This window comes from Neofelis nebulosa, chromosome 4, assembly GCF_028018385.1.
Source record: "Neofelis nebulosa isolate mNeoNeb1 chromosome 4, mNeoNeb1.pri, whole genome shotgun sequence".
NCBI classification, from domain to species: Eukaryota; Metazoa; Chordata; class Mammalia; order Carnivora; family Felidae; genus Neofelis; species Neofelis nebulosa.
The window spans coordinates 74,786,471-75,939,903 of NC_080785.1; the positions used below are offsets into that span (position 1 = coordinate 74,786,471).

Consider the following 1,153,433-nt stretch of genomic DNA (forward strand, 5'->3'; position numbering starts at 1 on the left):
GAATCACTAACTAATCCAAACTTCACAAATGAAGAAACTCCAAGGACACCACAATTTCTGGACTTTAGGTCAGATCACAAAAGAAATAGATAATAAATCCCCATTCAATATGCTGAATTCTCAATTTTGCTTTCAATGCTGTAATTCCTGCTGTGTCATTATTATTCTGTTTTTCATCTTGGCACAATATTAACATAAGAGCTGGTTATAGATTTATCAGTGTTCAGATGTGGAAAAATTAATCATTTACAAAAATAATGCCAGCATCTAGATAGAAAGCTGCAGAGCCACTATTGTAGAAAAGAAGGAGAAATTCTTTCCTGGGTGTTCTCTATCTTGTTTAATTATTTGTGTGCAGTATCTTTTAACCCAAATAGCTAATATTCCATTAACAATTCACATTACTGAGTCAGGTAATTATGAATTTGTTTGTGGCTGGGAAGGTTTTTTTTAAATAATTATAACCCACTAATCCTCATGGGAGGTTGTTGGCATAATCAAGAGATAATTTAGAAATCCAAAAATGGGTCTGAAGGGTCAAAGAGAGAAGATAAGTAAAATGTATTATCCTTTTAACAAACTCATGGCCCTGAAGATATCTGAAAATGCTAATAATATTACACAAATTATTAAATTTATAAAGAGGATTAATGGAATGCAGCTTTGGCAAAATTTAGTTGAGCTCTTTTGATATGTCTCACATTTTGTGATGACACTAATGTGTGTTTTAGCCTCCCTTCTCACACCGTACTAGGGTTTCTCAAACTCTAATGCACATACAGATCAGCAGGGTATCTTGTCAAAATGCAGACTGTGATTTAGTAGGTGTAGATGGGACCTGGGTTTCAGATGATGCAGCTAGTCCAGGGACTACATTTCAAGTAGTAAGTCTGTAGATACTTCTCCATTCTGACCCTATGGAGTCTGGCCATTTACACTGGACTTCTTACATCCACACTGCAGACAATTTTTTCTCAAAAAAGTGCTCCTAAAATTCTAGGAAATAGTGGTTACCGCTGAGGGGATATGGTAGGGTCAAGAAATAGACTCAAACATGGCTAGGACACTGTACCTCTCACTCTGCAGTTTCATTTCTATGGGTTTGACATACAGACTATTGTTTGAAAAAAGAGCTCCAATGCTTGAAAGGGAAAAATATCTGGAAATGATGACTCTAGACTTTTCCATATTCTCTTCTCTTCAAAGAAAGCTAATATTTTCTGAGAACTTATAGTGTACCAGGTCTATGCAAAGGAATTGCCCAAGGTCACATATATGAGAAACAGTGCAGAAGACAGGATGGGATCCTTGAGCTGTCTCATTTTACCTAAGCCTATGCTATTCCACGTGCACCATGCTTCCCTTTCATTCTGCTTCTATGTTGCGTCCTAGCCTCAAGGAGCCTAGAGCTCTGCTTTCTCTGGTAAGAGCTAAACATTATGAGAAACTATTCAATACTTGCTAGTGGCTTCTATAAAGAAACAGTGGGGATGAAATTCAACACACAAATATCAATGGTATTTATATATATAAATAATGAAAAATTGGAAGCTAAAATTAAAAAATATATAATTTAAAATAGCTCCAAAAATGGAAACACTTAATTATAAATCTAACAACTGTAACTATGTAACAACTATAACTAACATGCTCAGTTGTTCCATGTTCAGGTACAAAATGCTGTCAAAAGAAATCGAGGAAGACCTGCATAAATGAAAAGACATACTGTGTACATGTTTTGGAAGATTCAACAGAGCAAATATGTTGGTTTTCCCAAAGTACATTATAGCTTTAAACAATATCAATAAAAATCCCAGCAGAACTATTTTGTAGATATAGACAAGCTGATTCTAAAATTTATACGGAAGAGAAAACGAATTACAAGAACTAAAATAATTTTGAAAAAGAAGAATAAAGTTGTACCTCTTTGGTGTCAGATGTTTAGAATTTACTATAAAGCTATAGTAATTAAGGGGTGCCTGGGAGGCTCAGTCAGTTAAGCGTCCAACCTCGGCTCAGGTCATGATCTCATGGTTCATGGGTTCAAGCCCCATGTTGGGCTCTCTGCCGACAGCTTGGAGCCTGGGGCCTGCTTCGGATTCTGTGTCTCCCTCTCTGCCCCTCCCCTGCTTGTGCTCTGTCTGTCTCTCAAAAATAAATAAATGTTAAAAAAAAAAAAAAACTACAGTAATTAAGACGGTTTGAAATTGGCAAGGAGATGGATACACTTGCATCAAGGGAACAAAACAGAGTCCAGAAATAGACATATATAAATATATATGTCTATATATATAAATATAAATATATAAATACAGCTATTTGATTTCTGACAAAATCAACTGACAAAAGCAATTCAATTTTCAACAAATGGTTTGGGACAATTGGCCTTTCATATGTAAAAATATGACTTGACCCAAACCTCACACCTTATGCAAAATGGATCATAGTTTTAAATGTGAAACATTAAACTACTAAAGTTTGAGAAGAAAATGTAAGAGAAAATTTTCATGACCTGGAGGTAGATGCTAAGTTCTTACAAATGACACCAAAAATACCGTCCATGTAATAAAAATGTGATAAACTAGCCTTCACCAAAATTTAGAGAACTTTTGCTGTGTCAAAGACACTGTCAAGAGAATAAGAAGACGAGCTGCAGGGGGGGGTGGGGGGGTGGGGGGGATATTCGCAAATCACATGACAAAGGACTTGTATGACAAAGGACTTGTATGCAGCATACATAAACTACCTCAGAACTCAATAAAAAGACAACAGAAACTCAAATTAAAAATGGGTAAAGGAGTTCAACAGACACTTCACCAAAGGATATAAGGATGATAGGGATGCCTGGGTGGCTCAGTTGGTTAAGCATCCAACTTCAGCTCAGATCATGATCTCACAGTTCGTGGGTTCCAGCCCCCGCGTCGGGCTCTGTGCTGACAACTCAGAGCCTGGAGCTTGCTTCAGATTCTGTGTCTTGCTCTCCCTCTGCCCCTCCCCTGCTTGTGCTGTCTCCCCGTCTCTCAAAAATAAACATTAAAAAAAATTTAAAGGATATAAGGATGATAAATAAGCACATGAAAGATGTTAAGCATTATTATCCAGTAAAGAAATGCAAATTCAAATCATGATTCAAAACTGCTGCATACCTGTTAGAATGGCTTAAAATAAAACTACTTGGAATAGCAAGTACTGACAAAGATACAGAGCAAGTGAGATTCTCATACATTGCTGGTGGGAATGCAAAATGATATAACCACTCCAGACAGTGGTCTTGGTAGTTTCTTACAAAAGTACTATATGACTCAGCTCTTTTATTCCTGGGTACTGAGAGAAATGAAAACATATCCACACAAAGACCTTTATAAAAAAAAAAGCTCATAGCTGTTTTACTAATAACAGCCAAGGCCTGAAAATCACCCAAATGTTCTATCTTTCAGCAGATGAATGCCTAAAGAAATTGTGATAAATCTGTACAAAGGAATACTACTAAGCAATAAAAAGCAATAGACTATTGATAAATGCAACAAGTTCAATGAATCTCAAAGACAGCATACTGAGAAAAGAAACTATTTCAAAAAGGTTATATACTGTATGATTCCATTTACATGACCTTTTTTTAAAGTTTATTTCTTTATTTTGAGAGGGAGAGTGAGAGAGAGCACGTGGAAGGGGCAGAGAGAGAGGGAGAGAGAGAATCCCAAGTAGGCTCTGCACTGTCAGCACAGAACCTGACACAGGTTCAGGTCATGAGATCATGACCTGAATCAAAATCAAGAGTCGGATGCTTAACTGACTGAGCCACCCAGGGGCCCCTGTTTGACATTCTTGAAAAGACAAAACTACAGTGATGGAAAACAGATCAGTGGTTAAGGGTAGGAGAAAATGTGACTATAAAGGGATAGCATGGGGAGCTTTTGGGGGGTGATGGAACTGTTCTGGATGCTGTTTATGGTGGTGGCTACATAATCTATATATGTGTTAAAATTCATAGAAATGCACACCAAAAGGAAAGAAACTCAAATTTAAGGAATGATAATTTAAAAAATAATACTAATTTAAAAAGAAACAGTGGTATGAAATAAATTTCAAAAACTTTCTTGTTCTGGTAACAGTATTTGTAGAGGTCAAACTAGTTCTGCTCAAAGTAGTTTTTCAACTATGAAATCATAGGGGAAAATGGAAATTTTATGTTCTGTGGGAGTTTTTTGTTCTAATTATGCAATAAATGGATATAGCAAAGAAAGTCTCCCCTGAAGAACACAATAGACAGAGAGAGTAGGAGACCAAGAGATCTCAGAATACTTTCAACTTTCTTTATTTGGTTTGTGAGTCCAGATGAGTATTCTAACATTCAGATTTGCAAGTGTAAAGGGGCTGAAAGAATTGAGTACATTAGTGGCTGGCCCATTAGACCAATAGAGAACAAAATGTGTTACTCTTTGAGGACTGGAAATTTTGTGGATGAGCAAAAGGTGAAGGCGTTCTAATTTTCAATTACTTATTATAGTATTTACATCTTTTCTCATTAATCATATCTCTCAATACTATTACATCAACATAGGCAAATAGAGAATACTATCTCTTTATGGGAATACTTTAATGAAAAGTAATATATTTAAAGACAGAGATCAGATTGTTAATCCATTCCATTTCCCTGGTACCCCCAAAACTGGGGGTGTAGAGGCTTGGCAATTTGATACCACTGCACCCTATTGTGAATTGTGAGAACTGTAGGCATAACAAACTTCTATATCTGGGATCAGCAAACTATAGTTTATGGCCCACAAGCTAAAAAAATTTTTTTTTGTATTTTAAAAGGCTTGTACAAAAAAAAAATAAAAAATAAAAACAGGGATGCCAGGTTGGCTCAGTTGGTTGAGTGTCCAACTTTGACTCGGGTCATGATCTTGCAGTTCCTGGGTTCAAGCCCCATGTCGGGCTCTGCGTTGACGGCTTGGAGCCTGTAGCCTGCTTCAGAGTCTGTGTCTCCCTCCTTTTTTTGTCCCTCCCCTGCTCACACTCTCTCTCAAAAATAAACCTTAAGAAATTTTTTAAAATAAAAATAATGAGGAATATATGACACAAACAATGTATGTCTCAGAAAGCCTAAATTATTATTTGCCCCTTTAGAAAAAGAATGCTGATTCCTGCTCCATTCCTGATTTAAAACCAAACCAAATCAACTCAGCCAGAACTCAGTCAACTCTGCCTACTTAGTCAGAAGTAGGACTAGATGGGTGTTTTTTCAACCTGTTAAAGTGTATCTATAAAAAATCTACAAGTAACATCATACCAAATTGTGAAAATCTGAATGTTTTCCCTCTAACATCAGAAAAAGGGCATGGATGTCCATTATTCCTACTTCTATTCAGTATTGTACCAGAAGTTCCTGTCAGTTAAATAAGGCAAAGAAAAAAACATTAAAGGCACACAGATTGGAAAGGAAGAAATCAATCTGTCTTTATTCACAGGTGACATTAGAATCTAACTAGAAAATTCTATGGAATCTACCAAAAACCTTTAATAAGCAAGTTTAGAACAGTTACAAGACTACAATATATAAAAATTAATTGTATGTCCATGTATTAGCAAAAACAATTAGAACTTTAATTTTAAAATTTTCAGTAACATCAAAATATGAATACTTAGGGACCAACTACACAAAACATGAAACATGGAAGAAGGAGACTAAAGAAGACTTAAATACTTAGAGAGCCATAATGTGCCCATGAATCAATATTATTAAAATGTCAATTTTACCTAAATTGATTTCTAGATTCGATGCAAACCAAACTGAAATTCCATCAGGCTCTTTTGGACAGCCTGAGAAACTGCTTATGGTATATATGAAAATGCAAAGGTTCCTGATAGCCAAGGTACCTTTTTAAAAGGATAAAGTTGGCTGAATACCTGCTAAATATTTTTAAAAACAAACAAAAAAAAACTATGAAAGCAAACCAGGAAAGGTAATGACCCTCATCACACTTTGCAATTATGAGGGTAAATTGAAATAGGCTTTTCAGTTCTGGTACTGCATTTTAAGACACACGCTACAAACATAAAGATGGGTGATGTATCTTAATATCACACCATTTTAGAAACTGTTGAAGTAACTAGTAGTATCTAACATGGAAAAGAAAATTATTTATTAAGGAGACCCCATAACTATATTAAAAAAACATACAGATCCATCAAAATAGGAGATATATTTTACTACTTCTGTGCAGCTCCAGAGGAAACAGCCTGAAGATACAGGAGTCAGAGGGTAGACTTAAGCTCAGAACAATGAGAACTTTCTAAAATGGAATGGGCTGCTTCGTAAGGTGGTGAGCTCACCATGGCTGGCATATAAGCAGATGGTGAAAGACATTTGTCATGTATGATCTGTGGAAAGTAAACCAATGTTTCTCAAAGTATAGTCTGAGGTCCACTTCCACAGTAAGTTTGCTAAAAGGTTAGATTCTTAGGTCCTGTTGCAGATGGTAAATGCTATTCTCTGGGGAACAGACCTGGACTCTACACTTTAACAACCTCTGCAGGTGATTTTTATGTTCATTAAATTTGGAAATAGCTGGCTGAGATGACAGACAGGGATCCTTTTGAATTCAATAAATCTCTGATTCTCTCTTTCCTAAAGGTCTATTGTTCATTTGGTTGGGTTAATAGCACAGTCTTCCTATAATTTGTAATTAATTCTGCACCCTAAACAAATCCATGTCAAATGAAACTTTGGGAAATGTTGAATAGTGGGATGACTCAATGTATTGTCATGAGTATGATGGTTATCATGCTGGAGCATCATGACTGCATACTGACTGCTATCTCTGCTTTTATGCCAGGGTTTTAGCACTCTATGGAACCATTTGTAGCCTGACATCCAGGAAAAAACACCAAGGGAATGGCTTCACCACAGGGTACATTATGGCTGTGACACAGACTACCTTGGGCTGTTGACTCAGCTTATTTTCAAAGTCACAACTCCTGGCTAGAGTAGTCTGCAAAGAAGATCCCTAAATATAGTTCATGAACTTAGGGTTACATCCATAAAAACAGTAACGTTTTTCATTTTCAAGTTAAAAAAGAACAAACAATTACCACCTGAAATCTAAATATAGTCTCATGGCAGAAAGAAACATACCATTTAGCTACATTGCATATACAATTATACTCCCTGTAAACACTATTTAAAACATCTCTATCCTCACATCATTCCTGAGTATATACAGCAGCCACAAAAAGCACAGAAGTTCTCTCACAAAAAAATAGGGGACAATTTTGCTAACCAATTTTATACGCAGTTTAATTAGTAGATGTTTACATATTTACCATTGTTGGGTCTCTGGATTAATTGGTTATTTTTATCATTATGAAATGACCTTTCCCTCTGGTAATATTCTAGCTTGAAGTCAACTTTATCTGATATTAATATGGCTACCAACTTTTTTTATACTTAGTATGCACAGGGTATATCTTTTTCCACCCTTTAACTTTCAACCCTGTATCTCTATATTTAAAGTACCTCTCCTCTAAACAGCATATATTTGGGTCTTGGTTGTTACATTGCTTTGTTTTTCACAGTCTAACAATCTCTGCCTCGTAACTGTAGTGCTTAATCCATCTACAGTTCATCTAATTATTGATATAATTGGCTTTAAGCCTACCATCTTTATTTGTCCCCCTTCTGTTGTTTCTCTATTCCTGTGTTTTGTGGTAAACAAGTAATGTTTAGGATTTCATTCCATATTCTCCTCTACTGACTTTTTATCTATGCCTCTTTATATATTTTTCTAGGAATTACACATGCTTAATCTATCACAGTCTATGTTGAATTAATATTTTACTTATGGATATGCACTTTATGGATAATATAAACACTTCACAAAAGTATAATTCCACTTATACCCTGGCCCTTATTTTGTGCTATTCTTTTCATATATTTTATTCCTACATATAACCTTCTGCAATAAATTATTTGCTTTAATTACTAGTTGACTTATAAAGATTTTTTAAAAAGGAAAAATAGTATCTTATAATTCCCCACATATTTACTATTACTCGTATTCTTTCTTCCTATAGATGTAAATTTCCAACTTCTATCATTTCCCCTTTTTTTTTTTTTTTTTTTTTTTTTTTTTTTTAATTTATTTTTGGGACAGAGAGAGACAGAGCATGAACGGGGGAGGGGCAGAGAGAGAGGGAGACACATAATCGGAAACAGGCTCCAGGCTCCGAGCCATCAGCCCAGAGCCTGACGCGGGGCTCGAACTCACGGACCGCGAGATCGTGACCTGGCTGAAGTCGGACGCTTAACCGACTGCGCCACCCAGGCGCCCCTATCATTTCCCCTTTGAAGAATTTTTAGCACTTTTAGATTTAAAAAAATTTTAAGTTTTAGACATTTAGAACCATTAGCAGTTTTTTTAGTCAGTTTTGCTGGTGCAAATGTTCTCAACTTTGACCTGTCTAAAAATGTCTCTATTTCACTTTAATTTTTAAGATATTCCACTAGATATAAAATTTTAGATGATAAGTTTTAAATTTCTCATTCCATTGTCTTCTGGCTTCCATTGCTTTTGAAGTCGGCAGTTATTATAACCACTGTCCTCCATATTTAATGAGTCATCTTCTCTGTGTAAAGATTTTTTTTTTTAATCATTTTTTTCAGCAGCTTGTCTATGATGTTCCTAGATGTGGTTATCTTTATATTTATCCTGCTGAGGTTCTTAATATTAATCTATTGGGATTCATTCAGCATCTCTGATCCATGGGATGCTGGGTTTATTTTTTAATCAACCTTAAAAATACTGAACCATTATTTAACTATTTTTTCTCTTTCTATTCTTTCTCTCACCTCCTTCTGAAAATCAATTTAAACCTAGATGAGGTCACCTAATACAGACCCACATATCATTGAGACTTCATTTTTCTCCCAATGTTATTTCTCTCTGCATTTCATTTTGGATAATTTCTATTGATCTGCCTTCAAGTTCCCTGATATTTGTTATGTTTTCTTTATATGGTGTTGATTCCATTTAATGATTTTTTTTTAATGTCAGATAACATATCTTTCAGTTTTAGGATTTCAATTTGGTTCCTTTCCAAACTTTAAACCTCTCCTAAAATTCCTAACTCAAAATTCCAATAGCTGGGTCACTTGTCCATCTGTTTCTAATTGATTTATCTCTTGACTATGCATCACAATAAAAAAAAAACGTTTGCATGTCTAGTAATTTTTAATTATTGAAATTATATATTATACAGACTATTCTGTGATCTTCTGATCTTGTTTGTTCAAGCAAGCATTAAAATTACTAACTTTACCATCAACTTCTGGAGGCCTGGTTTTATCCTTTACTGGATCTATTTTTCATCTTTCCTTAGTTCTGGGGCGAACCCATTAGTTATGTGTTCTTTACTCTAAAGGTCTCTCTGGTATTTCAATGAGAATTCCAAAAAGTTTACCACGCTCTTTTAACTTTTCAAGACTCAAACTCCAAACTGTTTCCTCTGTGGTGCCAGATGCTACAATCTTCCCTCAGCTCTTTCAGCCACCTAGATGTCATTTTCTCATTGGGATAGCTGGAATTGCACTCATGCCTGTACTGCTCAGAAGTTGGTTAAGGATTTGAATGGATTTTATATGCAGAATTTAGGCCCCTCCTCACCATGGCTTCTTCCCTTCTGTGATCCCCACCCTCAATTTCCAGCCATTCTGTCTACCCCACACTCTATTCTCTGTCCCTTCAGACCAAAAACAAAGTAGCAAACAACAAAAACAAGCAAACAAACAAACAAACCCGAGTTTTTTTGCTTGAGTTCTAGCACACCATGTAGCATACAGCCTGGAAATCTCCTCAGGGGATAAACTCCCTTCTGTCATGGGAGTCACGGGAATCAAACTCCCTTCTGTCATGTCAGTGTTTCTGCCTACTTCTGGTCCTTGTCCAGGGCCTTAAAATGTATTTCTTTTTCTGTCCAGTATCTGTAAGAGCACTAGTCTCAATACAAGTTATTCTTCCCCTGCAGGAATTTGGACCCCAACACACAATTTTGATCTCAATTACCTCAATTCCTTCACAGTATCTTTTTCTAGGGACCATTTCCTAGCCCTGGTTTAGCGATTTCCATCTAATGATGTATGCAACTGCTCCAAACTCCTTGTAACTCTCAAACGATTAATCTCTGCTATAAACAGCCAATCCAATTAAAGGTTTATCACTTTAATCATCTTCTGTTTTTATTTTAAAGGAATTTATTATGTAACAAAACTCAGAACATATGTCTAAAACAAAGCTCCAACAAATCAGTGTAACTATCTTTAGGCACAAAATAACTCCTTCTTCGTATAATTTGCCACTGAATATTTTTCAAGAATGTTCTCTAGTTCTTATTTCCTATCTTTTAGGTCTCAGATCAGACATTCCTCCTTTAGAAACTTCCTCTGATCCTCTTCTCCTCCACAATAGCTTTGTCTAGCTTTATCATCATAGTTACCACACTGTTTTAATAAATGCAAATTTAAGGCCATGCTGGCATCCCACAAGTTTTTCTAGGTAGTGTTTTGTGGTCATTCAGTTCTAAATATTTCATAAGTTCCATTATTATTTCTTCTCTGATTCATGAATATTTATAAGATAATTTTCATATCCAAATATATGGGTTTGGGGGGCTCTTTTGTTGTTGATGTCTAATATTATTGCGTTGTAGAAAGAGAATGTGTTCGGTGTTACTGACTGGTATTTCTTAGGGATTTTTTTGTAGTCAATGTTTTCAATGTGTACTTGAAAAAAATGTGAATTCTTTATTTGAGGAATATAGGCTTCTATACAGGTCTTCTTTAAGCTGGCCTGTTACTTATGTCGTTTAAAATATCCATATCTTTACCAAATTTTTATTTTTTCATCAGTTTATCAAAGGGGCATGCCAAAGTATTGCTCTTCAAGATAAACTGGTCAAATTTATTTTGTAAGTTAAGAGCCTGTCTTATTTATTTGGAACACACAAATTCAGCACTGCCATTGCTTCCTTGTGAACAGCTCTTCAGTTATTAAATTATGACCTTCTTTATTCCAAATGATGCTTTTTGGCCTTAGTATTGCTTCTCCAGCAATATTAGTCTTTATCTGTTTCATCTTTTCTCATCCCTTTCAATCTATAAGCATCCTCATGTTTTAGGTATATCTCTTGTAAACAGCACATACATGGACTGTTAAAAATAATCTAACTTCATCTGTCTACATTTAATGAATTTACAATACATCTAAGATTTTTCTATTTTTTCTACTTATTATGTCTTTTCTTATTTATTATGTCTTTGCTTATTTCTTCCCTGCTTATTAGATCACTCTAGTGTTTTTTAATCCTTTCTATGTACTTGTTTAAATTATACATCTTTCCTTTTCCTATTCTTTGAGTGTTACTCTTAAATTTGCTCAAAGTCTAGAATAAGTCTATCTCTATCTTCCTCCTAAATAATACCATCAATGTGAAGTTTATAATTTCAGTCTCTCCCACCCTCTTTGTACATGTTATCTAGCATTTTCGTTTATTAACTGAACTCCTTGATTGACCTTTTCTTTAAAAAAAGAAAAAAAAACAGTGCTTCTTTAGATTTACAAACACATTTACAAATTTCTTTACTCATAATACTTTCTTGATTTTTTTTACTTAGGGCACAAAATTCCTATTTCTTGAAGGATATTCATTAATAGTCATTTTGGAAAGGGTTTAAAGCTGATAAACTCCCTCAATCTGTTTCTCTGAAAATGCTTTTTGTTTTTATTTCACCCTACACTGAATAATAATCAAGTTTGGTATATTATTCTAAATTAATACTTACTTCCTCTCAGGATCTTGAATATATTATTCTGTTATTCTGTGATATCTATTGTTGGTAATGAGGAGCCTACTGTCAGTTTATTTTGCAGTTCCTATATAGATAATCACACACTATTTTACAAAGTTTCATATTCTTTTATTCCACACATCCCTCAAAACAGTGCTACTTAAATTTTTTTTAGACGAGGGAGGGTTTACACAGTTTTGTATCTGATGGCAGAAGTCACTCCTACATTCCCTTCCATACAAAATCAAAAGATTCAGAGATCCCTTGAAGTCTGTCTTTGAATACTATTATGAATCTCTGCCTAAAACTGCCCTAAAACAAGAGAGTCCTCAATAAATATATGTTAAACTAATTAATTAATGGATGCAAGTCTGGATGAGTGAAGGAATGAATCCTGAGTAATCCCAGGAAATGCCATTATTTCCAACATTCTTGTGAGTTATTCCTGTTAACATTTCTGAGAAGGATTCTTTCTTTGCCCATTAATGTGAATGTTATCATTTGAATAGAAAAATGGAACAAATATCACTTCTTAGAGATACATTTCTACTTTAAAATATTTTGATTATTATTAATATAAAATAGATATGAAAAAGATATAAAAGGTTAAAAAAAAGCCAAGGTTTGCTTTTTAAAGTTTCCAAAGCATTTCTATATATATTGTTTTAATTCATTGATCATCAAATAAACCCAGTGAATTACGAATTGCTGTCTTCATTTTTTGCAGCTGAGGCAACCAAAGCTGGAAGAATATTTGAGCCACTTGCTTAAAGTTATACAACCAGATAGCTGGATTCAACTCAGATTTTCATTCTGTTCTCTGATTTCTTTTTGCCTGCTCTCTCTTTACTTTTCATCCTTCATTCTCCTTGCCACAGAATGGCCAGATACCAGTGTTAAGCATATGTGTACCCCAGCAAGGGCAGCCATAATAAGAGGGAGGGCATCCCCAAGCCTCCACAGTGGAGCTTCAGCCCTGAGAAGCCCTTGAGTGTGTGCCACATGGACTAAAGAGAAAAGGGAGAAAGGCCTGAGCTATTCTCCAGAACCATGCTGTGTGCTACAAAACACTGGATGATAAACATCCACAGAGACTTTTCCCACCCACAAGATGACCTTCAATATGACCTCTTCCTCCAACCCTAACCTTTCCTCCCAAGGCCTATTACTGGAGTCCTTTCCATTAGACCTATTGTTCTCTCTTCCTTACTCTGTACCGCCCTTTATTTTTTTAATATAATTTATTGTCAACTTGGCTAACATACAGAGTGTATAGTATGTTCTTGGTTTTGGGAGTAGGTTCCTGTGGTTTAATGCTTACATACAACACCCAGTGCTCATCCCAACAAGTGCCCTCCACTGCACTGCCCTTTAAAATTTAGCAGGCATCAGTTACAATTCTTTCAAACATTCATCCATAGTGCTTTCCTCTAGTGGCTGGTAGGAGTGCAAACTGGTACAACTGTTCAAGGAAACTGGCAGTACCTACTAAAGTTAAAGATACACCCATCCTACCACCCAGAACTTCCCCTTGTACATACTATAGATCTAAGTGAAATGTGTGTATGCATTTACCAAGATAGGTGTAAAATGTTTACTATCAGCTTTATTCATAACATCCCTGAACTAGAAACTATTAAAACACCTACCAATAGAACGATAAACAGATTGTAGTGTATTCACCCAATGGGATACCATACAGCAATGAGAATGGACAAACTACAACAATACAGATGAATTTTACAAACATGAAAGCAGCTAGGCACAAAAGGACATACACTGTATGATTTCATTCAAATTTAGTATAAAACAGGTATAATTCATCTCTGTTGATAGAAGTCAGGATAGTAGCTACCCTTGGAGGGAGTAGAAATTGGAAGGGAGACAAATAAGGCTTCTGGGGTCCCAGAGATATTCTTTCTTTGCTTTGGGTACTGGTTATATGAGATCATTCACTTATAAACTGTACCATTATGATATTTGTACTTTTCTATATGTATATTATAAATCCAATAAGTTAAAATATTAACCTTTGCCCATACTAGACAATTTAAATATACACGTCCAAGACTTAGATACACTATACAAATGTATATACTAGTTATATGCTTGTCCATTATGGATGGATTTCAAGGCCCTAATCCATTCCCCTAAAAAAAGTCAAAGTAAGTCACTAGCTGAAACCAGAGCTGTGACTTTAACTTGTTCATTTCATGACATTTTATATTAGCGGCCTCCCGCCAAACCACACCATGATCAGTAAAGGAATTATGTAAATACAATAGCCAGCCCTGATGAAACAGCAATTATATATCTTAGCAGCTGTGTACTTCTGTTCACGTTAGATAATTAGCCAGAAAATTGTTTGCATAATTATTTTATGGAGCATTTGGTGATTTAACCATTTAGCTCTAAAGACTTATCCAGAAGTCATTAAGCCATTTAAAGTGGTAGAGATCACAGTTGGTGCTATTTCAGCACACAAAACAAAACCCAAATGGCTTCAGAATTCCATGGATCTCTTCTGTGTAACCAATCATTGCAGTTGGCAGGTCCAAGATGGCTTTTGCTTTTTAAATTTTATTATTTTCTCTCTAAAGGACATATGCGTCAACTCTTTTAAAATGATACACAACCAAAATGAGTTCTTGGGCCTGCCACTACTCTTTCTGATTAGATGAAAGTGTACATGAATCACTGCCTTGGTTATTAAATCCATGTGCTTCGTTCCCTATTTGTGAATAGGAAACACTGAAAAAGAGAAATCAAGAGAGGTTGCAAAGGGAGGCAAAAGGAGAGAAGGGAAAACTGACCCTGGAGATAGGTTTTAAAAATAGTTCTTGGGGCACATGGGTGGCTCAGTCAGTTGAGCGTTGGATTCTTGATTTTGGCTCAGGTCATGATCCCAGGGTCGTGGGATCGAGCCCTGCATCAGCGTGGAGCCTGCTTATGATTCTCTCCCTCCCTCTCTCCCTTCCTCCCTCTCTCCCTCCCTCCCTCCCTCTGTCCCTGTTCTCCACTCATGCTGTCTCTAAAAAAAGTACTTCTGATCCACCAAAAGTGTAGCCAACCTTGTAACATTTTGGGAACTGTTCTGCACACTATTAATGTCACAGTAACAATATATTTGGTGATATGAAGCTTCAATAGGGAGTATTTCCTCTCCTTCCCCCCACCACCCTGGTTTTTTTGGTCAAGATGGGAGTGTTGGTTTACCTGAATAACTTGCTTCTGTATACCTGGCAAGATATTAAACTAAGTCATTGATGGAGGCATGCTGCCTTATTATAGCATTGAGCTTGGGGTCCAAATACTTGTATGCAAGTTCTAACTAGTTCCTCTCATAATGTGTAACTTCTCAAAGCCTCAGTCCTTGCTTCTGAAATGGGAATACTGGAGTCAATTAAAGTGGTGCTTAGAGTTCAAATTGGAATCAAACTGCATATGTTCATATCTCAGCCCTGCCCTTACTAGCTCTATAAACTTGAGCTTGTCATCATTTAAACTCTCTCCAGTTCTGGATAATTTTAACAGAGCCTTCTCTCACATGGTGGCTAAGTATTAGATGAGTTACTGCATGTATGTGAACCACTTAGAACTGCCAGGTACAGAAAAAGCACTTTGTAAGTGAATTCCGTTGTTATTTTTACTTCTAATTGTTGTTTGGCAGGATGAAATAATATTGTATATATGAAAAGTGCTACTGAAACTATAAATCCTAGAAAAAAATGACTCCCACAGCCATGTCATTTCCTAAGAATAACCCACTCACTATTCTCCAGGGAACAAGTCAGAAGAAATTCAAAATCAAAATTTACTAAGCACAAGTTCAGGTTAGTACTCCCTAGGGAAGGAAACCCAACTGCATGACTGTGAGCAATTAATTAAGTCTTCTCAGAGAACCCACCTCAAGTGTAGCTCATCTGGAAGATAGTGACTGAAAAGTTAAGCCCAGAAAAAAAGAATAAATGATGGGCAACTATTGCTCAAGAGACAGAGTCTGGCGTTTTTAAAACTACCCCTTGAGAGTTACTGCTAATGGGTATGGGAGTTTCTTTTTTGGGGTGATATAAATATTCTAAAATTGATTGCAGTGATGGTTGCACAACTCTGAATATGCTACTACTAAACTGTATACACTTTAATTGGGCAGATTGTATGGCATGTGGACTACATCTCAATAAACCTGTTGTATGGGGAGAATACCCAACTCCTCCTTGTATTTCAACTCATATCATGGATTTGTTAAAAGAGACAGAGAGACAGAGAGAAATATGAATGCATTTTGCTTCCCCTGGAATGGAGTGTGGCTGCCAGTGCCACGGCTGGGCTCAGCAGTTGCCGTCTGGGCCATGGAAATGACCAAGGCAGGTACTGCAGACCGTGGCAGCCTCAAATCCCCAGTAGATCCTGGGCGGACAGAAAAGAATGCCAATTTCTTTCTTTAAAAAATGTCCCCCATCTGTTTCTAAATAATAAAGCAGGATCTGAAAGGAAAAGGCCAACCCCACAGGTGAGTTCTGTCCAACAGAATGGTGGACTCTCCCAAGGGTGACTCAGAGAGAGAGGAGCAGGGTGAGCACCCATGGTGAGAAGACGTGTCATCAGGGCAGGGACTCCTCCTGGACAGGTGTCTGCAGAGCTGAAGGGACAGCTCTCAAGCTGTCTGCATTGTCATAGGGTCTTCTGAGGGACAGAGAGACTGAGCTCTCACATGGTGGCTTCTTGCCCTTCTGACAGGCTCCCAACTGGTCACCACTTCAGTTCAGAAGTGGGGCTCAAAGCTTAGGCCCCTGCCAGAAGCAAAAGTTAACAATTTCCAAAGTAAACAATATGAAGGCATCATAAAGAGATCCACAGACATGAAAAAACAAAAGCTCCGCAAAAAGCTCCCAGAACAAACCACCAGACTGCAGTCTCAGGGATGGGAGGAAGATGGTATAAGAGGTTCTCTGGGGACTGGCAGGGGGCCAGTTTGTCCCAGTGCCAGCTTGGAGGACTGTGTGGAAGAGTTCTCTCCCAGAGTAAGTGGAAGGAATTGTTAAACACGAAGTGAGTTTCAGAGACACCCAGAGAGAACAAGTCCGGTCTTGAGGAATCCAGGCCCTGTCACGGGGCTGCTTCAATGCCTTAAAGTGCACCCTTCTTACATATGGCTTTGTGGGGAGAAGAACTTTAATAGTATGCCTTTGTTATTTTTAGCCAAAGGTTACAAGAAGTAGCAAGTTCCAAACTATTTTTAAAGATGAAACTACTGGGTAGAAGTTTGAGGAGAGACACAATATTTAAATGGTCTCAGAGTATCTCCCCAAAAGGTTAGTATTATTACAAAGAGAACAATAGCATCACAGTTAGGATGGTATAATAGGACAAGTTGACATCAGATCCTTTCTGGTACCAAACACTGAGAAAAAGCTAACATATCTTCTATAATATTCCTGCCAATTATGTACAACCTGAAAATAGTTATAAGGAAACATTAGACAAATCCAAATTAAGGGCCATTCTACAAAATCAGTGGCCTATATACTCTTCAAAAATGTCAAAGTACTAACAGACCAGGAAAGAAAGAGGAAGAGTTCAAGATTAAAGAAAACTAAAGAGACCAAAGACAATGCCTGCTTCTGGATTGAATTCCTTTGTCAGAAAGGACAAACGATGGTATTTGAATAAAGTCTAAGGATTAGATAATTGTGTAGTAACAGTGTTAATTTCATGATCATAATAATTTTACTGTGTTTATGTAAGAAAATGCCCTCATTTTTAGAAAGAACACTGAAGTATGTGGGGGCAGAGAGGCTTCGTATCTGCAACTTGTTCTCAAATGATTTTAGAAAATAGTAATGATAATAATCACATATAATTAGATAATAAAACAACTGCACAAAATGTTAACACTTGAGGAATTTGTGTGAAAGGTACATTAGATCCTTTGTACTATCATTGTACCCCTTGTGAGTTTGAAATATTTCAAAATAAGCAGTTTTTAAAGTACATTGAATTTACCAGGAGAAAAAAATGAAATAAATCCTACATGGCCCTGCTGAACTGAGTTTTGTCTGTAGACTCCACACGGAGGATACAGATTTGGATAAAGTGCTTCTCATGGAGGCTCCACAGGCTGCACTGTATTCCTGGTGGAGCCCTGGAATTCCAGAGAAGTCTTTTCCAGGAGGCTGCTCTGTGGATTGCTAAACTCATCCCTTCCCCCAAAGGGAGCCAAATGGTTTTAATGGTTAGGAGAATGTGAAACACTCCCTTGACACTCAACATTTGGAAATAATATCTAATGTGATAGAGAGGCCGGGGACCTTGTCCAAGGAAATTATTTCCCATCCTCCCTCTGTGTGAGGCATCGAAGGGCTGTTGTTTTGGATTATTAAGAATAATGAGATGCAGATGAGAACTTGAATTACAAAGCTATAGACTCCTGAAATATTTTCTTACTGTATCTCAGCTACCTCCTCCTCCTCCTTGTCCAATTTTCTTTTTGTCTGTTTTATGTTTATGAGTTCATTAAATGCTATCCCCAAGACACTGTAGAAAGAACCTAAGGACTTTGTAATTCATCATTTGCCAAATGCTTTTAGGAACGTCAATATAACATTTTCCTTCCACCCGCTGCCCTCACCCCCTGCAAGTTGTATTTTTAACTGGTAAAAGGAATAAAACGGAAAGGAAGGGAATATATTTCACAAGTGATTTACACCAGTATCTCATTTAAGCCTCTCACAGTCTTAGAAGGTAGGTGAAAACATTCATCGACCAATGGAAATGGAAACCATTTAGCCTCAGAGAGGGTAAGAAGAGGCTAACACCACACAAATGATAAGGAACAGAGCAGGGATTCAATAGCCAGCTTTGTTTAACTGAGGCCTATGCTGTTTCCACTTCACTGTTCAATACCAAGAAAATCTGACTTGGTCATTTCTCTTTAAAAATAGCATTTTTTTTTCTAATTCTAGGGCAATCATATACTAAAAACATGGGAAATGTAGAGAACATAGAAAACAACAGTAAAAAAAATCTAGCATTATTACTCACAGCTAATCTACATGGTTTGGAAATCAAGGCTAATTAAAAATAGCACTACGTTTATCAACAATTTGTATTAATAATCTAAATCTGATATTGGGTATCTTTGCTCTTTTAAGTAAATCAAATTTCAGAAAAATATGCATTTTACATAACGCAGACTGAAACTTTCCTTTTTAGTTATGAGATCTCCTCCATCTGGCAGGGATATGAAAACATCAACTTTCTGAACAAAGAAGTTGGACTACATGATCTGAAAGAACCCCTTTACCTCTAAGGGGACTTAACAAGGGCTGTGTTTATGTATATATGTTTCACCTTTGCTGTTAACCTGGCTTTCTAACTGGATAGTCACAGTGTTTCTATATCTAAGGCAGTATTGGAAACGTCTACCCAATGACAAAAAGACATTTTGAATATGACACCAATCCATCAGTCCTTTCTAAATCTGTCTGAACAGCATACACAGTGGCTAAGAAAATGTGCTTCAGAGTCAGACACTCCTGCAATCCAGTTTGAGTTCTACCACTTTATAGTTGTAAAATGCTGGGCAAGTTATTAAATCTCTCTAGGTCTCCTTCTCTCTTCCATAAAATGGAGGTAATCAGAAAGAATAATTGAAGGTAATTCAATGAGAAAATGTGTATATATATAGGGCTTGGTATAGTTCCCAACACACAGGAAGTACCTAGCAAATATTTCCTATTATCAATAAATGCTGAGATTAAGATGAGTAGGTAGCATCCCAAAGTGAAATAAGTGTCATTTCTGAAGTAAGACAGGAAGAAGTCAAATTCTGGCATGGTTTTCCTACTTACAAGCTATGTGATCTTGGTCAAATAAAAGACTTTACGTGCTTCAGTTTCATCATGTGTCAAATATGATAATAGTGACTCAAATCCAGGTCAGTTTGACTCACAAGCTCATGGTTTCAACTACTACACTGCAGTGGTAAAAATGACTCCTGCAGGGTTGATGTTTGTGTAGCACTCCGTAGTGAAAGTGATACCTAGATTAATTCAGTATCAGCAGACATGGTATTGACAGAAGTAGTAGTCATTGTTGTAGTCACAATCTTATTCACCATCACCATCATTCAGTGGTATAGGATCGTATTGAGAAATGAGTGATTGAGGTTGAACAAACTGACAGGATCCAGCCGGTCACAACTACTCCAGCTCCGGTTTTCCACCCATTTATTGAAGAAAACATTGGGGGAGAGTAGGATCATAGGTTTGTTTCTGTGTAGCCACCCCCCAAGGAGAAGTGACTGAAAACCATTTGAAATCTACCTTTCAAATTCTGAAACTGATGAAATCCTTTAGGATACCCTGGTTCTGAGCCACTTAACTTCTGACCCTGTTTTCCTACATCCCCAACTCCTGGCAGGGACCACTTCCCCCTGTGTATCCTGAATACCTAGGACAGTGCTTGACCCTAGAATAAGGATGTATGTCTGTGCTTGAATACTGAAGAAACAGAGGAAAATAGATCCCCACCAATGCATCTACCCTCTTACTATTAATCAAAAACACTGAGCAGAGGTCACTCACCAGCTCTATTCTTGCAGCTCCTCACAGAGCAGAGAATGCCAAGGTTGTTCCACACCATTAGGTATAGACAAAATTGGCCAATAAATCTGAAAATGATGCAAAAACGCAGAATCTCTGAATTCCCATGGGAAAGCCAGCTCAGCCTCCCTCCTGTGCTCATAGGACTGGAACGTGATATCCGTGAGGAGGCATTTAGCTTGACCATGTTGGTGAACCCTAGCCCCCTCAAATGTTTCTCCATGCTGCCCACCAGACAACCACTGGGGATATTTTTTAGCATCAATGGTCTCATGGTAGCCCCTAGTTTTGTGCCTGTGTATCACATTATCCCTTTCTCCTCAATTCGTATCATTATCATCATCATCATCACTATCCATTGCCTTTATTAAGGACCCATCTTTGGGCATTGGGATGTCTACACAGTTGATCAGCTCCATTCCTGCTCTAACATGATACAAAAATGCTTCCCACACATCCCAGTCCCCAGGTGTCTTCACCACCTGTTTTATCTGGTTACACACACACACACACACACACACACACACACACACACACACACCACTCACTCACAACTCACTATTTTCAACCAAGAGGTAGAGAGCTAGTTAATATACAAATGTCACCAGAGATTGGGAGCCCATTGAAGCCATTTCAGTCCAGATTCTCCCGTCAATTCTTTGGGGTTGGGAGATTTAGAAGCAAACACTTGGAATATGTTAGGTTGGAAGGGGGAAGGCTGAGTGAAATAAAGGTCTGGAACAAGGAGCAGGCCTAGAATACACCACTGTGGGAGGACTTGGGGAAAGGCAAGTGTCTTCAAAGTCACACTTTATGCAGACCCAGCCTGCTGGTGCCCTCAAGATATTTGGAATAGGACCCAGATAGTCATCCCCCAAACTGGGCTCAAATGGAAAAGACACTGAAAATGAAGTCAGTGTGAGTGACAGCATTTCTTCAGGCAAAATCTTCCACACCAGATGGGAGAATGTGTGTCGCCATTAGCAGAGGCCAAAATTTCTCAGGGCCACATAGAATCAAGGCTTGGGTATGGCTATGGAGGGACAGTTCTCAGAGTCTTAACCTATAGGTCTGTCCACACTTCACAGTGTACTTAGAGACAGCCCCAAAGGAGGTGCAGTCCAAAGAGCTCCTCCTGCTGGCTGAACTTCACACACCCAACACCTTGCAGTAGCACCAGGACTGGAAAGGTAGAGAAAAGCAAAATTGGTGAGGAGAAAATATCTTTATTCTTGTAGGAAGAAAGATTTTCTGTTGAACTGCTCTTAGGGTGTCAGCAATCTCGTTATTGATTTCCCCTGGCAAAGACTTAGGTCACAAGGCTATTGTTTCCAACGCAGCCAGCCTCATGGTCCTCTCAGACCACCTTCATCTGGGTGGATGGCAGTGCCATCTTAACCCTGATTTCCTGATGGCATATTTCCTGTCCTTGCTCTTGTGTGAAATAATAGTTCTCTTTTTGGCTGGGTTTCCAAGAAGCCGGAAATGCTGCTGTCTGACTTCTTGAACTAACGAGTTCACTATTGGGACAGCATAACTTAAAACTGGTGCTTGGGATATCTTGGCTCACTCTCGAAGGGTGTTGTTTATGAGACTGCCTTAAACAGTGATCAGAGAAAGACAGCAGAAGAGTTATAAAAAGAACTACGAATAGTCATTGGGGTGGAGGGATGGAAAAAATTTTAATCTTACTGAGGAGTCCCTAAACAACATTACTAAACTTCAAAAGTGCAAAGACACTTAAATAGGTTGTTGTTTTAAAGTCAAAGGAAAACCAAACAGAAACTAATATGGGAAAGTGTTTGAATGAAGAGGTGCTGTACCTGACTTGCAGGAATGACTTTCAAGGTCCCAAAGATAGGGAGAGTGGGAATTGCTCTTTTTAAGATTTTAGAAATTTTCATCTTGCTGTTCGTGTAAAGGGAAAGCAAGTCTGTCCTTGAGAGAACTTGTAAGACAGCCTTCTCTTAAAAAAAATGCTCTGAAAACAGTTAAGTGCCACAAAACTTTGAAAGAACTGAGATCAACTTGGTGTTTGACAAAGCTAATATAAGAATGGTAATCAATCCCTTGGCAATGGAAATTTTAAATTTAAAATAAGCTTCAACAAAGCCTTTGAACCTTCAAACATTTTATCCTTAAGAAATTAATGGGTCCCTGAAGAAGTCACATTTCCTTTTCTGTTTCTGTAATATATACTTCAATTACATTAATCAACAATGCAGCAAAATAACTGACACCAACCAAGTTCCAAGTCGCATTTCCAAATGCTCCTTTTCTTCAGCAGAGACTTGGCATTTGAAGATAGCTAATTGAGGTTTATATAAGCATGAATAAATATTTGGTGAAACTGGATTTTCCCATCCGTTGTCACCTTTGCTCACCCCAGAATGGTTTCCCATCCTTATTTCCCTTTTGCTGTCATTTCTGTTGAGTGTGATAAACTATCTTACTCAAAGAGATATTATGTTAAAATCTTCCTTCTGCAGTATCTGTAAAACACTCATCAGATGTGTCTCTCTCTCTCTCTCTTTTTTTTTTTTTAACTTATTGGCAAGTTGGCTAACATACAGTGTAGTCTTGGCTTCAGGAGTAGATTCCCGTGATTCATCACTTACATACAACACCCAGTGCTCACCCCAACAAGTGTCCTCCTCAATGCCCATCACCCACCTCTCCCACCCCCTCAACCACCACCCCAGTCAACTCTCAGTTTGTTCTCTGTATTTAAGAGTTTCTTATGGTTTGCCTCCCTCTCTGTTTATAACTTACTTTTCCTTCCCTTCACCTATGGTCTTCTGTTAAGTTTCTCAAATTCCACATATTAGTGAAATCATATGATATCTGTCTCTCTCTGACTTATTTCACTTAGCATAATACTCTCCAGTTCCATCCACATTGTTGCAAATGGCAAGATTCCATTCTTTTTCATAGCCAAGTAGTATTCCATTATATATCTATACTACCAGATGTGTCTCCTTTTAAAGCAAATAGAATTTGTGAGACATTTTGTTTTTCCCCACTGAAAAATCAGCTGACAGTTTCCGAGTTCCCTGTGCTTTCCTCTGCTCTGGACAAAACAAAACACCAAGTTTCATGACAGTCATCTTTTTGGATGTGATGTTCCTTGAAAATTGCCTTTTTTTCCCCACCTACCCTCAAGTCTATCCCTAGTAGAGTTTTGGCTTCACAACTTTCCTCAAAGAAAGTGACTCCAAGGGCCCTGTTTTTCCATTTTGGTGTTCTCTTTCTTCTCTAAGAAATAGAAACCTTAAAAACAAAAGTCTCTAAGTATTAGTTCTACTAGTGTAGTATTATATACATATACACACACACAAAAGAACTTTAATTTTCCATGTGGGTATATGCCTCTCTATTTGGGAATAATCACTATCTTCCATCTTCCAGTGGAAGGTCATTTCTCCTTTTTGCTAACGACCTGTAAGAAAACAGCTCCTGACACTGTGCATACTGCAAAGACAGTCAGCCTTGCTTTGGAGTTTTTCAGCCACTGTTGGACATTTCCACATCTACCATCTCCTCTCTCAAGTCATGGATACTGAGTTCATTTTACTAAGACCCGGGCCTTATCCATCATCTTCAAAAACAATCTGATAAATTGGCTCTTCCTAAGGTGAATTACCTCTCTCAGGGACTTCTTAATTTTAATGGGAAACCTCCTGAGGGGAAAAAAAATTAGTTTCTAAGGTGGAATTAGCTTCATAGGGCAGTATAAGAGATTTTTTAATAGGTCATGGAGTAAGTTAGACCCTTAAGTCACATCAACTCAGCAGCTTAAACTCATATTCACAGGCTGGCTTATCCTTTATAAAAATAATTATGGATTATCAACTATTTCAGAAGTTCTATTATTCACAGTTCAATACACTATGAGAGAATTCCACATAACAGATCTGATGCATGGTTGACACTTCAATGGTTACTCATTTTGTTTTTAATCTTCTAGTCACTGAAGAACAAATTGGAACATGTGGAACCACAAAAACAAATCAGCTGTACATGTGGTTGGATTTTTCACTTTCCCCATGGGTGTTTTTGTCGAACAGCTAAAGAGACATGGAAATATGCAATTTAGTTGTCACTGTTGAGAGATCTCTCTATGGTCTTATCTTGCTATTCTTTGTTTCACTGGAATCAACAGACTTGAATCTCTTCCCTCTTGTTCCTAGGGAGGGAGAAGGGCTTTTCATGTGATCTTTTATTTCAAGCCTAAAATACCACTTTTGTTGTTACATACCTGTGTTTAGTTACTTTATATATAGAATATATATATATATTATATATATTCTATATATATATATATATATTCTATATATATATATATATATACACACACACATAATGGCAATACATGTAAACAGACCAAGCTGGATAAGACTATTTGCCTACAAAATTGCATGCAAAGAGAAACTGTTCTGATGCAAATCTGCACTGGAATTGGAAACTGGAATTCAACTGAAGGCCTCTATGTGCAGAGGTAGGTTCAGACCATCCCCAGAATTTGCCTATCAGAGAAGGAAATACTGCACATTCAGCTACCTAACTTGGCCACAAGCAAAGCTCAACACTTCCAGAATCTCTGGGAAAATGAGATGGTACATATTCTTAGCAGGAGCTGACAATTAAGCAGAGTGAACAATCATACGAGGCAGGGGAGAGGGTGTTCATGCTGCTTAGCCACATGCCTCAGGTGCCGGGAGTGTGAGGCCAAGGGCCAAATGCTTTCAACCACCCAAGAAGCCAGGGATCCTGAAATCTGTAACCCTATGGCATGTTATTCTGTTTGTTATCATAGAGACTGCCCTATTCCTTCCAACTATTTCCTCTGGCATGATAAGGATTTTGTGAGGTGCCAGGGGAGATATAATTCATTAGAATCAAGTAATGATTTGTAATATTTAAACTATTCCATTAAACCAGGAAGCAGGTCAGAAACTAACCTTTAAATACAGCCAAGGGAGAAAGTCAGCCCAGCAGCTTAAAATATATATCTTTTGCAGGAAGCAAGGAGCATATAATTAGCTGTAATTTCTGCAACTGCAGTCAGGAAGCTTTATTTTTTGGCTGATAGGCAGTGTTATCTCCTGATGGCCTGGGAAACCAAATCCTAGGGTTACAATCCTGACTCCCGCATGGACCCTTGTGGGTGGCTTCTGGGGTGAAATGGCAAAGGAGCAAAAGAAAGGAATGGGCAGGGTGGGGTCAGGAGCTGGAGAAATTACAGCAAAGGATCTGGGTGATAGCCACTCTGATTCTTCTGCAAGGAGTCTGAATTTTGTGAATTATATTTAAACATATTCTGATTTCCAATGCAATCATTACCCTAAGACATTTCTAAGGCTTAATATATTGGGTAAAAGCTATGCTTTTTGGCTCCTGCTGGTAGTTGTGGAAAAGTTAAATGTGCTACTGTTAGAGGATCACTTTTATTTTTGATGGTTTCCACAAGGATAGATTTTTTTTTTTCCAGTGGGCAAGTCTCAGCCTAGTAGAGGCATTAAAAATTAGTAAAGGTGGAAATGCTTTGAAACATTTGATCTCTTCTCAAGGAAGCTGAGCAGAGGGGCGGGGAGTCCCTCAGGAAGCCTTGCTGTGTGGAAGCATATACACCAACAATGAGATTTTCTTCAATACCTCCTATGGCCTTGTTTCTCCCTTCTAAGTCAGGGAAAAAATTCCAGCTCTCCTCTCTGACATTTGATGTAAATCTGAAGTCTCAGGGGAGGCCATGGAGGCTCAGATAGGGGGCAACAGAGCAAAAACAGCAACATGGCAGTAAATAAATCTGACTTTTGTCCATTCTGGCTAATCCTGGTTTGGTTTGCTGGGAAGTGAGTGCCGTTGCTTTTGTTTTTCTGTAAATTGTCAAATCCTGCCAACCTTGCCCCTGAACCAGATCAACCAATGAATCATCCAACAAATACTTGAACTAACAGTAATCTACCCTGTCCTTAACCAAAGAACCAATGACAGTAACTGTCATTAAAAAAAATTATATCATTTATATAACATATCTCCCAGTTATTTATCAGGATTCTGCAGTGTATTAAACCTCTTTCTAATTATTTATAAAAAGAATTCTGCAGTCCACTTGGGAGAGAAGAGATATAATTTTAAATGATTTAAATCTCTAAGAATAGTGTAGGCTTAGGGTAGCACCAGAAAAGCCCTAAATACCATTTCTCTCTTCTGCTTCCTGGGATGAGCTCCCTTTGATGGGGATCACGTTCCGATGTGTATTGTACTGATATTCCCCAGATAACACATCTTGAATTACAACCTCAAGCATCTTCTGGATACCGAGAAAGAAAGGATAAAGCAATAAGGTGAACAAACACTCATTAGATGAGAAATGGAAAAGCAAGGGCGCATCTTTCCAGGGACCTCCATTGCCAGCATTTATCCTACAACACCCACAGTATACAAATAATTGCCTCCGATCTCTGATGTGGTCAGATAAATCTGCTCACAACCCTTCAGAAACAGCTGAGATTGTTTCTCAGATGGCTCCCATTTCTTCCACAGCAGCTGCTCGTCTGCTCATCTAGAATGTAACAGTTCTGTGCTGTCCTCCAGAGTACAGCGGCATTGTCTCAGCTATGAATAAATCATTAACCTTATTTTATTAATAAGGCAAAGCTAACAATACTTCCAACCTAGCCCTGCTCTTCCTTTCCAGCAGTGCCTCAGAAATGAGAGGCACACTGTTCTTCCCGTGCATGTGGGGAAGGGCTGTAAGCTTCCAGGATGCAGCTTACAAGATCTGGGGGAAAAGCATGAGCCAGCTGAGGACAGATGAAGCCTAACTCTAAAGGCTCAGAGGTCTGCAACTGAAGAGAGAGAGTTGCTTTAAAGAGAGATAGTTACCCTGGGATATCCACTGCTTCCCTGGGACCATGGGAGGGGAGGGAGCTCTTCAGTGTCATGGGAGAGAGTTTGGGGAAGGAGGCAGAGCAGAGGAACAACCTACGTCAGTGTTGTTTTTATAAATAATTGAGTTTTTTACATTTTTGCTTAATAAGTAATATTTTAATATCATAACCCTGTCTTAATACAACTTCAAATTGTCTCCACACCCTGAAACAGGTGAAACTAGACTCTAGGCTTTGTTTTTAAAAAGTCTATCAATTTATAAAGGACCTTGCTATGTCATCAGTTTAGTTATACTGTTTACTATATTTCTTACTGTACCCAGGCCTCTTTTGGAGACAAATGATAGAAACCTCACTTACTAAATTTAAGCAAAAAAAAAAAAAAAAAAAAAAAGAGAGAGAGAGAGAGAAGCTGTTGACTTAGGTAATGAAAACTTAAAGAGGTGGCACAGATGTTAAGCATGGGCTAAATCCAGGAGTTCAAAGAATGTCATCAGATTGTTCTCTTTCTTTAGACTCCATTTTCAGGCAGACTCTCCCTCGTGGTGACCACCATTGGGAGACTGTTGAGGTTTTTGGACACTCAGCTGCCCTCTGGACTAGCAGAGAAAAGGACTTTAATACTTGACATTTCCATGTGAGCTCTGATAAGGAGCTCAATCTTGGAAACTTCTCAGAACCCCCAAACTGCTCTTCCTCAAGTCTCCTCACTCAGCAAATAACCCACACCCTGACCTAGGGCCCCACCACAATCCTTAGAGCCATTCTTGGTTCCTCTTTCCTTTATTGCCATTCCAAACCATCAGCAAGTCCTATCAGATCTTCAAAATGTTTATGGGCCAAACTGCCTGTCACCATTTCTGTCACTACCACCTTCTGAGTCACAAATATCTCTTATCTGGACCAGTGAGGAAGTCAAAAGGTAGTGACCTGTCTCTTTACCTACACTCTTGACCCACTAAAATCCATTGTCCATGTTTAGCTATAATGATAGTTTTCAAAACCATGTCCTTTATCTTCTTAAAATGTTCTAGATTTATTTTCTCACTGTTCTGAAGGCTACAATTCTGAAATCAAGATGTTGATAAGGTTGCTTCTTTCTGGAAACTCTATTTCGCATCTCTCTCCTGGCTTCTCAAGGATAACAGCCGTCCTTAGTGCTCCTAGGTTTGGAGTGCATCATTCCAATCTCTTCCTGACTCCATCATCACATAGATTTCTCTCTGTGTCTCTGTGTCCAATCTCCCCCCCTATTAGAACACCAGTCATTAAATTAGGGCCCACATAAGCCAGTATGACCTCATCTCAGCTTGATTACATCTATAAAGATCCTATTGCCGACTAAGGTCACATTCACAAGCACCAGGGGCTAAGATGGAGAATATCTTTGGGGAGACACAATTCAACAGTATACCCTCTAGCCTCCTTAAAATTCACATCTGTCCCATAAGCAAAATACATTTTCTTCCTCCCCAAATCCTTAAAAGTCTTAACCTATTCTAACATCTATTCTAAATCTAAAATCCCATCTAAATGTAATCTACTTAAAAAGTCCCAATCTCATCCCCTAAATCAACTCAATCAGATAGAGATGAGACTCTGGGCATGGTCCATACTGGAGCAATATTACTTTCCATCTGTGGATCTGTGAAACTTAGAAAGCAAGTTATCTGCTTCCAAATTACAATGGTGGGACACTTTAGGTATTCCCATTCCAAAGGGTGGAAATTGGGAGGAAAAAAAGGAAACAGTTTCCAAATAAGCCGGAAAGCCTGCAGGAAAAATTCCAATAGGTTTCAAGGGCCAGGCTTCCTTGGAAATGAGACTGAAGGGAGGTTAGCATGTACTGAAAGGAGAAAATGAAAAATATCTGAAAGCAAACTACTAATTTTTACATGTTGCTGAGGATGAAACCTGAGGAGGGTCCCTTGGACTGGCTTCAGCTACACCTACAGCTGCAAATACTCTGGCAGCCCCAGAGCTGCCCTCAAGGCCAGCAGAAGGTAAGGAAGGAGAAAGTCCTGCAGCAGGTAAACTGTTTATACTTGAGATTAGGGGATAAGCAAGGCTGACTTCATAGGTGTGCAACCTGTATCATTCACAAGGCCCCACACTTAGGAGGGCCCCAAAATTGGCTGAATGTTCTTCTCTAAGCATCTTGAAATTTAAGAATTTCAAATATTAAGATACTTGAATGATGATCCCCACATTCTTTTTTTGCACTGCCCCCCCCCCCAAATTGTGTAGCTGGTCCAGTGTAATCACTGCCCCCACGCTTTCTTATGACAATTTTTTTTAATACAGAAGAGGAAAAAATGAAATCTATCAGATTATTGACACAATTATTTCTGAGATTAAGGTAATTTTTCATTTTCTTCTTTTTGATTAATGAACATGCCTTACTCATATAAGAAAAAATATATATAATTTTGTAAATATTGAGGGGCACCTGGGTGGCTCAGTTGGTTGAGCGTCTGACTCTTGATTTCGGCTCAGGTCATGATCCCAGGGTTGTGGGATCCACATCAGGCTTCATGTTGAGTGTGGGGCCTTCTCAGGATTCATTCTCCCTCCCTCCCTCTCCCTCTGCCCATCTCCCCTGCTTGCACTTGTTTTCTCTCTCTAAAGAAAAAAAATGTAATTATTGATATGGAAATACCACAGAAATAAATTTTCTTCTAAAGTATCTTTTCCATCTTGAGTTCAACTAGAATGAGTCCTATAAGCCTTGTTTTCCATGCAGAGTTCATTGGGAAGAAGTCACCTGTTGGAAGGAAGTTGTGCCAGGCAAGAAAACTCCCCTTGGAGACATCAGATGCATGGAGGGTCCAAGAAAGTTATGCCTGCAAGATCCTCAAGCTGTCTCCACATAGTGTTCTCTGAAGAAAGGAAAGATAAACATACCTCCAAACACTTGCAACCTGTTTCTTTATGAAGACCTAACCACTGAATTGTCTCTGTCCCAAATTGCAAAAGTGTTGTAAAAGAAAATCATATACCTCTGCCAATGGGCCTTGCTACATGCTTTTAAGTCCAGTATCAGCTGGGCCCAGTGCTCTGCAGCATACCAGATCCCTTTATTTGGAAACCGTTACCATTTTCCACAGCACATGCCAAACTTAACTCTGCCCTTCTCCACCTTGAGTAAATAATCATTCTTCTAACTACCCCAAGAAAATGAAGAGCATTCTGCATGAATTGCACAGCCTCTCCTTCAAGTTTTTCTTTACTTTAAAATGTTTCCCTCTCCTCTGGCTCCTACATCTTAACTTCCAAATAAATAAGGTTCTGTTTCTCTTTTCATATAATAACATAATGCCATCCTTACCTAAAGTACATTTTCAGTATAAGAAACCCAAGGTCACCTTCAATTCTTTGCCACATGTCTGCAGGATTAAAGAAAAAAATCCCTATTCATCTGTGGCTATCTTTTCATCCTTTGGGGGTTACTGCTGCTTATATTTATGCAAGTTAACATGCTTTAATCTATTTATGAATTAGCTGTTTTTGTCTAAGCGCAGAGCTCACTTTCCCTATTTTTTTGTCACTGGTGTTACTCTGGCTGTCTATGGCAGCCAGTCTCTAGGATGGCCCTCAATGAACCACACCTCTCAGTACTCACAGCATTGTGTGGTAAGTCTTTTAAATCTGGGCTGACGCTGTCATTTGCTTTAAACAACAGAATATGATGACAGTAACACTGTGCCAGCTAGGTCTAAGACTTCAAGAGACCTAGTAGCTTTTGCTTTTGATCTCTTGAGATTCAGATATCAGAAGCTCATTTAAAGAAGCTCAAGCTAGCAGCACAGTGAGATGAAATGGAGATAGAAAGATGTCTCAGCCTTCCAGCTAACCCTGCCAATGTCTGAGATGAATGGAGTCATCTTGGATGACCCAGTCCAAGTCACCTTCTCTCACCACATGAGAGACTGAGAGAAGAACTGCCCAGCTGAGCCCAGTCAACTAACAGAATTGTAAGAAATAATAAAATTGTTGTTTTAAGTTCCTAAATTTTGGGATGGTTTTGCTAATCAGTAGAAAATAACTGCTCTCTTTAGCAATCTCCTCCAGGTAGCTAGCTTCTCAACACTCCCATCACCTATTACCTAGTCTATGCCAGGTAGCCATAAGCAGTCCACATACTGAATAAATGAATTCCAAGTGGATGGAATTCCAAAATATATCTTTGCTTATACAGCTTGAATTACTTTTGAGAAGCTCCTTTTCAACATTTTAAGGCCCAACCCTGGGCTTCCATTCAAACATTCGCCAATGATCTTATAATTTTGGCAGTTGTATTTTGCCTGACATTTCTGTGGGCATCATTTATATTTAAACTATTTCAGTACGGATATAGTCGTTGTCTAAAACATATAACATCGTTTACAATTAATGTGTTATGATTGCTGTGAATGCCTCATCTGATACTGAGGTAATTCACAAATGATAGGATGTAACCATTCTCCTACAGTTCAGGCTGTTCTATAAGCATATTATTTCTAGCAATGTGTTGCAGGCTTTTGAAAGTAATAATCTACAGTGCATGCCGGGGAAAATGCCAATTTGAAGGCTTGAAAGAAAAATGTAACAAACTACCATATTTGTTAGCATTTTGAGATACCAAAATCTTAGTGAAATTTCAAATACCATCCATTTCATCAGGCCTCTACATACCAATAGACTAACATTATAAATCAGAATTTGCAGGTTCTTGCCTGAATATTAGGAATATCTAGGGAGTCTGCAGTAAAGATCTCACGTCCACTCTAGCAGACATTCCTACTTCCCCACCATCTTTCCCCAGGCATCTAATGGCACTCCGCCATAATCTCCCAGAACAGATGTTTCTCCTCAGCTGAGGCACCAGAACCCTCTACATGCCAAACCATTCAGTGTTCTGTTTCATTTCACATTCTGTTAAGTAGATGCATAGCTATGCTCCTTGGGCATAAAATTTTTAAAAATTTTCCTAAAACAAATTTCTAAATTTTCCTCACTGCTTCCTTACTTACCAAAGAACTCCCATTTAAATTCATTAGGCATCAGAGAAGATTCATCTTCAAGGACACAAAGTGATCGACATCATTCTGTTCTTGGGGCTGCTCCCCACCCCCATCACCCTGAAGTTCCATTACCAGGTTACACTTTTCAAGCCTCCTCTTTCCTTCAGAATAGGTTCTCCCTCTTCTGAAACAATCTTCTGGCAGAGCTACCCTACCAGCTCAGAAATGCCCAGGGGGCCTGAATCAAAGTCATATGCCAACTTAGGTTCAGAGGAAGCCTCCCACTGCAAAAACATGGTAAATAACTGCATGAGACACTGAAGACCCAAAATGTAGGCATAGTTCACCAACATTCCCCTAGGGGGAATGCAGAAGCATGAAAGAGGGAGACTAGAGGCTAGATGTATTCCCAACTTACTCACTTGTTGGATAACTCAGGCAAGTTAGTGAACTCCTCTCAGTCTCAGTTCCTCAATGATACCAGTGATATCAGCCCATAACTTGGTCTAAGGATTAAGCAGACATAGTTTTCCTTCTTTATGTGCAGATAACACCCATTCTGGAGAGAGATGTAGACTTTGATGAACCACAGCAGGTTCCCTTCTCAGCAAAGCACATGATGTAATGATGTAGCAAGAACAGGTGGGTAGACAAGGCCTTAGAAGATAGGCATGCAAACAGCAAAGCAACAAAATGCAAGTGCAGGACAGAGCACTGTGGCTTTCTTTGGTAAGACAAGGTACATGAAAAAGAAACATTCCATGGAAGATATCAAAAATAACTTCTCCTGAACTTCCTAGGGGGCTATCATAGGAGTTTTTTTTGGGGGGGAGGGGGGCTGGGATTAAGATGGAAAAAAAATTATTCCCTTGGATGGTATGAACTGAAGGTATCCTCTCAAGACCAAAGTCCGGTTTGTCATCCTAAGACCAGATGGGCTCTATCTAATAAAAACAGCAACTACTATATGGAGCATTTATTACATGCCAGATGCTGAGCTAAGCATTTTACATGTATTAATGTATTAAGTGTAGTACATTTAATCATGACATCAACCCCCTAATATTACCATTGTCATTCCCATTTTAATGATGAGAAACCTGAAGTATCAAAGGATAAGCATCTTGCCCAAGATCCATAGCTGGTGAGGTACAGAAGTAGGATTGAAATTTAAATGATCTAGGCAATCCACACACACGAACCATGAGTGCTGTTTCCTGTTAGTGATGTTCTACCCTCACCTCTGAACTCTGATTCCATCCACAGCATCCAGATCCCATATTTCTTCCCCACAGAAACTTATACCTGACATCACCTACCTGCACTCCATCTCCTTCACCAAAACAGCACATTTACAGTCATGTGTGCAGTTTGTATTATCTTCTGACTGATGTCTGGTTCTCCTGACAGACTGTGAGCTTCTTGAGAGGAGGGATTAAATGTTATTGGTTGTCTTTGTATTTCCAGTAGCCAGCACTGGGCTCAAAAATATTTGTTGAATGAATAAAAGAATTATTTAAATGAATAATCCAGACAAGAGCACTTAAATCATGTGGCTACAAAGTTTCTCAACCCCCGCACTCATGACATTTTGACCTGGATAACTCTTTGTTGTGGGGGATTGGCCTGTGCATTATAGGATGTTTAGCCACATCCCTTGCCTCTACCCACCATATGCCAGTAGCACCCCCCCCACACACCAGTTGAGACAATCAAAAACATTTCCAGACATGTCAAAATCCTCCTCTATTGAGAACCACTGTTTGGTATTAAGTCCCCACAGACTGAATGGCCCCTATCACAGCTCTGACCAGCAGTTACTGTCCCTAGATTTCTTGAGATTATAAAATATGCTATGTGGAAACATTAAACCTAATATAGGTATAATGTTTAGGAAAGCTTCATGCACATAGCAAGCACTACTGTAATTTTTAGTTATTAGTGCTCTTTTTGTTGCTATCATCATAACAGGAAAGGCAACAGAGCAGGGTTGAAGGGAATGGTGTTGTGGACAACTAAAGATTTAGGGAGACAGTCTCCTGATTTTAGATAATCAAAACCGGGACTCCGCTGTATAAGGTCCAGTCGTCAGTGACCAACTCCAGTAGCCATGGCCAGCAGTAGGAGCTTTGTAAACACAGCCAAAACATGAGTCTTGTCCAGGCAGCAAATAAAATCATCCGGAAAAAATTAATTGCTCTCACTGAGTTTCTATTAAAAAGCCATTCTGAGTATGTGATAACTTTCCTATTCTTGTAATTAATCCTTTTCACTGTAGTCTCGGGTGTCTCCTGCCTTGATGCAATGGAGCCACTGGGCTTACTGAAGAACACATCTCATGTCAAACAGGCTGTGGCGTGAGAAAGAAAAAATAGGTCTGCATGAGAGCAGGAAAAAAGTTCAGAAGGAAGTGCAAAAGGCCCAAACTGTGAAGAGAATCATCTGTTTTGTTGCCCAATTTCTCATAATGAGTCAACAAGTAGGCACATCTTTTCTGATGACTGAGTAAAAAGCAGTAAGTCATAGAAACTGAAGTGCTAACACCTATGTGCAGTAAACACTGGGACTCATTCCAGAAACAACCACAAAGGACTTTCAGGTGACATGGAGACACGAAGATGCTACGGTACTCGCTGAGACAGACTGTGAACTGCTAGGTAAAATCCAAGACTGACAGACAGTCAGGGTTCAATGGCATCAGATACTTTAAACCAAGAAATGTTAAAAATTCAGGGAACGAGAGAACATAGGGCTCACAAAGAGATTTTGCTACTCTCATTAAAAGCATCGTGTCAGCTTGGTAATGCTTACAGACTTAGGAAGGCCACATTGGGGTTTCATAGGTCAGAGCTGTGAAGAAATCCACTCACAGTAGTGAAAGGACCACTTTTTTTTATATGCCCACTTAACTTGCCTGTGTCTCAGTTTCTGAAATCACAGCTGTGTTACATATGGTTTTACCTTTTTTGCATATGATACTTATTTTCGTTTAGAGAGGTGGGTATTATTGTCCTTAATTAATAGGTAAAATTGAGGGTCTCAGAGGCTAAGTTATTTGTCTCAAGTCCCATAAATAGACATAGGTACAACAGGCTATTTCAAGTCCTGTACTTTTAAAATCCTGCTGAAAACCAGAGACTGGCTTTCTGAGGCCTCTTTCAGCTCCAAAATTCCATGACTTTATGGGTTCTCTATTTTTGAAAGCATATCTGGTCCTTAATGTTTTCCTTCCTTCATCCTGGAAGGGGTTTAAATTATCAGAGGCAGAGAGGCTCTGTTTCTCCCTACCACTGCTTGTTCCTTTTTGGTTCCAACCAGTTTAGAAGACCTGGAGATGGGCCCAAATGCCTGTTCCAGATGAAAGTATAGATTGAAAAGCTTGCCTCAGAGAAAAGTGCCACAGAGGGTAAGTTAGCTGTGTGAAAGAACAATCTAGATTGACATCAAAAGAGGCCAGAGCTGACTAGAGACAGTCTAGACCTTGTGGCCTTTTACGGGTGAATGGGGAGCAGAACAATCTGAGTTTGCAAGCTCTATGAGATGATACCCCCTTCAGAACAGCTGGAAAGAGGCCATCCCAGTATCTTCCACATCCAACCAGTCCTTCACACACAAGGCAGATGAGCTCCCCCCAAAAATACACCATGTTGCTTCCTGGCTGAAACAACCCCATGGGGTTTTGGCAACTTTTAGCAAAATCCAAAATCCCTAGCACAGCCTCTAAGCTCCTCCAGAAACGTATTCCTTGTTCTTTCTCCAGCACTAACTTCTCCCATGTGCCTTATATTCAGATTGTATTGGAATTCTTGCTCTTCTTCCAACAAGGTATTGGCTGCTGACTGTTGGTTCCTCTCCATCATGTGAAATGCCCCTAGCCAGCAAGATCCAGACCAAAGTCATCTCCTATGTGAGCACTTTGAGTACTTGGATTCTACTTATGGAAAGATCACCTACTTTGGATTATCATTCTATTTCTTTCTCTCCACCCTTAGTCCATATCTTGTTTGTGTTATCATGTCGCTGAGCTTGAAGGAGGTGCTCAATAAGTCTATGAGTGAATGCAAAAGTGATAGAAAGAGTTGATCAAATGAAGTAAGAAGAAATCAGAGCATACTGTCTGATTGTCCCTTGTCTTCTTTGCCTCTGTCCTCAACCCTCTATTTTGGTATTGCTTCATTTCTATTAGAATGAATTAATAATATTGGTCAACTTATATTAGAATTTATTAATTACTTTACGTTCCCTATGAATGAGGGACTATCAAGTCTATCTACAAAGCCCCTTGTACACAGCAAGTAATCAGGAAATGGTTTTTTTTTTAATTTTTTTAATGTTTACTTATTTTTGAGAGGGCGGGTGCAGAGAGGGAGACACACAATTGGAAGCAGGCTTCAGGCTCTGAACTGTCAGCACAGAACCCAACATGGGGCAAGAACCCAAAAACTGTGAGATCATGGCCTGAGCCGAAGTCGGACGCTCAACCAACTGAGCCACTCAGGTGCCCCTCAAGAAACTGCTTTTTCCTTTAAAACTCTAAACGAGGATTCCAGAATCACAATAATTGTAATGTCTGGCACCCACGTCATGCCCTTCCAAGTGTCCATCAACAAAGTGCTGCATTCTGCAATCTAACAACCTCTCCTCCCTTAATTTTCTCCTCCTAACCTGAAGTGAATGTTCAGGGATGGTTTCTTAAACTGAGAAGCTCTGTGTCCAGTCTCTAGAAGTTCAACCTCTAAATGATTTCCAAAGGGATCACTTGTCACTGGGGATAAGACATAACCCCATAAGACATAAGACAATGGTCTTAATCCCTACCATGCTAGGACCTTTTCCTCCCTTACAGGCTGCACTTTCCCATGGCAGCTTTCTGGAATTAATTCCTTGACTTTTACTTTTCTGCCCTTGATACAGGGTTAGACAATGCACACTCAAAGCTAGGCTAGCTGAGGAAGAACACAAATGATGAGATTTATGCATTAAATACGAAGCAGGGTATATTCTGACAGGCTGGAAAAGAACCATGGAGAGTGATGGGTCCAATGTGCACATACAGTGCACATTGCTCAGCAGGAGCCTTCATATTCCATGCAGCCTATGCGCACAGTTAGGTACATTACTAGGCAGACATGAACGTGAAATGTTATTTTCAGAGAGCACAATTTACTTCCTTTATTTAAAGAAAAGTATATATGGAGTAATCAAATAGAACTGTGTTTGAGTTCAGGCTCCACAATTTTCTATGAGACTGTGAGAGAATCATCCAATTTTTTCAGGTCTCAGTTTCCTCATACGTGAAATGGGTACATACGTCATTGGATAACACAAGCAAAGCACTTACCATAAAGTTTAGAGTTCTCAGTAAGTTCAACCATCACTGTCATTATCATCATCATTATTATGATACTTATATTTCAAATCAGGGCAAGTAACTTCAAAAGAAAAATTTTAAGCCAGGAACACATTCCCTGCTCTCTTTTTTCAAGGTTAGTGAGAGCATAATGCTTCTCTTGAAATATATTTGGACTATTTCATAATTAGGGGGCACTATTCACTAAATTGTGGCTACCATGAAGAACAACTGGTATCCCAATTCTGCCTGCCACTGTTCTGTGGGAAGGCAGCTAATATTTACACAGAATCTTCTCTTTTGTGTCATCTCATCTGGTCTAGCTATGAATGTGTATTGCCTAATGTTATATTTGGGGGGCAACCAAGTGATGGAATTTGGACTAGAAGCTCTGGATGCTCTCCTAAGGCTAAAGCCAAGACATTATACTTCTCTTGCACCCCTTATGATGCAGAGCACAGAAGGGACACAAATAGGTAAGAACTGTATTTTATAACAAGGTATGAATGACATTCTGTTACAAAGACGCTGGGCCATATTTCTGTAACACTGCCTTCTATGATGCCAAGAATAAACAAGAAACCCCAAGCACTCTGCTACTTTCACATGTAGCTCAGGGAAAAATCACATCACTTTGGTGTCATGCTAATCTGAATATGAATCCTTCCCCACCAAGAATTAGTACAACTCAGATAATTTAGCCACTCTGGAGCTGGATGATACAGTAGGCTATGGTATTGAATTATGTGACATATGTAATTAGTACATTGCTTGGCACATAATAGGTGCTCAGCTAATTACAGGATTTTTTTTTAAACCCCTTCCTTCTGCATAAGAAAACAAGACATCACGAGAGAAAAGGAAAATTATCCTTATGGGATGCAGTTCAAAAAGGACCATTCAGATAGGGAGAGGAGCCAAAATTGTCTACAAGATTATTTTAGAACAGGACACGGGTTCTCAATTCAGAAAAAAAAAATGAACTTTTAAAGCCATATAGCCAACTTAAGGCACATTTTTTTTGTTGTATTTGCAAACATAAAAAAATTTTTGCTTTCACACATTAAAAGCCAAGATTAAACTATTTTGAGTATAGGATTTGTTCCCTGAGTTATGGAGGGGTCTATGCTTAGTCTATGGCTCCATAAATATTAATGAAGGGCCCAGATACCAGATGATAATGGCAGTGGAGCTGGGCTAGTTCTCACGCCTTATGTTTGCACCCGGAGGGGCTGGCTATGATTCCATGTTTAACGAACTGAGCTTGACGATACAAAATATCAGGCTGTGTGATGAATGTCTTCCCACTACTAAACAACGAACTCTATGAAAACTCATAACCATACACAGACACATGCACTTAAATCATTAAAAATCAACTGGTTGAATTTACACAAGTGTAAACTGTGCCAGAATTTCAGTTTTGCTAGTGGAACTATACTTTTTTTTGCCTTAATCTGATTATTTTGCTGATGTCTAAAAAGCCTACATAAGGTGGTTTCTCTGAAAAGTGGCTACTGTCCCTAATTTCCCCCACCTTATAGCAATGTGTCCCATACTTTTCTGTCACAATAACTCCTTCTCCATCTCTCCCTGCATCCACACATGACATTTATTCATAAGACTATGGATATGTTTCCTTAGCAACAGGCTAAGAAACTTTGAACCTATAGCTGCATGTGTCTTCATGACATACACCTTCACATGTGCATGGCCTAAATACACATGCCACCTGATGCGGGTCAGTTTTCAGATGGAATGGGGATGAGCTACTCAATGCCTCTGTCTTGCATACATATTACACTGTCCATAGGATTCATCTAACTGTTTTGCAGTTTAAACTCTGAAGCAAATCTAACATATATGCCTGCCTACAAACTACCCCAAATTCACCATGCCCACACAGAATGATTAGATTGAAATCACAAAATTACAACTGAAAATCACAAAGAAACTTGAAGAGATGACCATTCACAATATTACTTTTTAACAACAAATAACTAAAACCCAGGAACTATAAAAGGACAATGAATTTGACAAAATACTCATCTGTCTATAGAATGGCTTTTCCTTCTAGAAGAGTCTTACATCATAATCAGATATTTTTTTCTGTGCCATAGAAAGGGAGGAAATAAATTTATAAGCATTACTTGAGGATAGAAAAAACCCACAACGGATGCATCCATGATACTTACTATTAATAAGACTTTCTAGAAGACAACATGAGAACACATAACCAAACTTCAAACATTCACAATTTTCAAATCAAGCCCACTTACAGTAATTTATCCTAAAGATGTCATAAAATGTGCAAAGATGTACCCACCAGTACTTTATAATAATGAGAAAGAAACCATATAATTAACACTAAGAAGTCATTTGAGAGAATGACATAAAACATAGTCATAGGCATGGGAATTTGGCTATGATATGTTTCTAAATGAAAAATTTGATTTTTGAAAAAATATGCATGCTTGTTTATGCTTTTGTGTGTCTACACATATACATGCATAGAAAAATATCTAGAAAGATACTTATGAAAGTATTACATGGGCTATCACTGGGTAGTACGATTAGAAGTTATTTTCACTTCTTTATACCTTTTGCATTGTATAAACTGCTTGGAAAGAGAATAAAATTAAAACTATTTAAATTTGGGGGGAAACACATAACAATACGGACTACACAATTATTACTGCCAAACTGAATATGTTAAAGTCAACCAGCAAAATATATACCACAGAATTTGGAGGGCTTAGTGTAGCAACCAGAATCTCCTCTGTGCTCGTCCATGCCCAGTGACATGGTGAGAATTTGAGGAAATCACGAGTGTAGAAAAGACCTGGAGTTTTCCTATTTGTGTCACTCGACATACAGCCTTGTCTCATTAGTGACTTCATATTTGCCACCTCCCTCCACCTTCCCCTATACTTATGGGCAGGCTGCTGGTGATTGATGGTCTCTCTATTGCCAGAAAGATGAGCTGAGCTGTCAGGGGAATGGAGGTGAAAAGGAAGAGGAGAGTGTTCCACAAGGGAGATGACATCCAGGAAAGTATGCCCACATACCATATGCCTACTTCATCCAGAAATGCATTAACTCATTAGGACACATCCAGGTAAAACATTTAATACAGGCCAATTAGTGTTCCACTGCAACAAAACAAAACAAATAAACAAACAACAGGCACAGAAACTAAACCTAACCTTTGTTTTTTTCTCTTTTTTCTATTCCTTTCTTCTCCCCCCCTCCCCCATCTCTCTGTTTGTCTCTCTCTCTCTGCCAAATTTCAAACATCCTGTATAATCTGCCATATGGGCCAAGCCATCCCTGGAGAGAGATGCTAAGCCTTTCCTAGTGTCAGATTGTCATATTTAAATATAAAAGTTTCTTTTCCCCCCTGCATTCTGGTGCTGGAAATGGAGTAAGTCCATTTTGCACACCCCTGGCCACAGTCATGACTAGCATGCAATCTGTGCCTCCCAACCCTTCTACAAGCATCTCTAATCTGATGTGCTGCCTTATATCCAACCTGCTTTGGTCTCAGACACTCTGCCAGGCACATGATGGGTCAGTTAAAGCTGCACCCCCAGCAGAGACAGAGCATGTAGATTTTATTTAAAAGTAACGGCTACCCATTCAAGAGGTAATGTTGTCATCCTGGCCAGGCCTGGATCCAATGTGTGTTGGAGAACATGAAAGGACTCCCAGCTACAACAACGAATCATCACACACTAATATAACCCAGTCAGGTACACTGCTATTTCTTGCCATTTCTTTTTCTCATATGAAAGTTGCCATCATTTCACACACATTTTGCAATGATAAAAGTAGTCCCATTACTGCCTGTCTTGTAGGGATGGAGGAGCATTTTATAACTTGGTTTAGACAACTTTGAAGTTACTTCCACAAATCTCTCTCCACCCCAACTCTATCCTTTTTTTTTTCTTTAAAAATAAGTATTATGTCTTTTTCTGTGTCAAACAAACAAAGTCTTGACAAATAGCCAAGGGGTTATGGGCTCTGCTTCATTTTTAATTTTGAAAATGGAATTAGGAAACTCAAACCATGACTCTTTCAAAGCAATTTGGAGGGAAGCCATTACCAGATTAATTGGATGTAGTCAAAGCAACAACTCATTCAAAATAGAAGGAACCAGAGTTAGGTAGAGACCCTACAGCCCCATGTCTCTGGAATTTCCACCACTCATGGATCCAGAGAAGTCTAGACCACTTGCTTTCAGACCTGGAACACAAGAGCCAGTGTAAAGAGGTATCAGGGTTGATATGTTGTTAAGTTTGTTGTTGTTGTGTACTTTAACAGTACAGCTAATAACTGGGTTTCTTTATGAAATGTTCATTTCCCCCTGTGTGATTCTCACAAGACTCAGAGGTGAAAGGGAAACAATCAAATATGCAGTAACTACATATACTCTTGGATTTTTACAGACTTTCTCCTCTCCTTTCAGGAGTTTCTATTACTTTCACCTCTCAGGTACATTATACTGTGTTTGAGAAATAAAAGGGGGAAAGGATAAAGTGTTTGCCATCAACTAATCCAGCAATAGTAATTGGTAATAACATTCATAGATATTAACCCACAGCGCTGGGCCACACAGAAATGAGTGAGATTAGTCCCATTTCAGTTACAATAACAACAGGAACCAGGCCCGTGTGTTTATTTTTTATTTTTTAACACTTATTTATTTTTGAGACAGAGAGAGACAGAGCATGAATGGGGGAGGGTCAGAGAGAGAGGGAGACACAGAACCTGAAACAGGCTCCAGGCTCTGAGCTGTCAGCAGAGAGCCCGACGCGGGGCTTGAACTCACGGACCGCGAGATCATGACCTGAGCTGAAGTCGGCCGCTTAACCGACTGAGCCACCCAGGTGCCCCCAGGCCCGTGTGTTTAGATCTTAGTGGAAGCACAGTACAGATAGCAAAGCAAGTTTAGATTCAATGATCAGACAGGAATGGAGCCCTCTTCCCCACCCCCACCCCCACCAAAATGAAATGATTGCCAGTGGTGGCTTGCCCTTGGTTCTAAGAGTTAGGAGGCAAGTATTTTTGCAAAAAGAATCTTGGGAAGCAAAATGAAAATAAATTACTACAGTTCTAGGCATTCCTTCTGCCTGGGCAAGGGTGCTCTTCTACATAATCCTCAGAAGAATGGATGGCTCAAAAACAAAACAGAACATATTAGAGGGGGGCCCGGGTGGCTCAGTCAGTTAAGCATCCAACTTCGGCTCAGGTCATGATCTCCCAGTTCACAGGTTCAAGCTCCATGTGGGGCTCTGTGCTGACAGCTCAGTGCCTGGAGACTGCTTCAGATTCTGTGTCTCCCTCTCGCTCTGCCCCTCCCCCATTTGTGTGTGCTCTCTCTCTCTCTCAAAAATAAATAAAACATTTAAAAAATTTAAAAAAAAATAGAACATGTTAGAGGGTCATATTTGCATGGCCCTGAATGAAATAATTTAGGTCTCCCAAACTGGTGTCTAAGGTGTAATAAAGGCTTTAGAAACTACCTTGCAATATTTCTAGTCCTTTCTCTCTACAATTTAGTCAAAACACAAAAACTCAAGTTGTAATAGAATTCTCTAAAATAAACTACACTGGAAAGTGGAAATCAATACTGGGAACTTAAAAGAAAATAAATGTCTATTTAGCTTTTATACCACCCTGAAAAAAAGCAACCCTGAAGAAATCTGTTCACTTGGATTTGAGAATCTGAAATCTACATTTTCTTACCTCTGCCAAGTTAATCCCATCCCTCCCCTCCACTCCCACTCACAGTCCTTTACGATTTCCTCCTTCCTTTACACCCAAAGGCAGAAGTGAAGTGTGAAAAGCTGTTTAAGTACCCTTAACTTACCCAGAGAGGAAACTATCTGACCGTTTTTTTTATTCCATGATATTAAAGTAATTCATCTGAGTTTGTGCTAATGACAGTAAATCTCTTGTGCTGACAAGCTGTGGTCAATTATCCTTTCTACAGCCTTTTAAATCCAGAGCACTAGGAAATGCGTCAGTGTTGGAAACTTGTGGCTTGCTAATTCAAAGGAAACAGCCAACCCGCTTGGGCAGCCCTCTAGGTGTACCACCGTGTTCCTCGCCCCTAAACAGCTCCCTTAGGAGCCTGCAAATGCTGAGGCACTTCCACTGGAATTTACATGGACGGAGGAAACGGTTTAAATCAAGTGGTGTGTTATTTATCTCTATAATGAGTGGTTTAACAGTGACAATTAGGAAGGAAATTCTACAAGCCTGAACTCCAGTTACTTATTACTGCCACTGAAAGTCAATTAAAGTGTCCAAGTAATTACAGGGATTGGGATCATCTGTCATCTGGTAAATCACATTAGAGGGAAGAGGTACTTGGTTTGTTTTGAAAGCGTGTGATCTAGTCACCATCATGTTGGTTAATTTTCGGACAAGGGAATGTGTGAGGGAACTTGCCCCTCACATCTGCAGATCCGATCACCTGGAAAGCAACAGAAGTGTTCGCTGGATTTCCATCCAGGCTCAGTGGCTGTGCAAAGGAGTGTGTAGGCCTGGAGGTGGGTGTGGAGGGGCCAGCTCTTCCACACAAGTCATCCAGGACAATGTTCTTCAACTTAGAATCTTCACATGGCACCCTCTTCTTTCTCATGCTCCTGCTACATCAAGACCTTATTCTCTTGCCCCCTTCAGGCCCACCTGCTCTCTCACCATCTCTAATACCTCCTCTGTCATCTCAATCAGTTCACTGTATCACAAACATTCCCATCACGATTTAAACCACTTCTGTGCTTTCTCCACGTGCTATGTAAGATGCATTCCCCTCCTCTCTTCTGTCTGTCCAAACCCTCTTCACCCTTCAAAGCTCAGCCAGAATCTTCACTCCTCCTTCATGTAGAATACCAGACCTCTCCTTTTATGAATTGCCTATGGAATTTTTTTTAATAAAGGGCTGTTTAAAAATGTTTATTTTTGAGAGAGACAGAGAGAGCACAAGCATGGGAGGAGGAGAGAGAGAAGACACAGGCTCCAGATTCCATACTGTCAGCACAGAGCCTGATGCGGGGCTTGAACTCACAAACTGAGAGACCATGACCTGAGCCAAAGTCAGACACTGAACCGACTGAGCCAGGTGCCCCTTGCCTATGGAATTCTAAGTTTATCGTTCAGTGGTCCTCAGACTGTGAACACCCAGCAGGGGCTACAGCTTCAGTCTCCACTTTTTGCACAGCATCTGTGATACACTTCCACTCCCAAGTGGGAACTCCCTGATCCTTGGTTCCTGATGTTGCTGAGTTTGTTGAAATGGCCAGGCCTAGCTGGCATTCCTTCAATTGTTCATCCTTCATTTATTATTCAGAAGCATGCTTTGAAGGGCTGCTTAGAGCAGGACACCAGAACCATGGCTCCTAAGTTTGAATCCAGTGCTTCCTCTCCCACCACATTGCCTCAATGGAAAACTGCGTTTGCTCACACCACCCTGCACAAATCAAGGAGTCTCTCAATGCTCATCATTCCTTCCTTGGCCAACATTTGCAGGGAAATGGTCATAAAAGCACACATAAATATAGAAAAAATGAATTCTCTCTCCTGTGGGTCTACAAGGCTCTCCTCAGAGCATTCTTAGATCAACCAGGAGACAGAGAGAGGAAAATATTTTCAAATGATCTTCCAAATGAGCTCAAGGCTTCCACAGGGTTCAAGTTTGGTTCAGGGGATAGGCAAAACTTGGGCCAGCCAGCTATGTTTAGGGTCAGCCAGACTTTGGGGTCAGCTGGCTATGTTCGGGTTGAGTCAAGAACACTTGCTGCTCTTCACATCCCAAGACAGATATTGGAATTTTAACCTTCTTCTTGCAGCCTCTTTATGTTTTACAAGTTCATTTCATCTCAGAGTAAGGCTCCCCAGAGGATCTATTTTCTCATTCTTCCCTTCCATGGCATGTCTTTCAGTAGCTCCTGTTCAGCACCTGTGGTGTTTAGAATTCATAATTCCACTAGCATTTGCTCCCAAAATGTTGTTTAAAAATGAAAATACTGCATATATCTAGAGAAACTGACCAGGAGGAATCAAGAAGTCTGACCAATGGGAAAAATCCGTACAATGTTTTCTTTAAAGCTTGTCAATATTTTCTACAAGAAATACTTCCCATAACAAAGCACTGAAAATAGAATGTTCTTGGACATCAAACATAAAGGCAGGACTGACAAGCTCAATGGCATCAGATGGTATCAAAGGACTCTTACAACCTTTTAATGGCTCAAGTTCCCTGACACTCATCAGCACATAGTCCTGAAACTATCGAACCGGCCTCACAACACCCACATCGCCAATTAGAGCATCTAAGTTCAACACAGGCCAGGGTTGTGTTGTGTCTCCTCATCGGGTAGCACAGTGACTGGCACACAGTGGGCCCACCATAAATTTGCACAATAAATATTTAGTCACTATTGGGTTATATAAACAGCGTGCTAGGTGTAGGGATTTAAAAATACCAAGATACACAGTTCCCATCTTCAAGAAGTTCAAACCCTGGCATGTGATTCCCAAGCCTGAGTGAGCATCAGAATTGTTCAGGAAGCTATAAACCTAAGAAATCCAGACATTGCCTTCAGAGATTCTAATTCTCTAGGTCTGGGTAGGGGCCCAGAATTCCTTATTTTTAATAAGCTTCCAAGACACCTTTGGTGATTAGCCAAATTGGTAACTCTTAGTCTACTGAGTGGATAATAAAGCCTTATGTTTTTACATCTCTTTTCCTACATATGAAGTGTTTTTATATCCATTATCTCACTTGATTCCTACTCTCTGAGTAGAGTAACATACCCTGAAGTTTACAAATGAGGATGTGAAGCTTACAAAGTTCAAAAAGTGGCAAAGTCAGAGCCTGGATTTGAACCCAGGACTTCTATCCACAAACTCATCAGTGTTTCCTTCTCACCAACTTCCCTTTGAGAAGAATGGCCCAAGTTAGCTCTGTCAGGTAAAGAACAGCAAACCTTAGGTCAATGCACAGCTAGGATGTTGAGATCTCTTCTTAGGCTTTTTGGAAGAAACAGAAAAATATTGCCTTCTCCACCTACCCACCTACCTCAGCCTCAGCTGAAACATCCCTTGGCCTGGATTCCACTGCTAAGCTTTAAAATCTGTGAAGGCACACAGACCAATTATCTGAACAGGGCGCTGGACACAGTGAACCCTTCTAAATGGTGACTCCAATGGATTAAATATTCTTTTTAAGTGTCAGCTTTAACTTGCTCATCTCATCTTTTTAAAGAGAGGCAAGATATGCCTGCCTGTTAATGATATCACTGGTATTTTGAGTGCCTTCCTTAAAAACATCGTTGGGATATCAGGATTGCATGCCTTTAAATATATTCATTTACTCTAGCAAGATGCCATGTCTTTCTGATAAGATGAAAAAATGAATGTAATCTAATATTCTTAATAACAATGAATAGTTTAACCTGTAAAAATGATTAGCTAAGTGGTGAAAGTATGTCCCAAAGAAATGGAAATCTGATAAGTTTTTCAGAAACAAATTTAATAAAACATTATTCATAATTTTACTACAAAATGAGTTTGAGGACTGCCTGGGTAGCTCAGTTGGTTGAGCTTCTCACTCTTGATTTCAGCTGAAGTCATGATCTCATGGTTCATGGGATCAAACCCCACATCAGGCTCTGCTCTGACAGTAGGAAGTCTGCTAAGGATTCTCTCTCTCCTCCCCGCCTCTCTCTGCCCCTCCCCCACCTCAAATTAAACATTAAAATAAAAAAGCAAAATGAGTTTGAATTTGGGAACAGACCTGAAAGTGACATTGCTCTCTTGAATAATATTCTCTAGACACAGCTATCTTAAAGATTTCACTAATTTGGATCAAGAAAAATTAATTTTCTTGTTTTTAGATAATGGCAGTTAACTGAAATGACCTTAGAATGTGGCTAGCTTCTCTTTTTATTAACATGGTATTACTGTATATAGATTTTATGTCTTGATTCCTCCATGAAGAATTAATGTATTAATTTCAAATGTAAAAAATGTCTTATTTCTTTATGGTCAAAAATAAAAAGACGTGTCCTTGTACTGGGGTACTGGTCAAGCAACCTACTAAGCAAATAAAAGTAGAACTTTTTTCAAAACACTGTTATAAATTTTTGTTTGTTAGTGTGATTTTGAAAATAGTCTGATATGATGTGGAACCAGATCTGGTAGATAGAGTGGTTTAATACTTTTAATAACATTTTATAGTAATATTTTTGGTGACTTACAACTATAGTGAAGAGACAAATTTTCTTTTTGGCTCAGACATAACTCTACTAAAGAGAAATTTTTTAATGTTTGGAGAAAAGGTAGTACCAGCAGAAGACACAAAACGTGGGTACTTATGCATGACTGCCTTCAGGCAGCTGTCATCTGAACTTAAAGATTATGAGATGTTTACTTACAAATCATTGGTTCAAGAACAGGATAGGAGAGCTCATGTTTAAAATCTCTAATGTTTAATATATCTGGTCATAAGGATGAGAAGTTTTATTAAGAAAATAAAAGCACTTTTTTCCCTTTTTGCAAACAATACCAGAATGAAATTATTCTAAGTTCATATCTTAGGCAAAGAATCATAAGTGCTTTTTATTTTCCAGGTTTAAAAAAAAATCTATACCCCACAACCCAACATTTCTTTCTATGCCTAAGAAATTAATTTCTCACCACTCACCAAAGTCATTCCAGGGTTTGTCAAAAATTTTAATGCAAGGGATATATGATATAGGAACACTGGCATATACATGCTACAATTAGTTAAGAAGTATTTTCTTTATATATAAGTAACTGAGCTGTCCATTAAAAACTATAAAAAAGAAAGCCTGAAAATTTGATAGTCTTTGATTTAAAAGAAGTTGATGTTAGCTGTCTTCATTATTATACTTATCTGTTAAGGTTCATCAAAAGAAACTCTGAATATCTCCATTTTTATAACTTTATTGTGCATATAATGGACCTAAAATAAGCTGCATATATTTAAGTGTATAATTTAATAAATTTTGTCATAGGTAAACATCCATGAGACTATCACCACAATCAGTATAATGAACATAGCCATCACCCCCAAAAGCTTCCTCATGCCCATTTGTAATCCCTCCCTCCTCAGACAACCCACTAACTTGCTTTCAGAAATGACAGTTCTGTTTATAGCCCAAAGTTCCCTACTATTATTGTATTACTATCAATTATTCCCTTTATGTTTGTTATTAGCTGTTTTGTGTATTTGAGTGCTTTCATGTTGGGTGCACAAATATTTACAACTGTTTTATCTTCTTGTTGGATTGTTCCACTTATGATTATATAACGTCCTTTGTCTCTCATTACAGTCTTTGTTTTAAAGTCTAATTTGTCCATGGGGTGCCTGGGTGGCACAGTCGGTTGAGCCTCTGACTTCGGCTCAGGTCATGATCTCATAGCTCGTGAGTTTGAGGCCTGCATCGGGCTCTGTGCTGACAGCTCAGAGCCTGGAGCCTGCTTCAGATTCTGTGTCTCCCTCTGTCTGCCCCTAATCCACTCGCATTCTGTCTCTGTCTCTCTCAAAAGTAAAAAAAATATTTAAAAAAAAATGTTAAGTCTAATTTGTCCAATACTCAGCTTTCTTTTCACTTTCATTTGTCTGATAAATGCTTTTCCATTCTTGCACTTTCAATCTGCATGTGTATTTAGGTCTGAAATGAGTCTCTTGTAGGCAGCATAGAGATGGGTCTTGCTTTTTCCTTCATCCTATGTCTTTTGATGGGAGCATTTAGACAATTTACATTCAAAGAAATTGTTGATAGGTATGTACTTATTGCCATTTTGTTACTTGCTTTATGGTTATTGTTGTAGTTCTCTGTTCCTTTCTTGCTCTCTTCCTCACAGTTTGCAGGCTTGAATTAGTGTTATACCTATATTCTTTTCTCTTTACTTTATGCATATTACTGGGTTTTTTGTTTGTGCTTACCCTTAGGTTTATATATAACATCTTATGCATATAATAGTCTATATTAAATTGATGGTCATTTAAGTTTGAACCCATTCTTTACTTTTCTCCTCCCACATTTTTAGGTATATGGTGTTGTACTTTACATCCTTTCATTTTGTGAATCCCTGAAATGTTGTGTTTTTTTTTTTTACAGATACACTTAATTGTATTGCTTTTGTGCTTCCTACTTTTCTTACTCCTACTTATGGTCTTTCCTTTCCATCAAAAAAGTGCCTTTTAACATTTCTTCTTATGGGTGGGGGGGAAGAGAGAGGGAAGCAAACCATAAGAGACTCTTAATAGGGAACTGAGGGTTGATGGATAGAGGTGGGTGGGGGATGGGCTAGATGGGTGATGGGTATTAAGGAGAGCAGTTGTTACAATGAGCACTGTTATATGTAAGTGATGAATCACCGACTTCTACTCCTGAAACCAATATGGTACTGTATGTTAACTAGAATTGAAATAAAAATTTAATAAATGAAAATTTTTTAAAAAAGAATTTTTTTCTTGCAGGGTTGGTTTAGTGATCATTAATTCCTTTTACTTTTTGTTTGTCTGGGAAACTCTATCTCTCTTTCTATTCTCAATGAATTTGGTGCTTCAGGGGTATCTCCTATGTGTGTTGCACGCATCCTACTGATGTGGCTGAGCTGTATTTGCCTTTAGTGCGGTCACCTGCAAGGGCTTGCTTTACCTGTTGTGAGCAGAGTTTGCTCCTGTGTTGTCAGTGGGCCAGTCTGGGGCTGCCTTAGGCTTGCATTGAGTCAGACCAGATGTTTGCCAGAGGTGCAACAGCACCAAACTGCAGGACGCCCTCCCTGTGTTGTCCCCTGAGAAGTTTTTGATGACGGGTAGGGCCTGCAGTCAGACAGAGGTCTTCCCCCAGTAGGGCAAGAGTCTTTCTGCAGTGGTGCTGGCTCCTGATGGGGCTGCCTCCACATTGCCAGGTTTGTGGCACTGCTTTGGATGGACTCCTACCAAGGGTGTGTTGGAGGGAATGGGTCTGCAAGAGAATGCAGGTGTGGGGCATCATTGTCAGCAAAGTTTGCAGCAGTCTGCTACAGGAGGGGACCTGAAGCCACTGGAATACTCCTGCCCAGGTTGAGGGGTGGGTCCACAGAAGAGTGGGGGGTGGGGGAGGAAGGGCACACTGTTAGCAAGATAGATGTACAGTGCTTGCACAGCAGTGGCTGCCACTGCTGTCCATGGATCTAGGTTGGGGGGAAGGGAGAGAAATGGGACCCACCAGCTCCTTTGTTCCTATTCCTGGAGAATTCTTCAAAGATCCCTGCCCCTCCAGCACACCTCAGAGATTGGTAAACAAATCTCCTTCCCATATGCCCCAGGCATTTTTCAAACTGTTGCAGCTGTGTCTCAGCAGAGCTGTTTGTTGTGCTGTCTCTTTAAAGGCAGGGACTCGGTTTCCTCTTGCTCTCCAGCGCTCCCAGAGCCAAAGTTGTTGATATTTAAAGTTCCAGGTGTTAAGCTCCACTGATTGTAAGAACTCAAGAAGTTAGGGTCCTCTGGTTTTCAAAGCCAAATGTTATGGGGATTTGTCTTCCCAGTGTGGGTCCCCTGTGCCTGGGGTGGGTTCTGTTCCTCTTCCTCTCTCTGCACCGACTGCATCCTTTCCTCCCTACAGACAGTCTCACAGGTCCATACCCTCTTCAGTGTAGCCTCTTCTCTAAATTTAGCTGTGGTGAGTCAGTTCTGACAGTCTTCAGGTCCTTTTCTGGGTTATTTACACTGATGTAGATATTATCCAGGTGTATCCATGGGACCAAGTGAGCTTAGAATCCTCCTACTCCACCATCTTCCCTGGAATTCCCAGATATTCCTATTTATTCATTAAAATTCATTATGTGGATATACCAGATTTTTAAAAATCCATTCACCTGTTGATGACCATCTCAAAAATCTGAGCTATTTCTAATTTTTTTTTTATTAATAAGGTTGCTCAAACACTTATATATAAATCTATGTATAAATATATGCTTTCTTTTCTCTTGGGTCATAGATAAGTGTATGTTTAATTTTTTAAGAAACTGCCAAACTGTTTTCCAAAACAGCTGTACCATTTTACATTCCCACCAGCACTGTATAAGATTTCTGGTTACTGTACATCCTCTAGAACACTTGGTAGTCAGGTTTTTCCAATTTTAGAATTTTAGCCACTCTAATGGGTGCAAAGTGACATCTCATTATGGTTTTGATTTGCATTTTCAAATGGCTAATGATGTTGAGCATCTTTTCATGGGTTGTTTTTTTTTTTTTTGGCATCTGTATTTCTTTTTTAGTAAAGTGTCTGTTTAAATCCCACCAATTTTTATTGGTTTATCTCACTAATTATTTGTAAGATAAACACACACGTATCTGTATAGGTATGTGTGTGTGTATATATATATATATACACATATATATATATATAATATATATATATACACACACACATATATATATACATACATACATATTCTTACATATATACATATATACATCTTTGTCAGATGTATATTTTGCAAATATTTTCTTCTAAGCAATGGCTTTTTTTTCATAACAATGTTGTTTAAAAAGCAAAAGGTTTTAATTTATTGATTTTTATTTTGGGTTTTGGACTTTTAGTGTCATATTTAAGAAGTCTTTTACCAAATCCAAGGTCACTAAGATTTTCGCCTATATTTTCTTCTAGAAGTTTTATACCTTTAACTCTTATATTTTGGACTATGAGCCATTTTGAGTTAAATTTTGTATATGACATGAGTTAAAGGTCAAGGTGTATTTTATTTTTGCATAAAGCTACCCAACTGTTCCAGCACCATTTACTGAAAAGATGATCATTTCTCCATTAAATTGCCTTATCTACTTTATCCAAAATCAACTGACTACATAGCCACTCTCTACTGAAGAGAAAGTCCCTATTAAGTAGAGTCTACTGCACTGATCTATGTTTACACCAATACTATACTAAATACTATACTAATTTTTTACTATGTAAAAAATCCTACAAAATCTCCAATTTAGTGTGGGAAGGATGGATGACTTAATAAATTAGATCAGTATAATTGTTTAATAAAGAAGAAATATAGTGAACTCCTTATCTCAAACTGTATACAAAAAGCAATTCCAAATGGAATAGCATCTAAAGAAAAGCAAAATTTCTTTTTGAAAATAAAGGAGGGAAAATAAAGGAGTATTTTTATGACCATGGGATAAGGAATAATTCCATAAATAAGACACAAAGCCACAAACCATGATAAAAAAATCCCTGACAAATGCAACTACATTAAAATGACAACTTTTTGTATGACAAAAGATGCTATAAAAATAAAATATAAGCCACAGATTTATGCAGTTACATGCAACACACAGAACTGACCAAGTATTTATAACCAGAATATGTAAAGAATGCTTATAAATCAATAAAAGACAACCCAATAGAAAAATAAGCAAAGGGTATAAAGATGCATTCACAGAAGAATAAAAGTGTCAATTCACATATTAAAAAATGTCAACCTCAATTTTAATCAGACAGAAAAGCTCAGGTTAAAACAATATCATTGTATTTTTCAGTAATCAGATCAGCAAAAATTCAAAAGCTTAATCATCTAACATACTGGTTCCATCACCTCCAGGAATTTGGGTCCATATGTTAGAGAAAATCTCATCTTCACCAGGACAGTCCAAAAACAGTATTATAAAAATTTTCCTAGCTGAACACATTTGGATCTATAGTAGGTGAGAGGAACATTCCAATGTTGGTTGAGCAAAGGCTTTGGATCCTTTTTTTTTTTTTTTAAGTTTATTTTTTTTTAATTTTTTTTTTAACGTTTATTTTTGAGACAGAGAGAGACAGAGCATGAACAGGGGAGGGTCAGAGAGAGGGAGACACAGAATCTGAAACAGGCTCCAGGTTCTGAGCTGTCAGCACAGAGCCAGACGCGGGGCTTGAACTCACTGACCGCGAGATCATGACCTGAGCTGAAGTCGGCCGCTTAACCGACTGAGCCACCCAGGCGCCCCTAAGTTTATTTTTTATTTGAGAGAGAAAGAGATAGTGCAAGTTGGGGAGGGGCAGAAAGAGGGGGATAGAGAGAATCCCAAGCAGGCTCCATGCTGTCAGCACAGAGTCCAAGTGGGGGAAGAGAGGTGGCTCAAACCCACAAACCATGAGATCATGGCCTTAGCCAAAACCAAGAGTCAGACACTTAACCGACTGAGCCACCCAGGTGCCTGTCTCTGTTTTTTTTTTTTTTTTTTTTTTTGATAAATAAATTTATTCACTGCCTTCTAAAAAAGACATAGATTTCCCCCATCCCAATTTTCCTCCCTTAAATTCTCTCTGGTTCTTCATTCTCCTCAGTTCTTGTGAAATTTTCCATGGATTTCTCTAAAAGGCAAAACCAAGCAAGCAAAGAATATACCTTTTTTAATATGTTTTATTTCCCTACTCTCTATTAAGTTTTGTATTTCACCATGGGCAGATGTATTAACCAGCTTGAGTGTGTGGCTTCTTTGATACGTAAACTGAGATGCCCTGATTTTTTGGCTTAGCATTTGATGTAGATAACCCTGACAGACACATGGCAAACAAAAAAATAGATTTTTTTTTTTTGGAAACAGGCTATTTCCACTCCCTTTCTATCCTAATAGTCTTATATTCCTCCATTCTTCCTCCCAACTCCAATCTTCCCTGAGTTCCATCTCTAAGCTCATCACATATTACCCCAAGAATAATTCTTCTCCCTTCATTCTTTTCTGTACTCTCATCTCTCACCAGGTCTATTCTCCCCCCCCCCTCCCCCCCCATCCACTTGCTCCCTCAGACAAAGATTTTGACACCTCTCCCTTTCCCCTCAGTCAGAGCCATAGAGTACTGCACAAGAGACAGTGTAATAGTATGAAGGCACAGACTTCAGACTCTGGATTCAAATCTGGGCTCTATATTCATAGACTCTTGAAAGTTTAGTGCTAGAAAGACTTGCAGAGCTTATCTCATCCAACCCTCTCCTTTCAAGATGGAGAAAATGAAATCCAGAGATCTTAGATTATTCACTCAAGATCACTCACCAGGATGAATGCAGAGATGGGATAGAACCCAATCCCTTAACCCTCATCTCAGCTCTTGCCAATCACTGCTTGAGAGTGGGCTGCAAACTTGTCCAGAGTCAAAAATCACTCCATGTATTGTAAGAGACAGTTTTAAAAGAAATATATAGTAATTTCCTCATAAAATTATTCCTAACCACATCTAGTAGCCTAAAAATGTTAGCATACAATCTTCTCAGCAATAAAATTAAATTCTTATAGGTAACTATTACAATAGTTGGGAGTAGATATTTGGGAGTAAATTTGGGAGTAGATTCACAACATTATTGAGTTTTCAAAACAAAAGAGGAAAATATTTATATATTTGGCTATGTGAAAACTAAAATTTTGGTCTGGCAGAAGACATTGTACATTAGAATTTTTTTTAAATGAGACAAATTAGGAAAAAATGACAGGCTATATGACAGGCAGTGAATTGATATGATTCACTTGATATATAACAAGCTACTACAAATTACCAGGAAAAACAAGACGACCCTGGAAGAAAATAGGGAAGGGGATGTACAAGCATGTCCCAGATAAAGAAACACACATAACCATTAAGCAGAAGGAAAGAGTCTCAACCCACTAATATTTAAAGAATCACATCTTAAAACAATGAAATCTATATTTACCTCAGAGACTGACAAATGTTTGAAAAATAACATCCCACACCTTGGTTAGGGTGTGGAAAATATTTGTTGTTTCTGTGAGCCTAGTCCTTTCATATTTGTTGTTGCTGTGAGCCTAGTACTGACACAACTTTCCTGGAGACCAATTTGGCAATTTCTATGAAAATTCTATGAAATTTTTGACCCAGAAATGCCTCTGCCATGAACTTATTTTACAAAAATATCTACCCAAATGCCTAAACATACTGTTACAAAGATGTACACTACAGGCTAGGTGGTGATAGCAAAAATGGGGAAATAAACTGGGAAATGTCCACCCATCAATGAATAGTTTAAAAATAAACACAACTATACTCTGCTATTTTAAAAAGAATGAGGTTACTCTAAATATAGTACCTGGAAAAGTGCCAATGACATATTTAGTGAAAAGGCTAGGGTAAAGCAATATGCATAGAATGATCCTATTTTGTAAAAGTGGGGAAGGGGACAATAGGTGTTTAAATGTACACGGAAGAAAGTTTTACTCACAATCTTTAGTTTATATGACAGAACTGAGGGGCGCTTGGGTGGCTCAGTTGGTTGAGTGTCCGACTTCGGCTCCAGTCATAATCTTGCAGTTCATGAGTTCGAGCCCCACGTTGGGCTCTGTGCTGACAGCTCAGAGCCTGGAGCCTGCTTTGGATTCTGTGTCTCCCTCTCTGCCCCTCCCCTGCTCGTGCTCTCTCTCCCTCTCTCAAAAATAAATAAACGTTTAAAAAAATTTAAAACAATAAAAATAAAAATAAATGACAGAACTGAGCAGAATAAGCATAAACTAAAAAGGGGGGTTTGGCTCATATCACTATGAACCTCTAAGTAGAACTGGCCCAAGAGGTAGCTGGATCTGGGAGTTTAGGCAATGTCCTCAGTTTCTCCACTGATTCTGCCTCCCTCCATGTTTTGTCCTCATTCTTTTTCATCCCACATAGCCGCCTCCCTCACATAGTTAAAAAATATGTCCATTGGCAATCTAACTTCAGATCTTCCTGAGAGAATCATCTGCAAGAACAGGAGATAGAATTTCCTGCCAGCTATCACAAAAAACCTCAGGGAGGGCTCTGAAAGTTTGCTCCCAAGCCAGTGAGGGATCAAGCCCTTTCTGGAAGCAATGACTAGAGCCAGAGTCAGGACTCATTCTCAATGAGAAGTGAGGCTCCTGATTCCATCTCTGGGAGCAGTGGCGGCACAAAGTGTCAGCGGTTCCCCACAGAAGAAATTCTGGTAAACAACCTCTGTGTCTACTACACAATGGACATCATTAATAACAATAACTTTAGGAAGTTGGTTACTATTGTAATTGAAAAATGCAAAGGCTGGAACTACAGAAAATAGGATTTGAAAAATCCTCAGCAAACCAGTAGTCCTATCTCACCCCTGATCAGGTGGGCTTTTAAGATTTAAAAGAATACACACACACACACACACACTTTTTCATTAGCTTTTCCATTATTTAGGCAAAATGTACCCTACGTCTTTCTTGGCAACAAAGTAGTTAATTTCTTCTGGGAAGATACCAGAAAAGGAATTCTTATTGAAGAGGCTGATTCAACCTTTTCTGCGAGCACAGGCTTATATTTTGTGAGATAAGCAGCAGGAAGGCACAGGCCTGGGGTGAGTGCTGAGACGGCTCTGTGTGTGCTTGTCCTAGAGCCCCCCTCAGGGCAGGAGGACTGAGGGCAGGACCAGCCTCACTGCTCTCCTACAGCCCCTGGGCCTTCAGACAGCTTCTGAACCAGCTGTAAATGTCCCCAGAATAGATTTTTCTCTCCAGAAACCAGTTAGTGCCCTCTCTCTACACACTGGCAGCTGAATGCCTCTTTCCCCCACTTCAGCTCCCACCATAGGCACATTAAAAAAAAAAAAACCAAAAACCCAGGAATGCAAGACCTAATAAACTCATTAGTCTAGATTCCACAAATCCAGCATTTGAGATAAATCAGATAGGAACTATAATGAAGTTCCTGTATTTATTATCTCTGAATAAAAGATTTATTTTGCAAATTATAGTATGAATAAGACTGCAGAGGAATGGAGAAAGCCACTTTTCAAGCATCCTTCACTATTTCAGAAGTATACAACAGGTAATTAACCGATAAACCAATGACTAATTACAAATCATGGCTGTCTATTCAATCAAAAAAAATGTTTTTTAATCTTCTCCTGGATACATTGTAGCCTGGTTCCTAGTTTTATATATCATCAAAAATAATAAAACAAGATATAATTCAGAATGTTTTACGAATTCAGATTACTGGACAGTTTTTATTATAGGATGGCTAAGACTAATTTTCAGATGTGATATCTGGCATAGTTACAGTGTTAAGACTTTTGAGTCAAATAGGTCTGACTTAAGTTTGGGTTCTACCCTTTAAGAACACTGTGGGCAAGTTGCTTGCCTCTCTGAACCTTGGCTTGCTCATTTGTATGATGGGATAATAACACCTACGTTATAGAATTACGTGAGTATTCAGTGGCAAACTTGGCACATAGTAATTCATTGATAAGTATTAGCCTTTAATATTTTCAGTCACATATTTTATTTATTAAGTTTATTTATTTATTTAGAGAGAGACAGAGACAGCATGAGTAGGGGAGGGGCAGAGAGAGAGGGAAACAGAGAATCCCACTCAGCCTGCACACTGTCAGCAGGAAGTGCAATGTTGGGCTCAAACCCACGAAACCAAAACCATAAGATCCTGCCCTGGGCCAAAACCAAGAGTCAAATACTTAAATCAACTGAGCCACCCAGGCGTCCCAGTCACCTATTTTTTTTAAATGTACCTGACTCTCAGGGTGCCTGGCTGGCTCAGTCAGAGGAACATGTGACTCTTATTCTCAGGGTTAGGAGTTCAAGTCCCATGCTGGGTATAGAGACTAAATAAATAAAACTTAAAAATAACAAATAAATGAATTAATTAATGAATGTACCTGACTCTCCTAGATCCCTAAGACATTTCCTTTTTAAAATTTTGGTTTAGTGAGAACAGAATAGTGTGAGTACAGAATAGAGCTGGCCCTAAAGACACATAGGCCAAGTGCTCAACTGAACACTTCTTTGTTTAGTATAACAGGCCATGTAATATCTGAAGGCAAAAACCTATCCTCTGACTCAATCTCTCAATATCTCAGTTCATTGATTTTACAGGGTCTGTGGATTCTTTTCTTAAGAAAGCGACCTTCCCTATTATCTGTACAAACAAAGTCTTCTCCATAGAATTAGGCAGTACAGGTATCCCCAACTTTTTGAAAGTTCATTACACCAATTCACTTTTACAAAAGACCTACATTATTACCTGATTTGCTAATCGAAAGAAATCCAAAGAGAATTTTTGCTTTTATGAAAAAAAGGAGAAAAGCAAAAAATGAGCATTCAGTGTTTGTTTTGCAGAACTGTTGTAGATGCAGCGCACACTTTGAGCGGCAGTGAGTGGCCCCGTCAAGCTCCTTCCCTGGGACTATACTCAGTATCTCAGCATCAAGCCTCCATAGCTTTGAACTGTGTCTGTGAGCATCTGTGCTTTATCTGAATTTATTTTATGTACCAGTTAGCAAGATGTGTCCTCAAGTACTAGAAAAGTTATGTTTTAGATTTAGGAACCCTCAAAAACTTTCCCATATAAATTAATGGTAATTGCTTCTGTGCTTTATGCCTTTTCAGCTTAGAAAAGTTTTCATAATAATGCTCTACTTTCAGATAACAGGGAAAACCTGTATTTTAATCTCTTCAAGACCACCAGCATAGATTGTTCCCATTTCAACAATATCCTACTGTGCGGTATGGGTAAGCACATGACAACACTGAGTGATGGGTTAGGAAATCATGAGGAGATCAAACAACCCCAATAAAGTGGAATAAGTGGCAAGAAAGTAAAATGACAAGTGACAAATTGGGAAAAAATATTTGGCACATACATAACAAGCAAAGGCTATAAAGTACTAATATCAGAATGTAAAAGAGACCCTACAAATCAATCAGAAATATCAAACAATGCAACAACAGATGAATGAATTTAGGTTATCTCCTGCCAGGGCACAAAAGAAATTCAAAGGCTCAAGAAGATATGAAAAGAAGCCAAGCCTCATCAAGAATCAGGGAAATGCAAATGAAAGCACCAGTGGCTCACCACTTTTGACTACCAGATTTACAAAAGTTAAAACTACTGATAAATAGCTAATGTTAAGAATTTCAAGAAATGGGTATTCTTGTAAATAAATCGTATTTGTTTTCTATTACTGCAGTAACAAATTGCTATAAACTTACTTACTTAAAACAACATGAAGGTATTATCTTACAGTTCCCTAAGTCAGAAGACCAATACATGTCTCACTGGGCTAACATCAAGGTGTCAACTGGGCTGCATTCCTTTATGAAAGAGGCTCTAGGAGGGGGATGCAATTCCTTGCCTCTTCAGCTTCTGAAGGACACCAGCATACCTGGCCTCCTTCATCCATTTTTAAAGCCAACAATATTATATCCCTCTGATCATTCTTCTATAGCCACATGACCCTTTCTGACCATAGCTGGGAAAGATTCACTGCTTATTTAAGGAATCTGGTAATTAGATTGGGCCCGATAAAATAATCCAGAACAATCTCCCCATTTCAAGGTCCTTAACCTTTTTTGTTTTTTTAGTTTTTTTAATGTTTATTTATTTTTGAAAGAGAGAAAGAGTTAGCGGGGGAGGGGCAAAGAGAGAGAGAGAGAGAGAGAGAGAGAGAGAGAGAGAGAGAGAGAGAGAGAGAGAGAGAGAGAGAGAGAGACACGCACAGGATCTGAAGCAGGCTCCAGGCTCTTAGCTGTCAGTACAGAGCCCCTTAGGGGCTTGAACTCAGAGGCTGTGAGATCATGACCTCAGCAGAAGTCAGATACTTAAGCAACTGAGCCACCCAGGTGCCCCTCAAGGTCCTTAATCTTAATCACATCTACAAAGTTCCTTTTGCCAAGTAAAGTAACATAGTCACAGGTTCTCAGAATTAGGAAATGAACATCTTTGAAAGGAGGCATTTTCTGCCTATCATACTAATAGTGATAGTATAGTCTATTTGGATGACAGTTTGGCAATATATGCATACCCATTGACCAGCAATTTGACATTTCAATATCTATCCTACAGAAACAATACACATTTGCATAAAATGTATGTCCAAAGATGTTCATTACAGCATCATTTGTGAAAGCTAGAGATTAAAACAAATACCATTTGAAAAAGGATATTTAAGTAAATTATGATACGTCCATATTATGCTACTAGGTAGCAGTTAAAAATACAGGTAGATATGTGCCGATACTAAAAGATCTCTAAAACATATTGTCAAGTGAAAAAAAGAAAAGAGAAAAACAAGTTGAAGATATACTAAAATAAAAATCTTACTTTAAATTTAAAGAATTTGGAAAGTGTCTAGGAGGATCCCCATCAAAACTTTGAGGAGAATGGAATTGAGGATAAGGGGTGAACTTTTTCTGAGAGAGCAACAGACAAAGATGGGTACCTATATCTCTATATATCTAATGGTCAAATTTTCCTAGGATTATATTCATATATTGTATTTTAAAAAATATTTAATTGCTTAAAAAACAAAGAGTGGGCTGGACTATGTGACTTGAGCTTATTCACTTTATCCCTCTAGGCTTGTATTAACTAGTCTGTAAATTTAAGGCGTTAAACACAGGTCTTCTAATTTCCAACTTTAGATTTTATAAGTAGACCCAGCAAAAAAATAAAATCAACTCAAATTGGTTGCATTTTGGTCATTTGTGAAAAGGAAAACAGTAATTTATTGATTTTTCAAATCATGTTCTAAATCTTCTGGAATGGTCTTGACTTTAAATATTTTAAGCTTTGATCCTATAAATATATTAATGCTTGTCAAATCATATGGTTCCATTAGGATTCAGGAAATATTATCTCCACAGGCATTCTAATGCACTGCTGGTGGTAATTTAAATTAGTACATCCTTTCTGAAAAAGCAAATCACAACAGATGAAAGCTTTAAAGCAGTTTAATCTTTGACTTAGAATAAAGTTAAAGGTGTGGGATTACTAAGAAGAAAATTAGAAGCAACTCTAAATATCCAAAATAGGGAAATGGTTCAATAAATTAAGCTGTTTGTGCAGGGGATATTATTATACAGTCACTGAATATATCTCAAATAAATGTTAACAGAGAAATTCACAATAAAATTTGAGTGCAAAAATAGATGTGTATGTATTTCCTGTCCATTATAGAAGTTTTATGCATATGGTCTTAAAATAAAGATTGGAAGGGAATGTACCAAAATGTTAATGATGGTTAACTCTAGCTTGTGATTTTTAAGATACTTTGAGGAAATTTTCCAATCAGAAAGATTGGAACTGAACTAGTGTTACTTTTACAGTAATAAAATTTTGAATGGTCTCTCTACTTATAAATTACAATAAGCTCTTCAAATGAAACTTTTCACTAAGAGATTATAGAAGAATTCACTATTTCTCAACATTTGGAAAATCATTTCTTTTTCTTCCTTCCTTCTGCTTGCTTTGGGTTTTCGCTTCTTTTTCTACTTTCTTAAGGTAGAAAGTTAGTTATTGACTTGAGATCTTTCTTTTTAAATATAGGTTGTTAGAGCTATAAATTTCCTTCTAAGCACCAATATAGCTGTGCCCTACAGTTTTTAATATGATGGGTATGTTCCCACAGTACTTCCTAACTTCCCCTTTTGATTTCTTCTTTGACCCGTTGGTTACCTAGAAGTGTTTGCTTGTTTTAACTTGCACGTAATTGTGAATTTTCCATGTTTTCTTTTGGTATTTTTTTCTAATTCAATATTGCTGTGGTCAGAAAATACATTTTCTGTGATTTCAGTCCTCTTTAATGTATTGAGACTCGTTCTGTGGCTAAAATATGGTCTATCCTGGAGGCTGTTCCATGTGAATTTTAGAAGAATGTGTACGTTGCTGCTGTTGACTGAAGTGTTCTATAGATGTCTGGTAGGTCTAGTTGGTTTATAGTGTTGCTCAAGTCTTCCATTTCCATATTGATCTTCTGCCTCATCTTTCTTTTATTGAAAATGGGATACTGAGTTCTCCAACTATGATTGCTGAATTGTCTATTGCTCCTTTCAATTCAGTTTTTGCTTTATGTACTTTGCATTCTGTTGTAAGACACATGTTTACAATCGCTATGTCTTGATTTCCTTTACATGGACTCTTATCATTATAAAATGATCTTTTTTTAATCTCTAGTGACAATTTTTGTCTTAAAGTCTATTTTTTCTTATATTAGTGTATCACTCCAGCTTTCTATTGGTTATTGCTTGTATAGTATACTTTCCTATCCTTTTTGCATTCAACTTATTTGCATCTTTGAATATAAAGTGTGTCTCTGGTAGGCAGAAGGTAGTTGGATCATTTTTTAAATCTATCCTGCCAATCTCTGGCTTCTTAAGCAGGGATCACAGCAGCTCCATTTCACATAGGAGGTTTTGAAGAAGGCATCCCCATTCACTGAGTTTCCCCAGTTTTCATTTGGCAGCTCATAAGGTGATTTTATGTGCAACTGAAGAAATGTAAAACCATTTCCCACAGTGTTTTAAACAAGCTATAATGCATTTTCAGATAAAAAGGGCTATGGGGAGATTTCCTGACAAGCTTGAATAAAGGTAGAAATTTCAATTTTTTATGAGATTCTTTAAGCACTGACTTTAAGGAGGCAGCAGCAGGCTCACTCTTGCTAGCTATGAGTACACTGTAACTCCCAAGCTAAAGGGGGGTAAATGAGCATTCCAGGGTCTGCAAAAATGAAAAAAAAATACATGTGCAATTTGTGTGTCACAGAAGAAATTATTCAAGTTTTATCAGTAAATGGGAAAGGCAAATCATCTTGCATATACACATTTACACATACACACACACTTACGTAAGGTATAATACATCATCTTGTAGTACAATGATATATGGTCATGGACTGAAATGGAAAGTATGGCTGACATGTGGTAGTTTCTACATGGTTTTCCAAACCATATGTATCAGTTTGATTAAAAATAGCTTGGTGTTGGTGTTAGGCAGACCTGAACTTGAGTCATGGTGTGGCCACTTACTCTCAATGTGACTTGATAACTTCGTCTTTTAATCATTTAATCTCTCTGTGCCTCAATTTCTTCAACTGAAAAATAGATTTAAATTTGGCACCCACCTCAGAGCAACTGACAAAATGAATCAATGGGATTAGCTATTGCTAGTAATACAGATATTAATAAAAAGTGGTAGCAGCAACTATTTTGAGCACCTGCTAGTAGGGCCTACAGACAAATGGTAAATGGAATATAGTGAACCCATTTGATTCAAATGTGCTTCAATATAAGTCTGAGAAATGAGGGATAATGACATACAGAATTCTGATGCAGATCAAAGCAAATCTCATTGGAATTTTTAGATGAATTGGGGACAATAGGATTAAAGTAGAAATAGAATTGGGAGTTGGAATGTGTCTAGTTACAGTTTTCAACATACTATAAAGAAGAAAATGGCTTTTTAAATTTTTCTTTGCAAATATCCACTGTACTTGTACTTTCTTCAATACCCTAAAGAAATTCTATTAATATTAGTTGGTCTTTCAATTCAAAAAAAGATTACCTCCATTTTTTACAACAAAAGTTTCTTTAAAATTATATGTAAAAATATTTGTAAAATAAATTATGTTTTAAATGGTTCTGAATGAGCTTTGTGCTTTTTAGTCATCATGTTTTGTTAACTTCACTTCCTACTTAAAATATGTTCCCATCTCTACTCTGTCAGCTCAAATCCTATCCTCAAAAATGTTTCAGGATCACCACCAACACCACTTCTCTGAACCTTCTCTAAGATCATCCCAATCCTCAGCTTTTTCCCTCTCACGTGAATTACTATAGAATCTGCATTTAATTACACAAATTCAACAAGCAACTGTTGACCAATTACAATCAGCGAGGCAATGGAATTGGTGCTGGAGACATAAATATGAACAAGACAGTCCCTGCCCTCTTCTTAGGGAATACAGACTCCAGTCGCAGGAGATAGACATACTGAAAGAATTATTACTCCAAGGAATATTTTTATAAAATGAAGGGCACATTTGCAGAGAAATACTTCAACAGAAAAAATTAGCAATTAATTTGTCTTTTTGATAAATCTGGGTTTTCATCTGGAGCACAGAGCTTTTATTTTTTTCAGAGATAGGAAAGTGGTCATTTAAAAGTAAGTAGTTTTGGGTTTTCTGTTTCTACCGAGGGAGAAAAACACCTTTATATGAAAACTTCTCTTTTTATTTTGAGAAAGCATTTTAACATACATTTTGATTATGCAAAGGTAAAGTTAAAATGCTATTCTGGAACAGGGACAGGAGGGACTATAAGTAGCCAACTACTTTGCATAAAGATGCAAATATTTGACTTTACCATGGAAAGAGTAACATCTTGTATAAATTAGCTTTCGCCACAATAATGGTGCATAACAAACAACCTCAAAATGCAGGGACTGAAAAAAATTATTTTCACAGATCTGTGACTCAGCTGGGCTGATTCTGCTTCACATTGCAGGTCTGCAGATCTAGGTCTTTCCCACATGTCTTTCATCCTCCTTGGTCCCAGTGGGCTATTCAGGACACATTCTTCTCATGGTGATGGCAAAGGCACATCAAGGGGCAAGCCCAACCACATAAGCACTTTTCCAGCTGAATTTTGCATTGCAGCTGCTAACATACCATTAACCAAAGTAAAACACATGGCTGAGCCTGTAGTCAAGAGACAAGGAAATATACACTACCTTCAGTAGGAGAGAATACCAAACTACAAGGCAAAAGGTATGGATACAGGAAATGATGAAAAACTGGGTAAAATAATTCAATCTATCAGACATCTTCATAAAGATATTGCCTGAAGTGTGTTTCACACTGAGGGAAAGAGTTGGGGCTTAGAGCTCCTCTTGTTAGACCAGAGTCTTTGAGAGATACAGCAAAGACATGTCTGGAACAGAAGATAAACAATCATCACAAAGCAAGAGCAGGCAGGAACTAACAAGTGTTGGCTGTGGCCATTTTGCTACACCCAAGTTCCTTGGTAGAGTTCGTTAAATGCTACTATTTGATACTAGCTGAGCTTGGGGTAGTTATGACAGGCCCATGAACAAAGCAAAGTCAGGAACATTGAATAGACAACCTATTTTTGGAATGATTATAGCATTCAACTACAATAAGATGCCTGGTCAAGAAGACAAGCAACAAGAATGGACTGTGGGAAACATGAGATTTCTTCCAGGGTTTTTAGAAATATTTCAGGCAGAGAACACTAGACTTTCTGCTAATAAGAGTCGGCCTATGCACAAAGCATCGGCCTATGCACAAAGCATCTGCCTATGCAATATCACATTTGAGTAATAACTATGAAGCAGGACATAATTAGGGTCTGCCTACTTCAAGCAGCTTTATTAGTGACATTATTAATTAAAACTTGTCTTTTTAGACTAGTGTAAATTTTAGTCAATTCCTGAGCCTCTTAGCCAAAACTCATTTGTTTGGATACAAAAGTAACACTTCCCTGTAGGCTTAGGTCCCACATCACATAATCACTTGTATCTCTTATCATTTATTCAGTCTGTAAATATGAAACTCAAACTATACACAAGATAAAGTTATGTTAAGACAAAGTCTCTAATTTTAAATTATCAGTCCATATAAGGTGATAACACTATAAGACAGAAGATGCAAAGTGTGTAAGTGTTTTGAAAACAGAGGCACACTATATAATGAAAATACTGATCTATAAAAATCTAAAACAAACCTGATCATAGTAACAAATATCTTATGTTTTTAAATGGAGTGTGGCAATCAGTAAATAGCTGGCTTAATATTCAGCTATGCTTAGCATGTATCATCTAAATGTTGGAATCCATCATGAAACTCCCAATGAAGAATATACCACAGAAACCCAAAGCAATTATTATTCATTTGCATATATTTGTTCAAAAGCCAATCAGAAAGTTCTTACTATATGCCAGACACACACACACACACACACACACACACACACACACACACACACAAAAAAGAAACAGCCGTGAACAAAATGCACAAGGGCTCTGACTTCCAGTTGGTTGAGGGAGGAGACAAAAAAAATTACCAAGCAAACAAATAAAATGAAGAAATACATTTTAGAAAAACCTAATTGCTACAAAGAAATTTAAAAACGGTGCTATGATGGAGCACAGTGGGAAGAGCTACTTTCTACCAGGTTGTCAGAGAAGGCCTCTCTGAAGAGGTACACTTTGATTGAATTGTGACCTAAATGGTGCTAACTGTGCAAAGATGATCTGGCACAAAAGCATTACAAGCAGAAGGAATAGCAACTGCAAAGGGTTTTAATTTTTTTTTTTAATGTTTATTTATTTTTGAGACAGAGAGAGACAGAGCATGAACGGGGGAGGGTCAGAGAGAGGGAGACACAGACTCCGAAACAGGCTCCAGGCTCTGAGCTGTCAGCACAGAGCCTGACGCGGGGCTCGAACTCACAGACCGCGAGATCATGACCTGAGCCGAAGTCGGCCACTTAACCAACTGAGCCACCCAGGCGCCCCTGCAAAGGGTTTTAAATGGATATGACATTGGCAATTGGAAACATTAGCTCTTAACATTTATTTCCTTTTATTTCTTGCTTAGTTTAATAAAATCAGTTTGCAATCACTTATAATAATGGAGAGAGCCAATGACTGTTTTAGCCCACGACTCGTTTATATTTATTAGTATTTTTAGATTTGTAGATTTGGTAGACACTAGAAAAAGACTGACATTTTTTAAGTTTAATACATTCTTAAAGTACAAAATATATAGAGAACTCATACAACTCAACAGCAAAACAACCCAAATGATCTGATTTTAGAATGGGCAGAAGAGAGGCACCTGAGTGCCTCAGTCAGTTAAGCATTGGACTTCGGCTCAGGTCATGATCTCACAGTTTGTGAGCTGGAGCCCTACATCAAGCTCTCTGCTGTCAACGCAGAGCCTGCTTCTGATCCTCCTTCTCTCTCTCTCTGCCCCTCCTCCACTCATGCTCGCCCTCTCTCAAAAATAAATAAACATTAAAAAATTAAAAAATAAAATAAAACGGGCAGACGATCTGAGTAGACATTTTTCCAAAGAAGACATACAGATGGCCAACGAGTACATGAAAAGGTACATCACTAATCATCAGGGAAATGCAAATCAAAACCACAATGAAGTATCACCTCACACCTGTCAGAATGCCTAATATCAAAAAGACAAAAGATAACAAGTGTTGGTAAGGATGTGGAGAAAAAGGAACCCATGTGTACTGTTGGTGGGAATGTAAACTGATGCAGCCACTAGGGAAAACAGTGGGGAGGTTCCTCAAAAAATTAAAAAGACAAATACCATAAGATCCAGCAGTTCCACTTCTAGGTATTTATCCAAAGGAGAAAAAACCTCACTAATTCAAAAAGATATATGTGCCCCCATGTACGTTGCTGCATTATTTACAATAGCCGAGACAATGGAAATAACCAAAGTGTTCATGGTAAGTGAAGTCAGACAGAGAACAGCAAATACTGTATAATCTCATATGCAGAATCTTAAAAAAACAAAACAAAAAATGAAAAAAAAACTCACAAAAAACTGAACTCATAGGCGTAGAGAATCGATTGATGGTTGCTAGAAGTAGGGGGTGGGTGTGAGGGTTCAAAATGGATAAGGGGGTCAAAAGGCACAAACTTCCAGTTAGAAAATAGGTTAAGTCAGCATGTAATGTGACCACAGTTAATAACACTGTATCGTATACTTCAAAGTTGCTAAGAGAACAAATCTTAAAAGTTCCCATCACAAGCACAAGAAAAAAATTTTTGTAAGTATGCATGAGGGTGGATGCTAAGTAGACTTATTGTGGTGATCATTTTACAATATATACAAATAATGAATCGTGTTGTATACCTGAAACCAATACAATGTTCTGTCCTTTGTACTCCAATGAAAATATTTTTATTTTAAAAGAATAAAACCGTAGCATGAAACGCCAACTCTGAGAAAAATGGGGAAGCTGTCCAACTACCCCACCTGGTTTTACCCTTTTGCTTTACAGTTTTTCACTTCACACTTGAGGGAGGCAAAATCGCCTCTTCATCCATGAAAACTAGCCCAGCAGAACCTTCCGTCCTTCACTTTCTCTAAACTTGCTCCTCAGAGCACCTTCCTGAAGTGCTGAAGACTTCTCAGTGGTGGGAAGAACACAGTAGCAGAGGAAGGTAAAAAAAATTGTTTGGAAATGTTCACTTACCCCAATGGTGAGGATGGATGCCAAATCTTCCCGTCCAGTTTCCCAAAGACTGAGGGCTGCTGAAAAGAGCTTCCATCAGGTGCCGAGCCGCGTCTCCCTCACAAGGTGGAAAATGGCCCACAGCTGACTAGCTTTTTGCCCTAGCCCGATGGGTGAGAGCTAAGAGCTCTGCACTTATGAAGCCACAATGCAGACACCAGATTTCAAGTGTGAAAGGATTTCAGCCTAAAATGGGACGAGAGACTACGAATTTGAGAATTTCACCTAGGCGCCCTCGAATATACTAAAGTATCCGGTGGCTGATTCTCGTTAATGCCTGATTTACGAAGAGCTGGAACCTGTTTCCTGACCAATGAGCATCCGCGAAGCACCTCTTTCCGCATCCTCAAACCAATGAGCTTATTGCTTACATCTGTCTGACTTCCACAATCTTTGCACTCTTTGCCCATAAAGACAGCCTGCTCCAAATTTCAAGGGGCTTCTCTGTAGCTGGTTGCAGTTCACGTTTCGTGAATTGCAATTTTTCTGCTAGTCCGAATAAACTCAATTTCTGGTAACTTGCCTCAGTTTATCTCTTTATTTAGGTGGACACTCGATAACTGATTGTAAACTGTCTTTGTATCTATAGTAAACATTTGTTAAAGTAATGAATGAATAAGTGACCACATAACTCTATAGGTGAGTGAAGAAAAGTTCAAATAAAACATGGGACAATAATAAATATCCCCAATGTTTTTATTGTTCAAGATTTATTTTTGCAACCTAAGAGTATGGGCAAGCTAGTTTCTGTCTTATACCAAATTTCCTGGCTCCATCCCACTCTATTTAGGACCAACTCCATCAAGCTGAAATAGGTGGTTTAAACCACAACATGTCAAAAGAAAATCCATAGCACTTTAAAGAAAAGTTCTTCCTCCATCAGGCAAACATTTTGAGTGTTAATTGGAACAAATTTTATATTGCAATCTTTTATCATGTTGTAAAATAATACTTAACCTACTGCAGAGATTTTGTTGTTGAGAAGGCATTGTAGTTGGCAAAATGTAGGTGAAAAGAGAATAATGGTTGTGTTCCTTTTTTAAGGGAATTTAATTGATTCTTGCATATGTAAAAAGATGACAGAGTCTAAAAACTGTTATGCAGAATTTAAAATTCAGATATTTCCAAACTAAAGTTGGCAAAATGTTAGCCTAAGAGATCATGCTATTCTCCTTGACAGATTCATTTACTGTGTAAAGAAAATGCATAATTTTAATGTGTTAGATCCTAGTAAGTTTTGGAGACTTGATTTCACACCAGACCTTCTGATTGCAATTTAAATAAATAAGAAATCCGGGGCCCCTGGGTGGCTCAGTCAGGTAAGCTTCCAACTTCAGCTCAGGTCATGATCTCACGGTTTGTGAGTTCAAGCCCCGCGTCAGGCTCTGTGCTGACCGCTCAGAGCCTGGAGCCTGTTTCAGATTCTGTGTCTCCCTCTCTCTCTGACCCTCCCCCGTTAATGCTCTGTCTCTCTCTGTCTCAAAAATAAATAAATGTTAAAAAAAATTTTTTTTAATAAATAAATAAATTAGAAATCCATACCAGTTAGTTCCCCAACTCAAGAGCCAATTGTTAAAATTTCAGGAATTTTGTGAACCAGTTGTAAAAACACCCATGATTTTAAATAAAATTATATAAACTTACAATAAATAAAAAATAAGACAAAGGTAATACTCAAAACTCATTTCCTAGTAATTCACTACATTTGACTATTATTTGTGCTCTCAAGGTTCCATGCATCCATTATGTCTGTATGGAGAAAACATATATAAAAGCATGTTCAATAGAATATCACATTAAAATTAACCATTGTGAGAGGTGCTTGGGTGGCTCAATCTGTTGAGAATCTGACTCTTGATATCAGCTCAGGTCTTGATCTCAGGGTTGTGAGTTCAAGCCCCTTATTGGGCTCCATGCTGGGCACTGGATGTGGAGCCTACTTAAAATTTAAAAAAATATGCCCATGGTGGGAGTACTAACTCAAGGAAATTAGAGAGCACTTTAAGTCAGGGCTTAATTTGCTGTCTTCTTGATTGTCCAGACCCCCACCCCCGAAAAAAAGTAATGAGAAAATAGTATGGAATGGATTTAAAAGTATGTCTGATGAATACATTGGAGAGTCAGTTGTTAGTTACCAGAATACACTGTAGGGATTCAAGATTTTCAGGGTTCTTCGCTGTTCCCTCTGCTTAGAATGTTCTTCCTTCCCATGACTTAAGGCCTCTTTCTCTTTAGATCTTGGCTCAAAAGTTTCCTTCCCTATAGAGCATTGTTTGAGCATGCTATTGAAAATTGCAGTGTTTCCCCCCAATATACACATATCCTAGCATTCTCTACCTCTCTTTCCTCACCTGTCACTTCGCTCTGTGCCCCCTGGATACCTATTGCCTTTCTGAGGTCTGAGCAACCTTGTTGTGGCATTGGTAAAACACTTCTTTTACTTTATTTCCCCCAACAAGTATATTCCCACAGCAATAGTAAGAAATGAGAATGGTTACTGCTCAGTTCGTCCATCCCCCACTTCTAACCCATCCAACCCTCTCACCCTCGCCACCAAATGATAAAGTAATTTTTCTCAACACTGGAAAGCAACTGAGAAAAAAAACTAATAGGAAACTCTGATTAAAGCACATGAGGAGAAAATGATTTTAAGTGGCTGGAGCTGTGTGCTCACAAACAACTGGCTCTCTATGAGGCAGTTTTGCTTCTCTCTTCTGCAAGAACCTGCTTTCCTTAGCAAAATCTTCTCCAGGTAGGTCAAGCCTTATTTCTGAGGGCTCCTTGACTAATGCAGGTGTTTGTTTAATGGTTGTAACGCCTGTCTCCCCGGCTGGATTCGCATGCTTTCATACTTGGAAAGGGTCTCTTTAAATCTTTTCAATCTGTTTTTCCCAGCAGATTAGTAGGAGCATGAGCTCAGGCTCTGGAACATGGGGTAGGGAAGAAGTTTAAGCAAACTTCTTACAGTTCAGCTCTCCATGTAAGTTAAAAACCAACACAATATTTCAGATCTGAGGAAAAGAGAAATGACATCTTTTCTATGCTATGCAGTAAGTGCACATCACAGTTTTCTCGGTCAAAAAAACACAGGCATTTCCAACATGTAACTATAGGCATGGCCATTTACAAGAGTTGGATACACGATGCCTTTTCTGGCACATCTATTTTCCTTCCACTTGACTTTCCACTTCCTTTTCACAGCAAACCCCCCACCATGCCCATTCCAACACACACTGTCCTCCATGCTCCAATTGACAAATTAAAGTGTTTCTGCTGGGAGCTATATATTCCACTGGATGACAGGAGTTCACCATTGGAGTTCATGCAGCTGAAATATCCAGATGGTTGTCATAATTCTTCACTTTACTTTTCAGTACCTTGCTATTCTTTCTCATTTTATCTATCATCAAAACAGTTTTAAAAGCCATCTTCTCCAAAGAATGGAAAAGTGTAGCTTCAAGTAAGGCATTATAAACCAAAACTGGAAATTGTACTTGACTTTAGGAAGCAATTTCTTTAAAACAAATATTGACTAAAGAAAGGAAGTTAACATATCTCTTAAAATGTTTGCCTTTTCTCTATGAATGGGCTTATTTATTAAAGGTTTTGAATAAATATTTATGGAACACCTACTATGTGTCAGACATTTTTCTTGGCACTTAGTATATCTAAAGAAGCAAACTGAAGACCCTGACACTGTGAGAATATACATTTCAGATAGGAATGATGATAATAAACACAAACATAATAAAATAAGTGAATTGCATAGATTATTAGAAGCTTCCTACATGATACGGGAAGCTTTCCCAAATGATGGGGGGAAAGAAGAATGAGAAGACACAGTAAAGAGGATCAGGAGAACAGGAGATGTTGGGGGTGCATTATAAAATAGGGTGACCAGGCAGGCTCTATTGAGAAGGTAACAGTCATAAAATGAGTAGAAGAGCTTTTCAGGCTAAAGTAACAGCCAGCACAAAGGCCCTAAGGTGGGAATTTGCCTGGCATATTTGAGGAACATCATGGAGACCAATGTGACTGCAGTGGAGTGAATTCAGAGAGAGGAAAAGGAGAAGTCTCAGATAGGGAACTGAGGTCAGGACACACAGGGCCTAATATACTGTTGTAAGGATTTTGGCTTTCACTCTGAGTGAACTGGAGAGCCTTTAGAAGATTCTGAGCAAAGATATAATCTGATCACATTTAGATTTAAAAGGTGCACTCTGGTTTCTGTGCTGAGAGTAGATGGTGGGAGAGACAAGGATGGAAACATCAAAATAGGTTAGGAAACTGGTAATGGTGGTTCAGACCAAGGTGGTAACAGAGGTGGTATTGAGAAATGGTCAAGTTCTAGGTATATGATGAAGACAGAACAAGAACTTTTCTGATGAACTGGATATACAGTGTGAGAAAAGATAAAGGTCAAAGTTGATGCCAAAGTTGTGGCCTCAGCCCCAGGAAGATGGTGTTGCCATCAACTGAGACAGGGACAGCTGTAGGAGGTGCTAGTGAAGGGGCCATATCAGGTGTTCAGTTTTTGACATGTTCAATCTGAGACAACCAAAGGAAGATATGATAGGTCATTACATGTGACCCTGGAGATCAGGAGAGAGGTCTGGGATGAAGAGATAAACTCAGGAGTCTTAGGCATTTAAGTGGTATTTAGAGTCATGAGTTTAGATGCAATCACCACCGAAGTAAGTATTGGCAGAGAAGAGAGGAGGACCAAGGCCTGAGACACAGAAGACCTCCAACTTTAAGAGATCGGGTAGGAGAGGAAAAACCAGTGAGACTGAGAAGAAGCAAGTAGTAAGTTTGGAGGAAATCCCAGAGAGTGTGATATTCCAGAAGACAAATGAAGAAAGGTTAAGTATATGAGAAGTGAGAATTCACCATTGGATTTAGCAGTGGGTAAGTCTTTAATGAGCTTGACAAGCACATGTTTCAGTGAAGTAGTGGAAAGAGGCAAAAATTTGATTGAAGAGTATTCAAGAGAGAAAAGAAGGAAAAAAATCAGAAATGGCAAGTAGAGGCATCTCTTTCAACAGATTATGCTGTAAAGAACCCAAGGGAATGCGTGATGGCTCAAGGGAAAGATGGGAGAATACCTGCATGTTTGGGTGCTACTGGAAATGATCCAGTAGAAAATGAACATTTTAATAATATAAGAAAGAGAAGGATAACTGCTAAAGCAAGTGGGTGAGAAGGGATGGGATTGGGTAAACAGCTGGAAAGGCTGGCTTTTGCTAGGAGCATGGATGCTCATCTTTCACAGCAGGTAGGGTAGTGGCATATGGGGGGAAGATGTGAGTGTGGAGAGGTGATTGTAAGGGTCAGTGGAAGTTCTCTTCTAATTGCTTCAATTCTCTAGGGAAAACAGGATGTAATATCATCATCCAAGATGATAAAGATTTGGGGAAGAGAGATTGGAGATTTGAGGGGAGAGAAGAAGGTAGCAAATAGTCAATGAGTAGGGAAGCAAATGCTAATAGCTCAGAGCCTGGAGCCTGCTTCAGATTCTGTGCCTCCCTCTCTCTCTCTGCCCCTCCAATGCTTGTTCACTGTCTCTCCCTCTCTTTCTCAAGTATAAAATAAACATTAAAAAATTTCTTTAGGGGCGCCTGGGTGGCTTGGTCAGTTAAGCGTCTGACTTCGGCTCAGGTCATGATCTCATGGTCCGTGAGTTCAAGCCCCATGTCGAGCTCTGTGCTGACAGCTCAGAGCCTAGAGCCTGTTTCAGATTCTGTGTGTGTCTCTCTCTCTGCCCCTCCCCTGTTCATGCTCTCTCTCTGTCTCAAAAATAAATAAATGTTTAAAAAAAATTTCTTTAAAAAATGAGAGAGAGAGAGAGAGAGCATAGGAGGGGCAGAGAGAGAGGGAGAGAGAGAATCCCAAGCAGGCTCCTCACTGTCAGCACAGAGCCCAACGTGCTGCTCGATCGCACAGCTGTGAAATCAAAACCTGGGCCGAAATCAAGAGTCAGATGCTTAACCAAATGAACTACCCAAGCACCCCAGAAAAATATCTAAAGATATTACAAAATGATGAAAGAATATTAAGGGGGGAAAGCCAAGATACATGATCCTATATGCAGTACAATCTCATTACTTTAATAGATATCTTTATGCTTAAAGAAAAGACTAGAGAGAGATAAAGTCAAATGTCAAGGGGGGTTATCTCTATGTGAAATTCATTTTTTCTTTTTTTTTTTTTTTAAGTTTATTTATTTATTTTGAGAGAGACAGAGACAGTGCAAACGGGGGAGGAGCAGAGAAAGGGAGAGAGAGAGAATCCCAAGCAGGCTCCACACCACCAGCACAGAGCCCAGTGTGGGGCTCAAACCCATGAAGCTGTGAGATCATGACCTCAGCCAAAACCAAGAGTCAGATGCTCAACTGACTGAGCCACCCAGGCCCTTCATTTTTTCTTTATATTTCTTGTGATTTTCTAAATTTCTACCAAAAAAGAAAAAAAAAAGTATAGTGACAAAAAGCAACAAAATGGAGTAAACATTATAGTTCTAATGCATAAAATTTCCTAGGAGCATTTTCCAAAATTAAAAAAAAAATTAGCCTGACCCCCACATTTCCCACTGTCTTCTCAATGGTAGTTTACATAGGTTATGTGAAATATGACACAATTTAGTGACTAATGTTTGAATTTTCTTTCATCTTCAGGGGAAGTTTTTTTATATGATAGAATTTTTTTTTCAGTCAATTGGGACTCCGGGAATTTGCTTTTCTGTCCAAAAGTTCTATAAATGGATGTTCAAATTTGAAATGATCTTTCCTTCTAGATAGGACAAATGGCTTTTACAGAAGATATGGGAACACAGTAGCTTTGTTTTGAAAGCTTTGAGCATCTAGATCTGGCATGGAGAGCCAGAATGGTTGTAATTTAGGTTACTTCTGCTGCCATTCAAGACTAAGCTGGGAAACAAGGCTTTTAATGGAGGGATGGAGGGATCTTTGTCCCTTATTAAGCCACATTCTGGCTGGACATTTGTAGAGAGAATGCAGTTAATTTTAAATTTGTAACAAAGTCTGGCTTAAAGTACAGGCAAACACACACACACACACACACACACACACTCTCACACTTACCTTCCCACAAGAATGAGTAATTGTCTGTTTGTAAGCCTAGTGATTGTCTTAATATCGTTTCACTTTTACTTCCAGCTTTTTCCAAAGAATTTGTTTCCTGACCTATTAAGAGAAACTACAGGGGAAAAGAAAAAGACTTCCTTTTGACTCTCAGTTGAATAGATTTCAACCAATCCTTATCTCTAACACCCTCTGTGGTGTCATGTGGACAACAGGGTAATAGGTTAGGGAAGATATTATAAGAAAAGATTTAGGGTTGAACTAAATGACATAATCTCATACTGACTCAGCCTGAGAAACAAATCCTGTTTACCATTTTAAAGATTTATTTTTAATATGTAAGTTTAAAGAAGAAAACTTTTATTTTTACTTTAAAGCAATTTATAATACAGTTGACAAGAAAAAACTAAAAGGCAAAGATGATTGAACTTTACCATTAAAAGTTTGTGTGTCCAATCTTTTCCTGCAGAAAAGTCTCTGGGGGTAATTTTGAGAGGAAAAACAGCATTTTCTAAAATCTGAAAAAATATCAGTTTTAAACATGAAATTTCATAAATCATAAAGGTCTAGAATCACACTGCTGTTTCCCCATTTCCTTTAAATCTTTGGCATCCTTGTTCAAAAACCTAGTGCCTACAGCCTGGCCAGGGAGGGAGATGGGGATGATCACCTGTAAAAGACTGCCCACATCTCATTTTGCCATTTCCTCTATCCCTAACTAAAAACCAAGGCAAGTGAAAGTGAAAACCCCTATTTGTATATCATTTATATTAGACCTTCCATTCAAAAATCCAAGTTTCAAGTGTCTAGGCAACTTACAGCCCTTCTCTAATTAATTCCACTTTTTTTTCATTACACTTTTCTGGTAGCATAAATAGTTTAAAAGGAAGGAAGATCTGAGAATGTAGAGCCCAATCTCACAGAGTAGGAATGCACGTGACTTACCCAAGGTCATGAGGCTGAATAGGAACACTTAAATGAAACCCAAAAATTCTCTTCTGTGCAAGTATCTACAATATACATTCTCCCCTTACACACACACACACACACACACACACAGTCCTTTGCAAAGTCTTCAAGTGGCTCTACATTAAGAATTGAAAGAAGCAAAAACTAAAAACTTAGTTATAGTTACTGGCTCAACCATTTGCCCTTTATAAACTGCAGTTCTTTATTATTTATTTAAATGTAACATTTCAATTGCATGAGTTCAGACACTTTGTATTCTGAGCAATCCTAAATGTACAAATATTTTTAAATTATATGTTAAGTAAAAAATCTTGTCTTTGATGTATTAACATTGAATTTTTCTATTTCTTCCCATGCCCATTCATAATATTTCTACTGATTCTAAGTGGAGTAAGAACTTGGTTGTAAAATCCAAAAATGCCAAGAACCTCTGGCTTGTATGATCTAAGATAAATGGAAGTTTGTGCAACTAACATGATTTTGGCAAAAACCTAATTTTTTAACTAAAGAGCCATATGATTGTAAAGAAGCTGTTTATATTAGAAGTAAAAATCTACAATAATAATAACAACAAGTATTTACTAAGTGATTATTATGTGCCAGACACTGTGCCTTAGTATTTACATATATTGTCTCTTTTAATATTTCCAGCAATCCCATGGGGAAGCTACTATTCCTATGCTCATTTTATAGACAAGGGAAATGGAAAAATTATGGAATTTGCCAAGATAACAAGCTAGTAAGTAGCAGAGTTGAGATTGGAACCAGGAAGTCTTAACTACTCCTTCAACCAGATAGTATAGAACAGTTATTAGCAAATTAGAAAAGTATGCTTTTCGGCTGACTTCGGCTTGGGTCATGATCTCGCGGTCCGTGAGTTCAAGCCCCGCGTGGGGCTCTGTGGTGACAGCTCAGAGCCTGGAGCCTGTTTCAGATTCTGTGTCTCCCTCTCTCTGGCCCTCCCCCGTTCATGCTTTGTCTCTCTCTGTCTCAAAAATAAACGTTAAAAAAAATTTTTAAAAAATAAAAGTATGCTTTTGTGGGAGTTCAGTTTTCAGTTAAATGGTCTGCATACTTAATTTATGGCTGATACTGTGGTTAACGCCATATCCCCTTTTGAAATGTTACTTGTCAAGCATAGGAGAGTACAGTAGTTGTGCTCGCTCTTCTGTTCCCAAGACTCATTTTTAAAAATTCCGCTAATACGTTAAGATAGCAATAATGGAAAACATTAATTACATAATCAAACCATTAGGTTAAGAGTCTACACAAACATGACCTACCAACTTTCCAAGCTGATGGTAGAAATTAACGGGCTGATGGACTTTAACCATTGCATACAAACAACCCAACGTGCCCCTGTAAATCATTATTGAACTCATTACTCATTACAGATTGTACTTCTCATTATCATGCCACATGTAAAATCTCAACAAGATTTGCCTGACATCCAAACCAACTCTTATAACTCAAGTAGCACGTTTCTCTGGTATGTCAGCCTGCTGCAGGTGTTTCTCTATCACAATGAATAATTATATCAAACAAAGACAAGAAATATTCTAAAGCTGACAAAACCACACATCTGAAATCTGTATTTTCTACCTCTTGGGAAATTAAAATCTACAAGTATAGGGGCTTCAGTGCCCATGTCTTGCGGCCATTCCAGGTTTATAAAGAAAGATATTTTCTTTGCAAGCCCAAAGATTGCAATAATACAGGAAATTAAACTATATTTATAGACCGGACACCAGAATGCCAGCATGCTCTCTTAGCTCTCTGAATCTCCCAACAAAAACAAAAACACTAGCAATCAAACGGGTGAGCAATAAATGACAAGTGTTTTGACAGCTCTAGAATACTTTGAGGTATTTTTAGCATATTTCTGAGTCGTATTAGCTTAACCTGTAATAGAATATAAATGAGCCCATATGGCACAGATGTAATTATGTTCCATGCGAGAAATCCCTGTGGTAGGTTGGGGAGGGGAGCCGGGGGAGAAGAATACACCAGCCCCACCCCCCTCCCCATCCTCTCCCCCTCACCACATGTGCCTTCTGGAGGGCATGATTTACACATCATTTGCATTGAGAAGAATATGAAGAAACACAATGCTAACAACACAGTACTGAAAAGGGTAAAAGAAAGATTGGGGATCCCTAGGGGTGCTGCTCTCTGTGACTGACATCCAGTTAGGAGCAGAGGAAGCTTCCCCTCGGGATCACATTTGATGAAGCGATCTTTGATTATGTGGGCACAGCAATCATAAGGCGTAATTATTATTACTGCAAGAGAATGGGCAACAAATCTCCGGGGAAAGCCTCTGTCACAGACACTTTGCTGGCGCACACTGGAAGCAAATGTTCTCCCAAGGATCATTTTCATTCCAACCTGATATTTAGCTGAAGCTTCTTTGACTACCAGTCATGAAACATTAAATATAGATTAGAGCCAGAGAGATGTTGAAAGTTGAAATTCACCGGAGGTGCACGCTTGTGTCCTTGAGAAACAACCCTGAATGCTGTCCAGATGTTGCATCAGCAAGGCAGAAAGGTCCCAAGCTGCAAGGAAGCCACAACAGAAGAGAGAGGGGGATGTTTAGTATTCTACCGGCCTTCTGTTTGGTTTATTTGTACTACATTAATTTAGCAGAGAATCCTAACAGGCTTTTAGTGGTGGATGTTGCAAAGTGTTCACTATCCCGAAAGAATGGAGAAATGCTTTTGTGCCAAGGAAGGGAGTAATTCAAAGCACGTAATTGATTTTCCACCATTTCAAACTGTGATAAGACTAAGGCCTAGCAACAGAAACATATGTTAGCAGTTTTGTCCGTGTTTCTCAATGAATCCACAAAAAAGAGCCCCCCTCATAACTTGTAGATGGTTAACTTGCTTTGAACATCTCACTATACATTAACAGACACTTGTGGTGGAATTTGGAATAAATTGGTCTGCTTTAGAAGAGTTTGCAGAAGGGCAGCTGTACTGTAAAGCAAAATTTATCCCCCAGGTGTGTGTTGGGAACACCTCTTCTGTTTCCTTGTTGAATTGTGGGTGCTGTGTGCTGCTTATCTGGGAGGCTCTCCTGATCCCCACCTGCCCGCCCCCCCCCCCACTTTTGCAGAACACGAATCAGAGGGAGGCTCTCCTGGTATAAGTTAGAAGCATATAACTCGCGCTGTTCAGGGAAGACGCTTGCTCCCTAGCTGTCCCAGTGAACCAGAGATATTAAATGAGTCACCCTAGAGGAGGGAAATAGAGTTAGAAGAGATAGATAAGGAGATGGGGGTGGGGAGCAGGCAGGATTGGAAGTGAGATCCAGAAATTCCTTGCTGATGAGGGCTGCCAAGTGCTGGCTTGGATGAACAAAGGATTTTTCATTCCCACAGACCTTTAGAAACAGAAGGTACTGGTTTGTTCCTCTTGTCTTTCTAGAAGCGAAGAATTGAATTGAATTGAATGACATGCTAACCCCCTACACCTCACTTCCAGCTCTAAGATTTTAACTTTCTATCAAACTAGCTCACAGGATTTCTGGATCTGTCCCCTACCAAAAAAAAAAAAGGGGAAAACTAAAAGCTTTGTCTGAAGTTGCAAATCACTGGGGGGTCTCATCATTGCTTCAGGGCCTAAGGTGATCATTAACAGTCTGCAAGGCAAGTGCCCGAGGCACAAGGAAGCAGGGAGGCACAGAGTGACTCTTACCTTATATGCATCCTTCCTGTGAATCACATGGAGGCCACTTTTGCAGTGTTGATTCTTGTGTTTACACTGCTGGTGGAAATAATAGATTTGTGTTGAATAAACCTGAAGTCACATTAAACAAATACAATTCACCAAAAAGGGGGGAGGGGGAAGCCAGTCTCTACCAATTTTTATCAACCTTTGTTTCACTTCTATAAGAACCCTGGTAACTGGGCACAACAGTAACCTCAAGAAATATTGCCATAGTCTATCAATGGAATACCCTTCCTATAATAGTTCTAGGGTGGGGGCGGGGTTGAAGAATGGAATGGGAAATGTCTCACCAGATAGAAGCCCTTTGAGTTGGATCTTAAAGGATGAAAAGGATTTTTCTGGGTGAATGAGGTTGGGGGAGTGCGGTGCTATGGACAACATTCCTACAGTTGGAATGGCACATGCAAACAGAGGCTTGGAATTGTAAGTTGTCAGGAAACTGCAAATACTCTGGTATGGTTCAAAGGTAGTATATAAGAGAGATGTTAAAAGGAGAAACTGAAGGGGTAGATGGTGACCATCCTCAGGAGTTTCCTGCCACTGAAGGCTTTTGAGTAGAGGTGGAACAAGGATTCTGCAGGAGCGGTCAGCTCAGTTAGATGGGATTATAGCGATCCCCATGGGAGAGGATGAGCTACTGAACTAGTCCATTAACAGTGTGAATGGAGAATATAGAATGGATAGGAGAGAAGTTAAGGTGGCAGAATCCACTGTATTCAGAATGTGAGGAATGAGGGAAAAGGGGAGTCTAGGATGATTTGCAGGTACAATAAGCAAATAATTGAAATGTCATCTCCACATTGATTATTGGGTTACTCAAGTTGCAACTTTTATGTTCTTGTGTTTGATTCTCATTTGATTTGGGGAGGCTTGACTTGGAGTTCCCAGGTAGCCTCTGAGTAGTCAGCAAAGGGAAGGCACACAAAGGAAGGTGTGGGAAGGAGGCATTCATGCCAGGAGACTCAAGATTGTGGACAGTGGGGGAAGGTGAGTATAACCACTGATACAGGCATTTAGGAAGGAACTATAACAAAATGTATTAAAAGTCTTTAAAATTATTATACTTTTGACCAACAAATTACAATTGTGGGAATCTATCCTAAGGAAATGACCCGACTACTCCAATTCTGTGCAAATGTTCATTGCAGCATTATTGCAATGGGAAAAACTTCTTAATGATCAATAATTGAAGCATAGTTACATAATTGCTCCAGTAGTTGACACAGTTACATAAGAGAACAAAATGAATAAAAATTGGAAAAGAGGAGGTAAAATACTCATAATTCACATAAGAGATGGATATCTATATGGAAAACCTCAAGAGAATCAACTAAAAAGCTACTATAAGTAATTAGAATGTTTAGGGCGCCTGGGTGGCTCGGTCGGTTAAGCGTCCGACTTCGGCTCAGGTCATGATCTCGCGGTCCGTGAGTTCGAGCCCCGTGTCGGGCTCTGTGCCGACAGCTCAGAGCCTGGAGACTGTTTCGGATTCTGTGTCTCCCTCTCTCTCTGCTCCTCCCCTGTTCATGCTCTGTCTCTCTCTGTCTCAAAAATAAATAAATGTTAAAAAAAAATTAAAAAAAAAAGAATGTTCAGTAAAATGACAGATTACAAAATTTGTAAAAAACTGTTCACAATGATTACATATGATACACAGAAAATACAACACAATGAAAACAATGTCATTTGCTAAAGGGACATAAAATGATTAAATAACTAAAGAGAAATATCCGAACTGAAAAAAAAAATTAAATAGCCTATTCGGTGAAAAAATGATTCAACAGGATAAGGAAGTCAGTTCTTCTTAAACCAAACGGTAAATTTCATAAGCTTCTGAGTAAAGATACTAGCAGAGTGGTGATGGTAATTTTGGGGTGTTTTGTTTTTCTTTTCCAAGGGGCGAAATTATTTTAAAGTTCACAAGAGGGGGGAAGTCATTCAATAACGGCCTGGAGATTTTTATAAAATCGAAAGTAATGGAGACTAATCTTATGCTGCCATAATATTTCAATAAATAAAACCCTTATGCACTGGTAATTAAATATATGGTCAGATCAATGGGAGAAAATTGTAAGTTTGGAGTAGAACTGAATATACACTGGAATTTAGCCTATGATAACAGTCCAGCATTATTCTGGTGTTAAATTCCAATGAGATGGTGGCCCCTTCAGAAGCAGCCTTATAGTATTTCAAAACTCAGTGGATTTTGAGTGAGTACTTGCTTACTTACTGGGGAACATTATAATTTGGTTCTGTTCTTTACGATGAGTGTATTTGTGTCAATACAAGGGTTTTTAACCAATTATTGTATATAATTAAATCACTATTTGTATTTGTATGTAACCAGATACCTGGTGAGCAGCATACGCGTGACATTTTGCTTAATGCAGACATTCTTGGGCACCCAAAGAAACAAAGCCATTACATTATCATCTTTAGCAAAAGGTTTGATAGGTGAGGCATTTAAAACTTCTGGCTAAAATAAGGTTTGGGGATTATTAACGGATTTAATTTCTGCAAGCCAGCCCCATGACACATTACCATGGCTAGCTAAGCATTAACTGGATTTTCCATCCGTGTCCCATATTGTTGGGCTCAACCTTAACTTGTCAGCTTGGGCAAATCCCTTAACCCCTGTAAGCCTCAGTTTCTTCCCCTGTCAAATGCAGGGGTTAGGTGAATTGATCCCTCTAGGCCCTTCTTACTCAAAGCTTCTGTTATTCTGGCTACAGCAGCCAGCTACCATCCTCTGTTGCACTAAGCATAAGGTGAAACAAAAGAAATATGCTTAGTAAAAAACAGTGCAGACATTTTACAGAAAGTGGTTACCACTTAAGAACCATGATTTCCAAGTGTTTTTGAGACTGCAATTCAATGTTTAAAAAAAAAAAGAACAAGAAAAAAAAGAGCATGCATTTCAATATTTATAAATGTACTTACTTGTAAATTATACACATTTATTCCCTAGATGTGTGTGTATGTTTATGTGTATATGTATTAAGGTATATTGTAGTGACATGTTCACTTAAACACATCCAAAAATATGAAACTAAAAATCCTACCATTTTTTTCCATACCCCAGTGGATCATGTATATCCTCTGGAACTGCTACTTTAGAGAACAGAACTGGTTTATTTTTCATTTAGTATATTTAATGGAGAGCTAACTTGTAGGACCCAGAGGTTTTTCTATCTAGTGGCAAAAAGACAAAATACTGAAAATAAGTTTGCTTTTCAGCTTGACAGATGCCACCAACTAATTTGTGGTTGAGAGGCAGCCAAATGATGATTTAAAAAAATTCCTGAATCTGAAGTCAGAAAACCATGGGTTGAATCCCCGTCTCCAGGGGCTTCCACCACTATTCTTGCATATTAATTCTTTGTGCCTTGGTTTTTTCATGTATTGAATAGAGTTATTATTATATGCCCTACATAGCTCATAGCAACATATATATAGTGACTAGATATATTTATATATTATTGAGACTAGATTTTATATATATATATATATATATATCATACAAATGTAAAGTGTAAGAATTATTATTACCAAATACACAAATAGCATATATTCCAACCCACCTTCACCTTATACAAGTGTCTTCATTCTTACACACATGTAACCTCACCAAAGAGTACCATGTACTGTATCCTAAATTGATAAATCTTATATTAGGAAAAAAACCAGAGCATTAGAGTTGCAAACCTTCTGAAAATAATGCTAATTTTCTCATCTTCATAACAAGATTTATTCCCAGGTAAAAAATAGCTATTTTGGTAACAGGGACCTCCTACATGTTCTGTTCACATCCTGCTCCCTCCACCCCTCAACCTTACCATCCAGCAGCTATCCACTTCTCCCTGGCAGGATGGGTCTACCACTTCCAGGACACTGTCCCATGATCAGATGATCTCTGTGCCCCGTTATCACACATATCTGCCCTGTGGCCCATTCTCTCTGAATTCTGCCATCTCCTCCCTGGAAGAACAGTATCCCTGGGAACATGATATAAATGTCATTTACTGTTGGTAGGTATGACGTCCTGCCCCAAGGACACTTGTATTTAAGCAGAGAATAGAGAGCTGAACATATCATGTATGAAGTCAAAAAATAATGAACTGATGGTTGGATTGTAAACAAGAGCCTGGCAAGTGGTGGTGGGGGAAGCATTTGACTTCAGCTCCCAACTCATCGCCATTGCCTCTATTAATCTCCAGCTCCCTCAGAACTCACCCTGCCTCCCATAATCCCTAATCCTGGAAGTCAAGATCAAGCCTGGGCCCAGGAGACAAGGACTACAGCACGTTTGGCAACTGTTTTTCCCTACAATCAGGTGGTGGGACTCAGAATAAACTGCTGTTACATTTTCTCCAATTCAAGGGAGCCCACTACTGGGCTCCTTCATTGTTCCTTAATCTCCCTGGATGTCAACCTCCCTGCCTTCCAACTGATGGCAGCTAAGATTTATTGACCACTTGCTATGTGCCATGTTCTATTGTAAGTACTATACATGTTCGAACTCATGCAATCCTCACGACCCTGTGACACTGAAATTATATATCAGAATGGAATATCCAGCTGAATATCAATCCTGGGCACAGGTACTATTAATATCCCCATTTTAGGGGCACGAGGGTGGCTCAGTTGATTTCTGTTCAGGTCATGATCTCACCATTAGTGAGCTTGAACTTGGGCCCAGTCTCTGCACTGACAGCTCAGAGCCTTTTTGGGATTCTCTCTTTCCCTCTCTCTCTGTCCCTCCCCCACTTGCTCTCTCTTTCAGAAGTAAATAAATAAGCATTAAAACACTTCCATTTTATAAATTTTTTTTTTCAACGTTTATTTTTTATTTTTTGGGACAGAGAGAGACAGAGCATGAACGGGGGAGGGGCAGAGAGAGAGGGAGACACAGAATCGGAAACAGGCTCCAGGCTCCGAGCCATCAGCCCAGAGCCTGACGCGGGGCTCGAACTCACGGACCGCGAGATCGTGACCTGGCTGAAGTCGGACGCTTAACCGACTGCGCCACCCAGGCGCCCCAAAACACTTCCATTTTAAAAATGAAGAAATATCCTTTTATAAAACAACTATTTTTATACAGCATATAGCTTCTACTATATGCCAGGTGCTATTACAGGCCCTATGTATACTCCTGTGAACACAATACAAAAAAACAACCCTCAGAGATCTTCAATTATTAGGAAGGTTAATAAAGATAATTTTTAGGAAGACTTTTGGCAGAGATCTTAAATCAGACAAGACAGCTACCTCTGCTGCCAGGCCTTGACTTTGCAGTTGATAGCTGCTTATCAACTTTTGTAGAGTAATCAGATTTCCAGTGGACTGGAGGCCTGCTTCCTCTCATATGCAGCATCACCTCCAGCTTTATTTGCACTCTGTGGGCTCTGAGGAACCAAACTGCTGAATCTCTTCTCTCTCACAAAGGAATCCGTTCAAGGAAGTGGGCTTGGACAATGGCAGAAGACTGTGTAGTTTTATCTGAACGAGTCATATGGACAGAAGAGAGGTTGATTTCCAACACATAAACTTTTTAGAAGTTATAAAGTCACTTCAAAAGAACGAAAACAAAACAAAACAAAAGCATGCTTTGCACTGGAAACTCCTAGCTACATGTTAGAATTCACTAAAGACAAAACCTCAACTTGGTTTAAAAACAGAAGCAACTTCTCTTTGTAAATATAGAACAAAGTAAACTAGGATCTTGATCTTGAGGGTACTCTATAAAGAAATTTTCTACCATTAGCGTCTTGATAGGACTTAGGTGGCCAGTCATGATGAAAAGCATTGTGTTTCTAAACTTGACTCCCAGGCTTTTAACATAAAAATGTCCCTTTGGGGGGCGCCTGGGTGGCGCAGTCGGTTAAGCGTCCGACTTCAGCCAGGTCACGATCTCGCGGTCCGTGAGTTCGAGCCCCGCGTCAGGCTCTGGGCCGATGGCTCGGAGCCTGGAGCCTGTTTCGGATTCTGTGTCTCCCTCTCTCTCTGCCCCTCCCCCGTTCATGCTCTGTCTCTCTCTGTCCCAAAAATAAATAAAAAATGTTAAAAAAAAAAAAAAAAAAAAAAAAAATGTCCCTTTGGACCTTGAAAGCCAACTATCCCAGAGAGAAGTCACCAAAGAGAGTAAAACTAAATAACTAACATGGGGCATACCATAACTGCTGGGACAGTGTGACAATGCGGAGCAAGGTAGGGCACTTTGGGGTAGCAGGTGACTGATGAACAATTTGCAGACAACTTCCTAGGCTATAACATAGGACTGGGGGAGGTACTAAGGTCACCATAACAATGGAAATATTATGCTTCCGTCTTTGCTTGTCACTCACCTGAGACATTACTCTCCTTTTTTCATTTAGATATGTAAGTTACATGATTTTATATATTTTTTTGATTTAAAAAATATATGCTTAGGATAAATCTGCAAACATTACAAAACTAACAGAGTTGGAAATGACAGTTCTTCCTGTGTGACTATACTTTCTTTTTTTTTAATTTTTTTTAATGTTTATTAATTTTTGAGACACATAGAGACAGAGCATGAGTGGAGGGGCAGAGAGAGAGGGAGACACAGAATGTGAAACAGGCTCCAGGCTCTGAGCAGTCAGCACAGAGCCCGACGCGGGGCTCGAACTCACAGACCATGAGATCATGACCTGAGCCGAAGTCGGAAGCTCAACTGACTGAGCCACCCAGGCACCCCAATATACTTTCTAATTTGTCCAGGACAGTCTTGTTTTACATCTGTTATCTTATTATTAGTAGCACACCCTTCATTCTCAAAGTCATTCCTGTTTGGATGACGAACCGTATGTCACCCTATTCATAACCTTCACCCTAGACCTTACTATGGTTATCTCTTTTAGTTCATTTCTAAAATACACCTTCACCCACTAATTTCAAGAGCTCTGAAGAGTAACTCACATGTGCTCAAGAACATGGTCCTCAGAGTTATTAAATGATGGCCACCATTTCCCTCTTTCTGAGATGCACTTCTGAAACTTGCAGCATCCCATGGAGCTTCACCTGCAATCTTTCTAATGTCCCATCAGCACCGGGTCACTTCTTTTTAATGTCAAAACCAGTCAGTTCCCTCTGCACTGATGATGCTGTGACATGTTAGCTCTAGAGAAGCAAATGCACCCAAACTGCCAGAGCTGCCAATGAGCCAACACTTTCAGCAACAGAGTCACAATGAACTTCATTAAAGCAGGGCACATCCTTCATGGTGCGCTTTGACAATCAGTGAGGAAGCACGCTACGTGTCTTTATAGACTCTAATGAAAACAAAACTTTTGGTTTTCATCCTCAGGCTGTTTTCTTGGTAGGCTTTAGGTACAATTCCATGGGGATCCATTCAAGGGCAGTATACTTGTACATCCCACTCCTGATACTCTGGCACTAATCTTCCACCATGCTGGTGGGATTTGACTCTCAGCCTAAGGTGAGTTGTTTCCCAGGAGGTGACTTGGTCCTCATTAAGACAGAATTCTGCCTGTGCTCTAGTTATGCAGGCATGTATGAGTCACAGTGTGATCTCATTTGCCACATGCAATAATTTCTTAATCTATTTATATCCTTGGTCCCTATTCTCTTTACCTTCTGCCTCATTTTTCCCCTCCCTCTTCCACATTTTCTTTTGACAGTTTTCTGATCCCTAGGTATTTTAGTAGTGGAGTATTTGTTCATTTTCTTAATTCTTTTACTTTATTTTTTATGTTAGTGGAAGAAAGCAGGAGAAAAAAAATCTTTGTTCTGTGGAAGGATACCTCTTTCCAACTGTGAATTTCTAAAGAACAGGACCATGTCATAGCACAAGTCCAATGCCTTGTGCACATAAGGCCTTAATAACTGCTATTCTGGCTCAGAAAACAAAGCTCAGGATTTATAATAAATCCTTCATACTATTAACTTTTTGACAGAATGTAAATATAGATGTCAAGATATTAAAAACATTGGGTGGGTTCAGGAATTATAGATGTGGGTTTTCTTTCATGGCATCCAATAGCTAACCTTTCCCCAAAAGGAAAGAAAGCAGACAGGACAGGATTTTTGTCTCTTCAGCATCTGCTAACAGAAAACCTACATTTCATTAGGGCTGCTTATGCGAATGTATGTTAAGAAGCAAACCATATTTGAATAACTTCAGTTTGGGTAGTTTTCCACTTCTTACAGTTTTTTGCCCTAGTGTTCCAGAAGTTTCTCTTGTCAGTTAGCCAGTAGCTGGCTGTTGCATCCTGATGATATGTTCAAACATAAGGATTCAGTGTAAGGTCAACAAAAAGGCTCTCTCAGATCCGGAGGGAGCTTGCACAGCCTGCCCACATTCCTGCACACTACAGCTCCATGTTTCCTAAGACCCTGGCTTAGTTTGCCAAATGGGACAAGTTAAGATAATTTTAAGCAGCCTTAAATTGCACTGCAGCGTTTTGTATGAAGGAACTGAAATCCTGTGCTAATTAGGAATATTTATATCATGGGGATGTCTTGCAGAATAGAATTTTTAAAAACCAAATTATACTGAGTTCTCACCATAACACTCTCCTTAGACTTCCCACTGTGGGACCTCCTTTGGGGTGTGAGTGGCTTCTAAAAAGATCCTTTTAATGCTTCAGGAATAAAAAATCTTGAATAGTGCCTGAGATGCCCAAATTGATTCAGCATTGCAGCTGAGAGTATTGTAGAGAGCTCAAGACAACAAATAAAAATAAACCTTGGAATGGTTAAATTCCAAACTAACATTGTATTTACTAATAAATTATTAGATACCTTATTTTAATGAAATGGTCCTATCAGAAAAACAATTTGATCTGCTGACTGCCTTAACCTTCCCTGAAACAATGCCTCTTGCTACTATGAGATTATCACAGCCCCTCTTTTTAACAAAACAGATCTAGTGGTAGAACCACATGAAAGAACATAGTATTTATACATATTATGTAATTGATCTAAAGAAGATTTGACCCAAATAAAACTTTAGCCAGGCAACGTGTTAAGCCGTTGAGATACTAAATAAAGCAGTGACTATCAATTGGTAAGGAAAAGAGGTAACTCTACAAACTATTAATTTTTTTAATGTTTACTTATTTTTGAGAGACAGAGACAGGGAGACAGAGTGCAAACAGGGAAGGGGCAGAGAGAGAGTGAGACAGAATCCAAAGCAGGCTCCAGGCTCTGAGCTGGCAGCACAGAGCTAGATGCCGGGCTTGAACTCACAAACTGCAAGATCATGACCTGAGCTAAAGTCGGATGCTTAAACCGACTGAGCCACCCAGGCGCCCCTACAAACTATTACATAAAATGCGTAAACTCTAAGATACTGAATGTACAGGATGCTACATAAGTGCATAGGAGGGACACATAACGGCTAATTATGTGTCTTTGGGGGTCCAGGAGACATATCAGGCAGAGAACACATATATTAAATGATGGCAAATTTTTCCAAAGCTCTTGAAAGCTTTGGTGGGGGGTAGAGAGAGAGATAAGTGTCATATTTTTAGAACTATGAATTAGAAGAACAACACAAATTTCCCGATAAATAATTAGACCTACTGGATTTTTTTTTCCTTCGGCACTCAATACATAATTACATTAAAAAGGCAAACGCACATGTTTCACATTATCCTTCCATACACAGCTGACATCAAACTGGTTGATAAGAGTGGTACGACAGATGACAAAATTTAAACTGAAATTTATCATTTTAGTCTGGCAAGATGAAGTTATTTTCCCTGAAGGAAACGGAATTACATTTATCTGGAATACAAATAAAGGCTTACATTTAGATTAGAAAACGGAAGCTGAGGAAAACCTGGTTTGGAGAGCAGATGGGCATTTTGCACACCAATAGACTAAAATCCGAAAAACATATTTTCATTCTGGGAGTCACTTATGAAGAGGAACAGCAACAACTGACCTATATTCATGGGAGGGTAGTAAGTCAGGAGTGATTGATGTAATCTATTTGACACAACCACCCTTTCTTGAGTACCCGCTTTGTGCCAGGCCTGAGGATATGAAAATGAAGACACTTCCCTCCTGTGAAACCAATCACTGTCCACTGGGGAAGGCTGACACATAAATGAATCACAGTGATAAATTCTATACAATGCTTGCTTAAAAAGTGCTATGGGAACACAGAGAGAGGAAAATTAATTCTGTCTGGGGGCATTAAGGACCCACCAAGAAAAAAAGAACATGAGTTTGGCCTGGAAGACTGGAATTTGAATTTTCTCAGTGGTAACTGAGGGCAGGCGAACGGGGGAATAAATAAAGACTTGGCAGGCAGAAGGAAGTGAGAGGCTAATTTTAGCTCTTCTATCATCTGGAATAGTCAGCAATGAAAAGGACTGCATCAAGATTCAGTATCTTCTTGAGACCGGAGGGATCACACAGAGAATAGAGAGCGACTCTACAACAGTCAGTAAAAGATTCTAAATTGTTTGTAGTCTTAGGAGCATTATGAATTTTACAGTTTGTCACTTTATACTTTGGCTCCTAGGAAGCTCAAAGACAATTTTAACCCACTTCTGATGAGTATACAAGCCTAATGACACACGTGTTGCATATAACAAGTTACCTGTTTCTACACACTGAAAACAGTAAGTTCCACTACTAATAGTAATACTTTATATTTTTCCACATTTATGTTATACTACACATTTTGATAAGCCATATCCATCCTTTTTATTAATATTATATTAATGCATCCTTAATATTAATATTAGCCTGATATATAAATAGATAGGTAAACTATGAACTAATTCTAGTGTCGCTTTGTTTTTTCAGTTTATTTAGAGGCATGAAAACCATCATGACTTTCCTTTTTCACCATTGAATTGTTTCAAAATAATGAAAAATGAAAATGCAAACCAAAACCACATTGAGATACCATTTCACACTTATTAAAATGGCTACAATAAAAAAAAAACAATAACAAGTGTTGGCAAGGAGGTGAAGTAATTCGAAATTACAATGTTGGTGGGATGGTGAAGCCACTTTGTAAAACTGTTTAGTAGCTCCTCAAAAAATTACACATAGAATTACCATGTGACCCAGCACCACTCTAAGTTTTTCTACACAATAGAATTGAAAGCCTATGCCCCCACACAATTGATGAGGATGTGGAGAAAGGGGAACCCTCTTACACTGTTGGTGGAAATGCATACTGGGGCAGCCACTCTGGAGAACAGTATGGAGGTTCCTCAAAAAGTCAAAAATGAAACTACCCAATGACCCAGCAATCACACTCCCAGGTATTTATGCAAAGAATACAAAAATACCAATTCAAAGGGATATATGCATCCCAATGTTTACTGCGGCATTATCTATAATGGCCAAATTATGGAAATAGCCCAAATGTCCATCGACTGGTGAATGGATAAAGAAGGGGTGGTGTATACACACACACACACACACACACACACGCACAAAGGATTATTACTCAGCCATAAAAAAAGAATGAAATCTTGCCATTTGCAACACTATAGATGGAGCTAGGGAGTATTATGCTAAGTGAAATAAGTCAGTCAGAGAAAGCCAAACAACATACAATTTCATTCATATGTGAGCTTTACGAAACAAAACAAATGACCAAAGGAAAAAAATAGAGAGGCAAACCAAGAAATAAGACTCTATGGAGAACAAACTAACGGTTACCAGAGGGGAGGTGGGTAGGAGATGGGTGAAATAGGTGATGGGGATTAAGAGTGTGCTTGTTATGATGAACACTGGATGATGTATGGAAATGTTGAATCATTATATTGTACACCTGAAACCAATATTACACCACATGTTAGCTAACTGGAATTTAAATAAAAATTTTATTTTTTTTAATTTTTATTTAAAAAAAATTTTTTTAATGTTTATTTATTTTTGAGACAGAGAGAGACAGAGCATGAACGAAGGAGGGGCAGAGAGAGAGGGAGACACAGAATCCGAAGCAGGCTCCAGGCTCTGAGCCATCAGCCCAGAGCCTGACACGGGGCTCGAACTCATGGACCGCGAGATCATGACCTGAGCTGAAGTCGGACGCTTAACCGACTGAGCCACCCAGGCACCCGTAAATAAAAATTTTAAAAAAGATTAGGGAAATGGCTGTTTAATGACTTTTTTTCTTATTAACCATGAACTGTCTTTTGAATTAGTATTAAGACTATTAATAGATAATTAGATTTAATAAATATTTTGAAATTTAATATCCATCTTTACTTAGATGATGAAAATATTTTAATAATAAAATTATCAAAAATTATTTTTTGTATTCCCTAGCTAGACGCTAACATGATAGTCACCATACTTGGAGGAAGTATTTCTTCCAAGCATGTTCCCAGGACAAAGAAAAAGGCTGCTTGAAATTTTCCAAGCTCCAGTAAATTCTGTGGAATAAAATTACTTCATTCTAAAAAGATGTGACTGTCCTCTCCCCTGTACTGTAATTATTCTTTCCTATGAAGCAAGTTCTTAACATGTTTAAGACAACATGAGTTTAGATATCTCAGGCTTGGGTTTGTTTTTATAATCTTGTAAAATCAGTTGGGATATAGTTTAGCCCCATTTTACTCACGTTTCCCAGTTACCTGGATTAACTGATGTGAACAACAACAATGGTGCTTTGAAGCACTCAGGTACAACAGTGGAAATGATCACATTTCTTAGTGGATGAATGAATTTCTCTTTCATAAAGCTTTGTTTATGCAAATAAATAGAGTATTACCTTGATTAGTGAATTCCCTGGGAAGTAAGGGCCTTCTAAGAAGTCACTTGTATTAAAAACCTAAACAAACAAAATCGGAAAGGATGGGAAGGCGAGCTGCCTGAGAAGCCTCCAAGCTCAGCTTCTGCCAATGGCTGCTCCACTGAAAGCGAATAGGTCCCGCCTAGGGGAAACTGGTACCTTTTGAAGTCCTACCTCTGCCTGACCATCAAGCCTCCACCTGCTGTACTGTCTCCCTCTCTATGTTGTTACCACAAGCTGTCTCTAAGAAAGAGACAATATACATCCTTCTTCCCTACCTAGTGTTTGGTGAACTAATTCGATTCTGAAAGTCTTCTTTTTTTGTAAAGTTTATTTATTTATTTATTTTGAGAGAGAGAGAGAGAGAGAGAGCGTGCAAATAAGCAGGGGAGGGGCAGAGAGAGGGGAAGAGAGAGAGAATTCCAAACAGGATCCATACTGCCAGTGCAGAGCCCTATGCCAGACTTGAACCCATCAACTGTGAGATCATGACCTGCACCAAAATCAAGAGACAGATGCTCAACTGGCTCACCCAGTGAAGCACCCCTAGATTCTGAAAGTCTTCTAACTAAAGGGACAATTCTAAGTTAAGCTTTAACCTCTAGTTATGAAATCAAGGCCCTATCTTTTTATTTAAAAAAAAAAGTAAAATTAAAAGAATTTGAGACCTGGGCAAACCACTCTGTGGCTTTGAAGAGGGGCCTGTCAGGCATACCAGCCTGGCCCCTGGCTATTCCTGATTTAGATCTTTGGGGAAAAGACAATTCAGGCAGGACAGGTCTGCTCCCTGCTGACAGTCCAAAAAAGTTACTTCTCATAGATTGAGGTCCTGAATCCAGTGAAGTTTCCACAACTTTATAAGAGGAGGTGTGCAAGTGAAAGGAATGGGTAGGGGCTTGCCTTGAAGTTGTGTTTGCTAAACACTTCATAAAACTTGAGAAACATGGGGAGAGGCTGATGGAGCAGAGGGTCCTACTACCACCGTCACTCCTGTATATCTTGTCACCAATTTCACTCAAGATCACCCTACCCCTACTTGGGTCTGCTAGTGTGTTTCTTCTCTAAGTCATCTTTCTTCTTCGACTGAGTGCTATCAGTTCCTTACTCATTTCTTTAGCTTTACTTAGCCCAGTGTTTCAAAAAGCACAAGAACCTCTAGTATGCAAACCACCAGAATGGAGGTTCCTGAATCCCTCCCTGGCCAACAAAGTCAGTCTCTTAAAACAGAGGTCAGAAATCTTCATGTTTAATAAGCTCCTTGAATGATTCTTAAGTATACTCAATTTTAAGAATTCTTAGTATCCATTGCCACCTGTGATAAATAGTGTATATTTTGAAGATCATCCGATTTTAACACTGAATTAGGTTTCACTATAACTTGCCTTAGCTGAGATCTTTAAGCATACCCTACACCTCTTAGCTAATTCAACATGGCTCTAATGAAACAAATGTTTAAACACATGGCTATTTACACAGCCATTACTGCATTCAGGTGACCCTTTTCTGTTACTGAATTATCCCTACTTGGGGAAAAAAGGTTATAGAGCACATGAATGGTGTAAAACTTTTAAAGAAAATAAATGGTAGTGGTATTAGACAATCACTTTGTAGATGTTAACTCATTACTGATTTCTAGAAATTCTGCCATATCTTTATATAATCCCTGAAAATTTTGGTGCTTGCAAATAATGCATATTTGGAGATTCCTATGAATATTTGAAATCCTTCTTCTTATATAGCTGCCGAAAAAGGCATATTTTTTCAGACAGATTTATATGTATATGGGAGGAAAATGTGTACTTTTAGCCATAACAGTCTAGATAGAAAAAAAATCTTGCAGTTGGTTTCAAGTGTAGACTCAAAATTACATTTTAGAGAACATTTTTAAAAATGCATTTGTAATGCCAGAAAAACTTCTTCTCCAAGAGTGTCAACATTTTAAACTAGGGCAGGTGTATTCATTACCTTAATTTGTATAAAATGCAACCCAGGCAACTGAGATTTTTCTTTTTCTAAAAAACATTTAAATTAAAAATCATGAGAAAAAAATTCCCTATAAACATAATGGTAACTTCATAAAGAATTAAAATCTATAATCGCAGCTAGAAATACGGATCAGATTAATCAGAGATGAGATGAACTATGTCCACTGTCCCTCACATGTAGCCCTTCATCAAAAGGCAAAAGTGCAATCATTTGAAAGGTGTGTTTCTCGGGAAAACCATAAAGTTATATCACCTGTAATAAAAGTGGTGGGCTTATATGTGTTCACTTGGGAGAAGATGGTTGACATCAGTCATTCTCCATCTCTTTCTGACCTATTTCTGGGACAGACACAAAACATGAATCTAGAGGGATATGTATTGAAACGACACATAGGGCAACATAAAGGGTAGCAAAGGGGAGGATGTGTAGCAAGGAAGAGGAAGAAAGATGACATCTGGAATATAAAGAAATCTATAGAGTTAGAGGATTAGGACTGCAGACTGCTTAACAGAAAATGAGGTAAAGGGAGAGGGGAAATCAATGAGGAATTGGCCATTGACAGAAGCATACTTTGAGAGAATGAAATGGAGAACAGAAGAAATTCAGGAAGCCGGTTTTTAAAAAACAGAATTGTAAAGAACGAGAATGTGGCGGGAATACTTCTAAAAGAAAGATCCTCTAGCTGTTTCCAACGGCTAAACATAGATGTAGCAGATAGAATAATGGTCCTCAAAGATGTCCATGCTCTAATCCTCAAAACCTTATCCTGTGTCAACCTAATCATATGAGTCCTTAAAAGCAGAGGACCATTCCCAATTAGAGAGAATCAGATAGTAAGAGAAAAGACTTGACCCAATATCGCTGGCTTTGAAGATGGAGGAAGCATGCCATGAGCCATGGGGGTGGCCTCTAGAAGCTGGAAAAGGCAAGGAAATGGATTTTCCCTTAGAACCTTCAGAAAGAAACATAGCTACGCAACACTTTGATTTTAGCCCAATGAGACCAATGTCAGACCTCTGACCTATAGAATTGTAAGATAATAAATTTGTGTTTTTTAAATTTTTTTAATGCTTATTTATTTTTGAGAGAGAGAGAGAGAGAGAGACAGAGACAGAGCGTGAGCAGGGGAGGGGCAGAGAGAGAGGGAGACACAGAATCCGAAGCAGGCTCCAGGCTCTGAGCTGTCAGCACAGAGCCCGATGCAGGGCTTGGTCTCACAAACCATGAGATCATGACCTGAGCTGAAGCCAGCTGCTCAACCCACTGAGCCACCCAGGTACCCCAATAAATTTGTGTTTTTAAAGTTTCTGGTAATTTGTTACAGTGGCGAAAGAACATCAATACACTAGACCACAGGAGTGACCAAGGTACCAAAATGGCTAGCAGCTGTTTCTAAATGAGGAACTGATGTCATAACCAATCAACCACTTTGATACAAGCCCTAAACCCTGCTCAAATTCATGCATCAAAATACATTTAGTACGCTTCAGTGGTATCAGAGACAATTTTCATAACTGCTATTGAATAAGTTCCCTTTGGCAATATAGTCAACAAGGACAAACATAGGACTCCTGCAATTCTTCAATTAGTTATCAACCCAGTAAAGGAGCATATTTCTAAAAGTAAATTATGAGTCTCTTCCTGGTCATAATTTGCAGTGTCCTCAATGGGCTGTTGCCATGTTACCCAAGTGTACAACTTACCAATTAGATCAGAACTGTCAGCAACCATAAAGAAATTGAATTTGAAATAGTATATCACAAAGCAGGCATGAATGCATAGAAATGCACTTATGCTTTAAGAGCAATATCATTAGTTGATTAATATACAGAACATTGTTTGTGTCATTTATCCTTAAGGCTGCCCATTAGCTTAATCTTTTATCTGAATAAGTCTTGTAAAACATGCTTATCCTAAAAAGAGGATACAGAAAAAATAAGGCATTAGTTTGCATTATGCTGTTTCAATTTCCACCAGTGACAATGGTGGGTTGTAGAAGGATGAAAAGAAGGGAGGGGAAATCACAGGAGATGAGAGAGTAGAGGTGAAGGGGTGACGGAGAAGAATAGGGAAAAAAGAAGAGATATTTTGCTATAACAGAATACCACAGACTTGGTGACTTAAAAACAGTCAATAAAATATCTGCTTTTATTATTTTCTTCTAGACAGGAACATACAGTATCATAATTTCAGTGGGAAGAAATCTGTAAATAACATTAAACAAGATATTTTATTGACTGTTATGGGCTGAGTGTTTGCTTCCCTCAAAATTCATATGTTGAAACCTTACCCCCCCCCCCTCCATGTGGTAGGATTTGGAGGTGGGATGTTGAGGAGATAATGAGGTTTAAACTCTGTCACGAGTATGGGACCCTCATGATTAGTGCCCTTAGAAGAGAGATCTCTCTCCACCCCCATGGGGGCCATGGGAGCACACAGCAAGGGTGTTGGCTGTCTGTAAACCAGGAAGCAGGATCAGAAACCAAGTCTGCTGGTACCTTGATATTGAACATCCCAGGCCCCAGAACTAGGAGAAATGTCTACTGTTTAAGTCACCAAGTCTGTGGTGTTTTGTTACAGCAGCCCAAGCAGATGAATACATTGACTACTGCTATGCAATATCATCAAACTATTTGTCAATTAAAACAAAATTTGTAGGTCAAAAGTAAAGCACATGCTGTAGACACAAGGAAATACATATTTTTTTCTCAATTCTATTTTGTAATTCTAATATATTTTATAATTTAAAAATATCTATTTCACAATTTTCAGTATATCCCACTAGACCGGGTTTCTTAACTTTGGCACTTTGGATCAGATCATTCTTTGTTGTCAGGAGTTGTCGTGTGCTCTGCAAAATGTTTAGTAGCCTTTCTGGCCTCTACTCACTAAATACCCATAAGAAGTCCACATGTCAGTCACGACAATAAAAAACATGTTCAGGTATTGTCAAATGTCTCTTGGGGGTAAAACTGACCCCTGTTGAGAACCACAGTTCTAGAAATGAATGTGTAGGTACCTCCTGAAATAATTACATAATCTTCACATCTTTTTTATTCCTCTACATTGAATTTAATTAAAAGATAGCAAGAGGGGCACCTGGGTGGCTCAGTCGGTTAAGCATCTGACTTCAGCTCAGGTCATGATCTCACAGCTTGTGAGTTTGAGCCCCGCATCAGGCTCTGTGCTGACAGCTGAGAGCCTGGAGCCTGATTTGAATTCTGTGTTTCCCTCTCTCTCTGCCCCTCCCCCACTCATGCTCTGTCTCTGTCTCACAAAAGTGAATAAATGTTAAAAAAAAAAAAAGATAGCAAGAATAGTACTTTGTTTCAACAACAAAGGCAGTGAAGTTTTATGTGCACTGTAGAAAGGATGATAGGAATATGAGAAGGATAAACTCAATATAAAAAGTGTCGACCAACTCTGAGGAGTTTTCATGGGAACAGAAAGACTATGGATTGCATGTTCCACACACTGCATTCTACAAATCCCAATAACCATGTGGAATCTTAAGTTTATCTTCTTTTCCCCTCCTGTAGATACTTTTTGTTTTGGGAAAAGTATGGGTGCTAAACCTACTTACCTCTGAGAGAAAGTACGACAAATTAAATGTTGAGTTTTAGCCATTTGTGGTAATCCCTCTTGAGTTTGTAATCTCATTACAGTGGACTGTATTATTATACAGGAAAACAAAATAAATATATGCAAAAACCTAACAGTTCCTTACAATCTTATAAACTTTAACATCAACTAAAAAAAAAAACTTTATTCATTTCAGGGGAATACCTTTGAGATTTTTTTAAAGTAAAAACATTCACTTAACCTGATTTCATGAGTAGCAAGAATGGGTCTCAGTGGTCAGTGAGATTCCTGTATCTATGCCCCCATTTCTTCAGGAGGCAGAAGGCAGAATGGCCAAGATATCAATGTGGTGTGCACCATTGTATCTTCATGTTCCATTCAGCTTCAGTTACAAAGGGCTGTGTTCATTGCCTTTTCATCTGGTAACAAAAAAGCCTAAAGCTGCAGTGGAATACTTTTAATGCTGGACCAGTGACCACCACAGAAGCTTTTACTCTATCTTGGAAGCATAATTTACTCCATAAGCCAGGGTGACTCACCATCCCAGATTCCGTAGGACTTTCCTGGTTTTACCATCGAAAGTCCAACATCCCAAGAAACCCCTCAGCCCTGGGCAAACCTAAACAATGCATTATCCTACCTGAGTTTTGAGTCTTTGACAGAAGATTTATTGAAGGTAACTTGAAAAAAAAAAATCCAAGAGTTGGAATGATAAGGTCAAGAATAGTCTCTAAATCTACTTTTAAGGAAAAAAACCCCAACTCTTCTAACAATCAAGTAGCATTGGCATTTGGAATATGCATTTAACTAGCCTGTATGACTTCCAGGTATTTGCTGCTGTGTTTGTGAAGATGAGCATTTCCAAGGGCAAGAGAACAATCTGTCTCAGAGTGTTTCATTTAAGCAAGGACATGCTGCCAACTTGAAAGGAAATAAAGGCCACACTTTGTCTATGGGGGGATCCTGCAGTTATTCCCCTGCAAATTTAATTCAAACAGGTATTGAGATCTGAAACATGGAGATATCCACAAATTAGAGGATACTTGGTTTTTAAAAAGGAAAGAAAAGAAATCCGGGCCACAGAGAACTATCTCAAAGCTGCAATAGCGGTTTCTTTTCATGTTCATCACTGTATTCCTATGAACATGTTTTGAAAGTCTACAATGTGAATAAAATTATTTGAGGTCTTCATATGAAATATGCATATTATACATTTTAAAACTTAAAATTGTCTTCAAGTCAATTTTATTTAAAAAATAGCATGTGTGTAAAACGTGCAAAATTAGTGCTATTCCAATACTTGACTTTAAAAATTATTAGTTATACAAATATGCCACCCAACTAGTTTATTGGTGATTCCCTTACAAAATGCAGTATTATTTGAATTTTATCACTCAAAAATATACCTCTTTAGAATATCACCATCTTAAAAAGATTTATTTAGAGAAATCTCTATTGAAAAATATCTTATTTCTTCAAGCAATTTAAGATTGTTTGACTTAGAAGACTGATGACCCTCAGAATATTTATTATATGTTCACTGCAGGATTTGCTTATGGATTGTACTTGAGCCAATCCATTAAATGAGAAAGATTTCTATGAGAAATCCTTTAATGTGACCTGTTACTTGGGTCCCAAATCAACTTATAAACAAAATCTCCAACAGGAGAATCTTAAACAAGAACTTGATTCTGTAATGGAGTAGAGACAGTTGTCATCACAGATCATGATACTACTTAAGGAAATTGGCCTAGAGTGTGTCTTTTAATCACTAGGTTCCAAGTAAGCTGTTTTATTACTATAATTATTATGGTTTAATAAATCCATTGTCAAAAGCTATGACCAAAGTGAATAGAAATATTGAAGCACAAAAAGTTTATGAAAATTTGAGTCATGATTGAAGCTCAACTACTGTTTTTCAAATTCTAGGGACCACTGGCATCTGCCAACAGTTCAAACTACAGATATAAATCTTAGGAGTCACCAAAAAAACACCCTTTTTTTGCCACATCCCTTGTAAGACCTCATTTCAAATGTAAAGGCCATAAAATAAAAGCCTTGGATTTAAGGTAGTGTTGCAATTTCTTTTTAGTAATGTAACCGGAGAATTCTTACGTGTAGTCCACATCTTATTTTGGCTCCTAAAGATTAATCCTGCAAGACTTTGAAGTTACTATGTTCCATGAAGTATTCAATAACAACATAGCTAGTGTCCACCTCAAGACATATGTGATTACCACATTCTCATTCTTATCTCTCAAGCCCCAGTTACACAGAATGTTATAATCAGAAATGTATCAGAGATACCCAGTGCAATATCACTGGTTTCAATTAATTGCATGTGTGTTACATAAAATGTGGCTTATAGCCAATCAACAGATTAGTAAGTAATAAAGGCAAGAGTAGCCAGAGTTGAACACAAACACACACACACTAAAAATATGGCATCTTTTAAAAAAAACAATTTTTTTTTTTTTAAAGACCAAAACATGGTATCATTGAAAGTGATCTGAAGCCACCCAAGTCCTCTAAGTTTGTGGTTTAGGCAATTTTTTAAATTGGCCACCAGGTCTTCATTGTGGTCTCCTTTCCTAGTTACATGCTGGACTTTAGGAATGATGGAACTATAGCAGAAGCCTTCATTGCTCAGGGAGACAAAAGGACCAGGACTGTAAACCCAGGCTGACAAGTGACAATCCCAGACTAACTGAAAAATCTGATCCAGCTGTTTTGCATATGTTTGACACTGGCTGGCTCTGAGATTAAAAATATGACTTTCTGCTCCCACAAAGTTTAAGTGAAAAATGGCTCTTTAAAAAAAGAGCATCAGAAGGCTTTCATAATCTGTACACATTTACTATAAAAGCTAAATCAAGCACACCGTGGGGGTAAAATTGACTTCAACTGATAACTGGTTAAAAAAAAAAAAATAGGCAAACCAAACCATCTGAAAATAGGGTTTGTCATGGAAACAGCATGCTCATGGGACCATATTCCCGGTACCTATACGGTTTTCCAGGAAAGTCTTGTTTTGCCATGAGTACCTAAAGAAACAAAAGAATACACTGGCTTTCTATATGCTACACAATTTTAAATAAGTTGCTTCCTAAAAACAAAGCCTGGTGGTGACTTGAAAATCTTGTCTTTTAAGGCATTTAATTCCAGCATTTATAAAACCTTTCTGCATCAAATGTATAGTTGCATCATTTTAAGGACATCCACAATAAGAATGCTTTGTATTTATTTCATGGATTGAGACTAATAATCTTAAATTTTTTTCCCCCAGAAATCATCTGATTGAAATACCTAGAGAGGAGATATGTTTTAATTTGCCCTAAGAATTCCTTTTTTAAAATGTCTATACAACAAAACCTGCTCAGATATCTACTAGAGATTAACGAAACAAAGAAAAAAAGAACATAAAATTGCATCTTGCTATGTGAAATTGAATGCTGTATTTTCAATTAGATTTAATATTTTCATTTGCCTTAAAATAAATAATGATAATGACTTAAAAGACAATGAATTGCATTATAACCATGAAAGTAACTCTGTTGCATCAATGGTCTTCATTTTAGTTCCTTGTTATTTTATCACAAAATATTTTCATGGGAAAATTTAATATAAATATTTTTAGTCTATAAAAGAATAAGAGACTTGTTTTCCAAAGGTATTGGAGGTTTTTCATCTGATGTTTTCCATTTCTCATAACCTTATTTCCATATTGTAATATATATAAGTAAACTTTGCACCTCTATTTTATAAAAATTAGTGTGTGTATATTATGTATATATGTATATATAGATATAATATAGATTATATCTATATATACATATATATATATATACATATATATATGTATATATACACACACACCCACACACATATATATAAATTCTGACTAAGAGTAGACCAACTAGATAATTTCTCTGGAAAAGGTTCCTTGAACAATATAAAAATGGGGTCTTCCAAAGCAAACAACAAAAACAACCTTAAACACCCAACTACTGTTTAAAATGCTTATAAACACACAGTCAGTTAACCATTTATTGATTGCCTATTTATGGTTTTGGAATATCCAAGATTATGAAAAAGACAATACCTCAAAAAAATCATGACCAAGGTGATGCCTGATGATTTAAATAAACTTCCATATGATAAAAAGTCATGTAAATTTACCCCTTGAAAGAAAAAAAAAGACTTTAATATTAAAATTAGAGTTCTCTTTTTAATAATCCTCTCAGTAAAGAAATAATTTGGAAACTTCTATTTTATATTGTTACTATCATGAAAGCAGATGATGTCTAGGAACTTGGCAATGTCAGTTGCAACATTGCAAGTAGGATACATCTTTGGAAGGGCTCGTCTGAATGTTTAAGGATAGACTTTTTCATTGAATTCCTGAATTTATATACTTTGGGACTGGCTATGAGACACTATAAAATGTAAAGATAGTTCAGACAGTTCCAGTTCTGTTATTTTCAGGCACAAAAACCATATAATTTTGTACAAAACTTTGATTTTTTTATTTGTGAAATTAAAAATATGGTATTTTATATATATATAAACTTCTATTCCTCTATAAATATAGATGATTTTGTGATAGTGAACAGAATAAATGCATACCAAATCCAAAGACCATTGTCATTTTAGGGTATGACAGACATAGATAAATTTAGGTCCTAAGTACTGGCATTTAGATAAACTCTTAAAATTTAAAACAATACAATCAGGAGGCTTGCTTTTCTCCTCTTTTCCACAGAGAACTAAAGTGAATATTATTAAATGGCTTTGAAAGATTTACATTTGACGCATTTCTGTAAATCCAAAAAGGAGCACACACTGTCCCTTTGCCATGCATGCCCATGTTTTGTTTATTTCAGGATCTAACCCCACCAATTATTCCACCTCCTTTACCTCCTGGAATCCTACAAGGTTATTTTTAATGATGTGGATTGTTCCTCCCTCAGACTGTGTTGCTGAATAATCATAATAATATGTTGAAAGTATACAACTTTTACATTTTAAACTTTTTTATATATGTCTAATTATTATTTAAAAATAATAAAAAGCACTTCATTTTGAGAAAGTCCATTACACTGAAATCTCCTTCAAGTGTTCCTATTCAGCTTACGTTCTGCTATCCAGTTAAGGAAAGCAAAGATCAACTCCTTAACAAAGCTTTCCAGGTGACCTAATGTTTCCATTTTACAGAAGGGTAAAATCTAAATGCGGGCTGTCTCAGTCCTAGAGGCAGTTTGCCAGGCATCAGTATGCAATTAGAATTAACATTTGATAAACCCCGTCTTCAGTCTCTCCTGACCCACACAAAGCTCCAAGCCTCTTCCCAAATCTCAGCAACCACATCTTTCCATGATGCTGGCCAAACCCATACCAGGTTTTAGACACTAGAGAATGAAATGAGCTCATCCACCAAAAATTAGACTTGAAAAAGTTTGGCACTGGTTATCCCACTCACCCTCTAACCAACTTACGTAGGAGGGAATGCCTGGGCTTTGGAGACCAGTGTGGAAGAAGGCTGGGACCGCCGCAGCCCACATCTGTGGACCTCCTTGAAGCTAGGAGTTAAGGTTCTCTACAGTGAAAAATTCGGTTTCAATAAAGGGGCAAGGCCTTCACAATCTGCGCCACCCCCGCTCCCCACCTCACAAGGGCACATTCGGGATGGGCAAGGGTCTACCCCCGGATCTGGAAGCTCTGTGGAGTTCTGTATCTAAAGAGCCCCGACCCCAAGCAATGAAGGAAAGGAAGGAGCAGAAAGCGGAGGCGGTAAGTGACCTGGGCCGCGCAGCCCCACAGGCAGCCCCACACGCACCCCGACTGCCGCAAGGAGGGGCGCGCCAAAACAAGCAAGAGCACCGTGAGCTCCGGTTTTACCTCTGCATTACTTTGAAAAGGCAAAGGAAAAGCCTCAAATGGGTAAACCGCCCTAAATAGTTAAAACTTAAAACAAAACAACAAAAAAGGAAAAGGCAGAAAAAGGAAAACGCGTGACCGGTCATCATTTAAATACAAATATACTTACAAAAATCTTACACAGGCTATTTACAATCATAAAAGCGTACAGTCCTGGTACCAGAGAGTGAGAACCAGAGTGGTCTGTCCATCCCCCCTGTGGCATTTGGGCCCTCCAGTCCGTTTGCCCCAAGGGACCAAAGCTTTTGCAGGAGCTGTGTTGTTGAAAGGAGCCTGCGAAAAGTGAATGGCTAGTGAGAAAGCCTCGAGTAGCCAGGCTTGGCAAGAGTTCCATGGGGCCAGCTTTATGGGAGTGGCTGGGACGAAGCCGACGGCTGGGAATGGGCTGAACCCCCAGGTCTCAGACGGTGGTCTCCCCCTGTTTGCTGTTGGTGAGCCTGGTATAGAACTTCCTCCAGGAGTTGAGGGTCTTGCCGGACCAGATCCAGAAGCCTGACGTGATGCCCACGATCAGCGTCATAAGGTACTTGATCATGAAGACTGTGAAGTCTGGGCTCATGGGCGGGTGCGGCGGGGCGCCTCCACCCGCCTGGAGGTGGGGGCAGGGGATGGCGTAGCTCTTGCAGCTCTGGGCCACCCAGCTGCGCTCCCACTGGTCCCGGAAGGCCTGCTCATAGAAGTAGCAGGCGATGACAATAGTGGCTGGCACCGTGTAAAGCACGCTGAAAACGCCGATGCGCACCATGAGCTTCTCCAGCTTCTCGGTCTTGGTGCCGTCGTGCTTCATGATGGTGCGAATGCGGAAGAGGGACACGAAGCCGGCCAACAAAAAAGACGTGCCGATGAACAGGTACACGAAGAGTGGCGCCAGCACGAAGCCGCGCAGCGCGTCCACATTGTTGAGCCCTACGAAGCACACCCCGCTCAGCACATCGCCGTCCACCTGGCCCAGCGCCAGGATGGTGATGGTCTTGATGGCCGGAACGGCCCAGGCGGCCAGGTGAAAATATTGCGAGTTGGCCTCGATGGCTTCGTGACCCCACTTCATGCCCGCTGCCAGGAACCAGGTGAGCGACAGGATCACCCACCAGATGGAGCTGGCCATGCTGAAGAAGTAAAGCATCATGAAGAGGATGGTGCAGCCCTCCTTCTTGGTGCCCTGCGCCACTGTGCGTGCCCCGTCCTCGGAGAACTTGTCGTTACACACCACTCGGTCCTCCAGCAGGAAGCCGGCGATGTAGGCCACGGCCACTGCCGTGTAGCAGCCGGACAGGAAGATGATGGGCCGCTCCGGGTAGCTGAAGCGCCGCATGTCCACCAGGTACGTTAGCACCGTGAAAAGCGTGGAGGCGCAGCACAGCACCGACCAGATGCCGATCCAGGTGCGCGAGAAGCGCAGCTCCTCGGGCCCAAAGTACATAAGCCCGTACACCTTGGTCGGCTCACAGGGCGCACCGCAGTCCTTCTCCCCCAGGAAGTGGTAGTTGAGGTAGGAGGGCACCTTGAGGGCGCGCGGGCAAGAGAACTTGCCACGCTCCGACGCGCCGGAGCCCCCCGGGAAGCCGCCGCCACGGTGCCCCCCGCCGCCGTGCTGAGGGTTGCTGGTCCAGAACTCCGGGAGCAACGAGGGCGTCGGGGTGCCCTTGTCCGACGTATTTTGGCCCACGCACAGCTCGCCGGCGCCGTGCACCGGGAACTTCTCACACTTGAGCGTGTCAGGCCACTGGAAGCCGAACTTGTTCATGAGCGCCTCGCAGCCCTGGCGCGCACGCTCGCACAGGGAGCGGCAGGGCGGCAGAGCCTGCTCCAGCACCGTGCACACTGGCGCGTACATAGAGCACAAGAAGAACTTGAGTTCCGCCGAGCACTGCACCTTCACCAAGGGGTAGAACTGGTGCACCTCGAGGCCCGCATCCTCTTGGTTCGTGTGGCCCAAAAGGTTGGGCATGATGGTCTGGTTGTACGCGATGTCTGTGCACAGCGGGATGGAGATGGGCTGGCAGTAGCCGTGGTCCGGGATAGAGATGCCCCGCTCGCCGTTGTACTGTTGCCCGCCCTGCTGCTGCTGAGGCGGCGGCGGTGGGGGCTGCTGCCCCGGCCCGGGCCCCTGGCCCGGCCCCTGGCCCACTGCCTGCGCCCGGACCCCCAGCAGCAGCGGAACCTCCAGCAGCCAAAGCAGTAGCAGGAGCCGGCGCGCCAAGCGCCCGGAGTCAGCTGGGGGGCGGCGGCGGTGGCTCTCTGCATCTCCGCTCCCTTCCGCCACCGGTCCAGCTGGGAGCGCCCCGGCATAAAGTTCCCAGCTCGCGCCGCCGGCGGCGGCGGCGGCCCGGGACTTCTTAGGCGCCTCCTCTTCAGCCATACTTTCTCGGCTCCTTTCTTGGCGCCGCCCGGCTGAGGCTGGCAGTGGCGCGGCCGGCGGCGGCTCCCCCTGCGTCCGGGGAGATCTCCTCCGTGCCGGTGGCCTCCGTCGAGCCCGAGCTGCGCTCAGCCCGCTCCCCCGGCTCCCGCTCCAAGTCCCGCAGCCGCCGCCGCCGCGGAAACTTGCGATTCATGAAGCGTGGGCGGCGGGTAGAGCCCGGGTGGCTCCGGCACGCCGGGGTCGCGTCCCGCCTTCCTGGCCCTCGGCTCGCTGGCTCCCGGCTGGCGGCGCCGCGCTAGTGGCCACGGCCCCGTAGAGCGCGCAACTCTCGGCAGCCCAGCAGCCTCGGCTCCCCCCTGCGCCTCCGCCTCCTTCTCCGCCGCCGCCGCCTGACCATTTGTGTCAATCCCTCAACTCGCTCGTTCTCCACTCCCTCGCGCGCCCTCGGACCGGTTTCCAGGCGCCCCGCAGTCTGTCTTTCACCAGGAGGGAGGAGCCTTGAAACCGACGCGGAACTGGAGGCTCAGGGACCGTCGCCCAATCGCGGCACTGGCTTCCCCGCGCAAAGGGCACCCGCCGCCTGCTTCCCTGAGCGAAAGTCGGCGGCTGGCGGGAGGAGGAGGGGGCGGGAGGAGGAGGAAGTAGTAGTGGTGGCAGAGGCACCGCTCCGGCACAAAGAGTGGGTTTGCTATGAAGCGGGACAGGCTTGGTTGCTTTTGCTTTTGCGGAAGAAAGGGCGAGCACTAGTAGGAGAATGGTACCATATGCTGCTGGGGATAATGAATAGAGGAGTCGGCGGACCTCGGGACTCAGCTTTTCTTTTATCCATTTTCATGTTTAAAAATCCTGCTCTTAACTCTGGTTACAAACAGCAAACCAAGCACCGCGATCAGGACAGATGCCTTTGACTTCAGGAGCGCAGGGCTTCCTTTGAGTTTATGTCTATCGAGGTTTGGTTTCAAATATTACTCTAAAAAGTCCAAGACCTCTCAGGCTGGGCTTGGCGGGCTTTGGACGCGCCATTTCCCCCAAGGAGAAGTTCACGGGATTGCTGTCAAATGAAGAACAAGAACAAAACACAAACACAAACTTTGACGGAATTGAAAAAGTAAAGCCAGGTGCGCCATCCGCTACTGTTATCTTTCTTGTAGTCCCCTTTTCTCCTCTGTGATCGAGTCAGAAACAGAAGCAAAGGGAGAGAACCATTAAATATTTAGAGAGAAAAACTTGAGAATGCGACGACCTCTCTTCGGGAGCGTCCTCTCTGCCCAAGCCTCCAGAAGTGCCTCGGACCCGGAGGAGCACCGCCAGCGACCAACCTGAGCTGTGGGGGAGCTATTGGAGCCTTCCAGGGCCGGAACGTCCAGGGCACAGGGGCAACTCCTGGGAGTGTCAAACTGGGCCGGTTAGGAGCCAGGCTGGGCTGCAGCGTGGTCTTCCACTGGTGTGCGGACCTGGGGATGCCAGTTTAGCAAACAGCGAAGTCTGAAAGCAAAAGAGCTAACTGCACGTTCCCTTCCTAATTACAAACAACACAATTCATCTCAGCCTCCTTACATTCTTGTTGTTTCTGCGTAAGGTTTTTTAAAACGATGTTTTAACAACATGACTCAGTTTTATCAGTAAAGTGCCATTGTATTGTTAATTCTATCTAGGATTTGTTGACCTATGATTAGATTTTCAGGATACTTTTCTACAAATTTTTTTTCTATCTTTTGCTTATCCATCCATTTGTTTAATACATACTTAGGAAGCACCTCTTAGGTTATAAGCGATATTAGGTAGTAGACTACAAAGAGATGTACAAGACATGGCCCAGCCTTACAGGAAGTCATAGTACAGTAGGGCATAGAAAGGTAGATCAGTTATCTTGTCGCCCATCCCAAAGCTGAATGAGCACAGTGGAAGCAGCCAGCCAGTGGAAATGGGTGAGAAGTGTTCTGATAGAGAGGTGGGTGGAAGGTGCAAAAGACAGAGGCTCTATAGTGCTTAAAGTGCCAAACGGAGTAGGGGTGAGGAGTGAGGGTGCCTGAGATATCTCAAGGAAGGCAGGAGAAAGTTTTAGTCCACACTAAAAAGTTTGGGCTGAATAATCTACAGACAGTAGGAAGCTATTGAGGGTCACTTTCTCCCACATATACAGCAGGGTGGCTTCAGAAGGACTGTGAAAGATGGAACCTGGACCACGTTGTCATTGGGAAGCTTGAACATTAGTCTAGACATAAAGGTCACTATTTAAGATGGGTGTTACTTGTACCATATACTAACAGGGCACTGAAGATCATCACTATGCATGTTGGTGTCTCTAAAGGATGTGCAGCTGTATCTTTACCTGATAAACCAAAATGACATCTATTTGTCTTAGGTACATATGTTATTGTTCTTTAAATATTCATGCACATAGCAAATTCATAAAATATATATTTCTTTTAAAGTATTTCTGGATTCCTAGTACCTGTTTTTTTTTAAGAAAATGCAACAGGTACTAAATGTACAACAGGTTCCATTTTTGAGTGTGTGTATGTGTGTTGACAATAATTCATGTAAGATTTTGATATTGAAAAGGAGGTGCTCTCTGAGGTCCTTTGAGCCCTCACAGTCCGTAATTGTTCATTTTACCTTCCAGCATTCCAGCCCACAGTCTCCCAGGGACACTTTTTCTCTAGCCTTCTGCCCTGATGCTCATTCTTCTGCTGATAGTATCCCATGCTTAGAAACTTTACCAAGACAACTTCCTTCTACCATTCCTCTCTTATAAAGATTTATCTGTCTGGTGTTCCATTCTCTCAAGGTCATCATTGGTGAAGCATCACATGCATTAAGCATCACAGGCATTAAGCACCCACCAACACCACTGCTCCAAACCCTCTTCTCCCCCCAACAAATAGGGCATAGGGATTAAGGCAGAGTGCTCGGTTCTGTTCCTCAGAGTAGGTGACACTCTCTTGCTTCAAAAGTTGTTGTATTGAAATTCTTGAGCTTAGTTTACCCTCCACTGGACAGTGAAGTTTACTAGGGAGGAGGCTCAGACATGCTATCAGAGTTAAAAAAAAAAAAAAAAAAAGTCATTCTTGCTGGATCATGGCACTGGAAGGAACCAGACATCATCTAGGAACTAGTGAATTTTCTCCTCTTACAATGAAGAATATAATACCCAGAAAAGTTAAAGAATGAACTTCAGGTAAAATGGCCTTGTTTGGTTTGAATTTCATTAGATGCTTATTTTAACCCTTTTTATGTTCTTTTGAGTAGTTATAATGCTTTTAATTAAAAAAAAAGAGTCAGTTTTCTGTAGTTTTCTCTCAGACTGTGTAAAAAAAGGCCTTGTAAAATAAAATAAAAAAAATCATTTCCTGAGAGTTGTCTTCCAAAGTAAAAAAACCTAGATCTTCTATTTATTTTATAGCAATCCAGTATTTCATTTATTAAACATATCTGATATAGAGGAAGCTATTAAAATCAACAACAGTTCAGAGTTGTTGTAACCCATTACAACTAGTGTTATGGAAAGTCTTTTGGGGAGGTGACGCAGGCTGTGGATAACATAATGTTAGAAGAGAAATATGAGTAGCATATTTTTACCTTAATCTAAAATATAGTATTTTCTCAGGATGTGGAAATGTTTGAGATCCATAGATAAAAATGACTAAATAAGTATGAACTATTATGAACTTTGCAATAAAAATATTTCAATTAGGCAAAAACTATAAACATAACCCAGTTTCTCCTTGAAATTGGTTCTTCAAGCTTCAGACTCAGTCAAGTTTTCTTATATCAAAGATCTTGTTTTATCAGTCCTTTCCCAAATCTTCTGAAGTTTCTCCAGACTACTTATGTCAGGTTGAATGTGGATAATTCCCAGGGCTAGAGATCCAGTTCCAATTCCATACAGTTGAGTGCACATGGACACGCAAGCAGTTAGGTGAAGTCTCCCCAGGCAACCTGGCAGACCTTGAAATTTTAGGTGAGTTGTTTTGTTGTTGGCTTGTGGGTGACAGGTTTGAATTGTCTTTGTTGAATAACAGAGATTATAATACGGGCTAAGACTATATTTTTTGAGCAGCTATTGTAGGTATTTGGCATTTTTTTCCTTAATGTACCCTATGTATGCTACATTTTGTCACGTAAATTTTACCACTCTTTGAGGCAAGGTACTAATTATTATTTTCTTTTAATAGATGAAGAATCAAATGCCCAAAGTAGTTAAGCAACTTGTCCAAGGCTCTATAGCCAGTTAGTACCAGGGTAGGCCTTGTGTCAGACCAAAGTCAATGGACTTCCATTGAATAAACATGTCTATCCTAAAAATTATAGAAGAAAATGTGGTTTATGAGATGTGCAGATTGGTGATTCCTCAGTATTTAACATAGTTTTCTATACCAGGATAATAGGGGTAACACCTCTGGGACTCAGAATATAAATATTTTTCTTGACCCTCATGCTCTGTAGAATGCAGTTTAAGAAACGCTGGGTTAGGGGTGCCTGGGTGACTCAGTAGGTTAAGCGTCTGACTTCACCTCAGGTTATGATCTCACGGTTTGTGGGTTCGAGCCCCACATCAGGCTCTGAGCTGTCAGCATAGAGCCTGGAGCCTGCTTCAGATTCTGTGTCTTCCTCTTTCTCTGCCCCTCCCCCGCTTGCACTCTGTCTCTCTCTCTTTCAAAAATAAATAAACATTTAAAAATTAAAAAAAAAAAAAAGAAATGCTGGGTTAGACCTAATATACTTTGAAACTATAAGATTGGATTTTCACCTCTGTATCACTTTTGTATGTCAGGAGTTCAGTCTTCTCTTTGAATTCCTAGTGAAGGAATATTGATTGGTTAGGGAGCTGATAGTGGTAGAGAAACCCCAGACTATGCTATTGCCTTCTACCTGGGAGGCATCACCTAGGAGTCTATCATACTGCCTTTGCAGACACTGTAGGTTAGAGACACTGTCTAAGCTTTCACCCTAAATCTCTACCTTATTCCTTCTTGAATTTCCAACCCGGGAATTTCTGCATAAGCTAATTCTTATCTTCCCAAACCTCTGTATTCTTTTGCAACCATTCTAAAACTGTCTTTTCTTTTTTCCTTTTTCCCTTCATTCTTAAACAAATATGCTCTTGACATTGGTGAGATAGTTTTTGGATTCATTTATACACAGAGCCTCAATTTATAAACTCTCTTTGAAAGGTCCATCTTTAAAATAAAGATGCTTTTCCCAAAACAACTTATCAAAAGAGACAGTCAGTTTGATTATCTTGACCTTTATCTTAGTTCTAGCTGATTCATAGTAAGACCCTAAACTGACTTATCTTTTGAGGGTCAGCTATGATTTGTTAGAATGTACATTTTAACCATGGTAAGACTCAAAATTTTAATATAGAAGGGTGTAGATATAAATACAAATCATGGATTCTTTGTACACAAATCTCACAAAACACATCTAAAAAAATAGAAGTGTAAAAGGAAAGAGAAATCATCATTGAATTATCATCAGCAAAGTTGGATAATAATTACCCCATTCGTCCTGTAATTCGAGGATTAAAGTAAAAAAGTATAAAAAGTATAAAAGTATGAAAACTAAATGTATTACTTAAATACCAGTTTCTCCAAAAGACCAGATGGAAAGAGCTGTCTCATGACTCTGCTTTAATTACTCTGTTGTCATTATGCAATTGGAAATAGTGTATACTATCTGGGAAAACTTTTGCAAAACATATAGGCATTTGTGTTGGATTTAAAATGTAGTCCTCTGTGAGGCTCTGGGCAAGAAATATAGATGATCCCTTGTAAATTAAAACCTTATGTTTCATGAGCTAAAAGAGGCCCTTCTGATTGGCTAAGATGTGGGGCGCAGACTTTGGAATCATTTTGGTGCAGAAAGAAGTTTTTAAGAGAACAAGTAAATCTTGTGCCTCTGTGAGCAAGCCTCTCTGCTCTCATTTCTGGGCAGCTTGACATTTTTTTGTGTATGGGGGAAATAATGTTGTGCATCTTTTAAAAACATAGCATAATCAAATTATTTTTTATTTGTTTTGTTGTTGTTGTTGTTGTTTCTAGCCTTAACCTGAATCTTATGACTGAAAGTATCATGGAAGTCAATCCATGGTTTCTAAAGTATTAGTACAAATTCTTCTTAAAATATCATCTTTGGGACTATGATTAAGAACAAATGGAACATGCAACCAGGCATTGCATTTCAGATCTGACAACATTTCTTTGGCCATGGTAAAGAACGGCACTGGGCTATTTGTACTTCATTAGACATCTAAGACTAAAAAGATCCTAATATTTGAAAAAAGTAAAAGAGAAAGAAAAACATTTTTTCCCATGAAAGTTATCATCATATCATAGTACCTGACTTAATCTTCATGACAGTGCTGCTGCAGATAGCAAGATCCTCAGTTAAGACACAGAAATACAAGCTTAAGACATTGACTTGCTCACACAGCGTATCAGTAGGAGAACCAGAATTCAAATGCAGTTACCATCTGCATTACCATGGTAGCATGCCAAGGGAAACAAGATAAATTCCATAACTTTTGTAACCTAATTAAAGAAAATTCATTAGGGAACACAAAATTCTGCCAAGAACCTAACTCTAAGACAATTATTAGGGATGTTTTAGTATAAAGGATATCAAATGCCATAGGGCAATGTCAGATGGCCATTTCTCATATCCGCCCATGATAAAAACCAAGATATAATGGTGTATCTTAGGTGGGGAAAGGTGTTTCCGTAAGGAGACAAAAAAAAGAAAAAGAAAAAAATAGACCAAAAGTGTAGCTTTCCTGTGATCTGATTTGATGGGGTACACCTTTAGGGGATGTACTCGCCAGTCTTACATTTTTCTGCAACAGAAGAAAGTCCTGGACTTTGGAATATTCTTCAGTGCTGGGTGAAAGGGACTTCTTTTATCTCAGTGAGCTTTCTTACTTTCCTGAGCCTCAGTTTCCTCATTTATAAAACTAGGGTGATGATCTAAATGGTTATAGTATATCTTGCTGGCTTTAATATTCTGTATTTCTGATCACAACAAAGAAGTATGCATATTTACATTTAAAAGTCAGAATATTAATCAATAGGCAAGTGCATTTGATAAAACTGCCTCAGCATATTGATTTTAGGAATCTCTGCATTATTGATCTGATAGGTTGGAATGCAGTCGGGGTCTATTTAAACCAAGGGTTTTTCTTTTCAGCTTTCATTTCCCCTCAGCTCTCTCTAGAATAGAAGTAAGAGAAGTCTCTGCTACATGGGCTAGTGTGCTTCCCCTCAGGGCCTTGTAGTCTGTGGAATTTATATGGCATTCTGTTTGCTGCCAGCCCTTCAGATTAACACAGGGATCTTAGCTTAGAAAGAAGAGAGTAAACTTTGCCATAATTAAAAATTGATATATATTTAGAAAGCATGCACACAGATCAAGATTGGATCTGATGATTTTGATATAGTTTATTTTCCCTTTTACCCCATGACTATCTCTAAATCCATTATTTTCTAAATGTGCCATATACCTATTGCTATGTAATAAACCACCCCAAATTTAGTGGCATAAAATGATAGCCATTCTATTATGCTCATGATTCATGGACTCAAGAATTTGGACAGGGGCAGTGGGAATGACTCATCTATACACCACAAAATCAGGGGACTCAGCAGGGAGGATTCCAACAGCTAGGGGGTGACTCAGGCAGTTGAGGGCCGGAACAGTTGGGGCTGGAGGATTCACTTCCAAAATGACTGGCCTGTAAGCAGGGATGGCTGGCCTCTGATGTTACTGATGTTACTCTGATGTTACTTCTCCATGGAAGCCTAGGGGTAGTCAGACTTGGTACATGGCAGTTCAGTGTTCCAGCAAATGAGGCAGAAACTGCATGTTCTTTCATGACTTAGGATTAGAAGCCACATAGTGTCATTTCCAACATATTCTACTGGTCAAAGCAGTCACAAGCTTGATCAGATTCAAATGGAAGGGACATGGATACTGCTTCAAGGGGAGCAGTGTTAAAGGATTTGTAGCAATTTCTAAAACCTACCATGTGAAAGACATCTGAATCTATAAAATAATTTTATTTTATATTCCAGGCTTAAATATAGTTATAATAAGAACATCTACTGAGTATTTACGATGTGCTACTTAGTTCTCCTGTTCATTCTGTGAGGGATGTCCTATTATTATCTTCATTTCACAGAAGAGGGAAATGAGGCTTAGAGAGAATTAGGAACTAGCCATACCCTAATGAACAGGTAGGTGAAGGTAGATTTGAACCACGGCTGCTTGGTTATAGAGTATAGGAGCTTAAACACTGGGCTATATAATTTCTGCTTGGCTAACTACAGTAAAGCTTTTTAAGAACTCTTAGACAAAAAATTTAAAGCTATAGGCCCTCACCAAAACTGAAAAAAATGTTTTGGATAAAATTGCTATTAAAACAGATTTTGTGGTCTCGGACTCACAGCAATTGAACAAAACGTCTCACCTCTATATAGACACCTGTATGTTGGCAGAGTAGCTCCCGACAGGATTGGACAAGTTTGAACTGGTAGAGCTAGAATCTTCCCCAAGAAGAATGGGGTGAGTCATGAAACTTGAGGGTTACTGTATTGTGACTGCCAGGAAATCAGGCTTTCGTCTTTGACTCTCAGTTGGATATCATTGCAAAGTTCAAAGATGGTTTTGCACGGTATCGCAAATTAGGAATTAGGCTGTTATCAAGACATAATCTAATGCAAAGTTGCATTAGGGCAATTATAAAGTAGATAGTTTAAGCACAGAAGTAAAAAGCTCTCATTTTTTGAACTCAATTTTCACACATCAGACCAAGTTATCTGGCAGGTTCACATTCTAAAAAAAATAATAATTACAAAGAGACACACCTTTGTGTTGGATTAAAAACCTGTGTTCTGCAGGAATTCTTACTAGGATACCCCAGCATGAAGCTAAGATAGTGTTACCCTTGTGACACCAGCCTGGAACTGCTAAGAGCTTGAGGATCAGGAGGCAGCCCTAGAACTCTGTGTGGATTTAGAACTATTACGGATACTGAAACTTCAACTCTGCCAGACCTGTTTCCAGGGAATTGTTGTAGACAGGAAATGAGATCTCCCCTGGACCCTCATTTCCATCCACCTCCAGCTGCTCTCCCTGCTGCAAAGGGCCGTCAGAGATGCTCTGTGCTCACATACTGACCAGCAGAGACTCTCCCAGCCTCGTTCCTGCTGCGAAGCTGCCCTCTCACCAGTCTGTTTATGATGGTCCACACAGCCCTGCAGGGTCCACTGCTTCATAGAGCTACCATCCTCCTCTCCTGTACTGCCTCAATTTAGAAAGATTTTTCCACCTATAGTAAGAAAGCTCCTTCAGCTAATCTTGGCATCCAAAGGTAAACAGGGTCTTTGTACTTTACTCTTTCTGCCATCAGATAATACAGGATATTTTCCAAAGGGTGAGCTATGTGACTACCTGAGTAGCCAATAGCATTCAAAGCATTTCTCACCAACATGGAATCTAAACCCACAATGGATTCCTCAAGCCTCCTGCTCAACCACAGTGAAGTCTCTTCCCAAAGAGCCTCATCAGTTTGGTACTTTTATTTCTTTTCTTTTTTTTGATTAAAAAAAAATTTTTTTTTTGTTTTAGTTTAGAGAGAAAGACAGAGAGAGCATGTGAATGGGTAGAGGGCAGAGGGAGAGAGAGAGAATCTTAAACAGACTCCACACTCAGCATGGTGCCTGACTCAGGGCTCCATCCTACAACCTTGGGATCATGACCTAAGCCAAATTCAAGAGTCAGATGCTTAACTGACTGAGCCACCTAGGTGCCCCCATTTTCATTCAATAAATATTTATGGAGCATTTTCCACATGCCAAGCCCTCTGCTTGGTGTTCAAGATATAAGACCAAACAAGGCAGACATCTTTCCTGTCTTCCCAGAGCTTTCAATCTAGCACCGAAAATGACACAGAACAAATACACCACTCATGATACATGCATGCATGAGTCCATTCCAGTTGGTATAAATTATGTTAAGTCTTTGGTTGGGAGTTATAGACAACTCTGGATAGCTTCATAGAAGAAAGGGATACATGGAAAGGTCATAGATTGTCTAACAGGATACAAGGAGGAGATAATTAAGTGCAAGAATCAAATTAGCTCTACCTCTTTGCTAGGGGTTTATGGATTTTCCTTCCGATGTGCTTCATTAATGTGATTCAGTTATCAAAAGTCCAAGTCTTTCAGTTCAAAAGAGAATGTCTTTCATCCATCTTGAGTGTAGTGTCTGCCACTGGACTAATTGATCAGAGCTAGGGAAGCTGGTCTTCATGTACAGACATGGTTGTTGGGGGTCACCCCTGAATAATGGGTTAAGACCCCAGAAGAGGTGAGGCAGCTCTGCAAAATTATTTATACAGCAGAAGTAGGAATTTCCCCAAGAACATCTGACCTAATTTTGGGTAAATGTCACTATGGATGAGGAATATAAACCCATCAACTAAAGGATGAAGAGGAGTTAGCTAAGCCAAAAGGGAAAGTGTGGGGAGGAGACAGAGTAAACAGGAATGGTGCAAAAACTCATAAGAAGGAGCAAGACATATTTGAGGACCCATGAAAAGGCTGAATTATAGCCAACAGTATATCTGAACTCTGGTGGACTAGTGGTCTTATCCTGAGCCCCACATCTCTTTCATTAGCCCTCCCAGGAAGCCAGTGAAACTCCTGGTGGCCAATAAGGGCATTCCCTGGGCAGGGCATCCAGAGAAGGCTCATCTCTACCATTAGTAATAGACACGTAATAGTTGTTAACACCTCTGATTTATGGCTGCTTTTGCCTTACAGAAATACTCTTCTTATTCACAGAAATGTATTGGCTTTTATTTTTGAAAAAAAAATATTGATTAAGATTCACCTTACTTACTTTCTCTAGATTTTATAGATATCACCTGATCTATGTTTCTATAGAACAGACCTATATAAATTCTAGCTAAATTTTAAATAGTTTTTAAAGCAACTCTTGAGTTGTAATAGTATATAAAATTTGTGTTCATTAATCTAAGGCCAAAAATTGAGCTATTTTGTTCTTTTGGAGAAATAGTTACTATTAGGACTTACATAAGATGATCTGACCCAGATTTGTTAACACTTTAAGGAATAATTTCTAATAGCTGTTGTGATAGCTGTGGTGATTTGAGCTGAGTAAATGTGGAGGTCTGCAGTAGGTTAGAGATAGCCACAAATTCCTTGCCTTTCTTTAAATTAAGTGATGGAGACTATTTCCCCTCCCCTAGAATTTGAGTTGGGTTGGTCTTGAGATTGGCTTTGATCAGGAGTACAACAAAGAGGAAGCAATACTGTGCTAATTACAAGCATAAGCCTTCAAACACAAGCAGCTTCTGATTTTGTGTTCTTGGAAGCCAGCTGCAATGTGGTCAAGATTACTGAATGATGAGAGGGAACCCAGAAAGGTCCTAGAGCTGAGGTACTATCTTGTTCATTCCAGAGCCTGCCATACTCCCAATGGGCTACAGCCCCTGAGTGATCTTAGTTACACCCTGTGAGCAGAACTGCCCAACTGAGCCCAGTCAATCCATGGAATTGTAAGACATATTGTGTTTTTCTTGTTGTAAGCTATTCAGCTTTGGGGTGATTTGTTACACAGCATAGCCACTAAAGAGATCCCATGTGGATTTCTTTTCTATTTCTTTAGGAGGCAATGGATTTTGTGTTGTTTTTGTTTCTTTGGAGGTCTTTTTAAAGTTTATTTATTTATTTTGAGAGAAAGAGAGAAAAAGAGAGCAAGGGAGGGGCAGAGAGAGAGGGAAAGAATCCCAATCCTGCGCTGAGAGCATGGAGACTGATGCAGGGCTCATTCTCACAAACCGTGAGATTGTGACCTGAGCTGAAATCAAGAGTTGAATGCTCAGTGGACTGAGCCACTCAGGAGCCCCTGTATTGGGGTCTTTTTAAAAGCATCTTTTGTTTTACTAATATTTTTTATTGTTTTACTAAAAATCAATAATAAAAAATCATATAGTAAAAAAATATATCTTCCTCACACTCCTTTGTCTTAGTCTCCCTGTTTCACTCCCAGAGGCAAGCACTTTGGAAGTTCCTTAGGTATTTAAATATAAGCATGAACATGTGTTGTCTTTTTTTTGCATTTCTGTTTTTACATGCAGATGGTAAGTTATCATACACATGGTTTTATGCTTTCTTCTCATCACTTACCAATGTATTTTAGAGGTAGCTGCATAGTTAACACACATAAAGCTACCTCAGTCTTCTTAATGGCTACATAAAATTCTCTCACATGATGCACCATGATTTGTTTAACTAGTCCTCTATTCATGAGTGCTTCTAATCATTTATTATGAGCAAAGCTGCAAAAATACTCTGGATCTATATCATTTTGCACATATGGAAATATAAGAATATGTTCCTAGAAAGGAAATTATTGGGCCAAAGATTACACATATTTTAATTTTTATAGCTCTTACCAAATTGTTCTCCATATAAGTAGTACCAAATTATACTCTCACAAGCAAAAGGTGAGAATGCCTGTATTCCCACACATTGCCTAACACATCTAGACCAAATACCTTTATTGTTTGTTATAGTTTTTCAGTTGACTCTCTAAGATGTTCTGATAACCATGATTTTACCTCCTCCCCTTTGCTATTTTATATTTTATTTCTTTCTCTTATCTAATTGTGTTGGCAAGTACTTTTAGAATAATATTAAATAATACTTGTGTTATCAAGCATAATTGTCCTATTCTTGATCTAATGAGCATACTTCTACTGTTTTCCCACTAAGGATTAAGTTGACATTTGAGATGAGAGACATTTATTTTGTCATGTTAAGGAAACACTATCCATCCATTCCTAATATTGAGAGCTGTTTTTAGAAAAGATGTTAAGTTTTATCAAATTTCAATGTGGCTTGAAATTTCAATGGTTATGTAGAATAACCATATGAGTTTTATCTCTTTCAATCTATAAATATGTTGAATTATATTAATAAATTTCCTAATACTGAGATATCCTTCTATTCTTAGAGTGAGCCTCATACACTTGGTCATGACATGTTAGTCTTTTCATATTTTTTCTGTTTCCTGTTTGCTAAAATTTTTATTTAGGGCATTGAATTTTTTATTTATAAATAAAATTGATCTGTTGTTTCAAGGAAACTTGACAAAATATTCCATCAGACACAAGAATAGTAACAACGTGATGGATAAATCACCAAATGAGAAATTCTAGAGAATAGATAAAACACTGAGGACTAAATTTTGGAGAATATCTATGTTTCAGGGCAGGAGGAAGAATGTGAGTAAATGGAACGAACTGCAAAGAGACAAAAGTCAGACCTTAATGTCCTAGAAGCCAGCAAAGAGAGTGTGCCATGAAGAATGGGAAGGTGTAGAGGAAACGAAAAGGCTTAAATCTTTTGGTGGATAAAGGGAAATGTGCCCGTGAGGCATACAGTGGGGTGGGAGTGTCGGGGGAGATGTTTGTGACTGATGGAGTGTGGTTCTCAAGGGGAGGGACTTGGGGAGAGAAATCCAGAAAATCCAGCAGTAAGGACAACCAAAGAAGCTCAAATCAAGCAACTGAATTCTAGTCAAGTAGAGGTAAAGATCTTATGCAGAGGAGGAGAGAGCCAATGCTTGCAATAATGACCTACTTGGTGGAACATCAATTATAAATAATAGTAATAAATAGGAAGACTAAGTATAAAAGATAAGAAATCACAAATGGTAATTCACTGCAATTGTCCCAGCAACAAGAAGAGAAAAATAATCAATTTCCTACAGAAGGCATTTATTTTATTTTTTTAGTTTATTTATTTATTTTGAGAAAGAGAGAGTGCATGTGAGCTGGGGAGGGGCAGAGAGAGACGGTGGTGGGGGGTAGAGAGAGAGAGAGAGAATCTCAAGCAGGCTGTGTGCTGTCAGCATAGAGCCTGACACGGGGCTCAATGTCATGAATCATGAGATCATGATCTGAGCTGAAATCAAGAGTTGGACACTTAACTGACTGAGCCACCCAGGTGCCCCTATAGAAGACATTTAATAGAGAAAGTAAAAGTTGGCAATTTGACCTCCAGGGTCCAACGTCTAGCCCTTATATTACTCATCTGAGTGAACTGCCTTTTCATTCCTTCTTTAGTGGAACTAATTCTCCAGCACACAGTGTCTATAACCAGGGGACAAAGAACACATTCCTGAAACAAGCGAGATGGATCTTCTTTGAATCTAAAGGTTCCCTTCACTCAGGCAGTGGGCAGCATCTGGGCAAGGAAACAAGTACAGGTCCCAGGTGTGGTAGGAGTGGCCACATGGGAGCCCTTCTTTTGATGATGCTGGAAAGTCTATTTCATGTTCCCTCAAACAGGAGAAGGGAGCTGAACATGAAGTCACTGTTTTCTAGTGTCCTGTCTGTAATCCTAAGGAGGAACTGTTCTGATTTTTATTGGTTTAAATGCCTAAGTTTAGTAATGATATCACCAGAAGGTATTAAGCTTCATATGAGATGAGATCATTTATAGGGCTTATTAATATGACACTGGACATATTTTACTACTGTAGTTCATTAGCTGGGTGACTGTGGACAAGTTTATTGAATGACCCTGAGCCTCAGTTTCTCATCTGTAAAATGGCACTTATAAAAATCATTTCCCTGATTATCTCACTGGGCTGTTGTGTAAGGATCAAATAAGATAATGAATATATAGAGCACAGTGAAAACACTCTCCAAACATAAGGTGTATTGCATAAGTTGCCTATGAAAAATAGCTTTGCTTACTGTAAAAACTCATCCCAATTCTGGGACAAACTGGTGGGAAAATTTCACTGCCTTCTTTTTCCAAGAAGAAATGAAATGAAAAAAGAAAAATGAATGAAAAAAGGATTTCCTTTCTTCTATACTTTTGGAAGATGACTTCAAAGACTCTGAATGGAATGGAATGATGATTGATATGGATTGAAACTCTCTTTTCCAATCACTCTGCTAGAATATCTAATATTCTATAATATTTGGCTGGTCATCCATTTAGAATATAAACACACTTGGAGTGGGGACAGAATCATTGACTACATGGGAAGATTATGCCCAGAATAGGATTAAAAGGATAACCACTGACAGGAAAACAAAACAAAACAAAACAAAACAAAAACAAACAAAACCAAAAACAAAACCCTTTGACTGGCATGGGAGAGAGACATATTTTCAAAAAAAAAACAAAAACAAACTATTAAAAAGCTTGCAGCTACAGAATGTTCGGTTTAAAGGCATGGACTCAAGAACCAGATTGAGTGGACTTGAATCCTAGCTCTGCCACTTCCCAGCTGTGGGACATTTAGGCAAAGTTGTCTAGCTTCCTTACTTTCCTTCCTTGTACACTAAGGAACATAATGGTACTTAGAAATTTATAAAACATTTGGAACAATGCCTGGTACATAAAGATATGTGTAAGTTATCTGACAGATGGTATTTAGTATGTCAGACTCTGGCATTAGACCTCTATGTTTGTTTACTAGTTAGAGAAGGCACTTGTCATTGAGTCCACCCGGAATGCAAAGTTTAAAGAGCCTATGAGTTTACAGACCTAAATGTAAATATTTTTAGAGACATTCCCTGCATTTGGTGTGAAACCCAGACACAAACACATCACAGACACTTTTCTTTAGACAACATCAAACCGGGTTTGAGATCTGTGATCTCAGATCTGCTCTCAGACTGGGCAATGCATTTAACCTCTTCACGCCTCAGCTCCTCTCTCTGTAGTAATGCAATGAAAAAATGCTTGCTTCACAAGGGTGTCATGAAGTTGAAAATGAGATAACATTTGTAAAACTCTTAGTGCTTGCTGGGAGAGGCGCCACCTAAACGTGCAGATTGTAATTATTAACAACATCTCATAACCTAATGGAGACTGGCTTGAATGCTATTATCTTATTAAACAGCCAAATCCAATCTCAGAAATGACAATGCTGGGGGGTTGGTTAGTTAGGAACATAGCACCAGACAGCTTCTTGCATGAAAGCTGTTGAGAAGGCGCCACCAGACTCTACTGTGTTAAAACTTGCTAGTAGCATGACCCGGATTCCCCCTGGGGCAGGAATCTCTAAGAGAGCTTAAGCATTTCACAAATATGGCTCTCTCGGGGTTGCCCTCTGTGATTCCTGATCATTATCAAGTCCATAGGAATCTGGAGCGAGGAGATTTGGAGCGTGAGTATCCTACCTGAAATTCATTACCCACATGGGCTCACAAAGCTTTTTAGAGTAGCTTAAAATTTTGTGGAACCAATAATGTTAATCTTCTCCTGACTGTTCCAGGTTTACATGAGATAGACATTAGGTGACAGATGCTCAATGAGTAAATTAATAGACTGAGAGAAGCAGAAAATCTTCCTATGAAATTCTACTAATCCAGGGGGGCAGAATATTCTAAAATGAAAGACACATACAATTGGTGATAAGCAAGGTGATTTTAGATGGGAAATAGATGCATATTATATGCACACACACACACATAGATGTGTACATATATATACACACAAAGTATACATATACCTACATATGGTATATATGTGTGTGTGTGTGTATAAAGCCAAATATTAGGACATGAAACCTGTGCATTCATAGATATTATTGCTTAGGACAAAGGTAAAGTGGGTAGTTGAAAAAGATTATTGGTAGTTGGTAGTTAGGAAAAATATATTTGTCTTAAAAATTAGGCAATTAGTAGTAACAGAAAATAATGTAGTTTTTATAGCAAAAATTGCAACTACAGTTAAGGAAATACCATCTTAGAAGAAAGATAAGAGAGCCTCTGTTCCTTGGTTTCAAATTTCTGAGTATGGGATTTAGATCCCAGGGCAGAATTTAGAGAACAGTGATTTCTTACATCTGGATTGATCGCCCCTGTTTGTAAAGCCCCTTTTCATGCTGTTGCTTATTTTCAGGTCAGGCATAATTATTTTTAATAGATCAGGAAACGGACTAAGTGTCCTTGAAAAGTTGTGCAAGAGCAAGCTGGCAAGTGAATAAAAATCTGCATATGTTGTAATACTGTTTAGGGAAAAGAATCATATGCTAACTAGTTTTTACAAAGTGGAGAACTGTTTACTAAAACCAGCGGTCATTCATTTAACTCCTTGGAAACCAGCATTGCTAATGGTGGTTCTGTTTATCCAGGGCCTTTCATCTACCATTTGCTGGACACAGTGCTGGGAACTGAGAGCTCAGAGGGGATCACCTGGCCTGTTATTTCAGGAGCTTAAATCTGGCCACAGGTTACATACTGCTAGCTGACTTTTACTTGAATGTAGGGTGTTATGTTTTAAAAAAATGTATTGTTAGCATTTAAGAACCTGGGAATTTCACATAAAAATCTGGTGTCTGGCTTAGCTTAAAACCATGTGAGGATCTCCCAAAACCACATCCTGGGTTCCTGGTTAGTTGGCCTTTGGTAAGGCCCATGTACCCTCTAGACTGACACAGTCCTTAGCTGGAATCACATCTCTTTCTCTCATTCACCTTGGAGAGCCCAGGTGTGGAAAGCGCTGCAGACAAGTCATCAAGTGTTACAAATCCGCCCTCTCCAGGGAATGATAGAATAAGCAAGGTGGACATTAGCCTAAAATGTAAAAAACACAAATTGGTAGAAATCAACCATGTTTTCATAGAACCTAAGGTGAAATATTAAAATACATAATACATCATGTTGCCTGCAAAATATTCTTAAATGCTAAGGCTGTTTACAAAATTCTTCCACATAATTTACTATTTCCACCACGACTTTGAGAAAGAGACTAGGCAGGAATTATTATCTACATTTTATTGGTTAGAAAATTGAAAGTCTAAAATTGAAAGAGGTGTCCTAGAAACAGAGCCTGAGACAGGGATTTGAGTGCAGGCAATTTCTTGAGCAGGAAAACCTTACCAAGGGAAGGAGTGAAGCAGGACGAAGAAGGTGAAGGGCATGGGCTCAGGGAGAGGCTACTCTGGCCTGGGCCATGGTTGGAGGGTACCCTGGAGCATTAACCACACCACAGAATTGCTCCCTCCTGGGCTCAGGGTGTCAGCCTTTGGTACACTTATCAATCAGCCATTAGCTGTGGCCTCCCCCTACCAACTTCCAGGGTGAGGTGGCTCCTCTTATATTAGTCCACGACAGCTTTTCCCCATGTGGGGTCTTATGTAGGTCTTTAGCAGCCAACAGTCAGAGGAGTGGGGGTGGGGGAGGGGTAGGGATTCAGCAGTCTAATAAAGGGGATGTGGGAGGGGGCACCATAACAGCAGCTTTGAAAATACTGAACATGTGGCTATTCACAGTGAGATTCAACTACTAACACTCTTAGGCAGTGTAGATACACACACACACACACACACACACACACGCACACACACACGTCATACACAATGTGTCTCAGGAGGTGGCAATTTCAGAAAATATACCAGGTTCCTTCCAAAACCAGAAAGTTCTCAGTCTGCATTTTGAGAAACTGAAAAGTGGTTCTACCTTTATAAAATCCAGCTTCACAGCATATTCTGTGTAAACTATGGAAATTGAAAATTAAAGTCTAAGATTTTATAAATCAGTAGATAATATCAAGTATATCTGTAGAATATACATAATATCATGCACATTGATATACATATACATATTTACACATATATAGAATATATATGTATGGATATATAGTATATGTATGGATATAAATATAGATATATGGTGTGATTGTTAATGTTTGTTTGGAAAAAGTATCTTGCCACAGAAAATGGAAAGCATTGTGTTCAAAGCGTTTAGAAAATAAATTCTCCTTCGACAGAGCCTAGCCCGTTGGGATTTGTCATAAGAAGGAAGAAAGAATTTCCAAGAAATACCAAGTTGTCCTTCTGGCATTTTCCTACTTTGTTCTGAAACAATTTGAGCTCAGAAGCACATTTCATCAACTATAGAAGTTATAGGCTTTGCTAAATGTGAATAGAAGAGAAAAATGAGATGCGTCATTTTATTTTTAACCTTAAAATGAATTTTAGATAGAAATGTAATAGAATTCTCCTTATTAAAGGATGCTAATTATGTGTACATCCTTCACAATTGATGGGACATTGTCAATATTAGCAATTGTGGCAGACCAGGGAGAGAATAAACAGGCAAAAGTCCACGGTAAAATACAGTTTATTTTATTTCTTCCCTGATTTTTTTTCTTTCCGTAACACCTTCCAGATGCCATCCCAAAGCTATTATCATAACTGAATATTTTACATAATGGAAAGCCCAGGCACCTCAGATCTCCTTTTGCATGACAAATGCTTAATTAGAAAAATAATAGGATGGAAATGAAATTGGTATTTACTATGACTGGAACAGAGAAGTGTCCTGGAGAAGAAGAAAATTCAGTTTTAATTCACCAAAGGCAAAAAAGGAAAAAAAAAAAGCAAGCAAGCAAGAAAATCTTACATGATGAATAGTGGAAACAAATCAGAGGCCAATAACTGGGATAGAAACTCTCTCTCACACACATACATACACATACACGCACGCACACAAACACACACACACACAAAGAATGTGATATTAAAGTTAAGTTGAAGAAGTCCTTTTTAATCGCTTGTGAAAAGTCAGGCCCTCTAAATGCTGCATTTCCAGCAGATTAGATAAAGTGTACACCAAATTAGTGTATCTTCCAATTCTGCGCTGCATTAACAACCTAATTATAACTGTGAAATAATTCAGTGTGGAACCATATGCTAAAATATGGTAATTGCTCTGGCATGTTTTTGAAGAACTAGTTGTATTTTCCTGCGTCTCTTTGAGTTGCTGTTGCTTATTTGTTGCCTTTGGCCAGTGATCAGAGGCCACAGGCTCTTCCTTGCCCCAGCATATGAAAACTACATAAATTCGCCCCTTGCATTTATTTGCAGATTCTCATTTCTTTAACAGGAATACACTTTGTCACACAAAAGTAGGCATGGTTCCACACAGGTTGGACCCCTGAATCCTTTGTCCCTCTCAGTCCTGCTCTTCTAAAGCAATCTAAAATGTGCATGGGGGTGGTGATGGGTATTGAAGAGGGCATCTTTTGGGATAAGCACTGGGTGTTGTATGGAAACCAATGTGACAATAAATTTCATATATTTAAAAAAAATTTAAAAATGTGCATGGGGTGTACAGTTTGTCAGAATTCTTTTTGGGGAACATGTACAAAAAGTAGGAAGACTTGAATTATTCGCTAAAATGCTGGGCCATAGAATATTATGTGCATTTCAGTCCATTGGAGTTGATGTCATTAAGGTTATTCCACAGTTGTTTGTTCTCATTTTGTGTTTTCTTGTCTTTTTTTAAAATTAAGACTTCATATTTTTTGAGAAGTTTTAGGTTTAGCTCAGAGATTTTCCATATACCTCTTGCCCCACACATGCGTAGTTTCCTGTTATCAACATCACTCATCTGAGTGGTACATTTTTAAACAAGGATGAACCTGCACTGATACACTATAAGCACTCAAATTCCAATTTACATTATAGGTCACTCTGTGTGTTAGACAAATACATAGTGACAGAGATCCATCATTATAATATCATACAGCATATTTTCGCTGCCCTAAAAATCCTCTGCGAGCTGCCTATTCATCCTCTTCACCTGTCTGGCAATGCCTGATCTTTTTACTGTCTCCATTGTTTTGTCTTTTCCAGAATGTTGTATAGTTGGAATCATATACTATGTAGACTTCTCAGGTTGAATTATTTTACCTAGTAATATACATTTAAAGTTCCTCCATATTTTTCCAGGGCTTGATAGCTCATTTCATTTTAGTGCTAAAGAATATTCCAGTCTGGGTGTGCCACAGTTTATTTATCCATTTACCTACTGAAAGACATCTTGGTTGCTTCCAAGTTCTGGGATTTATGAGTAAAGCTGCTATAAATAACCATGCATGTTATGTTTACTTTAAAATTTTTTTACTTCTCGTAGACCAAGGATAAATTAAGACCGCCACATGAGATAGGCTATTCAGATTATTGGCTATGAATTTTGTTGCCTTCAAAATGCTACATAGCAAGTCCTCAACATGGGAATGTCTCAGTAATTTCTTTGTGTGTGTGCCCAATTTCACCTGTCACCATCCCACCAGACTTTGGCCCAATTTTTTATTGGGAAAAGTATGAAGATAGGGCCTATCTCTGCCTATCTATAAATAAATATGAAATTACACAGAATAAACCTCTTGAGTCCCACCGTTCTCTTCTAGCTAAGTTGTCTGAGGTATATACTGTTTGGCATTTGTCACTTAGTATTCTTAGTGTCAAATCCAAGACCGAGGAGATGATTCTATGTATCAATCAATGAGCATCTTCACTGTGACAACCATATGACTCATATTTCTTGCTTGGTCAGAATATCTGTCCAGCTTCATGTATTACCTTTGAACGAGGGCAGTGACAGGACTGCAATGGTTGGGCCATGGGTTTGTTAAATAGGTGAGAAGTCAGAAACTATTCCAATCCATTCATTGTGCCATTCAATATTCTTTTGCTAAGTGCCTACTGTTACACTAGGCTCTGGGAGTTGAAAACAAAATGAAATTTAGTGTAGGGTGTGGGAGAGCAAGGTAACGCCAGACAGATTTGCAGATATGACATCAAAAGGAGCCCTGGAGGCTGAGCTGTAGGTGCAATGTGGGAAGGAGGCACCTGGGGCATGAAGCTTCATGGGAAATGCAGTGGGAGATCCCTTCCTTTCTGTTCCTATCACCGATGCCCAAATTCTGGCCAATATCCCTTCTTACCAGGACTGCTGATTGACTAATATTTCCCTGTCCCCAATTCTATGCCTGCAAAGCCATCCTTCTTGCTATTGCCAGAATGGTTTTTCCAAGATGCAAATCAAGCAGCTTGCCTTCACTTTGAGGACCATGGCCACACTCATCAGCAAGGTCTCCCCATAAGCTGGCTGTGCCTGCCTCTCTCCATGCTTTACCCCACACTTATGTTCTGGCAAAAGTAAATACTTGGGTGCCTATCACACTGGACCACTTGGGATTCTTCCCTCCATTCAGCCTGTGCTTAAGATTCTGGACTTAGCTGCCACACAGCTCTGGGTCTGACTGTGGGGTCTGCTGCTTCCAAACTCTACGACTGTGAGAAATTTTGACACATGAGCCTCAGTTTGTGAAGTGGGGATGGTAATAGAATCTGCTTCACAGCAGTTGTGGGAATTAAATAATGAATGTATAACACATGTTAAATTCCTAATCTGTAATAGCTGTTCAACATATTTACCTATTCTTACTATTTTTTTAATTTAAGACTTAGGTTAGGCTTAATCTTTTCAGGAACTTTTCCTTGTTCTGCCTCCAATTTCATAGGCTTCTCTTCAGTGTTCCTCATTACCCTGGGTATCGCTCCTATTGTAGCGGACTCTAAATATTGTCCTGCATCCAAATTATTGTTTCAGACTGTGAACCTCATGGGGGCAGAGACTGTGTCTTTCTGGTCATTCCTGGACCCAGTGTCTGGCATCATGCCTAGCAGTAAGCAGTGTTCTGTTTGTGTTTGTACATTGAGTGGACACAGCCCTGAGAAGGCAGCTGAGGCAGGAAGGGGCAGGCATATGCTTTGCGTTGCAGAGGGGGCTTCTGTAGCCACAGCCAGGAATGCAGGCCAGTCAGGAGATGGAGTCACAGAGGGTCAGGCATCCTAGTATTTGCCCACAAGATAAAGATGGCAGAATCCATCAAGTGTCTGGACAACAATCTCAGAACCCAGTGGTAGGATGGGGAGCCCAAAGCTTCCTGAGGCCCATCTCTCTCTGCTCCTTTTGCGGCGGAGGCCCTATAGGTTCATCCTGACTAGAGGTGGCATGGGGGTGGGCAGGAAGCAGGGCAATTTTGTCACAACAGACACTGAAAAAGGAAATCCTGGAAAATCAGCAACACCTTCTCTGCTCAATTAACATTTTCTTTTTATAATTAGAAATATTGTGGAAAGAAAGGATGTCTTCCTTTTTGGAAAGTTCCATATTGGTGACCCACAGAGAAAGAGTCATTTCAGTTACATATCCTGCACTATGGCTTTGCTGTTCCAAATTTTGACTTGAAGAAAGAAAAAGATTCTGAAATGGTCATGAACCTTTGCAGGTGTTCTGGCTTAGCCTTAACCTCACAGAATAGGGCGGTGGGTTGAAAAGGAATGTAACCTCAGCAGAGATGAGCCTCCCTTCTGCTTATGGGCCACAAAATTTATGTCCATCTTTTATGGGCAGTCCTGGCTTGGGTGTCCTTTTCCATATGACCAACAGGAAACAAACAGAAAGTCAGACAGACAGAGAGGCAGGAAGTTCTGAGAGCTGCTTCATGGTTATTGTTACTAGGGAAACCAATTCTTTAGTATTCATGTGTTCAGCAGACGGCTGCTCTGAATCTCCGAGGCTGAGGCGATATCACAGAATGGCACAAGGGAGAAGAAGGGATGAAAACAGCCAAACAGATAAATGTGGAAGCTGTTTAAGAATATGTTGGTAATTTAGCCATCATCTGTGCTTTCTAGTGGCTTTAAAAATGAGATCATTGCCAGCATCAAATGCTTTAAAGAGTGATCAGGAGCACGTCTTCCCTCTGCATTTATATAATCATATTCACATAGTATCCATATACTTGGAAGAAAAGGGGACAAAGATCCTTGAGATCTGGTTCCATTTTGAGAAAAATCATCATTGTGTGAAAAGGGTCCCTGAAATTTGGCTCTATCTGTTATCCCCATTCCAAAATGCTTTTCCTTAAGTATCCAAAGATGGAGGTGGTAAATGTATTGTTAATGACCTCCAATTTTCTCTAGCAGAATATGGGAGCATTTGCCATGGTTGCTGAGCATCACTCCCCAACTGTAAGAAAAGTCAGTCCCATGGAAGTCCCAGTGCCAAAAGGACACCCATAATCCTGCTGACTGACCTGTGGGTGGCAAATGTCTTAAGAATATGAAGGAGTGAAGTCAGTGAACATGGAACCCTGCATTGCTTATCAGACTGAGGTAGAAGATACTAGAGAGAGAATATACTCCTTACCTTCACTGAGCCCCGATCATCAAAATGATGCTCAGTGAGTCTTGCATTTGAGATTGTGGCCAACTAGCAACTCTTCTAATGAGAATCCAGGGAAGAGGATAGCTGAGAACTCCTTCTCTCGTAGAAAAATAATATAAACTCGAAACACTTCTTAAGTGAAAAACAATGCCATGCCCCTTCACCTTTTGTCTCCATGGTCTAGGGGAAACATTTGGGGAATTCTATGGACATCTCTTGTTTGGAGATACAAGTATCCACTGAATTAGATCATCATTAATATCCCACTATAAGGTCATGTCACTGGCATCCTTTCCCATACCCAATTAGCATTAATTGAGCATATCTGCATTCAAAGCCCTCTGTTGGATGTGGTCACAGATGTGAAAATGACTATGACACAGCCTCATAATTCAAAGAACCCACAATCTAATCGATGGAAAACAGTGAAAAATGTAAATCTGAGCAGTTGACAACTTTCCTTAACATTCTTAAAAATTCATCATATGACCTGAATTTCCCTGGCCCCTGTCCAACTCTCCTCTGTTTCTGTGGCCCCAGCCCACTCCCCTCCTGACACTGGCTTCTGCAGCTTTCCAGCTCCTGTATACTCTGAAAGTTCAGATCTCAATTCTAAAGTCACTTCCTCCGGGAAGCTTTTCCTCATTCCCCAGCTCAGCCCCCTGTTGTTTCATCTCATTCTACTCTCTTTTTGCTCTACTGTGCTAACTGCAGTAGGACCACCTATTTATGTGGCTGTTTGATACTAGCTGTCCTTCCCATTAGACTCCACATTTCATGGAAGCCAAGGCTGAGGCAGCTTTTGCTCATCACTGAGTCCTCATGCCCATCATAGAGCCTAGTACAGAGTTGGCTCTTGGCAAATATCTTTCTTTCTTTCTTTCTTTCTTTCTTTCTTTCTTTCTTTCTTTCTTTCTTTCTTTTTCTCTCTTTCTTTCGAGAGAACATATGAGCAGGGGTGGAACAGAGGGAGAGAGAGAACCTCAAGCAGGCTTCATGCCATGACCTGAGCCAAAATCAAGAGTCAGATGTTCAACCGACTGAGTCACCCAGGTGCCCTGACAAATATTTCTTAAAAAAATATATGTTTATATAATGAAATCAGTTAGAAGGTAATAGAAACAAGACCTTGAAGCAGAGGGTTTTTAAACACTGTGGCTAGGGGTGGTTATTTCTTTTCCAAATGTATGCTATGTACCATGTGCCCTGCACACAGAATGCTTGTGAAATGAATGAATGAGTGAATAAATGAATGAATGAAGTAGAAAAAAAACTCTCATTTTTCTCTTTGTTTGTTTATATGATTATACTTTACATAAACAGTTATGTTCAAAAGGCTTTCTTCTTTTTTGGTGCTATAATCTTGTGAAAAATTGTTTAAAAAGAAACAATAACTAGTCAAAAATCCAGGATCTAGCTGAGCAACACTTCTTTGCCGTTTCCACCAAAAACAGATTCTGGATTATAAACCTCTGTAGCAAAACACTGGACAACTTCAATTTTGTAAGAGAGAACTCCTGGCTGCTTGGCTGACCCAAGAAGCTTCTCTCATAGGTCCTTAGAGCTGTACCTACAGTTCATTTTTTTTTTTTTTGATTAATTGAGTCATTCATTGATTTATTCAACACACATTTATTGAGTATCCACTGTATACTAGTTACTGGGCTATGGTATCCACTAAACACCAGGGGAAAAGACATTCAAAACTTCTGGCAGTTAAGTTGGGAAACTAGATCTATAAATAGATGATCCCACCCTAGCAGCAGACTTGGGAAACAATGCCTTGAGTACTCAGTACTTCCCCAGTTGTAGCACTGGTCAGACTCATTATCCTACTTCTAATGGCTGTGAGCTCCACAAAGGCAAGCCTGCTTTTAGCTTATCCATCTTTGCACCTCCAGCAACTAGCACTATCCCTGGCACCTAGTGGGCTTTCAGTAAACACTTATCTATTGACTAACTGTAGCTAACATTTCTTATATGAGCCAAACCCTGTGTTTGGCATGTTAACGTGCATCGCCTCATTTAATCCTCATACCACCATTCTGATGTAGTTGTTATTATTATCTCCATTTTACACACGAGGAAACTGAGGCATAGAGAAGGTGAGAAGCTTGACAAGGACAGGCAGCAAGCAAAGCGACAGAGCCAACTTTCTACCGAGGTCTGTCTGATGTATAATCACCATGTGTTCCTGCTTTTCTAGTGGGTTGAGCCATAGGATATTGCTGACATTTGCTCCTTTGGGCCACAGAAATAGCAAATGTATAAGTAGATAAGTAATATATAAATACTTATAACCTAATATAAGTAGATGAAATAAAGTAAATGAAAGGTTATAAATGGGGTGCTGGAGAAGCAGAGCAGAGACAGGTCAGGGATGGCTTCCTGGGGCAGCTTTGCAGAATGGCTAGGGATTAACCATCATTCTACGTGGAAGGAGGGGAGCAGCATGGGCACTTACATACTCCCTAACTCAACATGTTTGTTTTGGGCCCACCGTGGGCCAGATCCTGTGCTCATGCAGAGAGCAAGCAGAGCTTGGAGTCATGCAGCAAGGAGAATCATAATGAAATGGGGGTATTAAAATAGTCTAGTACAATGCCCTAGAATACACAGGAAAAGCCTAGATGTGAGAACAGGTCAGTGCTTCAGGTAGGAGCAACAGATACTGGGCAGAGGAACAAGAGGAGAGGAAGTGGGTCCCACCAGAAAGGGCCCTGATGCCTGGCATGGACTGGACACAGAATGCAGGAGAAACCAATGGAGAGTGTGCAGCAGAAGAGGGCTTCCAAAGATTCCCTCAACTATATCACGGAGGAGGATTTGGAAGGGAATGAATGGGCAGCAGGAAGAGCGCTTGCAGCTGTTTTGGGTGTAAATTGAGAGCTTGAGTCTCACAGGGACAGTGGAAACACTGATGCTCAAGGCCAATGAAATTTACAGTAAACCCCGAGAATTATCAGTTTCTCTAGATATCCTGTGAAACACAGATGTTCTGATTTATTTTGCTTAAATCTCTAGAAAGCCTCAACTATCTTTCTACACAAAGAATCTATATACCAGGTATCTCTTTGTGCTAGGTTCCCTCCTTGAAACCCTTTAGATGTGTTTCAGTTTGGTTCCCTGGCTGTTAGAAGTTGTTTGTTTTTTTTTAACATTTATGTTCATGGAGGAAGAGGTTTTGATCAAAGATTATGGAACTCCATCTCTTCTAAATCCAGATCTGTTTCTCAGTTCCACATGTCTCCTTGAATAGAGTCAAGAACTTCTATTCTGGCTCTTAATGTTTGCAGTATGATTTTTTTTAATGTTTACTTATTTGTGTTGAGAGAGAGAGCAAGCAAGGGAGAGGGAGAGAGAGAATCCTAAGCAGGCTCCAAGCTGTCAGTGCAGAGCCTGATGCGGGACTCGATCCTATGAACTGTGAGATGGTGACCTCAGTTGAAATCGAGAGTTGGATGCTCAGCTGACTAGGCCACCCAGGGGCCCCTGCAGTATGATTCTTGAATTTGCTGCCTCAGATTTCCTCTGTTCTATCTCTTATGACAGACATGGGCCAATTTTGCTCCCCATTGGCATTCAAACAGATGTAAACATCCCAGATACCAGGGAAAATATTATGGAGCCTGTTCAGCATTATGACATAGCTCTGTAACCCCCCCCATATGTCCACTATAGTGAAAGCTATTAATAATTTATAGAGGATATGCAGATTTAGATTTTAAAAATCAACCACAGAAAGTATTTTTATATAGAACAGGCTGACTTCTACATATATCTTTAAAAAAGTATGTTATAATGTACTTGGCAAAGGTCAATCAAACTTGACCAAGTTTGTCATAAACAGATAAAATGAGACATTAAAACATTAAGACAATTCAGCAAAAGGCCATATTCTGGTTAAGTGCATGATCATACATTCAAATATGTTCTTTGAGATTCTCTGCTCAAAAGTAGAGCTTGACCGTTGGGCTTTCCTTGTTTAAAATTAAGGCAGTCTGTTAGCCTGGCTACTCTGTCTGGTCATGAACAAACTTTTTGGATAGATGTGACTGGCTGTCAACCTCATCTGCCATTCTTGGAGGCTGAGCAGAAAGTTAGTTATAGGGTTGCTAATTGGTAACTTTTATCCCAGCATTAGCTTTCTATTGCTGCTATAATTCTCATGATTTTAGCCAACAAAATTCCCCCTAAAACAATGAAGCTTCTTTACTTCCTGAAGGTAAATTTAAAAAAGCACCCTTGTGGGAAATAGTCACCTCTAATGTCCCATTTACCGCAGATGGCTGCAGCGATTCGAATCCTCTAAAAGAGCAACAATGAAGATTGATGTTGCCATCTGTCTCTGGTAGATTTAAATGTTTATGTCCCCCATAGCTGTAGGGTTTTGGCAGCAATGTTGTTGATATCCAAGAAGGAAAGATGTAATTAAAGTTAAGAGACTAAGAGCTAGAAGTTGATTTGATTTGATATAATATTTTGTCATTGTAGCCTGCTGCTTCTCTTTCTCTATCTTTTTTCTTCTGCCCCACTTGCTGACTTTTTCCCCCATTCATCTGATCTACACCAAATCAGTGACCTGTGAGGTTTACCTTAGCTGAGTCTCTATCAAAACTTTTCAAATTCCCAGCAACGCTGGTAACAGTGGGGAAAAGGAAGTGAACAATGTGGCGTGGAGGCAGTTCCGTGAATGACAGAATCTTAGCATTCAAAACAATAACAAGGACACCATTTAAAAAACTTTGAATGAAAATTCCCTTCACAGCTCCCTCCAAAGCTTTGTGGATTTCAATCATTTCTTCTTTGGTTCCCAGTACAGTAATCTTTGGATTACTCAAAGATCTTTCACATTTTCTGCACAATTTATTTTAATATAAATTATTCACTGAATAAAAAATGTATACAAAATCTCTACGTTTTTTCCTCTGGAGTAACTCACTGTCCCTAAGGATGTGAACAATGGGATTTGTGTTTGAGAAAGTTGTTAAAAATAAGTCTTAAGCTTTAGGAATAGTTCACATGTGACTCAGTTATTTTTAAAAATAAATAAATAAAGCCTGGGGAGAGTAGGGGGCAGAGGGAGAATGGTTTCAGAAGGAAAAGAACAAGCAATCCATTTTAATGAATTGCAAGACAGTCTAAATATAGAAAAGACTCCAGTCATCTCTGAAGCTTGAACATAACTCCTTTGCACCCCCCCAACCCATATATATACTTTCATTTGTCAGCCTGTAAAGAAAAATCTCTGCACCCCTAGAATTTCTCTCTGCTTTGAAAATTGATTGTACACTATCTTACCTAGGGCTACAAAACTTGCATTCCACACAGCCAAAACCTTAGAAAAGAGATTTTGTTGCCTTAAATGAAGTGGGTTCAAAAACTAGATTTTCTGTCCTGAAAGGTGTTATTTTAGTCCCCCATGAGGCATTTAAAGCTAGACAATTGCTTATTTAATCCTTTGGCACAACAGGGTTTTAAAAAATTAGTATGAAAAAGCTACTTACTCAGGCTAAGTCAAATCCAAGCATTAGCGAGTCTTAGAGGCTAGAGATGGAGAGAGTGCTGCTTGTTGGCTACTTGAGGAGGGTTCTTTTTCCTCTGGGACAGTGGCTGCTTGGCTTTTGGAAGCAGGAAGCTAAAAAGGGATGACAACAAAACTCTGTATAACACATGGTTTCCTGTGAGGCAAGTGGGGCTCCAGGCAGTTATCACCTCCAGATTCAAAAGCAATAGGGTAGGGCCAAGGTTTCCCAAGTGCTGATGGGGGGACAGCATTCAGCTGCAGATAATTTTAAAAACAGAGACCTAACTCCCAGAATTCCAGGAAAATCACAGTCTTGGATTTTCTCCCAGTCTACCAAACTCATCCTGATCAGCAAGCAAATACACACTAAGACAGTGCCTGTATGTTGTTTAACCCCAGAGGTGTGGTGGTTTTAACACAAGTCTGGAAATGATTTGAAACATCTCTCCTAAAGAGATGGCATCTAATTCTCCTTTCTTTAAATATTGGTCTGGCCTTCTAATTAAGAGTAGGTAGCAGGAGTGATTCTATGTGGCTTTTAAGGTCATTCGTCAAAAGTGATACAGTGTCTGCCTGGCTGTCTCTCCAAGAGACTTGGAGCATGGATACCACCATGCCAGAGAAATTGCAGAGAGGGACCATAGAGACCCAGTAGGCTCAGTCCCGGCCACGCAAGTATTCCCAGTCCATGGGCCAGATATGTGAGCAAAGCAGCCTTTGAGTTGGCCCCAAATCCAGTAATATCTGAGATGTTGAGTCAGAACCATCCAAACAGACCCAGAATGCTGGATCCACAAACGACGAAAGAGAAAACAGGTGAATGCTATTTTTAGGTGACTAATTCTGAAGGTGATTTGTTTCACAATAGATTAGTGGAAATGTCTTGGTACTTAGAAGCAAGGCATTGCCGTAGTGGAAGTTAAAACATGTGGCACTGGTTTGGGACCTGGGTGGGGGCTGGAGGGTGGAGATTAGAGGAGCTTTGGAGAGGCTGTGGGTGAAGGACTGAAGGAAAGTGAGGAAAGTATTGGCAGCTGGAGGAGAGAAGACTCTGGTCCTCAGGTGTAGGCAGTTTACACCAGTGGTAACATGGAAAATAGAAAATGTACCTAATGGATTCATGACCCAGTAAGGTTTCCAGACACAGTATTGAAGGTGCCTCCTGATCCTTCTATGAGAGGAGAGAGATGAAGTACAAAAAAAAAAAAAAAAAAAGCAAAACACTAAAAAACAAAAACAGTGTTAAGTAAAAGAGCCAAGACTGTAGGAGTTCAAAAAGTAAGACTATTTCTCAGTTCCATCCTCTCCAGATGGCAGATGAGGCTAAAATTAAAATATGTAATTACCACCTAACGATGAAGGTAGCACTGTGACTTTAGAACCCTTTGTTTAGACCTCACACAGATTGAAAGCAGTACTATTCTTTCAAATAGCCAAAAGTCCCTCTAAAAGGGCATGCCTTTTAGATGTCTCCATTAACAGAAATGTTTCTAAAAATCTTAAGGGCACAGTTCCACGGTAGCCTTAGAGGGAGTCTAAGGTAGAAAAAAGCTTATCGCTTATCTCAGTGAGATTTGTAGATGTGTTTTTTTGTCTAATGAAGTGAATCTCAACAAGGTTGAGGGGAAACATTTTTTTTTTTTTTTTTTTTTTTTTTTTTTTTTTTTAGAGAGAGAGAGAGAGACAGAGACAGAATGAGAGTGGGTTAGGGTCAGAGAGAGAGGGAGACACAGAATCTGAAGTAGGCTCCAGACTCCGAGCTGTCAGCACAGAACCCGATGCTCTGTTCGAACTCCTGAGCTGGGAGACCACGACCTGAGCCCAGGTGGGCGGCTCAACCAGCTGAGCCACCCAGGCGCCTCAAGGGGAAAAAACGTTTTAAAAAGACTTGTGCTAATGAAAACATTGCCAGCTCAGGCTAAAAGGGACAAGAGGTAGTGTACAATGAAAAGAGGCTTTTGGGTTCCTAAAATTCTCTGGGAAAGAAGCAGGCTGAGAAAACTGCTCAGCTATAAAGATGGGGTACATTTTCTAGAACATCAAGAATAATTCAGAGGGAGGAACAACACTCAGCTGTAATCAAGGAACTTGGTTGGGGCACCTGGGTGGCTCAAGGTCTGACTCTTGATTTTTGGCTCAGATCATGATCTCGAGGTTCATGAGATGGAGTCTGTGTCAGGCTCTGAGCTGACAGCAAGGGGCCTTGCTTGGGATTCTTTCTCTCCCTCTCTCTCTCTGCCTCTCCTGAGTGCACACATCCATTCTTTCTCCCTCGCTGGATTTCAGAATTGCTATAGCCTGATTACCTGATTGACACAGATTTCTGAATGTCTATAGTGGTTAATCCATGCCTCTTACCAAAGTATGCTGGGTGGGGGAGCAATACCTTTTCACTTTAGTCCACAGATGTTCAGATCAAGAACAGGAGTCAGGAGGTTGTAACTGAAGATCTGCACCTACAGAGCAGCACCTGAACGTGATTTGGATGATGGGTGACCAGACCTTGAATCTGGGATGGATGCCTTCCGGATGAGAAATTTAGGGGTCTTAGGAGGGGTTGAGAGTATTTACATGTGGGATCAATATAAATAACTTTTGGCTAGAGGGCAGATTGTTATAATTTTAAAATGTGTCCACAATTTTTTGCCATTTTTTCCATTGGATGATGGAATCTAATTCTCCTCCCTGCAAATATAGGCTGGCCTTACTGACTCGCTTCAACAAATAGAATACTAGGTCACAAAAAGCAATGGGGCTTCCACCTACTTGTCTTGGTGCATATTGTTTGGAGCCCTGAGCCACCATATAAAATGTCCAGCTAACCTGAGCCCCATGCTTAGGAGACCTTGTGGAGAAACCACATTAAGTTAGTGATGCTCTGTTCTAGCTGTTTCACCTCCTAGCTCTGGCATCAGATATGTGAGTGATGAGACTTTAAAGATGATTCCAGCTAAGCCACCATCTGACTGCAGACTCATGAGAAATCACAAGTCAGAACTACTTAGCCAAACTGCTCCTGAACTCCTGCCATAGAAATTGTGAGAGATGATAAATGGCTGTCATTTGAAGACACAGAATTTTAGGGCGATTTGCTATACAGCAATAGACAACTGGAACAAGGAGGGTACCAGTCACATTTCATTCTCTCTGAATGGGAACCCCTGGAGTTCTTCAGTAAGACTCTATCATAGGAGTCTGTGCAGACTCAGTAGTAAGTGTTGGCCAGCATCTCCGGGCTTTGTCCATATTACTTGGTCCTCACTTTTTCTCTCCTACTCTCTGGTTTTCTACTTCCATTTGATACTATGCCTTAACTTCACCTGATATGAAGCTTCAAGGTTAGTCCTTAAGAATCTGGTGCCCTGGCTTGGCTAATCTCTTTTGAGTATTCTAGTTTACCCTGGGAGTTCCCCTTAATGCCACCCTGATATCAACAAGACAGCACATGGAGGCCCCTTCTCAGCACATCCCACATTCTTTCTGCATTGCGGGGAAGGTGGGGCACCACACATCCAAGTTCCATTTTCACCATGTGCAAACAGCTGCCTGTCTACTCCTCAGTATGGAACAAGGCTTTCCTCCAGGTTTTCCAGCTGAACCCTGTACCCAACCGAGCCACTAATGATAGGACCTCAGTCACCAGCCAATGACTTCCATGCAAAGGCAGAAACATTTTAGTCAAGATGCACCTGTACTCTTGGGGTCTGTTTACTGGCTCACAGAATGAGATTAACAAAAATAGCATGATTCTGATAATAAACTTATAAATAAAGTTGGTCATGAAGTGACATGGGATGAACAGTAATGGGGATCCTTAAATGACATTTATAGAGTACCATGTTTGGTTTTTAATGTTGGTAAAAACTGAAAGCATACAACCTCACCTGGATGTTAATGACCAACAGCAGAAAGAAAAATATTACTTTCTTCAGCCTACTGTGAATTCTCTGGTACGCATGGCAGACAATTGGTGCAGAGACTGAAGGGTAATTTAGCCCCCTCCCCCAGGGTGTGGCTCTCCTCTGCAATCAGGAAGACAAGCAGATCAGAACACATGTTGTAACTCTGGTGTCCATGTGAGAGGTACATGGATTCAGTATGCTCTCACTACTTTACAAAACATGGGAAAGACATGGGAATTTCAGTTTTAGCTTTGTGAAGATATAGGAAATAACTTGCCAATAGGCTCCCCTCAAATTGAGTGTCTTTCAAATGATTTGCAATTTGAATAGAATCTTCAGGTGGAGAGGGCGGAGGAGAAATCAGAGGCAAACAGACCAGATAGAGTGTTACGCACCTAAACTTTCCTCCAGAGAGGTTCACTGTCATGGCTGAACATTGGAATCACTTGAGGAGATTTTAATTTGTTTTTACAGTTTATTTATTTATTTGAGGGAGAGAGAAAGGGGGTGGGGGGAGAGCGATAAGAGAAGGGCAGGGAGAGGGAGAGAGAAAGAGAATCCCAGGCAGGCTCTGTATGCTGTGCTGAGCCCAACATGGGACTGGATCTCATGATTGTGAGATCATGACCTACGCGGAAATCAAGAGATGGATGCCTAACTAACTGAGCCATCCAGGTGCCTTTTTAATTTTTATTTTAATTTTTAAAAATATTTATTTAATTTTCAGACAGAGAGAGAGAGAGAGAGAGTGAGCACGTGAGCGTGGGAGGGGCAGAGAGAGGAGAGAGAGGATCTGAAGTGGGCTCCATGTTGACAGTGTGGAGCATGATGTGGGGCTCAAACTCATGAACTGTAGGATCATGACCTGAGCTGAAGTTGGATGCTTAACTGACTGAGCCACCCAGGTACCCCAAGTTAAAACATTTTTTTTTTTTTAAATTTTAGAGAGAGGAGAGAAAGAGCACAAGTAGGGAGAAGGGCAGAGGAAGAGAGAGAATCCAAGCAATCTCCATGCTCAGTGAGCACGGAGCCCACCACCCTAGGATCACAACCTGAGCCAAAATCAAGAGTCAGATGCTCTACCAACTGAGCCACCCAGGTGCCCCTGAGATTTAAAAAGTACACACACCTAGACTGTCACCTTGGAGACTATGATTCAGTAGGAATGTTTAGAAAGTTCCCCAGGTGTAGGAACCCCTGCCTCTGTGAGCTCCTGAAGACAACCTGAAATCTTTCCTCTTTGGCTTCTATTTCTTCCACAGAGCCAGGTTCGTGTAGAGTCACACATAGTATACACGCAGTATGTTCATGTGGTTTGCAGGATTCTAAAAACTTTCTTAGGAAGGTAAACAATATTCCATCCACTCTTGTTTTATCTGTATTATCCTTTAAAAACTGATTAATTAAAAAAATTGTTAAGCACTGGGCCTTGGTCACCATCGTCAGTCTTGAAGGCAAAGAGATTGAAAAAAGACTTGTATTGTTACTATTTTCAATGTGATGTGGGGACTTGGAAGAAGGGGGAATTGTTTTGAGAGGAGTACTGGAATGTTTTTCAAGGGACTTTTTGAACAGGGTCTTAAAAGGATTAATAGGAATTTGGCTGCTAGAAAAACAGGAAAAGGCATTCTCATCAGAGGGAACAGTGTGTGCAGAAGAACAGGGCCATGAGAAGGTCTGGAACGTCCAGGGATCACTGGGAAGGTGAGCACGGTACAGATGGAGGATGTGTGCATGGAGAGGTGGGAAGTGAGCCTGCAGAGAAAGGGGAAAACATTAAAAAAAAAAAAAAAAAAGACCTGATTTGTAGAGTTTGCCCATTTCTGTAGTGTATATACTCCCATCTGATTTCAGGTTATCAGTGATTTTAAGGACTGACTCAAAAAATTCCTACATATAAAACAGTAGGTTTTTGTGAACTGGTACCAGCTGTTTCCAGTACATGACTGACAGGAGGCCAGATCCTTTAATTCCAAGAGATAGGCTAAAACAAGTTTCTGCCCTTTTGTCACAATGGTTCTGCTTCACATTATGAGGCCCACTTCTATGGGTTTGGAGTAGAGTGGGTCAATGAAATAAATGCACAAAAGACTTGAAAACCCTGGAACTAATTCTCAGGCTCTTATCACCATCAGCATTACCCTCAAACGCAGGCAAGAGGGGCTTCTGTTCTTTTTTTTTTCCCCCCCCCTGTTCTGGTTCCCATCTTTAAAGGGTCTGGCTCTGATGTTCTGCAGGCATAGTACTCCCACCCCCCACCCGAGAATGAGGACTTCACGGTACAATGCCCAACAGGAACTTACCTCCCCCACTCCTACTCCATGCACTCCAGACATCTGGGACTCTGGAATTCTCTCCGTATATGGAGGTCTTCTCCCAAACCTCCTTCCCTGAGGATTAGCACCTGATCCCCAAGGCCTGGCCAAGGAAGAACTGTTTGCCAAGGTAGGGCAGAATACGGATGTGGGGCTGGCTAGGGGGTGTCCATACACGTGCATGTGTAGCCCCTCCCTCTGGATACACACTCCTAGAGCGCTAGGAGTGGGAAGTCTAAAGCACAGAGAAGGCTTAGGCCAGGTTGTCCTCATGCTGACACGGTTTGGTGAAGAACTTCAAGGAATTCTTAAGTGCAACCCTGACTTTCTAGGTTAGTATGAACACATATTTGTCAGGGTAAGAGAATAGAATATATTTGACAATTTGTTAGTTGGATTTATATTTTTAAAGATTTAGAGATAAGGTATGTGGGCCTCCATTTTGACTCTATCCTGGGCCCAGCAAATGCCAGGAATGGGTTCCCTGTTACCTCCCTGTTACCACGGCTATATATATATACATTTTTTCCCCCCACGGCTATATTTTAAGTCAAGGTAAGCAAGCTAGAGACCCCAGGCAAATTCTTGCCCACTGTATGTTTTTATAGACGCTGTGAGCTAAAAATGGGTTTTGCATTTACAAATAGTGTTTAAAAATCAAAAGAAAAATGTTTCATGATTTGTGAAAATCATATGCAATTCAAACTTCAGTGCCCATGAATTGTTTGGCACACAGCCAAACTCATTCATATGTGTGTATTGTGCACGGCTGCTTTCATGCTATGACAGCAGACCAAGAAGTTGTGACAGAGACTGCAGGGCCTGGAAAGCTGAATATATTTACTGTGTGGTTCTTGGAGTAAATGTTTGCCTACTCCACCCTTAGAGTAGCCACAGACAGGAGGAAAGAAGAGTGCAGTCGTCCTTACGTGGCTCTGCTCAACAGAGTCACCTGTTGGGTTTCCCAAACAGACCAATGCCAGGGCCCCACTCTCAATATTTTTAAGATAAATTGGTCTGGGGTTCAGGTGTTTTTGAGACATCCCCATGATTCTAATGAGAGCCTGGCTGTGAGCCACTGGGCTCAGAGAATGGGTGCGTGAGGATCTGAGTTCCCCAAATTTAAGGCAGAATAAGGTTGCGAGAATTGTGCCTGGTTTCCCCAAGGACCAGAGCGGACTACAGCCTTCTTTGAGGACACAAGTTCCCCAGTTACCTGATTAGGCTGAAGGTGGAGTGAGGGAGAAGGGTCATTGTTTCGCACTGTGCTATGACATATAAAGTTAAGTTTCATTTCTACTTCTCGAAATCCTTAGGCTGTAGCTCAAACACACATCGCTGGGTTAGCCCAGGACTGTGTGCCTCTGTCAGGCAGGCCCACCTTGGATTGTGGTGGCACACACCTTTGCAGAGGCCCCTGCTGGGTCACTTCTCAGGATACACTCCAGTAGGGAACCTTTACCCCATCTTTGCAGCGTGCCCTCCATAATTATTGGTGGTCTCGCAGGGAAGGAGAAAAAAGACAACTCTATCAGAATCCCATTCTCCACCAGCACACTCAGAACCATTGGCAGAGGCTGGCTCTGGGGCTGCAAGGCTGCTCCGAGCTATTATTGTGCCTGGCTCTCTCTCAGCAGGACTCGACGCAGACAATATAGTACACCGAGAGCATGGGGGATGAACAGTAAATACGAGGCCTTGGATTTTTTTTTAATCTTGTCAGTTTTCCCCTGATTTGTGTCCTTTATCCTAGCCCCCTCTGCTGTATAAGCTTCTCAAAGCTAATGCCCATAACGCCACCACCCACTGGTAGCAGCAGGCTGCTGGGCCGCTGTGGGGTTCTCATTGCGGAGATTTACAATGCCCACCATTATTCAGCAACTGTACGTGTTAACCTAGTGGCAAAGGGTTGCTCCAACACCTTCCCCTCTGGTTTCTCTTTACTCTGGGGGCCAACGGCAACTCTAGGAGTGCCGCCCTCCTGACTCGAAGCTGCTTGCCTCAGCCAGCACACATCACATCCTCCAACCTGGCAGGGCTAGAATAGCTCTGCAGAAAAAGAAGAGAACGTTGGGCAATTATGGAGCTGAGAGAAGACTGTCATCTCGACTGCCACATTTAAAAAGTTAAAAATATTTCTCAAAGCCATTCCTTTGGCCTCTTGTAGATACTAGCCCTCTTCCTCCTTCTTTCTTTTATTAAGAGCTCATAGGACTGAATCACACGGTGAAGCTCTAAAACGTGAGCCCACTGCTGAGGCTTGTGGCAATGACCTCAACAGTGGGCATGTGTGCTCCCGTCACTGTTGGAAGCAGGACGGTGGCATACATTTTACTGCCTTGAAACAACTTCCAGAAACAAGTTATTCTTTTGACGCTTCTGTAATTCTAATCAGCTTCCAGAGTGATTTACATGGCTCCCATTTAAGGGAGAAATTCACCTATTATCTCTGCCTCGGCTACCACAAAGTCTGCCTTTACACATCTCTTGTCTCAGAATCCACTGGTGGTGCCAGGACCATGTGCAAATGCACATGTCCTTGGCATCAGTGACTTGCTGCTTCAGGGGAAACAGCAGGGGCAGGGGGTGCTGAAGATGTGGTGGCCCCATGAGCTTTTCTGGAATGGAACATGCATCAGCTGAGGACACTTACTTTTTGGTTTTGTGAGAACGTTAAGCTTGTGAAGGGCTTACAAACTGAAATCACAGAAGTGGTAGGAGAGGAGCAAGAGAAGGAAAACCTGAAGCGGCTGCTGCTGGTGAGTGAGGGTCTCTTTCCGGGAGAAAGCCAGGGGCCCTGAGGCATCCTAATATAAAACTTGAACCTCGGTTTTTGTCTTGAAGGGTAAACATTTTAAAATCACCAAATACCATATCTATAAATTGATGACCGTACCTGGCACAAACACTGTTAGCAGTTTATGAAACCATTAGGGGTTTGTCTGTGGTTTTGAAGCTGACAGATCCGACAAGGAGGAGGAGGTGATGACATCAATGTGACTGGCTTCCTGAGGTGGCATTGTCGATCAAAGTGGAGGCCCTAAAGCCCTGCCCATTCAGGTGCAGGCACCCACTGGATGGTGTTCAGGGAAGTGTGCTCAGCCCAGGGAAAGATGCTTTGGTAGAATGTGGGCATGTTATGGCTTTCATTTGTATTCGGAGGAGGGTAGCCTACTCACCTCATCTTAGGATATGTACAAAATAATTGAGAAAGAGGCAATCAAAGATAAATAGGATGGTCATTAAGCAAAACCAGATACACAACACATGTGGTGGATGTCATTCAGGAGCTGTGGTATTGCGAAGATCATGGAACTCACAGACTTATTTTACATAGCCTCCACCCTTTTACCGAAGTTTGACATAGCGTGTCAAAAAAAGGGAGGGTTTAGGGTGCCTGGCTGGCTCAGTGGGTGGAGCATGCAACTCTTGACCTCAGGGTTGCAGGTGGGAGCCCCACATTGGGTGTAAAAATTACTTAAAAAATAAAAATCTTAAAAAAAAGCTGGGGGGGGGGCGGGTAGGGTTTAACACACTCCTAGAACATTCCAGGTAACTCACTCCTTCCCACATCCAAGAGCCTTACGGGTTTCTTCTCTCATTTCATTCTCAGAATGACTGTGTCTAGGAGTTTTTAAGACAATGTTTCTTTGACACAGTACTGTGGTGTTATTTGGCACCCACCAAGAACATGTAGCAAGAAAATGTACAGAGATTCTGCTATACTTTATTCCATATCATGTTACAAGAAAACAACAGTGACAGCTGACAAACCATTACATCTTTCATAATACAGACAAATTACACTTGGTAACAAATATGCAACATTATTCCATTCTCCTTACTATGTTTCATTTTGGAGTATAATAGTTTTCTGAATGATGCTAACACATTTCTTAGGTACCGACCTCCTGCTAGAAAGTACACATCTCAGTGTATCATACAAAAAAAAAAGATAAAAGAAAAATTAAAAAAGTCCACTTCCAACTAGAGAATGTCAATTTTGTATGTGCCTCTAAAATATGCTGCTGTGGGAAGGGGAATGAAAATAGGAGATGGGTTATTTTACTTGAGACATTTTTTGGTTGTTTTTGGTGTATGAGAAATTTGCAAGGCAGTAACATATATGGTTTCCTCTGCCTATAAGCCAATAAGAGAGATAAAAGTTATGTGCAATTATGCAGCATATTCCTACGGATGGGGGGGGGTAGGCAATAATCTACCCCAGTATGTACAGCCTAAACATCCTCTTATGTAACAAAGATTACAAAACCAGTATTATTCACAGATGAGTCTCTCAAATAGACACATAAGCTAGGGTATTAATTACACTGGCTGTCATGTACACACTGAGGAGAGGATACCAAGAGGCTTTGCTCTCTCTGCGAACCTGGAGGCTACCCTGGAAACTTTTCTTATCACTCTTGGGAGGTAGAAATAACTTCTCACCCTTATATCAGTGGATGGACAGCCACCCTTGTCTTATGCCCCTTGTTTTTTCTTTGAGCACTGCAAAACATTTTTGCATGTCCTATGTATCTTGCATTTTTAAGTCAACCAAACTGTTCCTTTAAGGAAATGAAGTCCCAATTTTTCTTTCAGATACTATGTGTGCATTGATGTTGCATTCATACCGTCACCATGCTAATGTGTTCCTACTATTCCAGCTGTATGAATTCAAGCTAATCCTTCATATAAAAATAATCTCACAAAACATTCCATTGCTTTCTCAATAGAATAATAAATCTGCTAATGAACATGTTCTGTAATGATTTTCATGGCTGCCCTCAGTGGGAGAAGGCAGGGGAGAGGAGGAGGGAGGATGGATTGCCAATAGGAGAGGAAAGGGGAGAGAGACAAAGCAAACTTTGGATTTCCTGTACTGATAACAAGGACAGGGAACTACAAACCTCCTAAATGAGACCTTCTGAGACATACATCTCTGTAAAAAACAGATACCTCCCAATACTGAGTATTATGCTTCAATTCCAGAGAGAAGCTGCTTATATATCTCTGAATGATGCTAACATTCCTAATTGAAGTCTTTTTTAATATTAAATATTTTCAAATGTTCCAATTAGAAAGCTTATTAAATAGCAAGATTTAATCATCAGCTGCTCTTGATTTAAAGTTAGTAAAATACAAAAGTTATGCCTCTCCCCCAAATAAATAATTCAAAACAAACCACAGACAAGGCCATTCTTGATTGCATGTAAAATTTTCTCCCCATATTTATCTTAAGGAATCCTAATTTCAGCACATGTTAAAATACAGCCAAAGACTTCCAATGGGTTGGAATGTCCGAAAGAAGAATGGGAAAGATTTCTAGGTAGCGACTAGTAAACATTCTAGTCTTGGGTAACTTTTGCTCTCTTTAAAATTAATTAGCAAACAATTCCTTGCTTTGCACCTGTAAGTTTTCAATGAATGCCACTTCTGAATAGGCTGGATTGTGACCTTGGCATGTTACGTCCCACTCCAGGGAAGGTACCCTTTTAACGCTTAGAAGTTCTGGGTCCAATTTCTTAGGAATGCTGGCTTTGACTGTCGAGAACCTTTCCCCTCACATGACTCTCAGAAGATGCCTTTGTCAAACTGGCTCATAATTCCTAGTCTCGATCCTAAAAAAGTGCGACACATTTCAAATTCTCAGTCTCTCCTTCTTTCTGACCAATAGAAAAATGTAGAACGACATACATGGAAGTATTTCCATAGGAATTGGTGTTCTGAGGGGCTAGGTTTCATGCTTTATATGAAGTTTCCTAACTGCCCACTTGGCCTCAGTATTATTTGGGGTTATGCAGTGAGGACGGTCCCACTGGGAGAAGGCCTACATCAGGCATGTCTCCCTCTGCATCAAAGCACAACGTGTGCCCAGTCCACTTTTCCCTCCTTGTCACATACATGCCTTCATCCTTCAAGACCCTCATCATCTTAACAAGGGAAGCTGGGCCTTTCTTTTTCCCTTGCCATCTTGAAAGCAAGACTCCCACATGGGTTCTGCAACCTGTGTTCAAACAGTTTTTCCAGGAGACTGTTTAAAGTTAAGGTCCCCAATGGTGTCTTCCAATCAGCTTGGAATGTTTTAAAAAATGTAATTTAAAGGTGCTTTGGTGTAAGTGAGCAAATTTTTAACTCTGGATAACTTTGTAATTTGCTTTTTTAACTGTTAACTAGCCAAGATGGCTTTCAGGGCTCATCCAGCAGAGACAATTCATTTGCACCCAGGTTTTAAGCATTCTGTTCCTCACTCTTTTCTCTTCCATTTAGAAAACACTCCTGAAGCATAACAGAGTGGATGGAAAATATAAGATGTAGACAAGACCCAGAAAACATGTAAAAGGTTACCTCCATTTCCAGAGGTTGAAAAGTAAGCAATTTATCCCTGTCTTTGTTCTGAACGCTTGATATAAGTTTCTTTACTTCCAACCTACTTGGAAAACAGTCATGCTATGTGGCTTAAAATGCTAAGCAGATTCTGATATCCTATATACACGTGCAGTTATTTCCAAGAGAAAACCACATTTGCAAATGTCCTCAAAAGGTAAGCAACAAGTGGGGCCCCACAGCCAGGGACCAAGTTGTCAAGTCGGTCTGAGAACATGGGTTTGCTGTAGCTAAAAATTTCCTTCCTAGTGGTTGCAAAATGTGCACTGCTCTCAAAGAAAACACACATTGTTTTATGCCACTATGTGGCTTTCAAGTACAGACATTACTGAAGAAGTGTGAACACCAAATGTGTTGTCTTAATGTATTTAAGACATGGCTGGTGAAAGCATAAAAACCTTTACAGAGACGCTGTGCTGCAGAGGGAAATCAAACAAAATCAAACACAAAAGACTGAAAAGAATACATGCCATGTATCAGTAAGCAAAGCTTAATCTTCACATAGTTCTTGGAAATCACAAGGTATCCAAATGCGTGCAAGGTTTTAAATAAATTGCAGAGAAAACAGGGTCTTGCCAGCTTCAATTTTCTTGTAAGTGAAATCCACCACAGGGAGGGGAAGGAAAGTGATCCGTGATTCCCTTCGTATTATTGGCCACTTCATTAATGTTTTTTTTTTCTTCCCAGAATGATGACAACTTAATCCTGGAAGGAGGAAAAGAGAAAATTGCTATATGTAAAAAAAAAAAAAACAAAAAAAAAACAAAAAACTTACATCATTCATTTTTTTCTAAATTACATGAGACATCAAAATTGGCCAGGCCAAAGTGAGCCTATCCGTTTTCTCCACAGCTACCCTGAGCACGCATTTCGGAGGCAGAGTACTCTCCTTCCCCAAAACAGCTCTTATAATATGATAAACAAATGTTCTGACTACACCTTTTCCCTTAAAATAACTTAACTCCATGAATGTAAATGGTCTAACTTCTTCTTGGATTATTTAGAGAAAAAGAAATTCAGCAAATTTCCTTCCCCAAATCATTAGTAATGATACTGGTCTTAATTAAGTGCCTGTAGTATCATACAGACCATTAAAAGGACATATCCTCATGTTCATTTTTATGAACATGAAATAGAAAAATGGATCACATACATGCTTTAAAAAAATCCAGCTGTATATAATTCCTTGGTTGCCTATTATCAGACCTACTTTCAGCAGAATGAAAATTGGCCAGTATGACCTGAATTGCCAGTCTCTTCCCAACATACTGCCTATGACTGTGTGTTTCCAATGGTGCCTGCTTAAGCTCGGTAACTACTTCCGTGTGAACAGTTCAAGAAGAAAGAAGGAATGTTCCCTCTGTTCCTCTTCACATTTCTCTTTGGTCCTTAAACATTGTCATGGAGTCCTAGGATGGGAAAGAAATGTCTTGCGAGGAAGGATGAAAAGGAACACTCCCAGGATCATGTCACACAGCCCAGGGATTCCAGCTCCACTGAATTCCAGAACCAACTCATCATCTCCATTTAGAAGCTCAAGGTCACCGAGGCCTGGTCAGGCCTGCTTGTCCCCTTCTATAGTGCCACATGGTCATCCTCCCAAGCAGAGAAGGAACCTTGATCTTTTGTTGAGACCTCACCGCACAGCTGTCCTCCTGCTGCACATGCAGGCTGTTCGTGCCAAGAACTTCACTGATGTGTGGTGCTACTCTGACCAAGAGAGCAGAAAGTTCCAGCCTCACAGTTAGGAACAGCACACTCCTGACTCTCTACTCATTTCTTCCACTTAGTATGGAAGGGTAACCTTCCATCTTTTCTTTTTCATTGAGATGAAATTCATAGAACATAAAATTAACCATTTTAAAGCATATGATATAGTGGCATTTTGGACACTCACAATGTTATGCAAACATCACCTCTATCTAGTTCCAAAACATTTTTGCTACCCTCAAAGCAGTCCTCATATTCTTGAAGCAGTCACTCCCATTCTCCTGTTGCCCCAGCCCCGGCAACCATTAACCTGCTTTCAGTCTTTATGTATTCACCTGTTCTGGATATTTCATACAAACAGAATCCTACAATACGTGACCTGTTGTGTTGGACTTCTTCCACTTAGCACAATCCATCCATGTTGGAGCATGTATCAGTACTCCATTCTTTTTTATGGCCAATAATATTCCATTTTGTTCATCCATTCATGAGCTGATGTGTATATGGACTGTTTTTGCCTTTTTGCTATTATGAATAGTGCTGCTATGAACATTCATGGACAAGTATTTAAACACCTGTTGTCTATTCTTTTGGGTAAATACCCAGGGGTGGAATTGCTGTGTCATATGGAAATTTTATGTTTAACTTTGTGAGAATTGGAAAACTATTTTCCACAGTGGCTGCATCACTTTTTATTCCTACCAGTGATACACTAAAGTTCCAATTTCTCTGCAACACCCTTGCCAATGTTTGTTATTTTCTGTTTTTGCCTTTTTTTTTTGGATTATAGACATCTTAGTGGGGTGAACTGGTACCTCATTATGGTTCTGATTTGCATTTACCTAATGATGAGTTAGGTTGAGCACCTTTTCATGTGCTTGATGAACATTTGTATGTCTTCTTTGGAGAATATATATTCCAGGTCCTTTGCCCATTTTTAAATTAGGTTGTCTTTTTGTGTTGAGTTGTAGGATTCTTTATATATTTTGGATGTTAATCCCTTGATTTGCAAATATTTACTCCCATTTTGTGGATTATCTTTTTACTGTGTTGATAGTGTTCTTTCATGCACAAAAAATTTTAATTAGGATGAAGTCCAATTTATCCATTTTTTTCTTTTGTTGCTTGTGGTTTTTGTGTCATATCTAAAAATCCAATGTCAAATCTAAGGTTATGAATACTTCTGCTTTCTTCTAATAGTTTTAATTATTACATTTAGATCTCCAATCCATTTTGAGTTAAACTTTGTTTATGGTATTAGATACAGGTAACATTCCATTCTTAAGAGTTCCCTATCCTCAGTGACTGACACAAATGTAAACAAAAGCCCTTACCTTAAGTTTCTGGGAGAGACCTGGGGGTGGAGTGAGAAGCCTGGTTGGATGGATATCACACATAGGCCCTTTGCTATCACTAAGTCAAAACTCCTCAGGTATTTTCTCAAATACTTGCTGCTTGTGGCTCACTTGGCCAGCCCTCACCCCTGCCAGGTTGCCCAGATATGCCTTTATCAAATCTTTTTTTAAACAAAAATATTCATTTTTGAGAGATAGAGCATGAGCAGGGGAGGGGCAGAGAGAGAAGGAGACACAGAATCTGAAGCAGGCTCCAGGCTCTGAGCTGTCAGCATAGAGCCCCACACAAGGTTCAAACTCACAAACTGCGAGACTATGACCTGAGCCCAAGTCCTATGTTTAACCGACTGAGCCACCCAGGCCCCCCAAACCTCTCTCTCTCTCTCTCTTTTTTTTTTTTTTTTTAAATTTTTTTTTCAACGTTTTTAATTTATTTTTGGGACAGAGAGAGACAGAGCATGAACGGGGGAGGGGCAGAGAGAGAGGGAGACACAGAATCGGAAACAGGCTCCAGGCTCCGAGCCATCAGCCCAGAGCCTGACGCGGGGCTCGAACTCACGGACCGCGAGATCGTGACCTGGCTGAAGTCGGACGCTTAACCGACTGCGCCACCCAGGCGCCCCTCTCTCTCTCTTTTTTAAATGTTTATTTATATATTTTGAGAGAGAGAGAGAGTGAGCAGGGGGAGGAAGAGAGAGAGAGAAAGGATAGAGAGACAATCCCAAGGAGGTTCGTGCTGTCAGTACTGAGTTCAATATGGGACTCAATCTTAGAAACTGTGAGATCATAACCCAAGCTGAAATCAAGAGTCGGACGGTTAACTGACTGAGCCACCCAGGCACCCTGATCAAACCTTTTCTTAAATAAGTCACCACCCTAGCAAAAATAACTAAATGAGAACAACTGCGTTTGTCCCATCCCACCTTGTTCTTCAAGGGAAATGAAGTAAATCCATCTTTTGTTCTACCTGTTGCTCCCACATAATCATGCATTCTGACTTGTGCACTGACATCTTTCCTGAGGTCCATGACATCAAAGACAGAGAGCACTTGTCCCCGCAGCATTTCAAACACACCTGTCCACAGGCGTCTTCAGGTGGTACCCAACCCTGCTACCAAACTTGACATTTTTATTAAGCAGATGGAAAAAATGCTCTTTGTCTTCCATGTTGCTTCGACAGAGATTTCATCTCTTCCAGGAAGCCTGCCCACCTTGGACAAATGGGAGAGTGGTGGGTTTGTCTTAACATGAGCTTACCTAGGCATGGAGTTCCTACAACCACACACAAATGATATATAGTTGACTCTTGAACAATGTAGGGATTGGGGCACTGGCTCCATGCACAGCTGAAAATCTGCGTAGAACTTTTGACTCCCCCAAAAGTAACTACTAACTGCCTACTGTTGATTGGAAGATATACTGGTAACATGAACAGTTGATTAACACATATTTTGTATATGCATTATGCACCGTATTCCCACAATATGGTAAGCTAGAGAAGAGGAAATGTTATCAGGAAAACCGTAAGGAAGAGAAAATACATTTACAGTAGTGTTCTACATTTATCAAAAAAATCAGCAAGGAAATAGACTTGAGTAGTTCAAACTAGTGTTGTTCAAGGGCCAACTGCTGCCAATGGCTGGCTTTCCTCTATTCTACCACTTTCATCAACTGAATGCAGACCTGGTTCCCAGGCTGACCTCCTAAACGAGTGACTTAATTTAGTCCATCCAGGGTGGGGACATTTCCTGTGAGGGAGCAAGTAAGGAGGCAGGTGGCATCATTATGTTTCTGATTAAGCTTGGTTTTGTTAACTACTGTGTCCCTACAGTAGAGCCAAGAAACCCTGCTCAGATATTCAGTAAACCGCTGCTGAATGAACAGGAAAGGAGAGGGTAGAATCTGAAAATTTGGGAGTGGAATATATTTTTAGGTGTAGAGTTCCCTCATGGCACATTGACTGAGGGCAAACGCTGTGCCTGTACTCTTACTGAAAGAGCACAGTGCTGGGTACAGAGTCAGACATCGGCAGATACACCACTGGCCAAGAAAGGTGGGTCTTGTGGGACAAACTTTTTTCTTTAACCTCATGACATTCTGTTTGAATGATCTGATTTTCAGTATATCTGATCTGACATAATAATAAACTATGTAGTCACCATGAGCCAGGGCATGTTACTATCCTGTTTGGTTGATATGCAACTTTTTTTTTTGGCCATTGCTGGTGTTTGTCTTTGCCTTTGTCCTGATTCTTCGAGTGTAATTTCTAGAAGAATAGCATGTGCCTAACCCAGGGCATAAGCAGAATTGGATATTAAAGGATAATGCATAATAGTAATTGGATAATAAATGGTGAACATGGTGATTATGGATAAGTCCATTACTTATGTTTGGGCTCAGACATTTAATGAAAAGAGCCAGTAATAAAAAAGAAGGGCAGTGCCAATGAGAGCTAGCCTCTTTTCCATCTCTGTGAGATGACTCTGTAGACCAAATTGTGCCAAGTATCCTGCCTGACACTGTTCATCAGCGGCATGGGACAGCCTTTCTCCCTCCTTGGGCAGCATCAGCATCAGTTTCAATTTTCAAGGACTATATATAAGGTGCATCAATTTACTGCTAGAAAAATTCTTCAAGATCTAAATGTAATCATACATTTGACATGTGGGGAGGTAGGTGGAAGGAGTGATGGTAAACGACATTCACAGAGAAGCAAAATATAGTAGCAACATAAATCCTTCCCTTACATTTAATTGATTATTAAAATAGACCACATATGCAACACAAATGAACAGTGACTATAACTTACAAGCTCAACTAAGTGCACATCAACATATAAGTCTATATATCATCAGATTAATGGGTGCCATTTTTACCTTGCTTTCTGCTTCTGCAATGTTATTTCTCTAGAAATGAATGTTTTAAACAAGAAATTGGATTTTATTGATAAAATCCCTATTCAGAAATATCTACATAGAGCTTCTCAGCTATAAATATTAATTAATTGGATCGCTGGTACCCATAATGCAACTTTGTTCTGACCCATGTGCCCTATGAACTAGATATTTTTTGGATTCAATTTTCTTAAAACCAACTGTCAGCATCATGTGATGGAGGAGATGAAAAATGAAAATGAGCAGTCCCGCTGTGCAGGTGGGTGACCTGTGGGAGAGAGTCTGCCTGGTAGGATTTTTACACGAACCATCAGACACAGACCAATTGATTAGATCATCTCATACCCGCCACCAACTAGGCTCAAGAGACTAATTAGAGAGAGTACTGCCTGCGCAGGCACCCCATTGACACCTAATTTGCTCAGCCAAAGCCTTTGGGGAAAATGTATTATCTCTGCAGCTGCACTTCATGCATTTCTGATTTGAGGCATAAGCAAGGAGTGCTTCATCACTCTTTTGAGCAAACTGAATGTAGAAGCCCTTAAGTGCTAAATGCAAGCAAACAGACCCGAATTAAAAACGGGCCAGGCTCTTTCTAATTCCCTCTGTGCTCCCCATTAAATCTCTGTGTGTACATACACACACACCCCTCCACACACACATGCAGTTTACACGCCGGCGGGACCATACAGCTGAAGACCCCAGCTCAGGGTGCTTCTATGTGATCAGATGGCCTTTCTTCCACTAGCCTATTTACCCACTCTAAGGTTTTGTGTTTGTTTTATTGTCTTTTTTTGTCCCCCCTGCTGCATTACCTCTCTGCGAAGTATTCTTCTTTTTTTCTACAGGAAGACTCTGGCCCATTTTTTTCTCCTCTAAGCCTCACTGGAGAGAAGCGATTATTTTGATTCCAAATTAAAACAACTGTAGGTTTTCCTTTCATCGCCTAAATTGTGAACAGGATATTCACCAGGATGTATGTGAAACTGTAGGGTAATCCGCTCATTTCTGTTTGAGAGACTCTTTGTTAAGATGCTAACAGAGAGGGAAGAATTATTAAAATTTGACAGAAGGAAAGCTGCCTCACAATGGCAAAGATGGTATAGAATTATGAAATAATTATCTTCAAGAAAAAACAATTTATGTCATTTGACCAAGTTTAGCTTTTATCTGTTTATCTGAAATAAAACCAATTCCAATCTTCTTTTCAAATGTAGAAACCAAACCACTGGTACAGGAGTCATTTAAAGATAGATAGGTAATTAATTACATGCTTTTTAAAAAAAAGGAATAAAAATTAAAAATTCAGACAATGTGGAAAAATTAGGTTAGCTTTGTGCCAAATCTAGTTACTAATTTTATGCCTTTCTATTCACATGTTAGAAAAATTATTTTACCCACATGTTCTGGTAAATTACAATTCTCTTTTGTAATTTTTACACTTATCTTTTTCTTAAGAACTCAATAAAGATATTTTAGCTAGCTACTTTTCTTTTTTAAGTTTATTTATTTATTTTGAGAGAGTGTGTGTGCAAGCAGGGGAGGATGCAGAGAGAGAATCCCAAGCATGGAGCCCCCATGCGGGGCTTGACCCCATGAAATCTGAGATCATGACCTGAGCCAAAATTAAGAGTTGGACACTTAATCTGACTGAGTCACCCGCCCCTTAGTTGTCTACTTTTATACCAGCATTCAAAACTGGCCTAAATTGTCAAATGATAGTCAAAGGATTATAGTGGCCACCTTAGTGAATATCTTTCTGAAGGCAAATGGAAAGTGGTTATAGGGAGATGTCTGAAAATAGTTAGAAAAGCAGGGCCTTAGCTAACACATATAACTGTCTATAGAATTTATTCTGATATTATGGAAAACATAGTCCAGAAAGCTCCCCCTCCTCAAGTACCACATTAAAAAGATTTCATGTGGAAAATATCCAGGAAAGTAAAAACCTACCAGGCTGTGCTGCCTTGAGTTTAATTTTGCTTAAAATACTAAGAAAAACAATGAAATTAATCTTTTGTACTTAATTCACCTTCAAGCAGCATTCACTACTTATAGAAAATTAACTCCAGAAATAAGCCTGCTAAACCCTAAGCAATAGGCAAGCATGGATCTCTCTGAAGTAAATATGTGCATATATATATATATATATATACACACATATATATACACGCACACATATACATACATATATATATATATGTATATATATGAATGAATATATATGGCACATATATTCATTTTTATATATAGAACACATATACTCAAGTTTTATACTGTAGATTCTACATAAATGTTAGACTCAAAATGGTTAAGTTTTAATCTTTATACTGATTTCAGAAAATCTGGGGACAGCTTAATTTCTTCGTTGTTTTGAGTGACTTTAATTATGTCATGATTTGGCTAGAAATATAGTTTTCTTGCAGAAAATTTGAAATCAGTGGTTTCCAGTTCTCTGACATTGCATTGAAGCTCCTTGGGAGCTTCCTGAAGGAAGTAGAAAATCAGTCAAACCTACTTCTGTAACTTATTTCTGACTTATGATAATCATGTTTCTTCCCCATCCTTCCACCCCCCAGAAGAGAACACATCTTTGAGACCAGCAAGAGAATATTAATTAAAATGAATGCAGAGATAGACAGGCTTTGTTTTAAGCTTAACAGAAGGTCCATCATTCAAAATAGCTCAAATCCTTTAAGTTGAAAGCCGTTTAGTAACATCCATATGGATGCACAAGGCACTAATTGCAGTGACTTTGCACATTTTAAGCTTCATGCCAAAGCGGAGATTTTAATTAAAAAAATTTAGGCAAAGCTATAAGTCTCACATTTCAAACAGAGCATTTCTCACACAAGGAAACTTAACATATCATTTTAATAATCATCACTATCAGTGAACATTTATTGAAATCCCCATTAAAAACCAGGCATTGTATGATGTATAATTAGTGGTAACTGAAAAGAATGCTGGTGTGACTGTTTATTAAATCAGATTTATGTAAATGTAAAAGACTAGTCATATTTTAGACCCATGTGGATGGCAATTCTAGGAGCATGTCCTGTCTCAATGAAGGTCAAGAGAAGTGCAGGGAGACAAGGAAAGTACTGATCTGGATCTTCTAAGAGCATCCAAGACACAAACCGTCTTTTACAAAATCTTTTATAAAATCGTATCTATATAATCATGTGTCCACATATACAAATACATAACTGTGAGGTTTGAAATAGCTCATTGAAATAATTTTAATGACAAAATTAAGAATAGAAGACCCTTTACCAAATGGGACATGTTCTTTCCAAGGATTTCACATTTGAAGCTTTATTTGCTCAGCATACCTTTATAACTGACTGGCTGCCAAGTGGGATAAGTTAATTAAACAGGATTCAGACTTTCACCTTCCTTATATATTACAGTCCTACTAAACTATATTTAAATAAACCAAATACAAAGCTATATAGACAAGCAGTGTGCAAATTTTTTACAACTTAAAACAAACACACACAAATATAAAACGACTTCTAAGTATTTAGCAGTCAGAGAAACACAAGGATTCATGTCTGACTTTCATTAAAAGATCTGAGAGGAGATCTGAGACTTCATTTTGGGTGGAATTTTTTCTTTCAAATGAAAACCTGCCTAGTACTATTATCCAAAGTGTTGAAGAAGAAGAAGTTTTCATGCTAAGGGTTTTGAATTCAATATAATATGATCACCTACAATGTCATTCTATCTAGTGAACCATTGTATTGCAGAAATCTGCAAAGCTATAACATAAATTTCTGTGGTCGAAGTTAGATTACAAAGGATGGATAAAGAACGGTGTCAGCAGAAACCAGAAGTCAGATGGTTTCATGTGAGAGATGTAGATTTACTGTTGAAGTTTTGAACCACCAAGTCACGGCAGCCACATGTCAGAGACATAAAAACAGTTGCACGTGAGTTGAAGAGGGGCATGGTACCCTACCTACCATCCACTTACCCACATGCTTCTGCTTGGCTTGGCTTGGCCACATGCTCTGGCTTGGAATTCACTGTTTACTGCACATGTCTTCTTGATATTAGCACATTTTGCTCTGCCATCCAAAATTCTATATCTTTAACCCTTCCATCAATCTTCTTTCACCTGTAAGCTATGCTAGTATTTTTATTAGTGTTTTTACTGCTTTTGTGAGTTCTATGTGCTTTAGACCGAATGTTTGTATGCTCCCCAAATTCCTATGTTGAAACCTAATCCCCAGTGTGATGGTATTTCCAGATGGAATCTTTGGGAGGTGATTAGATCACGAGGGTGGAACTCACATGAATGGGATTAGTGCCCTTATTAAAGAGACCCTAGAGAGCTCTCTCACCCCTTCATCATGTGAAGACACAGGAAAGAAGTGAAAGAGGGTCCAGACATGAATCTGCTGGTGCCATGGACTTCCAGCCTCCTGAATGGTGGGAAATAAATTTCTGTTGTTTATAAAGCCCCCATTCTGTGGTATTCTGTTATAGCAGCCTTAATAGACTGAGACATTATGGTTACCAAATTGAAAAAAAATTCTTACTCTGTTTTTTTTCCATAAGTCATATAATTTTTACTGAGGTATTCTGCTGAACACAGGTAGGAAAATGGACATCATATTCTAGCTGAAACATCTATTCTTGTGGAGCACATTCTGATATTGTCACAGAACGACACATCGTAGACACTATCATAGCAACATTTTTTTCCTGAGAAGGGTCCAAACAAGGACGGGGGGATGCGGATGCTGGACAGCCAGCTCACTGGGCACCGACCCCTGCCCACGTATCAGCCTCACAATGTGAACAGTGCCAATGAACAACTTCCCGATGAAGACCAAGGACAAATCGCTAAGTGCTGAGTCATGGAAACTAAGATGATCTACATGTAAAGTCATCTGATATGCATCTCCACAAAATTACAACCAAAGTATTTTGGTACTGGTTATACTGCTATAACTAGTTACTATATCTTTTTTTTTTAAGATTTTGTTTTTAAGTAATCTTCACCCCCAATGTGGGGCTTGAACTCACAGCTCCGAGATTAAGAGTTGCATGCTCTATCGACTGAGCCAGCCTGGTGCTCCATAAGTTGCTATATCTAATAGCCAAGATGAGCTCTGAGAGAGAGAATTACAGAACACATGTCATGAGAAATAAATACTAGCATTTTGTGCTCAGGTAGCATCTTCTCTCAAAGTATATTTCCATTAATTCTCTCATTAAATGAAAGTGCCTTAAAACATAGGACCACGACCATAAGAACAGATTTTATAAAATGGAGTTGTGTGTGTGTGTGTGTGTGTGTGTGTGTTTAAGTTCTACTCCTTTAGTCACTGGCTCAATGTCCTCTGGCATAGCTGCAGCAGGAGGTTATGTTCCAGGTTTAAATCCCCCTGCATTCACTAGAGGAGCCACAGCATTTCGAAGAATGAGGGGGTACCAACTGTGATGTGGCTTGCCAGGACTGAGGAAGGTTTCTAGGATGGAGGACTCTCAGTTTTAAAACTGGAGCAAATCACAATGAATTGGTCACCCTCACAGAAACAACAGGGTTGACAAGTTGCTACTTCCAACTTTATAAAAACAGAGCCAGCAAACTCGGCACTTTACTACACAAACTAAGACATGCTGACGCTCTGGTCTCAAAATGTGTGTCACAAAGTGTTACAAATGCTAAACACGGAGAGTGGCAAAAGATCTGCTGAAAAGAGGGTGGGATCTGGACCTTCCTTCTCTCAGCCTCCAAGGGATTTTTCATCTCTCCTTGAGTGTTTTAGACCTTCCTCTGTAAGTTCTTTTTTTTTTTTACTGAAGCCATGGTAGGTCCAATTCTGCTCTAATGCGGTTGTTGAATTCAAACCCATCAGCTTGTTCTCTACCATAATTCTCAGTTGTACTTTCAATAAATTCATCTTTTAAATTCACACATGCCTGAGCAGGATGGCTCGGAGGAGGAGGCTAAGACTGCCATTCTCAAATGACAAGAAGTGCAAATACTGCCCGATACTCTGCTGCACAGGACACCCCTTCCCCACCCCCATATCAATCACCACCCACCAGAAAGATGCCTTAGGTACTCATTAAATAGTTTGCTCACTTGTGTCTTTATATTTGCATATGCATTTAAAAGGAAAAGACAAAACAAATGTGCACTAACTCCTAGCTTCACTGCTCTGCTGTCCTTTGTAAGTCGAACATGATTTACTGTTTTTGATTAGCCCATGACCTCAGACAGACTTTCAAATTGCAGCATTTGGAGCTCTGAAATACTGTCATATCTTTTAAAGAGCAACCGCAATAAATTAGAAAACATCATCACTATGCTCTTTCCTCGATTCACTGTGGTTGCACATCGTGGACTAGGAGTTTCAGCTCATTAAAAATGTGAAGGCTGTAATGTCTGATGAATAAGACACTCACATCAACACAACTGGTTTCCTCCTAGTATAAAACAATTAAAGTGCCAACAGCTCAGTGGTTCAGCGGCAGAGCAAAGAACAGCACTTGAAGGGCTGGGTCAATCTCTCCCTTCCAATGGTAACAGAGCTGGAGAATGCAGGGACAGTAGCTGGCACACATAGGCTCATGGGATTAGGGGATGCTTCATGCTTTTTTAGTGGCCACTTGTGGTGGACTGAAACAAAACACCAATGGAATTAGGGGAATCGAGCTCTTACTGTGGGAGGCAATGCAACACTTTTTCACCTTGTCCTAAACCAGAATCCCACACACAGTGGTTAAGTCAGGAATGTGACATCCTCCCTTCCACACCTGTGAGCAGAGCACATCCAGAAAGATCTTATTTCCTCTTCACACAGATGCTAAAGAACAGAGTCATGCCTTGTCTGTTTGTTTTCCAGTCTGCTGGCATTAAAATTGTACCTAAGCACCTATCACGTCTCATGATGCTCTGTTAAGTCCTTTCAAAAGTTCTGACTTTGAACACTGGGGCCATTTGAAAAAAACAAAAACAAAAACAAAAACAAACACTGATCTAGTGACTTTGTTGCTTTCAGGGGGTAAAATCATTCCAGTTCCATTTTCAACGTAATAATTAAATAGATGTACATTGTAAGAAATATAAAAATGTGGGGGAAAAACACACCCACCCTCATTAGCTTCACTAAGCTGTTTTGGTTATGTGTCTCTTGCAATTCTTCCATTTGGCGGCTCTGCATGAGATGTCATGCACAATGAGCAGGGCCTGAGATGCTAAAATGGAAAAGCTCTTTTGTTTTCTAATTACTGACCTCCAGAGTTTTAGTGCTAGAGTTTATGTAATCAATTACATAGGGCCAGAGTTCTCATAATTAATTACTGAGTACCTCGGTGCAAGCAGGATGTAAAACCACTCATACCTGGATTAACATGGTAAAGTAAAATCTTGTCTTTCTCAGTACTTTCTTAAGAAAAATTATAATGTATTGATTTTAGGCATAAAGCAGAGAGAAATTACTAGGAATAATGGTGTGAAATGAAGCAAATAAATATTTAGAGAGACTAGGAAACAATTAATGGCAACGAGAACTTTCTGTTAGAAAAGTATGCATGCAATCACAGTCACTGTTTGGAGGGCTACCTTTCTAAGCACTACACATATATCACAGTAATCCGTCTTGATATAAAATCTTTTCACTTGAAATTTGAAAATATGTACATTTACTTCTAGGTACTAATGAATTGCCTCCAAATTATTTATTTATTCAATTTTTAGAAGTAGGCTCCACATCCAACATGGGGCTTGAACTCACAACCCTGAGATCGAGAGTCACATTCTCTACTGACTGAGCCAGCCAGGTTCCCCTAAGAATTGCCTCCAAATTGAATCAATAAATATCTAAGTTGTAAAATCAACTTAGATAAAATCTGTAAAATCAGATTTTGTAAAATTTTGTGAAATCAAAATTCACTCCTTTTCACTCTTACTCTGTCTGTGGTGCCTTTTACAATTGTGTGTACTCTAAATATTATGATTATATACTTATTACAATTTTATTAAAATTTTCAAACACAATTGCATGCGTTCTAAATATCATGATCACATATTTTTTCAAACCTACAGAAAAACAAAAGAATTATACAGTGAATATCCACATATCCACTATATAGATCCTGCAATAAACATTTTGACATATTTGCCTTGTAATATATCTATTCATCTGCCTATGGTTCTATCCATCCATTAATCCATCCTATTATTTATCAGTACACTTCACCTCTAAATGTACATGTAATTAATTACACCCTTATATATATTTATGTTTTTAAGGTAAATCTTACAATAAAATGCAAAAAACTTAACTGCATCATTTTATGAGTTTTTAATGAGATTACACAGGAAATGTCACATTGCTATGTAAACAGAAAATATCAGTTTTTTAAAAAAATTTTTTAGGGGCGCCTGGGTGGCGCAGTCGGTTAAGCGTCCGACTTCAGCCAGGTCACGATCTCGCGGTCCGTGAGTTCGAGCCCCGCGTCAGGCTCTGGGCTGATGGCTCGGAGCCTGGAGCCTGTTTCCGATTCTGTGTCTCCCTCTCTCTCTGCCCCTCCCCCGTTCATGCTCTGTCTCTCTCTGTCCCAAAAATAAATTAAAAACGTTGAAAAAAAAATTAAAAAAAAAATTTTTTTTAAATGTTTATTATTTTGAGAGAAAGAGAGATAGACACAGTGTGAGTGGGGGACGGGCAGGGAAAGAGGGAGACACAGAATCCAAAGCAGGCTTCAGGCTCTGAACCGTCAGCACAGAGCCTGACACGGGGCTCGAACTCATGAGCTGTGAGATCATGACCTGAGCCCAAGTTGGACGCTCAACCGACTGAGCCACCCAGGTGTCCCAGAAAACATCAGTTTTAATTCAGAATCTGAGATTATGATGTTTCTCACCAACAAAAAAAAATTCTTTAATGTACCTCCTCTTTCCTACTCTCACCAATTCCTCAGTGGGCAAAACACTGATAAATGCAACTGCCAGTAGGAGAACAGGCACAGAGTACTTGGACTGTGATGATTCTTAAAACTTTGTGAGTCACTGCCAAACTGAAGAACCGGGTGAACACCAAGAATTCTCTCTAGAAAACGACATCTTTATAATTACAGTCAGGTTTTTTTCCATACAGTCTAAGTTGGCTCACCGACTTTGTGAATTCCATTAGTAGGTCCAGGGACCCCAGTCAAGGATCTCAGGATTAGACTGTCAGAATGTTGAACCATCAAGGAGCATTTCCACCATCTAGCCACAATTTTAGAGCATACTGCAGAGGAAATAGCTTCTGTGAAAGTTAAGTACTTGAAGGTAATTCCTTTTGGACAACTGGCACAGTCTAGGGAGACTTCTATTAAGGGGGAAAAGGCTTACATGATTTCCTACACTCTCCCTCGATGATCAAAATACAACCAACCAACCAAAACAAAACAAAACAAAACAAAACAAAACAAAACAAAACAAAAATCTCATTCAGTCTATGGGTTGTGTTCCTTCAAGAAAGATGGAACCTGGACCATTCTATCTGATGAAGGCAACTGCTGCAAGAGAAGCATAAATGGGAGGTGTGGATCCCAGGATAGGGATCTAAATAGATGATCCTCAGAAACATGAGGAGCTGAATCAAAGATTCTTTCCCCCGACATAATCCTTCATTCTTCTCTTCTTTTCTTCTTCATTAAAGTCATTATCAGTGATGCACCAACATTAATGCAGGATAACAGATAAATAGAAATGAATTCCATTGTACCCATTCTTCACTTTATTTCATATGCCGTATTTATTTTATCATTGTGAAAATAAACATTATTGAGAGCTTCTCATAGCTTTGTCAATGACCCTGAACTCTTATTTTTCCTTTTAAGGTAAAAAATAGTATCAGCCAAGAATTTGCAATTGTTTCTAATATGGCCACCTACGTTTTCCCTCTCAGAGAGGCCTGCAGACAATGATCCTCTCTGAGGACTCACCTGAGCAGTTAGAGAGGATTTATTGTGCCTCTGGCCCCCCACCTGCAAAAGGCAGGCATTTTATATTTTATGGTTGAGAAAGCTGCAGCTGTTAGAGAAATATTTCATATTCTTATGTTCTGGACAAAGTTTTGTTTTTCTTACCAATCACAGTGTTTTTTCTTATCATCAGAAGACCAACCCATGGTCTCCTGTATCTGCTTTTACAGACTGATCTGCCTTCTGTGGTCTTACTTTGGTTTTGTCATTTCAGAATTGTGGCATAACAGAACTTGGTCTGGAAGCTTGGCATACTAATGACTCTTGCTCAGTTACATCTTCTTGGTTAAACTCTATCTACACTTGTACCCTATTCATCCTAGGCACATGAATTATTTGCTCCTTCTTTCCTAAGAGACAAGAAAGGTTTATGGTTTATGGTGTCTCTCTGGGACCTGGGGTGGTCTGCAGGTGTGGAAGAGCCTGAAGATCTTCAGGAACCCATTAAGGAGAGAAAAGGAAAGTGTGGAATCAGGGATGACTCTTCTCCCAGTTAGCACAAGGTCACCATGGCAAGCACACCTAAATCTCCTTCTACCTTGCTCTTTCCCATTGATCTGCTTGCTGGTTTGGGTGCCCAGGGGAATTTGCACAGAAATGCTTTAGTTCTCTGATCCACATAATTTTACCTTTATTCAACTTAATTTAAACCATTTCTTTCCTTGAGTGATAATAAAGAAGGGAGTAAGAGCTTCAAACTCAAAGTATCCATACATTTTGACCACAGTTTTCTACCTGATCAGATGCAACAAGGCCATTCCTCATTTCTCCTTCTTGAAGCTTTGCATTTCTTTTTCCTTTGATCTCCCTCTCCTCAACGCACTCATACACACATGCACACCATTTGAATGACAACTGGTGGTATTCTTGAGGGAACATTCTGAAGAGAAATTCTAAACATATAGAAGGGATCCCAAGCATCCTTAGCCAAAATAGAGGAAGTTTAAGGAAAAACTGGATTCGGCATAATGAAATCTAAACTTTTTCATTTATATGAAAAGTATAAATAATAGGGAGATTCACTTCCTTTACTTTTAAGCAACAAGAAAACAGGATGTTCTTCAGAGGTTCTGAGAGAATGGAGGGATAGAAAACCTTGCTATGATTGTTTTAGTGGCTTGTGAAGCCTCAACAAAAGCCAAAACAAGAACACAATGCCAACAGTAAGACCAGACACCAACCAGTGAGACCAGTTCCTACTACCAGGAGCTGAGCACAAAGGTGGAATCCAGGGGCTATGAAGCCATCTGCATGGGGCAGACATACTACATGTGATGATGTACAGAGGACTGTGGAGGAGTTCACTCGGGCTGCAGTTTGCAACCCTCTTCAGACCCAGAAGCATGGGGCTTGATCTCAAGACACACGTGAGACCCAGCTGGTTTCACTTTGACACCATCTCTTCCCTCACTTTCTTTTCTTATTGAAATCCTTGACCTATGTTCCTTTCCATGCTTGACACTCACACAAGGCTCTCATTTTTGCCCCCAGACTTGTTTTCCTCCCTTGGGATTTTTTTTTTTTTGAATATCTCTGGGATCTAAGGAAATAACAGGAATGACTTTTCATCCTTCCCTAGAAATACTTTATGTTATCTCTAATGTTTGCTAACATTTCTGTGGCAGTCATTAGTGCACTATGTACTAATTTCCAGTTCTCTGTCTTCTGTACCTTCAGTGGAATGCCCTTCCTATCTTCTCTGGAAGTTAGGCATGGACACTCAACATGCTCTGACCAATGAACTGTACACATCCGCGTGGCTGCTTCATCTTGGGCCAGTAATCATCTTGTCACATTTCTTTCCCCTGCCAAGGTGACTGAGGAGGGACATATGGAGATGTAGCCTCTGTTAGCTTGTGTCTCTTACAGAGCCCCCGATGACTCATATTAGATATAAAATGTGAGTAAGAAATAAACATCTGTTATGGTAAGCCATAGCAAAACCTAGCCTATCCTGAAAGATACATGCCCATGATGTATAATTTGGATCATAAGTCCTTGGATAAAAACTGCAACTTATCAATTCTTTAAAACAATCCTAGTGAAGTGGTTGGTTTTGCCATCTTTATTCCAATAGGGAAAAGGAATGGTGGAGAATACACATAATTTACTCAAGGACTCACAACTAGTAAGTGGCAAAGTTGGAACCTGCACCCAGATTTTCTTACTCCAAATCCCATACTCTTTCCAACTCCACTGTGATGGCATAATTTAGCTCTTAAATGATATAGACAGGAGAGAAGATTCACTTCTGAAAAGTAATAGAACAGAATTTGAGAAGGTAATGAGAAAGATACTATAAGTCATATAAGAAAACCCATGATTTTATGCTAAATGAATAGTGTTGGGTACATCTGTCAAGCTTTATAGTGTTTTATTTTTGCTTGTGTTTCTTCCTTCTGGCAAGAGAAAAATTTCCAGGTATCTGGTGAAAAAATTGGGATTCTCATATGAATACCATTCTCAGCTGGGGAAATGGAACTTAAGATAATTGAAGCTTTGCTAAATATCCTTATGTTTAAGAGAAAATTGTTTAGAAAAAAGGAAGAAGTAAGATATGTTTCATGCTGAACACTGTATATTCAAATGAATTATTTTGGTAATGATATCTATTCAAGGCATTAGTGATGAACTGAAATTATAAAGAGGAAATAGAGAGATAGGACATCAAAACAGAAATAATCATGAGTGTCAAATATGACTCAACTTCTTTAACTACAAACACATAAAACACATGTACGAAAAAAGAAAATAAAATAACTGCATACTTTAAGGCACTTTGGTCATTACTAAATTAAAGATGAACCCTTTAAATTTAACATGCTCTTACTGACATCCTCTTGTTTACAGAAAGGAAAGTAGGCTTGAATCTCTTATCTCTAAAGTGATCAACAATTATACAACATAATCATATTCTGTTGTTCCATAGTTATACCTTATTTTGAGGTATGAGGCAATAAGGCAATGGAATTCTTGTCTTCATCCAATGACTATTTATTTATAACCATATTCTATAATGAGCACCAAGTCAAAGTATTTGGACTTGGTAATTTTTATTTAAAACTTTAACTAGAGATTCTGAAATTCTTATTCTAAACATGATAATGGTATGTTTCCTATGTCATTTCTATGATATTGCTTTCAGTTGCTTAGTTTGGGAAGAGATAAACAGTAGTCTCTACTACTTCTCAAGTCTATCAAGAGTTGATTAACACTTCCATTTTGTTACATTGTTCATCATCAGTAATCATAGGTATGAGTTTAAATACATAAAAGAAATTCAAGTGTGACTCTTTAAAATCTTCATTTCATTATGGGGAACAAAATTTCTTAAAAAAATTACAATCTGAGACAATAAATCTCAGAATTCAGGGATCACTCGATAGATGTTGGTTCACTTACTCTTTCTGATGTGAAAATTATGACAATCTTTAACAAATGAAGGTGATATTTCAAATAAAAAGGAGAAGAATTATGGGGTTAATGGTGAAAGGAACATTACCTTGTTCATAAATATGTTTGGAAGAAGTTGCTAACTGTCTTAAGAGATTTCCACATACTCTTTGTGACATTTGCCCTTACTAAAGGTTGGGTTTAGAACTAACACTGAAGTAGCTGTTATTGATTCTCATGCATCTTAATTGCAATATGAAAAAAGAGAGGGATGTCTTAATTGGGACATATGGCAAAGAGCTTACCAGAGGAGTACTTAACAGTATTTAACTATATTTTCAAATAAAAATGGAGCAAGTTATTACAAGGACAAAGAGTATTATTATTATTTAAAAGAGAATTATGTTTAAAAGATTTAGAAAGTTTATTTATTTGCACTACCAAAGCAGATTTATTTATGTATTTATTTATTTATTATATGAAATTTATTGCCAAATTGGTTGCCCACCCCCCATCAACCCCTCAGTTTGTACTCAGTATTTAAGAGTCACTGATGGTTTGCCTCCTTCCCTCTCTGTAACTTTTTTTCCCCTTCCCCTTACCCCTGGTCTTCTGTTGAGTTTCTCAGGATCCACATATGAGTGAAAATATATGGTATCTGTCTTTCTCTGCCTGACTTATTTCACTTAGCATAACACTCTCCAGTTCCATCCATGTTGTTTCAAATGGCCAGATTTCATTCTTTCTCATTGCCAAGTAGTATTCTATTGCATATATAAACCACATCTTCTTTATCCATTCATCAGTTGATGAACATTTAGGCTGTTTCCATAATTTGGCTATTGTTGAAAGTGCTGCTGTAAACATTGGGGTACAAGTGCCCCTATGCATCAGCACTCCTGTATCCCTTGGGTAAATTCCTAGCAGTGCTATTGCTGGGTCATAGGGTAGATCTAGTTTTAATTTTGTGAGGAACCTCCACACTGTTTTCCAGATCAGCTGCACCAGTTTGCATTCCCACCAACAGTGCAAGAGGGTTCCCGTTTCTCCACATCCTCTCCAGCATCTATAGCCTCCTGATTTGTTCATTTTAGCCACTGACTGGCGTGAGGTGGTATCAGTGGGGTTTTGATTTGTATTTCCCTGATGAGGAGTGACTTTGAGCATCTTTTCATGTGCCTGTTGGCCATATGGATGTCTTCTTTAGACAAGTGTCTATTCATGTCTTCTGCCCATTTCTTCACTGGATTATTTGTTATTTTTTTGGGTGTGGAGTTCGGTGAGTTCTTTATCGATTTTGGATACTAGCCCTTTATTCAAAATGTCATTTGCAAATATCTCTTCCCATTCCATTGGTTGCCTTTTAGTTTTGTTGATTGTTCCCTTTGCAGTGCAGAAGATTTTTATCTTGATGAGGTCCCAATAGTTCATTTTTGCTTTTAATTCCCTTGCCTTTGGAGATGGGTCAAGTAAGAAATTGCTGAGACTGAGGTCAGAAATATTTTTTCCTGCTTTCTCCTCTAGGGTTTTGGTGGTTTCCTGTCTCACATTCAGGTCTTTCATCCATTTTGAGTTTATCTTTGTGAATGTTGTAAGAAAGTGGTCTAGTTTCATTCTTCTGCATGTTGCTGTCCAGCTCTCCCAGCACCATTTGTTAAAGAGACTGTCTTTTTTCCATTGGATATTTTTTCCTGCTTTGTCAAAGATTAGTTGGCCATACATTTGTGGGTCCAATTCTGGAGTCCCTATTCCATTGGTCTATGTGTCTGTTTTTGTGCCAATACCATGCTGTCTTGATGATTACAGCTTTGTAGTAGAGGCTAAAGTCTGGGATTGTGATGCCTCCCGCTTTGGTCTTCTTCTTCAAAATTACTTTGGCTATTTGGGGCCTTTTGTGGTTCCATACAAATTTGAGGATTGCTTGTTCTAGCTTTGAGAAGAATGCTGGTGCAATTTTGATTGGGATTGTATTGAATGTGTAGATTGCTTTTGGTAGTATTGACATTTTAACAATATTTATTCTTCTAATCCATGAGCATGGAATGTTTTTCCATTTCTTTGTATCAATTTCCTTCATAAGTTTTCTATGGTTTTCAGCGTACAGATCTTTTACATCTTCGGTTAGGTTTATTCCTAGCTATTTTATGCTTCTTGGTGCAATTGTGAATGGGATCAGTTTCTTTGTCTTTCTGCTGCTTACTAGTGTATTAGAATGCAACTGATTTCTGTACATTAATTTTGTATCCTGCGACTTTGCTGAATTCATGTATCATTTTTAGCTGATTTTTGGTGGATTTAAAGAGATGTGATGACATAGACATAATTATGTACTGTTTTTAATAATTTAACTGTTCTCTACCAATGTGTCATTTAATCCTGATCCCATTCTCATGCTTTAATTGAGCCAATATTTCACCTTTAACCTGCTTTTGAAAGTATTTCCTCCTGCAGCCTTATTGTACTTCTGGTTTTTTTTTCAGGAGTGTTAAATCTTCAGTAATATAAAATCTCATGTGCATATTTTTCCCTTAAAGGATATAACCAACTAACCTTCAAAGATAATATTTTAATTATCACAGATTCTATGGGGTCAGTAATAGTCCAGGACTCTTGATATCTAAATTCTGGCTCTTTCTCTGTCTCAGAATTTAAAGAAAACACACACACACAAAATCACCTTTGGATTTGTGTGATTGCTGAAAGAAAGACTATAGTCAAATATGTCCCTCTGGTGAGGAACATTAATCCATACAAATGTTTTTTTTTTTTTTTCCCAAAGAGAAGGATTCACTCAAAAGCAGTTTTTCAGACTTTACCATAAACTTGGAAGACAAAACTTTTATATACAGTGTACAATGAACGGACAATTAGCAGCTATCCAGCCTACCCGAGAGCCTTCTATTCCAGGGTAGAGGCTGCTCCTTCTTTCAAAGGAACCCTGTGAAAATGTGGAGGAACTGGAATCCTCATACATTGCTGGTGGGAATGTTAAATAATGCAGCCACTTTAATGTTCATAGCAACATTATTCATAATAGCCAAAAAGTGGAAACAACCCAAACGTCTGTCAACTGAAGAATGGAGAAATAAAATGTCGTTTAAGAATAGAATGGAGTATTACTTTGAAAACAAAAAAGAAAAGACAGAAGGAGAATACTGATGCATGCTGCAACACGGTGAACCCTGAAAACATTATGCTGAGTGAAAGAAACCAGTCACAAAAGACCACATATTGTATGATTCCATTGATGTGAAATGTCTAGAATTTCAAATCCACAGAAACAGCAAGTAGATTAGTGGCTGTCTTGGGTAATGGGGGTTGTAGGGATATGTGAATGTGGAGTGACAGCTAATGGCTACATGGTTTCTTTTTAGGGTGATGAAAATGTTCTGGAATTAAGATTGTGGTGATATTTGCACAACTCTGCGAATATACTAAAAACCACTGAACTGCATACTTTAAATGGGTGAATTTTATGCTCTGTGAAATATATTTCAATGAAGTTGTAATACAGAATTCTGTGCCCTTTCCAGGTACAAAGTCTAAAACCATAACTTTGGAAGTAATTTGCCCATTTTATAATGATGAAGATGAGGATGATGATGACAATGATATATCGGTAGTTGTACAGAAGTAATATATAAGACTTTCCATTATACTAATACTAACAGAAAGTGGTTATACTTAGCGAGTGAGATTATGGAGTATATTCTCTTGACATTATGTACTTTCATCATTTTTAAATTTGTATATTGAACATATGTTATTTCTGTAATGAGAAAAAAAGTTGAGTATCAGAGTTTTTAAGAAAAGTTTTAAACTAGGAGCTCTGGGGAAGGGGCTATTGCTGGGGAAGATGGCTAAAACTGAACTGGGATTTATAGGGTGGGTAGAATTGGATGGAGAAAGGCCAAGGGGAGGGCAACAGCTTTCTAAGTAGTTCTTTGATTTCTAACATCACTGCTTACTTTCTCTGGACTCTGAGGGTGGAGATGTGTCTGTCTTATTTACCACTGAATCCTCAAGATCTATAATGGTGTCTAGAATATAGGAAGTGCTCAATGAATGTTAACTGAATCCACGAACAAATATCTATTGCTAGAGTCCTTTTCTTAAAATACAGAGGACAATTGGGGTTACCACATGCAATATCGGTGTGCCTTTACACAAATTAGAAAAAAGATGTTCCCTTCTCCTAGTTCCTCTCTAGAACTTATGTCCTGGAAAGTCAGTCATGAATTCACCCATGACCTGCTTGAACCCTGCTTCTTGGCTAACCTCCTTTCTTGTGGCCCCACCCCCAACTGCATATAGGATAAAATGAACGTGCCTGGAACAGGCAATCAAAACTCTTCTCAGTAACAACCCAACTTTTCTGCCTCATCAAAACCCTTTCCAACACCTATTTTGTGCTTAAGCCACAGTAATCCAATGCTTCCCTGTGTTGGTTCTCATTACTGCCTTCATCCCAACAATTCAGTGTTTCTATGCCAAATACCTACCATTTAATAAAGATGAGCCCTCCACATTTTGACACTACTCTCAGTGACTGTCCAACACCTGCCCTTTTGTCCTCACATGTTCCCATTCTGACTCTCCTTCCATTTGACTCTACACTCCTTCTTCATTTGAAGTTTTATTCCTGTTCATGGGATTTAGATCAGGTTTTGAGTGTGAGGTAGGCACACCAGTTTTTGACTTTGAGCTTTCTCCTTTCTTTGGTCTGGTCTTGGTCCCCTCTGGACAAACTGTCAGCTTGCCTCAGGTGGAATCTGCAGTCACTTCCTTCTCTCTAACTTACCCAGCACATTGTACAAACCATTATGAAACTGTGACCATATCATGTTATATTTTTCCCTGTCATATTTCCAACCTTTAGACTTTTGGAACTTCTAATGGAAGGAACTATATCTTAATATTAGGCACTTAGCATTATGCCTGGCATATATATAGCAGGTGTTTAATGAATTAGTGTGGAGAACATGAATAAATGAAACATGGAGACAGAGAATGGTCTCAGGAAAGAAAGTGGGACTTTTGGGATCTAGGAAGATGGAGTCAGACTGTGAAGGATGTTGAAATCCAAACAGAAGAGGCTAGACTGGTGATAGAAAGAAATAAAGGGTTACTTTAGAACACTGAGAAGGGAAATGACATGATGCAAACAGCATTTTGGAAGACTTATTATGTGTCACCATCAGGGTGGAAGGGAACAAGGGGGAGCCTGTAGTTATGGCAAGCACTCAATAAATGTTTGTTGTTTGGTTGGTGGCGCCCAGAGACACACTTCCAGAAATACAGGTGTGAGGTGAGAGAATGAAGAAAAGCACAGAAATTCAAGAGACCATTCAAAGCAAAGACATGAGGGTCTCACAGGCTTATAGGAAATGCAGAGCAAAGAAGAGTAGAGCCACTGCGAGCAGAGCAGAGCTGGACCACAGACCAGGAAAGAAAAGCTGGGAGGGGAAATCAGCTTGGAAAGGGGAGAGCCCAGCTTTGAGTATCGGCAGTTGTGGCGGCTGGTCTGTGTGCACACGTGTGTTTATGTGACTGTGTAGTAAGGCACGTCTGTGACACAAACTTCTTGCTGTTCCAGTAAGTCCTCCCTCCCACTGTGCACCACCCCCATACTGGGTTTCGTTTTCAGCCAAGAAAAACAAAATTACTCATAAAATTAATGGAAACAATCTGCCTTTTCCTTGCCATAGAGGGATTTTTTTTCTTAATTACTTTTTTTTATGCCTTTGAATCATATATCCTGTAGCTTGATTAAATCCCTTAGAAGTCAACTAAGCATTAGAGGTTTGCAGCGTGAACCTCAGAGCTGGTGTTTACTTGTCACGTATAAACAGATACGCTGTGGAAAGCTGCACTTCAGTGAGGGTAATGCATGCACGCTTTCCCTCTCTGGTGCAAAATTTATTCCTCAGTCTTTTCAGGGAAATAAGATCTGGTTAAAATGTCAGTAAAAACTGAGTCTCTGGATAATCTCTCAATGTAAAGTTAGATTTTCTAATGTGATCTCTTATATTTCTATAGGTCCTTCCTTGAAAAAAAAAGTGCATTCCATCTACATTTTTTCCTTTTGGTTCTCTCAAATTCTCCTTAAGGAGGCATGACAGGTGGCACAATCCTCATCTGAAAGATATTTCCTGATAGAAACTGAGGACATTAAGGAACTTTCCAGCCCCAGTTTGTGGGGCTGAAGCCAGGTCTTAACTGTAAGACCAAGTTCTCTCTATTCCAACCTCCTACCTCCTAAGCCCCTGAGTGCAAAAGTGATGACATATTTTTCAGCAATTGGGAAAACTAAGGGAAATCTTGGACAGAGGCTGCAGATAATAGGGCACTAGGGTCGTAAATATAGACCCTAACTTGGCTGCCATTAGGCACTTGCCAAGGCCCAAGTGCATGCCACATGAAAGCTTCATGACAGATGGTTCATGTCTGTCTCCAGTCCCTCCTGGATTCTCAGAAAAAATGGACTTGGTTGCCAGTGAACACTTGACTAATCATGTTCTCCCATTTGTCTTCACAGTCTGTTCTTTTGTTCACAGCCCATAGCTTCATACCTAAAACCTCTGTCATCTCCAGGCCTGATGACAACAGCTTTATTATTAAAAGGATCTCCTCATTGTAGAAGTTACAAAGGAACAAAAAAGCAATGAAACTCATCCATAATTCTACTTGATCTAGAGAAAAACACTGTTAACGTTTTGCTTATATTTTTCTGTCTTATTTCCATGCATATAGAGTATATTTTAGTTATTGAAATGCAGTTGTACTATACATAGCTGCTTTGCAACTTGTTTCTATCACTTAAAGGCATAGAATAAATAATAAATAAAGGAATAAGTACTACTTTAATGACTATTTAAAAGCTATAGCATGAACTGCGTTATTATTTAAACTTTTCATCAAAACTAAGTAAACTCCTTGAAGGCAGGAGAGCTGTGGATTTATAATGCATTTTGCATTGCAAGCATCTAGCAAAGCACCTTTTATGATAACACTTATGATGTTTACTAGAGGGGGTCATCTGGTTGAATTAATCATATGGTTGTATTTTGGTATCTTAGCTGACAAGGAGAATCTGAAGACTGGATCCATTCCAAATGATCCTATTACATATTTAACTAAATGGTCATGAACTCTTGGTATTTGAGTACAATAAAAACAATTCAAGGGTATAAAGTTGTATATTTAATGACAATGTTGGATACTACTGATTTCTCAAATATATAATTCTAAATCCAAATCACACTGAACCCTTGCCCCAGTCTCTTTCATGCTAGGTCAGCAGCAAGGACAGGAATTAATAAAGTTGGGAAAGCACATAAGAAATCCAGTAAGTTTTGCATCCACTGGGCATCAGTGAGGTCCTTTGGCTTAGGCCCAGCTACAGGGATGTGCAGAATACCTATGTCCTAGATGGTCACTGATTAGCCTTTGGATAATACTTATTGTTTGGCATAACTGGGAGGAAAGTAAATTTGCCTAAACACTAAAATAACACTAAAATAAAATAACAGTAAACAACAACAACAACAACAAAATCAAAAACACTTTTAAGGGTCTAAGGGGTCAACATTCCATACATTTGTGTTGCATTTCTAGGATTGAAATCTGATCATTTTAATAGCCTTCATCCTTTTTTTTTGCTTGACCACTCCATAAATGCTTTTGTTAAACTACATATTCCTCTGCACATTTTAAAGTTGAAATAGTATATTTTTATCATAAATTTCTTTTTAAAAATGTTTATTTATTTTGAGGGGGGAGGGGACAGAGAGAGAGGGAGAGAGAGAATCCGAAGCAGGCTCTGCAATGTCAGTGCAGAGCCCACCGCAGGGCTCGATTCCACGAACTGTGAGATCATGACCTGAGCTGAAATCAAGAGTCCAATACCTAACTGACTGAGCCACCCAGGCGCCCCATCATAAATTTCAATGGTAGCAAAGGATGTAATGGTTGGCTTATTAAAAATATTGACATTTTAAGCTAAAGATTCTACATCATTCTTTAAAGTGGGTCCAGTGGAATATAACTATATTGGATCTACCATACTTCATTAAAAAGTACATGAATAAATTATTCTTTAACAGTTGGAAATTTTACATCACACATTTTTCTCATTATCTTCTACTTCCATTGCACTTTCCTAATAGAATTTTATCCTAATATAATTCATTCTTACCCTAGAATGTCTTTATCACTCTATCATACTCTATAACATAAATATGTACAGGAATTTTAATTCAGTTAAAAATTTCCCAAGAAAACTGATCAAAGTGACACAATATAAAACCATTGAAAATAATTATCAAAAATAAAACTAAACTTTTATTGCAAACGCATCTCTTAGTAAGGCAGATGAGGGTGGTGTCCCTTTCCCTAAGTCAGTTGGTGTATCCCTAGAAGAATAGTATTTATTATTAGAATGAAGCAGCAGGTGTTCTCAAGAAGATGGATGTAGGACAGAATAGGAAATTAGGAAAAAGTCTGCGTGTAGAGGGGCAGATTCATCCTACTTTGAGAAGCAGGAATGATCAATCAGGGCCAGATTATGTAGGGCTCCACATTCTCCAGCCAGTGGGACTGACTGGAGAAGGGAGTGACTGACCAGATTGGTGTTTTGGAAAGAAAACTCTCTTAGTTGTGAGGAAGATGGGTGGTGGTGAGAAATAGGAGTAGGAGTAACTAGAGACAGAGAAACAATTACGGAAGCAGAGGAGGAAGAAAGAGGGCCTCAACTAAGGCTAGAAGACAAGGAGGAGTATAGAAAAGCAAATGGACTTTAAGACAATATTTAGAAAGGACTGACAGACCTTGGTGGCTAACACCATATCTGGTTGAGAGACAGGGCACGTTACGGAGGGTGCTGAGCTTTCCAGCACTGATGGTGACAGAATTGTCATTGATAGTGACAGAATTACTGGATGGAAAAGGGAATATGGAATCTTCCACTGAAGGGAGTTCTCACTGTCTCACTCATGTTTGTTTCTACACCACCTAACAGTGAATAAATGAAAAAGTTTGTCAGTGCATTTGTCCTCACTAACTCCAAGTTCAATAATAAGATGGTACCTCTAAGCAGGATTTAAAGTTTATTTTATGATAAAATTTGTAGGCTGTATGTAAATGACTCTTAATAATAAAACAACAACCTAAAATCTAGGCCACTTGTTGAAAATAATCGTATGCATTAAGAAAAAAACTAAAAATATTTTTAAGAGACAATATAAAATGAAGTTAGTAAAAGATTAAAATTAGGCAGTTTGGCTATAATTAGACACAGCATCAAGGAAGTTAATTCCACGTGTCATTATGTATTTACATTTCAAAGGAGACTATAGTTTAAAGTGACATCAAAAAAAAAGGTTTTGGGGAGCATGGGTGGCTCAGTTAAGTATCTGATTTCAGCTCAGGTCATGATCCCGTGGTTCATGGGTTTGAGCCCTGAGTCGGGCTCTGTGCTGACATCTCAGAGCCTGAAGCCTGTTTTGGATTCTGTGTCTCCCTCTCTTTCTGCCTCTCCTTCACTCACGCTCTGTCTCTCTGTCTCAAAAATAAATAAATATTTTTAAAAAGATTGAAAAAATTATTCCATTTGCTCAAAAAAATCACCTTTTAGCTCATATAACACTAGTCATGGTAGCTAGGGAGAGAAAGTCTGCTTCAGTTGGGAAACTACCTAAAAAAAAAAGAGTTCTGGAGATGGATGGTGGTAATGGTTTGTGAATATATTTTATACCACTGACTGTACACTTAAAAGTGGGCAAGTAGGTAAATTTTACATTATGTGTATTTCACCACAATAAAAAAAAAAGATGGGAAAAAATTGGATTGAAAACTGTGGAATTCAAAAACCAGTTTTTTAAAAAAAGTTATTTGGTTATAATATACTACCTAAAATCATTTTCCTTTTTATTTGGTATATTCTTCATTATAAAAAATCAAATACAACTCCTTCCCAGCTGTCCCTCAAATAAATATCTGTATTTCTCTCTTTCAAAAAAAATACAAACACAAGCAACTAAAATGATTTTTTAATTAACAAATCAATTTTCACTAAAGTGAAATGATCTAATTGTATCTTTCCACTTAAAAACTGTCTTCCTATGTGGACAGTATTAATATTATGTTCTTTAAACTATTCTAAATGTTATTTTATATTAGAAAACCTGCAAATTTATAATGCATGTGGTCTTTTACACACACACACACACACACACACACACAGACACACAGAGTCATTTATTTGCATTGTCATCAGAACTAAAGGGCAAATTTTGGCACACTTACCCGAATCATTCATGAGACTGAACAATAAAACACTTAAGAGCAAATATTTTCTCTGTATATAAAACTAATACGTAGGTACATAGCTGTAAAGCACCACAGGTTTGTGGGGAGAAATATACGAAAATAAGCATTTATCCTTATTTTTAGGCCTATGATGAAGTTTGACTCCAGTCTTTTCCATACCTGTGAACACACAGGGAACAACTTATCATAACATCACCATCTGACCTCTAAGGAACAGCGCATGTCACCACAGAGCAAAAGTGCTGGCGAAACATTTATCTAGATGAAAGACCTCAAGCAGTTAACCTGCTCAGCAGAGGCAATGCAACCAGGCAACAGGATAATGACCTCTATCCAAATGTGGAAGGTACATCAATTTAATACCCTGACAGCTTGACAAAAGATGATGGCAGCTCAGCAGGAAAACATTAGCCATGATAATGCAGGGTACTGTATGTGAAAAGAATAAATTATAAAGCACAATGCTATTTGGGCCGAGTAGGGATTTTTTTTTTTTTTTTACCAACTTTATATTTAGGATGGTAGTCATGCCTAAAGCCTCCTTCCATTCTTTTCTACCTGAAGAATATCCTGATAAAAGGAAAAAGGCAGTGTGGATTAAATTGATAGCTTAAACACAAATCGAATTTCCTAACTAACCCAGGAGGCTCTGCACATCATTTCTGGCAGGCTTGTTACTTTTCAGAGTGGAAAAATCCGGGTAATGGCAAACCAGCTTAATCCATTTGAAAAAGACAGGTAACTAACTCAAATGAGTGTGGACAAGACCAGGCTTCCTGTGTGTGTTATTTTATTTTACTTTTAAAGGGGAGAAGGTACTTGGCACACTTCGGGGGTGCTACTGATCTTCAGCTCTAAAATTTCCCCGCTGCAAATTCAGTTTTTAAAAAAGCAGTTTAATTCTAGAGTGGTAGCATGATCATGCTTGTATGTTTATTCAAGGACCTTTACTCTGTGACAGGGGTTCAGCCTGTGAGGTTTTCTCTACACATGGCAGGCAGCTGTCAGAACCAGTGTGAGGGGTGAAAGGGCAGCCCGGCTGCTCTGTTAAATCACGGGGTTCCATCAACATCTCAGAATTCCTGCCGAGTGGGAGCTGGGAGACCACAGATTAGAGTACACTGGAGTGTGTATATTAGGTCACTCAGTGTCTATCAAAGCGATATCACGCCGGTGAGCTGTACAATAGATTTTACTGTGTTCTGTTCAAAGAAAATGTAAGGAAAGTGGACATGTGTGTAGCAGACCACAGCTGAACACTGAATTCTTCTTGTCTTTAAATGGAAGGATTTATTATCCACAAGATGAACGAAGAAGAGGGGCACAATCAATAACTGTGGAAATCGTGCAAAGCTGGTGGTTTTATTCAGCTCTTGGAAATGACTGCTTAGCAGATGTGTGATGGAGCAGTCCAGGGGCTGTGATGGAGGCCCAGCCCAGTCGAGGTCTGGGTTATGATTGTGGCCTTGGAGTATGAACTTGCTTTACGATCTTGGATGGTCACTTCACCTCAGTTTCATAAAACTTCAGTGTCCTCATTTGTAAATTGGAAATAACAACAATACCTATGCTATCTACCTCCCAAAATGGGTAAACAAAAAATAGATTCGTAAATGAGAAAGGACTTTTCAAAAGTTGAAAGGAATATGGCATGATGGTATAATGTATGTATTTTAAAAATGAAATGTAACTTGTATTAATGGATATTTGGTCTACATATAAAAATGGAAAATACCTACTCCTTCAATACTTATTGCTTAATTCCTTTTTTTAATAATTTTTTTTAACATTTATTTATTATTGAGAGATAGAGGGACACAGAACGTGAGCAGGGGAGGGGCAGAGAGAGAGGGAGACACAGAGTCTGAAGCAGGCTCCAGGCTCTGAGCTGTCAGCACAGAGCCTGACATGGGGTTTCAACTCACCAAATCGCAAGATCATAATCTGAGCTGAAGTCGGACGCTTAACCAACTGAGCCACCCAGGCACCCCTGCTTAATTCCTTTTTTTAAAAAAGCTTATTTATTTTGAGAAAGAGAGAGTGCAAGTGGGGGAGAGGCATAGAAAGAGGGAGAATCTCAAGCAGCTCCATGCTGTCAGCACAGAGCCCAACGTGGGGCTCAGACTCAAGAAACTGTGAGATCATGACCTGAGCTGAAATGAAGAGTCGAATGCTTAGCTGACTGAGCCACCCAGGCGCCCCTCTTAATTCCTTTCTAACAGAGAAAACTTATATGTTCCTCAAGAAATCATGTCTTTAACAAGATAACGGATATAAGGTGAATGGCACCATGCCTGACAGGTAAAGTGAAATTTTAAAGAGCTTAAACATTTTATTTAATATTTTATTTCTCAATTAGGACTTCTGCAAAGGCCTCCTCTACTGTAATAAGCAACCACGTGAGTTTATATTAATAACAACAGCTAACACAAACAAAATGTTTACTATGTACTAGGTACTGTTCTAACCACTTTATGAAAGTTAATTTACTTAATTCACATAAGCATGTATAAAGTGGCCCCAATTATCAGCTTGGAGGCTCGATCACCTGATCTTACAAAAAATATTAAGTTCTGCACTATGATCTCCTTTTGGGCCAAGTACATTTTCTAATCTTGTAAAGTGTGAAAAGCCAACAACCTTCTACAAAATGGCTTTGTTTCTTACCTAAGAAATAGATACTATTTTTTCAACATTTTTTTAGAGATGAGAAGAGTATACCCCAAGAAGTTAAAGTGCTTTGCAAAGCAACCCACTAGCTGACCCAGGATTCACACACTGTGCTGCCTCTCTTTGCATCAGAGGAGCCCAAAGCCCCTGTTACCTGGGGGTCAATGTCATCATGACCACTTGGTCAGTTTAGAACCCAAAACTGAGACATCAGATTGAGACCTAATTAGTTACCTAGGAAATAGCCCAAAAGGAAACACAGCATTGAGAGTGGGTTCATAGCCTTGTCTACATTATAGCAATTGGTTGGGTAGTGAGTTGCTTCAGTGTGAATTCAGCAATGGTCACCATGTCACAAATGCACCTCCCAGACAAGGGAGTTGAAAAGATCCTTATGGCCTTATGTCTACATTCACCTAGGTGAAATGTACTTCTAACATTTGCCATTCTGAATGCAGAAAAGATACCATGTAATGAGGCAAATGTGGGGATCTCTGTCTTTTCTTTTTTCAATTAGAAATTTTTTTTCACCATTATTTGGAAACAAATCCTTGAAAATCTTTAAAAGACAGTAAAGAAATTCTTAGATTGAATTCCATTTTGTCTGTTTGTTACTGGATGACAAAAGGGTGTGAAATACAAACAGGCATCTACAGAGCTGCATGGAATAGCTTTGTAGCTTTCCCTTCAATAAATTCAGAGATTGTCTTTGTATCCAGTGACCTTTTAAGGGGAATTTAAAATAAAAAAAATCAAAAGACACAGTACAATTTGTCTATACCAAAGACCCAATTATAATTCTCAGCCTCATCTTTTATGGTTACCTCTCAAAATTGAGCTTCAGTGAGCAAGAACTGAGAACTATTCCTCTTTTCTGAATTATATTCTCAAGTGAAATAAGGATCTGGGTGCTTCCTTTCCAGCCCTTGTGGATGAATGCCCTCATTGGTGATTGATTCTTTAATGAGCTTCACCAGCAGGTCCAGGAGAACAGACACTTCCCACCTCTCTAAATTTTAATAAGTAATCACTTCAGATGCAGATTGGGCTGTGTTGTTGGAACAGGTTGGAGAAACCAGTGAGTATGAACGACATAAACTGAAATTGAGATGCATTTACAAACACATTCCCATGTTCTCAGAGACCTTATAAACCAAAAGGGAAAATGCCAAATGACTTGGATGGTAAAACCAGCCCCAACCATCAGCTTCTAGGCTGGATCAGCATCTGGTTAAAAAATATAAGGCTCTGTGTTATGATCCTATTATTGGTTAAATTTATTTTTTTTTAATGTTTATTTATTTTTGAGAGAGACAGAGCACAAGCAGGGGAGGGGCGGAGACAGAAAGGGAGGTACAGAATCTGAAGGAGGCTCCAGGCTCTGAGCTGTCAGCACTGAGCCTGACGCAGGGCTTGTCTGAACCCAAGAACCGTGAGATCGTGACCTGAGCCAAAGTCGGACGCTTAACCAACTGAGCCACTCAGGCGCCCCAGGGTTAAATTCATTTTCTAATCTTGTTTTTATTTATTTATTTATTTATTTATTTATTTGTTTATTTTTATTTTTTAATATATGAAATTTACTGTCAAATTGGTTTCCATACAACACCCAGTGCTCATCCCAAAAGGTGCCCTCCTCAATACCCATCACCCACCCTGCCCTCCCTCCCATCCCCCATCAACCCTCAGTTTGTTCTCAGTTTTTAACAGTCTCTTATGCTTTGGCTCTCTCCCACTCTAACCTCTTTTTTTTTTTTTTCCTTCCCCTCCCCCATGGGTTTCTGTTACGTTTCTCAGGATCCACATAAGAGTGAAACCATATGGTATCTGTCTTTCTCTGTATGGCTTATTTCACTTAGCATCACACTCTCCAGTTCCATCCACGTTGCTACAAAAGGCCATATTTCATTTTTTCTCATTGCCACGTAGTATTCCATTGTGTATATAAACCACAATTTCTTTATCCATTCATCAGTTGATGGACATTTAGGCTCTTTCCATAATTTGGCTATTGTTGAGAGTGCTGCTATAAACATTGGGGTACAAGTGCCCCTATGCATCAGTCTAATCTTGAAAAATGTAAATGGAAAGGCATCCAACCTCCTTCTACAAAACAATTTCATCTCATAGATTTTGTCATCAGGAGGGCAGCTAAAGCCTGCTGCATTGCTTTAAAAAAATTAATTAACAGGCACTTCAAGTTCAGCCACTTTGCAAGGCCATCCTATTTATTCATAAATTTTATTAATTCTGAAGTCAGTTGCTCCTCAATGGTGTATTTATGTTCAACTAGGTCAGGTCCACTGGGATGATATTTGGTCTTTCACAGCAGACACACAGGGCCTGTATGGGCAGCAGGCTCAAGCTACCAAACACACTTCCTTTCCTAAGATATGACTACATGAATTTGTTAGACTTTTGTGAAAAAATTCTGTATGGAAACCCAGATATGTATTTCACGAGACTCTACATGAGACCTTCTACACACAAGGCTGTCACTGACATGTTGCCTCCTGATTAGGGAAACAGGCATTTGGCAAACAGTTCATTTGTGATGGTTTGTGGGGCTCAGTAGAGTTAACAGTGAAAGGTACCGACAAGGAAACAGTGAAAACCGCTCTTTGCGTTACATTAGTTTGCTCAAAAAGTATGCACTTGTTGGCCAAACCTACAAACCACACATTTTCAAGCATGTTGCAACAGAATAAAATTTAGTAAAGACTTAGGTGAGATAAAAAAGAAAAAATCATGCTTATATTCCTCAATAATGCCATGACTAACTGACTAACTTTGAGCATGATATAGAGAGTTGAGCTATATGTGATATAGAGAGTTGAGCTATAGAGAGACCTTTAAAAATCAAAACAATGCATAGGCAACGGACATTTAAAATGTTCAAATGCACGTTAAGAGTCTCGTTTCTCCTTTCAGTAAAAGGGGTGCATGGCTTACTTTGAGAACTATTCAAGCCATCCCCAGTCGATGGGTAAACATTTATAAGCCTTTGGGATCTCCACTTTCTTGGTCTTCCTGCTCTCTGATTTTACTTAGAGGAATATGTGAACGCTATTCCCTCTTGAAGCTGTTATTAGCCAGAACTCACTGATAATGATTTAGCACAGAATATTAGAGTTGAAAGGGGCTTCCAGAGACCAAAACTCTATCCTTATTTTAGAGAAAGGGAGCCAGAGGCTTCACAGAGATTAGGTGACATGCTCAAAGTCACAGCTAGTAGGTGATGAGATTAGAGTTAGTCCAAAACCCATGTCTTTGGGCTCCTAATATGATACTCATTCACCCTATCACCCTCAATGTGATGAAAGACAGATAAATGACACCAATTCCTTACAGTTTCTAAGTCAGCACATGGTTATTAGATACTGTGGACTCTGTGAGTTCTCTGAGGTTAGAAGAAATGCAATGCATCCTAAATGTCACAGGCCTGGAAGTAATCAAAAGGAAGCTGAATGTTAGTTGCTACTCTGCATAATGCTTGCAACATATCTGTGGTCGGTTGCAATATATTATTAGAGCTTGGGTTTTGTTGTGACTGTATGAACCAAGCCACACAGGGAATGCTGAAGAGTGATCACAAAAATACCTTTCTTTCCCTACTGTCCCTCAAGCAGCAGGGATCAAATAACTGTTTCTCAGCTGTCTGTCGTTTAAACAAAAATATCTCCTTCACTCTACATGTATCTGTGGCAACTTGGTGTTGCTTCCTCTTCTCTGTTCTATTTTTTAGACCCCAACCTTGGATCACCAGGGGATACTGGGACTAGAAAAGACCTGACATGATGTTTTACAAATTTATATCAGATTCCTTCAGTGCGTCACAGTTTGTGTTCAATAACGGCAGGCAGCGTAGAGCAGGCAGGCAGAGAGTGGCCTGCAACTGGATTTTGGGCTTGCAGAATCCTCGACCGCCAAGCTTGATGCTCGAAGGGCTTTTCACTCCAAGTACAGCAGTTTCCATCCGTATTTTGGGCCAGCTGCTTACGCCAACATTGCAATAATGTGTTTTATTCATCTGCAGCATAGTCAAGCCTTTCTACAGTTGTCTAGGAAATCACAGATGAGACTTGGAGGGGCCATATTGAGTCCATGCTACTCCCTAAGTGCACACAAATCCCCCAGTTCTTCTCCCCTGACTCTGGCCTGGCCACTTACTAACCCAGAATGTTTCTTTTCTTCTCTCTCTTTAAAAAATTTTTTTTTTTATTTTAGAGAGAGAGCGAGAGCATGTGCGTAAGGGGAGAGAGGCAGAGAAAGAGAGAGAAAATCTTAAGTAGGCTCCACGTTCAGCATAGAGCCTGATCCCACAACCCTGGGATGGTGACCTGAGCAGAGAAATCGAGTCGGAGGTTCAACCAACTGAGCCGCCCAGGTGCCCCTAGCTGGGCATGTTTCTTAATCTAACTTTGCCTGAGTGGCCTCATGTGTAAAATGAATATAGACAATAACAGTAGTTCTCCTTTAGGGTTGTTCTGGGGATTTAATAAGTAATTAAAGCGCATGACTTACACAGGGTCTGGCATCTAAACTTTATATAAATATTAGTTATAATTATTATTTCTACTCCACAAAGTTAAGACTTCCTTATAGTTTTGGATCTCAGTTGGCTGTGATTACTTTTACATCTGTAAAGGAATGGCTTGTTAAACTAACGAACATCATACAGCTATACCATAATTGATTCAACCATTCACCTGTTATTGGACATTTAGTGTGTTTCCAATGTTCTGCTATGTAGATAATGTTGTATACTAGCTGAACTTCTAGGAATCTATGCTTACAGCTTCCCTATGAGGTAGATGTGCTTAATACTGCCATTTCCCAAATAAGGGAACTGAGACTTAGACAATATAAATACAATATGATCACACAACTAGTTAAGTGTTACATGTAAGACTCGAGCCCATGTTTCTGGATTTCAAAACCTTAATGAACTCCTTATGCATGTTCTTATCCAAATGGTTATAATAGCAACTAGTTTGTGCACCTAAAGTTGCAAGCCTCATTTATCTAAATTTTTTCTTATATTGACCATCTCATTCCTCAATAATTCAGAATAACTGCAGTGTTATTTTCCTTTTCAGCCTAAACTCCTCAACTTTATTTATTTATTTATTTGAAGTTTATTCATTTTGAGAGAGAGAGAGAGACAGAGAGAGAGAGCATGGGGGAGGGGCAGAAAGAGAGAGAGAGACAGAGACAGAGACAGAGAGAGAGAGAGAGAGAGAGAGAGAGAGAGACTCCCAAGCAGGCTATGCACTGTAAGCACAGAACCCGATGTGGGGGTTGAATCCACAAACTGTAAGATCATGACTGAACCAAAACCAAGAGTCAGATACTCAATTGGCTGAGATACCCAGGCGTCCCTAAACTCCTCAATTTTGAACACTCAACTTATTATTAGGAATGCTTATGTTGCAAAACCACCAGCAGCTTCACAAAACCTTGTTCTGGCTTCTAAAGGACCTGAACACTTCCTTGCACCAATTTATTCCAGACTCTCTGGACCAGCAAGACATGGGGTGGACATGAAGAGCAATTTCAGGGACTCAAAAGAGACAATATAATTACATTCCAGCAAGGAGATAAGGAGAATCTTCTTTGCTACTTGCACTGGCCACAGGCTTATACAGCAGACTTAATACAACCTGACCAGCTACCTTGTTAGGGGGAAGTTCCTGCCATTGCTATGGGAGCAGTGTGAACAAATCCCGTGGGTGCTACTTTTAGGAACATGTAGATACATCTGGTTTTTTTGAAAACGGAGATATTAATTGGGGAACAATAATGTAAGTATGCTAAAGACATAATTTGTATAATTGTATGCACAACGTTTCCCAGAGAAAGGAGTCTGGAATGGCTTTGACAATGCTATACATCCCAACTGAGACTGTCCACTCGGACTACATGTCTCTTCTCCTAAGAGGACTTATAACCATAATAATGGGTAAAATTTATAGATCACTTACTATGTGCCTGACAATATTCTAAGTACTTTATATGTCTTAACTCCATTTCACTCTCATGACAACCCTATGTGGTAGATAGTTATTATTACTATTATTTTCTCCATTATATACATGAGGAACCAGAGGTGTGAAGAGGGTAAATAACTTATCCAGGTTACACAGTCAGTAAGTCTAAGGCTGGGATTTGAACCTGGCAGTCTGACCCTGGGGCCTTTGCTCTTTGTCACTACCCTAGGCCAATGGGTGCTCTTGGTCCCTGGCTCCCTTGTCCCCTGCCCTTCCAACCCAGTTCACAGTAACTTGCTCTCATTCACCCTTCCAGCCTTCTCCTCAACTGGTGCCTTCACAGGGCCACACTCTAGAGCTTGGACTCCCTGGGCTCCTGCCTCCCACCTCTCCCTTCCTCTCCAAAAGTCTTTCTACCCCTCACATGAGGCTGTCCCTCACATGGAAAAGAATGTAAAGGTATCACTGAACTAACAACAAAACCACTTCCCTTTAACATAAGGCTTGAATGATTTGCTAGGATTGCATGGAGAAGAAACATTTAGTAAAAAAAAAAATGAAAAGGTACTTATTAAATCAAATACATCATTTTAAAGAAAATGGTGCTTAAAGAGAACGCTGTACCCAGTGCAATTTCTTGTACACACACAAGGCAAGAAATAAATATGTATGGAGTAACTGAATGAATGAAGTCAACTTGGGACTCTGGGATTTGAACAGAAGTTTTTGAAAACTTAAACTTGGATGTTTTTGTTGGATTGCTTTAAGAAGATGCTCTGGTGCCCGAAAGACCATTTTGTCAGAATATATATAATCTAATGTTTCCATATGTTATAAAGTCCTCCATTGAGGGTTTTCCAGCAAGTCTGTCCAGGCTAATGCCACTTGCCTGCCAAAGAAGGCAGTGACTGTGCTCTTTTATGTGCCTCTCTTTCACGAGTTTTAAAAAAAATAACAAACATTTCAGACACCACGAGAAAAATTAATCTTTCTTAAGTATCAAGCTTGGAGAAGGCAGAATAGCTAATTTGCTTCTCAACTTCTTCAGTGGAGATTTTCTGACTTCAGTGCTACATGAAAAATGTAGTTATAGTTCATGTTGGCATGCCATTTTTGAACTGTTAATAGAAATTATTGACACAAAAATTAAAAAAAATAAGACCAATATTTTATTTCTTATGTTCTAGCTATGCGCTGAAAGCTAAGAAGACTTACCAGTATCTATAGCTTTGTTGTTTTACTATTCAGCTTAACTATTTATTTTCCAATCATAGGTTGGATTTTAAAAGCCATCTTAAGCTCATTTTGTGTGTGTGTGTGTGTGTGTGTGTGTGTGTGTGTGTGTGTGTCTGCCTCAAGGTGTTTTGAAACAGTAAAGGCCAGGATTTATTGATAAGAGAGTATAATTAAAATAATAAAGAGGTAGACTGACTCAGTTGTCAAAGTTTGATTTTGGTACCTTTGCTCCACAGCTGTTTTAGTTAGTCCCTCACAAAAAAATAGCTTGAGCTGTTATCTTGAATGAAAATACAAACTTATTTCTCATTCTGCTCTGGTGTTGTAGAAAAATGCACTGCTTTAAGCAACAAACCTTGCATTTCAAGAATCTCACCACTAAGGCTTTTCTCAGGATATACTGTAAATTATACAGCAAATGTCTTAATTTCTAAAAGAAGTAAATTCAGATTTTCAGCATCATGTTCTACTCTTTCTAAGAAACCTGCCCTCTCACCATCTGCCTGTGCTGCCCTGTGCATACACATACCCTGACTGCCCCACCACGGACTCTGTGCTGGGGCAGCTCCTGCCTGAGCCCTGTCCCCCCACCCTCTTCCAATCCACAATATCCATAAACCTACCAACACGTCTAGATTCAGATCAAACCCTACCTCCATTAGGAGTGTTCCAGCCAGGAGCAGTGTCTCCCCAACCAGAGTGTCCACACTGATCAGACTTGTCTTTCCATGGTTTATGTGGGACTCCACCTCCCTTCCCAATTAGAGACTGTAAACCCCCTGGGATCAGGGCTCTGGGGAAAGTCAATAATTTATCTTTTGTATTATGTATAAATTTGTAAACTGCCCTCAATCACAAGGCAAATGAACTGTGGCATGAATACATAATGTCTATGATAGGATTCATATGGATTTGTTATGTGTAGCTTATCAGAGTAATCATATTATTGTGTAGTGATAACTTATGCTCTGGAAAACACATTAACATCCACGTACATAGGTGGAGTTGACAAATACATTACAGTAAAGGGAATGAAGAAAGGAAATAGTAAGTATGGAATATACCGAAGGGGCCTGAAATAAAGAAAATCTTTAAAAATGTACACAGTATATGGTAAACATTTGATTACCTATAAACCTGGACAAGTAACATGAATGGAGAACTAGGAACTCAATGTGGACTATAGGTTTCAGTTATCTGTTGCACTAAAGATTTCCACACAAGTATTTATGGGCCACAAGTTGCTTATTTGAATTTATTGCCCCTCCCTGTCATAATACACCTTTATATGTATATTACCCAGGTGGTAGCTGGAAGCTTTTCTTTAGATCTGGGTAAAACAGGCAATTTCTCAGGCCACGAGAGTCCACAATTCCCAAGATTTCTGTAAATTCCAGGGACGGGGGTGATGCTTATGCTGCTATGGCCCAGGGCTCCAGGGCTCTCCCACCTGCTGGGACGTGTACACTGAAACTCAGCTCACAACAGATGCGGTTAGAGGAATCTGCTGAAGATCTTGGGAAGGCCGAGCCAAGAACACATGGTCTTATGCCACTCAGATGGCTCTTTTCTCCCTATTCTGCTTTTTTCCCCTTTTCATATTCTCCATCCTGCATAAAGTAATTCAGATATTTTAGAGAAAATCTTGGCACCATCCCATTCGTCCAACTGAGGTAGATCTTGTTTCTAAATATAACCTCTAATCAATATTTCTTCAGATGACAGTAGAGTCCTTCTTGAGAGCCATTTTGATCCTGGCTGTAAACATTGCAAACATGTCTTCCTATTACACTCATGTATTAAAAAAGTAGGATATGATCAAAAAGCTCGAAACTAGAGGGGAACCAGGGGCACATCTAACCCCACTGCTCTATCTCTGAAGCTCCCTTACCATTTGTGACTGAAGTCACAGTTGTCCTATAAACTCCAACATAGGCATATTCTAGACTCTATCATCAAGTGGAATTGGGAACGTCCCATCCTAGACTGGTAATTCTGATTTTGTGCTATTTTTTTTTTTATTGTTGTTAGATGCACAACTCAGCCTTACATGCAATTTTGTTTCCTTCCCTCTCTGCTTGAGGCCACCATGCTTTCCAACCCATGGGACAGTTTCACTTTTTCCTTGCCCCTGCACAGTGTCTGCTCCCATGCGTACAGACAGCAAAGTTGGGACACAGCTTTAGATAATATGGGCTTTGAATAGCTGGCCTACACGTGTAATGGATAATTACATTAGAAATAATCTGAAAATTAGATTTCAGATTATTTCCAAATTTCCAAGTGTTCAGGATTCTCATGATGCTGAGTTATTCACCTCTACAGAAAGCTCTCTTTTTCACCACTGAAGGAGTGAAGAGAATAGGTAGAAAGGCAGTAAGTGACTACACCTCAGAAAATAACAGCAGATAATAACATTACCATGTTGAACGGCTCAGCCAGCAAATCAATCTATGGCTGCGATGCTGTTAGATATGAGCACCTGAAGTAGCCCATTCCATACCTTCTAACCACCTTCATTGTTTCTTGGCAACACTGTCCTCACAATTTGTTTTTACTTAAAAAACACAGTATCCCGTAGTCATGACACCAAGCCAACGTTTTCTGTTTCCAGTTAAGGGAAATATAAAGATGCCAGAAAATATTTGTCCAAACAGGGCTGTTTTTCATTAGAAGGGTAGTTTTAGAGCCCTGTTACTGCAATATCAACTCTGTATTGTTCTATGACCATGAAGCACACAACTGAAATTGGCGGGGTTTTTTTTTCTATTAGCAGCATATCACATTTGTTGGGTATTAAAGAAAGTGTTCACAGATATTAAAAGTTTTTCTCCTCCTGGGAAACGCACATCATTGAAAATGCAACATAATTTCCATTCTCTTTTGGAGTCCTTAAGTTTAAGACTGAAATTTTTTGGAGGTACTTCAAGTTAGCCAGCATATTAAATATCTGTTCCTCACCCTTTACCTCATGCATAACCTGACTTTATTGAAGCTGGAGAAAGATGTTAACCCTTTGCCCATCAGTTCTTTACCTCTGACAGGGCAGAAAGATCACTCACTATATACACCTGCTCTAGAGTGGACTCTCATGGTCCTCTTCTTCTATAGCATTTTTCAATATCATGTAACTAATCTTGGAAAGGACAGATTACTTTTCAGAGAACACCACTTAGGAATTAGAGAATGTTCCACATTAAAGGAAATCAGTATGTAAGTTGTGACCAATTCCACATTTCCAATGTAACAAGTCTGGAAGTGCCATGCCCAACTGGAATGTCAGAAACTTCTAAGTTTGGCAAATGGCTATTGTGAAAGAAACAGGAAGTTTCTTGGGAGCTGTGGAATTCATCATGGCTTTGGAGAAAAATAGTAGCATCACAGATGGTAAGTGACAGACCAGATGCTTCTGTGGCCATGATGAACTCCAGAGTGATGAGCCAGGCGGTCAAATCGAGAGTGCTCATGGTGAAGTGGAGCTCCACATTGAATTACTTTCGGATGACAAGGACAGTAGCACTACTTATTGTTTGTTCATGGCATTAGAATCAGACATTAACTCCCATCTGTCCAACCATCCTGCCAGGTCAGCATATAAGAGTGTCAAGCACTTTCCTTGAACCAGGCAAGTACTAGTCCAAGTGCCTTACACGGGTCACTTCAGTCACTCCTCATCACAAGTCACGAGGTATGATTATGGTTACTATCACTGTCTAGATGGAGAAGTGGCTCTGTTCCCAAGGCCACAGTCAATAAGTGTCAGAACCTGAACAACTGGATCTGAAACCAGAACTCCTAATGGCCATGCTGCAGTGCCTTGATGCCTCTCAGGTAATATGAGGCACTTGACTTCCCTCCTCTCAATGAATTTTCCAACAGCTTTGTGAGGTCAGTATTAACTATCCTTACTTGGATAAAGAAATGATAGTTCTTTAGAAAGAGAAAACAAACAAAGAAAACAAACCTCCAAGAGACTTTGGGACTTGCCCCTGGACACACAGTGAGAAATGATGCTTTTGGGATTTGAATCCAGGTCTGTATGAATGTCAAGTACAACTAGAAGCACTATGTGTCTCACATGCCATAGTGAGCCTGTTGCTTGTCATGGATAAAAACTGACGGTAGCTGGAGTTTAGGGGGTCACATGTCAAAATCTCAGGGGAACATGAGATCTTTTCAGCTAGAAACCGCTTTTCATACTTATACACATCTTTTCTTCTTATAGAGAAAACATGAAACATGTGATCCAGCAATTTCTCCAATGAACATTATCTTCCACTGTAGGCTGGACCCAAATTCAAAATTCTCTGTCCACATGTTTCATTGTTTGAAATGTTTTCGAGCACTTAAGATACCTAAGTCACACGGGTAGAAATTAATCAATGGAGACATGTAATGCACAAAATATGGAAATAATAGCTGCTAAAATTAAAATATAGGTTGCATCATCCAAATGAAGGCCGATCCAAAAATGGCATGTCAAACCACTAACATTTCTTTAACTGCTATTTATTTGCATGTTCTCTAGTTTTGTCTACAGTGTTTTCATGGATTTGCTCATGCTCCAGTGCTGGGCGTGCCAAGAGCTCAGTGCTGTATAAATAGTTTCAAATGCACAGAATGTGATGGAAATCTCATTTGAAACCATATGGCCTTTCACAAATGCTCCAAATGGCCACTACTCAAAGGTACAAGATTTAAAAAGTAATCCTGCCACCATTAAAAATATATGAATAAATAAACGATGGCAATGACTTCCTTTTCCCTACTGGATTTGTGGACGGGTTAGGGAGTATGAATTGCTTCTGCTCTGTGGCTGATTTTCAGTTCAGATAACTCATCTTTATTCATTTCCTTTCAGTCGTGATGAGCCATATTGAGAGCAGCTGTAGGCAAGAAAAAAAAAAAGGATCTCCTCACTCCCTCCTTTAAATCCTTGTCAAGCAGCCGTTATAAAGAATCCATCTGGGCTCAGTGCTTTGCTGGGCACCCAAGAAATAATAGAAAACAGGAGAAACAAAAAGTTTAAGCTGAATCTAACAAAGAGATTTAAAAATTACCCAAGCACATGTTTTGGGGAAAAATCAACCTCAGGATGATTTAATGCAAAGTTGGGTAGACCAGGCCTAAAGGAAAAGCACACTTTAAATTAAATTCAAAACCAGACCAAACCAAAGTGTACTTGTAAGGTGATGGGAAACACCAATAGGCAGGTAACTAGTAAGGAGAAGTCTGGTGGCCAATTCTAGTGAGAGTTACTTATAAAGTTAGAAGGTGATAGGTGAGTGTCAATAAGCCAAGCTCTAAAATGTAATAAGAGTGAAATGATTATGGGGAAACAACTTGCACAAAGTGGAATGAAATAAGAAATGATTTACTTTAATAATTGAGATTTTATATCAGAAAAAGTCTTTCCAGGTTTAAGCGGCAAATGAATCGGGGATCAAAACTCGTTTTTTTTAAATTTTGGATAAATGATGAATATTTTTTTGGATCTGAGGTAGAAAGCAAATGCTTTTGACATTTTACTTAAAATGATTTCATCTGTTTTAATACATAAACCCAAAAGAAATCTTGTTTATGGATCATTCTACTATACTTCAATGACACAAAAATGGCTTCAGTTTCAAAGGGGAGAGTTGGCAAGTGATTACTGCATAAAATATCGCAGTCTTGTTTGTTTTACAGCATTTTTGTTCATGCGTTTTTAATGGTTACATGAACCAAATGCTTAGGCAGCTGTGCTGAAGATGGAATGAATGAGAAACAAAGATCTGCTAGAGGGCAAGCTGGAAGATTAACTGCTTTGCAGGTTTTCTTGAAATATAACTAACAGAGCAAGGAAGAATTCTAAGTAGTGTTTGAAAATGACCAAGAAAGCACAGTGACTGAAATTCACAAAACAAGTTTTAAGAAGCTAGAAGGAAAAGTCAACAGAAGAACTGTCAGAATACACAAAGAAAATCCAAACTCTTTTGCTTTCCATTTATTAGCTAGAATTAGCAATGGTTTTTACTTCCCATCATCTCTGAACTCTGCCATTTTGGCACTGCTGAGTCCTCTCTCCCTTGTGACCTTAACTCTTCCATGGCTCCTACAATTTGCTTCTCTATCTACCTCTGCAATCTTCTCCATCTCTGTGGCTGGATCGGTTTTCTATCTGGCTTCTTTCCATCTCCACTTACCTCCTACAGTCCAGGGTCCTAAGCCTTGCTCTCTCCTGGGAGTCTCTTTATTTCTATATCACCATGTCACTTCTGATCATTCCTAAAATCTACACGGCCTTCCTCAGTATCCACTCTGCAACCTACAGACACCAGCCTCTGTCCCTCTGCCACTGTGTCAACTTCAGTATGGTCAGAGTCAACCTCCATCACTAAGAGATCCATCCTCCAGGCTTAAAAATTGTGACTCACTTTTTTTTTTAAACTTTTTTCTCTCCCTTGGTCAGTATATACAATCAGTCCTACTGATTCATCAAAAATTTATCTCTGTATTTTTCCTTTCAGTAATGGAACTTAGGCTCTCACCAATTCACACCTAAATTATTTCCACAATAATACTAATAACAACTCAGTAGTGTCAACTTTCATGAGCCAAGCATTGCTCTGAATGCTTCATATGAATTATATCATTGTACAGGAAGAAACTAAGCACAGAGATGAATTTATCTGCCTGAGGTAACACAACAAAGCAGAGCCACGATTTGAACCAAAGCTGTCTAATCATAACATTCTTTAGCACTCTGTTGAATGGTTTCTCATAGAATCTCTCATCCAAGCCATGTTGCACACTACATCCACTTTATTTTTCTAAAATAGTGTCTAAGGGGCACCTGGATGGCTCAGTAGGTACAGCACAGGAATCTCAATCTCAGGGTCATGAGTTCAAGCCTTACATTGGTTGTGGAGCCTACTTAAAAAACAAATAAAATAAAAATAAAATTGTGTTTTAAATGCAGTTATCTGTATTAGCAACCTCAATTATCCATACCCATGGGCTCAAAATTTGAGTTAAATTTTATGGAAACTTATCTTAAGGAAATAATTACTTGTGTACAGGAAGATTTATATACATGGATCTTCACTGCAACATGATTTACAACAGTTCAAAATTGGAAACACCTTTAATGTTCAATGGCTGGTTAAACAGAATTGTGGCACATTTATATGAGGAAACACACAGTATTAAAAATGACATTGCAGAAGAGTATTTGGTGACACGGGAAAATGTTTAAGATTTACTCAGTGGAAAAAAATAGGTTATAGAAGTTATATAGAGTATGAATCCAATTTTGTGGGGGGAAAAAAGGCAAAACAAAAACAAAACAAAAAACCAAATACACCAAATGTTAACCAAAATTGTTTTGAGGTATTGGGACTGTAAGGGATTTATTTTCATGATTCTCCAACATTTTATAATGAATATATGATATATTATAATCAGAGATCCCTCCCATGGTAAATGTTATTTAAAAAACAATATTTATATCTCATGACTACAGTGTCATTCCCTTGCTCAAGGACAAAACAGTAAACACTTACTGTCTGTTATAGTAGGTTGAAAATTTCCATGCCTTTAATGAAGCCCCCTTGTCTAAGGCTTCTTAGTTCTTGAATCCCAACCTCTATGTCCTTCCCGGAGAATGACTCCAGCCATATAGGATTTCATTAGGCTCCTTTTTGCATGCCCACCAACTCTGCAATTGGTCAAAGCCCAGCCAGGGCCTCACATCACTCACTCCTGACCAATGCAGATGCACCCACCCATCCTGGATTCTTAGACTATAAGTTGGATTTATTTATAAACGTTTGGTATTTCTTTCTAGTTTTACCATGTCTGGAAAATGGCACTCAACCTGTAGGCCGCGTAGTCATTATAAAAGTCATCATTACCATACACAAGTCAGGCAAGTGGTAAAAATGTTTCCTCCATTTAGTGCTTTAGTTTTATTATTTACATGCTGGCTTTAGCTGCTATTCTCTGTCTCCTGCACCATGTTTTTCACACTCGGGCTATGGTACTTCCTACCTAAATTAAAGTGATATATTTACATGTATGTTTCCCTTGTTCAATTGTCAGTTCCTTGAATGCAGTAAAAATACATAATCGAGTTTTACTGCCCCAGCACATAACATTTAGTAGTACTTAATAAACATTTATTGAATGAATGGCAGATTAGCAGAAATAGGTAAATCTGTATCTAAAATAAATATAAGTTGTTTGAGGAAAATACTGAGAGCAACTTTCCCATGATTTATGATTGGACTATAATACCAGCACCAGAAATGATTAAAATATTCATGAATGAAATTGTTAAAGGTAAAAAATAATTCCTATCTCCAGTTAGCTTTGCCAGATACCTAAGAGATGCATAAAAGTGAACATGAAAATAAAATGTAAGACTTACACATCATTCTGATTTTTTATACCAGAAGACTGTTCCTATCTAGAGATTTAGCGATAAAATGGGTGGGAGGAGGAGGAGGAAAAAATAAATTTCACTGATTGTGAAACTTATCAAATGGCAACTCCAATTGCCACTTTTTTCCACTATATTCTAAATTACTCTAAACTTGCCATGTATCTGTGGAGACCGAAAGATCATACCACAATTCACAAGACATAACACTGTATGAATAAGTGGTCTATATATGGGGAACTATAATTTTTCTGTGGAACTTTGGAGAAGTTGCAACCACACAAGGAAAGTCTGATTGGTTAATATGGCCAATCAAGCCACTGGTTGTGTTTCAGAATACCATAATCCCAAACACACAGGCGTGGTTTTATATAATACATGGGTATAACTCCAACAGGGTCTGCATGCTCTAAGGATTCTCCCATCTCTTGTTGGCCCTAGTTTCCATTTCTTTAGACTACTTCACTTCTCTTTGAGCTCAACAGGCCATAACATTACATCATAAGTGGGTAAAACTGAGACTCATCTTTCCATCTTAGCGACCATATAAAGTAGATATTTAACTACCAGTGGATTCTGTCATCCTGGATCAAAGGAAGAATATGCAGGGAAAAAAAAGAGGGAAGCATTTTTCCTCTTCTTAATCTATGGGATAATGAACACAAGTGCCCTTTGAGATCAAATGAGGAACACCAAGAGGAAAGCCATTCCAAACTAGTTGTTATTTATATTGTAAAAACATGGCAAAAGTTATTAAAATAGAACTGCTAAGAAATCAACCAGAGAAATAAAAATCAGGGAATTAAAAAATTTATAGTTTTAAACAGAACCCCAGTATAACGTTAAATTTAGGGAAAGTTTGTTTCCCCCCCCCTCCCCCCCACTTTATAGGCTAACCACATTCTCTCAGGCTTTTACCAGGTGAAGGTAACGTTTTATGTTTTGCGTGCACGAGAGCATAATGAGATCCACAGTTATCTGGATTTGAATTACAATGAGCCGCTTTTAATAGGTCCATTCTGTATCAGGGATATGATGTGAAACGAATGGACTCTGGGAATGAGGAGACTCCCATTGGACCTATAACTGTCGGCAAATCAGACTCACTTTAGAACTGAGAATTTGAGTTCTTTGCTTGGTACTATGAGATAGCCTGAAGACCCGTGTTTGGGTGAGGAGGGTGTAAGGGCAGGGGCAAAACGCTAGAGCAGAAGCCAATGGAATAGCCTCCACAAAGGAACTCTAGTTTTAAGAACAAATTATGCCTGCTTAATGGGATATACAATCCTTGGGACATTGCAGGCATTCAATACCAAATATTAATAGTGATACTCTGTCCTTTAGTGGAGAGTTTTCCATATAAACAAAATTAAAAAAAAATACTTTATGCATTAATGAGGCAAATAATCAAGGAATATGAATCTTATGTTTATTATACTAAAATCTATTTGGATTAATGTCCTAAAAGCCATAGGTGCACCAAAACCTAAATTCTAACACTCTTTAAAGAGATACAATTGAGGGTGCCTGGGTGGCTCAATCAGTTAAGTGTCAGACTTTTGATCTCAGCTCAGGTCATGATATGATTTGTGGGATCAAGCTCCACATTGGGCTCTGCCTTGACAGCATGGAACCTGCTTTAGATTCTGTGTCTCCCTCACTCTCTGCCCCTCCCCTGCTCAGGTGCTCTCTCTCAAACTAAATAAATAAACATGAAAAAAATAAAAAAAAAATAAAGAGACACAATTGTATTATCTTTTAGTATGCAGAAACTAGAAGAGGGCTAATTTTATCAAGCAGAGGTCCTTCACTGGTTCACTTGAACTTAGCACATTAACAGTGGTTTCGACATGCTTGAAAACAGGTTTTTAAATAGGATAAATACTGTCCTTGATGTTCCTCTTCAGAAACCTTTACTGACTTAGTAAACTACTTTTCATGGATGGAGGAAAAGCCAAATTCACTAGGCCATTTCACTTACCAAAAATTAAAACATACACACACACACACACACACACACACACACACACACCCAGTACATAAACATTAAGCTTTTCTAGTATTTTAGATCAACATGAAAAAAAAAGAATCACTGTCTGAAAAAGAATGTAAATATATTACATTCCTGTAGGATAGAGTAGCAAAAATAAATAGATTGACTACATTTCACCTAAATACATAATTAATAAGTTGATCTAATATATTTTGATTTAAAGGGAAACTTAGGGGAATTGCACTTAAGGAAATGCTTTAAACACAAAGTGTCTCCTCGTAAACAAGTAGCAGGCAGGAGGTCTTACATCTATGGCATTAAACGGGTTAAGTGCACGATCCCAACTGGAGGATGTTGTAATTTTTTAGATTTATGAATTGGCCAGGCCACTTAGCATCTTGAACGCAATGGACGCTATCTAGATCTGTCCCTTACCTGCTGGGAAGAGACAATTCCCCTCACACTTGGAACCCCGAAGCCCGTTAAGCTGCCTGCTCTGTAACCTTGGCAGCTGGACCCTACACAATTCTTCATCTCCTGCCACTGGGCCTCACTAAATAAAAACTATGGTGCTTGTTAGCCAACAACTGAGCGTGAAATCACTACACTGCAATCCCCTACTCTCTGAGTCAATCAATTCTTCCTGCCATTATGGATCTGGATGCATCGGGTCAATAAAGAGAGGGGGAGAAAATGGAGCGGAATAAAAATAGGGGGACGGAAACACACCCAAACAGCATAATTCCATATAGTGAAATTAGTTAGTGCATTCATATAAAACAGTTTAGAGCTGGCTAACAAAACCAAGGCATGTGCTATTTAATGTCGTCATCAGGCTTTGAACTTGCCCAGGACACAGAATGGGGAAAACTATGGAGACAGATATGCGGCAAAGAAACAAGCTTTTGTCAGGTCTAAATTGCTAACAGATTAGAGCGTGTTTGACAAGGCACTGAGATTGTAACATATGTTCTTTTTAAGAAGTATTAACATTTCATGCATTAGCTACATGCTAACTGAGAAAGCCTGAACCACTAAGAACTATTAGATGTCATTTGCAGTAGTCAGCAGCTCTCCATGCTTGGAATTCTGTGTGAGCCTGCACCAGGGGACAGAGGATGCAGGGAAAGTGGCGAGGAGGGGAGGAAAGTCAGAAAGGACAGAATGCAAAGAAAGAGGCTGTACCACGTGCTGAAAGTGGTGCTAACTTTTTTCTTGAAGAAGCTCCCAAATGTTCAGAAGAGGGGTGCAGAAGAGGGAAGGAATATTTTGACATAAAGTTCTTTTCAGCATTTTATCCCACTTAAATAACATCTCCTACCTATTACTACTTTCTTAGTTGGAGAGCTGTTCACTCCATATCCTGAATGGCCCTTTGGCTCACATTTCCCAAAATGGTTCTTTTTCTGGAGGGCAAAACTGTTTTATGGCAGAAATCAGAGTGCTGAATAAATATTATTATTAAAAACGAGCTAGGACTACTGGTCCATCCAGAGCACTCAAAAATCATTAGGCCTTTACTACAGGGCCCAGGCTTCCTAATTGTAAAGTTTCACATATAGTGTGTTATGGTTGCTTTTACAGAAAATTTCAACAACTTTTGCTGTTAGTCTATAGGCCCCTTATGGATAGCAGCTATATCTTGTCTGCACAATGCCTGGCAAATAGTAAGGACTGGATGAACATTTGTTGACTTGTATTGATATGAAGGGAATGGAAAACATAAAATAATACCTCTAAGCAAGGAGTCCTGCCAGCAGCACTGTCTACCCATCCCTCTTCCATGGTCCTACCGTCCTCCTGGCCATGGTCTGTTGCACTCCCGGGCATAACTGACTGCAGTTCTCATTATCAGGCAAGGCTCACTGATTGCTCTTGTCTTCCCTAGAAGACTGCAGTATCCCTAAGGTTGGGCACTAAGACTTACTTGACTTTGTAGCCTAAACATCCAGAACAGGGGCATACTGATAGGGCACCAAAACTAATTATTACCTGACAAACTTCATACCGGCCAGACGAGTTACCATCCTATTTTATTAAAGGCGCTGGAAATGGAGAACTCCTATCTCAGTAAAATGTAATTATGTGCACATCATTATCTGATTTGAAAATTCTTTTAAAATGAGTTCTTATTTTGTATCATACAGCTTAATTTTATTATTCATATGTTATTCAGAATCCAGGGATTGTTACTGATCATATTTGTACATGTGTGTACATATTTGTTGTATATGTAGATAGAAAGGTATTCAAAGAGATATGGAGATAACAAACTTTAAGCCCCAGGTCCCTTTTCACTTCTTGACTGACTCCCTGATGCTGATTTTAATGTTAAACATGCTCCTTTTAAAGTTAAACAGAATTCTAAACATAGCTTAGAAGGAATAAAAGCTATGAAGTATTATCATACCAAAAGAGAAATAATTTCAGACTTGGTTGTTATTTTGGATTATTTATGCACCTATCCAGATTTTTATGGGAAAAAAAGAGTTTGATTTTTTTTTAATTTTATTTTTTAATATATGAAATTTACTGTCAAATTGGTTTCCATACAACACCCAGTGCTCATCCCAAAAGGTGCCCTCCTCAATACCCATCACCCACCCTGCCCTCCCTCCCAACCCCATCAACCCTCAGTTTGTTCTCAGTTTTTAACAGTCAAAAAGAGTTTGATTTTGATCCTGGGACTCATAATCTGACTTCATTGATAGCAAATTAGTACAATCTAGGATATGGTAGAAGATATTTATCATATATGCAAACATAATCTGTTAGGAGAAAAGCAATGTAGCTTATATATATAGAGAGGGCATGACTCTTCAGTCATTGTGAGTTATTTGAGAAGGTAAATAAGCAGGGCACATCATTTATTTAAACCTTTAAAGCCCTTTGACAAGGTTCCACATCAAAGATGGTTTATAAAAACGGAGTGAACATGGGATTGGGAAAGTGTTTCTCATGGAGAGAGGAGTTGATTTAAGATGGGAAATAATGAGAAGAACCAACCTTTTTCATCAGAGAAGTGTCATATGTAACCAACAGACAGCATTAGCTGGATTTTCTTTTTAATATTAAAAGTTATCTTGGAGAGAGAAGCACACTGAAAGAAAGAAGGAAGGAAAGAAAGAAAAGAGAAGAAAAGCAAAGAGAAAAGAAAAAAGAAAAAAGAAAAGGAATGAAGGAGGGAAGGTAGATCTGCATGACGTATCTGCCTCTTTCGTGTGATAAAACCATGGGAAGATTGTGTGTGTGTGTGTGTGTGTGTGTGTGTGTGTGTGTGAGAGAGAGAGAGAGAGAGAGAGAGAGAGAGAGAGAGAGAGAGGGAGAGAGAGAGAGGAAAGAGACAAGAGGAGAGAGAAGAGCTGCTGGAGGTGGGGTGGAGGGTGACAAGCAGATGATGCTCTTATCAACGCACCGAAGTGGCATAACTGCTCCCACCCAACATGGACAAGTTTGATGACTATGTCCTACAAGACATCTGATTAGAAAAGTCTGGTGAAACTGAGGAAATAAAATGTTCTAAGTATTATTTTTAAAAATGGAGGGAAAAAAATCTCATTGGTGTGTGTGTGTGTGTGTGTAATGAAAGAACAATGGAGGCAGACAGAGATAGAAAAATTGTTCAGCAAGGAAAAAACACAAGTTGAGAGGAGTGACTGGAAAAGTTTATAGTCACAGAGGATTTACAGGGGGCGGGCGGGGGTGGTATCCCCTATGCTCACTGTCTGAATAGTAAGGGGGGTGGTATCACTATGCTCACTGTCTGAAGAGTAAAGCCAGGTAAACCCCTTTGAAGTTTAAAAGGCTCTTTTAGGACACCCGATAGGATGTGCTTAGATTTACACAATAGGTGGCTCTTTAAGAGAAAGCATCCAGGGAAAATGTGAAATACGCTTAAGAAGTTTGAGATATTTGGGAGGCTAGATTCTTAACAGGTTAACAAAGCAAATGAGGAGCTTCTAGCTGCACCCCCAGCTTTTGAACTTCCCCTCCTCTCCCTTCCACAGAAAGAGGAAGAGTGGCTGGCCTGGAAGAGCCATGGCTTCCATTCTCTCGATTTAATGCAGAAAATTGAGCATGGATTGTGAATGTTGCATCAGGATTACTGTTATCAACCTTAGTCACTAATGACCCAATTTGGGAGCAAGAGCAGTAGAGGGGAGAAGGTTCCAGTCAAACAACAGTACTGTCTGAAGATGCAAAATATCTTTTTTGAGGTAATTAAAAAAATTTTTTTGGCGACTTTAAAGACTGGTTTCTTATGTGCAGTGCAGCATAGAACAGCTTGTAGGCTGCAGATCAATAAATTCCAGTTAACTTTCAAGTCATGTCGGCATGCAGCCCTGACTGGTTTATTAATTTAAATTTCAGCCCTCTAAAAAGGTATGTCTAAAGAAATAAGGCACTATGAGGATGGTCCTGAGATTGCTCAATCAGAACAGGCCTTTGCATATATTGGTTATCCACATCAATAGGAAATCTTAAACCACTGAAGAGAATAGATCACCCCTCCCTCTGTCTCATTTGGTTAGTGTTTTTCTTAGGAACCCCGAGAACCGTTTCTTTTTGTTTTTAACAGTACTTGATCTCTGAACAACAAATACCTTACGGCTTTCCTCATGCGCACTTCAGCAACTAGTTAAGAACAAAAAAGGTGAAAACGAAAAGAGAGTAACACTATCTTAAGGTTTAAATCTCTTCGTAGGGAGGGAGGAAGGTCTGCCAGAGTCTCCTTTCTCTCTTCCCTGCCACGATGTCCCTGGAATGGACCAAACAGTAAGGATTTGGCCTAGAAGTGAAAAGTGAGGAACAGCTTATGTTTTTGCTACAATCGTCTCTTCCTTGCTTTCTTACCTTTGATTCTTCACTTTGTTTGCTTTTGCTACACATTTTTTAAAAGCCCTCAAATATCTGTCAGTGGATGATCCCTTTTGTGGACTTGCTCCAGGCATCAGGACATTCTGGAATACCTGCTCCAAAATGACTAGTATTTTAAGAGGTACAGACTAATTTTACTGTGCCCCAAATTATTATGATAACACAGCTGCGGTTCAAACAATGCATTCTCAAACTAAATGGCTTCTGGATGATCTGTGTTCACTTTTCCCTTACACTGACATAAATAAGAACAAGCTGCTGGAATCCATGAAAACTGGTCAGAGACAAAGGCTGCACATGAATTCTGTACCTACAAGATTTTTATTGTGAAAGAAGTATTTACGAAATGCTAATACCATTTGAATTTGGCCCATGTAATAGTATCTTAAGTATATGTTTAAAAAAACAAGTGTTATGATGTGACTCTTGATCCTGGGGTCACTGAGTTTGAGCCCCACATTGGGTATAGAGCTTACACAAATTACAAATAATAAGTAAACTTAAAAAAATAACACACAACCCCCCAAACCCCACAAGTGCTTACATAGAAATCCTAGATGTTTTCAGATCAATTGGGCCTTCATGAGATTTATATAGAACATTACTATCATTTTACTAATAACTGTGATATGTATTTTAAGAGCTAACTGAAACAATATGGAACTTACGGCAAATTTTCTTGTTGAGAAATTTAGACTAAAGACAGATTTACCTTTTTTTATTTCTGACTGCATTCAGTTTTAATCAAGGTTTCTAGAGCTTCTCACTAACAGTGAAATTGTATTTAAATAGGGCCTTTAGGGTTTTCGAGTTACAGATTAATTAACTCAGTTTGGACAGGGTTTTGGGGGCAACTGTAGCTCTCGCGTCTCTAATTTTATCTCCAGAGGTAGTCAATGTTCCTCTAGACATTAGCAACTAAATAATTGCATAGGCTTAGACGGATTATGATTGAAACGTCTCAAGTAAAGCAGACTTGTTAGAAGTCAGAATAAGACCAGTGTTGAGTACAAGGATAGCATGCTATTATTTCACATTTCTAGCACCTTGCTGATCTGGGCTGTGAATGCAGCCCAGATGTGGGGATGTGGGGGATATGAATGAATGGCTCATGTATGTTTCCCCCTCTGTAAACTGGGGATGAGAACACCTAAGTCACAAGGCAGTTGTGAGGACTAAGTGAGAGTATTTGTGTAAAGTGTCCACCATTGATGCCTGGCACACAGTGAGTGTTCAGTAAGTCAAAGGCTGTCACTATTACTATTATAAACCTGAGTACCATGTTTTATTGTGCATAGCAAAGTTTTCTAGAAATAAAAGGCAAAGACAAAGGATCAGGAAAAGAGTAGCACATGCTTGTTCAGACAATACAATGAATACTCTTTGATCAGGTTTTCTTTCGTGCCTTTCTCCAGGTACCCATGCACCCATTCACGCATGTTGTTGAGGCCATTACATTTCTTGCGCCTTCATACATAACCTGGACTTTTTAGGTTCTCTGCGCCTTTATTTTTTTTATTTATTTTTTAAAAAAAAATTTTTTTTTCAACGTTTTTTATTTATTTTTGGGACAGAGAGAGACAGAGCATGAACGGGGAAGGGGCAGAGAGAGAGGGAGACACAGAATCGGAAACAGGCTCCAGGCTCCGAGCCATCAGCCCAGAGCCTGACGCGGGGCTCGAACTCACGGACCGCGAGATCGTGACCTGGCTGAAGTCGGACGCTTAACCGACTACGCCACCCAGGCGCCGCTCTCTGCGCCTTTAAATCCCCCTCTCTGGAAGCCTGTTTCTGACTATAACTATCCTACCTAGTCTTCAAGCCTTAGCTCACATAATATCTTCTCCATGAAGCATTCCCTGACTCAGTGAGGTCTGTCCCTGCTGTTTTCCTCACCCTGAATTTACATTTGTATAATTATACTTTTTGTATTTTACCTTGAGCTAGCTAGTAGTCATCTATATCTTATGTCATTTAATGCACTTAAGCCACTTGACAATAAGGAACCACTGTCATAGATTGAATGGTTTATGTTACTCAAAATTCATATATAGAAGTCCTAACCTCCAATGTGATGGCATTTGGGGTTGGGGCCTTTGGGAGATAATTAGGTGAGATGAGTTCATGAGGGTGGGGCCCCATGATGACAGTAGCGTCCTTACAGGAGAGGAAGAGAGACCAGAGCTCTCCCTCTTGCTTTCTCCACCATGTGAGGACACAGTGTGAAGGTGGACGCCTATAAGCCAGGAAGAGAGTTCTCTCACCAGGAACCAAATATGTCAGAACCTTACTCTTGGACTTTCTATGCTTCCAGAACAGTGAGAAATAAGTGCCTGGTGTTTAAACCCACCCATTCTGTGGTATTTTGTTATGGCAGCTGAGCAAACATAACCATGTCATTATATAGCTCACACATCTATATGTGATTTGTTAGCATTTAATAAATGTTTGCGAATTGTCTTCTGGTTCTCATTCATCTGGGCCATTTATTTCCATGAATATCTTTCTTCACTGGAAACTTGTATTCTTTTCAGTTTGCTCCTGGTTCCCCAGCAACTAAATGCAAATATTTCACCCTGTGTACAACACTCTGCTAAATGCTATGGAATATATCAACCTTACCTCAAAAAAGCTTTATGGTCCCCTTGGAAATGGAAGATAAGCACATATAATGGTAAAATAAATCTGACTAATTATCACACAGAAAAGATTCTAAGACAGGCCCAATAAAGGCCAAGGAGGTAACCTTTGTGAGTGAAGCATGCTACATTAAATTTTTTATGGCTTTTTAAAAAAAGTATATTTATTTATTTTTAGAGAGAGAGAAACAAAGCACACAAGTAGGGGAGGGGTAGAGAGACAGGGAGAGAGAGAGAATCCCAAGCAGGCTCTGCACTGCCAGCACAGTGCCTGATGTGGGGCTCAAACTCACGAACCATGAGACTATGACCTGAGCTGAAGTCAAAAGCTGGACGCTTAACCAACTGAGCCACCCAGATGCCCCTACATTAATTTATATAAAGAAATATGCTCTCACCAATTTTTCTTCAACAAAAAGCCCCTCTGGCTAATTTTAAATTTTGGCCATTAGTACAGAAACATGGTTATATGTTTCACTTGTCTTTTACTTCTACTGTAAGAAGAACAATAGCAAAAAGGCGAGGGTAAGAATCATGTGCTTCCTAGCCTCATTGGCAGAAGGACAGGCTGCAGCGGCAGAGGTTGTGGCAAACTTCAGAGCATGGCCTCTTCTAAAGAAGGTGCTGCTCAGCCCCAGCTATTCACTGCAGTTAGAGAATGCCTGGAGTGGCTCGATCTTCCTTTTCTTTTTAATGAGACACAGAAAAAAATGGATTTTTATGTAAAATCCATGTAGTTTTAATCACTGGATCTTAATTTTAAACATTTAAACACACTGTTTTAAGCAAATACGTGTATGGCCGATGTCTACTAAAGGCTTTCACGTTACAGCTCCCATGGTGTTTTGGAAAATCAGAGAAAGACAAACAACTTGCAGTGTGGAACTCTGCACAGAAAAGAGGTCTGGAGAAGATTGCGACTGGGACACACCTACAACTTATTTCTGCTTTTTCTGACCTCTCTCTCTGTTGTCTTTACCCAGAGTGCAGTAACAGTGATCCCGTTTTTGAACTTTTATGTTGACCTCATCAGAGCACCATCTTGCTGCAGGCACCCAAATCTCTGATTCCACTTTTAATTGCCCACTTTCAAATGATACGCCAACCTAAACTGAAGCACACTTTTACTTTCCTTGCCCAGACGTGGTCTCACTCTCCCCACCTACTGCCTGTCCCTCCAGAGTTTTTCCAGGCCACCAGGGAAGGTACCACATGGTCAATGCTCTAGTCTCACAATGTGGGAGGCAATTCTAATTTTTCTCGTCTATCTCCTCCAACTCCAACCACATGACTACATCACATTAACAATTTTTTTTTTTAATGTTTATTTATTTTTGAGAGAGCGAGACAGAAACAGAGCAAGAGCTGGAGAGGGCAGAGAGAAAGGGAGACACAGAATCCGAAGCAGGCTCCAGGCTCCTAGCTGTCAGCACACAGCCCTGATATGGGGATTGAACCCACGGACCTCTAGATCATGACCTGAGCCAAAGTCGGAACTCAACCGACTGAGCCACACAGGGGCCCCGACATTAACGATTTCTTTGGAATGATTTTGAACAACCCCTTATTGAGGGTCATGAAACTTAAATAATCGTCCTTAAAGACTGTTTCCACTTTATTGAGTTCTTTGCTTCGCTCAAGTAAATTCCTGCCATCCTCTGCATGCAACACGTTCCCTTCTACTTTCGTCTTCTGCTGATAACAAAAAAGAGTCTCTTGAATATCTCTTCCCAATTTCCACTAATCCCCTTTCTTCATCCACATTAAAACTATCATACCAAACTGAACCCTGATTTGTTCTTCCTTTTGTCACGATCATGTAGGATTTGTGCCAAGAAATATGTTGCATTGTAAGGATTTCTAGATTTTTGTTTTGTTTTAGTAAAAGAAATGGAAAGACAAAAAATAATTATCATAGAGGAGTTCAAGTAAATATGTGTTTTGTTTTATCACAGACTTCATGGAATTTGGGATTCATGAAAGCTATGGAACACTTGTTACAAATCAAGCAAGCCACTGTGCTAAATGCTTGACATTTATCATCCCATTTGATCTCAGGTCCCTGATAAAATAGGCACTATTCTTAGTCCTGATTGACAGATGGGAAAAACTGAGGCTTAGTAGGTTAAGACTTAGCTCAGGTCACAGAGCTGGTGAGTAGTGCAGTAAAGCCTCAAGGCCCAGGCTCTCCAAGGCCCAGGTCTCCAAGGCAAAGACCCTACTAAGCCCTACTCTACACGACTTCCCTGAGTCACAAGAGCTGCCTGTACCGAGTGAAGTCTACTGCTAACAGGCTGATATTTTTTTTCATTAAATTTTTTTTTTTTTTTACATTTTAATTTATTTTTGAGAGACAGAGCACAAGTGGGGGAGAGGGGCAGAGAGAGAATGAGACATAGAATCTGAAGCAGGCTTCAGGAGCTCAGAGGAGCTCAGCACAGAGCCTGATGTAGGGTTCGAACTCACAAAGTGTGAGATCATGACCTGAGCAGAAGTCGGACGCTTAACCAACTGAGCCACCCAGGCACGCTCTAACAGGCTGATATTAAGATTAATGCAATGAATGACTGATAAAATGTCCACTAACATAAGGTTAAAAGAAAGGAAGCCCATAATTGTTTCACATATTTTTGCATATAGGCAAAACAGAACTCATAATTAAACACCAGAGTGCAACCTTAGATCCCAGCTTTCAGGACACTGTGTGTCAATCATGTCAAAGGTAGAAAAAGTGCCTGCTAAACCTATTCTAACTCTCCAAAGGAAGTCAAATAAAATGCACTTTTAGGGAAGTCCATTTGTTTTCTTATTATTTATTTCTTTTTTTTTAAATTTTTTTTTTTAATGTTTTTTTATTTATTTTTGGGACAGAGAGAGACAGAGCATGAACGGGGGAGGGGCAGAGAGAGAGGGAGACACAGAATCGGAAACAGGCTCCAGGCTCCGAGCCATCAGCCCAGAGCCTGACGCGGGGCTCGAACTCACGGACCGCGAGATCGTGACCTGGCTGAAGTCGGACGCTTAACCGACTGCGCCACCCAGGCGCTCCTCTTATTATTTATTTCTATTAAAGAGACTGGGTCTCCCCTCAACACTCAGTTCTCCAAGGACCTTTTTTGGGCATGCAAGGCTGCCTGGCTCCTTCTCACTCATGTCACCAATGCTCACTTCTGCCTTTGGTCCCTCCCTAATGAATCAGACAGGAAACGTGCAGGGAGAAGGACTCGTTGCTTTCCCCTTTTTAAACTGTAAGACTGTTTAAAATCCATTCTGATTTAGTGTTGTCCTGGTTATATGCTAAGTCTCAGAGTTTTCTATGGGATTAAGTAGGGAAACTGCATTTCAACTTTAGAAAGAAAAAAAAAAATAAAAAAAAACCAACCCAAGCAACTGAAGGCTGGATGATTTCCCAAGTCCTCCTTAGAACAGAAAAGCAAAATAATGCCTGATCTGGCCCTGGCAGCTACTGTACTTAGCTCTAAAAAATCCCAAGAAGGGACCTGGAAAATCATTTATTCAAACTTTTGGCCACTGCATCCTTTGTTTAAAAGATATTTTAGGAGAAAAACATAACGAATGCAGCAGATTAAAGTGCAGCTACTTTGATGGAGAGAGTGATGGACTTGGAATCCTGCCCAGTGTCAACCCCCTTCCCCCTCTGCCTCCCAAGAAAAACCTCGAAGGGGATCAGAGGAGCAGCCACTGGCTTTCAAACTTGTTTTGGCCACAACTCACTGCAAAAACACATTTTATTAAGTGACTCGTACAGGTGCATCTGAACACACACACAGCTGAGACAAAACTTCCATGACACAATACTCTTATCACTACCTGTGTCATCTGACATGCTTCTTTCTGATCTCATCTCTTCCATTTAAGAAACATGATTTCCAGTCCACTAGATGCTGTCTCTGCACGTTAAGGGAGTTGAAAAACACTGCATTCAATGACAACCTTAGAAATAATTCTATAGATTAGAAAATTTTGCTCTTGTATGCATTTCCCGTCTCTGAGGAACCAATGAGGAAAAAGTGCAGTAAGAAGTGGCAAGCGGAGGCACTAACATTGGGATGCAGGGCTAATTCACTTGATCCAAGAAGGGCAGATTCCCTTTGTAGGGAGTTGGGAATGCTGACCTACAGTGATGGCTGGTCTTTTTTCTCATGACACATCATGGGACAAGGCCACAGAGATTTCCACCACACGGACCAGAAAAGCAGGGAAAGTCAGAGGCTAGGCAACAAGAAAAAGGAGGAGAGACAGCGAGTCTGTGTTTGAGTCTCTGCTTCCAGTTTATGGCCAAGGCTCAGTTTTTTTTTAAATTTATTTTTAATGTTTATTTTATTTTTGACACAGAGACAGAGCATGAGCAGGAGAAGGGCAGAGAGGGAGGGAGACATAGAATCCAAAGCAGGCTCCAGGCTCTGAGCTGTCAGTACAGAGCCCGACACAGGGCTTGAACCCACAAACCATGAGACCATGACCTGAGCTGAAGTTGGACGCTTAACCGACTGAGCCACCCAGGCTTCCCAGTCAAGGCTCACTTTTATTTTTGTCCTTGATTCTATAAAACATCCGATATCTTGTAATTTACCATTTTATTTTTAAAAGAAGTAGAGAGGAAAAGAAATCACAGCACAGTCGTGACAGTTTGAAAATAAGTTGTCATTAATATACATAAAATCTGTTAATGCTACAAATCATCACCAACACAAGAAAAAAACCCATCCCTTTAGAAGAACAACACAGAAGATATTTCTGGTGGATTTGAAAAAAGCGAAAGAGAATGCAAACATGTATTTGTGGAAAGAATTCCCAACATCTACTCCTTTTCCACCCTTAGGATTGTTGACTGACTAGGCCAATACAGTGGGAGCCACAGAATTCAAAGGTTTGACTGAACTTTCTTCACTAACTTGAAAGATCCATTTCAAATACTATTTATTTAAATGTGTGTCCTTTTTCATTTTTCATTTTAGCAAGAGGCTGCAGGAAATACACTTAAAAAAAACCAACCATCTAGACATGGTAAACTTACAACAAGGAAGGCTTCAGACATATGTACTTCCACACCAAATCACAAAATGGGCTTTTGTAAATTTCTTTCTACAAAAATAAATAAGAGAAAGTAATAAAAAAAGATAAAGCCCTCATACAGAATTGCAGCAATTATATCCCCACAGCTACACTATAACCCAAAACTTTGCAAACGCTTTGATTATTGAACCATGGCTGAAGTGAATAATTTGCTTTTCACTAAGAAAACAAGCACATTCATTCTCACCACAATGGAGAGAGGCAGTTTTAATTAAACCTTATCAAAAGATGAATAAAGAATAAACTCAATACCCATTCCACAGAACTCTATTTTCATCTGTTTAGTTTAAGCTTGCCATGTTCGTGCAATAATTATCCACTGTCCAAGGAATGCTGGAGTTGTGTTAATGTTGGTAAAGATTTAATTAGCTCAATTATCTGGAGAGTATTGAAGTGAGGCTCAGCACAGTACAAATTTCTTCAGGCTTTATACATACCTCTGATCAAAATACATGAAACTGAAATCTAAGTGAACAAAAGACTCTTACTTCTACAGTTCTACTATTGAAACAGTTCCATACTTCATAATTTTATTACTCCAACTGAAAAAGAAAAAAAAAGAACCCTCAGTATAAGTCTTTAGAAGTACAACTCATAAGTAAAGGCTTATCTTGCGTGTGTGTGTGTGTGTGTGTGTGCGCACAGTTAACTTCCTAATCTGTAAATATGTTCTTAGGAAGTTAATTAAATTTGTCTTGCAGATAAATATTAATACCAAAGTCCAGTCCTTTTAAAAACTTTTTATCTTTCCACTGTAGCCTACATATATTATGCTTTCCCCAGAAAATGAAGCATTTAAAAAGTATTGAAAGTGTGGTAACACAGACAACTGTTTCAATCTGTCAGACACCAGGGACAGACAGTAGGGTTCATTTCAGAAAACAGATTGGCCCCCAGCGGCCTGACCTTCCTGGTGGGAAAGAGAACACAGCGCTGTGCTTGACAAGCTCAGCAACAAAGAGGTATATTCAGGTCCCCCCCCCCCCCCCCACCGCCCCCTGCAATTCAGACACGCTTCTCACAGGGAAAAATGCAAAGCAGGAGAAAGAAATGCACCACTTTCAGCAAAGCAGAGTTTACTTAGTTCGGAGACAAGGATCTCAACAATAACAAAAAATAACGTACTTAGGAAAGTAGCAAGCAATGTTTTATCCACTTATCTATAACTTCAGAACGCTCTAATCTGGCCATTGCCAGTGTCTTAACATCCAACCTCACCTGTAATCCACACTCACTGGCATTATAACATCAGTGAAAACCTGAACAGATGATTATCCTGATAAAAGCTTTCTTAATAACTTTACCAATGAAGAGGGCATAACTTTTCTCTCAGAAGCTGGCTCATACTAATTTCAAAGTAAGCTTTCTCTTTGTTTGTACATGTTACAGGTTTTGCCTTTATTTTGAAACTTAAACGAACATTTTCTTGTGTTGTAGACCCTCAAACAGATTTTTCATTGCTTTTTTTAATTTTGAATTTGTATAGGGTCTTCTATGCTTCTTCCTTCTCCAAAGGAGTCAAAATCCAGCAGAAGTGTCAACAACAATAAAAAAAATTGATAAAGTAATGTTTTTAATAAAAAAAGTCTCAGGCTAAATTAGTTGCTGTATATTAATACACAGTTTTCCCCTAACCTCCAAGGTCAAGTTTTATTGTATATCCTGCTTAGTCAGCTAACAAGCCATGTTTAGTTTGTATGTTTTGAATTCTATATGTGGAGATATATACATATATATACACAGATACATATGTATGTATACATACACACACACGTATATACATATATATGTATACACACATACATACATATACACATATATATGTATACACACATATATACGCCTATATATATGTAAGATAAATTTAAAAGGCACTCACAACTGACCACATTATCCTTATAAACAAGTACATTGCTGTTTTTTTAAGCTTAGATTCTGTGTTTTAGTACATACTTTCCTTAACTGTAAGGATTATGAGCACTTAGGCTCAAACCAACTAGCGCAGTTGAAACAAGTCTTGATTTCTGACCCATAAATATCATGCTGATTTATCACATAAACAGGCATTGCAAATACACACTCCTCACTATGAACATGTGGACTATTAGAAAAACTTAACGCTGAAGATCAGACCATTGTATATATGGACCGTATAAGTCCATCACAGTTCATAAAAGAAGGTATAGTTTTGACAATTGGACACACACCACAATCATAAGCTCATGCTGCCGAGTAAAAGATAAGGTTTGTCAGGTGGTGAGAAAACTTTCTGCTTGGTAGTCCAAATAATTTGCCTCAACTTTAGACTTAAACACTTCAGTCTCAGAAAATTCTGTGAGGAAATGGGGCAAAAAAAATGATTCATGGCAATCAAAACTTGTCTTTTTTTTGTCTGCCATGCTTTTCTGAGCCATCTTTTTTTGGGGGTTATGTTAAGGAGTTCTTTGAGCTGGCAAAGAAAGACACAAGTATGGGTTGGTTTTACCTTGTTTTCTAGCCTGCAAACACTTTTACGGTATGACTCACTCAGTGTGGCTCGAAAGACATCCTTGGAACTTCAGAGTATTTTGTACAAGAACAAAGGGGGCTTGGGTTCAGTTTGCAACACGAGTCATTTTTACCACACAAATTCCCTTCTTTTGTGCTGGCAAAGGGGGATACTTTGAGCCCTTCGGGTTTAGAAGATCTTCAAACGGACAATAGTGTGCAAACAACCCTCAAGAACATAACTTTACTAGAACAACCTCAAGGCTGAGACCAAGGCTTTGAGAAAGGCCCCTTCAGATTTCCTTCTGCTCTCCACCCGAACAAAGCCTGCCTGACAATACTGAAATCTCCTTCTTTCTTTGGATTAAACCCCCTTTGCAGGAAAAGTATGCAAATGCCATCCGTGGCTCCCTTGTCTGAGGCTACTCTCCCCCAGCTATCTTTGCTCTGTCTGGCTTCCCCAGCAGACCATCAACAGCCTGACGCAGACCAGCCTCCCAATTCACATCCTTCACAGCTCTGACAGTCTGCTCCCTGGGCCTGCCACTGCCTCTAAAAGGGGCTCATTTAGTCGTAATTAACTATTCCCTGCATATTTCCTAAGGTATGGTAATTGTGCTAAAAGCCAACAAGTGAGGCATTCATTCTAGTTCTCATTTAAATCTTTTTTTCCCCTCAGCAGTCTCCCTCCCTCTGCCTTCTTTCCACCCCACTCGGCCACCCTCTCTCCACTCGCCACACACATACACTTTTCTCTTTTCACCCCTCCCAGGGAATATTTCAAGTCAAGTGATGAAATGAAGGTAGAAATCAGAAACTATAGGAAAACAGACAGTTCAAAAAGCAAAGCTTACTGAGTGGTGAAGCACCGCATGGGAAGTCACAAAGAAAGTGAGAAAGAAGTAAAAATGAAACAAATTGTTTAGTTGACACACATATATAAAATGTATAAATATAAAAATATATGTAGTGTATAGATACGATATAAAAATTCTACAAACACATTTTTCTTCCCCTATATATTTTCTTCTCAAAGTTTATTTTCACCCTGTATTACAGATAAAAGGTATAAAAAAAGGTAATGATTTTGTCTCCCCTGCCTTTCTTCTTTATCCTTAAGCTGTAGACAAGATAGAGATAAGGTCAACCAAGCAATTTCTGACCTCTTGCAAGCATTTCCGGTCCTGGCAAGTGGGCAGTGGACCACTGAACATTGTATTATGTTCTTGCAGGCAGACCAACATTATCATGATCAGGAGAAGTTTGGGGGATGAGGTGAGGTGGTAAATTATTTGCCTTGAAGACTCTCTATCAGCCATGAGCTGTTGACTTTTGTTAAATGGATTTAACTGGAAAACAGTCATGGCTTCCCTACAATATCTCCATCCTCTCAACACACAAAACAATGTTGTGCAATTAGTTTTGGCATAAAGAAGGAGGTAATGTTTCATTAAAAAAAGACTCAAAAAGCAGTCTTTTGAAAAATTTATTCAGATAAGCAATAAGTGCAGAATCTGGCATTCAAAATTTTTATTCTGATGTGAATACTTTAGCTCTTCTATTTGCTTTGGCTAAATTATGTTTCCATGCTGTTCCTTAATCATGTGGACACTGCTATTTCTAGTGTTAATTTACCAACATTTCTTAAGAGTAATAGAAAATACTTTAAATGTTAAATTATTAAATGCTCTGTTGTTATAAATGAGTTTATTTGGCTTGGCATTTGACTCTTCATCAGATACTACTATCTATAGAGGAAAGTCCAGTAATGAGAGAACATCAAAGAACTTGGACCCACTCAAGATGGCTCTGAGGTTGGAATTATAGTGAGAACTTACCATGGCTATAAGCTGTAAATTAACTAACTTTCTTAGTTAGGCAATAACATTTATAAATCCATTTTTCTCTGCTAAACCACGGATATGCCAGTTTAATGTATTTCTGTTGTCATATTTCCTCACACATAAGTATTACATGTATAAGCAGCATATTCTACTTTTTTTACATTATCATATGTATTTCTCCATGTTTATTACCTTTATGACTATAATTTTTAAGATATTTATAATATCCTATCTAGTTTGGTATACTTTACTCACTAATATCCTTTAAAAATATTTAAGCGGTCAATTCTAAATAATTTATGTTTACTCTGTCTTATGTTAGTTGTTTTGACATTTTTTTTCTTTGTCATCAGTGTCACCATGATCAAAAATGTTACTGAGTTACTAAATACTAGGGATTGAGGAAGGCACCTGTTGGGATGAGCACTGGGTGTTGTATGGAAACCAATTTGACAATAAGTTTCATTTAAAAAAATGTATTTCCTCATATTTATATAAAAAAGAAGTTGGTTAGACACACTTTAATATTTTCAAATACTTAACCATTTATTTGGATTTAGGCAAAAATGGGCAGGAGAAGTCATGTTTCCTCTTACTGGAACTTAAAACTCATAAATACCAGTTTGAATATATTCATGAAAACAGCTGCTGAGTGTGGACCACATTACAAGTAAGACCATGATGACACTAAATTCTTAAACATTTCTTTCAGTTTTGAAAATTGTCTTTTTTTAAATTGAAATATAGTTGATAGGCAATATTAGATTAGTTTCAGGTATACAATATAGCAATTCCATAAATATATATTATACACATATATATATATACATAAATACATGTATATATTTATAAACATATATTTATGAACATATATTTATGAAATGCTCAGCTTGATAAGTATAGTTACCATCTGTCACCATACAAAATTATTACAATACTAAAAAAAAAAAAACCAAAACTATGTTAAATTTTTATCCCTGGAAAACTAGTTATCTCACTTTTTAGTTTCTGCATTTCCCTTAAATGGAGTTAGTGTATCAATACTGAGATTCTACATATTCACAAAACTTAAATTAAGGGAGTCATTATTCATTTTACAAAAAGATACGTAAACAAAGAAGGCATATTGTTTCAACTAAAATAATTCCTGCATAACTTTCCAAGGAGTATATTCTGTACATGTTGGATATGTTGAATCATACCTATAGTAGATTCACAACATTTTAGGGCTAAACAATGAATAGGTTTTCAGTCAAAAAGAAGGTTAAGTATTGGTGTAATTTCTAATACTCTAATTTTATGTTAGATGTCAATGTGAATGGAATTTCATGCATTTTCTTTACTTATTTTCAAAACATGATTTACCATAATAAGAAGTTCAAAGAAAAGAAAAAAAAATACTACATCCTTTTCAAGTTGTTATATGATCCTTCAAGGATCTTCCCAGCTTTAAGATGTTTTGATTCTTCTGTGTCTGACCAGGAAGTCGTATATATTTCCCCGTGGGCAATCACATTAAAATCCAAACTCTTTAGCATCATTCCAGACCCTTCACAATCCAGCTTCAAATCTCATTTTCAGTCTCGTCCCTTCTCACTCCTCCTATCCATGCTCTTTAGCTTTACCAGACCATTACTTATGATGCTACACTTTGTGCCATGGCTTTGCTCTCAGTTTTCCTCTGCATGAAAACACACTTCTCCTTCATGCCCACGAAAAATATAATTCCTCCTTTGGCTCAAAATCTCTTCCTTTGTGAGACCATTCCAAGCTCTTCTGGCAGAATTAATTTTTACCTCATTTGTCCCCTCACATAGCTTCACGTAAATATCTACCATAGCCTTTATCATCCTGAAATATAATGTTCCTATATGTGTTTCTGAATTGTGAGGATCTTGAAACTAGAAACTCATTCACTACTTCCTAGCACCAACAGAATGGCTACTCAAAAAATATTTACTATAAGACAGGAGATCATGGTATGGTGTGTTAGTTGGAATATTCACTAATTCAGTCAACATTTTAAAAATATTTAATGAAACTATTTAATAAGAGATGCTTAAATACAGAGAACAAACTGAGGGTTGATGGTGGGGAGGGGAGAAGGGAAAATGGGTGATGGGCATTGAAGAGGGCACTTGCTGGGATGAGCACTGGATGTTGTATGTAAGCGATGAATCACGGGAATCTAGCCCCCAAACCAGGAGCACCCTGTAAACACTGTATGTTAGCTAATTTGACAATAAATTATGTAAAAAAAATTAATGAGCATAAATTACATGTCACACTAAGAAATGGAGATAAAATTGTGAAATGAAGATAAAATGTAAACAGATTCCTATATTGTGAGATTTAGATTCTAGTGGGGGAAGACAGACAAATCACAGGAGACTTCAGTACAGAGGGGCTGAAACTTTGGCCTTATTCCCAACATATGTAAAGTACCTATACATTTATTCATGTTCACAAAATATGTTTCACTCTCTGTCAGACATGTTGCTGAATTCTATCACTGATCATGAGTCAGAGGCTGGAACATTTCTGAATTCTTAACTCAGATACTGTCCTGTTAGTGACTCCTCTCCTCCATTTCTATCCATTTTCAATTAGAAGGTCTGAGCCTTGAGAGTAATTTTTCCCTTCTCTCCTAATTCTGACATAAGGCAGCTCTGTCCTCAGTTCAGTAACTCATCTTGAGTTCCTTCCATTTGATTGAGAACTTGTCCCAGACTTCCTGCATCTCTGACTTTACTTTCTGAGGGTCACATTGGCTTTAAAACCTTACCTATCTTAACTTAGTGATCAAGGTCAATGTGACTGGCGATAAGGCTGGTGATAAGTACATGTGGATATCATGTACTTCCTAACATGATGCGAGGAGAAGAGCCCTTCATCTGGGTGGTACTCTTCCCTGAAATCCATCACTGCGAGAAAACATCATGAGGGACATGCTACAAAATACCTGAAGAGTACAAAGTACTCTTCAAAACTATCAAGGTCATCAAAAATAAGAGAATATTGAGAAACTGTCACAGACAACATGAGAGTAAAGAGACATGATTAAATGCAATGTACTACTTGGATGGGATTCTGACCAGAAGGACAGGAATATGAAAACAGGTGAGCTACAAATACAGTTAAAACTTAGTTCATAGTATGGTACTGGCCTTAATTTCTTAAACTGATAAATGTACCATAGTTATAAAGGTTGTTAATATTAGAAGTTGGGTGAAGGGTATAGCTTTCTGCACTGGCTTTACAACTCTTCTGTAAATTTAAAATATTTCAAAATAAAGAGCTAAAAAAATACAACCATAATCTTACCACTACTCATGCTGAGTAGTTACTTTTAATTCTGAACCCCCCAAATGCACGCAGATTTCCAGAAGTTACCCAAATAGTAGTGGGCAGGGAAAGACCTGAGTCCATTCTTGTGGAAGAAGTTGAATTTACATCAAGTATGATCAGGGTATAGTACTGAAAGTCCTCCTAAGTCCTATAAACAAGCTATGTAAAATGGCTTGATACTTTAGTATCATTTTGTCAGAACCTCTCCATGCAAGGTCAAAACTAATGCACATAGGGGTGCCTGGGTGGCTAGTCAGTTAGGCATCCGACTTCAGCTCAGGTCATGATCTTGAGGTTCCCAAGTTTGAGCCCTGCATCAGGCTCTGCGCTGAGAGCTCAGAGTTTGGAGCCTGCTTCGAATTCTGTGTCTCCCTCTCTCTTTGACCCTCCCCTGCTCATGCTCTGTCTCTCTCTCTCTCAAAAATAAACAAAAATATTTAATACAACAACAACAAAAAACTAATGCATATGAAAAAGGGAAATTTACAGTCCAAAAAACTAATATATAGAAAAATTCTCTTAAGAATTTGGCCTACTGGGGCACCCAAGTGGCTCAGTCAGTTAAGCATCCAACTCCTGGTTTCTTTTTTTCTTTTTTTTTTATATGGAGTTTATTGTCAATTTGGTTTCCATACAACACCCAGTGCTCATCCCAACAGGTGCCCTCCTCAATGCCCATCACCCACCCTCCCCTCCCTCCAACCCCCCATCAACCCACAGTTTATTCTGTTTTTAAGAGTCTCTGATGGTTTGGCTCTCTCCCTCTCTAACTTTTTTTTTCCTTTCCCCTCTCACATGGTCTTCTGTTAAGTTTCTCAGGATCCACATAAGAGTGAAAACATATGGTACCTTTCTCTGTACGACTTATTTCACTTAGCATAACACTCTCCAGTTCCATCTATGTTGCTACAAATGGCCAGATTTCATTCTTTCTCATTGCCAAGTAGTATTCCACTATGTATATAAACCAGTTTCTTTATCTGTTCATCAGTTGATGGACATTTAGGCTCTTTCCATAATTTGGCTATTGTTGAAAGTGCTGCTATAAACATTGGGGTACAAGTGCCCCTATGCATCACCACTCCTGTATCTCTTACGTAAATTCCTAGCAGTGCTATTGCTGGGTCATAGGGTAGATCTAGTTTTAATTTTTTGAGGAACCTCCACACTGTTTTCCAGAGTGGCTGCACCAGTTTGCATTCCCACCAACAGTGCAAGAAGGTTCCCATTTCTCCACATCCTCTCCAGCATCTATAGTCTCCTGATTTGTTCATTTTAGCCACTCTGACTGGCGTGAGGTGGTATCAGTGGGGTTTTGATTTGTATTTTCCTGATGAGGAGCGACGTTGAGCATCTTTTCATGTGCCTGTTGGCCATCCAGATGTCTTCTTTAGAGAAGTGTCTATTCATGTCTTCTGCTCATTTCTTCACTGGATTATTTGCTTTTTTGTGGGTGTGGAGTTCGGTGAGTTCTTTATCGATTTTGGATACTAGCCCTTTTTCTGATATGTCATTTGCAAATATATCTTTCCATTCCATCGGTTGCCTTTTAGTTTTGTTGATTGTTTCTTTTGCTGTGGAGAAGCTTTTTATCTTGATGAGGTTCCAACAGTTCATTTTTGCTTTTAATTCCCTTGCCTTTGGAGATGTGTTAAGTAAGAAATTGCTGCGGCTGAGGTCACAGAGGCTTTTTCCTGCTTTCTCCTCTAGGGTTTTGATGGTTTCCTGTCTCACATTCAGGTCCTTCATCCATTTTGAATTTACCTTTGTGAATGGTGTAAGAAAGTGGTCTAGTTTCATTCTTCTGCATGTTGCTGTCCAGCTCTCCCAGCACCATTTGTTAAAGAGACTGTCTTTTTTCCATTGGATATTTTTTCCTGCTTTGTCAAAGATTAGTTGGCCATACATTTGTGGGTCCAATTCTGGAGTCTCTATTCTATTCCATTGGTCTGTGTGTCTGTTTTTGTGCCATGCTGTCTTGATGATTACAGCTTTGTAGTAGAGGCTAAAGTCTGGGATTGTGATGCCTCCCTCTTTGGTCTTCTTCAAAATTACTTTGGCTATTTGGGGTCTTTTGTGGTTCCATACAAATTTTAGGATTGTTTGTTGTAGCTTCGAGAAGAATGCTGGTGCAATTTTGATTGGGATTGCATTGAATGTGTAGATAGCTTTGGGTAGTATTGACATTTTAACAATATTTATTCTTCCAATCCATGAGCACGGAATGTTTTTCCATTTCTGTGTATCTTCTTTAATTTCCTTCATAAGTTTTCTATAGTTTTCAGCATACAGATCTTTTACATCTTTGGTTAGGTTTATTCCTAGGTATTTTATGCTTCTTGGTGCAATTGTGAATGGGATCAGTTTCTTTATTTGTCTTTCTGTTGCTTCATTATTAGTGTATAAGAATGCAAATGATTTCTGTACATTAATTTTGTATCCTGTGACTTTGCTGAATTCATGTATCAGTTCTAGCAGACTTTTGGTGGAGTTTATCAGGTTTTCCATGTATAATATCACGTCATCTGCAAAAAGTGAAAGCTTGACTTCATCTTTGCCAATTTTGATGACTTTGACTTCCTTTTGTTGTCAACTCCTGGTTTCAGCTCAGGTCATGATCTTGTGGTTCATGGGTTTGAGCCCTACACTGCACTCTGAGCTGACAATGTGGGAGTCTACTTGGGATGCTCTCTCTCTCCCTCTCTCCTATTTGTGCTCTCTCTCTCAAAATAAATACATTAAAAAAAAATTGATGGAGGAGCTAAGATGGCCGAACAGCATGGAAGTTTTTTGTGTGTCTCGCATCCATGAAATACAGCCAGACCAACACTAAACCATCCTACACACATAGAAAACTAATTGGAGGATTAACACAACAATCTGCACCACCTGAACCACAGAAATCAGCAGGTACGTGGCGCAGAGAGGTGAATGTTGGGAGAGAAAAGCCGGCAGTGGGCAGGTAGCTGCTTTTGCAGGTGGAGAGAGGACAGAGACTGCGGGGGGGAGGGGGGAGGGAGGAGAATATGGGAAAAACACCCCTCCCCAAAAGCAGCTGGAGAGAAAGTGGAAAATTGGAAACAGCCACAGAGACTAAACTAAAAATGGAGAAAGGAGAAAGGAGAGGGTTTAAATTCCATTAAGACTGCAAACAAGGGGAGCACAAAGTCTCCAACTCCGCAGCTCGATACCTGATGGTGCTCTGGTGGGAAGGGCGAATCCCCAGGAACAGAGTGGGGTCCGGGAAGTTCTTGGGCCACATGGGGAAAAGCAGTTCCACTGGTGGAAGGACATTTGGTGGAGACTGTTGAAGCCACCTGGTCCCAGCAGACCCCAGAAAACAGGGGCACTGGTGCTGGAACAAGGTCATTAAGGGTGAAGCCTGGTGCCAGATGTGTGTTGTAATTTTCCATAACCCCTGAGGTGCTGCTGCTACACTATCTCGCAATCTTTTTCTGTGGTGGGCTGGTACCTGGCTGCAGTCTCAGGGCACCAGCACAGCAGGGTCCCGCAAGTGCTCCTGGGTGCAGCTGGCATTCGGCCATTGCTCTGTGAGACCCTCCCACAGAGGGGTGGAACAGGTCAAGGCTCAGTCCTTCAGAAGTAAGGGGCCAGGGAAAACAGCCACATCTGAGACAAAACTTGGAAGAGAGGTACTGCCTGGGGCTTGGTCACGGACAGTGAAGAAGCGGAGAGTGGACGAAAGCTGAAGACAGAGGATGGGTGCATGATTGCTGATCGGGGAGGACAGAGTTGTGATACTAGAGACAGGGTAGCTGGGTGACGCCATTTTCACCGCTCCCACGCATGCACATACGCACCTACGAACTCCACAACACTCCATCCCAGTAGGCTAGCAGCGCCATCTAGTGGAGAATGGAGCCATTAGGCTGAGCCCCGCCCAACTGGGCCAACCTTGCTCTTCAAGAACACAAGTCTCACAGCCTACTTAGTTTATAGACTATAAAGCACTTCATAGTCTGATTCTACGGGAAAACAAAGTAATTTCAGTCCTATTTCAATCTGTTAGAAGGCCCATCTATTCATCTTTTTTCTTTTTCATTTCTCTTTCTTGAATACAGGAAGAGAAAAAATTCATTTTTATTTTCAATTTTTATTGAAAATATTTTCCTTTAAATTTTTACTATTTTTTTGTGTAAATTTTTTCATATTCTATTTTACTTCCATCATTTTATTTTACTCTACTTCAGTGTATTCACTTTTTCAAAATTTCAAATGATTTCCTTTTTTTCTTCTTTTCTCCTTTTCGTTTCTTTTCTTTTTCTTGAATGCAGAAAGAGAAAAACTTCATTTTTATTCAATATTTATTAAAAATTTTTAAAAATTTTTTACTATATTTTTTGCTTTTATGTAAATTTTTCAAATTCTATTTCACTTCCATCATTTTAGTCTACTACAGTGTATTCACTTTTTAAAATTTTCAAATGACTTTTTTCTTTTCTCTTTTTTGTTTTTCATTTCTTTTCTTTTTCTTGAATACAGAAAGAGAAAAAATTCATTTTTATTTTTAATTTTTATGAAAAATATTTTTCTTTAATTTTTTTCTACTATATTTTTTACTTTTGTGTAATTTTTTCAAATTCTATTTTACTCCCATCATCTCATTTTAGTCTACTTCAGTGTATTCATTTTTTCAAATTCTCAAACGATTTCCTTCCCTCCCTTTTTTTCTCTAATCTGTCAAACCACTTTCAACACCCAGACCAAAACACACCTAGGATCTAGCATCATATTAGATTTTGTGTGTGTGTGTATGTGTGATTAATTTTTTAATTTTAACATTGTTTTAATTTTAATTTTTTTAATTTTAATTTTTCTACCTCATTAATTCCTTTTCTCCCTTCAAAATGACAAAATGAAGGAATTCATCCCAAAAGAAAGAGCACGAATAAACGACAGCCAGGAATTTAACTAACACAGATACAAGCAAGATGTCTGAACCATAATTTAGAATCATGATAATTAGAATACTAGCTAGAGTCAAAAGTAGATTATAATCCCTTTCTGCAGAGATAAAACAAGTAAAAGCTAGTCAGAATGAAGTTAAAAATGCTATAACTGAGCTGCAATCACAGGTGGATGAAGCAGCGGCAAGGATAGATGAGGCAGAACAGAGAATCAGTGATATAGAGGACAAACTTATAGAGAATAATGAAGCAGAAAAAAAGAGAGAGATTAAGGTAAAAGAGCACGATTTAAGAATTAGAGAAATCGGTGACTCATTAAAAAGGAACAACATCAGAATCATAGGGGCCCCAGAAGAGGAAGAGAGAGAAATAGGGGAAGAAGGGTTATGTGAACCAATCATAGCGGAAAACTTTCCTAACCTGGGGAAAAACACAAACATCAAAATCCAGGCAGCACAGAGGACCCCCATTAGATTCAACAAAAACTGACCATCAGCAAGGCATATCATAGTCAAATTCACAAAATACTCAGGCAAGGAAAGAATCATGAGAGCAGCAAGGGGAAAAAAGTCCCTAACCTACAAGGGAAGACAGATCAGGTTTGCAGCAGACCTATCCACTGAAACTTGGCAGGCCAGAAAGGAGTGGCAGGATATATTCAATGTGCTGAATCAGAAAAATATGCAGCCAAGAATTCTTTACCCAGCAAGGCTGTCATTCAAAATAGAAAGAGAGATAAAAAGTTTCCCAGACAAACAAAAATTAAAGGAGTTTGTGACCACTAAACCAGCCCTGCAAGAAATTTTAAGGGGGACTCTCTGAGGGGAGAAAAGATGGGGAAAAAATATACATATACATAGGTATATGTATATGTATATGTATATGTATATGTAAATACCAAAAGCAACAAAGATTAGAAAAGACCAGAGAACACCACCAGACACTCCAACTCTACAAGCACCATACTGGCAATAAATTCATATCTTTCAGTACTTACTCTAAACGTCATTGGACTCGATGCTCTAATCAAAAGACACAGGGTAACAGAATGGATAAGAAAACAAGACCCATCTATATGCTGTTTACAAGAGACTCACTTTAGACCTAAAAATACCTTCAGATTGAAAATAAGGGGATGGAGAACCATCTATAATGCTAATGGTCAACAAAAGAATGCCAGAATAGCCATACTTATATCAGACAATCTAGACTTTAAAATAAAGACTGTATCAAGAGATGTGGAAGGGCATTATATCATAATCAAGGGGTCTATCTGCCTAGAAGACCTAACAATTGTAAACATTTATGTGCCAAATGTGAGAGCACCCAGATATATGAATCAATTAATCACAAACATAAAGACATTCATCGATAGCAATACCATAATAGTAGGAGAGACTTCAACACGCCACCCACAGCAATGGACAGATCATCTAATAAAAAAATCAACAAGGAAACCATGGCTTTGAATGACACACTGGACCAGATGGACTTAACAGATATATTCAGAACATTTCACCCTAAAGCAGCACAATATACATTCTTCTCCAGTGCACATGGAACATTCTCCGGAATAGACCATATATACTGGGACACAAATCAGCCCTAAGTAAGTACAAAAAGATCGAGATCATACGATGCATATTTTCAGACCACAATGCTATGAAAGTCAAAATCAACCACAAGAAAAAATTTGGAAAGGTAACAAATACTTGGAGGCTGAAGAACATCCTACTAAAGAATGAATGGGCTAACCAACAAGTTAAAGAGGAAATTAAAAAGTATATGGAAGTCAATGAAAATGATAACGCCACAACCCAAAACCTCTGGGACACAGCAAAGGTGGTCATAAGAGGAGAGTATATAGCAATCCAGGTCTTCCTAAAGAAGGAAGAAAGAGCTCAGATACACAACCTAACCTTACGCCTTAAGGAGCTGGAAAAGGAACAGAAAATAAAACCCCAAACCAGCAGAAGACAGGAAATAAAGATTAGAGCAGAAATTAATGCTACCAAAACCAAAAAAAACAGTAGAACAGATCAATGAAACCAGAGGCTGGTTCTTTGAAAGAATTAACAAAATTGATAAACCACTAGCCAGTTTGATCAAAAAGAAAAAGGAAAGGACCCAAATAAATAAAATCAAGAATGGAAGAGGAGAGATCACAATTAACACAGCAGAAATAAAAAAATAATAAGAGAATATTATGAGCAACTATATGCCAATGAAATGGGCAATCTGGAAGACATGGACAAATTCCTAGAAACATATACACTACAAAAACTGAAACAGGAAGAAACAGAAAATTTGAACAGACCCATAACCAGTAAAGAAATCAAATTAGTAATCAAAAATCTGCCAAAAAACAAGAGTCCAGGGCCAGATGGCTTTCCAGGGGAATTCTAGCAAACATTTAAGGAAGAGTTAACACCTATTCTCTTGAAGGTGTTCCAAAAATAGAAATGGAAGGAAAACTTCCAAACTCTTTCTGTGAGGCCAGCATTACCTTGATTCCAAAACCAGTCAGAGACCCCACTAAAAAGGAGAACTATAGACCAATTTCTCTGATGAACATGGATGCAAAAATCCTCAACAAGATATTAGCCAACTGGATCCAACAATATGGTTAAAAAAATTCTTCACCATGACCAAGTGGGATTTATACCTGGGATGCGGGGGCTGATTCAATATCTGCAAAACAATTAACATGATTCATCACATCAATAAAAGAAAGGACAAGAACTATATGATCCTCTCAATAGATGCAAAGAAAGCATTTGACAAAATACAGCATCCTTTCTTGATAAAAACCCTCAAGAAAGTAGGGATAGAAGGAGCATACCTTGAGATCATGAAAACCATGTATGAATGACCCAATGCTAATATCCTCAATGGTGAAAAACTGAGAGCTTGCCCCCTAAGGTCAGGAACAAGACAGGGATGTCCACTCTCGCCACTGTAATTCAACATAGTATTAGAAGTCTTAGCCTCTGCAATGAGACAACACAAAGAAATAAAAGGCATCCAAATCAGCCAGGAGGAGGTCAAACTTTCACTCTTCGCAGATGACATGATACTCTATATGGAAAACCCAAAAGATTCCACCAAATAAGTGCTAGAATTGATTCATGAATTCAGCAAAGTTGCAGGATATAAAATCAATGCACAGAAATCAGTTGCATTCCTATACACCAATAATGAAACGACAGAAAGAGAAATCAAGGAATCGATCCTATTTATAGTTGCACAAAAATCCATAAGATATCTAGGAATAAATCTAACCAAAGAGGTGAAAAATCTATACACTGAAAACTATAGAAAGCTTATGAAAGAAATTGAAGAAGACATAAAAAAATGGAATAAGATTCCATGCTCCTGGATAGGAAGAACAAATGTTGTTAAAATGTGGATACTACCCAAAGCAATCTACATATTTAATGCAATCCCTAATAAAATAACACCAGCATTCTTCACAGAGCTAGAACAAACAATCCTAAAATTTGTATGGAACCAGAAAAGACCCTGAATAGCCAAAGCAATCTTGAAAAAGAAAACCAAAGCAGGAGGCATCAACAATCCCAGACTTCAAGCTATAGTACAATACTGTAATCATCAAGACAGTATGGTACTGGCCCAAGAACAGACACTCAGATCAATCAAACAGAATAGAGAACCCGGAAATGGACCCACAAACATATGGCCAACTAATCTTTGACAAAGCAGCAAAGAATATCCAATGGAATAAAGACAGTCTCTTCAGCAAGTCGTGCTGGGAAAACTGGACAGCGACATGCAGAAGAATGAACCTGGACCACTTTCTTACACCAGACACAAAAATAAACTCAAAATGGATGAAAGACCTAAATGTAAGACAGGAAGCCATCAAAATCCTTGAGGAGAAAGCAGGCAAAAACCTCTCTGATCTTGGCCGCAGCAACTTCTTACTCAACACGTCTCTGGAGGCAAGAGAAACAAAAGCAAAAATGAACTACTGGGACCTCATCAAATATAAAAAGCTTTTGCACAGCAAAGGAAACAATCAGCAAAACCAAAAGGCAACCGACAGAATGGGAGAAGATATTTGCAAATGACATATCAGATAAAGGGTTAGTATCAAAAATCTATAAAGAACTTATCAAACTCAATACCCAAAAAACAAATAATCCAGTGAAGAAATGGGCCAAAGACATAAATAGACACTTCTGCAAAGAAGATATCCAGATGGCTAACCAACACATGAAAAAATGCTCAACATCACTCATCATCAGGGAAATAGAAATCAAAACCACAATGAGATACCACCTTACACCTGTCAGAACGGCTAACATTAACAATTCAGACAACAACAGATGTTGGCGAGGATGCGGAGAAAGAGGATCTGTTTTGCATTGTTGGTGGGAATGCAAGCTGGTGCAGCCACTCTGGAAAACAGTATGGAGTTTCTTCAAAAAATTAAAAATAGAACTACCCTAGGACCCAGCAATTTCACTACTAGGTATTTATTCAAGGGATATAGGTATGCTGTTTTGAAGGGACACATGAACCCCCATGTTTATAGCAGCACTATCAAGAACAGCCAAAGTATGGATAGAGCCCAAATGTCCATCGATCGATGAATGGATAAAGAAGATGTGGTATATATATACAATGGAGTGTTACTCGGCAATCAAAAAGAATGAAATCTTGCCATTTGCAACTATGTGGATGGAACTGGATGGTATTATGCTACGTGAAATTAGTCAGAGAAAGACAAAAATCCTATGACTTCACTCATATGAGGACTTTAAGAGACAAAACAGATGAACATAAGGGAAGGGAAACAAAAATAATATAAAAACAGGGAGGGGGACAAAACAGAAGAGACTCATAAATATGGAGAACAAACTGAGGGTTACAGGAGGTATTGTGGGAGGGGGGATTGGCTAAATGGGTAAGGGGCATTAAGGAATCTACTCCTGAAATCATCGTTGCACTATATGCTAACTAATTTGGATATAAATTTTAAAAAATAAAAAATAAAACAAGATAAAAAAATTTTAAAAACCACAAGAATTGGCTTACTAATCGCCAAGGGTATAGTAAATGGTACTCTGCTATGATTTTCAGATGGTGTCTGTGTGAACACAAGAATAAGAATTTGTACCCATTGTAAATTGAAAAACTGTGATATTTAATTAGATGGTTAGACTGGGATAATTTTATAATGAAAGAAAACTTCCCCAAATAGTAATTTATTCAAAGGGGAAAAATATTACCAACATAACTGGCATGTTAGAGTTAATGAATAGCACTGCTGATATAGAGTATTGACTTTCACATATTTTGGCCTTAAAGGACATTTTACACTCTTAAAAAGTATAGAGGACCCCCCATAATCTTTTGTTTATATGCATTATAGCCTTTGATATTTACCATATTTCATATTTGATATTAAAATTGATAATTTAAAATATTAATTTATTAATTCATTAAAAACAGATTACATGTTAACATGAAATTTTTTTTAATAAAAATAACTATACTTTCCGAACAGAAAAGTGAGGGGATGGCACTACTTTACAATAATGCAGATTTTTAAAAAATGTCTAGCTGAATATAAAACAGTTGGATTCTCATAACTGCTTCTGCATTTAATCTGTCCTATGATATGTTGTTTTGGTTGAAGCAACTGAAGAAAACATGGGCTCTCACAGATACACAGTTGGAAAAGAAAAAAAAGTATTTTAATAGCCCCTTCAGATAATCTTAGATATATACTCTTTTATACTACAACAAAACTCAACAAGTGGTAATTTCTTAAGGGTCAGTTGCATTGGGAAATCTGAAATGGTATCAATGAATTCTTTGTATTCTTTTATTTTAAAATCTGCTGGTTTATTTCATACTTCCAGTGAATATTTTTTCCATGTAATGACTTTCTAAAATCATGCATTGGTAATTTGGAAAATACTGATGCAATGAGTTATATAGATTTTTCAAACAATGACCTACTTCCCAATGCAATATAAAAACATCACATTTGTGTAATCACCACCTACCTCACTTGAGAAGTGTTTGGGAAATTGTCAAACTCACAGGAGTATATAAAGTTGTCTATAGTTTCCCCAAATTCTAATTTTCTATTGAAAGCTTTAATTTTATCACTGACAGCAAATGCTGCCAGTGGTTTTCTTTGGGTGACAGACTCACTTTTTTTTCATTTTTGAGAAGATGTCTGCCAGGAATAAAAAAAACACAGCTAGGAAACCTTGCAACTCAAACACCTGCAACAGAGCTTTTCCTTGAGATAGTCACAGTAATTAGATATACAAATATGGCTTATATAAACTTCCCAGTTAGTCACACAGAATATTAAGAAGACGTTTACTCAAAGGGAGAGGTTTACAAAAATTAATAATTTTTAGGTCTTCATAAAGAACATTATTAAGCAAATCTGCCTCTGGAAAACAATTATGTAGTGGTAACAACAACAACAACAAAATTTCACACCGTGATTCATGCTGAGGAGCCAGGAGTTTTACTTACCATTGCTTTTGCACCACTACTGAAAATGTCAACACGGTGCAAAAGGCAAAGGACACCTTAGCTTTATTATGAAAATAATTTTGACCCCCATGGAGCCCCTGGGGATTCCCCCGAGTCTACAGCCCACACGTTGAGAACTGCTGATACAGAGGACAGTTATGAGGATGCCATTTCTTTTCTTCGGAACTAAGGGACCTTATAGGAAGGGAACCCACACATCTGAAGGTGAAACTTTTAACAATGAGATCATTCAATCTAAAATAAAACATTCAACAAAGGGGATGACAAAGATAAGAACGTCAGTATCATACTATTTCAGTTAATGGAGAGAAGATTCATTGAGAAGAATGTAAAACAGTGGAGATTGTACAAAGTCTGTGAAAGCAGAGCCCACTGTGGAAGGCCAAGTTGAGGGCAGGGAATGGAGAAGAGGGTGGGAAATGAGACCAGGCACACAGAAATACCACCATGCACCCCTGGGTCTGCACGGCCTGACATCTCTGGCTTGCCCATCTTGAGAGGGAAGGGCATCTGAGTTGAAAAGCTAGTCTGAACACTGGGAAATCCACTTGTAGACGACCAGTCTCAATTCTCTTCTTAAAATAATTCTTTGACAGTGCTTTCTCTCAAAGTAGTTGATTTATTCATTTTTTCTAACACATCTGTCAGTTATTAACAAATTGAGTTACTGTGGCAGAATAAAAAAATCTTAACTTTAGGTGAACCATTTCAAATAGTATTTCATTTTTTTTTCCCCCAAAGGCCAGCTTCTGGACCACACAATGAAACTCCCAAATGAGGGGATGAGTGGATTCACAGTGATGTTTAAATTTTTACATTTGACAAAACTAATGCAGTATATCTTGACAGCTATATTCAGTAGCTTAATGCTAAGCTTTTTATGCTGAATACAGAACAGAATGAATTTTCCACCAGTGTTTTGACTAGGAGGTTTTAAGATTCCTAGTCACTTAAGACAGCAGTCTGAGGCTGCTTGATAAAAACAAGCACTGGCTATTTCATAACTGCCTCATAAAAGGTCTCAGTATTTAAGAGAAAAGAGAAACTCAGGGCAGAGACATTTTGAAAATATATATTTTAACCAAAATCTGGATGCTAAGCAAACATCCTTTAGTAAACACCCAGAAAGAGTTGCAGCTGTGGTATTTGTGACTTAAAATAACAAGATGAAGATCTCCAAGTAAAAGAAATGATATCGTAAAAGTTTCTTATCAAAAGAAAATACATTTTCTGATGGAATTTATGTAGAGGGACGCTTTACACTGAAGTCCATTTAATACACTGTAGAAATACTGGAACCTTTAAATTTGGAGTTCAGTTTGAATACATGCTAGGCATTATTCTTTTCTGTTTTGCTACTACATTCTCTTTTTACAAACTACAGATTAATTTTTCCTGTAAGGACACCTTTTTGGGTTTAGTTTTGTCTGTGACTACGACTACTGTAAGTTGTTGGCTTTATGGCAGAATATCAAATTCTAGATGAACTGACAAGTAGGCAGTAATGAAATAGGAGAGCTTCCCCTTTAAAAAAATTACAACTTTAACATTATGCCAAAATATGATACAGTCCTATTCTAAAATATATATACATATTTTCATATGGATTAGATCTACATGTCCCAAAGGGCAAATGCTCTCTTCTACAAATGAGATGGCAGGAGAATCGAGAGCCCTGGTTTGATTTGTGCAGCCTAGCAAACCACTGAAGATAAACACCAGCCCTGTTATAATTCAGTATGCAACTGAGCTAGTCTTCCACACCAGCCGAGGAAAAAAAAAAATCCTTCTTCTTTTCTCAAGTTGCCCATTTCTATCCGTTTCTGTTGAATTGCCACAATTGCCCAGATAAAACATTTGAGAGTATGTCAGCTTTAATTAATGTAACATGACCTGATCATTTCCACAGTTAAGAATAAAGAAGTTTGCATTCTTTAAATCCAAACCTCAACCTGGAGATTATGCTAAGTTGCTTCATTCATAGTCCATACTTCTCTGCTCATGTCAGGAGGACAGCATTTGTCCCCTCTAGTGATAAACAAATTATACATGAAATCAATTCCACTTCACAATCATTTTCCCTATTGGGTATTATCTTTCCTTCTCTGCTCCCTCCAGTTAAGCCCACATCCTGTAACTTGCTAATGAGCTGGGGGCTTTCTGTTCCAGGTGGCACCCCCTGCCTCGAAGTCATGACATTTCCCATTTCGAATGCTGCTGGCATTTTTCGACAGCTCCTGCTAACTAGCCTTTTTGACCTGCACTAAGAGGAACTCATCTGATCGAATCCTCTAACCTGCCAATCATTCCAGCAAATGATCTTCACAGTCACTCCCAAGGCAGGAATGGGGAAGAAAAAAAAAAAAAAAAAAAAAGGAAATGCGAACGAGGAGAATGAGGGAGTAGGCAAGCGGTTGCCTCTGCCTCTGCAGCTACCTAATGAGAATACTTTAAGTCTCTGAGGCAGCTGAAACACTGAAAAACTGGTGGGAAAATTAGGACACAACTGAATGCCTGGCTCTGTAATTACTGATTTCTTTCCATCCTGAGATCATTTTGAGAGCAACACCTCTGAGATGTGCCAGTTTCTAGAGAACACAAGAACACCCAACCTTACGTAGAGAAGATAGATTTATTTCTCCTGCCACTATCAATATGCAATTCTCATAATCCCACTCTGCCAAACAGCATCCTTTGCAGAATTAATTATGTGCTATAAGCTTGTTAAGTGTGCATTTATTTGTAAACTAGGGATGATTATCATGTTTGCCACAATGAAGAAAGGACTTCTTATTTTTCCCAGGCATATTTTAGATGTTGCCACCATTTAGGGGTGTTGATTTTTACATATTTACATGAAAACAAACAGGTATGGTGGAGGCTGGCTTTGTGCTCAGGGAGGATTTAACACTGACAACATAGGACAATCTGGACATTCTTAATTAACGAAGATAAAATAATTTTTTCCTTCCAGATTTTTCTTGCCTGTGCACCATCAGTTTATTCAGTCGGTTCCCAGCCCACAGAATAACCCAATTACATTAGGAAGAAAGAGCCAGTACATGACTCTTTGACAGTGGATCACAACTCTAGATATCTCAGTATGAAGTAGATTTGTTGACCAACGAATGATACAATATAATTATGTGTTATCATTACACCATTGTATGTAATAATGTAAAATAAATACTGTACATGATTTAATTGCATGTGATAATCACACATCTTTCCTCATTTATAGTAATTAGGCCAATAGCCCCATTTACAGTAATTATTATATGTAATTGAGGGCATTTTACTAATTGCATTGAAAATGATAATCCAGAGCAATTAAAAATCCAAGGGCACTATACATAATGCAAACTACATTAAAAGAATGGTGATAATTTAAAGGAAAAAAATTCACCTAATATGGAAGTTAATAGTACAGTAATGGATTCCATGCATGGCATACATGGCGATATCTATTAAGAGGTAAATTTCTGTCAATTTCTGCAACTTTGGTATTGTTTTTGTACTAGAACTTGCATATTATGTCCTTAGGTAGAAAAATAATCCTTTGAATAATCTATGATGTTATCCTAACAACTCTAGGACTGTTGAAAAATTATTCTACTTGGCTGTGTGAGAGTATAGTGTGAGTGTGTGTGTGTGTGTGTGTGTGTGTGTGCGTGTGCATGCCATGGTAAACATCTCTCCTAAATTCCAAAAGAGACTCAGTAAATTATTCATTTGCACAACCAATTTGATGTTCTTAAAAGCTTTATTCATGGAAGCATCTCAGAGTATTGCAAACATTTTGTTAAATATACTTGTAATAATTAAGCTAAAATGTTTAACTTTGTTAGACTTGAAATACATTCGGGTTGCAGTTTTCATTACATTTGCTCTCTCTCTGGAATTTTAATGTGTTTAAGGACCTGAATCCCTGGCTTTTGTCCCAGGGTCTATCCCTCCCTGATCCCACTCCCTGTTTCTACCCAGACAAAGCTTCCATGTGAGGAATATCTCAGGAGGAGTGATGAGCATCTGTGGGACAATGGGAATAGTTTCGAGCTTCTTTTTGCCTTCCCTTCTCGACATTGTCATTTAGACATTGTCCTCCATGCATTCAAATGTCATCCTAGACCATCAGCCCACTTCAACTCAAACAGCCTCCTTTTATGCTCAGACACTTCTTAGAGCATCCGCAGACCACAAAGACTGTCTAGTGGGACTCAGCTGCTATCCTGGTATTAATAATACAATACAGTGCACTTAGGGCATAGATGATTCCCTCTGTATCCCAAATTCATAAGAATCAACATTAAATGAAAGCGAAAAATAGAGCACCTGAACTGATTATAACTACTTGTTATATGTGACTGCTAACTTCGTAATAGTTTGGCCAAGCATTCTAACAGATATCTTGCTTACTAGCCACACCACATCTCATGCCCATTACTTATAAGAAAGCTTCATTCACATTATGCTGCTGGCTAAATAGTCCCTCAGAAATTAATTTGGGTTTTCAAAAGACAGAAGATGCAAGTTGCAGTGCCTTCCCCCACCGTCACTCCACATTTTGAAAGCTCATCTGACCTGGATAATTGAATCACAAAAATATAGCTAATTTTTGAGCATGGACTGATGAACCAATTTGTGGAACATCACACCAGTTTCTTCCTCTTTTACCCATTTTGCTTTTCAAAATTCTCAGAGAAAGAAAAAAGAAGAGCAAGGGCAAATTTTAATTTTTAATTAAAAAAATGTCACTCTGAATTCTGCTTTTTAAGAAAAGCACACTGAAATAGTTAAAGGTACTGGAGCATCATGTGAGTAAAAACAATGGTTTAGAAAAACAATGTGTATGTACACGTGTGTCTGTATGTGTGTGTCTGAGAGACAGAGACAGGAAGGGATGGAGGGAGAGAAAATGAATATGATAAAGCGAATGTAGTAAAATGCAAACATTTGGGGAAAGTAGGTGAAGGGTATCAGGAATTCTATGTACTGCTCTTGTACCTTTTCTAGAAGTCCGAAATTATGTCAATATAAAAAATACTTTCAAAAATTCACCTTGGATGAAGCATGATATATTTAACTTTATTTTCATTCTGCTTTGTGACAAACCCAGGACATAATTAAGCAGATTAGACAGTAAAGGCCTTCAAGTCCTTTGCTAATCCATTCATAGGGTTGGTAGTGGTAATGCAGTCTATAGATCAGAGGTGACCCAAGGAAAGGGAGGGGTGGAGAGGCAGAGAAGGAAGGGAGAGAAGGACAGCGTCCATAGGCCCCTATTTTGCATCAGAGTTTAGAGCAGATAAGAGACTCTCCAGGATGGAGGGAAGCTAAGGAAAGGGGGTCGGGGGTGCTTGGGGAAACCACCAAACATTTCAGCCTCTTCTCAATCTGGTGTTCATAACATGCATTATGCATTTGTGGTTTGAAGTACTGTTGATTTCCCGATAAGATGTAGTTTTTCATCTGCAGCAATGTAGGGGTAATGACAAAAACCAGGATTCTTTCAGATAAAACCTGTGAGGGACAGGAATGTTTGTTTCCTCCTCTGCCTGTTATTTCCACAACTATTGTCAACTGCATGAAATAACAGAGATAATAAAACTGTAGTTGTTTGATAGGAAAAAAAAAATCTGTAGGGTCATGCAGAAAATAAGTTCTTGCAGAAAAAGACCCAGAAAACTTCCTGTTGCTGAAGGAAAGCTATAACCAATACTTGAATTTCTTACACTGTGGTAAGTATTAATGAGTATTATCTCCTTTTGGGTCTGTAGTTGAGAAAATGCAACATCGCTTAGAAAGAACTTTCGACAAAAATATCACACAATGAGGATGTTGTTACACCATCAAAATTAGAATGTCCCTCTGTCCTTGTTTTTTTCCTTGGTAGCATACAGTCTAGGGAGGGTGCCTCCTGGCTATACTCCATGCTTTGTAGAAACTTCCGAGACTTCTAAACCCAGAGCCATCCTCTGAGCGGTTCCTTAAGAAGAGGTTGGCCCAGTTCACAGCTCAGCAGACTGGATCAGGGCTCAGTGCTGGGCCTACAGCAATCTACAGTCAGCCAACAGCTTATGGAGTGACTGATACAACAGCCTTGCTCAAAGCATACTTTTCACGATGATGCTAACGCCAATCAGAGCTGTTTGTGAGGAAGGTTTGAATCCGAGTAAAAGAGCTCAGTGATAGACTGCCCCAGAAATAGAGACAAAGGGAAACAACAGAAGCAGGGTTCATGAATAAGCAGAAACAAGTCGGCAGGAGCCGTGAGATGAAGAGAAGATGAAAATGTTAGTTGAGAAAGTGAGCTGCCATCATGTCACAGCACAGAGGACAGGAGCAGTTACCAGAGCTGAGTGGTGGTTAAGACGGCCAGCGAAGTGAAGCTCTTATTGGATTCTGATGGACGCTCAGTCTTTGTGAGGCTGTCTGTGCAGCTGCTTAGACTGGTGGCCTTGTTCTTCTACCTTCCTGAAGCAACCTCAACAAAGACCACTGCTAACTGAAGAAACCTGACCATGTCTCCTTCCCCTGGAAGATCCCAACACCCACTTTTTCGTGGTCTCTCCTGATCCCGTGGCATGGCTCTCTCCAATCATCTGTCTCTGGCCCTCTCACCCTGCCGCCTGTCTTCTCACTTGAAGGCATCCATTCCTCAGACGTTTCAAGCTTTCCTTAAATGGCTATAATCTAGAACTGAAGCATATTTTTACTGATTGAATTTAGTTTAATTTTCCTGACCCCTTTTTTGGAAGTCAGGTAGGGGAAATGCTTGTCACCAGAGCTGTCTGATACAGGGCGCTGTGATGCTGGAAGGATTCTTTATCTGCCCTGTCCAGTAAAGTGGCCACTGGTCATGTGTGGCTAATGAGTACCTGAAACATGGTTCTGCTATTTTATAATTAAAAAATTATAATTTAATTTTAATTAATTAAAAATTAAATGTAAATAACCACACATGGCTTAATGGTTACTTTGTTCGTCTTCCCTCAGAAGAATAAGGAAGGGAAAGGAAGGGAAGGGATGGATTTTTCTAGTCTGTCCTTATACAGTCCTGATCCAAATAAGTTGATTATTCTACTTCATAAATATATAGTTCTTGAATATTTACTGAAGATGTCATAATATGTGGTTAAAGGGCTACCTGTATTAACATCCTTTGGGATTCCTCAAAGTGCCCATTCATGGACTCTGGGAACCTGTATTTTAAAAAGCTCCTCAGGGTGTGAGAACACCTGCTCTACTGAATGTTCAGTTAGTGATGCCAGAGGGTCTTAAGCACAAATGCATTATATTCTGTCTGGAGTTTATTTTCTTTAAAAATCTTTATCTTATTTAATTAAAATTCTGAAGCAATTTATGCATTCTACTCTGTTTACCTGGCAGCCTACTTTTAGGAGATTACTGCTTGATGACTGAATCAACACATTTTTTTCATTGTCACATAATATTTTATGTTGATTAGGAAAGAAAATATGCTATAAGGCAAGAAGGTCACCAAAATATGTATGAGGCTAACTTCTTGCACTTGAACCAAATATAATATTTTGATGTACTAGACTGATATTTGTATATTTATTATGGATTCAATAGGGTCTGAACACCAACTGATTCACTGAAAAGAGATGTTCCTTAATGAGCACATAGCATTTCAGAAAAAAAAAAATCTGCCTGAAAGATTAGAGGCCATTCTTATCCCTGTATTCAGCAAAAGGAGTAGACAGACTGACCAGGCACTTCCTGTCTCAAATAATTTGTAATTTTTATTTAGTTTTTAAGATTTTATTTTTACAGTAATCTCTATACCCAATGTGGGGCCCGAACTTAAAACCCTGAGATCAAGAGTTGCATCCTCCACCAAATGAGCCAGCCGGGACGTCCCATTCCTGTTTCAATTTAGAATGACTGGAAAATTAAGCTCAGCATCAGGGAGTGTCTGGTACTGCTATGTGCAAATATAAGTGATGCAAATGAATGTGATACTCAATATAGCTTCTGGTCTTTTCATTGAGGGAAATTTCAATGCACAGTCTCTCAGACTTTAGGATGGTCTTTACCCTTCAATACTGATAAAAAGAGTGGGGACAACCTATAAAATCATTAGTCTAAATATCTTTAGAGGATAACAAAATGTAGGAAGCACAGTATTTTGATCATCCACTGGCACCTATCCCATTTTAAACTTAGGTGCGTGTAGTTTTCTTTTCATTTAATTTGGTTACAAGACTCTGAAACCAAAATTACTTTTTGCTGCAAAGAAAAATGCTTCTCATTAGCTTTTCCACTAAGGCCACTTTATGCAAATCCAGTATTATTACCTAAATAATTGAAATGGCCTTCGTATGCAAGTTTAGAGACAGTTTGGCATTGAGGTAGAGGAGGAAAATTAGGACTTAAAACACTCCCTTCTACTCAGTCCTTCAAACATTTGAAAGAAGTGATGCAATGCATTTTCCACACTGACTCTGTGCAACCCCCTGAAGAGAGGTGGCTGAAATGCTAGATTACAGTTTTAGCCTCACTGAGCCCTCAACTTCTTTCCCACCCCTCGTCTTCCCAATCTCTCTGGGGTTTACAAAGAACCGGGACATTTGAGGAAGATTTAACATGCCACAGCTTGCTCTAAACAGTTAATTAATTCATCAACAACAAAATCAAAATCTAGGGAATTACATGTTTTTCTGTATGAATACTCTTATTTATGGTAGACTTTTTATTCTGTCATGTCTACAATATAGACATTAATATTCAGCTATTGGTCAGAAAAACTTCCATTGCTCAGATGTATCAGGCCAATATACTGCATTATTTGCTCTCTAAGACAGCCTCATGTAGTAAAATTAAAAACCCACAAAGGTGAGAAATTAAAATGGTTTCTTTTTCTGCTGACTGACAGAAAACTCTTAGAATCCAGCTTCTCTGCAGCTTTTTTTTAAAGTTTATTTATTTTGAGAGAGAGCTTGCATGTGAGCAAGGGAGGGGCAGAGAGAGAGAATTCCAAGCAGGCTCTGCACTGTCAGTGTAGAGCCCCAAGCAGGGCTCAAACTCAGGAACCATGAGAGCGTGACTTGACCCAAAATCGAGTCAGATGCATAACCGACTGAGCCACCCAGGGGCCCCTCCCTGCAGCTTTTCAGAGAAAAGAAAACATAGATGTTTCTTCAATATAATGTTGAATGAAGCCGAGGTATTTGGATTTGGAAGAAAGCAACAAAAAGAATAAATCTGAGCTTTGAAAGTTGATGTGAAATGGAGAAAACTCATAGAGAACATATTTGTATCATTATCAAAAAAATCTAGAAGAAGCAGTTCCTATAACCTTAAATCTATTTTAAAAAGATATACTGCAAAGAAAATACATTTTTGTAAGGGCTTTCGAATACTAATGATTGCAGTTCTGAGCACCTCTTTAAAAGCCTCTTTCCAATTAGTAACTTTTGAGACCTTATGGGCAATGCTTCTGTCCAGTCAGCTTGATTTATTTTTGGCAGGAGAAGCTGACCTGGAAGACCTTCTAGCAGCTTTGACTGACTAGACTCAGGTCAGAGAGATCCTAAAAGAGCAGAGAAGAAAAGACACACAGCACTGTGACCGAAGTTCAAACTTGCTGTATGGGAAGCAGCACCAATAAAGTTCACCTTTTGTTTTGTTTTACTAACTGGCTACTGGATTTATAAAGCCAGGGGCCCTCATGATGGTAATACAGGTTAAATGCTTTGAAAAGCATGTGCTACAAACCTAATGAATTAAAACCGGTCTCAGAACCAGGAAGTAACTCAGCTTACTCTGTGTGACCAACTGAAATTCAGAATGGGAGTACAAACACCATTGAGGGAATGAAGTTGTGCTTCTAGGTAACTTTTTACCCAGTGGGGGGAAATAACCTGAAGAATGAAGAATGTATGTAGTAGCAAGTCTATTAGTAACATTTTCTGACTGGCATTTATACACCTTGTTTTATCTGGGGATCTTTCACCCCCAACCATTCATAAATCACCACCCTACTCCCAAGAGGTCAAAATTTGCCCCCACATTGAATGTGTGCAAAAGCCGAGTCCCCAACATAGCTCAAGGTATTGGCAAATCACCCAGAAGACAACGCGGACAGTATAATTTGTTCTCTTTGCCATGCTGGCAATTGACCCTGTTAACATATTTCATGTTAAGAGGCAGAAGGAAGACAGACTCTTGCAATGCTGTCTATCTAGATCCTTCCATTCACCAGAACATTTAATTATTGAACATCCACATGAGCAAGGAGCAAATATGGGATAGCAAATTAAAAAAAGCCTTCCCCACAAAAAAGTGTGTTCTCTATTTACTTCAGTTATGTTAAACAGAAAGATATATATATATATATATATATATATATATATAGGCATAAAATTAAAAAAAAAAAAAACCCAGACATTTCCATCTGGTAATAAAGACACAGCCTTTTCAGAATTTGCTGTCTTATACTTGTTTCTGTGAAGCATGTGTGTCTGTAACAGGCCAGCATGCTAGAGATCGCCTTGTTTGGATTATGCTTTTTCTCTGCAGAATAGTAAAGGTCAAAGAATCGAATAGGAAAAAAGAAAAGCTTCATCATGATAAGGTCTGTACTAGGGGCCATGTAGGAATCAAAAGTGAGCTAAGTGGCCCACACAGCAGCTAAGCTAAACTAGGGAGCACACATCCTTTCCAAGGGAAGCAGCCATGATTCAGTTATACATATAAAATTCTGGCAGGAATGTGAGTGCAGTATTGCCAGAGTTGCTGATTTAAAAAAAATGCCAAGAATCCAGACTCTGTAAAATCTCTCCATTTTAAAATGAAAGCAACTAATTTAAAAAATTGTGTGGGCCAAATAAAGCAAGTCAGTGACTTAGAATATCGCTCAAGGTTAACCTTTTTCTAACCTCCACAAAGAATGTGTGAGTAGTTAAAATGATTTGCTTATAATTGAAATGGTTTGTTTATGACTGCATAAATAAAATACAATTTTGGCCAGGATCTAGTAGGTACCTAAATATATGACTAACTGTACTCTCCTTAGTAGAACCTGTGATCAATGCCATAATGAACATAAGAGATTCATAAGACATTTAGGGGAAAAAAGTCAATCTGAAATATTTCATGTAAAAGATCTGTTCAATATCTATTCATTATTACTTTCCAGGAAAGTAGGTTATCTTACCTGTGCTCTCTTGAGAATGTTGTGCTCATCAGTGCTTGCTATTTGATAGACTTTTGCCATAACTATTGTTTTTCCCAAAGGCCCGCATGCTTTCTCCAGCTTCTGGCTGCAATCTTACGTTTGGGACGGTAAAAATAGAAGACACTGTGGACAGAATGAAAAGTTGCCATTTATATATTATGTTATAGATATGCTTACAAACTTTCATTTTGGAAAATGGAGACTGAGATGCAATTCTAGATGTCCTGCACAGGGAACATCGTGGTATGTGTTGGTCGCTGAAAAGTCAAGTGGTAACAGCCACAGACACATTTACACAGATTTATACACACATATGATATCACAATATCATGAAGTAATATTCATGCTCATATTTCTCCGATCTAGAAAAATTAACTTGGATTATAAACAACATATCTTGCCCTTTCTTTATGCCATTCTTTCGCTCATTCACTGGAGAAATATTTATTGAGCCCCACACTGTTCTAGGTATTTTGGAATCCTGTAGTGTATAAATCAGAATGAAAAGAAATCCCTGTTCTTATTGATTCCATTTCGGAGAGACAGATGATGAGCAACCAAACAAATATATCAGCTAGTAGTAAGTGTTATGAAGAAAAATAAAGCATGGAAAAGAAACCAGAAATGCTGAGTGGAAGAAGGTCAGTGAAGGCTTTCTTGATAAGGTACATTTGAGCAGACACTCAAGGAGGTGAGAGAGCAAGCCATGCACATATTTTGAGGATAAGCAAGCATAAACTATAGGAAGAGGAAACAACAGAAGACACTAAGGAGAAAGGAAAGAAGCAGGCAAAACAGAAGGGTGCTGTAAAAATACAGGTGAAAGAACATGGTGAGTGACGTGGGGCAGGGTGATAGCAGTGAAGAAGGGAGGAATGGTGTGTGTGTGTGTGTGTGTGTGCGTGTGTGCGTGCATGTTTTTATTTTTTTTCTAGAGAGAGAATAGGGAAGGGGAGAGAGAGAGAGAGAGAGAGAGAGAGAGAGAGAGAGAGAGAGAATCCCAAGCAGGCTCTGCACTGTCAGCACAGAGCCTGATGTGGGGCTTGAACTCATGAACTGTGAGATTATGACCTGAGACAAAATCGAGAGTCGGACGCTTAACTGACTGAGCCACCCAGGCATCCCCACCCCACCAACTTTTAAAAAATTTTATTTATGTATGTATGTATGTATGTATGTATGTATGTATGTATTTATTTATTTGAGAGAGAAAGAGACAGAGAGAGAGCAAGGGAGGGGCAGAGAGAAGGAATGGTGTGTTCTAGCACCAACACGGTCTGTGGAAGGATTGGGTTGGAGTGTGACAAAAGAGGAGCCATCAAGGACAACTTTCACCAGTTGGAAGAATGATGTTGCCATTTATTGACAAGGGGAAACATATGGGAGGAGCAGGTCTAGGGGAAAAGATCAGGAGTTCAATTTTGGTAGTATTCAATTTGAGATGCCTACTAGAGGGCCACATGTACATGTTGAGTAGTTGCTCGAATATGCAAGTCTGGAGCCAAGAAAGGTGGGACTGGAGATAGAAATCTGGAAACTGTCAGTGTGTAGATGATACTTAAATCATGAGACCGAATGAGATCATGTAGGCTCTAGGGAGTGTATGCAGATAGAAAGATCTGAGGATTATGCTCCAGGGCACTCTAAAAGTGAGAGGTCTGGCAGATGAGAACTCCACAAAGAAGTCTGAAAGGGACAGTTTAGGGAGGCAAAAGGAAAGCCATTGAAAGAGTCCTGTCCTGGAATCCAAGTGAAGGAAATGTTACTAGGAAGGGATAGTAGACAGTTGTGTTGAATTCTGTTGATGGACTGAGATGAGGGCTGGGAAAAGACCAGGATGGAGACTTTGAGAACATCAGTTCCAGAGTGTTGGGCACCAAAGCCTAGTTCAGAAGGATTCACAAGAGGGGCGCCTGGGTGGCTCAGTTGGTTAAAGTGCCCAACTCTTCATTTCAGCTCAGGTCATGATCTCACAGTTCATGAGAACGAGCCCCATGACAGACTCTTAGCTGACAGTGCAGAGCCTGCTTGGGATTTCTCTCTCCCTCTCTCTATCCCTCTTCTACCTACTCTCTCTCTCCCAAAATAAATAAACTTAAAAAAAAAAAAAAGGATTCACAAGAGAATGGAAGTCTAGGAACTGGAAACAGGAAATACATTTGAACTGGGTATGTTTGTTTTATTTTTTTAATTTTTACTTGTATTTATACATTTTTATTCCTATTTATTTACCTACTTTTAAGAAGACAGTGTGGAGCTACATTAATGGCATAATGTTGTTTTAGGATAATACATAGGAATGAGTAGGAAAACTTATAAACCTTAGAGCTGGAAAGGTCCTTAGGGACCACTGGGTCTCTAAATAAGAAATCAGAAATCCACGGAGACCAAGGCATTTGCCCAAAGTTGCCCAGCTAGTTACCACGTGGAGCTGAAGCTAGAACCCAGGTGGTCTGATTCCCAGTTCAGTGCTCTTCTCGCTGCATCAATTTGTTGGCCTTCTTTTACTGCAGATCTGAGTTTTGTGAATTAGCAAATGAATGTAATAAAATCAAGGACTCTCTGCTATGAAGTGTATTTTGTTCATTTACTTTGACAAGGGTAGTTCAGCTTCAATAATTTATGTAACTTGATAGTATACACAGGAGAATGCCCTGTGGTGTATTTGGGAAAAGTAATGAATTTCTTCTAAATCAGCCCTCCATTTACTTCCCTGCAATTAAATTTCTGTGAAGAAGTGGGGCAAGGCTGTTGGGGTTTCAGGACAGAGGGAGAATGACAGGGTGCCACCGAATTAGCCAGCTTTAACTACCAGATCCCCAGGTGTCACTATTCTTGCTCGATAAATTTATAATTCCCCCTTTGGGCACACTAACACATTACTTCTAAGTTCTGGTATTATGTAAACTGGTGAGATTTTTAAGCGACAGCACAAGAAAGAAAGATATTATATTGTTAAATGTTCTTCCAAAGCAAATAAGTGTCTGACATAAGCATACAACTTACTTTTTATATTAATCCATGGAACAACTGCATGTTTTGTGTAACCAAGATTCTATAACACTTGATACTCTTCTCGCAGAGTCTGATATAATAAAGTAGGCCAAGAAGGCTCTTTTAATTTATTTTTGTTCCATTTTCTCCTTTTAACCTGGCTTTGCTTCTGCTTGCATAAGTATTTTCCTTTTGTGGACATTCTTTAAAAAAAAATGCTATAAACTATCTTTAAGAATATAGGCATTGTGGACTGAATTGTGTTCCTCCCAAATTCGTATGTTGAAGTCTTCATCCCCAATGTGATGGTATTTGGAGATGGGGTCTTTTGGGTGATAATTTGGGTTAGATGAGGTCGTGAGGGTGAGGCCCACATGATGACATTTGCGGCTTTGTAAGAAGAGGGAGAGAGAGAGACAGAGATCGATCTCTCTGCTATGTGAGGATATAGCAAGATGGCTTTCTGCAAGCCTGGAAGAGGCTTTGCCAGGAACAAAATATGCCAGCACCTTAATTGTGGACATCCCAGTCTCCAGAACTATGAGAAATAAATGTTAATTGTTTAAGCGCCCCCACAGTCTAGGTATATTTTGTTATAGCAGCCTGAGCGGACCAATACAGGGAGGTTCCTGGAATTGATGAACCTAAACCAGTACTTGGTTGCTTAATACAATCCATTCATTGGTTCTGCAACACTTCTTCCCAGGTGGACCTCCTTCCAAATCCCCTTGAAAAGGAAGCACATGAGGGTAACGCCCTTGCTGCTGCCATTTGCCAGGTGGTGAACTTTTAGAAGACTCAATACCAACGTGAAATTTAATTTGAATAATTTCTAAATATAGTCTGCAGAATATTAACCTAGATAACAGAGTCCCCGAAAGCAGTCATTTCACCTTGGTTCCCGAAGTTTCCAAAGCCTAGGAATTTTGTTTTGTAAACATGTTTACAAGGACCACCACGTTGTTCTAAATGGAAATGGCTACAGTATTTAATACTGGGATTGTCCTTTCTTGCGACTGGATTTATGCTTCATAATGATTATCTACTAGACACAGAAATAGCATTTCTGTGACTCAAAATTGTTACCGGAGGCATTTAGCAGAATCTTGCTTTAAAAATATAATGATTTTTCATCTTTATTCTCCCCCCTTCAAAAGGTTTCACTGCTCCTGATGTTTAACGTTATGCAAAGACGTGTTTCTGCCAATGAATATCGCCTTATGGTTATGCTTCTGCAAATAGCCTGCTGTGAGCTGATAAAGGGATTAATGCAGCCAAAATTCTTAATCTGTGAAATTACAAATTAAATTCTCATATTAAAAATACCACCCTGAGGTATTTTTTGTGGTTTTAATTCCCCTCTGGTGTTCTGCATACATTGTGCTTGTTAATGACGAGGACAAGGCTGTCTCCGGTGGCAGCCTGCTGCCGAGTGATAATGTGCAGGCATTTACTTACTGATAGAAACTGGATTTAACCACTGGCTGATAAACTAAGTGGCAAGTGGGTAATAAGTCCATATTAACAGAAAAGTACCACTACAGAATTCAGAATTCATAGACCATCAAAATCCTGGCTTAAACTCAATCATCGAGTCAGATGGGATTGAGATGTCACCAAGGAGGAGTGATATTAAGTTACAAGTTATACTAAATAGGGAAAACAAACCATATGTTTGAATTTGATGAGCCAAAAACTAATGGGCCCATTTATATCTCTTTTTCTCAGTAGGAAGATGGATCACTAATTCATTATTTTTCCATAGAAATTTTATCTTTAATTAAAAAAAAAAAGGGAATAGCTAGCATAATGGTCAGTGGGTAGAGTTTTAGAAAGAAAGTAGGGCAGAGTATAGAATAAATATGGGTTGGGAATATATAAAATGTTAAGGAAGACTTACTAAGCATAAGGGGGAGTAGTGGATTAATATATCTATAGACAGTTTAGGGTAAAAAAAAAAGAAATTCAAATTAAATGTGGGATATCAAAAATGATTTAGGGTAGAAATACCCAGAGGAGTTGTTACTTGGGATTTAGCTGCAAAATAAAGGGTGATGTTGTCAAGGAGAATCTAATACTACAATGGGAGAAAAAGTTTAAAGTCTTGGAGATTGAATAACTTTATGTTAAGTATGGTAAGTATGTACCCAAGGATTAATAAATATATTATAAATATCTATGCATGCATGCAGTATATTAATTTTTAAGGCAGTCAGAAAAGAGTATGGGAAGGAATATGTAGAATTGGCATTTGGAAAAGAACGCATCGCCATTGAACAAAAATGTTCTTACTGCAATAGTGTTTCGCAAAATTTCACAAGAATTCTGTTTCACACTTTAGAAGAAAGATGAGATCCTCCCAGCCATAAATCTCCCAAATATTTAAAATGTAATTGAAAAAGGCTGTGTAAATATGAACACTTTTGTAAAAACAAAACAAAAACCCACCCAGGAATGTGTTTTGTTTTAAAAAGATCCAGAGAGGAGCTGTCTGTATGAATACCAAAAGCATTTGTAGTTAAAATGAATTACAAGTCTTCGGTTCCTACATGTCAATTCAGTGCATTAGCCAATTGCCAACTCTTTGTCAGCTCACTGCATAGCAGCCCTTTTTACCGTTATTGTTACAACCAAGATGGTCTCTGAGAATCAAACAAAAATGAATCATTTCTCCTCTGTGTACTGCAGCCAGTTAAAAAGTACTCCATGCATGAAGCACTAAATATGTAAATCATATTTTCCTTTTCCTTTATGACTGCTCAGATCATTCTTTTGGACACATACATAATCAAATACAAAGACATGCAGTTGCAGACTGCAGAGCAGAGATAGCAAAAAAAGGAATCCATTTTCTTCCTCTGTCTGGTAAGCTAGGAATTGAATGGCAGGATTCCACTAAATATATACACACATGACTCCCTTTCCCTCATTCTCTCTCTCTCTCTCAATCTCTCACTAGCTCTCCCCCAACCCCTGCATATAAATACATACACACACATATATGTGTACATATAATGAGTATGCAAACATACATAATCTTGCATATGCACACATAAAAACATGAATCCTTCTATAAATATGTTACACATAGATGCTACAATGATACGGCTTCTTTGATTGGATGTTTCAGATTTGTCATACTCACTATCGGTCAGTTCCCATAGCCGTGGGGGCAGGTCACTAAAATACTCGTGGCTCAAGGCAGCCTGTGCTGATAGTCTGTTCTTTGGGGAACACTGTAGGAGCTTGGAGGCCAGATCCTCTGCATAATTCACATAGCTGAGCCTGAAAACACAAGCAAAAAAGAGAGAAATCAGACCAAACAAGAAAATCCACTAAATAAGACATAAAGTTCACCTAATTGTTTTTGGAACTTATTTATTCCTGGCCAAAAAGCAAGTTAAATTATCTGCTGAAAATAAAAAGAAGCAGAATTCATGCTGGTTCTCAGAGTATCTGTTAATTTAAACTAGCTTTTACTCTCGATATCTCCGTTTCATTGATTTAAAACATTTCTAGTATAAGTAAAGGGTTGATACTTTCAGGATAGAACAAGGTGCCGAGATAGAAAATTTCAGGAGATAATTTATCAAAGAGTTACCAGAATTTGTTCACAGAATCTACCTATTGCATACACATCTGGATACATTTATAGGAAAGTTAATACAAAATAATTAGGAGAATTAAAATAAAACTATTAAGTTCTCTAGTTACTAAAGTTACTTTTCCTCTAAGAATTTACATTTTCTTACATTGAATATAAAATTATTGGCATAAGTACCCTGTCAAATATCAACAATCATAATATTAACATGAAGTTAACAAAGGGAATATGTATAACCCACATGGGGCTGAATTAATTCAAGATGATCATGAAAACAATGGTAGATAGAAACTATGTGTCTTAAGATTACCAAAAAAGCAGAGAAGTCAAATCTCCCATGTGGTACAACTTCCAAATGCATACCAGATCACACAGTCCAGCCCAGCCTTGGTTTTCGTGGAATCTCTATTTCACAACTCAGCACAATCAAGCTCAGATAATTAACATAAAAATGATAATAGAAGTATTCCTGATAATGGCTGACATTGATGGATAGTTGAACACGTGTCAAGCACCTTCATAGGCACTTTCCACACACCCTTGTATTTATTTAGTTGACCAAGGGAACTCTGTTTCCATCTAATGGCAGTGCAAGTGGATTACTCAATTAGCACGTTGAGTGGATTTAAACCCATCTACAATTACTTGACTCTAAAGTGGTTTGCATTTGTTTCAGAAAATTTCTAAAGGCAACCCGTGGATTCCTGAGTGTCTGCTGTAACAAGGTGCAATAAAGGACACCGCGGGGCGCCTGGGTGGCGCAGTCGGTTAAGCATCCGACTTCAGCCAGGTCACGATCTCGCGGTCCGTGAGTTCGAGCCCCGCGTCAGGCTCTGGGCTGATGGCTCGGAGCCTGGAGCCTGTTTCCGATTCTGTCTCCCTCTCTCTCTGCCCCTCCCCCGTTCATGCTCTGTCTCTCTCTGTCCCAAAAATAAAAAATTAAAAACGTTGAAAAAAAAAATTAAAAAAATAAATAAATAAAGGACACCGACTCTCAGAAAGAGCCAGAAAGTGTGAGGGCAAGTTGCATCTGCTGGTGAGTATTTTTTCAAAAGTCTTGAAGCTACTAAGCACATGGTCAATGAACTTTCTTCAATAACCAACAATTCTCCCCCTTCTTGTACTCAAGCTGCTCTTCAGCATTGATTTAAAATTGTTATAGGGGAGGGAAGGATTGAAAGTGAGGAAGAGGAAAGGAGGTAATGAATTCGGGGAGCAAAAGAAGCAGGGAAAGAGCAAAGAAAAATACTACTCGGAGGACCCCCCCTAAGAGGCCTCTCTAAGTCTTCATAAATGAAGGTCTTACAGATGGGTTCAGTATTTGCTGTAGTGGCTGTTTAAAAAACAACTTATCAGTGGATTGGTTTTAAATGTCTCAGCCTGGAAAAGACAAATTTGTCCACAGGAAAAGGAAGCATTCTCTAAATTCTCTACAGTTTGTTTGTTTTTTTTCTCCTTTCCTTTAAGAGGGGCCACAGCCATCCATATTATTGCTTCCTCTTCCTAACATTTTCATTATTATAAACTTTATTAACATCTTTTAAAATACCAAAGGCAAAGTTTGAGATTAGGTAAAGTTCATGGTAAAAGCTGCACTTATATTGAATGTACATTTTATATATAATCATGGTGAACATGATCATTGGTATCAATTTTACATAGCTTTGATGAAACAGAACAACAGTGCCAGACTGAGACTAGATTTGAGTTTTGGAGCTTAATTCTGTTACAAGAGTGATGAACCACCTTATGTCTACAGTCCTTCCAGCTCCAATATGCAATGAATCACAATCTGTATAACTGTCGATTACATTCAGACTTAGTGCATATAATACCTAAATATAAAGAATTAACTGATATAAGACAATTCCATTTCACCTTCCCCAAATGGACTAATGTCAAACCTTAAGGTTGATGAGATAATCAAATGCTTATTTGTGATATGCAGGCTATATACAAATATTTAAATTATCACAAAATTATTTTAATTTAGAATGCTTGCTATTTCCTCATTTGCATTTCAAGAACCACTTTTATTCCAACTCTCCACATTTTCAACATCACCGTCTGTCATTTCGTGAACCACTTTCTGAGTCCATCCAAGTTGTTTGAGATATGACACTTCCAGGATACCTTATTTGGACATCTTCTCCCAAGCCATAAGTGCACGTTATCAGAATGCCAGAACGATTTGGTTGTCTTCACTTTCTATTTAAAAATCTTCCCTTGTAATTCCATTAAATTTTGTTTTATATATTCTAGAGCTGGGTAATTTAATGTGTAATATTTAGCACTTTTATCTTTCCCTGGTAAATTTAGTCTTTAATCTCTCTGTAGTGAACTTCTTTATTTTCAGTAAAGCTTTTGGACTAACGTTCATTTTTTTTTTCTTATATTCATTTAATGACCTCAGCTTTTGTTTAGTACTTGCCTGGTGTAACTTTGTCATTTTCTTACTTTTAATGTTTCCTATCCATAATTTTAAGATACCTCTTTCACAAATAGTATATAGCTGGATTTAATATTTATCCAAGGAGAAAATTTAGTCCATTTACAGTTTGTGATTACTGACATATTTGGAATTACTACTAACATCTTAATACTGCATTCTATTTTATTCTTATGTTTTTTTCTCTTTTCCTGCCTTCTTTTAAATTGAATTTTAAAACTGAAGATCTCCATCCTCTATTTTAGAAGTTACATTCTATTTCTATCTGTTTAATGATTACTCTTAGCTTTTTCTTTCTTTCTTCTTTCTCATTTCAGTATTTATTTAGATGTTTAAACTCTTGCACTAAGTTTTTACAAGCTGATGGACACTGACATATTGTTTTTTGTAACTGTAATTATACATTCCAGACATTATAAATATATGATTAAACGTTAATACCCAGCACCAATTGTCTTACCAATTACATAAGACAAGTTGTCAAGTATACAAATATTGTTACACAGATCAACAGGAAAATAAAATATTAGACATCTACTCAATTCATTAGCAGAAACTAAATTCTCTTTTTACAAGATTGGGAGAGAAGGCAAAAGTTCACACTTTTAACAACAGAAGTTGGCAAGCAACTTCCAATAAAAATAGGAAAAAATTACAGAATTTTCAGAAACTTTATGATTAAGAATTATTTGAGCTACAAGAACAAAGCACGTTTACTTTAAAAACAAGTATTTACTAAAAGGCATATTCAATATGTCCTACACAAGACAAGCACTACTTTTTACTAAAAGCACTTAACAGCTCACTCTCACCCTTTCCACCCTCTCTTTTAACTTGCATCCCAAAGTGCAAACATTCAATTAACTTTAAGACGTTTCTGTCTGGAGACGTTAAAGATATGTGCTTCTGTTACAATGTGGACTTTATGTGAACTTTTCAGCCAGAGGTTTGTGATTTTCAAAATGGAGGTTTTCATAATAACACAAAATGAGATTTATAGAAAGATGTTAAAAAATCATTAATAAGACTTGGTTAAAAGCCAACAAAATCAGTGGTTACACAACCTGATGAATACCATTTTAAATGTGAGAGACATAAACATAAAGTAGCAGGCAAATAGCCATATGGGCCCTACCGTCAATGTGTGAAATGACTGAAGGGATAAACCACAGAAGATCTAGATTGTTTTCCGGAGTTCTTGAATTTTAATTTTGTAGATATTAATAACATTCAAGTATCGTGGCTGGGTATTTTGGCACCCAATCTCTAAAATTTTTTATATATTGATAAGATTCTGGCATGTGAATAGATGTGAAGAAGACTTATAACTCAAACTGCACGCTTTCAGGAAAGGTCAACTGATAAAAACTGATAAGCATGTTTTAAATGCTGAACAGCAAGAATCCTTTGCTAAGTTTCCAAACAGGCCGATGATAATCCAAACACAGAGGCTGCAATTCTGCCAAGCTTGAAGCCTGATAAAACTGCTTATCAATACTCCTATGAAAGCTTCATTAGATTTACCATTCACCAAGCTTATGTGTTGGCTAATAATGTATGATAAACTGGGTCCTGTCTTAAGCTCCATTTCCAAGGCAATACCATCAGTAGACCAGTTTTATTGACTGTAGCCACAGTTTTTATGACTACTGGTATCTATGAAGTACAGCTGGATTTTAGGACAAAAAGTTGCTTGCTTTTAAAAGCTCTAATTTGTCTAATAAACTTTGCTGCACCTTTATATTTCATGCCACCTTCAATTAGTGCTAAGACAACCAGATTAGAGCTCTCCCAAGACCCCCAACATGATGACAGTGACACAACAGCCAGGTTCTTCAAGAAACGTCATTTTTATGAAACCTAACAAGTTCTCAACAGCCTGTCTGGACCTGCACCACCCCCAGATAGTCAGTCCAGAAGCTGGATGCCTTCTTTCTCCACAAGAGCAGTGTGGTCAGGTTGCTTCACATATCCTTACTATGTGGTAATGCCAGACTTTTTTAAGTTTCTCTATAAATTTGTTTAGGGTCACACTGCTTAGACTGTCCAGTGTATGACTTCACAAGAGTTGGTCAGTTCATCTGAGCCACATGTAGTTAAAAAACACTCAACCGGATTATGAGAAATTAAAAAAAAAAAGAATATAGAATATAGAAGTGATGTAAAGAAACTGTAGTCTACTTCAATATACTAACTATACTTGGAACTCTCTGTGCTTTGAGTGAGAAGTTGGGAGTAATGGGAAATGAAATGAACCCCCAAGCAAGCAGCAGCAATTTTTTAATCCAGTAATGAGGCAAGAGAAAGGAAGTTCCCCCAGGTTTAGCCCATCTAGGTCAGAAAGCTTGTAAAATGCTTTCCTGATTTTAAACCCACCCTCCTGTGTCCTAGTTAACTCGTCTCATGGAGCTTCTTGGTGGAACAGTAATGAATTTCTATAGTTCACTTGTATGTATAGAGGTCGTGCTGTGTTCTTAACAGGTCTCCACTGCCCTTCAGAACTTAATAAATATGTGACCAAGAGCACCACAGAGCTGCCCAATCTGCAGTCAGGGGTGTCCTCTTTTGGGGTCAGTTGGTTTTGTTTTGTTTTTGTTTTTTACCATCAAGGATCTCAGAAGAACCTTCCACACTTTACACCTTCACCCTCAGTTCTAGTGGGCAGCTCCTTAACTTTCGAACATTTCTCTTTAACTCCTTAACGTTTAAACTGTAGCTTCACCTTCCTGCTGAATGATACAAGAACATGGGAACACCTCACTTCTTGTGATACTAGTCCCATGTTTCATGTGGGATTGTCTCATATGTTATTCCTATTTTCTGTGATTTTCAAAAACACCCATATTAAATGCCGCTATTGTTATTATTACTTAGATTTACTGATGTTTATAACTTATTTAATCACCTTTCTTTTCATGTTTCATACGTTCCTTCTCTTCCTTAGTTTTTTTGTATCTGAAATACACATGGCAGAAGTTCTTTCCACGATGAAAGAACTTAATGGCAAATTCTCTCCGTTTTGTTTTCATACAGGATAATAGTTTCGCTGCAGATATAACTGCAGGTTCAAAGCCTTTCCCCCTAACTCTGAAGATATTATTTCACTGGCTTCTGTTGTTGCCGCTGCCAGCTCTTATCTTCCTCCTTTTAGGATTGCAGTGTAAGGTGTTCTTTTGATTTCACCTGCTTGGTATTCAGTGTTTCCTGAATATGAGGCTTCATGTCTTTCAACAATCCTGGAAAAAATCTCAGTCATTACTTTTCTTTTTTTTTTCTTTATTTTTTTTTAACGTTTATTTATTTTTGAGACAGAGACAGAGCATGAATGGGGGAGGGTCAGAGAGAGGGAGACACAGAATCTGAAACAGGCTCCAGGCTCTGAGCTGTCAGCAGAGAGCCCGACGCGGGGCTTGAACTCATGAACTGCGAGATCATGACCTGAGCCAAAGTCGGATGCTTAACCGACTGAGCCACCCAGGCGCCCCATTAGTCATTACGTTTCAAATATTGCTTATCCCCATTCTCTCCCTTCTCTCATTTTGTAACCACAACGTAATGCCATCTTCCAAAATTTTCTGTGCCTTTACTTGTTCTTTCATATTTTCCTTCTGTCCCTCCCTGTGCTCTCCATTCTGAGCAATTACTTCAGAGCTATCTTCCAGTTCAACTAATTCTCTAATAAGCTGCATCTAATAGGCTGTTTTCCTTGTTCATTTTGTTTTTAGAAGTTCTTTTTAAGTCTTTGACAAATATGTGTGTCCAGTTTTGATGACTTCTTGCTCAAGTTTTAGATTTGATCTTTTCTTTCTTTATAGCATTTTAAATATAGCTATGCTCTATGTCTCATAATTTCCAATATCTGAGGTTCTGGGTGAGATGCAATTTTGTTGCTTTTGCAACTGACCCTCACTCACAATGACTTTTTCTCAGATGTTTTATTTTTTTTTTTTTATTTTTTATTTTTTTTAAATTTTTTTTTTTTTATTTTTTTTTATTTTTTGGGACAGAGAGAGACAGAGAATGAACGGGGGAGGGGCAGAGAGAGAGTGACACAGAATCGGAAACAGGCTCCAGGCTCCGAGCCATCAGCCCAGAGCCCGACGCGGGGCTCGAACTCACGGACCGCGAGATCGTGACCTGGCTGAAGTCGGACGCTTAACCGACTGCGCCACCCAGGCGCCCCTCAGATGTTTTATAATTCTGGATTGTGAGCTCATGCTTCGCTAATGTTAATCTGTGGGAATCCTGAGGGGACTGGGTTGAGAATATCTTTCTCCATAGGGATTTTCTTTTGCTTCTGCCAAGAGCCCTGAGGCTCTCTTAACACTTAGGCACTCCAAGTTCTTTCTGTTGGCTTCTGCGACCATGTGAGTTCTGTAAATTTAAATCTAAAATTCTAGAATTTTCAGGGGACTTTTTCATCCCCATCCAGAGCCAAGGCCAACACAGTTGTCCTTGCCAGTCTCTCAGCTGGAAGCAGATGTTTTTCAGCCAGCCCATTACTGAGGTTGAAGTGTTTTGAGTGTCTTGACTATGTGGGGAATTTGGATTCCTATGCTGTGCCTTTCTCAGGCCCAAAGCTTTGTTTCCTGACCCCGAAATGGTTCCGCATTCCTGTGTTAACAATATCTCCAGGGTAGGCGCAACTTTAATACTTACTTATCACTCTGGTTTCTTCATTCTTGATGCCTGGAGATTTCACTTAATGTTATGTTGGTTCAGCTATACATATGCATTTGAAAGCATGTGCTTGTTGTATCTTCTCCAGCATTTTAGGCCAATTTTTGTGCTAGTAGGAGAGACTTGTCCCTGCCATAAGCATTTATTTATAATCTTTTCAATCTAATTAGTTACTATAAAATCATCTATACTTGTAATGTTTAGGACTTTCTCTCTGGAATCACTATATCAGTGTTGTTTCCCTACTTAAAAACAAACAAACAAACAAAACAACAATTACTTCTTTTACATCACCTCTATGAAGCCTCAAAATCAGCTAACTGAAGTTGTTTCAGGCGAATGTTCTTTCACCACTCAACTTTATATGTCAGTCTCAAATGCACTGCCTAAATGAAAGAAGCCAAAGGCTACATACATACTCACTAATTCCACTTATATGACATCCTGGAAAAGGCAAAATTATAGAAATTAAAGAATGGTTGTCAGAAGCTGGGTGTGGGAAGGGTTAACAAAGGGCACAAGAGAATTTTTTCAGATGGTTCTACATCTTGATTATGAAGGATGGACATCAGGCCATCTAGAGATGTGAGATGGTAGGATCAGGGGAACTCGCCAAGGAAATTCAGCAGAGGGAACAGTGCAGAGAGATGAGTTGTTGCAGATTGTCACCAGGAACATTCAACCCTTAGGGGTGGACAGCTGACTCTTGTGAGTGGCTGACACCAGGACTTCCATGTCTCGGCAGGGGGCGGTGTGCAATGGCTCAGGGGATGTCCTGACAAATGGGGAGGTGCTCCTGCCAGTGGTGAGGCCTTCCCACTGACTACAGTGCTTGATCCCACGTCACCAAGCGGGGACCAGCCTCTGGCTGTCAGACTGTGCCTATCAGCTGGGATGGTGGATTCAGGGAGCTCCATGTTCATGAAGGGTCACATAAACATGGTAGGGTATGCGGGACAGAGGAATTTCGTGTTCATTCCATATTCATTTTTTAAAAAGTAAAAGATGTTTTTTGTTTGTGGAAACTCTCTGAAAAACCTAAGGAATTTTAAAATTATAAATCTAGATGACAATGAAAAGAAACAATCTCTACTGAATTCAGAATGTGTGTGGAGAGCACCTTATGAGTAAGTTTCAAACAAATGCTTTTAGTATAGTTGAAAATAATGGTATGTTGCTATTCTAATCATAATGAATATATTTCACTTTCCTAGTTCTTATCCATACCCACACAACACACACACACACACACACACACACACACACACACACACACTTTACTTGCATTAAAAAGAAAGATATGTAAGAAGGTGACATGAAGAGTAAATGACTGCCTCAGACCAGGGGTATGGAGCAGGATGTTTCCTTTATTCCATGTGCTGGTCAGTTTCTGCACCTCCAGAATGAGGAAGATGGAACACATGGTCTTTGAAGGCTGTCTAGCTCTAAGGTTATATGCCCTCTAATCTAGGAAGAACCTCATTGTGAGCTAGACGCAGGGAGGGTTAGCACAGCCACACTTGCCTGCTATCACGAACCTACCATAATGTCCCCCCTTGTCACCAGTGAGATGATCTAATGTGCCTCTCTTCACTCAACCTGTCAACTAACTGCCTTGAAAGCTCACCTAAGTTTCTAAGTCATCCTGAAAACAAAGAGCAAAGTGAATCCGAGTGTTTTGCCAGATTAAAGGAGACTGATAAAGTGGAGAAGACAGAAATGAAGGTGAAGGATGAATACGATGGGGCAGAAAAGAGACAGAGTGGAGCTATGGTGAGGCAGCAAGGGCTACTTCCTATAAGGCATGCTTCCCAGTGTAGCCTGGGAATAGGACATCTGCTGAATGACTGAGTGTTTATGTGAGGACACAGTATATCGACTATTACACTTATAGAAACTTTACTTTACCTGAGAAACATGCATATAAAAAGCAATCAGTTTTGAGCAAAAACATCTTAAGGTCAAGTCCCAGTCCTTAAGGTACATCTTCAAAGTGTACATCTCTTAGGGGTGCCTGGGTGGCTCAGTCAGTTGAGTGTCTGACTTTGGCTCAGGTCATGATCTTGCAGTTCATGAGTTTGAGCCCTGTGTCAGCTGTGCTGACAGCTCAGAGCCTGGAGCCTGCTTCAGATTGTGTCTCCCTCTCTCTCTTTCCTTCAATTTTCTCTCTCTCCTCTTTTTCTTTCTTTCAGTGAGAAGGAAATTGGTTCTTGTCTTTTTAAAGGTACATCAAACTAGCAGAACAAGTTTTTTTTGGTTGTTTGTTTTTTTGTTTTTTGTTTTTGTTTTTTTTTTACACTGTAATTTGAAGACACTTCCTCTAAAATTAATGATACATCTGTTTTTGGAACAACTAAGACAAGTCCCATTTTGTCACCTTCCAAATATCTCTATAAAAATCTTCACCGGGATTTATTAATATTTTAGCTAATGAAAACTAGACATAAAAAGTAGAGATGTAATAGGTTCCATCTATTTAGAGCATTCAAGGAGATACTACCTTCTATATAACAGTTGAAGAGGAAGTAAAAGGGAACAAAAATTTCTAGACTATTCCTTCCTGCATTCTATGATGGCACAGAACTACATACACTGTGGGACTGTATGTGGAGCATTCTATGTGCTTGGTTTCACAGGAAATAGAGCAACCCGAGTGAGATGCTGAAGGTCTCTATATTCACGCTTGACTCACTCACTGTCACACTCTTCACAGGGCAAAGCTGGGGCCCTGGGTCCTTTCATTTGACAGTACACATACTGTCACTGTGGCAAAGATGCCAACGTGGGCATTGGCCACTGGATTATACAGCAATTAATCTCTTGCAAATGATTTGTGAAGAAGCCCACCCACCCATAAAGGCAGGCTGTTTCCTCAACTGTACTGACCAGGACTGTCAGATGCAGTATTCTTTCTTGTCTACACATCAAAAGCAGAATGCTCATTTAATTATCTTCTTATCAAAGCTTTTGACTTAGAGGGAGGACTGTGGTCATAAAACCGCTCTGATTTTTCAAAAAGTGACTTATGTTTAGAAAATAATTCTAAATTTATTCATTTTGCAAAGAGGGGTCAGTAATTTGTCAAGCAGAGCATGAAGGAAACCCCTGACATTGGAATAAACTTTTGGGGAAGATAAAAACTAATAAGGAAAGGTTTAAGCCTGGGCAGTGAACTTCTCAACCCCAGGTGCTAGGCTGTGCAATGAAAAGAGAGGCAAGACTCTTAGTTACATTAATACTGAACACACAGAGTTATTTAATGCTGAGACTTCCTTTGTCAATGCACTGCTATAGAAAAAAAAATTAATGAGATTCCTCCCCTCAAGGTAAGCAGATAACATTTTAATATCAGTTTCCATAAATAGGTTGTGTTTTGTTGTGCATAGAAAATTGTTCAGTTCTCATTCATTTATTCTGGTGAAACTGTTTAATGACACAATCTCCCATGGAAGACACTCATTCCTATAGTGGTCAGTTCTCCTGACCGTCATAATATTATATCATGATAATGCTATAGATAAGGAACTCTACAGTTTACAAAGTGCTTTCACATGTATTATTTTATTTGATCTAGATAATCAAAGGGTCAAAATGAAGAGTATCCAGGTTTGTGACTCTTGAGTCTTAGTGTCCATTACATGTCACACCAAAGATTTAGTACTAATACCATACATGCCTACACACCTACAACAAGATGTGTGTTACCAAGTTGGTAAGAGGGTTATTGGGTTATTTTAAAGTTTTCCTTACGGACACCTGACATTTTTCTATATTTCTCTTTTTTCTTTAATTCTGAACTCTATTTCTGTAGAAATACTCTTTCTATATTCTTGTTAACACCCGCATGGCCCAATATTAAATAAAGACAACAAAGAGAGTCCAGCTTTTACATGGATAAGAGGAATAGAGCCCAAAGTTAGTCATGTTAATTCATACTTCTCAGTCTCTCCTTCATCTCTAACCCTTACTCAATACATAGTTGCTATTACAGTAAACTCTATCTGGTGGAAAAGTACACAAAATGCTGAAGAGTCCTCAGCAGGATATGAATCAATCAAGTTCTTGAAAACACTACCACTGACACTCAAGAGTATTATAAATGCCAAAAAAGTGGACCAGAAAGAAGAAAATATTAAATTCTTGTCTTGGACTTTAGAGCTTAGTTAGATAATACTTATCCCAAATTTCCTAGCTTTGATTTTATTTATTACTATTTTCTACCCTCCCTGGAAAACAAACGTCTTTGCGATGTTTAAGTTCACTCCAAAATCATAAAAAAAGTGGTCTGGCTTTTACAAATTGGTTAATTTATCACATGATTATACTAGCCTTTCCTAGGTACTCATATAAAGCTATAGATTATACTTAGCATTTCCCATGTACTAATATGAAGCTATAGATTTTCATATTTACATTTTATAAATCTACTGATACAGATATCATAAAATATTCGTGGAGATAAACTAAGTGAACCTCTTGCTATATTATTTTCAACAAAAGCCATTGTGTATTTAAGCTTATTTTTACTTAACTACTACAAAGATAGACCATGCTTTCATTTATTTTTTTTTTTTTTAATTTTTTTTTTTTCAACGTTTTTTATTTATTTTTGGGACAGAGAGAGACAGAGCATGAACGGGGGAGGGGCAGAGAGAGAGGGAGACACAGAATCGGAAACAGGCTCCAGGCTCCGAGCCATCAGCCCAGAGCCTGACGCGGGGCTCGAACTCACGGACCGCGAGATCGTGACCTGGCTGAAGTCGGATGCTTAACCGACTGCGCCACCCAGGCGCCCCGACCATGCTTTCATTTAACCTGTTTATACAAAGGAGATGGTTAACTAGTTCACTACATTATTTTTGCAGACATTCTATGTTAATTTCCTCTCCAATTCTTCTCAGTGCCTAGTAGCAGTTACTTTTTTTAGTTGTAAAGTCTTATTTATTTATTTATTTATAATTTTTTTAATGTTTATTTATTTTTGAGAGACAGAGAGAGAGCACAAGCAGGAGATGGGCAGACAGAGACAGGGAGACATAGAATCTGAAGCAGGCTCCAGGCTCCAAGCTGTTAACACAGAGCCCCACACAGGGCTCGAATCCATGGACCATGAGATCATGACCTGAGCCAAAGTTGAACACTTAACCAACTGAACCACCCAGGTGCCCTGTAAAGTTTTATTTTTTAATAGCTTATATGTAACTCATATGTACTCAAATTCTAATTCTATCTAAATAATATAATTTTAAAAAATTTTTTCTAAGATTTGTTAGAGCTCACCAAACATTGACATTTTTCTTCTATAGGAATGGTACAAACCTGTCAGGCATTACACTTGTACCTCAGTTATGTTTTAGAAAAGATTCATAGTTTTAGTGGACTAGTGATTATATGATTCTATGCTTTTGTTGAGTATTTTACTTTAATAATGTGATTTACAGCAGAAGAGGCACAAATAATTACTTTTTAATCCTCTGACTGAAGGACATGAGAGAAAAGGATACTTTATTTCAATAAAAGAAATGAGTAAAAATATATTAATAATAACTAACCCTTGTAAACAGAAGGATAAAACTTACAGAATATTTAAAATTCTAAACTCACAAGTCAGTATGGAATACCCACAAAACCCAAAGGATGTGCATTCAACAGAATTGATTTTCAACATCCAAGTTATTTTGTTTATTGTTATATCCAATCATAAACACTAGACCTTCATAACCACACAACCATAACCACATGACCTTCCCTGTGTGGAATTCCATTGTTAGCTCAAGGACATCAGGCAACTTGTAACCTTTCCAACTTCTGATTATAGATCAGGATAAAATTAATAACTCTCTTCTACTTCACAGGACTGCTGTGAAGATTGACCTTTGCTTACCATAACTTGCTTAAATAGATCATCAGATTATTTTACCTGTTTCAGAAATTTTCAAAACGTCTTTATGAAATCAAGAGTGAAGCAAATTGTTAATGAATGTTCTACCCTTGTGACATTTTTGACATTTATGCTATTTAGACAATAGAGATGATCCAATTTTCCTGAATTCTAAGTGACTGATTATAGCACTGTTTCTTCTGAAAAAGGCAATTCTCATTTTTGATGATAAAAGATTGCATAGGGAGTTTAAATTCAAATCTTCATTTATAAAAAGAATTAATGCATACAATAAAAAATTAATGCATATTAAACCTTAGCAATGGCTTATGTTTTACATTTCAGATAGATACGTTCTAAATATTTAGTCCAAATTACATGGACAGTATGAAAAACATTTTGACTACAAAAGGCTGCAAAACTGTTTAACTTATTGGTGCATCTATATTATGTTAAATTGAGTTAATGGAAACTGGTTAACTTCACAGCCTTTTATTCCTCAGAAACCCTATGGAAGTTACAAATCTCATCATCAGAGGCAGTTTTGGAAGCTGATATCTGCTTCACCAGAATGGAACGGTGCATTCTCTGACTATAAACAGTGCTAAAAATAGCTCCCGAAAGGTATCATTTTGCGTGATATTATTTCACCAAAAGAGAAGAAAAATGTATCTTTAATCCTGAACAAAACCTCTTCAAAGTTTATGTTCTCAATAAACTTTTCACTGAAAACTGCAAATATAATGTAGTAATGCAATAAATGCCCTAACAAATATATCAGATTTTTCACTTAATGCTTTTTACAGGCTTAAACCAAATGGAGTAAAAGGAAATCACCTTTTACAGTCTGACTCCTACAGGAAGAATGCCTTGCTGTTACGCTTTTTAAAGAAGGCATGGTGAATTTATATCAATTTTGGTGAATCTTGGGGCTTGATAAAAGAAAGAAAAATACCAGCACAGTTAACATTCCACAGAACTCACTTCACATGTTTATTTCCTTAGAGACTGGACATGATCCAAGATATTAAGAAAAACATAAAAAGAAAAAAAATGAAGGTAAAAGATGTACAATTTAGCATCCATGCTAATATAGATGTTCCCTTATTCCTTAAAAAAATTGTCATCTTGTAGACTAAGGGTATCATATGGTTAGGATTAGAGAAAATCATTAAAACCAGTGCTCCCATTTAAATCAATACGAAAGAAAATTTGGTTAGGTCAGAGCTTATTATGGGTTGTTGAATTTTAGTTAAGGCAAATGAACACTATATTTTCTGGGGATTCTAACTTCAGCTTCTTTCTTTTATATTGCAGATATTGCATCTGGTCTTGAAAATATATGACTTCATTATGATGTGAAAAAGAACTGTATGCTTATGTCCAAAACAAGAATTGGGTTAGACCTGTCAAATATTTGGACATCCTTTATAAAGGGCCTGATGATCCTTAGGAAGAAAAGTCAAAATATCTTTCAGTGTTTATTGCTCTTGCAAGGAGCCTCCCAACTTCCCTGTCAGAGCGTTTCTTCTAGACTCTACTCTGAATCACTTGCCCGTTGAACTATCAGATGCCCCCTGATTATCACAAACGACGTGACCAGCCAGCAAATGACACCCTTGTTCTAAATACTGTGGGCAAGTATACAAAGGAGGACAGAGCATTTGTGGATCATTTACTATGTGCTAGAGATTCTTTGCGCTGTCTATTCCGCATGCTGAGCCATGAGATGATCATCACTGTCCCTCCTTACACGTGAGGAAACTGAGGCTCAGAAAGGAGGAGCAGCACAACCAAGGTCACACAGCAAAGTCAGGGGCAGAGCATGTTATGTGCCTCAACTGCTGATGCTCTTTCCTGTGTATCATCCTTCTGAAGGCTTGATTTGTACCTTTTTTTCCCTCATTATAAAAGTAAGATACAGTCAATCTAGAGAATCAGAAAATCCTGAAACAAGTAAAGGAAAATAAAAACATCTCCTAAGTCTACAATCTGGAAGTAATGAGTTTTTATCAATTAGATGTGTTTACTCCTGTGTGTATAGGTCTGAGCAAATATAGCATTTTACTGCTTTGTAATTTTTATCACCTTATATATATTTTACATGATAAAATTTTCTTTCAAAACCTGAATTTTAAAAGCTCTCTTTAAACCCCTGAAAGTCAAACTCAAGTTCATATTGAGGTCATAATTAGCTTTTTGTTTTCCCTCTAGTGAAGAAAAAAAGATTACTGCCAACAAATTTGGACATCCATAAATATTTTTTTCCTGTTGAGGGTGTATGCTTTTTTTTTTTTAAACCATGGGGTATTTACTTTTCAATCACTATTCCCTAAATATTATAGTTAGTTTTACCAAATCTCCATATGGAAAAACACGGTTGTAGGCATTTTATATGAGGTCAAGTCCTGGTGATGCATTCAGCTTCGTGACTGTCATACTGGGATACTAGGATGAAAACCTTTTTTTTTTCACTTTACTACACAGCTCTCCTTTTAATATACTGCACTTGTTTTCACAATGTTTCCTGCACCAAGAACTTCCATTAAGAGGAGAAAATAAGACCTCAAGGATAGGGGAAAAACTATTGGTATTTCTTGCATACTCATGGGTACAGATGTAGAAGTTAGGTGGAAATTAAAATGAGTATTTATTATTACAGTTTCTGAGGTTCAAGAATCCTAGGGCAGCTTAACTGGGTAGTTCTGGCTCAGGATCTCTCACAAGGTTGCAGTCAAGTTTATGTCCAGAGCCAGTCATTTGAAGCTTGATTGGGCTTGGTGAATCCCCTCCCAGTATGGCTCACTCGCATGGCTGTTGGCAAGAGGTCTTAGGTCCTCACCATGTGGGTCTTTTCATAGGGCTGTTCACATGACATGGCAGCTGGCTTCGGCAGAGCCAGTGATTAGAGAGAAAGGGGGGCAGTCAGAGCTAAGGAAGGAGCTGAAGTCTTTTACAACCTAACTCGAACACTAATGTGCCATCACTTCTGTCCTATGCTATTGGTCACCAAGACCAAACCTGGTACAAGGTGGGAAAGACTACCCAAGGGTGGAAAGACCAAAAGACAGGGATCACTGGGGGCCCTGTGGGGGTTACTGAACCATGCTGATGATTATAAAAGGTGTCTAGGCTTTTAAAAAATTGTGTATATATATATGCTAATATATATATATATATATATATTAGCATATATATATACATATATATATGTATATACATATATATATATATGCTAAAATTTGTCATTTTAAGCATTTTCATGTATGCATTTCAGTGGCATTAATTACATTCACAATATTGTTCAACCATTACCAATGTCTATTTCAAAATCCTTTTGTTACCCCAAACAGAAACTCTACACTAATTATGTAACATATTTTTCTTATTAAAATACCATGACAGTATTATAGATAATTTTCAGAAAGTAGAAAAAAAATCACCCCAAATTGTACCACTCTAACACAACAGTTTTCATCTTGTATATTACATTTCAGTCACAGTTCACAGATTTTTTGTGTGTGTGTTTATTTATTTTGAGAGAGAGAGAGAGAGAGAGAGAGAGAGCCAGTGAGTGGGGGAAGGACAGGGAGAGAGGAGAGAGAGAGAGAGAGAGAGAGAGAGAGAGAGAGAGAGAGAGAGAATCCGAAGCAAGCTCCACGCTGTCAGCACAGAGTCCAATGCAGGGATTGATCTCATGAACCATAAGATCATGACCTGAACGGAAATCAAGAGTCGGACATTTAACTGACTGAGCCACCCAGGAACCCCTAAATCAAATTTCTTGATGGTGCCATGAATGAATATCTTTACAGCTCTTAACACATTTCCATTATATGTTCCATGTTGTTTATCAGTTTATAGTGCCCTTGGCAGTAAATAAATGGATCCACTTCTCTATAACCTCACCAGCACTGGTGTTTCAGAAGGAAGAGGTTATGCACCTGGGGGACTGGGGGGCTACTGAAGGGCTGTTGCATGGAGACATAGGAACCACCGAGGCAGCTTTTTGATTTTTTAAAATACTGCATTAAAACATTATTTATCTTGATTACTCAGTTCTTTTTTGGTGCCACCTTAAATTCTGAACCCAAGGTGAGTGCTTTCCTTGCCTCATCCTAGTCTCAGCCCTGTTACATAAAAAATAGCAAATGAGGGATATATTTACTTGCTCTTGAGGCTACAATATAATTGAAGGAGGGGAAATAAACTTTCTAAAAGAAGCTTAAATGTTCCTATCAGAAAAGTGTGGAAAACTTTTTGAGAGTTATTTTGGGATTAAATGAGATAATTCAGACAAAAGCATATGGCATGCCATAGGCACATCCATGTGCGCCATGAACACACACAGTTGTTAGTATTTAATAATAAACATTCTTGTTACTTTTCCATGACTTCCATCCATGAAAAAAATTAAACTGACCTACTAAATGCAGTAAAAGAAGTTTTCTCTAAATCAGACTATATCCCTGAAAATCCTTTGGTAGAAAACACCTCATAGGGAAATTTACAACTGGAAAAAATAAAAGCTTCAAGGTCATGAATAAACTTATACCAAAGCCAATTCAAACCAAAACACACAAAAAACAACTCATTTTTTAAAACGCTCATCAAATAAAACAATGATAGAGCATCTTAAGTAAAAATATGTTGAATATCATTTTACATACCTAAAGATAGATACATTTTCTCGATAGATATGCTTCAGGAATTATTTAATTTCAAGAAGATTTTGTAAATGTGTTTTGTTGTGTTACATATCAAGGTATACTCCCCTCTTGGTCAATCTCCCCTTTATTCTATGTTTTCCCTCTTTATAACGGTCTAATATCTTCCTCATTTTGTGGCCCAGCATGACTGGTTCCTGGCCTATTTTGTATGTCTTGATTTTCTCTCGCCTAGCAGGCACTTGGTTGCTGACCTCAAATCCACATTATCAAGACTACAGTAAAAAGCATGTCTTCTACCTGGTCATCCTCATTCCTCTTTTTCTTTTCCCAACCCTTATGTTCAAATGGTCCCCAAGTACAGTGACTCACAAACATGTGAATCAGCGCCCTCAGAACTGTAGAATATCAAACTGTTGGCTACTAGAATTCTGACTTACTGCAACATGTGTTTGGAGAGGGATTACTGTAATTTCTTACGTGGCCTGGGCTAAAGTTAGCATGGGGAAAACATTTGTTTGTGTTTGATTTGGTTTTGCGGTTCAAGCCCTAGAAAATAATTTATTCTACTCTGTGATGTGATGAATGCTACAAATATGAGAACCCATCAGAGGAGAGATCTTTAAATTTTTAGAAAAAAGTATTTCATATTTCAATCAAAAGATATCATTTATTCCTATATGACAGTGTGTAATTTAAGGAGTGATATTTAGCAACAAATGTGTAGGGTGTATTCTAACTCAAGAAGAGTTAAGAACTGGTATTTTACAGTCTTCTCCTAGTTCTTAGCCCTTGCCTTTGACCTTGCATTTTTTTCTCTCTGTACCTATATAAATCTGCATATCTTTGCATCATTATCAAATAGCCTAGGTGTTTATGGAACTTACAAATGGCTATTCCCAGCACAGAAATAGTTGCTATGTAATAGAGACTTCTGTCTAATGGTTTCTCTGCAGATAACACAAATGTCCATTAACAGAAAGCCTACCACTCTTAGACTGACAGGGAATGGCTTTGTGCATGGGAACCCAGTCCTAAAGCTGTCAGCATTGACAGAAACATCATGATCCCTCCCTATTTTGTTCTGTTGTTACTTGAGATATAGGGATGCCTAGGCTTTTCCAAGAGGATGGTTTCTTTTTTTTTTTTTTTCTTTTTTTAGTTTTTTAAAATGTTTATTTATATTTAAGAGAGAGGGAGAGAAAGACAGTGCATGAGCAGGGGAGGGGCAGAGAGAGAGACGAGACAGAATCTGAAGCAGGCTCCAGGCTCTGTGCTGTCAGTGTAGAGCCCAATGCGGAGTTCAAACTCCGGGACTGTGAGATCATGACCTGAGCTAAAGTCAGACGCTTAACTGACTGAGCCACCCAGATGCCCCCGCCAAGAGGATGGTTTCTTAAAGAAAAATGTGGCTACCAAGCAGCCCTTTTGTTTCTCATTATGTAGAAGAGGTTGTGGAGCTGGGGGCATGGGTGCTATAAAGGGTGGTTTGATGGGGAGCACAGAATAAAGTAAGGCTATCTTTACTGAAATGAGCACAACCTTTGAGTTGCACATTCCTTTATTCCTGCCTTTAATGCCACATTTGGCTCTTATGGAAAATGATTTATAATGGAAGGGTTATCATTCCATATCCATGACTTAAAGAAACCTCAAACTGACTTAACTGTTAGAGCTGGTTATTTGCTTGAGTACTAATTCCATCTTTACATATTAAATAAAAGAAAGATAACTGAATAAAGTTGAAAAGCTGCATATTTATTATCCTCTGGGGTCCAACTACTTATAATTGCCAGGTATATGTAGGTAAGGGTATTTTCAGGCAGAAGCTAGTGGTACAATACAAACTATTAAAAAAAAGTCTCCTTATGTCTTCAAACCAACAATATCAGTATAATATAGGAAACTGAAGATATGCATTTGCACATTGTGTATAAAAATACAGAAGCATTTGAAAGAATTATTACTTGGGAACTTATGAGAACATTTTCAAAAGAACATCGAGGTCACTTTATAATGGATGGAACAAGCACAGGCTTTATTTTTAGTCAGTGTAAAGAATTATTTCATACAGAGAGACAGAGTGTGGGGGGCGCACTCCAAATTAAGGAATAAGCTTGTTTGTGGCTTGACACATTTTAGCATATTCTTAAATTTTATTTCTATATTTAGGAAAATCTAGGGGCAATGGGTGGCTTAGTCAGTTGAGTGTCTGGCTTCAGTTCAGGTCGTGATCTCACAGCTCATGAGTCTGAGCCCTGCATCATGCTCTGTGCAGACAGCTCGGAGCCTGGAGCCTGCTTCGGATTCTGTGTCTCCCACTCTCTCTGCCCATCCCCCACGCACGCTCTGTCTCTCTTTCTCTCAAAAATAAACAAACATTAAAAAAATTAAAAAAAAGAAAATCTAGACATCACGATGTGATCAAACTGAGATGGTGACATGTTAGATGCCCAGAGGAATAGTGCTGCCGAAACGCCAGGCTTTAAAACTCCATTCTGGATATCCAAGAGAGATATGCTCAATATTAAACAAAATCAAAGAATTGGAAAATTGGAAATCTCTCAGATGTTCTGAGAGAAAGAAATCCTGGGGCAGAGTCTGAGGATGTGGATTTAAGCCTACAGCTCTATGAGAAAGAATAAGCAAGGGACTACAAGTCTGGGTAGTTGACTTTTAGCTACAAGATCTAATCTACCTCACAATATATTCTGGTAAAACATTTATTATGAACTGATCAGAATTCATGCACTATTCTGCACTGTTCAATTTGGCGACCACAAACCACATGTGAGTATGTAAATTAATTAAAATTAAATAAGATAAAAATTCAATTCCTCAATTACACTAACCATATTTTAAGTTAAAGAACAGCCATGTGTGGCTAGGAGCTACCATACTGGACTGTGCAGATATAAAATATTTTTATCAATGCATAAAGATCTATTGCACAGTGCTGTTCTATGCCCTTTCAAGATCTGCTGCAACTTCTAGAAATTTCTAAAATTTAAAACAATTGTGTAGTTTATACACTGGGAAGATTTGGTTCTTTGGATGAGAAGTAGAAACTCGGTTGAGAAAATTAGTGAATGCAGTTATACAGAAGAGGTCTGGCTGGGTCAGTGATTACTCTAAAAATGTGCTGGCCATTAAGAGAAAGAGCCTAAAGTCACGATGGATGGAAGATGTCCCTGTGGAAATCTTCTTCACTTTCTTGGGGGAGAATAAGAGACATCAGATTTTTTTCAGGGGTCACAACCTAAAAATAAAGATGTGAGGTAGCAGAATTCTGGAATAGAGCAAAGCCTAATTTGACACCAAATAAAATCACAACTGCTGGTGTAATTCAACTCAAATTCTAAACTTCAGTTAAGGGTGACAAGAAATGAGAGACAAATGGAAAAATCATATTTGTATTCATGTGTAAATAAAATGATGTGTTCCATTCTATTCAGAGGCAAAGGCATGGAATCTGGTGTAATCCTTAATCAAGTAGCCTGCAAAGGACCTGAGACAATAATAATATCCGCCATCTAAGCAGATACCTAAAGTGGCAGACAATCAAAGCACGGGGAAGCTCTGACTTCTCTACTAGAGATATCTTGTTTTGCTAAAGGAAAAAAAAAAAAAATCAGTGGCTTATCTCACTTTTTCTTTCCCCAGAACATGCTGCCCTCTACAGGCCACATGGATATGCACATACATAAAGATCTGCATGATTAAGGGTTCAGTTATATCCAAATTAATAGGATCAGCAGCAAAGCTATAATGAAAATGAGGGGAAGCAGTTAGTTATAGTTGTCTGAAAGCTTTAGGATCAAGTCGAGAAACAATCAACACTTATAAGCCTCTAATAAACCTTACTTCTTCAGCTGACATAACTCTGAGAAATCATAAACAGTACTGTAGTCCTATTATGGAATTTTCCTGGAGAAGCTTAAAAGTATATTGACAGTCGACTTTCTTTTGTTTTAACTAGGGAGGGGAAAGTGCAGAAGAGAGAGGAAGAAAAATGGTTACTGTGGTTTGAGAGCTTTCACTAACATCTCCAAAGTATACCAGTTTTGATCTAAAACTCAATATATTAAGACTAGGCTCTAAGTTGGAAAATAAAAGCCAATGAATTTAATGGAATATACATGACTTTATCCCTGTTATGAGTTTAATTTTTAAACCTTGGCTGCAGTGAAGTGGTCAAAATATAGCCTAAGAAATGAGACCAATCCTTTATCTTGACTTCAGATCAATTATTCCCCAACAGTCATGCCATAAACACTCTCTCTCTCTCTCTCTCTCTCACACACACACACACACACACGCACACACACACACACACAGCTGCTATGTTTATTGGTGTTGTCACTAAAGGATTTAGCTGGACAAACATCACAAAGATGATGACTGATTTAATTGAATTTATGATCAAATGTTTTCCATTGCAGGAAGAGTGGGAAATCACTTATGGGGAGATTTGAATAATTTAAGGGAAATTCTCTATTTGGCATTATGTTTGTATATCAAGTCTTGAGGGATTACATACAGCTGAGGTCTAGCAGAGAACTCACATACAGATACACAAAGATATGCTCTGTGACAAATGCAACAAGGGCCAGAATATTGTTCTTTTGTGTTGATACTTCTATTCACTTATATCTCATTTATAGTCTGATTAAGGACATCCACACACATATATACTATAAGACTTCAACTGTAAACTGCCACTAGGTTCTTTTGCGATCCCCAAAATGTCCAAATGATCTAAAAATGCTCTTTTAGATAAGACAAAGGATAATTGGTTTGGGGGTTGTATCCTTGTCTGTTTATGGCATTTTAAGGTATCTTTGTTGTTGTTGTTGTTGTTGTTGTTGTTGTTGTTGTTAAAGACATAATGAAATCTATTATTAAAATCACTCCCATGATGAATATGACCAGGTAACATGAGATTTGTGCTTTAGGGTATGGACTCGGTTCAATGTCTGAAAGAAAAAGGCCAAGTTACCTTTGGAATTCCCTACCGGTTTGCTCCTTGGTGATGACAGATGTACCAAATGAAGGCCATGCTCCCAGCCTTCATTAATTATGTTTCTAGGGATAAGTTGTCCACCCGCCCCATTAAAAACCCCAAAACAGCAAGAATAATTATTTTTGGTCTCACCACTCATCTCTGGGTCAAGTGGACACCCAGAACTAATACACCTGGTGTAGTCTTACCTATAAGTCCATGTATGAAGAGCATGACAGGAAAGCTCCAACAGATGCTTTGAACTTGATAACAGTGTCCATGGGTTTCTTTCAATATAATTAGGAAAACTGTCTAGTAGATGTGTTTAAAGACTTAGGATAAATCAAAGTTCTATGTTAATTATGTACAATGCTATTTGTTAACATATCACTCTTAGGAAGGAGCTGCTGAGAATGAGGGAATCTTGTTTCTATATAAGAAGTATTTTTTTTAATGATTTGGTGACCAAGCAGTTCAGCCTGTGTTCCTAAGAAGGTAGAAGAAATAGTCCAGAAGATGTCTGGGGACCTGTATAGCAGTGGGACTCATGTTCAAGAACTGTTGCTTATTTGGACCTGAATGAAACAATCTAACTGGCAGGGGAGGACAGGGTGTGCTGAGAAACAAGAGGGAGGTAAGCTAATGTTGGCCAATGGTGCCCCATCATGAACACTCATGCTTTATTCAATCCTCACAATAATCCTGCCAAGGGTTTTAAAGACTAAACAACTGGGGCTCAGATTGATTAGTGAGCTTCCTAAACATTATACCATTGAGTAGCATATCTAGGACTGGAACTTGAACCCTGTGATGCCAAATCACATGGATTTCAGGCATTTTATTCCCATTTGGCCAACTATGAGTTTTTGCAGCCTTCCTTCTTCTTTTCTATTATTTTTTGGTTCATATCAAAAGTATTTATTGACTGTGTATTCTTTCTTACAAGGTCAAGTCTATTAACTATATCTTCACAATTGGTGGAAGTTGTGCCCACTTTTATAGAAAGTCTCCCCATATAATGAGGTTTGCCCAATCCTAATTTTCATGATAACTGACCAAAGAAAAGTGTGGAGTGGGTGAGGTGGATACAAAAGACAATGTTGTTAAAATCATCTCTTTCTCCAGTGACTTTTAAAAAATTTTTTATTTATTCATTTTTTTTTAATGTTTATTTCTGAGAGAGGGAGATAGAGTGCAAGCAGGGGAGGGGAGACAGAGAGGGAGACACAGAATCTGAAGCAGGCTCTAGTCTCTGAGCTGTCAGCACAGAGCCTGATGTGGGGCTTGAACCCATGGACCATGAGATCATGACCTGAGCCAAAGTTGGGACACTTAACCAACTGAGCCACCCAGGTACCCTTCCAGTGACTTTTTATGTTCATCTTAATTTTGAGGCTGACGGTTCACTAAACTCATAAACATTTTCTTTTTAAAAAAAATTTTTTTTAATGTTTATTTATTTCTGAGACAGAGAGAGACAGAGCAGGAGCAGGGGAGGAGCAGAGAGAGAGGGAGACACAGAATCCGAAGCAGGCTCCAGGCTCAGAACTGTCAGCACGGAGCCCAACGTAGGGCTTGAACTCACAAACTGTGAGATCATGACCTGAGCCGAAGTCAATCGGTCAACCAACTGAGCCACCCAGGCGCCCCAACTCATAAATATTTTCTTAACCAAAAGAAAATGATAAAAATAAGTGTTGAGTTTTTTTTCATATCCAGTTTTTTTAAAATAAATAAAGAGCAGTGAAAACTGCATTTCAGTTTATGTTTCACTTTTTAAAATGCGGTAATTTTCAATATTCTGAAGTTGAATAATTAACATATGTACCCATGGGGTCCATGGGAAGCTTATTTAGAAAGTGGAGATTCTCAATAGCATCTCCTATGTGGTGAAGAGGAAACTAAGCCTTTATGATACTTTCTGAGTAGAGTTAGGGTAGATCAAGGGGGCCGGGAACAACAGCAGAGAGGTGAATTCTTGAGGGAGTTCAAAAAGGGGAGAGAGCTGTGTGTCTAACCCCTAGCAGTTCCCAACAGAAAAGAGAGAGCGGGAACAGAGAAGGAGAAAGGAATAGAGACACTTGCAACAGGCAGTGCCCCTCAGGAGGGAACAGCGTGGCTTCTTGAGGGGAGGAGGAGGGGAAGGAATGTCTGCTTGATGTTCTTTGATACTTTTACTAGTCCCTCTGCAGATTTATTACACTTATTGGGTCCCCCAGAGCTATTATTTTCTCAGTGTTTACAAATAAAAGACAGGGATGAGAAGCAAAAATATAAAGGAAGATCTCTGTATACTTGAGCACAAAATGCCAAGAACTCAAACGCATAGACTTTCCAAAGCATCAGACACCCACACTTGTACTACACTGGTGGGCACTGAAAATAAATGAATAGTTTACACGTTGAGCTACAACTGTGCTGCCCAATATGGTAGTTACCTATGGCTATTCACATTAAATTAATTAAGGTTAAATAAACTTTAAAATTCATTTCCTAAATCACTCTAGCCACATGTCAGGCGATCAATAGCCATAGGAGGTTAGTGGCTGCTGCACTGGGCAGTCCAGATAGAAAAGATTTGCATCAATGAAGAAGGTTGTATTGGACAGCACTGACCTAAAGGGGACAGAAATGCTAGGCCAAAGTTTCAGATAATTCAGAGACTATGGACTTTCTGGAGAATAATCTCTTTTTTTTTTCCTCTATGCAGGAGGTAGAAAATGATTTCTTCCTGATTTTGGGGATACCTAATGTGAACCAGGCAACATGGAGCCACCAGAGTCAGAGTGACATCTGTGCTTGTCACTAGATGGGTCAGAGATCAGACGGAACAGACTGTGTCTGACCTGGTGAAGGCTGGGATTGCCCCCTCTGCTCTACCTTACCCCATGACTCATCACTGAATAGGAAACCCCAGTATCCACTTGTGGAGAGCAGAATGGCCCCAAAGATGTCCACTCACTAATCCCTGAAGCCTGTGAATATGCTACTTTCCATGGCAAAAGGGACTCTGCAGATGTTATTAAGGTTGCAGATCTTAAAACAGAGAGATTAACCTGGATAATACGGGCAGGCCTTTAGAAGCAAAGAACTTTCTCCTACTGAAGACAGAAGAGAGGGCAGGAGGGGAAGTGAGAGAGTTATGAAGCAATGAGAAAGACTCCTGCCATTGACTGGTTTGAAGCAGGAGGGGGCAGTGTGATGAGGAAAAAGACGGCCTTTGGTTGCTGGGTGAGAGTTCCTGCTGACAACCAGGAAGGAAAACAGGGCTCAGCCCTCTGGCCACTAGGGACTGAATTTTGCCCACAGTCTACATAAGCCTGCAAACAGATTTTTCCTCCACCCCTCCAGATAGGGCCCAGGCCTACCGATAGTTGAGTTTGGCCTTGTGAGACCCAGAGCAAAGAAACAAGCTGAGCCCATCTAAACTCCAGCTCAACAGAACCGTGAGATAATACTTCTGTGGTGTTTTATACCAAAATATTTATGGTAATTTGTTATGGCAGCCACAGAACACAAACACACCGTTTTAGATTTTGGAGAAGCAGAACTTCAGTTCACACACGCTTCTAGAATCTGTTTTGGGAAACAGTTCAAGAAAGCCTAATTCTATGTGTTGCCCTCCTTTCACAGAAACAGGCAGCCCAGCTGCTCCTGAAAACCCTGTGCCACTTCAGAAGCATGGCTGGATTTTATTCCTTAATGAGCTGGATGGCAGAAAGAAGGTATTAGCTGCACCATAAGTATGTACTTGGGGATGAGGAATCCAACTTTTTAAATCCATTTAAAAGCTGAAAAACAATAGCCATTGCCAGGTCCCAAGCCTGGCACGTACTGCCAATTAGTAAGAGAGAAGATGGATATTTTCTGTCTATCAGAAGTGGAACAAAAAACTTGTGCTCAACAGATAACGAATAGCACGGGGTTTGCCCTTGGCCATCACCAGGGGTTATTAATGATAGCAAATTCTTTGCTACCACAAGAAAGACATAGACAAGATATCTGGCAATGGCACAAAATGACAGAGGATAACCTCCTGGGGGAAGTGGGAGCTGTGTGGAATAGGGTACGAATGTCACTAGCAGGGTCTGAATGGGTGGCCAGGAGGCCTGTCATCTCTAGCACTTAAGATTGTCACGAACCCGCCTTTATCCCAATGGTGCATTATCCAGCAGTGGGCACAGGGGAGGCCTGAGTTGATGTGTGTGGTCAGCCTGCCACAAACACTTTCCCCAGGAAAGAAGTCAGATTTCTATTCTAGCCCAGCTCTCTTGCTGCTGAAAACCCAGACTGGAAATGAATTGCATCATTTCCCAGAAGAGATCTCCATGACCAAGATTGTAATAAGAACAAAACAAAATAAGATATTGATCCACGTGAATATCAGGGTTATTAAATTGATATTTCTTTCCTAAAATTCACTTTGGGGCATACATTCCAAGTTGTAGTTTTCCATAGCATCGATCATTTGACCTCACTGAGCATGTTTTCTTTTTTTCAAGCTATATAGAGATAGTAGTATGTGTCCTGACTACTTCCCAAGATGGTTAAAAAAGACATGAGGATGTGAAAACATACAAGAAAGCAAATTCTATATTGCAAAAGGCTGCCCAAGTGTTAATTACCATGGCTACCCCATCACAACTGTGACTACAGGGCAAGGAGGGTATGTTAGGCCTTTGACTATGTATGTTTTATATGTTATCATATCTATGCTATTGCTACTATTAGTAACCAGATCTGGGCCTTTGGCAATTTCCCAACTTTCTCTTGCCTAGCTTTCTCTGTGTCTTCCTGGCACCTGCCCCGACCCATATCTCTGGACAGCCCTTGATACTGTCTTCTTCGGGGCTCTCTAGGCCTCCCACCAGCACCTGGACTCCTCTTTCCCTTTTCAAAAATATAGTTTTCAATTTTCTAGAAGAACTGTTCTCTGTGAGGTAGCAGGGGGTTTAACAGATCTGGTAAACATCACACCTACATGTTGCTTTCAGTAGCTGAAACAGTGAATCACTCTTGTGAAAATGAATGTTCCCAGAAATTCCTCTGAATTGCCGCTTTGGGGCCTCCAAACAACACCACGCACAGGTGTCCAAGATCAGGACAGACACCTGTGTGGATCTGATTATCCAAGTGTTCCAAACTCTATTTCCAAGGGTGTCATGAGGAATTGCACCCCCTGTAGCCTCCTGAAGCTGGGCTCACATCCACGAGCCGGGCAGGGAAGAGCTGCAGCTCCAACTCATCCTGGGGTTAAGAGAATGGAATTCCAAAAATGTCTGCTGTAGAGCTTGTCACCCCAATATATCCAGGCCTAAAAAAAGTGCATTGATAATGTACAGAATAATTTCTTTGGAAATACTGGGGGAAGAAATCTCCAGGCACTAAATAAATTAAAACTGTTACTTTGAAGTAAATAGACTTATAACAAAAATGATCAATAATGAAAAAAAAATGTGGAAGTGGAGGACAGACTTCAGAATCTGGCTCAGCTCAACTGCTCCTCCTAGTGCCAAAAGCCATTCTTATGTTCCTCTCACACTGTTAAGCTGGTACAGAAATGGAAAGTTCTAACTTGCTTTGCAATATATTCTTATTTTGGAAAATTTCAGATCAACTTAGAACAATAAGGCAGAGTAGAAAAAGAGGGCTTCTGGTTTCTTGAGAAGGCACTGATTTAAATCTTAATTGAACATAGTCAGGTGTTGCCATAAGAAAAACAGGGAATCAGCAACATAATTACAGAGAGAAGTTTACATTTTTCTTTTAAATATTATTTTAAAGACTATGTTTTATGCACATGTAACTTGGATCTAGCAAGTCATCTATAAAATATGTTCTGAAAGTTAACCATTGAATGAGAGAACGTATTCAAGGAAAGTTCAAGAATACAAAGTTAGGAAACACTTCAATCTTCTAAGTCAGGGTTTGTCACTGTTGGTGCATTCAGATATATGCAGGTCAATGTCTTCTTGTCTATCTTTGCATTTCCACTAAGGGAGCTTCATAACAATGACTCTGTACTTATTACGCATTTTATTTATTTATTTATTTTATTTATTTATTTATTGATTGATTGATTAAGACATTTATTTATTTATTTTAATTTATAAATTTATTTATTTATTTATTTTAATGTTTATTTATTTTATTTATTTTTTTATTTTTTAATATATGAAATTTACTGTCAAATTGGTTTCCATACAACACCCAGTGCTCATCCCAAAAGGTGCCCTCGTCAATACCCATCACCCACCCTGCCCTCCCTCCCATCCCCCATCAACCCTCAGTTTGTTCTCAGTTTTTAACAGTCTCTTATGCTTTGGCTCTCTCCCACTCTAACCTCTTTTTTTTTTTTTTTTTTTTTCCCTTCCCCTCCCCCATGGGTTTCTGTTACGTTTCTCAGGATCCACATAAGAGTGAAACCATATGGTATCTGTCTTTCTCTGTATGGCTTATTTCACTTAGCATAACACTCTCCAGTTCCATCCACGTTGCTACAAAAGGCCATATTTCATTTTTTCTCATTGCCACGTAGTATTCCATTGTGTATATAAACCACAATTTCTTTATCCATTCATCAGTTGATGGCCATTTAGGCTCTTTCCATAATTTGGCTATTGTTGAGAGTGCTGCTATAAACATTGGGGTACAAGTGCCCCTATGCATCAGTACTCCTGTAGCCCTTGGGTAAATTCCTAGCAGTGCTATTGCTGGGTCATAGGGTAGGTCTATTTTTAATTTTCTGAGGAACCTCCACACTGCTTTCCAGAGCGGCTGCACCAATTTGCATTCCCACCAACAGTGCAAGAGGGTTCCTGTTTCTCCACATCCTCTCCAGCATCTATAGTCTCCTGATTTCTTCATTTTGGCCACTCTGACTGGCATGAGGTGGTATCTGAGTGTGGTTTTGATTTGTATTTCCCTGATGAGGAGCGACATTGAACATCTTTTCATGTGCCTGTTGGCCATCTGGATGTCTTCTTTAGAGAAGTGTCTATTCATGTTTTCTGCCCATTTCTTCACTGGGTTATTTGCTTTTCGGGTGTGGAGTTTGATGAGCTCTTTATAGATTTTGGATACTAGCCCTTTGTCCGATGTGTCATTTGCAAATATCTTTTCCCATTCCATTGGTTGCCTTTTAGTTTTGTTGGTTGTTTCCTTTGCTGTGCAGAAGCTTTTTATCTTCATAAGGTCCCAGTAATTCACTTTTGCTTTTAATTCCCTTGCCTTTGGGGATGTGCCGAGTAAGAGATTGCTACGGCTGAGGTCAGAGAGGTCTTTTCCTGCTTTCTCCTCTAAGGTTTTGATGGTTTCCTGTCTCACATTCAGGTCCTTTATCCATTTTGAGTTTATTTTTGTGAATGGTGTGAGAAAGTGGTCTAGTTTCAACCTTCTGCATGTTGCTGTCCAGTTCTCCCAGCACCATTTGTTCAAGAGACTGTCTTTTTTCCATTGGATGTTCTTTCCTGCTTTGTCAAAGATGAGTTGGCCATACGTTTGTGGGTCTAGTTCTGGGGTTTCTATTCTATTCCATTGGTCTATGTGTCTGTTTTTGTGCCAATACCATGCTGTCTTGATGATGACAGCTTTCTAGTAGAGGCTAAAGTCTGGGATTGTGATGCCTCCTGCTTTGGTCTTCTTCTTCAAAATTACTTGGGCTATTCGGGGCCTTTTGTGGTTCCATATGAATTTTAGGATTGCTTGTTCTAGTTTCGTGAAGAATGCTGGTGCAATTTTGATTGGGATTGCATTGAATGTGTAGATAGCTTTGGGTAGTATTGACATTTTGACAATATTTATTCTTCCAATCCATGAGCAGGGAATGTCTTTCCATTTCTTTATATCTTCTTCAATTACCTTCATAAGCTTTCTGTAGTTTTCAGCATACAGATCTTTTACATCTTTGGTTAGATTTATTCCTAGGTATTTTATGCTTCTTGGTGCAATTGTGAATGGGATCAGTTTCTTTATTTGTCTTTCTGTTGCTTCATTGTTAGTGTATAAGAATGCAACTGATTTCTGTACATTGATTTTGTATCCTGCAACTTTGCTGAATTCATGTATCAGTTCTAGCAGACTTTGGGTGGAGTCTATCGGATTTTACATGTATAATATCATGTTATCTGCAAAAAGCGAAAGCTTGACTTCATCTTTGCCAATTTTGATGCCTTTGATTTCCTTTTGTTGTCTGACTGCTGATGCTAGAACTTCCAGCACTATATTAAACAACAGCGGTGAGAGTGGGCATCCCTGTCGTGTTCCTGATCTCAGGGAAAAAGCTCTCAGTTTTTCCCCATTGAGGATGATGTTAGCTGTGGGCTTTTCATAAATGGCTTTTATGATGTGTAAGTATGTTCCTTCTATCCCGACTTTCTCAAAGGTTTTTATTAAGAAAGGGTGCTGGATTTTGTCAAAGGCCTTTTCTGCATCGATTGACAGGATCATATGGTTCTTCTCTTTTTTTTTTGTTAATGTGATGTATCACGTTGATCGATTTGCGAATGTTGAACCAGCCCTGCATCCCAGGAATGAATCCCACTTGATCATGGTGAATAATTCTTTTTATATGCTGTTGAATTCGATTTGCTAGTATCTTATTGAGAATTTTTGCATCCATATTCATCAGGGATATTGGCCTGTAGTTCTCTTTTTTTACTGGGTCTCTGTCTGGTTTAGGAATCAAAGTAATACTGGCTTCATAGAATGAGTCTGGAAGTTTTCCTTCCCTTTCTATTTCTTGGAATAGCTTGAGAAGGATAGGTATTATCTCTGCTTTAAACGTCTGGTAGAACTCCCCTGGGAAGCCATCTGGTCCTGGACTCTTATTTGTTGGGAGATTTTTGATAACCGATTCAATTTCTTCGCTGGTTATGGGTCTGTTCAAGCTTTCTATTTCCTCCTGATTGAGTTTTGGAAGCGTGTGGGTGTTTAGGAATTTGTCCATTTCTTCCAGGTTGTCCAATTTGTTGGCATATAATTTTTCATAGTATTCCCTGATAATTGTTTGTATCTCTGAGGGATTGGTTGTAATAATTCCATTTTCATTCATGATTTTATCTATTTGGGTCATCTCCCTTTTCTTTTTGAGAAGCCTGGCTAGAGGTTTATCAATTTTGTTTATTTTTTCAAAAAACCAACTCTTGGTTTCGTTGATCTGCTCTACAGTTTTTTTAGATTCTATATTGTTTATTTCTGCTCTGATCTTTATGATTTCTCTTCTTCTGCTGGGTTTAGGCTGCCTTTGCTGTTCTGCTTCTATTTCCTTTAGGTGTGCTGTTAGATTTTGTATTTGGGATTTTTCTTGTTTCTTGAGATAGGCCTGGATTGCAATGTATTTTCCTCTCAGGACTGCCTTCGCTGCGTCCCAAAGCATTTGGATTGTTGTATTTTCATTTTCGTTTGTTTCCATATATTTTTTAATTTCTTCTCTAATTGCCTGGTTGACCCACTCATTCGTGAGTAGGGTGTTTTTTAACCTCCATGCTTTTGGAGGTTTTCCAGACTTTTTCCTGTGGTTGATTTCAAGCTTCATAGCATTGTGGTCTGAAAGTATGCATGGTATAATTTCAATTCTTGTAAACTTATGAAGGGCTGTTTTGTGACCCAGTATATGATCTATCTTGGAGAATGTTCCATGTGCACTCGAGAAGAAAGTATATTCTGTTGCTTTGGGATGCAGAGTTCTAAATATATCTGTCAAGTCCATCTGATCCAATGTATCATTCAGGGCCCTTGTTTCTTTATTGACTGTGTGTCTAGATGATCTATCCATTTCTGTAAGTGGGGTGTTAAAGTCCCCTGCAATGACCACATTCTTATCAATAAGGTTGCTTATGTTTATGAGTAACTGTTTTATATATCTGGGGGCTCCGGTATTCGGCGCATAGACATTTATAATTGTTAGCTCTTCCTGATGGATAGACCCTGTAATTATTATATAATGCCCTTCTTCATTTCTTGTTACAGCCTTTAATTTAAAGTCTAGTTTGTCTGATAGAAGTATGGCTACTCCAGCTTTCTTTTGGCTTCCAGTAGCATGATAAATAGTTCTCCATCCCCTCACTCTCAATCTAAAGGTGTCCTCAGATCTAAAATGAGTCTCTTGTAGACAGCAAATAGATGGGTCTTGTTTTTTTTATCCATTCTGATACCCTATGTCTTTTGGTTGGCGCATTTAATCCATTTACATTCAGTGTTATTATAGAAAGATACGGGTTTAGAGTCATTGTGATGTCTGTATGTTTTATGCTTGTAGTGATGTCTCTGGTACTTTGTCTCACAGGATCCCCCTTAGGATCTCTTGTAGGGCTGGTTTGGTGGTGACAAATTCCTTCAGTTTTTGTTTGTTTGGGAAGACCTTTATCTCTCCTTCTATTCTAAATGACAGACTTGCTGGATAAAGGATTCTCGGCTGCATATTTTTTCTGTTTAGCACACTGAAGATATCGTGCCAAGCCTTTCTGGCCTGCCAAGTTTCAAAGGAGAGATCAGTCACGAGTCTTATAGGTCTCCCTTTATATGTGAGGGCACGTTTATCCCTTGCTGCTTTCAGAATTTTCTCTTTATCCTTGTATTTTGCCAGTTTCACTATGATATGTCGTGCAGAAGATCGATTCATGTTACGTCTGAAGGGAGTTCTCTGTGCCTCTTGGATTTCAATGCCTTTTTCCTTCCCCAGTTCAGGGAAGTTCTCAGCTATAATTTCTTCAAGTACCCCTTCAGCACCTTTCCCTCTCTCTTCCTCCTCTGGGATACCAATTATGCGTATATTATTTCTTTTTAGTGTATCACTTAGTTCTCTAATTTTCCCCTCATACTCCTGGATTTTTTTATCTCTCTTTCTTTCAGCTTCCTCTTTCTCCATAACTTTATCTTCTAGTTCACCTATTCTCTCCTCTGCCTCTTCAATCCGAGCCATTGTGGTTTCCATTTTGTTTTGCATTTCGTTTAAAGCGTTTTTCAGCTCCTCGTGACTGTTCCTTAGTCCCTTGATCTCTGTAGCAAGAGATTCTCTGCTGTCCTGTATACTGTTTTCAAGCCCAGCGATTAATTTTATGACTATTATTCTAAATTCACTTTCTGTTATATTATTTAAATCCTTTTTGATCAGTTCATTAGCTGTTGTTATTTCCTGGAGATTCTTCTGAGGGGAATTCTTCCGTTTGGTCATTTTGGATAGTCCCTGGAGTGGTGAGGACCTGCAGGGCACTTCCCCCGTGCTGTGGTGTATAACTGGAGTTGGTGGGCGGGGCCGCAGTCCGACCTGATGTCTGCCCCCAGCCCACCGCTGGGGCCACAGTCAGACTGCTGTGTGCCTTCTCTTCCCCTCTCCTAGGGGCGGGATTCACTGTGGGGTGGCGTGGCCCGTCTGGGCTACCTGCACACTGCCAGGCTTGTGGTGCTGGGGATTTGGCGTATTAGCTGGGGTGGGTAGGCAAGGTGCACGGGGGCAGGAGGGGCAGGCTTAGCTCGCTTCTCCTTAGGTGATCCACTTCAGGAGGGGCCCTGTGGCAGCAGGAGGGAGTCAGATCTGCTGCCGGAGGTTTGGCTCCGCAGAAGCACAGAGTTGGGTGTTTGCGCGGAGTGAGCAAGTTCCCTGGCAGTAACTGGTTCTCTTTGGGATTTTGGCTGGGGGATGGGCGGGGGATATGGCACTGGCGAGCGCCTTTGTTCCCCGCCAAGCTGAGCTCTGCCGTCTGGGGGCTCAGCAGCTCTCCCTCCATTTGTCCTCCAGCCTTCCCGCTTTCTGAGCAGAGCTGTTAACTTATGACCTCCCAGACGCTAAGTCGCGCTTGCTGTCGGAACACAGTCCGTCCGGCCCCTCCGCTTTTGCCAACCAGACTCGGGGGCTCCGCTTGGCCGGCGAGCCGCCCCTCTGCCCCGGCTCCCTCCCGCCAGTCCATGGAGCGCACACTGCCTCGCCGCCCTTCCTACCCTCTTCCGTGGGCCTCTCGTCTGCGCTTGGCTCCGGAGAGTCCATTCTGCTAATCCTCTGGCGGTTTTCTGGGTTATTTAGGCAGGTGTAGGTGGAATCTAAGTGATTAGCAGGACGTGCGGTGAGCCCAGCGTCCTCCTACGCCGCCATCTTCCGGAACTCTCTATTACGCATTTTAAAGAATCAATGCTTTCAATTCTTAGAGGAGAAATTCAGTTGGACTTACCTATCAAGGAGGATTATAAATCGAACCAGAGCACGTAGGTGGAGAGAGCAGGATGAGGTTGCCCTACACCTATTCGAGTCTGTGGACACGTACTGCTTTATCAACCATGAGCTGTTCTTTCCAAATATGTCTTCTGTGACAGGGTGGTTTATCTTGGGTTCTCTTTTTGCTCCGTTCAAAATCCCCAAATTGTTCAGCTGTTAAAAAGTTCCAAAACAAGCAAATGTGTTCCTGGAATCCTACCCTTAACATTGCTGGAGAGCATATACTAAGGCTGCTTCTCCAGCCAAAATAATAAAAGATCTTTTAAGTGGCTGAAATTCTTGGTTGATTGCATATACATGCCAATGTCAGACAACTCTAAATAGAGAGATTTGGAAGAAAAATAGGGAGAGTTTTATAACTCCAATGAAATAAAATGTAATGTTTTGAAGGAGGTCAGAAAACAGTACATGTATTTATATAAAATTAAGATTTGTCTCCCTTTAATCCAAAATCCCCTTTTAAACAGGAAGAGCCTAGGCAACTCATGCATGTCCAATATAGGGGAATAAAAGTACTTTCTTTTCTTTATTAATATATATTTATTAATCTCAATCCTGTAATTAAGATTTCTTCTTTATATTATCCTTTTGAGTTTAGATATCTGCTGCATCTTTTGATATTTTTCTCCCATTATTGCATTGTTTCCCCAGAATACTTAAAAAAATCCTTCAAAGGATAAAATTATGCCCATGGTTACTGGTATAAACGAAGTCAGCAGGGAATTGTATTGGCGTTACCTAGGGCAGGCTTGGCCCCCAAATAAACTGGGTCACTTGTTACAGCTGTTCAAAGAGATTCAAGGATTCATTTCTCAAGAAACTATTACTCTTTTAGGCAGGTTAACAGATCCACTAGCTTTAATAGCTGAGTTAATATGTATTTTTAAATACATTGCTATTTAATTTTAAGCAGTGACTTACTTTTTTATATTAACCTACCCGTCTTCTATTAACCCATCTAAATTGAATTCAAATTAGTTCTTGCAAATTAGTTTCCTTTATTTTGAACCTATTACTGCTATATACGAGAATTTACCGATAGCTCGTTTCATAATTGTGCTTGTAGACAAGCAAATTCGTATGCAGTGATGGAGAAAGCCAGCACTTGCTTACGAGTCTTTAAATGCAGTTCTTCTGAACTTAGAGCTCATTCCGAAGTGAGGGATGTTGAAATGTCTATGATGGTTGCAAGGTCGCAAGTCCATTTGGATGAAGAATCAATAACAAATTAATGTCTCTGAATTTTCAGTTTTCTGTAAATTTCATTGGGTTTTAATGGGCTAGAGGCTATTGCTTGGCTCTAAGGATTCAGGAGGTAACACTGGGATACCAGAAAGTAGTATTTTTATAACATTTTTAGTGATATTTTATTACTTAGTGTTTTTTGAAATAACTCCTTAAGGCAACAAAAAATAAGACTTACGGGGACTTAAAAAATAGCTTGATTCTAAACAAATTATGTTTATAATTTAAAAATCTTACCTCAAGCTAACAGCTTTTAATAGTTTCCCTAACATGTTTTAAAAGTAATCTAAGGGTAGGACCCAATTTATTAAATGCTTTTGTAATTTCTTTTTAAAAAGCATATGTGATGTTAGAGATTAAAAGAAAAACATTAACTATAATTCTACCAGCTCATTAAAAAGACTTTACATGAAAATGTAAGATTTCCTTCAGTATTTTATTTTTTTATTAAAAATAATTTAAGTTTTATTAATTTGTTTTTGAGAGAAAAGGAAAAGCAAGAGAGTGAGTGCATGACCAGGGGAGAGGCAGAGACAAAGAGAATCCCAAGCAGGTTCCAATGACAGCTCAGAGCCCCACATGGAGCTCGAACCCATGAACAGTGAGACAGATCATGACCTGAGTGGAAAACAAGAGTCGGATGCTCAACCAACTGAGCCACCCAGGTGCCTCTCCTTCAGTATTTCAGACCCTGGCTTTGGTAGAAAAATTATAAATCCTATAAAAAATCCTATAGAAAATGCAATTAATAAATATCCCTTAAGTTATATCTTAAAGAGAAAACTGTTTTCTTATTTTGTGAAAAATCGTATTCTGAAGAATTCTTACTTGCCGTTAAGAATAAAAGCATCTTTTAAGAAAATACCTAGCATCTTTTAAGAAAAATTTAAAGGAGATTGTGCATGATGCACATAGTTTTTAAAATGTCTAAAATGTCAATACCAGAGCATTCTACATCCTGATTTCCATCAATGAAATTAACTACTTTTGTTATAACATGAACAACTCTCAGAGAAAAGTGAGTATCAAGTCTTAGGTGGTCAGAATGAAGTGAAGCAATGCAAAGCTTGAATACTATTTCAATTTTACTTTTCTTTTACCTCGTTTCTCCCAGAGTAGAGTAATGTAAATGGCTAGAAGTACCTTCTCTGAGAGGCATCTCACTAGCGACTATGGAAGGCAGAATGAGAAAGGCCCTTCACCTGGGCATGTATGCTAGACTGTTTGTGATGGCAGGTGGTGCTGAATACAAGTCACAAAAATGAACGACTGAAATGCGCCATGTGGAAATGAATGGGGTCATAACCACAAGAGGATGGCGGAAGAAATATCATTCAGCATTGTCTACAGACACCCCTCTCCCATCTTTTGTAGATGATTCTAAGTGGATAAGATCTGCCATTTATTTTCCTGGGCAATTTGGAGATCATTCTAGCTTTGTCCCTCTGATGGAAGGAAATGGAGGTTCTCTAAATTGAAGGCTATCCGCCACAAACGCTACGTGTAGATTCGGCAGATACTCCTGTCACTTCAAAGATGGGGTTAGAAATTCAATTGCTTTATAAAAGATTGTCTCATACAATGGTTACCTGGTTGGACAAAACTTTTTGAGCAATATGAGAGAATGTGTTTGATCATTTAATTAAGGTAGGAACTGTATACTGTATATATTATCTGGTGTATGAAAGCACTTAATTAAAATGTTAGACTGCTGATCAGTAAAGAGGGGGAGGTGGAAGGGCAAAAGAGTGAGGAACACACACAGAATGTTCCCAGAAGACGGCATGCCTCCCAGAGGAGACTCTACACATAATAAGAACTAACTCTTCAAATGGCAAATGCAAAGCCTTGTGTTAGACAAAAATAATTATTCCAGCGCTCTTCTAAGATGGATTTAATAAAAATAAACCGCCAAATCTTTCAAATAAACCACTGCAGAGTTTCACGTACTCATTCCATGAGTTCCCTTACAATAAGCTGTCCACTGTATCTACTGACAACACCGATTAAAGGCATTTTTATTATAAAAAGGTTTTTTCTTATTTTTTTATTTTTATAATTGATGGTGTCTAAAATTAAATATGTCATAACAGTAAAAACTAAGGCAATAATACTGAAGTCCCCATAGACAAAATTTTGTTATGACACTTTAAAAATTTTTAAATCAAAGCAGTTCCAGTTACTTTTTCCCCAGCATAATGCTTGAAATATGATATCCACAACTAACAAGAGTGACTCAATTACTCTGCTTTCCAACTTTCAATGGTTTACTAACAGGTTGGCTTGCAATAAAAGACCTATGATTAACTTGAGAAACTCAGATCTTCAGATTTCATCAAATTTCAAAACCAATAAATAAAACTATTTCAACAAGATCAGATGAGAGAACAGAAATCAAATAAACAGATGACATACATTTCAAGCAATATAGGTACTTAGTTTTCCAAGAAGGCCTAGGGGAACAATAGATAAACTGAAAAAATGTGAAAGATCAATTTTATCTCGTTCAGAGGTGTTCAAGAACATTATATAGATTAGAATCAGTCATTAAATTGCACTTAAATGCTATTTTGCTGATGCTAAAATATTTCTTGAATTTAGTTACAAGAAGACTGAACCCAGTGAATTTTAGGATTTATCATTTCAAAGCAATGCCACGTTGCTCTCAGAACCCAAACTCATATATAACAGCATTGGCTTAGGCTGAACATGGCGGCTGGTACATAGTTATGGCTTAACAACTGTTTAATGGTTAAATGAATGGAGAAATGGATATTTGGATGAACAAATGAAACAAATGTCAAGACAAACTTATTTGGAGACTTTAGAAATTGAGAGAGGGACTGAGAAAAAGAGAGAGAAAACAAGCATAAACGGTATATGGACTTACTTATTCCACGCTTGCCTAAGGTTTTTAGAGCTGTACAGGGTAAAGCGTTCTGAAATAAAAAAGAAAGATGATAAACAATCTTTGTTTCCGATGTATAATTTGCAAATATGTTTTTTAAAAAAGCTCAACTTTTATAAAGATAGCGTCTGATTTAGTGATGAGTACACTAGCCACACTACATCTTCATCTCTAGATCAGGCAGTTACACGAAGAATAAAACAGGAAAATCTTAACATTGTAAATATGAAGCATTGTTTTCTTATGTGTAGGGTGATTTATTTAATAATCTGTTTCTTAGTAATTATTTCTGAGAATAACTAAGTTTTAATTGAGTTGAAAAAGAAACACAAATTCCAAACCTCCAAACTGTAAGTAGTTTGAAGAACTTTGACACATCAGTGAAGTGAGAGCCACTGTTTTCACTATGAAGACATCTTTAACCAAATACAGTAGTGCTGGTTCTCCTTTCTTACACTACTTGGTATTTATACATGCTCAAAGTCAAACTACTAATGTCCTATAATGTATATTTACATTCATCATTGAATCATCTTTATTATATTTTTAAATTAAGATGTAATATGTTTTACCATGTTAAACAATAAAGTAGCACACACCTCTCCTGCTCCTTATTATTTTTTTAATAATTTTTTTAATGTTTATTTATTTTTGAGAGAGACAGAGTGTGAGCAGGGGAGGGGCAGAGAGAGGGAGAGACACAGAATCTGAAGCAGGCTCCAGGCTCCGAACTGTCAGCACAGAGTCTGACACGAGGCTTGAACCTACAAGCCGTGAGATCATGAGCTGAGCCGAAGTCAGATGCTTAACTGACTGAGCCACCCAGGCACCCCTCCTGCTCCTTGTTTTTGACTCCTGAAAATACAGCAATTGTTAATGGCTTGGGTATGTTTCTTTCCACATATTTCTTTATGTTTATAAACACAAACCCATATATACACACAAATATATGTACTATTTTAATTTTAAAATGGATTGCACAGTAAACATTCTCTGAATTTTTTAAGGTACTTAATAATATAGAGCAAACAGTCCTTTAAATCAAGAAAATAGATGTAATACTTGTTTTAAAACTGTATAATATTACACAGGATAGAAGTACCATAGTTTTTGACCATTCTCCTACTGAGGAAAATTTGGTAGCTTCCAGTTCCTTTTCCCTTAAAAACAATGCTTCAAAAAATATCCTTGCACATCTACCTCTGTATACTAATGTTTTCATTTTTATAAGACAGATTTCTTTTTTTTTTTAAATTTTTTTAATGTTTATTTTTGAGACAGAGAGAGACAGAGCATGAACAGGGGAGGGTCAGAGAGAGGGAGACACAGAATCTGAAACAGGCTCCAGGCTCTGAGCTGTCAGCACAGAGCCCGACGCGGGGCTCGAACACCCTGACCACGAGATCATGACCTGAGCCGAAGTCGGACGCCTAACCGACTGAGCCACCCAGGCGCCCCAAGACAGATTTCTCCATATAGAACAGCTTGACAACTGGTATGCACATTTTACGTTTTAATAGATGCTGACATACTACTTTTCATATTCCTACCAGCAATGAAAAAATGTGCCTCTATATTATGCATCCCTGGAATGCAAGGATGGTTTCATATATGCAAATGAATCAATGTGATATACATTAATAGAATATAAAAAATAAAAATCACATTATTATCTCAACAGATGCAGGAAAAGCACTTGACAAAATTCAACATCTATTCATGATAAAAACTCTTAACAAACTGGGTCTAGAAGGAATATAACCCAATATAGAAAAGGCCATATATGACAAGTCCACAGCTAATAATCATTCTCAATCAGGAAAAGCAGAAAGCTTTTCTTCTAAAATCAGGAATAATACAAGGATACCCACTCTCAGCATTCCTATTCAACATGCTACTAAAAGTCTGATCATGAGCAATCAGGAAAAAAAAAGGAAGGAAGGAAGGAAGGAAGGAAGGAAGGAAGGAAGGAAGGAAGGAAGGAAGGAAGAAAGAAAGAAAGAAAGAAAGAAAGAAAGAAAGAAAGAAAGAAAAAGAAATAAAAGGCATCTGAAGTGGAAAGGAAGTAGTAAGACTGTCTCTGTTTCTAGATGACCTGATTTTATACAGATAACATCTTAAAGACTCCACCAAAAAACCATTAGAATAAACAAATCCAGTAAAGTTGCAGAACACAAAATCAATACATAAAAGTCAGTTGTGTTTCTATATAATAATACCGAATTATCTGAAAAAGAAATAAATAAAACAGTTGCATTTATAACAGCATCAAAAACATGAAATGCCTAGGAATAATTTTAACCAAGGAGGTAAAAGATCTGTACACTGAAAATTACTAAAATACTGATGAAAGAGATTGAAGACATAAATAAATGTAAAGGAATCCTGTGTTTATGGATTGGAAGAAATAATATCATAAAAGGTTCATATTACTCAACATCACCTAAGGTCTAATACTATACTATTAGAATACTATTTTACTATTTTTTAATAAAAACAAAAACATAAACAAAATAGTCCTAAAATGTGTATGGAGCCACAAAAGACCCCAAATAGTCAAAGTAATCTTGAGAACAAAGAACAAAGCTAGAGTAATTACACTTTATGATTTAAAACTATCTTACAAAGTTACAGTAATCAAAACAGTACAGTAGTAGCATAAAGACAGACACATAGACTAACAGAACAAAAATGAAAGTCCAGAATTAAACTTGTGCTCTATGGTCAACTTATATTTGACAAGGGAGCCAAAATACTCAATGGAGGAAAGATAATCTCTTCAAAAAATGGTACTGGGAAAACTGGATATTCACATGCAAAAGAATGAAACAGGACCCCTATTTAAACCATGCATAAAAATTAACTCAAAAAGCATTAAAGACTTACATTTAAGACCTGAAAGTAGAGATGAAAACATAGGGAAAAAGCTCCTAGGCACTTTATGGATACGACACCCAAAGCACAAGCAACAAAAGCAAAAATAAACAAGTGAGACCACAACAAAGTAAAAACCTTCTGCACAGCAAAAGAAACCATCAACAAAACGAAAAGGTAACCTACAGAATGGGAGAAAATATTTGCAAACCACATATCTGATAAGAGGTTAACATGCAAATTATATAAAGAACTCATATAACTCAATAGCAAAAAACAAAAACAAAAACAAAAACAAACAATCTAATTAAGAGGTGGGCAAAGGACCTGAAAAGACATTTTTCCAAGGAAGATATTCAACTGGCCAACAAGTACATGAAAAAGTGGTCAACATTACTAATCTTCAGGGAAATGTGAGTCAAAACCACAATGACATATCACATCACACAAGCTAGCATGACAATTATCAAAACACCAGAATAACAAGTGCTGGCGAGAATGTGGAGAATGGGGAATGTTTATATGCTATTGGTGGGAATGTAAACTGGTGCAGCCACTTTACAGTATGAAGGATCCTCAAAAAATTAAAAAGAGAACTACCATATGATCCAGCAATTCCACCTCTGGGTATGCATCTGAAGGAAATGAAATGATTAGAAGAGATTTCTGCACTCTTATGTTTACTGCAACATTATTCACAACAGCCAAGATATGGTAACAACCTAAGTGCCCACTGATGAATGAATGGATGAAAAAAAATGTGTACCTATACATTCACACACAATGGATATTATTCAGCCATAAAAATAAAGGAAATTCTGATATTTGTGACAACATGAATGGACCTTGAGGGCATTATACTAAGTGAAATAAATCAAAGAAAGACAAATACTGTATGATCTCACTTATATGTGGAATCTAAAAAAACCCCTGAACTCATAAAAGAGAACAGACTGGCGGTTGACAGGGGCAAGGGGTGTGAGGTAGAGAAACAGATGAAAAGCAGTCAAAGGGTATAAATTTCCAGTCATAAAATGGATAAATTCTGGGGACTTAATGGAAAGCATAGTGATTTTAGTTAACAATATTGCATTGTATATTTAAAACTTGCCAAGGGAGTAGATCTTAAAAGTTCTCACCACAGTGGGGAGACTGGGTGACTCAGTTGGTTAAGTGCGACTCTTGACTTTGGCTCAGGTCATGATCTCATGATTCATGAGATCCAGCCCTGCGTTGGACTCTGCAGGATTCGGTCTTGGGACTCTCTCTCTCTCCCTCTTTCTCTGCCCCTCTCTCATGTGCATGCTCTTTCTCTCTCTCTCTCTCTCTCTCTCAAAAATAAACATTAAAAATAAAGTTCTCACCACAGACACACAAAGATCGTAATTATGTGAAGTGATGGATGTGTGAATTAAACTTACTGTGGTATCATCTTGTAATATATATATATATATATATATATAATCACACCTTAAACTTGCACAATGCTATATGTCAATTATATCTCAATGAAACTGGGGAAAAAAGTGTTCTGCAAAGTAAAACAAGGAGATATAATGTAGACTGACCAGTATGAGAGGGACACTTTAGATCAGGTGATGAGGGAAGGGGAGTTTCAAACAAAATAGTCAGTCAACAAAATAAAGTTCCCATTGGAAATCTGGTTGGAGTTTCATTGAAATATATATTTATCTGAAAAGAATGACATAAAATCTTTGTATATATTAATATGGTATGTCTTTTCATTTAGACAGGATTTGTGTGTATGTCCTCCAATAAAATTAAATGGTTTCTTTTTCATATTGATCCTGTTTCTTTTTAAAAATTGAATACCTAAAGGCTTAATTTTGCTTAATATTGGTTGGTATCTTTTTTCAGTGTTGTCTGCTTTTAATTACAAGATTTTAAAGGAGATAATGTAAATGGTTGATATTGCTTTGGGACGGTATGTTTCCTGTGTAAGAACAACCATTTGATAAGAAGAACAAAAATAAATTTAAGAACATACTCAGCTTACTATTTTTTTAATGTTTATTTATTTATTTTTTGAGAGAGAGAGAGAGAGAGAGAGAGAGAGAGAGAGAGAGAGAGAGAGGGAAAGAGAGAACAAGGACATGTCGGAGAAGGGCAAGAGAAATTCCAAGCAGGCTCTGCACTTTCAGCACAGAGCCCAGTGCAGGGCTCGAACTCACAAACTGTAAGATCATGACTTGAACCAAAACCAAGAGTCGGATGTTTAACCAACAGCCACCCAGGCGCCCCTCAGCCTCCTATTTCTAAACACAGAGTTTATCGAAATGGAATGACTGGAAGCAATGATTCATTAGTTCAACTACTATTTATTGAGCAACTGCTGTGTCCTTGGTGTACTTCTTGGGGCTGAGGATATAGAAGGGAGCCACACAGAAAACCTACATGCAAGCAGGTAGTTCATATTCCAGCCAGGACGTGCAAGGCTGGAGTGGGTCTGCGGGACAGGTGGCTGGAGCAGACAGTGTAGGAGAGGCAAGTGGAGGCTGAGACAGAGAAGGTGCCCAAGGGCAGAAGACTGGCTCACATAGAGCCATTGCGGCCTGAGGGACACTATCTAGACATTTTTTAAGGACCATTCTGGCTCTTCTTTGGGAAATATACTATCGAAAGTGAGGGTGGAAGCAGGAAGACCAAAAAAAGTTTATTACAACTGTATGGGAGAGAGTTGATGTGCTTTGGGTTATAGTAACGGAATGCCTGCAGTGAGAAGGGGTCAGTCTGCAACTCATTAAAAGGCAGAGCAATAAGATTTATTGATGAATTGGGTATAGGGTATGATAGAAAAGTAGGAGTTAAGATGACTATAGAGCATTTACTGATCTTCAATTTCCAGGTTTCAAAGATTTAGAATTTCATATTCAACTCAAATATTACCCTGAGAATACATTAATCTTTCCAGGCTGATTCAGAAAGTACTTAGTTTTCATGGAGTTTCAGAGTCATCATTCAAGCAGGGATAAATGTTAAAATATTTAATAACCTGCAAGGCATGGGCACTGACCAATCAGTGCAGAAACTAGTCATTATGCTATAATGGTGTGCATTCGCTGAAGATCAGGCCTTGTTACAAATATCTATTGTTCTAAAGCTCTAGGTGAAAGTGCTCACCAACAATTATATATTTATATGTCTCAAAAGATCATCTAATGCCTGAGTTTATTCTCCACTAGACTGTATTATAAAGTCACAACATAATTCAGCCAGTTGGTGTAGAGCAGAAATTTAAAGGCATATTCTAGGTTTGAGGATTAACTGACAAAGAAAGGAGAAATGGGGAGAACAGTTCTTTTTATAAAGTCTTTAAAAAATTATTATTATCTAAAGTCTGGTATTAAAAAAGCAAGATATATTTTAAAAATTAATTACATCAAATGTTCTTGTAAAACAAATTTGATCTCCTTAACTTTGTACTCCCCACAAAGTAATTTAAATAATTTGCTATGATTTCAGGAGGAACAAGAATTCCATTACAGATAAAATTAATACAATCTTGCATTTACAAGTAAATTATTAGTCTTGCAATTAATGACTGCACATAAATATTAGTTCTAAGAATTGCCTCTATTTAGAGTTTGACAGGATATGCTAATAGAAAATTTTTTCAGAAGTACAATATGTCAGATTTAGCAATGCATAAAAGAGCCAAAATTGAAATATGCCATATGAAAGAAGAAAAAATAAGGAAGAATGAAGCGTTCCTACGTCTACCTTCCATCACTGTTCACATAGACTCAATTCTTTTAGCAAATGTTACCTGGGCACCTGCCTGGATACCAGGAGCTGCACTGGACACAGAAATGAGTAAGTCCTGGTTTTAGATCAGTGGCACAGAAACGCAAATAAAGAATTACAAACACAGGGTGAACAGTGCTGCAATGTGGATATGGACATAGTCCCTTGGGAGCCCAGAGGCAGAGCCACTGTTTCTTTTCCAAATGAAGGCAGGATAAACTCAAATATCTGAAGCTAGCCACACGAAAACACAGAAGCTGCTCTCTTGTATCCAATGCCTCTCAGATCTTAACTGCCAAAGTACACAATTTCAAATGGAGGGCTCCCTCACATTTTTTTTTGCTGTGAACATGCATTACATTTATCATTACATGAAAAAATTAGATTTTAAAAACGATTTCCATTATGAATAAAAGTAATGTTCCATTAGAACAAACAGAACATAATTAGTCATGCAAGTTTTAAAAACAAAAAGGTGCTGAAATCAGTGCTCCAAATCACTAACAGGTATGTTTAATAAAATATTCGACTGCCTCTGAATAATTTTATCGGATGATTCAGTTATTTGCATATGAGTGTTTTACACTGTTCTGCTTTAAGTTTACTCTGTCAGTTACCACTTTAATGTCAGCTTTCTCTTTCCAATTATGCTTAAACTAGAAGTTTAGAATGTTGTGATTTAAAGCATTGGCTAACTCTGAGCATAACTGAGGAGTGCAATTAATTTAAACCTGCAGGCTGATTTTCACCTTCTCGTCTTATTGCAGGGACACTGCGGAGGATGATCACACACAGTGGGAGACCAGGGAGGAGAGCTGGGGCACAGAAGAAATCACTTGCTATGCGATATGATGGGGGTGAGAAGACAGAAAACTGGAAAGGTTTTCCCTCAAACTGCCGCAATTTGTTGAAATTCCACAGGAAAACAACTGGAGAACAATGACACGCATTCTAGTTTCCCAGCTCTAAAGAGCCAAATCTGCAATAGCTTGAGGCATTATGGAAGCATATTTTAACCCACAGGAAGAGAAAACCTAAATTGGAATTTACTCATTTGCTATAGGTATGTACTGTAGACATCGGGAAAATAATTTCAACTAATTTTTCCCCTCATTTCTTTCTCACCAGTTTTATGTTTGTTTGTTTTGTATCTTAAGGGATACTGCTGTGTTTTTAACTTCAATAACAGGAAAGCATATGAGTAAATAGTTAAATCAACCAGCCAGTTAAAAACCTCAAGTATGTTCAAAGGACTTGAGAGGTGAAATCAGGGTTTGTAAACCAACACTTTTCTTTCTTTTTGGGGGGAGGGGCAGCAATAAGAAGAGATCTTAAAAAGTCTAAAACTTTAGTTTATCTTTTGCAAACAGATTTAATATCATCCAATGTAAATAACACCATAGAATAAGTCTTTTTATAAGTTAATATAAAAATGAGTATGTCCAAAATGCCACAGGAAATGTTGGATGTACTAGATAATTAACTCCTCTAAATGCAAACATTCACAATTTAAATCTTTTAGGATTATTTTATATTTTAACAGATACATTTACTCTTTCTTACTGAGCTTGTAAGAAAGTAGTAATAATTTCATCAAAGAACTGTGGCCATCCTACTACCTGGCAGAGGTGGTGAACCTGAGGCCTTTTTTAGGATTATTTCGGTGAGGCAAAAAGGCTCTGGTTCTTTAGAAGGTGAACAATGAACACAGTTATGAATCACTCTGGTGACATTTCATTTTTAATTTTTTTTACGTTCATTTATTTTTGAGAGAGAGAGTGTGAGCAGAGAAGGGGCAGAGAGAGAGAGGGAGACACAGAATCCGAAGCAGGCTCCAGGCTCTGAGCTGTCAGCACAGATCCTGTCACGGGGCTCGAACTCACAAACCTTGAGATCATGATTTGAGCTAAAGTCGGACGCTTAACGACTGAGCCACCCAGGCGCCCCCACTCTGGTGACATTTCAATCACTCTTATTACTTGTTGATGTAACATATAATATTCTTAAGTCCTTTAGGATAGGAGGCATGAGTATTCTTTCTTTCTCTCATTTATTCTACAAATATTTATCATGTGCCTACTGTCTGCCAGGGCCTGTTCTAGCACTGTGGACATATAGTAATGCACAAAACGTGTCATCATAAGTAGCCCACAGTAAAACATGGGACTGATACTAATGGATCATCAATAAAAGAAAACTGTATTTACAAGTATTTGCAAGAATTTTCATGCACTTTACTTTCTTTTATTAGGAAAACTGAGCCAGTGCTGAACGTTTCAGTTGATAGTCCTATCAGGACATAGAAAAGTCGGGTTTAAACTATCTATCTACAGCTCTTAGAACGGAAGTAAAGCAGCACTCCTGCACAGAAGATGAAAGTTTACCCCAGACAGAGAGGGCTAAACTTGTTGCAAAATAAGGGGATTTTAAATATTTCAACTCCAAAAAAGCAGAGTGACCCAAATGGGCAGTTTAGAAATAATGTGTATGTTTGCACAACTGCAATTCAGTTTTAACACACGTGATATCCCCAAAGTACATAATGACTGAGATTTGATACAGCTCCAGTGTTATCAACCAGAGGTTGTGACATGACATATTAATGCTGAACAGAACTCCACTGTCTCTGTCACCCAGAGGGCTATCTCAAAATGCTGAGCAGTCACCCTCAGAAGTAGACAGAGGAGACTGAAGCACTCTGACCCACCCTGGATGCAGCAGATCAGCTTTTAATTCCTAACAGGGTGAGTTTTAAAATAAGTAATCTCTGAGCAACTTTCGGAAACAAACGTTCTACTATATTCATTAAATATTTTTACTTCTCATGTCTTGGCTTTTCTTTTTTTTTTTTTAACGTTTATTTATTTTTGAGACAGAGAGAGACAGAGCATGAACGGGGGAGGGGCAGAGAGAGAGAGGGAGACACAGAATCTGAAGCAGGCTCCAGGCTCCGAGCCATCAGCCCAGAGCCTGACGCGGGGCTCGAATTCATGGACCGCGAGATCGTGATCTGAGTTGAAGTCGGATGCTTAACCGACTGAGCCACCCAGGCGCTCCTGTCTTGGCTTTTCTGACACACACACAAATGTGGCTTTGTGAGTGCGTATTCCCTGACGGTCTTCAAACTATCCAACCTAAAAGTCATGGAACGCTTCCCTTTCCATACACTGTTTTTCTCTAGAGAAGTAAAGTTTAACCATTAAAGTTTAATCATATGAAAGTCTACAGTGTACTATTCATAAATAAGAAACTATCTCTACAGCTCCCAGAAAAGAAAGGAAAAGAAAGGTTTTGCATCTTACTCTCCATGGGTCCCCACTCACACCTCCATCTAAACTCTCCTAAGGGAGAAAGAGAGGGCACTCAGCACCTCCCCCAGGCAGTGTGAGCAATCAGGTAGTCTAACTGCTTCATTGTATGTATGAGTAAACTGAAGTTGGAAAGGTTGAGTGGCCTGAGGCCATGATGCAGGCTAGTGGCAGAAGAGGAACCAGGACTCTGCTCCCAGTCTACTTACTGTTCGTTACTGAAGAGCCGGGACACCCAAGCCTCCTATTTGATATTTAGCAAACATTTTTTGTATATTAAGTAGTTTGCAAATAGGAATTCACTTTAGTCTTCATGCCAACACTATGGGGGAGGGGCTATGGTCACCTCCATTTTACACATAGAGAAACTGAGGTAGCAAGACACCGGGCGCCATGTCCATGTTACACAGCTCACAAATAGTAGAGCTGGGATTTTTTTAAGTTTATTTACTGAGAGAGAGAGAGAGAGAGAGAGAGCGAGCGAGCATGAGTGGGGAGGGGCAGAGAGAGAGAGAGAGGGAGAGAGAGAATCCCAAGCAGACTCCACACCATCAGCACGAAGCCCAATGTGGGGCTCTAACCCACAAAATCATGACATCATGACCTGAGCTGAAGAGTCAGACACTTAACCGACTGGGCCACCCAGGCACCCCCGGAGCTGGGATTTGAACCCAGACGGTCTCGATGTGGAGTCCATGCTCTTAGCCACTATACCGTAACACCTTTCTGTGTCTCTGTTGGAAGAGACTTGACATTTGACCTCAACAATGCACAAAGCCAGCAGCAGCACAAAGAGATCAAAGCTTCTGTAACCAGCAATACAAAACATGCACACTTCCAAGTATATGACATTCTGGAAAAGGCAAAACTACAGAGACTGTAAAAAGATCAGTGGTTGCCAGGGTTAGGGGAGAGGAAGGGAAGAGTGGGCCATGCACAGAGGACTCTTCAGGGTGAAATTATTCTATATGATACTGTAACAGTGAATACATGCCATTATACATTTGTCCAAACCCTTTGAATGTACAATGTTCACCAAGCGTGAACTTTAACATAAACGATGGACTCTGGGTTATAATGATGTGTCAAGGTAGGTTCATCGATTATAACAGATTTACTACTCTCATGGGGGGATTGTGGATAACAGGGAAGCTGGGAAGCTGTGACTTTGTGCAGACAGGGTATATATGGAAAATCTCTCTACCTTCTGCTCAGTTTTGCTGTGAACCTAAAAGTGCTATAAAAAAGTCTTAAAAAAAACATGCACACAAACAATACTCTCCCCACTCCCATTGCATTTTCCATATGCTGTCAGTGCATTAGCTTTTTGCCTAGGAGAGCATATCTGTCTTGTGTTCATAGGAAATGCCAGACAATGTCTTCCAGGTTCTAGTACCTTGGACATAACACTTAACAACATAACAACATAACAACAACAACAACAACAACCTTTTGGTGTCTCAGTTTCTCTCTATCACAGGTGGGAGTAGTGACAGTACCTACTTTGTAAATTTACTGTGAGTGTTCAATAAGGAAATGCATCTCAAGAGCTGATAAGAGTGTCTGAAGCACAATAAACATTCAATACTTGCTAGCTATTACTACTACTATCACAACTATTATTGATATGCTTGAAAAACTGACCCTCTTGCATCATGAAGTTATCCCTACCCAAGGCAGACATACTGCATATTGAAAGCAGTATTACTCTAGGGAGAGTAAATGCTCAAGTTTTCCTAAAGTACCCCTCTTGAGGTGACAGTTAAAGAAATGAGTAAAAATCACAGACACTTCAATACTTTTCTAAATCCTTACATGTAATTCTGTGATTTTTAATGCACTAGTGGAGAGCAAGGATTAGTATTCTGAGAGAATAGCGATTGTCCTTTTTAACAATCGAGAGATTATTAGTTGGATTTACAAAGCTGGCTCTAGAGGTGAAAGCATCTGCATACATACACATGTATGTTCTTTCTTAATAACCTCCATTGCAAACATTATCATTGTCTGTCAGCTACAAAGATGTTCTGACAGCGCTGTCTCAAGGACAAGTGTAAGTGAAGGAGATTTCCTCAGGTCTTACAACTGAGCTAATTATTAGTCGTCAGTCTATCATGCCTTACTTGGATATTTGGGGGTGAAATATTACTTGCATCATAAATAAATAAATAAAGATCTTTCCTTTAACCTCTATACCAGGAGAACAGTTATTATTCCATAGTCATGGATTTGTCTTGCAGGAGCCATATGATAATGGTCTGAAGAAGTTTTTAAAATCAACATCATTTTAAACAAATCAAGGCTGATTCACTTATTTTAGTCAGGGGTAGCTGATAAGCCTAGAAGTCATAAACGCTAGTATGGGAGATTAGATCATTATTCAGTAAATATTTCTTCTCGTCCCTCTCTTCACCCCTACTTCAGGTGTGGGGTTTGCGTCTCTGCCCCATGGATATGACATTTGGCGTGAACAATGGATGTCAGTGGTATTGACACAGTGGAGGTTTGAAATGTGTCTGTGGCATTGTGCTCTCCCTGTCTTGTCACAGGAAGAGCACTATTTCATAGCTGCCATTCCAAGGAGGATGAGAGATGTGTGGAAAGACCAGAACCCAACCTGCATCTATCTTGGAGGAGAACCCTGCAAAAAACCAGGACAAAATCAGCTGAAACCCAGCTCACCACACAGGTATGAGCAATTAACAGACAACTTGTCTATGTTTGGCACTGACTTAGCAGTGTTTTTTTTTTTCTGAGTCCTATCATGGCAGCATTGACTGCTGTGTGTGGTTCTGGCCCCATGCTACCTTGTGGGGCTTTCCTCACGGAGCTTCAGCTTCATGCATCTTCCTGTCTTTGGCCCTCTTTTGATGACCTCGTGAGAGAATGTACATGAAAGCATTTGGCAAACAGTCAAAAACTGTGCAATGCAAATAGCATCACCAATCAACTAGCACCTCGATGTTCTGTCATTATTCTGTGTTTCTAAGAATTCTCAAATGCTAAAAATTTTTCACAAATTCTCAAGTTACGAGCACCATACTGTTCTCTGTGCACTTCTAAAGTCCCAGGGACAGAGGAGACAAAATCCTTCCTTCATCATACCCTTGGTTCAATCACTTAGTCATGAATCTCTCACAGTTGTGTAGAATTACTGCTCAGGATGGTTAACTGTGCAAGGCTTAGACCTGTGGGGTCCCACTCCTTACCTGGAGACACAGTTAACTACGCAAGGTACTGTGGTCAGACCCCACTTGCACATAGGAATCAATTTGTCTTGTTTTAGATCTGAACTTCCAATTATCTGTCTCCCTTCCTAAGATCTTGAGTTTTAACGTTTCTGGGAACATGTTTAAAAGTTCAGGGTCAGGGTACATGGAGGACCTTTTGCAATGCATAGATTTCTAGTTATACATTTGCTGGCATTATGGTGAACAGGATAAATATAAAACATCAAAGCAACAAAGCAATAAAACAACAAAGCAGTAACATAAAACAACAAAGCAATGACAAGCGTATGGCTGGTTTACGGTAATGTGAATGGCATTATATCATAACAACTCAAGTGTTCTATTTTTTAAAGGAGATGACAATTATTTCAGTACCTTGAAAATCATCCATATCTTCATTTGATTCTGATCTCACTTGTAGGCTAAATTTCTAGTTCTCTTCTTAGACATGATGTTAACCAAATGACACACATTGGACAGAATACAAGGATTTTAGTTCTTTGAGGGTGGGCAGTAGGATTATTAAAGAGATGGAGAAATCTTTACTTGGTGACTGGCATTCCAGACAACTTTGGTGAGATGAGGTGTGGATAATTCCCCAACTGAATTTTATGAACTTCCAAGAGTGGGAGTAATGAAACCAGTCTACTTAGGATTCCATTTCGTTTTGTTTTGTTTTGATAAGGCTGCAATCAGAAGAACTTCATTTCTCCTTGAAATTGTAATCTTATTACATTTTCTTTGGCATTTTCTAGACGCTCTGCTAATTTCTATCATTATTGATGCCCTCTAGTGAAAATACATGGGGAATTCTTCAAGTAGATACAGAGAAAATAAGTACAGATAGTCCCTGCTTTGCACTGAAATGGGTTTTTACAATTCATAAAGGTATTTCCCCCCACAGATCTGCCTCCTGGGGAGGAACTGAACCGTTATTTTGTGTTTTTTAGTGATTATCAAGATTTTGGGCTGTTTCTTATTTTTATTTTATAGCATGGGCCATTTCTTTTTTTTCAACGTTTTTAATTTATTTTTGGGACAGAGAGAGACAGAGCATGAACGGGGGAGGGGCAGAGAGAGAGGGAGACACAGAATGGGAAACAGGCTCCAGGCTCCGAGCCATCAGCCCAGAGCCTGACGCGGGGCTCGAACTCACGGACCGCGAGATCGTGACCTGGCTGAAGTCGGACGCTTAACCGACTGCGCCACCCAGGTGCCCTAGCATGGGCCATTTCTATGGCTTACTTCAAAACACATCCTTGGTCAGCTCTATCCCCCATGTCTATGGCATCACTGTTAACTGCTGTGACAATAATTTCCCCCAAGCTCATGCTTTCCGTTATAGATCCTTCTCAACCCAGAGCTGTAGACAAAAATTCCCAGTCAAGAGGACTTCATGCTTTTTAGGTGCGGCCCCTTTCCATCTGTGCAATAGGCCGTGCTGTTTTGTAGCCAGTGGGTCCTTTTGAAAACATAGAACATCAGCTTCCTTCTCTGCTCAACAACCTTCCCTGCTCAGTGATTTCTTCTTAGACTTCAAATAAAATCCTAACTCCTCACCTTGGCCTTCCAGAACCCACCCCTATGAATCACCTGTGGCTTTTCATGGTCACATTTCTCCAGCCACACCAAATTGTAAGCTTCCTGCTCTCTGATTCTCCATTAGCACATAAGCTCCACACGGAAAGAGGTTTTATCTGCTTTGCTCACAACTGTGTCTTCAGGCCCTACGGTGCTACCTGGCACGTAGTGGCGGACTTGAAAAGAGTCCAAACCACGACAGTATCTGAAGCACGTTACTGCTGATTGAATGTGGCCTCTCAATGTTGGCATGCTCTCCCCCACTTGCAGCGACCTGTGACGTCCCATCATTACTGCCACAATCAGAGAGTGCGAAAAAATAAAGGCAATCTTCCCTTCCTGTCATGTTTAACCTTTTCTAAATCTTTCTCTGTTTTATAAAGTTCACTTCATTCATAAATTTACTCATTAACTGGCTTTTTCACTATGTGACCAGAGTGGCATTTATTGGTGGGAGGAGGAACTACAAAGTTGGAGAAGATGCAGGTTGATGGTGGGTGGAGAGAGTCTAAATGTCCTAATCCTTAAGCAGACCCATGGAGTTTTTAGCAATAAAATCTGAGATAAGAGTCAGATATTTGCATAATAATTTTTAAAGTCCACTTTTATAACCATCACATAGTTATACTCTTGTGCACCCAGATGTAACCTATGGTCATTACAGTTGCTATCAATCAATATAAAAAAAAGGCATCAAAAATGATTCTTGAGATAAAGCATAAAGAGCGAGTGGGAAAAGAAATACCAGGCAGAGGACACTATATAAATGGTACAAAATATTATTTTGTAGTTACATGCCCTTAGCAGCTTAAAAGTACTTTTATATCAATTATACAGTTAGCTCAAATCTTCTTAAGGATAGGTAGAATAAAAGAAAATACAAAGTGAAAAAGAGAATGTAAAAATACATTATCTCATTTAATTTCCATAGGACTTTGTGAGTGGGATGGAGCAGACATTATTCTTCTGCAAGAGCAAGGAAGATGTCTCTGCATGTCCACAGGGGTTCCCTGATTAAAGGTGTGGTCTCTGAAGGGCAACATCCTGGCATGAAGATGTCCTCCTTTCAATCTTCCTGCACTGAATATTCCACACAACAGTTTCTGCTTTTCTCTCAACCTTCTTTTTTTTTTTTTTCAATTTCTTTTTAACATTTATTTGTTATTGAGAGACAGAGAGAAACAGAGCGTGAGCAGGGGCGGGGCAGAGAGAGAGGGAGACACAAAATCCGAAACAGGCTCCAGGCTCTGAGCTGTCAGCACAGAGCCTGACGCGGGGCTCAAAAGTCACCAACCGTGAGATCACGACCTGAGCTGAAGTCGGTCGCTTAACTGACTGAACCACTCAGGCGCCCCTTTCCATCACCTTCTTAAAGACTAGGGGAAAGCCAAGAATGTGAGTCAAGGCTAAGGGTCCAAACTTCCTTAGCTCTGCATTCATGAAACTGGGTAATTCCCGTAATATGTACTAAGGACTGAATATCTGAAGCTAAACATCCACAGGGGGCTTTTTGGGGTTGACAATTGATTGGAAGCACAGGGCTAAAGGGTTTAAAAAGATGCCCCTCTTAGCAGGTGGAGGATGGTTCTCGTATCTATAAGAAGGTATAGATCTTCCCAAGGTGACGTAAGGCAGGGCTGAGGAAAGCCTAACAGTTCTCCCTCATACCCTTGTGTTCGGGAAAACGATTTGAAGATAGGGGTGAGAATACCAGGCTGGGAACTGGCAACCCGTGTGGGGTTGAGTTTTGATTTCACCACATCCTGGAGATGTAGCCTTGGGCAAGCCACCCAATCTCTCTATGCTTCAGTTTCTTGTCTGTAAAATGGGATAAAAGTTTTAGGGCAACAACATTATAATAACTCAGAGTTATTCTAAATACCAATTGAGGTAATACATTAAAATGCTGTGTAAATAATAAAATGCCACATAAAATGTAAGGTGTTGTCACCATGGCATCCTATTTCTGAAAGAATTTATATGTTCCCTCTGGAATTAAGTCTGGATTTAGCTTTTGGGCCCCAGTCAGGCCTGTGAATAGGCAGGACTTGAGAAGTTCTTCACCCAATTATAAGTCATAGTATCTATCTATATTTTTAGATTTCTTTTATTTCTTTTCTATTATCCTCGTGCTCTGCACATAATTTTATTCATTTCTTTTTTTAAAAAGTTAAGTATAATTTACAACACAATGTTACATTAGTTTCAGGCGAATAAACATAATTCAACATCTGCATACATTATGTTGTGCTCACAAGTGTAGTGGCCTTTTGTCCCCATACAACACTTTTACAATACAATTGGCTATATTAATCCCTGTGCTGTGTTTTTTATTCCCATGACTTACTCATTCCATAGCTGGAAGCCTGTATCTCCCACTCCACTTCACCCATTTTGCTCCCCCCACACTCTTGCCTCTGGCAATCATCAGTCTGCTCTCTGTATTTATGGGTCTGTTTCTGCTTTTCATTTATTCATTTGTTTTTTATTTTTTCAAGTTTTTATTTAAATCCCAGTTTGTTAACATACAAGGTAATATTCGTTTCAGGTGTAGAAACAAATACTTGCAGGTGTATGTAGTGATTCATTACTTACATACAACACCAGTGCTCATCACAAGTGCCTTCCTTAGTGCCCATCACCCAGTTGGCCCATACTCTTCCCGCCTCCCCTCTGGCAACCAACCCCATTTAAGTGAAAGCATATGGTATTTGTCTTTCTCTGTCTGTAACTAAGTCCATATTTAAATGTTGCCTTCAAGGTCAATATGTCTGTGGGCTTAGTTTTGGGCACAGAATGTTTAAAATACTACCATTCTGCAATTTGCCTCTGATGGCAAATTTTTCTTTTATTTCACTTCATTCATTGAAAAACATTCTATCTTCATCAAATTTTCCTTAATCAAACAGCTTCTTGTATTAGATAACTTTTTCAAAGGAATAATATCACTTTAGAAATACTCTGTACTCTAGCTTGATTTGGGAACATAGATATATTTTAATCTAAATTTTATTTCTTTTAATTGCTTATGGTCTAGCAACATTTTTCTTTCTGAATTTTACAGTGCTTTCCTTTTTTAAACTCCTGAATAATAATTTGTCACTAACTGAATGCTGTTTGAATGCCCCTTTTGTTGGAAGCACTTAAGAGATGAATAAAAGTATCATACATTGGAGTCTCCATGTTATTTTGAGGCCAAACCTCTTTATACAAAGAGGTATTTGTGGTTCTATGTATTTCACTAAATCCAGAGATCAGATCCTCTCTAGTTTTCTGTTATTTTCTTTATAGACTAACTGTCAATACAACTCTCATTGGGAAAAAGTCAATGAGAAATCATGATACAGTAATTAGGGTACAGATCCAGTAGCATGATCTTCCATGGTATATGCTGGGGAAAAAAAAGAGCACTGAAATGAAACCCAGGAAGACTTAGGGTCTACGTCCACTTTGGAAGCCCCTTCACATCTCTGACCTCAGGTTCCTAACCTTACAAAGGAGGCTTTAACGTTCAATTTGCTTAAATAGTTACAGCACAACCAAAACAGTGCTTATGCTCCCAGCCCCGAGGGTCTTCCTCAACAGAAGGAAATTCCAAAGTCTTCTCAGCACTCCAGTCACCCACCCCAATTCCACCAGCCTGGAGAGCCTCCAATGTCTACCTATGTTCTACCCTGATTTAGGATTATCACAAACCTGCAAAGCATAAAACAACACATCAAATATGTATGCGATGTGTTTTTTTAAAACCGTAATGCTAACTCTGTCTTATATAACAAAGAATTTCAGGGATCATTTCACCGGAGACATATAAACCATGTTGCCTCTGTCAAAGCAAAGGAGCGGTAGGCGAGGCAGGCAGGAGAAAGTGATCCTGGGATTCACGTGGGGAAGCTTCTTACTATCTCAGAGGGAAACCAAGGCACTGAGCCTTGTGTGCAAGTGTCCCATTAACGTGTAACTATGAAACAAGCGAAGCGAAAATTGTCTTAGTTTTACAGTGGGCTTTTACTTTGTGTTAGGGAATGGGGCTTGGCCTCTGATGAATCTAATATAATCAGATACGAGAGAATTACTGAAGTGCTAAGAATAACCTCTTGCCTCTGAGGCTGGCCCTCAGCAAGCGTCTGAGCATGGTGATAAAAGGAGACACTCTGATGTAAGAGAGGGAGACGGGGAGAGGAAGGAAAAAGGGGAGGGAGAGACCCCTACTTTTAGACCATATACCACAGAACCACAGAACTTTTCTTTGAGGGAAAAGAAACAGGAAAGCAATAGGTTCAAAGCAACAGACTCACTTCCCACTTCTTTGAAGAGAAATTTAAATAGAAGGAAATGATGGAAAAACAGCACCTCCCACAGTTAGACTCCTTATTATATGTAACACAAACGTGTATGTATAAGTGTGTGCACGTGTGTGTTACATATTGACTTATTTATTTTATGCAGCAGTGGCCTGTCCTGGCTGCCTGGTTGCTATGGGAATAAGCAAATTCCCATAGGAGGTTAAGAAATGAGGTTGAGGAATTTGGTGTCAGCAGAAATGTTAAGAGCAGAAGAGGTCAGCAGCCTGTGTATACAGGCTGAATACTAAAGAAAAAGACCCAGATGTTACCCAATTGTTCTTTTAATATTTTGGCAATTGTTCTTAAAAATGTTTCTCTAGTTTTGCCATACTTTCCAAGGGAAAACCATGTTAAGTTCTCTCCTAAACCAAGAAGTTGAGAAGGTAACGTAGTTTTATTCATGGCACATTTTATCTCTCTCCTAGACTCCTGCCACAGTCTCCTTGCTGGTCTCCCTGCTTGTGCCTGGGCCCCAATTCTCAACACAAGAGACAGGGTAATCTTAGTAAACTGCAATCCAGGTCGTGTGCAGACTTGTTCAAAATCTTCCAGCACTTTCTATCTGGTTCAGAGTACATGGTGATGGAATCCTATTAGCACAGTCCTTGCTGTGTCTGACCTGATTTTATACTCTCCTCTTCCCACTTTAGGACCTCTTTGTACTTGCTGTTCTGTCTGGAAAGTTCTTCCTGCAAATATTTTCGTGGCCCTCTCTCTCTCATGTCCTGGAGTAAAATGTCATCTTTTCAGTGAGGTCTTCTTTGATTGCATTAAAATTTAAAATTGTGAAGTGCCCCCATTTCTTCCTCTATTTCCCTCCAGAGTACTCATTGCCACATAGTATACTATATATTTTATGTATTACATGTGTCTCCTATCTGTCAGGGATCTTGTGTGGTTTTTTTTCACTGCAATATCCCCACTCCCTAGCCATACACATGGTACTCAATAAACATTGTTGAATAAATAAAGAAATTGGACTTATTCTATAGAAGTTAACTATAAGGATAAGTTAATTAAAAAAACAATAACAAAAAAGGCCTTTTAGGTATTTAGAGTAGAATATGTTAAAAGCAAGAGACGCAACTTTGTAGCTTTTATTCATGACCTTGATCATAGCTATAAAATAACTCATTTGAAAACAGTTTTCTTAAAAGGTACATATATAGAAATTTGTACATATATTTCTAATAGCAACTGATCTTTTAAAAAATGTAATGACTGCACTGTTCTAAACCACCATAGCTTTTGTTCTCATGAGGCAAAATTTATTCAGTTAAGCAAGTCAAGTAAGACATGAGAGTAAGAATTCTTTTCAAAATTGCTTTCTTCAATATGTAAAGAACCCATAGAAATTGATAAGAAAACAACATACAACTCAAGTGTAAATTGGGTAAAAGATATTAACTATTCACAGGAAAGGAAATTAAAGTGATCTTCAAACATATGAAAAGATGCTCAACCTCATATAAAAAGGAGAATGAAATTAAAAGTTGTGTTGAGATTCCGTTTGTCACCTAACAGACTGGCAAACTCTAAAAATTCTGAAATGGAGAAGCAGCATTCTCATATATTGCTGGTAATATATTATATTATGTATATATCTCATATATTGCTGGCCAACTGGCACCATTTCTTTGGACAGCAATTTGACAGAGTGCTCAAAATTACAATTTTGTATATGTATTGATATTTAAGTCTACTTCTGGTAATTTATCCTTCAAGATATACCTGCAGGCATGCAACATGTGTATATATATATATATATATATGTATGTATACATATGATATTTATAATAGCAAAAGTCTGGAAACAACCCAAATGTCGATAAGGAGGGAATTGGTTCAATCCATACAGTGGAAAACAATGCACTGGCTTCCTCTATACAATAATAGGACAAGACTTACAGGATGCATTAATGAGACAAGAAAGACCCAAAATTGTGTTTAATATTGGAAAGTAATAAAATGGGGGCCTGTGGTGGGGGCAGTGGTTCTGGGGAAGTGGGAGGATGGCAGACAGGGTTGGGAAGGCTTTGCATCTTCTTTTTCATATTATTTGGTATCTTGAGTTGCTTAAATTTGTTAGCTATTAAAAAATTAAGCCAAGTATGTATGATCTAGTGAGCACACTCCTTGGTAGCTGCCCAAACGAGCTGGAAGCTTATGTCCATACAAAAACCTGCACACAGGTATTTATAGCATTTTTATTCATAACTGCCAAAACTTAAAACAATTAAGGTGTCCTTCAGTAGGTGAATGGATAAGTAAACTGAAATATATCATGATAATGGGATATTTAGCACTAAGAAGAAATCAAGCCGTGAGGAAACATGAAGACAATTTCAGTGCATATTACTAAGTGAAAGAAGCCAATCTGAAAAGGCAACACCCTGTATGATTTCAACTTTATGACATTCTGGAAAAGGCAAAACTATGGAGACAATTTTAAAAAAAGTGGTGGGGCGCCTGGGTGGCTCAGTTGGTTAAGTGTCCAATTTCAGCTCAGGTCATGATCTTGCAGTTTGTGAGTTTGAGCTCCGCATCGGGCTCTGCGCTGAGAGCTCAGAGTCTGGAGCCTGCTTCAGATTCTGTGTCTCCCCATCTCTCTGCCTCTTCCATACTCATGCTCTGCCCCTCTCTGTCTCTCAATAATAAATAAGCATTAAAAAATTTAAAAAAATAAAAATAAATTAAAAAAGTGGTTGCTAGGGGTTAGGAGGTTAGGGAGGAAGGACAGGCAAAGCACAGAGGATCTTTAGGGCAGTTAAACTACTCTATAGGATACTATTATGGTGCATACATGTCATTATACATTGGTCCAAACCCACAGAACACACAACACCAACAGTGAACCCCAATGTATACTATGAACTTTGGATGATGATAATGATGTGTCAGTTTAGATTTATCAAACTGTAACAAAAGCACCACTCTAGTGGGAGATGTTGATAATGGGTGTGTATGTGGGGCAGGCATATAGGAGCAACCTTTGTACATCCTGCTCAATTTTTCTATGAGGCTAATACTGATCTAAAAAAAAATCTATTGAAAGTATATCCTTAAGGTTCAAGCTCTTTTGCTTTCCCTCTGATTTTCTAAGGCACTCTTTGGGGGTAGTATAAGGAGTTACAGAGTGGGGGGCGGGGGCAGGTAGCCCCTAGCACTGGTATTTTTCTCCTCTAGGAATGCATTTCTTCTTCCCCTGGAGGAGGAGGTCCAGGAAGTCAGAGACCAGGACTCCCCTGATGGTCTGATTGAGTTTATTTATTGAGAGAGAGACTGAGAACACAGGGGAGGGGCAGAGAGAGAGGGAAGAGAATCCCAAGCAGGCTCTGCCCTGACAGTACACAGCCCAACCCGGGGCTCTAACTCACAAACCCTGAGCTCATGACCTGAGCCAAAATCAAGAGTCGGTCTAAGCCACCCAGACATCCCCAGGTTTACTCTTATCCACAAGCCCCAAGCTTTGTGTGGAATATCTTTCTTGTTTTCAGCACCCATGCCTTTTACCATCTAAATGTGTCCTTCTGGTTCCCTGTCACCTTTTATGTATGGTCTGTCTTGACACTTGTACATAATATTAAATAACTTAAACACACACTATCTTAATTTATCTATGTTCTACACTCGAAAAGTCATATAAACAGTGTCTGTTTTAAACATTGAGTATAATTCAGGGCAACAAATATTTATTGAACACTAAAATACGAACTATGCACAGTCCCTGATCTCATAAAGTTCCCAATCTGTTAGCCTAACTTGCACTACATCATAGTACTTTCCAGAACACATTTAATAAATGCTTTTGTACCTTGTTGATGAAGATTAATTCTAGTCACCCCAAAATAAACATATCACCCCATCTTTTCTAGTGCAGAAACTTGGCAGGCCAAAATGACTGTCTTAATTACTCCTCTCTGCATCTAACTTCATTTATTTAAAATCTTTTTGTATTCTCCTCTATTTTCCTAGGACTTGAGATTTTAGATACCAACATGGGGAAGCTAACCTTCTTTCACAGCCCACATTTGGAACATTTATAAAGAGCCGTGTTGTCAGATTCCATTAGGAACAGCTGGAGCAGTTAAAGGGTACTTCTCGCTTGGTTAAAAAAAAGAAGGAAAAAAATCCATCTTAAATTGTTAAGTTTCTATAGTCTTTCAGAACATAGAAGCTAACTTAAAATTTTCAGTAAGAGTACAAAGAGTCCTCGGGGCAGCCCAAGAAGATAGAAGAATTCTCAGCACACTGTACACTTTCAGAAGAAAAATACTGAGAATAAAAATAGTTTCCTAACTCAGTCATTCTTTGGGATTGATAATTTATTCCTGATGGTTCCCAAAAAAAGGGGGAAGAGGAGCAAGAGAATAAACTTGGCTCCCATAACAGAAATTATTCATAGTTCTTTTCCTCATAAAATAATGGACTATTAGATCTTCTACAAAATCCCTTTCAGTAATTTTATTGTGGGTCTGCACTTTATAATCTATGTTTTGTAACAGAGCAAAGAGAAAAAAAACCCAAGAGAATTATTTCACAATAATTCACACCATTGATTTTCATTAAATTTCCAATTCCAAACTTTTCATGTGTCCTATAAAAATTTTAAATTACCACGTTTCAGATTCTTTCTCTAAAGTGCAATCATTAGAACTGAAAGTTTCTTCACTGCCACCTACTGGTGAAGAAAAAAATGACAATTTATTTTAAAGGTTTGGCATTTTTCTCAGATTTTCCAGTTCAGAGGTTTAAATATTTTACACTAAAAAAGACTGCATGCTGTCAAACAGACATTCAAAACATTTTATATGTTAAAACTCAAACTAATTGACTGTATATCAGTAGTTTTTAAAGAACAAATCAAAATGTAAAGTTTTCGTTTTTACAATTTAATTCTTTTCCTAGTATTTTTATAAGGAATCACACAGACCAATCTTAGTACCCTGATTTAAATTTTGTTTTATAGACACGGATGTTAGTCTGATGACAAAATAGTTACATTAAGATTAGCCAGTCAACTCAAAGGAGGTACATACGGTGAAAATCTCTCATGAGGAATGCCATTAATTCCATCTTTACAGACAAATAAACTGTAAAAACAAAAGGGCCCCTCCACTAATAGGCAGGATACACAATGGCAAGTAACCAGGATTTTTCAAGGTATAATATATACGCTTGAGGGGGAACACGTATCTATCTACTATGCACAGAGGAAGCACTTAGTCATTTGTAATTAGTGAAACATACCTGGCTTAAAATGTGGTAAAGAATGAACTCCAGGCCACGTGTCCTCATTTGGCGTTCCGAGAACCTGGTAGAGAGCAGGAAATTGTGGAAACAGACTTATTATTTCCAAAGCACTCAAAACTCTCCAGTGTAGAAAAACAGTACACTACATATGATGAAACTCTGGGTTTTTTTCCATGATCGTGTGCCAGGGACTTTATTTCAGTACAAACAAACCCCAAACTAAAAACTAAAGAGCCACCCAAGATGAATGTCTGCATTTGAACAAATGCAGCTGAACACAGTAAGCTTAATCTGCTGCATTTCATCGGCTCCAAACTTACTGGGTAGGCTAAGGACTCAAATGATAACTTATTAGTTCCACAGAGCTGAACAGAGTATGTGTATGTGCCTCATGATTCCTGCATGAGCTTTTGTCCTTCACTCCAGTATCAGATGTCTGATCATTTAACAGTTGTAAGAATTCTGTCATTTCTTCCCCCAAATCCTCTGTCTAAGCATCACAATGTTTCAAAGAAGCAGGACAGACAGCTTGGGACACTCATTCTCTAATGGCCATATTGCTCATTTCAGTTAACATGTTTATGTGGCTTAGGATTTCCTCATCCCCAAATACGGCCCTCCCTACACATGTTCCTCTCTTCATCCACATTTTCACCTTCTTTCTCCATCTATTTTTCTATCACCACGATGTTTGATCTGGCTGAAGGGCAATCGCCGCTCACATAAAACTGGGTTTGCTCCATGTGAACATTCAGGTTGACCAGCGGTCGCTGTTACACTCCATGATCACGGTAAATCACAGATCGAGAACAGTGGAGTTGGAGGGTTAGGAGCTCACCCCTGGAGACAGATTTCTTGGGTTCAAATCCTTGCTCCCCTACTTACTAGTCATGTGATCATGGGCAAGAAATAGCCTCACAGAGGTTCATCACTGAACTGAACTTTCAATTTCCTCCTTTGTAAACTGGGGATGACAGCAGCACCTACCTCGTTTGTGGCGAGAGCACTACCCGGCATGAGTAAGCACTATGTAAGTACTAGATGTTACTCAAAGTACCCCCAGAAAACAGGGTCAGGTCAGGGAGGCACTGGCCATGGGGGAGAATACAGTGACCCCCTCCATGTTCAGGGGAGTCAGTGCCACATGCTGTATGTTAACTCAAACTATGATGGACCAACACGAACAATGTAACAGGTTAGAAAGGGCAAGAGATAAAGCCAGAAGCTAGCAAAAGAGGAGGAATGACAGAGATCATGGAAGGAAATTAAGATATTCTACTTTATCTGAGGACTAGCATGTACTCCTAGGCAATAAGGAAATACAGAGCTCTGATTATTTATGTATTTATTTAGTAGGGGACAGGGCTGTCATGTCAAAGGGTGGCACACATACAGTGAGTGTTTCACTCACCGCTTCCTACTCTAGTGAATCAGGATTAAATACATTATTACGTTCCCCCACAGAAACACTGAATCTGGGTTCTGGAATGAGATAATATTATTCTTTTTAACTGTAACTGGTTAATTTTTGCAAGCACTAAACAAGAGTAACATCAATAGGCACATCTACACAAAGAAAGCCACACTATGGATGGGCTGGGTGGGCGGTGGGGAGACAGTCAAGAGGGCTGGGGGCGGGGGGGGGGAGTGGTGGTAAGATAGGAAAGGAGACAAAGACACCATGTCTGACACGAACTACTGCAGTAACAGTGTCTGCAAAAGGCACTTCCTCTTCTTTTCAAAAAATTTATTTTTTATTACAAAATTTGTTTAAGTATTTTAATTTATTTATTCATTTTGAAAGAGAGAGAGCATGGGAGGGGCAGAGAGAGAGGGAGAGGGAGAGAACCCCAAGCAGGTCTCCTCACTGTCAGCACAGAGCCTGATACAGGGCTCAAACTCATGAACCAATGAGATCGTGACTTGGGCTGAAATCAAGAGCGAGATGCTTAACCAACTGAGTCACCAGGTGCCCCAGTACTTCCCCCTTTTTCCCCCACTAATTCCAACTATTATTTCAAGACAGGGAGACAACCAGTGCACACAGCTCATCTGAGTGATGCTCCACTTTGAGCTTCCACTAAAATCCGCAAGAAAGTTGTGAAGGACATTAGCAACTAAAGGAAGGACCTTTCAGCTCAAAACCATGATTTGATCACAACCAAGCCATCACATATGACACAGACCCTCTAATGGTTTTAAAAGCAACAGAAAGTCCAGCCAGAACTTGAACCTTTTTCTCTCACTCTTAGTAAAGATAGGGGTATGACCCTGACTATACCTGTTTCTACAAAACCTGTTTGTGTTACCAAAACTTCTTCATAGGCACTATTCCCGTCCACACCCAGAGTTCTGTTTCAAAGTGATTATCAAATATTATGGCTGTCTCATAAAAGTCATCTGCAAAGAGAAAATCAGTAAGACTTTTAAAAAATTATTATTATAGTGCTGACTGATGAGACTACACACCTCAATTTCTTCCTGCCTACAACTCCTGGGCCATTTGCACAAGAAATACAATGTGGACAGAAAGTGGACAAAGGAAAACAAGAGTTAAAAATCAGTCTTCCTTCCTGTGAAAGCCTTTTTGGGAAGGCAGTCTAGCTTAAAGGTATGGTTAGAGATGATAAGCTATGTGTGCTCGGAAGAAAGTGGGTGTATGTTGTCTCTGATGTCAGATTTTCATTTATATTAGTTGACTAAGACACTTTTTGTTAAAGTTTATTTGTTCAGTTTGAGAGAGAGAGAGAGAGAGAGAGAGAGAGAGAGAGAGAGACCGACCAGAGGAGGGGGAGAGAGAGAATCCCAAGTAGGCTCTGGGCTGTCAGTGCAGAGCCTGATGTAAGACTTGATCTCATGACCACGAGACATGACCTGAGCTGAAACCAAGAGTCAGACGCTTAACCAACTCTGCCACCCAGGTGCCCACCAAGACACTTTTAAGTTAGAAAAAGAGGTATTCTCTAAAAGTAAAAAGTAATCTTTTGCAAATACAGTGCAGAAGAAAATAGCACCATCAACATTTCAGATGTGGTCCCACATCTGTAAATAGGCAGATTGCTAAGGTCTGAGGGGCTTTCAGTTTTCAAATGACAGACATGCCATATGTTAAAAAGTCTTCTACATAGTCATTTAAGCAGCTTCCCCTGAAATCTGTGCCTGTGGCTGGTACATTGCCCTGTTCCTTCATTGGTTCATCTCTTCACAGGCTAACATTTATTGTGTTCATCACAGAAGACAGAAGGATGAGACTGGGGCTCTGCCTGGAGTCTGCCTCCAGTGAGGCAGCTGAACTGGGGCAACAATGGGCTGCCTTCAACACAAGTGCTTTCTCAGAAGTTTGGGGAGAGGGAGGTGACAGTCCAGAGTGGAGGTGTGCCTGAGTCCCCCTGGGGCCAGGGAGAAAAGCGACATGGGAACATTGAGTATTGGTTGGCCAAGTACAGAGAAGGGGCATAGGGGCAGGGGATGGGGACAGCAGAGGACTCCGGTTATAAGGAAAGGCTGTGTCAAAATACTTTCAGTTCTCCAAATTCTCATGCTGCTTGTGCCTCCATGCCTTCTCACAGTGGCTTCCTCTTCTGGAATGCCCTGCCGACCACTGGCCAGGTTAATTCCTACTTCTTTTTCTAGCTTCAGCTCATGGGCTCATGAAAGACTTTCTGGCATTTTTGGTCCACGTTGCATGCTGTGATCCTTGTGATCTCTGAGGGTTTTGTTCAGTCTCCTTATATGGCCTACTCGCGGCCTTACAATTGTTAGATTACTGGTCTATCTCCGCACTGCACAGTAGACATCTGAGTGGAGAGAGCAGTATTCATCTTTAGATCCCTAGTGTCTCCTATGTGCCTGGCACCAAATATGCACTCGGTAAATGCTGACCGAATGAGTGAATGGCATGACTGGGCTACAGAGTGAAGTTTGGTGTCACTGGACTGTTGGCTGGGTTATGGAATGGGAGGCTAGGGCCAGATACCGAATAAATGGGGCCTGCATTTTATCTCAGTCTCAGGTTTTTTCAGACTGCAGGTCACATGACCCCTGGTGGGGGGGGGGGAGGGAGGGCTGTAAATTTCATGGTGTTGCCATCAGCATTTTTATAAAGATGAAAACAACAGATAATATCAGAAGGTAACAACGTACATGTTAAAGATGCATGTTGTTTTATGAAACTTATTCATGTTATATCTGTGCACGTATATGTATATGTGTGCGTTGTGAGTCATGATGTAAAATGTACTTGTTACCACTTAAGAGCCATTTTATAGGGAATAAGAAGCTATTAGTTAAAAATCAAGAATGTAGGTGATAAAGCAGGTTTGGGGGTGAGGGAAATGAGTTTAATTCTGACCTTATTAAATGGTAGAAAGGCCTGCAGATCAAGATAGGGGATGTGTAAAGAGCTGCTGGAAATACAGATACAGATCTCAGGAGAGGGATTAAAATCGAGAAAAACATGTGGAACTCTTTAGCATATTTATGGTAATAGAAAGTAAATGCCAAAGTATAAGCTACAAAATGGTCTTACTTCCCTATATTCATGCATACACAGTTTCCAGAAGGGTGTCTCTGTGATTTCCTGGACTTTTAACATCTGTTAAGAAAAACAAGGGACAATCTCACCTTCTCAGGAGAGGTTTATACTGTCCGACCCTGATGAATTATGATTTAATGACCCCAAACTTAACTCTTCTGGGCTTACTTATACACTGACGGGTCCGGCATAGATCCCACCCATCACGTCGGCCTCTATGATGAGCAGAGGAAGATCCTGAGAAAAAAGAGGGTCTCTCTGCTGAAATACCTACTTTATAAGTAACAGAAGAAAAGCAGATTCTAAAGTTCAAAAGCTAAGAGCTCAAGAACTAGTACTTGTCAGAAGTACTTACTTACCCTTCCAAATTTTTAACAGTTCCACGAATTCCCACACTTCCCAGTTTTTGCTTTTGTATAGGTCCCAGGGCTGCTAAAAATGGGTCCATAGCTTTTTCCTGAAGAACACCCATGGTTTATGCAGAACAAGGACTGTTAACAATTTTCCTGGGCCAAGGGGTCAGAGGAGTCTCTCACAGAGACTCTGGCACAGAGGAACTCTGGCCAATCAGGATAAATCTGGCCAACCAACTCTGGCCAATCAAGATAAAAATGGTTCACACAAGTATGTGCTAATGCGGCAATGTGGAACGTGCTGGACTCCCACTTCTGGGTTTGCAGTTGTGTGAGCTGGGCATTCTGTGGCAGTGCTGGCGATTTCAAGTTGACTTAGCAATGAATCTAAGGCAATGGAGAACAACCAAATGGCTTTGGTTTGGCTTTTAAACCTCAACTCTGAAAGTCCATACATACAACATCTCTAAAATAACAAGTGCTTCACAGCTGTACTACTTTAGGTTCTGGAAGATTTTTTTCCTAATGTTTATTTATTTGAGAGAGAGAGAGAGAGAGAGAGATGGAGGGGCAGAGAGAGAGGGAAACAGAATCAGAAGCAGGTTCCAGGCTCTGAGCTGTCAACACAGAGCCCAACTTGGGGCTCGAACCCTTGAACCATGAGGTCATGACCTGAGCCTAAGTCAGATGCTTAAGTGACTGAGCTACCCAGGCGCCCCAAGTTCTGGAAGATTTTTTATGATCCCTCAGTGAGAAGTCCTAAATGAAGCTTGTGAAGAAACTCAGCAGAACTGAGCTTGGCTATTACACACTGCACTCTGGAACAGATGGCATAAAGTTCAAAGATGACCCACAGAAAAAAAGAACTTCCTAACTTTCCTCCTTCCTGTGTGCACTCTATCAGGAAAAATAGTTATCAAGTGGGTGGAGCTGGGATTCAAAATCAGATTAGTTTGACTACGCTCTTCAGAGCTGTACTATCTCACTCCCAGGAGGATCTGAAAGAGCAACGTGGCTCAGATGGTGTTAAAGGATAACATGGCCCAGACTCCAGAGGTTATGGGTATGAGGAACAAGGACTTTTTCATTCTCCTCTCTCTTCCAGTCCAACACACACATACACTCACACACATAGACACACATGCACACACACTTGCACACACACACGCGGGACCAGGTACCAACTTCTTCACCATTTTCATCAGTGACTTAAAGAACATCATAGAAAAACGTATTACATTCTCAGATGACACAATAGGAAAGATATGAAATATTCTGGGGCGCCTGGGTGGCTTGGTCGGTTAAGCGCCCAACTTCGGCTCAGGTCATGATCTCGCGGTCCGTGAGTTCGAGCCCCGCGTCGGGCTCTGTGCTGACAGCTCAGAGCCTGGAGCCTGTTTCAGATTCTGTGTCTCCCTCTCTCTCTGCTCCTCCCCTGTTCATGCTCTGTCTCTCTCTGTCTCAAAGATAAATAAACATTAAAAAAAATTTAAAAAAAAGGATATGAAATATTCTGAAGGCTGAGCCAGGATTAAAAAATATTTAATCAGGTAGGAACAACCGGACAAGCCCAACACAGGAACACCTAATAGCAATAAACATGAAGTCTGGGACCTAGGTTCTATTAGTTGTTTGAGATGGAAAGACTTAGCAGGCAACAATTTGTATAACCAAGGACTCATGGTTTTTAGCTGAGTACAAATTCTATGAGACCACTTGGTGGAAATGAAAGGAGATTGGAGTATTCTGACTTTAAGATAGCCCCCAAATCCCTGCCTGCTGGTGTTTACACTCCTCCCCTGGACTGTGGACGGAACCAATGACTTGCTTTTAACCAACAGAATATGGCAAAAGTGAGAAGATGTCACCTCTGTGATTACAACATGTAGGATGCCAGCCCTCATCTTGCTGGGAGACTCTCTCCCTTGTTGGCTTTGAGGGAGCAAGCAGTCGTGCTGGGAAAGCCGTAAGACAAACACCTGGAGGTAGCTTCAGACAATAGCCAACAAAACTCAAGGCCCTCAGTCTAATAGCTCGCAAGAAACTGAATGCTGTCAACAACCATGTGATCTTAGAAGTGAATCCTTCCCTAGCCACAGTGAATCCAATCCATAAGATTGCAGGCCCAGGTGACATCGTGACTGCAACCCTGTAAGCACCTGAAGCAGAGCACCAGCTAAGCCATGCCTGGATACCTGACCGACCAGAACTGAGATGACAAATTTGTGTTAAGTGGCTCAATTTGTGGTAATATTGTTCTATAGCAATAAACCACTAGTACAGATTAAATCACTGAATCATACTAGTCAGCACATCTGGATTGCTGTGCCAATGCCAGGTGCTGCCTGGGAAGAGGGACAAAGATAAATAACCGTCTTCTACAGGATGTACCCAGAAAGGTCAAGGGGTGGTGAACATATGTCCCATAGGTGGCTTGGAAATGTTTACCCTTGATGACAAAGAAATGGTTTGGAACATCACCTCCAACAGATCAAGTACTGCAATGTCAATGGGTGATCTATGCGGTAGATCATAGATCATGACTGATCTATGCGGTACTGAGACAGCTGGAAAACAACGGCCAGTGGGTTAAGACATTAATATACAACAAAGAAGAGCATGCTAATGATAAGAACTGTACAAATTGTAATGGCAGCCTTATGAGGTTTAATTAGAGCTGAGCGTTGGACTGCACTATATTCTGCATTCAGATATAATAAGGATCGAATTCTGCCTCCACTGACACAAGGATTATCTGTGGTAAAATTGTGATATAATATTACAACAAATAACTTACAAGATTAGATTATGCATTTACATCTACCTTTGTTTTTATGTGGCCATAATGATAACTTGCAGGATAGATAAGGAGAAGCAAGTTGATTAGGAAAAGGGTGTGAGTAGATGGAGGGTAGAGAAAATATGGATGAAAGCTTTCCTTCCCTATTTTCTATCCAAAGTAAGTACCAATATTAATTATTTTGCAGGGAACCAGAAAAAAATCAATGGCTGATATCAGAATCTTTTCTGGCAGCATGATAAGCAGATACATGCATGTATGTAGTGTGTGTATACACGTATATGATATGTGTATGTGTGTGGATATGCACACACACAGATATCGAGCCTCTCTTCCCTCATTCCCCAGGCTTTATCTACAGTGCCACTAGGCAAGGGGTTAGGGCTTTACACTGTTCATTTTTGGCAATGGACAATGGCATACAGGTTGTATGTGGGACTAGAAAAGCTGCCTTAAGATGCTGTGATTCTGGGCTGTGTTTCAGAGGCCAGAACCAGTAGTAAGATTCTGCAGAGCAGCAACCTTTACTGAGAAGGGCCAGCAGGGGGAGCCACTAAACTGAGAAAATGAAAAGCTGCCTGGAGCTTCAGAAAGCTGCTTGAATATTTAATCAGTGGCTCAACTGCTGAATTAAAAGAGATGGTGTTTCCAAAATACTGTGCAGTTTTCAACATGGCAAGGGTTCAGATGGGAAGGAACCGAAATAAATAAAGGACAGCTCTTTGATTTCTACTTAAAGTGAATTCAATTCATCTGCTAGAAGGTAAAGGTCTGGCTTGGGGCGCTTAGCTGCCCATGGAATCATCTGGGAGGCATAAAAACAAACAAACAAACAAAAAACACATTAAAAAATACAGTAAGGACTGGGACCCACCCCAATGATTCTGATTTAACTGGCTGGCACTGTAGCCTAGGTATGAGGAATTTTCTAAAGCTCCCTGGTGATTCTAATGTCAGCAAGGGCTGGAACTGACTGGTCCAATCTAACCAGGCCATCTCTCAGAGGCCCTCGGTTGTTAGATGGTTTACAGATTTTTTTTTTTTAAGTCTTCTGCCTGGATCCAAAGGGCCACACAAGATTTTCAGCAGATAAATGAACAGAATAAGCAGCTGGTTGTCAGACAAATTAGAGGAGAACTAAAAAAATAAATTTGACACTATTCCAGAAAACGCTCTTCACTGGAGCATTCTGCATGGAGAGCAGCTCATTTAAAATATATTTTCCTCTAAATTTTCATTCTTCCCCCTCCTCCTTCTCTCCTACTGTTTCTATTCCCTGTCTCCCTAAACCCTGACTCCCTCATGGATTTCACTCTCATCTCAACTGCTTTTCCCTTCTTTTCACTGAGTGATGTTACCGTTGACAAGGCTTCAGCCTGTCAGTCCCCAGCTGTGCACTGTGGGAGCCCCAGTGAAGGAAGTATACGTGCACGCCGGTCAGGACCCCGCGGGTGGAGGCTGCAGAGGCTGGAGGAGGGCAATGTTGCCAAGCAGATGCAACGCAGTGAGGCTGACTGAAGAAGCAGCGGCATGAAATGTGGAAAAATGAACCCAGGGAGAGGGACCGGAGGCAGGAGCCCAGATGCTGGAGCCTTGCTACTCAAAACATGGTCCATGAACGAACAGCATCAGCACCACCTGCAGAAAGCAGCTCAGGCTCCACTCGCGACCTGACGAATCAGAATCTGTAACTCAACAAGAACCCTGGGTGAAATGTGAGAAACGTTGCTTTAAAGAGTACGTTCTACCTGGATTTTTCAACCTAAAAGGCACAAGCAGTAGAGAGGAAATTCTGGTCACAGGTACACCTTCATCCAGAGCACCTAGGTAAGATTATCTGTTCAGGTAGGCTTTGGAAAGGGGGGTGGGTCGTGGGCAACTTCCAGTTCAGCGGTGCTGGCACCTCATCAGGAGTTACTGCAGATGACGGTGATTTCATGACTGGCTCGGCATTCTGTGCCTCGGAGCTCATCCCCCACACCTGCTCTCCTGTCCTCACTTTAACAGTCTCCTAGCCTAGGTGTTTCTTATGGCAAGAGGATTAGAATCATTTCTGGAAACAGGCTTAACACAACAATCCACTGATGCTCTTAACTTCAGCTGTAAACTTGAGGCCAGTTAAAATTCTATGATACACACACGTGTCATATATGACACATACCGCAGGCCCAAATTGATCACCTTTTTCTTTTTCTCGAATGAAAGTAGTTTTCCTATTTTCTGAGCATTAACTGTGCACAAAGCAATGTGCTGACTACAGGGAGACACAAAGATGCAAAACTGTAGCTTTTGTCTTCAAAAATGGAGTATTTGGGGGGCACCTGGGTGGCTCAGTCATTTGTGTCTGACTTCGGCTCAGGTCATGATTTCATGGTTCATGAGTTTGAGCCCCTGTGCTGACAGCTCAGAGCCTGGAGCCTGCTTTGGATTCTCTGTCTCTCTCACTCTCTGCTCCTCCCCCGCTCATGCTCTTTCAAAAATAAATAAACGTTAAGAAATTTTTAAAAATGTAGTATTTTAAATATTCATTTTTATTAAATTACAATTAAAAATGGCAACGCTACCGAACTGATTTGTAACACTATGAAACTCTGACATCCTTAAGTATGTTTTAGAAGATTACATGCAGATACTGATGACTGCATTTAAGGCCCATCTGGATAATCTAGTTTAATCTCTGTATTTCAAGATCCTTAATATAATCCCATATATAAAAACCTATTTTCCAAATAAGGTAAAATTACAGGTACAGAGATTAGGGTTTGATATTTTTAGGTGTTCCTTATTCAGCCTACTCCAGAGTAAAATTATCATTTACAAAATATTATTTATACCTGATACTCAAAATGGGTATTTTATATAAACAAGACACACAGTAAAAGAACAAGCTATGGGAACATGTCTACTTTCAGCAATAATAACCTCACGTAAGTTGCTGTACTATTTGCAATTTCACACCTATTATTTGATGAGTTATGACCAACCCAATAAAATAGGACAATATTAGCTGCTTCACAGATGAGAAAACTATACTGCAAAGAAGGTTGATCTGGATAGGTCCCCTAGAAGAGAAAAACAGCACCAGGACACAATCTGGATTTGTATCTGGTGCCCTTCGCACATCATCACTCAGATGCCAGCACATTATTAATAGGTTAATTCATCTCTGTTGACTCTAAAAGCAATTTATGTATGCAAGACCAGCAAAGACCAACAGACCAAAGCTGGGTGCTCAGCCAAGCATCCTCACTAACGAAGCGCTGCTGTGCTCCTGCTAACCCACTGGGCATACTTAGATTGGTTTCAAAGTCAAAGATATTTCCACACAGCTATTTACTAACAAAACTGATTTTGTCACTCATTCTTATTCCAACCTGACAAAAATAATAGAATTGCTTATTCCTCACACTGAGGAAAAAAGGGTGTATTTATTTATTTTTTCTTTCTTTAAACCTAGTGCACAGAATTTTGTTTTAATTAATGTAATAAGCACCTATGAGCTCACCACCTCAGACAAGGACTATAGGTTATTTACCAGCAGCCACATCTAATCCTGTAGCTCAGGCCCCACGCAATCATCCAGCCATTCCCACCTGAGGTAAGTTGCACTTTGAATCATGTTCATTATTCTCTACCTTTTGTTTTTATATCATTCTATTGTCCTTATAAGGATTATAGAGTATTTTTATTTTAATTATTTAAAATTTTATATTCTGGATATAATCCCATAGCTAATCTTTTGGAATTTCTTCCCTCACTTAACATTATATTGCTAAGATTCATCCAGACTCTTGTGTAATTATAATGTTCCTGGCATGTTATTCATCCACTCTCTTACTGATGAGCATTTATGTTATTGATCAGTCTGCCCAGGATTCAGAAAAGAAAACTGCATTAGGTAAAAATGGCAAGGTGAAAGCTTAGCAGTGATCTTTTCCCTTTAGGACTATAAAATTCCTGAATGCAAAAATTAAATATCGGCACCTAAAATGGAATTGTTCTCTAATAGTTTGAGAGCTGCTTGGGACTCACAATATATTTCCCCAAAGAAATGATTCTCCATGTGGTGGCTGATGCACAGAAGGCTGTTATATTCATAAGAAATCGAAAAAACACTACAGAGCCGAACCGGCCTGTACACCAGCATTTCCAATAAAAATGCAGCCAGCGTGGCAGCTGCAACTCTTCGTATGGAGGTGGCCAGGAAGCAGGACAGGGCCCCCGTCCCTGAGACTCCGCAAGCTCTATCTTGAGGCAGCAACTCCGGGGCAGAGGAGAAAGAACGGACTGGCCTGAGGCTTCCGAGCCCAGAGAGGTGCATGGCTGGAGATGGAGGCCAAGAACGGAAAGGGAGCTGTGTGGCTTGAGAGAAGTGACAAACACTGGAAGGGGTATGGGGTGGCCAGAAAGTGAATCATTTTCTCTGCATTTTTAGCACTGGGTTAATGGGGAGCAACAGCAAGGTAGGGTTTGCAGGCTGCCCACAGGGTGTCTCTGCCGGGGGACAGGCTTGGATTTCATTTCTCCTCTCTAACTGTTCACTTCTTTCATGGAGACGCCTTCCTGCGCTTAGAGTGGGGCACTGGAGAGAGAGCCCCTGGAAATGGTGGAGGGCTTTGAAAGGAGGTTTCCCCTCTCCCATGTTGCTGTGTCTGCGGTGGTGGGGAGCAGGAGGGCAGGACAAAGCCTCACATGCTGCACTGGGAGTGAAGGCTGTGCTTCTATTGGAAGTATGTAGGTCAGAGCCTGCCTACCAAAGGAAATCTATACATTTACCTGTTCCAAAAAAAGATGCTGTTATTTTTAGAGCTTTGAATGGGGTATGCAGGAATGTGTGAGTTACAACTAAACCTCTGCTAAGTTTACTGGCAGGAAGGCTGTTAAAAAATTTAGGTCAAGATAGTTCTATAGAATGTGCTGCATTTACAGTATTTTATTATGGTTTTTGCAACTGTATATATACTATTTAAGTATCATTAACTATAGCTTAACTATATAGCTATACAATGTAACTAGTGAACTATAATTTAACCATGATTTCAACATATATATATATATATATATTATTATTATTATTATTATGTATTATTCTTAAAAAGTTAAAGTTACTGGGAACCTGTTTTTGCCAAGGACTATGCCAGAAGCTAGGATACAACTATGGAAAAGACAATCCCTGATAAAGGGTGATGTTTATGATCAGCCTATATCCACTGGGCCCCCCAGGCCTACTGCTGGTCAGGAATGCAGTCCCACTCCTACTCTCTTGGCAATTGACATGCAATCCCATAGACTTTCACCTACAAATGGGCTACTGACTTGTAACAGATTCAGTGGGTCAAGAACCGGTATTTAGAATACTGAGGTCAAAATCTGGTATTCATAATCTACAATTAGTAAATTACTTAGAGTTGAAAATGAGGCATCGTCTCAGGAAGCATGGCTGCTACTCAAGTTCTGACAATGCTGGATCTTCCTGACAACCACTGGTACACTGAGAGAGGGGGCGGTTCTGTGGTTCTCTGGACAACACTGAGCTGTGGGTTGGTCACCCACATGGTTAACCAATGTTAAATTGGTTATAAATTTCAATTGCTGTTATGCTTAAGTTTAAATTTTAAACTGGTGTTAATTTAGCCTCATCAGCACCAGCTTAGCTTATTGTGAGCTATCTGGTTAAGTTCACATTATATTTTAATGCACTGATGCATCAATGGTATATCTGGCAATTATTTTCCAATAACTAGAAATTACAACAGTTACGCATTGTGGGTTATATATGAATCAGCCAGAAGATTCATATTAAAGCATATAGATGCCTAATTCCTCCTCACCCCTTAATCAGTTTTTTTTTTTTCAAACACTTATTGCCATGGACTAAATGTGCCATCTATCCCTTCAAAACATCTAGATTAATGCATCAAAAAAACATTGCAAAGATAGCTTATTATTTTCAGCAAAGGATCGATTTTTCTAAAAGTTAGGGGTCTGGACATTGACATGGTGTGGCCTCCTTAGAATCTCAAGAAGGCAGCATCTCATCCATCATCCCCTCTGTGCTGTGCCCCTGTCATCCTGCTAACAGGCTGCAGGGGACAAAGAACAGCCTTGCAAGACTGCTGGTCAACAAACAGGAGCAAAAAGGCCAGTCCAACCAGGGCACCATGTTCACTAAAAAGGCAGGTAACAATCCTTTCGAAAAGCTCACCTAGGTTTTTTAATATTCAGCCACATCTGCCTTACTGTTCCTTATCATTATGATAGGCTCAGAGGGCAACAAGTTGAGGAACAGAGACTGAGGGTGGTAGGCATTTTTGAAAGATAAAGAATTAGGATTTCTGGCCAATGGCACTGCCACCTGGAGTGCTGTGGACTCATTCTTTTAGCATATATAAAACTCATAAAGGAAAAAAATGCTCACTGCCACTCTTATTTTCCTACATTGCTTTAAAGATAGTGTAAAGGCAGTTAGCTCACTCTTAATTGGACAAGGTTGTCCTTGGTAGATGTCTTTCAGACTACATTGTAATTTACAGACAGAGCCATTATGTCTTTCTTTCACCTACTAGCCTTGTCAAAAGGAGGCAGCAACCATATGATCAAGGTCATCTGCAGTCCCTTAAAGAATCACCCTGGGTCCAAGAACCAGATACATCATCTTCAGCACTTTTTTCACCTCATGTACCATGCTTGCATAAGTGCAATTTAATGAGACCGAAGTCCTAACACTCACTGTCTTCTACTAAGTTATTCACTGTGTAAGCCTTAAACCACCTCCTACTTGAACTGATGAGCAAGGTTTCGCCAAGATGCCACTGAAAATTTATTTTTCTATCTTTGGACAATCCTTTGGTAGATACCCATCTCCTCTTTACTAGGTGGTTCTGTCGTTGAATTCGGAATTAAGAGATCTGAACAAAGTGGTGGGTACAACTAGAGTACGGTGCAAGGCAATTCAGATTTGTTATAGTATGTTCATAATATGTAACAGACTCTGATCCTCTTATTAACATGCACTATGAAAAGCTTAGTTACTAGATTAGAAACAAATACTTTGAAAACACACAGACCCTCCCACCCCTGACCAAGAAGACCTCACTTTTTGAAGATGATGCCAGTGGTGATGCAAATGAGCACCCAAAACACCTCAAGACATATGTCCCCAGTTCTTAACTTACTTTAAAATCATTCAAAATTGCATTTGAGGCCAGGCTACACTATGTTTGGAGTGAAGGGAGGGTAGAAAACTCTTAGCTGGCTGGGTAGAAGGAATGTGCACAAGTATGGGCTTCAGAGGGGCATACATGGAAGATGAGAACATTAAGTACTCAGGTTGCTACTAAACTAGGAAGAGGTATTTGGAGAGTGCCAGAAACTGGGAATATAATCCTAATATGATGAGTGAACTCATTTCTTCCTTATCCTTGATAACCTCTGTGTGTCACATGTTTACCCCATTTACCTCTGAAGATAGTAAATAGTCACACCACACGATACAAGACAATCCATCACATGAAATTAGCTTAACTAATTAGCTATACTGCTCAGTGATTAACAGACTGTCCACCAGATCTGGGCTTAGGTGTTGGTCTGCCATTCACATACCAACCACAGGATCTTGGTAGGCACAATGACAAGAGTGTGGCCTCTGAGATCAATCTATCTGCACTCAAATCCCAACTGAAATATTTTGAAAGCTGTAATTTAACCTCTTTTATTCTAGTTGACTTCCCCATGCCTCAGTTTCCTCTGTTAAACGGGGATAACAGTGCCTACCTCTTTGGGTTGTTGGTCAGAAAATGAGATAAGGTTAATGCATGTAAAGTACTTAGCATACCATGTGACACATGACAGTGAATGTTAGCTGCTACTGCTATCATCACTATCATCATAATCATTATCATCCTGATGTGTTGCTTTGCTTCTCTCAGATACACTTTCCTGTTACAGTTATGGGATAGTAATAACACCTGTTTCACAACACTGTGAGAGTTAAATGAGGTAATGCATAAAAGATAATTACCATGGTGCTTTGTTAGTTAACAGTAATAGTAACAGTAGTAATAATAATAAAATAATTTGTCTAGGCATTTCCCCATTGTGGGTTCTATTCAGAAACCTTTATGTCCTTGTGACTATTTAGCATCTTTGAGAAATCTAGTTTCTAAGCCAAAATATGACTTAAATTTTTTTCTGATTTATTCCATAGACTCATCCTGTCCATTTATAATCCCATCAGGAGTGTGAGAGTGCTCGTTCAGTTTTGCCAGGAGTAGGAATGATCCTTTTGAAAAATTTTCCCTGAATGATTATAAGTGTTGTGGAAGCTCTGAAAATCAGCTGTCTGGGAACACCACCACCACCACCACCACTGTGACCAACAAAAATCAAACCGGAAGTTTAGCCTCCAACAATACAGGAAGCAGATTCATGGAGCAGATGCACTTGTTATGAAAACAGTAAATCATGCATACTGATAAATGAATGAGACTTGATAAGGACATCGTATCCCACTGTGTGAGAAGGTGGTGCTGTAATGTGAAAAATACAATCTCATGAAGTACGTTGAGTCCTCAAAAGGACAAGGGGATCAATAAAAACACAGTTCGCATACTCCCAGCAAAAAACCGGGTGTTAGAGCACTTCTGAAGGATTTGGTTGTTTCATGAGATGAAAAATGTCTACTTCGAGGCCTTAAAATATTGATGCCCTAAAGAGTTCTTCCCTACTGCCACACAGCATCTGTCTTAGAACAGATCATGGTGAGAGGCTCCAGAGGCCAAGGGAATAAGTTAAGGGGATGCTGCTTCTCACTGTGCAGGAAATAATTCTTCTTAAGAGGCCATATATCAGTCCAGAAAAAGCTGACAAGCTTTTTAAAAAATACAACAGAAACAAACTAAAAGCGATTCATTCCTGTCATCTTCTTTACATCTTGAACTCAAATTAAAAAAAAAATTGCCAATAAAAATATACAAGTCTGTGTGTCTTATAGTAACTAGGTATCCATATCTGCATGTGTATAAATTCCAGTGCAATCCCCAGAGATCTCCTATAATAAGTAATGGTAACATGTTTGCCTCTGGAGAGTGAAACCTGGTGCTGGGGTACCAGGGTAAGAGATGTAGTTATATTTTTTCCATTATGTACTGTTTGAGCTTTAAAAAAATCATGCATGTTTTAATTGTTTTTTTAAAAATTCATGATAACTATGTAAATAAATAGATATATAAAATGTATTGGGACATTTGGTGACATCTGTACACATTTTTTTTTAGTCACAATTGGGGGAGGGCTCATCACTGGTACTTAGCAGATGGAGACCAAGTCTGCTGTTAAACAGCCTACAATGCAGAGGACAGCCCCCTACAACCAAGAATATCCAGCTCAAAAGGTCAACAGTGCTGCTGTTGAGAAAACTCTAAATGATGGACCCTTACATACAGAACATAAACACTCAGAGTATGAATTATATAAACAACTACTACAGTGGACTCTTGGCTCCTTATCACTCCAGACAGAGTATATCATCCAAAGAGACAGGACATGGAGTTGATCTACAGACCCAACACCTCCCACTCTCAAGCAGTTTCCTGCCTGCTTGGGGAGAAGCAGTTTTCATCAGTGGCTCTTGGCAGGGTAAGCAGCAACAGCAAGATCTGCCCTTCCTGTTGCATCAAGCACCTTGGAGAGATGACCATAAGGTCCTCTCTTCATGGGCCTGTGTTGGGTGGGAGAGGGCAATCAGGAGCTGCATTGTTCCAATTATTCTTGTTTAAACAAGTCTGGTTAAAAGCCATTCACACACTACATCTCAAATACAGAACTAGCAGCTGTATTCAAACTTTGTATTATAATCCGGTCGCACCATCCAATTGTTTATTTGAGACCACAGGCTTCAATTAATTTAGGGGACAGTATGGTGATCAAAGGAGAAAAGTTTCTTACAAATCAGTATTTGTTTAGAGGGTCTTGTGTCCTTCCAAAGATTCCTTGTCAAGGCAACACACAAAACTTCAAATAATGAAGTACTTCATGGCTTTTGCACTGATGACAACATAAAGGAAGAATGACTCTTGCCTCCTTGAACTATATCATCTATTTAGCTTAATTTCAACTTGTCCTGATATTATGCTTTCCTTTTTTTAGTCAGTGATATTTTTATCCTTGTTTAATTTTGCATTATACTGTATTATAACAAAATCATAAAATGTTTGAGCTAAAAGGGATCTTAAAAATCACCTAACAAAATCCTCACATTTTATAGATAATAAAAATAGCTACTCAGATACAGATTTCTCTGTAGTCGGTATTGTTCTAAGTGATTTCCTTCTATTAATTCCTTTAATCCTCAAAACCATCTGATGATGTAGATATCACTACAGTCACTCCCATTTTACTGATGAGGAAATGGAGACACAGAGAGATTAAGTATGCCACATGTTCTGGCAGAAAGAATTCTAAGATGACCTTCAATTAATCATGCCCTTGTATAAACCTCTCTGACTGAATGCAGGCAGAGACTGTGACTTGCTTCTAGTCCATGGGTATGTGACAATGGAGATGGGAGGAGAGTCATTCTCATGGTTATGCTATGCTATGCTATGTTATGTTATGTTATGTTATGTTATGTTATGTTATGTTATGTTATGTTATGTAAGACTATCCTGGTAGACTGGAGAGAGAGTAGACTGGAGAGAGATTCTCCCACTGGCCTTGAAGAAGCAAGCTGCCATGTTGTGAGAGGAACTATAAGGAAACCACAAGGCAAGGAACTATGGGGGTGCTCTACTACCAGAGAGCAGCCCCTGGCTCACAGCAAGAAAGTGAGGACATCTTTCCTACCATCATAAGGAACTGAGTTCTGCCAACTATCACATGGAATTGAAAGAAGATCCCAAGCTCCAGAAAGGAATACGGTCTGAGCCAACACCCAGACTCCAGCCTTGTGAGGCCATGATCAGAGCTAAGCATGCCTGGATTCCTGCCCCACACAAACTATGAGGTAACAGATATATGTAGTTTGAAGGCACTAAGTTTGTGGGAATTTGTTATGCAGCCATGGAAAAATGATAGACATGTCCAGGGTCACAAAGCAAATAAAAGCAAGATCAGAATTCAAACTCTGATGGTCAGGCTCTGCTATCCATCCCCACAAACATAACCACAAACAACAGATCATTAATAGTGACAATCTCTGGGGCAGAGAGAGGTGAATTATTTTACTTACCCTATGTAATCTCCCTTCCTTGCACTTTTTACACTCTGACATATTACACACTCATGAATGCGCGCACACACACACACACACACACACACACACATATTTACTGTATATCTCTGACCAGCACATGAGATCTGTATGGGCAAGGATTTCCAACAATTTTGTTCACTGTTATGGTCCCATCACCTAGAACAATGCCTGGTACCAAGTATATGGTAAAATTATTTTTTTTTAATTTTATTATTTTTAAAAATGTTTATTTATTTTGAGAGAGAGAGTGTGTGTGTGAAAGTGAGCAGGGGAGGAGTAGAGAAAGAGACAGAGTCCCAAGCAGGCTCTGTGCTGTCAGCACAGAGCCCAACGCAGGGCTTGAACTCATGAACCGTGAGATCATGGCCTGAGCTGAAATGAAGAGTTGGATGCTTAACTGACTGAGCCACCCAGGTGCCCCACCCAATGTGGGGCCCGAACTAACAACCCTGAGATCGAGTTGCATGCTCCACTGACTGAGCCAGCCAGGCACCCCTGGTAAAATTATTTGTTGAATGCCATGAATGAATGTAATCATGGAGAAGCTGTGGCTTGGAGACTTGCTCAAAAGTCCTCATTAGTTAGTGGCAAAGCCAGACGTGCTGATTATATTACTAATCTTAATTCTTCACCCCTTCCTAGAACTGCACCCTCTGCCATATGACTTTGCACTTCTTTTATGGTGCTTTGACTTGTTTGGCCAAGGAATGGGGTGGGACGAAAGGGGTGGTTGCAAACTTAGGAGGTAGCACATGTTTCCATTCACCTTTCTTGCTCTTCTGTCATCGCCAGAGAAAAGCATGCCCTGATTAGCCCACTGGTCCAAGGAGAGTGATAAATATGTAGAGCAAATGTGTACTCAACCTATAGATGATGAGCTGCACATATATCAGCCAGCCCCAACTAACCCATGAGTATTTGAAAGAATAAACAATTGTTGTAAGCTGCTGAATTTTGAGGTGGTTTGCTATATAGCATTAAGATGGAATAGGAAGAGTTCTTTGCAGTCCTAGTCCACCTGAGGTCTTATTAACATGGAATTTCACAGCAGTGGTGTTCGGGGGAGAAAGATATAATTAGCGCCTTAATAGTCCTTTTGTTGACTATAGGACGCTTCTTAACTATTATGCTAAAAGCAGTTTTTAGGACAGAACATACCAAAGATCATAATTCTGCTAAAATAACAAAACCAACACATAAATGCACTCCTGAAATTAAGGCATTACAAAAAATTATACGAGATTAAAGGGAGAATGGAGGTGTGAATTGGAGCCAGAAGTTCAATAGCTAAGAAAGCCCAGGTCAATATAGAGCTGACAATGGTTAATCATCTACTTTCAAGATCTGAAAAGACTAAAAAGGGTTTGAATTTTTGTAGCCTGCAGTCTCTGACTATACTTTAAAATACAGTATTATTGTCCATAATTCAGTCAAAATTGAAAATAGATCAAAGCCAGGTCTATTTGGTGTAATTTTCCCTGGGTAAGAGTATAGAAAGAGCGTCAAAGCTTAATATCAGCGACATGAAAGAGGAAGTTCCATGAAGCTATTAGTTGGATGGAGCTGTCCATTCACAGAGTTGAGCCAGCCCCCTGGGACTGATGCAGAAAATGTGGGTAGAAGTAGGCTTAGCACAGAGGCTGCTCCCTCTATGCTAATAAGAACAGCAGAGTTATTCTCACCTATTGGGGCTACCATATGCCAGGCTCCTTCTACCAGAAACTCTTTTTATATACAGTATCTACAGTGATCATAATGATCCTAACAAGTTAGGTACTCTTGTGTTCATGATATGGACAAGGCTCAGAAAGGGAAGTTTATTGCAGAAGACAAACAGCTAGTAAATGGAGGATGAGAGAGAGCTCTGACCACCAAGGCCAAGGTTCTTTCTGCAACATCATGGTGCTTCTTGGGTTTCTGAACAAAGACAGTTTCCTTTCCTTTCTGTTTCTTCTGGTTTCTTTTGTAATGAGGATTTCAAATTTATCCAGTCTGTATCTATTCATCAAAATGTCATGAACTATATAATAGATTTACTCAGAAATACCACTGTCCCCATTGCCACTGTATAGGAAACACTGTCATATTTACTTGTTTACTCTTTGTCAGCAAAACCTCTGGCTGAGACAAAGCCAATCTAATTTGGTTTCATCCAAGCCCTGGGATTAGATGAAGTTGGTTAGCAGCACTGTTCTTTAGTTATGGAAATAATCTGGAAAGCTGTCTAGCTTTTGCACACTGGTGGCCCTGTAATTCAAAATGCTCTGTTATCTCTGTGTACAGATTCACCTACTCACGGTACAAGAGTAATAATAGAATACACTAGTTTGGCTCTTCTAACAGAGCTCTTTGAAGGCAGAGCCTTTCCAGAAGCGCTGACACTCACCTATTATAACACATTGCCCATGTGCCCTGCTTATGTCAAGCAGAAACATGTATTCAAGCAGCTGAAGTGATCAATAATAGCAATACACAGACCAACTGTCCGGCATTGGAGGAAGCATCACCAAGCATATAGCCTACTGCTGAGAGGAAAGTTTACATGAAAGCTCACCAGGTAGTTAATTTCTCATTTTAAAAGGGCTCTTCTCAGGGCTCCTGGGGTGGCTCAGTCAGTTAAGCATCTGACTTTGGCTCAGGTCATGATCTCGCAGTTCATGAGTTCAAGCCCCATATCGGGCTCTGTGCCCCCAGCTCAGAGTCTGGAGCCTGCTTTGGATTCTGTGTCTCCCTCTCTCTCTGACCCTCCCCTGCTCACACATGCTCTCTCTTTCTCAAAAATAATATTAAAAAAATTAAAAGGGCACTTCTCTCTACAAACTTTAACTTTCAACTGAAAAAATTGTTATTAGAATATCATATGCAAATAGCAAAACAATAATTAAAAGTGTGTGCATGTGTATACATATGTACACACACACACACACACACACACACACATATATGCAGTATATAAGAGTATTCGATAACAAGTGAGTCTGTTAGTATAGCCCCAGTCCTGAACTCTTTAGGAAAAACACCATCTACAAATGCTCTGTGCACTACCTGGACATCATATCATGTCCATTTGTTCAGCCATTCTCTCTTCCTTCCACTAATGGACATTTAGGCCTATTTTGTACTTTCCTTTTTCCTTTTACATATCTTGAAAATCTTTCCATATTGGAGAAAACAGTGGGGTATAAAGTCTTAGGTCAGTCTCTTTTGAAAAGTAGAATATATCACACTCAGAACTATTAACTTCAGAGCAAACAGACCTGAGTCCTTAAATCACTTTTTCTCATTACAAATGGATTCCAGCAGATAAAGTGAAGAAAGGAAACATCACTGGGGACCTAAGAACAGACAAACAAGAGTCCCATCGGGATTCAGACTGCCTTCTTCTTTGATATAGGGATTGTGTTTCTGATTTCCTTTTCCTCTTTTTCTTAACAGGAACAATAGGCATATTGACGTTTGTGGGAGGCTTTAACAAAGGTCCCTTATAGGTCACTTTCTGTGCCTCTACAGTACTGGTGCATGTGAAGTTAGTACAGATAATGCTTTGTTTAGTTTTGTTTGAAAGTTTGGCAGATAGAAAAAAAAAGCCATTCGTGCACCCCCCCCCATTCCACCTATAGAATCTAGTTTCTAAAACCTTAAAACTTGCCATAAATGATGAATATAACGGGCATCTAACATACATAGTAACATAGGATGTACCGCAGCAGGGCCCGAGATAAACGATTTGTTATTCAGGTTTCAAACTCACCCTGCAATTCTGCTTCTGACCTGGATTGCAAATCTCTCTGCAAGTACTTACTGAAGATCTGACAGGACAGGGGACTCGGTTAGGTGGGCTGGGAGGAACAATAAAAATGCACATTTCAACAGAGGGTGACAGTCCAGGTGGGGTCATGTGGCACATGTTAAACAATTAGAGTATAATCTATGAGGAATAAAATTAATACATGTAAATATCCATCTAGGTGACTGTACCACCTATGATAATGGCTTGATGGACTTTCAGCAATGCTTGAGAGCATGTTTGGAATAGTCTGCCTTAAAAACGAGTGATACACAAAATTCAGTACTAGAGGCCTGAAGGGCTGCCAGGAATCATGGTAAAATGAGAGGCATGTGTAAAAAAATGACTGGTAGAAACATGCTAGAGTATTATGCTTTTGCCAGCAGAGAAAACACATCAGGTGTCAAATAACTGCCAAACTATAGTTCACAAGAACAGAAGCTCTAACCTTTAGGCATGGTTCTGCAGGTGGAGATTTGGCTAGAGGTCTGCTTTTTCCACAGGCAGCTCCCTGTGGCTCCACCCAGGATCCTCCAATGTGATACTAGCAGGGGTCTATTTATTTAATGATGGTTAGGATAGGCATTGCTCAATTTAGGTCAGTAATCTATTTCTGAAAAGCCAAAGTTCTGCATGAAAATGCTAATTGGGAGCCTATTTCTCAGTACATATGTACTTACTTAATTTATTAAAAAATTTTTTTTTCAACGTTTATATTTGAGAGAAAGAGGCAGAGTGTGAGTGGGAAAGGGGCAGAGAAGGAGACACAGAATCAGAGGCAGGCTGCAGGCTCTGAGCTGTCAGCACAGAGCCCAACGTGGGGCTTGAACCCACGAGCTGTGAGACCACGACCTGAGCTGAAGTTGGACACTTAACTGACTGAGCCACCCAGGTGCCCCAATTTATTTATTTGTTTAAACTGAAGTATGGTTGACACATGATGTCACATTAGTTTCAGGTGTATAATATAATGATTTCACAAAGCGATACATTTTGCTATGCTTACCACAAGCGTAGCATCTGTCACCATGCAATGCTAGTGCAATACCACTGACTATATATTTCCAGTTATTTAAAAATTTTTTAAGTTTATTTACTTATTTTGAGAGAGAAAGAGTGAGCACAAGTCGGGGAGGGGCACAGAGAAGGAGAGACAGAATCTCAAGCAGGTTCCACACCACCAACACAGAGCCTGATGCGGGGCTCGAACTCACCAACCATGAGATCATGACCTGAGCCAAGATCAAGAGTTGGACGTTTGACCAACTGTGCCACCCAGGTGCCCCTATTTCCAATTACTTTAAATGGGAGAAATTTTTATATGCTACATGTCAACCCAAACCCCCCACCAATTTCTTAAAATGTACTTAAAACACAGTAATCTGCTAATATATGTAACCAACTTTTATTTTAGGATACGTCATGTAAAAGCAAGCAAATGTTTTACAGGATATTCATATGTATTTTTGTATGTAAACACAGAACTGAATCTTACCTACACATTCCATGAAATAAGGTATACAAAATCTGGCTGGAAAAAAAAAATAAATAAAACTGTCCACTGGGAAGAGAAATGCTGCTGGGTGTATCTGCAATTATTGTGAGCAATACTGGGTGCAGATGGCATATAGGATAAGTGAGTAAGGAGGAATTAGTAAAGGAAGAGCTTCCTGAGGCTGCAGACCCCATAGCAGCAAGGAATGTACATAACATGGATAAGGGAGTGAAAAAAGCAGGGAGTGCCTTGAGGAAGGAGTGATGGCCTGGAGAGAAAAAAGAGATAAAGAATGAGCTTGGTAAATAGGAGGCCTTGGTGAGGAGTAACACCAGATTTGATAAAAACAACAGGCGAGTGAGTTTGAGTAAGATGAGAAGAGATCAAGGTGCTGGGACTTCACCTAATGTAGGAAGACAACAAGCAAGAGCACAAATAGACTGAGGCAAAGTCAAATGACTCAGGACACAGAACATTCTTTGTTGGGTGAAGACAGCATGCTAGAAGGGAAATACACTAAGTATATAAATAAAGATTAGTGACAGTGAATAGGACTTCAAAAACTTAGTTTCAAGGATTATGAGTTTTAATATGAATAAGAAACAAACTGAAGACTTTGAGAACTGAAAGGAGCTATCACAGTTGCCCCAGTCAACAGTGAATCGTTATACATGGTTGACTTATACATGGGCAAGTGGGCACTCAGGAACTAGCACCTGAGCCAGGCTGTCCCCTCACACATTCCAGGGCACACACCACAGTGGAATTTAACATTTACATCTCAAATCAAATGTCTGTGTTTGTAACCATAATGACAACTAACCTTCATTAGTAGTAACTTAGCTTAATTAAGACAATTAACCTAAGGTAAGTTTGTCTAAAATATTAGTTTTTTTTATGCTTAAAAATCCATACACTTGGTTAGTATAACTGCCACTAATATATCACTTTTACTCTGATGACAACATATGGTCTTCTAATAAAGAGGAGGAAAACAAAATTTTCATCATTGTATGCAATGGCATATGTAATGCTAAAGAGTTGGTTAACACTTATAAAAAATCTTGGAAGGGGGCACTTGTGTGGCTCAGTGTGGTTAAGCATCTGACTCTTGATCCCAGCTCAGGCCTTGATCTCAGGGTTGTGAGTTCAAGACCCACAATGGTCTCCACGCTGGGTGTGGAGCCTCCTTAAAATATAAAAATTAAAAAAAAAATTAAAAATCTTGGAAAAAGGACATGGGCTAAAACATCATCTAAACATGATCTTATTTTTTGACTCCAAAAAAAAAAAAAAAAAGAAATTCATAAAGTAATCTCTATTTCTGTTCCAGATTACCTTTGTGTTTCAGTTTTCCCATGTGTATGGTGAAGTGTTAAATTACGAAAGGGAAAATCCCTGAAATATAAACTAATCTGAGGAAGAAAGGAGCGCCAAATGGTGGACAGCATCACATAAACAAAACAAAGGAAGTTTGTTTTGCAGTTAAATTATGTTCTCTGCTTCCCTAAGCCCAACTGTCCTCATACCAGGGTAATGAGTATTATAACTTGGTTCACCTCATGTGTGACTTCAAAAATCAGTGTTGGATTCTAATAAAGTTTAGTGATAGAGCCAGCAGAAAGACAAGAAATGTCATTTAGTGTGATGTCTTAAGGTTCTAATATCTTGACAACTAACAAAAATGTCATCTGCTTAAACACCAGAACAGTTTATGTGTGATACTCTCAGCACATCTGTAACTATACAAGAAAATAAAATTAGGTCACCTACTTTCCAGTCCAATTTTCCAATTTTGAATAGTTATTTCACTAGTCACACAGATATTTGCAGGGCTGAACACACTCTAGCATTCTCTACTTTGCAGTGCTAACCCTCTTTAGATTGAGTCTTAATTATATGTTACCTCAAATTAACTTTGTTATATAAAGTTTGTGATTATTATAGTCAGACACGAAGATTCTCCTAACTCAGAACCACCTTTTCTTACCTCAAGGCAAATCAAGGAGAGGAAACAGGAATGAAAACACAAGGATAATGAGACTGTGCTCTAGATAAAGATCTTTCCTTAAAAACATTGGTACATTGATAGGATAACAAAATAGGTTTCAACCAGACTGGAGTTATTTATGAAGAACAGAAGCTCAGAGTAGGCCAGAGTAACATTTTCAAGAAAAAGAAAAAAGGTCTCCTGTGGAAAATAACCTAGCAGTTTCCTTTGATGATTTCTACAATGTCGTTCTTTAAACTTGACTCAGTTTCTGGGCTTATAAAATTTTGAGAGGCATAGGTAAAATAAAATACAAAGAAGTTTTAATAAATGGTGGAAGCCAGTAGATGTAAGCAAAGAATAATTCGCTGTCAGAAAGCAAGACTCAAAGTAGAAAGGGTGAAAAATCAATTCGTTCAACAATAGCTGATGTGTAGGCATCTAACTACCCAGAGAACAAATCAGGAGTTCGGCTAAGACCTCCCTGAGGGAGGCACTGGACAGAAACCCAGGAAGAGGAAATAAAAGGAGTAAAGGAAGAAGGGAATTTGGGTTTTGTCGACTATTTAAATCTGAGCCTGTGTTTGGAAACTTCTGGGGTTGTGAAGACTTGATGTCTCTCCTACTGGCTTTGATATATCAAGTTGAGAAGTAAGAATTTAACACCGTTGGGGAGTTCGAGGCACATGTTGGGCTCTGTGCTGACAGCTCAGAGCCTGGAGCCTGCTTCAGATTCTGTGTCTTCCTCTCTCTCTGCCCCTCCCCTGCTTGCACTGTGTCTCTCTTTCTCTCTAAAATAAATAAACATTAAAAAAATAATAAAAAAAAAAAGAAGTAAGAATTTAACCAATTCATGCCCATGTAATCGCTGCTATTTGGCAATGCAAGAAGAAGATAAATTCAGAAGCATGGGTGCCCTGAGTGACTGGTCAGGGCATGTAGCAAACCACGAAATCCCGGGAAAGCCCTGCTCAGAAATGCTCTGTTGTCTGACATGTATTACTTACTGCCACACCCTCTCAGCGAGTTGTATGTTTTTCTTTCACATACACACCACCCATTTACTTGTATGTATGTGTGTGACACACACATACATGCACATACGTGACTCTATATTCATTCTTGAAAAATATTTATTACATACCTAGCAGCATGCTGAATGCTGGGGGTTGGGGGGCATGAAGAAACAGTCACAACTTCCAGCCAAGATCAAGTAAGAAAGACCAAACTTACCCTCCTGGCTGTAACAACTACAACACCAATGAAAACATGAAATAATGTAATAATGATTCTCAACTATTTAAATATCAGGCAATGACAGACAGTGATTCCTGAGAGATGGGAAATACAATGAAATCTATTATTGATCCAATTTATTGCCTGGAGATAAGAGGGGGAAAAAACAACAGAGCAAACTTCAGTTAAGTACTGATCAATACAGGGGCACCTGAATGGCTCAGTCAGTTGAGTGTCTGATTTCAGCTCAGGTCATGATCTCACAGATTGGGAGTTCGAGCCCCGTTTTGGTCTCTGTGCTGACAGCTCAGAGCCTGGAGCCTGCTTCAGATTCCGTGTCTCCCTCTCTCTCTGTCCCTAACACACTTGCATTCTGTCAATCTCTCTCTCTCTCTCTCTCTCTCTCTCTCTCTCTCTCTCTCTTTCTCTCTCTGCCTCTAACATACTTGCATTCTGTCAATCTCTCTCTCTCAAAAATAAACATTAAAAAAATTTTTAAGTACTGATCAATACATAAAATTAAGGAAAATACTCAATGCTAGAGAAAGAATCACCCAAACAATTAGAGGAAACAATGCCCAGAACTCATGCAAAGTTGAAAAAAGGAAATATTTCTGATAGCCAGAAGGAAAACCTCAAAATTCACAAGGCATGTTTACAGTACTAAGAATGACCTTGCTTCAGTATTGGAGAAAAACTCACCATAGGCTAAATGTAGCTTGAGTCCTGCTATCAAAACTTAAAAGCAAGATCTGAAATGATGAAACTATTTCAAGTAATTTTACCATGTCATAGAACAAGCTGAAGAATGTTTTGGAATATAAAAACATACAAGATCTGGCAAGAAAAAATTCACAATGTATGGCATTGAGTAAAAAATTACCAGGCACACAAAGAAGGAGGAAGATATAACTATAATGAGATGAAAAAAACAATTAAAAAAAACCCAAACTGACCCAGAAATAACAAATACTGCAGAATTTGTAGAAAAGAAAATTATTACATAGGCATTCCATATGTCAAAAAGCTAGATGAAAGACTGCACATGTTAAGTAAAGACAGGGAAGAGATAAAAAACCAAACTTCTAGAGATAAAATCTACAACATGTGAGATGATAAACGCACTGGATGAGATTAATGACTGATTAGACAGTGAAGAAGAAAAGATGAGTAAACTTGAAGACATAGCAACAGAAATGCTCTGAATTAAAACACGGAGACCAAAGAGAAAAGGAAAAAGATTATCAGTGAATCATGTGACACTCAGTGAATCAAGTGGCCAACTAAACATGTAATTGTAATCTCCAAAGGAGAGGAGTGAGGGGGAGGCAGAATAAAATATGTTTAAAACAAATTTTCCTAATTTGATGAAAATTACAAACTAACATGTAAGAAATTTAATAAACTCTAAGCAGAAAAGCATGATGAAAGCACACTAAAATACCACATAATCAAATTATTTGAAACGAGAGGTGAGAAATCTTAAAAGCAACACAGATAAAGATAATAATATATATATCATTTTGTCCAAGATGATACAAGATGGTATGATCATCTTAATAGATGACAAAAAAATATTTGACAAGATCCAAAATCCACTCTTAATAACAATTTTCCACAAGCTAGGAATAAAAAAGAACTTCCTGAACCTGATAAAGAATGTCTGTTAAACACCACTCCTCATCAGGGAAATACAAATAAAAACCAAACTGAGATACCACCTCATGCCAATCAGAGTGGCTAAAATGAACAAATCAGGAGACTATAGATGCTGGAGAGGATGTGGAGAAACAGGAACCCTCTTGTGCTGTTGGTGGGAATGCAAACTGGTGCAGCCACTCTGGAAAACCTTTGTGGAGGTTCCTCAAAAAATTAAAAATAGATCTACCCTATGACCCAGCAATAGCACTGCTAGGAATTCACCCAAGGGATATAGGCATACAGGAAATGATGCATAAGGGCACTTGAACCCCAATGTTTACAGCAGCACTTTCAACAATAGCCAAATTATGGAAAGAGCCTAAATGTCCATCAACTGACAAATGGATAAAGAAGATGTGGTTTATATATCCAATGGAATACTACTTGGCAATGAGAAAGAATGAAATCTGGCCATTTGTAGCAACGTGGATGGAACTGGAGAGTGTTAAGTGAAATAAGTCAGGCAGAGAAAGACAGATACCATATGTTTTCACTCTTATGTGGATCCTGAGAAACTTAACAGAAGACCAGGGGGGAGGGGATGGGGGGAAAAAAGAAGTTACAGAGAAGGAAGTAGGCAAACCATAAGAGACTCTTAAAAACTGAAAACAAACTGAGGGTTGATGGGGGGTGGGGGAGCGGGGAGAGGGGGAGTTGGGGGTTGAGGAGGGCACCTGTTGGGATGAGCACTGAGTATTGTATGGAAACCAATTTGACAATAAATTACATATAAAAAATAAATAAAAACATTTAAAAAAGAAATAAAAGAATGTTAAAAAAAAAAACAAAAAATACAAAAACAAAAAACTTAAGCTAGTGTCATTCATAATGGGAATGCTTTCCCCCTAAGATCAAAAACAAGGATGTCCACTCTTGCCACTTTTACTCAATATTTTACTGGAGGTTCTAGCCCATGCAATTGGGTGAAAAAAAGAAATAAAAGGACTACATGCTGGGAAGGAAAAAGAAAAACTATGTATTCACAAATAACATGATTATTTACATTAAAAAAAACCTATGGAATCTACCAAAAAGCTACTGGAATAAGTTGATTTTAACAAAGTTGCAAGATACAAGATCAAGATACAAAAATCAATTGTATTTTTGTATACTAGCAATAAACAATAGAAATTTTAAACAAAAACTTTAATTTACAATAGCATAAAAATATTAAATAGCTATAAATCTGCCAAAAGATACACAAGACCTGTACATTGAAAACTACAAAACATTGCTCAGAGAAACTGAAGACTTAAATAAATGGGGAGCTATACTATGCTTATGGATTAGAAGACTCAAGATTATTAAAATACCAATTATCTCCAAAATGATCCATAAATTAAACATAATCCCAAATACCCAGCAAGCTTTTTGTGGAAACTGACCAGCAGATTTTAAAATTCACATGGGAATGCAAAGGATCTAGACTAGCCAATCAACTTTTAAAAAGAACAAAGTTGAAGCACTTACATAGCCAGACTATGACTCATTATAAAATTACAGTCATTAACACAATGCGGTATTGGCATCAAAATGGAAGAGTCCTAACCTAATACTTACACATACATGGTCAATTGATTTTCAATAAAGTTGCAAAGGCAATTCTGCAGATAGGATAGTCTTTTTGCAAATGGTACTGAACAGCTGTAAAACTATATAAGAAACTTTGATCTGTCTCTGGCACCACATTCAAAAATTAACTAACAACAGATCAGAGACCTAAATATAAAACCTAAAGCTATAACTTCTAGAAATCACAGAAGAAAATTTTTGTGACCAAGAAATAAGCCCAACATTTCTTTGGTCTTCAACAAAATTATGTACTACTGCTCTTCAAAAGAAACTATTAAGTGAACAAAAAGACAAGCCAGGAACTGGAAAAAAATTCTCATAAATCATATATCTGATAAATTCTCTATATATCTAAGCATTTTTCTATATAGAATACACACCTAGTAAAATGTCTAAAATTAAAGATGTGGACATGGAACTTTCATATGCTGACGGTGGCAGTGTAAAATGCTACAACCTGGGAAAACGGATTGGCAGGTTTTTAAAAAGTTAAACACCCACCAGATGATCCAGCCTTTCCATTCTTAGGTATTTAGCCAAGGAAAAAGGAAATGCTGGCCATATAAGGACTTATTAATAGCAGCTTTGTTTGTAATAACCAGACACAACAAAACTGGAAATAACCAAAATGTCAACAAGTGAATGGATAACCTAATTGTGGTATATCCACACAATGGGATATAGGTAATTCAGCAACAGAAAAATAACGAACTACTGATACTACAGACAAACAACACAGATAAATATAAAAATAGTTAAGTTCCCTGACAAAAACAGAACCCCTCTCTTCAAAAGAGAGTGTATGCTCTATATTCCATTTATACAAAATTTAAGAAAATGCAAATGAATCTATTGTGACAGGAAGCAGATAAGTGGTTGTCTGGGAATGAAGGGGGTGGGGATACAGGGAAGGGTAGGGAGATAACAAACAGGTGTGAAGAAACTTCTCTGGATAATGGATATGTTCACTGTCCTGATTGTGATGATGGTTTCATGGGTATATATACATGGCGACACTTAATCGTACACTTTAAATATCGCATGTCATGTGCTCGCTTCGGCAGCACATATAAATATCGCATGTCCATTATATTTCAAAAGCAACTTAAACTCTTTCAAAAGAGATATGGCCTCAAGAAATGAAAATAAGGCATAAAATGAAATTTTGCACTCTTGTTCCAGGGTAGACTTTCTAAGAATTTAGTTAATTCAATATTCTCTCTTAAATATAAAATCATCATACATTCCAAAAATGTTATTTAAAACATCAGAGGTAATTAAGTATTCTGACAGTAACAAGGAAAAGGTAACTGAGTTTGCTTTTTCAAACTTCAAACTCTCCTTCACTCACTTTGATAGGCTCCAATCCCTTCAAGATTATGGCTTTAATGTTGTTTAGATAAAAACAAACAAACAAACAAACTACTGTCCAATAGGCATTGGATGATATAATGCGAACAAGGGAGGGAGGGACGAAGGAAGGAAAGAGAAAAATTAATAACAAACACACAAGAATGAATGCTGTTAAACGTAGTCTGAATTTAAGGAAGTTTCATTTTGGCTTTTATTCTAAACTTGAATCAAAAGCTGCAGTCCTTGTTCAGGTAGCCGTTTGTTCATTTTCCTTCACCTGCCTGTCTTTCTCTCACTCTTTATTACTCTGATCATCCATCCTGCCACACTACACTCACAATTTCAGGTGGCTAGCTGGCTTCACCTTGAGTCAGCTAAGTTGCGTGAAATGTCAAACAACAAATTCCCTAGTGGAGTTACTGCCGCGAAAGCAGACACCAACCACTATCCATGTTTTCTAGCCTTCTTGCTCCCCTGGTTCACATTCCCAGACCTTCTGCAAGGCTCTGGTGTGCCCAGAATGAGCAATGCTATTTCAGCAGTAGGACATTCAAAGAGGCAAAGGTCTTTTTTGGGGAGGCCACCGCCATTCCTACCTGAACTAACACATGGTGACCACAACAGGCTGCAAATATTACATGGAATATTTCAAAGGTTGTGTTTAAAGTGAAAAAAAAAATAAGGATGTAAAATTGTATATTTTCATAAAAGGATTTCAACCATGAAAAATACTGACAGATGGATTAAAATGAGGACATGTATAAAAAAGAAAATAAAGGAGGTGTTAGGGTTCCCCCACCACTCCTGTTTTCACTGTCTTTAATGGTGTTATATTGTCTTATAAGGGAAAAAAACCCAAATAGTTTATTGAAGCTGCTAGCTTGAAGGCTTTTTGATTCTATCCAGCTGAAATGAATCTGAGGCTTCTATTCATCTGGGAAAAAAAAGGAAAAATAACAAGTTTATTTTGCTCCTGTGGTGGGTGGCTGTAGCCGCCATGGATCTGTTTGACTGTCAATTACTGGTAACAGTTATCTGATTGTTACACATTTTATAAAAGCATCTAGCAGTGTTCTGTCTGGAAATGTATACTGTTTAGAAAACAAAACAAAACAAAACAAAACTGATCATAACTGTATCTCTTGTTCCATAGGATACAGACATCTGACCCTCGTTAATTTAGCAATATGGCCCATACCTCACTACAAGCACAGTGCTGTTGTAACTCCCAAGAAGGTCTAGTCAGAATACTGTCCCCAGGGAATAATGCTACTGTGGTAAATTATCTAAGACAGGAAACAAACTTTTGTTGGGTTTACTCTGTCTGAAGGGTGGCAGAACATTCCACTACAAAGTATGACACTTTCATAGAATGACTTTTATGCTGAGCCACTTGAGAATCAGCAAATGCCAGCAGAGGCTCTCTCTGAACTCCCCTCATCTGCATAAAGACACATCCTCTAAAAGGAAGTTAATTGTCATAAATTCCCTCCTTGAAAGGAAGCTTCATCAGCCATGGAAGTCTGACTTTTACCATAGGACAGTAGAAGTAGACACCACACAGAGACCAACTTCATCACAAACTATCATACTTTCCACCTATTCTTTTAAGGGCCCATTTATCTTTCCTAAAAATAATTTGTTCTCCTCTAAGAGGCCTACATCTCTCCTCTCCTTTCCCTATTAAGGACGTATTTAGGAATGAATTCTAAGCCACCCAGGAGAGTTAGGAATTTTTCCCTGGGTATCATCCATATATACATGGGGTATGGATGTTAATAAACTTGTTTCGTTTTGTCTTGTTAGTCTTTCATTACACGGGTTTCAGCTAAGAACTCAGAAGGGTAGAGGGAAAATTATTTCTCCTTCTCTACAATTGTAGCTCAGGAAAACAAATCATGGGCTAAATGATAACACTGACAAGTTCCAACAGGAGCTTTTGGGGAGAATCAGTAATCCTTGCATCAGAGTGGGACAGGAGAGCACATGCATCCTTGTTAAGGGGGAGTATTAAATGGACCAACATTTTTGGAGATGATTTGTCAAAATTTATAAAAAGGTTCAAGATGCACCTAGCAGTCTTCAGGGAATCATTTCTGCAGAGATAATGTATGACTGCATAAAGCTCTGGGTATAAACTAGGATGTTCCTGCAGCAGACTTTCTTCCATGATGGTAGGAACCTGGGAACTACCTAAATTTTCAGGACTAAGTGGGATAAATATGTAACAGCCGGAGAATGGATCACGATGAGGTGGTTAACAGAAAATGGAGCAAGTTGAAAATAACGTTTGCAACATTTTTTTTGGTGAAACACTCATCACTCACAATACACACTATTTGTGTGAATGACTGCATAAGCACAGGAGAAAGAATATGCTTGATATTTTTAACAAAAGTACCAGAGACAGGATTGCAGTGCTTCTGGAGGAAATTTTAACTTCTAAATTTACATAATTCCAACGTATGTGGAATTTAGAGTGCTTTTTAATTTAATAAATCAAAAAAGACAAAAAGATCAAACAAATTTAAAATAAATGGAATGGGACATTGACACAGAGAACAAATGCTAAGAACAATGGGATGTGATAAATTAAGAAAACAAATTTGGTACTATAGGTGTTGGTAGTAAGGAATTTCTATCACAAAGAATATATATAACGTTTTTTCTGGAGAAAAAGAAATGAGCACATGTTAAATGACTTTTCCTTCCCTCCCTTTCCCCATCAACTAACCAGAATCCAAGTTTCTGGATAAATGCAGCTTAGGCAGCAGACACATTGGGATTTTAAAGAACAATTAAAAGAAGGGACCTTTGGGGAAAGGTAGTTTCAACATTGTTACACCTTTAAGAGCTAAAGAGAGCTCTGGGGGGAAAAAAGTTCTAAACTCCTTTTCAGATTAAAATAGGCATGGTTATGCTAATTCTGAACACTGCCAGCAGGCTAGAGCAGTCTAAGTTCCCAGAGGCCCTGTAGTATAGGGCGCTGCCTGTCTGCGGGGTCCAGCAGTGTCCGCCTATGGGGATGGCTGACACCATCCCGCTGCAGAGTTGCCTGGACCAGCCTATAGCCATCACCGCCTCTAGGGTGGGACGAGGACAAGACTGAGTGTCTTTATGAACCGCTTCAGATCTTAAACCACAGCCACCCACATCACCATCTGTTTAGTGCCATGTGGACCCTAAAAGAAAAATCCGGTTTGGTCCTAAAAATACTATTTGCCTCATAAAGAACTGGCTCCTAGGGCTGTGCCTCACAAGACTCTGTTTTACATAACATTAATTAGAGATGCTAATTCTGTGTCAGAATGGTACAGCGGCCACACCCTGGAATGTGAAATTGTAAACTGTAAAATTCTGCCAAAATGTGTCATTTTATCCAAGTGCAGCAAACTCAGCTTTAAATCGCTTATGTTCTGAGGCTCTGTGGCCATGAGTTCTAACTGTGCTGGAGTTGTACTCTTGTTCTTCCTTTGACTCATAACGTGTAAGATTTTTTTTCTCCTTTATTTAATAATAATACCATTTAATAAAATTAGCAGATGTGTTCACAGATGACTTAAAAGGAAATAAGATCCCTGAAATCGTTAATAAGTACTCAGGGCAGAAGTGAAGGACGGTTTCCTTTATCAATGTAATGCTACCCCGTTTCAAGTGCCTGCATAGGATACTGGAATATTTCTCCCTTGCCAGCTGGCACAATACTGTTTTGTCAGTAGATGGCGCTGAAGACCCTGGAGGAATAAGGATCTTAGCTTCATGCAATGGCACATGACTTCCATCAGTGTACCTGCCATGTCACCCAATGGTGCTCCCTTCTAGTTTTCCAACGTTAGCCAGAGGTTTCCTAACTGCCCACCAAACCCAAGAGGGTAGTTCCTGCTTGCAATGCCTTGCCCACTAGCCTAGGCCCACAGGCAGCCCAGAGGAAGGTTCCCAACTAGCTAGCCTTGGTCATCAGTTCCATGCACCAGCCCGTCCTGTGGTTGTGGACCAGCTCAGGACTGGGACAACCAATGAGCTTTTCTGCCAACCAGTGGGCTGCAGCCACACCTTTTCCAATTAGATCTGAACCCCAAATCTGACGAAAGAAACCCTTTCCAAGTTTGTTCCTTCCTTCGGTTCTCTACATCAGCTTTAGGATATTCTTTAGAATTCTTTTCTATACTCTCTTAAAAGCAAATTTCTTATAAATAGTTAATAATGCCTTATATTAAGCCATCCTTGTTCAAATTAGTGTGATTATTGACCCCAGATTAGATCCTGACTAACAACCAGCCATTGAAGAATGTAGCAACTTTGAGCCTCAAATAGGCTCTTACTGCAGTTCAATAATTCCATTATTCATCTCTCATTGTCAGTCTGGCACATTGCTCACCATGTTATTTCAGACCTTCTCTTGTGTCCTTTAGATTCCAATTCATCTAACTTACCAACAACTTATTACCAGAAGATGACATCAACTGATAGTCTTTAAGGAAGAGTCTTCCTTCAAGTCCATTAAAAAAAAAAAACAAACAGGGGCGCCTGGGTGGCGCAGTCGGTTAAGCGTCCGACTTCAGCCAGGTCACGATCTCGCGGTCCGTGAGTTCGAGCCCCGCGTCAGGCTCTGGGCTGACGGCTCAGAGCCTGGAGCCTGTTTCCGATTCTGTGTCTCCTTCTCTCTCTGCCCCTTCCCCGTTCATGCTCTGTCTCTCTCTGTCCCAAAAATAAATAAAAAACGTTGAAAAAAAAAATTAAAAAAAAAAAAAAAAAAAAAAAAAAAAAACCAAAGGGGCGCCTGGGTGGCTCATTTGGTTGAGCGTCCGGCTTCGGCTCAGGTCATGATCTCACAGTCTGTGAGTTTGAGCCCCCATCGGGCTCTGTGCTGACAGCTCAGAGCCTGGGGCCTGCTTCGGATTCTGTGTCCCCCTCTCTCTCTGCCCCTCCCCACTCATGCTCTGTCTCTTTCTGTCTCAGAAATAAATAAACATTAAAAAAAAATTAAAAAAAAACAAAAAAACTTGTATTGTCCTACTATTGATCTTGCTTATATTCAGCTTAAAAGAAAAAGTAGAAATTGCTCCTTGCCAATACCACCATTCCCTCAGTCTGATACATAACACACTTGTTCTTTATTCTAGATTTCATCAATCAGGACCTTTCTTACAGTTGTTGCCTTATCTTTTCTTTGTCTCAACAGATCTGGAGATCAATTTTGGGAGACTTCACAATAATATTGAGTCTTCTAGTTGATGAACATGGTATATCCCTCAATTTATGTAAATCTTTTAAAATTTCATTCCATAGTATTTTATAATTTGCAGAATACAAATGCTGAACATATTTTATTGGATATCTAACTCCAGGTATTTCATTATTTTGATGCTATTTTAAATGGTATTTTAAAACTTCAGATTATTTGTTGCTAGTATGTAAAAATGCAATTGATTTTTGCATACTGTTTTTTCTGGGTTTTTTTGTTGTTGTTGCTTCCTAGAATTTTCTACATAGTTAAGCATGTTGTTTGTGTATCTTTAGGTTTTTTTTTTTTTTTTTTTTTTGGTCTTATTGAACTTGCCTCCAGTAACATGCTAAATGGGAGTAAGGGGAGTGGACGACATACTTGCTTTGTTCTGAAAGTCAGAGTCAAAGCATTCAGAATTTCACCATTACATATAATTTTTTTTGTAGATATCTCTAGTCCGTTCTCTTGTATTCCTAGCTTAATGAGAGTTCTGCTAATAAATGGGTATTGAATTTTAGTTAATTATTTTTCTGTGTCTAGTGAGATCATCATATGGATGAAGTTATGGACACACCAGCTTGAACTGAGAAAAAAAAAAAGCCACCTATTTTTCTTTGGGATATGCTATTTTTGCCTCCTTTGAAGTAGCCAAACCAATCTGCTAACTAATAATTTTTGCTACCATTTGAAAGTCAGGGGAATGTTCTTAGATATCTAAGCACATGAATCAGTCAGGAGACTGCATGTATGAGGCTAGAACTCAGCTCTTGATACCCCATGGTATGTTAACTACGTGTTTCCTGTCTTTCTCCCTGGCCAGATTGTGACATTCTTGAAGATAGAGACAATGCTTTATTTATTTGTGCATCCTGGGCTCTAATACAATATCTGTCAGAAAGTAGATATTCAATAAATATTGGTTTAATTAGTCCACAAATCCTTAGTTTTACTGAAAGGCAATTCATACTATGAGCTATGAAAAAATTGCTATGGGATTAAAATATTTATCTGTATTACACAGTGACCAAAATAACCAAATAACTAAAGGAAACCAGAAGACAAGGATAAATATTTTAATGAAGGCAATATATTTAAAATATTGAGGCATAAAGGAACCCTTATGACATTAGTGTTAAAATATATAGATATTATGCACATAAAATAACTACGTGGAGAAAATTAAAAATTTTGGAGACACCATAAAGATCGTCTAGCCCAGTGTTTCTCAAACTATGTTCGTTGGAGTCCTACAATTTCCTGCAGGCATATCAAGGCTATTGTGGGAGTGAAGAATAGAAGCTAAGCAGGTGCAATTTGGAGTCTCAGGATTATAGCTGAGATTTCATTTAAAAAAACTATATTACCAAAAAAATGTTTTGAAAGCTATGCATACTTTAACCTCATTCCATAGGTGAAGAAACTGAATCCTACTTAAACATATCCAATTATAAATAAAAATAGGATGAGAAGTTGGGTTTTTCCAAAATCAGTCCAGAGATCATGAGATTTCATTCCAGAATTTATCTAAAAAAATCCTTGACATACTTTTATATTTATTACCTATCACTTCTTAGGGTCATAGTTTTATAAAATTATTATGGGTTGTAAAGTGATATACTAGGCTTAAACACAGTGTGATGCAAAGAGAAAGAGATTTGAAGACAACAATTGGGTTTAAGCTCTCTATCTACAGTTATGGGAAAGCTTTATGTGTGAGTTGTTTTAATGGAGGCAGTACAAAGCATTCCGGTCAACTGATTTTGTTCCTCAGACATCACTAGGAGGTGAATACACAAATTCCCACAATGTATCCTAATTTCCCCTTGGGGCATCAGTGGAATTAATTAAATACTACTCAGAAGAAAAGGACAGAGTGATAGGATAAAAAGAAAGCATCTTTTTATATTCACATTTGAAAAAAAGTATCGCCTTCCCCAAGAAAGGAAAAAATAAAAAGCAGATCTACCACTGAAGGTACCTTGATGTTATGTTTTCTTATCACTCTATTATTTCTCCAGCAGGTTATGCTGCAACACACTGTGGATAAAATCTCTTCATTTGCGTTCTTCTTTCTTTTCTGAGTGAATTTTTTATCTTATCATCTGAAACGACAGGCTGGTATTATCAAAGCTGTGTATCCTGAGAGTCAGTAGCAGGACTGAATTTCCTTTTTTCATTATTTTTGGTAGAACATGCAGACCTTAGGGGTAAGCTATCAGCACCAATATGTCTTCAAATTCTTACTGGTCTCCTTAAGGGGAAAAGAAGATAATTAATCTGTCATCCTAGACAGTGCACTACCATTCCTTTACAATATCTAAAAGCCTATTTCATTGGGATAAAATTCTGTCATAAATAGATGAACCAGAACAAAAGAAAAGGAAGCATTTCTAACCAAAAGCTGATGAAGAGCATCAAAGTAAATATTGAGTTTTCAAAAATTCTGAGACTAAAAACTAAAAGCAATAACAAATAAAGAATAACATTTTTGCCTGCTGGTTTCACTTCCCATTTCAACATTTAGTTACATATTTCTGAAAACTGATCTGCCATATGACTCTTGCTCTCATATATTCTATTCCAGTGAAGACCAAAAAATATGAATAAAATGACTTAGAAATGTATTGATTTGAAAATTTGTAATCTTCTTAGTTAATATGTCAAACTCATGGTAGTTTCCTGAAGCACACCAAAGTACTCTGAATCATTCCCTTTATAAGTTGCTCTTTTGAAGTTGCCACTAAATGTGAAGACCTCACTTAGATAGAATACTTCCTTTTTTTGAGGGTTTGGGAAAGAGCCTCAAAATGAATTCTTATCTTTGTCTTTTTCTATTTTCTAAAATGCCCTAAATATTGTCACAAGCAGCCATAAAGCATAAAAATTTATCAGAGAGCAGCCTGGGATATGTGGGAGGAACAAAGTCAGAGTACTCTTGTTTGACATTGGAGCGGCACCTTAATGAGTGACTTATACCAATGGGAATCTCAGCATTTTTTTCTATACCTGCAGGAGTAGCCAAGTCCTTCTAATACTTTCTTGGATCTTATCCCAATGCTATAAACATAAGGCTTGGCTTGTCAGGCCCAGCTGACATCAGTGGAAACAAACTGGAATAAGTGTGCACATCAGCGAGAAGCAAAGAACAGCTGTTTTGGGGGCAAGATCACATGAGAAGAGACAGTAAAATATTGAGCAGTGAAATGGAAGTAGCCTGTCGAAGACATGTCTGTAGATCTTTTTACTTTAATAGACGGTTTTGAACACTAAACTCAAATTATAGGCTAGATTCCTGGCATTTGTCAAACTCAGTTCTTGGGTCAGGCCCACCAGTGGATGGTAAGTCAAAAGTCAGGAGGAAATGAGCATTCTGTTGTGTTTCATTCAGCTCTCTAATTTTCTGAGCAAAGAATTAGTAAGCAGTTGGCTTATTTTTTTTTTTTAACTCAGCTTGCTTCTTGTATCATTTTTATGAATAAAATCATTTATTTGGAAACTAGAAGACAAAGAAATATAAATATTAGTAGAGAAAATAAAAGCATTTCATTGAATACCTCAGTCATTTTTTTTTTCACATTGGTGTTAAAGAATGCTAAAGTGGTGGCTGAGACAAAATGGTTTACCAGCAAATAATAATTCACTATTTGTAAGTCAGAAAATATTTATGTTTTTAAAAAATAAGCCACTCTCTGTCTTAAAACTCGAAGGTCAAAGATTCATTCTTTTCTTTTTTAAGCTTATTTATTTTGAGAGAAAGAGAGAGAAAAAGCATGAGCAGGGGAAGGGCAAAAAGAGAGAGAGAGAGAGAGAGAGAGAGAGAGAGAGAGAGAGAGAATCCCAAGCAGGCTTCATGCTGTCCATGCAGAGTCCAACATGGGGCTGGAACTCACAAACCACGAGGTCATGACCTGAACCAAAGAGTCATTATTTCCTATTAAAGTCACTGAGCTTTGTGTGATGGATAATATAATATAGCGCCTCTTACTTTTTAGAAGTAATGTTGATACAGGTCTTCTCAACTAAATGAATGCTCCCATTTTAGCCAATTCATACCAACTCAAATACACAGGAAGAAAAATGATCATTGGCAATGCTCCACATCCCTCTCCCCTTCTCCCGAAGTACTGATTATGGATAGGTTTTTAATGCCTCACATTGATCTTGTTACTATACCATTAGCTCCTTTGTTTCTGTGGCTGGATTTTATTAATCTTGGTATCTCCTGCCCCATCCAGCACACCTACCATTACATTGCCAAGCAATGAATATTGTTATTGCCCAAGTGTCTATTCCCTTCCACATAGTGGCTCGCTGACAGAAAGAAGATAAAACTCCTGAAAGGGGAATCTTACATTTGACTCAGAAGAGGAGAATGGATTTTTGCAGACAGTACTATGCTTTGATGCATCTAGAGTGTTTTTTTTTTCTAAGACCTTATTTTATAGAGTAGATTCAAGTTCATAGCAAAACTGAGCAGAAGATACACAGGGTTCCTCTGTTTTTAAAAGCATCAATTTTACTGCTTGCAAAAATTGAGCTTAATACAAATACTACTACATTTGTTTAATTTTTTTTTGGCTAGAGAGTTATAATTTTATTAAAGTTAACACATTTCCCGTGTCATAGCTAATTTGACATCATGGCATATTAAGAGATCAAAATTATGAGACAAGCCACTCTGTATGTTGATTATTTATGTCTAAAAACAATTTTCACTATAAGGGAGAAAATTAATAAGGAATTGGCAATCAAATTTATTTCCTTTATTTTAGCTTCCTGACTTCATCAGTATGGCACTCCTAGTTCTGAATAATAAACAGAAAACTCAACAAAAATTTTGCCAAACTTTTTCAAAACAGAAATTCACTGAAGCCCACAGTCAGGTGTATCATGGACACTCACAACTGCTGAATGAACTGAATCACATCCCAAGAGTCAATATTACGATCCAAATGTGCACATATCACTATTCCATATGATAGATAAACAATATTTTATCTTATTGGGAATAAAATGGGATCTGAGATAGGAACCTAATATTTTTTTCCAAAAAAGATTTGATTAACACCTTCCAGCTCTTTACTTTTCACTTGGCTAACAGGAAACATTTTTAATACTGGAAGTTACTTACAACAAACTGATAGTATTTTGTTCTACTGAGCTTCAATAAAAAGGACTCTGCATTCAAATGTTACATGTCATCTGCTGCTAGCGATTTACACATTATTAGAACAAGGAACTGCAAAAGGAAAACCTAAAGGAAAATATGAACGTACATCTATTTTTAAGCAAGTAAAGAAAAGGAGAAAAACTGAGTTTAAATTTTAAAGTGGTTCTTAAAGCCATCCCCGTAAAGTTTCCCCAAAAGACACATTTTGAAAAGAAGACAGTGAAGTTTAAGAAATGCAATAATTTATCCACAATAATTCTATCATCATGAGTCAATTATCTCTGCAGTGTCAGAGTGCATGTTAATGCTTCATTTGCATAAAGTTCTCCTCTGTTCCCCACCCATCCTTCCAAATACTAAACTGTACTGAGGGAAAATTAGGGGGAGAAGAGCAAAAACAATGGCCAACAAGGTCAGAACTGAAAGGAGACAGCAGAGAGGTTTGTGTAGAGACCAAAAGGTCCAATGGGAGGAAAGAGCATATGTAATTGGGAAATCAGAGAAGAATTCACTGGGGGAGAGGGGAGCATTTCTAGTATTTAGAAGGAGGGGTCGTATTTAGACATTAGACGTAAGAGAAGAGGAGCTCCTGGCAGGTGTGAAGGCACTAGAATTCTGTAGCATGGGTTGTGTACCCAAACCAATTCTTGCATCTTTACCAGGGGTTGATTAGCATGAAAGGCCAGAGTGACATTTCATCTTGTCCTGGAGAAGCATATATTCCCAGAGACTCAAGTTTAAATTTTTTTTTTTTCAACGTTTTTTATTTATTTTTGGGACAGAGAGAGACAGAGCATGAATGGGGGAGGGGCAGAGAGAGAGGGAGACACAGAATCGGAAACAGGCTCCAGGCTCCGAGCCATCAGCCCAGAGCCTGACGCGGGGCTCGAACTCACAGACCGCGAGATCGTGACCTGGCTGAAGTCGGACGCTTAACCGGCTGCGCCACCCAGGCGCCCCCAGAGACTCAAGTTTGCTGACAATTTTAATATCTAGAAGTTATTCAAAATGAACAGAAGACTGAGTTACATCAGGCACTATAATAAGAAAAAATTCCTTGAATGGTACATTTAAAATAGATAGTTCTCAATACTTCTCCAGTACAACTAAACTCACAAACAAAGAGATTTTAGGAAGAACACAAAAATGTCACAGCCTACACATTACACAGAAAACATGACTGTTATTGTCAGAAGAGATGAGTGAGACAGAGGACGAATTCAGCTCCAAGGTCAGATAACCTGTTAACTTGACTTAGTATAAAATTGTTCTCTAAGGGACTTGCTCCAATGACTTGAGTAGATTATTTTATAAGATAAATTTTAATCAAACAGCCATTGCTTTTTATCAAGATATATGATAATGAGACATGAGATCAATTTAGGATAGAATGTTTTGAGAAGGTTTTAGAAAAATTGTTTTTTCCTTGTAGGGAGTTGGGCAGGAAATGATACAAGGTCAGATTTTAAATGAACCCATGCCTCACAAAAAGATTAACAGCGTGGACAGATTTATCTTTGTGGGTAAAGTCTTGTAAGGCATAAGAAAATGTAAGTTGCAAAATGAGGGAGAGAAACAGCGTATTAATCAAGTGATCCGGCCAGACAGAAGTTACAGTGCCAGGGTATGATGATTACAACTCTTTGTTTGCTTGTGTTCACATTCTAGTAACAGTCATCTAATATTCTTTTTTAAATTTTTTTAATGTTTATTTTTGAGAGAGAGAGACAGAATGTGAGCAGGGGAGGTTCAGAGAGAGAGAGGGAGACACAGAATCAAAGCAGGCTCCAGGCTTTGAGCTGTCAGCACAGAGTCTGACATGGGGATTGAACTCACAAACTGCGAGATGATGACGTGAGTTGAAGTTGGATGCTTATACTGACTGAGCTATCCAGGTGCCCCAGACATCTAATATTCTTAATACAAAGCCATGTGAAAGACACTCCCAAATATACTTGTTATATGGGCAGGTCTCTTGAGGGTCATATTAGAAGTACCCCTATAAGAAACATAGGCTCAGTCTGACTGAATAGTGATTTCTACATTCTGGATAGGGTATCTGCACCAACGAGGTTTTTAGATTGTCCTATCAGGCCAGACAATTTAAAACATCCATAGTGTTTCAAGGCAGGACATGTACCTTAAAAAACTTTTTTTTTGATGTTTATTTTATTATATTTTTTTGAGAGAGAGAGAGACAGAGTATGAGTGGGGGAGGGGCAGAGAGAGAGGGAGACAAAGAATCTGAAGCAGGCTCCAGGCTCTGAGCTGTCAGCACACAGCCTGACTCGGGGCTCAAACTCACGGACCTTGAGATCGTGACCTGAGCCGAAGTTGGATGCTTAACCAACTGAGCCTCCAGGCACCCCTGGACATGTACCTTTTAGAGTGGATGTTCTTAATCAAGAGGACTCATCAACCAAGGCCTTCTTGTTTGTTAGAATGCATACGGTCCCATCCTTGGAGATTGATTCGGAAGGCCCCGAGTGAGGCCCAAAGAATGAATATACAGGAAATGATTCCCAAGTCACTCTAACACACACTCCTGGTTATGAATCAGAGCAAAAACAACAAAACAACAAATACAAAACAAAAAAGTATTTTTGTGAAAGAGTCATCAGATTTAGAATTTGAGCTCAGTTCTGGTACTTATGAAACATGTCTTCTTAGGGAAGTTCATATAATCTTTGAAGACAATTTCCTCAACTGTATAACTAGAGTTAATAGTATCTCCCCTTTCTTGGTCATGGGACCAAAGGAGATGTAGTAGTTATATATTGCTGTAGAACAAGTCATTCCAAAACTTAGGGGCTTTAAGTAACAAACATTTATTATCTCACAGTTTCTGTTGGTCAGGAACCCAGGCCCACCTTAGCTGGGTACCTCTGGCTCAGGGTCTCTCACAAGGCACCAAGGAAACTATTACCTATGACTGTGTTCTCACATGAAAGCTCAAATGGGGGAGGATCTACTTCCAAGCTCACTCACAGAACTACTGCAAGCTATTATGAACCCTTTGGTCTTCACTGGCTGCCGGCTGGAAACATCAGTTTTGTGACTAGTGGGTTCCTCCACAGAACAACCTATAAGATGTGGACTGGTTCCCCTCAGAGTCAATCAATGATGAGGATGTGGAGAAAGGAGAACACTCTTATACTCTTGGTGAGAATGCAAACTGGTGCAACCACTGTGGAAAACAGGATGGAAGTTCCTCAGAAAGTTAAAAATAGAACTACCCTATAACCCAACAATTGCACTACTATGTATTTACCCAAAGGATACAAAAATATTGATTCGAAGGGGCACATGCACCCCAATGTTTACAGCAGCATTATCAACAATAGCCAAATTATGGAAACAGCCCAAATGTCAATTGACTGATGAATGGATAAAGAAGATACACACACACACACACACACACACACACACACACACACATATACATGTATACATGTATATATATGTGTGTGTGTGTGTGCGTGTATATATATATCACATTCTCTCTCTCTCTCTCTCTCTCTCTCTCTCTCTCCATATATATATATATATATATATATATATATATATATATATCACATGTACACACAATAGAATATTGTTCCACCATTAAAAAGAATGAAATCTTTCATTTGCAACAACATAGATGGAACTAGAGTGTATTATGTTAAGTAAAATAGTTAGAGAAAGACAAACCATATGATTCTACTCATATATGGAATTTAAGAAACAAACAGATGAACATAGGAGAAGGGGAAAAAAAGAGAGGGAAGCAAACCCTAAGAGACTCTTAACTACACAGAACAAATTGAGGGTTAACGGAGGGAGATGGGTGGGGGATGGGCTAAATGGGTGGTGGGTATTAAGGCAGGCACTTGTGATGAGCACTGGGTATTACATGTAAGTGATGAATCACTAAGTTCTACACCTAAAACCAAATTTACCATATATGTTAACTAACTAGAATTTAAATAAGAACTTGAAAATTAAATAAAAAGACTAGTCAGTCAGTGAGACAGTAAGAGAGCAGAGAAAGTAGTAATCTTTTTGTAACTAATATCACATCAAATATCTCATCACTTTTGCCATAGTCCATAAGAAGCAAATCTCTGGGTCCAGCTGACACTCAAGGGGAAGGGATTACACAAGGGCATAAATACCAGGAGGTGGAGATCACTAGAAACCATCTTAGATGCTGCCTACCACAAGAGATAACATAGGTGAGACTGTGAAGAATAAAAGACTTACATGCTGAAGCACATTGCAAATGGAAAAAAAATGGCAGAATTTGAGTTATAAAAATCTACTTTGTGGATAACATTCTGAGGATTTGCTAAGAAGTGTCACCACCTCCTCTCTTGTCCTCAGATATGTCACACTATGGCTTCTTTTTCACCATCTTTTTTAGTCTGACACATCTGTGAACCTGTTAGTCAAGTAAGGAAGAAAAGGAGGGTGAGCAAATGAGGGCCCTCATGACCTACCAAGTAACACCCTGTGACAATTCACGCTTTCATTTATCACAGGAAGCAGTACCGTAATGGCTATAAAGAGTATGGGAGTGGAAAAACAACCAAAAAAAAAAAAAAAAAATCTAGGAGCTTGATTAAATTTTTCCCAGATTGTTTTTCCCACAAAGCTGTTTATCAGTCTGACTTGGTGATATGCCCTAATGAAAATTTATGTGACCAGTGTTGCAGTTTTAAACCATGGCTCCAGCATTCTTGACACTCTTCCCATCTAAAACTGGCATCTATGTCCCTTCCCCTTGGCTCCGGGTGGGGGAATGTGACTGCTTTGATGGATAGAGAGAGTCATTGTGTGACTTCTGAGGTTAAGTTAAGAGAAACCACGCAGTTTCATTCTGGTCCTCTTAGGACACCCATTCTTGGAACCCAACTTTTACCATGAGGAAGCTCAAACTAGCCCACATGAAGAGAATCCATGTAGGACCTCAAGACTCAATGAAGAGAGATGTTTGTCCAATCCCCAACTGCTCTGGCTCCTGACTGTTTCTGCTCCAGTCACCATCTGTCTGCATCCATCTGAGGGACCCCAAGTCCAGAACTGCCCGGACTATCCCTTACTGAATTCCTGACCCTGAAACTATGGCAAATAATTTAAAAAAAAAAGATTGTTGTTGATTTAACCCAAAGTTTTGAAGTGGTTACGTGACAAGAGATAACTGCAGTAGTCAGTGAGTAGTCCTATACTGACAATAAAGTCACAGATACCAAAAATGTTACACAGGTATCATAAAACGGGAGATATTAGGTTCAAACATTTCTAAGACATTTAAGAGTGTTAGACCACAGATGTGTACCTCCAGAAAAGTCTTTGGTAAAGACTACTATAATTTGGAAATATTTAAAGGTGGATGGATATACTTAAAAGCAATCCTGTGTAAATAGGAAATTGATACAAATCAGAGAAACTAGAAATACAGTATTTTTATTTCTATAATAATGTCTCAAATTAACAATTGATTAACAAATGTTGTCAGCAACTACCTTCTTCTCTTGTTAATGCCAGTTAGAAACCATTTGGCATTACACCAACATTGCAAATACTATCCATTCCCCTCAACATCTACCCTCCCATATATGCGTGTCACTGTTAGTCACCCCCCCTTCATTTCCCAATCGTGTAGATCATGATGCCTTTACATTCCTTTTTACTTCTCTACAATATTTACTTAAATCTTCCTTTCTTCTTTCTTATCTTTCAGCAAAACTAACTTTTCATCCACATTGTCAAGGCACCCATCTGCTCTTGCCTATTCCAATACTTTGGTCCATCAAATGTGTGTTCTTGTATCTTTGGCGTCCTTTACCTTAGAAACATCCTAGTCTTCATTATTTTAAAAATATTTATGACATAGTATAAAATTTATAAATCTTGATTAAAAAAAATTTTTTTTTAATGTTTTTATTTATTTTTGAGACAGAGAGAGACAGAGCATGAGTAGGGGAGGGGGAGAGAGAGAGGGAGACACAGAATCCGAAGCAGGCTCCAGGCTCTGAGCTGTCAGCACAGAGCCTGACGTGGGGCTCGAACTCATAGACCCTGAGATCATGACCTGAGCCGAAGTCGGACACTCAACCGACTGAGCCACCCAGGCGCCCCTAAATCTTGATTTTTAAAATGACCTTAAGTTGACATCTAATCACCTTCCCTCAGCCACTTCTCAAAGAAGTTGTCTATACTCAGTGTTCCCAATTTTCACTCACTCTTTAAGCCCACTGTAATGTGACTTCAAATAGCCAACATCGTTGGCACTATTCCCTTAGAAGTTACCAGCGAGTGGGCTCTTCTCAGTACCATCTTCCAGTGACCTCACTGTAGTATTTGATGCAGTTGATACATCTTTCTTTCTTGAAATTCCTCTACTTTTGCCTTTCCAAAAAAGAAAAAAAAAGTGCTTTCTGGCTCTCTGAATTCTCTATATATTCCTTCTCTTTTCTCTTCTTTACGCTATCATCTACTCTCCAAAACAGAACATCTCCCACTATCTTCTGTCTATACCACTATTTCTGGTGAACTAAATCGGGAAGCTCAAATCCCTAGCTCCAGCATAACTCCAACCTGAAACATACACAGGGATGTACTTCCAACTCACTTTCTTGATTCGTTCAGATGTCTGAATAGTAGCAGATACAGTCCTTCACGCAGTGAGGACTTCTCACAGAAGGAAATGCTTTACATGAAGGAGGTCGAAGTAACAAGAGCATCAGAAATGACATCAATGCACTAGAAACAAGAATACTTAATTCACCAAATTCAGGCTTGAGAACTCTGATTTTGATACTGCTATCATTAAGGAAACACAAATTGATACTCCCTCCACCTGAATGATCCCCAATATCTGCATGTCTTGTGCCTTCACTACCTTCACTGGATGCACAAGTATCACCTTGTAAGAGAGACCTTCCCAGAACACGGTATGTAAAGTAGCATCTCTCCTGCAACACTTATGAGACACATTATGCATTTATTTGCTTATTATTTATCTTCCTTCATAAGAATACAGGTTAAATGAAAACAGGGACTTTGTTTTTTGCACTGCTATCTCCCCAGAATGGGGAAGAGCACGTAGCCCATAGTAACCACACAACAAATATTTGTTGAAAATATTAATAACTTCATGAAAAAGTGAATGATTTAATGAAAATACTCTAATTTTCCATTTATAGAAAGTTTGTAACACTATAATGCAAATGCCAGAATACTCATGGTAAACATACTTTTTCACCAAGTGAGCTAATTCAAATTTCTACAAAACAACCAGCTAATATTCAAATAAAAGTTTCTTTGCAAAATTAATCGGATTAACTATTCTATAGCGATCTGTTCTCCTGTCCTTTGTTTCTCTTATGAAAAATGACCCTACTGAAGTTTGCTACCAAAATTTCTATTACCTTATTAATTAGTACAGAACTTTTCTTTTTATGAATATCCAGAGAATGTCTCCATGTATGAATCACTCAAGTGTTATTTCTCTAACATCTTCATTTTCACCAGATTTCTCTGTATCATTTTTCTTCCAATTGGTCTTTTTTTCCCAGAGAACCTTGACCTGACAGGATCTTGAGATATCATTCGTCCAGGAGTTTTCAACCTTTCTTTCAGCAGTGAGATGTATTTCACACACAAAATCTTAATGACAGCAGAGACGAGAGTGGAGGGGCTCAAACCGTGCTTCCCTTGAGCCCCCACCTTACTTTCCCCTGAGACACTGAAGAGAATCATGTCTCCTTTGAACACCATGGACAGTCTAAACTTTTCTAATTAAACCCAGATGTATTTTCTGTGTTGACTCTTCCATTTCTCTGACAGGAAACTCTTCCTGTCTTTGGTCTAAAAGCATTTAATGAGCAAATACAGTGTGCCACATATTATACAGGCAGTGTGAGGAACACACGGAGGGAACACAGACAGGAAGCACTCCTAACTTCACCCACTAGCTAAAGACCTGAACTGATCTATAGTTTCCCTGGAGGGAGTGATTCCCTCCCCCCGGCCGGGCCTTTCTTATCCTTCACTTCTTTGCTATTCACCCTTACACTGGCTTTCATGTCACTGCACTGATTCTCTCCTGGCTTAGCTCCCTACTTGTCACCCCCCATAAACCATGCATGTCTGTAAGGCTTAAGCAGTGCTCACTGCATTTCCCCCTCCACCTTCTCATTATTCAAGAGCTAGTAGCATTTGGGACCCAACACTGATCCCTTGAGTTTCATCCTTCTCCTGATTCTGTTCTGTATGATGTGTGGACATCCCCACCTGGGGTCCCCTGCTGCCATATGAAGTCCAGTAACTTGAGCTGTCTTTTTCTTCCCCTCCACAGGGACTCCTTTTCAATGTCCCCATCTACACTTTGCTTCCCAAGCTTGAAATTCTGAAGTTATTTTTGACTCTTTTTTCTTCTGTATCATTTATATCCAAGATATATCACAACAGTTTTGTAACGAAATCCTTCTTTTTTTTACTTGTTTCATTATTTTTATTTTTTAAAATATTTTTTAAAATTTACTTATTTAAATTCAAGTTAGTTGACATACAGTGTAGTATTGGTTTCAGGAGTAGAATCCGGTGATTCATCACTTACATAACACCCAGTACTCATACCAACAAGTGCCCTCCTTAATGCCCTTCACCCATTTAGCCCATTCCTCCTCCCCCCCCCCCCCAGCAACCCTCAGTTTGTTCTCTGTATTTTAGAGTCTCTTATGGCTTGCCTTCCTGTTTTTATCTTATTTTTCCTTCCCTTCCCCTATGTCCATCTGTTTCTGAAATTCCACAGATGAGTGAAATCATATGATACTTGTCCTTCTGTGACTGACTTATTGTGCTTATTAGCATTATACACTCTAGTTCCATCCACATTGTTGCAAATGGCAAGATTTCATGCTTTTTGATGGCCGAGCAGTATTTCATTGTATATGTATACCACATCTTCTTTATCCAATCATTATTCGATGGACATTTGGGCTCTTTCCGTAATTTGGCTATTGTTGATAGAGCTGCTATAACCATTGGGGTGCATGTACCCCCTTGAATCAGCATTTTTGTATCCTTTGGATAAATACCTAGTAGTGTAATTGTTGAGGTGTAGGGTAGTTCTATTTTTAGTTTTTTGAGGAACCTCCATACTGTTACTAGACATGTCTTTGGAGGCAAGGACACAAAAACAAACTGAGCTATTGGGACCTCATCAAGATAAGAAGCTTCTGCACAGCAAAGGAAATAGTCAACAAAACTAAAAGGCAACCAATGGAATGGGAGAAGATATTTGCAAATGACATATCAGATAAAGGGTTTGTATCTGAAATCTATGAAGAACTTATCAAACTCAACACCCAAAAACAAATAATCCAATGAAGAAACAGGCAAAAGACATGAATAGACACTTCTCCAAAGAAGACATCCAGATGTCAAACAGACACATGAAAACATGCTCAATATCACTTTTCATCAGAAAAATACAAATCCAAATCACAATGAGACACCATCTCACACCTGACAGAGTGGCTAAAATTAACAACACAGGAAACAACAGATGTTGATGAGGATGCAGAGAAAGAGGAACACTTTTGTGCTATTTGTGGGAATGCAACAATATCCTTCCGATGTGACTTTCTGGAAACTGTTCAAATGTAGCCCATATGACAGTACTTTCGAGGTGAGCAGGGACTGTGTCTTACCACTGCCCATAGGCACAGTGCCTGGCACAGAATAGGTGCCTAATAATCCTTGCTGAAAGAAGAACTGAATGGGATAATAATATGTGATGCTTAGTGTAGCATAAAAAGTGCAAGCAAATTACTTAGTAACAGGGCAGTGCATTAGTACATTTGGACACATTTATAAGATATTACAGTATAATTAAAAGAGTATTTTCAAATACATATTAATGGCTTGGAAACTGCACACTATTTAATGTGAAAATAAAGAGAAGTTGGATACAAAACCCATAAATTTATTATTAACCTAAGAAAAACCTAGAAAAGAAAATGCTTAATACTGCTTATCTTAATACTGCTTAATACAAAAATGCTTAATGCTGCTTATCTTTGGATAATGATTTTTATTTAATTTCATACTGTTTTTTAATTTTTCTAACTGCTTTTGTTTGTATAAACTTAACACTGTGAAAAAGATTGCAGCCATTGATAATGCCTATTGATAAGGCTTGGAAGAAACATGTACAAATTAAAAGAAGCATTTGTTCCAAGGTGGAGGTTTTATAATTTATCTCTTCCACTTTGTTTTTCTAAAATTGACTTTAAAAATTATTACTTAATATTTTCAATATCCTCAGCCCCAACCTATATTGCTTAGTTCTCTACTTCTGTAAGTGTTTATATAGCTTGAGTTTAATCATCATATCATACTGTATTAATTTCCCTAAAATGTCATTTTAACATTATTACTCTGGTTAAAAAAATATATTATCTCCTTATTACTTCATAGATAAAATAGGATAAAAGTCCTCAATCTATCAAAGTTCAGTGTTGAACATCCAATTTCACCTTCCACCATACAGGACAGACTCCTACTGTCCCCACTGCACTTTTATACAATTACCTGATGTCCCCTGTCTCCCTTATTCCACTTCAAATCTTATCCTCTATTCAATGCTTGACAAAAATTTTCTTAGCAATTTTCTCTTTAAATACCCATAGCCCTTATGCATAATCCTGTAATTCCATGCATTTTTTTGTAATTAAGAAAGGTTAGATCTGTAAGACATTATTGAAATCAGTTAGTTCAACTTCTCCCTTTACAGATGCAGAAACAACACTCCAATTAGAAAAGATGACTTATTCAGGGATGGAAAACAACAATTAGGATTAGCACCCAATATTTAACATTTCGAGTTCAGTATCTTAACTAGTAGTACAGGATCTGCCCCTGTTACTGGGTCTCCCTTCAGCTGACCAGCTGCTGAGCAATTGTTCATGACTATATTCTTAAAAATATGTCTTGCCTGCTCACCTTGATCGTCATCAATTTCCCCAGGGCAGACACCATGGTGTACAATTCCTTAACATCTCCATTGTGTCTAGTGCTGCAAAGTGAGTGCTGAAGAAGTATGCCAGAAATGACCTCAAGCAAATCCAATAATGGTGCCAATGATACAATCTGTGATCCCAACAGTCCATCTTAACAGTGTGGCTCCTACATCTCTTTGGATGGGAACAGCCATCAAAAGTTAATGGCCACCAGTTTTCTCTTACTTTCTATATGGCTGTTCTAGCCAGTCCAGAAGTCACAGGGTTATCGTTCTAGCTAAGATCCTGGAAACAGAGCCAGGATGGGGAAACAAGGACTGGAACTGAATCTAAAGACTTCATTTCTACAGTTAGTCCCCTGCCAAACACAGAGGCTTAAGGAAGATTTTGACTCAAAAGCCAGGCTGGTAAATCATTTTTAAAGTTTCAAGTGGCTCTTTTTTACACACACACACACACACACACGCACGCACTTTTAAATTCTGAATGGCATATATGTGAGGAAGAGGAACATTTTAGCAACTGTACCAATCAATTAATGTACAACAGGTTAACAAACAACTGGTGGAAGAAATTTCATTGCAAGCCAGAAGACCTAGAAAATGGGGAAAGGTGACCTCCTCAGGGTTATCAACATTCAAAGGCAGGGAGATCAAGCGCAGGTCTCCACAACAAACTCATGCCAGCTTCTGTCATGGCTGCTGTACATTGGGCCACAAGCCACACAAACCCAGAGGCGTCTGTCAAAGGTCCCAGGCAGCTGTGCAAGCATTCCCTGCCATTTGTTCAGCTGCTGTGAAGTGAGTGAGACGCATATTCCCAGGGTTCCACCAAGTGGATTTCTTTTTCAGTTCAGAACAATGTGATTAGAATACAAATTTTTTTTATTAGTTCTCATTTTGTCACTCTGAATATAGATTTACCAGGATGAATACATCTACTGCTTATTTTTGCAGCTAATGGAGGTGAATAGAATACATCATGCTGCACTAAAAAGTAGGTAATGCTGAGGAAATGAATATAAATCACTCTTTTCACCTAACAGCAGAGTTACTGCTTAGAGAAGTAGGTGCCCATTCACCTGGCAATTCAAAATGTCTTGAATACAATTTGTCTAACCTCCATCACTTCCCTTCTTTCTTGCATATGAGCATCACAATTTCAAGGAAAATGATTTAATGGTGAAATCTCAGATTGTAGCATAGCCAGCTCACCTAATATATATCAATATAGTTATTATGTTGCAGAAATAAACTCAATGGACTTGTTAAAAATGTGAACTGCTCCTTTCCACTGAAGGAGGGAAAGAGAAAAACAAGAAAAAGAAAACCTTCAGAAGAGAAATATTAGGGCTTTACTGGCTGATCTTTGTTGCCTTTCATATTTGTTATAAAGACTCAGTGTGTGGGAGTTAATTATATTAGTTATCTTGGGTAACAAGCTATTAATTTTGTTCTTCAAAGTTATCAACCACCTTTCTATACACAGTTCACAGGCGAATGAATGGACTTAATCCCTGTATTAAAATACAAAACAAACCAAATAATCCCATGTTTCATGACTTCTCAAAGTTGATTATCTCTTTGGCCATGCTTTACCAGAGGCCAGATATACAACTGCCACTTTAGAAAAGAGTCTCTGGCAATTTATATGAGAAGCCTGTGAAAGTGGATTTAATCGCCCTTTAACAGTAATTCTGATTCAGACCAGACATAAAAGATCACCAAAGAAAAGCATTTTTTCCCAGTGATTCAACCATACTGGGTGAGCAAAATTTCTTCTTCCAATGACTGCATAACTCCCAAGACAGTCTTCTTGTTTCATGGGACATAGAGCTAACTTTTGCAAATTTAAACAATTTGGTAGAGAAACTAAGTATTTAAGATGGTAACATTTACTGTCACAAGAAGTTTATAGATTCTTTTCTTTTTGGTCATATCTGATTCTTCTGAGTAAAACATAGTATTATTTAATTCTAAAGCAGCAATTGTATATAGATAATGATTTTTATCTCCTAATTACCAAAGGGACGTTTCACTTGTTAAAAACATTACATATGTAAAAAAAAAAAAACTGGAGTAAATGAAGAAATTATTAGCATCAATAATGATGTTTATCTGCATTTAAAGGGTCTCTGTGCTCTAACAAAAGCAAATCGTTTATAGTACCAATATTCCTAAGGGAAATCTGCAATGATTTATTTCTTTGACTTATTAAAAGCCCAGTCATAGCTCAAAGGTCTCTGAATACCCATAAAATTAGGAAATTATTGCCATAAAATTAAAAGAAATAGCAAAATCTGCAAACAGGAAGCAATCCAACAAGATAGTACCTATTAGAAATCACTGCATTATAAAAATAATATATAAAAATGAAAACTTTGACTAAGCTATAGCAATAAACAATGCTCTTATGAAACTCATTTTTTGGTTCTGTTGCTATAGCGTACATCTCATCTATATAACCATTTCCTTTTCTTTCAAATTCATCCTGAAATAATGTATACCTGAAGATATTTCTTTCTATATGATTCTCTTTTGAAGTTAACAAGGTTATATAAGCATTACTCAATAATTATCAGACAGTGAACAGTTAGGTTGAATGTAAAGTTTAGGAAATTAATCTCAGAATATAATTAAGTGGTATTATTGTTATAGTTGAGCTTCAAATAAATTAAAAGGCTAAATATTTGAAGATATGTTTTAACATAAAAATCTATATGATCAAGCCATAACCCATTAATATTCCCTCTCTTACTATTTTTCTCAATGATAAAAAATAAACAAATTTATTATATTTTTAAGAAAATAGTTCTGGAAAATTCTTTAAAATACTTGAATGAAAACAAAAGCTTAAGTAGAAAATAGGAAAACATTTATAAAAACTGTACCTTTATGCAAAGGACCATAAAATATTAATAAATAAATATAATTTATTCTTAGATGGGAAAGCTCCATTTTATACATTTTTGTCCTAATCTACAGTCTCAGTACAGCCTAGGTCAACTCAGTAAGAGATATTCTTAGGGACAGAGAGAATGAAGTGTTTTGCGACTTTAGATGAAAGGATCAAAGTTTAAGAATAGTCAATACATTTATGAAAATTAAATGTTATTGAATTAAGGACTTTGAATTCTAATAATTATTTTTAACTAAGAGGATCACTATGCACGGATGTATCTGGCAGCACTTTATAATAGTTAAAAACTGTCACCAAGCTACTAATATGGGACTGATTAAGCAAATAATGTCTCATCCACACAATGAAACAGTCCTTTCTCATTAAGAATGATAAATTTCTAGATTCATTTTTCAATGAAAGGTGTTAATTACATATTGTTAAGTGAAAAAAGAAAGTTACAAAAAGTATATAAAATATGATTCAATTTTTCTTAACATGTAGAAATGGAGGTTACATATAAAAACACTGCATGTAGTTTTCTCTGCTTAGTAGGACAAAAGGTGATTTTTCATCTTTTATACTTTCTGGTATTGGAAATTTTCTGTACAAAGATGCATTATTTTTATAATCATAAGACATTACTTAAACATTCTGTGTGGGAATTTATGGATAAAAAATAATTAAGTAAAACTAAAAGCAAAGTGGATACAGAGAGCCTCTGGGAGAAGAAATCAATATGGCAACACCTAGAAGGTTTCTATATTAGAGACTCTGATATTTGTCCATCTGCTATAATTTACAGGATCACCTGGAATATGGGATACAGCATGGAGGAATCACTTGTGCTTTGATTTCCAAGTTTCCATTGTCCATTGTTTCTATTCATTTTACTGCTGATGTCAAGGTGAACACAGTAGTGATGGAGTCTCAGTTCATATCACTGCACCTTCCTGGGTCCTTATACTTAATATGAAAGCTGCATTTAATGCTGCATTTGCATAACTAAATGAATAAGTACATCTCTTGGTATGGTCCATACTGAAATTTGCCCCAGTGAGTTCATACAGGAGTTTTATTAAAGAAGGGAAAAGTATGATAATGTGATTGACTGCTACAATGCACATAGCTTGCATCCTTCTAGCAGAGACCTTAATTTGCCTAGTTCTGATTCCCTGTTTTAAATAATAGGTTTATATGAATATTAGCTAATGTGGAAGCTCTAATGAATAAAAATATTCAGTATAAAATGATTCAATAAAAATAATAACTTATGGGGTATTAGTTATGTGCCAGGCATAGCTCTAAAAGCATTTTATGTGTATAAATCCATTATTCCCCAAAACAACCTATGAGGTGAGTGCTATTATTAGCCTTCATTTCTCCCAAGGAAAACTAAGGCTCAGATAACTACATCCCTTGCCCAAGATGATAAACCCAGAGCAGGTGATAAACTCAGATCATCTGGCACCAGAACACATTTTATTTTCTCTTTATGCAGATTTTTAAAAATTGAAATGCTTTGCATTTGAGAACAGTTTTAGGTTTATAGGAAAGTTGTGAAAAATGGTAGAGAATTCGTGTATACCCCTCACCAGTCTCCTCTACTGTAACAAACCTTAAATTAAATGGTGCATTTGTCACAACTAAATGTATGCTGATGTTTACTAAACTGCACACTTTACCTGGATTTCACTAGTTTTCCCTACGGTTCTTTCTCTGTTCCAGGATTCCATTCAGGATACCACCTGACATTGAGTTGTCATGTCTCCCTAGCCTCCTCTGGGCTATGACAATTTCTCAGACTTTCTTTCTTTTTGATGACCTTGACAGTGTTGAGGAATACCAGTCAGGAATTTTGTAGAATGTCCCTCAATTTGGGTTTGTGTGATGTGTTTTTCGTGATTAGACTGGGCTTACTGTTTTGAGAGGAAGACCACAGAGCTGAAGTGGCATTCTCAGCACATTACATCAAAGGTATGTGCTACCAGCATGACTAATCTTTGATGATGCTAGCCTTAAAGATCTGGCTAAGGTAATTTGCCAGTTCTCCATTTTAAAGTTACTCCCCTTTTTCCATGCTCCATTTGACAGAAAAAGTTACCAACCAAAGCCCACATTTAAGTGGGTAGGGATGGGATGGAGTTAAGCTCCATCTACACAAATTGGGGGGGCATCTATATAAATTGCTGAAGTTCTTCTGCTAGAGCCCTCAATTTTAACCAACTATTCTATGTTGCTGCTGACATCCTATTGTTTCCTACCATTCTGGCATGTTATTCATGTGCAGTAGTTTAAAAACACAACACTTACCTAATTTCCTGCTTTTTCAAAGCAAATATATATTAGAATTAAATGTGACAACTAATAAACTTGTTTAAAATTATTTTCCACTATCACTGTATAATTGTCATGAAGGGATGAATTAGAAACCATTTTTTCTCAGAAGCACTCTGTAAAGAACTTACCAGAAATATTCGTTCAAGTTGATCCTGAATGTCTTTCATTCCTGGAAAAGCAGCAACTCCTTGGATCATTTCAACAAAGATGCAGCCAACACCCCTAAAGAGAGAAGAAAGCATTGTACAAAAACTCCAACGTATTCTGGAAAATTAAATCTGGGATTAGAACATCTACTCCAGGAGAAACAATGAATAAATAACATTCTTTTTTTAAAAAATATAATTTATTGTCAAGTTGGCTACCATGCAGTGTATACAGTGTACTCTTGGTTTTAGGGGTAGATTCCGTGATTCATCGCCTACATACAACACTCAGCGCTCATCCCAACAAGTGCCCTCCTCAGCACCCATCACCCATTTTCCCGTCTCCCCTGCCCCCCATCAACCCTCAGTTTGTTCTCTGTATCTAAGAGTCTCTTATGGTTTGCCTCCCTCTCTCTCTGTTTGTAACTATTTTTTCCCCTTCCCTTCCCTCATGGTCTTCTGTTAAGTTTCTCAAGTTCCACATGCAAATGAAAACATATATCTATCTGTCTTTCTCTGACTGACTTATTTCACATTGCTGACAATGGCAGGATTTCATACTTTCTCATTTCAACAAAAGCCAAATTATGGAAAGAGCCTAAATGTCCATCAACTGATGAATGGATAAAGATGTGGTTTATATATACAGTGGAATAACATTCTTTAATGAGTACCAAGGGCTGTGCCACATCCATCTAAATCCTACATGTTTCCTTTCCCTCCATGTCTAATGCCCTGAAAGGTCTCAAATCTCTAAACAGATGCAACTACCCTGGGCTCAGACAATCATGGCATCCAGTAAAATATAATGCTTGGTGGCTCCACCTTATTTACAGGAAACCATCAAGAAACTCCTTAGCCTGGGGCGCCTGGGTGGCGCAGTCGGTTAAGCGCCCGACTTCAGCCAGGTCACGATCTCGCGGTCCCGTGAGTTCGAGCCCCGCGTCGGGCTCTGGGCTGATGGCTCGGATCCTGGAGCCTGTTTCCGATTCTGTGTCTCCCTCTCTCTCTGCCCCTCCCCCGTTCATGCTCTGTCTCTCTCTGTCCCAAAAATAAATAAAAAACGTTGAAAAAAAAATTAAAAAAAAAAAAAAAAGAAACTCCTTAGCCTAATATAGAAAGCTGCCAGTCTTTTTCGAATATCCTTTTCCAACCCCATTTCATGAATTCATAATATATTGTCCTCTCTAGCTGTCCAAGGGTTCTCAAACCTCTTTTTGCATCAAAATTAACTGGGGGGAACTTTTAAAAACTGCAAATGATCGAAACACAAACGGCAGAGATCCTGTTTCAATCAGTCTAGGTTGGATCCCAGGTGTTGACTCAGGCTGCTTGGGTGATTCAGGGCAGCTACCGTGAGTTTCCCTGAGCTGGACTGATCTGCCCATGGGCCAAGCATAAACCTATACAGCTTGACCCAAATTGCTTCACTACCCACAACTCCTTCCTTCATTTATTTGTTCTTAACATATAAATCTAATTCAGTGTAACTCTAATGAAGACACCAGGGTTTGGTCACAAAGCTTACAATTAAAGCTGTCATAAAATGCAATGTGTTCAAACTCTCATACAGGAATAATTACCAGGTAAGAAAATATATGAAACATCCACCCATGTTCATATATCCTTTAATTCTTTTCAACTCAAAATTTCCAGATTTATGCTGCAGATGTGTGATTTCTCCACCACAAATCAAAATAAGATTTTAAGCAGAATTGAAGATTCTTTGTAACTATGATTATGGAGGGACAACTTTTTTTTAAGTTTATTTATTTCAAGAGAGTGTGTGAGAAGATGGGTTGGGGAGGGTAGAGAGGGAGAGAGAGAGAGAGAGAGAGAGAGAGAGAGAGAGAGAGAATCCCAAGCAAACTCCATCCATGCTGTTAGCGCAGAACCCGGTACAGGGTTCCATCTCATGAACTGTGAGATCATGACCTGAGTCAAAATCAAGAGTTGGATGCTTAACTGACTGAGCCACCCAGGTGCTCCTGGAGGGACAACTTTTTAAGGTTGAAGGTCAAATAATTTGGGAGTTCTTAATTTGAAAAAGAATACAACATTATGAATAAAAAAAAAGTAAGTACAAAAGCAAACTCCAAATGATAAAATAAATCAAAAGAAATCACAAATTTTTAAAAGCTAACAAATATGACAAACAATGTCAAATTCAGAAAAGTAACATATTTATGAACTGACATGTGTCTCTAATAAATTTCTTTCTCCAATTCTAGCTTCATAATCTTTGATTACGTCTTTTAGGGCTATTCGATAATATCATTTTCTATAAAGGGTGACCAAACCCTTGTGTCTTTAACTTATTTCAGATCCCCTAGAAGTTATGGACAAGGGACCTACTTCTCTATAATGGCTGCAGTTATCAAGTTGTATACAAATAATGTACTAAAGTAAAGAATTAATACATTTGCAGAAATCTCTTCTCTATTATAGCACATAATTTCTATCTGAATTAAACACTGACAGTAAATAGAGTTAAAATGACTTAAAACAAATGTTTTTTTATATATCATAAAAGTAATTCCATTTAAATAGTAAAGAATTAATTATAAAATCAGTGTTCTACAGAGATTGGGTTTAACACAAGTTGTTTTCACTTAAGATTTGAGACACAACATCCATATTGAGAATCGTTTTATTAGCATGTTAAAATGCAATGATATTCTTATAAATATCGGGGCTTCAACATCTGGTTAGGTCTCAGATTTCAATTTAGTGGTTTTCCAAATGTTTATGCCAATAATTCTTTCCTAAGACTATTGACCTACATTTCTACTGTCTTCTTATTCACATTTACATAAAGTATCTTGGTTCTTAAATAGCTACCAGCACTTTCCTTTTTTTTTTTTTTTAACATTCAGAATATACTCTCTATTCACTACTATTTGGCTTTAGTCTTTCCCAGCATAAGCTGCAACTCTGAGCATGTGGACCATCAACAGGAGCCACATCTGCGCCCGCTGTGTACCCCGCTAAGCTGGCTGGTGAGGTAACCATTACACACACTTACAGAAATGCCTTTATCACTACTTGTGTTGGTCCGTAGCATCTCCATAATATGATACTTAGAACAATTAAGAGATAAATCTAGCTGCAATTTTACTTAGGTGGAATATGATGATATAGCATTTCCATAGGCTCTTATCTGCTTAGCCGGTGGAGGGACATGGACTATCACTTCTAATGGATGTTTCTGACGACATCACTTGCCAAAGATGTGTGAGAGCATACTAATAAGCCTGAGAGAATTATACTTAAAGGATTTATAAAAGGAGATAGAATGCACCAGAAAATTAAAAAGTAGAAGTGTCAAACATACCAACATATTAAAGCATAGCAAAATACTTAATTATTGGAGCTGTCTTATTGCCAAACAGCAATAGAAGCCCTTCAGTATAATATGAAGGGATTATTGCCTGATTTACCTCCCCCAACCCCCTTGCTACCCTCCATTACCCTACATGCTCTCTCCTGATGGAGTAAGTTGACTTACTTACTTACTTACTTACCATGAGGTTTACTGAGAAAGAATTCAACCACTTACGTTCTATACTTATGACATATAATCTTATTTCAGGAAATGCCTCCTTTAGCTTGTTGCTTTTTTCAACAATTTGAATAATTATGTAATTATCATCCACACAGTCTAAATTTTTCAAGAATAAGAACTGGTCACAAAGCTTACAATTAAAGCTGTCATAAAATGCAGTGTGTTCAAACTCTCATACAGGATTAGTTACCAGGTAAGATAATATATGAAACACCCACCCATGCTCATATATCCTTTAATTCTTTTCAACTCAAAATTTCCAAATTTAATTTATGCTGCAGATGTGTGATTTCTTCACCACAAATCAAAATAAGATTTCAAGCAGAATTGAAAATTCTTTGTAATTATGACTAGAAGGGACATTTTTTTTTTGAGAGAGACTGACAGCATGGGTCGGGGAGGGGCAGACGGAGAGAGGGAGGAGAGAATCCTAAGCAGTCTCCACACTGTTAGTGCAGAGCCGGATGCAGGGCTCGATCTCACGAACTGTGAGATCATGACCTGAGCTAAAATCAAGAGTTGGATGCTTACCCGACTGAGCCACCCAGGTGCTCCTGGAGGGAAAACTTTTTAAGGTTGAAGGTCAAACAATTTGGGAGTTCTTAATTTGAAAAAGAATACAATATTATGAATAAAAAATTAAGTACAAAAGTGAACTCTGAATGAGAAAATAAATCAAAAGAGATCACAAATATTTAAAAGCTAACAAATATGACAAATAATGTTAAATTCAGAAAAACATAACATATTAAATGACACACCTCCCTAATAAATTTCTTTCCAATTCTGGCTGCATAATCTTTGATTACTTCTTCTAGGATAATTCGATAACATCATTTTGTATAAAGAGAATACGGGGATAACTTAGTCTTTCCTCTACCATAATGATGACTTTCTTTTCTGACAGTATAGAAAAGTTTTCTTTTTTTTCAGCTTAACTTCTAATTGGCAGAGTCACGTAAACTTTTAGGACTGTTGTCAATTTGGGGAAAACTATCAAGTTCCCTTCAAGTATGTCTATATACTATAAACACAAAAATTCTACAACATTCTACATAAGTCCCATGATAAATATCAAAGGAGCACAGGAGGATATGCTCAGCCCAATGTGGAGAGCGAGGAAGAACTTGCACTCCTGAAGTCTTATTAGACTAGAAGAGGGGACCCTGGTGGGTTAGGGCTGATGGCACAGTAGTGGGAATGGGGCATTCCAGCAGAGAAAACAGGACCCGATACATGAGGAATCTTCAGGGAGCCAAATGCTGTTCTGATGGCTATGCTTAGAAAATGGAAGAGAGAGTTAAAAGAGAGCAGAATTCCATACACTAGGCTAAGAACTCTGTCTACTATTCTTAGGCTAGGACTCAACTTTTTTCTGCATCCTAGGATTCATGATGGATGAAGGTCACCAACTGGATATATAGGTAAAAACCCAGATTACAGGCAGATTAGGAGATAAAACAGTCTTGAGGACAGAAGCAACTACAACCATTGGTTGTAAAGCCACCTCGTTCTTTTCCACTCATGGCAGCCAATGAATGAGACTAGCGGTAGTATAAGCCCTCTCCCTACTGGGCAGTGAGGGGTCACATACAATAATGAAGAGGGGCCCACAAACTACAGACCACAAGCCAAATCGTGCTCAGTGCCTGTTTTTATAACAGCCTATAAGCTAAGAATGGCTTCTGCATTTTTAAGTGGTTGAAAAAAAATCAAAAGAAGAATATTTGGTGATATATGAACATTACACAAAATTCAAATTTCAGTGTTCAGAAATAAGGTTTTATTAGAACCCTACCACACATTGATTTGTGTGTTGTCTATGCTGCCTTCTCAATCTCACAACAGAGTTGAAAACCTGCTACACATGTCCTGAAAAGCCAGATATGTACTATCTGATCCTTCACAGACAAAGTTTACCAAACCCTGCTCTATGTTACACTTCACTTACCTAAAAGCATACTTATAAATAGAAGAAATCACCTTTATCAGTTATGCAGAAAAAAAATAAGAGAAATTATATATTATGTTAATTTGTGAAAAAGTTAATAAAAAATAAAAGTTAATAAAGAAATAATAGAAAAAGTTAATAGAAATAAAAAAAAATAATACTAGAAAGCTCTCAAATATGATCTCGTTTTTCACTATTTTCCTCATCAGTTTTCCTGTGGTAAATATGGTTTACATGCTTCCACGCATTTTGCCGAAACTCTGGTAGATTATTAAAACGTAATTGAAGCTGGATATTTTAATCTTAAAATATTTTTTTCCATCTTCCAGTATTTTTAACTGAGAAATAAACTGGGAGCAAATGTGTAGGGTGGTTTTTAATAACAGTGCTTATACAACCAGTTCCACAAAGACTTCTCAAAATAGAGGGTTTGGTGAGTTGATCTGAATAATGGGTAGGGTGGAAGGAAAATTTACTTTTATGAACTTTTTTTTAGAAGTTTTTGTTTTGTCCGGGGCGCCTGGGTGGCGCAGTCGGTTAAGCGTCCGACTTCAACCAGGTCACGATCTCGCGGTCCGTGAGTTCGAGCCCCGCGTCAGGCTCTGGGTTGATGGCTCGGAGCCTGGAGCCTGTTTCCGATTCTGTGTCTCCCTCTCTCTCTGCCCCTTCCCCGTTCATGCTCTGTCTCTCTCTGTCCCAAAAATAAATAAAAAACGTTGAAAAAAAAAATTTAAAAAAAAAAAAGAAGTTTTTGTTTTGTCCAAATTTTATTGCATGGAAGTACTATCTTTTATTTTTCTAAACATTAGGAAATTTTACCTGATAAATGAAAATAAGTATGATATAAATATAAGGTTGCTGTGTTCTGAAATGATTTCAAGCTATTTCCTTTTCATCTTTCCTCTCTCTATCCACATCTAACATCCGTGTCCCTGTGTTGATAAAAGGAGAGGAATTAGATTTTTAAAATTATATCTTGAGGTTTTTCTACCTTACAACTAAGAACGGAGATCTGTGACAGTGAAGTCCCCACATGTTCAACAATTTCACATCACATGTCTATCCATGAGATTTTTCCTGTCCAGTCATGTTTCTCTGCTGTCTGTTCCTGAAACACGCCGTCCTCCTCCTGACTTCAGGGTCTGTGTGTGAGCTGTTGTTCCCTCCTCCCAGGATGCATTTCCCCTCACTCCATGCATGGAGAAATGCTTCTTGTTAGTTAGGGATCAGCTCAAATGGCTCCTTTCACAGATGTCTTTTGCAGCCACCATATGTAAGGCAGGTTTCCCCTTACTGCCGAGGTCCCATGTTTGTTTCCTTCATAACATTCAAAGGATGTTAACTTGTCTTTGCACATGGCAAGATGATGGCACAGCATAGCCTATACATTTGAGTATGTGCATAGAGGACAGCAACCCACACAGGTCACACTATCACCTTCAGGGGAGATCTGTTCCTTCTCACACAGACTTCCTAATTGCAAGTCAGGAGGCCTCTACTCTAGATGGAAGACCAAGACTGGGGACAAAGTTGTGTTCACTGTCTTGCTCCCAGAGTAAGAGCAGAATGTCAGCACACAGTAAGGGCTCAAAACTATTTGTTGACTGAATAAATCAAAAGCAATGCAACCCTTCCTCCTCTCCCCCTACTCCTGAGTAAGAGCTGAACTTAGCAACCTGCTTCCAAAGATAGGGTATGGAAGTGGGGATGGGAGATAGATAATGAATTTGGAGAAAAACGGCCAACAGGGAAGTGGATAATGACAAGGGAGAAAAACAGCAAAGAAGACCTTGACAATGTAATCAAGATTAACATCATCAGTGGTAAGTATTGTTGATAGCGAGAACCCTTGATGTGATGTGATGTGATGTGATGTGATGTGATGTGATGTGATGTGATGAGAATATCACTTCACCTCTGTCTTTCTTGTCATTAGATGAACCCAAATTGAGGGTCATTCTACAAAATGCCTGACTGGTACTTCTCAAAACTGTCAAGGTCATGAAAAACAAAGAAAATCTGATAAACTATTATAACATTTGACAACTACATGTAATGCGGTAACCAGGATGGGATCCTAAAATACAAAAAACAGGGTGCCTGGCTGGCTCAGTTGGAAGAGCATGTGATTCTCGACCTCCGGGTTGTGAGTTCAAGCTCCATGTTGGGTACAGAGGTTACTTAAATGAATAAACTTAAAAAAAAAAAAAAACTCACTAAATACAAAAAAGAAATTAAGGAAAAACTAGTGAAGTCAAAACAAAGGTCTTTAGTTAATAGCAATGTAACATCATGGGTTAGTCAGTTGAGACAAATGTACTATATGTACATTTAGTAATAATGCATATAGTACATATAGTAATAATGTAAGACTTTAACAATAGGGGAAACCAGGTGAGGAGTATATAGGGATTCTCTTGTTTTCTATAAATCTAAAATTATTCTAAATTAAAAGTTTATTTTTTGAAAAAAGGCAAAATGAAGAAGGACTGCATCTCCTTGGGACACTTTATAGAATTAGTCACTTTAAATAGAAGAGCCTTAACATTTTGAGTTTTCACCATATGAGAAAAAAAGAACCTCTATACATTTTGATGAACTCTTCCTTGGAAGCAGCATGAGCCATCTAGAACTGCAGGCTAGACTGTGAAACGTCAGTTAAGGTTCAACCTGAAATAACTTGGGCAGCAAACTAATCAGAGATTAATTTTGATATAAAGGCATTTGAAAACTGATATACATACTCTTTGGCAAAGGAATTCAAGAAGAAAAATTTATCTGTATTACTAAGTTTGCAGCATTAGCAGCGAGTGTGAACGCAGAGAAAAAATGGGATTCCTAGAGAAGGGGCAAAATACTTTTTCTCCATCACATTAGGGAACAGTAAATCTTGCTGCCACTTCTCTGGGGAGGCTTCCTGATCTCTCAGACTGGGTTAGGTCCCCTAACTCCATGCTTCTTGTGTTAGTTCCTACAACTGTAATATATATACTTATAAATGGATTAGCCACTGTCACGGTTCTTAGAACCAGAAGTTGGTCTCCTACTTTTGAAGATACAGTTCAAATGAGTCAAAGTGGTTATGGCAATAGAGCAGTCCTCCCAGACCTGAATAAAATAGGGTTGGGCACTACAGTCACCAGTTAAGATTCACTGTAATGTACCTATTCATTAAAGTCCTGTTGGATAACTTTATATCTTTCAACTAAAATAAGCATTAATTAGATCCATCAGCTCTTATACTCAAATAATATCTGCATTTGACACATGGCATTTCAAGGGGAGTATACTCAATTTTCTCATGAAGACATTAATATTATGAGATGTTAATTAACTGAATAAATGATTATCTCACCTGAAGAAGTATAAAATAGGACCTAGAGGTTATTATTTTTCTGCTTGGCATTAATCTTATTCTGGTCAGCAATCAATAGTTTGGTCCAGTCCCAGTACACAATGCAGAAAGACTTTAATATTTTAAAATACAGTGCAATTAAAATCTCAAAAAAAAAAAAAAAAACAAAACCACCAAAAACAACTCTGCCGGATTTTAGCTAATGTTATCCATTTATTAGCAAAGGCTTGAGATTCCTTAGGATAGAGAGCTGTAAGCAGAAGGTGACAGTTTCATTCTCAAGTAGCAAAGCTTAAACACAGGGCTTGCGAAGGATCATGGCACAGTGTAGCCTGTGCATTTGAGTATGTGCACAGAGGACAGCGACCCACCAAGCTCACACTATCACCTTGAAGGGAGATCTGTTCCTTCTCACACAGACTTCCCTAATTGAAAGTTAGGAGGCCTCAAGTTCAGAGAATCATTGAGAACCATTCAGAATGATCTGCATTATCAAAGATTTGGATAGAAGGCTGTAGATAAAGACAGTGCCCAGCTGCTTCGGGCAGGCAGAAAGCAGATGAGCAGGACCATAATTCACTGCAAGTTAGGTCTTTTGTCCTTGTCTTACAACATTAGGCTGGTACCAGAAATCTCCTCAAAGCCTACGTGTCCATCAATAAAAAAGCATCTGAAGCTTTGCTTCTCACCCTTTACTGTGTATGCCAATCACGTGGATTGAAGATGCTGACTGACTAGGTCTGGGCTGAGGCCTGAGATCTTGCATTTCTAACAAGCCTCTGAGGCAATGAAGACGCTACAGGTCACAGGACAAGAAACTGAGGAACATGAATCTAAAGGAACCTAGGTTGAAAGAAATTTTATAATTCAGGTTAATTCTTGGAATGTGTATTCAGGTTCCAGCCAAAGGGACAACAAAGAAACAGCAGACTGGTGAGATAAATTAGATTGAATGCTGGATACAATCTGAATTTTACACACAGGAATGCAATACTAACTCAGACAGGTTCCACATTAATTAACCTAGTAGGTAATTTTATTTTGCCATGGTTCACTGAAATATCCCATTATGCAATTAGAGCTAGTACGATTTGATGCACCAAGGTGGCCATTTATTTATGTCACTTTTCTCTGCTGGAATGTATGTTTTTATAAAATGGACCAAAGAGTTTTGTTCCCTAGGAGGCTAGCTTCTAAAAGATGAAAATTAAAAAAAAAATTTTTTTGCTTTAACTTGTAAGAAAACTTATTACATGTAACAGATGTGATCTTTTCATGTTGGCATTTGCAGTGTTTGAAAAGTGAAAGATTAAAAAATTACATTCCACATGCCCTTGGTGACTATTGAAGGAACTGAATTGATTAAACTGTCACTCATCATTTACTATGTGGTTAGTGGTTCATTAGGCACAGATAGGCACAATATATCTTAGTCAAATACTTCTGTGGAGTACTTGGCTCTCAAGAAATGAAAACAAAACCAAGCCAAACCCTAGATTGTGTGTAAAAGCCCATCTTGGAAAACATTCAATTCAAAACAATAGACCTTTTATACAAGGGGAAACTCTTAAGATCTATTTTTCAAGCTATGAAACGACTTAAAAAGTTATACTTACAAATTAACCATATCAGAACAAAAATTAAACAAAAGCAAAGAATGAAGTACAGGTAGTTAATATAGTTCAGTAAGGTCAAGGCCCAGGGTGACCTGCTGCTGACTTGGGAGGAGAAGCCAGGCAGATGAATGGAAGCCACCTTCCCAGCATCCATACCTAAAATAAGACTTAGGAAGAAGATCAGGAAGCCCACCCATCTTAAAGTACCAATGGCATTAATGCTCCTTACATTACAATAATTTAATATCTATCTATCTATCTATCTATCTATCTATCTATCTATCTAAGTATATACATTCCATTATACATGTATTCTAGTGTGTGTGTATTTTTAATCATATCACTTTTGCTTTCTGGTCCAGTTACCTGATGTAGACATTCAGGAATCATCTGAAACCCTTGCCTTTCCCATATTACTCTCATTCAATCATCAAGCTGTCATATCCTAACTATTCCTAAATATTTCTCCATTCAGGTCTCCAACCACTTTCTCTCTCCCTCCATTCCCTCCTTTTTCTCAACTGCTTCTTAAACTCTGTCCTTCTTCCTTACCCACAAATATCTGCTGTTTCACCCCACAGTGGGATACTTTTGTCCATGGCATGGCCTAAGTGTTCCTCAGCCCAAAGTTTTGTCAACTTTGAGAGATGGGTTTGACATGTCAGCCCAAGTAATTACTTCTTGGTGACCCTTCTTTGACCTCCCCCCTCTCCTCAAGTAACCACCAAGGATAGTTTTATCACCTTTGCCTCTGAGCTGCCACTGTACTAACTGTATACCTGTGTTATAGCTTGCCACACTGCCTTTCCCCCTGACTTTGATGGAATGGATGGATCTTTTCTATCTTTGTAAGTATGAGGACCTGATCCAGTGTCTGGTACAAAATTGCTGTTCAAGGTAGGCCTGCCTGGCTCAATCGGTAAACCATCTGACTCTTTATCTCAGGGTTGTGAGTTCAAGCACCAGGTTGGGTGTGGAGCTTCCTTAAAAGAAGAAAAGTGTCCAATAAAATCCTTAAATTGAATGAATGAATGAATGAATGAATTGCATAAGCTGTCTGAGAAGTGTACCTAAACTGCAGTAGAAACGAACTTGATTTAGAACTAATATTATTATATTAAATGCAGCAACAACAACAAAAAAATCAGTTCAGCAAAATATCTAAACCAAATTTCACCGAAATATCCAAACCCTAACTTCATTTGTAAGTCACTCTGAAGGAATTCCAGCGATCTCCATGGAAACCTCTGGTTCAGTGGTGCAATTTACTTGAATGCTAAAATCTAAAGCTGGAGGAACTTTATTTTTATTAAAAAAATTTTTTTAACATTTATTTATTTTTGAGACAGAGCATGAACAGGGGAGGGTCAGAGAGAGGGAGACACAGAATCTGAAGCAGGCTCCAGGCTCTTAGCTGTCAGCACAGAGCCCGACGCAGGGCTAGAACTCACGGACCGTGAGATCATGACCTGAGCCGAAGTCGGCCACTCAACCGACTGAGTCACCCAGGCGCCCCATGCTGGAGGAACTTTAGATGATGCCTAAGACAATGTCTTGATTTTTACATGTAAGGAAACTGTACTACATCTTTAATGTCTTCATTTCAGTCCCAGAACCTGAAACTGTGACTGAATCCTGGGCCAATGATCCCTCCATGATGTCAGACTGCCTCCCCAGTTACAACAACATTTCTACTTGGTTGGGCAGGTCAGATTAGAAAAAGAAGGAATAAAGATGGCAAACTGGTTCTTATTACTGGTGACACAAATGCTAACAAGAATAAAAATAAAACCCAAAATCAAAGCTTCAAAATTAAGGTGCAAGCAGAGAAAACAATTAAACTATCCTTAAAAACTAAAGTCTATCACCATTGTCCACATACTGTAAATAAGACTGTTGTCAACATTTAAAAATGTTTGAAAATTCAAATCAGACTCCCATAGATAATGAAGATCAGAGATAAAAATCTTAACAGCTATGGTTATATAGATAAATGGGAATATTTGGACTAGGAACATTGAAAAACTAGTCACAATTAATACAAAAATGGAAACAGGAAACACCCTTACTGAGGACTACTATAAGGAAAAAAAATGTAAGACTCAAATACTGCATTGGATAGCAAAAACATTTTATTTCTTATACTATGGAACAATACAGGAAGAGAGAAGTCCCATTTGATTGGTCATTTAAAATGCTACCAGTGAAAGCACTTTTTGAAGGAATAACTGTAGACGAGGCAGGACAAGAGAAAACAAATTAATAAGCCTTGCACATCTTTAATTTATTTATATGACAGCTGATGCAGAACAAGAAAATTGTAAGATTTCTCCTTGCAATTGTATTAATCCTCCTGCAATAATGTGAAATGAAGAATCAGGAAAAAAAAATATGTTCATGGGTATTCTCTTAAAGATCAAAGCAAATGACATATTCAAATCTTTTTAGAGAAACCACCGTATCTGCATATCACGAAGAGAAATCATTGTGGAAACCTTCGTGTAAATTACTCTATTATTCTATGAGGAGAATTCTGAACTTCAATTTAGAGTGGTGAGCTGCTATAGTTAGTTCCAGTGATCACATGACACAGTTGAACTTTAATGGACCATGGGTAAGAATGTTGGAATAGGCACTACGAAGATATATTACTGGATGGATCATATCTGACAGTAAAATATTTGACAACAATCTGATATCTTAAATAAAAGGAAGACCTGAAGGCAAAAACATCCATTTTTGGGTGAAGTCTGTGGGTTTTGTGGAATATTTTCAAAGATGTGCCCTGGAATGTAGCTGTGCAGATTAGACAATTGGTAGCACCAGTGGGTGCTGCTTGAGGTCAAGGACCAGGTCTTCTTCACTCTTGAAACTCTGGACATTCTGTAAGGTTTTGTTGAATGAATAAATGAATGAACAAAGAGACCCCATCCTGTGCAAGGGAGATCTTTGTGGGAAGGATGCTGCCCTAGGACCCCAGAGGCTTTTTTTGTTTTTGTTGTTTTTTCCCTGTGCCACCACCAACCACCTAATGTGGGCAACATAACCAAGGACCCTCAGATTTGGGGGAGAGGGCACAAGGAGTTAAAATGGCCATAAAATAATAACACAACAAAATTATGAATTGATTTTACTGGGTTGCTAGATCTCTGAAACAGTTTCTAAATTAAACATGTTAGGATTAAACGACAAATAGATGAAAATTTATAGAGTTAACTTAATAAAGTTTTAAAATTTGTTAAGTTTATGTTAGGCTCTGAATATATACTGTTTTCAGAAGCAAACATGGTAAAAGCTAGTAATCAAGGAAAAAGACCACTGAATTATCAATGAGAAAGAATAGAAAAGCCTTGCCAAGCTCTACAGAAAATGCAATTATGCGAACATCCCATTCTTAGAATCTACTGTCTATGGAAATACAGAGAAATATAAAATGTCATAGCAAAGGATGAACAACTCACATGTGTATAAGAAAATAGGGAGCTACTCAGATTCTGGTTTTTGTTTTAAATGTTTTTATTATTTTAATTTTTGAGAGAGAGACAGAGCATGAGCCGGGGAGGGGCAGAGAGACAGGGAGACACAGAATCCGAAGCAGGCGCCAGGCTCTGAGCTGTCAGCACTGAGCCCAACATGGTGCTTGAACCCATGAACCACAAGATCATGCCCTGAGCAGAAGTCAGATGCTCAACCAACTAAGCCACCCAGGCGCCCCTCAGATTCTGTTTTTAGTAACATCATGCTTCAGCTATGGGCCTATCTGAAGGTACGTGCAGCAACCTCTCCAGCCGAAGACCTCACGCATCTCATGTTGGGGGGAAGGGACTATTCACCACCTCCCGGCCTCCTGTCTGTGTCTCCAGGCCCTGATGCACAGCCTGCCAGACCCCCAGTCCAGTCCTCTCCCTTCTATTCCTACTTTGGTTAGAGCCAGAAGGAATGAAGCCGGGGCACCTAGAGACTAGAGCAGGGAAGCGGATAGGAGAGGCACCTAGAAGTGTTCTGTATAGGCTGAGTTTTTAGCAGGGATGGAGGGCCCTTAAGACACCTGAGGGAAACCTGAAAAGAAGGGGAGGGAGTAGGAGGAGAGAACTTGAGATCTAGCTGCTCTCCTTTCGGCCTCTGACAGGCCTCAGAGGACAGGACTACCAGATGTATGGCCTCAGCCCTTCATGTCTTAATACTAAGTCTACCTCCCTGCCCCCCATCCCAGCATTGGGCCATGGTTGCTGGACCTGGGGCTGGTTGTTTTTCAGTATTATAAGCATGCCAACAACACCATAAAGCATTTGGAGTATGAAAAAAAAATGAAGTGCCTGTCACAGACTATGATTAAGTTTTGTTTATTTTTTAAATGGAATTTGGCAGGCTGTTTTTGGCCACTTATAGTTAAGTTTGACTTTAATTCTTTTCCAATTATTGTATTATTTCTTTCTATCCATAAATGACATCTTTTACCAATACGAATCTAAGGACACTACATTTGAAGACCAAAACTGAAGAAAAAAATTACAAACATCAAGATTTCTCAATTATACAATATAGTATCTAAAATCAAGAAAGCCACTGGTACAATTAAGTTGTATTAATTCATATGGCAATATACCAGTAAATTAAAGAACACTCCAGATAGTGTAGTATCCTGAGGAATTAATTCACAAATGTCATAACAGTATAGAAGTCTCTACTTCCATCCTTCAATGAACAGTATCAAGTAGACATTCAAATCCCTTTACTAACCACAGTCACACAATGATATTTATACAAGCTCCTAGTTTTCCTCCAATTAGATTTCCATTCAATCATGTCCTTCCTGTACACATAAGTTAACAGTCTACCCTTTCACCTTCATTGGATTAGAAACTTTATACTGAATGAAACATTTGTTGGAAGAGTTTCACTAATTGCTTTTGCTTGTTTTAATAGCAAGTTTATGTTGGATTCACACAGACCATTGATCCAAAGGACTGCTTTCTGCAGTCAATTCTTTAAATTCATGTAAAATTTTCATCTTGTTAACAACTCTCACTTCACGTTCTAGTCCCTTTCATCACTAGCTCATCAAAAGCCGTAGGGATTTCTTTTTAAGTTTGTTTTCATAAATAAAGCTGTCATGATTCACTAACAGTTAGATGGTAAAGGTGACAAATTTCCACTGCCACACTAAGATACCGGCAGTCAAGAGGCTGCTGCCTGCACTATGCTGTTTGATTGGCTGCTACCCATTAGCACCTACAACTCAAATCTGTGTCCAAGCAAAATCACAAAATTCTACAGAGCAAGGACCTTAGGAGTCAACTGTCCATAGTTAAAGCCACAAATATTAAATTATCAACAACAGCAGAACATGTGGTAAAATGTGCGCAGACCTTCTTCACCAAAGTGACCAAAGTGTCAGTTAAGGAATACATTTTAAAGAAGGACAGGGGCGCCTGGGTGGCGCAGTCGGTTAGGCGTCTGACTTCAGCCAGGTCACGATCTCGCGGTCCGTGAGTTCGAGCCCCGCGTCAGGCTCTGGGCTGATGGCTCGGAGCCTGGAGCCTGTTTCTGATTCTGTGTCTCCCTCTCTCTCTGCCCCTCCCCCATTCATGCTCTGTCTCTCTCTGTCCCAAAAATAAAAAATAAAAAATGTTGAAAAAAAAAAAATTAAAAAAAAAGAAGGATAAAATAAATAGATGAAGAAGCACAAGTGGATGAGAAAAAACTTTTTTTTTAGAAGATGTGGATGAAGATGTGGCAAATCTAAGTTGACCATAGGCAGTTACTACTTCAAGTTATAGGCAGACTATTTACTCCGGACAACTCAGGACTCGGAGATACAGGTTCTAGAAAGCGTGAAATGAGTCTACAACTGGAAGTAGAGTGGAGAACTGGAAGTTTATGCAAAGAAATTGACCCACAGGTCTTCTCTGACCATCTGGGTGTTTTTTCTCTGGAGAAATTAAATCCAGCAGGCCTCAAATTGAGAATAAAAGAGATTAGAGTGAGGCACAGAGCTGAAAAAAGTGAAACTAAGTGAAAAACATGTATACTGGTCTCTGTAACCATCAGCTCCCCTCTCCTGTCTTGCCTTGAGGATGCCAGATGCCAGGAATCAGCATCTGAGGAAGAACAAAGGCTAGGATTTCAGACATTGACATTTGGGGATCTCCCAATGAAAAGTTTAGCTTTTGACTCAACGATATGTAATAAACTGATCGGTCAGCTGGTGCTGCCTAGGTATACAGATTTGTAGTACCTCATTTATGAAAGTAAATGGACAGGCCAGGATTGCCTCCTCCCCCAATGCTGTATTTGAGGAGAGCTTCTAATAGAAACCAGAGAAAAAGGAAGTGGGTGCTTACATATATGGTAACTGAAATTTTTCAGAAAAAACAGAAGGTTTAGAAGATAAAAAGTTGTAAAGCAAGGGGCACCTGAGTGACTCAGTCTGTTGAGCATCTGACTTCAGCTCAGGTCATGATCTTGAAGTTTGTGAGTTCAAGCCCCAAATCAGGTTCACTGCTGTCAGCTTGTCAGTGAGGAGCCAGCTTTGGACCCACTGTCCCTCTCTCTGTGCCTCCCCACCGCCCACTGACTTGTGCTCTCCCAACAATAAATAAATATTTTTTAAAAGTTATTAAATAAAAAAATATTTTTAAAAATTTTGGATTAAGCTAGGAGCTTCAATACCAAACTATGATAAATTTTCCAAAAAGTGAAGACCGAGAATATGGAAGGAAATAAATTTTAAAAAATTAAGAGATTTTCTAAAAACTAATATATGTATGTCTTTATATTGAAGAAATCTACCCAGCTCCAGTTGAAAAAAACAACCAAAGCACAAAATCATGAAATTTCAGTATATCAGGAGTAGAGAGAAAAGTCTAATATTTTCTAGAGAAAAAGTATGAGGGGGCATACAAATGACTGCGAGAAAGAATAGAATCAGATTCTCAGTAACAATAGTAGAAGTGCTAAAGAAATTAAGCAATGCTTTCAAAATTCTGAGGGTGGAAAAAACTAATTATATATCCAGCCAAAGTTTAAAATTAATCATATGTGAGAGTGGAATAAAGACATTTTCAGAAAACTTAGAATTTGAAAATTGTATCTCTAATGCATTCTTTCTGAGTACTAAAGAAGGAAGACATGGAGTCCAGGAAATATGGGATCTGGAACCAGTAAAGGTCCAGAAGGAAAATGAATCTAACCCAGAACAGACCTTAATGAAGTGATTACTTACAGAGGTGTAAGGGAACCAATAAGACATAGTGAAACACTAAGAGGCTAGCAACAGCAGGAAGCCATTACCTGCTTTAGAGCTAACAGCCATTATTCTCCCTAGAATTAAGAAGGCCAAGTATTACTGGAAGCTATTAACAACTAGAATCATGGAAGAAGGGCATACCCACAGAAGTTATAGTCAGTCATTTCCAGAAATATGGACTAAAGAAAAGAATTAAGGAAGAACAGTCAGTCTACTTCTCCCTGTCCATTACCTGAACCAAGCTGGAAACCAGTAGCCAAGGCAGCTTGGAGGATAAGTTAGGGGTTAGCTGTCCAGGACATAGGGCCTGGCACAAATGGACAGAGCACAGATTTGGAGAGAAACAAATGACTATCTTGGGACCTATAATAATAGTAGAGGATCATATGGAGGTCACAACGTGACAGATATTCAGCTCTGCTAAAGCAAGGAATCAGAGAGCTGAGAGGAATGTTTTAATGAAGCTGAGGGAGGGAGGTGTCAAGAAAATTAAATGGGATTAATAGATTTGATGATGTGATTGAGCATTTTGAAAATTTTTTTCATATGTAATTGACAAATATTTTACACCTATAAATAATGAATAATAATAACAAAGACAACTAAGTTTGTAGAAATCACAGACAATTATAAAGTCCAAGCAAAACAAAAGGTTACACAAGAAGAATACATCATCATGAATACTACTTGACTTACCATGAATAATATTTACATATTAATTATGTCAAAATATGATACAGATTCTTTATTGGGAGCATAAGGTGAAGCTGGAGAGGGGTAATGGTGATGAAAGAAAATTAAATCCTCATCTACCATAACACCTACTTAGTAGTTAATATCTAAAATAATAAATCAATAAATAGCAATATAAATATAAAACTGAAATATTTTTAAAGACATATGGAGGTAGATATGAAAAGAGTTGAAAGCACTTGCCTCTGGGAAATAAGAGGGTTAAGTATGGGTAAGGCAGAAGATTACTGTTTTTGCTATTATTACTGTTGTGGTGCTTATTAGTTATACCTGAAATAGTTTTTTGATTTGGAAACTGAAGGATAGTTAAGGGATTTAGTCAACAAAAATCACATGTAAGGAGTGGCAGAGACAGAACCTAATTTAGGTTTTTAATGTGTTTTCTACTACAACTTTGCCTCTCCTTAACACAGCAAACCACTGCTAGTTACATGATTACAGAAATGATTTCTGATTTCTACATGAATAAAAACACAAATCAAAACATAAAAGGTGCTAGTGTATAGCCAATTTTCTCTAAATTTGGAGGGCTTAATTTATATATTTCCAAATTAAACACACACACACACACACACACGAAAGTAAGATGAGAACATCATAGGTCAAAATTTCTTTCTAATTCTCTAGACACAGACAGTATGTTAATCTCCCTAAAACCAAATATAGAATCCTCCATTTCTCCAATATATCCTGTAGCCGTTGAATGCTATACTTCAATAGAAATGCAATATATTTGGGTTAGCTGATTAACATACTAAGAGCTGACAAGGAAACTATTCTCAGCATTTGTGGAGTCTTATATTTCCTAAAGAATTTCACATTCAATCACCTCTTGCAATTCTCAAAAACTAATGAGGCAGTTGAATATATGCAGGGCTTTCTTAATATTGTGAAATGTAGTCATTGTGATTGGCTATTCAAAACTCATCCAAAAATCAGTTTGTAGGTAGCCATTTACTGTGCCAACTTTGATAGAAACAGAGAAATTTTAATTTGTTTTAAAAATATTTAGTAGTGAAGACTACATATAATGCCTCATTTTATATGTTAGTATTTAGCTAAATTATCACTAATAAATGACCAAACATATCCATTAAAAACGCACATACACTGTTTCTCTCACAAACACACATTGATGAACAATATGGGATGTAAAAATCATAACCATGCTAAGCTTTCGATAGAAAAAAATAGAACGGACTCCTTCTGCACTCCAAAACCATAGCTAAATTTAACACTTCGGTAACCACTCTATAATGCCATAATAATCTAAGAGAATTGTACTTTTGGAGATGATTCATTATTGAGCAATGTAATAGAAGTTTTCTGCTAGGCATCTTGAGTTTGTAGCCAGTGGTCCTTGGGTCTGAATTAAGCACTCAAATGCATTAAGGCTCTTCTGACAACTAGTATTTGGCCAATTATTGCTCTAGTGCTTTATGAGAAAGATGGCCAGATGTCCCAGTTAAATCTCTGTTTTATACCCACTTCCCTAGCAGAATAACTATTAACTTTCAAAGATATCCTGGTAAGGATGATATTCTACATGGTCTTTCTAATTTTAGGGGACTTCAGTAGTAGAAATGGGCTCAGAAACCATGGCTGTCCCTTAAGTTCAGCTTTCAACCACCCAGATTCCTGATGATACCCTGTTCTTTTGTTATGTTCTATTGCATTGTCAGAGGCTAAGCCAACGAGTCACTTGGATCATGTACTATTTCAACAGTTCTCAAGAGCTCTTAAAGAGTTGTTACTTTTGACAGTGATTAATTTGAATCCTCCTTGGTCTCATGAACTGATTAATAAGAAAGTGTGTAAATAATGTTGACAGATAGATGACTTTATGTAACTCCTGAAGTGCAATTCTCATTCTTACTACCATTCTTTTTGAAATAGAGTCATTCATTTTAGCAGAAGTGGTAAATGAGTAATGGTTAAGAGTTGGGAAAATACATGCCAGCACAGATATTGGTCTCATGAAAATGTACTCAATCCAATGAATCACGTTGTAAGTTTATTTCAAAGAAATTCCTCCTTGAATAAAACGGCATAATACAGAACACTGACATGAGGGGAGAAAGGCAGTCCACAAGCCTGCTGAGTGCGAGTGAAAGCCACCTACTTTATTTGAAGCATGTAAAGGATCCAAAATGACTCAGAGTGTAACCTAAATTATAAAAATGGAATTGAATGTATTGAGTTTTAGAATCACTTCACTAGTGAAATAAAAACCAATTTCTTATAAATCACCTTAAGAGATAATGCAATATGTTGTAAAAAGAAAAGGCTTTGCAGTGAGTTAGCCCTAAGTTTGCATGTTGTCTCTACTTACTAATTAAAAGACCTCTACTATCTTATTTAGTCCCTCTGTGTTTTTTTGCCTTCTACTGTGTCATGCTGCAGTAGATTAGTAATCAAAATGCATAAGAGAAACTTAGAAAACAGTTTGTGTCCAATAAAAATATTTATTATTTGTACTATTATTATTACTATTAAGACTCAATTATTATTACTACTATCACTCAGTTACTCAAGGCAGGACCTCATATAGAACAAATTTATTTTCAGGGTGGGGGTGATAGTAGAATTCATTTATGATTCTCTCTCATAAAACACTGGTAAACAAACCTGAGTCCCAGGAAATCTTATTTTATAACATAAATTTCCTTGGTTCAAGAGTGATTGTTAAGAACGACAGAACTCTGTATGTTGCCAATATGTATGGTGATTAGACTTATTTAATAAAAAGCAAAGCTAAATGGCCTTATAATATTCAATAAATAGGCAATTTCTTTTCAGATATATGCAAAATCAATTTGGAAGCAGACATTTTTCTATATATCAAGACTGGTATGGGAGTTTTTTTCTAACCACCCAGCTGCTACAATGTTAAATAAATTAATTTTAATCTTAAATCAGAGATGTAATGGAGAAAAGGGTGATTTAATATGCAATCTCATTACATTTGACAGGCTTATTTATAAATGATTTGCCCCACATTTTGACAAGCATAGTTAATATGTTAATTAGCTTTTAAAAAGATGATGACGGGAAGAGAATGGCAGGCTCTCCTTCTTCACACATCATGTTGGGGAGGGCTGTCACTGATTCCACAAGGTAGGGCCACTACATATTGTGGCCCCAGAAGCACTGTGATGTGGCTGAGATACTATTACTTCTTAGCTACATTAGTCACCTTCTGTTAAAAATTAATCCCTTATAAGTAATCCCAAGTGACCTTCCACTTTAGAAAACAAAGGCCGCTCTAAACATATTTATGAGCTTCTCTAAAGAAACAGAAAGCTTATGCAGAGCAATGACCTCCACGGCTAGAGCAGAACTCCCTGACAGGGGAGGAACTACGCAGATAAGCTGCTTTTCACATCTGCACTTCTCATAATGTGGTTCTCGGTAGTCTGTAAGCCTTTTGGTTTAGAAGCTTAAAGATGAATTCCTATGCCTTGACTTTCAAAGAGTGACAAAATCCAAGAATTAAGAGAAGTTATACACGAGACAATGTCCAATTTGATTCCTCTGCCTAAATCCTCTTTCATGGAGGGAGACAAAGGTATCAAAACCTGTGTCTCCTGCTGTGTTCTGGAATCGCACAGTATGTTTATACCTTGCCACGGTGCTGGAGACCCAGTGCAGTAAATCATAACACGGTGAGCTCTGATTTTCCGTCACTTGCTGCCAATGTTAATGCGTATGTGTCTTCATTAATATTTTTACTGCCTGCGGCTATTTAAACAGAAAACTGGAAAATGTAACACTGTGTAGGGATCGTTAGTTTTTAGTTACTACCCTACTGCCCCAGGATGGTAAATGAACTGTAAAAATCGCCTGAACCCACTACCACCTGCCTCCCCGCTATTGTTCATGCATTCATATTTGCACTTCTCCTTGGTGCAGCTGAGCCATGACTCAATTACAGTCCCATTTCCAGTTCTGTGAATACCCGGTATTGATGTCATTGATTATGCAAAAATCAGTGCCCTGTGAACTTCTCTCTAACTGGAAAAATATATACACTTTATTGGACTTAGAGGATAATAACAAAATGGCTTTTAGAAAACGGCTTGGAATGAAATCAGAGTGAGAATGACAGGCATAGCATAGACATAACTCAGATTTTAGGGCTTGAAAATGAAAAGCCATTAAGCATGAGAACTGCTCAAATACAACACATTTACTATTTGGTTTTGGCAATGAATAATCTTGGCATGTAGACAAAAGGGCATTTGGGGTCTTCTACTTTGTATCAGTTTTCCTCCCTTCCACTTAAATAATAGTCTTCCTCTTATGCTTCATTATGTCTCTGTGTAAAGCAAATTAATAGAAAGCACCCAAGCCTTCTTCAAGAGGATGAACACACGCACACACAGACAGATGTGAAAGAAAAAAAAGGTGGGTGCCCCAGGTTGGGGCACAGGCTGGAAATCAAATACTACATATCAGAAACAGAAATATCAGCAAGTCATAATCCATGTGGTTCTTTGTACGTTAAAGAGCACTCTTAAAGGTTTGGAAAAAATTAGCCACTAGTGTATAAAAAACAGCTTCTTCCGATTATGAGGGTAGAGTCTTAACTGAACTGCCAAGCACTAAGACAAGACTGGCCCCAAGCCACAAATATTTCCAAATTATGTTCTATTAGTAGAGTCCTTAACTGACCTCACTGAAAGACAACCTAGAATTTTCATACTTGAAAAAGAGAAAAATAGTCCGTAACTCGAGAATATTAACTAATATATAATTAATTATTATATAAAATAATTTATATATCCAACTCCCAACGGTGAGGCAAGAAGGAGGAAGGGAATGAGAAAGTTAGTAACTGATATCCTGATGTAGTAACTGACCTTTATTTCCAACCTTTTCCTCCATTACCACTAATGATCAAAATATGTATTTTGCCCAAGTCCCTGACTAGCCTTGGGGGAAAAAAGTAATTGTGTAAACAAACAAACAAAGAAAACTGTGATGAAAAAATGAATTAGCTCAGCTCCTTAATAATAGATGGTCACCTTTGTTCTCTGGGTTTTGGAATATGCATTACAATGGTATTAGATTTATTATAAGGCATCACAAAATTTATGACACTAGATTTTAGGCTGTTTGATGATCCAGATTCTTTTATAGCTCTATTGAAAGCTACAGATCTACACCCCATAAAAATAAATATATTCATGTGTACGCAAAATGTTGCATATATTTTCAGTGGTTTCACAGAACCTGAAATCCTATTCTTGGGCAGGGGGGTGGTGGTTGCTGGAACCTAAATTAAGAAAATCTACATTGTGCCCTACATCACAAGGAACTTGATTGTTTTCTCACTGTAAAATGTTTGGATCAAAAACATCAGGAAAGAAGCCAGGCCCCTCATTACAGCCTAATTTACTGAAAGCCAAGATTACTGAGAGAAGAACAATGAAGTAAGTACATGGCAGGAAGATAAATAACACATGGGGAAGTTTTATCGAGGTCATAAACATTATAAGGACATGTAGCTGAATTCTGCATATGGGGGCATAATCATTCATGGAAGATGATTCCTAGGATAAAATAGCACAAGTGTTATGTGAGTTGTTTTACTTTGAACACAATTGTGAGTCTAGAAAAGAGATTTTTCTACTAATAGAGGACATTTTCAAGTCACTAAGAAGCCTTTCCTGAGTACTAAAAATAAGATTATTCCCAGGGTGCCTGGATGGCTCAGTTGGTTAAGCATCCAACTCTTGGTTTCAGCTCAGATCATGATCTCACAGTTCATGGGATCAAGCCCTGTGCTCTCAAGCACAGAACCTGTTTGGGATTCTCTCTCTCTCTCTCTCTCTCTCTCTCTCTCTCTGCCCCTCTCCTGCTCATGCTCTCTCTCTCAAAATAAATAAATAAACTTAAAAAAAAAGAATATTCCCTTATTTGATTATTTGATTTAGATCACACTGGATTGGGAGCTCAATATACTTTATAATTAATAATAATTATCCATTAAAACTTATTAATCTTTGGGCTTCCTAAACAGGTTTTTAAGTTTTGCTAAACCATTGTGTGAAACCGAGACTCTGTTGAAATTAAACTTATTGTGATATTTTCAAAAAGTAATTGTTTTATATCATTTGGGTTATTTGTACCCAGCTTTCTAGAGTGTACTGCACCAAATTTAGTGCCTACACCAAAATTTTCGGACCACTTAATTTGAGCTTTGTTGTTGAACTTAAACATGTTTCCTACTACTTCCAACCCATACTACTGTTTAGAGATATATACCTCCTTGTTATAAAACAGAGCTACAAATTGAGACCCTTAGAGAGAAAAACCATTGTACTGACAGAAAAATACTTCTGCCCCTTGTCCCTCAAGAACCATTACCAGACACCATCTGCAAGGGAGCCTCTGATTAAGGAATATTCTCAATCATGCTTTAAAAAAAAAAATCCAGCAATACTGCCACACACAGGCAAACACTGCTGCACCATTAATCTTCATTCAAACTATTAGAATGTTTGTCTGGGCATGACCCAGACCAGGCATTACAGATAGATTAGCTAGAGTAAATCTTCCATTTCTCACCACATGTCAAGGCAGGTGGAATATTCTGTTGAGCCCAGGAGGACATCTGGAGGTCTGTACCACAAGGTAACCACTTCATTGGAGTATGTGTGGCTAGGGACAGATTTTGCTCTTGCAAGACCTGTGGAATACAGGAAACATAAAGAAGTTGATAGGCATTAATAGAACAAGGGAATTTAAATTTGAATGTTCACAGTTTTAAAAGGTCAAACATGACACTGTAATACAGAATCACAAATGCCATGTCAAGGTTACTAGAAAGGCTGGGGAAGGTATATTGTGTTCTACCTGTTTCAAATAATGCTAATAACTGATAGATCAATTGTTTTCCTACTGAAGCATCATACATCTGATAAAATCCTAGAAGAGTAAACAAATAACTCATAAATGATTAGATATTACACAGAAGCTTAGAAATCTCTTTGACTTTCCAAAGAATGTTCTAGTTCTGAGAGTTATAAGTAAGTGCTACAGAAAAAGATTCCAAGGTCAAATCATTTTGGGAAAAGACGGTTTAACAAGTTAAAAGTTAAAACAGGTCTTCATACTGTACTACTTCTCAGTGTTCTTAATTATTCTAATGTGTATTGTGAATCTGAAAGAAGAGAATATGATGCTTTTCTCAAAGGGTTTTTCCAAAGCTTCTTTTTCTTTCAGTGTTCTGTTAAATGCTCTGTGGGAAACGTTTATTTAGGAAGATCATTTGAAAACCACCTAAATAAATAATTATAAAGGAATACTTAAATATGAAACAATGGGATGACGAGGTACAGTATAATAAATAAAAATGTTTCCTAAGAATTTAAAAATGGAGAAAATGGTCATAGTAATATGTTGTGCTAGATTATGTGCAGTTTGACCTCATAACCATAAAGACTTCAGCATTAAAAAAAAAGAATGGCAGAAAATATTTGAATGTCTTCAGTGGCTTGCTCTGGAAAATGGGATCACTCAGTTTTGTTTACACTCTTCTCAATTTTTTCCCCAAGTTTCCTACAATAAATATATAATTTCTTTTAAAAATCACAAAATCTATAAATGTTCTTTTTAAAAGAAAAAAATTCAGCTTTCTATCTGGGTATGTTCATTAATGACAAGTGAAAAGTATTATTTATCACTGTGAGGCTCAAAGCACATGTACCATTTTTACAATAAATGTACCGTAACATTTATTTTAATGTTCTGACAATTTAAATTTTTAAGTAGTACTTAGGGACATAATTTTTTTCCTGTTTATTAAATACTTGATAGTCCCTTAACTGTATTATATGAAAATGTTAAAATTAAGAGGACAGCTGATGAGAAATTTCTAATTAATTCAACTATGGTTAGAGTAACTCAATTTTTTCTCTAACACAGGTTTTATAATAAAACAATAGTATAGGGGCGCCTGGGTGGCCAATCGGTTAAGCGTCCGACTTCGGCTCAGGTCATGATCTCACGGTCCGTGAGTTCGAGCCCCGCATCAGGCTCTGTGCTGACAGCTCAGAGCCTGGAGTCCGTTTCAGATTCTGTGTCTCCCTCTCTCTCTGCTCCTCTCCTGTTCATGCTCTGTCTCTCTCTGTCTCAAAAATAAATAAACGTTAAAAAAAAAAAAAAAAAAAAAAAAAACAATAGTATATTATAAATTGTTTCAAGTTTATAAGTATTCCATATCAACATGTACAAACTAACACACACATATTTATATATGTTCTCCAACTTTTCTATACATGAGTGGAACAACTATTTTTAATAACAGATTTCCATAATAACCTCTACTTCTTTTCTCTGCAAAGTTTGATCCTATCTCAATTCAGGTAAAACTGAACAATAGATAGGACAATCAGAATGGTAAAGTGTTTCCAAAATTTAATAATCCCATCAGAAGATTTAATTCCTCAAATTAGCATGTTTCTATACACAGACCAAAGAAGTACAAGTCCTGAAATAGGTTCTGACTCGTTCCATATGCTCTTGTCAAGTGAAATGGGATGCCAAAAACATTCAGGCTGGATTCCCTTGGTTTTTCTGAGGCCCCGTTGACAGAAAGCTAGGCTAGAGGGATAGGAGAATGAAAAAAATCTGAGATTTTCTTTGACAGCTCAAAAGACCAGGCTGGTTATAGAAAATTGTGTTATTTCCCATTTCAAAGAGAGAATAAAAACCTCAAAATAAGCTAGAAATAGTATAAATCTAAATAATTATGCGATTTTAGGTCCATTATGTTCACTCTGAATGTAAGTTTGTAAAACTGGTTAAATACATCTGAAAAATATAAAAAGAAAAAAATTCTTTGTTTCCATTATTGTCCTCCTTCCCATGTTTATTACAAGGACTATGCAAACACCATTCATATGGGTCATATAACTTCTCAAATCAAGAGTGAAAATGAATTTGCAGTATCTAGTTTTTTAATGTATTAAGATAGTTTCTTAAAATGGTTTGCATGTTAATGTGTCATATTGAAGAATGTTACTATATTTTTAAGAAACACTCTTCTGTATCGCTTGAGAAAAACTTTTCTATCCTCTTACTTTGATATAATCAATTAAGACATTTTCTTGTGGAAATGGTCCTGTATATTGATAAACAAAAGGCTTCAACCCTGAAAATATGTCTGTTCAGTTAAAAAGATTAGTAAAGCCCGAAGTTTTTCAGGGAGGGAGCAAATTATTAAAACAATGAATCAAAAAAAAAAGTATACCCTGAAGTAGGAATATAACTACACTGTTAATCCATATTTTTGGTAAAGATATTGCTATGTATTTACAGTCATGCATCAAAACACGCTTACTCATGCAGAATTTATTAAACCGCATCCTCCAGTTGAAGGAAAACTGTAGGACAGGATTAATTAGCACAGCATGTGTGAAAGCTTTCTTTCTCTGTTCCTTGTCAGTTGCTATGGTTACACTACAGGAAGAGAGCTACACTACCTTTTAAAAAGGATGAAGTTCATGGGTTATTATCAAAACTTCTTATATTAATGTTTAGTTTGAATTAAAGAGTCAAAAAGCAAAGTGAAATGCTAAACAGATGGGTACAGGTTATTTGCACACTGCCACTTTGACGGAGCATGTGCATAAGAAAGGGGACATCTAAAACGGCTTACATAACAATTCATCATATCCCACTTTAAGAGGTTACCATTTCTAACTAAAGAAAAACCCTAGGACAGAGCAAAAAAAAAAAAATCCTGATATTTAAGTCCTATTGCCAATTATCCAAAGTTGGGCAACCTTGATACTACCTAGCACAGAAGCATCTGAGATTTCCAGAAGAGTGAAGCTTTACAGTTAATGTCTTACCCAATGAAAGAATTCCTCTACATATCTCTATGGTTATCCAACATCTGCTGCCACCTTGAACCTGGTTCTCTCCTCTGGGACGGACACAGAATAAATCATGTGACAATGCTTCCAACATTTGTGCCAAACAGACCAGTTGTTCAGCATCAATCAATAGACACTCATCAGGCCTTATCTGCAGTGGACACTGTTGGCCACCCCTCTTTTAAATTTACTCATTTGACTTTTTGGATAGAGAAAAGTTAACAAGAGTGTCTTGGTCTCCATCTAGGATCTTTCCCTATATGCCCTTAACTGCTGGTTTTGGCTAGGGTTATAGAGTCAAACCAGTCATTTCCCAAGTGTATGGAGGTAACTGTGGCTAGTGCCATGTTTTAACATCATCTAGAGGCGATTTCTCACAAGATTTTATCTCCAGCTCACATTTGTCCACAGGTTTCAGATCTGGGGCTATGCAATTCCTTACTAGGCATAGGTATAAAGATATTGTACAGGCACTCAACATGACCCAACTACAAGTCCCTACAGTCATGTACAGGGAATATGCCATGAGTCCAAGAATAAATGCATTTCAATGCTTCACGTTCCAAAAATGATTCAAAAAAATTCTTTTAGCTGTACACAGATATACATTAGATTTCATGTTCCATGTACAAATTCCAGTGAGTCCCTTGTGCAGACAGTTTAATTGGGCAGGGATTGAGTAACCTCTAATTCTATGAATAAAATTGCTAAACCTAGCATAAGGGTACAAGGATGGCAATTCCCATGTCTCTGCTCAACTCTTTGACCAAGGAATTGAGAAATAACTGGCAACAATGACTTGTTTCTTTCTAATTATTTAGAATGGCAAAAGCTACATGGACTTGCAAAAACCAACTGAAACACGATATAAAAGCATAGCTTCCACCATTTCCCAGAGGACATGTGCTTGTCAGTAGTTTTGTTTTTTTATCAGAGCAACTCCAAACCCCTCTCTCAACATATCTCATTTCCCAAACAAAATAATCAGAAAGAGTGTCTTGCTCTTAATCACAAAATCAGTATTTCTAGGACAGCAGCTCTTTTCTTCACAATTTGATTCCACACAGACATGAAATCCTTGGGTACTATTTTACCATCTGGCAGTTAGTCTGGAAAGGGAAAGACTTCTCTATTCCATGTGCCAGTCCATAAAGTAAGGGCAGAGAAAGGCTTTTATGTATTTTTTTCCATTCCACAGTCCTGGGAACTGGTCAGAAACTTCTTTTCTCATATAAATTTTTAATGGAGTCCCCTCCCTCCTAGAGGATTTATATTAATACCTTATGATGTGCTAAAGCAGTTTGAAAGTTCTTTACTGCTGCTCTTAGAATGTACCAATAAACAACCATCATACAAAACAAAATAAAAAGTATTTTCTTCTGGTGTTTTCCAGAGTTCTGGCTTTAACCTCTTCCCTCTGTACCTGATAAGTTTTCCTGGGTTATCTGAGTTATTCTCATGGCTTCAGTTACTGTCTATATGCTAATGATCCCAAATAAATATCTCTAGCATCAATATTCCCCTAAAATTTTATATTTTTATATTAAAAAGCGCACGTAGATCTTACGTAGGTATCACAAATATTTTTCCTGTCTCCAACTCTCCCACCAATGTTATCTCCTCCAATGTTCCAGAATTTACCACCATCCATTATTCAACAAAGCCAGAAGGCTTGTTTCATTGTAGGCTCCTTCCATTTACAAAATTACAGAACTCAATGGATTTTACTTTATAATTTCCCTTTTCTTCTTCCTCCTTCTTAGGTCCCCCTCATCTTTTGCTGGATTGTTACACTAACCGAAAGTCTGTCCATGGCAAACAGTTATCAATTTCAAAATACTTTCTAAACAATAAAAAAATCTACATTTGTTGAAATTAATTAATTGAAAGTTATAATTTGTTTGGAATACTCTTCAGTGTGAAACTTAATAAAAGATTTCAATGTCCAATCTTTCCCCATAAGCACTATGAAAGTTGGACATTCTCCAATCCCCTTGCCCATTTTTGCCATCATAGGAAGCACGAAATGTGGGTATTTGAGGTTATTTTCATACATTTAATATCACCTGGTATTACTTAAAGTGGAAAAAAAGTTTTGGGATACAATTATAATATCCTTTTCTTTCCTTTGATGAAACATCTTTGTTTTCTTTTTTGTCCAGATTTCTATTTTAACAGAAGCTAGTCTTTGCAGGATTCCAAAAATCCGTTAAGAATGTTTTGATTGGCATTTGTTAGAGTTTTTCAACTGAATAGGAGTAATCTTTGAAAATAAATTCTAATAAAATAAAGTCCAAAAGCCATTTTAACTGGTTAATGCAATATTTTATTTTACTCTGATTTTATTTAATTATCTTTGATGTTTTAAAGCTAATAAATTATGCCTAATTACTACCTATCCTAAAGGGCATAGATTTTTTACCTTTCCTTTTATTTTTTTATTTTTATTTAAATTTAAGTTAGTTAACATATAATGTAGCCTTGGTTTCAGCAGTAGAACCCAGTGATTCATCTCTTACATACGACATCTAGTGCTAATCCCTAAGAGTGCCCTCTTTAATGCCCATTACCCATTTAACCCATCTCCCTACCCATCTCCCCTCCAGCAACCTCAGTTTATTCTCTGTATTTAAGAGTCTCTTATGGTTTGTTTTCCTCTCTGTTTTTATCTCATTTTTCCTTCGCTTTCCCTAAGTTCATCTGTTGTGTTTCTTAAATTCCACATATGAGTGAAATCATATGTCTTTCTCTGACTGATTTCGCTTAGCATAATACACTAGTTCCACCCACATTGTTGAAAATAGCAAGATTTCCCTCTTTTGATCACCCAGTAGTATTCCATTGCATATATATACCACATCTTCTTTATCCATTCATCAGATGATGGACATTTGAGCTCTTTCCATAATTTGGCTATTGTTGATAGTGCTACCGTAAACACTGGGGTGTATGTGCCCCTTCAAAATAGCATTTTTGTATCCTTTGGGTAAATACCTACTAGGGCATTTGCTGGGTCATAGGGTAGTTTTATTTTTAATTTTTTGAAGAACCTCCATACCGTTTTCCAGAGTGGCTATATCAGTTTTCATTCCCACCAACAGTGCAAAAGGGTTCGCCTTTCTCTGCATCCTCGACAACATCTGTTGTTGCCGAAGTTGTTAATTTTAGCCATTCTGACAGGCGTGAGGTGGTATCTCATGGTGGTTTTTATTTGTATTTCCCTGATGATGAGTGATGTTGACCATCTTTTCATACGTCTGTTAGCCATCTGGATGTCTTCTTTGAAAAAGTGTCTATTTAGGGGCACCTGGGTGGCTCAGTTGGTTAAGCGTCCAACTTCGGCTCAGGTCATGATCTCACAGTGTGAGTTCGAGCCCCCCCATGGGGCTTTGTACTGTCAGTTCAGAGCCCGGAGACTGCTTCAGATTCTGTGTCTCCCTCTCTCTCTGCCCCTCCCCTGCTCGTACTCTCTCTTTGTCTCTCAATAATAAATAAGTGTTTAAAAAAAAAAAAAAGAAAAATAAAAAGTATCTATGTCTTTAGCCCATTTCTTCATTGAATTTGGTAAGTTCTTTACAGATTTCGGGTACTAATCTTTTATCAGATATGTAATTTGCAAATACCTGTTCTCATTTAGTTTTGTTGTTTCCTTCACTGTGCAGGAGCTTTTTATCTTGATGAGGTCCCAATAGTTCATTTTTGCTTTTGTTTTTCTTGCCTCCAGAGACATATCTAGTAAGAAGTTTCTGTGACCGAGGTCACAGGTTGCTGCCTGTTTTCTCCTGTAGAATTTTGGTGGTTTCCTATCTCACATTTGGCTCTTTCATCCATTTTGAATTTGTTTTTATGTATGGTGTAAGAAAGTGGTCCAGGTTCATTCTTCTGCATGTCGCTGTCCAGTTTTCCCAGCACCATTTGCTACAGAAACTGTCTTTTTTTCCATTGGTTACTCTTTACTGTTTGTTGAAGATTAGCTGGCCATATACTTGTGGATCCATTTCTGGGTTCTCTATTCTATTCCATTGATTTATGTATCTGTTTTTGTGCCAGTACCATACTGTCTTAATGATTACAGCTTTGTAATAATAGCTTGAAGTCTGGAATTATGATGCCTCCAGTTTTGGTTTCCTTTTCAATAATACTTCAGCTATTTGGGGTCTTTTCTGGTTCCATACAAATTTTAGGATTGTTTGTTCTACCTCTGTGAAGAATGCTGGTGTTATTTTGATAGGGATTGCATGGAATGTGTAGATTGCTTTGGGTAGTATCTATATGCTGAAAACTATAGAAAGCTTATGAACGGACTTGAAGTAGACACAAATAAATGGAAAAACATTCCATGCTCATGGATTGGAAGAACAAATGTTGTTAAAATGGAGATACTATCCAAAGCTACCTTTCATTTTAAATAACAAAAATGATCATAACATTTTAATACAGACATTCTAAACAAGAAAAATTATTCAAATAATTAAATTTCATATATAGGAGAATTTTGTTTTCTATTTTATATAGAAGATAAAAACAATATACTTCTCTGGGCAATTCTGCTTTATACGAAACCAACAGATGTGATGATGGTAAGACCAATTAGTCAGAATCCTTTGGCTGACTACCATATGAGAAATATGCTATTGTTGTCTGAGCATTAGCCTGCATACTGGAAGACTTGCAAAATGAAAAAACGAAGTGCCTTATACTGGTCCTGACACTAACTACTTAGTTGTGTCTCACTGATTAAGTGACTTAAGCTTTCTTGCTATGTTATGTGTAAAATAAGGGGGCTGAGATCAGATTTCTCAAGCACCCGTGAGTCGGCCACCTGTCTTTGTAAATAAATTTTGCCAGAACACAGGTATACCCATTCATTCAATGTTAACTGTTGCTGTTTTTGTGCTCAACACCATAGCTGAGTATTTGGCAGAGATTATGACCCATAGGCTATATCTGGTACTTTAAGAAAGTTTGTTGACCCATGGGTGAGAACAAAGCAACTTTGAGTCCATTTAAGTATTAAAACTCAGTGATCCTAAGGAAATATTACTAAAAACCTTGTTCATTAAATGTGTGAAGATCATATAAGTTCAAGTTCTTTAAAAGGCTTTCAAGTAAATAATTCCACCTCAGTGATCCTCTTCCATCACATCTGCATTAACAGAGAATGCAAAGTCATTTTCCGTACAGTGGATCATCACTCTCACAGCTCAGTGCCTTACATTCCATGTTCTAGTTTCTGCTTCTCTTAGTGAGACTCATAGTTATTCCAATGCTAGATGACAACACAATATAGAAAATGAATTTCATAATCGGACTAATTTGGCAATTTACATGAATTTCTGTATCCATGCTGATTTTCTTTCCCAATAAATTAGAGGAAAAACATACTAAGTTCATCATAAGAATATCAGTTTTAAATCAAGACATAGTACTCAGAATTTTTAGGCCATGTGGTTATAAATATGTATTAATATATACCCCAAATATTATATGAGTATGCAGTGGTATGTGTTAAAGAAAGATTGTTAAATAATCACAACTATAACGAGGTCAAATTAGGTAAAAATAATTATGATTTTATGCCAGACGTATCCTTTGTGCTTAAACGGAAAGAAGGAAATATGTAAAGATGACATTATCATACATACATAGCATTTGAAATGACAACATAAGCTCTCATTAATTTTTAGCTTTTAAGGGGAATAAGATTTAGAGTGAGTGTTCCTCTGGAAGGCCTATAAGAAAATCATTCCCATTTCTTTCCTAAAACACCTAAAATTTTTTTAAAAGTCAGGGGTGGGGTAATGCAGTATTTTTACCTGATTTTACTAAGGATAATACTAAAATATGAAAAAAAATCAGTGATCAGTGAATATGCTGGTGCTTATAATAAAGAGGCAAACCTGATGAGAATTTAATGAGAAGTTACAATCTGTTAGGTTTTTAGATATACGATCTCATTTACGCACTGCAACAACTTAGAAGGAAGCATGATTATTAATATCCTAACTTAACAGAAAGGAAACCAATTTACCCCAGGTCACACACGAATAAGTGGCCATGCTAGGATGTGAATACAGGCAGTGCCACTGCATCCTCAGGAAGACTGGGGACCTGGGAACAAATGTTCTCAGATGTTCCTGGGATACATCTAGATGGAGTGGCATAGACTGAGTGACTCCCAAGTCCAGAGTGGTGGAAGGTCAGCCTGCTGGGAGAGGAACAGCAACAGGGTGAGGACAGGAAAGAGAAGTGAGGAGAAAACACAAGCTGGTTTTACTGGAAGGAGGTTCCAAAATATGAGTAAATGAGAGAAAATGACCAGTGTTGTGTAGGGAGCCTCAGACAACAATCACACCATGGGCCCTCCAGGAAAAGAGACCTTTGAAAAGAAAGTACTTTGGAGAAATGCTCAGAAACCTTCAGTTAGGTTCTGATTGCTGGAATTTTTATTCTAACTTCTGGAATGAGAGCAGCTCTCACGTGCTGCTTTGTTTGTCTGCTTTAAAGTGGAAAGTGGCAGAAAGCAGTAGCCCCAGAAATGGAGCAGTTAGCCAGAGACAGTGATAACTTAGAGAGAAATAGCTAAAAATTTTTTTAAAAGGTGGATGTGGATGTTGTTAAAGCTAGTCTGTAGGATATGTAATGAAACAAGAAAAAGCTCTTCTGAAGTATCCTTACTGATGTGGATTTTTTTAACTGAGAGGTTTTTATGTGTTTACAACAATAAGTGTCCAAATGAATCAGTTCAAATTAATGAGGCAATTATTGAGCCAAATGAAGGGAAAAAAGGTTTGGGTCATACTGAATATATATTTTTTATTTTATGGTTGCTACCCAATTTTTGTGAACTATTTTCTCCTGTGCTTTTAGTTTTTTTTCTTTTCTCTTTATATTATTTGAGCAGAGGTCGAGTTATACTTTGGGGTCTCCATACTATACTCAATACAGGATTCCAGACATAATTAGAAGAAAACGTCTACTAAAAGACATGCACACTTTGACTTTATTTTGATGATTTTAAAACATGTTTTGTGATACCTGGTGACATTCTTAGTTGCCATGTAATTGGAGTTGGGTGTCACTAATACAGTAAATAAATAAACTTCAAATCTCTGTAAGAAGGTATATGGAGCATTTGGGGAATATTTTCAAAGATACATTAATTCCATGAAATAAGTATGTTTCACAATCACTGCAGAGATGAGTCATGGAGCTTTCGTGCTGGAAAGGATCTAAGACAGGCTGTACCTTCTATAATATTATCTTTTTTTGAGAGAGAGAGAGAGAGAGAGACAGAGAGAGAGAGAGAGAGAGAGAGAGAGAGAGAGAGAAAGCAGGGGAAGGGCAGAGGTAGAGGGATAAGGGAGAGAGAAAATCTTAAGCTGGGTGCGGAGCCTGACACAGGGCTCAACCTCACCTGGTGAGATCATGACCTGAGTCAAAATCAAGAGTCAGATGCTTAACCGATTGAGCCACTCAGGTGGCCCATTGTTATCACTTTTTATGAGAAGGACAGGGAGGTTCACAGTTCTGTCCATTTGACCTCCACTGCATCAAATCCATCCTCTTCTTTCTGTCCTCACTGACACTGACTGCCACTTTAGTTCCTTACACTTGCCCTTCTGGGCCTTGAATCTATGGAAGAGCTCCTAAATGGTCATGCAGCCAGCACGTTTGCCCTTCCTATTCCTTTTCCCTAGTCTGAGGAAGAGACATTTCCTTGCAGTGTGTAAGAGCTTCCTCTGTGTGGTCAGGTGGGATCACCATGTACAAGCTATCTGATTTGGGGTAAGTGGCTTAGCCTAGCTGAGTTTCACCTGTTTCCTCTGTGAAATCCATGTAGTAACTCTGCTGGATATCCTCCATTTAACTCTCCTGATGCTTTCTCCCCCACCTCCACCTTCTACGCTTCCCAGAGGCTGATCTTAATGGGCCTGGAATTACAGAATCCTTGGCCCCCTGACCTCAAATTGGGTTTGACCAGTGGGAAGCCCACTGACCAAAGATCAGAGGACCAGAGGGAAGGAAAACAGCAAGATTGGTGTGTCTATCTGTACTCCCCCTTACCACCCCCTGCTCCCTGGTTCCTTCCCAACTTGACAGGTAAATGGCAATGGCTAAGTTCTCCCTTGAAAAGCTGCTGCTCTTACTCATTGGGTTCCAGAATCATTTTCTCTCTTAATCCCTCAGGGGAGTAGTGGTAAAGGCTCCACACCATCGCTAGCCTACAGGGGTTTTGCATCTTTTACCCTGCCCACAGTTTCATAAATAGTGCCTGCATCAGACTCTCCTCCATCACCCCAATTGAGCTGCCCTTTGTTCCCCTCTAGGATCCCTGATACAATGACCATACCTGATTCAGGGTGTTTGTGTGAATTAAATGAGAAATGCATGGAAAATGCTTCATAGTGCACTTGGTCCATAGTAACACTCAAAACATACTGGCCGTCACCATTAACTAAAACAACATCTGATCCATCACTTCTCTGCTAAAGAGCTTAATGGATTCTCTGGGCTTTATCCTGTATGTCCAAAATCCAAAGAATCTCCTTGCTGTTACTCCAGCCTTGCTTCTTCCCATTGCTTCCTTTTTTTTTTTTTTTAAATTTTTTTTTTCAACTTTTTAAATTTATTTTTGGGACAGAGAGAGACAGAGCATGAACGGGGGAGGGGCAGAGAGAGAGGGAGACACAGAATCGGAAACAGGCTCCAGGCTCCGAGCCATCAGCCCAGAGCCTGACGCGGGGCTCGAACTCACGGACCGCGAGATCGTGACCCGGCTGAAGTGGACGCTTAACCGACTGCGCCACCCAGGCGCCCCCCATTGCTTCCTTTTTATGTTCTAGCCAAATTACCTGTAATTATCTGCTTTCACATCAGTTTCTTTGAACCACATGGTCTCCTATCTTGGAATACCAAACTCAGCTAATGAACTCCTACACGTCCTTCAAAACTATACTCTGGCCAAGTCCTCCAGCAGCTTCCCTGACTTGCCCTCCCCTCCCTGGTCCAGGTAATGGTAATGAGCCTTCCTCTTCTCTGACTGACTGAAGCCCTGAGCTTGCATGGACTTCCCAAGTCATTCATTTCCATGTCACATCCCATCTGCCCCACATCAGGCTGCAGTTTTCTTGAAGGTAGGACCATGGGTCATTTACCTTTCTGTCACCAGCTCCTGGCATAGTGTCTGGCCCACAGTGAGTCTGTTGTTGGACTGACATGTATGTGGGAATAGACACCTATCCACAAACCCCTGAGACACTGTTCCTATAGCAGGTGGCATGTGTATATCATCCTGACCAACAGGGAGAAAGAACCAACCCATCTGATCCAGAGTACCTCTTATTTCACCTGTTTTATACCTTGAGACTTTTTGTCATATCTCAATAGAAAACCTGTCCCTAGATTTTAAAATGTTTAAAATTTTTTTTTCCCAACGCTTTTTATTTATCTTTGGGACAGAGAGAGACAGAGCATGAACAGGGGAGGGGCAGAGAGAAAGGGAGACACGGAATCGGAAACAGGCTCCAGGCTCTGAGCTGTCAGCACAGAGCCTGACGCGGGGCTCGAACTCACAGGCCGTGAGATCGTGACCTGGCTGAAGTCGGACGCTTAACCGACTGCGCCACCCAGGCGCCCCTAAAATGTTTAAAAACATAATGTGAGTGGGGCAGCTGGGTGGCTCAGTCAGTGACGCATCCTGCTCTTGGTTTTAGCTCAGGTCATGATCTCACATTTCAGGAGTTCAAGCCCCATGTCAGACTCTGAGCTGAGGGTGTGGAGCCTGCTTGAGATTTTCTCACTGCCTCTCTCTCTCTGCCCCTCCCCCACTCGCATGCATGCATTCTCTCTCTCTCTCTCTCTCTCTCTCTCTCTCTCTCTCACTCTCTCTCAAAAATAAACATTTAAAAAGATAAAAAATAAAACGATAATGTAACAGTGAATCACATAAAAGTTCATGATCCTGTTTTTGGTTGTTATTAAGAAGTAAACCCAAAACATACATAAGATTCTTTAATTCCTTAAGAATGCTCAAGTCTGTATTAAATACAAATACAAAGAGATATCATATCATAAAGCTATTGAAATACAACCTACTGGTTCATAATAAGTGATGGATATACTTCTCTAACAAACTGTATGATTTCTCAAACTTTAATATATTTAAAATTTAGATAAATAAAACCTCACAAATTAATCAATCTGTCCTCTAAATTTTTATAGGACATGTTGTTCTCCATTCATCTCACTTGGCAGTAAGTATATAAAACTATTTTATTCAACTTTTTATCTCTCTGTTTATGTCTCCATCTGTAAGTTCTCTATGAGTGAGATTCATTTCTTACAATTGCCCCTTTCCTTAACACCACTCTGCACCCCTTCTGCATGCTGACATAACCCCAAGGCTTCTGTAAAATGCAGTAATTAAACAAAACTCGGTCTGTCTAAAGCACATGTGGACAGGGAATCAATTTGCCTTTGCTTACTAGGATCCCAGACTACGAACTAGAGGACTCAGATGTATTAAACCAGCTTAGAGCCCAACTACAACACCAGGTTTCTCTGATTCTGGATGGCACCCTCTCTCCCTCTCAAATACTTAATTTAAGCAGAGAAAGAGGTGTGCCCAGACCTGAGAGTTTCTTTTAAAAAAAAAAAAAAAAAAAACCTTGATGAGCAGAAGTACAAAAACACTCATTTCAAAGCTTCCAGCTGTTCAGTTTTTCTAAAGGAAGAGAACTGAATTTACCTTTGAGGCTGACTGTGTCTTTATTCTAAGAAAACCAACCTAATGGCAATTTCTGTTATATAAAGGTAAAGCAAGTCCCTACCTACTATTCTGGGGTAAGCTGTGAAATTAACCTGAATCTTGATGTTTCAAACAGAGCAAAGGGTTTAATGTAAACTGGATGCATGTTTTGGAAAAGCTAATGGGTTTCTGAGGCTCTGTGGTTTCTCTGAGGAAGATGTTTGCTGCCTTGGGGAACACAGAGATAACACAACAATGACCCCCTAGTTCTTGATTAGCAGTTTTCAGGAACCCAGAGGACTGAAGAAAGGGGATGTGGTGAGATGTGGTAACATTTAAGTCTAAATGCCACCATGGGTACTGATATTGGAGTGTTGGTTATGTTTTGGTATCAATATTAAGTGCTCTGATTCTTTATTGGGGCTGCAGGCTCAGTACCAATCCTGTGGCTAGGGGGTGGAAGGTGGACCCCAAGATCTGAAATTAGATCTACCAGAGGCCTCAGATTCTCACGAGTTGGGAGCTTCCTCTTTCTGGAGGCTAGGGACCTGATTTTCCAGGTAGCATCCCTGGGTACACTCACTTTGGGGAAGGAGAAGCCAGCCTTAGGCAGATGGAAACGAGGAAGAGATAAACAGGGAGGGGATCCTTTGCCCCTACACTGAGGAGGGTCCTCTAGGTTCTGAATGGAGAACTTTAAATAGAAGCAAGTGGTACCCCTTCCCTACCCAGGCCCGGCCCTGCCCATCCCCTGATGCTCAACTTTCACAAAGCCTTGTTGGAGATGATAGCCTGATGTTGGCTGTACTATAGTAGCCTATGGGAAGGGTCTGCATAACTTAAAGGAGGCCAGAACGGTCATCGTTGTGCAAAATGCCAGGGAGGAGTCAGCCATGGCACGAGGCCATCATTAGAGGCACTTTTATGGTGGCATCAAGAGGAAGAGCAGAGTGAGGGAAAATGAAGCACCTGTTTCAGAACAATAGGATACCCGCAGCACTCGGGCAAATAACCAGGGCCCATGCCGAGGAGCTCCAATATGCTGTGGTCATCACTATAAAGGTACCAAGTCATAAAGAAATCTAGGGGAAAGGGTGCCTGGGTGACTCAGTTGGTTAAGTGTCTGAGTTTGGTTAAGGTCATGACCTTATGGTTCGTGGGTTTGAGCCCCACATCAGGCTCTGTGCTGACAGTGCAGAGCCTGCTTGGAATTCTCTCTCTCCCTCTCTCAAAAATAAATAAACATTAAGAAAGAAAGAAAGAAAAGAAAAGTAAAGTAAAGTAAAGAAAAGAAAGAAAGAAAGAAAGAAAGAAAGAAAGAAAGAAAGAAAGAAAGAAAGAAAGAAATGCTAGGCAGAGGGCATGAAAAGTTCAAATGCCCTGTGGCAGGAGCAGGCCTGGCACATCACAGGTGTGGTGAGGAGGCCCACGAAGTGGGGGGCAAAGCACTAGCATGTACTTGCTGCACCCTTATTTCCCGCATGACCTTCACTGCTACTTCCCACCTCTAATTCTAATTTCGACCCACCTCCAAACTCTTCCCTGAACCCCAAGGTCAGAAGGTATTCCTCCTTGCCATGAACTTCCACAAGATGCAGCTGTACCTCTGATTTGTCACATTGTACTTTACCTTTGAGTATCAATGTCACTAACTTATTTAAGGCAGAGGCCATGTCTGATTCTTGGAGTTCCCTAAGACCAGCACGGGACCTAGAATGTGAAAGGTGTTTACTGAATTGACTGATTGAACTAAACTTAGAAGTCACTCAGGGTGTCTCACAAGTTTCAGAGAGTGATCAATGGCACCTTTTATTCTGGGTGTTTATCTTATATTTATCCACCCAAAGACGTGTGACACTGTTTCTAGCAAAAGACTAAAAATAACCTCAAATTCCGGAAGGAAAGTAGGTAAATAAATTATGGCACAGCTTACAAAATGCAGCCAATGAAGCCAATAAATCTATATGGAGCCAACGATAATAAATTGTTAAGAGAAAAAGGCAAAATAAAGAACAGTGGGTATGCCACACACTATTTGCATTAAAAAATATGTGCTTACACATGTGCATTCTATCTTGGAAAAGAAACCCAAGAAATAGGTAAAGGTAACTGCCTATGGGGAGAGAAATAATAGGAGGGAGAAGAAAACTTAATTTTCACTCTACCCCCCTTTTGTTCTCTAAAATGTGTATTACTGGGGTGCCTGGGTGGCTCAGTCGGTTAAGCGTCCGACTTCAGCTCAGGTCATGATCTCACAGTTCATGGGTTTGAGCCCCGCGTCGGGCTCTGGGCTGACAGCTGGGAGCCTGGACCCTGCTTTGGATTCTGTGACTCCCTCTCTATCTGCTCCTCCCCCGCTCACGCTCTCTCTCTCTCCCTCAAAAATAAACATTAAAAAAATTTTTTTAATGTGTATTACTGTGTGCACGTTACTTACAAACAAACAAACTTGCTTTTAGAAGAGAGAAAGAAAAAGGTCAAATGAGTCCTCACCCAGCCATGTGTATTCATAGCAGCCCCTTCCTGCCTCCACCCTCAGATTCTAGTGTATTTCTTTATACTTTATAATGTGAGTCCTAAAATAGTGATCCGATGTAAATGACAGGCTTTCCTGGTATGGCAGGGAAACTCATGGCTGGCAGCAATGAGCTAATGACTGGGTAGAACAAGTTGAAATAAACTATTATTTAAATATTCTCACCACTCCAAACCAAGTTGTCTTCTAAAGCGCAGGCTTGTCTGCCTAATAGCCAGTTTAGCTACGAAGACCTAGGATAAACTTGCATGAGCAATTTGAATCATCAAGCAATTCTGAAGTTTAAAAAAAAAAATCTTCCTTGAAGGGAAATTTACTCACAAGTATAATACTTAAAGTAGATTTCCTTAGAATGAAAGTGTCAAAACTGCCCAAAGCATCTAGTATTAATTTTTTTTGTAATTCATACAATGGAGTTTTCATTTCTACATCTAATTTAACCACAGGAAGGCATGCTGCTTGAAATAACCAGAAATAATGGATGTAAGAATATAGTTTGGTAGATTTTAAGAAGTTCGAACTCAGAATTAGCAACCTGACAATCTATATATCTTCATTTGTCAGCAAACATCGCACATGCTACATTTGAGAGGACCAAGAATGTTCCCAGAAGCCTGCCACAGTTTTAAAAGAGCTGTCAGCAATACAACATAAACTCATCTTATCCTTCAAGAATTACAGACAGAAACCTAACATTTGAAGCACATGTCCTTGTCAGAATCTGTTATATATACTTTAAATATTCCCCTCTTGTCAGTCCAAATAGCTTGTTCTTCCAGGCATTTATCTTCATCAGTAAAGCTTTACTTGGAATCTTTAACTGTAGCTTTAAATTTAGAGACTATCTTTTTTATTTAAATTTTTTTTTCATGTTTATTTATTTTTGAGAGAGAGATAGAGCGCAAGTGGGGGAGGGGCAGAGACAGAAGGAGACAGAATCCAAAGCAGGCACCAGGCTCTAAGCTGTCAGCACAGAGCCCAACATGGGGCTCGATTCCATGAACCAGGAGATCATGACCTGAGCCAAAGTTGGACGTTTAACTGAGTCACCCAGGTGCCCCTAAATTTAGAAACTATTTTCAAACCAAATGTGAGTTCCAGAATCATAAGGTGCTCTTCAGTTTGCTTTCTTTTTTTTTTAATTTTTTCTTTAATGTTTATATATTTTTGAGAGAGACAGAAACAGACCTTGAGCAGGGGAAGGTCAGAGAGAGAGGGAGACACAGAATCCTAAGCAGGCTCCAGGCTCCGAGCTGTCAGCATAGAGCCCGATGCGGGGCTTGAACCCATGGACAGTGAGATCATGACCTGAGACGAAGTTGGAAGCCCAACCGACTGAGCCACCCAGGCACCCCGCTATCTTTCTTTTTAATTGATCTCATTGTTTCTTTCATTAAATATTTCATTAACTGTGTTATTAAATTAAACTGTGTTATTTCATTAAATATGTTCATCAACTGGGACAACTGATAAACTAATGATGGCTTGATGAGAAAATTCACCAAGTCAATAAAATTATATGGCCCTAAAAAGCAATGTATGTACTGTTAAAAACTATAGTATGTTTTTTTAAAGAAAAATGTCATTATGTAAATATACATTGAAAGCTGTGAGATATGTAAACAAGTACTATATTAGCAAAGAAGGATAATCAGTAATGTTTATTTTCCTCTAAAGCTGTCTATGACACCTATTTTAAAAGAAAGAACATATCATTTATAACTATAAAGGTTAACATATAAAAATACAAAAAATCATGCTATGTTAGTGGTAAAAACAGAATTCATGTTAACAATGATATAATTGGTACCGTATGAAAATATGTATTCATGTAATTGAGGAACTGAAGGTATTTAGAAAATTTTAAAATAGCTACTGTGATTAAGGTCACAAGACCATCAGTAAATGTTTTTAGGTTTTTTTTTTTTTTATTTGGCATTGTTATTCTCAATGTTTAGAAGAACATATAGAAAGAGTAATAGGGAAAGGATTGTGCATTTTCTTCTTGTGTAATGAAAAGATACTTGTCAAGATCTGCCATGGATTTATTGACCTCATAAGTGGGGTTTTATTTCTGGACTCTGTTCTGTTCCATTGATCGATATGTCTATTTTTGTGCCAGTACCATACTGTTTTGGTTACTATAGCTTTGTAGTAGACCTTGAAATCTGGGATTGTGACATCTCCAGCTTTCTTTTTCTTTTTCAAGATTGCTTTGGCTATTCAGGGTCTTTTGTGGTTCCATACAATATTAGGATTATATGTCCTAGTTCTGTGAAAAATGTTATTGGTATTTTGCATTAAATCTGTAGATTGTTTTGGGAATCATATCCATGAGCATGGAATACCTTCCCATTTGTTTGTGTCATCTTCAATTTCTTTCATCAATGTTATACTTTGGAGTACAGATCTTTTACCTCCTTGGTTATTTCTAAGTATTGTATTATTTTTGGTGCAATTGTAAATGGAGTTGTTTTCTTAATTTCTCATTCTGCTACTTCATTATTATATAGAAATGCAGCAGATTTCTGTATATTAATTTTGTATCCTACAACTTTATGGAAATCATTTATTAGTTCTAACAGTTTTTTTGGTGGAGTCTTTAGGGTTGTCTACATATAGTATGTCATCTGAAAATAGTTAAAGTTTTACTTCTTCTTTGTCAATCTGAATGCTTTTTCTTTTTCTTGTCTTATTGCTGTGGCTGGGAATGCGGTACTATGTTGAATAAAAGTTATGAAAGAGAAATACCTGTCTTGTTCCTGATCTTAAAGGAAAAACTCTTATCTTTTTATTGTTGAGTAGGGTGTTGGCTGTGGGTTTTCCATATATGACCTTTATTTCATTGAGGTATGTTCTTCTAATCTTATTTTGCTGGGAGTTTTTACTATGAATGGATACTGTACGTTGTGAAATGCTTTTCTGTGTCTATTGAGATAATCATATGGTTTTTAGCCTTTCTCTTGTTAATGTGACATATCATGTTGATTGATTCATGAATACTGAATCACCCTTGTATTCCAGGAATACATACTACTTGATTGTGGGTGAATGATTTTTTAAAAGTATTGTTGGATTTGGTTTGCTAATACTTGTTGAGGATTTTATGTCTATGTTCATCAGAAATATTGGCTTGTTTTCTTTTTTGGTAGCGTCTTTCTCTGGTTTTGGTAAAAGAGTCATGCTGCCTGAATTGAATGAATTTGGAAGTTTTCCTGCCTCTTCTTTTTTTGGAATAGTTTGAGAAGGATAGGTATTTTTCTAAAGAAGATATACAGATGGACAACAGACACATGAAAAAATGCTCAACATTATCCATCATTAGGAAAACGCAAATTAAATCCACAATGAGGTATCACTTCACCTATCAGAGTTGGGAAAATAAAAAACACAAGAAATAACAAATGTTGGAGAGGATGTGGAGACAAAGAAACCTTGTGCACTGTTGATAGGAATGCAAATTAGTACAGCCACAGCGCTAAACAGTTTGGAGGTTCTTCAAAAAATTAAAAATAAAGGCGCCTGCATGGCTCAGTGGGGTACCTGGGTGGCTCAGTCAGTTAAGCGCCCCACCTTCAGCTCAGGTCATGATCTCATGGTTTGTGGGTTCAAGCCCCACATTAGGCTTTGTGTGGACAGCTCAAAGAAGGAGGCTGCTTCGGATTCTGTGTCTCCCTCTCTCTCTGCCCCTTCCCCACTCATGCTGTGTCTCTCTCTCTCAAAAATAAATAAACATTAAAAAAATTTGTAATTAAAAATAGAATTAACAGATGATCTAGTAATTCCACTGCTGGGTATTTACCCAAAGAAAATGAAAACACTAATTTAAAAAGATATATACACCCCTATTTTAACTGCAGCTTATTTACAGTAGCCAATATATGGAAGCAACCCAAGTGTCCATTTATAGATGAATGGATAAAGAACTGGAATATATAAACAATGGAATATTAGTCAGCCATGAAAAATGAAATCTTGCCACTTGTAACAATATGAATGGACCTGGAAGGTATAATGCTAAGTGAAATAAGTCAGTCAGAAAAAGATAAATACCATATGACTTCACTCATATGTAGAATTTAAGAAACAAAGCAAAAAAACAAGCAAAGAAAAAAAGAGACAAACAAAAAGCTCAGACTCTTAAATACAGAGAACAAACTGGTGGTTATCAAAGGAGATGTGGGGTAGAAATACGAAATAGATAAAGGGGATTAGAACACATTATCTTGATAAGCACAGAAAAATGTACAGGATTGCAAAAAATACATATATTAGACTTTCTGAAAGCATTAAAAATTTTCACCATTCGTCTTCCTTACTATCTAGTCGCAGTTCTTGGGATGCTTACAATAAGAAAGGTAATAAATCTTCATTCCAGATAAGGCTGACAGTCATAATAGTTCTGTATTTGTTGGTTTTTTTACATTTTTTCATGGTCAAAGCAGAAGTTTACTTTGCAATTAGCAGAAGTATTTTTAAAGAAATGGCCACCAACTGTATAAACATATGGTATAAAATACAGTAGACTTACTTAGGAGAATAGTTTTTAAGGGACATTTAAAAATATTGAAATATGGAATTTAGAGCTTAAAGGCCATTAAATCTTGTCTTATTTTTTTAATTTACAGAAAATAAAACTATTTAAATCTTTAGTCCAAGGTCCAATAGCTAATTAGTGAACATCTTAGAACAAGCACATGAACTTCTCCTATCCATTCTTTTTATTAAAGAGCCGGCCTTTTTGCTGCCATCTCTGCCCAAGGAAAGGGCTTCCAGAGAAGACATGTGTTTCCTGGCTTCTCACCCCTGGACTTTGCTGCGAACCTTGGCTTCTGCCACTGTTCTAGCCTAGAGGATTGGGAAAGTGGACCAGGACTTACTCTCACAGCTTTGGCCTCCCCAGATCTGTCAACAGGCTCTGGATGACAAACTGTATGTTGCAGACACCTGGCTCAGTACCCTGTCCCCATCCCAGGGGCCTATCTGTGCAGGGACTGGGCCTGGCCCAGGTTGTGCCCAAATGGCAGCAGGTTCTAGCTGGTAGGAGGCCAGCAAAATGAGTGCTGAAACTCTTGTCCTGCAGCCCCGAGGCCTGCCAGGCACTGGCACCAAGTGCCTTCCCAGATGCATGTGTCTAAAGGTGGAACTCAGAGACTGAAACTGGAGGATAAGCAAGTGTTAGATGGAAACAAGTCTGCCTAGAATAGCCTATGGGCTAAATAAGAATAAAGCAAGTGGACCATCAGATCAGCAGCTGCTTCAAGGCCATTTTGGAAAGAGGCTGGGGATAAATAAATAATAAAAAAATATAACCAAACAGCTGCCATCTGCTACTGTTGCCACTACCTAATTGACATTTAACCAACTCTCTGGTTTGCTGCCCACATGTCCACCAATATATTTGACCCTGGCTAAACAGTAAAAGCTCTATTCTTTGTCATGTTATTGTAGAGGGATTGTAACTAATTACCATTATAGAAACCAACCTATCTTTACTTAAATGCGACCCTATTCCTGTCCTTGTCTCAGAAACCTCATGAAATCCTACTCTTCCTTTGAAAAGACTTCTTTAGGCTGACTCCTCTAACTCTCCCAAGCAAAACAGTGTGGCACCCTTTTGTGGGCTTCCAATTATGCACAGAGAAGTCATCCATTGGAAAATAGTATAATTAGTGGCATAACTTGTCTAATTTCTCAGTGAGCCACTTGAAAACAACTTACAGACTCACTTAACTTCTCAACCTTCCATTTTGTTATCTGGAAAAGAAGGCTTATGAAAAGATTCTATATGTAAGATTATGTAAGGCAGAGTGCTCACCCAGCATCTGACTCAAGTACCAGCCAATAAGGCTGACTTCTCATCACTATTTGTCATCAGGAGCATCATTACCAATATCCTTTAGACATCTCTACACCCTCCCATAAGGCTTTACATACTTGGTTAACTGCTATGTCTTAAGAAAAGTCATATCACACAGTGTAACTACCATGAGATAACTGGATAGTAGTTTTTATACCAACAGTAGCTGGCAGATTCTAATGTAGTTCCTGACACCCCGCCTCCTAATATCCATGCTTTTGTGGAATCCCTTCCGCCTCTGTGTTGAGTGTGGATGGGACCTGTTACTTGTTTCTAAAAAACAGAATATGGCAGAGGCTGTAAGTTCTGTCTTGCTGCAGACTCACTTTATTGTCTTCTTGGTTTGCATACTCTGATGAAGCAAGTGGTCATGTTGGAGAGGTCCACGTGGCAAGGAACTGAGGGTGGCCTCGGGCCAACAGCCCTGAGTCCAACAGACTGCAAGGAACTGAATTCTGCCAACAACCATGTAAACTTGGAAGAGATCCTTTCCCAGTAGAACCTTTAGATGACACCTTGATTGCAGCCAGGTGAGAGACCTGGAGGCAGAGTCATCCAGCTGAGCCACGCCCACATTCCTAACCCACAGAAACTAGGAGATCATAAACATGGGTTGTTTTAAGCAGCTTAGTTTGTGGCAATTTGTTAAACACTAATATATAATTAATTTACCAACATTTTCCCAACTTATATTCCAGAGAGTCAAAAATGTGTCCTTAATCAAAAAGATCTGAGAGATGTGACAACAGATTTTATTTTAACTGTAGGAAGGTCAAGGGCCTTTAATCACTAGGTTAATATACACTGCAAATTCACTGGGTCTGGGGAGGAGGGAAAGACATATATGAAGCTTACCCTAAACTGATTTGACCAAGGAAAATTAATTAATTTTACAAATGATCTTTCATTAATATATGGACCACAGTTTCAGAAATGCCTTTTTGGATTTATAGTAGCAGTAAAAGAAAGAACAACCAAAAGCTGGCTCTGAATGCCTCTGTTAAGAGGGCAGGATAAGTGTGTAAAGGGGACAATAGGCATCCACCTAACAGGGATGGGGGAACTGACAGGCTCCTCCTAAAAATAACAGAGATGAAAAAGTTTCACTTCCAACGCTTCCATAGTCATTAAGCCTCTAAATATACAAAGCATGATGCTTGTATGAGCAAAACAAATTACCTACTTGCGTTTCTCAACAAAACAATTTATGACTTCGGAGAAGACAAAACAATAGTTGTCATTCATTCTTCCCTCTTCCTTCCCCCATCAGACCAGTGATGCACATCACCTGTCACCAGCATCGACAGTGACTGCCCTTGGGCGGGGGGGGGGGGGGGGGGGGGGGGGCAGCTTGGAGAATGAAAGGTTAAGTGGGAAAATAAAGTCTAATAATGAATGTCTTGTTTGGGGTCACATGTCATGTGAAAAAGGGTTTTGAGCTGTTTTTTAATATCTTCCTGATTTCCAGAGATTTTATCTATGGCAATGAAAAGGCAAGTTGGCATGTATTAGAATGTTTTGCTACCTTCAATGTCTAAGCTTTCAATGAACAGATAGCGCCTTAGAGCTGGATGGTAAAAGTACTGTTTATTTTGGCATTCACTTAGTGATTCAAAGACAATTTCAAATTTGCATCCAAATTTCTCTATGTTTTGGAGGGAGATCAAAAAGCTCATTTATAGCTATTCCCATTGATAAAGTGCTGGACAGCAAAACACATTTACCTGTAATTTTCATTAAAAATTTATAAAAATGTTTTTTCATTTATTTTGATTGGGGGGGGAGGGGGAGAGAAAGAAGGAGAGAGAGGGAAAGAGAGAATGTGAGAGAGAAAGAGAGCACATGTGGAACAGGGGCAGAGACAGAGAGAGAAAGAGAATCCCAAGCAGGCTCTGCATTGTCAGCTCAGAGCCCGATGCAAGACTTGATCTCATCAGCTATGAGATCATGACCTGAGCCAAAATCCAGGGCTGGATGCTTAACTGACTGAGCCACCCAGGCACCCCTATAATTTTCATATTTAAAAGATCACTGGTCATAGTAAAAAAATCAGAACTACTTGAACATTCTTCATGTTGTTATTTAAAAGACATGAAAGAAGTCAGGATCTTCCAAGATGACTTCAGGATGAACTGTTTTCAAGCCTACAGACTGAACAGAAATGCAAAAGTTAAAATATCAGTCAATCGAATACCCACACTGAGCTAATATTAGAAGCACAAATCAATGTTCTCACATTAAAAAGGGGGTAATGAGACTTGTAGTGCCCACTTCACAGGGTAATAAGGGTAACATAAAATAAGATCTACAAAATCACTTCATGAACTTATAAAGGGCTGCTATTATTATTATTAGAAATGATAGAGTTGAATCAATGTCATTTCCTAAAAGCAATCTAATGTCAAGTGCTTCTGATACAATGTTTCAATGATTCAAGGACTACAGTGTTCCCAATGTTGAATTCAATATTCAAAAATGAAAATGCTTCCTGCCACTGGAGTCTAGAACGACTTCTACATTGTGTACCTGGCAAAAAACCCATCTTTTGCATCAACACTGTACAACAAACAGCACAGACACCCAGATCCAGAGAAGGTCACAGACTTGTCACTTAACAAAAAAAGATGGTAAAACAAGCAATTCTAAAATTTAAGCAGTGACTAAGTTTGCTGTCATAGCCAATGCTGACAAAATGCAGTGTACTGGTATTTTTACTGGAATGGATACATGCTACCAAGACCTTGATTTATGAATTTGCTAAGGAATCTACCATAACCTTAAATCATTTGTTTTGGCAACCTATGCACAACTTTTCTTGGAGACTACAAGTATGTCCCTTAATTTATGCATTTTTCTAGCTGTATGTTTTTCCTCTTGAGATTTTACAGACTTGTCAAATGAACTTTGACATCAAATCTAATTAAAAAAAAAAAACGAGAAAGGAAAAACGGCCACAAGTCTTAGAACACAAGGTATAATGGTCCTCCACTGTTTTCTTATAAACTGTTTTACAAAGCACTGAACCTCTGAAGACTCTTAAAAATCAATATGCCACTTTTCATTGAGATTTCTGCATTACCTGACCACGTAAAAGTAAGTCCTGCAGCAAGATCTACCCCTGAGAGACTTCGGACACTGACACTGCACACGAGTAGTGTTCTCATAGTATTATTCAAGGACGTAGTCATTTCTTTATTAAGTGTGTAGTAAGGGATAATTATACTTTTCATTGGGGCTGATTTTTCTTGTGGTTCACAACATTTTCTTATCTCACAGGTCTTTCCTGCTGAAACATTTGGCAGAAGCACTCAGGTATTGTTTATGAGGAGAAAATGTATCATACCAGCAGATTCTTGGTTAATTAACAAAGTGTCTGCCTCATAAAAGAACTTACATGATGTATAATCTTATTCTCAAAGTATGACACTAATGGTACAAATCTATCATAAAAATTTTTGTCACAAGAATCAGTCCCTCTTATTCAATTATCTTAGTCCCTTTACCAAGGAAGCTAAACTGAGTCACAATGTGATAGATATACTTTAAAATCTGAACTACAAACCACAGTAAGTTTTTATTTTTATTTTTTTTAATAATAATTTATTTATTTATTTATTTATTTTTATTATTTTATTATATTTTTTAATATATGAAATTTACTGTCCAATTGGTTTCCATACAACACCCAGTGCTCATCCCAAAAGGTGCCCTCCTCAATACCCATCACCCACCCTGCCCTCCCTCCCACCCCCCATCAACCCTCAGTTTGTTCTCAGTTTTTAACAGTCTCTTATGCTTTGGCTCTCTCCCACTCTAACCTCTTTTTTTTTTTTTTTTCCCTTCCCCTCCCCCATGGGTTTCTGTTACGTTTTTCAGGATCCACATAAGAGTGAAACCATATGGTATCTGTCTTTCTCTGTATGGCTTATTTCACTTAGCATCACACTCTCCAGTTCCATCCACGTTGCTACAAAAGGCCATATTTCATTTTTTCTCATTGCCACGTAGTATTCCATTGTGTATATAAACCACAATTTCTTTATCCATTCATCGATGAATGGACATTTAGGCTCTTTATAATAATTTGGCTATTGTTGAGAGTGCTGCTATAAACATTGGGGTACAAGTGCCCCTATGCATCAGTACTCCTGTATCCCTTGGATAAATTCCTAGCAGTGCTATTGCTGGGTCATAGGGTAGGTCTATTTTTAATTTTCTGAGGAACCTCCACACTGCTTTCCAGAGCGGCTGCACCAATTTGCATTCCCACCAACAGTGCAAGAGGGTTCCTGTTTCTCCACATCCTCTCCAGCATCTATAGTCTCCTGATTTCTTCATTTTGGCCACTCTGACTGGAGTGAGGTGATATCTGAGTGTGGTCTTGATTTGTATTTCCCTGATAAGGAGCGACGTTGAACATCTTTTCATGTGCCTGTTGGCCATCCGGAAGTCTTCTTTAGAGAAGTGTCTATTCATGTTTTCTGCTCATTTCTTCACTGGGTTACTTGTTTTTCGGGTGTGGAGTTTGATGAGCTCTTTATAGATTTTGGATACTAGCCCTTTGTCCGATGTGTCATTTGCAAATATCTTTTCCCATTCCGTTGGTTGCTTTTAGTTTTGTTGGTTGTTTCCTTTGCTGTGCAGAAGCTTTTTATCTTCATAAGGTCCCAGCAATTCACTTTTGCTTTTAATTCCCTTGCCTTTGGGGATGTGCCGAGTAAGAGATTGCTACGGCTGAGGTCAGAGAGGTCTTTTCCTGCTTTCTCCTCTAAGGTTTTGATGGTTTCCTGTCTCACATTCTGGTCCTTTATCCATTTTGAGTTTATTTTTGTGAATGGTGTGAGAAAGTGGTCTAGTTTCAACCTTCTGCATGTTGCTGTCCAGTTCTCCCAGCACCATTTGTTAAAGAGACTGTCTTTTTTCCATTGGATGTTCTTTCCTGCTTTGTCAAAGATGAGTTGGCCATACATTTGTGGGTCTAGTTCTGGGGTTTCTATTCTATTCCATTGGTCTATGTGTCTGTTTTTGTGCCAATACCATGCTGTCTTGATGATGACAGCTTTGTAGTAGAGGCTAAAGTCTGGGATTGTGATGCCTCCTGCTTTGGTCTTCTTCTTCAAAATTACTTGGGCTATTCGGGGCCTTTTGTGGTTCCACATGAATTTTAGGATTGCTTGTTCTAGTTTCGAGAAGAATGCTGGTGCAATTTTGATTGGGATTGCATTGAATGTGTAGATAGCTTTGGGTAGTATTGACATTTTGACAATATTTATTCTTCCAATCCATGAGCAGGGAATGTCTTTCCATTTCTTTATATCTTCTTCAATTACCTGCATAAGCTTTCTATAGTTTTCAGCATACAGATCTTTTACATCTTTGGTTAGATTTATTCCTAGGTATTTTATGCTTCTTGGTGCAATTGTGAATGGGATCAGTTTCTTTATTTGTCTTTCTGTTGCTTCATTGTTAGTGTATAAGAATGCAACTGATTTCTGTACATTGATTTTGTATCCTGCAACTTTGCTGAATTCATGTATCAGTTCTAGCAGACTTTTGGTGGAGTCTATCGGATTTTCCATGTATAATATCATGTCATCTGCAAAAAGCGAAAGCTTGACTTCATCTTTGCCAATTTTGATGCCTTTGATTTCCTTTTGTTGTCTGATTGCTGATGCTAGAACTTCCAGCACTATATTAAACAACAGCGGTGAGAGTGGGCATCCCTGTCGTGTTCCTGATCTCAGGGAAAAAGCTCTCAGTTTTTCCCCGTTGAGGATGATGTTAGCTGTGGGCTTTTCATAAATGGCTTTTATGATCTTTAAGTATGTTCCTTCTATCCCGACTTTCTCCAGCGTTTTTATTAAGAAATGGTGCTGGATTTTGTCAAAGGCCTTTTCTGCATCGATTGACAGGATCATATGGTTCTTCTCTTTTTTTTTGTTAATGTGATGTATCACGTTGATCGATTTGCGAATGTTGAACCAGCCCTGCATCCCAGGAATGAATCCCACTTGATCATGGTGAATAATTCTTTTTATATGCTGTTGAATTCGATTTGCTAGTATCTTATTGAGAATTTTTGCATCCATATTCATCAGAGATATTGGCCTGTAGTTCTCTTTTTTTACTGGGTCTCTGTCTGGTTTAGGAATCAAAGTAATCCTGGCTTCATAGAATGAGTCTGGAAGTTTTCCTTCCCTTTCTATTTCTTGGAATAGCTTGAGAAGGATAGGTATTATCTCTGCTTTAAATGTCTGGTAGAACTCCCCTGGGAAGCCATCTGGTCCTGGACTCTTATTTGTTGGGAGATTTTTGATAACCGATTCAATTTCTTCGCTGGTTATGGGTCTGTTCAAGCTTTCTATTTCCTCCTGATTGAGTTTTGGAAGAGTGTGGGTGTTTAGGAATTTTTCCATTTCTTCCAGGTTGTCCAATTTGTTGGCATATAATTTTTCATAGCATTCCCTGATAATTGTTTGTATCTCTGAGGGATTGGTTGTAATAATTCCATTTTCATTCATGATTTTATCTATTTGGGTCATCTCCCTTTTCTTTTTGAGAAGCCTGGCTAGAGGTTTGTCAATTTTGTTTATTTTTTCAAAAAACCAACTCTTGGTTTCGTTGATCTGCTCTACAGTTTTTTTAGATTCTATATTGTTTATTTCTGCTCTGATCTTTATTATTTCTCTTCTTCTGCTGGGTTTAGGCTGCCTTTGCTGTTCTGCTTCTATTTCCTTTAGGTGTGCTGTTAGATTTTGTATTTGGGATTTTTCTTGTTTCTTGAGATAGGCCTGGATTGCAATGTATTTTCCTCTCAGGACTGCCTTCGCTGCGTCCCAAAGCATTTGGATTGTTGTATTTTCATTTTCGTTTGTTTCCATATATTTTTTAATTTCTTCTCTAATTGCCTGGTTGACCCACTCATTCGTGAGTAGGGTGTTTTTTAACCTCCATGCTTTTGGAGGTTTTCCAGACTTTTTCCTGTGGTTGATTTCAAGCTTCATAGCATTGTGGTCTGAAAGTATGCATGGTATAATTTCAATTCTTGTAAACTTATGAAGGGCTGTTTTGTGACCCAGTATATGATCTATCTTGGAGAATGTTCCATGTGCACTCGAGAAGAAAGTATATTCTGTTGCTTTGGGATGCAGAGTTCTAAATATATCTGTCAAGTCCATCTGATCCAATGTATCATTCAGGGCCCTTGTTTCTTTATTGACTGTGTGTCTAGATGATCTATCCATTTCTGTAAGTGGGGTGTTAAAGTCCCCTGCAATGACCACATTCTTATCAATAAGGTTGCTCATGTTTATGAGTAATTGTTTTATATATCTGGGGGCTCCGGTATTCAGCGCACAGACATTTATAATTGTTAGCTCTTCCTGATGGATAGACCCTGTGATTATTATATAATGCCCTTCTTCATCTCTTGTTACAGCCTTTAATTTAAAGTCTAGTTTGTCTGATAGAAAGAAGTATGGCTACTCCAGCTTTCTTTTGGCTTCCAGTAGCATGATAAATAGTTCTCCATCCCCTCACTCTCAATCTAAAGGTGTCCTCAGATCTCAAATGAGTCTCTTGTAGACAGCAAATAGATGGGTCTTGTTTTTTTATCCATTCTGATACCCTATGTCTTTTGGTTGGCGCATTTAATCCATTTACATTCAGTGTTATTATAGAAAGATATGGGTTTAGAGTCATTGTGATGTCTGTATGTTTTATGCTTGTAGTGATGTCTCTGGTACTTTGTCTCACAGGATCCCCCTTAGGATCTCTTGTAGGGCTGGTTTGGTGGTGACAAATTCCTTCAGTTTTTGTTTGTTTGGGAAGACCTTTATCTCTCCTTCTATTCTAAATGACAGACTTGCTGGATAAAGGATTCTCGGCTGCATATTTTTTCTGTTTAGCACACTGAAGATATCGTGCCAAGCCTTTCTGGCCTGCCAAGTTTCAAAGGAGAGATCAGTCACGAGTCTTATAGGTCTCCCTTTATATGTGAGGGCACGTTTATCCCTTGCTGCTTTCAGAATTTTCTCTTTCTCCTTATATTTTGCCAGTTTCACTATGATATGTCGTGCAGAAGATCAATTCAAGTTACGTCTGAAGGGAGTTCTCTGTGCCTCTTGGATTTCAATGCCTTTTTCCTTCCCCAGTTCAGGGAAGTTCTCAGCTATAATTTCTTCAAGTACCCCTTCAGCACCTTTCCCTCTCTCTTCCTCCTCTGGGACACCAATTATGCGTATATTATTTCCTTTTAGTGTATCACTTAGTTCTCTAATTTTCCCCTCATACTCCTGGATTTTTTTATCTCTCTTTCTTTCAGCTTCCTCTTTCTCCATAACTTTATCTTCTAGTTCACCTATTTTCTCCTCTGCCTCTTCAATCCGAGCCGTCGTGGTTTCCATTTTGTTTTGCATTTCGTTTAAAGCGTTTTTCAGCTCCTCGTGACTGTTCCTTAGTCCCTTGATCTCTGTGGCAAGAGATTCTCTGCTGTCCTGTATACTGTTTTCAAGCCCAGCGATTAATTTTATGACTATTATTCTAAATTCACTTTCTGTTATATTATTTAAATCCTTTTTGATCAGTTCATTAGCTGTTGTTATTTCCTGGAGATTCTTCTGAGGGGAATTCTTCCGTTTGGTCATTTTGGATAGTCCCTGGAGTGGTGAGGACCTGCAGGGCACTTCTCCTGTGCTGTGGTGTATAACTGGAGTTGGTGGGCGGGGCCGCAGTCAGACCTGAAGTCTGCCCCCAGCCCACCGCTGGGGCCACAGTCAGACTGGTGTGTGCCTTCTCTTCCCCTCTCCTAGGGGCGGGATTCACTGTGGGGTGGCGTGGCCCGTCTGGGCTACTTGCACACTGCCAGGCTTGTGGTGCTGGGGTTCTGGCGTATTAGCTGGGGTGGGTAGGCAAGGTGCACGGGGGCAGGAGGGGCAGGCTTAGCTCGCTTCTCCTTAGGTGATCCACTTCAGGAGGGGCCCTGTGGCAGCGGGAGGGAGTCAGATCCGCTGCCGGAGGTTTGGCTCCGCAGAAGCACAGAGTTGGGTGTTTGCGTGGAGCAAGCAAGTTCCCTGGCAGGAACTGGTTCCCTTTGGGATTTTGGCTGGGGGATGGGCGGGGGAGATGGTGCTGGCGAGCGCCTTTGTTCCCCGCCAAGCTGAGCTCTGTCGTCCAGGGGCTCAGCAGCTCTCCCTCCCTTTGTCCTCCAGCCTTCCCGCTTTCTGAGCAGAGCTGTTAACTTATGACCTCCCAGACGCTAAGTCCCGCTTGCTGTGGGAACACACTCCGTCTGTCCGGCCCCTCCGCTTTTGCAAGCCAGACTTGGGGGCTCTGCTTGGCCGGCAGGCTGCCCCTCCACCCCAGCTCCCTCCCGCCAGTCCGTGGAGTGCGCACCGCCTCGCCGCCGCCCTTCCTACCCTCTTCCGTGCACCTCTCATCTGCGCTTGGCTCTGGAGACTCCGTTCTGCTAATCCTCTGGCAGTTTCCTGGTTCTTTAGGCAGGTGTAGGTGGAATCTAAGTGATCAGCAGGACGCGCGGTGAGCCCAGTGTCCTCCTACGCCGCCATCTTCCGGAACTCTCCACAGTAAGTTTTTAATAGTGATTTGTAGAGAATTACTTTGAACATTCTACCTTGGCCAGTAATTATACTTTAATATAGACAAATGACAATTTCCATAAAATACACAAGACAGTGATGTAAAAATCAGATCATTTAAAAAAGTTAGCCCTTGGGGCATCTCCACATAATACAGTAACTAATATTCAAAATGGTAACCGCAAGATCGTAAAGAAAGCTGAGAGCAGAGTTGCAGGAACCATGTGGCCATGACTCTCCACTGTAAACCAGCCATGAGCAGTGTGGGGTACATGAGAGGCACTCAGGAAAAATCTGTTGAATGAACTGTTGAATAATATCCCATATTATATCCTATGTTACACATTAAAAACAAATAACATTTTGAACACGTAAACCCTAAACCCTGAAAGGGTAACAACAGACATTTGTACGGATTGTCTCATAAGCCAGGCACTGTCCTTCAGTGATTTGTAAGCATTAATTTATTCAAGTCTTCTAACAATTTTGTGAGGTACCCAGTATAACTATCATCACCCTTATTTTCAAACAGGTAAACTAAGGCACAGAGAATTTAAGTAATTCATCCAAGGACACATGATTTGTAAACCGCAGAGGCAAGATTCAAACTCAGGCATGTGGCTCCAGAATCTGCACCCTAACCATTCCGGAACATTTTATTTCATCTTATCTTTTCACTTGGATATATTTACTTCCATGTAAAACATTTTCTATTTCAGATCTAAATGGTTTTACATAGTACTTCTGTTATGGCTCCACCTGGCCTGGAGTTGTGCATTATTTATTCCCAACCTGTGGAAAAGGCAAGATTTGAACAGATGATTTCTCCCACTGGGAGGCATCAGGGGCATTTTTCAACTACTGCCCAGCATGGCTGAGTCATAAGGGGAACATTGTTAAAGCCAACTCAGCCTTCTTCTGTCCACAGGACTTCTCAATGCTTTAATTTCTCCCAGGAATATAATTAAAGAGAGTGGTTCCTCCTAATTCATAAATTAACAAGGCTCCATTCCAACTTGTATTTCCAATGAGGTTTCCTGCAGGTCTACTGTGAGAATCGTTCTTTATATTGTTTTTAGCAGTTCCCCCAAGATGTGCATGCTAATTCTAATGTTAGGACTGTGTCAGATGTCACACTGTTCATCTGACACAGATTCTTAGAACAGGAGAGGCTCTTTAGAACAAGACATCTGGTTAGCTTTCTTATAAGTTTGGGGGAAAAACATGTGTATGCGTTAAGTAAGTTAACAAAAGTTTACTGGGTACCACACTAGGGCTCTAGAGACACAAGCAACAATAATAATAATTTAACACATCACTTACTAAGTAACGGGCACAATGTTAATTTATTTTCCATTGCCAGGCCAAAGTGTACACATTTTAAAAAAATGTTTACTTCTTTATTTTGATAGAGTGTGCACAAGCAGGGAAGGGGCAGAGAAACAGGGGGTCAGAGGCAGGCTCCATGCTGTCAGTACAGAGCCTGACGCAGGGCTCAATCTCATGAACTGTGAAATTATGATCTGAACCAAGATCAAGAGTCAGATACTTAACTGACTGAGACATCCAGGTACCCCAAGTGTATACATCAATTTGGACAAGACAATCTCTGAGCTTCCTTCAAAATCCAGAGAAAATCTGAAATTAAAAATTCTGGAAATGTGAATGTAGTGGATTTTCTTACACAATTATAACAGATTTATGTCAACTTTCCTCTCATAGATTTGCTGCTTTTATCAAAAAACAAAAATAACACAACTTTCCCAGTGATATGTCTCTATCAATAATTGGATAAAGACTTTGAAAACATACATTCTGCTTCCAACTCTTTGAGCGAAAAGTTGCCACATCATATATTTATTTTTTATTGTTCTTTTAACATCAATAGTAGTGATTCTTATTAAATGCTCCCAATTTATTTCAAATAGGTTGAGAGCTTACCAGCAACTTTTCAGAAACCATCACAGCCTTATAATCTTGCAATCTTTGATTTTTCTCATGCCTCTCTTTATACCTTTCTTGTCCCATTCTCGTGTGGAGAGCACTCAATTTAGCCAACTCATTGACCCCTTTCACCCACTGCTCCTGGGCTGGTTCTGAGTGCAATTTTCACAGCTAACGTTAGCTGGTTGTTGTTTCACACAATAGATTTCTTAGCTGGCAGTTCCAACTCCAAAACTGGAAAGAAAACTCAAGCACTCCAAACTGCATTTTACACCAATATCCTTCCAGATTAAAAATCAGAACGTCAAATAACTTGACAGACATTTAACTGAGAGACGTTCCATTTTTAAGGTTTGAATTTTAGCAAAAAGTCATATTATTTTAGAAATACAAACTTGATTATACACATCAAGGTTATTTTTATAGTATATGGTAAAATAGACTTTTTTCAGACATGTATCTAAAATTCCTAAGCAACACAGATCACTAGTTCTTATTTTTTTAATTCTTTAATTTTCTAGTACTTTCTCTTAATTTTTTAATTCATTTTTTAATGTTTATTTATTTTGAGAGAGAGAGTGTGTGCACAAGCAGGGAGGGGCAGAGACAGAGAGGGAGAGCAAGAATTACAAGTAGGCTCCATGCTGTCAGCGCAGAGCCTGACATGGGGCTGGAACTCACAAACTGTGAGATCATGACCTAAGCTGAAATCAAGAGTTGGATGCTTAACCAACTGAGCCACCCAGGTGCCCTATAGTACTTTCCTTTATTAAAATGAAAAAAGAAAAGTCCTAGCTTCTTATGTTTACCTATTACAACAGAAGATATTATTCAAGGTAAGAAGAAAATTTTTAATATTAATATAAATATGCACTATTCCAAAAGTAAGTAAACAAACACATATGGCATTTTAGAAACCTTAGAAAACACAAGAGGGAAAGCAACTAATACTGAAATGATAGTATTAAAGTGAGTAAAAAAAATATCAAGATGACAAATTTTTTTAAGTATGTCTAACTTTCAGAATTTACAATGTATCTCAGATCTTCCATAGTAGCCAGTTTTTCTAGCTGCCAGTAAAAATTTCTGAAAACACATGCTTTAGACTACAATGAAACACTATCATCCAAGATTCTATTATAAATCAGGTCTATTGACATTGTATCAGTGGAGCTTGGTGTTGGCTTCATTTTAAAATGTGGCTTCTTAGACGGTAAAGCACAGGAGACATGGGAAGATCCATAATTAAGGGACATTAGTGAATTGTTAAACTCTAAGCAACTTTTACACTTACCTATAGGTTAACAAACCTCATGTTCAAGTGTAATCATTGTCCTGAATAGCTTGTGAGTGTTACATGATTCTAAGGTTTGTTTCCCTGCCCCACTTGCTAACATACAATTCTTCCACTCTGGTCATCACCACCATCACTCAGTGTCCAGCCCACCCCCCCCCCCCCCATGCGGGTTTTTTTCTAAGAACACACTGGTATATTTCAACTCAGATCCTTCATCACTTATCTGATTTACTGCCAACAATTCTGCCCTCATATTGTATAGTAAAAATATATAATAGTTTTGCATATTGAAATCCCTGTGCCCAGAAGGTTTCCATCCATGGTGGAGAATGAGATGATCAGCCCAATTTGGAGCAGTCTGTTCTGCATTTTAAGATGTCTCATTACCTCACATGCATGATTTGGCTAAGAATGAACTAGCACTCTTTTGAATTTCCTCATTTCCATGGAGTTGGAAGCTGCCATTCTTAGCAATCAACCCCCATCCACACTGCTTCAATCTGCTTTATGGTGACTGAACAGAGAAGTGTCTCATAGACACTCATAGTGTCTCATAGAGTAGAATATGCATATGAGTTAGAATTCGTATATTTCCTCTTCTTCCCATTTACAGCTTGTAAAAACCCCATATAGATGAGATTTTTAGAGGATTTTTAGGGCAGTGAAATTCTTCTGTATGATACTATAATGGCAAATACATCATTATAATTTGTCAAAACCCAAAGAACGTATGACACCAAGAGTAACCCTAATGTAAACTATAGACTCTGGGTGATACTGACATATCTGCGTAGGTTCATCAAGGGTCACAAATGTACCAGTCTGGTGGGGGATGTTGATAACTATACGCCTCTGTGGGGATGGGGAGTACATGTGAATTCTGTATACTTTCTGCTCAATTTTACTGTGCATCTAAAACCACTCTAAAAGATATAGACTATTTAAAAGGAGAAAAAATTGTCTCAAATATGTAGCATGTTAGCACACCTGTGATAGGGAGAAGTTACACTGTGATAGAACAAAACAGAAAAACAATATAATTAAATGTTACCCTCATTGTCATTATTCCCCTTGAATGTCAGAAAACTTTTCAAAGGGATGAGTGGGATATTAAATAAGATTTAAATAATGGAGCTGAATGAGAATTTTATGATCAGAGAGAAGGCAATTTTTAAATCAACATTTCTTTTTCAAAAGGGTAACCACATCCTTAAAAGAGTGAGTCAGGGAAAAGAACTGTCTTGTTCACATGTCAATCAAAATTATTTCTAACATGCAATCTTGATCATCTCTTTGATAGATTTTAGATGTGCACATTCTCATTTCGAGTTTTAATGAAGTCTAGAATAATTATGGAAAAGCTGATCTTCCTTTGGTTCATACTGCAGCATCAATTGCTCTAAAAATAGTCTCCGGTTTTCAGATGTATATGAAAACAAGCATCTGAACTTTGCATTAAAACTACTCATGCATTAAACTGCTGAGAAAGCCTTTTAAAAGCAGAGTGACACCTCACTGGAAAATATGGTTAATTCTGCTAATAGGAAATATATTCTGAAACAAAGATACAGTAAAATGGAAGCCTACAGGCCATAACAAATGGGCTAAGTTATACCTAACCTTGAATTTGTAACTATGGCTTCCACGGTGAATTTTATATGCTAATGATAAAAAAATAGTTAAAGGTCTATACTTTTGGGACTAACAGGCATTTATTCAGAGGCTTTCTATTTATCAAACTGACAGACTCTACTCTGCATCTGAAAGCGGCTGATTTCCTCCTGTTTTCAACTATTCCCTACGTGAATTCTGAGACGCACATTACAAACAAACTCTGCACTGACCATGGCCTCTGCAGAGTTATATCTCTGGTGTGTTCCACAGATTAATCTAAAATGTGATTTACAATAATTTCCTTTCTTGAATCGAGATGAGGAACAGCCTGGAGGGGGAAACTACCAACACTAGGAAGGTAGTATTTTAGACCTCTGGTGGGAAAGAGACCTGTCCAATTTTACTTGATTAAAACCACAGAGCTGTTTAACATGGTTCCTGGGTTGGAAAGCCAGTAAAAAAACATAAGTGAAAGCTTACGTGCTTATATTACAGAGTTCTCACTGTTTCTTTTTTACAGGGGCAAATTCAGCCCAGCTGTCTTTCCATGTAGTTAGGCATGACCCTTTATAACAGTGGGAGACTACCCAGAAAATGTGGATGACACCATCATCGCCTTGAAGGGACTGCAGGAAACCACAATTCTACAGACTCCTCTATTTTGCTTTAATCTCATTTACATGGAAATACACCCTTAAGTTTCATACTATTATACTGCAAATGAACATCAATTTCTCGGTGAATTTATTTATGCATTTACTTGTCATACTTCAATAATTTTCTTTTAATGTGATCTCAGTGCATATTATAAAAGTGTGGCTCTCATCTATTGGAATTTCCAGAAGATAGAATAAAAACATTAGATTCAAGGGAGGATGGTGTAGCACTGATTCCAGATTCAATGGACTGATTTTTAATCACGAGGAAATATCTGGTTATTAGAAAATAAATTAATAATTTCAGAAATGAATAACATAAAAAAAAAAAACAGCACAGGAAAGGATCTTGGAAAGTACCTGTTCAATGCTCTTATTTTTCAGTTGAGGAGCCTAAGGACCAGAAGGAATAAATGACTTCTTGAAAGTCACAGGCTAGTTATAGACAGAGCCTGCTCCCCTAATTCAATAATCAGTACATTTTGCCCTCACCAACAGTGTAACTAGACGACCACTTAAGGCCTACAGAGTAGGAACTTCAAATCTTACACACCTTTTTGTGTATGTTTTACACTCACTCAGTGACTTATTTCTGCAGTCCAAGGTTACAAACATAGTAAATGCAAGTGGGTATGCAGGGCCTATGTGTAAGAGCTTCAAAGCAATCCTGAGGCTCCAATACTATCAAACTCATTTAACTTTTGACTATGCCCAGCCAAGAAAGCACCGATGAAGAGAAAATTAGTTCGTAAACTGCTGGTTTACCAAAGCAAATCTTCACACTAATACTCTATTTAGCCACGCATATTTTTAATTCATGCAACCAATAATTACTGAGGGCCTACTATGTGTTAAGTGTGGTTATAGACATAACGCAGACAAGAGTGAGAAAGACAAGCTGAGTCCATGACCTTACAGAACTTAAATCAAGTAGTGGATAAAAAAAATGAAACAGATACACAAATAAAATAATTTCAGTGCACTATAAGTGCTATTGAAGAAGTTAAACTGGATGATAGTAGTGGGAAATGCTCTATTTTTAGAAAGGTGGCCTCTTTATAAATAGGTGATATATGATCTATGACCTGTTTGATTAGAAAGAGGTAGCCACGTGGCAAGCAGGAAGAAGAGTATTCCATGCAAAGGGAAAGATGGAGTCAAAGAGGCTCTCTGATGTGTGAATGGGTTTGCGGTTTGGTTGTACCACCAGAGGCGCAGAGCACAAGGTGGTGAAGACACAGGTTGGATGAGAGATTTGAAATATTCTTTTCATATAGGTAATGGAAAGATGAACTTTTTTTTTTAGAAATTTAGAAATCTATACAATTTTATTATTTTATTTATATGGGCAGGACAAACTTCTGCATTAGGAAAGCCATAGTGATTCTAAATCATGTATAATTTACTCATTCAAAATGCATATAGAAAACAAGGCCCAGATAAACACTTAAATACAACTTTGCTAACAAGAAAAAGTAGACACAGCATTTTTTTGTGTGTAGCTGGACTTCAGAATTACAATCCACTTATATCTGAATGGGTCTACAAATACATGATTGTCTGGTTTACTTTGTCCAGCAAGTAAAATCTCTTCAATACTATTGCTGACCTCACTTGTTACTACTGAATTCGTCAAATGACAAAGTGTTCTTTAAACCATGTAATGTGCTTTCTTTTTAATATCAGTGCAATCTATTTCTATTACAGCATGGGTGTCATATTTGTTGTATAGAGAAAATATATATAATGGTTTGCTAGAATTATTGATCTATGTACACACACCGATCAATAATTTACTAGAAAAATAGGAAGCTCTTTAAGGTAAAGCATCTATATGTATAAATACAAAGAAGACCTTGGGGCTACCTGAGACTGAAGGCTATGAATCAAGCTTCTGAATCCCAGTTTTGCAATCAGTTACCTCTCTGTTCACGTCTCTCTCAAAAATATGTTACTATACCATACTAGGTTGAAGAGAATAAAACAAGAATTTCTAAGTGTCTAGTGCACAGAATAAATTCAATAAATTTCAGTGTCCCCCCCCCCGACCTATGCCAAGTATTTCTTCTAATAAAAATAGTATTTACAATATAGGACCTATATTCAGATTTCATTTGTCTCGTTTAATCAATTTTCACATAGGAAAAAAAAAAAGTTAGGACAAAGGAACTGCTTCTAAAGCTCTTTATACATCAAAGTCTGAATGAAGGCCTAGTGTTTCTAATTGTTCTGCGCCTGGAAGCATCCCATTTTGACTGCCTAGCTTCTCCACAGTTTTTACTGTGCTTCCTTCATCTCAGACATAAACACGTGCCCAAGTGCAGTAAATCACAGTTAATTGTATGTCTTAAGTTAAAAGACAAAAATAATGCACAATTAATTGGGGGGAAATTGTCAGTTGGTGGCTGAGTCTCGCTCATTACACTTTGCACACAGGATGCACGCCAAGTGTGTGTTCCTGGCAAGGAGACTGAATCCGTGACACCAAGGTGAGGTGCTGCACAGCACAACCTTTCTGCAGAGCAGTCTGGTACAAAGATTCAAGTGCTTTAGAATACTCAACACTGCAACTGCACCACACGTGGCTTCCTACAAGCCTATAAACATGTTCAGCACAGGACTGTACCCAACAGTGAAATGTAGCAAGCACTATAATGTTCAATGATAAGGGACTGAAGAAAGAGACTAGGTTTTGGCCATTAAAGGAAATATCTAAGCTGTTATAAATGAGTTTTTCACATTTAATAACATGAGAAAATGTTAACGACACATTTCATAGGTGAAAATTGTTTACAAAACAATATGTTTTGAGAAAGAAAAGTGCAGAGGATGAGGGGAAAGGTACTTGGAAAAGAGAAAATGAAAATATTAATGCTTGCTTTGAGCATCCCTAAATTTCCTAATTTTCTAAGTCACTTTCTAAATTGTTCAAAATTGCATTTCAATTTATTTCTGAATCTGATATTATAAAATGTCCATTTTAAAGATCCATAAGAATCTTTTAAGATGAACTTACCTGACAGTTATAATAAAAACGTTGTCATAAAATTCAAAAATAATACCCAGTAAGCACTTACATATAATCATTATACCCTTAATTATACAGACAAAATCAACTTTGTAAAATGTGTTTTATAAATATACAGGAAAACTATGTTCAATAGACTTAAATGTTCAATGCAATTTCATACTCCAACATATACCTTATAGTATATTAACACACCAGAAGAAAATCACTATAAATCTTTATTAATTCACTGACAATGATAAACTATAAAATATGTTTACAGCAAATCCAATAACTCTAAATTTGAGGAACTACAAATCTCTCCTCCACCCACCAACTCTCCCATTGTTTTCTACTCCGTAATAGAAAGCCTTTACATCTGGCCACTTTATATCTGGAGTATGAAACTGCATTGAACATTTATTATTTTGATGCTAAAATTTGGCAATAAACCACACACACACACACACACACACACACACACATACACGCGGAGTTTTATCATTTCTACCAACTAGATGAAGATAAATAACAGTTGTGCAATATATCACTCGTTAAATACTAACTTTTGTTCTATTTCAATTTTAGAAGGAAAGGATATATAAAACCCAACAGAGTAGATTCGTTCCAAAGGTACTGAATGGTCTACTAACCTTGAAATAAGAAATAAACATTTCTTGCTCTTTTATTTATCGAAAGGTGGGGTGGGAAAAGATAATCATTTTTCAGCAAAAGCGTATATTTCAACCTCAGGCATGTTTATGTCCTGAGGGTAATATTTCCATTCCACTCTTAACGGAACAAATTTCTAATCAGAATATGTATTCAAAAATAATTGAGGCAATGCACTGTCAACATATCATGCTGCCATCAGCATCCCCTGGTGCTGGGAATCAACTCAGCACCCTCTCTGCTGTGACAGAGCCAGGGTAACGCAGGAATGTCACCCTTGATGAGGGGAGGGGAGCCAGCATGGATGACACAAAGGTTCTGCTCCCTTTTGTGTGCTCAACACAGAGTTTGGAGAAAGCTTCTAAGCTGCAAGAGACCAAGCTTAAAACTTTAAGGAAGGGATGACTTATAATGACTTAAAACCACAGCTTTTAAATCAGAATCTGTGTCTACTTTTATAAAATTATTGAGAAATCTTGAAACAGTCATTTCTGGAAAGCTTAACACTGGCCCTAGGTTTTTAAATTATTAAAACTGGGGGCAACATATACTACTGAATATATTTTGGAATGCCCCCCGCCAAAGTCCAGAGGCTTAAATTAAGGTTTCTTCAGGTCTGACAATATATGGATAATTGTTGAAGCTGGGTGATGGGTAATGAGGGGTCCTTATACTATCCTTCTACTTTTGAATGTGTTTGACATTTTTATAAGAAAAAGTGAAAAAAAAATAGATTTCTTTTAATATAGTTTATGCTCAAAATTTTACTGCCTTCTCCTTTGGAAATATATGAGATCTGATTTATGTTTATGATTATTCAAGACTCTAAAAAGCAGTGTGAATGTTTTAAAAATCCACTAAGCATGATGTTGATCATAAAAAAAAAAAAAATCCCTTCACTCCTGATAAAATTTTACCATGATCTATAATGATAGAAGAAGCACACCTAAACAAATGGAGTGCCACCATCTGCCTGGCATTCTTACAGTGTGACAAAATAGACTGGTAATTAACTGCTTTCCTACCGAAATCTGCCAGCTTTAACTCCCCCGTGTCACTGATCAGAAGGTTCTGTGGTTTCAGGTCTCTGTGCAAAATGTAACGCTGGTGGATGTAAGACAGCCCTCGCAGCAACTGAAATAAAAACAACTGAAAAAACAGGGAGACAAAAGTTAAAATCTGAACACAGATAAATGCCAGTTTCTACACAGTCTGCCAACTACTTGTATTTAGTAAAAATGGGTACCGATCACTAAATTTCCTACCCAAATTATTTAGAGAACATGCATAAAAGTATGGGAATCTCTAATTCGTTAACAAGTAAATCTGAAAATTGCTACCAACTTATGTCAACCCAGAGTGACACCCTCCTCAGCCAGAAATCGAGAATCCAATCGGCACTCTATGAATTAAGCAAAATGTAAAGAATCAATTCTTTGTAACATCTGATTTCCTCAGGCTTATATTGATGCTTGAGACAGAGAAAAAGATCTATCCATAACATTATCAAAAGATGTAGAATTTTTTACCTAGTTTATGTAAATGTGCACATATTTAATTCTACAAAAATGACATAAACATGTTATCCAATGATTCACCCACTGACATGCTTTAAGCAATGGAAAGATAAGATAATTTCAAATAATTAAAGCGAAAGTTACATGGCCCAATTAATACTACATTGTAATTATACTGCTTTTGCACATATGGCCATAGAGATTAGGCTGTTGCCTAAAGACAGACATGCACCTTCACTAATTACAAAGCAGACCTATCCTAAGGAAACAGAAAACAGAGAAACCAAGAATTCAAGAGCAATACTTTTGTAGGAAATAATTTTAAAAACTGACTTGTGGCCTTCTCTGGTTTCACACTGGATCACATCAAATGTTTCTATTTTGATAATAACAAAATGTGATTTGTGAGGGTTTCCAAAATCCTATTTATGAAAAAGGAAATATTTTAAAATAATTCACCTAACAAATAATCCTAATAATTTCTAGTTTTTAAAAACTGCTCTTTTAAAACAAAAATAAAAATGGTATTCCAGTCTATATATTTAGCTAGTAACAAAAAGCTGTCTCAGGGAAATTTTAAATGAGTTGGTTGTCAAAGATTGATGATAGAAGGATTCCAGAATATTTAAATGGAAAGGATTGGCAACTCCTTGAGAGCCCCTGGAAGCTAGCATTTCTGGAATATTTTCCACCTAACTGGGGGCTAGAAAAGCCAGGTATATTTTTTACAGGGTGGATACCTTGAAATCACAGTGAGACAAATTCATTTCAATATCTTTGTATTGATGACATATGCTATGGAGCAGTGAAGGCCTATGATCAGTCTTTCCAGAATCTAAGCATCAGAAAGGAAAAGTCTGTTCTGTGTTAGCCTAGACTGAATTAGTGGCCCGAGAACCTCAGGAAGCAAACATCTCTCTAGACTCCTCCTCTCAACCCTTCCTGTGTAGCAGATGGAAAGACTTAACACCATCACCAGCAGCTTCCAGCTTCACTTTTCACTCCTAATAACCCCTGCATCCTGAAGCCTAATGCTTTCAATTTTGAAGAAAATCCATACTCTCAGTTTTACAAGGGAGAAAGTGAGCAAATAAAGTTACTTTGTGTTTTCAAAAGCTTTAAACAAAAAGGCAAAAGCAGGCCACATAACAAATACATTTGATTTCAAAAATAAACTGATTTTAAAAAGGAAGTTTGGCCTTCCGCAAGGTGCTAACTGACCTTAGGGGCCTACTAGACACTTACCAGAATGTGATTGTCCATTTAACTGTGGCAATGAATTTTAATTTAACAGAGAACAAGTACCAGGTGCCATTCTATGTATGTGTCATAGAATACAACCTCATTTAATCGCTGCAACAATTCTAGTGAAAGAGGTACTACTATTATCTCTGTATTAGTGATGAGGAAACTAAGCACAGTTTCTCAAAGTTGTACAGCCATAAGTGCTGGAGCCAGGACTCAAACCCAGGCAGTTTGATCCCAAAGTCCACAATCTTAACCACTTCACTACAGGAATCTTGGCCAGAAATCAACACAGGTAGGCAAAATGTTGTCATAGAAGCTGCTTCCTCCCACTGACAGAATGAGGTCTGGGTGTGTAATAGCACAGCCTTCAAGGCTGCCTACAGCTGGGTGCCCAGGAGTCATCACTCCATGCTCCTTGACTTCAAGCAATCTTGCCCAACCCCACACTCTGAGCACACTGCTCTTCAAACCTTTACCTTTATTCCTGCCTCTCTTCTGACAGGAAAGCTCCCTTTCCCCTTTGTCTGTTATTCTCCATGCACTTCTTAAGTCTCACCTCAAGAACTGCTCCTCCTTGACCACCTCCCCAGGCCTTCACTCCCTCTACAGGTGCATGTGAGGTGCTCCCCCTCTGTGCTTCGGGGGCAGCCTTTGCCTGTGTCTACAGTATACGGTATTTTCCTGCCTCCCAGACTGTGTGCTTTAACCATCCTCCTAACCTGGGGACACAGGTGACACTCCTATACCAGTAATGTGAATACAGAACTGAATTTAGAGAGATCTGGATGAAGCATATACAAAAACAATGGACAGGAAACCATGCAACGGGGTTTTCTAGATGCTAAGTGTAGAAGTGGGTAAATCAGGCAGTCCCAAAGGGCTCTTCTTTTAATACCTTTACTAATTAGTGAAAATATATAATCCTCATGCTAATATGGAAGCTATTAAAATGGAATATCATATTAAAGGAGATTAAGAAAACTGGTGTCAGGGAAGGATGCAACTACACACTCCAATTACAATTGTGTACATGATAAACTAAGCCCAGACATGACATACCGCCTCAAACATTGTTATAGCCCCAAAAGTATTTTAGCTCTTTGAGCAATGCACAAGTTAAGTTAGAACAAATCTCCATAGAATAAATTCATTCAGGATTTACTAAGGGCCAACGTTGTGCCATGTCAGGTGCTGTCAAGCAAGAGGGATGCAAAGATGAATAAGGTATTAGATGTAGTCCCTGGACTCCAGAACTTCACAACCCACTAGGTATGAGAGACACATAAACAGATGGCTACCACTTAAAGTTAAGTCTGCACTGCAACAGTAAAGCAAACTGGGTGTACCGTAGGCACAGGGGAGGGAGGGTCTAGCTAAAATTAAAAAAAAAAAAAAAAGTAGAATTAATCCTGCCATAATATGAATAGCAGGCTATGGAAGGGATAAATCACAGGAAACTTGTCACTCTGAAAAGAGAATTCATCACACATAAAATTTTAATAGGAAATCAAATTGAACAGTCACTAGATGCACAAGGTGAAACGACCAGGCAAGCAGATCACTAGATAAATTAAGAAGAAAAACCCATATAAATGAAAAGACAATATATGAAACCATAAACCTACCAACTCACCATCACAAAAGTAATGGTGGCAATAGGGACCACAGCAGACTTCACTAAAAACATTAGAAAAATATGGGTTAAAAGTCCATAACTTAATGGGCTTAAGAGAGTATGCACTGCCAGCCAGGGGAAGGCTGTGGGTAGCAGTGGCCATGCTCAGTTAAACACAAGGCTATGCTCTTTGGAAATGTCTTGAGAATTCACATGTTAGGGAATCTCTTCCGTTAGGCAAGCAGGCAAATACCTAACTTCACCACATAAATTTTTGAGAAAGCCACTTGACTTGATTGTATAAATCATTACACAATAAGCTACACTTGATCATTTTGAAAACCAGAGGACACTGTGAGAAGAAGGAGGACCACCAAAGAGTAAAAGTCATTGTGGGTATTTGCTAATAAAACTTGGTAAATGTGGATGGAATCTCAGATACCAAAAAGAAGGGGCCTAATAATAATTGAGGGCAAATTCTAGTTTAAAAGCTGTTTCAAGCACTCTTGCATATAACATTTAATCCTTTTCATCAATAATCCTGTATTTTTTCTTTTCTCTTAAATAAGAAAGCTGTAGCTCTAAATGCACAAGAAACTTACTCAAAATCATCCAAACCATCACACAGCGCCTGTGAACTTTCCATTACACCTCCTCATCTTAAATGAGGTTGATGCTTGGTAAATGCATGGATGAATACAGACATCTGCCCAATATAATGAAAGTGCTTTAATAAGTGAAACCAAGTTTGTAGAAGTCTCAATTAGCATATTATGTAATGAGCGTATGATTCTTGGATTTGTTTCTGCTATTTAAAATCCTCTCAGCAATTAATAACATACCTTTAGGTACTGAAGTTGATAAGTATTACCAACAGATGTGAAACTCTCTTCCCATCTTTCTATGTAGTAGCCATAAGGCCTTCCTAAGAATACTCTGTCACCTCAGGATATTCTCTTCAACTTTATAAAAGGAGATTCCTCCAAATTCTTCAATATGATCACTGAGGATTTATACTCTAGTTTGAATATGTTCACTTTCTGCAGTACAAACCCCAATGGGAAAATGCCTTAAATAGCAATGATCTGATGAACAGGGACATTTCTGCCAGCAGCAGATCTATCTATAGCTCAGTTGTCTTGTCATCCCCAGCAGGAAACAGCTCATATTCTCAGTGCCATGGTATATACTTCTCAGGAATACTTCGAATACTTCATCCATTCCCTTATGGAACTCTTTAGGGTTTAAGCAGGTAAAAAAAAACAAAAACAAAAAACAAACAAGATAGGCCTTTTATCAAAACTTTTTAAGTCAGGAAAAAGCACACATTATTGGACTCGATATGTTTTATTACTCAGAAGAATTCCTGGCGCTGGCAGTGAGAAACAAGATTTATACTCCCCACCCCCATCTTTCAAAGTCTAAAGATATGTGATCAGATGTTCTTTTTCTTTTTTGAAATTTATTGTCAAATTGGTTTCCATACAACACCCAGTGCTCATCCCAAAAGGTGCCCTCCTCAATACCCATCACCCACCCTCTGCTCCCTCCCACACCCCATCAACCCTCAGTTTGTTCTCAGTTTTTAAGAGTCTCTTATGCTTTGGTTCTCTCCCACTCTAACCTCTTTTTTTTTTCCTTCCCCTCCCCCATGGGTTTCTGTTAAGTTTCTCAGGATCCACATAAGAGTGAAAACATATGGTATCTGTCTTTCTCTGTATGGCTTATTTCACTTAGCATAACACTCTCCAGTTCCATCCACGTTGATACAAAGGGCCATATTTCATTCCTTCTCATTGCCATGTAGTACACCATTGTGTATATAAACCACAATTTCTTTATCCATTCATCAGTTGATGGACATTTAGGGTCTTTCCATAATTTGGCGATTGTTGAGAGTGCTGCTATAAACATTGGGGTATAAGTGCCCCTGTGCATCAGTACTCCTGTATCCCTTGGGTAAATTCCTAGCAGTGCTACTGCTGGGTCAGGGTAGGTCTATTTTTAATTTTTGAGGAAACTCCACACTGTTTTCCAGAGTGGCTGCACCACTTTGCATTCCCACCAACAGTGCAAGAGGGTTCCCATTTCTCCACATCCTCGCCAGCATCTATAGTCTCCTGATTTGTTCATTTTGGCCACTCTGACTGGCATGAGGTGATATCTGAGGGTGGTTTTGATTTGTATTTCCCTGATGAGGAGCGATGTTTAGCATCTTTTCATGTGCCTCTTGGCCATCCGGATGTCTTCTTTAGAGAAGTGTCTATTCATGTTTTCTGCCCATTTCTTCACTGGATTATTTGTTTTTCGGGTATGGAGTTTGGTGAGCTCTTTATAGATTTTGGATACTAGCCCTTTATCCAAAATGTCTTTGGAAATATCTTTTCCCATTCCATTGGTTGCCTTTTAGTTTTGTTGGTTGTTTCCTTTGCTGTGCAGAAGCTTTTTATCTTCATAAGGTCCCAGTAGTTCATTTTTGCTTTTAATTCCCTTGCCTTTGGGGATGTGTCAAGTAAGAAATTGCTACGACTGAGGTGAGAGAGGTGTTTTCCTGCTTTCTCCTCTAGGGTTTTGATGGTTTCCTGTCTCACATTCAGGTCCTTTATCCATTTTGAGCTTATTTTTGTGAATGGTGTGAGAAAGTGGTCTAGTTTCAACCTTCTGCATGTTGCTGTCCAGTTCTCCCAGCACCATGTGTTAAAGAGACTGTCTTTTTTCCATTGGATGTTCTTTCCTGCTTTGTCAAAGATGAGTTGGCCATACATTTGTGGGTCTAGTTCTGGGGTTTCTATTCTATTCCATTGGTCTATGTGTCTGTTTTTGTGCCAATACCATGCTGTCTTGATGATGACAGCTTTGTAGTAGAGGCTAAAGTCTGGGATTGTGATGCCTCCTGCTTTGGTCTTCTTCAAAATTACGTTGGCTATTGGGGCCTTTTGTGGTTCCATATGAATTTTAGGATTGCTTGTTCTAGCTTTGAGAAGAATGCTGGTGCAATTTTGATTGGGATTGCATTGAATGTGTAGATAGCTTTGGGTAGTATTGACATTTTGACAATATTTATTCTTCCAATCCATGAGCACGGAATGTCTTTCCATTTCTTTATATCTTCTTCAATTTCCTTCATAAGCTTTCTATAGTTTTCAGCATACAGATCTCTTACATCGTTGGTTAGATTTATCCCTAGGTATTTTATGCTTCTTGGTGCAATCGTGAATGGGATCAGTTTCTTTATTTGTCTTTCTGTTGCTTCATTATTAGTGTATAAGAATCCAACTGATTTCTGTACATTGATTTTGTATCCTGCAACTTTGCTAAATTCATGTATCAGTTCTACCAGACTTCTGGTGGAGTCTATCGGATTTTCCATGTATAATATCATGTCATCTGCAAAAAGTGGAAGCTTAATTTCATCTTTGCCAATTTTGATGCCTTTGATTTCCTTTTGTTGTCTGGTTGCTGATGCTAGAACTTCCAACACTATGATAAACAATAGCAGTGAGAGTGGACATCCCTGTCATGTTCCTGATCTCAGGGAAAAAGCTCTCAGTTTTTCCCCATTGAGGATGATGTTAGCTGTGGGCTTTTCATAAATGGCTTTTATGATCTTTAAGTATGTTCCTTCTATCCCGACTTTTTCGAGGGTTTTTATTAAGAAAGGATGCTGAATTTTGTCAAAGGCCTTTTCTGCATCGATTGACATGATCATATGGTTCTTATCTTTTCTCTTATTAATGTGATGTATCACGTTGATTGATTTGCAAATGTTGAACCAGCCCTGCATCCCAGGAATGAATCCCACTTGATCATGGTGAATAATTCTTTTTATATGCTGTTGAATTCGATTTGCTAGTATCTTATTGAGAATTTTTGCATCCATATTCATCAGGGATATTGGCCTGTAGTTCTCTTTTTTTACTGGGTCTCTGTCTGGTTTAGGAATCAAAGTAATACTGGATTCATAGAATGAGTCTGGAAGTTTTCCTTCCCGTTCCATTTTTTGGAATAGCTTGAGAAGGGTAGGTATTATCTCTGCTTTAAACGTCTGGTAGAACTCTCCTGGGAAGCCATCTGGTCCTGGACTCTTATGTGTTGGGAGATTTTTGATAACCGATTCAATTTCTTCACTGGTTATGGGTCTGTTCAAGCTTTCTATTTCCTCCTGATTGAGTTTTGGAAGCGTGTGGGTGTTTAGGAATTTGTCCATTTCTTCCAGGTTGTCCAATTTGTTGGCATATAATTTTTCATAGTATTCCCTGATAATTGCTTGTATCTCTGAAGGATTGGTTGTAATAATTCCATTTTCATTCATGATTTTATCTATTTGGGTCATCTCCCTTTTCTTTTTGAGAAGCCTGGCTAGAGGTTTGTCAATTTTGTTTATTTTTTCAAAAAACCAACTCTTAGTTTCATTGATCTGCTCTACAGTTTTTTTAGATTCTATATTGTTTATTTCTGCTCTGATCTTTATTATTTCTCTTCTTCTGCTGGATTTCGGCTGTCTTTGCGGCTCTGCTTCTATTTCCTTTAGGTGTGCTGTTAGATTCTGTATTTGGGATTTTTCTTGTTTCTTGAGATAGGCCTGGATTGCAATGTATTTTCCTCTCAGGACTGCCTTCACTGCATCCCAAAGTGTTTGGATTGTTGTATTTTCATTTTCATTTGTTTCCATATATTTTTTAATTTCTTCTCTAATTGCCTGGTTGACCCACTCTTTCTTTAGTAGGGCGTTCTTTAACCTCCATGCTTTTGGAGGTTTTCCAGACTTTTTCCTGTGGTTGATTTCAAGCTTCATAGCATTGTGGTCTGAAAGTATGCATGGTATGATCTCAATTCTTGTATACTTATGAAGGGCTGTTTTGTGACCCAGTATATGATCTATCTTGGAGAATGTTCCATGTGCACTCGAGAAGAAAGTATATTTGTTGCTTTGGGATGCAGACTTATAATATATCTGTCAAGTCCATCTGATCCAATGTATCATTCAGGGCCCTTGTTTCTTTATTGACCGTATGTCTAGATGATCTGCTCATTGTTGTAAGTGGGGTGTTAAAGTCCCCTACAATTACCACATTCTTACCAATAAGGTTGCTTATGTTTGTAATTGTTTTATATATTTGGGGGCTCTCATATTCGGCGCATAGACATTTATAATTGTTATGCTCTTCCTGATAGATAGACCCTGTAATTATTATATAATGCCCTTCTTCATCTCTTGTTAAAGAATTTAATTTAAAGTCTAGTTTGTCTGATATAAGTATGGCTACTCCAGCTCTCTTTTGACTTCAGTAGCATGATACATAGTTCTCCATCCCCTCACTTTCAATCTGAAGGTGTCCTCAGGTCTAAAATGAGTCTCTTGTAGACAGCAAATAGATGGGTCTTGTTTTTTATCCATTCTGATACCCTATGTCTTTTGGTTGGTGCATTTAGTCCATTTACATTCAGTGTTATTATAGAAATATATGAGTTTAGAGTCATTGTGATGTCTGTAGGTTTCATGCTTGTAGTGATATCTCTGGTACTTTGTCTCACAGGATCCCCCTTAAGATCTCTTGTAGGGCTGGTTTAGTGGTGATGAATTCCTTCAGTTTTTGTTTGTTTAGGAAGACCTTTATCTCTCCTTCTATTCTAAATGACAGATTTGCTGGATAAACGATTCTCAGCTGCCTATTTTTTCTGTTCATCACATTGAAGATTTCCTGCCATTCCTTTCTGGCCTGCCAAGTTTCAGTAGAGAGATTGGTCACGAGTCTTATAGGTCTCCCTTTATATGTGAGAGCACGTTTATCCCCAGCTGCTTTCAGAATTTTCTCTTTATCCTTGTATTTTGCCAGTTTCACTATGATATGTCTTGCAGAAGATCGATTCAAATGACATCTGAAGGGAGTTCTCTGTGCCTCTTGGATTTCAATGCCTTTTTCCTTCCCCAGATCAGGGAAGTTCTCAGCTATTATTTCTTCAAGTGCACGTTCAGCACCTTTCCCTCTCTCTTCCTCCTCTGGGATACAAATTATGCGTATATTATTTCTCTTTAGTGCATCACTTAGTTCTCTAATTTTCCCCTCATACTCTGGATTTTTTTATCTCTCTTTTTCTCAGCTTCCTCTTTTTCCACAATTTTTTCTTCCAGTTCACCTATTCTCTCCTCTGCCTCTTCAATCCGAGCTGTGGTCGTTTCCATTTTATTTTGCAGTTCATTTATAGCATTTTTTAGCTCCTCCTGACTGTCCCTTAGTCCCTTGATTTCTGTAGCAATAGATTCTCTGCTGTCCTCTATACTGTTTTCAGTCCCAGCGATTAATTTTATGACTATTATTCTAAATTCACTTTCTGTTATATTGTTTAAATCCTTTTTGATCAGTTCGTTAGCTGTTGTTATTTCCTGGAGTTTGTTTTGAGGGGAATTCTTCCGTTTCATCATTTTGGATAGTCCCTGGAGTGGTGCGGAACTGGGGGGCACTTCCCCTGTGCTGTCTTGAATAACTTGTGTTGGTGGGCGGGGCCGCAGTCAGACCTGATGTCTGCCCCCAGCCCACCGCTGGGGCCACAGTCAGACTGGTGTGTGCCTTCTCTTCCCCTCTCCTAGGGGTGGGATTCACTGTGGGGTGGCATGGCCCGTCTGGGCTACTTGCACACTTCCAGGCTTGTGGTGCTGGGGATTTGGCATATTAGCTGGGGTGGATCGGCAAGGTGCACAGGGGTGGGAGGGGCAGGCTCAGCTTGCTTATCCTTCGGTGATCCACTTAGGGAGGGGCCCTGCGGCATGGGGAGGGAGTCAGAACTGCTGTGGAGGGATGGATCCGCAGAAGCACAATGTTGGGTGTTTGCGAGGTGCAAGCAAGTTCCCTGGCAGGAACTGGTTCCGTTTGAGATTTTGGCTGGGGGATGGGCGAGGGAGATGGCGCTGGCGAATGCCTTTGTTCCTCGCCAACCTGAGCTCTGTCATCCCGGGGCTCAGCAACTCTCCCTCCCGTTGTCCTCCAGCCTTCCTGCTCTCCGAGCAGAGCTGTTAGCTTATAACCTTCCAGATGTCAAGTCCCTCTTGCTGTAGGAACACACTCCGTCCGGCCCCTCCGCTTTTGCAAGCCAGACTCGGGGGCTCTGTTTGGCCAGCAGGCCGCCCCTCCGCCCCGGCTCCCTCCCACCAGTCCGTGGAGCGTGCACCGCCTCTCCGCCCTTCCTACCCTCTTCCGTGGGCCTCTTGTCTGCGCTTGGCTCTGGAGACTCCGTTCTGCTAGTCTTCTGGCAGTTTTCTGGGTTATTTAGGCAGGTGTAGGTGGAATCTAAGTGATCAGCAGGACGCGGTGAGCCCAGCGTCCTCCTACACCACCATCTTCCCCTCCTCCAATCCCAGATGTTCTTTACCTCAATGTTTACAGTCATTAGGTTTTGCGAATGGTCTGAAACACATGCATTATTTAATATATGTGGTTCCACTTAATGTGAGACGAAGCACAGTGAACATCTTACAGATTGTCATGGGTCAACTTTCTTTGAGGAATGTCTAGAGTCTCTCGGGGCTTACAGAAAGCTTATTAGAACTAATAGCAATGGACCCTATGTCTTATGGTATACAACTAGTTCTTACAAAGACATTTAGTTCACATACTTTTTTTGCCTTCTGGGGACCAAGTTTAACATCTCTGTATCTTAAATCTCTCATCTCTGTAACTTAAATGACTGGTTGAGTCTTAGTTATCTTTAACAGTCATTCACATTGCGATATTGTATCATTTCATAATTTTACGAATAACAAAAGAGTATAATAACTGCCACTTATTAAATGATTACTATGACAGACATTGCACTAAGTGTTTTACACTCATTTAGGTAATTTAATCCTCCCAACACTTCCGCCAGATAGATGCTATTATCCCTATTTCACAGATAAAGAAACAAAGGCTCAGAGAAATTAAATGAATTGGCCAAAGGGACACCTAGCAAGTAAGAGGTAATACTAATATTTGAACCTATTGTTGTCTTGCTCTGACACTCAAAATTAAGAGTACTGCTTATGTACTGTTTGATTTTTTTTTTCAGTATGTGTACTATTTGAATAGCTATATATTGTGTGAATCTAAGGCCAGAAAATATGACAATTGCAAATAAACCAAAGTTGTACATGGGCAATAAATACTTCAAATAATATGTTTAACAACTGTATTGTTTAAAAACCCATAGGCTATGCAAACATGAAATTATGCAGACATCAAGCTTTCTGGAGATGAAAAATAATTAGAAACTTTGAGTTTATCTGATAAATGTCAAAATATTTTATAATATACATCAGAGAATGGTTTCATTACATGAGTAGGTCTTCTTCAATTTTTAAAGGCCACAGTATGATTCATCATGATTCATTTCACTTAGGTGACGTTCAAATGTGCAAATACCTGATGCAAATACCAAATCCTAATTTCGAATACAATATACAGAACTCGTGCCAAACAGTTTCTATTTTATAAAACATCATTGCAGTTTGATGTGTTAAAGTTTTTAAAAAGAATAATTAGAATGTTACATAGAGATGTAAGGGAGACAGAAATAAATATTATGGTATAATTTGTGTCACTTTAGACACACTTGATGGTGTGAAATGTATTACTGGATGGTGTAAAACACAGATATTCATGCCCAGGCATCAGGTTGTAGGTATGTACTTTTTTGCCACGTACTACAGACAGGTGCAGCTTTTGGAATATCTGAGTAGCAGGGGGAACTTGTCTTGCCACTTTTTGCCCTTTTTGAGATCTTTCATTCAATGGTCTTCTCCTTTGCTCTACTCCTTCAAGGTACTGAGATACATAACATTTTATCATTTCAAGAAAATGTAACAACTATTTAATACACATTGTCTAAAATATTTAAACATTAATATCTTATTCCTAAAGAGGATATATTTCTGGAGAGGAAGAACTCCAAAAATGAGAACTGCTGGGACTTGGGCAAGCTCTTGGGGAAAAGATTTTACACACTTTCTGTGATCTTTGAGCATACCAAGTAAATTGGCCACCCACTCTGTCTTCTCTTCTAGCCTCAGGGCAATGGTAGATATCAAGCAAGGTGTTGTTCAAGACACAGAGACACCCGCCTTAAGCAGGCAGATTGAAGCCTTGGGAACCAGACCTGGGATATTTAAAAGGAGTCAAAAGGGATTGAAAGACAGATCTTTGTTTTGCCAAGTTCCCTGAAAGAAGTTCTAATATAGTAAGTAGGTTTCCACATTATTAGGGTTTGTGTATATAATGAAGCAAGCTGGTAAGGCTGAGGGTGAGAATTTTCCCTTTAAATAAAGTTGGTCAAAACCCTAAAATTAGTACTAGAAATATTCCCCAGATAACTAGAAACAAGATAGTCAAACTTAAGCTATTGGCTTTAATAGTTATCCAACATAAGTTTCCAAGAAAAAAACTGAAACAGTTGTTTCAAGGAATTTGGATCATATAATCTTCTTAAGACCTGTTGTTATGAGGTTTCTATTTGTCAATACAGTTCAGAGTTATAAAACTGACCTCATTGATATGTACTTTTTAGAACTAAAAGAAATTGCATGAAATACAAGTTTTTCTCAACTACATTTGTGAATGTATGCTTCTTACTCTCCCCTAACTAAAGGGTCTTTCTTTTTTTTTTACACACAATGAATAGTAATAAATGAAGTTTAAAATGATTTTAATGCCTAAAGTAACATCCTAGACACTAAGTCTACATGAATTGTCTTAATATCAATTGATAAGATATGAATACAACTTTTTAAAAAAGATAGGGGGATGGCTGAGAAATAAATCTATGCTTATATGGTCAATTAATCTATGACAGAAGAGGCAAGAGTATACAATGAAAAAATGACAGTGTCTTACACTCAGATCAATGGGACAGAATAGAGAACCCAGAAATGGACCCACAAACGTATGGCCAACTCATCTTTGACAAAGCAGAAAATATCCAATGGAATAAAGACAGTCTGTTCAGCAAGTGATGCTGGGAAAACTGGACAGCAACATGCAGAAAAAAGAACCTGGACCACTTTCTTACACCATACCCAAAAATAAACTCGAAATGGTTGAAAGACCTAAACATGAGAGAGGAAGCCATCAAAATCCTCAAGGAGAAAGCAGGCAACAGCCTCTTTGATCTTGGCCGCAGCAACTTCTTACTCAACATGTCTCCAGAGGCAAGGGAAACAAAAGCAAAAATGAACTATTAGGACCTCTCAAAATAAAAAGCTTATACACAGTGAAGGAAACAATCAGCAAAACTAAAAGACAACCGACAGAATGGGAGAAGATATTTGCAAATGACATATCAGATAAAGGGTTAGTATCCAAAATTTACAAAGAACTTATCAAACTCAACACCCAAAAAACAAATAATCCAGTGAAGAAATGGACAAAGACATAAATAGACACTTCTCCAAAGAAGGCATCCAGATGGCCAACTGACACATGCAAAAATGCTCAACATCACTCATCATCAGGGAAATACAAATCAGAACCACAATGAGATACCACCTCACGCCTGTCACAATGGCTAACATGAAAATTCAGGCAAAAACAGATGTTGGTGAGGATGCGGAGAAAGAGGATCTCTTTTGCACTGCTGGTGGGAATGCAAACTGGTGCAGCCACTCTGGAAAACGGTATGGAAGTTCCTCAAAAAATTAAAAATAGAACTACCCTCTGACCCCGCAACTGCACTACTAGGTATTTATCCAAGGGATACAGGTGTGCTGTTTCGAAAGGACACATGCATCCCAGTGTTTATAACAGCACTATCAACAATAGCCAAAGTATGGAAAGAGCCCAAATGTCCATCGATGGATGAACAGATAAAGAAGATATGAAAAAAAATATAAGAAGATATGGTATATATATACAATGGAGTATTACTCAGCAATCAAAAAGAATGAAATCTTTCCATTAACAACTACATGGATGGAACTAGAGGGTATTATGCTAAGCAAAATTAGTCAGTCAGAGCAAGACAAATATCATATAACTTCACTCATATGAGAACTTTAAGAAACAAAACAGATGAACATAAGGGAAGGGAAGCAAAAATAATATAAAAACAGGGAGGGGGACAAAACATAAGAGACTCTTAAATATAGAGAACAAACAGAAGGTTGCTGGAGCGGTGGTGGGAGCTGGGATGGGCTATATGGGTAAGGGGCATTAAGGAATCAATCTACTCCTGTAATCATTGTTGCACTATATGCTAACTAACTTGGATGTAAATTAAAAAAAATAAAAAATAATAATAATTTTTTTTAAAAAGACAGTGTCTTAAATAAATGATCCAGGAAAAACTGGACAACTACATGCAAAAGAATGAAGCTGGACTACTTCCTTACACCATAAACAAAAATAAACTCAAAATGGATTAAAGACCTAAATGTGAGACCTGAAACCATGAAACTCCTAGAAGAGAACACAAACAGTAATCTTTGACATTGTTCTACAGAAACATTTTTCTAGACATGTCTCTTCAGGCAAGGGAAACAAAAGCAAAAATAAACTATTTGGACTACACCAAAATAAAAAGCTTCTGCACAGCAAAGGAAACCATCAATGAAACAAAAAGGCAACCTACTGAAATGAAAGATGATATTTGAAAATGATCTGATAAGGGTTTTATATCCAAAATATATGTAGAATTTATATAATACCAAAAAACCCAATTAACCCAATTAAGAAGTGAGCAGAGAACTTAAATAGACATTTTTCAAAAGAAGACATACAGATGGCCAACAGATACATAAGGTTCGACATCACTCATCATCAGGGAAAGGCAAATCAAAACCACAATGAGATATCAACTTATACCTGTCAGAATGGCTAGAATCAAAAAGACAAGAAATAACAAGTATTGGCAAGAACTGGAGAAAAAGAAACCTTTGTACACTGTTGGTGGGAGTGCTAACTGATGGAACCACTATGGAAAATAGTATGGATGCACTCAAAAAAAATTGAAAATACAAATATCATGTAATCCAGTAATTCTACTACTGGGTATTTATCTAAAGAAAATGAAAATACTAATTAAAAAAGATATATGGACCCATATGTTTTATTGCAGCGTTATTTACAATAGCCAAGATATGGAAGCAAACCAAGTGTCCATTGACAGATGAATGGATGAAGAGGTATACATACATACATACAATGGGATATTACTCAGGCATAAAAAATGAGATCTTGGCATCTGTGACAACATGGATGGACCTAGAGGGTATTATGCTAAGTGAAAGACAAATACCATATGATTCACTTACATGTGGAATCTAAAAACAAAACAAATGAGCAAACAAAAAAAGTAGAAATAGACCCATAAACAGGAAATTGGTGGTTGCCCGAGAAGAGGGGAATAGGGAGATGGGCAAAATGGCTGAAGGGGAGTGAGAGGTCCTGACTTTCAGATAAAAATGCAATAAAATTACAAAAAAAAAAAAAGTGTGTATGTGAGAGAGATGCAGACTGAAAAACTGGCAAAGGTGATAAACCTTGAGTCTAAGGGTCTTAGAGAAAGCTTCTATGTATAAGCTGTAGCACTGAGAAAAATAAATTTCAAATAGAATGCAGGAAACACTTTGAATTTGGATACAGTGATCAAAAGACCTCTCTACATTCTCTCAGATAGGTCTCAAATAATAGGAATGGATACATTATGACAAAACATTAATGAGATGTACTGGCTAGTCACATGAAGGCTGTACCTGTGCAAAAAAATTACAAATATCTTTGGTAGTGTGTATATAACTCTATTACTCAGCCTGATTTCCCTCCTGGGTCCTCTTGTTTGTCTTGGAAAACATGCAAACAAAGAGGTCAAGTGCAGGATCCATCTTAACCCTTAAAGGGGAGAGAGGCAAGGTGAATGGCTTAAGCTTAAAACCCAGGAAGGTGTATTCCCACTGGGTACTCCCCAAGCTGGGTGATTCCATTTACAATCATCTTCCATCTCAACAAAATATCATATGGCATACTTCTGATGGTTGTACTTCATAAATCTTTGGGGTGATTTCTTTTAAATCCAGGTTTCAAAGCACTTCTAAGAAAGAGTCTGTTGTTTAATTACCTGCCTTGATTCCTTTGTCTGACCCAAACTGTTACAAGCAGATAAGCAAGCATATGATGCCAAAGATACAAAAGACATGATCTGAACGGCGGAAAGTGGGCCCCACATCTTAACCAGAAATTCACTGCTTAGAGCCCCTGTGAACGTCGAGCACAATATGAATCAACACATGAAGCTTCACTTTCTTTTATTGTTAATCCTTCACTTTCTAGATAGGGAAGATTATTTTGTTATAGCAAAAATAGGATAAAAATGTTCAAAAGAAACCTGGACAGGTGCTGAGACTAAAGCACTCATTAATGACTTCATGAAATAATCCTATTTCTCAAAATACAGAATGAGAAAAGCCTCTATATAGTCACAGTAATGCATAGTAGGAAATCATTACCAGCTAAATGAGAGCTCTAATGTAGAATATGGAGAAAATCAGGTGCTATCCGATTTTCTATCTGAACATTAGAAAGTCTCATTTAGGAATCAATTCTCGGTGCCATCTGTATAAGACAGTCTTAATTTGGCATAACATTATTCTGTCTGTTATACACCTGCTTGTTCCCTGGACTATGAAAGGAAAATAGCAATTTTTCAAGCATAGTAAACCTAATATCTTTTTAGTTAATATAGATATTGAAATTAAAAAAATAAAACTCGCTATATGCCAGTAGCATGTCAGATATTTCAGAGAATAAGGTACAGTATTCATAACCGCTTGGATTATTTTGGATTATCCAAAACAATTTTGTTGAAAAAATGCAAATGCTTTTTTTTGAAAGGAATCTTCTTGCAAAGCCATTAAGATAACATGGATATGAAGGTGCGTTACAGAAAAATACAGGAAGATCCAATGTCATCAATAAGATTCATGCATCTACATTTCTAGATATCACCTGGAGACAGCATCAATTAATCTTTTTTATGAACCTTAATTTTTTTTAGTCTCTCATGATTATCCATTTTTAAAGAACACATGAAACATTGAATGAAGGGTAAAATTTAGGCTGTTATGGTCATTTTCTTTACATCAATGATCAACCTGTAAATCACTGAAAATTATTAATTGAAGAACTAACACAAGTTCTGCATTCAACTCAACGATAATAGCCAAAACCTAATAATATTTATAGTGAATGGCTTAAAAGGGGGAAAAAATAAACTATCCTTCCCCCCAAATTCTAACTAGTTTCTGACATACCAATTATGTTCTAGCAATTGCTTGCTATACCTTTAATCATCATAAATATTTATAACAAGGACAATGTCCTCAGGCTTTTGATTGAGATTTTAAATTGCCCTCTAAGTAATTAACTGCTAAAATTACCCATTTGTCTAAAATTGATACTATGCTAAGAAACAAACCATTAGTTAATAGTGAATATTTATTTCACAATGTCATGTTGAGAACAGATATACTTTGTGGGCAAAATAGCAAATGATTCTAGAAATTTAGTTAACATTGACAATTTTTGTTATGAATTTACTTTTTGTTGTGAGTTTACTATTATTTTTTTGTTATGAGTTTATTTCAGTATTTACCAGGAATATACATCAAGAAAGATAAACTTTAACAAATGTTTTGCTGAGAATTAGCATAAAATTACTGTAGAATTCCATGCCTTATTATGAAATCACAAATTATGTATCATTCCAGTTGTTCTTTTCTCTTTCATTTTTCAATGACCTATCATGTTTGTAATGCTTAAAATTCTATCTGATTCACATTAAAGAACAATCTCAATTCTTAGGTACATGACATCCCACAGTATTACTGTAAACAAGGATATATGAAATCTAAACAAAAATATTCACATTTTTAGAATCCAAGACAAATGCTTTACATATATTTTTATGCTGCCCAATAATCAAACTAAAAGTCAAAATTGCCAGATTTAGAAACAAAAAGGTCTGATCACTGTACTTTCCTTCTGTTCCCTACAATGAATATTCAGTATCTACAACATTCCAAACATTTAATGATCTACAAGCTATTTAGGTAAACACAGAGCTTTGGAGTTACTAAAGAATATGCTCTTTTAACATAAAAGTGGATCTCACCTGGTTTTCCCATCTCCTTAAATTTATAAAGAACCATTACAAGGTCTTATTTTAGCTCAACTGTTTTTTTTTTAAATTAACATCTCAGCCTTATGAACAGCTGTTAACTTAGTAAATATTATTCTTATGCTCTTCATTTTGTATTTATAGATTTAAGTGACAATAAATATCACAACGTGAAAAAATGCATTAATATATCAAACAGAAATACCTGTGGGACATCTGTCACTATGTCACAGTCAGACTACTTTGAGAATAATTTCACCTGCAGTGCAGATCCTAAATGTAACCCTGGAGGAGGGCATTGTGTCTAAGCAGGTGAAGAAAAGCCAGTGCATAATTAGGTGAGTGGCCTCCCATGGAAACCAACATGGTAATAAGGGCCGTCTGCTTCTGTGCATGGCAATTCAGATGCCAAAACACAGGCATTAACAAGCTGCATTCTATTTTTTAACTTCCCACACCCTCAGAGAAGATAAGAGTACTATCCTCAATATGAAAATGATGATAAAACTATGTGACTGAGTGCATATAAAGTTAAATAATAAGCTACTTACAGTAATTTAATGTATTAATCATGTAGTGTAGGGAGAAGAACATTGGACAGAGTCAAAAAACCTTTTCTAGGATACTAATCCTGGAAGGAGCTTGCCTGGTTATAGCAGAATCACTCAGAGGTATTTTTCCTTTTTAATTTTACCAACATTAACATTTAAATTATTATGACTATGTAAATATTATTTAGACCTGAGCCATTTAGTTTACTATGAATACTTTTACCCCCACCCCCACCCCCACACAATAATTTGGTTTTCCTGGTGTTACTGATGATCTAGTTCTTTTGTTTATTGGTTTGTTTTCCTTTGGTTAGTTTTCTTTGCAGTTAGTGCTAATTCAACACCAAACTCTTTTCCCATCTCATAAATCTTCTCAAACACATTAGGTATTTTACCTAACAATTTCCTCTTCTTGGAAATCTCTCCTGGAAACCCCTGACCTGCTCCAACTGGACCAGTGGATTACTCTCCCAGACTAATGCATAACTGTCATCCTGGGATTCTTTTCAGCATTGTCCTGAAAACCTCCTGCATCTCTCTCCGTGGCAGCCTTTGTTTCTTGGTTTCTTTGTCTTCTCTGCCTTGGTTTATACCCTGAATTCTAGTGGAGTACATCCTCAAGTAGCTTCCTGAGAAAGGATGGGCATTATGTTCAACTTTTTGAACATCTGAAAATAATTACTTTACCTTCACAATTGATAGTTTGTATAGAATACTAGGTTGAGAGAATAATTTTATTTATTTATTTTTTTTTAAGTAAGCTCTAAACTCAATATAGGGCTTGAAATCATGATCATGAGATCAAGAGTCACATGCTCTACTGACTGAGCCAGCCAGGCTCCCTGAGGGAATAATTTTAAATACGAACTTTCAAGCCACTGTCCCACTGCTGTCTCCCTTCCAGTGTTGCTGCTGAAAAGGCTAAGGCCACTATAATTCTATCACAGTAAAGCCGTTTCCTTTTGTAGGATTTTTCTTCAAAACCAGCGTTCTAAAATTTTGCAGTAAGGAATCTTATTGTCAGTCTATTTTCATTAAATATTATGGGGATTTAATGGACCCTCTTAATCTTGAAATTCACATCCTCCACAGCTGGAAAAAGTGTAGTTGAATGACTATTACTTTGATGATTCCTCCTGCACATTTTCTCCAATTATTCAGAGGTTGGATCCCCTGGACTGGACCTCAAATTTTTTTTTGATACTTTCTTTCTCATTTTTCAGATCTGTGCTTTATACTCTATTTTCTGGAAAACTTCTTTACTTTTATCACCCATGTTTTTTTGTTATTTTTTTATGTATTTCATCATATTTGTTTAAGGCTTATTTTTGAGAGGCCTCAGAGAGAGTGCGTGCATGCATGCAAGTGGAGGAGGGGCAGAAACAGAGGGAGACAGGATCCAAAGCTGGTTCTGCACTACCAGCACAGAGTGCAACACAGGGCTCAAACTCATAAACTGTGAGATCATGACCTGAGCCAAAATCAAGAGGCAGATGCTCAGCTGACGGAACCACTCAGGCACCACTCTGTCATCATATTGTTAATTTCTAAAGCAACCTTCTGTTCACTAAGTTCCTTTTTAAAAAAAAATAACTTATCATTCTTATTTTATAGATATACTATAGTTCTTCTACATCTTTGAGAGTATTGATAATTTTTTGATGTCTTCTTTACAATCTTTCTCTAATTTAATGCACACAACTTTGCTCCCTCCAAGTTACTTATGTCAAAGGAGGTCTTTGCTGTAGAGTTGCCTGGATTCTTTAGGTCTGTTCTCTTGGACTGATCAGATTCTTCACAAAAGACACTTCCAATTTTCAACCTTGAAGCATGGGTCTGACACCTATTTTTTGAAGCACCACAGGCCAGACCCTGTCTCTCATGCTCTTCCCCATCCCCACCTACTGGCCCAGCCCCTGTCCACAGTGATCACCCCACCGGCAGAGTGAAGAGCAGCAGAGGCAGGCTTTAAGTCTGTGAGAGGGTGACAGGCCAGGGTTGTTAGCAAGCACACATGTCCTCCACAGGTAAAGCCATGCAGGGTCACAGGGAGAGCAAGGGGACACTGTGGATCATGGGAGGCAACCTGGCTCTCAGCACTGGGTCTGAGCAAATGCCCACCTCTTCCGACTTAAAGGAATTTTTAAATATTATTCTGAATTTGGAAGAGAGGAGAGAATATATATACATTTAAAGCTTTGCAGGTGACTCTGCCATGGAGCCACGTTTGAAGACCTTTAAATGACTACTGAGGTTTCCTGTACACGTAAATATTTCGAGAAGACTGTCCAATACATTTTGGCAAATCCTCAAGGAGCCGAGTCAAATTGGTTTCCATACAACACCCAGTGCTCATCCCAAAAGGTGCCCTCCTCAATACCCATCACCCACCCTTCCCTCCCTCCCACCCCCCATCAACCCTCAGTTTGTTCTCAGTTTTTAAGAGTCTCTTATGCTTTGAAGGAGCTGAGATTTCAATAGCTATGTGTAAAGGGGTACTATACATCAATACATTTTGCTGACTTTCAGTTATTCAAAATGGTATAAGAAGAGGTAAATCACATCACTCTCTTTTAAAGGCAAGAATGTAGTAAGGCATCAATCTGTGATCACATCAAGCAACTTCTGAGTATATATAATTCCTGCTCTATATGACTAATCTCCAGACTCACTGTGTATGTTCCATCCAATTTCTGTGACATTATTTCTATTCTGACTGCACAATGAATTCACCATTAAGTTTCTCACCACAGCCTAGGAAGGCACTAACTATTAAACCATGTTTACTGCCATGGCACAACAAGGGCTGGGAATAGGTAGCAAACACTAGGTATTTGAAGAACAACGAATGACCATGGAATAAAAGAAAAGCTTGCAAAACTTGGATAAGAGTTGTTGAAACATGATTTCAAGTACATACTAGTTGCTGAAAAATGGCAACCTAGAAGTCAAGTTCCTCGAGACCACTAGGAGATAAAGGAAAAATAAAATGTAATGGAAGAAGCAGAACTTACAAATGCCACAAAAATCACCAGTGACACTGGCCTGAGTATGGTGAACATGGTCGTGCTTTGTGGAATAAGCTTTTTTCTTTGTTTCACCAACAAAAATTTCCACCAATACTTAGCTCATGTCTAATGACACACAGAGGGCTGATAAGAAAACCAAGCAAGAATAATAAAAATCCAGTGATGTCATGGTTCTTTTTGAAAAGGTTCAGTCAGCTCTTTAATCTCAATCTTGTCACTGAACTTGGAAGTCAAGAAGTCAAAGTGCTCAGAGTAGCTGTTGATTTTCACTGAGATTGGCAGGCTCAGCCCCCTAGAGCTGAGCCCCCTGGGTCCCCTAGAGCTGAAGGTCTCACTAATTGGGTTCTCTACAGATCCCCAGGGTTAAAGTAGGAAACAAGAGTAAGGATGTATTGTACTATTGGTTTTGAACCTAATCAACCCTAAGAAGAGAACATTTAATGTGTAAATAAGAGAACTTAAAATGTTTCAATTGTTTAGGAAAAAAACCAAAATTAAGTTCATGTTATGATATTAATGTTTGGAGTTAGACTTAAACATGGCCAAGATTGACGAAACGAGTCTTTCCATCTGTTAAAATTTCTTCCCCAATTTAAGACTAAATAATTGTTTATGTCAACGGAAACTGATTTTGAAGAAAAATGAACAAAGAATTTAAATTATTTATCTATCATAAATATCTAAGATAAATTATTTATCTATCAATAAAACAAAAAAACAACAAAAAAAGAGCTCTATGAAACAACAGACTATATTGATTCTATTATTGATTCTATTATTTGCCTAAAACCATATTGATTCTATTATTTGTCTAAAACACAATGCTATTTCAGAATTGCTACAAGTTCCTGCATTTTAAAATTATACAACATAGGGGTGCCTGGATGGCTCAGAGATGAGCGTCTACCTTCGGCTCAGGTCATGATCTCACAATCAGAGCTTACATTGGGCTCTGTGCTGACAGTTCAGAGCCTGGAGCTGCTTCAGATTCTCCCTCTCTCTCTGCCCCTCCCCCAGTCACACTCTGTCTCCCACTGTCTCTCAAAAATGAACAAACGTTAAAAAATTTTTTTAATTAAAAAAGTTATACAACATAACTGGCCACCATAAAAATCATCATTAATACCATAAATATTAACAATCACCTACAACTTATTAAAAATAAGAAAATCAACATTAGAAAAATAGGTAATATATAAGAACAGGCAACGTAATTACAAATAGTCAAGATCTTAACATGTGAAAAGATACTTGTCACTAGCAGCCAAGAAAACACTAACATAAAAGGTATTCCAATTTTACTTATCAGAATGGCAAAAATTAAAATGATTGGTTATGGTCAATGCTCATGAGAGTAAAGAAAAACAGTCCTCCTATAATTTACAAACTTGTGGGCAAATGTTCCAGTCAAATTCATTAAAACTGAAATCTTGTCTCTTAGTAAAGAAAATCCATTAACTAGATATATAAAAGAAATAAAAATGTAAAGGTTTCATACTATTATTTAGCCTAGAATTCATTACAATAGCAACATTCTAGAAACAAGCCAAGATCCATGAATAAGAAACAGTTGAAAACTATGGTTTTTTCATACTATGGACTCATATGCAGTTTTCAGGAAGATTAAACTACAATCATATATTGATTTTAAAGGATATCCATGATACATATTTTAAAAAGACATACAATAGCATGTTATTTTTATAGAGCAAAATAAACACACACAAAATACCATATGTGCACATATATTTTTATAAGCAAAGAGAAAAAGTACAAAAGAAACATGCCTGCTGCAAAGAGTGGTGTCAATTGATAATGCCTAGGAAGAAATGGGCAGAATTTTTCTTTACATACATCCATAGCACTCAATTGATTCTCAGGATCATGAAAGGTAGTCATTTGAATTACAGAATGTGAGCACATCATTAAACCTTCATATATAACTTTGGTATCTTCTGACACTCTCACAGATGTCAAAAAAGAATCTCCTATTTGAAGCATGAAATTTTGAAACAATTTCCAAGATGGGTGCTAGGTCAGATGTTAGAAAAACTTAGTTCTTTTGACACACAGCAATCCAATTTGTAATAAAAGAAATGAAGGAGAGCAGTAGGAAACTGTTATCTGTTTGTACATACAAATAAAAAAATATGTACTATGAACGCACCATAACGTTTTGGATCATAGTATTTTGTACTGAAACTTATTGATACTTTAGTATGAAGTTCTAAGGGAGAGCTACCTGAAACTCTCTTCTCTTAAAAACAGTGTTAAAACAGCATTCCAGTGGATCTCACTTATTATTAGCATGAAACAAAAACAGAATTAAATCTAAATAATAATATTCCAGTGCAAAGACTTAATGTTTAAACATAGTTTCCAATCACTCAAGAGAGCACTAACCATGGTTTACTTCAATATCACTTCTCTTTACACAACAATTTTTTTAAGTTATGGTAGAGAGATTAGACTTTGATGAAAAAAAAAATACACATGAAGAATGCTAACCGCTGGCTTAAAAAGATCTTTTCCTACCTTCACATTATCTGGATGCAGCCCCCCAGGGTGCTTGTCCATGTACTGACATAAATCAGTGTGCTGGAAGAAAAAGGGGAAAATGTATTAACATCCCTCTGGCTATAACATGATGAATCAATATTTTTCTACTTCAAAGTCACTATTGCCTTCTGAACAAAGCAAATATAAGACAAGTGGGTGGATTTTTTTCTTTGTATGTAGCCGAATGCTTCTCCGCCCTCTCGTTTTTAACCACAATTGAATCATTACCTTTATCTTTAGGCTCTGTTTTGTATTACACATATCTGTGTATTAGAAGGTATCCATGTCCATAATTTAAGTGCCTAATTTCCTCCTCATTGAAAATATATTTTTTAGCAAAACAAAACAAAACAAAACTTAACTGTAAATATGGGTACCATACCTGAAAAAAACTAAACCAAAACACATACACATAACACACACTAAACCAATTACATTGCCAATTATCTTGTATTTTTCAAGTGCAAATGCAGGTTATGATTATTTATTTTGTATGAGATGAGAATACTACAAATATATCATTCTAGCAAAATTAATCACTACTTATTTAAAATTCTCATAACTATATTCATTAAAACATAATTTTCAGGTTTCTAGAACTCCCGAATGTATCTGCCAAAATATATTTTTAAATGAATAGAAACACTTTCAAAATTATAAATTAAGACAAATATATCAGGTATAACTTTTTAAAAAGTTTTTATTTAAATTCCACTTAGTTAACATAGAGGGTAGTATTAGTCTCAGGTGTAGAGTTTAGTGATTCAACCTTTACATAAAACAGCCATGCTTATCACAGCATGTAACTTAAAAGGAATATCTCTAAGTAACATTTTTTGCTGTTACTCTTTTAAAAATATCCCCAGCTCAATTTGCCTACAATTGTATTTATTTTCATCTTAATGCTTCTTATGTTTACATAATGAATTATATAGAAATTTGAAAAAACATGTAGAGTTGCTATTCCAATTTCTCTTCTCTTATTAGAGGGTACTATAAGATTTATAACATTGAAACATTTTATCATTTTGGAAAAGCCACTGAACATGAGTATTTATGCCCTATTATCAAGCTTCAATTATTGAAGAATTTAGAGTTTATGTTATATTCAAGAATCTTGCTACAGTCATGGTAACAGGTCAGACTCCTTTACTGCATGCCAGGTTGGTACTGCTGAGGATACAGAACAAAATTTAGCATGCATTGATTATTCACTGTGCATTTCTTGAGCCTTTCTTGTGTTCCAGGCACTACACTAGTCACTAAAGACACAGAATTAAACAGTTGCAAAAAGAAAAAACAAAAACAAAAGCAAAAGCAAACAAACAAACAAACAAAAAACAAAACAAAACAAAAAACCCCAGACATGCCGATAATTATAATAAAGTATGTTATATATTATTTTAAGAACAGTACTGGGTAATGTTTGAGGGCATAGTAAGGGGAATTTATGGTGGTGTAGAGACTTTGGAAAAGTCTCTCAAAGAAGTTACACTTGAATAGAGAATGAAAGAAGCCAACTGAAGGGCAACAGGACAGAAGAAATGCTCTTAGATATGTTCTAAGACAATATTGCCTTTATCTTAGACCACACCAAAAGTGTTTAGCTTCCAAATCAAAGTCAAACTCCATGAGGACAGAAACTATGTTTAATTTGGAAATTATTGCCTCTTTGGCCCAACAAAATGTCAAACACAGAGAAGAGCTTAATACAGGTGGAAATAGTTTTACATATAGTATAGCTTACTTAAAAAATACTCTAAAAGATAATTATGAGTTCCATGGAGTTTTTCCTGAGTGACTATATAAAAGTTTGATATCATGCATTTACCAAACTGAGGAATGAATTCTGGTTCCCAAATTGCCATTCTGTAACTCCATATTGTTAATTCCTCTCTCCTTTCGAGTATGGCTAACACCTCCCTTAAAGAAGACTTCTGAAGAACAAATAAAATAGTACATGAGATAGGGGCACCTGGGTGGCTCAGCTGGTTGAGCGACTGACTTCAGCTCAGGTCATGATCTCACGGTTTGTGAGTTTGAGCCCCTCGTCGGACTCTGTGCTGACAGCTCAGAGACTGGAGCCTGCTTCGGATTCTGTGTCTCCCTCTCTCTCTCTGCCCCTCCCCTACTCATGCTCTGTCTCTCCCTGTCTCAGAAATAAATAAACATTAAAAAAAAAATAGTACATGAGAAAGTACTTTTCACCTATAACATGATATACAAAAATATCATTTAAAATATTGCCCATTATATAACGGGAATCCACAGAGGAAGAACTGTATCTAATTTGTTCACTGCTTCACACACAACAAATAAAATGATAAATAGAAAGTATATCAATAATTATATATCCATGACATGTTAAAAATTCCTAATAAAAAATATAAAATCTCAGGCGCCTGGGTGGCTCAGTCAGTTGGGCATCTGACTTCTGCTCAGGTCATGATTTCACAGCTCATGAGTTTGAGCCTCGCATCAGGCTCTGTGCTGACAGCTTGGAGCCTGGAGCCTGCTTTGGATTCTGTCTCCCTCTCTCTCTGCTCCTCCCTCACTCATACTCTGTCTCTCTCTCCTTCAAAAATAAGTAAACATTAAACATTTTTTTAAATGTAAAATCCCAGTTTACAAAACAAGAAAATCTAATTCATGTTATTTCCAAGATATAATCTAGAAACCATAAGCAACAAAAACTTTGAAAATAAAAAATGCTATATTTTATTTTATACTTCATACTTACATATTTATATTGTTATTTATACGGATAATATTAATAAAAAATAATAATCATATCCATGTAAATATCAGACATAATAGAATTCAAGGAAAATGTATTAAACATTATGTACTTAACAACATGGCATACCAATATATACCAAAAGTTGGTAAAAATAAAAGAAGAAACTGATAATTTCACAAAATCTTCAGGGGCTTAGCTTACTTAGTTCAAGGATCAACAAACAGAATTTACCAGAAAAAAAAAAGGAAGGTTATAAGGAATATGAATAACACAATTAAATAGCGTGTTTACTTTTGTGCCCAGTAAACTCATGCTACACGTTTTTTAAATAAGAATGGCACACTCAAAAACTTAATGTATTAGACACAGATAAAGACTTAAAAGTTAGAAAGCAGAAGTCATATTCTCTTCCCACAACTAAATAAAATTAACATCAAAATGTACTGTATTTCATCAACCCTACGACCTACAATTCTTTTTTATCTCTGACATTGGAACAATAGCATGAATCTCCTATTTTCCAGGCAGTATTTGGACTACAGTTGTCATTGCCTGTGTTAGAGCAAACTTTTTAGTTTGCTTTATTTGAGGAATTATTTGTAACTCTGATGGCATGGGTCATCAACAAGAAATGTAAGGACCATCTGAGGGTAAAATATGGAAGCATGAGATGTAACTGTTATCCTTGGATGGTCCTTACATTTCTTGTAAACCATTTATTAAAAAATTTCAGGTAAGATTTTATGAAAAGTGCCAAAATTAATATCTGTAGGGCTCTTTTAGTGGGCATGAAACACTCTGATAAGAAAACACTAAATCACAGTTTAATTGAGCATTTTTATCTTTCTTACTAGTACATCAAGGAATGTTTCTTCTAGTCAATGGGGTCTTAAGTTCCATGACAGCAGGGATAAAATAAAAATGGAGAAAATCAGTTAAAGGGAGAGAGTAAGAAAAGGAGGAACAAAGAAAATCTATTTTTCTAGAAACTAAAAAAAAATTTAAAAACCCCAAAATGTTTAAATTATTTAAAAATGAAAGATAGATACAACATAAATTTCAAAGCAATGGAAAATGGCCAGAGTATTACTGAACAGGGTCAGGGACATTTAAACCTTTGCCCAAAGCAATCTACATATCAATGCAATCCCTATCAAAATAACACCAGTATTCTTCACAGAGCTAAAAGGAACGATCCTAAAATTTATATGGAACCAAAAAAGACCCCGAACAGCCAAAGCAATCTTGGAAAAGAAAACCAAAGCTGGAGGCATCACAATCCTAGACTTCAAGCTGTATTACAAAGCTGTAATCATCCAGACAGTATGTACTGGCACAAAAACAGACACTCAGATCAATGGAACAGAATAGAGAATCCAGAAATGGACCCACAAACGAAAGGTATGGTCAACTCATCTTTGACAAAGCAGAAAAGAATATCCAATGGAATAAAGGCAATCTCTTCAGCAACCGGTGCTGGGAAAACTGGACGACGACATGCAGAAGAATGAACCTGGACCACTTTCTTACACCATATACAAAAATACTCAAAATGGATGAAAGACCTAAACCCACGACAGGAAAAATCAAAATCCTTGAGGAGAAAGAAGGCAACAATCTCTTTGACCTTGGCCGCAGCAACTTCTTATTCAACATGTCTCCGGAGGCAAGGGAAACAAAAGCAAAAATGAACTATTGGGACCTCATCAAACTAAAAAGCTTCTACACAGCAAAGGAAACAATCAGCAAAACTAAAAGGCAACTGACAGAATGGAAGAAGATATTTGCAAATGACATATCAGATAAAGGGTTAGTATCAAAAATCTATAAAGAACTTATCAAACTCAACACCCCCCAAAAAAAATAATCTAGTGAAGAAATGGACAAAATACATGAATAGACACTTCTCCAAAGAAGACATACAGATGGCCAACAGACACATGAAAAAACGCTCAACATCACTCATCATCTGGGAAATACAACATAAGTAAATCTACTAATGTGAACTTCGAAAATTAACAAAGAAGTGGAATGGTGTAGGGTACAAAATTTTCACAGTATTATATATCTGACATTTAGATTTAATGCTAATTTTGTATAAATAAGATTTATTACATGCTGATTTTGCATAATAAATAAGACAAGGTCTCTGCTCTCAATAAAGCTTATATTCTGTGGATTGTACATACTTGTGAATTATTTTAATTTTTTTCCAAAAGACATATTCAAGCTTGTTGCTTAAAATTTTTTAAATTCCACATGAGTGAAATCATACAGTATTTGTTTTTCTCTGACTTATTTTGGTTAGCATAATACTCTCTAGCTCCTTCCATGTAGTTGCAAATGGCCAACTATATCTCACAATAGATATATGTATCTTACAACTTCTTTATCCATTCATCAGTAGATGGAATTTAAGAAACAAAACATGAACATAGTGGGAAACAACAGAGAGAGGCAAATCATAAAACAGACTCTTACCTATGGAGAACGACCTGAGGGTTGCTGAAAGGGAGGTGGGTGGGAAGATGGGTAAAAGAGGTGATGGGGATCAAGGATGAGCACTGGGTGTAATAAGTACATGATGAATCACTAAAATCTATACCTGAAACTAATATTATACTGTATGTTAACCAATGGGAATTTAAATAAAAACTTGGAATAAAAATAAATAAATAAAGCTAAAAAACAAACAAACCAACCTATGAGGAAGGAAACATATCAGGAGTGGGGGGAAAATATTCCTGATCCTCAACATACACAGATATCCTTCTAAGTATATAACCAATGACATTAGCATTATGAATTGCAGGAAGGAGGCTTCTCCAAAATGAAATGTTGGGAAACTTTTTACATTTATTCATTTAAATTCAACTTAGTTAACATGCAGTGTAGTATTGGTTTCATAAAGAATTTTCCAAACCTTCTAAATTTCAAAAACTCATATTTCCTTAGATGTATGGCATCAAAATGTGTGTGTGTGTGCATATATATCACATGCATATACACATGGCTGTCTAGCTGTATAACCTTGGGCAGGTTAGATAACCTCTATATATCAGAATCTTCTTGTGTATAATGAGAATTATCCTAATACACCTACCTCAAATGGATAATATGAAAATTAATGATTAAAAATCATAATGGTTTCAGAATACTACCCAGCACATAGTAGATGATACAGATGGTGATGATGATGATGATGATGATGATGATGATGATGATGATGATTTTATGTGGTGTGTTTACAATAGTGGGGGTTTGGGGAGGATTACAATTAAAAATGGAATGATAAATACGGTCAGAAAACTGGAACTCCTAGGGGTAGCACTGCATCCTTATTATGTTCTTCCTGTCTATTTAACCAGACATTCCTATTCACACTCCACCACTGTCTATACACAGCCAGTGAGACTACATCTAGCCAATATGCAATGAACCTCAGACTGCTCTGGGTGATCAGGGGCAAGACTCTGCAGAATCTCGGATGGAAAAAGAAAGAAGAGATAGTACAAGGTACCACTTTGTACCTTAGCAAACTTCTGTTCTACCTGCATTAAAAATGGTTTATCCACGGGATACAGGTGTGCTGTTTCGAAGGGACACATGCACCCCATGTTTATAGCAGCACTATCAACAATAGCCAAAGTATGGAAAGAGCCCAAATGTCCATCAGTGGATGAATGGATAAAGAAAATGTGGTATATACATACAGTGGAGTATTACAGTCAAAAAGAAAGAAATCTTGCCATTTGCAACTACATGGATGGAACTGGAGGGTGTTATGCTAAGTGAAATTAGTCAGAGAAAGACACATATCATATGACTTCACTCATATGAGGACTTTAAGAGACAAAACAGATGAACGTAAGGGAACGGAAATAAAAATAATATAAAAACAGGGAGGGGGACAAAACAGAAGAGACTCATAAATATGGAGAACAAACTGAGGGTTGCTGGAGGGGTTATAGGAGAGGGGTGGGCTAAATGGGTAAGGGGCATTAAGGAATCTACTCCTGAAATCATTGTTTCACTATATGCTAATTTGGATGTAAATTTTAAAAAAGAAAAAAGAAAATTTAAAAAAAAGAAAAAAGAAAAAATGGTTTCTTCTCTCTCTCCCTCTCTCTCTCTCTACCCCTCCCTCCCTCCCTCTCTCTGTTTTAATACATAGTATCATGCTTGGATCTTCATTAGATGTGCCTAACTTACAAATTTCATCACATCTCTTCTTTCTCATTTCTCTCTTTAGTTCCACCCATTGGATTATAGGACTCTTATCTTTGCACTGGTCCAGAAATACAATACTAAAGTTAACAATAATGCTAGAAGGTACTTCTTTGTCATTCCATTTTTTTAAAGTCATCCTAGGTTTAAAGAGAAGGCTCCTATGGCATATGACCAACAGATCAGTATCCCCTGATGAGACACGGATAATCTCAGATTCATCTGGCTTGATCTCTGGCTATTTCTTATTCTGATACTAAAAGGAGCAGGTCACTTAGACTAGATTCCTGGTGAATGAAGATCACACAAATTCCTCTTCACCCTCCCATCTCTATCTTGGCTCTTGGCTGACACTCCTCTTTCCCTCACTATATTATGCCTCACCTCATGTTGCAACACCTCCCTCTCTTCAATCCATCACTGCTGCTGTTCTTCAGGGTAATCCCTTTAGAAGCACTTGTGTTTGATAGGTGTATACCTGAATACCTAAGAACACTTCATCAATCTGCCATGTAGTGGATGGTTTTAAATAAAGCTACCAAATATGACTAGACTTACAGACCAAGCAGGAGACAGAGTGAGAGCAGAAAAGGCTCCAAAGGCTCAGTCCTCACACTAGCATATATTTCTTTCAAAATGAGTTTCCTCCTTCCTCACTGTCAATTACCCATCAGGTACCATTTACTTGGTTATTAACATAGGCGTCTCTGGGAAAACATACCTGAAATCCTAACACCCTGAACAATAAATGCTCTCTGTAAAGGAGTTTGCCATTTTTGTAATTTGGGTTTTCCCATACTGATTTGATTACTTGGTGGCTGGATCACTTTAGAAGGCAGGAGAAAAATCTCCCTTTATAAAAAGGCAGGATATAGGAAGACCACAACAAATTGTAAAGACTTTTTATTCATAAGCACTTTGACACAGTAGAGCCTCTATTAATTTCAATCATATGTAGACCTGGGAACTGCATCACTAGCAGCCATGAGATTTAAAGGGAAAGACATGAAAGAAAACTACAAAGATAAATTATGGATATAATGACCATTTCAAAACAGGCCCAAGTGGAGAAGAGACCTTTAAAAGAGGACAGGGAAGAGAGGCCAGCCAGAAGAAAAGACGAGAAACAAGGTAGAGTATGAAACTCAGCTCTTCATATTTTCCACTCTCCAGCCCTTACTCTGTTTGAAACTGACTTTGGCTCAGGAGAAAGCAGCACTATCCCTCCACTGAGATCTACTGGGAAAAAGGTTCTCTGGAAACCACAAACTCAGACACTTCTTGCACATGAAATGTTACCTATTCCAGGGCAGAAACAAGTACAAGTCAACTGTGAAGTAGGCTTCACCATTCGGTATGTGCTTACGTTTCTTTTTAAACAACATATTAGCCATGGAGTGGGGTCTTCCAATTGCTAGATTCTCAAATGATCAAGACATCAAGTCCTTCAGAGAAATTATGTTTTTGCATTAGCACTGGCTTTCATACTGAGCTTTCCTCCTCAAAAAGGAATCCAAATAAAGCCCCTTCCCAAACACATGCATTTGTTTTCATTTTCCTATAATGTTAAGTATAGTGTCCACTATATTTGGCAGCTAATTTTGATGTTCTTCAGAAGCACTGCCAAAATATGACGTTGAAAATAGCACAACCCTATTTTTAGCACCTAGGCTAAAAATAAGGAAGTTTTTCCACGGGGATAACCAACAGAAATCTTCATTTTTAAGTTATGTTAAGTTTAGCCTCCACAGCCTTTGCTTCTGTTTCCTTTACTTTTCCATTTCACAGTGAGAGGAGAGTCCGTATATTTAAGCCTGGTATAATTTTTACAACATTAAAAAAAAAAAACCTACTTCACAAGAGTAAGAATATGAAAAGATTCCATAAGATAATGAGACAACTTCTGAATTTCTTTATTCTTCAGGGATAGGCTTACTTTATGTTTAAATGCCAAGGTTCAGCTATAGTTGCATTTTGAAATTAATGAAAATTTGATTTTACAAAACAAAAAAAAGTGAGAAGATGATAAAGAAAAAAGATGGGATTTGTTAACAACTAGTTGATAAACATGTGCAAGTTGGAAGCATAAAAATATAGATAGAGCTCTCCTCTCCCTGACTGTTGATTATTTACGAAGCTCTCTCGTCCTCGTCAGTCTGATTCTAGACACTCCAATTCCTTCCATGTAAGTGACTCATTATAAAGAACCTTTAAATAATACTGACTGGTAAGAGGTCACATTAAAAAAAACCGCAAATTTCAAAGAACAAGAGCAATTATTTCCACTCTTTGGTGATAGTGCATGTGGTCCCCAAATTAATGGCTACAACAGCAACTGCCAGTGTGACCAAGACAATGACTATGGCAGATGTTTACTTGTGATGCTTACTCTATTACTGGCTAATGTCACCTTCATTACCATTGTCCCGTATCTTAAACACACCACAGGCATTCTAACTAAAACCACACTTGAAGGGTAGCTGTGAACTTTGGTAGAACTCACTGTCATTTTAGTTTTTAATCTATTTCACCTGCAGCTCATTAACGTCACGTAATTCACTGGGGAATAGTTGCTGCTGGAGGCAACTGAAGAAAACAGAGAAGTTGAACCCTCCTTTCTTCTACAGCAATCAATGCCATTCTCCTCTAGCTATAATCTCTGTTTTAATCAGCCTACATTGCTGTAAGAATTAATACATCAAATTACTGAGCAGGTAGTTTCAAACTGCTCTGATATGAAGTCCACAGGTTTAAATTGACTTTGAAATTGCATTTTCTTCCCATTAAGCTTTATAGTACTCATCTATTTCATTCCCAAATCATAATTAATGAAATTTTAATGCTGCTAGTTCCAACATGTGAGTATCATTCATTAGTGGGAAAAAAATAAAAACATTAACCAACTTTACCTTTAAAACAAAATCACAGTCATTTAAGATGCTTTATAGAGGAAGTCAGTATATACCCAAGGGCCCATTTTTAAAACAGTGGTTAAAATATAAAACTGTCAGTATTCTCTCAAATGCTATTTAGCCTTTATGCTAATACACTGAAATCCCTTATCTTTAACTACAAAAAAACAAGGCATTCATGAACAAGTACAAAAGTGCTATCTCTTCCTTCTGAAGTAGAAATTCTAATTACTACTAGTTTATTGTGCCTCGAGTTGCATCATGGGACACGGTATGACAAAAGAGGCAATATGGTCTTTCAATCTATTCCATCATCACCTAAAGATAAGTTCTCAAGTAGAATACTCTCAAATATTCAATTGTTCCTGCACAGAATTATTTTACATATTACAAAGCCTGTTTCTGGGTTATTTTTACTTGGTTTTGAGCCACTTAGGAAATGTTTTAAATTCTATCCAGTAAACCACACGTATTCCCTGGGGAGGGCAGAGATGGCTCACACACACAGTAGTTCAAACTACATAAAAATCCTCCCATAGCTATCACGGTGCTGTGGTTCGTTCCTAATTAAGTTCCCTATTTAAAAAATCATATAATGCCTTCTCCTTCTCCTTTCCGGTCATAATAAACCTATATTGGACTTTGCTATCCCATAATTCTGCCTAACTGGTTTCAGTTGCCATTTCTGATTCCAAATTGCATGGGCAGCCCGAGGCTGGTGACTGGAATAGGAAGCATTTCCAACCACATTCCCATCATGTAAAACCAGCAACCTGAAAGATCTTTTCCATTAAAACAAAAAACTTACTATTTGACTTCTGGCAATGACACTATGGATGGACAGATTATATAGCTCTATCCAGGCAGTAAGACTGTTGTGAGCCATTCTTCTCTGATAAAAAGAATGCAGACATTCATGCTCTAAGAAACAATTCAAGTGTCTGAAGTAGTTTCAATATTGTAATGGCCTATTCATACACGGAATAAATATCTATATCCATATCTCTAAATCTATAATTTATTTAGTTTATAAAACTTCTAGAATGTATACATTATTTTCCTCTTAAAATTAAATAAATTCAAAGTATAAATTTGGAAAGTTTCAAGAAACTTGGGGCAGAGGGGGTGAGATCTTCCAGAAGTAGAGCATTGTGGTTCTACAGAAGGATATGTTATTCCTGCATCAGAAGAATGTGTAAAATGTTTTCTCTTCCAACAGTAAAGGAAAGAGCTACCAGTATGGTTTATGTGTCCTCTGGGAAACCATTCACAAGACTAAACCATATAATAAATTTTAATGGAGTCAAATAGACACTTTAAAAAGATGTTCATATTATTTTGAAGCCAGTTTGATTTTCAAAAGGAAAAATAAAAAGCCAATGGGTATAAAGAATGGAATGCTCTCATCATCCAACATCCTCCAAACTTTGGGGAAAGAAAAAGAGGTTAACAAAGTGGGCCACATAAAATGTTTTGGAGTCAAAGCATGAGATCAAAGAGAAAAGAAGTGAAATAGTTTTCAGGAGTATCAGCTCTGAAAACACCTTCTGGAGCTGCCCTGCTAGAAATAGGGAGATGCTGAAATTATAGGATAAAAGCAACATGAGGGAGAAAAGTTAGAAACAGAGAACTAAAATGGAAAAGAGGACAGAAAAAGGGCAATAAAGAGGGAATGGAGGTAAAAGCATCAAAGGTGCAGGTCTGAGACTTTGCTAGCTACAAAGCAGGAAAAGGGATTTTTGTCTTAGGTTTTTGTTTTTTAATAATGTTGGTTCTAAGAGGTAAGAGTACTGATCATACCAGATGTATGGTTCAAAAAACTTTAGAAATTATACTGTAATAAGCTTCAGGTACATGTTTTTCTAATTTTAAAAACTAATTCTGGAGCACATAATTCAATGAAAATATTAAACAATTATAATTTGCTAAATTGTCACCTGTCTTTTTGGCATAACAAATGAAAATAAAATACACATTTTCCAAATCTTAGAATGAGTAAAGTATTATAAAATGTATAATAACGAATAAAAGCTATTCACTATTTAGGAGCTCAGTGATGACTTTGAGGGAAATAAGAATGACAGTCAAATAAATGTGAATAATACTCTTCTTTTTCTTACCTAAAATGAAACATTTATAACCTTGTTCATATCACTTGATCCAGTAGTAAAAATATTAGGAGGTTTTCTCCCCTATGGAAACGCAGAGGGATATATTAGAAGTAATGCTATTAAGATTTTATAATGCAAAATACTTTGGAGTTCTTAAATGTGGTTCTTAAATATCTACTTATTTATGAAGCAAGGGTTGTGGGCTACAGAGTCTCAAATAGGGATACATAAAAAACCCTTGAATTAGACAAATGGTTTTACAAATAAATGTATATTACAAAGCTAGAGCTCATTTAAATCTTCTTGGTTGGTGGAAATACACAGAGTATAAAAGGACAAAGCTTTCAGAGAAAGTCCTGGTAAACAATGAAGTATCTGAAATGTCTATTGGTTATATATGATAGGAAAGGTAATTTATATTGCTATTCTTGTAGCACACCTGAAGCATGCGCACATTTGCGTGCTTATATAATTATTAAGCACAACTGTAATTATTTCAATATAGTACATAAAGGAGCAAAGTAATTTAGATTTCTCAAGCTCAGTGAGTACAAGAATCACACCAACATTATTTTTTAAATGCAAGTTTTTACCTGAAGAGTATGATGCTCTGAAATGCAAGAAACTGAGGAGTAGTAAAATATATTGTTAAAAATCCTGAAAATTGTAAAAGCTTGGTTTCAAGTGGCTCTTTTATTTTTTTTTAAATTATTTTTAATGTATTTATTTAAATTCAAGTTGGTTAACACACAGTGTAGCATTGGTTTCAGGAATAGAACCCAATGATTCATCATTTACATGTAACACCCAGTGCTCATTCTTAAAAGTGCCCTCCTTGGGGGCCTGGGTGGCTCCGTCGGTTAAGCGCCCACTTTCGGCTCAGGTCATGATCTCGCAGTCTGTGAGTTCGAACCCCGTGTCTGGCTCTATGCTGACAGCCCAGAGCCTGGAGCCTGCTTCGGATTCTATGTCTCCCTTTGCCTGCTCACACTCCATCTTTCCCTCTCAAAAATAAATAAACACTGAATTTTTTTTTTAAGTGCCCTCCTTAATGACCACCACCCATTTAGCCCATTCACCCACTCACCTTCCCTCCAAAACCCTCAGTTTGTTCTCTGTACTTAAGAGTCTCTAACAGTTTGCCTCCCTCTATTTAACTTATTTTTTCCTTGCCTTCTTCTATGTTCATCTGCTTTGTTTTCTTAAATCCCACATATGAATGAAATCATGATATTTATCTTTGACTGACTTTCATTATTTTTGATATTGCTCTTTTAATAGCAAAGAATAAGACCTCAGATCACCGAAGGAATGGGGGGAAATCCCAAATTCATGAATCCTCGTATTCTGAGCACTGCCGAAAGTTAAAATGGAACACAAATTCTAAAGTATTTCTTTTTTTCAGGATCTATAGCCAAAAGTCAAACTGCTGATTTATCTGTCATAAAAAACTCTGTCAAAGATCTGATCATCATTTTATTTTTTTCGTCTTTTTTGTTACTGGCTTTGCTCAATTCATGGACAAAGAAAATGTGCTTAATTCTTTGCTATGCATAGCATGAAATTAAAGATACCCTAAAAAAGAACTTTTACTTTTTTTCTTAGTCATTATACACTTGCAGACTTGCCAGGATAATAACTTCCCCAGGAGCCTGACATATTTGGCAGATATAGTTGATGTTTTGAATATGAATCCTGAAACTTCAAGAAGCAAAGACCAACATTACTGCTCCTCATGATATGTTTTAAGCTTTTATGCCAAAATCTAGTTATGTATTCAGTGAATCAGAGCTAAAAATATCTTTTCAATCTCTTGACTTAGTGCAATTTGCCATAAAAGGGTTACTGGAAAGAAATTTCAAGAGAAAGAATAAACTCTCACCAAGTCTGTCTAGGTGGTGGTTTCCTGATGTTGTGGTTGAAAACACCATTTGAAAGACAGTCTTAGCAAAATGTCAGGGAAGATAATGGTGCTCAAATTTAAAACAATTATGAAAAAATCGGAAAATCATACTGGAAAAATTTTGGACAAAATATCTAAATGTTTACTTCCAAATAAATTAGCAGGAATTATCATACTCAACACAGGAAGGTGGTTATAATGATTTCTATCAAGAAAAACAGAGCAGAGGGGCGCCTGGGTGGCTCAGTCAGTTGAGTGTCCAACTTTGGCTCAGGTCATGATCTCCTCCTGGGTTGTGGGTTCAAGCCCTGCATCCGGCTCTGTGCTGACAGCTCTGAACCTGAAGCCTTCTTCAGATTCTGTGTCTCCCTCTCTTTCTCTCTCTCTCTCTCTCTGCCTATCCCCAACTTGCACTCTGTCCCTCTCTCAAAAATAAATGAACATTAAAAAAAGAAGAAGAAAAACAGAGCAGGAACAATACATGACATGGAAGGTGACCACATCTGTCCTTGATCCTTGACACTATTTATGATATAAAAGCTCATGGTAGGGGCGCCTGGGTGGCGCAGTCGGTTAAGCGTCCAACTTCAGCCAGGTCACGATCTCGCGGTCCGTGAGTTCGAGCCCCGTGTCAGGCTCTGGGCTGATGGCTCAGAGCCTGGAGCCTGCTTCCGATTCTGTGTCTCCCTCTCTCTCTGCCCCTCCCCCGTTCATGCTCTGTCTCTCTCTGCCCCAAAAATAAATAAACGTTGAAAAAAAAAATTTAAAAAAAAAAAATAAAAATAAAAATAAATTAAAAAAAAAAAAAAAAAAAGTTAAAAGGCCAGAGCCAAGTATTCAATAATTTGAATTTGTTGTATTAAGAATTATAAATTTATCCAAGATTTAAAATTATATCAAAGAAAAGCATGGGATTTTTATATTAAGACAAAGGGCACATGAATTTTAAAACGTGGATAAACACTGATACATAGCTACATTTATTGATTTGGGAAAATGGTAGAACTTCCGCAAGTTTTTTTAAAAGGTTAACAATAGCATATGCAGTATTTTGGTATAGTATACTTACAAATAAACATACACATACACACACACACACACACACACACACACACACACAACATGATTCGGAGTATGAGTCATAAAAAAAAGTCTTGATAGTACTGGCTTTCTCTGGGGTGGCTGGATACTAAGTAACTTGGGGTGTATCAGTCAGGATAGGACAGATTACATACGCTGCGATAATCACTTTTTCTCACAATTTACTGGCCAAAGAAATCCATATTACCAGACATAAGTTCAAAATGCAAAGGAAGTATGTCCTACAGGTATTGGGATCCAACTATTAAAGAAGAATAATATAGTATTCAACATGAGGCAAAAAATACTCAAACTTTTCCTCTGATAATATGGTAAGACTATTAAATACTTTAATTCCAGTGTAGTTAACACACAATGTTATGTTAGTTTCAGGTGTACAATATAGTGATCCAACACTTTCATACAACACCTGGTGCTTATCATTGCACTGAGTTTTAAAAGAACCTGTGTCAAGGATTTACTAACTTCAAAGGCATCATACAGTTTTATGAACTTAATTATTTCTCATCTAAAGTTACTTTTTCTAGAAATTTCTGCTATAATGTGTATTTTTTCCCCCTCTGAACATCTTTTGATTTTCTGATATAATGTCTGGTACACTTGGATACTTACGTCAGAACCCCATATTCAAACTGTAACTTCCCTAAAAGAGAACAAATCCCTGTTAAATTGAAGGGTTAATTTTTTTCTAAGTAATCTTTATGACTCTGTGTCATAGGCTGGGTTCTCCAGATAGAGTTTGGGGGTAATATGCTTATTATATAAAAGAAATATGTTTATTAGGTGGAAGGAAGGATCAGGAAGTAGGATTAGACAAAGGAAGTCAAAGTGTGATGCAGGCCAATAAAGCCTTGGCCAAGGTAGCATCAGAGCCATACTGCATTGAGCAGAAATGACCAGGTCTTTATACTCCCAACTCACACAGTCACCAGATGCAGGATGCTTGGAGGAAGACGTGGCCTCATTTGAGATGGGTCTCTGCAGATCCAGGAGCGGCTGACAGGGGACTGTCATTAGGCATTAGGCACTGTCAGCAGGCATTCCAGTGGCCATATTTCCTATCACTAGGAAGCAAGTCTTCCTTTAAAGGAGGATATAGACCCCATGTCTCTGAGTCTGTCATAGTCTGTAAGTGTGTTTTAATGAAAAACTTTAAAAAAACCTCTACATTTCTCTGTCTCTCTCTGTCTCTCTGTCTCTGTCTCTCTCTCTCTCTCACACACACACACACACACACACACACGTGTCTGATGCATCTACTCTACAGAAATAACCATATCAATTTGGCAAAGATTTATAGAAATCCCACTGTAATTTTACTACGAGAACCAGCCCCTGCCTTCAGGGAGACTAGCTGCCCATTCATCTTACACGGATGTCATGATGACAAACAAGAATGATCATGTTGCCCTTTTTTACCCTTTACAAGATACAATCCAGTTCATGGTATTTTTACTTGGACTAAATCTTATTACAAATGAAACGAAACAAAACAAAAAAAACCCCCCAAAACCTTAGTCCTTTCTTTTCTTCTAATAAATATTGTTACTAATCATCTCTCCCCATGCCTCTTCTCCCTAGCATTGTTGACTTTCTATCCTATTGTTAGACTTAGATATCTTTCCTTAGTATACTTCCTAAAGTTCCAGCTAAGAACTACTCAAAATTTTATCTTTCCATTGATGCTTTTAACTCCATTATCCAAGTCAAAAGGGTAGAGTAATACAAGAAAGAAAAGAGAGAACCAACTTGATCTTCCAAATGTCCCTCATGATGGCTGAAATGAAAACTAATGACTGAGATCCAAAGAGCCTTAAAACAAAGATTGCATAATCAAGAGAAAAGGGAAAACTCAGAAGATGGAAAATTCTTACTTAGCAAATAGCTTCCATGACAAATTAGTTTCTCAGTTTCTGAATAAGTATCTGTTGGGGATTTATAACTGGACTTGTATCTGCCAGTGAGAAAAAAGTCACTCCCTTGAAGTTGGATCACTTCAACTTAGACCATTAAAAAAGTTCATTTTCTCAAAAGAAGGGTTTCTAATTATAAACAGCAATCAAAAACATAATGAGTGTGGCTAAACAAGTAAGCTATATGTTAATAACTAAATTTAAAAATCAGAACCTTTCACAATTGTTTATTTTCTTATACATACATTGTGAAAACGTGCTTATTGGCTTTAAAATATTATCAAATTGGGGCACCTGGGTGGCTTAGTCGGTTAAGTGTCCAGCTTTGGCTCAAGTCATGATCTCACGGTTTGTGAGTTCAAGCCCTGCATCAGGCTCTGTGCTGTCAGTTCAGAGCCTGCAGCTTGCTTCAGATTCTGTGTCTCCCTCTCTCTTTGCCCCTCCCCCGACTCTCGCTCTGTCTCTCAAAAAATGAATAAATGTTAAAAAAATAAATAAAATATTATCAAACGTATGAATGTATACTTATACAGTATATCAACATCCACGATCATCATAACAAATTATAACAAAAAGCGAACAAACAAAATAATGACTAACTGACCAATTAACAAGCAAAAATACTTTCGGTCAAGACAGGACATCCTAATAAAGGAACACTTACACTTTACACACTGCTCATGTGCCTAAAATTTTACTGATAGGACAATAATCTAATAACAGTTAATTAAAATATCTTCACTTCCACCACTAGCCTTGTCACATTTGATGAACTCTGACAATTGATAAATAGCAAAGATTTATATGCTTTGCAAACATCAATGTGAAAAAAATTTAATTACACAGTGATTTACACAACGACAAGCCTGAACACATTTGTTCATATTTAAACTTAGTAAGAACTTATGAGATTCCCAGGTAAAGATGGAAAACTGAACATACACACCTCCTTTATACCCTCTTGAATCCCACACCAAATTTCAAAAGCTCCAAAACAGATGGTAGCATATTTAGCATAGAAAACACAAACAAACAAACAAACAGATTATTTATTAAACTGGCAGAGGCAAAACCCTAGAAGCAGCCCTATCTGTACAACAGAATAACCGAAAGGCTCAGGGGTTAGTGGCACCAGGATGTGGGAATGAATGGAAGGTCTATACATGGAGGTCTGCAATGTGAAAGACCGGTTGGCTGAAAGTCTTTCCAGTAGTTTTTTAATCTTTAGATCCCCTTCCCACTTGGCTTATGTATAAAACTGCCTCTCTCAATCCTAGAGAGGGTAAAACAAAGTGTCTAAACTGGAAAACACAATGGGTTAAGGACAGGGATACACCGTCCTGAAACAGGAAAATCACGTAAGGTCCTATACCCCACTCTGCTTCCAGAACATTGGCAGCTAGGCCTCTCTCCTCCAGGCAGGAGTTCAGAAGAATCTTCAGTGGGAATCTTTCAGCACTGCAGGAAAGATTCATACTAATATCAAGGATTTCACAACAACAGGGCTTAGTCAGTTCCTACAGTGAAATGAATGGGGAACCAGCCACCCACACACATGAAGCTCCATCTTTAAGACTGTTACTGTACCACCTTTATTTTTTTAAATTTTTTATTTAATTTATTTTATTTTAGAGAGAGCAAGAGCAGGGAGAGAGAGAGTATTTTAAGCAAGTTCCATGCTCAGCATGGAGCCCAACACAGGGCTCAGTCCCACGACCATGGAATCATGACCTGAGCCAAAATCAAGAGTCAGATGCACAACCTACTGAACCACCCAGGCACCCCACTGTACCACCTTTAATTATGACCAGACAGCCAAGGGTCACCAGCTATCAAACCAAAGCTTCTCATATTGAAGACAGAGACCAGAACAAAGTGAAAGAAAAATAGTAATAGCTTGGTTGAAACAGAGAAAATGCTGTTAGGAAAGCTTCAAAAAGGCTATTATTGGGGCGCCTGAGTGGCTCAGTCGGTTACGTGTCCGACTTCGGCTCAGGTCATGATCTCGCGGTCCGTGAGTTCGAGCCCTGTGTCGGGCTCTGTGCTGACAGCTCAGAGCCTAGAGCCTGTTTCAGATTCTGTGTCTCCCTCTCTCTCTGACCCTCCCCCGTTCGTGCTGTGTCTCTCTCTGTCTCAAAAATAAATAAACGTTAAAAAAATTTTTTAAAAAGGCTATTATTAATATTTTCAGGAGGTAAGAAAAGATACTGCCACCTTGAAACAAGATAAGGATATTACAAAATGGAATATTCTGATAACAGAAAGCTATCTTAGAAATAATATTAAAATTTAAAACCCTCAACAGCACAGATGAAATACTAAGGTGAGAAAATGTTCCTTAAAGCTTGGCTGAAAGAAAAATAATTAGAAAATAGGAAAGAAAAGACAAGAAAATTAGAAGAGCAACACAGGAGTTTCAACAGTTAAATAATGAGAGACCCAAAGAAGAAAGAGAAAATGAAGGGGAAATCATAACAAAATAATTTCCGATAATTTCTTGAAACAGAAAGACATATGTGCACTAAAAAATGCTCACTGTCATTATTTGGGAGGGAAATTCAAAGAAAATGACAATAAGAAACCACCAAATATCCACTTGTAATAAGAAAGACAATACCAAGTATTGTTGAGGTTGTGGGAAAACTGGAACCCCCAAACCCTGCTGGTCAGATTGTAAGATGGGGTATCCACTTTGAAAAATAGCTGGACAGTTTTTTAAAAACATACAGAGTCATCAGATGATTAATGTGGTACATTCATATCATGGAATATTACATAAAAAAGAACGAAATACTGATACCTGCTAAAACAGATGAGTATCAAAACATTATGCTAAGTGAAAGAAGCCTATCACAGAAAGTCACATATGAAGGATTCCATTTATATGAAATGTCCAGGAAAACCCAAAGAGACATGAAGTAGATTAGTGTTTTCCAGGGGTTGGAAAGGTAGAGATTTCAAAGGGACTGCTAATGGGTAGGGGGCTTCTGGGTAGGTTGATAAAATTTTCTAAAATTAGATCGTAATGATGGTCCCAAAATCTGTGAATATACTGAAAACAAACGAATTATACACACTGTAAAAGAGTGAATTCTGTTATGTGAATTATTTCTCAATAAAACTGTAAAAAACAAAAGAAGAAGAAGAAGAAGAAGAAGAAGAAGAAGAAGAAGAAGAAGAAGAAGAAGAAGAAGAAGAAGAAGAAATAGGAGAAAGAGAGGAATGTAAAGATATGAGTTTCCAGATTGAAAAGGTGCAAATGAAAAGTTGTATGCTGGTCTATTTTTTTGCTTCATTATGAAACTTTAGAACACTGCAAATAAAGAAAACCGTTTTAACAGAAATAGTGAAAACTAGGCAATAATAAAGCAACTGTATTGAATTCTAATGAAATTATTTCCAACTAAGAATTCTGTATCTAGTCAAAATGTCAATCAAACATGAGTGCAGAATAAAGACATTTTCAGAAATGCAACATCTGAAAAAAACAAAACAAAACAAACAAAACAAAAAACACAAATCTTCCACACACTCTTGTCCAGGAAGCTATTAGAAACTGTGTTCTCACAAAATAAAACAACATGAGATGGAGGGCGAAACATCTCCACCCCAGAAGAGAGTGGTAGGGCATCCCAAAAAACCAGAGAAGAGAGATGCACCAGGCAAGATTTGAAAAGGTCTTAAATTGATGGTAGAAATGAAAAATGGGAAATTATTATTAATTTCAGGGAAGCCTACATGCCTCAGCTACAAACAAGATTTATACTGGGGCGCCTGGGTGGCTCAATCGGTTGGGCGTCTGACTCTTGATTTTGGCTCAGGTCATGATCCCAGGGTCATGGGATTGAGCCCTGCATCAGGCTCCATGCTGAGCATGAAGCCTGCTTGGGGATTCTCTCTCTCTCTCTCCCTCTGCCCCCTCCCCTCTTCATGCTCTCTCACTCTTTCTCTAAAATAATAAAAAAAAAATTATATTGGCATAATAATGTAAATGCCAAACTTCTGATCTTATCAAAATTATAATGGCCCTACACCGGAAGCAAAAGATGATGGGAGAATGGCAGGACAGATGGGTTCACTTGTTGAAAATGGAATAATGAAAAAAAAACCCACCAAGTTCAGGTTTTCCACTGTAGGAGTCAATGGATGACGCCAAAAGGTGAATAACAAGAGGTGGTAATAAAAGAAAGTCTTACTAGATTTTCAGAGGAAAATCCACAAGGATCACCTAAAAGACTGGAGAGTAAAAACTGCTGTTTTTTATCGTAAACCATGAAACTAATTGACTCTTTATATGCATATGATGTATAACTCACATAAAAACAGCAGTCACATCAACAAAAATAATGATTCAAACCTGGAGTGGATTTCACCCCCTTTAACAAAGCACAAAACACATATTAGATTAAAACATTATATGATGTTAATTAAATATTCTTGAAATGCAAGACATAATGGCAGCAACAACACCAACAAAATAAAATGAGGAGAAAATACTAAGCGGTCATTATACTGCAATGTATTTATCAAATTACTGATCCTGAACATTAGTGAGAAGCTGCAGACACTTCATATTGTATGATATAAAATAATGTATATTTTCTCACTGAGAGATAAATTTGCTAATAATTTTTTCTTCAACTACTTCATGCTCTAATCAAACATAATGTGAAGGTAACTGGAATTATTGATCTTGGGTACCTTCATCAGATGGCAACTTTAGTACCTTAGCTGGAATGTTACTCCACTCTCTCTGAGTCGACCATTATTGTCAGTCTTATTACATCTAATGCATCAGTCTCCTGCCTCCGCCTGCCCCCCGAAACATGTTCAGTTTTTTCAAGATTATTGTTTTCTTAACTTAAGAAAAATTGAAATAACTCCTGTGAGGAAAAAAAATCCAAAACAGTAATATGCAAAATACGTTCTTTCCTTTTCAAAGGAATTCTCTTTTTATTTCTGTTCCTACTTTCCCTATGCTCTCCTTCCAACAGTAAAGTCTCTTTTTCAGTGTACTCTCTTCACATATCACATATTATTTCAGCTTCCCCAATATATGCTATAGCTTAAATGATGAAATTCAAAATTAAAATAAGAAAAATAATTAAAAAAATTAAAAAGCCCATAGACACGAAGTGAGTTCTCATAAAAGCAGTCACATCTATAGAAAGGTACTCATAACTGTATGTTCTTGTGGATAACCAGGCTTTTACTATAGCAACATTTAGAGAACATATACACTTCCATCTTAAATCGTGCAAATTAAAATACTAAACTATGATTAGGACTTCCTAATATGGACGGTAACGATATGAAATAAAACTAGAACACAGAGAAGATAGATATGATATCAACTGAAAAAATAAACTGAAATCCCAGCACCCAACATGATAGTGAAAAAACATAGTGGAAAATGACTCAAAAAGATCGGGATTCTTTGTGACATGAGAAAAAGCCATTAGGGTAAAGGATAGAAAAGAAGTTAATTGACTTTGACCTACCAATTAGAAAAAATGAGAAGTTTATAACAGAGCACTGATTGAAAGCAAGCTTGTTTCATTTTCCTTTCTTTAGTTCATCCTTATGCTTCAGAATTCTTCTATCTTACACCGCCTGCACGTTCAGTCATCCACAATGTTTACATCTGTTCATGTTTGCTGCTCAGATCTGAATGACAACTCACCCCTCTTCGGAATATAAGATCACAGTATGACACTGCATAACCAGTTCTCCATACATGAAACTAAAACATTCTTGAAATTCTTCCATAAAGAAAAGTCCATGAGTCAAATTTGGTTTTCTTACTGTTTTCCCTAAAACACAAATGTGTTCCAGTCCCACAATACAGGAAGATCTGTGACAGCAACTTATTACCCAAATGGCACACAGACACTATCTAGCCTAAGATCACAGTCCTTGACAAGACTTCAGCCTCATTAAAAGCAACGGATATATATTTGTATCTCTAGAGCTCAAGGATAATCCCTGGAAGACAGTTCTTACATGTTGGAGGAGAAAAATGAATGAAGGAATGAAGGAACGAATGAATGAATGAATAAGTGAATGATCATAACAAGTTGTGTTTCTCCTTCCAAAAATTATGCCAAATGAAATGAGTTCACATAACAGTTGCAAAAACTTGGGTCAATCCTTTGCTATATAAAGTTTAAGCCACCTGGATTCACACTTCACACAGGAGATGGTATTATGTAGTCACTGGAAAGGGCATACATGGAGTATCTGACATCTTAGCATGAAATTCCTCATCTGCAAAATGGAGAAACCTTCTACTTACTTCATGGTTTTGGTTGGGACAACATGAAATAACATACCTAAATTACGTTATTTCAATTGCCCTACATAGCGTACAGGTTAGGAACCCTTCCTACAGTATTTCTGATATGGATCCACCTACCCTCTATTTGAATACTTTTAGTGGTAAGACATTCATTACACTTTGAGACACTGAAGTTAACTTACGAGTAACACAAAACATTAGCAAATCTTTCCCAGGATTAAGCCAAGACTAGCCTCCCCAGAATTCTCATACTTGGCTTTCCTATCCTGTCTGGAATACACACATTACCTTTCTTCTACTCTCTAGTATGCCTAATCCTCCAGAATAAGTCTTCCTGGCACCATAACTGGTGATATACATGGTTCACAGACCTCCTGCCATCCTAGGTGCATGCTCCTGTTTGCTTCCCTTCGCTAAGGCAAAGAAATTACTAGTCTTTTTCATATGAACTATTTTGAAGTTAACTTTCCTCCATCCTGTTTTTCCATATTAGCTTGGGCTTATTTTTTTTTAACCAAAAACATTGTTTTACTTATCCTACAGCAATTCAGACTGTAGTTTCTACTCATCATTTTGTCAGATTCTTTTGTCAGATTCTGTTTTGACCCCTGATTCCATCACCCCAAGTGTTAATTATGGCTCCCAGCTATGAAGCCCACAAATAGGTCAAGCACATCATCACCATGTCTTCATCTGAGTCATTAATAAAAATTTCAAACAGAACAAGGTCAAAGACAGTGCCCTCCAGCATACCCTCATAAACTTTTCTCCACCCCGATGTCAATTCATTAATCAATAGGCTTTGGGTGAAGTTGTTTATCCAGTAATAAACTGAAAGAATAATAATCTTCTAACATCTGGATTTCAATTTTATTCTAAGGATGTCATGAGTCCTTGCCACAAGCTTTACTGAAATCAGGAAATAACACTGCTACTTACTAAAAGGGAATGAAGATTATTAGACTTTAATGTACAAAAATCTAGTTTTGAATTTCATTAATGCTCTATAGGGTGCTTACACCTCTATAGATTCAAGAGCTTAGTTCCCCACCACCTGTTAAAAACCACCTTCATTCTTGATTGTTCAAAGATTATACACAATAGTTCTATGAATACACCACCTGTGATTCTTTTCACATTCTAGATGCAATTTATCCAGGACTACATCACAAGCTTATTCTAGTGGATGTTCATGAGGTGTTTTTTGGGGAGAGGGGATTGGAAAGAGCACGGGAGTGAAGTGTCTTCTGTACACGAATGTATTACCTATGTTTGAAGATCCCCTGCTTTATGGCTTTTGGTGGAAGGCAAGGCCAGCTGCTGTTGCAAAAGCCACTCTCTGAGGGGCGTGTGCAGTCAAAACATGGACATGAGACCTAGTGTCACTTAACCAAACACAACCAACTCTAACTCAGCAGTAAGAGCTAACAACCCATAGAATCAGGGAGAATATCCATGCTGTTTTGCCATCGTCAGCAGAGGTAATAACATCCAGTTACCCACGACAGTCAGGACAGTGAAATAAGAGACCATGTCTGGAGTCAACATTCCTAGTGGCAACAGTCCCCTAGCATGGTTTTGGCTCTGGTCTGGCTATCCAGCTTCTCACTGCTCCTGCTGATTTTTAAATTCTTCCCAGCAGGTCTGTCAGCCACATGATAGCCTCTCAATAACTTTTCTGTTTAATTCAGCCAAAGAGAATTTCTGTTGCTTGCAAGAGAGAACTCTGACTGGTACATTTGTTCAGAGCAGCCAGACCCTTTAATTCCTCTGACACAACTAGGTGGCTTCTGACTATCCCATTGTCTGAGGCCCACTCTCATTGCTATGGAGTCAGATTTGCTCTAAGTCTTCTGCTTGGAAGAATATTTGCTTTGAGAGAAAAAAAAAGACTCTAGATGGAAACTGAAGATGCAATGTAGATAAAAGTAAAGAAAAATAAAAAAAATTTTCTTAATAAAGAAATATTTTGAAACATGAATTAGTAGTTCTGCTTTCTCTCAGTTGTCTGCCTTAACTGGTGAAACTATTATAATCTTTTGTTCTTCCCGCTTCAAATGTCACTCACTCATTCATATCAAAAACATTTGCTAAGTACCTATCACCAGACACGCTGCTAGGCACTGGAGAGGCAGCCCCTGCTCTGCTCTTGCGTTCAGTCTCAGATGAAACAGCTTTATCTGAGTTCATGAATAGTTTCCTTTCTTACTGGTGTTTTCTTTTCAGTATCCTTTCATTGATAGTTCTTCATCATTATGACCCTTAATGGTAGAATGTCCCAGTATTCAGTCCATAAGATTCTCTTCCACTTTCTCTGCTCATTCATGCATATGGTGTTTTAATTACTGAGTATATACAACAAACTAACCCTAAACTTAATGGTTTAAAACAACAACCATCTTATCATTTCTCACAATTCTTGGGTTGCAAATTCAGAAAAGGCATAGCAGGGACAATCACCATGTGATACTTGTGAGCCTGGAATACGGCCCCCTCCCACTCCCCAAATGGCTTATTCAATCACAGATCTGGCAGCCAGCAGCTAGGCTGGCTGGGCAAATGGCTTGGTTAGAGTCTTGTACCTAGAGCCTAACTTCACACTGTGTTTCAGGTACTCAGTTTTCTTCCACACCATCCAGAGCCTCTGGCTCTCCATCTAGCCTCTTCAGCAGGACAACTGGAATTCTAACACAGCTGGTCAGTTTGCTCCAGAGCACAAAAGAGAAGCTGTCAGGACTACAACTGGCACAGTGTCACTTCCACCATATTGCTTTATTGGCTAGAGCAAGCCACAAGCCCAGTCTAGATTAAGGGGTAAGGATTGCACAAGGGTGTGAGTATACAAAGACATGGTTCACTTAGGGTCACTAGGGAAACAGTCACCATACTCAGTGATCCCATACAATCACCTTGTCAAATAATATCTACAGCCCAGGCAACTTCCAAATTTCTACCCTGGATCTCTTTCCAAAGTTCCAGACTCATGCACCCAACTGCCTTGTGACATGTTCACTTGCATATGCAATACACATGTCAACCTGTTTGAATGTGAACTGTGTTCTTCCCCACACTGCTTCTTCTGCAGTCTGTCCCATCTTTCCTCACAGCAGCTCCACAATTAGAGTTGCTCAAGTCCAGATCCGTGGGGTCATTCCTGACTGCTCTTCATCTCTCAAATACCACATCAAATTCTATCGGCTCATCCTTGAAAACAGATCCTGAATCCAACCACTTGCCTCAAATATATGTGTGTTCCTCCTGTATCTCCTTCAGATTTTGTCCCTAAATACTTCTCACCTTCTCAGCAAGGCCTCCCCTAAATACTCCCATTTAAAGTTGTACGTGCATGCACATGTGCACATGTATTTTATCTCATAGGAAGCAGAAACATATTCAACTTCTCCAAGATAGTTTAATCTGGAAACCAGAACAGTGAGGGAGAGCTACAGTTTTTGAGAACAGATGTGGTTTAAAATCATGCAAATTAAAGCATTCCTCATAGATTTAGAAATCAAAATGTATGAGGTAGAGAAACCAAATAATGAGGTAAATTGTGTGGCAGGGGGGAAAGACAGAATGTAACTCTCAGCTGCCGTTCCCATATTTGAACATCACCCACATCTCAGACCATCATATAAAAATGTGAAGATGGTTCTTTATCCTAACACCAGCTATTTACAAGATGAGATGGGATAACAAGGGTCTTGGCACAGAAGCCTTAGCTTTTACCCTTATAACTTACCTGAGTGATTTTACTTGAAAGTCTCTAAGCATTATTTTTCCTCATCAATAAAAAACTGGGTAACAAAAAGCCAAAACTGAGTAATAACAATATGTGATTTAAGTATCTTAAAGGGCTAAAGATGGAATCTCATAGAATAACATGTATAAGAGAGTATTTTGTAGAATAAAAGTACTATAAGAATAACTTATGTGAATTTTGATGATACATCAATCACTTTACATAATTTTTGGAGACAGCTTTTTTCATATGTAATATAGATTGTTTTTACATAATGTTACACATTAGTTTTGAGTATTTTACTAGTTTTACAGCACAGCAAAAAAAAAAATAAAGTGATTGTTCCAATGAATATAATGTTTGTTGCTTTTCTTCTTATATATAATAAATATGCAATGAAGAGTTCTGCTACACATACTTTGATCTCATGTTATAAAAACCACAACAGAACAGTTATGCACTTTAATAGTAATATATATTTACATGATCACATGTATTATTAGTATTCATATTTCCACTGATGGAATCTGTTTTAAAATGTTCAGCATGGGGGTGCCTGGGTGGCTCAGTCGGTTGAGCATCCGACTTCAGCTCAGGTCATGATCTCGCGGTTTGTGAGTTTGAGCCCCATGTGGGGCTCTGTGCTGATAGCTCAGAGCCTGGAGCCTACTTCGGATTCTGTGTCTCCTTCTCTCTCTCTGCCCCTCCCCAACTTGTGCTATGTCTCTCAAAAATAAATAAATGTAAAAAAATTTTGTTAATAAAAAAAATAAAATTTTCAGCATAGTGTTAAATAGGCTAATGTGGCACTTGTCTTTGGGAAAGGAGGGAAGGAAAGAAGGAAGGAAGGAAGGAAAGAAGGAAGGAAGGAAGGAAGGAAGGAAGGAAGGAAGGAAGGAAGGAAGGAAGGAAGGAAAAGAAAGAAAGAAAGAAAGAAAGAAAGAAAGAAAGAAAGAAAGAAAGAAAGAAAGAAAGAAAGAGAAAGAAAGAGAAAGAAAGAGAAAGAAAGAAAAAGAAAGAAAGAAGCAGGGAGGGAGGAAGGGAGGAAGAAGGGAGGGAAGGAGGGTGGGAGGGAAGGAGGGACAGACCGTAGTTGCTTAACTTTCCATTTAAGTAGAAAAAAATTGTTTTCACTTTCACTATTTTCTATAGGAATTCTCTTCCAACCTTCTAATGCATGTAGGAAGAAAGAGAGCTATAACAATGTCTTACACCACTGTATAATAAGATCTATTTTTCAAGCTAATTGAGTCATTCCTTGGTGAAAATGCTCTTTCACATTTGACAATAATGACATGAAGGTAGTACTCAAAACAGCACACATTACCAGGGTCCATGTGCTACTTGACTGAGGCATGGGCAAATTGAGCAGCATGTTTCCCAGGATGTTGCCAACCTTGCAGCTCACAGATTATATCTACACATTTTGAAAGTGTATAAGAATCTAAATTTTGGACATTTTAGGAGCTTTCCACAGTACATAAGAGACAGCCTACACTAGCAATATCTAATTATCCACTTAACAGTTTTCATAATGACCTCCAATGTCATATCTTCCAGTATTCTTTCACATCACTAACAGCTCATCATTTATTCCATTATTCTGGCCCCCTCGCCAGGCTTTTGTGTAACCTAGAATGTCATTCATGGGAATAACACAAAGTAGCTAGGCTTTGAGTTCTCTTTTAAAGCAAAGAACAGAAATACACATACACAGTTTGTACACTATCATAAATAAGAATCTTCCACTTCGTGGAACTCAAATTACATAGGAATCTTAAAAAAAAAAAACCTTGAACACTTAACTAAAATCCAAAGAAAAAATCCAATAGTACCTAGTTAATCTTAAATAATTTTTCCTTTCTTTCATATCTAGGGTTTCAATGGTCATAGTATATGGATTTTTCTTACACAGTTTAACTTCCTCATTTCTCTTCCTCAAAAAAAAAAGGTACTATTAATTACATGGAAGTATAAAATCAACACTTTTTAGAAAAACAACTTTGAAGTTAACAATTTTTAAATACGGTAATATTACTAAGTTTAGGAAAGTATACATTAAAATGTTTGGTATTGATTTTAGGGCTTGCTAAATAACAAGGTTTTGTGTGTGTGTGTGTGTGTGTGTGTGTGTGTGCGCGCGCGTGCGCGCGCAAGTGTTTTAAGGGTAATAATATAATTTATAAGTTTGCTTTTTAAACTATTTTTTAATGTTTATTTATTTATTTTTTGAGAGAGAGAGAGAGAGAGAGAGAGAGAGAGAGAGAGAGCTGGGGAGGAGCAGAGAGAGAGGGAGAAAAAGAAATGCCAAGCAGGCTTTGCACTGTGAACATAGAACCCAATGTGGGACTTGAATCCACAACTGTGAGATCATGACCTGAGTCAAAACCAAGAGTCAGACGCTTAACCAACTGAGCCACCCAGGCACCCCTGTAAGTTTGTTTTATGGAAACTTAAAACATTTCATAATTAAAATAAAATCTTAAATAACTAGGCTTTTGACCAGTCCATAAAAGTAATTTAAACAACAAAGCAGTTTATCTGTATATTTAGGATTTAACTGCCCTCAGGATCTTAAGAGCAGGATAAGGGAGGGTGGTGGAAAGAAAAAGAAAATTTCTTCTTTTCCTCCTCTGACCAAAAGCTCAATCTAAGTAAAGTTGTAAAAATAAATAGGAGATACAACATTACAATTGGGAATCAGAATAATATGGGTCTGAGTCTGTTTTACATGCATGCTACAAGATCCTGGAAAAGTACCTAATCTCCCTAATCCTTAGTTTTCTCCTTTGTAAAGTGCTGATATTCATACTTCCATGAGGCTGTTGAGAATATAAAAATGATAATGAATGTAAAACCCCCAGCACAATGCTTGGCCTAGAACTCAATAAATTTTAGTTGCTGATTTTTAGTATTGTGGTCATAATTGTCTGAAATATTCTTTCACCTCCCATTCTGATCTATCACTCATCATCCCAGGCCCTCAGTGCCCTCCTGTTTCCTAGCCTACATCCCTCACCTAGATCTGTTCTAATTCCCAAGGCATTTCGTGCTTTGAAATTACTATTGCCTTTCTACTGCTATGAAACACACCAGAAAAGAGCAGAATTTATTTCTGCTAGATACTGTGAGGAAAGCAATCTGATTAATCCATTAAAATATGTACTAGCTTTAATCTTCTTGAGATATCAGTATGTGTATAAACAACAACCAACAACAACAACAAAAACAGTATAAAAAATAAAACCCGTAGGAAATATTCAAGGGAGTTATTTTTATACTGGATACTTGCCACATAGACCAAAGCTGCCAAGGAATCGACATCTCCTCCACTCTAACTGGGAAGACTCCTGTAAGATATTTCTACAGCCTGGAGCTCTTCCCCACCCCTACCCCAATTCTGATTTCAGAGATCCACTGAAACATTTTACTTAAAATAAACAAAGCCCAAACAAACTTCAGCTGTAGCAACGAAAAGTACTTCACCCAAGAAAGCCAAAGGATAGGAGATGAAAGCAGAAAAAGACAAAGAAAGGAAAGGAAGAAGGCAAAGGACAATGGGGAAGTGAGGAAATGGTGGAGTGGGGAACCAAGCAGAGGCAAGGCAGGGCAGTCCTAAACCATAAATGACACATACTTGCCCTATTCTCTGAAAGTGAACAGGTTAAGCTTATCTCCCCCAGAGAAGTCAGGAAGAAAAATGTTGCTTGAAAAGTACCATATATGTCCACACTATACTATGTGGTTGATTGACCAGGGATGCTCCAAAAGAATTGGGACCAGGGAAAATTTCCCTCACACAAAGAAGAGTGATTGTTTAAAAGTCAGTCTTAATCAGTTAGCAAATACTGCAGGACATGTTTAAAAGTCAGCCTTAATCAATTAGCAAATATTTCAGGACAGTGAATTTCTTTCATGTGGCAACGTCCACAGAATAGAAAATCATCAAATGACATGTGATCTGAAACACACATTTTTAGCCTCACAAATATATTTAGTTTTCTTTTAAGATTTGGAGGACATACTTTCATATTATTTCTGTTAGTTTCTCTATTAATGTAAATGATTTTAGAGGCCAAACTACTTTTATTCCTTTTAGCTTAATTATCTAATTTTGGAGGAGGGAATAAGTACATTTTTGAAATCTATTTTCCATAAAATATAAAAGTTAGTCAAGTATAGTAATAAAAATCTAGATTTAATTGCAATATTGCAACTAGACCTACTGGAAAATAGGAAACAAAAATTCCAATTCTAAACCAACTGAATATGTTATTGACTCCAAAATCACTGATTAAACAAAAGAAATTATATTTGCATTGATGTGTGAATCTGCATCCATTCTTGGTAGCATGTAATATATTCAACTGCTCAGCTTTAGCCGTCCTTGTAGTTGCATTACCATATTATTCAAATGTATCTATCATTTATATGTAAATAGAGAAGAGAAATGGCTTCTTCATAAGACAACAATTTTCAAATGATAAACAGAAACAGGCAGACATTAGCAAGATAAAAATGCTGCAAATATGCATTCTATTATATATTTTAAAAAAAGGAAACTATTTCAAATTTTTAAAAAAGTAGTGTGATAATTACAAAATGGGATACTAATACATTCACAATACCAACAGCTACTCTTCTCAATAAAAGTCTCCACCGATGTCATTTGTATCTTATAAATTACATGTTCTCAGATCCATCTGTGAAAATTGGGATGTTAATTATCATGGTTACATTTCATGATTCCACAGTTAAATGCTGAAGTGGTGCTACATAAATACCATATGTTTTTCTAAGAGAAATGGAGAAAGATTAATTATGAGTTCAAGTCCAAGTCTTCCAGCAGTAATACTCTCAGCACAATAAGATCATTACATTGTGTGCTATGCAAATTGGAAGTTTTAATTAATAGCTGAAATACCAACTGAGGGGGAAAACTATGAAGTCTAAATTGTAAGTATCAGGCTTTCCTCCATGAAAACAACAACAATTAAAAAAACCACAACCTTAATAAGGATGCTTCTGAGAAACCAGGTTACAAGTCCAAAGGAAAAATAAATTGTCTGTGAACTTCCTTTGATGGAATGATCACCACTGTGCTGTTTAATCCTATTTGATAAACCAAAAAATTACAGCACATCAAAGTAACAACAGGTTATAAAGAGATAATATATCCATTATATATTTATGCTTATAAATATATATCTATATCTATAAATAATATATCTTAACATTTTTCTGGATTTTTCAAAACTATGCAAACTTACTGGATGAAATACTCACTTCAGTATATAGCAACCTAAATAAGAAACTCTATGATAATATTACAAGAATTTTATTTATATTTGTAAAATCTGAATTCTTATTTTACTCACCACATATTCAAACACAAGTGTCAGCGTCTCCTTGGTGTGGATGATGTCATGAAGCAGAACTATGTTAGCATGTTTTAGTCCTTTTAACAGAGAGGCTGTAAAACAAAATAGAAAAAGAGACAATGCGTAACAATCAACTGATATATTTCATCATCATTTTTCCATATCAATATCTATTTTTCCATTTTCCAAGCCGAAAACTATTCAGAATCAAGGACAGAGGAACAGGGTTTTCATTTAGATGAAGATCCCCCAATTATTTCACTTGTTATTTGTTAATAACCTCTAGGTAGAGTCCACTATAAGCAGAGGACATACTTGGTATGATTTCAATTGTTTGAAAATTGTTAAGGTTTGTTTTATTATAAGGATATGCTTGATCTTGATATACATGCCAGATGTATAGAGAATATATATTCTGCTGAACTTGGGTGGAAAGTTCTATAAATGCCAATTAGATTCTGTTGGTTGATCGTGTCCTTCAATTCTTCTATACACTTGCTATTTTCTGCATAATGGTTCTATTAGTGACTAAGAGAATTGTAATTGGGGATTTGTCAATTTCTCATTTGAATTCTGCCAGTTTTTGCTTTGTGTATTTTGAAGCTCTGGTGTTTACTAGATATACATTTGGAATTGCTATGTTTTCTTTGTGAACTGGCTCCTATATCCACATATAATGTCTCTCTTTGTCTTTGGTAATTTTCTTACCTCTGGGCCTGTTTTGTCAGATATTAATATAACCACTTCAGCTTACTTTTGATGGTGTATCTGTTTACATCTTTTAACCTACCAAAATCATTATATTTGAATATGTAAGTGTTTTATAGACAACATATCATTGGGCCATGTGTTTTTTAAATCCATTCTGTCATGGGGTGCCTGAGTGGCTTAGTCGGTTAAGTATCTGACTTCAGCTGAGGTCATGATTTTGCAGTCTGTGAGTTCAAGCCCCATGTCGGGCTCTGTGCTGACAGCTCAGAGCCTGGAGCCTGCTTAAGATTCTGTGTCACCCACCCTCTCTCTCTGCTCCTCCCCCACTCATGCTGTTTCTGTCTCTCAAAAATAAATAAATGTTAAAAAAAAATTTAAATCCATTTTGCCAATCTCTTTTAAGTGATATTTAGGCCATTTATATCTAATGTAAATATTAGTATACTGGGTCACCTGACATTTGAATCTATTTTCCCTTGGACATCATGTAATTTACACTTCATTTCCAATTTGACTTTTCTTTTATATTTCCTGGGAGTTCAAATAACTTACTTCATTTCATTTTGGTTTTTGTACATTTTTCTTCTGAGCTTTTATATTACCAAGTCAAGGTGGGATTTTTAGGTTTCATACACCCAAGAGCCTGAATGAGAAAATTTAATTTAGATTACCATATTGTGTACAGTTTTCTTTAATTTATGGCTTTTTTTTATTAGAGAGAGAGAGAGAGAGAGAGAGCGCGCGCGAGCACATGAGTGGGGGAGAGGGGCAGAGGGAGGGAGGGAGAGGGAAAAGGAGAGGGAGAGGGAGAGGGAGAGGGAGAGGGAGAGGGAGAGGGAGAGGGAGAGGGAGAGGGAGAGGGAGAGGGAGAGGGAGAGGGAGAGGGAGAGGGAGAGAGAATCTTAAGCAGGCTCAGCATGGAGCTCAATGCAGAGCCCATAATCCCAAAACCCTAAGATCATGACTTGAGCCAAAATCAAGAGTTGGACACTTAACCAACTGACTTGCCCAAGAGCCCCTATGGTTGTTTTTTGAAAAGCATTTTTATGAGCTGAAATGCATTGTTTTATATTTTCTGAGTTTTTACAGCAGTTTTATACAGATGTATTTGATCTATTTCTATTCATCCAAAGTGCTGTGCTCTTAGTTTGAGAGTCCTCTCTTCTCTCTGCTATGTAGTTATTACGGATGGTACAGGTGGGAGAAAGGGAAGAGTTTGGGGAGTTTTGTTTCTTTTTCATTTCTATAGGATCCTTAATTTCTCCCTTGTCTTTCCTTCTTTACTTTCACTGCCATGTCTTCAAGGGGTACTACCCTTTTGCTATATATCTGAATCTCTCCCATAGGCAATACTTTCCAATGCCTGCCAGTTCCAATCCCATTCAGTTTTTATCTTTTCTATAGTCACTGCTGTGAACTACATGGAGACCCAGTTTTCTCTTTCCAGACTGATTCTGTCTGTGCTTTCATCTCAGCTCTCCACATCCCTCTATTCTTTTTCACAGTCTCTTAAACCTGTCTAAAGTTTCCCTTGTCCCATTCTGCAACCACAGACTTGTGGCATCTCCTAATGTTTTTAAAGATGTGGGTCATGTGCACTTTTATTTGGTCTCTCTGTTGGATTTATAACTTTTGGAGAAGTGGGAGTGGAAGGATTCAAGACTAGGCAGCCATCATTCACTGTCCTCTAAACTTCATGTCCAAGATCAAAGCCTGATACATAGTAGCAACTCAATAAATTTACTGATTGTCATTCATTTAGGTTCCCCAGTGTGGACACACACACACACACACACACACACACACACACACACTTTGAATATTCCTTGAAGAGTCTGCTACCATCTGGCAGCTCCTCCTCCTTCGATTTATCTTCCTTTTACTACACGACCAGCACTAGCCCCAGATCTCAGTCTATTAACAGATAACACTCATTTTCTTTCTTTCTTTCTTTCTTTTTTTTTTTTTTTTTTGGTAACACTCATTTTCAACACAAGGCCCTTTGATATCGACCGTTCCAAAAATTCAGAGAAGACTGGCTAACACTGTTGTCAATTTCAAGACCTGGGCAAGGAATAGCTGATTCTACCTCTTAAATTCCATTCCTTCCTCCACACAAGGCTCTTCTTTTTTTTTCTTAATTAAAAAAGGGAATGAGACAACTCCACTCCCCCCATAATCAGACTCACTGCAACACTGCTTACCACAAATAAATGAATACCTTTAGATTTCCCTTTTTATAAATAATACCACAAAGGACATAACCGGGTTATATATATATAGAAAAATGGAACTTCAGAGTAAAAAGACATGAAATATTTACAAGACATTACTTATTAATTAAATAATAAGTAGATTTAGTCTCACACCTTTCAAACCCTGTTAAGAATAAAAGAACCATGGAAGACAGGAAAAAAAATATGCACGTAATAATGCACCATGGAAGTAACCAATCTTATCAAATAACCAAAACCCCTATTAAGTAGGTATATGAGAATTTTATATACTATAAGCACAAGTATTAATTTAAGGATAAACTCTTTTTCATCCCTCAGTAAGACCAGATATAAACAGAATTATTTCCCCCTAGATCAGTGACCATTCCAGCACAATACTCAAAGAACAGGAGTTTCCCTCTATCATTATTTATTTTAATTAATCTTCAATTTTTGTTTTTGGTATACAAACTGAAGAGAAAAACAAAAAAAATATTTTGCATGTGTTCTGTCAAGAACTTGTAATCATTCATTTATTCATCAAGAATTTATTAAGAACCTAGTTCCTGACACTGGTGGCCCCTGGATAAATTCTTGATACCCAATAATACTGCAAAACCACATCTTTTAAAAAAGATTTCTAACACCAAGCATAAATCCTAATTTAAACCTTGGACTTTGGGTGATAATGACGTGTTAGTGTAGGTTCATCAGTTGTAATGAATGTACCGTTCTGGTGAGAGATGTTGATATCAGGGGAGGCATAGGGGCAGCAGTGGGGAAGAGGTAAGTGGTGGTGGGCAGGGGTTGTATGAGAACTCTCTGCACTTGCCATTCAATTTTGCTGTGAACCTAAACCTGTATTAAAAAAATAAAGTCTAGGGGCACCTGGGTGGTTCAGTCGGTTAAGCATCTGACTTCAGCTCAGGCCATGGACTCTGGTCATGGTCTCATAGTCTGTTGAGTTCAAGCTCTGCATTAGGCTCTGTGCTTAAAGCTTAGAACCTAGAGCCTGCTTCAGATTTCTGTGTATTCCTCTCTCTCCACCCCTCCCCTGCTCACACTCTGTCTCTGTCACTCTCTCTCAAAAACTAAAATTAAAATTAAAACATTTTTTAAAATAAATAAAGTCTATTGGGGTGCCTGGGTGGCTCAGTTGGTTAAGTGTCTGACTCTTGGTTTAGGCTCAGGTCATGATCTTACGGCTCATGAGTTGTATCCCCACATCTGGTTCTGCACTGACAGTGCAGAGCCTGCTTAGGATTCTCTCTCTCCCAATCTCCCTGCCCCTCCCTTGCTCAGGCTCTATTCTCTCTCTCTCTCTCTCTCTCTCTCTCTCTCTCTCTCTCTCTCTCTCTCTCAAAATAAATAAATAAACATTAAAAAAATAATAAAATCTATTAAAAAATAAAAATAAAGAGATGTACCCATGTTCCAACATACTTAAAAAAAGCAAGTCTGGAGTATTTACTATTTTTATTCAGAAGAAAAATGATATTTTAGAGATGTAATCACCATACAAAACGGGCTGCAGTAGGCATCTCCCTGAATGGCAGAGAAGGCATACAGACCAAGTTCTAGCATGACCTCAATGAATGCGAGCAGTTATGAGAGCTATTGTTATCGCTATGAATTTCTATAGATTTCTCCATGCAAAACTGTTTCAGGACCATATAGTATACCCTTAATCCCAAGATAAACTTGAATAACCATATATTTGGTCCAAAGAAGGCCATTCAGAAAAAGAATTAACTTGTGTGGCTGGTCCAACACTGGAAGACAACAAGAGGTGTGTTCCCTCTGAAACTGGGTTAGTAGCAGCAGCATGTAGGCCAAGACCAGAGAAGTCCAAGCCACCATGGAAAGACCTTCTTCCTCTCACATGTGTCCACCATGGGCAGGTTAGCTTTACACGCTAAAAACCTTGGGGTGCCTGGGTGGCTTAGTCGGTTAAGTGTACGACTCTTGATATTGGCTCAGGTCATGATCCCAGGATCGTGGGATCATGCCCCAAGACCGGCTCTGCACTGAGCATGGAGCCTGCTTGGGATTCTCTCTCTCCCTCTCTCTCTTCCTCTCCCCAGCTCGTGCGTGTGCTTGCATACACTCTCTCTCCCTCATAATAAACACTGAAAATAAACCTTACAGAAATAACATCTACAAATTTATTCTACCCGAGTTTTGTAAATTAGCACACCTGAGAAAATAATTACAACAATAAAATCACAGTACACGAACAGTGAAGGAACAACCATTATATAGACTTACGATAGTTTTGTATTATTAATTTCAGTAATTTATAATCTTTCTTTTAATTATTCAACTAGCTCATCAGCCTTTAACAATTAAAACTTTATTAAATAGCTAGCTTTCAGATATTAATCTGGGGGCCAATTTCACATTTGCTCATTTTAAAAAGGATACTTGCCCCTGCACTAGTCCTCTGAGGCTGATTGATCCTCAGAGATTAATATTTCAAACCACAAGAGGGTATTTGAAAATGATGGTCAGATATGGTACTTCATACCTATCCAGTGCAGAATGCATACATGTGAAATGAATCAAGGACTTAAAGAAAACATGTTGCCTGAAAGGAACATGGCTTTGTGAGGCAAGTTTTGTAAATACATCATACAATAGGATCTGCACAACCTTGTCCAATTTCATTTTTCAACTTATCCTCTTAGCCTGTCAAATTCAGTAATGATCCATCCTTATCAGCAACAACTCCAGAAAGGTACAGAAATTTCCACTAAATTAAGAATCCCATGCCTTGAGGATTCTTTGCCTTAGGATTTTTTTTTAACCACCCCTCCATGCACCTCCACCATATTACTTACTGCCTTTCTCTCACCACTTACACCTAAATTGTTGCTCATTTCTCAAAGTAATGTCTCCACACTCGTCATTTCCCATGGCGTTTCCCCCACAATTTCAGTAAAACTGAATTCCTGCCATCATTCATCTTGGGGGAAAAAATGTTGTGTTTTTTTTTTTTTCCTCCTGACAGTGACTAATAAAAGAGTCATGTCATGTTTCATATATTTTGACCACTTCTACATGAAGACTCAAAGTCTCTACATTTCTTTTTAATAAGTCTCAATTATTACACATTTTAGATTTCTCTTTTTTTAATGTGTATTTATTATTTTTGAGAGAGAGAGACAGAGAGACAGAGAGAGAAACAGAGTGTGAATGGGGGAAAGGCAGAGAGAGAGGGAGACACAGAATCCAAAGCAGGCTGCAGGCTCCAGCAGCCTGATGCGGGGCCCAAACACACAAACTTCTACCTGAGTGGAAGTCAGATGCTTAACCGACTGAAACGCCCAGGTGCCCTACAGATTTTAGATTTCTAAATACATTTATATACACTTTTAAAGTACGCTATCACTTAAATAAGTACCAATATCTGTATTTGAAAGCAAACCCTCTTGGGGCGCCTGGGTGGCGCAGTCGGTTGGGCGTCCGACTTCAGCCAGGTCACGATCTCGCGGTCCGTGAGTTCGAGCCCTGCGTCGGGCCCTGGGCTGATGGCTCGGAGCCTGGAGCCTGTTTCCGATTCTGTGTCTCCCTCTCTCTGCCCCTCCCCCGTTCATGCTCTGTCTGTCTCTCTCTGTCCCAAAAATAAATAAAAAACGTTGAAAAAAAAATAAAGTCTTTAAAAAAAAAAAAAAAAAAGAAAGCAAACCCTCTTTCTTTTCGGATTTACATAGCTAATTTGCATTTTAAAAAGGATAGAGCCACTAATTTCATAGCTGATGGCAGACAAACAGCATTGAAGGGCAGAAACCAGTCTATGATATCTATCAACATCAGGGAAGGTGACAGACCTGACTAGCTCTGAGGCTGCCAATGCAGCAGCCACTGCTCCCAGCGAGTTGCCAGAAACTGTAATTCCTGCTGTTATCAAGGCAAGTAAGTCTCCTGGGCTGCCAAGTCAGACCAGTGATTAGCACCTACAAGTTCTAAAACCAATATGTCTCCCTTTTCAAGACAAACACTGTCAAAATAATACCCCATGTAATCCTAATAATATCACGGGTATACCACATGTTATTTTCCCATCGTTTGCTGACAAACAAATCCTGCAACGTTAGCATTAGTAATTCCAGCATGCTTGGTTTCTCCACAAATTTTAAACATATGGCAACACTTTAAATTCATTTCATCAGTGAGGTTTGAAACAGTTCAATTGTACCTGATGTACAAGACTTGTAATTTAGGGCTGAGGGCAAAATTCTAACAACAGTTTAAAGAGTGTGATGTTGAAACAATACAAAAACAGAAAAACACTGCTGCTTATAAAAATAATTGTGCCTCTGACAAAATCCCAGTAGGAAGAAGGACACAAGGAGCCTCCCTGAGTCTGGTAGCAGGATTCGGATACCCGCTTATCAGCCATATTGAAACCTTCACCTCCCACTTTGAGAATAAACCTCTTCAATTTCCACTCTGACTTGGAAGAGATAAATATCACCTATATTCTGATTTATCATGATTAAATAAATTCTGATTTAACAGAAGAGTTCAGAGTATGTTCATTTCATCGAGCTCCCACTATAGTGGCTATTTTAAAAAGCAATGTTAATGGAGAAAAGGACAAAACCTTTCTTTAATATATAAGTTTTGTAGATCATTATTTGATACCCTACCAGGAAAGGAACGACCACAAACAAACACAACCTATCCTTTCTCACTCCCCCTTTAGCCTCTGGAAAGAAATAGTATATTCACATTTCCCTCTCTCTTTTTTTAAAATGTGTTCTTTTCCAGGGGGGTAGATGGAGAACCTGACGTTTCTAAAAGACAAAAATTACTACTAATTAAACCCAAGGAGCCAACCATATCTCAAGCTACAACTAAAATAGACATGAACTTTTTTCTTTAAGCTCACAGCTAGATAGCTCTGTGGGCTGCTGAAATTCACTTTATACTAGAAATAATAAGACTACTTACTTTCAATGAGATGTTACTTGCCAGTGCATTCTAAATATTTTCATAGCTGAAATATTCTGAGTGGGAAAATCTCTAGGGTGAAGAGTGGAAAAAAACCACAAAGAAACAAAAAATAAAACAATACATGCAGAGAAAAGACAAGATTGCTTGTGTAACTGTGTCTCAGAAGACCAGATGATCTAGACAGAGAAAGGAACAGACATGCAGCTCCCAGGTTAACTTGTACACAGTTCTGCAAGGTATGCTGGCTAGGTGAGCTACATAGCAGGAGAAATACTATGGTTTTACTAGTTTCAGACCTTTCCTCTAATGATGTTCTAATATGAAAAATACACACACACACACACACACACACACACACACACACACGCGCACACACACACACTCATAAACTAATAAATGAAAAAGTAAAAGAATTAAGTTAAAAAATGGAACTGTATCTTTGATTCCATTTTTTGCTTTTTATACTTTTATACACACACATATACAGAGAGTCAACTCTCTTATGGGGAAAAGAGGTCATGGAAAACCCAAAACACAAAGTCAAAATGTGATACCACACAAACTTAATTTAGCTAAAATTACATTCCAGATTTGGAGACCTGTTTCTTGACCACCAGTATCATCCAAACATGCAAAGGTAATACAACACATTAGGAATACTTTATAAATATCACATAAATTGTTTCCTATCCATCAAAAAGTCTACTGTTTTTACTTGCTCCAGAACTAAGTTTTTCTATTTGGGGACAGACCGAAATTCAAGCACACTGCATATTCCTCCTGCTTTGCTCCATTCCTAATTTCCCCATCACAAACCTGAAGCACGATACTAGAAATGACAGACTCCACCATTCCCCCTTGCCATCAATATGTCTTTACCCACCACTTGACTACTGGCAAAGAGCAGTCAGTGGGGGGCTATTTTCACACTGCAGCCTCACATCCACATCGAATGTTTACTAAATCACTTCAAAGAACAGATTCCTCTAAAAGTATAGCTGAACCACGTAAAACTGCCAATATTTGACATTTTTGACCTACTAACACAGCAATTTCACATGGTTCAACCTAAGAGTTTACCTGGCTCAAAACAATTTTAACTTTTCCACAAATGCATTGTTACTTTTACCACTGCAAACTTTCAAACCAATTAATCTGCCACCAAATGGCTAAGAACCCACTCTACATAGGAAAAAAGAAAAAAGTCTCTGCTTATCAAACTATGGTTACAGCTGAAAGCAGGAATACAGAAACAATTTCATTTTCTACATGTACCTTTCTATATCATTTGAATTGTTGATGAGACAGATACACTCTTTTTATAGTAAAAAAGAGATCTTGAAAAGTTCTTTATTACAAGTGGATTGGCTACAGAGCATTGCCATAGCACTAAAAATGGCATACAGATGCTTAACTACACAATTAATATGCAACTACAATACAACTACATTAATGAATCATTAGTGCAATGTGATTCTGCACTATGAATCCCTCCTCATTACTAATCCCTCCTCATTAGGGTATTGGTGTAAATCCTTGCATTATTAGGGTCCGTTTTCCTATCTTGGAACACTGCAGGCCCCATATCAGCCTCCAATTTGTTCGCATATCACATGATAATCCAAACTGTTAAAACTGTTTCTTGTCTAAAGACTATATCCCTGAATGAAGATTAACGTACTCACCTAAAAAGATTCCTGGTTTTCTTGTCTCCAATTACTCCCAGATGAACCTGTAAATGACCCACCAGCTGCCTTTCCATGCTCTAGCTCATCTTGTTCCTATATGCCACTAGAAAGATCCACACATGTATGTGAAAGCAGACGTGTGGTTTTCTCAGATGTAAACATCTTGGTAGTAACTTCCACAGAAACAAATCTTGCTAAGTGACAGGTTTGGGAATAGTGGCGGTCATGCTCCACGTACTACCATCTTAAGGCAGAAAAGAGACAACGCAGGAACTGAGGGTTTCTGGAAGACTTAACAGAAGAGCTGGTTTCCATCTGGCTATAACAACTAAGTTTACAAGCTATTAGGTGGTTTGCCCCTTTATACTTTATTACATGTGGGCTACATGTATAGTCAGTAAGAATACCACAAAGTATGCAATAAAAAAAGATATGTGGTTGGGCCACTTTATGTCTCCTGGTTAAGAAGAACAAATATTGATATCATAATAGCTATCACTATGTGACTAGACTTAACCTCTCCTTACATGAAAATATGTGAATAGCTCTCATATAGTTCACAGAAATAAACAGAAGTCTAAAGTAAGAAAATATTTTCTTTGCCATGGCTTCAAGTACATAGGGGCCAGTACATAGGGGCCAGCACATACGACACTCGAGTTTGCAAGATACCACTCAAAGGGTGGAACACAGATTCCTTCACAAAGTGGGGTAATGTTGCAGCTTATCTCCAGACACAATGGACTCAACCACCCTTCGTTAGGAATTAGGCTGTTTGTATGACCAGAGCCACGGCTACAGGCCCATCATGGGATGTTTCTAAAAGTGTGGTCCTTCAATGATTCAATGACTCACATCAACTGCTACTGAGGCAAATTCATTAGGCTCTATCCCACAGCTACCAAATCCAAATCAATGGAGGATGGGACCTAAGAATCATCCAAGAGATATTTATTTAATATCTACTGTGTGCCAATCAATAGACACAGGAGAAACACAGACAAAACTCCTATCCCTGTGAAGCCTTCATTCTATATTTTGACCCAGCTTTCTATTCAATGCTTATGCATCAAGCTTAAACATCACTGTGCTATGGTTCTGATATGGAGGAATGGGTAGCATGTTTATGGTGTGTGTGTGTGTGTGTGTGTGTGTGTGTGTGCATGCACATGCCTATGCATGTGTTTATGCACTTAGTTTCACTGCAATCAACTCACTGTTCCACAGGCAAATCAAAAGAAACAGCAAGACAGTTTGTATACCTAGTTAGTATCTATTTTTCTCTCTCACTCTCTTTCTCTCTCTTTCACACACACACACACACACACACACACACACACACACGCTGAAATAGATGCCACTGAAAGATAAAGGTCTTGGGCTAGAAGTAGAGAGAATTCTTTATTCTGAAAATTTGATGGTATTTTGATATGTATTTTTTCCTGTTCAGTTAAAAAAAAATAAAAACGTCAACTCATAAAGCTTTTTAATATAAATCAAATGTTGATAAAGTCATCATTACATGGACCTTTCAATCCCACAACAATTTTTGAAATCTGTGAAAGAATAAGGTTTTGTGCAAAATTCTTGCAATAAGCATCGCATCAGAACCAGTGCTTTGAGAAGCAAATATTATAAACTGATGATGAGCACAGAAGGAAGAAGAAAGGAAAGACTGTAAAAAAATGAATATGAATTTTGGTTATTCTTACCCTTGAATATCCCCTGAATTGAAATTTCAAACATACCACTACTTGATTTGACTTAGTAACATAGTCAAAGCTATAAAAGTTTCGAATTACAGCTTAATTCAGTAGCAAGTGCACAGTCCCATAGCATCGGTTAACCTTCTGGCAGGCAACGACCTCCAACCTTCCCATGACAAAACTCAGTGAACTGTTACTGGGCCTGGACAAGGCCTTGAAATCCTTCATCCTGCCTCTAATCAGCAGTGGCCCTGATGGGGACCCAAGTTCGCCTGGGCTCTGCTGAGTGAGCTCCGTCACTGATGGGAAGGTCCCTGATACTCTGCTCCCCTCCCACCAGTGCTTCCTCCCTCTCAGTGTGCAGTGATGCTTGAGCACTGATGACACAGCACCTGGTCCACTCCAGCACCACTCACATGGTCAGGGGCTGTACACGACATTTAATGCAAGAAAGGTAATCAAGGGTTCAGTCAAGGAATGCCTTCCGATCGTACAGACGCATGACCAGCAAATCCCAGTCTCTGAGTGCTCTCATTCCTCTCCTGGCAACTGCAGCATTTGAAGGAGATTTTTCTATATGTGGAAGTATACAAACGCAAGACAGGAAAACCAATATACCTATAACGGTTGGAGTGGTATCTCATGTGTTCAGTATTCAAAAGTATATGATGGGGAAAATAAAATTGTTTATACAAAGTTCCACAGGCAACATGTTATTGGATGAATTTGAGGAGAGTGTCCTCCCGACCTTTTCTGAAAGTAAGGACTTCCTAAATCTCTGCACTACAGAAGCCACTTCAATACAAAAACAGTAAGAACAGCTTTTTAAAATCTTAATAGAGTCTCAGATTGTCTTCTTTAAAGTCACTATCTACTTGTTCAAACCTGGCAACATCTTAGAAGTGGTTGCTTTCATGAACCGTATTACACACTTGCTTGACATAAAACATTTCTCTACGAGGAGAGCTATATGAATGAAGTGAAAGACAAGTAAGTTGTATATTATACACTTTATGTTTCTAAATTTGCAAGGTTACTTCAGATTGTCATGGCAGTTTAAAAAAAATTGCCATTTTTTCTTTGATGGAGCGCCTGGGTGGCTAAGTCGGTTACATATCTGACTTCGGCTCAGGTCATGATGTCACAGTTTGCAGGTTCGAGCCCCACGGGGCTCTGTACTGACAACTCAGAGCCTGGAGCCTGCTTTGGATTATGTCTCCCTCTCTCTCTGCCCCTCCCCCACTCATGTTCTGTCTCTCTCTCTCTCTCTCTCTCTGTCTCAAAAATAAATAAACATTTTTTAAATGCCATTTGAGAAAATTAAAACGGGGAAGAAAACTATACTCCACTATGGTCTTAAGTTTTGCACCTCTATCTCCACCAGAGGAATGTGATCATGCAATCATCTCGGCAGGAAACTGCTGGACTCCTGACACTTGAGCCTCAGATACTGTGACCGTGCAGGGGTTTTTCTTAGTGTCTCTCTAAGGTACACTTGTACCTGGTACTGACAACAGTTTCTGCTCATATGACCTGCCTTTCTCTAGAAGAAGGCAGCACCTGAGAACTCTGGCAAGCACATCGTCATTGGCTTCACCATCATTTTCTCAAATGTATTCTAACCCCTACTAATCCCCATTTCCCTAATAAAAATTCATCTTGCTTCCTGCACATTATACACATGTACATACATACATGTAAAACCTTAGTGCATTAAATATATGTATGATTTGACTTATGCACAGGGGGACTGACCCATCATGCCCACCAGAAGCAGTTTGCACAGAACAGTGAAGCTAAGCGTCACCTCCAGGTGTATAATCCAACCCTTTGTGTGAAAATTGAGGAAACCAAATATACAGAAGTATGGCCACAGGGTTCCTGACTCCCACTACAGTACAACGCTCTTTCTGAATCAAAATAAGCATCATTTACTTCTCTCACTGTCTTGGGTTTCTTGTCTTCTTTCCTAGTGCTTTGCTGTGGTCATGGTTTCTCTTTATCTTCATATCTAACCAGGTGTTGAGGGCAACCCCCTCCAAAAAAAACCAAAAAACCCTGAAGCTGTGAAGACTGGAGGCCACCAGAGATACCTGTGCAGGTGTTCAGCTGAGGCATCACCACCTGGACTAAAGAGGTTTAAAAAGATAGTATTAAGAAGAGAGCTAAAGGGGAAACTGCTATTCAAATTGTCCGTCAGATCAAGGCTCTTCTCTTCTTAAAACCTTTCAATGGCCACTTAGCAGGACTCATGGGCATAATAGGGCCCTCAATGGAGCTCTCCTCTGCTCCCCCAACCCTTCACCACACTCTGAACTGCAGCCGCACAGCGTGCCTGAAGAGCTGGGGTCTCCACGTGCTCTCACGTCTCTGGGATGTTCCTCTGTCTTCCATCCTCTCTCCCATAGCCTTAGAGCCACACGGTCCTACCAACTCTTCAGATCTCACCCTGGCTATCACTTCCTTTGGAAGTCTCTGCTGACCCCCAAGGCTCAAATTAGGGGTATTTTCGATGAGCCCCTCCACACTGTGAGGCATCCTGTCCCAGTGTTAGAATTACCTGATTCCCTATTTCTACCTGCCTGTATCCCCCATCACTCCTTATTTGCTCTTACTCCAGCTGTGCTCATAGCGTGCAATTCAGTGCTGAGTTTAGAGAAGATGCCTGTTAAGTGCAGAATGAATAATGCATGCATAAATAAGAAAAATAAAATCCTTAAATGATCTTCCTTAAATTGCCCAAGCGGCACACTTCCTAGTATTGCACTCTGCTGTGGGTTGGTTATCTTATGATAATGTGTTTAGTTCAGCCTGGATGTGTTGATCGAAATAAATGTGTTCTCATCGTGTAATAACTGACAAACACACTGAGGCTATACATTTCACTGAATTTTAAAAAGAAGCAAAGAAGCATCCTATAGGATGCCATTAGCAGCTTCCCTTTTGTAATAGGTGAAATGCTGTGTACTAATCCTATAACTAATGCTATAACTAAAAATTCATTATTTTATTTCCATTCACATTTCAGATTATGGAGAGATGGTAAAAGATTTGCTTGAAATTGTATTTCAAAAAGCTCATGTTAGAAACTACTATTATATCCTAACATTTTACCAGGAATGAGATAAGCTCAATAAACAATAAGGCAACATCAATGACAAAAGAAAAGGTTGTCATACATGGGTTTACAGTAGAGTGAAATCCAACCCACAGACTTGGTTTATTGGCTTGTGCATTGTTTTAGAAATTTATTAAGTATTTTAAAACTGAAGGATTTCACATAAAATGCCCCACACTTTGGCTTTTCTAGAAAAGCCCAATGTAGATAAAAGCTGTGTGTCCAGAGCTACACAGTTGGCCCCTTATATAAGACATCACTGCTACGCTTCCCTACCCTCCTTGTCCCCAAGAGTGGCAGAGACTCCTATAGTCTGATACCTGATGGACCTTTAAGTTTGAGGTCTCTGAATCAATATCTGACTGTCACATGTAAGAGTCCATTACCTTGATTGCATAAGCTAAAGTAACAATTATGAAGAAATTGGAAGCTGCCAATTCAAAGTGGGTTTTATGAGTCCCACAAACCATAGAGTAAGAAAGGGGACTAGAAGGAGAACAAGGAAAATGTTATTACAGCAAGATCACAATTCCTACCAAAGAAGAATAGACAGAAATGAAATTATATCCATTTTTAAATTGCTCATCTCAAAGCCCCACTGAGACCCACTAGGTAGAATAGGAACCCCTTGGGACTTTTAGCACAGGACTTTTTTTATATGTCATCTTGAATACAGATTCATTGACTGATAGATCCAAACAGGTCTTGGAGGACCTTCAGTGCAACTGACACAGTTTTAGATGAGAATATTATAGCCCAGAGACATTGTCAAAAGTCATACAATTTGGTACATCACTTCTCCTTTTCTAGCCTTCTTTTTTCCCAATTCATTCTCAGAGATTGAGGGAAAATGACAGGTAGGCATTAAAAATCTGATATTTACATCCTTGGAAATGAGAAATAAAGAAACAAAACGGACGTATTCAAGGTAGCAACAGTAGCCAACGGCCGAACTGGGCCAAGAGCCAGATCTCTAATTTACAAACCATTATACCTGTAAAACTGAGGAGTTTAAAGTCTGAGAGAACTATACACGATGTTTGTGATGGCCTGGCAGACCCCATCCCCCAACACACGAACAAAGGACTGAACTGGGAGGAAGGCAATCATCAGGGAGGAAACCTAAAGCATGAAACTCAGAGCAAATTAATCCAAATAATATTTAACACTGACAAGGATGTAAGGAAATAAATACACTCAGACACTATTTGAAGTCAGATGTTACTGAGGGGGGAGAGAAGACTGGTCAACACCATTAAAAATTAAAATACTTCTCATAGGCCTTAAATCAGCATTTCTCCTGGGAATTTATAGACATAGATGCAGAAATAAGCAAAGACACATTAATAAGAATGTTTTGTTTTGTTCTTAGTAAACAGTAAAATTTGAAATATTCTAAACTGCTCACTGTGTCCTGGCTAAATAAAATTCATATAACAAATAAAAACTGTTTAGCTATTAAAAGGAATGCAATACTTCTATAAGTACTAACAACAAAACATGTCTAAGATATACTGAGGGGGGGACATCAACTTGAAAGCAGTATGTATTTAAAAGGGAAGTAAGAGGGAGGAGTAATACTCCAGAAGCTATGAACAGAGAGCTCTGTGCTGAATGACACTGGGCTCAGGAGATAAAGTACGGGTGGAGTGTTAGTTTACTTTTTCTCTTACATTCACTCTTAAGTTTAATGTTTTTTACTTAGGTCATCTATTATTTAATATTATAAGTATAGCTAATAAAAAATTAATGAAAAAAATTCAAAATTCTTCCATTCTTTATAGGTATCTATTTAACCAAATAATTATTCATTCATTCAACTAACATTTATCAAACACCTATGATCTGTTTGTGATTGTCTAACCTTGGAAGATGTGGAAAAGTACTGCAAGTGCTGGAGGACTTTTAAGATCTTACTCTTCCAGCAATACAAGCCAAAATCATACTGTGCTTGCATTGCATTAGCTATGGAGCAGACAAGCATCCAAGAACAACTTCATATTGCTTGGTATGAACTGCCTAGAGAAATGTTTGATGAGTACGATTACCAGCCCTGCTTTCCCAAGATAAAGCAACGGAACAAAAATTAGTAAGTTTCCTTGCCACACCCTACATCCCCCCCTCCAAATCTTCTGATGGAAGTCTTGGGAGGAGAGAAGGTAAGGAGAAATAAAGTTCTGCTTACCCTCCATCCATTCATATATAACAGCTATGGGGAAATGGACCAGCCAGAAAGTGAAAGGGCTCTCTGACAAGGATAAGGGGAAATGAAAGATCAGGAATCTCTATGGAGGCTGAGCCCCAATGTGAGACTGTGGGGTTCCATTTTGGTTAGATGATGCTCATATGAATCACCTCATAAAACCAAGACAAGCGATTGAGCCACAACCAGGTGACGATTGATCACACCCACAGCTGGCCATTCTTATCCTCTGCCCTGATTACAACTAACCTATGCTGGCATGGTGAACTGGGCAACTGACTGTTGGTATGTTTTTCCTCTTTTCCTGCTACTTCAACAAATAAATAGATTTCCTTGTCCCATTTTAATACCTGAAGTACCGCTCAGTTTGATGGAAATGTGCAAATGAGCTACTTTTGGCAAGCTGAGATGACCTCCTGTAAATGTTCCTGGAGCTAATGCAGAGAATGGCCATCAAAAGCACAGACTGTGGCAACTCAGAGAAGAATCTTACCTAGATCCTCACGTGAGGCAAAACTTTTACACTCAAGTGGGTAAGAACGGACACACAAGTAACTCTGCTATCACAGATCTCTGTACATGCTATAGGGAGTAGCAACTGAATGACTGAAATACTGAGGCAAAGAAGAGGAAAAAGAAATAATTCCCAATTGGACCAAATCTTGTAATTGCTCTAGAAAAAAGTACAGATATGCTACATGGAGATAGAGTATTCTAAGTTCAAGAAACTTGATTGTGGGAAAAGAACAAGAATCATAAATGAAGAAATATTATGTAGTTTATTTTGGCTGAAAACAAAATGTCTGAAGAGAAGTAATGGGGACAACGGTTGAGACGAAGGTTGTGTCCCCACTGCTCAGGTTCATATGGAATTCAGTCATTATTATATACAACTAAGAACAAAGGGTTGATCAGGACCCGAATAAACTTCTAGAAGGTTCATCCAACAGGAATTGAATAGATTGCTGCCCAAAAGGAAGGAGTCCTTTCATATATGACTAACTATCTGAATGTACTATTCTAGTGACAACTTGACAGAACAGCTGTTGATAGACAGAAACAAGATTACCAACTGCCATCCTAGCTCAGTGACATAATAGTGTCGCCATGGGAGAAAAACAAATGTCATTTTATTTTTTCAGAAAAACTCATGTAAGTATTATAATAACTGAAATGAAAAAAGTACGTGTCTAATAAAAGGTTAGCATTGAGTAGTGCCTGTTACCTGTCATATAAGTAATATAATTTACTATAACAAGTCTTATGAGGAGGTTTGTTGAGAATGTATTATTCAAATGAATGACACCAGAAAAGGAAGCTAGCAGAAACAATCTCCCCTTGCCTACATGTTGTATATTTGAAATTGGACATTTTGTTTCCTGCTAGTTTTAAATTACCACTTCATTTTGAAGGAAAAATGAATTACAAAAAGGATTCAAATAAGGAACTTATTCAATTTTCTGATGGAAATTTCTCCTAGAAAATGATGTTTCCATTTAATTATTTTAAAAGATGAAGAGTAAACCAAAATCTTTAAAATAGGTGGCATAAAAACAAAAATGTCCAAAAATGTTTAAACACATTTATGTTATTTCTATCATTTCAATACCTTCAAAAATATAGAAGATATCACTTAAAACCTCAGAGGGGGGTGCCTGGGTGGCGCAGTCGGTTAAGCGTCCGACTTCAGCCAGGTCACGATCTCGCGGTCCGTGAGTTCGAGCCCCGCGTCAGGCTCTGGGCTGATGGCTCGGAGCCTGGAGCCTGTTTCCGATTCTGTGTCTCCCTCTCTCTCTGCCCCTCCCCCGTTCATGCTCTGTCTCTCTCTGTCCCAAAAATAAAATAAAAAAAAGTTAAAAAAAAAATTAAAAAACCTCGGAGGAATATGTAATGCCACACTTGCTTATAAGATGTTAAGAATATTCATCAATAAATGTTTACTGAGTGACTCTTATGTGAGAGGCACTGGGCCAGAGATAACAGTGAACAAAAGACAAAAATAAGCAAAGATCCTGCTCTCAACGTGCTTATATTTTTGTGAGGAGAGATAACCAAAACAAAAAAGAAAGAAAAAAAGCAGGGGGAGAGGGGAGAAGGTGTAACATATGTAGTTGTTACAGTGTGAAAAGTAATAAAAAGAAAAATAAGGGACTCCATGCTGGCGGTTTCTCTTTCCTTGCTGGACACGAACAAGAGAGCATTTAGCCAGAGGCTGCCATGTTGGGACTGACCAAAGGCTTACCATTTTAGAATGAAGCTAACACTAAGGAGGGAGCTACTCAGAGATGGGGGAGCAGGGATTACCACACAACATCGGGAGCGCAACATTTCCTCTGGACTTCTAATTGTGTGAGATAATGTATCTTTCATTTTCATTTAAACTATTTGAGTGAAGGTGGTCTGTGATATGCAGTAGAAAAATCCTGGCAGTGACACTTTCTTATCTGTCATTTGTTGGCTTCAGAGAGGGTTGTGATCACATAAACCGCAGATCTGGAGTTTAGAAATGAAACCTGACCATTCTTACCATCTTTTCTGGGAAAAACTGTGCCAACAGACTATGAATGAAAGCCAGAAAACAGAGAATTTTCTACCTAGAAGTTCTGAGAAGATAATTTAGCTTCATCCTTCATTTTCAAGGAAAGACCAAAACCCAGCACAGACATTTGGAAGCTCCGTTTCCTAACGCTAACCCCTAATCCCACTGCCCTTTCACCACCTAATCTAGATAAAAACAATGCTGGTTGACAGGGAGTTTTCAGATCTTCTCAACCAAACCCCTCATTTTGTAGATTAAAGCTTGAGATCCTGGGAAGTTAACCCCCTTCACCAAGGTCAGGGTTTAGTGAAAGTAGATTTTGAACTCACCTCTCCTCACTCCTGATCCTGACTATACTTCCACAGGATGACTCTCTTGAGGCCCTACTATTGATTGTCTATCCAATTTGTGATTAAGATGCTGTTTAAATTTTTCAAAATCTTTCTGGCTGAACTTACTGCTCTCTTGCTCTGTTATATACCTGTTGCTAAGGGCAGTCCAGGGAGCAATGGGAATATTTTGAAAAATCCATTAGATTTTAAACTACAAAGCCATAGTCATAACTTGTTAGCTCTGTGAAAACAGGATGGAAATGCTTACCTTTTCCTTAGTAAGTTTTCAAGAATGTCACATCAATAGAAGATTGGTGATGGCATATAGTTCAGTAGAAATTATGCTACCCTCTACACATCATAGACAAAAACTTCATTACCAGAGGTAATGAAAACGTACATGTCTAATAAGAGGTTAGCACTGAGTGGTGCCTGTTACTTGTCATATAAATAATCTCATTTACTATAACAAATCTTATGAGGAGGTTTGTTGGGAGTGAGTGCAAATGAATGATCAGGAAAGAGAGCTAGCAGAAACAATCACTGCTTGCCCACACACTGCACATTTGAAACTGGACATTTTATTTCCTGCTAGTTTTAAATTACCACTTCATTATGAGGGGAAAAAATGGATTACAAAAGATATTCAAATAAGGAACTTTCTCTATCCAGACTGGTTTCAGGCTATTGGATCCCCTTATACTATGCCCTTACAAGGATTTTCCTCCCTCTAACCAGGAGGTAGACTTTGGCTTCCAGAACAGAAAGTTCCCAAGAGACTGCTCCTGGCACTCTTATGCACAGGGGAACTCCCTTCATGTCCAGGGAACTGTTTCAGGCAACCTCTCCAAGAAGGTCTAAGGCCAAAGGATCCCCTGCCACCATCCTAGCACTGAGCCAGAGCCACAGGTAGCTTTTATACCCAGAATGCTTTTCATTCAAGAATATGACTAGGTATGTGGTTTTTCCTAACAAACATCATGCTTAAAATTCAGAGCTACACAAATATCTCTCAAATATAGAAGGTCAGCCTACTAAGATGGAAATAGTTAATTCCCAGTGGTTTAAGAAGATGAGCATCAATTAACTTTCATGCAAAAAATAATCAACTCAGTCATTTTTTTCTGATAAAGCTGCAAAATTAATCTAAAAATATCAAGATGAATAACTACTTTTAAAACTGAAACTTGCATCTGTGTGATAAATACATATAACTTACTTGTATTAATGGTTTAATACATTAAACCACAAATCTGTGCTTTTTAAAGGGAAAAAAAAGGACTGAAACTAATGATTAACATGCCAAAATATTAGAGCTGAAAGAGAAATAGCATTATTTGATGTAAATTTTTGGCTTATATCAAAATCATATAACCTCTAAACAAAAATCAGTAGATGTCGTTCTTAGTGAAGAATATGGGAATTTAAGGAGATATTACAATTTCTCTCGTCTACTTAAAATAAGCAAACTCAACAATTAACAGAACACTTTTTATAATACAAAAATAATACCTTGGTCCCAATAAAACCAAGTGGGAAAATCATAATCACTTTGCAAACCTTTCCATTAAAAGCAACATTAGCAATAAGGCTGTTTGGTATTCATACGACAAAGCTGCACTACGGCTCTCCACAAATGGCATGACACCTCTTACCTAGTAGGATCGCACCCCCAATCCAACTCAGACACTAGCAGAAGGATTAACAAGGTTTACAAAGTAGGATTTCAGGTCCTAATCGTTATCTTCCGGTTAAAAGAGTGCTCGGTGCTAGCCACTTGTTAATTATGATATCAAGTTTTACAACCAACACTGCCAACTGTGGGTGTGTGTGTGTGTGCATGCGCAGATGCACTGAAGTGTGTGCGTTTAACTGCCAGATTGTATCCAACACACTCTAGTTCTTCCAAGAGAAAGATGTCTCCTGTTTCAGAAGCCAGTTCTACCAGCTGCTTTCTCCAATCTGTGCTGCTTGCTCCTAACCCACTTCCGTGCTGCTTTTGTCTTCCTAAAGCTGTATCACCAAATTGCTTTTCTGACCCAGACTCTCACTGCCTCCTTTTGCACAGCTCACTATTAAGTAAAGATTTCTCAGGGCGTCTGGGTGGCTCAGTTGGTTAAGTGTCCAACTTCAGCTCAGGTCATGATCTCACGGTTCGTGGGTTCAAGCCCCGCACTGGGCTCTGTGCTGACAGCTTAGAGCCTGGAGTCTACTTCGGATTCTTTATCCCTCTCTCTCTGCTTCTCCCCTGCTCACACTCTGTCTCTCTCTCTCTCTCAAAAATAAATAAACATAAAAAAAATTAAAAAACAAAAGAAGTACCCTGTAGGGCCACCTTGATTTTGGCCCAGGTCGTGTTCTCACAGTTCGTGAGTTCAAGCCCTGCTGTCAGCACAGAGCCTGCTTGATATTCTCTCTCTCCCCCTCTCTGTCCCTCCTCCACTAGCACACACTCTCTCTTTCAAAATAAACTTTAAAAAATAAAATAAATAAAATAAAATAGTATAAGAAGTACCCTATATCAACCATATCTTCTAATCCTGCCACCTCCCTTAGTTTCTCTGAGGAAAGCCAACAGCTGGGTATGTACAATGCAAACACCATCATTCAGCCAGCAACTTTATATGCAGGTGCTGCTGTAGGTGAAGTTTCCTACAGAGGCAACTAAGAAATATGTTGAGTCACTCTCAAAACTCTAACAATATTCTGTATTGCTTTTATTTTTAAATCATAGGCCTTATTTTTTAGAGTAGTTTTAGGTTTATGGAAAAATTGAGCAGCAAGTTCAAAGGGTTCCCATACACTCCTTCTTCTTCCCCAACTCCCCAGTTTCTCCTATTAACACCGTGCATTAGTGTGCTACATTTGTTGCAACTGCTAGATTACTATTAATCATTGTTGTTAATTAAGGTCCATAGATCACATTCACGCTTCATGTTATGGGTTCTGACAAATGTGTCTACTATTACATTATTAAACAGATTAGTAGTATCACTACCCTAAAAATTCCGACTTTTATTTTGTAGTTTTTTTTAAGTTTAGTTATTTATTTTTGAGAGAGAGAAAGGGCGAGAGAGCATGGGGAAGGGGCAGAGAGAGACAGAGAGAGAGAATCCCAAGCAGGCTCCAAGTGTGGAGCCTGACACAGGGCTTGATCTTACGAACCATAAGATCATGACCTCGAGCCAAGATCAAGAGTCTGATGCTTAACCAACTGAGCCACATCAGTGCCCTTTTTATTTTTTAAATAGGAATAATGTGTTTCACAGTAACTATGAAATTAAAAAAATAGTCATTGCCAAAAAAAAATCTTTTGAAACAATTTCAAAAGTTAAAAAGCAAAAAGATCTATCATAACCTCAGCTGGTAGATAACCACAATTTGTTGCCTTTCCTCCTTTTTTTTTTTTCTATACATATGCCACCATATCATCATATATGTATGTATCAACACATATGTTTGTGTGTGTGTGTGTGTGTGTGTGTGTGTGTGTGTGTGTCTTGTATCTTTTTATTCACTTGCATTTTCATTTAAAGACATAGGGTCAATGAAAAAATAAAGGAAAAATCCCTCAGAATTTCTACAAATACAGTATTGATTAAACTTCTCAATGCAGTCCACCTGTAGCTCCTCAGTATATGAGAACCCACTGGTTGAGTAATTTGACTCAGTACAAATTCATACAACTCTTCAGAGCTTCTGCATTGCTCTACATTGAATTCAGACTACGAATGTGCCCATATGTTTCCAATCTCCACCCAGTAGCCCTGCCCCAGGAAAGCGAGGGGTGGGAGAGACCAAGTTAGGAGACCTATTTCCTGCCTCCCCAAGTCTCAAAATATCAAAAGGCATTTATGATTAATTTTAAGAGAATATCCCATTCTGGTTGTTCTGTTGGATACTTTTGGCAGGTCACTATCAGGCTTCAAAGAAAATTAAAAGCTTTCTAATATTTTTATGTTTAATTACCATGTACTATCGAAACTTTATGGTTCAAATGATAGGTAAGACTTGAGCTCCAGTCATCCTGTGTCTTGAAAATCATTCTGCCAGTCTCCCTAATGGGAATAACTACCCCCACTATCTTTTTTAGTCATTTAAAATACAAAGAGGCTTTGAAAGAAAGATAGGGAGTTGCTAGGCCAGAAAAGACAGAGGAGAAAAGAACATTTTGGCTTGAAAGGCTGACAGCTTCCGGTGACAGTGACAACGTAATGAGACAGCCAGTCCCTCTTAGAAGGAAACAGATATAGCCCATCCTCAGAATCAAGTTATTTCCAGCCTTTCATCCATCCATCCTTAAGTTTAAATGATAGCTTAACTCTCACCCTTCATTCCTTTTATTTCCAAATGTCTATAAATTTTGGTTGCACTGAACTGAATGTCCCAGCAAGCAAACCTGTGTGTCAGTACAGAAAGGAAGGATGAAGAATCATTATCATGCTAAGAAACAATTTCAAAAAGAATAAATTCACTATTCAAAAGCATTCATAACACATTCCACTTTGGTTCTCAACAAAAACTATGAATAAAACTCTATTATCTGCAATTATATTTCACTAAAAACAATGATTTATCCCAGATGAGTAAAGGTAAGCACAGAGTTCAGTGATGCTGTTGGGAAGAAGTCTGAAAAATAACCAGAAAATACAAGTATTTGTTTCTTACATGTAGTATGTGGTTTCTATAAGACGTTTGTACGATTCCTGAGGCACAAATCCTCCATTCATTTCTGAATCTTGATAAACACATCACAGTAAGTAGATACCATTGAAGTCCTATATTGCAGGGAAAATAACAGACAGGATAGGAGGCAATAAGCAAATGGGCTCCCCTGCTTACAACCTTTGCTACTAGAAAGCTATCTTTCTATGAATTCCTGCCACACTGCAACAGCAAGACTATTCATTATGACTAATGAACTTCTTTGTGGAGAGGCAAGGGACATAAGGATAGCCAGAAAAGCACAGAATTAGAACTGTGGAGATCAAGCTATAGTCTCCATTTGACACCATAAACTATGCAACCCTGAGTAAATGAATTAACCTCTGAGACTGGATTCACTTCCTCAACTCTTAAATGAATGAATGAGACCAAATGTCAACATTTTTTTTCACCAAAACTTTCTATAAATTTTCTTATTTGATCACCAGCCTATCTGCCACAGTCAAGAAAATTAGGATCAATGGATGTTATAGAATTTGTGTTATGGAAACAACAGGTATACTATGCAAGCTTTTTCAAATAACACGTTTTCCCTACCTATCACACTTCTGATAATGCAACCTACTACAGGCTTGAAAAACACTCTAATGTTTATTTATTTTGAGAAAGAGAGACAGACAGAGTGTGAGCAGGGGAGGGGCAGAAGGAGGGAGACACAGAATCTGAAGCAGGCTCCAGGCTCTGAGCTGTCAGCAAAGAGCCCAACACTGGGCTTGAACTCACGAACCATGAGATCACGACCTGAGCCGAAATCAGACACTTAACTGACTGAGCCACCCAGGCACCCCCTTGAAAATCACTCTAGAAAAAGATGTTCAATATGCCTTCTGACACTAATGTTTTGAGAATCTGTAAATATAAGGTTCTTTCTACAAAACCCAGGCACACCTCAGGCCAGAGACATGTGGTGTCTACACATCCCTGTGAATCTGTCTGTCCAACTGCCCTGACTAGGGCAAGCAGAAGCCAGTAGAAAAATTCAAAGAAAGACAGGCTCTTTGGACTTCTAAATTCATCTTTGATATTCTGGCCATGTTCTTTTGGGTCCAACATGCCCTTCTGTGCAGAAATAACATCCAGCCTCTGAGTATAATCCAGAGGGCAACAAAAAAGATAGAAGCTTTTATGGGGCAGTGGCAGTTGGTCCACCTCCATTCCCCTCTTTGTAATCTGTGATGCCTCTGGTATCATGTTCTAAGATACGAAGGTTATCATTCTGCATTTTAGAATTTTATTTCATTTGTAAGTATTACTTAAAAAATATATTTGCAGAAGCATACCACATCTTAAAACAAACTCTCCATGGCATAGAAATTTCTCTCACATAAACTTTGCACTTGATCACAGCGCCCAAGAATAATCACTGCTCTATATTCCACAGAAGGGAAGAAAAATGGCTCAGTTGTTTCATTAAACTCAAGAACAGAGTCTTAATCTGGGTACCACAAGAAAATACCAGGCGTTCCAGAAAACCCTGATGCCAATTCTTTTATCACTTTGTATTTTCCTGATGAGAGATGGTTGATTGCTTACCTCATATTTCAATAGTCTGCAATCTTAAAGAGGTTACTATTGTACTTGCTGTTCATAGCTGGAGAAACACTACATACGTAAACACACACACACACACACACACACACACACACACACACACACAAGTACTGTACTAGTACTGTATTACTGTATGTGGCCTAGTAGGAGGTGAGAAAGAGGCAAGAGGAGATAAGGAAAGTAAATAATAATAGTGGAAGTACTTGTGAAATAATAGGATTATCTCCCATTTATACAGCACTTGACTGTTAACAAACTTTGACTTTCATTATTATTGTCTTGTACAGAGTCTTTCTTTCATACAGTAGGTGCACCTATGTTCATTGTCTCCATCATCTACTGCTCTTGTCAAAGGCAAACTCAATCACCTTTCCTTTCACTTCCAGCAATGATCTGTTTTCTCTCACAATTTACACTTGCTATCTTTTTGTTTGTTTATTTATTTATTTTGAGAGACAGAGAGACAGCACAAGCAGGGGAGGGACAGACAGAGAGGCAGAGAGAGAGAATCCCAAGCAGGTTCTGCACTGTCAGCACAGAGCCTGATGCGGGGCTCAAACTCATGAACTGCTAGATTATGACCTGAGCTGTAATCAAGAGTGGGACGCTTAACCAATTGAGCCACCCAGGCGCTCCACACTTGCTCTCTTCCTACCAGATCATGGCCATTACACATACCCTAGCATCATCTTAAAACATTCTTCCTTGGCCTCAGGTTCTCCATCCCCCACCTGCCACTCTTAACAACCACCAACAAGAGGTTACTCTTCAGAGAGATGCCAATCCTTGCTGATTCCTTTGACCACCTTTTGCTTGGTCCACAACCTATTCTAATTTGGCTTCCATCTTTTTCATTATTTCTAGTCAATTTCTGACTCTTTAAAAACGCTTGACAAATGTGACTACTCTCTCCTTCAGTATCTTTATTCTTTTTTTTATCTCTCATTAACCTAACACTCTCCTCAGTCACCTTTGCCACCTCTTCCTCCTTCTCCTCCTACATCTCTTCTTCCTCCTATGACTGATGTCTAAACACTGGGCTCCATCCTGGGCCATCCTTTCTGGTTACATTCAATCCTCGAATGATCTCATCTATTTCTGTGGTTTTAAAGGCCAGCTATTCTGGTTTTTCCCTTTGCCTTATGTGTCTCCTTGAGCACCAGTAGCCTTATACATCCAACTGCCAACTAGACATCTCAACTTACATGACTGACAAATCCTGGATTTCCCCCAGATCTGCCCTCAAACCTGTTATTCCCACAGTGAAATGCTATACAAACAAAACGTAGGAGCTGGCCTTGATTCCTATTTTACTCTTATCTGCTGAATCAATCCAGCAGTAAGGCACATTAGTGGTACCACAAAAATATATTCACACTCCATACTTTCTTTCCTATCTCCATACTATCACCTTACCAACATCTCTCTTTCAGGCCTACTAAAAATAAAAATGCAAAGTAGTCCTTTAAAACTTAAATCAGGTTATATCATTCCCTTAAAAATAAGCAAACAAACCCTTTAATTTCTTCACTTAACCAACGGCTTCCCATTACACTCATAATAAAATCACAACTTTTCATACACAAGGTCCTACTTTACCTAACTGCTCCCCTGCCTTGGTCTCTACACTTTAGCCTCCAGCCTCACTTGTTTTTTACTAGTCTTCAAAAAAGTCAATTTCCACATAAGACATTTTCCCATTGTTTCAACAAATCTATGTGATAATTACAACTTTGTTCTCAAAGAACACCTATTTGTATTGTTAATATTTTTTTAAGTAATTTCCAGGAAGATATAATAATTGTGTATGCTAAGGGATAGAAAATAGAGACACAGTTCCCACTAATTGATTCCATCTTATTTTTGGATCATTTACTTACACAGGTCCTTACAATAAAGTTTCAGAAAGCCATTCATCTTTTTTGACCATAAGACTATAAGAGGGCAACCATCAAAAGCTTATAATGATTTAATCACCATCAAGTTCACTGCCTGAACAATTTTGTGAGGAGGCAATTGGGTAAGTTGGTCTAAATGTTTCTTTTTTTTTAATGTTTGTTTATTTTGAGAGACAGAGCAAGAGAACAAGCAGGGAGGGACAGAGAGAGAATCCCACATAGGCTCCACATTGTCATTTCAGAGTCCGACTTGGGGCTTGATCTCACAAGTTGTGAGATCAGGACCTGAGCGGAAATCAAGAGTCAGACATTCAATTAACTGAGCTACACAGGTGCCCCTCATCTAATGGTTTTAAATTGTTAAGATCATGACAACTATCATGCAGTCTCCAAAGTTTACATTTTTAAGGGAATTTGAAAGAAGATGTAACTCAAATTTATAAAAGGTATAAGGTTTTTGTTTATCTCCACAACAAAAACAAATTTAACCAAAATGGCTGGATCTATTTTTATATCCTTCTAGGAAAATCTTACCAGCTTGGCGGGGGGGGGGGGGGGGGGGGGTTGGAGAGATATTAATACATAAAATGCTATTTAATATTATGTAGGTTTTGAAGCCATTCTAATGATACACTAAAATACATCTTGCCATCATCCTGTCATACTGACATTTTCCTATCCAAACTCTCTAACCCAAGCAGAAATCAAGCAAAACCAACCCCCATGCTATCATAACTAGACTCCTCTCTACTCACATCAACCAAATAAACAAAAAATCAACTCCATCATATTGTCTAATTGTGCCACTCATGTTCACATCCATATTCTAGCTAGACACAAGCATCTTAAAGACAGAGACTATGTCTTATAATTCCTGTTGGACTCTCATAACAGTGGCTGCAAATATCAAAATTAAAACATGAGATCCCTGTACCTAAGCATCAACGATTCTGATTCAGCATACGTGGCATGTGCCCTAGAATCTGTGTGGAATCATGCTCCCAATGCTACTCAAGGGATCTGATGTCCACAATATTTGAGAATCATGGCCCAGAGCCCTTACATGGTATTCATATCAGTCATTGCTGAACTAATGGTTTCAAAAATTTTAGAAATGTAGTTTCCAATATCAATCAACAAAGAGTGTTTGTAGAACATGCATGAGATCTGAAACAAGCCCGTAAAACAGTAAGTGGCAGATCAAAAGCTATACCCAGGCCTGGTAATGCTGAATTCCACAATCTCACTACTCTGCTACTCCTCCTGAGAAAAGACAAGGGCAGAGTCAAGAGCTAAGCACTGACACGGTGGATGACAAGGTGAGGGCTGGAGGTGTGGGTAGCAGATGGCTGCAAGCGTGAAAAGAACTGCACAGGCACCACTGACAGCTCTACAAACATCCTCTAAGTCCTAACCCATATGACCTTTCTCATCTCCACTGATCCACCCTAGGGACGGTAACCCATAACCCTGAGTGCCTTTCTCTTAAAGAACTTCTTCAAAGCCTTTAACATAAGCTCCTCTTCATGACCTATGTTCTCAAACTAAAGTGTTTTTATCAAACCTGATCTCAGGCCTAGAGCTGCTTAAGATAAGGTAGGGGAAATATTTTGTATACTCTATGGCACTGTTCAAACATAAGTGCTTATTTCAACTGTAATGATACTTTAATATTTAGCAATATATTCTTTTTTTTTCATCCTGGATATTTTAAAAATTCAAACTGATTTAAGGGATTTTCAGGTATGTTTTTTTAAACACTTTTATCTTTTAAATACTGAGTATTTTACCATAAATCACTCTGCAATATCAAGTGGCTTAAAAAAAACACTTTAAATGGCAATGTCTAATGTAAATTCCATGCTAAAGATGACAGGTTACTTTAGCAACCCTAAGTCTGCAAATAATTTCAAGCATTCCATTTTATTCTCAGCTTTGTGCTTATATTACTAATTTTACTTCTGGGTTTACATAACATATGTGGGATATGAGGGAAACTAAATCAATCAGTTAAGGGCCCAATGACAGTGTGGTAATCAGACCCTCTTATATATAACTTACAGCAGACTCCCCTTGGCCACTTCATCACTGAAGAGGGGTACAAACAGCTGGGAGGTAAGTAGGAGGGTTACAGTGAGTAAGACAAGGTCAAGGGAATCAAAATGAATCTGAAAGAATTAAAATGCCTCAGAGACTTAAACCTCCATCAGGCCATCATTCATTCAATAAGTATTTATTGAGTACTTGCTAAGGGTCAAACACAGGATAAAGCTGTAAACTAGGCAAGCAATGCCCTGTTTTTACTGGACTTTCATCCCAATGAGGAAGAAATTCATTCATTCATTCATTCATTCATTCAGCAAGTATGTTGTATTGTAAGTGTTACTGAACACTTACTGACTGGTGCTAGGAATTATTTGATAGGTGCTGGGGATATAGTGAAGAACTTGTAATGATAAAGAAATATACAGGACAATGCCAGCTATTGGTAAAGACTATGAATAAAAATTAATCAGCAAAAGACCACAGATTGACAGGGACTAGGGTACAGTGTGTGTGTTGGGAGTAGGAGGGAGAGAAAGAGAAGGAGTTTACATTTGAAAAGGTGATCAGAGGTACTCTCTGAGTATGTCTCTGAGGAAGTAATGTTAGATGTGAAGGGCATGCTAATATTTGGAGCTGCAGCAAGAGGCAGAATAAGTCCGAAGATCCTAAGGTGGAAACTTCATGTGTGCTATGTGGTCAAGGAACAACAAGGAGGCCAGTCTAGTCAAGGACACAGAGCAGATATGAGGTTGGAAAGAAGCCAGCATCTAACATACAGGAAAAGAATCTTTATTTCAGTCTATCACCATTAAAACCACTGGATGGTTGATAGTGGTGTAATAACTATGTAATTGATGTTTTAATACAATGCCAACTGCTGTACAGAAGATAAACTGTGGATGGAGGTGGGGTTTACTGTGGAAGAAAAGAAAAATCAAGAGGCTATTTATTTAACAGTAAATCCCAAGCTGGAGAGATAATGGCAGCCAAGAATGTGGTGAGAAATTGTTAGATTCCGGATCTAATCTACAGGTGGAGCCAACAGAATTTATTGATGGACTAGATGTCAAGGGCTGAGAGAAAGAGACAAGTCAATCCTAATAACCTAATCTAAAAACTGTACTTCGTAACGAATCTTTTGTAAAAGGCAGAGTTGTATTTGAAACTCACTCTGCCACTTACAGGACAATACATTGATATCCGATATAAATGTCACATGAAACCTCAACTATCTGACTTCTAAAGAGACACTAGTTCTTCACCTTTTCTTAATAAGTTTGATTCATGATCACTGTTCTCTCAGTGCGTCATTCAACAAGCAGATGAGTATCTCTATGAGAGATAGCTGGAAACTCAGTCAACATAGCTGTCACAAGCAAGGTGTCATTGTTGTGGCTAGAGACAGATGGCGGTGTGAGAGACAGAGGAATTGAAGTAGAATTAGATTAAAAGAGCTTTAAGAGTTCTGACTTAACAAGACAGGAAAAATGAAAAGAACACAAAATTCCATGACAAGGTGAAGAGATTAGCTGAAGGAAGTTAAGGGTCTCCTAATTTTAAGATTACAGATTCAAATGAGATAAAAGAATTACTTAAGAGTAGAGCTCTGGAATCCTTCAGTTGTGATATGAACTGTATAAAATGGTGCAGCAGGTCCATGAGTGGCTGGGGGAGAGTGCCCCTGTGTGTCCAACTCGCAGCGCTCCACCAGGTCTCAGATCTCTGGCCGGTAAGTCACTTAATTTGCTTTATATAACAAGCCTGCTCTTCCTGTGATGATAATTCTAAATTACTCAAGGTGATAAGAACTCTGGGAATGTTTCATTTTAAATAGAGACACAAAGATCAAATCAAATCCACAGTATTAAAACCTATGATGTTAACTTTAGGAATCAATGTGTAATCAATTGGACAAAGTTTGATATTTAGTTGATAGAGTTTTTATCATGTTTAAGATAGTTTGATATATTAACAAACTATGCTTGTAATTTAAATTTAATCTATTTCAAATTTATGAATTTAAATTGAAAGGTGTAAGAGTTTTTACTACAGTCTGACCAGCATCAGAATTCTTAAGATGAATTGTATTTATAAATGTGGTTTTATTAGGTTTACAGGAGTAATTTAAGTACTTGGAGAAGTTCTGGTTGTTAGATCAAGGCATATGAATGTCTAAAAAGAACTAATTATAGTAGATTTATAAATGCAGTTTAAAAGTGTTTATGGGAATTTAATTAACCAGACCTGTAATTGGGCTTGATTAAAGCTGTCTATTGTTACTCCTCTGAATTGTTTTCAACTATAACCGAACAGAAAAACATCCTTCTGGCTACTCCCCATAGACTTTTTACCCACTGGCAAGAGACAGGCTGACATTTGCAAACTTTTGCTGGACACTGTAGGAAAGAAATATTTGCCAACACAAAATGTGACTCTTTGGCCTGTAGATTATTTTAGGTGATTATTTTTAAAAAACAAAAGGCTCAGGGACAACCTTTGACCCTCTCCCAACTATGTAAAAGAATTTAGAGGGAAGATCTGCTCCAGGAAGGGAGGTATCACCATAGGTAACTCCAGTACAATATGAACTGGTGTGGTAGATAGGGAGGAATTTACTGAAGTCCGTGTGTTAAAATTCTTCTCTGTGTCCTATTGCTTCTGTATGGCCCAGCAAACATTTGTTTACCAAACATTTACTCTTTTTCATCTTCCTGTGAATTGTTTTCCTTCCCTTAGAAATCCTAGACCCCTACCACCTTCTCCTCAACTGTGGATGGCATAAAAGCCTCAACTGCTTGACTGCCAGTGGGCCTCATATTCTTATGGCGGTCCCATACATACATAATTAAATTTTATTTTCTCTTGCTAATCTGTCTCAATTTAAAATTTTTTTAATGTTTATTTATTTTTGAGAGAGAGTGTGTGAGCAGAAGAGGGGTAGGGGGAGCCCGACACAGAATCTGAAGCATGCTCCAGGCTCTGAGCTGTCAGCACAGAGCCTGAAGTGGAGCTCAAACCCATGAATCATGAGATCATGACCTGAGCCAAAGTCGGACACTTAACCAACTGACATGCCCAGGCGCCCCATGTCTCAAGTCAATTTAATTCTTACACCAGCCAAAAGAGCCTTGAAGGGTAGAATAAAATTTTTCTCCCCAATAATCCATACTTTAAACTATAAATAGTCAATCTTCCCCACTCCCAACCTCCTACCTCTTACTTCCATAGGAAGTGATGAGTTTATCTTGACCCTCATCTATACACTCAGGCTCTACTTGCTGTCTAGGTAAAAAGAACTGAAGTACTCAAAGGAACTGAAAACTTATGTCATCACAAAATCCTGCACAAGAACGTTTAGAGTAGCTTTACTCATAGTTGCCAGAAGTTGGATGCAAATAAAATGTCCTTCAGTAGATGAATGGATAACTAAACTGTGTCACATTCATACAATGGAATATTACTCAGTGCTAAAATGAAATGAGCTATCAAGACCTGAAAAGACCTAGAGGGACCTTAAATGCATATTAGCAAGTGAAACAAGTCACTCTGAAAAGGCTGAATACTCTCTGGTTCCAACTATTCAATATTCTTGAGAAGGCAAATTATACAGACAGCAAAACATCAGTCAGTGCCAGCAGTTGGGACAGGGAGTGAAGGGATTGGGAAGATGAACAAATGAAGAACAGGGGATTTTTTAGGGTAAAACTGTTGTCTGTGAGACTGTAATGATGGGTACATGTCCTTATATATTTGGCAAAACCCATAAAACTATGCAACACGGAGCAAACCTAATGTAAGCCAAGGACTTAATAACATTGTATCAAGGGGTGTCTGGGTGGCTCAGCTGGTTAAGTGTCTGACTCTTGATTTTGGCTCAGGTCATGATCTCACAGTTCATGAGTTCGAGCCCCATGTCGGGCTCTATGCTAATGGTGCAGAGCCTGCTTGGGATTCTCTGTCTTCCTCTCTCTCTGCCCCTTCCCCTGCTCCTGCGTTCTCTCTCTCTATCTCTGTCTCTCGCTCGCTCGCTCTCTCTCTCTCTCAAAAATAAATAAACATTAAAAATAATAATGTATCAATATTCACTTATCAGTTGGAACAAATCTGGTTTCCAGGGAGGAGGGGTATATAGGAAAACTGTTCTTTCTATTCACGTTTTCTGTGACCTAAAAAAACAAAGTGTGTTAATTTTTTTTAAACCACACATACACAACCAAGTATTCCAGTTTAGAAAAAAAGAAATCTTAAAAAGAATGCTAGTTTCAAAATTAGAAATTAACCCTTTGGTTTTAAACGTCCCCAACCTTGCCTTCCTATTGGAACTAGCATCTCCATAGAGATGGCCAACAGTGCCAGGAATACTGAACCTATGAAAAAGGAAATGAAGAAATCAATGCTTCATTCAAGAATTCGGTCAAAGGAGTGGACTAACAGCCTACAAAGTTTTTTGGTTGTTAAATTATAGCATTTAAGAGCTTCCCTCTAAATTTCTGGAGGTTGAACTCAGAAATTTACATACAATCCACTCCAATAACTGGAATCAACTGGCATCCTTGCCTAACTTTTCTGGAAGGCATTCTTCTAAGATAGCTATGATTGCAAAGGCAATGTCTTGACATTTCTATCTATATGACTAATCAAGTCTTTAATTGAAAAGACAAAACTGCTAGGAGTTTTGACTAACCGAAGCATAACTACTCCATTCTGTATGAGTTTTATGTTAATCTACCCTCAACGGGTCCTTTCCAAAATGTGACTATTAAAATTTTTAAACAATGATAAATAAATTTATGATACAGAAATTCTGTCAAACAGAATTAGTCCTATTAATAAAACAGCTTATTAAAAATATTCAGTTATTTATAAAGTCCCTAATATTAACAGTTCATACTATCTGAGAAAGAAATATATTTGCTATGATTTCCGTATCAGGCTATCTCTAAAAACAAACAAACAAACAAAAAACAAAACAAAGAAACAACAGTCATTCAAAACAATTTGATCTAAAAATAATCACTTCCAAGATCAGTTTGTATACCCTTGTCTCTGCTACTAATACCACAGCAAAAAAGTCCAGGGCAACAACTACTGTGAGCATGAAATAAATGTTATCTAGCTCTGAAGAAGTCCCTCTAAGAGTACTTGAATTTAATTTTTAGAAATAATTACACTATGGTTTTAGTGGTTTTCATAAGGCATTTTACTTAAAGAGATGATTTGAGAAGAACTAAATAGTGCCATTATCTCTCATCTTCACAAAAATTTTCCAGGAGGGCCCCAGAGGCCTTTTATGAACCTCAATTGCTAAATTGGAGGCATCCTCCATTAAATTAGCAAGCTCCGGCCCAAGTCGGATGCATGCTTACATAGAAACACAATCACAGACCCACAGCTGGCTGCATTTCAGTCTGCGAATTAGAGCACAAAGCATGGGAGTACAGTCTCTATCTCCTGGCTACACTGTGAAACTCAAGTCACTTTAGCTGAGTACATAAACTTCAGTTATGTACATAATCCCATTCTTTATGAATAGGCTTCAAGTAATTCAGATGTTAATTTGGCCATGAGTCCTGAACTGAAGCCAAAATTCCAACAGCATAGGCTGTACAACTAAAGGTAACCTTTCATGATTTCCTGAGGAGAATTTAATTGCTTGTTTGAGCCAAGAAGGGCATAAACTGTAAATCTACCAAAACAACTTAATCAGCAAATATTTGAAATATGGCCAGCAAGAGCATTTCCATCCTTGTGGCCATCTGATGCAATGCGATCACTGGCTATTTTTAATACTATTTTAAATTATTATTGTTGCTATATATATTATTATATCATCATCACCATTATCATTATTATCATCATCATCAAGTCTATTACTTATGCTATTAACAAAAATAACTTACTTTGTAGCACTTTACAATTTCATAAACCCTGGAGATGATTACAATAGCCCCTAGAGCAAAATGACAAAGTACATTATTTCTTGATCCTCTTTAAAGATACTCTAAGAAACAAATGCCCAGCTTTGTTGAGTAACTTGTCCACAGACACACAGCAGCTAACAAGAGGCAAGGGCTTAAAACCAGTTCATCCCACTCCATAACCACATTCTTTCCACTACCAAGCTACCTTTCATTAGTTATTGTCCTGTTGGGATTTAAGAGAAAAAAGGTAAAGGTAGAATTACTGATTCCCCAACTGAATCACAGGTAGCAAATGTTTCCAAAACAATTCTGGTACTATCACATATGCATACTGTGTTCACTCTTAGGATAATCGAGATGGCTACGAGGGTTTTGGACACAGGCCCCACTCCTTCACTAATTGTGTGGTTGTGGGTAGACTGTGACCCTTCCTGGAAGCTTTGGCTTTTCTCACTTATCAAATGGAGATAACGCCAGTTATACCTCACAGGGTAGTTGTATAGACTAGATGAAATAATACATACAAAGCTGGAAGTCAAGTGCCCAGCTCAGAACCTATGCAGAACCAATGTTGTCATCATTATGATTGATTTTCCAGAACTCTGCTCTAGGCATACCTTCCTCTGTGAATATCAGCCTTCCCTGACAAAGCCCATCTCACAAGGATCTTCATTTACTTTGGACTCTCCATTTATTTATGAAAGCTTTGTAATACTTGCTAATATATAGCCACAAAGTTGTTTAGTTCTTTCACAAAATTTTGCGTCACTATTCGAAGAGGAAGGATTTCTTCCTTCTATTTACTTTTATCTCCCAACAGACAAGAAGTGCTTAGTATGTGATAACTTTAATGAAATACTGTGCATTCAAGAAAACAATATGGAAATGCATGTCCTCTCTGTTCCAGTCCCACATCATCACAGCCTTTAATCGAACACTTACTGGATCTGAATTTTACAATCATTATGTCTGTCCTCACAAGAATCTTGCATATGAAGAGACCATTGTTACCACCCTTTCAGAGAAAGCTTAAACAATTTGCCAAGTTCCCATACTTACTAAGTGCCAGACTCTAGACTGGAGATTAGATTTGGCTGATCCAAACCTACTCTTTCACTCTACGGCTTGCTACCTGCACTTCTCCTGGTTTTCCTTTCCAATTTTATTACATTAACTTACACCACTGAAGGAAAAGTGAAAAAGTCCAACAGAGTCTCTTTCCTCTGTTGCTGGAAGTCTTTGTACCACAAAAAAAGGGCATCCATGTTGAATGATATAGCCAAAAAACCCCCCAAATAATAGTAGTTTCCTCTACTTTAACCTTCCCTGCCCAGATATTTTGAAGAGTTCAGTGGGAGATGTCTTTTCAAAAGATTAATTATTATTCTATCTACAACACCGAAGGAAAGTTATGATCAACTGTCCTCTCGTCGTGAATGTAAAACAAAAGTAAAGACATTTCCTTTGGGGTAGGAGGAATTAATAAGACATAAGGAAAAATAATCTGATAACTAGGCTCTATTAAAAAGAAAATTCAAGACTTAAAAGGTTCTTTATTATTAATATACAATGATGTCCAGCAGCAGATGGATGGGTTCAATGACCTCACACTCTTCCCTAGAGCCACCATGATGTGGGTGAACAAAGAGGGCCATGTTTATGACTCCCCCCTTTCTGTTACCTCTAAATCAGTACTTCTGGGAAGAGCACCATATGCCCCTATCCACAGAAGAGCTTATAAAGTGATCCGCTTGGCCAGGAAGAGAGTTAATTTTTTAAAACTTTCTATCAGAAAATATTAACATACATATAAATAAGTACCAATGATAAGTACAAGGCTCACATCCATGTAATCAGCACCAGATGAAGAAATGAAGAATTCCTAGCATTCTAGAAACTTCCTTGTGTGCTCTTCTGAAGACAATTCCTCCAGGAGTTAGCACTATCCTGATTAAAAATAACACCGTAGATTAGTTTTGCTGGGTTTTGTAACAATTATCACATGCTCTTTTGTGTCTGACTATTTTTAGCCAGCATTATTCCGTTGTATGTAAATGTTGTTCATTCACTGATACAGGTAAGTTTTGAAGGGGAGAGTTGGCCAAAAGGATGCTCAATGGTGTTGCCCTGGGGAGGCTGTTCTGTGGGTAAAGGAAGAAGTGTAGCTGAGGGAGGAAGGTATAAAGGGGAGCATCATACTTAGATCTCAGTTATCATGACAGGAAGAAAATTCCTAAAAGGAAATTGGAATCACAGGGAAGGAACACCAGGATTCACTGGTCCCAGCACAGTATGCGGGAGTGAACTGGGACAAGAGGGTGAGGAAACTGCTATTAACTCATAAGTTTACTTCAAGTCATCCATGCAGGAGCCACACAAACCCCGTACAAACATGTAATGCTGAAACCCAGAAAAGGTCATCCCTTGAGCTCCCATACAATCTTTCCAGAAAACTCCCTCTATCCCTCCATCTTATCTCATCACTCTCAATATTAGTTGTTTTCTTGTTTTCTGTTTTTTGTTTATGTTTGTTTTTTTGGTTTTGGAGTATTTTCTCTGTGCTGCTTACAAAAACAACTGGGAAATAAAATAGCCACCCAATAAGCCTCTCATATGAGACTAGCATTCTACTAGATTCTGTCAAGAATACCAAAGAAACCAAATAGAAGTCTCACCTTCCAAAATAATTAATTTTAAAGAAGTCTCACCTTCCAAAATAATTAATGTTAAAGACACGAATAGCACCCACACACAAAGCTACTGAAGAAATATAAGAAGTGTACAATGAGATGCAGAGTAGTACAGAATAGTACTAACTGTATGCAGGACTCATAAACTGAGTTTAAAAACAGAACAGAAGACCTGGAGGAGAGGGACGTAGCGGGTGTAGGACCCCAGAAGCACAGGCCTGAAGGAAGATGTGGAATAGACAGACAGTGGGTAGGCAGGGATGCCAAGGTGGCTACAGAGCAGACTTCACTGGCAGGGCCACAGTGAGGGAACCCTTCCTGAACTGGAGGGTAGGGAGGCCAGATAGTGAGAAACTGCGTTTAGTAACAGCTAGGGGGAGGCCACATAATGGGTCATGGAGGGGCCCTTGAAGTCAGGCAAAGACATTTACCTCAAGGAAGCAGCCAGTAAGGGAAGCACTTCAGGTTCCTAGAGGAAAATGAAATGCTCAGTGTGACCACAGTGCACCTGGGGGGGCTCACAGCCCTGTCAGTACCAGCTCACCCATTCCTCAGCTGCCGCTCCACAGCTGTGTCCTTTGTTGAGAAGAGTCTTTAACAGCAGGAACTGCCTACCCCCCCCAGTTCATGCCTCTTTTCAGGGTGTGACTTGCTCAGAGACCGGCATTTGAGAAGGCAGAAAGGAAGACACTAACACGGTGGTTGCAGACCAAAGGATAGCCACAAAGGAGATGAAATCGGAGGCCTTAGAAGTGGAGCATATCAGGGGCTCCCCGGAAGAGTTAAGGGGGTTTAAGGGTCTGGCCCTTTTTCTCAATTTGCCACAACTCTGGAGACCCATCTCAACTCTGGAGCACTCTGGAGGCTCAGCTGAGGCTTCTGGTACAATTTCCCTGTAGTCAACTTCTCTCTCTACCCAATTGTGCCTTCCTCACATCCTTGCAGGTTTATCTCCTGAAGCACGCCCCCATTAACCTGCATGCAGCTCTGCCTCTGAGCCTGTTTCCAGGGACCCGTGGTTAAAGAGGACTAATCCGGCAGCACAAGGTAAGAAATACTGAAAAAAGGGAAAATGAATCAGAGAGCCCCAGAAAGGAAATTATTTCGGGACCTTTACACTTTATATCTAGATAAAAAGAGCAAAGAAGATGAAAAGGAAAGGGATGTAAATGGTGGCCATTTTGGTGAACACTGTACAGATTACTTAGGAAGAGAGAGAGGAGTCTAACATAACATGACCCTGGTGGAGACAGCCTGATTTCTTTCAGTCAATGAAATCAATGCTAACCCTGAATGCAATGGGATCATTGACCCGTGGCATTCAAAACAGAGTTTGATTTGGTCATGTTGAGTTGGAGACGGTAGCAGTACATTCAATAAGAGTTATAGAAGGTTGTCTGAATTTGGGGGATGAAATAGTCGAGGCTAGAGATGTGGGTTTGGGAAATCAGCATGAAGAGGTGGCAGCTGATACCATGAGGGTAGATGGCTTTCATGAGGATGTGAGGAGAGTCAAGTCCATATGTGTGCAGGATGCCCACATGAAGCAGCAACAGGAGAAGACCTCCCAAGAGAAGAGAAGGGACTTCAAGATGTCAGATTTAGCAAATAAACACACAACACGAGGTGCCTACTTAAATACTGCATGGGTCGTACAGTTCTTCAGTGGTAGCAGCAAACAGTGTCAAATTAAAAAATGGTGTTAAAGATGACCCAAAATTTGAAAAGGTAGTAAGTTTTTGTTCAGTGAAGGTCACTGATAGATAACCTTTAAGGGAAAACATTCTAGTTTTTAATTTGAAAAATTCTATAAAAGATTAATTGATTTCTATGTTTGAAATACCATGCATGTTTTCTAAATGTAATGTGACTTCTGATTAAATTACTCTTTTAACAAAATTATCTCAAAGGGGGTAATTTCATTGCCTCTTAAGAGAGAGGGCAAATGTTCAACATGAGAAGTCCCCCTCTTCCTACTGAGGGAATTTAACATTCCTCAAAAAGCTGGAAGCTCTCAAAAGACTGGTTTGCTACATTATTATATGCATTATAAATGACCATATAAAACCTTAAAGAAATGTCTTTCCTCTTTTTTCTAAAGGCTACAAATTGCTTAGAGTGATTACATGAACTCAGGGGGCCCACAGCAATTAGAAAGAAGACAGTTTCCTACATGTTTATTTCTATGAAATTAAAAGAAATCACACTCATCAGGGAAATGAAAAACATGAATTGCACTTATTAAACATGAGTTATCTAAAATAAGCTTTTAATTTTCAGAGATATCAGTGTATATATTTATGTGCATGTGTACAGAAAGAACTGTATCCTGAAAATATGAACATTAAAAAAAGCTTGCTAGATACCCTGTGAGTCACATATGCATAACAAATCACTTCAGTTATTCTTGTAAACAAAGAAAAATAAACATTCTTCAAAACAACAGTCTTTGGGTTTGAAAATCTCAGCTCTTGACTGTCATCTCAAATTTGCTTTTGCATTATACTTCATCTCTAAAATATAAGAGACCATATACTGCCCTCCAATGACACATAAAAGCTTCCACTAACAACTCCATGCACCAACCAAAGCAATAAATCACCAGACTTAAGGATTTGCCAAGATGCTTTATGAAGCCCAAAAGCAATACCCAGGTTTATCAAATCATTGAAATAATATGCCCACATATTTCTCTGGTCATATATTTGCTCCAAGTACAGCAATATGTACAATAACATGGCAGCAAATGAAAGGTTTGGGTAACACATTATATATGTACCCACAAAAGATTGCCCCATTTGTCCTTGGTGGGTTTTAAGATTCTGTTTTATTTAAAATATTTTAGATTGACGAAGCTTTTACTTAACAAAGTAAAGCAGGACTTCCTCTCAAATATTGCATATTTAATACCAGCAATTTTTCCATCTTGTGCATAAAATTTAAATTTGAGGGAAAATATCCCTAACAAACCAAGTTTACTATATTTTCGTGACTTTATTTTTAATGGTTTAGGTAAATCTGAAATTATAATAGCATAGGGTTGTTGGCTCAGTATTGTCAATAATCTACTACTGAGGTAAAAAGCTGGAAACACAGGAAGTATCTAGAAGTACCATTTTTCAACCTGGAGCTAAGATACTGGAAGTCTCCTATTCTGAAAACTTCCAAGTATGCATTTGTTAGAAAACAAAATTGTGTGATAAGCAGCTATACTTTCATATTTTTCTATTTTCAGTTTGATTTAGCTCCCATGATAGAGCAACACTTTAAAAATAATTTATTTTGCAGTGATTACCCCACCATGTGCAGTATCCATAAGTTCTGCTATATTAATCATTAATCACTTTGTGAAATAGTAGGATGACTATAGTAGTAGATCAATCTATGTTCCCAAAATTTAATTGGTAATGGGTGAATCTCTGTCAGGCAAGTTTCAGTTGTCTTCTTAGTGTTGTTCATGATTCTGCTTAAGAGGACTAAAGAAGGAAATCTGGAGTAGGAGCTGGGGTTCTAGTCTGTGGCTCTGGGCCAGTGAAATAGCAAATCACTTAAAGGTAAAGTCTTAGCCACTATAATCCTGCTCTGAGAAGTAGCACATCCCAGTAGGAAGAGCTGTCCTGTAGAGTCTGGGTTTCAATCCATCTGGTAATCAGTCCTTCAGGTTTACAATCTGCTGGCTGGAATGGATAGGTGGTATGAGTTATTGGTTCCCTTTACTACCATTAACCATCTACAACATTTTAGATGTATTAACATAAGAGGAGCAGAAGGAAAGACCTACTCTATATCTAGATCAACCTTCGAAGTCCCCAAGAGAGTGGAAATGTTTAACTGCTTCCCACAAGACTTACAATCTTTATAAAAATCTTATAGAATAATTAAAGGAATTTAGAAAGCAAAGTCACAGACAACTATTTATTAAATGACTATTATGCATTCATATCTTTTAAAAAACACTATGTAGGTCATCTTAAACAAACCCAATCAATCTGCTGCTTATCATGGAAACTGCTTCAAATCTCTGACCGGAAAAAAAAAAAAGGCCCTGCAGATAAATTAATCCTGGTCTTTATCAAGAAAATTTTATAATCATAAGTACTTCTGTGAAACCAAACTGTCGTCATTAAAACTGACCCCTGCTGCTGGTTCCTGCCCACACTAGCCCTAAACTTTAGGACAGAAGGAAGGAGAATTCACTCACAGAAGACAGAACCATTGCCAAGTTCTTGCTTATTATTTCCCTTAATTCTTTTTCTTGGGCCCTGTTCAAATTGTTAGGGCTTTTAAAAAGTGCTATTATCAGTTCAATTCTTATGAGTATATTCAAGGACTTGACTGAGATGGCACGTGTCCAAAAAATATAAATGTCCTACACTAAAACTTCCTGTAACTTTCTACTTCTAAACTTTTCCCACAATAAACTACAGTATGTTTTCTCCACACATGGTATTAATTTGCTTTTTTAAAAATTAAACCAGGAATTATTTGATGGTCTTTTCAAGAGTTCCACCACATTCCAAAATGTCAGAAGAAAATGAGAAATACAGAGAAATCTAAATGACGTAGCTTTTTGGCACATTTCACCAAGATCAGATATAATCTGCGGTGAGAAACACATTTTAAAAATGTGATTCACTGCCAGATCTCTGACCACCTTCTCTATGGTAATGACTCACAGGACTCTCACTCCAGACCTGAACTCTCCTGATCTTGGTAGTTCAAACAACCTACTCTACTCTCTGGGACTCAGTTTGTTCTTTTGTGCAACAAAGGAACCAGATGACAATAATCACTAAAGTTCTTCTCAGCTCTACAGTCCTATGTTGAGTGATTTTTACTGAGATAAAGAGCTATCACCTCAAGTTCGGCATATGTAAATAACATCTATTCAATCTCTCTAACCCTAAAATTGTTGCCACTTCCAGCTTCCTGTTTCTGTAAATGGTTCTGTCTTCCTCAACTCCCCTTAAGACACTCAAATTGTTCTTGGCTCCTTACTAATCCCCTCGACTAGACACATGCTTCCTTTTCAGTGTCTTGTTCTATATTCTCTTTCCCATGCTTCATGACATACACTTATGGATCCCTGGGTCTCTAGGGTTTTTTCCTCATCAATTATCCCAGACACCCTGGCCATATTAATGATCCGGCATCAACAATCAAACTCATGCTATAGTAACACGTGACAGTGACAAAAAACATTTCAAAAAACCTCAGAAGTCCTAGAAACTAACACTTTGCATGGAACGTACACCCAGATTATCTTTTAGTAGAATAACAGTGAACAAAACAACAGCCAGAGTTTTCAACAGAAAACGTTTAGGGGCAACACACCCACTGTCAAGAGATTTAAATTCCTTGGGGCACCTGGGTGGCTCAGTCTCTTGAGCATCTAACTCTTGATTTCGGCTCAGGTCATGATCCCAGGGTCATGGGTCCCAGGGGCCCTAAGCTCCACACTCAGCATGGAGCCTGCTTAATGCTTAAGATTCTCTCTCTCCCTCTCCCCCTCTTCCTCTTGCTCTCACTCTCTCGCCCTCCCTCCCTCCCTCCCTCCCTCTGCCCCTTTCCCTTGCTTGAGTGCTCCCTCTCTCTCTCCAAAAAAAAAAAAAAAAAAGATTTAAATTCCTCTCTGCCAGTGAGACTAGTGATAGGGTTGGGTGGGTTGGAGAAGAGGTATTTCCTACCTTAGGCAGCTACCCTGGCAGGCATGTCTTTCTCTGTTCATTTCTTTGTATATGAATCCTACCTATCTGCTATGGTCGGTTCTCTCTTTTCAAAATTCGTATGTTGTAATCCTAACATCCAAAGGCGACTGTATCAGGAGGTGGGGCTTTTGGGAGGTAAATTTCACGTCCTTAAAAAAAAGATCCCCACAGAGGTTTCTTCCACCCTATGAGAGTATAAGGAGAAGTCAGAGACCTGGAAAAAGCCCTCCCCCGACCATACCGACACCCCCATCTCAGATTTACAGCCTCCAGAACCCTGAGCCATGTCTGCTGTTTATAAGCTACCAGGTCTCTGGTATTTTGTTACAGCAGCCTGAACAAATTACCCACTATCATTTAAGTTCAGTCCAAATCCCATCTCTTCCACCACCACACCAGAGATCTCTTTATCTTCTAATTCAAAAACTACCATGGCACTTTTCATTACTGCTTAAATTCCATTACAATGCTAACTGGACTCTGGGTTTTAGTTCCATTTCACTGACAATAGGGGAAGATCTAGGCTATGACTAAGTCGATGCTTGCTTCACATCACAACCCTCAGTATATAAAGGCCCAGGGGGTTATGGATAGTTTACAATTAAACACAACTGACCATATCATAAAGTATAACGTAAATGTTAGAACTAAGTGAAAAGAGGTAAGTATATAGGCGAAAAAACAACAACAAAAGAAGCAAGCCAGGGGCTCCTGGGCGGCTCACTAGTTTTAAGCACTTGACTTGGCTCAGGTCATGATCTCATGGTTAGTGAGTTCAAGCCCCACGACAGGCTCTGTGCTGACAGCTCAGAGCCTGGAGCCTGCTTTGAATTCTGTCTCCTTCTCTCTCTGCCCCTCCCCTACTTGTGTTCTCTCATGCTTTTAAAAATAAATAAATATTTTTTAAGTGAAAAACAACAGCAGCAGCAATAACAACAACAACAACAACAACAACAACAACAACAACAACAACAACAACAAAGCAAGCCAAACCAGCGCAGAAAGAAAAAGATTTTTTTCTGTGAAAGCCAGAAAGGTTTCTGGGAAGAGAGAGCACTTTAACAAGTTCTTCAAAGATGGTGAAAGCAGAGTTGCGGAGAGGCTGGGAGGACTCAGGCTTGAGAAAGGGCAAGGAACCTTCCTTCCTTCCTTCAAGACAGAGCTTCCCAGCCTGCTCCTGCACTCTGGGGTCCTAGGAGTTCAACCTGTCAGTTGTCATTTTCAGTCAGCTTCTTGGCTGCATAAATTACACAGTGATACTTTGCGCGTACTGGGTTATTTGATCTCACTAAACAAACAGTATGTTGTGATTAAAGTTGTTTGTCAAAAACTGACAGCAGTGACATAAGACTTCAAAAGGCTTTTCAGTGCAACCTTGCAGGGTGCCTCTTTTCCTCCTTTCCAGTGGTGAGGGCAGGTCAATTCGACACGGCTGCTATTCCTTGTCCTCTGCCTTCCTGGAATGATGAGGCTGTAGCAGCACTGATGTCAACGCTGCAAACTAGAAGACAACTTCTGACAAGTCACTGGAATGACTTTTTTTTTAAGTTCTGATGTAAAATGTGACCCGACAACATTGCTCAGGTGCAACCGTGTCCATCATTAGGTTAACGGCTCTTTGACTTAACCAAGAGTTTTCCTCTCACTCTTCCGCCAGCACGTAATTACAGTCCTATAATTCAGCTGACCACATGTTTATTTTTCTCCACTAATAAATTTTAAGGTCTTTAAAAATAGGAGGGGTCAGTTTTTACAGTCAACAAAATAAGTTTTATTTCTGACAATAAAAATAACATAAGTTTAGAGGAACTGGAAGAAAGAGACAATGATTTTATAGATTTTACAATGTAATAATTAATTATTCATGAATAATTAAACACTTCATGATCACTAGTGTTAACACATTGCCTTCTATTTTTAGCTAAGCCTATAAATATACATTTTAATAAAATTAGGAGAAAATTTATTTGAGGTATAATTGATAAACCATAAAATATACCCACTGTAAGTATAAAATTTAATGATTTTTAGGGAATTTACAGAGTTCTACTGCCAATACAACTCAGATTTGTCAAATCATGAAAACAATCTAGCACAGGAACAATTTCATTTCACCTGAGAGTGGGTGACAGTTTACAGTCAATGCCCACTCCCAGCTCTAGCCGCAGGCAACCATGGGTCTGTTTCCTATCCTCATAGATTTGGCTCTTCTGGGAACTGTATGTATACACAACCAGACTTATATAACCAAACACAATGTTTCTGAGGTTCAAACATGCTGAACCATGTTATCAGTAGTCAGCTTCTTTTTACTGCTGTATGGATATTTGACATTTTGTTTATCAATTTGAAAGTTGACAGACATTTGGATTGTTTCCTTATTTTTGACTATTCAGCCTGGTAATGTTAGGAACATTCATGTACATGTCTTTGTGCACCAGTATGATTTCCTTTTCCTGGGGAGATGATATGATACCCAGAAGTGGAAATGCTGGGTTGAACGGTAATCTCATATTCAATTTTTAAAAACTGATAAATGTTTTTCAAAGTGGCTGCACCATTTGATATTCCCACCAGCAAAGTGTGAGGGTTCCAGTTTATCCACATCCTTTGTCAACAATTGGTATTATTGGTCTTCTTGACTAATATGGTCACATCTTACTATGTTTTTTTCTTTTTTCTTATTACTTTTTTTTTAATATGAAATTTACTGTCAAATTGGTTTCCATACAACACCCAGTGCTCATCCTAACATGTGCCTCTCAATGCCCATCGCCCACTTTCCCCGCCCTCTCACCCCCCATCAACCCACAGTTTGTTCTCAGTTTTTAACAGTCTCTTATGGTTTGGCTCCCTCCCTCTCTAACTTTTTTTTTCCTTCCCCTCCCCCACGGTCTTCTGTTAAGTTTCTCAGGATCCACGTAAGAGTGAAAACATATGGTATGTCTTTCTCTGTATGACTTATTTCACTTAGTATAACACTCTCCAGTTCCATCCACATTGCTACAAAAGGCCATATTTCATTCCTTCTCATTGCCACGCAGTATTTCATTGTGTATATAAACCACAATTTCTTTATCCATTCATCAGTTGATGGACATTTAGGCTCTGTCCATAGTTTGGCTACTGTTGAAAGTACTGCTATAAACATTGGGGTACAAGTGCCCCTATGCATCATTTCCTGTATCCCTGTATCCCTTGCTTAAATTCCTAGCAGTGCTATTGCTGGGTCATAGGGTAGATCTATTTTTAATTTTTTGAGGAACCTCCACACTGTTTTCCAGAGTGGCTGCACCAGTTTGCATTCCCACCAATAGTGCAAGAGGGTTTCCGTTTCTCCACATCCTCGCCAGCATCTATAGTCTTCCCAACCGTCTTCCGTCGGTTGCCTTTCAGTTTTGTTGATTGTTTCTTTTGCTGTGCAGAAGCTTTTTATCTTCATGAGGTCCCAATAGTTCATTTTTGCTTTTAATTCCCTTGCCTTTGGAGATGTGTCAAGTAAGAAATTCCTGCGGCTGAGGTCAGAGAGGTTTTTTCCTGCTATCTTCTCTAGGGTTTTGATGGTTTCCTGTCTCACATTCAGGTCCTTTATCCACTTTGAGTTTGTTTTTGTGAATGGTGTGAGAAAGTGGTCTGGTTTCAACCTTCTGCATTTTGCTGTCCAGCTCTCCCAGCACCATTTGTTAAAGAGACTGTCTTTTTTCCATTGGATATTCTTTCCTGCTTTGTCAAAGATGAGTTGGCCATACGTTTGTGGGTCTAGTTCTGGGGTTTCTATTCTATTCCATTGGTCTATGTGTCTGTTTTTGTGCCAACACCATGCTGTCTTGATGATTACAGCTTTGTAGTAGAGGCTAAAGTCTGGGATTGTGATGCCTCCCGCTTTGGTCTTCTTCTTCAATATTACTTTGACTATTAGGGGTCTTTTATGGTTCCACATGAATTTTAGGATTGCTTGTTCTAGCTTCGAGAAGAATGCTGGTGCAATTTTGATTGGGATTGCATTGAATGTGTAGATTGCTTTGGGTAGCATTGACACTTCTTCCCTGGGGAATTCTACCAGACATTTAAAGCAGAGATAATACCTATCCTTCTCAAGCTGTTCCAAAAAACAGAAAGGGAAGGAAAACTTCCAGATTCATTCTATGAAGCCAACATTACTTTGATTCCCAAACCAGATGGAGACCCAGCAAAAAAAGAGAACTACAGGCCAATATCCCTGATGAATATGGATACAAAAATTCTCAACAACATACCATCAAATCAAATTCAACATCATATAAAAATAATTATTCACCATGATCAAGTGGGATTCATTTCTGGGCTGCAGGGCTGGTTCAACACTCACAAATCAATCAATGTGATACATCACATTAATAAAAGAAAAGATAAGAACCATATGATCTTGTCAATCGATGCAGAAAAAGCATTTGACAAAATTCAGCATCCTTTCTTAATAAAAACCCTCGAGAAAGTCGGGATAGAAGGAATATAATTAAGCATCATAAAAGCCATTTATGAAAAGCCCACAGCTAATATCATCCTCCATGGGGAAAAACTGAGAGCTTCCCTCCTGAGATCAGTAACACAACAGGGATGTCCACTCTCACTGCTGTTGTTTAACATAGTGTTGGAAGTTCTAGCATCAGCAATCAGACAACAAAAGAAATCAAAGGCATCAAAACTGGCAAAGATGAAGTCAAGCTTTCACTTTTTGCAGATGACATGATATTATATGTGGAAAACCTGACAGACTCCACCAAAAGTCTGCTAGAACTGATACATGAATTCAGCAAAGTCGCAGGATACAAAATGAATGTACAGAAATCAGTTGCATTCTTATACACTAATAATGAAGCAACAGAAAGACAAATAAAGAAACTGATCCCATTTGCAACTGCACCAAGAATCATAAAATACCGAGGAATAAACCTAACCAAAGATGTAAAAGATCTGTATGCTGAAAACTATAGAAAGCTTATGAAGGAAATTGAAGAAGATACAAAGAAATGGAAAAACATTCCGTACTCATGGATTAGTTTTTTCATTTAGTACATGACTAGCAACTTTGAGCATCGCTTCCTGGGCTTTTTAGCCACTGATATGTATTCTTTGGTGAAATATATATTCAAATTATTTTTCCATTTAAAAATCGGGAGAGGTCTTCTAACTGTTGAGTTTTGGAACTCTTTATATAATTGTTATATTTTGGATATAAATCTTTTATCAGATATAATATTTGAGAATATTTTCTCCTAATTTGTGGCTAATCTGAAAATATCTTTAACTTTCATTTTTGAAGGGTATTTTTTGTTAGATGTGGAATTTTGGATTTACAGGTTGTTTTGTTTCGTTTTGTTTTTAAGCAGTTTCAATGTTATTGCATTGCCTCCTGCCTTCACCAGTTTAGATAACAGGTTAGATCTTAAACGTACATTTTTTTTTCCTCCTGAATGTAATGAGTTGCTTTCTCCTATTGCTTTCAAGTTTTTCTCTTTGTCTTCAACAATTAGACTATGATGGTTCTAAGTGTGGGTCTCTTTTTGTTTCTCATAATTGGAGTTCATGTATCGTGTTGAATTGATAGATTAACTCTATTTTTCAACAATTTTAGCAAGTTTTTGGCTATTATTCCTTCAAATATGTTTTTTCTCCCTCTCTCTCTCCTCTCTTTCTGAAACTGTCAAGTTCCTTTCCAATATACATGACATATATATTTTTTAATGAATATTAAAGTCTCCTTGTTTACTATTGTCCTTGACTGTTCCTCTACATTAAAGGATATACCTTAATCTTGATATTTAAGATAAATTACATTAAATTCTGTTAGTACTCAAGGCACTGGTCATGAATTAATTAATGTTCAGAGTTTGTCACCCTTTGACTATTTCTATTAATAGATCATACATAGTTTATTTAGGCAGCAACAATGAAACTTCTGAGAAGTAACAGAGTTGCCAGTGTATTGAATTTTTACAAAGCAACTTGTAGTAGTATTGATAATACTGTCAAGAAAAGCAGTTTACACATACCTTATGGACTTCCATGACTTTTTTACATTAGAAATTCTGAAGGGAAGAAAGTACCATCCTTGAAACAAACATTTCAGTTAAAAGACCCCAGTTAAAATCGTAACTTGTTTACTAGTAATTTGTGTGACACAGAACAATTTATTATCTCCAGGCCTCAATTACCTCCTCTGTAATATGGAGATATTAATATCTGTATATAACACAGGATTGTTGTGAGAATTAAATGAGACAGTATTTTTAGAAGGTGAGCATAGTAGGTACTGAAAAAGTCTATGGAGAATTTTAGCCAATTATAAATGCCTTCAGATTAGAACTAGTTACATAATCCTAAAAAATATTTTAAATATAAATATATCATAGCTCAATTTATATTTCCAATAAAATATTTATATTTCCAAATATAATTTGTAATCTCTATTTCCATATAAAATAGAACAAAATGCAATATAAAATTTTTAGAGACGTAAAGCAGACAAAAAATAAGTTACTTCATTAAAAAACTTTATCCTTTAAAATTAAAGACATGCAAAAGAAAACATACACACGATTTTCATAGTTTTTAAAGTCATATGATCTAACAGCTTGCAAATTTTTTGTTGATATCATTTGGCAGACACCCATCAAATTACCCACACTTACAAAGAATAACAATTTTGGCAATTTACATAAGCTTACTTAAAATCAAAGTCTAGACTCATGGATTTTTATCTTCCATTAAAAAAAAAAAAAAAACTTGTCTGTCAATTGTCAATTGCTCTGAAGCAATTCATGTTAATTTTTTTCAGTGACAGACATAAAGGATTATTATTAGAGGGTTTAAAAGAAATATTTTAAACACAATAAATGTGCAGCACAGTAGAGCATATGTGTATGAAGAATACTGATGATACAATTAAGGATCCTTTATCCAGGTAATGATTCATGCTGGTACTATTACTTTAATCGTGAAGCTATAAGTTGATATAGTTTCAAAGATGAAGAAACTTCCGATTAAATACATTAAGTGACTCACTTATGATCATGTAGCTAGTGGCATAGTCTTCACCAAGACTCGACATTTAACGACTTGCTATATGGAGATTTCCCAACTCCACCTGTCTGCTTAGCAGCCTGAAATGAATCCATATACAATTTTGATCATAGATGTTTCTGTCTCAAAAGTGGTGCAGTACAGCAGAAAAAAAATAAATAAATAAAGGATTTGGAGTTTATTCACCCACCTATTCATTCACTCACTCACTGAACATGTACTGAGTGACTATCAGGTGTCAGGCACTGGCCCGGGAACTGGGTAGAAGATCCAAGCTGGACTCCAAATTTGCCACTTATTTGTATGACTTTGGACAAAAATCTCTTTAGATCTCAGCTTCTTAATTACTAAAACAAAGATAACATCAATCTTCTTTGCAAAGTTGAAAGAGTGATGAGATCATGTACTTGGAAGTGTTGGGTAAGGCTCCCAATTTAGCTACAACCGATGTGTTATCTAAACTGCACCCTCATATAAACAATTGCCACATGAAGACCAGATCTCAAACTTAACATGTCAGGATTGAATTTATTATCTTTCCCTTTATGTAACCTCCCCTGCTCTGTACTGTCTTTCTTATTATTAGTTCCACTATCTAATAACTATTCATGAGTGCCCAAATCCTGGAATATTCTGAATATCCTCATCTCCATCAAGCTCCATGTCCAGTCAAATGCCAAGCCCTACCAGGTATCCCTCTTGAGTCCTTGCCAAACACACCCATCTCCTGCCAAGGCCTTTCTACAGAGCCTCATCATTTTTTTCCCTAAGCACTTCAATATCTTTTAGTCCCTCTAAACTAGTTGCATTACCTGACCTAGAAATAGGGAGATTCAGTAAAGATCTGCATGTGGAAAGGCCAGACTCCCCACAACCTCTATCTCTTACCAATCCCCAAATTGTGGGCAGAAAACTTAAATCCTCTGGACAAGACATTAAATAATCCTTTCCTATAGAAACCTAAGCCTCTTTCCAAGAAAAGATTCCCACATAGTGACAACTGAGGGGCTGTGAGAAAAAAGAAAAACTGGCTAGCCCACCTCAGTCACCCTACAGTGAAGCTCACCAGCCAACATTCCCTACCCAGGAACCCAGAGCTTCCAGTCAGCATATTAGTATCTCATTGTTAAATATGAGCTGATGATCAAGATCTCCAAGCAGCTGACAGATACTTCCAACAATAAACAGAACAAAACAGGGGCACCTGGGTGGCTCAGTCAGTTAAGCATTAGACTCTTGATTTCAGCTCAGGTCATGATCTCAGGGTTGAGTTCAAGCCCCACATTGGGCTCTGAGCTGGCAGTGCAGAGCCAGCTTGGGATTCTCTCTTTCTCTCCTTCTCCCCGCAACATGTGCTCTCTCCCATGCTCTCTCTCTCTCTCTCTCTCTCTCTCTCTCTCTCTCAAATAAATAGGGGCACCTGGGTGGCTCAGTTGTTAAGCACAGACTCTTGATTTCAACTCAGGTCATGATCACTCAGGCCGTGAGTTCAAGCCCAGTGTCGGGCTCTCTGCTGACAGTGTGGAGCCTGCTTGGGATTCTGTCTCATTCTCTCTCTGCCCCTCACCCCACCTCTCTCTCTCTCTCTCTCAAAAATAAATAAATAAATAAACATTTAAAAAGTAAAATGAATATTAAAAAAACAGAACAAAACAGATAAACAGACAAAATAAAACAGAGACAGTAACAGAAAAAAAATTCAAAGGTACTATACACTTACTTTCAAGGAGATATGAGACAAAAATTGTTTTGCTTTGTTTTGTTTTGTTTGTTTGTTTTTTTGTTTTAAATAAGCATCACACCCAGTGGGGAGCCCAACACTGGGCTTGCACTCAGGACCTTGAGATCAAGACCTGATCTGAGATGAAGAGTTGGAGCCCAAACACAATAACTCTTGATCTTTTGCAAGTTTTGTTTGAGTTTACCATCCAAATCATACCCTGAACTTTTAATCTTTGTTAATGTATTTTTTATTTCCAAGAAATATCCATGCTTCCTTGATTATTTCTATTTTGTGGCCTCATGTTTATATTTAATGAATGGAACAGCCCAACAATCTTATGAGGTTAGAAGTATTTTTACAGGTGGGGAAATTGAGGCACAGAAAGTTTAACAGGCTTGTTCAAAATCACACTTAGGGATGGAGGTCAAGTTTGAATCCAGGCAGTTGGGCTTCAGAGCCCAGGCTCTTAACCACAAGGTGAAATGGATTCTTGCTGGTCATTTATCCAATTGGTTAAAAACAACCTTAACAGTCAAACATGTAGCCTGAACACTACCAGCATGCAATTGAGAAATCCCTGGACAAGGTGATCTCTAAAATCTAACTTAACTTCCAAATTAGCTCATACAGGATTAATATATCTCAAACATTTTGACACAATTAGTGCCTTTAATAAATGCCCATAAAACACCAGAATTCAGAAATTTCTAAGCTGAACACAGAATTGCTGAATCCTAAGAATGATTAAGACCCTTGAAAGAGACCTCATTTAATTTGTCACCCACTGCGTAAGGTCAGATGTTACAATAGCATAAGGAAAAGACTCAGTAAGAATTGTGGTTATAATCTGCTTATTAATCCAGTAATCATTACAAGATGATGAACAATTCAAAACACTGACATTGATAAAATATAAACAGGGGAACAAATGGCTGCCCTGTCTCCCCCTCCCCAGCGCTGCTGTCTAAGATTATGTTCCAGGAACCCCTCTTCTCATCAGTGCCCACCTTCTTGGGTTCAGTTTCTAGGAGGCCAAGTGAGAGATTCCAAGTCAAGGAAGAAGGAAGAAATGGATGTCTCCCAAAAATACATGTCTAGGAGAACCTCAAAATGTGACACTATTTGCAAATAGGACATAATTAGCTAAGTTAAGATGAAGCGATACTCCACTGGGGCAGGCGTCAAATCCAACAACTGGTGTCCTTATAAAAAGAGGAGGAGACACACAAGGAAGAAGACCATATGAAGACAGAGACAGAAATTGTAATGATGCAGCAGCAAGGCAAGGAATATCAAGAATTGCTGGAAGCCACTGGAAGCTAGGAAGAGACACTAGCCTCCAGAACTTTGGGAGAATAAATTTCTGTTCTTTTAGGCCACTAAGTCTGTGGCAATTTATTAAGGCAGCCCTAGGAAAGTAATACAACACCTCAAACATGAAATGCAAAACGCAAAACTCATATTGATTAATTACCAACTAAATCATAACTAAAGATATTAAACCTGACGTTCAGTCTTTGCAAGCAATCATATCAGACACTTGCAAGAAAAAAAAATCGTGTGGTTAAAAAAACCCAACAAAAATAAATAAAGAGGCTGTGGTATATGACAGATGTGATGAAGAAAATCAAATAGTAGTCAAACACCAAAATTTTTAATGGCTCAGTTAAAAGCAGCCTTATTTTCTTTTTCATAACTAACAAATTTCTAAAAATAATATCAATAGCTTAGATACCAAATTGACTGTACTATAAGACTTACCAAACTTACCATACTATTAAATAAATGTATACCATATATTTAACATACCATATACATCATACATATACATTATACTATTAAAAATATTTTGGCTATATACTTAAATTACAATTATATAATTGATTGGCAATTAAAGGATCAATTATTCGTTTTCCTAGCAATTTGTTTCCAAATGAAAGAGGTTATCTTTCTTTCTTAATGGCCTCTTTGATTTTTTATCTACCTTTGCCTTCTTGAGTATCTTAATTTTTATTAGAAAACTACAATGTTTCCCTAATAGAATGGATTTTTTTTCCTCCAAGGCAAGAAATCAACTGAGGAATAAACCAAAGAAAAGATTCAGTTTCTGAAAAATGGTAAAGAGAGGAATAGAGAGAAAAGCCGAGTGAAACATATGAGAATATTCAGATGTGTAGTTTAAAAAATATACACATGCAAATGATGAGTTCCATACTATATAGTTTACCATCACAGGGTTCTTTTCCTTCTGCATGCTTACATACTACTTTCCCTTAACTTACACTCATGGAGCCATTTCTCCTCTCCTGTTGTTGACCTTCCCCTGTTCTACATGGAGGCTGCTCCTCTATTGTTAATGAATAATGTGCTTTTGCTTTTATAAAAAAGCTTTTTCACTACATCCCCCCAAAAGACTTTTGTTTACCTTAATTTAATGGCAATAAGGCAACCCTCTGCATGAAACAAAAATGAAGCATGAATTCAAATTTTCTACTTAAAATCTCTGTTTTAGAGTGTATGTTTGAGAGTGGACTCAAGTGCGACTGTCCAGGTTGAACTTTTAGTTTTACCACATACTAGCTGTGACCTTGGGCAAGTGACTTAATGTCTCCATGGCTCTCACTTTAAAATGGAAACAATGAGGGGTGCCTGGCTGGTTCAGTCGGAAGAGCATGCAACTCTTGATCTCGGGATTGTGAGTTCGAGCCCCATATTGGATCTAGAGATTACTTTAAAAAATTAACTTAAAAATTAGAAATAATGAAAATGCACACCTTAGAGGGTTTCTGAAAATGCACACCTTAGAGGGTTTCGTGGGGATTAAATGGGACAAGGCCCTAGCTGTATATGTATAGTACATAAGCACATACTAAATATTGTCCATTGATACTGTTAGTATCTTAATTTTTGTTCTTTTAGAATATCTAGATTTCTCTTTAACATAGTTCTTGGCTAAGGAAACTATTAGATATTCAAAAATTCACAAAAGATGATAATTGGTTCCCTTACTTCCATTCTTTCTCTGGGCGAATCTAAGACAAAAAAAAAAAAAAAACAAAAAACTGTTGAACATCTAGAATATAATATCACAGAGTAAGAATACAGACATTCTGAAGTTGTTTTTAAAGATGGGATATCCTAGGGGCGCCTGGGTGGCGCAGTCGGTTAAGCGTCCGACTTCAGCCAGGTCACGATCTCGCGGTCCGTGAGTTCGAGCCCCGCGTCAGGCTCTGGGCTGACGGCTCGGAGCCTGGAGCCTGTTTCCGAGTCTGTGTCTCCCTCTCTCTCTGCCCCTCCCCTGTTCATGCTCTGTCTCTCTCTGTCCCAAAAATAAATAAATAAATAAAAAATAAAAATAAAAATAAAAAAAATAAAGATGGGATATCCTAAAAGACTTATCTACTTGCTTTCAAACCATCCCAGTATCTCAGATATCCCAGTATCTCCTGACTCTATCAATACCATCAAAAACCACAATGATATCATATAAAAATAAGAAAGAGAAAAACCAGCAAAATTGCACTGCTGCTTAATTTTTCTTAGCTGCCATTGAAAATAGAATGAGTCTCAAAGCACCTGAACCCAAATTAAGCCAGTAAGCCCTCTAGCTCTGAGATAAAATTCAAAGTCCACCTTTGGACATAAATCCAGGTAAGATTAGAGTTGCTGACAAGTATTTCCACTTTAGGTGAAAATTATGTGTTAAAATCTAAATTCCCAGGTAAGCTTAAACGTGGCAAGCAGCCACTTGAAAACTACTTTTCTGGGCATACTGCTTTCCTACTTTGAAATCTCCCTGCTGTTGACATTTTGTGAGTGAGGAAATGGACCAAAACAGCAGAAAAGAGGCAAACTTAAATTAAAGTGCTTCATCTCAATCGAACAAGCCATGCCACACACTCATCAATGTAAACATGAACATGTCCCAGACATCACTCACCGTCATCCTAAATCTTTCAAGGTCTGCCACCAGATACACAGAGGAGTTATTGTGCATGAATTATTAATAGCAAAGGGGAGCAATGGTGGGGCGCCTGGGTGGCTCACGCTGTTAAGTGTCCGACTCTTGATCTCAGGGTGGTGAGTTCAAGCCCCGCACTGGACTCTGCATGGGGTGTGAAGCCTACTCAAGAAAAAAAAAAAAAAGGAGCAATGGTACTACTTTTTGCTTCCACACACACATAGCAGAAATAATAAGAAAAATAAGACTATGAAAGGTGGGAATGAGAAGGTAAAAGGGGAGCAAATCACCAAAACTGACTGAGCATTTACTTTTTCTTACTATAGGATCATCTCCATTAAACATCATCAAGAAATCAGATTGCATTAGGAAACTGCAAAATATTTTACTCAATGGAAAACATAATGTCGTTTTGTCATCTGTTCCTCCAGGCCTCGACAATTCTTGTGGCATTCCCTGATTTCCATGGTATTCAAAACTCTGAGTTTGGGAAATCAAAACCATAACATAGAGGGAAATGGTTCCTACTAAATGGCACAAATCAACTCCCATATTCCACAACCAGGGTTACTGAGGCCTAAAGCCATTACGTGGTGTTACGGATGGAATTGTGTCCCCAAAATTCATATGTTGAAGTCCTAACCCAGAACCTCAGAATGTGGCTGTACTTGAATAGAGGGGGTTTTCAGATGTTATAAGTTAAAGTGAGATAATCAGAGTGGGCCCTAATCCAGTATGACTGGTGTCCTTATGAGAAAAAGAAACTGAACACAGGTACAGAGGGAAGATGATGTGAACACACAGAGAGAAGACGGCCATCTATAAGCCAAGGAGAAAGGCTTGAAACACATCCTTCCCTCATGGCTTTCTGAGAGGAGCCTGATACCTTGACCTCAGACTTCTAGCCCTCAGAACTATGATATAATAAATTTTTGTTGTTTAAGCAACTCAGCCTGTGGCACTTTGTTACAGGAGTCCTAGAAAGCTAATACAGGTGACTTGTCCCATATTGTCTGGTAGGTGATGAAAAACAGAGCCAGAATGAAACTCAGACTTCCAGATCTTACTCTCAATGGGGCTTTCCACCTCACTACACTCCCTTCCAACTTAACTCACTGTTTTCACTCAAAGTCCTCTCCCACAGAAATCTCATACTTATTCAGTGTGCTAAGGACCATGTTAAATATATACTGTTTATGCTGAACTCTCATGAGCTATGCTCCCACATCACCAAGAAGACATTTTCATATAGACATCTCATGAACTCAGAATGTCTAAAACCCAAATCCATTACCCAACAGAGTTAATAGGACACCATTTCGGAATCTGAGAAAGTCTAGGGACAAGATCCAATTCCTTGGACAAAGTCATCTAACCTCTCTAAGCCTCACTTCCATATTTATATTACAGATTCTATGAAGAGTATAAACCCTACCCAAAAACGCTTCAATGGGCTAATGTGAAGATTACATTAGATAACAGCCCTTTCAAACTGTAAAGTGTTAAAAGCAACACTAACTATTTCTCTCTCTGGAACCTCTTTTTCTTTTTTTTTTACTCATTCAAACTCAAAACATTTATGTTTCCCTCTCAAATAATCTATAACCTATAATTCACCTTGCTCTGGCATTTCTTTCTCTACAAATCATTTTTTTTTGTCACCACTTTCTAATGAATCCAGATCCTCATAGTTTCAAATCTGCACAACTTTGAATGGCTGATTTATCAGCGTCCAGGCTCCTCCTCATCTAATCTATACCATATCCTAATATCAGATTTATCTTCCTAATACACTCAGCTCAAAAGGCTTCAGAGGCTCTCTAATCCACAAAACAAGGTCCTAGCTACAGAGCCTCTTGCATTCTATAATAAAACAGCTTCCCAGGGCCAGTCCCCAAGCTTATCTGGGGATACCTAGGGTGGCACCAACAGCAAGTGCAGATTGGTAAATTCTAGTGTGTGCCCTATTTGTTAGGGAGCATGACGGCTGTGAGTTTCATTTTGCTCCTGCTACTTTCTTGGCCCAGCATCTCTTTGCCCCTTTACTACTCCCTAACACTCAAGGTCTACCATAGTTAAATAGTATTTCACCTTGCCTCCCTCCAGAGGTCGATTGGAACCATTGCTCATCTCAGGTAGACCTAGCACTCTCTTTATACAACAAATATTTTATAAAGATGCCTTTACAACTAGGAAATTAGATTCATAGATACCAGGACCTGCACACACACATGATTTTAATATTTATACATAGAATTTCTAATATACATATTGATATATCCTATTTGTAACTAGAATGCAAAAAGAGAAATAAAAACTAATTTATAATAATGTATTTAAATATATAAATAGGCATGACTATATTATAAAACATAATGAAGGACGGTGCTCACATCTATATATAGAATCAGCGGGAACACAAACAATACAAATGCAGGCTGATCAAGAGTGTGGTATTAGTGACTTAAATAACATAAGCAGTACTGTCATTAGTTACATAATTTTTCAAAATGGTGAATAAATTTGAATATAGTTTTAAACAAACCAAACTAGCATTTTCCTTTGATTTATACTGTAGTTATATTCCTGCAATTTTGGTACATATTAAATGTATGCAGAACATAGTTTGTGTTTACACATGAAATAGTTGGGTTATAGCCTTAGACATATATAAACAAGTTTTCACCTGCATGAATGCTCGGTAGGACATTTAAAAGGGTAAATGAGACTTGGACAACAGTTCACTGTATTAAAGCAGAGGCTGATAAACTCTGTAGAGAGCCAGACAGTATATGCTCTAGGTTTTGTGAACTATACACTGTTACAAACCACTTGACTCTAAGAAAGTAGATGGAGACAGTACATAAATGGGAATGCTGTGTTCAAATAAAACTTTATTTACAAAAACTGGCAGTGGGCCTCAGACTGCACTATGCCTATCTCTGTATTAGCGTGCCTATATATTGTAGAATGCCCAGCTCCTAATGCCAGGTGCACTATCCAATTACTGTGATGACGAAAACAGCCCCTATGGAACAACAACCACTCCAACCCCCCAAATAAGAACTCTTGGCCTAACTATTTCTATTCACTGCATTTGGCAAAGGTATTGAGCATTCTGGTGTCAGTTCCCTTTCTATACCTGTCTGGATTGCAACTTCTAAATCTACTCTTCACTGTTTATCTCTCTTATGCCTAGTTCAAGACCTGACACCTTACCTCACTTGACTAATGGAGGAATTTCTTTAGGACTTATAATGTTTCAAAAATGATTTGGCATTGATATCCCACATCATATTATTTCTCTACTTATATATTATCTATATGCTCTGCCTCCCAACTGGAAGGCAAATGCCTTGAGGGCAGAGACTATGTTTAACACTCAGTCATATTTGTAGACTCTAGTTTAATGATTTTCCTCAAGTCACACAATAAACGCAAAGATTACCATGCTAGATGTTGAGGATACAGCAGTGAGCAATCAGACAGGGTCCCTGATTTTACGAATATTATATAATAGCAGAAAGGAGTGAAAATAATTAATTTCATATTCCATAAGAACTATAAAGAAAATAAATACATGCTGACATGGTGAGTAAAGAAGGGGAAGATGAAGGTCAACTGCCATTTTAGACAGGATGGCCAAAGGAAATTTCTCTGAAAAGAGGACATTACATAAGACACATGACATATGAGAAGAGCCAGGGAAGAGCATTCCAACCACAGGGAACAGCATGTTCCCTGACATAGGAAATCTTGTGGCAAGCTTGAGGGAAAAAATGGGTCATACAGTGTTTAAAACTGAGATTTTTAAATAAGGAGTGACAACATTAATAGGATTTCAGTTTTTGAAAAGATTATACTGGTTACAGGGTAGAGAAGAGATAGTAGGAAGGTAAGAGGATAAGTGTAGAGCACAATTAAGAAGCTACTGCAGAGGTCCAAACTAGAACTGATGATACCCAGGACTGGGGGTAGCAGTAAAAAAGAGAAAGTAGGGGTGCCTAGGTGGCTCAGGTGGTTAAACGTCTGACTCTTGATCTTGGCTCAGGTCATGATCTCATGGTTCATGAGTTCAAGTACTGGATCAGGCTCCTTGCTGACAGCATGGAACCTGCTTGGGATTCTGTCTTTCCCTTTCTTTGTCCCTCCCCTAGTCTTTCTCTCTCAAAATAAATAAACAAACTTAAAAAAAAAAGAAAAAGTAGACAGATTTGAGGTATCTTTTAAAGAAGTAACTTAGAGGACTCATTCTTGGACTAGATCTGTGGAGGAGGCTCACTGGGTGGTACCATTAATAATATGGAGAGAAAAATGGCTTGAGTTATGGTGGAGGTCCAGAAGTTCCATTTGGATGTGTTAACTTTGGGATGACTGTTATCCAATGATTGATTTCTAAAGGTTGAACCAGCTTTGCATTCCTGGAATAGACTTACGTGGTAGTGATATATTATCCTTCTCATATATTACTGGGTTCAAGCATAAATGTCAGGTAGGCAGATGGAAACAGAGACAGAGACAGGGTCATAGCTAAAAAGAGGCATGTATAAGACATTAGCTTATAGTTGCTATTTAAACTCATGAAGCAAATAAAACCATATGGAGAAAGAGTGTTGATTAGAGAAAAGGCCACTTTCCTGTTCTAAAACACCCTAATATTTGGAGAAGAGCTAGCACAAGCGAAAGAGAGAAAGCTCCCTATTTGGAAAATCTGGTTTCACAGAAGAGAATGTATTAATCATGTAGAATCTGCTAAAATGTTGGGTAAAATCAGAGAAATGTCTGTTTGATTTTGCAACAGAAGGTCATTAATGAGCTTTACAAGAACATTTTCAGTTAAGTAGGAATGATGGAAACCAAATGCAAGTGGTATGAAAAGCAGAATGAGAGGTAAGAGAGTGAAAAAAGAGAAAGGAGGCCTCTCAAAAATAAACATAAATCATAAGGAGAGTTGTGAGAAACAAATCAGACCAGTGACAGACTACATTTAATTCATCACTACCTTAATAATACTATTGTGGTAAATTTATTTTATTTAAAATAAAAATTATTTACAATAAATTTAAAAATTTATTTATTGCAGTAAGTCACTCATAGTTATCTTGTGGACCAGGTACAGTTCCTTCAATGCAAAAAATAAAATGAAGTCTTCTGTTGAGATAATTTGTACTTTTCAAAATGTAATGGAGGTGTAGTATAATGCTAAGTGAAATAAGTCAGAGAAAGACAAATACCATATGATTTCACTTATATTTGGAATTTAAGAAAAAAAATGAACAAAGAGAAACAAAACAACCCAAAAAACAGACTCTTAACTATACAGAACAAACTGATGGCTACCAGAGAGGAGATCAGTGGGGGGATGGGTGAAATAGGTGAAGGAAGAGGATTAAGAATATGCTTATCATGAGGAGCACTGAGTAATGCATAGAATTGTTGAATCACTATATAGTACATCTGAAACTAATATAAAACAATGTTAAGTATGCTGGAATTAAATTTTTTTAAAAGCATAGTGGGGGTAAAGCTGTTAATACCAAAAGTTCTGAAACTGAACTGAAAAGTTCCCACTAATAAAAATATATTTTATTCTCTTGAGAGTAGAGAAACTATGTACAAATGGAGCAAAATATAAAGCAATTTTATTTCATAAAAATTAAAAATATATATGCAACAAATTATATAATAAATGGAATTTTTAGAAAAATGACAGAATGAATGAAAATATTACAAGATATATGATGCTAATATGTAAAGAGTATCTATAAATCAATAAGAAAAACCAATAGAAAATATAATAAAGGACAGGAACAAAGAAATCAAGAGAGAAAAAATACAAATGACTAATAAGATAGCATGACCCATCATTTGTAAGCACTTTTCATAAAAGTCATGAGTATAAAGTAATGCTAGATTAATCAATGTGTAGTTTAGAAACCCTGCAAACAAAACCAGGCATATAAAATTCCTCAGTTATAGTCTCACCATCAATACACAGCAGGAGGTTTTTTCCCCTCATCTGAGTATATGAGAGGATTGTCTTATTTTATTGAACATGACTTGATACGATTGCAGGAGGTACTGATTTTTAAATTTCAGTTTATACATTCCAATGTATATCTAACCATATAATTTACAAACTCAGCATATCCAGAAGCAAGTAATATTTAAACAGCCATAAGCATCAAGCAAACACAAAAGCAAAGATAAAGAGAAAATGCCTACCTTCCCTGATAGCTGTAAAAGGTGTACCTTCTTCTTCTTGCAGCCTGATCACCTTCAGGGCTACCAACTTCCCATTTACTCTGGCAGAAACAAAAGAAAAGATGAGAAGCGAATCCGTGAAAACATGTTCCCGTTATGGCTCTAATTTCCTTACAATTTATATTTTATGCATTTTTGCACTGAAAATGTCAATGACTCAATTATTCCACCACAACAAGGTTAATTTCAGTAAGGCTGGGAATTTTATATCATCATCATAAATATTCACATTTTAAATATTCACATTTAAAATATTCACTTGCCTCGTCCAAGATTTAACCGGTTTTCTGTAATTCACTTTATGTTTCCTCCAGAATGAAACTAGTGCTTATCAAAATCATCACACTTGATCAATTATTCTCAGATTAATTAGAAATCAAGGAGTCAAAATAACTCTCTCCCGTAGTTTTTCCAATTGCTCCTTTGTTTCCTAGGCTGAAATGTCTTCATCTTCAGTCTTAAACTGAGGTCATTCAATCCCAAGGTCTGAAACTCCACACTCAGCCTTCTCTCATTTCCCTCTTCCCTTTTCCCTGTTCTTTCTCTCTCTCCATATCACCCATTCCTCCCTTTCTCATTTTTTACTAGAGCCTCCTAAAATTATATTTGGTCTGATTGTGTCTTGTGATACATACAGTATATCATCAAAATAAAAGTTATGAATATTTTACTATTATAAGACTACACAAGACTTATTCAAAGCAGATGGTTCTTCCAGACGCATTCTAAATATGTAGCGACTCTAATTAAAAGTAAGAGTGCGCTAGGCAGATAACTTTTTTATCTAGTAAATTCTGTTAACAAAACCATGACTATCTATACTGGTCTTCTAGTTGAATGCTCTACTTTCTACTTTATTAGACCTAGCAGCATACGTGGTTAATAAGAATAGGGAAAACAAACACACATTTAAAGTGTAAAAGATCCAAGAAGGCATTTGATGAAAGGTAAATCTCCCTGCTACATGCTCCTTCAGTCATCCAGCTCCCAGCATCTGAGGTCACCAGTTACCGTTGTTCATTTATACACACAGACACACAGACACACACACACACACACACACACACACACACACACACACACGGCAGAATGCCATACAGAATATAGTGTACGTTGTTTTTAATAAATTTGGGGACTTCCTTATAAATTCATAGAGAAAATCTTCTCCCGCTTTTGAAAGACCACAGAGTACTCCTTTGTATAAATATAGTACACTTTATTTATCCCAGTCTTCCACAGATGGTCATTTAGCATATTCCCAATTTTTGCTACTAAAACAATGATGGCAATAAATATTCTTGGACATGTAATTTCACCCATGTAAAAATATATCTGTAAGATAAATTCCTAAAAGTGGAACTGCAAGATCAAAATGTAGGTGCATATCTAAATTCTAATTCTGATGAATATTGGGAAATTATCCTATGTGGAGGCTCTATCAACTGACACTTCCAATGGCAAATGATAGGCACGCCTGTTACCCCTTCACTTGTACTATGCTACCAACCACTGACTCTGTCAATCTGATAGATAAAAATGGTTTCTCATTGCAATTTAAACTGCAACAAAAAGTCTTCAGAGCCTATGAAACCAGCAAACAAGAACTCATGTGGTCCAGAAAATCCAGTGCCTAAGTCTAAAATAAGGAATGTGAATGTCTCCTTTTTAAGAACTGTATCCAATTGGTCTTTTTTTGCTAAAAAAAAAAAAAAAAACAAAAAAAACAAAAACTGCTACAGACACAACTTGAAAAGTCCAAGGAATCATCACAGCCCAGCCACCTTAGCGGCATTCCTTGTCGCACTGATTATTGGAATACATTATTGGCTACAGTCATGGGATAAGGAGATCTGATTATAAAGTTCCACAGTGTGCCATCTTCTCAAGGTTAAGAGTTGTGTTTATTTTCTCTCGTCTTTCATCTAGGATGACAGGCCAACTGCTTTTCTGCTCTGCATCTCTTCTCTCTTTGTACATTACCTTCATTTCTCCAATCCCGACTGGGCTCCAGGTACCCAGGTGCAGGCCAAAAATTGCTACGCACATGGAGTTCAACTGGAGACTGGACCTTGAGCTCTCACTTTGTCCTTTATGACTAAGGGCGGGGGGTGGGGGGTGCTTTGGTGGGGCTGGAGGCTGGGATGCAGTCAGTGCTGACATCTGCACAGATTTTTCTCAGCCCAGTTGAGCTCATCACTGGCTCCCCAGGGGAGGCAGTAACTGATTCCGGGAACTGCTTGGAACTTTCCCCTCATTTACAGATATTTTCCCCTCACCCATAAAAAAACACACACAACCTTCTTCCCACAAAGCTTTTCTATTTCCCCTGAGATCGTTAACTTATATGCACCATGAACTGAATTCTAGAATACAGGGAATTCATGTTTTTAAAGGTTATATACTTAAAACACTCTCAGATCATGAAACGATAATTCATTTCCCTATAATACACTGAAAGGAGATAAACCTTCAACTGAACCAATACTTATTCTTTAAACGCAACTAGAAACAGGACACCTTTAAATAATTTCATAGACTAATGTGCATTATTTTTGTGGTGAAAAAGATTTTGAACCTATTACTATAATAACTGCATAAAAATACAAGATCCAGGTTGATGGAATTCGGATTCTAAAGCATAATTCTCTATGAATTGAAAATCCATGCATTAATTTCTTATGATAATCATAACAGTTAAAAACACTGAGTTTTATGTATTACATCACATAACACTAAAAATTTCCTGAAATTTTATAGTAGACTATTAACTCCAGGCATGAAGTAACATTTTTCTGTTTCATTAACTGTTATGTGTCCAGTGTCTAAAACTGCTTGGTACAGAGTACACTCTCAAAAACTTTTATTGAATGAATGAATATTACTAATGTCAATATACTGATAATTCCTTTCTCACACCTGAAGGGTAACTCAAGAATAAAGTATAATAATTATTGTTTTCAAAAGTTTCAGAAATCCCAAAATTCAATAAAGTTTTCAGTATCTTCTTTCATGTCTGGTTTAAGTACTTATTTTCTTTTTTTCAAATTAAATGTGTAGTCTCTTTGATTTTGATGCATGTGGATATGATAAGTTTTCATTTCCCCAAAGTTTTAGTTTATAGAGTGCTTTGGTAGTTAATCCCTTTGCACCCAACAGCCGTGTTTCAAAACCCTACTACCCTTAAATAATCTGAGCCTGGACTACTCACCAAGTATCTCCCTTTTCTTCAGCTGCTTTAGTGGTCTCCCATTAGGAATCACATTGATTATCAAATTGCTCTTTAACCTTAGCGTCACTGTGACTTCTCTGTTCTTAATTAGTTTTTCTCTACCTGTCTGGACATTCACCAACTACTGAATCCCTCAGTTCTAAAGCCTAGTAAAAACATTAAGTCACTGGCTCCACCTTTGGGGGAAAAAAATAACATTACTAACTTTCTAATGTTTAACTTTGATGCATTTTTTTAACCTTTAGCATATAGACTAAAGACTAAAATACTTGAAATTCCAAGTTACTAACTCTAACAAAATGTCATTTTTTAAAGATATCAAAAGAAGATACTTGTTATTCTATGAAAATAACATCGAATAATAACGTAGAAAAGAACACGTTTGTATCTAGTAACTACCTTGTGTAGTTTAAACTATTTTATTAAAGATTCAAAATATATTCTTCAAACATTGATTTCAGTTCTGTAGAATAATTACAACTCTAAATGAATCAAAAAATTAAGGCTGTTTACAGGAAAACACTGAAGATTCCTCTTTAATAAGTCTCATTAATTAAATCAAAAGCTAATGAATAGAAGGCAATCAAGGCTTGATTGGCAGTGGAGGCGTTAATTCAGGTGAATAACATGGTAAAAAAAATACCTTAAATTGTGTTACTAATACTACATTCTATTGGAGATACTACCAGGTTTCATCTAGTTATCCTGAGCTATTTAAGGAGCTACTTTACTTTCAGAGATTCCTTACAATTCTCTAATATTTCCAACAACTGCTTGGCCTCGTTGTGAGGCTGACTTCAGGCCCAAGGATGAGTGACTCACTGCTTTAGTCTGCCTGTCACATGGGAAGAACTGTCGAGTGCAGGATGAGGAAAAGCCAGGGAAATTCCCAAGCACAGAGCCATCCACACACAGAGACAGAGAATACTGGGTGTCCTGACAGAGCCATGTTGAAGTGGATCCAGCTTTCAAACTGTATCTAACCACAAATCCAAATCTCTATGGACTTCAGAAACTGTCCACAGTTCTGTATGCCCTAAGGTTGTAAATAACAAAATTCTCTTGTGAGAATAAAACAAGACCTAAGAATTTTGAAGAAGGAGCACAGCCTATTCATTTCTTCGTGCATTTGTTCATTTGTTCATTTAACATTGGTGAAACCTATACAGGAAAATGTCCCACTTAGGGTAAAATTTCCAGGTTGAAATGATGATGCACAAAAAGAACTACCTTACAAGCGAAAATTCTCGAAGGAAAGTCCTAAGGTTTTCTATTCCATTAGTTACCTCATATTCATAGGATAATTTAGTATAGTAAAACAAAATTACAAGTATTATCTAGGTCATCTTTTTTTTTTTCAATATATGAAGTTTATTGTCAAATTGGTTTCCATACAACACCCAGTGCTCATCCCAAAAGGTGCCCTCCTCAATACCCATCACCCACCCCCCCCCTCCCTCCCACCCCCTATCAACCCTCAGTTTGTTCTCAGTTTTTAACAGTCTCTTATGCTTTGGCTCTCTTCCACTCTAACCTCTTTTTTTTTTTTTTCCCTTCCCCTCCCCCATGGGTTTCTGTTATGTTTCTCAGGATCCACATAAGAGTGAAACCATATGGTATCTGTCTTTCTCGGTATGGCTTATTTCACTTAGCATCACACTCTCCAGTTCCATCCATGTTGCTACAAAGGGCCATATTTCATTCTTTCTCATTGCCACGTAGTACTCCATTGTGTATATAAACCACAATTTTTTTATCCATTCATCTGCTGATGGACATTTAGGCTCTTTCCATAGTTTGGCTATTGTTGAGAGTGCTGCTACAAACATTGGGGTACAAGTGCCCCTATGCATCAGTACATTGGGTAAATTCCTAGTCAATTGGAATTGGGTAAATTCCTAGCCAACAGGAATTGGGTAAATTCCTAGCAGTGCTATTTCTGGGTCATAGGGTAGGTCTATTTTTAATTTTTTGAGGAACCTCCACACTGTTTTCCAGAGTGGCTGTACCAGTTTGCATTCCCACCAACAGTGCAAGAGGGTTCCCGTTTCTCCACATCCTCTCCAGCATCTATAGTCTCCTGATTTGTTCATTTTGGCCACTCTGACTGGCGTGAGGTGATATCTGAGTGTGGTTTTGATTTGTATTTCCCTGATGAGAAGCGACGCAGGGCTGGTTCAACATTCGCAAATCAATCAATGTGATACATCACGTTAATAAAAGAAAAGATAAGAACCATATGATCCTGTCAATCGATGCAGAAAAGGCCTTTGACAAAATTCAGCATCCTTTCTTAATAAAAACCCTCGAGAAAGTCGGGATAGAAGGAACATACTTAAAGATCATAAAAGCCATTTATGAAAAGCCCACAGCTAACATCATCCTCAATGGGGAAAAACTGAGAGCTTTTTCCCTGAGATCAGGATCATAACAGGGATGTCCACTCTCACCGCTGTTGTTTAACATAGGTCATCTTTGAAAAGAGTGTCCATGTGCTAGCACCTTAAGAAATTATGTCTAGATGATACAAAGGAAATTAAGGCAATATACCTAAAAGAAATTTAATGTACTCTGGAAAATTTAATATATTCTGCCTCTCTTCTATTATGACTTTGTCTCAAGAGAAACTGCGAGGAAATAATACCAAGTACAGACAGATACAATGTTTGCTTCCTTACTGTATTCATCTAGAAGCAACAGAAGCCAATGTGGATACTACTCAGGAAGTGACAGTGGCAAGCTAGAGTGTATCAAGGACAATATATTGGGCTGAATTTATAAATTTTCAGCAAAGTCATTAAAAACATTTTAAAGATACTATTAATAGGGCTTCTTTTATTAATTCCCTCTTAAGACACTGATTAAAGTGCTGACTATATTGTACTACATTTATACTTCAAAAATTTACAATTTAACTAAATACTTCTCTTGCTATCTCCACCTAAATTCAATTTTTATTCAGGGGCAAATGAGAAATCATCTCAATAGTATTAAATCTTTACAATTCTGCAATATCCTAAAAGTGCTATTTACTATGTTTTGTTATGGAAAAATAAATTAGAATTTCAAGGTAAGTTGCCAGAAATTACACTTCATCCTAATCTTCATAAAAATAATAGACAGAGAAGAGGAAGACTAATGCTATTTCTATTAAATTAATTTCTTTTTCTTGGGGCGCCTGGGTGGCTCAGTCAGTTGAGCTACTGACTTTGGCTCAGGTCATGATCTCATGGTTTGTGAGTTTGAGCCCGACGTCGGCTCTGTGCTGACAGCTCAGAGCCTGGAGCCTGCTTCTGATTCTGTGTCTCCCATTCTCTCTCTGCCCCTGCCCCACTCATGCTCTGTCTCTCTCTGTCTCAGAAATAAACATTAAAATTTTTAAATAAATAAATAAATAAAATTAATTTCTTTTTCTAATAAAATTCAAAGATGAAAAAGAGTATAGTATAATGGCTATTTATTAGAATGAGACCAATGATGCCAAACGTCTGAGGACTTAATGCAATAAGAAAAGGGTCTGTTCAAGCAATAATTATAACCTTTTATAAAAGAATGATTGCTACTAAAGCATAATTCATCATTAGCAATGTTTCATCAAATATACGAACTCATGATACTTTGAATCAAATTTCGAGTGACATATATTGTTCACGGGAGAAAACAGAATAATTACATTTCAACAATTTTAAGCCAGCCAACTCTGCACCTTTCCAAAAATAAAATCTGTCAACAAAGGATTTGAGAGTCATTACCTTGCAAGCAGAAGTGACCTGAATGATCATTCAGGCTCCCAAGCAAAAAGATCTTCCCTGATCTGACTGTCTCTCCTTGTCCTCACTCCCTAGAACAAAGCAGCTCCTCAAAAGACTTGATGGAACACACCTCCCCTAAAACACCCCAAATTTTTTAGTTCTTACGTTCAGCCAAAATTTGCTTCCTGTAACTTTCTCTCTCTGATTCAAGTTCTGAATCCTCAAAAACTAAACTAAATGTTCTTCCATAAAATTAATTAATTGATGTAATTAATTAAAACTTAAATAAGTTTTAATATCCTGCCCCTAACTCAACAATCATTCTGTGCTTAGGATAAAGGATGATGAACAACACAGACATGATCCCTGCACTTAGGTCTTACCAAGGAGACAGACATTAAGTGTCAAAGAGAAGGAGGAGGGTCTCACCCATCGAAGATGGAACAATTTAATCAACTATTATCTGTGACTGAATGTTATGAAATATGTTTAAATAAGTAAGTTAATAACGAGACAAAAAAAATAACCATAGGAGTCTTATTTGGAGGGCACTACACAACCATATCATAGTTTCAAAACTGTTGAAGAAAAGATATCAAGCATTTGCCTTCCCTTTTCATATACGGTGTCCTTCAATCTAACCAGGTAGTTGATATGTGGAAGTTTCTGTTTATAGATGCACTGCATATAACAAATGAAGAATGATACAATTTAACACAATTCTTTTTTTTTAAGTTTATTTATTTATTTTGAGAGAGCAGGGGGGAGAAGCAGAGAGGGAGAGAGAGAAACCCAAGCAGGCTTCACATTGTCAGTGCAGAGCCTGATGCAGGGCTTGAACCCATGAACTGTGAGATCATGACCTGAACCAAAATCAAGAATCAGACACTTCTAACCGACTGAGCCACCCAGGATCCCCTTAAATAACACCATTCTTAACCATACTTACTTAATGGACTATTAATTGTTGCTAAAAACATAAAAAGAGGCTACCAGATATCATACACCTCCTGATGGAAACACTCATTCCCGCCACGGAACAGATCCCCCCTGAATGTGACCGAATCTCAATCTAACCTACTTATTTTAAGGAGATAATGTAACAAGTTAAATGATACCATTGGGACACAACAGAAAAATTTAGAATATAGGATAAAGGGAAAAGAATACAGCAAAAATGAACCTGTCTCTTCAACAAATAAATCCGAAGGGTAAAAACAATAAGAGAGGAACCAAAAGACTAAAAGAGATGGAACGACTGTACAAAAGCTCAGAGGCAGAGAACAGGGAGTGTTAAACAAAAACATAAGAAGGAAAGAGTGACAGGAGCTGGTTAAGGAGGCACTTGGAAAGAGGAATAGAAGCGCAAGATTATGGAGGTCCTTAAGAGCCACAGAAAAGATTGATTTAAAAAACAGAAACAAAAAAGAGAGGTGCCTCAGTGGTTCAGTTGGTTAAGCGTCTTACTCAATTTCTGCTCAGGTAATGATCTTGTGGTTTGTGAGATCAAGCCCCACATCAGGCTCTGTGCTGACAGTACAGAGCCTGCTTGGGATTCTCTCTCTCTCTCTCTCTCTCTCTCTCTCTGCCCCTCACTTGTTCTCACTCTAAATAAATAAATAAATAAATAAATAAATAAATAAACAAACATAAAAGAAAAGAAAAGAAAAGAAAACAAACAAAACACTCCAAAACACTGGGGGAATCTAAAGAAAGGAAATGTTATAATTAAATTATAAGTGAATGAACAAACACAAACAAAGTATCTGTAGCTCACTCACTATGGTGTAGAGAATGGCCTGAAGGAACACAACAATGGGAGCAAGGGAGGGAGGTCAGGAGCTGTTGCAGTGGTCTCAGGGAAAGATGGTGGCCGCAAAAAACCAGTGTATTGATAAGAGGAATTAGAAAAGGAAAATGATACTCTGAAGAGAGAAATAACAACCTGTGAGGATAAATGGCATTGGGCATAGGGAATGGTGCAAAGGATGATTCCAAATGTTCTGACTTCAGTGTCTGGGGTGGACACAGGTACCATTTAGAATTGACGGAAACGAAAGAAGAGGAGATTGTAAACAGAGTACCAAGGAGTCTGGGAGCGCCCCCAGTGGAGACACATAGTAAGTACTGGTATTTGTGGATCTGGATCTCAGCACACAAGTCGAGACTAGACATAAATATTTGTGAATCATTTGGAGGACTTCAAGGGAAGTAATAACCTCAAGAGACAGCCAGTTTTCTGTTGAAGCAGAAGTTAAGGAAACTTCAGAAAGAGGTAAAGGATATGTTTGTTGATCAGAGGATGATGCTCTAGATCTAGAAGACAGAGGAGGATCCCGAAGGACAAGGGAAAGGGACAGTGTAAAAGATATACTGAGAAATAAAGGGGGTAAGGTCAGAGAGATAGCAGATGATCAGGGAGTTTATACCTTGGGTAGTGCCCATGGTGAGCAGTGATGCAAGCAGAGGAGACTCCATCCTGACAGTCCCTAGGAAGCAGGTGGAATGGGGGCTGCTGCTTTGGCTGCCCCTCGGCACAGCTGCCCCTCAGCCTTAGGCAAAGCATGGAGAGGGCCTGGGCCAGCCTCTGCAGCTGTGTGGAAATTAAGGCGCAAGTTCTCAATGCTGGCTACATTCTAGAATCAACTGGGCAGCTTTAAAACATATCCATGCCTGGCCCCACCCCTGATTTATTTGGGGGTGGGGTGGGGTCCTGGCATCTGTATTTTTAAAAACACCCTTGGGTGTTGAGAAACACTATGTTAAACCTTCAAGTTCCTACATCAACTTCTCATTGCCTCTCTTCCTTTGTCTGTTCTCAAACACACTGAAGTCTCTTTTTTCACTATAAGCATTAAAAAATACTCAGCTAGTTGAAATAGTTGAATAGCCCTCACAGTCTTGGTTGCAAGCTTGTGAGAAGTCTCCGCTGATTAGCCCCTTTTGAAATGTGATTGCCAGGACGTACACACTACGAGATGTGGTCTGGTAAGTGTTGAGTGGACTGGGGTAGGACCCTGCCCCGTTCCATAAACTGAACGTACTTGTGCTACTTTGGCCTAAGCATGTTTTAAACTATGGGAGCCACAAAAATCTGTAAACTCTTATTCTTGCCAACAACTAAAACCTCTGAGTTTTCATGCACCCTACAATCACACCATTTCTAACTTGCCCTATGCCTCATAATTCACTTTTTAAACATGATTTCATGAGCTTGATTTATCCCTAATAAAATTCCAACTTGTCAGCAGCAACCAACTGCTCATGCCTCTCATGTATGTTCTAAATTCCAATCCTGATTTTGATGGGCCCTAGCTGTCCAGCCTTCTCTGTGTCCTAATCTGAGGTAGGAATGAAAACACTGAACAGGATGAGGCCCAAGGCAGTGCCCTTGGACACCACACTCTTGACCCTCACCCCACCACCTTTCTGGGGACCCAGCTTCATTAATTGTCTTCTCTTTCTTCCTCTTTCTTTCTCTCTCTCCTCCCTCTTCTTTTCACTTCCAGTCTCTCCAATGCATCTAGTCCTTCCTTTCCGTCTGTCCCAGACCACTGCACTGACCAACTACTTCTAACACTGGACTGTGCTAAAAAAAAATGTGCATCTGGCACACAATTAGGGCTCAGTAGTGAACAAATGAGTCAACCTCTTATCATGGAAAAGAGGTACTAGAAACCCTACTACTGTTAGGTATCCTTAACCAGACTGTTTTAAATCCACCACCAGCAATAGCACAGCCCTCAAGTGCCTATCACACTTTTATCTGTCAGAACATAAACAGCCACATTTACCCACATTTGAAAAACAAACAAATATACAATAATCTATAGTGTTTCGCTCCACCAGCTTAACAATCTGATCGGAAAAAGGAATTAGTTATTTAGAGATAATACGATTTTTATGAACTCTAAAATCACTATTCTGTTTTCTGACTACTCAGAAACCATCCATGTGATATTCTGTCCTAAAATATCACATTGGAGAAGGGGGAATGAGAAGGGGATGTGGGGAGAAGGTCACACCATTTCCCCTGGATCTGGTTCACAGAATCCATTGTCTCCTGCGAATATGTGGACATCTCCAGGATGGTAATGCCTCTCCAGTTTTTCATAGCTCCTCAAGGATGACAGACAGTGATGAGACAGTCTCAACGCCCTATTTCTTCCAAATTCAGTGCAACAATCATATCAAGTCTTAAATCAAAACTCCTCTGAGAACCATAGTACTATCAAACTTCCCAAGACACTTGATAATTTAATTCACTCCTGTATCTGTTCTACATCTTGGTGCTGAGAGCTAACTCACTTGGTAGCAGTGACGTTCGCAAAACAGCTGGTGAGTAACTGTGCTGTTCTCTACCACTTTTCACCCCACTGGTGTCGTCTGTGTGTCAGTTTCAGATCTTACCCCCTTCCTGGGTTTCTGATGCTTCCTCTCCTTCCTTCACTGAGCTACACCCTGTATTGTGTTGATCTGGCATGTGTTGGTTCCGTTTTGAGAGACTCTCATCATCCCTTTTGATGCATTCACCTTTCGGAGTCCTAGGGCAATGGACTGTACCCTTCTCCATATTCTTCTAGAATACCTCCAAACGCAAAGAAACATTTTGGAGAGAGCAAGAAGGTCACATGCATGCAGCCTTTGAGGAGACTGCCTACCAGAGAAGAAATAAGACAGTATCAAGCAAATGAAATGCAAGGTGAGCAAAGGTTAACTTAAGTTGCTTAAAAAAATGAAACAAATAAAATAAAATAAAAGTAATGTAAAGGAATTAAAGACAAGGAGTGGAAGAACTGTCGACATATCAAAAAAAGGGGGGGGGGGGCAAAGCTTGGAAAAGATGACCAGGACACCCACAGATGTAAAGGTAGTTGATTACACATACTGCTGACATTACTAGAGAGGGGCATGTTTATTTGGTGAGATGGCAGACTTTCATAAAAACAGAAGTAAAAAATGTAGTTCATTACAAGTTTTCAGAAATTGATTTTTCACATATAGTGAGATTTGAAACTTACTGTGTTAATTAGTCCTACAAATTTTTCTCCATAACACCCACCAATTTATCTCCCTAAACATGCAACACCCATGTGTGCTCATACACACTGAAACCTAAGGATGAAGGGATGGTGTGAAGGTAAAGAAAAAAAGAAGAAGTTGGCTTTTTCCCTGTTTTTCCCTAGTCCTGCTTTCAAGCACACTTATCTGGGGAAACATATTAGTGCCGTCTTTGAAAAGGCTACGTTTTACATTTCTAGAAAACTCAAATTTTCTCCTTCTGAGGTCAAGCTGCCACTTCAAATAGATTTTTATCTTCAGAAGCTTTTTCCGATGGAAAAGGCTTCAAAAATCAGAAAAGAAATGGATATATTTTTTGATGATAATATCATCTTTCCCTACCTTGTATTACATTATTTTATAGCTTATGCTTATATACTATATATCATACTATATCTAAATATAAAACATTGATTCCACTCATTCATAACTTTCTTTTTAAAAAGTCTAACTACAGCACCACCATCAGAGTGAGCCATTAACATGAGCTGGGATTAAAGAAGAAGATGAAGTCTGATGCTCAACCTTAGACCACTTCAAGCTTCCCGGTTCAAAGATACGTTTAAACCATAATGTTCCCATTTCTCTAATGGAGTCAGAAGTGCTCACCATTCTCCAGTTGAGGCACACATGTTCAGCAGCATAAGAGAGAAGTCAAGCTTCCACTCTCAGGAAAAAAAGCATCTCCAAAAAAGTTAAATGAGATCCACCAAAAAGCACATCACTGATTTACCACAAGTCTTTATGGAATCCCCAAATACTCATTGCCAAGTAGTGTCAACCACAGAGATCTTGCGTTTTCCATTCAAACATAGCCATACAAAATTAAGTGACATTTGGAACAGCAGGATAAAACAATTAAAACAGCCCTGGAGAGCCATTAAGGCAGGGGTATTCAGAGTTCAGTCTATTTCTACCCATTCTAATAAAGACACACACACACACACACACACACACACACACACACACACACACACATCCAGTTTATGTTACAACCAGCATAGCAAGCTAGTATTTTCTTTTTTTGGTTTGGCTGCAAAGGCCCATGGAGAACCAACAAAGATAATTATTAAGATAACTTGGTTAAAGGATTAAGACTTATATCAAGTCAAGGATTATAAGTGATTTTTATTTTCTCCATTAAAATGTATTACTGTCATAATTATAGAAAATATGTCACTATTAAATACCTTTAAAATGAAATTTTAAAACAATATCAAGCAAAGTCAAATGTGTCTAGTTTGAATGAAGTCTTTTATGACAAAAAGGACTGGAGAAAGTGGAGAACAATGCTTAGGCATCATGAATTACTGCATCTAAATGACTATTCTAAAAATAAAAGTGGCATTAAAATGGACTGCTTTACAGGCAAGCAGGGTGCCAAAGTAAAAAAATGATTCAATTAAACATAGAGTTGAAAACAATCTACCTACACATGTTGAGAATCAGAGTTTATGTTAATTCATATATTACGAAAGAGCTGATTAAAGAAAGACATTTATAAAAATTATGTATAATTGATATAATAAGATCTATACTAGTCTTACTTCCAAAACCTAGCAATAGAGCCAGAGTACAAATTAGCCTGATTTGGAATCAAATGGTTTTATACACAGCCAGTAAGCTTAAAATCAAAATAGTTGTCTTTAAGCCAAAAACAGCACTTGTATTGAACATCACTATTGTTAAAGCACCTATAGTGTGACAGGCCCTAGGCCAAGGACTTTATTTTCACTGTCTCATTTAATCCCTATAACAAATTTGCATGATAGATACTACTGTTATTTCCACTTTATAAAGAAACTGAGGCACAGTTCCAAATCACACAACCAGAAAAGGCAGCATCAGAATTTTCAGAAGGCTGGACTTCAGAACCCATACTTATACATTCCCTATGGGGGGAGCAATAATTATAGCGTGAACCATAGAAAAAAGATACGTACACCCTCATATTCCTCCTTCATTCTACAAAGATGCTCTGGTTACATCAGTATACTTTGTTTCAGATACTTCTGATCTAATTATTTATTGTCAAAGCAATGTCACCATTCTTTGTGTCTTCTAATAATATTTTACAAACCTCAAAATAGATCAATATATGTTAAAATGGCATTAATTAGTCTTATCTTAATTGTAAAAGTAACACGTTTAGGGCAGAATGGTTGGCAAATACAGAAAACACTTTATATCAGTGATAATCCCATTACTCAGAGGTAAATTTGTCAACATGTGCATGTATCTTCTAGACTTTTTTTTCTGTGTGTAGATTTTTTTTTAATGGCATCCCACTTGCATATTTGGTCATTTTCTTTTTTGTTGTGGTTTAATAATATATCCTTTTACTGGATGAGATGAAACAAAAGTCCAGGAAGCCTCAGGTTCAAACAAGCTCACACTTCCCTTTTAAGGAAAATGGCCCCAGTACTTCTTTCTTTCATAAATTTCCACCACTTTCATTGTGATTTATTGGTGAAAGCAACCCTACTGGTCAAGCAATAGAGACCTGACCGAGGAAGCAAGTATAGGCCTGATGGCCACATGGGGGCAGAACCTTTAGGGCACAGTTCCTCGAGTTGTCCTGGCTGGAATTTAGTGTAATGGGAGTCCTCCACATCCAGTGACTGAAAGCAAGCAATCAAATCATCTCCAGGATAGATACACTAGAAGATTTTACTCTATGAACCCAGACCCATGACCTTAGGTTTGGAAGAATTAAGATCCATGGTAATCAAATGTGTAGTTGAAGAAGGAACTTCCTCTGCCTTGACTACAAATCTCTACTCCTAAGTGCCATCTGTCCAAATCTCTTCTCAACACTTAAAGAGTGTGATCACGGCATCCTTAAACACTTTCCCCAATCATTACATAGTTAATGTTTATTAGTTGAGCATGTATTAATAGCACTGTAACAGGTGCTGAAGAGTAAGATATATATGTATAAGAGTACATGATATACATATGAATATAAGTTACATACTTATGAGGAAGTAAAGGACATAGAAATCAAGGCAGTAACTGAGCCATGAAAAAAAGAAAAGAAAAAATTATTCTGACATTGGTTTAAGTGGTAAGGTTTATTCAAGACTATTGTAATAGCAAAGACAGAGATAGGGCTGAAATCTGAATACAAGAACAAGAGGGGATTTATAACAAATGAGCAGGTAGAGAGCCATTTATGGGTGGATGGAAAATTACTAAGGTAACATCAAGGACAGGTGGAATTCTTCCTAAACGGATCTAACAGGATTTTTGCTAAGGGAAGGCCAGAGCAACCAGATAGAAAGGGTGGGGAGATTTTATCTAAAGGGACTTGGCAGGATTCTTGCTAAGACTAGGCGGAGAAGGCCTGGAGAGGCTTTGTGCAAGGGGTTGAGGAAGACTGTGGCAAAGCCATGGTCTAGTCAAGAAGAGGGCTTAGAGGAGCATAGCTTAAGTTTAATCAAGGACAGTGTCTTTTCAGAAGCCAGGAAAGTCTCACAGTATGAGTGGGACTTGAGTTGGACCTTCAACATAGGATAGGCTGTGGACAGGTGAAAAGGGGAGGTAAGCTACTTACACAGAGGGATCTATAAACAAAGATGCAGAAGGAGGTGGAGAGACACACTTAAAGTACAGAGAGCAAAAACTAGGAAATCAGTAGAACATAAAGAGCAGACCCAAGGTGGATGCATGTCCACTACAGGACTGATCCAGTAATTAGATATTTAATCTTGCAGGACATCAACATTTTTATTGCCTGCTACACTTTTTTTTAGAGTAGAGCTTTCAATGAAGTAAAAGCTAGCATATCAACAACGTTCATCCAAAAAGTTAAATATACATTCCTAACCAATAAAGTCAATTTAACTAAGCTTATAAGTCTACTAAATGTACTTCATGACATATAGATTAAAACAGACTACAAAATTAATGTTTATAAATATATATTAAAATTAAAACATACTAAAAATTAATAAAATTCTAGGATTTAAACTGTAGCTATGTATACATACTATAAAATATTTGGTGGCAAATCTTTATCGTAAAGACAAAGAAAGCCAAATACACAATCCACCTATGCTGCCTGCAGGGCTTGTAAGCAATAACATGTCTGTTTATCACCATCAAACAAGACATTAGCATCCTTTTCCTAAAGAGGATTCTTTTTGCCAAGCTTAGTGCTACAAAATAAGGAAAACTGACAAGGTCTTAACCAAAAGACTATTCAATAATGTTAAGTCTCAGCCACCAAATCTAGCTTCCAGTAAGAAATCTAATTTCTGTTCAGTGTGACAACATAATTTAGCCACTTTGAAAAGAAACCATGTTGAACGGCTTTTCCTCCTACTAAATGGCTTTTGTGGAGTCTGGCTTCAACAAGCACTGCATGCATGAATGAATGATGTCAACTACTTCAAACAAGGGCTAAACCAGTAAACAGCTACAGATAGGACAGATTTCATAAGCTTTCCCTGATAGAATTATCTGTATAACTAAGGAATCACAAGTTAGCTTTCCTAAATGTCTCTCCTTTGTGTGTGTTAATCTTTTCAGACATAAACAGAAAGTTTCCCGATATGATTTTCAAGTTCAAAATGAGTGTTGGAGGATGAAGTCTCTGACTTCAGGAGCAACATATACTGGAAAGTAATTAGACACTGACTCAGTTTTCGCCTAAAATGAGGAATGGATACAAACATCATGACTCTCCCCAACTGTAGCAGATGAGAAATCTCATCCAGTTGAGGAATTCTCTTCCACAATAGCACCTTATATACAAATCCTAGTCCAGAAAAGAAATAAGACCTTAGCTAGTATAATATTTTATCTTATAATAAGTAAAAAAAGGTAATATATCTGTAAATTGGGTACATTGAATATATATCTAAATCTTTCTATGTCAAATACCTGCAAATAAAATAGTCACTTAGTATTTATTTATCATTCTCTTTTTTTCTAAGACTTATTTTATACAATTTCCTTGTTAAAAAGTGGAATGTAGTTATATATACACACATGTATACACATGTATATGTACATCTGTAGTGATATATAGTATCTATATGTGTAGTAATATAAAACTTATTACAAAAAATAAACACTATGAACCTAATGTCCTGTGTCCATGATAGATAAACATCTTTGGTTATAACACATAGGATTACTGTTCCTTATTTCTTGGTTTTTAAATACACAAATATTTAAAGAAAACACATACTTTATTTTCTTCTTTTTACTATGATCTTAAAATCCAGACCACTAATTATTCAACTGGACTCAGATTATGAATTTTGCAAAGTGAGCAAGAATGATTAATTATGTGTCAGAGAAGCATCCAATCATTATACTACAAAAACTCACTCATTTTGAATGACTATGGGGAAAGTATGACTGAATTACAAAGAATATTTGGAAAAACAGGGAAATTTACTCATTTCAGATAGATGGAATGACTCCAACTTTGAAGTGGAATAGGAAAGTGACAGATAAAAAGTTGAGACACCCAAGTTTTTAGGGCAACAATGTTGTTACTCAGGAGTATAAACTTAGGCCCATCATTCAACCTGTCAACACTGCTCTCTCCAACTTTCAAAGACAATCTCTGTTACCTGCATTTTCTTTTACATATATACTTACATGACTATGTGCATATTCATATGTTATATGAGTATATGTAACACAAGGGAAAGTTTTTGAAAAGTAGAAAGGGAAATATAATTAGGAAGACTGATTACCAAGTGGCTACTAACATTGTCCCTATGTAGAGATCTGGCCAAGTCAGCTTCAAAAATTCCCTTTGTGATGCAGCATCATTCACATAGCTATATTTATTAGATAAAATAACCTTAAATACAGTTATTTTCTCCAGCGCTTATTAATTAAACAAGCCCTTTTACTAACAGATGGGTCAATGGTAAATTAGCTCAGGTCACACAAGCTATTAAAAAAATGATTTATAATTTAATCAAGTCATCTGAAAGTTTATGTGAATAAATTACATACAGACAATATAAATGCACCTGCTTAGACACCAGTACATAAGGAAGTGACTAAAAAGAACAAAGAAAAATTAACAAGAAAATCTGGCAAGACTTTCAAAGGCCACAACAGGTAGAATAACTTTCCCCTCTTAATTCAATTTTAAATGCTTAACTGCATTCACAGCTAGTGCTGGGAATATACTTTGGGTGGGGGCTCAAGGGTGCTGAATTTCTGATTTGCTCAAAAATCTATTTGAAATAATTGTTTATTCAAGGTACATCTATCACTATAATATTAGTTCCTCCTTTATGAGAAAGACAAGGGTTGTAAATGTGCTGGCAGGTCAGGAGTTATATTTGCCACATGAGTAGAATAAAAAAGGAGTAAGAGAAATAGGTATCATCAAATCTTGGGCTGATGTCCATAATGAGAAGGCAGCAATGGAATGGAAAACCCCGTCCAAAATAACTGTATCCAAAGAAAGGAAAAGGGAAGCAGTGAGTGTTCTATTCCACGCAGCCCCTTCTATGTGGAAAGCCACAAATCACCTGCGTGAAATGAGTGGAAACAGCTATGCTGTCACTGTGGAGTTGCCTGGAACAGTGGGGAATGTGGATGGCAAATGACTAAAGAGAAACGGCAACAGAGGCACAGAGGGAAGATACAAGAATCATAGGAGTAATTGACTCTGTACCCTATGGTTGATCATTAACAAAAGGGTAGAGTAAGCACAGATTTTAATTTTTTCTCAAAATAAATAAGTAAAAAAATAAAAGGAGATAAAAATTAAGAACTCAGCTCTAGAGGTGGGCTGACTGGGTCTGAGTCCTGGCTCTGCCACTTAGCTATGGGATTGTGGGCAAGTTACTCAATCTTTATCAGTTTCTGTATCTGTGAAAAGGGGGAAATAATCTCCTTTCAAAACTTTTCTAGAACTGTTATAAGAAACAAAGAAAAAGATCATAGCCAGCATTCATTTCACATCTACTACATTCGAAACCATGTTCTAAACACTCCAAATGCATTCATTCATATATATTCTTCACAGCTGTATGAAATCAATTCTAATATTTGCCCTATTTTCATAGGTGACAAGATGAAGCTTAGCCAAGTGTTCCATAATATTAGCTTAACTTCATGACCCTAAATTACAAAAAGAAAGGTAGTACTGAGAGAGAGAGAGAGAGAGAGAGAGAGAGAGAGAGAGAGAGAGAGAGAGAGACAAAAATACAGTCATTGAAAAATCACAACTAGTATCAATGAAGAGAAAGGGGCCAAACAGAGAAACCCATGTGCTACACAGAGAGCTCAATGATGTAATTAGATTTTTTAAAAACACAAAAACTAAAAAGATACTTAACAATAATAATACTTTTATAGGTCTAAGTCCTCCATGAGATGAAACTGGCAATAAAAACAACTATTTCAGGAGTGCCTTGGTGGCTCAGTTGGTTAAGCATCTGACTTTGGCTCAGGTCATGATCTCACGGGTCATGAGTTTGAGCCTTGCGTTGGGCTCTGTGCCGACAGCTCAGAGCCTAGAGCCTGCTTTGGATTCTACGTCTCCCACCCCTGCTCGCTGTGTCTCTCTGTCTCTCTCTCAAAAATGAATAAATGTTAAAATATATATATAAAGCAACTATTTCAGATTGACATATTGTTAAAACATTAAAGAGGGAGACCCGTTATCAAAGACGTGTAATAAAGTTCAAACAACAGAGAAAATAGAGTTCTTCAAATTTCCTCATCAAGAATATACTTCAGAATATATATTCCTCATCAAGAATACACCTGGGTGGCTCAGTTGGTTAAGCATCTGACTTTTTTTTTCAAGCTTATTTATTTAATTTAAGAGAGACAGAGACAGCATGAGCTGGGGAAAGGGGCAGAGAGAGAGGGAGAGAGAGAATCCCAAGCAGGCTCCACACAGCCAGCACAGAGCCTGATGTGGGGCCTAAACTCACCAACCATGAGATCTTGACCTGAGCTTAAATAGAGAGTTGGCCGCTTAACTGACTGAGCCACCCAGGTGCCCTAAGATGCTGATTCTTGATTTCAGCTCAGGTCATGATCCCAGGGTCAGGGGATGGAGCCCCCATGTTGAGCTCCAAGCTGGACATGGAGCCTGCTTAAGATTCTCTCTCCCTCTGCCCCTCCCCACCCCCACCGTGTATGCATGTGTACTCTCTCACAGAAAGAAAGAAAGAAAAGAAAAGAAAAGAAAAGAAAAGAAAGAAAGAAAGAAAGAAAGAAAGAAAGAAAGAAAGAAAGAAAGAAAGAAAGAAAGAAAGAAAGAAAGAAAAAATATATTTCATGTTTTTCCTTGGTCATTTTCTCTCTCTCTTTCACTGATGCCTGGGTCCTAATCTATATACATACCAGATTCTTTCCCATCTGTTTTAAAACTAAAATGACATCCTGTCCAGCATCTATAGTCTCCTGATTTGTTCATTTTGGCCACTCTGACTGGCGTGAGGTGATATCTGAGTGTCGTTTTGATTTGTATTTCCCTGATAAGGAGTGACGTTGAACATCTTTTCATGTGCCTGTTGGCCATCCGGATGTCTTCTTTAGAGAAGTGTCTATTCATGTTTTCTGCCCATTTCTTCACTGGGTTATTTGTTTTTCGGGGGTGGAGTTTGGTGAGCTCTTTATAGATTTTGGATACTAGCCCTTTGTCCGATATGTCATTTGCAAATATCTTTTCCCATTCCGTTGGCTGCCTTTTAGTTTTGTTGGTTGTTTCCTTTGCTGTGCAGCCGCTCTGGAAAGCAGTGTGGAGGTTCCTCAGAAAATTAAAAATAGACCTACCCTATGACCCAGCAATAGCACTGCTAGGAATTTATCCAAGGGATACAGGAGTACTGATGCATAGGGGCACTTGTACCCCAATGTTTATAGCAGCACTCTCAACAATAGCCAAATTATGGCAAGAGCCTAAATGTCCATCAACTGATGAATGGATAAAGAAATTGTGGTTTATATACACAATGGAGTACTACGTGGCAATGAGAAAGAATGAAATATGGCCCTTTGTAGCAACGTGGATGGAACTGGAGAGTGTGATGCTAAGTGAAATAAGCCATACCGAGAAAGACAGATACCATATGGTTTCACTCTTATGTGGATCCTGAGAAACTTAACAGAAACCCATGGGGGAGGGGAAGGGAAAAAAAAAAAAAAAAGAGGTTAGAGTGGAAGAGAGGCAAAGCATAAGAGACTGTTAAAAACTGAGAACAAACTGAGGGTTGATGGGGGGTGGGAGGGAGGGGGGCGTGGGTGATGGGTATTGAGGAGGGCACCTTTTGGGATGAGCATTGGGTGTTGTATGGAAACCAATTTGACAATAAATTTCATATATTAAAAAAAAAGAAATAAAAAAAATAAATAAAAGACTGAAATTACTCAGAAAAAAAAAAAAAAACTAAAATGACGAAAAATACTTCTGTCCTTTCTTCTTTTCCTTCCCTTTGCTCCCCTGGTCCCTGCATTTCAGCCTCCATTCTTCCCCTCTCTTTAATCCAAAGCAATTAGGTCTCTATTCCCACTGGTCCCCTACACATACCAAACAAAAACTTTCGTAACTGCAAGTTTAGTGGATTCTTTTCAGAACTGCTCTTTTCAGGACCTGGCTGAGTTTTTCACATTATCACCCATATTCCTCTGCAACTCTCTGCCTTCCTCAGCATCTGGCTGGTCTTCTGGCTACCCCTCCAGTCAATCCTTCTCATATTCTTTGGTTCCTCTTTTATCCAACTCTAACTATTGGTATTCTATTATTTCACCTCTTCTATTTCATTCAGAGATGAGATACATTCTATTTTAATAATCCTCCACGCTTTACTTTGGGCACAGTCCCAGGTGCCCTCAACTCTCCAGATCTTAGCACTAAAACCTTCCTGGGGACATAAGGCAAACAAAGACAACAAAAACAAAAACAAATACTCCCACTTAACTGTCACTCTGTTTAACCCAGCCCATTGCTTTCTCATTAGGAATTCAGCTTCCTCTGGAATCCCCAATAGGCCTTGTTCATAACATTTATTTGGTTTTTCAGTATCTCCATTTCCCTCTTACTTCTCCTAAGGGGTTTGATCATACAAAAAGCCTTTGGTTGCTTTTCTGCTTCCTCAGGGGCTTTTTTGTCTGTCTGTACCTGTGCTCGTTGCTAAGCTGCTTCAGAATTCACTCTCTTGTCTCACACATCAGGCCAGTAAGGAATGACTTCTATCTTATTCTCTGTTGAGTTACAACAGGGCTTTCAACTATTCATCGGAAGCTCCTTGTGTTTTACAATTTCCCCTCAACTCAGATAATGCTGGTGGATCTGTAGGATCATTGATTTAAATCCCTGAAAAGACAGACCGTTACAAATACAGCAATCCCAAGGAGACCATTTTGAACCAGAGACAGAATTATTTTTCAAATTTGCAAAAATTTGTTTATACAGGGAAATGTATGTTTGTTTACTCGAATCCCAGAAGAAAGAGAGCACATATTTGCTTGGTAATCAACCATTAAGCATGAAAAAAGTTTCATGTCTAAAATCTTTAAATTTCCTTTCTGTCTTGAGATTTTTTTTTAAGCTCAGATATGTTTCTGCATAGAAGTCACTGAACGAGTAATATTGTTTTTCCATTTTCAGATTCTACTGACAAAGGTAGATATCACTCTCCATCCAGTTCATTATAATGAGGCAACAAACGAGAGCCTGAAGTTGAAATTCCCAGGAAACCCAAACATACTTAAGGAAAGAATAAGATCAAGCCTCATTCCTTTCTCCAAAGCCTTCTTCTCTGATCTTGGCCTACCAGATGTCATATTCCTCAAAAATCACCCTAAAATCAACAGTATCTACTATCCAAATTTTGCACTTGATTACCTTACGTAGTTTATCATTCTAGATTTTTCAAGTACTTGCCATCTCTCCATTATTATAATAGTATAGTATACTCCTTTTGTATGCATCGATGCTAAATAAATTATAAGCATCTGACTGAAACTCACTGATGCTTTGAGCTCTAACAGCACTTGATTTCACCCAAGTCTTAGCTTCCTCATTAATTCCTATTTCAAATTTCCAGCATTTCCACTATCTTGAATTACTCTGAGCTATCATCTATATTATGAGCAGTAAGGGATCTGAGTAGGTCATTTGAATTTTAGAATGATGTTTCTATTTCACAAAAATCATGACATCTAGACTCCTTTCCTTGCTGTTCAAGAGAATGTGCTGTACCTAAAGGTTATTAATCAGCCATGAAACTTCTTAAATTAATTGACAAATCCTTCATTAGAGATTCAATGACAATTACAAACAAATTTTAAAAAGCTCCCTAAGGTTCATGGAAATTAACATTTCTAATTACTCAGTTGAATTTCATAATAAAATACCTTAAACAAATTATGTTTTTTGGCAAAATGCTTTATCAAGTCTCTAGAGGAATAAAGCATTATATAAGTAAGGTGATCGTATATTTTATCATCCAAATGGAGACACTAAATGGTAAAAACATTGAATTTGTAAAAAGAAATGCTATTAATAACAACACAAAGACAACAAGCAAAAACCAGGACTGTCCTAGGCAAACCAGGACATAAGGTCCCCTCTATACATGGCACCTAAACACCAAACTGAGTCTTTGTTCTCAAGAATATGTCTAAAATTTAGTGAGTTTAATACAAAAAGGTGTCAGAGAATATGTGGTCAGAAAAGATAACTGGAAGAACTCTGTGCAAAGGTGAGAGCAAAGATGTAACTCTAGACTAAAATGACACCCAAATTGTATTGTGCGGTATTAAAACATAGCCCCACAGGGGCGCCTGGGTGGCGCAGTCGGTTAAGCGTCCGACTTCAGCCAGGTCACGATCTCGCGGTCCGTGAGTTTGAGCCCCGCGTCAGGCTCTGGGCTGATGGCTCGGAGCCTGGAGCCTGTTTCCGATTCTGTGTCTCCCTCTCTCTCTCTGCCCCTCCCCTGTTCATGCTCTGTCTCTCTCTGTCCCAAAAATAAATAAAAAACGTTGAAAAAAAAAAAAATTAAAACATAGCCCCACATTCTCTGATATTCCTCGTTGAGAGGTACAGTCTATGTTTCCCACTCTTGAATCTGGTCTCTCAGAACACTGGATCAATAAAGTAGGTGAAAGTGACACTGCCCCAGCTCTGGGCACTGGCCTTAACATGTCGGCAGCTTCCACTTGCTGTATCTCGGTAGTGCTGTTTAGATCACCTATTCCTCACTGATCTCTTTGCCCGTTTGATCCATCAGTTACTGACACAAGGGAGTTAAATGGATTTGTCCACTTCTCCTTTCAGTTCTATCAGCTTTTGCCTCCCATAGTTTGACACACATTAAGAATCATTATGTCTTCTTGTGAAATTAATACCTCTATCATTATATGATACCTCTTTTTATCCTCATGGGCTTCTGAATCATCAGGAAGTGTCTACTCAGTCTGAAATTAATATAACTACTCCAGCTTTCTTTCAAATAGTGTTAGTATGGCATTTTTTTTCTATATCAATTTACCTTTAATCCAAGTCTTTATATTTAAGGTAGGTTTCTTATAAACAACATAGAGTTGGGTCTTGTTTTTTAATCCACACTGACAATCTCTGCCTTTTAATGGTTGTATTTAGACCAACTATACCCTAAGTGATTTGGACATAGGTATATTAATATCTACCTTGTTTGTAACTGTTTTTATTGTATTTGTCCTTTTTTTGTTTATTCCTTTTCTGCCTCCTGATTTTAACTGAGCATTTTATATGATTCTATTTTATATCTTCTTAGCATATCAATTTTATTTTTTGAAATCTTCACAGTGGTTGTCCTTCACAGTTGCACATTTCTAAGTCTAGTTTCAAATAATACTGTATCAGTCATGTGTAACTTTGTACCTTCTAACAGAGTGCTCTCCTTGCCATCACTCACCCCGTGTGATACTGCTGTCACAGATTTCACTTACCCAGATGCTATAATCACCCAATACATTGTTGCTATTATTGCTTTAAATACACATTGCATTTCTACTTCGACTAGATGAGAATAAAAGATTGTACGTTACGTTTCTTTACTCCTTCTCAGACACTCTTTATAAAGATCCAAGTTTCTAACCTGTATCATTTTCATTTTGCTTAAAGTATTTTTAAAATTTCTTAAAAAAACAAGTCTACTGCCAATGAATTCTCTTCAGTTTTTATTTGAGAAGACTTCTATTTCTCCTTCACCTTTGAAAGGCATTTATTGGATATAGAATTCTAAATTGGTGATTTTAAAACCTATTTTCTTAAGTATTTCACACCATTCCCTTCTTGATTTCATGGTTTCAGATGAGAAGTCTGATGTAATTCTTATCCTTGCTCCTCTGTAGGTAAAGTATTTTTTCTTCTAGCTTCATTCAAGATTTTCTCTTTGCCTCTGTTTCCCTGCAGACTGAAAAGGATATGCCTAGGTGTAGGGGGATTTTATTTTTGTTTTTCAGTTTTGTTTACACATAAGTATATACTTGGTGTGCTCTGAGTTTCATGGGTCTGTGGTGTGGTGTCTGTCATAAATTCTGGAAAAGTCTTCTGCTATTTTTACCTTAAATACTTCTGCTCGATTCTTCTGCTGGTATTCCAATTATGCATGTCTTACACTTTTTGATATTATCCCACAGTTCTCAGATGTTCTATTTTCTTTTATATAAATTTATTTATTTATTTTTAGAGAGAGACAGTGAGTGGGGGAAGGGAAGAGAGAGAGGGAGAGGAAGAATCCCAAGCAGGCTCCATGCTGTCAGCACAGAGCCCTCTGCAGGACTCCATCCCATGAACCATAAGATCACAATCCGAACCAAAATCAAGAGTCAGATGCTTTAACCAACTGAGCCACCCAGGCGCCTCTCAGATGTTCTGTTTTTCTTTTTCTTCTTCTTCTTTCTCGCATTTCAGCTGAGGAGGTTTTTGCTGACCTGTATTCACGTTCTTTGACCCTTTCTTCAGCTGTATCTACTGAGTACATCAAAAGCATCTTTCATTTCCTTTATAGCAGTTTTTTTTTAATTCTCTTTTGATTCTTTCTTAGATTCTTTCTCATTTCTCTGTTTACATTACCCATCTTTTCTTGCATTTTGTCTACTTTTTCCACTTGAACTCTAAATATATTAATCACAGTTATTTTAAATTCCCTCTCTGATAATTCCAACATCTGTGCCATATCTGAGGCTGGTTGTGATGACTGTGTTGCCTTTCCAGGCTGTATTTTTTTCTAACCTTTTGGAATGCCCTATAACTTTGTGCTAAAAGCCAAACATGAGGATTTATGTTAATCCGGCTAAGAGTTATGCTGTGTTTACTGTTCACTGTAACAACAGGTACCAGAGACTTCAAATTATTCTAGCGTTGCTGTTTTTTTACTCCTCCTGACTTGAGGTTTCCATTAGTACTCCTCTTCACGGAGAGTCTGTGTCTTGCAACTCTCAGCTATCACCTGCTGTTATTATGCTGGAACCCTGTTGGCATTGTGGTAACGTATGAGGGAGTGTGAACGTTCTCAAATCTTCTGAGTGAGTCTGATTTCTTTTAGTGAGCCTGCATTGTGGGATGTGACCTTCACAAGCGTTTCTCCAGTGGCATAGCTCTTCTTTTTTCCCTTTCAACCCCCTACTTCCTTCCCTGACTGCAGTGTTCCCAATCTACTTCCTTGAGGCCCTGAACATTACTGACTCTGGTTTTCCCCACTCATGTGAGGCAGAAAGGCTGGAAAGAGTCTGAGTGGGAGAGACTCCCTTCCACCACCTGGGATAAGGCTTCTAGCAAAGATTTTTCCCCACAGAACAGGTTTCTGTGATGGATAACACTCTGGGTGTATCTGATGGTGATTATTCTTCCTCTTCCCGTACCAGAGCAACAAGGGGATTTTCCATGATTTCCACTGTGAGAATCCTATGGGGGTTCCTGGAGGCAAAGCCCAAGAAAGTGTGGGGACATCCCTAAGACTATGGCCCCCAAGAGTTTTCACCCTCATGCTAGACCACACCCATTCCCCATCAACGCAAAAAATTACCAAGTATCCTTCCCAGTTTATGGCTCCACCAGCTTGTGCTCCCACTGAGGATATCTGGGCTATGTCTATCTGGATATGTCTGTCTCTCCAGAGTTTAGTACAGCAGTTTGCCCTGTGGCCTCCATTCTCTGATGAACTGAACCAAAGTTGCTGACGTTCAGCTCACCTAGTCCTTTCTCCTTGTAAGAATGGGAGCATCAGCTTCCAAGCTCTTTATATGTTGGAACTGAAGCTAAAAGTCTCACTTCCTATGTTCTGGGATGCTCACTCAGAGAACCCAGAGAACTCTAAGAGAGCCCAAGCCACATGAAGAGTCAGCACCAACTTGCCAGCCATGTAAGCCATGCTGGCAACGGATCCCTAGCATCTCATTCAACTGCACAAAATGATAGCAAATGAAGAAGAAACAAACTTTTCCCACCCTTCTCCAATTGCAGATTCATAAGCAAAATAAATGATAGCTGCTGTCTTAAGTCTCTAAGTTTTGGGGTGATTCCTTTTGCAATAATATATAAGCAGAACATTCCTAACATGATCTTCAAGGCCTTGCAGATTTCTCAAAATTCAATTCACACCAATCTCCCCTGAACATACCCCATGTCACATGGGGCTCTTGGCATCTGTACAACACACCAAGCTTTCCTTGGGGTCTGTCCCTACACTTTACCTGGTTGGTCACATCTTATTCAGATCTAAGAGTAAATGTCCCCTCCTCAGCAAGGCTGCCACTGTCCATCCATATAAAGCAGGCTTATTGCTCACCCCTCCTTCTCATGCAAATTACCCACCACTCTCTATCTTAATTCTCATAGCTCTCTTTTCTTTTATGCAATTTAAATTACAGATGTGTCTGCTGACTTAATTAGTTTTTTTCTCCCCTACTAAGCAGCATAGGCAGCATAAAAAGAAGAACTTAGTTTTGCTTACCATTACATATCAATTCCCTGGCCCAGTACACAGAACACACCAGGGTCTTGGTAAATGCCTCTAAAGGAGGAAGCTCTTTTACTAGGCATGCAAGGAAGGAAGGAAGGAAGGAAGGAAGGAAGGAAGGAAGGAAAGAAGGAAGGAAGGAAGGAAGGAAGGAAGGAAGGAAGGAAGGAAGGAAGAGAGAGGGAGGGAGGGAGGAAGAGAGAAAGAGGGAGGGAAGAGAAGGGAAAAAAGGAAGGAAGGAAGGAAGGAAGGAAGGAAGGAAGGAAGGAAGGAAAAAGGAAGAAAAACATGAACTGCCTCTATGCACTCCTTGTTCAAACCATGGCTTCTCGACCTTGGCCCTATTGACACTTTGAGCCAAACAATTATTTCTTGTGAGAGGCTGTCCTATTCATTTGTAGGACATTTCACAGCATCCCCTGCCTCTTGATGCCAGTAACACCACCACCACTCCCTCAGTTGTGAAAAACAAAACTGTTTCCAGATGTTTCAAATGTCTCCTGGGGAGCAAAATCAAGAACCAGTTGAGAACCACTGATTTAGAATGGAAAGATGCTACTTTCCCAGCATCCCGGTTGAAACTAAAAGAATCACGATAATAATGAAGCAACTCAGGGATGTGGATATGCTTTAAACTGAAACCAATCTTATCCATATATCCTTCTCTTGGCCCTCCTCAGAAACCACTTAAACTGAACCATAGGGGCGATATCCAAGATGCCTGGACATTACAATAATTGGAAATTCCACACTTTTTTAAAAAATTCCTCCACTAACCAAAAAAATGCTTCAATTTTCACCAGCTGGGCATGTCTGATATATGACCACAATTCTGAAGACATCAAATATCACAGATTCTTTTGAGGGTCTCCAAATCAAATGATCAAAGAACTCTGATAATAAAAATGGCTAACAGAGACCAATACATTTAAACATTGTCTAACAGGAAAGTTATTCCTATACCATTTAGTCTAGTAATTGAAATCATACTTCTCGCCTAAACAGTATCCCCATTGTCACTTTTGTCAAAAAGATTAGGCATTGTTTGTTTATCTGCTGCAAACTAAATGAAACCAGCTGTGCCAATGAACCAGCCTCCAATGCCTTGTCTTCTTCCTCTAAAGGAAGTCAGAGCTGAATCTGCAATAAGAAGAGACTTTAGGGTTTTTAGAATTAGTAGATGTGGTGGGTGGGCTATTATCCTCCTTGGCTTAGGTAAGGATAAGAATTCTACTTTTTCAACTTTCACCTAGACACAAAGAACCCTGGATCTGAAAGGTAAAAGGAATAAACTCATTTACTTCCTTAGCTTTTTTCTTTTTAATCCAGTTCCTCTAGTCGTACATACGTTGTAACGCTGTATTTTGTGCCTTAAATTATAAGCTAACACTGACAACATTATCATACTATGATGCCATTTTCATACCCTGTGATTAATAATGTGGACACAGGCTCGATCTTTAATGCAAATGGTGATAATAAGCTTTGGCCTGTGGACTCAAAGTCTAAAAGAAAATCAGAGCAGGCCTAATGAGAAACAGAGACTGGGCCTCGGGAGCATCCTGCAGCAGAGCTCATAAAATGTAATCAGATTTGCCTCTTTTGTACAGAGTTCCCATTTGTGGGTAGGCAGCCTCTCAGGATGCTAGAAATCAGCATGACAATCCAGGTGTCAACACTTAAGATGGAAACTTCAGTGAACCCGGAGTTCAGTGTTTTCCATCTGGGGATTTCTGATTTTTAGAATTCTTCAAACTCCTCCTGATAGTGTTTCAATGGAGTTGACCTTCAGGGCAAGCAGTAAGAGCCACCTCTTTAATCTCACATATTCTGAAAAGGTGGTTAACTGCCACAGCCTTTCTTCTTGCTGCTGCTTGTTTTAATTAACAGCATTTCTTCCCCCTATTTCTCCTGGGGCTTTCAAGAGCTCTTTGAAATGTGTTTAGTATAGTTCAGTCTTGGTTTGGCATAGTCTCTCAATTTATGAGGTCGTTTCATTCAAGTTCAATTATTCAGCACAAATTGGCAGAATGAAATGCTAAAAGAAGATTGGCACTTTCAATCACATAAATCTCATGTTACATAAAGTGAGCAAATTCCTCCATTGTTCTTATTGACCTCTGAGATAACAATTTACGGCTGGCACAAACCAGTGTGGGCAGGCTTCTCTGCTTAGCAGGCTGCCGCAGGAGTAAGGCTTTGGCAACATCACCTCAACAGAAAGTGAAGATAAGCAGAAAAAAATGACCAGAAATCAGGACCATCTGTAGGCTGACTTGGTCTAAATAAGTCCAATGCTCTAATTCCAGAGATGGAACAAAGACCTGGCTTTTCCTTTTCTAAGTGACATGAAGTATGGGAAAATCAAAAGCCTCACATCCTCCCTAGATAAGTAGGAAAGAAAGGAGAGGACTCTGTTCTAGACAAAAGGAAAGGTTCATAACTTCTCAGCACTCGTGGCAGGTGCAGAAACCTGAAACGGGGGGCGGGGGGAGGTGGAGAGCTCAGGTGTCTAAGAGAGACTTGGGTGTACTCTGCCTACAGATTCCAGTTCATTGAGGAGCGTGTGGTCCCCACCACATCTCAAGACTGAGGTGCTGTGGTCACAGCTCTTATCTACATCAGCCAGGTATTTATGGGGACTCACACAGAAATGATCCACCAACCCTGACCAATTACATTGCTTAAAGCCAATTCCACTTTGGGGCACCTGGGTGGCTCAGACTCTTGATTTTGGCTCAGGTCATGATCTCAGGATCAAGCCCCGCATATGATTCTGTGCAGACAGTCTGCTTGGGATTTCCTCTCTCTCTCTCTCTCTCAAAATAAATAAGCTTAAAAAAAAAACCCAGTTCAACACTTAAACATAATATTTTTTGCTTAATCAAAATTTGCACAATAATCCAAATGAATCAGTTTGCTTTTACTTTAACAAATTCAGTGGAAAGTCTGACAACAAAGGGTGAAAGTCTCACTATATTTGCTTGGAGACCACAGCCCAAGACAACTGTCCCAAGGATTCCTATGAATACACGCAGTGATGAGGGAGGCTTGATTTAAAAGCAATGAGGCTTAGCATTATCCTCTGCAGTTCCATCCATGCCATTGCAAATGGCAAGATTTCATTCTTTTTTATGCAAAGCAAGTCAAAGAAAGACAAATACCATATGATTTCACTCATATGTGGAATTTAAGAAACCAAACAAATGAGCAAAGGAAAAAAAGTAAGCGAGATTGAGAGAGAGAAAAATCAAGAAACAGACTCTTAATTATAGAGAACAAACTGATGGTTACCAGAGGGGAGGTGGCTGGGGGGATGGGCTAAACAGGTGATGGGGATGAAAGGAGAGTACTTGTCTTGATGAGGACTGGGTGATGTATGGGAGTGGTGAATTACTATATTGTATACCTGAAAAGAACATAACCCTGTATGCTACCTGGAATTAAAATAATTTTTTTTAATTAAAAAAAAAAAATAAAAGCACATGAGACTGTGAGTTTGATCAGTCACCCCTGGAGAGAACATATTTTAAATGCTTTAGTCAACATCATCCTCTCTTTCTTCCTTTTGAAAACCCCATGCCATTTTACCTGGGCCTTTTGTTACTGTATTCTAGCTCATATCAAATATACTACATTCTAACTTCTATAGAGTTAGGTATGTGGACCATCTGCCTTCAAGACTGTGAAGTCTCCTAAGGTTAGAATCCACATGTGATTCATCTCTTCTTCACCTACAGTATAAAAAGGGCATAAAAACAACATAATAAACACTTGTCATTTGTTGAATAAGCTCAAAAAAATGTTAACAAGTCTCTTAATATATACAAGTCCCTGGGATAGGGAGCCTGAATGGTTCAGTCGGTTGAGTGTCCGACTCTTGGTTAAGGCTCAGGTCATGATCTCACAACTCATGAGTTTGAGCCTCAAGTCACACTCCACATTGATGGCTTGGAGCCTGCTTGGGATTCTCCGTCTCCGTCTTTCTCTGCCCCTCTCCTGCTCATGCTCACGTGCACACGCTCTCTCTCTCTCTCTCTCTCTCTCTCTCTCTCAAAATTAAATAAATAGACATTTTAAAAAATCCCTTCAAAGGTCCCTGAAAGCTAAAAAGATGATTTTGAGGTTCTAAAGACAATTTTAAATGCAAAATATTATACAATGCATAATTTCTTTAATCTTATATTAAATGTTACAGGGATTTAAAAGAGAGAACATAATCAGGAAACCAAACCAGGATAGAAGTCAGTAGTCAGAGTGATGATAAAATGTCTCCCTTCCTCAAATATGAACACACACACACACACACACACACACACACACAGAGAGAGAGAGAGAGAGAGAGAGAGAGAGAGAGAGAGAAAGCATCTTCAAATGGAAGAACACTGGTTTAAAAAAAACAATCTCTACTCAAATATGAAAATGTGGGAAGTCCAAAGCTTTTATTAAAAAAATTAAAAAGCTTAGTTGTGAGTGTTGTATGTTGACATGATTGCAGTACCAGTCATATTCTTTAGAACCAAGCTCATTATCAACAGGGCTACACAGTATAGAAATCTTAGTCAATTTCTCCCCAATCTATATGTCTCTACAAGAATAAGAAGCTGAAAACAATTCAAGGTAATAAAAAGCCTCTCTATTCCTTCTAAATTTTCAAAACTATAGCTAACAGCAACTCCATCTAAGTCAACAAGTACACAAACCTTTTGGGGGTGGAGAGGACAATATCTTTTGATTGTATTATTTAAAGAAGAACTATGAAATAAAAGATGACATAATATATACCATAAGTAGTAAAAAAAAAAAAATACACATACTGTCATAAATTTAGTGCCAAATTAGTGAGGTTTGAAATGCACAAGTGTTATGGATTGATTATGTCCTCCAAAAAAGGTATATTGGAGTTTTAGTCTCTAATACCTCAGAATGTGATGTAAGTTCTTTGGAAATAGGGTCTTTACAGAGGTAATCGAGTTACAATGAAGTCATTAGGGTGGGCCCTAATCCAATATGATCTCTGTCCTTACAAAAAGGGAAAATTTGGATACAGACACACACACACACACACACACACACACACACACAGAACATCATGGGAACATGAAGGCAGAGATTGAGGTGATGCACCCACAAGCTAGAAGTGCCAAAGATTGCCAGCACACTGCAGAGACTAGGAGAGAAACAGGGAACAGATTCTCCCCTACAGAACCAACCCTCAGAAGGCACTAACTCTGCCGACACTTTGGTCTTAGACTTTTAGCTTCCAGAACTGTTAAAATACAAGTTTTTGTTGTTTAAGCCACCCTATATGTGGTACTTTGTTTGGGCAGCCCCAGCAAATTAATACAATGAGGTTCATGGCAAAATCCAAACTTGACACGTGTAAATCAAGGCATATATGTAAAATGCTCACAGACTAAAAAATAGTGAGATCCCTACAAATGCCAGGCAGTTTTACCGCAAGACAATGACAGCTGCTCTCAGAGAAGATGCAAAAGATAACGTTTAATGATAGAGGCAGGGGTGCAGACATTGCTGGGAGAATGGTGAGGAGTCACAACACTTGGCTGGCTATTTAAATTACAGCAGTTCAGGGGACACATCAAACAAACTCAGCTCTCAAGCCTTACTAGAGGCACCTAACTATTGTACTCTGGCCTAACCCCACCACCTTCAAGCAAGCAAGCACAGACAGCCTGTCATCTCTTAGAGCAGGTGAGTGGTCAATGGCTTTCATCTCCAGCTGGAGGAAATTAAATGCTGCATGTGACCAGCAGCCTTGAAACTGCTTGAGAAATGCTGACGAGATATATTTAGGCCTGCTGGAGTGAAGAGTATTAACTGTCCAGAACTGTCCTTCTCAAAGATTGCAGATACTTAAAAGGCAGTCTTTTCTTTTATTCAAGCATAATAAATGAAGGATTTTTCAACTATCTCCAAGATTTTGACATCAATCTTACAGTTAAACATTTAATAGAGTTATTAACTTACACTTGGATATCAGCTGAGTATATCTTTTTTGGGAAGGCACTTCAAACTAATTGGTGTGTTTCCTTATAATGAAATAATATGTTTGCTTCTATTTGATTCATGATTACCACAAGCCAGAGCATATGTGAGAACCATCTGGAATATTCAACAAGGACCAAGGCTTTCCAAGGCAGGCCTTATACTGTTGAAGCAGTGTTGTGTAATGGTTAGGAAAAGAATGGCTTCAAACCAGAGAGATGTGAGACAAAAAAAAAAAAAAAACTTTGCCACTAACCAACTGTACACACTTGGACAAGTAGCTAAAACCCGTCACGCACCAGGATTCCTAGTCAAATGGAGATGATAATAATAGGAACTATCTTATAGGACATTGTGAGGAATAAGTAAGAGAATGGATATGATATATAATGATATACATTACACAGAATAATTGCTTAATCCAGTGTAGTTATCCTTATATTATAAACATTAAATGTAAGTAGTTTTTATAAATTAGAGAAATCAGTATTTTTCCTTAAGAAAGAATATAAAGTTTGACATACAACTTCTATTGAAATTTGCTCAACAATACTCAATAATGCTCAAGCACCCTAGTTAAGTCATTGACAGCCCTCTAGACTTGGTTTGGTTTTTTATTCCCCATCATGTTGATTTTTCATTCAAATTTTTTAAAAAGACTTTTTTTGCAAATATCTAAAATCCCAAAGTTAATACTACTATTTTTGACTTCTATTATTCCTGCATCCTTACTTACATATCTTCCTTTGTCAGAAGTATTTCTTCATCCTCTTAAAAACCATAAGCAAAGGTATAAGACTACATTCCAGAAAAGCCAAAGATTAACAAAATTGCCAAAATTTCTAATTATATGTTTAGAATGATCCTTCATTCTATGTAATTAATTAGGTTAAAGTTTCCTATCTTCCATAATAACTTAAAAGGGACAAAAACAGGGATGGTTCAGAAAATTATTTTTCAACATTATTTGGTAATAAGGTTATTAAGGTAAAACAAGGCTTGAATCTCCTACAGTTGTTTGGAAAATAGCATTATATTTCTACATGCCACTGAATACAGTAACTCTGTGCTCTTAATCAATAAGAGAGAGGGAGGAGGCCTATCAGAAACATAGAGGGTAAGCTCTTTAAGAATACAAATTTGTGCCTGACCGCAGGATAGCATGGGAGTGGGGGTGGAAGACAAGAACAGGAGGGAAGGGTTGTTTCTCCAAAGTGAAAACTATATGTAGCATGATGCCAAAGTACACAGGTAGGAAAAAAGAAAAAGTTTGTGTTTCTTTTAAATTTAGTGACTTCTGAAAGATGAAGTAAAAGTTCAATCTAAAAAGACGCAAGGATGGCTAATACTATTAGCTTTGTCAAATCAGTACTCTTCTTCATAAGCAAACATTAAATCACCAAGAGAAATTAATCGTATCATTCACCTGGAAATGAATTCTCATTCTAGGGTTTCGGCTCCAATGTCAGGGGGGGAGGGTAGGACAGAAAAGATAAATTGGACAAGTCTGCAAACTGTTTGCTAGCAGAGAAAACCAATTCTGCTGACTTTTACACTTCCTAAGACAACAACAACAAAAGCTGAGAGGGGAAAATCTATTGTCACTTTAAATGAGAATTAATTAAATAAATTATTTAATATTATTAACTATTAATAATTAGTATTGAGAGAGCAGGTACATTTTAAATGTGAAATATTCAAAAACGAATGAACTTACTTGCTTTTTCCTTTGTAAACTGTAGCATAAGATCCTTCCCCTAGTTTTTCCAGTTTTTCGTATGAGTCAGCTTTTCCAAATTTGGGGCTGGTTGGCTAAAAATGGAGCAGAGGGTAAACAAAACAGATTGTATCAAACTAATTAACAATAAATAGGCCAATTTTGCTAAAAATGTACAGATTCTGACTCTGTAAATAACTTTTTTCTAAGAATACTTATTCTAAAAAACAACATAACATCTATTCAGGATACAAAACTCAGAAGATGCAGGTGAACAGAACATAGGGTAGAAAGTTTAAATAAGCTATCCACCAAGACAGAACCACTGTTAATATTTTGACATCTCTCCACGTTGCTGCAAATGGCAGGATTTCACAGGAGGGCACTTGTTGGGATGAGCACTGGGTGTTGTATGTAAGTGATGAATCACGGGAATCTGCCCCCAAAACCAAGAGCACACTGTATACACTGTATATTAGCCAACTTGACAACAAATTATATCAATATATATATATATATCGATATACAGATATATATATATATTTTTTTTGATATATATATATTTTTTTGATACCTCTTCTTCCAGCACTATGTGCTAAAGACTGCTTTATTACATAAAAGTAGGATTACACTATACATACTGAGTGTAATCTGCTGTTTTTTCCACTCGATATATTATGAGTATTTTCCATGTCATTATATAATCTTCTAAATTAGGGCTGGCTAATCCAACCTACCACCTGTTTATCTTACAAACTTAGAAAAGTTTCTACTTTTTAATGGGGGGGTGGTGGTCAAAAGAAGAATAAATTTCATAGCATGAGAAGACTACATATGAAAATCAAATTTTAATGTCCACAAAGTTTATTAGAGTGCATTCATGCATGTTCATATACACATAGTCTTATGACTTGCAAGCTATTACAGAGTCGCAGCTGCAACAGAGATGATATAGCCAACAAAACTGAAACTATTTACTATCTGACCCCTGTTGCAAATCATGACTGTATAATATTCAGCCATTTAAAGGCTCCTCCAATATCTCTTAGCAATAATGCAAACAGATAATCAAAGACATATCACTCAGATATTACTCATTAACACAAAAGGAACTGTCTTATGTATTATAAACCAGTCTTTAAGGTTTAGCTGCAACAAAATAATTCTTCCTCAAGGCATGGTACATCCCATCAAGACCATAAAAGTGCTGAGTGAGTAATCTCACTCTTACTGTCCCCAGCTCCTGCCTCAACTTTCACCAGACAGCAAGAAATGGGGAGTGTTGTCCTCCACGGGGCAAGTTATCAATTATTTTAATATCACTATAAAAAGGTAATATCAAAACATATCAGAAAATGATAATTATAAAAGGAATTAAAAGCACCTTAAGGGGATTATCGAATCTCAGAAATTTGCACAGAGGAGACAGCTGAGAGTGTGGGTATTTGGGCTAGAAAGGCAGAGAGAGTACTGAAGAAGCCATTACCCAGAGAAAGGATGGCAATCTCCCCCATCCCCAAGCTATAATCCCTGTCTCTCTCATACAATCACTAGAGATGATTTACAGGAAACAAAACAAACTGATAGCAATTCTCAAACACAAAAATGAGCATATAATCCAAAATCACAAATCATTTCAGGAAAACCAACACCTTGGAAAAAAAAGGTATAAAATTCAATGGGCAGATAAAGTAAAACCCTGATAATATAGTTGACATTGCAAAGAATAACTCTGAGTAAAAATAACCAGTATCATCAAAGAGATTTCAGAAGCTATCACATCCTTTAAGAAGAAACAATTAGAGATTTATTTAATGAATGAATTCAAATATTCAATGGGCAGTGAATAAAAGAACCAACATACATGAAAAGTGATATGGTCTGTGTTTGAACAGAATTCTCCCAGAAATGTTTAGGGGGAGGTTACATCTAAATAGAAAATTTATCCAACCAGGATATTTTAACACACAATAATGACTACAAAAATACAATTAAGCAACATTTTCAAAATAAACAGTGAAAATGATTTTGGATCACTAACAATATACTCAAAATAGTCTTCTCAGTGGGATGGAAAAGCTGCAATTTTACCACTTACAGAAAAAAAATCTAGATATAAAATTCTGTATTATCTCAATATAAGACGTAGTTGGAATGATGGGGGAAGTGCAGAAAGGCAAGGAACACTAGGGAAAAAAAGAAGCATCAGCAGGTTGAGATTTCTTGAATTGAACAGACTGCAGATACTGAGTAATGCCAAATGCATATGTTTTGGTATGTTTCTTAACTCTTAAAAGATAATCACAAAAATAACATGAATAAGACCTACAAGTCCCAAACAAATTAGGGACAAATGAATGGAAGAACACAATGTAATGAGGAGGAGGAGGAGAGTAAAAAGTGGAAAGTTAGAGGAGGGGGATGCTCAAGAACAAAACACGTTAAGTAAAAATTCATAAAATAAGGTTAAGTCTAAACATATCAATCACATCAACCAATAACCTTGATTACAATAAACATAAATGAACAAATTTCTTCTCTTAATAGAAACTTTTCAGACCAAAAAAACAAAGAAAGTCTAGCAATATGCTCTCCAGAAAAGACAGAATTAAAATAAGTAAACCTGAACATAAAGGAGTAAAGGGAAAATACAGCAAAAAAAAAAAAAAAAAAAGTAATTTTACAAAATAGTGCATTAAAGCAATAATGAAGACAAACAAGATAGAATTCATAAAACAACAAATAGATTAAAGTTGTATACCCCATAAAAATGTATATTAGAATCCACAAAGAAATTTAATAATCATGAAGGAGTATGAGTCAATTAACATAGTTTTGGAACGTATCAAACAGCTGCTAATAGCAATAAAATGAGAAATTGTCAAATTCACAGTGATAATTGGCAACAAACATACATTACTCAGACATCAACAAAGCAAGCAAACAAATGAAGGATTTATAAGCTTGAACATTAGAATTACCACTTTAATCTAATACACATATTAATATATATTCCTTTCAAGCACACATTTTAATTCATAAAAAAATGACCATAGATTAAGCCACAAAGAAAATATCAATATTTAAAACTGCAGGAACATTTTAAGTTACTTTTTCTAAACACAATGCAATAAAATTAGCAATTAAGAACAAAGGGAAACATATATTTTAGGCATGTGAGTTAAAAAGAAAATCAAAATTGAAAATTCATAAATAAATATGTGGCACTTAGGACATGACATTTTAAAGCCCAGGGAATACAGCCAAATCAATACATACAAGAAAATGTACATATATATGAACACACAAGAAGAAAGGTTGAAAGTAATATGAATTAGACATAATAGGAGAGGATTAATAAAGACAACGGACCACGTATTCTTTTCTTCAAGAAACTTGTAAGGTATAAACATGTGTTGAGCTGAATCAAGTAAAACTTAATGGAAAATTACATTCAAAATCGCCTGACTAGTCCTGTGTGGGTTATGTTCTCATGCATTTTTCATCACCGGGAAACAGCTTGCGAATGTCACACTTTATCATCACCCTTCTGAGCCCAAGTTTTAAATAGAAATTTTAAAACCTATATTAAACTTCAGTATAAAATGATCTTCAATGGGGAAAATATTGTGTTCACAGTTCCACTCTAAATTATTTAAAATTAGAATGAAAAGTCTGTGTTTGCTTTTGTGCTCCTTTAAGAATAAATCTAATCTAAGTTAAAGAAAAAAGCAGCAGCAGAAAATTACCTCTTTACTATTAGGAGATAAACTGCTAATGCGTACTTATAGCAAGTACAAGACATAGTCACACAAAACTGGTACAAGAATGTGAAGTCAGTATTTTCTCTTCCTGAAAAGGCACAAATAATTTTCTAAAAATGATATATTTCATTCTCCATAAACTGTCTTATATATTAGAGCTGGTGTAATTGTTTTCGGATACAGATCACACTAAATGTACTACTTAAAGAAAGTGAATTGAGGAAATTAGAAAAACAAAGAGAATACACTTTCAAAAAAAACAAAAACAAAAACAAAAAAAACACCCTCATTTGTCCATAAGAAAAATCAAGTAAAAGAAGATGCTAATGGCACAAAGTGGTCTATTTATTTAATTAAATGGATTTGGATGCATTAACTGCCATGGTGAAAGTATACCCTATTAATACTGTGATGGCAGAAAATTAATATTTGCCACATTGGATGGTAAGACAATCAATGTTATTTTCCCTGTGAAACTGATGGATAGATTGTGGAAATACACTATAATCTAAGATCAATCATGCTAGCTTCATAGCTCCATTCACATGTAATGTCTCTCTAAACATTTCTATCTTCAAAAGAACGGGTCTATGGAATAGGCCATGTCTATGAGATAGTCTGAGCTTTAGTCTTGTAAAGTCAATCCCCTATTTTAAGTAAACAGAACCGTTCTGATCTCTAATTAGTATGCATAGAAATAAGGAATCCAACTGCTAAGTCATCAAAGAGGCCAATAATAAAATACTTCCCATCAAATGAGTGAAATTAAGAATAATTCTGAAGGAACGGTCTTATTTTATTTGATAATTAAAGTTCAAGCCTTTGGTTTGTCTATTTTTTTCTTGCAACTTTTTAAAATCATATTTAAGTAAAGATGCTAGATCAAACCAATATGTAGTTAGTACTAAATATTATCTTTGGCTCTTTGCTGTCAGGTGCATGAGTGGATTAGAAACAATTTTATGGGGCAACTATTCTCTGTTTATCACATCCTTAGAGTGCAGGCCTGAGATAGCACTTTAGAGAATTGGAAATACAGAGGGCTAATCAGCAATTACCAACCAATACTAACTTCACAGAGATGTGGAATTTAGTGAAATAATATAAATACATTTTTTTAACAGAATAAAGGTACAGAGACCATCAATTGTCTGGACCAGTGGAGGGGAACATTGGCACAGATAATGAAAAAATGAAGATAATATTCCAGCTGAATGGTGTCTGCCACCCTGCCATGAAGGACATGCTCATGGCCCTTGCTAGCTCTAGTTCATGGTTTGTGTAATTTACAGTGACAGCTAGTTAATATCAAGTGTTTGCTATGTGCCTGGCTTTGAGCTAATCACTTCAAATACATTATCTAACTTTAATTCCTATAACACCACCCTGAGGTTGGTTCTGTTAGTATCCTCACTTGAACATGAGCAATTTAAAGACTGGAGAAGTAAAATAATTCATCTAACATCCTGCAGCTAATGGCAGAGCTAGAATTCAAACCAAGTTAATTAGAATCAAGAACCTATTTTCTTTACCACTACTGCACTGGAAGAATCTTCCCATGGAGACCTAACTCTCATGGAAGAGGCATTAAATTCTTCTTGAATTTATCATCTACTGAAACCCCATTCCTAGAAGCAGGGATGTGTTTTTTAACTATATTTTTATAAACCGCATGAGAATACTTCAATGTTCATTCTAATGACACCATGACACGGCTATAACGATGTCTGGAATTTCATACTGAATTCACTGAAAATGATTTTAACCTTCATAAATAACCCCTTGCTTAGCATTACTGATGATGCCCTAAATTGCAGGCAAACCACAATAACAATCACTGCACTACTACTGTATTATACTATAATTTTGAGAGTGGATGTGAGGGTAAGGTGGGAAGGATTCAATCAGAACCACGTAGCCTCGTTAAATGAGAATTTCAAGTGAAATATGCCTTTGCTCATTTTTTTTCTACCTTTGATTTCAGAAAGAGGCTCTATCATCCTGTATTTCTAGCCCTATTACACAGTCACACTAAAGTAATCCACACTTGATGGATAACTTGGTTACAAAATAGATCTAGATGCCACACAGAGAGATAGATCCAAGCACCACAGGTGGTTACAACATGACAAGGGGGCTTGGTTCTATCTGGAAATGTTCAAGTCCCCACAAGAAGAAGGCAATGCCAAGACCCACCCCCGCTCCCCCCAAGGATAAACACCTGAGAACTAAAGTAGGACTCTCATGTTTCTCATGTTTGCACCTTCTTCCCCTCTCTTCAGATTGGGCCTATCATGGGATATAGATTTTTCTGGAGATGGGAGGAGACAAATTTGGAGGACTTGGTGGAATATAAAGAGGACCTTAATCTAAATATGAATTTCTGAAAATATGTTCTCTTTAAGCTTAGCTTTTGATAACACAGCTTAATGAAATCCCTTCTAAATTGGGCTAGCAAGAAAGGCAATGTCCCATAGCACTTCCAATAGCTCTAGCCATTGAGGAGCACAGCTGGGTTGGAGGAGGTGGGAGGAAAAGGGGAAGGAAAGCTTGTCTTGTCAGTGACAGTATTAAATGCTACCCAGGGACTAGACCCAGGAAGAGTGGGCACTCAAGATTAATGTCTGAAATAAATAAAATCTGTCAAATTACCTCTTGAAAGATACCAATTCAATTAAAATCACATTCTTTAGATCCTGCCTGAATTTTAAAGTGCCACTATCTAGACAAATTCAGGAAGTACAGGTGAATGTGATGGTCTCCGTGGTCAAGGTCCTCTTGGCTTCTTGATTTCAGTCATGATTCCTAACATAGACAATGACCAGTAATGTCAGTGCAGAGATATATACCCAGTTGGGAAGACGTGGCATTACACAATATATCTACCACAGTATTTCCAAGAGACAGGAATGGTATCCTGTTTTCCTCACTAAAATACAGGCTCAGCACCATGCCACTTCTGTTCACTTTCTCCCTCGTTCTCAACTGTGCCCTTGAGGCCTATTCAAGATAACTAATACTTCAAAAAATAACAATAAAATAAAGATATGGCATTAAACCTGCTGGCTCTTGGGTAAAGGGAGTGTTCTGATGCCTATCAGCCTTTACAAATCTTTATAATAATATCTGCCCTAAAACCCATGCCAGTGGGTGTCAAACAATCAAACCCATACACTATCAGATGGCATATAAAGTGGCAAAACACAAAAATTGTTATTGCCTCCATTTTCTGCCCAATGAAGAAGAATCCAAAGGAAAATAGTCTTTCCATTTAAAAGAGAGAGAGAGAGAGAGAGAGAGAGAGAGAGAGAGAGAGAGAGACAGTATCATAAAATACCCTCTTCCATCGCAATAGGGGAGAGAACAAAAAGGTAGTAGGTAAAAAGGACTCCGAATAAAACAGAATATTACAGCATCATTCTAAAGAGAAAAAGAAACCATTTCCAGCTTGAGGAGAAAAGAACAAAGACATTTTCTCCAAGGCATATTGAATGGAGGCAAAAACCCCTATAAAGAAAAGAAGCAAAGCAGTTTCCACACAAAGTAAGTGGCCTGATATATAAGAAAGACTTCCCAGGGTAGAACAGGAAAGGGTAAGCCCAGTAAGAAACTCAGGAAAGAGAATCTAAACGAAGTTAACAATAGGAGAGAATCGGTATAAATTTCTAGTTAAACATAGTAGTTTTAACACAGGTATTAATCTCTCCCCCTCACCAATCTGTACTAAATTGACAGTCAAGTTATAACTCACAAGGGCAAACAGAATAGTAAGAAGAAGATTGCAGACAAGATAGATACAAACAAAAATTAGGAGACTGGAGGCAAATGGATGGTAGGTCACTGACTAGGACGATGACCAAAGGCGTAAACCAATTAAGAACAAACTCAGTTCATACTCCAGAATTCCAGAAACACTCAAGAATTAGAAGCTGAACTTTAACGAGGGGCCAAAAACAAAGTGCTTAGTTGGAATGAGTTTAAGAAACAGGTCCTTTCCCAGGAACTTGACTTTCTGGATCAGGTGTCTGCCCTTCCCTGATCCCCGCAGAGGCTTATTCTCTGAAAAGGGTGAACCAGACAGGCTCAGAACTGGGACAGACACCAAGCACAGTGGAAATCAGGATGAAGAGCCATATTGAATGAAAACAAAGCACAAGACAGCCTGTGCAGAACTGGGAGACACTGGGAGACACTTGAACATCTCAGAAAAATAGCAGTTAGGCTTTTGTATCCTAAAAAATAGATCTGTAAGTTTACTCAGCCAAGGAGAAAGATGGATTGATCCTGACATGTGATAGCCTTCCTATGAAATGACTAGGTCTTTACTGCTATTGCCTATGCTGAGCCCTGCCTGTTGACAAGCACTAATGGCACAAAGAACTTCCTATCAACTTGTTTGTACATTACTCACAATATGAACTCAGCCAACAGTTCTATCCAAAGGCATGATCTAGACTCACCAAAATTAAAAATCTTAACAGGCAAGGCAGAGACCAAAACAAACAAACAGAAACAAAGAACTCAAAGGAAACTGGAGATAATTCAGGAAGTATAGTAAAATAATTCCTCAAAATTTCTCTAAGCTATGTTTAGTATCTTCAAAAACATATGAGGCAACATATTATTCATTGAAAAAGAACAGATTCATTAAAAAAATTTTTTTAATGTTTGTATATTTTTCAGAGAGAAAGAGACAGAGTATGAGAGGGGGAGGGGCAGAGACAGGGGGTGACACAGAATCCAAAGCAGGCTCCAGGCTCTGAGCTGTCAGCACAGAGCCCAATGCAGGGCTCGAACCCATGACCTGTGAGATGACCAGAGCCAAAGTTGGATGTTTAACTAAGCCACCCAGATGCCGCTGAACAGGTTGATTTTAAAAAGAACATATGAATAAGAAAGAGCTTCTGGAAGTAAATGTCAGCAACAATTAAAAATTTAACTGAAGTGTTAAAATTTTTTTAAATATCCATAAAGCAGAGGAAATCAAAAAGAAAATGAATATACAATAAAACAATATTTTCTGAAATTCAAAGAAATTAATTTCAAAATTGAAAAGATCCCCTAAGTCCCAAGAAAAAGGTACACATCAGGGATGAAAGGAAAGTCTTAGAAGTTTCCATAAAGAAAAAAAGCAGATCACAAAGAATGAATTAGGAATCAGAATAGTCTATGGCTTTAAATAACAATATAGGGACAAAGCAATGTCTTCAAAAGGCTATGAAAAAATTTATTTTCTAAGCTAGAATCCTAAACACAGATTATTAATCAAGTTGCCAAGTATGAATAAAAGCATAGGTGTATGGCAATGACATAAACCAAGAACAAGACATATAACCCAGAGCTTAGGTATTTAACACAAAAATGGTGGAAAAGAAACTTCTCAAGAAGATGGTGAAGGGAAGCCTCAGGACAGCAGGCTTGGAGATCAACTAGTCCAGACTGGATTAGAAGGAATGACAACATCAAGGACAATCTCAGGGGGAAGAAAAACTGACAGGTTCCTTGATTCTGATTTGTTTCAGAAGTTTTATAATGTTACCAGATAGTCTGGAACCTCAATTTGTGATTGTAATTATAATAATTCATAGGAGGCAATTATGACTAAGAAAATCTAAAAGTTATGCAAAGAAGGATAGAGTTGTTGAATCACTTTGTTGTACACCTAAAACTAATGTAACATTGTGTGAACAACTATATGTCAAGAAAAAATAAATTTTAAAAAGTTATTCATGGAACAGCCTGGCTGGGTGGCTCAGTTGGATGAGCGTCCCGTTCTTAATTTCAGCTCAGGTCATGATCACATGTATGGTAAGACTGAACCCTGAGTCAGGCTCTGCACTAACAGCACGAAGCCTGCTTGGGACTCTGCCTCTCCCCCTCTTGCTTTCTCTCTCTCTCACTCAGAATAAATAAACTTAAAAAAAAAGTTATTCAAGGGTCACCTAGGGTGCTCAGTAGGTTGAGCATCCTACTTTGGCTCAGGTCATGATCTCAGGGTTCATGAATTCAAGCCTCACTCACATCAGACTCACTGCTGTCAGCGCAGAGCCCACTTTGGATTCTCTATCCCCCATTTCTGCCCATCCCCCACTTGCACTCTCTCAAAAATAAACATTAAAAAAAAAGTTATTCAAGGAAGGAAATTTAATCATAGTATATCATGTTGTCTTGCTATGAACAGCATTTATAGCATCATAAGATGGCAAATACTACTTATTAAAAGCCAAAAAGTAGAGGAAATATATTTGGGGATAAGACATAGCAGAGAAAATCCTCTCCCAAATCTAGAGGCTTGTTCAGATTCAGGTTTAATTTTGTTGGTGTTTTGTGTTAACTTCCACTAGGACATCATAATGTTTGGCTGTCTCTCTTTTGGTGATGTTAGTAGGTATTGACAATCATTACCTATATATATTAACTTGTCAGGGATTACCAAATTGTGATTCCTAAAGACACGATCCTTTCTTTATTTATTAGTGGGATTATTTCTAAAAGAGAAATTCACCCTCCCCCATCAAAACTAGGTAAATTTGAGGTAAATTTTATATAGGAATCACAGAAAATAAATGCTTAGTCATTTGCTTTTTTACCAGTTTTCAACAATGATTCTTGTTTTTATAAAGATTTCTCTTGGGTTTCGTATGTTAATTTATAACATCATATCTCTAATTTTTCCAATTGCTTAGAGTATTTCCATTGATTCCTTTGGACTTTCCAGATATGTCATCAAAAATCTGCAAAAAAAGATAATTTCACCTCCTAGGTTGCTTTCATTATCTGTAAACATGTTACTCTGCTCTTTTTTCTTTTTTTTTTTTTTTCATAGTTTTGTATGGGATTTAACCAATAATTTTTCTATTGGCTAGTTTTAGCAAAATGAACTGTTCAGTAGTTTAAGATAGGGGTGTGGCCAAGATACCTTTTCTAGCTTCCTAGAATAAAGTTCTTTCATCTTTTTTATGAAGTTAAAAAAACTAAGAAAATCTAGCACACACTCTTCCCCCATCTGTTTTGCCCCAACACGTCATTCTGGATCATCCATTTCCTCTGTCCCTGTTGAACGTGACCTGCACAGAAGTCTACTTCAACACTTCTATTCAGTACAGGGATCTGTCCTGGAAAGGTGCTTCAATTTGGCTTTCTAGAGAAGTCACAAAAAAGCCAGCAGACCACTCTAATATCAGTAGACCACCATGGTCTCCTTGCATTCATCTACTCACAGAAGCAATCCAAGTCCCTCCCAGTTGCTGCTATCACTGTCCTAAGAATGACCCAACAAGCTGCAGTGTGTACCTGATCATAACAGTAATGGGGGCTTTCTCTGACACAGCTTTCCCTGAGCTTCCAATCTCACACTTTCTGATGCCACGCAGTTCTGAAAACTATTAATGTGTTCCCCTCACTCCTATTTTGAGGTTCATGAGTTACATTTTCACCTGTATTTGTTGTCATTATCCACTGGTTTTGGTTTTACTCTACTCGTTGTTCCAATCACAAGAGGAGTTCAAAATCTATTCCACTGCAATACTCCCAGACTCCTCTATTTGATCTTTTAAGCTATGTTCAAGCATTACTTTAATAAAGATAAAATTTAGCTTTAGAGAGAAAGAGATACCAGAAGCATTAAGCAAGACTCAACTTTCCTTAATAAGAATTGAAATTAATTCCTTATTAAATATTAAAAATATTGAAACTCCATTGTTATCATTCATAGTGCAACAGACACAATGACTTCTAAAACCACATGACCCCTAGTAGCAACAAGCATACCCAGCACCCACATCTTGGTTTCTAAATACCACTTTCCAGTAAAAGGAACTGAGATTCTTTGGAGAATGGCTAGTTTTAGGTCTGGGGCTGGGAAAATACAATATAAGTCAAAAGTGTCTTGTAGGATCAGAAAGTAAGGAAGTATTCAAAAAACAGAGGGATGAAGACATCTCAAAAGGACACAGGACCCAACCTAAATGAGTTCCCAATGACTAAAGTAGGAAGAATCTGAGCAACAAAAGAAGTAACTTACCAGTAGATTATAACTAGTATTACAGATAAAATACAGGACAACTAGTTAAATTTAAATTTCAGGTAAACAGGAAATAATTTTTTAGTATAAATATGCCACATTGCAATATCTAAAAATGCCAGTTTCTATACACCATTTAAAGGCTGACATATAATAATACTTTTTAATGCTTATTTATATATTTTGAAAGAGAACACACATGAGTGGGGGAGAAACAGAGAGAGAGGGGGAGAGAGAGAATCTCAAGCAGGCTCCGTGTTGAGAGTGCGGAGCCTGACACAGGACTCAATCTCACAAATCATGAGATCACAACCAGAGCTGAAATCAAGAGGCGGATGTTTAACTGACTGAGCCACCCAGGTGCCCTGACATGTAATAGCATGAAGATAACTATAGAGTAAAACACATATAATTCTCTTTCCATAACATAGGCTTAATCATTTTCAACAAGTTCTTTCATTCCTTCTAAATGCCACTAAAAGTTCTCCCAGGAGTTAGGGATATATCTATGACCTAGATAGATGTTACCTTGCACTCACAGGCCAGTTTGAGGGAAAAAAACAAACAAACAGATAATCAATGATCCTAACAAATGCTGCATTGATAGTATTTATTTCAGCTTCATTAACACAAAATGTGACAAGATTTGTGCAGTGTCACACAAGTGTCAATACTTTCCTAGCAGTTGACATTTCTGGCTCTGTTTTACCCTCATCAAATTTAATATTTAATATTTGTGAAATGGTATCGTTCTTAGCAAGATGATAGAATCAAAATTCTCTTAGCATTCTCCTCTTAGCTTTTAAACTGTTAGAACATCACTCAAAGGTTCTTAACTGTAAGTTAAATTCGAAAATTAATTTTAAAAATTTTTTGATATTTATTTAGAGAGGGAGGGAGGGAGGGAGGGAGGGAGCACAAGTGGAGGAGGGGCAGAGAGAGAGGAAAAGAGAGAATCCCAAGTGGGCTCTGCACTGCCAGCACAGAGCCTGACATGGGTCTCGAACTCACAAACTGAGATCATAACCTGAGACGAAACCAAGAATAGGACGCTTAGTCAACTAAGCCACCCATGCACACCTGAAAACTACTTAATTTTAAAAGATCATAAGGTTTTTTAGAAGGTTAAACACAGGCCAGTTTTGGGAATATAAGTTTCAGTAAATATTTTACAGTCAAAAAGCAGCATTCACCTCAAAACATTATACCTCCTTAAGTCTAAAGGCAGGACTTGCCTTAATACAGTGTGAGTTTAGAAAATTTCAATATGATGAATAGGATTTCTCTTTAAGAAGATCAATTTTGGGGTGTTGGGGGGCTCAGTTGGTTAAATGCCCGACTCCTGATTTAGGCTCAGGCTGTGATCTCACAGTTTGCAAGACAGAGCCCCACATCGGGCTCTGTGCTGACAGAGTGAAGCCTGCTTGGGATTCTCTCTCCCTCTCTCTCTCCCCTTCCCTCTGCTAGTGCCCTCTCTCTTTGTGTCTCTCAAAATAAACATTTTTTTTAAAAGATCAATTTCAACATCTACCTCTTAAATTTTAAAATATTTGCACTGAAAACAAACTCGTATAAGACAAGTGAACAAAATTTAACACGAATTCTGAAGTGACATTCTTTGCCATTTGTGAATTTGCCAAACTTAAATCTATCTTTACTGCCCACAAAAACAGGGAAGTTCAATATCCTTTGCAAGGGTTTGAAATAGCAAAGGATCTTTAATTACAAATTCCTCTACCTGGAAACAACTAGGAAAAAAAAAAGAATTTTCCAAAAATAAGTTGAATCATCTGTCATTTGCCTGCTGGGTCCTTATGAATAAAGAGTCTGTATATAGATTGCGTGCTCTCTCTCTCCCCCAAAACATTAAACCACCCTGTGAGAGAATGCATAATCATGCACTGATAAAGCCTCTTGCCCTCTTCCAGCACAGCAAGGTACAACTCTAAGACGGATACTGCAGTTTCCCTGCTGATAAAGAAGACTGTCCTTACCGAGCTGGGGCTGGAGTGCCGCCTAACTTTTGGTGACTCTTTGCCAGTGGAGGAGGACTTGAAGTTAATGCAAGCATTGTTCTCGGAATGCACCCTCTTTACTTGATTAGCTGGTTTCTCAAATGGGTCAAAGGTGCTCTGTGTCCTCTGAACCCTGACTTTTTTATCCTCAGGAATTGTGTCCAGGGGTTTGATCACTGAGTCCATTCCCTGGCAGTTCCGTGTAGACATCTTTGTGACACATATCTAGGAAAGAAGAAAAACAAATTCAGAACTCTCCACTGAAATTTTAATATCACTAAACACGCAATTTATTATTCTAGAAAGCATGCCAATTTCCATTTCAGGAAATACCCAGAAAGGCCACATTCTAAAAACTATACCAGCTTAAATCCCAATATGAAAAATTCTTCATAATCATTATGCTTATATTCATTTAGGGCAGACACTAAAAATGCTATCCATAAAATGAGAAGCTTAAGGTTCAGACTACTAGTGACCTAAGAAGGTTCTTGAACCCCATCACATGTTTTACCATCTGCCTGCAAGTGGGATTACTCTGAATCATTAGGAAGTTGGACAACTTGCCTTAATAATAATTGTTTTTTAAAAAAATCAGTTGAGAGAAATTAGATGGGCATTTTAACTGATGGGTCATCATAGAAGCAGCTAACACAGCTAGAGAAAAAGGTCATCATGTTTTTCAAAAGTACATCTGTCCCCATCCTAAATTCATCTCCAAACTGGAATCTAAAACTTGAGCATATAAAAGAACTAATGGTTAGAGATGTTGAAAAATTGAAAACAGTGTTTTTTTTCTAATATCAAAACTAATGGATGCAAAGAAATAATACTATAAAAGAGAAACACGGAATAACTTTCATTTCAAAATCCACAAGACCCCTACTTGCTTCCCAACTTCCCTCACTCTCTTCCTACCCTGCCTGCCCTACTCTCTCAATTTATTTTAGTTTCTCTAACTTTTGCCCCATTGTTTTCCACTTTATGTTCTAAACCTTTTATTCTTCCTATACTCTGAAGACTTTGTTGTTCTTATTAAATAACTTTATGGCTTCTGGCTTGTTTGTGAAGCTAGGTAAACTCTCTTGTTCTCTCTAGAGAAAAGGCAACTCTGAAACTGCTTTTAAAGGTTTTTTTTTTTCTTGCTGTGAAAAGTCTCCATGTCTTTTCCCTGCTCATGGATTGGAAGAATAAATATTGTCAAAATGTCAATACTACCCAAAGCTATCTACACATTCAATGCAATCCCAATCAAAATTGCACCAGCATTCTTCTCGAAACTAGAACAAGCAATCCTAAAATTCATATGGAACCACAAAAGGCCCCGAATAGCCAAAGTAATTTTGAAGAAGAAGACCAAAGCAGGAGGCATCACAATCCCAGACTTTAGCCTCTACTACAAAGCTGTCATCATCAAGACAGCATGGTATTGGCATAAAAACAGACACATAGACCAATGGAATCGAATAGAAACCCCAGAACTAGACCCACAAACGTATGGCCAACTCATTTTTGACAAAGCAGGAAAGAACATCCAATGGAAAAAAGACAGTCTCTTTAACAAATGGTGCTGGGAGAACTGGACAGCAACATGCAGAAGGTTGAAACTAGACCACTTTCTCACACCATTCACAAAAATAAACTCAAAATGGATAAAGGACCTGAATGTGAGACAGGAAACCATCAAAACCTTAGAGGAGAAAGCAGGAAAAGACCTCTCTGACCTCAGCCGTAGCAATCTCTTACTCGGCACATCCCCAAAGGCAAGGGAATTAAAAGCAAAAGTGAATTACTGGGACCTTATGAAGATAAAAAGCTTCTGCACAGCAAAGGAAACAACCAACAAAACTAAAAGGCAACCAACGGAATGGGAAAAGATATTTGCAAATGACACATCGGACAAAGGGCTAGTATCCAAAATCTATAAAGAGCTCATCAAACTCCACACCCGAAAAACAAATAACCCAGTGAAGAAATGGGCAGAAAACATGAATAGACACTTCTCTAAAGAAGACATCCGGATGGCCAACAGGCACATGAAAAGATGTTCAACGTCGCTCCTCATCAGGGAAATACAAATCAAAACCACACTCAGATACCACCTCACGCCAGTCAGAGTGGCCAAAATGAAGAAATCAGGAGACTATAGATGCTGGAGAGGATGTGGAGAGACGGGAACCCTCTTGCACTGTTGGTGGGAATGCAAATTGGTGCAGCCGCTCTGGAAAGCAGTGTGGAGGTTCCTCAAAAAATTAAAAATAGACCTACCCTATGACCCAGCAATAGCACTGCTAGGAATTTATCCAAGGGATACAGGAGTACTGATGCATAGGGGCACTTGTACCCCAATGTTTATAGCAGCACTCTCAACAATCGCCAAATTATGGAAAGAGCCTAAATGTCCATCAACTGATGAATGGATAAAGAAATTGTGGTTTATATACACAATGGAATACTACGTGGCAATGAGAAAGAATGAAATATGGCCTTTTGTAGCAACGTGGATGGAACTGGAGAGTGTGATGCTAAGTGAAATAAGCCATACAGAGAAAGACAGATACCATATGGTTTCACTCTTATGTGGATCCTGAGAAACGTAACAGAAACCCATGGGGGAGGGGAAGGGAAAAAAAAAAAAAAAGATGTTAGAGTGGGAGAGAGCCAAAGCATAAGAGACTGTTAAAAACTGAGAACAAACTGAGGGTTGATGGGGGGTGGGAGGGAGGGCAGGGTGGGTGATGGGTATTGAGTAGGGCACCTTTTGGGATGAGCACTGGGTGTTGTATGGAAACCAATTTGACAGTAAATTTCATATATTAAAAAATAAAAAAAAATAAAAAATAAAAAATAAAAATAAAAAAAAATAAATAAATAAATAAATAAACTTAAAAAAAATTTTTTAATAAAGTAGCTAAAATTATTAAAAAAAAAAAAAAAAAAAAAAAAAAAAAAAAAAAAAAAAGAAAAGTCTCCATGTCTTTATTTTAAAAATCAAGAAAACAGAAGACATTTAAGAAAACCCTGGACAATTAAAAAGAAAAATTCAAAGTATTTGAGTGTTATATATAGGATGATTCCATATGAGGAGCACATGTGTCTAGTGTGTGAATAGATACAGATAGATACAGATAGAGATATATATGAAGACACACAAGTACAGATCTAGATACAAATATATGTATATGTATGTATGAGCACAGTAAAGGGTACAGAAGAAAACACCAAAACTGTTAACATAAGATACCTCTAGACATATGGAACTAAATTGGTAAAGGGTAAGATTACTAATTATTTATAGACCCTGTACTGTTTGAATTGCATAATAAACATATCTGGCAATGTTTATTTTTGAAAACTGCTAAAGTAGGAAGGTATGTTTAACTAAATTATGCCCTTTCTTAAAATTTTTTAAACAAACAAAAAAAAAGTTTAATTAAATCTTAAGCATCAGCTCTATCCTACAAGTATATCTTAACTGCAAAGCACAGGTTGAATTTTAATTAAGTCAAATGAGAAGGATATCATCATAAAACTGTTGAAGATGTCTTAGAAAGACTTAAGACAGATTTAGTGATAATTCTGACAAAATGTGTGCAGGATCTATATACAGAACTTACAAAACATGGCTGAGAGGAGTAAAGAAAAAAGGAAAAGAAACCAATTCATGGGTCTTTCAACTGACTGTGACACTTTCAGGAAGAAGCTAATCTCTGTTTCAGCCATAAAATATTACCAGTTTCTTACTTAACTTAAAAGGAGATTTACATATGCATATATAAAGCAAATGAGGTAAGGAATGTATATAAAATGATAATATAAAAAGATGTACATGTGGACTGAATTGATACACGGATAACAGGAAAATGGTGACTATATTTGAACTCCAACTCTATCCTTGAAGATAGCACCAGGAAGCAGAGTGCCACAGAAACATCTCCTACTTTTGCAAAATGAGACTACAGAGCTCACCCTGCATTCCATTTAACCCAATATTCTACTTTTTATTCAAGGTCCTTGAATTATCTTAGTAAAATATATTTTATCACATAGAATATTAGCTTTTCTCTATATAGGAAAATATGTGAAAACCTTTTTCTAGATATAGGGGGGAACTTTATGCTGTAAAAATTGGTAACACATGGAGACCAACACAGCCACAGCAACAAATATTAGCAAAGGCTAAACGACAAATGTCACTTCATCATGTCAGCAGAAGAAAGAAGAGTTCTAAGGGCACCATCAAAGTTGAAAGAATAAACTTAATTCTTAACAAGTTCATGAAACTGCATAAACTCATATAAACCTGTCATTTGCTGCTTTTTGTGCTACCAGTTCTTACAAAGCTTAGACTCACAAGATTACTTGTGAAGTTTAGGAGACAGAGGGACTCCGACTGGAAATCTCGATAAATTCTCTGAGTCTATACAATTTAAATAAGAGAAATTGTTAGAGAATCTACTGCAAGTAAGGTCTTATCTCCTTCCTCATATTTTATATCAAGGGTCCTACATTTATTTATATGTTCAGTCAGGTAGCCTCTCATTTTATAGATATAACTATAACATACTTGATAATTGTAAACATCAGTGTGACCTATGCCCCTAGGAAAACCAGCCTCTCTAAAGTATTCTACCATTAAAAGAAAAGAGTGGCAGCCTTTTCCTAATTTTTAAGATGAAAAAGTATTCCTTTTTTAAGTTTATTTATTTATCTTGAAAGAAAGAGAGAGAGAGATAGAGAGAGAGAGAGAGGCAAGTGGGAAAGGGGCAGAGAAAGAGGGAGAGAGAATCCCAAGCAGTCTCCATGCTGTCAGAGCCTGACATGGGACTTGATCTCAATAACCCAGAGATCACTTTCTGAGTCACAATCACTGAGCCACCCACGTGCCCCAAGGAAAAAGTTATTTCAACAAAATTTTCTGAACTGAAATATTTCCCACATTCTTAAGCACTTCACATTTATCATTTTTGTCATCTACTAACAAACAACAAAATACAAGTAGAAACTATCATTAACATAAAATAAACTACTTGGAAATAGTATACTTATGTGGAAACATGCCTATGGTTGTGATTTTATTTACTACATTCATAATATAATTTCTTGCTAGTTAGTTTGTAGTTCATATGATAATTTTAAATATTTCAGTATCCCATCGTGGTTTGCAGAGTACCATATTTTCCAGGTATCCCATCAGCAGAACACATTTGAGGCTCACTATCTTCTTATCCAGTTCCATGCGGGCAAGAATGTTGTCTACATTACTGCACCCTTTTCCTACAGTGCCTCACCTGGTGCCTGGCCCACAAGAAAGCTCAATAAGGTTCTGTCTAATTATCACCAGATCTAAGAAAGTTGAGTCAAAGAAATAGTCTGGCTCTGTTGCTAAAAGTACCGAATCTCTGAAACATTTATTATTTAAAAGCTATTGTCAGAAAGACAGCAGTCCTGACAGGAAAAATAATAAACATACATGTATATGCATAAAATGTATTAACAAAAGATTTTTTTAACTACAAGCTCATTGTGACAGAATTTTAAAATGACACTTAATGTCCCTCACCTTTGGAAGGCAGCTATGCTCATGACTATACCCTAAACGCAATGTCTCTCACCTTTGAATAATCCCCTCCCTTTTGAGTGTGACTATGATGAGATCACTCCCATGATTATATTGTGTGATATGGCAAACGAGAGATTATCCTGAGTGGGCCTGACCTAGTGAGGCAAGCTCTTTAAAAGCAGAGAGTTTTCGGGGCGCCTGGGTGGCTCAGTCGGTTGAGCGTCCGGCTTCGGCTCAGGTCATGATCTCACAGTCTGTGAGTTCGAGCCCTGCGTCGGGCTCTGGGCTGACAGCTCAGAGCCTGGAGCCTGCTTCTGATTCTGTGTCTCCCTCTCTCTCTGTCCCTCCCCTGCTCATGCTCTGCCTCTCTCTGTCTCAAAAATAAATAAAAACATTAAAAAAAATTTTTTTAAAGCAGAGAGTTTTCTCCAGCTAGTTGCCGAAGAAAAAGAGAGATGTGATGTGGGCATCCTGGAAGAAAGCAAACATTTCATGCCTTGAACTGAAACGGAGACCACACGGCACAGCACTGTGAGCAGCCTCTAAGAGCTGAGAGTGCTCGCTGGCTAACAACTAGCAGGAAAATGGGGACTGTGCTCCTGTTATAACCACAAGAAAATTATTTCTGCCAACAACAGGGATTGAGAGGATCGTGAGCCCCAGGTAAGAACTACAACCATGCCCAACATCTTGATTTTGAGTGAGCCCAAGGGCAGAAAAACCAGCCGTGTTGCTCCTGGACTACAGAAACTGAGCTAAGAAGGTAGTAAGTTTGTGGTGATATGTTACACAGCAATAGAAAACTAATATGCTTACTTTACTGAAATTGTTTAAAGTACTTTGATATTTGAGTAGAATGTTCTTAGGAACATGTCGCAGATACCATTTCCTGAATTTGATATACTGTATCAGATTCAGGAGAAAATAAGTGATGATTCTTATGACTACTATCAGTAAATGACCATATATCACGAGTTTTCTGCAGGATGTAACTCCATCAGCATTATAACATCCACAAACAAGTTCTCTACATAATTAAGTTTATACACAATTAATCTTGGTCTCCATTTTGCCTGGGGTTTATGTGAATAACATCATTATCAGCACCTGCTTTGTACATGTATCTTCATCCAGGAAAGTAATCTATACTTGAATTTTCCACATAGGGCAGAGTGACCGCTCTGGAAAAGTTTCAAGTTTCCAACATTTGGGACAAACAACTTAAACGTGATCTAGCTACCTCTGTTAACCACAAGCAGAAAAGAAAGTAGGATCCAGATCCTTCATAAAGATATAGGGAACCAGCCTTGTTGACCTCATGAGCTTGTCAGGCGACTCACCCTGCAGACCCCCAAAAGAGGAAAGGGTTAGGTCTAGAGAAAGATGCAGGCAAGATGAACTAAGAATAGTACTCATTTCCCCTAGAAAGCTGCAATTTCTGGCAGCTCATTGAATAAAATTATTGAAGAACCCAGGTTATGTGAAGAGAAGAGTACTAGCAATGAAAGAACATTCTAGAAGTCAGATTATACACAGGTGCTACTGCGCAAGTCTTCATCTGATTCCTTCTACAGCCTCTCAGCAATCTAAATAAACATTCCCCCTACCAAATAGAATCACTTTGTTCCCTCAACAAAATGCTTATGGTCAGTGCAGTAGAAAGTCTTGATGATACACATAATCTGACACTATAACAAAAATCAAGGACAGAAGCATGATAGGTCAAATTGGGAAAAATCAATGGGAACTGTTCTATAACCTCAAAAAGGCAGAGTTTTCCAACGACCAAACAGTAGCTCTTTGAAGCCTTACTAACTTTCATGTGTACCCCTAGTGTCCAGATTTTGGTCTATGTTCCAATTCTTCACTATGAAAAAAGAGGAATCCTTGAAAAGTAACCTGACTCTAGTTCACAGGGTAGGAAACACAAAACAGATGTGAAATATCCAGCTGTTACCAGAAAACTAGGATCCTTTTAGAAATGTCATGGGCAATGCTAGAAGGGACAAAGGAGTCTGCCTATAGGGATTCCTAATAGCCAAATGGTGGTTATGTATTTGCCCAGCACCAGAAAAATAAAATTATGGTTAAGTGGAACAAGCTGAGTTATTGGAAGACCATGAGTTCAATATGATTTCAAAAGAGGGAAGTTAATATAAAGGGCAAAGGGCAGTTATAAAATAAAAGAAGCATGAATATAATAGGATATGGTTGGTTTTAATACATGGAACTGCATTAAGGAGTAAGGCAACTGGTGCTAGAAAAAGTAGGAACTGTACCCCAAAAACAGGAATGATTGGCCAGAGTCTGTGGAGCCCTAGGCAGCACAAGTGTAGAAAGAGCAGCAACACAGCATGCTCTAATAACAGACCAAAGAGTATGTGATGTTGCCTAAGCAATGTTTTACAAAGAATATGTCTAGTGGAGAGACACCAGACTACAAAGAAAGCTTATGTGAAACTGAAGTGGGAGGCATTTTTTGGAAATGAGTTAAATTGTAATAACTAAGTGAAATTTAACCCTTCAAAAGAAGACTCAACTGACTGCTAACCAGTGACTCAGATCTGAATCACTTTGGAAAAAGCAACCAAGACCCCAATGTTGTTACTTAGATCCTATAACCTCTGCTATCTAAGAAGGCTCTGTTTTATTTGTGGATCTGTAAAGATTACACCACCCCAAGAAGAGTCAAAAAATAGTACTGAAACCCCTTGGAAATAATTTAAATAAGTGGATCTATAACCCTATAGAAGGTATAGAGAAGGTATAAAAAGACACACAGAAATAATAAAATTAATTAAACCCACAATGTTGGTGTTTTAAATAGGATGAGTAGAAGTAGAGTAATATAATTTGCAATAATCATATTTGTGCTTGTTTTCTTTATTTAAGGTATCTGAATTATGTTAAAATAATCAGTCACAGTAAATTAGTGTTTGAAATTAAGGGAATTTAATTAAGTCAGTAATCCATGCTTAACTGTACTGAGACAAATTGGTTTTCAAAATTGCATTTATCAGCTATACATTTTTTAAGAACATAGGCACTTGTCTAAGTACGAAGGCCATAGGATGTTCCAGGCACAGAAGACCCTTGGACATTCTGTAACCATCAGCTTTCACTGTCCTTACATATACTTTGTTAGTGCCCTCCACATAGGGCACACCAAATCATAGAATTCCTCCCACACCAAGCCATGTTCCTACTATATTATTGTTCAAGATTCCTTTTTCGCATGTGGCTGTCAAGTGTTCCCAGCCCCACTTATTAAACAGACTTTTTCCCATTGTATATTCCTGCCTTCATTGTCATAGATTAACTGACCATATAAATGGGCATTTATTTCTGGGCTATTACATTTTATTGATCTATATGTCTGGTTTTGTGCCAGTCCTGTACTGTTTTAATTACTATAGCTTTGTAGTATAGCTTGAAATCTAGGAGTGTGAAACCTCCAGCTTTGTTCTCCTTTCTCAAAATGGTTTTGGTTATTTCGGGTCATATATGGTTCCATACAAATTTTAGTATTATTTATTCTAGTACTATGAAAAATGCCATTGACATTTTGATAGAGATTTTGCTGAACCTGTAGATTGCTTTGAGTAGTATAGACATTTTAACATTAATACTTCCAATCCATGAGCACTGTATATCTTTCCATTTATTTGCATCATCTTCAATTTCTTTCATCAATGTCTTACTGTTTTTAGAGTATTAGGTCTTTCACTTCCTTGGTTAAGTTTATTCCTAGTTATTTTATTGGGTTTTTTTGACACAAATGTAAATGGGACTGTTTTCTTAAATTCTCTTTCTGATAGTTATTAGTGTATACAAACACAACACATTTCTGTATACTGATTTTGTATCCTGAAAATTTACTAAATTCATTTATCAGTTCTAATAGATTTTTGGTGGAAGGTTTAGGATTTTCTATATATAGTATGATGTCATCTCTAAATAGTTACGGTTTTACTTCTTATTTTCCAATTTGGATGCCTTTTATTTCTTTTTCTTGCCTAATTGTTATGGCCAGGACTTCCAATACTGTTAAATAAAAGTGGCAAGAGTGGGCATCCTTGTTTTGTTTCTTCTTTTTTTTTTTTAATTCATGCTAGTTAAAATACAGTGTAGTCTTGGCTTCAGGAATAGAACCCAGTGATTTATCTCTTACCTATGACACCCAGTGCTCATCCCAAAAAGTGCCCTCCATAATGACCATCACTGATTTAACCCATCCCCCCACCCACCATCCCTCCAGCAACCTTTAGCTTGTTCTCTGTAGTTGAGAGTCTCTTATGGTTTGCCTCCCTCTCTTTATTTATTTTTTCTTCCCTTCCCCTACATTATTTATTTTGTTTCTCAAATTCCACATATGAGTGAAATTATATATTTGTCTTTCTCTAACTTATTTCACTTAGCATAATACCCTCTAGTTCCATCCACGTTGTTGTAAATGGCAAGATTTAACTCTTTTTCATCGCCATGTAGTATTCCTGTGTGTGTGTGTGTGTGTGTGTGTGTGTGTGTGTGTGTGTACACATACATACATACATACATACATACCACATCTTTATCCATTCATCAGGCAATGGACATTGGGCTCTTTCCATAATTTGGCTATTGTTGGTAGTGTTGCTATAAACACAGGGGTGCATGTGCCCCTCAAGTCAGCATTTTTTGTATCTTTGTCTCGTTTCTCATCTTAAAGGAAAAGCTTTCAGCTTTTCACCTTGAGTATGACGTTAGCTGTGGGTCTGTCATACATTGCTTTTATTACGTTGAGGTAATTCCCTCTGTACCCACTTGTTTAAGAATTTTTATCTTAAATGGGTGTTGAATTTTGTCAAAGGCTTTTCCTGCAGCTGAGATGCATCATATGATTTTTATGCTTTGTTCTGTTAATGTGACAGATCTGTTTCCACAGGCAAGAACAAAAGTGGCAACAAATGAAATTACATCAAACTAAAAAGCTATTATACCATCAACAAATAAAAAGATAACCTACTAAATGGGAGAAGATATTTATAAATGATATATCCAATAAGGGATTAACATCCAAAATACATCTTTATAGAACTCATATAACCCAATATAAAAACCAAAGACAATTTGAATAAAATATGGGTTAATAAACCCATTAATAAACTGAATAAACATTTTTCCAAAGAAGACATAGAAACAGCCTACAGGTACATGAAAAGGGAAATGCAAATCAAAACCACAATGAGATAGCACTTCTCCCCTGTCAGAATGGCTATTATCCAAAAGACAAGAAATAACAAGTGTTGGTGAGAATGTGTAGAAAAGGGAACTCTTGTCCACTGCTGGTGGGAATGTTAATTTGTTGAAGCCATTGTGGAATACAGTTTAGAGATTACTCAGAAAATTAAAACTATAAATACCATATGATCCAGCAAGTCCACTTCCAGGTATTTATCCAAAGAAAACAAAAACACTAGTCTAAAAAGACATATGCACACCATGTATATCAAAGCATTATTTACAATAGCCAAGAAACATAAACAACCTAAATCTCTTCAGTAGATGAGTGGATAAAGAGGGTGTTTTATATATAGTGTAAGTATATAAATATCATGGAATATTATTCAGCCATACAAAAGAAGGAAATCTGGCTATCTGCAACAATATGAGTCAATCTAGAGGGTATTATGCTAAGTGGAATAAGTCAGACAGGGAAAGACAAACATCGTCTGTTTTCACTTATATGTGGGATCTAAAAAACAAAACAAAGGAACAAATGAAATAGAAACAGATTCACAGATACAAAAGACAAACACATGGTTGCCAGAAAGGAAGCGGGTAGGGGGATGGACAAACTAGGTAAAGGGAATTAAGAGGTACAATCTTTTAATTATAAAATAAGACATGGGGATGTACAGCATAGGGAATATAGTCAATAATATTGTAGCAACTTTGTATGGTGACAGATGGTGACTAAAATTATTGTGGTGACCATTTCATTGTATATATACATATCAAATCACTATGTTATTCACCTAAAACTAATACAAAATTATATGTCAATTCTTCTTCATTTAAAGAAGGCTCTTCTCAAAAATTACCTTTGCTCAGACGCTCCTGTTGATTAGATCCCACTCACCATTTAGTTTGCTCCAATATTTTACATACCCTGGATTATAATTATTCTTTTTGTGATACTTTAACCTCAACAACTTGACCATCTTCTCCAATTGGCAAAGACTGTGTTTTCTATTTATTTTATAGCCCTAGAGCACCTTTACCTTCAAATCTCCAATTGAAGGATCTAGCAAAGGTTTTTGGCTAATTCAGGGAAAGTAACAGTTTTACATAAATTAAGAGTGGTTTTCTCAATTCACAGGGCCACAAGAAGACACCTTTGGTATCCATTCCCAAGGCCCATCACAGGAAATAGTTGTGCTATCAGTACTGCCTGGAAATAACAGACATTCCAATATTAACAGGAATAAGGCTTTGTCTTCTCTATGACTGCATTTTTGTTCCTTGGTCTTGTTGATGAGAAAACTAAAGTGACAAAATTTACATAAGCAGGGATGTTTCAAGGTAGTAGTAGATAGAGAAAAAAGAAGAAATCATCACAAATACCCAAATAAACTTCTGTCCTTTTATTTTTTCCAGTAAATTCAATAGAACCTGGAATTCAAACAAGGTTAGAGATGTATCCACAAATTTGGGTGTTCATCGGAATCAATTATTTTAGTTCACATGTCATTAACAGGGGTTTGAACATTAGCTGTCAGACTCAAAACTCAGTAAAAATGGTCAGAAATTCAAATAGTGTTGGAGGCTCCAAAAGTCACAGTTTGACCTATGATTTTAGCTTGGAGCTATGTAAAATCCAGACAACTGTCTACCAAACTCACAGCAGTGAATCTGAAAGAGCACAACTTAATTCAGTTAAGGTTGGCATTCATTTCAAGTGAATTCATTCAGGCTGAAAATTGTCCCTTTGAATCAACCATTTTCTGGTGATCGGTATTTTACTCAGTTCATGGTGTGATCTTGTCCACTTCTTCACCACACACTCTTCATGAAGACAGACATTAGGGTAAGAACTGGTTTAAAGGACTCCAAGCTAACCCACAGCAAATACTGTATTATGCATCAGGCAATAAAATAGGTCATGGTCTTTTGACACTCATGATAGAAACATCCATGACAGGTCCAATACAAAACTGGCAAATATAAATAGGCAAAAATCTTGATAATAAAACAACCTCTTATATTTGTTTACCCCCTCATCCACTACCCTGTGAGAGTCTGATGGGCTTCTCCTATTCCCTGTCTCCTCTCAAAATCTCCCAAGAATAATTAAAAAAAAAAAAGCTATCATCAGTCATCTACAAGTTTTTGAACACTTAAACCAAAATATAACCTCTCCCAGAATTACTTAAACTTTAAGCATTATAGAATAAAAAGCTTCATTCCCTTTTAAAAGGAATTTCAGCTATGGAGGCATAGGTGGGCAAGGTATTCTGGTGGGTGGGGAGCTAGTGAGGTGAGTAGGAAGAATTTCTAATGCTACTGGCATCATAACCCTTGACAGCTGCCTTCATCTCTAACCTAACTTGCAATATCTACAAGTATGTTCACTCTCTTTGACTGTGGCCATCTTTTTCTCACATGTGTGCATGTCCATGTGTGTATGTGTGTGTGGGGGTGTGTGTGTGTGTCGGTGTGGGTGTAAAGGTGGCAGTGTGGTTACATGAAGATATGGGATGGGTTACCTATATGTACATAAAGGGATATATGCATGAGTGTATTTTTACATACAGCTATGTTTTATTGGAACCAAGCTCTTGCCTAAAATCACCTTCAGAACATTAGCAAACATATAGGCAAGCCTGCTGCCCACATAAGTCACATAGCGACTTAGATTAAGTCGCTTAAACTCTCTGAATCTCAGTCTTCTCGTCTGTAAAATGATACAGCTGGCGTAAATAGCTCTTAATACCTTCTAAAACTTGACTGTTCTATTATAAACTCTAGGCAGCAGTTTATAGCTGAAAATGATTTTAAATAGATCAACTAGGCCAGACACATAAATTCACTTCTTTGTGCTTCCTTTTATGTTCCATTTCCCTTAAGATTTTAGGTTTAGCAAGCAGGCAGCCAGGTTCACACCACGAACACTTCTCCTGATCTCTCCAGTCTCTGTGGGTCTCCCTTCACTCCAAAATCCTGGCATTGTTTCTCAGTGATGGCATCCTGGGCCTTTGGCTGACAAATTATTTGCAAGCAGCATGATGCAGCAGGTCACATGGTAGGATGTTTGGCAACCCTCGCTCTGTCTACTAAATGCCAGTCGCGTCCTTATGTCACTGACACAACCAAAAATGCCCATACAAAAGAACATCATCATCTTTAGATTGTACTTCATAATCTGTCACTTAAATATATGCTGTTTTACATGCTTTCATATAAACCACTGTGTAACTTATTTTCATGTGTTCGGTTTATTCTGCTGGGATGGGAGGAGGTCTTTGTTTTGCTCTATTATGTGTTCATTATATTTCTGTGACCAGACTGTAAACACCTTGAACACAGAAATCATTATCTTCCTTTCCTTTAAATATTGGGCTCCCCAAAGCCCAAAAGATGGCATGAAATGGGTATTCTGTTAATATTTACTCAAAGATGGAATGTTTTCCTTACTATGAGCTGTCCCCTTTAACTAAACATAGGCCAGTTAAAAAATTAGTCCTACCTACATAACAATGAGGCACCTTCTGAGCCTAGATCTCTTCCAGTCAATGAAAAGGCTTTCACCAGTTGTTCCTACTCACCAGAATTCAATGTCTATTACTGTGATTTAATTTAAAAATGCTTATTTTTCTACTGACTGATTTCTTTGGGGTCTGACCTAATTTCATTTAAATCCTGAATCCACTGGCTAACGGACACAGTTGAATGGACGATTCTTGAGGACACTACATTCCTTTATGTCACTTCAGTGACTATAGTTTTGTTATGACCCTTACTGGGCTTCAAGGCTTACCACCAAGAGGCTTGATAATTGTTTTGCTAGTTTTATCATGAAATATTCACATGGTCTTCTCAGCAACTTAACCTTTAATATATATTACTAAAATAATTTGTTAGTTGCTTTCCCTTCTGTTATAATTATATTCCTGACTTAGATACACATGATACAGTCTGCTTACAGGTTTGCAAAGATAGATGCTTTTATTTACTAACTTGCAGGTTCTTGATTTCATCCAAACCATAATGATGGATTTAACATAAAGTTTAATGAACTGTGTGAACACACACAGTAAGGACAAAAATGCCCTCTTGATTGTTGGCTGTGGCCTATATAGATAGGTTTTTTGGAATGTAGCTACCTTTGGGAATCAGGATTTTATCTGGAATATTGTCTAATATTCTGCAGTGGACCAGCAGCACTGGCAATGCCTGGGATCTCAGCCCACCCCCCTTAAGTCCTACTGAGTCAGAACCTGTGTTGTAACAAAATCCCCAGGGGATTGGTTTGTATGTAAAAAGTTTGAGGTGCAGTGCTCTAAACCATATAATGATAGATTCTGCTGGTATGGCCAAATAAGAGATTGAGATTGTGAGAGAGGTCAGGAGTTTTAGAAGCTAAATTTGTTTCAAACTCTCGGTACCACAAGTGATAATCATTTCAATATTCCTTGTGTAATATTTTTACTCAAACTTCCCGCAAAAGATCGTGGCAATTTCAGCTAATCCTTTAATATAAATTTGAACTCTAAAATAAAATTGTCCAATAAGGTATACCCAACTTATTTATAAAATTTTTTAAAGTAATGGGATCAGGGGCACGTGGATGGCTCAGTCATTTTAGCGTCTGACTTCGGTTCAGGTCATGATCTTACGGTTTGTGAGTTCGAGCCCTGCATCAGGCTCTGTGCTGACAGCTCAGAGTCTGGAGCCTGCTTCAGATTCTGTGTCTCATTCTCTCTCTGCCCCTCCTCCACTTGTGTTCTGCCTCTCTCTGTCTCTCAAAAATAAATAAATGTAAAAAAAATCTTTTTATAGCAATGGGATCAGAGTAAGCAATAAGCATAGAATAAAGAATATACATGGGTCACAACAGCATACTTAACGTTACCTCCTGTGTAGAAATTTGTGAATTTACGTATTTCTAATACAGAAGCACTGTTTTGCCACTGGCTACCATATCTATGAAAAAACATTGCCACAAAATTATTCTAAGGAGATTTGAACCCAGAATATTACTTTGCTCTTTATTTACCAGAGTTTATTTGGTAGCTTTAAAAAACAGAAACAAAATTTTTAAAGGAACCTAACATGTGCAAAGAGTACCACATAGCCTAAAGGTCCTCCCCTGGGAGGAAAAAAAAAGACCAGCCCTTTGCCTATATGAAATACTAAACACGTCCTACCTCAGATTGGACAAGGGACATGAACTCCTATTCACAAGCAGAAGGGCACAGCAATTCTGCATTAGTTTGGGTGTCACTGTTTCCACTAAAAACATACTAAATATTCCAAAAGGGTCAAGAGGAGAAAAAAAAAAAAGGTATGTGAATTTTCTTTTTTTTTTTTTTTAATGTCTATTTATTTATTTTGAGAGGGAGCATGAACGGGGAAGGGAGAGAGAATCCCAAGCAGGCTCCACGATGTCAGCACAGAGACTGATACAGGATTTGATCTCATGAATGATGAGATCATGACCTGAGCTGAAATCAAGAGTCGGAAGCTTAACCAACTGAGCCACCCAGGCACGCTGGATATGTGAATTTTCTGACTGTCATTTGACATTCATAATTATAAGCTGGTTAAAATTCCATCATGTAAAAAAACATAGCATTCATATCATATGGCCAAATGAATACATTGGGAGGTGAAATATTAGAATTGATATCAATATTACCTAATATCTACCCTCTCCCATTTATAGCCAGAGGGCTCAGAAAGGGGGCACATGATATGAGAATCCCCATAACGCAGTAAGGGAGTGGCTTTGTTGAGATTCCGCAAAGCAAAAGCCTATTCCAACCTACAAAATTCCCACAGCTGCAGTGAGGAATTAGAATACCCATTCTCGACAAAACAGAAGAATCAAGCTACACAAAGTGGCTCACAACGCATGGCTAATTAGGGTCTTCATCAAGACACTATTCCCTTACAGCTCTTATTCTAGAAAAGAAAAAGTCTGGTCTGCAAATAGGGACCTTTTTCCCCCCTCTCTCATAGAATGTACAGGTTTAAATATAGCTTTTCTTCTTATTCTGGTTTGTCCTGGGTCCTAACCTCAGAAAGGGAAACCAGAATGTGTTTTCAAAGGACCCCACATCATGCAGAGTTATGAGATTACCTGGCAAGAAGGAGTAATATTACCTACAGCAATTTAAAAATATCTACCATGGCAGAAGTACTAATAATCAGAAAACAGATCAGGCTGAACTCAGATTCACAGTTGTCTGAAATGATTAACATGGTCCAGGATGCTTTCCACCTATATACATACGCTCACTGTTTGAGGGTTTTTTGGATTTGTTTGTTTGTTTCATATCATGAGGACCAGAGAAACTGTCATTTGTCTCATTGTGCACATGATAGTCTCAGGTATTTTCTGAATTCTGTTTTGTTTCTCTTCTGAGTTTCATTGCACCATCCATAGCTTCTTTGTACTAAGCCAGGCTGGTTCTTCCTTTATATGTATACCTTTCAAATATCTGTAGCTCGCTATTCTGTCCCTCATGTAAGATAAAGCATCCAGAAGGCATAATAACATTAAAAATGGAAACTGAAAAAACACACTACTGGAGGTGCTGACTGATCCATTAGGGCCTGAATTTCTTTCCCCTGGTAACCATATGAACAGCGTTTAAAAATAAAGATTATAAATATTTTTAAATTCCTTCCCTGGAGGAAAAATAAAATTGTGTACTATCGTTTTACTCTAAAACAGATGGCTATATAAATAAGTACAACTTCAATCTCCTCACCTACGATACCCATCTTTTTAATAAAATTTAGATTATTAATGCTTTAATAATAATTTAGTGACTCATGTCAAGAGTGATGTTATAAAGTTTAAAAGTTTAATGTTTTTATTCTAATAAAATAAATTGCGATGCAAACCTGACCAAAGAATTCAGAAAAATATAGGGCATCACTCAATATAGGATTGACTTTTGAAGCGCCTCAGATTTTCAGACAATCATATATGGGTCACTAACCACACAGAGCTTATGAAGAGAAACACAGGGAACAATGAACCTTTGGGGAGAAAATGGAAGTATCTTTCAATGCAGCTTTAACAAGTGGTCCATCTATTGTAAAGAGCTAAAATTTCAGCAATAATAAATCTGACAGCAATCCATTAATAATAAAGTCCTAACTGATTTCATGACAACCGGTTCTGTAAATCTTTCCTATGACTGACAAAAGTCAATAGTGACTCCGAACAGAGAGAGTGAAGGTGAATAGAACAGACTAGTTGGATACACATATCCTGCTGCTTGGCTGCCACCTAAAAATAAGCACTAATGCTTCCAGAAACATTGCCACTGTCCTCTTTGTATTCTAGCTAGACCTCATTTAGCTTAGGAGTAAGCCACAGGGGCAAACTTATCTCAGTTAGGCGGAAGAGGAAGTTTATGGAACATATACCTTTCTAAAAAACCTACCAGATGATCAATGGATAAATCTTCTTTTTATCCACTCAAACATAAGAACACTAAGAATTGCCAAATATGCTCAATAATCAAACGAACTGGAAAAGGATCTTGGGCAAGATAAATGCAAGTTGATTGAAAAGAGAGATGGCAATTAAGGATTTCTAGATGACAATGATAATGATGAGGGTTATTATTGAGCTCTTATTATATGACAGCTACTATGAAAGATGCTTTATAAGTAGTTCCTAAATCTCTACAACCAACCCATGAGGTATGATTACTATTCCAATTTTACAGATGAGTAAATTGAGGCACACAAGAATTAAGTAGCATGTCCAATACCATGAAGAGAGTAAGCACTGGAAATGAGATTTATTCCAAGACTCTGACTACAAAGCCAAACCTCTTGACCACTGGGTTGTCTTCCTTACATGTTCCCTGGGATTTGCATTTTGAGAGAAATAAGCAAAGAACAGACCTTGTCTGTAACACTTTTCTCTTTCTCCCTTTTCCTGGTGCAAAAGAATGTACTTTTAAAGCTGAGTAGAATAGGTGCTCTGTGGTTTAAGGCTTTCTGACCCATTCTCCCCTCATCTCTCACTATTTCTACCACCACCACCCAAACTTAACATGCATTTAACTACACTGATTCTGAATCAGCCTCACATCAAAAGTCAAGGCTGAACAGCAAGGTAGTTAGGGGGCGAAAGCATTAAGATCATTAAAAAGGACAGGCTGATGGGAAAGATGGAATAACTTAGGCATTAGACATTGCCATATTGAATCTTCCTCTCCCATATACGTTTGTGTTTCCTGAGTAGTATGTTAAAGGCATGGACATAAACCGCTGATCTAATTTATGAATCATTAAATCAGTTGATGGCAGATAAATGGATAGCTCTGGGAGCCTTAACTTGTTTTCTAAAAAGGATTCTTTATCAAACAAACAAACAAAAACAACCCATCTGGATTTAAGATAAGCAGTATCAGGGAGAAATCTGAGAAAGAGAATGCTACATTGATAAAACCAGGTTTACCCTATCCAATGGACAACTGCTGAATATGGCAAAAAGTTTACACTCTCTCCTATCCCTCTCTGCCCAACTCAGAAGACACATGTTTTTAGATGGAGTGTCCACTGAAAGAAGGCTTGCAGTACGTATCAGGAAACTGAGTAAAGTCTCACTTTCCCATTGGTTGAATGAATGGTGATGAGCCAATTAGACAACACACTTGCTGAAGAACCTTCCAATTCTAAGAGTCTTCCAATTCTATAAGAGGACCTCAACATGATCAGATAGAATAAGGGAAATGAAGCAGAGTGGGTGAAATCTGAATGTCAATGATGGCAAAAGCCACAGTCCAGCCTTCCATTGAATATATCAGCTGTCTGTTGTTCTCTATCACCAAAGAACTGACATGAAAATCTAAGTAACCCAATTACCATGCTCAATTACCAGGCCAAGTAAAGAATCCAAATGTAATACCCTCAGTACTACATAGATCATACCTTCAGTGCATTTCTATTCTTCATTCCTTGCTCCTCCCCATAGGCTTTTAGTTTTAGTATACCTAAAGTACCTACTATGGTGCCCAAATGGAAACTTGCTGTAGTGAAATCATATCAGGGGTAGGGAATTCTGGTGTTTCCCATGTAAAAAAGCATATATTAAAAAGTAATGAAATTCTGGCACAGGCTACAACACAGACAAACCCTGAAAGTATGCTAAGTGAAATCAACCAAACATAAAAGGATAAGTACTATACGATTCAACTTGATGAGGTATGTAGAATAGGCAAATTCATAGACACAGAAAATAGGCTAGAGAATACCAGGGATGGAGGGAGAGAAAATAGGGAGTTACTATTTAATGGGTACAGAGTTTTTCTGTATGGGATGATAGAAAAAGTTCTGGAAATGGATAGCAGTGATGGTAGGAAAACATTGTGAAAGTACTTATTGCCAATGAATTGTACACTTGAAAATGGTTAAAAAGATAAGTTTTGTGTTATGCGCATTTTATACCATAATCAAAAATGAAAAAAAAACCTGCTCTAAAATTTCTCCTTGAAATATTTTTAAAAAGAGTACATGGTAAGTTCCATGAGGACAGGCACTAGATATTTTTTATTCACGTGACAGAGTAGCTATACTGTCACACAGTAGACTCTCCATAAATGTTTGTTTAATAAATGATTAAAAGAAAATAGAAGGAGTCTCCTAAGGAGAAAATATAATATTTAAAAAGCATCAAATTTACTTATTCATGAGAAAGAATAAAAAGCATATTCCAGAGAAAAATACTAATGCCACTCTATCTAATCTCCCTCAGGGAAGGGAGAGTATCACTTCATTGGTACTTCCTCACAGCAGGTCTTACAATGTTTTAAACATAGTAGATGGCTAATAAATGTTTGCAGAATGAAGAATTAAAAAGTACATGATTGTAAAATCAATGTTATTTAACAGCCCTCCCTTCCCCTTTTTAAAAATTACTTACTTTTTACAAATACAATTTCTTCTGTAATAGGGTGAAAAAACAAACCTCATGGCTTATACAAAGTAAAGGTAAAAATATAAACAGCTAGAACATATCACTCTCAGAAAAACAACAATAACAACAAACACAGAGCACATCATCTGAACAGAAGGAAAGTTTTTTTAGGAAAAGAACAACTGAAGTATGGAAAAGAACAGCTTATAGTCCACATTGACTTTTTAGAAAGTAATAAATAGTTAAAATACAAGAAAACTTAAATTATCTTTGGAAGAAATCCAAACATTCACTTCCAGAAAGCAACGCCCCACCTTTACAATCAATAGTTGAGTAAATGTAGAAGGATATTTAAGGCTCCTAGTTGCCCGCCCCCTACCAAAAAAAAAAAAAATTTCTCTCACTTGTCTATCAAGTAATCAGGTGTTCTTTCTTAAAAATACTAATGTCACAAAATTATATACAACTGGCTTATGGCCAGCATGCCACAGCAAGTTACGGATGATTTTCTCAACTGATATTCACTATTTACATCATTTACATTTTACATGATTTGCTGAGTTAAAGTATACATAAGTGGAATATTTTTAAAGCAAAAAAAATCAAATGCTGACCCCCTTAGCATTCAGCATCTATATAGGATATGGATCCTAATAAATTCACCAGAACCCTGTAAGGTAGTAGTCTCACATTGAACAATATTATAAAAACATGTTCTTCAACTTCAACTGTCCCCCACCCCCAATACTGTGTGCCAATTAACAAAGGAAATAGAAATTCAACCCCTGTAGATATCAAGGTTTACATTTCTGTCTCTCAACTGTTATCTTCATCATAAGCAGGTAAGCATCATTTTGGAGTCGCCTGCCTGCTGTCCTAGTCCTTCATGCATGCAGGGGTTCTGCATTAGCATCCAAAATGCCAGCGGTCTACTATTAAAGCCAGCACTTCAAGCAGAACTGTATGAAGGATTATCGCTTCCGTACATGAAAGCATAACCACTACAGGTGTAATGATGCAAAATACCAGCACACTGACCTCTGCCAGGCAGCACAGACTTAAAGCAGGTACATTTCTGTGCTCCAGAAGGGAAGGGGGTGAAATGAGCAAGGAGGAAACCCCCTATCCCTAATATATTAGAGATGCTTATTCCACTCAGATCCTATCCAACAAATTCATGGACATCAGTTTACCCAAATGAAAGAAGTGGTCTCCCGTCTTTCACTGGCTTGAATCAGAGGGCATTCAGCCAAGCAAAGCCAGGCAAAACAATCTGTAAGATCTCTTTAAGCTGTAATAAATAAGACGAGTTTCAGAAGAAATAACACTCAGCTATGGCAAAGAAGCACAGACGCTAAACCTTTCCCTCATCTTATCACTGCTACCGGTGTTTACAAACTACAAGCAGTAGCCTTGGGAGCCTCAAGAGACTCTCCATGAGTAACCTCCTGTCAGATCCCTAATTTAAATACCCCCTTGATCAATCTGTGATGTTTCTGGCGGTTAAATAGAAGGGGGTGAGTAAAATGACATGCATAAAATGAATCCTTTTCAAGTTGTAAATGAGTGAGTCAGGATTCAGACTCGCCGAGATGCTCCAAATTAAAACCCCTGCTCTAATTTTAAGCATGCTCCGTCTTACCGTTCTGCTGTTGTCTCTCTCAGGCTGGATTCACCTGGAACTCTTTAACATGTCTCTAGCAATGTGTTTGCACCAGGCCAGGCTCACACAGCAACTGAATTCACATCTTTCTGCACTAGCAAGCTGAAATGGTACGGCCGTACTACAACCAAGAAAGGGGGAAGCAAAAGCAAAAAAAGAAAAAAGAAAAGCAAAAAACCACACACACACACACACACACACACACACACACAAAACAGAAATCACCTAAGAGAAGCTAATCTCAGTGGAATAAGACCAAAAATAGTTAAGAAGTATACAAAGGACATGCTAACATTTCAGTATCAATAGCTTTAACAGTTCATTTTTCCCAAAAAACCTAGTTGTGTTTTTTTTTTCTCCAAACACGATGGACTTGCCTGTGGAGTTCCCAGGAAGGCAGAGTAACCAGGCTCTGCAGCAGCATTGCAGCCAAAGTAACCGTGCATATGCTGTCCAGGCAATTCACAACACACTGTCTCTTCAGAAAGATATTGATTTGCAATGCAGGGATGCTTCAAACAAATACAGAATGGGAGCCAAACAGCTAATGGTGATTGCATAGGAGGAAAAACATTTAATCAAGGGGATGTACCTCATCATACTCAATTCAATTTTTTAAAAGCATTGGAGGAAGCCAGTAAGTATCCTGAGTGACGATCCTATTAAACAATAATCTGAGGTCCTATAGAAGGCCAATGAAGGCTACCATCATTCGTACTGAAAAAGCCACTAAAATAGTTTAATGTGTCTATGTGTATATATTTTTCATATGCAAATGGAGCATAATGAAAAATCTAAAATAACCATGCACCAAATAAATGAGGTTAAAAATGCACAGGTGTAGCACTTACAAACCCAAAGTGATAAAATACATAGTTATGTGCCTACAGAATTCTTGGTTAGAAGGGTTAGAGCTTATACCACTCTCAAAAGTAAAATGCCAACACAAACCAGATCTCACAATCCTTAGGTTAATTGTGTCAAGTCATACCACACAGTGCTGGGTGCTGGGTGGCAAGGAAGAATGCTAGAATGCTACTCTTATAGCGACCCCTACAGGATTGAGGTTGATCTACAATCCGTCTTTGTTGAAAGAACTTCTAGCCTCAGAAAATAGAATTACAAAAGGGTATAAATTAGGTAAGACACAAAGATACAACTGAGATATACTTTAGGCAAGAAATTTTAAAAGTCAAGTGTGAAATCTGACCTCACAGATATTTACTTAATTAAGAGATTAAAGTACAGAGGAGGAAACTGCTGTGTCAATGGTGAGTAGACCATATTCTCACAGCCCACAAGACTGGGTGCACTTACAGTCAGAGATCTCGGGGAAAAGCGTTTTCCTCTCACACCCTAATTGATTTAAAGAAATCATTTCCCACATCCCCCATTTACAAACCATCTTCATCTTTATCCTTTTGAATAACACTGTGAACATACTGAACTTGACTTTTTTTCTGCAACACAAAAGCTCATTCAAAAATCTCACAAAAAGTTCTTCAAACACAACTATTATGAACCTCCTTTTTCAACAAAGCCAAGAGAGAAAGCTACCTCCTTGCTATCTGAAAACCACTGAGTTACATGAGCATCATTTCTGCAGAAGGGACTTCATTCCAATAAATATTTCAAGAATCTGAGGTTTTGTTTGTGATTGCTCTACCCTCCAGCCCACAAAGACTCTCCTTCTTCAGAACCAACAGCACTTCTTCTTTAAATCATTTAAGAGCTAATCATATGCTTTCTCAAAACTCTTGTTCACATTTCCCCCCATTTTAAGGTCCTTGAGGAACAAACTCTATCAACTGCTCCTTTTTTTTATTGCCCAACGGCATATAACACAATGCTAGCCATCTAGAAAATACTAAATAAATATTTAAAATAATTAATAAATTTACCAACTCCATATTTTAGGGCTTAGATAATCTATCCCCTTCCCCCATTACTCCCTGAAAAATATCCATATTAGAAGTGTTATCTTCAGTCACTTGGTCTAAGCAGTGCCTATAGCTTTTTTCCTATAGAGTTGGCAGCTAAGGGCATTTATAATGTTCATGTTCATGAAGCTATCCTGTATAAGAACGAACAAACTTAACACAATAAAGTTTCTCCTTTATTTTTTCACGTATTCACTCAATAAACATATGCTGATACACACAGCAATGTGATCAGCCATGTTTTCTCTGCATTCAAGGAACCCAGTGAGTGGTTAAAAATAAAACAAGTGATTATAATATACTGAAATGTGTGTTTTGAGAGGACTCAGCTGGGTACAAATAAGGGTGGCTCAGAGAAGACTTCACTGAGGAGGCAGCATGAAGCTCAGTCTTCTAGGCACTGTCCAGGCACTAAGGAACAGCAGGACAGGACAAAAGGATCAGGGCCTGAAACTGGAAGCTGTCCAAGGAAACCACCAAGCAGTAAGTAGAGTGATGGCAGCTGTGAAGACTGAGGGAAAGATGGAGCAATACCACAGCATGACAGACCTGTATGCCATGCTGAGAAGTTGGGGATCTTATCTTACAAGAAGTTGCCATTTAATCCAACAGGAAGGTGCTAAAGGACTATAAACAGAATAGCAGCTAGATGGGATTTTTCATTTTACAACAGGGTAATAGTATTGAACGGTCTAGAGGGGTACAGGGGAGGCTACTCGGAAGACTAAGACAATAGTTCAGTCAAGGTCCTGAACCAAAGCAATAAAAATGGAGGTGGAAAGACAAAGGAGGTGAGAGACATTCACTATGCATTACTTGTTGCATGACTGGACAGGAGGTCTAATGGAAGAGGAATATCCAGCATGGCCCTGAATTCTTAGTACAATTAGGTGAAAGGTGGAATCATAAACTAAAGAAATGGATACAGAAAGAACAAAAGCTTGAGGAGGAGGGAAAATTATCACGATTTCAATTTTTACATGTTGAGTTTTAGGTACCTTTGGAACATCCAAGTGGACATGTTTAGTGGGCAACTACATAAGGGTATGGAGCCAAGAAAAAAATGGTCAAAAGCTCAGTTATGTGTCTTTGGTTAGGGTCTCCTGGAAATAGAACTGAGCCAGGATTATTGTTCACCTAATTTACTGAGGACAAGCTCAGAGAAAAGGAGTGAGGAGTCGGACAGGCAGGATGGGAGGAAGCAAGGAAGTGTGGTGTCAGAGGAAACAACCACAGCCAACGTTAGTCCCACCTGAAGCTAGACGGCTGGCCTTGTGTGACTCTGGACTGGTCATCACTGACTGAGGCCTGGACAGGAAGGGCTTCTGTTTCACCTGGGTACCCACTGACCAAGCAGATCTGGGCAGGGTACCCTCAGCGTTTACCACTCTATGTTTCAGCCACAATGGATAATTTTTTTTCTTTTCCTTGAAGGTGATTCCTCAGGAATCTGTGCTGCTCTCACTACCTAGAATGTTCTTCCTCAGATAATCCTGGCTGACTCCCTCTCATTACTCAGTTGGTTTTCAGTAATCTCCTCAGAGGCCTTCCCTGGCTTCCCCCTTCTGTCATTGCTCCTCCCTCACCATCACCTTGCACTGTTTTTGTTCCACTGTCTCATTTATTTATTTGTCTTCTGCCCCCACTAGCATATAAATGGCTCCAGAGCATGGACTTGTACTCATTTTCTCTCTGCACCTCCCTAGCCCTTAGGAGAGCACTCAGTACCTGTTGAATAAATATTAAGAAGAGCTGCTGCTGATGACAGTCGTTCAGACAAATTCTGTGGGCTCTCGTAGAGTGGAAACGGATGGGGGGCCTTGAGGAATGTATGGGAAGAATTTGTGGGGAAAATACAGTTTCACATATGTATATTGCTCTACAAGTTTGGTCATACAGCAGAAGTGAAAATAGAGGCTAGAAGGCAAAGCTGCAGGAAATTAATCATTGTGTTCATGTCATACAGGATTCACAATCCACTACTATTAAGAATATCTTTATTATAGGGGCGCCTGGGTGGCGCAGTCGGTTAAGCGTCCGACTTCAGCCAGGTCACGATCTCGCGGTCCGTGAGTTCGAGCCCCGCGTCAGGCTCTGGGCTGATGGCTCGGAGCCTGGAGTCTGTTTCCGATTCTGTGTCTCCCTCTCTCTCTGCCCCTCCCCCGTTCATGCTCTGTCTCTCTCTGTCCCAAAAATAAATAAAAAACGTTGAGAAAAAAAAAATTAAAAAAAAAAAGAATATATTATAGGACATTGAAATGTATGTGAAACCACACTGTGGAAGAACAGTAATAGAGGTTAAAATAAAAGGCCTATCTACAAAAGTCTTTTGTGAAAACATCATGTCAGTGGATATACAGGAAAAATATAAACAAAAACTGATGCGGGGGGGGGGGGGGTGCGCGGAAAGCTAGAATCTGACCTCTATTTGTTTAGGTCATTTCTGCAGGAAAACAAAAATTGATCCCTCGAACTATCTGCCTTTATATGTGATTTTTTAAAATTAAAAAATGTTTTGCACTTCCCTTACTTTTCAAATGAAATATAACAAACCCAGTCCAATCTTCAACTGATGATTGGGTCAATTATGAACATTAGTGACAGCCATCAGGGTTTAACAGAGAGTCTACAGGGACCTTGGCTCTTGCTCTCAAGACCTGACATCTGTGCATTCCTCTGCTTCATTTTTATGGTTCACTCCCTCTTTGCCATCAGGCTCTCCTTCTTAAGGTTCTGAATGTGCCACCTCTTGCTAACACTACCACACTCTTCTCAGTTTTGCCACAGTTCCTCAACTATCCCTACACTTGGACAACTAGTTAAACAGGCTTACCAGAACACTGTGAATAGAGGTTTTAATCAATAGGCAGCTAAAAAGCAGGACTAGGAATTTTCTCCTGAGTTGAAAAGTACTAGTCTAGTCACCCACCAACCGCAGGCTGTACACAATAGGCTCTGTGGTACATCTCACCTGGGTAGAAGCTCTTGTTTTGTATCAACCTACCTGGAGCCATCTCAGATAGGAGAGGCTATCAGATGCCTGACCTTCACATAAGTACAGTCTTAAAGACAGATTGTCTCCCAACCCAAAAAAAGAATGTGGACAAAAGATGTAACTGAAAAAGCCTTATTTTTAACCAAAAAAGGAAAAAGAAACATTAAATAAGGAAACTTTTTAAATATTAGGAAAGGGGAAAGAGAAAAGTCTACTTTATACATATAAATCTAATAAAATAAGTTTATCTTATGAATTAATTTCAATAAAATTTTAAGTCTAAAGGAAGAGAAAATAATTTATTATGAAAAGTGATTGAGAAAAGACAGAGATTTCCCAAAAAAGAGGTTGAATTTCAAATTATTATAGTTCCATGTACCCTAGCAATTTCTTTCTATTGTAAATTTTTACAGTGGAAGTTCATGTTATGATTGATTTTTAAATGTTCATGAGGTTTTTAGTAAACCCAAACCTTATTTTTGTAATAAGCTCTGAATATGTCATGACTTAATTCTTCTCTACTAATGCCAGGCATTGCTTAGACTTCCATATATTCAGAGAAATGTTATTTATTTAAAATACTTTTTAGGGGTACCTGGGTGGCTCAGTCGGTTAAGTGACTGACCGGCTCAGGTCACGATCTCACAGTTCATGAGTTCAACCCCCACATCGGACTCTGTGCTGACAGCTCAGAGCTTAGAACCTGCTTTGGATTCTGTGTCTCCCTCTCTCTTTCTGCCCCTCCCCTGCTCTGGCTCTGTCTCAAAAATAAATAAACATTAAAAATATAAAATAAAAGACTTTCTAAATATCTAAAATATCCATACATCATTCATGGCATTTCATGGAAACTTTAGGAATTTCTTCCTAATATTTACACAACTTTAAGTGATTCTGGAGGAGGGAAAAAATGAACTAATTTTACTTGTAAATACAGGTAATTCTACCACAACGCAATAAATCTGTTCCTGAAAAATGTTGCATCCTGTTAAATTGCACCCTAAAAATATGAGAGCTTATGGGGAAAATAAAATTGAGGGCAGACCATTCGAAATCCACACATCCAGAGCAAAAATAAAAATGAAATAACCCTAACACATACACACACACACACACACACACACACTCACAGGCCATATCCTCATCTGTGCCTTCTCTAGAGTGCTGACACTGGTTTTTGTAGACAACAGACATTCCATATTTGTTTCTTGGCTAGAGATAAATCCTATGCTGGTCACTATGAACTGCAGAAAATATGTCTAGGTGAAAAAAAGTTCAGTTATGAACATCATCTACATTGGAAATTAAAAGCCCAAAGAGACCTATAGCAGGGAAACTTTAGATTATGTGTGTTAAAAAGCAGCACGGAAGGCTGACTATCATGAGTCTAATAACAGAAACAGGTAGATACAGATTACAGTAATAAAAAGGCAAGCCTTATTTTTGCCTCTATTTTAAAAATCTGATGTCTGGGGCACCAGGGTGGCTCAGTTGGTTGAGTGTTCGACTTCAGCTCAGGTCATGATCTCATAGTTCTGGGATTTGAGCCCTGCGTCGGGCTCTGTGCCGATACCTCAGAGCCTGGAGCCTGCTTCAGATTCTGTCTCCCTCTCTCTCTGCCCATCCCCTGCTCACACACACACACACACACACACACACACACACACACTCACTCTCTCTCTCTCTCTCTCTCTCTCTCTCTCTCTCAAAATAAATAAACATTAAAAAAAATTTTTTAATCTGATGTCTGATCACAGTTCTACCTGTAACCAAGGGTTCAGTCTACTCCTTCTTAGGGAACAATTTTTCTCCTTCCTGTATGTTGTATTTTCTGGTTGTATATCCTCAATTACCCTGGATAACAACTTGCCTACAACTCAGTCTTTGCTTCTCAGTTAAAGTTTTAATCCTTGGCACATAAGATTTGCATCTGCATTAAAACAATATGGTTTCTATATATATACCTACACATATAAAAAATATGATTTCTATATACATGCCTAAATATACTTATGTATTTATTATTTATTCAAGTAACATATAAAATGCCTAGGTATTCACATGGCCTAGTGTAGTTTTTCCTACTCTCGCCCTTGCAAAATCAATCAGAGTTTTGATGTGCTACCACGCCCCAAGTATGTGAAAAGGAGAATACCCAGGTGTAAAAGTGATCTTACTATGACCATATTAACGGAAGAACAGTATCAGAGAGTTCTAGATGTGTAGCACTAATATGATCTTACAAATGTGAATTAAATTATAAGATTTCAGTGGCAGACACAAAATCCTCAGGTAGAAGCAAGAAGAAAGGCAAAAAGCATTGAGAAAAGATGTGAGGATTTTCTCTCTTCCTGATGTCAGGATGCCAGTATGAAGAGGCTACAAATCCAGGACCATCAAAAAGCTGCTTAAGGAGCGAAGCCTCTCTTTAAAAAAAAAAAGGTACTTAAGTTTTTTATGTTAACTATGAAAAGGGAAGAAAAAGTTTTCTAGTTCAGGGTTATGTCAGCTTTATTGCTTTTAGGAACTTTAGACCAGCTTTCTAAAATTCTACTTACAGAAAATCAGGAAAATCCCAAAGGAAGAAAACTTTTTAACTGAGCCTGCCAAAAAGACACACAGAAATAATTTTAAATCATCTTTGACATTTTTTAATCTAGAAATTCCTTGCCACTGATCTAGTATATACTGTAAATATCAAAATAAGAAGGATTTATTAAATAATTTTCTTCCTTTGTCTCACTCTATACCCCTAAAAAATAAAATAGGAAGCAGGGCCATAGAAAAGAATGGATAACAATGCTGTACATTCAACAATAAGCATGATAAGGAAAAGATAACCAACTGAAGAAACTCAAGACTGAAATTAAAATATGTGCTCCTATGTAATTTAATTAAGTTTCCTTTGGCCAATGTCTTGTTATTTGCCTTTTCAAGCTAATGCTGGTATAATTTAGATCATTCTGTGGTTTTCTTTTCCAGCTTTAAAATTTATTTATTTTTAACATTTTTTAAACATCTAATTTATTGTCAAGTTAGGTAACCTAAATTATATACACTGTACATATACTATATAGTATAGTATATACTTTTATATATATACTATATATATACTATATAGTATATACTTTTACATATATACTATTTTATATATACAGTATATATAGTATATATACAGTGCATATACTATATACTGTATAGTACAGTGGCTTCGGAAGTAGATACCCATGATTCATCACTTAACATACAATATCCAGTGCTCCTCCCAACAAGTGCCCTCCTTAATGCCCATCACCCATTTTCCCACCCCCCAACTCCCCACTCCATCAACCCTCAGTTTGCTCTCTGTACTTAAGAGTCTCTTATGGTTTGCCTCCCTCTCCATTTGAAACCACATGCACATCACCTTCAAAGAACTGAAAGCAAACCAAAGTAATCATTTGTCTAAGGAAGCACAGTCATATGATCATATAACCAGTCCAAACTCACTAGTGTAACAGAGGATGAGGTTCAAGGAAAAAATGTACAAGAGACAGGGATATTAACAGTTGTGAAATGCTTTCACTCCTACATTCTTTTCGGATCCAGTAAAACACCATCAACAGCAGCATTCAAATACTGTTTGAATCCTTTCAGCTACTCCTTGTGGAATGCATTACTTGAATGATTATTTTAAAAAGCTGGTTCCTGGAGTGCCCCCCCCAACCCGACACCATCCGCTACAGTCCAGGGCGGGCTGTGCCCTATCCAGGACCAGACCAGGGACCCAATCTAAGCCAGTTGTTCCCTGGGACTCTTCCAACCAGAGTGATTGGACGCTACCACTCTACTCCTGATGGTGGCAAAGCAGAGAAAGCAACATCTTAGAAGCTACTAGTCAGTGTCAGTGTCTCCAGCCCTAGAGAAGATGGACTGAAATCCTGAAACTACCAAGTAGTAAAAGTAGAGAATAAGGGCAAGAGACAACACTGATAACATGGAAGCCCTGGTCCCCACCACTGAAGTCCCTGCCACCACCTGACTCTTTCTTTTCCTTTTATTTGTCTATTATTTATTTTTTATTTTTATTTTTTTAATGAAATTTATTGTCAAATTGGTTTCCATACAACACCCAGTGCTCATCCCAACAGGTGCCCTCCTCAATACCCATCACCCACTCTCCCCTCCCTCCCTTCATGCCCAGTGCAGAGCCCAATGCAAAGCTCGAACTCATGACCCTGAGATTAAGACCTGAGCTGAGATAAAGAGTCGGATACTTAACTGACTTAGCCACTCAGGCGCCCCTACCTTTCTAAAATGTGACTGTTCAGCCCTTGCTTCTGTCCTGCCACACTATCCTCCCCATAAATCCTATTTTTCCCTCCAACCACTTCCACTTGATTTTCAGTTGCTCGTAAGGAAGAGTACTTGTGCACGTGGAAATACACATACAAAAGGATGGGGAGTTACTGTGAAGCACTAACGCTGGAGCAAGAGCTAAGAAACTTAATAGACATGCTGCTTTAAACTCCAGGAAAAGGAGATTTAAGGTTGATGACTCATATGATGGTAGGAAAGGACAGGTTTAATAGCAGCCAACTGTTTTTACAAAGCTACTTCACAGACCTATTGCACAAACTAATAATTCTATAAACTTGTACTAAATTATCACATATATTCAATTTTTAAATTTGTTCTTATAACTTACAGGAGAAGTTGTATAACTGCCATAAGATATTGAGTATTACCCACTAATCAGGTATCTGCACCTGTAGAAAGCCTAAATACTTAGATCAATTGGTTTAACTAGGCATACAAGTTGCCGTGACAACATGTATTTAATTTTAGGCACAATACATAAATGATACTAAACTGATTTGGCCTTGCACATACCATTTATAAACTGCTGGTAAATATCATTACCAATATGTAGCAAAGAAATGTCACTGGAATTACAGAAAGGAAATCAGTTCGTTACACCAACCCTAGGCTTTAAAGGCTTTCTGGCCATGAAGGAAAGAGAGTTATTAAAAATTAAACAAATAACAACAAGGGAACTTTAGAAAAAGTCACAAAAGTACACTAGGGACTTGTGGAGTATGTAAAGAAAGTGTCAAGAAGACATAGAGTAGACTATGCTTTCTGCATTTCATTACCAAATGATTTTTTTCACGTTCTATTCATTTACCAACCATTTATTGAGCTTTGTATTAAGCACTATAGATGGTATAAAGATGAATGAGACACAATTGCTATTCTCACAGACACTTATACACATTAAGTATAATACAAGAAATAATTGCTATCGAAGACATAAAAGAAAATACTACAGGAACTCAGAATGAGGGAAGCCTCACAGATAAAGCAAAACTGTCAGATTTTCACTTTAGGTAATCAAGTTCTGAATACCAAAGTCACAAAGAATTCAATAGGTAAGATGTCCAGGGGAAAAACGTATACCTAAAAACTAGCTATGATCACTCTTAGCACAGAATTGTTATCTCTGTCTGGATGTAATTTGATAATTTAACAAAGAACCTCTGTAATATCAAAGAAGTACAGCCTAGAAGAGCTGAATAATTTCCATGATTTGAACCCTCATGAACAATGGTTCTTTTCTCCCCTTTGGCGGAAGATTATTTGGATGGACTCCAGGGACTCCAAGTACACTGCCTGCCCATCTGGTTCAAAGATGTGTTTTTTCCTAGTCACCCACAAGGCAGACAACCAAACTCTTTTTCTATATTCCTTACAGAAAATTGAGTTTTGAGAATTGTTACAGCAGCTAGTCTTAGGCAACTTGGAGACCATCCTTAGCTCTCATTCTTCTTCCCAGTTTTGATTCTTATTTAGGGAAGTTGATGGTTTACTGATCACAACACAAAGGGCAGACTGATTAAATTGATTTTATCCATCCTCCAAGGCAGCACCTGATTCCCTATACAGTCACTGTTTCTTCTAACCATTCAAAGAAGCTTCAATTCATATAAAAGTTCACATAAAACAAAACTCATACTTCCTGAAGGACCCCAACACAACCAGTTCCTTCTATGGGCACACAGTAACTACAGCCTTAGGAAGACCACCTGACTTCAAGGAACCCCAACTGGGTACAGAACTTGAGCAAGATACCTAAGTTATGGGAAGAAGAAGAAGAAGAAGAAGAAGAAGAAGAAGAAGAAGAAGAAGAAGAAGAAGAAGAAGAAGAAGAAGAAGAAATAATAATAATAATAATAATAATAATAATAATAATAATTCAATACCTTAGAGGGTTGTTGTGAGGCTAAATGGTATATAAACTGCTTAGAACAGCATTCAGTAAAACAAAGGCTTTTATAACCCAGTGATAAGCATAATGCATACTGAGGAGAGTTCAGACACTAAGCCTTTAGGCACCTCAGACACTCCTGGGGCTCATACTTCTGCATGAGGTCTGGTACTGGTCTGGGTTCTCTTGGTTCAGATCAGCCTGGGCAATTCCTACTGTAGCAGCTGTGGGCTGTCATGTTCTTTTTTCAGTCACTCTTTATGTCCATCAATTCCTATTGATTCTTCTCCAGTATCTATATTTCTATTTCTATTGCAATTGCTATTGCACTGTGCTTTTGTACCATCCATTAAATTCAACTACTTTTTTAACAGCAATATGTACTACCCTACAGCCTTTCTTGGTATTTCCTTTGGCTAAAGGTAGAAGGAGCTATATATAGTTCTCTATGAGTTTTAATGAGAAAGCTTAGCTCACTCTCATTCCTCCTCCTTACTCCCCATTCCCCACTCCCCTCCCCCTCCAGACTTTCTTCCTTCTCTATCATGTTTCTCCATTATAACTACAAAGCTGCAGCTTAAGAGTCAACTTAAAACTGACAACCCATGGTTAAATAATGAAACTTCAAAGACAAGGCTTAACGAACAGATTAGAATGATAGCAAGAGATTTTTACCACCATCAGGACACACAAGAGAAATTTAGTGAATATCAAATGCTAGAAGAGGTAAACTTTACATTTTCCAACAGGAAAATCAGCCACATAATGTATTCATACCTGGCTGCCACCAGAAACTCTGGACAAGAGAAAATTAGAAAACAAAAACTCATCAAGAATCAATTTTGCAAGGAGCAACCAAGCAACTTTTCAAATAAACAGCTCTAAATTGGCAGGCACACATTTCCAAAAGAATTGGGGGTGTTTTTAGATAATTGATGCCAATCAGGAAGCAAGACTCTGTATTCTGAGACTGCACTAAACAAAATGTTCTATCTGATCAAAGAAGGAATAAAATTCTGAGGCATCAGCTTTCAAAACATACACAAATAATTTGCTCTCTTATTAAAATTAAAATCTATGATGATATCTAGAAGCAGAGTCTACCCACATGTGCTAAACCTCAGTCAGAAGAACTCACCACCTTCCTTCTCTTTCTCTCATTTATCAAAGTATTTTACTTCTATGTGCAAGTAGCATAAAGTAATAGAACAAAGAAGATTCATCTTAATAGTAGGTAAGATAATTTATAGGCAAACTTCATTACTGTGTTATCATTGCAATTAGCATGAAATTAAATAAAAAATATAAACAGTAACAAAAAGTAATTAGTGTTACATACAAGCACAAGTGAAAATACCACCACCACAGGACTCTGAAGATGAGTCCTTCTCCAAGATATTCCCCCCACACACTGAAAATATAAGGTAAGCAAATTACTGCAAGGACAATTAATTTTAACTAAAACTAACCTTACCTATCAACAAGCATCAAGTAGCCATGTATTAGCTAATTTTCTTCAAGTGTTATATAAGAACTTTTTTTTTTTAACACTCTGCATGTCTATCCAACACTTCTTTTTACTGGGAACATGTTTGATTCTTTCAACTCCATTTAGATATTCTAAAAGAATTGGAATCCTGTAACTGCCATCAATTTTGCTTCAGACATACAGGTCCTCTTTAAAATTTTTACTCTGAAATTACTTGTAGGTTTATAGAAAGGTCTCACACAGGGAAGTTCAGCTTTATATCAGTTCAAAGACACCATCTAACACCTGAAAAGTTAAAAGAAAAAAGTCATTGTAACGTACCAAAATCTGATACCTTAAAAAAAGATTTTAATACCATAGAGAATGTAATAAGCCCTATCTTTTTCAATGAAAATTTTCTCATGTTTATAGGGACTATAGATATTAGAGCTAAGAACTGCTTCAGCTAAAGTATGTCTTCTTGTTTCACAAAAAGAGGGGAGAGGAATGAAACTACCATTATTCACAAAGTTACCATCTACCTTAAATCTGTCTTGACCTTGCAGCACCCCCTAGCTATAAGCTTCATTACTCTGTTCCCCATTAGCCAGAAATCTTCAAAAATAGTTAACCCCAATTAGCTCAGCTACATCCCTTGCTTTCATTATTCTGCTAAAAAAACAAAAACAAAAACAAAACCTGAGTATAACTGACATATAACATTGTAGTAGTTCTAGGTTTGCAACATCATGATTTGACATATGTTTATATTGGAAAACGAAAGCCACCCATCAGACATGGCAATGATTTTCTGAGGCACCAAAAGCAAAAACTGACTTTCATTCTTAAATTTAATCAGGCTTCTGTCCTCTCCACTCCAACAATGGTCAGCAGACCTCACCTGAACCTCTTAAGTAGCAACTGACATAACTGATCACCTCCTCCTTCCTGAAACTCTCTTCACTTGGGCTCCATGTCTAACTTTCTTCCTGCTTCATTGGCTCTGCTTCTACATCTCCTTTGCTGGAGGTTCCTTTTCTTCCCAGCTTCTAAAGATGAAGGTGTCCCAAGACTGGGATTTGGATCTCTTTTCATCTCTGTCTCTACTCCCTCCTTAGGGGATCTTAAATGTCATGGTTTAAATGTCATCGATACACTAAAAGTTCCCCAAATTATCTCTCTAGGCATACCTCTCCCTTGTCCCAGACTCATATATTCAGTTGTTTATATGACAATTCCTTTTGGATATCTAATATGAATCTCACATTTACCAGGTCCAAAACCAAATTTCTGATCTCATACCCTGCCAACCCCAATAGCCTACATCTCAGTAAACGGCCCTACCATTAATACAACTTGATTTCTCTAGTCACAAATCTGCAACACTTTGCTCTCTTTGATATCCTACACCCAATCCAACAGCTAGTTCTCTTGGTGCTATTTTCAGAACGTATTCTAAATGTGACAATTTCTCAGCACCACCACTACTTCCATCCCAGTCTAAGCCACCAAGTATCTCTGGATGATCACAGCAGCCTCGTAACTTGTCTTTATGCTGCTATTCTGGTATTCTTCCTCCTGCCCTAGTCTAGACAGACAACCAGGGTTTTAGAAAGTATTACTGTCCCTCTCAAAACCTAAGTGTTTCTAACTTAGAATAAAATGCTACCCCTGAACCGTGACTGGCAAGGTGCTGCTTTTCTGACCTTCTCACCAGTCCCCTTGTTCTCTGTACTCCAGCCACCCAAAGCTTGTTCTTGTTTCTTAAGAGCATGAAGCCCCTCTATATCTCAAAGTCATTGCACTCTCTTGTTCCAGATATTCTCCCAGTTCGCTCGCTTCCTTCTTTCAGATCCACACTCAAACGTCACCCTCAAAAATGCTTTCCCTGACCACTTCATTAACACTTCTCCTCATGTGTCTTTTTCCCCTTCCCTTGCTTTGCTTCACATTCCTTAAACCTCTTCCTGACCACTTTACTTCTGCTTATTATCTTCCTGTCATCCCCACTAAAGTAAATAAATGTTTCGTGGTGGCAGGGAGTTCTCTGCCTTGCTTACTCTTAAATCTCTAGGGCCAAACACAGTACCTGGCAAATAGGTGCTCAATAAATATTTGTTGGATGAATACATGAATAATCATTTCTATACTCTTACTCACTGCTTATGAGGATAGAGAATATATATTTCAATTGTTTATTATTTAATATATATGGTATAATGCCAAAAGGAGCCACTAAATATTTCCCAAGTTATATGTTTAGAGCCTCATAATGTTGGCTGGGGGATGTTTAGACAGAAAGAGCAGCATGGGCACAACAAATGAGGTAGGAAATATTTTAACATATTTATAGAACTATGGGTAGTTCCCTACAGGAAATCTGAGGAAAGAAGGGGAGAAGGAAGTAGGATGGGTGAAGGATGAGGCTTGGGATAAGACTGAAAGCAGACAACGGACAATTGTGAAGGGTCTTGTGTGCCAGCCTGAGTTTTAGGTGTTATCCTGTAAGCAACAAGGAGTCATGAACAAGGAAACAGCAGTTTTATTTGGGACAAATTATTCTGGCCACATGAGATTATATATCCCACATAACCATGTCTCCTCATAGTTGAAATAGCAACTTATCTGCTCAAGGTCTGCATAGAAATAAGACATACCACACAAGTCTTAAATGATTATTTAACCCCTTATCATTCAAACCCAAAAGGTACTCATAGTTTGCTCACAAACCTTTAACTAATTATCTCAATGAGACATTTCTCGGCACGTTCCTACCTTTAATTTTCCCAATGAAACATTTCTCAGCATGTTCCTATTTGAATATTTTCCACTTTTAATCAGTTAGCTCTTCAATTCAAGAACATTTACATGATAGTCTTTAATTAATGCACACAGATTCTCACATATACACAGTAAATCCATTAACATACTTAAAATACTAAAAGTTAATACTACATTGGGTGGTGAAATATTCAACAAGAAAGTTCAATGATTTTTTTCTAATTAGTAAAAACTGGCATCTGATCAGCTACCAGAATAGTCTAGAATCTGACCAATACAAACTTCAAATCAGTTGGTCCAGATATAAAAAGTCCTATATTTTTAAGGTTAAAAACATAAGTGTGATTTTCATATTTAATATTTGCTTGTATAGGAAAATTAATACAGAATAAGTATTATCAGTCCACTGAGTTTCTTTTTTAATAAGATGTAATTAATGTTAAATGGGTTTGTTTTCATTGGTTTTTTAAATCATTGTTTGCCTTCTATTCCTCCTGGCTTTCTATGTATCCTTAGTGTTTGTAATGTAATCGCTAGTTTCCCTCTTTTCCTAGATCTTACTCTCAACATCTCGTTTAACAGTTACTCCATCTTTGCTTCAAAAAACATATACCCAACTGCCATTACAGGTCTGGCACGGTGCCAAGCACTAAGATGCAAAAGTGAAGAGATAAGAGCTCCACCCTGAAGCAGATTCTGATGACAGCGATCTATTCTTCCTTCCTTGCCACCCTTTGGCCATCCTTTTGGTGTGAACTATGGCTTTAATTTATATGACTCACCTGTGTCTGCCCTTACTTCCTGAGGCAAATGACTTAATTCCAATGACACATTTGTTCTGCCTCAATGATCTTTCTTACATTAGCATCCTTACATTACACGTCCATTTTAAAAGGAAGTACAATCACTCAGGTAAATGAACAATGTGTGATATCAGAGCCAGCTTAAACAACTTCTCTCCACTCACTAAGCAGGTTTATGATTAATGTCAAGTCAGAGAGGAACTAGAAAGGGGGATCATAAAGAAGGATGAATAAAGGCAGGGGACCTAAAGTCAACAACCAAGTAGATGTTTTCTCACTGGGCTTCATTTCTTGTGTGCCTGGGACGTCCACTGAATTGACTCTTGGGATAAAGAAGCAACACAGCACAATTACACTGTAGCACAAACTAGTTCAATTTCTGCTCTTCTGGTCCACATCCCTGATGAGCCCTTCCTGGAAGTTCCCTACCAACGCAACTTGAGTGTACAGTGTTACAGAGACAGCCAAAAAGAACAGTATCTGCACAAGATTTCATTACAAAGATTCAACATAGGGGAGAATGGGGAAACCTCTGAAGACGTCTGCCCCCAGGTAGGAACACGTACAAAGTGGGTTCTAGTCTTGGCCTGTTTCCTCCAAGTGTGTGGGCATCACAGACTAGGGTCCACTTAGGATCTATTACAGGACTCATCACCAGCGTATATATAACTTACACAACTTCTGCTCAATAAATATTTAAGTATGAAGGAGTGCCAATGTTTTAAATTTTAAAAACGACCTTTAGACATCAACCTTAATATTTACATTCAACAGAAGTCGTCACATTTTAAATACCTGTGGGAAGAATACACAGAACAACCATTTCAAAATGGAAAAAAAGCAAATATGCACAAAATCTGAAATACTTCCTATAACAGTATGAAAAAGAAATCTGGCTTTTCACACATAGGCTAAATGAACTATTCTTTCGTTCATATGTTTCACATTTTTATGCACCTTTTCCTACTACACCCTACAAGCTACAGAACCCTGCTGGCAAAATGCTTCTCTCTGGGGAAAATCTTTTTTTTTTTAACTTGATAGAAGAAATGCCGTGAATTTAAAGCAGGTTTTCTTTCTCATCATAGCAGTGCAGTGGCCTCTATGCAAAATATAATGAAAAATGCAAGTCAATGCTATAAGGTAGAAAATGAAACTGGGTTTGTATCTACAAAGATATCAGATCTATAACTTTAGAGATCACACAAGTGAAACAAAGAAAATATAAAATAATCTCATGCATTTAGAAACCTCTCCCAACAATCATAATTTTCAAGGACGAAGATACTACTGGGAAGCCAATTCTGATAACCTGCCTTCTTCCCAAATTTCCAAATTGTCAAAGCAGATATATAGAAATGCTGGTATAACAAAAATACGATAAAAATAACTAGTATATAGACTCTACTTGATATCGCATCCCCAAAGATTTGTAAGCCACAGTAAATTCAGAAATTACTTCCACAAAAAGGGCATCAGACTGAGACTCAAAAAGAGCAAGTCCAGTCTAATTTGCTAAATTTGTGAAGAGTATTCTATAGTTAGTGACTTGACTACAGAGCTGTATGATCATGGGTAGGGGGGTTCTCAAGATCATCACCTCTCCTTCATAAAACTGGCCAACGTAGCAGTGTGGAATGGACAGTGGTTGACTTCATGATCGAAGATGTAGCAAGGAAGCATAACCCTTTGTCCCTGTCTCCAAGGTTGTGAATGGTAGCCTTTAAGAACTAAAAGTAACCACCTGGGACTTAAGCCCAAAGAGAAAAATCTTTTCCTGTAACTATGAGAAGGATCATCTTTATCCTGAAGGCTATGAGTAACACTGAAAGGGATTTAGCAGTGAGGAGTATGGTCACATTTGAGTTTTAAAAAGATCAATAGCAAGAATTTTGAGGATGGATTTTAGAGGTATCGGATGAGTCACTGAAGCCAAATAGGGCACTACCGTGCAAGTATAGGTTAGAGAGGAAAACTAAAACTGAGGTGACAGGAATAGAAAAGAAATTTGGACACACTTAGGATATGAAATCAATAAGATGAGTATGTGAAGGAGAGGAAGATGCTGCTGCTGATGATGATCATGACAGCAACTAATACTATTATCACTAAAAGGTACTCAGTGCTTCAGTGTGCCTGTCATTATACTAAATGCTTGCTCATATTATCTCATTTAATCCCACTCACTCTCCTAGGAGGTGTGTACTATTATTCTCATTTTCCACAGGAGAAAAATGAAGCCTAAAGAGGTTGGACAGCATGTCCAAGGTCACATAAGTAGTTCAACCAGGATTCAAGCCTGAGTCTGCTGATGCCAAAGCCTGTTGCCAAATTGTTTCTTACACACCAAATCTCCCAGAATTCTGAATTCATGGGTAATTGGAAAGCAATATTTACCTACAAGTACCTAGTTTTTATTATCAGACACTTTAATGCCATATTATTCCTCATATTCTGGTTTCTGTGATGGTGCAATCTTTCAGTCATGTTAGTCTCCTTAACACAACACATGGTGGGTGCCATGTTGTCATCAGACACAAAAAGGGATATTCTGTGCTTTTATCTGAGCTCTGTGGACTTGTAGCTGCTCTGGGATTAAATAGTATAGAGTCATCAATCCAGCACTCTCATCTTCTAAGGCAGGAACGAGATAATCTGCACTCCATTGCCTCAAAGGCTTCTCATCTTTTCCCAAGTGGATTCCAGATCTGAGTAATTCTGGTATTTATCCACTGACCTCCAAATGTGGGAAGGCTCACCATCACACTGTCTATCAAAGTCTAATATCCATTGTGCATATGTGAGAACCTCACAAAGAGAAAAAATATGGCTATTCCAAGTTGAAGGCATGAAAATTTATTTTACCACTTCTGAAAATGGGCCTTCCAACCCAGCCTCTCATAGTCCTACAATGTGTGTAGTTATAGAGAGAAAAGGGTATAACCCTGTGCTGGAGGAATCCGTTAGGTTTTGGTCAATAATGCACACCTTTGAGACATTTAAGGTATTGTATCTCCTGCCTTCTCTGTGGTTCTCTGGCTATAGGGGGATTATAAAATCTCCTAGGTTACTACCAAATCAGATTGATTTTATCTGCCTTTAAGACATTCAAAGGCCCTCAATAATGCCAGAGGGAGTCCTATTTCCATGAGTACTAGCTGAAAACCTTTAATGTCTATCCTGGTTTAGGTAAAGACTGAAGGGGAGCTGTCAGAGCTTCATGCTGAAGCACAGCAATCACTCTGGTAGGAGTTACTATTTTAAGACATAGTGGTGAAAATGATGGGCTCAGGATCTAGACTGCCTGTGTTCACAGCATGACTCCACTATTCACCAGCTGTGTGACTTCCAACAAATTCCTTCACTTCTCTGAGGTTTCCTCACCAGAATATGGGGACAATAACAGCACCAACCTCAGATGATTGTTGTGAGAATTAAATTAGTTGATCTTTGTGAAGGATTTAAGGCAGTGCCTTGCACACAGCAAATACTACACATGCATTTACTGCATACAGTAAAAATTTAAAAAATAAAAACAATTCTGTACTTTTGCCAATTCAGAAACAGTGAGATAAAAAAAACAATTAAACTGTGTTCAAAAGTTAATTAACCTTCAAATACAATGGTTTATACCTATATATCAATATAAGAAATATACTACAGCAAAGAAATTGCTTTTATATAAATGCATTATTCCTTGTTTAGGAGAGATATACAAAAATGTGCTAAATCTATATCTTATATAGAAAACAAATATAAGGAGGAGTTGGTCTATTTTTTATTAGGCTCCAAATAAGAAGATAACCTCAAATACCCGACTTAGCCAAACAAAAATATAAAATGGTCCTTCTGTATTTTCACCTGCCTACATAGATTTAAGTCACATGACCACCAAAGATTAAACTTATCTTTAAAAATTCATAGGGTAATAATTGTGAACTTTCATGGAACTTTCATGGAATAGTTCCCTCATACAGAAAAACACATACTGATCAAACCTATAAGCTATAAAATTGATCTTTAGTAATAGAATCTATAAAAAAAAAATTATGGTGGTCAGCAAGAATTGCATAGCCATTTTTCAAGATGCCCACATCTCTAAAGTATTCATTAGGCAGTGAAAGAGAGGTAGTAAAGGAGACAAAATATGCCTGAGGGTATACTCTATTATTTTTTGCCGTTTTTTTCCTTTCTTTTTTTTTGTTTTCTTTTTTTGTTTGTTCTTTGTTTTTTGTTTGTTTGTTTGTTTTAGGGGGAAGATAATCCAGGTAGAAAGAATGGTGATTATATACTTCCGACATCTAAAAATGCAAAGGTTGTCTTTAAACACACTAAATTCTAATCACTATTCCACTATTTAAGGTTTCATTAACTTTCAATTCTGTGTCCTGCTATATACTGCAGTTTTGTATGCACACACAGCACCATCTTTCAAAACATTTTATGCCCAGACTATTCCAGATGTGATTTTTAAGGTGAAAGGTGAATAGTGAAATACCTATGATATAGCAAGATAAAAAAAAAAAATTCAAACAGCTGAAGGAGACATCTGATTAAACATGGCAGATTAACCACTCAGACCTTTTTGTTTCCTTTCCTCTAAAAATACATGCCCATAAAGGAATAAAAAGGATATAAACCTACCAGGACAAAGAGAAAGTTAGGAACATTTCAACAGTGCTGGAGGAGCAATTACTGGTTTGACAGAGCAGAGAAAGCTGCTGGTCAAGTGCCTGTCAAGGGGTTACCAATGAGATGTGAGCCAATTCATGCACAAAACTCAGGCCAAGTAAACCAAGGACAGAGAGTGAGGAACAGAACCATAAACAAGGAAGCTGGCTGAATTCACTCTACGGTGCAACTGAAACTCCTAGGCCTCTGCAAGGCAGCCAGGTTATTCTCTGGAGAAACTGATCTTTGGGGGCATAAGGATCAGAGTTACCACCAAGGGAAAGTAGATTGAGAATCAAGACAACCCAGAAGGACTAAGTAAGAATTTGCCAAGTGAAAAATAGTAGGACTCATAAATCTACTCCCTGATCTGCTCCCACAAAGAGGGTTCAATTTTCCCAACCAAGAGGTTAAGAGTCTCCTCTGAAAAATTAACTTCTCTACAAAGAAAAACTTCACATTTAAAAATACCCTTGATGAAACAACTGCTTGCTACTTCAACACCAGACAAACAAAACAACCTATCAATAAGCTACACACAGAGAGAGGTGCTAATCAACATGTCAGGACTCACTCTTAAAAAACACTTGCAGAAAATGATAACCACATATTTAAGAACAGCCTCCAATATAAAGAGCAACATACCAAAATAATCAGGGGGAAAAAGGGAGGGGGTGTCCAGATGTAACACAAACATTGCATAGAACAGAATACTTTAAAAAGAACCATTCTGTTTTTTAAGCCATATTTAATATCACCTAGAGAATAATAATTTCAATACAATAGAATCTATAATTAATATCTTCAGAGAAAGATTATCACATACATAAAATAAGAACAGAATCTATGTAAAGTACATCATCAGTAATCAAGAAAGAGATCTCTGACATTAAAAAATTAAAGTATGGAGTTGGTTGGACCCACAATTATATGGTCAACTCATCTTTGACAAAGCAAGAAAGAATATCCAATGGAAAAAAGACAGTCTCTTCAACAAATGGTTTGGGGAAAGTGGATGGCAACATAAAGAATGAAACTGGACCACTTTCTTATACCATACACAAAAATAAATTCAAAAATGATGAGAAACCTAAATGTGAGAGAGGAAACCATCAAAATCCTAGAGAACACAGTCAACAACCTCTTTGACCTTGGCTGCAGCAACTTCTCACTAGCCACATTGTCAAAGGCAAGGGAAACAAAAGCAAACAGGAACTACTGGGAATTCATCAAGATAAAAAGCTTCTGCAAAGCAAAGGAAACAATCGGCAAAACTAAAAGGCAGACTATGCAATGGGAGAAGATATTTACAAATGGCATATCTGATGAAGGGTTAGTATCCAAAATCTATAAAGAACTTATCAAACTCAGCACCCAAAAAACAAACAACCCAGTTAAGAAATGGGCAGAAGACATGAATAGACACTTTCCCAAAGACATCCAGATGGCTAACAGACACATGAAAAGGTGTTCAACATCACTCACCATCAACAAAATACATATCAAGACCACAATATCATCTCATACCTGTCAGAATGGCTAAAATTAACAACACAAGAAACAACAGGTGTTGGTAAGGATGCAGAGAAAGGGGAACCCTCTTGCACTGCTGGGTGGGAATGCAAACTGGTACAGCCACTCTAAAAAACAGTATGAAAGTTCCTCAGAAATCTAAAAATAGATCTACTCTATGATCCAGCAAGTGCACTATTAAGTATTTACCCAAAGGATTCAAAAATACACATTCAAAGGGATACATGCACCCCAATGTTTATAGCAGCATTGTCAATAATAGTCAAACTATGGAAAGAGTCCAAATGTCCATCAACTGATGAAGGGATAAAGAAGAAGTGGTGTGTGTGTGTGTGTGTGTGTGTGTGTGTGTGTGTGTGTGATAGAATATTACTCAGCCATCAAAAAGAATTATTCCATTTGGAATTATTCCATTTGCAATAATGTGTATGGAGCTAGAATGTATTATGCTAAGCGAAATAAGTCAATCAGAGAAAGATAAACACCATATGATTTCACACATATGTGGAATTTAAGAAACAAAACAGATGAACACGTGGGACGGGGTGGGGAGATTGGGAGAAGAGAGGGAAACAAACCACAAGAGACTCTTAACTACAGAGAACAAACTAAAAGTTGACAGAGGGAGGTAGGTGGGAGATGGGATAGATGCATGATGGGTATTAAGAAGGGCATTTGAGGGGCGCCTGGGTGGCTCGGTCGGTTAAGCATCCGGCTTCGGCTCAGGTCATGATCTCACGGTCTTGTGAGTTCGAGCCCCGTGTTGGGCTCTGTGCCGACCGCTCAGAGCCTGGAGCCTGTTTCAGATTCTGTGTCTCCCTGTCTCTCTGCCCCTCCCCTGTTCATGCTCTGTCTCTCTCTGTCTCAAAAATAAATAAACATTAAAATTTAAAAAAAAAAAAAAAAAAAAAAAAAAGAAGGGCATTTGTTGTGACAAGCACTGAGTATTGTATATAAGTGATGAGTCACTGAATTCTATTCCTGAAACCAATATTGCACTGTATGTTAACTAACTAAAATTTAAATAAAGCATGGAGTTGGAAAACTAAGTCAGTTGGAAAACTAAGTCAAGGAAACCTCCTAGAGAACAGAAACAAAAGACCAAAGGATGGGAAATGCAAGTGAACAAATAAGAATATTAAAATACCACTCCCATAATCCAGAAGATTCCAAATCTAACTAACAGGAGTTTCAGAAAGTATAGGGAAAAGATAAAGAGAAGTGATGACAAAGTAACAAAACCAGAAAATTTCCCAGAACAAAAAGACAAAACGTCTCCAGGATTCATCCCAGAACCAAAGGCTACAAAAGTCTTCAGATTCAAAAAATCCATCAAGTGCACAGCCCAGTGAATGAAAGAGAGAGAGAAAAGGAGTCTTATTATAAGGCAAACTATTATGAAATTGCATCACATCAGAAATAATAATATATAAAATATCCACAAAAAAAAATTTAAGATACATATACACATAATATAAATTAGCAATTACCATGGCAAAGAGTTTTTGAAAGTGAGAATGGAATCTAGAAAACAATATAGAGCATTTATTTTTAAAATCTAGGGGAAAAAAGTATTTTAAACATAGAATTCTATACCCAGCCAAGCTATCATTCAATTGTGAGAACAGAAATAAAGGCAGCTTCAGCCATGAAAAGAACAAAAATTTAGCAACCCATATTCTTTTCCTTAGGAAACTACTGATTGAATGTTCTATCAAACAGGAAGCAGAAGGCATGGAATCTTCATTCTGGCAACCCAACATGATGGAGCACTGAGGGAAGTCCCATGATAATGGAGATTCTACAAGCCTAGAATAAGCCATGTAGCCTGGAGCTAGAAAAGTGGAAGCTATGAGACAGATATCTCCAAAAGCATTTAGTCATTTAAAAGATTGCCAGTATATCTGCGTGCTCGCTTCGGCAGCACATATATTAAAAGATTGCCAGTACATCTGGGAGGGGAAAAAAAAGGATAGGGAATTTAGAAAAGTAAGCAAATGGGGAACAAGTATTAAATTAATCATTAACTCAATTTAAAACAAAAAGTTCTACACAAGTGGCAAAACACAATACTTATAGTAAACACGGATGTCTTCATAATGAATAATACACACTACTTATTTTAATAAGAATGGTGATAAAACCTAGAAATACTAGAGAAACAGTAAAAAAAACAGTTGAATGGTATTGTCTACATACATTAGGGCTGGTAGAAGGAGACAAGAAACTGAGGGTATTCATGGGAAATAAGAAACTCCCATGCTTTTTTCTTTTTTCTTTTTCACAATCATCCATTTAGCATGATTGGACATTTTATTTTATTTTTACTTTTATTTACCTATTTATTGAGTATATCTTTTTTTAAATTTAAATCCAAGTTAGTTAACATATAGTGTAATAATTGTTTCAAGCGTAGAATTCAGTGATTCATTACTTACATAACACCCCATGCTCATCCCAACAAGTGCCCTCCTTAATGCCCATCACCCATCTAACCCATCCCTACACCTAACACCCCTCCAGCAACCCTCAGTCTGTGATTTGACATTTTAATGCTCTATATTTTTGTGTTAGATTTTTTAAAGATGATCTTTAAAAATAAGTGTATGAGAGGGATGCTGTTCAATAGGCATAGAATTTGCTTTGCAGGATGAGAGTTCTAGAGATCTGTTGCACAACAATGTGAATATAGCTAACACAACTGGACTATACTCTTCAAAACAGTTAAGATGGTAAATTTTACGCTATGTGGGTTTTTTTACAATCAAAAAAAATAAGGTGAAAAAAATTAAGTCAAAGGAAAAGCATTTCACATTTGGTAAACAAGTTCAAATTTAACTCTAAGCCTCTTGGTTGCCATGATAAATGACATGATTGAGCATTCATAAAGATTTTAAAAATAAAGTCAATAAGCCATTATCCTCAAGAGAAGTGCAACAAATCCTGATCTGAGAAACAAGAAAAATTTGTGACAAGGACTTCTCTAAAATGATACTATATAATTAAAGAATATCCCTTTTTAGCAAGTACAGCAGTATCTAATTAACTTTCAAAGCATCTATTGGGAGTGAATAGATTTTTGATATACAATATTTCAGACAAATAAAAAGGCCCCCACTTCCTGAGGTTTGGGAGGCGAGAACAGTCATGGTGCCAGGCAGTCCAGGCAGGAGGCAGAGGACAGTACGGGCCCAGTGCCTTCTCCCCAGCACAGTCTCCAGCAGGCAGAGCCCTCATGTACTCTCATTAGTCCACATCATTAGTCTACTGATGAGTGAAAGACTAAACTTGGCACATGAAAAGTTGTTGGCTCTTAAGGAGTATCAATGTACAATGTGCCAAAGCTGAGGTTGAATGAAAGTCAATGTCTAAAAATTGAAAATCCCTTCAAGACTAATTTTCCTGAGTGGCTTATAAGCTAGTTTTGAATTAATATAAAAACAGAATTACAAACAAACAAACAAACAAAAATTGAGCAACTGTGGCATCATTTTGGGATAAACACATAGCTATCCAATGTAGATAATACTTGAAATATAAGTCCCTAACAAATAGATATGTATGGAATGTCTGGGTATATTTATCTAAAACCAAACCAAGAAAACAAACAAAAACACACCCTCTTGGCTTATAGAGAAAAAAGTGTTAGCTGGAACAATGGCATAAGGAAGCAAGCCAGAAATATGAGTTTCTAAATATTTGCCATCATGCGAATCTTGAAAATACTTCTAGGGGTGCCTGGATGGCTCAGTTGGTTGAGCGTCAGACTCTTGGGTTTTGGCTCAGGTCATGATCTCACAATTCGTGAGATCAAGCCCTTCATGGGGCTCTATGCTGACAGCATGGAATCTGCTTGGGATTCTCTCTCTCTCTCTCTCTCTCTCTCTCTCTCCCTCTCTCTTTCTGCTCCTCCACTTCTCCCATGCACACACACTCTCTCTTGCTCTCAAAATAAATAAGTTTTTAAAAAATAATAATAATAATTCCAGTGGTGCCTGCGTGGCTCAGTCAGTTAAGGGTCCGACTCTTGGTTTCGGCTCAGGTCATGATCTCACGGTTTCATGAATTCAAGCCCAGGGTCGGGCTCAGCACTGGCAACATGGGGCCTACATACGATTCTTTCTCTCTCTCTCTCTCTCTCTCTCTCTCTCACTCTCTGCACCTCCCCCACACACGCTGTCTCTCTCTCAGAATGAACAAACTTAAAATGAATGAATGAATGAATGAATGAATGAATGAATAAATAAATAAATAAATGTAATCATTCCAAATATAAAATGCATGTATTTCACAAACTGGAGCAGTCCATGACTCATTTTTCTTTATTTTTTATATCTTTAAGTAACACACACGTTCTCATGGGATTATACAAAGAAATGTGCACCTTTTCCCTCAAACTCAACACATTTGAATCCTGGAACACAACAATCCTGGCACAGACTCCTTCAACAGTCTCCTCAAAGGTAACTTGATTGTGACTCTATCATTCAAGTTATTCAGACCCAAAACCTTAACAATTCTAATTTGATATCCAATATGTTAGCAAATCATGTTGACTCTACCATCAAAGTAAATTAGGACTCCAACCACTCCCCAGTCTCTCCAGAGCACCCACTCTAGTTGGATGGTGATCAGATCCACCAACATCTTATAGATTACTGTAGGAACCTCTTAACTGGTCTCCTGCTGCTCCCTACTGTCTTTTGTCAGAATAGCTAATGAAATGGTTCTTTTAAAATGGAAAGCAAATCACTTCACTCTGCTCAAAAACTTCCAATGACTTCCCATTTCATTAAGAATATAAGTGGCCCACAAGGCCCTGTATGATGTTGTTTGCTTCTGACTTTATTTCTACTACTCCTCTTTGTTCACTCTGTTTCGCCCACAAGGACTTCCTTGCTGCTGCTTCTAACTGAAATATTCTTCCCCCATCCAACCACATGGCTCACTCCTTCATGGCCTCCAAGTCTACTCAAAAGTTTCATTTCTTGTCAAGTCTTCTCTGACTATCCTATTTAAACTTGCAAATCTTCCTATGTATTCTCTTGCTTTATTTTTCCCCACAGTACTTACCAATGTCAGACAAATAAAGTTCACCCATGTGTTTATTACCTGCCTCCTGTCCTAATTAAGTTCGATGGCAGGGATTTTTTTCTGTTTTTGTTCACTGCTGTATCCTCATGGTTCAGAATTGAGATAAACACATACTAGATATTCAGTATGTATTTGTAAATGAAGTGATTTCTATCTGCAAATTACGAAACTGCATGTGACCAAATAGTACAATTTTAGAGCTTTCCAAGAAACGTTTTCAATTATAATTATTACCATAAATAAAAATGAAATAGAAAATCACAACACAGAGTACAGTGAAAACTTAAATCTGAGTATTGAGACAATTGTAGTCACACTTATAATTAAACTTACAGGCTTTTTCTGTTTTATTTTTATTTATTTACTTTCTAACTAATCTATGTCGAAATAAGTCCTTACAGGAGTAATTATTGTAATGCATCTTTTTGATGCTCTTAAGGTATATAGATGCAAAAATAATCTCTTACAACTGAGTGGAAAATTCTATATAGTTACCATATATCAATTTTTAATTCCATGTTAATTTCTTTTTAAAGTAATGTATGTGATTGCTCCAAAAATGACACACAGCTAAAGGATTCTTTATTCTGTAGCTAGAGAACGCCATCTGGCTCAATATGAGAGAAACCACACTATTATATTGAATACTGTTACAAATAGGAGTATTTAGTGTTTCTAACGGAATTTCCTTCATAGATGAAATAAAGGTGTGGTATTTAATTAAATTCATTTAAGAAACACTTCCTAAATAGAAAACTGCATAGACCTAGTGAAATAAGTTAATAATAATGTTAATAATAACAATACTAGGTAGCTCTGTTTTACATGAATTGCTGTATTTAATCTGTACACAAATCCCTTAAGGTTGGTAGATACTGCTGTTATTCCCATTTTGCAGGTGAGGAAAACTAGAGCACTGAGAAAGTAAGCCACTTAATAGGAATCCTAGTAAAGCTGGAATTCAAACTGGAACACACCGTATCAAAACCACATGCTTAAGTGTTACACTATCTGCCTCTTCCAAGACAACAAATGCCAAGAAAACCCACCTTGCATGCCTGTCACAACATTAAAAATAGGCTGATATCTGCCTAGAGAATTTACAGTCTAAAGATGTGGGCCCTCAATTTTGACAGTACACCACTTTATTAAAAATGAAGATGCTCAGGGGCACCTGGGTGGCTCAATCAGTTGAGCGACCAACTTCAGCTCAGGTCATGATCTCACAGCTCATGTGTTCGAGCCCTGCGTCAGGCTCTTTGCTGACAGCTCGGAGCCTGGAGCCTGGAGCCTGGAGCCTGGAGCCTGCTTTGAATTCTGTGTCTCCCTCTCTCTCTTCCCCCATCCCATTTGCATACTGTCTCTGTCTCCCTCAAAAATAAATAAACATTAAAAAAATTTTTAAATAAAGATGCTCAGAATAATCAGGTTCATCTAATGCAGTTTCATATGTATCCATAATAAAGTGCATCAACTTTAGAAATTTTATGTATCTTAATTTTTTTTAAGATTTTATTTTTAAGTAATTTCTACACTCAAGGTGGGGATTGAACTTACATATGATCAAGAGTTGTATGCTCTACCAAGTGAGCCAGCCAGGTACCCCTAACTTTATATATTTTAAATAAAACCTAAAAATGTAAGTTCAAGCATCACTTAACTACATGAGTCTAAGAGACTCAATCAATCATGCATGTTGAAATTCTATAAAAATTGTTTCAAAGAAGATCCAAAGTTTCTCTTCTTATGGATCATCAAAGGATGATTTCCATGTGATTTAAAACCTATTAGCAACTTTCAAATTCTTCCATCCACTCAGCAAACAATGATTAAGTGCCTAGAACCTATGTAGGAAGGGATCCAAAAATAGATAAGGTAGATTTCATGTCTTCAAACTAACTGAGAAAATTTCATGGATTTTCAAATATTATTTTGAGGTAAAATCCCTCAGTTAGGGAACCCCAGTATATAAGCACTGAATATCCACAAGCAGTCTGTCCCCAAGAACCACAGATCTGCTGCTCTTCCCCAAAGAAGAGTCTTCTAGTCAGCAACTAAACTACCCTGTGTTAGCATCTTCCCCTGGTGACCGGTACAGGAAAATCTAAATTGTTAAAATGCCTTCAGTCTTTCTCCTCATGGGAGACCAAGGATTCACAGACTATAGGTCACTTAATCGTGTGTTTTTGTTTTCATTCCTGCATACCCTCCCGACTTTAATCCTTTCCTCCATTTTCTGTCCCTTCTTGCTGAACAACTTAAAGAAATTCTCTACCCACACCCAGCCTCCCTAAACATCCCTTCAGTCCACATATAAAATAACAAATAATTCTGATAATAGATAAACATAAAGGTAGTGTTTAATCTGTACCAGTGCCAAATTTTTTTAAACCATAAATTTGAGGTAAGTCATTAAAATCGGCACCACCATCTTCTATGGCTCCTGAAAACAACCACAGATCCCTTTAAGAACACCACATGTCTCTTTCTACCTTTTCAACCACATTTCCCCATATTTGCTTCTCCTGGAGTGCCAGGATTCAAGATAATCATAGAAATGACTCCAACAATCATATGAGCACTGTATCATAACTGTCTGTTCAACCTGTCTGAAAATCAGGGCGCTGACAGTGCAGAGCAGAGTTCAAGCTCCGAAAGGTAAACACGATGGGAGGGCAAGAGACTGACTTCTCTGCCTTGTTAATTTAGGTTTGCAGAGCGCCTTGGAGGCTCAGTGGGTTAAGCATCCGACTTTGACTCAGGTCATGATCTCACAGCTCACCCATGAGTTCAAGCCCCACATCAGGCTCTGCGCTGACAGCTCAGAGCCTGGAGCTTGCTTTGGATGATATGTCTCCCTTTCTCTCTGCCCCTCCCCCCTGCTCATGCTCTGTCTCTCTCTCAAAAATAAATAAACATTTAAAAAAAGCAATTAATTTAATGTTGCAACCCTGAACACATTGTCTGGTAGATTTTAGGAGCACAGTCATTTTGGTGGGTGGGATGGAGGAAAGAAAAGAAGGAAGGAGAAAGGAAAAGGAAGAAAAGAACTCTGCAAATTCATTAAGATTTATGAGTTGGTGCTGTAATCTAATCACATTGTAAATATTGTTTCTACACATGAGTGCCATTTGAAACTGTCTCTGAAGTCAGGCAGATTTTAGTGTCTGCTATCAAAAAAATTCTGTCTTAGGACAGCCACCCTCTAGGTCATTATGTATTATCATTTTTATTACGATAATAATTTTCAATATATCATGTTTACCTGCAATATACTGTGTTCTCCCGTGTACTTTTGCAATAACCAGCTGGCAGTTAGTATTTTGTTAATAGCTGTTACTTTCATTGCACGTGAATTATTGACTTAATGCTTTAGCACGTGTGATTGTTATGCCATTTCCATGTGCTATATAAACAATGAAAAAACAATTATTTATAAAGCAGAAATTAAAGAGATTTTTAATTAAATAATTTAATAGTAGACACATGGTAATGGTTAATTATGACTTAAGTAAAAAAAATAAATAAGTCTTCATGTTAGGTTTTTAAACATGATCACAAGGTGACATATTATTTCTATTTCTATTCCCATTTCTTCTTTATTTTCTCAGGTGCCATTGCTGACTTCCATTATAAATCTGTATACACTGATCTATGACTGATCCCAGGTGTCAAAAACAGATACTGGATGTCTACAGGAAACCTATGAAGCAATAATTTTATTCAGTTCATTTTAGACGCAGGAAAGGGTCATAGGAACGTGTTGTACATGTGTATTCTGACTGCTCTGTGATTACCACAATCCAACCTGGATTTTCTGAACTCCCCTCTTCATAGTTTCCTTATGGTCTGAGCTTTTTAACTTTATACTTTGTCATTCTAATATTGTTGGTATTGATTTAGGTGACACTGGGAAAAAAGGAATCATAATTCTAAGTCACATTTCTCGGTTGTCAAATCTGGTGACTTAAATCAAGTATTTACTGGCAGTCTTTTCTGTCCTTTACTGCTTTCAGATGTAGCAACTGTTCCTACTTGTTTTAGATCATCAGCAAAAGACGCCACAATTTCACAGTTTTATCAGAGTATCTCAGAAATTAAGATCCATGTTAAGTTTCCTCACTCCAGACAAACAATGTCTTTCTCCTTCAAATTCCTTTGTAAAAAGTGAATTTGTTCTTAAAGGTAAAATGCTATGTTTTAAATACCTGCCTAAATCCTTCCTTGGGGCATGGGCAGGACTGTGGCCCAAAGCACTCAGAGGTAAAGCCCTTTCTAGTTATCAAGACATTCCAAAAACCTTGCACACTGCTTCCCTATTTCCCCATCTCACTACACATTTAGTCATTAATATGCATCTAGATCAGTTCTTGCCCTCATGCCCCATAATTATTCCTATTTTCAGTACCACCACTCCCACCTTTTCCCTGTGCCTTCCTTTTTCACCTTCCTCCCAAACCCTGTTCACCCATCAGAACCCAAATTAAATCCCACCTCCTAAAGTAAAGCCCTTTTCCTCACAGTCTTATTTTCATCAATGTCCCTCAACCCAAAAGTCCGGTAGCCCAGAGCTTCTTCTTACCCAGGCTGACTTTCAAACCAGCTTTAAACAGACCCTTAACATTGGTTGATTAATGTAAGAGACCCATATTGAAGATGATATTTTAGGTTTCAAGGGGGGAAAAAACGAACATATTTCACTAACCATCCCTTAAATCTTTCTTCTTCTCATGTTTACATGGGGTTTGCAGCCCACCCAGATCATGGCTTAAGAAATACTGAAATGTCGTTTTCAATAAATTAGCCCACCTGCCCTGATGTGAATGGTTCGATCTAGCTGCAAGTTAACATTTCTAAATTGCGTAAGTCACAGCTGTTGCTTTAAAAAAGAAAAAAAAAAAATTCATTCACCATTAGATCATGCTGTCACTCATTAGAGGCTGCCATGATAAATGGGTTTTAAAGTCTTTCTCCTCCCTGGTCTTTAGTTCATGAACAATTTGCTATTTGGGTAGAATTTTCATTTTCTTTTGTTCATACAATATAATGAAGCCACATTACTCACTTAAAATTCACTTTAAGCACAACATATTATTTAATATATGGAAGATTTTAATTAAAGGCAAAATAATCTACTGACTTCAACAAATCTCTATCTCAGGGTTGGTAGCCACTAGTAGCAATTTGGACTTATCATTTTCACCACAGCATCTTAATTTTAGAAAATAATGACAGGGGCACCTGGGTGACTCAGTTGGTTAAGCATCTGACTTCGGCTCCAGTCATGATCTCAGTTTGTGAGTTCAAGCTCTGCATTGGGTTATCTACTGTCAGCACCGAGCCCACCTTGGATCCTCTGTCCCCTCCTGTCTCTCTGCCCCTTCCCCCTCTCAAAAATAAACATTAAAAAAAAGAAGAATGACAGAAATACTGCTAATATCATCTTGTGCACTCCACATAACAGTTTTTGGGTATTCCATTTAGTTGACAATATTTACTAGTACTTATACAGGGAGATGGGACACACTGAAGAACAAGAGAGACTCCTCTTTTAATAGGATAACACTGACTTCAGGTCCTAATGAGGATACTCCGCACAACACACCTTTCTTACAGACCATGTCTTCCAAGAGAGTCTCAAAAAAATAAAGAACACCATACTATATATAATTCATTTTTCACAAGTTCATTCCCTAAATTCATTTACATTAGGATATGGTTGACATTTTGATCAATAAGTCAAAAGCTGCTGAAAATGGTAATGATCCAAGACACTTTTTCCCTGAATTAAACTGCTTTTCCAAAAGGCACTTTGAAATTTTACCCAATTGGAAAGAGAAGGCAAAATATTTATTTAGAGGTGAATGATTGAATATTTGGAAATTATAGAGAATAAACTGAAAAAATCTACTGGTAACAAAAAATACAGTACAAAAACATGTCAAAAACTAAAAGTCATATTTATAATGGCAATTAACATTTGTTGAGAACTATGCACTAATTCCTTTACAATACCACCTTATTTAAATTCTAAACAATCCCCATGAGACAGCTACAACTATTATCTCCTTAGAGATGAGAAAGTTGGGGCAAGCAATGTGCCCAAAGACACACACTATGCTACATGGTTTGTTAAAGTTAGTATGTAGACTACAACAGCTTTCTTCAACTGTTAAAACAAACAGAAAATATAGTTGAATAAGACATATAATCAAAATATCAAGAAAAGAAACAAAATATCAGGAAATAAATAATATAAAGAAATCCATAGTACCTGTACAAGGAAAACTAGAAAATGCAAATAAGAAACAGAGACAAAAACAAATAACTGAAGACACACTTTGAAGAAAGACTTAAATATACTACAAATATCAATTCTTCCTTAATTAATTTTAAATACAATGTCATGCTAGTGGAAAAAAATCTCAACAGGAAATGATCCTAATTTTAAAAAGAAAGTCTAATATTTATTGGAAGACTAAATGTATGGTAAGTGTATTATCATGCTTTGGTAATTAAAAGAAAGTGGTACTGACACAGGAAAAGAAAGACAAATCAATGTAGTATTATCCTCTAGATACAGGCCCAAGTACTTATTGAGAATTCATTTGCGATAATGGTGGCACTTCAAAGCAGTGGGGAAAAGATGGATCATTCAATAAATGTCATTGAGACAACTGAAAAGCAATTTAAAAGAAAGGGAAAGATGTGTTCCCTACTCAGACCTTATACTAAAATAAACTTTAGATAATTAAAAAGTATAAATGCAAAAAAAATGAAACTATAGAAAGACAATATGTGAATATTTTTCTCATATTAGTATGGGGAAAACTTTTATAGACACAGTCCCAGTCAAAGATTTGCTACCCTGAAAATAAAGAGAAATCATTGTGTATATTCGAAAGAAAAATAACAAGGTGGAAAAAAAAAAAACTATTTGCTATTTAGATATGGAAAGCAAAGATTACTGTGCCTAGAAATGCAATTAACTCTTAAAATAATAAGAAAAAAAATTACTCCCCCAATGGAAAAAGTGGCAAAGGATAGGAACACACATACACACACAAAAAAGCAAATGACAAGCAAATGAAAATACTTCAACTTTATTAGAAATCAAAGTAATACAAATAAAATCAAAATATTTTCATCCCATCAATATAAGTAAAAGCTAAGAAGATCCAGAAATTGCAATGGTATGGGGCTCTCATACAAATAGCTTGGTACAATCCTTCTGGAGAATAGTTTGGCATTTTCCATTAAAACATAATTTCACATTGACTTAGAAATCCTCCCAAAATATATTCTGAGGGATGAAACATGTTTTAAAGATATACATACATGGACGTAAATCACAGCCTTGACTTTAATACAAGAAAAACAAAAGGAATCTGTCTATAACCAGGGACTTAGCTAAATAAATAATGATGCATCACAACTGGGATCTTAAAATCATGTATTTAATGGTTTTAAAAGATATTCATAACAGGGGCTCCTGGATGGCTCAGTCAGTTGAAGCATCCTTAAGCCTCTGACTCTTGTTTTCAGCTCAGGTCATGATCTCATAGTTTGTGAGTTGAGCCCCACATTGAGCTCTGCATTGAAAATGTCAATGCTTGGGATTCTCTCTCTCTCTTGCTCTCTCTGCCCCTCCCTCTCTCTCTCTCTCTCTCTCTAAAAATAAATAAATAAACTTAAAAAAAAAAGATGTTCATAACATTTTTTGACAAAACAACAGATCTCTATCATATAAAATTTACCCCAAAACAAGTAGGTGGAAGAATTATGGAAGAAAAAAGAAAAAAACAGAAACAGAAATTAATTGAGTTTGAGTGGGAAATAAAAATAGAAACCTCAGGACTGAGCATTTGGAGGGAAGAAGAAGATTAAATGGAGGACTTTCTAAGACTATAAATTGCCAGAATTAATGCTAAAGATGTAGCAAAGCTGATAGATACCATGTAAGAAATTTAAGTCATCAAAGATCTATCTTCCCAAAAGGTACAAGACTCAGTGGCTTTGGGGCAAGTGCTACTGAATCTTCATGAAACAGATAATTCCTTAATCATTGGCATAGCCCTCTTACCCAAACGTAATGCAAATTTTAGAATCCTAAATCAGTTTCATTTATGAATATGAATATAAAATTCCTAAAAACACTGGCAAATGAAATTTAAGATGAAATAGGATGTATTCCAAGACTGTAAGGCTGTCCAACATTAGGAAATATATGAAACTAACATATCAACACTAATGGGTCCAATGAATATCAAAGAAGATCTATAACAATTTAAAAAAATGGTAACTTTTAAGATAGTCCTGCTACTTTAAAAACCAGCCAACTATTAATAAAAAGAAAAGTATTTAACATGATGAAAAGACTCAAAAGAACAGCAAACACTGCTTAAAACAAAGTTTTTGTATAGGAATGCTAGTTCCTTGGGACTTTATTAAAAAGTTAAGGGTGGGGCACCTGGGTAGCTCAGTCTGTTAAGCGTCCGACTTCACCTCAGGTCATGATCTCACAGTTTGTGAGTTTGAGCCCCATATCAGGCTCTGTGCTCACAGCTTAAAGCCTGGAGCCTGCTTCAGATTCTATGTCTCCCTCCCTCTCTGCCCCTCTCATCCTCATGCTCTCTCTCTCTCTCTCTCAAAAATAAATATTTTTTAAAAATAAAAACAATAAAAACAATAAATAAAAAGTTAAGGGTGGAAATAGGGGGAAAGTTTCTCAGACACTTTAATATGCTCATGTGCACAGCATATTATAATTGGAAAAGGTCAGTATTAGACAACCTCATTTCTGTTATCAGGCACAAATGGCCTCATTGGGAGTGTATGACTGGAATCTGAAATTAAACATGTGTATGTACACTAGACAGGTTTTAAAGAACCATAAACATGACACAGTGGTGATAAAATATGTCTCCCAGTTCTTCCATTCACTTCCCTTCAAAAGATGGATTCTCATTCCCTTTCTCTTCAGTGTGGGCAAAACAAGGAAGATGGATGGTTGCCCATATAGGGTTTAGGAGTAGGAATAGGGTGGAAAGGACATTAGAAGGAGTGATACTTTTCTGAGTATATCTTTTTCTGTAGTTTTAACTTTTGGAAGCATATAAATGTTACTAATATTCAAAAAATAGAATTAAATAAACAAGGGCAAGGAGAGAGGACTAAAACTGAAAGCAAACTGAAACATATCATCACCCCAAATTGTATTTTAAATAAATGATATAACCACATTGCAACATCAAAAAGATGGAGAAAGAGGACAAGGGGGAGGTGAATGGGGAGAACGACTCACACAATTTATGAACACTGTTCTTGGTTGGAAAGAGGGAAGGGGCAGAGAACTGTAAACAACCATAAGTTCATTTTATTAGGTTTGATATAGTGACAGGGAAAAACAATTCTGAAACTTCAGATATATTACAGATTTTAGCAAATGAGTACATATACAAAAGTCCTTGGGAGCTAGGGTTCTTACCATGGAAGAAGAGAGATACAAATATGAAGTGAAGAAACACAAAGAAAGACTCTATGAGTATGGGTTAGAACTTGGGTTTGGTGTGAACTCAAGATTTCTATATGCATATATGGATTGTGAATTACATATGCATGTAGATATAACACATGCATGTAAATCTTTTCTACCTCTGTCTGCTCAAAAGGCTGAAAAGCAGATTCCCCAGAAGAAATGAACACATCACCCACAATCTGGGTTTCTAACACCATTTGCCACTCAAAAAGAATTGAGGGCTCCTTGGGGAAATGTTGGAGCAGAAAGGCATAAAATGAGCCCTTAACACCTAGTTGCATCAGAAAGTCAGAAAGAGCTAAAATGAAATGGCTAGCATATCACAAAGGCACAGGAGCCAGCTTGAAGAGGTTCCCACTACCGACTCAGACAATTTGAGCACCAAAATAACTTCTGAAATAGTAATGAATTATAAACCATAGAGGGATAGAGGGAGAAATGGTAAACTATGAGTTCACACCAATAATAAGTAGATAAAGAAACGAAAGAGAAAAGAGGGAGGGCTCTTGCTTACACAAGAAGGCCCAGTGCTGATGGGTCAGCACAAAGGGAAAATCATCATTCTGCAATCACCACAGTAAAGAATGATCAATGGATACTAAGTCTAGGGAGAGATATTTTGATGAAGAACAAGATCTTTGCATGAAAAGAACATGTCTCCTCACATATTGCCTATTAGTAGGAAGGGAAAAAATAATATTTAGAAATCAGCTAACACCTTGAGTGGATGATCAAAATTAACATCAAAACTGAGAAGCAGATGGACATCATGTGCCTCCAGATGTGAAACCCTGAGGACACATCATTAGTTATGAAATATTCCAGCAGGGAACGCATAGCATAACCTGAATCTCAGCAAGGAGAAACATCACACAAACATAACATGAGGGATGTTCCATTTTTTAAAAAAGAAATAAAAAGCTATATTTAAAAATATCAATGTCATAAAATATGAATTTTTCCAAATTTAAAAGGACTAAAAAGACATGACAACTAATTGCAAACTGTGACTCTAGGCTTGGTACTGCACTGGAGGAGGGGGGAAAATGCCATAAAAAGAGGTAATTAGATCAAGTGTTGAAACTGGAAAATAGACCATAGATTAGATCTAAAGTATTGTGTCAATGTTAAACATACTGAAGTTGATAACTGCATTTGTGGTAATGTAAGAAAACATTCTTATTCTTTGGAAATATATACTATCTTATATGCAACTTAGTCTCAAATAGTTCAGAAAAAAACTGTGTGTGTGGGGGGGGTATGTGCGTGCGTGCATGTGTACAAGAGAGGGAGAGAGAGAAAGAGAGAGAGAATCTATATTTATCTATCTGTACACACACATTAGATAGCTAACTAGACAGGCAGACAGGACAAATAACAAAGCAAATGGTAAAGGATATTTTAAAGTTCTTGTACTAATTCTTAACTTTTATGTTAAGTTCAAATTATTTCCAAATAAAAAGGTTAAAAATGTATTTAGCTTGCTTCTACATATAAAAGAAATGCCTTCTTTTAGATACTTACACATTCTTCCTGAAAGCTTTTTTTGGTTATTACTGTTTTGTAGATATTTTCTTGTTAGGTAATGAATATGTAAACACTAATAGTCAGGGACTCTATCTGAATTAAAAATAATAAAGCAATGAAGCTCAAATATAACTAAGTACATAAAAAAATACAAGTAAGTTAATGTAAAATGTAAATTAATAAGTTACCCCCTGATACCACTACTAAATGAACCAGGCAAAAAAATGTTATTTAAGGTAATGATTCACACACACACACACACACACACACACACACACACACACCATAATGTATTCCTTAAATATTTTACTTAATTCTTATAAATGACCATTCACACAGGTACCTTTTGAAATAAAATGAAGAATTTTTCTTTGAAGATGGTCCAGGAATTCAGTCTCTTCTCTTCCCCACATTAACTTAACCATTGAACAACATTTACAAATTCCACTACTGAATTTCATAAGGGAAAGACTTAAAGACACTTGAGCTAAAGTCTTCTAAATTTGTACACTCTTTAGAGCTATCTCTCCTATACCCAAGTCAATGGGGAAAAAAATAAATGTTTAGAACATGCCCTGTATCATATCTTTCAACACATTTAACTTACTTTTTTCATAGCAACACCCACATTCTTTCTTTATGCACTTATATTTTACCAGTTTATTGTTACATAATTATATTATATTAGAAACACAAGTACAATTATCAAAAATATGCAGGTAACCAATGAGCAGTGATGTGTGGGCATCCTAGAAAGTAAAGTAACAGAGCACTGCCAGTCAGTATGTCTCAGAAGGAGTGAAGGGGTTGGGGGGGGGGGGGGAGGGACTCTGCTAATCTCTGAGTCTATTAAGTGGAGATCAGTTATGAGAATATCTGGTAGATATGCAAATGGAGTCACCTCTACCAAGCATGTAATGAAAATATTTGCCTCAAACAAGAGAACTTAGCACTTCATGAATAGTTCTTAGTTTGCCAGGAGTGCACAGGGATTAAAGTGACATTTGATTGAGTTTATAGGCAAGGAGGCTCAGTTTAAGAGCCTCCCTGTTTTGTTACAGACCAGCAATATAAGAGAACAGAAATGTCTGATGCTAGATAATATACAATCATTTGAAATTTGTGCTCCAAGTAGTCAAATTTTAAAGTACTTCATAAATATATATATATATTTATATTATATATAATATATATATTATATATATAATATTAATATAAATATATATTTATATATATTTATATAAATATATATTTATATTTATATTATATATAAATTTTATATATATATATATATATATATATAAACTAAAAGGGAATAACAAGAGCATAGGACAAGAGGGGAATTAAAACTGTGACTCTGGTCCTCTCCCATAAAATAAATCCAAGCATCCATACTTTCAAACATGTACACTGTGCCCAAATGTAGGTATTAGTCTCTGCATGGAAACTATAAAAAGGATTTTAATTTTCCAACAAAGTTTTGGGGAAAATGTGTTAACTGTGTAGACAGTTATATTCTCAAGGATAACAGCCAGGCAAAGCTGAAATATGGTTTGCCCCACAAAGTTTTAAACCATGAAAAATGAGTTATTCGGTCTTCTAATTTGTGGTCACAATTGCATCTCCTATTAGAAATACGTTCCTATAAGACAATGAGAATTCAGGGTACCCAGAACTAATTTCTATCACCCACCTCTTGTCTACCTTCAAGGACTCAAGGGGATAAAAATGTCCAAGCACTCCAGCAGCTGGTCTGAATCAGGACATGTTATGCACATGTGATATGTGACAATGACACAGGCAACTTAATGTGCTGCCCTGTTATGTATGAACTGCCTATAGAGGGAATTTGATTAATTTGCCCAATAGATTTCCAACACACAGCAGACTCTTTGAAAGCAAGACAAATAGAAACTCATTCTGTCTGACTCCAGGGTCTCATCTGGCTTCTTCTACACCCTGATTTTAAATTTATTATTCATGCTATATTTTATTCTTCCAATCAATGAAAGAATGGTGTTCTTCTATCCACATTGTTTATGGATAAAGAAATTCAATTATATTAAATAATATTTGACAACCTAAGATAACAAAATAAACTGTATTTTTTAATCAGACCTTATAAAATATGTCTAATGATGCAAGAAAATTCAAGTTCACCTCAAAAGAGGCTGTCATAAAATTCAAAGCAGATATAAACTGATGTCCTTCATGAATGTCATTAGTTGAACTAATATTTCACAATATAAGGAAATTCAGATGCTACACATGACTAGACATTTTCTTATTCAGTTCTCAAATTATCATATGTATATGTATGTATATGTTTTATGTATGCATAGACATTAAATATGTAAATCTCTGTATACATGCATACACAAATATACATATATGTGCGTAAAGTATGTATAAGCTAATAGGTATACAAATATATATAAACAAAAATTATATATATACACAAAAGGAAGATGCTAATGCTACTCTCATTACTCAACTTACCCAGAATCATTTTTAATCACATCTAAAGCACTAGGAGAAAGATAATGAAGATAACGGCCTCTGAGAGCCACAGCACATTTCTGACGTGCAGACATCCATCCTCCACAGTCTGAGGCAGCCTCTTCAATAGCCTATGGTGGCTATGAATCTATATATCAAAGATTACCTAAAAATTCATTCTTAAAAATGAGAGATTCAATGATTTATACAGCAAATCATGTAACATAGCTGCACTATGCCAACAAACGTAGATTGACTTGTAAAAAGGAAAACTACCTCCTCTGATTCAATAAATCTACTGGGGTCATTAAGAGCATTTCTTGCACATCCACAATGTGCAGACTATTTTAAGAGGTTGAAAAAATTATACAGATTAGATCTTTCTTCATTCTCTGCAATATGACCTATAACTCTCTTAAACACCAGTGTTTCTGGAAGGACCTGGTGTTTCTAGAGGTCCTTGGAAGGAATAAACAATTAGACAAAACGTACATTTATTCAGTTTGAGATAATTCCCATTTTGGGCTATTAAAGAGACAATATATTACCTAACTTAATAAGGCATTAGTATTATTATAAAACACAAATGGAAATATTTTGCACATATTATCAGAAAAATTAATCTTAAGTAACAAGCTTTAAAATGTTGTTTGAATATGGAACTGAAAGTATTTTTTTAATTCAAGTTAATTCAGTTAATACATTTTAAGCTGACCACACAATATTATCTCTGAGCTAGCTTTCTTAAGCATTGTTCCCAACTCTCTTTGCAGCTCTTCCTAATACAATTCCTTGGGAAACAATTTAGGTGAATGATCAGTCTCTTGTTCTTTGTATTTCAAATACAGAAATCTGTGAGCTCTTTCTTAAATGACTGATGATGTTGTGTTTTGCATCCCCAGAATCTGACACATGATAAGTAGTGCCCAGTGTATGTCTGATGAATAAATGAATGGATAATGAATGAATGAATGAATGAACCGATGTACAACGAACCAATGATTATTTCTGCATTTATATGAAGATGACCCTGCTCTCTGCTCTTATGTAATCCTTCTTCATTAAATCCCACACCTCTAAAAGGAAGAATAGTGATGTTATATACTACAGGCTCCTCAAAATATATCTGAATAGCAAGTTACCCTCAAACTGAAGAGGTTAAAAAAATGACATTAAAAAAAGAAATTCATCTGACCCATCAGTTCATTCCAATAAACAGTGGTGACATAAAATGGCTAAGCATAAATGCAACCCTCAAAACATCCATAGTCTAGTGGGGAAGATATAAACATAAATAATAATGCAAGCAGTAATTATTCCCCTGGTTCTTGCTATTACTCTTCCCTCTCTAAAGCTCCAGGCCAGGTTTATTTGCTCATGTACCAATTAATGAGACTGCGAAGGGTCTCAGCAACCAATAGCTTGCTTTTACCCCAAGCACTGGCCAAGAGTACCAGGCAAACCACTTCCACTTTCTCCCCTCTGCTAGTCCCTCTGCCCAGCCTTATAGAATCCACCAAGCGCCTGTTTTCCAAAACTGTGGCTCCATTTCAGATTCTGAACCTAAGTGACCTCCCTTAAAGCCACCACATCACATGCTTCTAACAGTGCTGTTCTCCAACAAAAACCATCCCTTTGCTCCACTTCACTCTTACATCAGCTAATAACCAGAGACCAGAAGCTCTGCTCCTAATCATTCAAACTCAACAATGTTTACACTCATCACTGAGTCACAGCCTTTCTGACCCAACTGTTGACTCTGCCAAAGAGGCACCTCCGCGGTCCAGCTGCTTGCCAGGCACACAGCTGGCACCACTGGGCATCTTCCTAATCCATTCCCCTGACAGCCTAAAGAAACAACATGCCCTGGAGTGGGGCCACGAATGCATCAACCAAAGAGACGTGACATTCATTACACTTGCCCCCATCTCCCTTTTCATAAACAAAGTGATAAAAATCACAAATGTCACTAAAATGGAAAAATCAAGTCATCTTAGGCACCAACATCGACTTCAGAGGAAACAGGCTTGATTATACATGCATCAGGGCACAGATGGTGGACTTCCCTCCTCCTATTCACAAGAAGAAAAGAACAGCTTCCAAGAAAATATATTATGTATTCTTCTCCATCACCTCGAAAAGGCAGAGTGATTTGGTGTTTTTCTCTTTCATGAGTACACAGAAGAGACCTCAGTAAAATGATTACCCGGTTAGACTTCCGGGACAGAACTGAAGCCGTGATTTTATGAAGATCATTGTATTTTCTTTAAATAACAAACTGCCGACAACACCCTAAGTGCGAAAATGACTACAGGTTTTCAGTGGCATGATTTTAAGACACCTTTGTCTGGGAAAAAGAAAAGTATAAAATTAATCTGAAGTCGACTATTTTGAACATCTCAAGTTTCACAGTAAGTTTTATAGAAGCCCATAAATCTAGGGGGAAATTGGCAGGTAGGTGAATGACAGGAAATTATATTTCAGGGATCATTATTTGCAACTCTGACTGTGTAAACAAGATTACAAACCACAGAGTTCACAGGCTGATAGCACAATATTCTCTTAGTGTGTATTTGTCTAAGTATTTATAATGCCAAGTGGATCTGGAGAGGTCAGAATTTTCTTGTTTGTTTCTAAAATAAACAGTAACATGCCAAATTTAGAAGTATAGCCTAAAATGTTTGCTAGAATTTCCCCCACTGGTCTATGTCCAGGTAAATAAAAACAAAATGTACACTGGTACCTATATACACCATTTCTTCTCATTCTTCAAGGTGTTGCAAACTCAGAGCACATAAGAAACCTGGTATAAAACTGAATAAAAAAAAGACAGCATGTATGGCTAGTTTCTTTGGTTCTATTTGTGGCCCTGCCCTTTTTTTTTAAATTTTTTTTTTCAACGTTTTTTATTTAGTTTTTTTGGGGGGACAGAGAGAGACAGAGCATGAACGGGGGAGGGGCAGAGAGAGAGGGAGACACAGACTCGGAAACAGGCTCCAGGCTCCGAGCCATCAGCCCAGAGCCTGACGCGGGGCTCGAACTCACGGACCGTGAGATCGTGACCTGGCTGAAGTCGGACGCTTAACCGACTGCGCCACCCAGGCGCCCCTGTGGCCCTGCCCTTTTTTATTTGAAGAGCCGTAAAGCATTTAGGACAAGCACACCAGGGCCCCTGCACTAGCTGTTGCCTCTGTCAGCACTTCTTTTCCCCTGACATCTCCTGACCACTCCTGCATGGTCTTCTGGTCATTTTTCCAAAGACAGTTTCTCAGAAAAGTACCCCCTGACCACTCCATCAAAAAGGTAAGTTTCCCTCCCAACACCAACAGAAACACCTCCTATCTCCCTTCCAAACATAATTTCCTTTACTTATTAGCAAGTGCTACCATCACACATAACCACATATATTGTATATTTTGTTTATTGTTTATTGCTTCTCTACTAAAATTTAAGCTCTATGAGGGCTGGGTTTGCATATGATTTGCTACTACATTTCCAATGCCTAAAAGAGTGACAGACAGACACTAGGTGTTCAACAACACATATTTCCTGAATAAGTGAATGAATCTACAAAGATTGTTCTTAGACTGGTCTCCCAGTTTTCCTTCTGGATAAGCTGTGCATTCTGCTAACCTTACCTTCCAGGACCTTTGCCTCACCAAAAGTTCTTAGCATACAGCCTCACCACCCATCCCCTCCTACTTTTCTTCTTTGTGCATTCATTGTTTTAGGTCTTATTAAAAATGGACTTTTATTAAAGCAATCTGAAATGTTTGTGAAAACAAGCAGAATGTAAAGAAATTAATAACTATAGAAACGAGATCATGGTTGCTGTGATAGGTTCACTTTCTCTGTTTTGCATCTTTCTGCAATCTCTGAATCATGTTATAAGCTCCCAGAGAAGTTGCTGATACTTAACCCATACAGAAAATAACCAATTTGTGTATCTCCTTGCATACACAAAAAAAGAGAACAAATTATGTTGGTGTATTCAATTGGTTCTATTTCTGAGTATAATTCAAGAAGATGCTATTTAAAAGTTAAGTATATAAACCCTTTAATAGAGTTACAGTTGACTGGTTATTTTATAGAGCCAGTCCTTTCCTATCAACTTCATGATACCTCCTAATTAACTACTGTTACTTTGCTAGCAACAGCCAAATTAACATTTCAAGAAAAAAGTTATAAATAGTCTATGCCAACATTGGGAGTAGGGGTGGGGGAGGGAGAGGGGTTATATTCAGACTGTAAAAGCAAAGCATCCAAACAGAAGAAAATAAAAGAAGTTTGAAAACAGAATTAAAGGCCAGACTAGCCACACCAAGAATTAGAAAGTGTTACAATGCCTATAATAAGTAAAAAAGCAGTTTTGGCAAAAGAATACACACACAGATCAATGGAAGATAACACCTCAAGAAAAGAAATGCTACTATATATAAAAGGTTAGTATGTGGAAAAGGAAGGTTGAATGGGCAGGATTCCGGGCTTTCTGATCCTCAAAACCCTCGCCAACCCCATCTCAGTAGTAATGAGATCCATGATATGGATAAGCCCATATGGTTACCCCCACCATAGCCAAATACTACGTAATGAGAATAAACTGTACTCAATAAATGGGGCTCCTAAAATCAACTACTGGGGAGAAGCAGTACCATTTAAAACTTCTTCTATGCCATGTACCAAAATAAATCCCAGATGGACAGGACTGGGTTCTACCTTCAAACTGGAGTGGAATGCCCTTCTAGGCAGGGAAGGAGAGTTTAGTGAAGTACCTGGCTTGGTCCCTCAGCTAGAATGGGGGTGCTGAGAGCGGTCTTGGGTTTTCCAGGAGGTCTGGAGCTGCCAATGTGCAGGGGAGGGGGAGGGGCAGTGCTTCCTAGGGGAGGCAAAGGTGTAACTATGGTTTCTATTCACCATTTGTAAAACTGCCTAGATGAAATGTTTTGGGAAAAGATGCTTGCACAGACCACAATTATGCATTTTATGATATTTTTTTAGCCCTCTGAGAAGAGAACCATCCCTAAAACATCTAAATCTAAAAGTTTAAATTTGTTTTACCATCCCATTTCCAAGTATAATTATGGAAGCAAATTAAGCTGCTGAAGTTAGTCTAAAGCTCATTTCTCTTCTCACCTTGAACATCTCTACAACCACAGAAATTCACCTTTTATATTATTCCAGAGGAATTTGTGGTTCGACCTTTCCTACCTGATTGTCTTTCTCAAGCTATGACTATGATCTGTCTAGACTGATAGGATTTGTTCAGGTTGAAACCTCCAATCTAAACTGACAATCCCACCAAGTGATCCTAGCCACCTCCACCAGCCAGAGGCCCAACTCTGCCCACTCTACGTCATGATCCCACCCTGGCGGACCCACAGTCCGATAATGAACACATGGCTTTGTTTTAAAGGCTGTACTTTTCCTCTTGCTATAGATAACCACATTCTTAAAAATACTGTTCTATCTTTGGAAACAGCCTTTTCATAAGCCTCATTCAAAATTTCCTTGCAATTTTAGAGCCCTCTTCATTATGAACAATAGACTTTCTCACTATAGAACGAAGGTCCAAGACAGCCAACTTAGTTAAATGCCCAAATGTCAGAGTGTCTCCATAATAAAGCATTCATTCCAATGCAATCAGCATGACTGAACAGTCTATAAAAAACCATAGTGGTGTATATATGGAGTGACAAACAAGTTGTTAATACAGTTTATTAGATCCCTGATATCTATAAAAATAAGTTTTAATTTTGATATAGACTCAGTGGATATCAAATACTTAAAACACATCAATTATAGTATTCCATTATTTTATTGGTGCAATCAGTAGTAACTATGAAAGCAAAGCAACCATGTGTTACATGACAAATAAGGACTGATGTTTACAGTTTTGTGATTTATGAAAGATGGACTTGTGGTTATTTACATACAATTTTTTTCCAGTGTGGTGACGTATGTTGGAATAATCATCATGCTGAAGCCAGAGACTTCTAGAAAAAATCTTGTCAACAAGCACCATCTACTGTGTCCCTCTGGGCAATGGACTAATCAATTTTAAGAGTTTCTTCCAAATTCTATAGCTTTAGTATAATGAAGTAAGCAATTTTCATAACATCTATAATAAGACAATAATTAATTCATGTTCACTAAACAGTAACCTGTCATTTAAAATGTCATGTGCAGGGCACCTGGGTGGCTCAGTTGGTTAAGCATCCAAATCTTGATTCCAGCTTAAGTCATGATCTCATGGTTGTGAGATCAAAGACCCTCTTTGAGCCCCTCTTCGAGCCCTGTGGTGGATTCCACACTTGGCTTGGAGCCTGCTTAAGATTCTCTGTCCCCCTCTTCCTCTCTGCCCCTCCCCCACTCACATTCCCTCTCTTTCTCTCTCTCTCAAAAATAATAATAATTAATAATAATAATAATAATAATAAAATATCATTTGTATAGTGAAAGTATACTGAGAAAACTTGTGTAAAAATCTGCATTAATGGTAACACTAGAACTAGGATTTTAAACTCTAGTAAAATATATTATTTCGACACCAAGAACTTCATCTTTCCACATAAAGTTCCACCTATTCCACTCCAGGTTTTCTGTTTCGTAGTTGGTTAAAAAAATGAAAAAACTAATCAAAATATAAATACAAAATAGCTCAGAAGACAACAGCAATAATATAAGTTCATAGAAAAAAATTTAATTCTGTTGAACTGACAAGATTTAGTAGTTTGTTGTGTAAACATTATTTTATATTGCTTCTCTAATCAAAAGGGGAATGGGTGGCATTAAAAAAAATACACAGATTCACATCGAGTACTAAACAATAGTGATTATGATGGTAACAAAAAATTAGTGAGCAAAAATTTAAACTATTTTATAATGTAGCAAAAATCCAGGCTCACATTTTCTAAAAACTCAAATTTGAGTGTGACATCTGTGAAGTCTTTACTGACCCTTCCAGGACAAGGGCATCATCCCCCCTTCTTTCTCTAATCACTGGTACCCCATGATGGTATTTAACACACTGCTAATTTCATCTACTTACTGCCCCTCCTTGCTCCTTGCAAATCACTAGCACAGAGCCTCACAGTGTCTGAGGGAAGAATGTCCTCTCCCCGAGGCACAGTGAGGTGATAAGAGTGTGGGAACCACTGTCTTGGACAGAGCTGTGTATAAGGAAATGAGGAATTCCTCAGAATGGAACCACTTTAAGTTCCAGCTCCATAACTTGAAATAAAATCAGTTTCCTGAATTTTATATCTACTCCTTAGAAGTAAATCACAGTTGGGGCGCCTGGGTGGCTCAGTCGGTTGAGCGTCCGACTTCAGCTCGGGTCACGATCCCGCGGTTCGTGAGTTCGAGCCCCGCGTCAGGCTCTGGGCTGATGGCTCAGAGCCTGGAGCCTGCTTCCGATTCTGTGTCTCCCTCTCTCTCTGCCCCTCCCCCATTTCATGCTCTGTCTCTCTCTGTCTCAAAAATAAACATTAAAAAAAAATTAAAAAAAAAAAAGAAGTAAATCACAGTTTTTGTGGTATAAAAGGTCAATCAGCATGGAAACTATGGCAAATTAAATGTTTCTGACATATTGGCTGGAATAGTTTCCCACTGACTTGTTATTACATCCATGCAAGAATAAAACGTATACACAAATGCATTCCGAATAGCCAAGAGGTGAAACCAACACAAATGCATATCAACTGATGAATGGATAAACAAAATACGATATATCCATACAATGAAACACCATTAGGCCATAAAAAGGAATGCATGGCACAAAAACAGACCCTCAGATCAATGGAACAGAATAGAGAACCCAAAAATGGACCCACAAACGTATGGCCAACTAACCTTTGACAATTCAGGAAAGAATATCCAGTGGAATAAAGATAGTCTCTTCAGCAAGTGGTGCTGAGAAAACTTGGACAGCAACATGCAGGAAAAGGAACCTGGGCCACTTTCTTACACCATACACAAAAATAAACTCAAAATGGGTGAAAGACCTAAGCCTAAGACAGGAAGCCATCAAAATCCTCGAGAAGAAAGCAGGCAAAAACCTCTTCAACCCTGGCCACAGCAACTTCTTACTCAACATGTCTCCAGAAGCAAGGGAAACAAAAGCAAAAATGAATCATTGGGACCTCATCAAAAAAAAAGCTTCTGCACAGCGAAGGAAACAATCAGCAAAACTAAAAGGCAAATGACAGAATGGGAGAAGATATTTGCAAATGACGTATCAGATAAAGGGTTAGTATCAAAAATCTATACAGAACTTATCAAACTGAACGCCCCCCAAAAAAACAAATAGTCCAGTGAAAAATGAGCAAAAGACATGAATAGACAATTCTCCAAAGAAGACATCCAGATGGTCAACTGACACAAGAAAAAATGCTCAACATCACTCATCATCTGGAAAATAAAAATCAAAACCACAATGAGATACCACCTCACGTCTGTGAGAATGGCTAAAATTAACAACTCAGGCAACAACAGATGTTGGTGAGGATGCGGAGAAAGAGGATCTCTTTTGTACTGCTGGTAGGAATGCAAACTGGTGCAGCCACTCTGGAAAACAGTATGGAGGTTCCTCAAAAAATTAATAATTGAACTACCCTATCACCCAACAATTGCACTACTAGGTATTTATCCATGGGATACAGCTGAGCTGTTTCAAAGGGGCACATGTACCCCAATGTTTATAGCAGCACTATCAACAATAACCAAAGTATGAAAGAGCCCAAATGTCCAACATGGATGAATGGATAAAGAAGATGAGGTATACACACACACACACACACACACACACACACACACACACACAATGGACTATTACTCGGCAATCCAAAAGAATGAAATCTTGCCATTTGCAACTACAAAATGGATGTAACTAGAGAGTATTATGCTAAGCAAAATTAGTAAGAGAAAGACAAATATCATATGACTTCACTCATATGAGGACTTCAAGATACAAAACAGATGAATACAGGGTAAAAAAGGAAAAATAATATAAAAACAGGGAGAGGGATGAAACATAAAAGACTCTTAAATATGGAGAACAAACAGAGGGTTACTGGAAGGACTGTGGGAGGGGGATGGGCTAAATGGGTAAGGGGCATTAAGGAATCTACTCCTGAAATTATTGTTGCACTACATGCTAACTAACTTGGATGTAAATTTAAAAAATAAATTAAATAAAAGTAAAAATAAAGGAATGCAATACTGATACATGCTGCAACATGAAGGAAGCTTGTAAACATTATGTTAAATGAAAGAAGATATACACAAAAGGCCACATATTGCAACTATATGATTCCATTTATATAAAAGTGTCCAGGGGGCGCCTGGGTGGCTCAGTCGGTTAAGCATCCGACTTCAGCTCAGGTCATGATCTCGCGGTCCATGGGTTCGAGCCCCGCGTCGGGCTCTGTGCTGACAGCTCAGAGCCTGGAGCCTGTTTCAGATTCTGTGTCTCCCTCTTTCTCTGACCCTCCCCTGTTCATGCTCGCTCTCTCGCTCTCTCTCTCTCTCTCTGTCTCAAAAATAAAAAATAAATGTTAAAAAAATTTTTTTTTTTAAAAAGTGTCCAGAATAGCAAGTCTAGAGAGACAGAAAGTATCTTAAAGGTTGCTTAGGCCTTGGGGGAGGGGAGGAGGCAAAGACCAATTGAGATGTGATGGTAAAACACACGAAGTTTCTTTTTGAGGTGCAACATTCTAAAATTTATTGGAGTAATGGTTGCACAACTCTGTGAATATGCTAAAATCCACTCACTGTATCCTTGAAATGGATGAATTACAAAGTATGTGAATTATACCTGAATAAATGATTTTCTATATTCCTATACTCTTACGTCCCTGCTTTATTCAGATTTCACCTCTTCCAGTCACCTTTTCACGCAAGGTCCAAGTAATTCGAAAAGTTACCTTTTCCTCCCACTTATCTCCCAAAATAAACTACATTCGACATGAGGATAACTGACAGCCTATTCTATTCTCAAAGCTCTGACAAATAGCTCCTGGACACCAAAGAGAACAGAATAATCTACAGCCGAGCTTCAACACAGTTGTCCTTTTGTGTCATCCTCAGTTTTAGACAGCAAACCTTTAGTGAGCACGTGTCATGCTGATTTAGTTTTTGTTTTTACATACCACTAGTAAATGTGCCAAAGGAACTCCTGATTTGTTAGGCAAGTTTCATAACCACAAGAATGGCAAGCTCATTATAAACAATGCCACTGAGCATTGGGAAAGATCCGAGAAATAAGCAGTGGTGGTACATACCAAAGTTGCCCAGAGAAGAGGGAGGAAAGAACATTACCCTTCCTCCCACAGCTCCATCAGCTAGCCCCCCTTTCATCACCCCAAATAATGTACAAAGCGAGAAAATGTAGTCTTGCTCTCCAAATGAAACTTCAAGAGAAGTCATCTTGATTGCCACATAGATTTCCCCTTCTGAGCCTCTTCTGTATAAAGATTTTAAGTGCCCACCACTGGACAGCACCAAATATTAGCCTCAATTTTTTTCTTAAGAAAAAAAAAATTTAACTTTTCTTTTTTATTATGTTTGCTTAAATCTTAACCTTCCCATACGTACTTCTGATAATCTCATTCAAAGCTACAGTGAGTCTGTAAAACCTTCTAATTACGGAGATTGCAGAGGAGAAAAAACGGTAGCTCAGTAAAGAAAATTAAAAAAAAAATCTCCTAAGAGGCAGAAAAAAAGAATCTGTGACTCTAATAATTGCTTCATCTCAAATTCAGTATGCTGGAAATCCTGTGTGCTGCAAATAGGTGTGCTGCCAATCTGCACAAGGACCACAACTTCCCGCCTGACTTAACAGGCACAGGGAGGACCATCTGGATGAAAAATGGCAGCCACCCAGCCATTCCAGTGGAGTCCGAGTACCAAACTCAAATGATGAAAACATCTAGCTGGCAATTTGCTAAACAAAAAGCTCATGCACATAAATTCTCCCCTATTCTTTACATTTTCCTCAAGAATTTTACTGCAAACCGACCAGCTTTTGTTAAGAAAGGAGTTGTTTCTTAGCAACAAGCCTCAACAGAAGATATGAAATACCAAAAAGACTATCTCCCTTCCAGGTTGGCAAGTTCATGAAAGCAGGAAGTATCTTCAGCTTCTAGCATTCTGTCTATAACAACCACAACTCCTTCAGCTGCAAACTCAAGAGGAATATACAGACTCATGTATCTGAAAGCTTCAGGCAAAGTTACATTCAGCTGTTCAATGAGGGTTAAGAAGCCATCTCTCAGCTCACCTTTCCATTCATGCTGCCTTTACAAACAGGCAGACCTCTTTCTGGCAATAAGATAGTGGAACTTGCCAGTTATACCAGCTTTCTTTCCCACTACATTACAGGTATCTCAATCATGACCTTTTTTGGGTCTGTTTCCATTTCTGAACCAAGTCAGCACAATTTGCCCACTTCTTGAACAGGAGTATATGTTGTAAGGTCAGCCTATAGACAGATACTGTCTGTCTATAAGTGCGGAGGGGACTCCACAAAGTGTCATTTCCAGAAAAACAGAAAGAGTAGGCAAGAAAAGCAAAAACAGCAGATGTCCATTACAACGTGGTTGTTTGCTTAATTAAATGTAATCACATGTGCAATAGAGACTTTGTCCTCTCATAGACTCTGATTATACTACTCCATAGTATACAAATGGATTCTAATGAATTATGTCATGATAGGTAAGGACAGAGAAGTTGGAATGGAGGGTGGGGCACACAAGGAGATGGCGACAAAGGGAAAATAACTATCTTCTTAGGTCACTCTGAAGGCTGAAACTAACATTTAACTCTTAAGAGTATGGTCGCTTCCCTACCTTATATACAAAAATTAGCTAGAAATGTATCAAAGACCTAAGTATAAGAGCTAAAACTGTAAAATTGTCAGGAAAAGTCATAGGCATAAACCTACATGACCTTGGATTAAACAATGGTTTCTTAAGTATGATACCAAAACCACAAGCAACAAAAGGAAAAAAATAGGTAAACTGGGCTTGATTAAAATTTAAAAATTTTGTGCTTCAAAGGACACTATCAAGAAAGTGAAATGATACCAAAGAATGGCATAAAATATTTGCAACCAATATATCTGATAAAGGACTAGTACTCAGGATATATAAAGAATTCTTGCAACCCAATAATAAAAAGACAAACCGCCCGCTTAAAAACTATGAAAGGATTTGAATACCTATTTCTCCAAAGAAGATATACAAATGATCAATATCCAGATGAAAAGGTGCTCAACATCATTATTCATTAGGGAAATACAAACCAAAGCCACAATGGAGATACACTTCACATCCACTCAAATGGCTAAAACCTAACAGACAGTAACATGTTATCAGTGAGGATGTGGACAACTGGAATCCTCACATACTGCTGGTAGGAATGTAAAATGTTGCCATCACTTTGCAAAACAGTTTGGCAGTTCCTCAAAAATTATACATACAGTTACCATATGACCCAGCAATTCCATTCTTAGGGATATACAGAAGAGAAACGAAAACATATCGGCACAAAAACTTTTACATGAATATCCATAAGAGCATTTTTTTTTTTTGGTAATAACCAAAAAGTGGAAACATCCCAAATCCACTCACAGAAGACCACCTAGTGCCCAAAACAGGCAAAATCTAGAGAGAGAAATTAGGTTAGTGGGGAGAGGAGAAAATGGAGAGTGACTGCTAATGTACAGGTTTCTTTTGGACGGTGATAAAAATGTTCTGGAATTAGATAGTGGTGATTATTGCATAACTTTGTGAATATCCTAAAAACCACTGACTTGTACATTGAAGAGTGAATTTTATGGTATAGTGAATTATACCTTGATTTTTTTTAAGTCTGAACACAGACTGGATATTAGACATTACCAAAGAATTATTACAATTTTCATAAGTGCAACAATATTATTGTGGTGATATAAGGCAACATTCCCTTTTATGAAGATGCACACTGAAGAGTGTAAAATTGAAATGACATGATGTCTTGGACATGCTTTAGAATAGTTCAGCAAAAAAAAGAGGGTAGATGATAAAGAATAAAAGTCACAAAATATTAGTAACTGTTGAAGCTGGATAATAGGTATATGTGGGTTCAACATACCCTCCTCTTTATTTTTATGTGTTTGAAATTTTTCAAAGAAAAGTTGTTAAGAGATTGTAATATAAATTGCAATTTTTGTTTTTGGACACTATGTGACAATTAGGCCAGCCACAGCTCTAAAGGGTCTCCATTGATAATGTAAGTATTGACATACTCAAACCAAGTCATGAAATCCATTCAAAGAAATGGACAAAATCTTTCTGATGTTTCCACTACTTCTAGGACATTCCTTCCTAAGATACTTCCTCTTATTAACCAAAACCATACTTTAAGGCACTATTTTCCAAAACTATACTCCCAAACAGGCATTCCTCAAAACAGGAACAGATGTTCTCAAACAAAAGGGTTCCATTATCAAATAAGTTTGAGAAACACTGGGTCAAACAAAGTTAAACATTTGCTACACTAATTCTCAAAGTCGTTAAAATGTCCATGTGTACTATGAGTCATCCAAAATGGGCTACAACATGCTTAATTTGGGAGACTCATGTAAATCCACTTATTTATACAGCAACCCTTGGCAAAGAATCAGAATCACTTCTGAGCCTGACGTTAATACAATTTTTGCCTGTTTTTTAAGATCCACCCTGAACTACAGCTTATGAAATGCTGACTTAGAGATAAGAAATATTTTGCTTACGAAAATCTATTTGAGCTGAATCTGGAAATCAGAGAAGCTAACCAGACAACACTATATTCAAGGCAGGAATAACAGATACAGGGATGCAAAAGCAAAGGGACCCATAAAGCATTTGGGAACTGAAGGTAGCCCCTAATATTGAAAGACAGGAATACATGAGGCCATGAGGGTTGGCAGAAGATGAGGCCGAAGGGGCAGGAAGAGGTCAGAAAGAGAAGGACTTTGCTGGGCTACTAAGTTTGGAAAGCCACCAAAGGACTAAACAGAGGAGTTATGTAGTCAAGCTGGTAATTCCTTTAGCTTTCCCTGAGTAGATACACATCTACGCTGAAGCATGATGATATGCTCTGGATAAGTCACATGTGCACATCAGATCTGATTTGCTAAATGAAGCAGCTTCCTCTTCCACATTTATAATGATTTGAAATTTAGCCCAGGTGTAATTCACTAGAGCAGTATTACTACTATTCCAACTCAGCCTACCATCAGCTAAAAATGCAGAAATCTTTAAATGTTCAATTCTCCTATAATGCACACATGGGAAACACCTCTGCAGAATCTCTTGTTTTCCCTCTGATGCTTGGATGTCTAGAAAGAAGAGAAAGCTTCCAGGGTATACTGCTACTTGAAGAATGTCCCCTCGTTACTTAAAAGCTACTCTGTCGTCATTTCCCGTCTTGGACTTTCAATTATCAACCTTGAGTGCAGCTGAGGTTAAAAATGGTCCCCTTAGGGGCGCCTGGGTGGCGCAGTCGGTTAAGCGTCCGACTTCAGCCAGGTCACGATCTCGCGGTCCATGAGTTCGAGCCCCGCGTCAGGCTCTGGGCTGATGGCTCGGAGCCTGGAGCCTGTTTCCGATTCTGTGTCTCCCTCTCTCTCTGCCCCTCCCCCGTTCATGCTCTGTCTCTCTCTGTCCCAAAAATAAATTTAAAACGTTGAAAAAAAAAAATGGTCCCCTTGCTGCCTGACTAGAGATTTTCTTTTTAACTGGTTTGTTTGTCATCCATTGTGCCCTTACAAGAAAAAATAAATTAATTAGTTAAGAATATCCAAAAATCTACTGAGTTAACATAAAGTCTGAATTTCTTGATTTCCTAGATATTTGTAAAGATCTGACAATACTGAACTCAGATTTTTGTACAATATAAACAGCTAGAAATGAAAAATAACAGCACCCCCTCCCCTTAGATGAGCCTTCCAAATATATCAAGCAATCCACTCACCCTGCACTTTGTGCATTTACATTCAGGCAATGTGGACTATGATGCCTGGTTTTACTTTTACTGAGTAGGATTATGCTGATCTAAATATCATCCCCCAAAATGTATCCAGTCTATCAAGTTAAATACATAACACAGGATAATTAACAATAAAAACAATATCCACCAATTAAAAAGAACAAGAAAATAGATTCTCCAGGCATCTGGTGGATGTAAGTATATAAAATGCAGTAATTGCTGCAGTTGAATCATGACCTTGCCTAAGTAAAATATGACTTCGGATTCTTTTTCCTTGAGTAAAAATTTTAGGATTCCAAGACAGAGCTAAGCTGATCAACTGAGATTTATCAGAATTTACTCTCAAAAGTAAAGTTCCCTCAGATCTGTACAATTTCTCTCAAGCACAGAACAGACTGTATTGCTATGATCTTGCAATGGGTTATCAATCTGATCCATGGAGGTAATATCCAATTGAAGATAAAGGCCGTAAAAACATTTACGAGTGATAAACTTTATCAAATGTATTAAGTTCTTACCTCTTTCAAAAAGGGCAAAGAAAACATTTTATACTGGATGTGAGTATGGCTTTCATAATATCATCCAGCTATAGAGAAACAAGGGGGACTTGAGGAGATTATTTGCTTGTTCTTTTTTGCCTTCAGGTGGGGGATTATCTGTGACAATCCAATGTCATAATTATCAGATAAATATCTAACACAGAGTAAAGGCATCCAAAATTTCATCTAACTGTGGAGTTGTCCATTTTCTAATGGAAAGAGAAGAGTCACCCTGTCTTTGCTTGTGATCTTAAGTTCTAGAAACATGCTTTTTCCTTTCCTTTGATTTGCTGCACACTGAAGTTCAACCACTATGCTCCATGGGGTTAAATGTGCCACAGATTCGGATGGCTGCAGAAAAATATCTAAGATCCTTCGAGTTCTGTGCCACATAAAGTTTGGAGAAATAAATCATTACAGTCCTTGCAAAAGTAAACAATCATAGAGGAAAAAATACATGTGTCTTGACCTGTCTTCACAGCATCTTGAACATTTTTTCTTTAATATTCATTAGTTCAGAACTAGTACACTTTAGCAACTTCCGCTGACCTTAACCATTCCTTACCCATACCCAACCATTTTTTCCTACTTTCAATTAGACTTTAAGCTACTTAAGGGTTAAAACCAAATTTCTGCCGTTCACTATGTTCCCAGAACCTAGCATAGCACCTGCCACAATGTGTAATAAATACTGAATGAATGAATGGTCTTTAAATACTATTAACAACATAATTTTAAGCAACAGAGAAAAATTCATTTAGAAAGTTTTGACACAGAATGTGAAAAATAAGAAACTGTTACATGTGTTACAAAACACATATTACAAAATATTATATTTTAAAGCCCTCCGGATTGATAGTGTAAACAATTTTCACTGGCTTTAGACTCTATAACTGTAAAAACTAAAGATTTCTTTAAAAGCAATTTCTATTCTGTGGAGAAAAGTACTATAAAATGCAAGCATTATCAAGGAGCTCTTGAACCATGAAAATGACAGAAATTTGTTTTCGCTTTATTAAAGGTGATTGAAGGTTGTAATGAATTTTTAGAGATACTCTGAATGAAAGAATATGACCAGAAATCTTAAGCAGAAATTCCGCTAATAAAAATTCAAGGACTGGGATATCTCTAGTTCTTATGCTACAACAACAGAGATGAAGGAACAATGGCTTTCCCTCAGAGATCAGAGGCAGAAAGCATTAACACAGAGGTGCTAGCTGAGATTAAAACCAGTGAATGAGAAAAAGAGAGATGAAGACACTGGCAGGTGTTTGGATAAACTGTGGTTACCTGGATAAACCGTGGCAAGAGCTGATTCAGGTCAAACAACGACAAAGAACAGGAGCCCAGATCCAAACTATGATTATCTGGTGCCAAAGTCTCTCCATTTTTCAAACTCTTAATATAAGCAAAATCACAAGATGACTAAACCTCTCTATGGATGCCACCTCTCCTACACTTGGGTTTTAAAAAATTAAAAGGACACTTCCAGCACATAATCCTAACCACTCATGGTCACATAGCACCTGTTGTGTTTCAAACACTGTATAGTGAGTGCTTTGTTAAGTATTAGCTCATAGCATCCTTGAGTTTGCATGCAGAGTAAATGCGATTTTACTGTTTGGGAAACTGAGGCACGGAGAGGTTAAGTAACTGCAGGATCACTCTTCTAGTAGGTCGTAGGGTCTTTTATAACCATTCCTCCATATCATTCAAATCAAGTGTTGAAATGAGAATCACCTCAGTTGCACAGATGGGTTCTTTAAATGCCCAGGCAGGTCCCTGGCTTCTTCAAGGGCATCCGACGTGGGGAGACAAGGGAGTATGACTCATGTTTCACTGACACAGAATGGCATGGGTGCTGGTCAGATTCGACCACCCATCTGCTCTGTCGCTTTGCACAAGTCATCTAGTTTCTCAGGGTCTCAGCTTGGACACCTATAAAATGAGTAGCTTGTGAAAAAATGGTATCAGAATTTCTTCCAGTTCTAGATGTCTGTGGTTTAAATCAACAGGCTTGCACAACAATACTCCTAAACTACAAAACATGTGGGGGGGTGGGGTGGAAATCTGGGCATGAACAGTGATCTAATTTGTTGATTAGTAAATATAAATTAATAGTAACCTATATGAGTAAAATATATCACCCTAGTTCCAATCATCCAGAAGTTAATAGCTATTTTTCAAATTTCCCAAAGTTAGAATTACAAGCTCAGTGTATTCCTCAAAGTACCTACAAAATTGGTCAGAATAAAGAGCATGAACTTTTTGCGCCAAGTGAGGTGACCTCATGGAGATCAGTGCCAATTTTTCTTACTCCTTTGTTGAAATACAATTTTGTTTTTCTTTCCTGGAAGTGTTCTAAGACTCTTGCCAGACACAGCTCTAGCAAATAGCATATTTAATCCTACTGTAATGCAGGAGAGTGCTTTGATGACTCCTGGGGCAGCTGGTGCAGTAGCTCCAGACCCCAAGACCCCACCTCAAGCAGCTGGAAGGCCAGTCAGTCTTGCAGGAGGAGATAGAGCAGCCCCTTGTATAAAAGCATCAATACATTTATAACCCCCAGACTTTCAAGTGACAACAGAAGGTTCAATCCCAGCAACAGTGGCTGTGGTTACAAAAATCAGGATTAAAAGTAAAGAATGCTTAGTAAAGTCCCAGAGCACAAGGGTTAGAAATCCTTTAAACCAGTCACCAGATGACTTACAGTGATAAGGCATGTCATACTAACCTGGGTAATAATAGCAAGAGTTCGGGTGAATGCCACCAGACACAGAAGGCATGCAGTTAAATACAAGGGTTATCTGAGTATTTAGAGTTCAAGACCTTGTCCACTTAAAGGCCCAATTTCACCCATAAAACCAGCACACATTCCAAAGAACTTGTAACAACAGGTTCTCAGGATAAGACTAAGCCAAGTTCAGCACTAGGATCTCCGAGTACAGCTGTGCATGCCATGCACTGCACAATTCCAGGGGGTACATAATCTATGAATATTGCCCCCTGGAGTTATGCACTACAGTGACCCTCAGCACACTTTTAAAATAACAACAAAGCTAGAAAAGGAGCAGCAGTAGCTACAAGTACCCTTTGCCAAGAGAAACTGCAAAATATATTAGTTTTTTTAAGTAGAGCTTGCTCAAAGAGCAAATCTCAGCCTCTCAAAAGTTTTCACAGGACTCCTATAGCAGACATAGAATTCAACTCACCTGTGTCTTAACATTTTCTTGGGAAAGGATTCAGAGTCACTGAGAAATGACCCAATGACCAACATCTGTTCAATCTCTGGGTACCAAGTGGTACGGCTGAGGGCAATGCATGCAGTAGCTTCACCCCATGGGTTTGCCAGTTTCTGCCTCCTTAGACTCAGGAACCAATGTTTTGCAGCTGGGCTATAAGAAAATATTCAAGAAAAGGAGCATTTTCTCCTAATAGGTACATTCACTAGATACGTGAGGGTAAAGATTAGTGCACATTTCCTCAGGGGACTTAGTCAAATTTCACTAAATTAACCCAACTAAGAAAGGTCATTCAGAACTCATGAGAAAGTCTAAACAGCAGAGCATGTTAAATGGAAGGTTGTTACTCTTCTGTTATCTGAAGAGATTCAAGCTAGGTCTTTGAAAGTCCACTGAACTGATTACAGATTTTAGATCACAACTAGAAAGAAAATATGCACTTATCTGAGTTATATTACACTGAAGTTGTATGTATATTATATATCAATACATGTTATTTTACCTGCTAAAGATTTTTGACACCAGAAATTCTCTTACACCTCTCCACGGCACTTAGCACAGTGCTAGGAACACCTTATCACTTAATACTTATCAGGTACCAAACATGAATCTAAGTAGTTTATATGTACTAATGCACACAATCATCACAGCAATGCTATGAAGTGGGCATTATTATTATTCCAATATTAAAAAGAAGAAAGTGAGGCTCAGAGAGGTTGAATAACTCAGCTGAGACACTGAGCTAGTAAATAATACAGCCAATACTTGATTGACCCTTCTAGGAAGTCTGATGTTAGAATCTGTGCTCTTTGCCACTGCATTGTTCTTTATCAACATTCTACACACTCAATAAATGTTGCTGGAATGTTTACACATGGCTCCTTCATTACAAAAGTACTCTGAACCATTATCTTTCCCTAAATAGAGGGACATTTACTTTATGTCTCTGATGCCATTAATTTACTTTTTGTCACTGATGCTTTAATAGCAAGAATTTAATATTCTTGAAAAATTGTATGAAAGCTCAATCATTACCCAATATTTCACAAAAATTTCCCAATTAGTGGAGTCCAAGTTAATATGGTTGTACTTTTACTGTAAGGAGCCAATTAACAGCTCATCCTTGGTGAAAAATGTACCACTCTGGTGAGTGATTTTGATAAGAAGGGAGGCCATCTATGATGTGTGAGGGCAGAGGGTATATGTGAAATCTCTGTATCTTCCTCTCAATTGTACTGTAAACCTGAAACTATTCTAAATAAAAAGTCTTAAAACAAAACATCAAGGAGTCAACCCAAAAGATTTACACACACACACTCGCACATGCAATCCCAAGCTCCAGGATTCCACCCCATCGGAGGACCCCAGTCTGCAGAGTTCTTTCTGAACCACGTGAAACATTCCACATCCCTTTGTATCATTCTTGGAACCCTTTCCTTCATTTCTGCTTTATATCATCATTTGCATAAGCTCCTTAAAGACAAGAATAACATACATATGTTTATGATTTTCTTAGCACCTAGCACAGAAAATGCACAATCGGAAATACCTATATTCAACAGGGGAAATTAGGAAAAGTTCACAAGTGTGGAGATTCTTACCTCAGGATTGTTGCTTCCTTTTTAAATTGACTACACTATAATTCAGAGTTATATTCTTGTAGGCCAAAGTACATCATAACCTTATTTTAATAAGATCATTTCTGGCAACATTCACAGAGTTAAACTATGCATATTTTCAAAAAGTAGTTTCAGACTTCTGTCATCTCAGCAAGAAATGTTTACTTACTGAAAAAAAAAAAAAAAGCTTACATTGCCTTAAAATTCTGCTGTTTCTTGCACACAGATCAGCAGAGAGGCATGTAGCCCAACCCTTTAGGGTCTGAACACAGTAAAAGCCTAGAAAAGTGTCATAAACCAACAGAAACTTTCCTGTATCAAGTTCATAAATTTTCCCTACAGCTATCTCTAATACTTACTCAAAAGTAAAAATTCATATTTCAACTGATATTCTACCAACCATCTATAGACTCCTACTATCCACACTGTATTGGGAATAGAGCTTAAATAACTACCAATCTATATATTTTTTTCAAACAAAAGTATGAAGAAAGTTCTAAGAGGAAGAGTGTCATCCATTTGTTTAATCCCAAATGTATGTGCAGAAATGTGAAAACATGTATTGATTATTTTTTTTAACGTTTTATGTGATACTAAAGGAGGGTACCAGATACATTATTATTGTTATCTTGAATCTACACTCCACTGCAACCCTAATTCGCTAGTGGACAGAAACCATAAGAAAAAACAGAGAACAACCACATTTATCAAAAAATAACTACCCCTGCCTCAGAAATGCTAAACATAGAGTAACCACAGGACCCAGCAACTCCACTCCTAAGTATGTCCTCAAGCAAAATGAAAGCATATGTCCCCACACAAACTTGTACATGAATGTTTACAGCAGCATTATTCATAATAACTAAGAAGTGGTAACAATCCACGTCTCCACCAACTGATGTATGAGTAAACAAAATGTGGCATATCCATGTAATGTAGTATTATTCAACCATAAAAAGGAATGAAGTACTGATATATACTTCAACAAGGATGAACCTTGAAAACATTATGTTAAATGAAAGAAGCCAATCACCAAGACCATATAGTAGCATATGATTACATTTATGTGAAATCTTCAGAATATGGAAATCTATGGAGAAAGAAATATGGTTGGCAGGGGCTGGAGGGAAACTGCTGGTGGGCATGGAGTTCCATTTTGGGGTGATGAAAATATTATAAAACTTTGATATAATCAGAAGAAAACATCAGACAAACCCAAATAGAGGTGTTCTACAAAATAAATTGTCACAATTTGAACCAAAATTACATCCTGTGACAAAACAGAAAGAGCAAGGGTGGAATATCTCTATGACCTTGGTTGAGTTACTTATGCTCTCTGGGCCTTGGGCCCCTCCCAGTAAAAGAGGAGCTCACAGAGTTGTTATAGATTATAAAAATTAAATATCAGTGAAATCTCTAGCACAAAGTAAACAAATGGGTCAATTTTTACTTGTGTTGTTTTGCTACATCTGCCGGAACATTAAGATAAAATTTAAGGCAAGCCTTTAGTAACCAAATGACTCACTTGTGTTGTGCTACCCACATATCCATGTTGTTATTTAAATTTAAATTTATTAAAATTAAGAATTTAGTTTCTCAGTCCCATAACCCACATTTCACACACTTAATAGTCACTAGCATCTAGTAACTAAAGTATTAGCACAGATCCAGAAAAATACCAGAAGAATGAATTTCTGTAGGTCTAGATTTTTCCCATCCCTTCACTAAAGACCTAAAGATGCTCAAAAGAACTATCACGTGTTAAACTTTATATCCAGTTTTAAACTTCTACATCTAACTTAAGAAACTGCTAGCATCAACTACTGAAAGTTCTGTCATGACAGTAATAAGATGGAGGAAAAAATGAAATCACTGAAAATTTACAAAATATATTTCAAACAAGAAGAAACAAAAATGAATCAAACTGCAAATAAGGTCCTTATCACAGTGAATGGTCTGGGCTATCAAATAAGAGCTTTCAAAGTGTAAAACTATGATAATCTATTACTACAGAACAAAAAAGAGAAGGAATTAAGTAAATGAGCAACAGTGATCTCTGCAATCAGCCAAGTATTTGTGACACCAATTTCTCCCCCATAAATTATTTTTTTTAGAAAATAGTTTAAAATACTTATTTCTCAGAGAAATATCATATGACTTCACTCATATGAGGATGATAAGATACAAAACAGATGAACATAAGGGAAGGGAAACAAAAATAATATAAAAACAGGGAGGGGGACAAAACATAAGAGACTCTTAAATATGGAGAACAGAGGGTTACTGGAGGGGGTGCAGGAGGGGGGATGGGCTAAATGGGTAAGGGGCATTAAGGAGTCTACTCCCGAAATCATTGTTGCACTACATGCTAACTAACTTGGATGTAAATTAAAAAATAAATAATTTTTTTAAAGGAGAAAAATGAAAATATCTGCTTCTCTGCACCTATTTCCAATTCACACATTATCTGTTGATGTCAACACAGGAGGCTTAAATCTCCAAGAGCAGTGAAACGTTGTGTGATATTTTAACCGTTAACTTTCTATGAAACAAAAAAAAAATATTTTATAAATATAAACAATCTTCTTGTCTATGATTTTTATTAATAATTGTAAGAAATTAGAAAGCCATTCCTCAATGTGTCTCACTTTTATCACATTGGATGCTCTGAACTACATGCAGAATGTTGCAGGCTGGAATAGTTCCAGTAAACAGGAAAAACTGGATCAAGAAGCTTAGTGTAAGTGCTCTTCAGAAATATGGAGAAGCACCTGTCCACTTTCATTTAGGCTAAGGAAGATTCTGAGCCACTGTGTATGATGTCTGTATATCATACAAAATGATACAAAATGTTCAGATACAAAATGATAATGAGTCCAAATCTATGATGGAATATTGAATAATAATGCAAATATCCCCCACTACAACTCAAATGCTTTCACATACAAGACACATTACCTCTACAAAGGAGCTAAATGGAGTTCTCAAAAGAAAAGGGTGAGCATTTGGCTTTAAAGTGAGTGCACTTTGCTTGCCTTATTCCAGCTGGAATACAGCCAGCAATTATGCCTGCAAGTTGCAAGGCACTTTCCCCTGGGAAGCTTTAAGTGCTTTAAAAACATAGGCTAATCCACCTTTATAATATCCCCAGGCAGCAGAGATAGGCTTGGTACTCTCTAAAACACAAAAGTTGAAGTGATTTTCTTGAAGTTACACCACTCAGGAGTTTTGAGATGGGAATTTGTATGTTCTGGCTCAGCACCCACATACACTGAACCAGAAGATTTAAACAGACCACTAGAAACCATGAGGGTGTTTCAGCGTGAGTCAGTCTCTGAAGGCTGGCAAATTCCCAGGATGTCAGACCCCTTGGCAGAATTATTGGTGGCCACAGGAAGTGTTGAAAGAATGGCTCTTTGCTTACTCAAAAGCAAGGAAGAGCCACATTAACATCCCAAAGATGTGTTCATACACGAGATATGCATTTGTAATGTGTTTACTCTCTTCAATTTGAAAGAAGTCATCATGTAAATTGCTCATATAAAATTACAAAACAGATAAGTATTTTATACTTGATTTAGTATATCAGGCATTCAGTTTGTATTTCAACTCTAATTCTCAGGTTCTACATAAAAGTATGTGATTAATTAGGTGATTAATTCAGCCTCAGTGTGTCTGGCAAGGAAGCCAGTATGTGACCTTGGTTCTGACTAGTTCAAAGAAACCCCTTTCAGGATTAGAGACTGGACTTCACATATGAGAATGTGCAGTTTACTCCAGAAATACTTCCTTTTCCTGTATTATCTTTTGATGTTATGTACTTGCCTCAGCGCTCATCTAATTAACCACACCATTATAACAGGGTGAGAACCGAACATTGGCAGAGACAAAAACTACACTTTCCTAGCTGTTAAAAACAAAAACAAAAACAAAAAAACAAGCAAACAAAAAACCTAGCTTGATAGACCTCTCCAATGTCCACTTACCTCTTAAATTCTGAGACACCAGTCCAAGACTTATATTCACACAAAAACCTGCACACAAATGTTTACAGCAGCTTTATTCATAGTTGCCAACATCTGAAAGCAAGATATCCTTCAGTAGATAAATGGATAAACTGTGGTACATCAGTACAATGGAATATTACTCAGCAATAAAAAGAAATGAACTATCAAGACACAAAAATACAGGAAGAAACCTAAAATGCATATTGCCAAGTAAAAGAAGCTGATCTGAAGACAGAATATATATATATATATATATATATATATATATATATATATATATATATATATACTATATGATTCTAACTGTGTAAGATTCTGGAAAAGGCAAAACTATGGAGACAGTAAAAAGATGAATGGTTGGCAAGAGTTCAGGGGTTAGGGAGAAGGGACGAACAGGTGGAGCACAGAGGATTTTTAAGCCAATGAAACTATTCTGTATGATGCTGTAACAGTGGACACATGTCATCATACATTTGTCAAAACTCATATAGCAGACAACACAGTGAACCCTAATGTAAACTACAGACTTCAGTTAACACTAATGAATTAATATTGGCCCATCAATTGTAACAAATGTTCTGCACTAAATGCAAGATGTTAAAAACAGGGGAAGCTGGAAGGGCAAATAGAGGGTGTTGTGAGGTGATACAAGAACTAATTTCTGTTCAATTTTTCTATAAACCTGAAATTGCTCCAAAAAAAAAAAACAGTTTCTTAATTAAAAAAAAAAAAAAAACTGATATACCTTCCCAAACTTCATATGCATCTTAAATCCAGGGATACATGTAGAGAAGTTATTTTATTGACAACACCTATGGTAAATTTACCTTTTTGGTGAATATGATGAGTTCTAAACAGCACACTTCCAGTCATTTACTCTTTAAAAAAGACTTTACACCGTCTTTGATGTTGTTTTACTAAAGATGAGATTTCAAACTTCTGGCCTGGGGACAAAGCTAATGGACAAGTAGGAAGAATAAGCAACAAATCTGTGAACTGCCTACATTTCACATTGAGTAATCAACCCACTGCATGCACCAGATTCTCTCTTCAGTGACACTGTTTCTCATAGACGTTGTTAGTTTTCATTTCCGTTATTATTAAATTTTAAGCCATATTGTAAGTTCCCTGAGAGCAGAGTCCAGGTCTGGGCTATTTCTTATCTTCTATGTAAAACACACTGTTAAAGAAAGCAAGGAAAGCAGGGAGGGAAGGAAGAAGGGAGGAAAGGAGGGAAGAGGGAGGAAGGAAGGAAGGGAAAGGAGGAAGGCCTTACAAGTATTTTCTCACATCAGTCTCAACAGGAAACACAAGATACACTCAAAATGGATGCAATACATTCAAACTGAGTTTGATCAAGAGACAACTATTAAAGCCGAGGAGGAGGATTAGTGCTATTAAATGGGGAATCCCTACTCATCTGTGCTGGAAGGGTCAAGGAGTGAGGTGACTCTTGGAATTTGGAGACAGAGATGGAGACAGAGAGGGGACAGAGGGAGGATGGGAGGAGAGGGGGGTGCTATGGAGCCAATAGGAGACTTAGTGGAGAAGAGCTGGAGGACTAAACACCCAGCATCATTCTCCACTGCCCTCAGATTTCCTGAGTTCTCCCCATCAGTCGAATCTGTCTGCAAGCCAAAGGGCAAGGGTGTTCACTGGTGTAATCCATACAAGTCACCCACTCAGGGCATAGAGTAGGCTGGAGAAGAATGGACAGGGATCCAGGGGAGTAAACAGAAGGCATCTGGCATATCTTAGAACACAAATGCACACAAGCACAACACAAGTGCACACAACTTTCACTTCCACCCATTATACTCTTTATTTGGTGGGGGGGGGGTGGTTTGCAAGCGAGCAAGAGGCAAAGAGAGAGAGGGAGAGAGAGAGAGAGAGAGAGAGAGAAGCAGGGCTCACCCAAAGTGGGGCTTGTGTTTTACCTAAAGCAGGGCTCAGCGGGGCTCACCCAATGAGGGGCTCGAGCTCACCTGATGTGGGACTCGAACCCACGAACTGTGAGATCATTACCTGAGCCGGAGTCAGATGCTTAATGACTGAACCAATGAGGCACTCCTACCCATTACAGCCTTTAGATTCACCCTCTGTAGGTGTTTATCCTCATACTTCTAAGTCTCAGATTCACCACTTGCCAAATAGGACTAACTAGAGGAACTACTTAAGATTTGTAAGGATTAAATGAGACAACATGAAGTGCTTAGTGTCTGTATACCGGAAGCCCTGTTTTTACATGCCCCACTACACACACTTAAGTACAGTTTTTATCACATCATCTTACACTTATTTTGCTCCCATAGCTGTTTAGTGTATGTGTTCTATCTCCCGAGGTACATAGTATAGTCTTTCAAGACACACAAGAGCTGGGTCATTTCACTCTTTTGCTGTCTCCCCATGCACCTACCTAATCTAGTGCTGTGTAAACAGAGCAACAAGATAAATGTTTACTAAAACAAACAAACCACAAAACCCCTCTAATAAAAGTATAAAGGTTTAGTGAATTTGTTCACCTGCAAAACAGAAGTATCACTAATGAAATCACTAGCTGTTTTCCTCTGGTCTAGAAAATGCTCACATGATTCATAAGTTAATATAATTATGCTTCCTCATGCAGAAATCCTCCTGATATAAAATTCAAGTAATTCAGCAGATACACCTTTTCAGCCAGTGCTTCCAATTTTAATATGTACAAACTATAAAGCATTCCCACTGGGGATAATAAGAAAAAGAGAAAACTGCGGAGTTGGGAGAAGGGAAAGAAAGGAGAGAGCAGAGCAGGAATAAAAATCTCCGGAAAGAGAAAGGAAGAGGGAAAATAAGTGCAGGTCCAACAGCCGCCCACCAGTGGGCAGTGTCTATGAGGTCAGAGGCTCAAAATGCAGGTGCTTAGGAAAGCCCCAGGTAGAGCCAACGACAGAAGTTATACTCCCTTGTACTGGGAATGAATGAAGAAAGTACTGTTTTTAAGTAGATTGAAGAAAATTGATTAGGCATCTCAGATAACTTGCATCTCTAAGACCACTATCGAAACATGCAAGTAGGGATCCTGGAGGCCTGTTCATGAGTACAGATCCATAAAATGAAGTTAACAACTATGAGCACTAACAATCAGAAAAGCCCTAAACATCTGGACAGAGAACCAGATGAAGGACCGTGACCTCTAGCTATGACCTTGCAAGAAAGAAAATTTAACCATGAACAAGTCACAGTAATTATGAGGGATGACACATCCAGAAACCCAAATAACTCTTTCAATCAGTGGGAACACAGAAATCTGAGACATAAGGTATTTTAAATGGCAGACCTTTAATAGAAGAAAGTGATTACACAGGTGCTGGGAGACAGAATGAGTAAAGCAGAAACAGAGACATAACCCCAATATTAGTAACTGTTAGAAACAGCTACAACCTTGGGACTGAAGAAATAAAAGGGAAGATGCGGGGCTATTAGAGCCTGGGTGCTCAGAGTAGGAACTGGTAAGAGGACTGTAAGGAGGGTAGGGGGAACAGGACACAGTATAACTGACATTTGGACCTTGGTTGGGGCCATGGCAAAGTTGATACTAAAAATGCCTAAGAGCGGGCACCTGAGAGGCTCAATCAGTTGAGTGCCTGACTCTTGGTTTCAGCTCGGGTCATGATCCCAGGGTGGTGAGAGCAAGCCCCATATTGGGCTCTGTGCTGGGCATGGAGGCTGCTTGGGATTCTCTTTCCGTCTCTCTCTCTCTCTCTCTCTCTCTCTCTCTCTCTCTCTCTCTCTCTCTCTCTTTCTCTCTCTCTCTCTCTCTCTCTCTCTCTTTCTCTCTCTCTCTCTCTCTCTCTTAAAAAAAAAAAATCCTAAAGAAACTATTAGCTGGCCACAAGAGAAAGGCTGCTGACAGGAGAGGAAAACAGCAAAATCCTCCCCACCCCCCTACATTTCAATCTCCAACCAGTGTCTCCTACTGCCAGAAACCAACAGGAATCCAGCTGGCAAAGGGAAATCTGGGAAGTGGATTTCACAGAGCTTCAGACCCAGCCTTACAAAACAAAGTAGAAAATGGTGGGCTTGATGCTGAAGACACAAATAAATAGCCAGCACAATTTGATATCTATATTTTCCCTATTTGGTTTCAAGTTCCTCAATCTGAGAGCTCTCCAGTATGTGTTTTCCAAGAACCTAACTCTGATTGCTGAGTGTTAATGTCATGAAGGTTTTGTGACTAAGAACAAGTTGAAATATTTCACTAGAACTCCATTCCTCTGTCAGGATTATAAATCTATTTCCTATTTATTTGGGCCAGAATTTTCATACAGAAATAGTGTTTTAATTGAGAACACCGCCCAAATACAACAATTTCTTCCAACAAAGAAAAATTCTTAATAAATTCTTAGCATGTCCAAAATCTGTTTAAATATCTCTTAATTCTCTGACACAAAGAACTGGCTTCTTTACTGTAATGAGATTTGGGGCCCCTGAGAGAAGCATATTTTGTTTTGCAGGTAAGAGAGATGTGAATCTTTGGGGGCTAGAGGATAGTCGCTCTCCAAGAAAGCACCCAATGATCCCTGCCGCCTATTAGTTACACTCTTGTGTAGTCCCCTCCCATGCTAAATAGGGCTGACCTGTGTAACTGACAGGATATTGCAGAAATGACCATGTGTGACTTCTGAGGTCATAAAAGACACTACAGATGCCATCTTGCTTTCTCTTCCATTACGCACCCTGGGAGAAGCAGGCTGCCAGAACTTGAAGACATTCTCTGTAGCTCTACACAGATGTTCATGTGGCAATAAACCGAGGCCTTCTGCCATCAGCCATGTGAGCAAGCCATGGTGCAAGCACACCAGGCCAGTCCAGCCTTCAGATGACTGCAGCTCCCAGCAACATCTTGACTATAACCTCCAAGACACCCACAGCCAGAACCACCCAGCTAGGCTGCTCCAAATTCCTGACCAAAAGAAACTCTAATTTACTCTAATTAAACCTTAATTAACTGATGTTTATTGTTGTTTTAAGGCATATATTTACAGATAACTTATTGTACAGCAATAACAAACATCCCCTCAAAAAGCCCTCCTTGGTTATGTTCTCTCATTCCTTAGTCAGATGGACAAGATTCACTTAACATGCCTTGCTCCTGGTCCCCTCATTGGGCCTAAAGGAATCTTCCAGCCTCATTAATGTGGTTTATTTAAAGAGTCCAGCTGCTCCCACCCTCTCTATCTATTCCACTACTCTTTTAACATATCTTGAATTTTCTGTCAACCAAAGCCAACAGAGGAATTAGATGCCCATGAGGTTTTAAGCCCCCTAATACTGGAAGCATTCAAGCAGATGATCAAAGATTACAAAAAAAAAAAAAAAAAAAAAAATTACACCAATTGGAAGGTGGGACTGTATGACCTCCAAGGTCTCTAATAACACAAGTCTCTGTGTGTCCCCAACCCCAACCAAACCATGCAGCAATTATCATCAAGTATAGCTAAGTATTGAAAGTAGCCTGGAGTTCACAGAAAAAAGAAAAAAAGAGAGAGAGAATAGCTCATAAACTTAAGATGCTCAACCTAACTAATAATTAAAGTAATGCAGATTTAAAAAAACCAGGAAAGCATTAATTCTCTTGGGCCAGGCTGAAAAAATCTGCAAGTTTCAGGAAACACATCAGGGCAAAGAATAGAGACACAGACATGATAGGTGAGAGTGTGGATCAGGGCATATGCTCTTTGAAAGGTAACTTGGCAAAATATATTATACCTTTAACTGTCCATAGCCTATGTGACTCAGCACTCCCAGGTGTGAACAAAACTATCCGGTCACCTCTGTTTGTAAGGATAAAATTCTCTAAGTGGCCTAGATGTTCATCAATTTTAAAAATGGGTAAATAAATTGTAGTGCAGCATTACAATAAAGAGCATGCAACTTATAAACAGAATTAGTTGGATCTACATATGGGCAAATATGAAATTCCCTCAAAAGAAACTGTTAGGGAGAAAAACAAAATATGTCCCAACTGCATAAAAATAACGAGGGGCATATAAACATAGAAAATGTCAGAAAGGAGTTTTAAAAATGCTGTTCACAGACGCTTCTAGGGAGGAGTACTAGGGACCTGGGAGGAGAAAAACATGCTACTGTTATTCTCTTTTGTACTGCATGCATATATTCCTTTTTTTTTTTTTTTTTTTTTAAGTAAGGGGAAGAGCTTGGGTGGGGGGGGGAGCGGGGGGTGGAGAGAGAAGAAAAGAATAAAAGGTTTAAGTTATAGCTATTTTCAACTAATTTTATAATGCAGTCCAAAGTAGCCAGAGTCTGCCTTTGGGCTTAAAACACTCAACATGCACATTCAACCGTTAAAAATCATCTCCAGGAGAAAAAGGTCCTTCACACTGTCAAGTGTGCCTCCCACTAATTAGAGAATGAAAGCTCTTTTGCCATCTTAATGCAAACCACTAACTCAAGGACTGGAGGCATCCCCAAGATGAACATCCTCCTGCTGTAAGCTTTGTGACTCATGAACTGTGATAGAATTGCCTTTCTTTGAATGTTTAGGCAAAGAGTGGCAAGGTTAAAGAAATAAAAAGAAGTCAGCATTCATCTTACTAACCGGTGGGAGTCATCCAGAACACATAACTGCTGTCAAAAAGCTGGCTGCTCCTGCCTACTGCCTCTACCCATAAATGTCAGATGTGATTTTCTTCTCCATTGACCAAACCCTTTCTGAGACTAAGTGACCACTTCCCAGACCAGTGATCTGCTTAAAAGAAGTCTAGTAAGTAGCTGTTAATTATTCTGTGTGTGACATAGAAGGGAAACCGATGTAGGACAACATGCTTCCAAAAAGTACATTCCTTTTCTTTTCTGGCAAATACGTTAAAGATGAGAACTTTATGTCTTAAAATGGGCTTGTATTTGCTAACAGGTGAGGGCACTTTCGTTCATCTAACTACAAATAAATTATAGCTGTTTAAAAACATTCATTTAAGTGATATCAAATGTGTTATAACCTATTTAAAAAGGAGGAAAATACCCAGAATTTTCCTAATAAATTATTTAAGCAATGCTATCATGAGACTCGATAGAAAACCCCCTAAACAACCTTACCAACACCTCCCAGATGTTGAGATTCTTTCCCAACTCACACCTGGCAAATGTCTAGAATTTTAGAACTCCTTTTGAGTTACAGAAAAAAAGGGGAGAAGGTGGGCTGCAGAACCAGTCTAACCAGTTTCTTTTGGAGCTTTTAAATCATTTTAAGGTTGTTAAAAAGGGAATTTTTTTTAATAATTAAAAATGAGATTTATTTATAGACTCATACATTGTAAATCAAAGACAGGCCCAAAGTTAGTTTCCACAGTCAAAACACTAATGGCCTGAAAAAACTGAGGAGTTGCTTAAGAAAAGGCCAAGTGTCCAAAGTAATAATATTTAGAAAACCTTCCAACTATCATAATTTGTACGGACATACATAAACATGTTGAAAAGGACACATGTAACCCCTAATCTCCACAAGTCTATATAATGTAAATTCTGAGACTGGGACCCTCATCCTTTCCTATAAAATGCCTGCCACAGGGCAGGTGCTCACTAAAATCAAAGGAGCTCATTTTGACAAAGGTATCTACTTTCTTAGAGGTAAGATGTCTAAAGTTCGTAACTATCTACCTTGTTTTTTTTTTTTTTTGTCTAACCTTTAACAAAAATAAAAGCTAAATGAACAGAATGTTTTGAAGTAACATGAACATATAGTCTCATTACATTTTTTAATTCAATAAATTATAATAAGCATCAATCCATGCTCGTTGAATGTTTAAGTATAAATTATAAATTAAACTGGCCTTTGGTGGCCACTGCAGGAATGTGATGACCTCTGGGCTGTACTGCCCAAATGGGTGTCCAAGAAATGATGTTCCATGGCAAATCACTTGGGTTGCCCCTGGGAAATGATTTGAGAAACATGAAGGTAAGTTAAACAAGTTTCTTCACTGAAGGATTTCTGAAACTTAGGTATTAAATGTGCAACCACCAAGAAGAGGATATAAGTTTGCCAAGCTTATTTGAGCAGAAAAACACTTTGTAATCTACACATGTGGTTACTGTTGGGTCTTTACCCCATTACAATTTGTAAATGAACTACATAGAGCTGTTGCCTCAAATTGGACATAAGCTCAACAGGGATTTATAGACTCCCTTCCCAGCACTGAAACCTGAGGCAAGTTACTTAATCATCAGATTCCTTACTTGTAAAATGGAAATAAAGATATGACTTAACTCACACTTCGAAGAAAAGAAACCCAAAATTGATATATATTAAGCAGTCAATAATTGCTGTATTATCATTATGCTTGTCTTAGACTGCTCAGGCTGTCACAACAAAAACATAGACTGGGCGACTTAAACAACAGTTCTGGAGGCTGGAAGTCCAAGACCAAACTCTGGCAAGGTTCAGTTTCCAGTGAGGACTCCCTTCTTGGCTTGCAGATGACCACCACCTTCTCACTGTGTCCTCACATTGGAGGGAGGGAGAGAGGGGGAAGAGAGAGAGAGAGAGAGAGAGAGAGAGAGAGAAAGCTGTCCAGCGTGTCGTCCAATAATAACACTAACCCTGTCCGAGCAAAGCCCCCCTTTTTGCTTCATTTAACTTTACTTCCATAAAGGCCCTATCTCCAAATACAGTCACATTGAGGATTAAGGCTTCAGCACAGGAGTTTGGGGGGACCATAATTCAGTCCATAGCAAGTCCGTTCCCATTTGAGTTCCAGTCTTCTCACTTCTTAGTATCAACTCTATTGCTGAAAGAATAAAAATCTCAGGCTGTTGAGATGTGAACACATTTGTCCCTTTACTGGCACCAGAGATCCATGGAGCATAATATTGTTGGTTTGGTTCTGGGTCAAATAAATTAAGCCACTTTACCTTGAGAAGATGGGAAAGAAAAGGGATATGATTTCCTGGTTTCCTGACTCAGGCATCAGAATACCAGGCTGTATCATCATAAAGGGGTCAGACAAAAAAAAGAGCATAGGTGTGGGAAATATGGGCTCCACATATATTTCACAACTCTTCTCATCACACAGTGGAAAACCACTTTCAGAAATAAGATTTGGCTACTGTTGGATCAGCCAAATCTATAACTTTATGAATTAAGAAATTTCCATATGACGCACATCAAAACAAGTAATCATAATCCTATGTGATGAGAATGTAAAAGATGAAAAGCAACTAAAATTTATAAAGTCAAAGAACAGACTAAAATAAAGTGTTTGTCTTAAACATGACAAAAATTAACACTTATGTTAATATTTGATAGAATACAAAGAGTGGAAGCATATTTAAAATCAACAACAGGGGCGCCTGGGTGGCGCAGTCGGTTAAGCGTCCGACTTCAGCCAGGTCACGATCTCGCGGTCCGTGAGTTCGAGCCCCGCGTCAGGCTCTGGGCTGATGGCTCGGAGCCTGGAGCCTGTTTCCGATTCTGTGTCTCCCTCTCTCTCTGCCCCTCCCCGTTCATGCTCTGTCTCTCTCTGTCCCAAAAATAAAATAAAAAAATGTTGAAAAAAAAAAATAAAAAAAAATAAAATCAACAACAACTGCATGTACTAGTGAATAAACAGGAAATGCAAAGGAGCTGACCAGGGAACTTCTGGAGACTTCTTGCTCACCCCATTCAGAATGCCCTCTCTCTGCCCCTCATCTCTCCTCCAAGCAAAGGATGGTTGACCTTCCAAGCTGCACACATATACCATCTCCCCTCCTACACTGGCCCATCTCCCAGGTTCCTCCTCAAACACCTTTTTATACTGTGATTGAAGCCCTCATTTTACCTACTGTAATTATCTCCCTCTGAGAGACAAAATTTTCTGGAATGCACAGGCTAAATAATTAGTCTTTTTCATCTTTGTATCTCCAGTAACTAGCCCAAGTCCTGACACAGAGTGGGTATTCAGAAAATGCGCTCTCAATAAATAAAATGCTTATCTTTCATGAGGTAATAATAGGAAACAAACACAGGTTTCAAAACAGCTTAGTCAAAGAAATATAATGGAAAGCAACTTTTCCTACAATAAGGAACATTACATATTTAGCACAAGGGTAAAATTTTATCTTAAATGACAAAAAAAATGCTTCAATCTTTCAGGAAAGTGACATGGCGATACCTATTAAAATCTCAACAATGTATTCATTCCAGAGAGTCAGCTAGGATTATTTTCCAAAGGAAACAGCCAAAAGAAAAAAAAATAAATAAACTACTAAAATATTTCATTATTTAAAATATCAAAATATAAGAAAGCCCTTAAATAGGAGGAGAATGAGCAAAGTATCATGCATTAACTCAGTGAAATATTATACAACCAAAGAACTGATACTTTAAGACTACAGAAATTTGGTGCACTATTTTTTTTTAACTTTTTAAGGTTACATTTGGAACACTTCATCATTAATTTATTTAAATTTTCTTTAACGTTTATTTATTTTTGAGACAGAGACAGAGCATGAACAGGGGAGGAGCAGAGAGAGAGGGAGACACAGAATCTGAAACAGGCTCCATCATTAATTTATTTAAATGGTGCAAAGTACATATGTCACTTCTGGCATATTGAAAACATGGACATTTTAAAAATAAAACTATTGGGCGCCTGGGTGGCTTGGTCGGTTAAGTGTTCGACTTCGGCTCAGGTCATGATCTCACGGTCCGTGAGTTCGAGTCCCGCGTCGGGCTCTGTGCTGACAGCTCGGAGCCTGGAGCCTGTTTCGGATTCTGTGTCTCCCTCTCTCTCTGCCCCTCCCCTGTTCATGCTCTGTCTCTGTCTCAAAAATAAATAAATGTTAAGAAAAAAAATAAAATAAAATAAAATAAAATAAAATAAAACTATTACATTATTTCTTTAAACAGTTCTACTGAAGTGCAATTCACATTCATACAATTTACCCATTTAAAGTATATGGTTCAGTGGTTTTTAGTATATTCACAAAGTTGTGCAAACATCAACACAATCAATTTTGAGCATTTTCATTACCACAAAAAGAAAGCTCACATTTCATGGTTGTCAGTCCCCAATCCTCTCATGGCCCTCCCACCCAGTCCTTCGCAACCATCAATCTACTTCCTGTCTCCATAGAGTTGCCTATTTCGGACATGCTTTTGAGCGGAATCATACAATATGTACTCCCCTGTGACTAGCGTATGTGATTAGCATAGTGTTATCAAGGTTTATTCACGTCATTTCATTTATCAGTTTTTCATTTCTTTTTATTAACTAATAATATACTACATTTTACTTATCAAGTCACCAGTTGATGGACATGTGAACTGTTCTCACTTTGGGGCTATTATGAATAATGCTGCTCTGAACATTTATAAAGAAGCTTTTGTGTGGACATGTTCTTATTTCTCTTGGGTATATACTTAGGGGTAGAATTACTGGATCAAATCATAACTCTATGTTTAACTATTTGAGGAACTACAGACTATTTTCCAAAGCAGCTAAGCCATACAAATCCTCACCAAAACTTGTCATTGTCTTTTTTATTCTAGTCATCTGAGTAGGTATGAGGTAGTACTTACTGTGGTTTTGACTTGCAATTCTCTGATAGCTAATGATGCTGAGCATCTTTTCATATGTTTATTGGTCACCTGCATATCTTCTTTGGAAAAATGTCTACTCAGATCCTTTGTCAATTTTTAATTGGATTGTCTTTTTATTATTGAGACGTAGTACTTCTTTATGCAATCTGGATACTAGTCCCTTATAAGATATACAATGCATAAAAATGTTCACTCATTTTGTGGGCCATCTTTTCAATTTCTTAACATTATTCTTTTAAATGTGTCCAGAGAAGCCTAAATACCATGGAGATTTCATTCTTACCATAATCCATATAAAACATACATGAACAAGTACTAACAAAATTTACACCACTCCCTTTTCCCCTTGAAATTGTATTTCATTCCTCTTCTCCCTCAGAACTTCATCCTAATATATTTATGCTTGGAAGTCTTTTATTGATTTATGAATACTCTACACACTTCTCTGCAACAAAAAGTTTCATACATATTTCAGAATTTTTAAATGCCTTTGACTTCCTGTGAAAACATAACTCTAAGCTTTAATATTTTTCTTATGGATTCAGTTAATATAATTCTTTTTCTATTTTTTAATTTTTCTATTTTTATTATAAATTATGATAATTATTAATATGATACAATACATATGATGTTTACTGTGACAAACAGTTGTTAATCAGAAGGAATACATTTATTTGGCAATGCATTGCTTAATAGTATGGATGGGGTAAGGGATGGTTAAGAGGCCTTAAGATTCGTCTGACTCAAAACTATGAAATGGTCTGTCCTTCATTTGATGATCAGGGCTTTGGAAACCTGGGGCCAATATGCCACAGCGAGGTTACAGATGGAGGAGAATGGGGGTTTTTTGTAAAACAGGAAAAGTCTATGGTAGAAGGGAACATGGGAAAGGAGAATCTGCATGATGCCCAGATGTAGGTGTGTTTTCAGGGAGATGAATTTTCAGAAAGAATACCTCAAAAGTTAAGGACCTGAAAAGAGATTCTCTTAAAACTATCTAGACTACCTATCTCTTGGAAAGTCTCTTTGCACTCGCCCAAGTGTACATGTTCCCCAACTGGAAGATAGCTGCATTAGAGGGTCTTATACTCCCTGAAATGAATATGTATAATGAATACTTGTTTTAGGACACAAAGTCTCTCTTTAAAAAATTTTTTAAGGTTTATTTATTTTTGACAGAGAGAGAAAGAGAGACAGAGCATGAGTGGGGGAGGGGCAGAGAGAGAGGGAGACAGAATCCGAGGCTCCAGGCTCCGAGCTGTCAGCACAGAGCTCCACACGGGGCTCGAACTCACAGACCACGAGACCGTGACCTGAGCCAAAGTCAGACGCTCAACCAACTGGGCCACCCAGGCGCCCACAAAGTCTCTCTTTGATAACACCTCTATCTAAACAAGACAGAGTGTTATCTTGGGTGGAGAAGCAACTTACTTTCTCCAACATCTCATAATAAAACAGGATGGGTCAAAGCAGTAGTCGAGACATTTCAAATAACAAAGAAGGTTTGTGTTCAGCAGTTGATAACAAGAGATCTAACTGTGTATTAAATTTATGTCATTTTCTTTTACCCTAAAAGTTTGATGGCTTCAAGTCACTTGCTACACTAGACAACAATATACAAACAAACCTAAAATAGCTACTTTTAAAATCATACTTAAATTTGACAAGAGCTAATGCCTGGGTTAATACTGCTTATACTCGTCTAAATGTCACTTTGACAAACTACATGTTTGCCTTGATGACATCTCCCCCTAGGCATATTATGGTGCTTCCATTAACTCCGGTGTTATCTTTGTAGCAGGAGAATATGCCTAATTGTTTTCAGAATATTCATAATTTACAAGGCTTCTCTCTTTGGTCTTGATTCAGAATCGCTCATAACATTGAGGGGAAAGATCCCTGCACAGATGCTATCCAGTGTGTGTGTGTGTGTGTGTGTGTGTGTGTGTGTGTGTGTGTGTAATTATTATTAATTTCAAAGAACAAAGTGTTCTCTTTGAAGCAAATGTTTAATAGTTATGATCCAAATTTTAGGTGAAAATGTTACCTTATGAAGTATACAATAAAAAAGATGTTACAACAACCTTGGGCAACATGGAAAAACTTTGCAAATATGCAATCATGGAAGACTATAAACTCAACAATTCCATTCAACAGCATTTATTAAAAACTTACCTTGAATAAGACTCTGTGATAGACATATGGAGGAAAAACACACTTCAGCCCTTGATTCTAACGCCAAACTGGCATCACAAAATACACAAAGAATCTGAGAGTTACCAAGGAACTTGTGACCCAAATATTTATCCCCAAACTTAGGTCGTCAGAATTCAAAAATATTCTCTGGGGAACCAATGACTTATACAATCAGTTCTATAGTCAAATATTCCTCCCTATCTGCTCTTCCTGCCAGTGGCATGAAAATTCAAACAAGTCAGCTACAAATCTTGCAAAACAGACAATATTTTATGAGAATAATATAAGTGACTTTTGGAAAACTGCTTTTCACATACAAGACCACAGAAAATGAGGATCTCAGGATCCTCTTTATAATTAACAATTAAAGATGTAAACAATCTATAATTTTATTTATGCTTTCAAAGAGAATGAAATGATTTACAAATTTTTTAAGTCTCTTGGAAAAATAAAAATAAATACAAAGGATCTTCTTTATAATTATGCTTAAACAAGGGGCAATGTATGTCTTATCATAAAATTTCAGAATATCAAAAAAAACACTTTATTTTTTCCTAAAAAGTAGCACATAGTTGCAAATAAAACCCAGGAACAAACTTTATTTTCATGATTATTAGTTTGTTTTCTATAAGACCAAATTCCAATTAAACCCTCAATGCCTATGAGACATGAATCCATCTTAAAAGGATTCACCTTTAGTGAACTTTTTCTAGTGCCAATTACCCTTGAGCCAGCCTCCTATATCTTTCTAGTTCCAATTAATGAGGAACATTCTAGCCAGCTAAGCCAACTGGAATTATTTGTGTTCGAAGGGGCTTTCTGCTGTGGAACGTACCGCCATCTTTCTCCAACTAAGTCCCAGGAGCCTTTTCTGGCACCACGTATACACTGTGTGCTCCCCTGCAGCCTTTGTGCCTCATAGCCCACCCAAGCCAACTGCTGAGAAAGACACACAATCTCCCCAGTTTGTGGGTCTTAATGGTTTTTTTTTTAATGTTTATTTACTTATTTTTGAGAGAGAGAAAGAGTGCATGCATACACAAGCGGGGGAGGGGCAGAGAGGGAGGGAGACACAAAATCCAAAGCAGGCTCCAGGCTCTAAGCTGTCAGCACACAGCCTGACGCAGGGCTTGAACTCACAAACCGAGAGATCATGACCTGAGCTGAAGTTGTATGCTTAATCAACAGGGCCACCCAGGTGCTCAGTGGGTTTTACTGTTAATCACTCTCTAACAGACAAATATGTAAAAATGGCCCTTGGTCTAAGTATCTGAAATTCTTCTTGGAAAGCTAAAACATAATCCACTTTTATTCACTCGACAAACTTGAACTTTAACTCATTAAAACATCCCCACTACCACTACCAGCACTCCCCATATCCTATCACATGTCAGCATTTGGCAAATCCCTTCCTCCATGAGGGTCTGTCTTCCCAGACTGAAAATGCAAGGGAACCGCAACAGTGGCTCTCAGGTGAGCAGTCTGCCTTTCTCAGGGGTTCTGGACAGACAATTACCAAGTCAGCTAGGGCGTTTCACCACGCGTTCTGTCATTCACGAAACATGACAACTTGTATGATGTACATCACCCAGCGAATTCAGAGACATTAAATGAGTGGTTTGGAGAAATCAGCCGAAGCCAGAATGCAAGAATGCTGGATTCCATGATGCTCCATAAGGACAGGGGTTTTCAGCTCTATCAGATCAGTGCCACCCTTTGACAGCAAACGTTTGAAATCCAGAGATAGTGATTACACACATAGACAGAAAATTGTAATATAAAGGGGAGTAATTTTCACTGTCATTCAAGTGTGTAAACTATATGTATGCACATGTATATATACTTTAATATGTAAACAAACTTAACTACAATAAATAATTTAATGAAGTGGTAGGACGCCTGCAACTACTTTTAATGATTAAATTTGATTTTAAAAGACATTCATCTGTGGGAATGCAAACTGGTGCAGCCACTCTGGAAAACAGTATGGAGGTTCCTCAAAAAACTAAAAATAGAACTACCCTACAACCCAGCAATTGCACTACTAGGCATTTATCCACGGGATACAGGTGTGCTGTTTTGAAGGGACACATGCACCCCCATGTTTATAGCAGCACTATCAACAATAGCCAAAGTATGGAAAGAGCCCAAATGTCCATCAATGGATGAATGGATAAAGAAGATGTGGTATATATATACAATGGAGTATTACTCAGCAATCAAAAAGAATGAAATCTTGCCATTTGCAACTACGTGGATGGAACTGGAGGGTATTATACTAAGTGAAATTAGTCAGAGAAAGACAAAAATCATATGACTTCACACATATGAGGACTTTAAGAGACAAAACAGATGAACTTAAGGGAAGGGAAACAAAAATCATAAAAACAGGGAGGGGAACAAAACAGAAGAGACTCAAATATGGAGAACAAACTGAGGGTTACGGGAGGGGTTGTGGGAGGGGGACAGGCTAAATGGGTAAGGGGCACTAAGGAATCTACTCCTGAAATTATTGTTGCACTATATGCTAACTAATTTGGATGCAAATTTTAAAAAAATAAAAAATAAAACAAGTTAAAATTTAAAAAAAAAAGACATTCATCTGAATATTTTCAATATTCTGTAAAGGACATTTTAAAATAAGGGCTGAATATGTATGTGTGTATGTGTATGTATATCCATATTATCACACTACCCACAAATGTGTACTGGTACAATTTAAATACCAGAAACAGCACTGCTACTGGTGATGGGATTTGTCAAAATGGTGGACCTGTCCATGGGATAGCACCAAAAACTCAAGCACAACTTCTGACATACTTAGAAATTACATTCCCGAAATTTTCAGAATATATTAAAACTGGGCCCCCAAAAAGGTTTTGTTTCATATGTTGCACAGGGTTAGGTTTTTCATCAACTGAATCTCCAATAGGGACATTCTAAAATTATGCAGAATGCATAGAATAAGCTTTCACTGGATGGCTGTTTTTTGTATACTCTCCAGAATCCTCTGATCCTCCACCCATGAAACACCAGTAGCACATTCCATTATTTTGAACAACCAAAGTTAGTTCCCACCAGTTTCCAAAACACTCCCTGAGGAGGGGCAGTACCACTCTCACTAAGACCCACTGAATAAGACTTTCCCAAAACCACTGACTGCGGCCTAACAGGGTATCAGACACAGTGCTAGGCAGTAGGGAGAAATATACGGCTTAGAGCACAGTGGGGAAAGTGGCATTAAACAACTATCCAAGTAATTCTATCAATACAAAATACTGTGAGTGTTATAAAAGAAAATTATAAACTGATAATTTAGGTGGTGGGGTAGCATCAGACTTTAGTAGTTTGTGGATCAGTAAAATTGTTTCTTTAATTAGCTTGGAGACATAAATAGGTTTGTCAGTGTTTTAATTTTGCAATGAAAGGTTTTTTTTTTAATGATAACTACCATTTACAATCACCATGGTAACAAGAAGGAAAGAAATTATTTTTGAATTTATAAAAACATAAAATAAAAGCGGTGGAAAATCTCACTTTACTACATTATGATTTTTCTCTTTTGCTGAAGTTTGATAAAAACTTACCAAAGATTGGCATTTTTGTTACCATAATATAAGATCATTATGACTCAAGTGTGGTCTGTGGACCAGCAGCAACAGAATCACCTGAGAATTTTTGAAAAATGCAAAGTCACAGGCCCCACTTCATTCCTATGCATCAAAATCCCACTTTAATAAGATCCCCAGGTGATTCTCATCCACATTGAAGTTTGAGAAACACTGTACTAGAATAGATTATACTGATCTTCCCAATGGCTGAAATTCAGCCATAACCATCTACATTTCAGACTCAGTAATGGTCTTTAACACTCAATAACCATTTTCTCAAAGAAGCTAATTGACGGGTCCTGGAAAAATGAGGACACAAGATGAAGCATCAAGCATATGAGCCGGCATCCTAAACATCAATCACCTTTCACCCTTTAAACTTCATGACCTTGAAAAGTCATGGGGGATGAGGAGCACAGAAAGACAGTGAAGTGTCAATCACAAACAGCATTCCCAGCTTTGCAGTAGCCTTCAGCAGCATAAAACTGAGTTCCACAGCTTCTAGGTGAGAGAATGCATCCAGGGACTGTGCTAAATGCTGAGTCTTGTTCTGAGTGCTAAGTACTGCCATAAGACAGAGCAATTTTTATCACTAGCAGTCAGTAAGTCAGCCCACTGTTTAGAGGACTTGATACATGCTGCTTTGAACTCATGTTTTACAATATTTCATCCCACAATAGTTTTTCTAACAAAGGAAATCTCTCTAGATACATGTTAATTATGGGCAAAGACATGAGGTACAGATTCATGCCTGTTTTCTAAGCCACTGTGATGGGGAAATAACTGCCAGTACAATGCAATGCCCCTCTGAGGCAGAAGAAAAGTTCCAGTATAGATCCGTGGTGACATATGACATATGGCCACATATGGCTACTGACCACATGAATGTGGTTACTCCAAACAGATAAGCTGTAAGTATAAAATATACAAATAGATTTTGCAAACTTAGTACAAAAAATTATAAAATATATCAATAATTTTATATTGATTACATGCCCAAATTATAATATTTTGATATGTTGGGCTAAATCATACATACTAAAATTAAAATAACCGATTTCTTTTACTTCTGTAATATGACTACTACAAAACTTTTAATTGTATGTGACTTGCATTAGTTCTGTTGGACAGTGCTAGTCTAGAAGCTCATTAGAATGATACATGCATCAACCATAACTTAAAAAAAATTACGTAGACAGTTATATCCTAAATCTTAGAGGATACCTGAAGAAAACATGTACTTAGGCAGCACCCAAATACAAAGGCGCCAGAAGAGGTGTTCAGATTTTTTTTTAACAAATGCTGATAAACGGACCCCTTTCTGAAATGTCTGCATGGGGGGGTAGGGAGTATGAATTTGTATCCAAAAAGAGAGAAATATCAAGCGTTTAATAAAAATAGACAAAGGAGAGGAGTTGTAGAAATTGAAGTGCACTGAAGTGCAATCGTAGTGGTGATGACTTCTCTCAGAGACTAGGAATGCAGAGGAGTGGAAAAGATAAACAAATTCCACTGACAATAGCCAATAATTTCCTGGCCTAAGCCAGTCAGATAACTAAGCCTTCCCAACGCTCTATAAAATGGGGAAGGTGAAACCACAGTCTTAGCACTTGAGTCAGATCAAGAAAGGTGCTACACTTGGAAAACAGCCAGAGGCGGACCATATTGATTTGGAGGGAGGGAAGTATAAATTAAAATGAACTCACAGCTCAACTCACAGCTCATCTTCCAGGGTACAGAGAAACACAGAAAAACTTCCATGGAATTAAACAATACATTCAAAAATCATTTCCTTTAATACGAAGACCTCCACACACACAGCGGTGTTAAAACAATATCTCCACACTGGAAAATGGTGCTGGGTCAGTTTGGGAAGGAGACTACGAATATGAAGCAAGCAAAGTAGCCAAAGCCATCTCCAATCTGGGCAGATTCCTCTCATTCCTGGCCCCTGGAACAATCCCATCACTTAGGAAATCTGGATCTCTGCCAACACGCTGCTTCTGCAGGCTGCTGGGGGATGGGTGAGGAGGGTGGAAATGTCTGGGCAGCTGGCTTTTATCACAAAGCCTTCTCTCTTCGAAAGGCTTATAATGAATTTCCTAGACATGATATAACACAGTATTTTAAGTGATTAACAGTACAAAAAGATCACATTTAATAAAAATAAATATCTAAGGTGTAAGGGGCCAATAAACTACATGAATGAAATCTGATGAAATACGAAAACATTATATGCTAGTGATTTTTAAATGCCTTTCATCAGCGTTAATCTTAACAAATCTATATAGAAGAAAAAGAAAATAACATGTTGAGCACTTAACAGAGGCACCAGGCACTTCCCTACCTTAACTCACTTAAAAATAACTAACTTCTAATAGGGAATTCACTGTGAGCCATTCACTGTTCTAAGGAGTTTACGTGTATTAAAACTCATGTGATTCTAACAACCCTACAAGGCAGGTATTAGTATTATACCCCTGTTCCAGATGCACAAGGAGGTTAGGTATCACACAGTCCAGAAGTGCTGGAGCCTGGACATGACTGCGGGTTTATGACACCTGGCTGCTCGGCTGGAGCACCCCGACTTCTCACCCAATCTATGAAGCTGCCTCACAGCCTCTACTCTCAGATAACGATACTCAGACACTGGGATCCAGAGACTTATTGTTCATAATGACAAAGCTACTAAGTGGCAGAACATGGATTCAAATCCATATCCAACACTAACTTCTTCCTATCAACAGCTTCCTGTTTTCACCAAAGCCTTGCCGGGGTTTATAATGCTGTCCAAAATATCGTACTGTCTTCTTATTCTCTAGAGGATTGTTGCTAGCCACTTCTCCTTTCTTCCCTCTTAGCCAAGCTGTCAATATTCGTACCATAGTTTGAGCTGTTGACTCTTGAGGCATCTGAAGAATACAAAATAGGATTTATGCTCTTCACAGCTATGTAAATTCAAGCATTCAGGTCTGTAAGTCTGTCACGGAATATATGGAAAGTAAAAAGCATTTGTCTGAATGGACAAATTAGTGGGTACCTTGTATTATTTGTCAGTAATGCTAAAATACTGAGGAAATAACTATCATTTTGAAATCCATATTTCTAGGGTATTTAGGCCACAACCTCCCCTAGTCTGATCCTGAATGCAATGCCCTTAAATCCTGACTTCATCAGGTGAAGCAGAATAATGAGGTGAAGGTAGGAGGGCAGTAAACCTGGTCTCCAGACCCAGCTCCACTGTGAGAACAGAAAATTGTGGCCTGGGGCACAGTGCTCACCTTCTTGGAACACAATTTCCTCCTCTACAAAACAGGGATGAAAATACTTATCCACTGCTTCACAGGGTTGTTGCAAGAATTTTCTGAAATAACATACTAAATTGTTTTGTGAACTCTGAAGCCCTATAAAATCTACTATGATTATGCAGTGCCACTCTTGCCTGCAGGAGCCAGCATGCATAGGGGCTTCAGGACTTCTGATGACGGCAAAGAGGGAGACAGAGGTCCGTCCCTCTAACACCACATACTCAGTAACTCAACCCTCTAGGTGAAATCATCACTGGATTTCAAGGTGCAGGAGTTGTGTTTTTAAACAAGATAAAAGATAATAAGCACTGATTTAAATAAAAAGCTTGAAAACTCCAGGAAGACATAATCACCACCGTAACTGCCATCCTAATCAAGTCTCCAAGGGACAGCTGAGAATGCTCTGGGGGAACTTTCATTGCTAGACCTTCTGATCAAGTGCAAGATACTGGAAATTTTACCTTCAAATCATTTTAAAAAGAATTGACATGCACAATGCTTAGCTGTTTTACTATTTTTTAAGAATCTGGTGGGGGGGGGAAGACTCAAGAAAACAAACCTAACACCTTAAAATCTAATGTTCAGAACATTTCAGATTTTCCTTTTCAGACTTTTTTTTCCCTCCTTTTTTCACACTATCAACACGCCAGTATCTGGGTCTGCAATCAACTCCGCCAAAAAGATGCATTTATGGAGAACAGCTCTTTAAAGAGAGGAGCAAAATAACTAAAGATCTTCGAATTCAACTACAGTAACAGCTGCCCCTCTTTTAAAATAAAAGATGTCTAATTATTAGTATTCATGCGGTCAGACTACACCCTCAGAAGGCACAGATCCACTCTTTCAGTCCACAACAGAAATCCTTTTAAGCCATTCGACATCCTGCACTGTGCAGTTTTAGACCTGCACATATGTCTCAGTTTGGGGGGGCAGGGGATTCATATGATTACAAACTCTAGAAAAAAAATTAAGAAGACAAAGAAAGATGGCAAAATTAAAAAGTGAATAAAAGAAACAGAATTTAAAATATATGTGTGTGTGTGTGTGTGTGTGTGTGTGTGTGTGTGTGTATTACAAGGAAGCCAGTAAGCTGACAAATGGCACGCTACTACATTAATAATGGTAAGTATGAATATTCATTACACAATAGTCATAAATAGAATGAAGGAAAACCAGAGTGCAGACGGGACAAAAACTCAGAAAGCTTTTTAAAGAGAAGGAAAGACAAAGAATGAAGGAAGCAAAGAAAACACACACAACCTCGGAGAACACTATTTAAGTAAGGGTCTCTGGGTAGAAACTTTGATCTAAGATAAGATAGGACAGTAAAGAAGGAATTTCCTTAAACAAAGGTAAATAAATAAACAGTATAAACTACCCAGAAAGACAGGAAGTGCTTTCAGTAAAAACAGTCAGGGTAGTCTTTGCTTAGGACGTTAAGGATTAGAATAATACATCTCCCAAACCACTGATAAAGTTGCTGAAACTGCCCTACCCCACCATACCTTCACTCCCCGCTTAGAGGAGGGACAGCCCCAGGTGAAAACCCAATGCGCTAACGTGCAATCTCCAACGCTTGATTGTTATATATCTTGAGAACAAGGAGGAAAAAATCAAAGCCACAAAGAGAATTAACCCCTAAACATGTGCTCATGGACCACAGCTTGATTTTCCCCTCCCATTACAAGCTAGAGACTTCTTGAAAAGGCCACCACAGTGAGTCTGTTTTTTCTAGAAGATAGTTTCAAGATAAGTACAGAAAATCCTTAAAGTACTAAATGAGTAAAAACACTGCCACAAAAATGAACAGTCACTCTATGTTCTTTAAAAACATGCTGATTATTCTAAACTGTTTCCAAAAAAACAATAGGGGCAAAAAAGGCACGGGTACGAAATTACTGACACCACACAACATCTGGCCTGTAGTTTTTAATTAGACAAGAAAGAATCCTGAAGGCAAATGCCACAGGATTGATAGAAGTGGAGTGAGCACCTACTCTAAGTAGGAAAATCAATTTATTTGCAGCACTCTCATTTTGTTTCTCAATTAGTCCTGAGGCCAAGGGCTACCCTAACACACTCTTAGCATTAATTTGCAACTTAAAAGTTACACAATTCAGCAATAAATGTAATGCAATCATCATTTAAATGCAAGGAACTTTCAAGGCTCCTTTTAAAAGGCCACAGTCCAGGGGTCACCCCCCACCAACTTTAGCTGGGGGCCAGGGGGCTGTCCAGGTTCCCCCAAGTTTCATTACTTCACTAGCCCTGTGACCCTCATCGGTTGCTTCGCTGCTCAAGATCTCACTTTCCCCATCGGTAAAAGGAGAAATAATAATGCCAACAATATTGGGAAGATTAAATAATGTGTTATTTTATTTTATTTTATTTTATTTATATTTAAGGGTTTTTTTAATGTGTTTAAGAGGATTTTTTATTATTCATTTAAATCCAAGTTAGTTAACATATAGTGTAATAATGATTTCAGGAATATAATTTAGTGATTCATCACTTACATAAAACAAACACCCAGTTCTCATCCCAACAAGTGTCCTCCTTAATGCCCATCACCATTTAGCCCATCCCCCCACCCAACACCCCACTAGCAACCCTCAGTTTGCTCTCTGTATTTAAGAGTCTCTTATGGTTTGTCTCCCTCTCTGTTTTTATCTTGTTTTTGCTTCCCTTCCCTTATGTTCATCTGTTGTACTTCTTAAATTACACATGGATGAAATTATATATTTGTCTTTCTCTGACTTATTTTCCTTAGCATAATACACTCTAGTTCCATCCATGTTGTTGCAAATGGCAAGACTTCATTCTTCTTGATCACTGAGTAATACTCCATTGTAGATACATACCACATCTTTATCCATTCATCAGTCAATGGACATTGGGCTGTCTCTATACTTTGGCTATTGTCAACAGTGCTGTTATAAACATTGGGGTGCACGTGCCCCTTTGAATCAGCATTTTTGTATCCTCTGGATAAATACCTAATAGTGCAATTGCTACGTTGTAGGTAGTTCTTAATTTTTTGAGGAACCTCAAAACACTCTGCTGTTTTCCAGAGTGGCTACACCAGTTTGTATTTTATATTTAAGGGGTTTTTTTTAATGTCACTATTAATAAACGATTGTTGAATTTCTACAGCATTGTGAAAAATAAAGAAGAAAGAAATCCTATATCTGAATTATGGAAATAAACTTAATCAAAAACTATTGTCCATTTATTCTTTCAGGCAACACTTACTCAGCAAATACCAGGTCCAAAGCACTATGTTGAACAAATGAGATACAGAGGGAGGTAGAAATGCACCTCTGCCCCCCAGAACCACATGCTCCCATAGGGGAAAAAAGAGGGGACTGCAAGGATGCAAATATCTGCTCAGACAACACGTCCCAAGATCTTGATAATACATGCCAATGAGGGGAGAACATCCTAAGAGAAAATACCCCAATTCATCAACTCATGGACAGCGAATACAGAATAGGGACAAAAGGGCTAGCCTTGCCAAGACCATGATTAGGTTCCAGTGAAAATGTTGGTAACCAACAAACAGAACCACGGAGACATCATCAGAGCCTACAGAAAAGGCACTGACCTAGAAATGGGAAAGCATGGGAAGATATTCCTCCCTCTGTACATAGGGTAATCACAGATCTTTCTGGAAATTCCTGTCACCAAATGCACACTGTAGATGTGACATGTGTGAGTGCTGTCTGCTACTAAAGCATTGGTTAATAACGTTCACAAATGCAGAGCTTCGATCTTCCAGGATATAAAATCCTATCCACAAAAGCCCATCTGGTTGACAAACGCCACCAGTAGAGATTACTTTCTGCCAGATCCAGTCAGCACATGGTCATGGCACGGCCACTATGGTAGAGGAGGAAGGGAATAGTGGCAGAAGGAAGCTAAGTTTGGATTTCAAAGCCTCAGTTTCTCCCATCTTTAAAATGAGGAGGTTCCCAAAATTAGATCACTAGTGTCCCACGATAAAACTAGGCAGGCACCATGTGACCCTCAACTTGAGGGAAAAAGAAGGATGACAGAAATATCACCACGTGTGATGGAAGTCATGAGTGGCACAATCAAGTTGTATGAAGGAGAGTACCTGCTATGTGCCAAGACCTGTTAAAGAATTTATAGGCGTTATTTGATTAAACTTCACAATAACCCCACCAGGTAGAGATTATGATCCTTGTACAGTGAAGGAAAAGGAGGCGCCTAGATTGTCTGTAGGGGGAAGGGGACAACCCAGCTGGAAGATGGCGGAGCAAGAGCCCAAAGCTCCTCCTGTGATTCCTACTCACCACCCTCAGGGGGAGTGCAGGGTGGAAAGGCGTGGGTTCACAGCCTGGTAGAAGACACAGAGCACAACCACAGACAGCCAGCACCAATCAGTTAATCACTCAAAAATAAATGAACTCTTGAAGAAAAACACCCGGTCCACCAAACACTGAATCAGTGTTTGTGTGTTCCTGTGACTCATCTCCAAACAGGTGATCCTCACTGATCCTCGAAATAGTGGTAGATGTCCCACTACAAGTTCATAAACATTTTTCAGGTTTCTGACTAGATAAGAATACCATGCACTAATTGCACCATCTTGCAGGACACACCTGTGGGTTTCACCACAGAAATATTTAATATACAGACTTTTAAGAGAAAAGGCACGTCAAAAAGATACTAAAGAGGCATACAGTATCTCTTTTTTAAAACCATATAAATTTAAACATTCCTCAAAACAACCTTCAAGCAATTAAACCTAATCATCAGTTCTCTCTGACACAGACTGCTTTAAAAACTCAGCAACAAAACTTACTCTACCCTTTGGTTATTAAATGTCTAGAGAAGTTGAAAAAATCAATATTTTACGTTCATTAAAATTTTTTATGTTGAAAAACACTCATCTGAGACCTAAAGAAAAATAACAGCTTTCATTTAGAAACTTACAAGCATCAGGAGAAAAGAACTAATAGAAGAAAGGAAGAGATTAAAAAATCGTTTGCAGATGACATGATTACATACCTAGAAAACCCAAAGGAAACCCCTGAAAAATACTGGAACCAACAGAGCTTAGTAAAATAGCAAAACAGAAAAGAAATACATAAAATTCTACAGGAACAAGAACAAAAAAAATTTATTCTCATTCTTAATTAGCAATTTATTTTTAAGAGAGGTCTAGAAATAACATGAATGACAAAAAAATCAAGGCACAAAGATTAAGAAAACTATAATGTACTTTATGAAAAGATCTTTATTTAAAAAAGAAAAAACTTGGACAGTAGTGGGACAAACCATGTTCCTACATAGAAATAAAAATGTAAACTGAAAAGGATATTCTGTTAAAAGTATTGCAAAGAAGATTTTTTAATAAATATAAAATTTTTCAGGGTGCCTGGATGGCTCAGTCAGTTAAGCAACCGACTCTTGATTTTGGCTCAGGTCATGGTCTCACAGTTTGTGGGCTTGAGCCCTGTGTCAGGCTCTGCACTGACAGTGTGGGGGTTGCTTGGGATTCTCTCTCTCTCTGTGCCTCCCCTGATCATGTGGTCTCTCTCTCTTCAAAACAAGTAAACTTTTTTTAACTTTTTAAAAAATAAATTGAAATTTAATTTTTCGAAATTTTCAATTTTTTATATGATCTGTATTTTTTTATCTTTTCATTAATGACCAGATGTTATTTTATATGTAAAAATATAACAGTATTATAATTAAGAACAATAAAAATAAAAAAGTAAATGTAATCTTTGAGTTTCAAGGCTACATTTCAATCAAATTTCCAGTTTTCATAAATCTCCAATGTGTCAGCTGAGTTACTGAAAGTAAGTTTAACAAAATTGAGCAGTAAACACAGAGAAACAGGAAAAAAAACTGACAACTTCATTTTTTTTACCTTCCTTTACTCTCAAAATAAATGTAATTTGAAGTAAAACAAACAAACAAACAAAACAGGTGTTATGACCGAGATCAGCAGCATATCATACCTGCCACTGGCCTCAGAGACAAAATGCCCAAATGGAAGTGGAAACTAGACACAGGCTCTCCCATGTAAGTTAAATGCTCCCCAAACAAATAGCAGGAAGGGCTGGCAAATACATTCATTTTTAAAGTAAATATTAACTTTAATGAGCTTGGTGACTGGCAAACTGATTCTGCTCTCTTGATATTTTCACTTCCCTGATCCTTCTCATCAAAAAGAAAAAGAAAACACTAAAAAGGCACAAACTCTCCTACTTCTGAGCCCAATGTGTACCAGAGAAGAATCTAAAATTACTCTATATGTTTCTGCCCTCAAGTCTTCCTTATTCTACCAGCGGTAAAAAAAAAAAAAAAAAAAAAAAAAAAAAAAAAGACAGTGTAAATGAAACAATATATGTGCCAGAACTAGTCCACGAAATGCAGCGGGGGTCATAATACTGGTAATTGTAGAACTGGGGCCAATCACTATCCAACATCAGCATCTCCTGCCTGCCTGCTGCTTTGCTCTTCTTCTTCCCTTGCCCGCATCCACCAGTCATGAACCAGAAAAAGAACTGTGCCTGTCCCAGTTGGGAAAGATGGCGCAAGCGGCCAAAAGGTCATCGACAACCTGGACCCTCTGCCCTGGCTGCCAAAGGGTTCAGGGCAAAAGAAGCATGGTGGCTGGTGGCTGAACTATTTGCTTCAGACAAGATGGAGCTAACTGTCCCCACCAAGACCAAGCAGTCTCAGGGAGAAAAAAAAGGAAAGAAGAAACCCCAGTGATGTTAGAAGTATAGGAAAAAACAGACAGAAAAAACTGGTCTGTTTCTGTTCTCAGCTCTCAGGTTACCAATAAAAAGGAATTCAAAGTATTCAATGTCTCTCTCTCTATGCCCACTTAAAATCTTTCCTTCTCCGGCTACGATGTAAATATCAAAAATATCTGCCTTTTTCTGCTGTCTTCAATCTTCACAAAGACTTTGGCTGTTACAATATGAAATAAAAATGAAGCGAGAGTTGCTTCACATGCACAAGCATATATATGGTCGGGATTTGGAAAAAAGAATTGGGTTTATTATCTGACATTTTCTGTTTAATATTAACTACTTGCCCTGGTCAAAGAGGCAATTTTATACCCACTGGAAGATCTAACACTGTTTTCTGAATGTGCCAGTTAAAACACATGCCAGCATTGAGCTCATCATATCTCCCAGCTAGAACAATCTGTAGGTAGGCTGGTGATCCATGGTACCTCATCCAATCATGACTCTTCCATAGCCTAAAACTGTGTGCAGAGCCCCAGTGTCTAGCTGGAAATCTGTATTAAACTATTACTACCAGAATGATCAAGTTTATAACTCAAATAATTCCATTCAATCCCCACCCAAATCCAGATAAAAATGGAAATACAAGCAGAGTTTCAACATAACCTTGAAACTGAAAGCAAAATGCAGTGAATAATTCAGACAAGAGACCTTCTTGATCTCACACTAACCATATTTCTCTTCAGCAACCTATTTAATCTTCCCGGACCTCAGTTTCCAAAATAAGTGTAACTTGGTTCAAAAATGACACAGATCTACTGCAGGAATCTTTTAAGTTTACTTGTTTTTATTCCTTATTAGGAAAATAATTCATCTACTAGAATTACTACCAAACATCAGTTGCTTCTTTGTAAGAACTTTGGGTCCTATCCCCATCTATATACCACATACCACACCCATAGTGCCTGTGTGTTGTTTCTCCCTTCTCCTGGGAAGCAACCCAGTAAAATGCTAAGCACATGCTAGAGTAAGACAGACTGGGTTGCAATCACGGATTAAACTCCTGTATAGCTGAGGGGCTTTGAGCAAGTCACAACTTCAATAAACCTCTATTTCCAAATTACCTTTTTGTTACATTTTCTTTTTTCAGATGTTTCCCCCATACAGGAATACATATGTTTCACAAAGCAGAGATCATATTCTATATGCAATGGTTGTTTTCACTGAACACTGTAAGTTTTATTTTATGCTTTTAATATTTAAGATATATAAATATATAAATATATATGAATATATACAATATATAAAATTGTCTGCAATGAGTATGGTCATTTTCTTAATAGCAAAGTATTAAAATTATTCAGTGGAAAATATGTAACTGTGATAAGAAGTAAAAATTCTGAACCTGAAAAAAAAATCTAAGTTGAGTTCAATATGCCATATTATATCGCCTAAAAAAAAACTATTCAAATGCAAGGAAATGTATATATAAGAAAATATAAGGAAAATAAAGGTAATGTATCTATTAAAAGCGAATCACCCAAAATTGTGGTCATCCAAATAATGTCATTAATATGAGTTTCAAGATTTTTACCTTCTAATAACTGCAGAGAAATTAATTTAAAAGCAAACCAGCATATCTTGCAAAGTATATACTTGTTTATTTCTTCCTTTTGTGACTAAAGCACCTTTTTGTTGCACATGCAGCACATCATTTAGATAAAGTAATCCAAACCTCTTGGGGAAAGTTCTGAGCTCAATTAGGGCATCAGGGGACAGGCCATATGTTACCAAGCCTCTGGCACACCTGAACCCCAATATCTAATGACCCAAGGATGCTCATTTATAAAATTAAATAGTCGCTCTTTTAAGAGTAGAGAATCAAGTACTGCAGATCATTCTCCATCATTTCATTTGAAGACAATGTAAAGAGAACTACACAACTAAAGAAGGTTTAAATAAATGAACACCTACAACACAAAAGATGTAATTCATGCCTTGAATGACTACTACTAACACTCAATTTTATCTCATCAATCTTATCTCTTATTTCTTTTTTAATTAATGAAATTTTTATTAAAATTGAAAAAAAACTAACTTCTTATTCATTTTTCTGTTGTAGGATAATGTCTACCTAGCCCCTTCCTTGTTAAAAAAAAAAAAAAAAAAAGCTTGATCCCTATCTTAGTCTTATTTTAGCTAGAATATCTAGAATATTGAAATATAAAAAAAAATACACAATTTAGAACCAAGACTGTATTTTCTGAGCCAAAAATCAGGATGCAGGACCTGAAATCAAGAGCTCTTAAAAAAAAAAATCAGACTGCATGTGACTATACCAGTGTCCATCTTCAACTCCATTCTAATAGTTCAATAATAGATATTTCAGAAAAGTGGCTCTCAATCATTTTCGTCATCTGAACACATCTGTGGGATATGACATACTCTCAAAAAATAACCCTGGCTAACTGCAGCAGCAGTTGTCTCAAAGCATGTGATTTGGGTAGGGAAAGTGCACTGAAATCTTTAGGAAGCTTTTAGAAACTCACCATCCACACTCGTCACTGTTTTATAGAGCTAGTACAATCTCCTTTTTTGAAAAATCCTTTAAAATAGAACAAATAAGGCTCTGAAGTAACTAAGTCATAGTCATAACTCAGCTTTAAGGCATATAACAGTCCAGAGGAACAGACTAATTTGTATCCACCGAGACAAATGTGATGGGTGCCATGGCACATTCCCATGGACAAACTCTAGAATATGCTGAATTCCTGGTATATACCAAAAAAAAAAAAAAAAAAAAAAAAAAAGAGAGAGAGAGAGGATGACATCAATCTGCTCTCTATTTTTTTTTTAAAGGAAACTGCTTACTTCAACATTTCAGCTGATAAGAACACAGAATTATAATATGTTTGAGGTCACTTAGAGTAGAATGCTAATTCCCAGACACTGAATATGAAGATACCTTTTAGACATTACACTTTACAGACATCTCACATGAAGAGTATCCTAAGATTGAGAAAACACAAATAAGTACATGGAATTGGTCACTCCAAGACTCCAAGACTCTCTTCAATTCCAAGTCTCTTTTAATACTCATGAGTCTGACTTGCCAGCTTAGAAAAATGTGTATCAGTGAAAAGTCAAATAAGTACTCTATCTGACATAATTTAGTCTGAGTATACAATTACATGCTAAAATAAATTTTTCTACATTAGTCATAAAAGCCTTAAAAATGTTTTGTCTACACACTCCTTACCCATGCCTATAACATTTAATATCATGAAATTTAGAATTTAGAGTAGCTATTCAGAAAGACTTACACAAAAAACTACTAATCACATCACTTAAAAATTAAGCACATAATGTTGCCCCAGACATTGCAGTACAGACTACTGCCATATTTTTAGATCATAAGAAAAAAAATTTAAAGAAAATCCCCAGACTCATATGCTTAAAACAAAGAAAAGAAAGAAAGGGGTGGGAGGGGGAGGAGGGAAGAAAGAAGGGAGAGAGGGGAAAAAAGAAAAGAAAAAAGAGAGAAAAAAATTTAAAAACTAAATAATATTTTGAAAGAATAACCAGAACCAACTTTATATACTAAAAATAAAATAGATTCAAAGGAAAAACTGAATAATCCTTCAATTATTATCTTTACATAGTGAGAGAGCTCCTTCAAGAAACCTGACACTGATGCATCCTGGAGGAATAAAGCTGGCAAAATGGACAGCAATTTGCTGGTTCCAATTTTTTGTAATTATGCCTTTTGTAAATTTTATGACACAGAGAATAAGAAGAGTTAATTGTGTTTTAGACTATTAAAAAAATTCAAAGAATGTATCTCTCAGAAAAGGATTACTTAGAAAGGTATGTCTGTCACATTGATATAAAGGTCAGCACACTCCAGATCAAGTACAGACTATGATTCCAGTCCTCCGAAAGCCCTGACCCTTTGGTTTAGCTCATTTCAATTAACATTATGGTGCCTAAAGTAAGAGGCCGTCTGAAATGCAACCAAGCCATTTAAGGATTTGTAGATTATAAATCAGCGGTTCAGGGGCACCTGGGTGGCTCAGTCGGTTGAGTGACTGACTTCGGCTCAGGTCATGATCTCACGGTTTGTGAGTTTGAGCCCCACGTCGGGCTCTGTGCTGACAGCTCAGAGCCTGGAGCCTGCTTCTGATTCTGTGTCTCCCTCTCTCTCTGCCCCTCCTCCATTCATGCTCTGTCTCTCTCTGTCTCAGAAATAAATAAACATTAAAAAATAAATAAATAAATAAATAAATCAGCGGTTCAAATTTAAGTCAGAAGGAAAATGGTATAACATATTCCCTGTAGCTGGGCCCATTTTGTTCTTGAAGAATATCGTAAGTACCTAGGTTGTACTTAAAAAAAAAAAATTAAAAAAACTCCCTACACCAAAAGTCGGCTCTTTACAAAAGAATTCAAACATGCAAATCAAAGCACACCCCACAAGGAAACACCAACCACCCTTAAAGGAGAGACTTGCTACTGGTTAACGGGCCCTGCCATCAGGGTGCACAGTGCCCAAGAGAAACCCTACTCATGCTTTCAACTCCTGTAACATTCTGTCTTCTGGGGATTAAGAATGTGGAAGTGACTAATTCTCCCAAATGTCATACATTTTACATTTTGTGACATGTACTTCCTCTCTGAATTTTTACAGCACTACCCAGACACTCTAGCCACTGTCTCAGACTAGACAAAATTATTGTAATTATGTGTGCCATAATTAGGGAGACAGTAAATGTGATCAAACATTTATAGAAAGGAAAAACTAAAGCACAGAAAGTTTTAAGAACCCAGAAATCTCAACTAAATTCCAATGACAGAATAAAGGAGGAAGTGAGGTTCTTTTTCAGATGGCTCTTTTTCAAACGTTGCATTTGAAAAACTACTACGTACCAGATTACTGGCACAATCCGAGAATAGTCTGTATATTTCTAGACTTCTTGCATGGGACATCCAGGGATGTCAGACATGACCATGGTGAAAAGAAAACAGGATATACTGTAACATAAAATCTTACTATAAAGAGAGTGAAGTTGAATTTGTGCCCAGACCCAACACTGCGAGATGATAGGAGCCAGTCAAGATGTGCTTGTCAGTGGGATTAAATTCCCTGAGACTGATGAGATTAAGAGTCAGGGTCGGAGCATATTCAGAGCCTAATAAAACAGACATCAACAATTGTTTCCTGTACAAATCTTTGAATAAGGAAACATCACAACAAGAAAGACATGTGAGGAAGGCTGGAGCAGAAGAGTGAGAGATGGAACAGTGAGACCAATTAAGAGGTTATTGGGATAAAAAAGGTAAAAGTGATAAAGTCCTGAACTGATACGGTGTCAGCTGGTGATAATGAAGGCATGAAAATCAGAGATGACTGATGAGGATGGAAAGGTGGGCAAGAGATAGATCATGGAAGGACTTGAAGGCCAAGTTAAGAGTCTGGACTTGAACCTGCAGCTAACAGGGAGCCTTTAAAGTATTAAGCAAGAGAAAAGCATTTCAGATCTGTCACTCTGTGGGAACGGGAGGCAACTGTAGGCAGGGAAGCCAGTAAGAAGATGACCATACGTCCAGGCAAGAGAGGATGAAGCTGAAGTGTGAGCCTGCCTCAGCAGTGGGAAGGGAAATGGCAGGAGGCAACGAGGACCAAGCCAATGCCAGGATGTGGTGCTTGGGGCGAAGCTCAGGACAGTGTCAGGTTGCTTCTGCCTTGGAAAATCACTAAGATAACAAAGAGAAAAGGCACAGGCTGAGGAGTACTTGGTATGTGCCGAGACTGAGATGACTACAAGATAAAGAGGCAGGAACATCAAATGGGCAGCTGCATATCTGGGTTCAGAACAGAAAGCGGGCTCGGCCACACTCATGGGAGTATATAAGGGAGTAGCCAAAAGGAAAGAGCAGGAACAGACATACTGCTCGAGGAGGGCATGAATAAATGATCACAGTGGACAGAGGGCTTCCATTAGCACAGAAGAGACGGGGAACACTTAACTGTGCTCAGAGCCTAGGGTGAAACACCTGTAAGAAAGAAGAGACACAATAAGAAAGAATAAGTAGATAAGGAAATACAGAATCAATTACACAGATTTTGGAGTGAAAGCAGGGAAAGGAGTGAAGAGGAAAGGAGGAGGAATTAGCCTAGAACAGGAGAAAAGACACATCCTCCTCTGAAATTGGAAAAAAGGAAATAAAATTGGAGCAAGTGAAGGTACATGTGCAGGCAAGGTGCTGACGCCTAACAGCATTAAGTGTTGTAGGAAGTTGGAGGGTGTTATGAGTTTTAGATTGTGTACACCAAAAATTCTTAACCATACCCCTCGCCCCCAACCTCCAAATGTGATCTTATTTGGAAACAGAGTCAGTGCGGATGTAATTAGTTAAATTAAGACGAGGTCATACTGGAGTGGGGTGGGCCCCTAACTCAATACAACCAATGTCCTTGTTAAAAGGGAAAAGTTGGAAAAACACACCCTCATTAAGGGAAAGTGATGTGAAGACACACAGGGAGAAAAGCTAAGAGGAGAGGCCTGGAACGTTTCCTTCCCTCACATCCTTCGGAAGGAGCCAACCTTGCCCACACTTTGATTACAGACTTCTGGTCTTCAGAACTGTGAGACAATACATTTCTGTTGTTTGAGCCACCCAGTCTGTGGGACTTTTCTACAACAACTCCAGCAAACTAACACAGAGTGGAAAGTCATCTATGAAAGGAAGGAGGGGTGGAGGAGGGTAGCTAGAAGGATGGAGGGAAGTGGAAAGGTTTCAGCAGGAAACAGGCCAGCCACACAGGGCAAGACTGTACACAGTTGCCTTGGGTTCCAGCTAAGGCCAGAGACGATAAATTTATTTACAGAGTGGTTTCCTCAAGCAGCTCTTGGCAGCCGGTGGGCAGAGGGGGAAAAGATGCCAGGTCAAAATCAAGGTCTGGCGGAGTAGATTACAAGCAAAACACAAAGGGATACGGCCAATGAGGATACTGGCAAGGGAATGATGTACCGTGAGTGAACAGAGAAGGAAACAGGAGGGGGATGGGCAGAGAACAGGTGGTCTGGAAACAGGGAACCCACAAAGAACAGATAAAAGGAGTACAGCAGGAGTGAGGAAGCTCACAGGGAAAGATAGTTACTGGGATTTAGTATTTTAGATGAGGAAGTCGGGGAAGTCGGAAGCTAGACAGCTGTATACAATGTATACATTATTCACACAGACACAGGGGCCTCAGACCATGATGGTAGTTAGGTGAGAAAAAAACTGCAACAGCTCCCACCACCCTCAATGCATGGAAAAATAATGACCAGGAATATCCCCAAATCATATTTGTACTTGACTCCTAGAATCTGGTTCTCAGAAAAATCACTGCTGTGTTTATATCTCCAGTATTACAGTTACATATTTATACAAAACAACAAAGAGGGGCATGGCCTAGAAGCAGAGGTCAATGCATATGACCCCCCATCTATCTCACAAAATTATTATATTAAGCAGAGAGGAAGCAAGTTACCTATAAAAATGTACCTGAGGAAGTTACAGATCAGATGTAAAAATGTTAAGACCTTTTATATGCTTTGTACACATTTCCTTAGGATACAAAAATTAAAATAGCTGTAAAATGCAAAAATATGTGTTGGCAGCCCCTTCTACTTTGCAAACAGGGAACAAATGACCAGAGCACAGAAAATTAAAAAGCTCGTAAATGACCAATTCCCCCCCCAATACAAAAAAAGTGCTTAATTATCTGGATTATATACGATAAACAAACAAACAAACCTCTTTGCATTTCCAAGGTTTATTTCAACCACTCGAATTTTTGTATTTCTTAGTAAAGAGCCAAGCATACTCAACACTTTGTTCTGGCAACTCATCTGAGCTAAAATAACAGAGGCATGAAGCATAACTAAAACTACACAATTTAACCTTTTTAATTTAAACACAAGAACAATTCATGATTGCTGTGGCTTTAGACATTTCCAACCCTTTCTAAACACACATATTTATACTCACTTAGAACTTTTTACTTCCACAGTTCAAAAGGCTTTATACATAGTACTTTTACACTGGGAGAGATTAACTGTATTTTCTGACTGTTCATATTTTAGGTATCATTTTGAAACAAATTACTAATTTAAAAAAATAAGATTCAAAACTTCCCTGAAGTCATAGTATATTATGGCACAGGGAAAATGAGGCCACTCAGGAGACATGGCCTAAGACATCTACTGGGGACAAAAAGGTGAGAAAGAATTTGGAAAGTTCTGCAACTTTATACAAGGATATAAGGATATCCTTATAAATGGTTAGTCCACCCATCAAAAGTATAGATTAAACTTAGAGAACAAAAACGCTTCATATTTTAATCAGCGCCCAGATACGATATGAACGAAGAGCGAAATGATCGTCCTCTCTCCAAATAGGATGGGCTTCAACAAAATTTCCTATTCGAACAAAGTTGCCTAGTGTAAACATCCCTGAATACTTAACTTCCAAAGTGTCTCATTCTCTCTCTACAACAAGCAATAGCACACTATTCATGAATATAATTCCAAGCTGCTTATAAAAATCCACAGTCATGGCACTTCAGCCTATTGAAGAATGAAAGAATAGTAAGTCTTTCAAATAGGTCCACATCTCTTTTTCTCCTCTGTTCAAGGTCAAACATTTACACACACCCTATAGAAATCCTCTAGGAATCAGGGAATAGCAACTAAAGTCCAGCTCCAGGCACTCTGGAGGAGGCCACTCCTTGAGGTAAGGAGTCCTCTGCCTCATAAATACTGAGTGGGAAGAGAGATGCCACACCTTGATGCATATCTAAGAAGCTGATTCAGTACCCAGGTTTCAAGACTCGAATCTTAACTAAATTCCAACACAGAAGTCCTCCAACTGCCAAAGAAAAGTGAGTTCAAGAAAACTTCTAACACTGTAATCTGAGGATGATCATAGAACTTGGTGACTTCTTGCGTGTTAAATCACAAATGCAGTGTCCTTTTCTGGGATCTTAGTAAAACTGTAAGTGCATGTTGACTGTTAGGTAGGATTTTATTTTACATTTAAAGATAGATAGGGTGCCTGGGTGGCTCAGTTGGTTAAGTGTCTGACTTCTGCTCAGGTCACAATCTCACAGTTCAAGCCCTGTGTATGGCTCTGTGAGGACAGCTTGGAGCCTGGCGCCTGCTTCAGATTCTGTGTCTCCTTCTCTCTCTGCCCCTCCCCTCCTCGAGCTTGCTCTCTCTCTCTCTCTCTCTCCCCCAAATATAAAAAATAAAGAACATTAAAAAATAAAATAAAATAGATTCTCCCTCCCCCTATGGGATGCTTGGGTGGCTCAGTCAGTTAAGCGACCGTCTTCAGGTCAGGTCAAGATCTCAGCTTATGGGTTTGAGCCCTGCATCAGGCCCTGCGCTGACAGCTCAGAGCCTGGAGCCTGCTTCAAATTCTGTGTCTCCTTTTCTCTCTGCCCCATCCCCGCTTGCGCTCGCTCTCTTTCTCTCTCCCTCTCTTTCTGTGTGTCTCTCAAAAATGAATAAAGGTTTAAAAAAATTTAAAGATAAAAAGCAACTTGAAGATGATCCTCTCGGACTGGCTTTACAAATGAGAAAACTGAATGGCTAGAAATTGGCAAAGGAGAATCCACATTGTCTGACACTCAGTTCAACATTCTCTCTACTTATTGACAATATATATTTACTCACATTCAACAGGTATTTACTGAATGTTTTACCATGTGCAAGACACACGAGGGATTACAAAGCTGAATGTAGTCATCCTCTCAAGGAATCTAAAAACTGGTGAGTTTCAAACAAAAAAAAATGGTGGGTTTCACAGTTTTAATATGCAAATCATCACACGAAGTCTCATATGGTATGGTAGAGGAATATCTGAAAATAACTCTCCTCATAGCCCCAATTCTTAATTTCAAACTAAATCTTTCTTTCCTCCTTGTAGCCCTTCCAAATACAGAAGGTGATGTCATGGTGAGAGCATAGGTGAAGAGAAGGATGATGATGACAACGAAGACAAGGGCAATGGGAATACCAACTATGAGACATTTACTATGTGCCCATCACTCTTCTGTAACCTTCATATACTTAGCTTATTTAATCTTCGCAACAATCTTAGGAGGGAGATAAACATCTCTAACTTATAAGAGACTTGGAAAAAGTAGGTCAATTGCCCCTGAAAAGGTAGCTGAGTTAGGGTTTACACCCAGGCATGCCTTTACTACTACCATCTCCCAGGAGCCTGACCCTGGCACTTCCCGTAATTAACTGGAAACTCCTGGGCCCCTCTGGACCTCAATTTCTTCATCAGTGAAATGATGAAGTTGGCCCCATGATTTCCAACATCTCCTCCAGGTGTACCATTCTGTGATTTACTAACTTGAGTTTGTTTTTGTTTTTGTTTTTGTTTTACCAATCTCTTGTACAGAGGAAGGAAAACACTTTGTAAAAGCTAGAGAAAATTTTGCCCCATATTACAAAATCCAGACCTTTGTGCAAAGGTTTCCAGGTAAAGGAGGGTGGGTAGTAACCAGCTTCATATACACATCCTTCCTTAACTTTCATCTAGGTTCCAGCCTCAGATTTTTTGGAAAGCTAATCTCACAGCCACATGACAAAATAACAATCATTAACAATGGCATTTAAACTAAACAGGAGGTTTTTCAAATTCCTAATAATGATTAGGAGTCATCTGTAACAACATGGGAAACTACTACATTTTGGGTTAAAAGAAAAAGGCAGCATATAATAAATGGCTTATGTTTTTTTTGTTTCTAAACATAGGGAAAGAAGCAAGAACATTCAACAGTGGTTGTAGCTAGGTAATAGGATTGGGAGATTTTTCTCCTTTTCCTTATTTTTTCTCTTTTACGTAAGCTTACATTACCTCCATAATTAGAGGGGAGACATTTCTTTACAAAGACAGAAAAAGTACCAAATATTCACCAATTGATTTCTTCTAAGAAGAAAATATACTCTCCTAAAAACATCTCAGTAACACTGCAGAAATTCCAGAAATACAGGTTTAGAGGAGAACATCATTATTACCAACTATAGATGGGGAAGAAAATATTCCTCTATTGCTTTAGGTCTAGAATAACTAAGCTTTACAGGATGTTTCAGAAATGCTGGAAGGAGAAGTTGTTTTGTAGTCCAGGGACACGTGGCTTTGTAGATCTGGGACCCAGGAAAAAAGGAACAGGTGCAACAGACAAAGAGGCAGACCATGAGAGCCAAATGTCACTGGCCCCATCCAGAAATCCCAATCTGGAGCAGGTTCTCCCTGAGTGGTCCTGCCCTGCACCACAGCCAACCACATGGCCAAAGGGATTTCCACAAGCACAAATGTCCTCACTTCTCTGAAGCAGTAAAGCAGTGAGAGAACAGGTAGCTTATTTCAGAGAAACTGCAACTGTTAAATCAAACAACCACAACCAAACTAATCCATGCTTCATTAGGCTGAAGGATAAGCACACTGTGTATATACTTTTGTGTTCATATATAAACTCACTACACACACACACACACACACGCACGCGCACGCGCGCACACACACACACACACACACACACACACAGCCCAATTTACAATACATGTCAATTACTGTGGCTTTGGATGGTGACAATGAAACACTTCACTCTATAGCACTCCTGAGAATATTTTGTAAACACATTGTCTGTCTGGTGATTCCCACTGATACCACAAAAAACTCAGGAAAGAGTACAATTTAAAAATCATGTTCAAAATGCTATTAATTACATATGGACCCTCTGCCCTCTTGGAACAGACTTTTTTGCTACTTTGTAGCAAGTAGGTAAAGACAGATCTGATATACAAAGGATAGGAAAACTAGAACAGGAAAGTCAGCCCCTCCTTTGGGAATCTGATAGACAATAAGTGGCATCAACGTCGCATCACATCCTGATTCAGTGCAGGGCTGCGGGGAGCTGGGGTGCCCAACTTACCAACAACTCCAGACTTGCCCTAAGCACGTACCTCACAATGGGCTTCTCCAGCACTACCACCATTAAGGGGTCAATAACACAAAGGCCTGGGGGTATTTTTGCTAATTTAAAAAGACATATTTCTGTTGACTGCCACCAAAATTCATTCAAATAATTAAAGCTGAAAAATAATACAACTATAGAGATGTCATCGCTTCTTTTTTTAAGGCATTTTTTCTGCTTCTTAAGTGTGAAGTTGGCACCTATTAAGTATACCCAGAAGTAATTAAATACATCCAACATAAGATAAAGAAATTTAACCTACCTCATCAAAGGTGGTGTCGTCTTTCTTCAAAGCTGTAAAATAAAAAGGGAAAGGAAGAAGTTATTGTGAAACATCTCAAGGAAACTAAGTATCTAAGTTCTAGAAAACAGAAAGAAAACAAAGCAGTATGGTGTTTTCATTTCAGAAAGTAAAACTGTACCCCAACCTGAATAACAATGTTATGATACAAATAGGAAAACTACAAATGAGACAGAGAATTGCACAGCATGCTTCTTTGTGAGACACTTTCATAAATATGTAAATGGACTATCCTCCCAAGTATGGAAAAGAAGAATGTATATCTTTCCCCTATCTCTTCTTTAGTAGGAAAACATTTTAATGAAAAGTATGAAAGAATCAAAAAGTAATCTTAAAGAAATGTCTCCTTCAGCTTCTGGGTTTTGTGCATATGTCATTATGCACGGTGTGTGGTCCTCCCAAACCAATTGTCAGGATGACACCCACTCTGCACAGTGCCCTGAATGAGATTCTCATACCGAGAGAGGTTTAAATACAGTAATGAAAGACTAAGCATGTTAAACTAAGCACTGCAGAGACATAATTCAAACATTTCAACATGATCAATTTTATAACGAAGTATCACCAAAGGAAACAATGCATTCAGAACGTTGTATGGGAATTGGCAAATGCTCAAAATTTATTTAAATATGCATGGATTCAGAATTGGCATTCTATTACTCTAAAGAGAGAGAAGTAAGTATTTCATGCATAGTTGGCAAACACCCTAGTTCCTTAAATCCTACAATTACTTAGAATGTTTCATATTAAGGAGAATGCACAAAGGAGCTAATTTAGCTGAAACCACTAGCTGGAGACATGTTTCTAATTTATAGAATTGTGCATAGGTGTTTACCGTCTGTACTGGACAGTTCTAGTCAGGATAGAAGCACTTGTGTTGCTCTTACTTGGAAAGCTATGTTCTGACAAAAGCAATGGAAAACAAATTATGTTGGGAATCAATCTCTGAGAGAAGTCATGTGCTTAAATGGAAGCTACCATACCAGAGCTTATATTATATAATGTAACAATCTTGAAAAGTATATTTTCTGTTTCATACCATAGACTTGTCTTTTTAAACATCAGGAAGTATGTAGTTGTGGTGAATTAAGGGGGGTGAGGGTAGATTGAGGGAAATAAAGTGTTTCTGAAAGTTCAATTCTTAGTTTTCCTCTTTTTACCTAAGAAGCTGATCTGTACCAAATTTCTCTACTGACTTTATTAGAGGACAACTACTTCTAAATGAAAAATAAAAAGACAGCCCTTTATACCATTCTCAAATAGCTTATCTTACATTCAATTACTTACACACATTTTATTATATATTTCGCTTTAACTTACACTAACTCTAAAATAAGCTATTTTGAGGGGCGCCTGAGTGGCTCAGTCGGTTAAGCTTCTGACTTCGGCTCAGGTCATGATCTCATGGTTCGTGAGTTCAAGCCCCGCGTCAGGCTCTGGGCTGATAGCTTCTGTGTCTCCCTCTGTCTGCCCCTCCCCTGCTTGCACTCTGTCTCTCGCATTGTCTCAAAAGTAAATACACATTAAAAAAATTAAAATAAGCTATTTTGATAGAAAGCTGTAAGATCCTCAATGATTCTTAAAGACTATTTTTAATTTAGAATGTAAAACTTCTAATCTAGAAGGCTTTCTTTAAATATCAGTCAACAATGTTACTAAACTCCCACCCTCACTCCCTCAAACCTAAGACATATCTTCTAATTAACATACTTGAGTAGTGATTCCAAGATAAAATATTAGTGACCTACATAAATATAGGCAAGTTGTTCCATCTAAAAATTTTTTTCTAATAAGAAATGATTAGCTCACTGATTTCAAATACAAAGTCAATCATTGTACAGCCACATACCTAGCTCATTTAACAAAAATTAATGAAAAATTATGTGGCTGTCATGTAAGATGCAAAGCTAAAGGAGCAAGCTTATAAATCACAGCACAAACTTCCTGTATTTTCTTTACTTTGGACATAATAAAAGTTTAGTCTTGGGTTTTCTTAAGCAAAGCATCCAATAAGAACTACAGTTAATAACTACCCCTCGGGTAACTGCAAACACAGAATGAAGACCCTCAAACTGAGAGATAAAGAAAGCAAGAAACTAAATTGTCTTTGACATCCTGACTGGACTATTTCTTTCTTGCCCCCAAATCCTGCCAATTCCTTCAACATTCTGGATAAAGGGGTAGGGTCTGTAGGTAGAAAGAAATGGAAGAAATATCAGAGGAAATTGCAGGTGTATCTTCTAAGATATAAGGAGCAGAAAGCTAGATTCTCTCCCATGCACACTATTTTCAAGCCCAAGATATCTTAGGGGAGAACATTTTAAGACCAAAAAATCTATGACTTCAGTAACTCTTCACTGGTGGGTCGACACTTTATATAGTTTCTTATAAATATGGAATCCTTGCTTGAACAGCAGTTAACAGTAACAACAAAGGCCAATTAAATATGTCTCTGCCAAATATTTACCAGGTCATTGATGAATAATAAACTATTACCCAAACAAGCACGCAACATCTCATTATTGATTACATTCCCCGATTGTCATTAATCATTCATGTAAATGTAAACTCACAATTGTCTTCAAAGATATCATGGAATAGCAAGTATATTACACTTTTATGGGTTAACAAAGGTGTATGTATACATTGAATCATTTGAGATAATCAGGTAGTCTATTTAGTCCTCTGCTCGGACACTGCTTCCTCTAGAGAGCTTGCCATGCTCTCACCAACACTAAAGTGGTGTCCCTCCTATGTTCTCCAACAGCAAATTGTGCTAATCTTCTTGGTAAAATTTGTCATTCTATATTGTCAATGCCCTTTCACTGGCCTGCCTTCTCATAAAAGTCCTTGCGGACTGGTACCAATGGCCACTGAAACTGAATGTAAACACAATATCTCGCACATAGGAGGTACTCAATAATTATTTGTTGAATTAATTATGTCTACCTCAAAGGCCAAAAGACAGCCTCTTGCCTTTTGAGACACACTAAAGTGTTGGCATATGAAAACCATACACTATTTTCTCTCATGAAAGGATCATAGATATAAATTCCATTTCCTAGTTTTCAAATTAAAATCTTTTGAAACTACATTGGAAGAAGACATGGTACTGTATTTACATTTTGTGTCTGAACCTTTAACCTTAAGAATGGACTTATCAAATGACAGCTGGACTCTACATTACACACATACAGAACAAAGTAACAAACCCAAAATTTCAGCCTCTTCCTTTCATTCAGTTCTCTCACAAACTACATCTTTTAAAAAAAATGGTGTACATGGGCTTCACCTCAAATATCACAGAGTATAAACTTCCTTTCTCTGGGAGTTAATCCAAACAAGTGTGAAGAAATGCATTCAAATGACTATGAAGAAATGACAGTTTGACCTAATCTTACACAGAAAGCATTCCTCCTCCTAAGCTATCATTCAAAAATAAAAAGAAACAGGAAAGAAAAGAGGAAAAGGATTTTAACATAAACTTTTTAACAACTAAGTTCCCATTTCTCTTTATTTATGTTAACCAAAATTAAAAAAAAAAAAAACACGTGAGACAACAACAGTAATTCCTAAATAAGTGAACACACTGACATTATTTAGCAGAAAACCATAAATACTCACCACTGAAATCAGTGGATGACTTTGAAATTCAATTACACCCATCTTGTAAAAGAACTGTAACTATGTTGTAGTCACTCCCTGGCAGATGTCATAAATTAGAGTGCTATGGCTTGAAAGCCAGTGTGTTTTATTAGACCTTATATAATATAGTAATCTCAGATCAGCTGTATTGGGGTGGGTAGCGACAAAGCTGGTATGACCATTTACATGTGGATGAATTAAACATCAGCGTTGCCGCTCTTATACAGTCCAAATGGTTATTAACAATAAACTGATTGAATATCACATACTTTCAAAAGTTGTGCTCATTTTCTATAGATGAACGGTTAACTTCTCAGGACTAAACAATGATGCTGTATATTTTATCCTATAACAAGCTACACTTTTGAATCATACTAAAAAAGCAAAATGAAGTCAGTATGTTTACTTCAAAAGCCATCATAGATAGGTTAAAGGGAATGCATATACAGAGATGTTGGATTACTCCACAAGAATAAACCATTCACTCTTTGATCTCATGAAGTACCAATGAAGAAAAGGGGGAGACAGGGGATACATAGAGAAACTGGAAGGAATAGTAACAGCCCCCATTATTGATCTTCACATGTAACATCTTGCACTAGATATTTTACGTATTCTATCGGATTTAATCGTCACAACAACCTTAAGAAAATGTATACATGGGGGCGCCTGGGTGGCGCAGTCGGTTAAGCGTCCGACTTCAGCCAGGTCACGATCTCGCGGTCCGTGAGTTCGAGCCCCGCGTCGGGCTCTGGGCTGATGGCTCGGAGCCTGGAGCCTGTTTCCGATTCTGTGTCTCCCTCTCTCTCTGCCCCTCCCCCGTTCATGCTCTGTCTCTCTCTGTCCCAAAAATAAATAAAAAACGTTGAAAAAAAAAATTTTTAAATTAAAAAAAATAAAAAGAAAAATAAAAATAAAAAAAAAAAAAGAAAATGTATACATGTGGACTCTAAGGTTGAGGGATATTCTGCTAGTTGACCAAGACACACAGCAAGCTGGGAAAACAGGGTTCAAACCCAGACCAGACTAACTCCAAAGTCCATCCTGTTTTAATACGGTAAAGTCAGTAACCACTTCTTCCCTTCTCTTTCTTCCCACCTAGAAAATCAATTATGTCAATATGATGCAATCACCAATAATGATAATAACATATTATGAACATCTCTTGAGTCTACACTACATACTGCACAAGACATCATATGCGTTATTTCCCTAAGTACCAATATCAAAACTGAGTTGTACATGAAAAACTGAAGCTCAGGGGCGCCCGGGTGGCTCAGTAGGTTAAGCATCCAACTTTGGCTCAGGTCATGATCTCACGGTTTGTGGGTTCAAATCCCACGTCAGGCTCTGTGCTGACAGCTCAGAGCCTGGAGACTGCTTCCAATTATTTGTCTCCCTCTCCCTCTGCCCCTCCCCCATTCACACGCTGTCTCTCTGTCTCCCTCTCAAAAATAAACAAACATTAAAAAATTTAAAAAAAAAAAACAACTGAAGCTCAGAAGGTGAGGGACCTGTTCAAGGTCACACTGCTGCGTGTGGCAAGACGGGAAATCTCCAGTGGTCTGACACAGCCCACACCCTTAATCTATGCACTATACAATCCCATAGTAAAAACCCCATTCCATAGTCTTGAGCACCTTAAAACCTTTACATAACCAAATTCGTTTTATTGCTTTTTGATGTTGCAAATATAACATTAAGAACGTACTCAGATAACAAAGATTAATTTTTCTGCAGTCCCACTTCACATGTATGTCTTGGGTTTGACATACAATCATAACCACATAAAACCTCTTTATCTCTTTACAGTATTCCAAAATGGGACTTGCTATTCAGAATCATGACCTTCCTTCAATACAAGAAATAATCAGTTAGGTTCACTGCACTGTACTGTTTCTGAAAGAAGGAAGTAAAATCTACTAGATCATAGAAGACATTTTAACAAGTGTTGGAATCAAAAGGAGTTTCACATCACTAAATCTCAGTAAGCTAGAAAATCCAATTAACTGTAATACCCCATTCGCCAGCATTGTAGTTAATCCAAATTTTACTGATTGTCGATCAAAATCTTAAAATTGCTTAAACATAAGGAATTTTTGTATTAATGTCCTTGGTTTCTTACTGAGATTCAACTGCAATGAATTATTTAACACAAAACTGGAAGGGCTCCAACAGAGTCATTAGCATTAGTAAATATACAGTTAATGTGTTTTAGAACAGGGCTTAATGGACTCCAGAACCCGCCTCTGTGATGCTTTGGGTCCCAGGTTGAACATCCTCTTTAAAAATGCACACCAACTGAACACCTTGCTCTCACACTCTTGGCTTCAAACTTCATTTGCATGTAGGAACTCTTCAAATGCATCCCTAACTCGTGAGAGTGAAACTGCAACTATCCAATACATGCAATAAGTAAAACCAAGATTAAATGTTGGTTTCACACCATAACTTTACAGTCATTTCGGAAAGATTTTGTGTACCAATAGAAAATTTTTAAACCCAACACAAAGAAAACTAGGCTAAATTTTGATCCATATTTCCTCTTGCTTGAAGAAAGTTTGCATATTTTACAGTGTGCTTATATAATGATTTTTTTTACAGGAATGGATGGATGGATGAATGACTCCAATACTCATATTCACCCCAGGGGTTTATTTTAAGGAATTAAGCACTTTATGCTTAATTTCCATTAACACCTTCATTAACATGGATGACATGTTAAACAAGTGAAACAAAGGCTAGAAAGCTTCTTAGGGAATCCGAGGGGTTATTTTTAGTGCTTGTAGGATTTTCTTGCTGAAAACAGTTACCTGCATAAATGAAAGTTCTAATGTTAGAGGAGGCAGCTACCGTCTTAAGGTTAAAAGGGGTTTTCTATGGCTAACCCTAAAAAGCTAGCAAACCCACTCCACATAATACTGTTGTCACCCTGTTATAGTCCGTGACATGGATTTATTCTTAAATGTCCTAAACATTTCTCAGTCGGTTTTTATTTGTGTATCAGTTGGTTGGTTTAAAGACAATAGCCCCGGAACTGTAGTAAATGTAAGAAGTTCTGGGGACTTATTTCTAAATGTTCAGACAAGTTCACAGCGCGCATTTATTTGCTGCAATGGAAAGATTCAGAGAGCTTGGGACAGAACAGCCGAATCTCGCTTTCGAGGACCCGAGGTACCGAACAAAAGGTCCCAAGGTATCTGTCCCACTTCCCTTTAGGTTGGATGTGTTAAACAATACGAAGGAATAGCTCAACGTTTCACCAATTTCCAAAGCTAAATTACTGACTAAACACCCCAGAGCGAAACCTGCGCGCAAAAAAAATTTAAAAAAATAAAAAAATAACAAGTGACCCAGGCGGCCGCTCAGCCCGGTGCGCAGCGGGGCCCGGGGCGTCCCATCGCCAGTCCAACGCGGGCGCGAAAGGCGGAGCGCTAGTGGCGAGGAGAGGAAACCCAAACTGTGGGTTTTAAGATCATCCACAAATGATCCCCTAGATCCCGAGGGAGAGGGGTGTCTCTCCTTTCCATTGTCGCCCTATCCCAGGTCCGGGTACTGTTCCCTCCACCGACCGCGCGCAGCACACTCTACACCAGCCCCGGGTGGTCGCCGCTTTGGTGATGCCAGAAGCGCGGGGCGGAGGAGCAGGCGCCGGGGGCGTCCGGCCCGGTGCCCGGGGCAGCGCGCCACTCACCGATGCGGCTGAAACTCTCCGACAAAGTTCTCCGCAACTTCTTCATCTTGCCGATCTTCTCGGCCGGCTGCGGCTCAATGAGGTCGCACATCTGGGCGACGCGGGGCTCCGGCAACTTCCCCAAACTGGTCCAGAGCGGAGTGCAGACAACAGCGAGGGCGCGCGGCAAGAAGGCGGCGCCTCCTCCTCCTCCTCCACCACCTCCTCCTCCGGCCAGGAGGCGACGCGCTGGGCTCAGGAGGCGAGTGGGGAGCTGCAGGCTCTGCTCCGGCCTGGGCCGCGGCTGGGCGGGCGGGGGCGTTCTACGTGGTGCCGGGGGCGGCCGCCATCGCCGCAGCCGCGGTGGCCCCGCGCCGCGCCGCCGCCGCCCGGCTCATTTTCCCTCCTTTGTAACCGAGAGCAGCGCGGCCGGCGGCCGACAGCGGGGGCGGCGCGGCCGGAGGCGGGGCGGGGACGGGCTGGGAACAAGGTGCGGGAGCCGGGGGTCGCCGGAGCGCGCGGGGCACAGGCGGGGAGAAGTTCTCAGCCCCGAGTTTCGGGCGTTAGGGAGAAAGAGCCGCGGCGCGTAACCGCCACCCGCCCCGCCCTAACCGCCCCTCCCGCCGCTTCCGCCCCGCCTCCCCCTTGGCAAAGGACCCCGGGCTCGGGACCCCAGGAAGACCTTGGCTCCCCGGCTCGGAGTCCGCGTTCTCGGCGGGCCTCTAGCCCCGCTCGCGCCCCCGCGGCGCCCCCTCCCGGCCGCCCCCGCGCGCCTCCCCCGGCCCTGCCCGCCCCGCCCGCGCGCTCCAGGACCCAGGCCGGCGGAGGGCCTCGAACAGGCAGGGCTGGGAGCGGGCCGCTACTGGGGACTCCTCTTCGCGCTTTGGGGAGGCCACCCAAGGAAAAGCTCTGGATCTCGGTCGTTTATGACTGATTTTCTCCTTGCCACGAACGCGTGTGAAAAGGGCGAGGACCTGGGGGGAGGGGGTGGCCACCACCACTACCTCTGGGTCGGGGGAGTGGAAAGGCCTCGGAGACGCACTCAGGTTTGAGGGCGACTTTCTCTTTTCCCAGTTTTGCTAGGGAGGTTGTTAAGTTGGGCCCGTTTTTTTTGGGGGGAGTCAAGTGCAAAGGCAGAAGCGTCAACTGTAACCCCCCAAGGCACGGTTAAGTGCTGTTTCCTTCACCGCTGTGTCACACTGAGTGACTGATGGGAATGTAGATGCAGCTGATTTCTGATGTAAATACCCAGCTCTATAGTAAATAGCAATGGGATTCTAGAATGTGTTACCAATTCTGGAATATATTAGTAATCTAGAATTACCAATATTCTAGAATTGGTAATTCTAGATTGCCGATTCTAGATTACCAATTCTAGCATGTATTTCTAAATTGGAAGTCTTGGAGCCAAAAAAGATTCCAACCTCCTCTTCCCCGGCCTCAAAAAATAAATTTTAAAAAGGAAGACGTTGGGGGAGGCTTTATAAAATCCCAAAACAAACAGTTCAGGCAGCAAACACACATCGTCTTCATTCTATTAAAACGTGGCGCAGCGAACACTCCAAACATCACTCTCCCAAGGGAGAGAGAAGGAAGATGGGGGAGGGACTGAATGTTGATTTGGGGCCAGCAAACTCCTTATGAATAGAAATTTAGTAATCTTGAGTCATCTGGCTGTGTAAGTAATAAGAGCTTGTGAGTGTGTGACAATGCTGTTTGGTTTAAAGGAAGTTTTGGGGAGTTTGTGTTTTGTTAAAAGATTTTTATCTTAAAACAAAAACTAGCCCCCTGCCTTCCTTAAATTGTGAGGTAGAACACTTCGACTTGTTCTCCTCTGCACTGAGCATATTATAGGGTCTTGATAGATGGCAGCTGATAACAGGAAGTCAAGCCAAGCAAAGGAGGGTGGGGAATTCATCAAGATGCAAGGAGGCTGGGTCCTAGTGACCATAATTAGATATTATAGACAGCACCAATATGGCCTCAGACAGGAAAAAGTTTAACTTTTACCACTTCCTCAGATTACTTAGGGAGAAAGTTATCAGCAGCTATGAATGAAAAAACAAAAGCAACCAATTAAAATACTGATGGGTTCTGTCTACCGAGTCAACAAAGTTGAAGAAATAGTTACTAATTTAATAAGCTTTGAGTACTGTGTGTCTGTGGCTATCCTATTCACTCTGACAATGACTAGTTCATATAGGTAAATACACATATAGCTACAGATACAGATTCTCCATTTTACCTCCCCAGTATTTAATATTTCCAACCTTTTTAAGGGTCAACTTCTGCTCGAATAAATCATGGTATATGCATACAAAGGTATAGTAAGTAAACACTTTTTTTAGATGAGATAAGTCAATATGTATTGATGTGCAAATATGTCTAGGGTAACTAAGTAAAAAGCAAATTTATCATTAAATCATTTGTGGGGAAAAATATACAGATGTATGTTTCCACATGCACAGAAAATTTCTCCAGAAAAAGAACAAAGAATGATTAAGTGTGCATACCCAGAATAAAGAGAACATTTCCTTTACCCTTATACCCTTAACTACAATTTGAATGTTTTACCCAAAGAACACGTTACTTATAAATACTAATAAAAATACTAATTTAAAACATAAAAATAATATTTACTTCATTTTTACCTACCCTACTCCAAAACTTCTGCTTTTGCATCTCCAAAATAAACCTCACCTCATTACAATAGTATTCCTAACAGGAGAGATAGTGGTTAGTAATGGACCAAATAAACCTTGTCAGTTATGAATAACCAACTTCCCGTTATATGCTTAACAACTTCCTTTGTTGGTTATATATTAAAATGACTAATTTTGTAAGACACTATGACACAAAGGAGGACATTTTTAACTAGATAGTTTTAAAATGTATACACTTAATAGGATTCAACTCTTTACACAGTTATGTTTCACTTATGTCTTTATCCTACATTTTTAAGTTCCCTGAGGGAAGGGACTCTGTATACAAAAAGTACAATGTTTATTTCATAGTGAGTGTAAGCTAAAAATTTTTTTTTATTTTTTTTTAATGTTTATTTATTTTTGAGACAGAGAGAGGCAGAGCATGAGCAGAGGAGGGGAGAGAGAGAGACAGAGACACAGAATCCGAAGCAGGCTCCGGGCTCCGAGCTGTCAGCGCAGAGCCCGACGTGGGGCTCGAACTCATGAGCTGTGAGATCGCGACCTGAGCTGAAGTTGGACGCCCAACCGACCGAGCCACCCAGGCGCCCCGCTAAAAATTTTTTTAATGTGTATTCATTTTTGAGAGATGGAGGAAGACAGAGCATGAGTGGGGGAGGGGCAGAAAGAGAGAGACGCACACAGAATCCAAAGCAGCAGAGCCTGATGCAGGGCTCGAACCCACAGACCATAAGATCATGACCTGAGCTGAAGTCGGACACTTAACCAACTGAGCCACCTAGGTGCCTCATCACAGTGGATGTAAATTAAATGTCAAGTGAATGTAGAATGTATCGCTGCCCCTGAGAAGTGATGTGTTGTCCTCAGAAACAAAGATGACTATCCAGCATCTGTGTGGCATATGTATTTTCAGTGGGAGGATGGATCTGTGCCAGTCCTCCATCCGAACTTCTGGTTCACAAGGTTATAGTTTGGCTGGACTGAATTAAAGGTGCAGTATCTGAATACAAACACATAAACTTACCTAGAGGCTGAACCCAACATGAGTTGACCTTAATCAAATTCATCGATTAAAGCATGCATATATATTAATTAAGCCTTGAGGAGTAGCAACAGTGACTGGACATCCACCACAACTCATGGGTTCTAGTCCCTACTCTAAATGTTGTGTGGCCTTAAATAAAGTGACTTACCCACTTTCTTATCTATAAAAAAAAAAGGGAGGGGGCTTGAACTAGATGACCTCCAGGGTCATTCATTCCTGCAAAATTCTGATTTTAAGTTGAATGGTGAAATTTCTCCTCTCCCAGCTTATGTACTAAAAGGTAGATTTATTAATGAGAAGTAATTAACATGCAAGTAAGATGGACAAAGACAAAGACCATCGACAAAAATTAGGTAAAATTTAAGATACATTATTTCTAGTTCTGCTATACATTAATTACGCTTTTATTATAAACGGATCTTGCCCATATAAGAAAAATAGCAGGCTAATATGCTGGCAGTAAATTTTAAGGGAATGAATCCTAATCCAAAGAAGATAAATTATAGAGGATTTGATTAGAATCTATAATCTAGCAAAAGGAGAAAACAGACTTACTGACCTGAAACGGTATGAAAAGATATTATCAGTAAAATAAAATCTATGAAACAAGGATGTCAAGTATGTAGGGAATAGAGTGGGAAAGCAAAATTAAAAAGAGAAAATGTATGTTTATTAATGTAAAATTTTAGAATTTAACCAAAGGGTAAATATTAAGACATACAGTCAGGTTGTAATTATTGAAGTGGTGGAAATTTACCTAATTAAATATCCTCTTAGAAATCTAAATAGTCACCCTAGTTAATTATTTTTAGGATCAAGTATTATCCTCCTTTTTTGAACACAGCCAGCAGGAACTGAAGTAGCACAAGTTTGAGTGACTTATACAAAGTTCCCAATGAGTCATCAGTGAAACTGGCACATGGAATCCAAAACTCTTGTCACCAACTTTTGGTTAATGTCTAGCCTTAAGGGTTCCTCCCCCCCCCTTTTTTTTTTTTGACATAGAGCAAATTAAAATAAAAAAGGGAAGGGGAATGGAGGGTTGTTATATCCACACTTAGGTAAATGGAGCTCCCCATCCTTCCCCCTCCCTGTCTATCCACCACCCATTGCCTAGTGACTCCTAATTTCAATCCCTTTCACATTTACAGGAATCATTCTTGTTGCCACAAACATCCGGGCTTGTGCAGAACTAAGACCTGTATTTGTCTAATTGTTTTATAGGTAATTCTCTGTTTGTTCATCATATATTTCAAGAGACCTAAGGACCTAAATAAATTGATCTACTTGCAAATGGCTGTAGTATGAAGAAGCTGCCAAAACATCCAAATGATGTCACTATTAATTAGCTCAGAATAGTTTTGAAGAAAATAAACTACCAGGGTCAAAGCATGCATTGAAATACTGGTGAACTGCCCTGTCCTATTAAACCATGTTTAAATATTAATGTTACCTTGTTCCTGTTTTCAATTATTATATAATTTGTACAATGGAAGTCCATAGAAGAAAATACCAACCATGACATAACTCACTGAATCATGCTGTTTGGTGTTATTTGTGTGTGTGATACAGATGTGTCATCAAGAAAGGGTCCTCATTTATGACTGTCATCAATTTCAGTGCATCATGTTGCAGATCCATCAGAATTAAACTTCAGGGACCAGTCCTTTAATTGAATTCTGAACATGGATGTGAAAATGGTCAGAAACTAATGTTTTAGTGAACCAAAACCTTATGCCTTTTGGTCAGTACAGACAAGTCCTGTTAGGAACAATATGTTCAGAAATGCAGCTCTTGTATCAAAAACACCCTAATCTTTCTTTCCAAGGCACTTGACAGTTCATCTGCATTCACATGCCTATTCTAATCAAGTGCTTCTAAGCCAAAAAAAGTGTCCATAGGATAATTATGTTGGTGGTGTCATCAGACATATCACATTCCCTAGCAAAACTCACTATTTATTATTTTTAAATGTAATTGAAATACTTATGGTTTTATAATGTGCTATAAATTGATGCTTTTATTTTAACCCATACTACTCCAAGAGACATTATCATTACCACCGTGTTACAAAAGGAAATGAGCCTAGCGATGCCTAGATGCCACCCCGAAATCATCACACAGCTTCCAGTTTTAGATTGAGACACAGTTTGGTTACTAAAAACTTTTCTTTTATAAAGAAATTTTGTGTCATGATATATGACATTTTCTTTTTCTTTTGATACACTTTGGGTATAATCATGGTTGTCCTTTTGGATAGAAAGAACTATTCCAAAGCAGAGAAAGTTCTAAAAACAAACTCAAGCAGGTTAATGGATAGATAAAAACTCCTAAATTCCAGTACTATATTTTCTTTTTTCATACCTTATGGGAAAATATTAAAGGTGTGGTATTCAAAGGTAATACAATTGACTTTGAAAAAGAGGCTCCTTTCTACTCTACTCGGTGCTTGTAAATGAGCTAAACATTCTAAAACTATCACTTATTGGGCCATTGCAGCACGCATCAGAGTAGTGGATTCATAAAATGTAATTTGGTCATAACTAACATTTAATATAATATTCCTCACCTATGAGAATGAGTCATACCAAAATTACTTGGTGTCTTAGTCTGTTTGGGCTGCTATAAATGGAATACCATAGACTGGGTGGCTTTTATTTTTTTTTTAATTTTTTTTTAATGTTTATTTATTTTTGAGACAGAGAGAGACAGAGCATGAATGGGGGAGAGTCAGAGAGAGAGGGAGACACAGAATCTGAAGCAGGCTCCAGGCTCTGAGCTGTCAGCACAGAGCCCGACGCCGGGCTTGAACTCACGGACCGTGAGATCATGACCTGAGCCGAAGTCGGACACTTAACCGACTGAGCCACCCAGGCGCCCCAAATGGGTGGCTTTTAAACAACAGAAATTTATTTTCCACAGTTCTGGAGGCTGAAAGTCAAATAAGGAAACCAGCATGGTTGACTTCAGCTGAGAACTCTCTTCCAAGGTGAAGACCGTCAACTTCTCACTGTTGAGAAGTGGGGAGGGAGCTCCCTGGGACATCTTTTACAAGGGCACTAATCTCATTCATGAGAGCTTCATACTTATAATCTAATCATCTCCCAAAGACCCTCCAAATACCATCATATTGGGGATTGTTTCAACATATGAATTTTGGGGAAACACAAACATTCAATCTGTGCATTTGGGGAGCATTTTCAAAGGATCATTCTAGAGCATCCTAGGCAGAGACTGGAGAAGCAGGAGGAGAAAGGGGCACATACAGATTGAAAAAGACTCCAAGATGATTCTTGTACAACCCCCAACAAGTAGTAAGAATCACTGATTTAGTCCCTTAAATGGCAACATGATGGTTGTTATTTGATGAAAGTCAGATAGGGAAGACAACGTAGAAATATTCATGGAGCATAAAAGACAGTAATGCTGGAGAGGTAACATCCTAGGTGTGTTTCAAATGGTAAAACAGAAACCAGGGATAGGAGCCATAAGATACTCTCAGTTCTAGAACCTTTTGTAATGGCCTATATAGTATCACCAATCCTCTGCTTCTTCATCTGTAAACAACAGAGAGAGAATTGTTCTGGTCCTACCAGCTGAAAATTATCTCCTTTTCCTAATCAAATATATTTGATTTCTTCTAGTTACAAACCAAAAAAACAGACATAGGCCAATTGAGCTGAACAGAAAGGATTGAGAGAATCGTTTTCTAGTACTGTCTCTATTCTCTTATCACAAGCAAGTAATTTTACTTGACTTCATTTGTGTAATTATCAAATGCTTTTTAAAATTTAAATTCTAGTTAGTTAACATACAGTGTATTATTAGTTTCAGGTATAGAATTTAGTGATTCATTGCTTACATATAATACCTGATGCTCGTTACAAGTGCACTCCTTAATCCCCATCATCTGTTTAACCCATTCTCCACCACCACCCCCCACCTTCCCTCTGGTAACTATCAGTTTGTTCTCTACAGTTAGGTGTCTATTTCTTGGTCAAATGCATTTTGATACTTACCATGTCCCAAGCACTGTGCTAGGAGCAGGATATACTGCAGTGAAAGAGGCGGAGCACAGTCATAGCCCTTGCCTGCACAGAGCCTGCAGACTAGTGAGGGAAAATGAAAAGTGACCCGTTTTATTTTTTTAAGTTTATTTATTAATTTTGAGAGAGAGAGAGCACTTGTGCACACGTGAGTGGGGGAGGGCCAGAGAGAGAGGAAAGAGAGAACCCCAAGCAGGCTCCCCATTGTTAGTACAGAGCCCCACTCAGAGCTCAATCTCACAAAACATGAGATCATGACCTGAGCCAAAATCAAGAGCTGGACGCTTAACCGATTGAGCCACCCAGGCGCACCCCCTCCCCATTTTAAAACAGAGTAAGAACTGGGTGCTATTGATACCGTGCATCAGAGAGATTTCTCTTGCTTCTGAAGGTCAGAGATGTCCACCACATATACTGAGACCTGAAAGATCCACAGAAGTAGTCAGGTGACAGGCAGGAGTTCCTGGAAGAGAAATCAGCACTTGGGGCCAGATGGCATAGGAAGAACATAGTGCATTCAAGAAACTGAAAGATGGTCTGAATATAGAACAGATATGAAATAGTCTGGTGAATTTGACAAGGACCAAAAAGTAGACACTTTGGTAATCATGTAGTAAAGGCTATGTATGTTTCAGTTACTATTAGAAATGTCAGACAACACTCATGGTACTTTCTGTTCCTCTTAAAAACCCACAAAGCTATAGTGAATGGACTTTTTTAAGCAAAAGTACACATGCACATAGAGAGTAAAAGAAGAAACCAAAACAATTTTGGAAGCTGGAAAAATCGTAATTGAGTAGTTATTGACTTGTCAGTCCCAAGAAAGCTGAATCCTAAGCCAGCAGTTGGCAGGGCTGAGAGGCAACCTACTGAAGGTTGATAACTGAATGTCAAGACACTTAACTTTCTTTCCTCACCTTCTTCCCATAGTTCTGACCAACCAATTGTCCTACAGTGAAACCCACATTTGACAGGCCCAACCATGTAAATGGAGTTGCCTAAAACTTTTTAGTGCCTGTTTCCTAGACATAGGCAGACAGCCAAAAATCTCCAGACAGCTGATGGAATATTCTAATAAGAAAGAGGCCAAAACTAACATAGAAAAGCAACCAGGAAGAAATAAAGACTATGTAGGAGTGGGAGAGGGAGGGTATTAGTATCTTCAAAGATTCAAAGACAGTGAAATACTATAAGATACTGCAGTTATTAGACAAGAACAGGATGCTACAAATGTTTTTAAAAGTAGCGGCCAAGGGACAAAATGGATTCTTGGATATTAAAAATATCATAGTATAAAATAAAACTTCAGGTGAAGGTTTAAAACATAAAGATGAGGAACTATCCCAGGAAGTAAAAAAAAAAAAAAAAAAAAAAGATGGGAAGTAAAAAGAGAAGAGGGATTTTTTTTTTAAGTTTTATTTATTTTTGAGACAGAGAGAGACAGAGCATGAACGGGGGAGGGGCAGAGAGAGAGGGAGACACAGAATCGGAAGCAGGCTCCAGACTCTGAGCCATCAGCCCAAAGCCGACGCGGGGCTCGAACTCACCGACCGCGAGACATAAACTGAGCTGAAGTCGGACGCTTAACCGACTGAGCCACCCAGGTGCCCCTGAGAGATTTTTTTTTACATGAGTAAGGTACAGACTAGTCCAGGAAGTTCAATATCTGAATAATGGGAGTTCCAGAAAGAGAGAATGGAGAAAATGGAGGGGAGAAATTATCAAGGAAATTTCCTGGAATGAAAGGACATGACTTCCCCAATTGAAACAGTCTATTGAGCTCCCAAGACAATGGATGAAAACAGACCTACACAGAGACACATCATTATAAAATTGCAAAATCCTGTGGACAAATAGAATATTCTAAAAACCCTCAGAAAAGAAAAACAAGATTCTAAAAAGAATTAGGGACCAGAATGACTTCAGACATCTCAATAGCCACACTGGATGCTAGAAAATAGTAGAAGAAAGTAACTTGTAATGTAGAGTTCCCCAGCCAAATTATTCCTTAAGTGGGAAGGTAGAATATACATTTTTCAGACATGGAAAGATAAAAAATGTTGCTTTATAGGTCATTTCTCAGGAAGCTATCAGAGGATTTGTTCAACCAAAATAAGAAAAGAGAAAATCCAGGAATCCAGGAAATGAGATTCTAATGCATGAGTAAGAAAGGATGATGGTGAAGGGAAAATCTAAGACCACAGCTCTGAAGGAAGCTCAAAGACCAACAAATCTGGTGGACTAGAGTGGGACAGAGGCCCTGGGGGAAAGATCATTGAGAAAATGGCATGGATAGAATAACTGATGTTTAAAGTATGTTGAGGGAAAATTTACCAAACTGAGGGTGTGGACAGTTTAGGAATGTATTAATGATAAATATGTAGAAAGTACACAGTTCAGTGCCCAGAGGTAGGCATGATCACCCGCTCAGGAATTTATTTGACTGTCCAGACACAATGCACCCACCAGTGAATATAAATGAGGTATATTTAGTAATAACACTAAGATGGGGGCTCCCAGGAGGGAAAGGGTTCATTCAGGGGTCTGGTGAGAGAGTGAGCAAAGGGCTAGGAGTAGTCTGGGGCTTTCACTGTGGTTAAAGGGTAGAATCAGCATGGTGGGGATTCCACCTCGCATGGGCTAGAGCCTGAGCTATATTTGAAATTCCTGTCGACTCTTAGAGGTAAAGGCCTATACAGTTCTTCTACTTTTGGTTGCCCAGATGTGGGGGAGATAGAAAAGATGAGTGGAGATTGAAAACTGTCAACAAACATCAAAAATGGCCTCTTTATTACAAAACCAAGTTACAGGGGGCAGGGGGAAGACTGTAATTAACTCAAGAAAAAAACAAAAGTTGAACAGAAAGGGAAAATTTTCATAGCATAGTATATGCTGTGATTTATAAAGTCCTATCAGTACAGATACTAAATGCAATATAATTAAGTTACAGCCACATTGAGAAGATGAAGAATGGGAAGTGTTCATGTATGTGATAGGTATCATAGGAGTTGGTGAAAATAAGCTGAATCTTCAACTTTTAGAATTGGAAGTCATTGACTTTTTTTTAAATAGCAATATAAACATGTTCTTTAGGGATATGGAAATGATTCCAAAGGAGTCAGGTAAAATAATTAACACTGGTTGCCTCTTGGGAGCTGAAGCATAAGAGATGGCATATAGTAATGTGGGATAGGGTATGTTGGAGGACTGCTGTTTTGTTTGTTTATAACAAGTATGTATGTATAACTTTTTGAACACACATAATTAAATTACCCCCAAATTTGACTTTATCCTTAAAGGTAATGGGGAGCTATGAATCAGCTTGCAGCTCTAAACAATGAGGCTGTGGCATGATAGTGAGATCAAATTTGCATTTTATTAAGATTATTCTAGTTATTTTGTAGAGAACAATTAGAGGGAGGAAAGAATGGATACAGACGTGTCTATTAGGAAGCTTAATCTAGCCCAGAATCTAGACAGGAAGTGATGTTGGCCTGGATTCAGGTATGGCAACAGAAGTAGGTAAAAGACAGATTTGTGAGTATTTTGTGGTTGATTGGACTGTGGTCTGGAAGAGGAAAAATTCAAGACTCATACTGCATTTTCTGGTTTGGACAAGGGGTGGGTGGGGGCCATTCATTAAGATAGGACATCCATAAGAGGAGCAGGTTTGGAGGAAGTGGAATGGTTTTAAGTATCGGCTATCCAAGCAGAATGGCTATAAGGATACTGCAGATGTGGACCTAGAGCTCAGGAGAGAAAGCTGGGCTGGAGACATAGATTTGGAATCAGCAGCATAGGATAACAATTGAAATCTAGGAGTGGGTGAGATTGCTCAGGGAGTGGGTGTCGAGTAACCAGAATCAAAAGCAGAGCCTGAAGGAACATAAACAAGGGCATAAGGAGAGGAGTCAGCAAAGGGAAATGAGAGAGAACAAGCAGAGAAGCGGTAGGAAGGCCTATGTACTATGGAAGTCAGATAAAAAGTTCAACATTATCCAATAAAGTCAAAAGGGTGACTTGAGAGATGGAAACAAATGCACTGGAGGGGCAAAGGGAAGGGCCATGTCTGTGGAGCAGTGGGCCAGTTTGTGGTGTACCTATGAGCCAAGGCATTCATTTTAATCTCTGTTTAACAGATAATAGGAAATTTTCTTGAGACTTTATTATGGGCCAGATATTGTATGATGTTCTTTATATACTTTATCTCATTTAACCCTCAAAACAAAACAATATCATTTCTATGAAATAGATGCTATTATTAACATCCCCATTTTTCAAATGAGGAAGCTGAAGTATGAAGAAGGTAGTTAATTCCTTAAAGGAATAGAGATAGCAAGCAGACAGGCTGGAATTTGATCTCAAGGGTCTAACTCCAGAATGTACACTCTAAGCATCATACTATACCCTCTAAGTGATCTGCCATAAATAACACTATTCACTCATCCGTTCAACAAGCCTGCTGTGTGCCAGGCACTATTCCAGGTGCTAGTGACCGACAGTGTGCAAAGCAATGCCCCTGAACTCACAGGTAGATAGTAACCTTCCATTGGAGGAGATAGTAAACAAATTTAAAAATTCAAGTATATTTTCAGTACTTAGTGTAATGAACCCTAAGAAAGCAGGGTAAGTTGCTTGACAGTGGCTAGAGAAAATAGCTATTTCAGATCATAGGTCTTCCTAAGATGATATTTCAGCAAAAACCTGCATAAATTCAGTGATCAAGCATGAAAAGATGCATTCCAGGCTGAAGGAAGTGGAAGTGACACCATCTGAGGCAGGGTGGAGGCAGGAGTGGGTGCAGAAAGAGAAATTGGTAAGCCATAAAGTTGGTAAGGGAGGCAGACCTATATCATGTTCAGCCTCAGAGATAAGACTTTAGCTGTTGTTCTTTTTTTCAGTTTATTTTTTAATGTTTTTTTATTTTTTATTTTTGAGAGAGAAAGAGAGAGCACAAGCACCAGCAGGATAGGGGCAAAGAGAGAGGGGGACAGAGGATCTGAAGCGGGCTCTGCACTGACAGCAGTAAGCCCAATGTAGGTCTCGAACTCATGAACCCTGAGATCATGACCTGAGCCAAAGTCAGATGCTCAACCAACTGAGCCATCGAGGCTCCCTATTAGGTTTATTTGTTTATTTTGAGAGAGAGCCCTTGAGTGAGGGAAGGGCAGAGAGAGAGGGACAGAGAGAATCCCAAACAGGCTCCACTCAGTGTGGAGCCAGATACAGGACTCCATCTCACAACAGTGAGATCATGACCTGAGCCAATATCAAGTCAGATGCTTAACTGACAGAGCCACCCAGGCACCCCAGAGCTTAGCTGTTGTTCTAAGAATGATAAGAAGTCTTAGGAAGATTTTGAACAGACCAGTGATAAACTCTGACTCACATTTTATTAACTTGTAAGAGAGCCCAAACTTTGGATTCTGTGACCCTCGCTCTTTACATTATTATCTAGAATTGAGATGCCATGTGGCTACCAAGCACTTGAAATTTGCCCAGTCTAACTTGATACATACTCTAAGTGTTAAATACACCCCAGATTTCAAAGACTTGGTATTGGGGTGCCTGGATGGCTTAGTCGGTTGATTGTCCAACTCTTGGTTTTGGCTCAGTTCATGATATCACGGTTTGTGAGTTCAAGCCCTGTGTCTGGCTCCGTGCTGACAGTGCACAGCCTGCTTGGGATTCTCTCTCTCTCCTTTCTCTCTGTCCCTCCCTCTCTCACTTTCTCTGTCACGCTCTCTAAAAAGTAAATAAATAAACTTTTAAAAAAAGTCTTGGTACCAACAATAGAATAGATCTCATAAGCAATTATTTATATTCATTATATGTTGAAATTATGATATTTTAGATATATAGGGTTGAATAAAATATAACATTCAGATTAATTTCACCTACTTCTTTTTGACTTTTTAAAAGATGTAGCTACTAGAAAATTTTAAATTTCATATGTGGCTTGTGTTATATTTTTATTAGACAGCCCTAGTCTAGACAACTTCCCTTCTGTTCTCAGCTTCATAATGCAGTGAAGACAAATGAAATAACTTGTGTAGGGCATTTTGAGTTTTCTTAAGGAAACACATTATGTAACAACAAGATAAATTATTGAGGATGATAGTCAGCCAAAAAATGTACCATTCTTTATAAGCCAAAGATAATGTTACTGACTTGGTTGTGGTTTTGTGTTGTTTTTCCAACAGTGGTGATGAGTTTGCACAAAGTCATCTGTAATGTTTCTCTCCTCACCCATTCCACCCCCTCCTTATGCTCCCTTATAACTGCAACAGCATGTTTTTTAAATACCTGGCCCAGGTTAAGAATGCAGTTCTCCAGCCATGGAAAGTTTTCTCTGTGCAAAGCACTCAGTCTTATATAGGTTTGAAACTCAGTCTATTTAATGTGAAATTCTAATTGTCTGGTATACCCAGCAAGCAGCTTCCAAATGTCAATAATTATATCTATAATCATAATAATAAAATACTCTTGGTTTCTTATATTTAATTTGAAATATAGTCGATTAGAATGTACTCTTACTGAAAAAATTGACACACAAGCTTTGACCAAGAAATTTGTTTTTCTTTGTGAGTTTGTATCTGTGAAAATTCTCACAGTTATAAATTAAATCATATTTTGATTTACATACTGTAGCATTAAAAATATTATTATAAGACATTGGGCTTATTGGGGATGATATAACTATATTACTCTATCTGAGGTCTTGAATACCAGTAAGAAAACATAAGCATCAGATGGACCCTCCTTCATCTCTGCCTACTCACTTCTCCTCCCACTTTCTTGTTTTCTCCTGACAGGTAGATGACAGGCCTTCACTCTCAATTTTCAGTCTCTACTGTTAAGCTCTGGATTCATTTTCCTCCTCAAGGACATAACTCGCTGCTTTGCCTAACCTTTCTCTCCTGCGTGTCACAGTCTCCTACTCTACTGGATCATCTCCATCAGCAACAAACAGCTTTGAAATCTCTCATCTTTAAACACACACACACACCTCCCTTGTCCCCACATTTCCTTCCTAAACTTTATAGTTTCTCTACTTCTCTTTATGGCAAAATCTTTCAAAAGGGTTGCCTGTAACTCTGCTTCCATTTCTTCATCTCCCATTCATTCTTCAATGTACTAGTTAGGTTTCCTTCCCCCTGCTGAAATCACTCTTGTCAAGAGCAAGCTAAGACCTTAATGAAACCAAATGCAAAAGACCTCTCTGTCCTCATCTTATAGTGCTCTCAGAGTACTTGTGATTATGTGATACAGTTGGCTACACCTTGAAGTTGAAATACTCTTGGCGTCCATGATGCTATACTCTGGTTTCCCACCTATCCAATTGGTTACTCATTCTCAATCTCCTTACCAGCCCCTTTGTTTCTATCAGACCCCTAAATGTTGAGGACCCTCAGATTCCTTGGCCTCTTCTCTTTATCTACTCTTTTTGTAGGTCCTTTCAATCATTCTCATAACTTTAATAGCCATCTAATTGCTGATAATCCCCAAATGTATGCCCCAAATGTAAAGTCCAGATCCATATACCCATAAGTTGAGTCTCAACTACATATCTCAAACTTTACACGTCTACAAATAAAATACTGATGTATTCTTCTCATACTAAAAGTAATAAGAATATGGGACACCTGGGTGGCCCAGTCAGTTAAACAACCAACTCTTGATTTCAGCTCAGATTATGATCTCATGGTTTCATGAGTTCAAGCCCTTCGTGGGGTTCTACATGCTGACCTCACACCGAATCTACTTGGGATTCTGTCTCTCCCTCTCTCTCTGCCCCTCCCCCACTGACGGTCTCAAAATAAATAAATAAACTTAAAAAAATTAAAGTAATAAGAATAGTAGTAAGACAAGGAGGAGAAGAAGGAAAGGGATAAAAAGGAAGGAAGGAAAGAAGGAAGAAAGGGAAGAAGGATCAAAAGATGGATTACATCTTTGCTCTAACCAACAATCTAGATGCCCCTTAATTCCCATATTTAATCGTATTTATAATATGATTAACTATATTTAATCCATCAGCAAACTATGTCTTGCTGAGCTCCAAAATGTCTCTTTTCCTTCTATTCATCTCCACCACCACAACTCTAGATCAGGGCATCATTATCTCTCACTTAGACTATTGCTGTATCCTCCCAACTGACCTCCCTGTCTCTGCTCTCATACCTGCCCAGTTCATTTTCATTTTAGCCAAAGGGATCTTTTTAAACCATGAAAGTTCATGTCACTCTCCTGTTTAAACTGTTCCATGGTTTGACAACTTTCTGCTGCCCTTGGAATGAAATCCAAACACCTGTCACTCACAGCTCCACATAGTTCATCCCCAGCCTAACTCCCCCTACCGCCCCAACTCTTCTTCATCTTGGGGTTTTATACTTGCTAATGTTTATACCTGGAATGCTCCCTGACTCTAACCTCCTCCTCTCATTTGAATGACAGGCTTCTTTTCATCCGAGTCTCAATTTAAATGCCATCTCAGAGAGACTTCCAGCTTACCCATTTTCAAGCAACCTTGCTCATTTATTTTTTCACAAAGCCTTGCTTGTTTCCCTCCTTGTATTTCCCACAATTCTGATTGCATACTTTTGTATTTTGCTTTCTTGACTCTCATCCCTTGCCCCTCCCTCTTCATTCCAGATAAGAAGACTGAAATGCTGGTTGGGATAAGACACTGGATGCTGTAGCCATGCCCCTCCTTTCTCCCTTCCTTTGGAAGCCAGCTTGTCTACTGAGTGTGTGTCTTTCTGCCTGCCCTTGTCAGGAGTTTCACAAGAACAAGCCTGTGCTAGTTCACTGCCTGTGGCGAGTGTGAAGCCCAGTTCAGGCCTAAAGTATTAGGAACCCTACTGTGTGATGATACAACTAAGCTATGACCACAGCAACTCCATCAGAAAGAACACTGACATTTTGATCTAGATCTCAATATCTTTGGACATCAGGTAGAGAAGAGAGGGGTGCTATACTGACCCATATAAATACAAATATCTCTTTACTGAAATGAATGGAAATCTAGGCCTGTGGCGTTTCAATCTTCTTAAGAAATGGTATCCTGACTTTAAGCCATACACATGTTAGTCGTAATAAGTGGGGGGGGGGGAATGAGTAACAAAATAAAAGCAGAGATGTTCTGATTACAGCAGTGATTATATTCATTACTACTTTTTACGTAGCAAGTAACAGGAAGCTCAATTCAGGTTAACAAGCAATAAGAAAAATTCATTGGTTCACATAACTGAATATTGGGGAATTTATCCTCATCAGGGAGAGGCTAATCCTAGATCGAATGACTATGACCAGTTCCCAGGTTTTTTCTATTTCTTGGCTCTGCCAAGAGCTCTGAGTAGCTCAAGATGGGAAAAAGAAACTGTACTACAAACAAATAATGTTTAAGAGACCTCTGCCCTTGTGGTTCAAAGATGGCTACCAGAGATTCTTGGAGTTACTTGTTTTCACTCGTGTCCAGCAGCAAAGAAAGCATCTCTGTCAGTACCGTCTGCCAAAACATATATTTAAAATTTTTTAAATGTTTTCTTTCTCTCTAGCAGCATGGGCAAAATCTCTTGGATTGAATCATGTGTTATCTTGAACTAATCAATTCTACAGTCAGAAACATCAGATTCCAGGTCTTACACGCACAGCAGAGATGGGATCAACTACTAAAAGCATGTGACTGAGAATAAGCTGGGGGTATTCTTGCTGGAGAAAGTGAAGAATAGGTTTTGAATGGAGGCAACCAATCAATGTCTGCATAAGCCTAAGAGGCTTGAATAACTGTAGCCTGATTTACAGCCCTTCTGTGTGGATTCAATCTCTTATAATATACAAGCCCCCTCTCTATATTCCAGAGTATTTGTGATCTTCCTTTCTTCTCCTCTTTCTTTCTTTCTTTCTTTCTTTCTTTCTTTCTTTCTTTCTTTCTTTCTTTCTTCTCTCTCCCTCTCTTTCCTCCTTCCTTCTTCCCTTCCTTCCTTTCTTTCTTTTCTTTTTTCTTCCTTCCTTCCTTTCTTTCTTTCTCTTTCTCTCTCTCCCTCCCTCCCTCTCTCTCCCTTCTTTTCTCTCTTTCTTTCTCTCTTTCTTTCTAACTGAATTGGCCAGGATAAACATCTGTGCCCATATATTTGTCCTATTTACAAGGCCCTAGGGGAGCTCTTTGGAATAGTTTAAAATTTTTTAATTTTAAGAAAATGTGTACTAAATATGGGAAGGAGAAAGACCCATTTCACAGGACAAATGTAAAAGACTAGCCACAGTGTTTATCACCCATGCCAAGTTCTAAAGTGCCAAATGAGCAAAGGCTTAGAAAAACAAATGCAAGAGACCAGGGTCTTCAACTGGGGGATTGGAGGTATATGGTCTCCCTGCGGCCCGGGTGGGGCGGAAGGTGGGGGTAAGTGGCCATGGATTGTTTCAGATAAACATTCCTAAAATGGAATGACCCAAGAAAGCTCCTGTGGTCAAGGCTAAATTAGGCTGTCTCTCCTTTCCTCTCTCCTGGGCTTTTATCACCTGATAATAAAAAGGACTACCTCACACTCATCCCAAACCTACTAAGTCATTGCCTGGGGTGGAAAAACCTTTAGGGTGCTCAAGAAAGGGTGAATGAAATGACTGTAATGATAGGGAAACTAATCCTTTTGCAAGTCAGATAGACTCCAATTCTCTGCTTTCCACAAAGGGAAGGATAAGAGTTGTCAGATGAGAGATTACTAGAACTAATCTTGATGATAGATTACCATGTTATTTTTGGCATATAACTGAGAAGAATTCAAGGAATTGAGTCCTATTACTGAAACAAAACTCTAACATTCCTATTTATTTATGTAGGTGAAGCGTTTCTCAGCACTTGTTCTGATCTACACATCTTACATTGAGCATTGATGCCTAAGCCTATTATATCGATTCCTGGATACCTGGGACTTTACTCATCTCACTAAAGAACTGCAATCCCAATACAATTTTACATTTCATGTCTAGTAATTATTCATCAATACTTATAATACATTTATGCTATTTTGAGAAATTGTGTAGACTTTTCTAACACTTAGGAACTTATGGTCACAGAAAAATTTTTAATGATTTCCTTTTATTGACATATTTTCATTACATAGAAGCATGTTACTCATGAAATATTTTAAAGCATAAAAATATATTAGGAAATGGAATGGAAATATAATTTCAAGAAGAAAAACAAACAAAAGACAATTTCCTACAGGTAAAGAAGAACTTATTTACATATACTTAAAATGTATGATAGGGCATCAAATCACTATAGTATTTAGATTCTACTAGATAGTTATCAAATAGTGATGTGACAGTTTATTTTTAAATGTCATTATGTATAATGTGTTGGAATTTATATGTATATTTGCAACTCTTTCAGTATGATGAAGAATTTTAGGCACCAACTTAGAAATGTGGTGAGAAATTTACTGCTTCTTAAAATATTTTTAGGAGTACTTGAGTGCAAATGACTAGAGACAATGAAAGGAGAAAATTATGTTAGACAAGAAAATGAGCAAGGAAAGAACAGGCCCACTGTTGAGACTGATGGCACAGTGAAATATGATGACAAAGGACCTGTCTGTGCACATTTGCTTTTGTGTCCTTTATCAAAGTGAAAGATCTAACAAAGAATGATTGAATGGACATTGGTAAAGGGGAAGAGAAGTTCAAGATGGAAAAAGAAATTGTAAGAGTGTACCCCATCTCCCTTGGGTAGTAAGAATAGTAAGGATTTAAATCAGCCAGGATTGGGGCAGCTAGGTAGCTCATTTGGTTGAGCATCTAACTCTTGGTTTCAGCTCAGTCATAATCTCAGACTCATGGAATCGAGGGCACCTGGGTGGATCAGTTGGTTAAGTGTCTGACTTCAGCTCAGGTCACGATCTCAAGGTTTGTAAGTTCGAGCCCTGCATCGGGCTCTGTGCTGACAGCTCAGAGCCTGGAGCCTGCTTCAGATTCTGTCTTCCTCTCTCTGTCCCTCCCTTTCTCGCATTCTGTCTCTCTTTCTCTCAAAAAGAAATAAACAGGGGCGCCTGGGTGGCGCAGTCGGTTAAGCGTCCGACTTCAGCCAGGTCACGATCTCGCGGTCCGTGAGTTCGAGCCCCGCGTCAGGCTCTGGGCTGATGGCTCGGAGCCTGGAGCCTGTTTCCGCTTCTGTGTCTCCCTCTCTCTCTGCCCCTCCCCGTTCATGCTCTGTCTCTCTCTGTCCCAAAAAAATAAATAAAAAAAAAAAAAAAAAAAAAAAAAAACGTTGAAAAAAAAAAAAGAAATAAACATTAAAAAAATAATAATTTAAAGTCTAGGGTCATGGGATCAAGCCCTTCATGGGGCTCTGTGCTGGTAAGCATGGAGCCTGCTTGAGATTTTCTCTATCCCTTTGTCCCTCTCCCCAATTTGTGCATGTGCTCTCTCTCTAAAATATAAAAATTTTAAACAATTAAATCAGCATGGATTGACTCAGAATTCGGACTCTGCCACTTCTCATCTATGTGACCATGGGCAAGATGCTTAAGCCCCTCATGTGTATTATGGGCATACTGTGACACAGGTTAAATTTTATAGAATGTAAAGTGCTTTGCTCAGAGTCAAGCATGACAATACATAAATAGTGGCTATTGTAATTATGTAGCTGTGGGCTTTGGAGCAACTTATCCACCTTGAGCTTCACTTCCCTCCTCTCTACCACAGTTATAATAACATCTACCTACTAGGATTACCGTGAGGATTAAACTGATAATAAACCCGAGAACACTTATAATATAAAGAAGGCATTCAGTAAAATTAGTTCTTTCCCCACTTCTTTCTCTAGCTTCCCATTGATTTAGACAATTCTATGGACCCCTGATGGGACATGATGAAAAACAGTCTATTTCCAAATACTAATTTATAAAATACTGTATTACTTTTATTGTGTCTACTGGTAAAGAGACTAAATCTGAAATGATTCTTTTTCTTGTTGATTAAAGAGACCAAGGTCTCATATTACAAATGACTCTACCTTATAGATATGACCTTTCTGTCTTACTAGCGAATCTCATTAATGACAAAATTATTCTCATGAAATTGTGAAAGGCAAATATGTTGCTGATCTATGACCACATAATCAATCCTCTCATAAAAAGGACTTCCTCACAAAGAAAAAAGTTCCTCCCAAGTGTTTCCTTTTCTCTTATGAGTGAAAAGATAAAGCATTTATTAATTTGTGGGAATAAATGTTGTTCATTAATGTGATTCACTTATTTTAGACAGCACCAAATATGGCCTCTCTTTGTAGCTTTGATACAAAACAAAGCCTGGTTAAGATGAGCCAGGATGTCGGGAAAGGAATTGGGGAACCAAGTTTAATGGAAAAGGCAGGGAAGGTGTCTAAAACCACTTCCTCCACTTTAAACTGTGTGATAATGTCCATTCAGCTGTTTCCAGAAATAGGCTGCCAAGTTGTTGTTCCCCATTGAGGAGAGGGGTGTAGTGACCCTGAAGAGTCAAAATGCATAGGAAGGCTCCATAGCGGCCAGGATCCCAACAGGAAACAAATGTCACACTCCGAATGAGTGAAAGAAATATGTTTGAAGCAGGATAGTAGGTATGTGGGCATCCATTGTACTAGTCTGTCTATATTTGTCCATGTTTGAAATTGTCTATGGTGAAATATATAAAAACAAAGAGAAGAGTGTAACAGACAGACTAATCAAAGTCATGCAAAGCTGTGGGCAGGAATTAAAAAAGAACTAGGGAAGGTGAAGTCTCTGTCTTTTGCTTCCACCCCCCACCTCCACCCCTTGGAGTGGCAACAATGGGAAATGCTAGAACAGCAGTTTGAAGGCACAAGGGAAAGAACCCAACTCCTGGCACCCAGGGAGACCAGAAACTCTAGGAAAGGGCCACTTCTCAGGAATTGTGGCCTTTGGTGGCGGAATGCAGTCGCTGGCATCCAAGGCCCAGCACATACTCTGCAGGTCAGTGCAAACTGACAAAAGCAAGAAATGAAATTCTGTTAAAGGTCCCAAATTATAAAGCTTTAGCTTTTCTTCCACAGTCTCTCTTCCTTCTCTCTTGACCAGTCATGGTTTTAAATGTTTCAATTGAAAACCTTTCTAAATGAAAAATTAGAAGTTTAAATTATTAACATGAATTTTGCCATTTACAGTGTACAATGTTATTTATTTATTTATTTATTTATTTATTTATTTTTGGTTTACTTACTTACTTACTTAAGCAATCTCTACATTCAACATGGGGCTCGAACTTAAAACCCGGAAATCAAGAGTTACATGCTCTTCCTACAGAGCCATCAGGCGCCCCTACCATGTGCAATGTTCATTTTAGATGCAACATGAGAGCATTTAACACATGCAGGATCACTGAAATGAAACAATTTGTATTTCATAGTTTGTATGTACATATGTATTTTTTTTAATTAGAAAAATATAAACACTGCACAAAAGTAACCCGTTTGTTTATTTCACTTCTTTATATACACACATTGTACTGACACTGTGCCTTTGGCTTACTGATGAGCAAAGAGGAACTAAAAAGAAAAGCAACTGTGGATTGTCCTATCTTTCTCTTTCTTTCTATGGTATCACTTTTAGTGTTGGCTAATACAGCGAAGTAACATGAGTAAGAAAGGATATGGTAAGAGTTCTTTGGCTGTTTGTGTTTCTTAGAATGGTATTCATTACCTTTTTTCTGAATTTGAAGCAAATTTTAGTTCAAATGGAAGGAGGCATTTTAGGGTTTAATCAGTCATGGATGTGATATGCTTTACCTTGTACTTGCTTTGAGTCTCACTTAACTCCACAGATGTACAGGAATCCTATTATCATGGGGCACTGGAGATGCTATATGCAAATTGTGCAACCAGAAATGGCAGAAACATATAATGCATATCTCCTCTGTTCATGTAACAGACCTCACTAACAAAACACATGTTCAAAGATAGAATTAGGAATTTCAAAATTGTGTCAGCAAAGCATTAAGTCAAGTGTGGGACCCTTCTCAGTATGTGGCCCTATTGACTACACAGGTTTCACACTCTGCTGCCAACCCCATGACCAGGCAAGGAAGGAGCCAGGGTATCAGTGCCTTTTATTCTAGTTGCCCCACCTCCCATAGGTATCCTCACTGGTGGATCCTGTTAGAAAGCAAGGGATCCAGGGATGCATACAAGGAGAATAGTCTCCTGAGTTACAGACTAGGGGAGAGAAGGGTGGAGACGGGGTCTGGAGGGACAAACAGAATACCCAAAACAGACTGCTAGCTCTCATATCTCTTTCAAAAAATTGCAGTTCCTACTTAATTCAGCTAAGATAACAAGGACCAGGTGGGCCCCAGGTGTGGCTCCAGATGTTTATGGGGGCTTACGCTGATGCAGTTTTGTGAGCCCTCTACAAACGTTAATTAATTAAAATTGCAAATATAAACTCAGTATAAACTGGCTATTTATTTAGAATGAGAAAAGAAACCACAGTAAAATATTGGAGCTTGAAAGGTTCGAGTCCTCTTCTTCTGAGGTCTCTAGGAAATATACCAAAAATGTCTTACACAGACATGCTTCCTGATTGCACCCTGGATTCCCCTCCCCTCCTAGAACACTCTACAACTCCAAGCAACTCCCACCACTCACAGGGGCCTGGGGAATTGAGAAGCCTTAAAGATTAAACTTTATTAGCTTTATGATAAATTTCTCTGTAGACCCCAAAACTTAGAACATAGAATTAAATGACTGTGGAGCAGAAGCATTTCCTAGCGGGCAAAAATTGTGGGCCCTTGAGCCGTGATGTGACTCCTTCCCCTATTACACATGCCAGAGGCAGTGAGCACAGAGTTTGGGCTCCTCTGATCTAATGCTTTTTCACTGTAGTCAGGAAATTCCATTAAGGTTCAGATACACTATATAGGAAACTGAGGAGGTAGTGTATAGTCATGGCCACTCCTTTGCATCCTTTATTTATTATCTATCACTTGCACTGCTTGTTGGCTAAGTTGGAATAAGCCAAAGGGAAAACAACATTAGGACTCATTGTTCTTGGTCACCTTCAAATCCTGACCAGACTCTGTGGCCTAATCAACAGGTTCTTCTGTAGGCATAAAATATTATTGGGCTTTCCTCATAGCAGCCAAGGCAACAGTAGGGCCCATTTAGATTCAGAAAAAAAGAAGCAACAGTTCAATTAGATAAAAGGGTTGCCCTGGATACAGTCCTGGGGTCTGCACAGGAGCCCAAGGGAGGAGGGAAATAAGTGGATGAGGACAAAAGAAAGGAATTACAGGTATATTTAGGAAACTGCAAAGATGATAAAGAAAGATTTCAAACTTTGCTAGGGCCCTGGGGTTGGTGAACTCACTATTTGCTTTTGATAAGCATGGGGGAAGCTGCTGATATCTGAACTAAGAACGTGGGCTTAACGTGAGAGCATTTGATCTAAATAAGATAGCACTTAAGTCCATAAGTTCAAATCTTGATCTTAGTTTTTAAAAGCTATTAGACTTTGGTCAAGAAACCAAAGTCTCTCTGTGCCTCAGTTTTCTCATCTGTAAGATGAAGGTAAATTACATTAAATTACATTATGTCGAGCCACAACACATTATCTTATTGTGTTGTATTATACGGAGCTCACCTCATAGTGTTGTGTGAGAATTAGATAAGCAAATCCTTACAAACACCACCACTTATAATAGTTCTTAGTACACGTGAGATAATAGAAAATATCTATATTGGTCTCTGCCCACAGTTCCTGGCACAGAGTTCCTAAAATCCTTGCAATTTCCTAAGTGATAAGGGCATTAGGAACATCTTCTGTTCCAATATTTGGTCTTTGACCACAATTCCTGACACAGAGCTCCCACATCCCTTGAAATGTCTTGGATGATGGCAGTGTATTTTTTTTGTTGTTGTTCTAACAAGGTGACTCTTAGCGGGCACCTGGAGGGCAGGCTGGTCACCGGAAGACTGAGCCACAATTAGAAGCTTGGATTGTCAGCCTACCTTCTAGTCTCTAGAGAAGGGAGAGATCTGAACATGAAGTTAGTGATTGTTCATGCCTCCATGATGAAGCTTCCATAAAAATCCCCAAAGTACAGGGTCTATAGAGCTTTTAGGTTGGTGAACACATGCAGTGCTGGGGGAAGACATGGAAGCCCCATGACCCTTCCTCCATACCATGTCCTTCCTGTCTCTTCCACCTGGATGCTCATTTGTATCTTTCATCATATCCTCTAATAAACTGGTAAACAGAAGCAAGTGTTTTCCTGAGTTCTGCGAGGTGTTCTAGCAAATAACTGAATCCAAGGGAGAGGAGGACCTGGGAATCTGTGGAATCTGAAGCCATCTCCAGGTAGATAGTGTCAGAATTTATTTAACTTGTAGGACACCCAGCTGGTGTCACAGAATTTCTTGGTGGGGAGAAAACTCCACACATCTGGTGTCAGAAGTGCTGTGAGTGAGGTAGTAAGTAGTGTGAGAGTAAAAGATACCACAGGAGGAGTGGTATAGCTTTTTCTTACACATTACACAATTAGCGCTCAATAAAAGTGAGAAATTATTATTATGAAAAATGGTTCCAAATATAGCACTTACACACATTTGGGCAATATTTAAAGCTGTACAATTTCTGAAACAGATGAGGAATTTGATCCATTTGTTTTTATTAAATAATTTTACAAAAATTATCATTTTGAATGGATGGATGTTTTCACATTTAATCTCTAGCCAAAGTTAAGTATTGTAAAATTTTCATTAATAAAACACAGTCACTTCTTCTTTTAAAAACAAACAAAACACAATAATTTCTGAACTTTTCTCACCAAAAAGCAGAGGTACACTTTACCTCTTCATACCTTGCAGGTAATTTTTCCTGGCCCACCATTCCCAGACACTGAGGAAATATTTTATTTTCTTTTTTAACTTTAGTCAATTTATATACTGACATATGGAGATTAGATGGAATAGCAGATTCTGCTGAGCAAAGAGCTAGCTGCGTTCTTTGCTCAAGAATGGTAACTTTAGCTTAGAATCAAGTTTGAGTAAAATAATTTAGAAAATGTTAGGGAGGTTTGCTTATCAGTCTTGTTTGATTCTAGAGGTTGAGTTGAAATAAAACTGTAAGAGTGAGACTTTCTCGATTCTTATACACCTCTAAGCAAGCACATCACATAACCTCCTTGACTTCCATGTCCTTATTCACTAACGGATAATGGGGAAAGTGTTGCCTCACTTCACCCCCAAGGTTTTTGTGAGGATTAAAAGGAAAGAATTGTTTTAAAAAACTGAAAATGCATAGCTGCATGCAAAAGAATGAAACTGGACAACTTTCTTACACCATACACAAAAATAAATTCAAAATGGATTAAAGGCCTGAATCTAAGTCCCCAAACCATGAAACTCCTAAAAAATATACAGGTGGTAATCTCTTGGACATCAGCATTAGCAACGTTTTTCTGGATATGCCTCCGTAGGCAAAAGAAACAAAAGCAAACTATTGGGACAACATCAAACTAAAAAGCTTCTGCACATCAAAGGAAACCATCAAGAAAACAAAAAGGCAACCTAGATATGAAGTTAATATTGAAAATATATAAAGAACTCATACAAACCAGCACCAAAAAATAATAATGATAATAACCTAATTAAAAATGCTCAAAAGACATGAACAGATACTTCTCCAAAGAAGACATGCTGATGGCCAACAGACACACTAAAAGATGCTCAACATCACCAATCATTAGGTAAATGCAAATCAAAACCACAATCATACTAGTCAAAATGGCTGGTATCAAAAAGACAAACAATGGCAAGTGGTGAGAAGGATGTGGAAAAGAGGGAATCCCCATAACCTGTTGGTGGGAATGTAAATTAGTGCAGTACTATGGAAACAGTATGGAGGCTCCTAAAAAAAAATTAAAAATAGAAATACCATATGATCCACTAATTCTACTGCTGGGTATTTACCCAAAGAAAATACAAACACTAATATGAAAAGATATACATCCCTATGTTTATTGCATCATTATTTGCAGTAGCCAATATATGGAAGCAACCTAAGTGACCACTGATAGATGAGTGGAATAAGATATGGTATACATATATACAATGAAATATTACTCAGCCATAAACAAGAATGAGATCTTGTCATTCGCAACAACATGAATAGACCTAGAGGGTATCATGCTAAGCAAAATAAGTCACACAAATAAATAAGTCAGAGATATGATTTCAGTTATATGTGGAATCTTAAGAAACAAAACAAATAAACAAAAATAGACTCATAAATACAGAGAACCAACTGGTATTACCACAGTGGGGGGAGTGGAGAGATGGGCAAAATAGGTAAAGGGTTTTAAGAAGTACAAACATCCAGTTATAAAATAAGTAAGTCTTGGGGATGAAAAGTATAGCATAAGAAGTATAGTCAACAATATTGTAATAACATTGATTAGTGACAGATGGTGAGCATCGTGTAACTTACAGAATTATTGAATCACTGTTTTACACCTGAAACTAAAATAACATTGTATGCCGACTGCACAATTAAAAAAAAAAAAAAAAGCACTCTATAAATGCAAGAATTTACTCAAAAAACTTTTTTCTTACCCAATTTCTTTTTTGCATGTCATTCAACAGCAGGCAGACTGGATTATGTCAGGAGCAACAGTCCTGAATTAATCTGATTCATGTCTTTAAAGTGCTCTTATCAGTATCTATAAAAGAAAAATCAATTTGATTAATCAACTGGAATTCTTTTTTTGGGACGGTGGCAATTTTAAATACAGTTTTATTTAAGACATTGCATTTTCCACTTAACAAGAGAGTGTTTATTAAGTGCAATGTCATTTCCTTTCCCAGTAACATATTCCAAATTCATGTATTGAGAATGCCCAGTTTATTTACTATAGCAGCTCGACTTAAATTTTATTCATTTTTAATGTTTTATTCATTTTTGAGAGACAGACTGTGAGCGGGGGAGGAGCAGAAAGAGGGAGACACAGAATCCAAAGTGGGCTGCAGGCTCTGAGTGGTCAGCAGAGCTCGATGAGAGGCTCGAACTCAATGACCGTGAGATCGTGACCTGAGCCGAAGTCAGACGCTTAACCGTCTGAACCACCCAGGCACCTCAACTATACCAGCTTGACTTTTAAACTGCCATGGACTTTGCTATGAATTTGGGTCCTTCAAGTGTTTTGTGTGTAGCAAGGCTAGACCTATTCTCAGGTTAGCAACCTCTTCAGTGGTGAGCCTAGAGGAGGCACCATCTGAAGGAGGAGCTCCACCACCAGGAAAGCCCCCAGGCATTCCTCCAGGCATGCCTCCTGCCTTATCTCCTGCATTCTGGTACAGCTTGGTAATGAAAGGGTTGCAGACTTTCTCCAGCTCTTCCTGCTGATGTTCAAATTCTTCCTTCTCTGCAGTCTGGTTTTTATCAAGTCAGTTGATGATTTCATTACACTTGTCAAGAATCTTCTCTTTGTTCTCATCGTTGATTTTGCCCTGAGTTTTTTCATTTTTCAACAATTGCTTTCATGTTGAATGCATAAGATTCAAGCAAGTTTAAACTCACAGGCATACTTCCTTGCCCCTCTGTGGCATTCCTCAGATTCAAGTCACTTTTGATACTGATGCTAATGACATCCTCAATGTCTCTGCCGTGGATAAGAGCAGGAAAAGAGAACAAGATTACCTTCAATGGCAACAAGGGCCGCTTGAGCAAAGAAGGCATTGAGTGCATGGTCCAGGAAACTGAGAAGTATGAAGCTAAAGATGAGAAGCAGCAGAACAAGGTGTCTTCCAAGAATTCACTTGAATCTTCTGGAGTTCTCTATTATTCATTAAAAATAAATGAGGCCTGGCCAATAACAGGTACTGAATAAATGTTTGTTGAATGAATTCAGAAGTGCCATAACTTAAAACATTTGATAAGATTCCACTTGCAAGGCTGTTAAAAGTCAAAACAGTGGCTAAAAGAACCCTGTTACTAGGGAAACACAATTTTTTTGTGAAGAGAGACTTGAATAAGAATTAGAACCACAGTGTAGTAGTAAATGTTCTTCTGGCAGAATCAATCACTTTGGTGAGTGTCCAGCATAAGTGTGTAATACCAACATTATTTAGCACGTCTATTAAAAAAAGAGTGCAAGGTAAAAGTAAAACTGTGAAGATGGTGTTAAACTCTTCATTGTTATATATTACAGCATAATGTTGGACCAAAAAATGCACATACATTTCATAAAATCTGTGAGAAACCAGGACATTTGCAATGTGCACAGGCATAGAATAATGAATCTCTGAGGGTGACAGTGATAAATAATCTCAAATAATACACTGAAGACCTAGAAAAGGGTTAAAGGAGTCATTATGGAAGATACTGGTAATGCTGGCTATAACTCATGAAGAAGGTTGAGAAACAAAAAGACTTGTCCTTTTTTGGGGGGTTTTCTTACATTGTCTTAGCAAGGACTATCTTCTACCATCTGTCTTCAATATTTGTTTCCACATTTTGTAACTCTTTGATAGCATTTTTTTTCTTTTTTTAAACAGCTTTATTGAGATACAATTCTCACATACCACATAATTGACCCATTTAAATGTGTACTATTCAATGGGTTTTTTTTTGTATATTCACACAATTGTGCAACCACTAGCACCATTTAATTCCAAAACATTCTCATCACCCCTACTAAAAACTCCTACCTATAAGCAGTTGCTCCCTATTCTCCCTCCCCACAAGACAACCATTAATTGACTTTCTACCTCCATAAATTTGCCTATCCTGGACATTTCACAATTCTGGACACATACCATATGTGGTCTTTTGTGATTGGCTTCTTTCACTTAGCATAACATTTTCAAGGTTCATCCTATTGCAGCATGTATCAGTATTCCATTTCTTTTTATTGCTGAGCACTATTCCATTGTATGGATATACCACACTTTATTTATCCTTAGATAAGTTGATATAAGTTGACAGTCAGAAATTTGGGTTGTTTTCACAATTATAAATGCTACTGCTATGAACATTTGTGTACAAGTTTTTGGGTGGAGATATGTTTCCATTTCTCTTGGGCATGTACTTGTGAGTAGAATGACTGGATCATACAGTAACCCACTGTAAACTTTTTTTTAATTTTCTTTTTTAACGTTTATTTATTTTTGAGGGAGACAGAGAGAGAGGGAGGCAAGGAGGGTGAGCAGGAGAGGGGCAGAGAGAGGGAGATACAGAATCTGAAGCAGGCTCCAGGCTCCAAGCTGTCAGCACAGAGTCCAACACGGGGCTCAAACTCACAAACCAGGAGATCATGACCTGAGCTGAAGTCGGCGCTTAACTGACTGAGTCACTCAGGTGGCCCTCAACATTTTTTTTTCTTAAAGTTTATTTACTTATTTTGAGAGATACAGAGAGAGTGCTAGCAGGGGAGGGGCAGAGAAAGAGGAGAATCCATGCAGGCTCTGAACTGTCAGCACAGAGCCTGTGTGGGGCTCCAAATCACAAAACCATGAGATCATGACCTCAGCCAAAATCAAGAGTTGGAGGCTTAACAGACTGAACCACCCAGGCGCCCTGACTCTGTGTCAACTTTGTAAAAAACTTTTAAAAACTTGAGATTGTAATTCACATCCCGGAAAATTCACCATTTTAAGTGTAACACTTTACAGGGTTTTCGTATATTCATAAGGCTATGCAACTATCATCAACATCTGATTCTAGAAAAAATTTCACCACCCTAGATGGAAACCTTGCACTCATTATCCTTGAATTAATGCTGGATCAATAAGCCTAGAGTCCTCTACTCTTTCTTCTGTCTTGGGAAAATGATTTAAAACATTGTCCTTTTTATTCAAATTGAAGTATCAACTATGTACTTGTAAAAAAAAGCATACTGACTTTTAAAAATAATGAATTTATAGAGGTATAATTCACATACATAAACTTTGCTCATTTAAGTGTACAATTTAGTGGGTTTTAGTTCACCCACAAAATTGTGCTATCACTACCACTATCAAATTCAGGAATATTTTCATCATGCCAAAAAGAAGCCCTGTACTTATTAGTAGTTACCTCCATTTTCCCCTCCCCTTGGCCTCTGGCAACCACTAACATACTCTCTGTCCCTATAGATTTTCCTATTATAGATTATGATTAACTTTTAGGGGAATAAAAGAGGATTCTTATACTATGTTCACTGACCACTTCTTTGAAGCATAAATCATTTGGTTATACACACACATACATGTACACACACACACATAACTATTGCTGTTATCATTACTGACATTTTCATACCTCCATGCCACTGTCCTGTACTCACAGATGAGCTCAGCACCTGTCAAAATACCAATGTGGGGAAAAATACTGACACCATATGGCAGAATATTGGTATCCTCAAGAGAGGAATTTACTGCATTATCTCCCTAGTGATCATATAATTACAAACTAAAATAATACAACTTTTTAAATCAAACATATTTTTTCAAAAGAGAATTTAAACACCATAACATGCAACATTGCTAAGGATGTAAGGAAAGAGGCATTCTTTTATTTTAAGTTTATTTATTTATTTTGAGAGAGAGAGAGAGAGAGAGAGAGCGAGCATGCAGGGAAGGGCAGACAGAAGGAGACAAAGGATCTGAAGTAGGTTCTGTGCTGAGAGCAGAGAGCCTGATGAGGGCCTTAAACTCATGAACTCTTGAACTCTTGAACTCACAAACTCACAAACTCAAGAACTGTGAGATCATAACCTGAGCCAAAGTCAGACACAAAACTGACTAAGCCACCCAGGTGCCCCTGGAAAGAGGCATCCTTATACGTTGTCAGTTGGAATTTAAGGTGTTACATTCCTAAAGGCTAACTGGCCAGAAGTAGCAAAAAATTTTAAATTAGGGGACCCTGGATGGCTCAGTTGGTTAAGTGACTGACTTTGGCTCAGGTCATGATCTCACAGCTCATGAGTTCGAGCCCTGCATAGGGTTCTGTGCTGACAGCTCATAGCCTGGAGCCTGCTTCAGATTCTGTGTCTCCCTCTCTCTCTGACCCTCTCCCGTTTACACTCTGTCCTCTCTCTCTTTCAAAAATAAATGAACATTAAAAATATTTTTAAAACAAAAAAATCTTTAAATTAGCATAATTTTTGATCCGGAAATTTCACTTTAAGGAATTTATTCTAAAGAAATTTTCTTAGTAACCTTTAAAGATGTATGTAAAGGATTGTTCATTATCTTATCAGTATTTAAAATACCAAAAATAAATAAGAAACGATCTAAATATTGTTTAAACGAAAGAGGTTAGTTACTTAACTTACCAAAAGGTCATATGATCAATTACAACGCTACTGTTAAAAATTATATGGAGGGTCGGGGCGCCTGGGTGGCGCAGTCGGTTAAGCGTCCGACTTCAGCCAGGTCACGATCTCGCGGTCTGTGAGTTCGAGCCCCGCGTCAGGCTCTGGGCTGATGGCTCGGAGCCTGGAGCCTGTTTCCGATTCTGTGTCTCCCTCTCTCTCTGCCCCTCCCCCGTTCATGCTCTGTCTCTCTCTGTCCCAAAAATAAATAAAAAATGTTGGAAAAAAAAATTAAAAAAAAAAAAATTATATGGAGGGTCTTTGAGAGAGGGGGCCAAGACGGCAGAACAGCATGGAAGTCTTTTGTGTCTCTCATCCATGAAATACAGCCAGATCAACACTAAACCATCCTGCACATCTAGAAAACTGATTTGAAGATTAACACAATATGCACAACTTGAACCATAGAACTCAGCAGGCGTGCAGCATGGAGAGGTGAATTGGGGGAGAGAGAAGCCACAGAGGGCAGGAAGCTGTTGTTGCTTGCAGAGAGAGGATGGAGACTGGGGAGAGTACGGGAAAAACACCCTCCCCCCCAAAGCAGCTGGAGTGAAAAAGTGGAAACAGCCACAGGGACTGAACAAAAAAGGGAGAAAGGAGAAAGTAGAGGGTTTAAATTCCATTAAGGTTCTATAAACAGGGGAGCGCAGAGTCTGAAACTCTGCAGCTCAATACCTGGTGGTGCTCTGGTGGGAAGGGAGAATCCCCAGAAGCAGAGAGAAAGGACCAAGAGGTCCTTGGGCCACACAGGGAGAGGTGGTTCCCCTGCTGGGAGGATATTTGGTACAGGCTGTGTGGTACCCCCACAGGGAAAGGTCCCAACGGACCCTGGAGAACAACCACATTTTCTGGTGCCAGAACAGAAACATTAAGGGTGAAGCCTGGTGCCAGATGTGTGTTGTGATTTACCATAATCCCTGAAACATTGCTGCTACACAATAGCATGAACTTTTTCTGAGGTGGGCTGGCATCCAGACAGTCTCTGGGCATCAGCAGCAGCACGGTCCCACAAATGTTCCTGGAGGGAGGTGGGCACCCAGCTATTGCTCAGTGAGACCTTCCCCAAGAAGATCTGAGCAGGTCAAAGTCGCAGTCCCTTAGAAGTGAGGGATTGGGAAACACAGCCACATCTGAGATAAAACTCGGGAGGGAGGTGCCACCTGGTCATGGACAGTGTAAACACGGGGAGTGGACGGAAGCTGGAGACAAAGGAGGGGTGTGTGATTGTTGGTGGGGGAGAACAGAGTTCTGATACTAGAGACTGAGTAGCTGGGTGATGCCATTTTCACCCCTCCTGCCCATGAGCATACACAGCTACAAGCACCACAACAATCCACCCCAGTAAGCTAAGCAGCGCCATCTAGTTGAGAATGGAGCTGTAATCCTAAACCCTGCTCAACTGGACCAACCTCGCTCTTCAGGAATACCACAAGTCTCTCAGTTGGCTTAGTATACAGACTATAAAGTGCTTCACACTTTGACTTCTAGGGGAAACCAATGTAATTTCAATCATATTTCACTCTGTTCGCTGGTCCACCTATTCAATTTTCTTTTCTTTTTCTTTTCTTTTATTATTCTTGCATACAAAAAGAAAAAAAAATTATTTTTACTTTCAATTTTTATTAAAAATATTTTTCTTTAAATTTTTTCTACTATATTTTTTACTTTTTTGTAAGTTTTTCAAATTCTATTTTACTTCCATCATTTCATTTTATTCTATTTCATTGTATTCATTTGTTCAAATTTTCAAACGTTTTCCTTTTTTTCTTTCTTTTTTCTTCTTCTTTGTTTTCATTTTTCATTTCTTGTCTTTCCTTTTTTTTCTCTAATCTATCAAGCTCCTATCGACAACCAGACCAAAACACATCTAGGATCTAGCATCATTTATTTGATTTTTTGTGTGTTGTTTTAATTTTTTAATTTTAATTTTTTTGACCTTATTAATTCCTTTTCTTCCTTCAAAATGTTGAAATGAAGGAATCTTCCCAAAATAAAAAGCAGGAAGAAATCATAGCCAGGGACTTAATAAACACAGATACAAGCAAGATGTCTGAACTAGAATTTAGAATCACGATAATAAGAATATTAGCTGGGGTTGAAAATAGATTAGAACTCCTTTTTGTGGAGATAAAAGGAGTAAAAGCTAGTCAGGATGAAATTAAAAAATGCCATAACTGAGCTGCAATCTCAAATGGATGCTATGTCAGCAAGGATTGATACAGAGGGCAAATTTATGGAGAATAATGAAGCAGAAAAAAAAGAGGGAGACTAAGGCAAAAGAGCACGATTTAAGAATTAGAGAAATGAGTGACTCATTAAAAAGGAACAACATCAGAATCATAGGGGTCCCAGAAGATGATGAGAGAGAAAAAAGGGTAGAAGGGTTATGAGAGTAAATCATAGCAGAAAAGTTTCCTAACCCGGTGAAAGACACAGACATCAAAATCCAGGAAGCACAGAGGACTCCCATTAGATTCAATAAAAACCAACCATAAACAAAGTCAAATTCAGAGTCAAATTCACAGAATACTCAGGCAAGGAAACAATCATGAAAGCAGCAAGGGAAAAAAAAGTCCTTAACCTACAGGGGAAGACGGATCAGGTTTGAAGCACACCTATCCACAGAAACTTGGCAGACCAGACAGGAGTGGCAGGATATATTCAATGTGCTGAATCAGAAAAATATGCAGCCAAGAATTCTTTATCCAGCAAGGCTGTCATTTAAAGTTTCCCAGACACCTAAATGTCTATCAACTGATGAATGGATAAAGAAATTGTGGTTTATATACACAATGGAGTACTATGTGGCAATGAGAAAGAATGAAATATGGCCCTTTGTAGCAACATGGATGGAACTGGAGAGTGTGATGCTAAGTGAAATAAGTCATACAGAGAAAGACAGATACCATATGTTTTCAATCTTATGTGGATCCTGAAAAACTTAAGAGAAACCCATGGGGGAGGGGAAGGAAAAAAAAAGAGGTTGGAGTGGGAGAGAGCCAAAGCATAAGAGACTGTTAAAAACTGAGAACAAACTGAGGGTTGATGGGGGGTGGGAGGGAGGGGAGGGTAAGTGATGGGCATTGAAGAGGGCATCTTTTGGGATGAGCACTGGGTGTTGTATGGAAACCAACTTGACAATAAGTTTCATATATTAAAAAAAAAATTCCCAGACAAACAAAAATTAAAGGAGTTCGTGACCACTAAACCAGTCCTGCAAGAAATTTTAAGGGGGATTCTCTGAAGGGAGAAAAGATGGAAGGAAAAAAAAAAAGACCAGAAGCAACAAAGATTAGAAAGGACCAGAGAACACCACCAGAAACTCCAACTCCACAGGCAACATAATGGCAATAAATTCATATCGTTCAGTACTCACTCTAAACATCAATGGGCTAAATGCTCTAATCAAAAGATTCAGGTAACAGAATGGATAAGAAAGCAAGATCCATATATATGCTGTTTATAAGAGACCCACTTTAGACCTAAAGACACCTTCAGATTGAAAGTAAGGGGATGGAGAACCATCTATCATGCTAATGGTCGACAAAAGAAAGCCAGAGTAGTCATGCTTATATCAGACAACCTAGACTTTAAAATAAAGACTGCAACAAGAGAGGAATAAGGGCATTATATCATAATTAAGGGATCTATGCACCAAGAAGAACTAACAATTGTAAACATTTATGTGCCAAATGTGAGAGCACCCAAAAAATATAAATCAATTAATCACAAACATAAAGAAATTCATTGATAGTAATACCATAACAGTAGGAGACTGCAACACCCCACTCACAGCAATGGACAGATCATCTAATCAAAAAGTCAACAAGGAAGCAATGGGTTTGAATGACACATTGGATGGATGGACTTAACAGATATATTCAGAAAATTTCATCCTAAAGCAGCGGAATACACATTCTTCTCCAGTGCACATGGAACATTCTCCAGAATAGATTGTATACTAGGACACAAATCAGCCCTCAGCAAGTACAAAAAGATCGAGATCATACTGTGCATATTTACAGACCCACAATACTATGAAACTCAAAATCAACCACAAGAAAAATGTGGGAAGATAACAAATACTAGGAGACTAAAAACCATCCTACTAAAGAATGAATGAGCTAACCAAGAAGTTAAAGAGGAAATTAAAAAGTACACGGAAGCCAAAGAAAATGATAACACCACAGCCCAAAACCTCTGGGATACAGCAAAGGCAGTCATAAGAGGGAAATATATAGCAATCCAGGCCTTCCTAAAGAAGGAAGAAAGGTCTCAGATACACAACCTAACCTTACATCTTAAAGAGCTGGAAAAGAACAGCAAATAAAACCCAAAGCCAGCAGAACACAAGAAATAATAAAGATTAGAGCAGAAATCTATGCTATTGAAACAAAAAAACAAACAAAAAACAAAAAACAAAACCAGTAGAACAGATCAATGAAACCAGAAGCTGGTTCTTTGAAAGAATTAACAAAATTGATAAACCCCTAGTCAGTTTGATCAAAAAGAAAAAGGAAAGGACCCAAATAAATAAAATCAAGAATGAAAGAGGAGAGATCACAACCAACACAGCAGAAATAAAAACAATAATAAGAGAATATTATGAGCAATTATATGTCAATAAAATGGGCAATCTGGAAGAAATGGACAAATTACTAGAAACATATACACTACCAAAATTGAAACAGGAAGAAATAGAAAATTTGAACAGACCCATAACCAGTAAAGAAATCAAACTAGTAATTAAAAATCTCCCAAAAACCAGGAGTCCAGGGCCAGATAGCTTTCCAGGGGAATTCTACCAAACATTTAAAGAAGAGTTAACATCTATTCTCTTGAAGCTGTTTTCCCAAAAATATAAATGGAAGGAAAACTTTCAAACTCTTTCTATGAAGCCAGTATTACCTTGATTCCAAAATCAAAGACCCGACTAAAAAGAACTATAGAACAATTTCCCTGATGAACATGGATGCAAAAATCCTCAACAAGGTATTAGCTAACCAGATCCAAGAATACATTAAAAAATTTTTTCACCATGACCAAGTGGGACTTATACCTGGGATGCAGGGCTGGTTCAATATCCACAAAACAATCAGTGTGATACATCACATCAATAAAAGAAAGGACAAGAACCATATGATCGTCTCAATAGATGCAGAGAAAGCATTTGACAAAATACAGCATCCTTTCTTGATAAAAACCTTCAAGAAAGTAGGGATAGAAGGATCATACCTCAAGATCATAAAAGCCATATATGAATGACCCAACGCTAATATCATCCTCAATGGGGAAAAACTGAGAGCTTTCCCCATAAGGTCAGGAACAAGACAGGGATGTCCATTCTCGCCACTGTTATTCAACATAGTATTGAAAGTCTTAGCCTCTGCAATCAGACAACACAAAGAAATAAAAAGCATCCGAATCTGTCAGGAGGAGGTCAAACTTTCACTCTGTGCAGATGACATGATACTCTGTATAGAAAACCCAAAAGATTCCACCAAAAAATGGCTAGAACTTATCCATGGATTCAGCAAAGTTGCAGGATATAAAATCAATGCACAGAAGTCAGTTGCCTTCCTATACACCAATAATGAAGCAACAGAAAGAGAAATCAAGGAATCGATCTCATGGACAATTGCACCAAGACCCATAAAATACCTAGGAATAAATCTACCCAAAATGGTGAAAAAATCTATACACAGCTTAGTAAAGCAATTGAAGAAGACACAAAAAAATGAAAAAATATTCCATGCTCCTGGATAGGAAGAACAAAGATTGTTAAAATGTCAATACTACCCAAAGCAATCTACATATTCAATGCAACACCTATCAAAATAACACCAGCATTTTTCACAGAGCTAGAACAAACAATCCTAAAATTTGTATGGAACCAGAAAAGATCCCAAATATTCAAAGCAACCTTGAAAAAGAAAACCAAAGCTGGAGGCATCACAATTCTGGACTTCAAGCTGTATTACAAAGCTGTAATCATCAAGACAGTGTGGTACTGGCACAAAAACAGACACTCAGATCAATGGAACAGAATAGAGAACCCAGAAATGGACCCACAAATATGTGGCCAACTCATATTTTCTGCTTTTCAAAGCAGAAAAGAATATCCAATGGAATAAAGACAGTCTCTTCAGCAAATGGTGCTGGAAAAACTGAACAGTGACATGCAGAAAAAGGAACCTGGACCACTTTCTTACACCATACACAAAAATAAACTCAAAATGGATGAAAGACCTAAATGTAAGACAGGAAGCCATCAAAATGGTCGAGGAGAAAGCAGGCAAACACCTTTTGACCTTGGCCACAGCAACTTCTTACTCGATGTGTCTGTGGAGGCAAGGGAAACAAAAGCAAAAATGAACTATTGGGACCTCATCAAAATAAAAAGCTTCTGCACAGTGAAGGAAACAGTCAGCAAAACTAAAAGGCAACTGATGGAATGGGAGAAGATATTTGCAAACGACATATCAGATAAAGGGTTAGTATCCAAAATTTATAAAGAACGTATCAAACTCAAACCCAAACAACAAATATTCTAGTGAAGAAATGGGCAAAAGACATGAATAGACACTTCTCCAAAGAAGACATCCACATGGCCAACTGACACATGAAAAAATGCTCAACATCACTCATCATCAAGGAAATACAAATCAAAACCGTAATGAGATACTACCTAATACCAGTCAGAATGGCTAACATGAACAACTCAGGCAACAAGAGATGTTGGCGAGGATGCGGAGAGAGAGAATCTCTTTTGCATTGCTGGTAGGAGTGCAATCTGGTGCAGCCACTCTGGAAAACAGTATGGAGGTTCCTCAAAAAAATTAAAAATAGAACTGCCCTATGACCCAGCAATTGCACAACTAAGTATTTATCCAGGGATACAGGTATGTTGTTTCGAAAGGGCACATGCACCCCAATGTTTATAGCAGCACTATCAACAATAGCCAAAGTATGAAACAAGCCCAAATGTCCATCAATGGATAAATGGATAAAGAAGATGTGGTATGAAATTAGCAGATGATGACATTAAAACAGCCCTTAGAAATATGCTCCAAAACAAAACATGGACATAGTGAGGAGTATAAAGGAAGATATCAAAACCAACCAAATGGAACTTCTAGACATGAAAATTCTGATACCTAAAATTAAAATTTCACTGGATAGGATTAACAACATATTAGACTCTGCAAAAGAAAAGACCTGTGAACCTGAATACATAGCAATAGAAACTACCCAAAATAAAGCACATGGGGAAAAAAAATACACATAGCACCTATGACCTGTGGGACAGTATCAAGCAATACACATAAGTGGCATTTCAGAAAAGAGGAGAAGAAGAGACAAAAAAATATTTGAAGAAAAGGCCAATTTTTTCCAAAATTGAAAAAAAATTTAAGCCTACACACACAAAGTCCAATGAATCCCACAAAGAAGAAACATAAGGAAAATGCTATCAGGGCACCTCACTAAATCACTGAAAATCAGGGGAGCTTGGGTGGTACTCGGCAATCAAAAAGAATGAATTCTTGCCATTTGCAACTATGTGGATGGAACTAGAGGGTATTATGCTAAGCAAAATTAGTCAGAGAAAGACAAACATCATATGACTTTACTCACACGAGGACTTTAAGATACAAAACAGATGAACATAAGGGAAGGGAAGCAAAAATAATATAAAAACAGGGAGGGGGACAAAAATCTTAAATAAGGGACTCTTCAATATGGGGAACAAACAGAGGGTTGTTGGAAGGGTTGTGGGAGAGGGGATGGGCTAAATGGGTAAGGGGCATTAAGGAATCTACTCCTGAAATCATTGTTGCACTATATGCTAACTAACTTGGATGTAAACTAAAAAATAAATAAATTATTTAAAAAAATATTGAGGGCCTTCAATGAACAGTGGAATTTGAAATTAAAAACATGGCACTATTTATGGTAGTACCCCCAAAATGAAATACTTAGATACAAATCTAACAAAATATGTAAAAGATATGTATGAGGAAAACTACAAAACTCTGATGAATGAAATCAAAGAACTAAATAAATGGAGAGATATTCTGTGTTCATGGATAGGAAGTCTCAATATTGCCAAGATGTCAGTTCTTTCCAATTTGATCTATAGATTCAATGCAATCCTAATCAAAATCCCAGCAAGTTATTTAGTGGGTATCAAAAAAAAAAAAGGATTTCAAAGTTTATATGTAGAGGGAAAAGACCCAGAACAGCCAATACAATATTAAAGGAGAAGACAAAGTTTGAGGACTAATATTACCTAGAGTTAAGACGTACTATAAAGCTGTAGCAATTAACACAATGTGATATTGGCAAAAGAATAGACAAAGAGATCAGTGGAACAGAATAGAAAGCCTGGAAATATACCCATGTAATGTAGTTAAACTGATTTTTGACAAAGGAGCACAAAGGAGCAAAGGCAACACAGTAGAGCAAAGGTAGTCTTTTCAACAAATGGTGCTGGAAACAACTAGACATTCATATGCAAAAATAATGAATCTAGACAGACTTTACACCCTTCATTAAAATTAATGCAAAATGGATCCTAAATGTAAAATGCAAAATTATAAAACTCCTAGAAGATAACATAGGAGAAAAACTAGCTGACATTAGGTGTGGTGATTACTTTTTAGATACACCAGCAAAGGCACAATCCATGAAAGAAATAACTAATAAGCTGGATTCCACTAAAATTAAAAACTTTTGCTCTGTGAACAATGATGTCAAGTGAATGAGAAGACAAGCCTGGGTGAAAATATTTACAAAAGACACATCTGATAAGGGACTGCTATTCAAAATATACAAAGAAAACTTAAAACACAATAGGAAAACAAACACAATTTTTAAAAAAGGGCCAAATGCATATGGTGGGTGTTCCAGACATAGACTCTCCCCCACGCACATCAAAATAAAACAAAGTCTTAGGTAATAGGGCAGCAGAGAGCCAAGAGCAGGCCTAAATAGCTGACACTGTGCCCTTGCCAAAACTCCCCGATTTTAATTATTACAGATGGAGTTGAAAGGTTACCTAATGCCCTGGGAACTGCTACCCCTACCCCACCCACTTATTACTATAATAACCATAGGTTTTCATTTCTTCTCTGATCAATAATTCTATGCCTGAATTCTAAAGATATATCAGCTGCTCTAACATTCCATTGATAAATGGTTTGAATCAGTGTCAGAAGCATTATTCCTAGAGCCTTGAGTTACTGTATCAAAAGAATCTGGCTTCCCAAGAAGCTTCTAGGACCCTGGATGTTTAGGGGCATGGAAAGTTAGAACTGAGACTGGAGTCCCATTAACTCTCATATGATCACTGCCAGTCCACGAACTATTGACTACTGGTCCCTGAAGACATAATTACCGAAGTTGAAAGTAAGTAATCTAGAAACTTCTATAACAATTTGACATTGCCACATCCTAGTGATATTAATCACCTACACACACCCTTTCCAGGACTCATGTGCAGTGTTGTAATTATTTCCCATTTTTTTTACCATGTGTTTACTGATTATTTTTTTTGAAGTGTCATTCTATGCCTGTTTCATCTAAAAATTAAATATTTGGATCTCAAAAAAATAAAAATAAAAGAGAGCCAAAGAATTTAACAGATACCTCACCAAAGAAGATATACAGATGGCAAATAAGAACATGAAAAGATGCTTCATGTCACACGTCATCAGTAAAATGCAAATTAAAACAACAATGAAATATCACTAGATATCTATTAGAATGGCCAAAATTTAGAACACTGATAACACCAAATGCTGGCGAAGATGTGGAACAAGAGGAACTCTCATTCACTGCTGGTGGGAATGCAAAATGGTGCACCCACTTTGGAAGACAGTTTGGCAGTTTCTTACAAAACTAAACGTACTCTTACTATGCCATCCAGAAATTGTGCTCTGGTATTTACCCAAAGGAGTTGAAAACATATGTCCACACAAAAACCTGCACATGGATATTTATAGTAGCTTTATTCATAATTGCCCAAACTTGGAAGCAATCAAGATGTCCTTCAGTAGGTAAATGGATAAATAAACTATGGTACATCCAGACAATAAAATATTACTCAGTGCTAAAAAATAGTGAGCTATCAAACCATGAAAAGATGTGGAGGAACCTTAAATGTGATTACCAAGTTAAAGAAGCCAATCTGAAAAGACTGCACACTGGACAATTCCAAATATATGACATTCTGGAAAAAGCAAAATTATAGATACAGTAAAAAAAAAATTAGGGGTTGTTGGACTGGGCTGCAGAGAGAGATTAACACGTGGTGCACAGAGGATTTTCAGGTCAGTGAATATACTTTGTATGATATCATAATGATGGCTATGTGCCATCACACCACAAGTGTACTCTTGTCCAAACCCATAGAATGCACACCACCATGAGTGAATCCTAAGATAAACTATTGATTTTAGGTAATTATGAGCTGTCAATGTACGTTCATCAATTGTAACAAGTGTACCACTCTGGTGGGAGGATGTTGATAATGGGGGAGGCCATGCATGTATAGGGGCAAAGGAGTCTCAATTTTGCTGTGAACGTAAAATTACTCTAAAAATGAAGTCTTTTTTTTTGAATGTTTATTTATTTATTTTGATAGAGAGAGGAGGGGCAGAGAGAGAGGGAGACAGAGAATCCCAAGGGGGCTCTGGGCTGTCAGCACAGAGCCAGACATGGGGCTCAAATCCACAAACCATGAGGTCATGACCTGAGCTGAAATCAAGAGTCAGACTCTTAACTGACAGAGCCATCCAGGAGCCCCTTAAAAAATCAAGTCTTTAAAAAAAAAAACTATATAGAGGGAAAATATTTGGTGACTTGAAAAAATGTTCACAATTCTTAATTAAGTGAACAAAAACTGGCTAGAAACTTAAATATTAAACCAACATTATAAAAATTTGGAGTTATGTATAGAAAAGAGAGAAAAGATAGGAAAAGAGAACTTGTAAAATTCATCTGCAGGTGAGAGAACTTGGGATCAATTTTGTGTAGGTGCTACAAAATTCAATCACATCTCCATTATTATAGAAATATCACTTTATTACTTTAAACTGAGCTCAACTTGCTGTGAGATCCCATTTCCGATGATGGTGAAAACACTTAATCTTGCCAATTATATGTAGCTTAGTTATTTTCAGCATAAAATTGAGTCCCTTTTGGCAAATATCCAGTTAAAGTTGGCTTACTATTTTATTATTACAAAGTGTGAACTCTGTCCCCATTTCTCAAGATTTCTTGCATTCCCTCCCTTCTCAGGATCTCTGGGGGATGGGGCAGTTTTCAGAACATAATGGCATCGGGGGCAGGACACTGGCTCCTGGTTCTTCCTTGCTGGCTCTGACTGAGCATAGGTGAGGGGTGTCTTGTCCCATCTTGAGTGCCTGGACAGTGTGACTTACAGTCTCTTCACTTGGCAAACATTGTTAAGGACCTATGATTGTTCCTTCTATTCCCCAACCCCTGACCCTCCTTCCCTACCTCATCACTCCATCATGCCCTTGACATAGTTCACCTCAGCCCTCTTGGAGAAGTTGATGTCCCTCTGCCACCTAGCCCCCAGGATCCCCTTACAGTGACTTCTGGCAGGTCACTAGCTCAATCCTTATATGCAAATTTGTATCTTCTCTCTGCCTCTTGTAGGCTTGGAAGAACTTGGGGGAGAGGTATCTTCTCTAGCCTCCCTTTCTGTCTAAAAATGAGACACGGACAGTCTACTCTACCTTGGAAGCCTCATGCTATCTTCAAGACCTCTGAATGGCAACCTCCTCCCAGATACCTAGACGGAAGGAAGACAAGCCTCTGTTGTTAATGCCAAAAATTTTCTAGAAGCCTCTATTCTTCTCACAGTTTTTGAAGAGGATGAGAGGTGGAAAAACACCCAGTCTCTGTATTCTCTCTCCTCTCTTCTTCTTGCCCTTCTCTTTTCTTCCCTTTCTTTCCCTTCTCACTGTGGGTGGAAGATGGCTGTGGATCATCCAGGTGGATACAAAAGCCTGAAGTTCTGGGAGGCGGTCAGGGCTTAACATACAAATTTGTAGGGGCGCCTGGGTGGCTCAGTTGACTGAGCGTCTGACTTTGGCTCAGGTCATAATCTCCTGGTTCATGAGTTTGAGCCCCACATTGGGCTTGCTATTATCAGCCTGTCGGTACAGAGCCTGCTTCAGATCCTCTGTCTCCCTCTCTCTGCCCTGCCCTCACTTGCACTCTCCCCAAAATAAATAAATATTGAAAAAAAAACAAATTTGTAAGGTATCAGCATAGAGGTGATGGTTAAGGCTGAGGGGCTTATCAATGAGAAGCGATCATGGCCCAGGGCAGAGTCCTAAGATTCATATTTTCTTTTTTTTTACACTTTTTAAATGTTTATTTATTTTTGAGACAGAGAGAGACAGAGCGCGAGTGGGAGACACAGAATCCAAAGCAAGCACCAAGGTCCAAGCTGTTGGCACAGAGCCTGACACGGGGCTGGAACTCGAGCCAGGAGATCATGACCCGAACCGAAGTTGGAAGTTTAACCGATTGAGCCACCCAGGTGCCCCTGAGATTCATATTTTCTTATTTAGAAGCCACAAGAGTAGCAATGACTTTTCTTCAGAAGCTCTGACATATTACAAGATAAATAACATAAATCATGTGAAAGAGGAAAGGCTTCATCTTTTACTTTGTCGAAAGGTAGTTGCTAACCAGCAATTAGGGCTTTAGGAAGGGAAACAGCATGAGCCTATGTGTACTCTCATCATAGAAATGGTCAACAGAATGAGAAAAAATGAAATATGGCCTTTTGTAGCAACATGGATGGAACTGGAGAGTGTGATGCTAAGTGAAATAAGCCATACAGAGAAAGACAGATACCATATGGTTTCACTCTTATGTGGATCCTGAGAAACTTAACAGAAACCCATGGGGGAGGGGAAGGAAAAAAACAAACAAACAGAGGTTAGAGTGGGAGAGAGCCAAAGCATAAGAGACTGTTAAAAACAGAGAACAAACTGAGGGTTGATGGGGGGTGGGAGGGAGGGCAGGGTGGGTGATGGGTATTGAGGAGGGCACCTTTTGGGATGAGCACTGGGTGTTGTATGGAAACCAATTTGATAGTAAATTTCATATATTAAAAAAAAAAAAGAAATGGCCAACAGGAAGAGCTGAGGAAATTTATCAGTCTTTTAAAAATAAAGCTGCCCCTATTGTAAAGATTCCGCAAACAATTTTATATATTCTAGAAGGAAGATCTTTGAACCGAGAATTCTTCACTCAGAAAGTTTCTTTTCCATTACCAAAGAGAAAGGACCCCTTTCTGAAGATTGTCTTTGAGGTTTAGAGGTCTGTGAGGATGGATGGATGGATGGATGGATGGATGGATGGATGGATGGATGTGTGGATGGGTATACAGAAGGTACATGTTGGCTACATGAAAACATGAAAGTCTCCAGAAATGTTAGTCTCTTAAGAATTTATAGTTAATTACTTAATTGAAACAACAAATAATTATGGAATATCAACCTCCTGGCCACTGTGTTTGTCAAGGTCCTTAAAGTACATGTTCTTGTCCTTAATCTCATGGAGTATTCAAACAAAAGGCATAGACAAAAGCAAACAACTACATATATCAATTATTTAAAATTATAAAAAAATACTTTAAAGAGAATCATCATTATCTTAATTTTCATTTTTAAGTGTTTATTTTGAGACAGGGAGAAAAAGAGCAAGCAAGCACAAGTGGGGGAGGGGCAAAGAGAGAGGGAGAGAGAATCCCAAGCAGTCTCTGCACTGTCAGCGTAGAGCCTGATGCAAGGCTCCATCTCATGACTGTGAGATCATGACCTGAGCTGAAATCAAGAGTCACATGCTTAACCAACTGAACTACCTCTTAATTTTCATTTTTTAAAATATTTATCTTATTTTTTTGAGAGAGAGGGAGAGAGAGAGAGAGAGAGAGAGAGAGAGAGCAGGGGAGGGGCAGAGAGAGGGAGACACAGAATCCAAAGCAGGCTCCAGGCTCTGAGCTGTCAGCACAGAGTCTGACCCGGGTCTCACATTTATAAACCATGAGATCATGACCTAAGCCAAAGGCAGATGCTTAAATGACTAAGTCACCCAGGCGCCCCTTAATTTTCATTTTTAATTCCATGAAATTAGAAAGAAGTTAGTGGTGTCAATTACTTCTTTCTTAGGAAAAGCACTGTCTACTACAGAGAAAAAAACCTAAGACTACATTTAAAAAATTTTAACACTGGCTAAGTCACTTGACCTCTTGGCCAATTTTGCTGCTGCTAAAAAATGGAAAGGGGATTTTAATTCACATTCATATTTGAAGATCAACTAAAAAGTACATGGAATATAAAATACACAAATATGCTGAACTCTTAAACATCTGTTATAATTGAAATTTTAAAATATTTTATTAAATTAGTCTTTTTTCACTTGTTTTCCTCTATATAGCATCTAACTTATTGGAAATACTTAAAAAATACTACTATATTGTTTTAAGTATCCATCACTATTGTACTAAGCTGCCCTCTGGTGGCTTTCAATTTAGTCAATATCTTTACCTTAGTATCTGATGTGTGGTACATTTAAGTTACTGTAGTTTGTTTAATACTATATTAATTCCTACTTTCTATATGAACTTATTTGGCAGGGCCTTTGAAATACTCACGTAAAAGAATGGAGGCTGGCTACTGTCCAGAACAGAGAAAAACAATTATGAAGACAAATTATGAAGAAAAACAATTCATGAAGACAAGTTTGTATTTCCAATGTAATGAATTATCACTTATTAGCAATGTTTCTGTTATTGTCATTATAAAACAGGACTGACTGATATGAGCCTCAGTCATTAAGTACAGAATATAATCACTAAAACACCTGGAAAGCAAAATATATTTATTTAGTACTATTCCCTAATACATATTAAAGGCTCTCACATCACATAATAAAACTAACCTCTGCAATGAAAGTAAAAAATATTCTCATTAATGAACAGCCTAAATGTTTTTCACTATCCAAATAATTTGAAATCTAAAACTATCTTTTAACTTCCTGCCAAAGGTAACCATGAAGTGCCTATTGAAAAAGATAGTTCTAGTCAAACCAGTGTCTTCTCTTTTGCTACTAAGATGGAAATTGTCAATCATATTTGTTTTATTTTGTTGAACTTTCTCTAGAATTATTGTAATGTATAAAATGACCTTGATTATGAGAATAATAAGAGTTTTTTTTTTACCATAAGAGTTTAAAAGTTAAAGCATCATTCAAATTTTCCACCTATAATTATTCTTTTCAGTGAAGGCAAGATCTATTTAGACACATTTAATTATTTATCTTCTTACGTGTACTCAGCATTCAGGGAAAAGAAATCCACATTATATGAGATTAAATATTTTTAGTTCATATATTTATTAGGCATTTGAGACCTTCTGTGTGCCTAACCCTGTATGGCCTGCATTCTAGAAAAGAAGGTCATTCCAGAAAAGAAGCTCAAATATATTTTAAGCTGTTTCACCATCATGGGAATTAGTACTTGAGACAAAAAATGCTTCAGTAGTTTAGGAAAGAATTGAGAGCTATGTTAGCTGCAGGGAGGAATAACAGTTTCACAGAGGAAATGGCACTTGAACTGGACTGTGATGGATTGGTGGGATTTGGGTAGCAAGGGATAAAATTTTGAAGCTATTTCAGGTCAGAAAATAAAGATAAACAAAACACATAAGGGGATCACACATTGGTGAAAAGCACTGAAGGAAAAGAATTGAAAATCCATCATTTTCTAAGAAGAATCTACAGTATGTTATAGTTGAATATGTAAGTTAAAATAAGTCTGCAGCTACGTTTAGCAAAATTCAGAAGAGTCATGGCAACAATAGTTTTCCCTGATTAGATGACACTTAAACTGCCATTCATCACCACCATTGAATAACTGACCATTGGTAGAATTAGTAGTATCAGTGGATCAATGGTTATAACAGAGGCAAAATGCAGTTATTTATATTATTTTAAGCTGCTCAAGTTTTCAAAAACCGAGATATCACTTAACTAGAGGGAAACGCATAGATCCTATATGTACAATTCCATCAATTTTGACAAAACTCACACGAGGGATAAAATGTTCTGTCGTGGCAGAAAGTTCTCTCAGCCCATCCCGTCATTCCCCACCACCTCCACCCCCAAGCAACCACTGTTCTGATTTCTGTAACCGCAGATTAGTTTTGCCAGTTTTTGAACTTCATGTAAGTGAAATCATATAGTAGCTACTCTTTTGAGTCTGGTTTCTTTTACTAGAGCATCATGCTGTGAGACTCCTCTTTGTTGTTGTATCAATAGTTAGTCCCATTTTATTGCTGAGTTGTATTCCACTCTATGAATATATCCCAGTTGGTTTACCCATTCTGTTTATGGATACCTGCGATGGTTTGAATCTAGAACTACTAGGAATCAAGAGTCTATGAACATTTGCATATAGGTGTCTGTATAGTCATCCTTTCATTTTCACTACAGTGTATATGTAGGAGTGGGATCACCGAATGTACGGTAACTATATGCTTAACTTTATAAGAAACTGCCGAACAATTTCCCAGAGTAGTTATATCATCTTATACATGCACTAGCAAACTATAAGAGAGTTTAGAGATTTTATTCTCCTTATTTTTAGCCATTCTAGTGGGTGTGCAGTATCTCGCTGTGGTTTCAAATTACATGAGAAGGGTGTCTGGGTGGCTCAGTCGGTTAAGCGTCTGACTTTTGCTCAGGTCATGATCTCGCAGCTCGTGAGTTTGAGCCCCACGTTGGGCTCTGTGCTGACAGCTCAGAGCCTGGAGCCTGCTTTGGATTCTATGTCTCCATCTCTCTCTGCCCCTCCCAGCTTGTGCTCTGTCTCTCTCAAAAATAAACATTAAAAAAAATTAAAATAATATAAAAAATAAATAAAATAAAATTATATGAGAACTTGATGTCCAGCATCTTTCCAGCCCTGATTGGCCATTTATGAATATTTTTTATGAAGTGTCTATTCAAATATTTTTGCCTTTTTAAATATTTTATTTTATTTTATTTTATTTTATTTTATTTTATTGAGAGAGCATGTGGGTGGGAAGAGGGCCAGAGGGAGAGAGAGAGAATCTTAAGCAGGCTCCATGCTCAGCACGGAGCCCAACACAGGGTTTGATTCCACGACCCTAGGATCATGACCTGAGCTGAAATCAGGAGTTGGATGCTCAACCAACTGAGCCACCCAGGCGCCTCTTCACCTATTTTTAAGATTGGGTTTTTAAAATTATTATTAAGTTGTAGGTATTCTTTACACATTTTGGGTGCAAGGGTTTGGTCGGTTGTATGTGTTGCAAATATATTCTCCCAGTCTGTGGCTTATCTATTCATTCTCTTAACAGTGTCTTTTGAAAGTGTTTAACTTTAATGAACACTGATTTACCAATTCTTGTTTTCTTTTGCCAGTTTGTGCTTTCTGTGCTTTCCTCAGTAAATCTTTGCCTATGCCAAGATTGCAAAAGTATTTTCCTATGATTTCTTCTAGAAGCTTTACAGTTTTCACTTTTATGTGTAGGTTTATAATCCATCTCGAATTAATTTTTGTATATGGCATGAGGTGTAAGTTGACCTTCATTTTCTTCCCTACTGAGTATCTATTTGTTACCTCACTGCCTGATGAAATGACTTTGTTCAAGATTAATTTCACTGAAATTATGTTGAGAAGCAGGAAACTTTTGCAAGATACTGAAAAAAGGGAATGAGGAATAAAAAAGGGCACTTGGTTCATACTTGAGTCGTTCTTTGTACTCATAGAGCAAACACGCATAAATGACCACTAATGTTTTTTTTTAATACAGCCATCGCACATATGAATTTCTGACAGTTGGATCTATATCCTGAATGAGTGAACAAAAGTATTTTATAGGGAAAGTGTTCTCTACCTGCAGCACAACTTTAACTTTTTTTTTTTTTTTTTTTTGAAACCTAGCAGCATCTATTTCACTATGTGCCTCCGAAGGCAAGTAAATTTGTGGGAGGAGGGGAGTGGCGATTAGAGACTTTCAGTGAACCTTTTGCCTATGCAAAGGGAAAGCCAAAATCTCTTCTAGACTGGAGAGTTTCAACGACTCCAAGGAGCTAGACTCCAAATGAGACCCACGAGGTGGAGTGGGCTTTGCACTGGGACAAGAGAAGAAAACTAGATTTTTCTGTCTTTGTGTTCTGGGTAGGTGGTAATTTGGAAGAGACATAAACATGGCAGAGAAGGCAGGGGTCGATGGTGAGGGCAGGTGAAGTGCTTTCAGCAACACGTTAAGGAATAGAATCAAAGATCAGGATATTCCTTGGGAAAGATGTAGCTATGAATTCCTGAAGCACTTGTGTCTAGTGGCTGGTTTTCTTCAAGTGTTTCCATTCCATAGATCCCCAAGTCTTTGCCAAAGTTATAGTTAATTCTTGCTTTGGGAAATTAAGACAGGGGTTATATTTCAGCTTGGACTGAAATTGAAAAGTGTAGGGAGAAGCAATCTCAAAAAGGCAGCCTGTGAAAAGCCTAATAAATCAACTTTGCAAGCAGAATACAAACCACAGAGAGAACACCACGTGCTTGGTTCACATGTAACATTCCAATTCATGTGAAGCACTGTGTCTTTATTGTTAGGATTTCTATGTTTTCAAGAAGGAAATTTACATCTAGGAGAGGGTTAATTATTGAGGCAAAAAGTAGGGCCACACACGATTTGACCTTTTTTTAAACTGGTTTGAAAGATGAAAGCTACGTAAAGTTACGACAGTTATTCTACAGCACAACAGCTGTATTCAATGGGGTGAACCTTAAACTGTCTTACACAAGACCATGTAAATGAGTGCTTTCATGCTTCTTGACCTTTAATGTTCATCCCCAAACTAATATAATGTTATATGTCAGTTATACCTCAATAAAAAAGGCTTTAATGTTCATATAAATAATCTGAGAATTTTATAAAAATGTAGATTCTGATTTGGTAGTACTAGGATGGGACCTAAGAGTCTGTATTTTCAACAAGACCAAAGTACTGGTTCTCAAAGTATGGTCCCAAGATCAGCAGCATCAGTACCATTTGGGATGTGGTTCGAATGCAGACTCTCAGGCCCCACTTCAGAATTACTGTATTGGAAGCTCCAGAGATGGGATCCAACAATCTGTGAGTTAACAGGCCCTCCATGTGATTCTGATGCACATTCAGGTTGGAGAGCCACTGCTCCAGAGTTGCACTGTTGATATCCACTAGTCACAAGTATAAATTTGAAATGTATACAATTAAATAAAAGTTCAATTCTTCAGAAGCACTAGCCACATTTAAAATACTCACTAGCCACATGGGACTAATGGCTACCCTATTGAACAAAGAAGACAGACAAAGGGGACATTTCCATCATTGCAACAAGAAGTTTTATTGGACAGTGCAGAGTACTATTTGCAATCCTGGCTTCACACTGGAATCACACAGTGAGATTTTTTTTTAAGTATCATCGCCTGGACTCACACCAGAACAATTGAGTCAGAATCTCTGGGGGTGGGATCTTAATCCTGAAGTAAGTAATTGTAAATACTGCAAAGAAGGAAGAGGTATGATATGAAGGGTGTTGTGTGTTTTAGGAACCGACAGCAGAGGAATCTAGGGGGCAGGAAAAATCTCCCTGGACAAAGGACATTTAAGTAGAGAATGATGAATAGGAGTTTTTTTTAGAACAGGAAGGATGAGAAGTTTCCCAAACAGAACGATATGTCCAAAAGCTCATAAGCAAAAGAGATCATATTGAGTTCCAGGAACTGAATGAAGCTCAGAATGGTTAGAGTGTGTGGTAGCACAGGAGATACGTTTCAGAGGTTGCTGGAGACGAGATCTCGCTAGGCTTTATAAAGTAAACTTATATCCCATTTTCCCAGATAGTCTCAGTTTACATACCTGTTCCTTCATAATTATTAATATTACTCCCTTTCACTCTCCAAAGTGCCCCACTTGGATGATAAGTGGTCACATTACCTATATGTTGTGACATTAAAATCTGACTTTATCCTAAGGTCAATAGGAAGACATTGAAGAATTTAAAGCAGGGAATTGACTCTTTTAAAGTGTTTTGAAACAATGCCTTAGACTGCAGAGAGAACAATGAATTGGAAAGCAGTTGAAAAGCTGCCATAATTATCTAGGCAAGAGATAATGGTGTCCTGGCCATGGCTGTGGTGTTGCAAATGGAAAGAAGTGGACAAAATTGTAAACTATTAAGAAAAGAGAACGGTAACAAATGAGTATATGGACAGATGGAAGTCAAGTTGACTACTTTTCTAGTTTGGATAAAAATGGTCAAATGGTAATATCACTTGATTTGGTAGAAGGAAAAAAAAGGAAGAATGGGGGTGATACTTAATGATAAGTTTAGTTCTGTATTTGCTGAGAGGAGCTGTTGGATATATGTGTTTGGAGCAAAGGAAGTACCTGGGGATATCAATTTGGGATTCATTAGGAAATAAGATTGCCAAGTGGAGTGTATAGAGTGAGAAGTGCAGACAACCTGGGGCTGAGCCCTGAGAAGCACAAGCTTTTAGGACAGAGTAAAAGAGCCTACAAAAGAGGCTGAAATGGAATGTTTGAAAACACAGGACGAAAACCAGAAAGTCTTGTATAATTGTTAGGAAAGAAGGAAGATATTTTTCTGAGAAATGAGGTGTACTGAATGTCAAGCAAAAAGAAAAAAAAAAGGTATGACAATTACATGGGAGACATAGGGGAGAGAAGTTTCTGTGGAATTTGTGGGCTGAAGACTACATTGCAGTGGAATGAATAGGGGGTAAAAGGAGTGGAAAGAAAATGAAAGGAAGGGAAATTCAGCACATGCAGATAAGTCAAGGAATTTGGCTCTAGAGGCACCTGGGTGGCTCAGTTGGTTAAGTGTCTGACTTTGGCTCAAGTCATGTAAGTGTCACAATTTGTAAGTTAGAGCCCTGCATCAGGCTCTGTGCTGACAGCTCAGAGCCTGGAGCCTGCTTCAGATTTTGTGTCTTCCTCTCTCTCTCTCTGCCCCTCCCCTGCTCATGCTATGTCTCTCTCTTTCTCAAAAAAATAAATAAAAACATTTTTAAAAAAGAAAAATTTTGGCTCTAAAAAGAATGGAGAAATATAGCTGTAGCTATAAGGGAAATTGGAATTGAAGATTTTCTTTAAAAAAAAAAAACATTTTTCTCTGTACATGTAATTGCTATTTAGAAGGAAGGGATAGAGAGAGAAGGTTTGAAGATGTGGACAAAAGAAGCAGTGAGAAGGATTCAGAGCATAGATGAAAGCTGTATGGTTACCTATTGCTACATAATAAATTACTCTCAAATTTAGCAGCATAAAACAGCAAATACTTATTATCTCACAGTTCCTGTATGTCAGAAACCAGGGTAATGTTTAACTTGGAGAACTGGGCTCAAGGTCTCTCATGGAGTTGCTGTGAGGATATTTACTTGTACTGTGGTCTCATCTGATGACTCAACAGTGGAGAAAGGGAGAGATCGGTTTCTAAACTTGCTTATGTGGTTTTTGTGAGCATTCACTTCCTCCACAGGCTCTTGGACTAAGAGTCTCTGTTCCTTGCAGGCTGTCAGCCAGAGGCCTCCCTAGGCACATGAACCTCTCCATAAGGCAGCTTACAACATAGCAGCTGGCTTCCTTCAGGGTCAATAAGTGAGAGAGCAAGAGAGAACTAGTGAATACCCCAAACAGAAGTCAGAACATTTTTAACAATAAGTGACATTCTGTTACTTTCACTGTATTCTATTTGTTGGAGTAAGTCACTTATGTCTTTGGAGGGATACCACAAGGGCATGAATATCAATAAGTGGAGATCCTTGGGAGCCATCTTACAGACCACCTGCCACAGAATGATTACCTTTATGCAGAAGAGGGAGATTTCTTCTATGGTAATAGAAAGAAAGGGGAAAGAAATGGATCTAGATTCATTTTGTACAACTACAGTGAGAATGGAGAGACTGCTTTACAGATGGCTTGTATTTTCCATGCCAAGTAAGCCATACAGTCTTTTCCTGAGAGTAAATAAAGACTTGGAGTTTTGGTAGTAGAGAAGGTTAAAAAAGTCATTGTTGAGAATAAGAGAAAGAAGTGAATTCGGAAACAGAAGATTGACAGGCAATGCTGTCAGCCCAGCTGAAGTGGGTACCTACAAATTTACAGTGAAATCAATCTGCCTAATAGGGTGATTTTTCTCCAGCAGCACCTAGTAATAGGCAAAGGGAAGTGCTCCATTGCTACTTTCTGATGATTGCCTGCTTTCTCTTAGGGGGACGTGGAAGGCATAAAAAAATTGCTGAGGCTGATACCAAAATTTATATAACCATAAAACTGGACAAAATAGCTGCCAGTTTCAGAGTCTAAAAAAGGAACATGTCACACAGAATTTCATATGCCACAAAATTCAGAGACAGGTTAGCACAGAATAGGCCAGGCTGGAAAGTTATGTGCCATAAAAGTTGTCTGTTTATCTGCCTTCAGTGGAATTCATGCTTGCTGAAGATAGTTAAACCCACCAGCCACAGAAGAGTGTTAGAAGTTTGTCATTGATTATTTTGGAAAAGATCGACTTATGGAAATCCCCCAAAATGAATTTTTGAGGTAGTAGGTCCACCTGTTTACCTTCTAGATGAAATCTAATTAAAGCTCTATTCTAATGCTTTCGTTTCTCGTATATAAAACTCAGCTCTATCCCAAGAAGAATAAAACACTTCCCCAGATGAAAAGCTTGGTTTCAGGGAGTGTGTATTACCCTTTTGCTGTTGGTTCTTAGGCAAGTGACTGAATCATATGTCAGCTGCCTGGATGTGCTTGGCCACTGAAGTGGATGGAAGGCTCTGAGAAAAACTAACATACAGAGTACTGTCTCCCACCCTTGTGTGTATGTGTTGTTGGATTGAGAAAGTGAAAATGTTTGGGCTCCATAGTCTGACATCACTCAGCCTTGCCTCACCTCTTCTGTTATATTTAAGTACCTAGTGAACAAGGGACACCCAAAGACTAGAACATAAAAAGGCAATCTAAAGCAAAAGGAGATAAAATTTTGTTCCTCTGGAGAAAGCTTAAAGTGAAGACACTAATGTGGAGAAGATAAGCAGTTGGATTTCTCTATAGTTGAGATTTTCTCAGTCTGAAGGACAGGGAAACAAAGTAGTTTAGCATTAGAGAATGGTTGACACCTTGGTCATGGTAGGGTAGGACACAAAGGCAGGAGGGACGGAGAGTTATGGAAGAGAATAGAATTGTGGCTGGATGGGTGGTGTTGATAAAGCAAATGAGAGGTGTTAAAAGTCACTGAACAATGGGCTAGAAGGGGAAGCAGTTGTAGCCCTAAAACTGGCTTTGAATTCATAATCTCTGGGAGTTCTACACTGTTATCCTGGTAAAATGGGCTGTGCCTACTTAACTGCTATGCATGACATGGATTATATGGGAGAAGGCTTTACAAATTCCTGTGCTTTTGCTGACAATTAATTCACATTTTTTTCCCCTGTAGAATGGGGACTCCTAACTATCTTTTAAGAGGAATACAACAGCCAAAATAGTCCTGGATGATCACTAGACTTGCCAATTGAGAGAGCTTAAATTATATAACAGGTGAAATCCTTCCTGACACAAGATTGCCCTTCAAACAATATATTGCTTCCAAATACCTTCTCCTTACAATGAAAGGAATATCAATAAGTGGAGAAAACTCAGAAAATTCATTTATCCATTTATCCATTCATTCAGTGAAAACATAGTGAGCTTTGATGGCTTTGTTGGGGTCACAGGCATACAACAATGAATATGACAGATAATGTGTCTGTTTTTGTGGGCCCTGCTTTCTAGTGAGGGAGACTGTTAAGTAAAAAGCATCAAAATTTGAGTTAAGGAAAAAATGAGCAAGGCAATGAGGTGGAGAATGACTGCTGGGGCTGGGGGTGGGGAATGGAGCATTCCATTCCTCATGAGTAGATGAGGTGCTCAGAGAAGGGCCTCTTAGAGGAGGTAATATTTGAGCTGAGATCTGAATACTGAGAAGGGGTCAGTCAGGATCTGGGAGAAGGGCATGTTAAGCAAAAGTAATAACTGCCAAGCCCTTAAGGTGGAAGAATGTTAGCCTATGCTAGGAATTATCCAAAGCCCAGTGGGACTGGAGTTGAATGAGCCAAGCAAAGAGCCATCAGAGATCAAGTCATAACAGATGACAAAGGCAGGACCATGAAGGACCTTGCAGACTGTGGGAAGGGTTGGGATTTTGTTCCAGGTGCAACGGAATACCATATTGTGATTTTAAGCAAGGGAGACACATGGTTTGGTTCACACTCTTAAAAGATGACTTTGGTTGTTCAGTGAGCAATGAATAAGGAGGAGTATGAGGAAATATAAAAAGAAAGTCAAATCAAATATGCTTCCAAAATTGTAATTCTAACGTAGATACAATTTTGTGTCTACTTCTTTCATCCTATATCATAAGGACACAACTATGTTATTAAAAGTCATTTGAAATAATTTTTAAATGAATGCATGAAAGTCTTGTCTGTGCCTTACCTTAGTCTATTTCCCCTATTATTGGAAATTAACTTATTCCTAGTTTTATCTGTTTTAACTATGACAACCATAATTATTATATTCTTATTTAATCTTTGGCTACATTTTCCACTTCATTAGGATCCATTCCTAAATGTGGAATGAGACTACAGAATCAAAAGACATGAGTGCTGGGTTGTTCTATTGTCCACTTGGTTACGCTGGGAACTATATCATCCAGAATTCCTTACCCTGCACACTTAGAGGTAGAATTGAACAAACGAAGAACTTGTGAAGTTTGGGCAACAGAAGTGAGGCAGCAGCTTGGCTTACTCTCTGTAAGCCATTTATCGATTTATCCATTCATTGTTGTCAGAAACTTAGATGCTTGGCAGGTTCCAGATTGTCCCCAATCTTCTCCTGGCACCTTGGCACCCAGCCCTTCTTCCTGTCCCTTGGCCTTGTAGATGGACAGTGGCCCGAGATCAGCTACCCTATAGCTGGGGATCCTCATAGGTAATGGCCTCCCAGAGATATCCCAACAAATCCCCTTTGGCATGTCTACATCAGTTTCTCTGATTTGCTCTGCCTTGCCCACCCACCCCAGTGCTTAAGCATTGGTTAGTGACTCCTTTTTTGATTCTCAAACACCCATCTGGGCTGTCCCCACAACTTACAGCTCTATTCACATAATGAATCCCATTTTCTGTAACCCTCATCATAGTTCCACCTGCCTACTGGTTCTACTAGTACAATTTATGAGTATTTTGATGGTTCTTGTTGCATATTGTCACCTTGCTTTCCTGAAAACTCATAAGCAGTTTTAGGCCCACCAGAAGTTTGTGAAAATGCTATCCCATCACTCTTTCAAGTGATGCTTGAATTATTGATGCTTCAACCACTGGGTGTGGTGGTGATGGTGGTGGTGGTGGTGGTGGTGGTGTGTGTGTGTGTGTGTGTGTGTATTTAGTTTTTGTTTTTTGTTTTGTTTTGTTTTGTTTTGTTTTGAGAAAGAGATAGAGTGAGTGTGAGAATAGGGGAGAGGGAGAGAAAATCTTAAGCAGGTTCCACACTCAGTGCAAAGCCCAACACAGGGCTTCATCCCACAGTCGTGGGATCGTGACCTGAGCTGAAATCAAGAGCTAGATGCTCAACTGACTGAGCCACCCAGGTGCCCTATGTGTTTAGTTTTGATATCATAGCTCAATGTGGTCAATTTATAAATCAGTAGACAGGTGAATCAGAGCTTTCAGATAGAAAACAACACAAATCAAATCTGCTGAACTCAAGGACAATGGAATTAATTATATGAAAACTCATAGAATTTATATAAATCCTTGGAGGTCTGGGCCTAGGTTCAATGAGCAGAATGCCAGTGCAGAAACAGGTAAATCCTATGGATGCTGGTTTCATTTGCACTCTGTTCAAGATTTAAATTCCTAGGAATTAGCTTTACGTTGACCTAGCTTACATCAAGTACTGGCCCCCAGCTCCATCTGGTTATAGAATAAAAGACTCTGGTGAAAAGAGCTTCCAAAAGGCCCCTTTCTCATCCATACTGGCAGAGAAGTGACCTTAATGTAAAATTTACCAGGAGTATTTCCTAAGCAGAAGAAGTAATTTCCCAAAGGAAACTGGGTGCTGTTAAGAAGGGGGAATGGATGCTGGGTAGCCAAAGCCCAAGTACCCATAAGCAAAATCTAGCTGTCTCAGGGACTTTTTCACGGATATTGATTGCAGAGTAAACAAATTTTGGAATCTCAGATTTCTTTTTACACAGAAGTATTTTATGAACTATCATTTAGAAACCTATCTAGGAAATAAAGTAAATGAATTTCCCTTTTAATTTATCATCTGAACTTTGTGGCTTTCAATGACCACTGGTAGATCAAAACTTTTGATTGAAATATTTTGCATGGTTCATTAATTTGAGCCCGACATTAGGCTCTATGCTGATGGTGCAGAACCTGCTTGGGATTCTGTCTCTCTTTCTCTCTGCCCCTCTCCTGCCTGTGCATGCACATTCTCTCTCTCCCCCCAAAATAATCCTTAAAAAATATTTTTAAAACTTTATGAAATATTTTGCATGCATTTATCATACCATATAGGAAAACCTCGTTGCTAAAAAAAAAAAAAAAACAACTATACAATCCTATGGTAACAATTTCTAATATGTGTGACACTTTTTCTAAAAGGACTATTTCTTTAAAAGGACATTTTACTAAAAAATAGAAGAGTTTAATAGGGTTAGCAAGCCCTGCCAATAACCTTCAGTCTCTTTTATACATTTCTCCTTAAAACAAAACAAAACAAAACAACAACACATACCTTCTTTTATGGTTACATAGTTAAAATATCAATGTATATCATCAGACAACTGTGAAGCTGGCCCTTTTCCTACTTGTAATTATGGCAATTACTTTCCAGTTGGAATGAGCAATAAAACCCAGTTTTCTCAATTGCTGGTTGAAAGCAAGTACTTGTTTGGCAGGTAAGTGGGCACTGTAAATAGGAAAGTCACTTTGAAAAGAAGCTAAAACCTGAATTTATAATTAATTTGGAATTTAAAAATAAAAGACTAAGAGGGTACTTCTATAACATGAAGAACTAGAATAAGGACTTAAAAAGCTCTGGAAACCCAGGCAGTTTCTTTCTCATTTGCTCCCTCTCTCTGGGCTTTGGTCTCTGGCTTCTACCTTTCTGTGCATCTCCATCTTTTTCCATCTCTTTCTTTACGCCAGCCTTGGCTGCTTCTGTGCATAGTGCCCCTTTCTCACTACATTACATATAAAGTTATTGCCTATTTATGGCCCGTGTCCCCATTAATTGTCCCCTAATATCCTTCTGCTCTTTTATCACAGGGAAACGTGTTCTGGTGATGCCCACAGCTACTTCAATATGGACATTTTTTTTCCAGCCTTCCTTGAAGCCCCTGGTGGATTTATGAATTTCTTTTGACTAGAACTAATAAGTGTAACTTCCAGGTTGTGCCCTTAAAAGGAGTGTGCATTTCCCTTTCCTCCTTCCTACAGGTTGTGATGTGGTGATGTGGAGAAGGTGGTGAGAACCAGAGGATCCCCACCCTGGGCCCAGAGAGGAAGCCACTGGACAGCACAGTCGTCCACTAGGCCTGTTCTGTTCACCTCTGAACTCTAACATGGGAGAGAAATCTCCACCCTTTCTACTTGGAGGTTTCTTTGTCACAGAGGCTTAAACAGCGTTCTGAATGAAAGATGCCCTTCAAGAGTTGAACCTTTATGAGGGTAAAGCTGTTCCCAACCTTTTAAATAACTCCTATTAGGCACTCAAAAAAGTATTGGCTAAGTGTTCTTATGGGCTGCAGTGTCCTCCCACCCCTATCCCAAATTAGTATGTTGAAGTCCTAACCCTCCAGTAGTCCAGAATGGGACTTTATTTGGAAATAGGATATTAAAGAGATGATTAAGGCTGAGTGATGTCTTTAGGATGGCCCTAATCCAATAGGGCTGGTGTCCTTATAAGAAGGGAAATATGGACACAAGCACAGAGGAAAGGCCATGTGAAGACACAGGGTAAAACACAGCCATCTACAAGCCAACGAGAGAGGCCTCTGAAGAAACCAGCCCCGCCAACACCCTGATTTAGGACTTCTGGCCTCCAGAGCTAGGCAACAATACATTTCTTATGTTTAAGCCCCCCAGTCTGTGCCACTTTGTAACGGCAGCTGTAGCAAACGGATGTTTAAATGATAAGGAGGCTTTAATGGAAGTTTGTTTTTATTTTCTATTTTATTTTTAAAAATTTTTAACGTTTATTTACTTTGAGAGAGACAGACAGACAGAGTGTGAGCAGGGGAGGGGCAGAGAGAGAGGGAGACACAGAATCTGAAGGAGCCTCCAGGCTCCAAACTGCCAGCACTGAGCCTGACGTGGGGTTTGAACTCCTGAGCCGCGAGATCATGAACTGAGCCAAAGTCGGACGCTAAACCGACTGAGCCACTCAGGCACCCCTATTTTTTCTTTTAAATAAAAGAAGGTATGGGGGGGTGAATCAAAGTTAGAAAAAAAGGGCAGATTGAAATATTTATTTTCTTGTATTCAAGGTCAACTTCAATGTACGTGAGAATCACTGAAATAGAATGCATACAGACCATACAGACCATTAAAACCAAGAAGTAAAGTTCAATATTTTCAAGTTTCCTGATTGTTTGAGTCACTGTAGACTTTAGCAATTGACTAGAAATCTAATTATTGCTGAGAAATTCAGGGGAAAGATCTTTATTTTATAATCCTATGAACATTGCAAATTACACCACAGCAAAAATGACTGCTTTAAATAGGACATTCTTGTACTTTCTTATTCAAGAGCAAATTCTTGTGTAAGTGACAATAATTGCAGAATTTCAGGATATACTCAGACCAAAACAAGTCACTCTTAAGAATTTCTTTAGAGTTTAATGAGCTGAAAATCCATGACTACACACAAATTAGAAGACAAACTTTTATAAATCATACGTTTGTTAAGAATTTCCATTTGAAATAGAAAAAAACTATTGGAGCTAGCCTAAAGAGGAAAAAAACCTACATTTTATTGGAGGTCTACAGGGAATTTCTCTGAGCTAATAGGCAAGAACGGGGGGGGGGGGCGGGGGGCGGGCTCAGGTGAGAGTAGAACTAGCAACTGAGAGCTGTGAAGAGTCTTGGCCATCACTCTTGCTTTGTGTGTGCAAGTCTCTCTCTGCTCTTTCATCTTGATCTCTCATCTATGCTCCTTTGCTCATCAATTTTATTCCTTCTCCTGGTCCCTTCCTTTACATGGCCAATGGTGAATGGGGTGGTGGTAAGGCATGTGTACAAATAGAGCAGACACATCCTCCATCTATGGGAACAGGGGACATTGTCTCTTAGATAACTAGGGATTAGTTGTCGTTGTGCTAAAATCCTGAAAAGTTTATGTTATTATAATCACTTTTAAAAATCTACATTCATGACCCTATGCTCAACATTTTCTTGGTTAAAAAAAATCACACATTTCATTGGGGCATAGTTTCATAGGGAAAATAGTGATGCATCAACTGAAACTGATAAAGTAGTGTATTTTATTTCCTTCCTTCCTTCCTTCCATGTATTATCATGTAGTGTACCATATGACCTCAAGAAGTTCATTTCTAGGGTTTAGAGTCTCTGCTAGGGGGCCAGAATTCTGAGCTGACCATTTATTAACTGGTACTAACATCAGATAGGTCATTGGACATGGGAACTAGGGAACAAAATTGTTTGTACACAAATATACATCTTCTTAAATTGTGAATTCAACCTGTCAATAAACAGAAGAACAAGTTTTCAGAGTAGGAGTACTTATTTCCTTTCTACCTTTCTACCTGTAGGTATGAGGCAGACTGGTACCTAGGCATGGAACCCCTGCCCCACCAGGGTATAGTGTTGGGGGTAGGGGAACTCTCTTATTTGCAGAGATTGGTTAGATCAAGGTTAATCCCACAGTCTTAGGAAGCAGAGCAACTCAGACATGAGTCATTGACACAAGACCGTCAAGAAATCTATCAGACATGATTCTTTCAGTTGGCAAGTAACAGAAACCTCATCCCAAATTGGTTTCAGCAAAAACCAAATGAATCAGCTCAGAAAATGGACACTCCCAGGAAAGGGATGGCTTTAGGTGTGGTTTATATGGAGTCTCATATGATAGAACCATAACCTTGTTATCTCCATCTCTTGGTTTGGCTTGCTATTCTTTGTCATGTTGTATTTATTCTAAGATAGGTCCTACCCTCATGGTTGTAAGATGGTTTCCTGCATATAAGTGCTACCCTTAGATTCGGACAATAGGATCCCCTCCCCTGGACCTTGCACTATAGACAGCTCTTCTCTGACTCTCCTCCAGCCATGCTCCTCCCATGGTGCAAAGAGCCTCTGGAGCCAAAGGCATGTACTTCCCTAGAATCTTCTCATATCCCTCGAGGCCACAAGAATTCTCTGCCAAAAATCTCCCAGCTAATTCTCATCCCTATGTGGGCCTCTTTCTAGAGTCTATCCACCTAAGGGTGAACTAAATGTGCCAATTTGCACACCTTTATGTCCAAGAGTTAGTTGTTTCCAGAGGATGTGTATAGGATTCAGATGAATAGGCTGAAGTGTTCATATATGGCTTCTTAGTCCTCTTGTGGTACAGAAATGAGGCAGGAGTGAGATAAGGAGATAAGCCAAAGTATGTGTGATCTTTTCATGTTCCAAATTAGAAATCTAGGTCTAAAAATCTGAACCTGAACTTACAGGTCATTTTGAAAATAAATTCATTCAGACAGGATAAAAGAATAATTTGTATTTAACATTGTGCTTGATTTTAGAATCTTTACATTATTTAGGCACACAGTTCTATGTTTAGAACACAGATCTCTATTTGTTCTATTGTTCTGTGACCTGCAAATATTAAGATCAAACTTGTTTCACTTACAACCTTTCAGGTTTAAATTTAACCAAAGGAGAAAAATAGCAACTATCCTACAACTTCCAGAGGAAATCCTACCAGTTTTTCTGCTTGGGTCATTTGAGGTCACATTCATACCCCTGAACCAATCAGCTATCTTGAGTCTCAAACTCCAACTCCACAGGGCTTAGAACAGAGGCCCACCCTGTCTATTTGACTAAAATAGGTGAAGGGTGAATCTCAAACCAAATTTAGGACTGCTTCTTAAAGGAGGAAGATGTTTAAGCCAGGAGACCAGCCATAATACTGGAAAATACTGTCTGGTGCTCAGTTCTAGGATACTGAGGACTGGTTTTATAGGATGGCCTGGCAAGACCTATTTGATCCTAGGAAGAGAGGCATTACTAATAGGTTAGGAAGGTGAGAAGGCAAACAGGACAAGTGAGGCAGATGCTGCTGTATCCATGGACAAGCCAGTCAGGGGAAAGAGGAAAGGAGAAAGAATGTTCTAGTTCAGGAAAGGCCAAGCATCCAAAGCACAGCAGAGACTTCAGGCTTGTCAAAAAGAGATGTTTGAGGGAACAGCTCAGGAGTTCAGGTCTGGTATGATGAGCTAACTCTGCAAAGCTTGCAGACAGTCTGCAGAATTTATGATTAGACAGAATTATGGGTGGAATTATGCCTGTGAATCGAAGGAATCCTTTGAAAAGACAAAGGAGAGGAAATGAGGCAGGGGGATGGAAATGGTCTGGCTTCCCCTATCATTACTTTCAATGAGAAGACTCTGGTCAGAGAAAAGCTGGTGGTTCAACAGTGATATTTGCAATGTTAGAACCGTTATGACCAACACAGAGTTTGAACATTTTTTAAAAAGCATCATGTAAGAGTATTATCAGTTTTAAGATTCCCAAGTCATGTTTACATTTGCTCTGCAATAATTCATAACATTCTAAGCCAGGTAGCTTTTATTAATAGGCAAAAGCATTCAATGTACAGTACTATCTTTATATAGATGGGGAACTAAGGTACAATTTAAGCCACAAATGGCAGGATTTACTACCAACCCCTTCCTACCACTATCTCTATCACTTGCTTCTATGGGTTTCTATGATGATGTCTACATTTCAATTGGCTTAATTGTCTGGCTATAACACTTTAACTCTTGTATAAAATAAAAGCATAGTACCTTGTATATTACAGGGACTCATTAAATATTTGATTTATATGGAAGAAAGTAAACTAGCCTTTGCTAATTTCCTAATTCATATCATTATTCATAGAAATTTGAGCCTGGAAAAATATTTCAAGAGTACTCTTATCCATATTTTCCATCTTTTCTAGACAGAGGAGAATCCCATCTCAGAGGTTAACTGCCTTATGCAGGCCTTTCAAGCACAGGTGTTGGACTAATGGGAACATCCCAAGACATGAAAATCACCACTTCTTTGCCTACACATATGGCAGGCTTCAGAGGGATTAATACTTAAAAACTTTATTTTCAATCATAACTTGTAAACATTGATAGTTGTTTTTGAAAACAGAAAAAAAAATTCCATTGGGGAAAATGTTTATTTTTCAGGAATTCTCATAGTGGGTTAGGCCTTGCATTTCATTTATCTTAAAATCCCATTTGATGCAAAATCCCTTTTTCTTTTGCCTTGAAAATAATAGTAAGTTATTGAAAGGTCAGGCAATTCTGAAATGTGAACAAACTCAGACCAAGAGAAAATGGCTTTGAAACACTAGATACAAGTTAACAGGTAGTAGCAACAACACTGCAGAAAGCAAAAGAGGTAGAATGGTCCCTGTGACCTCCTGGTGCAAAAGACAAATCCATTTCATCTCATTTATGTGGAAATTCAAAATTGTAAAGTCAGGGTAGCATGAAAATCACCAAGTTACATAAGACTAATATGAAGGTATAATGAATGGCCCAAAGAAAAGTGAGTGAGGTGAGATGGCCTGGGTTGGCCCATCTCTTTTTTTATATTGTGATCAATACAATAACAGGAAAGTTGGGAATGCCTGCCTAAGCTCTGCTATTCAGCACTTACTTGAGTTTCTTACCAATTATTTCTTCGATCATGTCAATACTGAGCACATATCAGCTTTTGGTATTTGGAATGTTTGGAAATCTTTTAATAGCTTGGCCCTAGGCAACTTCTAAAACTCATGTTTCTAGAAATACATTGAAAAAAAAAACATGTCAGAGTTCACTGAGGTTTGCATTCTCTGGGTTATATATTTTCACCAGCAAGAAGTGTTGAGTAACTTTAGTGAAATGGTTTATAGATTGTGAGAACCATGGGATGATAATAGAGCTGAAGGTCCCAGAAGGATCAAGTCAAAAATTCATCTTCCTCATTTTATAGTTGAGAAAACTGAGGCCCGCATCCATCTTCAAGATCATTTGGCTGGTTAGCAGCAACCCCAGGCTGGATCATTTAGTGGCTCAATGACATCATCAGGGACCTAGGTTCTTTCCAATGTTCAGGTTTGCTCTTCTCTAAGTATCAACTTTTTCCAGACTTGTTTGTCTCATGATAGGAAAGTAGTGGAAGCAGCTCTGGGAATCACATCTAGATATAATATTGCCCAGCTGAAAAAGAGGAAGCTGTCTTTTTTGTGTCCTATGTAAGAGTAAGAAACCCTTTCCTAGAAACTTCCAGTAGATTTCTCATTTCTTATTGGTCAGAACTGGGTCATGTGTCCTTTCTAAAGCAATTATTGGCAATGAAGGTAAGAATGCCCTAGACCAGTTAGGATTTACTCTCTGGGGCTGGGCATTGGAGCAGCCTCTCTTGAGGAAATGGCCACATAAAAGACAGCTATCTGAACAAAATCGGTTATTTTAACATATATTTATAGGGAAATAGATACTGAATAGGCAACCAGTAGAATCATCTACACTCTCCAAGTAGCTCAGAGCCTCAAGTAACAGCTGAAGATAACTGAAAATGATTTATTTTAGAAACCTACAGAGAATTTCTTTGCTATTTCTTGCTCTACTATGCCTATTTTTTTTTTCTTCTTTCCTATCTGCCTTACTACTTTCACCCTCCCTCTGCTTCTCCTGAACTGGCTATGAATCAAAATTAGTCTACACCACTTTGACGGCCTACTGTGTGTAAAGCATCATATTAATGTAACAATCTTTGAGGAGTGTTTATTAAAATGCTATAAGCCATATTACTTAAAAGCCAGTTTATTATTTTTTATTAATCAATTTCTAACTAAATTGCTACTTAATATCAAAGATTTGTTTTGTTTCTTTCTTTTTATCCTGGTAATAAAAAATTCTTCCACAGAGAAAAGATTTCCACTGAGTTGCTGGCACCAAAATACATAAAAATCCCCTTCAATGCATGGATTTTTTTCATTGTATCTCAATATATTACTATCTTCTACTGGTCATTTCATTCCATAATCAAAATTACATTCTCCACTAGAAGGTCTTTTGTTTCCTTAAAATCCACTGTAGCTTCTTGTCCCAAAGACCATATTGGTACCACTGAACTAACTGAAAAGGATCAGTTGCTTTGTGTCCCAAAACTTGCTGGAATATTGAAATGAGTATTATTCTTTAGCTCTGAAGGAGTCTAATGTGAATAATCATGAATTATGACATAAATTTATGAGATGATCATAAATAAGATGATTATTTTTTAACATAATAATCCTTCATTAAAGATAGGCCAGTTCTTTCACATACATTTTTCAGGAAAGAAAAAACTAGCTAAGTCTCCATAGAAATATTTACCATTTTTATGCCTTTTTGTAGATTGTTTCTAAATCTTAGTTTTCTTTTTGTTAGAATTAAAAAAATAAAAATACAAAGGATAGGGTCATCCTATAATTTACTGTCCAACTGGAGTATTTCCTGCATGTTTTTCTTCAGGGAATATTTCAGGCTTTCTTGGGGGGAAGATTTGTTGTTTTTTTTTTAATTTTTTAAATGTTTGTTTTTAAGAGAGAGAGAGAGAGACAGAGTGCAAGCAGGGGAGGGGCAGAGAGAGAGGGAGACACAAAATCCAAAGCAGGCTCCAGGCTCAGAGCTGTCAGCACAGAGCCCAGTGTGGGGCTCAAATTCAAGAACCATGAGATCATGACCTGAGCTGAAGTCAGACGCTTAACTGACTGAGCCACCCAGGTGCCCCAAGGTGGGGGGGGGGGGGGCGGGGGGGAAGATGTTTTGATTGAAGTATAACATATATGAAGAAAAGTACACATAATTGCAAGTGAATTGTCACAAACTGAATAAATCTATGAAACCAATATCCAAGTTAAAAATATATGAAATCAGCATCCAGATTAAGAAAGAATATTACCAACATTCAAGCTGAAACACCTTTGAGAGTGAAAGGTGGCATTTTTTTAAATGTGTAATTGAGGTATAATTGATACATAATAAACTTCACCTATTTAATTGTACAGTTTGGTAAGTTTTGACATATACTTGTGAAATTATTGCCACAGTCAAGATAATAAACATCTTCAAAAGTCCTTGTGCCACTTTGTAATCTCTCCTTTCATCTCCCTTTTGTAACCCCAGGCAACCACTGATCTCATTTTGATCACAAGTTTGCTTTTTTAAACTTTTATATAAACAGAATCATATACTATGTCCTTTTTTGTTTGACTTCTTTTACAAAGAGATTCTTACATGTTTTGTGAATCAATAGTTTCTTCCTATTTGTTTCTGAGTAGTGTTCCACCGTATAGCTATACTATAATTTGTCTATTCTCTTATTGATGAACATTTGGGTTTCCAGTATGGAGTTATTACAAATAAAACTCCTATGAACATTCATGCAGAAGTATTGGTATCGGCATAGGTATTCATTTTTCATATGTAAACATCTAGGCATAAAATGGCTGGGTGATATGGTAGGTGTGTTTAAGTTTTTAAGAAACTATCAGATAATTTTCCAAAGTAGTCACACCATTTTATATTCTTTACAGCAATGTATTAAAAGTATAGTTTCTCTACATCTTCATATTCAGCAACAATTGGTATGATCAGTGTTTATAATTTGAGCCATTCTAGTGAGTGTGTCATGGCATCTCATTTTGGCTTTAATTTGCATTCTCCTAATGACTAATGATGGTGAACATGTTTTCATGTGCTTATTGAGGGAGTTCTACTCTTATTTACCCCAAGACAGCAGGTGTAAAGTAGAACAGTCCTGGGGAAATTGGGATATATGGTGACCTAAACAAACATAAATGAAAGATTTATTTGCAGATATTGCAATTATCTTACATTCTTGGAATAAATACCACTTGATCCTAACGTACATGATATACCACATTAACAAAATGAAGGGTAAAAATCATATGATCATTTCAATAGATGCAGAAAAGCACTTGACAAAATTCAAAATCCACTCATGATTAAAAAAAAAAAACTCTTTCAGAAAACCAGATATAGAAGGAATGTACCTCAACATAATAAAGGCTGTATATAATAAACCCACAGCTAACATCATGTTCAACAATGATAAGTCAAAAGATTTTCCTCTAAGATCAGGAACAACACAAGGATATCCCCTTTTGCCACTTTAAAATTTTTTTTCATGTTTATTTATTTTTGAGACAGGGAGAGACAGAGCATGAACAGGGGAGGGTCAGAGAGGGGGAGACACAGAATCTGAAACAGGCTCCAGGCTCTGAGCTGTCAGCACAGAGCCTGACGCGGGGCTGGAACTCACCGACCGCGAAATCATGACCTGAGCCGAAGTCGGCCGCTTAACTGACTGAGCCACCCAGGCGCCCCCGCCACTTTTAATCAACATGGTACTGGAAGGCCTAGACAGAGAAATCAGGCAAAAAGGAGGAAAAAAAGTAAGAAGAAAGAAAGAAAAGGCATCCAAATTGGAAAGGAATGTATTTGTTGATGACATCATATTATATATATAGAAAACCCTAAAGACTCTACCAAAAACTGTTAGAACTAATAAATGAATTCAGTAAAGTTGCAGGATACAAAAACAATACTTAAAAATCAGTTGCATTTCTACATACTAATAAACTATCAGAAAGGAAAATTAAGAACAATGCATTGACAATCGTATCATAAAGAGTAAAATACTTATGATTTAACCAAGGAGGTGAAAGGCTTATAGACTAAAAACTATAAAAAACTGATGAAAGAAACTGAAAACACAAATAAATTGAAAACTACTCCAAGCTCATGTTTTGGAAGAATTAATATGGTTAAAATGCTTGTACTACCCAGGCTTAGTTGTTAAGCATCTGACTTCAGCTCAGGTCTTGATATCACAGTTTGTGAGCTCGAGCTCCGCTTCAGGTGAGCTCAAGCCCTGCTTTGGGTAAAACATGAGCTCCACCTCGTGTGATCCTGCTTCTCTCTGTCTCTCCTCTCACTCTCTCTTTATTTCTGCCCTTTCCTCACTTGCACCCTCTCTCTCTCTCTCTCAAAAAAAAAAAAAAAAAAAAAAAGGCTTGTACCAACCAATGTACAGATTCAGTGCAATTCCTATCAAAATCCTAATGACATTTTTCACCAAATAGAACAAACAATCCTAAAATTTGTATGAAACCATAAAAGACTGAATAGCCAAAGCAATCTTGAGAAAGAACAAAGCTGGAGGCATCATACTTCCTGATTTCAACATATATTACAAGCTTTAGTCATCAAAACAGTATGGTACTGCCATTAAAATAGACATATAGATCAATGGAACAGAATAGAGAGCCCAGAAATAAATCCACACATATATGGCCAATTAATTCATGACAAAGTAGTCATGAATATAGAGTGGGGAAAGGATAGTTTCTTCAACAAATGGTGTTGGGAAAACTGGACAGCCACATGCAAAAGAACGAAAGTGGACCCTTATCTTACACCATTCACAAGAATCAATTCAAAATGGCTTAAAGATGTGAATGTAAGACCTGAAACCATAAAACTCCTAGAAGAAGACATAGGTGGTAAACTCCTTGAGTTTGCTCTTGGTGATGATTTTTTTTTAATTTGACACCAAAAGCAAAGGCAACAAAAGCAAAATTTAAAAAGTGGAACCACATTAAACTAAAAAGCTTCCACACAACAAAAGAAATCATTAACAAAAAGAAAATGCAACTTGCAGAATGGGATAAAATAATTGCAAATAATATATCCAATAAGGGGTTAATATCTAAAACACATAAAGAATTCACACAATTCAATAGCAAAAAATGAACAATCCAATAATAAATGAGCAGAAGAACTCAATATACATTTTCCTAAAGAAGACAAATGGCCAACTGGTAAATGAAAAGGTGCTTGGCATTATAAATTATCAGGGATATACAAATCAAAACCACAGTGAAATATCACCTTGCACCTGTTAAAATGACTATTATCAAAAAGACAGGAGATAATAAGGATGACCCTTTATGCACTGTTACTGGGAATGTAAATGTGCAGCCATTATGGAAAACAGTATGAAGCTTCCTCAAAAAACTAAAATATAGAACGACCATATGATCCAGCAATTCCACTTCTGGGTATTTGAAGAAAATGAAATCACTACATCAAAAGACATCTACACCCCCATGTTCACTGAAGCATTATTTACAATAGCCAAGACATGGGAGCAACTTAAGTGTTCACGGACAGATGAATAGATAAATAAAATGTAGTGTACATATATAGTACAACACTATCCAACCATAAAAAAGAAGGAAATCCTGCCACTTTCAACAACATGGATGGACCTTAAGGGCATTATGTTAAGTGAAGTCAGACTGAGAAAGACAAATTCTGTGTGATCTTACTTACATGAGGAATCTAAAAAACTGAACTCACAAGCACAGAGGGCAGATTGGTAGTTCCCAGAATCGGGAAGTGGAAAGGGGGCAAAACAGATGAAGGTACTCAAAAGGTAGAAACTTCCAGTTATAAAATAAATAAGTTCTGGGTCTCTAATTTACAGCATGGTGACTATAGTTGACAATACTATACTCCACATTTGAAAGTTGCTAAGAAAGTAGACCTTAAAAGTTTTCATCACAAGAAAAAGAAATTGTAACTATATAAGGTGACAGATGTTAACTACATTTATTGTGGCAATTGTTTTACAATACATACATATATCAAATCATTATGTTGTATACGAAATGTAATACAAGGTCATAAGTCAATTATATCTCAATAAAACTGAAGGGAAAAAAAGAAAAGTGAAGGAGGTAATGGGAGAGGAATATGGGGAAAGAAGAAAAAAGCCTCTTGGGTTATAAGATTGTGACAATGCTTTGTTATCATAAAGTTACACAAAATTTTATCTTTGTTATTACGTAAGTTAATAATAATAATTAAATTGTTTAATTTTCTCCCAAAGGAGAAGAATGGCAAAAATTATATTCTTGATTAAGGGATCTGAGGGTCAATATTTTTATAAAAGTTAGCAAAATGCTATGTTTAAAATGTATATTTTAAAATCCAGGATATTAGGTAATATTTTTATATGCAATGTTGTTATTGAAATTATTCTGAACAACCTATAATACTTTGTACATAGTAGGGTCTCAAATGTTTGTTAGGAACAAACACTAGGATTAAACATTAGCCTTCCTAATGGCTTTGGTATTTGATTTCCAGATGATTTCCAGATGACACATATTATTATATACATTTACATATAAATATATATCAACTGGCATATACAGTAACACTTCAAAAAGTACATACTAAATAGTATAATATAGTAACCATCTCATAACATTGTACTTAATGTGGCTCAGTTTCACAGACCAGTGTAAATGGTTCTTTCTCCTAAAGCAATTCTAGCCTTTCTTTTTTCTTTAGTGCAACAAAGCAAATGTGTAAAATTATAGAATGCTGAGGCCTCTTTTGGAGAAACTGTGCCAGGCATCTTTGAGGAGACAATTGGAGAGAATGAGAGACATTTGATTAAGCATTTTGAACTATAGGTGTTTTGTTCTTCTGCACTTCTTGTAATAGAGAGAGAGAGCAAACAAGCCATACTGGCAATTGCAGATGTTTATAAATACTCAGATTTTTTTTGGTTACAATTATCTTTTCAAGTGAAATAACCGCTGTCTATAGGATAGAGCAGTAAGTTTATGCAGGAGAACATGAAAATATCCTACTAAATTAGTTAGAATCTATATCTACAGGGCATGATATTCAGGGCATTATGTGATATTTTTATGTGCAGTGTTGTTATTGAAATGATTCTGAATAACCCAGAATGCTTTGTACATAGTAGTATCAAATGTTGTTAGGATTAAATACTAAGATTAAAAACATTAGCCTTCCTAATGGCTTTAGTATTTGATTTCCAGATGACTAGAAGACTGCCTTTAATGTAATCATATGTGCTTTGAGATTTTCACAGTGATGAACAAAGAAAACATTTGAGCTGAAAGTCACTGGAAGTGGTTTGAACCATAAAAAAACGGTAATAAAAAGTAAACCTGTCCTTAACTTGACAACCAAGCATGAATTTTTCTGGTTTTCTGTTGTATAGTTGAGAAAGCATTTCCTCCAGAATTGCTCAGTTTCATTGACAGAAAGTTTTTTCTAACACAAAAACCTCTTTCTTATATGACTTTAGACACATTTAAATAAAATTTTTTAGCTATAATGTCAGAGAGAAGCAGCTTTCTATGAGACAAAAGTTGTGTCCTTCCAAGCTTAGCTCCACTTATTAAAACCAGATGATTTGGGGCAATTCATTCGGCTGTGGTGAGCTTGCTTTTCAAAAGCTGGTTTTTATCTATACAGTTGGGGCACTAGTACCTGTTTATCTCAAAGGATTCATTTAGAAAATGAGAACACCACCCCTTCCTTGAAGAAATCTGTCAGAATCACAAATAATTTAGGGTCAGGGCTGAATTAAGACTAGGTCTCCAAGTCTAAAACTGGGTCTCCTCTTCCAAACATAACACTAAATCTCATGAGGTAAGACAAAGAAGTTTGGATAATTAGTATGAAATTTCAGTTCACAGCTGGTTAAATTGATCTTTCTTGATCCCTCTCCAGATTGTAGCTTCCTAAGCTGAAAACCACACAAAGTTCCAGATTGATGACTCTCTCTCTCTATCTGAATCTAAGCACCTTTCCCTCTTTTCTAAATTCACTTCTCTCACTTGTCTTGGAGTCCTCTTGACTCATCATTACCTATGCAAATCAAGAGTTTTCTGAAACTCGACTAAGCTAAGAAGAGGTCCTCAGAAAATTAAAAATAGACCTACCCTATGGCCCAGCAATAGCACTGCTAGGAATCTATCCAAGGGATACAGGAGTACTGACGCATAGGGGCACTTGTACCCCAATGTTTATAGCAGCACTCTCAACAATAGCCAAATTATGGAAAGAGCCTAAATGTCCATCAACGGATGAATGGATAAAGAAATTGTGGTTTATATACACAATGGAATACTACGTGGCAATGAGAAAGAATGAAATATGGCCTTTTGTAGCAACGTGGATGGAACTGGAGAGTGTGATGCTAAGTGAAATAAGCCATACAGAGAAAGACAGATACCATATGGTTTCACTCTTATGTGGATCCTGAGAAACTTAACAGAAACCCATGGGGGAGGAGAAGGAAAAAAAAAAAAAAAAGAGGTTAGAGTGGGAGAGAGCCAAAGCATAAGAGACTGTTAAAAACTGAGAACAAACTGAGGGTTGATGGGGGGTGGGAGGGAGGGGAGGGTGGGTGATGGGTATTGAGGAGGGCACCTTTTGGGATGAGCACTGGGTGTTGTATGGAAACCAATTTGACAATAAATTTCATATATTAAAAAAAAATAAAATAAAACCATAACCTTTGGAGATTAAAAAAAAAAAAAGAAGATGTCTCTCCAGTAAGAATCAAACCGGACGTTACAAAGGGGAGAGTAAGGTTTTTGGCCAGAATAATGCCAGATGGGGGGAAGACCCTTAGGAAGAATTAATCAGATTCAATGTCAATTTATATGCTGTTCACTTTAAACCCCACTATGGATATAGTTAGGTCAGAATTATAAATGAAAATCATTGAAAGCCTCAGTGCTTCCTGGGCTGCTGGTACTTCCAAATCATTGCATTCTTTCAAAATAATCACCATGGAAAACTCAAAGCTTTTTTCAATTGCTGACACCATTTTGGATTTTTCTTTACAAACTGCTATCGTAAGTTAGTTTGGGTCCCCTCTTTTTCTCCTTGGTTTTTCATTTTTCCTCTCCTGTGCACACAAGTTATTTATAGTCTAAACCTGACTTTGACCAAAAATGGGTTATCTGCAACAATCAGTTACCTGTTCATCACATATGGCTCTGAATGCCTTTCTGCCTTTTCAAAAACAAATTCTTGGTTCCCATTTCTCAGCTATCTTCAAAGAGTGATGGCCTGCCACTACTGAAGATATACTCTAAGTGTTTTACAGACTTTTAAGGATATTTCAAAGGAAGAGGTCCAAAGACATTTTAAGTAATATCAGTAGCACTGAAATAAGTGAATAATTTCCAAGAGTGAATACTCTCAATGGAGAAAATTAATTTTGGTACTTAACTTTAATGTTTGTTAAAAGAGGAGTCAAGGGGCACCTGGGTGGCTCAGTCGGTTGAGCTTCCAACTTCAGCTCAGGTCATGATCTCACGGTGTTTGAGTTCGAGCCCCGCGTCGGGCTCTGTGCTGACAGCTCAGAGCCTGGAGTCTGCTTCAGATTCTGCGTCTCCCTCTCTCTCTGTCCCTCCCCCGTTCATGTTCTGTCTCTCTCTGTCTCAAAAATAAATAAACATTAAAAAAAAATAAAAGAGGAGTCAAAAAAATCAGTCAAATTAAATTTTTGTTATACTTTATATATGGATACACACTATGCATGCACATGTATGTATATAATCCTAGAACCTCTTGCATACATTTATTTATCAATTTATTTTATTTTATTTTATTTTATTTTATTTTATTTTATTTTATTTTATTTTATTTTATTTCTAGAGAGAGAGATCACACAAGTGGGGTGGAGGAGCAGAGGGAGAAAGAGAGAGAGAGAGAGAGAGAGAGAGAAAATCTTAAGCAGGCTCCATGCTCAGTGCAGAGCTCGAACCAGGGCTTAATCCCAGGACCCTGGGATCATGACCTGAGCCAAAATCAAGAGTCTGATGCTCAACCAACTGAGTTACCCAAGCGCCCCATGACCTCTTCCATACTTTTAAAGGAAGAGTTAAAATTGAAAAACAGCAGAAGAAAAGCCAGCATGTAAAATGCCATGGGAGGGAATACCTGCTGAGAAAATATAAATAGAAAAGAGATCTGACAGACTTCCTTCATAATTTTACCCAGTAAATCAGTGATGGAAATAAAAAGGTTGTAAAAAAGCAATAGCATTTCAATATTTTTTAACATATTTAAAGGCTCCGACTCAATAGTAAACCTGTCAGGAATCTGAAAACCTAGAAAAACCCTTTGTTTTTTCAACAATCAACTTCAATATGCATTTTATTCCATTAATTCACTTGTTGGTTTTAATTAGCAAAGGGTTAGGAGTAAGTTTTAACTTTATCAGCTTTAAATTTTATGTCTTATTGATATACTTGGAAAGACTGCATTTATGTTTCATCTAGGTGTTTCATTTGTTATATGCCACTGAAAATTCAGTAATCATAAATGCAAAACCTTTTACTCCTAAAGCACATACACAGGGTCTTTTTAATAATTCAGAGAGTTTTCTACAATGATGAAGTCATACTGATGAGGCCAATAGAAAAATTCTAATACTATTAAATATAACTTAAATAATTCACTGTAGAAGCCAGGCATAATGAAGCAAGAAAAATAAATTCCAAGTGCTCAAAATATTTTGCTTTTTCTCATGCCAAGGCATATTTCTTAAATCATAGTGACAATTTTTCCTGTCTTTTGTTGGAGTACATGACAGCTATTCATATACTGGAGCAGGTGCCAAAGATAAATGCTTCCCTATTAAAGTCAAGAATGTCAGCATTCTGTGTGCAATGATGGGCAGCCCTCTATCGTTTTTGCATAAGATATCTCCTGGGAAACCTACCACCAGACCTTATTACTACACTATCAACTTACTCTCAACTCAAACTGTTATTCTTCAAAGACAGTCAGCTGAGTTGCACTTTACTTTTTTAGATTCTCTGATAGATGATGAAAGAAAAAAGTCAAACAGAGCACAAGAGAACAAGGTTATTTATAATTCTATTTACCACCAAAGAAATAAAAAATCACTAGTCCTTTAAATACAGTATTTCATGATATATCAATAATCATTCAATGTGATTATATAAAGTGAGAAAAAAATGAAAAAAGTTGGTAAATAATTTTTGTAAATATAGAATTATGGTAGATTCAGAATTAATTAATTAGAGCCAGTAAGGAAGAAATTAATTGAAAATTCTATTGTGATTACAATAAATAAATAAAACATGGCTTAATATTTTTTATTTCTTTTGGTGTCTATTTATAGAAGTCCTTTTTCAGGTGGTTATAAATCAAGAGCCATACTCGGGTTGTGTAATTAAAGAATAATTTTGTTTTTCACTATTGGAGGTGACATGACATTCTACAGAAAATAACAGTACACACTGAACTGTTTTGAACTAAGAAGTGAAACTGAAGTTATGGTGAAAGGAGAAAAAGATGAAACTCCCCCAAAGACATTGATTAATGAGATTTTGAAAGGTTTGTGAAAATGGCCATATGTAGAGTAACACAAAATGGATAGTTTTAACATTCTGAAAATCAGCATGTTTCGGAGATATGAATCTTTTTAATAAAAAAGATATAGTTAAAGCTGGCAATTTATAAACAGTAAAACAAGTACACCTTCTGGTTATTCTTCCAAATTTTTCTATATATAAACATATCAACTTTACTTAGAATTAGAAGAATAAATCTTCAGTCTGTAACAAGTTTAATAAAACTTTAATTTCCTGGGCCCCATTTGTCTGTTCACCTGAGTACCAGTACTGCATTTACAACTAAAGAATGAGGCTGAGGGGTGACTGGGTGGCTCAGTCGGTTGAGCGTCCGACTTTGGCTCAGGTCATGATCTCACGGTTCGTGAGTTCGAGCCCCACGTGGGGCTCTGTGCTGACAGCTCAGAGCCTGGAGCCTGCTTCAGATTCTGTGTCCCCTTCTCTCTCTGGCCCACCCCTGCTTGTGTTCTGTCTCTCTCTGCCTTTCAAAAATGAATATACATAAAAAAATTAAAAACAAAAAGAATGAGCCTGAATGGGTTCACATTACATGATAAACCCTGAGAAAGCCTAAAAACATATCACTAAAAAACATATCACTAAAAAAATTCATAAAAGGAAATTGAGAGTTCTATAGGAGTATATTCCTTTCACAGTGAGGTTCAATATCCACCCTAGCGTGTGTGTGTATTTGTGTGTATTATAGTAATTAATATATGTTAATATATAATATTATATATATTTGTGTGTATGTGTGTATGTATATATATATATATATATATATATATATGACTATATTCCTTTCACAGTGAGGTTTAATATCCACCCTGGGGGGGGGTGTATTATATTAGTTAATATACATTAATATAATATATAATATTATATACTTGTGTGTGTATATATATATATATATATATATATATATATATATATATATATCTTGCTATTGCAACAACATGGGTAAACCTGGAGGATACTATGCTAAGTGAATAAGTCTGCCAGAGAAAGACAAATACTATATTATCTCATTTATAAATGGGGTCTGAAAAACAAAAAAAGCCAAACTCACAGAAACAGAGAGTAAACCGGTGGTTACCAGGCTAGTTAGTGGGTGAGTGGGGAGAAAGAAGATGGTCATAGGGTACAAACCTTCAATCATAATATGAATAAATTCTGGAGATGCGATGTATAGCATGGTGAATATAGTAAATAATACTGTATTTAATATTTCATACTTGAACTTTGCTATGAGAGTAGTCTTAAACATTCTCATCACACACATATACAAAGGTAACTGTGAGGTTGATGGATGTATTAAGTAACCTGATTGTGGTAATCACTTAACAGCGTATACCTATATCAAATCGTCACTTTGAGTATATTCAATTTTACTAGTCACTTGTTCCTCAGTAAAGTAGAGGACAATAAAAGAAGGATAAACTCCAGGAGATGAACTGAAGCAGAAAAGTACAGGACATTCTATCTCCTGAGACAGGAGAGAGCCTCAATTGACTAGATGGACTATTACCTCATAGGGAAAAAACAGAGGAAGTTCTTGGGTTTTGGTGGAACAAGACAGATTTCTTATTTCTGTATTGCTATTTCAGATTTTTTAAATGTTTGTTTATTGATCTTGAGAGACAGAGTGCAAGTGGGGGAAGGACAGAGAAAGAGAGAGAGAGAGAATCCCAAGCAGGCTCCACAACGTCAGCGCAGAGCCCAATGCGGGATTGAACTCATGAAGCGTGAGATCATGACCTGAGCCAAAGTCAAAAGTCGGACACTTAACCAACTGAGCCACTCAGGTACCCCAACTATTTCAGTTCTTTAATCAAAGTCAAAATTTCTGCCTAGCATAGAAATAAACCTTTGATCCAGTGCAAGATCTATCTTCCAGGATGTTACAGCCACCTCAACTTAGACAAATTTTGACTTCCCCTAGCTCAAGTAATGCCAGACTTGATATCTTGGGAGGAAATGGCTAAATATATAATCAAGCTTTATTCACCCCCATTATGACAATAGATAATTTTCTTCATAATTTTTGGTATCAGAAGATCCTCCCTCCCCTGTCAAATTTAACTTAAGTCATATTAGTTTTATATCAAAGAAATGCAAATATCAACAATATTTTAGCAACAATATCAAATATAAGTTTATGCTTTATTTTCCAAATTTTGCCTAATAGGTAAAAGTTTAAAAAAAAAGTTGCTGAAGCACATTTATTAATTAATGTATGAAAAAACTACTGAATTTTAATGAAGAAACTACCTGGTATTGAAAAAAGCCTGGCATAATTTTATTTAAAAATCCTCTAGTATTTTCCTTAAGTTGTTAAGAGTCTTCATCTCTTTTATTTTAAAGTATCTATAGCATTAAAAATATATTGTCATTAATCCACTCAAAATTTCATCAACACAGATTCTAACAATATAATCATTACTTCAGATTTGCTATTATAGGGAATATTTTGAATAGTGGAACAGTTATAGTAATAAATATAAACAAAATTAGAATTAGAGTGTTTATTGTCTGGTAACACTGATTAGAAAATAGTAATGTTATACATAATGCTAGAGTATAGCCTCCAATCCTTATGCCATTTATAATTTTATGTTGTGTGCTTGAACATCCTATATTTTACCACTTTATGTTCAAAGGAAAGAACAGTAAGATTGTAAAACTAGCTAGGAAGGAGATTATTTAAAAGTTTTTAAAAAAGTTTTAAATTAACCATAAAATCTTATCTCAAGAGATTTTTCAACTCTTATGATCTCAAATTACTGAACAAGTCATAATGTAAAAGTAATGAAATACTCTACAAAAATGTTCAATAGAATTTAAAATTCTAACTTAAGGGAATTCGAAAGTTCATTTTCAAAGAGGCTGTAGGGATGATTAAAATCCTGAAGGAAGCCTGAAAGAAAAAGGACACGGTCATTATTGAAAATGTAATACAATGTTAACTCTCAAGTTTCGTGTTTAGACTAGAAAGCTTAAGTTCAAGGCCTTTACACCAATTTTTATAAAACTGTAATGTTTTCCAACTCATGGTCCATCTATTGAAAAGCTGTACATGGCTAACAATGATTATCAGCTCAAGTTAGTCACACACACAGGGCTAAATTGGAAATGAAAGGCTTCTTCAATTACCAAAACTAACATAAATGACTTATTTCCTTCTGCTGGCATGAAAGGAAAAGAGTTAAATGTTTGTGAAGGATAGCATTTATGCACCCTGCACTAAGGTCAGAGAGCTCACTCAGCACAAATATTCCCTGAAAAGGTTCAGCTCGGCAGAAAAGAAACCATCTATTCCAAAAGGTCACCACGTCAGCTTGACTTTTTGTCTGCTATGAGAAAATACTGTCAAAGTTGGTTACCGTAAGGCAGCAGCTGTTCTATTGGACGACACCTTCCAAAAGAGAACAGTTTCTTATATGCACCAGTGCAACTCCACGACTTCAGACTATTCCTGGTCTTCTCTGACACCATTCTTAGTCACAATCCCATGGCTTTACTCTTCCATCTTAAACACCTACTCCCTTACATTAATGTAGGCTTAAACCCAGCTGAAAGTCACACGCTGTCAGTCAGGTCCTTCTAAGGGCCCATGATCCCAGCCTCCGTCTCCAGCTCAATCCCTTGCTCACTCCAGCCATGCTGAACTTTCTCCAACAGCCCAAGCTCCGTCTCATCCGAGGCTCCACCTGGTAACGTTGCTTCCCCTTACTTTGTTCCTACCTGACTCCCTGTCATATTTTGGTCTTTGCTTAAATTCCACTCCCATAAAGAGGCCCTTCCTATTTGTCTTAGGCCAGGTTCCTCACTTTTTCTTCCCCCAATTTCAGTCCCATCTTTTCTACTCAGCAGTATTACACTGTTTAATTATATTCCTTTGCTCCTCACTTTGTTTTGTATCTAGGCTGGGATCATTGTCTTTCTTTCCCCCACTCCCCAGCTTTCCTGAGATATAATTGGCATATAACACTGTGTAAATTTAAGGGGTGCAGTGTGTTGATTTGATACTTACATATTGCAAAATGATTACCACCATAGTCTTAGCTAACCCCTCCATCACCTCACATAATTACCATTTCTTTTTTGTGTCAGTTCTACTCTCTTAGCAACTCTCAAATATATAATACAGTATTATTAGCTACAATCACCATGCCATACATTGGATCATCAGAACTTAATCATTTTTTAACTGAAAGTTTGTACACTTTGACCACCATCTCCCCTTTCCCTCCCAATATTGTCCATTTTATATACAATGTATCTCCAATCCCTGGCACACAGCAAAATGCAATAAATGCTTATTCAATCCTACCTTGCCCTGTTTTCTAACTCTTTGGTTCTTATCAGAATCAGCTAAGCGAAATGAGCTCATCATTCACTCAATTGTATTTCTATTATTTGAGTTAACATGTATACCTACTATATGGCAGAAACTGTAAGGTGCTACTGTATAGCTATTGTTTACTTAGTGTTTATTCTATGCCAGGCACTGCTATACGTACTTTATATAGATGTTATCTCATTGTATCACCGCAATCGTATAAACAAGCAACTATTTTATCCCTATTTTAAAGATGAGGAAATTGAGACATAGAGAGGTTTTAATGTGCCCAAAACATCCTAAGCAGAAAGTGATAGAGCTGAGATTTCCACCTTTCAGTATGTAACAGAAGAAAGGGAAAAGGAAATTGAGGTGGAAATTCAAGGGGAAAAGGTAACATCTGCTTAAGAGAGACCAGGAAAATTTGAATGAAGGTGGCATTAAGGTGAGATTTGAAAAAAAAATTAGAGTTTCCATAAATAAATACCAGGAATTCATGCAAGAGGCCCTTATCAGAAAGAAAATAGTGAGAACGAAGATACAGGGAAAAGAGATATCAAGTTTGTACAAGAAATAGATACAGTGAAGTTTTTACATGCCACCCCATCTCTTGAGCCCAAATAGGGAGGAGTCCTCCCCTTATCACTGAGAATTTATCTGTGGTCAAAAAGGAATAAAAATATAATCAAGATTTTAAAATAATAATTACTTTGGACCTATTCTCTAAGTTTTTGGTAATCTTCCCCAGTTCAGTATCTATATCTGGTGGCTATTTTTTCAGCAACTGGATTTTAAGTTTTTTGATGGTAGGTGCCATGTCTTACATTTTTATCAGAGGGGTTATGAAAGCTGACTCTTGAAAAAAGAGGAAAAGTCAGAGAAGACTAGAGAGAGGATAGGCACTGCACATAAGGCACATAAGTGATATCAATGGTATAGTGATAAAACATCATCCTTGCGTTCAAGGGGTTTATATTCTGACACAGAGATGAAATGATTGGTGTAAAGTCTACAAAGAGCTAGAGTACTAGAATTCTGCAAAGCAAAATCATTTTAAAATTAATTCTAGTAGGTATTTAAATTATAACGGTATTTTCCAAGAGTGATAATACACACAGCATTTTCAAGACTGAGAACAGCACATTTCAGGAATAAAAGGTACAGCATAATAGAGTCAATGGTACTGTAACAGCAATGTATGATGATAGTTGGAGGCTACACTTGCGTTGAGCATAGCACAATGTACAGAGTTGTCAAATCACTACATTGTACACCTGAAACCATTGCAACATTGTATGTCAACTATACTTCAATAAAAACGTTCTAATTAAGAAAGAAATAAAATAAATTAATCTATTCTGTATTTGGGTTATTAAAAAATAAAATTAACCTAATGAGTCATAAAAAAACAGTAAATTTCTTTGATAAGGAGTACTTATAAAGGTTTCTCTGCATCAACTAGTCACATGAGCAGTGGAGAGTCTCATCTAAAACTTTATTAATGTGGTTACCATAAATTCCCCTCAGTGAATAATTCAACTCAGCATTTGCTTTTTATGTTCCCTGCCTGTGGCCTTCTATAATCAAAGTTCTTGACTGGAGAAATTTAAATAACTTTTTTCCTCTTACAGTAAAAAGCAATTACTTTCAATTCCCTTTACATATTCCCACCATATTCCCATTAGAACATTTATCTAAAGTCCCAAACAACCGAATACACACAGACACACACAGGCACACACCCATACTTAACACTTGTATTAGGGAGGAAAGGGCTGAGTTGAAGATGTGTGATCATTCTCCCTTATATATCCTGTTGAATGCACAAAAATGTTTTTGCATTTCATTCGTTCACTCTAGTGAGCCCAACATCCAACTTCATTTTACAAGTCTTGACACTGGAAAACTGTGCTACAAAACCAGGTGGAGTAATTTGCCTTTTTTTTTTTTTTTTAAGTTACGATAAACAGGGTTCTGATAACCATGGAAATCTAGAGTTTTCACGATACCTTAGAAAGCATCTGATCAAGGGAAGACCAACTTAGACACAGTATTCCCTATCCCTTCCAAAGTGTAGATATTGCTACTAGATCCCAGTGTTCTTTCCCACTGGGTCTGGGCATTGCTCAGATTCCTCCTCCACATGATGCTCCAGACAACCTCTATCCTGTAAGATAAACCATTTATTGTGCATGACCGTTCTCAAAGGATAGAAAATGTGTCCTGCAATTTAAGGCATTTTAGAAAGCTATAATCTATTTTCAGCTACCATAGTGCCTAATATTTAGCAAAGTGCTCCTTAGTATCCCGAAACATCTTAATAGTATAAACGCATCACTGCAGTTTACAAAACAGACTATGTGTATGGGCAACTTTTGCCTGTGCCATGCATATGGCACACTCCTGAGGGCCCTGATCCTATGCCTCAGCATTACTGTATCCTGGCTCACTCACTCTGTGGGTTGCTCCTCCATCTTCCTTCCACACCCTAGATCAAGGCCATCCTGGAGGGTCCATCCTTTCCCTTCTTTTCTCACACTCCACAGTGACTCTCACCCACACCCATGGCTTCATCCTCATTTAGTTCTCTAGCTCAAATTTCACACTCAGACCCATGCTCCAAACTCTTTTTTTTTTTTAGTTTTATTTACTTAACTAATCTCTACACCCAATGTGGAGCTTGAACTCATGACCCTGAGATCAAGAGTCTCATGGTCCTCTGACTGAGCCAGCCAGGCATGCTCCACCCACCCCCCTCGCCCCATGTTCCCAACACTTGATTGGAGTTCCTACATGCATGTCTTGCGACTACCACAAATTCCACATGAAAACTTCATCCTTCTCACCAAAACTTGCTTGTCTTTCCTCCTGTTTCCCCTCTTTATATTAATAGCATCATTATCTTCCAATCATCCAAGCTGGAAACCTTGGACTCTCCTTCAAGTCCTCTTTCTCACTCTCTACTTCTAAATAATGACTAGGACTTGTGAATTCTAATCTGAAATGCCATTCAAATCTGTCCCCTCCTCCAAATTTCCACCATCCTTGTTTAAGCTTTCATCTGTGCCCACTTTTATGCCTGGCACTTTTCTGGTATCTGGTCGTCTTGCCTGAATCTCTTCTCTCTAAGCCAACCATCCATCCCATCTCCCCATTCCTCCACTAATACCATCAAGGTATGTTTCCTTACAAATTTGATTATTATTCCCCACCTCCACTACAAAGTGCCTCTACATTCTTTCAAAGTAAAGTCAATGTCTCCTACTACCTTTAAAATAAAGCGCAAATTCCTACGTGTGGATTCCAGGGTTCTCCACAAATAAAGATGAGGTACCTTTCCCAACGAAGTGTTGTGATTTAAAGTTCAGACTCTGGAGCCAGATTGCCCAGCTTTGTGATATTATGCAGGACTACTGCACACACCAGTGCAGGCTGAAGAGTCCCAGGGGAGGCATCTGGCTGAGGGATGAAGGGTGAACAGGAACAGAATACACTGCTCACCAAGCTGTGTCTCAGCCCAAGATCACTACAGTTTCAGAGGAAGTGGTATCATTCTCTATTTCCCATAAAGGCAACATAGGGTTCCATTTCATTATCCTTTATAGATAAGGTGGTGCTAATACTAAGATATCTTATGGGCTTGCTGTGAAGATTCAATGAATTAACACATGTAAATCTCTTAGAACAATGCCAGGTACATGGTAAGTGCCCAATAAGGGTCAGCTATAAATCCTACACCTTCCCTGTTCCTTATACTTTAAATAAATTGCAGGATTTACTATTTTACTCACATATAATCTGTGCTTTTTCACCTTCATGGGTTTCATTGCTCATTCTGCTTTCTCCTCCAAAAATTCTCTCCCCTAACAACTCCGATCTCTGCCTGTAGATACACTGTCCATCCCCAAACTCAGCTGAGCTGCCACAATGGCCACCATTTAGTACTACTTGATCCTGCAAACACAGGTTCTCTAGACTTTAATTCAACTCTCAGCACCTATTGGATGGAGCCTAATATATTCTATACTATGGAAATTTATACTCATCTCAAGGTCTTATATTCCTTAAAAATTTTTAAAGTGTCTTAAGTTACCTGTAAGGTTCCTTTATATATTTCCAAGTGCCTACGGAACTATACCAACATAATAGGTCCATTACATGCAATAATAGAACCATTTATTCAGTACCTACTATGTGCCAGGTACTATAAAAAAGTGCTTTACATACAGTATTTAAGTTACTTCTCATACAACTTTTAAAGTGTTATCATTTCCCTTTTATATAGGAAGACTTAGTATTTAAATAATTTGCTAAGTATTAAATAGCTAACAAGTGATGGGCAGAGAGTAGAACCCAGGAACTTGCTGGTTTAGGGACTGTACTCTTTCTACTTCATGGTGGTATTTTGTTTGGCTCCTTCTCTTGATCGGGAGCTACCACTTATTGATTATATATTATATTTCAGGAGTTTTTCCTATATTATGGTTATTACGTACCTTCATACATGGTTATTATTATTCCTATATGCATAAGGAAATCAAAGCTCAGAGATGTTAAGCTATTTACCTTAGATCTCACAGTTAACGAATTCCAGATACAACTATTTTTTTTAATTTATTTTTAATGTTTATTTATTTTTGGGAGAGAGAGAGACAGAGCACAAGCAGGGGAGGGGCAGAGAGAGAGAGAGAGGGAGACATAGAATCCCAATCAGGCTCCAGGCTCTGAGCTGTCAGCACAGAACCTGACATAAGACTGGAACCCATGAACTGTGAGATCATGACCTGAACCAAAGTCGGATGCTTGACCAACTGAGCCACCCAGGTACCCCCAGATGCAACTTTTAAAAATGGTTCCATGACTCCCCTGTCCACCCCCTCAAAAAAAAAAGGCACTTGTCATATTTTAGGAGGAGTCCCTTGAGAAAAAAATACTATTGCCTTTATTATTATTGTTATTACTATCATATTTTACTTGTCACAAGGTTTAATTTATATGGTTCTACTTCATTGAGACATCCTTTTGATAGAACCATCACTGTATACACTTATAGACAAAAAATATTCCTGACTTATATTTTGTCAATTTTTGTCTTTATATATTGACTACATAATCCTACTTATTATAAATAACTTGGCAAAAAAAATGCTGTACCTCCAAGGATTTGATGGAGTTTTACATTGAAATGATCGCGATATAAGATAAAAGTTATTGATATAAAATGACTGTTTATATAAATAACACGAGGTCAGGAATATATTGAAGGATCTATATTTAGTATGTGTCATTATTAGTTTCACCAGATCATTATGTTTTGTCTGGTACTTTTGTCGCTTTCCAGCTACTTCGAAGGTCAAGATAAAATACTACATCTAAAGAAACAAGTAGCTACTGATATAAATACCAAAATGAATCTGAACTAAATGCACAGAGAGAAGAGAGAGCAAAGGAAAAGTACAGGATTAGAATTAGCCATTAGACAGGCGCCTGGGTGGCTCAGCAGGTTAAGTGTCCAACTTTCAGTTTCAGCTCAGGTCATGATCTCACAGTTTCATGGGTTCAAGCCCCGCATAAGACTCTGTGCTGACAGTGCAGAGCTTGGTTGGGATTCTCTCTGTCCCTGTCCCTCTGCCCCTCCCCCATTCATGCTGTCTCTCTTTCAAAATAAATAAATAAACTTTAAAAAAAAAGAATTAGCCGTTAGATTTTAAAGGAATACAGAAATATAATTTTGAAAAAACAAATTAAGGGATGGAGATTTTACTAGAAATTGCCTGACTTATTTTTGAGAAAATAATAATACCAAATTAACGTGTATGCAGTAACTACTAACATAATTAAAAGATACTTAAAATATAGATATTATTTAATGTTACATGACTTGAATATCATTATTCAATTTTGCCAGTGCTCACTATTTGGGAAAGTCCTATCAGTTTTGAGGAGAAAAAAGTGCAAGTGAACGTTGAAAATTAATAAAAACAAAGTCTTCCTTAGCAAAGAAATAACTCCAAAAGAATATCCCTCCATTATAAAAGTACTAGTTTCTAGAGCTCCTGGAGGATTCTGAGTAAAACTAGACACACTTGCAATGCATTATAAATGTGTAATTACCATTTAAATGGGGGAGAAAAACTGGTGAATGCAAGGAGAAAAAGGCATTTTCTTACAGCCAACCAGACGCTGGCATTTCAGGCAATGATCATCTGATCTACAGAGTCAGGTTAACAAAGCTATTGTCATTCTGCCACTCACCCTCAGCCTTTTAACTGTTGCTCTCCCCCACCAGAAGGAAACACAGGTTACATCTTTCTCCTTGATTATCAGTCACAATTTGCTCACTAGGCCCTGGTATGCCTAATAAAAAGACAGCTAAGAGACATAAAGACTTCTCTTGATTCTCCCTTTGTAATTACTTGGGCACCCAAATTACAAGAGTGAATGAAATTCTGAAGCAAATCCCTACTGGCCGTACAATCATAACAATTGTTAGGATCCTCTCCTCTCACCTACAGTCCAACAAAGGCTTTTCTTACTAACGTCCTTGTTTGCGGATTTGGCCAGGCAGCAACTTAGATGTGAAAAAACACTGCCTTATTCCAAAAAGGGATTGAACATGTAGATATCAAAACTCTGGAAAACTATCAAATGTGTTTTTACTGGATAGCTGCAAAATAAAGTATAAGAGGGTAAAAGATTTGTCAAAAGTCACACAAATTAAGTGGAAAGACCCCATTCCCTGTCACATGAATATTCCAGAAGTTGAATCCCTTCCTTTGGGTTGCTGCCACATTTCTTACCATGGGATTAGCTACTTCTTATGATGTGTTTGTCAAAACCCATTTGGATTTATCAGGGTGGCACATGTTGGTTGGATTAATCATTGCTTCTATTTAAAAAAAAATGATTATTTCTGAAGTAAGCATATAAATGTGAAGCATGAAAAACCTAGTAAATCATGAAGTGAAAGGCTGTGCATACATGATCAACCATGTGACAAAAGTGATAGGATTAATGTTACATATGGCTACTTTATTCTAGCTTTCTCTTTGTATCTTCTTTTGCCTATTTGGTATCTTTAAAAAAATTATCACAAAGCAGTGTAACAAGTTAGGCAAACACTGGTTAGCCCTTCAGTGGTCTTTTTTGCCATCTAAATCAGAGTTGCACAAACTATGGCTCAGACCAAATCTGGCCCTCTGCATGTTTTTGTAAATAAGATATTATTGAAACACAGTTATGTACATTCACTTATGTATTGTCTATGGCTGATTTTTCACAATGACCACAAAGCTGAGTAGACGATAAGGCCTCGAAAGCCTAAAGCATTTACTATCTGGCCCTTTATAGAAAATGTTCGCCATTCTGTGATCTGAACTGTTCCTTCTCTTAGTGTTCTAGAAGAAAATTTTACTCTCTGGCCACAGTCTAGTCCATCACTCTCTGTCCCTTTAGATATCCTTATTTCTACTTCCCCAAGATATCCCGTTTTTCAATTACCTTCTTTTTCTAATAAACCAACTATTATCAATTTATATATCTTTCCATTTCACTGTCACAACATAATTTCATTCCAAAATTTATTTAACCTGAAAATACAGTTGGTCACATTGGCTCAGTCTGTGCACTGGGTCAAATCATCATCATCATCATCATCATCACCATCACCATCAATTCAATAACAATGGAAAGATAGAATTTAAAGAAATTTAAGTATTTACTTAAATTATAAAGAAAGTACTAAAGTGATGAAGGAGGATTTTAAGGAGCAGCTGAACATTTCACAATTCTATCTTCCCAGCATCACTATTCTTAGTACTCTCCCAAATCAATGACAGCTGCTGTGGTAGATGCTAGGGTGCACTGCCTGACTTCCCTTTCGGGATCAAGGCACTCATTCTTCCAGCTGCCAGGCACATTCGTTCTCTCTCTCTCTCTCTCTCAAAATTAATAAATAAACTTTTTTAAAAAGCCTGTTTTTGGAGAGCATCCCACATCTAATGATGGTTGATATAGGGGTTTGGGCTCCTTTGCCTCAATTAGGGAGGCCATCCAGGTTCCAGAGCTCAACTATTCCCCCTGCCCAAGTTGGCTTCTCTCTATCTTACAAGTGTTGTTCCTACAAGCATTCCCCCAATAAATCTCTCCAGGCCAATCTTTGCCTCAAAGCCTATTTAGCAGGGAACCCATTTAAGACAGCTGCTTTCTTCAAAGGCTTTCTCACCCACTTCTCATCACCCAGATGAAAGCTCACCCAGTCCTAGTCTTTCTTGCTCTCTCTCCTCATAGTTCTGTGTCCTACCAAGGCTGGTCAATTCCTTTTCCCTCAATAGAGCTCACCATCTTTTCTTTAAATTTGCTAACAAGATATGAAAAAGAATCTGTAAGTAGTTCTATAATTTGTGCTAGTCTGTTTTAATGTCTAACATAATGTCTAATGCTGCCATATAGAAGGCAGTTTTGGACTGGAATATCAGGCCTAATTGTTTAAATATTTCACTGTTTTATTTTTAACAGAATATCTAACCAAAAAGCATTAAAAATTGTGTCTTTTACATTACTCATTTAAAAGTCTTTATATATAATCATTAAAGCAACAACTGTATAATGAAAGCTCTTCTGCAATAATTTTGCCCCTGCACTGGCATTTTGATTCCAAACGAAATGCTCTGGTACAAAAGTTGGACAACAGGGCAGCATAAGAAGACACAAAATATTTTTAAACAATCTTAATATCATCAAGTTCCTCTTTGGTGAGTCTGCTTCTGGAAGGAAGGAAGGAAGGAAGGAAGGAAGGAAGGAAGGAAGGAAGGAAGGAAGGAAGGAAGGAAAGAAGGAAGGAAGGAAGGAAGGAAGGAAGGAAGGAAGGAAGGAAGGAAGGAAGGAAGGAAGGAAGGAAAAGAGAAAGAAAGAAAGAAGGAAGAAAGACTGGGAAGGGGAAGTGAGAGGAAGGGAAAACCAAACTGAAAGAAAATCAAGAGGAAATCGTTTGTAAATTCATGAATTACTTTGCAAGCAGTACACACACACACAAAGCCAAATTAGTAACTCCTTTCATCTAAGTGACAGTCCCTAGCTGTTCATCATCCAGCAAGATAGAGATGTTGATAAGAGGGTCCTAGCACTGGAGGAGGGTTTGGGCATAATGACCTTTGTATGCTGAGATGTAAGGGCTATGATTCTGTGACTATGCTAGTAACACTGGTAGTAACAGCGTTGAGGAAAATTCTAAAAATTTTATGTGTAAAATCTCATTTTGTCCTCAGAGCTACCCAATGATTTGTCACTATGATTAAATAATATTAACAAATGAGTAAGGCACAGATTAAGTTAGTTATCCAATATGACGTACTTAGTAAACAAAACCCAGATTTCAACTAAGTCGGCCTGAATGAGGAGCTATCATATCTCCTTTATCTGCTGCCTTATATTACATGTTTTCAGGCACTGGAAATCATTTACATTTTACAGATTTGGTTTCCGCCTACTTTCTTAATAACTCTGATTACATTTCTTAGAAGTTGCTTAATAGGAGGAAGGAAAGGCCATGCAGACAATGCATACAATATAATTTGGAAACTTACCATTGAAGAAACTCCCTCTTTCTCTCTCTGGAAGATCTGTCTTTTTCAGTTATCTATTCATCATATTCTATGAAAAAAGAAAATCAATTTACCTTTTCAAAGTCTTTCTAAAAAGTCATGGATGACTTACCTAACTTATAAAATGCTAAACACAAAATATTTATAAATAATAATATGATTCCTACTATAAGATCTTAATATTACTGTGATTTTAACATGTAGGGCTCACAGAGTCTTAAGGCATTTACCAACTTCGGTATGAATTTAACAGAGGAAAAGGTCAAATATTAGGTGATGACCACAAGACTAGTTGTCTCCAGTGACAGAAAACCTGTGGATATTTAATGAATCCATAACCTCAGCAAATCACCTTCTGAATTCACTTTCTAGAGAAGTATAGAAACAAGGACCAAGAGGGGTGATATTACCACCACTCCTGGAAAATAACTGTCGTTGAGGAGCATCATGGTCAAATAACAGAGAGTGTATAATTTTTTTTTTTTACAGATTCCTTACTTTCCTACTCCACAAATCAGAAGTCTGTTTATTCTATGTCTCAAATAAATGCTCCTAAGACTACCACATGCAAATAGATTGGTTACCAGTAACCTCCCAATTTGTAAATCCAAAAGACAACCATGAATTTCTCTCCCTCCATATTCAGACCCTCCTTTTTTGATCTCTATAACACCACTGTCTCCCATTTTTCCATCTTCAATTCCTTTTGATGAATCCTGTCTCCTTTACTCAATCCCTTTAATGCAGGCATTCCCCCTGGGTTTGCAGATTATTCACTTGGGTGAAAAATAATCCTGTCTTGTGAATTTGATTACATTGTATTTCCTACAATGAATCTAGTGTAACTAATTGTTCTTAGTCTGTGAATAGATAACTGTTTCTACCAAAACAAATAAATTCCCAACCTTGTGCTCTTTTCAGAGCATTTCTCCTAGCCCAGTTTGCTGCGAAGTTTTAAATGGAGGGAGAAAAAAAATGAAACAGAACTATTCTCTGCAGTCCTCTGGTCTGATTTCAATCCCAGGAAGCAGCAGTCACCCTGCACTTCAGCTCCCCAACTCAAATGGCTTTTTGGAACAGCTTACAATCCTGTTACCACCAACACAATTTCAACGTAAGAAGCTCCAGAAATTGGCAATGGAGTATGAATGTGCTTGACATTTCCTCCTTATCCTTACAAGGTTTACCTTGCTTCTGGTTCAGATTTAGTATTAAGTCCTGGAGGGCCAAAACAGCACACTAACCTGGATGCCTCTCACCCAAATTATTTGTAATGGTAATTATAAAGCACTTTGTAGGACTGTTTCTTCAGTCATATTCTGATCTAAAAATTTTTATAGTCCTACTACCCAGGTGAAAAGGGGTGCGAAGTGTACAGTTCTGATTTCAGTTGGGGTTCTAGGACCCAGGCCTGTGTAGCAGGAGAGTAGGAGGACCTGCCAAGGAGCTGTGCATGATGAGTTGATGGCGGTCAAGACTGGAGTTCTGTTAAGTAAGGGAAAGTTTAAAGAATCAAGCTGAGAAGAGTGGATAGAGGGTCAGTCAACTAGGTGAGATGAAGTAAATTAATGTGGGGAGTGCTTCCAAGGATTCCTCAAGGCAAAAGTCATCTGCTGTTGAGCTGCTTTTGTGGAGTGGGAGACGGGGTAATTGAGAAAGCTATAAATACCCAATATGCGTTGGAAATTTTTACCTCTCTCTAGCAACATTGTGGTTTTAGCCATCTTAGATGAACTGTTGAGGTTATAAAAATGTGTCTTAGAAATTAGAACAAAGAAATCTGCTGCCATGTTTCGCACTCATACTTTAAGTTTGATGCCTGGAATAAGTAAGGGCAAGACTCCTAACTTTGGGTTACTGAGAGTCTGGGACATCCCATCAGATAAATGAAAACACTTGCCAGCAGCTATAGTCCCACGGTGAATATAAACTGTGTGTGATCTTCCAGCAATGCAGACCGGAGCTCTGTTCAAAACGATTAACTTAGAATTAATTAGGTTTATGCTCAGAATAGTTAAGGTTATAATTGAAATTACAGTGGACCTTTGAACAACGTGCAGGTTTGGGGTGCTAACTGCATGATTGAAAATTCATGTATAACTTTTGACTCCCCCAAAACTTTACTAATAGATGACTATTGATAAGAAGCCATACCGATAACATAAACAGCGGATTAACACAAATTTTTTATGTTATATGTATTATACACTGGATTCTAACAATAAAGTCAGCTAAAAAAATGTAATTGAGAAAATCATAAGGAAGAGAAGATACACTTATAGTACTACATTGTACTGATTGAAAAAAAAATCTTCACATAACTGGACTCACATAGTTCAAACCTGTGTTGTTTAAGGGTCGACTGTATTTCATTTCATTAGCCTGCACTCAACACAATTTTTTATTACCATTGCTTTATTAACTTAAATGCTCTCTTTATTTATCCACCAGGAGAATTTTAGTGTTTGATTAAGAACAACACAATTAAAATACGTGAAATATCAGTGAAAATATCAATAAGTTAGCAGCAGAATTAACAATTGCTTGCTTACTTGTCTGTGTCCCCTTAGTAGGATATAAGCTCCACGAAAGTGAGGGTTTAATCTTTCCTAGTAAGTGACAACAACACTGCCTAGAGCATAATAGATACTCAATAAATATTTGCTGAAATAAATGAGAGTCAAGGAGGCACTGAGTACATTAGTAGTTAAACGTTTATATTCTCCAACATTTAGAACTTTTAAAAGTGCTTTAACTTTTAAATCATATCTGCTGAATAACAAGACTATTAGATCAAATAGAGTAATCAATATTTTAATGCTCCATTAGTCATTCAAAGGTATTTTTTAAATGAAAGATGGATGTTTCTGGAATGCAACCAGGATCTTTGGATTATGAAGTGCAATAAGTCCTTAATAAGACAAATTCCTCTAACAGAATACAGTGTTCATTGAATTAACAAGGTCTAGGAGATCTCTAAAAGAAACTGAAAAAGAAGCGATGGTGAGTGAATAGCAGAGCTAACCAGAACTGACTATAATTGTTGAACCATATTTGCAGAGAGGCTTCTAAGTTTTCTTTTTAAACTGTATACAAAAGAAGCCTCAGTGATATATATTGGCTCAGGTCCCTACTCTCTGGTGGGAATAATTTGCCACTTTACTCAGCGCTATACAAAAAAAGTGATAACACTTTTAAGACCCCAGGATCCTGGGGAGAAAATATAAAAAGGAAAAGAACAATACATTTGCCACAGACTCTTAAGCACACATGTAATATACCCTATTGGTTATTCCTTCTGGATATGTTTTTGTCCCAGGGGTAAAAAAATAAGAAATCATCTTCCATCTTTTGTTAAGTTTATTTAATTTTTTGAGAGAGAGAGGAGAGAGAGGGATAAAGCACTGGGGTGGGGGGGTGTGGGCACACAGACACACAGACGGAGAGAGAGAATCTCAAGCAGGCTCCACACTGCCAGCGCAGAGCCCAACGTGGGGCTCAAACTCATGAACCATGAGATTATGACCTCAGTGGAAACCAAGAGTTGGATGCTTAACCACTGAGCCACCCATGCGCCCCATCTTCCATCTTATCTTTTATTCCTGTTTCTTAATAAGGAAAAGACATAAAGCCTCAAAGTCAAAATATATGAAGCCCTAGACAAAGTAGAGGCCTCAGGTAAGCAAACAAAACATTTGGCTAACCCTTATCTTTTTATGAGCATGTTTTCCTTACAGATGAACCTATTACTCTGCACCTACCTTGTTTATGGGCCTTTCTATCTTGTCTATGGGTCCTTCTTGGAAAAGGTGTACACTACAAGGAAAGAAAATAATAGCATGCCAGGCTAATGGAGAATGAAGAAAAAATTTTTGGCATGTATGGACTATGGAAACCCTTTCTATACCTTCTGTATACCTTTCTATACCTCCTTTTGAAAAAGTTGCTTGAGGATATACTCCAGTAAAAGGGAAAAAAAGAATCTTAAAAAGAGGAAGATACAGGATCTAAAAAATTCTTTTAACTCAGTAGAGCAGTAAAAAGAAACTAATGTTTATAATTAGAACAAGAACTCAGAAGACTTTTAGAAGAGTGTCTATAAATTAAAAAGGAGGGGCACCTGAGTAGCTCAGTCAGTAGAGCATCTGACTTCAGCTTAGGTCATGAAATTGTGGTTCATGAGTTCGAGCTCTGCGTCAGTCTCTGTGCTGACAGCTCAGAGCCTGAAGCCTGCTTTGGATTCTGTGTCTCCCTCTCCCTCTGTTCCTCCCTCTGCTCACACTTGGTCTCTGTGTCTCTCAAAAATAAATAAAGATTAAAAAAAAATTTTTAAGATAAAAAAGGAGAATAATTTTCCAAATACTAAGATGAATGATTACAATGATGGGAATAAATATGCATGTCTGTCCTTGACAGGAAATAATGAAGGTAATTAAAAATCCTAGAAAATGCAGAAGCTATATAAGAAAGTCACATTGTAAACATGAAACAAGATGAAATATAGCATGATTTTTTAGAAATGGAGAGTAAGGAAGATAATCTATTTGATCTAGACACTAGATAATTCTCTTTCAAGTAATACAGGTTAGTGACATAGAATCACATTTCCTATTTCCACTTTGGTCTTTACTAAACAATATTCATACAATCTTGATACATTTTATTATTTGTATTATTCTTAAATTTTTATATTCAAACTATAGAATATACATTTCAAAATATAAAGATAAATTACAGAAGTAAATATTATAACTTGATAAGGTCAAATGAGTGAGAAAGCTTATAGAGTTTAGAAGATGGAGGAGAAGATACATAGAAGTACAGGGTTCCACATTTTCTTATTTAAATAACAGGGGAAGAATTGATGGATATAGAAACAGAGCACTAACTAGAACTCAAAGTAATGAAGTCAATCAAGTTGAAATGATAACCAACAGAAGAAATGCTAGCAATCTTAAGAGCTAATAATGAAAAACCGTAGTTAAAATTCAAAAATAACAAAATAATAATACCCTCTAAGAACAAAATAACATCAGAAAAATAGGATAGTGCAAGATAAATTTTCAGCTTTCATGCTGGGGAGTCAATACATTAACATCTGAAGTTAAGAAAAGGAGGCATAACCGCATTGTTCAAATACAGGAAGTAATCAAAAGAACTACATTAGAATCATACTAGAAGGATTGCTTCTGTGCGGAGGTGTCAGAGGCAGACAAGGGGTGGGAAAGTTGAACTTTCCTTTTCATTTCATAATTTTCTGTTACCTTCTGAGTGCTTTTTTCTTATCATATATATGTTATTTTTTATTACATAAAAAAGGTTAAACATTTCCTAATAACTAGCTTAGCATTCTCTTCAGTGATATTATCCCCAAGTGCATTCTTACTAAAAATAAAATGAACATACTCCTGCAGGTAATAGTGATAGGTGCAATAATACCAAATGAGCCCTGTAATTAATATCATGACAAGTAGAAGCATCAGGAATCCAAACATGTCAACTGAAATGTATGAAAAGAAATATATTTTAAGTTAACAGAAGAGCAATAATTTCTTATATTTTTTATCTTTTCTAGTATCATACAGTTTGATTCTTAGATACAAATTAACAAGTTATTGAAAATGATATACATCACATACTCCCATAAAACTACTTTAACACCACAATCACCAACATTAGAAAATTATCTGAGCTGCTAAAGGAGCTAGCATTCAAAGTCTTTCATCTCCAAATTAGTGAACTATTAGGACACTGACATTTTTTTCTGTATTTTCTCTCTAAACTCATTTCAGGCAGCATCTCAACAGAAAATAGCAGATGCCTTAGGCTGCTGTTTTGGTAAAGATGCATGTAGATAGCAGGGGAAGTTTTGTTGTTTGAGTTCAGGAGTTCCTTATCAAAGAGACAACAAATGTTTGCTGAGAAAGCAGACTTCTAGCATTTATAAATTCCACCTCTCCCCGCCCCCCCCCCCACCCCTGCACATGATCATAGTGTATACTTGTAAAATGCAACTACAAGGGCAGAACATGAAATAGAAACTAGACTTCCAAAAAAAAAAAAAAAAAAAGAAACTAGACTTCCCATTCATACTAAATATATGAACTATAACTTGTTTATAAGCTCTTTGCTACAATCAGTTATGATTTAAATATACCTGATAGTACCTGAAGAAAAATAAATAGGGACTTGAGGGCAAAATTCATGTTTTTTTCACTTCAGTTAAGAAACAAACAAATTCTATTTTGGGTTTTCTCACATAGTTAGGGTTTACCTGGAAAGCTTTTCATTTGGCCTTTTTTGAAAAGTCCTTAAAAGGTTCTAGTGCATTTCCCTGCTTTGGTAAGTACCATATAACAAACCCAAAACACAACATTACAGATATAAAGATGATTAAAATTTGTTAAGTCCTAGGGAGTCACTGTTCTGAATGGCAATTCTCAGTATAGAATATATTAGTTGAAGAAATGTAAGTTATAGTAATGGTACTGGACCAAATATGTCCTCACCCCAAGACCATATAAGAAACTCCTGGAGTTTCTAAAACAACATAAGAATACAAACTTCCCTTCACTGGGTAATGATTGTCATACATTAAAGTATGTTAGAGGTGAAATTTAAAGTTTTTAATAATTGGTATGGTAAGGTACCCACCAATCAGAACGAATGTTGACCTAGCTTGAACCAACACTGGCTGGAAACAACCAGTATCAGCCTGTATCCAGGGAAACACCAATAAAAAGATTTGCTATATTTTTAATAAGGCAAATGTAATAATTTATAATCCTCTAAATGTAGTTAAATACAGTATTTGCAAGTTAACTGAAAAAAAAGTACATAAAAATTCAAACATGGATAACTCACTTCTATAGTTTAACCAATACACAGAAATGAATCGACACCCAAAATATGGAAAACACATTTTTTTGCAAGCCCTTTCTTCACTGCATCAAAAACACTGTATTTGGAAAGAAAACAAAATAAAAGCAACATCCAAGTGTAATAACTACAATTCTAATAAGTTTTTAGTACTAGTTCCATTAGTATTCCATAAATAACAGCTATCATAATTACCATCACTATCATTATTCTTTTAATTATTATTATTATCATTATTGGAAATAGATGCTGTTGATGATCTCCCCTTTACCAGGCCCATGCGTTCACACCGGCGATGCAATGAATTTTGGATGCTAATGGCTCAAAATGCTCTTCTCCTTGAATTGTACTTGGTGGATGGGGACCTAGTTGCCTGTGAGGTTACATCCGCCTCTGCCAATAACTGACAGATACATGGGGTTCCAATCAGTGGGCGTTCTTGTCTCAAGGCAGAGACAACTCTGTTATGTGATTTTTTGCCCCAGGGTTGTCCATGATTCAGGCCAAGTGTAGACTTTAGCAGAGACCACATCTTCTCTTGGCTCTTGTTCCTTACTTGCCCTGAGTCCCTTACTCCATAGAATTTTGCTAAAGAGGAACCATTCAAGAAATCACATGTATCTGAATCCCTTTCTCAGGCTCTATATTTAGAGAACTAAACCTGAGACATTATTTCACAAAGTAGTAATAACGACTTCAGTAGATAGGGTTTGTTTGGTTCCTCTCTTCCCTCTCTCTCTCTCTCTCCTCCCTCCAATACTTGCTCCCATTCCCCTAAGTGTCTATAGCACTTACTCTGGGGATTACATGTGGGCTTGGTGGGGGAATTAATATTATGACGAGTAGAAGCATCAGGAATCAACCAGCCATGTGTCATGACCGTCTCCCTTCTGCTCATTATCCCTTCTGCTCATTATCTGCTTATGTTCGGATAATCACGTGGAAAATAGGAAAAGTGAATTCTAAGTCCCTTGTTGAAGTAAGCAAAAGGAAGGTACAAAGGCGGAAACCATTGTGGGAGATAAGACTAGATAGACTCTTGAAGAGTAAAAAAATGAAGACAGGGCGGTAAAAATGGCTGTCATGTAAATAGGGCCTACTATGTGACAGGCACCAATCTAAGCTCTTTATATATATTAACTCATTTCATCCTTATGATAACCCTGTAAGTTAGGAAAAATTATGCCCACTTTATAAATGAGGACAGTAAGGCACAGAACAGTCAAACGACTTACATAAGGTCACACACCTAGTAAACAGGGGGAGCTTGGATTCTAGCCTAATCAGTCTGGTTCTGTGCTGGTAACCAATCCTGCAAGACTGATGCCAGGCCCCTCCCAATCACTTCTTGTTGAACATCCTGAGAACAGCAGCCATAATGATTCACTCCAACATAACAAACCACCCCTCAGACACTACCTGAGAACAGGAGGTATATATCAAAGGCCAGCTATTCTTTCATGTTAACCAACACCAAAGGTCAAATGGAGCCACTTAGGTTGAATGGGTTCTATCCTCTTGGACTGTTGCTTAAAGACTAGAACTGCAAAGTTAAAGCCTAGATTCAAGGGTTGTAGCCCACAGACTTCTAACCTTGGTTAACAGTTCTAAGAGTCTCTAGTAATCAAATCCATGCCATTTTACAGTAGGTCTTTATGGGAGATAAATTGCCAGAAAAACCTCACCATATCAGACAGGACCTTGTGGTTACTCAGTACTAAGCTGATTCCCAGGCCCCAGGAACTAAGTCCACATCAGGTGAGCTCCTAAAGCAGTACAGTCTCCAGAAGAGACACTCTTTCCTGTGCCTCTCTCTGATGGAGGCTCAGAGAACAATGGAAAAGGGAACTCGTCCACCGGTCAAGCCTAGGGCAGCCAGATTGGTGACCAATAACTCACTGCTTGGCCAGGGAAACTCAGTAGAACATTTGCACATCATGTACACAGCTCTGAGATTCCAGAAGATCTGGAGGGTAGTAACTGACAATGACTTTCAGTAAGTACAATTTTAGTTGAGGGTTATTTGCATTATTTTGCCAGGAGCATTTTTTAAAATGTGGATATGGGTCTTGAAAAGTCAAAGGGTGAAGTACAGTAGACTAAAGTAGTTTTTGGGGGGTTTGGTGTTTTTTTGTTGTTGTTTTTGTTTTTGTTTTTGTTTCACTGTTTTGATCAGCTCATGTCACCATCCTTGTCCTCCTGGCAACTAGATCTTCTCTCTTTTGTAGCCATCTTCCCTCAGGTCTATGTGGTTCTGCAGATGTCAATCAGCATCTATACTACCACTTCTATACTACTGGAGTCATCTGACCCAGGCAGTGGTATTCAGGGTAGCTTATCTCACTGGCCCAGTAACTAGTGCTGGAGTGGACATTAGATCCAAATAAAGCCAATTAGAATCTCCTGTGAAGTTGTATACAGACATTGGAAGGGATCTGCTAGGAACCAGGCTCTTTCTGAGCTATATGGAAAATGTCCACTTTTGCCATAGGACAAAATGAAGTCAAAACTTTGAGGGAAGCAGAGCTAAAAGATGAGAAGAGAGGAAACGGGAATAAAATCCCTGGAGATTTAGCTGTGCATGATGCCAAGGCTACTCCTGGACTTCCCAATTTTATGAGTCAATAAAGTCAGTTTGAATTGGGTTTCTGTTTATTAAATTAGTTAGAGTTGGGCTTCTATAACTTACCACAAAAAGATTTAACAAATACCTTAACTAAAACTAAAAAATCTTCAAAGAGTCTTCACACGATCCAGAGGAAGAACATAACATATTCAACATCCTTAAATTGGTAATGCATAAGTTAGGATAAATTACATGGATTTTTTTTATAGCTAAGAAAATGACCCACATAAATACAAAGCCATGCCAACCAGACTCTCAAGAGAGTGACAACTGAGAAGTCAGCTAAAAGACTTTAAAATGATGGTGAACAGTGCTCCATTGGAAAACTAGAGTATTATTTTTAGAGTAGAATTCTATTCTAATAAGCTTATATGGACATGAAAATTGACATTTTTATAAGAAAATATCATTAAAATGAAAACAAATGCAGAAAGGGGAGGATACATAACGTTTAGTGGTTTGTTAACATTGTGTAAAGCAAATAATTTAATATTATACTTACAAAAATTATTAAATAACCTTAATGTGCAAAGGGAGATTTTAAAGTAGTGGACATTGGGGGTGCCTAGGTGGCTCTGTCGGTTAAGTGTCTGACTTCGGCTCAAGCCATGATCTCATGGTTTGTGGGTTCGAGCCCTGCGTCGGGATCTGTGCTGACAGCTCAGAGCCTGGAGCTTGCTTTGGATTCTATGTCTCCCTCTCTCTCTCTGCCTCTCCCCTGCTTGCACTCTGTCTGTCTCTCTCTCAAAAATAAAGAAAATACTAAAAAAAAAAAAAAAAAAAGGAATAGGGGTGGGAGAATTAAAAAAAAAGTTATAAAGAAAGAGAGAGAGAGAGAGAAAGAAAAAAGAAAGAAAGAAAGAAAGAAAGAAAGAAAGAAAGAAAGAAAGAAAGAAAGAAAGAAAGAAGTGGACATTGGGAGGATCAAAAGAGCATTTACTCATTATTTACGGGCAAATACCAAATTCAGGAGAGGTTGCGTGGATATATAAAGCACTGAATTTGCTTTCTAGAGAGTGACAATTTAATTAGCAGGTATAATATGTACACTTTACAAAAAACAAAATCTCTAAGTGGAAGAATAATATAATTTCAAAAGGAATGGAACAGATATAAAATGTAATAGAAGTTCAGAAGAGAAAGTATTGATGTCTAGTTGCAATAACTAGATAAGATTTCTTCCAGGGAGGAGGCAGAATTTGGTCTGAGCCTTGAGGAGAAGGTAAAATCTGCACAGGAAAGAACAGGGTCTTTGGCTCAAGTCATGATCCCAGGGTTGTGGGATTGAGCGCTGCATCTAGCTCCATGCTGGGCCTAGAGCCTGCTTAAGATTCTCTCTCTCTCTCTCTCTCTCTCTCTCTCTCTCTCTCTCTCTCTCTCTCTCTCTCATTCTCTCTCTCTCTTGCTCTCAAAACAAAACAAAACAAAACAAAAATGCTTAGGTGTATGAGGACAGACCAGGAAGATGAGTTGAAATAGAGAGGTAAGAAAACACAAAAGAAGGTTTGGCTTTGTTTTTTCCATTGTGTCTGTACTCAGAAAGAAAGGAACCAATGCAAAGAAATAGACTGAATTTGTCATAGAGGGAGCAAGAAAATGAGAAAGGTTCTCAGTTTGTGAATGTGCATGTATTTTCAAGTATGATGCATGAATGGAGGTAAAGACTAAGAAATTATCCTTGGTACTGAGATACGACTTCTTAAGGGGGAAAAGAGCATAAGAGAAAAGATTTTGTTTGTTCAGAAAATGAGAGAACTTGAACCTGACAGATGGTCTTAAATTTCTCAAAAAAAAATTTTTTTTACCTCTAGATGGATGGTCATGCCAAGAGCAGATAAGGAAAATGGTTGCCTTGGAAAATAATCCATGAAACTGGTTCTCCACATTTTGTTTTTCAGCTGACTCTTGACAGGTGATATCCATGTGTTCATTGGCATATCCAGATTTGGATCCATGACCCTATCTACCTCTCCTACTCTAAGCCCTAATACACTCACACATGTAGACACCACACACAATTTTTCAGAAAAATAATATCAAAGTAGGCATTTTTGAGGGATGTGAGCTATGGCATTTATAAGTGCATTTCACAAGCAAGTAAGTTAATGGTCATTTCTTATGAACTGTGTAGTAGATAAGGTAGTATATGAAAGATTCAAAAAAATCCATTGGGTTTGCTGTAGCTTTATTTATTTCTGTCCCAAGCAATAATCCATATCAAGATGCAATGAAAGAGAAAGATGTGATTATAGAGAAAACCTAGAACCTACTCAATTGCAAAAACTCAGTTTTCTAAATTGTCATTAGCAAAAAAAAAAAAAAAAAATACTTACGACAAGTTTTGTCATTGTGACACCATGATTGTAAAGTATCATTCTAAGGATTCAACAGTGACATATGATTCTCAAGAGCAATGACAGCCAGGTGAGAGTTAGCACTAAGTTTCTTAGCATGGTTTTTGAAATTTTATTTCTAATGAAGAAAAGATATCAACACAAATATAATGTTTTTCATATGCTGTGTTTATGAGCTATGTGTTGGGAGTAGTACTGAAAATGAGTTACTTTTTATGGACTTGTTTTTGGTAAGAATGTTTTCTAACTCTAAAAACGCTAGTCATATACTACTAAATCACAAGGAAATGTTTCAGATAGAATCTGAGGAAGATTCCCTTACAGTTAAGAAAAATAAGCATATCATTTATCATTAAAACTGGAATCTTTTGGGGAATGCAAAGGAGTTGGTATAATAATTTCACCAAATTAAAAGTGATGAGCACCACAATAAAATAGGACAGTCCTAGGCACAGGACATCTGTTCCAGTTCCTCACAGTGCAAGAACTAAGATGTTCTTGGTTGCTTCATGAATTGCCATTTATAAATTCTGGCACTCCCTCTCAGAGCATGGGAGGTGGCAGACACTGTCCCTCAAAGTCTGGGAGAGGGGAGGGGATCTTTTTCCAAAAGATGACACCCCAAGTCTTTGTTGATCTTACAAAATTATCCCTTAGCTCACTTCTATGAGGTACTGGGAAAATATTAAAAATTACACTCAAATAATCATATCCCCAGGATTGCCATAATGGCTTCTGTCTGTAAATATTTCAAGATAAAATTCTGTACCTTGCTACATTATAGAGTATATTAAATATGACTTAAATACCTTCTAATGGTTCGAGTGTTAAATCAATAGTTATCAAAAATTGTCATGTTCTGGGAAATGTGTGAGGTTGTTAGAGACACAAAGATGAGTAAAACATGCACTCTATCCTCAGGGAACTGAGAATGGGAGAAAGGTAAATATGCAAACAGTTTATATGATATGAGTTACAATTCAAAAATGTACATGTTCAAGTTCCCAAGATACAGAAATATAGGAGAATTTAAGAGGAAGGGGAAAATGGATAAGAATGAGTAACAATGACAGAAATTTTATCAGTTTGGGGAGTAAAGTTTGCACCCAGAGGCTCTTTTTTTGTCTATAAAATTAAGAGAAAAACTCATCTGTTGATAATGACTGAATGTGAGATAACACTGGAACGCTAAGGATGGTAACAAAGTTTTGGAATTGCTGCTGTGGGAAATTTTAGGAAATGTTGCTAACCAAAGGCAAGAAATGGGTAGCACTGAAGCTCAGGCGAGACCAGAAACTGTGAACGTGTAGCTGCACTAATGCAGACTTTGATGCAATATGCTCCAGCAACAATAGGCTAATAATGCAGAGCAAATGAAAAGCCTGACCATAGGACTAATCAGGGAATGTAGATTCAGCACAGTTACAGATGAGAAGGCAAGGGCATTAATGTAGTAGTGGTTTTTTCAACCTCCAATGGAATAAAACAACGGGTACAGGCAAGGATCATCAAGGCTGCTAACATCACAAAATGTTCAACAAACTTATTTGCTTTCTAATGAAAATCTTCAGCATGAGATATTCCTGCCAAAAAATTAAACTGAAGCTGATCAAGCCTCGATATCTAATTACTAGTTTACAATAACAAAAAATAGGGTAAAGGAGAACATGATAAAGCACATTTTGGGGATGTGACCAGCAAAATCCGGATTGTGGGAAATGTAATAGAACAAACAATTGAGTTTCTACAACAAATAAGTTGCTATAAGAAAAAAGAGGGAGAAGGGACATATAGATAAAAAGAGATTTAAGGACTATATCAGCCAACTACAATGTATAGACTTCATTCAAATGAACTTTAAAATTGAACTTTAAAAAATTATGAAATAAGAGAAATGTGATTATTTTCCTGGATGCTTGATGATATTAAGAAGTTATTCATTTTTAGGTATAATAATAGATTTGTGATACTTTAAAGCAAAGCATCTATTCTATATATACATATAAACACACACACACACACACACACACACACACACACACACTAAGAGCAAGAGCCACAGAAGGAGAGAGAAGGAAAAGGGCAGTGAGAAATACTTGCAAGTAAAATGATATGGTATCCAGATCCTTATTTGTTTCAAAATAATCCATTTTGACAGGGAGAGGACATACATGAAATAAGACTGGCCAAGATGGATCTTGTGGATCAGTTTTATCATACCATTTTCTTTGCTTTCATATGTCTGAAAATTTCCATTGTAACATGCAAAAAAATGTAGAAGAGTATTTCATTCAAGTAAACAGCCATGAGAATTCACAGGAAGGAAGAGAGTCCATAGGAGACGGCCAATAAGCTGAGGGAAAAATGAGAGATTAAAAGACTAGAGGGCAGTGCTGCTGAGGCCAAAATGTACAGTGTCAGGGGAATGAGAATGTAAGAGGCATTGTATGTTGTGCAGGGTTCAGGGTATGGCCATGGAAGTGACTTCTCAATGCACAGAGCTGAGGAAGTCAGGAGCTGGAGAAACCAAGTGTGTCTGGACCTTCACCAAGTTTGGAAAGCACGTAAGGTGATGTCAGGAATTGGGTGGAGAAGTCCATGAGCCAGGAGCCCAGGGCCCCGTTAGATGAAGGAGTGACCTTGATGAAGAAGGGGAACAGGATGGTGCATCCAGATCACCATTACAGATACCAGTACTACAGTATGCCCTTTTCTAATTAGTGATTTCATGTCTCTCTGTCTTTGGTGTTAACTGCCGGTTCTCCAATACAGGTTATGGAAGAATAGTGTTGTGAGAGTTGCTGCAAAGCTCTCTGCAACACCATTTCCCTAATTTCTTATGGCATTTCTGCTTTTTTCCAAATCTGAAGTGAAGAATAATGATGTCAGCTGCCTAATCATCAGAGAAAGGACTTTACATTGTGGTTAAGGAACAGTGTCTCATCCTTTCTAGTTTTGGGGAAATAGAGTAGCAAGGAGATTTTCACTGCATCTCAAAGGGCTTATCTTTTCCTTGACTTACAAAAATTTCTCCTCAAAGTCAGTATAATCTTTTCAAACAAAAAATTGTTTTGTTTTTAAGCATAATTTTCTAGAAGGAAGTACATGTTTGTACTAAATTATGTCCATTATTTATTTCCAGATCCTCAAAGAATGGCTTGAAATGCTAAAATACATCTTAATAACTGCTATTAGTCATTCCTATTATAAAAATATTGTATAAAATAAAGTTTAACATATCTTTTAGATTACAACTATATATAGTATGACTTTATAATATTCCCAAGACAATTTCCCCATATATAACTTAACTTACTTTTTTATCTTCTGTGCACAATTGACAATTTTTCTTTACAGCACATGCTATAAAAAATTAAGGGCAAAAATGTAAATGCAAAGACTATTTGTTGCTTAGTTTTATATAAAAATGCATTTCATTTAGTCATTTCTCTTTCATGGCATACTCATCCACACCCCAGTGTTTTATTTCATGATTTTCATATATCTAGACACTTTCCCCATTGGTACTGTTTAAATCCTAATTCTTTCTTACTTTCTATCATTGCTTGGAAAAACATGAAATGGCATCATCCAACTTTGATTAGCCAAGTAAGTTCTAAAAAATAACTTCCAAAAAACAGTAAGAACTTAAATTGGCAATATCACTGCATATTTACAACATCACACTTTAAATACCTCTCTTAGTAATTCCTTTGTTAATCAGCATGGTTTTACCAAGATATTCCTGGCTAACTAGTCCATTCAATACTAAAAAACTTAATTCTCCATCTTGTGTCACAACGTTTTAAAAACTTCCCCAAATGAAGATTTTCATTCTTCTTGTTTCATGACAAAATAATATAACATATTTGAAAGTTCTAGAATAAAAACTAGAAGTCTGAAAAAAATTTTTGATGTCTCTTCCTTACTCCAACATCTCTGTAAAGTAAGTAGAGTCTGGAATTAATACCCCACCTTTCATGTGATGCGATAATAATAAAGTCACTCTATTACTTTGGGGGCAGGGTTCATAAGCTCAATTTCAAACTGTTTGACTGGATACAGATCTAATTTGGCTGGGAAAAGAATTACAATAGACTTTCAAATTAAGTATTACTTCCCCCTACCCAAAAGTATCCCTGGAGTCCCAGGGGAAGTTGAGTAAAAGGCAAGGTAGATGAGAAAGATTCTGCTGCTTCAGCTATGTTGGGGACAGGTGCTTTCAGGCTTACCTCAGGAGGCAGGAGCAGGGAAACAAAAGGCATATGTCTTAGCCACCATTCTCCAAATTCTACTCACTTCCCACGCTTTTTTTTTCTGCAGCTAAAGTTTTTTAGAAGAATTTTAGATTTACAGAAAAATTTCAAAGAATATACAGAAAGTTCCTGTATACCTCTTACTGTTTCCCCCATGGCTAACATCTTACATTGTCATGGTACGTTTATCAAAACTAAGAAACCAACACCAATACATTACTTTTAACTAAACTCCAAATTTTACTAGGATTTCATTGGTTTTTAAAGTTTTTTTTAATGTTTATTTATTTTTGAGAGAAAGGGAGAGTGTGTGAACAAGTGGGGTTGTAGAGTGAGATGGAGACAGAATCTGAAGAAGGCTCTGGCCCCTGAGCTGTCAGCACAGAGCCCGATGTTGGGCTGGAACTCACAGACCACGAGATCATGACCTGATCTGAAGTCGGACACTTAACCAACTGAGCCACCCAGGTGCACCACATTGGTTTTTATACTAATGTTCTTTTTCTGTTGCAAGATCTAGGATCCCACATTGCATTTGATCATCATGTCTCCTCTAGTCTGTGACAGCTTCTCAGCCTTTCCTTGTTTTTCATGACCCTGACAGTTTTGAACCTTGTTGGCCAAATATTTTGTAGGATGTCCCTCAATTTGGATGTGTCTGATGTTGTTTTTTTTTTTTATCATAGACTGAAAATATGGGTTTTGGGGAAGAATAGTGCAGAGGTGAAGTTGCCTTATCACATTACATCAGCATGTACATGATATCAAAATGGTTTTTATGTAGCTTTTTTATATTTATATACATTAGAGAAAGTTGAAGACATAGGACTGCTGCTAGCACTAGTTGAAGGCAGGGCATCCTTGTGTAAACTAGGAAAAGGTGCATCTCTGAAAGAAAAGGCTAGAAAAATGCAAAACCTTTCTGAGCAGCCACAGCCAGGAATCAATCTAGCTAAATGGGAAACATAAATTGGCTTTCACTCTCAGATCATATGGAATCCTTATTAAGCAATTTATAAACATAAAATGCTTACTTGTGAGCATTTATAACCAGTCTTCACAATCCTGAAAGATTTGAAATCCTGGAATCCTAAAAGCCACTTTATTGATGAAGAAACTGACTTCAGAAAAGTCAAATAACATATTCAAGTTCACCTGCTAATAACGACAGAGTGTGGATTTGAGCTCTTTGACTGCCATCACCTCTCCTTTCTCCTGGGAAATATAACCCATCTTTCCTTTGCAGGACTGCTCCTTCTTAGCATTAGACACATGGTATAATTGGTGACTGCCCTCTCCTACCCAAACTCCATGGTCCCAGCCAGGCATCTAAGGCTGTACACCTGAAACAAACTGAGCTAATCCCAGACCACACTCACTGGTCCAGGGAGAGGAAATATGATCAAGTCAGGCCAATGAGAATCTTCCACTGATGATTTATAAATTAAAACTTGAGGGTTAAGAAGTAGCAGGGAGCCACTTTCTATTTGTTTGGTAAGCTGAGAAGATGGAGCTGCCAGTGACCATGAAAGATGTTCTGAGGAAGAAGCTAATAGGACAAAATAAAATTGATAAGCAGAGGAAAGGAGAAAAAACAGAAGGAGAAATAAGGAGCTGATGGTGATTCATTTCTCAGGTCCCATGCATTCCTACTCTTGATTCACTTACGTTTCTCTTATAGGTAAAATCTTGGTTTCTTACACTGTACCCAGAAACATTCCAGTTAATATAAAGTCCACATATTTGTTTCTTTCCACGAAGTCCTGATGTTTCCCTTCTTTTCATCCCTTCTACCTATCTTTTTTCCAAAATTAAAACAATTATCTTTATGTAGTTATAAAAGTGATACATGTTCAATATAAGAAACATGTACACATTAAGAACACACTGAAATTCCACCATTAAGAAAAACTCTGATTCTTCATCTTAAGCAAATTATTTTCATGATCCCCAACTTAAATTTTCCCATCATTCTGAATGACTCCGCCATGAAATCTTAAACTCCCATATTTTATTCTCTGCTTAGAATCTTCCTTTCCTCTCTTACTTACATTTTGACCTCACTCAGAACTTCACTTTCCCTGACCTTTCCATTGTTTTCCAAATCTGTTTGCCTTTCATGGACTCATTTCATTTTCTTTAGCCTGACCCTCACATCAGTGAATGACCTGATGTGGTCCTTCTCAGAAATTTAGATTAAACATTTGCATAACTAACCTTATCTATAGTCTTTGTAGCCCTTATTGGAGAACCAGTGAGGACCAGCTAACCTACGTGATCATGTTTTACATGAAGCAATAGGTTCTTTCTTTCACTCTATTCCTGAAGAAAGAGGTACTTGCTCTTTACACGGCCAGATACCAGATTCTTCCCTTACCCTAAAGGCTTAATTTTTGTATATCTATATTCTATCTAGTCAATTCCATCCTCTTGATTACATTTTTTTTCACAATTTCTGCAGCATCATTGTCTTCTAGTTCTCCCGGAACATCTCTGACCATTCTTTTTGAATTTCCTTGACTGGTTCAACTTGCTCTTATCAATGTCTAAAATGTTGCTCTTCCACAAAGTTCCGTCTTTGGTCCTCTTCTCCCATGAGTGATCTCAATTTGAAACACCTAGGGATGCCAGGCATCAACATATATTATGCCAGATATCAAAACAGGATCTTTCTGGTTTGACTGATATTGCAATGAGTTAATAAATTAATAATTTAAAAAATAAAACAATTAATCAGACAAGTTGATTCTAATGTTTATCTGGAAGGGGAATTGTTTTAAGAACAGCTAAGAGGGAAAAAAAAAACAATGGGGGCAGATCACAAGGTTTTATATATTATAATTCTCTATACTATATCCTTATATTTTATATACTTGATCTGTTGATTTCTGATATAGGCATGTAAAGTGATCCCATGTGGTTTGTAATTTGTCAAATGCTCTTTTTATTTCTATCAACTTTTGCTGCATATACTTCAAAACTTGATAATAAAGCTTCGTATGTCATCTTCATGTACTGTGCTATAATATGAGCACAAAATATTACTTCTACTTAAAAGAAGTAGAATTTATCTAATATTTATCTAATATAATAATAATAAATAAATAATAAATAAATAATAAAATAAATAATAAATAATAAATAATAAATAAAATAAGTAATAATAAAATAAATAAATAATATAATAATAAATAAATAATAATAAATAATAAATAATAATAAAATAAATAAATAATATGATAATAATAAATAAATAATAGTAAATAAATAATAAATAAATAATAATAAATAATAATAATAAATAATAATAAATAAGTAAATAATAATAAAATAATAAATAAATTTAGAATTTATCTAATATTAATATTGCTATACTTGTTTTCTTTTTCAGTAGCATTTTTGAAAGGTTTATTTTATTCCATAAATTTATTCTTGTGCCTTTATTTCCTCTAATGGTTTTGAAGTCACACTTCTTGTTTCTACTTATATGTAAACTATTATTTTAAAAATTTTGAGAGATATATTTTATATGCCTCTTTTTAATCTGCCTAGTCAGGATCTACATTCTCTACATCTACAAGAGCCTAATATGCTTTTGATTTTTTCCTTTTCCTCCCCATACCACTTCCCAGGTAGATGTCAACTGGAATGCTAATTACTATTAAATGCTTATCACTTATTATTAAATTATTTTTATATTTAAATTGCTGTTGACTTCCTATCAATCATTTAGAATTGACTCAAAGTTATTAGTTTCTTTATTTACTACTCTTTCTTGAATTCTACATTTCCCTTTGGCTCATTTGCATTTTGCTAAATAATATCTTTTTGAGTGTATATTTCAGAGAGGGTCTGTGAGTGATAGTAATCACTCTGAGTACATAACATAGAAAACTTAGTACTGGGAATTGGGTGTACAGGTGATGGAAGAAACCGAGGAGTCTGCCAGGGGAAAGACAGTGAAACCTCACTTCCTCCCAGATACCAGCACCCCCTAGGCTAGAGGAAGAGGAAGAAGACAGTTAACAGAGCCCAAAAGAATATTATACTTTAGAGTATAAATGATAAATATTCCTGGTATGTTCGCCATTAGCAGAAATATATGGGTACTTACAGAAATAAGGAGAAAACCTGGAAACCTTGCCTCATATTCAAATTATTTAGCCTTCAATGTATTCCCTCAGAGAAATCTGCCTTTTTATCTCATTCTCAGATATTTACTTTGAGACCAGTTTCACGGAATCTATTTCTTATTTGGTGGTTCCCCAGCTCAGAGCACTTGTAGGGAAGTTTTCATTTGTTCCTTATGTTTTATTCTAGGGGAAATTATTCTTATTCTGCATGCTATCATACTCCTTAATTTCATTATTTATTTTGTTAGCTAAGCAGTGTTTCCATAGTTGCTCGGTTGTCTGTTTTCATCTTACTAATGCTTGGATAGCTGTGTTCAGATATTCTATGTGTGCTGATATGGTGTAGGTGATACCTTGACCACCTTCCAACTATCCTTGAGATATTTTCCTGAGAAACTACAGTTTTATGGTATTTTTATGTTCTATTCATTCTGTTGTTCTCAGTACCTGACAAAGGGAAAGAACTCAGGTGAGGCTGTGCCAGACTTTGTTAGAATATCTGGGTTCTACACTTTCTTCTGAGGTTTTGTCATTTTCCTTTGCCAGGATTCTAGCTAATTGGAGGTATTTCCCATTTCCATAAAGGGGACTGTAGATCTGCCCTGAAATTGAGCTTGCTGCCCAGGGACAGATGTTTCCATCGGAGACAGATGCGTTGTTCAGTTTTTATTTTTCCCTTATTTCTCCTCTGCAACCATTTCCTTTGTTATTCTTCAGAACAGAGTGAAGTACAGGAAACACACTCAGTTTGCATCTCTCTAGTTCCAGGAGTATTCATGGAAATTCTTGGAACTTAGTCACCAGTTCTTCTAAAGGGTGATAGTGGTATTTGGAGCATTGTCATGCTATACTATTCTATTCTCTCTTTTTTTAAGTTTTTATTTTTTTAATTTTTGTTATTTTTTAAATGTTTATTTATTTATTTTGAGAGAGAGAGAGAGAGAGAGAGAGAGAGGGAGGGAGGGAGAGAGACAGCAGTGGAGGGGCAGAGAGAGAGAAAGGGGGAGAGAGAGAATTCCAAATAGGCTCCATACCATCAGCACAGAGCCTGACGTGGGGCTCTAACCCAGAAACCATGAGATCATGACCTGAGCTGAAATCAAGAGTTGGACGCTTAACCAACTGAGCCACCCAGGCGCTCTATTTTTATTTTTAAGAGAGAGAGCCCCTGCACACACAATCAGAGGAGGTACAGAGAGACAGGGAGAAAGAGAATCCCAGGCAGGTTCCACACTGTCAGCACAGAGACCGATGCAGGGCTCAGGAATGATGAGATCATGACCTGAGCTGAAATCAAGAGTCTGACACTTAATCAACTAAGCCACCCAGGTGCCCCTATGCTATTCTATTCTGTTGTAGAATCTTTGATTTGTTTTCCTTGGTTGCCACATGTTTTTAGACTATGCTCCTTAGTTGTTTGGTTGCTTCTGGTGAAAGAATTTGTCTATATTTTTGGTGTGATTTTTATTCATTCATTAGATATTGGGGGGAAAGATTCCTAACCCAAAATTCCAAGTACAACTGTAACTTCTTAGCAAATTGCTAATTGAGCTCTCAAATCTAAGTGAACATTAGGGTTAAAAGCTCTGGGGATCAAAGCAACATGCTTTGGAGTAGGTCTCAGTTGTTGTGGGTTCATTCACAAAGTCCTGTGGGAAAGGCCTATTCACTCAGAGTGCTAGGAAGGATGGAGGTGGGGATATCATTGAGGGGTTAGAATCAATTTCTGTTTTGGAGCTGAAGGAATCAAGATGTCTAAGAAACCATATCTTTGTTAGATGGGAAGGTTGAATACAAGCACAAAAGGGAAATGCCTCAGGCTAGGAAGCAAACATTCAGGGGAGGCCCAGGACAGATTGAACCAAGCTTTCCTTCACAAAGGAAAGCCTTTTCTTCAGAAACCTTGAACAGGGTTGTTCAGCCCTAGAAGTGAACTAACTAGAATCAGAAACTTCAGTCTTTGGAGACCAGACTATGTTATCTGTAATTCTTGATTTGTTTTTGTTCACTTTCTTTTTGTTCTTCATCCGCATTTAAATAAAGTCTTTTGAAAAAGTCCAGTATGACTCCAGTTTGCTAGGGAACTAAAGGAAGGGTTTGTTTCCATGCTTGGCCTATGTTTTCAGGCACTGTTTGTGGGGAGAACATGGTGGGAATAGAACACTGTTCCTCTTGGAATATGTATGGAGATGACCAAGAAGCCAAAAGAGAAAAATCTATGGGAAAGATGAAATCAAAAGAAACAAACTAGGCCTTTTCATTCAGCCTCTCCCTACTCCCCATCATCTCAAAGGGGAGTCTCATTTCAGAGACTCAAAGCTGAGAGCTTTGGGTTTGGTTTTAGTAAGGAAGACTGATTCCCTTACAGATATTAACATTCTTTTAGACTCCAGAAACCAGACAGCAGTAATCCTTACAGTTTTTATACAAATGGCAATCTTGGCTTTACAGGACATTTTCCAAATAATTCAAATCCTAATTCACCCCGTATTCTCTCTATACAATTTCAATTTAGGATACTAAAAACCTTATTTCCAGGTTCATGAATTCAACTCAGCATGAATTTTAATATCAAAATTTCTTCAGTTGGGAAATCCCAGGGAAATCTTCAAGGGAAATCTTCAGACCAAAGTAAGTCTTTCTTGAGACACAAATTAAGCAGGGGTGCCTGGATGGCTCAGGCAGTTAAGCATGCAACTTCAGCTCAGGTCATGATCTCGTGGTTCATGGGTTTGAGCCCTACATTGGACTCTGTGCTGACAGCTCAGAGCCTGGAGCCTGCTTCGGATTCTGTGTCTCCCTCTCTGTCTTCCCCTCCCCTGCTCATGCTCTGTCTCTTTCTCTCAAAAATAAACATTTAAAAAAAGACACAAATTAAGCAATTTATTAATTAAAACCTTAAAAAACCAAGAAAGACTAGCTATTGCTATTCAGCAGAGTCTGATTAGAGCAAAACCCAACAGCTTATTCACAGCATAAACAGGTGCTATAGGTCACACAAAAAGGGAGGTGGAGGGGCCACATGTTTTCCCAATATTTTAAACTGTTTTAATCCAGACTTCACATTTCTGATAAAGCAAATCAATATGAGTCCAATTAAACTGGATTTCACCAAAAATATCAAGGGCTTTTAAAAATATCTTCCTGCCAACACTAAATGAAACTTTAAAGATGAGAATTTCAGCCTGCCATGGTGGCACAACCAAAAGGAAATATGGTGGCAGGGGTGTGTGTAGGGATCAACCCCTCAGCTTGGGATGGCTCACTATCATCCAGAGATTTTGGTCTCTGCTTGCCCCTCTGTCTGGAGATTTGGGAAAAGTGATTCTCTGAGAAGCTGATAAGCAGCTGAATGAGAAAGAGGGAGAGGAAAACTGGCAAGAGGATTTGGCCCCAGGCCCGCGGCCAGCACATCATTCCTCCAGCCTGGGTTCAGCCAGTTCTAGACCAGTCAGACCTTGGTGGGCTTGGACAGGCACCCCCATCAAGGACTATGACCCAACAAAATCATAGTACCTTGAGAGGCAGCCCCTTCTGATCCCTTGACCCTAGCATAATTCGCAGAACCTTAGAACTTGTAGTGTTCTGGCCAGAATGCAGAATGTTGGTAATACAATCCTGGTTTGTCCTGGGCTCAGGCTTCCTAGGACCCTGACCACTAGGTAAAGTTCTCCCACTGGACTTGATAGACACCTGCTACCCCAGTGCTTTTGGAGCAAGGCCTGGATTCTAATGCCTACCTATAGCATGGAAAGCAATTATACCTTTCTGTGCTCTTTTCCTCAGATATAAATGAATGTGTCGTGCATCCCATCCATTTGGGGTCACTGTGCTACAGATAAGGGGTGAAGCTCATAGCTCTGTACATCCTTGATTTTCTGCTTGACTAGTCCCTGAACCTGTGGCATGCTCTAATGTAGTTTCCCAAAGCATGGTGTATTTTAAGTGGTATGCACATGATGAATATCTTTTACTTTCAGAGTTGTGAATTTACTTTTAATGTGTATTGGAAAATTGTAACTAGTAAGTATAGTGATATCATGGCAATAACATAAACTTTTCTTTTAAAATATACCTATGTTAGGGGCACCTGGGTGACTCAGTCGGTTAAGTGTCCGACTTCGACTCAGGTCAAGCTCACGGTTTGTGGGTTCGAGCCCCACGTGGGGCTCTGTGCTGACAGCTCAGAGACTAGAGCCTGCTTCAGATTCTGTGTCTCTCCATCTCTCGGCCCCTCCCCTGCTCATGCTCTGTGCCTCTCTGTCTCTCAATAACAAGTAAACGTTAAAAAATTTTTTTTTAATATAGATATGTTAAAATGTCGAGTTTCAGGGGTACCTGGGTGGCTCAGTCGGTTAAGCATCTGACTCAGGTCATAATCACACAGTCATGAGATCAAGACCAGCATCAAGCTCCACATGGAGCGTGGGGCCTACTTAAGATTCTCTCTTTCTCCCTCTGCCTATCTGCCCTGCTCTCTCTCTCTCAAAATAAATACATAAACATTTTTTTAATGTCAAGTTCCAGAAATAGAAATCATACAAAATTTAAAGGATATGACAAAATTGTTTATGTGGTTCCAGAATGACTGAAATTTGAGGAATATTGCCCCAGTGAGGGGGATGGAGGAGAGGACGGGGCATGGAAATTGTCCTTCACTGGGGCCTACCTTGTTTTGTTTTTCAAAAATGGAGTTGTCCTAGCGCTGCACATTCCTGGCATATTGATCTAAAACTGCACCCTGAGGACTATGATCTCATACTGATTATAAAGATGGAGATGGGCAAGAGTGTGCAGAGTTGAGGCTTTTTCCTTGCCTATCTGCAATGCAGAGGACAGACCGAGGATTATTAGCTATAATACGAAAAGTGTTCTTATAGACTGACAAGGATGAAAAAGAAGAAAAACAATAGGAAAATGGACCAAAGATGTAAAGATTCTATCTATAGAAAAGCAAATCTAAGCGCCCCGTGAATGTGTGAAAAAATATGCTAGAACTAGGAAATTGTAAATTGAAGTAATAATTAGCTAGCACTTTGTATCCATCAAGTTGGCAAAAATATTAAAACAAAGCTAACCAACATTGCTGGTGATGATGTGGGAGAAAAGTACCATTTTATACTTTTGGTGGAACTGTGAGTTGTTATAATGTCTTTGGATAGCAACCTGGCAACAACAGTTAAAATTAAAAATACATACATTTTTTATGTGCATGTTTTTTTTGGGAATCTGCCCTCTACCGCTGCTCAGTTCTCATGGTATGAGTGGGGCCCCAATATCTATCTTGTAATTGGGTGAAACCTAGACCCGAAAAAAAAATCATAACATGGTATTTCCCTGGCTATAATGAGGTGGGTGGGCATACGGCCCAAGCTAACCCAATCCAAATCAATCTTAGGGCTTTTGCTAGAAATGTTAGGACAAAGATGCTTATCTTCATCTGGATTCAAACTTGAAAGGATTTAATCCCTATAGCTGCTAAAAGTCATCTTGAGACCATGTAGCATATGGCTGTGAAAATAGTCCAGTTTAGAGCATAAGTGACTTGATGGCCTCTGCTATTATCCCTCAGATTCCTCCATCATATACGTACCTAAGTCATGCTTCCTACAGGCTGCTCTTAGTCAAAACTAAACGTGCTAAGAATGCTAATGCAGAATGCCTTTAGTGGAAAATTTTGGCTTGAGGACTCCCCATCAATCTGACTGAAACTTCTTTAGAACTAGGCTGTACTCTGAAACTCTTCCAAACAAATCTTTACTCCTTCCCCTCTCCTTTACAGGATACATCCTTGTATCACCATTTAAGATTCTCTACACCTTCACTAGCTCCCTCTCCTTTATCTTTCCCAAATGTTTCCCCAATAAACCTCCTGCACTTCTAATCCCATCTTGGCAGCTGATCCTTGAAGAACACAAACTAATACAAATACTACTAGAAGTGTTCTAAGAAAACAAATGGTAAGATAAAGCTTTGAAACTGGTTCAGTTACTATCCAATAGATAAAAAAGATGCCATCTTGAGTAGTATGTGGAGTATGAAGAGTTTCTGAAAGGAGATGACAGCCTAATTGTTAAAAAAAAATTCACGGGTGGTAAAAATATTTTCCATTTAGGAAAATGAACTGATGGAGAGGAATATCCTGGCAGGTGTAATGATTCAATCATTTGAAATATATGGGGGAGTGGACCCCTACAAGGACGGCAGAATGGACTGGTTATAGAGTTGTATTGATGCCCTGCAGAGGGGGATAATGAGAAACCAGGGGCCACTGACTAGCAGTTAAAGACTAAGTGGGAAAGGCAGAGGACCTCTTTGGTAGCCTTTATCCCCTATCCTGGGAATTGACACAACTAAGCAGCAGACTGAGGACCAGATAGTGACAGAGTTCCAGAGACATTTATGTGTCCAGCCAGGCAGGTCTCATGCTAAGGCCAGAATTCTTGCTGGGAAAACTTGGTTGAAACATGGCTTCTGTGTTTAAGTACCACCACCTGGCTTCTACTACTTTGGAAACCTCATTAATCCCATGGATATTAATGAGCCCAATTCTGTGACTGACTCTACTGTCAGTTTTGGTTTATAGAAGAGAGACATTGAACTTCTTAGTGATGCAGTTCCCTTTTTACCACCACATTCCTGATGGCATTCATAAATGGATGGATGCTCCAGAGGATGTGATGCTGACTCTGCAGGTGCCCCTGAAATCTCAGAGCTTGTGGAAGTGGACTCGCCATATGCTAGAAAATAAGATGTTTCAACAAGTGTCCTCATAGGAGCTCCCCATGCCCCTTGTCCTGGCTGATACGCCAAAAACTAGAGTTAAATCTCAGTAAAATCTAGATGAGTACATGCTGGGCAAGATAACAGAGAGAAAAAATTATATTCCATAGTATAATTAGTTTGTATTGGCAGGAGTCAATGACTACCACTGATAATGAATTTTGAAGATGCTTGATTAAGGGGCTGGAATGTTAAACTGGGCTTTCATAGGACATGGGATTTAATACCCTGGCAAGACCCCAGAGGAAGGGGCAAACTCATTATTAGGGTGACTTTCAGAAGCCTGAAGAAAGTGATGGCCAATCTTGAGGAAAAGGGGTAATGCCTGAGTTGCCTACACAGGAGGTAGAGGAAGGAATAAAACCACTGAGAGAATTGGGCTTACTGAAATAGATATATTTATTATGTGAGGTCATAAAAACCACTAGATGATTAGGTTCCAGGAGAGGGTCCAGAGAAAACATCAGGAACATGCTACTAAAAAGGGCACCAGTGTCACTAAGTAGTTCAGTGATGGTGACCATCAATTTAATATAGACTGTTATGTAAAAACCGAATGGTAATCATAAATCAAAAACCAGTAACAGATATGCCAAAAATAAAAAGAAAGGAATCCAAGTGTATCACTAAAGAAAGCCAACTAATCATGAGAGAAGAGAGCAAGAGAAGAAAGGAACAGAGATGAACTACAAAAACAACCATAAAACAAGTAACAAAATGGCAATAAATATCTACCTACCAATAAATAAATATCTACCTATCAATTAACACCCCAGTTACATTAATAGACAGATCATCCAAACAGAAAATGAATAAGGAAGGCTTTGAATGACACATTGGACCAGATCGATTTAACAGATATATTTAACATTCCATCCCAACTCATCAGAATACACATTCTATTCAAGTGCACATGGAATATTCTCCAGAATACATCACATGTTAGGCCATAAAACAAGTCTCAACAAATTCAAAAAGATCAAAGTCATTCCATGCATCTGATGAAAACCCTATGAAACTAGAAATCAACCACAAGAAAAAATCTAGAAAGAACACAAGTACATGGAGGTTAGATAAAATGCCACTAAACAATGAATGGTTAATCAAGACATCAAATAGGAAATAAAAAAAAAAATACATGGAGACAAATGAAAATGAAAATACAATGGTCCAAAATCTTTAGGATACAGCAAAAGCTGTTATAAGGGGGAAGTTTAGAGCAATACAGGTCTACCTCAAAAAGCAAGAAAATTATCAAATAAACAAACTAATCTTACACCTAAAGGGGCCAGAAAAACAAACAAAAACCAAAAATAGTGGAATAAAGGAAATAATAAAGGTTAGAGCAGAATAAATGAAATAGAAACTAAAAAAAAAAAAAAAAATAGAATAGATCAATGAAACCAGGAGCTCATTCTTTGAAAAGATCAACAAAATTGATATATTTTTAGCCAGATGCAGAAAGAAAGAAAGAAAGAAAGAAAGAAAGAAAGAAAGAAAGAAAGAAAGAAAGAAGAAAGTCAAACAAAATCAGAAATGAAAGAGGAGAAATAACAAGTGACATCCCAGAAATACAAAGGATTATAAGAGATTACTATAAATAATTATATGCCAACAAATTGGATAGCCTAGAAGAAATGGATAAATTCCTAGAAACATATAACTTACCAAAACTGAGTTAGGAATAAACAGAAAATATGAACAGACCTATTACCAGCAATGACATCGACTCAGTAATCAAAAAATTTCCAACAAACAAAAGCCCAGGACCAGATGGCTTCACAGGCAAATTCTACCAAACATTTAAAGAAGAGTTAGGGACACCTGGGTGGCTCAGTCAGTTAAGCTGCTGACTCTTGATTTTGGCTCCGGTCATGACCCTCTCTCTCTGCCCCTCCCCTGCTTGCAGGCGTGCGTACGCTCTCTCTCTCTCTCTCTCTCTCTCAAAATAAATACACTTAAAAAAATAAAGAAGTGTTAATAACTATTCATCTCAAAGCATTTCAAAAAAATAGAAAAGGAAGGAAAACTTCAAAATTCATTCTCCAAGGCATGCTGATACCAAAACCAGACAAAGACACTACAAAGAGAGAGAGAGAGAGAAGAGACAGAGAGAGAACTACATGCCAATATCTCTGAGGAATACAGATGTAAAAATCATCAACAAAGTATTAGCAAACTGAATCCAACAATACTTTTTATTTTTTTAATTTTTTTTTCAACATTTTTTAATTTATTTTTGGGACAGAGAGAGACAGAGCATGAACGGGGGAGGGGCAGAGAGAGAGGGAGACACAGAATCGGAAACAGGCTCCAGGCTCCGAGCCATCAGCCCAGAGCCTGACGCGGGGCTCGAACTCACGGACCGCGAGATCATGACCTGGCTGAAGTCGGACGCCTAACCGACTGCGCCACCCAGGCGCCCCAACAATACTTTTTAAAAAATCATTCACCACAATCAAGTGGAATTTATTCCCAGGATGCAAAGGTAGTTCAATATTCACAAATCCATCAATGTGATACATCACATTAACAAGAAAAAGGATAAAATCCATATGATCATTTCAATAGATGCAGAAAAAGCACTTGACAAAGTAAAACATCCATTTATGACAAAAACCCTCAACAAAGTAGGTTTAGAGAGAACATACCTCAACATAATACAGGCTATATATGAGTAGGTTTAGAGAGAACATACTTCAACATAATACAGGCTATATATGAAACCCCAGAGCAAACATCATACTCAGTGGTGAAAACTGAGAGCTTTCCCCCTAAGATCAGGAACATAAGAATGTCTACTCTCACCACTTTTATGCAACATAGTACTGGGAGTCCTAGCCACAGCAATCAGGAAATATTGGAATATTTCCTGGAAAAAAGGAATAAAAGGCATCCAAATTGGTACGAAAGGAGTAAAACCTTTCTTGCAGGCGACATGATACTCTATGTAGAAAACCCTAAAGACTCCACCAAAAAAAAACTACTTGAACTGATAAATAAGTTCAGTAAAGTTGCAGGATACAAAATCAATGCACAGAAGTCCATTGCATTTCTACACACTAATAATAAAACAACAGAAATTAAGAAAGCAATCCTATTTTCCATTGCACCAAAAAGAATAAAATACATAAGAATAAACTTAACCAGTGTACTCTAAAAACTATAAAACATTGATGAAAGAAATTGAAAGTGACACAAAGAAATGGAAACATATCTCATGCTCATGGACTGGAAGAGCAAATATTGTTAACATGTCCATACTACACCAAGCAATCTACAGACTTAATGCAATCCCTATGAAAATACCAATAGCACTTTTCACAGAACTAGAACAAATAATCCCAAAATGTGTAGGGAACCACAAAAGACCCAGAATAGCCAAAACAATCTTGAAAAAGAAAAACAAAGGTGAGGTATCACAATTCCAGATTTCAAGTTATAAGACAAAGCTGTAGTAATCAAAACAGTATGATACTGGCACAAAAATAGATACATAGATTAACCGAATAGAACAGAAAGCCCAGAAACAAATCCATGATTATATAGTCAATTAATCTTTGACAAAAGAGGCAAGAATATGCAATAGGAAGCCATTTGTTCAACAAAAGGTGCTGGGAAAACTGGAGAGCTGCATGAAAAAGAATGAAACTAGACCGCTTTCTTGCACCACACACAAAAATAAGCTCAAAATGGATTAAAGACCTAAATGAGACCTGAAATCATAAAAATCCTAGAAGAGAGAGAGGCAGTAATTTCTCTGATATTGGCCATAGATAAAAAACATTTTTCTAGATAGGTCTCCTGAGGCAAGAGAAATAAAAGCAAAAATAAACTATTGGAACTACATCAAAAAAAGCTTCTGCAAAGTGAAGGAAATAACCAAAAAATCTAAAAGACAACCTACTGAATGGGAGAAGCTAATTGCAAATGACATATCCAATAAAGAATTAGTATCTAAAATATATTGGGAACTTATAAAACTCAACACCCCAAAGCCAAATAATCCAATTAAAATGGACAGAAGACATGAATAGAAATTTCTCTAAGGAAGACATACAGATGGCCAACAGACACGTGAAAAGATGCTCCCCATTACTCATCATCAGGAAAATGTGAATCAAAACTACAATGGGATATCACCTCACACCTGTCAGAATGGCTAAAATCAAAAACACAAGAAACAACAAGTGTTGGTGAAGATGTGGAGACAAGGAACCTTTTGGTACTATTAGTGGGAATGCAAACCTGTGCAGCCACTGTGGAAAATAATATGGAGGTTCCTCAAAGAGTTAAAAATAGAACTACCCTATGATCCAGTAATTGCACTACTAGATACTTAGCCAAAAAATACAAAAACACTAATTGAAAGGGATACATGAACTCATATGTTTATTGCAGCATTATTTATAATATCCAAGATATGGAAGCATCCCAAGTGTCCATCAACTGATGAATAAAGAAATTGTGGTGTGTGTATATGTGTATACACACATATTTTTTTCAGCCATAAAAAAGAATGAAATCTTTCCATTTTCAGTGCCATGGATAGAGCTAGAGAGTATAATGGCAAGTAAAATAAGTCAGTCAGAGAAAGACAAGTACTATATGATTTCACTCATATATGGAATTTAAGAAACAAACAAATGAACAAAGAAAATAAGAGAAAGACAAACCAAGAAATAGACTCTTAACTACAAAGAACAAACTGAAGTTACCAGAGGATAAGTGGGTGGGAGGATGGGTAAAACTGGTGAAGGGAATTAAGAGTACACTTATGGTGATGAGCACTGAGTAATGTACAGAATTGTTGAATCACTACATTGTACACTTGAAACTAACATAAAATTGTATGTTAAGTATACTGGAATTAAAATAAAAAACTTTAAATAAGAAAGAAAGAAGGAAAGAAAGAAAGAAAGAAAGAAAGAAAGAAAGAAAGAAAGAAAGAAAGAAAGAAAGAAAGGAAGGAAGGAAGGAAGGAAGGAAGGAAGGAAGGAAGGAAGGAAGGAAGGAAGGAAGAAAGAAAGAAAGAAAGAAAGGAAGGAAGGAAGGAAGGAAGGAAGGAAGGAAGGAAGGAAGGAAGGAAGGGGAAGGAAGGGGAAGGAAGGAAGGAAGGAAGGAAGGAAGGAAGGAAGGAAGGAAGAAAGAAAGAAAGAAAGAAAGAAAGAAAGAAAGAAAGAAAGAAAGAAAGAAAGAAAGGAAGGAAGGAAGGAAGGAAGGAAGGAAGGAAGGAAGGAAGGAAGGAAGGAAGGAAGGAAGGAAGGAAGGAAGGAAGGAAGAAAGAAAAGACAGGTAACACTTCTATTTAGAACCTTCCATCTTAGAGTAATACCCAAGCTTTTTACAAACAGCTGACATCTATGTGATCTGACACTTCCCCACCTTGCTTGCCTCTCTGCCTCATCTACTATTACTGTCCTCTTGTGTGATTAGGCTACAGCCATGATGGCATCTTTTCTGTTTCTCAGATATACCAGGCATACTGTAAGCTCAGAGCCTTTATGGCGGCTGGAACACACTTCCTTCAGTTAGCCCCTCAGTTAACTCCCTCAGGTCTTCCAAGTCTTTGCTTAAATGGCATCTTCTCAGTGAGGCTTAACTTGAACCATCTCAGAGAATACTGGAACCCACACCTCTTCATATCAGCAATCCCAATCCCCTTACTAAGCTCTATTGCTTCCAGGCATTGTATTATCTAAAATACTGTATAATTTACTTCATATGTTATCACTTTCTTCCTTTCTCCTGTCCACTAAAATATACGATCCATGGAGTAGGGTTTTTTTTTTTCTCCTTTGTTTACTGATATAACCCAAACATTAGAATAGTACCCAGCACATAGTAGCTGTTCAATAAATAGTTTTTAAAATTAAGTCTATATCCCAAATCATTTATCACCATAGTTCTGGTTTTATATTGCAAGTTCCTTTTATTTTTTTAATTTTTAAAAATGTTGACTTGTTTATTTAGAGAGAGAAAGAGTGTGAGTGGGAGAGGAGCAGAGGAGAGAGAATCCTAAGCAAGCTCTGCACTGTCAGCACACAGCCTGACGCAGGGCTTGATCTCACAAACCATGAGATCATGACTTGAGCCAAAATCAAGAGTTGATGCTTAACCAACTAAGCTAGCTACCTAGGCACCCCATCACAAGTTCCTTTTAGAAATCTCTACCTGAATGTCCTTCAGATACCTTAAATTCATTACATACAAAGTCAGAGTCATCTTCCTATAGGAGCCAAGGGCAGGCCACCCCAAGGTGGACTACTTTGGCATGATTATTCTGAAGGCAATCGAGACCCTACAGTCTCGAGGGATACTTCTGCCCCTCCCTTAACTACAGAGATGAATCTAAATTGGGGAGTCTCTCCCAGAATAAGGGTTAATAGCAGAGATAAATTTTATCTGAGTGACCCATCTGTATGGCAGAGCAAACATCTAATTAACAAACATCTGCTTTTCTTATCACCCTATGAAGTGCATTCCTTTCCTCTGAAGTCCCAGACCCTTACCCCCTTTCTCCCTAGCTCAGGATGACATATACACCTCATTTTGCCCAACTGTCTTTGGAATTTCCGTATGTGTGCGGATTCCCTGTACAAACACTATTAAATTTGATTTTCTGTTAATCTTTCTTGTATCATTTTGATTTCTAGTCCAGCTAGAAGGACCCTTGAAGGGGACAGGAATTCTTGCTCTCTGACATTCTCTATCAAATTTGTTCTTCCTCCTGTTTTCTGAATTTGATTCATAACATTAATATCTATCCAGTCACCTAGGAGAGAAGCCTCAAAGTCATTCCTCATTTCAAGTTTTAGAACAAATTCCTAGCCCTTTCCTAATGCTAACAGGCATTTATTGTATTAATTAAGATCCTTTAGCCTTAATCTCTTGCATTAGTCTTCCGGGGATAGTTGTCCAATCGTTAGTGCATAAGCCTGCTCAGGCTGCCATAAAAAAATACCACAGACTAGGTGGCTTAAACAACATAAGTTTATTTCTCACAGTTCTGGAGGCTAGAAATCCAAACTCAAGGGTTGGTTTCTCCTGAGGCCCCTCTCCTTGGCTTGCAGATGGTGACTTTCATGCCGTGTCCTCACATGGCCTTTCCTCTGTGCATGCATACTCCTGGGGTGTCTTCCTCATCCCATAAGGACACCAGTCCTGTTTGATTAATGCCTCTCCCTTATGACCTCATTTAACCTAAATTACTCCCTCAAAGTCCCTGTCCAAATACAGTCACAGTGAGGGGCTAGGACTTCAAGAGATGAATTTTAGGAGACACAATTCAGTCCCCAGTAGTCAAGGCATCATGTTTTTCCCCCATCACGTGATTCTTTCTTTGTCCTTTAGAATTACTTTTACTATTCCTTGCACACAGGAAAAATTTGGTTTTTTTTTCTACTTTGCATTTTTCCCAAATCATCTTTACTCTTGCCTTTATCAAAAGTAAATGTGGGCCTATTAAAATAGTTTTTCTTCAACTCTTTAACAGCTTTTGCATTTATCAGGTAGATAGAATTCATGTTGGTATAACATTTTAAAAATAGAGAAAAATAGCTCTTTTAGGTTTTGGTCACCAATTTCAATGTGTGTGTGTTGTGGGGAAGGGATCCTCAACACCAACAAACAATGCTCTGGACACCAGCTAGGTTTCTATAATTCAATTCAATTCTGACATTAGCTACCCAGAGATCGCATCCAGATTCCACAAGTTAAGGGTTCAGTCTTACAAGATGTCCCCACAAACTTCAGATACCAGTCACAAACCCAGGTTATCACCTATGCTTCTGACCAACCAACTATATATTAGAGGTTTCCACAGCTTCCTCCTTGAGTTTGATTAATTTGCTAGAGCAGCTCACAGAACTCAGAGAAACACTTTACTTACTAGATCACTCAAGATATAAATCAGGAACAGCCAGAAGGAAGAGATGCATAGGGCAAGGTATGGGGAAAGAACACAGGGCTTCTATGCCCTCTCTAGGCTTGCCTCTCTCCCCAAATCTCCAAAGGTTCACGAACCTGGGAGCTTTTGAACCTAGTCCTTTTGAATTTTTACAAAGGCTTCATGATATGATATAGGTATGATTGATTAAACTTTGGCCACTGGCAATTGATTCAACCTTCAGCCCATCTCCCTTTCCTAGAGGTGAGGGGATGTGGTGGGGTGTGGGGTGGAGGAGTAGAACTGAAAGTTCCAACCCTCCAATCACAGGGCTGGCTGGTTCTCCTGGCTAGCCAGCCCCCATCTCTAGGTGCATTCTCAAAGTCACCTCATTGACATAACAAAAGAAAACTTTATGGCTCTCCTCACTTAGGAAATTCCAAGGGTTTTAGGTAGCCCTGAGCCAGAAATATGGATGAAGACCAAATCTATATTTCTTATTATAAATCACTGTACCACAATTGTTAACTGACTCAAAAAAAGAACAATGCACAGCCCTGAATGACTGACATGATTACTAATGCCATCTGTTGGTGGCAACAGAAACATGTTTTCAGCTGGGATAATAATTTTGCTTAAATCTACCAAAGTATATGTGTAGAACATTTAAAGGTATAGAAACCTCCATATTCTCTTTCTTGACCTTCTGTATTCCTTCTTTCCGTGTCAGTCAAGACTCCAGCAAGAGGGTTAAATGAAGAAAAGTCGATTAGGGGACTGAACAATGAGGTGTGGGCAGGAATAACAAGAACAAGGGATAGTGAAGCACCTGGGAACTGCCAACAAAGGGAAGCTATTACCAGTCCTGAAACGGAGGGCAAAGTGGGACCAGAGAGGCTAAAATCTGGAGAGAACTGGAGAGGAACTGGCTGGTAGGAGCTGTGGTCATAAAGTATAGGAAACACAGTTGGGCTGAGGGAGTAGAAGGAATAAATATCCCTACATCTCTCTTCTACTATCTATCCTCCTAAAGCCAGAGGGGCAAAGAAACTCATCTTGTATTATGGATACTTATTTTATGTGTTTGGTTCTCTATATTGATCCCAGATTGAATTCTTACATGTCTCATTTATGATGGTAAGTATTCCAGTACCCATACATATATAAGAAGAACTCTTTTTTTTTTTTAATTTTTTTTTTTTAACATTTATTTATTTTTGGGACAGAGAGAGACAGAGCATGAACAGGGGAGGGGCAGAGAGAGAGGGAGACACAGAATCGGAAGCAGGCTCCAGGCTCTGAGCCATCAGCCCAGAGCCCGACGCGGGGCTCGAACTCACGGACCATGAGATTGTGACCTGAGCTGAAGTCGGATGCTTAACCGGCTGAGCCACCCAGGCGCCCCAAGAAGAACTCTTTTAAAAAAATTGTTTTTAATGTTTATTTTTGAGAGAGAGTGCTAACGAGTGGAGGAAGGGCAGAGAGAAAGGGAGACACAGAATCCAAAGCAGGCTCCAGGCCCTGAGTTGTCAGCACAGAGCCCAACGTGGGGCTTGAACTCACTAACTGTCATATCATCATCTGAGCCAAAGTCGGACACTTAACCGACTGAACCACCCATGTGCCCCAATAAACATTTTTCTAAATAAATAAATGAATGAATGCTTATTGTCTGTTCCCTGGTTTAAAAATCTTGCTGGGGTAAAAAGGGCAAAGTACCCTATTTTATCTTATGTCTTAATGCCCAGTGAATTTCATCTGGTTCCTGAATACAATAAGGCAAACATGATAGTTTTTCTTGATCCCCAGCTATAAGTTTATGTGAGAAATAAATTTAAATACCAGACTCTCAGAGAGTTTGTCTCATGGTTTGGCTTTTAAAAATAAAATTTTCAGCATATTTTAAAATAAGACTAGCTCACTTATCTTTGCTTCTAGCTTTAAAAATCCAGACTTTTAAATGGAAGTGATGAATTTATCTCCAAAAGAAGCACTGAAGTCAATACTTAAAACATTCAAATGTAGTTTCAAAGTCAAACTTTAATAACTAAACAGCCTGTTGAAAGCCAGCAGACAAAAAGTCTCCGGGATACTACAGATTAATTAATGAGCACTATTAAAGTCAAGGTCTAGGCCCCTTCCCGCAACACACAGAAATTATGTTTATGGTGACCAATATTCCTTTGTTCTGAACATTATACCTGTCAATCTCTGAGCCATGGAAGTCCTCTGAAATGACATCTGAGACAAATAAGCAAGTGTACTCATCACTTGCTATCCAATTACTATAGTTGGCTTCATAACAGGACTGCATCAATGTTTTCAGTAGTACTGCGATAGTCGAGCAGATAGTTCTCCAAATGTCCTGTTCCCTTTTACATGCCCAACCAGGGGGAAGAGAGCATGGTGGAGATTGTTTTCTTGGTATTTTGGTGTTCTAGAAAAAGGTTTATCGTCTATTAGACATTTTGGAGTGCACATATACCATGAAAAGGACATTTTGATGGAAAGCGTACATTCTGGTTGGTTATTGTTGTTAAGTGCATTGTTCAGCAAATGTTCTGCTATATTGAGTTTCAGGCATCAGTTGAATTATATCATGGTGAAATTTGTGATTAAGGTAAGCTAACTCAAAATGACAAGCCAAGGGCTTTTAAAACCCACATTTCAATGAAATCTGGCAGCACAAAAACAGCTGCTCTAAGTCTGCTCCTCTAATATTTCAAAGGAAGAATAGCAATGGATTTCTGATACCATATGTGCCAACTGCAGAAATTCTAGAACAGCCTGAGAGACCTGGGTGAAAGGTCACACTCTACCTTATACAGATGGCACATTTAATTATTAAAGAGCAATTTTAATCATTTAATCATTCCAGACCCTGAAATGAAAGGTCTTCTCAGATATCTTGAAGATTGTTGCAACCTAAACTCTGCTGTCAAACTTCTATAGAGCCAGTAAATAGCATATGTGATTTCATATCCTAATTTGATTTACATTTTCATGTGAGTTAATTTTGTTTTGCAGGCTTTAAAAGACATTTCATGGGGAAAAAAAATTGAAGGTCATGTCTTTGGCAGAGAATTTGTCTACCCCTGCAGGAAAATTAAATCTAAATCCTTGCTTCAGACTTAAATCAGACTCCAATTCCTCAGGAGGATGGCTAAGTGGTCCCTTTTTTCAGCAGAGCTGCAAACAGCTCTGCTGGAAAATTGTGCAACTAGCCTCAAAAAGGTTTTCAAGAAAATTCCCTTAGTTTTTGTTCATTACAAAAAATTAACAACCCCAGCAAAGTGTCTGGTATGTAGTGTTCAGTAATTGTTAGGCCATCCTCTCATCCTCTCAGCAAATGCATGCATGCACACATTCACACCCATACACTGGAATTCAAATTTAGTAATTTGGTAAGAATCATGGAATAAAATTGAGGATAATTCCAGCAATCAAAGGACAAAATCAAATGCAAATCAAAGGACAAAATCAAGTGCAAATCTTGGAATTAGTATGTCTAAATAAGAAATCTACTGTTAAAATAAGAAAATTACTCTTTCTGAGTCAACAATAATAGCAAATATTTATTGATAACTTATATGTCAGGCACTGTGTAAGCTCTTCACATGTTAATGCTCATAACAGCTCAGATGGAAAAGTGCTATAATTATCTCCATTTTATAAATGAGGAAACTGAGGTACAAAGAGGTTAAGAGACCTGTAAGTTCACATTACTGGTAAATGGAGCCAGGATGCCAAACCAGGTCACTGAAATTTTAAAACCCACAATTGTATCAATACCCTCCAGCTAAAGACCACCAGGAATATACCTGAATTTGAATGAACTGGGTATATTTCTTATTACAGAGAAGGAAGATGTACAACAGGGTGTTTGAAAGCAGTTATTAAAGGATTTGGCCTTCTGTTTGGGGAAGGGCTTAAGGAAGTGAGACTTTTCTCTGGATTGGATGCTCTCAGGAAATGAGGGTAATGCTATGAATGGGTACCTTAATCAATCTTATGAAGGAGGGAAGACGGGAGGGCTATAAGTGGTAAAGCAGCAGTGGTCACTCAGATTAGCCAGGATAGGGACATAAAGGGTCATAGTAAAGTAGGAAGAAGAATCAGGATTTGAACCCAGGTGGTTCACTCTGGAGTCGGTACATTACCTGCCTTACAGGCAAAAACAACAGAAAGAGCAAAAGATGCAAAAAATGATGGGAGAGATGTTTTGGAGAGAAACTTCCTTGGCTATGTAGTCGAGCAGAGGCGTCAAAGTGGGAGACAGATACCATAGAACTCCCTCGTGGGAGCTAAATTCTCTAACAATAGTCTGAAGTTTAAAAAAAAAAAAAAGTCACTTTACAGGACCTATTTGCTTTCCTGGAAGCCATCTAGGTCAATCTACCCACAAGTGCCCACCAAACAGATTCTTCTCAGTTTTAAAAGGCTTATCCCCATCATTTATGTGTGTGATAAGGCTACTTTCTTCAAGAGGACTCAGGTTCCTGCTGGCAGCCTGATGTCCCCAGTGAACTTGATGGATGCTCCCCTCCACACATTCTCAGGGCCACTTTCAGAGGAGTTATCTCCTTTTGGGGTATGAGATCCCTTTGGTACCACTGCCAGGAGGCTCTGCCAGGAGACTGCTGCACTGAGCTCTGATAAAAGCATGTGGGAGAGAAGTGAAATGTGTCGTCCTGCAGAGTAGTTCTGCCCTTTGCTTGGGTAAAAAAACCATGATTTCCTTTGGGAAGTTCTCTTCCCTAGCACATATAGTTCCAGAAGGACATGGAAATGAAGGTGCCCTCCCTGCCGCCCTCCTTCAATTCACCAGCAACACATACCAAGGAGTGGCCACACACAACATGAGTCAGGCAAGTGAGTCTCTCTTTCCAGGAGTCTGAATCTTGAATGGAGTAACAGAGACAGGAATTATGTGTAGATTCGACATGCGTCAGTTCTCTGCAGAGGCATTCATTCATTTCTAGTTGCCTAGATTCCCAAAACTGCCCTCATCTCTTTCCCTTCATCAACATCTCCTTTGACTCTCTGAGCTGTCTAGAATATTTCCAATAATTTTTTGCTTAAGTTAGTCAGTTCCTATTTGCATCCTAAGAAGCCGAATTGAAATGTAGATTTTATTTGATGATGTCTTCTATTGAGCAGAGTTTTGGAAAAACGTCCTTTAAAGATGCCGGTTCAAAATAATGAGAAAAGACATACAGTTAAAGCACTGACTCCCAGTTCACATGGAAACCAGAGGAGACGTGCCCAGGAGACTTGTTTTATTAAGACTACTGGTCTTTGCTCCGTACTGACAGGTGATCAGAATAAATGGCCACAAAGATAATGTGTCTTTGACCTTGATTTTCATTATGCAGCTCTATGAAAAGAAACTTTTCTTTTCAATGGGAGCAGATGATGTTAAGTTCATAGCTCATCTCCAACTTATTTTATTGAAAAACAAAAAGAGAACACCTTTATTTCAACTTAACAGAGAAATCTGATTAGGAGCTTCCTAAATCTAAAGACTATTTCTCCAAAAAGTCCACTGTTGTATAAAATCACAGATATTCTTAAGTGGGACAATATGCCCTTCTTGAAATAACAGTGACCCATTTACTTCCAAGGCTTGAAGCTTATGGTGCTGCATTTGAAGTCACACCAAGCAATCCTCTGAGACTCTGAAGTCTTAGTGTAACTGAGTAAGAAAAGAACATAGTCATAACTATACCTTTTGAAAAACATTCTGGATGGGAAATAGGAGGCATTTCCTGAATATCTGCATCGGAATATATGCTTGTAGATACTGGAGAGTGATTTTATTTTAGAAAACAGATATCCTTGGAGATTTTTATTCTGTAAAGTAGCAGGTCACACTACTTTACATATGACCATTTAAAAATATGACCATTTAAAAATGCTTGTCTGTGCTTATTTTCAGATGACTGCCCACATGGAAAATCCAAGAGAATCTACAAGCTATTAAAACTAATAAATGAGCTCAGAAAGTTTCCTTAATCCCAAACCAATAGTGTTCTCATATACCAGTCATGACCAATTAGAAAACGTAATTGAAATGAAAATCCTATCCACAATATCACAAAAACTAAAGGCATAAATCTATTAACTTTCAATATCAAAATAAATCCCAAAACAACACTGAGTTTAAAAAAAAAACAAACAAATTGCAGAATGGCAGATACAAGATATTTATATGATAAAATTTAACTTTTTATATAAATACAAAAAATATTGCATTTAAAGCAATTTAAATGCAAAAGTACTATATAAATATTTATGGATTAATATACAAAATGTAGTTTTCTGGTTTTACCTCTGGGTAATGCGAGAAAAGAATGGGACTGGGGAAACACAGGGATTTTACTGCTTAAGAAAATATCTGAAGCAAACATGGCAAAATGGTAAGGTATGTTGTAGGTGGATTATTATTATCCTCTCTAAAAGATCATCATTGGCCGCCACCGCCACTAGCGTGCATGCTGGTCAGCGGAAGGGCTGGGCCTGTGCTTTCTCCTCCTTCCTCCCCTCCTCTCAACTCCGTCTACCCTGCCGCTGGGACCCCGTGTCATCGCCCACACCGAGCACGATGCGCCCCAAAAAGGCAGGTGATGGAATTAAACCGCCCCCAATCATTGGAAGATTTGGAACCTCCTTGAAAATTGGTATTGTTGGATTGCCAAATGCTGGGAAATCTACCTTCTTCAATGTATTAACCAATAGTCAGGCTTCAGCAGAAAACTTCCCATTCTGCACTATTGATCCTAATGAGAGCAGAGTACCTGTGCCAGATGAAAGGTTTGACTTTCTTTGCCAGTACCACAAACCAGCAAGCAAAATTCCTGCCTTTCTAAATGTAGTGGATATTGCTGGGCTTGTGAAAGGAGCTCACAATGGGCAAGGCCTGGGAAATGCCTTTTTATCTCATATCAGTGCCTGTGATGGAATCTTTCATCTAACACGTGCTTTTGAAGATGATGATATCAGGCATGTTGAAGGAAGTGTAGATCCTATTCGAGATATAGAAATAATACACGAAGAGCTTCAGCTTAAAGATGAGGAAATGATTGGGCCCATTATAGATAAAGTAGGAAAAGTGGCTGTGAGAGGAGGAGATAAAAAATTAAAACCTGAATATGATATGATATAATGGGCAAAGTCAAATCCTGGGTTATAGATCAAAAGAAACCTGTTCTCTTCTATCATGATTGGAATGACAAAGAGATTGAAGTGTTGAATAAACACTTATTTCTGACTTCAAAACCAATGGTCTACTTGGTTAATCTTTCTGAAAAAGACTATATTAGAAAGAAAAACAAATGGTTGATAAAATTAAAGAGTGGGTGAACAAGTATGACCCAGATGCCTTGGTCATTCCTTTTAGTGGGGCCTTGAAACTCAAGTTGCAAGAATTGAGTGATGAGGAGAGACAGAAGTATCTGGAAGCGAACATGATACCAAGCGCTTTGCCAAAGATCATTAAGGCTGGGTTTGCAGCACTCCAACTAGAATACTTTTTCACTGCAGGGCCAGATGAAGTACGTGCATGGACCATCAGGAAAGGGATGAAGGCTCCTCAAGCTGCAGGAAAGATTCACACAGATTTTGAAAAAGGATTCATTATGGCTGAAATAATGAAATACGAAGATTTTAAAGAGGAAGGTTCTGAAAATGCGGTCAAGGCTGCTGGAAAGTACAGACAACAAGGCAGAAATTACATTGTCAAAGATGGAGATATTATCTTCTTCAAACTTAATATACCTCAGCAACCTAAGAAGAAATAAATTTTATTGTTCAGATAAATGTACAACTTCCAAAAAGGGATAGGATTTCTTTTAATTAAAATTTCTGAAAACTGAGGGACAAATACAGTTGGGGGATGGGAATCTTCTAAAAACAGAATTATTTTTGTTTTAAAATTAAAACACTGTGTACCTCCAATGAAATGCAAGTTCACTAAATGTGAACAAATTTGCTTTTCACGTGAATAAGACCCTAGTCCAAATTGTAGAGGCTTTTCAGGAACCATATTACTCTCATGATACTTCATTAATCCCCATCACGGATGCCAAGCCTGACACATTTGACAGTGAGGACAATGTGGCTTGCTCCTTTTTGAATCTACGGATAATTCATGTTTTACAGTACTCCAGATGTCTACACTCAATAAAACATTTGACAAAACAAAACAAAAAAAAAAGATCATAATTATTCTCTATAACTTTATCTTTCATAACAAAATGTTTTAAAATATTATTGTAACTGTGAGGAACAGAACAAAAATTTTCCTTATTGTTCCCTTATGCCAAGTGGAGAATCTGAGAATGAAATAAGAATCAGTCTAAATGTGTGCATGAATTTGTTGTTCCTAAAAACTTTACCAGCAATGTAGCCAGCAGATGAAGTTGTTATGCATGAAATAACTTGGGACCTATGTGACCAGAAATGTAAATAAACATCCATCTACGTTTCCCCTTATGGAAAAACTTCTCCCTCAAGCTTTTATAAAACAGAGGTGGCAATGTTGGTCCTGGACAAAGAGGAGAGGGAAACGTCCTGAGTCTTGGTGCCAATCTTAACCACTCATTACTTGGTGACCTTGGAGAAGTTACTTTCTTTCTCCTGTCTCCAGTTTCTTCATTTGTAAACTGTGAGTATTCCATTTCCCTTTCTCATTAGCTTGTTATGTATAGAGAATGAGGTTATATATATATATATTACTGCTTACTGCTATAAAATGTTGGAGGATTCTGTGTATATAGTTTTCACTGATTTCCAGACCGAATTTCACAGAAAGCCAAATATAGTTAAGTTGTCGGGAAGTGCAAATACAATCACTTTTTGGAGAAAAAGGGTAGAAGCTTCCTAATACTAAAGGTTCACTATCAAGAAACTGATAATTTGTAAACAGGATTTAATCCTGAGGATTATCTTTGGAAGAAAATGTACGGAAGTGTTTGTTATTTTAGTGCCTTTTCTTAACTTACCAAAGAACTTTATTTGAAGAATTTCATTCTTTTCTTATCAGACTAAGATGTTTGATAGAAATTAAGATGCCTTCAGTTATTTTTGTTGGGATAAAGGCTAACCTCTGAAATTTACTTTAATTGGAAAAAGAATGTCAACTATTTTCATATTTTTATCCGCAGATGTAGAAAGGCAATGGTTAAAAGCAATAACTCAGTAGTTCCGCTGGGTTTGAAACCAGACTTTGCCACTTACGATTGGATGCCAAATAATTTAACCTCTCTGCTTCAGTCTCTTCCTCAGTAAAATGGGGATGATGATGGTACCTACCTTTAGGCTATTGGGGTTTTAGGGAAGACAATCCTAACTCTCTCCTCAGGTGGATCTAGGTTTTGTGAGGCCTGAAGTTTATATTTTTGAAGAGACTCTTTAAGAGCAAGAACTTAACATTATTTTTAAAAAATTTTTTAATGTTTATTTATTTTTGAGATGGAGAGACAGACAGAGTGAGAGCAGGGGAGGGGCAGAGAGAGAGGGAGACACAGAATCCGAACCAGGCTCCAGACCCTGAGCTGTCAGCCCAGAGCCAGACATGTGGCTCAAACCCACAAACCTCAAGATCATGACCTAAGCCAAAGTCGGATGCTCAACTGAATGAGCCACTCAGGTACCCTAAGAATTTAACATTATATATATGAAATAAGTTATAAGGTCATAAAAGGAATCCTGAAGCTTAAGCTTTATTAGCTTCTTGGTATACCTACCTCTGCTTTCCTCCACTCTCCAGGCCAAGAACCAACAGAGAAAGTAGACACAAAAGTCACAGTTGGAGATCAAAACACAGTCAAGCAATCTATTATTTACAATTCAAAATCCAAAAAGTCCTAAAATCCAAAAGTATTTTTGTAACTCATTTAGCAGAAAAATCCAGTATCATCTGAACTCATTTGACAGTAAAATCTGATGTGATGTGATATGGTCTTAATTTATCCCACTCAGTGTGACTATTCATACCTTTTAGTACAGAAATAATAGTGTTTAATACTGGACAACTGTCCCAGAAACTATCATTGAATCATATAATCTTTCTAAAATCTGAAAATTTCTAAAGTTTGAAACCCACCCACCTGCTCCCAGGAACTTCAGATAAGAGATTGTGGACAGTGTCAGGTTTATTACTGACAAAGCTGAACTGAGGAATACATCAGAACCCCAGAAGTACAAGGGCTCTCGAGAGCAAGCTTAGTGTGCAGAGGGGCAGCGAACGCCACCTTCCTGGCCTGGAGAACAAGCCTTCCTGAGGAAGCAGCTGCAGCTGCCTTCCCTTCTCTCAAACTCACCAACTCTCCCAAACTTGTCCAGAGGAGGAAGAAGTTACTGAGGGGGCAGATTTGAGAAGCCCAAAGAATTACTCCCAAATGTTTCCCTCCCAGGGAGTCACGTGGAAACATGGGAGGCAGGAATACATGTTCCACACTAGCAGTGGGGTTATGGTGAAGATGAAATAAAACCATGACTTAAAAAGCTTAGCTTTGTTCCTGACCCCACAGGAAGCCTCAGTATCTGCTACCGTCACAGATGAATCTCCTGCACCTGAGTAATTTCCCTCTGGACTCAATCTCAGGACAATGTGGCCCTTTCCAACTCTGGTTTCTTTCTTGTGGTGTGAGGAAGCTGCTTGCAAGAGTTAGTATCACCCTCAAGAACAGCGCTGGTCCTTAAGGGATAGATTTCATTTTATCACTCTTTATCTCTTACTTTCTTTGTTTTGATTTCTTTGCTTATTTTACATTCTATGTTATCTGGCTATTTTATTTATCTTTAAACCTGAGTTTTTACTAACCACTTTAAATCCTTTTGGGAACAGGGTGAGTATAAAGATATAAACAATTTTTAAGTAATTCAAAGAACAACAGAAGTATTTGCTACTTATTCCACATAAAATAGATGAAATCAGTCAAATATGGAGGAGAAATCCAAGGATTAAGAGGTTTTGCATGACTGAAATTTGGTGAGAGAAATAACTTTCATGTCAGATATTTTTGTATCCAATTATCTTCTGGCTCCATGAACCAGAAATTTCTCGTTTTAAAGGTGTTAATGAAGTATATCATCTTATTTTATAAGAAATGTCTGATGAATCAAACTTTTTAAGAATGAAATCGGTCAATGGAGTAGAGAATAGACAGAAAGGCAGTGCTAGATCTTTAGGTGAATAAAACATAAGCTATATGAAATCATACTTAAGATAACTTACAGAGATCTATATAGAAGAGGTAATCAATGATGACATATTTTTTTACTTTTTATAATCATAAATATATGTGCACTGTACAGTGATTAAAAATAGAAATTAATACATAAGAAAACAATAAAATTTACCTAAATTCCTCAACTCCAAGATCATTAATATTTAGGTGCATATCCATCCATTTTTATTTGCATATTTTTCTTTTATTTTCTAAACAGGGATCACATTTTACTTATTATTTTACAACTTGTTTTTTCAATTAACTATAGATCCTAAATATCTTCCCAGGGTATTAAATATTCCTTTAAAATAATTGTTATAATACCTGTTCATAGTATATTAAAATAGTAGAGAACTGTATTGAGAAAAAAGTAAAATTCTGCTTATCTTACCAATATCCCATTTCAAGTATGACATAAAACTAAAATTATAAAGGGAAAATCTTACTCCATAAAAATTTAAAACTTTGCAAAGTAAAAAACAATCACAAGGCGCCTGGGTGGCTCAGTCGGTTATGTGTTGGACTCAATCTCAGCTCACGTCATGAGCTGGTGGTTTATGGGATAGAGCCCCACGTCGGGTTGTACAATGACAACATGGAGTCTGCTTGGGATCCTCTCTCTCACACTCTCTCTCTGCATCTCTCCCTCTTGTGTTCACACTCTCTCTCTCTCTCTCAAAATAAATAAATTAAAAAAAAAAGACAATCACAAAGTATAAACAATAAATGACAAACTGGGAAAAATGTTTTCAATGCAAATGACAAATAAGGGACTAATTTCCTCAATATGCAGAACCTTTTATACACACACACACACACACACACACCATGGTCAAAGATCAGTAAATTTCTAAAAATGGGATAAAGATGTGGGTTGGCATGTCATTGATAAAGAAATACAAGTGGCCAAACAAAATAAAAAATAAAAGAAAAAGAAAAAAAAGCTTTAAGAGAATGAACTGAACCTTTTATACAGAAGGTTAAAACAAAAATGGACACATTTGATAATACTCATTGTTGGGATGATGTGAAGAACCATTCTGAGTGGAAGTGTAAATTGGTGCAACCTTCTTTGAATGGTCAATTGGCAATATCAACATTCTAAATACAGACATATTTTCACTCAGTAATTTCACTACTTGGTCTTTGTCCCTTGTAATTAAATACATGAAGATATTTGTTACAGTATTGTATGAATGGCAAGTTCCCATATTAAATGAATTTAAGGAAAATAACGTATGAAACCATTCACTGGAATTACTTAGTTTAACCACTAGATGTCACAATTGTTACACAAAAATTTAGCTATAGCTAGGTAAATAGAATTTGAAGGTTGGAATAAACTTTCCATATATGTTCTTTCACTTTAAAAGAATTGGTGCTTGAAAAATATGGGAAAATATGGAATAAACTTTCCATATATGCTCCTTCACCTTAAAAGAATTGGCACCTGGGTGGCCTAGTTGGTTAAGCGACTGACCCTTGATTTAGGCTCAGGGTAGGATCTCACAGTTTGTGAGATCAGGCCCCATGTCAGGCTGCATGCTGACAGTGCAAAGCCTGCTTGGGATTCTCTCTCTCCCCCTCTCTCTCTGTCCCACCCCTGCTCATGTGCTCTCTCTCTCTCTCTCAAAATAAACTTTAAAAAATTAAATTAAATTAAATTAAAAATAATTGCAACTCTAAAACAAGAACTATTTTGTATATCACTAGGTACTTTGCAAAATAGAGTATTTCACAAAGTGATCTTCAAGTTATCTTTTAACAGAGAAATTCACACTTCAAATAATCTTACCTCTTACATGAATAATACCTAAAACTCCACTGTTGCTAATTAATTTTGAGGAATTTAAGAGTTTCCAATATTTAGCAGTGGCATATTAACTGTAAAATACCTCTGGATGGAGTGACCCCTCGAGGACTTACTGCTGATTAAAAATCCACTAGGTTGGCCCAGGAAGAGATGACGTGGGATGACAACACACTAGGAAGAGGTGGCTCTTAGTCTGGGCTTTGTGTGTCTCCTGTATTGTCCTTTAACTCACTATGACACAATTCAGTGTGATCTTACTACTGAGAAGTATGAATAGCCCAGGAAACCTAAGACCTTAAACAACATTCAGCTTATCAAAACCCATACTGTCACAGGGATTTCCTACTGTTCTTCTATGAAGTTGCATATTTTATGTTGATCTAAAATAAATAAGCACAAATATATTAGGAAACAGATGTCACTGATTTGTTTATGTACTCATAAACTAATTGCTAAGGCAAATATTAAAACCAAACCTATATTTAGTTTCTGATTAAGGAGTTCCACATATAAAAATTGCATGGAGACACAGGGCTAAATAAATGTTTGGTCTTAAAAATTTCTTCATCAAAGAAAGAAACAGGAGAGCCAAGTTGAACAGGAAAACAATCAACAGTGTCAGGTGATAACTTTTAGAAATAGCTGCTCATTAATTTAGGTTTATATCAAGTATAAAATAAAATCATAATAATGAAAAGGGCTGAGAAGGTCTTACCTTGGCAGACCAAAATGTGGCATATCAAACCTGAATATGCAGCTTTTTAACCATCTTTCATTTGAAAGGCGTTATGTTAACAAAATGATATTTGTAAGCATATTTAGCTATAGATACCAGCAAATTCCTAATACCTTCTGTTCGTGGTACATTCCACAATTTTCAAAGCAGGTTTATATACCTTATTTTATTTTCTCCTGAAGAATTACTTTTTTTGCATTCATGTAAAAAATATTAACACCCTATTTATCAACTTTCTCTAGCCTATCTATAAGTTCAACTAAATCAAATATCTTTAACCTTAGGCACTTCAGAAAGAAGAAACCAAATTTACCTATTGAGTTTGTGGACAAATTTTTTGAAGCTAGAAATGACATTAGTGCCCTGTCCCCCATCCCCCTTCCCCTGGCATCAGGGTAGAACCCACTCACAGCTCTGGCACACATCTCCTTCAGATGGATGGGGCTTACAGCTGATGAAACAGGAATGCCTCTTCATGAACCATGGCATGTTCCATATGTCCTGCCTCATTAGGACTGCATCTTTTCCCTAATGTTACTGGAAAACAGTGCAATAGTTCTAAACTGGCTAAGGGCTGGGTCCTTTTCTTTTTAAAATTTTTCTTCTATGTCACATTATTGGAGAGCTGTGCAAATACAGACCCTTCTCTCTTATAGACCAGGAGTCTTCTAAGTAGAACGCACCCATGATGATCCACTAGGGCAGGGGTCAGCAAATTCCAGCTCAGCCAAGTCTAGCCCACCACTGGTTTTTCTTTTTTTTTTTCTATTGTTTAATTAACATATATATATATTATAAATATATTATAAATATAAATATATAATAGAATTATTTATATAAATATATATTTATAAATATATTATATTTATATATTATTATATATTTATTTATATAAATATTATATAAATTTAAAATATATTAAATATATTTATATATTTATATGAATATATTATATTATATATTTATATTTATTTTATATATAATATAAAATTTACCACCTTCACCATTTTTTTTAAATTTTTTTTAACGTTTATTTTTGAGACAGAGAGAGACAGAGCATGAATGGGGGAGGGTCAGAGAGAGAGGGAGACACAGAATCTGAAACAGGCTCCAGGCTCTGAGCTGTCAGCACAGAGCCTGACGTGGGGCTCGAACTCACGGACCGCAAGATCATGACCTGAGCCAAAGTCGGACGCCCAACCGACTGAGCCACCCAGGCACCCCTCACCTTCACCATTTTTAAGTGGTTCAGTGGTACTGCATCTGGTTCAGTGGTACTGAATATATTCCTAATGTGCAACCATCACCAAGGGTTGGGTCTTTGGAGAGTCTCCATCACCCACCCCAACTCCTGTACATCAGAGCAGAGTCAACTTTTCACTGCCCCCATCCCAACACTGCTACATTACAAGTATTCTCATTCCCATATTTGCCTCTAAAATCCTAGAAGTAGAGGTAGGTCTCAAAACCATTGGCTCAATTACTTTATCTTACCTAGGAAGGATAGATTAACAACAACACACTTACGGTTATATTGTGTTTCCTTGGATTCATAATGCATTTTTGAATGAAAAATGCATTGGATACTTATTATCCAAATCCAAACATTAGCATAGACTTAGCTCTTGTTTTCTTTGGGAAGACAGCCATCTACATCTTCCATCTACAAAGGAAGATTCTGATACACAATATGATACTTTATGGCTTATGGTAACAGTAAGCCAGAACTTAAAGAAATATCCACTGGACCCTCTCAACTACCCTTTGAAATAAGACAAACGTTATTGGTCTCAACACACAGATTTGGAAACTGAGAAATAAGAATATGGAGTTCCAGATGCCTACCCAAAGTTGTGCATCTGGTAAGAAAAAGATGTAGAATTGTAGAGATCTCAGTTCTTCTGACTTCTGCTGCATCTTACTGGAAAAGGAAAAGAAAGAGATGGCTGGATCTCATATCTATGTATATCTCTTAACCACAGTCCACCAAGGTATTGAAATCACTCCCTCTCAATTTCCATATACAATTGATTCTCATCATTGGTCAATTCCATATTTGTAAATTTGCCTACTCACTAAAATTTATTTGTAACCCCCAAATCAATAATCATGGGCTTTCATGGTCATTCCTGGAAAACAGAGAGTAAAAAATTCAAATGGCCCAACTTGCACGTTCCCAGCTGAGGTCAAAAAGGGCAACACTGCCTTCCTGTTACAGCTCTCATATTATAAAGAAGTGTCTTTTTTGCAATCTTTTTAGTGCCATGTTTGTCACATTTTTGTTTTTGTTTTTTATTAGGGATTTTACCATTTAAAAGTCCCCTCAAGCATAGTGATGAAGTGCTTTCTAGTTTTCCTAAGTGCAAGAGAACTGTTATGTGCTTTATGGAGAAAACGTGTGTTAGATAAGCTTTGCTCAAGTGTGAGTTACAGTGCTGTTGGCCATGAGTTCAATATTAAGGAATCAGTGATATATTAAGTAAGGTGTTTTTAAACAGAAATACACATAAAACAAAGTTATAGAGACATTGACTGATGAAAATATTATGGCCAGAGCTTTCCAGGAACCTAAGTCTGTATTTTTCCCAGGAGTAATGGGTCATTACTCACTAATTCATTGTTCACAGTGACTTGAAAGAAAATAACTACCATTGAATTCCTGGGTAGCTCAGTCGGTTAAGTGTCTAATTTTGGCTCAGGTCATGATCTCACAGTTAGTGGGTTTGAGCCCTGCATCAGACTCTGGATTTTCTCTCCCTCTATCCCTTTGTCCCTCCCCTGCTCGTATTCTCTCTCTCAAAACAAGTGAACTTTAAAAAATATATTAAAAAACATTTCAACCTGCTCCTTCTCCACCCCCAAGACTTTATAATTCCCTTTAAAAAAAAAAGAATTCAACTACCATGAATAATGAGAATTTACTGTAGACACAATCTCTTATGTGTTGGTTTGAGGTAGATTATCTCAATCTTGTGTAATGTCAGAACCTGTCTTGGTTCCCAGTCCTCTCCCCACAGTAAGGACAACTTGAGCTGGTCAAGGTAGAACTTAAGGTTTGATTTGGGTTCAGTAAATTGGTGCTCCAGTATCACTCTTTCTTCCGAAGTAAAGAAGAAGTAAATGCACTTCCCTGATTGCAGCTATTTGGGGGCTGGCTTAAAAGATGAGGCAATTTGTTTAGTCACCTCATATGGTGACTAAATTCAAATTTATATTCCCTCCAACCAGAGAACAGGCCTGCTGCGTGCTGCTCTGATAGTGGAGACAGTAGCAAAATCCTTTGTCCCAGGCTACCAGAAAGGACACCATAATATATATATATTATATATTATGTGTGTGTGTGTATCCTATATATATATCCATATATATATATATATGTATATATATGTACATATATATACACACACACACATTTAAAAAAAATTTTTTTACCAGAAAGGACACCATAATATATATGTGTGTGTGTGTATTTATTGCTTTTTTCTTAAATTTTTAAAAAATTTTTAATGCTTATTTATTTTTGAGAGAGAGAGAGAGCACAAGTTGGAGAGAGGCAGAGAGAGAGGGAAACACAGAATATGAAGCAGGCTCCAGGCTCTGAGCTGTCAGCACAGAGCCCAACACAGGGCTTGAACTCATGAACTGTGAGATCATGACCTGAGCCGAAGTCCAACGCTTAACCGACTGAGCCACCCAGGCGCCCCTATTTCTTGATTGTATATCTAGTCACTTCCACATCTTCTGGGGGAATTGGGGACACTCACTGAATTCCTTGTTTCTGTAGTGGAATCATGAAAAACATAACTACTCTACGTGAAGTAGCTAATACTTAAGAAGACTGTTAATTTCTCTACTAAAGGCTCCAACTAAAGAAATAAGAAGGCATGAGGATCCTAGCAAAAGTGACAGCAGTGCCAATGTAAATCCATAACCATCAGTAAAATGTAAAGAAAAATAGAATCCTGTTTTTATAAAGATACGTACTTTTATGACCAGCACTGACATCAATTAGGATCTGATCTAGACTTGGCTTTTATGAATAATAATCATTGTAAGGCCAGGCATACTGTACTTGGTGCTTTATCTGCATTCTTTCACAATGATGTCTAAGCCTCATAATAATAACCCTAGGGGGTAGATGGCTTTGTCTTTGTTGTAGATGGAAATCTGAGGTTCCGAGGGTAATTTTCCCACTGCATACAAGTAAGAGACAGTTTGGATAGAATCCCGAATCTGCCTGCCTTCAAACTGGTGTATTGGTTTTCCCAGAGTGACTTCATGGAGGATTGGCTAGATAATCTGTGGGGCCCAGCACAAAATAAAGCAGGGCCCCTTGTTCAAAAATTAAGAATTTCAAGGCAGTAACCACAGAATATTCCACCAAAGAGAGGGCCCTTCTAAACAAATGGCCTTGTTGCTGCACAGGTCTCCTACCTATGAAGCCCATCCTGCCCTATGTCACAATGCATTCCAAAAGCACAGATCTAGTGAAAATTTGGGAAGGGGGTGCTCCTATTTGTCCTTGTTGGTATGATTCATGTCTAGGCTACCATGCAAGCATTACTAATTTCTCTTGGCAGCCTTAGTGACTTTGCTCCTAACAAAAATTTCAGAGGCATCTGTAGAAACAAAAACAAATACGTAAACACAGAAAGGCTGCCAGTTGCTTGCTATGCCACTGACAACAGCAGGGGTTTTAAGTAAAACAGAAGAGTGAGATGATTTTTTTATTTGCCAGTGGTTTTCTCTTTGGAGAATCTTAAAAGTTTGATTCCTTTGCTTCCTTAACACTCATACACTTTTGTTCTCTGAACAAAGTGAATTTTTGTTCATCATTATTTCACAGTATCATTTCTAAGGACACAGCATTTCACTTGACTTGAGCTGAACTACATACAGGTAATTCTGCCACAAGGTCTTAGGACTCCCTTAATTCTTGCTCTGTTCTCTGTCAAAGCTAGCTGAATTCATGGGCATTGTGGTTCTACCTGGGAAAATTTATCAGTTTCCTCCATTCCACTTTTACATTTATGGCTTTCTCCACTTTAGTGCCTAACAAGGTATACAAGCTGGGTGGGAACAGAAGCAACCTAAAAGGAGTAAGAAAAGTTAGCTTTTGATGTTTTCCATTGCTGAGCCATCCCTCCACTCAGGTTACATTTTCTCCTATGAATCTCTTTTATTCCCCAACCAAGGAGCTCAGTGTCCTTAGGCTGATAGCATAAGGTCCCAAGCCTCCATGCCTGGCCCCTTTTCAGGGCAAGTGTTAAGAGAGCAATCAAGTTAAATTCACTGTCATGAAATGTCTTTATAATTCAGTTTCCCTCTCTGCACCCTTATCTCACAACTGCTGCCACAGGCTTTTTCTCTTGCTATTTGTTTTTACTAGAGGGAGGGATTACTTGTCAACTCAACTGCCTAATGAGTCTTAGAATCAGCTATTTCCTCTTCTACATGGGAAACTATCCCTTTTATTTTCTTCCTGTAGGGCTGGACGTAATCAGATAGTTAGATAAAAACAAATTATGTATTTTTTATAAGTATGGTTTATTCATTCCTGGTAACCATAAAACAACATAACCACTATATACATATTAATTTGGCAGTACGTGTATTTAATTTCTATTTCAAACTCTGTGTATGACTGTTCTTCAGGTCCCCCCGCCACCCCCCCACCCCCACCCCGGTAACAAATGTAGCCACTTACAATCTAACCAAAATTAAAACTCTGCTCCCACTCTAAGCTCAAATCTTTCTCACCACCCACTCCCAATATACACACTTCAGATTAGGCTGTTTTCCACACTTGAGCAATATTCAACACTTTTCAAGGGAATCTGGGGTCATGAGAGATTTTTTCCTGACATGGAGCAAGGGAAACTCACAATATCTTTCAGAGCAAAAAAACCCCAGATACTCTTCAAGACTGGTCCCCTGAATTTGTTCTATGCTTTTTGTATTCATCATCTATTGCTGCATAACAAACCTGAAACTTAGCATCTTACAACAAGAGGCATTATTTCAGTTTGTGTGGGTCAGGAAGCTGGAGGCAGCTTAGGTGGATAATTCTGGCTTGGGGTCTCTCAATCAGGTTGCAATCAAGATGTTGATTGACCAGGAATGCCGTCATCTAAAGGCTTGACTGCAGTTGAGGAAATCTGCTTCCAACACGACTGGCAAGTTGCTACTGACTATTGGTAGGGGGCCTCAATTCTTCCTGTATTAACCATAGGGTTGTCCATGTCACAACATGGCAGCTATCTTCCTCCAGAGAAAGTGATCTAAGAGGGACAGCCAGAAGCTACAGTGTCCTTTATGACCTTAACCTCAGAAGTCACACACTATCATTTTTGCAAAATGTTATTGAAAACACAGATCAACCCTGCTCAGTGTGGCATGGGACCGCAAAAAGGTATGCATGCTGGGAAAGAAGGATCATTGGGGGCCCATCTTAAAGGCCAGCTATCCTCATGGCACTCTATCACATAGGAAACATAAACTCCTTGAATAAAGCATGTGACCAAAAAGCATGTGACTGAAGAGGTATTCCCTATTATTTATTATTGAATTTGTATTCTTTGTTACACATTACACTTGTGAGATATTTTTAGTATCAATAATCACCAAAAGTCTGAAAGCAATGGGTCCAGGGGAAAAAAATCCCCTTCTAAGTAACTCCTCTGTCACTGTGCTATGCCAGTGAGTTTGCTTTGGCTGGCTCTATATTCTTTGACGTACTCCTATATTACTGACAAGATCTTCCATTCAGATTTAAGGCAAGAGCTTAGATTCTGTTCTGAAGGGTAGTTGCTGAATTATTTTTTTAAGTTTATTTATTCTGAGAGAAAGAGGGAGGGAGGGAGGGAGGGAGAGAGAGAGAGAGAGAGAGAGAGAGAGCGTGCAAGTGAGGGAGGGGCACAGAGAGGAAGGGAGAGAGAGAGAGAATCCCAAGCAGGCTCTGCACTGTCAGCGCAGAGCTGGATGCGGGGCTGGAACTCATGAACTGTGAGATCATGACCTGAGCAAAGTCAGACACTTAGGCAATTAAGCCACCCAGGTGCCCCCTGAATTATTTTAAGTAGGGAAAAGGCTAAGTCATATTTGCATTCTACCAGGTTTATTCTGTTACCTGTGTATAGGATGGATTGGTGGTGCAAAGGGAGACAGAGCAATACTGGAGACAGACCTGTTAAGAGTCTATTTCAGAGTCTTTTTATCACAGGTGAAGTTTTACAGTTTTCAGCACTATCATTCCTAAATTTCCTCATCAACTACACTGAAGCTCAACAAGTTGAAAGAAAAAAAGAAAAAGTCCTAACTTCTAGCATTTGCCAATTTCTGGAGCATACATACTTCCAACATGGCCAATTTCAAACCACCAACATGATGTCATGGGACAGGGAGTTGGGAAGATATATGCACAATTGGCCAGTACCTCCTGGCTCCAGCATCCACTGTTACTTTTGAGGGTTTTTTTTTTTTTAATGTTTATTTATTTTTAAAGAGATAGAGGGTGAGCGGGTAAAGGGCAGAGAGACAGACAGGGAGACACAGAGAAGTGTAACACAGTTGAGGTATCAATAATGCCTTTTCCCTTAATGAGCAGCAGCTATTATCTTTTTCTATAAAGTAAAACTCTGGACACCTGCATATATATTCTTTCTATAGAGGATTTTAATGAACAAGGACCACTCAAAATTCTGATTACTAGATTCCTGCTAACGCTACCCAGTCACACTGGGTTTTTCATGCAAAATAAAGAAAATTTTCTCTTTTTCTCATCACCATCTCATGTTCTTCCTCAAAATTTGCTTAAGAATTTGTTTTATACAACAGTCCGGAAAGTTGGTATATTTCCAAACAAAACACAATAAACAAACCCAAATTCCTCATTAATAGTGGATTTGGATATGAATACCAGGCAGGCAACAGTTGTGCTTTTTCTACTTGAATTCTACAATCCTGCAGAGGTTTAGAAGAACCTTTCTGAAGTAGAGAGTGGGGAGACACCCAGCAGGTACAGGGAGAGTGACCTTCTCCTAGAAAGCTTCCTCCAAATGTCAGAGATGGAGAGCAAGGGGAGAGAGCCCTATAAACTAACAGGTCAGTACGTTTTGGACTGAAGATATTTTCCTAATGAATGGAAATGGGACAGCTAATTAAGAACCAGGTCCTGTGGTTTTGTGACTTTAATTTACATCTTTTCTGGAAGGGATCTTCCCTTTTTAGTTTTTCAGTATGGAAGACCTGATACAAGCTCTTCAAAATCCCTCCTAAAAGAGTTACTGCACACAATATTTTGGAGACAACTTAGAATGTAAGTCTTTATTGCCTTTTAAAATTTTTATTTATATCTTTAAAGTGTTTTTTTTAACATTTATTTATTTTTGAGAGACAGAGACAGAGCGTGAAGGGGGGAGGGGCAGAGAGAGGGAGACACAGAATCCAAAGCAGGCTCCAAGCTGTCAGTAGAGAGCCTGATGCAGGGCTCGAACTCACAAACTGTGAGATCATGACCTGAGCTGAAGTCAGACGCTTAACTGACTGAGCCACCCAGGTGCCCCAGTATATTTTTAAATGTTTATTTTATTCATTTATTTAGAGAGAGAGTGAGAGAACTGAGGAAGGGCAGAGAAGAGGGAGAGAATCCCAAGCAGGCTCCGAGCTGCAGCACAGAGCCAGACGGAGGGCTCAAACTCACAAACCATGAGATCTTGACCTGAGCCAAAATTAAGAGCCAAACGCTTAACCAACTGGGCCACCCAGGTGCCCCATATGCCTTTTTTTAAAAAATGGAAGAAGTAGGAGATCAGGAACAGGAGAAGAAAACAAAAAGCAAAAACAGAACTGACAAGCTGCAAATTTCCTCAAGATTAGTCACAAGCTATGTATTTTTTATGGCAACACCACAAAAGCAATGGTGTGGCCTTATTGCAGCATATCAGGAGGTGTTGGTCTTATTATTGATAATATATGTGATCGCTCAGTTAAGGCTGTGTCTGGCAATTTTATCCACTATAAAGTTAGTATTCTCCCCTTTGAAAATAATAAGTCATTTGTAGACTTATTATTTTGAGACTAAGTAAATATGTTGGTTTTCATCAAACTCTCACAAACTAACTTTAGTTCTATTAATATTTTCCTAACTCCATCTTCTTCTCTATATTTACTTCTTGGTATTTGACTATAATAAACAGCTTTTCTTTCTTTCTATTTATATCAGCACAGACACACAAAATTTGGATTTATTCAATGGATCTGAACCCATTACTATTCATTTTGATGCTCAGATTGTCAGGTTTGGTCAGTGGGAACCTCTTCAAACTGGCTCCTATATAATTTGTCAAGTCTCCATCATTCTTTGAGCATTTTCTACTTTCTGGAAGAGAAAGATATGCTGGGCTTGTCTTGTATTTTGCCTATCACAGGGCTGGAATCTGTCTTTTCTTATAGGAGATCTGTTTAGGGTGTATTTGTAAAACAGGTCTTGGATAGTGGTTGCCAGTAAGCTGTATTTCTCATTTATGGTTGGTAAATCAGTCTCTTGTGAATTTGGTTTGCATTAAGGAATTCTCCAGCACTCAGTCTTCCTCACTGAACCTGTCCAACTGAGGGCCAGACTCTGAACTGTAGTGTTAGCGTATTCAGCTGGGGATGCCCAACCTGTAGCAGCTTCCGATTTCCAGAGCAATGTATGGCTCTTCCGTCTAAGGTACTACCACAGAGTGGGGATTCAGTGAAGAGTGCATATGAGAAGCATCCCAGAAGGCTATAATCCAAAAACTAAAAGCCCATCCCAGGCTTCAGAAATTTTAAGGTGACTTACCTATCAGGACCACTTCTGGAAACCTCATGTTCTGAAGAATAAGGAAAGACCCTCCTATTTAACCATTTGAGAACTCTCAATCTTCAGGAACACAGACCATGAGAAAACTCCATTGATGAGGCAAATCTGGCACACTAACTTCATTCAGTGCTTTCTTGTGGAACGTTGAAATAGTCCAGTGAACTCCTAGGACCACTCTTAAAATGGGTGAAGGGTCTTGATGCTTCTGGAATAATAAATCCATGTTTTCCAATTCCTTTCCAATTGCTATTCTATAGGGCTTTAAATGGGCTGTATCTTTTCCAATTTATATATATTTGAGAAACATTTCTCAAAACATTTTCCCTTAAAGCATTGAGGAAAAGGAAACAAAAACTTGTAAAAATACATCTTTTAATAAACATCAAGAAATACAGTGCAGTTTCACTGAGGTTTTACATTGCAGTTTACAACAAACATTATCTATTATAGTGTATAATTACAAGTAAAGTAAACTGAAGAGTGGTTCTTTTTTTTTCCTCCCATGGCTGGATAAACCAAATCTGGTGCATCATATCACATTTAAGGTTGTTTTCCAAGCTGGATTATGTAAAAGGCCCTTAACATTAATAACTTGTAACAACAACAAAAAAGCATATCCCCCATCACAATGATAGCTTGATGAGTACTCAAAAACTACTAAAAAGAAATGTAAATACTTGCTTTCCTTTGATGGCTTTGAAGAATAGGTATTGATAGCAATTCTGAAATATTAAAGACAATAAGGGAAACAGCTGTTTCTTTTGCCTAGTATATCCATAATAAATACTAATTTGAGTCTACAGATTATGAAAATACTGCAAAAAATGCTTACAGGAAAAGCTGCACATTTATATTTATGATCGCATGGACTAAAACATGTCTAGTGTATTAATGGGTGAATCTGCTTTTCTTTAACATTGTTTATATAAAGAATAGGAAGATGGTAGAATTCTTGACACTTCTGGACAAATTTAGTGAGAGAGGAGACTGATATTAATTAGCACAGGAGTAAATTAATATTAATCTCAAAATTCTACTTGCCATTGTTTTGGAGTGATCAAGATTCAGCTACATCTGGGAAGAGTAAAAAGGAATGGAACTGAAGGTAATCAGAAGCTATAACTAAAAAAACCAGAGTTTTGCATGCTTTATACTGATGGCATTTAAAAAGTTTACAACTGGATTTATTTGCTATATACATAAACTAGTGCTGTAATTGCGGGGGGGGGGGGTGGGGGGGGGGAAGAACCACTTACATCCACAGAAGTACCAGAATCATATCCAGATTTGCAAAGAGGCATAATAACCACCTGTTTACCATGCAACTAGCTGTTTGTGAAATATGTAATGGTTAATAAAACAAAATCCTTATGAACATAGTACTAATGTGTAGCAAATTACACCAATTAAGTCAGCAGCTCAAATTCATAAGGGTAAAGACCCAATTTCCCTGAATTTCTAAGCATTCATCTTGGTGTTAACATGATTGTACCTAAATATTACCCCTTTAGAGGAAGGATTTTAAATACTCCTTCCTCTTCAATACATCATCATACTCTCAGAGGTGAGAAGGAAACAATTTAATTTCTCTACCACTTTTGTCCATTCTCATGAATCCGACAGTGTCATTACAGTGTCTAGGCTAAGGTAGGTGCTCTAAAAGATCCAATGAACTGAATTTCTAAGTTCCAGAATATTGCTGGTATTGTACAATAAGCCTGTCTGCTAGAAAGCCACGTCGCTGGCTGAAATATATTCCTGGATCAATGACTAAGAAATTAAGACCAGCTGCCAATAAAGTCAGACTGTTCCCTGTTGTTTAACAGTTTGATTTTCTTTATTATATTAAAATTTCTTAGTGGATGGGACCTAATCTCATACTTTTCATGTATTCTGTATAGCACTAAAGTGTTGAGCAAAGATATACACTCAAGGAAATAATCAGTGACAAGGGCAGGAACTGAATCAAGAGTGAATGTGGTCATGGTGAAGCCATAACTTACTTCACTCATCATTCAAAAGGCAGTCACCAGAGTGAATCTCTGATATTGTCGCCGAAGAACAGATGCACTGTCTAAAAGAGAACCAACCACTTGGGCCTCTTTCTTTCTTTCTCTTTGTCACTAACAGATTATACAGGTGCATGAGTATTACTTGGTGGATGCTATCTGAAAAAAAATAAGGCTTTTCTGCCTCAGAGAGGAAGCACCAATCCATCACATGGCCCCATTTTAACTCTAATAATACAATTTACAGAATAATTAACTTTTAAAATTATGTTAAATGTTATCCATACTATTAGTTATTTAAAATGTTAGGCTTATTCTCTCTGCCATCACTTAAAATGCATTTTACTTTTAAACACTGCCATGAGGTAGAAGATAAGGAACTCACAAAAGAAAGTAATCTTCAAAATACCAAACTCTATTCAATACAATTAGCCCCGAGAGAAAAGTAAGAAAAGTTACAGCCTTAAGCTGGTAGACTGACTACTGTTAAAACATTACCCTTACCTGAAAGAAATTTCTTATATTTGAAATTGCCCTTCTTCCCAGTTTAAGGTATTATGGGAAAAGGACAATACACATTCTGAAATACTCATAAAGATCATGTACAACAGCCTCTCTTAGCCATCATTTTTTTACTTTACCATGTTGTTCTAAATCACCTCAACTGAGACACAGGTCCTTTCCACTTGAATAACTGATTAGATATCAACATAGAGGTTAAAAATCCTTCTAGCATAAGAAGCAAGATAAAAGGAATGATTCACATTTGAAATAATGTACTTTTCATAAAACTAGCAGCACTTCATTCTACCAGGACATACAAATTTGGCTTCATTGGTCAGAAACAAAGAAAAATGTATATAGGTCTAAAACAGCTCCTTGTACAAGGGAAATGTGAGGCTACAAGTTTTCTCTGAGAACTACCTACTTCCCCATTAGGTGGTATGTGAAACTACTGGAATGTCAATTTCGATGGCAGAGAGGCGAGAGCGCGCTGAATAGGGCTGTGAGTAAGTATGCATACTGGGAGGATGGGAATACAGCGGTTGCCAGAAAGGAGAAGGCAAAGATTTGCATGCACAGTACCAAATAAACAGTAGAAGGGAAGTCATAAACAGGCCCCCAGCACTAGCCATAGTAACATACACTGCGTAGTCAAATGTAAAGACTGGCTCAAATTTCTTGTTCAGATGAATGTTATAAAAGATGACCCAGATGGATGGGGAGAGGCTCACAGTACCTGCCAGGAAGAACAGCAGCCCAGCCACCAGATGGCAGCCTGCACTATTGACCAGACACTTGGCCAGTTTGATGTTGGGCACTGAGGACCTGAAGGCCGTGTTACACATTCCAATCAGGCAGAGCAGCAGGGCACCCATTGCAATCAGGATGCTGAGAGGCAGGGCAAACTGGAGGACCCGCAAGTCCAGCTGGTCAACTGACGAGTACCAAGTAGTGTCATACATCAGGCAGTCACTGCTCCCATCATATCGGGCACACTTCACCCACAGGCCAGTGTAAACAGTCAGATTCTTCTCATTTCTGTTGAATGTGATCAGTCGTAATTTCCTCCAGTTGGGAAGCAGAGTCCCCGCAAAGAGGCCTGCTACCGAGGCGATTCCACACAGGAAGGAGAGGACTGTGGCTGCATGGACATCCCGACAGCCCATGGCAGGCAGGCTTGTGCAGTACTGTCAGTCAGACTAGGGGTGACACACAAGAGGACAAATCATGAGGGGACAATAGGAGAGCAGAGCAGGAAGGGTGGTACTGATTGGCAGCACAACTAGTGATGTCAATGCAAAGAGGGAAATTCTGTCCCTGTTTCCTATGTATAATATGAATGTATATAAACACATATGCATGTGACCTCAGAGCACAGGTACACTCACATATGCTTAGTTACCACTGCCTGGGTCATGTAGCAGCTGAAGTTGTTGAACATGAGTACTTTTCTTCAAATATGAGTATTTTCAAGAAATATTGGGGTTTCAAGAAATATTGAACATGAGTATTTTTCTGCAAATCAGAAGAACCATCAAAATAATTTCAAATTCTCTTAACATCACATCTTAAAGTCTCTCAGTTGTCACTAATCACTCATTCAACGTACATATATCAAGTATTTTAATGTGTCCGGCCTTTAAATATACTGGGTTGGAGGACTCATAACTGTCAACTATAAAAAAACACAAACTCAGCCTCCAATGCTCATGAAATGTAAAATGAAACTAGCATGTGGCTGAGGTGAAGGCAGCTCATAAAAGACAAAGATGTAGGGAAAGAAGCATTACAAGACAGCAGACTGGCTGAGGAGGGACTCTGAGCCAGACTGCTAGCATTCTAATCCCCACTTCCTCATTTACTAACCAAGTGACCTTGGGTCACCTTGGGTCAGCTACAGAACTTCTCTGTAATTCATTTTCCTCATCTGTAAAATGGAAAAATAATAGTACCTACCTCGCAGAGTTCTTTTAAGTATTCAGTGAGTTAATATAATGTCCAGTACTTAAAACATGTCTGGCATGTTGGTAAGAGCAATTCAAGTGTTAACTACTTCTTAGCACTCAGTGACCAGCTCAGTGCCTGGCACACAGAGCAGTTTAAAGAATGTTTGCTGAATAAATGTTAAATAAGAAAAAGCAACATCTAACATCTCATTCCTATATACTAGCCACACTGATAATTACAAAATCTAAATGAACTCCTCTCCAATGAGTTAGCCAAATGAAAAGAAGAGAACAAAGACCCCTGAAATTAGTCTGCTCAACTACTTCCTGGCCGACTCAAGCTGACTTGCATGCTTTTCGGGTTATTACAGTAGTGGTTACTGGTTATTATACAATTAGTGCTCATATAAGATGAATGCAAAGATTCTTGAAGTAATGAGAACCTATATACCTCTACCAATGCTATTGTAAGAAAAGGAAAAAAAAAAAAAAAAAAAAGTAGCCAGGCCTTTCTCTCATTCCAAATTAAAAGGCTGTGTGTGTTCTTGGGGTGCCTGGGTGGCTCAGTCAGTTGAGCATCCGACTTCAGCTCAGGTCATGATCTTACGGTTCGTGGGTTCAAGCCCTGCATCAGGCTCTGTGCTGACAGCTTGGAGCCTGTGGCCTGCTTCTGATTCTCTCTCTGCCCCTCCCCTGCTCATTCTCTGTCTCTCTCTCTCAAAAATAAATAAACATAAAAACAAAAAAATTTAAATAAATAAATAAATAAATAAATAAATAAAAGGCTGTGTTCTTTCTCTGTATATGACAAAGTACAAGAACCAGTATCTTATTCAGCTTTAAGAGTCTGAAACTCACTTTCCAAACCACTCAAATGTATTTTCTCTGCCTTCTATCATACCCCCAATGAGGCAACACAACAGACTAATAAGGCAGCACATTTACTTCTTTTAGTCAGATAATGATGAAGGGGCATCTTCATCATACATACTGTATGTATGTGCTCAGAGTACCCATCATCCTTTGCAGAGTCAAGTATTATCTGCTGCGATGGTGGAGTAGCATTCCCAGGAGTTCAGGGGCCAGAAAGAAGATCAAAATGCTAAACTGGGTTAGCACTTGATCAAATGTGTTTGAATGGGAAGGCATAATGTTCTTTAGGAAACAACATATTTGCATATTAATATAATCACATAAACTAGGAATAACTTTACTAGCAGAAAACATATAGGTATGTATACATACCTATATAACTGTACAATATAAAATCAAAGTGTAAGCACAAGTGAATCATTTTTCAAAGTCTTCAAGCTAAACATAATTAGTTCTGAGTTTCTCCATTAATATTAGTTTACTACTTGTTTATTATGTTGCCTTCTGTCAAGATTACCAGAAGTAGAAATTGTTTATGAATAAGTTACAGATGAAAAAAAAAAAAGGAATTATAGCCTGAATTTATATTTTTCTTTCAAATTGGGGGGAAAAACTGTCTTGCTTAATTTTAGCAACCAACCACCTTGTTCCAGCAATGGAAACTGTGGTGCAGGTTTGAGGATGTTTATACTGGAAAAGGCTACTAATGATGTCATGCTCCAAATTTCAGCTTCTTGTTGATTTTCGTTCATTTACCTGTCTGTCTCCCCCATATGCTGTTACCAACTTGCACAGTACCTGGCACATAAGTCATTCTGGCAATACTGGAATAAATAAGTACTGGGCACTATTAGGCTACTGGTAATGTAGAACTGGACAAGGAAGTAGTTATTATAAGTAATAATTCATTCAATGAATTGATTTATTCAACTCAGTATTTAGCACAAGCAAAATACCCTAGACTGACACTGAGGCCACTAAGATCTGGACCTTGCTCCAATGTGTTAACAATCAGACTGAGAGAAAGAATATGCTGCTTTATGAGAACTCAAAATGCTAACAATCAATTATATGATTACCACCTATCAACTGATATTGTTAGATACTAAGCAAAGTGAACCAGTAAGGTACCTGTTCATAAAAATGTATCATCCAGGGTTAGAAAAAGACTGAGCAATGAAAGAGAATGATGATTTGATTAAAGTTGTGAAGACTCAAGAAAAAAGGTTCCTTCTGTTTCTCTCAAAGCCTCAAAACTCCTTTAGGCAATGCGTTCAGCATCCTAACCCAATCACAAATTCCCTCTTGCTTTCAGAGATAGGGGTCAAAAACTTGGAGTATCAATATAATTGAGCTTTCTTCAATCAAGCTGTCTTGTACCACTAATTCCTACAATACAAAGGGAGTAAGAAACAAGATCAGAATGAATGACTTTAATACTAATAAATAAATTTCTGTAGTTCTTAGACTAAAGACTATCAAATGACAATAATGAACAGAGGTGGGTCAATATTTACTTTGGGATCAAGTGTGTTAATATTTATACTGCATCAAATCAACACACATGTTATATCAGTCCCCTGAACTTGCTTTTACTGAAGCATTCTTAGCTCAGACCCCAGAGATTGAGCAGAAGTCCTAATTTACACAGCCAACAAGAAATGCAATGGCATTTTTCACATGGGAAATACTATTAACCTCAATTCTTTAGCTAATTTCAACCTCAGTGCTGGAATTAATGTCCTTGCTCTTTGTAACTTTCTTTGGTTGCTTTACTTTTTATGACCTGTTCTTAACTTCACATATGCATGATTTGATGTCATATATCTCACTAGAGGGATGAAGTAACATTTAATAGGGATAGTTAGGAAAAGGAATGTTTAATGATTTAAAACTGAAAATAATGCTCTCAGGTTAGGATTTGTTCATATTAAGAGTGTGAAAGATCTCTACTCTTGTGCTATGCCAATTAATTCTTAATCCAAAATAATTAAACACAAATCTGATCATTTCACTTTTTTTTAAGATTTTAAGTAATCTCTACACTCAACATGAAGCTCAAATGCATAACCTTGAGATTAAGAGTTGCATGCTCCACCGACAGAGCCAGCTAGATGCCCCTTGCTACATTTCTTACATTCAATGGCTTCCTATTTCCTTCAGAATACAGTTTCTAAGTTTCAAAACTTTCCCATGTTTTCCAAAGTTTCAAATCCCACCATCTGGTTCCTGCCAAATTCTCAATATCCTTATTGTATCAGCTTCCCATCTAACATGCTACAGACTATGTAGCCATACTGCTTTTAACTCTTCAAATTTTGCTTATTTATTTATTTATTTATTTATTTATTTATTTATTTATTTTTGAAAGACAGACAGAGTGTGAGTGGGGGAGGAGCAGAGAGAGAGGGGGACACAGAATCTGAAGCAGGCTCCAGAGCCCAACATGGGGCTCGAACTCATGAACCGTGAGATCATGACCTGAGCTGAAGTTGGACACTTACTGACTGAGCCCCAAATTTTGCACTTTTAAATTTGGCTAAAGGCTTTAGTTCATGCTATTTTTCCTTCTAGGACTTTCTTAATTTCATTCTATTCTTTGCTTACCTAACAGGTATTCATCTTTCTAATTTCCAAGGAGGCTGGCCCCAAACCTGTTTTCTCTTCCCCTATCCCTAACCTCCCCACCGGCCCTGGTTATATGATCTGAAAGCACCTTTGTACTTTTTCTTTGGTAGCAGTGATTATGCTTATAATTCCTCATTCAACATTTATCTTTCCTACCAGACTGAATTCCAGGAGGACAGAGAGCCTTCTCTTTTATTCTGTCCCACACTGGTACACAGAAGACACTCAATTATTTGTTAAAGAAATAAACAAATAAATGTAAGGTCCACATGGGTATAGTCATGATCCAGGGAGAAGGTCACAAATTTGCTCTGTTATCAGTTTCTTTCTTTCATTCACTCACTTACTCATTCATTCATTCATTCATTCATACCCTGTGTTCTGAAGTCTCCAAATTGCTTCTAGACCATGCCTCCGCTTTCCACTCTTATGTGACCAGTCTCCCCTATTTTTTTAAAACAAAGTTCATTTTCTTGCCCTAAAAACTTCCCAAGATAAACGAGGCCATTCCCAAGTATTTACATAGAGACTATTCTTCTAGAAATAAATATCTAAGCTTGGCAACACTAGTTAACTTCCATAGTGGTCAATGGATCAATCAATTACGACAGTGTTGAACCTGGTGTTTTCTACTTAATAGGTATGTTACTAGTGGATATACTCCTTTATTAAGAGTGGTTAATATATCAAATTAATGTTCATCAAAGCAAAACTATTTTTAAAGCAAAACTATTTTATTTGTATTTAGATTTTCTTTTTAAAAGAGCAATGGAGAAAAAAAAAAGATAAACACCTTTTGTCACATGAAAATCCCTTATTAGGGACTGCAGAAAGTATGTAAGGTTAAAAACACACTAACAAATCTAAGTAGCACTCCTGAACACCAGCTAGGTCAAATATACAGGTGTCTGGGCTTTTTGTTTCCATCTAAGAGGCAACCTGGTATTACAGTCCCAGCAACCAAAAACCCAAATGCCAGTCACAACCTGGGCAAGTCATCTATGTCCTCTGAACTCAAATATCTCACCTATAAAATGCCATCCAAGGTAGCTGTAAGACCATGAACAGTAAAACCCTTTGTAAAACAGACTATGGTCAGAAATTTAAGTTTATAATGATTACTAGTAGGCTTATTTATTTTCCTGAGCTAGGTACACACTTTTCTTCCAGATCTTAGCAAACAATCACACATGGTTACAGCCATAAAACAATAATAACAGAGCATTCTCTTTAGAGTAGTTACTGAGCACATCAAATGAAGTCTCTGTTTCAAAGCAAGCACTTCACATTTGTCATCTATCTGTTCCATGGTGACTTTCAGAGAAGTAGATGGATAAAATTTGGTACGCAGTTAAAGGTGATCAAATGTATCATTTCAAATAAAAATATTTTCAAAAAGATATCTATGGTTTTGAATAGTGTTCAAAGAAGTCTAAGGCAGGAATAATGGCTAACAGCTTTAGGAATTCACAGACCCATCACTATGTAATTTTTTTCAGGGATAATCCCAGGAATAGCTATATGAGAACACATGTGTAACAGCAGCTACATTAATTCTTGATGGTAACACTAGCAGTCCCTTCCACCAGTAATTTGAGTTATTTTAGAAACTGTAGGTCAATCATTGCACTCACAAGGGAGATCTATCTTATAACTTTATTTTGCTGAATAAGAGAAAAACATGACATCTCATATATGGTGGAAAAAGGAAAAGGAGTAAAATCAAAGAATGTACTTACTCTTTGAAGTACTTGACAGCTCTAAAACAACTTTAATCAACTTAGAAGAAATATATGCACATCTGAATAGACAGTAGAGATGATCTGGGCCTAAAGAAATAGGGAAAATGTCCCAAATTAACATAATACTTCTTTAAATTATGTGTGTATAGGTATACACACACACATACAACGTACACACACATATATATAACGGATTTTTTAGATCCTTCTGATGATTACGAATACGGAGAGCCAAGGAAACACTGTGCAGTTAGTTGTCTTGAAAGTAAAAGAAATTTGTTTCTTTTGTACCTTTTAAAAGAATACTGATAACAAAACTAGGCTGAACAAAAGTTGATCTGCATTGTGCATCCTACACTTTGCAACTAATTTACAATTCCACCAATGGCTCTACCTGCCATTTAAGTATGTTACCATAGATCTATTTTAAGCATCAACAACTTCCTTTTCAAACTATTTATCACAATAGGTAGGACAAGGATACAAACTTGTAAAAGCTTCAGAACTTCCTGGATTAAGGCATTTATCACTAGCCCTATTATTATTATATAGAATGTTGTCCTCAACAGTCTGCACAGATTTCAATCAAATTGTAATTTTTCTTTTCTAAATGTATGTTTCTTGAGTTAATATCATAGAATTCCTCACTCCAAATTAAGGTAAATTGATTTACAATTAAAGACACACACTAGGATCCCTGACTTTTCATTTTAAGTGGGGTCACCAAATCTGGCCTTCCTCTAACGTGGTGACAGCTCCCTCCAAGGCATTATTACACACAACTTGGGCTTCAGAGTAAACCAAGCTTCCAGAAAAACCCGCACTCCTTCTCCTTTCCTTCAAGCCCTGTCCTTAGAAGCATCAGAGCTAGCAGACAGAAAGAAAGAAAAAGAAAGGGGAAAAAAAGCTCTCCTGGTTAGAGCCAATGGAAAGAGACCGCAACAGTGACTGTGAACAAGCCCATCCCTGGAACTCTGAGTAGGTCTGAACCAAGAGCAGGTCATCATTACACAACCAGCTGGTGATTCAAAAATAGCAACTTCCAGCTCCACACCTCACACCCCGCTAAGCCAAGCCCAAGCCCTTGGCTGCTGCGGCAAGACACCTCGACATTTCCATACTCCTCTGTACAAAATAATTTTTTAAAGCCTTATAAAATACCTCCTCACTCAATTTTCACGTCCACAGATGTGGTCAACAGTTTTCAGGGTCCCTGATTCTCTTCGACTTAGCTATTTCACACAAAATCCTCCACTATTTATGCAAAGGACCCAGATTCTTGACGTCCACAGATGTGGTCAACAGTTTTCGGGGTTCCTGATTCCCTTCCACTTAGCTATTTTACACAAAATCCTCCACTATTTATGCAAAAGACCCGGATTCTTGACCACACCTACCTGTTTCTCACATCCAAGACATTTCACTCGCCGACACTGAGGAGCTTCTTAGAGCGTCTCCCTCGCGGCGTCCCAGGAAGTGCGTCCCCAGCGAGCCGCACCGGAGGCTTCTGGGAGCTTAGTCAGGTTCTCCCGAGACCCTAATCAAGAATGCCCTGAATGACTGAGAGACTACAATTCCCAGAAACCACGGGGACGCCGGCCGCAGGCAACATCCTGCGACCACCTCTCGCGGATCTCCCCAACCTCCAGCCACCTTATTCCTCTTGCACCTTCAGTTCCGTCCAGGTTTCAGTTACAGGTGTTTAAAAAAAAAAAAAAAGTTAAACGAAACAGAAGTAAAAATACTTTTGAGTTGGGTGCTCAAGTAAATATTTACTACTAAATGTGATCTCCCCTTAAGATTTGTTAGCAAAAATCCTTACATACTTTTTTTCATAAAACATTTATGGAGTCACAAAAAGGAAAACAGCTCAAATTGATTTGCAATATTTTCAAAGATAGAGAATTTGAATGGTACAATGAACACGCATACACTTACGCTCTAGATTCAACAATTATCAACATTTGCCACATTTATCTTCTCTCCACTTATATGTATGTGATCACTATGATGATAGGCATCGTGACAGTTCAGCATCCTTTGTTTTAAAATTTTAAAAACATTTAGCTGCTTTGTTTTATATGGGGTTTTGCTACATATTAGTTGGGTTGCCTTGGGCAAGTTACTTCCCTCTGAGGTTATCTGTAATGAGGATAAGATTACCTGCATCATAAAATTGTCTTGAAAATTAAAGGGACTTAATACAGGCAAAGCGCTGAGCACATAACTGGCTATTAGATATTTGAGCTAACTCTACTCTTCTGCACAATTTCAACATCCTGTCCCTTTCTTTGTGGCTTCTCCTAAATATGAATTACTGTATTCGTGAATATCTGAATTAAAATAAAGGTTTCAGAAGTCTTGTATTGGACAGATCTGATTTCTTTTTCATATATAAAGGATGTTGAAGTGTCATGATGCCTACTAATTTCAAATGATCACACACACAAATAGAAATAAAGTAAATGTGGCAAATGTTAGTAATTGTTGAATCTAGAGAGAGGAAGCATATGGGTGTTAATTTACCATTCCAATTCTCTGTATCTTTAAACATTTTCAAATAAGAAGTTTGAAAAAAGCATCATAGTTTTAAACAAAAGTAAAGAATGGCATCCATCCCTATCCCACTCTGCCCCTCTACTTAACTTGGGCAAGTTAAGTAACCTCCTTGTGGCTCGGGATCTTATCTAAAAATAATGGTAAGGATTGAATGAGTTACTATACATAGAGAAGTTTACAACAGTGTCTGACACTGGTTTTTGTTGTTGTTGTTGTTGTTGTTGTTGTTGTTGTTGTTGTTGTTTTTAACCATTTTCCATTTTGTGTTGCTCGAGGGAATTTTGTTAGTGATGGAAAAGGGTGAAAGTCTACTATCCACTATTACTACCTTCCCAACTGCCATACTGCTTCAGAGGATGGATAGAGCTATCTAAGACCAGAAGCAATCTAATCCTAAAACTAGACCTAGAAATGTAATTATGAGAAAGAATATTCAACCTCAGTGATGGACGATGGCAATATGACACAGCATAACTCACTTCTTTGCTCTGAACTTCAGCTCTTTCATCTAAAAAACTGAATTGAATCCCATAACTGTATACAAAATCATTTTATAATTTATTTCCTCATCACTAGTGAATACTACATGGTTAGCAGACGTTAGCTGGGATGAATATGTAATTGATTATAATAAAAAAGTAACAGCACCAAAAGGAAGGGATGACAACACTATTTTTAAACTAATTGATTAGTTCATGTCTATGGTTAACCTGGCCTTTGGTATAGCAAAGATGGAACAAAATGCATATGCACACACCTTGGTGGGACTAGAATATTGGAACATCATTCTCAGAAGTACTCTAGGAAAGACTTTATATCAGCAGTTAAGAATCCTGGCTTTCAATTCTTTTCTCAAACGAGACTCCTTCCCCCCCAATCATGGAGACTTTTCAAGGAGTAAGTCAAATCCTTAAAAAAATTCACTGCAATCTCTCGCCACCAAAATTCTACAAAGGTCTGCTTACTGTATTAGTTTCCTATTGTTGCTGTAACAAATTACCACAAAATTCAGTGTCTTAAAATTATACAAATTTAGGGGCGCCTGGGTGGCGCAGTCGGTTAAGCGTCCGACTTCAGCCAGGTCACGATCTCGCGGTCCGTGAGTTCGAGCCCCGCGTCAGGCTCTGGGCTGATGGCTCGGAGCCTGGAGCCTGTTTCCGCTTCTGTCTCTCCCTCTCTCTCTGCCCCTCCCCCGTTCATGCTCTGTCTCTCTCTGTCCCAAAAATAAATAAAAAACGTTGAAAAAAAAAAAAATTAAAAAAAAAAAATTATACAAATTTATTATCTTACAGTTCTGAAGGTCAGAAACCTGACACAGATCTCACTGGGTTAAACTAAAGGTGTTGGTAGGGCTGCATTCTTTTTTGAAAGCTTCCCCTTGTCTTCTCAGCTTCCTGAGGACACCTGCATTCTTTGGCTTATGGCCCCCTTCCATTTTCAAACTCAGCAATGGCTGGTTGAGTCTCTCAACATCCGAATCACATCACTCAGACATTCTTCTGTAACCCTCTGTCATCTTTTGAGAACTCTTATGATTACATTTGATCTATTTGCACCACCCAGGATAATTTACTCTATGGTCATCAGATGAGCAACCTTAATTCTCCCTTGCCACATAACAGAGCATATTCACAGCATATTCTTGAGATGAGGATGAGGACATCTTTAGGGGACCATTATTCTGCCTGCCACAGTCACTAATAACTCCTTTCCGTTGCATCCAAGGGTCTCTTTTGGGTTCCGAATTGTCTTCCACCTCCTTCAGGTCCACATTGCACAGTTCTGACTGCCTCTCCCCACCGCACCCACCCCGAACTCTGCTTTCTCATTTTTGGAAACATCAACATTTCTACCCTACTGATTTACCTGATTTGTTCCCTTTCCACCTGTTGCTTTCATGTTCTCCTCCCCATTCCCCAATTATCAAAAGTCTCTGTCCTTGGGGCCCTCTCTATCAGTAAATACTTCTTCAAAGGGTAACCTGAAATCCCCAAATCCATATGTCTGGCCAAGACTTTTCATAACTTTAGGACTATTTCTAATTACCAGCTCATATTGTTAACTGCCATTAACTTTAATTTCAGCATTCTCCAAATATAAGTTAATAATTATACTCCTTATGGCTTCCAACATTCCTTATTTTGTCAGCGGTTTCCCTTTATTTCTTATCTGTTTTTGAAATCTTCATACTTTTTAGTTAAATTAGGGACCACATCTTAATTCTTCCTTTGGAATATCCATTTGCTCTTTTTTCACTACAAAGAATTGTCACAATCCTATTTAAGCCCTTGTCTCCTCCTATTAAGATATGTGCAACAATTTCCTTATGTATATATTGCCAACTTAAAAATAATAGAGAACATTGAATATTTCTTACATTCCAAACACGTTTTCCATGAATCATCTAGTTTAATCACAATAACTCCATATTAATGACAAATAAATTGAGATGCAGAGAGGTTAAATGATATGCTCAAAATTAATAAGTAGTTTGTGGTTGGTATTCCCAAAAGATAGCTGTTACCATTCAGAACTTTCCAGATCAGGGCAGTCTCCTTATTTTGGATTTGTGTCTAAAACTGTACTTTTTTGAAATGCCCGTTGAAGCTATTCTGAACTTGGAATGGCTTTCAACTATCCTCTTTTCCCACTCAAATCCTGCTTTCACCCTTATCTGAATAATTTTATCTTCTCTAGATTATACACGTCAATTCCAAATTGGGAAGCAACTAGCACATATTGTTCCCTTTTTATGTTTTAGTCATAGCTCACCATAATATTTCCATGACTAAAACTCAACAAATACAGATTAATTTAAAAATTTCCCTATATACTATGTTTTAGAGGAGTCACATAAAAAATACTATTAATTGGGAAGTTGGGAAATGTAGAGAGAAAAGTAGGAAAGTATTATGGGTAGAATATATTCCTCAAAAGTTCCAATGTTGGGAGTCCTAACTCTTTCAACATACCTCAGGATGAGACAGGGTCTTTACAGAGGTAATGAAGTTAAAAAGAGGTCATTATGGTGAGCCGTATTCAATCATGATTTGTTTCCTTATAAAATGGAAAAATTTGGAGACAACCACACACACACACACACACACACACACACACACACACACACACACAATGCCATGTAGATGATGGCAGAAATTGGGGTGTTGCTTCTATAAGCCAAGGAACACGGAAGTTGACTAGCAAACCACTAGAAGCTAGGCAGGTAACACAAAAGAGATTCTCTCCCAACAGATCTCAGAAAGAACCACCTTGATCTCCAATTTTTAGTTTCCAGAATTGTGGCACAATATATTTCTGTTAAGTCCTTCAGTTTATGGTACTTTGTTACAGTATCCTTAGCAAACGAATACAGGAAATAAGAGAAGAACGTTCTGGATAATCAAGCAGTGAGCTGTCATTTTAAAAATGGTTTAGAACTGGGGCGCCTGGGTGGTGCAGTCGGTTAAGCGTCCGACTTCAGCCAGGTCACGATCTCGCAGTCCGTGGGTTCGAGCCCCGGGTCAGGCTCTGGGCTGATGGCTCAGAGCCTGGAGCCTGTTTCCGATTCTGTGTCTCCCTCTCTCTCTGCCCCTCCCCCGTTCATGCTCTGTCTCTCTCTGTCCCCCCCAAAAAAAACAAAAAACAAAAACACGTTGAAAAAAAAAATGGTTAGAACTTTGTAATCTACTATAAAAGAGGTAGGATGAACGCCCATGTTTTTAGTCTTAATAAAGTTACTGGTGAATAGGGGAGGGAAGGAAATTGACCAAAAGAATTGGTTTAAAGTGGCATAACTGAAGGCGTCTTTGTGTAATTGAATTCAGGTGCTAAGTCTCTGTCATTTACCATGCCCAGAACCCCCTCCTTTCATCACCACTGTTTTTAACCCAGTTTTTACAGATAAACCTGTATAAACTTTTGATGAACGTGTTACAAATTTGGCAGTATGGCATTAGTGGTTCTTTAAAGCAGGTGACTTTTTCTGGTTTCTATTTTTATAGGAAAGGCCATGTGTACACATTACATTGTTCTTATAATTTCTGTTGACCTCGAAGCAGTACCAGTCATGGAAAGATTTGTTTTTGAAACTGAGGCTTATTACAGAGTACTCTTCTTTTGCCTCATTAGGATTTGGTTGACCAGAGACTTTTATTTACTGTCATCTAATGATGTTCCAAATCCATTCAAAGCCATAAGCTTTTACTCAGCACCTGCTCTTGAAGTACCATTTTCAACCTCCCTCAATTTGTAGCAAACCATATACAATAAAACTGAAGGAATATTTTAGCTTTATAATTATATCCTTTTTCTTATTATAAGAGAATTACACCATGGTCTTCTTAAAGCCTTTTATATTGGAATAATAACAGTAATAATGTTTGATAACAAATAAGAAAATGAAGCCACTGGTGAGAAGATATTGGCAATTTCAGAAAAATATATTGAAATATGTGCCATGAACAAAGGAAGCTTTTGTCCTTCATTTTCGACTTTCAATGCATTTGGAGTTTATAAAATAAATAGAAAAGAAAAACCAACTTTGCCATATATTGCTCCAAAATTAGTTATAATATAAACCATACAGGCTGATCTTCAAATTTTAAGTATTTCAGAGGACAAGGACATGATTCAAATAATAGCTACGCTTCACATAGCCTAGTATCTGGGCAACCCAATGAATTTAATTTCTATTACAAATACATTAACTACTAACTAAGCAACAGTCATATAATGAGAAACAGAGTAAGTACAAAATTTAGAACTGCCTAAAATTAATGATTAGTGATGGCTAGAAATGGTAGTGGATATTGTCCCTGGCTTTTTCATTCTTTTGATAGCCAAGTGAGGTAATAACCCCACCTGTTACTCCTGAATACTCACAGGGAAATACTCCAACTTTGCAACATATATGCTTTTCTCTCTCCTATTCTCATTTCTTTTACCTACCTGACTTTGCTTTTCCTTCAGCTGGCTTGTGACACCCAACTTAAGGCTAGAGAGACTCCTGATACTTTCCCTCTATTTGCCAAGCTCCAATCACAGAACAAAACAAAATGCTACCCTTAAGTAGCTGTTTAAAAAAATAAAATTTTCATTATTGTTTAACTTTGCAGTAAATATTACAGCATGTTGTCTGCCAACATTTATTAACTATGTTTATTTAAATGACTTAATTACAAGGTATAAACTCTTGTAAGGCAAAGACTTTTTTTAAATTATAAAATACATTAGTCTCTCAAAAAGGTTAAAAACCCCCCAAACTCTCATGTACCCACCACCAAACTTAATAAATGACCCAAAGGCAATATAGTGTAGTGTTTAAAAGAGACAATATATGTGAAAATCTCAGCACAGTGTCCAGCATATGGAAACATTACTGTGTTAGATATTATGAATACCAGCACAGATCATGTACTCAAACACAATTTCTGGATTTGTTTCACTTGTCTATTCCATAAGGAGACAGATTTAAACTGAATCTGATACTCAAGGGTTTAAAAATATACATTAAATTCATTTCACAATTTGGTCTTCAAACAAAATGTTACCATGTTTTTGAAATAAGATGTCCTCTGTGCAAGGTTTACAATTTAGACTACTGCTTTCACTGCTGCTTTGAAACATTTTTTTTTAAATTGTATTCTGTATGCTTCATTTTTTTAAATAGCTGTTATCTATAGATTTAAAGTAATCTCAATGCCCAATGTGAGGCTTGAACTCACGACCCTGAGATCAAGAGTTGCATGCTCCACTGACAGAACAGCCAGACACCTGAAACATTATTTTAAATGTAACTAAATGATATTACAAATTTCTAGAGAGAATCTACCTTTATTAAGTTTTTTTTTTTTATCTGAACTTTGCAAACCCTGTGAAACTACTTGGAAAATACTCCATGTATTTATGTACATTTTTGGAAAGAAAAAAAAATCTTTAGCTTTCATTAACTTTCTCAAAGAAATCTCTGTACTCCCTCCTCCCAAAGCAAATGAATACTGAGCAAAGATATGTAACTTTACAATAAAACTAACTAGATAAAAGCTTAAATAACTTTGACCTGAATTTTCCCATTATGACTTTTTTCACAATTATATACATGTTTACCACTTAAAAGAAAACATTAATTTTCCATAAAGTTCATGTTGGTATGATAATAATATGGATATATATTGCAAAAATAATGTTATAGGTTTCTGGAATATTCTTGTTCACAGGTGACATCTTCAAAGCACAGATCCAACTTCACAGTATGATCTGCTTAATACTTGACAGTGCTGATGCTACAAACTTGTAATTCATGATGGTAAATGAATCTGACACAAGCTCTTCAAGAACTACTGGGACGTGGTAAAAATTTACTATACATAGCACATTGATAGTCTGGCTATTCAGTAATATAAAAATTAAGTCTTCCAGGGGCGCCTGGGTAGCTTATTTGGTTAAATGTCTGACTTAAGCTCAGGTCATGTTCTTACAGTTTGTGAGTTCGAGCCCCTGGTTGGGCCCTATGTGGACAGCTCAGAGCCTGGAGCCTGCTTCAGATTCTGTGTCTCCCTCGCTCTTTCTGCCCCTCCCCCACTCATGCTGTCTCTGTCTTCTCTCTCTAAAACTAAAAAAATATAAATAAATCTTCCAAAAAGTATATATATTTTGAAAGGTAAAAATGACAAAAAATCTTGCTTAAGGACAAAATAAATGGCATCTGAGATGTTAGTATATTTATTTCAAAATAAATCTTTACTTTTTAAAATGTATGCTTGATAAAATAAAAAGGGATCCAGATTTTCTCCTTCTGTTTAGAATAAAAATTAACCGTCAACTTTTCAGTAACTAGAAGATACAAATAATGGAACATTATAGTGAGTTACAGAACACAGTGCTTCAGTTAGTTGTGGAGTAGTAACCTTGGCATTGCTGACAGAGCAAATAAGAGAGAGTTCCTCTTAATCCTCAGCACACATCTACTATCCTTTGCCACAGCAGAAAATAAGATTATGGTGTCAGAACTTCAGAAATTTACCTGATGAAACTGTCCTCACATTACTACTTGTTTATATTTAGGAAATAATAAGAGTAAAATAGAAAAATGACACTAAAGTTATAAATGTAAAACATGCCCATATGAAACATGGTCATAACGATCAGTACAGATGTTCAACTTCTGCATGTTCTCCTCACTCTTAATTCTTTGTTGTAAAGTGGAACCAGACTATTCTAATTTCCCAGTTTCTGCTACTGAATGTAAGATCCATAGGGAAGCAGATCCTGTCTGCTTTCTTCAACCCTATACACACTGTGCCTTGCATAGTGCCTAACATAGCAGAAACAATAAATACCTGTGCCATGAAGAAAAAAGAAATAAAAAAGAAAGCCAGTGATCTGGGGCTTAGAATGAGAGGTGGGAGTGGGGAACAAAAAGTAGAACAAATAAAAGTGAATAATGCTTGTAAAAACTCAGTGTCATATCAGAAGAAATTTAAGTAGAATATTGACATATTTATTTAATACTTATTGCTATATGTAAAGGCTTCACTAAGCCTTAAATTCCAAAATAATTTGTAATAACTTAAAAGCGGCTTTGAAGAATATTTTTTTTTGCACTTTGGGTTATAATATTTATGTATGTATGTATTTAATTTTATTCTTTTTAATTTACATCCAAGTTAGTTAGCATATAGTGCAACAATGATTTCAGGAGTAGATTCCCTTAATGCCCCTTACCCATTTGGCCCATCTCCCTTCCCTCCACCCCTCCAGTAACCCTATGTTTGTTCTCTATATTTAAGAGTCTTTTATGTTTTGTCTCCCTCCCTGTTTTCATATTATTTTTGCTTCCCTTCCCTTATGTTCATCTGTTTTGTATCTTGAAGTCCTCATATGAGGGAAGTCATATTTGTCTTTTTCTAATTTCACTTAGCATAATACCCTCTAGTTCCATCCACATAGTTGCAAATGGCAAGATTTCATTCTTTTTGATTGCCGAGTAATACCACATCTTCTTTATCCATTCATCCATCAATGGACATTTGGGCTCTTTCTATACTTTGGCTATTGTTGATAGTACTGCTATAAACAATGGGGTGCATGTGCCCTTTGAAACAGCATACCTGTATCCCTTGGATAAATACCTAGTAGTGTAATTGCTGGGTCGTAGGGTACTTCTATTTTTAATTTTTTGAGGAATCTCCATCCTTTTTTCCAGAGTGGCTGCACCAGTTTGCATTCCCACCAGCCGTGCAAAAGAGATCCTCTTTCTCCACATCTTTGCACACATCTGTTGCTGCCTGAGTTGTTAATGTTAGCCACTGCGACGGGTGTGAAGTGGTATCTCATTGTGGCTCTGATTTGTATTTCCCTGATGATTAGTGACGTGGAGCATTTTTTCATGTCATTTGGCCATGTGTGTATCTTCCTTGGAGAAGTGTCCATTCATGTCTTTTGCCCATTTCTTCACTGGATTATTTGTTTTTTGGGTGTTGAGTTGGTAAGTTCTTTATAGATTTTGGATACTAACCCTTTATCTGATGTGTCATTTGCAAATATCTTCTCCCATTCTGTCGGTTGCCTTTTAGTTTTGCTGATTGTTTCCTTTGCTGTATAGCTTTTTATTTTGATGAAGTCCCAATAGTTCATTTTGCTTTTGTTCCCCCTGCCTCCAGAGACATGCTGACTAAGAAGTTGCTGCAGGGGTGCCTGGGTGGCTCAGTTGGTTAAGCGTCCAATTTCGGCTCAGGTCATGATCTATTGGTTTGTGAGTTCGAGCTCCACATCGGGCTCTGTGCTGACAGTTCAGAGCCTGGAACCTGCTTCAGATTCTATGTCTCCCTCTCTCTCTGCCCCTCCCCTGCTCATGCTCTGTCAATAAATAAACGTTAAAAAAAAAAAATTAAAAAGAAATGGGGCACCTGGGTGGCTCAGTTGGTTAAGTATCCGACTTTGGCTCAGGTCATGATCTTGCAGTTCATGAGTGCAAGCCCCACGTCGGGCTCTGTGCTGGCGGCTGGGAGCCTGGAGCCTGCTTCGGATTCTGTGTGTCCCTTTCTCTCTGCCCCTCCCCTGCTCATGCTCTGTCTCTCAAAAATAAATGATGAAAAAAAAAAATCTAAGAAGCTGCTGCGGCCAAAGTCAAAGAGGTTTTGCCTGCTTTCTCTTCAAGCATTTTAATGGCTCCCTGTTTTACATTTAGGTCTTCCATCCATTTTGAGTTTATTTTTGTGTATGGTGCAAGAAATTGGTCCCAGTTCATTTTTCTGCATGTCGCTGTCCAGTTTTCCCAGCACTACCTGCTGAAGAGACTGTCTTTATTCCATTGGATATTCTTTCCTGCTTTGTCAAAGATGAGTTGGCCATACGTTTGTGGGTCTATTTCTGGGTTCTCTATTCTGTTCCATTGATCTGTTTGTTTTTATGTTAGTACCATACTGTCTTGATGATTACAGCTTAGTAAATACAGCTTGAAGTCCATGAAGAATAATTTTTGAAAGCTAATTAACTTGCCACTGTATACACTGTATGTTAGCCAATTTGACAATAAGTTATGTTTTAAAAAAAGTTAATTAACTTGCTACTATTTAAAAAAAAACCTTAGGTTTACATAATGAACTCATTTGGGTAAAAAGATAAATGAATAAAAAATTCTGCCAGAATATAAGAAACTATTAACAGTGGTTTTCTCTGGGAAGGACCGGATGGCCGTACACAGAAAGATGGGAACTTTTCTTTTTCCCTTTATATGCTTTGCACTGTTTAAATTTTGTTTTGTTTTGTTTTTTTTACAATGAATATATATATATATATATACACATATATATATAAAATAAAACTAATTAAGATATATATGCTTTGCACTGTTCAAATTTTTTTTACAATGAACATATATAATGAAACTAATTAAGAAAAAATATCCAATTTGAATTTTTGAAACTACAACAGAAATTTAGAAATTTTAATCTCTTTAGAATATATTGATGATTGATAATACTGTTTAAAGTTTACACTTCTTATTACTTCTCTTTACTAAAATATGAGAATAGACAACAAAACAGATATGGGCACAACAAAATGAGATACACCAGTCTGATCCAAAGCAGGAAAAAATACTTACACTTAAGAAACAAAAGTGTCTAAAGGGTGAAATTACAAACATCTACCTGCTAGTTTCTGTTAAATATTATCAGTGATCTTCACTACAACTGAACATAAGTTGAAATTTAGGGTTCTGAGGTTTTCCAATTAAACGAACTATCACATATTTAGTAGAATCAGGTACAAGACAGACTCAAAAACAAAACCTAGTTGCTCATTCTAATAATATCCTAGGATAAAAAAATTTCTCTCTCTCTCTCTCTATATATATATAAATAAATGACCTCACGGAGACATCATAATACAGGAATACCAGGATTTTGTTTTAGGTGAATTGGCCATAAAATTACAAATTGTCATTTTTAGCTTTAAGTTACTTTTTTTACTATCAATGCACTTAACTACAAAACAAGAAAGTATCGTTCTTGAATGATGGCATATATATCAGAAGGTTAATAATAACTAACCTAAAAAAACAGGTCTTTGAAATGAACACAATTTCTTTTTTTTTTTTTTTAATTTTTTTTTTCAACGTTTTTTATTTATTTTTGGGACAGAGAGAGACAGAACATGAACGGGGGAGGGGCAGAGAGAGAGGGAGACACAGAATCGGAAACAGGCTCCAGGCTCCGAGCCATCGGCCCAGAGCCTGACGCGGGGCTCGAACTCACGGACCGCGAGATCGTGACCTGGCTGAAGTCGGACGCTTAACCGACTGCGCCACCCAGGCGCCCCTGAAATGAACACAATTTCCATATCTTATTTATTTATTTTACTTATTTATTTTTTTGAGAGTGTGTGTGTGTGTGTGTGCATGCATGCGTGTGAGCAAGGGAGGAACAGAGAGGAGGAGAGAGAGAATCCCAAGTAGGCTCCATGCTGTCAGTGCAGAACCTGACACGGAGCTCAATCTCACGAACCGCGAGATCATGATCTGAGCCTAAACCAAGAGTCAGACACTTAACCGAATGAGCCACACAGGGGCCCCTTGATATCATTTTTAATAGATTTAAATTACATCTATCTGGGACTAGTAACACCATTCTTTGGTGGTGGCTCATTATAAGATATTGTATTAGAAATCTGTAAATTAAGCAACTGTTTCTTATGATATGCCCCATTTTCCTGGTTGGCATGTTCATCCAGAGATTTTCTTATATAGTTCTTTAATTCTTCAATTCCTTCTCCCGTAATTGCAGAGATGGGGATGATGTGTTGGAACTCCACAGTCCTCTCTGGAATCATGTTTTTCTTAAATAAATGCAAAAAATCTGAAACAGAGAAACTCAAAACTAAGCTGATTTTCATGGTCTTTGAAAAGAAGTTAAAATTATGTTAGAGGTTTGATTTATGAACCAAAAACTTGGCATTTTTAATTCTTTTTTTCCTTCCCTCATTAATAAGCTCTCAGAATCTTTTGTTTTTACAAATTCTTTTACTTTAAGTTCCTTTACACAAAGTGGTCCATTTAGGAACAAATTTTCAAACAAATAAATCCTTTTGCAGTAACAGCTTCTATTATTCTATGTAACACATACACAGGTATTCAAGTTCTTTTTAGAAGATTAGTACCCTTCAGAGACCTATAGAGCTAGCATTGCAAAGATACATACCTCTTTTAAACTATTTGCTCTGGTTTTAAATTTGTGGTGTATTAGGGTAATGAAGTTCTAGAACTTGTTAAGTACGTTAAAGTAAAAGAATTTACAGGTAAGATGTTGACTTTTTCCTCTTCTGATCCAAATCCCATTAATTCTTTAAGGGCCCAGTTTAAGTTTTACTTCTTCATGAAGCCTGACCTTTTCTCTCGTCTCTTCTAATTTACTGTCCACATCACAAGTCTGAAACTTGATTATATTACAGTGTTAAAGTTTCATATGGTATGCATTCTTTCTTCAGACATACTTTTTTTAAGAGTAGAACTGGCAGTTTTCTTATCCATTGATTATACCATTTAGCAATCTCTGCACACAGGAGGTAATCATTAAATTGACATTAAATGAACAAATGTATTTACCTTTAGGATTCTGGAGTTGATTCATCAGTACATGGAACATATCTTGGGCACCTGGCAAGTCCATTTTATTAACTGCCAGGAGTACAGGTTTTGTCTGAAGTTCCTCTTTGTACAACTCCAACTCCTTTAAATAAAAAAAGAAAAACCAAACAATTGTATTAAAATATCTGTATAGATCACCTATTTGGTAATATCTTTACTATGCAGGCCTGGGTAACCAATCTACAGCCCACTCACATTCCTGAAATGCAATAAACCCCAACAGCCACAAAACTAAATGACAAAGTTCATAAAATGCTTACTGGTTAGGTCATGTGTTAATATATTTTAATTCAAATAATTCAATATATTTAAATTCAAATTGAATTTAATTCCAATATTTTAATTCAAAATCACAGTTGTGATTTTGTGCCAAGGTCCAAATACAGATATCCAGACATCTATTAAGCACACTGATAAAATTCAGAAGTAAATAATGACAACTTAATGTTACACTTGTATTATTCTTGGAAAAAGTAAGTGTACTTAGGAGTAAATCTTCATAACCATGGAGTAGGCAAAGGTTTCTTAGCTATGACACCAATACACAAGCAAAAGAAAAAACAGACAAACGGAACTTCATTAAAATGTAAAATTCTGTGCTTCAAAAAAATATAAAGAAAATGAAGACAACTGATGGAGTAATGGGTTGGGGTGCCTGGGTGGCTTAGTCGGTTAAGTGTCTGACTCTTGGTTTTGGCTCAGGTCACGATTTCACAGTTTTTGAGTTCAAGCCCGCATCAGGCTCTGTGCTGACGTGCAGAGCCTGCTGGAGATTCTCTCTGTCTCCTTCTTTCCCTGCCCCTCCCCTGCCTGTGCTTGGTCTCACACGTTCTCTCTCTCAAAATAAATAAATAAAAACTTAAAAAAAAAAAAAAAAAGTGGAGAAAACTGACAGAATGGGAGAAAATATTTGTGAATCATATATCTGGTAGGGATTTATTTCCAAAATATAAAGAACTGTTACAACTCAGCATAAAAAGACAAGTAACCCAATTAAAAATTGGGCAAAGTATTCTGAATAGACATTACTTCAAAGACATACAAATGGTTAATAAGCACATGAAAAGATGTTCAACATCATTAATCATTAGAGAAATGCAGATCAAAACCATAATGAAAAAGCACTTCGCACCCACTAAGATAACTAAAATAAAAAAGACAGACAATATCAAATGTTGGCATTCACGTGGAAAAAATGGAATGCCTCACATAACATTGCTAGTCCGATTATAAAATAGTACGATGATACAGCCACTCTGTTAAAGTCTGGCAGTTCCTCAAAGTGTTAAACATTGATTTCCCATATTATCTAGCGACTCTAGTCCTAGGTATATACCCAAGAGAAATGAAAACATGTCTGTACAATAACCTGTATTCAAATGCTCACAGAAGCATTATTCATAATAGACAAAAATTAACAAGGATATAAGATATAAAAAGTCCTGGAGGTAAGAGACATCATGCTGTGTTAAAGAGAAATCATACGGCTGATAATAGAAAGTAAGGCAGGAAGGGCACAGATGAACTGCTAGGTAGGAGCCAACTCTTGCCAGACCTCAAAAACCATGTTCAGGGTAAGATGTTAACCTAACAGCAGTGGGGGACCATTGAAGCATTTTAAACAAGGAAAAAACATCAGCTTGATTCTTTCACAAAGGTCACTCCAGTTGCCAAATAAAAAATGGACTAGAGAATAATAGCCATTATATGGTGACAGATGGAGGCTACACTTGTGGTGAGCACAGCATATTATATAGAGTTGTTGAATCACTATGTTGTACACCTGAAAAAAATATAACTTTGTGTGTCAACTAAATTTCAATTAAAAAAAAAATGGACTGGAGAGAGGTGAGACTGGAAACAAGGAGATTACATTCTAGTGAAGGGGGGATTGATTGTAACAGTGTGGATGAAGATAAGTAGATGAATTTCAGAGAGATTTAAGATATAGAACTGACAGGGCTTAATGCAGGTGGTGAGAAAGATAGAATCAAGACCAACACGCAGGTTTCTGGTTTATATACCCAGTAAAGTTCTTGGGGAGGATGAAGAGTTAAAAAAAAAAAAAAAGTTAGTTTTATACTAACTAAAATAACTAAGTTATTTTATAAGTCTGATAACTTAATGGGGCATCCAATCAAAGATATCTATTAGGCAGCTGATCGAAAGCACAACCAAAAGATCTAAGCATCAGAAACAGATTTGGCAGTTATCAGTATATTAACTGTAACCAAATGCTAAACAATGAACAGGAAAGAGCACAAAAAATAGACGAAGAAACAATCTAACAAGTAGGAATAAAAGTTCAAGCAAAATAAAGTCTGAGAAATATGTAACAAGGATTTGGAACCAAACAAGATTTTATTGGTTGTAACAGTTTGAAGAGTGGGTTAATACAGAAGAACTGGAGAAAGTAGGTTTAGATAATTCTTTGACATCAAAGCTTCAAGAAGTAGAGGTGGAACATATATTTATTCTAATTATCTGTTATTTAATACAGTCCTATATGCCTACATATTAGACCAAATGCAGAACACAGTAAAACAGAAAACCTACTTTTGTAAGAAGTATTATGGTTTCAAAGGCAGTTCTGTATTGAGTTTGGGAAGAAAGCTGAAATCCAGAAATATCGACCTAAAAAAAGATGGAAAGAGACAGTCTCTAACATAAAAACAACATAAAAATAGTTATAAATTTGTTTTGAAATGTTTTACTCTCTCAAGTTAAAAACAATTTCTCAACCTATACACTGTTGGTAATTTAGTAATTCAAAATAAGTAAGAGAAACTGTGGTGTTAGGATAGCTATAATTATTCTGATAAAATTACAATCATTAATGAAATGAGAAAGTAGTATAGATAAGGCAATTTGTATGTACTTATACAGATAATCTAATGTATGGCTTTAGCACCACAAATGAAGTAGGAGAGAGATCCTATACAACATAGCAGAATGTTGACAATCTTAAGGAATTAAACCTTGAAAAGTAGAGCTAAATTTACATCTGATACAGTAATGCCATTTCCACCCCTACAATATAATTGAATTATTTACTGTATTTGACCCCCATTTAAACACTTAGTGGAATAACATATGATACTACCTTATCTTTACAACTTATTGCCATAAACAATTTCTAGGAAAACAAAACTCATTGATTTTCACATTCATTTGTATATTACATTGGTATGCATATGACTTACAACAAAAAGTAGTTGTCTAGTTCTTTCTATATGCTTGAGGAATTTGTGGCCCATTCCTTTGTTCATATGCGCTCCTTCTATTAAACCTGGAAGATCAGCTACTGATATCTAATACAAAGTTAAATAGTTTGATGAAAAAGAAAACAATTATATCCATAGATTTTCATATTTCAAATATAAATAGTTTCTAATTTGTGATTACCACTGACTCTTTATAAAGCCAAGATACCTTTATAACAAAATAAATGTTCTAAGAATCAAAATACTTTGTTATCAAAAATTAGAGTCCCAGTTTTACTTGTTAATCTAATAATCTAAGAATTCTAGGGATTAGTTTAACATTATTAACATAAATCCTTTTTAGAATTACATTAATTATATTGTTCAATATGAACCTGTCATAGAATTTCAACTTTGTAAATTCTTAAAAGTACAGAAGGATATTAATTCAGCATTTACTTAGTATAGCTCTGTCATTTCAAGTTTTATTTTTTTTTTTTTAAATTTTTTTTTTTTTTCAACATTTTTAATTTATTTTTGGGACAGAGAGAGACAGAGCATGAACGGGGGAGGGGCAGAGAGAGAGGGAGTCACAGAATCAGAAACAGGCTCCAGGCTCCGAGCCATCAGCCCAGAGCCTGACGCGGGGCTCGAACCCACGGACCGCGAGATCGTGACCTGGCTGAAGTCGGACGCCTAACCGACTGCGCCACCCAGGCGCCCCTCAAGTTTTAAATTCTATATGTAATTGATTATTTGGCACCATTGTTCCTTTTTTGTTCATGTTCTACCAGGAGGACTACTGAAGATTCTTGATAAGTAAAGGACATAATGTTCCTATAACTCCTTTTTGAAATGTTAACCATTAATTTACATTTGTGGTTTTCAAAACTCACTGCACATTATAAACACCCAGGGATCTTTGACAAAGTAGAGATGCCCAAGCCCTACCACTAAAGGAATCTGGTTTCAAATCTCTGGAGCTCAGGCTTCATTTATCATTGTTCTCCTGAAGCCATCCAGTTAATTCTGATGTGCAGTAATTGATGAGAAGCACTGCTCTACACAAACTGCCCATGTGGATAGGATTTCAGAATTTTAAAGGCAATTGTGGCTAAGTGACAAAGTAGTTACCTAGACAAAATACAACAGAGGTCTCATGTCCTAAATTTTTTTTTCATGTCCTAAAATTTTGTTTGGAGGTTCTCCACTGAGAATTTTGTTATTGAGAATTAAGTTTCCCTTAAAATTTACAATGTACTCTTTTCCTCTAAATATTGCTCTCCATATTCATATTATCCTGTATTTGTAACTTTATTATTTAATATTCTGTATAACTGTTGGAAGCATTTCATTTTTTACTGTTATATCACCATTAAAAATGAATATAAATCTTAATGTCTTTTAATTAGGTCAGTGGATTATATAAAACTACACTGATACATCATCACCTTAAGTCCATACTTTACATTAGAGTTCACTTTTGGTGTTGTACACTGTATGGGCTTTGACAAACATATAACATGCATCCACCAGCACAGTATCATACACAATAGTCTCACTGCCCTATAAATCGTCTGTGCTCTTCTATTCATTCTTTCTTTCCCCTTAATTCTTGGTAACCAGTGATTTTTTTGTTATGTCCATAGTTTTGCCTTTTACCAGAATGTCACATAGTTAGAACCATACTGTATGCAGTCTTTTCAGATTGGCTTCTTTCAGTTAGTAATATGCATTTAAGGTTCTTCCATGTCTTTTCATGGCTTGATAGCTCAATTCTTTTTAATGTTAAATAATATTCCATTATTACCACAATTTATTTATCCATTCACCTGCTGAAGCATATCATGACTACTTCCAAGTTTTGGCACTTATGAATATGACTGGTACAAACATCCATGTGCAAGTTTTTGTGTGTATGTTAAGTTTTCAATTCACTTGGGTAAATACTAAGGAGCACAATTACTGATCATACATTATATATTTTAAAAGTTTTGTTACTTCCATTTTTTATTTATTTACTCTAATTATTCAAACTATCTACAGTTCTTCCTTATCAAGGAAAAATAACTTAATAGCTAGACCAGAATCCTCTTCAATTAAAACATTTTTTTTTTTTTAGAAAGAGAAAGTTGGAATAAAATCAATTCCATGAACTTTAGAAAATGCTTTTAGGAAACAAAAATCAATAATCAAATATGGCAGTAAAATATTGAATTGCAATGAGAACAAACAGAGATCAAAGAGATAAAGAAGATAGGATGCTGTAATGATAAACTGGACCTAAAATTTGGAAGGAGAAGGAAGTTATATTCTTATACAATATTTTACTATCATTGCAGTCAATAGAATTGATTTGTTAACGGTTCCATTTACCAAAAACAAAATCCTGGTAATTTTTCTCCCCCTAACACCACAGAAACAATAAAATATTACAAAGTCCAAGTGTCAAAAGCAAGTACTTTCCCTTCTAACCAACTGTGTTACTTTAAAAATACTCACCTGTCTGAAATCATTATACACAATCTTTCCAAGTTCAGGCTGTAATGTTGTAACTGAAAGAAAAAACAATAAATTAAGGCTAGAATAAAGGCTGGTACTCTCAAAATTGTCTTAGCCTCATGTATAAAATAAATAATATTTCTTTTTTGTGAACAATTTAATTCAGATTATGTTCTCATTTGTTGTTATGGAAAATATAATTATAATCTGCATAGCCATAGATCTAATATAATGAGAGGGCTTCGAAGTTCTTTTATTGTACTTTAAGGATGTGGTAAAGGTGTTGGTGGGTAGAGGAGAATTTAGGTTTCTATCACTGGGTCTATGGATGAAACTTATCTAGTCCTTTTCTCATTCAGTTATCCTCAAGCCTCATCAGTTTAGAAACTAGCCTCCTTCCTACAACTCTGAGCTTTTCTTCCTCTTTCCTTCTCAAGAGTCCCTGTATCATAACAATAAATATTGGTTATGTAATTTATAGCAATTAGTCCAAAATTAATTCTACTCCCTCAGAGTCTAATTTTAGAATGGCTTTTATTTTCCAGGTTAATGTATGTTGTGTATCTTTTTGTTTAATTATGGCAAAGATTCTATCACATTCATTCATTAGTCTAAACCTTCATTATATTTCATCTAACTACTGCAATAGCATATTTTTCCCAGACCAATTTTCTGACCCATGCCATTCCATTCTCTATATATTATATTCAGAGAGATGTTTTTGAAAGGCAAATCTAATCATTTTATCCTTTGATTAAAAGGCTATAGATGTAAAGATCAAATACAGCCTACTCCGTCTATGTGATATGGTCTCTACCTACATCTCCAGCCTTATCCTGTTTCCTTCTTTCCCTTACTACATGCTCTCTAGACACACAAATCTCCCTGCTACTACAGAGCTTTTCTGTACATGCTATTTCCTCTAGCTGAAACACCTTTCACATCCACTGTGTGTCACTGATTCACTCATGTATTCTTTACACCTCAGCCCTAGCATCACACTTTCCCAAAGGAGTTTTAAGCAGCCACCTACACTCTTTCATAGAATATTATATTCCCTCATAGTCATGTGTGATATATGTGCCTTCCCCTACTAGTCTGTAAGCTCAGTAAGAGTCAGAACGGTATCTGTTTCTGCTTACCAATCTTTGTAACTCCAGTACCTACTGTAGTTCACAGAAATAAATACTTGCTAAATGAAAGTACAGTGCTTAATAAAGGGTAGATGCTCATAAAATCATAATTAAATTAAATAAATGATTATGCAACAGAGAAATAAATGCAACAAAGCAAGTGCCTAACAAGTGCTAGGAACTTTGCTGAGGGCTACAGAGGTTTCAAGGATTAATGGGAAATGCATGTATTCTATCGGCCAAGAGTTTTCAAACTAAAGCGACGTCAGAGTTGTCATTTTATTCATACTCAAAGGAAGTGCAGTCTTTAAAAGTTAACCTACACACATTAAAATATACAACAAATTATACTTACATGCATAATCTGCGATTGCAGGTTTTGCATGAGAAACCTGACTTAGCAAAGAGGATTTTCCTGCATTTGGGAATCTGAAATGGAAAAATAAAATAATGTATTAAAACAAGTATTACTAATACTTGCTTATCTCTGAATTTTTAACACCTCAGGAAGTAGATTTCTTGGATATTTTCTGAGAATAAAAGTAGAATATAAATTAAAAATAATCTTGAAAAACTTGAGCAACAAAATATACATATGAAAAAAGTAAAAACAAATTCATGCTGGACACTAGAGATGTTTTAGTATCTCTGAGAGTAAATAATTCAATTATCTTTAAAAAACCTGCAAATCATAGGAAAACAAAAGAAACTAATAAAAATATCTGTAATCCACTAATTGTAGCCAAATAATGACAAAATATTGCTTATACTGCTTTGTAGATTTTTTAAACATTTTATATGAACATTTCCAAATACATACAAAAGTGGAGAGAAGTAATGTATCCCATTTAGCCATCACCTAGCTTCAACAAATAACACATTCCCAAAACTTTTTTAAAGTTGGTTTGTTTGAACAGGGACCCACACAAGGTCCGTGCATTACAACTGGTTGATATATCTGTTAAATTTCTTATGGTAAAGGTCCTCCATCTTGTTTCCCCTCTGCAATTTTATTTTTAAGGAAACTGGGTCATTTGTCCTATAGCAGCATTTCTTTCCCATAGTCTGGATTTTTTTTGTTGTTGTTGGCACCCCCATGATGTCCTTTAGCATGCTCCTTGTGCCCCAGATTTTCTATAAATTGTTAGTTTGATATAAAGCCTTGATCAGGTTTAGTTTTGATTTTTTTTTCCTGAAAGACTACTTTCATAGTTAGTTGGCCTGCTTTTTAAACTGAATAATACATGATGAACACCTTTCAAGGCCCACTGTAATTTCCTATTGTTAAGCATTTAGGTTATCTCCAATTTTTTATTAGGAATAACACACAAAAAAATATGTATAGCTAGAAAGACATATATCAACAGTACAGTCACCTGCATGTGCTAGAATTAATAACTATTTTTGGCAAATTTTCTTTCAGCATTTACTTATCTATTCATTATCTAGCTTTTTTCTTAAAACTTTAAATACTACAGTTATTTTTGTTGAACTTTTACACACAGTTTAACCTCCTTCTTGAGATACATTTCTTGATGAGAAAATGCTGAATTAAAATAGCTGTTTATTGTAGGGGCACCTGGGTGCTCAGTCAGTTAACTGTCCAACTCTTGATCTTGGCTCAGGTCATGATCTCATGGTTGGTGAGATCACACCTCGCATTGGGCTCTGTGTTAACAGTAAAGAGCCTGCTTGGGATTCTCTCTCTCCCTTGCTCTCTGCCCCTTCCCTGCTCGTGTGTACTCTAAGTAAATGAATAAACTTTAAAAAATAAATAAATAAAATAAAATAAAAAAATAGATGTTTGTTTTAAAGGCTTTTATTTTATTGCTAAATTTACCTTAAGAAAGGCCCACCATATAAGGAAGAAAGTACTAGGAACAGGCATCACTTAAGAGAGGATTCCTCAGTTCCATTCAGATATTTTCATTATATTTATCCAAAAAATATTTATTAAGCATTAACTTATATCAAGCAATATACTAGGCATCAAAAATAAAGCAATCAAGGAGATAAATGTGATCCCTGCTTTTATGCTTTTCACTGAAATTGGAAAAAGTTCTTCTTTCAAAACCTGCCAAACTTGCACTTGGAATAATGGTGTAATACTTTGGAAATATTAATATGAAATCCTACATAAATTCTATAAAAAATTATTCTATAAGAATTCAGTAAAAATTCTACCTCTTAGTAGAACTCTTTTAACTTTAAAAATAAATCTAATTAAAATATCTTATTAAATAGATCTTCCTACAATGAATTTAGAATAAAATGTGAGATTTTTTAATGACTCATTTTCCTGTGGAAATACAGTCATCTTTTATCTTATTATACTCACTCAGACTCTTATAACTTTTTTAAAAAGTTTATTTATTTATTTAAAATAATCTCTACATCCAACGTGGGGCTCAAATGCATGACCCTAAGATCAAGAGTTGCATGCTCTTCCAAATGAGCCAGCCAGGTGCCCCTCATGTAACTTTTTGAAAAGCAAATTGAAAAAAAAAAGGAAAGCAAATTGCAATCATTTTTATCCATGATTATCACTAACTGAACTTATTTCTTTCCATTATCTTCATATTTTCATAATAGTATTAAACATAGAAAAATGCCAGCAACTATTTCCAAAGAGATCAAAATAAGAGAAGAGAAAGAACGCTAATGATTGAAGAACTGATACTTGAGTGTTCCTGGGAAGTACTTAACAAAAACTTTAGAAGCTGAAATCTAACCTATGCAAAGATCAGATTTGACAACAGCCATACAAGTATGTTAGTTATGACACCTTTCTTCTAAGGTTCAGTTCATTCCTGAAACCAGCAAACAGGTATCTGTTTATGCTGGTATTCACAGCAATAACTTTTTAATAATAGGTGCCTAATTTAAAAGTACTAAAATACATATGTTAAGTATCGTACGTAAGAAACATGATGCTTTAAAAAAAAAAAAAGATGATTGTCTGGGTGGCTTAGTCAGTTAAGCATCCGACTTTGGCTCAGGTCATGATCTCACAGTTTGTGACTTCGAGCCCCACATGGAGTTCTGTGCTGACAGCTCAGAACCTGGAATCTGCTTCAGAGTCTGTGTCTCCCTCTCTCTCTCTGCCCCTCTCCTGCTCTCTCTCGCTCTCGCTCTCTCTCAAAACACTAAAAAAAAATTTAAAAAAAGAAACTTGATGCTTTATATTGACTAATATCATATCTCTGAAAAGCTTAATATTTCACTATATGTACTCCCAATAAGTTGACAATATAATGATGATAATGATAGCAACTACCAATTGTTCATTGAGCATTCATAAATCCAAGGCATATATTATGCCGCAAATGTGTTATCTTACTCACCAGCAATATTTTACCAACATCTAAATCCACTATTAAAAATGGGAAAGGCTTAGAGATGTTCTACAATCTATCCGACACCATCCAGGTGGCCTCCAAAGAATATGAGATTCTAACCCAAACAGTCTCTCACTTGAGTCTCCCATCCTCATTCCAACTTTACTACTCAGCCTTGTGAGGCTATTCTTAGTCTGTAGAGGTGTCTCTATGGAACTTGAAACACATTTTTGTATCAAATGAGACTGTAAATGACTATATTCTCAGTCCACAAAACCCTACTAAACCCGCAACATTGTGAAATATATACAGTAATATAAAACCTATGGCTCATAACTAAGGTTTATGGAAAAGACTAAATGTGAACACCAGGATCACATCTTTCCCTGTTACAATGTGAACAGGAATGGGGCCTTTATGAACTCTAAGCCATTGCTGTTAAGACCTAGTAGCTAGACAGGCATGGCAAGGGATAAGGGATTCAGACTGAAGAGTCTGGTAAAGAAGCAGTGAAATCGCTGGAGTGGAAAATAAAAAGAGCTTAGAAAGAAGCTATGTAAGGTGAGGAATGGAATTGACAGTTTCAAGTAAAGCCAGCAATAAGGCAGTCTTCCCTACCATTTTCTTAGGTATTCTATCTGTCTACTGTGTAATGCTAAAGTGGGGCCAGGGAGAAAGGGACAGGAGAAATGTAATGTTAAAATTTTCCCTTCATTTTTCTCCTTTCTATCTTGCTATCCATCCCCCTCTGGTCAGGTGTCAGCACTGCAAACCCTACAGCTAAACAGCACTGCTTGATGAAAGAATGGAAGCTGGTGAAGGAGGACAACATTGTGGGGGCTGCAGTACTGAGAATGGACAGATCCTAAATAGAACAAGAAGGACAGGGAAACAGTCATAGCAAGATCCAACTTGGTGCACAATAGGATCTAAGTCTGATGGTTGAGATGGTCTGGATTGGCCTTTAGCCACCTGATTAATAAAATATCAGTACCTCTATTAAGATTTGTAAGAGTATCTCAATCATTTTATTCTTTTCTTTTTACTTTCTCCTATACATTTCTTAAAATGTGGTTTGGATTTGTAATTTTATTCCTTAATATCTGGTAACATTTTTTACCTTCTTATACTATTGCATTTGATTTTTTTCTTTGTTGATTCATCCTCTAAGATTCCCACTAGCCTACTTAATTGCTATGATCTTCCTTTCTTTTTAAAAATAAATATTAACTATGAAACTCTATTTTTGCAATATAAAAGTGACTATATTTAGCAGCATTTCTCAAGTATACAAACAATGCACAAAGTACATAAATGTATTCCATAAGTAACACTGGTCCCAAATTACCATTTATATTTAATTCTTACTCATGAACTCTCGCTCTCAAATTATAAAAATAAAAATATAAATGGTACTTACCCTACTAGGCCTATATCAGCTATAAGTTTTAGATCAAGGTGAATGACTCGTTTCTGGCCTTTCAATGGTACAAAATTTGTAAGTAATTTACCACCAAGACCTCCTTCAGCTACCAAAATTCTGTCCTTCTCTTTATTGAGTTCTCCTTAAAAACACAGAGAAAGATACTTAGAGAAAAGATTACTAAGTGGAGCTAATCAGTAATGACATTTTTTTGTTTATAAACAGATGCCAGAAAATTCCAGTTTATAAATCTACAGGACTAAACCACTGGGTTAAGATTCTATTAAAAGTTTGATCCCAGAAAACATTTTGTAAGCAGTTGATTAGAGACTAGTTATATATTTTAAAACTGAGTAAATACTCTTCTATATTTATAATAATTTTAAATTTAGCAGTTAATTTTGATAATGTTTATATTAAATTTTAAAAATCTTTTATAAATTAGCAGTTGAAATAGTTTTGTTTTGTTTTGTTTTTTAATGTTTATTTATTTTTGAAAGAGTGCAAACAGGGGAGGAGGAGAGAGAGGGGGACAAAGGATCCGAAGCAGGCTTGGGGCTGACACCAGCAAACTCAATGTGGGGCTTGAACTCATGAACTGGAAGATCATGACCTTAGCCGAAGTTGGACACTCAACTGACAGACTCTTGATTTTGGCTCAGGTCATGATCACATAGTTGTGATACTGAGAGTCACTCAACGCTGAGTATGCAGCCTGAGTGGGATTCTCTCTCTCCCTCTCCCTAGCTCATGGGCTTTAAATAAATAAATAAATAAACAAACAAACAAATAAGCAAGTAAGCTGAAAAAAAATTCTGAAATTCAAGAGAAGCTATGCCCCACAGCTCCCAAACAATTTTAGAAAATATGCATTTTTCTCAACCTTAGAATCTACAATACACTTACCTATAATTTTACCATTTTCATCAGTTACTGAAATACCCACAGGTACAGGAATTTCACAGTCTTTTCCTCTGGAGCCTTTCAGTGCATTAACACTACAAAAAAATAAAGCGAAATCAAAACAGAGAAAACCCACTATATCAAATGGTCTATGCCCAACCAAATATAATGGTTTACAAAGACTAGCAACAAAGTTTTCTTGTTAATGCAGATGTTAAGTGGCCAAATATCTGTGGAAAACTGTCCCTAATTGTTTACTTGCATTTTAGACTATCACATAAATTTAACAAAAATAAAATAATAAAAACAAATAATACATAATAATGATTTAAGTTACCAAGCTAATCACCAAAATTCATTTTAACCCATAATGAACTAAAATACTGTATATCTGAAGAGATCATTGCTACAACACAAATAAGCTAGAAATAAAAGGAAAACCCATTGAATAAGAAAGCTTTTAACTCTGATCTCAAATAAAGAGTACACTAATTATAGGAGGCTCATCTGACTAGTCTCATACTGTTCATGAAAAAATTAATTGGTATAAACTTTTAACTAGCAATTCTACTTCTGGAAATTTATCCTAAAAAAAAAAAAATGAACAACCATATAAAATACAATATACACAAGGATATATATTACACTGTGACTATAACAGTAAAAATATCTATAATTACCTCAATAAGTGAATGACAAACGTTATGTTATTTCCAGTAGTATATTAGTATGCAGCTATTTTGAACAATTGTCCGGTGCGGAAAAAAAATGTTAAGTGAAAAGACAAGGTCGGAAAATACTGTGCTTTCACTTTTGTACCCCAAAATTTCAAATATATCCATATAATTACAAGCTGTCACAAGTCAATTTGCATAAATGTACATAAAAGTCTTAGAAAAGTCAAGAAATGATTAATAGTGGTTACCTATGGGTGGAAGAATTATAGGTGACTGACTTCTTTTTTCACATCTTTTTACTTTATCTGATATTTTTACAATGAGCTTGAATTATACAGAGACAAAATGAACAAAAATATACAAAGAGATTAGACTATACAGTTACATAGTAACTATACTAAGGCTATTACATAATCATCTACTACTTTTTCAGCCAATAATATGTCCCAGGCACTATTAACAGCTTTATTTTTTTAATGTTTATTTGGAGAGAGAGCGTGAGCAAAAGCACATACAAACCAGCACAAACTGAGGAAGGGCAGAGAGAGAGAGTCCCAGGAGATATTGTAATGGAATCACGAGTAACTTGTATCACCTGCAGGAAATTACTTTCCATCTGGCACCAATGTATAAATTCCACTTGCACCCCTCCCCCCGACTTTGCTTACACACACGTTAATGATTACTATCTGATTTGTTTTCTTCACGCTCACCACATGTGTAAGATCTTGTTTTCTCCACTTTCATGTGTGTAAGCTCTTGTTTTCCTCATGTTCACCGGGTGAGTAATATCTTGTGAGCTCAATAAAAACAGAGATAAAACTCCTGTTCCAGGCCCTTGTCTTCTCCTGGACATTAACTTCTCTAATATTCAATTCTGCATCCATTCGCTTACTGGACAAGAGAGAACTCCAGACTCACAGTCTGCAGCATAGAAATTTTAACATTTGTTCTTCCAATCTATGAGTACGGAATGTTTTTCCATTTCTTTGTGTCATCTTCAATTTCTTTCATCAGTGTTTTATAGTTCTCAGAATATAGATATTTTACCTCTTTAGCTAAATTTATTACTAGATATCTTATGGGTTTTGGTGCAATTTTAAGTGGGATTGGTTCCTTGATTTCTTTTCCTGCTGCTTAATTACTAGTGTATACAAATGCAACAGATTTCTGTAGGTTGATTTTGTTTCCTAAACTTTCTGAATTCGTGTATCCATTCTAGAAATTTTTTGGTGGTCTTTTGGGTTTTATATGTACAGTATCATGTCATCTGCAAACAGTGAAATGTTGTCTTCCTTGCCTATCTGAATGCCTTTTCTTTTTGTTTTCTGATTGCTGTGGCTAGGACTTCCAGTGCTATGTTAAATAAGAAGTGGAAGTGGACATTCCTGTCTTTTGCCTGATTGTAGAGGAAAATCTCTCAGTTGTTCCCCATTGAGGATAATAGCTGTGAGTTTTTTGTATATGGCCTTTATTATGTTGAGGTATGTTCCCTCTAACTCTACTTTGTTGAGAGTTTTTACTATGAATGAATGTTGTACTTTGTCAAATACTTTTACTGCATCTATTGAAAGGATAATATGGTTATCTTTTTTTTATTGTTATTATTGTGGTCCATCACATTTGACTGATTTGTGAATATTGAACCACCTGTGCAGCCCAGGAATAAATCCCACTTGTGATGAATGATTCTTTTAATAGACTGTTGGACTGGATTTGCTAGTATTTTCTTGAGAATTTTTGCATCCATGTTCATCAGGGATATTGGCCTATAGCTTTCTTTTTTAGTGGGGTCTTTGATTTTGTTATTCAGGTTATGCTGGCCCATAGAATGAATTTGGAAGTTTCCCTTCCATTACTATTTTTTGGAATAGTTTGAGAAGAATAGGTATTAACTCTTCTTTAAGGGTTTGGCAGGATTCACTTGTGAAGCCATCTGGCCCTGGACTTTAGTTTGTTTGGAGATTTTTTATTGCTGATTCAATTTCTTTGCTGGTTATGGGTCTGTTTTCTACTTCTTCCTATTTCAGTTTTGGTAGGAATGTTTCTAGGAATTTATTTATTTCATCCAGGTTGCCCAACTTGTTAGTATATAGTTTTTCATAATATTTTAAAAGATTCCATGCTCCTGGATAGGAAGAACAAATATTGCCAAAATGTCAATACTACCCAAAGCAATCAATGCAATCAATCAATTCAATGCAATCCCTATCAAAATAACACCAGCATTCTTCACAGAGCGAGAACAAACAATCCTAAAATTTGTATGGAACCAGAAAAGACCCCGAATAGCCAAAGCAATTTTGAAAAAGAAAACCACAGCAAGAGGCATCACAATCCCGGACTTTAAGCTATACTACAAAGCTGTAATCATCAAGACAGTACGGTACTGGCCCAAGAACAGACACTCATATCAATGGAACAGAATAGAGAAGCCAGAAATGGCCCCACAAACGTATGGCCAGCTAATCTTTGACAAAGTAGGAAAAGATATCCAATGGAATAAAGGCAGTCTCTTCAGCAAGTGGTGCTAGGAAAACTGGACAATAACATGCAGAAGAATGAACCTGGACTACTTTCTTACATCATACACAAAAATAAACTCAAAATGGAGGAAAGATTTCAATGTAAGACAGGAAGCCATCAAAATCCTCGAGGAGAAAGCAGGCAAAAACGTCTTTGACCTTGGCTGCAGCCACTTCTTACTCAACATGCCTCCGGAGGCAAGGGAAACAAAAGCAAAAATGAACTACTGGGACCCCCATCAAAACAAAAAGCTTCTGCACAGCGCAGGAAATAATCAGCAAAACTAATAGGCAACGGATGGAATGGGAGAAGATATTTGCAAATGACATATCAGATAAAGGTTTAGTATCCAAAATCTATAAAGAACTTACTCAACACCCCAAAACCAAATAATCCAGTGAAGAGATGGGCAAAAGACATGAATAGACAGTTCTCCAAAGACATCCAGATGGCTGACACATGAAAAAATGCTCAACATCACTCATCATCAGAGAAATACAAATCAAAACCATAATGAGATACCACCTGTCAGAATGGCTAACACTAACAACTCAGGCAATCATAGATGTTGGCGAGGATGCAAAGAAGGAGGGTCTCTTTTGCATCGTGGGTGGGAATGCAAGCTGGTGCAGCCACTCTGGAAAACAGTATGGAGGTTCCTCAAAAAATTAAAACTAGAACTACCCTATGACCCAACAATTGCACTACTAGGTATTTATCCAAGTAGCTGTCAATTTTCAATTGCAACTCAATAAGAAATAATATAGATACTCACACACAAATTCACAGTCGTGTGTGTGTGTGTGTATGACTTTAAAGTTTTGTGAAACCGTATTTAATAGGTGATACATGATACTGTTTCCTATTCTTTTTATTTGAAATCTAATGAATTGATTTTAAAATCCTAATGCAATGTTTTTCAAACATTCACAGAATGTGTGACATTCATACAGTCACAACCAGCATTTAAAACAAGATACGTGATCACTTCAACAATATGAATGTAGAACAATGCCACAGAACTGTACATTCAAAAATGGTTAAGGGGCGCTTGGGTGGCTCAGTTAAGCATCCAACTTTGGCTCAAGTCATGATCTCATGGTCCATGAGTTCGAGCCCTGCATCGGGCTCTGTGCTGACAGCTCAGAGCCTGGAGCCTGCTTTGGATTCTGTGTCTCCCCCTTTCTCTGCTCACCCTCACTCGCACTCTGTCTTCTCTCTCTCTCAAAACATAAACATTGAAAAAAAATTTTTTTAATGGTTAAAACAAATTTCATGTTATAATGTATATTTTCCCACAAGAAAACAACAATGTACAATATGCCACAGAATAGAACAGAAAATAGACATAACGTACATGGTCAGGTAAAGTCTAAAATGTTTCTCACTATGGATGGCAGTAAAACTCATTCGAAAGTAGTACAATAAAGAACCGAAAGACACAGTCTGAAAACACTGACTTAGAGCACTTAAAAGGAAGTCTAATAATCAAGATCTTCTTCCCAGGACTAACTTTTTCACCTCCCCAAAATTAAAGCACATGAACAATTTTTAAAGGAAAAGAAGGAAGTTAAGATTTATATTCAATAGGGAACAAATCTCTTCAGATGGAATTAAGTGAGTTTTGTCTGAAAAACAGAAAATGAGGAGGTGAAGGTAGGTGGGTGGGGGGAAATTGGCAACAAAATACTGATAAAACTTGGTTGTTTGGGATAAGGACATAGACTGGTTGGAAAGTACTATATTCTTGAGGTAAAATGGGGGATAAATGAAGCAATGTGTAGATATTAGTGCATAAAAAGAATTCTCTGTAGTAAATATTAAACTCCAAAAAATATTTCAAAAATTTAAAATACCAATCTATTCTCAAATCAATCATTCATGATTTTAACTGATTTATACAAAGTTTTTGAACTGAAATTTACAAAGCGATACCTTAAAATCAGAGCATGATACACCATACCCCATTGTAGGAGTTCATCTTTGAGTCTACTACATGTAAGGCATTAGTTTATTCTTGATTCTCAAAAAGTGTGTTATCCCTGTTAGCACTGCAAAATGAAAACAAATGAGAGCTCAATTTCATCAATTCAAGAGTCTCATCTTTTGGTTCTATAACCAGAAACCAAATGTCAAATAAGATAACTTGAAAATCGCTGTACATTTCTGAGTTGACAAAAACAACACTGAACAATTGATTACAAAAACACTGAACACTGTGTAACATAGTGGGCCATAAAAATGCATCTCCTAGACCTGACTGCAGGGAACATAACTGACCTATGGTCCAGCTGCTGTGCTCTGAAATCTTAAAGAGATGATGCTTCTTGCAGTCTACTTCCAGCCAATGACTGGGTACAGCATTTGTAGGAAACTAAGATTCCTCTCATGGGCAACTTTTGATTAAGGAATCACCATCAGCTGTGCCTAAACTTTCTTAGAACTACAGAGCAGACTAACACTTTGCCCTTCCTACTCTCCTTCATAAGGCATTAGACCTACAAAGTGGTCAGACAGCTTTCCCAACTACCCCTCAGGTTCCTCCCCAATTTGCCTTTACAGGTATTTAAGTGTTTTCCCCAAAAAATCTCTCATTCATCTCATCCTACCTTGGTACCTACTTCTTGTAGGACCCAAATTTAGATACATGAAGACATAATTCACAGAGCTATAAAATAAATTCTGGCATTCAGTAAGTTTATTCAACTTCGTGACTTAATTTACCTGAACTCTACAAGATAAACAAGACTGTCACCTCCTCCTTAGCTTCTAGGACACTAAATCTCTCCTGACTCTCTATTTTAGATAACATCTTCTGCTTCTTTCCCTTAAATGTTGGTGAATAATAGACTTTGATCCTCACTGCTTTCCTCTTCTGTAATACACTTACCCTGGTCCATGCTTATGATCAACAAATTTATCGCTAGACCTGACCATATTCCTGAATGACAGACCTATATTTTAAGTGCTTGCTTATATCTTTATAGACCCTTCAAACCCCCTTCCTCTACATCTCAGTTGCCACTTTCTACCATAATCCTTCTCAAAGAATGATACTACTATCTATCTACCTACTACTCAAGTCAAAACCAGGAAGTTATCCTTGATTTATTATTCTCCTTCAGTACTCCCATCAATCACGAAGTCTAACTTATTTCACTTTTTTAACCTAGCTCTAATCCATCGATCTGTCAATCCAATCCATCATTCAGCTAATGTTAACTGAATATCTACTATGTACCAATCACTGTACTATACATCTGGGGAGAAATGATGATCTAAACTCTGCTCTCATGGACCTCAACAGTAGACTGGTAAGAGAGCAGACAGTAATCATTATGTGAAAAATGGAAAATTATAACTGTGACAAGTTTTATGAATTAGAACTTACACATGTGAGTAGGTATGGGAATTATGACTTAATCAGAGAAATCAGGAAAGACTTGAGCTTAAATCTAAAGGATTCATAGGAAGCAACCAGATGAAGGTGAGGAAAAAGTATTACAGGAGAGATAACACAAACAAAGGACCAGTGATAGAAGACAAATACCACTATAAGATACTAAAAGAAAGCCAACATGGCTGGAATGCAGAAAACATAGAATGTAGAAGGGAATGTAGACGGCCTGTACCTAGAAAGATAGGTACAGGCCAGACCTTGAGAACTTCGTCACTTACAAAATATTGCGATATTCTGTAAATTGGCCTCAGTCAACACATCCAATCCATTCTTTAACCAATTATCCCTAGAGTGATCTTCCTAAACACTAATGTATTGTCACTTGCCTATTTAAAATCCTTCAATGGCTTCCCGTCACTTTAAGATAATATTCAAACTGTAACACAGTATATCAGATCCTTCATAATCTGGACTACAATGTCTTTATTTTAAAACAAGCTGCCCCACTTGTACCACAGTTATGCTAGAAATATTTATTATGTCACCAAACAGCTTGTTCCCTGCTAACCACTGCCTTTATAAATGTTGTACACTTGCCAACACACCTTTTCCTGCCTTGATTGTCTGGCAACATCCTATTCCCCTTTCAAGACTTGGTTCAAGCACCACTTCCAAAATCCAGGTAACTGAGTAAGATTTTTCTTCAATTTCTTTATAATAGAAGAAAAAGTTTTTTTCCCCATATTTGAGAGCAACATATATTCCATAAAAAAAATAACAAAAATTTGCAAAAAAAAAAAAAATAAATAAAGGGAATATTTTGATGTCACAGAGAAAAGACCAAAACAAGCCAAAGGAAAATACACAAGAGACAGATCAGTGAAACAGCCTCTAAACCTTAAGATCCTGGCAGAACTACTGGTGACAGTGGAGTGGGTAGCACAGTTGAGATTTGAAGAAGTTTTCCCAAAGACTGTCAATGACAATTTAATTTTAGAAGAAAATGGTGGGGATTCAGATCATTTTCTGTTTCTACAAAGAAGTGCAAAAGAATATAAACAGACATTGCGAGAAGAAAATAAAAATGTTTAAGAGTCTCAAAACATTGCATAGTCTCTACCTTTTATCCTCACTAGAGCTGAGATAATTATTGTAGATGTTTGCTCAGTTATGAATAGAGGATATAATTTATTTCAAATTACCAATTCAATTTTTATCTTCTTTTTTTTCTCCTGGAAAAATTTTCAAAAATCAAAGTCATTCAGGCATACTTACCGACTATTTGCTCCTTCTCCAGCCACAAACCGTTTCTGAGGATATTTGTCTTTAAGTTGTTTTAAAGTCATTTTCTTATGGGCTACAACCCAGACGTCACCACCTTTTCCACCTTCTCCACCTAAACGAGGGTAACCCATTCCACCACTTCCTCCCCTGGTGAAGAGTCTTAGGTTATCAATGAAGTTTCCATACTTTAAAGACAGAGAGAGAGCATTAAGATACCAAACGTGCTTACCAACTTAGAACTCCTTTCTAGTCCTTTGCTGCCACTAAAGCTCCTAAAAAAAATCAATACCACTTTGTGAATTCCAAATCCATAATCTTTTCTTAGTTCATCTCTGGTCTGACCTCCCTTTCCCTTCTGATTAACTCCTCTAATACCTCTTTTTTTCAATGATCAATTATTGTTCCACTTTTTGTCTGAAGGTTTATGACATTGTCCCACTTTTCAATCTAGACTTTTTCCTCTGGGTGACCTCAGACTATACCAGCTAACTATCACCTAGGTGAGATATTCTCTATGCCTAGTCTGTTGAACATTTCCACCAGAAGGTAAGCTTAATAGTCTAAAGCAACTAAGGGCAAAACCCACTACTTAATTTATATTTGAAACCCCTTAAATAATCCACCTTTTCCTAGATATTAGTTGAAAAGACAATAGTCACATCAGATACAACCATGATAATATGAAAACACAAACTTTTCCTTAGGTAAATTCTGTTCCCCCAGTGTTCTTCCAAATAATGGAACCACAGTTTATCTAGTCATTGAGACTACGTAGGGGAATCCCTGACTATACCTGCTTCTTTCTCCAAAGCTCTATTTATTTTCCCTTTCTGGTACAACTTAGTATCTTGACCATCATATTAGCTCCTAAAATGCTCTTGCTGTGTTTAGTCATTCCTTCCTCAACCCATTCTTTGTCTTGCTGCCTCAGCTATTTTTCTGAAAATGGGTCTGATCTCTAATTATGTTTCTCCCGAGTAAAAAAACCATTCTTTTTTTTTTTTAGTTTTTGCTCTTTCCAGTTTCATTTTTGTTCCTTCAACCCCTCCTATCTCTCCTTCCTCATTCTGCTCTGTACATGACCTACTGTCACATCTCCGTGCCACTGTTCATTTTTTTTCCTTCAAAGTCATTTGTTGTTTTCTATCATAAACCTACCTACATGTCCTACTTTCTGATATCTTTGTTAATGCTGCTAACTAACACCACTAACTTTGCTGGGATTTCTCAGCAATTAGATCTTATCTCTTATTACACCCTTTGAAAACTTACACTGCATTTACTGTTTACTTGTTTCCCTCACTAAACTTCTTGTAGGTAAAGATCCTATGTATTCACCTCTCAATTATCAAAATTCCTTACAGAGTAATTTCTTAAACTCATGGCCCTTAGTCATTTAGCATAGTTTAAATATCAAAAACATCTGGGAACTTTTTTTTAAACTACACAGTCCACTGACCATTCTGCTATACTCTGGAGGAGGGGATGAAGCTAGGTCTCACCAGGATTATTTAGAAAAAACTCCCTTGGTGATTCTGATGCAGTTTAGATCTCAGATTGCAGTGGATAGGTACATAACAAAGATTCATATATTAGTCTTTGAGTATGCAAATATAGTCATGAAATAGGATGTTGTAAGGAAACAAGGTAGAAGGAATATGGAAAAGAAGAACTTGAGGAATAGACAAAATATTTTTCTCTGAAGGTGAAGAACTTATGCTTTGATTCTTCCAGGCTATGCCAGAAATGCATCGCATATAAGTGAATAGATTCCCCTTGCAAACAACATGGAGAGGAAGTGACTGTTCATGGCAACCATGCCCTTCGTGACTTACCCACCCCCCCCAAAATGTAGCAGTTTCTTTTCAGTTGAAGAATTAGTTCCCTCGTATGCCCAAGTACTACCTTTCACAAGTCTCTTTTCTTTTGACTACCTATTTTTTGAAAAGTAGAGGGTTGGATAAAGTATAATTCAGAGATATTACTCATACCTCTACCTCCAATAAAAAGAAAGTTTCTGTTTTTAAAGTTCCGTTCAACAGTGCCACATTTTTTACTCCTCCAGATTCATCAGACTCAGAGGTTTAGAAAGCAAACTTAGGAGTATCTGACTCTCTTTGTTGTTTAATAATGCCGGTTAAGTTTCAAAAAAACATTACTAGTAAAGCTCTTAAAGAGATTTTTTTTTTATTTGAAGCAACTAAATTTTTACAGAAATGATTCTACAACAGGCACTGCATACAAAGAGAAATTTCTTGCAAGAAGGAAGCCAATTACATTATTTTCGTTTTCTGATGAAAAGTCTTTAGAAAGCTCTTAAAAACCGTGAACTTGAGGAAAACTTTTCTAAGAAAAGGCTATGTATATTACTACCTAAAAGAAAGAAGACACGCTATTTGAGCCAAAAGAAAAAGTCAACCTTACACGGTACGTATACTATATTGCATATCTAAAACCTAATTTCCTTAGCTCCCCATTCCACGTGCACACAATTTCCCTGAAGAACCTCCACACCTGGGCCCCCAAACAACAGTTCTAACCGTTCCAGGTAGATATATTCTTCCCACTTCTCAAAAGCCAAGTCTGACTCCGAAGGACTGCGAGGAGAAAACTACAGTAGAACAAGCAGGAAAAAGGCCCCCAGAAAGAAAAAGGGGAGGGAGGAAAGGGGAACCAAAGGTGGGGCTACAGGCACCAATCTGTCGAGCTTCAGGCTGAGAGGCACCAGTCACGGACCTTTCTGAACCACACGCTACCGCACCGCACCATGACTGCGACGTTCTAGGGCTGACTCCCTCGAAAGTATACACACGGACTCACCGCGCAGAAGTTTTACGTCACCATTGGCCGCCAACGCGATATTTCCTCCGCACGCGTCGGCGGAGACGGTGCACGCGCTGTATGATGGACTCCCACTGACTGGCGCAGGCGCAGGCGCAGGCGCAGGCGCTGAGCGGCTTGCCTTACTGGTAGGTGGGAAAGAGTGACTTCTGTTTAGGCGTAAAGCAACGAAAAACACTGAGAAAATGTCGAGGGGCACTGTGGCAAAGGACAATCGGGTGCACAGTGGATACCTGAGGAATGAATACTTTGCATGGGAAGGGACTGGAGACTGAAAGGCCGTGAAGGAATTTTTCCGCTAATTGAGGAAACCAAAGGTACCAGTCTTCACTCGGTGAAGCGGAGTGGAAAAAACAAAACACACACACACGAGAAGAACCACCAACAGACAATAAAACCAAACGCGTAAAAGACAGAAATTGAGCGGCGAAAGAAGAGGCCGAAAGGCTGTTCGTTCATTGACGAGTTGAGTAATCTCTAGTAAAAGCCCGGAGACAATGCATTTAAAACTTGGGACACAAGTGTCAGGACCTGAGGTCTGTAACAATTTCATTGTGTGTAGTGGGGAAGGGAATTTGTCTTCAACCATTTGTGAGACAGTAGCTTCTTGGAGGTGTGTAGACAGGGGGCTTTCTCCACCTCATGTCTGAAGCGTGCCGTTGGGAGAATTAGCATACTTTTTCTCTGCCGGGACAGGACCTGCACAGAGTGGCCAGATCTCAGCGGCTTCACTCACCTCCTCTCCCCATGGCCTTCTGTAATTAAAAAAAAAAAAACAAAAAACTCTACAGCCAAGTTAGGCGACCCTGCACCACGCTGCTAGTCGTACAGTAATCTTTCTTAACCACTCCGGCTCTTTATTTCTGAAATCCTTTTCATACTTCTACCCCTCATTTATGAAAGTGATTATTTGGAAATACAAAATGTGAAGAAAGAAAAAAGCCCTCTCTGTTGCTCTTTTGCTATTGAACCTTACTCTGCCCCACTAGTCAATAAAGTTGGGATTGTTGTTTCACCTGTGATTAATTAATCAGAACATTAGGTTGTTAGTATGTAGAAACTTAGCTTAATCTTGATAATTTTTGCTGCCATTTGGATTACTGTCTTCACTGGGTCTTTCTGTTCTGTCAGACCAGTGTGAAGCCCAATCTATTTATTTTCTAAATTTTTTTTTTGTTAATGGACACAAGCCAAAATAATTTCTTTCCCATAATATATACACAGGAAAATGATAACAGCAAATAAAAACAAATGAGAAAATGATATTAAAACATCCTAAAATACAGAGGAACGTTCTGTACTATAAGCAAAGGAGAAAGCGTATTTTGTTTGAACAAAACATGGTCAGAGCCTGAGATATTTATTACAGCTCTGGTTATCAGATAGTAAAAGAAACATGAAACTAGAAACTGCCCCCTTAAAAATGTGCAGATAAAATGAACATGAGGTGAAATGACCCAAGGCATTATCCAGACCTGATGCAGAAGTCATTATTGGACAAAAAAATTACTACCTCTGCCATTGAGAAGACAAAACACCTTACCCATTGCTGCTAAGAAGATAAAAGTATAGGAAAAACATTAAACTTAGTGGCATTAGAGAATTTGGCATAATAGGCATGATAGTCCCAAATGAGCCATTGGCATAACTCACAATTTGATTTCAAAAAAATCTTTAATATAAGCTAGAGTTATTCTAACAAAAAATTTTAATAAGCATTTCATTTTGAAATAAATTTAAATTTGCAAAAAGTTATAAAATAGCCCAAAGACCTTTCATATTACCATTTACTCAGCTTGCCCTAATGTTAACCATTTGTCAAAACTATGGAATTTATGTTGGTACAATATGATAGACTTTACTTGATCTCTTTACTTTTTCTTTTTTTTTTTTTTTTTTTTTCAACGGTTTTTATTTATTTTTGGGACAGAGAGAGACAGAGCATGAACGGGGAAGGGGCAGAGAGAGAGGGAGACACACAGAATTGGAAACAGGCTCCAGGCTCCGAGCCATCAGCCCAGAGCCTGACGCGGGGCTCGAACTCACAGACCGCGAGATCGTGACCTGGCTGAAGTCGGACGCTTAACCGACTGCGCCACCCAGGCGCCCCTCTCTTTACTTTTTCAACTACAACCTTTTTCTGTTCCAGAATATAATCTTGGACACCACATTACATTTAATCTGATAAATATTTTAGTGTAGCTATTATTTTAAGTGTAAAATGAACAAATATATAATTAACAAATCTAACATTTTATGATTTTGTACTGTTTAATTTTGTCAGCAGACTAAAATGAGAAATAACTTGATTATTTGCTTTATAGTTTATCTAAATTGATCTTTTGCCCTCTCACCTTCTATTAATTAGATTCCTACCTTTTGTCTATCATGCTTTCGGTTCTTTCCAAGAGAAGTCAACATAGCTAAGTTAAAGGGTCTATATGTGAAACTGCAAAGATAGAGTCTGTCATCAATTTTATACCACTCTCTAGGGTATTCACTAATTTCCTGGAAATGCCAGCCTCTTCTCTATACCAAAAACTAATTTCCCAGGATACATAAGGGAACTCCTAATGTGGTGTTTTCTCCTCCAACAGGCCTCTTTATTTCCCTCTTTTTTTCCTCTCATATCAAAACTTAGCAAGCCTACAGCTTATTTCCTGAGGATATTTCCAAGGACAGCCTAGCCATTCTGACAAAATAATCGTGTCAAGATGTTTCTAGGTGAAATTGGCATAAAGTTACTCCTACTAAAGATATGTACTCAATGGCTTCCGGTTACTTCATTGAGGAGAAATAACTCCATTGCTGGAATTTTCAGGTACCATGGCAAGTCGATGGAAGAGGTTTTTGGTGGATGGGCATGTCTTCCAGATCTACTTAAGGCAGATGCTTCCTGTGATATCAATCACAGGCCTAAACCAGGATGGACTTGGAGCTAGATGGGAAAGAAGGAGGCTAAGCATGTAAATAAATCTGTTTCTTATTTTTTTTTAATTAAAAAATTCTTTTTCATGTTTATTTTTGAGAGAGAGAGAGAGACAGAGCATGAGCAGGCAAGGGGCAAAGAGAGAGGAAGACACAGAATCCAAAGCAGGCTCCAGACTCTGAGCTGTCAGCACAGATTCTGACATGGAGCTCGAACTCCCAAACCATGAGATCATGATCTGAGCTGAAATCAGACGCTTAACTGACTGAGCTACCCAGGCGCCTCAAGCCTGTTTCTTTTTATAATAACTACTCAGATTTGCAGGAAATTTCATATATAACACATAATTGAAAATATAGTTCTATATTATACTATAGTACTACAAAAATAAACAATTTTACATTATTCATCTCATTTCTCTCTATTAATAATAGTTACTCAGGAGGTGAATAGCTTATCCCAGAATTTGCTATGAATTAACTTTCTGATACTCCATCATCTACAGTTTTTTTTTTAGCATCTACAGTTTTTATGAATATTATGCTAGCAAGAAGTAATCATTAGATTAGATTTACTAGTACTTACTAGTAAAATGTTTTCTCTCTGCATTTCCTTTTCCAGAGTCACCCCAAGGACAAAGTGTTGAAATAATAGTTTGTTTTTAGTATTCTTAACCTTCCCTTTTTGCACTCCTCCCCACCCCCCCCCCCCACTGCCGACACTATAATTACTTTTTACTACAGGTACTAAGTACCCTTCTGCTATCCTCTCGCAGTACCCGTGAAAACTGGATCTCAGACATGAATATGATACCTGCATTTTACAACCTGACATGATTTTAACCCAATGTGTTAATTCTCTCAGGGCATCTGCTTTTAGTTTTTTATCTCTATTTGTGGAATGAACAAAAGGCCCTAACTTCTACTAAAACAATTTAAAGCTTTACTGTGGGAGATCCTCCAGTGGGGGAATATATGGAAAGAGTAAGGCTTCAGTATAACGGAGGTGGCAGCTTATATTGCTTCTATAAGATTCATTCTAAACTTAATTATTTTATTGATTCTATAGTGAAATTGTTATCAGGCTTCACTAGTTTTCATGTACAGAGGAAATAATTTAACCCAAAGGTCTTTTTCACTGTAATCCTTTATCCATATGATCTCCAGAGGTGTTTTATTCCCTCTTAAACACAATGCATTTGATCATATCACTGTTTTCAAGATCCCCTTATGATCTTAGAATGACTGCTATTGTTCCAGACATCATATCCATGTTCCAGGTGGGAACATTTATAAAATTTCTTTCTTGGAAGTTCCATGCTTATGTCTCATTGCTACCTCTATCTTGAAAAGCTCTTTTTTTAATTTTTTTTTTTATTTTTAATAAGGTGGTTACTTTGTCATCTCTAGCGGTTTAGATGTATTTGTCTTATTCTTTTTAGTATTTCCTAACAGGGTCCATTTGGCCCAGGCCTCAGACTCAATATATGCACCCTGCATTTGTTAATTTATTCTTAAGAAATATGGTGGCTATATTGCTAACTCCTATGACATATGAATCACCTGAAGTGGGGCACAGAGTTATTCTTGTTACCCTCATAACATAAATTATTTTAGTTTCATGCCATTAAAAATATTGTTACTCTGAGAACAATTATTAATTGGGGTCTGAAACTCAGTGATTAAATCAAGTTCTCCTAGGTAATAAGGGCAAATATATTGAACAAATGAGAGCCATATACCAGTTAAGGTTCATCTTTCTAGATTAAAATGTAGTATTGTCAAACTGAGGGCCTCTGGCCATGTAATTATTGCCCTGAAACAAAACCCATGTGAAGAAAAATAGATTTATTGCCTTTCTTCCTAGGGATTTATAGTTTGTTCCTTCTTTCATTCACATAACAATTACTGAATTCCAAATTTATCCCACATACTCATCTGTGGGCTGGAACACTGCCATGGTTACTGGAATAACTGAGCAAGAATAAGCAGAGTAGTTGTATTAATGAAAGCAAGAAGTAAATACTAATATTTCTGATACCTGAATTCATAGTGAATGGAGAAACTTATTCCTATTGAACATGATTTTGCTTTGTTCTTAATGCACCCTGTTTTTAATTTGAAGAATGTTATTGAAAGGTTATTTTCTTAGAAATATTTATAGAAATCCTAAGAAATGGTTGAATCATGTTTTTAAGACCCCCAGTGTCAACCACCTGTACTAGAAGGATAAAAGTATTTTAAGGGGCTTCCACTATACTATGAGTCACTGATTGCTCTCTTTTTAATACTTTCTTGTAATCATCTACATGTATAATAATGGCTGTGGAATTATCAGAAGGACCTTTGATAATACTGCTTCCTGCTTATCCAAAACAAGAGCACTCATACAGCAGGAAATTCAGTAATATATTCAAGATTCTCATTTATCTAACACATTTTCTTTGTTGCTTGTTACTGATACTTGCTGAACAATATACACTTAATAGTAAAATAGAATTCTTAGATAATTTGAATAATAATACAAAATAAGGAAACAAATATTTATATTAACATACTCATGTATTATTTTAAGTCTTTATTACTACCTCATCATAAATTAATCATCTAGAATATTCTCTTATAGGAGGAAGTATTGTAAGAACATGTAAGTCATTGTCCTATTGTTACCGAAACCTAAGTTCAGCTGCCCATCAGTTGAAAGGCCAATACTCAAGATATGAGTTTTGATTGGAAAGGAATATGAGTTTCATTCAGGAGGCCAGCCACCTGGGAAGAAGGTGGACTCTTGTCCAAAGGCCAGCTCCTAGGTTTCTACCTGGCCCAGGGTTTTAAATGGGTTTAATCAGTTAAGGGAGTATAGTGGTCTGTGACACTTCTTGATTACATGCAGACTCGATGATGCCAGCTACAGAGTTATCTTGGTACTCGGAAATTTTGCAGGAAATTCTGGTTTTTTGGTGTCCAGGACTGATTGTGCAAGAAGGTCTGGTTCCTAGGTACCAGACGGTGGTTGGGCAAGAGCACTCTTATTTTTACAAAGGAGGGGAAGGTCTATAGATTCACAGAGGTCAGTAAAGTCATTTGTGTGACTTTAAGCAGAAAAAAACATATTGCTAAAAGATTGCTGGGCTAAACACAAAGCCAAGGTGGCTTCAAGCAGACATGCTGGCCTCAGTGGCCTGGGAAAGTTTTGGCTCCTTATTCCCCGAGGCCAGTGGTCTGCAAATATCAAAGAAAGCAAATTAGTTCTGTTACAGATGAAGGGCCATAAGTCAGCAGGCAAGGAGTGTGTTAACTTGAAGCAAGTTAGCCCTTAAGACCAGCTGGACTGCTGTTACACTATACGTGTGTGTTAGACTATCACTCCACACGTGGTAAGCTACAGCTTTGAAATGGAATAGCATTTGTGCACATTGCACCCATTCTATAGCCTACATAAACACATGGCAGAGACTGTACTCTGAGAAGGTGAACAACACATAACTTATTAGAGGACATGGTTGTGTGTGTAGAAATGAAGTGTATTAAGAACCTATTTTGTTCAAGAGTTGTATAGAACATAAAAAATATATAGTTTTTTAATCTTTCTAAAGGGCCATAGACACCTCTAAAGAGACAATTTTAAAACATTAAGTCCAATAGTTCCGGTTGGACTTTAAATTCATTCATCTAATTCATTCATTTAACTAAATTCATTCATTTAAATTCATTGATTCATTTAATCTGTCTTTTCCAACAGCGCTAAATTTCTCATTTGATTACTGCAGAGCTCCCAGAAATTTCAGTATTCATTTCTGATACCTATTTCCCTATCTCCCTTTCACTCTTCAACCTACTAGAACTTTATTTATGTTCTTAGTATTTCAGTAAAATTGCACTCACTGGGCCCTTTTCTCAGTTCATATTTTATGTGATCTGGAAATGGCTATTAGTGAGGCAATTACAGTTATTGGATATTTTCCCAATTTTAATGACCAAACTGACAAGAGAGAAAAAAATGAAGATATCAAAAGGTAATATAGAACTTTTGATTTTATATAATTATTTTATGTAATTATTAGTAAGAAAAATTAGGCTCAAACCCCAATGTGTAACAAAACTGAGTGGAAAACAACCCATTTTGGCAATTATACCTAATAAGCATTGGCCCCCCTGACCTAACAGAATGCTAAAAAAGTTTCTGATGAGTCAAAATTAGGTGGCAATAGTTGAACAATGGAAAGGATGAGTCTGTATCTAGGGCAAGTACAAGTTCTTGGGAGCCTTTTAGGGTAGAATTGGTTTAAGACTTATATGTGAGTGGTGTTTTGTTTTTTTTTTTTTTTTTAATTTTACATTGAACAACTCTAAGCACAAGACCTAACAAAACACATTTTTTTTTAATTTTTATTTTTTTGCTTCCCATTATCTCTTTAAATCTTTCCAGTAGTGGGAGTTTTCCTCCACTATTAAATTAGAGTTCCAGGATTTATTTTCTACTCACTCTTAGATAATAAACATTCCTTAAAAACATTTTCAGGGCCCAAACAGTCTGGAATCAGAAATTAGAGTGTTGGTTCTTGTATAATAATCAAAACTCTGCATTTAATTCAAAGTTACAGTTTTCCTCCTTCTTTCAGCTAGTGCTGATCTTAGGTGCCATTTTGCTGACCTTGACTTCAGGCCATTCTAAATTTGGAGCATGAGACCGAGGAAGAAAAGATAATAAGAATATATTTACTTGAACTTGGCATTGGTGGGCTAGATTTGAGTTCCTGGGTTTGGCAGGTATTTAGAGCTAACTCTTTCATGGATGCTTTTATGAAGATGGTAGAAGAGTCCTACCACTGAGGTCTCTCACCTCTTGTTCCCTAGTAGATAAATCTGTGTTTGAACACTTCTTTGATATTCTTTCCTATGAGAATCCTATTCTAGATCCTATCCTTGTGGATGGGCCCCTTGATCCCTTTCAGTAGGTCTATTGAACTGAATCCAGGGTGAGCTCTTCTTCATATATGGCCCACCTCCAGTCATGGGAAACCCTCACATAGACTTTACCTTGGCAAATTAGAGTGCAGGCCAATATCCAAACAATAGAAACTCTTCTCCTTTAGCACCATAGCAATTGGTGAGCCAATTTCTTGACTTCTTGATTTCTCTGGACAGGAATCAGACTACTCATTATGCCTCACCACTGTAGGAGTAAAGTAGTGTGCTCTCTCAGTAGGCTTCTTGGAGGCCTCTGCACATCCAAATGAAAGTGAGGAAAGTGAACAGGCATTCCCTGTTCTCTGCCCATTGGTGATGGAAGACCTCAGAGGTCCAAGAGTTTTGTGACCATTTTCTTCAAAATATGAATTTGTTCACTATATTGTACACTTGAAACTAATATACCATTGTGCATTAATTATACTGGAATTAATAATAAAGGAAAAGAAATCTGAATTTGAGTCTGACACCTTACTTTAGTATGAAGTGTCCGACTTCTTACTACTTCTTGATGTGTCAGCTATAACTTGTCAATGTCCTCAGATATTTCTTTTTTGGGAAATATTAAATTTAATATGAATTGAATCAACCAAAACACGAACACATTATTTTCTTTTTTCTCTACGTGAACTTTTGTCATTATTTTATTTTATTTTATTTTATTTTATTTTATTTTATTTTATTTTATGTATGTATTTATTTTTAATTTATATCCAAGTTAGCATATAGTGCAACAATGATTTCAGGAATAGATTCCAGTGATTCATCCCCTATGTATAACCCCAGTGCTCATCCTTACAAGTGTCTTCCCTAATGCCCTTTACCCATTTAGGCCATCCCCTCACCCACAACCCTTCAGGCAACCCTCAGTTTGTTCTCTGTATTTAAGAGTCTCTTATGTTTTGTCCCCCTCCCTGTTTTTATATTGTTTTGCTTCCCTTCCCTTATGTTCATCTGTTTTGTATCTTAAAGTCCTCATAGGAGTGAAGTCATAAGATATTTGTATTTCTCTGACTTATTTTGCTTAGCATAATACCCTATAGTTCCATCCGTGTAGTTGCAAATGGCAAGATTTCATTCTTTCTGATTGCCAAGTAATACTCCTGTATACCACCTCTTCTTTATCCATTCATCCATTGATGGACATTTGGGCTCTTTCCATACTTTGGCTATTGTTGATAGTGCTGCTATAAACATTGGGGTGCATGTGTCCCTTCGAAACAGCATACATACACCAAACATAACAGCATTATCCCTTGGATTAATACCTAGTAGCGCAATTGCTGGATCATAGGGCAGTTCTATTTTTAACCTTTTGAGGAACCTCCATACTGTTTTCCAGAGTGGCTGTGCCAGTTTGAATACCCACCATTTCTCTGCATCCTTGCCAACATCTGTTGTTGTCTGAGTTGTTCATGTTAGCCATTCGGATAGGTGTCAGGTGGTATCTCACTGTGATAATGATTTGTATTTCCCTGATGATGAGTGATGTTGAGCATTTTTTCATGTGTGGGTTAGCCATCTGGATGTCTTTGGAGAACTGTCTGTTCATGTCTTTTGCCCATTTCTTCACTGGATTGTTTGTTTTTTGGGTTTGAGTTTGATAAGTTCTCTATAGATTTTGGATGCTAACCCTTTATCTGATATGTCATTTGCAAATATCTTCTGCCATTCTGTTGGTTGCCTTTTAGTTTTGCTGATTGCTTCCTTTGCTGAGCAGAAGCTTTTTATTTTGATGAGGTCCCAATAGTTCATTTTTGGTTTTGTTTCCCTTGCCTCCAGAGATATGTTGAGTAAGAAGTTGCTGCGGCCAAGGTCAAACAGGTTTTTACCTGCTTTCTCCTCTAGGATTTTGATGGCTTCCTGTCTTAGGTTTACGTGGTCTTTCATCCATTTTGAGTTTATTTTTGTGTATGGTGTAAGAAAGTGGTCCAGGTTCATTCTTCTGCATGTCACTGTCCAGTTTTCCCAGCACCACTTGCTGAGGAGACTGTCCTTATTCCACTGGATATTCTTTCCTGCTTTGTCAAAGATTAGTTGGCCATACATTTGTGGGGCCATTTCTGGCTTCTCTGTTCTGTTCCATTGATCTGAGAGTTTGTTTTTGTACCAGTACCATACTGTTTTGATGATTACTGCTTTGTAATACAGCTTGAAGTCTGGGATTGTGATGCCTCCAGTTTTGTTTTTCTTTTTCAGGATTGCTTTGGCTTTTTGGGGTCTTTTATGGTTCCATACAAATTTTAGGATTGTTTGTTCTAGCTTTGTGAAGAATGCTGGTGTTATTTTGATAGGGATTGCACTGAATATGTAGAGTGCTTTGGGTAGTATTAACATTTTAACAACATTTGTTCTTCCAATCTGTGAGCATGGGATTTTTTCCATTTTTGTGTGTTCTTCAATTTCTTTCATAAGCTTTCTATAGTTTTCAGTGTATAGATTTTTCACCTCTTTGGTTAGGTTTATTCCTAGATATTTTATGGGTTTTGGTGCAATTGTAAATGGGATCGATTCTTGGACTTCTCTTTCTGTTGCTTCATTACTGGTGTATAGAAATGCAACTGATTTCTTTGCATTGGTTTTATATCCTGTCATTTCTCTTCTTAATAATATCTTCATTAATAATATAGTTGTGGGGAACTAAAGAATGTGTTAATATGAATTTTTTTCTCTTTACAACTTTTCTGTTACAATAGCATATTTATTTGTGGATGAAATTTCCTCCCTTGTTATCATTTTTCCCCTTCTGAAATGTGAAGGAATTAATAATCCTTCAAGTAAACCTCTGTGGGCTGATGTTGGACTATAAGAACTGCTCTCTTGTATGCCATTAATTTCAAATTTGGACTTCTCTTTGCCTACTGTGTCGGGAATGATCACATCTCTTCATTAAGGAAATTATCTCTCATATGAAATGTCATCTTAGAAAAAAATGTTAATATTGTCATTTGTCTTGCCATGTAAGACTTCTGACAGAATATTCTCCAATAGATGAAAGGTGTTTTCTTTTATCATAGAAAAATGGTGTCTTATAACTAATGAATGCATTTTGTTAAAAGAAGGTGAGATCTGTCATGTATGGAAATTACAGCTCAAAGAGGAGAGAAAACAACTGCATCACTTTTGTATTACTTCCTTCTAAGATACTAAAGTGTTGCAACAAGAAAACAAAGATTACTACTTATAAAACGTTACTCTGAAGCTAGATATAAAAGGCTGTAACAGAATTAAAGAGGACATAAAATTGAATAATCTTGATCCATTTTATTTGCATAGGCAGATAGGAATTGCGACTGAGTCAAAGCTATGATCCGCCCAGGTCAACATTTTACTAACAACAGTAGCCAAGTTGATAAAAACTGTTATGCAAGTGCTAGTCATAATATCTGAGAATTTCAGATGAAATTGTAGGGTGGTTGGAATCAGAAAGTTGAATTCATTGAGTTGTTTTGTCCCATCACATTTTGTAAGTCTTAAATACATCCAACTTCACTTCATGTCTTTTTAAATAGGGCCATGATTGGGGTTGAGGTGAATCACTGTCTTCTTTCTCACAGTATTTTCGTGAAGGGCATGACTGGTAATTTCATACCATGTCTATTCAGCTGTAACTATGGTTTCTAGAATTTCTTTCCCTTTAGTAGTTTCAATTTAGAGTTGGCCATTAAAGATATTGCATGAGGGGCACCTGGGTGGCTCAGTCGGTTGGGTGTCTGACTGGCTCAGGTCATGATCTCACGGTTCGTGAGTTTGAGCCCCGCGTTGGGCTCTGTGCTGACAGCTTGGAGCCTGGAGCCTGCTTCGGATTCTGTGTCTCCCTCTCTCTGCTCCTCCCCCATTCACACTCTGCCTCTCTCTCTCTCCCAAAAATAAATAAAGCATAAAAAAAATTTTGCATGAGATTTGGAAGGGGGCAGCAACAGCCATTATACTCAGAAGGTTGATGCAGGGCCCCAGGCAACATTGCTCGATACATGCTTGCATACTTGCACGTTTGTGAACTTGTGTGTGTGTGTGTGTGTGTGTGTGGCTACTGATGTGCTGGTTCACCATGTTCACATGGATTAGCACCCAGTCCCATGGTTTCTCTAGCTCCCATGAGATCTCCTTCAGCTTTTCCAGTTCCTGGGCATGGATAGCAAGATGGTCAAAGACAGCAACTTCTTCTGCAGGTCCAAGGAGCTTCCTTGGAGTTTGACATAAGTGACCAGCATAGGTTCCAGTTTGTACTTATGGAAGAAAAATGCATTCTTACTTCACCCTACTGTCTGTCCAGCTTTTATTCCTGACTCTCTGACCTACTGACCTACAATGACTTTAGAACCTCCCCCTCACCTTCCCCAGACACAAAGGCAATTACCTTCCACAGAGTTTTTCACACCTCTTTTTGTGGTCCATTGTAATTGCCTTTTCTCTAATCTTGCAACTATTTGCATTCTGATCTTTCATTCCTCACCTTCTCTCACAATTGTGTAAATTCTAAAACCTATAGTAAATCTCTTATTCCACAGTGTTCTGTTTTCCCAATTGAAATGCAGCTAACATATTGCCTATTTATAGAAAGGATCACAAGAGATACCCTTAGTTATATACCTCAGTGGGAGAGCTCAAAAAACCCAAGGTAAAAGATGTCCCTTGGACATGGCAAATAAGATGTCTGTTTAGCTTGGCAAGGGAGACCAGGAAGGCCACTGCATAGCCTACACCAAGGAATGCCAAAATATCTTAAATATAACAAGGAAATTAAAAAGGAATCCAGGAGTTTTTAGACCTACCTTATATGTATTTATATTCTCAATGAAATAAAGTTAAAAAGACTAACTCTTAAATGTGCCCTTTTCTTTACATATGTTTTAAATTCTCTAATAACTTAATCTCTATTCTCTGCTTTCACGTAATTGTAGATGCAAAAGAAAGGAAAAAGAAAAGCCAGAAGGCAAGATGCTAAGAAGTGCCTAACTTTATTTTCCAAAGTTCTAAACTTGTGCATGCTCCCACTTAAAGTCTGTGTGAACATATACACTAAGTTTTCATTCCATTTAAGGCCATTCAAGGATCCCTGTCTTGGTTATTAGCATCATCATTCATGTAACTGATAAAGCCAAAACCCTCAGTCAATCTTGTTTCCAACTCTTCCTGGCTTCTCACATCCAAACCATCAGTGAATCTGACCAAACTTAAATATTTCCAAGTTCCAATAACCTCTCACCACCTTTACTCTTACACTTACTTACCTTCTTCTTGTACTGTAGTAAAAGCCTCTTAGTTGATAACCCTGCTTCTACTCTTGACCCCTTTGGTCCATGCTCTACAGAGTGGTCTGTGGGAGCCTTTGAACATATAAATCAGATAATTTTCTTTTCTATCTTAAAATTTGCCAGCATCTGCCAATTGCAACTAGGATAAAATCCACAGTTTTAAGGTCCCACATGTCCTGGCCTCTGGCAATTTGTCTATGATGCTCTCTTGAACACATTAAGTGTGTACCCATTTTGCTAGCTATTCCCTCTGTTTGGCATGTTCTAACACATGCCAAGTGTCTTATCTTGTCTTATCTTCTTGGCCAACTGTTACCACTTCAGCCCCAACATAAAATGTCATCTTTTCAGAGATCTCTTCTGGAACCTCTATGTCTAAGATAGTGACCTATAAGTCACTTTGTATTTTAAATTTTTATAAATCTTGCCACTGTCTGCAATAATCCCTATTATTTGTATAGTTGTTAATTTATTGTCTGTCTCTCTCCCCTAGGGCCTTGTCTACTTGTTTGCCAGTGCAACCCCATAACCTAGCTCAGTACCTGGCAAGAAGTGCTTATCAAGTATTTTTTAATGAAGTGGTGATTTTCCTTTATAAAAAAAATATGAAATTTGTTTATATTGTTATAATTACATTCCTAGTTTTTAGAACATGTTCTTATAGAAACTTACAGAAACCTGTACATATTTACTGTGAAGACTTATATTGCCTGCCTGTAATGGGAATCTGGATTGTTTAGAATCACAGTGATTAGAAATAACAAGAATCTGTAGTTCCCTTTTCCAACTGCTGTCTAAATGCCTCCTGTACCAGCATATCATTCTTCCTATAACTGTCCCCTTCAGGAAGCTGGTCCATCATTATGGGAAACATGTAAACCCCTGAACCCTAAAACTGTCCTTTGGCTTTTCTGCCCTTAAATTTACCATGGTGTTGCCTGGCCCACAATTATCCCCAATTAGTCATACTTTGTTTTTTATTGGCTGTGTTTTTGATGATGTCCAATCCACTTTAGGTCTTTTAAATGGTAACTCCCCCCAAAAAAACGAAATCTAGGGGGCTGAATGTGCTATGTTACTCAGGGATTCTAGCAAAAAATTAACATCAGATATGAATTTGAAAACATTATTTCCTCTAATCTCAAAAAGACTAAGCATCAAATCGTTCTCTATCTCTACCCAGCATAGTTTAGAGGAACCCAATAGTCATAGTCTGTAAAATAGTTCCAGGAAGCTTCTCTGTATCTATTATTTCAGAATTCACAGATAGATCTAGATCTAGATCCCAATCACCTCTAACAAAATCCACCACATCTAATAGGGAAACTCTAAAATACAGTGCTCTATTCTTATTAGTATAATACAGATAAACATTTTAATTAATTACTTAATTGTATAGGGAAGTCATAATTACTAGATTTGTGAACATTTGTAGTCTATCTCTTCTTGAAAATTGGCCTACACATAAGAGAAAGGATTTTTTTTTTTTTTTTTTTTGGTCACTTGGGGCTATCATTTGGTCTCCTAAATTCAAGTGTAGGTCTAAACAAACACACTTTCTGAAACCAGAAAGGCTATGTGCAGCTACATAATAAAAAGTTACAGAAGCAAGAAAGAAAAAAGGTGGTAAGAAAGGGCATACAGGGAAACTGTCAGAGAAGTTTTGGGAGGCTGGGAGCTCAGAGTGGAGAAGAATTAGAGTTTCTGGGAATAGCTATGGTTTTAGGGAATATTAAGAGGAATGGTGATAGACTAAGAAGGTTTTAAGAAAGCACTCTTTCCCTTTGACATTTTCTGTCAGTGAGAAGACCTACACTACTGGGCACTGAATGTGTATCTAGTCTGGGTCATGTGGAGTACCAGATGACCTGATCTGAATAAAGATTGTATTCGTGTTATATTAGTTTGCCATGTGACTTTGCAGAACAGTTCTTCTTTATGCCTGGTATCTTTTTCTGTTGCTGGACGTTGTTCTTTACTCTTTCGCATTCTTCATTCTCTGTCTGGTTCCTGGTGTACAGCCTTTCCTTGTGCCTGCACCGTGGACCTATAGAGAAGGTGCACAAAGGGAGCTGCAACCCTCTGGGTGCAGAAGCTTCACTTCCTAGAGTGTTGGTTAATGCATTCTGTTTTCAACTCTTATCATTGTAAAGAGATTTAGCAGCAAAGTGTGGCTCTAGAAGATTATTTTATTCTTATACAATATTTATACTTAGACACTTTGCCAGATAATCCCATCTGCTTCTTAATAGGTCTCTCATTTTTAGTTAAAATAATTGTTTCAACTACTTTTCATAAATAGGGCCCAGAATTCTATACCCTATCATGGTGGTAGATAACCCAGATTTCCAATTTTCCTTAAATTTGGGTATAATTTTACTTGTTTCATACTGAACCTAGCATTTAGTTGAAACTTCCAATAGAAAGGAAATTTCACAATTGAGATAAATGTGGAGATGTAGCACCCAGATCTCTTCAAGGAAGAACATGTTGCCTCACCCTCTGAGAGTGATATTAACAAATAGCCTTTGGCTGTAGGCCCCTTCAAGAATTGTCTCAGCTGCAAAAGCCATTTTGCCCAAGGTTGTATCCATCCAGATATGGTCTTCCAATAACTAACAGAGGAAGGGATAAAAGGGATGACCCATTTGACAACATGGCTAACCAATGGGCCATTTCAGCTTCAGCACTTCCCATGGAGTTCACTGAGAACTTCACTGGGAATTCATCACAGCTCAGCTTTTCCTTCTGCCCAGTCCTGCTTCCTTTCCCTCCATCCTACAGGTATTGATCCCAAGATCACTCCCTAACAAACATTCTGCCCTGCAAATGCTATCACAGAACCTGCTTCCTGGAGAAGTCAACCTGTGACAGTGATTCTTAAGGTTCAAAAAACATTCTGCTTATTGAGAAGAGATGTAAAGCCTAATTTTTTCTTCAAAACTAGGAAATCATTGCTAATTTTTAAGTACAAGTAAAGGTTAAAAGGTTACTACTAATGTAGATCTTTGCTTTCAAAATATCTGCTTACTTTTCTTGTATGTAACTTTTTTTTCCTTTAAAAATTAAGCATTTTAATCCTTTCACCGCTTAAAGATTTTTATGGTATGAGGACATAAGTTTATGAGGAAATTAATTGCGAATAGTTAGATATTTGCTTTCATTTTAGTAGTATTTTCAATGGAGCCCATAACAATTTAGAATTTCTAGTGATTTGGATGGAGCATTAATTGCTGTCTATGAGAAAATCATGAATAGAATTTTAAAATGCTTTAATATGAATAAAATGTCCTTAGAATGTATTCCATTTTAAAATCACTCTTTTTTTATTACAAAGTAATACAACTCAAAATATTATAAATAAAAGAAAAAAAAACCTTAAATTCTATCATCCAGAGAAGTAACAATTACTTATTTTTGTATATGTTATTTTAGCTTTTGGAATAGACATTAATATTAGATGATCTTTTTGTATGTGTGTATGCTAATTTCAGTTTTAAGATACTTAATAAAATATATCTTTTCTGAAGCTCTGTTTTTAGCACTTTGCTAGCAAAGTCCTTAAAAAGTAATGAAAAGTTACAACATTTCTTTGGCAATATTTTATAATACAGAATTTTGACTAACATTGGGTGTCACTCCAATGAATTCAAACTAGTGATATTTGTTACACTTAAGAAAATTCCCTGGGGCGCCTGGATGGCTCAGTCGGTCAGGTGTCCGACTTCAGCTCAGGTCATGATCTCACGGTCCGTGAGTTCGAGCCCCGCGTTGGGCTCTGTGCTGATGGCTTGGAGCCTGAAGCCTGCTTTGGATTCTGTGACTCCTTCTCTCTCTGCCCCTCCCCTCTCACTGTCTCTCTTTCAAAAATAAATAAACATCAAAAAAAAATTAAAAAAAAAAAGAAATTCCCTTAATTGTTGTGTTGGGCTCTGTGCTGAGACTGCTTATGATTCTTTGTCTCCTTTTGTCCCTCTCCCCTGCTTGCACTCAATCTCTCTCTCTCTGTCTCAAACAACAAAATTTTTTTAAGAAGTCACCAGATGAATTTAACAACGGAATGTAGATGACAAAACAGAGCCAGCAATATTGAAAATAAGTCAATAGAAATTATCTAACCTGAAGAACAAAAAATGTTGAAATAAAAATAAACAGTAAACACATATAAAAAAGTCTTAGATGCATGTAATTGGGGGTCTCAGAAGAAGATGAGAGAGAGGAAAAATGGGCAGAAACAATATCTAAGGAAAACATGCTGAATATTTTCCAAATTTGGTGAAAGATATAAGTTTACACATTCAAGAAGTACAACAAACCCAATAGTATAAATACAAAGAAAACTGCACCTATCATAAAGAATTGGCTGGCCTTTGTCCCTGGTTCCTAGGAGGTAACCTCTAAGTCTTTGGAATTTCTTTGAATGACAGGAATGTCTTTATTATTTATTATGGTCCCCTGGGACCTTACTTGAGTTTATGCTAATGAGATGACTCAGGATGGGGGCTGGCCACACCAGAGAGATTAACTATGTAATTTACTTGTAACCATGTAATTCTGAAAGATGTCAGAGAACCATAGTACATTGCATACAAGGGAGCCCACTGTCAACATATACTTTCAGTTTTCTTTATCTGAAAATATATTTTATTTCACCCTTATTCTTGGAAGATCATTTTCACAAGATGTAGAAATTCTGAGTTGATATGGTTTTGTTCCCCTCTCCCCTCCAGCACTTTAAAGATGATGTTCCACCTGTTTTCTAGTCTGCATTACTTTTATGATGAGAAGTTGCCAATCATTCAGTTCATAATTCCCTTGTATGTAATGTACCATTGTTCTCTGCCATCTTTTAGAATATGTTACTTTTCTAAAATTTAATGATAATATGCCTACTTGTGTGTACTACAACTACAACTGTAATGCTCAGTACCCAGATTTAGGTCAAATTTCACAAGTTAAGGGCACAATCCTCCCCTCACTTCAGAAATTATCTGAAATTCCAGGCTTCCTAGACCACCTATGCTTTTGACCCACTAGCTATATATTTAAGGGCTCCCACTACCCTTAAAGTTCTGCAATTCACTAGGATGACTCATGGAACTCAGGAAAGCCCTATATTTATAACTACAGTTCTTTCTACAAGAAATATTAGGGAGGCTCTTCAGGCTAAAGAGAAATAAAAACATGTAAATTTAGGTCTTGGCAGAGGGGGAATGAAGAGCACTGGAAATTATAACATTGTATCATGAGGTTTATAATGTACATAGATGTAGTACATTTGACAACTTTAGCAAAAAGGATGCAAGGGTGAGTAAATGAACTACTTTGTAAGATTTCTACATGTTACATGAATCAATTCAATATTAATCCTAAATACCCTGTGAAAAGTGAAGGACACATATTGTGATCCTTAACCACTACAAAATAATGCAGAGGTAAAATTAGGATCCTGGAATACATAATATTTGTATACTTTCTATATTGCAGCTAAAGATAAAGATAAAGTAAACCTAAAATACACTTTTATTTCTTTTTCTTCTTAAACAATGTCAGCAATATTTTCTACTAATTTTTTGGCAAGAGTAAGGATTAGTGATTTTTTTCAACTTTTCTCCTGAACTTTTTCTCTTATTTCCAGAGACAGTATTCAGTTCATCTTTGTCTCTGTGTTCCTGAAAAAATTATGCCTTCTAATTTCCCTTCAATTAGTCACAGTCAAGGAGTGCTTGTTTTCTCTGCAGGGTACTTATTGGTTTCAACTTCATTTCCTGCTCTTTCTCCCTAAGGTCATTGAATCACATTTTGATAAATACATCATTATTAAGGTTTACTAGAGGCAATTGCAGTTGTAGATGTTTTAAATTAATGTCTTTCATTATAATGAGTCAGAAGATCAATGAATTGGAAAATTATTCTTTTTGTAGGTATTCAGCATTAGTCAGTCAACATGTCCCTGCTGTGTGTGTGGAGTGCTCTTCTAAATTCTGTGGGGTGTGATGATGGCAGTATTTCCTGGAGAAGCATGCTGTATAAAGGAGAACTGGAATAAACACAAGTGTGACAGAACTGCAACTAAGTGATTGGAAGGTAGGAAGAATGGTGGGTTGGGGGGGAATGACTAGGCTACTACTGGCCTGACTAAACCAGGCAGTCTTCACAGGCAACACTAGAGTTCTGCAAGACTTGGGTTTGACAGATCTTCCTACATGGAGGGAATATTATGGATATGAAGTAGAAATGAGCTAAAAATATTTATTGAGTGCCTATTGTATTATATGCCAGTAACTAGAAAAATATGAAATAAACATAGTATTTTTTATAAACTAGTAGGAAAGATGACACGTTTTCATAGAAAAAAGACAACATAGGTAGTATAGATGCCAAATGCAAATAGGAATAGATGCCAAGGAATGTAATGAAAATGAACACCTAGTTGCAGAAGTAAGACTGAATTAAGTAGAAGGGACTTTGAAGTAGGTTAGGGCCTAACGTGACAGACAATGAGAGATGCTCTATCATACAACTCAGAGATGGAGTCTCTGGATGGCCAGGGTTGTGCTGCGAACAGATGATCATGATAGGATGGTGATGAATATACTGCTGCTGGTGACGGTGATTTTAATAAAAATAATGCATGTCTTTGAAAACATATCTGCTTAGTTAAAGGTTTTGCTTTGGATATAATGATAAATTAGTTGGATTAGTTAACTTGGCTTTACAGATACTGACTGTTAAATCTAAACTTCTGCATGAATTTTTCATAGCTATTTTAAAATGTATTGTGTATTTTTGAATTTCACTACTGCGCCTTCTTTTTGCCAAATGAAAACTCTTATTTCAAGACCAGTCTCCTAACCTTCTCTAAAGTGTTTGACTAACTGCTGTCTTCTGGTCCTCCTCCTCCTCCTCCTCCTCCTCCACTTCCCCTCCTCCCTCTCCTCTTCCTTCTTCTCCTTCTCCTTTCTCCTTTCTTCTTCTTCCTCTTCCTCCTCCTCCTCTTCCTCCTCCTCCTGCTCTTCCTCTTTCTGCCTTCTCCTTTTTTTTTCCTATTATTAAGTAGGCTCCATGACCAGTGTTAGACTTGAACTCATGACCCTGAGATCAATAGGTATATACATACTCTACCAGGCACCCCTGCTTCTTGAATTATATCTTCTGTTTTAGTCTGTTTGGGTTGCTATAACAAAATACCAAAGACTGGGTAATTACTGTGTCCTCACATGTTAGAAGGCACTAAGGATCTCTCTGGAGCCCATTTTATAAAACACTAATCTCATTCATGAGGGTTCAATCCTCATGACTTAAGTCTCTCCAAGGCCTAGTGCCATCACCTTTATGGGTTAGGACCTCAACATATGAATTTTGGGGGGACACAAACATTCAGACCATAGCATCCTCCCTTTGGTTCTGTGATATTATACTATCCTAGAGCTTATATAGACTGAGTGCTCTTTCTGTCCTTCCTTCATTGATTCCATTTGCAGTTCATAGATTCCCTAAATTTGGGCATAGTCCTCCATCTTCTCAACTGTATCTTATCAACGTATATTCTCAAAGCAGCAATTTTCTATCAAAATAGAGACCTTTCAACTTAATTATATTTCTAGCTAAATTTTAGATATTCCAGAAAATCCAAAATCAATTCTAATGCAACAAATACTAAATCAAACTTATCCTCCCCACTAATCACCTCCCTTTCCATCTTTCATATTTGTTATTGTCACCCCCATAAGCAGGTATGCTAAAAACATTAGTTTTCTTCTCTTTCCATTTCAAATCATTGTGACCAGTTAGCAAGTTTTGTCTTTCTGTATTTGAAATATATTAGGCTCTCATTATCCTAACACTTTTATTATACTCTATTCAATAATAGAAAGGAATATACAAAACATACATATATTGGAAACCATAGTCATAATGACTAATCAATCCACCATTCATTGAAGCTCTTTATACATTCTTCTAGATCTTTTTTTTTTTTAATGTCTATTTATTTTTGAGAGAGAGCAAGCAAGTGCACATGGGAGGGGCAGAGAGAGAGAGATATAGAGACAGAGGATCAGAATCGGGCTCTGTGATGACAGTAGAGAGCCTGAGGCAGAGCTCAAACTCCCAAACTGTGAGGTCATGACCTGAGCCAAAGTTGGACTCAACTGACTGAACCATCCAGGTGCCCCCACTCTTTCTAGATCTCATTCCCTTGTATACCCAAACTTAACCATTCTCTTGAATTTCATGTTAATCATGTTCTTACTATTAAAATTATTTTATAATATACATGTATTTGTAAAGAAAATATGGTTTCATTTTGTTTATCTTTGAAATTTATAAAAATGGTATTTTCTGAAAATTATTTTTTCATCTATAATGAGTATAGCTGGAGTCTATTCATTTTCACTACACAGTAACATCCTAGTGTGAGAACATATCATAGTTAATTTATCCTTTCTCCTGTTAATGGTCATTTTGACTGTTTCTAAGTTTTTTTGCTTTTATGAACAGTGTTGCTAAGAATATTCCATTCTAGTGTATGTCTCTTGGTACCCACATGCAAGAATTTCTTCAAGATATATTCCTGAAGGGGTGCCTAGGTGGCTCAGTCAGTTGAGCATCCAACTTCAGCCCAGGTCATAATCTTACGGTTTGTGGGTTTAAGCCCCATATTGGGCTCTGTGCTGACAGCTCAGAGCCTAGAGCCTGCTTTGGATTCTGTGTCTCTGTCTCTCTCTGACCTTCCCTGCATGTGCTTTGCCTTTCTCTGTCTCTCAAAAATAAATAAATATTAAAAAATTAAATACACACACACACACACTCACTCACTCCTGGAGTGAAAAGACATCTTGCACGTTATGTGCTTGTTCAAATTACAAGATAGTGCCAACTTGTGTTCTAGACTAATCAAATCAATTCATGCTTTCTTAGCTGTGTGACAGTGCCTGTTGCTTCATGTGATGGTTAATTATATGAGTAAATTTGACTGGGACACTGGGTACCCAGATATTTGGTTACATGGAATTTCTGTGTGAATCTATTAGAGTGTTCTTGGATGAGATGAGCTTTTGAATTGGTAAACTGAGCAAAGAAGGTTGGTTGCCTTCTTCCATGTGGGTGGGCATCATCCAATCTCTTGGGGGTCTAAATAGAACAAAAAGGCAGAGGGAGAGAGAATTGCCTGACTTATTGAGGTGGGATATTGGTTTTTTTTCTTTCCCTTGGATTGGGACTTAGTCCTGTTGACTCTCCTGGTTCTCAGGTCTTTGGACTTGGACCGAAACTACACCATCAGATTTCCTGGATCATCAGCTTATAGAAGGCAGATCATGAGATGTCTGAGCCTCCATAATCACATGAGCTAATTCCTTGTAATAAATCTCTTTAAATATATAAAGTCATATATATATTTTTTCTATGTTTCTCTGGAGGACCCTGACTAATATACTTTACATGCTTACCAATACTTGGATATTGCTAGACTTCTTTATTTTTGCAGCCTGAAAGGTATTAGTTCATATATGATTGTGGTCTTAATTTACACTTTCTGCTTGTAGTAAGGTTATGAATATGTTTATGTATTCATTCATTATGCTTTATTTATAAAATGGCTCTTTAAGCCTTTTGCTGAGTTTTCTATTATGGTATCTGTGCTTTTCTTGTTGATTCCATGGAAAACTCTTGGATCCTAATTGTAATCTGTTTGTGGTTTTGTGTACTGTAATTATTGTCTCCCAGATTACAGTTATTTTTTATTTTTACTTATGATGTCTTGTGATTAACAGAACACTAATTTAAATGTAGTTAAATATAGTAATTTTTATGGTTGGCACTACTTGTATTTTGTGTAAGAAATTCTTACCAAACTCAAGATCAGAAAGATAGTCTGCTGAATTTCTTCTTAAAGTTGTAATGCTTTGTTTTCACATTTAAATTCTTAATTTACCTGTGATTGATTTTTGTGATAGTATGAGGTAGAAATCCACTTTTATTTTCTCCAAATGGATAACCAATTGTCCTAGCCTTATTTATTGAAGAAACCACTGTTTTCCTACAGATCTACTATATTGATTTTATCACATACACAGTCTCCATAAATGTGTAGGTCTGTCTCCAGGCTCTTTAACCTATTCCATTGTCGATTTATCTATTTCTGAGGCAATAGCACCCTATTTAATTACCCGTGAGTCCCTCTTTTTTTTTTCAATGTTTTTTTATTTATTTTTGACAGAGAGAGAGAGAGACAGAGCATGAGCGAGGGAGGCGCAGAGAGAGAGGGAGAAACAGAATCTGAAGAGACAGAATCAGGCTCCAGGCTCTGAGCTGTCAGCACAGAGCCCGACGCGGGGATTGAACTCACAAACTGCGAGATCATGACCTGAGTCGAAGTCAGACGCTCAACCGACTGAACCACCCAGGCACCCCACATCTTCCCTCTTTTAATCGACAAATTCAGACCATATATGTTTATTGTGATTATTGATTTAGTTCTTCCATTTTAAATGTACTTTCTACTTGTCATTTTTTCTATGCTTTCTTTCACCTCTATTCTTGCTTTCTTGAGTTCCTATTTGTTAACCTGTTTTTGTTTCTTTTTAAAAAATATATATTCAACTTTATTTCATTAGAAAAATTCATTTAAGCTACATGGTGGCCATAATGCTATGTCCTGAGCTGGCTTAACCATCCCACTGTCCCCTTCAGACCAATGTATGAACATACACACTATGTTGAAGAAGGGACTTTAACATGTGAAACAATGAGACTTGGACACTGACTACTCCCTCATCCCCCTCCCTATAGCCAACCCACCCACTGCTTCAACTGTTATCTGCACATAGACAAGCTCTCATGGAAGAGAGGCTGAACACCAAATAAGATGACCATAAGTTACCCAAGTCCAAAGGAACTCTTGGCAGATGTTGAGGAAACGATGATGAAAATGACACCATCTCCCAAAAGCTGAATGTGAAGCACAAACCGCCATCTAAGAGATGTCAGAGCCATGTTGCCAAGGGCAGCAAATCTTACAGCAGAACCCAGGGAGAAGAGTGACATCACTCCATCCCACAGTTATAGGCAACACACTCACACCTATGTATTAAAAAGGCTCTTTATCCCGGACAAGGAGCATCCAGAGAGAGAGGCCCTTCAAGGACCCATTAATAATTCTGATAACACTGATACTCTCATCTTGCCTTTCCAGCCATTTGACACCTGGATGGATATGCTTAGGTCAGTGTTACAAGGTTATAGCTGGTGGAGGGAGGTCTTATCCACACCCCACACCTCTGGAAGGCGCTTGGGGCTGTGTGCTAGCTAGTTGACCTCTGGTGGTCCAGGAGCTTCCAGGAAATAGGTTCTCCAGTAAGCCCCCAGGGACTCCCTCAGTCTAATAAAGATGGAGAGCAGAGTCAGCACCACACCTAAGAGGTAGAGGTTCAACAATAGGCTTCATGGCTGAGGTGATACTACTCCTTTGTAGGCTAGCAGAGCTGTCTTCTGCTTCTGGAACTTCTCTGGATTCTCCAGGAGGAAGGGCCTGCAGTGGCCTGCTCACTGTAACAGTGGGTCATGTTAGAGTTGGGAGAAAAGTCAGTCAACCCTAGATGACTCAAAGGACAAAAATGTAGCCTACAGCAAAGTACAGAGGAAGACTGCCTATACTGCTCACAAATCAATCTTTTTTCATATTCAGTTTTTACTTTCCACCTGTTCAAAAGCTTTGTTCTTTATTTCTGTCATTTAGAAACTACCAAAGAAATTTTACATACATATTTAACAACTTTACAAAGTGTAATTCAATATCTATATCTTACCTTTCACCATACATATTTATTGACAAATTCCAAATTTACTATGTCTCACTTTTCTAATCCTCCTCTTTTTTTTTTCTCCTCTGCTTTCTTTTCCTTACCCTTTGATTCTTCTTTCTCTTCTATTCCCTTCTTCTTTCCTTGGAGATTTCACTTTCTTGATTACTCAACAATAATTTAAAAAGTACATTTATCATCATTTAGGGAGTTTCTATTTATAATGTAGCAGTGGACCCTGGAGAGAAATCAGTCACATTGTAGATATGTTTTTTCATTGACTTGAGGGTAGAACCAAGAGCAGAATTTCTGGATCATTTTCAGGTTAAAGAAATTATGCCAGTTTTCTTCTATGGTGCTTATACTTACTAGCTGACACTCTTCTCAAAAGTATATGAAAATATTCATTTGCTTAAACATTTGCTAACATTGTATAATATCAAATGCTTCAATTTTTGTTAAACTTTAATGAGAGAAAACAATGCATTATCTCCTTGAATGTGAGCATCTTTTCTCATATATGCTGGATTTGGGGTATTACTCTTCTGTGAATTGATGGTTTATATCCTTAGTATATAGGAGTGGAATGCCCAAGGCCCAGTCAAATTGGACAACAGCTTTGGTGGGTGAAGAATTCTTTGGGAGAGTGCAGGGTTTAAACTTCAGATAGAATGCTGAATGTTGGATTAGGTAACTTTTAATGTCTCTGCTAACTTTAAGAGGCCATGGTTAATAGTGGACTGAAATGCCTGGAAACCTAGAGCTGAAGAAAATCTGGTATGAGATGGATTTGTGTGTGTTCTACCTAATCAGAGTAAATGACTCACTTTGCAGTTCTGTTTTGTACAGGAGCTAGTCCTAGAGATGGAAGGGACATGGAAGGGTATTGCCAGGGCAAGACTAATAATGATGGCTGCACTCATATAATGAGGAAGGCAGAGTGCAGCTTTTTGTATAATGGTAGAGTTGGGAGAAGTGAGCTTTAGGGAAGACAACTGCTGGGAAATTGGCTGTTGAGTTTGGCCCATAATCTTAACCATCCCAGCTCAAGAACCAGTGAGGAAAGGGTGACCTGCTTAAGGGTAAGTTGGGTTAAGACAACTAGCTTTGGGTTGGTTTCCCTTACAGCTCCATGTGATGATTGCTTTTGGGATTTGGGGATAGAAGTCAGACTTAAACATATAGTCCAAACGATGTGTCAAGGCTGAGATTGATGCACAATATACAGATATTTAAGGGACTTGCCCAAAGTCTTCATTCTACCAAAGACTAAAGAAAACTATCTTCTCAAAATTAAACACTGTGTATTTAGGTAGAGGGGAAGATACGTTGCAATGTGTATGTGTTACTATTAATAATTTAAATGGTGCTTCGCTAGAGGTTAGAACTCATCAAGGAGGTTCATTTCAATAGGGTCCATAGCCTTATGAAAGTTTTTCTCTGGATAGGAGAATAGGGTGAGAAGGCTGGGTGGGTGCAGGGAGGAGACAGCTGGAATATATAGTGGACTGACTGCTGTGATGGATTTTCTCAAAGGCAGAAAGGTAGAAGGGAGGGGGGAGGGCGAGGAAGACCTGAGCAACTGTAATTTCAAAATTGGGAGGAGGGTATGACAGGAGCACCAACAGAGGGCAGGGAGTGGCGGGTCCAGTGGGTGCCCAGTGTGGGAAGGTGGGCAAGATGAGAGCTGGGTCTCGGCAGCGTGACCACCCACTCTCTGCCCCCTCACTCTTTCCCTAGAAAAGGAGCGTGGTTTCGGGCTGCGCGCTGACTAGGGCGCCACTCGCGAGGCCGCAACACAGCCCGCAGCGCCGCCATCGGCGAGCCAGAGCCTTCCAGCCCCGGAGCATCGAACTGCGGACACACTTCAGCTGGGCGAGTTTGAGGTGCTCGCGGCGCGCGTAGAGGATCGCGTGGAGGGCAGCTTCCCGCCTTTCGCCTGCCACTGGGGTGGGACCTGGTTGGGCAGGGGGTGAGAGCCGGGAGGGCCGGGGGTCGTCTGGAGCCTTCTGAGTCCTCTTGTCCCTACCTGGCAGGAGCCGCCTGCAACCTTCGAGTGAGCTCGGCGCGCACAGAGCACCGCGCTGGACGCGCGCCTCGGCGCAGACAAGAGGTACTCCATTTCAGCTCGGGCTCCCTCTTCCGAGCGAGTCCAGATGACCCTACCTGGAGGAGGGCACTGGTCGGGAGTGTAACCTGAAATTCTCGTGAAGAAAATTCTCAGGCCCCCAGCCAGTCATTTCCTTTTAGAACTTCTATCATACATTTGACACTGCCAGCTCAGTTTGGGAATCTGCAAAGATTTTGACGATGTGAAAAGACCTGAATAAGCAAAGTTTTTTGTTTTGTTTTTTTTTCTTTTGTCTCTTTACCCTAAATTATTTTGGAGGAGATGTCAGACGGTGGTATATGGGTAAGGAGGTGGTGAGTCTTCTGGATTTGTCCCCCCTCTCCACTCCTCGGCCATGGCTGTCAAGGTTGTGTCAGGGACTTTTCCAATGCCAGCTCTGTAGCAGTTCAAAGCCAATTTTGTCCTTGATGTCCACTCATGTAGCCAGTTTACTGAGTGATGATTTGGCAGGGAAACTTGGGCAAAGACCATTAGAAAATGGCAAGATTTTGCTGAATGTCATTGGCCCTATACTATGTCATATTAGCTCATATCACCTTTATTGTCTTCCTGCTCCTAAAGGTATGTCTGTTTAATCTTCTGCAAACAGATCCTGAACAACCTGAGAGTAGCCAGGGACCCACCAGACATCAGTGCGTAACAAATATTTTTCAATGAATAGAAATGGAAGAAGTGTCAGTAACTTTGAAACTTTAAATGGTGCTCGAACATCCAACACCACTTGGGTTAATAGATTGGTTACATTTAAAATTTAGGGGAAAAAACACCTTTTTCTCATGGTTACACATGGAATAGCCTGTTCTGATTCACTTAGTTGGAATGTGTTGTGGTAGGAGTCTTAGATATGGACACAGGAGACCTGAGAATGTGCATAGCCATATCAGTTGAGAATTTTTCTAATTTGTAAAGGTTGGAGCATATGTTTTTAAAGATTTCTTTCAGGGGTGTCTGGGTGGCTTACTCAGTTAAGCATCCAGCTTCAACTCAGGTCATGATCTCACGGCTCGTGAGTTCGAGCCCCACATCGGGCTCTGTGCTGACAGCTCTGAGCCTGGAGCCTACTTAAGATTCTGTGTCTCCCTCTCTCTCTGCCCCTCCCCTGCTTGTTCTGTGTCTCTCTTTCTAAAATAAATAAACATTAAAAAAATTTAAAACAAAGATTTCTTTCAGCTCTAAAAGTCTGTGATGAAATGAATCCATCACATCTTCAAAAACAAGTATTGCATTTCAGTGGCTGCTGAAGACTTTATCAGAACATTGGTAAACAGATTGTAACTGTATCTTTTCAAAACAAGGTTTGAGAGTCACCAACTTAGAGGAAAATCAACAAATACATAGTAGACAAATTTGGCTTGATCAAAAACACATATGTCTTTGTAAAATTTTAGGTTTAAATAGATCATTGAATAATTGAATAATTGAGTAATTGTCTTTTTAACTTAAAAATATATTCCCTCATTTTTTTTTTCTCTATAGAATATGGGTTTTGCCACAAGAGGACGGTTCTGCCTACCACTGGGCTGCATGATGCTGATCAATCTGATTAATGCTGACTTTGAATTTCAAAAGGGGGTGCTTGCCAGTATCAGCCCAGGCATCACAGAAGATATTGATTTCCAATGCTGGAATTCTTGCTCTTTGACATTGATAGATCTCAAGGAACTCAAGATACAGCACAATGTGGACGCTTTCTGGAATTTCATGTTGTTTTTGCAAAAATCCCAGCGGCCTAGACATTATAATGTCTTCTTAAGCATAGCTCAGGATTTTTGGGACATGTATATAGACTGCTTGCTCTCACGATCTCATGGAATGGGCAGAAGACAGGTGATGCCTCCCAAGTATAATTTTCCGCAGAACAGGAGGTAATTTAAATGTATACTTAAGAGAATAGAAGTTTAGTTTTCTTTATTTTTTTGAGTTTTTATTTTGAGAGAGAGAGAGAGAAAGAGACAGAGGGAGAGAGAGAATCCTAAGCAGGCTCCATGCTGTCAGCACAGAGCCCCACATGGGGCTCTAACTCACCTACCATATCATGACCTGAGCCGAAGTTGGACGCTTAACCGACTGAGCCACCCAGGTGCCCCCAGCAGTTCAGCCTTCTTAAAAATTCAACATTTAATCATTTTTGCCAATAAGCTAGCAAATTTGCCTTATTTTTTCCTAATGATTGACTTTGATTTTCATTTTTACTGATTTTATATTATTTAGAAACCTCAGGAGCTCTGATGTACAGACACATGATCTAAATGATCTTGAGATATAATACATTTGGTAGATCATTAAAATTATTACCTTATTTTTTCCCACAAATAGTTCATGAGAAATCTGTTTAACATCATAATTATTCATATGGCATTTATTGAAGAAATTTTAAAGATAGGACATATAATTAGGCTTTTTAAATTAAGTTTTTCAATAGGGTTATTTAAAAGGATGAAATCTTAAAAGTCATTTTATAGTGAGTATTAACAATTTCTCCTCTCTAATATTATAGGACTGGATTTTACAAAACATGAGTTTTACATAGAAGATAGAGAACATGGAAAATACTTCAAGCAAAGTGACATCAACCTGAAGGTTTAATTCTGTCAGTATTTCTGAAGTCAAATATTTCTTATAGTATTTATCAAAATTGTTATTTCTAGTTCTTTAATATTTATGAAAGTTGTATTTTTGTTGATGTGATGTGTAAGTGCTTTATGGCTATTGAATTAACATTTCCATCTTTTCAGGTAATTTGTCAATACTTTTTTTTTATTTGGAAGGCATCTCTGTAAAGCATCTTTAAAGAAAACATTTAAAATGCAAATGCAATATATTATTAAATATAATAGTTGAGGGAGTAATGCTGTAACTAATTTTTTAAGGTATCTTATACGTAATATTGACTTTTTTTTTTTTCAACGTTTTTTATTTATTTTTGGGACAGAGAGAGACAGAGCATGAATGGGGGAGGGGCAGAGAGAGAGGGAGACACAGAGTTGGAAACAGGCTCCAGGCTCCGAGCCATCAGCCCAGAGCCTGACGCGGGGCTCGAACTCACGGACCGCGAGATCGTGACCTGGCTGAAGTCGGACGCTTAACCGACTGCGCCACCCAGGCGCCCCGTAATATTGACTTTAAATTGTGCCAAAATAAATGCCAGTATTGTCCTAAAAAGTAATATTTGATTTTGATGTCATGTACTGAGTGGCTTCTGAAATGTGCATTTCATCTCCAAGCCATCCTATATATTAAAGTGTTTTTCTATGCATTAAGGACTAAAATTTTTACGTTCTCACTTTTATTGGCTTAATTAAAAAAAAAAAAAGGTAGTAAGAAACTTCATTTTAGTAAAGTGAAGTTTGGTAGAATTTTGGTTTTTAGGTACTAGCTCAGTTTTTCTTTTTAAATGTATTTCCTACATACATCTCACATCTTATTCCAAAGAGGATGTGAAGCTTTAAAAATATATAACAAACAATAGGATAACATGAAGTGGATGAGGAAATTTCGATGATGGGAAATAAAGACAGGAAACTAATAATATGTAGTTGTATTTTGGATGAATACTTTTAAATGCATGTTATAAAAGCCTATACCTTTAATAAAAAGGTAGCTGTAAGTTTGGTCTGAGTTTTCTACTTCTAAAGGTGAAGGACTCATGAGCATTTTCAAGATTCACACTTAAAAAGTTTTTTTTTTTTTAATGTTTATTCATTTTGAGAGGGAGAGAGAGGAGGAGAGAATCCCAAGCAGGCTCCACACTGTTAGCACAGAGTCCTACATGGAGCTTGACTCAGGAACTGAGATCAGGATCTGAGCTAACATCAAAAGTGGGATGCTTAACTGACTGAGCCACACAGGTGCCCTCACTCTGTTGATAAGAAAAACCAAACAACATGTTTAGGAGAAGCCCAGCCTTTGCTAGGACTAAACACCAATAAAGATCACAGGTTTTCATAATGGCTACCACGGGATACAGCACCGTGTTTTCAAGTATCCTGGCAATGACAGATTCCCTTCAATGCAAGCTGATGTCAGCACACCCAAACTCAATTAAATATAAATAATTTTAAAAGTAGCAAAAATAATACTGAACAAATGGGCAACTGTCCAATGATTTGACTTGATCCAAGAATAAACATTAAATGGTGGAGTGGGGGCTGACATTCGTTGAGTTATGGATCACTTTGAAATTCTGATGAAGCTATAGACACTTTAACAAGGAGTTTTATGTACACAGTGTCATCATTTTGTGTATGATTTTGGGGGGAGGGGTCCATGAACCCCAGGTTAAGAATCTCCAATATTAAAGAATAAATGGTTTGCATGGCTTTCAAGTATTATTTTATAAAAATTATTTCATATAACTGAGTTTTGTATAATGAGGTTTTAGATAATATAAGGTTGTCAGTCTAATAAATTCCTATATTGAAAATATTTTATCTTGCCAATTAAGGACAGATCCCTAAGCTCATCAAATTAGCTGGTTGGAGGGTAGGTTTTATGCTCAGATGACAGAAAGATACATAAAAAACTGCCTAATTCATTTCCGGCAGGTGGAGGCATAGGGTCATGACTTTCCTTAGAGGATATCTCTCTTTTACAACCTTTGGGCAAATGATTGAAGCTCAAAAATTCAATGTCATAAAGCAAAACCAGATAATTTTAGCCTAAAAAATTGTTCAACTAGTTATCAATCATAGTTGTCATACAAATTTTTATTGCAGCAATTAACTTTTCAGTGTTAATAAAATTAATTGTTAGCTATCCAAAATAGGTTAATTGAAAATGGCTTCCTAGATCACCTAACTGAATTAACAGGCTACATTGGATTATTAAAAATAGTAAAAAGGACATTTGCCAAAACGGGCAGTCTGGTTTTAGAGCAGTTCATCTTAAGTCTTTTTGCTGGTACTTAGATACCATGTTCTGTTAAAAATCCCCTCCCTCCCCAGCAATTTTTGGCACAAATCATGCCATTTTTATATAGAAAGATATATTATTATGTTTTCATCGTTCATTCACAAAAACGTATTGAGCTTGTAGGTATACTGCTGAATAATCCTTGACTCACAGAGCTGCCATTGCAGTGGGAGAAAGGTACAGTAGGAACTAATACACTAATTCAAAAACAATTTTATGATATGAAAATGTAAGTTAAAAAAAGAGAAATGGTGGTCAAATGTGATTGAGTGGGGGACAATATGTATTTCTCTTTTGCCCTGTTCAAAATCATCTGACTAGATCATCTAAAAGATCATTTTTTTAAACTTTAAATAAACTTTATTTTAGAATAGTTTTAAGTTTGCAGAAAAGTTGCAAGGATAATCCAGAGATCTTGTATACTCCTCACCTATTTTTTTCCTATTGTTAACTTTTTACATTAGTATGGTATATTTGTCATAACTAATGGTCCATTACTGATACATTATTAACCAAACTTCATATTTTATTTGGATTTCACTAGTTTTTCCCTGATATCCTTTTTCTGTTCCAGGATCCCATCCAGGACTCCATAATATATTAAGGTATCATGTCTCCTTAGGCTCGAAGAAGGTGTTTTCATTCAATGACCTTGACAGTTTTGAGTGCTGATAAGGTATGTTACAGAATATCCAATTTGGGTTTGCTTGATTGTTTTTCTTACAGTTAGACTGAATTTATAGGTTTTTTGGGTGAAGACCACAAAAATAAAGTACTGTTCTCAGTACTTCAGATCAAGGGTATATGCTATCAACATAAGTTATCACTGATGATGTTTAACCTTGGCTAAGGTAGTGTATCCCAGGTTTCTCCGCTATCATGTTACTTTCTCTTCTGTTTCTATATTGTATTCTTTGGAAGCAAGTCACTAAGTATAACCCACATGTAAGAGAATGGGAAGTTATGTTCCACATGCTGAAGGAGGGAATATCTACATAAATTATCTGTAGATAATTTATATGGGAGATTTGTCTGCCCTCACTCCCCCCCCCCCTTCTTCTTCCTTCATTCCTTTTCTTTCACCATTTATCATATCATTCGTCATCATATCAGTAGGAACTTAACAGGCATTTATTTATACTTTGGGTTATAATCCAATACTACTACATTACTTATTTTGTTGCTGAAATTGTTCCATCTTTGGTCATTGGGAGCTCTATAGGATGTTCCAGACTCATCTTGTGTATTTCTGCCCCATCCCCAGAACCAGCCATTTCTCCAAGGAGCCCTGGTTTCTTTTATTGGAGAATATTATCAGAAATCAATATCTAGGCACTAGGTGTATCTATAGAATTTTGACCTGATAGTACCAGGCCAATTCCTGACTGTCAGGGGCTGCTTTTCTCTTTCTCAGAAAGCATCTTTGACTGTAAACTCAATATAAGCAACTATGAAACATAACTGCTAATGAAACTAATGTAAGCTTAGGTTCTGTTGGCAGAAAGTATGTAAAAATGAGGAATACTGTTTCCATTATAACCTCCATGGGACCTACAACACCTGGAAATCTTTGTTTAGTTTGTCTGGTCACAGTTTAAAGGAAAATTAATAAATGGTGGCACTTCAGAAGGGGCTAGCCAGATTCATAAAGTCTGGAATGATTAGATAAGAATGATTACAGAAGGGGCACCTAGGTGGCTCAGTCGGTTAAGCATCCAACTTTGGCTCAGGTCTTGATCTTATGGTTTATGGGTTTGAGCCCCATGTCAAGCTCTATGCTGACAGCTTAGAGCAGCTTACAGCCTGGAGCCTACTTCGGATTCTGTGTCTCCCTCTCTCTCTGCCTGCTCACACTCTGTCTATCTCTCCAAAAATAAACATTAAAAAAAAGAGGAATGATTACAGAAAATAGATATTTGACCGGAAAAGACTTAGGCTGAACACAATAGTTTTTTTCCTGTGATATGAAACATATCTTGTGCTCCAGAAGACAGAGGAAGAGATGAGTTATTCACCTAATTATTCACTGGTTTTCATCCAATATAAGCAAGAACTGGCTAATAGAGTTTAACCATGGGATGAGCTCCCTCATGTGGTAAAAATCTCATTATTGAAGCATGTTGAAACCATTTCATCTGTATTCACTAAACTCCATTTTTATTCTTTTGACTCTCTTTGAATTTAGTTTATTAGCAAAAGTTTCAGTTTGAGAGCTTGAAATTTTGTCTCAACTGACTCATGGAAGAAAATATATTGTCTGCCTTTCAGCCAGGCTGGATGGACTAGAGGGCTCAAGATTGGTGTAGGAGCACAGGATGTGAGGAGAGACAGAGACCTATTATAGTTAGTGACATTGTCATACTGGTTCACTTGCTTACTACAAAGGTGGCTGGAATTGTAATATGCAAACACAATGCACATCTGTCTACCAAGGTTAAGTGTCTGTATGAAGCAACACTATCCTCCATCCACCTACATTTATTTAGCTGTTAATTGGCTGCTAGGTAACAACCTGCCCTATTTTACCTTTCCTCTTCCTGATGGGTAAGATCTACACAGCAGAGGGGAAAGGTCCAGCGATATCACAGACTACTTTGTAGTCTGTCCTAATCAGTTTGGAGATATCGCATTGTACTAGATACAAAAAATTATATTCAACCAAGTAATATCAATTCTATTTCTACACATTGTGTAATCAGTTAATGTAATAGTATTTATGTCTTAAATACTTAAAATTCATTTTGGATAAAGTCTATCACTGTTATAGAGTAAATACATGTGAACTACCTTAATATATCTGTGTTTAGCATTACCTGTATTTTGTTGGCTGAATCTTCCTTTTGAGCTCAGAACTTTGCTGCATTTGCAGAGCTCAAGGGAAAGGCTGTCAGGAGCTGGGGCCACCATTACACTGATTTAATGATTTATTTACTGAAGTGTTGGTTTCAATAATGAATGAAATGTAGTTTCTACCTTGTGCTTAGGGAGCTTAGCATCTGAGGAAGAAGCATATAGTCTACAAAATGAGGCAAGATTTGTTGTTCTTAGCCATGAACACTTCATTTTGATTGTGTGTGTATCTGACATACTTGAGGTGTATCTGTTGCTTTTTTGTATGGACATCTCATCATTGCGTGTTCTTATCCACATCTTTTCTTGACCCAGTAACTACTCTTTCATGGACTCTCTGTGCTTAGGGCTTCCTGTCAAGAAGAAGAACAAATTATGATTTCTAATATCTTGGTGGTGGTGGTAATAAAGAAAAGGATTAGGGAGAGACAAAGCTGCATGGTAAGCTGATGCATGTTATCTATTCTTGTGGGCCACAAGGAGAATAGGCAGCTGGGCCAGGATTAGAAGCTGCTGGCCAATGGTATACTGTCAACTCATTTTAATTAGAACATGAAAAACGTTGCACTTTCTCCCCTTTTTGCAGATGCCACTACCTTCACAGATGGGGATAATGGAAAGTTTCTGGTGGAATGTGAGATGAGGTAAGAGGAGGAGAAGGGAGGAGGAAGTTGGAGGAGGTGGGTCCAGTGGGGTGATGGAGCCTTCTCTTATTTGATAACATGGACTCTATGCAGGTCTTCCCAACTTTGGATTCAGTAGCATCGTGTTGGTAGCTTGTAACTGGTCACAGTGGGAGTATTTACACCATGCAAATTGGCAAACACTACAAATAAGGGCTATTTCCTCTTGAAGAACCAGTTGCTACACAATTACCAGTATATTGCTGAGTGTGCCTATGGGCCTAGAATCTAGACTCAAATACCAGCATATTTTCCTATTAAAGAAAACAGGTTCTTGTCTCTCCATATCCTGGACATGAATTCAACTTTGTGGCTTCCCTGGAGTTGATGGGAATGGAGACAGTCTATGAAAACCTCATAATTGCATACATACATGGACACTCTGTTCCACATCCAGCATTAAGGCATCTATCTCCTGTTTTTTGGAAAGATATCTCCACCACCAAAGGAGGGAAAACACTTCCCAACTCTCCCCTTCCCTTCCCCATTAAAGAAGAAAATAGCATTAGAATTAACTTTGCATATTTATATATTAAGAGTAAAACCATCTGTATTTTTATTTTTATTGTTTAGCTCATGAATAACACTTGCTTTTTATAACAGACATAATTTATTTTACTTTGACCAACAAATTGTTGCAAATGTTTTTTCTGCCCAGTACTTACGTGTACATATGATAACAATATCCTGATTTTCCAGTCCATCTCTATATTTTGTTTGGAGTTGGCCTGCTTCTGGCTCTGGGAGTAGGCAGTACTTAGATCTGGCTAAAGTCATGGTGGATGGCTCAGTGGGCATGTGACCAATCAAGGGTCCCAACATGTGGAGGCAGTTGCAGACATTGTGGAGAGACAGGCATGTATTTTTCTGTACTGGGTATCAATTTGGGAAAATATAATGCAGTAGCTGCTAGGGAAGGAGATTCTACTCAGAGCTTTAGTCCCTGGATCCAACAATGCCTGCAGTCTTATTTACTCCTAGATTTGATAGCTACAGAGTGCCTGTAAAAGTTTTTATTGGCTTAAACCAGATGGAGTAGTCATGCAACCAAAGGAGTTTTAACTGATACTATATGTTTTACAATTAAGAGAATTAGCAATCTTTCAAAAGAAATTGATGACAGCTCTTCTGATGCCAAATGTTGATATTTTCAGTACAAATAAATTGTGTGCTAACTTTTATTTTTTCTTAGTATTTCCTACAAAAATATTCCAAAATATTTGCTTTATAATTATAAATAAACGTGTATTTAACTAAAATAAACAGACTTTATTTCAGACAGTCTGTATACTGTCTTATGTAGGAGCGATCTTCTTTGGCTCATTCACAGTTTTGGCTGCTCTCACCCTTTGTAAGGCTCCTCCTCGAATAGGCAGTTTTTTAAGAGCAATGTCTGTATCAGCCAGAGGTCCTCCCAGTAATCGGGCAGGAGTGCTTTCCACTGTTACTACCCGACCAGAAGGCACCTGGAAAAGCAAAAGGTATATATCTAAGAGTTCATTTGCAAAATTTCCCAATAAGAGAGAAACCCATTCATCCTTTAGCTGACTTTGGAAAAGATACCAAATTATAGCAGTTTTTTGGAAATCCTGGAAGGCTGATCTGGTCTAAACCAGTACTGGGTGAGAGTGGAGGTACTTTAGAGATAAATATGCCTTAACTATGGGAAATGTGACCAGTGAAAAGAACAAATATGAGACAAAACCCCATGGAAATAACATTCTATGGAGACTAAATTCAGTATCTACTAAGAAAAGTCGTGAAGCAAAAACCCTTACCGTTGTGTTAAGGCCTTTAATATCTGTCCTATGAAATATTGCATTTGGAGGTTGCCCACTGTATCTAGAGGATTCTATAGCTTTTTCCTGAAGCCTCTTTGCCTTCTGAAGATTTTTAAATTAGAAAGAAAGTAGTATTAATTTCTATTAAAGCATTAACTATTGTACTTAGAATGAAGTATATGAAGTACATTTAATTGTGCCTGGCTTATACTTAGACTGTTCATTAAGTAGCCCTGTAACCTACACTTACTCACTTAGGCTAAAAAGATCATTATTAGTAAGTTATATCTTTTATACAATGCAGAAGACACCAGTCACCTAAAACCATTACTGAAATTTCCAGAGGTACCAGTCATATATGACCAAGGAATAAAGCGGTCCTAAGGAAATCATGTTCAATTTTTAGCACATAATTTAATAAGCTACTAACTTGGGTGATGCATATTTTCAAAATATTTTTCATAAATTAAACTAATCAGAACACTTAAATGCTGCAAACAGAATAATATAAATTGTATAATTTGTTGCACTTATATTAAAAAATTTTTAAGTTTATTTATTTATTTTTGAGCGGTGGGGAGAGACAGAGAGAGAGAGAGCGAGCAAGCGAGCATGCACACACAAGAACCATGGAGGGGCAGAAAGAGAGGAAGAGAGAATCCCAAGCAGGCTCTGCCCTACCAGCACAGAGCCTAATGTGGGGCTCAAACCCATGTACTGCGAGATCATGACCTGAGCCAAAATCAAGAGTTGGACACTTAATCACTGAGCCACCCTGGTGCCCCTGTTGCACCTATAGTTAAACTCAATAGTTGAAGCACTGCCACAGGTGAAATTCAAGGTAACAAATGATCTGCATTCTTAAACAAATGAGGGGATGATTTTCATTAATTATTCCTTAAAAGTACAGATAGTTGTGAGGATGTTTTATAAGTTGGGAAGAATTTTTATTGAGAAGGGGGAGACATGGTACCTCAAGTGAGCTTTTGTTCTTAACTTTGGTTTTGCTACCTTAATGTGGTTTCACTATTTTCAGGGCCTAACTTAACATTCAACAATTTCATATCTAGTGGAAGAACTGTAACATTACATAAAAGCATATCCAAAGTATTAATGGAAAAAGTGGGAAAAGTTTATATATAAAAAAAGTTTACATAAAAGTATATCCAAAAGTATTAACAGAAAAAGGAGGTTTTGGAAATACTTGCTGCTTCTCACATATCTCAAGTAAACATTCAACATTATAAACTTTTTAGATTAGTTTCTAACTTATTCCTGAAACAGCTTATCACATTTTTCCAAAGGGATGTTTCTTCTCAATTCTCATTTAAGCTTTAATATAACGTTACTTTTGATGGTCATGGAAGGGAAATACCCTTAGGGGAGAGAGTACAGACAATTATTTTTTCTGTCCTTCACTCTACTTCTTAAAGAAATGACCAATGAATAAGAAGACTCAAAATGGAAAGTAGGAGCACATTTCTCCTGCTCATTGCTGGCTAACTATTATCTCCTTTATGCAATCCAGGAAATCATCCTTGATTCCCATTGCTAGATCAAATAAAACTCCAAGTAGCGTCTTCTGTAATATGAAAATGCATAGTTTCACTTATTATGCTACATTGCGTGTGAGGATCTAACAGTGTTGGTATTCTATAGAAAGGTCAGCAGAAGGGGTGCCTGGGGGGCTCAGTCAGTTAAGCGTCTGACTTCGGCTCAGGTCATGATCTCGTGGTCTGTGAGTTTGAGCCCTGCATCAGGCTCTGTGCTGACAGCTCAGAGCCTGGAGCCTGCTTCGGATTCTGTGTCTCCCTCTCTCTCTGCTCCTCCCCCACTCATGCTCTGTCTCTCTCTCTAAAAAAAAATGAATAAACATTAAAAAAAAAAAAAAGATCAGCAGAAGGGGCAAATGAATATTCCTGAAAAAGTCTGTTTGTCTGAGTTGACTATTTGTTGTGGATATCACAAGATTTTAAAAGTCCTACCTTTAAAGTTTTAGCATTTGATGTTCTGGCCAAGAAATTTTCCCATGATTTACTAGCCAGTTCTCTTTGCTTGTGTGTGGCTTGTATCTGAAATGAGAAAGATAAGTAAGAATTCCAGTTTCTATGGAAGAATACCAAAGCGCTTTTTTAAAGCCCTTACTTTGAAGGAAGACCTAGATTTTGCCAATGTAAATTTTAGAATGACTAGCAGAGGATTAGAATATTCAGAGTTCAGCAAAAGTCTAAATATGGAGGAAAAATCCTTCCTTCACTATGTGGCTAAGGTTTGAACTGCTTTCCATGAAACGTAATATAAAACTGTTGTTATAAAAATATAAAATATAAAATAACAATAATCATTCTCCAAAGACTGATTGCTTTATGTGATTATCACTTGTGAAGACACATCATAATCCAGAACAAGCTAAGTAAATGACCCAACGGCAAATTCACGGGAGAAAATAGATTCCTACTGCCATTGATAATAGTTTACGCGAGGTTACTTCAGGAAAACTACTAATTTGTGACTGTAGCAATTTAACACAAGCAGTTTTGTGAGAGTGCCGTGTTGGTTGTGGTGATGCAGTCTAGGGAGGTAACCACTAACTGCAGGCTACTTCTAAATTATAGAAACAATTCTCAACAGGCTATTTACTAAATTATAATCAGAGGACACATGCCCTTAGCATATATTATTAAATTTACGAATTATGAACCTAAGAGTATTTAATTAAACAACTACTTAAAAATAAATGGGGTCAAAGCCATGATAACACATCAAAAATAACCAACAAATCAACAGTTGTTAGTCCACACAGCAGACGTTCTGCCATTCTACGGAACTAATGAGGCAGCAGGACTTCCAAGAGGGCTCTCCCGCTTAAGAGAAATAAATTACTTAAATGGCAACATCTATGCAATAAAACCTCTTAAAACTTTCAAGCAAATTGGTGTCTAAGATGGAGCAGAATTCACAGGTGGATGCAGACAGAATTCCTACTAGGCTGTAGATACAAACGTTTAATAGACTATGTGAAAGATCAGACAATAGAAAACTTTGGAAATCACCTTAAAGAGTTGTAAACATTTAATTGTAATCATAAAGGGTCACCAACCAGAAGTGGGGAATCTGCATCACCTTTGTATCTGGAGACAAGCTAAATAGCTACTTAACCTATTTGTTCAAAACTTCTGTTGTATTCAGTTTCTGACTGAACACAAAGCTTTAGGAGATGGTTTATATTTTCCTGGAAGGTTTTTCTGATTAAAGTCAGAGGCCAGCTTACCTCTGGATTTTTAGATAGAACATTCATTGTAAGTTTTATGGTACTGAAATGAGGATGAAGCTTTATGGATATGCCTATGGTTGGCATGCCAGTAAGGGCCTATCACAGAGGGATGGATGAGGGCCAACTTTCCCAATGAGGTTAAATGTACAGTCACAGAGATACACTATCAGACACAATTTGCCAAGTGTATACCCTTAAATAGACCACAATTTTTGGAACTGACATTTCAAAAGCTGTATCTCAGTTGTCTATTTTTTAAAATGTAAGCCTGTAGAAATCAAATTACAATGCCATAAATTCATACTGAATATAGTAATTGAATCTCAGGCTCTTAACTCCATGGTTTCTTTAAAAATTTCACAAGAACACTGAAAATAACTATAAGAAAAAACTACACAATAACTCTAAGTGCTGAAACACAAATCAGGCAAATATATCCTCTGGTCAACTAGCTTATACAATGAAATTATCTTCTGCCTTAAAAGTATATGTGACTTACTTTTGCATATACTTTTTGTTCATTTTGCACATCTTGGTGTGCTTGGCTCTCAATCATCTCACTTTGAAGAGAAGCAACCATCTTTCCAATATTTTCTGATGCTGTTGTAATAGCTTCCAAAATTTTTTTATCTGTAGTGACTGGTCTTAGCTTTTCTAATTTTATTTCTTCATAGATTTCATTCCATATTTCTCCAATCTGTTATAATAAAGTTTAAGTTTAAAAAGTTAAATTAACCAAAAATAAATGATATAATTTTAGGTAATCCTTTATTTGGGTGGTTGTTCCAAAGTTAACATCTACTGAACCACCCTTTCCCATCTTACTACTTGGGAATAAGTGCATTGGGAATAATTTGAGGCAATAGTTACATTTGAGTATTCAGAAGTAATTTATTAAATATTTTATAGTGATAAGGTATTTGTGGATGAGGCTCTACTACCTAAGTCTAGTTCACTGTCATTGTCACTGCCCTCTGGTTTATAGTCACACTGTTTTCATAGTTGCAGAAACTGCTGCTTTAGTCTCATCCTCTGGAACTACTGATGTTTTCCTCCCCAAACCCATGTATTAAAAAATGAGTTAAGGAGTGCTTGGCTGGCTCAGTCCATACAGCATGAGACTTTTGATCTCAAGAGTCGTGAGTTCAAGTCACACACTAGGTATGGAGCCTACTTAAATAAAAAAATAAAGAATATAAATTGCTTGAAAGAAAAAAAAAATCTAAGTCAGGCTGAACTTGTAGGACATTGAGCATGGGGATTCCTGGGAATCTAGAGTCCTGTCTCTTGCCCCTTATTTTCTACCTAAGACTGAATTGTAAGCTGTTAAAACTCCATGGTTTCATCATACTGACAGCTCATATTCTAGGTTGTCTGGAAATTAATGTGCTTGAGTATGCTTATATTTGCAGAAAATTTATATATCCAGGATTGGGAAGAAAAGGAGCTTTGTTTTCATTTGAAAATAGGTTTATTCATTGGCAACATTCAAATATATAATACTAATATTAGAAGAAAATGTACTTAAAAAGACGTTGCTGACACTTCAAAAGCATTTATTTGCCAATAAAGATATAACCATCAGGGTGAGCAACCTAATATCCTTTAACTGATATTTGATTACCATATAAACTAATAATAAAATCTTTAATAAATATTAATTGATTTTATTTTTCAACTTTATTTATTTATTTATTTATTTATTTATTTATTTATTTATTTTTGGGACAGAGAGACAGAGCATGAACGGGGGAGGGGCAGAGAGAGAGAGAGACACAGAATCAGAAACAGGCTCCAGGCTCCGAGCCATCAGCCCAGAGCCTGACGCGGGGCTCGAACTCACGGACCGCGAGATCGTGACCTGGCTGAAGTCGGACGCTTAACCGACTGCGCCACCCAGGCGCCCCAATATTAATTGATTTTAATAAGCAATAATTCATTAATAATTCATTTAATTATAGCTCCTAATGCTCTATAAACAGAAGAAATTATATTTTAAAAATTCTGTAAAACTTCTGAATGCCTCTGTCAGTAACATCCATCTTCTTTTATAAATAGTTAGATGAAATCATATCCTATGGAAAATAGCCAGTTAATTAATTGCATGTTTCTGGAACAGTATCAGATGCAAAATGGAAAATAAAAACTATACAGTACATGGTTGACTGCTTACAATACATGGTTGACTGCTTACAACTATGAATATAGATCTTTTATTTCCCAATTGATTTTTTTTGTCATATCAGAGTGTAATAACAAGATTATAAGAAAGTACTCACTTTAAAATCAAGGTATCTATGTATGATACAAAGAGTGACAAAATCTTCAGCAGATAGGCCAGGTAAATTTTCAAAATCTAAACAAAGTTTATAAAGAAAGAATTACTGTAACAAAGCAAGTAATTCCAAAAAAAAAAAAATAATAATAACCCCATATATCTATCATAACAACTAATGCAAACAGTTATTTTTGTTTCATCTTGATTATGGAAAAGTTAGTTTTGTGAGCTTTTGGCTTCCTCCTATAAGAAACCTCTGCCAGGTCATCCTTATTGAGTCACTGCTGTGGTTAAGACAATGATACTATATTTTCAGAGACTGAATAATGTTTGAGTACCTTTTCCCTTAATAGGAAGCAAGGACTAGAAAAAAAAAGAAAAGAAAAGGGAAAAAAAGAAGGACTTTAAAAATGCAAGTATTTCAGAATTCTTGTGTTTAAGCCTAATCATCTAAACTAACCACTTTTAATCCTGGCTGCACCTAGAACTGCCTGGGGAGCTTTGAAAAATGCTGATGCCTGGGCTCCATACCCAGAGATTCTGATTCTAATTCATCAAGGGTGTAGGCTGGACATTAGAGTAACAATGAAACATGCATTTATCTGTATCAGGGGACTTTTTGATCATGTCTGAAAAATAGACTCCAAAGCAAAATGAACTTGCACACTCTGCAAAACAGAGGCTCTTATGAATGTGACAAGTAGCTTCTTACCTAGTTTGCCCAGCACAGCATAAATTTTTGCTCTGATATTCTCGGCAACATCCATAATTGCAATAGTTGGGCAGTTTGCAGGCAGTGGCATGATTTTTTGCTCTTCTTGGAAACTAGTAAATAGAGGTTTCTTTGTATCTACTCATTGCATATCATGAAAACACAGAAAGGACAGGTAAAAACATTAGTAAATTAATTTAATTTGAAATTTTACTCCAGACATAGAATATATATTATAAAATAGTGCATTGTATATGGTTATTCTTGTGAAAGCATAAGTAATCCAGTTATTCCCCATTCTATGGCAAAATTTAAAGCTTTTTTATTATTTACGTACAATATGAAAATTTCACAAAATAACTATTTTAGGGGTGCCTGGGTGGCTCAGTCAGTTAAGTGTCTGACTCTTGATTTTGGCTCAGGTCATGATCTCAAGGTTCATGGGTTTGAGCCCTGAATCGGGCTCTGTGCTGACAGGGCAGAGCCTGCTTGGAATTCTCTCTTCCTCTCTCTGCCCCTCTCACGCTCTTCTCTCTCAAAATAAATAAATAAAAATTAAAAAATTACTTTTGGGGTGCCTGGGTGGCTTAGTCAGTTAAGCATCTGACTCTTGATTTCAACTAGGTCAAGATCTCACAGTTCGGGGTTCAAGCCCTACGTCAGCCTCTACAGTGGTGGCGTGGAGGCTGCTTGGGATCCTCTCTCTCCCTTTCTCTGCCCCTCCCCTGTTCATGCTCTCTCTCACTCTCAAAATATATAAATACACTTAAAAAAATAAAAGTGATTCATCACTTATATACAACACCCAGCACTTCTCATAAGTGCCCTCCTTAATAGCCATCACTCAACTAGCCCATTCCCCCCACCTCCCTCCATCAACTCTCAGTTTGTTCTCTATCATTAAGAGTCTCTTGTGGTTTGTTTCCCTCTCTTCTCTTCCCTCACCCCTTTCCATATGTTTGTTTGTTTTGTTTCTTAAGTTCCACATATGGGTGAAATCATATAGTATTTGTCTTTCTGTGATTGACTTATTTTGCTTATTAGCACAATGTATTTTTACTCCACGTCATTGCAAATGATAATATTTCATTCTTTTTGATGGCTGAGTAATATTTCACTGTATATATATACATACTACCTCTTCTTTATCCATTCATCAGTTGATGGACATTTGGGCTCTTTCCATAGTTTGGCTATTATTGAGCATACTGCTGTAAACATTGGGGAGCACATACCCCTTCAAATCTTTATTTTTGTATCCTTTGGGTAAACACCTAATAGTGAAATTGCTGGATTGTAGGGTAGATCTATTCTTAGTTTTTTTGAGGAATCTCCATACTGTTCTACAGAGTGGCTATACCAGTTTGCATTCCCACTAACAGTGCAAGAGGGTTCCTGTTTCTCTGCATCCTCACAAACACCTGTTTCTTGTGTTGTTAATTTTAGCCATTCTCACAGGTGGGAAGTGATATCTCATTGTGGTTTTGATTTGTATTTCTCTGATGATGAGGGATATTGAGCAACATTTCATGTGTCTGTTGGCCATCTGGATGTCTTCTTTGGGAAAGTGTCTATTCATGTCTTCTGCCTATTTTTTAACTGGATTATTTGTTTTTTGGGTGTTGGGTTTTATAAATTCTGTATACATTCTAGATACTAACCCTTTATCAGATATGCAATTATCTTGCAAATTATCTTCTCCCATTCAGTCAGTTGCCTTTTAGTTTTGATTGTTTCCTTCCCTGTACAGAAGCTTTTTATCTTGATGAAGTGCACGTTTGCTTTTTGTCCCTTGCCTTCAGCCACGTGTCTACTAAGAAGTTGCTGTGGCCAAGGTCAAAGAGGTTGCTGCCTGTGTTCTCCTCTAGGATTTTGATGGTTTTCTGTCTCACATTTAGGTATTACATCCATTTTGAGTTTATTTTTGTGTGTGGCGTAAGCATGTGTATGGTGTATGCATGTCACTGTCTGGTTTTCCCAACACCATTTGCTGAATATACTTTTTTTCCATTGGATATTCTTTTCTACTTCGTTGAAGATGAACTATCCATATAGTTCGGTGCATTTCTGAGTTTTCTCCTCTGTCCCATTGATCTATGTATCTGTTTTTGTGCCAGTACCATAGTGTCTTGATGACCACAGCTTTGTAATACAGCTTTAAATCTAATGTGGATGAATCTTAAGAACAATATTGAATAGAAGAGATCTAGTTGTGCTTGGAAAGGGTCTATGAGTAGGGTCTTTCTGGGGTGTTTACAATAGATCATTTCTCTTTGTTTTTCCTTTAAAAATCATTCCTATTGTGGTTTAACTTACATGCAATAAAATAATTGTAACATTTTATATATGTATTACATATACATATGCAATGTATAATGTAAACTGTGTATTAGTCACATAGATGTTGGCTTTATAATAATTCATTAGACTATTCATTTGTAAAAAAAAAAAGTAAACTGCATGAATATGAATCAACAGAAATGTGCAAAATACTATACAGGCACTCTATTTATATCCCCAATTTTATCAGTAAATGAAATGGGTTGAATCTATTTGTAAAAGCAGGTAACTCAAAGGAACTTCTTTAGGACATGGTGTTAGGTTTTGTTTTGTTTTGAGTTAAACAATATAATCAAATACCACTTCCTGAAAATATCTATAAAAATATGAATCTGCTGATAATATACTTTTCTTCCATTCATTCAGAATTTATGATAGCAAGTTCTTCAAACTCTTGTGAAAAGAACCTTAAACAAAGGGGTGAAAGTTCTCATACTTCCCTCATATCTTAAAGATCTCTTTCTAAAAATATGGGTGAAAGATGATGAAGTCCTATGGATGTAATTAACAGGGTGGTGGCTATTCTAACAATATTTTATTATATATTTGAAAGTTGCTGAGAGTAGTTCTTAAAAGTTCCATCACAAGAAAAAGATTGTAACTGTGTGGTGATGGATGTTAACTAAACTTATTGTGGTAATAATTTTGTAATGTATAAAAAACTAAAAAACTAATGCAACGTAAAATTCACTTATATCTCAATTAAAAATATGCATCTAATTGCTATTATAACAGTTATAAATACACTTACCAATGATCATCCCATGTTTATCACGTTTTACTCCTAGTTCTTTTTCTTCCTTTCTCCATAATTTAATTAAAAGACTAGCAGCTGTCTGGTCCTTCTTCCCTCGCCAAGCATTAACATGAGCCGTAGTTTTGGGATTATCACAAAATTCAACCATTATTCCAAGTACTAGATTACAGAATTTTTTTTGGTTCAACTTTTGCAAGGAAACAGGAAAGAAAAAAATGCAATAAATTTTAAAAATTATTACCTTCAAAAAAGAAAACAAACATTTGTATTACTGATCAGTAACTTTCTTCTAAATGACTGCCTTAAAATTCAGACTGAAGTATGATTTGGGACAATCTCCTATTAAAAAGTATGTTTTCAAACATTAAGAATTAGAAAATAGAAAAGGATTCAATATAATTCTGATATAGTCATGAATATATGTCATGACCAAAATGTAATGATTAGGTTCAGTCAGAAAAAGAGAGATTATAAAAATAAATGAAAATGTTCATTTTAGGTAGAGCAATGGCAACAGTACTATACATAGTTCACTGTATTTATAGGATCTTTCCAATTTACATGATTTATTAAGGTTTATAAAGACTCATATTAACTATAATCTCATTGTGATTAAGAAAATAACTGATGGTAATTGCAAGTGGAAGTCATATATGAAAATAGATACAAATGAGATGTAATTTTGTATTTTGAAAATCAGCATCCAAAACAGTAAGCATTTAAGAAAAATCGTCAAGCATATTCCTTTGTTTTGCTACTAGTTTTCAGCAAACCAAAATTTAGGTATAGAAAAGTCCATCCACAATAATAGCCTCCTCCACACAATAATTTGTGTCTGAAATATTTTTTGTTGATTAACTCATAGTATACCACTAATAGAATATAGCAAAGGAAACATGTAACCTGTTGTTTGAACTGCAAACATTATCAGTTTCCTCTTTTATAAAATGAAAGATTATAATATTACCTGCTTTAAAGAGTTATTATGATGAATTATACAAGACTGCCTGGCACATAGAAAGTTCTAAATAATATGTAACATAATTAGCAATTATTGCATACTGAATAAATATTTTAGCAGATTGTATTAAGCAGAACTCTCAACTGAGTTTTTTACTCCTATATATCACTTTCAGGAAAAAGGGGCAAATGTCAAAGGTTGGAGTTGATCTAAAAATTTCATTAAAGAATATTTTTTATCTGTAATTAACTTGATTGGTTTGATCCACATTAAGTACAATCTAATAATTATATTCATAATAATAGAAAACACTTACATGGTAAAAATATGTCAGGCACTATTCCAAACAAGTGTGTATGTGTGTGTATGTGTCTGTCTGTCTATACACACACACACACGTGCACACGCATATATAATCACTCATATAAATCTCCCAACAGTGCACGGGGTAGATACTGTTATCTCTTTTATAGATGAAGAAACATATTACAGAGATGTTAAATACTTGTCCAAGGTACACAGCTAACAAGTATTGGAGGCCTCAATCAGACTGATTGCAGCCTATGCTCATAACCATTGTGCTATATATGGCTTCTCCTAGCAGTCTTCTTCATGCCTTTCCATCAGAGAAACCCTAGTGGTGAAGGAGAGTGAACACAATTGAGAAATGTCTGTGAAGTCTTTTATATAATCTTAAATATTCCTATAGAATTTATTATTTTATAATTATTTTTAATGTTGATTTTTGGGAGAGAGAGAGAACACAAGCGAGATCATGACCTGAGGCTTCACCAACTGAGCCACCCAGGTGCCCCTATTATATAACTCCCTAATTTTGAGTCTTTAAATAAAAAGATTCTAGGAAGATATGCCAAATTAATTCTGTGACTTTGAGAATCTCCTGACACATCACCATGTGTCTCTGGGCACACCTGTACTCTCATCAGAGAAGCATGGTGAGGTATACATCATTTAGTAGAGCCACACATATATTCTTCCATATTATGTCCAATATCTCTGAATTTTCCAAGGGTTTCTGGTCATGATTCATTCCTGTTTATCAAGGTTTATCATTATTTATGTTTTGTATGTAATTTTTTATATCTAATGAGTTTGCTCTCCTATCTGTAATGCCAACTAATTTTCTTTCAGAGAGATGAAGGGACACAAATAACTGTAGTACATTTGCTAAATCCAATTAAGTTCATTATTCTGTTAATAAAATCATGAATGGTGGCAATCACAGGCAGGGACAGAATATCTCTCAAAGTTTTACTGAAACCAAAATAACTTTTCCTCCCACATTGTCTTGACTATGGACTTACTTAGAATTCAGGCCAGTAGAAAATGACTTTGAGGATAATTGAGGGTCTTTGCCATTCTTAATTGGTATTAGATGGCAACTATATTTCCTGACAGGCTTAATATATCCATTCCTGTTCATTCTGTGAAATGGTCTATGACATACTAATTCCTCGCATAACCTACAAACTATACACAATTCTTAAAAAATACTGATCTTTACTCCTTTGTGTAATGTAGCCCTTAACTTTTAATACTAAAAGAAGCTAGAAGTTATCGATAATGATTATATATTTTGATATTGTCTAGCACTTCACACACTATTTCCTTAAAGGTTGGTGGGGAAAAGAAATCCCATAAAACAAATTATCTTTTGTTATGTGTTTGTGAGTTCTGACCTAAGTACACTGGTTTCTTCAGAGGAGGGATTTTCAGAGCTTTTACCTATACAAATGCAAATTATGATCTCCAGGTGAGATTTTGTTTCACGTTTACTTCTTTATTTTTGAGAGACTGGGAGAGTAAGCACAACTGGGGGAAGGATGGAGAGAGGGAGGGAGACACAGAATCTAAAGCAGGCTCTAGGCTCCGAGCTGTCAGTTCAGAGCCTAACGCAGGGCTTGAACCCATGAACCGTGAGATCATGACCTGAGCCAAGTCAGACACTTAACTGACTGAGCCACCAAGATTTTATTTAAAACAAACATTTAAACATGATTTGGGGACACATTTAATTACAGAATTAATTATTTACACATTAATTATTATTATTTATTATTTTTATAATAATTATTAATTATAATATAATTTTATATAATTTTAATATATATTTATATTTAATATAATTTTAATATAATAATAATAATTATTAATTATTATTACACACAATTATTACATATTAATTATTAAATGTGTAATTAATTACACATTTAATTACAGTGTTCTGTGGCACTTAGCTTTGGAAAGCTTTAATAAAGACATATTATTATTAGTATTTTATAATTGTTAACAATCATACTTACTGCCAGTAAATCCAAAAGGAGAAAAATGCCTTCCTTTTCAAGAAAATAATCCTCTAAGGGATAACATCCCAAAATACAGCACCTTAAATAAAAAGGAAGTTATTCCTTTAACAAGGATTCTACTATCTATAAATATTGTCTACTTCTATATCTTTGACTATGTTAGATGCCTCATTTAAGAGAAATCATGTATAAGAGTTTTCTGTGACTGACTTATTTCACTTAGCATAGTGTCTTCCAGGTCCATCCATGTTGCTATAAATAGGATTTTCTTTTTTTAAGGCTGAGTAATATTCCATAGTGTGTATATATACCATATTTTCTTATCCATTCATCTATTGATGGAACATTTGGGTTGTTTCCATATCCTGGTTATTGTTTTTTTTTTTTAAATTTTTTTTTTAACGTTTATTTATTTTTGAGACAGAGAGAGACAGACCATGAACGGGGGAGGGTCAGAGAGAGAGAGAGAGGGAGACACAGAATCCGAAACAGGCTCCAGGCTCTGAACTGTCAGCACAGAGCCCGACGCGGGGCTCGAACTCACGAACCGCGAGATCATGACCTGAGCCGAAGTCGGACGCTTAACCGACTGAGCCACCCAGGCACCCCTCCATATCCTGGTTATTGTGAATAGTGCTGCAATGAACATGGGACTGCAGCTATTTCTTTAAGATCCTGATTTCAATTCTGTTGGATATATACGTAGAAGAGGGATTACTGGATCAGGTGGTAGTTCTATTTTTAATTTTGTGAGGAACCTCCATGCTCTTTTCCATAGTGGCTGCACCACTTGGCATTCCTAACAATGTCAAGAGAGTCTCTTTTCTCCATATTCTTGCCAACATTTCTATATCTATATATCTCTATATATATCTACCTACCTGTCTATCTATTTACCTATTTTTGTTTTGAATAACCACCCTAGCAGGTATAAGGTGATATCTCATTGTGGTTTTGATTTGCATTTTCCTGATGATTAGTTGTTCCATATGAATTTTTAGGATTGTGTTTTCTATTTCTGTAAAAAATATCTTTAGGATTTAATAGGGATTACATGGAGCTATACATCACTTTGACTAGTATGACATTTAAGCAATATTAATTATCCCAATCCATGAACACAAGAAGTCCTTCCATTTATTTGTATCTGCTTTCATTTCTTTCATCAGTGCTTTATAGTTTTCAGGGTTTAAGTCTTTTACTTCCTTGGTTATGTTTTTTCCTAAGTACTTTATTCTTTTTGGTGCTATTCTCTTTGATGCTATTTACTTAATTTTCTTTTTGCATAGTTCATTATTGGTGTAAAGAAATGCAACTGATTTTTGTAGATGATTTTGTATCTTGAAACTTTATAAGCTCATGTAAGCTCATCAAGAGATAATTTTACTTCTTTTTTTCTGATTTAGATGCCTTTTATTTCTTTTTCTTGCCTAATTGCTCTGGCTAGTACTTACAGTATTGAGTAGAAATAGTGAGAGTGGGTATCTTGGCCTGGTTACAGATCTTAGAGGAAAAGCTTTTAGCTTTCCACCATTGAGTATAATGTGGGTTTTTCATTTATGGCCTTTATTGTGTTAAGGCAAGTTCCTTCTCTACCTAATTTGTTGAGAGTTTGTTTTTATCATGAAAGGGTGTTGAATTTTGTCACATGCATTTTTTCTAGAACTGAGATGATTGTGATTTTTGTTCTTCATTGTGTTAATGTGGTATATCACACTGATTGATTTGCTTGTATTGAGCAATTCTTGCATGCCAAGGATAAATCCCACTTGGTAATGGTGTATGATTCTTTTAATTTGTTGTTGAATTCAGTTTGTTAATATTTTCTATAGGACTTTTGCTTCTATGGTCCTCAGGAATATTGCTCTGTAGTTTTTCTTTTCTTATAGTATCTTTGTGTGGCTTTGGTATCATGGTGATGCTGGCCTCATAAAATGATTTTGGAAGTGTTCCCTTTTCTATATTTTGGAAGAATTTAAGGATTGTATTAATTCTTCTTTAAATGTTTGGTAAATTTCAACTGTGAAGCTCTCAAGTCTTGAGCTGTTTTTGTTAGGAGGTTTGTTTTTTGTTTTTTAGAGAGGGAGAGAGAGCACAAGCTGGGGAGAGGGGCAGAGGAAGAGAGAGAAAGAGAGAGACAGAGAGAGAGAGAGAATCTTGAGCAGACTTCACGCTGAGCACAGAGCCCACACAGGCTTAGTTTCACTATTGGGAGATTATAACCTGAGCCAAAATCAAGAGTCAGACACTTAACTGACTCAGCCACCCAGGTGTTCCAGGAGGTTTTTGATTACTGAGGTTCAGGCTTTCTAATTCTTCTTGATTCAGTCTTGGTGGGTTGTATGTTTCTAGGAATTTTATCTATTTCTTCTATATTGTCCAATTTGTTGGCATAGAGTTGTTCATAATAATCTCTTATGATCTTTTTTATTTCTATGGCATCTGTTGTGATATGTTGTTTCATTTACATCATTTATTTTGAATCATCTTCCTTCTTTTTCATCCTCTAGTTAGTGCTTTGTAGACTTTGATATGTTTTCAAAACAAACCAGCTCTTATTTTTCTGGATTTCTTCCCAATCCCTCATTTATTTCTGTTCTAATCTTTATTATTTTCTTTATTCTGCCAACTTTGAGCTTAGTTTGTTCTTCCTTTACTAGTTCCTTTATGTGTAAAGTTAGGTTGTTTGAATCATTCTTCTTTTCTATCTAGGTATTTATCCCCATAAACTTCCCTCTTAGCACTGTTGTTGCTGTATCACATAAGTTTTGTTATGCTATACTTTCATTTTAGTTTGTCTTGAGAAATTTCTAATTTTCCTTTTGCTTTTGTCTTTGACCCAGTGGTAGTTCAAGGGTGTGTTAATCCCCATGCATTTGTGAATTTTCCTAACTTCCATTTGGTATTGATTTCTAGTTTTCTTCCATTGTGGTCAGAAAAGATATTTTGAATGATTTAAGTCTTCTTAAATTTGTTAAGACTTGTTTGTGACCTTGTAGGCAGAACCAGCCCCCCATCCTGTGGTTATCTAGGCGCTCTCCAAAAACTACCTCATTGACATAAACTCAGATGTGGTTGAAAGGGGCTTGTTATATATAACAAAAGACACAGCCTTCAAAAGTTATTACTCTGGAGCTATTACAGGAACTGAGAATAAAAGACCAAATATTGTAACAAAAGATGTTCTCATTGCTCTTTGTGTTAGATCTATAGTCAGTTTTTCCCCCCAGATATGCTGCAGTGGGGCTGTCATGAATCCCACCCAAGCAGAAAAAAAGAAATATATAAGTGTTAATGATATTTGAAACTCAAGTAATTTTCTCCAAGACAAAATTTCATAAATTAATGTTAAGAAAAGCAATATTTATTTATTTATTGCTATTTAGGAATGCTAAGACATTTGGGGGAAAATATTGTTAGGAAATACCTAATCAATTGGTTTTTGACTCTTCAAAGAGGAAATGAGTGAGGAACTGTATGAGTAAAAGTAGATGCTTGTGTTTTTCTAGACCAGGCCAAAATGGAATGGATTCAAATCACAAAAACAAGGATTTAAGTTTATATACAAACTTGTATCCTGAGTTACAGACAAGATTGCTTTCCAAAGGATGTTAGTAAATATCATTTCTGGACTATTGAAAAGAAAAAGGCAAAAAGGCAAAAAAAAAGGGGGGGGGCATTGGAAGAGTTATCTTTATGGTGTGATTTTAAGGGAAGAAAAATTTTTTATGAATTTAGCAAAACTTTTATTGAAGCTTAAATTGTGGTACAAAAATACATTTCAACTGATTTAAGAGAGAAATTATTGCAACAAAATTTTCCCTCCTCTATCATACACACTAGAGTTAATTTCAATTATTATCCAATCTATAGTTTTAATCTAATCTATAGTTTTAATAGTTTAACTGCACAAATTTGTGCAGTTTTAAAAAATTAGATAGAAATCTTAAATCTATTTAAAAAAATCAGACCTCAAGCCAACAAATGTCATGAGGTAATTTTCTTGTATTATAGTTCTAACTTGGTTACAGTAATACTCACCAAATGCTGTCCAGTGTACTAAAAAGAAGTACATTATAGCCTAATCCACTCTGAAACTTCATGGGGTCGGTTTTCATTACATGAAGAATTATATCCACTCCTTCTGTTCCGAAAATTTCCTAAGAGATTTATTTAAAATTATGTTTTGAAATAATCTCATCCTTTTCTATTTCATTTTGTCCCCTAAAACTTTTTCTACCAGAGAAGCAGAAAACACTGTTACTTTATTACACAATTTTTTGAATTAATACTCAGTGTCAGGAGTTTAGGACAAATTATTATAAAGCTAATCATTTTAAGAAAGGGCATCAATCACTATGCTTGCTTAATGTCTCTTTATAATTTTTATTTTTCCCTTTCTTTTTTAAAAAAAAAATACACCATAAGCTTGCCCCATGATTTTCTTCCACATTATAATGAATGTAGTCCAATATCCTGTCAGATGAATGCTAGATAGCAAAAACTAATTCTATCATGGAAGATTTTTTAATGCTCTCAAGAGAGAAATATACATACATATATGTATACATATATATATTTCTCTCATATATATGAGATTCATATAAGGTTTTGTAAAACCTTTAATAATTTATATCAAGTTATTACCAGTTAATATTTCTCCCTTAACAATTACCTTTCCCATTGCTTTGTTGTTTAGTTCTGCTACCCAGTAAGCAAGACTATGAGCATTTTTCCAGAAGAACACAGGCACAGGATGACAGAATACAAGGAAAAGTTGCACCAAAGCTCAGAGTGAGGTGTGGATTTACTGTTCTTGCTGGCTTTCCCTAAAACCCCTCTATTGAAAACTTCATAATCTTTAATTTTTATCTTTCCAATTCTATCTTTTGCTATTTATCAATCTTAGAGACTCAGAGTTTATTATAGAGTTAAAAAAGATCAAAAGGAATTAAGCTCTTTTTTTCTAATTTTTAATTCTAGTTATGAATTCAATTTTCTCCAAGTTTTTATTTAAATTCCACTTAGTAACACAGTGTAATATTAGTTTAAGGTGTAGAATTCAGTGATTCATCACTTACATACAGCACCCAGGGTTTCACACAAGTGCTCCTTAATGCCCATCACCCTGAATCAAATGTAAACTCAAAAAAACATTTATAATGCTACAGCCACTTTGGAAGAACTGTTTTCCAGTTTCTTAAAAACAGACACCTATTTTATGAACCATTAATTGCACTCCTAGGTATTTAGGAGAAATGAAAGAATGATGTCCACAAAAAACTACTATAAAAATGTTCACTGAAGCTTTCTACATAATAGTCCCAAATGGAAACAACCTAAGTGTTTATCAATAGGCGAATGGATAAAAAAAATTTGGTATATTCAGAGTGAAATACTATTCAGCAATAAAAAGAAATGAACTGCTGATACCTGCAACAATATCAATATATTTCAGAAATATAATGCTGGATGACAGAAACCAGTTATAAAATAGTAAATACTATGTGGTTCCATTCATGTAAAGTAAATAAATAGGCAATACTAACTTAAGGGGATAGAAATCAGAATAGTGGTTACCTGAAGGCAAGTGGGGGGATGTCTGCTAAGGGGCATGAAAGAATTTTATAGGGATGGGGCACCTGGGTGGCTTAGTCAGTTAAGCATTTAACTCTTGATTTTGGCTCAGGTCATGATCTCACAGATGTGGGATCAAGCCCCACGTCAGGCTCTGTGGAGAGCATGGAGCCTGCTTGGAATTCTCCCTCTCTGTCCCTCCCCTGATAGTGCTTGCTCTCTCTCTCTCTCTCCCTCTGTCTCTCAAAAATAAATAAATTAAAAAAAAAAAGAATTTTATAGTGAGATAACAATAGTCTGTTTTAATTGGGGAACTGGTTAAATGGGTATATACATTCATCAAAACCTATCAAAATATACACAAAATATATATTTTATCGTATATAAGAATACTCTAATTACAAAAAAGAATATTAAAACTTCACAGGATTAAAAAAACACCAACATTTATGGACACCAAGAAAAAGTTTAGAGGGAGGAGTTAAGGTGGCAGATGAGTAGGGGGACCAGGATTTCCTTCCTCCCTCAAACACAGCTCTATTGAGGTTAGAGCATTTGGAACACCAGGAAATAAATCTGGCGGGGGGCGGGGGGGGGGTTAGCAGAAGGATCTCCACGGGTTGAGGGAGACAGCTTAGTGGGTCAGAGGTGCATGTATGCAAACTGGGGGAGATAAAACAGTGTAGGCATGGAGGGGAAGGAACCTCTTCTTTGGAGAGACAAAAGGGAAAGACAGAGGCTGTCGAATTGTGGTATTGTGTTAGTACAAGAGTAAAACCTCTCCAGACCACAGACTGGGGAGTGAGAAATATGGAGAGTGCCAGTTTCTACCTTGCAAACAGCGCCAGGAGCTGAGGATCGGAGTTTTAAAAATTGTGTGGCTTTCTTCAGACTGACAAATTCCTGGACACTCACACACTACCAAAACTCAAACAGGAAGAAATAGAAAATTGGATCAGACCCATAACCAGCAAAGAAACTAAATTGGTTATCAAACATCTCCTAACAAGTAAGAGTCCTGGGCTAGATGGCTTCCCAAGGGAATTATGCCAGATATTTAAAGCAGAGTTAATACCTATTCTCAAACTGTTCCAAAAAAATAAAAATGGAAGGAAAGCTTCCAGACTCATTCTAGGAAGCCAGCATTACCTTGATTCCCAAATCAAACAAAGACCCTACTAGAAAGGAGAATTACAGGCCAATATCCTTGATGAACATGGATGCAAAAATTCTCAACAAGATACTAGCAAATCAAATTCAATAGCATATAGAAAGAATTATTCACCATGATCAAGTGGGATTCGTTCCTGGGCTGCAGGGCTGGTTCAATATTCACAAATCAATCAATGTGATACATCACATTAACAGAAGAAAGGATAAGAACCATATGGTCCTGTCAATAGATGCATAAAAAGCATTTGACAAAATACAGCATCCTTTCTTAATAAAAACCCTCAAGAAGTCAGGATAGAAGGAATATACCATAACACCATAAAAGCCATATTATATGTTATAATATAACATAACATCATGAAAGGCCCTAATACCATCCTCAATGGGGAAAAACTGAGAGCTTTCCTCATGAGATCAGGAATACAACAGGGATGTCCACTCTCACCATTGTTGCTTAACCTGGTGTTGGAAGTTCTAGCTTCAGCAATCAGACAACAAAATGAAATAAAAGGCATCCAAATTGGCAAAGAAATGAAACTTACACTCTTTGCAGATGACACGATACTCTATGTGGAAAACCCAAAAGACTCTACCAAAAACTACTAGAACTGATACAGGAATTCAGCCAAGTCTTAGGATATAAAATCAATGTACAGAAATCGGTTATATTTATATACATCAATAATGTAGCAACAGAAAGAGATATCAGGGAATCAATCCTATTTACAATTGCACCAAAACCCATAAAATACCCAGGAATAAACCTAACCAAAGAGATGAAAAATCTATACACTGAAAACTATGAAAAGCTTATGAAAGAAATTGAAGAAGACACAAAAAAATGGAAAAATATTCCATGCTCATGGACTAGAAGAATAAATATTGTTAAAATGTCAATACTACCCAAAGCAGTCTACGTATTCAGTGCAATCCCTATCAAAGCATTCTTCACAGCTAGAACAAACAATCCTAAAATTTGTATGGAACCACAAAAGTACCTGAATAATCAAAGTAATGTTGAAAAAGAAAACCAAAGGTAGAGGCATCACAATCCTGGACTTTCTCCTGTTTATTACAAAGCTGTAACCATCAACACAGTACGGTATTGGCACAAAAACAGACACATCGACCATGAATAGAGAATCCAGAAATGGACACACAAATCCTTTGTCCTTTGACAAAGCAGGAAAGGGTATCCAATGGAAAAAAGACAGTGTCTTTAGCAAATGGTGAGGGGAGAACTGGACAGCAACATACAGAAGGAAGCTGGACCACTTTCTTACACCATACACAAAATAAATTCAGAATAGATAAAAGACCTAAATGTGAGACAGGCAACCATTAAAGTCCTACAGTAGAAAACAGGCAGCAACTTCTTTGATCTCGGCCACGGCAACTTCTTACTTACATGTCTCTGAATGCAAGGGAAGTAAAAGCAAAAATGAATTATTGGTACCTCATCAAGACAAAAAGCTTCTGCACTGCAAAGGAAATGATCAACAAAACTAAAAGGCAACCAACAGAATGGGAGAAGATATTTGCAAATGGCCAATCAGATAAAGGGTTAGTATCCAAAATCTATAAAGAACTTACCAAACTCAACACATGAAAAACAGACAATCCAGTGAAGAAATAGGCAGAAGACATCAATAGACACTTTTCCAAAGAAGACATCCACATGGCTAATATGCATATGAAAAAGATGCTCAACATCACATATCATCAGGGAAATAGAAACCAAAACCATAATGAGATACCACCTCATACCAGTCAGAATGGCTAAAATTAAGAACTCAGGAAACAACAGATGTTGGCAAGAATGTGGAGAAAGGAGAACCCTCTTGCACTATTGGTGCGAATGCAAACTGGTGCAGCCACTCTGGAAAACAGTGTGGAGGTTCTTCAAAAAATTAAAAATAGAATTACCCTACATCCCAGCAATTGCACTACTAGGAATTTTTCCAAAGGATACAGGAGTGCTGACTTGAAGGGGCACATGCACCCCAATGTTTATAGCAGTGAAATTAACAATAGCCAAATTGTGGAAGAGCCCAAATGTCCATCAACTGATGAAGGGATTAAGAAGATGTGGTATATATACATATAATGGAATACTACTCTGTGATGAAAAAGAATGAAATCCTGCAACAACACAGATGGAACTGGAGGGTATTATGCTAACTGAAATAAGTCAGTTAGAGAAAGGCAGATATATGATTTCATTTATATGTGGTATTTGAGAAACTTAACAGATGATCATAGGGGAAGGATAGGAAAAATAAGATAAAAACAGGGAGGCAAACCATAAGAGACTCAAATACAGAACAAACTGAGGGTTGATGGAGGTGGGTAAAATGGGTGATGGGCTTTAAGGAGGTCACTTGTTGGGATGAGCACTGGGTATATATGGGAGTAATGAATCACTGGAATCTACTCCTGAAGCCAAGATTACACTCTATGTTAGCTAACTTGAGATTAAAAAAAAAAAAAAAAAGTTCATAGTGCTAGGTGATTGGGAGATCTGAACAAAACTTGGATTCATAGGCATACTTACCTTTCTAGGAATATGATGTTCACAAAGACCAGATAAGATAAGTAATATATCAGATTGAATTTCCAAAACAATGGCTTCTTCTTTGTCATGAGACTTGATTATATTTTTAAAAATGCCTGGTATGAAAAAAATCGAAAGAATGTAAACTTACTGGACATTGTATTTTTATTTCGATCAATTACTGTTTTGAAATCTCTTCTTAAAAAAAGAAAAAAAAGAAACTCCTTATAAAATTACAGCTAGAGCAACTATTTTAAAAGGGGCTGTTTTCATTGCACAGTTACTTAGAAGCTGTAGACAGATGATGATAAAGGGACTCTTTGAACACTGACTACAGTCAGTAGCCCCATATATAGAGCATGTCTAGTACAGAATTAATGGAGTGACATTAAAAGATGCCCTAACAACCTGATACTTTGCCCAGCAAACAAAACTCTTTAGAAATATACAGAGTACCATGAGGCAGAGATGAGTGCTCCTGCAAATATATGACTAAAATGCCTGATCCCAACTTGCTCATCTCCTTATGGTTAACAGGGTCAATTTTAGGCAAAGGTAGATCTCTCTAAATATGTTTTATTTTTCTGTTACTTCTTTCTGCATTTTCTCCTTATCTCTACCTGGAGGTGTCTTCAACAACTTTAGATAGCAGTATTCCCATCCTTTGAAATCTCTCCCCTGCTTTTAATAAAAATTTAGAAAGATTGGAAAAGAGCCACTTACACTGATGGAATGACAGTCACAATAAAATTTTGCCTCAAAAAGAAGTTTTCCTTCAAGCTTTAAATGAGGAACAAAAGTCATTGCTTCTCTGTTAAAGAAGTCCTTGGCATTAGCAGGAAGGGGTGGAGTTATGTTCCAAACAAAGTAAGAGGGCCACAGAAATCACAGCTTATTTCCATAGCTAGCCCTGAAGGGATGATTTTTGGTCCCATTAGAACGAAGGACAGGTGCTGGATCAATCTCTAGGGGGCTAGTTGAGCATGCTGGAGGCCCGGTTTAGGAGCATGCCAGGGACAGATGGGCCAATGCTCCTTTATTAGGAACACCTAGGAATTCAATCTCATTAGCCAGAGGTCAGATTCTCCTTTCTAGAGGATTTCATTTTCCTTCCTACTTGAGTGCAGGTATGTTACTTTTCATGTTGTCTATCCCACATGTTATGTTAATACTGAATTATTTCCTTCATATTTCAGTATCTTTTAGCTCCTTGCCTTTATCCTCTCCTTGTTCTATTCTTTTTTTTTTTAATGTCTATTTTTGACAGAGAGAGAGAGAGCGAGCGAGCACATGGGGGGGGGGGGGCGGGGGTGCAGAGAGAGGGAGACACAGAATCTGAAACAGACTCCAGGCTCTGAGCTGTCAGCACAGAGCCTGATGTGGGGCTCGAATTCATGGACTGTGAGATCATGACCTGAGCCGAAGTCGGATGCTCAACCGACAGAGTCACCCAGGCGCCCTCTCCTTTTTCTAAGTCATCAGATATATTTATTCCAGGTTCCTTTTCCTAATACATCATTATACTTAACTTCCCTAATCAAAACCACTAATGGCTCCCCATGCCTAAAGACAATGCTATTCAAAACTCTTTCTAGCTTGGCTCCTAACTAGACATATTATATCTCATATTATTTGTTTTCATAAAACATTTATTTTCAATTTCTGTTTTTTATTACTTTTAAATTGAAGTATAGTTGATGCATATGTTTAGTTTTATGAAGACTTCACTTAAGCTAGTTCAGCACACATTATCATACATATTTTGACACCATGTCTCTGCCCCTGCTCTTCCCTTGCTTGAAAAACCATCTCCTTTATTTTTGTTTCAAAATTAGCTTTACCCTCCTACCCAAGCTCAGTAAAGCTTCCGGCTTAATCCTGCCAAGATTACCCAGCCTTAAAAACTATTGATAACCTCTTAGTTTCTGTGGTATTTACTCTCTGTATTACTCATTAGGGGCCTTACTGATGGTGTTAGGTAACACATGCTATTTTTCTATGATAGACATCTTTTCTTTTGTTCTCATTAAGGCCAAAGTCCTGTGCCTGCACAAAGAGTATTATAAACATTTGCATTTACAATGCAATTACTATTTGTTGAACAAACTATTTGTTGAGCCTTCTGTTGGATTAAGGGAAGGCCACTACTGCCTCTAAGAACTCACATGATAAAGATCAGCTTCTTTCAAGTTAAAGGGAAAGGATTTTAAGAAGAAAAGAATCCTTCTACATTTGTTTTCCCTTGTCTCTACCCCACTTCCTACACAGATAAGATTAATACTCCTTCCTGGACATATGAAAAATTGTATTTTCTAGACTCCATCCAGTTAGGCTGGTACTGAGTTCTGTACAATGGAATGTGCATAGAAGTGATAATATCTACTTTTGGGTTTGGTCATCCTGAGTAAAGTCAAGAGAGTGAGTGTTTTTGCTTAGCACCCTTCTCAATATCCTCATTTTAAAAGGCACCCCTATTAAAGGGTACCACTCTACTCCACTAATGATGGAAGAGTAGGCACTTTAACTTAACATTTAGAAGAGTTTTTGAGTAGGCATTTGTAATTAATTGACATCCAACAAATTATCTCTTACTCATGAGGCAATTACTGAATTTGAATATAACCAAAATAGCTCTTTTCAAAGTCAGGAAAGGTTAGGGCCAGAGGACTATTTATTTCTTAACTAGAAAAAGGTAAAAAGCTTTTCAGGTGTTCTGAGTTTATACTGAGCTCACATGTATGTACTTTGGGGTAAGGTGATTCAACAGTCAAATCTAAGTTGAAAATCAAGGATATGGGGCACCTGGGTGGCTCAGTCAGTTAAGCATCTGACTGGCTCAGATTATGATCTCATAGTTCATGGGTTCTAGCCCCACGTCAGGGGTTCTAAGCTGACAGCTCAGAACCTGGGGCCTGCTTCAGATTCTGTGTCTCTCTCTCTCTCTCCCTCTCCCTCTCCCCTGCACGCTCTCTCTCTCCCTCAAAACAGCCCCCTCAAAAATGAACATTGTTTTTTTTTAAATCAAGGATATCCTGATATTTCATAACAGAAAAGAATATCCTATGTACATATCTGTATATCCCAGCATACCAGTGTTCTGGTATGTCAGATACACTGGAAAATGGAATGTTATCCTCTTCCTGGCCAAAAAGTAGTGATCATATTACTAGAAAAATGAAACAGTAGCCCATTACAAAAAAAAAAAAAAAAAAAGATAATCCTAAATGAAATAGTATCTGAATTGAGTAAACAGATGTTTACAGAATGAGTGATCATGATGTTTTAGTAAAGACAAACTGTCTTATATAGCAACAATATGAAACAAAAATCAAGAGAGTATTCAGGGGTTTTTAAGCTATAAAGACAAAATAAATTTGTAACAAATATTTCAAACAAAACCTCTAGTTTATAAATATTCTACTTTCATAAGTATACAAACATGTTATGTTTACCTATCAGTTGTTGAATTGTTCCCTTTTCACAAAGATCATTGTTTATAGTCTCATCCTCAAGATAGACCATGGCTCTCAAGAGTCTTAAACTGTAACGCATCTGGGCAAACTTGTTGCCACGGCCGCCTGTACCATGATAACTATTACCATGACTAAAGAAGGAATCTGTGGAGAAATATTAATAATTTAATACTTTGTATCAACTTACAGCATAAAACATTTCAAATAAAATAGAATACATCAAATACCTTATATATGTATGCTTAATTTTAAAAAGATGTTAAAATTTTGCCATACTTGTTTTTTTTTAGAGAAATAAATAGTATCCCTTCCCCCTTCTCCTTCTCTTCCCAGAATGGAAATATGCTTTAAAATTTTACTCAAATGTATCATATTGTGTGTATCTGTGGTAACTTGCTACTATTCTTCAGCATTACGGTTTTTAAAGTAGTCACACTCTTACAGACTGAAATATTTAATTGCTTTCAACATTCATTTTATAAATAAATCACAGTTTATCCATTCAGTAGTACAAACTGCTACAGTGAACATTCTGGTTCATGTCTCTTATTCCCACTGAGAAAGGTTTTGCCACGTGACACCAGAATCATATAGGATATACCCACATTGAATTTTACTTAAATTCCTAAATTGCTTCCCAAAGTGGTTATATGGATACAATGTATAAGACCAATAGATTTTCCCCAATCTGTTAAATGGAAAATGATAGTTTGTTGTTATTTGAATTTGCATTTCTCTGAGAGTACCAATAGGGTTGAATATCTTTTAATGTTTTTTTCCTTTTTTTTTAAATTTGAGATTTTGTCTGTGATTTGGCAGTCCCTATTCTTTGTCACCTCCTCTACAGAGTTATTTTCTTCTTGAGTTCTTTATGAGCCAGGACTCTAATCTTTTATTATTCACAGAAGTGGTAAATGTATTCTCTCGATTTGTAGATTGTTACTTTATTCAGATTTAGTCACACAGGCAATTCTAAATTTTACATGCATTCATCTTAAATTTATTATTAAATGCATTCATCTTCTGTATAGTTTAGGATCTTCTGGTTTTTAAGTCTTTCCCTACCCTGTTATCATGAAGATACTTTCCCATGTTTTCTTCTAAGATTTTTACAGTTTAACTTTTCACATTTTGGGCTTTAATTTATTTTGCATTTCATTTTTTTTAACAAGGTGAAAGAACCTAATTTTTATTTTCACTGAAAGCAGTATCATCTCTGATAATGCCAACCTCCCATATATTCTATTTTCATTGATCTATTCTTTGTCTAATACCGTACAGTTTAAATCACTATAGCTTTATGGTAGGTCTTGGTAAATAGCAAGGCTAGTTCTCCTTTCTTTTTTACAATAATATGCATTCTTTAAGAGGTTCTTTAGGGGTACCTGGGTGGCCCAGTCAGTTCATCGTCCATTTCTCGATTTTGGCTCAGGTTGTGATCTCACAGTTGTGAGATCGAGCCCCATGTTGGGCGTGCACCTAGTGTTAGGACTGCTTGAGATTCTCTCCCTCTCTCTCTCTGCCCCTCTCCTTCTTGTGCGTGCTCTCTCTCTCAAAATAAATAAACAAACAATTAAAAAAATAAAAGTGTCTTTAGAAGTAGCATTTTGTTTAAAGCTAAAATAACGTTCAAAAAAGTACTGTTGTGAGTATTGTGTATAGGTTAAAAATGGGTTTCTGGAGCTAGAATGCCTGCATTAAATCCTGGATGTGCCACTTCCTGTGTGACCAAGAACATGTTATTTTTTTTTATTTATTTAAAAAAAATTTTTTAAATGTTTATTTATTTTTGACAGAGAGAAACAGAGCATGAGCAGGGGAGGGGCAGAGAGAGAGGGAGACACAGAATCCAAGGCAGGCTCCAGGCTCTGATCTGTCAGCACAGAGCCTGACGCGGGGCTCAAACCCACAGATTGTGAGATCATGACCTCAGCTGTAGTCGGACACTCAACCGATTTAGCCACCCAGGCGCCCCTGTTATTTAACTTTTTTGATTAAGTTCTACCCATCTGACCAACAGGGATAGAAATAGTACCTATAACCCCTAGATTTGTTGTGAAGACTAAATGAGTTAATACTTGTTAGGTGTTTAAGGCCTTCCACACAGTAGGTACTCAATAACTGTTAGCTCTAAGTCTTCCTCATATTAGGCAGCATTTCCTCTTTTTCCTTATAATCTTTTGTAAACATAAATGATATACAGAATAGACCGAAGAATTGTTTTATTTAATGCACAGCAGTTTACCAAGAAAAAAATTAGTAACTCAGCATATTAGAAAATAGAGGATAAAAAAAATCAGCTATAATTTTTTCCCTCTCTCATGGATATATGATTTTCTTGATCTACTGAAAATGTATCATACCAAATTATTTCTAGAGCAAAATTACTACCAGAAAAGAATGCAGTATCTTCCTTATAAGCGTTTTTGTTTTGTTTTTTTTAAAGAAAGTCATTTCTCATTTCCTTTCTGAGAATGATGAGAATTGAAATAAAGTATTTGTACAAATTGGGAGTTTGCCAATTTGGTAGGCTATTTGTGGAGTCATTACTTCTGGCTGGAGATTTTAAGCTCCATGAAGGTAGAGATTTTATTTTTTTGAACATAAATGTATCTTTAGCAGCTAAAACAATATCTATACCCAGTAAGTATTCGACAAATATTTGTTGAATAATTAAAATATTTCCAGGACTTAGTATAATTGTTGGATAAGCCTAATGATACAAAAATTTAAATCAGGTTATATGAATGATTTCTTTTACTGAGAGGTATGCGTTACCTATAGTTAGGATATTTACTAATGTGTCAGACTTTAAATGAAATCTCAGATTTTTTTCCCTTAAAACAACATGTAAACACATGAATATATTTACATGAATATAAATCACAAGAAACCAGATATATATTTTAATTTCTTTGCTTTAATTTATTTCTTTTTCTATGCATATATTGAGAGTTCCGTTGAAATTTGTAAATTAGAATTTTCACAGGGATCACTCACCTTCACTCTCACACCATTGTAAGAATGCAAGGACTCGAGCATTTCCCTGACACAACATATACTCTTCTGTTAGTAAAGGAGCCACTGATGACAAAGTGGCAATTGCATGCAGTTGTAATTCTTCATACTGTGCTGCAGACCATTCAATTGTTTTCTGTTTCTCAGGTTTTTTAACATAGGTAAACAAAGCCAAGATAACTTTGCCATCAATTAATAGCTATGAGAAAGGGCAAAAAGTACTTTATTAGAAGCATAATTAAAACAGTTTTATTTAATCTAAGAAAATTAAAAATTTCCAATATTATGTTTTATTATGATCATTAAAAAATTATTTCCTTCCTAAAGATCCCAGCCTATGTTAAATAGCAAAACAAAAAACAAAAACAGCAATCGGCTATGATCCCCTTTATCTGGAATATGCACTCTCTAGCTGACAAATGTATAAAGCAAATATTAATGTTTTCATATATGCTGCTTATATATGTAATTTAGTTTCTGCCTATTATTAAACCACAGTAGCAGAAAATTTGGAGCAAACAAACTGCTGCCATTTCTCTCTTCCCTTCACTTTTTGAAAAAGAAACACTTCACAGACTCAATTGTATACTATAAACAAATCAATTATATCCAAAATAACGACTATGGCTAACTTTTAAGCACCTGCAATATAACTTATATAAATTTTCTATTCAATGAATTCCACTCAGGTCACAAGCCATATTTATAATTACATGCCTAGAATTTTAAAATGGTACTGAATCCATTATTTCACTAAAACAGAACAAAAATGTATAGCTATTAGAATAGGACAATGTTGACAGTTGACAATTGTCAATGTTATAGCTAATTCTTTTTCTTTTCTTTTTTTTCTTTTCTGTTTTGAGAGAGTGTGTGTGCCAGCAGAGGAGAGGGGCAGAGGTGGGGGGAGAGAGAGAGAATCTCAAGCAGGCTCCACACTCAGCTCAGAGTCCAACACAGGGCATGATCCCACAACCCTGGGATCATGACCTGAGCTGAAATCAAGAGTTGGACACACAACTGACTGAGCCACCCAGGTGCCCCACGGCTAATTCTGATTGATGCTTATATATGGTTCACAAGATAGCAACACATGATATGCTATATTCTATTCAATTTTCTTTTCATTTGGTATTCTTTTTTATTTAAAATTTTTTTAACATTTATTCATTTTTTGATAGATTCAGAGCATGAGTGGGAGAGGGGCAGAGAGAGAGGGAGACACAGAATCTGAAGCAGGCTCCAGGCTCTGAACTGACAGCACAGAGCCTGACGCAGGGCTCGAACTCACGGACCATGAGATCATGACCTGAGCCAAAGTTGGATGCCCAACCAACTGAGCCACCCAGGCGCCCCTTCATTTGGTATTATTCTATAAAGATTTTTTCACAATAACATCTATGATTATTTTCTAAATTTTCTACTAGTCCATGTGGAATGAACACAAGATGTAGATGTGAGAAAGTAGGAATAAGAACAACGGCTAGTTCTAGCATTACTATAAGTACTAAGTAGATAATGTTTTCTTAATTTTTTCAATGTTTATGTATTTTTGAGAGAGAGAGAGAGCGCGAGTGCAATTGGGGGAGGTGCAGAGAGAGAGAGGGACACAGGATCCGAAGCAGGCTCCAGGTTCTGAGTTGTCAGCACAGAGCCAGACGTGGGACTGAAACTCACAGACCCTGAGATCATGACCTGAGCCGAAGTGGGGAGCTTAGCTGACTGAGCCACGCAGGTGCCCCTAAGTGAATGTTTTCAAAATATTCCATGAACTTCAAATAATAGGACATATATTTATCATCATTACTATTAATGGACCACAAACTTACGACATAAAACAAATTAGTTGATTCCACTGCTTACATACTGTATTAAGAATCTCACCACAGTTGTTATGCTATTTGACTCTGTTGTCAATTAAAATTGGTTTGTAAATTGTAGTGTACATTTTGTCTCCATAGCTATCATTTTAATAGTTATAGAAGACTCCACTGTACTAATAAAACCATATTTTATGGAATGATTTTCTATTTGGCAATTCAGAAAATACACTTAGTTTCTATAGAGTATATATTTTTGATGTAAATAATAAAGCTATGGGACACCTGGGTGGCTCAGTCAGTTAAGCGTCTGACTTCAGCTCAGGTCATGATCTCATGGCTGGTGGGTTCAAGCCCCATGTCAGGTTCTGTGCTGACAGCTCAGAGCGTGGAGTCTGCTTTGGATTCTGTGTCTACCTCTCTCTCTGCCCCTCCCTCATTTGTTCTCTGTCGCTCTTTCTCTCAAAAATAAGTAAAACATTAAAAAATTTTTAAAAAAGCCATAACTTTAAAGACAATTTTTCTTTCTCTGGGCTTTTTTAGTGTGTGTGTATGTTTTTCAAAGTTGTAATACCGAAAAATCCTGAGCTCCTTTAACCCCCATAATAATTCCATGAGGTAGGTGTTATACCCATTTTGAAATTAAGATATCTGGGATTTTTAGAAACTAGACAGCCTATGTGGGATCACGTTGCTAGAAAATGGCAGCAATGCATTCTGCCTGATTAAAGCCTTAGTCATAATATGATCAGAGACAGACTATTAGGCTGGATGGGCCTATATGGATTTTCTTTAATTTTTTTTCTTATTCAAGAGATCTAAATACATAAATAAATCAGTAAGGTTCTCCTGCTTTTATTTGGCTTATGTGGTTTAAATTTAGGTAAATTCACTGTTTATTAAACAGGTAATCAAAAGAAATTTTGCAAAGATGAAATTCTGCCCAATAAAAGTTACTTTCTATAGTAAACCTATGCGTTGATAAAAGATTTGCAGTCATGAGTTTTAAAAAGTTACACTACAAAGTGAGGCAATTTTAGTTTTGTTTTGATTGTTTTTCTTTTTACCTGTATAGTAGGTAAATCTTTACATAAGATCACAATTATATTGAATAGCAGTTTCTTCAACTCAAAATCTTCATAGGAATTAGAAAGCTTAAGACCTTTTACCAAAGGATTTTGACTTTTAACTGTTAGGAGAAAAAAAAAAAGAAAATAACAGCTAAAATAATGTATAAAACTCATCAGGATAATTATAGGTTGAAAGCTTTATAGTTTTTACCTTCATTAAAAGTTGCAAATAGTATCAAATCCCTGGTAAAGCCACATTCCTAATAATAAATACACAGAAGGATGATTTAATTAGATGGAAGTTACAGATGTCTATATTTACTTAATATTTAACTATCTTTGTCAGATTCCCTTTGTCATTTATTTGACTTCATAAGCTACTCATAATAGAAAGGGATGAAAGCAAGAAATGTGAAGCCAGATAAACTTGTAATTTATTTAATATAAACTTCCTTCTATTGGTTCTAAGAAATATTTTTAGATTATTCTATATTTTATAGGATGCTATTTAAAATTTGGTAAGAACCCAAAATGTATTAAGACTATAAATTACTCATGTAATTTATTATTTATACCCTTAAGTGACAAAATGAGGGAGAAAGATGTTATTTTCGACAGCTTTTCTTCTTAAACAACCCTGCTTCCCACCTTTACCCCAACCAATCTCATTATGTCAAAGGTTTGGTCAAGAGATAACATAACATTTCCTAGTTAACATTAAAAGCCCTGAAGAATAAACAGAATTGCAAACATTTCAGCATGAGGTAACTCATTACAGACAGAGATATCCTAATTGGACTTTGTAATTAGGGAGAGTTTACAGGGACAAACCCTGGGCTTTAGAGCTTGCAGCATTTCATTTGTACTGCTTTAGGATCCATACAGTTTCTTTAAAAAAAAATTTTTTTAATGTTTATTTTTGACAGAGAAAGAGACAGAGTATGAGCTGGGGAGGAGCAGAGAGAGAGGGAGACACAGAATCTGGAGTGAAGTCCAGGCTGAGCTGTCAGCACAGAGCCTGATGTGGGGCTCGAACTCACAAGCTGTGAGATCATGACCTGAGTCGAAGTCGAATGCTTAACCAACTGAGCCACCCAGATGCCCCCCTATAGTTTATTTAAACGTGAAGATGTTATATGACTCATAAAATGCACCTGGATGTTTGCAAAGATGCTAATGAGAACTTAACTAACCAGGGGCTTCCAGAGAAACATACATGTCTACCCATACATTGCAGCCTTGAGTAGGAAGCTATGGAGGATTGTTGCCCCATTTGCACATTATAAATTCCATGACTGTTCTTTGTTGGGATCATTTGATAACCATTGATATGAGACTGAGGCCTTCGCTCTCAAATTTCCTTTAAGCACAACTTAGAAAGTGTGTAGCTGATATGTGAATGTCATTGCCAGAGATCTCTACTCTGGGATGTCAATCATTCAGTGAGGTTTACATTATAAAATGTGGGAAGGCTCAGCTTCTGGGATGGCAGAGTAGCTCCTATAAAAAACCTTTCTTCAGGTAACAATCATAAACCCTGACCAAAATATAAAAACAATGGTTTTGTGACCAAAACCAAGCAGACGCTGGAAGGGACTCAGAACTTTGAAGAAAGAAATGGATTTCCCATTTTTTAAAAAATGCAAACTGCATGGGTTTCCCTTTTTTAAAAAAATGGCTTTTAGACTGAGGCCAGGCCCTAGTCTGCACCTTGTATGGATGATACAACTCAGAGTAAAGCTGTAATCTTAGTGGTTTGAAGACTCAGAGGGCAGAGGTAATCTCAGGGCAACTGCTACTACTGGAATGTGAAGAGAGAAATCCCACATAAAGGAGAGAGCCACAGAAAGGGAACCTCAACTTCTGTGTATAAACTCCCAAATCTCTGGCTAATGCCTGAATCATGCCAGGGCAGGGAATTCTCAAGCATCCCAAGTGAGGCCAAAAGAAATGAACTCAGATTTGACCTGTCATCCACCATAGGGATGAGTAGCCAAACTAAATGCCTATTAATACAAAAAAAGTATATACTTGTCAGAGGAGTACACCAGAATCCATGGTATAGATGCTCATAATAAACCAAAAGACAGGAACTCTCAGCAGAGAAATATAAACTATAAAAAAGGAAACAAAAATTTTTTAAAAAATCCCAAAAATGTAACATCTGAAATAAAAATGTACTGGATGGAATTAATAACAGAATGAAGAGGATAGAAAAAAAAGTCAGTGAATTTACATATATAGACCAATACAAATTATTGAATTTGAAGAACAGAAAAATTATTGAAAAAAGTGAACAGAGCCTCATGACAAACATACATATAATCTGAATTACAGAAGAAGAGGAGAGAGAGAGGGGCTGAAAAACTACTTGAATAATGGCCCAAAATTCTCCCAATTTAGTAAAATTAAATACTCAGGAAGCTCTATGAATGAACCTCAAGCAGGATAAACAAACACAAAGAAAACCACATCTTGGCACATCATAGTGAAACTTTTGAAGACCAAAGATAGAGTGAAAATCTTGAAAAACAGCCAGAAAGAAATGTGATACACTGTCCATGGGGAAACAAGTTGAAATAATAAATATTTCTTATCAGAAACAATGGAAACCAGAAGATGCTAAAAGATAAAAATGTTCAACTTAAGAATTCTATATTCTGTGAACACAGACCTCAATAATTAAGCTGAATTAAGGATATTCTCAGATAAAAGAAACTAAGGGAATTTACTGCCAGCAGCCAGCAGATCTCCATCACAAGAAATGGCAAAGTAAATTCTTTAGGTGAAAGAGAAATGATGCCAGATATAAACTCATATTATCAGAAAGCAAAGTAACGTATCATAAATGGTAAATATGTAAGTAAATTATAAAATATTAAGAGAATCTCAGGTTTCCAAAAGGTTGCAAAGAAGAACTGGCAGAGTGCAAGGGTATCGGCGACCATAATGACATTACAATATACCTGGGCATCACAACAAAGTTCATAACTATTACAACATAGTTTAGGACTCCTTCCCCCCATACCAACTACTTCCACAATTAAAATTAATGCAATTTGATTCATACTTACAATCATTGGTGCTCCAGGATTTTGAGCTATAATTGTAGTGATTACTAATATATCATTTCTAAGCTGACGATCATAATGACTAAAACCTCTCATAAACAGATTTTTAAATACTTCCTTCAAAGTCCTAGAAAGCAAAATCATATCTTTAAAACCATATTTTTGTAAATGCTACTTAAGTGTCTACCAACAAAAGCCCCCTTTTTATTTTTATTTTTTAATGCTTATTTATTTTTGAGAGATAGAACACAATCAGGGGAAGGGCAGAGAGAGGAAGACAGCGGATCCGAAGTGGGCTATGCATTGTTAGCACAGAGCCTGATGCAGTGCTCAAACTTACAAACCCCAAGATCATGACCTGAGCTGAAGTCTGAGGCTTAACAGACTAAGCCACCCAGGCACCTCCCCCATTTTCATATTATACTATTCATTTCAAAGTATTTGTAATCTTTTCTACATTTCCAAATCTGCCTCTACATAGGATTCAAATCTCTATCACATAAGAATCCATCAATCCAAATCTATACAAGGTGGGTACAGTGCTCTAAAATAAAGATTAATTCATATCATTTTCCTTTGTAAACTACTTAAAGGCTTTTCTTTGTCGTTAATATTAAAAAGTCCTACACCTCCTTACCAAGGCTAATCAAGCCTTTCATGTTATGGTCCCTGCTAATTAGCTTCATCTCTCCCTATTCTACTATTTTCTGCTCTCGATATATTGAATTTCTTTCAGTTTTTTTTTTTTTTTTAATGTTGCTAGGTTCTATTTTCACTTCTGTTCCCCTGTCCAGGACGCAAAACTCTTCTCTGTTGCCAATTCACATTTATCATTCAGATACCAAATTAAGGTTCATCAGGAAGTATTTATTAACTCTCTAAATCTACATCAGGTTTCCTGTACAATGGGCATTTGTTGCTTTGCCTTCTAGCACTCACTTGTCCTTCTTCTTCTTTCTCTTCTTTCTTTCCTCTTTCTTCTCTTTCTTTTGTTCTCCTTTCTTCTTCCTCCTCCTTCTTCTTCTTCTTATTATTACTATTGAAAGATTTTATTTTTTAAAGTAATCTCTACACCCAATGTGGGGCTTGAACTCACAACCATGAGATCAAGAGTCTCATGATGTACCGAATGACCCAGCCAGGTGCCCCTCACTTGCCCTTCTTATGATAACACTACCCTTATTTTTATTTGGGCATTTACTCTTTCCCCATTTTTGGTCTTGCAAAGATGCCTTCAGCTTCCTTTTAGCCAGAACATTTCTTTGTCACTAGTAATTCATTCTGGAATGGCATATAGCCAATCCAGACTACGCAGGGCCTACAGGGACTCAATTCGAAATATTTTCTTTGGACTTTCAGAATAGCAAGTCTTTTCTGCTTCATTTGGGGTTGTGACCATATGAACGTACACTTCCTAGGTCTCACCATGTGGATCTTGGGAATAAAGACAACACACTGGAAGACTGCAAAGGGATGACGAGGGCCCAACTCCTTTTATTTGCTGAGCCTTGACTACAACTGCCCACGAAACAAGTTTTATCCTTGACTCTGTAGTTACATAAGCCCATAAATATCCTAAATAGTTTAAATCTGTTGGTCTGGGTGTGCTGATTCACTCTTTTCTAAAGAACATGTAGCACCTTGTGATAATGTCTTTCATAACATTTAGTTGCTATTGACTTGTCCATCTCCTAACATCATGCAAATTCCATGAAAGCAGAGACCATGTCTGCATTGCTTTCATTTGTATTTCTATGGCCTAGTAGTGAAGTTGGCACAGAGAAGACAATTACTTGATGAATAAATGAATAAGTAACTTAAAGGCTCACTTATATTTCTTGTTAATGCTTATTGCAACATCTGGAAGACAGTAAGTACTCAAAAATAAGTTTAGTGAATGAACAAATGAAGTAGTTCTTTTAAATGTATAATTTTACTTTATACTTATTCAGAGACATAACTTAGTTTTAATTAATCTACTTTAAAAGCTTTCCAAATAGAAAAAAAATGGCTTGATGTGCAGATGCATTTATACCACAGCATAAAAGTGATGTCCTGAAACATAGCCATTACATGACTCAAAAGCCTAATTAAACACATATTCAAACAAGGATGTTAGTGATGTCACTGGCTATCATTTTAAGGTTAAAAAGCATTCCTATCTAACTACATACTTACAGCAAACATTCCAAGTTACTAAGCTGTTGTATGATTTCTTCCTTTGAAGATTTTTCCAATAAGTTCCAAAGTATTTCTGATGAACGAAACAGAAGCTGTCCAGAGGGATCTGGGTCATTGAGGTGGGCACAGATTCCACTGGCTGCTTGGGCTTTCATCATTAAAGTACAATTAACTTCTTAAAATAAATTTAAAAGTTATTTATGTTGTATAGTCTTGGCATTGTTAAATAAAAACAAAAATAGTTGAGAATGAAGTATTTAAATTTAGTAATATACAAACCAGAAGTTGAAAGATGTTGCAGAGCTTTAAGTACCCAAAGCTTCTCAACAAGTTGATTTTCAAGTAAGGCCAATGACTGGACCATTTTTTTTGCCAATCCTCCAACTTCAGCCATCTTAATCTTGTATGATGAACTTGCTTGCTGGTAACCTAAAAACAATTAGTTAAAAAATATGTACAGTTATTTCACATAGTAATCATCTATGTTCAGACAAAGGAATGAGTAATTTATTATTATAAACAACAGCAATAACAACTTAAAAAGTGTATGGCATTTTAAAATGGTATAGCACAAGGACAGGCAAACTTTTTCTGTAAAAGGCCAAGTAATAAGTATTTTAGGTTTTGCAAGTTATAAGGTTTCTGTCTCAAATACTCAACTCTGCTACCATAGCACAAAAACAAGCATAAGTAATACAGAAAATAAATGGATGTAGCTGTGTTCCAATAAACCTTTATTTACAGTGGGCTGACTTTAGCTTTGGGGTCCATAGTTTGCTGGTCCCTGGTATAAAATTTGAAATAGGACCGCAGATCCGAGGGGGCACATCTTGAATTCTAAAAAAGAGCAAAATATTTCTTATTTGTCCATAGATATGCCTCCCCATAAAGAAAAGTGGTATGATTACAAATACTAAATGTTTTCACTATTTAAGTCAATGCATTACTTCAGTTGCTTTCAAGGAAAAATGATGATGTGACATGACAATGACATAAGTGAAAATATGCTGTTTTGATAAATGCTAGTGAATAGAATGGTATTTTAGGAAAGTGTGATTCTTGGCAACGCATAAGAATTTCCTTCTGCCTTAGTTCCTATGAGAAACATTACCTCCTCTTTTGACATAATTGCACAGGTGCCTGCCTGACTACATTCAATGAGAAACATTAAATAAACATTAGAGGGTACTTGCTCACTTGATGCAGCTATTTCCTCTCTTGGTGCTGTGAATTATCTAGCTCCCTGACTTCTTCACTTTTGAAACCAATGAAGTTCTTTGACTTTGCCATAGTTCTGAGAGGTCTGTCAGTTTGTGTTATCTTTCTGAATCTCATCTTTGGCAATGGACAAGGCCCTGTTCATTTCTGGGATGGGTTCTCTATGGTATACCCTAGTTAGTTACTTTAGGAATTTAAAAAGTATGGAGAAGAAAAAAAAAAGAGTATGGAGAGGAAAGCAAAAATTGCCTGTAATTTCACTATCAAGAGATAGCAACATTAAGATTTTGGTATATTTCTTGCTAATATTTTTAATGTACGCATATAATTTTAACAATATACTTATATGTGGAATTTTATATTTGATTGCAGCCACTAAACATTTTTTAAGATTCTCCCCATTCTGTAAAATATTTTCCCAAATCATGATTTTTAATTCCATACTAATCTATCATATGGATGGACCAAAATGTACTTTCAAACTCCCTATATCTTTTTCTATTGAGTTCTATTTCTATGGAAGCATATAGTAATATTAAGGCTCATGGACTGGATTCCTGTCTCCAGGGCTGTCTCTTAAATTGTTCTACTGAGGACTTTTCTCTGTGGTTCCAGATGTCCAGCCATGCCTACCACTAAAAACCAACTGTGTGACAGTAAGAGCATTGCCTAGGGCTCCTAAATTTTGGAGCCTGATTAAATTAAGGTCAGCCTCACCACACTTTAACTACTCTGTTTTATCTTAGACATCATTTGTCACCCTTTCTTTCCATCTTAAAGGGTGCCTGTCTCTTGCCAAGGTTAACCCTATCCCTGTGCTCTTAATTCCATCCTCTTCATGCTTTCTTTGGGACTTTCACCCTCCCATTTTTGAGTGACTAGCTTCTTGTTCTGTCTACAAACCTCATTTTCCCCTCTCCTATAAACAAATAAAAAACAGTAAAACCCAAATATCCCTCTTTGATCTTCCTACCAGCTCAGCTCTTCTCCATCTTCTTCTTTTTTCTTCACCACCTGATCTCACAATTTAAGTAAGCATTCACTGCCTCTACTCCCTTACTCCCCCTGCCTCTCTTCTGACAATCCTGTACCTGCCCTGACCACCTCATGGCAATACATCTACCAAAGGCTAGCTACAACTTTTCAGGTACCATATTAATTTGGCCTTTTCATTCATCAATCGCCGAAGCCTTTACTACAGTATTTGATGCTAAAACCACTTCTTCCTTCATCAAATTTTTCATTCATTGGCGCCTAAGACATAACAGTCCTGAGGTTTTCTTTCTCCTCATTGAGCCTTTCACTGCTGATTTCTTTGGGTCATTTTTTTCCACATGTCAATATGGGCACTGTCCATGCTGCCATTCTTGCTCCTTGGCTATTCATATGCTTTATCTCCAGGCAAACTGAACTATCCTGATGGCTTCAACTTTCATCTCTATTTGTATAAATTCCAAACCTATATTTCTGGTCTATTCTAAGTATCCATTGTCTGCTATCTACCAAACACTTCTACCTGTCTATATCACCAATAATTCAAATGTGACATTTAATAATCTCCTTACTCTGTGCTTCAGAGGTCTTTCCATTTTCCTTAGTCATAAGTAATCTTTCTTTACTACCATAGCTTATTTCCTCATCTCTTAAGAAACATATCACTTAAATTATTTATGTCTTCTCTCCCTTCCTATACTGATTATAAATTATAGAAACTATGAAGGTAGGAACTATGTCCTAAATAATATTATCCACAATGCAAGTGCCCCCTGGCTTGATACCACCCATTTCAGTGTGACTCATTTTACCATTATATATTAAGATCCCTTAGCTATAATATACAGAACTTTCTTCCCAAAGATGAGTGAGAATGTTATTAGCATTTAGAATTTAACATCTAATTGGGTGGAAAAGATATTGTGAATAATTATAGAAGGGTTAGAAAAACAATAAATAATATCATTAACAGTATTAAATAACATTAATAATAATTACAATTAAACTAATTTAGGCATTACTTTTAAAACTGTATCCTAAATATTTAGTATTAGAATAAAAATATCATGCAAATAATTACATATATATGTGTATATATATACATATGTGTGTGTGTATCTATCTATCTATCTATATCTATATACATATACACATACATACATACATATATATCCTTCTTATAAAGGTCATGGATTTAATGATTTCTTTGGAGTCTTCCAGAACAACAGACAATATCTTAAGAGTAATTGGGTGAGGTTTTCCAAGAACCAGTGACTCATCAAGACCCCTGGCTCTAGGGCGTAAATGACTTATGGAGATGTGCACAGGACCACAATCCTCAATAAAAACCACAGGCCCCAAGCAAAGACAAGACTCATTCTTCTTTCCTTTATGAGTCTCCCAGATGCTCTATCCATATTTATACTCTATGTCTTCAATAAACTCTGCTCTTACTACCTCTCAGCTTGTGTTTGAGTCCTGTGGGAATACCTCTGGGTCCTTGGATCCCACTAGCTTGCATCAATCCCACTATGTCTTTGTAGGTTCAAAGAGACAGAATAATGTTTTGTAGACGTAAGTTGTTACTAAAAGACCATTGAAAACTTCACCTGTAATATGCTTCTTTGGTGGTTCTGCATGATAGAAGTCAACAATACATTTACAAATTTGTATCCTCAATTCAGAATTTGGTATTTTCATTAATTCACCTGCCAGAAAGATAAATGAATGCTATTTAATAACACTGTCATAAGTTTATTTGCAAATTTAAATGTGTGAGTAATATGATTAAAAATATCCTCACTGGAAATTCAAGCTGGATAATGTATTTTATACATGCACACACATACACAACATCCATACATGAAATACCCTGGGTCTATCCTTATAACATTTGGCCCCTCAATCAACTCAACCTCTTCTTCCCAAGGAGAAAGGAATGGTGATTAATAGCATAAATGCTGGAACCAGATGGTTTTAAGATTAAATACTGGCTGTGCCGTTTACTACCTATGTAAACTTGTATGTTTTCTCATCTATAAAATTTGTATAACAACAGTTTCCACTTTAAAGATTGCTGTGGGGATTAAATGAGTTAATATGAGAAAAAGATGAGAATAGAGTCTGGCATATAATAAGTTACTATTATTATTTTGGCAAGATATAGGTTATACACACACACACACATATGCACATGTGTTCGTGTGTGTGTCCCAACTGGAGACTGGAGTTGGGAGAATCAACTTCAGGGCTGAACCAGATCTTGGTGGAATCTGTGAGGGAAACAGATAATGAGGTGTTCCTGGAAAATCTGTGATTTGCATTAGGATTTGCACAATGTTCACCTCTGGGAGTGGTCAGTGAGTAGGGACACAAATGGACCAAAGGAGAAAGCACATGGGAAAGCTTCACACTTGCTTTAGGAGTATCTATCTGCAAAAAATACCACTAAAATTAAAAGAAGAAGAAGAAGAAGAAGAAGAAGAAGAAGAAGAAGAAGAAGAAGAAGAAGAAAAGAAGACAATTTCCAGATGATTCCCTTAATTTTTTGAACACTTCCTTTTATGTTGAAAAATCATTAAATTTTGGAAAAACTTAGTCAACAGAAACAACGAAACTTTTCCAACAAAACTAAACAAGTTTACAGGAAATTCTAAGGTTTCTCATCTGCTCCCCACCCTTTTAGTTCTTGTAAGTTTAGATCATTTCTCACGGTTTCCTGTTTTATCTCAGGACAGAGTACCAACATTTTCCCTCATACGTTTCCAAAATCCTGCTCTTGAATCAGAAATAATTATCACTTAGAAGAAAAAAGTAATATGACTTACTACTAGGTAGAAGCTGGAAGTTATTAGTAAAAATGAACATTTGTTCAACCCCTTATACTCTATGCAATTATTTTAGCTTAAAACTCATCTTTTCAGCAATTAAAAAATAAGGGACAGGACAGTAGTATTTGCAGTCAATAATCAGTGAAGGGAGCTCATTTTAAGCAGAGTTCATACTTCCTTCACTCTTCTATAGGCAGGCAAGCAGTTATTCAGCAAAGACCAGACTGACACAGTAATAAAGAGACATGTATTTATCATACAAATGCCTGCCAACACTCTTATGGAGGCAACATTTAAAAACAATAAGGGCAATAGAGGCATTTTTTAATGTTATCATCCAAACATGCATCTTTTTTTTTTTAATGTTTATTTATTTATTTTGAGAAAGAGAGAGAAAGGGAAAGGGGCAAAGAGATAGGGAAAGAGAGTATCCCAAGCAGGCTCTGTGCTTGGGCCCAGTCCCACAAACCATGAGATCATGACCTGATCTGAAATCACGAGTCATGCTTAACTGACTGAGTCACCCAGGTGCCCCCAAACCTACATCTTTTATGTATTAATGTTATCATGTCCTCCTTTGGGTTGGCTTCCCATTGTAAATTTCCACTGATGGTAGAGATTCACAGAGTTCAAGTTTCCTATTAGTTTCCAGCCTGCCTGCTCCTTAAGGTCATCTTATCTAACTCCCCACATTTATTCTAATTTCCTCGATACCCTTACTCCATTCTAGCCCATAATAATTTCTCCCAGAATCTACCATAGAAGACTAATGAAACTTATTTAGATATAAAAGGATGTCTCACCATTTTATGATTTTATATAAAATTTTAGATTATTTAATGAACAATTTGGATCCCAATGATTCTAGCAATCAATTAGACTAGCAATTATGAGAGTTTAACATTGAAAACATTTTTGTGATTACTGAGAGGAACACATGTCTGATTTACAAAAAAAGTTAAATATTTCAACAAACTAAATAACATCAAGACAAACATCTGCCAGTCCTTAAATTAAGGAACACAGAATCTTGTTGGTATTATAAAATGCCTAAGTGGATAATAACAAAAATTATCATCAAGCATGCTATGATTAATTCCCAACCAAAAACAAGAAAAGAACCTACATTTGAGGGACTATAAGACACTTTTTTCTTGACAATAGGGCCTGTCATATGTTACACCCCTCTACCTTAAGGAAATCTTAACTTACCCAGAAGAGCGATTGAATTAGCAGTATCTTCAGCATATGTTATTTCATCCGATACTTTCTTTTTCAAAAATGGCAAGCTTCAATAAGAATGAAGAACAAATGAATTATGTTTAATAAAGTCTGTAATTGAGCCATTTGTAAAGTATGAGAAATTTTCCTTTCTAAAGGAAACAATGAAAATAATATCCTATTCTGTAGCCCTGGGAGAATTGGCAACTATCAAAAAAATTTTTGTTTCTAACTAAGTGACCAAAAGGAAAATAGGTTTATAAAAATAAAGAGAGATGGACATAAAAGGCAAAGGTTAAGAAAGCCATCTTGCAACACTGTATAAATAAAAAACTTAAGAATCCTCTTTTCTCTCTGAAGGCAAAGTAATAATGGATTACACGTATACCTCTATCAAAATTAGGAAGACACTGAATAATCAGATACAAATCACAGACCTCGGCTTACCTAGAACTTGAAAACTGCTCTGCTCAGGGGCTTTTAAAGTTCTGAAAATCTGATAGATGAATGGTCTATTTGTTCTCAAAGTTTAGTGACCTTTTCCTTATTAACTGGATTTTCCTTATTAACTGGATTAACTGGATCCTTGTTACCATCCACAAAATAACAAATACACTTTTTAAGACTCTAAAGAATCCAAGTTAACAAATATTAATTATATTAGACTTCTATTTCACAGCTACTATAAGCAAAGCTATTTGAAAATAATTTATTTAAAAATCAAAAAAGCAGGGCATTCAAACCTAAGTCATTAGTCTAAATGTGAAAGGAGAGATAAAAGTTATTTCTTAAATACAAAATATTAACTATTTTGGCATTTCATGAGTTCAAAATTTGAATCTCCTGTACTATATAAAGTATAATATATCCTCTCTATAGGACTTTTAATTCATGCTTGTCAAGAAAAATTTAAAGATATTTCAAGGGAAATCTTTGAAAAGCACAATTTTATAAATGCCACAGAGATTCATTTTTTAGTGTTTGTTAGAACTTTTCATTTGAAACCAATAACTTATTACTTGTTATCCAGCTCGTTGTTGAATCTCTAAAGTGAAGAACTCTAAAATTACTTTTTGTCCTCAAACTTTTCTACCAAAGAAAACAACCTAAAAGATAAAGCTAGAAAAGTTCCCCCCAAAAGGTTGTGAAAATAATATGCATTATATCTCTGATGTAGTGAGAAAAACATAGGCACCAAAAACAGAAAGCCTAGGTTTTATTTTTTATTTTCAATGTTTTTATCTCCCAAAAATGTCTTGAGGAAAGAATCAATCATGTGAGGGTGAGGTATGGAGAAATGCAGGATGAAAGCAGAAATTATGAAAGAAAACTATTAAATAATTAGAATAATTATGAAATATGAGGGAAAGTGAAGAGTGCAATTCAAGTCTGTCATATTATGTAAGGAAATATTCAGTTGCAGCTTTCACACAGAACCAGTTCTTGGTCAAGCTCCATAAAAGCATTGCTGTTGAAAGTAATGCTTATAAACCTGGTATTCTAGGACTTGCAGAGCCTCAGAATTTGAAATGATAACAATATGATCCACATCAATATCATAATTTGCAATTAGTACATTAAAAAAAAGAGAGAGAGGGAGGGAGCCAAACCATAAGAGACTCTTAACAACTGAGAATAAACTGAGGGTTGATGGGGGGTGGGAGGGAAGGGAAAGTGGGTGATGGGCATTGAGGAGGGCACCTGTTGAGATGAGCACTGGGTGTTGTATGGAAACCAATTTGACAATAAATTTCATATTAAAAAAAAAAGTTCTTTGGGGCGCCTGGGTGGCGCAGTCGGTTAAGCGTCCGACTTCAGCCAGGTCACGATCTCGCGGTCCGTGAGTTCGAGCCCCGCGTCAGGCTCTGGGCTGATGGCTCGGAGCCTGGAGCCTGTTTCCGATTCTGTGTCTCCCTCTCTCTCTGCCCCTCCCCCGTTCATGCTCTGTCTCTCTCTGTCCCAAAAATAAATAAAAAAAAAACGTTGAAAAAAAAAAAATTTAAAAAAAAAAAAAAAAAGTTCTTTAAAAGCACCAGAGTAATAATTTACTTCTTTTTTTTTTCATGGTCTGTATTAAAAAGTAAGGTATGGTAAAGGTATTCAATAAATGATTTTTGGTTATTTTATTCAGATATCAAAGAAATTAAATGTAGATAGTTATAACATTTTAAAATATTATTGCTACTAAACCTAAAAGTGAGAGTTAAAACTACCATATATATATATGCTCCTACTAGTGTTATTTGTGTATTAAAAGAAACATGCTATTTAACAAGTTGAATTGTTAGAAAGATTTAGAAGGTTAAATTATCAGAAAGGTTTATTGCTACTTTGAGAAATCTCCTCTACTATATTATATTGAAACCTAAAAATGGATGTCTTGATTAGCTACTATGTGGCAGCAAGGAAGCAGAAGATATTCCTAGTTGCCCCAAATGGGTGAAGAAACAATAGTATGGAGGATAGAATATATTAATTTTATAATGCTGACCTCTAATTTACATTTAAAATATACATACCAAAAATAACTGGTGACATTTTATTCTTCATTGGAATTTGAAAAATCAATAAAACATGACTCAGAAGTTAATATATCTTTGACAGCCAAATTTTCTAAACAGAGAAAAAAATACTAGGCAAACTATTTAGTATTGTTCATAAATTTTCTCAAAAATTCTCTAAAAAAATCATAATTTCTTGCTTTCATCTCACACTTATCATTCACTTGAGAGCAACTTATTGTGAGAAAAAATTTTATTATAGTTTAATCTCTTGTGGCTAGAATCTCCCATTACAATAAAATTGACCACCTCTGAAATATCAACTGGAATCAAGTGATCCAGTGAAGTTTTGAGTTCTTTATCACATACTATACCATGATGCATATCTTTGTAATATAAAATAAAATAATATGCTACATGCTAATGTAAAATAAAGTTAAAGAAAAAAACTTACCCACATAATTTTAGGATATTAAATGCAGATTCTATAAAGTGGGGCTGGTTTTCAATTTTTTCTGCACACAGATTCAGAATTTTAAATATTTGTGCTAAATCCCTTAGGGGCTTTAATATTTTTAGTTAAGAAATAAAATTAAGATTAATATTTTTATTAACATACTCTATAGCACTTCTCTCAAGAAAGTCTATAGAATTCCATCTATTTTGTTAAATGTGGTTGACACTTTTTTTATTTTTTGACACTTTTAATTATACTAATTTTGAAGTCTAAAGAGGAAAACCTGGAACCATATATTTTTTAGGAATATTATTTAATTTTTGTCTCAGTAATCGCTTATTCAAAATATCATTTTCCCTTACCACACCTTTAGAATTTGATTACCAACTACTACACCATGGATTCAGCTGATCAATAACTTACTATTGGCAATAAGAAATAACACATAGAAAAAAACAATAGCTCAATTTTATACTTTGTTTTCCCCCCACCCACACACAAAACATACACTGCTCCAGAATAAGCAACCCAAACCTACCTTATTTATTTTATTAACATTATTCAGATGCATGTTCTTATTTTTATGTTGTAAATTGGCTGAGATTTTATTTCATTTAAAACTCATGAAATGAGAGGCACCTGGGTGGCTCAGTCAGTTAAGCATCCAGCTTCAGCTCAGGTCATGATCCCATGGTTAGTGAGTTCGATCCCTGCATGGGGCTCTGTGCTGACAGTGGGGAGCCTGGAGCCTGCTTCAAGTTCTGTGTCTCCCTCTCTGTCTGCCCCTTGCCCACTCATTCTGTCTCTCTCTCAAAAATGAATAAACATTAAGAAAAAACTAATGAAATAAAAATTTTGCTTTTATATTAGTCTAAAAGCAAAATTTATCTTCTCTAAATCTTGAGGTAACAGCACCTTTTATCTATTTAAAAACCCCAATTGGTGGGTGCCTGGGTGGCTCAGTCAGTTAAGCATCCAACTTTGGTTCGGGTCATGACCTCATGGTTGGTGGGTTTGAGCCCCACATCAGGCTCTCTGCTGTCAGCACAAAGCTTGCTTTGGATCCTCTGTCCTCTTTCTTTACCCCTACCTGGCTCTGCTCCCACTCTCTCCCTTTCAAAAATAGATGAACATTAAAAACAAACAAACAAACAAACAAACAAAACCCCACCTGGTGCATAACAGCCAGTTCTGGAACTCTCTGTTACCAATCTGGTAAGATGACTACAGGGAGTGAGAGTTTCCTGTGACAATTGCATTGCCTTTTATAATAGCTAATATATGCAAAGGTTAAAACAGTAACAACAACAACAACAACCCAACAATAAACTGGTTCTTAAACACAGTTTTGAGCTGCACTGGTTTCCACATATTCTGATCAGGGTGGTATATACAGTGGGAATAATATATTTATATAATGTTTTGCAGGTTATCAAGCACCTGCATGTACATTATCTAGCCTTCCTAACAACATGATGAGGTGCTGTTATCCCGATTTTCTTAAGAGGTGGAGAAGTTAATACGTTTATCAACAGTACAAATAATCAGGTAAATTGGTAAAAATAAGACTTTGACTTGACCCTCCTAACTACATCCATTGGGGCACCTGTAAAGTGACTCTTTTGGCACAGGTCATAATCTCACAGTTGTGAGATCAAGCCCTGCATTGGGCTCAGTGTGGAGCACAGAGCCTACTTGGGATTTTCTCTCTCTCCCTCTCTCACTGCCTCTCTCCCCTGCTTGTGCTCCTTCTCTCTCAAAATAAATAAATATACTTTTTAAAAATTGCCACTATCTGTGCAGAGTTAATCGCATTATAGTGTTTCTTCAATTTTATATTCCCTGGTAAACAAAACATATAATTCTGTGAAAAATACAAAATGTTAGATATTTTCTGTGGTAGACAGAATAATGGATTGCCCAAAGTTGTCCATACCTTAATTCCTAGAACTTGCAAATGTTACCTTACATGGCAAAGGGACTTTTCAGATGTGATTATGTTAAAAGCCTTGAGATGGGACTGTTATCCGAGATTATCCAGGTAGGCCCAAAGTAATCACAGGGGTTCTACATGGGCAAGAGAGAGGCAGGAGAGGATCACAAAAGATGTGACCACAGAAGCAGAGATGAGAGTGGTGCTACTCTGAGGAAGGCGCCATGAGCCAAGGAATGCCGGCCACCTTAAAAGCTGGGAAAAGCAAAGACAGGGATTCACATCTAGAGCCTTCAGAAGGAACCAGCCCTGCCAACACCTGACGTCAGCCCAGTGAGGCTGATTTTGGACTTGTGACCTCAAGAACTGTAAGAAAAAGCTTTAGGATGTTTGGTGACACTAAGTTTGGGGTAATTTGTTATAGCAGCAAGAGGAAATGAATACATTTTCTAATAAAAATTCTCCCATTTCAGGATAAATGAAACAAACACGTAAAGATCTAGATACAGATATAGATATATGTAAAGGATACAAGTCCATTCTGATAACACTGCACCAGTTTCTTGACAGATTTAAGTTGTTCTTCTTCTAAATCATCCTAAAACAAGTTATCTATTTTAGTTCTTTTGTACTGTTAAATATGTTGAGATATTAAAAATTTTCCTGAATGTAAAAAGAAAGTAAATTGAAACTGTTAATTATTAAATTACTATATTATAATGCAAGCATTATAAAATATGTCCTCAAACAGTGAAGGTAAAAATAAATATATCATTTAAATTTGATTAGGAAGGGGCACCTGGGTGGCTCAGTCGGTTAAGTGTCTGACTTCAGCTCAGGTCATGATCTCACAGTTCGTGGATCTGAGCCCTGTGTTGGGCTGGGCTCTGGGCTGACAGCTCAGAGCCTGGAGCCTGCTTCAGATTCCATATTTCCCTCTCTCTCTGTCCCTCCCCTGTTCGCACTTTCTCTCAAAAATGAATAAACGTTAAAAATGTTTTTTTTTAATTTGATTAGGAAATTGAGAATCAAAACTAGATTAATATAAAAGCAGCATTTGTTTCCATTAATAATATTAACAATACTTGAATTCACTGAGCATTTTTCTATGCCATGCACCATTATGCTCTATTGATGCATGTCATTTAATTAATTTTTAAAATAACCCTATTAGGAAGGTACCATTACTATCTCTATTTTCCAGAATAGGAAACTCAAGTGGAAACGCTAATTTGTCCAAAATCACCTAGCTAGTAACTGGAGGTGTTAGGAGTCAAAGTTGGCTATCTGACTGTAGAAATTGTATTTTTAACTTCTAAACCAAGCCCAGTGTAATGGCTCAAACATCTTCAGCAAATTAAAACAAAACTCAAAAAACAAAACAAAACAAAGAAACAAAACAAAACTCAATACAGTGATATGTTTGTTTTCATAACTGAATCACACTGTCCTTTTAAAGTTCTTAAATTGTTCATAAGAAGCTGTGGCATTTTCTATACATTTTTTTTTTTTGGTCTGCCTTTATTTAAAAACTAGTTGGAACTCTATGTAGTTGGGTTTTCTTTTTTTTTTAATGAAGGCACATTCAAAATTAAAAATAACTTTCACAACAAACACAGCCAGCAAGAGATAAATTATTCTTATAAGGGCCATTATTATTATTGTGCTTTTTCTCTATGTGAAAATGTGAGACTAAAAAATGCTAACACAGTAACTAAATTTTTGGCCTACTAATTACTAGACACTTTTTCTGATTGGCTCTACCATGATCAACCCATTTTCCACATATTAAAAGCATGAAATCTTCATCCTGTAGTCATGTTATAGTGTGTGCTGGCTTTTAGGCATGCAATCGATTCTTGGGTAATGTCAGGAGAGTGTGGTGTGTGAGCATGCATAAAATGCATTTATTATCCTTCCTCCCAATACCTACACTCTCCACTTTGAGGCTCAGATCTGAAATAATTTTATTTCCATTCCATTCTGTATAAGATCCCTCTAAAGTAGATTAACTTATGAATATGTCTGAGTGTGTATATATCCAGATTTCATGTCAGGAAATTTTAAGTAGTACATCATGAATCACTTTTTCTACTCTTGTTCCCCACATCCTTTTTGGTAACAAGCAATTAATAGAGGCTGGAGGAGTCTTCCTGTACTCTTGATGCCTTCTGTTTATATCTACCATGGATTTGTCCATCCCACAAAACCAAATGAAATCTCCTCCTCCAGCCTCCATACCAGGTAAAACACATTCATACTAAATTCAAACAGTCCTTGAATATGAGAAATGTTCCTATTTGAAATGTTTTCAACAAAAAGGAATAAACAAGACTTATTTTGGGGGAATACATGTTACCTTTCAGGGAAATCATAGTTTATAAGTGATACAGTAGAGAAATTTTCTCTCAAAGCTTACTTTATCAGTTTCTTCAAGGAGTTTGATAACGCGATTTAGGTCCATGGTCTTGAAAGCACCCTAAAAAACATACAATTCTTACAATTCTGTGTCATGAGAGTCAAGAAATCACATCAAGCACACTATTTTCCTATGATATTATCCCTCAGCAACTTAAAAGTATCTTATGACAAAAAGATAGTGAGGAGAAAGGGATAATGGAGGGATGGGCAAAATGGGTGAAGGGGAGTTAGAGATAGAGACCTCCAGCTATGGAATAAGTTACAGGGATGAAAAGTACATACAGCATAAGAAATAGAGTGAATGGTATTCTAACAGTATTGCATGGTGACAGACAATAGCTACACTTGTGATGAGCATAGCATTAACTATACACTTGTGGAATGACTATGTTGTACACCTGAAACTAATGCAACATTACATGTCAACTATACTTCAATTTCTATAAAAGATATGGAGGGGAGAATGAAAAGCAGATGAGACCTTATAGGAGTAAATAAATTTTGGAGTTGAAAAAAATAATAAAAATGCCTCTTGAATTCTAGTATTATCTTATAATCTTATGGTCTTTAAATTTCAAAACACCTGTAATAATCGCACTTCCATGCTTTGGAAAATGAAATGATCTGGTACATATATATTCCACATCCCACACATGCACAATACATTGAGTTTATCTATGCAGATATACATAAGACTCGCTTCTAAACTACAGGTAGGAGATCATCTTCCTGAACTAGGTATCCCCTTTCTCAGTTGGTACCAGCATTCTTACAGTCATCAACATTAGAAAACAGAATGTCCAAGTTCTATAGATTTTACATTTTAATTATTTCTTTTTTTAGTTTTTATTTTTTTAACGTTTATTTATTTTTGAGACAGAGAGAGACAGAGCATGAACGGGGGAGGGTCAGAGAGAGGGAGACACAGAATCTGAAACAGGCTCCAGGCTCTGAGCTGTCAGCACAGAGCCCGACGCGGGGCTCGAACTCACGGACCGCGAGATCATGACCCGAGCTGAAGTCGGCCGCTTAACCGACTGAGCCACCCAGGCGCCCCATTTTAAATATTTCTTGAGCGCAAATGATTTATTGACAGAGTTGTGAAGGTATCCTGCTGTTCTCAGTGCCTCTACTCTCCCACCCTTCATGGTCCTCTACTCTATGGTGAATAATAAAACTCAATTCTGAACATAACCCATCTAAATCATTCAGTTACTCTCCATTAGTGCCCCTCACCCCTCCTCTATTTTCCTTCCCTTGGTTAAACCCCACGGGTGCTTCAAAACTCAGCTCAGGTGTTGCCTCCTCAAGGGAAGGAAAAAGATAGAACAAATGTCCTTCCTTTGTGCTCCCATAGCACCCTAAGTTCCTTATCCACTACAATTCCCATTATGGTTCTAGAATGGTTTGCATGTTTATCCCCCACCACACCCTACCCAAAGCTCACTCAAGGCAAAGACTTTTGTTTTCTGGCACCCCAGCTCCAGAAACTGGGCCTGGCATATGAAGTTATTTGTAGGTAAGCGGAGAAGGAAACAGGAAGTGCTATCATCCCAAATTTAAGTACTTATACAAAAATCTCCACATTTTAAATTCAGTTTTGGGGATTAATGCTTTGTTGCATGACGTTTTCTTCCCTTTTTTTTTAACCTTTTTTAAGTTTATTAATTTATTTTGAGAGAGAGAGAGCACGCACATCAGCACAGAGACCACTTGAGATCCTGTCCCCCTCTCTCTGCCCCTTCCCTGCTCATGTGGGCTTTCTCTCTCTCAAAAATAAATAAACATTAAAAAATTTTTTAAATAAAAAAATAACTTCAAAAAAATGATATAAAAGATGATGATATAAAAAAATTCAAAAGGGAAGAAAATCCTACTTATTCCTATCATCTAAATACATCTACTTTTATATATAATTTTGTTTTTATATGTTTATTTTTATATGCTTTTTGTTTACATGTATAAATATATAATTTAACTTAGTGTTAACACCATTGTATTTTGATTTCTAAATCTATAATACATATCTTTCCCTATGTCTACATAGATATTATTCTATTGCCTCTTAAGTCTAGAATTTCCTTTCCTTTCACAATTACAAACTCATATATTCTAATCTCAGGCAATGTCTTTCAAAAACAATTTTCAGGGGTGCCTGTGTGGCTCAGTTGGTCAGGTGTCCTGCTCTTGGTTTCGGCTTAGGTTGTGAACTCATGGCTCGAGTTCGAGCCCCACATCCGGCTCCACAATATCAGTGCAGAGACCTGCTTAAGATTCTCTCTTTTTCAAATAAATAAACTTAAAAAAAAAACAAACAAAAAAACAATTTTCAGTAAAGTGTTCTAATTTTAAGTTTGTAGGGTAAGTATCTGAGTGAGTTTAACCCCAAATGCTTTTTACCAAAAAAATTAATAATCAAAAAAGATTTTCTAAATATTGATCTTTACCTGGTATTATGGTTATCCTTAAAAACTGTTATATTTTACTGTTAAATTGTTTAAATTATTAAATTTACTGTTACCAAAAAACTTGATAAATAGAATTTTGTCTTTTAAGATTTGACTTCAGTGCCATCTGCCACTACCTCAGTTGTCTTCTTTCTTCCTCTTGGAAAAAATAGGTTTTTGTTTTAAGATTTTTTGCAATATTGTTTTTGAAGGTTGGAAAGCATATTGAAATGAAAAGTCAATGCAACATTTTCTTTTTAATACCTGCATGTATTATCAGAATTGTTTTTCCCAAATGAGCAGGTATAACTTTTATTAAGAAACAGAGAGTAGTAAAAGTTAAAGCATAGATTCCTTTCAGATTTATGTTGATTACTTCATGCTACTCTGTGTGTTACTTGCTTAGCATATATTATATTTTTAAGATTTCTCCTGCCCTCCCTCCTTTAGCCTGTTCCTCCTTCCATCAATATTTAGAAGCAGCTTCTATGTTTCAGAAACTGTGCTAAGTGTGGGGAACAACACTGCTCTGACCTCAAGTAGCTATCAGTCTGGCATGGAATACAAGTAATACAGATAAAAAGCTACAAAATGCTCCCTGGATGCTGAAAGGCGTGCTCTGGAAGCACACAGACTGGAAGCACAGAAGGCATGACACAGTTGCTGTAAAAAGTAATTGGCAGGGAGAGGTGAGAAGGAGTAGGATCTGTGAGATGAACTGAAGGTTTGAGAGGTGGAGACAGGGAGTAGCATATGTGAAGGCATGGAGGCAAAAGAAAAGGCATTTTGAGGATGGGGAGGAAAATATAGTACAAAGGATAGTGGCTACAGATGATGCTAATTGGGTAAGTAGAGGTCAAATCATGAATAATAACAATAATGATCATAACAATGATGGTGATGTCTATTTCCAGGTACAGTTGTACTTTCCACGTATTTGCTAATTGAATTGTATGAGGTAGATACTATTATTAACCCCACTTTACAGAATGCCTTGTACATATCCTATGCTAAAGATCTTCAAAAATATTGAATGGTTTGAGAGACTGGATATATAAACAGACAATGGCCAGACTACATATGGCAACAGAACTCTAGCCTGTAATCTCTGCAGCAACCAAACCCAGGAGCTATTTGCTCAGGAAAGTCAGAATTTGGCAATGATTGCCAGATTCCCTATTTTTTGCCCCTCATATTGCTATGTAGGACCACCAGAGAAACCCAAATATGCTTCCCAAATCAATCACATAGAATGCCGTGTTTGTAGCTAGCCCACCTCCAGCTTCCCCATGGCAACAACCTCCAAACAGAGCATACCAGAAGCTTTCCCTTTTTTCACTACAAAGCTTCCCTGCCTGCCTTAGAGTCTCTGCCAAATGTAAGTAATGTTAGCTGACTTCCTATATAGCAAGCTCTGTATATTAAATAGTGCCTGCTTATTCTCATCAGGGTGGTCTTTATTTCCACAGGCTTTAACCAGAGGAGTGTAACAATAAAAAGGCAATTTTGTTTGCTGAGTAGAGACTGAACTGGAAAGGTCTAGGCTGAACTGGAAAGGAGGTAGGAGACATCTGTAACTTGAGGCCTTGACTAAGGTACTGGCAACCCAGGCCGACAACAGGGAATGGAATGAAAAACATCAAGGATGTAGAGTCTGTGGGACTTAAAGAGTGATTTGATTTCGTGGGAGTGAGAGGAAAAGGTGATGATGCTCCTGGGCTTGGGCAATTATAGAAGTAGTGTCACCCTTTGCTGAGACAGGGAAGGCTGGAGGAAGAGGCCTGTGTTGAGGCTGGAGATAAGTTAAACTGGGGGGCAGAGATTTCCAAATCAGAGACTTAAAGTAATAATTGGAAGAGTTTGGGTAAATGAGATCACACAGCAGAATGAAGCAAAAGAGGACATACAGATGTAAACATGAAAATAATTGCTGTTAACATACGATGTTTATAGAGAATTGTAAAAACATTTAACAAAACATTTTAAGATCAAGTCTAATAAACTGTTTTGAAGAAAATTAAACCTTTACTTAAAGTTACAGGATAAATTTATTTTCCCATTTTACCAAGGGACATGTCAAAGGGGAGAAATCCTGCTCATTTGATACATGGTTATGGGGAAAGGAACTAATATTTACTGTGGTCCTTTTATGTGTCTGTCTCTGGCACTTTATATCCTTTTTTTCTTTTTTTTTTTTTCCTAAGTAGGTTCCATGCCCAACATGGAGCTTGAACTCACAACCCTGAGATCAAGAGTTGCATCTTCTACCAACAGAGCCAGGCAGGCCCCTCCACCCCCTTTTTTAAACTTTATATCTTAAGTAGTCCTCGACTTTACCATATAGAGTTGATGAAACTGGGGTATTGAGACCTAACTTGTTAAGGTTACATAGCTAGTACCTGGGCTAGCAGGTCTGTCTGATGCAGGAGTGCTGGTTCTTTGCACCTTAGTTCTCTGCCTGACTTCTCAACTGACCACAGAGGTAATGTCTAGCAATTACCCCAAAACCAGGGTAGGCAATTTTAAGGACAGTCCATGGCAGTATTACATACAGTGGCAGGATAGGACTTCAACTAGAAGATTGTGGAGATTCTCAGAGGAAGAGCAAATTTGGGCAAGGAAGCTAAGCCATGATACCTATGCAGGCCAAGTAATCACAATTTCTTTATTCCACAAACATTTTGGAGTATCTACACTGTGTCAGACATTGTTCTAGTTGCTAAGGATATGGTATTGAATAAAACACAAAATCTCCTGCTTTCCTATGACATCAATATGTCTTGTCTTGCACAGCAAAGAAAACCATCAAGAAAACAAAAAGGCAACCTACTGAATGGGAAAAGATATTTGCAAATGATATATCTGATAAGGGGTTAATATCCAAAATATATAAAGAACTTTTACAACTCAACAGCAAAAATCCCCAAATAATCCAATTAAAAAACGTGCAGAGGACCTAAACAGAATACATTTCTATAGACATATAAATGACCAACAGATACATGAAAAGATGCTCAATATCACTAATCATCAGGGAAATACAAATCAAAACCACAGTGAGCTATCACCTTATACCTGTCAGAATGGCTAAAAACAAGCAAAAAAAAAAAAAGACAAGAAATTACAAGTGTTGGTGAGGATGTGGAGAAAAAGGAATCCTCCTACACTGTTGGCAATAACATAAATTGGTACAGTATGGAGGTTCCTCAAAAAGTTAAAAATATAAGAACTATCACATGATCCAATAATTACACTACTGGGAATTTACCCAAAGAAAACAAAAACACTGATTTGAAAAGATATATGCACCTCTATGCTTATTGTAGCATTGTAATGTTTACAATAGTCAAGATATGGAAGCAACCTAAGTGTCCACTGATAGACAAATGGATAAGGAAGATTTGGTATATACATGTAATGGAATATTACACAGCCATAAAAAGTACGAGATTATGCCATTTGTGACAACACAGATGGACCTAGAGGGTATTATGCTAAATGAATTAAGTCAGACTGAGAAAGACAAATACCATATGATTTTACTCACATGTGGAATCCAACAAAAAACAAATGCATAGGGGCACCTGGGTGGCTCAGTCGGTTACATGTTTGACTTTAGCTCAGGTCATGATCTCAGAATTCATGGGTTCAAGCCCTACATCAGGCTCTGGGCTGACAGGTCGGAGCCTGGAACCTGCTTCAGATTGTGTCTCCCTCTCTCTCTGCCCCTCCCCTCCCCCTGCTCACACTGTCTCTCTCTCTGTCTCTCTCTCTCTCAAAAATGAAAAAATAAAACAAATGAATAAATCAACAAATAAAAAGCAGAATCAGACCTATAAATACAGAGAACAAACTGATGGTTGCCAATGGAGAGAAGGTGGGTGAGGGAAAGGATAGAAAAAATGGGTGAAGGGAAGTGGGAGATACAGGCTTCCAGTTCTGGAATGAATAAGTCACAGGGATGAAATAGAGAATATAATCACTGATATTGTAACAGCATTTTATGGTGGCTGATGGCAACTACACTTGTGAGCACAGCATAATATACATACTTGTCAAATCACTATGTTGTACACTTGAAACTAATGTAACATCATGTTACCTATAATCATATAAAAGTTTTTTAATGTTTATTTTATTTTTGAGAGAGACAGAGAGAGACAGAACACGAGTGGAGGAGGGGCAGATAGAGGGAGACAGAATCCAAAGCAGGCTCCAAGCTCTGAACTGTTAGCACATAGCCTGATGGTGGGGGGGGAGGGGGGGGGGCCCAACTCAGACCACGAGATCATGACCTGAGCCAAAGTTGGACACCTAACCGACTGAGCCACCAGGTACCCCACAAATAAAAAAATTTAAAGTGAATTAATATGCTTTGGAGGAGACAAAAATCACTGTTATATAGTTTACTACAAGATGACATATCTTTGGAGGAAAGAAAGTAGGAAGTGTTAAGATGCTTAAGCAACGGTCAGCAAAGGACTCACAGGGAGGGTAACATTTCAGCAAAGTCTTGAAGGAGGTATGAAAAATAGGGGAAAACTCCCGGGCAATGGGCACACCAAGTGCATAGGCCCTCAGGCAGAGGTATAAAATACACCCGGCAAGGTTGAAGAGAAGCCAGGAGGCCAGTGTGGAACACAAAAGGCTTTGTAAGTTATTTATATGAACTTCAATTTCTACTCTGAGCTCAGAGTCAAGGAAGGAAGGACACATAGGTATTAAGATATATTTCCTACACTTAAGGAATCCATATTCTAGGGAAAGAGGCAAAATTTAGACAAACGAAACAGTTGCCAACATAACACAAGTGATAATTAGGTGACAAATGGTGTGACTGAGACCTAGGACTATATTCATTTATGAGAAGATCTGTGAGGGTGAAAACAAATGCTTCCTATTGGGAGAGTACTTTACATTGGAGAGTAGGGAGGTAGGGTAAGGTTTAAATTCAGAAAAGGGGGAAGGGCATTCATTTAGTAAATATTTAATATCACCTCCTGTGTACCATATATTGTGCTGGGTGCTACTGGGGAATACTGGAAGATAATGGGGGACACCACAGGAAAAGACAACAGGCAAGAATTCTATCTTCTTGGAGGTGGCACTAAACTGAGAATCTGGTACAGATTAAGTACAAATAATACATTGGGAAACCCTGAAAACACAACAGAGAAGTAGACCTGAGGCACTTTAGGGAAGGCAGAGACCTTGGATATCATCTAGTTCAGTGGTTTTGAGGCTAAAAATCACTTGAGAGAGTTTAAAAAAAATAAATTTATTTATTTTGAAAAAGAAAGAATGAGAGAGAGAGAGTGAGTGGGTGGGCACAAGCAGAGGAGGGGCAGAGAGAAGGAGACAGAATCCCAAGCAGGCTCCACATCATCAGGGCAGAGCCTGATATGGGGCTTGAACTCACAAATGGAGAGATCATGACCGGAGCCGAGACCAAGAGTCGGATGCTTAACCAACTGAGCCACCCAGCCCCTTGAGACAGCTTTTTAAAAAGTACCAGACTCCACATTGGGGATTATGAGTCAGTAAATCTGGGTTAGGAATGAGCTATGTACAGTTTTTTGAACCCCTCAGATGACTATGATGGTCACCCAGGTTTGGGGCACGCTCCTCTCAAACAGGCTTGCTTTACAGAAAATAGAGTATTAAGTGATTTGATCAGGGTAATTCTGTGTGGTGACGTAAGCGATAAGAAACTACTGTGGAATCCTGAAAGAGGTTGTGAGGCTCAGAGGGGGGAAGGAGGACCATAAAGTGGTATTTATGGAAAGCAGTTTGGGAAGAGATGAAGAGGTACTGACTAGAAGGATGTGACATTCATCCAAGATCAACTGAAGCTTTGTGGTGACAGGAAAAGAGAGCAAGTAGTTCTTTTAAACTCCATTTGGCATCTCTTGTTTTTTAACACACAGTCTGGAACAGTGGGGGTAGGGTTGGAATTTTGTTTTATTTTTGTTATTATTTTGTTTTTTAATCTGAATCCACATGAAACTACTTCCTACAGCTATCCAGGAGTTAAATGTTGTGAAATTCTGTAGCACTGTTCATACTTTACTGCAGCTATAATAAATTAAGCATTGCTACTTCAGGTGGGAAATGAGGTCCTTCAACCAGTAGCAATGACATCACCTGGAAACCTGTTAGAAAAGCAGAATCCGGGGCTCCTCCCCAGCCCTACAGAATCACAGTCTGATCTTGATAAGATCCCCAGGTTTTCCAAATGGACGTTAAAGTTTGAGAAGCACCTCTAGAGGGCTTCTGATTCTTTAGAATGAGAACAACATTAAAACAAATAGGAAATTGGGGCGCCTGGGTGGCTCAGTCAGTTAGGCGTCCGACTGTTGATTTCTGCTCGGGTCATGGTCTCATGGTTGGTGGGTTTGAGCCCTGCCTTGGGCTCCGCCCTAATGGCATGGAGCCTGCTTGGGTTTCTCTCCCCCTTACTCTGGCCCTCCCCCACTCATGTGCGCGCTCTCTCTCTCTCTCTCTCAAAATAAATAATTTTAAAAATAGGACATAAAGGTAAACAATTTGTGATTTCAAGCATAGAATGGAGCTGACTTAAAGCACTGAGATAGACTCTCCAAAGTCACTTTTAGCTACCAGTATATACTTACTGTCTCTCAAGTGTTCCAAGGGTTCCATGAGTCTTTCCTCTACTGGTCTAAGGCAGAGGTCTAAAAGGTTATCATTTCAATGATGGCAAAGATGGCTAGACCTCACTCCGATTAAAGAAACTAAGTAACTCTCAGTTAACTTCTCATGGCCTCATTTGTAAGAACAACTACAAAGAATACCCAAAAAGGTTGAGTGATCATTTCTCCTAGCTCTAAAAAAGTTTTTATCTCATTTCTTTTGGTAGAAACGGCCTTCTCCAGTACTTTGAAAAATATTAATGCTTCTCCAAGTACTTATTAACAAGCTAGGAACTCCAATTAATACAAAAATAGTTCTACCTGAAAGAGAATCCAAGGCTCTGTAAGGAGGGGTAATAATGAAAGAAAAGGAAAAAAGAAAGGGAAAAGGGAAGGGAGAAAGTACACACACATATACACAGGTTTACTAGTTTTGCTTTACTTGATATGTTGTGGACTACTCTGGCTTTGGCCTGTTAAAAGCATTTCTCCCCCCCCCCCCTTGTTTTTCTTTTTAACCCATGCTAGCCTGCCTCGTGTAACTAACTGTGCCCCCCCATCCCTGCCACCTCTTTTACAGCGAGTGAAGGAACAAGAGCCATTAGATACCAAATTCACCTACTTCTCAGTTGTGCCCGGTTCCTGGGCACAACAATGGCGGTAACGTTGAGCCCCCCTGCAGCCTTGGGAGTGGAGAGCTGCTGCTCCTGAAAGTCTTTCTTCTCCCTACCCTATTGGAATACGTCCGCAAAACTGATAAGGCAAATTCCCCGTTCCTCCTCATGCAAAAGTGCTGTTGCCCACAGTTAAAACCGTGCAAATGTCAGAGAGTCCTCAGGGAGTTAATCTTATTCCCAAAGAAGAGGTCCCCAGTCAACTGGCCACTCCCAAGGAACTCTCCAAGGTTCCAGGATGTGGACGTAGGAGACAGGGTTCCTGACGCAGCCTGGGACTCGCAAAACCTCCACAGGAATTCCCATAGTGACCCCACGTCATCAGTGTGAAGAGGTAGGGTAGGATTCCTCCAGAGAATTCACGCTTTAGGGTTTGATCAATACTCTCTAGGGAGGGGCAATGGAACCCTAGTATGAAACAAACGACGTGGAGTTTACAAACACTTCCGCCACGAATGGAGATCCAGCCGAGGGTTCCGAAGTGAAATATCTCAACAGACCAACTTAGAAGAACTAATTTTGTATTCCTAATAAAAATAAACTCAAAACCAAATACAAGTACAGTAAAATATGTAAATTCTGTTCTCTCTCAACTCCGGCTCCATAACCAGCCTCCAATTTCATATGAAAATGAGGCTACTTTCTAATTTTGACAGATTTTCCTTCCCTCCACGTGTAGGTTTTAAAGTGGGAGCTAATTTAAACACGAGAGATTTTACCCCTATGTCAAGAACATCACTTAGTAACAGGTATCTACGTACAAGCCCATTGCAAACAAAATGCTCATTAAATCCATGATTTTGCTACAAACGTGTCCTTTCCTCCCACGCCCTTCGTGGTCACACTTTTCGAAGAAAAGCGGCAAAACCTTGCTTATTCTGTTTAGTGGGACGGTCCGGGACAACCTCGCGCCACAGTCCCCAGACAGGTTGGCTGACGACAGCTGGACCCTCCCTCCGGCGGCAGTTCTCGGAAGGATCGGCGTTGCCTTGGGAACCTCCGTCCCGCGGGCTCCGACTGTTTCCACTTCGGCCCCCATTTCCGCCCTTTGCTGCCCCCAGGCCTCTCCCCGCCCCCCCAGATCCCAACCTCCCCTCCACACTTCCCAAAGCACAGACACCCGACCGTACCTGTGCGTCCTCGTCCTCCGTCACCACCCTGACCACCGGGATTTGGCGAGGGCTGCCGGACCTGTTCCTGCGGCCCGGTTCCGGGACCTCGGAGGTCCCCGCGGCTTCAGCTACCGACATGGCTGAAGTGGGAGGGAGGGAGGGAGGGATGGGGGGCGGGGGTGGTCCTCCAGTCCTACACAGTTCCCTTAGCCTCAAGATCCACAAAGTCCCCCCCACCAAGAAGAGAAAGCCGCCGGAGAGCCGCTAGGGTCGCGAAAAGCCTCGGGAGTCCGGCAGTGGCCTCGGCCACCACGACGCCACCCTTATTATCAAGCCACCGCAGCCCACCGGCAGACTTCGGCTCCCGCGGGCTGGCGGGTTGTTAACAAGCCAGAGCGTTGCCAGGGGCGGGGTCGGGGGCGGCAGAATCGTCGGCTCCTACGGAAGCCTGGGGAGCCAAACTACCCCAAACCCTAAAGGCACCTCCAAGTTGCGAGTAGCTCAGTTTGGTCGCTGGCGGGAGGGAGGCGGGAGTAGACGACCCCGGTACGTGGCAGTGGCGTGTTAGCTTGGCGTCATGTGTTCTCAGTCTTGCTAGTTTGCGCCGGGCCTTAAAGTAAAGCAAGAGTGGGTGGAGAGATGAGGGGTGGATGTGGGTCGTAAGAGTGATGGATGATGGATAGGTAGTTTTAGAGGTGGAGCAGTTTATCTCACCTCAGAGGAGTGACCCGTGTCACCTACAATCCCTGCCTTTTCCCTCTTCTGTGCTTTCGTGGCTCTACCAGATAGTTAAATAACAAACAAGGCATAGTACACTGTGTTAGAGGTTTTGAGTCAAATCATGAAATCTAAAGCAAGTTAACCCCTGGAAGCCCCACGTTCCCCCTTTTCTCATAAATTTTTAACATTTCTCCTCAATAGGATTGCTGTGAGAAGACAGAATGAGATGGTAGTTTGCAGATTGGCGTTTTGCACTTAAGTACCCAGGTAAATGGTCAATATTATCATTATCTTTATTATTACTGTTATCTATCCATTGTATCCTGAGTGATGACACAAGGAGGGTCACGACTTTAATGGAAAGCTGCTTATGATAATCATCAGTATAACTTAATCACCCCAAAGGCCATGACTATGAAAATATCTTAAAGTCCTTTAAACCTTTTCATCTTTTTTTAGCCTGAAGAAACTCTTCAAGATTCATATGTGTTTTTATATTATCTATAAAGTTTATGGCCTTAAAAATTACGGATAACAAACTGCATGAAAATAAATTTCACTTCACCTCTCAGCATTTCTCTCTTCATTTGTAGAATGAGCTGGTCAATCAGTCATTTCTAAGTTTCTTTAACCAGTTCAGACACTGAATGACATTTCTGATGACACAAATAAAAAAAATGGAAAAACTAGATTGGGCATGCCAGCACTTGATGTAAATCATAGCCAAAGAAACCAAGCTTTTTTGAAAGAGAACTGAGCATTTCTAGTCTCCATTTCCTCACTTATATTCATTCTTCCACTTTCCTCATCCTTTATCCCCTGAAAGTGCCCTGGGGTCACCACTACATGTGGCCAAAGTCTGTGGACCCTTTCTTGTCCTCATCTTGTACGTATCTCTAGTATTTCTCCCCTTCTTGAAACTCCCTTGCCTGGACTTCAGCTCTCTTTTTGTTTTCCTTTTATCTTTACTCATTGGCGTTTTTAGAGCTCCTTGAAGGCCTTAACACCTAGAGGTGGGTCCAATAGGTGTAAGATTGCTATTACTCCAGGAGAGTATAAAGGTTGTGTCAAGTGTATTAACATGAGCTAAATTGCTGTTGCACATTCCAAGTAAACTATATCAAAAGGAGACTGAAATCACTTGAGTAAACACAAGGGGATCCTGTGAGAATGGCACCCAAAACCAAGATAATAGTGGAGAGCTGACAGTCGGATGATTTGTTTAATCTTTTTTTGTGTATTGAGCCTGGCATCTCCGGATGAGTAAAGATGAAGAGGAGGGACTGTCAAAAAAAATTTTCCACTTAAAGCAAAGTTTATCTGGGAGTTATCAACTGACTATAGTGTTTCAGCACAAAAGGTGAATCTGATGAGAATCCATAAACCTCAGTGACTGGAAAGTCACACTCTCCTCACTGGACTTAATTGCAGACACTTTCCTAACAAATGAACAAAAAGATTTTTATTTTACTTTAATTGTTTACAAATCTATATATTCATTCTGTCCTATATCCACAGTACCAGTTCCCAATGCTTAATTAGCATGACTCCTGTGAACGCTCCCTTTCCAGCACTTAAAAACTCTTTTCCTGCTCAGTGAAGTCAGTGAAATTCTTCATAGGAAGGGGTTCCCTTACCTAGGAAATTAATAGATTCAACTTTGTAATTTTTTGTTTTTAGCTCTAATGGTATTTGTTTTTGTTTGTTTTTAATCTTTTTAATATTTTATTTTATTTTTGAGAGCGAGGGACAGTGTGAGTGGTGGAGGGGCAGAGAGGAAGACACAGAATCTGAAGCAGGCTCCAGGCTCTAAGCTGTCAGTACAGAGCCTGTCACAGGGCTCAATCCCACAAACCACGAGATCATGACCTGAGTTGAAGTCAGACACTTAACCCACTGAGCCACCCAGGTGCCCCTAGTGGTATTTGTTTTTATTATTTGACAAATGAGAGGCAACCAGGATGGAAATCCTAACACCCCACATGCAAGCCATCTTGAGTGAATTATTTGTTGTTTCAGGAAGGTTCCAAGCTTCTTCCTGCATTACCTTTGCATATTGTTGTACATGGGACTGTCTTCAAATATCTAGCTCCCTGTGAAACCCAGCTCATGTGACGTTTTGGGGGAACCTTCTTTACATCCTCTGTTGGATGCCACTTTATCATTATGGTTTTGTTCTTACCACATACTTAATGGTGTTTATTGACTCAGGTGCCCAACCCCTTCCTCTAGAGACTTTGAAAGCAAGGACAGTCATTTCCCCAGATTTGCACCCCAACCCCTCAGCATAGTATCTAGAATAGTGTTTCTGAAAGCTTAACATGCATCAGAATAATTTGGAAAACTAATTAAAACCGACTGTCTGAACCACACCTCCTGAGTCAGCTTCAGTTAAGCCTAGGGGAGGTCCAAGGGTTTGCATGTATAACAAGTTCCTAAGTGATGTTATGCTCTTGGTCAGGCTAATGGTACTCAACAAATGTACATTAAAGATTTCAACGATTATAAATTGGTTTTTAAACTTTAACTGAAGCCAAATTAAGGCATTTCATAAGTTACCCAGAGTAAGGTAAATTATAAGTCCTTGCTGCTCTAAATGGGTCCTTGAACTACGTACATAGGCATTGTTAGGTAGTTAGGGGCTTGTTAGGAATACAGAAGTTCTACCCAGGATGGACCTCCTGAATCAGAATCTCCATTTTAACCAGACTGCCAGGTGATTGGTGTGCATATTGAAATTGAGAAGCACTGGTCTAGCGTGATGCATGTATATTTTCATTAATGTTGTTTGGGAGTAGTTTTAACGATCTCCATTAAATTGGCTTTCACTGAGTATCCATCTGTGTATTTTCCATTTCCTTTGTTTTCTTACTGGTGATAATATTTGTTTTTCTTTTTGTTAAGTGCACCAAGTTTAAGCTTTTAAAAAGCTTTAATTGTTTATATTAGGTAATGAATTTAATTTTTTTTGATATTTTATTTATTTTTGAGAGAGAGAGACACTGAGCACAAGTGGGGGAGGGGCAGAGAGAGAAGGAGACAAAATCTGAAGCAGGCTCCAGGCTCTGAGCTGTCAGCACAGAGCCCAGTGCGGGACTCAAACTCATGAGCTATGAGCTCATGACCTGAGCCAAAGTCGGATGCTCAACTGACTGAGCCACCCAGGGCCCCGGTAATGGATTTAAGTTTAATCATTCACTGAACCTTTTAAAATGTATTGTTTGAAGACTCTAAGTTAAGAGCACAGGACAGTTTCCTGACACCACAACACAGAAGGATCTAAGGGTAAAATGACTAACTATTGAAATGGTAAATTATCTCAGCAAAAAGATAAATTAATAGTAGAGAAATGTATGAGAAATAAATTATGGAGAATAGAAATGTTTCAGTCTGATGACAATTTTGCAGAATTAAACATCTGTTTAGTTACAAATTGCAATTCCTTAAAAGCAGCTATAGATTGAAGATTAACTTGACATTTTAATAATATGTTGTCCTATGTACATTTTTTACTTTTAAAATAAAGCTAAGTATATTTTTTATTTATTTATTTTTTGGTTCTAGTTCAGATTTTTTTTAATGTTTCAAGTTTTTATTTAAATTCTGGTTAACCTATAGCATAATACTGATTTTAGAAATAGAATTTAATGATTCATCACTTACATATAACACCCAGTGCTCACACAACTGCCCTCCTTAATGCCCGTCACCCATTTAGCCCATCCCCACCCACCTTTCTCCATCAGAAAGTTTGTTCTCTGTCATTAAGAGTCTGTCTTATGGTTTGCCTCCCTCTAGTTTTCTTTCCCCTATGTTCATCTGTTTAGTTTCTTACATTCCACACATGAGTGAAATCAGGGTATTTGTCTTTCTCTGCCTTATTTTGTTTAGTGTAATACACCAAGCTTCATCCATGTTGTTACAAATGGCAAGATTTCATTCTTTTTGATGGCTGGGTAATATTCCATTGTGTATGTGTGCACACACACACACACACACACACACACACCACTTCTTTATCCATTCATCAATCAATGGACATTTGGGCTCTTTCCATAATTTGGCTATTGTCGATAATGCTGCTATAAACATTGGGGTGCATGTGCCCCTTTGAATCAGTATTTTTGGGTAATTTTGGTAATCAGTATTTTGGGTAAATACCTGGTAGTGCAATTGCTGGGTCATAGGGTAGTTCTATGTTCAACTTTTTGAGGAACGTCCATACTGTTTTCCAGAGTGGCCATACCAGTTTGCATTCCCACTGAAACTAAGGATATTTTGAACATTAATAAATGTAGTATTAAGAAATAACATTGTTCTTCTGATATTTTTTCCTGATACTTGTTTGCACACTGCCTAAGCAATTAAGCAATATTTAGTAAAATTGTAATTATTCATTAGCACAACTTAAGAATGTTTCTAGTAAGTATTTTAGATTACATATGAATTCGGTAGTCTCTAAATAATGCCAGATGTTCCAAATGTTCAAACAAATGTTATTCTTTTGTGAGTCAGAGTAATTAATTTTAAATAGAATTTTTATAGCACATAAGAAATGTAATTAGAGTATAGTCTTTGTAGGTTAGCTTTAGGGGAATTATGTAACAGAAAGAAAACATATAAAGCTGGCATTTTATCTACTTCAGTGTTTTAAAAAATCTTTCAGTTTGTGACAGAAACAAAGCTTAAAAGAGAAACAAAAATAATTACCTCTTTCTGACAGAATCATTAGTGCAAATTTGGGAGTAATAAATACATGGGACAGAACAAAAGTAAAAGATCAGCCACCTCTGAAGTCAACTATTCTAATAAAAAATGTACTAATAATCCAAATTGCAAGTGACTTTTAAATAGGAAGATAGAAGAGCTACTCATGTTTAATGGAGAAGCTAAATGATAATATGTAAATGAAATGAATTTATGGAGTGATTTGTACCTAACCAAAGCTTCAGTCCTGTGACTTAGGAATATTCCATGAAATGAAAATGTTCTCCAGCTTTTAGAACTAAAAAGAACTATTGTGTTCACATGGTGGGGGTTACAGTGTAGTAAACCCAGGATAGAACTGTCTTTATTGTGGAGCAGGATTAATCAGACAAGTGTATTCCAATGACATTAATTATTCAAGGTTTATAACTGACTTGACTTGCTCCAATTCCATGGACTCTGTATTAATTTGCTAGGGCTGCCAAAATAAATACCACAGACTGGGTGGCTTATACAACAGAAATTTTATTTTCTCACAGTCTGGAGGCTAGAAGTCCATAAGGTGTCCAGAATTGGTTTCATTCTTGAGGCCTCTCTCCTTGGCTTGTAGGTGGACATTTTGTCCCTTTGTCATCACATGGTCTTCCCTCAGTGTCTTTATCTCCTTTTTATTTTTAATGTTTGTTTATTTATTTTGAGAGAGAGAGAGAGAGAGAGAATGGGAGAGAGAGAGAGAGTGAGTGGGGGAGGGCCAGAGACGGGGAGAGAGAATGCCAGGCAGGCTCTGCGCTGTCAGCACAGAGCCCAATGCGGGGCTTGTTCTTAGGAACCATGAGCTCATGCATGACCTGAGCAGAAATCAAGAGTCAGAGGCTTAACCAACTGAGCCACCCAGGTGCCCCTTTATCTCCTCTTCTTTTAAGGACACCAGTTATCCTTGGATTAGGACCCACCCATATGACCTCATTTTACCTTAAATACCTCTTTAAAGGTCCTAAGAATTAATATGAATTTTAGGGGGACTTAATTCATCCCATAACAGATCCCAACATACTTTGGGCTATAATTTGAATTCTTCTAAGAACAAATTAAAGGATAGAATATGCTTAGTTAAGGCAATACTGGTATTCTTACCTATAGGACATTGATTATTTCTCACAGAAATGACAAATGACTATTCTGATTTAACAATCACTATACATTTGATCTACATGAATCTGTCCCTGGGAGATGCATCCACTCTCAGAGCTTTCAAGTGATCTGGATTTTGAGCCTGCGGGGGCCCTGTGCACGACTTTGTCAACATCATTTATGTCATGTCGCATTTTCCATTTGAAGAATCCTCTACCAAAGTTAATTTGCCAGCCTAGGTTCCCTAGAGCCTGCCTTAAACAAACAAACAAACAAACAAACAAACAAACAAACAAACATTTACTTGCTGCCACTTTATTAGTGGGCACTCTCTCTGGGAAGCAGGTGAGGAAAAGATAGAAGTTGAGGCAGGCAAATATAGGTGTTACTTGAGCTGGCCATAGCTTTGGAACAAATGCAGCCAATTGCTCAGTCTTTTATGATGTTTTCATGGAGGCCTTAAGCATTATTATACTATGGAATAGCTAGCTTATCTGCGGGAAAGGAAGGGAGAATTTATCTACCAGTTCCCTCTTGTGCTGCATCTCTTTGGTCAAAGATCACTCCTCAGGGAGAGTTGCCAGATTTAGCAACAAAAAAGTCCCGTGCAATTGTAATAGAATTAAATAAAAAATTATTCATTGTTTGTCTGCATTTCAAATTTAACTGCGTGTCTTGTATTTTGCCTGGCAACCCTACTCTCAGGACATCAACGCCCATGCATTCCCTGGCAGCTGTCAGGGAAGCCAGAGCTTCCACAGATCCTGTGCACAGGCACCAAGGTTGGTTTCTCCTCAGTACAGCAGTGTGGCGATGGTGGCAGCCAGGAAGCAAGGCAGGAGGTAGAGACAGTGATGGGGAGGGGTGTGGGCAGGAGGATGCAGGCACAGCTGCATGCATGTGGGGTGATAAATAACATAATTTTCTCTAAAGATGAGTCAGCATTCATTATCTCATTAGTATCTTCAGGACCATACTGCATTAGACACTGGGAATACAGCAGTGAATAAGACACAGTTTCTGCTTACAGAATACAGCTCAACTATTATGTTGAGTCCTGGTTTAAAGATACTTAACACTAGTGAAATGAAATAATATTTTTAAAATTTTTTTAATGTTTTTATTTATTTTTGAGACAGAGAGAGACACAGCATGAGCAGGGGAGGGGCAGAGAGAGAGGGAGACACAGAATCCGAAGCAGGCTCCAGGCTCCGAGCTGTCAGCACAGAGCCCGATGTGGGGCTCGAACTCACGGACTGCAAGATCATGGCCTGAGCCGAAGTTGGACGGACACTCAACCTACTGAGCCACCCAGGCGCCCCTGAAATAATTTTTTTTAAGTTTAAGTAACCTCTACATTCCACGTGGGGCTTGAACCCACAACCCCGAGATCAAGAGTCACACGCTTTTCTGACTGATCACCCAGGTGCCCTGAAATAATTTTTAAAATACCACCTCATTAGATAGATATCTTTCTAAATGACTACTTTGGCAAAAACGAACAAACAAAACCTCCAAAAGCCCAAAACTATTTCATGTATTGCTTTCCAGATGCTTCTAGAAAGAAACAGACGGCCTTCATCAAATACGGGAAGTATTATTCAGTAAGAAAGAAAAATTCATTTGTATGTAACACTTCAAAAAAGAGGTTAAAACACATTAAATAATACTTTTTATTTAGATGCTCATAAGGCAGATCTATGAGAATGATATAAAAAATGGCATGTAATTTGATAGCGATATTTTGGCTATTACAGAGTTTTAGCAAATAGCTATTACACAGTTATAAAGAAAACAGTATTTTCCAAGCAGATACAAAATATCAAATGAAAGATCAAAGGCAAGAAAATGAGTATCATTAATTAACAATGGAAAATCAATTCCAATTTGAATTGCACATTATCCTTGAAAAACTTTTAAAGATAAGAATTATTGCAGTCTAGTTCATTCAGTGTTAAATAGAATCATGACAAAGAACAGAACACCAGAATGGATTAGTCTGACTTCATATAAAGAAACCCAAATGCACAGTGAGTTAAATACAGGCAGAGGGAGTCAAATAGTGAAGTAGAAGTTGTCAAGATCTTTTTAGTTTCTAATAGGCTTTCCTTAGGGTGCGGCCTTGGTCCTCTTAGACTTTTGCCAGGTCTCCTATTGTATCCACAATTACGGCAGCAAGATGGAGGAATAAGATAAAGAACACGTGCTGCTTTTCTTTGAAGAGACTTCCAGGAAGTCAACCACAGTGCCCCTCATCTCACTGACCAGCTCTCAGTCTCATTGTTACACCCAACTGCCAGGGCAGTTGAGTAATGTGATGGACAGCAGCTTTTAAAGAAGTAGGGTAACCAGACATTGGGAGACAACTTCCAGGCCCTGTGTAGGCTGAATGTCTGCAAAGCTATGAAAGACCTTCAAGGAAAATCTTAAGAGAATTAAGATTGAAGTTGACAATTTGAAGTCATAAAAAAGCACCTGTCTTAGTGATTTAATTTAGCCTGTCCAGCCATGGGGAGAGTCCTATATGTATAGTCTGCTCTAATTGTGCATGACTGCATGATAGAAAGCCAGTGATTTGGAAAGTTAAAAAAATCTCGGTATGTTTATGTGTTAGGCTGAACTAACCAAAATACTGTTTTTGGTATCATATGGACAGAATCTGTGATTATTAGCACTTTATAATTTTCTTGCATTAAAAAAATTAAAGAATCCATTCATTCCTATAAAATCCACTGTTCAAAGGTAAGAACAGACTGTGTTTCCACTAAAATCAGTACATGTTCATTTAGAGCAATTACATATACTGAATATCCACCAGAATATTTTTTTACTCACTTATAAACAATTAAGGGTAGAGCATCTCATTTTCATGATGACACATCACAGATAGAAATGTTAACACCGGATCAAGGCATGAGCACATGTAGCAATGCTTTAGGCAAAAATTCACAAAATAATTTCAACACCACATTTTAGGCTATTTGAATACTTATTTCAAAACAGAGATTCTCTAGGCTGACACAGGTTCAGTGTTTATAATATTCCTAAAGAAATACTTATGAGTTACATTTATGGTACTTTATTTAAAATATCACATAAGAAACCTTTACATTTCACAAATAAACCTCTATTTGGGGGAAAAACTCTTTGTACAGAATTTATTATGAAATAGTTTAATGGCAAAAGGCAATTAAAAAGAATTAAAATTTTATCATATTATGTAAGAGATAAACAATACAAAAATCAGATATGATATTCTTGAAGCCCTTTTACACAAGTAATTTTCATAATTTGAAAGTATGAATATATCTTAAATTGCTATTATCAAATTAATGTTGAAAGTAAAATTCCTTAATCAAGTCAAGATTATGCTAATTTACAAGAAATTAATCAGATTAAAACGGAGTTCACTAGCCAATACTGTATGTAGCAGAAAATAATTATCTCATAAATACCTATAAATATAATTTCTTCATACCTTAAAATATTTTAAAATTTAAATAAAAATCTCTATATGTAGATAATCTGGGCTAAATTTCCATATGTGCTTTGAAAAATATATATGTTAGCATGAATATATTCTTATTTAAACATGATTTTAAATATTCTTCATAGAGGAGACATATGAAATCTGCACACAAAAGCTAAGTAGCATGATTCAGCTCGTGATTACTTCCCTGTTAAGAAAAAACTTACTTAGTTTTTTTGCATAGGATTAAGACTGGGTATATTTTCTACATTCTTATAATTTTCTCAGGGGCACTTCTCAAAATACAAACCCCTACTACTTTCAAGTTCCTGCCACTTTCTCACATCTAGCAAGAGCAGAATTCAGTTCTACTTCTGAGGCCAGAGTAATGATTAAAAAAAAAAAGTGATTATGAGAAATAATGATTAAGAAAAAAAAATCAGGTAGAAAATGGTAAAATAAAGCAATTAAGAGTCAATTAAATAAATAAATTAAAAGTCAATATTTTTGCAGTATTAGAAAGGTTTTTAAACATTTAGAATTAGAATTAGAATGCATATATTACATTTATTCTAAAACTTCAAAATTATTTCATCTTTGTAGTACTGAAAAAGAAGAATTTATCATTTGAAACAAAAGTTATATACTATATACATTTTCATAAAGTTTGTTTTTTCACATTTTCAAAGGCCCCATTTATCTGTAATAGTGTTATATTATTGGCTACTTAATATACACATGCAACAATATAATTCAATAGTCATATAGCTTTTAAAAATGTCTCATTGTATTTTCACATTAAATGGTGAAAGCACTGGTCTTGACAGAGGGTAACTTGAGGAACAAGTTGAAAATATGCTATTAATTTCACTAGTGTGCTACAACAGTGTATGGGTGTTTCCCTTTAAAAGTTATCACCCAAGGTAGTTCCTACTAAAAACTAGCAAGGAAGTGATTATCAAGAGGGAAAAAATAGAATTAAAATTTTAAAAAGGGGGAGCTCAATTAAGAAGTACAAGATACTAAAATTCACCAAGAAGAGAACACCAGAGAATCATGAGTGATTTACCAAATTGACAGGGTGCAGTAGGAGGGAAAGAGCCAATGATGGGAAAGGTAGCCTCCACTAAATAGAACTCCTTTTATTTTGGCAGTTGCATTCAGTAGTACTTCAGTGGGTATAAGTTCAGAAATGTTATAATTTCAGGATATATAATTACATAATGCATATAATTGTATCTTATCTGCAGTTTTCTATTTTAATAAGGAAGGAACAAATGAAAAAAATGTAGGGCATTCTAATCAAAGTTTGAACAAAATGCAATTTTAATGTGGAGTGTCAGCACTGAAAATTTTTATGAATAATTTGTATGATTATATGTCTCTAGAGTAGATTTATAATTAACCACTTTTCTTAATATCCTTCATGCTTCCAAACTGCTCCCTCATGAATGGTTGAACAGGCAGGAGGACTTCTCAGGGAGAGAAAAAAGGGATCACCAACTCTTTAGGGACTTTTAAGATTCTGCAGGTCCTTAGCCATTCGTTAAAACTGCTATGGTCCTACCCTGCTGGAGTCCCTCACTGCATAGGGTCATATGGACTGCCATAGGTCTCCAGGGTCAGGTCCCAAGCAAGAGCCTCTTGCAAGGTGAGGAACTGTAGATTATCCCACAATCAATAATAAATTTATGACTGTAATATTTTCATATATTTTTGATACCCACAACACACTGTGAAGAATGTCAGTGCCTTTACTGACAAAAGAGGAAGCATCTAGATTGGCATCATGATGGTAATGAATGCATAAGGATGGAGCAGGGGCCATTAGCCTAGTGGTTAAAACCGTAGCCTCGGAAATATGACTGCCTACATATTAAATGCTGGCTCTGGCTCTTACTAACTGTGTGACCTTGGGCAAATTGCTTTTCTGTCCTTCTGTTTTCTCCTATGTAAAATGAGGATATAACAACCTCTGTCATGGAGTTGTAAATATTAGATGGGACAGTACGTGTAAAGTGCTTAGAACAGTGCCTGGCATATTATAATCTCTCAATGAACATCAGTAAAATCATAGAAAGAGTGGGGACTGGATAATGTACAACAACATAGATCAGCTGACAAACAACCCCTTGTGTATAAACTTAATACCCTCCCTGTCACTAGAAACAACTGTAAGATTCCCTGGATTGGTACTATAGTAAAAAAAATCAGTTTTGGAAGCCAAATATCACGGTCTTCTCCCAAATCAACATATAAATATGCAAATGAAACTGCTCTGTAAAAAGGAATGAAATCTTTCATAAGGTACATATTATCAGTATGTATTTCATGTCTCCTTTGCATTTCAAATACGTCAGATTCAATTTGTTTTTTTAATTTGTGTTTGTTCACAAAGCACACTGGTTCATACAATTAATTACATTCTTCGAACCCTATCTTATGAGAAAAATATAGGAATGTTACCATTCACCCTTACCTAGATGCTAATGTCATATGTCCTTTCTTAAAGTTAATGTATGATTATGTGTTTCTATTTCTTAAGCTGGATGACAATTAAAACCTTAAGTAAGCTTCAGGGAAAAAAATGCATCCATTCAATTATATTAACACTTAAAATTCTGCTGGTTTGTAAAGTTTTTTTAACATTAGGTTACATCTATATTATTCGCCATAAATATTTTTGCCTGATTATGGAATACAGTTTATTAAAATAACAAGAGTGTTTGGTTGTGTAAAACAAAACATATAAGTTGACCACAAAAATTCATATTGCCAAAATTGATCTCTGTGAAAATTAATTTCAAGAAAGTTCTGCCACTAATTTGATTGAGATCTTACTGTAAGGATTTCAGCCCACGTCAATTTGACAATGCACTTGCAAATGAACATAAAGGAAGTCATAAAAATAATGGCATGAGCAGAATTCTATATGGCATCAATGAGCACCATTTATCATCACATTACTGTAACCCTCTCTGGTGAGAGATGAGGAACTGCTCCTCCAATACCTTCTTCCAGAAATTGGCTCTTTTCCCAACCTTTTTTAATTCTCTTTAGCTTTCGGCTTATGCATGGAAGGAGTAAAATGATCTTACCCAGAATTACAACTGAGGGCAAAACAAGAGCAAGAACAAAGTTTGGTGGTGTATAAAACCTGTAGTACTCTTCTTCAAAAGCTCGTTTCCATCCATAAATTAAAACATGGAAAGTACTTATGAGCAGAGCAACGTATCCAAGCGTAGACTTGGGTACAGGAGGAAGAAAAAGAAACAAAGTATAAGAAGTTATTCAAACTCATAAATTAACCTATCCAGCTACACCCATGTTTATAGTGTGCTAAAACTATTTCATCTTAAATTATTGAGCTACGCTTTGTTCTCTCCTGAATTAAAGAATTTTAATATCTTCATATATTTCATATATATTTATATATTTGCACATCTTATACAAATAAGACCATACTGCATATAGCTTGATACTGTGATTATTTTATATCAAGAACTTTCTCCTCATGTCATTACATATGAAAAATTTGACCCTAATGTTATGTAATATTCCACTGAATGGATATGTTACAATTTACTTGACCATTCCTTTTTTGTTTACTCATTTACTCTGTTTCCAACAGATCATTTACTCTGTTTCCAACTTTCCTCAACTATAAGCCCTTCTCTATATCTTGGTTTATTTTCTTATAACTTGTTTCTAATAGTGGGATTACTGGTGAAAACATCTGGGTTTTCCTTAAGGATACTGATGAAAACTGCCAAACTTCTTTATGAAGTTTATCCACATTTCCACCAGTTGTGTGTATTAAAAAAATAGTATGTATGTATGTGTGTGTGTGAATGCTGAAGGGCATTCTCATTCATATACACTCCCCCCCACACCCTGCCTCACATAAATATACTAGTTGAAGGTAAACATGTAAATATTGAACATGAAAAATGTTATAATATTAGTATATAATATGAATAGCATTTCAAACATGTGGCTTTATTGACCACATTAAATGAAATTTACATTAAGAGTACTTCTGTTAGTTTATAGGCGAAAATCTAAAAGGCCAGCATTCTGGGTTCCCTAAATTATTATGTTTGATTGCTTACTTTGACAAAATGGTCTGTGTAACATTACATCAGTATAACGATGTAATGTCTAACTTCACTGGGAAAGGATCAACTAGCAGAAAATTGTCCTGTTTGGCAGTTACTCATCTCTATTTAATGATAATTTGCATCCGTCTAACACCCTTTATCAGAGGGCCTACTATCTCTTTTCAGATGTGATTAAGCTAACAATGGGAAAAGTTTTCACATTTTCTTGCCTTCAAAAAGGAAAAGTTAATTTAGACAGGGATATGCCCTTAACTTAAATGAGTTCTTTAGATGAATTGAGCAAATAGGCAAAAACAAAACAAAATTTAGTGTACTACCCAATGACAGTCATCCACATATTGTGCTATAAACCATTTGGATACAACCATTCCTGACTTTGTGATAATATAGGTAGGGTCTAAGTTTGAATTACATGTTTTAAAAATAGGCAAATTTATTAAATAACCATTACTGGAGAAGGTGAATTGTTTATTAAAGAACACAGTGCTACTTTGAAAACCCTTTATATGTACTCATATACACATATATACAATTCATATATTAAATACATATACTAACAAGATCCATAAGGCTGGTTGCTTGTCATAACCCAGCAGCCCAGTTACCTAATTTGCCACTGCTTGTGTTTGTGTGTATACACACACCTTTCTTTTACAATATTCAGACTGACCTTCTCCCCAACTTGAATTCAAATTAATGAGATTTTTCTAGAAAGATCAAGGTGGCTCAAAATGTAAAATAATTATTCACTCATTGGTCTAATAACAAACTGACTTTTGGCACTAAACTTGATCTAAGCTTACCTGTCCCCACTTTCATTTTTTTTCTTTTTAAAATAACCTTAACCCGTAACATAGTAAGCAGTGCTATCAGAGTCTTCTAGTAGAATCCTGTACTGGTCTTTTACTTACTAAACCCAAATGGTCCTAAGCTGGCTTCCAGCAGTTTTTGTTCCTTGAGCTAGATGTATAAATGCAGCCCCAAAGGCACTTTTATAAGAAGCATATTTAAAATTAAACTGTATTTAACACTTAAATTCTATGCCGCCCAATCCCTCAACCCACATACCTGAATAAAACTGAATTCCCTCCAGTTTAAAGCATTGCTCACTGAAGGGATAGAGGTGACTGCCAGGAGGGAGAGTAAGCCAAGGCTCATTATGCCAAAGGAGATATACATTTCAATCCTCCAAACTTCTTCCTCGTTCCAAGAGTTCTCGATATTTGCATGAACCTAATGAGAGCAAGTGTGAATTTCTTTTATTTGGCAGAACATTAACTGATTCAGCACCGTTCATTCTTGGCATGAGAATACATCATATATGAATATATTCAAGTTGCATTATTTCAATTTAAGAGACTATGATGGAGAACCTATTAGTGGATGTTATTGTTGCAGGTGTGGGGAAAAGAGAAGAGGGAGTTAAATAAAAGGAGGACTAAGACTCTCTCTTTCCTTGCATATGTGTAAGGGGGCGAGTAAATCTACCATCTGCATTATAAATCACCACCCTTCCTGGCCTGAAGTCCCAAGACCATGAATGCCAAGTGGTTGGTTCCAAGGTGACCTAAAAAACGTACTGGCAGTTACAATTAGTTTTGAGGGACTTCTCCAAGTTGGTTGAAACTCGGTTAAATATTTTGGATACATTCTGGTCTTAGATCAACTTAGAACCCAGGAAGAGAATTTCTAAATTATGTCTCTATCTTCCTCTCTCACATGAAGAATATTTATATGTTAATTTATCTCTTTATTTTTAACTTCTTTTCTTCAGGAAGCTGAGATTTCCATATGGATAAAATCATACCGAACGCAAATATTTATTCTCTTGAATTGCCTCATCAATGTACTTTTCCAACTATTCAATTGCCTCACTCAGATATAGTACTTTTCCAAATGTCTTTCCCTTACATTGATAATACATATATAATCAAGTCAGACTTGATTAACTCTGAATGTGTGGAATTCTGCACAGGGATTACTTTTAGAATTGTCTATTTACTTAAAAAAAAGGTTTATTTACATGTAAACAATATGATTAGAGTATACATCAAGGGTTGGACTCCTTGGGTTAAAGCTTTGTTTTATTTTATTTTTATTTTTTCAACGTTTTTTATTTATTTTTGGGACAGAGAGAGACAGAGCATGAACGGGGGAGGGGCAGAGAGAGAGGGAGACACAGAATCGGAAACAGGCTCCAGGCTCCGAGCCATCAGCCCAGAGCCTGACGCGGGGCTCGAACTCACGGACCGTGAGATCGTGACCTGGCTGAAGTCGGACGCTTAACCGACTGCGCCACCCAGGCGCCCCATTAAATAAAATCTGTTCATGGATAACAGACTCTAACTTAAAACAGTTTAACTTTGTCCAGTTCCAGTTAACCAAACAAACTTGAAATAAAAAAATAAAAGCTAGTTCTGAGCATGAGGTCCCTGGAACAATCATACCAACATCCCGAAGAAAGCCACAGAGCTCCTCTGTGGAAAAAGGCTCTTGTTTGATACCTTTCTTGACATCTATACAACAATACAGAACAAGGACATACCTCAGTAGGACATACCTACAGCTTACAACCTGGATCTACCTGGCCTCCTGGTTCGTTCATTCATCCCACAAATACACTTCGGGAGTGCCTTACTACGTGCCAGGCACAGTTCTAGGCATTAGGCATCCATCAGTGAACAAAATGGACAAAGGTCCCTCCTCTCATGAAATAATGTTCTGATTAAGAGGAGGCAGACAACAGTAAATATAATCAACAAGGAAAACATAAAGTGTATTAGGAGGTGATAAATGCTATTGAAAAGAGTGAAGGTAGAGCAGAGGAGGAGGGACTGGAGGGAGAAGGAAGAATCTAAGGGTTGAATCAGAAGCGCATAGCAGAATTTAAAAGGGTGTCCAGGCTCAGCCTCCCTGAGGAGGTGAGATCTGAGCAAACAACTTAACAACCAGTGAGGGAGCTGGTGCAGCAGATAGCCAAGCCTTAGCATTCAGTTAGGGGAAGGGGTATTTTTACAGAGACAATGGCTTCAAGAACATCAATTTACCAAATTTTTTTCAAATAATTTTAGGTTGAAATTGTTGAAACAGGCCTAAGTATCTAGTGCTACAAAGCTGGATCATGATGCCTTGGTTCCTTATAAAACGCAAAAGCTCACATTTGTTTTGGTGCAGTGTCCTTGGCTGTCACAGGTAAATGCTACAGCAGATAACTTCAGTGAAACCCTTTACGTTACATTTGCTCAGTGGGAATTATTGAGGAAAATCATACTCGGCTCCATCATCAAGCTCCTTCCATGAAGCTTTCCCTGAGATTTTCTTGAAGAGCTAAGTGCTATAAAGGTTCACCTGAGGAACTAAAGCTTCACCAAAGTATCTTTTCAGCTTTTTTGATATCAAAAACCTTATAAATGTATGTCTCCTGATCTTGGCTTCCTATTCTGTTTTGTATTTTCACTAGTTGTAATTTTGTCGCATATGTTTACTGAGAGATGCCTCATTGTTTCATGGAACATGGCCAATCATAAAACATTAACTCAATGTTTAATGCTGAAAACAATCACTGCAATCATAACATCAAAAAAAAAAAAAATGAAAGAATTGAATCCTTTATTTCTGTTCTTACTCTTCAAAGAAAGGTATAGTAGCAGTTTTTATCCTAAATGATTTTGGATCAGCCACGTAATTCTTAAACAGAAACACTGTGTGAAGAATAATTCTTTCCCCTCCCTAAATATACCAAAATTTCTATTACAAGATGTGTAAAAGCTCACAGGACCTTAAATCTTACATTTTACAGATGATACTGATAAGGTATTTTACTAGTATCCAGTAAATAACGAGCACATTCCATACCTGCTGATAAGCCATGTTGAGAAACAAGTATCTCTCTGACCTTCTCATTGGTAAGCAGAGGCTGTAGGCAACATGGACCGAAGCGAAGAAAAAACTTAGTAATCCAAGCTGTTTTCTACACTGTAACCAGGTCTCCAACCAAGGTGGAAATTTCCTATATTTGGTGCCGTAATAAAGCTGATACGCAGCTGCCAGGAGACCTGCTAGGTATACCAGGGACAGCAAAGTAATGGCAACTATGGGCAAGGTTTTATTCACAATCTCAATAGGAATCTTGTAAAAGTCACTCTGCTGGTTTCTAGCATATGGGTGTATCACATCTCTGACAAAGGAATAAAGAAAGAAAAACGTGGCTAGACTTATGGCTACCACCACTGGCCCTCTCCAGAGAGTAAATAGTCGCAGGGGTAAATTTTCAATCTCCCTGGCTGATGATAATGATCCCAAGTCAACAGGAATGAAATTCAGCTGACGGGCAAGTTCAATAACCTGTTGTCGAGCTTGAATATTGTTGCTGCATATATAGACCTGTGGCAAAAACAAAAGACTCATCATTACTATTGTTTGTAAAAATGGTGACAGTGACGATCGCATGCTCCACTTCACCCATGGAACGTCATTTGTGACGACCTTGAGGGATGCAAAAAGTTAAGGAGGTAAAGCATTTATTAACATATTTGTCTATTTATTAATAGGTTAAAACTGTCATAGAAACAACAAAGTCCTTGCTACCTGTGGTGACCTGAAAATAAAATGCAGAACAATCCTGCTAGAGCCTGGGATCGGGAAGTCCTCACAGGAAGAAAGCCAGGAGGAAAGAAAGGTTTCTAGACCACGTGTTTCGGCAGCAGTGGCACGGTAAGGTTGAGGTGGACTTTGGGCTGCTGGCCCTCTCCTGCCCACTCCAGCTCTCACTCTCACAGGCATCAGGGTGGGGTTGGCTTCCTGGACTTTTGAGGACAATATTCAGTTCTAGGACTGTAGTGATTCTGTCTAGTAGAGGGATTACAAGTACTGTCCTTTATAGATATTCAGCAAGAGAGAAGATGGGCATGAATTCTGGGTGGTTGAATTTGCAATTAAAATCTCTAACTTATGTCACAATGACATACTATTTATAAAATTTATCTTTGGTTTAGAAACTGACCAAGTATCTGAAGAACCATGACTCTCAAGTTATTATTATTCTTATATTACTTCACTGGTCAGAATATGAAATTCTTTCATCTATAAATAGTGATACTATACCTATGTGGGGGAAAAATGGTATTAATAAGGTTTAGTTAATTTAAATAGTAAAGCAACTGCCATTTTCTAACACTAAGATGTTACCTCTGTATAATATAATGACGTGATGAGTGGGGGGTGAGGGTGGACTTTCAAACTACACAAACCTCTTAGATAAATTACTGTAATTGAGAATTCAACAAGTATTTGTGAATTGTCACCAATTCACTGCTGAAGTGAGCCAGTATAACTTACGGGGAGGTCATCTTACTCAGGGCTAGAAAAATATTGCTATAAAATCTCTGGGTAATGTTTGGGGAAAACAAATTCCTAAATATATCCCTGAAGATGTTTATATAAGGTCTCTGGAACAGACCACACTAAAATATTTGCATGCTAAAATTTGCATTATGCTAATAATGTAGAGCTCTTCCAATTATTAATTTTACTTAACATTAACCAGAGGAGTAACAGACTCTATACTATTATACAAATGTTCACAAATTTCTAAAATGGAGTGGGGAAGAATACATATTCCAAAGAAATAAGGAAAAGCATTCTAAGGTAATTTATTACTGCTTTTAAAAAAAATTTTTTTTTTTCAACGTTTTTTATTTATTTTGGGACAGAGAGAGACAGAGCATGAACGGGGAAGGGGCAGAGAGAGAGGGAGACACAGAATCGGAAACAGGCTCCAGGCTCCGAGCCATCAACCCAGAGCCTGACGCGGGGCTCGAACTCACGGACCGCGAGATCGTGACCTGGCTGAAGTCGGACGCTTAACCGACTGCGCCACCCAGGCGCCCCATTTATTACCGTTTTGACAATGGTGACCTTTTTTTTTTTTTTACTTCTTGTTAAAAAACCCTAAAGTAATAAAATTTAATTATAGATATAACCTATAAACTATAACATTTATTTAAATTTAAATAAATTTAAAATTTATTTAATTTATAAACCTAAACGTATGTAAACCTAAACTTTTGTAATAAAGGCAGAGGGCCAAGAAATACAAACAAAACTATTTATGTAACTCACTTTAAATTTAATTATTTGTTCCACAGTTGTTGTTGATGAATTAAAATTATCAAGGGGTGCCTGGGTGGTTCAGTTGGTTAAACATCCGGCTCTTGATTTTAGCTCAGGTCATGATCTCACAGTTCATGAATTCAAGCCCCACACTGGGCTCTGTGCTGACAGAGCCTCTCTGCTCCTCCTCTCTCTTTGCTCCTCCCCTGCTTGCTCTCTCTGTCTCTCTCTCAAAATAAATGAATAAATAACAATTATCACAATTATGGGCAAAGGATTAAATTTAGGTTTAAATTTAAACAAATTTAAATTTGGTATGTATCCATTCCTAAACTTTGATAGATATACAAAAGAAAAAAGGATTTAGAAATGACCTTTGGAGAGCTGGAAAGTATATAATCTTTTCCAACTCTTCCAAATCAAAGACCTGAAAGTGAATGGTTATCATGACTGGATATGCATGCAGTGGTATAATACTTGAATTTATTTTTTAAGGCATTTAATCTAAGGCATAAACTGTCTTTATCGACAAAAATAATAAAAGTCTTTTACCACCATGATTAACTATGATGCATGACTACACCTTTAAAAGATTTTTAAGGTGCACTATTTTACACGTTTACTTCTAAAAGTTCTCATTCCATATAGGCATTGATGGAGCTCCCATCTGCTTTATTCTCAAGTTGAACTAGATAGAACCCATATACTAAAAAAGAACCTAAGAAATCCAGTCTGCCTCTCCACACAGATTAAAATTTACACTTTAAATAAAATGGGCTGCACTATTTTAAATTCTATGAAGAATCTATGTAAAGTAAAAAGGTACTACTAAAGAATTCTTCTTGAGGGTCCTACTAAATAGTGTTTCATATGCAGATGGAATCCTGTTATCAAACAGCTGCCAGGAAGGAGAAGGGAGGAAGAAAGTTTGGGAGATAGAGGAAGAAAAAAGATATGTTTGTTATTGTTTCTGTTTTTGTGGAAGCCAGGAGAGACTCAAGGCAATGTGTCCCATTATTCATCAGCCAACTTTGCCTTTCCCTGAATTAGCTGGTGACAGGAAAAGTCAAGTGACAGGAAAATCCAAGTAATTTTCTTAGCTTTCCACATTATTTTATAGGGGTAGAAATGTACCCTTACAAGGTCAGGACACGATTTTTCATATGCTCCTATACAGTTTTCAAAATGATAATCCTTGGAGAGTCAGAATTTGCTTTTTAGAAGTATGACATTTTTTTCACCACTTAAATTAGGGATTAAGGGGTACAAACTTCTAGTTATAGAGTAAGTCATGGAGATGAAAGTAGAGATAGGGAACATAGTCAATAGTATTGTACTAATGTGTGGTGACAGATGGTGACTGCACTTCTCGTGGTGAGCACTGAGTAATGTACTGAATTGTCAGATCACCATGTTGTACACCTGAAACTAACAGAACACTGCATGTCAACTATACTTCAATAATTAAAACAAAGAAACGAAAATTTAAAAACAAATTTAAAAAAACACAAAAAACACATACCTGCCGGCTGGCATCCTTAGGTCCTAACTGAAGTGCCCAAGCTGAGACAACATTAAAGCCTTTGACAATCAGGGAATCTGGGAATAATGAAGCCAAATATTCAGCGTTGGATTCTGGATATTGGTTTATCCTCATGTTATTGCTCACATCAATCAGGATTTTACCCACAAGCAGATGTCTCAGGTCCCACAGGGAGGTGTAATGTTCTCTATGTATAGCAATAAATATTATATTTGTTTTTGTCAGAGCATCTTCATGATGAGTGACATCTACCACATGAGGAAAAAATTCGGAAGCAAATTTAGGATTTCTACTTCCTATAACCACATGATAGCCACATCTAATAAGTCGAATCGTCAGCGATTTGGCAAAATCCCCACTTCCAATGACACCCACGGTGACCTTCCTTGCATCTTTGATACCATTGATGCCATTAGGCAAAAAAGTTTCGCTAAGGTTCTTAGGGCTTCCCATCATAGAGATCGATTCCATGATACAGGCTCTTTCAAGATCACCAGAGATATCCTAGGGGAGAGAAAATAAAATCTTCATCAATTACTTATGACCAAACATTCAAACACTTCTAGACATTAAAATACTACCTCTCATTTCTAGAGGTGAAATATTTTGGCAAGGTGTATAAAACCTAGAACCCAGCAAGACACAATTTGTAAGCTAAAAAAGGATGTCAGAGTAGAAAAATGAACTGTCACAAAGTTGATATGCTAAAGTGTGGCTTCTAAATTTTTAATGGACACATGAATCACCCAAGAATCTTATTAAAATGCAGATTCTGACTCAGTAGGTCTGGAGTGAGGCCCAAGATTCTCCATTTCTAACAAGGTGATGCTGATGCTGCTGGTCTGCTGACCCCTCATTGAGCAGCAAGACACCATGGCACAAAAGGAACCAGACTGAAGTTTTCACCTAGAAACATGGTTCTAACAAGTCTGATTCCCCAGTTTGGCAACAGGTCAGAGGGAACCAATCAGAAATGCCACTAGAGGTAGAGGGGACCGTGCTAGCATGTGACAGCTCACATGACAACAGAAGACAAAAAAGCCACAAAAAACAAAAAAAACTATTTAAACTAAAACTGGCTAGAATCATTTAGGATGGAGTCAATCAATGATCCTATACACCTCCACAGCTAATGAGTGACTTTATTCTTAAATGAGAGATAAATCAGCTAATAAAAAATGAACCCCTGCATTTAAATAAGAGTTAAAGAAAAACAGGCTTTAAAATATAACAAAGGATTCCACTGACTTCTGTCATTCACCCTATATCCTATACTTTACTGAGAAAGACAGCTTCCCAATGAAAATGGGGTTAGTAATGTGTTTATGGTCTTAAATTACACAATACTTATGAAATCTTTTTCTTCCCCTTTTATTTGTTGGCTTCACAGAATAGGATGCAGTTTATTTTCCCTGAAAAAATTTATCAAATTCTTTTTTACTTAAGTAACATCTGAAATGTTGATATGTGTAATAACTTGCTCAAGAAGACACATCAGATGGCCATGAATCAGTGTCACTGCTGGATCTGAACAAAAAACACTCTTCCACTCCATCCCCATTGCGCAATGTCTTTTATGCTTACAGCAGATGGATTTAATGGATTTTACAGGAACAGGTAGAATGCTTCAAAGAACATGTTTTTGGGGTTTTAATTAAATGACATTTGAAATGTAGAAGAAAGCCAGAAAAACTCAACTTCTTACCCTAGAAATGGATCACAATGACTCAAAAAACCTGTAAGTTAATCTTCAGAAAAACAATAATAATATTGCCTAATACTCACATAACACATTCTATCTGCCAACTGTGCTTTTTTTATTCACTGACTGAACCCTGCAACCACTCTGTGCGACAGGTGCTAATGTTGCCATGCCCACTGTGAACAGGAGGCACCAGACATGCAGTAGATGACTAATTTGTCCAAGGTGAAAGGTGAGAAAGTCAGGGAGCCATGATTAGAACCCATGCAGTCCAGCTAAGGCATGTTGTCACTTTGGTGCATGTCAAGAATTTAAGAGAGGGCTTTTTCTTTGAGTGGGGGGTGACATGGAACAGTTAGTTATGGTTGTGCTCAACCACAGAGTAGTATATTCTCCTTCTCTGGCCATGGTTTGCTCCTCAGCATTAGCTAGTGATCTTAATGTCTAACTCAGATGCTGGGAAGGGAGAAAACTCCCTATTTTTGAATCTATTACACGTTTCCTTTCACACTTTTCAAGATAGAAGGGGGTGGTAGTTATCTGCTTCCCATGCACTTAGAAGGCCAGGCAGAGGTCAGAGGCACCAGAGTAATACAAAACATCAACATCCTCTTGGAGAAATCATGGGCTATCTTGGGAATCAAGAGCAGTTAAAAAAAACAGATATAATTAAATCAATGGTCATTTCATTCAACAATGCAAGGTGAACTGGCCAACTTGACCCTAATCGTATATGTTACCTAAGGGGGAAAGAGTTATCAGACTCACACACAGGAACCCAAGTGTCCTGTTTCCCAGTCCTGAGTTCTCCTGAGTAGAGATTGTGGCATCTCCTAAATACGAAAACTGCCCCACTGGCGTGACCTGAGGTTTGCGGACTCTGCTTGGTGCTATGGGAGTAGTAGGGGATCCCAGCACTTGAGTAAATGAAGATGCAGAATTCCAATCTCAGAGCTGCTTCTTCCCACAAGGGAGAATGGCCTGCTAAAGCAGTGGTTCTCAGCTCTTGCTGCACACTGACATGACCTGAGGAGCTTTCAAACCCAGCGATACCCAGTCACCTCCACCACTCCACCCATTTTTGTTTAACTGGTCTGCAGTCCAGCTTGGGCATCAGGATTTGTTTGTTTCTATGTTTCTGGAGATCATCAAGAGTTTTAATTAAATGCAGCCACGCTTGAAAACAACCCTACTAAAAGATTCAGGATTGAAGCTAATACTTAAATTTGGTATTTAGAAAGAACAAATGTGGCTTTTTGATCCTCAATTATGCTCGTTTTTACACTGTTGCTCGTAATAATGAAAAGTAACACTAGCAAGAGAGTAACAGTTGCCCTCTGGAGCAGAGGAAGCTGAGGAAATGCACGCTGTCCTTTCCCCTCTCCTTCTTGGGCAGGAGCAGAATCAGAAGGTCCACTCACTATTTTGCAATTTCCCTTTTTCCACTTTCTGGAAAGGGCAGTACTGCTCTTGAAACTGTGTCATCCCACTGCCCAGCATACTTTGTTCCTGTTGTTTCATCACATTCAACATTTGGAATGGTCAGTGATGGTATCTTTTCTTTCTGTCTGCAAAGGGACTCCTCAACTCTCCAGGCATCAGGGGTTCTGCTGATTGGAGCAGATGGGAGTTACTGACTTGCTCTGGAATAATGTCTATCAAACTTTAATGTGAATATGATCACCTGAGATCTTGTTAAAATGCACTAGGTCTGGTGTGAAGCTCAAGATTCTGTGTTTCTCCCAAGCTCCTGGGTGATGGCCCTGGTCCTTGTAGTTCATGGGCTATAATTTGATTAGCAAGGTCCTGGAGTCTCTCTACCTTCTCAGATCAAAGAATTGAGAAGACTATGTCATTTATGGAAAGTTTTGTTTATGTGGTGTTGAGGAGAAAAGACAGGCTGAGGCCTCCGAAATCACCTTGTTTCCTGAGTCTCAGTTTCCTTTGTTAAATGGAAAACAAAGAGGTTGTACTTGACTCCTGCAGTCCAATACTAAAATCCTTTTGTCTCCAAGTCTTAAGGCTATATAATAATAGTAATATCACTACTTTATATTTCACACTGTGACACTTCAACTTTATGAGCTCGATTTAAGTGTGATGTAAGTAGCACATGGGTGGGTTCCTTGAAATTTCAAGGTCACAGTTTTTCTTGAATGGCCATTCAACTTGCTGTTTGCATTTAATACTTGAAGTGTATTTACCATCAAGGTAAAAAAATTGGATTATACTCAGCTATGTGGCCTCCCTCCTAAGATTTTGTTTAGAAGAGTTTCCTTGACATTCCTCTGGCTGAATGGCAGCTGTTATGCTACATAAATAGAACCTAATTTGTTTCACATATAAACATCTAGGGCATTCATTATTGATGACAGTAACTCAGAAAAGGCTGACCTCAGATATCTTGATAACATTCACAACCTGATGATTTAGATATGCTACCAAGAAAATGTAATCCCCCAGGACCATGATGTGGGGTAGGTGTATTTTTGACTTTGCAAGGCCACATCTGAACCTTTCTTCTCTCCTGCAAACACTTGGCTCCACTGAGGCTCGTGGCACCTCATAAAACTTTCTTATAAGCACTGCTTTTATCTACTGACTTCTAGCTTATTCTTTATCACTTAGTGCCTTTGGCCCCCAATACATACACAGTCTTCCTCTCTACACCAACAGTGGTCATCCTTCTCCAGTATGTCATCATTCAAATGGATAAACCATTCAACCTCATGGCCTCTTGTTTCTGTCACTTATTCATCAAAAATAATGAATCTCTGCCTCCACCCCACTCAGTCACTCATTTTCTGAGCCTTCCAATAATCCTAGTCAAATATTCAAAGTGATAATTCTAGACAGCAGAAGAAATCTGATGCATTGACCCACTGTTTTCTCACTCTCCTTCGACCTCCTCCTGGTTTCTCTTTACCCATCCTAAATTCCAAAGGATATAATTATTGTCACTTGCTTAAAAAGATTAACTCTTGTTAAGGACTAAATGTTTGTATCCCTCCCCGCCCAAATTCTTATGTTGAAATGCTAACAATGGGAAGGTATCAGATGGTCTGGATTTTATAAGGTGATTAGGTCATGAGGGTAGAACCCTCTTGAATGGAATTAATGCCCTTATAAAATAGACCTCAGAGAACTCTTTCTCTCCTTCTGCCATATGAGGACAACAAGATGATAGTCCATGAACCAGGAAGTGGTACCTGAATCTGTTCTGTAAATAAGAATGCAATAAATATTCTTGGGGCACCTGGGTGGCTCAGTCAGTTAAGCATCTGGCTCTTGATCTCAGCTCAGGTCTTGGTCTCAGGGTCATAGGTTCAAGCCCTGTGTTGGGCTCCATGCTGGGCGTGGAGACCACTTAAAAAAAAAAAAAAAAAAAAAAAAAAGAATGCCATAAATAATCTTTGTTGAATGTATCAAAAAAAAAAAAAAAATGTGAGGTCCAGGGGCACCTGGGTGGCTCAGTCGGTTAAGTGTCTGACTTCAGCTCAGGTCATGATCTTGCAGTCTGTGAGTTCGAGCCCTGTGCCAGGATCTGTGCTGACAGCTCAAAGCCTGGAGCCTGCTTCAGATTCTGTGTCTCCCTCTCTCTCTGCCCCTCCCCCACTCACAGTCTGTCTCTGTCTCTCAAAAATGAATAAACGTTGAAAAAAAAAAAAGTGAGGACCTAAAGAGATGTAAAAAGTCTATAGGTAAGATCCCTCTCTTTGCTGATCAAGACATGTTAGCCCAAAGTGAGTAAGTGATATGCCAGTGTCATGGTCACTGGCTGAGCGCAGAAAAAACATCCTGATGTTGATTGTCCTGATTGTGTCCTTTATTGAAACCTCAGTCCTAGTCTTTCAAACTGGTGTACCCTCTTTCTCACCTTCCTTACTTATTATCCTTTCTTTAAAAAATGTAGTTGCCTTCGTCTGTGCTTTTTCAGTATTAAAATATAATTATGCTTATTCATTACAAGTATTATTTTCCATGTCTCCAGTAAAATAAAAAGTGACTTGAATACAGTTTTTCATTCCCTTTTTGCACAATTAGCTCAATTTATCATTGTTTATAAAAGTGTCTCAACCTCTTACCCCCTCCGAAAGACTGACTAGCTAAGAGAAAGAAATTGCAAACCATTTCTAAATACCCTGCAAAATATCTAGGATGGGTATTTTTCTTCTGTAAATAGCTTTTAATCTATGAAACAACAGAGGGGGAAATGCTGAGTAAAAAAAACAAAACAAAACAAAAAAAACACTTCCTGAAAGAAAAAATAAATACAGCAGATCAGCACAACAAAGAAATAATAAAGGTGGTAAGAGTGTGTGGGGGTGGAGTTGCGTGAGATGGGGTGGAGGAGGTGGTTTGGAATTTTCAGGGTTCCCAGTAGTGGAGCTGCTACCAGGACTCAATCTAATCAGTCTTGAGGGTGGGGGAAGAGGCAGGAGTTCAAATTCAAATTCTGCTTCTCCCAATTTCACCCGCAGTGATGAGTGATAATAACCATGGCTCGGAATAAGTTTTTCCATCTAAAAAATGAACTGCCTGAGGAGTAAAAACTGACACCAATCCTTCTCCAAGGGGTGGGGAAGATAATAAATGGAAATCTCTGGACAAAATTCTCTTTATCTCTCTGCTCTATTTTAAGAGCAAGATTTTTAGGGCATAATTTTCAACAAGTTTTGGCTGAGGCTGAACACAAGGCTGAAAGACGATTTAGGACACTCAAAGAAGCAGCCAATTACCTCCTAACACATAATGGCCTAAACACCCCACGGGTGCATAATTGGCTAATAAACAGAATGACTGCTAGAAATACTTTTTCGCAAAGCAGCGCCGCGTGATACTCAGTGAGATGCGCTACATGAACCCAAAGTGATAGGTAGACGATCAGGAAGGCTAAGGTAACCTGCCCGTCCTTTCCCTTTGGGGCACATCCTACCTGGGACGATGTCTCTCCTGGCCTTTCTCCTGGGCCCAACCTCAGGACTTTCTGGGAGCTCGTGGAAGACCAAGAGGAGTAGAGGGCGGAATAGGTGGAACAGACACCCTTCTCCACCCTTCCCACTCCTGACCTCGAGATGCCAAGAGATCAGGACTGACGCCCGCAGAGGGCGCGGAATCCGGGGAGGACGGACGCAGCGCGTGGCGCCGACTGCATCTTGACCCTCAACTCCGCCGCCACCACCTGGTCTCGCGCTCCTACCCGACCCGCTCACCTCTGCGCCTCCCGCGCCGGGCAGGGACGAGCCTGGCAGCTCTGCGGACAAGGCGCCGACACCCTAGGGGCTCGTCCGCGCTCTAGGGCCTAGGGACCGCGCCTCCGACCGGCGGCTGCAGGGTGGCTGCCGCGGCAGTCGCGCTCCGGCGGCTTCCCCGCCTCCCCGAGCTGGATCGCGTATTGCCGGAGAGGAGGAGGACGAGGGAGGCGCGCAGAGGCCGGCCTCGCAGTGACGCGCCGCTAGGGGCTGCGCGCGGGGAGGGCGCTGAGCGGGCCGGGAACACTAACTGGAGGGCCCAGCGGGCGGAGGTGTGGAGCCGTGCGGCGTCTGGAGGAGTCGGGGAGCTCGGCGGGGTCAGGAGAGGGCGCGGAGAGAGCTGGGGAGGACGGAGAGAGAGCGCCGACCCAGGCAAGCAGTGCCGCGGGGAGCCCGGCTGCCTCGCTCCAGCTTTGAGTATCCCCTGGACTGGGAGCTGCTGAGAATCCGCCTCTCGCCTGCGGCCCCCACTCTGCCCTCAGTCTCCGCAAGGCTCCCCCTCGATTCCTTTAGAAGCAGCTCTAGAAATATCAAGCCCACTTTTCTACTCCACTGCTTTTGTGCTGCGTAGTCTCCTTTCCACTCTAGACTTTGCTTTTTATTACGCCGTGCACCACCCCCTCCCCGTTCCCTCTTCCATACTCTCAGTTCCTGACAAGTCTCCACGAAACTGCGCTTTATTTCCTCTGCGTGTTCCTTCCCTCACCTTTACCCACCCAAACCGTCTTTTGTCTGGATTGTGTCCTTGTAATAAAATGTTTAGAAATGCCCTTTCATGAACCATATTTAAAAACTCCCTCAGATAGAAGGATCCTCACAGCCTGCGGAATGCAGATTAGTCTGTTGACTTTGACCTTTACTGTAGCTGGTGCCGAGCTAGCTGTGGAGTTGGGGAACAGAGGGGTTAGACAGGGAGTCAGGAGAACTGTGTTCCTAGGAAAGCCACTTAACTCTTGGGGCCTCGATGGCCTTGAATGCCCAGGGAATCTCTGAGCTGTAAGGACTCTTTTGGCTTTGGGATTCTGTAAATTTTCTCCCTGCAGATTACCTAGTCAGGACTCCTTTATCTTTTGCAAGAGATCTTTGTTTTCACAATTAAAATCAATTTGGGAAAATTCTCAAATTCGGGTAACTTTTTTTTTCATACGTTAATTCTCATTTCAGCAAATTAAGTTTAAAAATGATCTCTCCTGGTTGTTTATTAACCGGAGGTGGGGGGGAACCGAGAAGGGGGTCTCTGATCGATCATTGGACAACTGCACTTTCCCCTCTGTAGTCCATTCACAGATTAACCTTTGCAAATGCTGGTTTGGAAATGCATTCTTTGTTTGACTTGACATTTGCCCGTCCCCTACCGCCAAATATTATTAAGGTTTAAAGTTTAGGCATAAGCTAAGCTTTTAGTGATGTTGGGGTATTGACAGCTGGTGAAATTCTTTCCATTTTGGTAACTGGAAAAAAATAGTTAAATTTTATACCAATTTTTATTATTTTGCTTCAATTGTACTCTCAATGAAATTAGCATTTTTTTAGCACTCTGGAGGACAAGGGGAGGAAATTCATGAATCTTAGTTGTTAATGAAAAGCATGCAGCTTCCTCATGTGTTTTTTCAGAAAAAACAATAGCATTATAAACTTTCACAAAGGGTTATTTAAAAATGAAGCATTTTCTAACTATCCTAAAGCTGTTAATTATTGTGCAAAACATGTAGGTAAACCATATATTTTATTATTATTATTATTAATTATTTATTCTTAAAGATTTTATTGTTTTAAGTAATCTCTACGCCCAACCTGGGGCTCGAACTCACAACCCCAAGATCGAGAGTCATATGCTCTACCAACTAAACCAGCCAGGCACCCCTAAACCATGTATTTTAAGTATTTTTAAAAGCTATCTTAACATTGGACTATCCCCCTCCCACCCAAAGGTCAAGTTATATGCAAAATCACTTAAAAGAGAATCAGTCAATAATTTGCAATTGCCAGAAGGAATGTCTGCTTTTCATATTTGAACTATTAAATATCCCTGATGGAAAATCTCATGTTGCCAATTGTGTCCCCCAAAATTGTTGGCATTGATGCAAAGCATGATTCCTTTCAGCTTATTCCAGGGTAACTGAAATTTTTACTACTGTTTTTCAGTTGGAGTTTTAGAATATAAAAATTATTTTGCAAGATTTTTCCAGGTCATGATGTGCTCTCTGAGAAATCTCTACAGTTCCCTGAAGTAGTAATTGATTCCACTCAAGTGCAGCAATAATTTTATTAAATGGATCTCTAGTGGCCTAGAGGTGTTAACACAAGTTTTTTTTTGAAGTTATTACACAATTGAGTAACTTTAGAATGGTAGTTCTTAAGATGTGTAACCATGCACTGGTTCCTCAAGATGCTCTGCCAGTAATTCATTCACTACAAAAATATTTATTGAACTCCTACTATATCCCCTGGCTGCGGCACTAGAAACAATGAAGAACACAGATAAACTTATCTGTCCTGTTAGAATTTATAGTTTGGTGGGGAAGCTAAATTAGTAAACAAATGCAAATAAGATTTATATGAATTGATTTATGCAAGTAAAGTAATATAAATCATGATAAAAACAACAGACTTTGAGATAAATAATAAAAAGAACTTTTTCATTTTCATGATTCACAATGCATATTATGGATTAGAGGCTCAGAATTTCTACTGTAAAGACTTACTTAATCTATTTTCCACAAATTCCCAAATTTATTTTGAGCACTGAAACTTTGTGAGGAATACTTCTTCATAAAATAGAACCATTTTTTGTGAAACTGCTTTTTTGAAACCAAAGGATCCAATGAACATACTTTTTTTGTCAGTGCACATTCATATATTTTAATAGATTTATAAATATACATACCATCTGTTTAAAATAGGTTTAGTTTGAAGACAAAATTATATAGAAACATAAGTACATTTGTATATTTCAATAGATTCATAAGAATATATTTTATGGATATTGAGGAAAAATATTTCTAAATCTATTAAAGTATATGAATATGCATCTGTATTAAAAGGTATTTTGTAGAATGTATTTCCATATATAAACATGGTCTAGATAGTTATAATTCTTAATCACTATATAGTTCATTATATTGTATAAAGCCCTACTTGGGACTTGATCTCAGGACCTTAGGGTCATGACCCTAGCCAAAATCAAGATTTGGACACTCAACCAGGCGTCCCTGGGAATATTTCTTTATTAAACATTTAAAATGCATATTTTAAGGGATGCCTGGGTGGCTCAGTCAGTTAAGCATCTGACTTTGGCTCAGGTCATGATCTCACAGCTTGTGGGTTCAAGCCCCACGTTCGGGCTCTGTGCCAACAGCTCAGAGCCTGGAGCCTGCTTCAGATTCTGTCTTCCAATCTCTCTCTGCCCCTCCCCCACTCATACTCTGTCTCTCTCTCTCTCTCTCTCTCTCAAAAAAATAAACATTAAAAAAAGTTTTAAATGCATGTTTTAAAATCATTTTTATTGTTTTATCATGATAAGTGTATGCTTTAATTCTCATCCCCTGTTTCTCCACACACATTTAAAAATGTGTTTTTTTAAAGACTTTTTAAGGTAATCTCTACACCCTATATGCGGCTTGAATTTATAAACCCTAGATAAAGAGTAACAATGCTCTACTGATGAGCCAGCCAGGCACCCCTAAAAATGTGTGTTTAAAAATAATGAAAAAAATTTTGGTACAAGCAGATTTGATTCTGGATCTCATGGATGACCATCTTATAACTCACAATAACCATGCAATTTCAGATCCCATTTTTTTTTTGCATTTTTTATTGCATTGGTACCTAGCAATATTACCCTGTCAAACCTTACTGAGAGAACTCTTAAAGCTGACCAAAAAAAAGACAAAAAACCCAATTATAAAATGGATGAAGGATTTCAATACATATTTCTCCAAATAAGATATGCAAATGACCAATAAGATCATGGAAAGATGCTCAACATCATTAGTCCTTAGAGAAATGCAAATCAAAACCACATGAGATATCATTTCACATCCACTGGATGGGTGTAATCCAAAAGTCAATATCATAATATCAATGTTGGCAAGGAAGGGGAGAATTTAGAACCCCTATACATTGCTGATGGAAATGTGAAATGGTGCAGCTACTTTGGAAAACAGTTTGACAATTCCATTTCTTGGTGTTGAAAACATGTCTACAGAAATACAGAATACAGAAACTTGCACACAAACGTTCATTGCAGTACTATTTATAATAGCTCAGAACCCAATGTCTATCAAGTCTATCAAATAAGGAATGTATAAATAAAAGGTAGTATATCCATATAGGGGATATTATTCACATATTATTATAAAAAGGAATGAAGTACTGATACAATGTGTGGATGAATCTTGACAATGTCTGCTAAATGAAGGCTGCCAGACTCAAAAGCCCATATATTTTATGATTCCATTATATAAGTTGTCCAGAATAGGCAAATCCATACAGACAGAAAATGAATTAGGAATTGCTAATCTACTACCTGGTGAGGAAGGGGTAGGGAATGACTATTTAATGGGTAGGGGCTTACTTTCTGAAATGATGAAAATATTCTGGAATTAAATCGTAGTGATGGTTGTACAACTTGGTGAATATACTCAAAACCACTGAATTGTACACTTTAAAATAGTAGACTTTATAGTATGTGAATTATATCTCAATAATTAAAAAAAATAGTAGTCAGGGATTGTCTCAACAAAACAAAACAAAATAGGGGCGCCTGGGTGGCTCAGTCGGTTGAGCGTCCGGCTTCATGAGCTAAGGTCATGATCTCACACTTTGTGGGTTCAAGCCCCCTGTCGGTCTCTGTGCTGACGGCTCAGAGCCTGGAGCCTGCTTCAAATTCTGTGTGTGTGTCTCTCTCTCTGCCCCTCCCCCACTCATGCTCTGTCTCTCTCCTTCAAAAATAAATAAAAACATTAAAAAAAATTTAAAAACCCCAAAACCCCCAAAACCTTAATGAGTGAGCAGATGTAGACAATTTCTAACAAGGCATCCCCTTCGAGTGAAGACCAGATAACATTAAATCTGTGCTCTACTAAGGTATATTTAGCAGTTGACAGAAGAGAAAAAAGTGATGGAAGAAATTACTCACTCTTATTTTATTTATTTTATTTTTAAAAATCTCTTTAAAATGTATGTATGTATTTAGAGCACAAGCAGAGGAAAAGGACAGAGGGAGAGAGAGAGAATCTTAAGCAGGCCCCATTCTCAGAAACGAGCCCAATCAAGGCTCAATCCCATGACCCCGGAATCATGACCTGAGCCAAAATCAAGAGTTGGAAACTCAACCAAATGAGCCATCCAGGCGCCCTACATTTTAATTTATGTATGTTAAACCCTGAAGATCTACAGAGTTATAGTTAGTACCATGCCCACCTTTTACAAGCAGTCATTTAACTTCTATCAAACAATACTGTTCTTTACATTCACTTAATTAGCTTTGAACTTTTTGTGAAAGCCTATTCTCCCACTTACAATTGTGTGACACAGAACAAGTTGCTCAGTCTGTTGCTGACTCTTGTCTCAGTCTCAATTTCCTCATCTATTAAATGGGTATAATAATAGTGTCCACCTAATAGCGGTTGTTACGAATATTGAATGAGACAGTGTAAGTAAAGAGCCTAGTACTTATTAACTAGTGTAAATGCTAGATATTATTTAACAACTTGCAAACTTGTTTGGTTTTATAGTTGTGTACATGCTCTAAGCATAAGAAATTTATACTAAGTTTTACATTTGAATATATTCTCGTAATTAAAAAGTTTTTTTTTAATGTTTATTTATTTTCAGAGAAATAGAATGTGAGCAGGGGAGGGGCAAAGAGAGAGGGAGACATAGACTCTGAAGCAGGATCCAGGCTCCATGCTGTCTGCACAAAGCCCAACGCGGGGCTTGAACTTATGAACCATGAGATCATGACTTGAACCGAAGTTAGGTGCTTAAGTCCCCCAGGCTCCCCTATTCCTGTAATTTTTAATAAAAAAATGTAAGTCCACAACATGGCTATTGAGGACTTGTCCCCCTTCTTTTTTCTTTAAAAAGATTTCATACTTCAAGTTTGGGAAACACTGGTTTAGAATAAGCTTAGGTTTTTTTTTGTTCGTTTGTTTGGTTTTTTTTCTCTCCATACATCACTCTATACTCTCCACTACCTCACTGCCATCACTTTTTAAGTCTTAACATTTAATAAGGATCAACCATACCCAAGTTTAGTCGCCTTGTTCATAGCTTAGAGTTTGAGTTGAAATAGTAGCAGGTAAATGAAAAAGGCAGCATGTTGCAGTGCAAATTTGTGGAATAGGAGTTAGAAAGTCTTCAATGACTTATGTGAACTTTTAGCAAGTTGCTTATTACTCTGGGTCTTAGGTATAGTGTCTTGACTACGAAGACTGATCTTCAAGTCCCTTCAAGGTCTAAAATTCTGACATTTTCAGTATACCAACTATTGTTCTGTGATAAGTTGTCATGTCACCTAGTACTTAATAGAGAGATGTGCCTTTCAAGGTGCCAAACTTTCATGTGGTATCACCTAGTTGGAAGGTGATTAGTGGTCTGCCCTTTTCTCATTTGGTATCAGTTTGAATACACAGCAAGATTCTCCAAAGTAGCAGAAGGTAAAATGGTCAGAAGTAGAGAAGATATGGATTATTTAAAGATTGAAAAATTAACTAGAAAATTCACACTTGGCTGCACAGTATTAAAGAGTCATTCCTGATTTTTTTTTTCTTTTTTAACCCATCATATTCTTTTGATATCATTTTAGGCACCATCTTAACAGCCACCATGTAAAATGTTGTAGAAAGTTCTTGTGGTAGCTGGTCTTCAGAGATGGCCTCCCAGTGAATTACACCTTCCGGTATTCATGCCTTTGTGTAGTCTTTCCCCACACTGAACCTGGGCTGGCCCCATTTAACAAATAGACTGCAGTAGTGGTGATGCTTTGTGACTTCTAAGGATAGAACACAAGAAGCCTTGTAGCCTCTGCCTTGGTTTCTTAGGACTCTTATTCTGGGGGAAGCAAGCAGCCATTTGAAATTTACCTTGAGACCACCATGCTGTGAGGAAACCCAATCTAGACTCATTGAGAGCCCACATAAAGAGATAGACACCTGACCAGTCTGCCCAGTTAAGGTGTAAATCATGTGAGGGAAGAAGCTGTCTTGGATGTCCAACACAAAACATTAGATGAAGTCAGCCCCAGCTACCACCGGATAATGAAAGCATGAAAGACTCCAAAGGAGAATCACCAGAATGAGGTCAGTCAACTCACAGAACTGTGAGAAGTAAACAATTGTTGTTTTATACTGTCAATATTGGGGCAAGGTGTTATGCAGTGGTACAGTAGCTTGTTTAAGGACCAAAAAAAGTTCATTTTCTTTTTGATCAGTAATACCCATTTTACATCTCTCTCATAAGAACTCCTTAAAAAATATCTCCATTAGCACTTTTTTTCAGGAGACTATTTCTTTCTTTGTTTTATTATTTTAAAAAAATCACAAAGACATTATTTCATGGTTTCATGTCATTTCATCATTTTTTAATGCCTGGTTTAAGATGTAGGTTTCCGGAATAATTGAGTTATCTCCAACATTACAAATCCTGTCATTAATACTCATGAAAGAAATCAGCTTCAAGAAACAAAACCCAAGTGCTAGTTCTATAAACATAAATGTTTGACCCTATGACTATAAAGGGATCAGAGAAGATTAGGAAAGGAAGAGATATAAAACAGGAGTCTATTTTATAATCACTTTTATTTTTTTAAAGTTATTTTTAACCTAGTTTATTTATTTTCAAACACATTTAAGTAAAATTGTAATGCACTTTGAAATGTTGGAATTTTATCACTGTAAATCCAACTATCTCTAAAAAAGATATGACCATTTTATTTTATACAAATGTTATAAGAACTGACCACAGCATTTATACATGACAATTGTTTTATAATACTTAATTTCCTATAACACTCCAAAATAAATTCTATTTAGGTCAAAGGGTCAAAATTTAAGTCATATGATAAAGAAAATCAGATAAAACCAAAGTGAACATTAGTCATATTTCTAGTGGGGAAAGGATTCTTTATGTTTGAATAAATGGAAGCAATCCCAAAGATAAAGAATTATAATTTCAACTAAATAAGAGTTAAAGTTCTGTGTTTTTAAAAAACATACACTGAGGGGAAATGTTTGCTGTAACTTAACAAAAGATTAATGTCAAATATTTAAATAGCTCACACAAATTCAAAACAGAAGCAACTTTAGGCTCCAATAAAAGCACAAAAGAATTGAACATTTTAATAAAGAAGTTATAAAATTGTTTAATAAGCAGAGACACTGGGAAAGATACCATTTATAGGCTTTCATAATCTCTTCACTCTTCTCCTGTTGGTTAATTTTGAACAATCCAGTATTTATGCAAATCATCAAAGGTTTTACCTTTGTAGGTTTTACCTTAAGGTTTTACCTTAAGTAGGCCATTGGCTTAAAAATGCTGGGACAACATTTCTTTTGTTCTCACCTTTATTATGCAGTTATGTAATAAAGAAATTTCCAGACTTTCTAATCTTCAATGTATAAAGTTCTTCCATAAACCTGGGTAGAAAGACTCAGTATCATGAAAATGCAATTGTCCCCCAATATATCTATAAATTCAGTGTGACTCCAATAGGTATCCTGTCAGGATTTTTCATGGAACTAGACACATTAACTCCAAGATTGACACGGAAGAGCAAGAGGTCAAGGACAGGCATGAAATTCCCAGAGAAAAAGAATATAGATGATTTTTCCTTTCAGACACAAGGCTAATACAAAACTGTGAAAATTGTATAACATAGGGTTAGATAAACAGGCCAAGGTAATAGAACAGACAACATCTGTTCCCCGGGCACAGAGAAAAAAAGTGTGATTTATGGCAGAGCAGGCCTTGTCTGTCAGTGGGAAGGAAGTGCTATTGTTTATATTCTTACACAAATTCATTTTATGAAAAAAAGTGAAGTTGTACTTTATCCCACAAAAATTAGTTCTAGGAAAACAAAAGACTTACTATGAGAGGGAAACTTGAAAACCTAGGAAAATATCTTTAAGGAAGAAGACACAGGATTTCACTCATGTGGAATTTTAACAAATAAAACAGATGAACATATGGGAGGGAGAAAAAAAGAGAGAGGGAAACGAGGCTCTTTTTTTTTTAAAATATAATTTATTGTCAAACGGGCTTCCATGCAACATCCAGTGCTCATCCCAACAAGTGGCCTCCTCTATGCCCATCACCCATTTTCCCCTCTCCTCCACCCCCTATCAACCCTCAGTTTCTTCTCTGTATTTAAGAATTTCTTATGGTTTGCCTCCCTCCCTCTCTGTTTGTAACTATTTTTCCCCTTTCTGTTCCCCTCTGGTCTTCTGTTAAGTTTCTCAAGATCCACATATGAATGAAAACATATGCTATCTGTCTTTCTCTGACTGACTTATTTCAATTAGGATAATACCCTCCATTTCCATCCACGTTGCTGCAAATGGCCATAGTTCATTCTTTCTCATTGCCAAATAGTATTCCATTGTATATATAAACCACATCTTCTTTATCCATTAATCAGTTGGTGAACATTTAGGCTCTTTCCATAATTTGGCTATTGCTGAAAGTGCTGCTATAAACATTGGGGTACAAGTGCCCCTATGCATCAGCACTCCTGTATCCCTGGGGTAAATTCCTAACAGTGCTATTGCCGGGTCATAAGGTAGTTCTATTTTTAATTTTTTGAGGAACCTCCACACTGTTTTCCAGAGCGGCTGGACCAGTTTGCATTCCCACCAACAGTACAAAAGGATTCCTGTTTCTCCACATCCTCGCTGGCATCTGTCTATAGTTTCCTGATTTGTTCATTTTAGCCACTCAGACCGGTATGAGGTGACATCTCGGTGTGGCCTTGATTTGTATTTCCCTGATGATGAGTGACATTGAGCATCATTTCATGTGTTTGTTGGCCATCTGGATGTCTTCTTTTGAAAAGTGTGTATTCATGTCTTCTGCCCATTTCTTCACATGATTATTTGTTTTTCGGGTGTGGAGTTTGGGGAGTTCTTAATAGATTTCGGATACTAGCCCTTTGTCCGATATGTCATTTGCAATTATCTTTTCCCATTCCATCGGCTGTCTTTTAGTTTTGTTGATTGTTTCCTTTGCAGTGCAGAAGCTTTTTATCCTCATGAACCCCCAGTAGTTCATTTTTGCTTTTAATTCCCTTGCCTTTGGAGATGCGTTAAGAAATTGCTGCGGCTGAGGTCAGAGAGGATTTTTCCTGCTTTCTCCTCTAGAGTTTTGATGGTTTCCTGTCTCACATTCAGGTCTTTCATCCATTTTGAGTTTATTTTTGTCTATGGTGTAAAAAAGTGGTCTAGTATCATTCTTCTGCATGTTGCTATCCAGTTCTCCCAGGACCTCTTGCTAAAGACACTGTCTTTTTTCCATTGGATACTCTTTCCTGCTTTGTCAAAGATTATTTGGCCATACACTTGTGTCCAATTCTGGGTTCTCTATTCTATTCCATTGGTCTATGTGTCTGTTTTTGTGCCAATACCATACTGTCTTGATGATTACAGCTTTGTAGTAGAGGCTAAAGTCTGGGATTGTGATTCCTCCTGCTTTGGTTTCTTAAGAATAGAGAACAAACTGACAGTTGATGGAGGGAGGTAGGTGGGAGATGGGCTAGATGGGTGACATGGATTAAGGAAGGCACTTGTAACGAAGAGCACAGTAAGTGATGTAAGAAATAAATTACCGAATTCTACTCCTGAAACCAATATTGATTGCACTGTATGTTAACTAACTAGAATTTAAATAAAAATTAAAAAAGAGAGGGCGCCTGGGTGGCGCAGTCGGTTAAGCGTCCGACTTCAGCCAGGTCACGATCTCGCGGTCCGTGAGTTCGAGCCCCGCGTCAGGCTCTGGGCTGATGGCTCAGAGCCTGGAGCCTGTTTCCGATTCTGTGTCTCCCTCTCTCTCTGCCCCTCCCCCGTTCATGCTCTGTCTCTGTCTGTCCCAAAAATAAATAAAAAACGTTGAAAAAAAAAAAATTAAAAAAATTAAAAAAGAGAGAAAACATAGGAAAATATCTTTGTGACCTTTGAGTAGGGATAGATCTATTAAATAAGACATACCTACAAAGATGTGAACCGAAAGAGGAAAAGATGTATCCATTTGATGCAGAAATTAAAGCTCCTTATGACCAAAAGAAACCATAAAGTGATTGAAGAGTACTAGTCATGTTGTAAAAACATATGTGCTATGCGTATAAGCAAACTATTAGCATCCAAAAATAAAAACTGTACAAATTTATAAGAGCAATGGCAATCCAAAAGAAAAATGGTTGAAAACATGTGCATGGTATTCACCCTAGCAATACTATTCCTGTTATTTGCCTCAGATACTTTTGTCTCAGAACCTGTTTACACTCTTAAACATTATTGGAGAACCCCTAAGAGTTTTTGTTTCTGTGGGTTATATCTATCAATTTTTACCAAATTAAACCTGAGAGATTTAAAAAATATTTATTATTTAATTTCAAAATAACAATAATAGACCAATTACATGTGAACATAAATAAGTTTTTGAAAAATTAGTGTATTTTCCAAAACAAAAAGTGAGAAAAGTGGCACTGTTTCATATATTTTGAAAGATTTCTGTAATGCCGAGCTTAACGGGCAGCCTGATTCTCCTAGTTGTTTCTGTACTCAGTCTGTTGCAATACCACAAGTCATATAGCCTCTGGAAAACTCCACTGTTCAGTTGTGAGAGAATGAAAGTTAAAAAGTCAAATAACATCGTAGTATTATTTTGGGGCACCTGGGTGGCTCAGTTGGTTAAGCGTGTGACTCTTCATTTCAGCTCAGGTCATGATCTCATGGTTTGTGGGGTCGAGCGCCAGATCGGACTCTTTGTTGACAACTCAGAGCCTGATTGGGATTCTCTTTCCCCCTCTTTGCCCCTCCCCTGCTCACGCTCTCTCAAAATAAATAAATAAGCTTTAAAAAAATCTTTAAAAAATAGTAAAATAACATCTTAGTATTATTTTAAAAGTAGTTTTGTACAGGGATTTATACATAGGAGCTAAAATGATAAAGGAAAGCAAGGGAATGATTAACCAAAAATTCAGGTTGCTGTCTATCTCTGGGGGTGGGAGTGAGGAGCAAGCTACAATAAGGAGGGGCACTTGGGGGCTTCTGAGACACTAATATTTTATTTCTTAAGCTGGTTGTCTGTCACATGAGTGTTAATTTCATTATTATTTTAACTGTGCATTCATGTACATATTTCATACACACATACAAATATATAATTAAAAACATTTTTATAATGTGACAAAAATCTATTCAAAATGACTACAACAATAAAAGAAATATACTGACTTTCATAATTGAAAATCCAATAGGAGAGAGTTTCAGGTATGGTTTGATCCAGAGTGCACTCCTGTAGCTTGGGGAACAGGTCATGTTCCTTCAGAGCCAAAGAGCTTTGGGAAAGGCTGAATGCCAGAATGACGAAATTACTGAAAGAGGAAAAATGTAGGCAGGAAAAATTAGTAAATGTTCAGAGCCACAAAACATAAAATAGGTATGATAGGTATTTCAGTTAGCACTTCTTATCTTATACCCAACTATTAAAATCCTTGTTTTTCCTGTTTGACTTTTGCTAACCTGAATTTCTAGCTATAATGAACCTATTAAGAGGCATAATGATTTTATTAAATCCTTCTATTATTCTATAACCATAACATTCCAACTTTGTGCTTTAAATTTAAAGAATTCCAAATTTATGCTTTAAATTTTTGCTAGAAAGAGATTTTGATTCAATAAGAAAAGCTCCTTTTAAGTGTGTTGGCATTTGGACCAAAAAATAGTGTTAAAAACTTGTTGAAATAGTGACTTCTATGCCTGTGTCCTTGTGTTCCAGATGTTTCTATAGGTCATTCTTAGAGTCATATTGACTTTTGATATAATTGCAACTTTCATTCTCTTCTTATTTATTTATTTATTTATTTATTTATTAATGTTTATTTATTTTTGACAGAGAGAGAGACAGAGCATGAGCGGGGGAGGAGCAGAGAGAGAGGGAGATACAGAATCCGAAGCAGGCTCCAGGCTCTGGGCTGTCAGCACAGAGCCCGACGCGGGGCTCGAACTCACAGACAGTGAGATCATCACCTGAGCTGAAGTCGGACACTCAACCGACTGAGCCACCCAGGCTCCCCTCTTCTTCTTTAAAATTTTAATATTATTCTAATTGTTAAAATGTTGTAATAGACAACTTTCCCAAACTCTTATTGTCACAGCTTATTATTTTGAATAATTATGAAATTATTTAAATAATTGAAAATTTCTCTTTGAAGTCTGAAGGTTTTTTTTAAAAATGTTTATTTTGTTTTATTTTTAAGAGAGAGAGAGAGAGAGAGAGAGAGAGCGCACAGGCAGAGGAAGGGCAGAGAGAGAGGGGGAGACACAGAATCTGAAGCAGGCTCCAGGCTCCAAGCTGTCAGCACAGAGCCCCACGCGGGGCTTAAATTCATGAACCGTTAGATCATGACCTGATCCAAAGTCCTACGCTAAACCGACTGAGCCACCCAGGTGCCCCTTAAGTCTGAAAACTTTTTAAAAAAATATTATTGATAGTAATCTCTCAAGCCGTACTAGACATATTAAATGCTATGTAATTTTATGTTTTCTTTATGATGCAAGGTCATTAGGAATGTAAATTACTTTGTTATAATTACAATGATTTTAGATGCAAGTAGCTGTTTGTTTTATATGTAAGGGGACGACTCTAACAACGAGTGTAAATTTTTCATACTTTTTAGGACTGTTCTCACCATGAGCTTTAACTTTCTGATATTAATATTCCAGCACCTAGCAGTAAAACTCCTCTAAGTCCTTGTATCCAAAGTGCAATAAACTGATAAACTAGATAAAAGTTTGATATAACCACGTCAAAAGTATCTGTAAATGGGTTTTGAATGACGTTCTCCCTAAAAACAATGTAATTTTAGAGCAAAGATTTTTGATACATTCCTTTTATATCACAAGAGTTTTTACATTTTTATTTATAAATTTTCCTTCTTACCAAGTTCCCAGTTATATTTTACACATTTAAATTTCTAAGAGATTTTTCTAGGCAATGAATATGCATTGTTTTATAATCAGGAAAATGCACTAAATGTGAATAAAAGTGCTAAATTATTTCAGTTATATAATATTATTACTTTTTATGGTCTAACCACTATACTGTTAGAATCTATGCTTTCTCCTCATCATGCTGACTCTGACCTTTATTACTTCCTTTCTAAGCTATCTGTGATTTTGTTTAAAAAGATTATTTTTAATTGTCTCTTTTTCTCCAAAAATTAGTTTAGTGATTTAATTATTTCTCATTTTGATATTAAAACACTATTTCACAGATGCTCCAAATTTTAAAAAAAATCTCCATTGTCTATAGGATAAAACACAGACTATTAGAACTCTTCTCTAGTGTACTTCCAAATTACTTAGCTTCTTTCACTTACTATGCCCTTGTGTAAGCTCTCTTTTTACATCTTTTTGGCTTACAATATGTCATTTACAGTCCTATCCCCTGATGAGACTCGACCCACCTCTGCTAATGATCTACTGTTTTGATCTCTTTCCTTTAGGAAGCCTCTCTTGTGTTTTCCCAGCCCACACAAAACTCTCTCTCTAATTACGTGTGGCACTTATTATCCTATTATTGATGTAGAGCATGCTTATTATTTTGTATTGCTTCTCTTTCTAGAATAACCTTTGGATGATTTTGTATATCTGCAACACCTCGCACAGTGTTTATCATAATACCTAGAACAGTGTTGTGTCTTATTAGACACTTGGTAAGAAGAATGAAATGATGGCTGGGTTGATTTCATTTAGAGTACATGCCAGTTGTCTATCTGTTATCATCCTTTCATGATGAAGAAGTGTGGGTTTTCTTTTGGCGAGGCATCCTTGCAGTGAGTAAAATGTGAGTAGATGTTTCCATCAGGAAAGCAAAATAGAGACTGTAAGCCAAACTCAAATCATTCTGGCCAAAGACATAAACAGCCAAATTCTTTCAGAAATGGTTTCCTGGAAGCAATTTGCATTGACTGTGCTTTTTGTCCAAAGAGCCTCCTTTAAAAGTGACATAGCAGTATTGGGACGCCTGGGTGGCTCAGTCGGTTAAGCATCCAACTTTGGTTCAGGTCATGATCTCACAGTTTGTGAGTTCGAGCCCTGTGCCAGGCTCTGTGCTGACAGATCAGAGCCTGGAGCTTGCTTTGCATTCTGTGTCTCCCTCTCTCTACCCCTCCCCTGCTCACACTCTGTCTCTCTATCTCTCTGTCTCTGTCTCTCTCTCAAAAATGAATAAACATTTAAAAAAGTGACATAGCAGTATGTAGTAAATCTAATCATTGTAGATAACTAGATTGGAGTAGCAGTATTTATCTCTTGGTTAAAATCATCTAGGGGCGCCTGGATGGCGAAGTCGGTTAAGCGTCCGACTTCAGCCAGGTCACGATCTCGCGGTCCGTGAGTTCGAGCCCCGCGTCAGGCTCTGGGCTGATGGCTCGGAGCCTGGAGCCTGTTTCCGATTCTGTGTCTCCCTCTCTCTCTGCCCCTCCCCCGTTCATGCTCTGTCTCTCTCTGTCCCAAAAATGGATAAAAAAACGTTGAAAAAAAATTAAAAAAAAAAAATCATCTAGATTATTGTGTCAGCAATTCACTTCATTTTAGAAAGTTGCAATTCATTTTATGCAGATATGTAAGAGAAATTATACATATTTTTTAAAGTTTATTTATTTTGAGAGAGAGAGAGACAGAGAGAAAGAGAGAGAGAGAGTATTAGTGGGGTTGGGGCAGAGAGAGAGGGAGAGAGAGAGAATCTCAACCAGGCTCCACACTGGCAGCACAGAGCCCAGTGTTGGGCTTGAACTCACGAACTGTGAGATCATAACCTGAACTGAAACCAAGAGTTGGATGTCTAACCGACTGAGCCTCACAGGCACCCCAAAAGTACACAGATTTTTAGAACTGCAGTACTTTCCTAATTACTGAACAGCTCTTTCTCTGGTTGAAGCAAATGTGTTGAATGGATTAAAAAAAATACATGTGAGTGTCATTGTACAGTGACTAAAGAGTCAATAGAAACTTGGTATTTTTTTCCTTATAGTACATTGATCAGAGTCAGATTCCCAAACTGGGTTAAAGACATTCATACCTATACATATACAGGGTTGTATGATCAAAATCAAATAAACACCTGTTTATTAATTGTAAGCTAAGCCTTACTTGCACTGAAAAGAAATACAAGCCATGATCCTTGCCTTTAAGAAGTTTGCAATCTGGATAGGTAGATATAGGTAGATAGTATGTGTTATTTATTGAAATATGAATTCATGATAGAATAAAGCAGTGCATCATATTGGTCATATAATAATACAACAAAAATGTTATTCTGAGGAAGAAGGGGAGAGGAGTTCCTTTGGGATGAATAGGATGACTTTAGAAAATTAAATGGAAGTAGACTTTGAGTTGTACTTTAGGATGAGTGGATTTTGAATAATGAAAGAAAGGTGAGAAAGACTTTCTTGGAGAATAAAGGATGTGAACAGTGTGAGCAAGACCATGGAGACAAAGACATTTTTGGAGGAGAGTGAGTAAATCAGTTTTTCAGAAAGGTGAAAAATTGCAGATTAGGCTAGAAAAGCATTTTGGGCAAGATTGTGGAAGAATGTGAATGCCAGATTAAGGACTAAGTATTTTGTAAGCAGTGAGGAGGTATTTGGGGAAGATCTTGATAAAAGAAAAAGCTTGATCCAAGTTGGGTTTCAGAAAGAGTAGATTGTCAGCTATGTACCACTTGAAAAGGAGGGCAAAATTTGCAGCAACATGGATGGAACTGAAGGGTATTATGCTAAGTGAGATAAGTCAGTCAGAGAAAGACAGATCATGTTTTCACTCATATGTGGAACTTGAGAAACTTAACAGAAGACCATGGGGGAAGAGAAGGGGAGAAATAGTTACAAACAGAGAGGGAGGGAGGCAAACCATAAGGACTCTTAAATACAAAGAACAAACTGAGGGTTGATAGGGGAGTGGGGGAGAGGGGAAAATGGGTGATGGGCATTGAGGAGGGCACTTGTTGGGATGAGCACTGGGTGTTGTATGTAAGCGATGAATCATGGGAATCTACCCCCCAAACCAAGAGCACACTGTATATACTGCATGTTAGCCAACCTGACAATAAATTATATTTAAAAAAATAAAGCAAGCATAATTCCTCTGATAATTAGAATATGCAGAAAATAAACTGAACCTCAGTTATTAAAAAAAAGAAAAGAAAAGGAGGGCTAAGAGACAGGGTAATATGAGGCTGTTCGAGAGAAGCAGTTGAAGTGCGAGGTAGAGCAGCAAACATAATGATATTTTTCTGTCTGGTATTCCTTCCTTTCTGATTCAGTGGTTCAGCTGGAGAGGGCACAATTTCCCCTCAAGAGCCACTGGTAGGGACATGACCCTGATCTACTCAACTAGGAGAGTCCATTCCTAGGTTATAATTATTGGTTCACAGATGGGCACATGATCTAAATTGAGCCAATTAGTTTTACCTCTAGAATTTTTTTCTGCTAGACCTATTAGGAAAGATACCTTCTTCCTCGGGGACCCTAACATCGTCAGTGCTCATCTTTCCTGTCACATTGTTTGCTAGCTAGACCCCAGCATTGTCCTAACGTTCCCTCCTGACATTCACATGCTTGTATAGCCTCCTTCGTGTTGTATTAGGGTTGGTCTTTATGATACATGAGTATACAGCAGAAGTGGTGGTATTTTATATGTGAAACTGGAAGCTACAGATTCCAAAATGGAATCAACAACACTTGGTAATTGATTGGATTTTTAGACGTAGGAGAATGCAAAGTTTTCAACTTTGACAAAATGGTTATATCATTAGCAGATGTAACAATGTCTGGAAGGAGGATTTGTTATATTGTGCTAGATGAATAGGAGGTAAGAAATTTATCATCAGGTTGAGGCTCTAGGTAGCAGTTTTAGGAACAATGGCTGGTATTTAGAAAAATGAGGTAGACTCACAAAATAGTGAGTTCTCTGTCACTGTTCGATTCCTTATTGCGGATGTTGGAGACTGGACTTATTATAATAATACAGCATCTAAAATCACTTCTGAGTGAGTGATTTGATTGCTACTAGTTGTTACACACACACACACTCACACTCACACTAAAGGTAAAGGTAAATGGAGGCAATAGCCATAATCTCTCCAATCATAGAGCTCTTAGCAGTTTTCTCCTTGTTTCTCACTGTTGCTTCAGGTGAATTATAATCTCTGTTGGAGCACCTACCCCAGTTTACTAGACAGGCTGGGACCAGGGTCAGGGGACTCCTGGTCACATCCATCCCTTAACTTTGCAAACTACTTTAGCTCCATTCCTACTTGATTCCATGCTGTATAAAATTGGCATTCTCACAAAATACTCAGAAAAACAGGGGAAACCAACAGGCACTCCAGCAAACGGACAAACTGTGTTGTTTATATGTGTTTTTACCACTATGAGTTTATGACCTGTAAACATTTTTCTGATAGTGCCCAATACACTTCAATTCCCTTCTCCTTGAAGTTTCTTTTCCCTTAAAAAAATGTTATCCTCTGGGCCATTTTTCTAAAAACATTTCTCCTTTTCTCTAACATGATCCTGAAGCAAACACAATACATGGCTTGGGGAAAATAAAACAGAAATGTAAAACAAGGAACTAGACTAGAATTAGGAACAAGGAATTAGACTAGATAATTGCTAAGATTCCTCTTAGCTCATAAATTTAAATGGCAAGTCCTAAGGATTTTGTATGTAGCATCACTGAACCCCTTTAGTAATAGTTTCAAGTACTTGTAGTGATACAATTATGCAAGCTATATTTTTAAATGCTTTTTCATCAAATTGTTGTAAAATTCTGTGAACACTTAAAAGGCATTTATGGGCTTGAAAGGGCTAACATGGTTCTTTATTAAGTGTCTTATTCATGGGAAGCCAAATCTTGATATTCAATAGCGTTTGTGCAACACAGAAAACAAGGAAGTGCAACAATGCAAAGAAAGCAGGTCCATCAGAGTCTTGCCTCATTCTCTTGTCTCCCTTAATCCATGCCTTGGATTCACTGAATGCTTTTTTTTTCTTTCAATTCTGGAAAAATCTCTTCCACTTGCAAGATTTGGTAGATGCCTGCCTTAGAGATTTATTATGTACTTTCCCTGCATCCACTTGAATATTTTAATGAAAAATAGAGGCTATCTTTAAAAATATTTGTTTTGGCAAGTGTAAAAGGATTAGCAAAAGCAGTGATACTTTTAATGATTTGTAAATTCACACAAGAGACTTGTTCATCGTTGGTGATACACTTAGCATTTTAAGGTTTTCTTATGCCACCTAGGAACGTTCAAAACACCAGGCTGTTGCAATAGTCACTCATCAATTGTTTAAAGAAAGTAGGGAGTTTCCCAATCAGCCGTTTCTAACTACACGGTACCTGGCTAACAGGGCTATTTGACTTTTTAATTCTGTTTGTATAAATAAAATGCAAACCAAGAGAGTATTGTGACTCAGTTGACTTCATAATTTTCCTTTCCCTCTGCCTCTCCAGCCTCCCTCCTTTTTGTTGACAGTTTGTTTTACCATAAGCTATTATAACATAAAGATATTATCTTTCAGGATAAAGGCAGAATGCCAAATTTGGAGGCAGAATTTTGGCAGCATTCTGGATGTTCTTAAAGACGATGTGCATTCTTCTTTCTTTATCCCCTTAGAGGTGAGAAATAAATCTCACCAGCTCTTGTGGAACAAATTTAGCTGAGCCCTCAACAGACAAAATGTTCCTTTGTCTATAGTTACCTCAGGGAGAAGATTCCTAAGCGTTCATTGTATAAGACTGTTTTGGAAATATTTTGCTGTTTCTTTTGGTATGATTTGTGCAGTATACTTGTGTAATTTAATAATAAAATTCCAGTTTTCATGTTGCAAATCTGGTTGCTCTAGTTTAAAATTATATGTTGAATTATGAAAATCAAGCCTTTGGTTTCCAGGGAGAAAAGTGATTTCTATCTTGGAATTGTTTAACTATACAGGCCTGGTGTATTTCCCACTCATATTTTCCTTCCAGAAAGTTGTCTGGAAAGCCATTCCTTCCCTACTGGTGACATTGCACAAATGTAGTGAAAACTTGAAATGATTTTGGTTTTCACTGACTTCTTATGCATTAGTCACACTTTCTGTCTTAGTCTCTGAAAAGAACAAAATGATAGATGTTTTTCAAAGGACTATTATGAAGAAAGAAACGTGGTTTGGGTTGACTAACAGAGATAGGAAAAGTGGGTAGTGTGCTGGTCTATATTAAAACAATTGCCCTCAAAGAAAATTCAGAAAAACTAAATTTGCCTTATTTAGGTAAAGACAATATTTCATTTTATAATCACTGTAATATAGATTTAGGAAACTCCAGTAAGTATTGAAAAGTTAGACATTAATAGGTTATTTTGCATTTGAATTTCAGGTTTTTAAAACAATATTTAATAAATTTCACATTATATTTGCTTTTTAGAAGATTTAAATTTTTTAAAAAATTTTTTATTTATTAAAAAAATTTTTTTAGTGTTTATTTTTGAGACAGAGAGAGAGAGAGAGAGAGAGTGGCAGGGTGAGAGTGAGGGAAAGGCAAAGAGAGAGGGAGACACAGAATCTGAAGCAGGGTCCAGGCTCTGAGCTGTCAGCACAGAATGACCCAAACCGAACTTGCACATTTACCTAACTGAGCCACCCAGGAGTCCACCCAAAATATTTTCTTTAAAGGAAGACATGGTACCGTTTGTTTATTATTTTTTTTAAATTTTTTAATTTTATTTAAATCCAAGTTAGTTAACATATAGTGTAATAATGGTTTCAGGAGTTGAATTTAGTGACTCATCACTTATGTATAATATCCAGTGCTCATCCCAACAAGTGCCCTCCTCAATGCCCTTCACCCATTTAGCCTATCCCCCCACCCAACACCCCACCAGCAGCTCTCCGTTTGTTCTCTGTGTTTAAGATTCTCTTATGGTTTGCCTCTCTCTCAAAACGCAGTGCCTTTTAATTTAAAAGCATACCTCACTATTTTGATGAGTCCACGGGATTTTGCTGATTATTCTAGGGTTGCTCTGAGGAGGAACGATTGCTAGAGTTACTGTTTAAATTTTACCTATGAGGCCCAGGGATCTGAAAACCAAGATGAATCAGGAAATCATGGTGGTGATTAATGGGGGTGTGAAACTGCTTCTAGCCTTCTGTCCCAACAGAAAGAAGAATTTTCCCACAAAGTATTTATTGGTAGTCATTGAACAATTCCTGGCCCTGGGTTTTCAGGTAGCCCTTTTCCCGGCACTATTACGCCCCTCACCCATCTGAAGCAAATTCAGATTTCCTGCCTCTGAGTGGTAAGCTTTGGTGAGGATTTCTGCAAAATACAGGGAAATGTGCTTGTTTTAAGTCTCTGGACTCTTTGCTGACACTTGCAATGACACAAATGCCCATCCTTCATCACAGAGGAGACCAAACACAAGCACGTAGAAGGATCAGCGCTAAGCTCTCAGCATGACACAGTGGCTACAAAGTCAGGGGCCCTGGGTCTCAGGCCTCTTTCTGACACCTGCAACCGTGTGATTCCGGAAAAGTCTCCTCTCTTTGGCCTCTGTGTCATTTGTAAAATGGGACTTCATGGAGGATTTACGATACAAAATTATGCTACTTATTAGAATTTACAGAAATTACTTTGGATTACAGATATGTAGACATTAGGAGGTGATTTTATAAACTCTGCTTCTTATGTGAGATGGATGTTAGACTGATTTTATATGAAAAGTTGGGCAACAGTGCATTGATATTTTGGCACCGGTTCATTTACAGCAGAGACCAGAATTATGATGGCCTCATTCCTGTCAGAACATGAAGCTTTAAGAGGAAAGTAATAATTTTAGAATCCTTAGCTCATTATTAATGACACCCCTTCGAGTTATACCATCTACTACCCAGCTTTTTTCTAAAGCCAAATTTTAGCACTGCATAACCACCTACTCTCTGCTCAATTGCTTGAACCTTAGATACTTTTTTCTCTAAAGTAAAGAATCTGTTTTTTCCCTATAGAAGTTTTTGGTTTTTCTCCCCCTTATCTTTGGTGGCCTGAGAGGTGGCAGGAATCCACACCTATACAGTCTCTAGCTCCAGACAATTTCTTTTATTATTTATTTTCTCTTTTTATTTTTTTCATTCCATCCTGCTAAAGCTTACATGAGAGGTATTTGAAATCACCCAGATGCTTTTCCATGTCTCTTAAATTTTCTTTAACATTTTCCATTTCATGAATTTTTTCTTTTGCACTGCCTTCTGGAAACCTGTAAATTAATCTTCAACTATATCTATTCTGGAATTCCATTCTTCCATTAATATTTGATTTTTTTTCCTTTTTGAATCCAGAGTATAAAGAGTTGGCTTGATTGTAACACCTCAGTTCACAGCACAATGTTGTTATCATTTGTCTGTGTAAGAGTCTTATTTCATTCTCTTGTTTTTCAAACCTTCCTCCCTGATTTGCATTCCCATTCTTCCTACCATTGTTTTTATTTAAGATGTTTGATGTATGTTCTTAAATGTGCATGTAATTCTGCATGCCAAAATATGTTGTGTTGTCTTCTCTGCATGCTTTTTTCCTGAACTGATAGATAGTATTGTGCTATGCAGCATGGCTTTAAAAAAATTTTGCAGTGAAGATCTAATTCCAAAGAACTCCAATTGCTTCTTTTTCTTTTCTTTCTTTTTGCTTTAGAGAGAGAGAGAGAGAGAGAGAGAGAGAGAGAGAGAAAGCACAAAGCAGGTGAGTGGGGAAGAGAGGGAGAAGGGCAGAGGGAGAGAGAGAGAGAATCTTAAGCCGGCTCCATGCTCAGCACGGAGCCTAATGTGGGGCTTGATCCTATGACTGTGGGATCATGACCTGAGCCAAAATCAAAAGTCAATCAATTGAGCTCAACCAACTGAACCACCCAGGCACCCAATTGTTTCTGTTTTTTATAGCAATCCTGTTTTTGCTAATGAATGTAGTATCTTCTAAGATCTCTCCAAATAAATTACTTATACTTATTTATATAAGTCTTATTCTGTTGCCTCCATTATTTTCTGTAGGGTTTAGTTGTTCTGTTATTTGAATAAGATGATCCTTTCTTTCTTTCTTTCTTTCTTTCTTTCTTTCTTTCTTTCTTTCTTTCTTGTTTTTAATGTTTATTTATTTTTGAGAGAGAGAGAGAGAGACAGAAGAGTGCGAGCTGGTCAGGGGCAGAGAGAGAGGGAGACAGAATCCTAAGCAGGCTTCAGGCTCTGAGCAGGCAGCACAGAGCCTGGCGTGAGGTTCGAACTCACAAGCCATGAAATCATGCCCTGAGCTGACAATGGATGCCTAACTAAGCCACCCAGGCACCTTTCTAATGGTGTTAATTTTCCTCAAATATTTGGTGATGATTGACTGTTCTTATTGTTGGTGTGGATCTATTTCCTTGGCCGCATGAGAATCTCTGTTTTCTTGTCTATGAAGGCAGGTTCCACTTTTGGTGATAAAGGGGAACACAGTGGAATATGTGGTCCAGAGGGCTGGTGTACTAGTTTTCTAAGCCTGCCCTAACAAAATACCCCAAATTGAGTGGCTTTAAAAAAGTAGAAATTTATCCTCCCACAGCTTTGTAGACTAAACATCTAAAATCAAGGTGTTGGCAAGGCCATGCAACCTCCAGAGCCCCTAGGAGGGCATCCTTCTTTACCTCTTCCGTCTTCTGGTAGCATCAGGAGTGTTTTGGCTTATAGCAAAGTAACCCCACCTCTGCCTCTGTCTTCACTGTGATGGTCTGTGTGTCTCTTTGTCTTCATGTGGCCTTCTCATTTCTGTGTCTCTCTCCTTTTCTTAAAAGGACACTAATCATATTGGATTAAGGGCCCATTATACTGCAGTATAACTTCATCTTCACTAATTATATCTGCCATCATCTATCTCCAAATAAGGTCACAGTCCGAGCTACCAGGGTTTAGGACTTTAACATATCTTTTTGAGGCACACAATTTTACCTACAACAGCGGGTAAGTAGCTTGTCCACTTAGTAAAAGTGGGCTTCCCATCCCTTCCCTTGTGACATAGTCCTGCTTCTGCAGTACCAGAAACTACTCTGGGAGTCTCTAATTCTGGAACTCAGTTTGGAGACCTGTGCATGCCAGTTTATCATGGTGCAAATGTTTGAGTCAGGATGACCTTCTATTTCTGTCCTCTGCTGCCATTGTGGAAGTCTTGCTGGACTCTGCTTCTCAGGCCCTAGCACTGAAGCCAGGAGCCTTTCCCAAAGTTTTTTAGCTTTGTTTATAAATGAGGTTTATGGCCAGCTGTTCAGATCTTTGGAAGAAAGGGTCACTGGCCAGATTCTCTGATTGGTCCTTTAATGACTCATCCAATGATTTCTCCAGGACTGGTTTGGTTTGGTTAGCTTAGAGCATAAAACTCATTCAGGGTTTTCTTAAGAACTTTTGCTTCCTTTTGCAATAGCTTGTATTTGAATCTTGTGTTGCAGCTTCTCCCACTTGTTTCTCTGTTAATCTGATCTCATCTGTTTCCCCTTACCTCCCCAAAATGTTTTTTTTTTTTTTTGTATTAGAAATTTCTAAAGTTTTCTGGTCCACAGAGACCACCCTTTCTTGTTTTCTGTTATGTATCCTTCTTTAACCACAGGTGTTTTTTAATTTCAGTGGCATTTAGTGGGGAAGGAGATAGATATATGAGTTTATGCTACCATCATGACACAGTGTAAGGTGCTGATCTAAACTAGAAGTCATCGAAGGACCAGATAGTAAATATTATAGGCGTTTGGAGCTATGAGGGCTCTGTTGCAATTTTTGACAATGCTGTTTTAGTGCAAAAATATATAGACAAGATGTAAATGTATGCAAGTGACTGTGTTTCAATAAAACCTTACTTAGAAAAACAGGCAGTGGGCCAGGTTTGGCCTATCCCTGAAATCAGTGGTTCTCAAAGTTATCTTGCAACAGAATCTATGGAAAGACTTGATAAAATACAGACTGCCTCCTCACCTCCAGTTTTTGACTCAGTGGGTCAGGGGTTAGAGGGGGTGTCCCAGAATTTGCAATTTTAATAAGCTCTCAAGTGATGTGATACTATTGGTCTATGGACCATACTTTGAGAACCACTCATCTAAATAATTTTTATTTCCTAAACACCACCATCTCAACCATTTTTTGACAATACAACTGTGTTCCTTATTCATCCATTCATTTGTTGGTTCATTCAAGTATTTATTCATTTATTTTTAAGTGTTTATTTATTTTTGAGAGAGAGAGAGAGAGAGAGAAAGAGAGAGAGAGAGCACAAATGGGGGAGGTGCAGAGACAGAGGGAGACACAGAATCCGAAGCAGGCTCCAGGCTCTCAGCTGTCAGCACAGAGTCTGATGGGAGGTTTGAACTCACAAACCACGAGATCATGACCTGAGCCAAAGTCGGATGCTTAACCAACAGAGCCACCCAAGTGCCCCTCAACTAGTATTTATTGAGCTTTTAATATGTGCCAGGCTCTGTTCTAGGTCACGAGAACCTTGTCATGAACTAGACACAGTGTCTGTTCCCATGAGTGGGGGAACCAGATGACCAGACAAACACAAGTTATATCTAAACAAGATACAATATTGGATAGTAATAAGAACTACACAAATGAAACCAAGGAAAAGGAGACAGTGATACAGGAAGAGAATGATGTTAGACAGGACAGTCAGGGAAGGTCATTATGAAGAGATGACATCTCAACATAGATGTAATGATGTAAAAGAGTTAATCATGGGAAAGGTAGAGATTTCCAGGAAGAGGGAATAGCAAGTATGACTACAGTGGCTTGGACTGATATGGGTTTTAGTAATGAGACACAGCTGGATACAAATTATATTGTGATGGTCGAGCCAGCAGAATTTGCTGATAAATTGGATGTGGAATGTGAGGGAAGAGCAGAATTAAAGAAACTCCTGAGTGTCCATCTTGGATAACTGGGTGGAGATGGGAAGGAGCTTAAGATTTTATTTTTAGAACTTTATGCTTGAGATGCATTTTAGACATTCAAATAAAGTTGTCAAGAAGGTAGTTAGATGTAATATGCTGGAGATCAGGTGAAAGGTCAAGGCTAGAAATAAAATAGAAATTTGGGACACATCAATATGCTTCCAGTGTTTTATATTTAAAGGCACAAGTCTAAAGGAGATCACCCACATTGTGGGTGTAGATAGAGAAGGGGGCCAAGGAGTTGACCTTGCTAACTGAGATGATGGGAAGACGAGGAACCAGCAAAAGACACAGAGAAAGCATGGAGGAGAGAGTATGATTTCTCAGACGCCAAGTAATGAAAATGTTTCCAGAAAGAGAGAGTCTCCAACTTGTCAAATGGTACTGGGTGAGCAAATGAGATGAGGGCTGACACTTGATCACTTGGTGATCTTGACAAAAGAGCATACAGTGGAACAGTGAGAGAGAAAGCTGTTCAGAATAAAAGCCAGAAAATGGAAGAAGAGGACCTATGACAGTAAACAGTCAATTCTCTCCAGTGACTTCTGCTTCTGGTAATGCTTGCTGAGTTATATGTACCAATACTGAGAACCACTAGAAAAACAAGCCTAATTATAAAAACTATTTGCCTGAAGGTATTGGATAGCTAACAAAAGGGTGAAGGATAATAAGTTTTGGAAGAAGAAAGAGACCCGGAGAGACAAACCCAGCACCAAAGTCTATTTTTTAATTAGATGAAGTAGCTGAGAGGTTGAGAAACTCAACAGGATTTTTAACAGCCTCAAGAGACTGTTAGGACAAAATATGTAATCCAGAGTATGCCAAGGGAGAGAGCTAGGTAGTCACCTTCTACCAGGTTTTGCATTTGAATCCCAAGGAACGGACTCTAAGTAATAAATATAAATCAAAAGTAGTTCAAGTCTGGCAGCGACTGTAGCCCAGCTTCAAATAATCTCAATTCTTAAAATGAAATTAAGGAAATCTTACATTGCTAGTGCTCTTAACTACCTGCCAGAAGAAAACATAACTTTGTTATGGAGTAAGACAACATAATTTAAAGCCTCAAATTATTTTTACAATGTTGTAATATACAGTGTCTGGCAATCAGTAAAATAACATGTTGTATGAGGAGATAAAATGACAGGAGTGAAAACCAAGGGTGGGGGAAACTCCTAATAGTAGAAATAGACTCATAGGAGCATCATGAACTTATCTTTAGGATTCTTAATTCATTCAAGGAGATTAAGGACAGATTAGGGAATCTGACAGGAAATTGTAAACCATGAAAACAAACAAACTGAAATTTTAAAACTGAATTTACGTGGTTATGGAAATTAAAAACTCAATGGATGGGGGGCACCCGGCTGGCTCAGTCAGAAGAGCATGTGACTCTTGATGTCGGGATCATAAGTTTGAGCCCCACACTGAGTGTAGAGATTACTTAAAATAAATTAATAAACCTAAAAAAACCCTCAGTGAATGGATTTAATAACTGATTAGACAGAGTTGAAGAGAGAATTAGTGAATTATGAGATTGGCAAAAGTGATTGCCAGAATAAAGTATAGAGATGAAAGGTATGGAAAATACAAAAAGAATGTCATAAAATAGGAGCTATAGTGAGAATATTGGCGTGAATAATTAGGGACCTGGAAGAAGCAGAGGAGAGAGAAAATGGGACATAAGCAGTATTTGAAAAGACAATGAGAGTTTTCCAAGTCTGTTGATGAATATCAAACCACAGATGCAAGAAGCACTAAAAACCTCAACTAGGATAAGTAGAATGAAAACCGCACAGCCCAATTATAGTAAAATTACCTAAAACTAAGACAAAAAGAAAAAAAATCATAAAGTAGCTGTAGGAAACGCATGAAGCAACAGAATGAGATTTCTCTTCTTTCATGACAACAGTGGAACTTTCTACAAAGTTCTAAAAAAAATAACTCCCAGCCTAGGTTTCTTTCTTTCTTTCTTTCTTTCTTTCTTTCTTTCTTTCTTTCTTTCTTTCTTTCTTTCCTTTTAGTATTTTTATTTATTTATTTATTTATTTATTTATTTATTTATTTTGAGAAAGAGAGAGAGAGAGAGGGAGTGGCAGGGAGAGAGGGAGAGAGAGAACATCCCAAGCAGGGATTCTGGCAGCATGGAGCCCAGTGTGAGGACTGATCTCACCAATCATGAGATCATGACTTGAGCCCAAGTCAAGAGTTGGACACTTAACTGACTGAGCCACCCAGGCACCCCTAAATGCTATCATTAAAAGCAAAGGTTACCAGATTGGATAAAAAATAATAACTGTGTGTTGCTCTCAACAGACACACCTAAAAATATGGGAAAACAGAAAAGGTACAAATAATAGGATGAGAAAATATATGACATACAAATATTAATCAAAAGAAAGCTGAATAGATTATTAATATCAAAGTAGGCAAGTCTTTGGAGGAATTTTAAGTTTTCTGAGGAATGGGTCAAGAACTAGAGGGGGTTCAAACTATTTTATTTATTGATTTTGTAATGCTCGCATACTGACGGGAAGACTACAGCAGAGATGTGGAGACTGATGACACAGGAAAGATGTGTATAAGCTGTTTGAGTAGAAAAAGGGATGGGATTGGTGCTGAAACAGAAGAGTTGGCCTTAGGGACAGGGACAATGTTTTACCAAGCAGGTGCCAGGTACCAGGTGCAGGTACATTGGTAGACAGATCTTTTTAGAAGATGGGACAGTTCTCTTTTGAGTACATCTATTTCCTAACAAAACAAAACAAAACAAAACAAACAAACAAACAAACAAAGTACCAGTTGAGTGTAGGAGGAGAGGTTATTAGGTTATTATTGTCGGAGCAGAGAGACAGCATGATACAGTTTTAACAAGAGGAAAAACAAACTGACTATGGAAATATACAAAGGCTGTAGGCTGAGGGTTGAGAGTTCATGTATCATTTGTTATCATCAATTTAAAGCAAAGCCTGTCAGTGTGGTAGTTGTATGTGTTTTCCAGACAAGCCCGTCTGGAGTGAGGATGAAGAGTAGGTGAAGAGTTTAATCTGTGCTCAGGTAAAGTGAGGTAAGACGTCTGCATAGTTTCTTTTTATAAACCTACATCTTCCAGACCAAAGGAGGCCTTCACCCCTCCCTCTGTCCTCTTACAGGTATTGGCAGTGTTGAGAAGTTTTAGTGTTGTTTCTGCTGAAAAGCACCTCTCGGCAAACCCCATCTGATCCACAGCTGCTTGTTCTCTGAAATTAGAAGGAGGACTACTTAGCGCTTTTGGTTCTCAGCTGTGGGCCTAGTTGCCAAACTTGAGAAAAGGGGAAGAACCCATTTTGAACTTCACATCATGGTTACATCTGTCTGCAGAGATGGAACAAGCAGATGCACTTAGATCCTGTCTTGTGGGATCCAGCCCTAGGGCCTGGAAGGATAAATCATTCCCTTTACCTGTGGGTCCTATCAGCGTTTCCCTTTTATTTATTTTTTTAAGTTTATTTTTTGTGGGGGAGATAGGGCAGAGAGAGAGACAGAGAGAGAGAGAGAATCCCAAGCAGGCTCTGCATTGTCAGTGCAGAGCCCGATGCAGGGCTCAAACTCATGAACCTCAAGATCATGACTTGAGCTGAAGTCAGAGGCTTCACTGACTGAGCCACCCAGGTGCCCCTCAGTGCCCCCTTTATGTTATCAAGATTTCCCTCCGTTACCTGAGAGACTTTGAGTAGGTTTCTGTGTTTGCGAATAAGTCATCTTTGACAAAAAGATTAGTTTCCTCTTCTGTGTAAAAAGAAGTGGTTTTCAAACTGTGCGCCTGCAGCCCGAGTTGTCACAGGGGCTTGGGAACAGGATGGAAGAAGTAACAAGGCACTTCTGGTTCTACAAGCCCACTCCAACACTGACCTCTCTTACACGCTGGGCTTTTGTTAGGGATTTTGCTTAAAAAGGTTGTATTAACAAAATGAAAATAGAACCTACTCTTCCAACTCTTACACTGTATAATTCCACGGTGTAAGTCCATTTATATTTATCTTTTGTGGTAATAGCTTCAAGTTACAAGACAGGGGAAGTCTGAAATCATTTCCCAGGTCATGGGCCAAGGCATCAGTAATCCCTGAGCTTAGCTTCCTGTTTCTCTGACTCTCAGATCTTGTCCAACCAGCCACTCCCTGATCTGGCTGATGTGCAGGGGAGTATGGGTTCTGGAAGATCAGCAGCTTCCTCACATTACAATACCGGCACTTATGTTTTCTTTTCCTTTTTCTCTCTCTTTAGTATTGTCCAGAAATACAAACATTTTGCTGAGGGAGCCTCATTTCAGTGAGGTCATGCCTCCGGGCAAGGGATTAGCAGCTCAGGTGATCTCATTGGTCTCTTCCAGGTCAATAACTTTACAGCTGCATGAACTGGCAACTTGTTCTTGGCACAGTTAAAGTGGGCATCCATTAATAGTTCTGGGAATGTCACATACTCACTAACAATAAACGTGAGGACCCCCTGACCAGCTGAAGAAGTAGAATTAGCTGAGAAGGGACTGAACTTTAGCCTCAGGTCATGTGTAATGGTCACAAATCAGTGATTCATTAATTTACTCAAGCACAGGATTATTTTCCACAAATGGATCAAATAATTTATTACCTCTTCAAAGGGCATCTTGAAAACACCTGGAAAAATTGGCATGAAGAAAGAGGACTTCTAATTAACCGAGTAAAATTTAACATTAAGTCCAAACTGGAAAATTTCTAACACTTGTGCTTTGAAGACCAGTTTTAGAAAAAGGAGCTACTAAAACGTGTTCATTTTCTTGGAAGACAATTCCAGAGTTAATGTTACCAATGAAAATCACATATTTTTGTTATTAATTTATATGTTTAATTTTACAGATCCTGTGCTTAATAGGCCATAATTCTTTACAGGCTTCCTCAGACATGTGGTCTATGGTCTGAAAATCAGATCAGAATCATAAATCTCTTTCGTATTATCTTAAAACAGCATTAAATGAATTTATTATTAAAATAATAAGAATACATCATTTTAAGTTTTTTTTTTTTTAATGAAAGACTGTAAAATTCCTAAAGAAAAAATGCTTACAGAAAATAAACCCTAGGTAGACTTCATTTTAAGTAGAAAGGAGAGCTGTGAGGAGAAAGACTTTGGGCTCCTGGCCTGCAGCTTTTCTAGGTACTGTTCTTTGTGCTTGGCGAGACCCTGTATAACTATGCTCCACAACCATATTAATTGTATCAGAAGTTTCAAAAAAGAAAATCAGCTTATCAAAGGAACAGGGAAATACCTTCGTTTCCCCCCTCCCCCATTGTCCAAAACGGTATGCCTTTCATAGTTACATGTGTATATGCTGAAACTGAAACACCACACCGCATGCCTTGGCAACTGAGATGATTGTAAACAGCATACAACATACGGAACACACTCACAGTTTTTGTTTTGTTTAAAAAATCTTCTCTTGTAGAATTCCCTGTTCTGTTTCATGGCATCATCCATCCATCCATTCATTCATTTATATTTATTTTTAAAATTGTAGTATAACATAAAGTGTTATGTTAGTTTCAGGTGTACAATATAGTGATTCAACAATTCTATACATTACTCAGGGCTCATCACGCTAAGTGTACACTTAATTCCCTTCACCTATTTCACCCAACTCCCCTTTGGCAACCACGTTTGTTCTCCATATTTAAGAGTCTGTTTTTATGTATGACTCTTTTTCTTTGTTCGTTTGGTTTCTTAATTTCCACATGTGAGTGAAATTATATGGTATTTCTCTTTGACTTATTTCACTTAGCAGTATACCCTCCAGATTGCATCCACTGCAAATTGTTTTAAGTGGCAAGATTTCATTCTTTTTTATGGCTGAGTAATATGTCCTTGTATATATGTATGCCACATCTTTATTTATCATCTGTGGATGGACACTTGGGTTGCTTCTACACCTTGGCTATTGTAAATAATACCATGGCATCATTCTTTTTTTTTTTTTTTAAATGTTTTATTTATTTTTGAGACAGAGAGAGACAGAGCATGAACGGGGGAGGGTCAGAGAGAGGGAGACACAGAATCTGAAACAGGCTCCAGGCTCTGAGCTGTCAGCACAGAGCCTGACGCGGGGCTCGAACTCACGGACCGTGAGATCATGACCTGAGCCAAAGTCAGCCGCTTAACCGACTGAGCCACCCAGGCGCCCCGCATGGCATCATTCTTTAAGTCATCCATGCTAACCAAATCCTAGAATTCCCATTCTAAATACCTTCTCCTCCCTCGCTCCTCATATTCTATTGGTAATGAATTCCTGCAAATTCTGTCTTCCTATCATATGTCATTAACTCTCCTACCTATCCTCTCAGTAACAATCTTCATTTAAAAAAATTACTATCTTTGTAATATTGTGGATTGTTTCCTAAGCTGCAGCTGCCATGATGTCTTGTTGCCAGAAGGCTGGAGCTCAAGTTCTTCCTCTCAGTCCTGGAGATGCTGCCACTATGCCATCACGAAATGCAGTTGAGAGGGCAAGCACTTGATTGCTGCATCCCAGGGCTGCTTGGTAAGGGTATGACATGTATCACATGCTTAGTTAAGTGCACCATTGTTATATCCCCCTGAAGGATCTGCTTTGCAATTCTAGAGCCCTAAATTCCTTCTTCTCTAATGGTGAATTATTTCTCAAGGGCACTACTTTCTGCTGTTTCCAATTGTGCCACTCTGAAGTCTTCTTCACTATCTGCAGACATAGATCTGTTTCTGTAAGTCTGAATCTCAATAGTGCATAGAACTCAAATTTATATTCCAGAAGCCTCCTTGGTCCCCATGTAATAATACAGAATAGTCCTTTGTAACAGAATAAATTTTTTTTTTAAATGAACACTCAGTGAATGTACTATTTTTCCTAATTTGTATCTTTAGCATTAGTTCTATTGTTTTTAATCATAACAAATCGTTTACCTACATAAAAGATATGGTTGGTGGTTAGTTTTGCTAATTATAAAAAACCTGTGAAGTACAGTCAATTGGGTTGCAGAGTCCTGACAGCAGATGTCTACGTTGCTCTCTGAGGAACAGGTTCAAGGTTTTACCAGTGTATTATGCTCAACTGAGTTCTACATAACTCATATAGAGAAGAGTGAATTTACTTTTTCTCCTGGAGAGCCTGAGCTTTATTTTGCCTGGACATATATCTGATATTATTGTTTCTTTACTTGTATAGACAGAATCTGTGTTTTTTTGTGTTTGTTGTTTCATGAATAACACCCAGTTACAGGAAAAGAAACTTCTTTTTGAATTTTTTTTTACTTTTGAGAGAAAGAGGAGAGAGAAAGCATGCACATGAGTGGGGTGGGAAAGGGCAGAAAGAGAGAGAGAGAGAGAGAGAGAGAGAGAGAGAGAGAGAGAGAGAATCTCAAGCAGGTTCCATGTTCAGTGCAGAGCCCCACATGGGACTTGATTCCATGACCCTGGGATCATGACCTGAGCTGCATTCAAGAGTCACATACTTAACTGATGAGCCACCCAGACACTACAGGAAAATGAAACTTCTTTAACAACAGTCATAAATACTAGATATACTTGCATGGTAGATTCAGATAATACATTTTTTAATGGCTCATGATATCTTTTAGTGAGTAGTAAGGACTTGTACTTCATGGCCTTTTGTTATTTATAAATATGCTATACATTCTGACAAATCAGATGCGATTGTTTTATTATGGTTAGTTCTACTGAACATAGAGAATGTGCTGAAGATTATTTTGTTTATTGCTTTGAATCAAACTACAAAGAACTACACATATTTCAAACTCATGACTCATAACCAAAGAGATACATGAAGACCCTCAAGTGGTCATTTTATTAAACAAATACAAATTTGAAATGTTTATGGTAAAATACATCAGTATCGAACAAAAATGTTTGTAAACAGTAGTTCTACAACTGGGAAGACATCTTGGTTTTATTAATTTTGGTGACATCTTCCCAACCATGTCTAATCTTTAGTATCTTCTTCCTCAAGCATGGCAGGAATAGTATGGCTTTACAAATCAGGACAACAATTGGAAGGAAAACAGCGATCATAAAAGTTGGAGGTGTATACCATATAAATTGTTTTATATCTACCCATTTATTCCAGGCGAAAATCAATGCATGTATAGTGCCCAGCAGAAGGCAAACAATTCCTAGCTTGCTCTGCAAAAGAAAAAAAAAGATTATGTTGGTGGGATTGGTTCAGTATGAGTTTATTTTTTCTGACCTTTTCTGGATATATTCTGCTGCTTGGCAATTCTTTCATTCACCTGTGTTTATTTCCCTATCATATTTCTCAATAATGTCCACTCACATCTTTCCATTCTTTTCACATATCCCCGCCTTACTTTGGGTAATGTCTTTGTCCCCAGGTTATTTAAGAGAATCCACAATCAATCTCCTCTCAGTCTCAGCCAATCAATAACACTGTCTTCCTTTTCTCCACATTTTGTTCATTTGTCTTATGACATTTATTTGATGGCACTTTGTCTCTTGAGCATTTGCCTTCATTCTATCAAGAGACATCTACGATCAGGGACTCTTACTCATCACAGGGTCCCTGCAGAATCAACACAATGATTTGTGCATTTTGGGTGCTCAGTAAATACTAATGGGTTGACTGAAGATTAGTGCAAAAATCAATTTGGTATTAGTGATCTTTACCAATTATGAAAGCAACTAAAGTAAGTGACTCTGATTTTGGTACATGGATACTAAAGTGAATAAACTTGGCCCATGTTAAAAATCAAACATCCTGATAAAGTAGAAAAACACCAACAATTATTTCCATTGTTTGAACAACACATAGAGACATGAAGATGTGAAGAAAATTTTCAACTTGCACTGGGATACCCGGCACTATCCAGAAAAAGTTGCTTAAAAACAGTTGTTCACCTACGTAATTTTATGGCATTCTGACAATAGCTTTTCCAGATAAGTTTTGACTTTGATTCATTTTACTGGAAATGGTCATTAGCCTGCCAGAATGAATCCAACTCACAATTATTCAGCAGTAAGCACTCTTAAGCCCCAACGAATACAATCAAATAGCTAAGTTTATATTTTCAAATATAAATCTCCAAGGTAAATCATGCAGTAACTAGTTCTTGAATTGTAAGTGAAAAGTTTCTAGGTTATTAATTGAAAAATACATGTGATTGGCTGAAGATCAAGTTAACCAAGTGTGTACTGTATTCTTATTATGGGTTAGGTATTGTGTACATAGTGGGAATGGGCTGGAATGTCAAGATGCAGTGTGTGAATTCCTAATTAAATCTGAGAAGCGATGCTCAGCATATGTGTGACAGGCAGAGCAAATGTAAGAAGAAAGTTATTTAATGAGGAATGGAGAACTCTAATGCCTCTCATGCTGAGCCTACAAAATCAGCAAATACTGTGCTTGGAAAATGTGGTGCCATTTCTAAGCTCCACTGGAAAAATTCAGATGGAGACATATTTTCCAACCTCATCAGATGTCCTGATAAAGTGTCTGTAGAAGTATATGTATAGACCTGTAGAAGAGATAGTGGGGAATGTCTGACTTTGTGGGAATTTCCAAAAATGCCCACCCATGAAAGCTAAAGCAATATACTTTAAAAAATCTTGGCAATGCCTGTGACTAAATTAAATGTAGTCCCTTGACTCTGGTCAGACATGAATCCCCCATGTGAATTCTGGCACATTGCTCTTCTTAGGGTGTAATCTACCACTAGCAGATTAACCTCAGTAAATCTGAGACAGTTTTGAATTCCAAGAATACAGCAACTTCCAGTGAGAGAGCTACATGAAATGGAAGTTGGAAAAAGCAGCCTTTAAAATTAGATATTAGAATATCTTCGGTAGATAAAACTCCGCATTTCAAGGAGAGATGCTTTTTTTATGGATAGTACCAAGCTGTGTAACTTAAAAGGCATAAATAAAATCAGGGGACAGGCAAAAGAATATTTTCATTTTGGGGGAACTTAAAAACTGTGGATATTAAATTCCTAAAATATCACCTTTGTAGTTAGTAGGTGAATAGAAAATTGTCTAACAAGTTTCAAGTGTTAGAATATTTTTCTTCGAGTAATGCCTTTTTATTTATGTCTAGAAAACACGTCTATTTAGAAGCAACAGGGAAAAATGATTGGAGAGCACGTTATTGATTGGAACAAGTGTGGGATTTTTGCTATTGGAAAACCATCTGTCACTTTTTTATGGTGTAAAGTCAATATACTTGATGATATTATAAGCACAAAAAGATTTGCCTCTCTGAGGGGCCAGAGTTCTTTTATATATAATTTACCTGGATATAGTGAAATTCTCTCCATGTCAGAGAGTCGCTCACAGATGGAATAGATGTCACAGCTAACAGAGCCAGTATTGCGAGTGCCACAATTCCCAGAGACACATAAATTTCCATTCTCCAAACATCATGCTCAATCCAGGCATCTTCTTTATTTTGTTGGACCTACCAGAGGGTAAAAAGAGGAAAGGCATGCAAACAACATTGGTTTCTGGCAGATGAGCCTCCTTCTTTCTACATTCCGTCTATGACAGGAGGGCCTACTAACTTGGAGCCTCCACAAATCTGTGACTTTTTTTTGCATTCCTCTAAGCGAAGTGACATAGGAGACATCAGTCTCTTTCCTTGAATGCAACATTTACATAATCTGTTTTATTAATTTATGTAATAGTTATTTGATGCTTAGAATTGTAATGTGCATGCTTGTGTGGTGAAGAACAATTAGAGTTACAAAGTAATCTCATGAGGGTGGCAGAAGGTTGCTGTGTGGCCCTGTCCATGAACAAAACACGTATTTATGTTGTTCAAATTGTAGTTTACTATTTTCAACTGAAAAAAAAAATCCTCAGCGTAAAACTATTTATAACAAGCCCCAATGAAGAGTTACACTAAAACATTTAAAAATGCAGATTACATTCCCAGCACAGCATTTCAAGACAGGTTTGGGGTATTGATATTAAAATAAGATAGAGTTAATCTGTAGATGACTTAGACTTTTTAGTTTAGTGACATTATCAATATTGTCACCTACCTGTTGATATGCCCAGTTTAGCAACTTGTATCTGTAGGATCGCCTCATTGGATAGGATAAACTATAGATTGCATGCAGTACAGCAAAAAAGAAACTGAGAAGCCCAAATTGTTTTCTTGTTAACATCCATCTATCCAACCAATGTGGAAATTTCTTATATTTGGTTCCATTATGAAGCTGTACAATTGCTGCTATCACACCTGGCAAATAAACCAGTGCCAAGAGGGTGATGGAAACCATTGGCAAGACTTTGTTGATGACCAGGATTGGAATTTTATAAAAATAATGTTGATGGGAAGTTACAAAAGGGTGAATTATTTCCCTCAGAAGAGTGTAAAGAAAAGTCAGAGATGATACGATAGCAGCAATTTTAATTGGCAAGCGCCACTTTGGAAAGAGTTCCTGTTTGTGTTGAAGCTCCGCGGGGCAATCAAATTCATCAAAATGGGTTGTTTGGTGCGTGTGCAAAGGCACAGGTCTTTTTAGCATGCTGGTCTCGCCTGAGTCCTTATTCTACAATGGAAAGAAAATAAACATTTAAAAATTAAACAAAATAATGGGATTTCTCTTCAACTAATTACTTATTTTGCTCATTGTGCTTATTAGTAAAAAAGGACATTCAGAACCTTGCTTTTGGACACTGGTTAGCTGAAGATGTCATAGTCCTATGTAGCACTGATCATAGGTAGACTTAGCTATGTTAGGATTCTCCGTTATAAATTTTTAAAAAATTTTTATTTATTTATTTTTTGAAAGAGAGAGAGAGAGAGAGAGAGCGAGAGAGCGAGCATAAGTGGGGAAGGGTAGAGAGGGGGAGAGAGAATCCCAAGCAGGCTCTGCACTGCCAGCATAGAACCCAACACGGGGCTCAATCTCACGAACTGTGAGGTCATGACCCAAGCTGAAACCAAGAGTTGGATTCTTAACCTACTGAGCCACCCACATGCCTCTAGGATTCTCCATTAGTTTCTGTTACTCATTTTTCTGTAAGACAGAAGGATATATGCTTTGTTAAGACTGAAGATATCTCCATTAAAGCTCACACCATTGTGTTTCTATGTTGAAGGCACCAAATAGAATAATGTAAGTGGGAAACTAAAATTGAAAAACTTAAAAAAAAATTCAGGAATCCTCGGTAAAAATAATACTTGTAGGTTACATAGATAGTTGTATTTGTTTTATAATATTTTTATTGGTTACTGGGCAACTCTCCACAAAGAATTAAAGAGTGAATTCTTCATTAAGTCAAGTACAAAGGATCAAGAAGAATATAGTCATTACAATTATGAAAATATCTAATTTCCATCATGATATACTTTGATTTTATATTTCTAAAATATCTCATTTGTGTAATTAGTGATTGACAACTACTCTATCAGAAGGTGCAAAGTTTATATAAGTAGTTAAATCCCATAGGGATGATCTATTTCCTAAGAAAGTTATACTTTTTTACCCAGTTGCATTTCTAAGCAGTCAACAACTCAAAAGAAGAATGCTTTGAATATTTGGTCATTTCCCCAACTGACTGATATACCAGCAAGGTAAAACAAAACAAAACAAAACAAAACAAAACAAAACAACACAACACTTCTAAATAAGAACTTAGAATGTTTCATATTGTATTGCTTTAATTAATAAATTTACTTTTTCACCCAGTATGTTATTTCTCATTTCTTAGAGCTCTATATGTAGAACCATAAAATTTTAGTGCTCAAAATATTAGTCATGATCTTGTTCATTTCCTCATTTTATGCAGAATAACCTTAATTCACATAGTTCTCTATCATTTTTAGTGTTTAAAAGTAGCCTTTTGCCATTTGACTTTTATTTTCAGTGATAAATCACTGTTACATCCAATGCTTTTTCCAGGTGCTCCATTTAGAAGGGAGTTGAGCATGATACAGCTTCTGTCATCTCTGCATGTTAAAACAATCTAAGTACAATTGACTGAGATCAATTTTCTGGTTAATGATGAAGATTTATAGAACAGCAGGTAAGATGGTTAACTTGAAAAATGAAGATGATTTTATTTTATGCACACTTATTTTATAGAATGTGTGCTAGTACTATCTTATTATTCCCATTAAAATAATTAACAAAAATAATATAAATAAGTAACACTAATATAATTATTATATATACTATTTTTCCTATTAAAATAATTAAGGTAAAATAATTTCTGTAACAACTGCAGGCAATACCATTTAGAAAGGTGAAAAGGGTTTGGAACAAAAAATTTCCAACACTTTTTCAGTCGAGTAATGTAAGGTGGCACAAAAGTGGGACAAATGATTCTTATTCCAAAATGGAATTTATTTGTTTAAATGGTGAATCACCAATTAACTTGATGATCTCTTGGTAAGCTGCCATAATACCTATGGGAAAAAAAATGCATGCTCACAAAATTACTGTTATATGGGCACTGGTGACTCTTTCTACAAATTTAGACCCACAGTATGTTAGAAGGAATTGGAAGGGCCTTGGAGATGAACTAGTCCAACCCTCTCATTTTATTGAAAAACCAAGACCCAGGATTTTCAGTGACTTATTTGAGGTTATTCAACTAAGTCCATGACAAGTCAATCAAGGTAGACTTTCTCTTACATACCACACTATACCTTCACCCATCACAATATCAGTGACAGGAATCAGAGTCAAGATATCAGGCAGCTAGGGTGAAAATCACTTTTACAACCCTAGGAGATGGAGGACAGCATTAAAATCATGTTTCTAGATTTTAATTAATTATTATTATTATATTACCAAATAATCATCTTCTTCTAGATTTCTCCTAGGTTTCATTGTCCAAGGTTCTTGGTTTGTAATGTCTTGTCTGTTCTCCATTAATTCTGTAAAATAGAATTGCTTCAGCCACCTATGAAAACACAATTATCTTCTTTGAGTCTAATGTTGGATAGATAGGGCAATATGAAAAATTTACTCACATTAGGACGTGAGTGGCCTAGAAAGTATAATTAAAATACAGATAGTGACTGATTTACTATTTAACCTCACATAATCTGTAAGAATCTCAAACTAGTGCCCTTGTGTCAACAGTAACTGCTTTTCTTTGTTGACTATTGGTGCAATGAGTGACAAACATGTCTATAGGGAATTCAAAGAGTCAGATGTCACCTTTTATTTTAGAAGAAGTTGACTCCTGGTGCTCATTTAGAGGAAAGCCAACTCTGCTCAAAGGTAAATAGAATTAGGAATGTTTTTTTGTTTTTTGTTTTTTGTTTTTTTTTGAGGCACAATGCTATCAGTAGAGGTTGGAATTGGCTGATGTAAGATTATCCTTTAGGAAGTTGTGTTGAATAGACTTTTGGGGTTGATACTGGAATCTGAAATAATTAAATGACTTTATGGGGACAATGTATTCTGAGGTTCAGACAGTAAACAGAACAGACGCTTTTGGAAAGGTGGACCCTGATAGTGGCATAAAGGACCAAAAGCTGTATGTTCAGAGTGTCATTTTCTCATTGGAGTAACGGGTTGGTTTTTGTAGGTAAGACATGAACTGTTAGTATATTTCCACAGGGGTTGTTGAATCGTGTTCAATCATTGACATGCCAATTCTCCAAACTTCCTGCCTGACAAAAGAATCTCTTTCTTAACACCCTTTACAAGTCCTCCTCAGGCTTGGGGTGGCATTATTATTATTTTTTTCTTAAGGAAGAGAAACATTACAGTATTATTCACTGTTTTTTATTAGTTTTAAATTTATTTCTGAGGATTACCTCACCAATTTGCACTTCAATGAGAAAAACAGATTAGATATACAACAACTTGACTGACAGAAACATTCCAAGTGTTCCTGAATTTTAGACCACCTATAATACTTTATTAAGTGCAAAGTTGTTTCCAGGAGTAGCTTAAAATACTTTAAACATTCTCCAACTTTTATTTATTAAAAAAAATTTCTTTTAATGTTTTTATTTATTTTTGAAGGAGAGAGAGACAGAGCATGAGCGGGGGAGGAGCAGGAAGAGAGGGAGACATAGAATTTGAAGCAGGCTCCAGGCTCTAAGCTGTCAGCACAGAGCCTGAAGTGGGGCTCAAACTCACGAACTGTGAGATCATGACCTGAGCTGAAGTCAGATGCTTAACCGACTGAGCCACCCAGGCGCCCACATTCTCCAACTTTTAAAGGTTTGCTTTTCTCAAAAAATAAAGAGGAGTCATCTTTATATAATGCCAACCATTTGCCTTTGTTGAAGTGCTCTGAGAACATTTTCCATATATTATCTATCTTGACAATTTGCAGTGTTCATGCTGAGGATATTTGTTTTGTTCTGCCCACATTTTCTCCATTTGGAGAAATGGCCCTCCTTTGGCATATGACTCAGTCTTGGCTAATCACAGTTCTCTGTTTCCTTGATGGCACTGATTGGCTTACAGATGGCATACAACCGTAGTTGAATTATTAGAGTCCCTCTCTGAAGTGGAAGATAAAGAGATGTCTTTAACATGTTTTTAAGTTGGGATGATTGGAGCCTTCTATGCTTTCTTCTACATGCCATAAGGAGGAAGATATCTTCAACAGAACAGGAGAAAGCCAACACACGAAAGTACAAGCAAGAAATGGGGAAAGACACAGAAGAGTCCTGGTGATATATTTTAAGTATTTAGAGTTCCGGAGACCAGATAATGAATTTTTCAGTCACACAAGCCAATACATTTCCTTTTTTGCTTTAGTTTCAATAGGGTATCTATCACTGGCATTTTAAAGACTCCTGAGTAAAGCATATGCCAATCATCAGATATTTATGGAACTCAACTTTATAATAGACACTGAGGAAAAAGAAATGAGACTTTATGTCTGTTCTGGAGGAGCTCACAGTTTATTTCCTTAATAAGTATTATTCCAAATCATTTAGTGATTTAACCAACATTATAGAGTACTCTGGGAGGTGGGTGTGTGTCTACGAATAAGAATAGAAGTTTTATCTACTGTAATCGAACAAAATATAATGCACTATGTTTAGATGTTTTAACTGAGTTGTAGGATGGCAAAGATGTTAACACACAAATCTACACTCATTCAATATAAACTCATTAATTCTATTGTGAACAATAATATTAGGCAGTGGGAATGTGAAGTTAAATGAGATGGAGCCTCTGCTCTCAAAACCTCAAAGTCTAGGGGAGAGGGCAGAAATTTCAACAACTAACCGCATGGTAATGCAATGAATTCTAAAGGAAGGCAGTTTTATAGACAGATTGTGGCACGGAAAGGGTGAGGGCTCTCTTGCAGACCTGGTCCTGGGGCGTCAAGCAAGTTGGCAGCATTTGCTGAGTGAGGGCCACTTCATACAGAATCTGGGTGAAAAGGCAAAGTGGCCTTGGAGAAGTATCCACCCATTCATCTGCACTGTAGGAAGACCATACTGAAGAGCAAGGCCAAGGAAAAGTCCAGGGCAGTGAGGGAGCCTGTTGGCTCTGTGGTCCACAGTTAGATTTGTGCCAGAAACCAAGAAAATAAAATACCAGTCAAATCAAATATGTTGGTTTCCATCAGACATTAACCAAATGTATAATTTAAATTCTACAGTAAAATCTTTTCATGAAAGAGAAAAAAAACCAGGAAACTACATAGTGTTCAGATGTTTGGAACTCCAGATTTGACCCAAAGTTCTCTAACTTTCATCCCATTTAAAAAGCAAAACATATTTTTGATGCGACTGTTCTGTTTTGCTGTACCAGGATGGCTGCTGACCTGACGTTCCTGCTAAATATTGACACAGCCCAACTGACTCATGTTTTTGTCAAAGAGTTTAGAATATGAAGAAACTGGATGACTAGAATACAGTATGAATTGCTTTGCATTTCCAAACCTTCTAAACTTTCAAGCATATACTTGTTTCACCACATTTAACTATGTAAAGAGATGTTTTTTTCACTGGGCTGTTTTTTTTTCTTTTTTTTTTTTTTAAAGCATTGCTTAATATCTGTGTTAAATAAATCTTAGTCAATGTCAGGATATTGTGGGATTTTTTTTTTTTTTTAATACAGGGAAAGAAATTTAGAAGTGTTTGTAAATGTTTATGTCTATAAATCCCTTCTGGTGGGTTTGACCCATGACATATATGAAGCCTTGATCCACTATTTGGAGAGAACTTGAATCTCAAACCAGATCCTGAAAGAGTAGGACTAATGTTCCCAGAACTTAAAATGAAAACTTCCTGTTACTAGGAAACCTGAAGTCAAGTCACACGATTTTAAGCACCATGTACCATTCATCAATGCTATGCAAACCCGCCGCGATTTTGCCAAGCTGGAAAACTTGCCATCAGAACCCAACCGAAGGACAAACTTAATGACCCATCATACTCCCCAAGCCCCTAGCGAAAAGACTTCCTTGTGAGTCCCTGGCTCCCAGCCCCTGGACCGGCCACAACGGAGCAGTGTGCTCCGGGGAGAGCTAGGCAGGAGGGCAGCGCGTCCTGGAGCCGCGCATAAGGGGAGAATTGAGCTACACTCGCCCCGGAGCGCCTCCGCCCCGGGGCTGGGAGGCTTGCAACCCGCTACACCCTTCCCGAGACTTGGGAGCCCGCGCCCGCCCTCCCAGGGGCACCCGGAGACGGGGAGCAAGCGGCGAGCTGGGACGATTCTAGGGACTCACCCGCTTCTAGGCGCAACCGTCCGGACGGTAAGTTGCGGCGCAACTGCTGCGGGGAAGTGCCAGCCCCACGCGGCGTCCGAGCCCTGGGAGTCCAAAGCCTGCACTCTGGCTGCAGACCCCGCCTCCGTGTCAGTGGCCCGTCCAGCGCCACCTGCAGGTGCCTGGAGTCCGCGCGGCTCCTTGGAGTGGCATTCCTCGGAGGTCCCAGAGACCCAATCAAGGGTATCCCCACATTGCAACCTGGCTGCTCCCAATTTTCTTTCAAATGGCCCTGTCTCCTGCCTCAGGTCTGCTCCTCGGCCTCCCACTTTGGTTAATCTAAGTAACGAACACTGGTGTAATTCTTTGGAGCAGTGGTGTTCAAACTTTAATGCGTATCACCTGCAGGCCTTGCTAACACACTGATTGGGGCCTCCCTCAGGGTTTCCTGATCCTCAAGCCTGGGATGGGACCCGAGTTTCCTCATTTCTAACAAGTTCCCAGGTGATGCTGGAGCACTCTCAGATCACACTATGACATGGACTGCTTTAGAGCTTAGCTAGTCCATTTAAAACTTCGCAGCAAGTGACTGCTATTTACAGTTGAGGAATCCGAATCTGAATCTCTGAGAGTGACTTGCCCCCTAAATTGTGCAAATCTTGCACGCTAAACTGCACAAACTCTGTCATAAGCCCTTCAACTCCATGCTAGCTCCTCTTCCTCGCCTCTGATATATTAAAGCCAACTTCCCATACCTAACCCAATCAGGTACTCCAAACTGAAATTAAAGCTACTGTCACTATTTAAAAGTGTTGGGGTGTTTTTAAAAAAATGAGGGTTATGGAGAAAGAGAATGTGTGCGGGGGATTTAACTCTGAGTTGGAACCAGCCTCAGGGTTAGCGGGTCTGAAACCTGAATTGCAACATTTGGGGAGTTAGTGCACAACATCCCCAGAGCTAACCTGATTAGAAAAACAAAGGAAGATAAACTCTCAACTGCAATTTCATGATTATAATCAACTAAGGGCTGTGCCTGTTTTAATATGTATTTTTTTTGTACTCATTGACTTTCCACAGGGTAATATTAAAGCCCTTTGAAGATTAAATTACCATGGACTGACGCCTTGTGGTAGAAATAGAATCTTACACTTTATTTCTAGTGAAACTAGAAAATAATCACTTAAAAAAGTTTTGGAAAAAAAAAATCTCTCTGTATTTATTGCACAAACCACAAAGAATTAAGAATGAGTCTAAGCATTGTTGAATTTTTCAAATGATCTTGGGTTTTAAATGATTGAGCAAAGCAATATTGCTTTCATTTTTTAAGCTTTGGTAGAACAAAGGTCATTCTCTTTTTAATAATATGTTTTGCACATGAAGAGAATAAGGAAGTTATTATTATATTAATATAAGTTGGCTAATTATAGAAAATTCCAACTAAAACTGTTTTTCTTCTTCTAATTAAAACCTGTAAAATCAAGCCCAAATGTTTTGTTTTATACTTAAACTAAAATTTTTAAAATTAAATTAAGCTTAATTTAATTTAGTTTAAATTCAAGTTAGCTAACATATAGTGTAGTATTGGTTTCAGGAGTAGAATTTAGTGATTCATCACTTACATATAACACCCAGTGCTCATCCCGACAAGTGCCCCTCTTAATGCCCATCACCCATCTAGCCCATCTGCCCCACCCACCTCCTCTCCAGCAACCCTATATTTCAAAGTGAAAAGATTGAAAATATGAGGTTGTTTACAAATTAGTTTGTAGATATTATAAAGGCAACACAATGTTGGATTAAAAAACCATGGTATTAAAGAACTTCTACTGAGTCATCAGGGGTTAGTTAATATTACAAATGAAATTTCTGCAATTTTTGCATACAAATGACCTGTGATTTGGGTATGAGATAAAGAAAAAGTGTTTTGTTTTTGTTTTGTTTTTTTTGAGAAACACAAAGCCAAAGCATGTAAAATGTTCTGAGTCAACCTCTATATAGCACAAACTTTTTAAAACCAGTATGATTTGTGGAAAACAGTGTTACCGGTTTGAATTTTGAAAATTTTGAAAATCAGACTACCGGTTTTGGCATGACACATAAGCACTAGAGAATTTTAAAATAGGAATTCAACTGTGAGCTACAATCGAATATGGATCATTCAGAATATTTTGTGATGAACTTAAACTATAGCAAGAGAGTATACTAACAAAACAGTTCTTCAGTGTTATTTGAACTGAACTAGTGATTTCACACGAACATGTCATGGGGAAAGTAACAATAATTTAGTATCTATGAATACTTCTCTCTGACCAATAAGCAACTTAATCTTAGAACTTGATGGGATGACTGCCATTTAAGAAGAATGGAGTATGATGGTGTAAAAGATAAAATAAAAATGATCGCACCATTAAAAATAATCACAAGAGCAATACACAGTAAATTGTAAGTTGATGATAAGAACTTTATTTAGTTTATCTCCTTGGGAAATCAAACTAACTCCTAAGGGCACAGTAATTCAAATTATGATCAACATATCTCCAAGTCTACTTACTAAGAATGGTCAGATATATCTTAAGACAAGGAAAAAATTACCTGAAATTCATGAAGAAATATTTTGTCAAAATGATCATTTTAATGCACACATGGTAAAGGTCTACTGGCCTAATTTTCTAATTCTGCTACCCTTCTATGATAAATTCTCTTCACTCTCTCAAGATTTCCTGTTAATGATCAAAGTACTGTGTGTGATTAGTTTGTCCCCAAGTCTGTATGTGAAGGTGGTTGGGAGTAGACAGAAGTTCTACTGTTGGGTTTGGGATTAAAAAATTCTTCCACGTAATTTACCCCAACCCAATTTATTGTTCTTTTACCCACACTGTTAACATTCAACATCTATTCTGGATAGATTTTAAGAATAGCTGGTTTATTTTGTTGCTCACAGATCTATCTCTGCCCAAATACTGCTTAATGATGCTCAGAATTCCATGACGAAATATATTCTATTCTCTTTGGATCTTTTTTAAAAAATTTATTTTGAGAGAGAGAGAGAGAGAGAATCCCAAGCAGGCTCCACACCATCGTGTAGAGCCTGAGAATCTGATGCAGGACTCAATCCCACCAACCAAGAGATTATGACCTGAGCTGACATCAAGAGTCAGATGCTTAGCCGACTGAGCCACCCAGGCACCCCTATTATCTTTGTATCTGTTGTAATTCATCAAAGGGCTAAAGTCCCTGGAAATGGTACCATATTAAGCCTCGCCAGTTATTTACATCCTACTGTAAATAAATATTTCAGTGCTTTTTTTGAAAATATGTTCTAGTATAGGGAGTGAAATGTCAGTAACTTGAAGATTTACACTGGGGAGCTGTAAAAGGGTTGTATCTTAGAAGAAAAAGAAGCACTAGGACCAAGGGGATAGATTTCACAATTTCCATAATATTACTTAAACTAGGCAATTTCTCCTTTCACCACATGTGTATATCAGATGTTATGTGATAGTGAAATACACTCTTGTTTAAACCAAGCCATCTGGGTCCTCTTTGTTATACTAGCTAAGCCCATACCCTAGCTTGTTTGATATAGCACTTTTTAGAGTCTGTCTATATTAAAGATTTTTATATGTGTTTCTGTTATCCTCATTAAAATGTGAACTTTAAGCGAGTAGAGACCTTGCCAACTTTAATCCTTGTATCTCTTGTAACATAGGGATTGATGGAATAGACTCATTGTAAATGTTTGTGGAAGGTGATTTTAGTCCTTGGTCTCAGAAAAGTTGTATTGGGCACATATATAGACATCATTTAGAGAAAAACTGTGGCACATATCCATTGTTACTTATTTCTTTCACACAGGACACACTCTTACCTACCTTCCTTAGTCTGTATCCTTCTTGTTTTCTACTATAGGAACATGTAGGTCCAGAGTTGTCATTGTCACAGAAATTACAGCCTTACCTGTTTTGGGTTGCAGGAAATGGGGAGCTGGAGAGTGTTGGATAGGGGGAGCTGGTTCAATAGATAGTTCAAGAAGGCTGATTGGTAGAGTTAGACCTAAAGTCTCTTGTAATGGACTCTGGCTTATAAAAAGTCCTTGGCATAAAGAACCATACCTACTGATTCCTGGATTTGAGCTTCCAGAAGAAAGGACGCTCTCAGTTCTGAAATTCCTACTCTTTCCCAGGACTGTGTTTGGTTCTCTCAGTATCCCCACTGTATTGCTATAATCCTCTGTTTACAGGTGAACTGAAGCTTGGAAAGTTCAAGTAACTCAATCAAAGTTGTATAGTTTTTAGAGGTCAAGCTGGGACTTCAGCCAAAGTCTGCTTGATGCCAGTTCTCTTGTTTAACACTACCTCTATAACCACAAATACGCAGCCAAAGTTTCCTCAGGCTGTACTTGGTTGGGGTGGGGGGAGGGTGGATTCAAGAGAGTAACAGTTAACAGAAACCATCCAGTAATCCATTCAGTTTCCCCTCGGTATCCGTTAGAGTGTTGGCTAAGCTACTCTGACAAAGAAGACCAAATAGGGCATTTAAACAAGTGGTTTCACTGTCCTGTAATAGTCCTGCAGCGGGTATTCCATGTTGGTGAGGTTGTTCTGCTCCATGACGTCATTTAGGCACACCATACTGACCCCTTCCATCTGGCAGCTCTGCTCTCCTAGGGCACTGTTCTTGGCATCATGGTTGAAGCGTGGCATAGGCAGATCCATGGTCTAGCTGGCAGGAAAAGGAGAGAGTACAAGTCCAAAGCAATTACTGAGGCAGAAATTGCACTTTCTCTCACATTCTATTGCTGATAATTTAGTCATGTGTCAAAGTAGGCAGAGAAATGTAGTCTCTGGCCCAGTGGCCAGCTTTTAAGGTCTGTTAGCGTGGAAATGGGTAGCAAATTTTGGCAAACAGCTAGAAGTCTCCTCCACATTCTCCATTCACCTCCAACTCTGATCCTTGTGTTCATACCAAGCTTGGGAACTTTGATTTCTTCCTTCATTGGGCTTAATGTCTTCCTCATTCTGAAGCCTGTTTGAAGGTTCAGGGTAAACTTGTTACTCACAGCTTAGTCTTACACTGGAGGGTGTTAGTACCAAAGCAAGCCCTTATATGTCTTGACCATGAGATCCTTGTGTGGAGGATCTCTCACACGGTCTTCCTGCTGGCTTGCCAGGTACGGCTGGATGTGGCGAATACTCAGTGGGAACACTGCTTGGTTCCACTATGAAGCTCCTTGCTACCATAGGATTAATTTTTCCTTTTAATTAAAAAAAAAAAGCCAGATGCCATAACTGAAAAGCAATACTAGGGGTACCAAGAAGGCAAATCTATATAACATGTTATTTATATTCCCGAGAGAGGAGTATTTATGCAAAGTGACCCAGAGCCCCTTCTTAGCAGCTTTTCCAGTTTCAGCACCTTGGGTTTCTAAAGTCTTCCTAAGGACCCGAAACATATTTTTTTCTTAGCACAGAAAATACCAAAGCCCTAATGCATATTACTTTGTTAATAAATACTCATTAAGTGCAGTGTGTGTGTGTGTGTGTGTGTGTGTGTGTGTGTATCTATCATTATGCTGAATTCTATAAGTCAACTTAAACAGTCATTTAAAAGACTCTTGCAAAGAAATTGCAGTTTGAAGATAAATATCTATAATGAAAGCATAAGCCAACAAAAAGAAGGTGAAAGAACTGGCATGTTTTGTTGCTGCTGTCTTTTGTTTTTATTTTTTGTCAGCTTCATTGAGATATAATTGACATGTAACATGTGGTTAGTTAACAAATTCATGACCTTACATTGTTAACAATTTTCTTTTTGTGGTGAGGACTTTTAAGCACTACTCCCTTAGCAATTTTCAAATATACAATGCAGTATTAAGTATAGTCACCATGCTATACATTCCATCACCAGGACTTACTCACCTTATAACTGGAAGTTTGTATTTTCACCACTTTCGCCCATTCCACACCTCCCCACCCCTGCCCTGGCTTCTGGAATCCACCAGTCTGTTCTGTTTCTATGAGTTCATTTTTTAGGTTCCACATGTAAGTGATATCTTTCTCTGTGTTTGTCTTTCTCTTCCTTATTTCACTTAGCATAATGTGCTCAAGTTTCATATATGTTGTCACAAATGGCAGAATTTTCTTCTTTTTTATGTCTGAACAATATTCCAATGTGTGTGTATGTGTTTGCATTTGAGTATATATAATATATCAAATGCATAATATATATCTCCTCAAGAGATCTCTTCAATATGGTGATTTTATTTCCTTCATATATATATATATATATATATATACATATACATATATATATATATATACACACACATATATACACATATATGTGTGTGTGTGTGTGTGTGTATATATATATATATATATATATATATATATATATATATATATATGTATATATCCAGAAGTGGGCTTGCTGGATGATATGGTAGTTCTATTTTTAATTTGTTTAGGAACTTGCCATACTGTTTTTTTTCTTTTTCTTTTTTATAGCGGCTGTACCGGTTAAAATTCCCACCAACAGTGTATAAATATCCTTGAGCTGGCATTTTTTCTTACTTCAAGTTAAACCTCTTTGTCAGTTTCATTACAAAGTAATTTTTGGGAAAGCCATCCAGAAGACCATTTGAAATGTGGATTTATATCTAGCATAGATAGTGACAAATCTTACCTTATTATGTTCAGATTTTAGCCTATGATTGTATATATGTGCTTATATTTATAAGCATATTAGGGATGTATACATAGATAGGGTATATGATAAAAAAATTGAAGAGACCTTTGTTGTAGGGAAAGGGGAACATGGAAAAGTTCAGTAGGAGAACCAGAAGACTCAGAGACTTCTGCACTTTCCTTTCTTTGTACTCAGTGTTCTCTGCTAAACTGTCAACTGTTCAGAGGCAGGGGCCATTTCTTTTCATTTGATTTCTCAGGCTTAGTAAAGAACATAGTATATCGCAAAGAGCTGATAAATTGCTTCTTCTTGGGGAGAATTTAAGGAGCAAGTGGTCGACAGTGTGAAGTGTTATGAAAAATCAAATAAGGTAAGAAGTAAAAAGGACTGTTGGATTGAACCTTTGAGATGACTCAGTTAACTGTATGCAAACATTGAGGGAGGAAGCCATACTGAGTGCAGCAATGGAGAAGTGGGGAACAGACCCCGATAGGTTGGATACAAAAGGAAGGAGAGCTGGAGCAGCAGCTAGAGAACATTCTTTCAAGGTTGAGAAAGATTAGATTCTTCTTATAGGCTGAGAAGAAGAGAGCTGCATGTAGAGAGAGATTGAAGATCTATGAAAAAAAGAGATTAGTTGATGGAATTAGGTACTGGAGAAAAGTGAACAGAGAGGAGAAGCAGAACATGGCAGAAAAATTATCTTTGGGAAGAAGCAGGGGCCCCCTTTTTCTCAGAGATTAGGAGAAAGAAGAGAAATGTGAGATGCCCACAGTCTTGTGGGGAGGGGTGAAGGACAGTGAGTGAGCCTTGGTCTGATGGGAGTCAAGACCAGCTGAACGGGATAGAGGGTACGACTCTGAAACTGCAAAAATTGATGAGGCGCCTGGGTCGCTTAGCCAGTTAAGCGTCCAACTCTTGACTTCGGCTCAGGTCGTGATCTCACAGTTCATGGGATCAAGCCCCGTGTGGGACTCTGCACTGACAGTGCTGAGCCTGCTTGGAATTCTCTGTCTCCTCTCTCTCTCTGCCCCTCCCCTGCTCACATGCTCTCTCTCTCTCTAAATAAATAAAAAAAAAAAACTGCAAAAATTGATGAGTTGTTCTTTGTCTTCAGAATGTATGCTCTTTGAGTAAAATGGGGTGATAAGATATATGAATAACTGAGTTCACTAGTGAAAAAATTGCAGAAGCACTTAGAACCAAGAACTGGGTAACAAAATACAGACAGAGGTGCCTAAAATTCATGGAAGTGATGGAGCAATGATTTGGCATTTAGTTTGTTATGGAAAATATAGTGGAGAAGTGGATGTTTCTTGAACTTGGCCTCTGAAGAGTGAAAGTTTTTTCATGGGGAAAAAGAAAGATTTTGTTTTCTCTCCAAAACCAGAAGTGGCATATATCGATTGAAGTTTACTCTTGTCTAGCAACATGTTTATGTCTAGAAATTAGCTTTATAAACTTGGTAGGGTTCTTCCCCCAAAGCACTGCTTCCTTGGGTTAACCAGAGGTTTTCTAAGTGTATTGGTTTTGATTCCTTAGGACTTCCTGAAGATTTCTCGTTCCTCAGTGAGCTTGTTAAAGTGTTAGCTTTTTTCATATCTCTAGCCCTGAGCAGAGAGCATGACTCATAGTAACTGCAGCTCAAAAAAAAAAAAAAAAAAAAAAAAATTGAGTTGAATTCTCCCACTCAGCCCTTGCTGTCGGCCTGTCTTTAGTTCTGCTTTTGTATTCAAGTTAGCCTCCCCCAACTCCCTCATTTTTGTCTACACACCTCTATTATAGCTCTTTCCTGATCATGTTCTAGTCCATCATGCAACATGCTTATCTCTCCTGATAAGGGCAGCTACAGAATCCTTAAGAACATCATGAACTTCACAGGGAGAGTGGTCAGTTGGGATAATTCAACACAAAACACAGAAATAGGTTGGTGGACAATTAAAGCGAACTTTATGCACTGTTACCGTCTGAGGCGGGATAGGGTTCTTACCAAGGAAACCATATTCATTTTCTCAGTGTGGAAAGGGGGCCTTTGCAAAGTCCAGACTTCACAGCTTCTGCAGAGTTGATTCAGTGGTGGGCTGCTGTGCTATGTGGCCACACGGTGGCGCCAGAGCCCTTTGTGGTGAACATGAAGAGCCCAGGGCATCTGCCTCTGCTGCTTTCTGCATACATTGTTTCACCAGATTTTTTCAAACTCACTGTAAGAGAGAAGGATGGCATTTTTTGTGATTGTGTTGGTATTATGATAGCTGCGCATATTCCAAGGTCTAAAGAATTTCCATGAGGCTTAGCCCCTGGATGGCTCAGTTAAGCGACCGACTTAGGGTCAGGTCATGATCTCATGGTGTCTGAGTTCGAGCCCCGTGCCCCGCTCTGGGCGGACAGCTCAGAGCCTAGAGCCTGCTTCAGATTCTGTGTCTCCCTCTCTTTCTGTCCCTCCCTGGCTCTCTCTCTCTCTCTCTCTCTCTCTCTCTCTCTCAAGAATACATAGAGATTAAAAAAATTTTTAAGAATTTCCATGAGGCTTATAGTAGGCATCAGATTCGGTATGTTCACTCCTGTGTGTGTCTGAACATCATCTATGTTTGCTTATGTGTATATACATATACATATATATGCGTATCATTACATACTATCCTTTACTATCTACATGTAATATTCACTGATTTTATTGGTACCAAATTCTTACCATTTCAAGCATTTCCATAAGTTATTATTTTTTATTGAGGTATAATTGGCCTATAAAATTATGCTACGTTCAGGTGTACAACATAATGTTTCGATATTCGGATATATTGAAAAATGATCAGCATAGTCAGTGTAGTTAACATCTGTCACCATACATAGTTACAAAAAATGTTTTTTCTTGTGATGAGAACTTTTAAAATCTATTAACAACTTTCGAGTATGCAATGCAGTATTATTAACTATAGTAACCACACTACACACTACATCCTGTGGCTTATGTATTTTATAACTGGAAATTTGTACCTTTTGTCCCTCTTCACCTGTTCTCCATCCCTTCCTCCCACCTGTGGCAACCACCAATCTGTTCCCTATATCTATGAGCTCAGTTTTTTAATTTTTTTTTCAGATTCCACATATAAGTGAGCTTATACAGTATTTGTCTTTTTCTGTCTAACTTACTTCACTTAGCATAATGCCGTCAAGATCCATTCATGTTGTTGTAAATGGCAGGATTTCATTCCTTTTCTTTTTCTTTCTTTTCTCTTCTTTTTTTTTTTTTTTACATTGTATTTATTTTTTATAGAGAGAGACAGAATGTGAGTAGGGGAGGGGCAGAGAGAGAGGGAGACACAGAATCCGAAGCAGGCTCCAGGCTCTGAGCTGTCAGCACAGAGCCCAATGCGGGCCCAAACTCACAAACCGTGAGATCATGACCTGAGCCGAAGTCGGACGCTCAACCCATTGAGCCACCCAGGTGCCCCACTTTTTTTTTTTTAAACAAGCTCTGGCTAGTTTTATTAAAGAAAAAATTTGCATGATTTACTTTTCACCAGTCAGTTATGACATGCTTCTAATGAGATGTCAGAATCATATGGATCAGTGATAGCTGGAGTACACACTCTGTAGTATTTCCCACGTGCTGTTCCCGATTCGGTGTTATTGCCCCTGTAGTGATGGACACTAGTTTTGGCCAACATGGCATAGTATTCTGTTTCAAATTTCCTCAAGGATGGGCAGTAGTTGGCAAGGATGACCAGTTTCACTTTGCCATGTCTGATCATTTTCAGAGTCTGCTTGAATCCCAGCATGTGCTTTCCACTTTTTGTAATGAGTGGCTGCCTAGAGTTGATCAACTCCAGTGACTTTTTTGTCTTCCTAGCGGCCACCATCTTCCTGCCTTAGGTGCGGGATGGACCCAACCAAGAGCAGCTGCCAAGATGGCTGGAGCAAGAAAGGAACAATTCCCACCAAGATTTCATTCCTTTTTATGGCTGAATAATTTTCCATTGTGCGCAAGTGTGCACACACACATGCATGTGCACACATACATTCCACACTCTAGTTATTGAGTCATCCTTCAGCAGACACTTAGGTTGTTTCCATGTCTTGACTGTTGTAAATAATGCTGCAATAAGCAGGGGGGGGGGTGTATATCTTTTTGAATGAGTATTTTTGTTTTCTTCAAACGCACACCCAGAAGTGGAATTACTGCATCCTATGGTACTTCTTTTTTTAAAGTTTTGAGGATCCTCCATATTGTTTTCCACAGTGGCTGCACCAATTTACATTCCCACCAACAGTGCACAAGGGTTCCTTTTTCCTCCACATCTTTACCAGCACTTGCTATTTCTTGACTTTTTGGTGATAGCCATTCTAACAGCTAAGAGGTGATAGAAGTTATTTTATTTAATGTGCATAAAACTCTTTGAAAATAGGTACTTTTTTCATTTTCTAAATCAGGAAATTGATGCTTAGAGAGCATAATGTGCTCAAGCGCACAAAGCTTTTCTTTGCAACAACAATGTGATGCATCTGATAGTTCCCCTTAACTTTCATAACATCTTAGTGAGTCTAAAATATATGCATAGAAAAATTGGAGCAGTTTATAGTCAATTGATTAAAAAGGGAACAAAGTCTTTGTGACCAAAGTGTTTTTCTCTGGTTCCTAACCTGTTGAATATTAGCTTCTGTGAGTATGGGGATCTTGTCCTTGGTCAAAGTAGACACATCACACCCAAGCTTCTGCTACAGCTGAAGCACAACCGTGATCTATGCAGGTTACTGTAGGAGGGAAGAAATCACCCCATTCCCCAAGCAGCTTTCACAGCCCCACTTTAACCTCAGGCATTACTTAAAAGATTTGTTTAAGAATCATGAACAGCAGCTGTGAGCTGAGACATTGCTAAACTGATATATGTACAAACTCATAATATGGCTATTTTAATTTTAATTTGTTTTTCTCTAATTACCTGCAAGTTCTGCAAGTTCAAGTATATCTTCATAGATCACAGGTTATTTCTTCACTGATTTTGTTAGAGCATCTTTTGCCCACATAACAATTTGTTTCTATAAAGTCAAGTAAATCTACCTTCTTAAAAAAATCTTACTTATAGTTATTTTCCTAAATTTTCAATCCCTTATTATATATTAAGTCTTTAATGTGTCTTAGGGTTATTTTTATATGTTGTGGTAAGTAAGGGTATGATTTTATTTTCTTTCAGATGAGTGGTGGTTTGTGTCAAGCTATGCTTTCCCTACAGAATATCACCTTTTTCATAATTAAGTTACTATGTATAGCAGGACCTATTTGGGTTTAGCTTTTTTGTGTGTTTTACTAACTATTCACCCTTCACCATGTGATCCTTTTATTCTGGTCACTGTGGCCAAGGACTTCATACCAGGTGTTTAATAATTGCTTCATTACTTTATTGTATATACTGGAATGTGGCGATCAGAGGTAGAGTGAAGGAAAAACCATCTTTCTAAGACTCAGATTCATGGTCTATATGAGAAAATAATTTACCCTATTTCATGAGGTAGTTTTCAGGATTAAATGAGAAAATTAATGTGAACTGTGTGGTGCATAGAAAGTATTCAATGAATGTTACCATTATTACTGGAGAATAATGGAGGGCAGTGTTGAATGAAGGCAGGGAATTGGCAGTAGGAGGAAGGAAAGGGCAGTGTAAAGCAAGAAAGATCAGATACATGAGGGAATGAAGGGCAGAGGAAGGGCGGCCCTCAGTTGCATTTGAAGGCTGAAGAAGCTGTTAAGTTCCTCAGTCCTGATTACAACCTGCCCCAAAGTTGTAGACTTTCTGGCAGGAGACTTAGAGATCATCTAATTTAACCATGTTGCATGAAAGAAAAATGAATTCTGGGACTTACTCAAGGTCATTCTGTGAGAGCTCCCAGCCTGGAATCCAGGACTCCTGACTCTGCTTCTTGTGTTGTTTTACCACTGCTCACATCGCTTGATGTTAATTGGGATATTTGCAAGCATGAGATTGAGATAAATTTTGCCTGTATTATATGAGCTCACTTCAGAGCCTTGAGTTGCTGAAATATAATGCCATATGGAATTGAGGGAGGGCAAGGTATTATAACTTTAAATCAAAAGGACAACTTACATGGAGGCTTTGTTCTCCTTGGCATAGTATCCTCAAGTTCATGGTGCATTCAATACATCTCTTCCTACAAAGGCTACCTGTAATGTGATTGTTCCCTATTATGAGAGAATTATGGCTTCTTTTGTGTGTGACCTCTTCAAGATGCTTTCTATTATCTTTACTTATGATATAACCTTATAGAGACTTATTTCTCAGTAAGATCCCAAATATGAATAGCAGTAACTTGATTTTATGGGCTAATATATTTTTGATAGAGTTATGCTTTCTGAGTATTCCTTAGAGAAAAATCTTACTTATGTAGGTATATTAGCATCTATCTTTTATATACATGGCTACTGGACAAAGGCAAGTGGGGAGTTGTTCTTTGAATGGTTTCTGAAGTTTTAGAGACTGTTAAAATGGAAGGACCATTTCCTTTAAAATTTCATTGCAAAATTTTATTTGTGGGCCCAGACAGAGTCACTGTACCCTTTTATAGGTCATTTTTTTATGTTGCTAATGAGATTTTTCATTTTACTATTCCAGTAAGTATCTTTTAGAAACAATTATGCCTTTCTTCCCACTCTCAGATATATACATCAATATGGGTGAAGACAAAAGTTGGAACTGTGATAACATTATGTTTATTGTGGTTGCCGCTGACAAAAGTACGTATTTATTGAATGAAATGTGGAAGTGGTAGAACAGAAAGAAGGAAGTAAGAATGAGTGGTACTTTCATGAAGCAAGTGGAGTTATTCTTCTGTTGAAAATTTGGTGGTGCCTTTCTAGAGAAAGACAATATTTTCACATGTGAGTAGGACTACACCAGATACGGCTGCTTTTTAGCCATATAATCATTACTCAGTTTCCTGGACTCTCAAAGCAATATATTATTAAAGGAGGCATGGTCTAAAGGGAAACAGTGGTTAGTGCAGAAAACAGAAATGGAGTGGTTGCTTTCTGATGAAAAGCTTTGGGCATGTGACCGTTTTTGTGGGTTCCAGGGATTTTGCTGACATGGGGTCCAGAGATTTGAAAGTGTGTGAATGATTGAAACCAAGAGACAGGGTGTAAAAAAGGAAATACTAGCTTTCTTGATAAGTCAGAGATGGTGTTTAAATGGAACTGAGTCTGTTGATTCAGTTTTTGTGGTTTAACCTATTGAAATAGCTGTTTTCATCAGTGGTGCCATTAAAAAACCCTGTAAGAGGTTGACAGTTTTTGCCTCTTCAAACAATGCTACAATAAACATCTTTGTACTGATATTCTTACCCACTGGCACTTTATTTCTATGTGGTAGCTATCCATGCAGGAGATTTCTGAGTCTGAGGCTACATGAATTTTAAGTGTATCTGGTAATGGCAGATTGTTTCTTAAAAACACTCTTATAGGGGCGCCTGGGTGGCTCAGTCGGTTAAGCGTCCGACTTCGGCTCAGGTCACGATCTCGCAGTATGCGAGTTCGAGCCCCGCATCGGGCTCTGTGCTGACAGCTCAGAGCCTGGAGCCTGTTTCAGATTCTGTGTCTCCCTCTCTCTCTGCCCCTCCCCCGTTCATGCTCTGTCTCTCTCTGTCTCAAAAATAAATAAACGTTAAAAAAAAAATTAAAAAAAAAAACACTCTTATAATGACTCACATTTCTGCTAGCAGTGCCTTCTCCTGGCAATGTCATCAAAGTAGGCTTCACTAAAGAAAATGGCTAATCTGGTATATGTACAAACTCATAATATGGCTACTTTAATGTGTTTTTCTTGGGGCGCCTGGGTGGCTCAGTCGGTTAAGCATCCAGCTTCATCTCAGGTCATGATCCCATAGTTCGTGGGTTCGACCCCCACATTAGGCTCTGTGCTGACAGCTCAGAGCCTGGAGGCAGCTTCCGATTCTGTGTCTCCCTCTCTGTCTGCCCCTCTCCTGCTCATGCTCTGTCTCTCTGTCTCTTTCCATCTCTCAAAAATAAATAAATGTTAAAAAAAATTAATTTGCTTTTCTCTAATTGCCTGCAAGTTCAAGCATATATTCATAGATCACATGTTATTTCTTCACTGATTTTGTTATAGTGTCTTTTGCCCACATAACAATTTGTTTTTGTAAAGTCAAATACATCTTACCTTCTTTAAATAACCTTACTTACAGTTATTTTTCCTAAAAATTTAAATCCCTTATTGTATATTTAAGTCTTTAAGGTGTTTTAAGGCTGTTTTTATATGTTGTGGTAGGTAGGGGTATGATTTTATTTTCTTTCAGACGAGTGGTGGTTTGTGCCAAGCTATGTTTTCCCTATAGAATTCAAATATCACCTTTTTCATAATTAAGCTACCATATATAGTGGAATCTAGTTGGGTTTAGCTTTTTTGTGTTTTATTAACTATTCATCCTTTACCATGCCAGCAACAAATTGATTTGACTACAATGGCTTAATAGCATGCTTTACTCTCTGGTGAGGAAAATACTCTCTTACTCTTTTTTTGTTTTATTTATTCTATTTTTGTTTTGGATTTATCAAACTATACATGCTTACAGTTTAAAAGTATAATAATTTCGGGGCGCCTGGGTGTCTCAGTCGGTTAAGCGGCCGACTTCGGCTCAGGTCATGATCTCGTGGTCCGTGAGTTCGAGCCCTGCGTCAGGCTCTGTGCTGACAGCTCGGAGCCTGGAGCCTGTTTCAGATTCTGTGTCTCCCTCTCTCTGACCCTCCCCTGTTCATGCTCTGTGTCTCCCTGTCTCAAAAATAAATACAATGTTAAAAAAAATTTTTTTAAATAAAAGTATAATAATTTCATAAGACTTTTGCCTCTTCGAAAACCAGCTGTCCATGTTGGCTCTGTTGTCCCCTTTCCCTCTGTTAGAGGCAATAATTAAATAACTTACAGATTCCTACTTTATATTGAATTTCATGTTGATATCCCATTATGTTAGATGAGGACTTAGCTCTCTTATGTTCCCCATCCCTGCAGCACATGGACCCTGCCTATCTCCTCATCCACTCAATGTACATGTATATTGTACTTTTGGTTAGAGAAATATTCACTGATTATATTATTATAACTCTATAACTGTATTCACAATGGAAATATTTAGTGTACTATGATAACTTTTCTTTTTTTATACAACTTTTTAGTCTTCCAAGGGTTAACAGTGATTTTTGTGACTTGCTCAGTTTTTAATATATTCACTATCAATTCATTTCCAAATTGGCACCAATTGCCTAAATCTCCTCCAAGAGGTTCTTTTTTTTTAAATGTTTATTTATTTTTGAGAAAGAGCGTCAGTGGGGGGGGGGGGCGTGCAGAGAGAGGGAGACACAGAATCCGAAACAGGCTCCAGGCTCTGAGCTGTCAGCACAGAGCCTGATGCGGGGCTTCAATACATTGAATGTGAGATCATGACCTGAGCAGAAGTCTGATGCTCGGCTGACTCAGGTGCCCCAGGTGCCCCTCCTCCCAAGATGTTCTGATGCATCAGATATTCTATTCAGTGTTTTCTGATTGCTTCACTCTGGAATGGTGGCCCCCTCAGCCTGAGGCATGCTTCTTTTCTGGAGATCTCCTTTCACTAGCACCTAGAGATTCTTTTTTTCTTTCTCTCTTTTCTATGCAAACTCCTCTTTTCTCCTCTTTTTCTTCTTTCTTGGTTAACTATTTCACTGACATTGAACTATAGATTCCTCAGGGAGAAGGCATGAGAAACAAATCGACACTTTGTATGAAAGTCTTAATTCTACCCTTACACTTGCTTGATGGCTTGGCTCTGTATGGAAGTCTAGGTTGGATGTTATTTCCCCTCAGAAATTTGAAAGCATTGCTCCATTGTTTTCTAGCTTCTAGCATTACTTTGAGAAATTCAAAGTTATCTGTGTTTCTGTTTTGTATGTGACCTGCTTTTTCTCTGTAGGAACTTCTTGATCTTTGATTACTCTCACTATTCTGAAATTTCACAATCACATGCCTTCTTGTGGGTCTGTTTTCATCCACTGTCCTAAGACTTTGTTGGACATTTGCAATAAGGACTTCATGCTCCTCTCAGCTTGACTAAACTTTAGTTAGACAGACTTCTTCCTCCAGGCCTCTTCCCTCCTTTTCTTAGGTAATTTAGTTTAGAAAACTTGGAATTGTAAATTCTTTTGATGTCCTTTGAGTCTCAGTGTAAAATTTTAAAAAGGCCTCTTGCCAGTTTTACATCCCTGATTGTCTTTCTCAAGGACCTGGGAACCCTCCCTTTGAAATGTAATCATTGAGGAAGATCAGGCCCCCATTTCTCCTTCTCTGTGGGAGAGTAGAAGTCTAACTTTGGTAAACAACTTTGCTTCAAGTTATAAAACTAACTCCTATCATAAAGATACAAGCAAATTTACTTACTTTGGGTAAGGCAATTAGCAAACACAGGTGGTCTATGAACCCCCACCTTAGGTCTTAAAGCCTCTCCTAAAGGTTATTTTGGTGGAGGAGTTGAACTAGACTTGGTTCTGGCCTCTCTTCTCTGTTGCAGTAGCCTTGAATAAAGTCTTCTTTACCTATTCACCTTTATCTGGTACAATTTTTGCTTTGATAGAGCTTACACTCTTTTGTTCTGGAAACAATTTTCTCAACTCTCTGATGATGGTCCCCTCTTCACCGTCCTTGTTCTTTCCTGGTTCTACAGTGACCCAAGTTTTTTGTTGTCTGTTTGTGTTTGTTTGACCTTGTGGCTGTGCCATCCCCGAGGTCCTTGGGATCCTCATCCAGATCTCTGAATGTAGCCAGCAGATAGGAAAGGAGAGGGAGGATCACCTCGGGAGGTTTTAATGGGCCAGACCTAGAACTGGTATACATCATCACACTTATATCCTACTGGTCAAACTCTGTTAGTCACACCTAAATGTAAGCAAGTTGGGAACATGTAGTCTAGCATGTGCCCAGGAGGAGAAAACGAGGGTTTTGTGAACATAAAGAGACTTCTGTGATCATTTGCTCTGCTGGCCACTTAGGATCTGTCTTATTTTCCTCTCACACATAGAACATATCACCCTCCAGCCCTCCCCAAGGCAGACAACCCATCTGGTCATGGCATCCAGTTCCTACTTTGGGATTTCTGAGTGATATGCAGTCCCCCTACAAGGGCTGGACGTGGTTACTTGTGAAGCACTGACAGGTGAACAAGGGAACTACTCTTCTTCCACCCCAGTAATGGTAGAGCAGGGACAGGATAAACACAAAGAAAATTCTATTCAGGAAAGAAAAGGTAGGAGATACACAACAATCTCTGGTGTATAGATTCTGAAATTTTGTTAAGCAAGCATTATAGAAGTGTCCTAGCCTGAAGATACAGACATTTCTTATGTGGCTCTGATTCTGCTTTTGGAGAGAGATTTCCCTGACTCTGTTCCTCATGGCCCCTGACTCTCCTTCTAGGAGGTTCTTTCTCCTCCATTACCTTTTATATTCACATCAGACATAGACTTTGATGAGTATGTCTTCTCTGGCATACTGGCAGAGAATGTGTAACTCTCTGGCAGTATGTGTAAATCTCATTGTCCTTTCCTTCTGGAGGGCTGTAGTAAGACTTTTCCAAATCAGGTTTCTTTAAACCAGACTCATGATTTCTTTGGCAATTCTATCAAAATTTTGATAGTTTTTAAACTATTACTTTCAATAAGTTCCAAATACTGGTTACCACTCACATAGAAATTCCCTGGACATACTTCTTAAACTTTCCCTGTTTATTTCTTTACTCTCACATTGCTCAACTTAAGAATGACTACTTTCAGTTGTGTCTTGGTTGGAAGGTGGCACCCTTATTGGCATCTGCTGCAAGGCTGAATTTCCTTGCTTAGCCGAAAAGACTCTTGTTTCTTAAGGTGTTTTAAAATCTTATCTTTTAGTATTTGGTGAACGAAGAGACGGATTTTCCAACCCTTGAAAGCATTCTGACTTTGGACTCTCTGTTCTTTTCTGTCATTACTTGAAAACCAGACAAATTCTTACCTGAGCTCATCTTTTACATGCAATACTTTGCCGACGGCAGGCAATAGTAGCCATTATGTATGATCTCTCTAATACTTTCCAACCACTTCCCCTGGAGCTCCAGACTCATAGGCAGTCGCCTGTCTTTCAAGTTATTGCAGACAGCAGTTTTATCAAATGTTTGCCTGGTATTACAAGGGTCTCTGGCCATTCATACCCTCATGTTTGTTTACTTGAACCCCATGTCAACCTCACATAATTTAGGTTTTGTTGTTTTGTTATGAAAGCTCCTCACTTTGGGGTGATAGGTTCTAAGTTGGTATAAAGAATATTAGCTGTTAAAACAAATTCCCAAATCATAATGGTTTAATACAGTAAAAGTTCACACTTTGCTTACCCAAAATCTAATGTAATGTTCAGTATGTTTTCTATATGCTTTCTATATGGTTATTCAGGCAGCCAGAGGATTCACTTTTTTAAGGCCAAAATTTATCCACCTGACACACTACATGGATACGTCTTTGATCTTTCAGATAATAGTCGCTTGAGAAAAACCTGGACTCTCCCCACATTGCTCTTTCCCTCATCATGTGTCCTCATTGCTGAAAAGCAAAGGGACATCCTTCTCCCTGTTATCTTCTTCTCTTTACCCTTGAGGAATTGAGTGAGGAAAACTGGCCTATCAACAGAGAAATTGCAATACCATGTGATGAGGACAATGGGAATGGAGCACTGGGGAGCAGAGATTTTGAGCACTAATTCACCCAAATGGCACTATCCTTGAGAACTCTGTCATTTATTTTATTTTATTTTATTTTATTTTATTTTATTTTATTTTATTTATTTATTTTTATTTTTTTATTTTTTAATATATGAAATTTACTGTCAAATTGGTTTCCATACAACACCCAGTGCTCATCCCAAAAGGTGCCCTCCTCAATACCCATCACCCACCCTGCCCTCCCTCCCACCCCCCCATCAACCCTCAGTTTGTTCTCTGTTTTTAACAGTCTCTTATGCTTTGGCTCTCTCCCACTCTAACCTCTTTTTTTTTTTTTTTCCTTCCCCTCCCCCATGGGTTTCTGTTACGTTTCTCAGGATCCACATAAGAGTGAAACCATATGGTATCTGTCTTTCTCTGTATGGCTTATTTCACTTAGCATCACACTCTCCAGTTCCATCCACGTTGCTACAAAAGGCCATATTTCATTTTTTCTCATTGCCACGTAGTATTCCATTGTGTATATAAACCACAATTTCTTTATCCATTCATCAGTTGATGGACATTTAGGCTCTTTCCATAATTTGGCTATTGTTGAGAGTGCTGCTATAAACATTGGGGTACAAGTGCCCCTATGCATCAGTACTCCTGTATCCCTTGGATAAATTCCTAGCAGTGCTATTGCTGGGTCATAGGGTAGGTCTATTTTTAATTTTCTGAGGAACCTCCACACTGCTATCCAGAGCAGCTGCACCAATTTGCATTCCCACCAACAGTGCAAGAGGGTTCCCGTTTCTCCACATCCTCTCCAGCATCTATAGTCTCCTGATTTCTTCATTTTGGCCACTCTGACTGGCATGAGGTGGTATCTGAGTGTGGTTTTGATTTGTATTTCCCTGATAAGGAGCGACGTTGAACATCTTTTCATGTGCCTGTTGGCCATCCGGATGTCTTCTTTAGAGAAGTGTCTATTCAGGTTTTCTGCCCATTTCTTCACTTGGTTATTAGTTTTTCGGGTGTGGAGTTTGATAAGCTCTTTATAGATTTTGGATACTAGCCCTTTGTCTGATGTGTCATTTGCAAATATCTTTTCGCATTCCGTTGGTTGCCTTTTAGTTTTGTTGGTTGTTTCCCTTGCTGTGCAGAAGCTTTTTATCTTCATAAGGTCCCAGTAATTCACTTTTGCTTTTAATTCCCTTGCCTTTGGGGATGTGCCGAGTAAGAGATTGCTACAGCTGAGGTCAGAGAGGTCTTTTCCTGCTTTCTCCTCTAAGGTTTTGATGGTTTCCTGTCTCACATTCAGGTCCTTTATCCATTTTGAGTTTATTTTTGTGCATGGTGTGAGAAAGTGGTCTAGTTTCAACCTTCTGCATGTTGCTGTCCAGTTCTCCCAGCACCATTTGTTAAAGAGACTGTCTTTTTTCCATTGGATGTTCTTTCCTGCTTTGTCAAAAATGAGTTGGCCATACGTTTGTGGGTCTAGTTCTGGGGTTTCTATTCGATTCCATTGGTCTATGTGTCTGTTTTTATGCCAATACCATGCTGTCTTGATGATGACAGCTTTGTAGTAGAGGCTAAAGTCTGGGATTGTGATGCCTCCTGCTTTGGTCTTCTTCTTCAAAATTACTTTGGCTATTCGGGGCCTTTTGTGGTTCCATATGAATTTTAGGATTGCTTGTTCTAGTTTCGAGAAGAATGCTGGTGCAATTTTGATTGGGATTGCATTGAATGTGTAGATAGCTTTGGGTAGTATTGACATTTTGACAATATTTATTCTTCCAATCCATGAGCAGGGAATGTCTTTCCATTTCTTTATATCTTCTTCAATTACCTGCATAAGCTTTCTATAGTTTTCAGCATACAGATCTTCCACATCTTTGGTTAGATTTATTCCTAGGTATTTTATGCTTCTTGGTGCAATTGTGAATGGGATCAGTTTCTTTATTTGTCTTTCTGTTGCTTCATTGTTAGTGTATAAGAATGCAACTGATTTCTGTACATTGATTTTGTATCCTGCAACTTTGCTGAATTCATGTATCAGTTCTAGCAGACTTTTGTCATTTATTTTAAATGCAGAAAAGTCTAAATCAACTTATAGCCATTTAAAACAGAGATAGTTGAACAGGAATTCAGGCCGCCATATTGCATAAATCCAGGGGACATCATTCACAATTATCCATGTGAATAGTGTCCCCTAGAGTTGTGTGACAGAACGATGCTGTCAGGAGAATATAGCGCAGTCAACAATAAGTTCCTTTTGTAACTTCAAGCCCAGTTCTACCTACTCTATTAGAAAGTTATACCCATTTGGGGGAGTTAGTGAACATCCTTTTCAACTTAAGAAACTTTTATAGATTTCTTTTCCCCCCCAGGTTTACTGAGATATAATTGACACCTAACATTGTGTAAATTTAAGGGGTACAGCATGTTGATTTGATTCACTTACCTCCTGGGCAATGATTACCACTGTGGTTCTAGCTGACACCTTCAATCATGCTATGTAATTACTATTTCTTTTTTTGTGGTGAGAACATTTCACTTCTACTCTTTTAGCAACTTTCAAGTATACAATACAGTGTTATTAATTATAATTACCATGCTACACATTAGGCCTCAGAACTTATTAATCTTTTAATTAGAGGTTTGTGCTCTTGACCAGCGTCTCCCCATTTCCTGACTCTCCAGCCATGGCAACCACCCTCTAGTCTCTGTATATATGAGTTTGGCTTTTTTAGATTCCACATGTAAGTTATATCATACCATATTTGTCTTTTTCTGGTCTGACTTATTTCACATTAGGGAACCAGTTTATTTCAATTTTATGGCCTTGTAATTTATGCTAGATCCATTGCATCTGGTTGGCCAAAAGGGGAAAAATGTGTGGGAAGTTTTGATGAGAGGCACACATCACTCCCACTCATATATTCTAGTGGCTGGAATTCAGTCCATGGTTGCCTCTCATTGCAGGTGAGACCGGCAAATGTTGTCTCGCTGTGTTCCTGGAAGGAAAAGGAAACTGATTTTGGTGAACACATAGCAGTAACTGCCACATCTTCTATTTTACCTTCTTTAAAAACTAAACCTCTAGTTTTCTGCCAGGGTGGGAGAAAGGCAATCTTCTGCCTGTTCTGATTGGAGGTGAGATGTTTCTTTCCCTCTCCACCCAGTTCTATTGTGATGTAATTGTGTAAGTTTAAGGTATAGAAGGTGATGATTTGATATACATATATATTGCAAAATGATAAGCACAATAAGGTTAGATAACATACCTAAGACTTCACATAGTTACGTGTGTGTGTGTGTGTGTGTGTGTGTGTGTGTGTGTGATGAGAACTTTTAGGATGTACTTTCTTATCCACTTCAAAATAAACACTATGGTATTGTTAAATGTAGTCACCATGCTATATATTAATCTCCAAAACATACTGTTGGGGAAGATCACTGAAAAGACCTGACCAGCAGTTGCCCCATGAGCTGGACCCTAGCAATTGGAGGCTCTTCACCTTTCTCCTATCCTTGGAATGTGAGTTGCACTTGCTTTCTCTGCTCCTGAAGGCTGCTCCAAGGACACAGCCTTAAGATAGTGATATGGTACTGAAGCCATCTGGCCTGTATGTGTGACTGAACCCAGTTAAGGCCTCTATATAAACTTTTAAGATTTGGTGGACAGGTGCAGAGATCTACTTGTCTTGCCACCCAAATTAAGCCTTGTATGTAAGTTCCCTTTGCTTAGTGAAACTGCCATCTACCAACCTGGAGGGGCCTGCCTATTTCTTTAGTGTCTCTTTACCCTCTCTGTAGGGGGGCTAGTTTTATTTATTTATTTTTTTAATTTTTTTTTCAACGTTTTAAATTTATTTTTGGGACAGAGAGAGACAGAGCATGAACGGGGGAGGGGCAGAGAGAGAGAGGGAGACACAGAATCGGAAACAGGCTCCAGGCTCCGAGCCATCAGCCCAGAGCCTGACACGGGGCTCGAACTCACGGACCACGAGATCGTGACCTGGCTGAAGTCGGACGCTTAACCGACTGCGCCACCCAGGCGCCCCAAGGGGAAGGGCTAGTTTTAGATTACACCTGGGAAGCTTCTGAGGAGCTTGTGATCCAAAAAATTTTCATCCTATAACTGAAAATTTGTACTCTTTGAATATCTTCATCCATTTCCCCTACCTCTCCCTGCCTGTGAGAACTACCAATCTACTCTTTCTGTGAATTCAGTTTTCTTAGATTCCACAAAAGTGGGATCATACAGTATTTGTTTTTCTCTTTTTTCACTTAGCATAATGTCCTCAAAGTCCATCTATGTTGTTGTGAGTGGCAGGATTTCTGTCTTTTTTATGGCTGAATAATAGTTCTGTGTGTGTGTGTGTGTGTGTGTGTGTGTGTGTATTATCACATTTTCTTTACCATTCATCCATTGATGGACACTTAGGTTGTTTCCATATCTTGGCTACTGTAAATAATGATGGAATAAATATGGGAGTGCAGACATCTCCTTGAGATAGTGATTTCATTTCATTCAGCTACATACCCAGAAGTGGAATTATTGGATCACATGGTAGGCTGGGTTTTGTGATCAGGTAGGATTGGAGGCTATGTTCTGCCATTGGATAGAACTGAGAATTTGCTTCCCCGACTGGATGGGGCCATAGAACAGTCTCCATGGCAGGTAATGCCCATTGGCTGGGGATCCAAATTGGACAGAATTGCCCACCAAGCTCCCTGGCCAGACCAGGCCACTGGTTTGGCTCTGCAGGTGGGCAGAGCTGCTGGATGAAATCTCTGTTCAGGCATAGCTGTGAGAAAGAATGTGATCCTTCAAGCTCTAAGCACTAGTTGCTATAAACTCTGCCCCCTTTCTCTATCTGATCCGTGGTGGTCTAGCCTGGAGATTCTCTCAGTGATCCTCCTGATGAAAGATCTGAGCGGGTCTCCTGAAAAGTGTCCTGCAATGCTGGGGCAACTGATGTCCACTTTGGACTCTGTTTTCCCACTGGTGAGGCCACAGGCCTGAGGGAGTCCTCTCCTTGTGATGCTGTGCTGGCCTGGGGGATGGGCAATGAAGTCAAAGTGAAACTGCTCCTTTTACCCTTCTAATATGGTCCTCCTTGATCCTGTCACCCAGGGATGTGCCTCAGGCTCACTACAGGTTCTGGGATTTTCACAATGGTGTCTTATCTGTGGATAGTTGGTAACTGTTCTTCTTGAGAGGAGAACGGAAGCCAGAAATGGCCCATGTTGTGATCTTGATGATGTCATATCTCCTGTTTCTTAAATAGGCTTACAATCAATACACCTTAGTTTCCCATTCAACCCTTCCTCCAGAGATATTCCAATCACCAATTGTGATATTTGGTGATTTTACAGTATAAATTGGTTGGTTCTTGGCTTTGCTTACTACTGACAGGAATTCATTTTCTCGGGTCTGAAACATGATTGACCAAACATCATCAGCTTTCTAGCTTCTAAGATTTTGTTGCTGTTATACACTCTCCCTGTCATTGTAGGTTTGAGATTACAGTAAGTTCTCTGTGAATGCATTTCAGTAAACCTTTAAGAAGGGGTAGGAGTAGACACCTTTGTTTAATCCACCATCTTTTTCTGCATCAGCACTTTATTTCCATAATTTTCATGAATATCACTTTCTATCTTTAAAGGGAATGGTTGAATGCATTTTGCTATATTAATAACATAGATATATATCCAATAAAAATAATGTTAACTCTTTTCCATGTACATTGGAGAGAGGTATTATGTTAAAGAAAAACCAGAACTGTAAAGCAGTAAAACCAGATTTTATTCAGGAACTGTTGTAATAGGGGAAAAAAGACTTCCATGTGAACAGAGCTCAATTCCTAATACAGCATGAACAAGTGGGAATTTATAGCCAAAGAGCAGCATGGGGGCCAAGGGGTGAAATATGACTAAGAGGAAACATTAAGAGTAAGGGAGGATTCTGGCTACGCCAACTTGACAGGACTCTTTCCGAAGGCAGGCCAAGGTGATCAGATATCTGATGTAGGGGATGAGGACTTTTATTGTATACTGTGGGATCAGATATCAGGTATGGATTTGCTGTACACTGACTTAGGATTCTTGCTACAACTGGGCTATGAAACAGACACACACTGAAGCTCAATGTTGAAGCCTAGCTGAAAAGAGGGCTTTAGAGGAGCTTAACTAAAGTTTGATCAAGCAGAGTCTTCATCAACTGTTTTATTTTTTATTTTAATTTTTTAAAAACATTTTTTTCATTTTTTGAGAGAGAGAGAGAGAGAGAGAGAGAGACAGAGTGTGCATGGAGGAGGAGCAGAGAGAGAGGGAGACACAGAATCTGAAGCAGGCTCCAGGCTCTGAGTTGTCAGCACAGAGCCCTATGTGGGGCTTCACCTCGTGAACCATGAGATCATGACCTGAGCCAAAGTTGGATGCTCAACTGACTGAGCCACTCAGGCGCCCCTGTCAGCTCTTTAATGACTACATAAAGACGTGTGTGTGTGTGTGTGTGTGTGTGTGTGTAAAACATATGATTATATGACTGCAGAAAAGGATTTTAACATTGGTTACCAGGCTGGGGAAAGTAGGCATGTATTCGGGAGGAGAAAAGTCAACTACTTAAAGAGAGGAGTCCACAAAAATAGCATTTGTCTCATAATTCCATTTATTTCAAATTTACAGTATATGTGGCTATGTGTCTGAAGACACACTTGAAAGCCGGATTAAAATATATTAATTGTGTTGTGCCAGACAAAAGATGGCCAAGAATTTCTTGATGTTCCTCCTATCAAGGTGTGGCCATCCATCAACTCTGCTCAGATTTGGACAGACTCTGTGACTGCTCTGACTGGCAGAACATAGCAGAAGTGAAGCCCCACCACTTTCCAGGATTAGGCCCAAAGAGAGTGGCAGCTTCTACTTTCTTCTCTTGGAGCCCTGAGCCACAATGAAAGAAGTGTGACAACCCTGAGTCCTTAAAAGATGAGTTTCCATGTGGAGAGAGAAATCAAGGTGCCAGGCATATGAGTGAAGAAGCCATCTTGGGAGTGAAAATGTATCTAAAGACCTGAAAGAATACTTAAAATATTAATTTTAGTATCTCTCAATATGGGGACTTCAAATGATTGACTTTTTTGCTCACGATTTCAAAAGAGGTACTATAGGGTAGTAATTGAAAGCATTTATTCTGGAGCTAGATTACTTGAGTTCAAATACCATGGCTGTCACTAACTGTTTAATCTGGGTCACATTAACTAACCTGATGTGCCTCAATTTTCTCATCTGTAGAATGAGGATAATAATTGTACCTGCCTGATGAGATGGTTGTGAAGATTGAATGAACTAATCCATGCAAAGAACTTAGAATAGTGCCTAATAAATGTGAACTACCATTAGCAATAAATGTGTTGTTCAAATTATTTTTCCCAAGCCTGTGTAAAAAAGATATCAAGGATGGTAATATGGATATACACTTCCCTTCATTCTTAATAAATTATTTATTAATGAACTTAATATATAGGCTTAAGGAAGTAGGGATAAAATCTCACACTTAAGGAATTTTGAGATTTACATGTTCTCTAAGTTTAAAGTACAGAATTGGCACTACAGGAGAGTAGAATACAGCTCAATTTTAGTGTATTCGGTAAGAACTTAGACTGAAGCAAGACGGAGCCACGATTTTAGGAGCTGCAAGAGGGAAATTAGGTCATCCTCATGGACTGGAGAACTTGTTGAGACTAGGAGTATGACAAACAATAAAAGGGAATTTTAAAAAGTCTTCGAGAAGTTAGGAGAACTCTCCAGTTCCCAGAATTTATGTCTGTTGGAGGACTATAGAATTTAAGAAGCTCTTTGGCTAGATCCCGTCTCATCCAAGTTTTAACTCTAGTTTATTGGGGAATATTTTTCTTATGAAATGGAAGTTAAGACAATGCAGGAAATAAATGAGAAATATAGGATTTCCTCCATGGCTTGATTTAAAGTAAAGCATTATCTGTAGATTCATTTCCCTAAAGCTGTGCCAATGCAAGTAAACTAAGTGGAGAGGAAATTCTCCTGATGATACAGGCCAATAAAACCCCTCTTAATGTATTTTGGATTTGAATAATGCGCACTGACTTTTTACATTTATTTGAATGCATTTGTTAGCTGTACTATAATCTTCACTCTGACTGTATGGAAATGCCCAAATTATGTGGTAATAAGATGCATATGACCTAGTTCTCAGAAATCATTAAACTACAGATGGATCTTTCTCTATGACATTTTAATGTCAGAGGGTAAAATATGTTGTTTTATCTTCTTGTCTTAAGAAGTGTAGTCTAGTAAATGTGGGTCTAGATGGAACATGGATGGAATGTTGGAAACAAACTCAATTTCCTCCTTCCTCAAGTAGCTTCAAATAATGTTGCAATTCTGGGTCATCAAATGGGACATATATCTGGATGTCTATGTAAAGCATTCTGGAGAATTTCATGGAAGAGTTAAGGATTTGAGAGGACTTTAAACCTAGTTTTGGTAGTATTATGTGCAATTGTGATACAAAGCAGTGTGGGTAAGAGCTAGGTTATTTTATTTAATACATATATGTATGATCTAATTCTGAAAAGACAATTTCAGAGGTCAAATAAAGTCCATAATTGAGTTAAAACTTCACAACACTGAAGATGGATAATGGGGCCCCAAGTGGGATAGATTTCTGGGAACTCAGGTATTTATAGAGAATTGGCCCTAGGTTTTCAGATGTATGCAATGATTAGCTCAGATCAGAAGTCTTCAAATGCTCTTATTTTGGAAGCTAGTTCAACATAGTGTTTAGAGGTATTCCAAGGGAAAAAGGGGTCCATAACTACAGAAGCTTGGGAAATCCTAAGCTAAAACATTGTGGAAAATTTTCTTTATTGTAGGACTTTTTGGAAGCTTTGCTATGGTAGTATAAAGAATAAATCTTCTAGTGTGAGAAGAATTTTCCAATTGTGTGTACCTTTTTAAGAAACTGATTCTAAAAATATTGATGAAAATAAGTATTATCTACTGTCAAAATTCTATCATCTCAGTTCTTACACTGTCATCCTTCTGACAGTGGGTTACGTGTCCTTATACTCTTGATACATAAAAGTAGTTCTTTCTAAATGGGGAAGAATATCTTTATGTTTTTCTTTTTAGTTTTAACCTAGAATGCAGCTTCTGAGTGGTGAGGAAAAAATGGGATAATTGTTTGCCAGCCAGATTGGCTGAATCACTCTGGGTGATTGCACGGATAGGTCTCAGCCAAATGGGTGACAGGTCTCAGCCAAATACCCCAAAACTACTTTTTAATTGCTATCAGGCTTGCTATAGGCCATTCACCGGAAATGTAGCATTGTTCTCATTGTCATTCAATTTGTCTAAGAGGTAGAACTAGAATTAGAAATTAGGTAGCTCTGATTTCAAATTCATTACATTTTATTGTCTGCGGCTATGTAAATTAGAATTTCTCAGTAAAATCACCAAAGGGGGCGCCTGAGTTACTCAGTCAGTTGAGCTTCTGACTCTTGATTTTGGCTCATGTTATGATCCCAGGGTTGTGGGATTGAGCCCCAGGTTGGGCACTGTGCTGAGCATGGAGCCTGCTTAAGATTCTCTCTCTCTCTCTCTCTCTCTCTCTCTCTCTCTCTCTCTCTCTCTCTTTCTTTCTCTCTCTCTCTCCCTCTGCCCCCTCCCCCATTTGTGCTCCCTGTCTTTCAAAAAAAAAAAAAAAGAAAGAAAAAAAAAGAATAAAATCACCAAAGGAAGCCTACCATTCTTCTTTTAATTAAAAATTTTTAAAAAATTTTTGTTAGTTGACAAACAATATTATATTAGTTTTAGGTGTATAACATAGTGAATCAGCATTTATATGTATTATGAAGTGATCACCACAATAAATTTAGCTACTATCACCATATAAAATTGTTACAATATTATTAAGTATATTCCATATGCTATATTTACATACTGTCTTATTTTATTTACTATTATATTTTATTTAAAAATAGAGAGATAGAGAGAAAGAGAGAGATAGAGCTCGAGCTGGGGAGAGGCAGAGAGAGTGGGAGACACAGAATCCAAAGCAGGCTCCAGGCTTGAAGCTGTCAGCACAGAGCCCAATGCAGGGCTCGAATTCACAGACTGCGAGATCATGACCTGAGCTGAAGTTGGACGCTTAACCCACTGAGCCACCCAGGCACCCCTGTTTTGTTTATTTTATGAGTTGAAGTTTGTATCTTTTAATACTTTTCACCTATTTCATCTTTTCCCTCCTTGCCTCCCCACCAAATTGTTCTCTTTATCTTTAAGTCTGTTTCTGTTTTGTTTGTTCATTTGTTTTGTGTTTTAGATTCCATATATAAATGAAATCATATACTATTTGTTTTTCTGTCTGACTTGTTTCATTTAGCATAAAAACCTCTAGGTCTATCCATGTTGTTGCAAATGGCAGGATCTCAATTTCCTTTATGGCTGAGTAGTATTCCACTATTTATATATACCACATTTTCTTTATCCATTCATTTATTGATGGATACTCAAGTTCCTTCCATATCTTGGCTGGTAAATGATGCTACAATGAACATGAGGTGTATATATGTTTCTGAACATGTATTTGTTTTCTTTAGATAATGTATTTGTTTTCTTTAGATAAATACCCAGAAGTGAATTGCTAGATCACGTGGTAGTTCTATTTTTTGAAGAACTTCCATAGTGGTTTCCACAGTGACTGTACCATTTTGCATTCCCACTAATAGTGCATGAAGTTTTCCTTTCCTCCACATCATTTCCTACACTTAGTTTTTTTCTTTTTGAGAGTAGCCATTCTGATAGGTGTGAAGTGATACCTCATTGTAGTTTTGATTTGTATTTTCCTGATGATGAGTGATGTTGAGCATCTTTTCATGTGTTTGATGGCCGTCTGTATGTCTTCTTTGGAGAAATATCTATTCAAGTCCTCTACCCATTTTTTAATTGGATGGGAAGCTACCATTCTTTATGTTTATACAGGAAACATTGGATTATGGACAGAAAGACACCCATCCTGCATTTTAAATTCATTTGTTTGGTAAAGGTAGAAATTAACATACAAACAAACAAGCAAACAGAAAACACAGAAACAAAACAAAGTAATGGAAAAACATAGCTTTTAAATATTGTAAATAAGTAGATTATATCTTTTGAGATCCAATAATAATGACATTATTTTGCATATGAATGACAGAGATATAAACACTGTAAAATTTCAATTTCATATTTGGATTAAATAAAGCCCTTTTTAGATTAATACATCCAGCAAAACATGTGGGAGAGTAAATTGTTTATTGACTGTGGCTAATTTAAAGACTATTTGGTAGAGAACATTATGAAATTTAGAGGACATTTTTTAGAAATGAATATTGTAGAATCTAATTAAGTATAAAATAGCAAAATTAAAACTAGAAATGAATAACATTCATTTGTGAGAGGAGGAGAACACACAAAATATAATGTAGTGTAACAACAAAGATAAATCTTTAACCAGAGTGCTGGGAGACATTAAATCCTCTTTGACGAAAGTTCAGTGGAGACCAGTGACCGCTAAGTGCACACTCCTCAGGCTGGACCAGAACTGGAAGTATGAATAAGCAAGCAGCTGACGTGTGGAATTGGTTTTTTAAAAAATGTAAAAAAGCTTGAGGTTGACATTTGTTAAGGTCTATTCCACTAAACAGGTACACATTTTAATAAGTACACAAGAAACCAAAATGTCAAAAGATGAATCAATCTTTTAAGATTTTTTGGAGCTGTACTTAGTCTCATCCCTACTGTGACTCCTTCACTTGGATATTATTCACAGCAAAAGAACAAGTCTCTCATTTTGTGGTCAGAGGGGATAAGAGAGATGCTATGTGAATGGTAAAAGTCCTTTTTTAAAATGCTTACTTTATAATAAAGATGGCACTTTCATCTGGAGAACAATTCTTTTTCACATTTGTGACCTAATACACTGCACACTTTCAATCGATCATCATGATGACTTTAATTATTAAATATGAAATAAATTCCCTTTTTCTCCATTAGGCTATTTAACTTTAATTTTCATCATGTAATGGAGTAGGAAAGGTCAAGGGCTCCCCTCTCGTAGGAAATTTCATTCATCTTCTAGGGAAGAATGGCTTTGACAAAAGATCAAGGTACACAGGTGCTCAAGGAAGTAGGTTCTAAGGGGCAGCACAGGACCTGAGACCCTTTGGAAAAGACTTTTAAGAATCAAGTATTTTCTAGGGGCACCTGGGGTAGCTCAGTCGGTTGTGTCTGACTTTGGCTCAGGTCATGATCTCACAGTCTGTGCGTTTGATCCCTGTGTCGTGTTCTGTGCTGACAGCTCAGAGTCTGGAGCCTGCTTCGGATTCTGTGTCTCCCTCTCTCTCTGCCCTTCCCCTGCTCACGCTCTGCCTCCCTTTCTTTCAAAAAAGTGAATAAACATTAAAAAAAATTTTTTTTAAGAATCAAGTATTTTCCAGTTGCATTGTATTTTATTTCCCTCTCTGCAAATACTAAACCTCCATATCTTGAAGGGACACTTTGCTGCTGGGCTGTAGAAGGGACAGAGCTCTGTCACTGGTCTTGAAAATGCCATGCTTTATGTGGAGAAAGATACTCTGAGAGTGGGCCCTTAATCAGAGTCCACTCAGGGTCCCGTGTATCACTAAAAAGGCCAGATTTTTTAAAAAATGAGAACATTCAATAAAATGGAAAGTGTTGTTATTTAAGAACTTCAGAGAGCTGTATAGGGCATACACAGTTCTCAAGCTTCAGTGTGCATCAGAATCTCTTGCAGGGTTTATTAAAACAAATTGTGGAACAGTAATCCCAGAGTTTTTGATTCTGTACAAGTTGGATGGTGAAGAGACTGCATTTCTAACAGGTTTCTGTTGGTCTAGGAACCACACTTGGAGAACCATTTTAGAGTTCTAATACGTGATCCATGCCTCACTTGTGTGCCACAAATGGGTCATGGAAGAGCCTGTTACCTCTGGCTGTAATCAGTCTTGATGTTTAATCCCAGTGTACCATACAAATAGTATTTCTTTCTAAATGTGTGAAGACATGGAAAAGTTGGGGGGTGCAATCAATTCTATAGAACTATAAGGTTTCAAGTGATTTGATGCTTTTGGGAAAAACTCAGTAGGCATAACTTGTCTTGGGAATAGAATATTTTTAAATGAGGCAAGGGATCCCCCAAACATTCCCCAAACAGATACACTTTGTAGGAAGGAGAGAAAGGAATGAGAACATTTGTTGAGTGACTTTCTGTGGTAGGCACATGCCAGGTACTCAGTATGTTATTGTGTTTGATTCTCACTACAACCTAAAGGTATTATTTTGCTCTTTTGCTTCATCTAACCAGGATTTAGAAGACATAAAAAATTTGCTCACAGTCACAGAGCTGCAGGTGAACCAGACTTAAACCTAGTTATCTATGACTTGAAGTTCCAAGCTCCATCACATGGCCTCAGGAGTGAAGCAAATTAGGGCAGCCCTTTTTTACGTCACCTGGAATTGGATCTGCTTCATGAAAAGTTAAGATTGAGGATATATCTTAAGTTCCCAATGAAAAGGCTACCCAATTTATATACTTTAGGCTTGCATGGGATTATCACTCTCCTTGTGTGTGTGTATGTTTCCCTTCTGATGTTTATTTGAAGCTGGCACCTGTCATCATAACTTCTGGCTGCATTATGTAGGCACAATGAGGTGATGAATTAATTGGGCAGTTATATGATAGAGGGTTGGAGGACCCAAGTTTTTTTAGGTAGTTTTCCTGTGTCCTCAATATCATTTTGTGAAGATTCAGTCTAGAGACCTTTGTCTAGAAGCCATCTCTCACTGCCCCTGCAGACAGCTTTCTCTGGGTTTCAGACTCTTCCACTTTTTCGTTCTTGCCTACCTTGTTGTTGTACCTCCTAATTTCAAACTTACAACACTCTTCACACCTAATTTGCATTGCTATTTTACTTGAATTTCAGTTTATCATTTGTTATGTTAAAAGGGGTTATTAATTTCTTTTATTGGGGCTCCCCTTACATTTATTTCTTGTTTCAAATGTGCCCGTTCACAATGGGGTGCCTAAGTGTTTTAACTGGATGCTTTATTAATTACTTTAGCTGATTTTCTTAAATTACTTTAATTAGTGCTCTGTTGTATTATTTTTATCTTTTGACTTCTCAAATTAAAAGTTTACCTTATGATATATTGAACACACTTGAAATCACTTGAATGGATGAAGGCTTGTATCTGGGAAAGGTACAGAAATTAAAGACTTGTGGGAGGGGTGCCTGCGTGGATCAGTCGGTTAAGCGGCCGACTTCGGCTCAGGTCATGATCACACAGTCTGTGAGTTCGAGCCCCACGTCAGGCTCTGTGCTGGCAGCTCGGAGCCTGGAGCCTATTTCAGATTCTGTGTCTCCCTCTCTCTGACCCTCCCCTGTTCATGCTCTGTCTCTCTCTGTCTCAAAAATAAAATAAACGTTAAAAAAAAAATTAAAACTTGTGGGAAAGGTTGCCATTAGGTAACAGGGGAAAGACTAACATCCAGAGAGATTACGAGGTTGTCTGGCAGCACCGCTAGTGGAAATAGGTTTGAAATCAGCCAGATCCGCACTTGATTCCTGGATTTCAATTTACCAATTCTGTTATCCTGAGCAACATAATGGTTTTGAACATGTTTCTTCACCTAAAAAATGGGTATTGTAATAATGCAGGGTCATTGGAAAAATGACTAAAATATTGGTGTCAGCATAGTATTGGTACTATTTATTAAAAGCCTAATAAAGAGTAGTTACTATTATGATTGCTATCACATAATCAAATTCAATTAAAATATATTTCTGATTCATTGTCTTTTATTTACATAAGTACTAGGTTCATGGTAATAAAGTAATTTTTAAAAAGGCGAAGTCATGGTTCTCATACAAATATAAAATGAATATCTGCCAAAGATTTAAATTAACTCTTTAATTAATGAGGGAACCAGTAAAGTGTTAAAACTGATTCAAAGATAATTTGATTTATAGAGATATATATTCTCTATCAGATGAAATTTATTTGCATCTCTATGAGAAGGAATAATTTAAATTCCTATGGGCTAGAAACATTGGTATTACTGTTCAGTTTTCTACAAGTTAACTTCTATCCCTGAAGAGTTTGTTAAATAGATTAGGCAATCAAAGACTATCAAAGGTGCACCACCCCATGGAATCAGATATTACTGGAGAATTTATTAGACAAATGACCAAAATTCCACTGGAAGGGCGTTATGTTCTTTTATAGACTTGCTTTTTTATAAATGACAGGTAAATAGTTTAATAGTTTTCTTACCTTCTAGAATGCATATATGGTGGGTTTTTTTTGTCCAGTATATTTGTTTCTGTATATGACTCTGTGTTTTTGAACACATATCTCTCCTCTGTAGTATTTTTTAAATAAATTTTTATAACATTTACAGAACATTAGAACTCTTGGGTGGGGTGAATAAGGACACCCAGTAATCTCTTCTGCTATATTTCTAAGTCTTTGGCAACTTTGGGGATTGAAAGGCTAAAAAAAAGAAAAGGAGTTGATGTAAAACAGACACAGAAGGAAAAGAAATAAAATGTACACTTGTATTATCTGTAACTCTGATACATTAGAGAAAAGACATAGCTTATTTAAAAAAATATTAAACCCATATAACTAAACCTTAATTATGTGATCTTGGGTTCTTAAAAGATTTCTGAGCTAACAGTTTCCATAACAGGATTTTTTCCCTTAAATGTCCAGTACATTTAGAAGTTTAATTTCCTTAGAAGTTCAATTTTCTTATTGTTTTGTGAATTATGGGAATGCTACAGATGATGGTTGCTTAGACAATCTTGATATCAATCTCTATAAACTAATTAGAATGGAACTCCTTCAGTTTCAGAGATATTATAATCTAATATCTTAATACTATTTGGAGATAGGAAAACATTTTGCAATCACATAACAAGAGGTCAAGACATTTGTCAATTATAGACATATAGATACTCAGACACATGGATAGCTCAGCCTAAGTTGTATAACTTTAGCTACTGGTCAAAAATAAACAGAGAAAAACAAGTCTCTGGTTCATATCTCAGAGAACTTTCTTCTTCTCAATGGGTATGAAATCCTAACTGATTTGTGTTCACAAATAGACAAGCAAACAAAAAGGACTAGCAAATCAGATTTCTCTTATCTTTCGCTTCACAGAAAATGCATCTTCGTCATCCACCAAGAAGTTCACCAAATGGTTAGACTGTAAAACAAATTCCCAGTCACTGCTGCCACCCTAATAGGGAATAACTTTACTATGTACAAACTAGAAGCAAAAACAAAACACATTCAGTAGAGAGGAAACAAAAGTCTTAGAGAAACCATTAGCAAAGTTAATGTTGCCCCTTGGCTTCATGTGGAAACCAAGAAAAGATGTGCTGGGTGTAAATAGCTAATGAAGTATGCAACCCAGGCAACACAGTTTACCTGGCTCCATCAAGTCAGTGCAGCTGGGCATCTCAGTGGGTGATTTGCAAAAGTACTAAAGGATAATTTTCAAAAAGGTGAAAATATGACATTGATAGAAACAAAATATGAACACATTCAAATATTCTTCTTAACTCATTAATGATGAAACCAATAAGAAATAGGGAACAAAATGCATTTGCATTGCTGTGAACAGAAATCATTTGCATTACTATGGAAGAAGGTACTTGTATTACTATTAGTTTTTCAATAAGTTAACTTCTACCCATACAGAATCTATCAAAGACAGATCAAAGGTATACACGTTTCTTGGAATCTGAAAATCCTCAGAAGGTTTACTAGAAATGTCCAGTATTCCACTGAAAAGACACTCTTGCTCTTTTCCAATACTTCTGACATTTTTTCCTGGCATTGGGAAACATTAGTGATCAAAACTGACATAGATTTATGCCTTCATGGAACTTACATTTTAGTTGGTGAAACAGACAATGCCCAATGGAACTAACAAATAAATAAAGGTTTAGGAGGCTTTAAAGGCTATAGAAAAAGGAAAAAGGAAAGCAGGGTAAGTGGGATTAGAATTCTGGGTGGGGAGAACAGGTTAGAGTAATAAGTAGAGTGGTCCAGATGATGGCCTTGATTTGAACAAAAACTTGCAGGAAATGAACAAATGTTGGGCAAGAGTGTTCTGGGTGAAGAGTAGTTAAAACAGAGTCCCTAATGTGTGGCTTGTTCAATGGACAATGAGAAGCTAATGTGGCTGGAATAGAATAAGTGAGTGGGAGAAGTGCCATAGACTTAATGTTTTTGTCTTCCCCAAGTTCGTATGTTAAATCCTAATGCCCATTGTGATGGTATTAAGAGGTGGGGCCTTTGGGAGAGGGCTCTGCCCTCTTGAAAGCAATTAATGCCCTTAGGAAAGAGATTCATCTGCCTCATGAGGACACAGTAAGAAGACAGCTATCTAAGAACCAGGGAAAGGGCTCCTACCAGACACTGAATCTGCCAGTTCCTTGATTTTGAAACTGTAGATCTATTCTCAGTCTCCAGAACTAAAATAAGTTCTTATTGTTTATAAACCACCCAGTCTATAATACTTTTGTTATGGCAGCCTGAACAGACTTGGACAGGGAATTGGTACCTAGAGGAGGGTGCTGCTATACATATAACTAAACATCTGAAAGTGGCTTTGGGACTGGGTAATGGGTGGACACCGGAAGAGTTTTGAAGTGCATGGAATGAAAACCCTACATTGCTATGAATGGACCAATAAAAGGGATTCTGGTGAACACTCAAAAAGAAAAGAGGAGAGCTGAACTGAAATCCTCAGTCTTTTTTTTTTTAATTTTTTTCAACGTTTTTTATTTATTTTTGGGACAGAGAGAGACAGAGCATGAACGGGGGAGGGGCAGAGAGAGAGGGAGACACAGAATCGGAAACAGGCTCCAGGCTCCGAGCCGTCAGCCCAGAGCCTGACGCGGGGCTCAAACTCACGGACTGCGAGATCATGACCTGGCTGAAGTCGGACGCTTAACCGACTGCGCCACCCAGGCGCCCGGAAATCCTCAGTCTTTTTAGAGAATACCCAAGTAATCCTTAACAGAATATTGTTAGAAATATGGATGGTAAGGGCCATTGTGATGTGGTCTCAGATGCAAATGAAGAATATGTTATTGGATGATAGAAGAGAGGCCATCTTTGTTATAAAGTAGCAAAGAATTTGCCCAAATTGGGTTTGTGTTCTAGTGTTTTGTGGAATATAGAACTTGGGAGTGATAAAATGGGATATTTAGCTGAAGCTATTTCTAATAGATTCAGGATTGACAGCATTGAGGGAGCAGCTTGGCTTTTGTTGATTGCTTATAGTAAAATATGAGAAGAGAGAAATGATTTAAAGACCAGAATTTTTGATCAAAAGGGAAGTAGAACTTAAAGACTAAGGAAATTCTCAGCCTATTCATATGGTAAGAAATGAAAAAGTGTTGTTGGAAGAGAACGTGAAGTATGGCCAAATGACTCTTGGATAAGATTAATATGGATCAGCCATCTCAACAGAAGCTAGGAACTGTGATCTAAGAAAATGGAAGATATGGCAATTTGGAGATCATCAGAGCTGTCATTCCCATCACTTCCATTCAGGGTGGGTTTGTGGGGCAAGGCTTGAAATGGCTTAGGGAGGCAGAGAGGTTTCAAAGGAGGGTCTGGCATCTTTGGAAACTTGGTGCATGTGGCCTCACTTCTTGGGACTTCACCCTCCACACTTTAGTGCTGCAGTTCCCTGGCTGCCCAGTTACTGCTTTGCTGAGCCCCAGAGCCTTGGGTTGTGCCCAGCAAAGCCATGGGGTCATGGCTGCCTCTACCTAGATTTCAAAGGACAGGGCCTCCTGGCAGATTCACCAAATTGTGGTCCTCAGCAGAGAAACACCATGGGGACAGGGCTACCCAAAGATATAGGATCAAGACCAACATCCCAGTCAGTCTGGAAGGCAGGCCCCTCTGCTCCAAATATGTCTAGAAGGCAGGACCTCCACCCCAGTGGACCTAGGAGTCAGATCATTGAGCCAAAGAGGATTATTCTGGAGCCTTAAAGACTAATGCAATTTGTTCTGTTGGGTTTTGGACTTGATTGGAACCTGTTACTCCTTTCTTCTCTCTGATTCTTCCCTTTCATAATGAGAATGTCCATTCTATGCCTGTCCCACCATTGTATTTTAGAAGTACATAACTTGTTTGTTTTCACAGGTTCACAACTGGAGAGAAGTTTACATCAGGATGAATGATAGCTTTAGTTTCATCCATATCTAATTTAGATGATATCTAGAGACTTTGGACAGAGACTCTTGAGTTGATACTGGAATAAGCTAGGACTTTTGGAGCTGTTGTGATGGAATGAATGTATTTTGCATGTGAAAGGATCTGAATTTTGGGGGATCGGGGGTGGAATGCTATAGACAATATTTGTTTTCTCAAAATTTATGTTATCTTAACACCCAATGTGATGGTATTAGGAGGTGGGGTTTTGGGGAGTGATTAGGCCATGAGTCCTCACAAAGAGGACTAGAGCCTTTATAAAGAGACAGCAGAGAGATCCCTCCTGAGCTTTTACCAGGTGAGGTTATGGCAAAAAGATGGCTGCCTATGAGCCAGGAAGTGGGCCCTCTTCTTCCATTTTAAACAAACAAACAAACAAACAAACAAACAAACAAACAACAAAAAAACACACAAAAAACCAAACACCTCTTTTGACCCCACTCCTGCTATTAACTACTGCCCCATTTTTCTGCTCTTTGTTGTAGAAAAATTCTCTAAAAAAGTTATCTGTATTCTTCCCAATAGTCTTATGAGCCTGCCCCAATCATGCTTTTGCTCCCTTCACACACACATGCCATTCTACTGAAACTGTTTTCTCAAGGTCATTGGTAACCTCCATATCACCAGTCATTGACTCTCAGATCTCATTCTAATTGACTTTTCAGCAGGTGTTTGACATGGTAGATTTCCCCCTTACCCTTGATCCAAACTTTCTTCATTTGACTTCCAGGGTACCATACTCTCCATGACTTCCATATTTTCTCCTTCTCATGCTTCTTCACTAGTTGTCTTAGTTCTGGCTGCCATAGCAAAATACCATAAACTGAGTGGCTTAAACAACATTTATTTCTTATAGTTCTAGTTGTCCAAAATCAAGTGGCCTACAGATTCAGTGTCTAGTGAGAGACACTGGTTTGGTTTGTAGATAGCAGCCTTCTTGCTGTGTATCCTTACATGGCAGAGGGAATGAGGGAGGAAGGGTAAGGAGGGGAGGAGAGAGACAGAGAGAGAGAGAGAGAGAGAGCGAGCGAGCTCAAGGGCAATCATTGGTGGGGGTGTGTGAGCTTTGGTCTCTTCCTCTTCTTACAAGGGCACTAACCCCATGAGGGTTCCACCCTCATAACCTCTTGTAAACATAATTACCTCTCAAAGCCTCTCCCATGTCTAATACCATCACACTGGGGATTGGGGCTTCAACATATGAATTTTGAGGGAACACAAACATTCATTCCATAGTACTAGTTTTATAGAGGTCAAGAACTCTCTTTGGTCAGTGCTTTATAAAATACTTCCTGAGTTTAAAGCCATTACCTGGCTGTATCAGAAAACATAGCCTGCATATATTTGACTCCCCTATATCTGACTCTTTTTTCAATGTTCCTTGCCCAAGTACTTGGTGCTAGGATCATGATCTTTTTGTGTCTGTACTATGCAGTGGGGAAGATGGTAGTATTTAATTTAAAACTTCTTTTCAGGATTCAATGTTACATACATTTAAATGCTTAGGATTGTGCTTGTGATAGTACACACTCAATAAATGTTAGCAATTATTTTTTATTATCTGCAGGCAGGTGGGCTTACTAATACTGAACCCAAGAATTAGGCAAATATATCATTCCTGGTCATGAGCAGTCTGGAGAGTCACATGACTCTTCTGTGGAAGAGCCTTTTATTCAAGCCAACAACTGAGGGTAGGGAGCGGTAGAGTGGAGTGGTGGTGTTCTTCTCTATAGTTGATTTTTTAATATGAAGTTTTGGTTGTCCCAATAAGTAGAAAGTACTTCTGGCATTTAGTGTGTGTGTGGGGAGGGGATAGGGGGGGACAGGGACAGCAGGGTTTAAAGTCCTGTAATGCATGAAGAATTATCCCTCCCTAAATGTCAGAATTGCCCACATTAAGGAAGGCTGCACTAGATCCAATGTATGGTTAAGAAGAGCTGGGATGTTATATTCTCCACTTGATCTTAGCCAAAAGGCCCAGAAGCGATGTTATATTCTCTATACCCAGGCAACTCTCAAGCATAATGGTAGAGAGAAATGGGCTGGGGCTTGATGGTGAGTTCCTAATTCCATCACATGAATAATAAGCTAAGGCACTTCTCAGGAGAGAATGAGGCAGAAAGATTGAGGAGGAATGTTTTGCTAGTGGAGCTCCCTCCACATAGAAGGTAGCTAGAAATAGAAAAACTGGTTGAATGTTGCCTTTATAGTCAAATAAACATTTAGCTATGTTTATGTCTTGGGCTGCAGTTTTTATAATTGCTCCACTGCTTATTAAGTGTTGAATCTTACTATGGAGATATTTGAAACAATGTCAAGAATATTTGAGACTGACTTGATGTTGAACCAATGAATGAACTTGATCTTATTTTCCCACTGTATTCCCAATTTATTCCTTCATTATTTTTGAATTTTTACAGCTTTACAAAACTATTCATTGATGATTGTCCTTGGTTTATTGTTTCCCCCTGGAGAATGACCTGCCACTTGATGTATGGATTCATAACTATTACATTTTCTTCTTGCATTATATCTTTTAATAATGGCAATGTTTCACTTTTCTGGTCTGCTTTAATCCCATCATTTTCAACGTGGATACCACCATTTTCAATGTGAATGACCCTTTATGTTCTCTTTCTTTCTTTCTTTCTTTCTTTCTTTCTTTCTTTCTTTCTTTCTTTCTTTCTTTCTCCCTCCCTCCCTCCCTCCCTCCCTCCCTCCCTCCCTCCCTCTCTCTCTCTCTCTTTCTTTCTTTCTTTCTTTCTTTCTTTCTTTCTTTCTTTCTCCCTCCCTCCCTCCCTCCCTCCCTCCCTCCCTCCCTCTCTTTCTTTCTTTCTTTCTTTCTTTCTTTCTTTCTTTTTCTTTCTTTCTTTCTTTCTTTCTTTCTTTCTTTCTTTCTTTCTTTCTTTCTTTCTTTCTTTCTTTCTTTCTTTCTCTCTCTCTCTCTCTCTCTTTCTTTCTTTCTTTCTTTCTTTCTTTCTTTCTTTCTTTCTTTCAGAGAGAGCCAGAGAGAGTGTGAGAGTGCATGAGAGTAGGGGAGGGGCAGAGACAGAGGGAGAGAATCCTAAACAGGCTCCATGCCTAGCGTGGAGTCCAGTGTGGGGCTTGATCTCATGATTGTGAGATTGTGACCTGAGACAAAATCAAGAGTCCATCATTTACCTGAATGAGCCACCCAGGCATCCCAAGGGGATGGTGTGCTGTGTAGGCTGAGAATCAAACCCAGGCTTCTTGCGTGGCAGGCAAGAATTCTACCACTGAACCATCCATGTACCTCAAATTCAAAATACACAAAAAAGATATACAAATATTCCATTTTTGACTCAATTTTGTTATTTTGGATTTTTGACTGTGAAGTATTGCTTACTCAAGGAATTAGAACAAAGCTAAACATTTTGATTTTAACTTTTCAATCTCTGTCTAGGAGATAGGAATATTTTTACACAAATTAAAATATACAACAGCCATGAAATGACTAAAAAGCAAAAACTGTAAATAAATGTCAGTTGATATGTTCATGGGTTTCTTGAGAGTTGGATCTGTGTTGGAGTGGTCCTCCATACCAATGGTTCTCAAACTTGACTACACATCAGAACATCTTGAAAAATCCAGAGAGAAACCCAGGTTGGAGGTAGGAATAGCAACACGAGCAACTGCTTTTTTTTTTTTTTTTTTTTTTTGGCGGGGGCGGGGGGGAGAGTACTTAACAACTTGA

General features: G+C 37.9%; 9 protein-coding genes, 2 long non-coding RNA genes and 1 pseudogene across 34 annotated transcripts; 4 read left to right on the plus strand and 8 right to left on the minus strand.

Annotated features, from left to right (window-relative positions):
* Positions 1-102,351: 102,351 nt before the first annotated feature.
* Positions 102,352-108,777, minus strand: FZD1 (frizzled class receptor 1). Its single transcript, XM_058725140.1, has one exon. The coding sequence runs from the start codon at positions 107,209-107,211 to the stop codon at positions 105,253-105,255; it is 1,959 nt and encodes a 652-aa protein (XP_058581123.1). The 5' UTR covers positions 107,212-108,777; the 3' UTR covers positions 102,352-105,252.
* A 27,949-nt stretch (positions 108,778-136,726) lies between these two features.
* On the minus strand, positions 136,727-770,422 carry CDK14 (cyclin dependent kinase 14). Of its 8 annotated transcripts, XR_009260494.1 has the most exons (16): positions 743,061-743,311; positions 735,683-735,714; positions 608,047-608,292; positions 594,266-594,360; positions 558,515-558,594; positions 495,530-495,624; positions 463,181-463,243; positions 438,573-438,696; positions 396,302-396,422; positions 371,222-371,315; positions 312,372-312,435; positions 288,000-288,048; positions 248,519-248,658; positions 242,359-242,502; positions 212,512-212,565; positions 146,742-150,126 (listed from the first exon to the last, which is right to left on the minus strand). XR_009260494.1 is itself a non-coding variant. In XM_058725143.1 (15 exons), the coding sequence occupies exons 1-14, from the start codon at positions 743,149-743,151 to the stop codon at positions 242,387-242,389; spliced, it is 1,410 nt and encodes a 469-aa protein (XP_058581126.1). In that variant the 5' UTR covers positions 743,152-743,311; the 3' UTR covers positions 136,727-136,928; positions 242,359-242,386. The 8 variants fall into 8 exon arrangements, 7 of the variants coding, with proteins under 7 accessions (XP_058581126.1, XP_058581129.1, XP_058581124.1 ...); XM_058725143.1 differs by lacking the exons at positions 146,742-150,126; positions 212,512-212,565 and adding an exon at positions 136,727-136,928; XM_058725146.1 differs by lacking the exons at positions 212,512-212,565; positions 743,061-743,311 and adding an exon at positions 770,403-770,422.
* On the plus strand, positions 321,165-330,349 carry LOC131509428 (uncharacterized). Its single transcript, XR_009260495.1, has 2 exons — positions 321,165-321,888; positions 328,268-330,349. It is a non-coding gene; the product is annotated as an uncharacterized LOC131509428 (long non-coding RNA).
* A 104,839-nt stretch (positions 770,423-875,261) lies between the features above and the next one.
* Positions 875,262-876,911, plus strand: LOC131509426 (obg-like ATPase 1; annotated as a pseudogene).
* A 15,774-nt stretch (positions 876,912-892,685) lies between these two features.
* CLDN12 (claudin 12) lies at positions 892,686-903,686 on the minus strand. The gene is made up of 3 exons (XM_058725149.1): positions 903,430-903,686; positions 902,030-902,119; positions 892,686-896,042 (listed from the first exon to the last, which is right to left on the minus strand). Exon 3 carries the CDS (start codon positions 896,007-896,009, stop codon positions 895,275-895,277), a length of 735 nt encoding a protein of 244 aa, XP_058581132.1. The 5' UTR covers positions 896,010-896,042; positions 902,030-902,119; positions 903,430-903,686; the 3' UTR covers positions 892,686-895,274.
* An 11,951-nt stretch (positions 903,687-915,637) lies between these two features.
* Positions 915,638-939,980, minus strand: GTPBP10 (GTP binding protein 10). 4 transcript variants are annotated; one of them, XM_058725161.1, is made up of 10 exons: positions 939,862-939,980; positions 937,117-937,310; positions 929,242-929,333; positions 928,333-928,474; positions 923,930-924,003; positions 922,442-922,494; positions 919,940-920,047; positions 919,293-919,370; positions 916,695-916,818; positions 915,638-915,948 (listed from the first exon to the last, which is right to left on the minus strand). In XM_058725161.1, exons 1-10 carry the CDS (start codon positions 939,892-939,894, stop codon positions 915,698-915,700), a joined length of 1,149 nt encoding a protein of 382 aa, XP_058581144.1. In that variant the 5' UTR covers positions 939,895-939,980; the 3' UTR covers positions 915,638-915,697. The 4 variants fall into 4 exon arrangements, with proteins under 4 accessions (XP_058581144.1, XP_058581143.1, XP_058581145.1 ...); XM_058725160.1 differs by having other exon boundaries at positions 928,333-928,477; XM_058725162.1 differs by having other exon boundaries at positions 928,333-928,477; positions 939,666-939,943.
* Positions 939,981-940,029: 49 nt separating this feature from the next.
* FAM237B (family with sequence similarity 237 member B) lies at positions 940,030-1,037,776 on the plus strand. 5 transcript variants are annotated; one of them, XR_009260499.1, is made up of 9 exons: positions 940,030-940,502; positions 959,048-959,210; positions 966,668-966,813; positions 966,964-967,040; positions 969,556-969,648; positions 972,544-972,645; positions 975,167-975,260; positions 975,406-975,463; positions 1,024,519-1,025,598. XR_009260499.1 is itself a non-coding variant. In XM_058725167.1 (5 exons), exon 5 carries the CDS (start codon positions 968,538-968,540, stop codon positions 968,925-968,927), a length of 390 nt encoding a protein of 129 aa, XP_058581150.1. In that variant the 5' UTR covers positions 940,031-940,502; positions 959,048-959,210; positions 966,668-966,813; positions 966,964-967,040; positions 968,535-968,537. The 5 variants fall into 5 exon arrangements, 1 of the variants encoding a protein (XP_058581150.1); XR_009260497.1 differs by lacking the exon at positions 1,024,519-1,025,598 and adding an exon at positions 1,037,122-1,037,776 and having other exon boundaries at positions 940,031-940,502; XR_009260498.1 differs by lacking the exons at positions 940,030-940,502; positions 1,024,519-1,025,598 and adding exons at positions 943,011-945,298; positions 1,037,122-1,037,776.
* CFAP69 (cilia and flagella associated protein 69) lies at positions 976,035-1,038,676 on the minus strand. 4 transcript variants are annotated; one of them, XM_058725153.1, is made up of 23 exons: positions 1,038,346-1,038,676; positions 1,027,443-1,027,502; positions 1,025,556-1,025,621; positions 1,023,088-1,023,197; positions 1,020,124-1,020,200; positions 1,017,691-1,017,789; positions 1,014,149-1,014,298; positions 1,013,867-1,013,942; positions 1,011,692-1,011,815; positions 1,008,829-1,008,877; positions 1,008,615-1,008,736; positions 1,005,710-1,005,926; positions 1,002,689-1,002,853; positions 999,237-999,352; positions 993,974-994,092; positions 989,930-990,011; positions 986,639-986,831; positions 983,548-983,685; positions 982,837-982,913; positions 981,057-981,254; positions 979,269-979,355; positions 977,281-977,385; positions 976,035-976,968 (listed from the first exon to the last, which is right to left on the minus strand). In XM_058725153.1, exons 1-23 carry the CDS (start codon positions 1,038,463-1,038,465, stop codon positions 976,798-976,800), a joined length of 2,721 nt encoding a protein of 906 aa, XP_058581136.1. In that variant the 5' UTR covers positions 1,038,466-1,038,676; the 3' UTR covers positions 976,035-976,797. The 4 variants fall into 4 exon arrangements, with proteins under 4 accessions (XP_058581136.1, XP_058581134.1, XP_058581133.1 ...); XM_058725151.1 differs by having other exon boundaries at positions 1,013,867-1,014,041; XM_058725150.1 differs by having other exon boundaries at positions 1,013,867-1,014,044.
* Positions 1,038,677-1,038,786: 110 nt separating this feature from the next.
* On the plus strand, positions 1,038,787-1,109,223 carry LOC131509436 (uncharacterized). The gene is made up of 6 exons (XR_009260501.1): positions 1,038,787-1,038,873; positions 1,039,249-1,039,314; positions 1,057,026-1,057,188; positions 1,106,218-1,106,341; positions 1,107,496-1,107,546; positions 1,108,875-1,109,223. It is a non-coding gene; the product is annotated as an uncharacterized LOC131509436 (long non-coding RNA).
* Positions 1,046,541-1,067,709, minus strand: STEAP2 (STEAP2 metalloreductase). Of its 5 annotated transcripts, none has more exons than XM_058725157.1 (6): positions 1,067,045-1,067,709; positions 1,063,253-1,063,438; positions 1,060,109-1,060,633; positions 1,056,331-1,056,858; positions 1,053,544-1,053,708; positions 1,046,541-1,051,600 (listed from the first exon to the last, which is right to left on the minus strand). In XM_058725157.1, the coding sequence occupies exons 3-6, from the start codon at positions 1,060,598-1,060,600 to the stop codon at positions 1,051,313-1,051,315; spliced, it is 1,473 nt and encodes a 490-aa protein (XP_058581140.1). In that variant the 5' UTR covers positions 1,060,601-1,060,633; positions 1,063,253-1,063,438; positions 1,067,045-1,067,709; the 3' UTR covers positions 1,046,541-1,051,312. The 5 variants fall into 5 exon arrangements, with proteins under 5 accessions (XP_058581140.1, XP_058581141.1, XP_058581139.1 ...); XM_058725158.1 differs by having other exon boundaries at positions 1,063,253-1,063,441; XM_058725156.1 differs by having other exon boundaries at positions 1,063,253-1,065,197.
* STEAP1 (STEAP family member 1) lies at positions 1,101,027-1,111,093 on the minus strand. 3 transcript variants are annotated; one of them, XM_058725166.1, is made up of 5 exons: positions 1,110,974-1,111,093; positions 1,107,112-1,107,223; positions 1,104,349-1,104,861; positions 1,103,598-1,103,762; positions 1,101,027-1,101,475 (listed from the first exon to the last, which is right to left on the minus strand). In XM_058725166.1, exons 2-5 carry the CDS (start codon positions 1,107,190-1,107,192, stop codon positions 1,101,218-1,101,220), a joined length of 1,017 nt encoding a protein of 338 aa, XP_058581149.1. In that variant the 5' UTR covers positions 1,107,193-1,107,223; positions 1,110,974-1,111,093; the 3' UTR covers positions 1,101,027-1,101,217. The 3 variants fall into 3 exon arrangements, with proteins under 3 accessions (XP_058581149.1, XP_058581147.1, XP_058581148.1); XM_058725164.1 differs by having other exon boundaries at positions 1,107,112-1,107,197; positions 1,110,974-1,111,081; XM_058725165.1 differs by lacking the exon at positions 1,107,112-1,107,223 and having other exon boundaries at positions 1,110,974-1,111,071.
* A 10,070-nt stretch (positions 1,111,094-1,121,163) lies between these two features.
* LOC131508421 (large ribosomal subunit protein eL30-like) lies at positions 1,121,164-1,121,499 on the minus strand. The gene has a single exon (XM_058723490.1). It carries the CDS (start codon positions 1,121,497-1,121,499, stop codon positions 1,121,164-1,121,166), a length of 336 nt encoding a protein of 111 aa, XP_058579473.1.
* Between the last annotated feature and the right edge of the window lie 31,934 nt (positions 1,121,500-1,153,433).

Bases quoted from the DNA above. Each gene is read 5' to 3' on its own strand.
- GTPBP10 (XM_058725160.1), bottom strand. From the start codon at position 939,894: ATGGTGCGGTGCGGTAGCGTGTGGTTCAGAAAG. The intron at 937,311-939,861 runs GTCCGTGACTGG...CTGTCTTTAAAG, and splicing joins GTAGCGTGTGGTTCAGAAAG to TATGGAAACTTCATTGATAA. The intron at 919,371-919,939 runs GTAAGTCATATG...ATCTTTTTTTAG, and splicing joins CTAGACAACTACTTTTTGTT to GTCGATATTTCTGGATTTCA.
- CLDN12 (XM_058725149.1), bottom strand. From the start codon at position 896,009: ATGGGCTGTCGGGATGTCCATGCAGCCACAGTCCTCTCCTTCCTGTGT.
- FZD1 (XM_058725140.1), bottom strand. From the start codon at position 107,211: ATGGCTGAAGAGGAGGCGCCTAAGAAGTCCCGGGCCGCCGCCGCCGCC.
- CFAP69 (XM_058725150.1), bottom strand. From the start codon at position 1,038,465: ATGTCGGTAGCTGAAGCCGCGGGGACCTCCGAGGTCCCGGAACCGGGC. The intron at 1,002,854-1,005,709 runs GTGAGTGATCCC...ATTTCTCCACAG, and splicing joins ACAATGGTGTGAGAGTGAAG to ATTCCTTCTTTAGTCATGGT. The intron at 982,914-983,547 runs GTAAGAAGCTAC...AACTTTGTTTAG, and splicing joins TGCTGTGCTGGGCAAACTAG to ATTTTGAAAATTTACCTGGC.
- LOC131508421 (XM_058723490.1), bottom strand. From the start codon at position 1,121,499: ATGGTGGCCGCTAGGAAGACAAAAAAGTCACTGGAGTTGATCAACTCT.
- CDK14 (XM_058725143.1), bottom strand. From the start codon at position 743,151: ATGTGCGACCTCATTGAGCCGCAGCCGGCCGAGAAGATCGGCAAGATG. The intron at 248,659-287,999 runs GTAAGTCCATAT...TTGTGTTTTCAG, and splicing joins CTTAGGCAAGCGTGGAATAA to GCTCAGCTATGTGAATTATG. The intron at 242,503-248,518 runs GTGAGTATGACA...TTCTGTCCACAG, and splicing joins GCTATGGGAACTGACCGATA to TGTCTTCTATTTTTACCGTC.
- STEAP1 (XM_058725166.1), bottom strand. From the start codon at position 1,107,192: ATGGAGAACAGACAAGACATTACAAACCAAGAACCTTGGACAATGAAA. The intron at 1,104,862-1,107,111 runs GTAATATAATAA...TTTCCATTGTAG, and splicing joins TAGAAGAAGATGATTATTTG to AATAAGGACTCAGGCGAGAC. The intron at 1,101,476-1,103,597 runs GTAAATTATATA...TTTCTTTTGCAG, and splicing joins GAGAATTTCACTATATCCAG to AGCAAGCTAGGAATTGTTTG.
- FAM237B (XM_058725167.1), top strand. From the start codon at position 968,538: ATGGGTTTTGCCACAAGAGGACGGTTCTGCCTACCACTGGGCTGCATG.
- STEAP2 (XM_058725155.1), bottom strand. From the start codon at position 1,060,600: ATGGAATCGATCTCTATGATGGGAAGCCCTAAGAACCTTAGCGAAACT. The intron at 1,053,709-1,056,330 runs GTATGGAATGTG...TGCTCTCATTAG, and splicing joins TCAACATGGCTTATCAGCAG to GTTCATGCAAATATCGAGAA. The intron at 1,051,601-1,053,543 runs GTATGTGGGTTG...CCTGTACCCAAG, and splicing joins GGGAATTCAGTTTTATTCAG to TCTACGCTTGGATACGTTGC.